This window comes from Schistocerca gregaria, chromosome X (assembly GCF_023897955.1).
Source record: "Schistocerca gregaria isolate iqSchGreg1 chromosome X, iqSchGreg1.2, whole genome shotgun sequence".
Classification (NCBI taxonomy): domain Eukaryota; kingdom Metazoa; phylum Arthropoda; class Insecta; order Orthoptera; family Acrididae; genus Schistocerca; species Schistocerca gregaria.
Genome location: NC_064931.1, coordinates 74,191,442 through 75,344,874, shown reverse-complemented (window position 1 = coordinate 75,344,874; position 1,153,433 = coordinate 74,191,442). Strand labels below are relative to the sequence as shown.

The window sequence follows — 1,153,433 nt, the reverse complement described above, 5'->3', positions numbered from 1 at the left end:
AGTTCAGGGCGTGTCCAGACACATCTTCGCTTGTCACCGTGGCCTGGGATCTCTTTGTCTTCAGTGATGAGGCCTGTTTCGAACCGAGCCTCGATGACCAGTGAGTGTGTGTGTAGACGAGCAAGGCAGCGGTGGGATACAAACCTGAGTGTCGCGCGCCACCTTGGGTGCCATTTCCTTTCGTTGCAGATTCTCTTAGACTGCCAACCGCGACACCCTTACAGTACAGCGGTCCGTCGACGATGTTCTACTCCCCGTTTCGTTGCCCTCCGTGGAAGGCGATCCTGGGCTTACATTTCATCAAGAAATGTCCAACCACACACAGCGAGAGTTTCTGCTGCGTCTTCGTGTTTGCCAAACACCACATTGTCCAGCATGGTCACAAGATATCTCCCCAATTGAGAACATTTGGAGCATTATGGGCAGGGTCCTCCAACCAGCTCGGGATTTTGGTGATCTAACGCAGTAAGTGCACAGAATTTGACAGGAAGTCCCTCAGGGGGACATCCAAAAGCTCCGTCAGTCAGTGCCAAGCCGACTAACTGCTTACGCAACGGCCACAGATGAAGCAACGCGTTATTGACTTGCTCAGTTTGTGAAGCTGTTTCTCTCGATTAAATTATCCAATTTTTATGAAATTTAAATCATTTGCATCTGTGTACACGTACATCACCCCTACCGATTTCCATCGCATTCGGATGATTCCTTCGCGATCGGTCTTTTTTTTAAAATCATTATTTGGATGAATTTTAGTCTCCTATAAACCGGCCCAAATAAATGGCGCCGTCTGTTTTCGAATCTCCAGTAGAAAAAAACACACGTAACAAGAGTATTTTAAAAAACTGTATAAACAGTACTTTACTGCAGAATAATTTGGGTCTCGGTCTAAGTTATTCCGCAGTACATACCGACACAACTAAAACAAATTTTCGTCGGTACAATGCGATCTCTCATACGGTACGAGAGATGTATCTTTTCCCTAACACGACCGGTAACGGTACTAGTTAAGGATTTGCACTCGAGAGAGCAGTTACTTGCTTCTCATATGCTTCAGTGTTTTCTGACGTGCCTTAACACGGGATGGCGTACTGCAGATATTTGGGCCCAAAAAACCAGAAGAAGGGATGGATGTGAGTGCGGTGCATACTGGCGGCCGTGGTGTGCGGCTGCGTGACCTCCGCGTGGCGTTCACCCCGGCCCGCCGGAAGCTGTCGCACGGCCCACTGCGCCCGCCGCCAACCGTCCCTGCTCTCCTTACCTCGCACTCTCCTGCATCTACAAAATCACCACCACGCCATCATCCTAGCCTCATCCATTATATTACATTACGTGGGTCAAGTTCTACGGGTCTGGTGGACTCAAGTCCCTGCGACGTGTAGGAAGTCGAAGAACGTTTATTAAAGGGCAGTACGAGGCAGTGACTTAAGCTGAACACTTTCTTTTCCCTGACGTCTATCCCATCTACCACGGTGTCTATTTTCAGGATTTGACCAATAACATTTTAATATTTAAGTCTGTGGCCGAACGCTCTTACTAGCGCCATGGTCGTCGAGGTAATTGAGGAAAGTCATATAAGCCACTTGTAAAATAAAAAAAATAAAAAAAATGGCTCTGAGTACTATGGGACTTAACTTCTGACGTCATCAGTCCCCTAGAACTTAGAACTACTTAAACCTAACCAACCTAAGGACACCACACGCATCCATGCCCGAGGCAGGGTTCGAACCTGCGACCGTAGCGGTCGCGCGGTTCCAGTCTGTAGCGCCTAGAACCGCTCGGCCACTCCGACCGGCCGCCATTTGTCGCTGAGTCGAATAATTTTGATTCTGTGTATTTTCGTGTTTTAACTGTTTGCATATCGTATTCCGTGACGCGGAACTTGTGAAACAGCCCACTATTTCCCTAAACGATCTTGGGAAGGAGCCTAAACCACAATGAGGCTTATGCTTATCCATTACGGATATTTTAGAACCGTGACTGTTAATTGAATGTAAATAAGTTATAGAAATCAGCAACAAACCTGGAAGTTACATCATTATTTCTAGCATAATGCTGGCGCTATGACAATAATATGGAACACGCTTTAATGTATCACCATGACTATTGCTTATCTGTCGATATGGATGTAAATTTAGCTTTTTACTTACTGCGACTGTATGGGCAGCTTCTTCCCGTTAGTGTCCATCTGTCTGCCTTCATTTTGATGTCCGTTTGTTATATCACTACACACACACACATTCATAGAAACTCTACTAATTTACACTCTGACAGCGAAATTTCGCCAGCATCCAGCATGCGTTATACTACTGTTGGTTGTACCAAAGATCTTTACAAAAAGATATGGCATAGGCCAACTTTGCACAGAGATGTAATCTGTTCATTTTTACATGTTTTAAAATCGATATAAGCGAAAATATTTTAATCAGACTGGCGTTAACATGAGAGCACAAAATAAAATAAATAAATAAATTACTACAAGAACAAACTTCAAGTGATGTGATGTCTTATTTCTATTTCTGTATTAACGTATAATACAGGCGATTTATAGCAAATATTTTAATCATGATTGGCACTAACATGAATGCCCAGGAATCAGTAATACAGTTATTGTATTTGCAATGAGATACAGCTGTTTGCATGACTAGAAACTTTATATTTAATTTTTAAATAATCAACCTTCAAATGAACTGTTGACTTATTTCTTTTGTAACATTTACATGATCTGGGGTATTAGTAAAAATAGATTATGTTTATTTTAGCTAAGGGTATATGTATAAAACTTATAGTGTTTGTAATGGGCTAGAGCTATTTGTATGATCGTACACTTTATATTTAAAAACCAAGAACAAATGTTCAAGTACACTGTTCACTTATTTTTGTTCTTAGATTAAAGTTATCTGGAATATTGGTAAAGGTAGCTTCTGTTTGTTCCAGCTAAAAGTAATATGTAGCAGCCTAAGATCCACAAACCAGAATGTCCAATACGTCCCATTGTGAACTCTGTCTATAGTCCAAGCTACAAAATCACCAAGAAACTTAATGATATTATGCGCAAGGCATATGTATTTGAAAGTAACTTCTCCATCAAAAACAGTTATGAGCTCATGACTGACATAAAAGATATCACCATCCCAACCACAGCTAGATTTGCATCTCTTGACACAGTCAACCTGTAGACTTACATATCTGTCAAGGAAACAATTAGCTTAGGCAGAAATAACCTACTCAAACATGGAACAATGGGTAGAGCTTAAATGTACGAACTCATAGAGATCCTGGAACTTATATTATCACAAAACTACTTTCTGTTCAACAACAAGTTAGCATTCAGGAATATGGATTGGCAATGGGTAGTAGTCTTGCAGGCTTACTAGCAGACATATATATTCATTATCTTGAAAACAACTAGATCCCAAACCCAGCCAAAAGATAAGCTGCTTCACTACAAACGCTATGTTAATGACACTCAAATTCCGTCAATGCAACAACAGAAGAAATAGATAATCTAGCCAAAGAACTTAATAAAATAGACAACAAAATTCAATTCAGAGTAGAACATGAAACACCAGAAGGCATTAACTATCTTGATTTAACAATTTCAAATAAAAATCAAAAAGCATATATTTCAAATTTTCAGAAAGCCAACAACCACCAATGTTACCATACACAAATCCTCTTGCCATCAAGACTAACATAAAAAAGCAATCTTCAAAACAATGATTAATTGCATACTTAAAATCCCAAGTACACAAGTGAAAGGAAAAAAGAAACAGAAACTATTAAATCAATTGTCTCCTGCAATGGGTACACCCCTGCAGTAATAGATAAACTAATTCACACAGCAAAATTAAATCAATCAACTGCTGAACAACCACCCATAAACAAGAAGACCACATTATTAGCCTGCCTTTCTTAGGGAAGATTTCTCACCAACCTCTTCAAGACATACAACATGAAAATAAGCTTCTTCACCAACAACAAAATACAAAATAAAATCATACACAGCACCAAAACCACTTTACAACAGTATCAAAAGTCAGGTGTCTGCAAGCTCATTTGCAACTCATGTCCAAGCTTCTACATTGGTGCTTCACAACAAGATTTCAAGAACACACAGATGCCCTCTGTCGTAACAACCAGAATAAATGCAGCTTTGTCTCGCATCTTGCCCAACACAATAATTCTGCAAATAACATAGAACAAAATCTCCAAATACTCCATTTTGCCAACAAAGGCATGATACTTGATCTTCTTCAAGAAATTGAAATATTTATCTACACAAATACAGCATCTGCCTACCTACTCAATGACCAAATTGAACTGAGAAACAAATTTTTCCTTCAGAACTTTGAAGATCTACTAGTTCAAAACAGGTAACCACTCAACCAACTCTACACTGGTTCCCCATCCCCCTCCCCATCTCTAACGAACCCCCCCCCCCTCCCTCTCCTTACATCCTAACTACGCTGGTATCAATGTAATGTCCTACGACAGAATAAAACCTGCACTATATTTCTAAATGGTAAAGCCGTATACTGTTAACATAAATCAATACTTTTTACATATTACTTCTAGCTGGAACAAACAGAAGCTGCCTTTACCAGTATTACAGATAACTTTAATCTAAGAACAAAAATAAGTGAACAGTTCACTTGAACATTTTTTCTTTGTTTTTAAATATAAAGTGTACGGTCATACAAACAGCTTTGGTCCGTTAGAAACACTATAACTTTTATACATATACCGTTACCTAAAACGAACAGTCTACTCTTACTAATATCCCAGATCATGTTACCGTAACAGCAGAAATATCTCAACAGTTCATTTGATGGTTGATTATTTAAAAATGTAAATTTAAATATGAAGGTCCTAGTCATACGAACAGCTGCATCTTATTGCAAATACAATAACTCTGTATTATTAATTCCTGGGCATTCATGTTAATGCCAATCATGATTAAAATGGCTCTGAGCACAATGGGACGTAACACCTATGGTCAATAGTCCCGTAGAACCTAGAACTACTTAAACCTAACTAACCTAAGGACATCATACAACACCCAGTCATCACGAGGCAGAGAAAATCCCTGACCCCGCCGGGGATCGAACCCGGGAACCCGCGCGCGAGAAGCTATAACGCTACCGCACGACCACGAGCTGCGGACAATCATGATTAAAATATTTGGTATAAACCTCCTGTATTATTCGATAATATACACTCCTGGAAATTGAAATAAGAACACCGTGAATTCATTGTCCCAGGAAGGGGAAACATTATTGACACATTCCTGGGGTCAGATACATCACATGATCACACTGACAGAACCACAGGCACATAGACACAGGCAACAGAGTATGCACAATGTTGGCACTAGTACAGTGTATATCCACTTTTCGCAGCAATGCAGGCTGCTATTCTCCCATGGAGACGATCGTAGAGATGCTGAATGTAGTCCTGTGGAACGGCTTGCCATGCCATTTCCACCTGGCGCCTCAGTTGGACCAGCGTTCGTGCTGGACGTGCAGACCGCGTGAGACGACGCTTCATCCAGTCCCAAACATGCTCAATGTTGGACAGATCCGGAGATCTTGCTGGCCAGGGTAGTTGACTTACACCTTCTAGAGCACGTTGGGTGGCACGGGATACATGCGGACGTGCATTGTCCTGTTGGAACAGCAAGTTCCCTTTCCGTTCTAGGAATGGTAGAACGATGGGTTCTATGACGGTTTGGATGTACCGTGCACTATTCAGTGTCCCCTCAACGATCACCAGAGGTGTACGGCCAGTGTAGGAGATCGCTCCCCACACCATGATGCCGGGTGTTGGCCCTGTGTGCCTCGGTCGTATGCAGTCCTGATTGTGGCGCTCACCTGCACGGCGCCAAACACGCATACGACCATCATTGGAACCAAGGCAGAAGCGACTCTCATCGCTGAAGACGACACATCTCCATTCGTCCCTCCATTCACGCCTGTCGCGACACCACTGGAGGCGGGCTGCACGATGTTGGGGCGTGAGCGGAAGACGGCCTAACGGTGTGCGGGACCGTAGCCCAGCTTCATGGAGACGGTTGCGAATGGTCCTCGCCGATAGCCCAGGAGCAACAGTGTCCCTAATTTGCTGGGAAGTGGCGGTGCGGTCCCCTACGGCACTGCGTAGGATCCTACGGTCTTGGCGTGCATCCGTGCGTCGCTGCGGTCCGGTCCCAGGTCGACGGGCACGTGCACCTTCCGCCGACCACTGGTGACAACATCGATGTACTGTGGAGACCTCACGCCCCACGTGTTGAGCAATTCGGCGGTACGTCTACCCGGCCTCCCGCATGCCCACTATACGCCCTCGCTCAAAGTCCGTCAACTGCACATACGGTTCACGTCCACGCTGTCGCGGCATGCTACCAGTGTTAAAGACTGCGATGGAGCTCCGTATGCCACGGCAAACTGGCTGACACTGACGGCGGCGGTGCACAAATGCTGCGCAGCTAGCGCTATTCGACGGCCAACACCGCGGTTCCTGGTGTGTCCGCTGTGCCGTGCGTGTGATCATTGCTTGTACACCCCTCTCGCAGTGTCCGGAGCCAGTATGGTGGGTCTGACACACCGGTGTCAATGTGTTCTTTTTTCCATTTCCAGGAGTGTACATATATAAATGACGAGGGCTAATAGAAATCCGTGGGTAACAGAAGAAATATTGAATTTAATTGATGAAAGGAGAAAATATAAAAATGCAGTAAATGAAGCAGGCAAAAAGGAATACAAACGTCTAAAAAATGAGATCGACAGGAAGTGCAAAATGGCTAAGCAGGGATGGCTAGAGGACAAATGTAAGGATGTAGAGGCTTATCTCACTAGGGGTAAGATAGATACTGCCTACAGGATAATTAAAGAGACCTTTGGAGAAAAGAGAGCCACTTGTATGAATATCAAGAGCTCAGATGGAAACCCAGTTCTAAGTAAAGAAGGGAAGGCAGGAAGGTGGAAGGAGTATATAGAAGGTTTATACAAGGGTGATGTACTGGAAATGGAAGAGGATGCAGATGAAGATGAAATGGGAGATACAATACTGCGGGAAGAGTTTGACAGAGCACTGAAAGACCTGAGTCGAAACAAGGCCCCGGGAGTAGACAACATTCCATTGGAACTACTGACGGCCTTGGGAGAGCCAGTCATGACAAAACTCTACCATCTGGTGAGCAAGATGTATGAGACAGGCGAAATACCCTCAGACTTTAAGAACAATATAATAATTCCAATCCCAAAGAAAGCAGGTGTTGACAGATGTGAAAATTACCGAACTATCAGTTTAATAAGTCACAGCTGCAAAATACTAACACGAATTCTTTACAGACGAATGGAAAAACTGGTAGCAGCGGACCTTGCGGAAGATCAGTTTGGAATCCGCAGAAATGTTGGAACACGTGAGGCAATACTAACCTTACGACTTATCTTAGAAGAAGGATTAAGAAAAGGCAAAACTACGTTTCTATCATTTGTAGACTTAGAGAAAGCTTGTGACAATGTTGACTGGAATACTCTTTCAAATTCTAAAGGTGGCAGGGGTAAAATACAGGGAGCGTAAGGCTATTTATAATTTGTACAGAAACCAGATGGCAGTTACAAGAGTCGAGGGACATGAAAGGGAAGCAGTGGTTGGGAAGGGAGTGAGACAGGGTTGTAGCCTCTCCCCGATGTCATTCAATCTGTATATTGAGCAAGCAGTAAAGGAAACAAAAGAAAAATTTGGAGTAGGTATTAAAATTCACGGAGAAGAAATAAAAACTTTGAGGTTCGCCGATGACATTGTAATTCTGTCAGAGACAGCAAAGGACTTGGAAGAGCAGTTGAACGGAATGGACAGTGTCTTAAAAGGAGTATATAAGGTGAACATCAACAAAAGCAAATGAGGATAATGGAATGTAGTCAAATTAAATCGGGTGATGCTGAGGGAATTAGATTAGGAAATGAGACACTTAAAGTAGTAAAGGAGTTTTGCTATTTAGGGAGTAAAATAACTAATGGTGGTCGAAGTAGAGAGGATATAAAATGTAGACTGGCAATGGCAAGGAAAGCGTTTCTGAAGAAGAGAAATTTGTTAACATCGAGTATAGATTTAATGGTCAGGAAGTCGTTTCTGAAAGTATTTGTGTGGAGTGTAGCCATGTATGGAAGTGAAACATGGACAATAACTAGTTTGGACAAGAAGAGAATAGAAGCTTTCGAAATGTGGTGCTACAGAAGAATGCTGAAGATTAGATGTGTAGATCACATAACTAATGAGGAGGTATTGAATAGAATTGGGGAGAAGAGGAGTTTGTGGCACAACTTGACAAAAAGAAGGGACCGGTTGGTAGGACATGTTTTGAGACATCAAGGGATCACAAATTTAGCACTGGAGGGCAGCGTGGAGGGTAAAAATCGTAGAGGGAGACCAAGAGATGAATACACTAAGCAGATTCAGAAGGATGTAGGTTGCAGCAAGTACTGGGAGATGAAGAAGCTTGCACAGGGTAGAGTAGCATGGAGAGCTGCATCAAACCAGTCTCAGGACTGAAGACCACAACAACAACACATATATAAATAAGACATAAGATCACTTGGAGCTTGTTCTTGTGGTAATTTATTTATTTGTTTTATTTTGTGCTCTCATGTTATCGCCAGTCTGAAAAAAAATATTTGCCCTAATATCGATTTTAATACATGTAAAAATGAACAAATTACATCTGTGTGCAAAATTGGCCTATGCCATATTTTTTTGTCAAGATCTTTGGTACAACCAATAGTAGTACAGCGCATACTAAGTTCTACTGTCAGAGTGTAAATTAATATAGTTTGAATGAATGTGTATGTACTGATATAACAACCGGACATCAAAATGGAGGCAGACAGATGGAAACTAACGGGAAAAAGCCGCCCATACTGTCGCAGTAAGTGAAAAGCTAAATTTACATCCATATCGACAGATAAGCAATAGTCATTGTGATACATTAAAGCGTGTTCCATCTTTTTGTCATAGAGACAGCACCCAGCATTATGCTAGAAATAATGATGTAGCTCCCAAAAACCATCTGAAGATGATCCCGAAACAATTCGAAAACCGTTTCGCGGAATTAAACATAATTGTTTAAAAAAGTGCTTGGTAGCAGTTTTATATAACTTATTTACACACAATGTGGCTGCCCTGTCGATTCGATACGCGTCCGGTGTACCTGCTAACGTGCAGCGTGTTACGCTATACGAGCAAGTCAACGACTTATATTACATGGCATATTATATTGCAACAGTTCTAATATGAATTACACTGAGGCAGCCAAGAAACTCGTATAGGCATCCGTGTTCAAAGACAGATATGTAAACAGGCAGAATACGTCGCTGCGGGTGGCAACGCCTGTATAAAACAAAAAGTGTCTGGCGCAGTTGTTACATCGGTTATTGTTGCTACAATGGCAGGTTAACAAGATTGAGTCTGAACGTGGTGTTATGGTCGTCGCACAAGCGATGGGACACAGCATCTACGAGGTAGCGATGAAGAGGGGGGGGGGGGGGGTGTTCCCGTACTACAATTTCATGAGTGTACCGTGGATATCATGAATCCGATAAAACATCAAATCTCCGACTTTGGTGCTGCGGCCGGAAAAAGGTCCTGCAAGAACGGGACTTGCGACGGCTGAAGGAATCGTTCAACGTGACAGAAATGCAACCCTTCCACAAATTGCTACAGATTTCAATGCTGAGTCATCAACAAGTGTCAGCGTGCGAACCATTCGATGAAACATCATCGGTATGGGCTTTCTACGGCGAAGGCCCACTCGTGTACCTTTGACGACTGCATGACACAAAGCTTTATGCCTCTCCTGGGCCCATCAGTACCGACATTGGACTGTTGACGACTGGAAACAAGTTGCCTGGTTTGACGAATCTTGTTTCAAACTGTATCAAACGGATGGACGTGTATGGGTATGGAGACAACTTCATAAATTCATGGAGTCTGCATGTCAGCAGGGGACTGTGCAAGCTGGTGGACACTCTGTAATGGTGTGTGCTGTGTGCAGTTGGAGCATTTTGGGACCTCTGATACGTCTAGATACGACACTGAAAGGTAACACGTACGTAAACATTCTGTCTGATAACCTGCATTCATTTATATGCATTGTGCTTTCCGACGAATTTGGGCAATTCCAGCTGAACAATTCGACACCCCACACGTCCAGAACTGTTACAGGGTGGGTCGAGGAACACTCTTCCGAGTTTAAACACTTCCGCTGGCATGCGTCGAGTGTCCGCAAAATTCATTCCAAAAGTTTTGTCAAGTGACCAGAACCAATACCGACTTCAAGTGTGCCAACAACTGATTAATCGGACTAAAAATAACCAAGATTTGTTAAATAGAGTAATTAAAGGTGACGAATCGTGGGTATATGGATATGATCCTTAAACCAAAGTGCAGTCTTCGCAGTAGAAAACTCAAGGTTCACCACGACCAAAAAGCCATGGCAAAGTCGATCGAAGGTGAAGACAACGTTAGTGATTTTTTTTTCGATTCTACCGGTACTGTGTATCATGAATTTACCCATAGATGACAGATAATTCACCAGGAATAGTACAAATTTATCCTTGAGCGTTTGCGTGAAAAGGTGCGGAAGAAAAGGCATGTATTGTGGAAAGACAGGAGTTGGATACTACACTATGATAATGCTCCGGCTCATCATGCCTTATCCATCGTTCAATTTTTGACGAAATTCAAAATCCCTGTGCTTCCACAACCGCCATATTCCCTTGATTTGGCCCCTGCATACTTCTACCTGTTTCCTAAACTGAAATTTTCACCGAAAGGGAAGCGATTTGACTCGATTGAAAACATCCAGGCAAGTACGGAGAGCGTCCTTAACACACTTCAGGGAAAAAATTGCAGGAATATTCCCAAAAGTGGAAACAGCGTTGGAGTTGGTGTGTTCAATCAGATGGGGACTATTTAGGAGATGCATCACAGTAGCATGTAAGCACAACCATTGTACAATTACAAGCCCACTTTTAAAACTTTCCAATCACACCTCGTATATCACTAATCCACAGAAACTCTTCCTCATACCGTTCTAATCAAGCATACTCAGCAGAGAGAATTCGTGCAGAAATGCCTGATACATATCCTAGAGGGTTGTTTCCAAAATGAATCTTTCACTATGAGGCGGAGTGTGCTGTTTTGAGACTACCTGTCAGATTAAAACAGCGTGTCTGGGACTCGAAATTTGGAAAGAAGGGTTACGGAACTGACAAAATTGAAGCTGAGAGGACAGGGTTTGATTCGTGCATGAGCAGCTCGCTCGGTGAGAGTATCACCCGCGAAAGGGATGGTCCCGACTTCGAATCCCAGTTCGATATACAATTTTCATCTACCAGGAGCTTACACTAAATGTGATGTCGGGATGTACAGCATTCTTGTGATCCACGAACTACTGCAGCATACTTTCACTATGAGGTCATACGAAGAAGGAGCCATAGAGGCACCGGACGCAACAAGACGAGCGAAACATCAATCAGTTGAGAACCTGGTCTTCAAAATGCGCCACGAAGAACTTCGCGTCGGCCGGTGATAGTGGACACCCCCTTGTTGAACCATCATATCGCAGTACAGGAAGTACGTTGTCGTTAAGATATGGCGCAGGAATTTTACTGTACCAGGTGGAAACTAGTCAATCGATCCACCGTGTCTTTCACAGACAGCCTCGGTTTTTAAGTTTGACGGCATATACTGACGAGGTGAAGCGGCGCAGTGCTGAGATACTTGACTCGAGGTACAGATCACGGTTCGTGTTGTGGTTGGCAGGAGAGCCAACACCTTGGTTCTAAAGGAGGCCGAAATGCACGCGTTTTAGCTCACGCAGGCTGGCGTGAGGTCTGGAACATGGCAAGGGAATTAGAATTGAGAAAAACGGACGTAGTTGGTGGAATACTTAACTTTAATCCATTAATGACGTACGTCGCTCTTGATGGTACATGATTTACAATATCAATAGAAACTTATCATGGCGCCTTGCTAGATCGTAGCAAATAACGTAGCTGAAGGCTATGCTAACTATCGTCTCGGCAAATGAGAGCGTAATTTGTCAGTGAACCATCGCCAGCAAAGTCGGCTGTACAACTGGGGCGACTGCTAGGAAGTCTCTCTAGACCTGCCGTGTGGCGGCGCTCGGTCTGCGATCACTGATAGTGGCGACACGCGGGTGCGACGTATACTACCGGACCGCGGCCGATTTAAAGGCTACCACCTAGCAAGTGTGGTGTCTGGCGGTGACACCACAGTCCGGCTATCCCAATTTAAGCTTTATCAGCTTCCCTACACTGAAGGCAAACGCCACGTTAGTTATTTGAAAATGACGTAGCCGATTTTCTTCTCTATGCTTCCCCGACCAATTTCTTCCCAAGTTCGGTTGACCTCGTTGTCGATGGGACGTTTAGTTCTATACTTCTTTCCATCTGCACATTCTGTGTGTACTATACGGAATTGTGAGAAGTATGAGGGGTTATTATCTTGTCAGATCGGGGACAGGTGTAATCCCTAGCCAGGAAGGTTGCATGAGGTGATGTGTGAGGATTATTGTCAAATAGAAATCTAATCGTAGTTCTGCTTCGGACTCAGGGAGTGAATCTTTAGTATACTGTAGGGAATAAGGCTACATACGGATGGCTTGGGGAGGTTACAATGTTTTGCTCAGGTTAGGCGCATGAATATTGCGTTGGAACAGATCGTAAGTGTAAAGAGAGAGTTTTGTTAGAGCTAAGGAAATAGATATTGTGGCTTAGGATGCTGTCGCACTGTGACGTGTTCGATAACGATGTGAACGGAGGTAGACGCTTTAAACTAGTATTCCATGGCAAGTGAAAAGAAAATGGGACTGGATTTGGCTGTATATGACTTGGACGTTGATGTGAAAAACAGATCAGGCAGCTAGAATTGGCTGTTGGAGTATGTGCGGGCGTTAAGGTTTATGGGTGTACTGCAGTTCAGTTATGAAATCGATGATATCCTGAGGTATGAGGGTGGGGCGCAGGAAATTGTTTGAGTGAACTTCCGTCTTAATGGGAGGAAAGAGGGAGTAGTGGTTGGTTTTATGGATAGTAATGGAAATTCAAGTAGTGCTGACATACTGTTTACCGCTCTCGACTACCATGAAGGGTTCAGTTAGCTTGCGGGAAGCTTGTGACAAAAGGGAGGGAGATTCGCCTTTAACGTTCCGTTAAGAGAGAGGTCATTAAATACGGAGCACAAGCTCGGACTGGGAAAGAAATCGGCCGAGTACTAATTGTGGAACAGTCTACGCATTTGCCTTCAGTGGTTATGGAAACCGTGAAAAACCTGAAGTTTGAAACGGCGTCCTCCAGAAGGCGACTCCAGTGTCTTGACCACTGCGCCAACTCGCTCGGTGCAACGGAAGGGACTCTAATAACACTGCCATGAGACACCCCAGAAAGATCAGGGACTTAACCCAATTTACTGGGAGACAGTCTAGTGCATCAGAATTGTAATTCACTGCTTCAGTTGCCGACATGTGTGGACTGAAACAAAAAAAGTTTACTTTTACTAGTCACAATTGATTTTATTTCCACCACAAGTTTCCGATCGAGCCAAGTGGCCCAGTGGTTAGCACACTGCACTCGCATTCAGGACGACGAACGTTTATATCCGCGTCTTGCCATCCAGATTTAGATTTCTCGTGATTTCGCTAAGTCACTTAAGGTAAATGCCTGGATGGTTCCTCCGAAAGAGCACGGCAGATTTCTTTCCACATGCTTTCTGAATCCGAACTTGTGCTCTAATGACATCGTTGTCGACGGGACGTTAAACTCTAATTTTCACCCTATGTTCCTACATGTTTCACATTCATTACCAGGTGCATTTATGTGACTTAATGCGACATGTGTGTGTTGTTGCCACTTTGTGGTAATCTATGGTTCTGTATAGTAAATAGTGAGTGGTACGAGTAGATTTATTATTTAAATCGATACGACTAACAGTCACGGTAAAGCCTTACCTGAAAAGTCGAAATGCAGTTGTTACCTTGTGACATCAGAATTTGGACTGGCTACATTCGCTTTCTGTTTCGACGGTAGTACTAAGGCGAATAATTTTTAGAAATAGAGGGTGATAAAAGTTATTGAGGGTGGCTTCTGAATCTATTTACTGGTTTGGTAAGGCAGTCGAGTTTCGAAAATCTCTGGAGAATACTGTCAGCCGACGACTGCGTCTGAGGGAAGAACCTTTCATGTCATCCACAGCCCCTACATGAAAGGCGCAATATATTACGGGCTTATGTTGGTGGCGGCGCCTTTTACGAGCGACGTATAATGTGCCGCAACCGGCGCCGTCTCGGGGACCAGCTCGTCTTTGTTTAATCCCAAATCAATTAGTCAGAGAAATAAGTCGGTAATGAGATCCCACGGCGGTCCATCTGCTGTGCCGTTCTAAGCTACGTTCACAAAAAAAGGCGTATTCCCATTAATATTACCCTAGGAAACCCTTGCGAGCCGAAAATAGCATCCGCGCGTCCGAGAGTTTGCAAATACGCGCGCCTCATGTGAGAGTTGAGAGTGAGGCAGTTGGACGCTGGCTTCTTTTTCTTCTAAATATGACCAATGCCATTTTCGAGAAAAATTCGATAACTGGTATGATCATTCTTCAGTAGACGCTCGAAGGTTTTCTTCAGTCACCTCTAGATTATGAGTTAGCATTATATTCGTCAGTGAGATCTCTGAATACATGTGTATCTTCGAAATGCTGAGCAGGAAATCACACATTTTTTTCAGTATTAACACACTAATGTATGAGTCAGGAACATTTTTCTGGCACATTTACGATGAACTCTACCACTAAATCAGTTGTAGCTTGTTGAGTGTGATGTAAAGTTTTACTGTTTCGAAGCTAGAGTGCCGGCAGAAAAGACGGATACTGTTTTTCACGGAAAGATCTACTTTCGCCTCTTGATCCCTTACCTGACAGTCATTAATATCTAGAAATATGCACTACATCTAGCGCGTATTAATGACCACTTAGTTACAACATTTTCGAGCCTCTAAACTCATAGGCATCGAAGTATCTGCACTGAAGAGTACCTTATATGCATAGCTATTACGAAAAGTTCACGATTTCTCAACTCAGTAACTGCATCGATTTTTCACGACTTTTCAGGGAGTGCTGTACTCATCTTCGTCGACAAATCAATTCATTTACGCAGGTGTAACGAGAACGATGATAAATTTTTACGAAGTACCAGGGAATTTTGTTAAACGGGGGCACTGTTTGTTCTTGCAGCGGTTTCGTTCTCATCCTAAAAACAGCTCCAAGGCGCAGTTGCCTGTCGGCAGCTGTCTTAGATGATGAGTGTCACACGCCTCTTGGTAATGCATACTGAGCAAGTGGCGAGCAAGCGGGGAGCAATAATAAATTGTAGTCTGACATATAACAGAGAACTGCGGCGCAGATACCGGCTGATGGAAACTTTGCCTCAGCACTGAAGCCACTCAATTACGGCGTACGTCGATTTAATAGTACATGTTATGGACATCAGATTAGGTTTATTCTAAAGGAATACTGATAGATAACATTAGCAATAAGATTTGTGAGATTCTTAAGACCGCCGGCCGTTATTCTTAATGTATAGCGTAATTGTGAACAATAAGTGAGACATTAAAACTTTTGTGCGTAGCGTACTCTAGGCTTGCTCTTGGTCATTGCTCTAAATAAAAATTATATATGTTCTTATAACAAAATGGTTTACAACCGCGAGTGTTTTCGTAAACTGGAGGCTTAGTGTATTTCAGTTACTCTAAAACCTTATCGTAGAAAAGTGCTACAATTTCTGGCTTAAATCCGCGTCTTTCGATTCTTATGTTTCATGATAACACTAAGCTAGTCTTATCCCAGGACTGCTCAACAGACACACCCACCCACCCACACACACACACATACACACCCACACACACACACATACACACACACACACACACACATACACACACACACACACACACACACACACACACACACACATTCTTTCTTTCTCTCTCTCTCTCTCTCTCTCTCTCTCTCTCACACACACACACACACACACACACACACACACACACACACAAGTTAATTCAGTTCAGAGATGAACGTTGCACATTCAAAATGAAATTAGCACTCTGCAGTAGTGTGTGCGCTGATCTGAAACTTCCTGGCAGTTTAAAACCGTGTGCCGGACCGAGACTCGAACTCCGGACCTTCGCAAGCAAGTGCGCTGCCGACATTTTTTAAACTCTGTATCTTCGAAAACAAAAGATTAGAAGAATTTGGAAGGATGTGAACACTAACCTGTTGTCTTTCTCGGAACAACGTTTTCTTTTTAAGCATGGCGGCAGAGAGGACATGGGTAGCCACGCGACGCCTACGACCATACTAAGAATACCCTGTAACATCTGATCATGCGGACTGTCTACTGCGTCTTATCGTATGATGAGGAGCACTGTCCCGTGTGTACATAGGTTGAAATCCATCTCGAATCATGGACCATCGTAGTCTATCTCGTCTCGTACGTGAGACACCCCAGCTAGCCAGAGGGTACATGAACAACAAACCCAAATAGCTGGCAAAACAGGACCAGTATTTCGCCCGGCGTTTACTTGTCCAGCAGGAAGAACAAGTAATATAACGCTACTTTGACACCGCCGCGGAAGAATAGTACAGCACCATTTCTTTAATCCAATTGGCTGCATCTATCCTGAAGGCTGGGAAACAGACGTCATCCGGGTGTATTAGAGCGTCAGAATCAATCGACGCGAGCGGCTGTCGTAAGAATAGGACTAACATTCGTTGTTTGAGTAGCCAGGATGCAGTCGCCGTACCATATGTCAGCCGATGTGCATCTGAATCAATTGCTACGCAACGTGGACACAAAGGCGCGTCGACCAAATGAATGGATTGCAATCGTCGGCGATTAGGGAATTAGTCATTCACTGCCACGAAGCCCGCACTTCGGCGGGAAGAGAGGATGGATGGATCGCACGCCATACTCTCCTGCATCGTTAGGCAGAGTAGCGTCGTTCAGCCACGTTGGCGTGTTGGTGTTTTTGTAATCGGCGTTAATAATCCTTCGCCGTCGGCGATCGTCTAGAAGGCAGGGCAACCAGCAGATAACTACAGACAACAAAGAACGTCCTAAGGTGGCTGAATAGCGATGAAATATGAGCGGCAGGAACTGGAGGGTGCAGTGATTGTGGCACCACTTCGTCAATTACGGTGCCTGTCAGGAGGACTCGCTCAGAATGCCATAGTCGGCTCATCGTTCAAGAAACAGTGGCCGCCCTCTGATCCAGAAATTGGTGAGACCTACGCCATCTTCATGTGAAGGCAATGTTAAGGTGTCGTAACGAATTCTAAAAAAAGGTCAGCACTCACGAAATGTCCAAATGCAATATATGGCCTCATAGCAGTCTTAATGGACATCGGAAGCACATAGGCGAAATCGCAGCGGCGTCTATGTCATCCCCTGACCTGGTGAGAATACGACATCGTTGGTATACGCACAACGTCGGAAGCTCGCGGTCTGTAAACAAACCCCTTACAAGCGTCAGCGAAGACCATGCAGGTCTGGCGCAAGGGCTAATGCAAATACAGCGGTGAACAAGGGGTGTCATTGCCTCACGGAACGTACGATAGAAATGGATTCTGATTGATAATCGTGCACCGTTACCCTCGAATGTGCTCCGCGAATCATACGCAGGACCACATCTATAAACACGCGGGGCACGCCCATGCGTTCCACAACTGCACGCAGAAAATAATTGTCGACACGGTCGAATGCATGGTCGAAATCCACCGCAACAAGGGCGCCCCGGAGGTTGCAGGTCATATCAGGCATCCCTATACGTTCAAAATGTTCAAATGTGTGAAATCTTATGGGACTTAACTGCTAAGGTGATCAGTCCCTAAGCTTACACACCACTTAACCTAAATTATCCTAAGGACAAACACACACACACACACCCATGCTCGAGGGAGGACTCGGACCTCCGCCGGGACCAGCCGCACACTCCATGACTGCAGCGACCTACTCCGCTCGGCTAATCGCGTGCGGCCATCCCTTTACGAATCCAACGTCGAGTGGACATCACTCTTTCCAGAAAGGCACATTTGATCGTCATGTATTGTATCCTTGACTGTGAAGTGAAGACGGACACGGAGGTCCGTGTAAAAAGCTTATAGTCGGCGTATCACAAAGCCAGGCGTCGATAATCCTGAGGGCACGGCCCAACGCCAGGTTTAGGTACAGGTATCATGATGCTTTCTGTAAATTCGGTGGGACTCGGAAGGTCGGGGACTTCAGTTCTTTATACATTTGGATCCAAGATACGCCCATTAGACGGGGAAAGGAGCGGTAAAGTTGCGATAGAAATGGGTGAATGTTCGGGCAATATCTGTTTGTATCACAGCTTGCCTTTCCTCTGCCGTTTCGACTGACGCGATGTGCATGCTTTTGCGCTGACGGCTATAATGCAGTGATGCTCGTTCTGCATGAAGACCGTGTTGTATTGTCGCACGGACTCTGACGCCTTGTAATTGGCTCAAGCTGGCTTTGATGCACTTGGCGGCCCGTTGACGGTCTGGTGACGACGGTTGCATTCCCAGGTCCCTGAAGTCTTGCAATAAAATTTCGAAGTCGTGTATTGCCAGCCGAACCTATTTCTGCTATAGCCGATAAATGTCCTCCGTATGGTAGGTTTGACACAACCAGTCCACCACAACAATGTGTAACTGTAAGCTCGATGGTTCCGCTGGCATCGGCAGCAAGTGTCCTCAGTCTCACTGCGGCAGGTCTCATCGCGCTGTTGTCACGTGGAGCCCTCGCAATACGTACACCCATGTCTAAGTGACTGGCCTAATGGCTGGTAAGGTATGTGTATCGTCAATTGTCTCCGTGTGGTAGGTCCAGGCGCCTTGCAGCGCGAGGTCCTGTACCTGCAACACTGGTCAGGGGACGAAGTGGAGGTATTGGTACGCGGGCCGCGGAACACAGCTGAAAACGCCGTCCACTATGTAATGCCCTGTATTTCCTTCAAACAACGAGGTGACCTCCGCGGAGTAAAAGACGATCCATTCCAGGCGCTTCGACGATCCTGATGGCGCATAAAAGTTCACCAAACGGACCGCACCGATCGTAAGCGGCACACCACGTGCCGACGGAAGGTAAATCACGTCCGATACCTCAGTCCCTTCCCTTAGAAGTGTCGCCGTGCCACCACTACTGTCGCCAGCCAGTAAACTATAAGCGTAGTAACCGTAAAAGTCGCAGCTCTTGGAGGAAAACAATATCCATGCCTGCTACCCGTAGCGTATCCCTTAACATTTGTACCTATGCCAGTGTGTGAGTGCTGTTGGTGTTAACAATATGTATGCGGTACACTTGTGGCATTGCAGTTAGTCAAGGCATCGCCGTAACCGTGACTGACTGTCGTCCCGTCACCGGGGCGGCTAACACACAAGTTAATAATCACCTTGCGTGCAACGCCTGTAGGCGAAAGACATCGGTTGACCATCTGTCTCCTGTTCAAAATGTTCAAATGTGTTTGAAATCTTTTGGGACTTAACTGCTGAGGTCATCAGTCCCTAAGCTTACACACTACTTAACCTAAAGTAACCTAAGGACAAACACACACACCCATGCCCGAGGGAGGACTCGAACCTCCGCCGGGATCTGTCTCCTGCATCACGTCGTTAAGTAACACGTCATTAGCCCAGAAGCCCAATGAGTACTGTGGGACGGATTCCGTCAGTCGGGGTGCACTAGTCCCGGCAACCAATGGGTGGGTGTCATCCTGCTGCATAGCAGCATCCACCTCGCCGCCATCAGTTTGATACTCCAGGTTGGCCTGTGACGGGATGGCAGCTGACAGTGACATGCTGGGATCGTCCTCGTCCCCCGGCAGCACACCTCCCTCGCGCAGCCCTCCTGTGGACAGCCGCGCCTTCTTACACCGTTTAAGAGACTTCTATTTGCGTTGGCGGTTTTCCGAATCGGAGGTTTGTCGCGTGTCGGTATGGCCCTCTGGAATCCTCGCTTCCAAATCGGTAGGGAAGGTCGACGTGCCGTCACTTGTTCCTGACGTTGATGTAGCTGTGGGACGCACATGCAGCTGGCTCAAATGTGAGTGCTACACTATAGGACTGGGAGCAGAACTCAGTCACCTGAGATGAGGGCCGGTCGTGGCTGACACCCATATTATTCTTCAACGCCTTCACGTATGTAACTGTTCCGCAGGAGGTATCTGCACAAGACTTCAGTGAAGGCAGTCCGGGCGAATATGTCCTTGTGCGCAACCTGAGCAGGTCCTCGGATGTCTGTTATAAATGGCGATTGAGCGAATCCAACGCTGGAAACATTTGAAGGTATGTGTTTTCGGAGCTCGGTACAAACGTACGCTTTCCATTGAGGATGGCATACGTCCCAGAAGTTTTTCTTCCACATCGCTAAGAATTGTGCCATAAGGCCGTAAAGCGTGTACGACCTGAAAGGTGTGACTTATAAGTGGAGTTCGTAAACGTGCACCTTTCGAACTGCTAGTTCAGCGTTATCAACCGCCACAACACTCACGTTCCCGTCAGAATGACAAAAACGGAAGCTATCGACGCATCTGCGTAGCAGCCAATCGCAGGCGGCATCGTCTACGAGCTCGAGGTAAACAGTACTGGAGACGATGGTCAGATGAATTCCTAGCAGATCTTATGCCTCTGCAGGAGGACAATTATTGAACTATATGAAATAATATTCTCAGAAGTTCTGAAAGGTTTGTTTTAGGACGTTCAAACTGCACTGTTCGCCACGGGGCATGATGGGAATCAGTATGTGGTGTTTGGTTTGGTTTAGGGCCAAGCCCACTTTCATTGGGATGGGTTCGTCAATAAGCAAAATCGGTTCGTTCTGGGGACTGATGAACCGCATTTCGCGATCGAGAAGTCTCTTCACCCTCAACATGACTGTGTGGTGTGCAATGCCCAGTCACGGATTAATCAGTGGGTATTCAAAAGGTCCAAATGGCTCTGAGCATTATGGAACTCAGCATCTGAGGTCATCAGTCCCATAGAACTTAGAACTACTTAAACCTAACTAACCTAAGGACATCACACACATCCATGCCCGAGGCAGGATTCGAACCTGCGAGCGTAGCGGTCTCGCGGTTCCAGACTGAAGCGCCTAGAACCACTCGGATATTCCTTGATGGCACTGTCACTACTGAACAGTATGTAAGTGTTTTGGAAGATCATTTCATCCCCATTATCCAAAGTGATGATGATTTCGACAAGATGTGGTTTATATAAGACGGGGCTCGATCGCATCGAAGCAGTATGGAGACAGCATTCTGGCTCTGTGGTACCCAGAGGCAACTGGCATGCGCCTCCAGTAGCCGCCATATTCTCCGCATCTGAACACATGCGACTCCTTTTTGTGGGGCTATATTAAAGACAAGGTGTACGGCAATAACCCCAAAACCATTGCCGGCCTGTGTGGCCGAGGGGTTCTAAGCGATTCATTCTGGAACCGAGCGACCGCTACGGTCGCAGGTTCGAATCCTGCCTCGGGCATTGATGTGTGTGATGTCCTTAGGTTAGTTAGGTTTACGTAATTCTAAATTCTAGGGGACTGATGACCTCAGATGTCAAGTCCCATAGCGCTTAGAGCCATTTGAACCCAAAATCATTGCTGAGCTGTAAACAGCCATTCAGGAGGTGAAATCTTCTCGGGCTTCCATCTGGGTAGTTGCGTCGAAACGTCGCGGATTTTCGACGCAGCAATCCGGATGGAAGCCCGTGAAGATTTCATCAGCAGTATACACGGGGAAAGCCTACATTCACATAACCATTCAGCGGGTCATCGACACTTCAGCGGGTCATGCAGAACTGGCTATCGGTCTGCGCCACATGATCGTCAGTAATGGCAGGCATATCGAACATGTCATAACCTAAATACAAATATCTGTAGTGACGTTTACATGTTGAATAAGGTGTGTGCACGGGGTAGTTTGTAACTGATTTGCGTTTTTTTCGTATAGTTCAATAATTGTGACTCTGTAAGTGCACCACGTCACGTAAAGAAACTTTCTGTTTCATGCGATTTGGCTCGGGTGTATTATGCGTTGAACGTAAGCGTGATCGTCGCCTTTCGGTACGAAAGAGCCATCGTGTTTCGAGTCGATCTAAATAGCACTACTATGCAGCTCTGCGCACAAGTAAAACTAACACTCGGAGTGCTGAGCACGTCCGCGCTGCCACGCTGCCAAAGGCCTACAGTCGGCCGACCGAACTACCCACTTCTGCCAGTACCCCATCTCCTACCTTCCAAACTTCGCAGAAGTTCTCGTGCAGGACTAACAATCACGGTCCGGCTCGTAACTTTAATCTGCCAGGAAATTTCAGCATTGCACATGTCGACATGTGACAGAATTACCTTGTGCTAGTCGACGTGTGAAGTAGGTAAGTTACAAAATTTCTTTTCCGAGAGGATAAAACACAGTCTGCAACGGAATTAAAGAATAGCTTCTTCTAAACATCTTAACTGTCGAGCATTGTTACGTATCAGTTTAAAATTTAGCTCAATGGTGCCTGAAACCTTCCTCTGTAACGGTGCCAAAGGTTAGCGCCCTGCGACGTCGTCCTCCGAATCGACAACGCTTCAAACAGTGAGGCGAGACAATGGCGAAAAAAGGCCAGAGCTCGAAAGATCATCTGAGGTACAAGGTGAGTTAAAGATCTCACGTTAGAACCGAACTTCACCACAATCCTGCTCGACGCCATCGTGAACGTGTCACACAATGGAAAAGTCGTCACAGCCCCTGTTACCAACATTTCACCCCTTATTTTGACGCCTCTGAGATGGAGATCACAACTGCGGCACACAGCTTTGAAATCACGCTGTTTTATTATGGGTGGCCAAGATAAACATTTCAGGTACCCCGACACTCAGAATTGACACAAAATGGCCTCGTCTGGTGATATAAAGGACCTCCGAGAAACCACCCCTTACTGTGGGCCGTTTATTTCGACACATCTCATGGCAGCAAACGACAGTTCGCATTGCGATGAGCAATATGACGACACTCTTGACTGCCGTTGACACAGCTGACATGTAACGGGCGTTTCAACCCTTCTGTAAGAACATAGGGGGCTGCATCCAGATTGGACCTGATCGCACCCCTTGAGAGTGCATAACGACGAAGTATTTGCTCTCGTGTACAAACTATTACACGAAGTTTGAGCATGATACGACCCGGCAAAGGGTACTTACGATTTTTCAGCCCTCCTGTGACGTGATCACGAGGGAGGGAAGGGTGGGTTTGCGACATGGACACATGTGTGAATAAAACGGTTTCTCGAAGACCCCAGATTTTCGCAAACTCTCGGTCACACTACGCCCCTGTGTTGAGCACTTTAAAAATGTAGCTCTACAGAGACAATCCTTGATCGATTCTTAGGCGTCTGTGGAGGGATGACAAGGGGTTGCCTGCCTGCAGGCGCCTACAACAAGTTTACAGTTTGTCTCTGTACAAGTGCATTTTCAAAATTCGCAATAAAGGCGTTGCCGAAGTTGAGGTCTTTGCCGTTTTATTGACGCATAAGTCATTGTCGGAAACGCCCCACCCTCTCGCCCAGTGATCACACCACAGGAGGATGCGAGATAGGAAGGCTGAAGAAGCGATAGTATCCTTCGATGCTTTGTATTATTATCAACTTTGGTCGAATGGTTTTGAACGGTCCCTAGTACTTCCATCCTCTACACGAGAGCAAAAACTGCGGTCGCGCTACACTCGTAAGAAAACTGCGCGATTTGAACGCTGGGCGTTGCAGTTCTAACCTCCATCGTAGTGGCGTCAAAAGAGGGAGTGAAATGTGAGTGAGAGTGGCTGTGACGACCTTCCCACCGCGTGACGCGTCCACGGTGGCGTTGGGCAGAATTGTGGTGACATTTGGAGCCAGTGTGACTTCATTAACCCATCTTACAGCTCACACTAACTTCTGAGCTGTGCCCTATTTTCACATGTGGCGACACTTTGCTAATTGAAGCGGCTTCGAGTCTGAGGGTAACATTCCAGGTCGGCACGCTTGTACCATTACAGACGAAGGTTGCACGCATCTCTGAGCCTTAGCTTACGGGGTTTCGAAAAGTGATCCTTTAATTATGTTGCGCAGTGTAATTAGTCTCGTAAGACCAAATTAACTGCGTTCAATCGAGATTTTGTTAAGAAATCTTATGTTTCTCCAAAGAAATATTATTCTTTGCGAAACTAAGAGATTCATTTCAGTGTTGGTGGAAAGCGGAAAATTCGTTCTCACTAATAAACAGAGTTACGTACAAGAGAAGCCTTGAGATGGTGTGAAGAATTTCGTATTTTTCATACGTTGCAACGATAGCTATAGTGCCAGCCATAGTCAACAAAATATCGAAGAAGAGTTTGGTAAACCACTTTTTTATAGGTGAATGACATTTTCTTAGGGTTAATCCAATGTATACTTGCCATTAAAATTGCTACACCACGAAGATGACGTGCTATAGACGCGAAATTTAAACGACAGGAAGAGGATGCTGTGATATGCAAATGATTAGCTTTTCAGAGCATTCACACAAGGTTGGCGCCGGTGGCGACATCTACATCGTGCTGACATGAGGAAAGTTTTCAACCGATATCTCATACACAAACAGCAGTTGACCGGCGTTGACTGGTGAAACGTGGTTGTGAGGCCTCGTGTAAGGAAGAGAAATGCGTACTATCACGTTTCCGACTTTGATAAAGGTCGGATTGTAGCGTATCGCGATTGCGGTTTATCGTATCGCGACATGGTTGATCGCGTTGGTCGAGATCCAATGACTGTTAGCAGAATATGGGCACGGTGGGTTCAGGAGGGTAATACGGAATGCCGTGCTGGATCCCAACGGCCTTGTATCACTAGCAGTCGAGGCGACAGGCATCTTATCTCTATGGCTGTGAGGGATCTTGCAGCCACGTCTCGATCCCTGAGTCAACAGATGGGGACGTTTGCAAGACAACAACCATCTGCACGAACAGTTAGACGACGTTTGCAGCAGCTTGGACTATCAGCTCGGAGACCATGGCTGCGGTTACCCTTGACGCTGCATCACAGACCGGAGCGCCTGCGATGGTGTGCTCAACGATGAACCTGGGTGCACGAATGGCAAAACGTCATTTTTTCGGATGAATCCAGGTTCTCTTTACTGCATCATGATGGTCGCATCCGTGTTTGGCGATATCGCGGTGAACGCACATTGGAAGCTTGTATTCGTCATCGCCATACTGGCGTATCACCTGGCATGATGGTATGGGGTGCCATTGGTTACACGTCTCGGTCACCTCTTGTTCGCATTGACGGCACTTTGGACAGTGGACGTTAAATTTCAGATGTGTTACGACCCGTGGCTCTACCCTTCGTTCGATCCCTGCGAAACCCTACATTTCAGCAGGATAGTACACGACCTCATGTTTCAGGTCCTGTACGGGCCTTTCTGGATACAGAAAATGTTCGACTTCTGCCTGGCCAGCACATTCTGCAGTTCTTTCACCAACTGAAAACGTCTGGTGAATGGTGGCCGAGCAACTGGCTTGTCACAATACGCCAGTCACTACTCTTGATGAACTGTGGTATCGTGTTGAAGCTGTATGGGCAGCTGTACCTATACACACCATCCAAGCTCTTCTTGATACGGCCCAGGCGTATCAAGGCCGTTATCACGGCCAGAGGTGGTTGTTCTGGGTACTGATTTCTCAGGATCTATGGACCCAAATTGCGTAAAAATGTAATCACATGTCAGTTCTAGTGTAATATATTTGTCCAATGAATACCCGTTTATCATCTGCATTTCTTCTTGGTGTAGCAATTATAATGGCCAGTAGTGTATCTCAGCGAGGCGTTAGGCCACTACACAGCTGAATGGAAAGCTACTTTAGGTTACTCCTTATGAGTACCCGGATACATGTGACGGTTGAAACTGATCGGTAATGGGGTATTTCCGACGTGTTCGTGCGCAAAAGCTTTCATTTATAGCCGGCCGTGGTGGTCTCGCTGTTCTAGGCGCGCAGTCCGGAACCGTGCGACTGCTACGGTCGCAGGTTTGAATCCTGCCTCTGGCATGGATGTGTGTGATGTCCTTAGGTTAGTTAGGTTTAAGTAGTTCTAAGTTCTAGGGGACTAATGACCACAGCAGTAAAGTCCCATAGTGCTCAGACCCATTTCAACTATCTTTCATTTATATTTGTCTAGAGTCAACTTCCAGTCCTTGCACGTGGCGACGATCCTCTACAGATCTTCCTGCAGTTCGATACAGTTTTCTCGTGTTCCCTATATAGAGTGAAACCGACACCTTCAGCGATGAAATTTCGGAGTTTTCTGATTATTTTGGTATAATGGATTCTTGGTATCGGATGTCTAGTTACGGGGTAATACTTATCCTGATGTCGTGTCGTACCTCCTTTTGCAAGACGTAGTGCTGCAACTTGACGTGGCGTGGACTAAACACGTCCATAACTGCGAAAAGTGTAGCCGGTGCAGCATTTTGTGCACGAACTGATCCCTCGAATAAATCCTATTAATGCTCGATCGGAGTTATGTCAGGCGATCTGGGTGGCCAGATCATTCGCTCGAAAATTCCAGAATGTTCAAACCAGTCGCGTACAGTTGTGGCCCAGTGAAATGGCACACAGTCATCCATAAACATTCCATCTTGGTTGCGGAACAAGTAGTCCACGAATAGCTGCAAATGGTCTTCCATTGAATGATCGGTTCAGTTGGGCAAGAGGACCCAGTACATTCCATGTAAACACAGCCCACACCATTGTGGAGCCACCACCAGCTTGCACAGTGCCTTATTGACAACTCGGATCCATGGTTTCGTGGGGTCTGCGCAACATCTCAAGCCTAGCATCAGCTCTTATCAACTAAATTCGGGACTCATCCGACCAGACCACGGTTTTCCAGTCGTCTATGGTCCTACCGATACGGTCACGAGCTCAGGAGAGGTGCTGCAAGCGGTCGTGCTGTTAGCAGAGGCAGTCGTGTCGGTCGTCTACTGCCATAGTCCATTGACGTCAAATTTCGCCACATTGTCCTAACGATATGTTTGTCGTACATCTCTCATTCATTTCTGCGGTTATTTCACGCAGTGTTGCTTGCACGTTAGCACTGAGAACTCTACGCAAACGGTAGAGTTGGTAGTTAAGTGAAGTCCATCAGCCGAAGCGTTGTCCGTGGTGAGTGGTAATGCCTGAAATTTTGTATTTTCGGCACACACATGACACTGTAGATCTCGGATTATTGAATTCCCTAACGATTTGGAATGTCCCATTTGTCTATCTCTAATTACCATTCTGCGTTCAAAGCCTGTTAATTCTCGTCGTACGGCCATAACCAGGTCGGAAACCTATTCACGTTAATCACCTGATACAATGGACAGCTCAGGCAATGCACTGCCTTTTTATACCTTACGTACGCGGTACGACCGCCATCTTTGTATGTGCACATCGCTATCTCGTGACTTCTGTCATCTCAGTGTAATGTAATTATGATTATTCGGTTACTCCATTACCTTTACTTCTGTGAAAACACCTTCACAAGAGTGAAAAAGTCTGTAATATCCAGTCAGGAAACTGTACAGCGCAAAACACAGAGTAATGCGACAACCCTCAAATGCAAAAGTACTATGATGTGGTTGCCGCCGGTGCAGGAGCAATTTGACATATCGTTGTCGTGCCGCTCTGTCATTTCATTCAGTGAACCTGTACACAAAAGTACCGGATGGTTATAACTAAAGTGTAGCTACGCGCAGAGATACAGTGTGGGCCATAATTATCGTATGGCAGCAAAACTTGGTAGATATCTTAATGTATTATTAAAGAACAGATTTACGCTGGAAAAGAATTAGTTCCAATTTTGGCCACCAGGTGCAAATATGGCGCTGCGCAGCATCTCGTTTGCGTCTCTGGTGCTCGTATTGAACAAACTGTGTGGTTAATAACAAAATGAACATTGCCTTTCTCACTTGTTTGACCTTTTATGCCCACATCCCGTTCGTAATGCATTACATATGGAAACATTTCTATTCGACTTTCTTGCATTCACAGCGCCAGATTTCACCTGATTGCGAAAATCCAAACTAATTTTTTCCAGGGTAAATAGCTTCCTCATTAACGCATTAGAATGCCTGTCAACTTTCGCTACCATACGATAATTGCAGATAACATTGGACCTCTGTGAGTAGCTGAACTTAAGAATTATAGCCACTAAATGCATATCGGTGAACCCTTCATCTAATTCTATTGCGACTGCTGTGTATCAATGAAAACGTACAACTGACAGAGAAGCAAAACAATCCCGAGACAAAACCGAGCAGTACCGTATGCAAGCTTGAAGGCAAGGGGTTAAACAGAAATTACTGTTTTCAGCAGGGAATATCATGAGTGAGTGGAATGAGTTTGTTTCCAAACATGTCGCACAACACATACCGTCGACATTTGCACTTTTCTCCTCCTGTTTTCAGTGCAATACGCATACAAAAATAAATTGAGTCAAAGGATGCTCCTGGTATCTCCTGCAAAAACCCTCAGAAAATATCAATGCAATTTGGTCGTTGAAGTTTGGGTTCATCCTGTGCATAACAATATTTATCACGAATAGACTCACGAAGTTTTCGACGGTATCCACTAAGTCATTTGCATATATAGCATCAGTGAGGACCCTACAACACTTCCTTTGGATACTCACGTAATTTCTATTAATCTGACTGTTTCACGATATTAATAATGAAATTTTGACTGTCTACTACGAACTATTGGAACCATCACAAAGCTGAACCGAATTTTCCTACGTTCGTTTTCTTTTCAAGAAGTGACAGTGGAGAACTATACCGAATACCCTCCGGAATCTCTGTCCGTACACCATTTTTAATCGTACAACTTTCCTGATGTAAAGCTGGCAGGTTGAAATCTCTCCCTACTGAAATATCTTGATCAGGGTATACATTCACTACATTCTGCAAGTTTTTTGCCACAACAGCTCATGATTCTGGTTAATATGTTTTAGCCTCCTTTGAGGCTTACCATCAGTTAGATTATTTCACATTCGTAATTCCTAATAACTTCACTGTATACTATCGATTTCCTTACGGCAATATATATATATATATATATATATATATATAATCCCTCTGAATTTAAGACTTGATTGTTATTCACTTCGACTTTCAGGCAGCTTTTTATCCCTCGAACTATTTGAGCATCATTACTTGCATTAAAATGAAATATGATCTTGTGAGCCAAGTAACATCATCTCGTTTTTCTGACGCTGATTTCATCACGGTTAATACGGTTCTCGCGGCACAATGGCAGATTTGGGAAGTAGCACACTTCGTTACTGGCCGTCGCGTTCGTGCCCCTGAGAGAGGGTAGCGTGCAGAAAAGGAGTGACTGTTGCGAGCTGTGCGTGGAGGAACTGGCTCCTGGCTGCGGACAATTGTTCCTCTGTCGCCGGCGTACAAAACACTGGACCGGACAATGGTCCCGGCCCACAAAGGCTCGCGTTCACGCCCTCCTCGTATTCCTGGAAGTGGCGTAACAAGCCCGCCGTGTCCACCCGCTTGACGGAGAGCTCACTCCTGCACTTCCTCAGTATATACGGACTAACGAGCTTCCAGGAAATGTCCACGTAACGGCAAGATCAGTTCGTTGCTCCAGGGGGGATGCTTCGTCACTTACACGAACATCAAGTTACACTCCTGCAGACAAGTGTCCATTAAACAATGGGCGTGGTGTGGTTGTTTCCCGGGGATTTTTTATTGTCGAATAGCAAATTAAGAAATCTACGGTAACTATCGTATCACTAAATGACTCTAAAGTCGATGACAGTACGCACTTTACACACTAACGTACTACAGAGAGGATGTTCCGTTCCATTCATATAAAGGGTGAAAATTATTAAAACCGACAAAGTCTGGAAGGTTGCATGGGATAACAAAGCAAATATTTTTCTCTAATGTTATATTTTCCTGTGAGGATTTTTTCAGCCGTTAGGAGTTTTTCTGGATGATAAGTAATGAAACCAACAAACTCTCGGAGGGACAAAGAAATTACCGACATTAGCTGCTCGTAGCCATTGATTAAAATCAATGGTGAAAGGAAAAGTTGCGCCGGACCCGGAATTCGAATCCGTGTTTTCCGCTTACTGGGCAAATGCTCTGACCACTGCGGCATCCGGACAGCCCTAGCACGCCTCCTGTCAGACCCAAATTCTCAGCATATCCAAAAGTTACAGATGTAGCGCCTCCACAAGTTACAGATGTAGCGCCCTTGCCCATTAACCTCATTAGTCGTATGGTATTTCGCCTATTCCCGTAAGACTTCGAGCGTAGTGTGCATCTGCACTGAAGTGATCAGTTGGCCGTCCTCACCTTAGTTATAGAGGCAGGGGTACAAATTTGGACTAGGGGTAGTAATATGGAATACTATGATTTCTCGCCTTGTAGGTGCTGCACTTTGGTTAGCTGCTTAAACACTGCTTTCAGCAATTCTGGACTGCTTTGAGATGAATTCATATGACAGTTGGTAGCCACTGCAAGTGAAGCCGTTTTAACGCATTCACTAGGAGGCATCATTTTTGCAGGTTTTTGGTTTTCAGTTTAATTTTTGTCAAAACACATAAATTATTAATATATTTTGTAAGCAGACGTTTAGCTAATACATTAAGCTGTAAAATAGCGCGTTTGTTGCCTATTTAAATTTAATTTTAGATTTTATTTGCGTTTCTGAATTTCAAGATGGCTGTGTACTATTATGGAATACTAGTGTTCCATATTTGTGCCCTGGTATTCCAAATTTGTACCGTACTTTCACAATCTGTTTTACTTACAGGAATTGGTTCAGAAATGACTTCACGAGGTCCAAAAAAGTGGGATGAGTCTGCTATGCAAATAGCAATTTAAAATGTTGGAGAAAAGAAAATGGGTCACTCCAGAAATCTACCACAAGTGCCAGACGAGGGAGAAAGCTGTCGGTGGGTTTAGGGTGACAGGAATATAATCGTTAAAACCTCATATTTTCGCGGATACAGATTTCATTGCCAGCAATGAAGGAATAATTAAGGATGTACCTCAGTCAATGAACCATCTGCAAGAGCTGTGGCTTCTGAAAGTGAAAAGGCTAATGTTGAAGTCCAGGAAGGAACATCTGCTTCCCCGTCTGAAATTACACCTTGACAATTCTCACCCCTTGCACAAATAAAGAAGAGGCCAGGAATTTAGTGAAGAAAAGCAGGTCCTTCAGCAATCCTAACACTGTCTCCACACAAGAGATCTCTTGAGAAGTATCGACGACAGCAACAAATAAACCGACTACAAGGAAGCAGAGGCCACCAAAGCTTAGGAGCCAAGAATCATCTGATTCTGAGGATGAAGTTTTTAGTGTGAGAGATGATTCGTCCACCCTCCGTAGCGTTCTGGGCAACAGGATACCCACTAATGAAGATGGAAATTGTGTCGTTTGATAGGGTAAATTTTCGCAGAACGAAGCAGGCTAAGAATGAGTAATGTGTCTACGGCAACGTACACATTCAGTGGGCGCCCGCATTTCGCAAGTTAAAGGACGATATGTATATGACTTCTGAGAGTGAAATTATTTAGGGTAAGGAAGTTAATAACTGAAACTGCTATATTTCGTGCTTTTAGTATTTTCTTAAATTTTATAGTGTTTCTATGACAATGAATTATTAGATTTTCCATTATCTGTTGTAACTTTAACAAACTTAAAAGGAATGGAGTATTACGTATTTGAATCTCATAATCTGAAGTGTCAAAAATGTCACATTATGTTAAGCCTGATTGGGAAATGTTCCTAATGTTCTATGTCTTCCAAAATATACGAAGCATTAAAATATATCTTAAGTATGTGCTACGGATATTTTGTTTGCTTAATGTGAAAAACTGGGAAATTATGAACGAAAAACAGAATGGTATTCCATATTTGTAGCACTTCCTCTGTATGTGGTATCTGTTCTTTCTGACATTTCAGAAAGAACAGACACCACTATGTGATTGCACTGCTCATTGAAAAGATCTTCTAACTTGTAGCCCTGTGAGGCACCATTTTACGATGACGTAAAATCTTACTTACAGTAGACAAAAAATAACACAAACAATTTTTAATTCATCTTGATGTTGGAGCTCTTTTGTCTGTGTTTGCTTTAACAATAACATATGTCTTTGAGTGGGGTTCGGCTTTAGCAAAACACAATTTTGTATTTTGTCCCAGACATGTTTCACTGCAGTTGCAGCATCATCATAGGGTTTTTTATTAGTATGGCTGTTAAACATAAAGAATGTTCTTTACTGCTCAAATACATATAAATATTAGTTTCTAAATCGTAACTACAGGTTTTTGAAGGGCACATAAAATTGTGTTTTCATACTTCTTACCACACGGTGTGGTTTTCCTGCTGTATTACGTTTTTACAGCGACTGTTTTTCTTTCAGTTTGTCACCTGTAGCTATTCAAAACTTAATGTAGGCAAAACACTTACGCAAAAATTACGTTTTCTAAACTGTTGTGGCTATGCCTGAGATTAATAATTCATGTGAAAGTGTGTGTGTGTGTGTGTGTGTGTGTGTGTGTGTGTGTGTGTGTGTTTACATTATGTTCCACTTACAGTTTGTTTTTTCGTCATCTTCTTCATTGTCAGGTTCTATGTATTGAGTTGTCAGTGTCAGTGCCACTGTTTACCAGCTGTAATAACAAGATGGCGGGCAGTGGAACAGTAGAAGGTGTGAAAACAAGATGGCAGACAGTGGAACAGTTGAAGATGTCCTTGGCAGTTGTTTTGAATTTCTCAGAGGTGTGTGCATGTACTGTGACTACATTCCTGTCAGGTATTTCTGCAGTATAGCAGAAGGATCATCTGGCTTCTCGTAACTCTATTACGTGACCTCATTCAAACTAAGTGGTGTGTCTTTGTCGCCTTAAAGGCATTCTTGACTAACATCAAACCACTGCGTCCAATCTCAAAGGTAACAAACGCTCACAACCGCTAGAGCATGTACACACCTGGAAATTGAAATAAGAACACCGTGAATTCATTGTCCCAGGAAGGGGAAACTTTATTGACACATTCCTGGGGTCAGATACATCACATGATCACACTGACAGAACCACAGGCACATAGACATAGGCAACAGAGCATGCACAATGTCGGCACTTGTACAGTGTATATCCACCTTTCGCAGCAATGCAGGCTGCTATTCTCCCATGGAGACGATCGTAGAGATGCTGGATGTAGTCCTGTGGAACGGCTTGCCATGCCATTTCCACCTGGCGCCTCAGTTGGACCAGCGTTCGTGCTGGACGTGCAGACCGCGTGAGACGACGCTTCATCCAGTCCCAAACATGCTCAATGGGGGACAGATCCGGAGATCTTGCTGGCCAGGGTAGTTGACTTACACCTTCTAGAGCACGTTGGGTGTCACGGGATACATGCGGACGTGCATTGTCCTGTTGGAACAGCAAGTTCCCTTGCCGGTCTAGGAATGGTAGAACGATGTGATCGTCGAGGGGACACTGAATAGTGCACAGTACATCCAAACCGTCATCGAACCCCAGAGGTGTACGGCCAGTGTAGGAGATCGCTCCCCACACCATGATGCCGGGTGTTGGCCCTGTGTGCCTCGGTCGTATGCAGTCCTGATTGTGGCGCTCACCTGCACGGTGCCAAACACGCATACCACCATCATTGGCACCAAGGCAGAAGCGACTCTCATCGCTGAAGACGACACGTCTCCATTCGTCCCTCCATTCACGCCTGTCGCGACACCACTGGAGGCGGGCTGCACGATGTTGGGGCGTGAGCGGAAGACGGCCTAACGGTGTGTGGGACCGTAGCCCAGCTTCATGGAGACGGTTGCGAATGGTTCTCGCCGATACCCCAGGAGCAACAGTGTCCCTAATTTGCTGGGAAGTGGCGGTGCGGTCCCCTACGGCACTGTGTAGGATCCTAGGGTCTTGGCGTGCATCCGTGCGTCGCTGCGGTCCGGTCCCAGGTCGACGGGGACGTGCACCTTCCGCCGACCACTGGCGACAACATCGATGTACTGTGGAGACCTCACGCCCCACGTGTTGAGCAATTCGGCGGTACGTCCACCCGGCCTCCCGCATGCCCACTATACGCCCTCGCTCAAAGTCCGTCAACTGCACATACGGTTCACGTCCACGCTGTCGCGGCATGCTACCAGTGTTAAAGACTGCGATGGAGCTCCGTATGCCACGGCAAACTGGCTTACACTGACGGCGGCGGTGCATAAATGCTGCGCAGCTAGCGCCATTCGACGGTCAACACCGCGGTTTCTGGTGTGTCCGCTGTGCCGTGCGTGTGATCATTGCTTGTACAGCCCTCTCGCAGTGTCCGGAGCAAGTATGGTGGGTCTGACACACCGGTGTCAATGTGTTCTTTTTTCCATTTCCAGGAGTGTATTTACAGCAAACCTGATTTCCTACTAGTGCCACGCTGTGCGACTGGCGTGACATTTGAATGGACAATGTCTTTCAGATATACAAATACGCCTACCAACTATCTTCTAGGTCGTACAACTCCTTCTTGATGTTGTGACTTCTTTTGCCGTTATTGTATTTACTGTTTTATGTAAATTTTCAAAACGGTTTTAAATTGGCGAAAGCGTGACAGATTCCAATACTTTGCACGGATGCTTCCTTCGTGTAGTTTCATTACCTGAAGGCTTCCGTTGCAAGTTTGTGGAGTGAACTTTTGTCAGCTCGCTATGGCGTAAATAACAGTAACAATGAGTGCAGAAGAAGTAATAATGTCAGACGGAGCAATGCTTGTAGGAATGTTTGCTTTTATAGAATCATACGTTTTAACTCAGTAACAATGTTGAATACCGCGTTCGGCTTACCATGCAGTGAATGAACACGCTTGCGTCCTGGAGCACCCCTGATATTCTTTTGACTTGGTTTTCAGTTAGACGTTCCGTAAATTTTTAGTGCGGCTCTGTGTTCATTGCTAAAGGTAACTGGTGCCTGCAGGATATTTTGAGTGAAAGATCGGACTTCAGTCGCTTTGATTTTGTGTCAGAAAACGTACTTGTTTCTGTGGAAGATGAGATGGTAATACACCTTCCTTGGCTGACGCCCGCATCTCGTGGTCGTGCGGTAGCATTCTCGCTTCCCACGCCCGGGTTCCCGGGTTCCATTCCCGGCGGGGTCAGGGATTTTCTCTGCCTCGTGATGGCTGGTCGTTGTGTGATGTCCTTAGGTTAGTTAGGTTTAAGTAGTTCTTAGTTGTAGGGGACTGATGACCTCAGATGTTAAGTCCCATAGTGCTCAGAGCCATTTGAACCATTTTTAAAATGCGGAAGGAAGGGAGCGGTGGCACTTATTATGAAAATATTCACGCAATTTGTGTTTTATTAGTTATACAATTATACGTAGCATGATAAATAAATGAAAAGAAAACACTAAGTACTAGTTGGCAGCGTAAAACGTCCCTCATTAGAATTTAGCAATGTACAACACCTCACACCTCAGAGCACAGATAGTGTCCAAGCTCAAGTTTTAACCTCTCTGCAGTGACCTGGTTAATGGGGGCACAGACTGTTCTATATAGTAATGAGCCCGTCGGTGTGGGTAGTGAGCTCTTACAGTCCTCCACACAACAGAGAAGAAGGTGGCACCTTCTCCAAGAACCTTGTCATCTGTGATATCTGGGGGATCACACTGACGAGTGCATGGTCTCGCTTTTCTACGTTACCATAATCACTTTGAACTACGCAAGACCTCAAGTAGCTGAATGATGCTTTTTTATGAAGCTTTCAAAGAAAGTTGGGTGGAATGTCGTAACATACATTTAACGCACGGTTGCCTGTCGCGTGCGCGGGCCAGAGTGCCTGTGAGCTTTCCTGGAGGGTACTGCAGTGTGTTAATTAAGAAATTAGTCAAAGCGTAACATCATGTGGCCAGAGTTTATTGCGTGCGAGAATTCTGAAGTTTTCATTCATTTGTTTTTGTTTTATCTTGCGATGCAGTGTTACATTTCTCCCCGTTAATAGCGCAGCATGCAAAGAGCCTCTCACACATACTTGTGCAAATTCGAGAAATCGCTATTTTTTCGGTTGCAATGATAGTATTACAATTGTCATCGACATGCAGCGTCTTGCCTATTGTACTACTTAAGTGTAAAGTCCTAACGAACGTTGTAAGAACCAAGTTTTGAAGTGGACACGTAAGGTTTGAACATTTTTATTGTTGGACTTTGACCTCACAGATGAAGCATATGTCTGATGTGTTGAACAGTTCTACGTATTGTGACGGGCTATCCTAGTAGGAAGCATTTCAGTGGTCGGTAGATGATAATTGCTAGACTCATAGAGAATATCTGTGCGATCAGGCTCTTTAAAAAAGTTACAACTAAATATTTTGGTGACTCAGTGAGAGACTGATAGCACGGATTGTTCATGTATGACTTTTTGTGGTTCTTGTACCCACACTGCAGATGTAAACATAGTGCAAAAAATCGTACATATCCAATTCTGCCCACGACACACAGTCGGGAGGAGGGCGATTCACATCCTCGTCCTACCATCCAGGTGAGGCGTTCGTTATTTCTCTAAATCCCTTAATGCGCATCCCTTCCCTGATCCGATCTTTTGCGCTACCTGTAATGACATCGTCGGCTACGGGATGTTAAACTAGAAATGGGAAAAACCGATCGGTTAAAACCTATACTTTTTAGTTCTGGAAAAGAGAGGAACTGAGACTAGAACTTAACGACTCTTAATTAGAGACAGAGCACAAACGCGGAAAGGGCAAGGATTAAGATGAAAATTAATCGTGTTTGGTTTCAAAGGCACCATTCGTAAATTTGCCATAATCGATTTTGAAGAACCACGAAAAACCTAAATCTAGAGGGCCATATGGGAATTGGAATGCTTAACTTTCCGAATATAAGTCGAGAATCTTATTCATTCAGCCATCTTTCTCGGAAAAAACAGTGCTTTTTTTTAAGTTGAGGGTTGGTGGGTTGAGAGAAAGAAAGAAAGAGAGAGAGAGAGAGAGAGAGAGAGAGAGAGAGAGAGAGGGGGGGGGGGTGAAGAGGGGTGGGGGGAAAAATCAGAAACGGCAGCGGCATCAATATGGAACTCCCTACGGACAGCCCTGGGCCACTCGACCGTGTCTGCTTCGCTTGTCGTATGCGATTGTCCCCCCGATGTCATAACGCGTCTCGAGACAATCAGAAATATGTGTACGCTGCGCCTGTTCTTCCGCTGACGGGTGGCACTCACAACGTTATCTGCGCCACTTTTGGTGATAGTTTCTTCTCTTCGCCCCTTTATGCATCCTATTAGTCGCAAGCAGGTTTATGCTGTCTTAGATTATCTACTGAAGGGAAGTAGTGTAGACTGATTAATGATACGCATGCAATTTATCTTAATAGCGCCACACTTTTTCCCACGTGTGCATATAACAGTGATACAGCTATTAGAGCACAATTGAAATGAATATGAAGCTAGTAGGCCAGAAATGACCTAAACGGCCATGAATTAACCAAGCGTGTACGAGCCCCTGCATCGTTGTTCGTTTTCTGGTAGGCAAGTACGGAAATTGTAACGTAGTAAGGTTTTGTACTTATTTTCGTGAAACCGATATAAGACATAATAAAACTGAGTGATAACTCGTAGTGTACGCTGAAATAAGCATTTCAGTTGTCCACGCCGTCATTGCTTTCAATATTTTCTATTAATAAAGGAAATAAAATTCCTGAATATGTCTGCAATCACTTTAGGTATTCTCTAAATTGCCGGCCGCGGTGGCCGAGCGGTTCTAGGTGCTTCAGTCCGGAACCGTGCGAGTGCTACGGTCGCAGGTTCGACCTCCGGCATGGATGTGTGTGATGTCCTTAGGTTAATTAGGTTTAAGTAGTTCTCAGTTCTAGGGGACTGATGACCTCAGATGTTAAGTCCCATCGTGCTCAGAGCCATTTGAACCATTTTTATTCTCTGAATTAATCCGTCTAGATCATATACTACATTTTTTTTAAAATCTGTAATTAAAATTACAACTTCTAAGTTCTAAGCTGATGATGACGATTACTGAAATATGTTGGAAAATAAGGAAATATATCAAGCGATATATATGGCTCTATTCACGAAAAAATTACGGTACTTTTCAGGGTATAGTAAGTATGGCTTGTGTGTTTTCTTGTCCTCTTCCCAAAAGCGAACGCCTTCATGCAGTGTGCTGTAGACACATGTTTGGCGTAACGTGGAACTGAATTACTCTGTACCTAAAAATTTATTACTTAACCTCGAACTGAACTGTATTGGTATCAGTTACGGATCTGACCCTCAACTTATAGAAAGAACAAGCCACCATCATTCCAACTGAAGCGTACAGTGTTTGGAAAAATGACATTCAGGCAAAGGAGAAGAGCGATTAGCACTTCATAAACTTCTTCCTTGTTTTAGACACATTTTATAATGGAATATGACAAGTGATCACTGTTTTTCTACCATACATTGCCCATTTTCTACATAACTATCTACAAATGTACTCCTTAAACCACTATATGGGGAATGGCGGAGAGTGCCTTGTGCCACAGCTAACCATTTCATTTCCTGTTCCGCTCGAAAATGAAGCGAGAGAAAAACGACTATCTATATGCCTGCGTATGAGCTCTGATTTTTCTTATCTCGCCTTCACGGTCGGTAGACGAGATGTATATTGGTAGTAGCAAAATCGTTCTTACAGTGTGTAGCAAATGCCGGTATGCCGGCCCTGTCATTTCGCAATAGGTTTTTTTCATTTATAATTTTTTTTAATGGGGTGTCCAGGCTCGCTGCCATGTGATATTAATTTTTCTTTCTTTCCCTTTCACAACAGATCTGTTTTGCCTAAATTGCCATTATCGAGTGGCCTGCGGTACAGCTTGGATGACATTATTTTCAATATACATTTTTATGTTACAGTAGAACATGGAGCATGAGTTTCTACTAACGTATATGTCCTATGTTGTCTAGATGGATTGACATCTAGGGGGTGGTTAAAATAATGTGAACACCATGCAGTATAGTACATCATGTTGCAAGTTGGCACCGCTACATACGTGTAAATACTGCGACACGGCCACAGTGCACAGCAGACGTGGCAAGTTTTGGAGGTTACCTTCCAGTGTATTTTACACTTTATTCTGCAACAGTGAACACAAGCGATCAGTGAAATGTGTGATCTCTCAGACTTCCAAAAAGGGCAACCCATTGCTGTACTGAGCATCTGAGACGAAAACGGCTGAAGCGTTTAACGTTTCACGAGTGGCGTATCCGCGGTAATGACAGGATACATGAAACATGGTAAAACATTGTTGGTGAAGACAAATAGTGTACCGACGACAATTCAAAAGGATTGTGACCAGACAACCGAAACTACTGTGGCAAAAGTGACTGCAGGACTCAACACTAACTTGAGTGGTACCGTGTCGACAAAAGCAGTACCGTGGGAGCTTCACGAGGCTAACATTCATGGAAGGGCTACAATTGCGAAGTAAGTAGCGCTACGATCATAAAAACCTGCCACTTGATGCCTGGAATAATGTGGTATGGTCCGTTGAACCATCGTTTACATTGTTTCCCACGAACTGCTGGGTTTATTTATGGAGAACACCAAAAGAAACCTACGGTCTGACCTGCCTGCTTCCTGCAGTCAAGCATAGGGGAAATTCCGTTACGATTTGGCCGGATACGTCGTGGTATTCAGCTGGTCCTACCATTACCCTCACTATCCGGATTAGTGCGAATAAATATCTCAACATCCTCGACAATGGAGTGCTAGGTATGACAAGCATATTGCTGTCAGACATTGCCATATTCCAAGATGATGATGCGCCCATACACACAGCCAAAAATGTTCAGGCATCATTTGTGGAGCATCACAATATCATTAAACGTCTTCACTAGCCAGTACAATCGCCAGACTTCAACATCCTTTAAAAGTTACGGGGAGTTTTAGAGCACAGACTGAGGACCAGATTTACAGCCCTTACATCGTTTAAGCAGTTGGCGCACTTTTTGGTACAAGACTGAGAGAAGCTATTCAGCGAAGAGTTGTATCTGTTCTCAAAGCCAATGGTGACCCTACTCCTTATTAATAAGTCGATATTGTGTATATGTCAGGTGTTCATATTATTTTGCCCACCCCATATACATACTGTACAACATCGTTGACAACTGTTTTTTGACTGTCGTTCTGTATTTGCTGAAGTAAGGTAGTAATTAATTTGTTATGACAGTAATTTGACAGTTTTACAGCAACGATGTCATATGTTTTCAAAGTATGAGCATTGTTATACTGATGATATACACATTATTTTGTTGCGCGTATATCTTTTGTTGCTGTATTTTCGTAGTAGTCTATTTTATAGCGATCGTAAGTGCTATTAATTCATAGGTATTTATTGGACAGGCTATAAATTAATAGCTCCTACGAACACCACAAACATAGACTGCTACAAACATACATCAGCCACAGATATATGCGGTACCAAATAATGTATATATCATCTGCATAACAGTGCAAATACTCTGTACATATGTAGTCGTAGCTGCAGAACTGTTAGATTACTGTCATACCAAATTAACTACTACCTTAATTCAGTAAATGTAGAACGACAGTCAAAACACGGATGTCAAAGATATTATATGCATGTCAATCCACGTAAACAATATATGCGTAAGTAGCAAGCCATGCTCGACGATCTACACAGAAATGTATGATGAAACGAATATCACCAACATTGTACCGTAGGTCACTCGATAATGGCAATTTAGCAAAAATAAAACTGTAATGAAAGGGAAAGAAATAAAAATTAATACCACACAACAGTCACTTGCTGACTTATTTTGCGCTGCAGTCCATTGAAACATTTCTCAATAGTACTTCATGAAAAGGTGTTCGTCCTTGCAGAGATTCCCACTTCAGTTCGCGGAGCATTTCTGTAAAGGTTACTACTGATCGAACTTACCAGTGATAAACCTAGTAGCACGCCTCTCAACGTCATCGATGTCTATGTTTAATTCGACCTCTTGAGGTCCCAAACACCCCAGCAGTACTCAAGAATGGGTCACACAATATGCAATCTCCATTATACAGGGTGTTACGAAAAGGTAGGCCAAACTTTCAGGAAACATTCCTCACACACAAAGAAAGAAAATATGTTATGTGGACATGTGTCCGGAAACGCTTACTTTCCATGTTAGAGCTCATTTTATTACTTCTCTTCAAATCACATTAATCATGGAATGGAAACACACAGCAACAGAACGTACCAGCATGACTTCAAACACTTTGTCACAGGAATTGTTCAAAATGTCCTCCGTTAGCGAGGATACACGCATCCACCCTCCGTCGCATGGAATCCCTGATGCGCTGATGCAGCCCTGGAGAATGGCGTATTGTATCACAGCCGTCCACAATACGAGCCCGAAGAGTCTCTACATTTGGTACCGGGGTTGCGTAGTCAATAGCTTTCAAATGCCCCCAAAAACGAAAATCAAGAGGGTTGAGGTCAGGAGAGCGTGGAGGCCATGGAATTGGTCCGCCTCTACCAATCCATCGGTCACCGAATCTGTTGTTGAGAAGCGTACGAACACTTCGACTGAAATGTGCATGAACCACATGTTGTGTCATACTTGTAAAGGCACATGTTCTAGCAGCACAAGTAGAGTATCCCGTATGAAATCATGACAACGTGTTCCATTGAGCGTAGGTGGAAGAACATGGGGCCCAATCAAGACATCACCAACAATGCTTGCCCAAACGTTCACAGAAAATATGTGTTGATGACGTGATTGCACAATTGCGTGCGGATTCTCGTCAGACCACACATGTTGATTGTAAAAATTTATAATTTGATCACGTTGGAATGAAGCCTCATCCGTAAAGAGAACATTTGCACTGAAATGAGGATTGACACATTGTTGCATGAACCATTAGCAGAAGTGTACCCGTGGAGGCCAATCAGCTGCTGATAGTGCCTGCACACGCTGTACATGGTACGGAAACAACTGGTTCTCCCGTAGCAGTCTCCATACAGTGACGTGGTCACCGTTACCTTGTACAACAGCAACTTCTCTGACGCTGACATTAGGGTTATCGTCAACTACACGAAGAATTGCCTCGCCCATTGCAGGTGTCCTCGTCGTTCTAGGTCTTCCCCTGTCACGAGTCATAGGCTGGAATGTTCCGTGCTCCCTAAGACGCCGATCAGTTGCTTCGAACGTCTTCCTGTCGAGACACCTTCGTTCTGGAAATCTGTCTCGATACAAACGTACCGCGCCACGGCTATTGCCCCGTGCTAATCCATACGTCAAATGGGCATCTGCCAACTCCGCATTTGTAAACATTGCACTGACTGCAAAACCACGTTCGGGATGAACACTAACCTGTTGATGCTACGTACTGATGTGGTTGATGCTAGTACTGTAGAGCAATGAGTCGCATGTCAATACATGCACCGAAGTCAACATTACCTTCCTTCAATTGGGCCAACTGGCGGTGAACGAGGAAGTCCAGTACATACTGACGAAACTAAAATGAGCTCTAACATGGAAATTAAGCGTTTCCGAACACATGTCCACATGACATCTTTTCTTTATTTGTGTGTGAGGAATGTGTCCTGAAAGTTTGGCCGTACCTTTTTGTAACACCCTGTAGATGAGCCACACTATCCTAAATTTCTGCCATTAAACCGAAGTCTTCCCTACAACCAACCTTATCTGCTCGTTCCATTTCAAGTCACTTTACAGCCTTATGCCTGTATATTTAATCTGCGTGACTGTCAAGCAGCACACCACTAACAATGTATTCCAACATTACAGCATCGTTCTCCTACTCGTCTACATTAACTTACGTGTCGACGTTTAGACTGTGCTGTCATTTGTGACATCAAATATAAATTCTGTCAGTCATCCTCACTTTTCGTACACTACAGCTTCAATAGCAAATAGTCACAGATTGCTGTTCAGCCTACCCGTCAGATGTTTTATGCGCGCAGACAGTGTAGGTGGTATTTGGTGAACGAAGCGTGGCCCCCTGGGCCCGCTCGCCGTGCGGGGGCAGGTGAGCCGTCACGCTCGGCTCGTCGCACCTGCCCCGGAGGCGACAACCGCCACAAGAGCTGCGGCGCGCGTTCCATTTTTGCCTTTATTTTATTTATTTTCTTCCCTCGAATTCCACGATATCGTTATGTTCATTACCTACGCGCTGACCTTTCCCTATTACCAGTGACGTCAGACTTTAGATTTATATCGTGCTACGTATTTATTTTAGTAAGAATCCACCCACATTTATCCCACACTCATGAAAATCATGTCATTAAAAACATAGCAAAACCTTTCCATTATAGTCAGTGATGAAATTATATTCGCCACCTGCAACAACTACGCCTCACAGATTACGTTGTAACGGGGCTATTCAGGAATATTAACATGTTCAAAAATGGTTCAAATGGCTCTGAGCACTATGGGACTCAACATCTTAGGTCATAAGTCCCCTAGAACTTAGAACTACTTAAACCTAACTAACCTAAGGACATCACACACACCCATGCCCGAGGCAGGATTCGAACCTGCGACCGTAGCAGTCCCGCGGTTCCGGACTGCAGCGCCAGAACCGCACGGCCACCGCGGCCGGCTATCACAATGTTGATTGCAATTCTTATGCCACATCTAACCTACTCCCTTTTCCTTCCCTTACCAAACATTTTATAGCTTTTAAAATTCGCAGGGTTGTCTGTAGGTGTGGAACATCCTTCTTAAACAAAACAGATCTATAAACAGATATTTAAATTCGGGTAAACTTAAACAGATATTTAAATTCGGGTAAACTGACATAGGACGAGATGTTACCGACATGGCGGCCATTTTGGAAGCCTCCATATTTGATGCAACTCGTAATTTTCAGATGGAAAGGGGATCTTCTGATATACCAAACAGATCACTAACTACAAGAGAAAGAAAGGTGCCCTTCATTTGAGCAGAACTTTATTGTCTCGAGCCATTACTGATGTTTCTTCCTTGCAGGTAAGACGAGAGCACTGAGATCGTCCGGATATCAGGAGACGGGAGCACCACTGTTATCGCAGAAGATGTCAACCCAAACGGACCACCCATTGCCCACAATGCGGTCTGATACTTCTCGCGAATTTGGCCATGTCGCAGACTCCAATAGCTGTGGGACTGAAAACGGATGCGGACGAAGCGCATCTCTCTTCTGTCGTCGTTCAGTCAGAATCCAGAGCGCGGTAATTTCTTTCAGCGCAATGGCGCCACATCTCGCTACATCCTAGCTGTCGGGGCATACCTGAAATCCAGTTTCTCCGGAGATGGATACGTCGTAGAGGCCCGGTAGACTGTCCGCCACATTCTCCGGATTTAAATCCATTAGATTTCCATGTATAGGGGCATGTGAAGATAATAGTGTATGCGGTGAAGATCAGATACCTTGCTCATTTCCGAGAACAGATTTTTGATGTTTGCGATGGCGTTCCGGTACACGTGTTCGTAGAAGTCAATGAGGAATGGGCGAAGAGGAAACAACCACCTTACAACGTGTTGGACAACAAACCGAGCACATACTGTAGTCTTTATGTGTTACCACCAGCATTTGCCTAGATTTGTACAAAATGCCACATAACTCGAGGATGAACATTCTCAAATGAAAAACACCATTGTTTTCTTTCTCGTGTAATTATCTATATTTTTGATGTGTCGCACGACACCTTTTCATATGAAAATTACGAGTTGCGCCCAAGATGGCGTCTCCCAATGTGACCACCATGATGGTAACATAGCATTCATGTTTCTCCATCTCCCATCTCATGCTACTTGACTCTTCATTTCTGAATAGCCACCTGGTTTTGTTTCAAACGTGTGGTACGACACCTACTGACCACCCTCTATACTACATATACACGACTCACGTGCTCGTATGCATAATCATGGAATAATCAGAAATACTTACGATCTGTATGCACTGCGAAACGCAATTAAAGGATCACTTTTCGAAACCCTGTATTTGTCTCCCATTGCGTCGCCTAAGTTCTCCATTTGGGTCAAAAGTTGTCGGGCTCGGCGACGCTTCAAACAGCAAGGTGTTGACGACACGTGTGAGAAAAAGGTTAAAGCTCAGAGGTTCATGCGAGGTGTAAGGTGATGTGACATTGGCACCAAATTTGACCACAGTTAGACCCAACGGCACTGTGGAAGTGTCTCACATTGAAAGAACGTCATACCACCTCTCACCCACGTTTCACCTCTTAGTTTGAAACCTTTAAGATGGACGTCAGAACCGCGACGCCCAGTTTTCTTGTGGGTGGCCGAGAGAAACAATTCTGACACACCGCTGATGAGAATCGACACGAAAAAGGCCCTATGAGGCGGGATAAAGGGCGTCAATGAAACCATCCTCTCCCTCGGGGTGTTGATTCCCACAGATTTCGTGGGCGAAAACGACAGTTGGCAGTGCGATGAGAAACTCTTGACATTCGTTCCCTGAGGATATGGTGGGCCAGGTACCCCACTGAATCAGATTGCACATCTCTGGAGAGCAATGGTACTGCAGTTTCTGCACTGGTGTACAGGGTGAAACCACTAGGGCCGTTCAAAGTCATTCGACGAAATTTGAACGCGATCGGAAGCAGCAAAGGGTGCTTCTGCTTTTTTAACCGTCCTGTTTCGCGCCGTCCTGTAGCGTTATTGTAGAGGAATCCCACACTGGCACATGCGTGAAGAAAACGGCAAAGGGTTCTTCTATGGTCCCCCCACTTTGGCAACACTGCCGATGCCACTTTAGAAATGTACCTGAACAAAGTCTACCTGTGACAAAGCCTTAGGTGCTTGCAGACAGCCAATTCTTTCAGCATCCCTACGATTCCGGATGACCTGATAGCAGCCGCAAGAGCAGAACATGGCCTCCCTAGGACTCAAGTCATGGGTTCTGTCGGTACACGTACGTTTTTAAGGTGTTCAGCAAAGGTTTGTGTACGTCCCAAGGTAGGGGTGATTTCATTGACGCTCTTTATGCCACCCCCTAGGTCCGTTTCTTGTCCATTCTGAGCGGTGGTGTGTCTAAATGTTTTCCTCGGCCACCTAGAAGAAAGCTACATGATATTAACGCTCAGCGTCGCCGTTCTGACCTACATCCCAGAGGCGTCGACATAAAGGAGTGAAGCGTAGGTAAGAGGGGGCGTAAAGAAGTTTCCATTGTGTGACACGTCCACTGTGGCGTTGGGCATAATTGTGGTGAAATTTGGTGCCACTGCGAATTCATCAACCCATCCTACACCTTACACGCACTTCTGGCGTGTGGCCTTTTTTTCGCATATGTCGACGGCTATCTGTTTGAAACGTCATCGAACTAGAAGTTCACGTCGCAGGACGCCACGCTTTTCCGTCATTACAGAGGAAGGTTGTAGGCACCTTTGAGCCAAATGTCATACCTTAGCGTTGCAATGTGGAACAATTACCGGGTTTCGAAAAAGTGATCCTTTAATCCTGTTGCGCACAGTATTATACAGGGTGGTTCATTGACAGTGACCGGGCCAAATATCTCACGAAAGAAGCATCAAACGAAAAAACTACAAAGAACGAAACTTGTCTAGGTTGAAGGGGCAAACCAGATGGCGCTATGGTTGACCCGCTAGATGGCGCTCCCATAGGTCAAACGGATATTAACTGCGTTTTTTTTTGTTTTTTTTTAATAGGAACCCCCATTTTGTATTACATATTCGTGTAATACGTAAAGAAATATGAATGTTTTAGTTGCACCACTGTTTTCGCTTTGTGATAGATGGCGCTGTAATAGTCACAAACGTGTAAGTACGTGGTATCACGTAACATTCCGTCAGTGCGAACGGTATTTGCTTCGTGATACGTTACCCGTGTTAAAATGGACCGTTTACCAAATGCGGAAAAGGTCGATATCGTGCTGATGTATGGCTATTGTGATCAAAATGCCCAACGGGCGTGTGCTGTGTATACTGCTTGGTATCCTGAACGACATCATCCAAGTGTCCGGACCGTTCGACGGATAGTTACGTTATTTAAGGAAACAGGAAGTGTTGAGCCACATGTGAAACGTCAACCACGGTCTGCAACAAGTGATGATGCCCGAGTAGGTGTATTAGCTGCTGTAGTGGCTAATCCTCACATCAGTAGCAGACAAATTGCGCGAGAATCGGGAATCTCAAAAACGTCAGTGTTGAGAATGCTCCATCAACATCGATTGCACCCGTACCATATTTGTATGCACCAGGAATTGCATGGCGAGGTCTTTGAAAGCCGTGTACGGTTCTGCCACTGGGCACAAGAGAAATTACAGGACGATGACACATTTTTTGCACGCGTTCTATTTAGCGACGAAGTGTCATTCACCAACAGCGGTAACGTAAACCGGCATAATTTGCACTACAGGCAACGGAAAATCCACGATGGCTGCGACAAGTGGAACATGAGCGACCTTGGCTGGTTAATGTATCGTGCAGCATTATGGGAGGAAGGACAATTGGCCCCTATTTTATCGATAGCAATCTAAATGGTGCAATGTATGCTGATTTTCTACGCAATGTTCTACCGATGTTACTACAAGATGTTTCACTGCATGACAGATCATGTTGGAAGTACATCGTCATCTATGTCCGGCACGTAGCTCGCGTGCGTTTGAAGCGGTATTGAATAGCATATTTGATGACAGGCGGATGGTCATCGAAGCACCATGGTTCGCACGTTCACCAGATCTGACGTTCCCGGATTTCTTTCTGTGGGGAAAGTTTAAGGATATTTGCTATCGTGATCCACCGACAAGCCTGAGAATATGCGTGAGCGCACTGTCAATGCATGTGCGAACATTACGAAAGGCGAACTACTCGCTGTTGAGAGGAATGTCGTTACACGTATTGCCAAATGCATTGAGGTTGGCGGACATCATTTTGAGCATTTATTGCATTAATGTGGTATTTACAGGTAATCACGCTGTAACAGTATGCGTTCTCAGAAATGATAAGTTCACAAAGGTACATGTACCACATTGGAACAACCTAAATGAAATGTTCTGTATTTTAATTTACAAAACCTGTTACCAACTGTTTGTCTAAAATTGTTAGTCATAAGTTTGTGAATATTACAGCGCCATCCATCACAAAGTGAAAAAAAGTGGTCCAACTAAAACATTCATATTTCTTTACCCACTACATAAATATGTAATAAAAATGGGGGTTCCTATTTTAAAAAACGCAGTTGATATCCGTTTGACCTATGGCAGCGCCATCTAGCGGGCCAACCATAGCGCCACCTGGTTTCCCCCTTCAAGCTAGACAAGTTTCGTTCTTTGTAGTTTTTTCGTTTGACGCTTATTTCGTGAGATATTTGGCCCGGTCACGATCAATGGATCACCATGTATATTATAAAATGTACACTACTGGCCATTAAAATTCTACACCAAGAAGAAATGCAGATGATAAACGGGTATTCATTGGACAAATATATTATACTAGAACTGACATGTGATTAAATTTTCAGGCAGTTTGGGTGCATAGATCCTGAGAAATCAGTACCCAGAACAACTACGACTGCTGTCCTGGCCAGCACATTCTTCAGATCTCTCACCAATTGAGAACGTCTGGTCAATGGTGGCCAAGCAACTGGCTCGTCTCAATACGCCGGTCACTACTCTTCATAAACTATGGTATCGTGTTGAAGCTGCATGGGCAGCTGTACCTGTAAACGCCATCCAAGCTCTGTTTGACTCAGTGCCCAGGCGTATCAAGGCCGTTGTTCTACCCGCTTCAGTCCGGAACCGCGCTGCTCCTGCGGTCGCAGGTTCGAATCTTGCTTCGGGCATGGATGTGTGTGATGTTACGTTTAAGCAGTTCTAAGTCTATTGGACTGATGACCTCTTATGTTAAGTCCCATAGTGCTTAGAGCCATTTATCTATACTAACTTTGTCGGTAAGCTCCGGCCTATTTCTGGCTGCAAGGTGTAAGATATTGCGTGTGGGGTGCCGAAGTAGCTGCTCAAGATAGTTTTCAGAAAACATGTTCAAGTAATTCGCATGACCGTCTGTCTGCACCTCCCGCAGTGAATCCATGGACATCGCAGTCTATACTCGGAAGGTTAAAGTCGCCTCCAATCTGCATTGCGTGATCTGGGTATTTATGCGCTATTGACGGTAGACTTTCTTTGAATGACTCTAAAACTGTCACAGCAGAATCGAGTGGCAGGAAAAAAAATCCAACAGTTAACTTAGTTTCACCTACACCTGTTTACGCGACCAGATGGTTTCACTGTCACACTCAACTTCGACCTCAGTGGAGACAATATTTTTGTCAACTGCAATTAACACTCCCCCTCCTATGGCCTCTAATCTATCTTTCCGATATACATTCTACGACTCGTTAAATATCTCAGAGCTTTCCACTTCGAGTTTCAGCCAGCTCTCGGTCCCAAGGATAATTTGAGCGTGAGAACTTTCCTGGAGGGCAGTGAATTCGGTAACTTTATCACGAATACTTCGACAGTACTGATAAAATTGAGACAGTCGAAGTGTCTTCGTTCTGAACGCCGTTTGAGTTCCCTTTCTGTGAATCGAATGGCGAGCGTTCATCAGATCACCTCAAAATACCGCCTAGCCTAAAAAAACCTTATGTGCATTCCACAAGTACTCTGCTACCCGAGTAGCCACTTACTTTGCGTAGTGCACCCTTGACCTATCAATGGGAGTCCTACAAATCCCCACACGATAACGCACATCTAGAAATTTGCAGCGAAGATCGTCACAGAGTCGACGAAGCCTTTTGTTGATACCCTCCACTCGGCTCCAAACCGATCAACGCTGGGAACGATGCTGCCAATTGCGGGCTCTGCTTGCTCCCCGCGAGCGATGCCAGCAGTCTCCACCACCTCCGCTATTCGTCTGTACGAATTGAGGATCACCTCAGAACTCGTGCGACAGTCGTCGTGAGCCACGACTTGCAGACGACTGCTCCCTCCACGCTCGTCAGCCACAGGCAACGCCGCTCGACATCTCGAATGAGGCTCCTCGGCAGACATACCGAGTGCACATTGGCTTGCTTTCCAGTCCTGACGCTATCTGCCTAAGGGGCTCCATAACGCCCCTCACATCGCAGCTCCCAATAACTAGTAAAGAGTGTGCCTGCAGTGTGACACATGTATCGAAATTTGTCGATTATTATCGAACACCACTATGTAAACAACTGTGTACTTTCTTATCTAGGCACGCATTCCGGAGCCGTGCGACTGCTACGGTCGCAGGTTCGAATCCTGCCTCGGGCATGGATGTGTGTGATGTCCTTAGGTTAGTTAGGTTTAAGTAGTTCTAAGTTCTAGGGGACTAATGACCACAGCAGTTGAGCCCCATAGTGCTCAGAGCCATTTGAACCTTTCTTATCTGTGAAAATATTATTCTACCTAAGTCGTCATTGTGGTGTAAAGCGGTTAGTGTACGCTGGGACATCAGCACAACATGTTGTGTGTTATTTCATTTGCGACACGCTGATGTTCCTACCATGTTTTATTTGACGCTGCATTCCTATGTGACTTACAGTATTGTAATAAGCAAATACAACTAACAATGTTACAAGGTATGTTATAACATTTAAGTAGTGAACACAATGGTTATATGGAATCGTGTATGTACAAGCCATGTTCACTTACAATGTTTGGTTTTATAACTTTCAGATCCGATGATGACAGCGTAGATCTGTCGAAACTTGTCATAGTAATAACAATAATTGCTAGCGACCTTGGCTAACTTGATTCTTTAAGTATACTGAAGGGAAAGCATTAGATAAAACTTACGGTGAACTAAATGTATAACCATTTGTCATATTTTGCTATGGGGAGGAAGATGTAGATCTGGTGCTTCATTTCGGAATTTAAATAATACCAAACTGTCGTAAGACGTTGTATGTGACATTCTCAATGAATTTCATAGACAACTTTTATGTAGATAGTCGCTGAAAAAATCCAAGAAATTTTGACTGTACGTAAAAATCTGTTGAATGAGCTTACCAGTTTGTTCATTATCTTGTTTATTGGTGTTGAACGTTGTCAACGTGGGGTATTCCGTAATGTTCAGAACAGGAATAACGTGGGGATCATACAAAATGTTCCGCATCCAGGTGCGACATACGCTGATCGTTGTTTGATCCATCGTTAGTTAATCTGCACAAACGCGGCTATACTTTTTTAACCGGTGTACTAAGATTCTTTTTGATCGTACGTCATTGTCGATGCGCGATCTCCACTACACCACATTAGGGAAATGTGTTAAAAAGTGCGCCGTGTGCACAGTATATAAATTATTTAGCTATAGTACGGGCAGCGTAGACCTTGATTCTCCTCAGCGACAGGAGCTAACACAAGTAAACGTATAGTGGCTAACACTCACCAAAACTTTAAAAAAAATTGTATTGCGAGACCCACATGCGTGAACGGAATGTCACGACGTTGTGTCACGTCAGTTGAATAAATCGTACTTTTTGGTCGGCGGAACAATGGAGGGCAGGCTTGAGGAAGTCTTATGTACGGCAAATTGTCTGCGTACGGAATTCAGGGAACACCCAGATATGTGACGCACAAAAAAGAAAAAAATCCTGTGAATAGTTACTCCAGATATTACTCAGAGATCACAACGAAAGCAGCTCTAGATTTAGAGTGCATACTGAGTTTACAATTTTCTTGTATCCTGTATGGACTGATCAAAAGGAACACGATTGAAACTCCCAACATGTACTTCCTGTGGTACGGAGTACAATTGTTTGAGGAGACCAGATGTGATTATAGACTAAGCTGGGTATGAAAAAGCCCAAAGATTTAATTATATTATGTAGTGTCACGACCGTGTGTAACGTGGCAGAGAACTAAATACAACAGATCATTTCAAGACTGACAAACAAATGACTGCGTAGAGGACATTATCCTACACTGAGGAGCGAGTTTCTGTTTCTAAAAACCAGGTTGGTGGCTGCAGTCGCGGATGAATGAAGGATGTAATTTATCCAGTGACGACACAGATCGTTCCAAATAAGGAATACTGATCGCATCAATCTCCGTTTGTATTGCATTAAAATGTTTTCCACTTAACTCGAATAATTCGTACACTTTGAAAGAGCTCTAAGCAAGGCGTTTGTGTAAGCCTGTCCAGAAAAGAATATCCACCCCGACACTTATTTAACTACAAGTCTTCCTGCCCATGCAAGTTCTCGTTCGTAGACGTTGCGCACTGATTGTAGAAAATTACAGTTGTTCCAGGATTTTAGAGAGTGCAATCACATTAACATTAATAATACGGTTGCTATACTAGTTTTAAGCATGTAAAATGTTTTTTTCGCGATGTCTTTGTTTTATGCGTGTCTCTGAACAGAATACATAGTAAGTAATAAGTTGTAGGTATGCTGTACGCTACGAGTATACTAGAGTAATGCGGTTAAATTGAATATCGAACAGTAACATGTGAGAATGGTACAGGATGAAGGCAAGTAAAACTACTAGTTTATATCTGTAACCTCAAATTTTCTTAAGAATGTTTTCATTTACAACCTCCGTAATTGTAAGTCAGTGAACGCCACAACAGAACCTAATTTACAGCATTAGAAATGAGTTAGTCGTACGTAGAATAAACCGACCTAGAAGAGCTGGAGTTGATGCTGAGCGTAGTAGTAATGCGGTGGCTTCTGCTGATGAGCTTTCGCGAAATCCGTGCGCTGTCGGCAGTGGGAGTGAGTGCAGGTGACATTTGCAAGTGCTCCGCGCGTCGCCACGGGTCATCCGGTCAACTCGCGCCGCCCGCTCGGAATCGAAATTCTCCCTCTCTAGAGTGCCTGAAGTTCCCAGGCACGACCAACGAGTCCACGTAGCACGCGCAATTCCCCAAAGGTTGACTACAATAATTCATTATTAAGTGCTTTTTTGGCAGTTGGATGCTCTCGGGCAATCACGGTTAGCGGCACATTAGCAATCACGAACAAAGAAGTTAAAAACAATTTAAATAAACAACAAAGAAAAAATCAAAGACCAGTGCCCACGTTTTCCAATTACTATATTATTTTGGAGCCAGCTTGAAGTAATTCTTCCAAGGATGCTGCAGGTGAGACACCGTCAGCGCTACATCGCTACAGTCATAGCTTGGAGATGATGGCCATCCGCAGCTGTAGAGAAAAGCAGCTTTTCTCCCCGTTCTACGTCTATTTAGATTCAGATTGCGCCAGATGACAGGAGATACATTGAAAAAATTGGCTCTGAGCAGTATGGGACCTAACTTCTGAGATCATCAGTCCCCTAGGACATCAAACACATCCATGCCCGAGGCAGGATTCGAACCTGCGACCGTAGCGGTCACGCGGTTCCAAACTGTAGCGCCTAGAACCGCTCGGCCACTCCGGCCGGCAATACATTGAAGCCTGAGAGTTTGATACTTGGGTTTTTGACTCTCAAGGAGCCTTGCTGAGGTAACATGAGCAGTCCGAATATCAGGCAGCCACAGGATTGAAAGCTGTGGCTAACAGGCTCGTGACGATTCTCTAGACTGGTTGACTACATTTCCATCGTATTGTAGAACCTTGATAAATGATGTCGTGTATGAGAAAAGACTGATTCTTCTCTAGACTGGTTGACTACATTTCCATCGTATTGCAGAACCTTGATAAATAATGTCGTGTATGAGAAAAGACTGATTCTTCTCTATTCTTGCTCGTAACCGAGCAACAGCTTTCTATCTTTTAATGCGAGATGAAATGATGTTGCTTAGCAGAAAGAGCCACTGAAGAGGTATAGGTAGGCAAAAGTGTACTAGACAGAATGCGTGTGGCCTGTCGAGACTGAGCATGTACTAGGTGGGTGTGGGAACTGTTGTTGTTCAGAAGTGCTGAACAACACAGGTACTGCCGATACCGGGCAAGCGCCTTCCAATTGAAATGTCTCCTCTGTACGGGGATATACTTAATGAATATACGAGTGTGGGTTGTAGACACATGGTTGACGACGTATGGAGCTTGGACGTGAGACGTGCTCGGATAGAATAACGATACGGGATGAAAACAGTACCACTAGATTGTTTTCGAAAACTAATGTTACTTTTCATGTCTGCTGAGCACAAGCTTATTATAGCTCTCTAAGAGCATATTATTTTTCTCTCATTACTGCTGTATTATTTATTGACTAATTTAGAAGTATAGGGATAAAAAAATGGCTCTGAGCACTATGAGACTTAACATCTATGGTCATCAGTCCCCTAGAACTTAGAACTACTTAAACCTAACTAACCTAAGGACATCACACACGTCCACGCCCGAGGCAGGATTTGAACCTACGACCGTAGCCGTCTCGCGGTTCCAGGCTGAAGCGCCTAGAACCGCACGGCCACACGGGCCGGCGAAACGAATCTGTGGGAGCAGACGAATGGAAACACTCGAATCTGTCGGTTGTAGTTTTACGTAACGGTTGAATTATTATCCATTCATTTCTTTCGCGTGAAAGCAGTCTCTGGGAGCAACCGAATGAAAACAGTCGACACAGTCAAAATGGCTCTGAACACTATGGGAGTTAACAGAGGAGGTCATCAGTCCCCTAGAACTTAAAACTACTTAAACCTAACTACCCTAAGGACATCACACACATCCATGCCCGCGACCGTAGTAGTCGCGCGGTTCCAGACTGAAGCGCCTAGAACCACTCGGCCACTCCGGCCTGCGTTGACACAGTCCGTTAGAGTTGTACGTACTTACGGAGTTATTCGTTTTTCTTTTCAAGTGAAACCAGTCTCTAGTTTTTCTGTCGGTTAAAATATGTAGTCATTCATTCATTCAACTGAAAGTACTGTTAAGTGATTTATTTGACTGAAGTATCCAGTTATTCTTCTGAGAGAAACCAATCTGTAGTACTTTCACGTGGTGAATAAAACTGCGGTATACAATACAAACCTGGATACACCTACCCTCAGAGGGTAGCCCCACCCACAGGTTTATGCAAAGACATCTCGGTGCGTACGCCAAAGTTAATATAAGCAATATACATATTGATTTAATTATGTACTGCACGACTAAATCTGATTTTCACGATTTAAAAATGATAAATAGATTACATTTCATTAAAATTTTCCAGGTGAAACTAACAAGTAACTAATCTAATAAATCTTAGTTGAGAGGACAAAGTTGAGCAAGCGTAGAAGACCTCCTAGGGGTACGTGAAGAAGAAAGTAACACTGACAAATTTTAGCAAATGTTTGCATTCCGTTTTACTGAAAAGATGTGATGATGTCTATTAATAAAAAACGTAGCCTCAGATTGCGGTTGCGCCCTGCACGCTCGCCGTTTCACTGCCAGGGTTAGCGCGGCAGACGGCGGAATGAGGTAGCTACTCACAGAGGTGTACTAATTCACCTTCCAGGCTGCCTGCCCCGATCTTCGCCGCAACCATTAAAGCAGCCCAACATGCCGCAAAGGAGACACAAGAGTACACATGTACTAAGCACAGCGGTTAAAACTGCTTTACGGGCCAGTTCAGCCTGCTGCACACGACAACAGGGTGCGCTAGGATTCCAGCCTGACAAGCCAGATATAGGTGTGCGTAGGAATTTTCACTGCGGCTCATTTATCACGATGGTGAGACCTACGAAATGGACAAACCAAACATAAAGGAGATTGACAAGAAATTAAGAATTGGGGGATGCATACCAGTCATGAAACAGATCCCAAGTCCAGCAAAAGAAAAGTTGTAAAATGTAAACTTTCACGGCCGGAACTGTCATGATTAATAAAATTCTTTTCCGGGCTATTATGCCGTGGTCTGATGGATTTCGCATTGTAATCCGACGTTTCGTCCCCATCTGCGGAGGACATCTTCAAGGGGGTTCGTGGCTTCTGTTAACTTCCGAAACACACACTGTCTCACTACTGACTGCGGCAAATTTTTATTTTCGCGTGCTCCCGCGCATAGGCGTGACGTCACATGTTTTGAATACGCGAGCGCAATTGGCCGTTGTCGGTTTCCGCCGTCCGCTGTTGCTATCATCCCATGGCGGAAGACTCGTACACATCTTCTTCAGCACCGGCATCCAGATGTCATTCAATTTCACGCCCTCCTCCTTCCTATTAAAATTCCTGGGGTGTTTCATAATCTCTATAGCCTCTCTGTAAAGCCTTTCATAATATCCGCTTGTGGCTGCCAGTACTTGAGTTCTATCAAAATAAATGTGGTGGTCTCCTGACTGCAAAGCGTGTTCCGCAACAGCTGATCTATCAATCTCTCCCCTTCTGCAATTGCCCTTGAGCTCTTCTAGTCGTTTTTTGACCGTTCTTTTTGTGGTACCCACATATACCTCCCCACAACTACTAGAAGAGCACAAGGGCAATTGCAGAAGGGGAGAGATTGATAGATCAGCTGTTGCGGAACACGCTTTGCAGTCAGGAGACCACCACATTTATTTTGATAGAACTCAAGTACTGGCAGCCACAAGCGGATATCATGAAAGGCTTAACAGAGAGGCTATAGAGATTATGAAACACCCCAGGAATTTTAATAGGAAGGAGGAGGGCGTGAAATTGAATGACATCTGGATGCCGGTGCTGAAGAAGATGTGTACCAGTCTTCCGCCATGGGATGATAGCAACAGCGGACGGCGGCAACCGACAACGGCCAATTGCGCTCGCGTATTCAAAACATGTGACGTCACGCCTATGCGCGGGAGCACGCGAAAACAAAAATTTGCTGCAGTCAGTAGTGAGACAGTGTGTGTTTCGGAAGTTAACAGAAGCCACGAACCCCCTTGAAGATGTCCTCCGCAGATGGGGACGAAACGTCGGATTACAATGCGAAATCCATCAGACCACGGCATAATAGCCCGGAAAAGAATTTTATTAATCAAAAGAAAAGTTGTCACGTGTTCATGAGGCAGCTTCAAATAAATCGGTAGGTGTCCCGCAAAGCTAATTGTCAGTTACTAAACACTCGTTCGGGCAACCCGAGTATGTTACGACGTGTTTGTAAGTTTGACCATACGTTTCCTCACTACATGGATATTTTGAAAGACAAAAATTTGGTAACTGACAAGTGTGGGAAAACGTCTGCTAAGGACTTGCGGCCACATAGCAGTATATAGGCATTCTAAATGTAGGGCAAACATTGATTAAAATAGGAAAATAATATGGTTGGTTCAGTCAATACTAAAAACCATATTCTGGTGGTATGCAAAGCAGTGCGAAGAAAGTTTACTGCGAAAGAAAATCTTCCTCTTTCAGACGTGTACTTGTTAGATTAACATAATATCTTTGCGTCTACTGAAATGCATTTGGAGAATTCAGAGTGAAGTACTGTGTGGCCACTTAGAATGAACTGAGCTAACCCTACAGAAATTAATGAAATTCGGTATAAATGGAGTCATATTTGCTGGAACATACTAAGGAAACAGAAACTAGACTTGGAAAACCTTACTTTAGTTAGCTTTGCCGTATAATAGATATCTTCAGGTTATTACACTGGTGTCCAAAATTAAAGCAACGAAAGGAAATTTTGCAAGGTTACGTTTTTCTTGCCACAAAACAGTATAAACAAGTGATAGTAAAGTAGAAACAATGTAATGAATACAGAGCGAAAACAAGTGCAACATGCATAACGGTAGACAAAAATGTTCCTTTGCTTTTTCCATGTTAACGGTTTTACACACACATTCCGACAACCGGTTAACGTGCTCAGTATGGATGGCGTGTGATCGCTTGTGGCAGCAATACGGGTCTAACAACGACAGGACATGCTGTAAATGATGTCATCAGTCACATGTCGAGGCAATAACGCCCATTCTTCCTGCAGAGCTGCTCGGAAGTCTTGGAGAATGGTTGGTGCATGCTGACGTGATGCAAACCGTCTCCCTAGTGCATCCCAGATATGCTCTATGGGATTCAAATCGGGAGAGAGAGAGCAGGCTATGGTGTGCTTGCAGTTTCTTCCCTTTCCAAGAAAACATCAACCACCCATGCTCTACGAGGCAGAACATTGTTGTTCATTCCATGAATACGACGTCTGGGCCCACAGCACCTCACAAGAACCGCAAATGAGATCCCAAGATCCCTGCACGATCCCTGACAACAGTTTAACCTTATCGATTGGCTCGTACAGTTTCATGAAGAGGGGTTCGTGTGGTAAACATAATCCCTGCCCACACCATTAGGGATCCTGTTCGATCTCGATGTCTTTCCACAATGTTTGGGTCCGCAAACCGCGTTCCACGTTCCATCCGGATGCGAACCTATCGAGAATCATTATCCAGACCAAGTCGGGAGTCATCTGTGAAAACAACATTGGCCCACCGTTTGACCGTCCACGTGGCATGTTGATGACTCCACTCTAAACGTTCACTTTTGGAAGACGCATCAGAGTAGACATACAGCATGTCTACGATAATAAAGGCCACTCTGCTAAAGCCTTCTGTACACCGTTTACCACGATGCAACATGTCCATTGTCTGCTGCGAGGTCAGATGCAGTACTCTTTCTGATGCCACACGTGTTCGGCCATGCCCTGGTCTCCGGGATACAGTTTCGGTCTCTATAAACTGTTGGCGCATCCGAGAAACAACAGAACGTTTCACATTAAACCACTGGGCCAAATCAGTTTGCGACTCTCCTGCTTCCTTTCATTCTGTGGCCCTCTACCGCAGAGAGTCTGGTAGGCATCTTCTATGTGCCATACTGCACCGTCTGTGACTCTGTACACAGCAATTGTCGGTGTGGGGCTACCCGGCAAAGACTACCTAGTTTCATAGGTGTCCTGAATCCATTGTTTGCGTGGTTATCCGTTGGCATTTTCACTGCAGAGCACGACCGTAAGGACATCTGGTTGACAGTATGCTTGTATCGCGGATTAGACACAGGACGGAGAAATAGTGGTTTGTTGCTTTAATTTTGTACACCAGTGTAGGTGCAAAAGATCTCGACATTCAGAGACGGTTCTCATTACTACGGAAAACACGTATTAGAGGTAGTCTGCCTCGCGGGGTAGCCGTGCGATCTAGGGCGTTTCGTCACGGTTCACGCGGCTGTCCCCCGTCGGAGGTTCGAGTCCTCCCTCGGGCATTACTGTGTGCTGTCATTGGCGTAAGTTAGATTAAGTATTGCGTAAGCATAGGGACCAATGACCTCAGCAGTTTCGTCCCATTGTACTTACCACAAATTTCCAAATATTTTTAGCGGTAGTCTGATGATGGTTCGAATTGATAATAAGCAGTACTAGTCGAAAGAGGGTGAAGTTGCAGAGAAAACCGTTCGTATCGAAATGAATAAACCCGAAGTACACCGGAAGGGAGAAAAAGAACGAACAATATCCATAATTTTCTGGTCTATAAACATCCGAAATGAATATATAAGCCATTGAGCCGCCTCTTGTGGTTCTGGGTATTTTCATCAACTTCTGAACCTACTCATAAGAGAGAAATCATACAAAATAAACTGCTACGTATCAGGCAAGCAAGACTGCTTTAGCCTGAGTGGGTTGGGCATAGCTTAGCTTGGATGGGAGCAAACCAGCCTGCCCGTTCTGTTGATAACGTGTGGCAAGCATGGGCAGGTGAAAAGCGGAATTTGTACACCTCTGGCTAGCCACCGCTAGCAAAATTGAGCTCGTAGCGGTCAACGTGCCACCTTCTCTCGTGGGCTGCGACCCTGGCCCTGACAGCAGCAGCAGCAGCAGCAGCAGCAGCAGCAGGAGGCTATAGTGAAATTACTCAAACATAAAGACTGAGTGAAAACATTCATATTACTGACGCAACCGACAGATACTTACTGGTATCAATCGGTTGTCTCCCACTAAGTGAAACCACTCAAACCTGGAGATTGACGCCACAGACTAGGTTCCATTCGGTTGTTTCATTCGACTGAAAAAACCGACTGAACGAAACAACTGACTGGTTGATCGGTCGCTGAAAACAGTCACCTGTTTCATTACCACTCCGAGGTCTTCCAACTTTAACCCAATGATTTCTTTTCTTTTCTTTTTTTCATGGGAATATTTAAAAGTTCGGTGCATTCAAGCTCTGTTGATAATGCATTGTGGATGATTTCCCACGCATTTGGAACATGCTTTGGTTTTTTAAACACATACGAGCTCCGACGAGGAGACGTGCTAAAGCCTGCCATCACACGAACGGGGCTCATGTGGAACACTTGGTGTAATGCGTTTGTGCTCAAAGAGCATATCTGTAGTTTGGATCCTCGGGGACTCTGTTATAAGGCATCCATTAACTCAGTCGTAATACTATCGAGAAACTATTGATTTGTCGACTATTTTTGTTACAACTATTTGCTTTATTTATTGACATTACTCGTCCGTTTAGTTTGTGTCTATCATAGTAAAACACAATGTGAAAATTTGATTGTTTCTGACAAGTCGTGATATACACGTTGAACAGTGTAGGGCAGAGAACGGAACCCTGAAACAGCCTACTTTTCAGTGTATGGAATTTACTCTGCATATCTTCGGAGTATAAAGTATCCTACGCTACACATGTTGTAAATAGTGCTAATAGAGCTGCGGTGAACAGATGGAACCGTACTGTTCTCCTGGGCCTCAAAGAGTACAATATTCACACAAATAATTAAGTAATATTAACTTACAACAAAAATTTCTAAATATATGCCGCTGTAAAATGGATTTTTCAACAGCTGTATTTGTAATTGTGGTAATCCGAAGAACCGCCATAGAAACTGGTATAGGCATGCGTATTCAAATACAGATATGTGTAGACAGGCAGAATACGGCTATATAAGAAAACACGTGTCTGGCGTACTTGCTAGATCGGTTACTGCTGCTACAATGGCAGGTTATCAAGGTTTACGTGAGTTTCAATGTGCTGTTATAGTCGGCGCGCGAGCGATGGGACACAGCATCTCCGAGGTAGCGATGAAGTGGGGATTTTCCAGTAAGACCGTTTCGCGAGTGTACCGTGAATATCAGGAATCCAGTACAACATTTAGTCTCCGACATAGCTGCGGTCGGAAAAATATTCTGCAAGAACGGCACCAACAAAAACTGAAGAGAATCGTTCAGCGTGGCACAAGTGCAACCCTTCCACAAATTGCTGCAGATTTCAGTGCTGGGCCATCAACAAGTGTCAGCGTGCGAACCATTCAACGAAACGTAATCGATATGGGCCACTCGTGTACTCTTGATGACTAAACGACACCAAGCTTTACGCCTCGCCTAGGCCCGTCAACACCGACATTGGACTGTTGATGACTAGAAACATGTTGCGTGGTCGGACGAGTCTCTCTTCAGATTTTATCGATCGGATGGACGTGTACGGGTATGGAGACAACCTCGTAAATCCATGGACCCTGCATGTCAGCAGGGGACTGTTCAAGCTGCGGAGGATCTGTTACGGAGCGTGGCGTGTGCAGTTTGAGTGATATGGGACTCCTTATACGTCCAGATACGACTCTGACATGTGACACGTACGTAAGCATCCTGTCTGATCGCCTGCATCCATTTATGTCCATTTCACGTTCCGACGGACTTGGGCAATTCCTGCAGGACAATATGACACCCCACATGTCCAAAATTTCTACAGAGTTGCTTCAGCAGCACTCTTCTGAGTTTAGTCACTTCCGCTGGCTACCAAATTCCCCAGACATGAACATTATTGAGCATGACTGGGATGCCTTGCAACGTACTCTTCAAAAGAGATCTCCACCCCCTCGTAGTCTTACGGATTTATGGATAGCTGTGCAGGATTCATCTTGTCAATTCCCTCCAGTATTACTTCAGACATAAGTGGAGTCCATGCCATGGCATGTTGCGGTACTTCTGCGTGCTCGCGGGGGACCTACACGATATTAGGCAGGTTTACCAGTTTCTTTGGCTCTTCAGTGCAGTAGCATTCATAAATCTCATAGTGATACATCATAACTGCATTACTGCAGTAGACGCAATAGAATTCGGGAGCTTGACGCTTGATTTTTGAGTTGAGATATTATTAGAGCATAAAACTCTAGGTGTAGCTGTATCAGTGTGGGTATTTTCTCATTTTGCTCTACTCTTTTGTTTATATTAGTGTGGTAATATTTTCAAATCAATCTCATAGCTGTTATAGCGTAAAAGTAGAAATCTTGCACTTCTGTGCAGGGCAAAGTGCATGTTGAAGAAAGGAATATCAAGAGTTCCCCGTTTCGTCGACGTCGGGGTCACTTGAGGCTGTGGTACCTCTTTGCCTTTACTTCACCTGTCGCGTGTATTTGCATGTGGATATTCAACACTGGATCATCTTTGCAATTTACAAAATGTTTCTTTGTCACTCCTTTGCTTTTACTTGCGTTTGAATGGCTGTACTATGGCAAGGTATATTTTCTAGCGACAGTGGTTTCTCGTTACCGTAGATAGCAGGCAGCTTTCCGCGGACGGCAACCTACCAGGCGCCATTTTCTGGAGGCGAGCGCTAATTAGGTGGTATAAGAAATCCGATACGATATATTCGCCATGAAAAGCCATTATTCTCCTTTGCGTGTACACCAAATAGGTGCTTGGTTCTCCGCGCACAAAGGCAACAGGATATAAATGTATTTGTGTGCATTTCTCCGTAAATCGGAATGGCGTTATGTTATAAAAATTGACACTATCGTAACTATTGTAAATTCCACCTTTAATTAAATTTTAATAATTTCACTTTCGTTCAAAAATCAGCTTTCTTCCAAGTGAGATACACATCAATCATACGAATTTATTTAGCTAGTGAATCCCGAGTTAAAGCTCTATTAATTTTCGCTAGAAATAACGACAGAATGATAGTTATAGTAAAGGATCCGAGTGTTAAGAGGGTATGTTTACTCAGACTAGCCTGCTTTCTTTCCTCTTTCATTCCTTAAACGTTCACTGAAACAGCACTTCATTTGCAAGAGGACCAACAATTATTTAGTGATGATAAACCCATAAAACGAATCTTTGAGAATTTGACACAATATTGTGAAAAGACTTGGAGACAATCGGAGAGATTATTTAGGCTGATAAAGTTACTTTCACTTTGTTATTTGTTGCAGATGTGTTACTTGACCTTTTTTGCTAATGTGTCACGGACACCTTCATTCCGTTTATTTTCCGCTTATAACTCGTGGCGGACGCTTGTCGCAACGGTGCGTTTGTTTTCCCTCCGCAGTCGCGCCACGCATCTGTTAAGACACAGACGCAACCGTGCATCCGAGTGTAACATGCGTGGCCGTGCGAAACTCAGCCTGAAGGATATCTGAGAGCGCCGTCAAGTTTGTGAAAGAAAAGTAAGAGACCGAAAAAGCAGCCCTAGAATTAACAAATCTGTTAACATACTTCTTTCTCGTATGGAAGGTGTTTAGGACCGTTTTGTTAGACTGTCTCAGCTGCCTGTTGAGGTAAGCTGAGACGTTATTTCGAACATGAAGTAGAAGTCCAAGAAGAAAAAATATTATAAAATGAAATGGGGCATATTAAGATGTATGTTTATGTAGCTTACATAATCCAACCGGAAAAAAACGGCAAACCCTGGTAATGAAGAGTTACTTGTGATGAGGAGACCCGAGTCCCATTGAAAAGTACCGACAGTAATGTCGTCACGAAACGTGAAACAGAGATATTTTAGACTGCTTGGTTAACAAGCACAACTAGTCATTAGTTATGCTATGGAAGTATTTCGGAGTAACAGTATGTAGAGGTGTAAAGCGGAGCAGTCGCATAAGGTGGGTTGTAGGTAAAGCAAATACCTGGGTTTTGACTCGGTGGCAGGAGACTAGGAAACTGCATTTCTTCTACCAAAGATATTACATAAAAATCAATTGTACAGCCCGTGCCTGAATACTCTTGAAGTGTATGGGACCCGCATAAGGTCAGATCAACCGCGAACATGGAGTGTACTGAAAGAAGAATGAAGCAAATAGTAAAAGGAGAGCCTGAATTCCGGGAGAATGTAAAGGAGGTGTTGAAATACCTTAACTGCTACACAGGAAACGTGAAGAATCATCTTTCAGCGCAAGAACTGCGTACTACGTGTCTACGCAGATAGACTGCGGATTTAAAATTGAACAAATCATAGCACTCTGACCCGTGCAGGCAGTCATTCTTCCCACTCCATCGGTGGAACTGGAATATATACGATGCAATAAAAAGTACGTTCTTCCAAGCATTCCACATGTCGTATAGAGATGTGAAGTGTGTAAATTTCCAGCACCAAGAAGGATACCCTTGACAAAAGTAAATTGTATAGCAGCTGGCCACCATAGGTGAGTGGTCAGTGCGGCAGAATGACATGCGAGGGGCCGAGATTCGATTCGCAGCTGGGTGGGAGATTTTTTTCCGCTCGGAAACTGTCTTCATCATTGTATCATCCTCATCGACACGCAGTTCGCCAAAGTGGCATCAGCTGAAAAGACTTCCACCAGGAGCCGAGAAGTCCTAGCCATACGACATTTCATTTCATTTCAACTGTATAGCACAGATTATGTACATGGCACTGTACTAATTATTTGCTACAGTGAAAGAGACTCGACACGGTGTCATGGAATCAAAAAGTGCCGGAATTCCTGCTGAGGAAGAGCTCTACACGTGGTTTGTATGCGAATCCGCAAAACAGCAACAGCCGTTGTTAAAGGTCTGTGACGAAGACCGAACTAAACCTCCTGCAAGTCAGGTGAGTGTGTCCAGGCTACGGAAACAGAAGTACCAGTCATCCTTCGAACAGGGTTTGTCTATTCCTCTTTCTGCGAACAAAGCAGTCTAGATGGCTCAATAGTTTTATTTATTTATAACGCTATTGCCATCATCAGATCGGTCATTCAGATTAAAGGAATCTAAGAATGAGAGTTGTTAATTATTCATTACCAGGTGACGAAATATAATATAAGAAGTCAAAGAATTTAGTCGAAAAAAGTTAGAAATTGTAAATGAAAGTCCAGAGTCAGTTGCAATAAATCCTTTATCTCAGTGGTACATCACGAGTGGGGAATATGGGGAATATGTTGCCTTTATTTTTCTCATGTGTGTTCTACACATCTTATCCTAAACCACATGACCGATTTCAACCAAAGTTGGTACACATATCGTTACTGTCAGCCAACAATCGCTGTTGGGGTAAGAACCACCAACCAATTATAGTTCAGGATGATGTCATAACGATGAGGTGCATAAAAAACTGCCGCATCGTGCATGGCTTTTAAATGTATTACTTCCGTGCTATTAACTCTAATCGCAAAAAAATTCACAGACGATGTACATATAACCCGCTAAATGCTCCAATAAGATTATATCGCCGTACCACACGTAGTTTAAGAGGATGACGTCATAAATACTGAGATGCGTGAAAAAATGCCGCATCGTGCATGAAGCGTTAATACATTATTCTTTATTACAGTCGAGGCAACTGAAGGAAATCCTTAACACCTAACAGCGCTTTTGACAGCTTTCAGCTGCGAAGCGCAAATGGCTGTAGGCTAAAACAATACCCCGTCTATAGAGCTATGAAGAGGCGTTTCCACAGAGACTTTAGCGAAGATTTCGTTACTGTACTGACACATTTCTACATTACGCACATTTCTGTTTCATGATTTCATAGATGTTTTCACGAATACATGGAAATTTACACTACAAACACAGTTAATTTTTTGTTTTCGTTTATAATAGAAATTTGGCAAAATGATTACCGGGCCAGTGCAGGATTCGTCCGCTAGTATACATATAAAATGGTAGACTGTCTTTAAAATAACAAATGTCCAAGTCAAAAGTATATAACAAGTTTTTATTGGGTACATTTTTACCTTCAAAAAATTAGCATTCAGATGGCAGCAATAAATACCTGCAGAGTTCATCTTAATATAACGACTATTCATTATAACTTTTTTATAATACATAAAAACTGCGCAATGTTTGGTCAAATGTCGGCGGTAAGGCCACTGTTTCCCAAATTGCAATTACGAGTACACAACAACTCACACTGACACTCGCATCTGGCTGGCGTGCTCACATTTGAGTGAAGGTGCTTGTTTAAAAACTGAAGCCCTTGTCGTGGAAGCTGTGACTTCGGAATGTACATTGCCATGATAAAATTCTGTGAACCCAGTAGAGGAATGTTATTACTAAGTTTTCCAAATAATTCTACTCTTTGAACTCTTACCTACATCTGTCACAAATAATATTCCATTAGTTTTCGTAGCAGGTTAGTATTTCGTGCAGATAGAAACTCTCCTATGCGATTGGCGCTTGAGCTTCCGTCGCGGCCACGACTGTGCGTTAAATCATCCCGCGCTGTGCGTCATAGATGTAACGGAGTGGTAAATCATTTTGTTAGGAGAGGTCAGAGACCTTACGGGGTAGCTACGAGCTGTCGTGTGAACGGGTGCAGTGTTCGCCAACGGTAAGGCCATGGGATTTTCTCATGGCACAAGAACGGCCGCTGCCGTTCTCATCATTTCTAGAACGCAATATTACGGTCGTAATATCCGCACAACGCGGTTCACTGTCCTAAACAACTGCAGCCGTGGTAATTATCACGGTTTCTTTATTTTTTTCCCGCGTTTACAGCCGCGTGTGGGCCGACCTTATCCAACGTACCTGGTTCTCATAACCAACCATTCAGTCAGTGCAAGTGTGTGTAAGTGTCTGTGTGCGTGCATGCTGTGTGTGTGTGTGTGTGTGTGTGTGTGTGTGAGAGAGAGAGAGAGAGAGAGAGAGAGAGAGAGAGAGAGATAGAGAGAGAGAGAGAATGCGTAAAAGTTTTTTCAATAACGTTATTATTGCCTCATATGAATGAAACACTTCTTCCGTAACCTTATCACAAAACTATACAGACACCTAGTAACGTAAACATTCCTCTTTGTGTGGGACAGGAGCGCTAATATAGGGTGACAATTATTGCACTATGTGGAATAAAATCCTTATAACTTCTGAACAGTTTGCGATAGGGCGTTCAAACTGCACGGTTAGCCTCTGGGTATGATGGGAATTAGTGCGCGCTGTGTGGTTTGGTTTAACGACGAAGCCCACTTTCATTTGGATGCGTTCGGCAATAAACAAAATTGGCGCGTTTGAGGGACTGAGAATCCGCATTTCACTGTCGATAAATCTCTTCACCCTCAACTGGTGACTGTGTGGTGTGCAATGTCCGGTCATGGAATAATCGGTGCGATATTCCTTGAAGGTACTGTCACTACCGAACGAAACGTGAAGGTTTTGGAAGATGATTTCACCCCATTATCCAAAGTGACCCTGATTTCGACAAGAAGAGTCGGTGCTTGACACCATCGAGCAGGGGAGTGTTTGAAGTCGTGGAGGAGCACTTGGGCGCTGCATTTTGTCTCTGGGGTACCCAGGTGCTACTGACATGGGCTTAGATTGGCCGACACATTCTCCGGATCTGAACACATGCGACTCCTTTTTGTGGAGTTATATTAAGACGAGGTGTACAGCTATAACCCCAAAATCATTGCTGAGCTGAAAACAGCCAATTAGGAGTTCATCGATGCTCCAACACTTCTGCGGGTCATGCTGAATTTCGCCATTCGTCTGCGCCACATCGCCGGTGACAGCAGGCGTATCGAACATGTCATAACCTAAATCCGAATATCTGTAGTGACGTTTACAGGTTGAATAAAGTTTGCACGCCGTAGTTTGTAACTAATTTACATTTTTTCATATAGTTCAATAATTGTCACCCTGTAAGTTGTTTTGCTCTTTTGCTGGGTCGTTAACTGCTATTGAAAAAATTACAACATTGAAATGGTGGAATCCTGTTGTGTACATTTACCTCGTCCATAAAATGCATCGAAATCTCCATGTAACAATGTGAACATCACCGTAAATGTAGCCGCCATTTCACGCATCATACATAGTGGAATCGCCGCAGCTACTCACACCTGCACTTTGGACGAATGGTATGTCCTTAGTGGGCTGCGATTGGTTGGTTTATCCGATACAATTTTGTCATGCGAAAGATCTTAGATGACGGATTGTGCACACGGACAACGTTTTACTGAGTCCTGCAATCACACGACTGGCGGGAGGTATACGTACTCGTTTTACATGGCTGTCCCGGCCGCTCAGCCAGTCTGTTGCAGTAGCACACAATGTTTACTCCAGTCGCCTGGCATGTGCGACACGCCGTTATGCGTCACCGTGCAGTATGTTTTGGTCATGGCGATCGACATCTGAAATAGCTGCTAGTAAAGATCTAGTTCTATACGGAAGTAGAACAGATATCTAGTAATAAGATAAGAAATTCCACATCAGTGTATTATTCAACTAAGCCATGAAGATGGTCGCCGTAGGTCGTAACAGCTTCTAATAAAAGACAATGCATACAGCTCGGTGCATAAAATGATTTTCTACAAATATTTAACAGCTGTTTATCGTCGCCTGTTACAGGCAATGTGTAATCGTGATATTACGGTCGTGAGACATAGTGCACAGGTTATTGAATTAATTTCAATGTCAAACACTACCTTTCACGGTCCCAGAGAGGGGAAAAAAAGGGCTCAGCTAATGAACTTGAAATTATTCAGGGAGAGTCTGCGTCTAACAGTCTTCCCGCAAACACGTCACATAATTTACTGCCTGATATTTTCTGCACGGTTTCTGCACCGTCATGACTGTACCACTAAGTGGACAACGGTTCTCAATATAGATAACCATTTTGTGTCCCCACTTCAGCACTAAGCTGTTGCCCAGAGGAATATAAACATTAATGGCTTACTCTTGCCGTATGTACACTCCTGGAAATTGAAATAAGAACACCGTGAATTCATTGTCCCAGGAAGAGGAAACATTATTGACACATTCCTGGGGTCAGATACATCACATGATCACACTGACAGAACCACAGGCACATAGACACAGGCAACAGAGCATGCACAATGTCGGCACTAGTACAGTGTATATCCACCTTTCGCAGCAATGCAGGCTGCTATTCTCCCATGGAGACGATCGTAGAGATGCTGGATGTAGTCCTGTGGAACGGCTTGCCATGCCATTTCCACCTGGCGCCTAAGTTGGACCAGCGTTCGTGCTGGACGTGCAGACCGCGTGAGACGACGCTTCATCCAGTCCCAAACATGCTCAATGGGGGACAGATCCGGAGATCTTGCTGGCCAGGGTAGTTGACTTACCCCTTCTAGAGCACGTTGGGTGGCACGGGATACATGCGGACGTGCATTGTCCTGTTGGAACAGCAAGTTCCCTTGCCGGTCTAGGAATGGTAGAACGATGGGTTCGATGACGGTTTGGATGTACCGAGCACTATTCAGTGTCCCCTCGACGATCACCAGAGGTGTACGGCCAGTGTAGGAGATCGCTCCCCACACCATGATGCCGGGTGTTGGCCCTGTGTGCCTCGGTCGTATGCAGTCCTGATTGTGGCGCTCACCTGCACGGTGCCAAACACGCATACGACCATCATTGGCACCAAGACAGAAGCGACTCTCATCACTGAAGACGACACGTCTCCATTCGTCCCTCCATTCACGCCTGTCGCGACACCATTGGAGGCGGGCTGCACGATGTTGGGGCGTGAGCGGAAGACGGCCTAACGGTGTGCGGAACCGTAGCCCAGCTTCATGGAGACGGTTGCGAATGGTCCTCGCCGATACCCCAGGAGCAACAGTGTCCCTAATTTGCTGGGAAGTGGCGGTGCGGTCCCCTACGGCACTGCGTAGGATCCTAGGGTCTTGGCGTGCATCCGTGCGTCGCTGCTGTCGAGTCCCAGGTCGACGGGCACGAGCACCTTCCGCCGACCACTGGCGACAACATCGATGTACTGTGGAGACCTCACGCCCCACTTGTTGAGCAATTCGGCGGTACGTCCACCCGGCCTCCCGCATGCCCACTATACGCCCTCGCTCAAAGTCCGTCAACTGCACATAACGGTTCACGTCCACGCTGTCGCGGCATGCTACCAGTGTTAAAGACTGCGATGGAGCTCCGTATGCCACGGCAAACTAGCTGACACTGACGGCGGCGGTGCACAAATGCTGCGCAGCTAGCGCCATTCGACGGCCAACACCGCGGTTCCTGGTGTGTCCGCTGTGCCGTGCGTGTGATCATTGCTTGTACAGCCCTCTCGCAGTGTCCGGAGCAAGTATGGTGGGTCTGACACACCGGTGTCAATGTGTTCTTTTCCAGGAGTGTATTTGGAGGTACCAGCCAATCTAAAAAATTACTACTTTTAATAGCTATAATTATTAGTCTGAAAATGAAGTGAATACTGTTCTAATGTTGTTCAGCATACTGCCCTTTGTCATCAATAAAAATATCTGCGCTTATGCCCGTAACACCCTGTATATAGGGTGTTACAAAAAGGTACGGCCAAAGTTTCAGGAAACATTCCTCACACACAAAGGAAGAAAATATGTTATGTGGACATGTGTCCGGAAACGCTTACTTTCCACGTTGGAGCTCATTTTATTACTCCTCTTCGAATCACATTAATCATGGAATGGAAAGACACAGCAACAGAACGTACCAGCGTGACTTCAAACACTTTGTTACAGGAAATGTTCAAAATGTCCTCCGTTAGCGAGGATACATGCATCCACCCTCCGTCGCATGGAATCCCTGATGCGCTGATGCAGCCCTGGAGAATGGCGTATTGTATCACAGCCGTCCACAATACGATCACGAAGAGTCTCCACATTTGGTACTGGGGTTGCGTAGACAAGAGCTTTCAAATGCCCCGATAAATGAAAGTCAAGAGGGTTGAGGTCAGGAGAGCGTGGAGGCCATGGAATTGGTCCGCCTCTACCAATCCATCGGTCACCGAATCTGTTGTTGAGAAGCGTACGAACACTTCTACTGAAATGTGCAGGAGCTCCCTCGCGCATGAACCACATGTTGTGTCGTACTTGTGAAGGCACATGTTCTAGCAGCACAGGTAGAGTATCCCGTATGAAATCATGATAACGTGCTCCATTGAGCGTAGGTGGACGAAACTAAAATGAGCTCGAACATGGAAATTAAGCGTTTCCGGACACATGCCCACATAACATCTTTTATTTCTTTGTGTGTGAGGAATGTTTCCTGAAAGTTTGGCGGAACCTTTTTGTAACTCCCTGTATATACAGGACGGTTAGAAACAGTCTGAAAAGCGTGTAAGGCTGTTGTTGGGGAGATTGTGCTGACAAATAACTACTAAAAAAAGAAACAATACTTTGCATTGTTTCCGAGTTATTTAACCCTTACATGCGCTAGAATGCGGTCATGCAAAGACATCTGCACGCCCGTAAGTCGCTACAACAAGTTTGGTCCTTCTGTCTCTGGAAGACTGCGTGAGTCTTCGCGCACGATGACCTGACTGGCTAACTTCAGTGCTAAATGACTCGGAAACGGCACAGCGTATCCAATTTTTTCTTAAAAATTATGTCTCAGCACGAAGTCCCCTGCAACACCCTTGCAAGCTTTTCAGACAGTTTCTGACCACCCTATTTATGCAGGAGGAACATTAATGAAACCTAAAAGCTGCAGGGGCGGATTCCTGACTGGAAGTGGAGGAAAAAAGATTGACGCAGCGTACTGTGTATGCAGCAGAATGGTCTTGTATTCATGCCGGGAACAAGCCGAGATGATGATTGTGAATGGCCAAGCAGACGGAGAATCGAGAGGCAGCACGGCTACACACACACACACACACACACACACACACACACACACACACACACACCTACACACCAACGCGCGCGCCGTGGCCGTGCTGTTCTAGGCGCTGCAGTCTGGAACCGCGAGACCGCTACGGTCGCAGGTTCGAATCCTGCCTCGGGAATGGATGTGTGTGATATCCTTAGGTTAGTTAGGTTTAACTTGTTCTAAGTTCTAGGGGACTGATGACCTCATAAGTTGAGTCCCATAGTGCTCAGAGCCATTTGAACCATTTGGAACACACACACAAAATGCCCTCCCTGCACGTTCGTTTCTCTGAAAGACCTGTGATCATATAAACGCCCAAATAGGGCCTGAAATATTCTGTATTGTGGTTGGTGTTGTGAGGGTGCTTGTTTCAGTATGGGCGTGCTACCTCTCGACAATTTTCATCTAATTGGCTGTACACAAACACCATCTCGAGTTGTTCCGTACACGAATACCTGACTATTCTGCTTCTTAAAATACGCTGCGTCAGTCATACAGCCGGCAACACACAAGGAACGCACGTCAAATGGTCATAGGAACTTTCTCATCTCAGCATCATCAGCAGTGGCAACGACGCATTTCCAGATACGTGTTCATAGGACCTTCTTTCCTCCATTTCCAGTCAGAAATCCGCCCCTGCATTTTGTTGATTTTATTAATGTTCACCTTATATATTAAAAAGAAAAAACCCATATTTTGAGTGGTGGTAGTATGGACCAAAACAAGAAAATATCCGGTAAACATGAGCTCTAAAATGCATACATTAAGAGCTATGAGTACTATTTCACAGTAGCAACCGTGGTTCCTTTGCAGTGCGTCTGCCACAGCGTGAGTGCTTTTGGACGGATTGCGTATAATCTCTCGAATACGTCCTCTTCAAAACGCAGCGTGCGTTAGTTTCGCATGTGATCTCCGCAGTTTTGACGTTCTTCGTAACCACCTTTTTGACCCAGACACCGATGAATAGATGCAAACGTAGAACTGTTTGGCTGACGCCTATTTAGATACCGTTTCCGTAGACGCATAAAGCTACGTGCATATCTCCTCTCACCTCGCCGCAAACGAAATGCATATTGCGGTGGTCGAACCAAACAAAGTCCTCCATGATGCGGCACAACAGCTCAAGATAAACTATGAATAAGCAGTGTGTGTCTACTGCCTACACTTGTCTTTCCCTTCTGCCACCACTAGCGTCGTTGGGTGACGTTTCCGAGGATAGGTTTCTACCCTCAAATTGTTCCTCAAGATGCCCTCTACACCCCGTCGAAGTTAGTGGTGTCGTTTTGTAACACCCTGTAGACGTGAGAAGTCTGGCATTTTTTCATGAACCTGATGCTCGGTCTGATGGCCAGAAATTAGTGTTGAGACCTCTCCTCCGTTTGCGATTCTGTCTCCATTTCAGTCTTCCACTGGAATACTACCAACATTTTCCGTGTCTCTTAGTGGTAGGCAAAATCTTGAAACTACTCTGGGACATGTTCGGTGCACCGCTGTCTATGTCCGATCTGCTTCGAAATGTCTGGGAGATTTGCACTACAAAACTGGTTCAGATGGTTTCTTTATGTTATCGTGTTGTAACCTTCACTTAACTCAGAATGAAACTGCAGATACTACTGAGGCATTGTGAATCTCCATATCTTCGAATCACATACCTGTTCAAATCTCGAGTTACTTCCTTCTTTGACCGAGTTCACTCTGTAGTTACTGTCGTAAGTATGTTGGTTTGGTGCCTGTAGTGTCACATTGAGACAAAACATTATCTGCTAACTGCACCTTATGTGGTTAAGTGTATGAATGTGTTTTATGACCAAAGTAGGAACAAAGGCAGTATTAGAAATATAGCACATTTAAAATTTAGAAGGTGAGCATCTACAACTTTAGCTTATTACTGTGCTGGCGTAAGCTGTCGCCTGCACACTGGTCGGCAAAGATGTAGCAAGAAGATCGATAGTAAGCGATGGATCAAGTGCGCCTATCAGGAGAGAGGCCAAAGACAAACTCGCAAGCAAAAGGCCACCAACACCCTCTCGACCGCAAGTATTTCAATCGCCGCTGCGGACCGGAGGGCCCAGTGTCAGTCTCAGCCAGTCAGTCTCAGTCTGTCACTAGCTCCCTCTGTCACTAGCACAGTCGCTCAGTCACCAGCTGAGTCACTGACGCACTAACTCGCACGCCAAGTCGGCATCTGTCATCCATCGCATAGCCGGACTTGTACATCACCAGCAGTGAGGCTAATGTGGACTATTACGGAAGAGCTTGCCAAACAACATCCACTCCCTTGATTCCTATGTAACGGCTCAACTGTGGCGACAAAGACACCATCCATTATATGAGGGCATGCCTTCTACTTTTTATGTGACGAATATTAAAGCATTTTAAATAAAACAAACGTCATTAACTTTATATGCCTTTATTCTTTATACCTACATATATATTTCTCTACATAGCCACCCTGGCGGCTATCACATTTCCCCAACAAGAGAGCATTTTGTGGATGCCATCACTGTTTGACTTGGTTGACGGAGCCACAACTTTATCTCCGCTTACACCGCTTCACTACTAGCGAAGTGATGTTCTCGAAGGTGTTCTTGGTTTTGGAAAAAGAGGAAAATCGAATGGGACCAAGTTGGGACTGCATGGAGGATGATCGACGATAGTGAATTCAGGATGTCGCATTTTTGCAGATGTCGCACCGTTAGTGTGTCGTCTGGCATTGTCATGCTGATGGAAACGGTGCTCCATGTGTGGACGAACTCCTCGAATTCGAAACTCGATTACAGGACGCTAATTCTCACGCACGGAAATAGTTCAGTTACACACCACCATTTACATGCTAGAAACCGGAGCCCTCCAGCGACAGAGAGCTGCAAATGCACTACTGGCTATTGAAATTGCTACACCACGAAGATGACGTTCTACAGACGCGAAATTTAACCGACAGGAAGAAGATGCTGTGATATGCAAATGATTAGCTTTTCAGAGCATTCAAAGGCGCCGGCGGCGACACCTACAACGTGCTGATATGAGGAAAGTTTCCAACCGATTTCTCATACACAAGCAGCAGTTGACCGGCGTTGCCTGGTGAAACGTTGTTGTGATGCCTCGTGTAAGGAGGAGAAATGCGTACCATCACGTTTCCGACTTTGATAAAGGTCGAATTGTAGCCTATCGCGATTGCGGTTTAGCGTATCGCGACATTGCTGCTCGCGTTGGTCGACATTCAATGGCTGTTTGCAGAATATGGAATCGGTGGTTCAGGAGGGTAATACGAAACGCCTTGCTGGATCTCAACGGCCTCGTATCACTGGCAGTCGAGATGACAGGCATCTTACCCGCATGGCTGTAACGGATCGTACAGGCGCGTCTCGATCCCTTAGTCAACAGATGGGGACGTTTGCAAGAAAACAACCATCTGCACGAACAGTTCGACGACGTTTTCAGTAGCATGGACAATCAGCTCGGAGACCATGGCTGCGGCTACCCTCGACGTTGCATCACAGACAAGAGCACCTGCAATGATGTACTCATCGACGAACCTGGGTGCACGAATGGCAAAACGTCATTTTTTCCGATGAATCCAGGTTCTGTTTACTGCATCATGATGGTTGCATCCGTGTTTGGCGACATCGCGGTGCACTCACATTCGAAGCGTGTATTCGTCATCGCCATAATGGCGTATCACCAGGCGTGATGGTATGGGGTGCCATTGGTTACACATCTCGGTCACCTGTTGTTCGCATTGACGGGACTTTGAACAGTGGACGTTACATTTCAGATGTGTTACAACCCGTAGCTCTACCCTTCATTCGATCCCTGCGGAACCCTGCATTTCAGCAGGATAATGCACGAGCGCATGTTGCAGGTCCTGTACGGGCCTTTCTGGATACAGAAAATGTTGGACTGCTGTCCTGGCCAGCACATTCTCCAGATCTCTCAGCAATTGAAAACGTCTCTTCAATGGTGGCCGAACAACTGGCTCATCACAATACGCCAGTCACTACTCGTGATGAAGTGTGCTATCGTGTTGAAGCTGCATGGGCACCTGTACACGCCATCCCAGCTCTGTTAGACTCAATGCCCAGGTGTATCAAGGCCGTTATTACGGCCAGAGGTGGTTGTTCTGTGTACTGATTTCTCAGGATCTATGCACCCAAACTCCGTGAAAATGTAATCACATGTCAGTTCTAGTGTAATATATTTGTCCAATGAATACCCGTTTATCATCTGCATTTCTTCTTGGTGTTGCAATTTTAATGGCCATTAATGTAGAATGTTAATAGCGTTTGTTTTATCTAAAAATACAAAAAAAATCATAGACATTACTTTTCAGCTCGAGTTCTTAGTTACCGTAGCAATGAGCTGCGAAGTGCTAATGAATAAATTAAGTTAATAAAGTTCAGATCTATATCATAAGAATATATCAGACATTGGATGTTTTTGTTACAGGTTAAAACAACAAGTGAATACACTCTATTTCCTCCCTGTTAGTTTCATATTCTTGGTTTAATAATTTTATATTTTTTTGAACGTGATACTCACTGCAGTTACAGAAGTTCGTTTTCAGTACGGAACGTCCAGCACCACGAGGAGAGTTTGATACTCATTTAGCATAGGTGCTTCTGCTAGTCAAACAGCCATTAAAATAGGTATAAATTTGTTGTGTACTGAATAACGGCAGTGAAACTGCGACAGTGTCCACACCGGGAACAAGTTTTCGGTTCAGGTTTTCGCTAGAACTAGTTTCTCATACAATACTCGTATTTCCACTTCATATACTAAGTTTCTCCTGATAAGCTTTTCTGGATTGTCTGTCAGTTGACCTTTTCGTGAGTTAAGCAGCAATATGTAGGTGGTGTCCGCATACGTAGGAAAGTGGTCATTGTGCCTGGCTGCTGCACGGAAGTTCCGGGTTCATTTCCCGGTTCTGCACTCGGTAGGAAGATTGGAAAGGCTGCACTCAGCCTGATAATGCCAGTTGAGGAGCTACTTGAGTGATAAATCGCGGCTCCAACATCTGGGAAACGCAACGGCCGGGAGAGCGGAGTGCTGATACTGTCCCTCTCCAAACTGCATCCAAATGGCGCCAGTGCGTGAGGATGACATGGTGACCAGTCGCAACCGAGTGGTCCGACAGGGCCAAAAGAAGGAAGAAAGATTAGGGTATAATGTCTCGTCGAAATCGAGATCACTACAAATTGAGCTTAAGTTCGGATTGTTTCAGGGAAGGTGAAGGAAATCGGCCGTGGTTCGTGAGAGGGACATCCCAGCATTTGCTGAAGTGATTTAGGGAAACCATAGAAATCCTAAATTAGAATGGTCGGACTGGGATTTGATCCGTCGTCTTCGGGAATGTGGTAACTGTGCCAGTACGGGGTACTTAGCTTTGCTACTGTAAGTATTATTCTGCGTTTCCTTCACTTTGGTGCACGGAACATTCCCTCTCCTTGCTGACAAGCAACAAAAAGCAGTGTGTAAAACTTAATAATAAAATTCCTACAGATGACGGTTTCTGGCGTGTTGACAGCGCGATGAACGTCCTTACAGGGAGCTGAAGGTGTGATGATGATGGTGCGACTTCTAAATGTACGTTGGTAAAGTAGGGACGCTATTGGACAGATAATAGATGAATTTACTTACTAAGTTTTTCATTTATTTCATTATATCGGTTTTGCCAAATATGATCACTGTGAAATAAAAAAATCGTGTTTGAGACGCAACTACGACATATCTCATAGTGAACGTGCTATTAACCTCCGAGGACGGTGAGTCACGGACCTAGTACACAGCCTCCGCTAGACGTGCGGTTTTGATAGGTCTTTGTTTTTCCTTGATGTCTGCATTTATAAGGAAACTTGCTCCACGACTAGCCAACACTCTGCGCAATATATTTTGTGAACAGTGCAGTTCGTAGACAGTCAACTAGCGACATGTGCTCGCTCCAACGTACAATTAGTTAGCCACTCTAGTTTGCGTATTGGCGTGAGGAATGAATTACGAATGCTTCGTTCATTCTAAGTCTTCAGTCAACAAGTACACAGAGTAGCTACAAATCGTAAAAAATCTGTCTATATTTTACAGAGTCGTCTGAAGACCACTAAAGAACTACTATTTCAAACACAAAGCGATTCCGTTTACTCAGTCCAGAAGCTGTCGTTTTTACTTACTTGACACAAAAATAGGAGATGGGTAGGTCATTTTGCTGATTTCTGAGGCACTCGAAAATCCATGAAGAAGATCCTGGCTAAGGGTGAATTTGGGGCTAAAGTGATTAGAGGAGCAACCGCTTGCTCAGTCAGATGATCGTGTGTAAGTGCGAGGAGGAAATGTGGTTGACAGGTTCACTGCTGACCCATGGCCTTTTTTCTCCAGTGAGAGCAGCTGCTACTGTTTAGCACTTGCTTGCTTCTGTGCGGCACATTTCAGTGGAATACTTTTATTTGCTAAAAAGAGGCAACTGTAAAAGCAAATGAGAACCCAACCTCTATTTAAGCTGATGACGAGACGAGTGCGTTGCGCAGTTTTTAATTTTTCTGTGATGTCATATTAAAACATCTACTCTAAAAGCTTTCAATTAATATTTTTGCACAGTGATGGAATTTTTTGTGTGAATGATCAGTTGAACGGTCCTTATAGATCTACCGTGGTATTTTATTTTACGCCTCTTACTACCGTTCATTTAACTCGTGTGTTATAGCTAGATACCTCTCTCTCTATTTTTGTCCCTATCTCTCTGTCTCTATCGCGCCCCCCTTACACACACACACACACACACACACACACACACACACACACACACACACACATGCGCACGCGCGCGCACGGAGAGAGAGAGGGATAAAGAGCGAGAGAATTCGTTTTAGTCGTTGTTTCTAATGAAGATATTGTCAGTGATTTTGTTTGTTATATCCAGTCTGTGTTTCTAATGAAGAAGTTGTCAGTGATTTTGTTTGTTGTATCCATTCTTGTCTCAGCCGATGTCGATTGCCAGTAATAATTTTTTGCCAGCTGTTGCCGCTTTAAAGCGTTGTTATTGTCTTCTTTGAAAACTGCAAAGATTAGTTCCATACCGGAACACACGCTGTTCTCGATCATGTAACTGCGTTGTTCTAACAGGTTTACTTGATGAAAATACAAGTCTGATACAGAAACTCCCTAGGAGACTTTCATATTGAGACCGATTGGGCAATCATAATTCTGTATGTCTTTAGAGAACGAGGGAATTCTGGTCCTGATGCTGCATTATAGCCTCTTCTAGAAATTTAGAATTTGCCTCCTTCGTGCTTTACAAATAGGCACAAACTAATCAATACGCGTTACAATGTCCGTTTTTTCGTGAATTTTTACGAGTTTTAAATCAGCAAATGCCGCTGGAATAGTTGCAATCAAATTGTGTTGGTGTAAGTGCTGAAATGTTTCGTTGTTCCCTTTTATCACTCATGGTCCGGTAATTAATTTCTTATTTGTTCCGATCATATGAAATCTGGGTTGTTAAACCACGAGAAAAATACAATGGGGAAAATATTCGCAAAAGATGTGTCTGCATGCTGCACAACTTGGCGGCAACCCAAGCTACTCTTGTGTATTGCGGGTGGCCTTCTCGCCGTCCGCAACCAATTATTTTGCATTCGGAGTTCTGATCTGTTTTCCTTTAATTCCTTCAGGGCTAATTTCTCTCTAGCTGATGGTTTAGCATTGGGGTCACTCGTTCGAAGTTAATTATTATAACATATGTAGTAGGCGAGCGCCTCTCGTAACGACATGTAGCCACGCAGACATCGTATTTCGTGCAGTAGTTGTTGGCCCGCGGCAGTAAAGGCGTGGACTACCCACAAATTTAGAGTATTTATTTACGCTGTGACTATGTTTCTGTACATATTCGATGCAGTGGTTGCCTCTGTTGTCTAAATCCGATGCACGTGACGCTTGGATTTATAAAAAGATGCGTTAATAACAACTCAGTATCCAGACAGCATTTGTTTCGTTTATATGTTATTTACACACATGCATTCTCTAGGAACTTATTGTTCGTCTTTCCACCCGATGTAACTGTCAATGTGTAACTAATCAAACGTACTAGGAGCAATTCAGAATAGTAAATAGCTGGAATATTTGCGAGAAGTTTTTAGTTGTCCATTATTCACTAAAACTTTGATAAGACAGAAGATAGGATAGAACTGTTCCTGATACACACACACACACACATACACATACACATACACACACACACACACACACACACACACACACACACACACACACACACACACACACACACACACACACACACACACAGTATAAAGCTACCTAGAAATGTGTGAGAAAATACACGTGTAATGCTCCCACAATCCTCTTCCTTAAAGTACTACACCAGACAATGCCATAAGAGAACTGTCTTACTGAGTGTTGTTTCTGCAGTTCAGCTCATTATCTTAACAAATTAATGGCATTCTGTATTTTTAACATAGCTGATTTAATAATGAAACTTTATTCTGTGAGGATTACAGAAAATTATCGTGTAACGTAACCAGTCGTCAATAGGTATTAAGAGCTTACGAAGCTTTGTGTGTTTAGCTGAAAGCATTATCGTACATTAATTAAATTAGTAACTGCTCTCTTTAGCATTCTAGGTACTAGCTGGGGCAAGTCAGGTTAAAGGCACACGTTACTGGCGTTCGTCGCTAATTGCTTGTCGTGTTATGGTAGTACCTCAACAGCGGTGGTTATCTGACCTACGGTTATTCCGTAAAATTTTGCTGGTCACCTAGCTTTTCTCCATCCTGTGCACATATATATGTTATTATTATTACTCGCAGCCCATTATGTTAGACAACGTCGTGGATTTCTGCAGAAAGTGCAGTTTTACTTACATTGAGACAGTATTAACCTTTTAGTGCAGCAACTATTGGCAGTTTTTTTTTTGTCCTGGAAAAATAAACACGAGCTTGGCTCAGTTTATTAAGCAGATTCTCCTTAACTTCCCAAAACAAGTGACACGAAAAGTTCTGTGGCGCTCCCGTTTCCGCCAGAGAATCGATTCCTTTGATGCCATTCACTGCACCCTCAGCCGAACGGTTGAGCAGCAGCTCGTTCGTGTGAACACATTTACAGGATTAGATACGCCCACGCGTATCGATATTCTCACAAGGTTTCAGTCATAATGCCGGCAGTAGCATCACTGGAGAAATGCGACGTGAAATCTGAGATTGTGTGACTTCATACAGATCAGTTTTTGTTGTTACTTTTATTAAGAGCTGGTTGTTGTGTGTATTCATTTGTGTTCAATGTCTGATGAGAATGCCGATTGTATGATTTCGAGCATTCGTTAAAAGATTGGAACTTGCTTACTGGATGCTGCATTTAATGGACTGTGTTGCAGTGTAGTCACGAGGGATGAAAGTTGTGGCGGAAGTTTCTATGATGAACCGTCGTGACAGATTAAAACAGTGTATCAAAGCGCGATCCAAACCGGTGTATTTACCATTCGTGGGCACCACAGGAATACTCCACCATCCGGCTTGCCCCCCGGACCGACTCAAAATACAGTCCATTTGAAACGTAAGTCGCAGTTTAAAGCAAGCTCGGACGGCTCGGACCCTTCTGCTGCCCGCGACAGTTAAAAACAACCCGGTTTAGCATCAGCCTGGCAAACGATTTCAATTTGGCATATACCCGTAGGTTCATATCAGTGCATATACCGCGACAGAATGACAGTTTCATTCTAGTTACTTTGTCATTTAACATCTTCATCAATATTTTACCAAAATTAATTCTTCTGTACTAGCGACCCACCCCGGCTTTCCCTCGAGTAGCAATAAGCATCCACTGCCCGGTGACATATGTCATGGCGGTAAGCCAGGGAACAGCGTGTGGTGTATAATACCGTTTCCATTAGCGCCCTGCTTTCCCTTGTATTCTGTCACATTTGTGGATCGTGTGTGGGAAAAGTGATTACCTATACGCCTTTTCGTGATTCTTAACGTCACTACCTTTAAATAAATAATTCCAGTAATATCACAAAACAGTAAGGTGTATTTTCTGCTGGCCGCGGTGGTCTCGCGGTTCTAGGCGCTGAGTCCGGAACCGCGCGACTGCTACGGTCGCAGGTTCGAATCGTGCCTCGGGCATGGATGTGTGTGATGTCCTTAGGTTAGGTACGTTTATATAGTTCTAAGTTCTAGGGGACTGATGACCACAGATGTTAAGTCCCATAGTACTCAGAGCCATTTGAACCATTTTTTTTGTATTTTCTGTATTAAATAAAGAATTAACATACGAGACCTAACACACCCTAGTCAATTTGCACTGAACAAATGTATCTGAAATGTCCTGCCGTGTACGGGAAGTTAATTTCAGTCAGCTTTGACTCCTCATTGGACTCGTATTCTAGAACAGCAAGATTCCTATCCCCGACCGTTTGGCCAGTATTCAGATTCAGGATTTCCTTACTACCTGTAAATAGATTAAACCGAGCGCTGCGATGATTCCTTTCAGTAGTGCATCGCCAAGTTCCTTCCCAATCCTTCGAAATTTAATGTGACTACAAAGTTTTGTAAATGTGAGAAACCAGCCTAGGTGAACGCAGTTTAATCACCAGACGTTTCTGCCGGCCACCCTATCCCGCTGTAACAGTTGTAGAGTCATTCAAAGAAAGTCTACACTCAGAAGTGCACAAATACCCCGATAATGGAATATTAGTTGGAGATGAGTTTAAACAACCGAGTATAAACTGGTGCAAACAGACAATCTTCTGAAGTAGTTCTCAACACATTTTCCTAAAATTGCCTTAATTAGCTAGATCGACAAGCCACACACAATTGAAATATTCTAGACCTTGCAGTTTTAAACAGCCTTGACCTTATCGACAGTTTGAGTGTATAGATAGGGTTTCAGTGACAAAACGTCATCATAGCGACGATGTTTACTGAAGTTAATCAATCGGTCAAGAAGTCTAGAAGCGTTTTTATGCTGAGAAGAGCAGATGAGAAGTTGTTAGCTTCCTACTTAGACAATGACTGGCCATCATTTAGTTCCAATATGACGGGCGTAGAGGAATTATGGGCGAAGTTTAAAATAATTGTAAATCGCACTTTGGAGAAATATGTATGAAGTAACTGTAGGAACGGAAAAGACCCACCGTTGTTCAATAACAAAATTCGGAAAATGCTGAGGAAGCAAAGACCGTTTCACTTTCGATTAAAAAAAGAACACACAAATGACGACAACTAAAAGTTGGTAAAAATTCGTGCGGCTACAAAAAGATCGTTATACGAGGCGTGCAACTACTTCACGTTAGGAAAGTTTTTGCCGAGAACCGAGAAAATTCTGGTCGTAAGTAAAATTGTTAAGGGGAGCGAAGGTTCCTATTCACTCACTCGTTGACCATATTGCTGTGACAATAGCAGACAACAAAACTGAATTTTTAAATTCAATGTTTAAAAATCACTCCCACAGGAGAATTGTACATGAAATGGAATGGCTAGCAATGGTGCAAGATACCTTCTGCCATGCATGGTGGCTTGTGGAATATGTGTGTGCATGTAGATGCATTTCCTTGCCTAATCCATGCTTGTGCTCAACATCTAATGACCCATTCGTCGATATTAACTTCTTGTACCATATGTTTTCTGAAGTGTGCGATGGCAGAAACTTGTGTGTGAGAGAAATATTTAACCGCTTACATATCTCGGCATATCATGACACGTTTATTTCTTATTGCCTATAGGAAAGGTTCTTCTGATAATACTGGCTGTGATCCCTCTTTGTCAGTCGCGAACTATTTGGCTAGGAAAGAAATGGAAAAGATGGCACAGTTACATGTGTAAGACATTAAGTTATATTAAAGAAGATTTTCTTTTTGATACTCCTATCGCGGCATATTTATCTATGTATTTGATCGTTTGATGCTACATTATAAGAAGCCCGCAACTAATAAACATTCACCACAATTAGAGCTCACTGCCATCTAGATCGACGTCTAGATTTATAGCTTGTCATACTGTTCCTGCTTCGTGGATGTTGCACACTGGTATGTACGTTCTCCATATTTAATAACAATCGTCTTAACTTGCTGCTTCCATTGCATTTCTTCTGTGGTGCTTTCCATGGTGACTGGTGCGTTCCTGTAGTAGCTGATCGAGAGCAATAGTGCAAATTGTTTATTGTTGATACTCTGTAGTCTCGTCCTGTGCTTTGTCACGTTCTCCGTCATAAGACTGAAGGCGAAACGGCATTACCACACCGGAAGCGTGGATATGTGAGCTGCTGTTTGTTAATGTGGCGCACGGTAACTAGTGCATTCTGCCAGTTCTAGAGGATTACATCTGGTTCAGTCGAGAAAACAAGAATATATATATATCACTTAAACCTTTTTGCGGAGTATCATGGAGTCTATTACGTATCAATCACGGCTGCTCGTTCTGATAGTTCTAGCTTGAGTGCCATTCACTTTACGGAGAATTATAACCGCTGTATCTAGCGTCATGGCACAAAGCGCCAAATAACTGACCGAAATAGGTAGGTACTACACAATAATTCTGATCACTTTCCGTTGCCCGCGCCACCATGGCAAATATTCGTATTACCGAGACTGTGACCTATCAAGGCTCGGGAGCGTACTACAGCGTGCCATGTGAAACTTTTCTAATAGATGCTCATCATCCGAAACACTAAATTGTAATTTGCAAATGAGGCTGTATTTTAGATACAGTATAAGTGTTAAACGTGCCCAAATCGACAAACGATCGTCCAAAACTCTATACCTGCAAGATACCTCATCACTTATTAGAGGTAAATCTCCTGCTCGCTCCAGGGCTGCTCAGACAGCGTCGGTGCACTTCTGAGAGTTTCTCCCCACTGTGTATTCCATCCAAAATTTATTTGCTCTGACCTGTGCAATGGGTGAGGCCTGCACATGATACACGACATGAAGAGTACTCCAGGTGTATATCTACGTCCTTAGAGTACATCCTCGTACTGTACGTTAAATTGTGCGTATTCTAATGGCGTTTTAGCATGATAAGGCAGGTCACTCGGCACGGAACACGCCAAGACTCGATCCTTACGTTAGAATATTTTCACAGACGCTGTCCAAGTACCTGTAGAGATTTCCGTTTGACAGGTGACGGAAGCAGTGTTGCGTATGGAGAGGTGCTCTTACTGGACCGTCATCTGGGTTTCGAGATGATCTAGTGAACTGGAACAGTGGCGAGTGGAGAGGAAAAGCGACCAGCGTCCACTTTCCAGAGCAGCTTTCCTCCCGTCTGTCGCAGGAGCCTGCGGCTCTGGCGGGAAAGTGGAGGCGAGCATCATCTGGGGCGTCTACTCTACTTACGTACATTCCTATGACACTCCCACTGGTTCATTTCATATTAAAGATCACATTTTCTGCTCCTTGCCCTGAAGTATTTGTACCACAATACCGCGTAACAAAGTCTTCCGCTTTCGCAAATTAAGACATTAAGCTCTCTACATATTTTAAATACACTCTTCCTTAGGTACGTATTGGGAGGTTTGCATGTCAGCTTGGTCTTTACAGAATCGTTAACTTCTTACTTTCATATTCGATATGCATACAGCTGAGAGCAAGCCATGTTGATCCGCAATCTTTGGTTGTGTTGTTACACCGTCTCTGCCTGAGGGCACTCACAGAAAGCTTTATTACTAGTCGATGTGTGTTGGGAAGCAGATGTGAAAATGAATAGTCAGGAATTTTTTATCTGTAACTGAACTGCTAAATACTGAATACAGATTTGTTAGAAATGATTGATAAGACAATGATGAGAGTTTTTATGGATTTTGAAAAGAGTTTTGCGAAAAATTAATTTAAGATAAATTTGCAGTTTTGCATACTTTCCCCTAGGTAGCAATGTGTTGTTAAATTTATTGTCGTACCGAAATTTGGTTGCAACGTATCTCATGGAGTACGGAAGTTAGTACTCCTCTCCAATATATACATTTTGTGGAAGGAAATGGATAGGTTAATATCTATGTAAAGTAAAATTTTTGAATAATCATCCTGTTAAAAAACAATCATTTTTGTATAAAGTCAGTGTTCTTCGCGATCTTGAAAGTCAAGTTATAAAGTAGTTCTTTGCTACAAAATTGTTTTTTAAAAATCATTTGTAGAACATTAGCACCCAAAATTATTCCCAAGCAAGAAATACTACGTTGCTTGTGTCCACATTGCACTTGACGGTACACACGCTTTTGAATGTCATTTTTAGCTTACCAGTGTAATTTAGCTTTGCTGCGGCATTGCTTGCTGTGTTCCACTTTCGAGAGAAAACTTTTACTGTACCGAAGTAAGTGCAAGAATAGTTCAGGGCCATAGTCATACGCTACACTATACATACGGAACAGTGTCATTACACAGTTCATCAGTGATTAGGTCAGATAGCGTACATTCAGTATGAAAGTTATTTTCTTGTTATACAAAGTACGTTTCAGTGAACAGTGTGACATATACGTGTGTGAAACCTTTTTCGTGTTCTGAGTTTTGTTTCGCAAGTTAACCACGTGAATCAACAGTGGGCTTTTACAAAAGTAATTTGGATGAATTGTTCAGACCAAATGTAGTACTTCATTTGATGTGTAACTTATATTGGATTTATTTTGGCATGTCTTTCAGATGTTAAAAACTGTTCACTGTGGCGCCAGTTGCAGTTGTGCAATACAGGGCATAAGAAATCACATTTTTCAGTAATTAGTTACATTACACACATATGGAATTTATAAAGAACAAAAATTACAATATTTCAGCTGACATTTTAGGTTACTTACTAGACTATCGTACCTATTAAAAAAAAATCTTAACTGTTCGTTTTCTATTCAGATCTCTAATGCGGAATATCACAGCACATGTTCCATTGTTTTGTATCTTCTTTTGATAAGGTCCTCTCATACAGTTCTTTAATTCATGTACGTACTTCACCCTTTGTGCTTTTTTACCCGACTCAGTTCCTTTTCTCCACCAGTTTCCTATCACAAGTACGCGTCTACTCCTTCCAGCACTTTTTCCTTTGCTTTGTAGATGTACATCTTACTTGCAGTTGACGACTCTCTTAATCCGTAATCGCGAACGATTTTTATTTTTATGCTGTTACTATCCACATTTATATTTTCCCTTTTAGATTTATTCGTATTGAAGACCTTATTCGACGTAGTTCTTCTCAAGTCTTCAAAGCAAACTTTTTTGAAGGTAGACCTACCGTGGTATTTACGACAATGCCATAAAGAACAAACTGTGCCCTTTTCTGTGCTCAAGCTAGCTCGTATTTGAGAAGTTACTTGATTTTTGAAGTTAGATCCAACAGAATAAAAACAATGAACTGCACAGAGTAACTAATCATAATTTGTACGAAATTCTGTTGATGTTAAATTCACGTAATATTTCAGTGGGAACTTGAGGTTGTAAAATTTGCACCATCTTCATAGGCTGTATGCCGCGATCGATGTGGCGGCACCTAGATGAAGGGATCCGCAAATTCAGGAAATCGACAATGAAAGAATTATAACTCGTTCCCCTTCCTCAGGACCGGAAGTGTGGAGCAGAAGCTGTCCCCTGCATCACTCCCTGCCGGAAATGAAGTTTTCGTTAAATAATGTTTATTAGAAGAACGTAATTCTATAAAAGGCACTCACGGGTCTCAGCAGTCAAGTCACCTGTTGCCCATGAAGACGGTGCAAATTTTAGAAAGCTCGAGTTACTACTCAAATGTGACGCTAGTTAAACATCTGCAGGGCATTGTTCGGGCCGCAGAAGGAGGTATTCTCATGTCAGAAGGTTGATCTGGAATGAAGTGTTATCCGTGAGCCATTTTCCATTGTCAGCTGCCGGCGAGTGATACAGGAAGCTACTGTCCGATCACGTGCAGACGACTGCTAGGCCACAGTACACCGAGTGACTGTAGCCTTCAGTAAGACAGCGCCACCATTCCACAGCTCTCAGAGTTTGTTAGAATGGCTAGAAGAAGACTGCACATGTATGAGGGTGCTCCATGCCTATCTGCCCTCAGTCCCGTAAGATGTGACTGCGAAAACGTGTGCTCCGTGCTTTCAGTGTCTCGTAGAGTTCACACCGCGACCAGACGCTGTCTTCGTCGGCGTGAAAGGGGTTGCTGCAGTCCACGGGGTGGCTGTCTCTACGACATACTGAGACCAGTCGCGAGTTCATACTGTATAAATTGTGGTGTCGTGGTACGGAATTGAAGATAAAGCTAGCCCTCTCTGCGTGCGTCCTTTTCCCCCTCCACCACTCATACGGCACGAAAACGGAAGCGACACAATTTTCTCCACTATCCCCACCATTCTAACCAAGTGACTAATGAAAAGTCGGAACTGGAAGGCTAATCGGAAAGTGCTATGTTCCATCCGTGTGTAGGTTTATTTTCGTTTTCTTACTAAAGTCGTTTTACCGCATCTTCCAGAAAGACATAGAATTTCTGTGCATTTTCTTTGCTGAACGCAAGAGCTCTGTTATGGGATGTTCCTGTAGGATCTGTTTCTGACAGTTTGGTTTTGTGTCGTTTAAGAACAACCCCACATTTCCCCAGCAATTTCGTCTTTGAATGGGTACTTGTGTTATTTATCTTTTTATAATTATATAGCCATTCTTCACAAGTAATTGCGAGTGAGTGTGAAGAAGGAAATTTCCATAGCAAGACAACACTAAACTACTTTTCTTCAAGATCTCTACCGAACAGTATCGGTGTGCCCCTTTTTAGTTTTGCTGCTTCCTCAGGTGTACTGTACTTCTTCTTGGACACCCGCATAAAAGTTGTTTTTCGAATATTAAACTGCTCCCTGGCCTTCTTCCGAATCAAACTGTTGTCAGACTACATCATTAGCTTTAGTCATTTTAGGCAGACACGACTTTCTGTGATCAGCCCTCCCTATTATCCTCCTGGAATCAGCAAGAGAATTCCAAGAGAATGAGACTGTGTACTAATACTTTGGACGTAAAACGTAAGGGGTCCAGTTTAAACAACTTCAGGAGATCTGTTTACGTGTCTAAAGCTTACATTTTGTAACAGGATAATATTATAACGAAACATCTGAATCAAAATGTAAAAATGTGTGATACAACAAATGCTTCAAGGTACAACGGATACGCAGTGTGAACACGATACCAGACTTTACTATGAAAAATACCAATTTTCCATATAGTGCTATGCGTTTACACTCTGTGTAAATAACTGCACTTCATAAAATTTGTTTGACGCCCATTTGACAGCATTCAAGATACAGATCTTGTTTTTACAACTGCGCTAACGAACATTCAGCCGTAAAATACACCAAACATGTATGGTAGAAACTATTCTATAAGTTTCAAATTTCACTTCATGACACTTAGTTTATCTGATTTTACTGTAGAAAACAGCAGAACGAGAAAAACAGTAAACTAATTTTCACAAACAAGTGCAGTTATCGAAAATTTAAAAAAAATTCAGAGGAAACGTTTTTAACACATAAGCAGGCAAATTTTCAAATAAGCGGCAGTGCTTGACATAGCGAAGAAAAATCAACTGTTTCCAGTCTGGAAGTTAACTCAGTTTACAGTCCCGTGGGTAAAACACAACGCTTTCTCGTTGGTCTTCCAGTTATGAATTTTCATTGGTCGCTTTGTTACATCTGGGACGACGTCTTGGCGATAGTGCGAAACCCTGCGTCGTTTCTGTTCTCGCCTCATTCGGCTCTATCATGTTGAAGGGACAAAATGTGGCAAAACTTAATTTCAACATGCTAGAACCACTATACAACATAATTGTTGGTAACAAGATTGCAATATTCTTTCATAAAAATGTTGTTTTACGGTTACGTTGTCATGCTATCAGTAAACAAAGTAGCCACACATGTATCGTGCAGACCCTTTAGATCTACTGTGTCTCTTCCATTAGCTTCGAGTATCGTCTATACTCGAGCCTAGCAGCAGTACCTTTATGCATTTTTTTCAGGCTACCACGAATTGCTCATGAGGCAGACCTGATGATCATTGTGCAGCCTGCTATGTGAGTCGGGCTACTTCAGTTCCGTAGTATCTTCCAGTGAATCCTAAATGTTTGCACAAAGTAATTATTACAATGTAACATGGCTAATGTTGGAATTGGGCGGTACTAAGTTCATTTTATGCGGGATTTCGTATGCTTGAGTATATATGTGGTGTCACCGCCAGACACCACACTTGGTTGGTGGTAGCCTTTAAGTCGTCCGCGGTCCGTTAGTATACGTCGGACCCGCGTGTCGCCACTATCAGTGATTGCAGACCGAGCGCCGCCACACGGCAGGTCTAGTCTAGAGAGACTCCTTAGCACCCGGCTCAGTTGTACAGTCGACTTTGCTAGCGATGGTTCACTGTCCACATACGCTCTCACTTGCAGAGACGACAGTATAGCATAGCCTTCAGCTAAGGCATTTGCTACGACCTAGCAAGGCGCCATACTCAGTTACTATGATCTGAACAGATAATATTTTGAATCATTTACCGTCAAGAGCGGCGTTCATCATTAATGGATTAAAGTTAAGTATGAAACTAATTACGTCCGCTTTCTGAATTCTCATTCCTTGCCACGTTCCAGACGTCACGTCAGTATAGTTTTTCCCTTCTCATGCCAGCCTGAGCTAAAACGCGTGCATTTCGGCCTCCACTCGTAACACGGTGTTGGCTCTTCTGCCAACACAAAAATATACACTGCTGGAAAAAAATAGTACGTCTGAAAAGACGACGTCGATTTTGATCGGATGACAGCATACGCTACCTGAGGGGATAGTAGATACACTGCTAATGGTTTCAATGTCGTCTGCCAACAGATAGCGTAGTGACATAGCCACTTGAGCGCCATCTGTGTCTTTCATTTAACAGGGAATGCTCACAGCCAGGAGGCTTAGTGTGGTGCAGATGGGCGAAGCAAGCAGGAAACCGGAGACACACTCGTGTTTCCTACAGCCAACTGAGCGGGTTTAAAAGGAGTCAAATTGTGGCCTTTCGAGTGGCAGGATGATCCTTCCGGAGAATTGCCACACTAGTTGGAAGTGGTTCGTCAGTTGTGCAACATTCTCACACGTGTAGCCGAGGTTCTGGACGTCCACGCAGCGCAGATGCCCGCTAGCATCGACGTGTTGTAAGGACAGCAGTGGCAGATCGTACCGCTACCAAAGCACGGATAAGGGGGCATGTGAGCCGAGACGTGTCAACACGAACTGTTGCGAACTGGTTATTAGCAGAGGGACTACGCGCAGGCACGCGTCTTCCACTCACGCCACAGCGTCGAGGTGCGTGGTTCGACTGTTGCCGTCAGAGGATCACTTCCAAGATGCACCGGCACGCCGTGGTCTTGAGTGATGACATCAGATCCTACCTGCACGCGTACGACGTAGACCTGTTAAGTGCCGTCTCGTAAACTGCATTCGTCCAACACGTACTGGTCCCACTCCGGGCCTTCCGATCTGTAATGCGATAAGCTAGAACTCTCGTTCACCTTTGGTATTCCCGGAGGAGACACAAACCAGCACTCGGTACGTGCAGAATGTTTTAGACCTGTTCTTTTGCCGTTATTGCAACAGGAAGGTGATGTTTTGTTGCAGTAGGATAACGTTCGCGCACACACTGCAGGTGAAACTCAACGTGCTCCGCAAGACGTGCAGTAACTTCCCTGGCCAGCACGATTTCCTAGCATGTCTGCAATCGAGCACGTGTGGGATGTGATGTGACCAGACGTGAAAAAAAATGGCCCTGAGCACTATGGGACTTAACATCTATGGTCATCAGTCCCCTAGAACTTAGAACTACTTAAACCTAACTAACCTAAGGACATCACACAACACCCAGCCATCACGAGGCAGAGAAAATCCCTGACCCCGCCGGGAATCGAATCCGGGAACCCGGGCGTGGGAAGCAAGAACACTACCGCACGACCACGAGTTGCGGACAACGAGAAGTGACTTGTGCGACTCGCCAGCCAACAAATTTTACAGAACTACGTGAACGGGTCGAGCAGGCGTGGCGTAACGTATCCCAGGACAGTATTCGCCGTTTGTACGGCCGGCTGGCTGCCAGAGTCAGCGCCTGCACTGCTGCCTATGGAGCATGGGTCAGCACATGGTACCTCAGAACCGCGTGTGCTACTCATCTGCTAGTGTACTCGGTATGCACTGTTGCAACAATAAATCTTGGGTAAACTGAAGCATCTAAAAGGAAGGACTAATTTGTCCCTGGCAGTGTATTTGCTCGATAACAAAGAATCCACTTCCAACGGTAGTTTCTTGTTGCCTCGCTGCCGCAAAAAGCGAACGTCGCCGTTCGTAATCGTCGGCCTCCGTTATGAGTTTTAAATGAACCGTTACTTTGTGTCTATACACAGAACCTGAGATGATTATGGTATGACAACCAGTTCGAGGATATTTGCTGCCAGTGAAATAGAAACATGCACGATAGTAGCGTCCAGCGGTGACTTAACTGCTATGACTTGAGGCATCAGCATGATGGAGAGGCGCGACACAGGCGTTGAGCAATACTAATTTGAGGCTTCTCTGTCAACTGGGCGTGAAAGTAACCGTTTTTACAAAATTTTGTTTATAATTAGGACCAAAACGGCGTTTGACGTTGACAGCGAACACGGCACGACGCACCCCAGGGTGAAACGTTCCTCCTTTTCATCCTGGGAGCTCCCACGTGGTCACTCGAGGTCTGGCTTAAGACCGGGCCAGAATCCACGCGCTGTTCGCGCCACTCAAATTATGTGACCTGTTGGTCCGAAGAGTAACAAGGAAAACGTTCATCGGTGGAAAAATTATCGTCGTTTTAGAAACTTCGTCAGTCTCCCTTTGACGAGCAAGACTGAATTTTTCACTGCTCCAAAAGTTGCGATTAATGCCTTGTTGCTATGTAACTGCGTTCAGGACGATTCCAAAATGTGACCACTATAGTCGAAAACATACACCACTAACTGTCGATACACTGCTTCGGCCTGTCTCCTAGAAACTTTTGCCCACCGTCTCCACCGAAAATAAAACAGGGTAACAGTTTAGATGTGAAAGGGCAAGAAGTAACACAAAAAACATGACGCTTAAATTTTCCACGGAAACAAATGGAAGTAATTGCCACCGCGAGACCTGGTCACGTCTCTCTCTTTCATCTCCAGGCAGATAGTAGCTCTGCTTACCGAGAACTTGTACACTCACTAAACCGTGACGCTCGTCAAGAAAATCATAAGGTGGCTGTTCAGAATTTCACGTTGGCACATGTGAAATTTGAAGGCTTTCTATTCCGAACAGTAGCTTTGTTGGTGACTAGAAATGAGAAACTACCGACTTGGGAGGACTGCCAGCTGTCTCCTCCATTCACGGGCGCCATGCAACGACACATTGTGTCATATAACCTAGAATCCAGGCTCTTTGCGGCTCCCACTAACAGAACTGTTCTTGCATGTGTTGCTGACTGCCTGGACGCCGTGCAAGTTTACTTCCAAAATGTTCTTAAAAACACGCGCCTTCGTGGAAAAGTCTCTAGCTCCTAGGCTAGCCACTTGAGCCAGATTACCGGAAGATCGATCGATCCGCTCCACGCTGGACAAAGCCCACTTCCTGCGTTATACGGCAGACTGGCTCTGGCGTCCCGAACAGCCAAAAAGACGGCCGTACTACGTGGCTGACAATCAAACTGCTCGTCTGTTGAGTATCGTGACTACGAAGTATCGTCTGAGTTGCGCGACTGTATTTGTGATTTCCTGGCACAAAGATCACTCTCCTAGATAGTGTGCAGTTTATGCTGTCATTTAGCGACTCATTAAGTCATCAGATGATCCAAATTATTCAGAAACGATATCTGTGTGGTGTGAGAAGGGGGAATAATGAAAATGTGAAGTCACCCACGTGAGTACTAAAAGTAATCATCTGAATTTCGGTTACAAGATAAATCACACAAATCTGAAGGCTGCGAATTGAACTAAATACGTAGAGATGACAACGACGAACAACTTAGATTGGTATGACGACAAGGGTAATGTTGTTGATTAGGTGAACGAAAGACTGCGTTTTATTGGCAGCAACTCTTAGAAGATACAACAAATTCACTAAAGGATTGCGAACACTAAGCTTTACCGTCCTCCGCTAGAGCACTGGTATGCAGTATGGGATTCTTACCAGACAGGATTGACGGAGGACTTGGAAAATATTCAGACAAGGGCAGATCGTTTTGTACTATTGCGAAACAGGACGGAGAGTGGCACGGATATGATAAGCGAGCTGGGGTGGCAGTCATTAAACAGAGACGTTTTACGTTGCGACGAGATTTTTTCACGAAATTTCAGTAACCGACGTCCTCCTCTAGATGCGAAAATTTTTGTCTTATATGTATATGATGGTCAAAGGTCCTGCGCAGAGAGAATTGGTGGTCGGAATGAAATGAGAGAAACCAGAACTCGCAAAGATTTAAGTATTCGTTTTCTCCGCGCGTTCTTAGAGAGTGGAACACTAGAGAAATAGTTTGTTGTGGTTCGATAAACCCTCTACCTGACACTTATGAATTGTAAAGTAATCGTGTAAAAGTAGATATTCAGCTATTTCAGCGTGACCACGATACCTATAGTCCCTTCTTCGACATAGAAATTCTCTCATCACTTCAACAAGACGTTACAATGAAACTAGTCTAACTCCAGATGCATTTTAGTAACATATCAAATAATATAAAATCTTAGACCGCTCAGCTAATCCCACACGGCTAACACTTCTAAGGCGCTGCAGTCATGGAATGTGCGGCTGGTCCCGGCGGAGGTTCGAGTCCGTCCTCGGGCATGGGTGTGTGTGTGTTTGTCCTTAGGATAATTTAGGTAAAGTAGTGTGTAAGCTTAGGGACTGATGACCTTAGCAGTTAAGTCCCATAAGATTTCACACACATTTGAACATTAGAAGTGTTAAATAGCATGTAGGCCAAGGCAGCTGCAGCTGGTTTAAGCAGTTAATCGATTGAGGTTGTCTATGATACTACTTTATATACCAGTTTTGTAGAGGACGCTGTGTTTCTAGTCCGCTGAGGCTTACGGACAATCGGCACTGCCATCAGCAGTCACTAGCCCGTGCAAGTTGTTCCTGTGCAACACAAGCCAATACTTCAGTCATTGTCTTATATGTATGTGATGATCAAAGTTCCATAAAAAACGTCTTCCTTTGAGACATCCTGTTTGTTACAGAAAACAGTGTGCCGCCAATTTTCTTCTCTTTTATGTTTTTCTGACACTCACTGCAACGAGGAAGATGTGCAAAAGGTGTAGTTGAGATCTGCTTTCGTGGTAATATGCTTGCTGTAAAATGAAATTAGCGAACTGGGCAATACTTCGCAGTTTCTAAAGATGTAATGGAGTTGGATATACGTCGCAATGCCCTTCTGCCCCACGCTCTGTCCATCACCTCCTTCCCTCTCTCTCTGTCCATCTCCTCGACACCCCATCTCTTTCCTCCCCTCTCTGTCCATGTCCTCTCCCAGTACTCTCTGACCTTGACCCTTGTTTATTATTATTGCAAACAAAACCTTGATCAGTAATTGAACAAATCGGTTGGAATAATTGGTATGCGGAGTGTGAGAGACATCACCAGCTACTGCATATGTGAGGATGGTAGCTTCACTGACAGTAATTCGCGAAGTTCTGGACGATTCAAATTCCTTAGTAGTATTCTGGAGGCAGTATGGCTGAATATTTGTGCAGGGGACTTCCATCGACTTCTTGAGTCCGTGCCACGTCGAGCTGCTGCACTACACCGGGCTAAAGGAGGTCCGACACAGTATTAGGTGATATTCCATGACTTAAGTCACCCCAGTGTACAACGTGAGTCAACTGCCCCTGTCGCTGTACTTTATGCAACCCGCAATGTTATAACTGGCCTTCATAAACCACACGCAAGATTTTCGTATTCTCTATCTCGTTACACGCAAACTATTAGTCCAACAGAAAAAAATAACATAACTTTAATGTAGTTAAATTTTGTTCGTTGTCCTACGTGTTCACCAGACACCACAGTTTTGGAGTTATTCAATAAAAACGAACGAAAGGGACCTTCGAACGGACTCCTCCTCCCACACTCATCCACCACCGGTCAAGATTTCTAGTATGTTACTTATGGTACTCCCTCTTTTCACTGTACAAGTATTTGCCACTGCACGAATTATTTCCCACATTCGATCTTTTTTGGTCTTTATTGACTTGACTTGTAACCCCACAGGCTTATTCGAACAATTGAAGATTCTAAAATTGACATTTATGTAAATTTTACCTGGCAATGTTGTGTATTTTAACATCATAAATAAAGCATAAAAATTAATCGTTGTATTAGTCAGGCCTTCTGACTAAGAAACTGCTGTGCTTGTAAGGGTTAAATTCGGATGGAATTGTTTGCGTAATTAGTTTTAGTTTTTCGTTCATTAGCCTCAGAGGAACGTTAAAATTAATATTGTTAACGGAATAGCCGACTATGTTGATGGCATAATAGCCTAATCAATAGATACTGAGAAAGGTCGAATATCGAGAGTAGTTCGTGTAGTGGTAGGAGATAGTGCCACGAACAACAGACTAGAAATCATGTCTGGTGAGGGGTGAGAGTTGAGTGGAAGTGCGTTTGAAGGTCACTTTTATACGGTTTTCTTGAATAACTCGAGAACCGTGGCCTCCAAAGAAAACGTATTTCAGTACACAACTTAACTGCATTAAATTTCCTACAAAAAGATGTGCACATTTTTTTCTGTAGGGCTGATAGTTTGGGCGTAGAGAGCAAAAGAGAATATGAAAATCTCGCACGTGTTTTATGAAGGGTAACTAAACATTGCAGGTTGCATAAAACGACAGCGGTAGGGGCAGTATAGATAGTAGTATAGATATACTAGCTGCTACGTGGCGTGGAAGACACATCAGTGATAATAAATGCCCTGTATTGCATTAGTCCGCAACAAAAAATCATTACACGTAGCCTAAACTGTACCCTTTAAAATCCACTCGTAAGATCAAACATCAGCCGCAGACATCGTTTATTATTTTGGTTCAGAAGTGAAGGAGATAAGACGTTGGAAGTTCTCTGTACCATTAATATCCCCATAGAAGCACAGAAGAAAGCCAGTTAAAACTTAAAGTTGTTTTCATTAGTTGAGAGGCTACCATGACGAATTCCTGGCGCTACATGAGCACATATGGAAACTAAAGGCACACTGACTGGTATGGGAATGGATTTCGGTCCTTTTGGCGTTCAATGTAGTGCACATTTCGTTTATCATGGTTGGTCATTTGTCATTTTCCCTACATACAAAAACATTGTTTGCAAGCTGTAGTATGCCCTGTGATATACTTGTCCGGGTATTGCTACACCTCATTGCGCGACTCCAAGACTGCGTCCCGCAGCATGAATTCTGCTACACTGATGGTTTCAATAAGAACTTAAATCGTCAGTCAGTATAACAATACAGTCGTGAGGGAGGAGGAAGAATACAGGGGGGAGCCTTCTTTGAGTTGATGCTAGTGCAAATAATAGTTGTGCTGCTTACAAATTAGCGAAGTACCCGGCGACGCCTTCAAGTTTATGAAAGCCTTCGGTAAGAACGAAAACACCTCGAACAGACACGTCTAGTTTTACGTATACCCGCGGTGAAGTTTATGACACCTCTCGCTTTGAACAAGTCTTCGTTTAAAAACATCTTCTGGATAAAACAAAGGCATCTGTTCTCTGTCGGCAATAATTCGTCTTTATGCCGTTCCTTGCTCCTCACCTGTGGCAAAGTGTATGTGACAAGTGCACGTGTGAGATGCTTGGCTGCTTGCGCAGCGTGTCATCGATGTAGTTTATGCGACGTCTGCTTTCAACTTATGATTATTAGGAACAGTTCTCTTACCATTAAATATCTTAGTCGCTCTTCCAAGTATTTTGCTGTACAGGATGTCCCAGGAATTAGGGTCAATATTCAGGTGTATGACAGGAACGATCAGTAAAAGCAGAGTCTAGTAAACATGACGTCTAAATTACGTACGTTAAGAGCTATGACCACTTCATCGTCTTCACTGCTGTGAAACATCTCTACCACTGAACAAGTGCTCGTAGTTCTTAGCGTATGCGTTTTAGAGCCCACATGTACTCGACTTTTTTGCTTGGAATGATCGCAGCTGTGATATCACTGAATACTGACAAGTACTCTTGAGACACTCTGTACGTGCGCGTTTTAGAGTATGTTTTAATGATTTACGTTCTGTATGATTAGATTCTGTATAATATTTTTCAGTGATTTACGTTCTGTACAATAAGAAGTTGCAAGATGCGTTTCTGTACTATTAGTGGTCACTGTTGTCTCTAAATAGGGAATCTGTCCAGAAGCATTAAAAATTTCTGAATTGAAATGCAGATCACCTCCTTGTTTCCTCTCTTCTTTCGGGCAATAAACACGATCTGACACTCTTGAGCTCTGATGAAATGAAACAAGACTCCACGGTACAAATCGGATTCCACTACTGTCCTGTACACTGCCACCTCACAACCTTCCAGTTAATTCCGTAAATTTAGAGATAAGTTCAAATCATGCTTACCTCCTACCTCCACAGTACCTATTTTCTTCGTCCTTAAAAAGCTGTTTCGTGGATTTTTTTCATCAGATGTGATATCAATATTAGTTGCCAATTATCCAAAACATGTAAGTGTAAATAAAAACTAAATGTTCTTCGTTTTACTAAAATTAAAAGTTCTGTGTTTGAGTATCTTAATAAAAAACGTATGAAACAAGAATTACAGCTCGAATATTCATGTTATCAATAGTCTGGGAAAGATGGTGCGATGCGTGGACGATATAGCTCGTAAGCCTTCTGCATGTTCTTTCTGTATGCGCGTACGTGCGTGCTTGTGTGTGTATGTGTGTGTGTGTGTGTGTGTGTGTGTGTGTGTGTAACTAAACTAAGTATATGAGAACATGTGATTTGAGTAAAATGTCTTCAACATGTGTCCCTGGTGCCCCTGTTATACAAAATTTTGACCCAAGAAATAATCTATAACGCCCTCTACCACGGTTTAATGAACATATCCAAGATTAGAGGGTGCTTACATTGAGCAAAGTGAAGCAGTGGGGCCCTGGATAAATATTTGAATGAATTTAATAGTTACTTCTCGAAGTTCCATAACCTGATTCGGCCAACATATAATTGATCTTCCTTGTAGGTAGACAAAGTGCTATGAGGATGCGAGTCTCAGTCTGACAGGTGACACCTGTCTACACACGAACATGTCAAATATTAATCTGATAAACAGCTAGTAGTCTCGGAGTCTCTTCTTAGCTGTAATGGAATGTAAGGAACTGAAAAAGGTTTCTGCTGGTTCAGTGTGGTTTCACATTGATGAATATTCCTACTAAAGGCAATTTCACATTAACGTTCGTGCTCAGGTTAAATAAAGATTCGATAGTGAATACACAAGCACGTGTGCAACGAATTTTTAGCATGGGTTTCACGGACTGTGGGAGGAAAATAAATCGTATACTTTAGTTAAATTCGTAATTATTGCGACTAATTTCAAAAGCAATAAGAAATTACGGATTACAGTTGTCCTGTGCTGGACCACAGGGCCATATATGAAAAAACTGAGTAAATAGAATTTCTAGACACATCAGAAAACCCCGAACACATTTAAAATAACGAGAATGTGATGTAGCCATTAAACATACTGTGCGGATAAACGCATAAAAAAACCCATACTGTACCATATTCATAGGCCACGATCTGCCTCTCTGAACAACGGAAGTTAACGCTGAACACAAGTGAAGGTTCATTTAGAGACCTGAAAATGCCACAAACAAAACGTTACACCCAGTTGAAAGTCGGATCCGGCACCTCGCCATAATTCTCATAGCTCGTTGCATGTAAATGACGATCAAAAATTAACCTTATCACAAATACAAATTATCTATAAGCCAGCTGCTACACTAGTCGACGTAGCAAAACGTGGAAGCAGCAAAAGAAGCCGAAAGTCAACAACACATTCAGAATCAGAGTAATTTTTCCATCGTTCAACGGTACTCACAAACAAGCGACATGGGTCTCTGACTGGGCAGACCACACTGCCTCTCAAGTATAGGCTAGCAGAAATGCATTCACTTGCCTAATCAAAGAGTATGGTATGATGTAGACAGAAAAAGTAAGTAAAATTTTTATTATTTCAAAAGTAGTCGCCATAACTGTTATTACATTTATCCCACTTCGAGAAAAACGGTCAATGTCTCCATGCAAAAGCGTTTTCGGTTGCCTCGGAGTACGGAACCGTGACTGTAACAAGGCATGCGCCTCTTGGCTCAAAGAAAATCTATGACCGTGAATCTCATTCTTCAGGGCTCCAAAAATATGAAAATACCACGGGAATAGATCGAGACTGTATAACAGATGTGTAAGGGATTCCCAAAGAAACTTGAGCACCGAGCGAGGTAGCGCAGTGGCTTGCACACTGGACTCGCATTCTGGAGGACGACGGTTCAATCCCGCGTACGGCCATCCTGATTTAGGTTTTCCGTGATTTCCCTAAATCGCTCCAGCAAATTCTGGGATGGTTCCTTTCTAAGGGCACGGCCGACTTCCTTCCCTGTCCTTCCCAAATCCGATGAGACCGATGACCTCGCTGTCTGGTCTCCTTCCCCAAACAACCCAACCCAACCCCACGAAACTTGGGCAGCGTAGTCGAAACAACTTCGGCGACATGTGGACCGGCATTTTGTTCGCAGGTACTTTCGACTACGCTGCACAAGTTTCGCTAGGAATCCCTTATACATCCTCCGTGCACTCCCGATCTTTCCCCATGCGATTTACATATTTCTGGAGCCCTGATAAAAGGCATTCGGGGCTGTCAATTTGCATCGGAGTGCACTCTTTGATACAAACATGGTTCTCTAAGCAACCGGAAACATTTTTCAATGTAGTCGTTGATCGTCATATCTCACAGTGAAATAAATGTATTGACAGCTATGGTGATTTCTTGTGAAATAATGGTGGGATCCTGCCCCCTCGTGTAATATAGGGTACCTAGGAAGCTGTTTCCTCGGATACAACATAGAAGGAAATCATATTAATGGAGTTTATTACAGTAATTGAATTGACAATAATTAGCTTTCTCTTTTTCACTGTGGAGTGTTGCAAGCAATTGGCGACATGCAAATAATCAATGTCGTTCGATATATACAATTTCGTTGCAAGCAATTTATGTAGGACACAAGTCTCAGCTAAACAGTTAGGATGACGGCTCCTCCTCTTATATTCTCTTCGGATAGAGGCCGCTCCTGTCGTGCTGCGGTCCTAGTCAGCGAACTATTGGCTGACGTCGTCTCACAGCCTTCTCAGCTGTATCGTTCTTGATCTTCGTACCTGCGCTTGTCGTTGCGCCGGAACAATAATAAACAGTTTTTTTCCATCTGTCTCGTTTTCATTTGACTGCCCTTATACATTAAGCGACCGATAGGAGATACAGAACTGATACAGAACTTCGTTGCAACAGACTTGCAACTCAAAAGTCGCGTAGGAATAAATAACCTGACACTTGACACTTCAACTAACTACTTTCAACCTGTATCCAAGTTCAAGTGAAGAAGCTGTTGTAGAGGGGCAGTTTCAGAAATGTGATTACTCACAATTTCATCGCTGATTGGAGAGATACTTGCTACCAAATGGATACTAACAGAAGAAGAGCAGTGTGTGTCATATAACCAGATAAAGAATACACTGATATGTTTTCACCTGCAGTTCACTACTTGACACAGAATCATGTTACAATTACGAATCTTGGTTCTTTAAGCATTACTGATTGAGAAACAGCTGCCTTAACGCGTTACGACGTAAAGATAGATGCAATTTTTTAAGGTAATATTATAGCACACGTTACTATGTAAGCGAAAGTGTCGTAGGCAACGTGGCGTGTCGTTCTTTGTACTTTGTTCCAGTGACGTCTAAGATTTGAAGCGTTTGACGATGAGGATCAACAGTACAGTTCCGAAATCTGCCTACCACAAATCACTGCTGACTAAAACACAATTTATATATTGTAAGTATCAGAATTCCTGCATGAAATTACACGTATTACGTTCCCTACCCGTGGACCATACGAGAAATTTGGTCCGAATTAAATGGAAAGTTAATTCGAAAAGTTAATATTTCAAATATACTGATTGACAAATTAAGTGAAACATCCATAATGGGAGAAGGAAACGAAATGAAACTTCACAGGTTTAAAGGGTATGTGATGTTATTTCAGCCATTACAATGTAGAGTCAAATTTACAGAGAACCAAGTTGTACAAATCCACTTATCAGTATGACGTTTCACCCCCCCGGGCCTGGACGCATTCACCGATTCGGTTGGGAAGGGAGTCACAAAGGCATTGCATCCTCTTCTAAGACAATCTGTGTTCTGGCACTGGGAGGAGTTGACGACCGCGCTGGTCCCAGACATGTTCTGTCGGGGACAGATATGCCGACCTTGCTTGCCACGGGACGCAGATACATGTTATGTGTGGTCGAACATTCCCCTATTGAAAAATGGCACCACGAGACTGTTGCAGGAGAGGTAACAAACTGGGACGCAGGTGCCGTGGTGTGGCTTGTGCCGTCAGGTCTCCCTCGATCATTTCTGGCCGTGATCTGAAGCTGTATCTGATGACAGCGTACACCGTAACGCCAGGAGTGACACAGCTGTGCCTCTCCAAAACATGCATGCGAGGTAGCATCCAACGGCGATTCGTCACTGAACGCAATGTGATGCCATTTATCAGCAGCCCGTGCTTGCAGTGACGCCACCATGCCAAATGCAGCCGTTTGTGTTTCGGTATTGCCGGCAGCCTGCTAAAGATCAGAAATGAGCTGCGTGAACACGCTTTAAGCTTGCCAGCGAGTACTGTGACGTGACCTCTCCGTGCGCCCGTTCACTCGACTCGCGAGTCTTCGCCGCAGCCCACTCGTCGCGTGGGCCTGTTGTCGGGTACGAATGGACTCGACTCGTTCAGAAATGAGAACAACTATAACCGCGGACTCCCGACGTTGCCGTTAAATATGCAGATGTTTGGAAAGAAATTCCCGCTTTTAAACTATAAACCACTATTCGTTTTCTTCACACAATCGTAATTTCGGCTTTATAGCCATTCCTAATTGCAAGTTGAAATGTGACAAAATGTCCGGCCTGCCTAAATGACTGAAGCAAGTTATATACCAATATAACGACTGACTGGTTAGCAGACAATACTGTTCTCTTTATACATACATTTATATAGATAAAACGTTTTCGAAGACACTTGGACATTCTCTGGATGGATATTTAATGTATAACAATTACGCTGACATATACACAATTCAGAAGCGTTACCGAGACTGTGGCGGGACAGCACCAAAAAATATGACATGAGGATGAAGTGTAATCTCTAAATCAGGCCCCCACTGCGGTGTCAGGGGCCAGAACAGAGCCGCGGCCCTTCCGTGCCTATCGTAAGAGTCGACTAATAGGAGTCAGGTTTCGTTTTACTTTGGTCTTGTGACTGTTTTCGAACTTTTGAGAGTTTTTCTCTCTTCACTTTTTCGTTTTTTCCTTTTTAACGCTTTTTCCCCTCACATTTTTGGGCTTTTTAAATTCTGGTTGGGTTTGAACTCCACTTTCCAAATTTTACTGAAGTCCGGCCCGTTTGGGGAAGGACTTCTTGTTTCATGTGGAACTGGGGACCTAGAAACGACAGAGAGGCTCCATCCCCTCCAGAGCCCTCAGTGGTTCACAACTCCACAACAGGCTACAGCAGTCCATAGCACCCCTCCGCCGGCCCACGCCGAACCCAGGTTCATTGTGCGGTTAGGCCCCCAGTGGACCCCCCCCCCCCCCCACTTTCATACTAATATTTCGCGGCGTGAAGTCCATTTCGTTCGCCGCATCCAGAAAGTACCCTAAGATAATAGAGTGGACACTGAAGTTTTTACCCTAGCCTTCGACAACAACATTTTGCATGAGAAGTCAAGGTCATGGTTTATAGGTGTGATGGTGATGTCAGGCCTTCACATGTCCTCCCGCTGTTCTAACGAGGCTATCTGTAGTACATGTAGACGGGCGTCCCATGAGGGCAGCACTTATGACCAACCCCCTCAAGGTGTCAACTGCCGGAACCGCAGCCTTCTCGTTCACCGCAATGCTCGGTGTTTGAGAGGGAAAAGAAAATTCGAAATTATAAAACGGCTGACCGCCTGTCTTATCAAGAGGGAAGGAAAAAGTTTTAAATACTTCATCCGACTGACATGATCTTCGACGGCCGCTGTGGGCGAGCGGTTCTAGGCGCTTCAATCTGGCACCTTGCGACCGCTACGGTCGCAGGTTCGAATCCTGCCTCGGGCATGGATGTCCTTAGGTTAGTTCTAAGTTCTAGGGGACTGATGACCTCAGATGTTAAGTCCCATAGTGCTCAGAACCCATACAGTCTTCAATTTTGCGACTGTCGTTTCACAGTCCACACCCTACATGATGACAATGTGTGACACGACACCTCCAGGCCTTGATCGTATTCCAGGGCCTGTCCTCCATTTGGGGGAGAGAATGTCAGCTCCTTCATCCCCTACACCTATAGCACCGGTTATTCCCGCACCATCGGTGTGGCCAGAGATGCCTAGTTATCCTCTGGTGTCACGTTTGAGGACACCTGTCAAAATGCGCCCTCTCAGGACATGATTCAGTTCTCACACGCTGCGGTACGAAGAAAGGTACGGTCCTGTTTGCTCCCGGAAGATAAAATGCGGAAATCTTCACAGAAATCGGAGTCTCCGAAGGATAAGCAGAAACGTAAATTACTTTCTGAGACTTTGGATGTTCTGCTCTGCAGCCCTACAGCAGTCGAGCCTATGCAAATGGACGATGGATCGCGCAATCAGGTAGACCACGACCTGGTAGCAAACTATTTTGCCACTTTCTCAGACCTGAAACCAACGCTCCTTCAATGGAACTGTAAGTGCTACTATGGCCATTTGACCGAACTCCGTCATCTAATGGCTACTTATTCCGTAATTGGCTTAGCGCTTCTGCAAACACGGTTTCCGGTAACACACCTCCCTATTGTGCCAGTCGCGTTAAAGTCCAGAGAGCGTCCGGTGTGGGTCTGCACCTTCATACGCTCTGATATTTTCAGTGAGCAGATGCCCTTACCACTGCACTAGAAGTTAGTGTCTACCCTGACACGGACCATTCCATTATCACGAGCTGTTAGAGTTAGTGGCTCAGCTCCGTGTCACCTTCTTCTTATCGGGGGACTTTAATGCCCATCGTCCTCTGTGGGGCGGCGACAATATACCTCACAGAGACCGAGTACTAGAACACCTCCTTTCAGAACTGGACGTCTGCCTACTCAGAACTGGAGCTGTGTGGCTCACGGAACGTTTCCAGCTATTGATCTTGGAGTTTGCAGCCTGAGTATCATACCCCTGATTCAGTGACGCGCCCATGGCGATCTTTGTGACAACGACCATTTTGCTACCGTTCTCTCCCTCTCCACTCACAGACATCTAGAACATGCTCCACGTTGGTCGCTTCAGAAAGCTGGTTGGCAGACTTTCTCCTCTGCAACCACGTTTGCAGCTAGTTGTGTGACGGATATCGACAAATTGGTACAGGATGATATTAATACTATTAATCATGCTGCAGGAGCAACGATACCTTACTCCTCTGGCTCAGCTCGACGACCGCCGGTGAGATGGTTGTCTGAAGATATAGCTACCGCTACCAGGTAACCCCGCAGGGCGCTCCAACGGCACAAGAGTCATCACTCTATGGATAATTTAATAGCATTCCAGAGACTCCAGGCGCAAGCGCTCTTTTTAGTAAAGAAAAGGAAGCAGGGGTGTTGGGAGCAATGTGTCTCAACTATGCGACTCCACACCCCACCGTCCCAAGTACGGACTGAACTTCACCGCATTTGCGGTCATCTACCACCATTCTCCACTAGGCTATTTTTGAAATAATGCCTCGACATTGCTAGTGAATCCGTTATGTCCTCTAAATACAACACAATTTCATGCAATTTGTCTGCCTCGACACACAATCGCACGCCGTATAGAAGACCTTAGTGCAGATGTTGAAGGACATCTAATGGTGAGAGGGCAACAATTCTTTGCATATTCTGTGTACCTTGATGAAAGTACCAACGTTACTGTTACAGCATCATTGGCTATATTCGTCCGAGGAGTGTATATAGATTCAAATATCACAGAAGAGCTTTTTGATTTAATCCCCATGAGAGACACACGTAAAGGCGAAGATATATTTAGTGCTGTTCAATATGCTGTTGCGAAATTGAATCTGCCCTCGAATAAGCTCGTTTCCGTGGACACTGATAGCGCCCCAAGTATCGCTGCCTGTAACGTGGGATTTGTGGGACGTCTAAAAACTAAGCTGAGCCCAGGACAGCGATTTCTCTCAGTGCATTGTGTAATTCATCAACAGACACATTGTGCGAAGACTGTGCAATTTGGCTGGGTTATGAATGTATGAATGTATGAATGTCGTTATAAGGACTGCAAATTTCATACGGTCTACAAGATTGAATGACAGCTTCGAGACTTAGTGGATTCACTCGAATCTGACTTCAGTGATATACCCCATTTTTGTCAGATAAAATAGCTGAGTAGGTGTAAAACCCTTGAATGTTTCCTCCTTTTGCCCGAACAGGTAAATCTTTTTATAGATTGGAAAGGGAGGTCAGTTTTCTCTCGATGACAAACCCCACAAAATGATGAAAGGAAAAAAGTTCATCGCTTACTACATTTTCGCTGTTCATGCAGTGAAACTGCAGCATCATGCATGACGTTTTCATTCACTACTTATTTACTACTAAATTTATTCACGATACATTTCGCAGACATTGTCCACATATGCTGCTAAATGGACCCACAAAATTATGTTATTGTACGACACACAGTGCAGAAGATATAACGTCTGGAAAATTGTCATATCAAGTTTGCCGTTTTAACTTCTTACGTCTGTACTACCAACTTTATTCGCAAAAAATTTGCAGACATTATCTAAATATACCACTGTATGTACCTGCAAAATAACATGGTTGTTCAGGAGATGTGACATCATAAATATTTAGCTGCGTGAAAAAGAAACCTCAGGCCAAAATTCGCTACAGATATGGGTGAAATATGTGTACACGTATGTGTGACATACATTAAGTGTGTATGAAATACATGTGAAATGTCATTACTTCGACAAAATTTCGGGAAAAGCGCTCCTCTAAACACCTACATACATTTCAACCAAACTTGGTTAACATATTACTTATTATCTGGAAAGAAATATAGTGGGGGTAATAACCACCAGCCTGCTGTTGTGGTGGGCGTGATAACTTGGTGATGGTGAGAGAACGTGGGAAGGACAAGATGAACAGAGAGAGGGAAGGACGAGATGGAGACAGATGGGAGGAAGAAGTAGGTCAAGAGGGAGGGGGAGGAGGAAATGGACAGAGAAAGGGGAGTGGTTGAGACAGACGGATAAAGGGGCAGGAGGAGGTTGACGGAGAGAGGGAGATGAGATTGACAGAGAGAGGGGGATGAGGAGATTGACAGAGAGTTTGAGAAGAGGAGACTGACTTAGAGGGTCAGTAGACGAACTTAAAGAGGGGGAGAGGAGATAAAATTAGTGGCAGGGAAGATGAGCTGGACTTGGAGGCGGAAGGAGGTGATGCACAAAGAGAGGGGCAGGAGCTGATGATGGTCAGAGAGTGGGGGAGGAGCAAATGGTCAGACAGGGGGGGAGTGTGGAGAGAAGGAGATGGACAGAGGGGGAAGGTGGAGGAGGACAAGCACAAGATTTTAATAAATACATACACGGGCAACTCCAGGTACTCAGAAATACTGCATATTTCTGATTTTTGAGCAGTTGTTGTGGCCGTCGAATGTTCCACCACCCGATAGTTTACGACAGTCAACAAAAAAACGTCTGCCGCATGGTCGAGACGCAATTTCATGCTCTTACGTAAGACTTTACAGCGATATGAACATGTTTCGTACCAAAGAAAATGTTCTGATTTGATCCATTAGAAATGGTTTTTGAAAGCCTGCGACTATGAAAACAATAGGTTTGTTTATCTCCTGCTACGAGTCACGATTTTTATTTATTTTACTTCATTTTCTTTATTTTACTTAAACTTATATAAGATATTTTCGAAGTGTAAAGTGTACAACAAGTTGTGTGTGATGTTTAGTGTATGAGAGACTCTCCACAAATGGGCCAAAGTCAACGGAATGAAGCAGACTCTCACACATTGACAACATCAAGAGAAATGGCTTAATACACGCAAAAAACGCACTTGGAAATGAATCATTTCCCGAAACGCGTCGTGCGAAAAATGAAATAAATAAAAATCGTGACTGGTAGCTGAAGATTTATTTATAAACAAAGCTAAGAAAGTGTTATATCGCCGTAAAGTCGTTCAACTGGCATTAAGATACGACAATTAACTTTTGAAATCCAACATTGTTCAACAAATGGTCAAATACCCATAAAAATATCTGACGCTCGCAGTGGAATGTCGGTTAGTATTATTAGAGTTGACAAGATAAAGTTTATTATTATAAATGAAAATCAAATTACGCTAGTGTCCAAAATTAACGCAACAGACAGAAATTTTGAAAAGTTACGTTTATTTTGCCACAAAGAAGTATAAACAATTGATAGTTAAGTAGAAACAATGTAAAGAATAAAGAAAGTGAACAACTACAACATGCACAACGATAGACAAATATGTTCCTCGTTTTTCCAACTTAACGGATTTAGACACACGTTCCGACACCTGGTTAATGTGCACAGCACGGTGTGTGACCACTCCTGGCAACAGTACAGGCCTGACAACGATGGGGCACGGTGTGAATGATGTCATCAGTCTCATGTTAAGGTCATAGCGCTCATTCTTTCTGCACAGCTTCTCGCAAGTCTTGGAGAGTGGTTGGTGGACGCTAATGTGATGCAACCCGTGTCCCTAGTGCATCCCAGACTTGCTCTACTGGATTCAAATCGGGAGAGCCAGCAAGCCGCTCCATGCGTGCAAATTCTTCCATTTCCCACAAAATATCAACCACCTGTGCTCTATGAAGTCGAGCATTATCGTCCATCAGTACGGATTGTGGGCCCACAGCACCTCCCAACAATTCCAAATGAGGTCCTAAAATCTCATAGCAATACTTGACTGCAGTTCATGAAGAGGTGTTCCAGTGTTCGACGTAATCCCTGCGCACACCATTACGGACCCTCCTCGATATCGGTCTCTTTTTCACAATTTTTGGGTCCCTAAATCTGGTTCAACGTTCTCTTCAGATGGGAAACCGTCGAGAATCTCTCTCCAAACCAAATTAGGGCACATCTGTAGAAAGAACATTGGCCCACTCTTCGACCGTCCAGATGACATGTTGACGACTCCACTCTAGAAGTTGGCTTCTCTGAAGACGCGTCAGAGGTACACTTGCAGGTGTACGGCAATAACAGCCACTCTGCCGAAGCCTTCTGTACACCGTTTGTCTCGATGCAACATGTCCATTGGCTGCTGCGAGGTCAGGTGCCAACTGTTGTGCAGTACTCTTTCTGATGTCACATGTGGTTGGTCGTGCTCTGGTCATCTGGATACAGCTCCGGTCTCTACGAAATGTCGCAACATCTGAAAAACAACAGATCGATTCTCGTTAAGCCATCGGGACACATCAGTTTGCGATTGTTGTGCTTCCATTCTTTCTATGTCCCACCACCACAGAGGGTCTGGTAGGAGTCCTCACTGTGCCATACAGCACCGACTGTGACTGTGTACACAGCGATTGTGGATTTGGACTACCTAGCAAACACTAACCCGTTTGGTTCAAAATGGTTCAAATGGCTCTGAGCACTATGGGACTTGACATCTGAGGTCATCAGTCCCCTTGAACTTAGAACTACTTAAACCTAACTAACCTAAGGACTCCACACACATCCATGCCCGAGGCAGGATTCAAACCTGCGACCGTAGCGGTCGCGCGGTTCCAGACGGAAGCGCCTAGAACCGGTCGGCCACAACGGCCGGCCACTAATCCGTTTGATAGATGCCCTGACGTCATCGTCTGCGTGGTTGTTCTTTGACCGGAATGCTATCTTCCGTGCACAACACTTTCGTACGGACATATGTTGAGAGTTTGTCTGATTATATCGTGAGTTAAACACAGGACGAAGAAACAATGGTTTGTTGCTTTAATTTTGTACACCAGTGTATTTCATGGTTTTTCTTTACATGTGCTGCGGCATATGCACACTGGTAAAAAAAAAGTACATCAGAATAAGTCATGAAATAAAGAAATCCAAAGATTGTCAACAGACAAACAATGAAGTTATTATTATACATCCGCACGTTCCATTTGATTTTTTTTAAAGAGGTTGTTCGAAGTAAGAACCATTTGCGTCTTGACACTTTCGTACACGCCGCGGCAACGATGAACTCATTGTTGTGAACATGTCTTTAGTATCTCTCATCTTTTCCACAGTCGTTGGAACTTGTTTGTAGACCAAATACGATACATGATCCTTGAGTGAGAAATTTAATGCCGTCAGGTCAGCAAATCGTGCCGGGTACCTCTTAATAAGAGTGCAGCTTTAAACCCACCGGTTTGGAATTAAGTGGACTAGCGCATCTCTTGCTACTGAATAATGCATCTCTTGCTACTGAAGAGTTACGGGCAGGACAACCATCAGGTTGGAACCATATCATCTGCCGGTTAATAACGAGGGTAAAGCATTGATCAAAAAATGTATTTACTTTTCCCCGTTCAACGTAACATCAACCAAGTATGGGCTGCGAGATTATTCCACGCGACACATTCACAATCCACTATTGTCGGTTGAACACATGGAGCCAGTGAGGTCTTTCCGTTGACCAGTACTGCCTGTTACTCAAAAGATTCGTGAACGTGGTGTAATCAGTTAAGACCACTTCCTCCACAAAATTTACTGCTGGAGAACCCATTGAAGGTATGCAACCCCTTGTTGAGAATCGCTACCATGTAGCTCTTGATGGGGATAAATATGGGATGTGTGATATTTATGTCTACGGAACCGTTCTTTGGCTGATAGTCGCCTCTCGTTGTTGCAGGAGCTGCAAGAACGCTTCTTCTGTGACTTCCGTAGTAACAGTACTCGTTCCTTCTCATACGTTTTCGTGGATGCAGAACTTCGTCTCACGAAGCTTTTTGATGGTATTAACGCAGGTGGGACGAAGAGCAACACACAACCGACTACGAATCTTTTGAATCGACGACGCAAGTCTCCGTCGAGAATAACGTACACATCACGCACCTGTTACCTCGGCCGCTCGTAAGCTTTCAGTTGACGGGCCATTTAACGGCTTCAAAAACAGCAGAGATTCCTCTATATTGAATGTATTTTCACTCCATGACTTCTTTTTAGATGTAGATATAGAAAAGAGTTATGTCACTGAATTAGTTTCATCTTAATCACCTATATCTGGCGGCAGAAACGGTAAAGTTACGTTAAAAAAAAAAAAGGCGATGCCTGAATCTCGGTTATTAACGAAGTTGCGAGGATGCAGTGCTGTTCAGTTCATACGCTCTTCATCACAATTGAAAGTACGTTATTGCAGATCTCTTTAACGGGTCAAAACTAATTTGAGGTGAAAAGTTCGGAACCTCATCCTGGAAATATATATTTCGGCCGTTTCTCTCTTTGTATTAAGTTGTTACGTCCAATATCATTGTGTTAATGATCTGTGGACGATTAAACTAACTACATATGAGAGTGTAGTTGCATTAGCAGTTTTTGTGTAAAGTATGCATTGTTGCTTGCAACCTACAGAAAACGTGCTACATTAATATTGTATCTATAAAATTATTTGAAGCCCAATCTGTGCTTTGCTTCTAAAGCTAACCACGTTCACTTCTGTTGCAGGTAAGTAATGGCGAAGCCTTCTCTGAGGAGGCGCTCCCGGTAGCGCAGCACAGCTCTCCACGCAGCCGTCTCCACTGTACCTGCAGTGAAATTAAGGTATTTTGCCAGCGTCACACAAACTCATACCTTTATTGATTACATGAAGTGAACTTCTTCACATTGTGACTATAACTAAACTTTCGCTACTTGAGAAGGGCCCAATGAAAAAAAGAGTGATCGTGGGACAATGATATTTTGTATAAACATTTGTAAGGACATACGGAAGGAAAAATAATGATACACCGTTGACAGAAAAACATTATAGTTTCTACGTGAGAGGTTAAACTTTGTAACCCGGAACGTAAACATAGTAATTAGCAAACGTTACCCAATGTGGCGACCATCTACATCCACAGCAGCCTGGAAGCGCACTGCAGATACCATTTCACTTTTCGAACGGGGACTATGGAATGTTCAGCTGTCGTGACACAGCTCCTACACTGATTGAAGATCGCATATTGCGTCCAGCATTCTGAGCGACGACAACAGTAACTTCTTGAACAATATGAGACGCTCTCCCAAGAACAATTCTCAAATGGCAGTTAATTCGAACTTCCAATAATGTATTTCAAAACCAGCTTGGAAAGAGGACCTGTCCCTATTCGTTTAATGCATCGATACTCTCGAAAAGCAGGAGAACTGTTACTGTTGTTTCGTTAAAGCAGCTTGTCCAGACCTATGTCGACCGTCTGAAACTAAACTGCCTAGTGATGCTTGTGTTTCAACCCTAGGTCACCGCACCAGTACCGGCGCCTAACGGCAAGTCATGACACTGACACTTCCAACAATGCAAATCCTGCAGCCCACAGTCTGAGCATCATTCCTTCAAAGATGGGCAAGCAAGTGTCCAAAAAATTAAAGGATCACTTTCTCAAAAACCGGTAAATGTCTCCCATTCCGAGTAATGAGTTTCAAATTTGGTTGAAACTTCCCTAAACACATGCGAAGAAAAGACCAAGCCGAGAACTTCATGTGAGTTGTAAGGAGACTTAATGATGCCATATGGACACCAAATGTCACCTCACTGTTCACGTGCCATACGGTGGGAAAGTCGTTACTCCCCGTGTTTTGGGATGGAGGTCAGAACTGCAACACCCACCTGAAACCACGTGGCCTTATTATGGATGGTAGGAGAAAACATTTCAGACACTGTGCCGTTCAGAATCTACACCAAAAGACCTCAAGGGGTAGCATAAGGAGCGTCAATGAAACAACTACTTCGCTTGGGGCATTGATTCCCTTACATTTCGCTGCCCAAAAAAGACAGTTCGCAGTGCAAGAAGCAACAGGAGAACTTTCTTGACAACGTTCCACACTGCTACCAGCCACAGGGCGTTTCAGCTCTACTCCAAGGACATCGCGGCGCTGCAACCCCTCTGAACGTAATTTGTGCGCTTTGGAGTCTAGCGCGACCGCAATTTTTTCTCTGCTGTACAGCTTGGAGTTGCTAGGAACTGTTAAAACGATTCGACGGAATCTGAAAGTGATCCAAAGCAGCAAATAGTTCATACGATTTTTGGCCTTTCCTTTTCGTGCTCTCCTGTTGTCTGATCAAGCAGGGGGGTTAGGAAGGTGGGAGGCGGAGGGGCTTCTGCATTAAGATGTTCGCAAATAAAACGACAAAGGATCCCCCTAAAAAGCCCCATCTTGGAAACACACTCAGTGCAACCCACGAAACCGATTTCAGCCCGCGAAAAATTTGTCTGTCAGAAACTTTGTCACACATTCAGCCACTTGGCTGCCCTAACGTCTTAGGGTTAGGCAACCCCTTCGACACCCATCGGGCGGTGTTTGCCTGCCTTGAATATGAGAATTCCTGTTATCATAGAATTAATTTTTTTTTTGATGAATGGAGAAGAGCGCATAGCATTCCTGTTTGCGAAAGAGGATAAAAGAAATGATGAAGAGAATTGTATAAATATCGCTAGTGAAAATGTGTTGTAGGATTTTCAATTGTATTCGAATCGTGAATGTTATGACCATCCTCGAGAAAAACCTCGTCTCTCATTGCATTTTGCATACTGTAGATGGAAGTGAACACGGGGATGCTGTCTTCCAGGAATTTCAAAAGGTGTTCCACACTGTGCCACACCGTCGTATGTGTCTTCCGTGTGATTCATTCATATTATTTTATGCTAATAGACTAAAGTACGAGTATATTAAAGTGAATGGCGTGTCTTCAATAGAAACGAATGTAACATTAGGTTTGGCCCAAGGTAGGTAGCTTAGTAATATTTCTAACGTGCTCATTATACACTGACGACCCAAAACACTGCAAACATTTGTTTAGTAGCGCATTAGTCCACCTTTGGAACGCTATAGAGCAGCAATGATGCGTGGCTTGAATTCTACAAGCCCTTTGTAAATTTATGGAAGTATGGGAGCACCAACTGTTTAAGCACAGGTTACACTGCTCCCGTAAACCACGGGCCTGTGGTTTGTGGGCACGTTGCTGGCCCCCAATAACGTCCCACATGTATTCCATTGGACTCATATCAGACGAATTTGGTGGCCGACACATCAACTTGAGTACACTATCGTGTTCCTCAAACGACTGTAACACGATGTGCATCTCCATATTTTCGTGACGCAATGATTGTTCCATAAAACTTTGGGTGTGCTGCTGCATAAATTTCTGTGGTGTCACCGCCAGACACCACACTTGCTAGGTGGTAGCCTTTAAATCGGCCGCGGTCCGGTAGTATACGTCGGACCCGCTTGTCGCCACTATCAGTGATTGCAGACCGAGTGCCGCCACACGGCAGGTCTAGAGAGACTTCCTAGCACTCGCCCCAGTTGTACAGCCGAATTTGATAGCGATGGTTCACTGACTTCTACGCTCTCATTTGCCGGGGCGATAGTTAGCATAGCCTTCAGCTACGTTATTTGCTACGACCTAGCAAGGCGCCAGTATCCGTAATATTGATATTGTGAATCATGTACCAATGTTCTCCGTTAATGGATTAAAGTTAAGTATTTCACCAGCTACGTCCGTTTTTCTCAATTTTAATTCCCTTGTCATGTTCCAGACCTCACGCCAGCCTGCGTGATCTAAAACGCGTGCATTTCGGCCTCTTTTAACTAACACGGTTGGCTCTCCTGCCAACCACAACAATTTCACTTCTTCTTCTGATATTTCGACCGCATACCGTCCAGCCATCTTCAGATTGAGCCCAGGCGGCTGACATGCTGGAAGTTGTCTCTAAGGTGGTCGTAGGTTGTGTTCCAAAAATGAACAGTATCGAGACAAAAGTGATGACACTTTCTGCAGGAAAGGACAATGCTCAAGCTCGTACAGTGCAAGCTGTTACTGATTTGTTTGACTGATGGGGTTGCTAAGTGCTATACCACCTACTGCACTCCACTGACTTAAGCCCTTGTAAGTTCAACTCGATTTCTAAACTGAAGGGAACACTTCTCGGAATTCGCTTCATAAGTGCTACAAATTCGTCGGGCAATAGACTGCGCCTCTCGAACTGTCAACACAACTGGCACTGCTAAGAGTATCCTGCGACTTCCACATCTCTGGCAGCGGGTTATACAATATGCTGGTGATTACTTTGCAGGTCAGTAAAACTTTAAAACACGTATCTATTTTGTACGAGCTGTACATAAATAGTTGCCACTATTGAAGTTCCAACCCTCGTATATAACAGTAAACTTGGATCCACCAATGGAAGTTCGGTGCTCATCTAAGGTAGCAAGAGACATGCTTGGCAACACCGCAGAAATCGGCTATCGCCACGATTATCACTCCTCGAACGCTGACATTAATCGTACATCGTGGATACACAGTATTTACTATCTTCAGTGTCGCGTTATGAAGATGGAGGCGAGCGGTTCTAGGCGCTTCAGTCCGGAACCGCGCTGCTACTACGGTCGCAGGTTCGAATCCTGCCTCGGGCACGGATGTGTGTGATGTCCTTAGTTTAGTCAGGTTTAAGTAGTTCTAAGTCTAGGGGACTGATGACCTCCGATGTTAAGTCCCATAGTGCTTAGAGCCATTTGAACCATTTGAAGATGGAGAAAGGAAACAGAAAAAGAACTAGTGTCCGAATTTCTCCCTATACAAAAAAAAAAGATTTTTTGGTTGATTGGGGGAGGGAACCAAACAGCGAGGTCATCGTCCCAAAGATTTTTTTGCTTTAAATCGTATTGAGCCAATACAATGATACAACAGAATGCAAAATAACTGAGCAAGTTACTATGACCAACAAGAAAAAGGCGTCACTTTTTTTTGTAACTATATTGTTAATAAATTTAGTAATCATTGCGTTGTAACTCGTGTTAGCTTTATTTTCTGTTGGTTTTGAACTTTCTTCGTAGAAAGATTTTCACCCCAAAGTTAAGTGCGATGCTTTTATACATTTTAATATGCTCCGATTAAGCTTAACGTGTGAGATTCCTTGTACGTTCAACGATAACCATCATTGACGATTCCTAAGTATCTCTGCACTTTCGCCACTAGGTGATATGATGCGGATACGGGTGTAGTTGGGTTGGGTTGTTTGGAGAAGGAGACCAGACAGCGAGGTCATCGGTCTCATCGGATTGGGGAAGGATAAGGAAGGATGTCGGCCGTGCCTTTTCAAAGGAACCATCCCGGCATTTGCGTGGAGCGATTTAGGGAAATCACGCGAAACCTAAATCAGGATGGCTGGACGCGGGATTGAACCGTCGTCCTCCCGAATGCGAGTCCAGTGTGCTAACCACTGCGCCAACTCGCTTGGTGTACGGGTGTAGTCCACAGTACCTGAAGTACCAGGAAAACGTGATATTTGATCAAACCTACGCTGCATTTTCTTCATGTTATTTTCTTGCTTAGGCATTTTGATGAATTCTTTCTTCAGTCAGGCAACTCTGCAAGCTGTTACATCTGTTTGAAGAATCGCCAATATCATCTTAAAGCTTCCTGTAGCACAAAATCTTAATGTTAAATGTAGCATGCACATTAGAGTTAATGACTGGTTTCTTTTTGTGGTTTCAGCATATTCTACTCCCTCAGCCTAAAAGCTGTGCATTTTTTTCAAGCTTAAATGTTTTATCCCTTCATTTAGAGCATGAGTTCGCCTTTTGTTGGCCTTAGCAGACACACCGAAATAGTCATACCTCTGCAAAGTAAACGAAAGGGAACAATATACGATATACCGTAATTTGCATCGTGAAACTTTCTACACATATAATACTGCCCGCCACAGCGGCCCAGAACGCTAGGAAAATGGAGAGTTATGTGGTTTCATAACGTATCGTTTTATAATTATCTCTATGGCCAATACAGCACAGAAGATAGTATCAAATGGAAAAAAGTCCTAGAATTAATCTGGATTTGAACCTGAGTTACTTCATACGAGAGACCAAAAGACAAACTCTGAGCTACCAAGTCCGTTGTTCAGCCGATGGCTTATAAATAACAGTTTGATGAAAAAAGGAGAAATTATCAAGTATACATAAGTTGTTTAGCAGTGTTCATGCAGTTGCAATAGCAGTTCAGTCACGTGTTCGATAGTTCAAGAATCAATATGCGTTTTATTGTCACTGCTATTACAGCCGAGAGAGCACATATGTAAGAGACATTCAATAATTGTTGGCTGTTGTCAATATTAATATACGTAATTATTCGCGGCAAATATTTCGAATTTCCCTTTCTTACTCTGCTGCTGAGTGTCTATAAAATGTCTCGAAATTAATCTCATAAACTGCGAGCAGTATCCATGAATTGTTATGAGGTATAAATTATTATCTGCGCTCATTACGTACGAAGCTGACAAGTCCCTTGACCTAACCATACAGATCGAAAAAAATTTAGAGAGTGGCGTAGTTACATATTTATGTGTTAATAAAAACTTCTTTATTACGAGGATTGCCCAGAAAGTAATGCACCGCATTTTTTTTCTCTCAGCCGAAAACAATGCTGCGAATGCGAAACATTACGTATTATTTGAAGTCTCCTGAGTGAGCGCGCCAACTTTCCGTCACTTCCGACAGATAGTGTAGCTGCAGCACAGTTTCAAAATGGCGTTTGTAGGTGATGTTCGTTACATGCAACGTGCCGTCATCGAATTTCTCACTTTAGAGAAAGAAACTGTGGGGAATATTCACACACGTTTGTGCGATCTCTATGGAGCACTTGCTGTCTGATAACAAGAAGGGAGTTGCAGAACCTAGCGCGATATTTCGGGCTAAGATTCTTATTTATATTTTGGAAGAGTGGATTGTTATTAAATACTTGTGTTAATTTTAGCATGCTAACCTAACATGACAATAAATGTAGCTTTTGTGTCATCCATTCAATTTCAACGTTAGGGAGGTACCATTTAAATAAATCATAAATAGTCTATTTCTAGTGGCCATTTAAATGCATTCAAAATAAGGATAATGCTCCAGAAACAGACCCTTTGGGGAAATACACCTTAAATGTGGAAATATGACTGCAGAAACCAGCATTATACTTGAGAGAAGCCATGGAAGTAGCTGAAGACACTACAGATGAACTGGAAATTTTGAAGACTGTTGCTACAAAAACTTTTAGGACTGTGTTTGAGAGAATAATTAAAATATTTAAACAGCTGGACATTTCAATCTTGGTTCACCAAGTGGTTAAGACCCATAAGAACACACCAAACTACTTGATGTGTGGTTCTGAACAGTACTATCGAGAAGCGGTCTTTATTCCATGTTTAGACTGTTAAAATTAAAGTTAGAGTTAAAATTAAATTTTACATAACATAATAAAGTGCTGCCTCAATATCCTTTATTATTCTCGATTCCAACCACTGAAATATTCTTAATAGCCCATCAAATGGTCGTTTTCCCTTAACAAAGCGAAATAATTTTTTGCCGGAGGTAGTATATGTTTTTCGTGGTGCTGAATCTGAGTTTCGTGTGTGCTGTCTTGTATTAGGTCGGCTTCATAAAGAAAAACGAAAAACTTCAGAATTTTTGAACTTTTCTGAATTTTCCGCTTGTATACCGAAAACCGTGCGTTTTCCGAAGATGACCAATCTATACAAAATAAAAGTAGACAAAATTTCCAGACCAGTCAGTAGTAGCGATAGAGTGCGCTGAAAAGCATCCATTTTTGGGCTAATCTGCGGAAACATCAATAACGCCCACTTCCATCGCCTCCAACTTGAAAAATATATATGTTCTTGTCGTATCAAAAAAAAAAAAAAAAAAATTCAAATGGCTCTGAGCACTATGGGCTTAACATATACGGTCATCAGACCACTAGAACTTAGAACTACTTAAACCTAACTAACCTAAGGACAACACACACATCCATGCACGAGGCAGGATTCGAACCTGCGACCATAGCGGTCACGCGGTTCCAGGCTGAAGCGCCTAGAACCGCTATTGTCGTATCCTGCCCACTCGTATAATATAGGGCGTCTAGGAAGTTGTTTCCTCGGATAGCTAGACAACAATTCCAGCAAATCTTATGGAGTTTATTACAGTAAGTTAAATTGACAATACTTAACTTTGTGTATTTACAAAGATGGGTCGCAGGCAAATGGCGACATGCAAATAATCAGTGTCCTTCGATATACAGAATATCCATGCAAGCAAATAATACAGTTCACAAGCCACGGCTAAAGCGTTTGGATGACGGCTCGTCTTCTCGTGCGGCCGCGGCTAGGCGGGGCGGCGTTGATATTCCCTTCGTATAGGGGCTACTCCTGACGTGGTGTTGTCCTAGTCAGCATACTGTTGGCTGACATCGTCTCACAACCCTTTCTGCTGTAACTTTCCAGACCTACGTGCTGCCGTTTGATGTTACGCCGGAACAGTTATCAACAAAAACTCCTACATCACGTGAGAGTACATTAAATTCAAAAGAAGTCCGTAACATTCAGTTTTCGTGTAAGGGTTGCTGGAACGAAGCGGAAGTTACGAAAAATACATTGTGCGCCCTACAGCTAAACGACGGCTTCACTTATCTATCTCTTATCGGCGCTATATTTTCGGTGTATTAAGCTTAAGGGAGGTTGTTTTGAATGAATTGATTGGAAAGTATGTTTAATGAAAACATTAACAGAATATGTTTACAACATATTATGTTCGTGGCACTGAACAGAAAGGTGAATATGAAATCTGTGTGCAGTAATGTACTTATGTTATGAAAGGGGTTAATGTCATACATTCTCCTTCTGAAAAAAAAGTGAACTATTGATGTACGGAGAAAAACGTGTGCTGTTGTCACGTGCGCGAGTGCAGATATTTAACGTGTCTCCGTTTGGCTGTAGGCGGTCCAGGCAATGTTTCTGGGGCATTAGAAGGACCAGGTAAAGGCCTTCCATTCAGTCAGAGGCTGTAGAAGGTCCAGGCTGAACAGTGAGTTGTTCTTCAGACGAAAAAATTGTAACTGAATATTTAATGTTGTGATAAAGAAAAATTTATTACGGAAGAGGCATAATGCTGCAAAATGTTACACGAGTTAACACCTTCTGCGCCTGAGCTGCTACATAAAGTGGTACTGCAAGGGGCTCATCCGGGCCGTCTTCGCCATCTACGTTAAAACTGTCGTCGGTGTTGGAACACGGACTGTAGCATTACTGGCGCAAGTTCGTGCAGAACACTCCTGCTCGCCTATACCTACACCGACCTTGGCGATCTGTCTTGCATTTGCAACATTCAAGCTGAAGAATCCTCTGGGGGTTCGGGTGTTTCAATATGGTTTTGGCAGCCAACGCATCTTTTGTCAACTTCTACCCCCAATGCTTTGGATCCAAGTAGTTTCCGACCCAATGCTGCACACGATGGAAAACTCCGAAGGTGTGTTGTTGAGCTTCGGCTTCAGTGAGAGTAATGAAGCCGTGTCTGATGATGCATTGTAGGCTGATGTCACGTACTGCTTATTCCACAGCTTGTTGAGTGTTGTGGTTCGCTGGTTACTGCAATAAAGGGGAATCAGAAGTTGCTTACCTGTTGCTGTTATTTACTTTGAATGGACTGAAGGATCAGTGAAATTAGTAATGTCTGACTCGAGATTCAGAATATTGGAGAGGATCTTGATAAATTTATTCTTGACTCGATTGCGGACGTAGTGTCGCAACCATTCACTGCGTGCGGGAAGAGTATTTGGTTGGCAACACTCTTGTCCACTACACTGCCCGGATGGCAGAGGAGCTGGGGGGCTTTCCTGCCTCTGGCTTGAGGAAATGTACGATGAGGGGTGTTTGGAGGCGCATATTTATGACCAGAAGCTCAACATCTTCCCCCACACTTGTGAGCCAAAGCCTGCGATGCTGCCGTCCGTACTATCACGGTTCTGCACCATTAGGTGCTTGCTTGTTGCCTGTTATACTTGCACTAAATTTTGTCATCAGCATGGTAATTAGGCTATCCTACCGCATTCGATAGAAAAATTTTCTTGTGAAGCTGTTAGTCTCATAGTGCTGCTTATTCGTATCTCCATGGACTGCATTTTGTGCAACCTTCTCAAGTGTTCCATGGACTCGATAGTGTTTTGCCCGTCCGAGTACCCATCAGACGCGATTGTCGCACTTCTATTGTACCAACTTCGTACATAATGGATATATGAGTCGCAAATTTGTTCTAAGGTATGCTCACTCGGTCAAACGAGTCTGTGCAAGAAACTGCTCCCATCGATCACATACGCTGTACTACTTGGATCCAGAACAGTGGAAGTGGAAGTTGTCAAGAAAGGATTGGCTCCCATAGCCACACTGAAAGCTCGGGCTCCCGAGGGGCTTCTTCAGTTCATATCCTGGGGAAGGAAGACCGATCGTCAAGATCTGTGTGGGTCTAGGCTAGCAGGACCGTACTGCACGAAGCTGTGCCATCACTGTGAAGGTTCTTGTTCCGACAGCAAGGCCGTTTTGGTTAATGTTACAAGGCCAGATCAGTCAATCATCCAGACTGTTGCCCCTGCAACTACTGAAAAGGCTGCTGCCCCTCTTCAGGAACCACACGTTTGTCTGGCCTCTCAACAGATACCCCTCCGTTGTGGTTGCACCTACGGTACGGCCATCTGTATCGCTGAGGCACGCAAGCCTCCCCACCAACGGCAAGGTCCATGGTTCATGGGGGGAGGAATTACAGCAGTACGTTAGCTAAAAACGATAAAGTGTTGCGGTTTTCGTCTAGTCGCCTGAGGAGCGTATTGAGGGAGATTTGCAGCGTATTATTTCATTCTGCTTAAAATTTGAATGAAATTCGAAGCCGTATTGCTCCTCTGCTCTTCTCTTTTTAGTGTGAACTGCAGCTGGCCACGTCACTGCAGGATAGCTGTAGCAGCTGACCAGCCAGTGCTGTCCAAGTTAAATGCGCCGGTAAAGCTGTTGTCCCGTGTTATCGCTAAGTCTTTGCGCACGTAACGCACAGTACAAAACGTACTCTTATCATCGTTCTTGACAGTACACGAGACAGCTTGGCTGCAGTCCCACGCGAAACGGAAATCCAATGAGGTTCCAGCAAACGCGGAAGAATACATAGTGCAACGTTTACATTACGTTTATTCTTAGGATGAATGGATAATAGTCTGACAAACAGTTCCCAGGTGCTGTCTGTAGCTGACACTGTCGTTGAGCCAGATGCCGTCGCCTGTCCTGCTTCAGAGGAAACCTCTCAGCCTGAAAGATCCAGGCAATCACAGAGGGTGGGATTATTGATACTTCGGAGCTCCAACGTTATGCGCGTTGTGGAGCCCCTTAGGGACATGGCTGCCAATCAGGGGAAAAAAGCAAATGTGCACTCCATGTGCATACCGGGTGGAATCATTCCAGACGTGGAACGGGTCCTTCCGGATGCCATGAAGAGCAGAGGGTGCAGCCACCTGCAGATGGTGGCTCACGTCGGTACCAATGTTGTGTGTCACTTTGGATCGGAAGAGATTCTCCCTGGTTTCGAGCGGCTAACAAAACTGGTAAAGGCTTCCAGTCTTACTTGCGAGATGAAATCAGAGCTGACCATTTGTAGCATAGTCGACAGGCCGGATTGCGGACCTCTGGTACAGAGCCGAGTGGTGGGTCTCAATCAGAGGCTCAGACGGTTGTGTGACCGTGTAGGCTACAGATTCCTCGACTTATGCCATAGGGTGGTTGGGGTGTGGGTTCCGCTGAGTGGGTCAGGAGTCCACTACACGCAGGAGGCGGCTACATGTGCAGCAGAGGCTGTGTGGCGTGGACTGGGCGGTTTTTTAGGTTAGAGGGTCTCGGGAAAACACAAAAAGGACTTCAGTCACAAAGCGTGCAGTCCGAACACAGGAAGAACGTAGATACAGGAACCATCGGTATAGCAGTTGTAAATTGTTGTAGCTGTGTTGGGAAAGTACCAGAACACCTAGCGCCTATAGAAAGCAATTATGCTCAAGTCGTTATAGTCACTTAAAGCTGGCCAAAGTCGAAATTTTTGCGAAGAACCTAACGGTGTTCCGAAAGGATAGGCTAAACACGGTTGACGGTGGCGTGTTTGTTGCCGTTAGAATTAGTTTACCTTGTCGCGAAATTGAAGTAGATACTTTCTGTGAGTTATGGTCAGAGAGATCATTGTTGGCAACCGGAATAAAATAATAATTGGATTCTTTTACCGACCTCCCAATTCAGATAATACAATCGCTGAAAGGTTCAAAGAAAACTTGAGTTCGATTTCAAACACATACCCGACTCATACGATAATAGCTGGTGGTGACTTTAATTTACCCTCGATATGATGGCGAAAATACATGTTTAATTCCTGAGGTTCGCATAAAATATCATCCGAAATTGTGCTAAACGCATTGTCTAAAAATTATTTCGAGCAGTTAGTTCTTGAGCCCACGCGAATAGTAAACGGTTGTGAAAACATACTTGACCTCTTAGCAACAAATAATCCTCCAAAAATAAAAGAAAAAGATACCTATTGAAAAAAGTAGATAAAAATTCACTTGACTCCTTCCTGAGAGCCATTGTACACTCCTTCCAAATTAACAATGTAAGTGTACAGCAGATGTGGCTTGAGAGGAAACAGGATGTTACTGAAATAGAAGGCCGGCCGCGGTGGTCTCGCGGTTCTAGGCGCGCAGTCCGGAACCGTGGGACTGCTACGGTCGCAGGTTCGAATCCTGCCTCGGGCATGGATGTGTGTGATGTCCTTAGGTTAGTTAGGTTTAAGTAGTTCTAAGTTCTAGGGGACTAATGACCACAGCAGTTGAGTCCCATAGTGCTCAGAGCCATTTGAACCATTTTTTTTACTGAAATAGAATTTTCGTGCTCATTCGACAGCGTGAGCTAATACCACGGTATCCCGATATTCGGTTGAATAAGACGTTTTAACAGGAACAGAAGAACGCAAAGAACAACTTGTACTTCAGCAGCTTATCAGTAACAGGCTTCGCGCCAATGTTCCCCATCACGTGATCTGTGACCTTTAGGGGTTTCATGCTGAAACTTTGAAACATCTCGTATATATTATGTAGTGTATGCAACTTTAGTTCCTGTGATGAACTCCAGTCTTATCTTTTATAGTGTGTGGGGTACTAACTCAATTTTACGTCACGTTACACTATCTTGCTCTAAACTGGAACGTTACATCTTCGATGAGAGAACGGAAGGAGACACAAACAGCCGACATCTCTTGTTTTCTTCAGGGAACAATAAAATCCTTCACTTACCTTCGCTCTTGCAAAACGCTAAACAACGGTGTAATAATGAACCACTGGTTCAGTGTGACAGGACGTATACATGGTTTTCTTCTAAGACTCTCTAGGCAAAATTAATACTATTTTAGGCTTGTCTCTTCTTTATAATTTTCAAATTTTTGTTACTCCTGACTGCCTGTTGGGCTCATTTGAAGTTTAAGCATTAAGAAGAGATGTGGGCACACTTCGCGTCGTTCATGTTACGTCTGTGTAATTCTGCCAATACAACGGAACTCAGTCGTTTCTTTATCCGATTGGTGATAGCAGATCGGGACTTCATCCAAAGTCGTACTTTAGTAGTTCCTTAATTCTAACAGGGACAGTATTTTATACTAAATTCTATGGCAGCTCGTAACTACATATTCGCAGTTTTATTCCAAACGGCTCCCCGTTTGCGGACACGTGTTGATTGGAGCGTTTTTGCTTCTATTATATATTTCTACCCTGTCAGTATTCACTATTATATATGATACATGCTGTAAGTACCGGCACATCACGGTGCGTTGGCGACTTTTGGAAGTACGCTGATTACGTCAGTCCGAGGTCCGAGCTGATACACAGCGACCGCGCGTGGTGTTCATAGGCGACCCACCAGCGTAACAGGCGACACTTGCTAGCTGAGTGGGCAAAACCGCCGACGTCGAGCTGCAGTGAGGCAGGGCCGGCGTGCGATAAGGAAGCGCGTCGCCGCGACGGAAGGCGGCGGCGCAGCCTGCATAACCAAGCGCGGCCTAGCGGGATCTGTGCCACTCCATCCCGTCCCCTGCCGCCCTCACACCACACCTCGCCCATTTCCGCTTCTCGTTTTGGTACTCTTCCCAGATAGCTGCCCTCCACACACAACCACTGCGAGACACTAGGAAATGGACGGGACTAAACGTTGTTTCAGACAACATTTCCAGAACACTACACGAAAAACACAAATTCCCTCATTCTGACAAATAAGACAATGCGCAGTTGTTCCAGGGAAATATTATGAAGATACTCAAAGTGACAATATCGCTGACACAGAAAACGAAAACAAAAAATGTTTAGAGCAAGTGATAAACAATGAGGAAACTATGCGAATACCAAATGTTACGATAGCTACATTAATACGTGATGTGATCGAAAAGCAACGGAATTTTTTTTAATTTTACGAGCGTTATACATCCGTTTATCAATTTTTTTAATCTTCTTAGTACACATGTTACTGATGTATGTTTGCATTTTCAGCTGTTCTGAATATTTAGTTCATTTTTGACAGTCGAAAAGGTTATACGTCTTTTCGAGTGCTCGACTAATTTTTACATAAAAAAGATGGATCATGGAATTTGCATTAGATTTAGCGTGAAAAATAGAATATAGTGCACTTCATCCGAAAAGTTGACTGTACCTTTGGGGAGTCTGCTGTGAGGAAGACAAGATTTTACGTGTAGTACACTACTGGCCATTAAAATTGCTACACCCCGAAGATGATGTGCTACAGACGCGAAATTTAACCGACGGGAAGAAGATGCTGTGATATGCAAATGATTAGCTTTTTAGAGCATTCACCCAAAGCTGGCGCCGGTGGCGACACCTACAACGTGCTGACATGAGGAAAGTTTCCAACCGATTTCTCATACACAAACAGCAGTTGACCGGCGTTGCCTGGTGAAACCTTGTTGTTCAAATGTGTGTGAAATCGAATGGGATTTAACTGCTATGTTCATCAGTCCCCAAGCTTACACACTAGTTAACCTAAATTATCCTAAGGACAAACAGACACACCCATGCCCGAGGGAGGACTCGAACCTCCGCCGGGACCAGCCGCACAGTCCATGACTGCAGCGCCTAGACCGCTCCGCTAATCCCGCGCGGCAAAACGTTGTAGTGATGCCTCGTGTAAGGAGGAGAAATGCGTACCATCACGTTTCCGACTTTGATAAAGGTCGGATTGTAGCATATCGCTATTGCGGTTTATCGTATCGCGACATTGCCGCTCGCGTTGGTCGAGATCCAATGACTGTTAGCAGAATCGGTGGGTTCAGGAGGGTAATATGGAACGCCGTGCTGGATCCCAACGGCGTCGTATGACTAGCAGTCGAGATGACAGGCATCTTATTCGCATGGCCGTAACGGATCGTGCAGCCATGTCTCGATCCCTGAGTCAACAGATGGAGACGTTTGCATGACAACAACCATCTGCACGAACAGTTCTACGACGTTTGCAGCAGCATGGACTATCAGCTCGGACACCATGGCTGCGGTTACCCTTGACGCTGCATCACAGACAGGAGCGCCTGCGATGGTGTGCTCAACGACGATCCTGGGTGCACGCACGGCAAAACGTCATTTTTTTCGGATGAATCCAGGTTCTGCTTACAGCATCATGATGGTCGTATCCGTGTTTGGCGACATCGCGGTGAACGCACATTGGAAGCGTGTATGCGTCATCGCCATACTGGCGTATCACCCGGCGTGATGGTATAGGGTGCCATTGGTTACACGTCTCGTTCACCTCTTGTTCGCTTTGACGGCACTTTGAACAGTGGACGTTACATTTCAGATGTGCTACGACCCGTGGCTCTACCCTTCATTCGATCCCTGCGAAACCCTATATTTCAGCAGGATAATGCACGCGTGTTGCAGGTCCTGTAGGGGCCTTTCCGGATAAATAAAATGTTCGACTGTTGCTCTGGCCAGCACATTCTCCAGATATCTCACCAACTGAAGACGTCTGGTCAGTGGTGGCCGAGCAACTGGCTTGTCACAATACGCCAGTCACTACTCTTGATGAACTGTGGTATCGTGTTGAAGCTGCATGGGCAGCTGTACTTGCACACACCATCCTAGCTCTGTTTGACTCAATTCCCAGGCGTATCAAGGCCGTTATTACGGCCAGAGGTGGTTGTTCTGGGTACTGATTTCTCAAGATCTATGAACCCAAATTGCGTGAAAATATAATCACATGTTAGTTCTAATATAATACATTTGTCCAATGGATACCCGTTTATCATCTGCCTTTCTTCGTGGTGTAGCAATTTTAATGGCCAGTAGTGAATAAACGTTTCAAAGAGGTTCGAGAAGACGTTGAAGACGACGACCGTCCTAGACGCCCTAACACATCAATTACAGACCACAGTGTGGAAGCAGTAAAGAAAATTGTTCTGGAAAGTCACAATAGTGAGGTTGCTGATGATGTCGACATATCCTTTGGCTCGTGTCAATCAACTTTTTCGGCTGTTTTGGGCATGAAACGTGCACCGGCAAAGCTTGTTCCGAAATCGTTGAATTTCGAGCACAAACGACGTCGTGTAGATTTTGCACAGGAATTCTGAATGAAGTCGACAACGATGTGGAAATTCTAAACAAAGTTATAAAACGTGCCCAAATATGGGTATATGGGTATGAAGTCGAAACCGAGACCCAATCGTCCCAATGGAAACTGCCCGAAGAACCAAGAGCGAAACAAATTCGACAAGTTCCATCACATGTGAAGTTTGTCACCGTTACATTCGATTATAGTGGGATAGTCCATCATGAGTTGCTGGAAGTTATGTACCATTTGTGAGAAGCAATCCGAGGAAAATGACCAGAACTATGACAAAACCACTCGCGAAAATTACATCACGGTAATGCAACCGCTCCCATCTCAATGCGTGTACGTGGCTTTTTCACAAAAACTAAACCGTTATGTTGCCTCAGCCACGAATTCGCTGGAAATGGCTCTCTGCTACTTCTTTCTAGTTCCGAGGCTGAAGAGAACCATGAAAGACGTCATTTTGCCACCATTGATTAGATAAAAACAGATTCGCTGTAGAAACTGAACACCATTACGGAAAGTGAGTTCGAGAAGGGCTTCCAAGATTAGATAAAGCCCTAGCAGGCAATACTAACTTCATTATACAGACTTACTCCACGTTGCAAGAAAAAAGGCATTCGAGCAAAGAAAACAGCAGTTGGATACATCGCAGCAGCAATCTGGGGTTTTGATCGCCTCAGGACAGTGCAATATTTGAACAAAATTGTGGTGCAGCCAGAAGAACCTTCCGAGGAGGGATGTGACGTCAGTTATTTGAATAAAGTTTGGATATACATGTTCCCATGTGCACCTCTATCGAATCAGAGTGATGGAATATCTCACATGCAGCGAACGGAGGTATTACCCGCATCATTTTGACATTTTCTGAATATGTTACACACCAAAATAGACCGTGGAGAAACCTTCCAAAAATACGAATTCCTTTGCGAATAAATAGTTGATTAAAACACTAATGAGTGACTACAACCTGAAAATTAACATTTCAATAGAACATTACCTGCATGTAGAGATATAAATCACTGACGCATCAAATACTGGCATTTGTAATTTTATGTGTGTATAAAATAGCTGTAAACTGTTTTCTCTGCTCTTAGTAAGTAATTGCAATGTCTGTCTTGTTTCCAGCGAAAAGCCATAAAAATTAAATTAAGAAATGGAATAGAAAGAAAATAAAACTCGGATCTGTGTAAGTGTACCTTCAAAGGACACGTACAAGTTTACACCAGAACAATTAGAATAATGTTGTCCGCGGTTATTATATACCAGAAAGACACGTAAAAAGTTGATAAACTTATAAGCATGTCGCAGCTCTGCGGGACAGACTCTCGAGTATTTCGGAGTCTTATCTGGGCAGCATGGGATATTGCAGTAGTGTGGTCCACAAGCAACACATGCTGTCCAGGGATATGAGGCTCGGCGTTTCGGAGTCCGCAGTCCCCATTCCCTGTACGGCGGTCGTAGTGGAACACTGTCGTGTCTTAGTTATTTTCTCATCTTGAAATAAATCATCCTCATTAAGTATAAATTCAGAGTTTTCATAAAAATCTGCAAACAAAACGAAACAACATACAGGGTGACAATTAATAAACTATGTGAAATAAAATTGTCATAACTTCTGAACGGTTTGCATTAGGACATTCAAACTGCACTGTTGGCCGCGGGGCATGATGGGAATTAGTGTGCGCATGCGCACACGCCTTGTGTTGTCAGCCATTTGTACGTGAAAATATCGCATTGGGAGCCTTGGGGGGGAGGGGTGATAGTCCTCATTTTGCTATCGAGAAGTCTCTTCTCCCTCAACGGGTGAGAGTGTGGTGTGCAATGTCCAGTCACGAAAAAATCGGTGCGATATTCCTTGATGGCACGGTCACTACCGAACGGTGGGTGAAGGTTTTGGAAGATGATTTCATCCCTGTTATCCAAAGTGACCCTGGTTTCGACAAGATGTGGTCCACACTAGACGGAGTTCTACCCCTTCGAAGCAGAAGAATGTCTTTGCCGGCCGCATTCTGGCTCTGGGGTACCGAGACGCCACTGGCATGGGCCTCGATTGGTCGCCATATTCTCCGGATCTGAACACAAGCGACTCCTTTTTGTGGGGCTCTATTAAAGACAAGGTGCACAGCAATAGCCTCAAAACCATTGCTGAGCTATTCGGCAGCTCATCGACAGCATCGATGTTCCGACACTTCAGCGGGTCATGCAAAATTTGGCTCTTCTTCTGCGCCACATTATCGCCAATGCTGGCAGGCATATCGAACATGCCATAACCTAAATCCGGATATGTTTAGTGACGTTTCCATGCTGAATGAAGTGTGTAGTTTGTAACTAATTTACATTTCTTGTAAATAGTTCAGTAATTGTCAACCGGTATTTGAGTTGATATTAATATAAAAATAAATAACTTCGTCCATATATTAGGAAACAATATGTGATCTGCGACGTAACTGTAAAGGTGTGGCACTCAGTCGGGTCTCGGCGGCCGCTGCAAGCGGACGTGTTTCGCCAGCAGGCCCCTGTCTGCAGCGCCTTCAGCTATCGCACAAGCGAAGGTCACGATGTTTTGTCGCGGAAATTGTATTCATACATCGCGCAGTTAATATAGCAAGAAAATATACATACGCTTTAAGAACTGTAGCTGCTATGGACTATTAGGACAGGAAATATCCGTCGTCAAAGTTACGTTGAGAATACCGTAAGTGTGAATGATTGATTACAAAATGGTTTATTTGAGACAAATAGTAATAATAATATGACATGAAAGTCTCTATAACAAAGATTACTTACTTGAGTACACTACCGGAGGCAAAAAATACGGAAGTCAGCCATAACAGCATGGTCGGTGCATACACAGTCCTCGCAGTGTGCACATTTGATGAAAGCAGGTTGGTTACAGTTCTCATGAAAACACCATTCCGTTAATCCTTCGTCGAATCAGCACTCTAAGGGTGACTGAAATACGCCAGGAAATTCTTTGGTGTAATTGCATTGAGAAAATGCAAATTTGATTAATTTGGAGCATCGTGCCGCCGAGAACTGAAAATATACAAACGACTGAAGGGATAGGAAGTGGTCTCTGTGCCATATGTTAAACTCATTGTCAGAAGGTACCATAATTGTATCTGTGCTAAATTTCACGAAATTTTTGTATGTATCGAAGAAGAAAACATAGGCAGGTCGCACATTCCGTGTGCACTTTGCTGGCATCAGGTTGTTGATGAATTCGGCCGCGTTCAGGAACTGTAGAGTTGTATAGTTTTCCATCTCTGATGGCTGTCCAGGAGTCAATCAAAAGAAAGACTTCTGTTTTTTCTTTTATATTTGGTCACATTATTTGTTCTAGGACGACTTTTAAATCCTCCTTCGTCATAGAGGCAGATTTGCTTGCAGACACCTTGATGCTCGGTAAATTTATGTTCAGCAAAATGTCCGGTGGGCTCCCATGGACGGACTTGCAAATGGGGTATCAGCGTACCATCCGTCACAGTCACAGGTATTATCATGTAAGAGTGTTTGGTTGCCGCTACGGATCTAACCACACCAAAGACATGCTTGCTTCCCTTCACTGCGAGAGTCAGTCCAGAACGTAATCCTTTATCAAATTTTGATTAGTCGACCTTAATTACTTGATATGGCGACAAATGTCATTCCTAAATGAGAGACCTGATGTCTCTCATGAACTGATAAGCTTTCTATTAAATATGAGCGTTTCCCTCAACCAAACGTTTGCTAACTTTGTGAAGTATTTTGCGACAGTCTACTTTATTCTTACATTTCAATTTCTTTAACAACGAATTGGAAGCTTTTAACTGCAGTGAATTTTGAGGTTAGTTCTCTTCTTTAATTTCAGTGACCAAAGACTCGTTGTGCGGTCATGTATTATTGTGTTTTCCTGTCTCTTTGCTATAAAATGATTACGTAATTCTTGATTTATCATATTATGCAGAGTTTTTGGGTTTGACGAATGACGTTGTTTTGTAACACAGTATTGCTTTTTATTTTCCTTTTCTGTGCCATTATTGTTGTAATTTTCAAGCGCCACGCCATGTCATATAAATTTCTAATCCACGACGAAACAGACGGAAAGGATCCACATTTCCATATTTTTCCCTTGGTTGTTTTCCCCACATCTTGTAGGCATCAACCGGTTAACTTTCTAGAAACTTCGTTCGTTTTCTTGGAGACGATGGCTGATAAGATGAACCGCTGCTTCCCTGGTAAGCCGCCACTGGTGACGTTGCTTCATTCCTCATTGCCATGGCACTGTAATTTTCTTTGTCTGATGTCTCTTTATTTAATAGAAGTGCAGTAACCTCTGCTATTACAGCAACCTCTTCTGTCATCTTTTCCTTTATTTGTTCATAAATAGTACACTGTTCTCCTTTAGGTACATCTTCTGCAATGCCAAAATACTCCCCCAACAGTTTCACAAATACTTCCTGTCTCATTGTCCAGGGTGAAACACTAACCCTGTAAACACACTTCCACCCCAAATGGATAACCTGGTCCACTCCTAACAGCAACACAAGCCCACTTTACGAATTCTGACCACTGTGCTGCTTGCCGAGCGATACCTAAATGGAGGGCTTTAGTAGACAGGCCAAGTCTATTAATGAATGCTTCACCCATTCCTCCCTCCTGTCCATACCGTTGCAGCACAGCAGCAGAAAGTTTACAAAGAGTTTTATTTCTAGCCAGTAACAAAACAAAAATTAGTTTTGTCCTGTTCTCCGCGACAACTACCGTGACCTTCCCTTGTCAGCTACCGGCTTCCGTGGCAGAGGTAGGAGTGAATGACACGGAAGATGATCACCGAATATGTAAATACAGAACAACCATTATGGCGACAGAAGATTGAAGCTGGATTTCACGTTTTGAACGTCCCCCGAATTCTGGGAATTGATTAGTAGTTGAGGTACATCTTTAAGCTATGTGAACATAAAGTGCTTGGTCTTCAATATGATTTCGTACGGAACGCGATTTACGTTAAAATATTGTCCGGAGAAGTGTCTGAACATGTCAGATTATGCAACGCGATTGTGGATTTCATAACTGTATAGAGAGGGAGAAAACAGCAAGTTTAGATCTCAGCAATGTGCGAGTACATAATCTCCCATTCGAGATAAGTAACGATGCTATTCGGCCACCATTATCCACATACGTTACGATTATACAGATTTCGAGCGACATATCAACGTAGATAATGGGATGCGAATAGCCATATGGATTGAGTAAAGCACCTTTCGTCGTATTTGGATATCTTAGGCTAGTAGGTGTTATTAATATACAAAAGACAGCCGCCCAAGTGTGCAGTTTGTGGACTAACGGGACACTTGGAGCGCAGCGCCCACAGGTAGTAGCCAGGCCATGCGTTCACACCACTGCGGTAGAAAAGCGCAAGAGAACTCTAGTAGGGATGTCCACTTGTGCCCAAAAATCATCGGCACTAGCTAGCAGCTTTCAGTCGACATCGTCATGTACAAGTCTTTCGTCCTCGCGAACACTCCACAGCAACGAATCCGTCACAGTCGGCACCAACCGACGGAGCGACGACAACGACTGGACAGTCGCGCATAGAGGAAGAAACTAAAAATAAATCTCAAACACCCACACACCCTGCTGCTGAGGTTGTGATAGAAAACGCGAGCCCATCAGCGGAAGAAACTCCTGCGAAATTAGTTTTGGGAAGCCGTTGACCAGGGCGATACGGCAAAATTAAATTCAACTTCTTTCTCTGGCGGGAATGTGTCTCGCAGCCATGGACAGGAACTTCGACGCGCAAAGTCGCTTGAAAATGTAGCATCTGCTCAAGAGCCGTTTGGGCAAGAGCCGCCATGCCTAAACGATCACTCAAGCTGCGAGACGATACGGAGAGCAGAGAACGTGAACGTAAATTACCACGCATCAGAAAATCCAGTTACTTTACTAGAATCCGGGCGAGGCATTAAATTTACATTCCTCGGTATTCAAAAATTAAAGTTTACGCGTCCTCTGCAGCAATTCTTTACAATTAAACTGAAGCAGCAAAAAAATTAGTATAGGCATGCGTATTCAAATATAGAGATATGTGAACTGGCAGAATACAGCGCTGCGATCTCCGACATCGCTGCGGCCGGAGAAAGATCCTGAAAGAATGGGACCAACGACGACTGAAGAGAATGCTTCAGCTTGCCAGAAATGCAACTCTTCCGCAAATTGCAGCTAATTTTAATGCTGGGCCATCAACAAGTGTCAGCGTGCGAACCATTCAACGAAACATGATCGACCGGGCGGTGAGGCCGAGCGGTGAGGCCGAGCGGTTCTAGGCGCTTCCGTCTGGAGCCGCGCGACCGCTACGGTCGCAGGTTCAAATCCTGCCTCGGGCATGGATGTGTGTGATGTCCTTAGGTTAGTTAGGTTTAAGTAGTCCTAAGTTCTAGGGGACTGATGACCTCAGATGTTAAGTCCAATAGTGCTCAGAGCCATTTGAACCATTTGAAACATGATCGATATGGGTTTTGGAGCTGAAGGACCACTTGTGGACCCTTCATGACTGCGGGATACAAAGCCTTACTCATCGACTGGGCCCGTCGACGCAGACATTTGACTGTTCACAACTGGAAACATGTTGTCTGGTCGGACGAGTCACGTTTCAAATTGTTTCGAGCGGATGGACGTCTACGGATATGGAGTCAACTTCATGAATCCATGGACCCTGCATGTCAGCAGGGGACTGATCAAGCTGGTGGAGGCTCTCTAATAGTGTGAGGCGTGTGTAGATGAAGTGATATCGGACTCCTGATACGTCTAGATACGACTATGACTGGTGACACTTATGTAAGCATCCTGTCTGATCTTCTGCATCCATTCATTTCTTGATGCAATAATTTACAAGCAGCCGTATGTATTGTAGAAATTTATTTTGTGAACTTATGTGCTACCAGTTTCGGCATTACATTGATGCCATTTCAGGCCCCACACGTCATAGTCGTCAAAAGCTGTACACGGACGGAGCCGTATTACTGGATCCGTGAATCAAATCGTTATGCAACAGCTCTTCGTGGCCAGGCGACACAGACCTCAATATGGCCACTATAAAAAAAGAACCACATGTCGCAATCTCCTAGAATCACAATCTCCGCAGCTACTGGTACTTTGAACCCTGTAAGTGAATGCTACAGTACACTACATTCGTAGAAGTGTGTCGGTGTACCACTAAATGTCTCTATCTTGCAACAGATCAGTGGTTCAAATGGCTCAAGCACTATGGGACTTAACATCTGAGGTCGTCAGTCCCCTAGACTTTGAACTACTTAAACGTAACTAACCTAAGGACATCACACACATCCATGCCCGAGGCAGGATTCGAACCTGCGACCGTAGCATCAGCGCGGTTCCGGACTGAAGCGCCTAGACCACTTCGGCCACAGTGGCCGGAACAGATTAGTGGTTTGATGTAAAATACATTGGTACTTTGAAACAAAAAAATAATAAATAAAATGATGGTTCCAGGCAGAAACTACAGGTGCTGAGAGGATTAAAGAGAGTTGCTGTTTGTACAGCAAGTGGAAATGCAGCTTCCTGAGTGTGATCATACACTCCTGTAGACAGCAGCACCGTTGGCGACTTCAGGTGTGTTGCTTGCCGCCTATGATAAAAAGTTGAGAAAACTGGTGTTCGTACAAAGCTACCTTAGGGCACATCCATGCTATTTTCGTGTTTGCTGAACGTTTTCTGCCTAGTGTAACGAAGTGAGTTCAGTCAGTCAGAAAGGTTGTCGAAACAATCACAAATTTCAGAAAATTCTGCGTATGATTGTCTTCATTATGAGTTAATAGTTTTTTACAACGTAGGAAGGGAGAATGTCTGTGTCTACCGTTTCTAAGATACCATCTATGAAAAGAAACGAGCTACGTTTCACATGGTCTGTATTTGCTGATTTTTGCAGTGATGTTTCTCTTTTCACGAGAAACCTTGTACAATGGAGCTTAGAGTGCGCTGCAGGATTGCGCAGACACAGACGTTAGGAATATTGGACTGCAGCTACGTATGTACCTTTTCGAACTGTATTCATATAATCAGTCATATGGTGCTGTGGTAACGCACTATGTGCATAAACTTTGTTTATTATCTGCCTCCTAACGGTAGTGGCGTGTCCGTGATCCCATGATGAAACAGCAAGCTATGAGAAAATTCCTTCACTGCGTGTCGCTTCTTTATTCGGCAGTACTCAAAAACAGGTAGGAGAGTTTATTTTTTTTTTTTTTTGCCTTACGATGGGATACTTGCCGATTCTGTTCGGTGGAACGTCTCTAATGACCTTGCCGTTGACGGGACGCAGAACACTGAGTTTCCTTCCTTGCTTCATCTGTGGAGAAGATGCGGCACTAGACGACGCCATATTGCGTTTTCTTAATGTTACAAGGCATACTGTTAATGAGCTGTAGTGAGTGAAGGTTGGGAAGCTCGCCAAGTACCGTGAAAGCCAATTTGCAGTACTAAAAACTAAAGATTTATGTGCGATAGCATATCCTTTTTGTGGAGACACATGTGAAGGCGCCAAAATGTGAAGCTGGGAACAGTCAGTCCGTTGCCAGTGCTAACGGAAGGCAGCTGCTGTTCGACGTTAGCTGAAGTCTCTCATCACTATACAAGGTGGTCAGAAAGAGTGTGGAAAACGTTTACGATGTTTCAGGGTAGGCTGTGCTGAGAAATACACGTTAAGGAAAAAAAAACGATACGTTGCGCCCTTTCCGAGTTAATTAGCACTGAAGTTAGACAATCAGGCCGTTGTGCGCGCAAAATTCAAACGGCCCGCCAGAGTCGGTGTCATCAAACGGGTTGTTCGTTCGGTTTCCTAAAACTGAACTAGAGCGCGAAACGAAAATTAGACATGGGATGGTAGTAAGGATCGAACCCGACCCAAAGGCTCAGTAGTCTCATTCGCTGTCATCAACGCTATGAGAACAACCGACACGAGTTTTTATTTGGCAGATGGTATTACCTCGGAAACAGCGCATCGTATCGAATTTTTTCTTAGCAATACTTTCTCAGCACAAGCACCTTGCAACAAGCACCTTGCAACACCCTGTTTCTGACCTCCTTGTTTCTAAACGGAAATGTCCTGACTGACTCACTATCGGTCAGCCAAAACCGCTAAGAACAGGAACTTGAAATTTGGAGAGGGTATTGGTATTATGCTGTATACATCATTCACAAAGGATTTTCAGAAACTGCGTCTGTAAGGCATTAAACGAGAGGAGAAAAAGTTTTCTGAAAATGGGTCTTCATCAAGGCAATTTTGAAGTTAGAAGTGCGAGAAGAGGTATTTGATTTCTACGTCAGAAATAAAAAAGTTCGTGATTCAGCATTTTTGAAAATTCAACCACTAATGGTTTCAAATAGTGGGTGAAATTTTTTTGTTAATAAATCATTATTAAAGAACCATTAAAGTATTTTTAAAGCTACGTTTGTGAAAACAGGTATTTCACTTCTCGGTATGAAATAAAAAATTAACGTGTATCATTGTTTTGCAAAATTGGAGGTGGAATAGGGCATGAAAAGGTTTGTGAAAATATTTCATTATGAAAGCACTCTCAAGCTAAATCTATCAAAATCTGAATTTGGCTTCTTGATTAGAAATAAAAAATACGTGTCTCATTGTTTTCGGAAATTCAGCATCTAAGAGTGTCAAAAAGGGAATGAAAAGTTGTATGAAAATATTTCATTGTGAAAGCGGAATCGGTTTTTGTTCAGATCTACGTTCTGAAAGACCTTGCTTCTGTGGACTTATTGAGCGTGAGAAGTTTAGAAAATGTTGCAACATGTAAACTAAATCAATGAAAGCTATCTAACAGTCACCACGACAAATCGGCTTTGTCATAAGTGCGTAGAAAAAGAAACGGCTCTTTAGTTCATTAATTTTTTAGTAGACCTCCTATGTGTAACAAATTATTTTTGTTTTAATTACTACCACAAATTAATCATTCCTGATGACCAAACAGATACCACATTTGAATGCGATTCCATGTACAGGAATATCCGTTTGAGATGAGAGTAGTCAGTACCAGGTGTAACACTGGCACTAATAACCACTTATCCGATTTGTCTCTTTTTTTAATTTGCTACAGGAAATTTAATTGAACCCGTTCGAACACATTAATGGTGCAGAGACTGGCAGTCTTGTCAAGGGCCACTAACTCTTTTATAATGTGTACACTTACACATGAGTATTGCGCGTAAGAACATAAAATCCTATTAAAGAAAAACAAAACAAAACAAAAAATCTGTCAGACCATACAGCCTCGCGAGCGAAGCAACGGGCGCTAAGCTACTGTCAGATAAGCTGAATGTGTACGTGCTATGAATACCGTTTTAATGGCGCTCTGGACTTCAGTTTAGAGCAGCCATGTGCTTTTCCACTGCCTTACCCGAGAGGTTCGTTTTAGACACGTCACTTACACCTCCGGTAAGGTCGTCCGCGAAACTAGTAGCAACACAGTCGAATTGCCTACAGCGACCTGAGAACTGACCGATATAGGTGGCCGACAGACCGTGTTCTCACTCAAAAACTAGTTCCCTTGCACCTGACCATTGACACGACGTGAGTTACCGTGTTCAGGATGCAACGCATACGACGAGGACGACACAGCTGAGCTCTTATTAGCGCGGAGTGGGGCTCAAATGCTGTTTCGTTATAGCTCTTACAATTATTTTCGTAGCTATTAAAAATTTGCAATTAGAAATCGTCAAAACTGTCTCTATGGGGTTAGGAAGCTGTATGGGCATAGGAAAAATTAATTTATACTTTTTAGTCCGATTTAAAAACCCACTATGTTAAAACTCTGTAAAGTCTGTTTAAATTATTATTTCCTGCTTTTTAGATTTGTGTGAATGGATTTTCCCAATTGATTTAAATCATTTTTATGAGATTACAAGAGAGAGGTGCTAAATTTCAGGCTCATTTCAGTACCTTTTCACCTGATCAATCTGTTTAATTAGCATTTTCCTTAAAAAAAAAGGCAAGCAAAGTTTTATGATTTTTTTTATAAGATTGTTACTTCAACACTACCGTTATATCCGTGGTTTCGGCCTTGTACATATATGTCACATATATTCCACGCATCTTCTCACCCATCTCCTCCCCCTTCTCTTTCTCCATCGCTTCGTTTCCCTCTCTGCCCAACGCCTCGTCCCTCTTCCTCCACTCATCACCTTCTTTCCTCCCTACCTCCCTCTCTCTCTGCCCATCTCATCCTCCTCCTCTCACTATCGATCGTACAACCTGAAATGCATTCTGATACTACACACAAAACACACTGGTCATGCAGAGCAGTCTAAATGCCAGGAATTACCAAACTCTTGCTCTCCCACAGTAACAAGAAAGCGAACTAATAAAAATGTGTTAAAATTGATAGAATGTGATACTCTAGTGCAGGGGTTGCCAACAAAATTTTCTCGAGCACCCCCTCATCGAGCATGATTGGTACCTTGTCATATCTCAGTATCAAGTACCTAAAAAAGTCAAATTAAGAGTCTTTTTATACATGTTATATTTTTGGTACTTAGAAAAAACGTTAGCATATTCATTACTAAAAAATATTGAGTAGCCAAAACAAAAAATCTGTTGTTGTTGTTGTTGTCTTCAGTCCTGAGACTGGTTTGATGCAGCTCTCCATGCTACTCTATCCTGTGCAAGCTGCTTCATCTCCCAGTACCTACTGCAACCTACATCCTTCTGAATTTGCTTAGTGTACTCATCTCTCGGTCTCCCTCTACGATTTTTACCCTCCACGCTGCCCTCCAATGCTAAATTTGTGATCCCTTGATGCCTCAAAACATGTCCTACCAACCGATCCCTTCTTCTAGTCAAGTTGTGCCACAAACTTCTCTTCTCCCCAATCCTATTCAATACCTCCTCATTAGTTACGTGATCTATCCACCTTATCTTCAGTATTCTTCTGTAGCACCACATTTCGAAAGCTTCTATTCTCTTCTTGTCCAAACTAGTTATCGTCCATGTTTCACTTCCATACATGGCTACACTCCAAACAAATACTTTCAGAAACGACTTCCTGATACATAGATCTATATTCGATGTTAACAAATTTCTCTTCTTCAGAAACGCTTTCCTTGCCATTGCCAGTCTACATTTTATATCCTCTCTACTTCGACCATCATCAGTTATTTTACTTCCTAAATAGCAAAACTCCTTTACTACTTTAAGTGTCTCATTTCCTAATCTAATTCCCTCAGCATCACCCGATTTAATTTGACTACATTCCATTATCCTCGTTTTGCTTTTGTTAATGTTCATCTTATATCCTCCTTTCAAGACACTGTCCATTCCGTTCAACTGCTCTTCCAAGTCCTTTGCCGTCTCTGACAGAATTACAATGTCATCGGCGAACCTCAAAGTTTTTACTTCGTCTCCATGAATTTTAATACCTACTCCAAATTTTTCTTTTGTTTCCTTTACTGCTTGCTCAATAAACAGATTGAATAACATCGGGGAGAGGCTACAACCCTGTCTCACTCCTTTCCCAACCACTGCTTCCCTTTCATGCCCCTCGACTCTTATTACTGCCATCTGGTTTCTGTACAACTTATAAATAGCCTTTCGCTCCCTGTATTTTACCCCTGCCACCTTTAGAATATGAAAAAGACTATTCCAGTCAACATTGTCAAAAGCTTTCTCTAAGTCTACAAATGCTAGAAACGTAGGTTTGCCTTTTCTTAATCTTTCTTCTAACATAAGTCGTAAGGTCAGTATTGCCTCACGTGTTCCAACATTTCGACGGAATCCAAACTGATCCTCCCCGAGGTCTGCATCTACCAGTTTTTCCATTCGTCTGTAAAGAATTCGCGTTAGTATTTTGCAGCTGTGACTTATTAGACTGATAGTTCGGTAATTTTCACATCTGTCAGCACCTGCTTTCTTTGGGATTGGAATTATTATATTCTTCTTGAAGTCTGAGGGTATTTCGCCTGTCTCATACATCTTGCTCACCAGCTGGTAGAGTTTTGTCATGACTGGCTCTCCCAAGGCCGTCAGTAGTTCTAATGGAATGTTGTCTACTCCGGGGGCCTTGTTTCGACTCAGGTCTTTCAGTGCTCTGTCAAACTCTTCACGCAGTATCGTATCTCCCATTTCGTCTTCATCTACATCCTCTTCTATTTCCATAATATTGTCCTCAAGTACATCGCCTTGTATAAGCCTTCTATATACTCCTTCCACCTTTCTGCCTTCCCTTCTTTGCTTAGAACTGGGCTGCCATCTGAGCTCTTGATATTCATACACGTGGTTCTCTTCTCTCCAAAGGTCTCTTTAATTTTCCTGTAGGCAGTATCTATCTTACCCCTAGTGAGATAAGCTTCTACATCCTTACATTTGTCCTCTAGCCATCCCTGTTTAGCCATTTTGCACTTCCTGTCGATCTCATTTTTGAGATGTTTGTATTCCTTTTTGCCTGCTTCATTTACTGCATTTTTATATTTTCTCCTTTCATCAATTAAATTCAATATTTCTTCTGTTACCCAAGGATTTCTAGCAGCCCTCCTCTTTTTACCTACTTTATCCTCTGCTGCCTTCACTACTACATCCCTCAGAGCTACCCATTCTTCTTCTACTGTATTTCTTTCCCCTATTCCTGTCAATTGTTCTCTTATGCTCTCTCTGAAACTCTGTACAACCTCTGGTTCTTTCAGTTTATCCAGGTCCCATCTCCTTAATTTCTCACATTTTTGCAGTTTCTTCAGTTTTAATCTACAGGTCATAACCAATAGATTGTGGTCAGAGTCCACATCTGCCCCTGGAAATGTCTTACAACTTAAAACCTGGTTCCTAAATCTCTGTCTTACCATGATATAATCTATCTGATACCTTTTAGTATCTCCAGGATTCTTCCACGTATACAACCTTCTTTCATGATTCTTAAACCAAGTGTTAGCTATGATTAAGTTGTGCTCTGTGCAAAATTCTACTAGGCGGCTTCCTCTTTCATTTCTTAGCCCCAATCCATATTCACCTACTATGTTTCCTTCTCTCCCTTTTCCTACTGCCGAATTCCAGTCACCCATTACTATTAAATTTTCGTCTCCCTTCAATATCTGAACAATTTCTTTTATTTCATCGTACATTTCTTCAATTTCTTCATCATCTGCAGAGCTAGTTGGCATATAAACTTGTACTACTGTAGTAGGTGTGGGCTTCGTATCTATCTTGGCCACAATAATGCGTTCACTATGCTGTTTGTAGTAGCTTACCCGCATTCCTATTTTCCTATTCATTATTAAACCTACTCCTGCATTACCCCTATTTGATTGTGTGTTTATAACCCTGTAGTCACCTGACCAGAAGTCTTGTTCCTCCTGCCACCGAACCTCACTAATTCCCACTATATCTAACTTTAACCTATCCATTTCCCTTTTTAAATTTTCTAACCTACCTGCCCGATTAAGGGATCTGACATTCCACGCTCCGATCCGTAGAATGCCAGTTTTCTTTCTCCTGATAACGACATCCTCCTGAGTAGTCCCCGCCCGGAGATCCGAATGGGGGACTATTTTACCTCCGGAATATTTTACCCAAGAGGATGCCATCATCATTTAACCATACAGTAGAGCTGCATGTCCTCGGGAAAAATTACGGCTGTAGTTTCCCCTTGCTTTCAGCCGTTCGCAGTACCAGCACAGCAAGGCCGTTTTGGTTAATGTTGCAAGGCCAGATCAGTCAATCATCCAGACTGTTGCCCCTGCAACTACTGAAAAGGCTGCTGCCCCTCTTCAGGAACCACACGTTTGTCTGGCCTCTCAACAGATACCCCTCCGTTGTGGTTGCACCTACGGTACGGCCATCTGTATCGCTGAGGCACGCAAGCCTCCCCACCAACGGCAAGGTCCATGGTTCAGGGGGGGAGGAAAAAATCTGTTATCATACGAAAAATATTTAATATATTTTTTATTCTAATAGCATATTGCGGACCCCTCTGGCGTACCTCGCGGACCCCTGGGGGTCTGCGGACCACCTGTTGGGAACCACTGCTCTAGTGTATCAGTCAATAGTATTTGGTCAGTGTAATATGAACCTGGACTCATATTTATTGTAGACATTGTGTTTGCAAAACACCTGACATTTTCATATTGTTGTTTTCTATTAATTCTTGTTAATTAAAATAGGGTAAAGTTTTCTTTATAAAATAATACACTTCGTGTTAAATACATAAATGTGGCATACCGCTTAAAGTATTTGCTGTTATGAGATACCTTGCTTGGTTCAAATGGCTCAGAGCACTATGGGACTTAACATCTGAGGTCATGAGTCCCCTAGAACTTAGAACTACTTAAACCTAACTAACCTAAGGACAGCACACACATCCATGCCTGAGGCAGGATTCGAACATGCGACCGTAGCGGTCTCGCGGTCCCAGACTGAAGCCCCTAGAACCGCTCGGCCACTCTGGCCGGCCTTGCTTGCATGCAGGAATTATACAGCCCTGTCACAGGGCTAAACAGGATTAGGCGGCAGCTATAGCAAAATGATGGCAACACAGATTAGCAACAACCTGCAGTAATTTATTAACAGAAACTTTATAAGTATTTAACTGTAGTGTAAAAATGGAAGGTCGCAGTAGTTGAATGTCCACTTGCACCCTTGTGTCTTTAACTCTGACCTAGTTCTGAATCCAATGAACAATAACTACGATCACTCGTAAAATGTCCAGTTTGGCTCTTTCCAGAAGCAACTGTAGACACAGTCTAGATGCTGTCTTGAGGTACTGTTGATACTGCCAGTTACTGTGTGAGAGGGGCTGTGTATCCATTTACGTCAACATTCAGCAGATGGATGCCCACTGTGAAACTAGTTGTGTGATGTTAGGTGGATGCACACAATTGTCCTCGACTTGTATGCCCGCTTTTGGAGGTTGGGCTTAACTGAGTTTCTCCAGAGTACTATGCAGTTTGGCGCTCTTGTGTGTGTGGCTGTGTTCCATATCTTCTGGAGGATAAAGCATGCTTTGAATTGGAGACTATCGTGTCTGAATCGAGGTATTTCTACCTCCTGCTTTGACTGACATACCTCATTAGTATCAATGACTGTTTCTGAAAAGTATCAAGAAACGATCTTGATGAGGTTTACTCTCGGGAGCCATGCCTCAGAAAACATGTTGTCTCACTGCAATTGGCTTTCATGAAACGTCAGTGAAGCATCCTCGTCCTGAGTAGTGATTGAAGACACTTTTTAAAGTATATCTTTATTAACTAAACGAAACTCACTTATAATGTCTTTGAATGAATATCCAGACAACAAAATGCAACAGAAATGTCTGTCCTGTGACGTTGCCTGTGATACGCCTACACGACGAACCCTGGAGTTGTGACAGGCAGTGGAGTGAAGAGCTGGCCGTTAGTGGGACGGTACTGCCGGGTGTGACGGCTGACGTACTGCTGGTTAAGGACGAAATGGCGGGTGGTGCCTGATTGCTGGCACTGACATCTGGTGGGGATGGAACTGAACTGTGGATGCGGTCGCACCATACTGCTGGTATTGTCGACTTGAAGCATAGGTCGTAACTGACTTCACGACGCGACGCCGCATTCTTCTCGGTTTAGATGTAATGCTATTGTTGTTCTTGTAGTCCTCAGTCCTGAGACTGGTTTGATGCAGCTCTCCATGCTCCCCTGTCCTGTGCAAGTTTCTTCATCTCCCAGTACCTACTGCAAGCTACATTCTTCTGAATCTGCTTAGTGTATTCATTTCTTGGTCTCCCTCTACGACTTTTACCCTCCACCCTGCCCTTCAATGCTAAATTTGTGATCCCTTGATGCCTCAGAACATGTCCTACCAACCGGTCACTTCTTCTCGTCAAGTTGTGCCACAAACTCCTCTTCTCCCCAATTTTATTCAATACCTCCTCATTAGTTATGTGATCTACCCATCTAATCTGCAGCATTCTTCTGTAGCACCACATTTCAAAAGCTTCTATTCTCTTCCTATGCAAACTATACTTTCAGAAACGATTTCCTAACACTTAAATCTATACTCGATGTTAACAAATTTCTCTTCTTCAAAAACGCTTTCCTTGCCTTTGCCAGTCTACATTTTATATCTTCTCTACTTCGACCATCATCAGTTATTTTGCTCCCCAAATAGCAAAACTCCTTTACTACTTTAAGTGCCTCATTTCCTAATCTAATTCCCTCAGCATCACCCGACTTAATTCGACTACAATCCATTATCCTCGTTTTGCTTTTGTTGATGTTCATCTTATATCCCTTTTTCAAGACACTGTCCATTCCGTTCAACTGCTCTTCCAAGACCTTTGCTGTCTCTGACAGAATTACAATGTCATCGGCGGACCTCAAAGTTTTTATTTCTTCTCCATGGATTTTAATACCTACTCCGAATTTTTCTTTTGTTTCCTTTACTGCTTGCTCAATATACAGATTGAATAACATCGGGGAGAGGCTACAACACTGTCTCACTCCTTTCCCAACCACTGCTTCCCTTTCATGTCCCTCGACTCTAATAACTGCCATCTGGTTTCTGTACAAATTGTAAACAGCCTTTCGCTCCCTGTATTTTACCCCTGCCGCCTTTAGAATTTGAAAGAGAGTATTCCAGTCAACATTGTCAAAAGGTTTCTCTAAGTCTACAAATGCTAGAAACATAGGTTTGCCTTTCCTTAATCTTTCTTCTAAGATAAGTCGTAAAGTCAGTATTCCCTCACGTGTTCCAACATTTCTACGGAATCCAAACTGATCTTCCACGTGGTCGGCTTCTACCAGTTTTTCCATTCGTCTGTAAAGAATTCGCGTTAGTATTTTGCAGCTGTGACTTATTAAACTGATAGTTCGGTAATTTTCACATCTGTCAACACCTGCTTTCTTTGGGATTGGAATTATTATATTCTTCTTGAAGTCTGAGGGTATTTCGCCTGTCTCATACATCTTGCTCACCAGATGGTAGAGTTTTGTCAGGACTGGCTCTCCCATGGCCGTCAGTAGTTCTAATGGAATGTTGTCTACTCCCGGGGCCTTGTTTCGGCTCAGGTCTTTCAGTGCTCTGTCAAACTCTTCACGCAGTATCGTATCTCCCATTTCATCTTCATCTATATTCTCTTCCATTTCTATAATATTGTCCTCAAGTACATCGCCCTGGTATAGACCCTCTATATACTGCTTCCACCTTTCTGCTTTCCCTTCTTTGGTTAAGACTGGGTTTCCATCTGAGCTCTTGATATTAATTCAAGTGGTTCTCTTTTCTCCAAAGGTCTCTTTAATTTTCCTGTAGGCAGTATCTATCTTACCCCTAGTGAGATAAGCTTCTACATCCTTACATTTGTCCGCTAGCTATGCCTGCTTAGCCATTTTGCACTTCCTGTCAATCTCGTTTTTGAGACGTTTGTATTTCTTTTTGCCTGCTTCATTTACTGCGTTTTTATGTTTCCTCCTTTCATCAATTAAATTCAATATCTCTTCTGTTACCCAAGGATTTCTACTAGCCCTCTTCTTTTTACCTACTTGATCATCTGCTACCTTCACTACTTCATCCCTCAGAGCTACCCATTCTTCTTCTACTGTACTTCTTTCCCCCACTGCTGTCAATTGTTCCCTTATGCTCTTCCTGAACCTCTGTACAACCCCTGGTTTAGTCAGTTTATCCAGGTCCCATCTCCTTAAATTCCCACCTTTTTGCAGTTTCTTCAATTTTAATCTGCAGTTCATAACCAATAGATTGTGGTCAGAGTCCACATCTGCCCCTGGAAATGTCTTACAATTTATAACCTGGTTCCCAAATCTCTGTCTTACCATTATATAATCTATCTGATACCTTTTAGTATCTCTTAGATACTAAAAAGATACTAAAAGATGTAATGTAGTCTTCAAATATTCAAATGTGTGTGAATTTCTATGGGACAAAACTGCTTAGGTCATCGGTCTCTAGACTTACACACTACTTAAACTAACCTATGCTAATAAAAACACACACACCGGAGGGAGGACGTGAACCTCCGGCGGGAGTGTAGTTTTCACCCGAAGGCGTTTACTACTATGCTCGGGATGAGTAGAGGGTATGTAAACTTCTCTTTATTATTGTGTCATCACTTCGCCGGAAAATGAGTTGAGGTTCTTATTTCTTTTGGCCTACTACATGTGTATTAGGTCTACTGCTCTCTTTTTCCGAACTTGGGCTGTGTGTAGGTTGCCAAGGCCCCTGATTAAAGGATTCGCTGAATCTGATGCTTTCCTGTATAGGGTGGCAGCAGTCTTCTTGAAGCGCTCCAAGACTTCTTCGTGCATGTATGTAGCAAGAAAATATTACGGCACTTGAAATATCCTTCGCAAGGTCTTGTTCTGCTGTTCTGCAGTCTGTGAAAATGAATCATTCTGCCGCACCCCATGTTGCACAGCTATAATTCATCACTGGGTGAAAAAAGGTCTTGTAAATCGTCAATCCTGTCTTCGGTGGTTAGTCTAAGCGTTCGTTAAGTAACGGGTAGAGCGCACTCAGCCCCTGCACGACTTTCTGCCGGATGTCTGCGTGTACCGTAGCCATGTGATCTTGCCTTCAGGTATGACTCTGAGGTACTTTGCTGACGTAGCCCATTCCATAGGCTCGTTGAAGAATAGTTTCCGACGGAGAACTTGTGGTACAGACGTTGGAGTGGCTCTTCAAAGTGTTGAAGGAAATTGTCCGTCTAGTTGACCATCGTTGAAGTTGTTGGCATGCTTCCCGTAGTCTGCGGTGCATGGGCTGGGCCACCTGCACCTTGCATAAACTGGAGTGTCATCTGCGTATATGTCGGAGTCCTGTGGAGGTCTGATGCATGTACAGAATACAGGGCCGGCCCAAGGACCGGTCCCTGTGGAACTCATGTATCAATTCTTCTTATGGTAGACACTCACCAAAAAAGTACGATCTTCTAACTATGAGGCAGTTATTTAATGTACATAACAGAGAAACCCATTTCATCTAGCTTCCATATCAGCCTCTGGTGCCTCGCGGATTCGTAGACTTTCGATGCTTCTAAGAATACTGGTAAACAGCATTCCTTGTTGTTGTAGGTGGTGGTGATGACTCCTATCACCCTTATGAGTTGTTGGTTGTGGAATGTTCTTCACGAGAGTGGGTAGAAATCTTTGGTCATCAATGTGTCTTCCCAATTCTCCGAGGAGTAGTCTCTCAAAGACCTTACTTAATTGAGGCACAAGGCTGATTGGTCTGTAATTCTTTGGGTCCGTGTGAGACATCCCACGTTTAGATACTGAAATCACTGCTGCGTGGTTCCAGCTGCTTGGATACGTTTTGTGTCTGATGATATCGAAGACATCTGCAAAGTGTTCGGATGCTTCGTGTGGAAGTTCCTTTAATGCTTTTCCTGAGATCTCGTCTAGTCCTGCAGCTCTGTTATTTGTTAAAGCTCTTATAACACAGGTGATGTCCTCTTTCGTCCTGTTCCCTGCCAGGTATGTGGCGACGCTCCCTGTAACACCGGCGTGTGTTGTCGGTCTTGGGGAGCAATCAACTGGTCTTGATTTTTCTTGAAAAACATCAGCAAGGGCGTTCGCTTTTTCTTCAAGTCTGTAAAATGTCCCAGTTGTGGTTTCCATGGGCGGTATTCGAGTTCTGGCGTTGGTGAAAATTCTGACTACGTCCCACGCTGAGGCGTCGGGTTGGAGCGAGGAGTGTTTTTCCGCTCATGGATAGTGCATAAGATTGGAGTGCACCGCTTTAGTTTGCCTCCTAAGCAAATTCTTCGCTTGCCGAAGGGATCTCTCGTAAGGTGCCATTCTTTTCAGAGACGACTGCGCACCCTAATCATTTCTTGAACAGAGTATTGTAATCTTCGTGGTGGTGGAGCAGAAGTAGTTGGTGCTTCAATAATGTTGGTGCGGAAAGTAGCAACAATGTCTTCAGAATGGTGTCCAGTTTCAGCCAGTAGCCGCCTCAGGGAGCGTGATACACGGTTGCGAGGACTGCCCCAGTTAGTCCGTCGAAGATTCTTCTTGATGCCTGTGGTCGCTGGCTACATATCCAATCTGAATATGACTGGCAGGTGAGCAGAAAGCAAGGCTTGTGGAACATTAGCTGTCATAAAGTTGTTGCTGCCTTTTTTTAAGGCTATATCAAGGACATAAGGACGTTTTCCGTGTGGGTAACATGTTGGTTCAGTTGGCCCATGAACGTGTGCACAAAGTTGCTCAGCAGACACCTTCCAATGTGTTTCGTTCTTATCGAGTTCCACGCTACGTGCTTCAAGTTAAAATCACCCAACGCAAATAGTTTCCTTCTCAGTTGTAACAGCTGTCGTGTATCATCTTCACCGAGATGTCCTCGAGGCGGCCTACGAGCTGCTATGAATGTAACGGTTCCTGAGGTGGTCTCAACAGCTGCTGCTTTTGTCTCACTTGTCTGTAACTTTGGTTCAGGTGCAGCCTACTGGCGAATAGATGCCTCTACGTAGGTGACTGTACCACCACCAGCAGTCAGCCGATAAGTCCTGTAGCGTCGATAGTTAGCTACGTTTGCTGTCAAGTCGCACTTCAGAAGAGCTTCAGTCAGTAAGCATATACGGACGTCCTTGTCACTCAAAAACTGTTGAAATTCTAAGAGATGACGAAATAGTCCATTGGCTGTGCGTCATGATGTGTATGCTTTCAATTTCTCTGATCGAAGCCATATTGAGCTGATGAGCTGCGTCTACAGCTGCAGTTACTGTGCCAGATCGACTGACTGGAGTTCTGTTGGTGTCAGTAATTGCTGTTGCAAGGTTCGTGAGTAGCTTGACCATGTCTGTAAGTTCTTGTTGGGCTGTCTGCTGTCGGTTGTCTTCACTCCAAAGGTGAGTCCGTTGTTGCTGCTGACGTAGTGCTAGATCTGGAAATTCTGCTCTGTCAGTGTGTGCCGGGCTTCTGACTCCCTTGACGATATCTGTTACGACTAGACCACTCTGAATCCTAGCCGCTCGTCGTTCCATCAAGGATGGTCTGTCTCGATGTGGATTTTCTCCACACGCCAAGTCGCAACGATATATTAAAATATTCTTCGGTATCCTGGCTGGTAGTCCTCGCTGCCCAATGCTGGCTTCCTTGTGCTTTTGGCATCCCATGTAACTTGCAGGATGGTTCTCCCCACAAAGAGTGCATTTAGCAGGGGTCTCTCTCGCTTGTGTGTACTGACTGCAGTCCTGTGATCCGCTGCACGTGACCCAAACAGGCGACATAGTGCCACGTCGTGCCACACGGTTAAATCTTTGGCAACTCCAACACTGTATGGGTCCGAGCGAAGCTCTCAGTTTCTCAACTTTGACGACTAGCGCGTAAATCCTCGTCATTTGAAACATTTATCGATGTTCTGCTGTGTTTCGAAGTGTTAACGACTCGCTACGACGTCTTCCTGTGTGTGACTGGGCGATACAAGTAGCGCACAACATTAGCGACGGAATCAACTTCAAGTTTTGCTTTTAGTTCTTCGTTAGTCATGTACTAGGGATGCTCTAGACGGCCGTCTTCAACGTCTGCGGCCTCAGCGTGGGAAAGGTGAAGTACGGTATCCTTCTCGCTCCTACCATGTCCGTGACTCTGAGGTAATCTTCTATGGACGTCAAAGTCAGCTAGAGTGTATCCCCACCCGCTTGTATAGCGGTGAAGGGATATTGGCAATTATACAAACAACTGTATGACTGGTTAAAGAATGTCTGTGGATACTGCAGCACTATGGGAGGTATCTCCTGATTCTTGGGCTGGGAATGCTGATCGGCTGCGTCTTGATTTGCCTGAATGTCTTCCTGAATTGCTTCATATCTGTTGCTGTTCTCCACATCTTCCACTTCCGTGACGTGCTTCCGTTTCGCCTGCCTCTTCTTCGGTGGGTTAATGAGGTCTCCTTGTTCAGTGACAGCGGTCTGCAGCCTGGCATGGTGTTGTCATCTCTCTATTCAGCTGAGAGCAGTTCTCTTTCCCTACGAACCAAATCGTTACCCAATGATGAAGTGAAGCCCTTGAACGCGTCGTGATCTGTAAGTATTAACATTTAGTGACTGGTTGAGAACAGTTCCCTTACTTATCTATCATATATACAGGGCGTTCAAAAAAGTGTCGAATACTTTGATAGTTGGTAGTACTCATCGAAACAAGAAAATTAGTCCAGTAAACATGAGATCGGAAACGCATACTTCCCGAGATAAACACGTGTTTATAGGAAGGGCTGTGCCACGCTTGATTGCGGATATTAGCACAGTCGTTGCATTGGCGCTCCTTCAAATGTGTCGGCAGGGTATTATGATGTCTTACTCACAGTACCCTACCTACCATTAGTGGTATTGCGTCAATTGTGTGGCTCGAGTCGTGCTGTAGTCTGGGTTAATTTTCGACGTGTTTGTGTGCCTTATTGTACAGTACTGTCAACCCTGGGTACGCATCATGGTGTTTCACAGTCTTCCAAACGCGGATTCACTTATGTGTTTACTGTTATTGCGCTTTCTGTACGTACAAAGTGTGTAGTACATTTACATTTTCTTTCTTCCACCGCTTGTTAGCAGTACAAGCCTACTATTCGACTAGTGAAATGGCAGATATGACAACCTACTATGGTTTAACAAGTGGACGTAGACTGCGAGCCCGTGCCCTTTATGTTGAAAACTATCCACAGCGCAGAGTGTCCTCTGATAAGCTGTTCGGCAGACTTTCCCAGCGTCTAAGGGACACAGGTATCCTTGCACCTCGGAAGACTGACAGTGTAAGGTCCCGAACAGTCCGCATGCCTAACATGGAGGAGTGTGTGTTATTTTCGGTGGAAGAAGCCCCTGGGACCAGTGTGCGACGATTAACAGCAGCAGAAGGCGTGTCTCTTATCTGAGGGGTACTTTGTGAACAGTTGCTGTACCCTTTATCATCTACAGCACATTCAGGTTTTACCGAGCGAGGTGGCGCAGTGGTTAGACACTGGACTCGCATTCGGGAGGACGACGGTTCAATCCCACGTCCGGCCATTCTGATTTAGGTTTTCCGTGATTTCCCTAAATCGCTCCAGGCAAATGCCGGGGTGATTCCTTTGAAAGGGCACGGCCGACTTCCTTCCCCGTCCTTCCATAATCCGATTAGACCGATGACCTCGCTGTCTGGTCTCCTTCCGCAAACAACCCAACCCCAACCAAACCAACCCACAGCACATTCAGGCTCAAAGGCCACAGGATCGTCATGGGAGACGACGGTTCTGTCAATGGGCGTTGCAGAAGTATACTGGAAATCCACTGTTCACATCCAAGATTTTATTTACCGACGAGGCATGGTTCAGAAGAGATGGTGTTGTAAATTCCCATAATCAGCATGCACGGACAGATGTAAATCCCCAAGTAATTCAGGAAAGAGGGTATCACACCATTCTCAATCAACTTATGGGCAGGCGTACTGAGCGATAGATTAATAGACCCGTACGTGCTACCACAAAGGTTAACTGGGGCGCATTCTGTGGTCTTTCACATTAATGTATCTCCTACCTTACTAGAGACTGTGCCATTGAAGGAACGAATAAAAAAGTGGTTCATGCATCATGACGCGCCAGTACACTTTCGCCACAATGTGCACGAACATTTGACGCAGGCATTTCAGGGCCGCTGGATCGGTAGTGGGCCCCATACCTTGGCCAGCTTGCTCCTCAGACCCCAATCCACTAGACTTTTGGTTATGAGGACAGATGAAGAAAATTGTCTACGCCATGCCAATCAACGATGTCCGGGCACTACAGGGTACCTCTTCAATACGTGGCAGAAGGTACAACAACAACCGGGTGGATTTCAAAGTGTACGTCGTACCTTTCGCCGGTGGGCAGAGGGGTGCATTGTCACGAATGGTCACCACGTTCAACACCTCCTGTAATCTCTTGTTTATCGCAGAAAGCATAAATTTCCGGACCCATGTTTGTTGGACTTATCTCTGAAAGTATGCATTTCCAGACCCATGTGTATTTCTCTTGCTTCGGTGAGTACTACTACCTCTTAAAGTATTCGATATTTTTTTAAACATCCTGTATAGTGCAAGTAAGGTTATGATAGGTTGATGCTCCATTTATGTTGGAAATTTGTGGTAAGCTCTATGGGAACAAAGTGCTGAGGTCATCGGTCCCTAGGGTTACACAGTACTTAATCTAACTTAAACTAATCTACGCTAAGGACAACAAACACACCCATGCCCAAGCGAGGACTAGAACCTCCTACGGGTGGAGCCCTGCGAAATGCGGCAAGGCGCCTGGGCTACCCTGTGTGGCCCATTTATGTTGTAGCGGAGTTTTACACGGTAACAAGGTATGACATACACACAAGGTCAGGTAACACGGAAGTTAATATTTTCTTAACATATGTCCCACAGCATTCGCAGGTGACGTTTTTATTCTGTCATATATGACTCGGCGTTGTATTACGTCTTATAGCTATTAACGGATTCATCCGAGCAATAGCTTTAGGTGAATATCGTATAACATCCCCATATTTGGTGACTAGGACCGTAAATGATATCCTGAGCAAGCAACGACAAAAAATGGCTCTGAGCACTATGGGACTTAACTTCTAAGGTCATCAGTCCCCTAGAACCTAGAACTACTTAAACCTAACTAACCTAAGGGCGTCACACACATCCATGCCCCAGGCAGGATTCGAACCTGCGAGCGTAGCGGTCGCACGGTTCCAGACTGCAGCGCCTAGAAGCGCTCGGCCACCACGGCCGGCAGCAACGACAACTGGTCTATCTAGCTGGCAGACGATTATACTCGCACTAAGAAGGGAGCATTTGTAGTATACAAAATGTCGAAAAAAAACACGAAAACTCGTTCAGAAAAGCATATCGTGAAGAATGACTTCTTATACTTCGAGATTAATACCTGTATTAATTAGCGTACTTGAAAAAAATGTTTTCAGCAAGTGATTCTAAGAGCACTGTGTGGCTTAATATGCAGGGGAATGAAGCGGGTAGAAAAAGAGAAATAATCGTAGCAACTAGTTGACAGAAACTCTGATTTCGCTACTTGAAGTTTGTGAGAACATATGACGCGTTCGATCGTGAATGTATTGCCGTACTCAAAGAAAAAACAGACGTGCACAATCGTGGTTTGGCAGGGTTCCACTAAGACAGCCATTGCACCGCCCACAGCCAGGCAGTGTGCGGTCGTTAGTGGCTGCTATCGCTCGTGAAACAAGCAAACGTCGTAAACTTGTTTCTCTTCTCTTTCCCTCTTTAGCCTGCATGAAAAACAAAAGCAGCAGTCTCGCGACCGATTCGTGGCACCGAACGCTTCTGTGAGGATAAAGCAGTAACAAAACATTCTTACCATGTATTGCAGCACCATTAAAATTAACAAGCGTTGCGAATCTCGCTCTTTTTCTTTTGTACATACAAAACGATTCTGATGGGTGACAACTGAACGCGAACAACTATATTTTACACATTTTCCTAAAGGCAAATGGAATGTACGAGATCCTTTAAACTACGTTTTCTGGGCGTATTCTGCCGATGTCTGCGAACAAAGGATTTACAGTGTATACCTACGTAGTACTCAAACTCAGTACTCAAACACGTCAGGTGCTCGACTATTGGAAACAAGTATCATACGATTATGTTTCACCCTCGATATACTGTCAGGATGTCAGTGAGGCGTACACGGATAGCTCATGTAGTAGGACACATCGCGAAGGAGACAGGTGTGCGACTTCTGTTCCCGCTCGATCACACGTTTTCAGTTGGTCACGTTCAGTGTTATGCTGCGTTGTCTATCCATTGCTATCCAAAGAGCAGTCATATTCTGCGACGTATTTGAAAGAGATTCGCAAATTGTGTCAATAAATTAAAAAAGGTACTGGAAAAATTTCCAAACGAAATTGTTATTCAGGAATTAGTGTGAGGTTTATCGAAATTTCCTGAAAGAAAAGGTGTAAAACTCATTGTTGTTAATAAGACTCTGTTCTTTTCCTTTAAAATTGGCGAATATGCGGGGTGTATCATAATTAACTGCGAAAACTGACACAGATGAAAGCACACGGTAATAGAAGCAAAAACATTCGTGTAAACATGGGGCCGATATGATGGCGACCGCATGGCTAAGAGGCGCCACTGACTTCACGCATTGTCGTAATTAGTACAGATGTATTTCAGATGTTAACTTGTAGATCAAGTAGCCTCATAATTGGGCTCTAATTTTAGAGAGGGCCTACGGTTTGGGAGTGTGATATGTTCATGATGGCCACCGGCATATTTTGCTGCAGAATTTAAGAACTGAGGTAGCGAAGTGAAAAGTCTTTTAAAAATTTACGAAATGTTCCGGGAGCGTTTGAAAGAGTTCGTAAATCATGGCAGAAACGAGCGGAGCAACATGAACGTGCTGAATTAGTACTCTGTTTGCTGTTAGGTGTGTGTAATTTGATCGCAGTTAGATTGCCGTGTAACCACTTTTCAAGTACATCCGTACTAAGAAGGATGCTTAAGTCAGTGGCGGCTCGTAAAGACATATTCACAATTACCTCACACAAGGTTCGTTTGCGGATCCACGTTTACTACACCCATTAAAAAAAGTTTTGCATCATCCCAGTTCCCAGAACTCTTGAAGATAGACGTCGACTGTGGATATTGTATCAGTCTCTTTGACTGTTCAGTGGTGTCATTAAACCCGCCCAAAGATGTAAACAACCATGCATGAGCAACGCCTATTAGACGGAGGGGGTCCGACAGCCGATCAGTTCCAGTCATTCCACTAGGAAGGAGGTACACGGCTCGTATTGTCATTAGTTCAACCATGCCTAGACGGTCAATACCGAAGTTCGATCGAATTCGCATTCTTACTTTGTGCCAGGAAGGCTCTCAAGAAGGGAAGTGTTCAGGCATCTCGGAGTGAACCAAAGTTATGTTGTTCGGACATGGAGGAGATACAGAGAGACAGGAACTGTCGATTACATGCCTCGCTCAGGCAGTAAATGACCGCTACCTATGGATTATGGCTCCATCACCTGACAATACAGGATTAAGCTCTTGTCGCAATACTTTGCCTTGAGCGCCGTCAGAACCTCTCTGGATGGTCCACATTTTGTTGTTCTGCAGAGTAAGTCCAACCTTGGCGGTCACCTGAATGCTGCTTGTGCTCTCTGCCACTCTGTTATAAATTTGCCTAGCGCCTTCAACACTGCAACATTCCTACCCAATGTGTCTACATTTGTGTGCTTCCTCCCCAGTTTACTTATCGCTTCATAATCAAACCCCCAGAGTTTCAGTTCCCATTTTGTTAACCTACAGGATAGGTCCTTCAGCCCCAACAGACAATTTAATGATGTGTAACCTGTGACAACCTTAAACGTCCATCCATATAAATAGTAACAAAAGTATGCTATTCCATATATCAACGCCAATTTTGCCTGTTTCAAAGTATTGTACTTATGCTCCGCTTCTTCTAGTTGCCTCGATGCATACGCTACCAAATCAAAATTCTGGCTCAAAATACGACCAGCCGCCCCGTTGCTGTTGTCACAGCGAGGATAAATTCCTTGTCCAAGTCCGGGAAGACTAGTAATGGATCAGAAGCCCGCCTGGTTAGCCGTGCAGTCTAACGCACGGCGCTCGGGAAGGAGCGCCTAGTCCCCGGCACGAATCCGCCCGGTGGACTTCTGTCGAGGTCCGCTGAGCCTGCCAGTCTGTGGATGGTTTTTAGGCGGTTTTCCATCTGCCTCGGCGAATGCGGGCTGGTTCCCCTCATTCTGCCCCAGCTACACTATGCCGGCGGGGACCGAACCCCACAATAACTCTGAAAGAGTGAGTGGCTCCGTGTGTGTGTGTGGGGGGGGATATGATGTGGACGACTGCGGCGGGGACTGAGCGTCTCCGTCGTTTCTAGGCCCCCGGTTAACATACAATACAATACAATGGACCAGAAACTAATGCTGCTTTCAATGCTACAAGCAGTGTTTGACGCTCTGTTGGCAGTTGGAATTTCACACCCCTCCTCAACAATCAATTGAGAGGCTCTGTGACCTGTGAAAAATTCTTTACGAATTTGTGGTAATTATTTCATAAACGCAGATATGACTGTAGTTGCTTTATGGTTCGTGGCACTGCAAAGTTCCGGATTGCCTCTATTAAGAAAGGATCAGTTTGAACGCGTTTCCTGCTGGTCACATGTCCAAGGTAGTTCACCCACATTTGCATAAAATGGCTCTTATCTATGCTAAGCATCAGATGTGCTGATCGTAACCTGCTGAACACATATTCCAAGCATTTCACATTCTCTGACATATCCTTTAAGAATATGATGATATCGTTAAAATATATCGTGAAAGGTTTCGGTATAAACCATGTAGGACACCATCTATAACCTTTGTAATGTGGCTGGTGCGTTTTTCAGCTCAAACGGCATCCTTTCATATTGGTAGTGCCCCATGGGACCGTGAAAGCGGTTGTTGATCTGTCTTCTGGGACTACATCTAGCTGGTGATAGCTGCTTCTTAGATTCATTGTTGTAAAGTACTGGCACTGTCCTAGATTGTCTAATGTTTCCATAACACTGGAGAGGATATAGGGATCCGTCTCAGTTTTTGCATTCAAGTAGTGGTAATTGCAATAGGATCTGTATCTCTTAGTATCATCTGCCGACTTTTTTGGCGTGACTCAAACATTTGCACCCCATGGGCTATCACTGTACTTTTATATATCTTCCGCTAACTGCTGATCTATAAACTCCTCCATTATGGATTGGAGATGTTTCGCTATGTGGTGAGACTTTCTGTAAACTGATACAGTATTACCTGTGCATATATGGTGCTGGGTAATATGTGTTGCTGGTAGACGACACTTTGTGTTAAATAAATCCATAAACTATCATATCAAAGCTTCCATTGTCTGCCAATCCCTGCTTTACAGCCGGCCGTGGTGGCCGAGCGGTTCTAGGCGCTCAGTCCGGAACCGCGCGACTGCTACGGTCGCAGGTTCGAATCCTGCCACGGGCATGGATGTGTGTGATGTCCTTAGGTTAGTTAGGTTTAAGTAGTTCTAAGTTCTAGGGGACTGATGACCACAGATGTTAAGTCCCATAGTGCTCAGAGCCATTTGAATCTGTTTTACAAGCGACCCAGTTCTTCACGTAATGCTGCTGCATCAACGGTTTGCTTGCGGTTGTGGTCATCACATGACCTATCAATATCTTCATCATCTAATACGTCTAATGTAGTAATAATTAAGCCCTTCGACAGACTCACCATGTCCATGCTAAAGTTATTCAAGCTTACAGAAACCATAAATTCACCATTAATGTCATTATTTGCACTACGTTACTGCGCACAAAACAGTGCGTTTTGTCTACTTTTTCATTGCCCGTTGTGGCTGTACCACATATAATGCCAAACTAACTCCCCCATACTTGCTGGTATTTTACCATGTGAACCAATCTTTAGTGTAGATATTCACAGTTAAATTGGCAACACCTTCATGAGGGGTGTGTTTTGCGACATTGCCTCGCTTGCAGCTATTTCCCGCAATGGAAATAAAGACGCACTTGTTTCTACTGTATAATGCAAAAGACCGATTTTGCACGATGTTCATCGAGAAAATCTAGCCCAAGAGCTGCTGAATTCCCTTCACCCACATATGGTAACACATTCATTCAGATGCTTATAAAAATACCTACTTCCAGTCCTAAAACTGAACAGCGTTGTACCCAACTACTCTGCATTATCATCACCCACTCCACGCAGTTTGTAACATGAGGGCACCAATCTCCTCCTGCCTAAGAGATCCAGTCTGACGGCTTTTATCAGAACTTTGTGTTCCTTGCGTCTCACAAAGCCTGACAAGCATCTTTCCGTCTGTGCATTTATTTATGCAGCGTTGCGTCCTATTGGGAATGCCTCAAGACAGTTCAAGTACGCCCATTGGATTTAATGTCTGTTTCTGCCACACATATTTACATTCATGTTAATGACCTTGCTTCCATACGTGATAATGGCGGTCCTTGCATATTCTTATAGCAGTGTCGATCTCTTCTAATTGTGTAGCAATCCTAAGAGCCGCAGCCAGATCCCTAGTATTTTCCGTCCTTACACTTGTTTATATCACGGGGAGAGGGGGGGGGGGGGGGAAGGTCAGTACGTCCAAAAATATCCAAACCCCTGTTCTCGGCTTCCCACACGAAGACTCTATCCGCTTCTGCATTTTGCATCAACTGGTATGTCTGCGCATTGATTCACCTGTCTGAAAAGGTATCCGCTTATTCCTTGTGCTTCTGCATTAAGGAACTGAATTTTTCCCGGAAAAACAGTGTGCAGTAGTGCTTCTTCTGATACCGATGTCGTAAACCATCAGCTAAATGGTGGAATGTTTCTTCCTTACTGAGAACTTTGTGGTACAACAGGTGGGTCTTCGCTTCGCCTGTCAGTCGTAAATTAGCCGAATGGTGAGAATCTCATCTGACCAACCACTGACTGCAGTCGTAGTCTTACCATAATCAAGGCATGCAGTTACTTCCTCTGTTGATTTCCCAGAAATAGGCGTTATTAAGGTAACTGCCGATGGATCGATAGGAGGAGGGAGGGTCCGCACACTACAGCGTTGCGTTCCTGTGAGCCTGATACGAAAATGCTGAACCACAGCTTGTAAAACTTCTACCTGCGTATGTAGCTCCTCTTTCTCCTGCTGTCGCTGCGAATTCAATCCCGATAATAGTTGTACCTGCTCCGTCAAAGTGGCAACAGTCTCACCCATAGTAGCAGAACGTGCATCTGACAGTATCCGTAATCGACCACTGTCGTTAACAATAACACTAAATAAAGATGGAGAAATTGCACCTCCAACACATAAACATCAATTCTTCTTGTTTATTATTGCCCAGCGGGGCTCAGAACAATCGTATGCCAAATGCCCAAATCGTCTACAAGTGCTATTTGTGTATGACACAGCCTTGGTACATGGCAGTTCATGACCTCATAGGTTACAAAACTTACACCGAACTGGTGTTAAATAAGTTTCCCTAACATTCCTTCTAAACAATGATAAATTCACAGGCTCTTGTGGTGTAACGGGTGACTCCTTAACGGTGCAACTGATGTCTTTGCGACTTGACGTGGCCCAAATAGATAAACTTATACACTGAAAAGTCGTCAACAAAGAAACATTTCGCTCACCACATTGTGCTGGTACTGCTAGACAACGGTGGATGCTGTAGACTTAGGTCCGGAGTCAGCGAAGTATGAGATAACAGCCTATTCTGACAAAAATGTTGGGACCCAGGGAGCTGGGTTCGCGTTAAATTCAGGAGGTCAGGCACGGAGTGTGGATGTGTGGTCCAATTTACACCCAGAGGCGTCTGTGACGCAACGCTATCTGCAATAACATTTATTTGTCGTGTTGAGTTCACACGAAGAAGTGCCACTTCAGTGAGTCGCGCCGTCACCTCCGCTGGTCAGTGAGCCATTAACACTTGCCGTGTTGGCGGCATCGAGGCGACGAGAAGACGTGTCCCGACCAGACGTTCTGCGGTACAGTGCGGCTCTAACCTCAGTGTTCTCGTTGGCAGCTTGTCGTGCGCTGACAACCGACCGGTCTACGATGTCGCTTGTCGTGAAGATTGGGCCCTGAAAATCCATCATCAAGAGATAAAGACTGCACCAAATGTTCATTAGTCGGCCAGGGGGATGCACGAACTTGCCACGTCCAGCCGGTGTGGAGATGACAGACTGCAGACCATCCGCAATGTCCGGTAGTGGAGGAGGGCTGCCGGTGCACCGGTGTACTCCTCCTGTGCGCTGTGCCAGCAGCCAACTATGGCAGACCACGGCTGTGGTATGCATCAGATTGGCGCATCTCGGTGTTGAAGTCAGTAAGCAGATAACAGGCAGACTATCATCGATCAGCTTGTCGTGGTTTCACTGAAACTCAATGGGCTAAATGAGTCTTAAAGCTGCAAAAGCCTCACTCGTCAAAGGTGCGAGCCCGCACCTATGACGCGGTGGCTCTGGGATCTCTCGTTTTCCACCATTTATCGTTCTAATCAGCCCTCGTTACCTCGCGTTTGTAATTCAGGGATTATTCTGTGTCACCGAGCTCTGGTCTTTGCGTGTACTTTTGAGTTTGCAGTGGCGCTCTGACGCTGAAGTTACTATGTATTACTTCACACCATCTTGCGATGTTGTACTGCAACGTTTGCATTCATGCTTTCCTCGCACACATGTTGTGTGGCAACGCTCGTCTGCGGCCCTGAAACGCCTTACATCGGCAGTACGTCTTGACATTCCGATTGGCACACCAGATAGCCTTCTCTGTTCTGAGTTTGCCAGGTAGACCTTTAAAAAATTTTACCATGAACAAGAAACTTATTGTGCGGTGCAACATATCTAGCACATTGTATTGGTTGGTTGGTTGATTTGGGGGAGGGAACCAAACAGCGAGGTCATCGGATTAGGGAAGGATGGTGAAAGCAGTCGGCCTCTCAAAGGAACCATCTCGTCTTTTTCCTGATGCATTTTAGGGAAATCACTTTAGGAGCCGGTGGTCCATGCACCAAAACAGCCGACGTCGTTTTGTAATGCTGGAAAGGTGTTGTCTATGATCACATTGCAAAGGACAAATAATAACTTACGAATATTCAACAAGTCTTCTGTTCCAAATGGGTAAAACGAGACACATGAGAGAATAAAGATAGTCCAGAAAATTAAAAATAGTTTTTTACTAGGCAAATGCAACTGTTTACAAAATGCTTCCACAGTGGAAGGAGATTAGAGGTTTAAAATACGAACTGACAGAACATCCCCCATATTCAATAGAAGTGATATAAACAGAGTTTCATCTGTTATTACAGAAAAGGAAGTTATCAGCTGGGAAAGGCTTTGAGTCCAGTTGTAAGCCTCTCGCAGACGTAGTTGCATGTGTTACAGGCCTTAAAGATCACACCCAGGAATGAGATCTCCTTACTGGAAAATCAGTGCACAAATCGGTTGGACCTGCAGCAGCTACGTCGGAAAGAAGTTTCGCTTGCATTTTACTGCTAGGTGGAGAAATTTTCTCCTATCTTCACATATACACCGAAGCGCCAAGGAAACTGGTATAGGCATGTGTATTCAGATACAGAGATATGTAAACAGGCAGAACACGGAGGTGCGGTCGGCAACGCCTGCATAAGACAACGACTGTCTGGCACAGTTGTTAGATCGGTTACTGCTGCTACAAGTTTATCAAGATTTAAGGGAGTTCCAACGTGGTGTTATAGTCGGTGCACGAGTGATAGGACACAGCATCTGTGAGGTAGCGATGAAATGGGGATTATCCCGTACGACCACTTCACCAGTGTACCGTGAATATTAGGGATCCTGTAAAACATCAGATCGCCGACATTGCTGCTGCCGGAAAAAGATCCTGCAAGAACGGGACCAGCGACGACTGAAGAGAATCCTTCAACGTGACAGAAGTGCAGCCCTTCCGCAAATTGCTGCAGATATCAATGTTGGACCATCAACAAGTGTCAAAGTGCGAACCATTCAACGAAACACCGTCGATATGGGATTTAGGAGCCGAATACACACCCTTGATGACTGCACGACACGAAGCTTTACGCCTCACCCGGGCTCGTCAGCAGCGACATTGGACTGTTGATGACTGGAAACATGTTGCCTGGGCGCACGAGTCTCGTTTAAAATTGTGTCAAACCAATGGACGTATATCGGTATCGAGTCATTCTGATGAATCCATGGACCCTGCATGTCAGCTAGGGACTGTTCAAGCTGGTGGAGCCTCTGTAATGGTGTGGAGCGTGTGCAGCTGGAGTGATAGGGAACCCCTGATACTTCTAGGTACGACTCTGACGGGTGACACGTACGCCAGCATCCTGTCTGATCACCTGCATACATTCATGTCCATTATGCATTCCGACGGACTTGAACAATTCCAGCAGGACAATGCGACACCCCGCACGTCCAGAATTGCTACAGAGTGGCTCCAGGAACACCCTTCTGAGTTTAAACACTTCCCAGACATGAACATTATTGAGCATATCTGGGATGCCTTGCAACGTGCTGTTCGGAAGAGATCGCCACCCCCTCGTACTCTTATGAATTTACGAACAGCCCTGCAGGATTAATGGTGTCAGTTCCCTCCTGCACTACTTCAAACATTAGTCTAGCCCATGCTATGTCGGGTTGCGGCACTTCTGCGTGCTCGCGGGGGCCCCTACACGATATTAGGCAGATGTACCAGTTTCTTTGGCTCTTTAGTGTATATCATAATGAGAAATTTAATGTAATGAACTACACCCTGAAGCAGATAATCATTTTAATGTACAATTTTTATCTCGTGATGAAACAACTGAGTTTACCAATGACAGGAAGGAAGATATGGTGTTTAACCTCTACCAACGACGAGATTATAAGAGACGGACGCGGAAGGAAACCGGCGCTGCCCTTTCAAAGAGAATTACGGGAATTTGGATGCCTGGACGGGTATTTGAACCGCCGTCTCGCTGAGGGGGGTACCAAGAGCGAAGAGGATAGAACAGAATTTGGTGTACGTGAGCGTTCTTGCTTGAATGTTCCTAATACGTATTAGTGATAAATATCCTGCTAGCGCTGATTTGGAGAAAGGCTGGAATCTCATATTTTTTTACTCCGTGCTCGAAACGCGCTCTTTTGAACGAAAATTAAGATCGTCCAAGTTATAGCTGTAAAAACGAGTTTATAAGCAATAAATTGCTACATCTACATCTACATTTATACTCCACAAGCCACCCAACGGTGTGTGCCCGTGTTCCAGCTTTTGGAAAGACTTGTGTGACTGTTACAGGTTATTTACTCGTCTATTCTCGGAAGACTCAAATTGCGGCTGACTGATAGCAAAATTAGAGTGGAAGGAAATAAACTCCAAAGTCTAATTTTTACATTCTGTAGGATGCCTACCACCTAAATTGAAAGAGTCATGAATATCGAGCAAGAGTCTCGAAAAACATGTGAGCCGGCCGTAGTGACTGAGCGGTTCTAGGCACTTCAGTCAGGAACCGCGCGACTGCTACGGTCGCAGGTTCGAATCCTGCCTCGGGCATGGATGTGTGTGATGCCCTTAGGTTAGTTAGGTTTAAGTAGTTTTAAGTTCTGAGGCACTGATGACCTCAGATGTTAAGTCCCATAATGCTCAGAGCTATTTGAGCCAAAAAAACTTGTGTGTACGGTTCTAGGCGCGCAGTCCGGAACCGTGCGACTGCTACGGTCGCAGGTTCGAATCCTGCCTCGGGCATGGATGTGTGTGATGTCCTTAGGTTAGTTAGGTTTAAGTAGTTCTAAGTTTTAGGGGACTGATGACCACAGCAGTTGAGTCCCATAGTGCTCAGAGCCATTTTTGAACTTCTGTGTATTGCTATGCCATAGTCAACAAATGCATTTGTTTCTTATGATGATACCCCCCCCCCCCCTCTGCCACTTCTTCCAGGCTCTACCAGGGCAGAAGTTGAGCAACGCAATCTAACCGCGGTGCGGGTATCTCCGCATTTTCGCCCAATACATAACTACTGACCTTTACGCCGCTGTGCGGGCGGATTCAGGCTCACCATATCATTTGAGTGTGCTCATCTGCAGCATCCTGCTGTAATATTCTCGCAATAAACTACCCACAAGCCAAATAAAAGCTAGCTGATTTGTTATCTGATATTGATTTTTAGCGTGGGCTTTAATCTCGAACACTGGACGGTACAGAACAGACGATTCCAAATCCACGAGCACGATTCATCTTTTACGTTCCAATATAATTTCAAATTGCTGAATGCCTGTTTATAGGTGTATCGTCACGTCTTGTTTTTATATTTTATTTATTATGCCGGAAGTTGTCTGTTAAACTTGCATTTGTAGCACACTGACTTTTATACATGGCAGAAGATGTTCGATGCTGTAGCGGCATAACCGTTAACGTCCACTATCAGGCTACTTCCGCCGAAAATTTTGTGGCAATAGTAAGCGATAAAACACGCTGGGTACGTTGAGGTGACAAAAGTCATGGGATACCTCCCCATATTTTGTCGGACCGCCTTTTGCCCGACGTAGTGCAACAACTCAATTGTCCAGAATGTTCTTCAAATCAATCGCGAACAACTGTGGCCCGGTGACATGGTGCATTGTCATCCATAAAAATTCCGTCGTTGGTTGTGAACATGATGTCCATGAACGGCTGCATAACCGGGACCCAGTCCATTCCATGTAAACACAGCCCACACCATTATAGAGTCACCAGCAGCTTGCACAGTGCCTTGCTAACAACTTGGGTCCATGACTTTGTGATATCTGCGCCACATTGGAACCCTACTGGCAGTTCTTAACAACTGAAATTGCTACTCATCAGACCAGACCACGGTTTTCCAGTCATCTGTGGTCCAACCGATATGGTCACGAGCCGAGGAGAGGCGCTGCAGGCGACGTCGCACTGGTAGCAAAGGCACTCGAGGCGGTTGTCCGCTGCCATTGCCCGTTGACGCCAAATTTCGCCGCTCTGTCCTAACGGATACGTTCGTCGTCCCACATTGATTTCTGTAATTATTTCACGCAGTGTTGCTTGTCTGTTAGCCGAGATAACTTTGCGCAAACGCTGCTTCTCTCGGTCGTTAAGTGAAGGCCGTCGGCCACTGTGTTGTCCGTGGTGAGAGGTAAAGCCTGAAATTTGGTATTCTCGGCATAGTCTTGACACTCGATGCGCTAGCGATTCATATTTCCGTCTTCTTGAAGATAGAATAGAAGTCGTTGGTAGCCGCTGTGTGTTCTTCTGATATTAGATGAGATTTTGGGAGTCGTGAATTAATATGTGAAACTCGCACGGCAGAACTAAGATTAAAGTGATCAGTACCTCAAGACATCAGCGGCTTCGGAGAGGTACAAAAATTTACGCTCACTGGATGGTGTAAAGGCAAGAATGTATGGAGAGGTGCATTGTCTCACTCTGCTTTGTGGCTAGGCAGAAATCTCGGAGTGGTGTGTTGTTTGCGTACTGTTTTAGGAAGCCACGGCGCTTCTAAGTACATTTTGTTTCTTTTTCAATGATAAAATATGATCTGATTGACCCACCAGTTTAATTCCTTCCTAATGGAAACACTAGTTTTTTCTCCTTCATCTGTGTAATTCAGAGGGCGCTTTGCTTGCTCATTTATGAACGCAAAAAGCAGGTAGCTATCGCAGAACTCTAGCCCCAAATCAGCGGGGCGATACGTAGTAACAAAGTATGAACGTCCAAGAGATGATTCATTTGCACACCATCTGAACACCAGCAAAATATGGGTGTAGGTGTCTTTCACATGGCCACCTGATGGGAAGAAGCAAGACCGCTGACAAAGATTTTCTTAAGACATATACTCCGTGGTCACAGCACTGTATAACTACGACAACTGAGACATTTCTGACGGTTCCTGCCTCCATAAATATTCAACAGCTTGTAACCGTATCCATTAATATCTGCGCGTCGACTTTTTTGAGAGATAAGGACTAAAACGACATGCAACGTCTTCCTACAATGAACTAGCTGCAGCCTTAGACTGGTGGAATAACGGTCGGAGACGATCTGCTGATACCAGAGACCGACCTGCTGGTTACGTTCACTCAGTGTCAGTGGGGATTGGAGCTGTTACAATCTGTAGCCATTTAGAATAGATCTGGCGTGGATGTTCTCCGATTTACGTGGAAAATTTATTGCTTGGTAGTAAATTTGCGCGATTCAACGCAAGACTCAGTGTTGTCGGTTCAATATTTGTTGTTGGAAGCGTAAGACTACACTTGGCGAAGAACTTCACCTTATTTAGGTACAAATTTGTTTTGCTTCTACATCTACATCTACATGACTACTCTGCAATTCACATTTAAGTGCTTGGCAGAGGGTTCATCGAACCACAATCATACTATCACTCTACTATTCCACTCCCGAACAGCGAGCGGGAAAAACGAACACCTAAACCTTTCTGTTCGAGCTCTGATTTCTCTTATTTTATTTTGATGATCATTCCTACTTATGTAGGTTGGGCTCAACAAAATATTTTCGCATTCGGAAGAGAAAGTTGGTGACTGAAATTTCGTAAGAAGGTCTCGCCGCGACGAAAAACGTCTATGCTGTAATGACTTCCATCCCAACTCGCTTACCATATCTGCCACACTCTCTCCCCTATAACGCGATAATACAAAACGAGCTGCCCTTTTTTGCACCCTTTCGATGTCCTCCGTCAATCCCACCTGGTAAGGATCCCACACCGCGCAGCAATATTCTAACAGAGGACGAACGAGTGTAGTGTAAGCTGTCTCTTTAGTGGACTTGTTGCATCTGCTAAGTGTCCTGCCAATGAAACGCAACCTTTGGCTCGCCTTCCCGACAATATTATCTATGTGGTCCTTCCAACTGAAGTTGTTCGTAATTTTAACACCCAGGTACTTAGTTGAATTGACAGCCTTGAGAATTGTACTATTTATCGAGTAATCGAATTCCAACGGATTTCTTTTGGAACTCATGTGGATCATCTCACACTTTTCGTTATTTAGCGTCAACTGCCACCTGACACACCATACAGCAATCTTTTCTAAATCGCTTTGCAGCTGATACTGGTCTTCGGATGACCTTACTAGACGGTAAATTACAGCATCATCTGCGAACAGTCTAAGAGAACTGCTCAGATTGTCACCCAGGTCATTTATATAGATCAGGAACAGTAGAGGTCCCAGGACGCTTCCCTGGGGAACACCTGATATCACTTCAGTTTTACTCGATGATTTGCCGTCTATTACTACGAACTGCGACCTTCCTGACAGGAAATCACGAATCCAGTCGCACAACTGAGACGATACCCCATAGCTCCGCAGCTTGATTATAAGTCGCTTGTGAGGAACGGTGTCAAAAGCTTTCCAGAAATCTAGAAATACGGAATCAACTTGAGATCCCCTGTCGATAGCGGCCATTACTTCGTGCGAATAAAGAGCTAGCTGCGTTGCACAAGAGCGATGTTTTCTGAAGCCATGCTGATTACGTGTCAATAGATCGTTCCCTTCGAGGTGGTTCATAATGTTTGAATACAGTATATGCTCCAAAACCCTACTGCAAACCGACGTCAATGATATAGGTCTGTAGTTAAATGGATTACTCCTACTACCCTTCTTAAACACTGGTGCGACCTGCGCAATTTTCCAATCTGTAGGTACAGATCTATCGGTGAGCGAGCGGTTGTATATGAGTGCTAAGTAGGGAGCTATAGTATCAGCGTAATCTGAAAGGAACCTAATCGGTATACAATCTGGACCTGAAGACTTGCCCGTATTAAGCGATTTGAGTTGCTTCGCAACCCCTAAGGTATCTACTTCTAAGAAACTCATGCTAGCAGATGTTCGTGTTTCAAATTCTGGAATATTCCATTCGTCTTCCCTGGTGAAGGAATTTCGGAAAACTGCGTTCAATAACTCCGCTTTAGCGGCACAGTCGTCGATAACAGTACCATCGGCACTGCGCAGCGAAGGTATTGACTGCGTCTTGCCGCTTGTGTATTTTACATACGACCAGAATTTCTTCGGATTTTCTACCAAATTTCGAGACAATGTTTCGTTGTGGAACCTATTAAAGGCATCTCGCATCGAAGTACGTGCCAAATTTCGCGCGTCTGTAAATTTTAGCCCATCTTCGGGATTTCGCGTTCTTCTGAACTTCGCATGCTTTTTCCGTTGCCTCTGCAACAGCGTTCGGACCTTTTTTGTGTACCACGGGGGATCCGTTCCATCTCTTACCAATTTATGAGGTATGAATCTCTCAATTGCTGCTGCTACTATATCTTTGAATTTGAGCCACATCTCGTCTACATTCGCATAGTCAGTTCGGAAGGAATGGAAATTGTCTTTTAGGAAGGCTTCTAGTGGCACTTTATCCGCTTTTTTAAATAAAATTATTTTGCGTTTGTTTCTGATGGGTTTGGAAGAAATGGTATTGAGCCTAGCTACAATGACCTTGTGATCACTAATCCCTGTATCAGTCATGATGCTCTCTATCAGCTCTGGATTGTTTGTGGCCAAGAGGTCAAGTGTGTTTTCGCAACCATTTACAATTCGCGTGGGTTCGTGGACTAACTGCTCGAAATAATTTTCGGAAAATGCATTTAGGACAATCTCGGAAGACGTTTTCTGCCTACCACCGGTTTTGAACAAGTATTTTTGCCAACATACCGATGGTAGGTTGAAGTCCCCACCAACTATAACCGTATGAGTGGGGTACTTATTTGTTACGAGACTCAAACTTTCTCTGAAGTGTTCCGCAACTGTATCATCGGAGTCTGGGGGTCGGTAGAAGGATCCAATTATTAACTTAATTCGGCTGTTAAGTATAACCTCCACCCATACCAATTCGCACGGAGTATCTACTTCGACTTCACTACAAGATAAACCACTACTGACAGACACAAACACTCCACCACCAATTCTGCCTAATCTATCTTTCCTGAACACCGTCTGAGACTTCGTAAAAATTTCTGCAGAACTTATTTCAGGCTTTAGCCAGCTTTCTGTACCTATAACGATATCAGCTTCTGTGCTTTCTATTAGCGCTTGAAGCTCAGGGACTTTTCCAGCGCAACTACAACAATTTACAACTATAATTCCGACTGTTCCTTGATCCAAGCACGTCCTGTAATTGCCAAGCACCCTTTGACATTGCAGCCCATCCCGCACTTTCCCGAGGCCTTCTAACCTAAAAAACCGCCCAGTCCACGCCACACAGCCTCCGCTACCCGTGTAGCCGCCAGCTTAGTGTAGTGAACTCCTGACCTATTCAGCGGAACCCGAAACCCCACCACCCTATGGCGCAAGTCAAGGAATCTGCAGCCAATACGGTCGCAAAACCGTCTGAGCCTCTGATTCAGACCCTCCACCCGGCTCTGCACCAAAGGTCCGCAGTCGGTTCTGTCAACGATGCTGCAGATGGTGAGCTTTGCCTTCATCTCGTAAGCAAGACCGGCAGCCTTCACCAAATCAGATAGCCGCTGGAATCCAGAGAGAATTTCCTCAGATCCAAAGCGACACACGTCATTAGTGCCGACATGTGCCACCACCTGCAGCTGGCTGCACCCTGTGCTCTTCATGGCATCCGGAAGGACCCTTTCCACATCAGGAATGACTCCTCCCGGAATGCACACGGAGTGCACACTGGATTTCTTCCCCTCCTGCAGTATTCGCCGGTTCAACGCAAAATTGATGTGAAACTTCGAAGGTTTGCATTATCATGTGCCGGTGATCGGTTACGATCACGAAAATATCGCACTAATCAAACCCAGCAAACGACAGGGCAGTGGCGACTCTTGGCAGAGTCGGCGCACGCGCGGCAGTCAGGGCTCTCCTGCGATGGTAGCGGTGCACAAATCTTACACACGCTACTACTATCTCACGACGTCCCTATGAATTGGCTCCTGCTGGAGGCTCTTGACGGCTTATTACGTTCAGTTGATGGCAGTTGGTGGTGATGGCTGTTTTTCTTCATGAAGTGTGGTGTGCAAGTAGGAAACGTTTTCCCGTCATATGTCTTTGTCGCGTTTTTGATGGCTACGATTTGACTTGTAAATATTCTACTGGCCATTAAAATTGCTACACCAAGAAGAACTGCAGATGATAAACGGGTATTCATTGGACAAATATACTAGAACTGACATGTGCTTATATTTTAACGAAATTTGGGCGCATAGATCCTGAGAAATCAGTACCTAGAACAACCACCTCCGGCCGTAATAACGGCCTTGATATGCCCGGGCATTGAGTCAAACAGAGCTTGGATGGCGTGTACAGGTACAGCTGCCCATGCAGTTTCAACACGATACCACAGTACATCAAGAGTAGTGACTGGCGTATTGTGACGAGCCAGTTGCTCGGCCACCATTGACCAGACGTTTTCAATTGGTGAGAGATCTGGAGAATGTGCTGGCCAGGGCAGCAGTCCGACATTTTCTGTATCCAGAAAGGCCCGTACAGGACCTGCAACATGCGGTCGTGCATTATCCTGCTGACATGTCCGGTTTCGCAGGGATCGAATGGAGGTTAGAGCCACGGGTTGTAACACATCTGAAATGTAACGTCCACTGTTCAAAGTGCCGTGAATGCGAACAAGAGGTGACCGAGACGTGTAACCAATGGCACCCCATACCATCATGCCGGGTGATACGCCAGTATGGCGATGACGAATACACGCTTCCAATGTGCGCTTACCACGATGTCGCCAAACATGGATGCGACCATCATGATGCTGTAAACAGAAGCTGGATTCATCTGAAAAAATGACGTTTTGCCATTCGTGCACCCAGGTTTGTCGTTGAGTACATCATTGCAGGCGCTCCTGTCTGTGATGCAGCGTCAAGAGTAACCGCAGCCATGGTTTCCGAGCTGATTGTCCAAGCTGCTGCAAACTTCGTCGAACTGTTCGTGCAGATGGTTGTTGTCTTGCAAACGTCCCCATCTGTTGACTCAGCGATCGAGACGTGGCTGCACGATCCCTTACAGCCATGCGGATAAGATGCCTGTCGTCTCGACTGCTTGTGATACGAGGCCGTTGGGATCCGGCACGCCGTTCCCTATTACCCTCATGAACCCACCGTGTCCATATTCTGCTAACAGTCATTGGATCTCGACCAACGCGATCACCAATTTCGCGAAACGATAAACCGCAATCGGGATAGGCTACAATCCGTCCTTTATCGAAGTCGGAAACGTGATAGTACGCGGTTCTCTTCCTTACACGAGGCATCACAACATCGTTTCACCAGGCAATGCCGGTGAACTGCTGTTTGTGTATGATATATCGGTTGGAAACTTTCCTCATGTCAGCACGTTGTAGATGTCGCCACCGGCGCCAACCTTGTGTGAATGCTCTGAAAAGCTAATCATTTGCATATCACAGCATCTTCTTCCTGTCGGTTAAATTTCGCGTCTGTAGGACGTCTTCTTCGTGGTGTAGCTATTTTAATAGCCAGTAGTGTAAGTGTGTTTCATTCGCAAGTGATGTTGCTACGTGGCTGCTGCAAAGGAGAATGATGAGTTTATAGCAGTACTGCGGGTAAAATAACCACCATACGTTTTACAAACTAATTTTTTGTGAATAATAGCTTGATGAAACATGTTAATTAGATCTACAGGCTGGCATTGTCCTTCTACCAAACAGATCTGGACGTACATGGAGAACAAACATGCTTTGTCTCAGACAGTAATCTAACGCCATAGTGCCATAATGCCAGTATTTCAGACCTTGGATTCTGACATCATAGAAGCCAGTGTCAGTATTCCAGGTCACCCATCTTTAATTGAAGAATCGCACTACATCATTGTATATGTTTTGAATTTCCCATCAGTTTATTCTTAGGATAGCAGCCCTACTTCCGCAGTAACGTCCTAAGAGGGGGGGGGGGGGGGTAAACCTGCCAACAATTGAATTTCCCATCAAAATTTGAATTTCCCGTCGTTTTATACGTGGGGCAAATGGCTTTTGTCAGAGGCGTGACGGAGGTGGGGCGAATCTCATGACGTCATTGAAGACATCTTAGGTGATGTACTGCCGGCCAGTGTGGCCGAGTGGTTCTAGGCGCTACAGTCTGGAACTGCGCGACCGCTACGGTCGCAGGTTCGAATCCTGCCTCGGGCATGGATGTGCGTGATGTCCTTAGTTTACTTAGGTTTAAGTAGTTGTAAGTTCTAGGGGACCTCAGATGTCAAGTCCCATAGTGCTTTGAGCCATTTGAACCATTTTTGAAGGTGATAGGTGATGTACTATTAACCAGAACGGCCACTGCCTAAGGACTGTTGTGTCGTTTATTGATCGGTCATTTATCATAGAGAATATTTTTTAACTCTTATGTAAATTAATTAACGATTTGTTTAAAAGTGTATCAAGGCACTGTATCATGCCCTCATATGCTAATACTTTTGTTGTTTTTAGAAAGCTCAGTTTGTTAGAAAAAAACACAGGTTGGACAATTTGCTACCTAGTGCACTTTAGTGTTATCCTTTAAGAATGTTATTAATGAGTAATGATTAACGTAATTGCAGCTGAGAAAGTACTTTGGAAATAATAGTACTTTCTCAGCTGCTTCTGATAATCTAACGTAAAGGGTGTAGAGCATACTGATTTCATCTAGGTGTGTTAAATTAATTACCATTTGTTCTGTAATGCGACCGTATTTATCAAAATTATTGCTAAATTACTGTTTGGCCTTTCATAGAACTTTGGTTCGAACCGCGTTATTGGTTTGTATCCTTTAGGTACATTGCCATACACAGAAGAAATTTTAGTCTGATTGCTTTACTTACCTAGACGCCCGTTCACGGTCAAATTAACCCTGGAAAATGGTAACGTTAATCGAGTCTTCAATCAAAAAGATCAGTCTAGTGTTATACCACCATAAATTGTTCTCTACACACTAGATTACGTAACATTGTTTTATGAAATGACCATGCTCACTGATATATCATGTCACTGCCACGTCTGAAGGTGAATACTTAATGGTGAACGTCCTCGATCAATTTGAGTTCTGCCAGCTTGTATGGGTTGCCAATTTCGCTTTAAATGGTGTTTGTTTTTGTGTCAGGTAGTGTACATAGTTTCTATGAATGTGTGTGAACTGATTGTTTTTCATGCAAAATTTTCTATTTTCCAATGGTACTTGTTATGCAAAAATCGTGGAATCTCTCGCGACCTTTCAGTGTAGTTTTGATCCCTTAGTGTACACGTCCGCTTCTTCATCCATACTTATATCGTGTAGGTAGCATGAACAGACAGTTATCTTTAAGCGCAGTTGCTTCTAGCCTTTGTATATTGTGATTTATGACGGTTTACTACACAGTTCAGAGAATGTCTGTCAGCTGGACTGACAGAACATTACGAAGTAAATAATTCAATTAATTTTTGCATAAAACGTGTATATGACCAAATCTGCGCGGCAGTAAATCCTTTTTGCCTATCATACGTGCTTAGAAGTAATGCCTCAGAAGTTGTTATTCTGTCCTCAATATCGGTTGAGGTGCTACATGTCACACGTATTACTCGGTCGAGTTTCCCGCTTCGCTGACGCGAGTTGCAATCCTCTGCCGCTAGAGGGCTCAGAATTGTGTGTAACATGGCAGTGTATAACGTGAGAAACAGCGTGCTGTAATCGAGTAATGTGCGACATATAGTTGATCGTGCTGATAGTGAAGGAAATAGTGGTGGTAACCTCCATGTGTGTGACAGAGCTCGAGGTGGATGACCGCGTATGACAATCGACGAAACTCATCGGAATCGGGCCGATGAACTCAACAGATAAAATCGTCGGATAAGACAGGCACAGCTCTCAGTTAAGTGTAGCATATGACGAGAAAGTGTGCAGGCCATGACTGCATGCCTGCGGTGCAGAAAACTGTGTTCACGGTGGGTGCTCCTGACACCAAACACAGGAGGCTGGACAATTTCTTTTCCGTTTTGAGCGAGAGGGTGATGGGTTCCTTAACAACATTTTGACAGGTAATGAAGTCGGGGTTCACCATTTTCACCCCGAAAACAAGAGATTATCAATGGCTGTCGAGAAATTCACTTTGATAGTGGTGAAACGGTACAAGCAGAGGTGAGGCTGTGGCCAAACATTCTACAGTGAAGTTTTCAACGAACTGCTCTCTCATTGGGAGAAATTTGTTCGTCGCAGGGCAAGAGGAATAAGGATATGGAATTTTAATAACGTTTGTTTTATTTAAAAAGCTTAAAGACTTTCCACATAAAATATTCAGGGGCATTACCTTTCACCACGCCATCGTAGATATGAAGTCAGATCTGTGAGCCAGATGAATCATTACGTTTGCTATTTGGTGCAGCGCATTGCTGCGAAGGAACAGTTTTTCTATTTGGAAGTCTGAGAGACAGAAAAACTTGAAACATTTAAGTCCATAGTTACGGTTGTTTGAATAGGTGCCTTAATTAATTTTGTGTAAATTTCATTGCATTTAGTTGTAGTCTCCTGTCAATACTTACATAATATTCCTCTTCCCAAGTTTTTGTCTTTGAGCGATTGCGGGCATCAAAACATTCATTCCATTCAGCGATTGTGACAATGTTCCTCTCTTGATTTCCATTAAACTTCAGTAATATTCGACATATGCCAGCCAGCTATACCGTCGTGTTAAAATTTTGCTGAATCAACTTGGTAAATTGTGCTTTGCGTAAATTGATGTGTAATTATTCAACTTACTGTACTATGGCACAACACACTCTGAAAGATGTAATCTATTCAGATCGTACAGGCACTGCAGTGCGTAAAAGTTGTTTACTCTCATTCGTCTGATTGGCAGCATATAGAAACTTGCAGTAAGCAGTCTGAGACGCCGTTTGCTTCGCTGATTAGGATTTCAGACAAAATCACACTCATACTTTCATTTCTAAGCAGTTAACTTCCCTTTGCATTAATAAAGGCGGTGAGATGTGAGTTGGGCACAAAGACCTTGTTTCCAATAAACAGTAGCCGCCAAACGAAAATTTAAGATCGTGCGCTATAGTGTCCGTTGTACCTGTACACTCTAAAAAAGGAAAAATACCTACTCTAGGATCACCAAACGCATAAAGAACTGCATCATCGTGAAGTTAATCTGTTACCATATAGGTATAGCGGTTCTAGGCGCTCAGTCCGGAACCGCGCGACTGCTACGGTCGCAGGTTCGAATCCTGCCTCGGTAATGGATGTGTCTGATGTCCTTAGGTTAGTTAGGTTTAAGTAGTTCTAAGTTCTAGGGGACTGATGACCACAGATGTTAAGTCCCATAGTGCTGAGAGCTATTTGAACCATTTGTTACCATATAACACAATCAGCGGAAAATAGACGCAAAAGTGTCTTAAACCTCCTGAAGATGTCAATCCAGCCCTTGATTGCGTCACGTGTCTTCAAAAATTCAAAATTTGTGTAAGAAGGGCTATTGCAATAGAATAATCCAGATAGTCCATGGTAACGCAAGTTCATCAGCATCCTTGTATTCGCAATCCAAAGAATTGTCAAAGTGAGATCCAGTAAGTAGTTATGCGGTAACAATTCTAGATTTAAAGGAATGCAAATTTAAAGGGACGATAACTTGATTTAAAGTGACAGTAGCTAAGGAGTACCAATATGAGCCCAGACAACGATCGTCTCTGACGGTCACTTATAAGGACTTCCGGTGTCAGGTTACATGCTTGTGCTAGTTATATTCAGGGTCACCACGCTTTCCCTACCCCCTCTGTGGAATAACCAGCAGTTGATCAAAGTCACTTGGAGAGGCCCCTGCCATACTCATCAACCTTAGGCACGTGGACTAGGTCATGATATAACTCGATAACAGGCATGTGGCCTTGTGTGATATAAAATTGGCAGGACCGCCCTGGACCAATGGGAGCACATTTAAAATGGCAAGAAAACTCTCCCTATCCCATCCAAAATTCAGATTTCCTACCCCTTATTATCCTTTATAACTAGTTCAATTGCATAAGCCTCTTCATTCGAGGTCTGTGCATTGTAGGGAGAGGTTCAGTTTTCTTATAAACAAATTCTATAGTGAAAAGATTTGGAAATAACAACAGTGGTATAACAAGTTAACTAATGGTTTATTACTAACAATTTCATATGCAATAAAATTCATTTACAATTTCATTATTTAATTATTTGTTCTTTGATAAACATCTGTTTCTACGGAGTTATTTACAAATGTAATACACAATAACTGTTTTGATGGAAGAACTGAAATATTACGTTTCCCATTGAACTAGTAATTTTTTTCTTTCTGTATGCAATATCTACATTTGTAATCATTTTTCAATATACTCTAGATATGGCAAATGGGGAATAGCTGCAACAAGGTGAAGAGAAACCATACATACACAGCTATATATAATATTTACATGCACACACAGTCTGCAGTCATGTACATAGAAAACACACACACACACACACACACACACACACACACACACACACACACACACTGTTCAATCAGGCACGCATATTCACACACACAACTATGTTAGTTGGTTCAGTCAAATATTCTGGACACACAACCATTAATTACAAATAAATTAACCAACCTCACACTCAATCACTGAATGAATAGTGTGAATATTGGAGTGTCCTGATCCCATGCCCACAGATGAACCGTTTGTCGTCCTGACGCAACATTTTTAACCCATCTCTGGACGGCACCTGCATCTGTGCAGTATGCATACATTTTCGATATCAGCCCCACAAACTCCACAGTCTGCGAACCATTCATGTCGTCTTTCATCAGGCCGATAATCTCCTTGAGGCCTCAGTGTCCTTCTGCCTGTACACCTCTTAGAACACACGGTGACATAAACTGCGGCGAGTCTGTTGAAATATAACGAAAATGCACTGAAGCTGTGTGCCTGTAGCCGAAATCTAGATTTTCAAGAATAATAAAGTTTGCGACTGACTGCTGTGTGCCTCTCCTTTATAGCGCCCAGTCGCTGTGCACAACGGTTCCTGATGGAATCAAAGTTGTTTCAACTCGTGCTGTTTGTATATTCTTATAAAATACCACAGGATGATTCACAGGCACTCCTCGCAGAGTGTTATTGGTAGAAACATTCGGGTTCTTACCATATTTTTGCAGTGCACACCAGTGGCTAATACTGTCTCGATACAGACGTGCACCTCTTTATCCATATAGCTGTTATTGTGGGCAGTGGGCCCACAGCCCTTCGTTCACTGCTCGCTGTCTGCAACTGGACGCTGCACAACTCTAACGTGGTGTCTCATTGGCAGAGTAAGAAATAATTCGGTCTTCCCTAACAATTATTGCAGAAGCGCTGTGTACCATGATAGCTACCGGAGTCTGAGCGACTCCTGATGCCTGACATCGATGGCTTTTGTGTCAGTGAATATCAGCATAGGCACGTTGCAAAACTATGTGCAGTATTCTTTAAACAGAACCGACAGAGGCATGGGTTGCACTCCACAGATACTGGCCCTGGCGTGCTGCAAGTGTCAAATGTTCAAATGTGTGTCAATTCCTAAGGGACCAAACTGCATAGGTCATCGGTCCCTAGACTTACATACTACTTAAACTAAGTTAAACTAACTGATGCTAAGGACAAAACACACAAAACACACACACACACACACACACACACACACACACACACACACACACACACGTGCCCGAGGGGGGACAGCCCGTGACACGACGCCTCAAAGATCGCGGCCACTCCGCGCGGCCTGCAACTGTCAAAGCGTCAGAAAATTATTCTTCCCCATCATCTTCCCCATCATCTTCCCCATCATCTTCCCCATCATCTTCCCCATCATCTTCCCCCATCATCTCCCCCCATCATCTTCCCCCATCATCTTCCCGATCATCTTCCCGATCATCTTCCCGATCATCATCATCTTCCCGATCATCATCATCTTCCCGATCATCATCATCTTCCCGATCATCATCATCTTCCCGATCATCATCATCTTCCCGATCATCATCATCTTCCCGATCATCATCATCTTCCCGATCATCATCATCTTCCCGATCATCATCATCTTCCCGATCATCATCATCTTCCCGATCATCATCATCTTCCCGATCATCATCATCTTCCCGATCATCATCATCTTCCCGATCATCATCATCTTCCCGATCATCATCATCTTCCCGATCATCATCATCTTCCCGATCATCATCATCTTCCCCATCATCATCATCTTCCCCATCATCATCATCTTCCCCATCATCATCATCTTCCCCATCATCATCATCTTCCCCATCATCATCATCATCATCATCATCATCATCAGATAGACTACATACTGCCTGAGCCCACGTGATGGACCAATGCGTGCAGCTACACTGAAATATAATTCCATATGTGAGAACGCCAGCAGAAGAGGTATAAGATAGCGCTGCCTGCGCAGAGCCATGAGCTGGTGCTATTCTGTCTAAAACCACGTGATTAAAGATAACCATATTCGTTTCCTATTCGTTGAAATAAGCAAAGAAATGTGGTTTTCAGCTATAAATATGAGTCGTTTTGGCACTAGGAGTCATTCCTATCTAAGACTAGCTAGCATCAACTTCAACAGCGCCGATAGATTCAGCAAATGTGAAAGACCATAATGGAAATTATGGTGATGATGGTTCATCAGGCTGCAATAAGCATCTATGATTCGACTCTAGTGATCCTACAGGTATGTTTTAAGACTACGTTATAGCTGCAATCTGATGATTAATTTCTCCTTGTTCTTCTGCTTCGTCTTCTTATGTTGCAGATGTGATAGGTGTATGCGTACTCGGATGTGGACGAACCAGAACAACTATATGACCTGACACAATGATGATGTGCCCATTTCCCCAGCCTGATATTTCTATGGAGTATTCGCTGCCCTTGCAAACACCACCACCGCCAGTCTGTTATCAACATGGTACAGGCTGATGGCACCAGTTTATTTGCCAATGCAGCGATTCTTTCCGGACCCTGGGCCATCTCACAATCGTCATTGACCTTCGTTTCTAGGTGCACTCTATTGCACTATTGCAGTGGGTCGGCAGTATAAGATATTAGAAGACAACATAGCAAATAACGATGTGACAAGAGGCTCGTGGATTTAATCAGATGCTGGCAATTTTGAACATAAGTAAAAAAACTGTTAATTATTGTTATAGATGTCTACATATGTCCCTTGTTACGTGTGATACTTCTCACTCAATATCTTTCTTTCTTTGAAGATGTCTTGAAGGACATATGTGGACATGGACTTCATCCTGCAACTACTCCACCACCCGTCCAGACGATGATGTCTTTATGGCTCCAGCCCAGTTTGTCACCGATTTATTCACCAAGCCAGCAAATATCACCGCAGCTGGGACCATCATCATCAAAGTAGTCAAGTTTGACAACACGAGGTTGTTTGTCAACTCAGCCATGCTCGCCGTGCCCTGGACCATCTCACAATCGTCACCATTGGATATCACCACAACATCGCCATGGACGCAACAGTAGAAATACTCCTGTCTGCTCTGTTATGGATCATCAGCTAAATCGAGCAGCCCTTATTGGACAATTCTGAGACTGCTGGAATTTTTGGCGCCAGGATCTCACATGCCCGCATTGACTACACAAATGTGGGCTATCAAGAACCTGCGGATTTTCTTGATAGCTGCCAAGATATTTTGGAAAGGATGCTCCCAGAAATTGTCAATGGGCCATGGTATCCTGCCATTAAGTGTTACACAGCTCTATACTGTGAGCTGATGCACCATCGCAAAAGAGGACAATTATGCTATTTGAGAGGAGGGTATCTGTCAAATTTTGGGGAGCATAGGCGTGATATCGTGGGGCGAATCGGTTGCAGAGTGGTTCGGACGAAGATCGTCATACTGGGCTATTTTTGCGAAATGTAGGAAAAAGGGTCAAGTAAGACGCTCAGTTCTATACACCACCTCAATATATATACTTGCACATTTTTAACCTGCTTAATGTAGGAACCAGTTTCATCCCTTTTCCGAAAAATATTGGTGCTAGAGAAACATGCATCAATGTCCAGGATCTAGAAGACAGGGTTGAACATTGCTGTGCATGCTCACTTCTCGATAGTGGTATAAATTATCTTCCAAATGCAATGCCTCTGAGTGCTTACATCTACACTCCTCGAAATGGAAAAAAGAACACATTGACACCGGTGTGTCAGACCCACCATACTTGCTCCGGACACTGCGAGACGACTGTACAAGCAATGATCACACCCACGGCACAGCGGACACACCAGGAACCGCGGTGTTGGCCGTCGAATGGCGCTAGCTGCGCAGCATTTGTGCACCGCCGCCGTCAGTGTCAGCCAGTTTGCCGTGGCATACGGAGCTCCATCGCAGTCTTTAACACTGGTAGCATGCCGCGACAGCGTGGACGTGAACCGTATGTGCAGTTGACGGACTTTGAGCGAGGGCGTATAGTGGGCATGCGGGAGGCCGGGTGGACGTACCGCCGAATTGCTCAACACGTGGGGCGTGAGGTCTCCACAGTACATCGATGTTGTCGCCAGTGGTCGGCGGCAGGTGCACGTGCCCGTCGACCTGGGACCGGACCGCAGCGACGCACGGATGCACGCCAAGACCGTAGGATCCTACGCAGTGCCGTAGGGGACCGCACCGCCACTTCCCAGCAAATTAGGGACACTGTTGCTTCTGGGGTATCGGCGAGGACCATTCGCAACCGTCTCCATGAAGCTGGGCTACGGTCCTGCACACCGTTAGGCCGTCTTCCGCTCACGCCCCAACATCGTGCAGCCCGCCTCCAGTGGTGTCGCGACAGGCGTGAATGGAGGGACGAATGGAGACGTGTCGTCTTCAGCGATGAGAGTCGCTTCTGCCTTGGCGTCAATGATGGTCGTATGCGTGTTTGGCGCCGTGCAGGTGAGCGCCACAATCAGGACTGCATACGACCGAGGCACACAGGGCCAACACCCGGCATCATGGTGTGGGGAGCGATCTCCTACACTGGCCGTACACCTCTGGTGATCGTCGAGGGGACACTGAATAGTGCACGGTACATCCAAACCGTCATCGAACCCATCGTTCCACCATTCCTAGACCGGCAAGGGAACTTGCTGTTCCAACAGGACAATGCACGTCCGCATGTATCCCGTTTTACCCAACGTGCTCTAGAAGGTGTAAGTCAACTACCCTGGCCAGCAAGATCTCCGGATCTGTCCCCCATTGAGCATGTTTGGGACTGGATGCAGCGTCGTCTCACGCGGTCTGCACGTCCAGCACGAACGCTGGTCCAACTGAGGCGCCAGGTGGAAATGGCATGGCAAGCCGTTCCACAGGACTACATCCAGCATCTCTACGATCGTCTCCATGGGAGAATAGCAGCCTGCATTGCTGCGAAAGATGGATATACACTGTACTAGTGCCGACATTGTGCATGCTCTGTTGCCTGTTTCTATGTGCCTGTGGTTCTGTCAGTGTGATCATGTGATGTATCTGACCCCAGGAATGTGTCAATAAAGTTTCCCCTTCCTGGGACAATGAATTCACGGTGTTCTTATTTCAATTTCCAGGAGTGTAGTATCCACGGTCATTACAATTTCAAAGGCATCTCATTCCCCATAAAATTCTAGGACCTACCAAAATTCAAGAGGCTGAATCCATATTATTCAGTTCATGTATAAACCGTGGATGTTGATGAAGATACTAAGCCAGAAGAAGTAGATGACCATGACGACACTGTGCAAAACAAAAAAGTCTACGTCTAGATCAAAAACATGTCCCTCCTACTTTGTGCGGATGGACATGAACGACATTTTTGTCGCAGATGTCTCGTCAAGACAAAGGCAATGATTGATTGCTGTAGCGATGAACTGTTACATGTGGGAATTCACACATGTTACAGTTCTTAAACTTTAACAAAGCCCACCACCAGGAGCTATGTCTGCCATGTAAGCAGACTTAAAGTGCCTTCTACAACGTGTTGTGAAAGTGGTCCCACTGCCCCTCATACTACCTACACAGAATGGCACCATATAAAGGTGTATGCTCACGTGACTACAGTCACAACAATCTCGTATCATACATCACGGATAGTCCGGAGAAATGGATGCTTTCAGCTCGAAAAACTTCCATCCAAGACTCGCAGGCGAATGATGCATTATGTGAGCAGACAGTTGATTGTCATATTTGTGGCCCGCCGTTGGATAGAAAGGTGGAAAATCCACGTAGAGACCAATGTCACCTAATGGGAAAGTTCCACGGCGTAGCCCACATTGCATGCAACATGAAATACCGACTGCCACGACACCTATTGCGTTCTTCCACACTTTAGTGATTTCGGTTTGAAAGATAACTCGTGTGTCATATGTGACGCTGTTGAATAGTACATTTTATTTTCCAAGCGAATCACGCTAAAATTAATTCTCTGCGTCTTGGATTTGCTACGCTTTACGCAGGCGTCTCTTCAGAAAATTGTGGGGACAGTGCGCCAGGAGGATGTGCGTGTAACCAAAGTTACATATTCTGATAATGCACACTTTCACCTGCATGACGAAGAAACGTTTGTGTGGAAAGACACCATGAAACCACACTGCCCAACATAACCACATTCTCCCGTAAACTGACAGGCACTGCCATAGTGAATGCCGAGAATGAGCTTGTGGTGAATGATGGACGGAGTTCGACATATCTGATTTAGGTGAATATACTATACTGTACATGAACACTGATATACGATTCCTCACTGACATTTTCAAGAAATTCCAGAGTGTACTCCTGGGTACATAGTATCTGGATTCTGCATTCTTTTTCATCGTTCCAGGGCTATCGTGGGATCCAATGTTAAGAACAACATGTGCCAGCAGCGAACTGTTGAGAGGTCTTCTTCGAATGTGCGATTTGCAGGGGACTTTGCCAGTGTAGGTGCAGCTATGCTAAGGCAAATAACTGCGAATGAGTGATGACGAGCACAGGCGATCTGACGATTTAAGTTACGTCTTTTACTTGGATGTAAACAGCCCCCAAAGTTAATCCCCAACCAAACACTGCCATTTGGAGAGTTCCGATGGGTGTACAATGTTTAAATCGCCTGGCTGAAGGACCTGGTCTAAAATATGGCTGCTGATTCCGGTGAGGGATATGCTCTGGAGGTAGAGCTGACATATACCACCGATTTGCGTGACACACACAGAGACATGCCAGGAGTGCCAGCGGCTAGTCCCACAAATGGTTCCATCCCAACGCTTCTCTCATTGCCGAGGAATAAGCAGCTATATATCATGCCCTACAGAAACCTCCATCAGTATCTCAGTTTACGGATGGAACTTGTTAGCATCGCCCATGGTATTTCCTTCAAGCAACGTCGCTGGTTGAAGTGAGTACATTCATGTAAACACTGAAATGAGGACTCTCGCGATATGTGATTTTGAAAAATTTTTTACAAATTACTGAACAATTTAGTTTTTGACAAAACATTGGAAAATGTCAGAGAATAATGTGAAGTTTATTTAGTTTAACTGTTGGTATAGGTGTTATGGCGCAAGAGATTTCATCACAAGGCCAAATTTCAAATGGGCCACTATCTTCAATGGAGGACTAGTTGCCGTGGAGATGGCCCAGCTTTCAGTGCAGCTCACGAAGTCTATCTGTATTGGTATGCGTATTCTGGACATCTCCAAATTCGACGCGTACAAATTCCACAGTGAGTTTGTGAAGTAAAATTTCGCAGATCCCAAGTTATTTTATATAGATGCAGACAGTTTTATCATCTGAGTGAAAGACTGCGAGCCATGTGTAGTAATTAGGGATATTCACGAAGAATTCATCTGGATATACAGCCAATGGTACATTCACGAAAAATTCATCTGGATATACAGCCAATAATCCTTATTAAATAACACCACAAAACAGGAAGGTTGTCGGCTTAATGAAAGAGGAAGCGAATGGTTCGCAGATTACGGAGTTTGTGGCGCTCAGATAGAAAATTTATGGCTATTACACACATGGAGGTGCCATCCAGAGGTTGGCTAATGGTGTGTATCGTGCAGCTTCAAAGGCTCTCACCACTGGGAAGTACAAGAGGTGCCTGTTCAAGAGCGTTGCAAGGCTCCGCATCCGGTTGTACAGGCAGTCTTTCGGCCTATAAGTCACGATGTACATACTGCAGTGCAGCTGAAAGTGAGGCTATCGTGTCATGACGAGAAGTGGTTCATCTGTGGGGATAGGATTGGGACTGAGTGACTGAGCGTGTGGTTAATTTATGTATAAATAGTGGTTGTGTGTCTGGATTACTTCGATGAACCGATTTTCGCAGTGTGCAATCAGACATGTATACTCACGTATGTGTGTGTGTTGTGTTGTGTTGTGTTGTGTTGTTCAGCTGCAGATTATGTTTGCATGTAAATATTGTATATAGTTGTGAGATTTCTCTTCACCTGCTGCTGTCTATTACCCATTTCCAATATATAGTGTGTACTGTAAAATGATTACATATGTAAATATTGTATATAGCAAGAAAAAATCATTTACCGATTCAATGGAAAATGTAATTTTATGTTGTTCATTCAAAAAAAGTTATTGTGGATTATATTTGTAAATAAATACATAAAAATAAATGTTTAATAAACAACAAACATTTAAATTGTAAACAAATTGTGTTGCAAACACAACTGTGAATAAAAAACCATTACTTAATTTGTTATATCATAGCCGTTCTTTCCAAGTAGAATTTGTGTATAAGAAACCTGAACCTCTTTCCGGGGTGCACAGACCTCGAATGAAGATGCCAATGCAGTTGACTTACTTATAAAGGATAAGAAGATGGAGGGGAAGCTTGAATTCTATTTAAAAACGTCGTGGCAGATTAGAACTGTGTGCCCGACCGAGACTCAAACGCGGGACCTTTGCCTTTCGTGGGCAAGTGCTCTACCATCTGAGCTACCCAAGCACGACTCACGACCCGCTCTCACAGCTTCAATTCTGACAGTACCTCGTATCCTACTTTCCAAACTTCACAGAAGCTCTTCTGCGAAGAGCAGAATTGAAGCTGTGAGGGCGGGTCGTGCTTGGGTAACTCAGATGGTAGAGCAGTTGCCCGCGAAAGGCAAAGGTCCCGGGTTCGAGTCTCGGTCCGGCACACAGTTTTAATCTGCCAGGAAGTTTCATATCAGCGCACACTCCGCTGCGGGGTGAAAATTTCATTCTTGAATTCTATTTGTCCAGGGAGGGAGAGGGAGGGTTTTCTTGCCATTTTAATGTCCTCCAATTGGCCCAAAGATTTCTCACCACTTTTGTATCACACAAGACTACATGACCGTAATCTAGTTACATCCTGACTTAGTCCTCTTGCCTAGAGTGTGTGGGTAGGACAGAGGTTCCCCTGGGTTATCTTAATAAGTTACCGATGACCCCCTGTTTGGGGTACTGCATAACTACTCCAGTAAGCAGCCCTTTCACGTACGCTCAGCGTAAGCGAAGTAGATAACAGAGCACAGCACGATACGAAGTGAGTTCATGAGGCCAAGGCGACTGGGAATAGTTCCTGCACGACGCCAGAGGCCAGGGTGTGATTGCTCTTGAGCACTTCTTATCGGCCACAGGTGAAGTCTTTGAATTATTGACCATGCTGTCTCAGGATACAGACATTTCACAAGCGGTTAACGTCCCATGTATAACGCAAGTGATATTCTAGACGGTTTACGAACTCCAGTGGATAAAATTATATTCATACGATGTGGAAGCATCAACATTTGGGAATCACATCATTAAAAACAGCTGTGAATTTAAGAAAAAGTGACGTAACTACAAGGAACAGTAACGATATCGAAATGTGGCCACCACTCTGGAAAGTGTTTACTGTACTCTACATTACTGAGGCCTTGCATTTTTTAACTATTTTCTTCCACCTATTTATTCAAGCTTTATACTGCATATGGGAGGCTCTGTGATAGACAAAATTTTATTTATTTATTCTTTATTTAGCCTGACCAGATTAGGGCCTTAAGGCCCTCACTTGCATCTGACTAGGAGCAGCACATACCAAAGATATATTGAAAAAACACTCACGGAAATAATAATAATAATAGTAATGAAAATAATAGTTGACACTAATACTAAAAATAATGATATACTAAAGGGTATTAAGAATCACATAAATTAGTGTAGCACAATTGAACACATGTTTAGTGTTGTAGAAGCGGAAGACAAAGAAACGATTGAAAAGCTATAAAAGCGATTTTGTTGCGTTCACATGGTTTGATGTGTGCTGAAAGATAGTAATTGGTTACTTAGTGACAAGACGTTCTGCATCGCGTCTGTGACTGAGCTACTGTTGTATCGTGACAGCTGTAGACTGTGTCGCAAGCGACAACCATTACTGACCAGTTGTTGACAGCAGAAATAAGAGGCACGAGGCTCTCGCTTTCCACATATTTACCTACATACACCGTGCATTCGGCGTTGTCACTGCCACTCAGCAGTGTATTACTACAAGCCCGAAACACAAAAGGGCACCCGCAAATTACGAGACGCTCTTCGCTTTTATCTTCTACGTCGGCCATCAACTGTGTGAAATCACTCAAAGGTGGTAATGTTAGACAACTGATGCAGAATGTTCATGTAGCATGCGTGAAAGGAAGAAAGGAAGGTAGGTAGGTAGGTTAGGACGGAGCACGAGCTCAGATTAGACACGGCTGGGGAAGGAAATCAATCGTGTCCTTTCCATAGGAACCGTCCCAATATTCACATTAACAGATTTAGAAAAACTTCTGAAAACCTAAATCAGTGCAGACAGACGGGAATATGAAATTCGCTCCTTTCGAATGCGAGTTCTGTGTTGTAATAAGAACGCCAACTCACTACGTAGGCTGTATACATTCTACAGGGTGTCCAGCGAAGAATTTCAAAATTAAATAGCTCGAAAACTAAGGCCGATAGACGAATGCAAGAAAAGCTATGTTTAATGTGAAAGTTGTAAGAATCGTATACAGAAATGGTATAGAAGTTTCGAAGGAGATCCAAAAGGTGCTAATATATGGCGCTGTACGCTGAGCAGCTCGTACAGTACCAGAGTGCATAATTAAAACTAGTCCTCTGCAAAGAGTCTTTGCATTCGGATTACAATGTTTTCAAGATATCTACTACTCGTAGATGCGAACTATCAAAGAATGTGGCCATCACGTCGTGTAGTGTCTCAACGGAAATGAATTCAGATGCCACACAGGTCGCCTACTAAGGCTCGTCCTGCTTGCTGGGATGGTTTCGGAAGACAGTGTCTTTCAGTATGCTCTACAAAAGTAGACACAAGGAGTCAAATCAGGTGAATATCGAGGCCAATCCATCCCTACGCCAGTAAATTTGCGATAATCCAACGCAATGACCCTATTCCCGAATGATTCACCAAGTAAACGAAAAAACTGTTCTGTCCGAAGTGCCCTGACCCCTTCTTGCATGAACCACTCGGTGTCTGGTATATCCCTCAATGGTACCAGTGTAGCGAAAAATTTGCTCCAAAACTGCAACGTAACGTTTCTCGCACGAAAAGAGGGCCTATAATGCCTGTGCTGCGTACCACAGTCCAATCAGTAACTTTGGGAGCATAGATTGGTTTCGTTCCACTCGTAAGGGGACCCCAAAGTCGCCAGTTTTGTTTACTCACGACTTCATTCAAGTGGAAGCTTGCTTCATCTGTGAACCAGATGCAGCCAATATGAAACCCTTCACTATCCATCATTGTAAGAAGCTTATTTGCAAAGTCAGCCCTGTGTCTCACAGCTCGTACAGGTATGGCCTGGTGGCTTTATATTTTGGATGAAAACTTGTGTAGGTCCCATTGCAGTATTTTCTGCGTGCTGGAACACTTCAAACTAGTTTCTGCTACAATTCTTCGGACGAATGTCCACGGATTTTGCAGAGTAATTGCAGAAAGCGTGGCGACATTTTCGTGTTTGAAAAACTGTACCTCGCTGGGGTACGACTGTGTTATAACCCGTGGTCTTCCAGTACCAGAAAATACGTTACTCAGCGGAGTACATGAATTCAACTTCTTCCTTCTGTAGGCTAACCTTTCACTTTTTAACGGTGGAACTGATTGTTCTGAGCTGTGGCGCACTAGATATAGGCTTTACGTATTGCGTTAGCAGCTTTTCCAACTATTTCGAAATTTCTCCATAGCTTCTGTATAAAATTGTTAGAGAGTTCACAGGAAACGTACCGTTTGTTGCGCTCGTCTATCGATCATAGTTTTCAAAATATTTAATTTTGAAATTAGGGACTCCTTCGCTGTATCATAAATTGTCAGTTACTTGCAATTTCGGTTTATAGTTAGTATATTTAGTATATCAAGTTTCATATATACAGAGTGAACCCGAATTCTACCGATAAAATTCAAGTATTATTCAGGGATGTGATCTGAGTATTATACACTCCTGGAAATGGAAAAAAGAACACATTGACACCGGCGTGTCAGACCCACCATACTTGCTCCGGACACTGCGAGAGGGCTGTACAAGCAATGATCACACGCACGGCACAGCGGACACACCAGGAACCGCGGTGTTGGCCGTCGAATGGCGCTAGCTGCGCAGCATTTGTGCACCGCCGCCGTCAGTGTCAGCCAGTTTGCCGTGGCATACGGAGCTCCATCGCAGTCTTTAACACTGGTAGCATGCCGCGACGGCGTGGACGTGAACCGTATGTGCAGTTGACGGACTTTGAGCGAGGGCGTATAGTGGGCATGTGGGAGGCCGGGTGGACGTACCGCCGAATTGCTCAACACGTGGGGCGTGAGGTCTCCACAGTACATCGATGTTGCCGCCAGTGGTGGGCGGAAGGTGCACGTGCCCGTCGACCTGGGACCGGACCGCAGCGACGCACGGATGCACGCCAAGACCGTAGGATCCAACGCAGTGCCGTAGGGGACCGCACCGCCACTTCCCAGCAAATTAGGGACACTGTTGCTCCTGGGGTATCGGCGAGGACCATTCGCAGCCGTCTCCATGAAGCTGGGCTACGGTCCCGCACACCGTTAGGCCGTCTTCCGCTCACGCCCCAACATCGTGCAGCGCGCCTCCAGTGGTGTCGCGACAGGCGCGAATGGAGGGACGAATGGAGACGTGTCGTCTTCAGCGATGAGAGTCGCTTCTGCCTTGGTGCCAATGATGGTCGTATGCGTGTTTGGCGTCGTGCAGGTGAGCGCCACAATCAGGACTGCATACGACCGAGGCACACAGGGCCAACACCCGGCATCATGGTGTGGGGAGCGATTTCCTACACTGGCCGTACACCTCTGGTGATCGTCGAGGGGACACTGAATAGTGCACGATACATCCAAACCGTCATCGAACCCATCGTTCTACCATTCCTAGACCGGCAAGGGAACTTGCTGTTCCAACAGGACAATGCACGTCCGCATGTATCCCGTGCCACCCAACGTGCTCTAGAAGGTGTAAGTCAACTACCCTGGCGAGCAAGATCTCCGGATCTGTCCCCCATTGAGCATGTTTGGGACTGGATGAAGCGTCGTCTCACGCGGTCTGCACGTCGAGCACGAACGCTGGTCCAACTGAGGCGCCAGGTGGAAATGGCATGGCAAGCCGTTCCACAGGACTACATCCAGCATCTCTACGATCGTCTCCATGGGAGAATAGCAGCCTGCATTGCTGCGAAAGATGGATATACACTGTACTAGTGCCGACATTGTGCACGCTCTGTTGCCTGTGTCTAAGTGCCTGTGGTTCTGTCAGTGTGATCATGTGATGTATCTGACCCCAGGAATGTGTCAATAAAGTTTCCCCTTCCTGGGTCAATGAATTCACGGTGTTCTTATTTCAATTTCCAGGAGTGTATTATAAGGGACTCGAGGTGTCTGGTGTTAATTGCATTTCGTTAAATTGCTGACCTCCATTTATCTATGTAACTGTCTTTCACCGAAAATATCTGCACAACAGTGCAGATATCCACAGTACGCACAATTTTTGTTTCTTTCATAAAAATAAGAAATATCACAGTATTTTACAAAGACCACAGTATTATTTCGAGTTAATCATTGGGTGTTGAACGTTTTCGACTTATATTGTGAGGCTTTTCAATCAGCTGATGATCGTGAACGCAAATCATATGTCATATTTTGACTTTTCGACCAGTTTCGATGTTTTCAGGATTCCTTTGGATAACTTGGATCATACAATAAAAAGGAATTCAATTTCAGTGACGTCATTTTCAGTAAACAATCTCGTTACTACAGTTAATTTCGTGCTACGATTAATCATTTAGAGGTTTTCTGCGACCGTTGGGCAAATGTTGGACTGGGTTCCTTTTTTCATTTCCCATGCACAATAAATAAATGGTTAAATATGATAACACACAACAGGAACTTCATACTTCATCAGAAATGGCGTACAATTTATGCTTGGCTTATGTTGCAGCGGCAGGAAAGGCATCCGGTCTCAGAAATAAATGCCAAACGCAGGATGCGCAAATGCCCGCCATAAAACCTATGAATAACTGCAGAAGTGAAAGGGCGATTATTAAAGCTCCAGCTACTGAAGGAGGGCGTAGTAATTTCCGTTTCCGCCGGCGTAGTCTGCTGCACATTGCGCTGCTTGAATAGCCGGTGCTTCCTTGATGCGGCCGATGCGCGTCGCCTTCATCGCGGAACCTCTCTTGCTTTCATCTCCCCAGAACAGTTTGCTTCACTAGTTGTGCGCCACAGCTGTCTCTCCCTATGAGAGTTAATTCCCCGTAAAGCGACACCGAGCTCGAGGCGGTGGTGTCCGTGGTGGATAATCTTGCAGCTCTCGGCTGTCGCGTTCGAGAAATTTTGTAGTTTCAGATACTAATGGTTGAAACAGAATCAATGTAAACTCTGTCCTCAGGGGGCTTGTCAGGAAACTATCTACATACATTAAAGTTTTTGTCATACTTTGCATATCCCATACCGGGTCCTGACTCCTGAGTTTCGGAACAAGGCAGAAACCTTGATTGCTTTCTTGCTCTTGCTCTTATCAAGTGTCAAGTGTATTGTGAAGAAATCTGAGACAGTAACGCAAAACCTAGGTATGAGTAACTGTGTAAATCATATCTCCTCCTCCTCCGGCCAACCAAATTATGGTAAAGTAAAATATATCGACTGTATAGCTCTAGACTAAGTGTCGCCACACCACTGTGAGGTAGCTATTTCTAGGGACCTGAGTTTGTGGCATCATTTTTGGCGAAATTCGCATTAAAATTTTTTGTTAGTAAATAATTGTTCGTACAAATTTAAAGATTCTCTCTCTGTGTTCCTGAATAGAAAGCCACAGTGCTTTGAAGCTAACTGTTTAAGAAATAGGTGACTGGGTACCTTTTTGTCTGTAATGTTCTGGATGTCTTTTCCGCAAATTATCTTGAGCAGATAGATTGGTTGGTTGGTTTGTGGGATTAAAAGGACCAGACTGAGCAGATAGAGAACTAACTCGTCAGGGAAACGTCTTAGACCTCCAGCCAACAAACAGACCTGAACTCATCGAATAAGTTAACGTAGAGGAAGGTATTAGTGATCATAAGACTTTGACAGCATCTATGACGAAGGGTCCTACAAGGACTTTTAAGAAAGGTAAGAAGATGTACAGTATGTGATCAGAAGTATCCTGACACCTGGCTGAAAATGACTTACAAGTTCGTGGCGCTCTATATCGCTAATGCTGGAATTCAGTATGGTGTTGGCCTACCCTTAGCCTTGATGACAGATTCCACTCTCACAGGCATACGTTCAATCAGGTGCTGGAAGGTTTCTTGGGGAATGGCAGCCCATTCTTTGTGCAGTGCTGCACTGAGGAGAGGTATCGATGTCGATCGGTGAGGCTTGGCACGAAGTCGGCGTTCCAAAACATCCTAAAGGTGTTCTATAGGATTCAGTTCAGGACTCTGTACAGGCCAGTTCATTACAGGGATGTTATTGTCGTGTAACCACTCCGCCACAGGCCGTGCGTTATGAACAGGTGCTAGATCATGTTGAAAGATGTAATCGCCATCCTCGAATTTCGCTTCAACAGTGAAGGTGCTTAAAACATCAATGTAGGCCTGTGCCACGTAAAACAACAAGGGGTGCAAGCCCCCTCCATGAAAAACACGACCACACGGAAACACCACCGCCCCGAATTTTACTGTTGGCACTACACACGCTGGCAGATGACGTTCACCGGACATTCGCCATACCCACACCCTGCCATCGGATCGCCACATTGTGTACCGTGATTCGTCACTGCACACAACGTTTTTCCGCTGTTCAATCATCCAATGTTTACGCTCCTTACACCAAGCGAGGCGTCGTTTGGCATTTACCGGTGTGATGTGTGGCTTACGAGTAGCCGCTCGACCATGAAATCAAAGTTTTCTCACCTCCCGCCTAAGTGTCATAGTACTTTCAGTGGATCCTGTAGTTTGGAATTCCTGTGTGATGGTCTGGATAAATGTCTGCCTCTTACACATTACGACCATCTTCAACTGTCAGCGGTCTCTTTGTCAGTCAACAGGCGAGGTCGGCCTGTACGCTTTTGTGCTGTACGTGTCCGTTCATGTTTCCTCTTCACTATCACATCGGAAACGGCGGACGTAGGGATGTTCAGGAGTGTGGAAATCTCTTGTACAGACGTATGACACAAGTGACACCCAATCACCTGACGACGTTCGAAGTCCATGAGTTCCGCGGAGCGCCCCATTCTGCTCTCTCACGATGTCTAATGACTACTGAGGTCTCTGATATGGATTACCTGGCAGCAGGTGGCAGAACAAGGCACCCAATATGAAAAACGTATGTTTTGGGGCGTTTCCGGATACTTTTGATCGCATAGTGTATTTGCTCAGTAAAGGTGACAGGATTCAAATTTCATAATATCTCAGCAGTCAGCATCAAATATTCGGTGATGAGGACGAAGATGTGGAGAACAAATGGAAAAAAATTCAAAGGCGTCGTTCAATATGTCCTAGACAAGCATGTTCCGAGTAAGGCTTTAAGGGATGGGAAAGATCCACCATGGTTAAATAGCCGTGTTAGAAACGCGCTTCGTAAACAAAGCGCACTTCATGTCAGATTTAAGAGAAGTAAAAACTTAGCTGACAAACAAGAGCTGAAAGAAAGGAGAATGAGAGAAGCGTTTTTGTGTTTTTGTAAGAAAGACACTGTCAACCGAGCTGAATAAAAACCGTAAAATCAGTAAGTGGGTCAAAATCATCTACTCATTCTCTTAGCGAACACTCCGGCAGCGAAACGGAAGATAACAGAGATAAGGCCGAAATACTGAATTTGGTCTTCCAAAAGTTGTTTCACCGCGGAAAATCGTAACTCTGTCCCTCCTTTCAATCGCCGTACGAACGTCGAAATGGCAGATATTGAGGTAACCCTTCACGGAATTGAAAAGCAGCTACAGTCGGTTAGTAGTGGAAAGGCGTCATGACCAGATGAGATACCTATAAGAATCTATAAAGAGTATGCGAAAGAACTTGCTCCTCTTCTAGAAGTAATTTATCGTAGATCGCTTGAGCAACGAAAGGTACCTAACGACTGGAAAAAAGCGCAGGTCATTCCCGTTTTTAAGAAAGGCCGTAAGATAGATCCACACAATTGTCGACCTACATCGTTGACGTCAATCTGTTGCAGAATTATGGAACATGTTTTATGCTCAAAAATTACAACATTTTTGGAAAATAAACGTCTCCTCTATAAAAATCAACATGGATTTCGCAAAGAGTGATCGTGCGAAACCCAAATGGAAATTTGTGGTAAGGACTATGGGACCAAACTGCCGAGGTCATCGGCACTACTTGATATAACTTAAACTAACACACACACACACACACACACACACACACACACACACACACACACACACACACACACACACACATGCCCGAGAGAGGACTCTAACCACAGGCGGGGGGAGCCGCGCGAACCATGGCACGACGCTTAAGAGCGAACGGCTACTCCGCGCGGCTGTGAAACTCAAGTAGCTTTATTCTTCCATGAGATCCACAGCGTAGTGGACAATGGCGCTCAGGTTGATGTTGTGTTCCGTGATTTCAGAAAGGCATTTGACACGGTCCCGCATTGCCATTTAATGAAAAAAATACGAACTTAAGGAGTATCGGAGCAGACTTGCGATTGAATCCAAGATTTTCTTGCAGATAGAACTCAGCACGTCGCTCAAAACGGAACAAAACCGACAGATGTAAAGATAATATCCGGAGTACCACAGGAAAATATGATAGGGCCGTTGCCGTTTACAATATATATATATATATGTGATGTAGCAGAAAGCGTCGGATGTTTTTCAAGGCTATTTGCAGATGATGCTGTTGCGTATACCAAAGTAGCAACTCCAGAAGATAGTAAGAATTTTCAGAACGACCTGCAGAGAACTGAGGAGTGGTCCAGGGTCTGGCAGTTGATCCTGAACGTAAATAAATGTAACATATTGCGCATACATAGGAAAATAAGTCCACTACGGTACAGCTACACTATTGATGACAAGCAGCTGGAGACAGCGTCAGCCGTAAAATATCTAGGCATAAGCATCCAGAGTGACCTTTAGTGGAATGACCACATAAAACAGGCAGTGGGAAAAGCAGATACCAGACTCAGATACATCGGAGGAATCGTAAGGAAATGTAACTCATCCACGAAAGAAGTGGCTCATAAGGCGATTGTTCGCCCGACTCTTGAGTATTGTTCATCTGTCTGGGATCCCTATCGGGTAGGACTGATAGAGGAGATAGAGAAGATCCAACAAAGGGCGGCGCGTTTTGTCACGGGATTGTGTAGCTGGCGAGAGAGTGTTACGGAGATACTAAACAAACTCCACTGGCAGACGTTACGAAAGAGGCGTTGTGCATCACGGAGTGATTTACTGTTGAAATTTCGGGACAGGACTCTTCAGGAGGAGTCGGACAACATATTACTTCCCCTCGCATACATCTCGCCTATTCCCCACGAGGAGAAAATTCAATAAATTAGAGGCAATACAGAGGCTTACCTACAATCATTCTTCTCACGCCCTATTTGCTAGTGGAACAGGGCTGGAAAGATCAGATAGTGGAACCAAAAGTCCCCCCTTCCCCCCCCCCCCCCTCCCGCTACACGCCATTAAGTAGCTTCTGGAATATGATGCAGATGGAGAATGTGTGTTTTTACAGGAACTTCAACACTTCTTCCCAGAATGACCTCTGAGTAGTTTCTTCTTTCGGCTCCACTTAAATTTTTTTTAAAATTATTGATTTTGTTGTGAATAAGCAGCATTTTCGCTCCTGTGAACAGACTGCTTCTCTGATTTTAGGTGTTCCTAGACATTAATTTTCTTTTCACACAAAATTCGATTATTATAAAATTGCAGACTACTGATTTCGACGTTTCGTCGGCGTTGATAGCCGTACGATGCACACCTGGCAACGCTACAGATAGAACAGACAAGGTACTTAGCTTAGGAGTAGAACCAAAAATAACTATATTCGCATGCTAGGGGAAGACTTCCGGCGTGGTCGAAATACGTTGACAGGTTTTGTTTCCCGGTTCCTGCAGTGCAGAGTTATGGTCACTATAAGGAGGCAAAGAGAGCGTAAAGAAACTAGAATTGTCGAAATAAGAAAACGACACTATGCTAACGGCTATTGCGCAGTGCCTTGCTGACGCTGGCAGTGTCGTAAATGAGGTAGTTCAGGTCAGTATTTCATGCAACAACAGTCCAAACACTCATCGCCTAAAACTGCGCGTTATACGATCTTTTAAACTTTAGCTAGCAGACAAACGTACGCGTTTCTTTCTTCTAAGTTGCTAGGTCAACACGGTGGGGTCCTAAGTTGCTTTACGAAGCGTATGTCATTTACAGACCTATCAACATTCCACAACTAATGTGGCATAAGAGCATCGAGCTCACTGAACTTTTTATTCTGCTTACATACTCTTATGCACATACTGTCGCAAATTTATCTTCGTCAGATGGCGTGCAACACTAATAACCAAAAACTGGTTGTATTTTTGATATTTATATCCTGAAAATAAAGATATTTCGAACTATCTGTGATAAAGTACGAGTAGTTCATCTGGATACATTTCGCTATAAAATAGCATTCATTAGGTGGAGTCGCTTCAGAGATAGGTAGGTCAACTCTGTTTCTTTTTTTTAAAATGGGATGCTATAGTATGGTACTTATTTTCTGATATCGGCTATCGAGACGAATGCAGTGATGTGTAACAGTAAGGTCTCTGAAGGTCAACGACGGCCACTGTAGCCGAGCGGTTCTAGGCGATTCAGTCCGGAACTGCGATGCTGCTACGGTCGCAGGTTCGAATCCTGCCTCGGGCATGGAAGTATGTGATGTCCTTAGGTTAGTTAGGTTTAAGTAGTTCTAAGCCTTGGGGACTAACGACCTCTGATGTTAAGTCCCATAGTGCTCAGAGCCAAGGTCAAAAAGGTAGCATGAACGTCCATTTACAGAAGATGTTCAAAGTGACGATCACTGGTATCAATTCAGTGCTGCAATCTCCTTATCATGCATTGTGTGGTATTCCTTATCACATCGGCACTTATCGAAGCCCATGCTCTGACAATTCTCTCCAATATATCGTGCAGATAATAAATATTCGCCGAATACAGCATATCCATCTAACGTGCCCTTGACAAGTAAACACCATTCGACGGTTTTGCAATACAACACTAATAGGAACCGTAATACTAGGACCGAGCGAGGTGGCGCAGTGTTTAGCACACTGGACTCGCATTCGGGAGGACGACGGTTCAATCCCGTCTCCAGCCATCCTGATTTAGGTTTTCCGTGATTTCCCTAAATCGTTTCAGGCAAATGTCGGATGGTTCCTTTGAAAGGGCACGGCCGATTTCCTTCCCAATCCTTCCCTAACCCGAGCTTGCGCTCCGTGTCTAATGACCTCGTTGTCGACGGGACGTTAAACACTAACCACCACCACCACCACCACCGTAATACTAGTATCGTCGAATCAAGCGAATGTGAATGATGTATTCCTTCTAAGAGCAAGTGGATATCCTTCTCATTTACGAGAATGCCAAAGAAATGCAGAGAGAGCTAGAGACTTATACGCTGAAAGATATCCTCAACGTACTCACCCTACACGTCGTACATATAAATCTGTGTATGATAAATTGAGAACAACTAGAGCTATAAGGCATCGGAAACATATCTGGCAAAGGAAATTTACTAACGAGTAAACGGAAAGTGACATTCTTGCCACTGTGATTCGATATCTATGTGTTACTTTGCGACAAATCGCAAGGGAATCTGGCATGAGCCAGAGTCGTGTTGATCGTGTTCTGCATCGCCATCAATATTATCCTTACCATATCAGTCTCCGCCAGGAATTAACTGGTGGAGATTGTATGCGTCGCATTAAATTCTGCCAATCGGATCAATTTCGGTTCAGAGGGATGACACATTTATTTATTTTATTTTATTTACTGACGAGGCTACAGGCGCGAACTATGGAAGTGTTAATCTGCAAAACATGCATTATTGAGCAACTGAAAATCCATGTTGGCTGCGCCAAATTGCACACCAGAATTCTGTGGTCGGTGAATGTATGATGTGGGATTCTTGAGGTCAGATTTATAGGCCCCTATTTCATAGAAGGAAATTTTAATGGTAGGAAGTACACCATATTCCTGCAAGAGACATTAGGTCTGTTACTGGAAGAAGTACCTTTAGAAACAAGGAACAGACTGTGGTATCAACACGATGGGTGTCCGCCACATTTTTCGCTGATTGCTAGAAATGAGTTGCAAAGACAATTCCCAAATCGTTGGATTGGACGCGGAGGAGATGTGTCGTGGTCGGCTCGTTCGCCAGACTTGACGCCTCTGAATTTACTCTTGTGGGGATTCGTAAAAGTCATTGTTTATAAAGACGTTCCAACTATACCTGAAGATATGCGAGAGAGAATTGTCAGAGCATGTGCTTCGATAATTGCCGATGTGATAAGGAGAACCACTCAATCCCTGACAAGAAGATTGCAGTACTGCATTGATACCAATGGTCATCACGCGGAACACCTTTTGTAAATGGACGTTCATGCCACCTTTGTGACCTTCGTTGACCTTCAAAGACCTTATTGTTACCTATCATTGGATTCGTCTCGATAGCCGCTATCAGAAAATAAGTATCAAACTATAGCATCCCATTAAAAAAAAACAAAAGTTGACCTTCATATCTCTGAAGCGACCCCACCTAGCAACAAAAAACCAATGTCATATTATGGCCCCCATTGTCCCATGCAACTTTTGTCCCACAAACGTTTCTGCTTCTTTCATACTTTCGGAGTTATTCTAGATGGCAATAGTTAGTGACTCACCCTATATATATATATATATATATATATATATATATATATATATATATATAATAATTTGCATTTATCGCAAATACGACTTTTTCGGGTTCCTAGCGCATTTCGGAAGCGGATATAATTTTTAAATATAAGTATATACCCGTACCACTTCGTAGGTGCATAAATCTCCTGGTGCACTTAAGCATCACTCTAAACCACACTGCTGGCGCTATGGCTTGCGACAGCTGTACGACATCGTTGTTTAAAGTGACCTTACTTTATACCATTTTAGCATGGCATCCATCTGAGCAGTGTAGCATGGGATATCAAAAAGCGATGAGAAAACACGTTTTACAACTTGAAGTAAAGTCTTGATGATACACCTGTGATCATTACAGCACGTCCTCGCGTGAATGCTTCCAAGAACTAAGTTATGTGTGTGTTTCTGGGAACTGCGTGTTATACATTAACTGCTGGTAAATGATCTTCCTGATGTGAATTCAGTACTTACAGAGCCAACAATCCATTAACTGCATTATGTGGCTGCGTGGAACTCCTGTGTGTGTGTGTGTGTGTGTGTGTGTGTGTGTGTGTGTGTGTGTGTGTGTGTGTAGCTTTATATATATATATATATATATATATATATATATATATATATATATATATGTGGCATATCCACAACGTAAATGGTCCCGGGACGTCAGAAAACTTATGGATTCATTTTGTTTTTGCGGAAGCTCACGTATTGTGTTTGTGTGTGTGTGTGTGGCGCCGGGAGGGGGAGGAGGGGGAGGGGCGGTTGCGCGAGCGCATGTGCGCCAACAGAAACATCAGGATAGTAACGGAGAAACGACTGTCCAGAAATCTGGTTTGAACAGACATATATTTTTTTTAAATTAACTGTACATTAAAAATGCGTAAGGCATTAAAACGCAAATGTAAAACATAAATTTCTAACGAACTTCACAATTAATAATGAAGAAAATAGCCCGCATCTCGTGGTCGTGCGGTAGCGTTCTCGCTTCCCACGCCCGGGTTCCCGGGTTCGATTCCCGGCGGGGTCAGGGATTTTCTCTGCCTCGTGATGGCTGGGTGTTGTGTGATGTTCTTAGGTTAGTTAGGTTTAAGTAGTTCTAAGTTCTATGGGACTGATGACCTAAGATGTTAAGTCTCATAACGCTCAGAGCCATTTGAACCAATGAAAAAAATATCACGTAATTCGCAATTGAAGATTAAAGTTATCAACACGAGAGGAGCTCAAAAAATAATCTGCACACATCGCTCACCCTAAGATCAGTGCGTAACAAGCGTGGCGCGTTGTCGGAAGAAAGTGCATCTTCCCGGTTTCCTACAGAATCATGCGGATAATAGGTGCATCACAGTCTGAGAGTGAAGTGGGCAACTGGAAAGTATTACAGAGTTGAAATACGGGCGACAGCACGATTGTTGTTGGCAGAACGCCTAAACTGCGCACAGATTCGCCGCGAAATCCTGGCGGTGTATGGAGCAAACGCAGCGTCGCTTCCAGCCGTAGTAAAGTGGTGCCAGTTATCTGACCGACTTCGGTGGTGCGGATAGGAAAGGAGGGTCACTGACATCCACCACAGCCGACAATGTCCAAGCAGTAGAGGAAGTGATTGGCGCCATTCGCAGATTTTCCGACTTGAAGAAATTCATACAGCTGTTCTAGAATGGTTCCTTGACGAGAGAGTGGACTGCTATCGTCGAGGAATCGAACGGTTGGTAGAACGTTATGATCGTTGTTTACAAAGACTTTTTGAATGTGTTGAAAATTTGTTTCATGTTTCTGTGTCACTTTGATTTGTAGTACAGCATTCATTAAGTTACTTGGCCTGCTACAATAATGTGTAACTTGTTGTTTGAGGTTCCTTCGTATAATAAGTTGTAGCTGGTGTCACCGTCAGGAAGTCGACTGGATATCATCCATTCGTCCTCTGATTGCAGTGTCGTTTCATGTGGCTAATCTGTATTTTGACGCCATTAGTTATTATGTGTGGTTAATAATTCAAAGACATATCGAGCAACTTAGAAAATTGTACTGAGAATCATGCAAGGAAGTACTCGGCTTGTCCGTTAACCTTTCATCGTTGTTATCCTTTAGTGCTCAGGAAGTTCCATCAAAGCTGAATCATTTTACATGAAGCGCGTTCGTTTCAGCAAAAACATTGTAGAGCGGTAATATCGAGATGGACGAATTTCTCGCAAAATATACGCCGTTTGTAGCACGTTAGAACGCTACCTGTCTTTGGCGACCTATGATACACTCCTGGAAATGGAAAAAAGAACACATTGACACCGGTGTGTCAGACCCACCATACTTGCTCCGGACACAGCGAGACGACTGTACAAGCAATGATCACACGCACGGCACAGCGGACACACCAGGAACCGCGGTGTTGGCCGTCGAATGGCGCTAGCTGCGCAGCATTTGTGCACCGCCGCCGTCAGTGTCATCCAGTTTGCCGTGGCATACGGAGCTCCATCGCAGTCTTTAACACTGGTAGCATGCCGCGACAGCGTGGACGTGAACCGTATGTGCAGTTGACGGACTTTGAGCGAGGGCGTATAGTGGGCATGCGGGAGGCCGGGTGGACGTACCGCCGAATTGCTCAACACGTGGGGCGTGAGGTCTCCACAGTACATCGATGTTGTCGCCAGTGGTCGGCGGAAGGTGCACGTGCCCGTCGACCTGGGACCGGACCGCAGCGACGCACGGATGCACGCCAAGACCGTAGGATCCTATGCAGTGCCGTAGGGGACAGCACCGCCACTTCCCAGCAAATTAGGGACACTGTTGCTTCTGGGGTATCGGCGAGGACCATTCGCAACCGTCTCCATGAAGCTGGGCTACGGTCCCGCACACCGTTAGGCCGTCTTCCGCTCACGCCCCAGCATCGTGCAGCCCGCCTCCAGTGGTGTCGCGACAGGCGTGAATGGAGGGACGAATGGAGACGTGTCGTCTTCAGCGATGAGAGTCGCTTCTGCCTTGGCGTCAATGATGGTCGTATGCGTGTTTGGCGCCGTGCAGGTGAGCGCCACAATCAGGACTGCATACGACCGAGGCACACAGGGCCAACACCCGGCATCATGGTGTGGGGAGCGATCTCCTACACTGGCCGTACACCTCTGGTGATCGTCGAGGGGACACTGAATAGTGCACGGTACATCCAAACCGTCATCGAACCCATCGTTCTACCATTCCTAGACCGGCAAGGGAACTTGCTGTTCCAACAGGACAATGCACGTCCGCATGTATCCCGTGCCACCCAACGTGCTCTAGAAGGTGTAAGTCAACTACCCTGGCCAGCAAGATCTCCGGATCTGTCCCTCATTGAGCATATTTGGTACTGGATGAAGCGTCGTCTCACGGGGTCTGCACGTCCAGCACGAACGCTGGTCCAACTGAGGCGCCAGGTGGAAATGGCATGGCAAGCCGTTCCACAGGACTACATCCAGCATCTCTACGATCGTCTCCATGGGAGAATAGCAGCCTGCATTGCTGCGAAAGGTGGATATACACTGTACTAGTGCCGACATTGTGCATGCTCTGTTGCCTGTGTCTATGTGCCTGTGGTTCTGTCAGTGTGATCATGTGATGTATCTGACCCCAGGAATGTGTCAATAAAGTTTTCCCTTCCTGGGACAATGAATTCATGGTGTTCTTATTTCAATTTCCAGGAGTGTATATGCACGTATAGAAAAAAAATCATAGTCACTAGGCTCAGATGTACTTTGCCTATGAGGTAATATTATGTTTGGTACTTTACCACATAGTAGTACAAGGTATTACATTAGTTCATGCATTTAAAACTTAAGCGGATGGTTTGGCCAAAAGAAAACCACTATTGAAATAAAAATGGTTCAAATGTCTCTGAGCACTATTGGACTTAACACCTGAGGTGATCAGTCCCCTAAAACTTAGGACTACTTAAACCTAACTAACGTAAGGACGTCACACACATCCATGCCCGAGGCAGTATTCGAACCTGCGACCGTAGCGTCGCGCGGTTCCAGACTGAAGCGCCTAGAACTGCTCGGCCACAGCGGCCGGCTTTGAAATTATAACTCACTCACTCTGTTGCCATTATGACGACTGCACTCGGGGATTACTCCCAACGGAAAAACCTCGAACAACATATGGTTTGGTCCCCTGAATCCCGCCATGCTTGCGCCACAGTCACAGTGGATAAAAATAATTCACCTTAGATGTAATAGATGTACAAGTATTACGTACTCTGGCATTCTAAAATTAGTCACAGTGCTGGTAATTATTTTTTCGTAATTAAAGACCACTGATCTGTTGTACTTTTAGGGAGAACTTCTCCATAATGCATGGTGCAAAACCACAGATCACGCTTACTGTGCCTATTTACTGGCAACCTTCCGCTGGGGACAGCTGACATCAGCGAAAGTAATATTGCTGAGTTAGCTTCGGAGCTTTTGACGTGTCGTCCGCTAGATATGAAAAACCTTAACGTAAATTTACACTTCGTTGAAACGAATGTTTTCTCGGGTGGAAGGATTGTTGGCTAAAATGATCCACAGTGTAATCAAATATAATCGATTATATGTCAGTAACTACAAAATACCGCCATCACACACATTCCAATCTACAGTGAGAATATGGGATCATTTTATAACGTGCAACCGTGGAGCCCGATTCGTACCAACGTCATTAGCGGAAAGACTCTTCGTTGCACGAGTGTGAGGTTGGCTAGCTCTGCAGCAGCTGCTGCCACTGGGCATTTGCCACAGAGCCCTCTCATTACCTGCTAATCGTCTCGCACTGCTTGCTACCAGTCGTCGCAGCAATGGTCAGACTTACACAGTATGCGGTAACGGTCTCTCTCCCTCTCTCTCATATTGTGTGTGTGTGTGTGTGTGTGTGTGTGTGTGTGTGTGTGTGTGTGTGTGTGTTTGCTTGTTTTGAAGAAATGACCGTATTTAGGAGCTCAGTTTCAGTTGACCGAGATGCAGCAGTCGTGATAAGCGTGGTCGAGTTGCCTTTAGAGGCTTTTTTGTGTGCAACGTGAACACGAACTCGACGGACAAAATTTCGGTCGTTGTTCAGTAACCTTTTTCTGAGTATTTTAATACAAAAGGTCTATGGTGTTCGGTGGCTCGTTTCAGAGCAGATGTATTTCGTTTGATTTCTTACCACTAGTTGTCTTTGGTATCTGCATTACACTGATAGTATGTGCGCAACACTGTACATGTCGACTGTAAGACGCGTTTGGAAGCAAACTCGTTGCACTCACTTACTATAGTTACTATTGACAACAGTAATGTCCAATTTCGTCTTCGCCCTCACGTTTGGATCTGTTTCTCCGGCAGTGTTTGTTAACTGTAATACACAGCATTATATATAGGTCTATTGATGAAGAGTTTTCCAATGTGCACTTCGTGTATGTTTCGACTGAATCCAATGTAAATACTGCACAACGCCACTATTCTGAGTTGTTATCGCAGCGATAGCAACTAAATCTTAGTACCTTCGCGGATGAGGATTTTTGCATTGCCGTATGTTTTCTGTTGTACGTTTTTGTGATTGTCTATTACAGACTTTTTAACTGTTGCTAAGGTATTTTCGTAGAAATAAGGGCTGGAACTTTGTCTGACGCTGGTCGTCATCCGGGGGTACATTACATGGTAAACATTCTACCCAAATAACGCCCCTGGGCTAAATCGTATAAGGCAAATGTTGGCGTGGTTCCTCTGCATAGCGGTCGATCGATTTCTTTCGCTATTCTTTCCCATCCAAGATTGTGCTTCGCTCTAATGACTTGTTCGTCGATGTGTCGGTAAATGCCAATCTTCCCTCTTTCCTTCTGATTAGAATCGGCAGCGATTAAGCAATCGACGATTTCCCAGATATGTTCACTTTGCGACCTGTCGGATGACGAGAAGGGCCACGGTATAATACCTAACTGTCCTGCACAGAAACGGCCTTAAGAATTGCTGTGAAATACGTGGATGAATGTTGTAGTTATTTAACGGCTTAAGACGTGAACTGACAGAAGAATACTGATTTGGGCTCTACAATTCCCGTAGCTGAGAAGAGCCCGACAATGTGGCCATGGTGACCATGTGGTCCAGCGGCTGGGAGGTGCAAGCATTGCTCAGCGAATGCCTCAAATTATTTTCCCTGGTGTGTTGAGTCATCCCATGAAGTCTAACCTGTTTGCTGTGACGATTTTAGTTATCTTGATGTATGGTAAATGGTCTCTTTAAGTATTTATTGTGGAGGAGAAATGTGACATGTCCTTTTAATGAAATATTGTTGTAAGTATCTTATCTTGACTCCATGATCCTACTTCATTTATCGAAACTTCGGTCGTGCTATTAGAGGCTGCACAGCTTTTGCATAATAGCGTCAATGCTGGCAAAGTAGCGATCTCGGCGGTGGCTTCTCTCCACTTTGTGCAGGAGGAAACGTAAAAGCAGTGCCCGAAAGAAGGGTTCCGCGGTGATACCCAGCAAGCCCTTATAAAAGGGGCTTAGAAGCGGAAACTAAAAAAAAAAAAAAGAGGGGAACAAGAAAGGAAAAAGAAGAAAAACGGAAAGCAGCCGAAGAGAAGATGGGCCGTTAAAATAAGAATGCGAAGAGCAGGAAACGCAACTCCAGAACAGCTCTTTTTGACGACAGTTACGAAGACAGAGAGAGCATGTACTGCGAAGAAAAATCAAACTCGACGCCAGAAGAACAGTGGATTAAGTGACATTTATGCTCACTCGTGGCTCACGAACTCTGTACAGGGACTGAGGAACACAATTTGACTTTTATTTGTGAGAAGTGGAAATAGTTTAATTCGAAACATACTTGGTGATAATTATTGAAGCATATGAAAAAAACGTAAATTAGTTGCAAACTACGGCGTGCACACATTTTATTTAACAAAATTAGAATTACATATTAATACCTTCAGCTGCTGACGGGCGTTGATGTATATCAACGGGGAAAGGTGAAAATGTGTGCCTCGAACGGGACTCGAATCCGGGATCTCCGGCTTACATGGCAGACGCTCTATCCATCTGAGCCCCCGAGGGCACACAGGATAGTGCGACTGCAGGGACTATCTCGCGGACGCCTCCCGCGAGACCACACTCTCACCTTATATGTCTACACACTACAATCGTAGTGTCCCTACCGAACACACTCATTACTCGTGGAAGACATGTTTACCAAGTCCCGTAAGAGTTCGGGTAATATGTGTGCATCCGCACAAAAGAAGATCATGGCCGGTATTGACAGAACTATATACTTATATGGATATGGTGTCTGATCTTTCGGACGTGTCCGAAAGATCAGACACCAAATCCATATAAGCAAACTTTATTCAACGTGTAAACGTCACTAAAGCTATCCGGATTTAGGTTGTGGCATGCTCGATACGCCTGCCATCATTGACGATGATGTAGCGCAGAATAATAGCGAAATTTTGCATGACCCGCAGTAGTGTCGGAACATTGATGCTGTCGATGACCTCCTAACTGGCTATTTTCAGTCCAGCAGTGGTTTTGGTGTTATTGCTGTACACCTTGTCTTTAATATAGCCCCACAAAAGGGAGTCGCATGTGTTCAGATCCGGCCCATGCCAGTGGCCTCTGGATATCCCAGAGCCAGAATGCGGTCACCAGAGTGCTCCTCCAGGACTCCAAACACTCTCTTGCATCGATGTGGTCGAGCTCCGTCTAGCATGAACCACATCTTGCGGAAACCAGGTTCATTTTGGATAATGGGAAAGAAATCATCTTCCAAAGCCTTCACGTACTGTTCGGTAGTGACCGTGCCATCAAGGAATATCGCACCGATTATTTCGTGACTGGACATTGCAGACCACACAGTCACTCGTTGAGCGTGAAAAGACTTCACGATCGCGAAATGAGGATTCTAAGTGCCCGAAATGGGCCATTTTTGCTTATTGACGAACCCATCTAAATGAAAGTGGGCTTCGTTGCTAAACCAATCCATACATGCGCATACTAATTCCCATCTTGGCCCGCGGCCAACCGTGCAGTTTCAACGTCCTAACGCAAACTGTTCAGAACTTAAGACGATTTTATTTCATATAGTTCAATAATTGTCACCCTGTATATTCAGTTCTTTGTTAAAGCATTTTTATCCTTAATTTTTTAATTTAAAACGAAGTGGCCATTTCGCCACATTGTAAACTTTGAAATGTTTGAAGTACTTAATTTGATACTAAGGTGATTAAATATTCCATTTTTATAATGACTCATTTCCATGCGTTTCCGTCAGTTACGACTCAGCTTAAAAAACTTGGCGACGTCGCTTTTCGGAATGCCAACAGTTCTGAGCATCTAGATCCCCACATCAGTAGAAGAGAAATTGCGCGAGAATCGGGAATCTCAAAAACGACGGTGTTGAGAATGCTACATCAACATCGATTGCACCCGTACCATATTTCTATGCATCAGGAATTGCATGGCGACGACTTTGAACGTCGTTTACAGTTCTGCCACTGGGCACAAGAGAAATTACAGGACGATGGCAGATTTTTTGCACGTGTTCTGTTTACCAACAGCGGTAACGTAAACCCGCATAATATGCACTATCGGGCAACGGAAAATCCGCGATGGCAGCGACAAGTGGAACATCAGTGACCTTGGCGGGTTAATATTATGGTACGTCATTATAGGGGGAAGGATAATTGGCTTCAATTTTATCGATGGCAATCTAAATGGTGCAATGTATGCTGGTTTCCTACGTAATGTTCTACCGATGTTACTACAAGATGTTTCACTGCATGACAGATAGGCGATGTACTTCCAAAATGATGGATGTCCGGCACATAGCTCGCGTGCGGTTGAAGTGGTATTGAATAGCATATATCATGACAAGTGGACTGGTCGTCGAAGCACCATTCCATTCCCCGCACATTCACCGGATCTGACGTCCCCGAATTTCTTTGGGTCAAATGGCTCTGAGCACTATGAAACTTAAAAGCTATGGTCATCAGTCCCCTAGAACATAGAACTACTTAAACCTAACTAACCTAAGGACATCACACAACACCCAGCCATCACGAGGCAGAGAAAATCCCTGACCCCGCCGGGAATCGAACCCGGGAACCCTGGCGTGGGAAGCGAGAACGCTACCGCATGATCACGAGATGCGGGCCCCGAATTTCTTTCTGTGGGGGAAGTTGAAGGATATTTGCTATCGTGATCCACCGACAGCGCCTGACAACATGCGTCAGCGCATTGTCAATGCATGTGCGAACATTACGGAAGGCGAACTACTCGCAGTTGAGAGGAATGTCGTTACACGTATTGCCAAATGCATTGAGGTTGACGGACATCATTTTGAGCATTTATTGCATTAATGTGGTATTTACAGGTAATCACGCTGTAACAGCATGCGTTCTCAGAAATAATAAGTTCACAAAGATACATGTATCACATTGGAACAACCGAAATAAAATGTTCAAACGTACCTACGTTCTTTACTTTAATTTAAAAAAAACTGTTCGTCTAAAATTGTGAGCCATATGTTTGTGACTATTACAGCGCGAAAAAAAGTAGTCCAACTAAAACATTCATATTTCTTTACGTACTACACGAATATGTAACAAAAAATGGGGGTTCCTATTTTAAAAAACGCAGTTGATATCCGTTTGACCAATGACAGCGCCATCTAGCGGGACAACCAGAGCGCCATCTGGTTTCCCCCTTCAAGCTAGACGAGCTTCGTTCTTTGTAGTTTTTTCGTTTGACGCTTATTTCGTGAGATAATTGGCCCGTTCACGATCAATGGACCACCCTGTATAGGTATTATTTGCTACCGATGTATTTAAAAAAGGGCGGTATCCGGCTTTGATCCTTAAGTTATGTGGATATTGCCCTCCCATGGTACCAGCCCGGTTTGCGTTGTACTTTTCATTATGAACTTCTCTTTGTAAACAACGACGTTGTCCAGCTTTCGATTATAATTCGCTGTGGATGTCATTCTCTTCTCGAACCGGTCCGGCTTTAACCCTGGGTCATAATTTTGTGTTTTTGATTTATATAACGAACTTATTTTTGTACTTCACACTCTTATTACTGTTCTGTTGTGAAAACTGCGCTAATGTTAATTTAGCACTGTCGTAACTACTGGTAGCTGTCTGGTGTTCTTAATTTAGTCTTTTCATTTTACGTTAAGATCTTATGGTTGTACATCGACCTCTGTTTTATTGTTGCACTGTGAAAACTGGAGTTGTGTTAAGACGGCACTTTTGTAACTACTGTTGCTTGTTTGGTATTTGCTGCTCAAAGCCAGAAATAAATAAATAATTAAATAAAACATCAGGTGACAGGCCGTTAGATTTCGTTTACCGCAAGGATTCGAACGACCCCGACTCATGGATGTTGCTGTCTGACTACAGGATAAGATTGGCTTACAAAATAATGACGTGGAAGGATTACTGTTTCGTTTCGTTGCTAATGTATTATACAGCAGAACGATCAGTGGTGACGTACATGATAGTGTTGTGGGGAACGCGTATGTCACACTGAAGAAATATTTAAAGGCACGTTTCGCACACCGTTTAAGGTTTGTGATGAGTGTTAGGTATGCTGTAGGGGGACGTGTCACAAGTACCTGGCTAGCGGCTTTTCATGCGTCGGCCCCTGTTTCCGAGAAAATCCATGTTGGAAGTCTTATGCTTAGCTCCCACACCCGTAACATTACTTACGTTGTAACCAAAGGAGCGTAGCACAGCGGGTGAGGTTCAAGGCTAACATGTTGGTGCTACAGGTTCAAATCCTGCCCGTCTCGTCTTTTTTTCTAATTGTACCATATCATTAAATAGTAGATCTCACGTAAATTATTTAAAAATAGCTACTTTCGCCGTAGTAATTTCGTTAATAAATCGAGCACAACAACATATTTTCTTCAAATGCCTATTCCGTTTGTTACTGACTACATTACAGAATAGTCTTACAATCGCTTGCATTACTTCCTGCGCCAGAACACAATTCCGAATGATATTTGTTGTAGAAGCAACCCAAATACAAATTCTTACAGTACAACGCACGTTTAGTGGAAGCTACTGCTTTGCAGGCACACGGATTTTTTGGAAGCGATTCCGAAAAATACGGTTCTTTTCAGTTCAAAACAATTGTTGTCTTTTCGACCAACTTCGATGCAAAATACGCGGATTTGGCGATTACTACGACAGCAGGCGCACTGAAGTGATGCAGAATTAAAGAATGTACTTTTGTGGAATCTTCCCTAGAAATGGTTTTTGGTCCCTCTGGTCCCTCGAAACGGTCTTTGGTAAGTTGGGTGCATTTGGAATTTTTTTCATGAATATTTTAACCTGCTTGTAGAAATGAACATCACAGGGTTTTCAAAGCGGAGTACATTTATCTGGGCTTATTTTTGCGCTGCAGATGCACTGTTTCCCTTCATCTACAACATTTTATCGTAAGTGTCTGATCAGCCTGCCCTCTCCACGAATCAGTAATGAAAAAAAAGACTTGTCCCACGCACGGAAGAATGACATCTGTACTTTTCGTGCAGCACTTTCGTCAACTTCTTTGATTTCGTGTAGGTCACAATTACCTTTTTTAATTTATGAGTCAACACATCTTTTTTTCTGCACAGGGACAGTTTTCGCTCCTTGTACTGCGAGGGATCTATTGTATGTCGGTTGGTACTGGCAGTCGGTTTGATCGATATTAATTGCGTAATCGAGTTCAAAATTAGGGATGAGGTCTTTCGTCTGATTCTAGAATACCGCAGCTGTTAATACGTGATCCATCGTTCCGAATCCTTTGGAGCTGTCCAAATATTTGGAACTTTAACAGCGAACCGCAAATGGAATACACATTTGAAGAAAGTGTGCTATAATGACTTGTTAATTAATGAAATTACTACCACGAAAATGAGTAATTTTACCTGACATTTACAATCTAATGATATTCTATACGATGAAATTGAAAAAAAAAGTACATGTAGACAGTCTGGACCTGTATAGTCATCATGGTAGCCATGAACTTTAGGTGCTGCGCTACGCTCAAGTTGTCGAAACGTGTGTAACGTTACGTGTATAGGAGCTATGCATAAAACTTCAACATCAATTTTCTCGGAAACTACGGGCCTTCGCATGTAAAGCAGCAAGCCAAGTACTCATGACAGCTCCATGTACAATATAACTAAGACTCTCCAAAATCGGTAGTTAACAGGTGTGATGGTCCCCTTGCGAGATCGGTAACGGTTTATGACCTGCCCTTTGGAATTCCAGACAGTACCGTGCGGTGTGCTTTGGAAAGATTCGAGTAAAACTGAAGTGATATCAGGTGTTCCCCAGGGAAGCGTCCTGGGACCTCTACTGTTCCTGATCTATATAAATGACCTGGGTGACAATCTGAGCAGTTCTCTTAGACTGTTCGCAGATGATGCTGTAATTTACCGTCTAGTAAGGTCATCCGTAGACCAGTATCAGCTGCAAAGCGATTTAGAAAAGATTGCTGTATGGTGTGTCAGGTGGCAGCTGACGCTAAATAACGAAAGTGTGAGATGATCCACATGAGTTCCAAAAGAAATCCGTTGGAATTCGATTACTCGATAAATAGTACAATTCTCAAGGCTGTCAATTCAACTAAGTACCTGGGTGCTAAAATTACGAACAACTTCAGTTGGAAGGACCACATAGATAATATTGTCGGGAAGGCGAGCCAAAGGTTGCGTTTCATTGGCAGGACACTTAGAAGATGCAACAAGTCCACTAAAGAGACAGCTTACACTACACTCGTTCGTCCTCTGTTAGAATATTGCTGCGCGGTGTGGGATCCTTACCAGGTGGGATTGACGGAGGACATCGAAAGGGTGCAAAAAAGGGCAGATCGTTTTGTATTATCGCGTTATAGGGGAGAGAGTGTGGCAGATATGATACACGAGTTGGGATGGAAGTCATTACAGCATAGACGTTTTTCGTCGCGGCGAGACCTTTTTACGAAATTTCAGTCACCAACTTTCTCTTCCGAATGCGAAAATATTTTGTTGAGCCCAACCTACATAGGTAGGAATGATCATCAAAATAAAATAAGAGAAATCAGAGCTCAAACAGAAAGGTTTAGGTGTTCGTTTTTCCCGCTCGCTGTTCGGGAGTGGAATTGTAGAGAGATAGTATGATTGTGGTTCGATGAACCCTCTGCCAAGCACTTAAATGAGAATTGCAGAGTAGTCATGTAGATGTAGATGTAGATGAACTGTTCATACCGTGCCTCGTGATCAGTGGCATCTCTTGACATACTCCAACGTGGACAGTGGCATTCGTGCCTTAAAAACAGACCTGAGGCAATATGATCCATCGTGTATACGTATTCAGGTATTTCATACATTGAACATTAACGACGGCCAGCGGAGTACTTGGCCGCGTGTGGGGCTGACAAGCATTTGCGGACACTACGCCCCAAAAACGTAAATGCAGCGAATGCTACAGGAGATAGATATGCCGAATGAGTCCCAACCGCTCGTTTGCCAAGTCCCATCAAACCAACAGACATTTAGTGCCAGTGAACTTAGTTTATTCCAGCCCGCTGCTTGGACAGAGATGACTACAAACAGGGATAACGGTCGACTGGATCAGTCAACCAAATTGTGTTTAACAATCTGCAAGGCAAAGGCAAAGGTTTGTTACGAAAATTATAGGTTTACCGTAATGGTTGGTCCCGGCTGCTCTTTCACGGCCGACTGGACGTCAAATGTGATTAACTTTACTAATATTCAGCCGTGATTTCATCACTCTTTCCACTTCGCCCTCATATTTAGTTACAGGTCGTGTGAAGATCTAACTGACAAATGATAGGAACACCAACGACTTTGTAATGGATTTGGGCTCAAAAGTTCATTGATATTATCGTTTACGTAGGATTCCAATCGGGATGTCTACATTTACTATAGGTTACCTGATTCTGGTCTGGGAGGTAATGCTCTCTGTTCTGGCCTCACCTTAAAGAACGTTCCCTTCACGCAGTCGGCGGAAACTGTTGACGAAATAATGTTTTAGTGGTCAAAAAGTAATTAAATATCATAATTTTTCCAACGTTAGTGGCACCATGTACACGAAAGAGTTCTATTTCTCTGGATAAGTATCAACGCCAAGAGTAGCAATACTGAAAGACAATTTCCAGACTTGAAAATTCTGGATCCACACACACGCATACAGAGAAAATGTAAGTGGTAAGCTCAAGAAAAAGGAGAAAGTACGCCAGTGGTCTGGCTATTTGAAACAGTAGCAATTGAATTAATTCGATCAGCTACTGAGAAAGTTACATTATGATTGAACTGTTTTTTTAGAAACTTAAATTTGTCAGGTTTTTGGTCAGTTACGAGGTATTAGCTGAATAACTGAAGCACTAAACGTCGATTCACTGGCCGGTCTGTTTTTTCCAGCTTGGCGACCTCGGTGACAGGGGACTCCTGTATACTGTATCCCAACCAACTCCTTACCTTTCGACTTCGGTTTAATCTGCATACTGGAACGGCGCTTTAACACGAATTTCGAGAGGATGATCAACGGGGGTAGGCGCTAGCGCATCGGTAGTACTGTTTGTAATAAATTCAAAAACGCAGTCGACGTCCAAACAACATGTGTGTGGACTAATATAGACGGTCACCTGTGGATACAGAAAACAATACCTATTAAAGGTAGTGTTGTACCAATCGCGCGTGATTTTCATAAATTTCCTGATCTTATTACAGCCTCCGTACTATTACTACGAGTTAGTTAATAGTTTTTCGCAGCAAGCGCGTAAACTCTGTTCTTTCTACGAACGTTCCATACTGTGTATGAAGTTGGAACGTGTTTTTGAAGGTGTGCACAATTGCACCTCCGCACCCACGCTGAGGTCACGACACGTAAACCGTCTTTAGCCGCTAACGGAAGTTGTGTGTGCTACGACGCCAACGCACTCCGCTCCGCCATACAGCACCCAGCCAGCCGGCGTCCCATTGTGTGCCGTTCTGCCTGCCTCGTTACGAGAAAGCCCGCTCTTGCCTGCCCAATTTACCTTCCCTGCTGCCTTCCTCAAATCCCTTTTCAATAGATGGGCTTCTCGCAGCTCGTATACCTTGTTACACACAAAGGGTGAAACAGAACACCACCGACAAACTTTCTGAGTTGGTGGTATGGACCAAACCAACAAAGTGTCTAGTAAACATGTGTTCTAAAATAAGAGCTAAGAGCACAGATATCGAATAGCAGCGAAAATGAACGAATTTCCATAGCTCTTAAGAAAACAGCGTCTAGTAAACACAGGCTCTAAAATAAATACCTTGTTTCGGTCCGTACTACCCCCTCTGAAAGTATGTCAGTGGTGTTCTGGTTCACCCTGTATATAATTCATTCTCTCTGTTTTAGTAGAAGCTTTTTGCTGAGCTATCTATTAAGAAGAGAATAAAAAACAAAAAATAAACGTAGCTATACTACAACACCAAACCTAGCCCAAATATCTGGAAAGAGAAACAACTTGTTTAAGAGAACGAAAATAAAAGGCCAAAATACGATCAACAGAAGATAATAACTACACTTTTTCAAATCGAGGTGTCTACAAACTTTCTCGTGACGACTGCAATAAATTTTATATCCGACAAACAGGCAGGAATTTCGGAATCAGATTTAAAAAACACACACGATACTGAGAAAGCAACCAATTCACATTTTACTTGCATTTAAAAAGCCAAGAACTAAAGCAGAAAATATTGAAAATACCCTAGAAATTCTACCCCTAAAGGACTTACAATGAATATTTTGGAAGAAATTGAAATTTACTTTCATTCAGAAAAATACCCAGAAGACATCCTCAACGAACAGATTTTGAACATAAAAAATACCCCGAAAATTTTGTTGACATCATGAAATTAAAACGATAGATTATCGTGATAAACACAAAACAATATAACACTTATTATTTACATAAAAACAAAATACTATATCTGAAAAATTAAACGTGATCACTGACTTTCCGCAAAATAGAAATTCCATTGTAAACATTGGCGCCAAAGCTGTCAAATAAGCGGAGAACGCTGTCAAAAATAACTTTACACTATCACGCAAATAAAAATTAAACATTATATAAGATGATATCATAACAAAGCGACAATCGACGTTTACGTGCCAAGGTGCCATATGGACAACGTCATAGCAGCTAAGAAGCAAGCATAAGCGCCATTGGTAGACATAGACTAACACAGACGTAAGGAACAATATAATACAATCTTCACAAGTACGCCGAAACGAGCTCGCCATGTCACTTGTATCACCACAAGAAAATAAATAAACTTTGTAGCACGAAACTTGTACTTAAACTAAAGTACGTCGTTCTTCGACCTCATAAATTTAAAAAGAAATTCACTGAGTGAAGCATAATCGTTACGTATAGACCAAAGCCCACGTTTGTGTGGGACTAGGCGGAGGTATCGGATTCGAACCTCGACACAAGTACTCAAGAACTCGAGGACAGGCCTGACGAATCATCGAAAATCGCTACACAGAAGAGGCCTAAAAACTCATTACGCCAACAACACGACAGAACAGCATGTAACAGTATAAAAGAGAGCGAACAGAGCGAAACAGCAAGCCAGAAACAAATACGGCAACGGTTGACATAATAAGAGATGGCGAACATGGAATCGGTAAAGGGACTTGCGCTGTAACTACAAAGGATATTACAATGGGGACAGAGAATGACATGTCACTGGACAAAGCATTAACATGAGCAGAAGAGCTGGACATTGATATGAAACAGTAATTGATACAAAGGATTATAAAACTGCTATAATTGATGTATACGGCTTTTATGTTCTGTGTATGATATTAGAATTTCGATTATTGATATGGAATGCTGCAGTTGATATGCCCTTCGTATAGGCAGTAGTGACACCTACACTTCCAATGTGTCAGGCTATGATGCAATCATAATCATTAGCACGGGGGTGGTCACAGTCGTTGTTTTCCGAGAAGGAGTGGATTTCACCTCAGATTCTACTGTATTTGATCAGAGAGGTAGCCTGCAACTTCATCAACATTCACGTGATCAACATTACGGACCTGCTGGCTCGTGTGCAGAGGCGGCCAGACGCGAATTTCATAGTGAATGGATAGTCACCCTATTTGCAGGCCTTAATAAAACAATTACATTGGAATAAAACAATTACATTGGGCACCGACTTTAATAAGATTACTGACCAGAGGTATCAGGAACCACATTTCAACTGTTGTAAGGAACTCACCATTTTAGGGCGAGAATTTAATATTAGGGACAGTTTGACCAAATTTCTTTCCTTAACACCTCGCTTATTCGTATCGGGTGCTTATAATTAAAGTGCTGCTACTCACAGTGGTCCAGCGTGGACCGTAATTATTATATGACAGCAAAATTTGGTAGATATGCTAATGCGGTAATGCGGAAGCAATTTACGCTAGGAAAAACTTAGTTTCAGGTTTGTCCACCAGGTGCAAATAAGGCGTTGTGAATGCAAGTAAGACGTATAGAAATTTTTCCAAATGTAATGGGCTAGGAAAGGGACGTGAGCAGAAAAGGTCAAACCAGTGAGAAAGCTATAATTTTGATTTTATTGTTAACTGCCGCTTACATGGTTTGTTCAGTATGAGCACCGGAAACGTCGACGAGAAGCTGAATCCGTAGAACCACATGATTAACAAAAAGTGTTCGAATGTGTGTGAAATCTTATGGGACTTAACTGCTAACGTCATCAGTCCCTAAGCTTACACACTACTTAACCTAAATTATCCTACGGACGAACACACACACCCATGCCCGAGGGAGGACTCGAACCTCCGCAGGGACCAGCCGCACAGTCCATGACTGCAGCATCCAAGACCGCTCGGCTAATCCCGCGCGGCGACATGATTAACGATTGCTCCCATCAGTTCCGGTGGAATTTGAGCGACGTGTTCCTGTATAGTGGCCTTCCGATCAGATAGGGTCTGAACATGTCTCAGGTAAACACGTTCAGAGCCAAAAGTCACATGGATTCAGATCAGAAGATCTTGCAGGCCATGCAGCTGGAAAACCTCTGGATATGATACATTGGTCGGAAGCTGCATTCAGCAGAGCTTTCATTGGGCTGCCGCATACTGCATGAAAACAGTGGTTAGCACATAGTTGATCTCTTCCAAAGCAGGAGTCACATGCTGTTCAAGGACTCTCAATAACGTGCAGGTGTCTTGGCTCACCTGACATGCCCTCTGGGTGTATTATCTTCAAAGAAAAAGGGACTGAAAATAAAGGTGCTTGTGAAAACACACCACCCAGTCACATACGGCCAGTGCAGTGGCTCTTCGTGCACAAGTGGTTTAACAGTACCCCAGATTCGGCAGTTCTGTGGACTAAAATGTGCCTCGTCATTCCACAGACTATTATCCGGCAACACGTCATCAACTTCGATCCGTGCCAGAAACCAAAGAGGAAATTCAGTATGTTGCTGAGGCTCATGAGATTTCAGTTACATTCCGTACTATTGACCATGGGACGGTTATTCTCGTGACACTGCACAAGCAGTAGCACTAACCTGGGGCACGTGCTGCGTCGTTACGGCAACAGCAACCTCGTCAATAACTTCCACAGGTACAGGATACCTTCCTTTTTCTAGGTGCCACCACCGAGATAGGACACCTTCCTCTTTCCAGGAGCCACACCAAGCTCACCCATGTTTTCCATTTTCATTATTATCTTCTTTAAACAGTTTAATGACATCGGTCCTCTCCTCAGATCTTTCCGTCGTCGATATTCTCTCAGTGCAGCACTGTAATTGCTGCCGTTCACATAAAACAGTTTCAATAACAGCTCACGGTCTGTGTTCTCGATTTGCAACTGGTAGTCAAAATTGGAACTATTCTTTCTCCAACGTAAATCGGTTCCGCATGGACGCTATAGCATAATCTACTATGTTTCGTTGCTATACGATAATCACAGCCCACACTGGACTTCCCTGAGTATAATTATAACCTCCCGATACGTGTCAGACGTAGCAGCAAGTCGATTGAACGGAATTTACATACAGCAGCAATACATCCATGTCTAATTTTGGCCATCGTTCTTCCACGACCACATGGGGTACCAAATGTCGTAAGACATGCTCCACAATACAGTATATCTGTAACGGGAGAAGCATATGGCGTCTGAATTGTTAAATACTACAGGAAAACAGCTGGAACTCCGACCCACTACCAAATACAAAAAATGAAGATGAGGGTTTAACGTGCCTCGACATCTCGGCCATTAGAGACGGAGCACAAGCTCGGAATGTGCCAAACATAGGGGAGAAAATCGGCCATACCTTTTCAAAGAAATCATCCCGGAATTTTCCAGGAATGGTTTAGGGATATAAGGGAAAAATTAAACTTGAATGTCTTGACACGGATCTGAACCTTCGGCTTGCCGAATGCGAATCCAGTGTGCTAACTACTGCGGGCACCTCAATCAGTACTGCTAAATACAAAAGCTCAATAGAGCGGTGAGTGAATAGTTACAAACTGGTAATAGTTAGGACACTGAAATGTTATTCTGGTGAAAAGTCAGGGTAGCTCAGGAGCACTAAAAACGTTTACTTTTTGGTGCGGAGACAGTATTACCTGATATAGATTGTGTGAGGCGACGTAGGAGTATAGAAACGATTGGGCTGCACCGTACAGATATTTTCTTGCAAAGGTCAGAGCCTGATATGGGGTTGGACGCGGAAAAAACCGGCGTAAATAACATCTCAGCACCCTACTATTTTAGCGGGACACGAAAGCAATGTTGTTTTCATTCGTTTTCATACATTACATTCAAACTGATCAGTTGTTAACAAGTTATTTCTTTTATCAATAATGTAATCACCCTCGTTGTGAGCAAATTTTTTCCATATAGAGTGCAAATTTTCATTACCCGGATCGATGAAAATCTATTGGTTTTTCGGCAAAATATCTGGAACTGTCATATTGGACTTCACCTTAAGTTTCAAATTTTTTTGCCGCTTAGAAAATGTTGTAGCGATCGGAATAAATATAAATTCTGCGGTGCAATATCGTGCGAATTTGTTGGGTGAGGCAATACCTCCCACCCTAGTTGATTAATTTTTTTTCGGGCTACATCTTGCTCATTATCGTGTTGCAGAATAACGCCTTTAATGATCGTAATCTCTGGGCACTTGTCAATTAAAGACTGATTTACTCGCTCAAATTGTTCACAGTAAAGGTCTGCATTCACTGTTTGTCCAGGCTTCAACAATTCAAAACGAACGACCATGCGAATACTCCATCAAACACAAAAACGTCCTTTGGGGCGTCACCTGACTTAGCTGTACTTCGGGGCTATTGATTCGGAGGGAGCTGCTATGTTTTCACAGAGGATCCATTTTTCATATCCAGCGATCAAGCGATCAAAAACTACTGTACAATCCTGCTGAAATAAATAAGTTTCATGTTGTGATAGGTTACCTTTATTTGTCTATCCCAATCTGCTGTAAATGTTCTTTGATGGTTCAAATTCAAATGGCTCTGAGCACTAAGGGATTTAACAGCTGAGGTCATCAGCCTCTAGAACTTAGAACTACTTAAGCCTAACTAACCTAAGGACGTCACACACATCCATGCCCGAGGCAGGATTCGAACCTGTGACCGTAGCGGTCGGTTCTTGGATGGTCGACCAAGGTTGGTTAAGAGTGTTTGTCGATTATGTGGCACGGGTATGCTTCCACTTCTGCCCTTAACATGTCATTGTCTGAAGTTGTTGTTTGTCCTGATCGATACGAATCGGAAATATCAAAATTATCGGACCTGAAAAAAAAACCACCTTTGGCAATTACCAACATCTGATGAACTTGGATAAACATCGCAAATGTTTTTGTTAGCAACTGTCGCGTTACTACCATAGTGAAAGTCTAATGAGCTTGTAATGACAAAGGGATATCGACATGCGCAGAAATAACAGTACTTCCGGTCCCGTAGGATTTCGATTGAATATACTTTGACTGCAGACTGGTTTTTCTGCCACCTAGGGAAAAATAGCGCTTTTGCCTGGTGAATGAGACATATGGTCACTTTCAAGTTACATTCGAAATTAACGTTAATAGGAGGTTGGCGAGACCATCTACGCCAACAACATTGGATCATACAAGATAAACTCGTCAAATTTTCAGAACTTCCTCCGATATTGTTGGCGACCTTGTAACTGTCGTAGTCCTTCGTAGTTTCAACAGCAGTTACGTTATTTCTATTGTATTTTCTTGTTGTGCAAGAGAATCTTCATTGTCTTATATAAAGGGATCGATCTTTAAGAAGTACAGGTTCACTGTTCTTCAAGAAGTTCAAATATCGTATTGTCTTTTAACGAAGACCCTCGATGTTTCACCAAGAAGAATTTTATTAGGCCGGCCGCGGTGGCCGAGCAGTTCTAGAAGCTTCAGTCTGGAACCGCGCGACTTCTACGGTCGCAGGTTCGAATACTGCCCAGGGCATGGATGTGTGTGATGTCCTTAGGTTATTTAGGTTTAATTAGTTCTAAGTTCGAGGGGACTGATGACCTCAGATGTTAAGTCCCATAGTGCTCAGAGCCAAGTTTTATTAGTTTTCAATGAAGTCTTATGTTTCTCCAAGAATTATCCTAAGAACAAACACACACATCCATGCCCGAGGGAGGACTCGAACCTCTGCCGGGAGCAGCCGCACAGTCCATGACTGCAGCGCCCGAGACCGCTCGGCTAATCCCGCGCGGCTCAATGAAGACAGCCTTGTGATATTCACTCTCATGATACCTACAGGGTGACCTTTCACTCTAGATAATGACAGCAATTTTCTGCTCATTTCACGAGTTATCGTTTCACGCAAAACAAGATATAATTCCATCTGGTAGAAAAAACAAGTCAAAGTATGATGCATGTAACAACTTCTTACCTCTTTGGGTGTAGCGTCTGCGGCTGATCCCGGCGGAGGTTCGAGTCCTCCCTCGGGCATGGGTGTGTGTGTTTGTCCTTAGGATCATTTAGGTTAAGTAGTGTGTAAGCTTAGGGACTGATGACCTTAGCATTTAAGTCCCATAAGATTTCACACACATTTGAACTTTGTTTTCTGCAACCGACGCTACACCAAAAAGTGTCAGGGTATCTTCAGCTGTTCGCAAAATGTTAGGTGTGACGTCATTACATAGACCACCTTGAACGAATGTAGTTCTGACACAACTACCTAAACGCTAAACGCTGTTTTGACGCTTTTTCTGTCCAGCTATAATTGTATTCGTTGTATTGTATTCGTCACAGACATTCAGACAATACACACATGGCTTTGACGAACTACGCTGATGCAAGTAGAGAGACTTATCTCACTATTTCAGAATAAAAAGTAAAGCTGCCATCAACCTGAAGGATGGTTTGAGCATCATAGCGCTTTGCTAGGCATCTTGCTATTAGAGGCCGTACTCTTATGAGCTGACTTGCCAAGCCAGTTTTGGTGGACCTGCAGGTCAACGTGGATTCTGAAGCGCGGTGTAACTGGGCATTTTTCATGTTAAGAGAAAAGTGATAGATAAAAATCCTAGGGGTAACCAGGAATTGAATTCGACACCATTCTGGCCATTGTCTGGGGTTTGAATACTGATAGTCAGCCACATTTTCGTTATGCTGTTGTTCTTATAAATACCGAAGTAGCGTATAAACAGAATGGGACACTGAAGAACCTATGGGAATACTTTTATTTTTAATTATATCTATGAACATGAACAGGTATTCGGGCTAAATTGTTTGGATCATATTCGTGTTCTAATGTTAATCTTTCTTCTCGATAATCAATCATTTTTGTTGCTAGGATTGTTGTAATTAATGGTAACAAATATTTGCACAATAAATCAGAGTAACCCTTGGAAACCTATCAAAATTCAGGTCTGAACTAATGACAAATGTGTGTAACATTATTTATTTTGTTAGTGGTTTTAAATCATTTGTATCCTTCCTGCGCATTTATCTTTAACAGTCCTGTGATGTGCGATTGCGTCTGGTCATGACAGCAATGAGCAAGCTATATGTACCGATTGTCAACGGTGGCCCAGAGCAGAATTACGCTGCTTGTATTCCCATCAATTCATCTTTTATAATCGGCACGGTGTATGCTAGTAACAAGCTGTCATGTTTGACAGCTTGGCAGTACTTTTAAATACCAGTTTCCGGTAATCGTTAAATGTCACTGAGTTTATTATCAAAGAGAAATATCACCTGCTTTCCGTGTCTTTTACATAATATTGACATCATCAAAAGCCCAGTGAAACTGTTTACGTGACTGCTAAATTAATTCCACGAACGCGAACAGCAATGAGTCGTATCATTTTTATAATGAGTCGTATCATTTTTATAACAAGAGGAACAGATGGGTTCATGAAACTGTACTTTTATATTAAAATTAATCATAAAAATTAAATTAATCACAAAAATAAATGCGCAATTAAAACAGACGTTTTCTCTCTTGGAATAAAAGTTTCGATATATGCAATTTGACGAGGCCAGTTGAGAATTTTTTAAACATGTAAACTTTGAAAAAAAGGTTGGTTGCTTATACTATACCGCTGTAACTTTGAGAGCATGTATTTGTAGTCGTCCACACCGTGTCGTAAAAGTGACTTACGTCGTTCTTATTAAGGATTTTTGTTTGTGTTAACATTAACCGCGTTAGGTATGAAAACAGTGTACGATGTCAACTTTCAGAATACCATAAAAACCATACATAAGTCTATGGAGACCAGAAATGTTTTGTGTATTTGTCATCTTGGCATATTTCAGCACCGGTGTGCTGTCTTCCGCGGGTATCTCTTCACTTCCAGGAAATGTAAAATATAGTACAGGTATCACGATTTCCATTATTAGTAGATTTTAAACTAGCACATGGCCTTCCCATTTTTCGTTAATACACATCATAATCATCTTAAAAACAAAACGTTCCTTTTGTCGCAGATTTTAATGACTGGCGCCATGTTATCTGCAAGATGACAGAGTAGTAGTTTTTCTTTGCAATAAAATAAATTATTTTACAGAAACTTCTGCGTTTGTTTGTATTAAGGTCGTGATTGTGGATTAAGGTCGTGATTGTCATAATACGTCTCCTGGTCAGTCGTATGAGTGTTTTGTTCTTTTTACACTGAAGCGACAAAGAAACTGGTATAGGCATACGTATTTTAAGTGAGTTTGAGCGTGCTGTTATAGGCGGCTCTCGAGCGTTGGGACACAGCATCTCCGAGCCAGCGATGAAGTGGGAATTTTGCCGTACGATAATTTCACCAGTGTACCGTGAATGTCAGGAATCCGCTAAAACATCAAATCTCCGACATCGATGAGACCGAAAAAAGACCCTGCAAGAACGGGACCAACGACAACTGGAGAGAATCGTTCAACGTGACGGAAGTGCAGCCCTTCGGCAGATTTCTGCAGATTTTAATGCTGGGCCATCAACAAGTGTCAACGTGCGAACCATTCCACGAAACATCATGGATATGGGCTTTCGGAGTCGAAGGCCTACTCATGTTCACTTCATGACTGCGCGACACAAAGCTTTACACCTCGCCTGGGCCCGTCAACACCGACATTGGTCTGTTGATGATTGGTAACATGTTGCTGGTCGGACGAGTCTCGTTTCAGATTGTATCGAGCGGACGGACGTGTACGGGTACGGAGACAACCTCATGAATCCATGGCCCCTGCATGTCAGTAGGGGACTGTTCAAGCTGGTGGAGGCTCTGTAATGGTGTAGGGCGTGTGCAATTGGAGTTAAAAGGGCACCTGATATGTCTAGATACGACTCTGACAGGTAAGTAAGCATCCTGTCTGATCACCTGCATCCATTCATGTCCATTGTGCATTCCGACGGACTTGGGCAATTCTAGCAGGACACTGCGACAACCTACACTTCCAAAATTACTACAGAGTGGCTCCGGGAACACTCTTCTCAGTTTAAACACTTCAGCTGGCCACCAAACTCCCTAGACGTAAACATTATTGAACATATCTGGGATGCTTTGCAGCGTGCTGTTCAGAAGAAATCTCAACCCCCTCATACTCTTACTGATTTATGGACAGTCCTGCAGGATTCATGGTGTCAGTTCCCTCCTGCACTACTTCAGACATTAGTCGAGTTTATGCCACGTCGTGTTGCGGCACTTCTGCGTGCTCGCTGGGTCCTACAGGTGTACCAGTTTCTTTGGCTCTTCAGTGTATGACGTTAATGTATATTGGCGATCAGAGTTTCAAGGCAACGTGGAACATGAAAATAATTTTCACTAAATAAGAACACTAAAAACAAACTGGAGGACAATATTCTGACAGAATCATAATCTCAGTATGACTTATACCGACGTGAATATCAAACATGCACCCAGATCGGACACTCTGATTTACATATTTCGTGAATATCTTATGTAAATGTAGATGAATACCGTTATTATTCCTACAACAAGCTACAGTCGTTTCCTTGGCCGCCTCGTCCTTAATGATGTGGTCGTGTTAAAGACGTTAAAGTCCAGTCCCTTTGCAAACTTCTTCATACGTGGAGAATATGGTGGCCAGATATTTATTTAAAGTTAGCAAGACTGTTCTACAAACGGCACATTATCTTGGTGAAAGACCCGCAGTTTTGTGTGTACTATCCTCACACGCGGTCGGCACTGACGGATCCAGAACCACATCCACTCTGCACGCCATGCAGGCTGTACAGAGGATATTGCAGTGTTTCCCAACCGAGTAGCTGAAGCGTATCCTTCGTCCGAGTGTGGTTCGGCGCCTGACGAACTTGTCTCCAGGAAATCGCCTGAGTCCGTCCAGCTTGCGGGCGAGGAATGCGGGCCACGTCTGCTACGAAGCTGTCCGAAGAGTAGTCGAATCGTAGGCGCTAGCCGTACGATAATATGACAGCTGGACGACTATACTAGTGCAATCCGCCAAAAACCGAGGTGATAACCCAACAACTTCATGTACATGTCATGTAGAACGAAGCCGTTCCCCTACCACAGCCGTGACAATATCGAAACATAACAACCATGGGGCCACCTGTCCTGCGGAATGTGTGTTACAGCAGTGTTCGGTTTTCGTTTGACTGTCCCTTATAATCGATCCAAGTAACATATAAGTTAATTAACATATTTCAAATTCAAACACATATTTCATCATTTGCTACCTGTAATTTACGTAAAAGCAAACTTTTCTATAAGGATTTTGTCTTAATCCCGTTCCCCTGAACTGGTGGTTACACATATATCCAACCAGTTTTGGAATTTTTGTTTATTAGATGTGTCTTATGTACGATATATTGAAACTGTGTATTAAACCACACGAAAAATGATCCTAAACTGAATTTTACAGACCATGTGTTTTGAATCTGAGTGACACGTAATATATAGTCTCGAATTGGATTATTTGTACGTGTGTGCTACAGTCATTGCCGAAAGATGATCTATATAAAATGTTCATCCGTCATCATCAGGGGTAATTTCGCTTCTGAGGGTAACTGCTAAAATTAACAGTTGGAAGTTATTTAGTAGTTATCTGACACATTATCTGCCTCTTGCTATACCACGTTCATTGGTTTTGAGTGCATAAAAATGGCGGAGGGTTGTTCAGTTTGCTTCACTCTCGTTGCGGTTTTGCGTCTCTGTGGTATTCTATCTGTTTGGTCCCAGTGGTAGTAAAACTGTTAAATGAGGCTGGCTTAAGAACGTGCTTGTTATTGGCTATTAACTTGCGAGAAATTCCACGTTAAGTTGTATATACATTTAGTCCTCAAAATGAAAGCAGAACATTGGTATCCTGTTGGATGCTCCCGCGAGAACCCAATAGAGTAAAAATTTTCCAGACAACTCGTGGGACGCCAACTGTGCGAGGCTGACGCCGTGTATTACCACCCCCCCCCCTCCCCCCCCCCTCCCCCTCCCAATACAAATATTCACGGCCTCGTTCTGGTGGATCCAGTCGGCACTTTTTCGCTTTCCAAAAGGGTAGGAGTTGAACAGATCACGCGTTCATGGTGACCCAGTGTTGCCGTTGGACGTAGTGCTCTCTTCTGGTCTTCAGCAGTGTTCGACGATGATCAGAAATACTTGCCAAATAAACACGTACTTCAATATTATCACGTCAGTGAGATTGCGTATGCTCGATCATACCAACTCTTCGATAACGTAACATTAGAGTGAAAAATATTCACGGTCGCGTGAGTGCATCTCGACCGTCTTGTAAAGCATCGGTTAAACGGCAACATACTTGCGCCATTTTCAAGTTTTCGCCAAGCAGGTTGTTAACACAAGACCCCAGGATCAACGAATACTTTGCTGACCAATACTGGAGGTAGTCTGTCAGGTTTTTGTCAACCTAAACATTGTTTGCTGGCGGTTACTGACAGATGATTGACGACCACATCCTGACCACTGATTCTTGGGGGCCTGTGGCTAAACTCGATTTTCGGTAGTCGCATCAGGAACAGTTAACAAGTTCCATCGACTATCTTAGTACTACTGGTTAAGCCCTATTGTGTTCGTGTCAATCCTAAAAACTACTTTGATGGACGGCGTAAGTAGTGGTGCCACAGCGAGACTGTGCCTGGCGTGCCTTTGGTTGTTATCTTTGCAGTTACCAGCCAACGAGAGCTAACACGTGCAGGTAAGCGATAGCTTCTGTCTTTGATGCGTCGAGAGTTTAAAGGCGGCGGCTAACAACTCATCCCGTGCTTTCGTTTCCATTTCAATCTATGAATTTGCTCTGTCCATCTTGCTTGCAATAATTCGCTCGTTGTTTTTCCTGGTCGCTTGGCTAGCATTTTATCTACTCACAAACTTCGCTCTCGGCCACATCGTTAGTGTTCCAAGGAAGGTTTCCTGTCACGAATTATAATTAGCCGATGTAGGTGGCAGCGGACGATCTGCACCGTGATAGAAAGCGGTCTCGAATTTATGTACAACCTGATACACAAAAAAACGACGCACTACGAAGTAATTATCCGAATGGGACGGAAATCGATAAATGTGATGTACATGTACAGAAAAAATGATTACAATTTCAGAAAAATTGCGTGATTTATTCGAAAGAGGGAGCTTCACAAACTGAAGAAGTCAATAACGTGTTGGTCTTCCTCTGGCCCTTCTGGAAACAGTTATTCGGCTTGGAAGTGATTGACAGAGTTGTTGAACACCAGTACGCGCCATCTCCGTATCCTTCACAAGGATCACTCGACATCTGACGCTGCGCACCTCACTTACATATACCTTATAAGGCCTGGCGACGACACTAAACACTGACAACATTATACACTCTAATGGCCGTTCTACCTGTCAGAGAGAAATGCATCTCTAATCATTTACACACCTACCGTAGGTGTGTTCCGGCTGAAAGCAGCCAGTAGAAGTTGAGGGCGAGTGTCCCTTTCCGTCCACTCCGAAAAATGAAAGCTGCGCATCTCGCCAGCCAGGAGTAAGTCGTTGTGGTCGAAGGGTGTCGGCACTGCTCTCTGCTTCGGAAACCACTGCGTGTGTAAAGGTCATACCAGATGACAGTCTCGCAAACTATCTACACGATTTCGGATTCTATAATACACTGGTGTCCAAAATTGAAGCAAAAAACCGCAGTTTCCCCGTCCTGTGTCTGATTCACAATATAATGATACAAACTGTCATCAGATGTCCGTACCATTGTGTTCTGTACGGGAGATGGCATTCGGGTCGACGGAGAACCACGTCAACGATGACGTCTGGTCACCTATCAAACGGGGTAGTCCACAAGCTGGTGACATCGTCGCGGTATGTAATAAGTTTCCTTTAATTTACGTCTATGGTCACAAACTTTTTATAATAGATTACCGGTTTCGGTCTTTAATGACCATCATCAGATCTGTTTTATAAACTGGAAACTTAAACGGGGTAGTGTTTTCTGGGTACTCCCACATCCAAAATCGCTGTGTACGCAGTCACAGAGAGTGCAGTATGGCACAGAGAAGACACCTAGCAGAATCTCTGCGGTGGCAGGCCATAGGAAGAATGGAATGAAGATTGTCGCAAACTGATGTGGCCCACTGCCTTAATGTGAAACGTTCTGTTGTTTCTCGGGAGTGGCGACAGTGTTGTAGAGACCGTGACTGTATCCTGAAGACCAGGGCAGAGGCGACCACGTGTGAATCAAAAAGAGAGGATCGTTATTTGTCTGTAAGGGCACGACGGTACCGCCTTAGTGGTGCTCGGCAAATGGCATCTGACCTCTCACCATCCATTCGACGTGTACAGAGAGCTTCGGCAGACTGCCCTTTGCTGTCGGAGACCTGCTTTATGAGTACCTTTGACACGTCTTCACAGAAGGAAACATCTAGATTGGGGTCATCAACGTGCCACAACAGTCGAAGAGGGGGCCAGTGTTGTTTTCATAGATCTGTTCCGATTTAGACTGGAGAGTGATTCTCAACAGATTCGCTTCTGGAGAAAACGTGGAACACGATTTAGGGACCAAACATTGTCGAAACAGACCGAGATCGAGGAGGATCCCAAGTAGTGTCGGTAGAGATTATACTGACACCGGAACACCTCTTCATCAAACTGTGGGGTGACTCTGCGAGGTTCAACTGCTGTCATGTATCGTGACGAGATCTTGCGTCCTCATGTGCGGTTATTGCGAAGTGCTGTGGACCTAGGCTTCGTACTGATGGACGATAATGTTCGACTTCATAGAGAACGGGTGGCTGATGTTTTCTAGGAAGCGGATGATATTGCACTCATTGCGTGACTTGCTCGCTCTCCAAATTTGAGTGCCTTAGAGCATGTATATGATGCACTAGTGAGACGGGTTGCATCGCGTCAGAATCCACTAACCACACTCCAAGACTTGCGAGGAGCTCTGCGGGAAGATTGATGACATCATCCACAGCATGCCTCTTCGTTGCTAGGCCTGTATTGCTGACACCGCATAGTGAGCACATTAAATCCGTTAGGTCCGAAAAAAGCGAAGAAAATTTTTGTCTACCATTATGCGAGTTGCAGTTGTTTACGCTCTGTAATCTTTATACTGTTTCTACTTTACAGTCACCTGTTTATACTGTTTTGTGGTAAAATACACGCAGCCTTGTAAAATTTACGTTTGTTGCTTTAATTTTGGACACCAGTCTGTTTACGGTGCATCTGCAAATCCACAAAATTTTAACTATTTCTCGTGTAATGTCAACATATACTGCTGCGTGAGAAGTGGATTGTTCTCGTATTAAAAAGTTTTAAGAAACCACTTTAGGGCGAGACTCTATTAGTTTATAAAGATATGGCGAAGTGGGATCGGTGTGGCCGAACGGTTCTAGGCGTCTCAATCGGGAACCGCGCGACCGCTACGGTCGCAGGTTCGAGTCCTGCCTCGGGCATGGATGTCTGTGATGTCTTTAGGTTAGTTAGGTTTAAGTAGTTCTAAGTTCTAGGGAACTGATGACCTCAGATGTTAAGGCCCATAGTGCTCAGAGCCATTTGAAGTGGGATCTGAACGTCAACAGAGGGAAAAACACTGTTGTACAATTGCGTAGGCACTTGCTATAAAGGACTTGATCGCGTTCAAGGATATTTTAGAATATATCTAGTGCTATAGAAGGTATGTTTTTCTTTTGTGTAGTAAAAAAAAGTGGGTCAAATGGCTCTGAGGACTATGGGACCTAACATCTGAGGTCATTAGTCCTCTAGAACTTAGAAATACTTAAACCTAACTAACCTAAGGACAGACCACACATCCATGTCCGAGGCAGAATTCGAACCTGCGACCCTACCGGTCGCGCGGTTCCAGACTGAAGCGCCTAGCACCGCTCGGTCACAGCGGCCGGCTTGTATTGTCAGTTGCCACCTTATTTCATTACATTGTCGGAGGAGCCTACAGGTAGGAAGAGGGTCCGTGTCACTGCTTTCTCCATTAATTTTCAGGTGACAGTACTATTCGTTCGCAATTGTCGTAACTGCGACCCACGACGAAAGAGCACCGCGTGTTTCCGTAGATGGTTGGTTTAACATCGTGAACCAGTACAAGAGATAGATTGCGAAACGATATTAGTGCTAACACAATTGTTTCATTTACGATCAATAATGATAAGATAAGAATTTGAAGGTGTATGCTAGGACATTTTCCCTAACTTTATTTACAAAAAGAGCGGGAAGTGTGTAACTTGTAAAGGCAGCTTTCCGCTAAGTGGTGTAGGACGGCATCCACAGCGAGAGTATACGTATTTGCAGATGTAAAAGAAATATAAAGTCAGCACTGATTTATAATATCACTAGACACTGTAAAGAATTCATGAGAGTACGTCAAGTATAATTCCCAAAAGATTCAAATCGTTACTCTCAAATACGACACAGTCGGTTCCTGAAAATAAGTCTTCACACGAAAAAAATGTGCCAGAATTAACAAATACGGTGGATTTCAGTAAATAATGTCCACGCTTATTGTCCCTATCTCAACTGGAGGCAACTTGCTTATCTCTCGTCTTTTAAAGACTCTGATTCTGAGCACTATGGGACTTAACATCTATGGTCATTAGTCCCCTAGAACTACTTAAACCTAACTAACCTAAGGACATCACACAACACCCAGTCATCACGAGGCAGAGAAAACCCCTTACCCCGCCGGGAATCGAACCCGGGAACCCGGGCGTGGGAAGCGAGAACGCTACCGCACGACTACGAGCTGCGGACAGAATGACTAGTCAGCTATCTTAAGAGTTTGGCGCCTGCCCTTTCAGGGCTCACTTGTGGTTGGTCCAGCCTTTCCGTCAATAAGCACCGACAGTAACTAACATTTGCAATGATCATTTCTGATGAATTGAGTGATATTGAAATTATTATTAACAAGTTGCCAGTGCAAGTAACGTCATCAGCATGGTTGGAGCTATATATTAACTTTTAAACAGTAAATATAAATAATTAAAGATTTTCTTCCCGGCGTCCAGCGTGGTAGGTGAATCCTTACTCTCTCTCTCTGCTCCACTACGATACGGCTCTTGCTCGCCGGGCCATTCTCACGCTATGTGACCATCTAACCTGCCGCGTCTTTCGATGAGAGTGCCTTGTGACCTACCTACACGCTAGCCTCCCGTAACAAAATCTTCCTGTACTGTACATTAAAACATAGCAACGAAATCGTAATAAACGTGAGCAGTGATGTGACATAAAAGTTACAATACCCACGGGGAGAAAAACTACACACCAGACTCTCGTTTAAACGCAAGCTTGTGGCTTTTCGATGACCTCGGGCCGTAATGTAATGATTCATATACATGTGACGCTCTCGAGTGAAACGTTTCACCCCTTTACGTGCTTTCTCGTAAAATATACAGTGTAGTAAGATCACTAAAACGACGTAGTGAAAAGCCTGACAGTCATCTCCTCATTCCGTTGTTGGAATGTGCTTTACGTGGTTTGTCTTAATCCCAGAGTACCCATCTCCCAGAATTATACACTTCAATGAAATTGGCTCACCCCCTCAAATACTGACTTCAATTGTCATGCAAATGGAGCAGGTTTCTCGCCACACGCATCGCAATATAAGTGTCACGGGAAATGACGTAAGACCGGAAATGTGCACGTATTAAGGTAGTGTCGCTCAGTACTTGTAGATAAATGGCAGAGAGTTATTATACTTGTCCTTGGGTCAGCTAATCGACCCGCACACAGTACTCTCTCGCCGGCAGCGGATTTCCTGCACCTTGTAAAAACATGACTGCTCCTCTAGTGTATAGAGGCTACCTCTATTATCGCAACGCCAGTCCTTGGCGTTCCACCGACATTTTGCATCTAAAGGCTAACTCTGTGACCGGCGTTTACGCCTATCCGCCACATAATTTATGACTGGCAGAGCGCAGTCGTAACACAACTCACCGATTTAACGCCATATCTCCAACGTCCTCGTAAATCACGTCTCACGAAAATGGAAGATGGAGTACTGACGCAGGACGGTCGTTCATCGCCGCGTACGTATGTGATTTCGGCGTTGACGACGTACTACTTTCATTTATTTTGCGAAATGAACAATCTTTTGGTTAGCTTTTTTGGAGTGGCCACATCTTGAAAGAATGTATTGTGGGTTAGCTAGCAATTGCGTCCAGTAACACATTGAGACGGGGTTTGTTTGTTTTACGGCGCAAAAACAACTAGGGTCATACGCGGCCGTGTTAAAACTCTGTAACATGAAGACAAAGAGAGGAATTAAAACCACGTCAATCCTAATCAACGAAGAGAAGACAGCTAAAAACAGGGACGTGGAGAAAATACACCATAGAGAAACGGAGGTCCAGAACTAAAAATTAAATGGCCCTACGACGAAAAAAAAGGTAAAACCCGGTGGACAGCACGCGCGTAGTTTGCTAAAACGACCGATAACTCAGACGGCAAACCTAAATGAGAATGTAAGCAATCTGTCAGGAAACGGCGAACCGTCAAATGTTGAGCACGGTGTTTTGTTGAGGGAGCACCACTTAACAAAACGGTGATGGCTAAAAAGACAGCGACCAATACACAAACTAGTTAAAATGACGTTGTCGCGGCGACAGATCGCGCTGCTGACAGACGGCAACACAGAGATCATCGGAAGCAAAGTAAGAACTAGCGGGCTGAAGTACAAGGGCTGCAGCCTTGTCAGCAGCGCCAGCGGCCTCGTTTCGTGTCAGACCGTCGTGACCAGGAACCCACATAAACACCACCGCGGCTTCATCAAGAGTGAGGAAGTGACAGCTTTCCTGGACCCGTTGCACTATGGGATGGACGGTGTACAGTACACAGAGGATTTGAGGCGCACTAAGAGAGTCTGAGCAGATGACACAATTTACAAGCCGACACCGAAAAACGTCGGCGCCAATGGCGAAGGCACACCCGACACCACGGTCAGTCTGAGAGCCGTCAGTATACACAAAGGTACTATCGCGAAGTTGCAAGAGAAGGTACCGCGAAAGCTGCAGGTAGCGTGAAGCTAAGCTGCCGTAGCAAGAGCCGAAAGCGAACACCAGGAGGTAACAGAGAAGAGGAAGCACTCCATACTGGCGATCAAAGGGGACATCGAAGAAGGAGGCGTAGGTTGGGTCGGCACGCATGGCAGATAAAAGGGGATGCATATCTTCCGAGGAGAAAATCGCGGCGATAGGACAACGGTAGCTCGGCAGCTTCTGCATACAGGCTCTCAACCGGGCTAGTGTAAAAGGCGCCCGTGGCCAAACGGATGCCACAATGGTGAATAGTATTGAGACATCGTACGAGGTACGGACGTGCAGATGCATAAATGAAGCACCCATAGCCTAGTTTCGAACGGGCAAGGGACCGGTACAAACGGAGGAGAGCGATTCGATCTGCTCCACCGGAAGTACCAGTGAGGACACACAGGACACTGAATGACCGCAAACAGTGGGCTTCCAGGTAAGACACGTGGGAGGACCAAGAAAGTTCTCTGCGGGAGACAGGTCATTATAGGGTTAATGGCGATAGCGAAGAGGACGACGCTCAAGAAAGAACCCTGAGGCATATCGGTTTCCTGGATAAATCCGTCTGACAATGCAGAACCCACATGTTCTTGAGAACTCGGTCTTTTAAAAATTCATGAAGGAAACGAGGCATGCGGCCCCGGAAGTCCCACGTGTAGAGAGTATGGAGGATACCAGTCCTCCAGCAGGTGTGGAAAGCTTTCTCGAAAACGAAAAACACTGCCATATTCTTGGATTTCCGCAGAAAACCATTCATGATATGAAAATACAGTGGAATGCAGACGTTCAGCTGCTTACAGACGTTGATAAATATCTATGTGGACAGTGCAAAACGTGTGGGCCGACCAAGACTCGAACCCGGGATTTCCTGCTTACATGACAGACACTCTATCCGTCTGAGCCACCGAGGACACAGAGGACTGTGCGATTGCAGGGACTTATCTCTGGCACGCAGGGGCACTAGAAATGTAGTGTGTAAGATGGGAATGTGAGTATCACGGGGAGCGTGCCAGAGAAGAGTCCCTGCAGTCGTACTATCCTCTGTGTCCTCGGTGATCAGACGGACAGAGTGCCTACCACGTAAGCAGGAGAGCCCAGGTTCGAGTCCCGGTTGGGGCACACATTTCCACTGCCCCGTTGAAATTTAGCAACGCCTGTAAGCAGCTAAAGGTCTGCATTCCATTGCAATTTCATTCTTTGCGAGCTGCAAGGTCACCAATGGATTCTGTTCTTTCCGAAGGAACAGATCCCATCTTCATCATATTCGTGATGTGGGTGGACAAAGCGACGAGATGGTCAACTGCAGAAAGGTGCGTTCGAAATCCACACTGTGCAGTGGTTAGAAGTAGCGAGACTCAAGCCACCATACCAGCCGGGCATGAATCATAAATTCGATCACTTTGCAAACACAACTGATAAGATCAATGGGGCGGTAGCTGGAAAGTAGGTGTTTGTCATTATTGGGCTTAGGTAAAGGAATGATAGTGTCTTCACGCCAGCGTCTGGAAAACGTGCCCTCTGCCCAGATGCGGTTGTACGTATGAAGCAGAAAGTGCTTGCCCTCAAGAGAAAGGTACTGCAACAACTGAATGTGTACATCGTCTGGCCCTGGGGCGGAGGACTGGGATAAAGCGAGAGCATGATCTAGCTCCCTCATAGTGAAATGGCTCTGCGCACTATGGGACTTAACTTCTGAGGTCATCAGTCCCCTAGAACTTAGAACTACTTAAACCTAACTAACCTAAGGACATCACACACATCCATGCCCGAGGCAGGAGTCGAACCTGCGACCGTATCAGTCGCGCGGTTCCAGACTGTAGCGCCTAGAACCCCTCGACCACTTCGGCCGGCTCCCTCATAGTAAAGGCGGCATTGTAGCACTCACGATTCTGAGAAGAGGAGGGTATCACCCAAGCCTCCTCCATTCGTTTCCGATGGAGAAAGGCAGGGTGATAGTGGGAGGAGCTCGAAATCTCCGTAAAATGGCGAACCAAAGTGTTGGAGATAGCAATATGGTTCACGTATGCTACTGACAGGCAAGAAATTGTGGAATGGATCTTGGTCCCAGAGAGCCGTCGGATGTTGGCCCACACGACAGAAGAGGGAGTGTAACTGTTAAAAGAACTAGTGAATTAAATCCAGCTAGCTTTTTTTGCTATCCCGAAGAACGCAACGACATTGTGCACGCAACTGTTTATAATAAATGCAGTTTTCCATCGCAGGATGACGTTTAAAAACGCGGAGAGCACGTCTCCGCGCGCGAATTGCGTCGCGGCACGCCTCAGTCCACCAAGGCACCGGGACACGGCGTGGTAAAGAGTAAGTGCGACGTATGGAACGTTCTGCGGCGATAAGGGTAACCTTTGTAAGGTATTCTACCTGGTCATCACAACTGGGGAAATGTTGTTTTTCGAAGGTCGCCAGGTAGGAGTAAAGCCTCCGGTCGGAACTTAGTAAGCTGAAATTTGGGTGTGCATGCGGACGGGGTAGGAGTCAGCAAACGGATAGCACACGGGAAATGGTCCCTCGAGTATGTGTCGGAGAGAATGGACTACTCGAGACGATGGGCAAGCTGGGCAGTGCAGAAGGATAGGTCCATATGGGAATAGGTGTGCATAGAGTATGAGAGGGACATGGGTGTTGCTTAACAGCAAAAGAGGTTAAGTTGATTGAGAAGGTCGGCCAAGAGGGCATCTCTCAGACAGGTTCTGGGAGGACCCCAAAGGAGATGGTGCGTATTTAAGTCACTGAGCATCAGAAAGAGGTGAGGTAGCTGCCAAATAAGCTGCGGCAAGTGTGCCCTGGTGACACCAGATGACAGAGGCACGTAAATGGTACAAAGGGAAAAGGCCAAGTGAGGAAGGAAAAGGCGAACTGCAACAGCTTGAAGGCGGGTAGTTACTGAGATGGATTGACTATGGCCATCATCCTGTATGATCAGCATGACTCCCCCAAGAGATGGAACACTATCCTCGGGGAGAAGGTCAAAATGGACTGGAAAGAAATGAGAGAGCTCAAAGCGGTCGTGAGAACGCAATATTGTTCCCTGAAGGCAGAGAACAAGTGGACGCTGCGGTTTTAAGAGCAGCCGTGATCCTCTTTGTTGGATCGAAGACCACGAACGTTTCGTTGGAGGAGAGTCATGACGAGGAAAAAATGAATGAGTGTCACCTTGACGGCTGCCGAGTGACAGCTTTCGAAAACTCGCTGCTACAGGGCACAGAGGCAGGAGGATCCTGCTCCATGAGGTCTACAGAAGCGTCGGCATTCTTCTGTCGGCCTGTCGAGTCCAGGGCAGGAAAACGGTTGGTGTTGCGCACCGGCGATGTGGAGGTCGGTCGGTCCAGGGTATCTCGTGGCGACACTGTCAAAGAGGATATTCGAATCGGCAAAGGAGAAGACCGTTTGCCTTTGTTTGACTTCTTGGAGCAGAGGAAGACTCAGATGTTGGTTTGTTGGAGGGACGTAGGAAGTCTTCACGAGAATATTTCTTTTGTTGTTACCAGTCTGCTGGTTGTGTAACTGGTGATTTCGCCCCGTGAAGCGAAAGACTGGTGGCGTGTTGCACAGCTGGAGGAAGAGACAGGGACGCTACCACGACGCTGGCCGACTGCAAACTGCGGTGCTAAATTGGAAGTCGCACATCTGCATGGCCATGCCCTTCGTGGAGCAAGGTGTAGTAAAAACAGTACTGTACATGCCAGATGGTAGAACGCAGAGTTTCCTACTAGCGAACAACTTGCGAGCGGTAAGGCACGTTTTCCTTCACTCAGATCTCCTGGACAGCTCGCTTATCGAGCAAGATACATGGGACAATCGCGGGAGGAGGCGGCATGGTCGCCATTGCAATTGAAGCAGCTGGGAGAAGGAGGCGGACAATCGCTCTCGTGAGCGTCCGTACCACAGGTTACACATTTGGCTGTGTGTCGACAAGACTCTTGAGTGTGGTTGTAACGATGACACTGGTAGCAATGCATCGGGTGAGGAATACACGGTCTGACTGTGATAACTTCATAACCCACATTGAACTTTGGCGGAAGAACCACTCAATCAAAAGTGAGAAAGAGTGTGTGTGTTTCGGTACTAAGGAGGCGTCTACTTTTTTCATCACCCGATGGGCTGCAATGACACCCTGATCAGAAAGGTACGTTTGGATTTGTGCCTCGGGCAGACCGGCGAACGGCCTACTGTAAATAATACCACGGGAAGAATTCAGAGTTCGATAGGCCTGGACACGAACAGGATAGCCACGGAGGAGCGAAGCTGGAAGCAATTGTTGAGCTTGACAATCAATAATAGTCTCCAAAAGTGCCATTACATAAACGAGACCAGCAATTGCATCAACACATTTCTGAATACTAAACGGATGTACCATAGCTTAAGACTGACAGTCTTCAGTACGTGAAACCACGAGGAACTGTGGTGCAGCTGGGAGGGTCTTTGAATCGTTAGACTCATTCCATTTACGTTTCGTAGCCGTTGACTGTAAAGATGATTGGCTCATTGCGAGACAATTCCCCATGATTGCCAGCGTCTCCATTGGCGCACTCCTTCCAACTGGGGGCCCCCTTCAGAAGGGGGCGCACCTGCCTTAGGTGACTGTTCACACTTCAGGCCACACCTCCCGAACACGTGACAGAAGAACCAATCGGCAATTTGGGAAGGTAGCAGTTCAAGCCATCACCCCTCCCTGGGCCTGGCCTGTACCAGGGAGTATATGCGAACCTTATCTGTCGATTCAGGACTGCAAATTATGCGTTACACAGTCACCTGTTACGCGTCAGATGCGTGAGCTGACCTTCAGGAACGCACAGTAAGGAAGAAGAAAAAGAGGAATCTCAAACGCCGTAGCAGAGGAAGCTTAGGAGAAGATGAACGAAGAAAGGAAAAAGGAATGAAAAACGGTGGAGAGTATTCTGATGTTGACTACCGAAGACGCAGAATACATTTCCAAAAACGGCCCAGACATGTTCCCCAAGGGAGGGGAAAAAGAACAGCAAGAGGAGAGACATGCACGATGGAAGGGAAAAGATGCTGCAAAGGCTGGGAGCCCGTGGTAGCCGAGCACGAACCCGCCAAAGAGCGGCGAGCCCCCTAGCGGGTGAGAAGGTGGTGAAGCCGATACCTCCGCTGTAGACGTGTACTTAATCCCTGCCGTGTAGGCTGACAAGCCTCTGCTTGTTTTAGAGGAAGGAAAGATGTGATGACAGATCAAAGCTGCGAGTCAGTCGCGACGTGACGATATGGCTCCACTCGTACTCGTACTTGTTCACTCCGGGAGCTTATATCGCACACTGACTGCCTACGCGCCTTTTCTGCGGGCGTCAGAAGCTCGCTCCACTCCCTAGCTTACGGGGCGTCCTCGGACACCCTCTTTCAGAAATTGGTAAGGGTAACTAACAGACGATACATACACTCCTGGAAATGGAAAAAAGAACACATTGACACCGGTGTGTCAGACCCACCATACTTGCTCCGGACACTGCGAGAGGGCTGTACAAGCAATGATCACACGCACGGCACAGCGGACACACCAGGAACAGCGGTGTTGGCCGTCGAATGGCGCTAGCTGCGCAGCATTTGTGCACCGCCGCCGTCAGTGTCAGCCAGTTTGCCGTGGCATACGGAGCTCCATCGCAGTCTTTAACACTGGTAGCATGCCGCGACAGCGTGGACGTGAACCGTATGTGCTGTTGACGGACTTTGAGCGAGGGCGTATAGTGGGCATGCGGGAGGCCGGGTGGACGTACCGCCGAATTGCTCAACACGTGGGGCATGAGGTCTCCACAATACATCGATGTTGTTGCCAGTGGTCGGCGGAAGGTGCACGTGCCCGTCGACCTGGGACCGAACCGCAGCGATGCACGGATGCACGCCAAGACCGTAGGATCCTACGCAGTGCCGTAGGGGACCGCACCGCCACTTCCCAGCAAATTAGGGACACTGTTGCTCCTGGGGTATCGGCGAGGACCATTCGCAACCGTCTCCATGAAGCTGGGCTACGGTCCCGCACACCGTTAGGCCGTCTTCCGCTCACGCCCCAACATCGTGCAGCCCGCCTCCAGTGGTGTCGCGACAGGCGTGAATGGAGGGACGAATGGAGATGTGTCGTCTTCAGCGATGAGAGTCGCTTCTGCCTTGGTGCCAATGATGGTCGTATGCGTGTTTGGCGCCGTGCAGGTGAGCGCGACAATCAGGACTGCATACGACCGAGGCACACAGGGCCAACACCCGGCATCATGGTGTGGGGAGCGATCTCCTACACTGGCCGTACACCTTTGGTGATCGTCGATGGGACACTGAATAGTGCACGGTACATCCAAACCGTCATCGAACCCATCGTTCTACCATTCCTAGACCGGCAAGGGAACTTGCTGTTCCAACAGGACAATGCACGTCCGCATGTATCCCGTGCCACCCAACGTGCTCTAGAAGGTGTAAGTCAACTACCCTGGCCAGCAAGATCTCCGGATCTCTCCCCCATTGAGCATGTTTGGGACTGGATGAAGCGTCGTCTCACGCGGTATACACGTCCAGCACGAACGCTGGTCCAACTGAGGCGCCAGGTGGAAATGGCATGGCAAGCCGTTCCACAGGACTACATCCAGCATCTCTACGATCGTCTCCATGGGAGAATAGCAGCCTGCATTGCTGCGAAAGGTGGATATACACTGTACTAGTGCCGACATTGTGCATGCTCTGTTGCCTGTGTCTATGTGCCTGTGGTTCTGTCAGTGTGATCATGTGATGTATCTGACCCCAGGAATGTGTCAATAAAGTTTCCCCTTCCTGGGACAATGAATTCACGGTGTTCTTATTTCAATTTCCAGGAGTGTAGTAGCACTGTCGACATCTGTACCTATACGAGCGTCATAGCTCTTATGAATCCGACACCACTCAACTTTCCCAATGATACTGTCATTCTGCAGCATAGGGGGCAGTAGAATGAACATTCTTAAGAATTGAAGCAGTATATGATGCTTGGTATTTGCATATAGAAGACACTACTCTGCCATCTGAGTGTATTTGATGTTCCTATTCAAAGCTTTACTCTGGCAGCGCCTCCTAATATTCCAGGTTTCGCAGTAGCTCACATTACATCTTTCTGAAATACAGTGACGAAAAAAATCGCAACACCAAAAAAGATTGAGGAGCAGTAGTGAAATTTGGGAAATACATTTGTCTAGGTAACACATTTGAATGATTAACATGTCAAAATCACAGGTTAATCTAAGCGCGAGATAAGCCATTGTAAATGTGAAATGCCGGTACATTAATAACCGATGTAACCGCCAGAATGTTGAATGCAAGCATGCAGAAATTTTTGAAATTTGTGGTAAGTTCCTATGGGACCAAAAGTGCTGAGGTCATCGGTTCCTGGGCTTACAGACTACTTAATCTAACTTAAACTAAGTTACTCTTAAGGACAACACACGCACCCATGCCCGAGGGAGGACTCGAACCTGCGACGGGGGCAGCCGCTCGAACCGTGGCAAGGAGCCCCAGATCGCGTGGCTACCCCGCGCGGCAAGCATGCAGACGTGTGTGCAATGTGTCGTACAGATGCGGATATCAGTTTGTGGGGTAGAGTTCCATGCCAATTGCACTTGGTCGCTCAATACGAGAACAGTCAATACTGTTTGTAGATGACGCTGGAGTTGTCGTCCGATGATACCTGATATGTGCTCGATTTGAGACAGATTTGGTGATCGAGCGTATCAAAGTAACATGTAGACACTCTGTAGAGTATGTTGGACTACAACAGCGGTATGCGGGCGAGCGTTATCCTGTTAGAAAACGGCCCCTGGAATGCTGTTCACGAATAGCAGCACGACAGGACGCATCATCAAATTGAAGTATAAATTATCAGTCAGTGTGTGTGCGGAATAACGACAGAAGTGCCCCTGCTTTTATACGAAAACGCACCCTAAACCGTATCTCGAGGTGTAATTACAGTGTGTCTATCACTTTGACAAGCTGGTTGCAGGCCCTCAGCTGGCCTCCTTCTAACCAACACACGGCCGTCACTGGCACCGAGGCGGAACCAGCTTTCATCAGAAAGCACAACATTCTGCCTTCCAGTGAGCTCTCGCTTGATGCCACTGAAGTCGGAAATGGCGACGGTTTGGGGTCAATAGAATGCACGCTACAGGGCTGCTGGCTCGGAGCTGTCCTTGTAAAAGTTCGTTGTGTCTCCGCGGTACCAAATGCTGCTCAAACTGCTGGTGCAGATGCAGTACGATGCGCCAAAGCGACACACCGAACACTATGATCTTCTTTGTCGTCAGTTCCACGTGGTCGTTTTCTTGTGACCGTAAATTGTCGTGACCGCAGCTGCCAGCAATCGTGCACAGTGTGTTACTTTCCAGCCACGTTTTTCTGCAATTTCGCAAAAGGAACATCCTGCTTCTCGGAGCCGTATTACACGATCTTGTTCAAACTCTGTGAGGTGTTGATAATGGCGTCCTAACATCGACGCACCATGTCCAGTCTCGAAGGTAACCAGCACTCGCGACCGTTACTGCGCGTATTTAAGGCTAAATCAGCGAATGAGCAGCCTCATCCTGCACGTGTGTCCCAACTACTGCCCCATTGTCAATGGTAGTAGTAGTAGACGTACAGAAACACACACCTGTTGCCTCCTCACCTAGGATGGTGCGATGTGTGGCGGAAAGGAATACGGATCCTGACGTTCCACTCTGTTGTACGACTGTCTTATTCAGTATAAAACGGTCGATCTGCACGGACCTTGGTTGACCACCAACTCCACGTCCACAAATCGTTTTTCAGTGTGTTACACTCTGGCGTAGTTTAGCTGTGTACGAAGCCTAAATATTGCATTATATGACAACATGTGGTGTGAGTAGATAAATGGTCTTGCAGTCTGATATTCACATTCCTCTGTTTGTAGATTTTCCAGTGAACGGCAATTTCTACCTAAATTGGTGCACTGCTGAGATCGCTGCTGCCGTAGCACGTGATCTGCCTGTGTAATCCTCTGTAGCTGTCATGCCACAGATATATTCGACCATTTACACGTATCATTCGAAGCTTCTTCTGTGTCGTTCAGTTTTTGTAAACATTTGTGTATTAATGTAAAAAAGCCTGCAACAACCACAACAAAAAAATAATTACTTAATACAACTAATCCAGCTACATCATAAAGTACGGAGCAATAGCGAAACAGAACAGGATTAAGTGGTTTCCAGTTATCGATAGCCAATTTATACCAGAGCAATGAAAACCGTAAATAATTTTCACTCTGCAGCAGAGTGAGCGCTATTTGAAACTTCCTGGGAGGTTCACATAACGAAAACATCATTATTTTAAGTATATTACTAGGAGCGCCTACGGATTTTCACAGAAAGAAATGGAAACTTTTTAATGTTACTTCTGAATAATTTAATTACCGGAATTTGAAAAAAATCCTTTCGCCAGTAGAAGGCGCTGGAGCTGCTACCTGTTTGCTACTACAGGTTTGCTGCGCGTCGCTCTTCATTCTGTGCGTGACTGCGGACATCGATCAAATGAACTCTGCTGCGAGGGATGACAATTTCTGAACTTTTTCTCATTTTACGTCTTTTTCTGATGCTAAATATTCTGTGAATGTACGCAGCGTTATTCCAATAAAGAGCCGGCCGCTTGTGGCTGAGCGGTTCTAGGGGCTTAGTCTGGAACCGCGTGACCGCTACGGGCGCAGGTTCGGAATCCTGCCTCGGGCAAGGATGTGTGGGATGTCCTTAGGTTAGTTAGGTTTAAGTAGTTCTAAATTCTAATGGACTGATGACCTGAGACGTTAAGTCCCATAGTACACAGAGCCATTTGAACCATTTTTTTCTAATAGAGAACCTGATACAGTCGAACTGTTTTAGCAGAACTCGTGCTGTTCTGGGATTTTGTCGTTCAGTGCAGTGTATTAGACGTGGGAAGCTATCAGTCTTCTACTTCGCACTGAAAGCTGCGATGAAACAGCTTAGATGCATAAACTGTTGGGAAAAACGGCAAGAGCAGGACATCTGAAACTTCCGTTCAGGACGAGGGCATCACACAAGAGACAGCTTCTTTTGATAGATAATGAAGTGCACGTGACTTTTGTACACAAAATGGCATTTTGATTATGTATCGCATTATGCGGCTATCACATAGGGTCCTCGTCAACAGGATTTCCGATGATCAATAAGTTTTCAAGCTGAATCCAAACGATTTCCCGAGACGTCATGAATTTTTAAATTGGGCTGTACCATAGGAGGAAGCTATAAGCTGTCAAGTGTCCTGTGGAAGTAAGAGTCATACTCTTCTCTTAGTTGAAAATGCCAATCCATACAGCTCCCCCACCTCAAAGGTGGGGAGCCCACGTGCGACAGGGGCGGGGAAATAGGGACGATGTGCAAGCTCATTACTTTTTCGATTACTGCTTCGTTTTTATTGGGGCAAAAAAATCTACAGCAGTACATTTCAATGTGTTCCTGTCGCAGTTGGGTGACACTTGATGTTTGTAAGAGAGACTGTACTAAAGAGAGGCTTGCGCCCCCTGTGTAGCTCGCCGGCAGCGTGGAACGCCCCACAAATTGCATATCCTGTCGAGCAGCGGCTATGTGTTTCTTTGCCCCACGGACATCCTCCAGGAACTCCAGACCTTATATGTTTTAAATATAACTCACAGCAAAAATGGAAGTCATACGTGTGCAGAGGGTGTCCGACGCAGTTAGTCATATTTCACGTTATTATCGATATTACACGCCATCATTGCTCAGGAATAACAACTGAAGTCCTCTTTAGTGTCGTGTATAATGTCGTGTCACGTCTGATTGCTGCTTGGCCGTCACAGTGAACTTTCGTAATCGTTGCTGCGTTGGGAATTGTAGTAGCGTGCACCCGACTATACGAACTAGTCACTCAAGTGGAGCCCTACCAGTCGGTGAAAACTGTAACGATACTGTTAATAATAATTTTCATTTAAAGAAAGTCATGTCATTCCGTGCATAATGTGATATGCTCGTTCAGTTATAAGCCAGACTTTCATGCTAGATATAGACATTCCCAAGATTTCTTACTCAACTCCAAATAGTACGAGACATTTGTTAAAATTAGTTTCTTTTTGTGCAGGAGGCGCCCTACCGCTTTAAATATCTGAAAAAGTGATATTTCTCAACAATAGATAGCTGCTGATGAAATAATTCATTATGTACTACCGCTTCCGATGTATAATCATCTTGATGTTTCAAAAAATTATTTGAAACACACTACCTGGCAACATTCTTGCTATGACGTCAAATAAAATAAAATTATTTATGCCTCATTCCCTTCAACAGACAAATACACTACTGGCCATTAAAATTGCTACACCACGAAGATGACGTGCTATAGACGCGAAATTTAACAAACAGGAAGAAGATGCTGTGATATGCAAATGATTAGCTTTTCAGAGCATTCAAAGCCGCCGGCGGCGACACCTACAACGTGCTGACTTGAGGAAAGTTTCCAACCGATTTCTCATACACAAACAGCAGTTGACCGGCGTTGCCTGGTGAAACGTTGTTGTGATGCTTCGTGTAAGGAGGAGAAATGCGTACCATAACGTTTCCGATTTTGATACAGGTCGGATTGGATCCTATCGCGATTGCGGTTTATCGTATCGCGACATTGCTGCTCGCGTTGGTCGAGATACAATGACTGTTAGCAGAATATGGAATCGATGGGTTCAGGAGGGTAATACGGTACGCCGTGCTGGATCCCAATGGACTCATATCATCAGTCAAGATGACAGGAATCTTATCCGCATGGCTGTAACGGATCGTGCAGCCACGTCTCGGACCCCGAGTCAACAGATGGGGACGTTAGCAAAACAACAACCATCTGCACGAACACTTCTACGATGGTTGCAGCAACATGGACTATCAGCTCGGAGACCATGGCTGCTGTTACCCTTGACGCTGCATCACAGACAGGAGCGCGTGCGATGGTGTGCTCAACAACGAACCTGAGTGCACGAATGGCAAAAGTCATTTTTTTCGGATGAATCCAGGTCCTCTTTACAGCATCATGATGGTCGCATCCGTGTATGGCGACATCGCGGTGAACGCACATTTGAAGCGTGTATTCATCAACGCCATACTGGCGTATCATCCGGCGTGATGGTATGGGGTGCGGTTGGTTACACGTCTCGGTCACCTCTTGTACGCATTGACGGCACTTTGAATAGTGGACGTTACATTTCAGATGTGTTACGACCCGTAGCTCTACCCTTCATTCGATCCCTGCGAAGCCCTACATTTCAGCAGGATAATGCACGATCGCATGTTCCAGGTCCTGTACGGGCCTTTCTGGATACAGAAAATGTTCGACTGCTGCCCTGGCCAGCACATTCTCCAGATCTCTCACCAATTGAAAACGCCTGGTCAATGGTGGCCGAGCAACTGGCTCGTCACGATACGCCAGTCACTACTCTTGATGAACTGTGGTACCGTGTTGAAGCTGCATGGGCAGCTGTACCTGTACACGCCATCCAAGCTCTGTTTGACTCAATGCCCAGGCGTATCAAGGCCGTTATTGCGGCCAGAGGTGGTTGTTCTGGGTACTGATTTCTCAGGATCTATGGATCCAAATTGCGTGAAAACGTTATCACATGTCACTTCTAGTATAATATATTTGTCCAATGAATACCCGCTTATCATCTGCATTTTTAATGGCCATTAGTGTATATTATACAGTGAATTGCAAAACGGACTACCACAGTTAATGAACCTTTGTATACTGTCATGATCAGATTCCACCTTTTCGTGCTAAATGAGTGCACTCCACACGATGACTGATTAACCGGGTCTGTGGCTGTATAATGTATTTCACTACTGACGGCAGTGACGCATGATGCCATTTACAGTGAGGTGACAAAAGTCACAGAGCACCTCCTAATACCGTGTCACACCTCCTTCTTCTGCCCGGCGTAGTGCAGTAACTCTACGTGGCATGGACTCAACAAGTTGTCGGAAGTTCCCTGCAGAAATAGGAGTCTTGGGCCATGCTGCTTCCATTAGCCGTCCATAATTGCGAAAGTGTTGCCGGTGGAGGATTTTGTGCACTGACCTCTCGATTATGTCCTGTGGATGTTCGATGGGATTCATGTCGGTCGATCGGGGTGGACAAATCATACGCTCGAGCTGTACGGAATGTTATTCAAACCAGTCACCAAAAGTTTTGGCTCAGTGACATGGCACATGGTCATCCATAAAAATTCCATCGTTGCTGGGTAACATGAAGTCTATAAATGACTGCAGATGGTCTCCAACTATGAAACTTAACCATTTCCAGTCAATGATTGGTTCATTTGGACCCGAAGACGAAGTTAATTCCATGAAGACAGACGCCACACCATTATGAAGCCACCACCAGCTTGAACAGTGCGTTGTTGAAAATTTGGGTCCATGGCTTCGTGGGTTTCGCGCCACACTCGAACCGTGCCGTCAGTGATTACCACCTGAAACCGGGACTCATCTTACCAGACCACGGTTTTCCAGTAGTCTAGGGTCGTACCGATATCGTCACGCGCCCAGGAGAGGCGCTGCAGGCGATGTCGTACTGTTAGCAAAGGCACTCGAGTCGGTTTCCTGCCGTCATAGCCTATTAACGCCAAATTTCGCCGCGCTGTCCTAACGGATACGTTCGTCGTACGTCTCACATTGATTTCTGCGGTTATTCTACGCAGAGTTACTTGTCTGTTAGCACTGACACCAGCACGCCGCTGCTGTCGGCTGTTAAGTGAAGGCTGTGGGCCACTGCGATCTCCGTGGTGGGGGTTAATGCCCGAAATTTACTCTTCACACTGTGGATCTCGGAATACTGAATTCTCTATCGATTTCCGAAATGGAATGTCGCGTGCGTCTAGCTGCAATTACAGTTCCGTGTTCAATCTGTTAATTCCCGTCGTACAGACATAATCACATCAGACACCTTTTCGTCAGTCAGAGCGCTGTCGAGTGGGCCGTTTTCCAAGATTTTGTAATACGGGACCATCGTATGCTCGTAACCGGTAGTAGATAAAAAGTTTTTATTATCAGCTCAGGACGTTTTCGAAATAACGTTTTTTTAAAAAAACTATACCCTCTCCAGCCTCACTGAAGAGATCATAATATAGATATAGAATGTAATAAATACAATAATCCTCTAGTAATTATTGTATACAAAATTTTAAAAATTAACGATTATTTTCCTCTGAGAGTAACTCCAAGCTCCAAAAACCGGTCGTTGCTAGTGATATTTCCCATTGTATTTGTCTTTGTAATAGGGAATCTCAGAATTTGACGAGTTTTCTTACGTCTCATTATGTAAATAAGTTTTGTAGTAAAAATTTGCTTGTTGCTAAAATGGCGAGCTCACACTGATCTACTGTTATGACTAATTATCCGACGTAATCTTTCGGGTATATTTATATAATTTGATTAGGCCTGTAAGAAATTCACGCTGTTTTGTATTTAATTCTGAAATACGACAAATGCCGTGTTTGTATCACTGTCACGTAATCGTATCTGATGAAATGGGCTTGTCTGAAACCAATGAAAAAGAACATTTAACACTTCGTCCTCTGCTAACTATTTCATCCGCGTACCTCCATGACCGCTCCGTACTGACGATGGTGGCAATGAAAGATTCGACGAATCTCGCCGTCACTGCGACACTCTTGCTCTGACTCCTGATCATTGCAATCCACTGTTCGTCAAAGTCGATTTCGCAATTATCCGGACGTGTAGTCGACCTAAAGCCTTCCGAATACCCGCAGCACCTGTGGTGTAACGCGAGTACCGCGCACGGTGGCCTGCGGTTGCACGTTCTCAAGCTAGGATAGGCGGCTCTATTCTTCTGGCGGGTCATAGCCCGAGATATACTGGAACAAGCAGACCGTAAGGCAGCGCCCTGGGCAGGGTTTACGCGTGAAACGAAGCACGTGAGAGCGCCGTAGCGTGGGTGCCGGGCGCCTGAGTCACTAGCAGGAGTGGCCACACGACACGCTCCTCACGGCGCGTGCCACAGCTGCTAACACCTGCCGACTTCGTAACACCCAGTCGCGCCACCTGGCACGCCGATTAGAACACTGGAAACAACGTTGTTGTTGCTGTGTTCTTCAGTCCTAAGACCAGGCTGGTCTATCCGGTGCAAGCCTCTTCACGTCTGCATAACTACCGCAGCCTACTCCTTTCCAATGTGCTTACTCTTACTCTTCCTCAGCAATTTTCACGTCCCCCGCCCCCCCCCCCCTCCCTCCCATCCATCACCTAACTGAAAATTCCTCGATCCCTCACGATGTGTACAGTCAAACGATCCCTTCTTTTAATTAACTTTTGCATAAATTTCTGATTCCTGCAATTCTATCCAGTACCTCCTCGTTTGTTAGTCGATCTACCCATTTAATTAGCAGCATTCGTCTGTAGCACCACATTTCACAACCTGCTGTGATCTTCTCGCCTTAATTGCCTGTTGTCCACATTCCATCCACACAAATACCTTCAGGAAAGACTTTCTAACACTTAAATTTATAGTAGACTGCGACAGATTCCTCTTTTTTGGAAATGCTTCTCTATTACAAGTATGCATTTTGAGCTGAAAAACAAAATTGAAGATTCACTTACTGAAAATCAGGAATTTTCTTCCACTGTGACGTAGAAGTTCGAAATTTGGCCCAAGGGGCCTACTGCCTTCCTTTATAACAGTGCACGAGGGTGACACCCTGCGACGCTTCGAACGGCGAGATTTCGAGGTGTGCAATAGAAGAGGCCGGAGCTCGGGAGTTCGTGTAAGGTGTAAGACTGAGAGGTGGCGTGAGCCCCCCCTCAAATTTCTATCTTACTCTGAGTAATTCGATTTTCCTCTCTAATTGCATGTGGTGAAAAGTTCCTATTCCTTCACACGTGGACTTCCCACGCAGCGTCTCTCGTCACCCGGATGGTCCGGTGAAAGGCGGGTTCTGCTGATCTCGAAAGGGTTATGCGGGCGGGTGTGAGGGAGTCTAGTGGATGCTGTCCAGACGCCGACATTGTCATAAGAGCGGGGGCGACACGCCCTCAGGAGCCTGAAGGAGCGGCTGGGGCTAGAGGATCCGTTACTTCGCAGAAACTTAGTGAAAACGCTTTCTGACAGGCTACCAGCGAGGCGTGGGAATGACTTGTGTTCCCAGGCAGTCTTGGCGGGCAAATTCCCGCGTTTTCTGCAAAATCATAACTGTAATTGGCTTGCTCAGGGAATAGCTCCGTGACGTAGCAAAATCGGCGCAGGAATTGGCGCCAAGCATCTCCATTGGTGGAATAGTAGTGCTTCGGCAAAAGAGTGGAATGTTCCGCCGGTTTTCGAGTTGCTGATTGGAACGTTTAACCACGGCCACGGTCGTGGGGGCGGGAATGTTCTGTGTTCGGCTTGTATAGGTGCTCTTGAGAGAGTCGGCTCTTGCCAGTCGGGGTAGGTTACAAGACTGAGCTCTCGCTGCTCTGGACAGCCTGCCTTCCGTTGGCTGTCTAATATACTTTCATTTAATTGTAACTGTTTGACGAAATTGCTGAAGTTTCGACTTCAACGTAATTTTCCGAGTACAGTTGGCTATTGAGCGTTCTGCGTAAAAGCGGCCTATGTTGTCCGTCTTGAACAGTTTTGGCTGTATCGGAGTTACTGTGTGACTTCGCTTGTTAAAATCTATCACTGTACCGTCACTGATTGTGTGGTGAGCCTTCTTAGCCTCCCTCAGAGGCGCGTTTGTACTGATAGGAAGTCTTTAGTCTGGAACAACCAGACCAGGATAATTTGTTTGGGGCTATACTCGCGACATTATCATCACCACGATGGGATGTCGAAGTAACCAGCCATCGCCTCCGGTACGCCACATCGTGTCCTTGCTGTTAAGAAGACAGCTTGGTAATGTATGTCCGCAGCACCGGCAGATTAGGGAATATTGCTCTGTGATAATCAGAGCTCAGCAGAACGCGCCTGTCCCCATCTTTTCTCACGTGGTTCTGTCTTGGGCGTTCATTGTCTGAGTTCTCACTACTGTAGCAGCAATTAGTGTTGGTTTGGCTGGGTGTTTCTCTTAAGATTTGAGTTGCAAGGAATTGGCACCACATACCACTTGGTCATAAACGTCACAAGCTAGCTTATGGACAACTTCACCTTCACAACATTTATTTGAGTATTCAGTTTGACGTATTGCAAATGTTTCATGTGTTTTGTTTATTATTTTGAGTTGAGTCATAATAAATCAAATTGTTATTCTGGACAGAACTTTCATTCTGTGGATCGGTAAAGCAATCCTTTCATTTCTCACTACGTTAATGAAACTTTCGTTATTCAAATTAAATTATTGCAGGTGCCAAACTCTTTTCTATTCCACTTGCAGGGTCGATTACAGTCAGTTCACGTTTCTTCTTAATCCATGTGCAACAGCAGAAGTCGGAGTTAGAAAAGGAGGGGGGGGCCTTAGAGCATCATTTCCATATGAAGATTCTAGAAGAATTTAGTGTTAAATACACTGCTAGCACCGGCACCTCGCAAGATGTGTTGATGATATCACATTGACACCACATTTTACTACTATTGTGGGATTTACAACGCTTTCAGCTCTAGCACCTAGCGGTCATCTGGCAGCATGCGAAATCTGAGGGGCATCAAAAGGGTTGCCTATCCTGCCGGCAGGTAGAAATCAGCGGACGGGTGTCTGTAAAGAGACACTGTAAAGCGCCCAACGAAGGTACACGGCTGGTACCGAGGCTGTTGTCGACCTGGAGGCTCATAGAGGAATCATTTACCGTTTTATTCAGGCACTTGTTAATGCCCCCGTCCCTGTGGTCAGGCCACAGGAGCGCACATAAAAGGAGACATGAAAAAGCATAATACCCTTTTGTTGCTTAAGACCACGTTCAAATTCTCTAAAATTGAGGTCACGTTACACTCCAAAGAGATGAGATCACGTTCAGTGGGGTTACAGCCCTATGATGTCCTTAGACATGGGCTGAATCGTCTCGGGCGGGTAAGAAGTGTCTAAGGTTGTCAACAATGTAGTCCTGTTGTCGGATCTGAACGGTCGCAGAGGTGTCAAGAGAAGGGGTGATTCGAGTTGTGGGTAAGGGGAGATGTGACAGCCTTCCGGTGGTTGGTGAAATGTGGTGCCAATGTGACATAATTAACCCCTCTTACATCTCAGCTCCGGCGGTTGTTGTAACGGATCGCACCGTGCTGCGCTGTTGGTAGCTTCGCCCAGCACGGCGCCACGCTTGTGCTTTCGCTTACAGAGAGAGGTTGTAGGCACCTTCGAGCCAAATGCACACTTCGGCGTCGCAACGGGAGAAAATAATGGGCTTACAAACAAATAGCCCTTTAATATTTTCGCGCAGTATGTATTCTGTCCACTTCGGCCCACATCAGTTATCGTGCTGCTCAAATAGCAAAACTCATAACTTCAAATTCTCATCTCGTAATCAGATTTAGTCTGCGTCACCTGATTTAATTCTAACTCACTCCATTACACTTGCTTCACCTTTGTTAATGTTCATCTTATAATTTATTTCAAGAGATTAGGCACTCCGTTCAGCTGTTCTTCAAAGTCCTTAACAGTCTCTGACAGAATTATAATGTCAGCGACAAACTTCATAGTTTTTATTTCTTCTGTATGAAGTTTAATTCACTTTCCAAATTTCTCCTTTGCTCAGTATGTAGATTGAGCAACATCGAGGATAGGCAAAAACTTTGCTTCATTCCCTACTCTGTTCCCCTAACATGTCCTTCAACTCTTATAACTACAGTCTGGTTCCTGCACAAATTGTAAATAACCTTTCGGTCCCTGTATTTTGTTTTTTCCGCTGGTGCATACTTGTAGTGAACACTCCCATGACAAGTAAAGAATTGTGGCTGCGTTGGCGAATGTCCGACTGACGCAGTTGCTAGGAATTCGGTCCATGAATGGTGCTGGGATTTTTTCTGTCACTTCAGATGCTGCCGAATTGCACGTTGCCTAAGAGTCTATTTTAAACTGATGGTCCCTGACATAAGCGATCGGTGCGACAGTTCACAGGTCGGAGGCTGGCAGTGGAGCAAGCCCTCTGATGATCGGAGTAAAGGGTTGATTACTTACTTACTTAGCTTATCCTGTCCGGTGTATCTTTTAGGAATCATCCGCTGCTAATTTTTATTTCCAGCCTGCTGCTAAATCTCGCCCATAGGTATCGCGCCATTTCATGCGCAGTATCAAATTCGGGATAACTGTATATTCACTAACGCTGTTTAGTAACACGTCATGGGATATACACATCCGTGTGCTGAAAGAACCGGCTGGAAGCTATCGTGTCGTTCGTTCGTATGTACACATCACCTTCCTTCTTATACGGACTATATATTTATTTACGATTTTAAAATTAGCCCAGTCTCTATTGAGTAATCAACATACACAATTTTACGGAAGCTTGGAAGCCGGCCGGAGTGGCCGTGCGGTTCTAGGCGCTACAGTCTGGAGCCGCGTGACCGCTACGGTCGCAGGTTCGAATCCTGCCTCGGGCATGGATGTGTGTGATGTCCTTAGGTTAGCTAGATTTAAGTAGTTCTAAGTTCTAGGGGACCGATGACCACAGCAGTTAAGTCCCATAGTTCTCAGAGCCATTTTACGGACACAGGAAGTAATCAGATCATAAAGCGAATGATCCAAAACTATGAAACGGTTATAAAACTATGGAAGGCAAGAGTTTAACGTCCCGTCGTGGTAAAGATCACAAGAGACTAGGATATGGCTAATGTGGACGATGACTGTGAAGGGAAACAAGTGTGGTGTTGTTTAAGTAAACGTCCTGGCGTGTACCTCAAACGATACCAAAATTCAAGGGTTTCCCATGTCCAAAAATCAGTAGATGTAACACTGAAATTGATTTGAGTTTCCTGGTATTTCCAAGAACGTGGGAAGCTCAAAAGATTCAATAACGGACTGCTACGATCGTTCACTGGACTGCACTTGTAATATTGTCTGAAACTGTAGTGCGCCTCTTTCTGATACGCCGTTATATGAGAGTTGGGTCCTCTGGTGCGTGGTGGTCCTTATACAATTATCATCGCTCTGCAGAAATGTCAAACAGTGACGAGCTACCACAAGACCTTTCGAAAAAGCTTACACCGGAAGTGTATTGTGCTAGTTCGCAGTATGCAGCCGGTACAGGTGCTTGAAACTTGTCGGGTCTGTGAGCGCTGATTCTGATGCGTGGTCATCCTTATACAATAGTCATCGCTCTGCAAAAAGGTCACCAGTGACGGCGTACCAAAAGACCTTTCGCAAAACTTGCGCCGGAAGTGGACTGTGCTGGTTCCCAATGTGCAGCCGGTGTCGGCGCTTGAAAACTGTTAGGGCAGTGAGCGCTGAGAGATAATGCTCCCTCGAGCGTGAATTTTACTGTAAATTACGAATTGCGCAGCGGAAGTCTGTCTCCAGAAAATTTTGAATCGTTCGCAGCAGCACTGAGTCATCCATGCGGTGAGAGCAGCACAAACTATTTTGCGCTACGAGACTTTCCCGCGAAGGGACAACCTGAAATCAGCGTTGGGGACCGAAAATAACCGGTGAATCAATTCTCAGACACATTGTGCTAGTGTCTAAAACTTATCTTCTAGGAACTTGGTATAATTAAGCGGTATCGTACTTTAACAAGGACATGGTTATATCATTTCTAGACTATATTTTTCGATTTCCTCTTTTATTGAGGAAGTCTTCCTTCTACTCCTATTTCATTATTTCAGGTGTGATTCAGTCTGTTAAAATTAATTCTTCTCAAAAAACTTGTTTCTTTGTCTTGAATTTGGGACCCATACGTAGATTCCATGAATAAGAATTTTAAAAGTAACATAGTTTCGTAGTTTTTTATTTGACTGTCAGTGCGGCTGTGTTTCACGTGTCTTGTTTGTGGTACACATCCGCTAACGTCCCGTTGTATATGCTTGTCACATTGATACGTGGATTGCAGCTGAGGAAATGAAAGACTGAGGCAGATGCCGTCTAAGCATGTTTCTCATTTGATAACTTATTTCATATCAAAGCCCATCACTTTAATTTTACTTGTCAACATTTTGTATGTGTATGGTGTTGCCATGTTGTGCATCAAATGAACCTCTTTGTGCAAATTACTTTCAGTAGTGGCGGTAACAGAAAACTTCAGGTATGATATTCTTAAATTAACTCTGCAGTTAGACAAGTTTTTGTACTGTGCCACTTGAAGTACATATGAAAGTTATTAACACCAGCTATACAAAATTATTATTGGTTCAAATGGTTCAAATGGCTCTGAGCACTATGGGACTCAACTTCTGAGGTCATTAGTCCCCTAGAACTTAGAACTAGTTAAACCTAACCAACCTAAGGACATCACACACATCCATGCCCGAGGCAGGATTCGAACCTGCGACCGTAGCGGTCTCGCGGTTCCAGGCTGCAGCGCCTAGAGCCACACGGCCACTTCGGCTGGCTAAAATTATTATTAATAGCACGACTCCCAAGGCTATATTTATTAGGGTTTACTTGAAATCATGGGTAGTACAGTATGAATTAATCTGTTTGAGAGCAAGTTAATGTCAAGTATCACGATTCAGACGGTCGACGACTATCGTTGTGTGTGTGTGTGTGTGTGTGTGTGTGTGTGTAACAAAGCTGTTAGTGATTAGAATTCCTGTATTTCCTATAAATAAGCCTGGTGTTTATATATAGCACTGGGGAACATACTGGAAGTTATGGATACTCTTGCGTTTAAGGCATAATTATGTCCTTACAATAGTATTTTGGAACAAGATCTATGCATTTTTTAGACGTATCACTCGTCTGCAGGGGAACTAGCAACTGGCTCAATGTCACACACAGCTTCCGAAACCCGTCGCCAAAACAAGACATAAAAGTAGCTGGTAATAGAATATTCCTATTTAATTCACAGCTGTAGACACAACCAAAGCAAAATATAGTTACGTTTATGGCACTACACGCAGTCGGCTGTTGTCGATGCCAAACTGTGATCAGAATCCTGCAGTTATTGATTCAGTCTATTTTTTCATCTACATAGATACTCCGCAAGCCGCGGTATAGTCCATGGCGTGAGGTACTTCCTACAAATATAGATTTGTTGTCCTACTCCAATCGCGTACTGACCGAGGGAGCTTTTGTACGCACCGTAATCTCTCTTATATCACACTCACGATCTGTAAGCGAGATATACACTGAGGTGACAAAAGTCATGCACGTATATACAGTTATAGAAGGGCAGTGATTCATGTGAACAAGTGTCCGAAGTGATTATGACCGCACAGCGGGAATTAAGACTGAACGCGGAATGGTAGTTGGAGCTAGACACATGGGGCATTCCATTTCGGAAATCGTTAGGGAATTCAATATTCCAAGATCCAAAGTATCAGAAGTGTGCCGAGAATAACAAATTTCAGGCATTGCCTTTCGCGATGGACAACGCAGTGCCCGCTGACCTTCACTTAACGACTGAGAGCAGCGGCGTGTGCGTATAGTTGTCAGTGCTGACAGACAAGCAACACAGTCTGAAATAAACTCAGAGATTAATGTGGGACGTAAGACAAAAGTAGTCGTTAGAAAAGTGGGCGAAATATGGCGTTAATGGGCTATGACCAACGCGAGTGCCTTGCTAACAGCACGACGCTGCCTGCAGCCTCTCCTGGGCTCGTGACCGTATCGGTTCGACCCTAGACGACTGGAAAACAGTGGCCTGGGCGGATGAGTCCCGATTTCAGTTGGTAAGAGCTGATGGTACGGTTCGGGTGTGGCACAGACACGAAGCCATGGAGCCAAGTTGTCAAGAAGGCACTGTGCAAGGTGGTAGTGGCTCCATAATAGTGTGGAAAGTGTTTACATGGAATGGGCTGGGTCCTCTGGTCCAACTGAACCGATCATTGACCATTTGCAGCCATTCCTGGACTTAATGTTCCTACACATTTTGATGGACGGCGGAATTTTCATGGATGGCAATGTACCATGTCACTGGGCCACAATTGTTCTGGACTGGTTTGAAGAACGTTGTGGACAATTTGAGCAAATGATTTGGCCAACTAGATCTCCCGACTTGAATCCCGTCGAACATTTATAGAATATAATCGAGTATCTGTTGGTGTACAAAATCGTTCACCAGCAGCATTTTCGCAATTATGGGTGGCTATAGGGGCAGCATGGCTCAGTATTTCTGCAGGGAACTTCCAACGACTTGTTGAGTGCATGCCACGTCGCTTTGCTGCGTTACGTCGGGCAAAATGAGATCCGACACGATATTAGGAGGTATGACTTTTGTCACCCCATTGTAAGATGGGGGCAGCAGAACGGTTGCACAGTGATCTGCGAATACAGTTTCTCTACATTGAGCCAAGAGGCTATCGCGATAACTGCGCCCTCTTTCTTTCAAGGACTCTCCTGTAGTTTCCCGAGCACTTCTGCTACAGTTTCGTATGGACTATACCGGCCTGTTAACGATCCTTGCAGAGTTCCTCTGTATTTGTTCGATTCGTCAGTGAAATACAGGCTGTGAACGAAGACGAAGAAAACTCAGTGTGACATGCGAGTAAGTGACGAGTGAATAAAAAAAGTTGAGACTGATGTCAGTGCTAAGTAACGCTGCAGTTTAGTATGCAGCAGTGCGGCCTGCTGCGACGACCGGTCTCTGAAAAGGTCGTACAGAGTAATCATATCTCTCCTTCCGAATAGGCCTCGGAAGGCTCAACGCTACCGACCGACCGCCGTGACATCCTCAGCCGATAGGCGTTACTGGATGCCGATATGGAGGGTCATGTAGTCAGTACACCGTTCTCTGGGCCGTCGAAGTGTGATCTATTCTCCAACTTACTGCACGATTACGATGCATGCTTTTTAAGATATAAGTTACTATGACTTTTTTTTGTGGCACTACTTCCGTAGTCCCAGTTTTGCGAATAATGTCTGTTGTGACTGCCGTAACTCTTTCTTTCCGACCAAACGCGTTTCTCACCCCCCCCCCCTTTCTTTCTTTCTTTCTTTTTTTTTTTTTTTTTCAAAGCACCAACAACTTTTTTGTGGTTTCCTTACGTCACTCAGCTATGTTTTCGCAGACTGGACACGAATAGGCGTAATTTTAATGTTACTGTATGACAATTACAGCGTCGAAATCGGAGTAAGGTTTCCCAGAGCACATGCTCCGAGTACGGTTGTTAGTGTCTGACTGCGGTGACCGAAGAAAGAAAAACATTCAGTTCTTTTGAGATACTGTGTTTTAGACGCATGCGAAAGATCAAATGGCCAGATAAGGTCACAGATAACGACGTCGTTAGCCAAGTACCGTCGTAGCCGGGGTAGTTTGTGCTTTGGTGCGCTTTTACGAGTCGATACTGACTTCCAAGCTTTGCACGTCGACGGGTGCGCAACTTCTGAAGAGCAAACTTGCACGCTAGGACACCGGTGCCTCGCCTGCCAAGTTTAATGGGCGGAAAGGGCCTTTCAGCGGAGTAGCAGCCGTCTGTGCGCGCTACGTTACCCTGTTTTTGCTATGAGACTAAACTGAATAGAGGACCCGACAGTAGCAGCGACGACAATGATGATATATTAATAATGCCTCGTTCTGAAGGTTTTGCTGATATGAACAATCGCGTATGTTTATTCTGGGCAAGCCAGACAGCTAATTTTATGCAGTTGACGGGACAGAGAAGTCGTGCCTTTCAGTGTCAAGTCGATAAACTACTTCTGGTTCATCCATAATTATATCCTAGATAACATTCGAATTCTTAAGTATTCTACCGAGAGAAGATATTCTTCAAGCCATATGCACAACGCATGAGTATTCCTGAAACGCTGTGGTTGATGTTGTTTGTAAAATATTAAATAATCCTACTACATAACATGGGCCACGAAATAAATATGATTATACATAAGATTCTTTCTTCTTGGTGTATGTACTGTCTTGGCTAATGAAGTTTTATCTTTGCGGTATAGATCCTTTCGAATATGAACAAGTGTACGTGAAATGTTGAAGTGATGGTATTGTGTTTCGTCTTGTGCTCTGTGTGCGAGATAAGAATATCGTCAGTAAAAAAATAAGATTATTTAAAGATGCAGCGTACATAATGGTGCACACTGAAATAAATTAATCTTCCAACCTTCCGGTACGTAATCACACTGGCACACCAAGCAAATAGACATAATTACACTAGAAAGAAATCTATCAGTGAAAATTAATGCGCATTTATTGCAAAACTGATGATGGCGCCATACCGCTTGCCAAAAGATACGTGTTAATAAATGTGACTGAATCTGAAAAACTATCTTATAAATTTAGTAATAGTCGCAGACGTCAAGAAATATCATGTAACGTTGATTAATTTAAGTTTATATTTAATATTGTGATGTCTGTTGTATTGCTTTCATTGTGGTGAATTACCAAAAAAAGACATCCTTCACGGCAGTGCGAGCTGGAAGGACGTAAGTACGGAACAGCTAGCGGACGGGAGGTTTCAGTTTTAACGAAGCCGCCAATGGAGTCAGTAGGTTGACGTGAGCGCAGCCTAGTGGCGTGTGCCGCAAGGTGGCCAACGTTCGTGCAAAAGCCTCGGGGAGGTGCCGGCAGAGGGCAACAGCAGTAGAGCCGGTTTAGCAGCAGGCTCCCTACTGGCCAAAGGGACAGGGCAACGAATTGAACGCCTATTGCAGACGAGGTGTGCTGCTTACACGCATTAGTAGAGAAAAACTATTCTAATGCATAAGACGTGCATCACTGAAGAAGTTTAATTTCCTCTCTTAATTTTTACTTTTGCTTCTCTCTATTTTGTGTTTAAATTCTAAAGGAAGAATATTTTGCATTCCGTTAATGCAGTTAACAGTATTATAGAGAGAGTTATTTTCACGGTAATCTGTTCGGATTACAATTTTCTAACATTGTCTTCAAGATGTAATTCAGTTACATAACCCATTAAAAAAAAGAAGTGGGGCATTGAAGCTTGCCGAAGAAGGCGCATGAAGGAGAGCGAATGGAAGGGCTAGAAGGGGAGATGGGAGGCCCAAATAAATAAAAAAAATATTAAAAAAACATCAGTAAAGTTACACAGCAGTGATAACGGAACGAATCAATACAGGTCATCTGCAACCCAATGAATAACTTGTACCACCATAATAATTGTTGTTGTTGTGGTCTTCAGTCCTGAGACTGGTTTGAAGCAGCTCTCCTTGCTATTCTATCCTGCGCAAGCTTCTTCATCTCCCAGTACCTACTGCAACCTACATCCTTCTGAATCTGCTTAGTGTATTCAGCTCTTGGTCTCCCTCTACGATTTTTACCCTCCACGCTGCCCTCCAATACTAAATTGGTGATCCCTTGATGCTCAGAACATGTCCTACCAACCGATCCCTTCTTCTGGTCAAGTTGTGCCACAAACTCCTCTTCTCCCCAATCCTATTCAATACCTCCTCATTAGTTCTGTGATCTACCCATCTAATCTTCAGCATTCTTCTGTAGCACCACATTTCGAAAGCTTCTATTCTCTTCTTGTCCAAACTATTTATCGTCCATGTTTCACTTCCATACATGGCTACACTCCATACAAATACTTTCAGAAATGACTTCCTGACACTTAAACTTATACTCGATGTTAATAAATTTCTCTTCTTCAGAAACGCTTTTCTTGCCATTGCCAGTCTACATTTTATATCCTCTCTACTTCGACCATCATCAGTTATTTTACTTCCCAAATAGCAAAACTACTTTACTACTTTAAGTGTCTCGTTTCCTAATCTAATTCCCTCAGCATCACCTGACTTAATTCGACTATATTCCATTATCCTCGTTTTGCTTTTGTTGATGTTCATCTTATATCCCTCTTTCAAGACACTGTCCATTCCGTTCAACTGCTCTTCCAAGTCCTTTGCCGTCTCTGACAGAATTACAATGTCATCGGCGAACCTCAAAGTTTTTATTTCTGCTCCATGGATTTTAATACCTACTCCGAATTTTTCTTTTGTTTCCTTTACTGCTTGCTCAATATACAGATTGAATAACATCGGGGACAGGCTACAACCCTGCCTCACTCCCTTCCCAACCGCTGATTCCCTTTCATGCACCTTGTCTGTTATAACTGCCATCTGGTTTCTGTACAAATTGTAAATAGCCTTTCGCTCCCTGTATTTTACCCCTGCCAGCTTTAGAATTTGAAAGAGTAAGCCAGTCAACATTGTCACAAGCGTTCTCTAAGTCTACAAATGCTAGAAACGTAGGTTTGCCTTTCCTTAATCTTTCTTCTAAGATAAGTCGTAAGGTCAGTATTGCCTCACGTGTTCCAGTATTTCTACGGAATCCAAACTGATCTTTCCCGAGGTCGGCTTCTACTAGTTTTTCCATTCGTCTGTAAAGAATTCGTGTTAGTATTTTGCAGCTGTGGCTTATTCATGTGACTGTTCGCTAATTCTCACATCTGTCAACACCTGCTTTCTTTGGGATTGGCATTATTACATTCTTCTTGAAGTCTGAGGGTATTTCGCCTGTTTCATACATCTTGGTCACCAGATGGTAGAGTTTTGTCAGGACTGGCTCTCCCAAGACCGTCAGCAGTTCTAATGGAATGTTGTCTACTCTCGGGGCCTTGTTTCGACTCAGGTCTTTCAGTGCTCTGTCAAACTCTTCACGCAGTATCGTATCTCCCATTTCATCTTCATCTACATCCTCTTCCATTTCCATAATATTGTCCTCAAGTTCATCGCCCTTGTATAGACCCTCTATATACTCCTTGCACCTTTCTGCTTTCCCTTCTTTGCTTAGAACTGTGTTTCCATCTGAGCTCTTGATATTCATACAAGTGGTTCTCTTTTCTCCAAAGGTCTCTTTAATTTTCCTGTAGGCAGTATCTATCTTACCCCTAGTGAGATAAGCCTCAACATCCTTACATTTGTCCTCTAGCCATCCCTGCTTAGCCATTTTGCACTTCCTGTCGATCTCATTTTTGAGACGTTTGTATTCCTTTTTGCCTGCTTCATTTACTGCATTTTTATATTTTCTCCTTTCATCAATTAAATTCAATATTTCTTCTGTTACCCAAGGATTTCTACTAGCCCTCGTCTTTTTACCTACTTTATCCTCTCCTGACTTCACTACTTCATCCCTCAAAGCTACCCATTCTTCTTCTACTGTATTTCTTTCCCCCATTCCTGTCAATTGTTCCCTTCTGCTCTCCCTGAAACGCTGTACAACCTCTGGTTCTTTCAGTTTATCCAGGTCCCATCTCCTTAAATTCCCACCTTTTTGCAGTTTCTTCAGTTTTAATTTACAGGTCATAACCAATAGATTGTGGTCATAGTCCACATCTGCCCCTGGAAACGTCTTAAAATTTAAAACCTGGTTCCTAAATCTCTGTCTTACCATTATATAATCTATCTGATACCTTTTAGTATCTCCAGGGTTATTCCATGTATACAACCTTCTTTCATGATTCTTCAACCAAGTGTTAGCTATGATTAAGTTGTGCTCTGTGCAAAATTCTACCAGACGGCTTCCTCTTTCATTTCTTAGCCACAATCCATAGTCACCTACTACGTTTCCTTCTTTCCCTTATCCTACACTCGAATTCCAGTCACCCATGACTATTAAATTTTCGTCTCCCTTCACTATCTGAATAACTTCCTTTATTTGATCATACATTTCTTCAATTTCTTCGTCATCTGCAGAGCTAGTTGTCATATAAACTTGTACTACTGTAGCAGGTGTGGGCTTCGTATCTATCTTGGCCACAATAATGCGTTCACTATGCGGTTTGTAGTAGCTTACACGCATTCCTATTTTCCTATTCATTATTAAACCTACTCCTGCATTACCCCTATTTGATTTTGTGTTTATAACCCTGTAGTCACCTGACCAGAAGTCTTGTTCCTCCTGCCACTGAACTTCACTAATTCCCACTATATCTAACCTTAACCTACCCATTCCCCTTTTTAAATTTTCTCACCTACCTGCCCGATTAAGGGATCTGACATTCCACGCTCCGATCCGTAGAACGGCGTAAAGTAGAATATATTTACACACATTTTTGTAGTGAATTCTGTTTGGAACCATAATAATTTTGCTATCTATTTATCAAAAAGAACAAATAAATGAGATTCTGTGGTTGAAGGTCAGTGCATATAAGGCAAATGAGATCTCTATTGCAACCGCAAGTTTTGTATTCGCATCCACGGATTTCATTTTTTTCAGATGATTTGAAACGTTTCATTACGCCCGAGATCCAACGGTAGAATTGATCCTGGCTACGTTTCGCCAGCCGAAATCGATCCTCATAATTTACATTCCTTTGACGAAAAACGTGCTGTTTATCAAATTTACGTTAATTTTAAGGAAAACGAACACATCTGTCGTTTCCATCATACTGCGGATATAGGGGAACTTCGTCGAAAATGAGTAATGATCTCATGTGTTACGAATATCATAATACTGACACTGCTCTTTAACTTTTTACTACAGAGCAATTTTTACTGCGCATATCCGTAGGTACAACCGCAGATATACACACTGGTGTAGACGGAGTGTAGGTAGTATTGCGGATATTCAGGAACATCAGCATCCGCGCAGATCTTTAGCTAAAGTAGACTACTTGTATGTGAAGAGAGACAAAAACTGGAAAATCTGATTATTAGAGACGGAAAGAGAAATAAGACAGCTGGTCCGACAAGTATTTGGAGGATGCAGGCACACTCTATAAGAAACATTTTCAATCGGATCTGAAAATCGTGAGATCCGTAGAAACCTAACAGAAAACTGGCGGTGCGGAATACTGCCGATATGGCTTATAACGTTGTAAGATGGAAAGAACTATGCCCCTTACAAGAAGTCATTAGACATCACGTAACTCACGTTGAGCGAACAGTAGGGCTGAACAAAATGACTGACAAGGCACAATGCATCTCGTAGAGGGTATAGTATGGAAGTATTGGAACAATTAATGTCGGGTGATAGTTTTAAAATAATTCACACGACATGAAAACTTTGTGGAAACGAGTCGATTTACTGGACGCTAGTTTACCCCGGGGAAGTATTTAGAGTTGACTGTGGCCGGCTGGGGAACGGCGAAGGGGAGCGACAATAGGCAGCTTAGGGCGACTGAAGCTCTGAGAAAGCGGTTACGCGGCGCGGCCTCCAGCCGCCTTAAGATGAGTGACAGAATGGGTGGTTGACCCCGACACGATGCTGGTGTACCGGGAAGCAGACGGAGAACTTGTACGCCTGTTTATAAATGTCCGTCATCCCGTTTTCAGGGAAACATGCGAGAAAGCCGCGCAAAGCTATGGTGGAGTGGTCAACAGAAGTCAAAATATGCGTGTTCGTGACTGTAGCAACTTCACGCTGAAGTCACAGTCCGCAGAGTCTGAAGTAAATCAGGTGAAGAGCGACAGAATGAAATACGCCGGCCTCCGATGGAAATGTAGGACCGAGGAATTTGAAGTACTCTCCTCGGAGTCAGAATTCCGGAAAAATTGGTGTTTGTGCAGACGCTAACCTTGATGGGTGGCCTGGGAGGAGCTAAACAGCAGAAGTTGAGAGGAAGGGAAATTTTGTGGGAATTTGTTCACTTCCCAGAGCACGCATTGGTCGGCGCTGGGAAGCGACGCATAATTAACGCGACTTGCGCTGCAATTGGCGTAAGTGATTTTGCTGGAGGGGAAACCGAGGCGAAGAGCGGACTGTGAGAAGTCTCCGTAGAGGTCTTCCGTTACCAGCTTGCCTAGAGTGCGGACGTGGCGTTCTTTACTCAGCTTGCCTGAGAAAGAGTGAACATCTCTGCAGTTTAGGACTCAGCAAATGGAACGATTGAGCTTGGAGATAGAAAGTTTTGGTTGAGCTATGTACTGAGCAAGATAGCTAGGAGTGAATAGACGGGCGCAGCCTTGCAGAGCCACGAGGTCGGCCGACGTCCACACAACGACGCCGCTCCGCCACGCTGTATTCGGTGATATTACGCCCGCTCCGGCCACTGATTAATTTGTTGGATCACGTTGGTAAAGTTTCCACGAGGGTTTCATGGGCCGTGTATTGTAGAATTCTTCTCGCACTTCGCATTACGCCTGGGTCAGTCGAGAGGAATTACTTTTGAGTTAACGCGCTTTACTCCACGCAAACGCAATTTATTACGACTGCCTGATAGGAGAGTCTTGTAATGTGATGATAGATGCAGTCGATTAGCACAAATTTATTTTAACTCCCGACCTTCAGTTTTCAATCAAGTAGTTGAAATCCCAAGTCACATTCATAATTAATTTTATGTTCAACATTTGCATCTGGTGTTCAATAGCTGAATATAACATCAATGTGCACCCCTTTTTCATTAAAAGTGATCAATTCTGAATAAATTAATGTCAACACTGCCACCGCAGTGCAATCAGGCGTCACGGGGCCATATTACTTTTTTGCGTTATCCGATGTTGCGGCAGTTTTGCACTCTCTGTTGATCTGTTATTCAATTAGTTGGAGTGAACACACGCCAAAACCAGCTAAGTGACGGGTGGGGTGTTACAACGTGCCCATGAGACACAAGAACACCACCTACATACAGAACGGGGAAATATATCGAGGTGCATTTTTCGCGAACACTCTCACAACCGCCAGTAATTTTTAACATTTATAGCTGCTGAATTGACATAGACTTTATTTTGTTAAATGGAACGTAGCATTGTAAAGTGCCTTCGAAGAGGACTAAAAAGACATAACATACGAGAAACTTACTGGAATACTACAACAAAACATTGCCCTTCCGTCAAGAGAAGAGGCTTCCACAAGCACCTCCCCGTACTGTGTAAAATGTAATCAAACTCGTAACTCAGGTACGATGTGTGTGGTTATCTGTACGCTTGAAACCCATCCGTCTGTGCTATGCACTCGTTGTGATCGTGTAACTTTTTCCTGACGCCATTTAGACTCTCACGGTGTATGTGGCAGTCGAAAAAGTGGACATAGACTTCGTTAATGACGAAAGTCGTCCAACTGTTAGAGGAGCGGTGAGGATGTCCACTGGAAGCTATCTTCATCGTTCTACGCCGTCACGCAAACATTATAAAAAAAGGGAGCTGTAAGTGTGAATAATATTATATGCCAACAAGAAAGAACAGCAACTGATAAGAGAAAAGCAATTAACACTGTAGCAGCGGTAATACACAAGCTACGTGTCACTAGAAGGCAGCTGGGGTGTGCGACTGAGGTCAGCCAAGGGAGTGTTCTGTGAGTACTGCAGTCCATCGAATTTCAGCCTTTCCACATTTCGCTCCATCAGCAGCTGCATGGCAGTGACTTTAAAATCGGTTACACCTCTCCGACGGGGCCTGCGAAAATTGCTAAGTTCAAAAAATGGCTCTGAGCACTATGCGACTTAACTTCTGAGGTCATCAGTCTCCTAGAACTTAGAACTAATTAAACCTAACTAACCTAAGGATATCACACACATCCATGCCCGAGGCAGGATTTGAACCTGCGACCGTAGCGGTCGCGCGGTTCCAGCCTAGAACCGCTCGGCCACTCCGACCGGCAATTGCTAAGTAATGGGGCGTTTTTTTGTTCAGGATTTTGTTTATGAACGAAGCATTGTTTACAAACAATCGACGAATTAGTCTCCGCAGTAAGCGCTACTCGTTAATTGGAAATCCACGCTGACCGAGAGAAGTGGATAAATTACGTCCTCAGTCTGTTAGCGTGTAGTGCGGCGTTATAAAGAGTCCCTGTTTCAAAAATGGATTTGAAACAGTCTTGGCCTCAATAAAATATGTATTTAAAGACGCCTGTCCTACTTATTACAGAAGCTTACTCGCCAAGATCACTTAAAAATGCACGATGATTACTAGCTTCAGAGAAATTAAATCGCCATCTTCAGATCATTTGTACAGAAAAAAATTTTTACAGGCCAGTCCATTTCGTCGATTGTTCACAGTAACTGGACGCAACTATTATGTACACAAAGCCACAATTATGGAAAATTCTAATGTCAAACCAACAAAAAATGCGTTTTTGACGTATACATTTGGAAAACTAGGTATGTAATCCTTTTATTTTTACGGATTTATGCATATGTAAAGAACATAAAAATAAAAAATTCTTTACATTGTATTTCTAAAGCATAATCTTACGCTGTAAAAACCTGCTGACATTTGGTGGCGCCTCAAAACACGATTGCCTGATAACAGTTTCCCATCAGGTGTCAACAACATTAAAACGTTTTATAGAAGTCTTAAATATTTTATATGTAACTATTGTACACTGTTTGCATCGATACTCTGTTACTGTATGATGAGAGACGGTACTGTGGAATGTTGTCTCTATGAGCTATGCTTACTTTGAAATTGTATGCATTTTAGGCTGGTTGGACATCATAATTTTCGACTATTGTACCCCTATGTACAGTACAGCTGTATCCAGTTAATGTGAATAGTCGACGAAATTGATTGCCCTCGTAAATATCTCTTTTTCTACACAAGTGATCTGAAGATGGTGATTTAATTTAGCTGAAACAAGTAACCATTGTGTATTTTTATACAATCTGGGAGAATCAACTTCTGTAATAAGAAGTGCAACGACTTTTAGATTCTGAGATAACCTCCAATGCAGATGACAATGTCAGGTAATCATCATAAAGTAGTTATGTGCAGTAGTTAAAGGTTTAGATTAGAATGTCCGCAGATCGTGGTCGTGCGGTAGCGTTCTCGCTTCCCGCGCCCGGGTTCGATTCCCGGCGGGGTCAGGGATTTTCTCTGCCTTGTGAAGACTGGGTGTTGTGTGATGTCCTTAGGTCAGTTAGGTTTAAGTAGCTCTACGTTCTAGGGGACTGATGACCATAGCTGTTAAGTCCCATAGTTCTCAGAGCCATTTGAACCATTTTTTTTAGATTAGAATGTAACTGTCTTGAGACTATTTATGCCGTGGATGCCCAAGATTCGGCTGGCACGTTTCTCCCACCGCCACGCCTCCCTGCCTGAGCGTGATTAGCGGGAAGAGGGGAAATCTTCGAACGCGCCACATTCATACGACTTTGTTTTATGTTTCACATTTCTCAACAACATGGATCACAAACAAAACAAATTTTCAGTATTATTACATTACTTTTGACGCGTGGAACACATACTATAATCTTTATTTGGTACAGATGCAGAAAATTTCACAGAGTTTCGCTCTCACGTAATCGTGGCTTATTTAGTTTCACAATCGAAAAAAAGGTCTTTCAAACATATACGTCGATCAAAATATTGTAGCACTTTCTGCACTCTCATTATGAAGACTGTACCTGAGAAAAGCAATGTAAACGCCCTGGACGGTTTTAACGTAAAACTGTTTGTCATTAAAACTGGAACTGCCTTGCAGGTCAGTCAGTTACACTTGCATGTGTGCACAGGCACTATTTCATCTGAAACGGCAAAACAGCTTGAAAACAGATGTAACTTATAAAACTATACTTGTAATTCTTACAAAACTACAACGAATTTTTCAAACCACGCATTTTCTTTAACGCCAGTGAGCTTAGGGCGACTGTCTTTGTCAGAATGTGTCCCATTGTACAACGTGATTTTCTTTTTAAATGCACCCTCGTCAAATCAGAAAGAATTGAGCGTGCAATGTCCTACTATGGTCAGTGTGCATTCAAGTCCACATAAAATGCGAAGTTAACAATCCATTCGAGGTGTTGTAATTTCCGTTTCTGCATTTCCTTTTCCTTCAGACGTTCATCAATAGCGAGTTTTAAATCAAAAAATCGTTCCAGGCATGCCCCTTGACTGAAACAATGTACTTCGCAGTAATATTTGAATTCTCCATAGTCTGCTTTCAATTCCACTGAAACCTATTGCAAACGACAGTCGAATAATGCGTGTGACTTCAGAAATGTTACTATTCGTACCATCACTTTCCTGTCTTGCTCCATGCCTGCAAATTGAGTACGAAGTGCTTCTCATTGTGTAGAACAATTAATCCCCGCTGTCGATTGTGGTAATTTTTTGCTGTTTCATTGTCAGCTAAATCTTAAATTTCTTTCTGCACGGTACTGCAATGTCGTTTCATAACACATGTGCCAGTTCCCGTCCCTTATGCGAATTGAGACATTTCATCCATCCCTTCTGTCATTCCCATTAATTTTAAAGTTTTGTGACGATAGGTCACTAGATTGCCACGAGGCCTGTGAACGTCCATCATACCACGATCACATAGCAAAGGTTAAGTAAACAACGCTGACAACACGATTCTGCCGAACTCAGAGTTTTGCCGACCGAAACATGCGACACCGCAAAGCTAAATGAAATGTCGCGTTGTCGTCTTGGCCGACCCGGATTTATTCCAGGATGGTAGTTGGTGGCGGTGAACGGAACACGTGTTGTGCTGCTCAGCTCAACTGCTACTGAGCGATTGACGTTCGCGGAGTCACAACACCTGCTCCGTTCACTGCCACTGCCCACCATCACGTTAGAAATGGTCTGAAGAGATTCACGTTCTGACCGAAACGGATAACCATTGCAAATAAACAGTTTTTCGCGCTGAAGACTGTTTCTAATCAATTTTTCAAATATTTTAGCCAGACCACTGTTTTTCTCTCATGGAACTGTTATCGAAAATTACTAGTTCCTGTTTTGTTGATGGAACTGTAAGGGGCAACAGGCACACTGCTGGTCATCAACACTGCGATACCACGAAGACGGCCTGCAGCAATCATAAGATTTACGCTCAGTGCACTAATTGCGCGGATATGTAAACGTTCGGCATTCCAGCGGAACTGGAGATAGTCACATCAAAAAAAGTTTTACATCACATCGGTTCCGAGAGTTCCGGAGCCTGTACAGAAAATTAGAGTAGAGATTCATATAAACATCAATATCTGCGTTTTTTATTGCTCATGAAAACCACACATTGCATGTTTCACAACCAAACAGCGAGACTTTCAGAGGTGGTGGTCCACATTGCTGTACACACCGGTACCTCTAATACCCACTAGCACGTCCTCTTGCATTGATGCGTGACTGTATTCGTCGTGGCGTACTAGCCACAAGTTCATCAAGGCACTGTAGATCCAGATTGTCCCGCTCCTCAACGGCGATTTGTCGTAGATCCCTCTGAGTGGTTGGTGGATCACGTCGTCCACAAACAGCCCTTTTCAATCTATCCCAGGCATGTTCGATAGGGTTCATGTCTGGAGAACATGCTGGCCACTCTAGTCGAGCGATGTCGTTACCCTGAAGCAAGTCATTCACAAGATGTGTACGATGGTGGCGTGAACTGTCGTCCATGAAAACGAATGCCTCGCCAATATGCTGCCGATATGGTTGCACTATCGGTCGGAGGATGGCATTCACGTATCGTATAGCCATTATGGCGCCTTCCATGACCACCAGTGGCGTACGTCCGCCCCACATAATGCCACCCCAAAACGTAAGGTAACCTCCACCTTCCAGCACTCGCTGGACAGTGTGTGTAAGGCGTTCAGGCTGTTCGGGTTGCCTCCAAACACGTCTCCGACGATTGTGTGGTTGAAGGCATATGCGACACTCATTGGTGGAGAGAACGTGATGCCAATCGTGAGTGGTCCATTCGGTATGTTGTTGGGCACATCTGCACCGCGCTGCATGGTTTTGTGGTCGCAAGGGTGGACCTCGCGCTGGACGTCGCGAGTGAAGTTGCGCATCATGCAGCCTGTTGCTGACAGTTTGAGTCGTAACACGAAGTCCTGTGGCTGCACGAAAAGCGTTATTGCACATGGTAGCGTTGCTGTCAGGGTTCCTCCGAGCCATGTGCCGTAGGTAGCAGTCATTTACTGCAGTAGTAGCCCTTGGCTCCCAGGTTCGAATCCTGCCTCGGGTATGGATGTGTGTGATATCCTTAGGTTAGTTAGGTTTAAGTAATTCTGTCTAGGGGGACTGATGACTTCAGATGTTGTCCCATAGTGCTTGCAGCCATTTGAATTTGTGAACTATCAGCGAGTTGACGCAAGACGGCGTGTTGCTCGTGCAGTGACGGCCGCAGATCGATACGTATTATGTTCGTCTGTAACCCCGGGCAGAACGCTCTTCGGGTGTCTCAGCCACTGGAAACGTCTGGCTGTGAGTTGCCGAGAGTCTGGCACACCACACTCCCGAGCCATTACGGTTGATCAGTTCTGTATCATAACCCGGTTTCCAAGGAACTTCACTCAGAGGAAGAGGAGTCAAAATAAGCGAACGCGTGTCTCCGCTTATCCGCTGATACTCGACCGTTTTGAAAAATCGACAGTCTACGTTTTCGAGGAATTTTCTAGGTACTTTACGTGCCTTTAAAAGGGAATATCCCAGGCCAAATGTTTGTACACTGACTAGCATCGTGGATTCTTAATTTTGCGCCCCGTGTTCGAATCTGACTAGTGTTTCTATTTATTTAATTTTTATTAGTTTCATATATTTTTCTACCCTTCTACATCTACATGACTACTCTGCAACTCACATTTAAGTGCTTGGCAGAGGGTTCATCGAACCACAATCATACTATCTCTCTACCATTCCATTTCCGAAAAGCGCGCGGGAAAAACGAACACCTAAACCTTTATGTTCGAGCTCTGATTTCTCTTATTTTATTTTGATGGTCATTCCTACCTATGTAGGTTGGGCTCAACAAAATATTTTCGCATTCGGAAGAGAAAGTTGGTGACTGAAATTTCGTAAATACATCTCGCCGCGACGAAAAGCGTCTTTGCTTTAATGACTTCCATCCCAATTCGCGTATCATATCTGCCACACTCTCTGCCCTATTACGTGATAATACAAAACGAGCTGCCCTTTTTTGCACCCTTTCGATCTCCTCCGTCAATCCCACCTGGTAAGGTTCCCACACCGCGCAGCAATATTCTAACAGAGGACGAACGAGTGTGTTGTAAGCTGTCTCTTTAGTGGACTTGTCGCATCTTCTAAGTGTCCTGCCAATGAAACGCAACCTTTGGCTCGCCTTCCCCACAATATTTTCTATGTGGTCTTTCCAACTGAAGTTGTTCGTAATTTTAACACGCATGTACTTAGTTGAATTGACAGCCTTGAGAAATGTACTATTTATCGAGTAATCGAATTCCAACAGGTTTCTTTTGGAACTCATGTGGATCACCTCACACTTTTCGTTATTTAGCGTCAACTGCCACCTGCCACACCATACAGTAATCTTTTCTAAATCGCTTTGCAACTGATACTGGCCTTCGGATGGCCTTACTAGACGGTAAATAACAGCATCATCTGCGAAAAACCTAAGAGAGCTGCTCAGATTGTCACCCAGGTCATTTACATAGATCAGGAACAGCAGAGGTCCCAGGACCCTTCCCTGGGGAACACCTGATATCACTTCAGTTTTACTCGATGATTTGCCGTCTATTACTACGAACTGCGACCTTCTTGACAGGAAATCACGAATCCAGTCGCACAACTGAGACGATACCCCATAGGCCCGCAGCTTGATTAGAAGTCGCTTGTGAGGAACGGTGTCAAAGGCTTTCCGGAAATCTAGAAATACGGAATCAACTTGAAATCCCCTGTCAATAGCGGCTATTACTTCGTGCGTTGCACAAGAAAGATGTTTTCTGAAACCGTGCTCATTACGTATCAATGGATCGTTCCCTTCGAGGTGATTCATAATGTTTGAGTACAGTATATGCTCCAAAACCCTACTGCAAACCGACGTCAGTGATATAGGTCTGTAGTTCCATGGATTACTCCTACTACCCTTCTTAAACACTGGTGCGACCTGCGCAATTTTCCAATCTGTAGGTACAGATCTATCGGTGAGCGAGCGATTGTATATGATTGCTAAGTAGGGAGCTATTGTATCAGCGTAATCTGAAAGGAACCTAATCGGTATACAATCTGGACCTGAAGACTTGCCCGTATCAAGTGATTTGAGTTGCTTCGCAACCCCTAAGGTATCTACTTCTAAGAAACTCATGCTAGCAGCTGTTCGTGTTTCAAATTCTGGAATATTCCATTCGTTTTCCCTGGTGAAGGAATTTCGGAAAACTCCCCTTTAGCGGCACAGTCGTCGGTAACAGTACCATCGGCACCGCGCAGCGAAGGTGTTGACTGCGTCTTGCCGCTTGTGTACTTTACGTACGACCAGAATTTCTTCGGATTTTCTACCAAATTTCGAGACAATGTTTCACTGTGGAGCCTATTAAAGGCATCTCGCACTGAAGTCCGTGCCAAATTTCGCGCGTCTGCAAATTTTAGCCAATCTTCGAGATTTCGCGTTCTTCAGAACTTCGCATGCTTTTTCCGTTGCCTCTGCAACTGCGTTCTGACCTGTTTTGTGTACCATGGGGGATCAGTTCCATCTCTTACCAATTTATGAGGTATGAATCTCTTAATTGCTGTTGCTACTATATCTCTGAATTTGTTCATAGAAGGTTACTGCACGAATGATTCTTGTCAAATTACGGGATACAAGGGCTTTATATTAATTTTAAATTTACTATAGGATTTCGTAATAAGTGCCATACATTTATTGTATAATATATGTGTGTATCGTATGTTGAGGGGTTACAATCTTTTTAAGTTCTCATACTCTAGTATTTCATACTCATATAAATTCTTATATTAATTCTTATATTTTAGTATGAAACGTCCCCTTAGAAAAATTGTACAAGACTGTGCTTAAACTGACACACAATATTTATAGCGCAACGCAATCTGACTTTCAAAAATCCCTACAAAAGAGTGGCCCTGACTAAAACTAACCTATACCTTTCACAAATCACTTACCTCACCAAAAATCTTCGTTACTCGAACTATTGCAATACAGCGAGCGCCACTACTGCCAACTAAATAAAAGATTCAAACTACTGAAGGCACTAACTACTGATAGGCATAGTTAGCAAATGAAAGATTTTGATAGAGAACAAACAATGTATTTACCTTAATAGTCATAATATTTATAGCAGTTCATGACATCCGTTCTTACAAATTTCAAAACTCCGCCATCTCTCTCCCAACATCTACCACTGCTGGCGGCTCACCTCCAACTGCGCAACGCTACGCGCCTCTAACAGCCAACTGCCCAACGCTACAATGGCGAGTATTACAACAATGCCAACCAGCCACAGACTGCACACAGCACAGCCAGTGATTTTCATACAGAGGTGGTGTTACAAATAAAAAAACCTAAACAGCCTATTTACAAGTCATATGTTTGTTCTTCAGGAAGACTTGGTGCATTCCCTTGGATGGTACCGATCAAAGGAACATTCGAAACACCGGTACTCCGGGCAACGCGTGAGGGCAGGTTTGCCACAGTGACATTTCTTCGTATGAATCTAACTCGGGTAGGAAACATCGTTAACGTTGCTGACGACTGACTGCTTTGGCAATAGTTACATAAAGGACTGCTTTTCCGAAAGCGGCCGATTACAGTTGATGATGACTCAAGAATTTCACCGAAAACAATTTCAAGTAATTTTCTCATTTTTTTAAAAATTCATTCATCTGACATACGATTAACAGACAAACAAGGACAACTTTATATCAATATACACTCCTGGAAATTGAAATAAGAACACCGTCAATTCATTGTCCCAGGAAGGGGAAACTTTATTGACACATTCCTGGGGTCAGATACATCACATGATCACACTGACAGAACCACAGGCACGTAGACACAGGCAACAGAGCATGCACAATGTCGGCACTAGTACAGTGTATATCCACCTTTCGCAGCAATGCAGGCTGCTATTCTCCCATGGAGACGATCGTAGAGATGCTGGATGTAGTCCTGTGGAAAGGCTTGCCATGCCAATTCCACCTGGCGCCTCAGTTGGACCAGCGTTCGTGCTGGACGTGCAGACCGCGTGAGACGACGCTTCATCCAGTCCCAAACATGCTCAATGGGGGACAGATCCGGAGATCTAGCTGGCCAGGGTAGTTTACTTACAACTTCTAGAGCACGTTGGGTGGCACGGGATACATGCGGGCGTGCATTGTCCTGTTGGAACAGCAAGTTCCCTTGCCGGTCTAGGAATGGTAGAACGATGGGTTCGATGACGGTTTGGATGTACCGTGCACTATTCAGTGTCCCCTCGACGATCACCAGAGGTGTACGGCCAGTGTAGGAGAACGCTCCCCACACCATGATGCCGGGTGTTGGCCCTGTGTGCCTCGGTCTTATGCAGTCCTGATTGTGGCGCTCACCTGCACGGCGCCAAACACGCATACGACCATCATTGGCACCAAGGCAGAAGCGACTCTCATCGCTGAAGACGACACGTCTCCATTCGTCCCTCCATTCACGCCTGTCGCGACACCACTGGAGGCGGGCTGCTCGATGTTGGGGCGTGAGCGGAAGACGGCCTAACGGTGTGCGGGACCGTAGCCCAGCTTCATGGAGACGGTTGCGAATGGTCCTCGCCGATACCCCAGGAGCAACAGTGTCCCTAATTTGCTGGGAAGTGGCGGTGCGGTCCCCTACGGCACTGCGTAGGATCCTACGGTCTTGGCGTGCATCCGTGCGTCGCTGCGGTCCGGTCCCAGGTCGACGGGCACGTGCACCTTCCGCCGACCACTGGCGACAACATCGATGTACTGTGGAGACCTCACGCCCCACGTGTTGAGCAATTCGGCGGCACGTCCACCCGGCCTCCCGCATGCCCACTATACGCCCTCGCTCAAAGTCCGTCAACTGCACATACGGTTCACGTCCACGCTGTCGCGGCATGCTACCAGTGTTAAAGACTGCGATGGAGCTCAGTATGCCACGGCAAACTGGATGACACTGACGGCGGCGGTGCACAAATGCTGCGCAGCTAGCGCCATTCGACGGCCAACACCGCGGTTCCTGGAGTGTCCGCTGTGCCGTGCGTGTGATCATTGCTTGTACAGCCCTCTCGCAGTGTCCGGAGCAAGTATGGTGGGTCTGACACACCGGTGTCAATGTGTTCTTTTTTCCATTTCCAGGAGTGTATAATGAAAAAATTTTTGTAGGAATCTTCTGCGGACATGGGTATATAAATGATAAACAAAACTGAAAATTACAGTTGGGTTTCGAACATGGGACATAAAATTAAAAAGCTGCAGTGCTAGCCACTGTACCGTCATTTAGTCTGAGGATATTACGCTGTGAAACACACATAAAGTAATTCGAAAATTCCTCGAAAACTTTCGCCATCGTTTTCGAGCAATTTTCAAGACACGTGTTCGCTTATTTTGACCCCTCTTCCACTGAACGAAGTTTCTAGGAAATCGGGTTATGGCACCAGCCGTGTTCTCCTCGTAAGCAGCATGGAATGATGTACCCTCATCTGTCATTCGAGCTCAGTTTGATTCCATGTTTAGCTGCGTTGGAGCCGTTGTTGCTGCAAGATGTGGCTGCTCTGTGAACTAAATTTCGTCTATTCTATGCACCAGAACCATCTGCAAATTTAATCGTCTGAACTTACTACTATATTAAATGTGCACAAAACATAAAATTATGTAACTTACTACTTTTCGTCGTGTCGGATTTTAAATGCCCAGCAATAAGCATTGTACTCAAGATAAAAGTCCTAAAGAAATATGACTGCATATTTAAAATTATTAACGTTTTAATTGTGTATATCTTTGTATTAACATGACATGTCAAGTATCGTTGCGTAAATGATCTATAAACCACATATAGATGTGTTACAAATTTCTCCATGTATACAGTGTTGTCTGTTACACACGACCTTCTGAAACCGTTCTATATTAATATTGTGTCTCCAAGCCCAAACTGCGCTTGTCTTCTAAAGCTAACAATGTCCACTTTTGTTGTAGGTAAGTTATGCCGAAGCCTGCTCTGTAGAGACGCCCATGGCAGCGCAGCTCAGCTTCCTTGGCGACGACCTCCATTGTCACCTGCAACACTCCCTCACTCAAATAATTAAGGTATTCCGCCAGCAGCACGCAATTCATTTCCTTCATTAATCAAATGAACTCCTGATGTCATTATTTCGCAATTTGGTCCGAAAAGAATGCTCTCTTGTGTGTGGAGCAGCGGCTCATTTGTTAATAATGTGTATGTGTGTGTGTACATTTTTCTCAGTCCGATAGATATCAATATTCGGAAACATGAAAGTCAGTTTATCTATATTTATAAAAGGCAATATCCTGACTGACTGACTATTCATGGCTCAGCACTAACCGTTAAGGATAGAAACTTGAAATTTGGAGAGGGTGTGAAACCTATAATGTAGGCGTCAATCAAGATGGGATTTTTCGAAATACCACTCCTAACAGGGTGAAATATGAAATGAAATATTTTTTTTTTGGAAAATGCATCGCTATTAAGGCCATTTTTAAGCTAGACCGGTGAAAATTTGATTTGATGTCTCGGTCGAAAATACAGTAAAATGGGTTTCAGTAGTTTTGGAAATTTAACCCCTATGGGAGCGAAACACTAAGTGATGTTTTTGAATATGTGATTATTAAAGAACTACTAAAGTATTTTTAAAGAGACATCTATGAAAATCGGTATTTAACTTCTTAGTTAAATTAAAAAAAAAAAAACAATTGTTTCAATGTTTCTCGGAAATTCGACCCCTAAAGGGGTGAAACAGGAGATGAAATACTTTAAGAAAATACATACATCAAAAAGGTTTTGCATCACCTCGGCTCAGAGAGTTCAGAAACCTGTACACAAAATTGGAATAGAGATCAACATACACTTAATTTCCGCCCATTTTATTGCTCATGAAAACCACACTTTGCATGTTTCACCACCATACAGCGAGACCCTCAGAGGTGGTGGTCCAGATTGCTGTACACACCGGTACCTGTAATACCCAGCAACACATCATCTTGCACAGATGTATGCCCGTATTCGTCGTGGCGTACTATCCACAAGTTCACCAAGACACTGTTAGTCCAGATTGTCTCACTCCTCAACGGCGATTCGTCGTAGATCCCTCAGAGTGGTTGGTGGGTCACGCCGTCCATAAACAGCCCTCTTCAATCTATCCCACGCATGGTCGATGGGGTTCATGTCTGGAGAACATGCTGGCCACTCTAGTCGAGCGATGTCGTTATCCTGAAGCAAGTCATTCACAAAATGTGCACGATAGGGGCGCGAATTTTCGTGTATGAAGACGAATGCCTCGCCAATACGCTGCTGATATGGTTGCACTATCGGTCGGAACGTGGCATTCACGTATCGTACAGCCGTTACAGCGCCTTCCATGGCCACCAACGGCGTACGTCGGCCCCACATAATGCCACCCCAAAACAGCTGGGATCCTCCATCCAGCTGCACTCGCTGGACAGTGCGTCTAAGGCGTTCAGTCTGATCGGGTTGCCTCAAAACACGTCTCCGACGATTGTATGGTTGAAAGCATATGCGACACTCATCGGTGAAGAGAACGTGATGCCAATCCTGAGGGGTCCATTCGGTATGTTATTGGGCCCATCTGCACCGCGCTGCAAGGTGTCATGGTTGCAAAGGTGGAGCTCGCCATGGACTTCGGGAGTGAAATTGCGCATCGTGCAGCATATTGCGCACAGTTTGAATCGTAATACGGCTTCCTGTGGCTGCACGAAAAGCATTATTCAACATGGTGGCGTTTCTGTCAGGGTTCCTCCGAGCCATAATCCGAAGGGAGCGGTAATCCACTGCAGTAGCCCTTGGTCAGCGTGAGAGAGGCATGTCATCGACAGTTCCTGTCTCTCTGTATCCATGTCCGAACAACATCGCTTTGCTTCACTTCAAGACCCCTGGACACTTCTCTTGTTGAGAGCCCTTCCTGGCACAAAGTAACAATGCGGACGTGATCGATCCGCGGTATTGACCGTGTAGGCATGGTTGAACTACAGACAACACGAGCCATGTACCTCCTTCCTGGATGAATGACTGGAAATGATTGGCCCCCTCCATCTAATAGGCGCTGCTCATGCATGGTTGTTTACATCTTTGGGCGGGATTTATGACATCTCTGAACAGTCAAAGGGACTGTGTCTGTGATACAGTATCCTCAGTCAACGTCTATCTTCAGGAGTTCTGGAAACCGGGATGATGTAAAACTTTTTTTGATATGTGTATTTCATTGTGGAAGCATCTTTTACAACTAAATCTATTAAAATTTGGATTTGGCTTCTCAGTCAGAAATAAAAAAATATGTATTGCTATTTACAGAAATTTAGCCCCTAATTGGGTGAAATAGTGTTGGACTAATTCATTCGCCCAGCCGAAACCTCTAGAAATGTGAAATTTGGTGAGGGTGTGGATATTAAACTATAGGCACTGTTTAAGAAGGGACTGCTCAAAATTCCAGTCCTAGGGGGGGGGGGGGGGAATAGGGATGAAAAGCTTTTTGAAACAAAGTCACTATGAAGACATTTTTGAAGCTAGAACTTCGAAATAGGTATTTGGTTCTCAGTCAGAAATAGGAACACAAGTGTTTCTGCATTTTGGGAAAATTGAACCAATGAGAGGGTAACACAGTGGGTGAAAGTTTTTCTTAAATAAATCATTATTATAGTACTACAGGAACATTTTTAACGCTGCACGTATGAAAATAGGTGTTTGACTTCTCGGTTGAAAGTAAAAAGTACGTGTTTCACTGTTTTGGAAATTATACCCCTAAGGGGATGGAATAGGGGATGAAAATTTGTAAGAAATTATTTCCATATATTAAAAAGGATATTAAAGCTAAATTTATGAAAACTGGTATTTCACTTGTAGATTAGATATAAAGAAATATATATGATGGTATGAAAGTTTCTAGGGAGATATCTCCACAAGAACGTAAAAAACCTTGGACTCCAGCTATCAGAATCGCTTTTTGGTCAGAAGTACATTCAGAAAAGACCGTGCTTCTATGGCCTTAATTGGCGTGAAAAGTTAAGTAGGCGTTACAGTATGTGAATAAGACAAAAATTCTATTACAGAAAAACAAAAAAAAAAAAACTACAACAAAACCTGTGGAGATCACACAGTCTACGTAAGCGAAGCTCTAAGCTTGCTGTGGCCCTCCACTTTATACATCGTAGCGCCTACTGCATCGGCATCCCACGTCACGTCCTACCAACACGGGATGCCTCCATTTCAGGGCGTATATTCGCCAGGAAACCCTACGTCATCTGTGTTGTCCTTGCCAGGGACCGCTACCAGTTCACGGAGCCTGCAGAACAGCTTCACCAGAGGTCGCAGGTAGCCCAGGAACTACTTTGGTACGCCAGCCACGTGATCGCAAATAGTTCCGGCAGATACATCCACCAAACGGGCTTCATAGGACGGCCCACTGCCGGGAAAGGGCAGTTCGACACACCGCCTGGAAGTATACGGAGCTGCCACCCTGGCAGACACAGCCAGACGCCTCTTCTAGCTGGTCGATCTCTTGCAAATGGACTTGGTGAAGTCGACGAACATCTTGGCATTGTAGAATTGTTGTATTATGATATCCCCCCTTAAAGAGTCGTGTCTTTTCTATTATTATTTATTTTATTTTTGTGACGATCCGCAGTTGGGATCGATTCTGTTGTTCTTTTGGAGATTGTAGTACTGTTTCGTTTTGGTGAGTCCAATAAATTGTTTTCGGACTTGTGTTTTCCGCATTTCTATTCTGATAGCGCATGTACTTAAAAAAATGTTTCAAATGGCTCTGAGCACTATGGGACTTAACATCTGAGGTCATCAGTCCCCTAGAACATAGAACTAGTTAAACCTAACTAACCAAAGGACATCACATACATCCATGCCCGAGGCAATATTCGAACCTACGACCGTAAGGTCGCACGGTTCCAGACTGAAGTGCCTAGAAACGCTCGGCCACCTTGGCCGGCGCAGGTACTTCAAAATCAGTCAAGTATAGTCAGTTAACTGTGGAAATTGTGTTGTCCACTGAATGTTTTGGATGACTGGCAAATAATTGAGATCTGTCATACAAGATACCCAGTTGGATAGCCGAGCGCGTAAACACGTCGCTTTCGTGACACTGGGAGGCGAACCCGACTTGCATCCAATCCGCCTCGTGGGTTAAAGACGGGGGCTGGTGAACCGGCTAACCTGGATGTGGTTATTAGGCGGTTTCCCGCATTCCAAATTCATCAAAGCAGCTGACTTTGGTTCGCTTTATTTCAAGAACAAAAACTGATATTGTTTCTGGCCATGTGTGAATCCCATGACAGACTCGTATTCGTTAACGTTTGAAGCAAATAGGAGGTCGCTAGATCGATGTGTTCGAGAACTGATTCCTTCGTAAGAGGTTAATTTTAGGCAACTGACAGTGAAACTAAATTTCCTCAAATCAGGCGGTTGTATGAAGGCCGTGATTACTCTCCTCTCGTAATCGTTGGTGATTAAGGTTTCGGCATGTCATCTTTCGGTCTGCGTTAATACAGAGACAATTTCTTTTCAGAGTGTTTTCAGATACAGTCTTCGTGAGGCCTGTCGAATGTATTTTCTGCGTTCTTGCTAAACACGGCAGGCTTTTTGATCGGTCTTCGAATATATTTCCAGAATTTTCTGAAGATGTTATAAAAACTCGCTATGTGTTGCACAGTATTGTTCGTGATCGTTACAGATCTTAAAGCACTTTGAGTACTTGTGTGTTACATGACACGTATACAGACCCAACAAGCAGGAAGAAATGTGATTGGCGATCACCAATCGTCGTCTTCTCTGAAGAACGTTTGCCTCCAAACCGTAATTTTCTGCAGTTTATCTGCATACACCCTACTCTCTATGTTCTACATCGATGGACGTTTTTCAACTTCACAGATGAAATGTTCTGTATTGACTTGAATCTCTAGCCAACAGTGTGACCGAGATGACCATACTACCAAGTAATAGTGAGCAGCAAGCCATATACGTCACGAGCTGACGTAACATGCGGTCAATAGCGCCACCGAATGGCATCGTGTGTAGGGCGCTATTGGAATTGATGTTCCATCAAAGGTGGCGCTTTTGTGGCACGGGTGGCGGTAGTCCGCCACTCAACGGCACAGAAGGACGGTGGCTGTGCACTTCTGAAGGTGCCCAATTAAACCATTGCCTTACCAGCGGAAGCGCCACTGAGAAGCTCTTACAGGGCCGTTTAAGACTGGAAGCTGCGAGCCGGCTGCAGTGAGCTGAAACGGTTTACACGGAGTCAAATGAGAGCGTTCAGAAGAGCGCGCGTGGGCGGGTGCTTATGCTCTCTGCAGCTGACACGACTCCTGTAAAGCGAATCGCCTGCTAATCGCATTACACTGAGTCTAATACGTACATGCAGACGAGGGCGCGTGGGTCGAACACGACACTCTCGGCGTCCATTGTTAGTCTGTGTTTTTCAGCTGGCAGAATGTTGTTGGGCCGGAAAAAAATGGAGAAATTGGTTTCTGTGTTTGATGTTGAACAAATTATACACGAAATTCAGCCAAGAGCTGCAATTTGGGATTTCTCCAAAGCAGGTTATTCTAATAAAAATAAGAAATCTGATGCATGGAAGGAAGTATGCAGGGTTTCTAACGCCAACTGTGACATGCTGCCCCAGGATGATAGAAAATGATCAGTAAGAACTTCATTTGAGTAGCTTACAACAATTTTTTAGGTTACAACCATTTTTTCCAACAGAACTCATTTGTGCTATTTCTCATATGGTAGGTTCAATTTCATTCCTTCTCTGTAGATTAGTTACTGCTTTTATAAATAAAAGCATAAAAACACTTTGGGTGGTTTTATTTACAGATTTTCTGACGATGAGGTGGTTAACACAGCAGTTACAGAATGACTCCGCTACCAAGAAGCTGATTTATATTGTCGAGGTACTGAGCGCTTGGTAGAACGTCCCGACCGTTCTTTACAGAGATTTGTTGGCGATGTTGAAAAATAGTGTCGTGTATCTGTGTCTCTTTGGAGTCTAGCGAAACGTTCAATAAAAGTTACTTGGCCCACCATAATAATGTGTAACTTCCTTTTTTATTCCGCTTCGCAATATTACAGTTCAGTCAGTGCTTTATGCCAAGGAACTGGCGCATCATCCTTGGGAAACACCTTTGTAAAGTAACTCCAGTCCATTTCAAATCTTCATATTAGGCATACACTATTAACGTCCCTACTGTTTTCTCCAGTGTGTCACAATCGCTTTATGAACTGTGTGAAATATCTCATTGATAAAGGAATTCCTTACGTCTTCCAGAGCTGGTTCTAATGCGGCTGAAGCGGCTCCAGATTTGTCTTCGCAGCCCTACGCCTGTAGGCTATTTGGTGGATCAGTCTGATTCTCCACACCTTGTTCTGTTACCTCTCCAACATTCTTCCAGATTTCAGTAAGTAAGGTGGTGAACGTTATTGAGACCTCAAACAGAATTTCTAGATTTAAATCTGTCTCGTAGTAGGTGAGAAAGAACTTTGTTTAGAGGAGAGTTTCTAGGAGTTGATTTTTTGCATCCTATGCCCTACTCTCGCTCCACTGCCTGTTGTCTGGTCTATTTTAGATAGGGCATGAATCCAGCGAAGTAGTGTTGATTCTCGCGTGCCATTGACATTAGCCTTGCTGACAAAATTGCTTCTAGCCCTCACAGGAGCACTGTTTTCCGTAACAGAATACACTTCCCATTACGATGTGGTATGTAAGGTTTTACTTGTGCTCTTCATCTTGTTCCACTCGGCTTTGTGATAAAGTTGCTTCCAGGTTTAAATTTTTGTCCGCTTACTTCACGTTTTTTTCGAAATGTTAGAATGTGGTAAAGTATTACGGCTAAATATTTAGAATGCGTGTTGTTGTTCAACTGTGCTCCGCAGAAGTCGATATAAGGTTTTGAGTCGATGTAAAATACGTACACATAATTTTTTTGAGACTGGGCAATGTCTCCATTGGTTATATCTATTTAGAGTATCCATATCCTCGTGAGAGAGTTTCTTATCTTTCCTGGAAAAAGTTACTTCGTTTTACTAGAGCAACATCATATGTACGGCAAAATTTTGAGATGTTGCCAGCACGTCGCTGGTGTATACATGCCTCGGGCATGGATGTGTGTGATGTCCTTAGGTTAGCTAGGTTTAAGTAGTTCTAAGTTCTAGGGGACTGATGACCTCAGCAGTTGAGTCCCATAGTGCTCAGAGCCATTTTTTGAGTTAAATCCCATAGTGCTCAGAGCCATTTGGTGTATACCCTAAACAGGGGAGCCAAAACTAATCCTTATAGCACACATTTTTTTATCATATTTGACTTACGATTTTCCTGCAGTGATTCTGATATAATGATTAAATAAGGATTGTTAAACATAGTCTTCAGCAGTTTAATGAACATGTGCGTGTGCCATATTTGGCGCAAGTTTCTTTATTTGGTGTCTAGGGTGTCTAGGAAGCTGTTTTCTCGGATAGCTAGACGACAATTCAAGCAAATCTTATCAATGAAATTTATTACAGTAAATTAAATTGACAGTACTTAACTTTGCCTTTTTACAAAGTGGTGTCGCAAGCAATTGGCTGTATGCAAATAATCAATGCCCTTCGATATATACAATTTCCGTGCAAGCAATTAATATAGATCACAAGTCACGGCTAAATCGTTTGGATCACGACTCGTCTTCTAGTACGACTCTTCTACTGCGGCCAAGTTAGTTTTTTTTTTTTTTTTTTTTTTTTACTTTATTGAGTTTCAGTTGCCCTCCAAAGGTGGCGGGGTGGCAGCAGCTTAGTATGACGCTGTTCAGCCTACATAATTTTTAAACCAGAAGAAGAAGATAGTAAACAATAAAAGCAGGCGATAAAAACGGTGACGTAAATTGTAAAATGGCGGTAAATTGTGGAAAGTAAAACATAAAATAAAGGGACGATGGTAATAAAATACACATGAAGCAGACAGGTAAAATTGTAGCCAGACAATTAAAAAAACACGGCGACAGTCTGGTTTCTGTTCGCAAGAGATATAAAAACACCTAGTGACAGTATGACTTCCGTTCGCAACACTTCTGAAAAGACGCACAATACTGAACACTCACTTAAAACACTGCACTAAAAAGTTGGCACGAAGATGTCACATCACAGCCAAGGGTAGATGGGAGGAACCTGGACAGACAAGGGGGAAAAAAGGGGGAAGGAGAGGAAAAACAAAGTTGGGGGAGGAGCCGATGGAGGGAGTGGACTCATAATGGGGTGGGGGGCAGGGCAGACGCGAGAGGGAGTGGGGAAAGGCAGGGGAGGGGAATGCAAAAGGACTGGGGGGAGAGAAGGGAGGCAGAGAGAGGGTAGGTGGGGAAAAAACCGGATGGAAGGGGAGGGAGAGGGAGCCCGGGAAAAGCACAGAGAAAGGGAGGGGGAGGTGAGGATCAGAGTTGATAGGAGGGATAAATGTAAGGAGAGAGGGCATCATCTGGGAGGGGGAGTTGACGGAAGCCACCTTGGGAAAGGAGATAAAGGATGTAGAGGTGGAGGGTAGGGGGACACAATGATTAAGGCATGGCAGAGGCCAGAGGTTGGAGAGGAGAGGAGCAACCACGGGATGTGGGGGATCGAGGCAGCGGGAGGTGTAGAGGACGCATATATGTTCGAGGAAAAGGAGCAGATGGCGGAAAGGAATCAGGTTGTAGGGGATCCGCATGGGGGATGGGAGGCATATATGCAAGGTGAGGCGGAGTGCATGGCGCTCAAGGATCTAGAGGGAGGGGACAGAATTTTGGAGGGGACAGATATCCAGGCAGGACTGACATAACGGAGGATGGGACAGATTAAGGATTTGTAGCTGTGGAGGATGGTAGAGGGGTTCAACCCCCATGTCCATCCAGAGAGGAGTTTGAGGAGTCAGAGGCAGTTGAGGACTTTGGATTGGATAGAGCGCAGATGAGGGATCCAGATGAGGTGACAGTCAATGGTGAGGCAAAGGTAGGTGACGGTGGGGGAGAGGCAGACAAGCCGGGCGCAGACGGTAAGGGAGAAATGGAGGAGCCGGAAGGAGTGAGTGCTACGACCTACGGTGATTAGCTGGGTCTCGGAAGGATTGATTTTCAGGAGCCACTGGTTACACTATGTGGCAAAAAGTTCAAGGTGATTCTGGAGAAGGCGTTGGGACCGTTGAAGAGTAGGAGCGAGGGCAAGGAAGGCGGTGTCATCGGCATACTGCAGGAGGTGTACTGGCGGGGGGGGGGGGGGGGGGGGAGGGTTGGCATAGAGCCCTGGGGCACACCTGCAGAGGGGTAGAAGGTGCGGGCATCGGCGTTAAGGATGGTGAGATAGGAGTGGCGGCGGGAGAGGAAGAAGCCGAGGCTAGCTGGAGCGGCGCTTATATTCTCTTGGTATAGGTGCCACTCCTGTCGTGGTGTCGTCCTAGTCAGTGTTCTATTGGCTGACATCGTCTCACAGCCTTCTCTGCTGTATCGTTCAGGCTGATGTGCCAGTGCTTGATGTTACCCCAGAACATTTGATGCCACTTCGACGCCTTGCATGTCGATGGTGATGAAATGATAATGTGGACAAAACAACATCCACTCCTTTAGTGAAGAAATTCTTTGACCCGGTGGGGACTCGAACTCGGGCTCTCGTGTGGCATACACCTAAACTGACAACATTGTATTTTTTTAAATTTCTTTTATTTAATTTTTTTATTGGACTGATCACAAAAAGCCTGGCCACGAGAACGCCGCCCCTCCACGGCGTATGTGACGAAAGGAAATGCGATCAAGATAACTATCAACAATGGCTTTCTGTATTGGCGTTTCTAGAGGGGAGGGGGAAAGCCGCACGGGCTGAGGCCCGCGATATCGATTGCAGACAAATATATGAACTACAATTTAAACTAATAAAAAGAATAAGCAACTGAGGGCGCAGTTCCTCCTGCACACAATCAGGTCGTAGGCCTGGGCATGCTGCTACGCTGCACCGTTCCGGAAATGACTGTACACATGTCAAGAACCTAGCCTAGGAGATTGGGTACGCACCAACTACGGGGGGGGGGGGGGGGGGGGAGGCGGAGACGTTGTTGTTCACGTTGCGCAAATAGATCGCAAAGGTCCGACCACATGTGGGTAAACGTTCGAGAGTAGTGTGAGCTTCCAGTACATGGCTTATATGGCACCAAAAATAAAGCGTGGAGTGTGGGGGATTGTGGGAAAGGTAGACTATCACCTGACCTCTGAACCACGTAACATAGGAACGTGCTTAGCCGCGAGCGAATGAGAACCGTGTGGAAGGAGTAGGAGAAAGGGCTGGCAACGCGTGGAGGTAGCAGGGCAATACTCGTATACAACGTATTAGGTACCAGATCTCGTGTTTCGTAGCGCATGTAAGGTGGTGCTCGTCAATATCCTCACAAAGACAACTTGTAGTAAGCGGCGATGCAGTCAGAGCAATACGGTGTAGTCGTTGGAGAAACATGCCTTTGACAATGTGGTACCAAACTGTCCTTATGTCAGACGAAAGGAAAGGTGCATGGACGCTCTTCCAAACTGTCGACCTTTGGATGCCTCCATTGCATTGTAGGCTGTGTGCATCATCAACAACGTGTAAAAATCTTTCGCCCATTCTGGGAGCATGGTGGGAATATATATTTTATTTGCAATTTTTACTGCATGTTAGTTCTAAAGGTTCGGCTATATATATGGAGGCTGAGAGCCTCAAGACAAGGGTGAATAAACAAACATAAACAAGATACAATACAAACGGCTGAAGGCCCACAATAAAGTTTTCAAGATTTTAAAATAAATTACCATAACCTTCCAAAGGCAGAAGGCCGAAATGTTTTTGTCTTTTTTAGAATAAGGATTTAAGTGACTAAGGTCCACAATTGATTTTCCAAAATTCAAAAAATACATAAAATCCAGTAAAAGCAAGAATTTTTTAAATCATTGGCTATGATAGATTATAATTAGACAGTTAAACACCGGTGAGAAGGACAATAAAGAAAACAGCACACAGAAGCCTCCGGGAAGGTCGGTCTGGTCTCCTTCACTTAGGTGAGACAGGTGGTGAGCCCAACTACACTTGATCCATCGGAACCCAACCAGGGGACAGCCACAGACCGACCGACGAAACGACTTGCTTGCCACTTTTCAGTACATGAGAACTCAAACACAAAAAGCTACTAACGTGATTATCCACAATGAAATATGCATTAACTGTCAAAACTACACACCATGTTCGACAGCGACAACAGGTGAGGAAAGGGCATTGCCTGAAATTACGTTAGTGGCCAGGGGAGGTAACCGGAACACTAACGGCCACAAGGCAGAAAATTCCGCTGGTACACTTGAATTTGAAATACGGTAATATAGTTAACTTCACCCAAAAGGAACACTGCCTGAATTTACGTCAGTGGCCAGGGCAGGTAACCAAAACATTAATTGCCACAAGGCAGGAAATTCCGCTGGTGCACTTGAATTGTAGTCAACCAGTATAGTTAATTGCACCGCATGGCGACTAAATTTCAGCAATAGAAACACTCAGTGTTGCTCACAGGAAAACCTCCCCAACAGCGAACCACCGAAACGAACCACACAACATGAATGGACGTAGCTTGGGTAGTTGAAACCACTAATCAACTTTGACGTCCTGGGTCGGTGAACCACGAAGCTAGTAGCGATCGGACAGCTCCACACACGCTCCAACACTGCGCAGGAACCGCTAGCAGACCCAGTCGACTGCACCGCGCGGAGATAACTTCCCTGGTCCGCAGCAACCGACCGACTGCCTGCTACTCGCTACAGTCGCAGGTTCGAATCCTGCCTCGGGCATGGATGTGTGTGATGTCCTTAGGTTAGTTAGGTTTAAGTAGTTCTAAGTTCTAGGGGACTGATGATCTACGTTCTAGGGGACTGATGACCTCAGGAGTTAAGTCCCATAGTGCTCAGAGCCATTTTTTTGCCTGCTGCACCATCAGCGACTGATGCTCCGCCGCGACTGCACTGCCGGTGCGTGTCCCACTCACTTCTAGACAGACGATGGCGGAAATACTGGCCACACCCAACCATGCATGGGAAACAAGCCCACTGGCCAAGCGACATCCTTGCACCAGGAAAGGACCCACCCAAGTTCCACGAGATGGTAATTGAAGGGGCCCAGAAGCGCTCAGAGAACCAGTTACACGTCGCTCGATGAGACGACCGACCTCTCAGAGACAGTACGCCGACAACATTAAAAATAACGTGTCAAAGGAAATAACATCAACTACACACACAGCCTGACAAACACTTGCACATTGACCTGAACGATACCCAACAGTAACTAAGCACGCACGATGACAAATCGGGAGTCTATGCACACACACACACACACACACACACACACACACACACACACAGCCAACTCATGCCAAAACGCGTCGTCCAGTAGGACGACCGACCGACGGACGATCCACCAAGACTGTGGCCCAGCTCAAGTGAAGCGTGGCGGTAATGGTCGGGCGAGCCATGTCGACGCAGACTTCACTGCTGCTCCACCCGGCTGCACTATTACGGCATTGCAACTCCCCGATTGACAGGTCCAGACTGCACTCCAGACGCGTTCCAAGTGACTGGCAGTCCGACCTCTTGACCCGAACTCTCTTACGACAGACAACGACTGGGAAGTAATAGTAGTCGAGCAAAGATACTACAAGAGGTGATATATCGATACGCGCAGCTAGCGCCGCTCACGATCAGGCAAAGCAGCAACTCAGTGACAGTAGTAATTTAAATGAACATAGTGACGTGGAAGTATGTTAAAAACAGGGTGTAAAATACATGATGACGGGAACACGAGCCAGCACGCCTCACAGTGGTAGTGGTCCCTCGTCCTGGAGTCCACGTAAAATATTCATGATCACCGATTAGATAACTTTGTAGTGACTTCCCAGTGATTGCCCATAAATTCGGATGCATGCTATGCTTCATGTATCCCACGGGGAAGCATGCCGTCGAGGCGTGGGGATTTGTTCTGCGTATCTTTGGCACTTGTGTCCACCACATCGTCCGCTGTGATTGCTATCACCAAGGATGCCGCCTCCACGTTGTTGAGGATGTGGGTGCAGAGCTGGAGAGCATCGTCGGAAACCGCAGGTTTCGCCGCCACGAGTTTGTCATAATAAGACCATTGGTAATGATCAGCGAAGGATGAGATGACTGCCGCTTGTGTGTTCACACGTCGTATGATGATGGGAGGACATTAGGTTTGTATGAGATGATGTAATAATAGTTCCTAGTGTTCCAGTGCCACACTGTCGCATCTGTGGCGCATTGGATGAACTCTCTCTTGATCGTTGGCTTCGTGCAAGTGGTCACTGTTGTGTTCGCAGAAGAGCCAACACCGTGTTACTAGAGGAGGCCGAAATGCACCAGTTTTAGCTCACGCAGGCTGGCGTGAAGAGGGAAGAACTATACTGACGTGAGGACTAGAACATGACAAGGAATGAGAAATCAGAAAGCGGACGTAGCTAGTTTGATACTTAACTTTAATCCATTAATGATGAACGTCGCTCTTGACGGTACATGATTCACAATATTATCTGTTAGTAATTGCACCTTGCTAGGTCGTAGCAAATAACTTAGCTGAAGGCTATGCTAAACTGTCTTCTCTGCAAATGAGAGCGTATGTAGACAGTGAACCATCGCTAGCAAAATCGGCTGTACAACTGGGGCGAGTGCTAGGGAGTCTCTCTAGACTAGACCTGCCGTGTGGCGGCGCTCGGTCTGCAATCACTGATAGTGGCGACACGGGGGTCCGACGTATGCTAACGGACCGCGGCCGATTTAAAGGCTACCACCTAGCAAGTGTGGTATCTGGCGATGACACCACAATATGTCCTGAACTGTGTCCACTTTTTGGCAACATGGTCAGTGACCCTACCATAGAGTCACAGGGCCTCGATCACAATGTCCGCAAGGAGTTCAAATCGTGGTTCGAAAACTCAGATTTTTATGACACTGAGACCAACATTGTCAATGTTGACAGGTCCTTATATTGCTATCAAGAGTGACAGGAGCGTAGTCCACGGTAGGCCTCTTCTATTATTCTGTCATATGCCGTATCGCCAATCACTTTCACATGGGCAGTACTACTGACTTTGGAAAGACAGAAAAGTAAAGTCGTATGGCACGAATGGCTGGGAGACCCAGAAGGTCAGGTTCAGCTGTGTAACGGGAAAAGTTTTTCCAATCTTTCGCTCCCGCAGGCACCTTTTTGTCGTGAATAATGAGAGCTGTGTGTGTAGTTGTATATGTTAAGTGTAGATGACCGTAATGACGTGTGTAAGTAGTGTAGTGTTGTGTCTGTGTTGGATAGGATGAGAGAAGGGAGATGGTGAAACCCAATGGTGGCACATAGCCTACTCCTCTCGAAAAGTACCAAGGGGGCTGGCGAGCTTACTGTCCCTATCTGACAGACAGCTCACCATCACCCTCATTTAATGAGAAACTGCAGAGAGGTTTGAATGTAATCCAGGACTTTGGCGCAAAGATTGGTGATCAGAATCTTTACGCCACCACCTCTCCACCCTTGTTGGCCAAATACTGGCAGTGAAAATTTCATCCACCACCTGGATTCGAACTGGCTTACCTCTGAGTCGAGCACCACTGCGCATGCGTGCTACGAAGGCAGGCTATGGAAAGATGGATCCCTGTGATTTCGATCGGCAGTATCTTCACTTCATCGTGCAGGAATTGTTAGACATCAAACGACTTGGGACGGACGAAACTGAGGCAAAAAGTGAATCGGTGTGTCACTTTATGATAGTTGTACAGTATAATGTATCGTTGGGAACCTCGACACGCGGTACAGCCGCAGTAAACAGAAGCAGTAGTCCATGTATGCTTGCGGTATCGAAAGGTACATTTAAATCAACGAAAGCTACGCAATTCTGTACCGACTGAGCAATCCTGGCACGTCAACCGACGCCCCCTCACAGTACCTCTGTCTTACATTCCAACAATCCCCTCGGCTGTGGCTAAGCCATTTCCCCGCAATGTCTCTATTCCCGAAGTGGGAGAGGGTCTGGGAAGTTTGGAAAGCAGAAAAGAGGTATTTACAGAAGTAAAGCTGTGAGGATGGCCCGTGATAGTAAAGCTGTGAGGATGGCCCGTGATTTGTGCCGAGATAACTCAATTGGTTAGAACATTATGTGGGAAAGGCAAAGTTTCAGGTTCGATCCCGGGAAGGGACACAGTTTTTATCTGCCAGGAACTTCATAATAGCGTACACTCCGCTGCAGAGTGAAACATTCATTCTAAAAGTTTCTGGCCTTTATAGAAGTCCGTTCCAGTAAATGACATCAGAGCTAAACCGATGCTCAAAACTGCCGGCCGGGGTCGCCGAGCGGTTCTAGGCGCTACAGTCTGGAACTGCGCGACCGCTACGGTCGCAGGTTCGAATCCTGCCTCGGGCATGGATGTGCGTGATGTCCTTAGGTTAGTTAGGTTTAAGTAGTTCTAAGTTCTAGGGAACTGATGACCTCAGAAGTTAAGTTCCACAGTGCTCAGGACCATTTGAACCACTTTTTTGCTCAAAACTACTTCGGTTTGAACTGAATAGCGCTTGATCCTGGGCTATTACGGCGATCTTATTGCATACATTATCTGATCGGAAGTATCGGAACACCTGTTAATTGATACTAATACGGGGTGTGTCCACGGCTTGAACTCTGCGGGTATACTTTCAATGAATTATCTGAATCTCAGTTTAGGAATGGCAGCTCATTCTTCTTCAGTTTGATGTATGTCGTAGCAAGCTTAGATGACAGTAGGAGGTTGAGAAGGAGCTACAACACGCACAAAGAATATTAGTTCACTTTAGTAAAACGCTTTGATATCGAATACTTCACTTGAAGGCAGCCCGTGTCCACATGAATGATAATGTGTATTTATGATACTGTCGCAGAACTCAGTAACTGTTAACTACTTTGAACAGTACTGAGAGAGACTCAAATGTCACATGCAGTTAACTGTATCTCTGGTACCCAGTTCCGACTAATGTTGCTAGCTCGTTGCCGGATTTGAGCTATGACGATGCTGCTATAATAGTCAAATATTAAAGGGTGGGTCGAGTGGCGCTGCGCTCTGGCGTAAATAGACTTCCAGCAGCGGCGGCGTACGGAACTTCTTGAGAGCGTCTTCGACGACGTCTCTCGTTCGTGGCCACGTGTAGCAGCGACTGTCCTTAGTTTGTGGATCTGTCGTGAGATATCAATTTCACAGTGGGACCTCACTCTTTGCACGACACTACACTAAAGAGCCGAAACCAGAGAAAGTTATGATGTAGGACGCTGGGGTCAGGCGCCAAATCGACGTTCTACTAATCCCAAAATTGTTCCATTTGGTTGAGGTGAGCACTCTGGGCAGGCCGGTCCATTTCAGAACCATTGCCTCACAGATGCTGCTGTATGTCAGGGTGCTTTGTCTACATCATCTTTCCGAACAGTTCCTCTACTGTACCAAATATACAGTTCTGTAAAATGTGTTCATATTCTTCCGCATTTAGCGTTTTCTTAAACGCAATAAGGATGCTACACCATAACCACGACTCACATCTCCATACTGCAATAACAGTTCCTCCATGCTTCTCTATTGCACCACATATGGTGGAAGGTAACTTTCTACAGCCATTCGCAAAACCCAAACCCTTCCATCAGACTGCCACAGGGCATAGCACGATTCATCACTCCAAATAACTCATTTCCACTCATTCACTGTAAAGTGGCGTTGCATTTTACACCACCTCAACCGTGGCTTAAGACTGACAAAAGAAATGTATGGCTTATGAAGAACTGTTTAACCATTATACCTCATTCTCCCTATGGACAGGTGCTCTGTTTAAACGTCTTCTGCATATGCTATTACTTTCAGTTTACAGCCCGCATCGTATGAATATGTTTCAGTTTTTGCCATTACGAAACTAGCTCCCAACAAAAATAATGTACAGTTACCGATAACACAAATTACTTTCAATTCAGATTCACTGGCACCGTAGACAGCAGTGACGCATCATATGGTACACAGTGTTCGGGATTTCTGTCGGTGGAGAGGGAGGGAGACGGAGGGAGGGAAACTGTTGAATCGCCGCAACTCATGTTCGTCGTATCGGTGCACTGCTTCTGCCAGTTGAATCCAATGTTGCCACTTACAGATAGGTTTCCCGCAGCATTGAATATATGACCATTTTTAAGACTGGTGGGAATTTTAAATCAAACACTGGAAATTTTTATATTAATTTCGAGTATAAGACGCACCTGAATTTTGGAGGCAAATTTTCGTAGAAAGAAGGCGCCTTATAGTCCGTAAAATATGGTACTGTTTCTCTCCTGACAACACAGTACTCCCCGCCTCTTTTTGTATTGGCGGATCCGCTTCGCGTGACACCTAGTAGTCAGTTTCGCATTGCATGTGGCTGTCCGGATACTTTTGATCAGATGGTGCATATTCTGTTGTAAATTAACCGTCCTAAAAGTTTATAACATACGTTGAAATTGAAGAAACCGAGAGGTTGGATAAAGCATGGGAAGTCTAAAATTAAGTAACAACCAGGTTTTGTAACCAGCTCCTCCCGAATACGAGTCCAGTTCTTAACTACTGCATCTCCTCGCTCGGTGTTTTGGTTTCGTGGGCTCACATTCACATCTACTTCATTCTTCGTCAAGATTACTTTCTGCGTACAGTATGCATCCAAGTTCCTTCTACGACCTTACAGCTTGCCTTTTTTTCTTTTGTCTGATATTCTCGCCTCCTCTTTCAAAATGTTACGCTTTTGATCTTTACTGCCCATCGTTATGGGGACTTCTTTTGTACATGTTTTAAATGTGCTAATAGCTTCTACAGAACATTTTCTGCCACTTTTTCAGGGAATCTGTTGTTCCCTTTTACTCAAATCACTAAGCATTTTGGCCAATGCGTTTTCGTACACTCCTGGCCTCGTTAAGGTTAATTTTATTCGTCTGTAATTATTACGTCACACATTTAAAACTACCAGTACATTTCTCTAACTAAGTTCAGTTATTTTTTCCAGCATGAGAACTGATTAGCCACATATTTTGTGACTGCATCTTCTTCGTACACTTCTGAAACTCTTAGATCCGCCCATCTTTTACTTATTTTCGGCGTCATTCTGTTTCATTATGATTTTCTGATCTGGAGTACAAAGATAAGGAAGTATCGTGTGTTTTGCTGTCTGTCTAGTTGTAACTCTGTTGAATTAGACATACTCTTTTGCTCTCGCATAATTTTTTTCTGGTCAAAGTTACTGCTGTTTTCACTCCTGCAAAAATTCACCTTCGGTTATCGCAAGAAAAGGTCAGCAGCCTTTGCACATTGTAATTCTAAAACTTCTGGTACCTGTTGCACGATCCCCTGCCCATTTTGCTTTATATTTTCAATAACTTCTGTGCATTTATTACCTTTCTTGTACCTATTTTTCTTTCATCTGTTGAGTTCCTTAGTTGTGCTCTGTTACGTTATTTGCGCCTGATTGATTTCCACGTGCCTGCTGAAACCGGTGTGTTTTAAAAGTAAATTGAAAGTGGCATAGTGAACACTTTTGCCTCTTGGAATAGCAAGTAAGTGTTATCTATCAGTGGTTCCAATACAGGTATACGAGTCATAAATTCACGGCAGTGTCACGTAGCAGTAGCATTCATCTCGAAGAACCAATTTACTTTACCTTAAATGTTTAGGAGAGCTGTCAAACATCTCTGATGTAGTTGTAAAATCAGTTGATTGGGAGTAGAACGCTTGACTCAGCCATCTACGAACTGAGTAAAAGAAAAATTGCAACATCGGGATTTTCTTCTTAGGGAGTGTTCAGGTATTCCGAACTGTAAAAAATTCTAAAATAAATTAAGGTTGTCGGAGTGAAATAGTTTAGAAAGTTGTTTCATAATTTGGAGTGTCCCTATCCAAAATATCATTATGGTACCTGAATTACGCGGAAAAGGATTACCAGCTAAAGTGTGTAAATTATACATCAAAAAATGAGACAGCCGGAAAAGATATCTCATAATGATGTATTATTACGTGGTAGCGGATAAAAGATACGATGGAAGCAGAGGTACTGGAAACTTTTGTTTCAGAGTCTACATACATTTCAGATCACTAACAGTGAGGGCACACTTGGGTGGAGTTCTGGGTAGCTCTTTCCATCACTCTCTTGGATTGTATGATCTGTGTGAGATTGGGATAAGAGAAGCAGCTGACGCGCACAGCAGGGAATAGAACAAATTGCGAGAGGTTTGCTAAGCAATAAATTATCGCAGGAGTCTCGAACACTCATCAGTCGGTGGCGTTCCAAGGAAGTCGCAGATTTTTTTGGAATATCTATCTCAAATTTTCAAAAACTGTTTTTTGGATCTAACAATACCATATAGAAATTTGTGGCTGTCGTCCAATCAAGGATATAGTATTACCGCGTCAAACTGCTGCACAGCATCGAACAGGAGCAACAGTTCGTGTATTCCCCACTTTTTATACGGTCACTGTGTTGTAGGGAGGAAAGTGTTTATGACATACAGTTCACAATGATTTGCAAATGGCACATGTTAATGGATGTTGGGTTGGACGCACATGACAAACGACTGATTTTAAAATTAAGTAACATGAAAACTAAGATCGCCAGAAGAATGTATCAAACGGTACATTTATTGTGAAAGTTGTAAGAATTGTATACATATGTTTAGAAGCAGTAGTTACTAATGTTGTAATGGCAGTACGAAGTGCTTATAATTAGTACTCCGACGCCGAAAGCGATCAGTTCCGCTGCTGAAACGTGAAACGTTAACGTACCGGAGGAATAGGTTTAAATCACGTATTTATCTTGAATTGTGGATAACTGCAGCCAAATGGGTACATTTTTATATGAAGGAAACAAACACCGCTCTGCAAGTTTATGAAACTTTTACTGCCAGAGGGGTGTTTGATGGCTTCGTATAAAAATCACGTATTCCGTTGAGCAACGGATGTTTGGGGTACTACAGTATTACACGTTAGAACACGGTATTACGGCGAGAAGGAGCAGTTTTCGCGCACGATTTGATGTTCAAAAACGCCCCGATGCGAAAACCATTTGCCCGCGCCTCGCAAATTTCCAACGTACAGGCAACATGGATGATGATCGAGCGTGGAACGTTCCCTCAGGCCAATTGCAGTAGCTCCTGAAAATGTCGTCACACTTTCTGATTTTATCCAGCGACGTCTGAGGCAGTCCGGCCGAAGAATTGTTGCAAAGATCAGTTTGAAGATTTCCAGTATGCATATAATACTGAGAAACAGTCTCCACACGTTTTCATACAAAATCCGAATTCACCAAGCATACCCATACCCACTGTACGACAAAGGGCTGACTTTGCGAAACAGATTCTCAAAATGGTTTATAATGAACAACTTGATGTTGGCTGCATCTGGTTCACAAATAAATTACGCTTCGACCTGAATGGATGCGTGAATAAACAAAGCTGTCGATTTTGGAGTTCCGAAAAACCCCATTCGTGAAGCGAAAGCACTGCATTCTCCTAAAATCACTGCTCGTGCTGCGGTATGCAGCCCTTTTTTCATGCGAGCGTCAATTACAAGTGGACGTTATGTTGCAGTTTTGGAGCAGTTTGTCGCCACGTAACAAACTTTGGAGGATCGATCAGGCGCCGAGTGGTTCGTTGAAGATGTGGCCCGGCCACATTGCACCGAATATGTGTTTCGCTTTCTTGATGAATACTTTGGAAATAAGTCAGTGCGTCCGATAACCCCAAACGTATTGGCGCAGGCGTGGATTGGCCTCCATATTCTCTCCTTGTGCTCACATTTTGTAGGACGCATTGAAAGACTCTGTCTAAGAAACTACGCAAACGCACTGAACGAGCTTGAATGGTCGATCCGTGTAGCAACTGAATCTATTTCCGTTGAGACACTGCAAGGCATGATGACAATTTTAATTGTTCGTTCACGTTACCTCTCTACTACGACCGATGGACACTTTCAAAAAAAATTGTGATGTCATTGCAAAGGATGAGTGTATTTACACATGACGATATGAGCTATACAGTTTACAGGGCCATCTGATAGCAGCTTTTGTAAATTATACTTCGAAATTTCTGTGAGAAGTTCTTTCAGCTTTTACCGTAAACATACCTTTTGTTGCATTCTTCTGTCGATCTTAGTATTCATGTAATTTAGTTTTAAAACCGAAGAGTCGTTTGTTGGACATTGCGTAATGGCAATTGCAACAAATTTTATTGAGCACCCTACATACGACAGAGCAAAACGTTTCGAGCTTACAAGTTACGATGAAATTTTACAAAAAAATTGCTGTATTGGTTGAATAAAGGAAAATATACGATTAGCTGTATTGTGAAAATTTTTTAGGACAGTTAATAAGCAGATAGTGGGTACAAATTCGTGCAATCTAAGCCTTAACTTACATTTCTTGACGTCTTCTGTGCCGATAGAAATCGACATGTTCCTCAAAATGAGGCAAACAGTAGAAAATAATGTTTGTTTGTTACCAGTGTGTTCCCAAATTGTCCTACAAATTACACTGAGGTGACAAACGTCATAGGATACCCCGTATATCGTGTCGCGCCTCCTTTTTGCCCACAAGACGCTGGAAATCCCCTGCAGGAATACTGAGCCACGCTGCCTCTATGGCCATCCATAACTGCGGAATTGTTGCCTTCGCAGAATTTTGTGTGCGAACTAATCTCTCTATTACGTCCCATAAATGCTCTATGGGATTCACTTCGAGCGATCTGGTTGGGCAAATCATTCGCGCGAATTGTTCAGGATGTTCTTCAACCCAATCACGAATAACTGTGACCCGGTGACATGGCGCATTGTCCTCCATAAAAATTTTATCATTGTTTGGGAATATGACGTCCAGGAATGGTTGCAAATAGCCTTCAAGTAGCCGAACATAATCGTTTCAGTCCAACACATATGGTCACGAATCCAGGAGAGGCGCTGCAGGCGATGTTGTTCTGTTAGCAAAGGCACTAGCGTCGATCGTTTGCTGCCATAGGCCATTAACATCCAATTTCGGCGCACTGTCCTAACGTATACGTTCGCCGTACGTTACACATTCATTTGTGCGGTTATTTCACCCAGTGTTGCCTGTCTGTTAGCACTGACAACTCTATGCAAACGCCGCTGCTGTCGTTCGTTAAGTTGGCACTCTCGGCACACTACTGACATTGTAGATCTCGGAATATTGAATTCGCTGAGGATTTCCGAAATTGAATGTCCTATTCGTCTAGCTTCAGCTACCATTCAAGTTTAATTCCCGTCGTCCGGCTATAATCACATCGGAAACCTTTTCATATGTATCACCTGAGTAGAAATGACAGTTACGCCAATGCATTGCCCTTTTATACCAAGTGTACGCCGTACTGTATGTGCATATCGCTATCCTATGACATTCGTCACCACAGTGTATTTAGGAAGATAGATTGCTGGTGGTCAGCTCGGATTTGCTGTGGCGAGCTGCATACCGCGGGGACGAGAAAAGCAGCTACTTGCTGCACTTCCGGTGGGGTGGCGTGGGTGCAAGCGCGTGGGCGAGCGGCACGTGATCGCCAGGAGGGCGTTTCTTTTTAATTTTTTAAATTAAAATAAAAGATATCTGGACACACCACACCCACACGAGCTACAGCGCTGATGAACTCCGGGCATCGCAAGCGTAAAATGTTGCTTTGTACTGCAGAAGAGTGGCTGAGGTATTAAACGAAGCATTTGCAGTTTAGTTGGATCTGTGGCCGGTTTGTTTTTGTAAAGAAGGTACTTTTATGACTGAAGTGCAAAGAAAATGGCGTACACAAAGTAGAAAAGGGCAGTGCATTGGCGGTGTTGTCATTTGTACTCAAGTGATTCATGTGAAAAGGTGTCCGACTAGATTATGGCCGCACTACGGGAATTAACAGACTTTGTACGCGCAGTGGTAGTTGGAGTTAGACGCTTGGGACGTCCGTTTCGGAAATCATTAGGGAATCCAATATTCTGAGATCCATAGTGTCAAGAGTGTACCGAGAATACCAAATTGCAGGCGTTACCTTTCACCACGGACAGCGCTGTGACTGATGGCCTTCACTTAACGACCGAGAGCAGCTGCGTTCGCTTATAGTTGTCAGTGCTAACAGACAAGCAACACTGCGTGAAATAGCCGCAGAAATCAGTGTGGAACGCACGACAAACAAATCCGTTAGGACAGTGCGGCTATGGCAACAGGACAGACAACGGCTGCATCGTCTATCCTGGGCTCGAGACCTGATCGGCTGGACTCCGAGAGGAATCGGTTGAATCCCAAGACGACCGGAAAACCGTGGCCTGGTCAGATGAGTCCCGATTTCAGTTGGTAGGAGTTGACGGCATGGTTCGAGATGGCGCAGATCCTACGAAGCCGTGGGCACAAGTTGTCAACAAGGCACTGTACAAGAAGGCGGTGGCTCCATAATGGTGTGGGCTGTGCTTACACGGAATGGACTGGGTCCTCTGGATGTTAGGGTACATGGCGACCATTTACAGTCATTCATGGACGTCATGTTCCCACACAACGATGGAATTTTTGTGGAGGCCAGTGCCGCAATGTTTCGCAAATTGTGTAAAGAACATTCTGGAAAATTCGACTAAATTAATTGGCCATCCAGATTGCCCGACATCAATCTCGTTGAACGTTCATGGGGTATAATCGGGAGGTCAGTTCGTCCGTAAAATCCTGCACCGGTAACAGTTTCGGAGTTATGGAGGGCTATACAGGCAGCATATCTCAGTATTCCTGATGGGATTTCCGAGGACTTGTTGAGTCTATGCCAGATCGAGTTGCTGCATTACGCCCGACACGATATTAGGAGGTATCGCATGACTTTTGTCATCTCAGTGTATAATAAATGTTATAATTGCCAAAGCTGTTGTAGCAGCGGAACGGAAAGCCCTCCCTTATATTTGTAAATAAACGTCTGCTGTCCTGGTACATCGTGAAGCCCCCACGCCACTTCGCACGCGGTTAGATGAGACAAAACAGAATGGCGCAGCCTTTAGATAAAGCGTATTATCGCGCGGTAATGCGTTTGAAGGAGAGCAACACTGCAACAATCCATGTTGTCTTGGTGGAGGTGTATGATGTGACACAATGGTTATGTGACGCTCACGTTTAGAGTGTGGTCCAACAAGTATGAATGAGGAAGAGCGAAGTGGCAGAGCATCTCTGTGAAGAACTGCGAATCGCGAGAGAAGTGGAGCACTGCTCGAAGACCGCCTTATCACAGTCGAGGCGATCGCGGAAAAAGTGAAATCACGGATGGGTTTTCACCATCTCGCACGACATTTTTAATATGACAAAGATCATCATTCTCTGGGTTCCGCGAGTGCTTGGACATTTTCACAAATTCCATCTAACTGAGGCAGCAGCGGAAGTATTGCAACTGTGTCTGGCCAGTCAAGATGATGTAGTTTGCAGTATAAAACAAGGCAGTAATGGCGGGTGTATCAGTGTTACAACGAGTCAAAGGTGGAAAGCAAGCAGTCCATCACAGGCGACAAAAGAGAAGCAGATATAACCAGACTTTATATTGTCCGTCTCTAAAAATGGCAGTCACATAAGATGGAGAGAAAAACGTACGTGCAAGGAAGGTAGCTGCGATGAAAGCATGGGTAACAGAAGAAATGCTTCAGTCGATCGACGAAAGAAGGAAGTACATAAATGTTCGGGGTGACTCAGGAAAACAGAAATACAAGTCACTTAGGAATGAAATAAATAGGAAATACAGGGAAGTTCAGACAAAATGGCTACATGAAAAATGTGAAGAAGTCGAGAAAGAAAAGATTGTCGAAAGGAGTGACTCGACTCGTAGAACACTAAAAAAAAAAAAAAAAAAAAAAGAAATGGCTCTGAGCACTATGGGACTACTTAACATCTATGGTCATCAGTCCCCTAGAACTTCAAACCACTTAAACCTAACTAACCTAAGGACAGCACACAACACCCAGTCTAGAAAAGTCAATACAACCTTCGATGGAATTAAAAGCAAGGGCGGTAACAGTAAGAGTGCAGTGGGAATTCCGCTGTTAAACGCAGAAGAGAGAGCGGATAGGTGGAAAGAGAATTTTCAGAGCCTCTGTGTGGGGGAGGACTTACCTGATGACGTGCTAGAAGAAGAAACAGGAGTCGATATGGAAGAGAGAGGGGGTCCAATATTATAATCAGAATTTAGGTGAGCTTTGAAAGACGTCAAATCAAGTAAGGCAGAAGGAATAAATAAATTTCCATCGGAATTTCTAAAATCGCTGGGGGAACTGGCAACAAAACGATTATTTACACACGTTGGTTCAAAAATGTTTCAAATGGCTCTGAGCACTATGGGACTTAACGTCTGAGGTCATCAGTCCCCTAGAACTTAGAACTACTTAAACCTAACTAACCTAAGGACATCACACACATCCATGCCCGAAGCAGGATTCGAACCTGCGACCGTAGCAGTCGCACGGTTCCGGACTGAAGCGCCTAGAACCGCTCGGGCATAGCGGCCGGCTACACGTTGGTGTGTAGAATGTACGAGTCAAGTGATACACCATCAGACTTTCGGAAAAACATCATCCGCACATTCTGTATAATTGCAAGTGCTGATATGTGCGAGAATTATCGTACAATCAGCTTAACAACCGCGCGAGGTAGCCGCGCGGTCGGCCGCCGTGCCATGGTTCGCGCGGCTGTCACCTTCGGAGGCTCGAGTCCTCCCTCGGGCTTGGGTGTGTGTGTTGTCCTTAGCGTAAGTCAGTTTAAGTTAGGTTAAGTACTGTGTAAGCCTAGGGACCGATGACCTCAGCAGTTTGGTCCCATAGGAACTTACCACAAATTTCCAAATTTCAGGTTGACAGCTCATGCGGGCGAAGTTGCTGACAATAATAGTAGCCAGAAGAATGAAAAAGAAAACTGAGGATCTGTTACATAGCGACCAGTTTGACTTTAGGAAAAGTAAAAGCACGAGAGAGGCAGTTCTGACGTTGCAATTGATAATGGAAGCAAGACTAAAGAAAAATCAAGACACTATCATAGGATTTGTCGACCTTGAAAATGCATTCGACTATGTCAAGTAGTGCAAAATATAGAAATTCTCAGGAAAGTCTGGGTTAGCTATTTGGGGAGACGAGTAATATACAGCTTGTACAAGAAGGAAGAGGGAATAATAAGAGTGAAAGACGAAGACCGAGGCGCTCGGATTAAAAAGAGTGTAATGTAGGGGTGTATTTCGCCCAATGATGGGAAGTAAAATGTTCAAATGTGTGTGAATTCCTAAGGGTCCACACTTTTGAGGTCATCGGTCCCTAGATTTATACACTACTTAAACTAACTTAAACTCACTTATGCTAAGAACAACATACATACCCATGCCCGAGGGAGCACTCGAACCTCCGGCGGGAGCGGTCGCGCAATCCGTGACATGGCGCCTCTAACCGCGCGGCCACTCCGCGCGGCTGAAAAATGAAATAAAAGTTCAAGAGCGGAATTAAAAATCAATGATAAGATTCGCTAATGACATTTATATCTCAGTGAAAACGAAGAATTACAGGACCTGTTGAATGGAATTAACGGTCTAATAGATAGAGGATATGGATTGAGAGTAAATCGAAGAAAGGCGAAAGTAATAAGTAGCAGAAATAAGAACAGCGACAAACTTAACATCATAGTTGGTGATCACCAAGCAGACGAAGTTAAGGAATTTGCTATCTAGGCAATGAAATAATCCATGACGGATGGAGCAAGGAGGACAAAAAAAGCAGACTAACACTAACAAAAAGGGCGCTCTTGGCCAAGAGAAATCTACCAGTGTCAACCATGTTTCTCAGTTTGAGAAAGAAGTTTCTGAGAACGTATGTTAGGAGCGCAACATTGTACGGCAGTGAGACATGGACTGTGGAAAAACCGGAGCAGAAGAGAACAGAAGCATTTGATGTGGTGCTGCAGAAGAATGTTGAAAATTAGGTGGCCTGATAAGGTAAGGAATGAGGTTTTCCGCAGAATAGGCGAGGAAAGGAATACGTGGAAAACACTGACAAGAAAAGGGGTGAGGATTGTACGACATTTGTTAAGACATCAGAGAATAACTACCGTGGTACTAGAGGGAGCTGCAGATAGTAAAAACTATAGAGGAGGACAAAGACTGGGGTACATCCAGCAAATAACGGAGGACATTCGTTGCAAGTGCTACTCTGAGACGAAGAGGTTGTCACACGGGAGGAATTCGCGGCGGGTTGCATCAAACTAGTGACAAGACTGATGACTCAAAAACTGCATTATTTGTTATGTTAACATTAGCTGTTCTGGTAGAACGCGAACCATCATCAGTTGTGTGGACAACAGTAAAATAAATAATCAACAAAAACTCTACGAAATACATATTGTATTCCTCTAAAGGTTTTACTCTCTGCGGCTCCCTCTAGTATGATGGAAGTTATTCCCTGATATCTTAACAGATGTCCTGCCATACCATTGTCAAGTATCAGATGTACCAGAACATTCCTGATTGTATTCGTTACAAGAGTAACTCGTCCATCATCATGATTTACATGCTACGTCGCAGGATAAACCAGTAGTTCGGTAGGACCCAAGTTATTAATAAAGCCCACATGGCTACTGCCCCCTGGCGGCGTCTAGTACATTTGCGGCATCTGACTAAAATTATACACATACGCTAAGTTAATAGTAATTTTTTTGTTTGGCGAGAATACTGTTCTTGACCATACTTAATTAAAATTTGTGGTTCCTCAAGGTTAAAAGATGTTATAAAAACTAAACAAAAATTGTCATAATTTAAAAAACGGACGGCGACTATACCCGTGGCGGCGCTTCGTCACGGCATGTGGTCGCTGTTTTGTTGTGCCGCGATCCCACGAGACGCCTGCTGAACGCCTCGCGCCGCGCCGGAGAGCCCTTTCTCCGCTTTCAGGCGAAGCACCCGTGTTCCAGCTACCCTAAAATCATTACCTTACAAAGTCGTCATAAATGCCAAAATAGAAACTGTGATTGGGTCTCGCTTTTTGTGAGTATACATTTCCATTTCCTCCGACACGCTGAGGAATCGTCGCTCTTGAGCTCTGTGTAGGGTTTCCAAATTTAGATCAATATTTGTAATTCAGTGCTTTAAAGATAGCCATATGTGCCACAAACGATCTTTTGTCCTGAGAGTTTCCTAGTTTCGAAGTTCCTCCTGTATACTGTTAAATGCATTCATTGCATTTGATCCTGCTGTGCCGTCTCTTTCGCTGTACGTGCGTGCGAATTAACCGCGCCGGTTACTTAAAGCGATCGTATCTTTGGTATCCCGTAAGGAGAACAGCACAAGAATGTTACAGTCTTCTATTATGTAGCTCGTTAACTGAATTAGTCACTGTATGGTAAAGTTGCGTAGCCAGAGTGTATTCGCTATGAAACACACGTAAACAGTACTAGGCTTAATCGAAATCAAAATTACACTGCTGGCCGTTAAAATTGCTACACGAAGAAGAAATGTAGGTAATAAACGGCTATTCATTGGACAAATATATTATACTAGAACTGACATGTGATAACGTTTTCACGCAATTTGGATCCATAGATCCTGAGAAATCAGTACCCACAACAACCACCTCTGGCCGTAATAACGGCCTTGATTCGCCTTGGCATTGAGTCAAACAGAGTTTGGATGGTGTGTACAGGTACAGCTGCCCATGCAGCTTCAACACGATACCACAGTTCATTAAGAGTAGTGACTGGCGTATAGTGACGAGCTAGTTGCTCGGCCACCATTGACCAGATGTTTCCAATTGCTGAGAGATCTGGAGAATGTGCTGGCCAGGGCAGATGTCGAACATTTTCTGTATCCGGAAAGGCCCGTACAGGAGCTGCAACATGCGGTCGTGCATCATCCTGCTGAAATGTAAGGTTTCGCAGGGATCGAATGAAGGGTAGAGCCACGGGTCGTAACACATCTGAAATGTAACGTCCACTGTTCAAAGTGCCTTCAATGCGAACAAGAGGTGACCGAGACGTGTAACCAGTGTCACCCAATACCATCACGCCGGGTGATACTCCAGTATGGCGATGGCGAATACACGCTTCCAATGAACGTTCACCGCGATGTCACCAAACACGGATGCGACCATCATGATGCTGTAAACAGAACCTGGATTCATCTGAAAAAATGACGTTTTGCCATTCGTGCACCCAGGTTCGTTGTTGAGTATACCATCACAGGCGTTCCTGTCTGTGATGCAGCGTCAAGGGTAACAGCAGTCATCGTCTCCAAGCTGATAGTCCATGCTGCTGCAAACGTCGTCGAACTGTTCGTGCAGATGCTTGTTGTCTTGCGAACGTCCCCATCTCTTGACTCAGGGATCGAGACGTGGCTGCACGATCCGTTACAGCCATGCGGATAAGATGCCTGTCATCTCGACTGCTAGAGATACGAGGACGTTAGGATCCAGCACGGAGTTCCGTATTACCCTCCTGAACCCACTGATTCCATAATCTGCTAACAGTCATTGGATCTTGACCAACGCGAGCAGCAACGTCACGATACGATAAATCGCAATCGCGATAGGCTACAGTCCGACCTTTATCAAAGTCGGAAACGTGATGGTACGCATTTATCCCGCTTACACGAGACATTACAACAACGTTTCACCAGGCAACGCCGTCAACTGCTGTTTGTGTATGAGAAATCGGTTGGAAGCTTTCCTCAAGTCAGCACGTCGTAGGTGTCTTCACCGGCGCTAACCGTGTATGGATACTGTGAAAAGCTAATCATTTGCATGTCACAACATCTTCTTCCTGTCGGTTAAATTTCGCGTCTGTAGCACGTCATCTTTGTGCTGTAGCAATTTTAATGGCCAGTAGTGTATTTTTCAGAATACTTTGTTAATTTTTTTGAGTCTTTCAAATTAAAATGCACTTTCGTAATTGTGAAGTTAAACGAGAATTTTGTAAAATCCATTGTTTATAAAGAAAATTGCCGACTAGCTCGTAAACGGAACCACATGTATTAATTATTGCTCGCAGAAGCAGTTAGCTTTCTTCGTACACCAAAGCCCTTTTTCTGTAAGTACTTTCCCAATACTTTTGTTTATGGTAAATCGGGGTACAAATTAACGATTAATGATGATTACAACTTCACGACTACCCTTGCATGTTTGTTGAGAAACGAGGATACTGTGTATTTCGCGTGTACAGAGACTTCGGACAAGATCGTAGACGCTCTAGTTCAGTCCTTCCCAAAATTTCCGCTTTTCCATCCTCATTTCAAGAAATCCTGGTGCAAACTAAAGACAACTAAATTTGGGGAGAATACATCGCTTTCATTCTCAAGCTTCTGAAAGGTCGTGTGACGTATCCAAATCCCTCCTTCATATAACGTTCATCATGCGGTTACTGACCTACTATTCGTATTGAATTGCAGTTAGTTCTTCAAGAAGACAGCTTTGGTTGCCGGAAATACACTGAAGTGCCAAAGAAACTGGTAAGGGTATACGTATTCAAATGCAGAGATATGTAAACAGGCAGAATACGCCGCTGGGGTCCGCAATGCCCGTATAAGACGACAAGTGTCTGACGCAGATGTTAGATCAGTTATTGCTGCTACAATGGTAGGTTATCAAGATTTGAGTGAGTTTGAACGTGGTTTTATAGTCGGCGCTCGAGCGATGGGATACAGCATCTCCGAGGTAGCAATGAAGTGAGGATCTACTCGTACGACCATTTCACGAGTGTACTGCGAATATCAGGAATCCGACAAAACACCAAATCTCCGACATCGCTGCGGCCGGAAAAAGATCCTGCAAGGTGGGGACCAACGACGACTGAAAAGAATCGTTCAACATGACAGGAGTGCAACCCTTCCGCAAATCGTTGCAGATTTCAGTGCTGGGTCATCAACAAGTATCAGCGTGCGAACCATTTAACGAGACATCTTTGATATGGTCTTTCGGAGTGGAAGGTCCAATTGTGTTCACTTGATGACTGCACGACACAAAGCTTTACGCCTCACCTGGGCCCGTCAACACCGCCATTGGACTGTTGATGACTGGAAACATGTTGCCTGGTCGGACGAGTCTCGTTTCAAATTGTTTCGAGCGGATGGAAGTGTATGGAGACAACGTCATGAATTCATGGATCCTGCATGTCAGCAGGGGACTGTTCAAGCTGGTGGAGGCTCTGTAATGGTGTTGGGCGCGTGCAGTTGGAGTGATATGCGACCCCTCCAGTACGTGAAGATACGCCTCTAACAGGTGACACCTCCATCCATTCATGTCCGTTGCGCATTCCGACAGACTTGGGCAATTCTAGCAGGACAATGCGACACCCTACTCGTCCAGAATTGTTGCAGAGTGGCTCCAGGAACACTTTTCTGAGTTTAAATACTTCCGCTGGCCACCACACTCACCAACATATCTGGGATGCTTTGCAATGTGCTGTTCAGAAGGGATCTCCACCCCCTCGTACACTTACGGATTTATTGGCAGCCCTGTAGGATTCATGGTGTCAAATCCCTCCAGCACTACTTCAGACATTAGGCGAGTCCATGCCACTTCGTGTTACGGGACTTCCGGGTGTTCGCGGGGCCCGACACGATATTAGGGTTGTGTTTCAGTTTCTTTGGCTCTTCAGTGTAGATGGTTAAGAGACCTGCCATGAAGTAGTGTGATTGGTAATGTTCAAATGGCTCTGAACACTATGGGGCTCAACTGCTGTGGTCATCAGTCCCCTAGAACTTAGAACTACTTAAACGTAACTAACCTAAGGACATCACACACATCCATGCCCGAGGCAGGATTCGAACCTGCGACCGTAGCAGTCCCACGGTTCCGGACTGCGCGCCTAGAACCGCGAGATCACCGCGGCCGGCTGCTAATGTTAATAGGAGACTCTTCAGTGTCCGCTCTCCTGTGTAACACTGATTCAATTATAGTGATTTGAACTGTTCACGCCGGCCAGTGTGGCCAAGCGGTTCTAGGCGCTTCAGTCTGGAACCGCGCGACCGCTACGGTCGCAGGTTCGAATCCTGCCTCGTGCATGGATGTGTGTGATGTCCTTAGGTTAGTTAGGTTTAAGTAGGTCAAAGTTCTAGGGGACTGATGACCTCAGATGTTGAGTCCCATAGTGCTCAGAGGTTATTTGAACCATTTTTGAACTCTTCACAGTAACTTGATTCTAAACATACAATAATGTGCTGTAATCGAAGTCAGGAAACAGGCCACCAATAAAACTAGCCTGGCGGGCTATCGACGAACCCAATGTCTCCAGTGAACACAATTTATTTAATATCTTGCTCTCTAACTCCATATTCCCGAGATTTTCAGCTGTGTATACTGTTTCACGACTGCTGTGAAATATGTCGGTATCGACATGTCTGGAGTGCTACACCAAAAAATAATAAATGTAGATCAGTGAAATTTCGGAAATACATTCGTGTAGGTAACATTAAACTGATTAACATTGCAAGATCACAGGTGAATGTAGGCGCGAGATAAGCCATTGCAAATGTGAAATCATAGTATATCAATACCAGATGTAATCGCCAGATTGCTGAATGCAGGCATGCAAATGTAGGTGCACTGTGTTGTACAGGTGGGGATATCTGTTTGTGGAATGGAGTTCCATGCCTGTTGTACTTGTTCGGTTAATACGGAGTCGGTTAATGCTGTTTGTGGATTACGCTGGAGTTGTCGTCCGACGTCCCATATGTGCTCGATTGGAGACGGATACTGTGATTGAAGGCCAAGGCAACACGTCGACACTCTGTAGAGTATGTTGGGCTACAACAGCAGTATGTGGGCGAGCGCAATCCTGTTGTAAAACCGCCTTGGGATGCTGTTAATGAATGACAGTACAACAGGTCGAATCACCAGATTGACGAACAAATTTGCAGGCAGGGTGCGTGGGATAACCACGAGCTGTATTACGAAATTGCACCCATACCATAATTCCAGGTGTAGGTCCAGCGTGTCTAGCACATAGTAGGGCTAAAACTTCCTGGCAGATTAAAACTGTGTGCCGGACCGAGACTCGAACTCAGGACCTTTGCCTTGCGCGGGCAAGTGCTCTACCAACTGAGCTACCCAAGCACTACTCACGCCCCGTTCTCACAGCTTTATTTCCGCCAGTACCTCGTCTCCTACCTTCAGCGCACACTCCGCTGCAGAGTGAAAATCTCATTCTGGAAACATAGGAGGGCTGTTTTTAGGTTATGAACTGACCTCCTAACCAACACCGGCCACCACTGGCACCGAGGTGAAACCAGCTTTCAGCAGTAAACGCAACAGATCTCCAACCTGCCCTCCAATGAGCTATCCGTAGCTCGTGGTCTCGCTGTCGCGTTCTCGCTTCACGAGCACCGGGTCCCGGGTTCGATTCCCGGCGGGGTCAGGGATTTTCACCTGCCTAGAAATGACTGGGTGTTTGTGTTGTTTTTATCATTCATGAAAGTGGCGAGATTGGGCTGAGCAAAGGTTGGGAATTTGGGGGGCGCTGATAACCACGCAGTTGAGCGCCCCACAAACCAAACATCATCATCACATGCATTGAGCTCTCGCTTGAAACCAGTGAAGTCGCACATGGCGGTGGTTTGGGGTCAGTAGAATGCTTCAGGAAGTCTAGCTCGGAGCTGTCCGTCAAGTAACCGATTTCTAACAGTTGGCTTTATCACTGTGGTGCCCAATGTTGCTAAAACTGTTGCTGCAGATGCAGTAGGATTCGCCAGAGCCATACGCCAAACACGATGCTCTTCCCTGTCTGTAGTGCCACGTGGGCGTCCGAAGCGCGGTCTTCTTGCCACCGTACATTCTCGTGACCACTGCTGACAGCAGTCATGTACAGTGGCTCCATTTCTGCCACGTCTTTCTGCAGTGTCGCAGAAGGAACATTCAGCTTTTTGTAGCATTCTTACACGACCTCGTTCAAACTCAGTGAGGTGTTGATAATGGCGTCATCTTAAAGCGCATTCTTGACTAACATTAACTCACCTCGTTCAATCTTAAAGGTAACTAACGCTCACGACCGTTACAGCGTGTATTTAAAGCAAACCTGATTTTCGTTGTCATAGTGGCACTATTAGCTCCACACTGGCGTGACAGGGACGTAATTAGAAGATAGATCATCTTTCAGATGCAGAAACGCGCCTACCAACTTCCGTTTATGTCGCACAACTCCTCCTTGGTGTTGAGATTTGTTTTTCGTCAGTGTATTTGCGAACGATTAATGCCCTCTGACCACCAATGACGACGTCGCTGTGCGGCAAGATCTTACAAAAGCGCCGCCTTTAGAAAGTGCAGCTATCAAAGTAAAAAGCCCGTGTAAGGTCGACTCCCTTCCGCTTTGGGAATAAGGCGAGATGCTTTTTGCGCCACACTTATCACAGTTGTAATGGCGCAGAGACAGCCCTGAGATGTGCAATAATATCTCGTACTTGTGTCTGAATGCTTCCCGTCTAGCCGTTTATCGGAATGCACAGCCAGTACTGCACACTGCTATTCACCCACTTTTACGGGGATACCGCTGTCTTGTCCACTGTAGCTAAGTGAAGATGAACCTTTCTGAAGAAAAAAGTAAAAACAAACGAAGGGACAGGTATGCGATAAGCTTTCAATGAAAGCGAAAGGAAGACTTTACCAGCAGTTGTCAAAAATACCTGAAAATTTTAGGTCCATCGAATCCTTTGATCACAGTCACTGTATCAAAGTCATATGTCCAGATTTTAGGTGATCAAGATGACGTCGGGATGAAAGAGGATAAAATAGCGAGGGAAACACTGAAGTCACTCTCCCAAAATAGCTTCACCGATGAAGATCGCAATAAATTTCCGTTACTACCATTTCCAGTTATATGCCACTATCCAAAGTAGGAAATAACCGAATGCAGAACTGGTGAATTACTGAGGACCCTCGACAGAGGATCTGATGCGCAACCTGTGAAAGTATTTTCGTATTCTCTCCTAGCAACAGATGGTTCAAATTGCTCTGAGCACTATGGGACTTAACATCTGAGGTCATCAGTCCCCTAGGACTTAGAACTACTTAAACCTAACTAACCTAAGGACATCACACACAACCATGCTCGAGGCAGGATTGGAACCTGCTACCGTAGCGGTCGCGCGGTTCCAGATTGTAGCGCCTAGAACCGCTCGGCCACCCCGGCCGGCATCGACATTTTAGTTGGGCGTGCTTTCGCTGAATGACCTCATGTGAATGCTGGCTTAGTTTCTGTGAAAAGGCCACTTCCACGTTGTCGCTCCATCTGAGCTTGTCTTTTCTATCTTATTACCTCGTCGTGTCATTGAGTCGTTGACGGGGTGTTAAACACTCATCTCCCTTCCGTCGGGTCAAGGCCTTCTGGAAGCAGTAATCTTAGGAAATTTTCAGGTGCTGTTGGCTTTTTTCTCGTGTTCATTCGCAGTACATTCGTATACTTTATCATTTTTCGTCTACGGAGGCTAGTTTTATAATGTCAAATGCTGACGTATATCCTAATAGTAAGACACGACGGTGTTAGATATTTATTATCACTATAGATAAGGGGCAGTCGAATGAAAACGAGACGGATGCAAAAAGTACTTAAATATTATTTCAAAAGTAATTGCCGTAGCTGTCAATACATTTATCCCACTGTGAGACAAGACGATCAGTACCTAAGTGGAAAAATGTTTGTGGTTGCATACGGAACCGTGATTGTACCCAGGCGTGTACCTCTTCGTCCGAATCAAATCGACGCCCACGAATGTTTTCTTCGGAGCTCCAAAAATATGGAAACCATATGGGGGCAGATTGGGTCTGTATGAAGAATGTGTAAGGGCCTGCCAGCGAAACTTCTGCATCGTATTCGAAACAAGCGTGGCAACACTCGTTGTTCTTTATGCTTACACAGTCGTCTCATCATTAACCACGTAATTTATCAAAACACTAATTACTGGAGCGCACCCGCCCGTATTGAATTGAAACTAAAACAAAGTATATGAAGATAGCAACTCTTCTCTAAAGAAAAGATATCATTGATGACCGTGCAGCTTCTGTAGAATAAATGATAATTAATTGAAACCCTCAGCTGTCGACAGGTGTTGTTGACATACCTTGCTGGGGACAGCTGAAAATGCATGCCTCGACCGAGACTCGAATCCAGGATCTCCTGCTTACATGGCAGACGCTGTATCCATCTGAGCCACCGACAACACAGATGAAGAGAGTTACTATCTTCATATATAGTTAGAACGCTACCCGGCCATTTACCTTCGTCTGTGCGAGTGCGCACAGGTTGCCAGAACACTTACGGGAATCGTCAACTTAAGTGGGCGCGTGTAACGAGTGGGTAGGCAAAGTATCTATTAGGAACATTACGTATGTAGATTGCGGACAGTTGGGAATGTGGGTCTCACGGGAAGCGTGCTGGGGTAAGTCCCTGCAGTCGCGCTATTCATCTGTGTCCTCGGTGGCTCAGATGGATAGAGCGTCTGCCATGTAAGCAGGAGATCGCGGGTTCGAGTCCTGGTCGGGGCACGCATTTTCAGATTTCCCCATCGAGGTATGTAAACAACATCTGTCGGCAGCTGGAGGTTACAATTAATTATCAATTAAAACAAAGTAGTTCAAATTAGATGGGAGTATAGAGTGCTGAATACGTTGATGTGACATGTAGATACAGCGTGTCAAGGCGAGGCAGCTTATATCACTGTTTAATTAAATTAAAGGGATAATTCAGATTAAAACCTTCGTTGCTAAAATGTTATATAAAACAAAGTAGAATAAAATCTGTGTGAAGAGACTGTGTAAAAGGAAATGCTCTACTTCAGTGGTATTGCTAACAACGCTTTACAGGTACTGGTGCATATATTACAATAAATCGGTTTGAGTACAGGAAAGAGATACAGTATTGTAGGTAGCTGTTTAGATTACATTTTTTTCATTTTGTGGCTCTGTACGATCCATAGGATACTATTTTTTGCGGTATAGCATGACTCAAATATGCAATTTTGTGTTGTTTAGGATGACGTAGAGAGTTAAAAATGCTGGCATCTGCGGTGACAGATTTTCTATAAATATTAAATTGATGTTTGTGGCTTTTATTATACGAGGGTTGTGACAACTATTTATTTACAGCTCGTGTTTCAACGTCTTACTGACCTTCGAAGTAGTCTCCAGCATTGTGTATAACCCGTTGCCTGCGATGTGGAAGTCGTAGGATACTCTTAGCAGTGGAAATGAGCCTTTGGCGTCATTGGCCTGGAGGCCCCTTACGGGGAAGGTCCTGCCGCCTTGGTGCATAGTCTTATTAGTTATTACATTCGACGTCACATTGGGCGACCTACGGACCGGATGGGGATGAAATGATGATGAAGACAATACAACACACAGTCCCTGAACGGAGAAAATTCTCGACCTAGCCGGGAATCGAACCCGGACCCGTAGGACGGCAATCCATCACGTTGACCACTTGTTTTTTTAATTAATTTATTTTTTAATTCTTTGTTGATCTCATTTTGTTCTATTTTGTTCGTTGTATATGTTGGGGGTAGACGTCTCATGACACCAGTTCAGGTTGTTCGTCGATCCGTTCACTCAGTTTTTTTTACTACAGAGGGTAGCTAACCATCTGATCGAACACGCTGAGCTACCGTTTCGGCAACTACTGAGTTAGCGGGGCGGACACTCTTAGCAGTGCCAGCTGTGTTGACAGTTCGAGCGGCGCGGTCTGTTGCCCGACGAATTTGTAGCAGTTCTGAAGCTAATGCCGTGAAGTGTTTCCTTCAGTTTAGAAATCGAGTTGAACTCACGAGGGCTTAAGTCAGGGGAGTGCAGTAGGTGGTATAGCACTTAGCGACCCCATCAGTCAAACAAATCACTAACAGCTTGCACTGTACGTGCTTGAGCATTGTCCTGCAAAATGATGGCCAGGTCCTGCAGAAAGTGTCATCACTTCTGTCTCTAAGCTGATCGTAGGTGGTGTTCCATAAATGAACAGCAGTTTCACTCGTGTGTTAAGGGACAGGTTTCATGACTCCAAACAATCAGCGAAGGCCTGTACCATACACGACAAAAACAAAGAAACCTCCCACAAAACACGCACATATTCCCAGGCTTAATCTCTGGGGAATCCAATGGGGTTTGCTCGTATGTATATTGTGTGAAAAAAAAAATCCGAACACCCCTATGTAATGCGGACTTGAACACTAGATGTCACACGAGACTGATCCGCCAACATAAAAGGCTGAGGGGAGTACTGTGTTGTCAGTAGAGAAGCAGTAAGAGTAGAATGGGTCGATAGGAGGAGCTCAGCGATTTCGGACGTGGACTAGTAACATCCGTAGGGACGTTTCAGACCTTCTAAAGGTGTCCAAGTCGAGTGTTGATGGTGTGATTGTAAACTGGAAACGCGAAGGCTGAACCATAGCTAAACCGAGACCGGGCAGACCTCATGTAGTGGCGGACAGGGACCGTCGACCAAAAATCGCACGAAATCAACTGAAGGAACCACTCGCGTGTTCCACCTAGCACAGTGACTGTGCTTAGGAAATTAAAAAGAATGGAGTACAATGGGCGAGCAGCTTCTCGTACGTCACACGTGTCTGTAGCAACGTTTGAGGAAGTGTAAGGAGCGACAACATTCGACAGTAGATGACTGGAAACGAGTGATTGGGACCGATGAATCGTGGAAATCCGGTGGAAGAGCTTAGGTTTGGCAAATTCCTCGAGAACGTTACTGCCATCATTTGTCGTGCCAGTGGTGAAGTACGGAGGAGGTGATGTTGCGGTTTCACGTGGTTAGAGTGTGATTCTCTTATCGTGCTTAAGAAAACGGGATGTAGGGAAAGGTATGAACGTATTTTACAGCATTGTGCGCTGCGTACATTGGAGGAAGAGTTCAGAGTCGACGATTGTATCGGCATAACAATGCTCCCTGTCATAAGGCAGCATCTTAAAGGCAGTGGTCTAACGACAGTAACGTTCCTCAAATGGACTGTTCTGCTTGGAGTCCTGACCTGAACCGAATGGATTTCTTTTAGGAGGAGTTAGAACGTTGACTTCGCTCCAACATGACTACTTTTTGTGGTTCCGGGCCAGCCGCCGTGACCGAGCGGTTGTAGGCGCCACAGTCTGGAACCGCGCGACCGCTACGGTCGCAGGTTCGAATTCTGCCTCGGACATGGATGTGTGTGATGTCCTTAGGTTAGTTAGGTTTAAGTACTTCTAAGTTCTAGGGAACTGATGACCTCAGATGTTAAGTCCCATAGTGCTCCGAGCCATTCGAACCATTTGAAGTAGGTGTCTGGATACTTCTGACCAGTAGGCAGTACTCATCTGCTCTTGAGCATATTTCCTTATACTCCGTTATAATTTGTGCATAGAAGTAGCTGTTCGATGAGCTCGTATCAATGCATGCTCGAGTCGCGCTTACACTGCAGCGTTCTAGCGCAGGATAATCGATGCAGGACGGCTGCACAGCGTGCGTCGCAGCGAGCGCGTGCTCTCTTTCTGGGCTGTGCGTGTCCTTTGTTGGCCTGTGACACTTAGACGCGTCCAGGTGCGACATTATGCGACTGGCTTTCACATCAGGAAGCTGCTAGCCAAGAAACCTCATTCCTCTGCAATTTCTCCGCTATCAATCAAAGAAGTTTGGCAACTATCGATTCCTAGTGATGCACGTGTTTACGAATTGGACAGGTGAATGATGTACATGTAACTTAGTAATACTGCAACTGACGGTTTACGTGATTGAAAATTTTTCTATTTTCTTTCTCGATTTCCTGTGGCACAGAAAAAATGTAGGGTAAGGTTACTCAAGTCGTACCGCTTACGGGAGAATTACTGTATTTGGTAGGGTAATTTAAATAACGCAGTTTGCTTTGCATTCATTGAATCTTTATTTTTTTTTAAGCTGTCGGCCAGCTTCCACACAAATACAAATTTTTTTCTCATAATGGGTTTTCAACCTTTTTCAAATCTGTACGAAAAATTGTTCAAATGGCTCTGAGCACTATGCAACTTAACTTCTGAGGTAATCAGTCGCCTAGAACTTAGTACTAATTACACCTAACTAACCTAAGGACATAACACACATCCATGCCCGAGGCAGTATTCGAACCTACGACCGTAGCGGTCGCTCGGCTCCAGACTGTAGCGCCTAGAATCGCATGGCCACTCCAGACGGCCACTTCTGTACGATTAAGGCGCCTGGCTTCCTAATCCGTACCCCATATTACGAAGTCGTACTTACGATACGAAGTCAGTGACGACATAATAAATCCGTGGAATAGTATAATAAAAAGTCACAATAAATTACAGGCTGTAAACGTGACATTACTTTGATAGTTATAAATATTGAAATTACTCGTAGGAAACAAATATAAATTCTCGACAAATTAAATTGCTCGAAATGGCTTATCGAAAATTGGTTGCTTTGAACACACGTATCACAGAAATATTTCTTAATTTTACTTTCTACGCATGTGTCATGCACCCAACCTTTACATTTGATACACCAAATCGTGCCTCCTTCCCGAACTTATTTACACAGTTGACATAACCAATTCTCTCTGTCCTTTATTTTTTTATTCTTGTTAAAGTTTTCATCTGTCTGCCTCGTTTCTATAGGTTTGTGCACAGGATTCTTTTTTTTATTTGCTTTTTCTTTTCTGTTGATATTCCTTTATGTAAGGACTTGGTGTTAACTCCGTTGTTGGTTTAGGTCTTTTCGTATTTCTCTTGATAACTGTTGTTATACAAGGGTTTCTAGATGAAGTGTTCAAGTAAGACTTTATTTATTGATTTAATTTCGACAGCTGTTCCAGTATTGTTTTCGGGTCCACATTCTTAAGACATTGCTTCAGTTTCATCAACCGAATCTTGGTATAATTGATCAACAATATGCACAGTAGTATCTACAAAGTCCTCTTCTTTCATAACATTTCTATCACAATACCACAAGCCTGTTAGCTTAACACTGTTTAGTGCTATGTCCATGCAGATCTGCGGTTTGCATTACCCAGGAGTTCTACAATGTTAGCTTGCTTTATGACACTGCCAAGATCTGAACGTAGCCACGAAAATGCCGCCTCATTGTAGCTGTTTTTTAATGTTTTAAAGAACTATCTGTCCAATGGCTGTGGACGATTAGTCGCATGAGCAGAAAATGATAGCATATTTGTACCGTAATCAAGAGCCAGCTAAATTGCCTTTAAATTTTTGGCGTTGTGCTGTCTCCACCCAGTAAAAGAAAAATTTGTTTCTGGTCCCTTTATTTCCTTTTGTACATTTCATGAAATGTTCTAGCCATTCGATAAACAGTTCTTGTGTCCATCCATTTGTCGAGCATGCAAATGCTGTGTTTGGTGTAGCTCCCCTTTTTAAGATCTATCTGCTGCGCTCAAACATTAACATCGGATGTATGAATTGTCCAACTGCATTTTCATTGCACATACACATGTTGTTGTAAGACCCTTTCTCCGCTTGTGTTTGCGCCCACTTGGTGTTTACCGTTTTGGGCAATTAATTTAGACCGTTCGTGAACTGTGGATAATGCGGTTTCATCCACGTTCGATATTTGATCAGCAGTGAACTTACGCTCATCTAGTGTTTCCTCATATTTATCAAAACAACTCATTAACACGCTCTTTCTTAGACCCCTTCCTCCGTTTCATCGATATTGCTTCGAGAATTCGCAAGGACAAAGTGGGATGATCTTTCATAAACCTGTAACACCCCTTTTTACTAGCTATCTTTTCTTCTTTATTGAAGCGATGCGGTAAAGATATTTCTCAGTAAGTTCGTAGGCAAGTTTCCTTAATTCAGTAATAGTTACTCGGAAGAAACTAGACTCTTAATTAATTATAGGCTGTGCTAATTCATCTCCCATCTCTGCTGTCAAATCATTAGATTTTCCAAATGTTGACGTTTAATTAAACCATCAAATGACGACGCAGTGCAGGCTTTGCTATATTAAGTCTTCTACATACTTCATTAAATCGTATTTCACCATTTCGATATTTCAGTAAAGCTTCGTCCATATTCTCCAGCTTTCACTTACTATACGCTCTCTTCGTCATATTGATCAGCTGAAACAAACCATTTGTAATTGGTGATTTCGATCAACGCCTAAGTCGTACCGGTATGGTTGACAAATTATTTACAGGTACGACATAGGCAGTTAGATCTCTTCCGTTTCAAACCAGAACTACAGGTATAACCTCAAAGTTTTCTACCGTTCGATTATGCTTAAATGTTGCAGAGTATCGCGAAAATACACATGACACAAAACAATTACTTTATCATCATACTCTTCTTTGAAATGGCATACAAATGAGTGAGTGCACATAATAAAAACAGTCAAACAAACTTACTTGGTAATTGTTTTTCTGTCACAACAGCCAGCGGTCCGCTGACTCCTTTTTGCTTACTCGCACGACTGTTTAGTTCAGTTTTACACCAACTGTTGGGTCACATTTTATAAACGTGGGATCAGATACTATTGGAGAACGACCTACGCTGTAGTACGACTAACGCAATCTTATCATGTATGCCTTCGCAGCGATTTGCTTTGATACTTGAGACTGTAAAAGTGGATCTAACACAGCAATAAATTTCTAAGAAATTAAACTGTATGTAACTTACTTAATACAAGCATAGCGAAGCAATGCAAATAGTGTTTATTTGCTCGTTGATGTAAAACTTAAGTGAGCATAAAAAGTCCAATTGGTTCAGTTCAGTAAGACGTATTACTCTGTATACGCATCTAGTTTTATTACGCGACATTATGCTGTTTTTATCGGAGTCTCGATTTTGGATAAATCGCAGTCCCAAATGTCAGCAGCTAGAATCAAATATTAAATTAATTTTATAGAGCTCGCTCGCCGCTAACATTTATATATTCTCCTCTTAAACCAAGTGAAATCAGTATCTGCATATAAAGATTGCAAGTTCTTGAAAATGACTTAATTGTAATAAAGGAATGCGAAGAACGTGTTGGTGGGATCGTTCAGAAATTGTCACATAGAAGCCGGACCTATATAAAAGATAGTCGGCCGAGGTGGCCGAGCGATTCTAGGCGCTACAGTCTGGAACCGCGTGACCGCTACGGTCGCAGGTTCGAATCCTGCCTCGGGCATGGATGTGTGTGTTGTCCTTAGGTGAGGTAGGTTTAAGTAGTTCTAAGTTCTAGGGGACTGATGACCTTAGAAGTTAAAGTCCCATAGTGCTCAGAGCCATTTGAACCAATTGATCTCTTCTCTGCGGATGCACACCACGTTCGAACTCGTACTGGAGTCGGCAAAATGCCGCGAGTAATGAGGATAATGGGCAAAGGGGACTACATTAATAGAGTGGATAAGCTGAGAATTTGGATGTGACGGGACGCGTGCTGGGGTAGCAGGAGACCCGGGTTCGAATCCCTTTCCAGTACAAATTTTCAACTTTCCCTGTTGATCTAAATAAATGACCAATGGTAGCTGATGTCATTAATTTATTCGTGTCTCGATAAATGCAGATTCTAGCCACGCCTGCAGGTAGCGTTGTTGTATTTGACCATGAACGCCAGCTATGCAATGCCTTCAATACATTTTAAGTTTCAGTCATGCTCAGAACAATGTTCTGTGTAGTTGTGAGTGGATAATGTCGGAAATAAGTGAAATAGAACGTGGGCAAATTGTCGATCTTCATATGGTGGTGCTTCTGGAATCAAGTGTATTGCGTACGGGCAAAGTGGAAAAACACCATCCGCTAAGTCACAACGCGGACGAAAGAGTTGAGTGATCGTGACAGACAGTCATTGGGGAGGAATGCGACGAAAAGAAAAAGGACGACAGCTGCAGAAGTCCACTGCAGGAATGTCGCACGAAGCTCCAAAAGTTGAGAATTTCGGGTCGAGCTGCATTCCAAAACCACACATCAGTGATACAAATGCCTGCGACAGGAAAACGTGATGCCGAAGCCGTAAAACCTGAACTTTGGTGCAACGGGAGAAAGACATTTGGTCGGGTGAGTCGTGCTTCGCACAGTTTGCATATTCTGGCCGAGTTTAGGTCTGGCGTACGCCGTCCCGAGCCTACGATGCAGACGGCTCGATGCCAAAAAGAGTGAAAAATGGCAGGTTATGGGTGATGATGTGGACAGACATATCGTGATATTCCATTTGCCCCGTAGCTACTCCGCAAGGTTGCATTTCTGCCGAGGATTATCCGGCCGTGTTCCCTGGTTAGGTACATCCCACGGTAAAATATTGGTTCGTGAATGGTGATACTGCGTGCCAAGAAGACAGGGCCTCTCTTCACAAAGCTCGCTTCGTACAAGACTGGTTTTGTCAGCACGAGAATCTCCCCTGGCTGCCACAGTCGTCAGATGTCAGATCTCCACATTGCTGAGTCTTTGTCATCTACTTAGGATAGAAGGGTGCGCGATTGCTAGCCACCTCCTTTATCATTACCTAAACTTGCCCCTATTTAGCAGGAAGGATGATATAAGATTCCCTTTAAAAACACACAGGACCTGTATTTATCCATTCCGAGATGACTGGACGCTTTTATGAATGTCAGCTGTTTTCCTACAACGTATTAGGCACCGTAACGTGTTGTGTTTGTGGTCCTTCGTCCTGTAGTTGAGCGCTTGGAGTTTCGAGCTGAATGGCATGTAGCATACTGAGCGTCCAATGAGAATGTGCATTCCTTCTCACAGTCCTCCTCTCTGGCGTATGAACCAAAGGAAAATGAAATTCATTTCCACTGGAGCTGATGGCAGCCATTAAGAGCATCGCACATCGCTGTTGGTAGTGTTCGGGGTAACCGCACTCGATACTGACGTCGAACTCAGCCGTCTGTGTTGCGGCGTTAACGGCAACCTACAACTGGGACGGTAATTCCGTAGTCCGGCAGCTTCTGCTAGTGCGGCATGATATGGAGTGTTACCAGGAGTTCATTACTTGTTCTCGGGTGGCAGACGCAGATTGGAGAGGTTACAATGTGCTTGGTGTATAATACGGGGATACACCCTTGTGGTGGTCAGGCATGGTAGAGCAGAACACTGACAATGAGTACATATGCCTTCACGTTGCCATGCAGTCCAACATGTTGTTATCGGTGTTGTAAAAGATGATGGGCCTGGAGAAATGTTCCACTTGACGTGTGAAGCGCCGGCCGGGGTGGCCAAGTGGTTCTAGGCGCTATAGTCTGGAACCGCGCGACCGCTGCGGTCGCAGGTTCAAATCCTGCCTCGGGCATGGATGTGTGTGATGTCCTTAGGTTATTGAGGTTTAAGTAGTTCTAAGTTCTAGGGGACTGATGACCTCAGAAGTTAAGTCCCATAGTGCTTGGGGCCATTTTTTTGAAGCTCTCGAGAGAGTAAACAACTCGACACTTTCTATTTTGACAGTTCTATGAAACTATCGTGGCTAGATGGTGTGAACAAAGACGTTGTGGTGCTACTAACAAATGGTGTTTCATATATGATTGAAGCAGCCGAAGGGCTTCAGATTCTCTAGCACAGTATGGTGTACGTCACTTGCCTTGCATATGCGTTAAGCGAAGTTGCAGAAGAGGTGCGAGCAGTTTACCCAGATGTGGAAAAATTAATTTCCTGTGGCAAGGAAATGTATGTTAATTCGAGGAACAACCATTTTCGCCTTCGCTCTCCCCCTCAGCTTGTTCTTACACGATGGGGCCTTGGCTCAATGCTGCGGAGTACTACTGCACCAACTAAACCAAAATGAAGACAACCTTTTGTGAGCCTTATGGCGATGAATCAGGTGCTATCAAAACCGTGAAAGAGATCTTTATACATACGAGTACTTTTTCTGGATACTTGGTATACATCAACGCCAACTTTTCAACGGCGTCAAAAGCCATCAGACGACTGGAAGCTGCTGGTACTCAACTGTATGACGGCCTGGATTTTGTGCAACATGTGCAGAGCGAGTTGGGTCGAGCTCGTGTTCACGTGGGTGACGAAGTGAACAACGAGTTGAAAAGTTTTCTCCAACGGAATCCTGGATATTTTACAATATGCAGAATTAGGTGACCGTCATTCTGGGAATGCCACAACATTTGAAGACAATGAACCAAAGCTGCCGTGCAGTGACCTCGCCGTCTTCAAGTACGCTCCTGTGATGTGGAGAGTAGTTTTTTCAAATACAGAATTACCCTCAATGACAACCGCAGATCTTTGAAAAGGGAAAAACCTGAAAATGCACCTTTTGATCCAGTGCAACTCTGCAGGAAATGAAGGTTGACAGGAGGTGATAACTACCTTGGAATACTTTAAAGAAGTGGTGTGCAGTAGTAAAAAGATGATTTTAGAGATTGGATAGGTGCTATCGTGTTCACTGTAGTTCATGTTTTTTTCAGACGCATGTAGGCATTTCAAAAATAAACTCTGGGTAGTTTCAGACACTGCAAAAAGTAAGTACTATACTCACAATTTGTTCAGAAGTAAATTTTGTATTACGTGGTGTATGAAAAACGTCAACGAGATGTTTTCAAACAGACTCATATGAAGTTGTATTTATGTACGTTTTAGGTTATAAATGCTTGTATATTTCGTTGTTTTTAGGTCATTAAAATCCGAACCCTAATTATGACAAAAATGATTATTCGAAACAAAAGCGTCTAGTAAACATGGGCTCTAAAGGCATAAATCGAGAGCAATGTTCACTAGAAGAGGCAACAGCGAAGGTGAACAATTGCTCATAGCTCTTAAAGTACACACTTTAGAGCCCACATTTATCGGACATTTATTTCTTAATTTGGTCCATACTACCTTCTCGCTAAATAAGGAAAACGAAGAGCGTGTAGTAGAAGAGATTTGTTTCATAGTATCGAAGATGAAGAATTACTCATAGCTCTAACGCTATGCGTTTTAGAGCCCTTGCTTACTCGACTTTCTGACTTAGAATGATCGTTCTTGTCATATCCATGAATACTGGCCATTCCTCTCAGGGCACCGTGTATCTCCTAACAGGTCTATCAATAACACTTCACACGAAGAACACTAGCACTCTTCGGCGGCCGCTATAACTGTCATAGGGAATTGAAACGCTAATCATTTACACAGGTACGAAGCTACATTGACACCCACCGTGTCTTGTGGATGCTTAGTCAGGCTGTGCGTAAACATGAATAGACACTACCATATGAAATTCCCGTTTAAGTTATCTTCATTTTGTGATTGATGGGAAGAAGGTTATCGACGGAGAATGCGACATGCTGTCCTGGTACTCAGGCAAGGGAGCCCATAAACGAGGACTAGGAGGGCCCGCCTCCCCCCCCTCCCCCCCTCCCCCCCCCCCCGCCCCCTCCCATCACCACCCACCCATCGCAGCTATCAGAGAAAGGAATAAAAAGTGTAGTCAGGTGTTTTTCTTTCAAGAAAATGATTTGAAAGTCGTTATTGCGCAGGTTTCTAACAAGGTCGGAACTGCAACATTTTATGACTAACTACAAGTCGCCATTTGCCTCCCAAAATGTTAAACTCCACACCGCCCCCAGACCTAGTCCCCTCCCGTACAAACTACCGTATGGACGCCTTTGTGCTTATGTAATCGACGTAAAAAGTAATTTTGTGGTTTCTTTTGTTAGCTGCAAAGTTTTCATTTGAGATGTGTTCCGATGTAAATTATGATCTAAGCCGCTTAGAACGTACAAAACGATATCAGCAGTAATATTAGTAGTAGCAGTAGTAGTATTTATTTGCCTTTAGTTCACAAATGGCGGTAGACACATGAAGCTATACAGAAAAATATCAACAGAATACAAAAATTACATTATAATTAACATCAACATTTAACTCGCGCTACTGAGCTCACTTTTTCCGTTAGTCACCCCACTTCCGGCATTACAAGTCTTGCATCAGATTTCTGCTGTGTAGTTTGAGGTAGCTGAAACAAACAGAAAAACGAGCAGCAGAAACGTTCGTACGTAAAAACGGATAGTTTACACTCTATATACTCGTATGTTGTGCAAGAGTAGGCATCTGCGGGCTTTGTCAGTTCCGGAAACCATTCTTCCGGGTATGTGACCTCGTCGTCGTTAAGAAACTGATTATCACTTCGGCCACTGTTAGTAGTAGCTTTTATTTATGCTGGTGGTACATATATATATAATGACGATATGGTCACATAACCGGAAATTTTTTATTGAAGCAGCATATATTTTATTTACTTACGTTTTTCTATTTGATGAATGCTTTATGTGAAAATATCCCTCTTTTATAACAAGTTCGCCGATTTTTTTAGACTATATAGAAAGGCTACGATTGAGTACATTTTTAGTTTATGTCTAAATAAGTCTGTTGTGTCCATCCTTATGATTCTGAGTGCTAGTTTCTTCTACAGAGAGGAAAGATAACGTGGACTGCGCACTGAAAATGTACCATTTCCACCTTTGTACGCGTCGTTGCTGAATTGGAATTCCTCTCAACATGTTAGGTTTCTAGTTTCGTAATACTTTGACGGGTACACAAAAATGTCTTGATTGAATAGGAGTTAAGAGCAGGCCGAGAAAACGTGACAAATCCCCTGCCGGCGCTAGCCACGTGGCGACAGAGAAGCTTATTGGAAATTGTGTAACAGGAAAACAGCTCGTGCTTAAGCCAGTCTAGTGGGGATTATTCCAGCGACTTTGGAAAGACACGTGTCCCAGCAGAAAATTTCTATCTTCTATATACAAAACTAAGGTTTCAGGCGACTTCCATCGTATCTACATAAAATTATTTTCACTGTGCTCACAGAGATAAACGTGGTCTTTGAGATACGTAACATAAAATTTGGAGGATATGTACTCCTACCCGACAGTTAATCAGAGTTTTCTGTTTACATCCGATGACAGATAATTTCCTTTTTTAGCTAGCCTGCGCTTTGTACATATATTATAAATTTTCTTCCGTGTTATTACGCTGAAATATCAATTTTCATAGTAATATACGAATGTAATAATCGTTTATCGTAACAGGTGGTACATTTATAATGTTTACCGTTTGATATGTACAGCATACAGGATAGTGATGTGTCCTCCTCTCATGTCATCTTTGTATTAGGTTTTCGAATTATAACTTTTTGTTAAATACGAGGAATATTGTGTTTTCTGGTGCTTGTTAATGATGGTTTTGTTGTGTACTGATACATCTGATGATGGAATGTCTATACCGAAATCATGTACGTTCTTTCAATAACCAACATCAATAAAGCGCAGCCTGAGGAAATCTGTAATTTTTCACATGATAAGAAACGAGTGAATTTCTTCACTGATATTTTCAAAACCTGTATATTAGTCGAGTGCCTTACCACCGCGCCACCTTCGAGCGCTATATGCTATTGAACAGATGGCGTTAAAAACTGAACTCCGCCCGAACAGGCCATGAAGGTCCAACGATACCGACCGGCCGCCGTGTCGTCCTCAGCCCACAGCCGCCATTGGATGCGGCAATGGAGGGGCATGTGGTCAGCACACCGCTCTCCCGGCCGTGTGTCAGTTTACGAGGCCGAACAGATGACTGATAGGGTAAAGAAAGAAAACGTATTGATTTAAAACAGCCTTGCTAAGAAAGGAAGAAACACTTGAACATCCGTGTTGTTTCACTCACATGCACTACCAAGCTCCTAGTGGAATATCTTTGCGCTGTCCGGCTTGAAGAGGATGCAGAAATTCACGGTACCGATCACAATTACATTAAATTGGAAAGGAAAGAACTTTTTTTCTCATTATGAGATTAAAAAATTACATTCAGGCACGTTAGTTACCCTACACATCATTGCCTACTCGTCAACACCAGGAAGATTTTTGGAAATATCTTGTAATCGGCACAACATACCACAAGAACTTCCCCATTTTGTATATCTTTCGATTTCAAAATTTGAAGATGACTTTGATTCTTCCTTTTTCCAACAGAATTCAGACTGCGTGAGTTGTAGCCGTTTCATCTTTTAAAAGGCTTTCCTAAAACACACTTCGCCTGAACAAAACTCAGACTCATCATTTTCAAGAAAAAGTTTTCGTAATGTTGGTATGGGACACTGTACATTTGGACTGCTTAGTGCGATTTATATGTATTTTTTGTCTGGTACACCATGTACAGCGCGAGTCGCGTCATACGTAGGGGAGCGAGGGGCTTGTTGTAACAAGGGTAAGTAGTAACAGGCTCTTGTCACTAGGATCTTAAACTTTATTAGCGTATTTCTTTGACTCGATTGGACCTATAAACCGCGCCGCATCATGTTGCCATAGCCAGTGTCCCGCCTGCCGACGCAATGAGCGGAAGTGTGCACGCGCTTCACTTTTGCCAGGTAATATAAAATTGTACTGTCGTAACATTTTGGTTTGCATTATTATTATCGAGTAATTGCAAACATTCTATATCTTATTTAAATTCAAATACATTCGTATTATGTCACGTCTCTCTTTATAGGTACATAAAGAAAAAGAAGAATAATGAATGTTTAAGAGTTGGTTATGTTAAGCCTAGGTAAGTATTTACTGCAGAAGAAGAGGGTAAGATGGCTTCCTACCTACTCAGTTGCGCCGAAATATATTTTGGACTACTTCCTATAGAAGTAAGGAAACTAGCTTACCAACGCGGTGTGCAGCTTAATCCTAAAAACATTCCTCCTTCTTGGCATCAAAATAACATGGCTGGTACTGACTGGTTCCAAAATTTTATGCGCAGAAATCCACAGTTAGCTATAAGGACACCAGTCGAGCGACGTCGTTCAATAAGACTAACGTTAATTCATTCTTTGCAATATATCAACGACTTCTCCAAAAGTATCAGTTTAATGCTTCTCGAAAATGGAACATTGATGAAACAGGGGTCACAACGGTTCAAAAACCTAAGAAAATAGTAGCTGCTCGTGGCCAAAAGCAAAGAGGAGCTATCACATCGACTGAGAGGGGAACTCTTGTAACACTTGCTTGTACCTCTGACGCTGCGGGTAATTTTATCACATCGATGTTCGTTTTTCCCAGGATCAAATATTCATAAATGTTTATTCGTGGTGGACCTCCAGATTGCAGTGGAGCTGGTAATTCCTCTGGATGGACGACCGAAAAAGAATTTATAATTTTTATGGATCATTTTATCAAACACGCCAAACTGCTACTTAATAACCATAGCTCATACGTGAATATTGGAGTTGTTGAAAAAGCCAAAGAAAATAATGTCATCATGTTATCGTTTCCCCCGCACTGCTTCCACAATTTGCAACTTTTAGACATAGGGCACAGACAGCATGGATGCACAACAATCCGGGGAAAACGATGACAATATATGACATCCCAGGTATTGTGAAAGAGTCGTTACCGCTTGCCTTAAACCCTTCTAATATTATGAATGGTTTAAAGCTTCTGGTGAATGGCCTTTGAATGCTGATATTTTCCAAGACTCCGACTTTGCGCCCTCTCATGTTACTAATCGTCCAGATCCTACACAAGAGCCAGATGTAAATGTCACAGAAAATTTATGATTGAATCTTGAAAATCCAGTCTATTAGATTCTGCCCCTAAATTAGATATCAGCACCACGGAAATTATAAGCCAAATCGAAACTGCGAACGAACCAACTCCGAGTTGCTCCAGTCCTTTTTCGCCATCGAAGATTAGACCTCTACCAAAGGCGCCAGCAAGAAAATCTAATACAAATAGCAGACGCAAAAGAAAATCTACAGTATTGACGGACAGTCCTGAAATAAAAGCTTTACAGATGGAATATGAGGAAAAGATGAAGAAAAAACAGAAAAAGATGACAAAATTAAAGGAAAAGGTAAAGGAAAGGGGAAGGGGAAAGGCAAAGGTAAATCAACAAAACATAAAACCAGAGTGGACAGAGCTAAAAAAAAAAAAAGATTTTATGTTTAAATTCAGAATCTGAATCAGAAGAGTGGTATTGTCTGGTATGTTATGACGCTTACAGAGATTCAAATAAAGAAGATTGGGTCGAGTGTTGCATTTGTAAGATGTGAGCATATGTAGGATGTGTTACAGGAGACACTATATCTTTTATTTGTATTAATTGTAGCTCAGATGATGACTAAATTTAATTATAATGAAATTCACCAAATTTTGATTCATATATATGTGCAATACTTTGTTACATAGATATTAAAAAGAGATAATTACGAATCATACCTTAGATATAAATAATTTAATTACTACTGTGATTGAAAAGTGCCATGATGATTATAAGTAGTGTTTAACTAAATAAAACTGTTAATTACTTAATTTTTAGGTGTTTATTACTTAAAAAGTGCATTTAAATTGATGTTATGATAAGAATTACGTAATACCTACTTTAAAAAGATGTCAATTTTGTTAACAATAAACAAAGAATAAATGATTAGAGGTATCATTGTTGTTGTTTTTTTGTCGTTACTACTTGGCCCGGTAGACGTTACAACTTGCCCCAAGCACAAAGTAAGTTGTAACACCGCACTTCTTCTAGCAAATAATTGATTGTAAAATAATGACCAATAGTTGTATTATTTTTACATGATTTGCTATAGGAAGATTTACAGCATCCATCCATCTTTATTTAGTAGCAATTTCATCAATGGATCTCAAGATATATCAGTTTTCATGAAAACTGTTACAACAAGCAACTCGCTCACCTGTAGTGCACGCAAGATGCCATGGCCGCTGGATGCGCAGTCGGCTGGGGAAGCGTAGAGAGCAGCAGTGGGGGTCGCTCAGAGCGCTCTAGGAGAAATTCCCAGCGCTGGACAGGAAGTGCTGTTCTAAACCGAAGCCTGCACTCACATTTTTGTAAATGATAAGAGGAGACCCTCTACGCGCACACCTGCACGATGACCGTTGAAAAAGATCTGTTACGACTTCTTTGGTTAGAATCCACAAATAATTCCGCCGAAAATGCAGCGATTTATTTTCGCCTGGTTTGTTCACCATTAGTAACTTTCAGAGAAGAGTCACGAGTGGAGAATTTTAAGTAAAACTTACACATTTCTCTTGTTGCAATGTTAAAATTTGCTTCTTGTGCCAAAACTGAGCGGAGTTTACACAGTCTCACCTCAAAGACATGTTGTGCAGATGCAATTGCAAGATAATTCTGAAATAGTACTTTATTAAGTTTATTAAATGAGGAACTGAGGAAAAGTAAGGTCAGCATCTTGTGAAAAAGCATACCATCGATGCAAAATAAACGTGTAATCACTTCACTTATGTTTTTCGAAAACCCACAGCGTTTCTCGTTTCACCAGCTATCTATGACCCTTAAAACTTACATTCTTTCATCGGAGAAGTCTGTAGTTAGCGGGATAACAGGGTAGGTAATGAAGTTTTTCATAATAACCGTACGATAAAATATTCTCCTCTCTTGTGCTGTCATTTGCCAAAATCTCATTTTGATATCTGAAACCGTTTATGAAACATGAGGAATGTTGTGTACATTTCACTCTGGCTTTATCGCTGGGTCGGTGCGATCGCAAATGAGTGAGCCACGTCAGATCTCGAGATTTGTGACAGATAGTGACCTCCAACCAAGTGTAAACAAAAATTCAAAATTTTAGCTAAATTTCATACTCAGCAACATGTTATGTAATATGTAGCAGACGCAAAAAAATAGCGACGCCTGTTTTTCATTGCAAAATTTTTCGAATCTCGCGCAGTGTCGTACTTCTACTTAAATATCCCAATAACTATGATTATTAATGCAATGACTGTCACATTATAATGAACCTCACATACAAAGTTACATGTAATGATACTTTTTTACCAGATATTTTCTGTAAAGTCGTTTGAGAAAGATTGTAGGACGTGCGCGTCGATTCTGTCAACGCCGACCGGCCGAAAGGTGGAAAACGTTTGTCAGCCTACCCTTCAGAACGAACGATCTCGCCCACCTCTTGGCGTGTACGTGTTCATGGTTCAGTGAACAGCTTTTGTGGGAGCAGCCTGGCAAGATAGCTCCACCTAGCCGTGTCGATTCCGACTTCCTTACCTTTCAGCTTTAGCGCATTTTCAGGATATTCAGAAAAGTTTCAATGCCAATATCAACTAATGTTATATCACTGTACTCGGCTGTACAAGAGCTTTCGAATGCAGTTAAAAAAGTATTGGGTTTCTGCGTAAGTGGCCGGCCGGAGTGGCCAAGCAGTTCCAGGCGTTAAAATCTGGAACAGCGCGACCGCTACGGTCGCAGGTTCAAATCCTGCCTCGGGCATGGATGTGTGTGGTGTCCTTAGGTCAGCTAGGTTTAACTAGTTCTAAGTTATAGGGGACTGATGACCTCAGCAGTTGAGTCCCATAGTGCTCAGAGCCATTTGAACCATTTGACTCTGCGTAAGTTCGTAGCGTTTTTGAATAAGTTTCGTAAACACAACAAATACACATAACAGAACCTTTAGTCATTAATAATATATTTTCCTACACCACTATTTACAACAGTCTGCCAACGCTGGGGTAGCTTCCGCGACTGTAGAAATAAAGTGGTCTTCAGGAAAATAACTCATCGAGCCATGTTCGGAGCGCATTTTCATCCGGAAACTAAGTTCCTTGAAGGTTGTTCTATAGAGAACGAAAAAGGCGAAAATCTGAGGTCGCAAGACCAGGTGAATAAGGTGAGTGCGGAAAGACTTCCCAACTCCATCCTTGTATAGCGTTTTTTTCCCATCTAGCAGAATGCGAGAGGGCTTTATCGTGGAGCAGCATCACTTCACTCGCTCTTCCTGGTCGATGCTCTTGGATTGCGTCTGTAAGACGTCACAGTTGTTGACAGTAAGTGTAAGCAGTGATGGTTATAACTCGGGGAAGCAAGCAATTCGTAGTAAACTACACCGTCGCTGTTCCACCAGAAACATAACATTATCATTTGTGGATGAGCGCATGTCTTTGTACGGGGAATTGCTGCTTTGTTTGGGCTCAACCGTTCCTTCCTTCACCTTGTGTTAACATAAAGACACCATTTCTCGTCACCGTAGGGATACAGAATACGAATGGTCGGTGTTGTTCACGAGGCAACTGATGACGAGCAAGAAGAGATGCACATTTTTTTTGCTGGTTTTTGTGATTTTGAATTAGAGAATGCGGTACCCACACACCCGATTTTTGAACGTTTCCCATTGCACGCAAATGTCGCACGATGTTGGAATGATCAGAGTTTCTCACATTTGCCAGTTATAGAGCACACTGAACTGGATCATTGTGGATTAATGCGTTTAAACGATCATCATCAAAAGCCAAAGGTCTTCCTGGACGTAGAGAGTCACTAATGTTGAAACGATCCTCCTCAAGACGAGAAAACCATTTTCTTACCGTTCTCTGCCCAATGGTATTATCCTCAAACACGATGCAAATGTTTCTAGCTTCCTCCGCAGCTCTCACCTCTCTATTGAACTCAAACAGAAGAGTATGTCGGAAATGTTCCGATTTCTCCACATGGAACTCCATCTTGTAGCGTCCACAGCTCCACTTATTATCTCCAAATGACAAAATGTAAACCCAAATAGCAACAGTAAACTACAAATAAAAAATTACAATCGATAAATAAACCCGTAGCAACCGGAACACCAACATGCAAAGCAAAAACGCTCCAAAATTATCCACTAACCTAACATATCGTTTCATTTCTTACTAGTATTTATGTCTCCGTTAGAACAAATGTTAAAAAGATAAAACATGCGACAAAATTACGAACAGCTCTGCGTGCTATATTTTGACGAAAACCTCATTTCCATATCTTAAACCATTCACGAAATAAAACAGATGTTAAATCTTACGCGACTTACCCTGTATGTGAAACACATAAAGTAACGCTACATTACAAACTCACAAGCTTGCCCGAAGCAGGACTCGAACATGCAGCTATTATTTTACAAGCAGATACGCTGCTCCGACAGCCGGCGAATACATGGTTTATTTATGTGATTCCCGAATAGCCAACAGGAGCTAACTTGATGCACTCGCCTGGCTTAGCTCCTAATGTATGAGACGCAACCACAGTTGGCATACTATCCTATCGTGATATACATCTGCCAAATTCTCACAGCGTACTCGAGTTTCGTTGTCATCTTCCAGTCCATTGCTTCCCACTTGTATATACGAGTCTTACTGATCTCCTTACTGTGCACATAAAATATCAACGCAGATTACGTCTATTACCTACGTGAATGTATGGGAGGATCTTCATTGAAAAGCGCTATTACGCAGCACACAACAATAACAAAAATTTAGAAAAAAATCGTCTCCCGAGCTGAAATATTACTTTTCTTTGTTGATCTACTTCTTCGTTAGGGATTACTAATAACGAGGTCACGGTTGTGAAGTGACCTAGATAAAAAAGGCGGGTACTACACTGTTCTCAGTAAAAGAACTCAAGCCTGCTGCCATAGCGATATTGGACATTCTCTGTCTACCGTGGAACAAGAAGGTCGAATTCTGCTTCTGTGTGTTTGCCACGCGTGCTAAACATGGTGCAGTTGTAAAATGTGAATTTTGACTTCGAAGAAAGTGTGTCAATATAACATTTTTCTTTCGCAATGAGTGTGGGGAGTCTGGCGGTAACTTTTGTTGCGCCACAACACTGAAAAATCAAAGAAACTGGTACACTTGCCTAATATCGTGTAGGACCCCCGCAAGCACGCAGAAGTGCCGCAACACGACGTGGCATGGGCTAGACTAATGTCTGAAGTAGTGCTGGAGGGAACTGACACCAGGAATCCTGTTGGACTGCCCATAAATCCGTAAAAGTACGAGGGGGCGGAGATACTTTCTGAACAGCACGTAGCAAGCCTTCCCAAAAATGCTCAATAAAGTTCATGTCTGGGGAGTCTGGTGGCCAGTGGAAGTGTTTAAAATAAGAAGAGTTTCCCGGAGCCACTTCGTAGTAATTTTGGAGGTGTGGCGTGTAGCACTGTCCTTTTGGAATTGCTCAAGTTCGCCGGAATGCACAATGGACATGAATGGATGCAGGTGATCAGATAGGATATTTACCTACGTGTCACCTGTCAGAGTCGTATTTAGACGTATCAAGGATCCCACATCCACTCCAACTGCACACGCCCCACATCATTACAGAACATCTACCAGCTAGAACAGTTACATGCTGACATGCAGTGTCCATGGATTCATGAAGTTGTCTCCATACCCGTACACGTCCATCCGTTCGATACAATTTGAAACGCGACTCGTCCGACCAGACAACATGTTTCTAGTTGTCAGCAGTCCAATGCCGGTGTTGACAGGCCCAGGCGAAGTGTAAAGCTTCGCGTCGTGCAGTCATCAAGGGTACATGACTGGACTATCGGCTAGAAAAGCCCATATCGAGGATGTTTCGTCGAATGGTTCGCACCCTGACACTTGTTGATGGCCCAGCACTGAAAATTTGCGGAAGGGTAGCACTTCTGTTACGTTGAACGATTCTCTTCAGTCGTCGTTGGTCCCGTTCTTGCAGGATCTTATTCCGTGCGCACCGATGTCGGAGATTTGGCGTTTTACCGGATTCCTGATATTCACGATACACTCGTGAAATGGTCGTACGGGAAAATCTTCACTTCATTGTTACCTGAGAGATGCTGTGTCCCATCGCTCGTGCGCCGACTATAACACCACGTTCAAACTCACTTCAATCTTGATAACCTGCCATTTATGAGCGGTAACTGATCTAACAACTGCGCCCGACACTTGTCGTCTTATATAGGCGTTGCTGACCGCAGCGCCTTATTTTGCCCGTTAACGTACACTATGTGATCAAAAGTATCCGGACACGTGGCTGAAAAGTGCTGCAATTTCGTGGCGCCCTCCATCGGTAATATTGGGATTCAATATGGTGTTGCCCCACCCTTAGCCCTGATGACAGCTTCCACTCTTGCAGACATTCGTTTAATCAGGTGCTGGAAGGTTCCTTGGGGAATGGCAGCCCATTCTTCGCGGAGTGCTGCACTGAGGAGAAATATCGATGACGATCGGTGAGGCAACGTCGGCTTTCCAGAACATCCCAAAGGAGTTCTGTAAGATTCAGGTATGGACTCTCACAGTGGAAAGCAAGAAGGTTAAAACATCAACGTAGGCCTGTACTGATAGTGCAGGGGTGCAAGTCCCTTCCATGAAAAAACAGGACCACACCGTAACAACACCACCACCTCCGAATTTTGCTGTTGGCTCTACACACGCTGACATATGACGTTCACAGGGCATTCGTTATACCCACACCCTGCCATCGGATTACCACATTGTGTACCGTGATTCGTCACTCCATACAACGTTTTTCCACTGGTCAGTCGTCCAATGATTACGCTCCTTACACCACGTAAGGCATCGTTTGGCATTAACTGGCGTGATGTGCGGCTTATGAGCAGCCGCTCGACCATGAAATATAATTTTTCTCACCTCCTGCCTAACTGTCGTAGTACTTGCAGTGGATCCTGATGCTGTTTGGAATTCCTGTGGGATGGTCTGGATAGATGTCTGCCTGATACACGTTACGACCCTCGTCAACTGCCGGCCGCGGTGGTCTCGCGGCTCTAGGCGCGCAGTCCGGAACCGTGCGACTGCTACGGTCGCAGGTTCGAATCCTGCCTCGGGCATGGATGTGTGTGACGTCCCTAGGGTAGTTAGGTTTAAGTAGTTCTAAGTTCTAGGGGACTGATGACCACAGCAGTTGAGTCCCATAGTGCTCAGAGCCTTTTGAACCATTTGAACCTCTTCAACTGTCGGCGGTCTCTGTCAGTCAACAGACGAAGTCCGCCTGTACGCTTTTGTGCTGTACGTGTCCCTTCACGTTTCCAGTTCACTATCACATCGGAAACAGTGGAGCTAGGGATGTATAGAAGTGTGGAAATGTGACGTAGAGACGTATAACCCAAGTGACACCCAATCACCTGACCACGTCAGTCCCGCGGAGCGCCCCATTCTTCTCTCTCACGATGTCTCATGACTACTGATGTCGCTGATATGTACCTGGCAGTAGGTGGCAGCACAATGCACCTAATATGAAAACATAGGTTTTTGGAAGTGTCCGGATAATTTTAATCACATAGTGTACCCCTGTATTTGAATACACGTACCTCTACCAGTTTCTTTGGCGCTCCAGTGTATTTCATACACATTCAGCGCATGAAATGAGATTTTCATTGAGAATTCGTCTATCGAATGACTAATGGTACGATGCGAACACAGTATTCAAAATAATGGCAGTTTCTCTCTAGTATGATAGCAATGTCCTGGAGAGTCAATTCAATATTATGAAAGGTGTTGATATTGACAGTGGAATGTCAGACAAAGAAAGCCGAGTAGTATCTACTGTGCTGACATTGTAAGCAACTCTGAAAGCACCCCTCTCATTATTTTTTTGTTTGAAAAAGCCACACACTGCCACGAACTCTTTCTGCTTCAGACAAGCTCAGATGAACCACTATGGTTCTTGTACTCATAGGAAATTTTGATAGTTACTTAGTTAGTCTGATAGTTCGTTTGTTTCATGTACCATGAACAACTTCCACAATAAATGTTCAGATGTGTGTGAATCCCTAAGGGGCCATACTGCTGAGGTCATCGATCACTCAATACTTAAACTACCTTAAACTGGGAACAACACACACAACCATGCCCGAGGGAGGACACGAGCCTCCTGCGGGAGGGGCCGCGCAATCCGTCATATGACGCCTTAAGCCATGCGGCCCTCTGCGCGCGGCTACCTTCCACAATAAATCGTAATTATGTGGAACGAGTAATTTTATATTCACATCACAAATTATTTTGTAAATATGGCTACAAGCTGATCGTTCACATGTAGTTTTTTTCCTTTTATTTTTTTAATTTTTGTTTACAGACGTTTGCCCAATACATTTTACAAATTACAGTAACAGAAATTCTACAGAATAGAAGGAATTGTCAAGAAGAAACTTTTTCAGTTTGTTTTCAGATTGTACTTCGCTGTCAGACATCTTATTTTATTGGTAAGTGGCCAAATATTTTGATTGCAGCTATGTCCACTCCTTTTTGTGCTAAAGACAGCCCTAATGTGGCGTAATGAATTTTCTTGTATTTTAATTATGCACATCATTGCTGCTTTTGAACTGCAGTGGATTGTTTACAACAAACTTTACAACACGGTTTTGAGCAATAAAGACTGTCTTTTCCTGGAGATGAGTTACCCGAGAATATTATACCATATGACATTGTAGACTGAAGTGCCAAAGAAACTGGTATAGGTATGCGTATTCAAATACAGAGATTTATATGAGCAGACGGAATACGCAGAATACAGCGCTGCGGTTGGGAACTCCTACATCAACAAGTGTTTGGCGGAGTTGTTAAATTGGTTACCGCTGCTACAGTGGCAGGTTGTCAAGTTTTATGAATCGTTTAACGTAACAGATGTGTAATCCTTGCGAAAATTGCTGCAGATTTCAATGCTGGGCCATAAGTAAGAGTCAGCGTGCGAACCATTCAACAAAATATCATCGATATGGGCTTTCGGAGCCGAAGGCCCACCTGTACACCCTTGATGACTGCACTACAGAAAGCCTTACGCCTCTGCTGGGCCTGTCAACACCGACATTGAAGTGTTGCTGACGGGAAACACGTTGCCAGGTCGGACGAGTCTTGTCTCAAATTGTATCGAGCGGATGGACGTGTACGGGTATGGATACAGCCTCTTAAATCCATGGATCCTGCATGTCAGAAGGGGACTGTTAAAGCTTGTAGAAGCTTTGTAATGGTGTGGGGCGTGTGCAGTTAGAGTGATACGCCTAGATACGGCTCTGACAGATGAAACGTATGTGAACATCTTATCTGATCACCTGCATCCATTCATGTCCATTGTGCAATTTCAGCAGGACAATGCGACACACCACACGTCCAGAATTACTACAGAGAGGCTCCAGGAACACTCTTCTGAGTTTAAACACTTCTGTTGGCCAACAATTCCCCAGACGTGAAGATTATTGAGCTTATCTGGGATGCCCTGCAACGTGCTGCTCAGAAGAGGTCTCCACCCCTTCGTACTCTTACGAATTTATGGACAGCCCTGCAGGATTCATGGTGTCAGTTCTCTCCAGCACTATTTCAGACATTTGTTGGGTGGAAAAGCTGTGGCCGATCAGACTGTAGGGAACAAGTTACGAGAAAGACCTTATCACCTAGACGTTCTTTTCGAATGCCCCACTTCACACGTTAATATAGTTCAGCTCGCCTTCAGTTCTACCATTCGAATGTCAACTAGCAAATTAGTCATTGGCGAAACGTCTTACTCACAGACGTTTCAAGATTTTCTCTGTCGCAAGGTGGTGACCGTTTTCGTTTGTAGAGACGCCGTAGTGTGCGAAACCTGCCAAGTATTGATCTGGAATTCGGTAGAGTCGACCCACGGTCTGTTACTATGGGGAGGCATCAGCTTCGAGAGTCGTACGAATCCTGTTTTTGTCCGTGGTCGCCTTACCTCCAGGCAGAACATCGAACAGATCCTGCTGGACCATGTGGTGACTGCTGCATACTGTGGTGGTCCTGAATTTCGTCTCGCGCGGGATAATGCCTAGACGCTTCAGGCAAGAAGAGTAGGTGGCATGTGGCTCAGATTCAAAGATATAGTAGCAACCGCAATTGAGAGATTCATACCTCATAAATTGGTAAGAGATGGAACTGATCCCCCATGGTACACAAAACAGGTCCGAACGCTGTTGCAGAGGCAACGGAAAAAGCATGCGAAGTTCAGAAGAACGCGAAATCCTGAAGATGGGCTAAAATTTACAGACGCGCGAAATTTGGCACGTACTTCGATGCGAGATGCCTTTAATAGGTTCCACAACGAAACATTGTCTCGAAATTTGGTAGAAAATCTGAAGAAATTCTGGTCGTATGTAAAGTACACAAGCGGCAAGACGCAGTCAATACCTTCGCTGCGCAGTGCCGATGGTACTGTTACCGACGACTGTGCCGCTAAAGCGGGGTTATTGGACGCAGTTTTCCGAAATTCCTTCACCAGGGAAGACGAATGGAATATTCCAGAATTTGAAACACGAACAGCTGCTAGCATGAGTTTCTTAGAAGTAGATACCTTAGGGGTTGCGAAGCAACTCAAATCGCTTGATACGGGCAAGTCTTCAGGTCCAGATTGTATACCGATTAGGTTCCTTTCAGATTACGCTGATACAATAGCACCCTACTCAGCAATCATATACAACCGCTCGCTCACCGATAGGTCTGTACCTACAGATTGGAAAATTGCGCAGGTCGCACCAGTGTTTAAGAAGCGTAGTAGGAGTAATCCATCGAACTACAGACCTATATCATTGACGTCGGTTTGCAGCAGGGTTTTGGAGCATATACTATATTCAAACATTACGAATCACCTCGAAGGGAACGATCTATTGATAAGTAATCAGCATTGTTTCAGAAAACATCGTTCTTGTGTAACGCAGCTAGCTCTTTATTCGCACGAAGTAATGGCCGCTATCGACAGGGGATCTCAAGTTGATTCCGTATTTCTAGATTTCCGGAAAGCCTTTGACACCGTTCCTCACAAGCGACTTCTAATCAAGCTGCAGGCCTATGGGGTATCGTCTCAGTTGTGCGACTGGATTCGTGATTTCCTGTCAGGAAGGTCGCAGTTCGTAGTAATACGACGGCAAATCATCAAGTAAAACTGAAGTGATATCAAGTGTTCCCCAGGGAAGCGTCCTGGGACCTCTGCTGTTCCTGATCTATATAAATGACCTGGGTGACAATCTGAGCAGCTCTCTTAGGTTGTTCGCAGATGATGCTGTAATTTACCGTCTAGTAAGGTCATCCGAAGACCAGTATCAGTTGCAAAGCGATTTAGAAAAGATTACTGTATAGTGTGGCAGCTGGCAGTTGACGCTAAATAACGAAAAGTGTGAGGTGATCCACATGAGTTCCAAAAGAAATCTGTTGGAATTCGATTACTCGATAAATAGTACAATTCTCAAGGCTGTCAATTCAACTAAGTACCTGGGTGTTAAAATTACGAACAACTTCAGTTGGAAAGACCACATAGATAATATTGTGGGGAAGGCGAGCCACAAGTTGCGTTTTATTGGCAGGACACTTAGAAGATGCGACAAGTCCACTAAAGAGACAGCTTACACTACACTCGTTCGTCCTCTGTTAGAATATTGCTACGCGGTGTGGGATCTTTACCAGGTGTGATTGACGGAGGGCATCGAAAGGGTGCAAAAAGGGCATCTCGTTTTGCATTATCACGTAATAGGGGAGAGAGTGTGGCAGATATGATACGCGAGTTGGGCTGGAAGTCCCTAAAGCAAAGACGTTTTTCGTCGCGGCTAGAACTATTTACGAAATTTCAGTCACCAACTTTATTTTCCGTATACGAAAATATTTTGTTGAGCCCAAACTACATAGGTAGAAATGATCATCAAAATAAAATAAGAGAAATCAGAGCTCGAACAGAAAGGTTTAGGTGTTCGTTTTTCCCGCGCGCTGTTCTGGAGTGGAATGGTAGGGAGATAGTATGATTGTGGTTCGATGAACCCTCTGCCAAGCACTTAAATGTGGATTGCAGAGTAATCATGTAGATGTAGATGTATGCCTGGAGATTGAAGTGGTGGAAATACCAGCGGTGAGTCCCGACCTGTGTGGGACATGCCTGACAGACGTGCTCGTGGTCGTCCTGTGCCACCACAGTCTCTCCAAGAACTCTCAAGGGCGCTCATGGAGGAAGGTGAACGGATACCAAGGGTGACCTCCATAGACTTACAGACTTACGCGGATCGTCCCATGTACGTGTCAGGCACTAGTGGACAGTCATGGAGAACATACACGTTACTGAAGCTCCCAAGCTGGAATGACGGGATGAATGATGGTTTCCGCTTTGAGTTCGGCACCTGTCTGACATTTTAGTTCTTGTTATGTAAATGAACAAAGCTGTAATGATGTTTTGTTGTGTATTTTATTTGTGAAAGAATACGGTACAATTTGGTAACATACTCATTCCTCAGTTATTGGTTAATGGCATATGATTGACGCCCAAAGCCTTGTTACCCTAATTATTTTGAGCAGTGTATTACAACACCGCTTACACTTTGATATCCAACCAACTCTCCTAAAAATTCTGAAGTAGTAACGTGAAGAATAACCCCCGCTTCCTTATTATACGAAGCGAAAATGCATAGTCACGGTAAAGGGCTTCTTATGTTCATCAAGATGCTAGCACATCCTGCGACTTAACGTAAATTAACATTCAACCACCTTAATTATGAAGCTGTTGCCACCGCCGATGATATATATATATATATAAACACGTAGTGTAAAAGGGAATCCTGAGTTAACTGCATACATCTGAAGCAAGGAAGATTACGGTTTAATGTCCCGTCAATAAAGAGGTCGTTAGAGACTGAGTGCAATTTCTCAAGGAACTTTTGAGGGATAGGGATAGAAATCGGCCGCACCCTTTCAAAACATCCCGACACTTTCCTGGAGTGGTTTAGTGAAATCACGGAGAACCTAAATCTGGATGGCCAGATGCGAATTTGGATCGTCGTCCTCTCGAAGGCGAGTCCGCTGTGCTAACGACTGCGCCACCTCACTCGGCAGGCTACCTACGGACAGGCCGGTGTTCTCGTCGTGTGCTGTGGTGAAATTAGCTTTAGGAAGTGATAGTGAAGCTAAACACGTGTATAACACATACTGCAGCGTCATACATAATTACCCATAAACATTTCATTTACTTTGCAATCACCGCTGTATATAAGTATCAACTGCAATATAAGTGGAGATGAAGTCGTATATTTATACTTCTGTTACATATATAGGAATCATAACACTCACGTATGAATTCCTATCAATACATGAAAATAGCGTTCCATTACAGATGTGTGTCGGCCTCAATATGTTGCTGACTGTATAGACCACCAACACTTAACGAAAAACTAACTACAGTACTATAAAACTTAGTTCAACATATAGATGATTTGGGCTCGGCGCAATTAGGCGATAGCGGCCACCATTTCAATCTTTTAAACAACTGGAGCGAGAAAGTAAATTTTAGAGTGCAATGCGACTTTTGCAAATATGTATACCTCACATATTAACATTTTCAACGACCCGTAGAAATACAGGCCGTTGACATAGCCATCACCGTGCCAAGACCTTCAGACTATTATTATGGGGACACAGAACAGTAATTAGGAAGCGAATCAATATACTACGATAAGAAATTCGAGGTTAAATACAAATATTTTGTCAGCAAACCATACTACAAAACTTATTCGCCGTACAGTTTCCTCACAGCAGCTATATCTTTTCGACATACGACGAAAGGTATGTTTCCTAAAAACGCTTACGGCAAAAGAGAGTGTGTACGATGTAGATGGAATACATATGTTAAGCACTGAATATATCAAAACTTAGAAGAAATAACTAGCTAGGCTGCGCAAAATCCACAGTAACGCATGTGTACCTGTAGCGCGAGAAAGAGAGTAACTATCGAAGCAAATAGTGCTATAAACGTATACTTTACGTATTATTAACACACAATCAGATTGGTGGGTGATCAAAATACAGGCTAAACAAATCGGAAAAAAATCAACGTGTTACAAAAATTTCAGCCGCTACTCCTCAGAAACAAGCAGAACGAAAGAATGATTGTGATGGAATTTATACTGATCACGTGGCCAACAAAAACAACCGACTAAACACAATACAAACCTTAAAACCGTGCAATAAATCCTGTGAGATGCTCTGTGCGACAATTATGACCCAAAAAAATGTAAAGAGGGCTTCGCTTTATTAAAAAACGCTCGCTCATGTGTGCGTATGCCATACAAGCTGGCACCGCTCCTCTCTTTGGGCCAAGTGTTCACCAGCACACGAAAATAATCATGAACACGTCCTGGAGTGACAGCGTGTTCACTGCACACAAAAGTTGTGGCAGGTTTTGAGACACACATCCAGTTACAGTTTTCAGTATTCCGTGTTCTATAGTCTATAATACTTACGTGTACTTAAGAGTAGGTTACCAGCTTGAACGTATATTTAAAATGTGTGCTGTAGAACTTTTTTTGGGTGATTACAAGAAACGAAGTAAACTTTCCCACTTTACTATTTGTGAAACAGTAGCACTCCACCATTGAAACAGCTAGAATAAATTAATAACTCATTCCTTTTATGATCTCCCAACTCAGATGATACAATTGCTGGACAGTTTAAAAAAAAACTTGAGTCTCATTTCAAATACGTACCCTACTACATCAGTTATAGTTGGTGGTGAATTCACTCTTCCCTCTACATTCTGGCGAAAATACATGGTTGAATTCGGTGGCAGGCATAAAACGATACTTCGAAATCATACTAAATGCTACCTCCAAGAATTATTTTGAACAGTTAGTTCAGGAGCCCACTCAGAATGTAACTGCTTCCGAAAACATACTTGACCTCTTAACAGCAAATAATTCTGAGCAATACGAACTTCCGAATCATGTTATTCAACCCCAATGCGGGAAGACGACCGCTCCATACTCTCCATACTCATTTAATTTGTCGATAGTGAGCAGCTCTATTGCTTTTACTTTGATAAAACAACGTTGACTTTCTGCGGACATAGTGCACACTGCTGCTTGTGTTTGAACCAAATGGTTCAAATGGCTCTGAGCACTATGGGACTTAACTTCTAAGGTCATCAGCCCCCTAGAACCTAGAATTACCTAAACCTAACTAACCTAAAGACATCACACACATCCATGCCCGAGGCAGGATTGGAACTTGCGACCGTAGCGGTCACGCGGTTCCAGACTGTAGCGCCTAGAACGGCACGGCCACCCCGGCGTGCTGCGTATGAACCCCACGTCACCATACAAGAAACGGCGCCTAACAACGAGTCATGACACTAACACTACTAACAACGAAACTTGTACAAAGTTGGGTACCCACACACTGGCTCAAGTAGCGAAATTTTAATTGTAGCCACCCTGCATATTACAGATTGTACTAACATCATAATACAGTGATGATTGGAAAGAAAATGAAATGTTTATTGGTAGCCATGTATCACGTTGCATTATGTGCTATCTATCGGGTCTTAAACACGTCGTTAGCTTAAAGAAAATTTCATCGTAGCACCCGACGAGGACATCCGTCTCTCCTACGGTAACACGACTGAGCGAAGTGGCACAGCGGTTAGCACAACGACTCGACGGTGCAAATCCGCGTCTGGTCATCCAGATTTGGGTTTTACGTCATTGCACCAAATCGTTCCAGGAAAATGCCTGGATGCTCTGAAAGAACCTAGCCGATTTCTTTCCCCAGCCTTGTAACATTCCGCTGTTGTTCTCCATCTCTAATGAGCTCGATGTCGACGGGACGTTAAATCCTAACCTTCCTTACTTCGGTAATACTTGTTAACGCAGAATCCCTTTTACAATACGTGCTCAATAAATTGTGTCAGTGACGGACGAGTTTCGATGAAAGAATTAACTTGTTTCAACATATTGATAATATGTTTCTGAAGTGATCGGTGCTCCAACTAATCACGCTGTAACATGATAGAAATTTGGATTAGCGTCAAAGACCCTGTCTACGTGCAGATGTATATCATCGACGATGGCAGCAATGTTAAATTAAGGTGACTGAACGTTATTTTACGGTATGTCAGAAGGAGCGCTAGCATCTTGTTGTAGAGGAAAGGTGCCTATTATGCGATAGTTCCCTAATATGATACACCCCAACTGTGCTCATGTTAGGGGTTGCACTCAGGTGGAGAGTTTCTTAAACACGTCTACTGTGTGCCAGACGACGACACAGCGAGTAGGACGCCATAGTTGAGTCGGACACAGTACGTAGAGGTTGATAAAAAATTTCTTTAGTTTGGAAAACAATATTTCAGCTTAAAGATGAGTGGATATTGCTGCACTCTTTTATTGATGTTCTTTGTGACGGTATTACCTAAAATAATTGACAATTAGGTTAATTTTCCAACGAACGTTGTTAGCAAGTGCGTGATTCTTTGTGTAACAAGGCGAAATTCCTAATATACGATAGTATGGGGATCCAAATACGCGACAGTGTCGCGTATTACGATACCTATCGCATATTGGGGGAACTTGTTCTCCCACGATTTGTTATATGTAATTTACGCAATACTATCATGAGATAACAATATTTCACTTGAATCAAATTAAATGTAAGGAAATAAAGATGATAGGGTTCGAAGCGAGAACCTTCCGACTAAAATGATGATTGGCAGTTGGGTGATTTTGTGATACCATATACCTCTGCACTGTATTAGGAGTGTTTCATGGATTGAGTCACGGCTGTTTATGACTTTAGACAACTGTCTAAAAGTAAAAGTGCGTTACAGTAATTAGGGAATGCCCTGGAAAAACAGTTACCCTCTATTCACTCTCACTAAAATCCATAACACTCGCTGAGAAAAACCCGAAAGTGCCTAATCTCCAGTGAAGCCAACTTTCTTGGTTCGTAACACTGGTTAGCACATAAACACATGAGCAACTTTCTGCTTTTTTAACCAGGTGGACAATGAGCCATCAGTAATGACATGGAATGTGATCCAAAGGTCATATTTTCTTCGCTCATTGTAGTGTTCCAGAACTGTGTGAGTTATAGATGCAGAGAGGCATGGGAATTGGTCTGTATGATGATAGTGCACATAGCAGCCTCCCTACTTGGGGTTCTGTATTCCTGCTGTAGTAACGTCCTTTGCTAACTGATGAAGATGGTCGAACTTACCAGATGGTGCCACTGACACATAAAGTACTCATTGAAACTCACTGTATTATTGACATAATGATGAATAAAGTGGACAATCTTTTTCTAAACGCTGGAGATATTTTCAGTTCAACAATCAGCTCTCGAAAAATGCAGTGTGGCAAAAGCGCTCGTTATCGTTCTTTCTTCCTTTGCAACTTTTATTGACGCTACCTGATGAGAATCTACGGCAGTGATCATGCCGGCCGCAGTGGCCTAGCAGTTCTAGACGCTTCAGTCCGGAACCAGGCGACTGCTACGGTTGCAGGTTCGAGTCCTGCCTCTGGCATGGCTGTGTGTGATGTCCTTAAGTTAGTTAGGTTTAAGTAGTTCTAAGTTCTAGGGGACTGATGACCTCAGATGTTAAGTCCCATAGTGCTCAGAGCCATTTGATTTTTTTAATACAGTGATGAGCTCGTGGCTGCAGCGCATGCGCGGACAAATGGAAATAAGCGCAGAAAGAGGGTGTGACTCGCTTATCGGGACCGTTGCATTGCAAAAAGTTTTGCTACCCAAATGCATTTGGTGTGCTCTCCAGACTTTTTTTTGTTGCGTTTACATACGAAGGACTAACGAAGTTGACTGTCCTCACGGATTGCATTTGGTATTGTCAACATAGGGCTATGCCAGTAATCGTGTCTGAAGCGAACACATCTAGTATGTACCACGGTTTGAGGACTGCGGCTGTTAATTAGAATGAAACAACTCTCTGTCAGTTACGAAGTTTTATTTCATTCACTACGCAGTTCGGTGCTTAACCATCGTCATAGTTGTGGTATCAGGGTCCCGGGTTCGGTTCCCAACCGGGTTGGGGATTTTCTCTGACCGGGACTGGGTGACTGGGTGATTGTGTTGTCCTCATCATTTCATCATCATCTTTCGTGACCGCTCGATTGGACTGCGTGAAACATTAGACTGTGTAAAAATTGGGACATTGTACGAGCACTGATGACCGAGCAGTTGAGCACCACAGAAACCAATCATCATCATCATCATCATCGTTGTGGTATCCACATCTACATCCATACTCCGCAAGCCACCTGACTGTGTGTGGCTGAGGGTACTCTGAGTGCCTCTATCGGTTCTCCCTTTTATTCCAGTCTCGTATTGTTCGTGGAAAGAAGGATTGTCGGTATGGCTCTGTGTGGGCTCTAATGTCTCTGATTTTACCCTCATGGTCTCTTCGCGAGAGAGGGAGCAATATACTGCTTGACTCCTCGGTGAAGGTGTATGTTCTCGAAACTGTAACAGAAGCTCGTACCGAGCTACTAAGTGTCTCTCCTGCAGAGTCTTCCACTGGAGTTTATCTGTCACTCCGTAACGCTTTCACGATTACAAAATGATCCTGTAACGAAGCGCGCTGCTCTCCGTTGGATCTTCTCTATCTCTTCTATCAACCCTATCTGGTACGGATCCCACACTGCTGAGCAGTATTCAAGCAGTGGCGAACAAGCGTACTGAAACCTACTTCCTTTGTTTTCGGATTGCATTTCCTTAGGATTTTTCCAACGAATCTCAGTCTGGCATCTGCTTTACCGACGATCAACTTTATATGATCATTCCGTTTTAAATCACTCCTAATGCGTACTCCCAGATAATTTATGGAATTAACTGCTTCCAGTTGCTGACCTGCTATATTGTAGCTAAATGATAAGGGATCTTTCTTTCTATGTATTCGCAGCACATTACACTTGTCTACATTGAGATTGAATTGCCATTCCCTGCACCATGCGTCAATTCGCTGCAGATCCTCCTGCATTTCAGTACAATTTTCCATTGTTACAACCTCTCGATATACCACAGCATCATCCGTAAAAAGCCTCAGTGAACTTCCGATGTCATCCAAAAGGTTATTTATGTATATTGTGAATAGCAACGGTCCTACGACACTCCCCTGTGGCACACCCGGGCGTCAGATTTGGCAAGTTTCAGTCACACGTAGCCAGCAGTCGAACGGAATCCAGCGGACCTCGTGGGCATGCCTGCTGAACGGCTCCCTACCACGTGCGCCATCTGCCGCTACGATATAGGCGGCGGTCACACACACATTCGCACTAGGAGTCCCTTTGCTACGTGATGCTATGCAGGCGCCTCCTTGTCCTGGCTTCGATTTCTTCGTTTGTGCTGTTGTTTGGAGAGCCTCATCCTTGGTGCTATTCTAATAGCTAAACTTATCTCTTGCTACTTATTTTTAGTGAGTCTTCGTACACTTGGAGAAATGCGAGCTAAGTTAATTTTATGTTTACTGTGTGAACTTGTTCGCCAGTCACTTCTGATACTGTCCAACTGTCCTACGATGACAGCTGCCGCACTACTGCCTCCTTTCCGTTGTGTACGAAGTCATACACAACAATCATGATGTCTTTACGTGGTGGCTGTGCGTAGAAGCAATGACGATGTATTGCGGCAGCATGTGAAGTGCCAGAGATATCACATTGAGATTTGCACCATTAATAATTAAGTGAATTAACCACAGAACCTACAGTGCATTTTGACTCTGGTACTCGCCTCTTTAAGTAATACTGAGTTTTGGGTTTAAAACCGTAGAACGGCTAGATGGCGTCCCTTTGTGAACAAAAACGCGAATATTCGTGTTGCTGTTTTGTCACTTTGGAATTATCGTATACTTCGTACCGCATTAGAAAATGGCAATAGTGCCTACTCTTTTCCGAACTGTGTTGGCCATTTGTTTGTGCTGAGGGGTATGTCCCGTAACCCCTCAGTCATCGAATGATGCTGTACTGTTTTACTTCCCTGCTCCCGTTCCTCAGTCGTGCCCGTCGTGAGTGGCAGTTATCCCGTGGGATCTGCAACTGGAAAGTGTTGGTGAAGGCGCTTCCGGAGGCAAACTCCTGACAAATTGGGTTTCAGGTACTGCAACGTTCTTTTCGGAGCTTCCGCGGCGTCGGCGAAGTGCTACTCGCGGCGGCGCCCAAAACCCACGCACTGTTAGCGCTGCGCGGCCAGACTGCGTCACGCACTGCTCCGCAGATTTGCTTCGCAACCTCTACTCGGCGAACTGAATTGATTCTCCATTAAAACCAGCAGGCTTCTGGAAACAGCTGCCTGTACCTCAACAATTATAAAACAGGAAACATGTCGAAAGTCAGTTGGTAAAAGAAAAAGAGTCAGTGTACAGCAGAAACAAATTAAACGTTATGTACTGGACTGAACTAAACGTCGCCAAGTCCGTCTCTTTTATGCGCCACCATCTCGAGCTAGCTACTGGCTCCGAGATCTGGGTACGGACCTGCTTGCACACGCTCGCTCAGTAAATCAGAAGGACGTATTTCGGACACTTGCAGGTGTTCCGTATATATAAAAATCACTAAGGATGACTGACCACCGACAACAGAAATATGCATAGAGACACTATCTTCACGCCATAGGGCACAAGACGTCCTCCTACACTCGCCAGGACCTTCGGCCGACTCCAACTTTCGTGAGCTCCAAACCCGCTCCACGAAATTATTTTTGACATTTAGCCTTTCTGCCAGACAGCTTCAGGAGCAGAATGCAGGCATTTTCATTGACCATTTTCAGTCCATACTACACTGACTGACAAAGTCGCAACACCAATAAATAATTAATGTAGAGTAATGAATTTTCGGGAATGCATTTGTCTAGGTAACATATCTAGGTGATTAACATTGCAAGATCACAGGTTAATGTAAGCGCGAGATAAGCCATTGCAAATTTGAAATGCTGGCACATTAATACGCGGTGTAAAAGCCAGAATGTAGAAAGTAAGCGTGCAAACGTGCATGCATTGTGTTGCACAGATGCGGGATGTAGCGCCATGCCTGTTGCACTTGGTCGTGCAATACAGGGCCGGTTAATGCTGTTTGTTGATGACGCTGGAGTTGTAATCCGATGATGCCTCCTACGTGCTCCGTTAGAGACAAAGCAGGTGATCTGAAAGCGGGTGATCTAGCAGGCCAAGGAAATATGTCGACACTCTGTAGAATATAACAAGTTTGTTTGCGTTGCCGTCCTCCATACCAATTACAGAAATAAAACCGCATTTTCTTGCTGCGACTATAGTTTATTTGTGCCAGACGCATTTCACCTTTTTCTTATTCTAAGGCATCCTCAGTGGCACCTGGACTGATACAGTTTTGTTATTTTTAGATTATCAAACAGTTCACGTCGCGTTTTTTACGTAAATAACTAATTACTTACAGTTCGTTGGCATGTGCATTTCCTCTCATCTGATCGGGAGGTCGCACTACCATTTAACTTCTGAAACGTAATCACAATTTCATCTTTCTAACGTCTTCTTTCACACTGTTCCCCATGTTTATCCTTATTTTTGTCGTGCACTCTTACTCTTTTGCCACTAGTTATACCTATATCAATACAGGGTGTTACAAAAAGGTACGGCTAAACTTTCAGGAAACATTCCTCACGCACAAATAAAGAAAAGAAGTTATGTGGACATGTGTCCGGAAACGCTTACTTTCCATGTTAGAGCTCATTTTATTACTTCTCTTCAAATCACATTAATTATGGAATGGAAGCACACAGCATCAGAACGTACCAGCGTGACTTCAAACACTTTGTTACAGGGAATGTTCAAAATGTCCTCCGTTAGCGAGGATACATCCATCCACTCTCCGTCGCATGGAATCCCTGATGCGCTGGTGCAGCCCTGGAGAATGGCGTATTGTATCACAGCCGTCCACAATACGAGCACGAAGAGTCTCTACATTTGGTACCGGGGTTGCTTAGACAAGAGCTTTCAAATGCCCCGATAAATGAAAGTCAAGAGGCTTCAGGTCAGGAGAGCGTGGAGGCCATGGAATTGGTCCGTCTCCACCAATCCATCGGTCAACGAATCTGTTGTTGAGAAGCGTACGAAGACTTCGACTAAAATGTGCACGAGCTTCATCGTGCATGAACCACATGTTGTGTCGTACTTGTAAAGGCACATGTTCTAGCAGCACAGGTAGAGTATCCCGTATAAAATCACGATAAATTGCTCCATTGAGCGTAGGTGGAAGAACATGGGGCCCAATCGAGACATCACCAACAATACCTTTCCTAAACGTTCACAGAAAATCTGTGTTGATGACGTGATTGCACAATTGCGTGCGGATTCTCGTCAGCCCACACATGTTGATTGTGAAAATTTACAATTTGATCACGTTGGAATGAAGCCTCATCCGTAAAGAGAACATTTGCACTGAAATGAGGATTGACACATTGTTGGATGAACCATTCGCAGAAGTGTACCCGTGGAGGCCAATCAGCTGCTGATAGTGCCTGCACACGCTGTACATGGTACGGAAACAACTGGTTCTCCCGTAGCACTCTCCATACAGTGACGTGGTCAACGTTACCTTGTACAGCAGCAACTTGTCTGTCGCTGACATTAGGGTTCTCGTCAACTGCACGAAGAATTGCCTCGTCCGTTGTAGGTGTCATCGTCGTTCTAGGTCTTCCCCAGTCGCGAGTCATAGGCTGGAATGTTCCGTGCTCCTTAAGACGCCGATCAAGTGCTTCGAACGTCTACCTGTCGGGACACCTTCGTTCTGGAAATCTGTCTCGATACAAACGTATCGCGCCACGGCTATTGCCCCGTGCTAATCAATACATTAAATGGGCATCTGCCAACTCCGCATTTGTAAACATTGCACTGACTGCAAAACCACGTTCGTGATTAACAATAACCTGTTGTTGCTACGTACTGATGTGCTTGATGCTAGTACTGTAGAGCAATGAGTCGCATGTCAACACAAGGACCGAAGTCACCATTACCTTCCTTCAATTGGGGCAACTGGCGGTGAATCGAGGGAGTGCAGTACATACTGACGAAACTAAAATGAGCTCTAATGTGGAATTTAAGCGTTTCCGGGCACATGTCCACATAACATCTTTTCATTATTTGTGTGTGAGGAATGTTTCCTGAAAGTTTGGCCGTACCTTTTTGTAACACCCTGTAGTTATAGCTACAACTAGTGGCGAAAGGGTTCCATATCCCACTGAAGATGCCCTACAGCAACAAAAAGGCGAAACAAATCTGGAAAAAATAAACTACAGTTACAGAAAGAAAATGCGGTTTTATTTACAAAAAAAATTCTGTAGAGTATGTTGGGCTACAACAGCGATATGTGAGCGAGCGTTATGCTGTTGGAAAAAAATCTCTGCAGTGCTGTTTATGAATGACAGCACACCAAGTCGAATTACCATACTGAAATAGAGATTTGCGGTCAGGGTGCGTTTGATAACCACGAGTGTGTTCCCGCTGTAATACGAAATCGCAGCCCAGCCATAACTCCAGGTGTAGGTACAGTTTGTCTAGCACGCGGACAAGTTAGTTGCAGACCCTCAACTGGCCTCCTTCTAACCAACACGCGGCCATCACTGGCACCGAGGCACAACCAGCTTTCATCAGAAAACACAACAAACCTCCATCCTGCACTCCGATGAGCTTTCCATTGACACCACTGAAGTCGTAAATGACTGTGGTGTGGGGTCAATATAATGCACTCTACAGGCGTCTGGCTCGGAGCTGTCCTTGAAGTAACCGACTTGTAACAGCTCGTCGTGTCACTGTGCTATCAGCTGCTGCTCAAATTGCTACTGCAGATGCAGTGCGATGCGCCAGAGCCATACGCCGAACACGATGGTCTTGCCTCTCGGTAGTGCCACGTGGCAGTTCGCAGTCCGGTTTTCTTCTCAAAGGTAACTAACGCTCACGACCGTTACAGCGTGTATTTAAAGCAAACTTGATTTTCGTCCTCATAGTGGCGCTACTAGCCCACTGTTATGCGACTGGTGCGAAATTGGAATAGACGTTATGTTTCAGATGCAGAAACACGCCTAGCAACTTTTGTTTATGCCGCACAGCTCCTTCCTGGTGCTGCGATTTTTTTCCATCGTTGTAATAATCCACCCCTACTAATTGCTGCTTCCTGCCAAGATTTCAAGAGTTTCTTTCCAAAAGGAGCAGGACAACACCTACCCTCACGGAAAGTCACAAACCCTTTAGGCAAACTAGTAGGCACAGACCTCGACCCATTGTGATAGAATACCAAAAACTAGCCCATCACCTCCAGGCTGCACGGAAGTCCGCAAAACGGCGTTAGCGTCAACACTAGCGAACTGGGCAAGCCCGAGGACGCGCCCAGAAATGATGTATTATTGAAGAACACACATAGCCTGAGGCAAAGCAGCTGTTGTAGTTTTCAAATAACGTTGTTGCTGTTTTGCTCTTCAGCCAGAAGACTGGTTTGATGCAACTCTCCATGCTACTCTATCCTGTGCAAGCCTTTTCATCTCCGAAGAACTACTGCACCCTACATCGATTCGAACCTGCTGACCGATCTCGACCTATGCTCTCCCTTTACATTGTTTACCTTTCCCCTCCTTCTCGCTCCACTACCCTCCATCACCAAACTCACGATACCTTGGTGCCTTAAGATATGTCCTGTCAGCCGATCCCTTCGTTTAGTCAAGTTGCGCCAGAAATTTCGTCTTTCCCCAGTTCGATTTAGTACCTCTGTATTAGGTACTCGATCTACCCATCTAATATTCAGCTATCTCTTATAGCAATTCGTTTCAAAAGCTTCTGTTCTCTTCTAGTCTGAACAACAAGTTCTTCAATCTAGTAAATATATTTATTTTCCTTCTTCTTTTTCTTCATTTCAGGCAGTAGGGTTATAGCGTGTTCCGTCTTCACAAAATCCACCTTTTCCTTGGTATTCCTTCATCTCACTTTCCTACATGTCTACAGTCTACTACATGTCTGACTATTCTTTCGTTCCCCATTCTTTCTACATCTACATGGACATTCTGCAAATCACATTTAAGTGCCTGGCAGAGGCTCAGTAGGCTCCCATTCTTCTTCCATTTTGTTATCTCGTTTTCTGTTTACTCATTCCTTCCTTATTTCATATTTCTTTATTTCGTATTTCAAAGTACATCCTGTTACTTTCTTCAAAAACTTCATTTCAGCTGACTGTATCCTTCTTTGGTCTTTCTTACTTAATGTCCAAGTCTCACTTCCTTATGTGAACACAGGTGTTGCCATTACTTTGCAGAGTTTTGTCTTCGTGTCTTTCTTGGTTTTGTTGCTTTATGTTCTATGTATAGTGCCACATATCGTTTTAAACTTATTTAACTTACTGGGAATGTAACTGGCATATTCATAATTTATATTGCATTCCAATAACTGAAAGTGAGATACCTGTTCAAATGATTTTCCATTTACAATTATTTTAGAACGCACTGTGTATTTTCCTTTAAAATCCATACCTTTTGTTTTATTTTCTCTTATTTTCAAGTTATGGAATTTACCTATTGCGTCCAAACGATGTGGAGCACATTGTAAACAATCCTCAGTTTTTTGTAAAATTGTCTGATAATCGACAGAGAGTACAGTATTTAAAATGTGTTTATCTGTGAACTAATTTTATTCACGGGTCAACTTCTTGTTTCCATTGTCTAACAATGTCGTCAATATATAAAATAATATGGGTGAGAAACTGCATCCTCGTAGTACTCCTCTGTTAATTGCTATTGGTTTTATTTTTTCTTTGTCCCTATTAATTAAAATTTAATTATTTAAAATACAAACTTTTTATCATTTGTATTAAATATTTCGAATAAAATCGTCTTTCCATTGTATTCTGCAGCATATACGAGTACATGTTGATTCAGTCAAAGGTTTTCCATAATCTACAAATGAAATATGAATTTCCAGATTATATTCTCGTGTTTTTCATTTATCTTCTGCACTATTCTAATACAGTGTCTCGTGATCGTCATTATCTAAAACCAATTTGTTCCTCCAATAAGAGGGCGTCAGCTATTCTTTCCAGTCTGTTATTAACTATTTATTCGTGCTTATAATTTAAGGCCAGTCTTCAATAGACTTGTTGCTCTGTACTTTTCATAATAACGATATTACTTCCGTCACTCTCAAAGAGTCAGTTATTATCTTCAATTTTCAACATACATTTAATAAATGCAATAGCCTCAGTTCTCGCAGTAAACCTCCACGTTTGACATGTTCTGCTTTAATATTATTGGGTCTTGCTGCCGTTGTGTTCTTCACCCGCTTTAATACCTCTTATATCTCCTTGTCTGTAATGTTGTCTCCTTGGTATATTTCATCATATAGTTCTTCGTCCTGGTCTATTTTCGTTAGTTCAGTTTTATCATTTTTTTCTGACTATAATCCCTGATAGTGTTTTTTCCAAGCTTCTTTGTCTATTACGTGTAATCGTGCAGAAACTTTTCCTTGTTTGTTAAGTTGTTCCAGTTTAGAAGCCATCTCTCGACTGCCACATAGATAATTTTCAGTGTTTGCTGTCACTGTATTCCAGGGCTCTTGGTGAGCTGCTCTCACTATTCTTTAGAGTAGTTCTTTATACTGCGTTTTTGTTTTCTCATCTACATCTACATCTACATCATGCTCCACAAACCACCTAATGATAAGTGGCGGAGGGTACTTTTTGTACCACTAACTGAGCCCTCCAACTCCGTTCCACTCCCGAATAGTGCATGGGAAGAATTATTTTCCGTAAGCCTCTGTATTGGCTCTGATTTCTGTATTGTGCTGTAGATTTGTAAGGTAAGCTTTTTCTTTCTCCTTAATCGTGTTTGATATGTCTTAATTTCATGTTTTGACATGCTTTCTCCTCCTAAATTTCTTTTTGTTCCATATTGCCTCCTATTGCCTAGGATCACACATGGCATATTTTAAACTAATAATTAGATCTGTAAGCGTTTTTGCCCGCATCTCGTAGTCGTGCGGTAGCGTTCTCGCTTCCCGCGCCCGGGTTCCCGGGTTCGATTCCCGGCGGGGTCAGGGATTTTCTCTGCCTCGTGATGGCTGGGTGTTGTGTGTTGTCCTTACGTTAGTTAGGTTTAAGTAGTTCTAAGTTCTAGGGGACTTATGACCATAGATGTTAAGTCACATAGTGCTCAGAGCCATTTGAACCATTTTTTGTAAGCGTTTTATGGCGCTGCAGTGACGAGCTACTTATTTATTTGCATTTACATGACTAAGACTGGCTGGGTCTATTGTTAGTTGATGTGGGCTTGCGGCCCTGAACGAAACACTAAATCTATCAGCAACAACTATTCTCTGGTACCCCTGTTCGGGTGGAGGCAACATCTGTCGACTGGTTAGTGATCATTCCCAGGAGACCTTGTGAACATGTGTGTGAGTGGAGCCGATATAGAATTGTGACAGTGGCTGGACTATGATGTGGAGAGTGTGGATCGGGAGTCTCGCCACGGAGAATGAACGGTTTCGAGAGCTAAGATTCAGGCACAATGCTGTGTGAAGTATAACTACTTAATGTGCATACGCTGTACAAGGAGTCCTTGTTCCCTATGCACTCGCTACTGTTTTCTTTTCCTGTGAGTGAGTGGTCCCTATTTCGCGTCGGCTAGCAACAGTCAGATCTGTTTTAAGGGAAAGTTGCTACGTAAAAATCTCTGATACCTGGCGAACTTCGAGATTTAATGTGTGGGGGTGTATAACCTTCATTCCGTGATTCCTAATTCGTGTAGCACCGCACTCAGTAATCAACCACACTGTGCTACTGCCGTCACCAGCGTCAAAATGACATACCCAGATCTTCTCTGCTACAGCAGTACTACACGAACCGTCTGTAACATGATGTTACATGTTGATTTACCACAACCTATAAATACGACATGTGTTGACACTGAAATTACTACATAAATACGATATCTATGAGATCATCTAACTGGTGACGTAAACGAATGTGAATTACTCCCTTGAGGAATGAACAGTGAACTGAATTCGGCTTTAATTCTTCTTCCGACAGGATTTTCACCCAAGAGCTAAGTTGAGCCAGTGTCAGAACAGTATTTAGCTCGTGGTCTGTGATCCGTCATGACACGCAAGAGAACTTTTGTAGGATCGATAAGTTACGTGGAAAAGAAACGGACGGTCGATACTAAATTTCAGTTACGTAGGTGTTCTCATAGAGCTTGTTTGTAAAAAATCCTTCATTTTAGCCTTAGTTGCAATCGGCCGCAAAAGTATGAAAGCAGTTATTTATCAAGCACGTGGGAAATGGCAACATGTTTCGGACTGAAAGTCGCAAAATGGTTAGAGATAATTACAGATTCCACAACGAAATTCGAATCCCAGGTGATTCCACTAACACAAAATTGCAATGGTTTGTCGGTAAATAACAACTAAGAATTAATAAAAATCAAAGAGAAATTTTTGTCCTGATTAAAGAGTATTATAATGTGAAAAGAAGCAAGATTTTGGAAACTCTTCAGAAAAGGGGAATTGGAAGGATGAGTATGAGAAGAATAAAGGAAATGGTTCAAGAAAGTGTGCGTTGTACAAAAGTTGGGAGAAAGAAGACACACTGGTCCGCCAGTTGTTCTGGGGAAAGATTTTTACCCGTTCACTGTCTCTCGCTTCTCTACCTTTACCTGTGGATGTCCATATTCTTTTATCGATACTCTCATTTGCTGTTCTCCGTAAGTCATTTCTTGTGACAGCCTCACAGCTCCTGACCATACTATCCTTTATTATTTGCAAAACCTCCTTTATTAAAGCACTCCGTCGTCAGGCCACGAATGGCCTACCGGGACCATCCGACCGCCGTGTCATCCTCAGGGGAGGATGCGGATAGAAGGGGTGCGGGGTCAGCACACCGCTCTCCCGGTCGTTATGGTGGTATTCTTGACCGAAGCCGCTACTATTCGATCGAGTAGCTCCTCAATTGGCATCACGAGGCTAAGTGCACCCCGAAAAATGGCAACAGCGCATGGCGGCTGGGATGGTCACCCATCCTAGTGCCGACCACGCCCGACAGTGCTTAACTTCGGTGATCTCACGGGAACCGGTGTAGCCACTGCGGCAAGGCCGTTGTCCAAAACCTCCTTTATTAGCTCGTTGCTTATGACGATAAAGGTGCCACTAAACACTCTGTTGAATACCTTGGGAATCCTGTTATCAATACATTCTGGTAGTTGCTTTTTCATTTTACGGGCGTCCTTCGATCGCTGTTGGCACATCTTATAAGCGCTGATGCCTCCTAAGATTGGAATGATTACTAACACCACAATAGTGTGTATGTGAATGTCTTTCGTACGTACCATACTAATAAGACGAGAGACTAGGGCGCGTATGGAGAAGGTAACTTTTTCTCCCGCTCTGTAAGCGAATGGAATAAGAAACAAAATCGATATTATCGGTGCGATGTATCCTACGCCATGCACTGTATTGTGCCTTTCAGCGTAGATATGAAAGTGATTTTTGTTTTTTACTTGGTTAACCACCTGGCTGTCTGTTACGGTCACAACTACAGAGGCGTGTTCCGTTGTAAATAACCTGCCTATAACTGCTCCCTGTAGTGTCAGAATGATTGGTAAACTCACATATTATTAATCATTCTATATATTTTATATTTAACAATGGCACTACGTACTCCATGAAAATTTGTGTTATGAAATGAAAAGTGCTAGTATTTTTGAACAAGTGTGGTTTGGTATGGAAAGTACTAGACACCACGTGCCACAGGTAGCTCTAAACGTCATCTAGGGAGGTGCAGGAGGACTGAAAAGGACGGAACATTAGGATTTAACGTCCCGTCGACATCGGGGTCGTTAGAGACGGAGCACAAGCACGGAGCGTTTCCAAGGATGGGGAAGGAAATCGGCCATGCCCCTTCAAAGGAATCCTCTCGGCATTTGCCTGGAGTGGTTTAGGGAAATCACGTAAAACTTAAATCTAAGTGTCAGGACGCGGATCTGAAGCGTCGTCGTTACGAATGGAGTCCAGTGTGCTAACCACTGCATTTCCTCGTTCGCTCGAGTCCGTAGGGATGCTGTTTATTACAAGTTACAGAATGACAATTATTGAGCTATATGAAATAAAATCGACATAACTTCTGAACTGTTTCTGTTAGGACGTTCAAACTGCACGGTTGGCCGCGGGGAATGATGGGAATTAGTATGCGTTGTATGGTTTGGTTTAGCCATGAAGTCCACTTTCATGTGGTTGGGTTCGTTAATTAGTAAAATCTGCGCACTTGGGGGCTGAGAATCCGAATTTCGCGATCGAGAAATCTGTTCACCCTTAACGGCTGATTGTGTGGTGTGCAGCTTCCAGTCACGGAATAATCGGTGCGATATCCATCGATGGCACGGTGGCTACCGAGTGGTACGTGAAGGTTTTGGAAGATGATTTTATTCCCATTATCCAAAATGACCCTGATTTCGACAAGATGTGGTTCATGCAAGACGGAGCTCGACCCTATCGAAGCAGGAGAGTGTTTCATGTTCTGGAGGAGCACTTTGGGGACCGCATTCTGGCTTTGGGGTACCCAGAGGCCACTGACAATGGCTTCGATTAGCCGCCATATTCTCCGGATCTGAACACATGCGTCTTCTTTTTGTGGGGCTATATTAAATAACAGGTGTACAGCAATAACCCTGAAACCACTGCTGAGTTGAAAACAGCTATTCAGGTCATCGACAGCATCGATGTTCCGACACTTCAGCGGGTCATTCAGAATTTCGCTATTCGTCTGCACCACATCATTGCCAATGATGGCAGGCATATGGAACATATCATAACCTAAATCCGAATATCTGTAGTGACGTTTGCAAGTTGAATTACGTGTGTGCCCGCCCTAGCTTGTACCTAATTTACATTTCTTTCATATAGTTCATTAAATGCCACCCTGGAAATATATTATTGTAATGTCAGAACGCATTAGTTGAGTTTGGATATTAATGGACAGACGTCTCGATTCACTAGTTTGTGTGTACTGGCGTTGGTGGTGGTGGTGGTTAGTGTTTAACGTCCCGTCGACAACGAGGTCATTAGAGACGGAGCAGAAGCTCGGGTTAGGGAAGGATTGGGAAGGAAATCGGCCGTGCCCTTTCAAAGGAACCATCCCGGCATTTGCCTGAAACGACTTAGGGAAATCACGGAAAACCTAAATCAGGATGGCCGGAGACGGGATTGAACCGTCGTCCTCCCGAATGCGAGTCCAGTGTGCTAACCACTGCGCCACCTCGCTCGGTGTACTGGCGTTGGTTAACAGCGCAACGCAATATGAGAAGGAGATACGAGATTTCGCTGTGATTAAAACATGGGATTCATTTGTATTCTGAAGAAGAATGCTCAAGCCCTACAGGTTTAACGTTTTCTTGATTCCTTAGTCCAATGCCGGGATCGTTCGTTCAACAAGGCAGTTTGTTTTCCCACCACTGTACAGTTTGGTGTATAATGACAATGATTTCAGCAAAACGGTGAACCTTTACCCTTATGTCTTATGCACATCCACCATAACAGCTGCTTGTAATTCTCAGTTAATAATTCAACTCGGTAGACTGTGGAATTAAATTTCTTACACAAAATTTATGCTTTAACATGACGTATATACTAATACTATGTCTTAGGAATACATCAACGACGACCCTGTAAATCCATCTTCAGCTCCTCTGCTTTCTAGCGCGTCTACATACACCATTTTATACCATATCTTGTCTCAGTGTGGCATCGAGTCTCTGGAGATCATTGGGTATCTGTTGGATTGATCTGAGGGAGGAATCGTCGTCTCCTGTCAAGAATTCCAGTTAGTCTGGAAACAAAGGGATAACGCCAGAAATTAGACCTGGGTTCCTAGGTATATAAAGGGAGAGCCCCAGTGAGTGGGAATCTTGTGAGAAGGCGAAAATCTAAGCTGGTAGAAGCTTGATGGGCTGGCGCAGAGTAGAAGAAATAGGGTGGATAGCAATGTGCGGCTGTTTGCTGTGGTGTACCGTAAGGTGTCGTCGTTGAGTGACAGTAGGAGGATACAAGATGACTTGGACAGGATTTGTGATTGGTGTAAGGAATGGCAGCTAACTCTAAATATAGATAAATGTAAATTAATGCAGATGAATAGGAAAAAGAATCCTGTAATGTTTGAATACTCCATTAGTAATGTAGCGCTCGACCCAGTCACGTCGATTAAATATTTGGGCGTAACATTGCAGAGCGATATGAAGTGGGACAAGCATGTATTGGCAGTTGCGGGGAAAGCGGATAGTCGTCTTCGGTTCATTGGTAGAATTTTGGGAAGATGTGGTTCATCTGTAAAGGAGACTGCTTATAAAACACTAATACGACCTATTCTTGAGTACTGTTCGAGCGTTTGGGATCCCTATCAGGTCGGATTGAGGGAGCACATAGAAGCAATTCAGAGGCAGGCTGCTAGATTTGTTACTGGTAGGTTTGATCATCACGCGACTGTTACGGAAATGCTTCAGGAACTCGGGTGGGAGTCTCTGGAGGAAAGGAGGCGTTCTTTTCGTGAATCGCTACTGAGGAAATTTAGAGAACCAGCATTTGAGGCTGACTGCAGTACAATTTTAGTGCCGCCAACTTACATTTCCCGGAAAGACCACAAAGATAAGAGAGATTAGGGCTCGTACAGAGACATATAGGCAGTCATTTTTCCCTCGTTCTGTTTGGGAGTGCAACAGGGAGAGAAGATGCTTGTTTTAGTACGAGGTACCCTCCGCCACGCACCGTACGGTGGATTGCGGAGTATGTATGTAGATGTAGAAATGAAAAGACCCAATAGATAAGTAATGATTCTAACTTTGTAGCGTCGGGATTGCTACACAGCGATCGAGTATTCTCACTACCCCAACTTGCCGGTGTCTTCATCCCGAATGCCGAACGATGAGTACTCGGCGATAGGAATTCCAAGGATAACCACTGGTACAGTTCAGTTGGGTTTGAATTTTTGGCGGCAAGCTAGACCGGTCCGAGAGAACTTATTTCGATAAGGTGCGAGGGCAGGGCACTGGGAGAAGTTGTAGGAGGTTTCACGTGCTGTGGGCGACTCGGGCGCTCGGCGACGCTCGGGAAGCGTCGGGCGCGTCCGTGGCCCAGGTGCAGCGCGCCGAGCCGCCGCCGGCGCAACGCCAGTGTGCCGCCCGACTCCTCGCTGCGCGCCTCGCACCTGCCGGCCCTCTCACAGGTACTGCTCCATCACTCACTCTGTTGTAGCTGCGGGGCCCTCACTCTCACCACAGTAACAATTTAAACAGCCGCGGTGAAAAGTTCAAAATTCATTACGACTTGCAACTTACTGAATCCTTACCGATGTTTTCGTCACACTGAATATCACAGTGCTTGTCGGGAGATATATACAGATCTGAAAAGTAACTTCTTACACTAGCTGTGGGATCCAGCAGATTTAAGTTTGTTGATGTATTCCGATGTATATCACGTGGACACACCCCTCGCGCTCCATATACCGGTACTAATTATCGTGACGAAACTAATATTTCAGTGCCATTTAAATCTCTCACTTCACTTACAAAGTCAAAATGAAAATTTTCTCTCTGTATCTTTCGAGTGTATTGACAGTCATATATCAATAATGCATTGAGTATAGTTTCGCTGGTAAAAGGCCTTAAACGGTTCGTAGCGTTCCCTCCGAAAAATTGGACGTCAAAACAACGTAGGGATACGTACTGTCAGATTCTTACGGCAGTCAGGCAAGGCTTTAAAGCTATCAGAACTGCAACAATCGTCTTGCCTGACGTATAGGATTAGAGTATGTTGGCACAAAGCAGAGCTTGACACTACCGGATTAAAATTTTCCCTTGCGCTCTGTCATACCTCAGAAATAATTATCTGTTTATTACGTTGCTGTTCAACAATACGTCAGGCATATGACGTGCGCCGGCCACGGTGGCCGAGCGGTTCTTGGCGCTTCAGTACGGTCCTCGGAGCGATTTGAACCATTTGAATTTGACGTGCAACGAACTGACCAGTACATCTGAAACAACGTAAATATGAAACTCATCCGTATAAAATATCTGAGCTAAATAGATGTTCCTTCCGTTGTACACTGAAGGGTCACATAGCAAATTATTGCAGCATTTACCTCATGTGGCAACAAATGAAATTGTTTCTTTGTAGGAAACAAGTTGCACTTTGCCTGAGGCTATATAGAACGCAGATACTTAGCAGCCGTTTAAATCTATATAAAACGTTGTTTTCAACCAAATAACACAGAGCATTAAATCGTGCCATTGGAATATAATCTTGTTTAAGTATAACGGCTTGATCAACAAAATGTTACCGTATTACAGTATGCGAAAAGTTGTTTTTTTATTATTATAAGGAAGCCTATTGAAGTTTACAAAACACATTTTGTCGCGTACTGCAGTTGCTGCCAATATCCCACAATCGTAATTTAAGATTTCTGAATATTGTTACTTGATGTGACATCTAGGCCATCCACATTTCTAATTTTCGTTATTTTACTAAATAACTTGCAGCAAAACCGTGGACGGCTTCTTTGTAAACCTCTCCGTGTAGTTCCATTCATGTCCAAACCGAGCTTGTACTCCGAGTCGAATAACCTCGTCTTCACCGGGACTTTAAACTCTTAATCTTCGTTTCTTTCAATGTTTCGTTTTGGTTTCAGTGTTGCCTGTAAAGTTAATTGCTGGTTTACTTGTTGTTAGCATGCCTGGCAACTAATAAATTTTCGTCCGTTGGGTGGATGAGGAGGAAAAACGTACTTCCCCACTATAGGCAACACGAACGTGGCGCCTGCCTTAAGAAAGATCACGCACTGCCAGTTTTATCATCAGAACTAGGCAATTACTGATTTAGGGGTTTTGTTGTGGTGGTCATCAGCCCGAAGAAGATTTGATGCGACTTTCCCCTCCGCTGTATATTATGCAATTTGCTACTGCGACATATATGACTTTAAATCTGTTTATTATAGGCAAGTTCTCGTCTCCCTCTTTCCTCCATTAGCAGTCATATCAACTATTTCTTCCTTCAGTCAAAATGTGTTGTGAATTTATTTTCTCCCCGGTGCGATACAGTACCCATTCTTCACATTTCCAAAACTCCTGTTCTCTTCCAGTTTGAACTGCTTATCGCCCACATTTCCATTCAATATACCTCTGCACTCCAGACAAAATACATTCAATAAACAGTCCCTAACGTTCAGATTAATAGCAGAAGTTAACGTATTTTTTTCACGAAAACTTTTCTTCTTGTTTCTAGTCTGACGATTGCCGGAATAAAGTGGATATAAAATGCAATTATTTTGCTTTCCAAATAGAAACATTCATCTGCTGTTTTCACCGTCACATTTCCTGACCTAATTCTCGCTGTGTCAACTAATTTAACTCGAATAGACAGCATTAATCTTGTCTTAATGTCGTTGATTTTTATCTTACTACCTTTTACGACACCCAACCTATTCCACTCAACTGATTTTCCAAGTTCTTCGCCGACTCTGACAGAATTACAGTCTCACCGGCAAACTTAAAAGTTTTATTTATTTTTTTTCTGTCTGAACGTCAATTCCTTATCCAAATTTTCCCCAGATTTCCTATATTTCTTGCTCTTTGTGCAGACTAAATGACAGGGATGATAGGGTACAACCCAGTCTGTCTCTCTTCTCAATGTCTCTATCTCCTCATCTCATCCGACTCTTGTAACTGCAGTATGGCAGTATGGTTCCTGTAAAAGTTGTAGATAAACTTTCACTCCCTCTATTTTATTCCGATTAAGGGATAGAGCTGTTAATATCTGCGTGCAGCAGTCGTAAAAAAATACACTCCTACAGGCGTCGCTGGGAGAATACATGTAAGGAAGTTGCTTGTGGCGCGGTGTCGGCTGAAGCAGCGGCGGCATTCCTTACGCTTACGGTACCCACAATTTACACAGCACGCGGCCACGGTTTCGGAAAGCACTTCCGCTGGCTAATCTCTACAGGCCTGCTATCTGTAGCTCACGTCAGGCAGCTTTTTTTGGTTGTCGAAGGTGCAGTGACTCGGCTCGAGTTCGTCCTCTGTTATTTACCGCACTCTACGATAGCGAGTACAATTTTCCCACCGTTGTCACCGCTTTGCTCGTCTGTCGCCCTGCTTTGACGTCAGATTAGTCGGCGTAAGAGGATCGTGTCCAGGAAAAGGCGTTACTCCCCGTCCCCAGCCCAGGGAGTAAACTGGGCTTCGCGAAGTTGACAAGTGAAGAACACATGAAACATTTCAGTCTGGCGGCTTTCGGGCGGCAAACGTTCTCATCAAAATGGCATTCATTCATTCCTTCTGGAGATTAGCATCTTCCTGCCGGCTTCTTTCGAGAGCCAGTTACGATCTCCATATGAAATCAATATGCGAAACGTTTATTTTCACGTGAAGAATTGCGGGAATCTATAGTAATGGAGATGGTTACGACAACTGAGTGGGTGGGAGGGGGGAAGGGAAGGGAGAGAGAGAGAGAGAGAGAGAGAGAGAGAGAGAGAGAGAGCTGCATTTTCTGTCGTTACTTCACTTCCCTCCGAGCCCATGTGATTTCAGAGACTGGAGCACTTCTTAGGGACACTAGTTACGTATAAAATGTTTAAAACTATAACTCATGTAATCACGAAGGACTGCTTGAAGTGATTAGGGGTATTACCGCTACTTTTGTTGGTTCCCAGACAGCGACAGTGAGAGTTTCCTTCGTCTGGACCGTCAATGGACGTTTGCGTCTTAAGCGGACGAATCCTCGAGACAGTAACGTGCGTCACGAATTATTTCCAGTCGAAGACTCTGAGGAGAAATTAGTGAAAATCGTCATCCATGTTTGTTTTCAATCTCTTAAGCCAAGAGATGGGACACGGCCAAAACCCTCCCTCAGTCTGAACTTGTACTGCGCCTCTAATGACTTCGTCGTTGACGGGACGTTAAATCCTAATTTCTTGCCTTCCTTCCTTCTTCGAAGACAAAAGACTGCTTTACTGTGCCTGGTTTGTGATCATGGTCTTCTAGATTTCTCGTTCCTCCTCTTTGGTTGAAGTATTTTAGGGACAGAACAGAAAAGCGAAATGATAATGAGACTTTGGGACATTTGAACCCCTCTCCTGTCGACTAAAAGTCCAGTGGTGTTGCTGGGTGTCACACAACATATCCATAAGTTTGTAATTCCATCTCCGCTCAATCCAAGGATTTTTGTCTGTTACGTTTTACTTCCATCACCTCTGGCATTGTTTGTCAGTGTGCAAAAATCCCAGATGCACAGTGGTTCCAAATCCACGTTAAAACTGCAGGTAACATTGGTTCAAATGTAGAAGATGGACAATGCCATACGTTGTAGGACCATGCCTACTAAAACACAGCGGTGTTCAAACCAAAATTCTCGTTGATGATAGTTTTACTTTCTTGTTGACTCAGTGGGAATCATCCGTCAGCTGAGGTTCAGTGATGCTGGCTGTACGGTATCTCATGTCATTACAGGAGCTCTAATTCAAATGGACAAGAATGGTGAAAATTACGTTGAGAGACCGTAAGTTAGATGAGTACATACTGCATCACACTACTCAGTTCACGATATTCACGGTAAAATACGTCATATTATTGTACAGCAAACCGACCTGCGACAGACTGGTCGATAGTTGAGCACATCGATGTGGATATTCCTGGTAAAGACTAGTGCGACACGAGCTCTACTGTAAGTCGGACAGCGCCTCAGTATGCGCGCCTGCTGTTGTGCAGCTTCTTTGGATTGCGTATTCCACGCACTGGAGCTCGAATATCACGCAAGAGGCGTACCTCGCCGGGCTGAGGCAACGCGGCTGCCCGGTACCTGTTGCTGTTGCGCGCTCTCCTCCCGCGCGGACGCCGCTGCTGTCACGGCGCCTCGCAATGGACGGAGTTTTAACTACGAATTGTTGCAGCATCCCTTCAGTTCACCGGGATCGGCGCCCACTCACTTTCACCTATTCCCACATCTAAAATGAAATATCGTTTCGAAACGTCCAGTGAAAAAGTCTTGACAATCGTACTTATTTATTTTACACAATTTTCAGCATCTACAGGGATGGAATATACCCACTGAAAAATTTTTGGACAAAGTGCACTGATCTACTATCAGACTACCTTGTAAAATGCCAGTACAGTTCACTACCAGACGACAATTTTTCACATTTTCTTCGTAACTAGCAGTAAATAAATATTCAAATAAAAATAAATCTTTATATATACACGGCGTAACAGGTATAAGTGCAGTTATTTCTCTTGGAGACTGAGAACAGTGTACTGAACAACATTTCATGAATATTTACGTCATTTACTGACTAATAATTGAAACTGTTACAAGTCATACGCATTTATGTTTAGTACGTCCAAGTAAAGGTGGCAAGAGCAAGCCATTCGCCGGCCTTGGTGGCCGTGCGGTTCTAGGCGCTGCAGACCGGAACCACGATTCCGACTTCCTTACCTTTCAGCTTTAGCGCATTTTCAGGATATTCAGAAAAGTTTCAATGCCAATATCAACTAATGTTATATCAATGTACTCGGCTGTACAAGAGCTTTCGAATGCTGTTAAAAAAGTATTGGGTTTCTGCGTAAGTGGCCGGCCGGAGTGGCCAAGCGGTTCCAGGCGTTACAATCTGGAACAGCGCGACCGCTACGGTCGCAGGTTCGAATCCTGACTCGGGCAGGGATGTGTGTGATGTCCTTAGGTTAGTTAGGTTTAAGTAGTTCTAAGTTCTAGGGGACTGATGACCGTATAGAGATGGTGGTAGTATCCCGTACACAAGGTATAAAAGGGAAGTGCAGTTCCGGAGCTGTCATTTGTACTCATGAGAAAAGGTTTCCGACGTCATTATGGTCGCACGACGGGAATTAACAGATTCTGAACGCGGAATGGTAGTTGGAGCTAAACGAATGGGACACTGAATTCCTTAACGATTTTCTAAATGCAGTGTTCCGACATCTACAATCAGTGTCAAGAGCGTGCTGAGAATACCAAATTTCGGGCATTATCTCTCACCACAGACAACGCAGTGGCCGACTGCCTTCGCTTAACTATCGAGAGCAGCGGAGTTTGCATAGCGTTGTTAGTGCTAACAGACAAGAATCACAGCGTGAAATAAACGCAGAAATCAATGTGGGACGTACGATGAACGTATCCGTTAAGACAGAGCGGCGAAATTTTGCGTTGATCGGCTATGAGAGCAGATGATCGACGCTTGTGCGTTAGCTAACGGCACGTCGACATCGCCTGCAACGCCTTTCTTGGGCTCATGACCGTATCAGTTGAACCCTAGACGATGGAAACGGTTGCCCGGTCAGACGCGTCCTGATTTCAGTTGGTAAGAGCTGATGGCATGCTTCAAATGTGGCGCACTCCCCACGAAACCGTGGACCCAAGTTATCAACGAGACACTATGAAGCTGGTGGTGGCTCCATAATGTTTTCAAACTGAGCCAGTTACTTGGAGACCATTTGCGGCCATTCGTGGACTTCATATTCCCAGACAGTGATGGAATTTTTATGAATGAAAATGCGCCATCTCACCAGGCTAAAATTGTTCGCAATTGGTTTGAAGAACATTCTGGACAGTTCGAGCAAATAATTTGGCCTTCCAGATCGTCCGACATGAATCCCATCGCACATTTATGGAGCATAACCGAGAGGTCAGTTCGTGTACAAAATCCTGCACCAGACACTTTCGAAATTATGGACGCCTCTGTATTTCTGCAGAGGCCTTCGAACGACTTGTTGAGTCCATGTCACGTGGTCGTGGTCGTGCTGTAGCGTTCTCGATTCCCACGCACGGGTTCCCGGGTTCGATTCCCGTCGGGGTCAGGGGTTTTCTCTGCCCCGTGATGACTGGGTGTTGTGTGCTGTCCTTAGGTTAGTTAGGTTTAAGTAGTTCTAAGATCTAGGGGACGGATGACCATAGATGTTATGTCCCATAATGCTCAGAGCCATTTTAACCATTTTTTGACTCCATGTCAGGTCGGGTCACTGCACTACGTCGGGCTAAAGGAGGTCCGACACCGACATTAGGAGGTGTCCCACGACTTTTGTCGCCTCAGGGTATTTTCCACTGGGCATTAGATCACTTGTTAAAGCGTGAACACGTGGCTGCGAGACATTTAGTCTATAGTGAAAGGCGTAGTCATCTTGGCGACCGAACAGAAAATATCAGCTTATGAAGTTCGTGACGTTGTGGAAAGGCTGTTCGACGCAGTGAAAAAACATCCGATTCACTTTTGTAACATACCACATATCAAAATATCTGCACTTACCAATATAACCATTACACCAAGATAAAATGAAGACGCTGAATACACTGGAATAAAGTATTCTTTGGCACTTAATAGGTACTGTATTATGTCAGTTGAAGGATGACACGATAAACGCTAACATTTAAAAATGAATTGAGAAGAAATACAGAGAAAAACGAAATGTACGTGAACTGGATCACAACAACTTGCTTTTTAAGAGCCATCGATCTAAATTATCCGTTTTGTAGGGTAGATGAATAACACCCACAGAACAGCTTTAATTTCGTCCTTTGAACTTTATTTGCAGGCTGGTTTCCTAAAGGTGAATTTCCATTAATAATTGTTTACGATGCCCCAGGATGACTTCAGACCACACGTGAGACAACACACCGCTAAACCCCGCCTCATGTTGCAGTCGTCGCCTAACAGTGATGCGAATTGAATGCAGTCCATCACGAACATACACTATCTAATCGAAGGTATCCAGTCACCCTCATGTAATGCGGAATTGACCACTATATGTTCCGAGAGACGCACCCGCCATTGTAAAAAGAGGCGGGGAGTACACTATTGTCAGTGTAGGAACAGTAACAGCAGAATGGGTCGGTCAGAAGAGCTCAGTGAACTTGAACATGGAGTAGTCATTGGATGTCACCTAAGCCAGGGACATTTCAACTCATCTAAAGTTGCCCATGTCGGTTGCTGGTGATGTGACTATGAAATGGAGGGACTGGGTTTGGAGAATGCATCGAGAACGTGCAGTGCCAACAGTCTAGTACGGAGGAGGTGGTTTTCCGGTGTGGGAGTGATTTTCGTGGTTAGGGTGTGCTCCCCTTATTGCGTTTAAAATGCTGTATGATACGAACACATTGTACAGCACTATGCACTGGTACAGTGGAGGAACAGTTCGGAGACGATGGTTGTTTATATAAACATGACAATGCAGTCTGCCATAAAGCAGGTTTGTGGGCAATACCATTCTTGCAATGGACTGGCTTGCCAAAAGTTCTGACATGAACCCAATTGAACATTTTTGTGATAAGATGTCGACGACTGTGTCCAACATCACTACTGTTTATGGTTTCGGCTCTTGAGGAAGAATGTGCAGCCACAAACATTGAGACACCTGATTGAAAGTGTCCCCACCTGAGTTCAGGTCGCCATGAAGGGGAAGGGTGGACATAACCCGTATTCATGTCCACTAATATGTGTCCGAACAGTTTTGGTGAGATAGTGTAAATCGCCAAGTGAATGTAAATGACACAACGTGTCTCATCAAAGTGAAATATTGTTTATATGACTCTAAAGTGTAATTAATAAAGTGTAACTGTTGCCTGTTCATCCGACTGTGTCCAACGGAGAACTTATCTTTAACGCCACAAAAGGTAACTCTTGTGGCTAACAGGATCGAGAGGGCTTGACTAGGGAGCTTGTCGTGATCGCAGGGATACTTCGGAATTGGTTCGACCGCTAGTTCTGAAACGTTGGCTCATATAGCAGATCCATATTCCGGGTCAGACTGTGACTCGACTCGCAGTCTTTATTTTCCACAGATCTAGTTCTAGCAGTTGAACCGTGGGGCAGCGTTGGACTGCGACGTAAAAGTGCTTTCCATTTTTTCCCGAGACAATCACAAAAGCATTTCGACCAGACAGTGCTCATCTTCAGATTAAAAATATTTTTAATTTGAACATGAACACTGGCCTGGCATATAGTCGTGCCGGGGGAAAAATGAATCGTGTTACCTCCAAGACACTATGTTTTTTTTTTAACTTACAGATTCAAACTGCCAGCGATTTGTTCTGCTAGTAACAGAGAATCGTGATGAAGTTAAAAACTGTAGGTTAAAGCTGTGAGGCGAGGCGTGAGACATACGCTAAAGGTTTACCTCTAAGTGAGCAGATCCGAGCTCCAACATCTTATCATCATGCTATGTAGAGTCAGCGTGCATTCATCTAGACAGCTCAAATTTCAGTCAAGATTCTTGCCGTAGGCTTCATAGAAGTCATTGTTCTATTTTGGATTACAGTCAGAAAGTCTAATACGCTACAGTGAAGGCAGTCAACCATCTGTAATACATACAAATGTCCTTCCAGTTACGTTTCTTAGTAATGTACAAAGTGTGATACTGGCAGGGATCTGTACGCACAGTAGCGACGCATTCTATCCTAAGATAGCTTACTGTGTTTCATCTTCGTTTGCCGTATATTACCAGTGGAAGTAAAACCCTTTAAATTATCTAGGCTACAGTTCGCATCATCCTTATTCAAATTCTGCGATCTCGTGACATCATCTCAACTGAAAGTTGGATTTGTTGTACTATCTATTGCTCTTACTTTGTAAGACGTGAGTATAGAAGGTATAGCTCTCATTGTGACATCAAATCCTTAAATAATTATCTGTCAGGACCTGTTTACATTCTTCTCATGTATCCAGGAAAATTATATTACTAAATAAGCGCAGTATATTGTTTATTATCACGCGACAGAAAACGTAAGAGTGAAACGCCAATTATGTTGAAAAGATACTGAAGTAAGACGTGTTTCAATGTGATTAGAACGGTCTCGTCCTTTTACAACGTTAGTGTTATAATAACGTTCCGTAGGAACGGTAATGGAAATTACAATATTTGTTAATATGCTTACCATCTACGCAAACAATTGTAATGACATAACCTTGTTCTGATAGACTTCGTGTGTCTTTTTAAAGCTGGTTTAAGGTATCCACTACCACATTTGGCAACCTACCAGCGCAGTAGTAACTTGATGTTAAGAAAGAAACTTGACGTGTACCCTTATGAAATCACTACACCGAACAGTCTCTTTCTTTTTGCCTCTCGGCGCTTTCTCCATGGCTCGTCAACATGGCTATCTAACCAAATACAATAAAGGATAGCTTTCACTGAGTATTGGTAGACTACCACCCAAGTGTTGTACTCAGTATTTGAACCACCGTATTTATTTTGCACCGCATCCTATGTGTATTTCCGTGCAACATGCAAAGTACACTGATAAGTCAAAACATTATGACCACTGCCCACCGCCACGTTGGTGGCGATGTGGGCACGTGACGCGGTAGCAAAAGTATGCAAGCGGAGCGGACACGGGCGGCCATCACCCTATCGAAGGTACGGGTTGCAAATGGGGAAATCTATTGAGATAAGCGACTTTGACAAAGAGCAGATTACTATTACACAGAGGCTGTGAACGTGTATCTTGAAAACGGCAAAACTGGTCGAATGTTCACGTGCTACTGTCGTGAGCATCTGCGGAAAGATGGAGGAGGACAGTGAAACTGCCACTATGCGCTAAATGGTTGGATGTCCACGACTCTTCACAGAATGTGGGGGTCGGAGGCTTGCATGCTCTGTAAAGTAGGATAGCTGGAGATATGTGGCATCTATGCCGAAAGAGCATAAGGTTGGTACACGCACAAGTTTTTCGGAGCACACTGTTCGTCGTACATTGTTGAACATTGAGCTCTGCAGCAGACCACCCCTACGTGTTCACATGTTGATGCAACGACATCATTAATTACGATTTCAGTGGGCTCAGGACCATGGGGATTCGACCTCCGGTCCATGTCGATGATCGTCTCCATGAATCGAGGTGAACGGCGGCTCGAAACGTGCAGCGCGCCAAGGACGCAGGCCGGTGGCAGCAGTATTATGCTGTGAGAGTCATTCTCCTGCGCTTGCATGGGACCTGTGGTACTAAGCGAAGACAAGTTGACAGCTGCGAACCACCTGCATCCCTTTGTGCTTGATGGGGCTTCCCCGACGGCGATGTCATCTTTCAGCAGTATAACTGTCCCTGTCTGGGAGCCGGAACAGTGCTACAGTGGCTTACAAAGCATTATCGTGAACTCAAATTGATGTCTCGGCGACCAGATTCGCTTGATGTAAATCCTATTGAACCCATCTGTGTCGCTATCGGGCGCCATCTCCACGTACGCAAATCAACGGCCCTTTATTTACGCGAATTACACGACCTGTGCGTAGACATCAAATGCGACATACTTCCACAAACCTACCAACAAACTTTCTCATCCCTGATACGCAGAATAATTGATGTATTTCGTTCCAAAGAGGGACAGAGAACTATTAGATAGGTGGTCATAATGTTTTGGCTCAATAGTGTACTCCACAAAATAAGGTAAATTCCCATACCATTTTCAGTAGTTGGAGACTCGACGCAGACCATGATGAAGTTACATGCGTTAACGACTTTGCACTGTTCATTCTAACTATTAGGCTCGACCGACACGGAATCGTGTACGAGACGCTATTCGTCTTCAAAATCAGTGCAGTCGTTACGACTACAAATTGATGTTTGATGTTCGTACAGCCTATACAGCGTTCGTAAGTGATCGGTTGACAGTACATTAATTCAAATATTTTGATATTACTAAATCCTTTCTCTGCGATATTCGTTGACTCCTCTAAACTGCATCGACCTTAACATAGATTACAAAACTTGTAATTTAGCGCCTACTGCGACTGCACCACGTATCCTTTCAAACGTTGTGCTCACCCTGAGTCGACCGTTTGACGTTGCAGCACGTCAACTGCGCCTACTCTGGTTGCGTGGCTACCTACACCACATCCCAGGCCGCATTCTGAACTCCTGGCTTATTCGAATGCAGGATAAATTAAATTAGCAGGGAAAGAAAATGCGGGCTCTTAATATAGTCCACTTTTTCCTTTTTGGGCAAATTGTCGTCGTGACGACTCATTAATGACATGGAAGCTTGGCTGATAGAAAACAGCGACAGTGCAATCCTGAAAGTCATAATGAAGGCTCGTGAAATGCCTTTACATTCAGAAACACAGCTTTACAAATAGAAACTGTTAACGTCGTGTGTATTAACGCTTTACTTCATGTCAAGGTAATGGTCAGTAAATAAGACGCAAGCCCTTATTGAAGCGAGAACGTAAAAAGTTCGTTATCCATTCACGATTCCTTGCAGAACCCTGAGTAAGATCATCAAAGCTACGAGTTTTCTATAACAAGCACAACTTTGGGCTTCACCTCTCATTTTCAATACTATTGTCTTCACAACGGCTTTGAAATAAGTGAGACTAGAGCTGATCAAATGGCTCTGAGCACTATGGGACTTCACATCTATGGTCATCAGTCCCCTAGAACTTAGAACTAGTTAAACCTAACTAACTTAAGGACATCACACACACCCATGCCCGAGGCAGGATTCGAACCTGCGACCGTAGCAGTCGCGCGACTAGAGCTGATCTGTTGTAGCTTTCGATGTTTTATAAAATCCTGTAACTGGAAATAAAGAGTAAACTCACTGATGAGCTACACATTCATTACCGCGATGTCCAAGTCTTTTGAATTTCTCAGCTTTTTGCATACGCGAACTTGGAAAAGTAGTCCGAGTAAATCACGGCCAGCTAATCGGTTTCTGAGTTTTTTCCAACCCGCTATCGGTAACTTAGGCCTAGGTCCTGAGTCATGTATGTTCCACACGTTTGCTTCAAGTCTCCACTTCTCCCCTTGTCTCTTAAGATGACTGTGCTGCATTGTATAAAAACAGGTTTCTCCAACAAAGCAACTGTGCTGAGAAAACCCTTCCGTGGGCTTTGTTCTGAGTCCTTTTGTACTTTGCGACCCACCTCTAACGCACCGCCAACATCGAGTAGAATCGCAAAACTATGAAATTGCGAGACCAAGTTATTTACACTGATGGAAATGGAAAGTATCACACCACGGAACAGCACCTGGTGTGATCTCCACAGTCACAAATATAGTCCTGTATGTGTTCCACCAAGGAAGCAAACAACTTCCGAATGCCAACGTGAGGAATTTACCGCTTTGGGTAAAACACATACTGTTGCAGTACATGGTTATTGCTGGCTGGTGGATGGAGATGGTATGAATGTATACGTCTTTCCATCACGTCACAGCCGTGCTCTATGGGTGACAAATTAGGGCAGAGGGCAAGCTTGTCAAGTATCTGTTCATTCCTCAAGGCGTTTGTGACATGAACAGCAGTGTGGGATCTTGCATTATTTTATTCGAAAATGCGCTTTTGTACCCTGGTCACGATTGGGATGACAACAGGGTTTTCTATTCTTGCCACATACTGCCTACCATGTAGCTCCATTCAACAATTGCCAAACGATTCCTGTGGACTTACCTAATTGCTTCATATCCACGATTCCAGGAGTTTGTCAGGTATCGGTCTCAAAAATCGTTGCTTCCTGTCACCTTTTTACCAGATCGTTTACGGACACGATGGCGTCGATCTACCCGCCAAAAAAACAAGCGAGACTCTACGCCTAACAGCACAGAATACCACTCAGTGTCTGACTCTACGCTAAGTCTTTGTTTTCTGTGGTACTGTATCGACGTTAAGCGAAGCATGGCCCCTGGAAAGCTCAATTCAGCTTCCAATAATCTGTTACCTACGATTCAAGATGACACTGGCTATAATCTGTGCCCAGATTTCATCTGTTGCCATAGCCAGTCAAACATTCCTACGAACTTCTCGTGGCGTAATTCCTATGGCAGAACCGAATCGGTTCCTACTCTAGTTGCCCCACTATTGTCCTGAGTCAGCACCCGTTCTGCAGCCAGCTGTGTGTGCAGTACTCCCACCATCCTCACGCCAATAATCCACCTTTCCAAAGTCCGAGAGATGGCGATAAGCTGCACGTGAACTTCCCCTCGACATGCTTTTTTTGCGATCTCCACTTGAAAAGATCCAGTAAGGAACACATCTCATACTCGCACAGTTCGTCATCTGTATCAATAGATATCTTCTGTAATGAACGAATGAAACTTTAATCAACATATCCCGCAGGTATGGAAATACTGGAGTATCTGATTGGCAGCATTCGGTCAAGGTGTTCGTGATGTAACATTTGACGACAGTGTATTTCACTTTACGAAAATAGCTTGTAATAAATTCTAGCCATCTACTCTTCCTTCAAGAAGTTCACTAAATCACAGTTTTATCAGGTGACTTCAATGCTGACAGGAGATTACCATGCTTAGAAAAAGGCTTATTTTTCCTGCGGAGTCCAAACTTGACAAAAGAAAGACGAAGTCTCAAAAGCAATAAGATGACCTTAGAAAGGGTCTCCAAGAACTTAGAAAAGTTATTGCAGCTGAATTGTGTAGATTTTTAACCATTCATGAAACTTTGTCGTAATGAAAGATCCAAATGCTCGATCTCAATGTTGGTCTTAAGTACCTCTGCCACTGGAGGCAATTACTCTATGTACCATTTGCAGTGATTTCTTTTAATTATTATTTGAGACAGAGAGAGAGGATTAAATGTTTCTATACTCTTTTGACAGTTTAGAGTACAACCGTCATTCCCTTCTCAATAGAAAAGGATTTTCTTATTGCTGTTGGTGTACCCTCATCTTCAAATTCTTGATATTTGTTTTTCGACTTGAAACCACGCAGTAATGAAACTAGGTTACTTCGTTAGTAACAGTGCTATGCACATAGAGACATTTGCCACTCCGTATATTTAGCATCACTTTGCACTGCGCGTGAAGATGTGCCGATAAGGAACAACATTTTGATATTTTCTTGTAATAAGCCAGAACGGCGTGAGTTGGAGTCGTGAGCTGATTCTAATATTCATGTGTCTGGTCTCACACAAGTGCAAGTCTTGCGCCATTAGTTCTCGCGCTGCGGCGGCCAGTCAAGTTCTGTGTAGAGATTGTCTGCAGGGAACTCGCTGAATCATCAGAAAATGGTAGATCCACGCCGACAGTCTTCTCTTTTTTCGAACCACTGCCCCACCATTAGTCTTCGAGAAATAGGAGCATAAAACTGATCGCCGGATTTAATTTTTTCACTGTGATTCTCTCTCGATTGCATCTAATCAACAAGTCCGGGATAACCGATGGGAATAAATCTAGAAATTAAATCCCAGCACATAGGCTACATAGGCAAATCTAAAAGTACATAGGTAGCATATGACTTTTCCACTTTGAGCCTCACATACTTCAAAGTGTCCTCTGTGTTCCCTTTATACACTGGTTAACACTATGTAACAAATTAAATTACAGGACTGTGTCTAAAACCATTATGCGTGAGATTCGAAAATTGTTTAGGGTTTTTCCGGGTGCAGGGATGCCAGACCGGTAAAGGGACAGCTAACCCTCGTTCTGTTGCAGGATTGTAATACCGTGATATTGAATGAGCATTCTACACTGCTGGCATTTGCAGTGTTAATTCATCAAACACGCAGGCTCCGCCCTATAGCGACGGAATGAAATTCCTTAAGTGGTTGTTTTAGTCGTCGACATATTTTTGTTGTCCCTTTCTTCATCGCGTGGTATCTCTCCATTAGCAGCTTTCATTTATGTTCGCTTGGCATAGGGAGCTTATCTGCTATCACGGTACTCTATGCACACAGCTCCAGACTGGCTTCTATGCACACAGCTCCAGACTGGCTTCGTCAGCCTCTTCTGTCGAGTCTCCTCATCATCACAATGTTACGTCGCTTTAACTCTTCATTATTACTCATACAACTGCGTGGTTTGCGTTGGTGTCAGCCCACGAAAGGTAAAGAACCAGTTCCTTCCAAGATGCCAATTGGTCTACATCCTAACCAGCTCTGGTAAAAGTGAGACGGTAGTAATGTTGGTCGTTCATGATACGTTTAGTGCCTTATTCAGAAAACTGAATCCCAGCAGAAAATTTATGAGGCAAATCCGTGATGTAACGATTCTAAAAACTTGCAATTGCACGATGACATACGAAGTGAGTCAGTGAAATTGTGTTTGTAGCTGTTCTGAGGAAGTGCACTAGCTTTTCCAGTGCACTGAATGGTGGTAGTTCTCAGTGAGGAATTCCTCCGCCCTGTGAAGAAAACTCTTCGAAAATGTCAAACTGTTGGTCTGTCAAATTTCGTAACGACGGTCTGTTAGTGAGGTGTTTCTCTTGGGGGAAGGAAGAAGGAAAGAAGATGGGATTTAACGTCCCGTCGACATCGAGATCACTAGAGACGGAGTAAAAGCTCGAATTGTGTCAAGGATGAGGAAGGAAATTGGTCGTGCCCTTTCAAAGGAACCATCCCGGCATTTGCCTGGAGCGATTTAGGGAAATTGCGTAAAACCTAAATCAGGATGGCCGGAGGCGGTTTGAACCGTCGTCCTCCCGAACGCGACTCCTGTGTGCTAACCTCTGCGCCACCTCGCTCGGTATAACTTGGAGGAAATCCTCCGGAAATGAAAATTAAAGCGTCGAATTGTGGTGTGCGCCTTCATCGACATGTACATCTGTGCTCCGCAAGCCACATTACGCTGTGGCGGAGTGCACTTCTGGAACCACTAATTTTTGTCCCTTCCCCTGTTCTATTCACCAGTGGTGGGTTGTAAAAATGACTGTCGGTAAGGTTCCGCATGAGCTCTAATTTGTGTGATTTTCTCGTCGTGATCATTTCGCGAAGCGTATGTAGGAGTAACATACTGCCAGACTGTTCTTCGAACGAAGGCTCTCGAATTTTCAACAGTAACCTTCTTCGTGACTGACAACTCTCCTGTACCGTCTGCTACTGAAGTAGTAGAGTCAACCAAACGGTCCCGTGACGAAACGCGCCCCTCTTCGTCAGATGTTATCTATCTCCTCCATTAGTGCTCAGATTGCTGAACAGTATTGATGAATAGCCGCTCCAGTTACTAGAAAGTTCTTTATTTTTCTGCACGACCGGTTTCGGCTTTTTATTGAAACCATTTTGTAGTGGAATCAGAAACTCACATTGAATGGAACTAAACGTTGTACATAATAATATAAAGAATATTTAAATAATTTGCATAACAGTAATGTAGGAGTTTCGACATAAAACCATTCTAGGTTTACAAATTGACGGTACAAGGAGAGGAAAACAAAGAAGAAAAATATGGGTTACATTGTGCTGCCGAGTTGTTGTTTTCTTCACTCTGGAGACTAGTTTCATGCAGCTCTCCGTGATGCTCCATCCGGTGCAAACCTCAACTACTGCAACCTACATCCTCGATGTCTCAGAATGTGTCCTATCAGCCAATCCCTTCTTTTAGTGAAGACGTGCTACAAATTTCTTCTATCCCAAATTCTGCTCAGTACCACCCCAGTGCTGTTACGTAAATTATTTAATATTCATTCAACCATTATGTACAACATTTCGTAGCATTTCCAATGTCAGTTCCAGATTCCGCTATAGAACGGCTTCAATGTAAAAGCCTAAACCAGTCGTGGAGTCAAATACAGAACTTTTAGCAGCTGGAGCGGATATATATCAGGTTGAGCTGTGACTATTAATTGAATGTAAATAAGTTACATAAAGCTGCAACCAGTCACTTTTTTGAATAATTATGTTTTACTCCATTACCCAGTTTTCGAACATTTTCAGGTCCATCGTCAGATGGTTTCTGTAGGTTACATCATTATGTATAGCATGATGCTGGGCGCTGGCTCTGTGACAAGAAGATGGAACACACGTTAATGTACCGCAGTTTCTATTGATTATCTGTCGATATGGATGTAAAGTTAGTTCTTTTACTTAGTGCGACAGTATGGGCGGCTTTTTTTCGTTAGTGTCTATGTGTCTGCTCCCAGCCGCCCGTACTGTCGCAGTAAGTAAAAAACGAAATTTACACCCATATCGACATATAAACAATAGTCATGGCGATACAGTAAAGCGTGTTCCATCTTCTTGTCACAGAGGCAGCACCCAGCATTATTCTAGAAATGACGATGTAACCTACAGAAATGATCTGGCCCGGCAGGTGTGGCCGAGCGGTTCTAGGCGCTACATCCTGGAACCGCGCGACCACTACGGTCGCAGGTTCGAATCCTGCCTCAGGCATGGATGAGTGTGATGTTGTTAGGTTTGATAGGTTTAAGTAGTTCTAAGTTCTAGGGGACTGATGACCTCAGAAGTTAAGTCCCATACTGCTCAGAGCCATTTGAACCGTTTTTTGAACAGAAACGATCTGAAGATAAAGCTGAAAAAGTTCGAAAACTGATTTATGGAATAAAACGGCGGATACATATAAATTCAGTACACAGTTGTCGAGCGGCAGCGCTCTTCAAACATGGAGAAACAAATGATGGACAGTACTAAAACTGTCGAACATGTGTTTTTTGAGACACTTCTTTTGTGGATTAGTTAAATTTCCTTACGAATCTCCCAATGCACCTCAACCTGACATGACATGAGGTCGCTCCGGGTGGTTATTCATGCGTTTTTATACACTTAATACTCACTGTCGGAAAAGAAAAAATGACACCAAAAATATTTAAAGTAGTTACGGGAATACATTCATCTAGCTAAAATATTTAAGTAATTAACATTGTAAGATCACAGGTTAATGTAAGCGCGAGATAAGCCCTTGCAAATATGACACGGCCATAAAATAATAACCGGTGTCGCCGCCAGATTGTTGAATGAAAGCATACAAACGAGCGTTGTCCTATTGGAAAACAGCCCCTGGACTCCTGTTCGTGCATATCACCTGAGCAAGTCGAACCACCAGATCGAGGTATAACTGTTCAGTGAGGGCGCGTGGGAAATCGCACCCCAGGCTATAACTCTAGATCAGACACAGAGAGCCAGCTTTCATCAGAAAACACAAGACCTCCACTCCGCTCTCCAATGATCTCTCGCTTGACACCACTGAAGTAGCAAATAGCGGTGGTTTGGGGGTCAATGGAATGCACGCTACCGGACGTCTGGCTCGGAGCAGTCCTCGAAGTAATCGATTTGTAACAGCTCTTTGTGTCACTGTGCTGCCAACTGCTGCTCAAATTGCTGCTGCAGATGCAGTGCGATACGCCAGAGCCAATGCCAAACGCAATGTTCTTCCCTCTCGAGAGTGCCACGTGGCTGTCCTGAGCCCGATCCTCTCGCGTCCGTACGTTATCGTGACTACCGCTGCCAGCAATCGTGTACTGTGTGCAACATTCCTGGTATATCGCAGAAGGACCATCCAGCTTCTCGTAGGACTTCTACACGACCTCGTTGAAACTCAGTGAGGTGTGGATAATGGCGCCATTGTCGCGTTAAAGCATTCTTGTCTAACATCAACTGACCACGTCCAGTCCCGAAGGTACCTCAAGCTCTCGACCGTTACAGTGTGCAATTATAGCAAACCTTGGCTGCTCGTAGTGGCGTACTAGCGCCATTCTCGTGCCACTGGAGCGAAATTTGAATAGCGATCGTGTTTCAGGTGTAGAAACACGGCTACCAACTTTCGCATAACCCCTCCTCGTTGCCGGCCGCAGTGGCCGAGCGGTTCTAGGCGCTACGGTCGCAGGTTCGAATACTGCCTGGGGCACGGATGTGTGTGATGTCCTTAAGTTAGTTAGGTTTAAGTAGGTCTAAGTTCTAGGGGATTGATGACCTCAGAAGTTAAGTACCATAGTGCTCAGAGCCACTTGAACCATTTGAACCCTCCTCGGTGTTGAGATTTTTTCCGTCGACACATTTCCAGCGATTTGCACTAATATTGTGTTTGAATACTAGTGGATAAATTCGCGTATTTACACGCACATCTGTTTACCTTCGAAACACGAATGGAAATGGGCAGACAGAAAAGTAATCCCAATAACGATACGCGCCAACGAAGAGACAGTAGGCAATGACTCTCACCGCTGGCAGCCCCAATACGTAATTATGAAACTGACTACGCAGCTGCCGTAGCTAGTAATTACGTAAAAATGGAAGACATTAGGGACATCTTACTCCAGTAACACGACGTAAAACAGAATAACATTGCATATGCTGTAATTCACATTACAGTAAATGACGTAAAATTTACGGCAGTACTTGACTCTGGCAGTCCCATTTCAGTAATTAATGAAACAGCTTTTAGCAAAGGCAACAAATCGAACGATTGCCCCACACTTCCTTTACGTAAGATTAAATTACAAGGTGCAATTTTTGGAAAGAGTGTAGATGTATGTGAACAAACCAACTTAGAATTCCTTTGTCAAAGCCACAGCTTCTCTATGAACTTTCTTATCGTTCCGTTACTGTCGACGGAAATTATATTGGGAGTAGACTTTTTGAATGAATACAAAGCAATCTTAAACTTTCACGATGCTGAAATAAGTGTAGAGAAAGAAGGTAAGTCAACAGCTTTGAAATTTGAAGATTGGGTCTCAAACCGTGACGAGGAAATTAATCGGTTTTACCTCCTGTTAGACAACAGTTCGGAATTTTCGACGGAACTTTACACTAACAACCACTTTGCAAGTATTGAGAGGGATGATATCGACGGCGTATTTCATACTAATGACTTAATTCAGAATAAAATTCGAGCAATTGAGAATTGTAATGACACTGATAGACAGAATCTTTTTGAGATTTTACGAGTACATTCCACAGTTTTACTTACAAAACAGGAATAGTCGAGGGATTTCAATACCAGTTTCGTGTTCTCGAGCATACTAAATTTTGTGTTAGACCATACGTGGCGGAGGGTACCCTGAGTACCTCTATCGGTTTACCCTTCTATTCCAGTCTCGTATTGTTCGTGGAAAGAAGGATTGTCGGTACGCTTCTGTGTGGGCTCTAATCTCTCTGATCTTATCCTCATGGCCTTTTCGCGAGATATACGTAGGAGGGAGCAATATACTGCTTGACTCTTCGGTGAAGGTATGTTCTTGAAACTTTAACAAAAGCCCGTACCGAGCTACTGAGCGTCTTTCCTGCAGAGTCTTCCACTGGAGTTTATCTATCATCTCAGTAACGCTTTCGCGATTACTAAATGATCCTGTAACGAAGCGCGCTGCTCTCCGTTGGATCTTCTCTATCTCTTCTATCAACCCTATCTGGTACGGATCCCACACTGCTGAGCAGTATTCAAGCAGTGGCGAACAAGCGTACTGAAACCTACTTCCTTTGTTTTCGGATTGCATTTCCTTAGGATTTTTCCAACGAATCTCAGTCTGGCATCTGCTTTACCGACGATCAACTTTATATGATCATTCCATTTCAAATCACTCCTAATGCGTACTCCCAGATAATTTATGGAATTAACTGGTTCCAGTTGCTGACATGCTATTTTGTAGCTAAATGATAAGGGAACTATCTTTCTATGTATTCGCAGCACATTACACTTGCTTACATTGAGATTGAATTGCCATTCTCTGCACCATGCGTCAATGCGCTGCAGATCCTCCTGCATTTCAGTACAATTTTCCATTGTTACAACCTCTCAATACACCACAGCATCATCTGCAAAAAGCCTCAGTGAACTTCCGATGTCATTCACCAGGTCATTTATGTATATTGTGAATAGCAACGGTCATGTAACACTCCCCTGCGGCACGCCTGAAATCACTCTTACTTCGGAAGACTTCTTTCCATTGAGAATTACATGCTGCGTTCTGTTATCTAGGAACTCCTCAATCCAATCACACAATTGGTCTGATAGTCCATATGCTCTTACTTTGTTCATTAAACGACTGTGGGGAACTGTATCGAACGCCTTGCGGAAGTCGAGAGACACGGCATCTACCTGTGAACCCGTATCTATGGCCCTCTGAGTCTCGTGGACGAATAGCGCGAGCTGGGTTTCACACGACCGTCTTTTTCGAAACTCATGCTGATTCCTACAGGCGTAATTCCGGCACATTATAGGGACCGTGTTAGAAATACAATCTATGCTTGACGAGGGCATTATTGAGCCTGCAGTAAGCTCATACAACAATCCATTACATATCATTGAGAAGAAAAATGGATCGATCGGACTTGTCTTACAGGGGGAGGCCGCCAATTGTGAAATTCAGATTCGATTCATACTGCGCATAATAAAAGCTCATGGCCAGAGGTGTAATGTGGCAAAGCACCAAGATGCACTTCTCAGCCATTGTCCAGAAAATTGACAGTTAAAAGAAACCGTTGCGGTGAAATACTCTCTACGATTAGTAGTTTTCTGCAGCGTCGTGGCGCAGCGGTAAGCGCTCGGGTTCGTAATCCGAAGGTCGCCGGAGCGAATCTCGCGCCATGCAACTTTTTTTATTATTTGTTTTTTTGTAATTCAAACGAATATATATATATATATATATATATATATATATATATATATATATATATATATCCCGGCAATCAGTTGCAACAATTATGCATATAAGTTGTTGAAAGTCGTTTGTCGTGGAAAAATAAAACTTGAAATAAAACACAATATCACAAATAATATTCAAGTGGATACAATTTATTGATAAGTTTGGTATACACTCGCACATAATTAACAATTAGTGACCAGAAGTGGCTGGAGTATCGCACGAAACAGAGTGATAGTTATCATAGAAACATGGAAAGCAGAAAACAGCACGACATCGAGTACATCTGATAAACGATGCGTTTTTACAAGAACTATTGTTTTTTAAATTATCTGTTGGGAAACACACCTGATTGACATTCTGAAAAATTCTTCTATCGTTCGTCAGGTTTAATGCATGCGGTGCGTATCGTATCATATCAGCAAAAATCGGAGAAGACAATGGTAGTGGACGATGGATTGGATTTTTTTCGTGTGTGTATACATTTGAATTACAAATAATAATAATAATAATAATAATAATAATAATAATAATAAAGTTGCATGGCACGATATTCGATCCGGCGACCTTCGGATTACGAACCCGAGCGCTTACCGCTGCGCCACGACACTGCAGAAAACTATTAATTGTAGAGAGTATTTCACCGCAACGGTTTCTTTTAACTGTCGATTTTCTCGACAACGGCTGAGAAGTGCATCTTGGTGCTTTGCCACATTACACCTCTGGCTATGAGCTTTTATTACGCACAGTATGAATCGAATCTGAATTTCACAATTGGCGGCCTCCCTCGTTAGATTCGAGACAAATCAATAGTATTAGGGGAGAGCGTTTTAGTGACGGCCACGCAGCTACATTTGGGAAGACGTGAGCGCGCGGGACGAGTGTGTGAGGTGTGGCGTGTGACGGCAGGCGATGGCGAGCGGCGGCTCGTGGCGCGACGACGCGGGCGACGACGACGACGACGAGGACGACGACGAGGACGAGTGCGCGTCCGTCGAGTTCGAGCCGTTCAGCGACACGTGCTCCAGCGACCTGGACGGGCTGGACCTGGCGCTGTTCGAGCCCGCGGCCAAAGCAGCAGCAGCGGTGGTGGCCGCGCCGCAGGGAGCGCCGGGGCCGGCAGTGGCTGCGGAGGCGCCGGCCTCTGCGTGCGGGCCCGGACAGCGTCGGCCGCGCGCCGGACCCACGCAGTGCTGCTCGCACTGCTGCCCCAGCGTCGCCATCTTCTCTCAGCTCTTCATCCTCACCGAGAAGAAGCCCAGGCGTGGTAAGGCGCCGCAGCTAAAGTAATCCGTGTTCCTCGAATAAACCGCTTTCTGCTGTATATCCACTTTCACACCAACAGGTGTCAAATCACACCTTCACGTGTGCATCTACAAGACGAAACACACAATTGACATTAAAAAACGAATAAGTATCCTAATAATCTATGCTTTATGACAACCATTACGAAATGCACTCTGCCGCGAGCTACTGTAGGTGGCGGTCGTGTGTGTGAACGAGTGGTGTCTGTTCCTCTTTTGCTGACGAAGGCTGTGGCCGAAAGCTTTCCGTAAGTGTCTGCAACTTAACGTGTCATCTTTACCGTAAGTAGCAATCTATCTTTCCCTGCATTGCTGATATTCCTACCTGGAGTTTCCACTGTTTGATTTCACATGTCAGCAAAACATTTAAGCCCTGATAGGGGAAGGAGGCCGTCTCTACCTTCTCAGAATGAATTAGTATACTGAAAGAGACTGACATTATGCGGAGACTTAAGGTATACTGGCAGCACACCCTTAACAAGCAGGTGGAGCTAAGACATTACAATATATTGTCGATCTCCGATTTCCTTTTATGATCATAACGGAATATTTGTTCGATTGCTCTGGTGCTGAACCTGGGCTTGTTGTTACTTGCTCTCGGTTGTGGTATACTTGGTTTTAACAATTTTTATGCGTAAGTATTTTATAGTGTATACTGTTGTTATGTGTGCCGTGAGCCTCAGTCATCCCAAGAAAAGTTTGAAACTTTCTCCGGTACGTGTACGGTGGCGCTCGTGCCCTCTGCGACAGACACGATAACATTGACTAGCAGTGTGGTCCTGCACGACGAGGCAATTGCAGGGGTGCTGTCCGCCGCTTCCTGGTACGACGTGAGTTTTCTTAACCACGGGCTTTCAATGCTGCTAGCTGGGGCTTTTTGCCTTTTCTGGTTTCCTTGTTTTGCTCTTTCCATTATAGATGAACGCACTTTTAACATGTCAGTTTTCCAACTGGTCAATCTGAACTACGGCGCCCTGCTCGTTGCGAGTAAAAGTACGAGGGCTATCCACAAAGTACATTACGTTTTGGAATTAAAAATAAATAAAGTATTGGAAATTTTTTTATTATATACAAATTAAAGCCACACTTCAATACTACTTTTCTACATTTAAATTAAGGCAGTTATCGTAACGATGGACGAGCTTGGAAATTCCTTCGTCGTAAAATTCGGCCGCCTGCGCCTTCAACCACGTAATGACTGTCTTTTGGGACAGAAAAGGTGTGATTTTTGTGGATTTCCTGCAAAGAGGCACTACAATAAACTCTCAAAGGTATTGCCAAACTCTGCACAACCTCAGAAGAGCAATACAAAACAAGCGCAGGGGAAAGTTGGGCTCAAAGATCTTGGTGATTCACGACAACGCCCGGGCCCACACGGCAAATGTCACTCGTGAAGTTCTCGAATCTTTTAAGTGGGAGCTGTTTCCTCATCCCCCGTACAGTCCCGACCTGGCACCGAGCGACTTCCACTTATTCCCAGCAATGAAGAAGTGGTTGGCTATGCAACGTTTTGATGACGACGCACAGCTTCAAGGAAAGGTAACCACGTGGTTGAAGGCACAGGCGGCCAAATGATACGACGAAGGAATTTCCGAGCTCGTCCATCGCTACGATAAGTGCCTTAATTTAAATGGCAACTATGTAGAAAAGTAGTATTGAAGTGTGGTTTTCATCTGTATATAATAAAAAAATCCAATACTTTATTTATTTTTAATTCCAAAACGTAATGTACTTTGTGGATAGCCCTCGTACTTTTACTCGCAACGAGCAGGGCGTCGTAGTTCAGATTGACCAGTTGAAAAACTGACATGTTAAAAGTGCGTTCATTTATAATGGAAAGAGCAAAACAAGAAAACTAGAAAAGGCAAAAAGCCCCAGCTAGCAGCATTGAAAGGTCGTGGTTAATAAAACTCACTTCTTACCAGGAAGCGGCGGACAGCACCCCTTCAATTGCCTCGCCGTGCAGGACCACACTGCTAGTCAATGTTATCGTGTCTGTCGCAGAGGGCACGAGCGCCACCGTACACGTACCGGAGAAAGTTTCAAACTTTTCTTGGGAATGACTGAGGCTCACGGCACACATAACAACGGTATACACTATAAAACACTTACGCATAAAAATTGTTAAAACCAAGTATACCACAACCGAGAGCAAGTAACAACAAGCCCAGGTTCAGCACCAGAGCAATCGAACAATATTCCGTTATGATCATAAAAGGAAATCGGAGATCGACAATATATTGTAATGTCTTAGCTCCACCTGCTTGTTAAGGGTGTGCTGCCAGTATGCCTTAAGTCTACGCATCATTTCAGTCTCTTTCAGTATACTGATAATAAAATTGTAAAACCGATAATCTCCAAAACTACTAGACGAATTGTCGTAGGGTTTTCATAGGCATCGAGGCGACGTATGGGCTTTACTTCACCAAAATCTGATCACGAAAAAAGAAATATATCGTAATTTAAAGTCTTAACATGATATCGGGCAACGTCTTTATTCTTTGAAATAGATGTTTACTTTTTCACGTTTGCACTGTATTTTCTTCTTTTGTCTTCGCAGATGGATCACTTAGGACCGCGCGTAATGAACATTTGTTGGCCTTCCTTTTCGCCCAGTACTCCTTCATACGCAACGAATGGGCTAGTTTTCGTTGGGCAGACCACGATGTCGTTTAGTATTCCTCTCTTCTTCCTCAAAACCCCGTGTGTTTCTGACTTTTCTGATTTCAATTCTGCCATGTAGATTTGAAGACCCTAATTCTCTCATGTCTTTTTCCGTCTGTTTGTACCAGTTCGGTCTTGTAGTTTTGTTCTTTAAAAATGTATCTATTTTGTGCGTTAACCTGTTTGAGTCCATTATTTCTAAATTCCCCATGAATTGGATTCTTCTCATGCTCATTCTCTGTTGTTTTAAAGATATTTTTATATATTTCTGCATTGGTCTTGGATAATGCACACCATCTGTAGTTCTTGGTCCTAGGAATTTCCTCATTGTTTTACCTTCTTTAACTTCTAATTCCCCTTTTAGTGTTGTGCGTTGAAGATTTAGTGTCTCAGATGCGTAGAGAGCTTCGGGTTTTTATTACTGTTGTGTAGTGTCGTATTTTGTAGTTCCACGAGAGACTTATTTTGTATTAAACATTTTTTGCTAACTGAAACGCCGCCTCCATCTTCTGGACTCTTGATCTGACAGATTTCTTTTCATTACAGTTTTCTGCGATCCATTTACCTAAATATTTAAATTCTTTTACTCGAGAGATGTAGTTATTACCAATTATGAGATCAGAAGGTGCATCTTTGATGTCAGTCATACGTTTTGATTTTTTAAATAAAATTTCTAATCCTATTTTTGCTGCCTGCTCTTGTAATAATTCTAGCTGTATCTGTGCATCGGTAATGCCTTGGGCTATCAGTGCAAATGCTAAACAGTCTAATTCTATGCCCTTACGTTTTGGTCCCAGTCTGTGTGTTGGTGCACCTGCTTTTCTCCATTCTCTAACAACTTTTTCAAGAGCACAATTGAAGAGCACTGCGGACAGTCCATCCCCTTGTCTTACTCCTGTGTCTATTTCAAATTCTGTGCCCAATTCTCTCATAAATTTATCTTTAGATTTGGTCTCCGTGAGTGTTTCTTTTGTGATTGTGCTAACACTTCAAAAAGGGTTTCTCGGTCTGTGCTGTCATACACTTTTTTAAAGTCAACAAGCGTGATGACATAGCTTTTGTTTGAAGTATTATGCAAAAATTTCATGGAGTTTTCGAAGTTAAGGATTTGTTCTACGCATGATCGACCTTTTCTGAATTTACCTCGGTATTCGCCTGGTTTTGAATCCAGCTGAGGTTCTGCTCAGTTTAGTAGGGCTTTAGAGAGAATTTTGTACGTTATTGACAATAGAGAGATTCCTTGATAGTTGTTGGGGTCTGTTTTACTTCCTGTTTTGTACAGAGGACATATGATTGCTGTCTTCCAACCTGTGGAGATTTTTTCAGTTTTCCAGATTACGTCTATAATTTCTTTAAGTTTTGCAATAAGATTTTCTCTTGCATTTTTCCATACTTGTGCGATGATTTGGTCTTCTCTTGATGCTTTGTTATTTTTCAGTGACTGAATTATCTCTTTAATCTCCCGTAAACTTGGTGGCTTACAGTCTGGGTTTCGTTGTGTATGACGGAACTCAAATTTTTCTGCAGGCTTTCCACAATTCAGTAATTTAGAAAAGAATTTGCAAGAACTTCACAGTTTTCTTTGTTGATATGGGCAAGTTCCCCATGATCACTTTTGAATTGAAGTGATGGAGAAGAGTACTTTGTTAATTTTTGTTTGAATACTCTGTAGAAATTTCGGAAATTGTTTTTGTTGAAATCATGTTCTGTGTCTTGCAATTTTTTGTCTTCGTGTTGTTTACGGACTGTTCGTATTGCTTTTGTGACTGTTTTCCTGGTATCTGTGTGACCTTCCACGGTCTTCAACCGATTTTGCCACGCCTGTTGCCTGAGACTTATCAGATGGTCACACTCATCTGTCCACCACGGGTATTTACGTCTTCTTGTTTTCTGTGCTGCAGTTTCAGCTGCTTTTAAAAGTCCTGCTTGCAGTTGTTAATTCTGTGGTTTTAAATTTTGTGTTTCTTTTGTAAATTGTTCATTACCATTTATCTTTTGTACATCGTATTTACGGTGTGGAGATTTCTTACTGAATTTTCTTTTTTCTGGAATGACATCTAGGGAGAATTTTGTTGGGTAATGGTCGCAATCTAGGTCTAGTCCGTTAAGGACTTTAAGTTTCATGATTTCTACTGTATTTATGCTGGAGATCATTACGTGATACAACTGATATTCACCTAGTAATGGATTAGGTGAGATCCAAGTTTTGGTTTTCGAGGCTCTTTTCTTGAGAAATGTCGATTTGAAAAATAGGTCGTGGTTTTTGCAGATTTCAAGGAGTCGCATTCTGGTTGGTCTGTGTATGTTCAGACCACTTACCAACCCAATATCGAGATTTCTATTCTTCACCATTTTGTGCACTGAAATCGCCCATGAGGATTTTGATATGGTTATTTTGGATTTTTTGGAGAGTATTATCTAATTAGTTCCAGAATTTAGCTGATGTTATTGTCGTTGTGGAGAGCCGACTCGAGTAAGGTTTGAAAGTCGTGACTGAATCAAGTATTGATGTATCTACTATAAATCCAGTCCCAAATTGTGAACAATTAGCCATGGCTCGTTTTCCAGGTTTTCCTTTGTATATCCTGTATCCTTCTGAATCAGAAGGATTTTCATCTGTATATCGTGATTCCTGAAATGCGATAATTTTGATTTTACGTTCTCTGGATTTGTCCAGGATGTTTTTTTAGTTTTCCAATTTTTAAGAGAGAATATACATTAAATGTCATTAGCCAAATTCTCGATTTTTGTTTGATTTTGTTAGCACGGGGTTTTGAGGCACTCCGCATTACCTCCATGCACACTTCTGTGGTCTCTCCAGAATCCGAATAGGCCACTTGCGGTTTTTCAACCGTGGGATTTGACCCACTCAGGTAATTTTTCTTTGAAGGTACTGCATCCATGTTGATTTATTTGGAGTTTGTTTGTGACTGAAATTGAGATTTCAGTCCGGTTAAGCTCAGAGTTCCACTTTTGAGTGTCATAGATCAGCCGCCACTAACATGTGGAACAGACACTGTTGGGGTACCGCCACTAACTTGTGGAACCGTCGTGCCCTTTGTCCAAATAACCTTGGACGATAACTTTTATAGTATCCCTAAAAGCAAGGTTGCCTCTTCCGCTAGTTCCGCCATACCGATGATCTTCATCTTCGTCTTCACTGCCGATGACGTCTTCACCGTATCCCTGGCAAGGGGCCATCACGAGGTACTATCGCGTACAGGTGAACCAAAGCTTTTTTTACGAGGTGTTTCTCCTCCCCCTCCTTCTTTTTCAACCAGGCTTGGGACCGGCTATGGCGGAGTTTTGCACTGTATCATATTTGTGAAAATGCTTTTATTGATTGATATGTTCCACGTAATAAGGTTCCAAGTAATGAATATAATGCTCATAGAGTCCTCAATGAATATAATCCATACTAATATTACGAGGGCTATTCATAAAGTAAGGTCCGATCGGTCGCGAAGTGGAAACCACAGTGAAAATCCCATGAAACTTTATACAGATGTGTAAGACGGTGTCTGTAGTATGCCCGTCGGTCGCATCACCTCGCTGTTTCCAGTTCCGAGCGCGCAGAGAGGACGTAAAGATGCCGGGAGAATAGTGTCTCCCGCCAAGTACGAGTGCCTGTCAGAGACTTCTCCTGATTTCATGCAGCTCAAACTACGTAACTGTGGCGCATTTCCTTCTTCGTGAGAATTCTCGGCCGCCCGCTGCAATGAGGACGCTCCTGCAGCGTTTTCGATGGGAAGTGTTTAATCACCCACCGTACAGCCCGGACTCAGCTCTGTCTGATTTTCATCTCTGTTCTCTACCAAGACAACATTTTGTCACAAACAACAAGCTGTAGATCAGTGTAGTGTGAAGTTGGTACAATGCTACGAGAAATACCTCAGTCGGCGCGGCGGCTATGTAGAGATGTAGCAGGAAGGTGTAGCTAACTGTTGCAAATAAAACATCTTTGATTTTCACTGTGATTTCCATTTCGCGAACGATCGGACCTTACTTTCCGAATAGTCCTCGCCAATGCGAAAATAACTCCGTCTGTTACGTTTTCACGACTAAACTGCCGAACCGATTTCGCTGGAATTTGTTACGGAGGTAGCTTGTACCCTGAAGAAGAACATAGGAAAAAAGACTAGGAGTGTGAAGTAGGGGCTGGAACATCATTTTCTACATCCGTAAGCATAAACTCTGTTAAAAATTATTAAATTTGACGCGTATGTTCGCGTTGTATGACGTATAGTTACAATGCGTAGATGCGCGCTCATGCCTACGCCCCTCTGCACACAGCGCGTGGCAGTGACTGGTGGGGAGAGGGGGGGGGGGGGGGGGGACATGGTGAGGGGGAGCATACTTCACTAGCTGTGCGTACCGGAACAGGCAGGCACGTGAGGGCAGCTGACATTGCGCGCACAACACCTTACTTGCTCACCGTAACAAAACTACTGACATGTGAGCGCAGACGTGGCTAACAGCTAGTTTCGTTATAAAGCTTTAATCACCACCTCGGAATAAATGATGTTACGTAACTGACACTTTGGCTGCCAGCCGTATAAACCGTACACTTTCTTCGAATGCTAACATTTATTTGGATTTTCAATATTTTTTTTAATGTAAAAAGTAGCCATCATTTAACTGTGATACCTTTCGTGAGAGCATGAAATGTCTTTTCCAGGATTACATATTAAAAGCTTCTTTGAATGTTTAGTTTCTTTCCTTATATTTTTAAGAAATTTAGGTTTTTCAAAATCTATAAAAGTTTACAAAAGTCAAAAACATTTTTGATAACCACTGCAGTTCTAACAATCTACTGTTCTACTTTCAATAACGGAAAATTAACATCCTAAAATACTAACTAGAAGTAGTACACATTATTTACCTATAGAATATTATTTGTCTGACGTATTATGAAACACGGTCCTTTCCACACGGTGATTTTCACTTGTTGCATTGGTATTCCGTGTCTTTTCTTGCAGCTTTTCGTGTTTTCTTTTTCCCTTTGGCCAAGAATAATTTCTACATCTTCTGGATACTTGCTTTACGTTATGGATATAGAATTTTTCCAGGGAATGGTTTCCTGCTCAACTGGCTCCCAACAGAACTAGATCTGCGAGTGTCTCCGCCTATTATCAATTCGGTACGAAATACCTTGTGAATTTAGACACTGCTATCTTCCTATTTTATACTTTCTTGCAGAGATGTATTTATTCACCAGACACATAAAAGGAAACAATGAAATGCAGCTTTCTTCCATTTAATTATTCTTTGCTCCGAAGCAACGTAGGAAATCCTCTGATCGGACAGATCAGCCGTGACCTTTTCTACAAACTAAATTTCTCTAGGAACACAATGGAAACAAATCGAGCTGTCAACATGGGTGATTTCATATTTAAACGCAGGAGAAATTGTACCCCATCAACTGATAGGATGAGGACCTACGGAAAATTTCACGCACCGACAGTTGATGTGTTAACATTCGGTTTGTTTGCATGTACGTGGCTGTAACCCTCGTGCAGCTTGACACTGTCGCCCTGCGACACCGTAGCACGCCACTAGAAGGACCAAATCAAGATGGCAGGGCCCGTTGATATGGACAACTACTGTGCAGTAGTTAAGTTACATTACATTAGTACTTGTTCCCTAGGTCATGAATACATTTCGTAATGATGTGGAACATTGTTACTTGTAGCATCAGCAAAAAGAACTAGATGGTTCAAATGGCTTAGAGCACTATGGGACTCAACATCTAACGTCATCAATCCCCGAGAACTTAGAACTACTTAAACCTAAGGACCTCACACGCATCCATGCTCGAGGCAGGATTGGAACCTGAGACCGAAGCGGTCTGAAGCGCCTAGAACCGCTCGGGCACCCCGGCCACCATTTGTGCTGCTCTGTCCTACTCATACCACAATACTTAAGCTTATTTAGAAGAATTTCATGATTCACACTTTCAAAAGCCTTTGAGAGATCGCCGGCCGGGGTGACCGAGCGGTTCTAGGTGAGAATCTGGAACCGCGCGACCGATACGGTCGCAGGTTCGAATCCTGCCTCGGACATGGATGTGTGTGATGTCCTTAGGTTAGTAAGGTTTAAGTAGTTTTAAGTTCTAGGGAACTGATGACCTCAGAAGTTAAGTCCCATAGTGCTCAGAGCCATTTGAGCCTTTGAGAGATCACAAAAAATCCCAGTGGGTGGTGTTCACTTATTCAAAGCATTTAATATTTGATCAGGGAAAGCATATATAGCATTTTCTGTTGAAAAGCCTTTCTGGAAACCAAACTGATATTTTTTTAGTACTTCATGTTGAGAAATATGTGATGCTTCTCTTGACTACATTACTTTTTCAAGAATTTGGGATAAAGGTGTCGGAAGTGAGCGGTAGTTGCTAGCATCCTACTCATCCCCATCTTTATGCAATAGTTTAACAGCAACATATTTCAGGATATCTGGAAAACTGCCCTGTTTCAGTGAGCTACTACATATGTGGCTGAGAATCTTACTCGTCTGTTGAGATGAAACTTTTAGTACTCTGTTGGAAATGCCATCAATTCCATGTGAGATTCTACTTTTGAGTGAATTTATTCATTTATTCGAATTAACTGGCGAATGGGAAATGCTCTTTGCTAGAGGCCGACGACCAATTGCGACACAAATTGTTGAAGAAGTTGCTGTTGCCATGGTGTACAGTGCTGGAGATGGGCGTCCTTTAAGCAGTGCACGTGCTGAGTCACGACAGCTGAACATGACATGGTTCACCGTTCGAGAAGTGCTGCTAACGATGGTGAACTGGGATCACTAGTGGTCCAGTGAGGTTCCATGCTGTCGTGGATGCAGATGGCTGTCACCTGTCACACAGAACAACGTTTGTAGCCCTCTTAGGTGGAAATTAAAATGCCTTTTCTTCAGTGGTTTATTCATTATGTCTCTTCCGCGTGATCTTAGAAATGTCTCCCCTAAGTTTCAATGTCCAACGATAACTCTTCTTTCATGAAGGCAAGTAGCGAAATTTTAATTTTAACCTCCCTGTAAGTCACTGAAGATGTTTATGTTGGAGATGATGTAGTTCTGCTGCAGGTGGTCTACGTGGGGCGTAATTATCATCTCTGGATAAACAACGGGATGGAAGGAATCATGGGCAGGAATATGGGGGTGGGGTATAGGTTGAGGGCTGTGTCATCAATCGAAGAACGTTACTTGTACATCTTTATTCATTCTCCGTGACGGACAACAATTCCGACTTCTGCATTTTTCATATTTGTCGAGTTCTCCACTAGCTTTCAATCTTTCACATCACAACGGAGTGCAGTGCAAGAGCGCACAGTGCTGCGCTGTATCGCCGGGTATATATCCTTGGCCGAACTGTAAGTGTAGACACGTTTATAGCTCCGCGCACGGAAGCATTAAAATAGTCGGATGCCGAAGCAGTCGCATGTTGGACACATTTTTGAAACAAAAGGTTTTTAAATTGCTGTTCAACCTTTGTAATTAAAGTTTGCTGTTAATGAGCGACGCAGCACAGACTCTGAAACCGCTTGCAGAGAGCACGGAAGTTCAAAATTCTGTCCGGTCATCGAAGTATAAGTTCCCTACTGTTTCCCTAAATCGTCTACGGAATGTGCCAGCGTGGTTCCTGTGAAAAGAACACGGCCGATTTTCTTTCCGATTCTTGTCTAGTCTAGAATATCTCCTGTCTCTAATGACCTCTACGTTGGCAGTCGTTCAAAGCGGTTCTTCTTTCCTTTTTTGGTTAGTGTTATACTGTTAAATAATTCGCGTACAGTACTCCAATAATTTAGAATTCTTGGCCTTTGCTGACGAATTAGACATTGTATCCTCTGTGGTGAACATATAAGTTCTGTATGATACTCCTACTCTATTTAGAGACACGATATCCGAAATGCGCAAGAGTTTAAAAATGAACCAGAAATTCCACGAAGCGATATAATTTGATGAAACACTCGACTTATGAGAGCTACGAGAGCCCCATCGTAAATCAATTTCTGCTTCTGCTTTCCAGCTAAAATTCTTGCTTCCGGAACTTCTGCTTCTGGCTCTTTTAGCGGACGTCGCTGTCACAAACTAAGGGTGACATAATCAAATTTCGAAGGGAGGAAGGGGCGGAAAGGGGTAAATAGGAGCGGAAGAGTGTTGGCGGCAGGGGCTGGCGCCGTGCAGAAATAGCTGCCGGCCGCTGCCTTTACCCGTGCTCTGCTGCGTGCCCGATATCACACGTGTGTCTCGGCATCGAATTCAATAACTAGCGTGTGCCGAAACTTTTCACTGCACGTCGTTAACAGTACCTGGGTTATATCAAGATTCATCCGAATTCTACAGCCTCTACAAGAATAAGGATAGAAATCTGGCCTAAAATTTAACTTACGTATAAGAATACGAAGTTTTCATTGTCAGAATATCAGTACGATTTTACAAGGGTGTCTCTTTAACTTTCATGCACTTACAAGGGATACTTACGTTTAGATCGTAGTTTTCATATAGCATTCATAAATATTCAATGTATCCTCCAGTGGGCGCACGACAAACATGCAGACGATAAACGAGCTGTGAACGCTTTATGTCTAATGACGGCTTACAGACCAGCAAAAGGAAACTAAGCAAACGCGTTACACGCGCGACCGCTACGGTCGCAGGTTCGAATCCTGCCTCGGGCATGGTTGTGTGTGATGTCCTTAGGTTAGTTAGGTTTAAGTAGTTGTAAGTTGTAGGGGACTGATGACCACAGCAGTTAAGTCCCATAGTGCTCAGAGCCATTTGAATCATTTGAACCAAACGCGTTACAGAACAAGCTAATGAAGTAGCTGTACTTGCGGCAGTGCACCACAACCCACGGATGACCGGCCGGCAGTTACACCGCGATTCCGGTATGTCCGTTGGTAGTATTGTCACAATACTCTATTGTCGTAAGTATCATCAATACCACGTGTCACTGCATCAACGGTGCAGTGTTTTGTGAATGGGCACGTCAACAAATGCCAACGACCCCCACGTTCTTTGCCGAGGTACTATTTTCCGATGAGTCTACATTCACACACCAAGGTAGCGTTAACCGGCGTTAACACTGATTACTGGAGTGTAGACAGTCCCCACTGGTTACGGCAAGTTGACCATCAACGTCCTCATTTGGTTGACGTAGGGTGTGGCATCATAGGGAACCAACTAATTGGTCCGTATATTATCGATATCACGTTGAATGGACGCAAATATCAAACGTTTTTGGAACAGGAACTAACGTTACTACTGCGGGATGTTGCCCTGGACGTTCGACAACGTATGTGTTTCAGCATGACCGTTGTTCAGTGCATTATGCGATTGAAGCACGGGAGGTAGCAGACCGTGTTTACACTGGTCGGTGGATCGACGAAGGTAGCCCTATTAATTGACCCGCTAGGTCCTTGGATTTGACGTCGCCGGATTTCTTTCTGCGGCATATCATATACGATCGACCGTGTCAGAAACGCCTGTCCTGTATACATTCATTTGAAAAGCGGATCACTAAGTGTATTGAAGTTGGCGGTATTACGTTTGAAAGCTTACTGTAAAAGGAAAAGTGGAGCAGCTTTCGGCTTTAGCCACGGCCACTGTGGCGCGTCGAGCACTCCCCTGTTCCATATGTCGGAGGAATACAACGTTGCGAATAGAGTTTCTAAGTAATTTCGTAACCTGACTTGAAAAAATGATATTTGTTGTTGTTGTTGTTGTTGTTGTGGTCTTCAGTCCAGAAACTGGTTTGATGCAGCTCACATCCTACTCTGTCCTGGGCAAGCGTCATCATCTCCGAATAACTACTGCAGCCTACACCCTTGTGAATCTGCTTAGTGTATCCGTCTCTTGGTCTCCCTCTACAATTTTTACCTTCCACGCTTGCCTCCAATACCAAGTCGGTGATCCCTTGCGCTTCAGAACGTGTCCTACGAACCGATCCCTTCTTCTAGTCAAGTTGTGCCCCAAACTCCTCTTCTCCCGAATTCTATTTAGTACCTCCTCATTAGTTACGCGATCTACCCATCTAATCTTCAGCATTCTTCTATAGCACCACATTTCGAAAGCTTCTAGTCTCTTCTTGTCTACTCTGTCTATCGTCCATGTTTCACTTCCATACATGGCTACACTCCATACAAATAGTTTCAGAAAAGACTTCCTAACATTTAAATCTATACTCGATGTTAACAAATTTCTCTTCTTCAGAAAAGCTTTCCTTGCCGCAGCCAGTCTACATTTTATATCCCCTCTACTTCCACCGTCACCAGTTATTTTGGTCCCCAAATAGCAAAACTCATTTACTACTTTAAGTGTCTCATTTCCTAATCTAATTCCCTCAGCATCACCTGATGTAATTCGACCATATTCCATTATCCTCGTTTTGCTTTTATTGACATTCATCTTATATCCTCCATTCAAGACACTGTCCATTCCGTTCAGCTGATTTTTCAGGTCCTTTGCTGTCTCTGACCGAATTGCAATGTCATCGGCAAACCTCAAGCTTTCATTTCTTGTCCCTGGATTTTAATTCCTACTCCAAATTTTTCTTTTGTTTCCTTTACTGCTTGCTGAGTATAAGACTGAATAACATGGGATGGGCTTCAACCATGTCTCACTCCCTTCTCAACCACTGCTTCCCTTTCTTGCCCCTCGACTCTTATAACTGCCATCTGGTTCCTGTACAAATTGTAAATGATCTTTCGCTCCTTGTATTTTACACCTACTACCTTCAGAATTGGAAAGAGAGTATTCCAGTCACCATTGTCAAAAGCTTTCTCTAAGTCTATAAATGCTAGAAACGTAGGTTTGCCTTTCCTTAACCTATCTTCTAAGATAAGTCGTAGGATCAGTATTGCCTCGCGTGTTCCAACATTTCTACGGAGCCCAAACTGATCTTCAAATTTCTACGTTCTGATGAAACAATGAACAAAATTAATGAAAAGCAAAGTGCCTAACAAACTAAATATATCGTGGTAAACTGACTGTAATTTCTATCGCGAGAATATATTACACTGGCAATACTCCTCTTCGGGGATAGTACCATCACACGTCACTTAATCGCGAGACGAATTTAAAACTCTTATTGATTAGTTGTCGTTGTTACATATGTATTAGAAAAAGGCTGGCCGCGAACAACCTATTGCCGAACGTAACACAGGTCACCATCATCAAGGGGTATGCCGCAGGTGAAGTATTCACTCCTCGCATTCCGTTGATACCCAGCGATTTAAATATGCCCTTCCATTTAAAGTGATTGCAGTTTCCCATGCGGTATGCATTCGATATGAGCGTGAGCAAGTCACAGGGCCAATCACTTTGCGTGGCAAGCATTGCACATCCCGGCCAACGCCGGGCAATGCAGCTAGTACTACATAAAAAAGAAAGGTATACCGTAGTTATATAACACCGTCCCTGTAGTTACATAAACTCCGGAATAATGTTACTGATTTACTTCAAGAGAAGCATTATAAATTATTTATATGAAACAAAGTTAAAACTACGTCGAATTTGTAATTACACTTCTTATGTGTAATGCGTCCTGGTGTCGCCAAACTCAAAGGGTTACGCCCAGAGCAGTCACAGCTGAATTGCTCCAGTTACCCGCACTGTCCAACAGAGCTTTCCCTGAGGTACAGAAAATCTTAACCTACGTTATCTAATGATATGTAATGCCTAATTTCTAATAATCTTTTAATAATCGCAGAATTTGGAAAGTCCCCCTAGTGCTCGACTATGATGATTTCTGTTTTCCCCACATTCCTTCGTTATGGTGGTTCACTTTCACGTTAAATGGAACGTAATCTACACCCTGAACGTGGATGTAAATATTTACCTTCCATGTCTCAGATTAAATTCACGAAACGCTACGCCCTATTGTGTGTTATGATCGTGAAGCGCTTGTAGCGAACGAATTCTGCACACCCTGTACGGTTTAGAACAGAAATGTTGCCGAAAAACACACCAGACAGATTTATGAGAAATGGCCAAGTCTCCTCTGTCACGAACAGTTGATTTTTCTGCGTTGCACGCAGAACACTGAACATCTCGAACGAGCAGGCGGTGTTTCCATTACATAAACCACTAGTGTCCTGAACTTGCTGGTGCCCACGTGAAATGTTTGCAGCTATATGAGGTGCTGTGCCGTAGTCGGGCTACAAAGTGGCAACTGAACTGCACCTGTTTAAACGGAGAAGGTAAACGCCGTTTGTTGCTGTATTATCGCCATCCCGAATCGACGCGAATTGAGAACACTTAATGAAGGAGCGAGCTGCTCCAGGGACACAGACCACATCAGCAGCCAACTTGCAACTGGCGCGAAGCTTTACTTTCAACAGTCACCCCAAGTTTCCTAATTTAAGAACATACAGAGACGAAATCAGAATGGGCAGTCAGTTTAACACCGCTCCTCCCGGCGTTCTTACCACTAAGAGGCATCTTACGAGATACACAGTATTAGTACCCACTAGTTACTGTCTGCGCGATTGCAAGTCGAGCGTAGTCCGGCTCTGCGTGATCCTTAGAGGATTTGATTGATAATGATGAAAATGTTGCCCATTTATTTGCCAGTGAAAATTTACGTTCTGAATAGTACAGCTGTAAAAAGTGTCACGTTTACTACGTTCAACATCGTCGAGAACCTTATCAGCATATTGTAATTTCTGTATGGCTCTGCAGTTTTCACCTCTTCTATACCTTCGTATTAGCAGTCACCTAAATTGATTTAGCGATGTCATCTAAAACCGAATCTTACTGACCAGACGAGTATTTTGCCCCACTTCTTCCAAATATGCAGCACTTCGGCCACTGTTTGGATATATGCTATAGCATTCCTAACATTGCTGCAGTTCTGCCGTGTCTCAAAGGCTGTGGAAATGTGATACCACTTCGATGACAAGGTACGACTGCATCGAATAGCGCAGGCGGAGGAGCTCTTGGAACGCAGGATTTTTAACAGTTCCTCCGACTTGAATTCCATGGAACGTATGTGGAAGCCGTTGAGGAGACGTACTGCACGACCATCCAGAAATTGTAAACAGCGCTGCTGGAGATATGGAACGCCTCATTGCGTATTTCTTTCAGTAGCCTTCTGTAATGTAGCAGTTTTTTTATTCACAGTGCAGGTTCCATCGAGCTATGTTACTTGGCAGTGGTACATTATGCGAAAGTTGCTTCCTAAAAGACAATTTCCATTCCTTCCGAACTGACTATGCGAATGTAGACGAGATGTGGCTCAAATTCAAAGATATAGTAGCAACAGCAATTGAGATATTCATACCTCATAAATTGGTAAGAGATGGAACGGATCCCCCGTGGTACACAAAAAAGGTCCGAACGCTGTTGCAGAGGCAACGTAAAAAGCATGCGAAGTTCAGAAGAACGCGAAATCCCGAAGATGGGCTAAAATTTACAGACGCGCGAAATTTGGCACGGACTTCGATGCGAGATGCCTTTAATAGGTTCCACAACGAAACATTGTCTCGAAATTTGGTAGAAAATCCGAAGAAATTCTGTTCGTATGTAAAGTACACAAGCGGCAAGACGCAGTCAATACCTTCGCTGCGCAGTGCCGATGGTTCTGTCATCGACGACTGTGCCGCTAAAGCGGAGTTATTGAACGCAGTTTTCCGAAATTCCTTCACCAGGGAAGACGAATGGAATATTCCAGAATTTGAAACACGAACATCTGCTAGCATGAGTTTCTTAGAAGTAGATACCTTAGGGGTTGCGAAGCAACTCAAATCGCTTGATACGGGCAAGTCTTCAGGTCCAGATTGTATACCGATTAGGTTCCTTTCAGATTACGCTGATACTATAGCTCCCTACTTAGCACTCATATACAACCGCTCGCTCACCGATAGATCTGTACCTACAGATTGGAAAATTGCGCAGGTCGCACCAGTGTTCAAGAAGGGTAGTAGGAGTAATCCATTTAACTACAGACCTATATCATTGACGTCGGTTTGCAGTAGGGTTTTGGAGCATATACTGTATTCAAACATTATGAATCACCTCGAAGGGAACGATCTATTGACACGTAATCAGCATGGCTTCAGAAAACATCGCTCTTGTGCAACGCAGCTAGCTCTTTATTCGCACGAAGTAATTGCCGCTATTGACAGGGGATCTCAAGTTGATTCCGTATTCCTAGATTTCCGGAAAGCTTTTGACACCGTTCCTCACAAGCGACTTCTAATCAAGCTGCGGAGCTATGGGGTATCGTCTCAGTTGTGCGACTGGATTCGTGATTTCCTGTCAGGAAGGTCGCAGTTCGTAGTAATAGACGGCAAATCATCGAGTAAAACTGAAGTGATATCAGGTGTTCCCCAGGGAAGCGTCCTGGGACCTCTACTGTTCCTGATCTATATAAATGACCTGGGTGACAATCTGAGCAGTTCTCTTAGACTGTTCGCAGATGATGCTGTAATTTACCGTCTAGTAAGGTCATCCGAAGACCAGTATCAGCTGCAAAGCGATTTAGAAAAGATTGCTGTATGGTGTGTCAGGTGGCAGTTGACGCTAAATAACGAAAAGTGTGAGATGATCCACATGAGTTCCAAAAGAAATCCGTTGGAATTCGATTACTCGATAAATAGTACAATTCTCAAGGCTGTCAATTCAACTAAGTACCTGGGTGTTAAAATTACGAACAACTTCAGTTGGAAGGACCACATAGATAATATTGTCGGGAAGGCGAGCCAAAGGTTGCGTTTCATTGGCAGGACACTTAGAAGATGCGACAAGTCCACTAAAGAGACAGCTTACAACACACTCGTTCGTCCTCTGTTAGAATATTGCTGCGCGGTGTGGGATCCTTACCAGGTGGGATTGACGGAGGACATCGAAAGGGTGCAAAAAAGGGCAGCTCGTTTTGTATTATCGCGTTATAGGGGAGAGAGAGTGGCAGGTATGATACACGAGTTGGGATGGAAGTCATTACAGCATAGACGTTTTTCGTCGCGGCGAGACCTTTTTACGAAATTTCAGTCACCAACTTTCTCTTCCGAATGCGAAAATATTTTGTTGAGCCCAACCTACATAGGTAGGAATGATCATCAAAATAAAATAAGAGAAATCAGAGCTCGAACAGAAAGGTTTAGGTGTTCGTTTTTCCCGCTCGCTGTTCGGGAGTGGAATAGTAGAGAGATAGTATGATTGTGGTTCGATGAACCCTCTGCCAAGCACTTAAATGTGAATTGCAGAGTAGTCATGTAGATGTAGATGTATTTAAAGAATAGGAGTAGACCCAAAACTGAACTCAGACGGCCTACCTTCCTGATTATTTCCCAGCAACTAAAATTTTCTCTCTTTCCAACATTTCTTCAATTATTTAGCAGAACTTGTGATCGTTGAACAGTCCCGTCGCTTGTGTGTGTGACATGCTACCGAGTTCTCATAGAGCAAGTCGCTCGGCCTGTGTCAGCCCAAAGTTGTAGGAGCACTGGGAAGCAGGAGCACAAAATTTCGCCGCCTGCAGCTGCGTCCCGAGACAATAGGACGGCGAGAGCGGCGCGTCCATTACGTGAGGTAGTGGGGCGTGCACAACTGGAGACGGGCTAGCCTCTAATTCCCAGTCAAGGCTGACTTCACCTGGATCCCGCCTCTGAGGCCGCGCCGGGAACAAACCACTGACCGCTGCTCTCTCATCACGATTCGCTTAATTAGTGCTATAACAGCCTCGAATTAATGGCGCGCTGCTCGAAAATGCTCTGGAAAGACTCATCTCACGTCGGGGCCGCACTGGCACCGCCTAGGTAAACTGGGTCGCATAGAACACGAATGAGGTGCCACAAAGGATCGTAGGTAAGTCCAGGTACCCAAGCTGATCTTGATCTGCAGGTCCGTTTGGAAAACCTGTTAACACCAGAAAGGGAATACTTGTGTTTGAAATCAAACGGAAGAAACGTCACGGTCGTTAGAGACGGAGCATAAACTCGACCAGGGCAAGGAGGTGGAGGATGTCAACCGTGTCCTTTACAGAGAAACCATTTTGACATTAGCCCTTATCGCTGTAGATAATCTGAGATCAACTTAAACCCGATGGCCAGACAAGGCATTGAATGCCGCTACTCTCGAGTCCAGGGTCCTAACGACTGCGACACCTCGTTCTGTTTAATGTTTTGAATAATCACTCAAAATGTTTCGTATGTTCTCTGCATGGCCCCTATGAAAGAGAAATAAGAGTGGGTTGTTAGACGCTATAGGTAGAGTATTTGAAGCACAGACATGTGTTACGCTGTCTATACAGCCGCATTCGAGTACCTCGGCATGGTTATAAGGTAACAGTACATCGCTATAGACTGTCTACGCACGAGAAGTGAGGACAGAGAGGAGAAGAAGGTTATAGGAATGTAGCTTCCACTCTTTCCTCATAGCTAATCACTCATTTTTCGTACTGTCCGTATAAGAAGATGAGAGGTGTTCAGTGTCACGTCCAGCCATCCAAACTAAGATTTTCCATAGTTTCCTGCAAGTTACTTGAGGTCAATTTTTGAATGGTTATCTAAAGGAAGCTGTGAAACGAGCTATTTTTCTCTCTCTATCTCTAATGTGCTCTACTTAGACAGGAATTAAACTCTAATCTCAGAAGTTTTACAAAATAACTGCACAAGTGGACACTGATCTGTTTACTAAGAACTGTACTCTCACAGCATCACAGATATCCTCAAGAAAGTCAAAGTGATTGGAAGCGGAGGACAAAAGCATATCATTTGTGCACAACCAAGAGAACTGATCTTAAAATTTTTAAGAAACCATCTTCTAGCAATACTCGAGAAATAGATTAATACCTCCCACATACATTTCGATTAATAAACACGACGGAAAATGTTGTGTACTACATCGTACACAACGGTAAGGAGAGGTGGGCTGCAGAATGGTGCACCAGCTGTCGTCGTAGGGGAGCAGAAATGATAAGCTAACACGTAAATGCAGTAAGCGCAAGTTTTACTTAACTTATAGCTTTCTCCAAGCGTTGCGAAGAAATTTCACGGAAGAACAAACAGCAATAAAGTCCATTATTACAAGAAGAAAACTAGAAGCGTCGTGCTGTGTGATGTTCCCGCAGCTATTGCAGGAGCAAACTGTCGAAGGTTGACTACGTCCGAAGACAACGAATCAGACTGGGCTGTGTAGCTGCCGCTGGCTATCCTACACTGTCGTAAAAAATCGCTACACCAAAATAATAATTGATGTAGAGTAATGAAATTTCGGGTATAAATTTTTCTAGGTAATATATTCAAGTGGTTAACATTGCTAAATCACAGGGTAACCTAAGCGCGAGATAAGCCATTGCAAATGTGAAATTCTGGTACATTAATAACCGGTGTAACAGCCAGAACGTTGAATGCAAGCATGCAAACGTGCGTGTATTGTGTTGTACAGCTGCCGGATGTCAGGTTGTGGGATGGAGTTCCGTGACTGTTGCACTTGGACAATTCAGGCACGGTTAATGCTGGTTGTGGATGACGCTGGAATTGTCGTCCGATGATGTCTCATACTTGTTCTATTGGAGACAGATCTGGTGATCGAGGATGTCAGGGTAACATGTCGACATAGAGCATGTTGGGTTACAACAGCGGTACGTGAGCGAGCGTTATCCTGTTGGAAAACACCCTTGAAATGCTGTTCATAAGTGGCAGCACAACAGGTCGAATCACGAGACTGACGTACAAATTTGCAGTCAGGGTGCGTGGGATTACCACGTGATTCTCCTGCTGTCACACGAGATCGTACCCCGGACCGTAACTCCAGTTGTTGGTCCAGTGTGCCTAGCAGACAGGTTGGTTGCGGGCCCACATCTAGCCTCCTTCGCGTTAACACACGGCTATCACTGCCACGGAGGTGGAACCAGCTTTCACCATAAAACACAACATATCTCCACCCTGCCCTCCAATGAGCTCTTCCTCGACACCACTGAAGTCGCAATGGCGGTGGTTTGGAGTCAGTAGAATGTACGCTACAGGCCGTCTGGGCCGGAGTTGTCCTTGAAGTGACGAAGTTCCTTGTCTCACTGCGGTGCCAGCTGCAACTCAGATTGCCGGTGCACATGCAGTACGATGTGTCAGAGCCATGCGCCGAAGAGGATGCTCTTCCCTCTCGGTAGTGCCACGTGGCTGTCTGGAGCCTAGTCTTCTTGCGATTTTACATTCTCGTGGCCACCGCTGCCAGCAATCACGTACAGTGGCTACATTCCTACCTGGTCTTTCTGCAGTATCGCGGAACGAACATCTGGCTTGTTGTAGACCTATTACACGACCTCGTCCAAAGCCAGCGAGGTGTTGATAATGGTGTCTTAGTCACCGTAAAGGCATTCTTGACTAACCGCAACTCACCACGTTCAGTCTCAAAGGTAACTAACGCTCACGACCGTTACGGCGTGTGTTTCAAATAAATCTGATTTGCATCCTCATAGAGGAAGCGGTATCAGATGTAGAAACACACTTACGAACTTTAGTTCATGTCTCACAACTCCTCCTCCGTGTTGTGACTTTTCCCATCAGAGTACATCGCGGCAACAGATGGCGCTCGTAGTCGGAGTCTCTGAAGGCTATTGGATCCACCAGGACTTCCCACGGCCCCTATCGGCGTCTGTCGGAACGTGCATTTAGACTGCAAACTGTGAGACGCCAGTGAGGGTGGTACCGGATTTTGAATACCACTGTAAAGTTGTAAAATGTCTCGTTTGTACAGTATAGCATCTTTCATAAACAGAACAGATGGGCGACTAATCTACTTACTATGAATCCCCACTGGACACGAATTGTGGTTTTTGGCGTGTAAAACTAGATGGAGATGTGAAATAATAATAAACACCACACTGTTGAAATCAGTTATATAGGACATCTTTACAAAACCGCATAGGATGTTTCAAAGTTATAAGACTCTTCATATGAAACTGAACAGTTCCACATCATCTGTAACATGGGCCGTTACACTTGCTACCCACTAAATTCTGTCATTTTATTAGAGAGTCGGCATATCCCGCTATTACTAACAAAGTGATTAAAAGTTCTCAGTTAGTACGGCACTAGTGAAACCAGTGCCAAACATTATTACGACTGGCCATCCATAGACTGAATGCTGTCTGGTGCCGTCGTGACAACGCCTCATCGTAGAATCTGGAGGTTGTAGGCTTGGTCTCTCTATAAAGCAGGATGGGTGACAATGTGTGGCAGGTCTTACGGGAGAATACACTGCCAGTTCAAGCACTAGTGTTTTGGAGCACACCAATCAACTGACATTGCTCAACTTGGGGCTCTGCAGAAGACGATCCCCAAGTATTCCCAATGATGTGGGCATCGAGATTGAACCGTAGGGTAGTCGAAACATGTCACGTCTTACGAAGAAACACGTTTCTTGTTACGACAGGTACATGGATATGAGCAGATATGCCATCATCCGCACAAACGTCTGCCCAAAATATGCACCAAGCCACAGAGGCATGCTACTGGGGGCATTGTTATACAATGGAGGACATTAAACTGGGCGTTCGTAGGACGTGTGGCAGTATTTGAAGGCACTAAGATAGCTGTGGTCTACGATAATATTATTGTGGAACATCTGCATACTTTTATGCTCTGACTTAACCAATGGCGATGGCATGACCATAATCGTGTTACACAGGTTTATCCATCATGATAGTGAACTTGTGTTGATGTCTAAGCCACCAAATTCACTTGATCTGAACCTGACAGAAAACATCTGGGACGCCATCAAGTGTCACTTCTATGCCCACTAACCATCGGCCGAAGTTCACAGAAATTGCATAATCAGTGGATAGACATCTGATACCACATATCTTCCAAGAATTTGTAGAATTCGTGTCATGCAGGATCACTGCTGTATTGAGTAGTGTAGCTAGGAGAGTTACATTGAAGCCTGCATTGTTGCCAGATTTTCCCCTCCCTGTCTCCACTGTGACAGTATGTGCTGTTGCCAGTTTCTGCCGCTCCTCCCCAAACCCCTATGACAAAGGCCAATTTCCCGATGTATAAAATGATGGAAAATTCAAAAATTGGTGAGAAATTAAAATAAAATTCCTAGTAATTAAAAAATAGCACAATCGCCTTGCGTATAAAATAATGCAATCCAAGATGGCACACCTATCTCAGTTCTTCTAAGTGTAAATTGGTAGGAAGCCTAAGTTGGTGTATTATTCCATTGGTTGAAAATACAATATGGCTGACCAGAAATACCGGCACAATTCTGTGGTGTCATAATACAATATGGTTATCCAAAATGACTGTCCAGGGAAATCCTGTCGCTTTATAATACAGTCTGCATCTCACACTACTACTAACTTCATAATGGCTAAAAGTTCGCAGTTATTATGGCACTACTCAAACCAGGAATCTACTTTCATATCTGAATAACCATATAACTTTATTCAGAAAATGTTGCATAAATCTTAATAAATACTGGGCAGTAACAAGTTCTTAGAAAAGTAGATGTAATTGCCTCAGTTTTCCAACGATTTTAGATATAAAAAATGGTATATAAACTTCATTGGGAATATACACTCCTGAGCCAAAACGTTATTACCACTGGATGCCATTGTGATGGAATGTTCGACAACAACGCCTCATCGTAGAATGTGGAGATTGGAGGCTTGCCGTCTCTGTAAAACAGGATTGGTGATGTTCTGTGACAGATCCGATGGGAGAATACAATATTGGTGGTGTTTCAAAGCACACCATTCAAATAACAATGTTCAATTTGGGGCTCTGCAGCTCCCTGAAGTCAGAGTGAAAGATAGCGACCTGTATACATGAGGAGAGTCTTAATGATGTCTGAATCGAGGAGGGCAATCCAAGATGGCACCTGGAGATATGAGCACAGTCTACATGGTAGCCATGTCACTTAAACCTAAGATGGTAGGTACATGAGGAGAGCCTGCATGGTTGTCAGATCACTTATTATAAGTATAAATGGTGGGAAATTCAAAAATCATTGGTGTTCCCTAGTCCTATGACGTTGCAGCTCATTTGCCATAAGCTTAAGGTCACGTGTACTATGTTGAAACAATTCCCGCCCTGCCTATCCTCACCCCTCCATTGTCGTACTTTAAACTGTTGTCACCACAAGCTTGAAACTCAATAGCTGATTTCTCCTAACTTTACAACTGTGCAACATGTATGGTTGTCAAACTGTACATGGAGGAGGCATGAGCAGTCAGGAAGTGGGCATCTGTTTCGGGGTAGGCGAATGAATAAGAAACTGCCAACTGTCAAAAATGAGACACGTTTTTTTAGCTTTATGGAAAAAACTCTGAGAACTACCTATATCAGACATCCACTGCATAATAGATGCAAAAGCATAAAACTACACCCACAGTGGAGCTTTACTGTCTAAATTGTTGTAACGATGATAGAACTTCACACATTTTACATGAGATGAAACTTAACAGTTCAATTGACGCATTTTTCATCTGTTGGTGGACATATTTAATTAGAAGAGACAAAAAGTGTGTAGAATGTGAATAGTTGAACCACACAATTCGTCTGTGGAGAGAGGGATTGTATTGTATTGTATTGTATTGTATGTTAACTGGTGGCCCAGAAACGACGAAGAGCCTCCATCCCCTCCACAGCCGCAGTGGTCCGCAACCCCACGACGACTACAGCAGCCTACTTCACCCCTCCGCCGCCCCACACCGAACCACTCTTTCAGGGTTATTGTGGTGTTCTGCCCCAGGTAGACCCCCCCCCCCTTCCCCAGGGAACGTCTCACACCAGAAGAGTGTAACCACTATGTGGTAGAGTAATGGTGGTGTAAGCGTACGTGGAGAACTTACTTGCGTAGCAATCGCCGACATAGTGTAGCTGAGGTGGAATAAGGGGAATAGCCCGCATTCGCCAAGGCAGATGGAAAACCGCCTAAAAACCATCCACAGACTTGCCGGCTCACCGGGCCTCGACACCAGTCTGCCGGGTGGATTCGTGCGCTCCTTCCCAATCCGGAAAACCGTACGTTAGACCGCACGGCTAACGGAGCGGGCGTAGAGAGGGATACTGCCAGGCTATGAATTGCGCAGCACTGTGGTATGGTGTGTGACCTTACACAGCTGACAAAACTTCGTGATTACAGAAGGTTGCTCTCCCTGGCGTGGTGTTTGATGAAATAATAAAGGTGCAATTGCATATCTTTCTCAATCCTAACCTTCTACACATGAAAGTGACAAGTATTTCACAACCATACATGCTGTACAGTTTTAAAATTAGGAAAAGTCAGTTGTTGTGAATCAAATGTGCAGTGATAATTACTTAAACTGTGACATCGTAGGAGTGGGGGGAATTGTTTATACATATTACAAGTGAACCGCGACGTCATAGGAGTGGGGGAACACCAATGGTTTTTGAATTTCCCACCATTTTAAACTCAGCATTAGTGATCTGACAACCCTGCAGGCTGTACTCTTTTTCCCTAGGTCCACCAGCTTGGAATTAAGTGACCTGGCAACCACGTAGTGTGTTCTCATATCTCCAGGTCGCAATCTCGGCTTTTCATGTCATATAGAGTGTTCTCGTACCACCAGGTACGTTTCTTTGCCAGTAGTCCCTGTTCAGCCATCTGTTATTCTGATGTCATAGAGCTGTGCCAGTCAGTCATCTAATATCTTCAACCAATAGGACAATGCGCCATCTTAATTTTCTTGGTAATTTACATGTAGGAGAACTGGGCTTCATTGCAAAATCAGGCTAATTTCAAATTTCCTGCGATTTTATTCATAGGGCAGTTGTCCTATATCAGAGGAATGTGGGGAGGAGGGGGAAAACCATCAGCAGTGCACAACACCCTAGAGGGGAGAGGGAAATATGACAATGGTACAGACGTCACCTGAACTCTTGTAGCAACACTACTGTATTGCGCCCCAAAGGTTTGCCAGTACATCGTTAAGCAGGTAGTCATAATTGTTTGGCTCATCAGTTTATTTGCCGCTGATTGTATTTGGATTTGGGTGGACACGAATTGCACAATTGACAAAAGTGAAGGAACGCCTGTTTCGTTCCGTCGGTCTCTATGGTACCAACAATGCAGACTATCATTAATGACAAGTATGTGAGAGTGTTTTTGTTTCCTTTGAACTGGCTCACCTTAGCATTTTCATTTTTATGAGTAACTTCATAAAACATTTACATTCACCTAAATAGTGTCGGCTCTGGTTCCATACCAAAAACTGTTCCGTATCAAAAATTGTGAAGAAAACGTAAGTAAGTGTTCATCCACAGATGAACTGTGTGTAGCGAAATGGACAGATTGCATTTTTTGATGTATGTTTCGTACAAAGCTTAAATATTATTGATAACTTAGAAATATCATTTGAGTAACAGTACTTGCAACTAAGCTCATTATTATATACTTTCTTTTGTTTTAACACTCCTTTGTCATTCTCCTATCAGAATATTTGAGATAACAGTTCACTTTTTTTAAGTTTTGTATTAAAAGTTTACTAGTGCTCTCTAGCCCAACGTTGCTACATTCGTACATTAATGGCTTACTGACGCGTTGTGAGGAGTAGCAAAGAGAGAACCACAGGCTTTCTGCGAGTTGCGTAGTTAATTAGTTAATGTACCGGCGGTAAGAGCAGTTTTTGACAAGTTTCGAAGATCATGGGAGCCGAGTGTAAGAAACAACATAATGCCACTTACACGAGAGCGGTAAAGAAGAATAAGGAAATGAGTTTCACAGTGTGTGTACTGGATCGGTTTATCAGGCAACTATGCACTCAAAATATTAATACATCCTATTATAAAGTTTAAGTAGGAAAATAGAAAGAAATATTCGACAGAAGCTTCTACGGAACAACTCGTTTTCCAGTTTTCAACATCGAGATAACAGGTTTTGCGATGAGAATATCGGTTAGAATCCTGAAGTGGATGAGTACGGGAGGTGAATTAGTCACGATATATGACGCTGTAGCCGAACGATCGCCACTCTTTATATTTACAACAGAAATTTGTCGTGAAGTATGCGCAGGAATAGTGGAAAATGTGTGTGGTGGTGAGGTAGGGGTCGCCAGTGCTGGCGGCGTTCCACGTAACGAGTGGCGCCTGTTCCCGTAATAGGGCATGTCAGGGCCTACCACACGCTAGGCTCGTTACCCCCCGCTTTCAAGTGGCGCCGCTGCCAAATTTTGTCGTTTAGCCATTAGACGCTCCTTAGATGCGCGCCAGAATCGCATTCGTTTGACACAAAAGGAGGAATTTTCCGTAATTGCCACGGAAGCGACCACACAATGAGCGCTTCTGCAGAGGGCAGTGACCCCTCTGCCCGGCCTCCGTCGGGTCTTGCCTGCTGTTGAGCAACCACCTCCTTTCCTTTACAACGCACTACCCCTTTATTCTGCACCTAACGTACTGAAACGTCGTCATACTGAGAAGTGGTTCCTCTATTGTTAGGAGTAACATTTCTGTTATGCGTTTGTTTCATTTCATAGTAAGTATAGCTGATAGCTGACAGAATATCCCTCTAACTTGACGGCAGGGGTAAGCAATCGACTTGCGACGATCATAAACTGAAGACAGAAAGGTATATTTGTAGAGAAAACCGTTGGCCGCCAGTTTCATAGATCGACGCTTTGAGGTCTCCGGCCGAGATGAATATGCTAAGTTCCTTCTTCTCGCAGAGAGAGCAATATCGTGAATTTGTGGACAAACGAAAATCAACGTTTAGAGTAGCTCGGCGGGAGCCGGTGAAGAAGTAAAGGCCGGTGGTGGGATGTGTGTCGCAGCGCGCCAGGCAAGGGATATTGCTCATTATGAACTGACCTCATCTCGCAGCCTGGCCGCTCACCTACGTCTCTACCTCCTGCCTCCCGTCGTCAGCGCTGCACACCACCCCCTCCTTCCTAAAACTTTGTGCTACCTATTAAAGCTGTAACACCAGCTAGACGAAATTTTACATATTGTACGTATACTCTGAGGTGACAAAGGTAACAGGATACGAGGTGCTATCCAAAATTTTCGGGACTGGTGCTGCCATCTGTTGAAAACTTTACTTTTGGACTAATGGCCGCCATCACCCTCGAAGAAGTTCGCATCCGCACGTACACACCGGTCGCAGCGCTTCTGCCACTGGTCAAACGTTTTCTGGAAGTCATGTTCTTTGAGGGCTAAATGGTACATACTCACAAGGGAACCTCCCCATCGCACGCCCCCCCCCCCCCCCCCCCTCAGATTTAGTTATAAGTTGCACAGTGGATATGCCTTGAAAAACTGAACGCAGATCAATCAAGAAAACAGGAAGAAGTTGTGTGGAACTATGAAAAAATAAGCAAAATATACAAACTGAGTAGTCCATGCGCAAGATAGGCAACATCAAGGATTGTTTGAGCTGAGGACAGCCGTGGCCACGTGGTTAGCGTGAGCAGCTATGGAACCAGTGATCCTTCGTTCAAGTCTGACCACTGGCGAAAAATTTTTGTTTTCAGACAATTATTATGTGTCCGTCCGTTATGTTTTCATCACTTTTTTGGGAGTGATTATCTCATCCACAAGATATCCTAAATCGGGCAAGGTAGAAGAATATTTTTACCCATTCGCCATCATATTCCTGTTATGTGACGCACATGCCGTCACCAGTGTCGTACAGAATATATCAGACGTGTTTTCCTGTGGAGGAAACGGTTGACCTATGACCTTGCGATCAAATGTTTTCGGTTCCCAGTGGAGAGGCACGTCCTTTCGTCTACTAATCGCACGGTTTTGCGGTGCGGTCGCAAAACACAGACACTAAACTTACTACAGTGACCAGAGACGCCAATGAACGAACGGACAGATCATAACTTTGCGAAAGTAAAGAAAGTAAACTTTTCACTCGAAGGAAGACTTGAACCAAGAACGTCTCGTTCCGCAGCTGCTCACGCTAACCACGTGACCACGGCGCTCCTGAGTTCACACCATCCTTGATGTTGCCTATCTTGCGCATGGACTATTCAGTTTGTATATTTTGCTTATTTTTTCATAGTTCCACACAACTTCTTCCTGTTTTCTCGATTGATCTGTGTTCAGTTTTTCAATGTCTATCCACTGTGCCAACTTATAACTAAATCTGAGGGCGGTGCGATGCTGAGGTTCCCTTGTCAACTACAATGACAAAATTGTCCACAGAATAGGCAACATATTGATAATGGTTCAAACGGCTCTGAGCACTATGGGACTTAACATCTGAGGTCATCAGTCCCCTATAACTTAGAACTACTTATAGCTAGCTAACCTAAGGACATCACCAACATCCATGACCGAGGCAGGATTCGAACCTGCGACCGGAGCGGTCGCGCGGTTCCAGACTGAAGCGCTTAGAACCGCTCGGCCACACCGGCTGGCTCAACATATTGAAGAAACAGGAATTTTAAATAGGATACAGGACAGACAACACAACACAGAGATAACTCAGAACACATAAGACACCCACAGATAAATTCAAGTAAAAACGCAATTACACCAAGTACATAAATATGTATGTGCAGTGCCCTCAGAACGCAAAAGAAGGATCAGTCACAAAAAAAAACGTGAGTAATAACGAATATATATGTAAAACATTTTTCCACACCAAAATCACGGTTTTAAAAAATCAAAGTATGTGTTAACTCGCCGATGAAACTCATATTATATCGTTTGGCTTTCAGATGGCAAACTATCAGCACTTGAAACCATACAGATAGTCCTGCAAAACCATATGATGTAAACTCACGGTACGAAGAAAACGAACAAAAACTTTCTTTAGGCCTCACTTTGTTAGATCAGTTACAACCTAAAATATGTTCACTTTTTACAGTTATCAATAAACAAAACCCACTGATGATGGCACAGATGTGCCGAAACACGTTTGGGCAACAAGAAAAAACAGTGTTTTTGCATAAAAGCCGGAACCTATATCCAATAATTTAACTGCAAACACGGAAAGAAAGACAAGAGCTGGAGATCCAAAAGATGAAGGGAACCGAAATGAAGGGAAAGGGGAAACCCCTGCAAGCTGAGTTGTACAATTTGCGGCTTTCTGTTGCAGACACATGGATAATTCAATGAAAATGGCTCTAAACCCTTATCACTGCAGTTATAGTTTTCAATTTTGAAATTGCCTATGTTACACTATTTCCGGAAAACCAACCCGCCATCGAGAGCTGAACCACTCTACTCTCACGAGTGGTGGGAGCTCAGATGGAATTTCTACAACACTCTCTGGACACAGAATGTCGAGGAATTAAGTGGGTCCTACCCCAGTATTTCGATGTGTCTCGTGAAAAACCCACGAAAATGTTTTCCACAATCAGTTATAACTGAATTAATGTAAATATGTAGCATTTTTGTGAAATAGTGAAAGCAAGTACTGCAGTGATAACAGGAATCGTGAACACCCAAGACTGAAATATAAGTGTAATCGTGTCTTCCCGTAAGGGTTCTCAACATTTAAGTCACCAATGAAACGCACCAACACTATGGAAACGGAGTAGCATTCCATAACGTCACTAAACAATACAGGTCATCAACAAGTTACACAGGTACACCCATGCGCCACCTCTTACCGCGATTATATCCCTTTATTTGGGAGAAAGGTAATGTGTTATGGATATATGAGTAGCTAGAGGTACAGAATAGCAAACTACAGCGGGTCTAACCATCTGTTTTGCTTTGGAGAACGACTTTACCGCCAATCAAACGTAAAAAGATACTGGGTCCTACTCGCACGGGTAGCAACGTAGAGACAGGTGGAACGAAGCGGGTGGTTCTGGAGATAAATGGCAGTGGAGGTTACGTAGTGAACGAATAATCAAACCAAGTCCAGAGAGTCGCAAAGTCCCCGTAAACATATACAACAACTCTGCGACCAATACAATCCACGAACGTAAATCAGGCAAGGTCAAAACTCTACTATACAATGACGCATAATGGAAGGCTTCATCGACTAGCGAGAGGCTATTTATCAGTAGACGGGCTCCGGTAATTAGCGGTAAACACTCGTCAGAGGGCGGCGCCACCCCTTGCTTACCTAGAGAGCCTGTATAGGGAGAGAGTGGCCATAGGTGAAGTTGCCCGTGATTGGTTGATTAGCTTTGGCAGAAAGATGGCGCCAAACGTCTCTCGCGCTTCCTATATTCCCTGTGCTTTTGAGCTGAATTGAAGTTCAGAGTACTTTTGGAAACGATTAAAAGGTATTTGAATTATTGAGAGACTTATGCGATGTCCATGCATGTTCGATTTAGTTGTATACCGTTTTTAGTACGTAATTAGCGTTTGCGAGTTGAAATAATGAAGCGTTTTGTGATGAAGTCGGTAGGCCTACATGTTTGAAGTAAACACGTTAGTAATTTTTCAGTATTGTTTTTAACATCTGTAATTCGTTCTGCAGACGTAAGTAAACGATGACAGGTTGTGCTGCATTTGGTTGTTCCAATACAGGCGAAGGTCGATTTCGCATGTTGGCATTTTCACGCAATGAAGAAAGACGAAAGCAGTGGGCAGTCGCAGTCAACAGGGCTGACATAAATCAAACAGGAGCCTTGTGGAAACCAACCAAGTACTCTTATCTATGCGAAGTAAGTCGTTTTTGATTTTTACTACATATAAAACAACTTGCAATATACTTAGTTAATTTTGAAAACAGACCTGTAAATTGGCTGTGTGAAAATTATTATAAAACAAAGGCATTTAACGAATGATTTCGCCATATTGTCTTGTGCTTTTGATTCGGTGAGTGTGTACTCCACTACTCGACTACTGGCCATTCGACAGATAAATGGCCGCCGTATCGTCCGGTTGGCCACTCTCTCGCTATAGAGGCTCTCTACTGCTTACCGCGGCTGCTGCGCCTCGCGCGGGCGCAAGCCGCGGCTGTCACCTGGGGCCCCATTATCTCTGACCTGTTCACTCTGTCAGGCACGGAGTCGATCAGTTTTCTAATGGCACTGATGTCAATTTCGTGGTGCCACGCTTCACAGTCGCCTCCAACAGCTCCTGTTTTGTTACAGACTTCTTTTTCTGAACCCCTTTCCCAACCAGTCGCCACAAATTCTCAACTGGATTAAAGTCTGGCGAATTTCTTGGCCACAGAAGTTATCTGATACGCTATTGAAGTGATAGATTTGGATGGTGTGTAACAGTAGTAATCTGGAAAATTGTATTACAAAAATTTAAAAAAAAGAACAAATGTCACCTTTTTATCTGTGTCATGGAGCCAGATCCTGTCGGAAAACCCACTGCACATCCAGAAAAGAGTTATGTGGAGTGAACATCAGAGGACGTCGAATGGCAACTTCATACTGGCCACAGTTCACTGAACAAAGTACAGCTTTCTAACATCCTAATAAGTCATTGCTCCTCGTACCATTACCGATGGAGTATGTTTCATGGTTCGCACAAGGTAGTTAGGATCCATACTGTCATTTGTTTCACACCTGACGATCTGTGGTCTGTCACTTATCACGAAAAATCGGCTTTCATCTGAAAGATACCACAATTCTCCACTGCTCTTTTGTCCACTTGACGTGTAGTGTGGCCCATTCCAGACACATTTTCCTCGTAGCAACAGTTAAAAATGGCTTCTTCTTGGCAACTCTAGCCTTTATTCCCAATAAACACAGTCTTCTTTCCAAACATTGTAGAGGTGGAATCAACTCCCGTTGCCTCTTGCCATGCTAAACTAAAACAGCACTCCTATTTTTCCGTCTTAGTAGACGAAGTATTCAGTCCTCCTGGGACGATGAAGTTCATGAACGCCCTATTTGTGGTAAATTTTCCATATTTTCTTTGGCCGTCAGCTTCTGCAGATTTCCATTTACAACTGGCCTCGAACTGGTTAATCTATTCACAATTTCAATGTTGTTTAGGTCTTCGTTGTGTAAAACCTCGATGCACTTTTTCTTTTTATGGGTTAAGTCATGAGTTTTCAACATGACAGTAAATGCACACATGCACACATGCACACATGCACAGTAGGACGAAAATTTAAAAGTTGCAGCAATACTTTCAGTGCAGAACTAGCAAACGCAAAACATCAGTTAACACAGAGCACTTTCTGAGGCAGTAATAGGCAGTCCGAGATCACATAGCTGCTAGCATTGTCGCAAGTCACCTCCCCACCCCTCTCCATACCTGTATATGTATTTCTGCGTGAAGATGTGTAAATTACAAAAGAACATCATTGCAATCAAGGGCATGAAACGCTTCAGAACAATAGTGTAATTAGTGAGAACCTCTTTCGTCAGGAGACCACACAAATTTGCGGTGCGTCTAGCGTGCCAGTATTAGTGCGTCTATTTTGTACCCTGACAGGAGGACAGTCGTTGACGAAGATAGACCTGGCTTACACTTTAGGCTACAAAGTAACCCGTGTGCAAATGGTTTAGCTTGTCGTCTGGTTTCGTAAGTAATGAAATTGACTGGGAAGCAATGTTAACGTACGGACGGGCTGAACGGGACATAAGTTATTTGTAAGTGATCAGCTACCAACTCAATTTCGACTTATTATTTTTACAGTTTGTTTACTGATATTTCCTTATTTTAATACACATGTTGCTATAAGAAAAAAACATTATATAGCTGTGTGTGTGTGTGTGTGTGTGTGTGTGTGTGTTTGTGTGTGTGTGTGTGTTTGTGTGTGTTTGTGTGTGTGTGTGTGTGTGTGTGTGTGTGTGTGTGTGTTTGTGTGTGTGTGTGTGTGTGTGTGTATGTATTTTGCACACAATCGTCTTGTATTCAACATTACGTATGCGTTAAGCCAGCCCGGGTGGCCGAGCGGTTCTAGGCGCTACAGTCTGGAACCGCACGATCGTTACGGTCTAAGGTTCGAATCCTGCCTCGGGCATGGATGTGTGTGGTGTCCTTAGGTTAGTTAGGTTTAAGTAGTTCTACGTTCTAGGAGACTGGTGACCTTAGAAGTTAAGTCCCATAGTGTTCAGAGCCAGATCAAACACTCGCATGCCCACCACTTGTATCATTATAGTGAGCTTCGTACTAGTGTCTAGGGAAGCATCTAAGTACTGCTATGTTTCGATGCGACATTTGCAACATAAGAGCTGCGTTAAGTCGATATGCTTCAAGCAGAACGCATACAATGATGCGATCTGAAACACAGCACCGCGACCTAGATAGTGGAAGGCGCGACGTAACGCGGTTCAAATCCGTCGTTCGCAGAATACTGATGTTCTCGTGACTGCTGAGCAAGTCCCGAAGATGTATAACGCGATTTACATCTGAACAACGTAATGCTTCATTGACGTGAACGACATGGCCTTGCGTGACCAGAGTAGGCTTGTCACACCTGCGGAGAGCTAATTTAGGACTGAGGGGCAACGTCTGCGCGCAGGGAATCGCGTGTCTTCGTGCTTCTTAATGCTAGCGTGGCGGACAAAGTTCGGCGTCTGGAGCCCTTCCGTGACAGTGACAGTAGCAGCACACATTTTGACGCTCGGCACAAGTATTATGACTTTCTCAACACGGTGGACCTCGTAGATGCTCAATTATAAATATATCGACGTATAATAACGCTGCTGCGTGCGAAGGTGGGTAGCGGACCACTGCTCAGAGTAACACGTGACACTCCAGCCTGCACCGTCTGTCTGTAGACATCGTCAACGGATTTAACCACTATAGTGTTGATCAACGCAGACATGGCGACAACTACGTTAGGAAGCGACAGCGATTGTTTTCCGAGGATATAAATTGTTCTGCAGACGTTCAGAAGCAGAAACCGTGACCCAACTTGGCTCGTACCCTAGCGTTGGCAGGTAGCAAGTTAGGAAATGCCTGACGCGTGTGGCGTGGGACAGAGCACATTGGCTGGCACACTGCTTTACGCACCTGTCTTCTTATTTACAAGTTTCCATAGTGACCAAAAGCTAAGCATAATCGGGAAATATCTACAATAAACTGGTTATGGGGCAGAAATGTTAAAAACATTGAGTATCAAATAATGGAAGAAATACGCCGTTCACCTCGAGAGAACCTGTTTAAAAACTTGTAGAACCATTTTTCGTGGCAGACACTATGAATATTTTTCAGTTGCCTACGGATGTATCCCTTAGGTAATCGTTGTACACTTCTCCTTGATGAGTGTCTGCAGAAAAACACTATAATGTTTGTGGGTCTGCACTGAGGCAAATACTTCGTTCACTCACCCCAAACAAGTTTCGGCGATAACGCACCATCATCATGGGCTTTTATTATTTTACTTCTTACGTTCCTTACACGTTGCTATTTTGATAACCTGTCATGGATTCCTCGAACAAAAGTCTTGTATTTGTCTTAATATACTAGATGCCTGCTGTGAAAACATGTTTACGCATATAAATGCAGATAAACAGTCGTCTGTAGTTGTGAGTTATTGTAACAGCTTGGCCACCATGTCTTCTGATCGGCTTTCTGTTCCTAAGGTCACAAACATTTTGTGTTCTCGAGGCAGTTGTCCAGTTAATCGAAGCCAATATATTAAATGCTGTTTGAGGAAGGAACAACAGGTTATCAAAGAAGCGACATGTTAGGAATGTTGGAAGTAAAGAATTAAAAACCTAGTACTGATGGCAAGTTATCTCTGAAACTAGTTTGGGGTAATTAAGTAGTCAGATCAAGGCAGACCGGAAAATCCCATATTGAGTCATGAAGACTCATTTCTGCAATTAATAGCTCACACACAGTCTTACAAGCAATCAGTCTTCCCATTCTCCATCGGTAAATAGAACGGGAAGGATCGTGAACACATGGTATAATAAAAAGTTCTCTCTGCGACGCATTTCAGTGAGTCGCATAGTCTAGATGTAGAAACGAAGCGCTTCCAACTGCGTACCTGAGCTGCAAGATGAGCGACGATGACATTCCTCTGCGTGCGGAGCTACCAAATCTGGCGTTCGTGATCTCTGTGATCATTCGTCGAGAGAGCATTTTCTGCGAGTGGCACACACAATTGGCATTCTAATTTGTTAAGCAAATCAAAGAATTCCAGATGTGTGCCTAACAGATAGGCAGAAGCACGCAGCTTACTATTCCTTGTTTGGCTAGCACCGTTCTACGCCTTGGAGCAACTTTTTCTTTTGGCAGAGAATACCAGCGATGTCAGTGGCAAGATTTTTATTTAGGATGAAGATTATTCCATCTCCGCGGAAGACTTGAGTAGCTTACTCGGAATGTAGTTCTTGACTATAATGTGTACGCGAGTTCATTAGGTGCGAGGCATTTGCTCAATTGGAAGCGTATAGTAGAAGGAACTGGACGCGACATTACAGCCTGAAATGGAAAAGGGAAGCTACAGAAAGCTTTAAATTAGTATTGATGGCTTGACATTTTAAAACCACTTCTACAGAATGCTAAACTTATTCCTTAATCAGTACAACATCTCGCCCCTATGGGACACATGCAGCACTCATTTGGCTGTTATCGCTCGCTACAGGAAATTACCGGAAAACACGAGACACGATGACTGGGAAGGAAACTTGTTAACTGATGTCTTAGGCTCCTGCTGTTGTGTGCAGTGTAGCTTGAATCTGTCGTCACTCAAACACAGACTTTGAGTTGCGTTTATTAAACTAGACAGAGGCCTTCTGAAGAAAGAAAAAGCTCTACCACTGCACGGATTGGAAAGATACAGCTTCAGTTATTTGCACAGTTGTCGTGTTTAGCTAGAACGGAAGAACATTAGGTTTTAAAGGCTTATCGACGAAGAGTTTATTAGAGACTGGAAACTAGCTCGCATTGCGAAAGGACGGGGAAGAAAGAGCGCTGTGACCTTTGGAAGCAACCATCGTGGAATTCGCGTTAAGCAATTTAGTGAAATCACGGAAAATATAAATCTGGGTGTCTGGAAGAGAATTTGCTCCGTCGTCCTCTAAATAAGAAGTCTAGTGCCTTACCACGGCTCGGTGTGTAGCTTGCGTCGCCGTTCGCTAGGAAACTGAATACCTTAAACAAGACAGACATGTACTGGGATACAAGCCTACAGCGTAACGAATGACATAACTGTTATCTGCTCTTCGTAGTGGTACGTCGAAAGACGTGGAGACTGGGAAACTTCTTCATTCTTAGTAATGTGTCCGGTACCGGTATGAAATTGGTCAAAGTAATGTTTCATTCGTTCTGTTTCCATGGAACCAAATGCAGAAATTCCGTTGCAATGGAAAGACACATTATGGCATCACTGGTGCAGCTCTCTGCAGCGGTTTGCTGCTGTTAACTTGAAGATGTAAACCAGTATAGCGTACGCGTCTTTTTAATTTTTTTTAATAGTTAAATCTTGATTGAGTCCAGCACATGCTGATGGTTGGTGGCTTCATAACCGAAGTTGTTGCCGAATGACCGGTACGCGCCGCGCGGGGTAACCGTCCGGTCTCAGACGCTTTGCCACGGTTCGCGCGGCTCGAGGCTCGAGTCTTTCCTTGGGCATGGGTGTGTGTGTGTTGTCCGTAGCGTAAGTTAGTTTAAGTTAGATTAATTAATGTGTAAACTAGGGACCGATGACCTCAGCAGTTTGGTCCCATAGAAATTACCACAAATTTCCAATTTTCCAAATGACCGGTACGGGAGACTGCTTGCTTCGAAAAGCTTTAGAACGGTTGGAAAATCGATGCGGTCTGTTAACATGAACCACACAGAACTATCGCAAACACCGTGGTGCTCTGGTCGTGCATGATACTGAATCGACCGCCGTTTTGTCCTCTGCCCGAGCCGACTACGACCTGCATGTTGTCAGCGCATTGCTCTCCCAGCCATTAAACATGGCCTTCGAAATCTGAGTTTTTACTTACCTGTCCTGTAATTCTTCATATACACCCAGGAGCTTAAGATGACTCTGTTCAATCCTTCTCAGCAAGGGAACTTTTTAAGGAACACCGGGAATCGAACCCATATTTTATATGTGCCAAATAGATATGGAATGTACTGAACATATCAGGCAACAAGGAGTAGGCACAGGGTGACTGGTAATGCACGTCCCGCACCACCAGATTATTATATCCACAAGGACCAGCAAATTGCCTAACCAAACAAAAACCATGTATTGCCCGTTGGAAAGAATGCACTCGACAGGAATGTGGCAGCGTGTCCGGTATGTATTGTGACGTACTAGAGTACTACACAACATTCTAGAAGTATCTACATGAATGGAATTACGTCGGCCAAGTTCTTGCCCTTTGTATACTCGGTATCAGCAGGAACTACTGCCATTTTGTTTTTTCGTCACAGCACAAGTTTCGTCTTCTTTTATTAAAACATCTTTCTTAGAATTGGATGTGTTGTATGCATACAAGTTTCACTATAATCTATCTCTTTGGCATTGGTGCTGCGTGAAATACGAGGTGTAGATGTATGAAACCTATAGATGGTGCTAACCGTCAGTGTAGGACCCGTGAGACCGCGTCTGCAGAGCCTCCTGCTTCCTGTACCGGCTGACGACGAATGTCAACACACGCTAACCCACGTTCCATACATCGTTATCTGTTTCAAAATAGTTCAAAATGGCTCTGAGCACTATGGGACTTAACTTCTGAGGTCATCAGTCCCCTAGAACTTAGAACTACTTAAACATAACTAACCTAAGGACATCACACACATCCATGCCCGATGCAGGATTCGAACCTGCGACCGTAGCGATCTCGCGGTTCCAGACTGTAGCGCCTAGAACCGCTCGGCCACTTCGGCCGGCTGTCTGTTTCAAACCCGTAAACATGTCGAGTTCTGTGCCTGCGAACTACTATTTGCGGGCAGCATTGGTTTTCTGTCATAATTTGAAGAAAATAGCTGCAGAATCGCGTAGAATGCTTGTCGAAGCTTGCGGCGGACATGCTCTTGGGAAGACACAGTGTTTCGAGTGGTTCAAAAAATTCAAAAGTGGTGATTTTGACGTGAGAAACAACGAGCACGAGAAACCACCGAAAAAGTTCGAAGACAACGAATTGCAGGCTTTATTTGATGAATATGATACTCAAACTCAATAGGAACTCGTAAACAATGGAATGTGACGCGGAAAGCTGTTTCTCTTCGGTTGAAAGCTATGGGAAAGGTGCAGAAGGTGGTAAAATGGGTTCCGCATGAACTGAACGACAGACAGAAAGCAAATCGAAAGACCTCTTGTGAAATTCTGCTCGCCAGATAGAAAAGAAAGTCGTTTTTCCATCGAATAGTGACAGGTGATGAAAAACGGATGTATTTTGAGAATCCCAAGCGTCGTAAATCATGAGTGAAACCATCCAAACTATCGACGTCCATTGCAAGACCAAATCGCTTTGGAAACAAAGTCTTTGGTGGGATCAGAAGGGTGTCATCTACTATGAGCTGCTAAAACATGGTGAAACCGTTAAACCGTGCGACTGCTACGGTCGCAGGTTCGAATCCTGCCTCGGGCATGGATGTGTGTGATGTCCTTAGGTTAGTTAGGTTTAAGTAGTTCTAAGTTCTAGGGGACTAATGACCACAGCAGTTGAGTCCCATAGTGCTCAGAGCCATTTTTGAAACCGTTAACAGTGATCGCTACCAATAGCAAATGATCGATTTAAATCGATCATTACGTGAAAAACGACCGGAATATGGAAAAAGGCAACATAGTCATATTGCTCCATGGTAATGCCCCATTACACACAGCGAAACGGGTCAGGGAAACGATCGAGGTATTCAGTTGGAAAATACTAGGACATGCGGCTTATTCTCCAGACTTGGCTCCATCCGATTATTGTCTGTTTGCAAAAGTGGGACATGCTCTCGCTGAAAAACGTACGATAATGGCTTGCTGACTGGTTCACTTCAAAATAACAGGTTTTTTTTTTTTTCTTTTGCGTGGCATTCACAACCTGCCGGAGAGGTGGGAGCAATGTATAAATAGCAATGGAGATTATTTTGAATAAAATATTATTTATCTGCTTCAAACAACATACGTGTAATTATTGCAGCCAAATTCCGGTTTCATACTTTTATACCTGGTAAATAAAAGAAATAGGAAACCACAAACGGCGAACAACGAAACAGAACAATGCTGACAATAAAGCCGAATAGTATGGCAATATTTTTTGGACTGACAGTAAGACAGACCGTGGGCGGAAGGCAGCGAGGAGAGCTGTTTTCCGTTCCCCGCCTTTCCCTCCGCAGGCTTTCTTCCGAGCTGCCTACTGCATTTTTTGCGGAAAGTCGCAAGCGACATGACGTTCACGAACGGTTAACACTCACTGAGACTGCAGTCGCTAAATATTGAGACTGAGTCGCAGTTGGCTGACTGACGCGTATCATTCGTCCAGCAGAACGAAATTAGTTTTATATCCATTCCTTTACCCTGCAGCAGGGAGTACACCGTTCTGAAACTTCTTGGAAGAACAAAACAGGGTTTCGGGAGAGTAGTCGATCACAGACCCTTGCCTTTAGCGAGAAAGCCGGGAAGACCTCTATACAGAGTAAAAATGAATTCTGGAAACAACCACTATGCTACGGGAAAGGCATTGTTCCTGATACTGTAGCCTACAGGAGTGCTAGTTCAGAAAGACCGCGCAGGAAAACTACTGTAGAGTTGCAAAGTAGGAGAGCGAACTTGGCTGGCTGGCAGAAACAAAATGGCGAAGATTGGTCATCCGTCACAACTAGGGACCTCAATGGATAACACTGCCTGCGAAAAGCAAGGGTCCTGCCTAGAGTCCTCGTCCGACACGTAAACTGCCAGGAAGTTTCGAAATAATTTTAGTTTTTTAAAAAAGGCTGGAGTACTAGCTGATTGAAAAAATACGTGTTGTTGCGGCGTGGTTCGGAGTCAATGTTAAATTGTAGGTAATGCGGACTGAGAACGAGATTTCACGAGAGATAAGCAGAGGAGCAGTAACAGCAGAGTGTGTCAGTCAGGAGAGGTCAGTGAGTTTCGAACGTGGACTAGCCACTGGCTGTCACCTTTATCACAAACCCATCACGGGCATTTGAACCCTCATAAAGCTGCGTAAGACGTGGCTGTGAAGGAAAAACCACAGCTAAATCAAGACCAGCCAGACCTCATACACTGATCGACAGGGACCTTCGAGCGCTGAGGAGTGTTGTCCTGAAACATCGCATGAATGATAAATGGAAACGAGTGATGATAAATGGAAACGAGTGATGATTCACGCTACACCCTGTGACAGTCCAGTGGAACGGTTTGGGTTTGGGGAATGCCTGGAGAACCTTACCTGCCGTCATGTTTAGTGGTAACCGTGATGCACAGAAGAGATGCTGTTCGGTATATGGGTGTCTTCCGTTTTTAGGACGTGGCCCCATATTGCACTTAGCAAAACACGGTTTGGAGACGATGATTGTTCGTGTTAACTTGAAAATACACTATTCCATAAAGAAGATCTTGTGGAAAATATCATTGCTGAAACGGACTACCTTGCCAGGAATGCCGATATAAACACAATGGAAGACCTTTTGAACGAGTTTGACATCACGACCCTCTCTGATTTAGGTTCTTGAGGAAGAATGAGCTGCCACTCCTTTGTAAGTATTCAGACATCTCATTGAAAGTGTTTCCAGAAGAGTTCAAGTCGTCATAAAGGCGAAGGTCGGACGTGTACACGTACTTTTAGTGAGTTAATGTATGTTGGAGATAGCCCACTTGTGTTGCTTAAAATACTATGTAACATTTTTAATTTTGAATAATATTATGATTTGGTTATACATTTCCTCACAGAAAAAATTTATAAATGTAAGCGGAATCTGTAGAACCATATAATGGTAAGTTTCTTACCCTATTGCTGTGCTGTGTTATTCCGAATTAACGATGTGAATTTCCTTTAGACATGCGCGCATGTCCAGAGGAACAGGCACAGCGGTGACTACAGTCTTTATGACATACATGCTGTATCAAAAAGAACCATCCGATTAAAAAAATCATGACTATTATGTTACTTGTGTTATGTGCGTAATCAACGTACTGTTGGAAAGAGCAAACTGTCGAGTTTTATATGGTTCCCGCTAGGTAGCAGCAGTGTGCGTCCACTTCAGTTGTAGTGGTGAAAATGGTGTCGAGACAACAGAAAGCGTTTTGTGTTCCACGTTTTGCGCAGTGCGGGTCAGTAATAACTGTTCAGCGTGACTTTCGTACTAGGTATGATGTGGATGGCTACAGCACAGATCATTGGACGATGGCATGAATAATTCTGAGAAACAGGTTGTTTGTGCAAAGCCAAATCGCCGGGCCGTCCCCGAGTGTCTTGACACAGACGTCGAACGCATCCGCCATATTTTCACAAATAGTCCGCAGAAATCCGTTCGGCGTGCAGCTCGACTGCTCAGAATGCCTCCGATGTCCGTCTGGGGTGTATTGCGTCAACTTTTACACATGAAACCATACAAAATTCACCTACTGCAAGCTCTTCGTAAGGGTGACAAACAACAACGAATGGAGTTCTGTAATTTCGTTCTTGGCAAGATGGAGGATCACAGTTTTCTTCCGTGATTAGCCGTTTAGTGACGAGGCAACATTCCATTTGAGTGGAAAGGTGAACCGTCATAATGTGAGAATATGGGATACGGAACAACAACATAAAGTTGTACAACATGACAGGGACTCTCCAAAATTTAATGTTTTTTGTGCAGTTTCCTTTGCCGAGAACACTGTTACAGGAAGCACATATCGCGATATGCTCGAGAACTTTCTTTTCCCACAGTTGGAAACTAATTCGAAAAAGTTAATTTACCAACTGGATGGGGCACCGCCACACTGGCATCCTAACTCAAGACATGCTCGCTGCAGTGTGGGAACAATTTATATACTGCATCGACATATTCTGTGTTGTCAAGAGGGGTATATTGAACACCTATTATGAAAATATATGAAAAGCACTTTTTCAGTTTCCCGTTCATCAAAAAACAAAATTCATTGTATATATTTATTAGTTTCAGAAATATAGACGTGCCTAATTGGATGATTCTTTAGTGATACACCCAGTACATTAAACGTATTCGCAACTGCGAATATGGACAAGCATCAGTTGTAGAATGGAAGTTAATCTGCTTAAGAGCACCAGTGGCATAGAGATAAAAGAAAATTAAATATAGAACATAATCTAAGTTAAAATGGTTGAAAAAATTAAATAGATGGAATGTACGGTGCTCGCCTCGTGTGGAACAATATTTTCGAAAGCGTTCATTGCCTTGACTTCCTAAGCAAAATGTTTTAGAAAACCCCCTACAAGCTTCAATTTGTTCAGCGTTACTACACACCATCACCACACACCGCCCCCCCCCCCCTCTCCCTTCTTCCCTTCATATCAGGTTGCAACACTCGCCTCTCAGCCACATCATATGGAGACACTTATCAATAGAAAATACGTAGTGACGTAATTACTGCAACAGTGTTCCATACCAGCTCTGAAATTATAGACTCATTAATGTAAGCTATACGTTGCAGGCAAACCACTAGGAATGTGACTACTGTTAATTACAATCAACACCGCTAACTGTGTGATGCAGTTAGCAGTTTACTGCGTATTTACGATGTTTCGTGCATCGGAGATCTATACAAAGCTTCTAAATATGGCACTGTAGTCATCCACATGTGGCAAGAAGGCGATTTACGGCGACACTCATTGGTGACCGCCATCACGATTCAAATAATAACACATTAAACATGTTTAAATGTGTACTGTATCACACCGCTTTGTTGATGTACGATTTTAATTAAAGGATTCGCTTGATCTTATAACCACATGACTAATAAAACACACAAATTCACTGGTTTGTATTGGGATCAGGGATACGTACGACCGCTTCCATACAGTGTTGCGGCCAGACGTTCATTTTCGCTACTTACCAAGTCCGCTGACATGACCATAGCAACCTACCAGTCTCATCTAGCAAGACGGAGTGTTATTTTTGAGACGTTTCTCTACACGTGCTACTGGATTATTACATCCGCAGAGTTCCCATGTCGTAGTGCGCCATCCGACTTGCGGCTGCGGCCAGAATCCACTTACCCTCGGCGATGAGCGCGCAGGGACAAATTACGTGTCGTACTGCTCCGCAGGTCTAGTCGGCAACGTTTATTAGCGGGTCTGGATTAGTTCTCCGCACCGCTGCGATATTAAAACCAATCTAAATAAGGGTCGCCAGCCTCAATTTGACTCGCGAAACGGGGTTAAACTGGTCACTGCTCTAGAGGCAACAATTAAAGCCCTGCATCTATATATTTGCAGCAAGATTCCGATATGAAACTACTAGACTGGAAAATTTACACTGCTAACAGTTGATACACCACCTCTAGCTGGCGTATGGCAACTTCCTCCGATAGTCTTCAAACAAAGCAGTTCAAAGTCAGTACGAAAAAAGTCCTACAAAAACATTACTGTTTTTCTCCACAGCAACATATGTGATTTATTGTCTTCACTTGGACCTCATGAAATCCACCTTGATGATCAAATATAACCACTAGTTAGTTATTGGTACCGTGATTTTACGTTAGGGCGGTGCACACTCAACTACTCAACCAGAAAATTATCAATCAGGGCTCTACTTCTCACACGGGAATGCACTTGTGAACTCTCTTGAGCTGGCCGTATTGAAAATATAACTACGGATCATGAAGGATCACTCACTCCCGACGTGATGTACACAGTACTGTCAAAACACCACATCCTCCCCCACTGGGCCCTCCACGCGCCTCCTACCCCACCAGACTCACAGCTGACACACACTTCAGAGCAATTTTTCCATCATCCAGATCTTCCAGATAGTCAGCCTCTGGAGCAGAATGTTATCCATTTCCTGCTCCGACTGCAAAATGCTGCTTTCTGCTGTTACTTTTCAAACGTTTCTTTCCAACTTGTCCTGAAAAGCGTCTGTCTCCGTGCAAAAGTCACTAGTCGTTAAAGCAGTCTAGTAGGCCAGAATCACATACGTTTATGGAACGTGCATCCAGTCTGGACTAAGGCCCACAGCCACTGGATACTGGAAATCAAGTCTGGCGTCCACAGCAGTATCTGGAAAGAATCTGGCATCATCCAAAAGTCACTAGTCCTTTAGGCGCCGTAGTAGACCCTGATCACTACGATTATGAAAAGTCCGTCCCGTCATCTCCAGGCTGGATAAAGCCTTTTAGCCACTCTATACCGGAAACCAGCCGTAGCCGTCTTTAAATAACTCTAATTCGTGCCGCGGAGGCATATCTTGTTGCCGAAGTTCGTAGGCTGGGCTATCTACTGCGAAACCGAGTTTTCCCAAATGCAGATTTAGGTTGCTGCTTTTGTATTTTTCGCAAAATTATTGCACAGTAGAGATAGTTTGTCTATCGTGTCGTAGTTCGAGCCAAGAGAACACGAGAGCGTTCTCTCCAGAACAGACAGTACTCACTGCAGCCATTAACTTCATTGGCGACGTAGAGATCAGATGCGACCCTTCTAACTTCCCAGCTTATCATACGGATCTTTTCCTACTGAAAGGAAGATTAGTGTTTAACGCCCTGTTGACGCCGAGGTCATTAGAAACGGAACACGAGATCGGATTAGGGAAGGAACCATCGCGGCGTTTTTAGGGAAACCACCGAAACCTAAGTCTGGGTAGTCGCAAGGGGAGTTGAATCGCCGTCCTTCCCCACAGGGATGGCTATTAGTCTCTGCTAAGGGCATGCTAATAGGAGACCCTTTAATTACGAAGAGAGCCGGTCCCCGCGCAGTTATGTCCCCCGCGAGTGCTGTTACGGCAGGAGCAGGGAGACCGGTTGATGAGCGATGAATACACACGCGGCGCCACTTTGTCCAGCCGCCAGCGCTAGAACCGGGTCAGCGTCTTGCTCTTTTTGCGACGACGCTCTAACGGGACGCCGGCCGAATCACAGCCTGCCGCGGAGTCGCCGCTCCGTGGGCTGGACACCACTTACCGAGGCTGTTCCTATTTGCACTCAATTAAGTCTACATCTACATATATACTCCGAAAGTGGAGGGTACCTTGAACCTCCCGTTCGACTCGCAAGTGAAGCGACGGAGAAACGACTGTCTGTATGCTTCTCTACTAGCGCTAGTCTCATATCTTGTCTCTGCGGTTCTTCTGCGAAATATAAGTCGGCGGTAGTGAAATTGTTCTCCAATCAAGTACAAATGTCAGTTCTGTAAGTTTTCTCAATAGCGTTTCGCGAAAAGAACGTCCTCCTCCAACCAAAGATTCCAGTTTAAGTTCACGGTGCATTTCCGCAATACTTGCGAGCTGGTCGACCCTGCCGGCAACAAATCTAGCAGAACATCTCTCAGTTGCTTCATTCTCCTCGACACACACTGGATTCACATTCTGGAGGACGATAATTCAAATCCCCGTCCGACCATCCAGGTCTAGGTTTCTCGCGGGATGGTCCGTTTGAAAAGGGCTCGGCTGATTTCCTTCCAATCCTTTCGGAATCCGAACTCGGGCTCTGTCGACAAGACGTTAAATTCCTATCTTACATTCGTTCCTTCCTTCCTTCCATCGGACCTGATGGGGACCCCAATCATCCAGCAGAAATCAAGAATGGGTCTCCTAGTGTTTTGTAAAGTAAGCTTCTTTATAGATGAGCTACAGTTTCCTAGCATTCGCTCAATAAACTTAAATCGACTATTCGCCTTCTTTACTACCGACCGTAAGTGCTCGTTCCATTTCATATCGCTTTTCAACGATACGTGGAGTTATTTAATCGACGTGACTGACACAGAGCATATCAGTAATACTGTATTGGAAAATTTCATGATTGTTATTCCTGCTCATCTGTATTAGGTCTGTCAGATTGATTCTGTATATTGAGAATAAAAGCGGTTCTGTCACACTTCCCCGGGACACTCCTCACGAATGAACACTGCCGTCCAGGATAACATACTGGCTTCTGTTACATAATAACTCTTTCAGCCACCCTCATATCTGGGAACATACTTGAGACTTCGTTTACAGCGTACAGTGGGAGTGGGGCACTGTGCCAGACGCTTTCTGTACGTTGAGTAATATGAATTTTGTCTGTTGCCCTTCATCCCCGATCGCAGAATATCGTGCGACAAAAGGTCAAGCTGGGTCTTGCAAGAGCAATGCTTAGTAAATCCGTGCTTCTTTACAATTCAGTGGCAATTCTCGTAATATTTTTGTGTCCTCCCCGTGCCCCAATTTTTACAACGTTAGAGGCAGACTTCTGATTTTGTTGGCGTAACACGTTAGTCTGCTAACACACCGGACTTATACAGGAGCACCATAAAGAGTCATTTCTGGGATTCCCACATCCAACTACGTAAATACCTTGTTGGTTCCAATATCTCTCCTCAGATACGCCCTACGCAAACGTTTACATAGAACTTTCTCACACCTGGACATAGATTTACTCTATACGCAGACAGATGGCGTGCACAGATTCCGTCACGCGGAGAATGGTGTCATCAGGAAAGGTGTCCGGCTACCAGCTGCAACTAATATTGCCTCAACTCATACAGCGTGGTGACAAAAGTCCTGGTATAGCGATATGCACAGTACAGATGGCGGTAGTATCGCATAAACAACGTGTAAAAGGGGAGCGCACTGGTGGAGGCTTCCAGTGTGATTATGGTAGCACGACGCGAATTAACAGACTTTGAACGCAGAATGGTAGTTGGAGCTAGATGCAACTGAGCCAATCGTTGGCTGGAAATGGTTATGTTTGGCTACATGGAGACAATCTGCAGCCATTCGTGGACTTCATGTTCCCAAACAACGACGGAATTTTTATGGAAGACACCGGTCTAATATTGTTTGCGACTGGGTTGAAGAACATACTGAACATTTAGAGCGAATGCTTCGGCCACCCAGATAGGCCGACTTGAATCCCATCGAACATTTATGGGACATAATCGTGAGGTCAGTTCGTGCACCAACTGCTGAATCGGCAACACTTTCGCACTTATGGACGTCTATAGGGGCAGCGAGGCTGAATATTTCTCCAGGCGACATTCAACGACTTGTCGAGTCCATGCCATGTTGGGTTACTGCATTACAACAGGTAAAAGTAGGTATCCTATGGCTTTTGTCAACTCAGTATACTCCTGCAGCAGTCTGATTGCATTTAAATTACTAATTGAAATTAATAGACTGGAAACGATACACCACAGACTATCTCAATTTCACGTGCACATTGGCTCCTTGCAACTATCTAGATGTCTTTGGAAAGTAAATTCCCGTCATAAGAACTCAGATGCATGAGAAACACTGGTACCTATTAACCCCACACTCTAGCACAAGGCTGCCGCCCAATATTCACGAGCTCCTACACAGAATTATAACAGTCGCCGTGGAATACCTGAATTACCGATAAAACGTCGGGTGCGCAAAATTGAATGTAACCGCAATTTGACGCTGATCTCCAGAACGTAATACGTTACTCTTCCGACCTCAACACATCAGATTTCTCGTCTCTTTAACTGATAAGTTACTGAAAATTACTATTAGCATCCCTTAGGACCCAGAACCTGGCGATTGCACTTTTCGAGCGTCTGTGGCCGATTCCGATTTTTCAAAAAATGGAAGATTAGGGGTCAACGTCTCGTCGACACAGTCACAAGGAACGGTGCAAAAGATCGGATTGGTAAGGGAATGGAGAAGGAAATCAACTATGTTACTTTCAAAAACCGTTTTTTGAATTACAAGTACCTCATGATAACTTTTGACCTTTATACGAGCCAGAGTGCATTCGCTTCAACCACAATCATTCCAACTTACTATGCTCCATGCAGCGCTACTTGCACACAAATGTAACCTTCTTTATCGTGACAGGATCTCTTGCATCATTTTTACTCACCGTCAGTTTAACGAAGTGCGACGTGACTTGAGACGGCAGTGGCGGGAGGGTGGTGTCGCTTGTGTGCAGTTTGCCACCTTCGCATCTATCTACAAACAAGCAACACGCCGGGCACGGACAGCTCGAGGAAGAACTACGACTCCCTGAAAAGTCAGCCACAAAGCTATTTTAATCGTAGCGTAAGATATTTTCCTGGCATGACACTTTCTCCTGTCCACTAGCACCGGTAACAGCATTCAGCGTGCATTGCGAAGCTTCTCGAAAGCCAACTATCATCACATTAAGAAAGTCCAGCCGCCGCAAAGTTATATACCAATAAAAGGGAACATACCAGTACGTGCACGAGAAAATTTACGGAAAATACGCTTTCTTTTCAATGAAAACTAAGATCACATCCCGAGCTGCATTATCTCGCACCGCACTTTATGTCCACGGAATACTACTTTGTCTTCCTTTGCCTTATACCGCTTCTTCTAACGCGGTCGGCATTGTTATAGACTGAGGTGAGAAAAGTCCTCCCAATAACGTTTCAGACCTCTTTTTACCCGGCGTAGTGCAGTAACCCGACACGGCATGGACTTAACAAGTCGTTGAAAGTCTCCTGCAGAAATATTCAGCCATACTGCACTGTCCGTAAGTGCGAAAGTGTTGCCGGCGCAGGATTTTGTGCGCGAACCGACCTCTCGATTATGCCTCATAAATGTTCGAAGGGATTCAAGTCGGTCGATCTGGATGGCGAAATCATTCGCTCGAACTGTCCGTGACCAGGTGACATGACATCGTTGTTTGAGAAAATGAAATCCACGAGTTGTTGCGAATGGTCTCCAGGTAGCGGAACATAACCATTTCCAGTCAATGTCTGATTCAGTTGGAGCAGAGGACGCAGTCCGTTCCATGTAAATATAGCCCACACAATTGTGATTTCACCAACAGCTTGCAAATTGCCTTGTTGACAAGTTGGGTCCATGGCTTCGTGGAGTCTGCGCCACACTCGAACCCTACCATCAGCTCTTACCAAATGAAATCGGGACTCATCTGACCGGATCGCAGTTTTCCATTCGTCTAGGGTGCGACCGATACGGTCACGAGCCCAGGAGAAGCGCTGCAGCAATGTCGTGCTGTTAGCAAAGGCACTTTCGTCGGTCGTCTGCTACCGTAGTCTATTAACGCCAAATTTCGCCGCGCTATCCTAAAGGATACGTTTGTTGTACGTCCCACGTTGATTTTTCCTGTTATTTCAGGCAGTGTTGCTTGTCTGTTAGCACTGATAACTTTGCGCAAACGCTGCTGCTCTTGGTCATTAAGTGAAGGCCATCGGCCACAGCGCTGTCCCTAGTGAGAGGCAATGCCTGAAATTCTTTATTCTCGACGCACCCGTGACACTGTGGATCTCAGAATATTGAATTCACAAACGATATCCGAAATGGAACGTCCAACGCGTCTAGCTCCAATTAGCATTTCGTGTTCAGAATATACTGATTCCCGTCGTGCGGCCGCAATCAAAACCTTTTCACTCGTATCATCTGAGGATAAATGACAGCTCCGCTAATGCACTGCCCTTTTATACCTTTTGCGTGTAATGTTCCCGGTGTCTGTATCTGTGCATATTGCTATCCCATGACTTTTGTCGCATCAGCGTATTATCAATTTTTTAAGACTGGTAACACTTCTCTTTGCTTTGCGGCCTTGAGTGAGACTGGATACCCTTACCTAAACTATTTGACAAGGATGCGAGTGTAGGATGTTGGTCCTGGTCCGCCGGTTATTGATCTACAGCGACCGCAAAAAACCCGCACGCGCCACAATATGTTAAGTGTGTCTGGGTGGCGGTAGCGAACGTTTCTTTCGTTACTTGGCGACAAGAAGAGCGGGAAGGAAGTTACACGTTTCCACTTTCGCCATAGTCAGAGTGCAAATAGCTGCCGTGGGCACTGAACGTGCTTTTCAAACTGGACTAGTCTTCGTCAAAACACAGCATTGTTTTACAATCGGTATCTAAAACCTCGATAAATGGGTCGAATCTAAAGCGGAAGGTGTCCTTTAAATTGGTGCTTACGCAGTGAATGATATTTCGAGAAACGCAACTTACCGTTGACTATACTTAAACCGTCGGCACACGGACCGTGCTTTCGAGCATCGTTCCGCGTTTTTGACGTCATAGCGTGAAAAAAGTACGTTCGGAGTCGTTCCGAACGTGCAGGGCAATATCTGGCGTTTAAGATATTCCGAACGTGCGTTTGAACGCAGACCAATGTGATGGAAGAACGCTATTTACGCCAGCTCTCTTCAGTGCAGAATATCGACTCATCATTTTGACTCACAATTGAAGCCCATTTGTGTATACAGGGGAGAGGCAACATAATGTGCGCAGTGGCAGTAATGGGATGGTTGTGTTTGACAGTCAACAATGCAGGTAAGGCATGTGTCGCACTGGACTGTGCGTGTTCAGTACGGACTAGGCATCAGTGCGGGTTGTTTACGAGTAGTGCACACTTCGTATTTGCATTCAGAGGCTGAGTGCAATGAAAGACATAACAGAGTTCCGATTAACTGGAGCATCATTAACCAAGACAGCTGGCTGGCTCTGAGCACTATGGGACTTAACATCTATGGTCATCAGTCCTCTAGAACTTGGAACTACTTAAACCTAACTAACCTAAGGACATCACACAACACCCAGTCATCACGAGGCAGAGAAAATCCCTGACCCCACCGGGAATCGAACCCGGGAACCCGGGCGCGGGTAGCGAGAACGCTACCGCACGACCACGAGCTGCGGACTAACCAAGACAGCCAACATATCGAATGTTTCAAGAGCAACAGTCATGACAGCCTACACAAAACATGGAAAGACATCATCGTGTAAACATTATTAGTGGGCGCAAATCAAATCTAATTGACAGAGATCGTCGTGCGCTAACACGAAGTGCTTCGGAAAAACTGGGTTAGAGTCCCGGTCCGGCACAAATTTTCATTTGTCGTCATTCCATTCTACAGCATATGGTTGTCACTATTCATAATCGCGAATTCATTTGATGTACACCATAAAAACGTCTCTGTATGAGCCCTAATTTCTAGTATCTTGTATTCGTGATCCTTACACGAAATGTGTGTTGGCGGCAATTCTGCAGTCAGCTTCAGATGCCGGTCTCTACCTCAATATTGTTCCTCGAGAAGAACGTCTTCCCTCCAGGGAGTCGCATTTGAGTTCCCGAAGCATCTTTGTAACACTTGCGAGTTGTTCGAACCTGCCAGTAAGAAGTCTAGCAGCCCAATTCTGAACTCCTTCGGTGGCTTCCTTCATTCCGACCTGGTAAGGGTCCCATACACTCGAGCAGTACTCGATAATAGGTCACATTAGCGTTCTATATGCGATCTCCTTTTTACATGAACCACACTTTCCCAGAAGTCTCATAATAAACCGAAGTGGACCATTCGCCTTCCCCTTCCCTACCACGGTCCCAACATACTCGTTCCATTTCAGATTGCTTTCTAACGTTACGCCCAGATAGTTAATGACGTTAATGTGTCAAGCAGGCACATTACGGGTTTGTTTTTCCTATTCATCCTCATTAACATACATTTATCTTCATTTAGAGCTAGCTGCCATTTATGACACCAAGCACAAATTTTGTCCAAGTCATCTTGTATCTTCGGACAGTCAGTTAACTTCGACACCTTCCCGTACACCACACCATCATCAGCAAACAGTCGCAGGTTGCTGCCCATTCTGTCCTGTATATCATTTATGTATGTAGTAAATAACAGCGATCCGATCACACCTCAGTAGGGCACTCCTGACGATATCCTTGTCTCTGATGAACGACACACTGGGTTCTATTACTTAAGAAGTCTTCGTTGTGTTACTGGAAAGACTGATACATATATCAACAAAAATATGACGTTCATAAATCGCTCCTCTAAACCTGATTACTGAATAGTGTGAGAAAGAGTCAGCAGTAGCAGATTAATTAAGTTCTATTACGTTTCAAACGAATTTACAGGTAAAACTACTGAAAATAATAGTCAAGCTCCAACATTTAAGTTGCAACAGGGTTCTCAGCCATGATAAACGTCGTGAAAGAAATGTTTCCAGCATCGGCTGTTTTTCATTTTGATTTCCATTTTGTGTACTACAAGGTTTCTGCTATTTAGCCATTCTCGAGTGTGTTTTTAACTTATTGACTATGTATGCTTTGGGTTACAGTCTTAAAATTTCATGGGCAGCCTGTAATTGGCCAGGCTCTTAGAACTGTACCCATGATATTTTGTTCAGCAGTAAAGCCATTTACTATCGTGTGGAAGCATTCAAATGCATGCAGCTCCCAAGCCTGGCCAACCGCGAACTGCGTGAAATTGTATGATTATAACCCAAAACATGCGTAATTTACGAGTTAAACATTTGCTTGGGAATGACGACAGAGCAGAAGCGTCTCAGTACACAAAATAAAAATAAAATGGAAATAAAATTAAAAAGCAGCCAATGCAGGAAACTTATTTCTTTCAACAAGACAGAACATGCAGATTAAGAAAACTGCACATTTAAAGGGAAGTGCTCATAGCAGCTCATATTCTACCGTATGTAACACGTCAGATTTTGCTGTGCCGGCAGGACACTTTACTACTAGCACCATTTACAAAATAGTTAGCAGTTCCATCTTTGTCCTTTATAACTGACGCGTTTCTTTTTCTTTCATCCAGGATTGTGCCAAACTCATATCCATTCACAGTAAATATATTTCCAGTTGTTGACCATTCCTCCCGCATGCACCGTTTCTAAAGAGACCTCGATATCGACGGGACGGTAAACCCTAGTCTTCCTTCTCCTCACATACGCAAGTATGCTGACCAAAGCATACTTTATCTGTGCTGCTGCTGCTGCTGCTGCTGTGGTCTTCAGTCCTGAGACTGGTTTGATTCAGCTGTCCATGCTACTCTATCTAATGCAAGCTTCTTCATCTCCCAGTACCAACTGCAACCTACATCCTTCTGAATCTGCTTAGTGTATTCATCTCTTGGTCTCCCTCTACGATTTTTACCCTCCACGCTGCCCTCCTATACTAAATTGGTGATCCTTTGATGCCTCAGAACATGTGCTACCAACCGATCCCTTCTTCTTATCAAGTTGTTCCACAAACTTCTCTTCTCCCCAATCCTATTCAATACTTCCTCATTAGTTATGTGATCTACCCATCTAATCTTCAGCATTCTTCTGTAGCACCACATTTCGAAAGCTTCTATTCTCTTCTTGTCCAAACTATTTATCGCCCACGTTTCACTTCCATACAAATACTTTCAGAAACGACTTCCTGATTTCTCTTCTTCAGAAACGCTTTCCTTGCCATTGCCAGTCTACATTTGATATCCTCTCTACTTCGACCATCATCAGCTATTTTTCACCCCAAATAGCAAAACTCCTTTACTACTGTAAATGTCTATTTCCTAATCTAATTCCCTCAGCATCACCCGACTTAACTCGACTACATTCCATTATCCTCGTTTTGCTTTTGTTGATGTTCATCTTATATCCTCCTTTCAAGACACTGTCCATTCCATTCAAATGCTCTTCCAAGTCCTTTGCTGTCTCTGACAGAATTACGATGTCATCGGAGAACCTCAACATTTTTATTTCTTCTCCATGGATTTTAATACCTACTCCGAATTTTTCTTTTGTTTCCTTCACTGCTTGCTCAATATACAGATTGAATAACATCGGGGAGAGACTATAACCCTGTCTCACTCCCTTCCCAACAACTGCTTCCCTTTCATGTCCCTCGACTCTTATAACCGCCATCTGGTTTCTGTACAAATTGTAAATAGCCTTTCGCTCCCTGTATTTTACCCCTGCTACCTTCAGAATTTGAAAGAGAGTATTCCAATCAGCATTGTCAAAAGCTTTCTCTAAGTCTACAAATGCTAGAAAAGTAGGTTTGCCCTTCCTTAATCTAGCTTCTAAGGTAAGTCGTAGGGATAGTATTGCCTCACGTGTTCCAACATTTAGCTGTATCAACAACAAAATCCGATTTCAAATTTATTGCTAGCCGGAACAAATCCCATCTGTTCGACAATATACGTTTGTAACATTCAACGTACTGACAACTCCTAATTATATATGGTAGTTGAAAATGTTTTGTCATGTGACAACGTTTTATCTCCAGGTCGTAGTATGTGTTCTGTGAGCCCAAATGTTTCGTCACTTCCCAACAGTACAGCGTAAATATCTCACTTTTCTTACAATTTCTGTTGTCATTTAGTCACAACGTAAATTGTTACAAGGTCGCCATTGCTTGTATTTCTTATTATGCTGTCAACTTATGTCACCCATTTACTGGAGACTGGAAGGAAGTATAGATCTCCCTTGAGCTCTACAATTTCGATACTTTAACTGTATTTAATACACAGCAATATATGACCTGAAATGCATCAATCGTAAACTGGCCAGAAACTTCTTTTTAAGTATAAATATTTTGAAATCTATGCAGTGGGTTACATAATTTCGAATTATCATAATAACAATGAGCAAAAACGAAAAAAGAAACAAGTTTTCTGCATCGAATGTTTTTTCATTTCCGTGATGGGAGACTGTAAGGTGCAAAAATATAATTTTTTTATTGAACAGTGTCCTGGATATCGAATGAGAAAAACAGAGAACATCCACGAATTCAAAAAGAGTGGCATTTAGTTTATTACATGAAAAGTAAAAGATTTGAGAAATTAACTACAAGAAATGGATGTAGCAGTACTTCATTTACGTAATTTTTTCTTTAAAGATACACAGCAGATAATTCGATATTTGCCTCCCCGGTTTCTGTTCCGTAGCTGGCCAAATGGCTGCAGGTCTCTGCGTCTCACCGCAGTACTTCTTCCGCTGCGGAAACATTCCACTCGTGTGGTCCCTGCATAAGATGAGGCATAATTTGTTGTTGATGGCAATCGAGCGTACTGCGAGTGAAGACTCATGTTATAGTCAATTTGCGCAGTGCAGAAATATCAAATTTTGTAGCAAACTGTGAAAAGTGGCTACAGATACATCTGGGATGTTGGTACAATTTTATGAAGCAGAAGCTGTGAGTAGATAAGTTGTGAGCTGTAGGTACGGAAAGTAAAAGAAAACGACGATGCGCCAAGAGAAAATGTGTTCCACTCGAAAATTATAAACTTGCTGTGGTTCCATAAGAGCCCGTCAAACATTTGTCTGATCTGCGCAGCAGGTAAAATGGCACAGAACATATAAAACATCATCCGCAACAAAGGAAGGAACTGTTATTCCTCTAAGTACCGGGTCACATGGGAATCTAGAGAAAGGGACCAAATGATGCTTTTAACGAAAATAATTTACTAGCACTGCCTCCCAGCGGTCTTACAGCCAAAAAACAAAGACCAGCGTCGTCACTTATGAAGCGTCTGGACTGACTGTCAAAAAATACCACTATAGAGATCATCAAGCAAGTCTGATAGCTGGCGTTAAATGGGCATCTGTTTCTGAGATTGATATCTGTAGAACTACGGATTGGCAAGGGCATGTTAAAATCGTCATTCAACAAAAATGTCTATAAGTGGGATGTCTGTTCACGATTTCTGCCGCAGAAATTGACTGACAATTGGAAAGGTATCATGAATGGAAAAATCTTGTGACAGGAGGCGTGCTTTCTGCAAAGTATGGGTACAGGTAATCTGACTAATGCTACGAGTTGGATTCAGAGTACCGTCGTAAATCATCAGAGCCGCTGAATAGGCGTCTGCACCACGTTTCGACTGATGTCCAAATATCTGACACCTCAGTACTTTGACCGATTCCAAAAGGAGCCCTCACCGACAGTCTCGTGCAGCTTTAACAGCATTTCTGTGCCCACAGGAGGTTGGTTTGAAAGGGGGAAAACTTTTTTTTTATCTTCGCCTGCCTCCGAAGTGGAGGTCGTCAACGCATGTGTGTGCAGTGGCGTTCGAATCTGAGGTAGCCGAATCGAATCGTCGTGATAAAAAATATTTTCGCCATCTTTATCGCCCATTTTCCTTTTTTGGACAAATAGAGTTAAGCTGCAGACTTTGCGCCAATGTCCTGGATTAACTTCCAAACTTTTCCGCAATACATGTTATTCTGTTGATGGTGATCCTATCGTCAGACGTGCACTTAAGCCCGGAGGTCCATTGGTGTTATTACATGATTGTAGACTATGTGCTTCCACTGCGTTTCACCCTCTCCCTTCTCTCATCATCATACAACAGACACAACTATACACACAAACATTACAGTCCCCTAAACACACCAGATACACTTGCGTCGAAAATATCATTGTGCGCGGAGGACAAAAACGCTTTCTGATTAGGCGGCTGAATAACCCCTAGAGTTCCCAGCCAACTACAGCATACTAATCTCACATTTCTTTGTGAATCTTCTATTATTCTTCCATCATAAATATTTAGATGCATATTTTATGTTTACCCAAACATGTATTACTACTATTATACCATCGTCAGGATCTTCTCTTAACTATTTATTCTATTACACGTTTGTGTGGTATAATATTCATGTTACAGATGAGTGTCGGCCAGGGTGGCCGAGCGGTTCTAGGCGCTACAGTCTGGAACCGCGTGGCCGCAACGGTTGCAGGTTCGAATCCTCCTCGGGCATGGATGTGTGTGGTGTCCTTAGGTTAGTTAGGTTTAAGTAGTTCTAAGTTCTAGGGGACTGATGACCTCAGCAGTTAAGTCCCTTCGTGCTCAGAGCCATTTGAACCATTTTACAGGTGAGTTACTTGGAGATGTTTTTACAGCGTTTTATGTTTTCTTTGTACCTTTGAACCGATAGAATTTTAATGACAGTAAAAAAAGTTGAGTATACGTGGTGTATTGCGTCTCGTTTTTATATTACACATAATGTAGTACAATTAGTGGAAGTCGGCTTAATGCAAGTCGGCATTAAGACGACGGACAGTTAGCTCGAGCTGGACAGGGGTGAGATAAATTGGGCGGTCTCTCTGAAGTACCAGATTTAGTTTTTCGGCGAGAACCTACCAGGGTCTCTACATGGAAACTTCAGCGTCGTATTGCCAGAATACAGTTACAATGTCTTAACCATTGTGCATTCCCTCTCCATAAATTCATTCCAGGAAAACTGTGTCGTTGTTTGAACGACTGTGGGACTAACACTTGGCGCCTGAACAGTCATATCGAGCAGAAGATTAAGGAATAAAACTTGCCATTAGGATAATCAGTGACGCGACTGGGCAAGAAACTCTTTCTAGTATTTTACTGAAATTATTTAAAGAAGCATAAATGCAGATGCCGCCGTCGAGTTTGGACGCGGTGGCCTGCGATGTGTTTGTGTGGTTGCTGAGAATGCTGCACCGGGACGCAGGAACCTGTTCTGCAGCCGATAGTATCGCCAGTTAGCCGCCACTCTCACCAGAAGCACACTTTCTGCGGATTCCTCAGCACGCCTTCTTGCCGTTCTGATCAGTCTGCTCGAAATCTTCGTGAGTGCTCCTTGACCGCGCGTGTGTGTGGTGGGGAGAGGTAATGAAGTACTGAGACTCGAGTTTCTTCCGGTGTATACGATGTTCAGAAAACTTATGGGAATGCAACCTGATGGCGCCGATATTCCGACAGGAGCACACCTCGCCATTTTCAAGGGATAACTGCACCAAGTAAGCGATGTGAAAGGTTTTAAATTCCGATGCACACCGCTTACTGCAGTTATGCCTTGAAAGTGGCGGGATGTGGTCCTGTCGAAATATCGGCGGCTGTCGACGTCATCATCCAGAAGTGAAATACTGGTTTATAGTGTGCCAGTGTAGCAATTACCTGTTATTAGTTGGCAAGCTGAAAATAAATGTAACAGTGAAACTATTAAATATTCACGACACACCATCAGTTGCACACACACGTGACTCTTTTGACCGACTACAGACAATTTAGTTATGAAACGTCTATATCTACACAGAAAGTTTTATTTTTGATGTTTTTACTTGGTCTGCAGCATTAGTCATTTAGTAAATCACTTATTAAATGTATAAATCGATTGCGATAACATGGATAATATAAAAAATGATTAGAAATGTTCGTTGGCGTTATTGACCGGGAGACCCCATCTGGGGTTGTTCGGTCGCCTATTACAACCGTTTTTATTGCCAATTCGGCGACTTTCGTGTCGATGATGATGAAATGATGATGAGGACAATATACACACCATCAGTTGCACACACACGTGACTCTTTTGACCGACTACAGACAATTTAGTTATGAAACGTCTATATCTACACAGAAAGTTTTATTTTTGATGTTTTTACTTGGTCTGCAGCATTAGTCATTTAGTAAATCACTTATTAAATGTATAAATCGATTGCGATAACATGGATAATATAAAAAATGATTAGAAATGTTCGTTGGCGTTATTGACCGGGAGACCCCATCTGGGGTTGTTCGGTCGCCTATTACAACCGTTTTTATTGCCAATTCGGCGACTTTCGTGTCGATGATGATGAAATGATGATGAGGACAATATAACACCCAATGCCCGATCGGAAAAGAATCTCCAACTCGGCCGGGAACTGAACCCAGACCCCTGCATGGCAGTCAGCCGTGATGACTGTGATATCGTCCAGAGATCACGGTGACATACCAAAGTCGGCACGCGAATCCATACCACAGACATTAGCAACGGCTCGCTGCAATCCGCAAAAACCAATGGGAGGCTCTCCAGAAGACACGCCCCCTCTCTCAGTGTAGCAGCTCTGGCCTAGCGCTGAGGCCTGTATACTCTGAGGTGACAAAAGTCACGGGACATATACCGACGGCGGTAGTGTCGCGTACACAAGGTATAAAAGGGCAATGCAGTGGCAGAGCTGTTATTTGTACTCAAATGATTCATGTGAAAAGGTTTTCGACGTGATTATGGTCGCACGACGGGAATGCACAGACTTTGAACGCGGAATGGTAGTTAGAGCTAAACGCGTGGGTTAATCTATTTCGGGAACAGTTGCGTAGAGTTGTTAGTGCTAACAGATAAATGACACTGCGTGAAAAAAAACCACAGCCGCGCGGAGTGGCCGCGCGGTTAGAGGCGCCATGTCACGGATCCCGCGGCCTCTCCTGCCGGAGGTTCGAGTCCTTTTGAAATAACCACAGAAATCAAGATGGGACGTGTGACGAGCGTAGCGGTTAGCACAGTGCGGCAAAATTCGGTGTTTAGGGGCTGTAGCAGCGGCCAGCCGACGCGAATGCCGTTGTTAACAGCGCGGCATCACCTACAGCTCCTCTCCTTGACTAGTGACATTGTCGGTTGACCCTAGACGACTAGAAAAACATGGCCTTCTCTGATGAGACCCGATTTTCAGTTGGTAAGAGCTGAGGTTAGGGTTCGAGTGAGGCGCAGATCTCACGAGGCCATGGACCCAATAAGTCAACAAGGCATTGTGCAAGCTGGTGATCGCTCCATAGTGGTGTGGCCTGTGCTTACATTGAGTGAATTGGATTCTCTCGTCCAACAGAACTGATCATTGATTGGAAATTTGCAGCCATTGGTGGACTTCATCTTCCCAAAGATGTCACCGGGGAACCATTTTTCGCAATTGGTTTGAAGAACGTTCTGGACAGTTCGAGCGAATGAAAGATTTGGAAATTTGTAGTAAGTTCTATGGGACCAAACTGCTGAGGTCATAGGTCCCTAGACTTACACACTACTTAATCTAACTTACACTAACATACGAGACGGACAACACACACAACCATGCCCAAGGGAGTACTCGAACCTCCGACGGGGGGAGCCGCGCGAACTGTGGCAAGGCGTCTGAGACCACGCGGCTATCCCGCGCGGCAGTCGATAAATCTGATCTGCGTTGATGAGTAGTAACCTTTGAACCAATAATGGATAATAGACTACTGGGAGATTACATACATACATACGTACATATGTACAAAGCCCACACAGCAAATGTTGGAAGTCCCTTCCACCAGCATAGATGTACAACTGTATTCGTTCACCATGTACCGCGAGATTCTGTGAAGTGTATCCTTGAGAAATGTGGCTTATTTAATATATAATGACTTCCCGGAGTTCTGCAGTTGACCGTGGTCTGATCTTGTACTGCTACGGTCGCAGGTTCGAATCCTGCCTCGGGCATGGATGTGTGTGATGTCCTTAGGTTAGTTAGGTTTAAGTAGTTCGAAGTCTAGGGGACTGATAACCTCAGATGTTAAGTCCCATAGTGCTTAGAGCCATCTGAACCATTTTTTTTTGATGTTGTACATTCGGATTTTAAGATAACCCACAATTTAAAAAATCCGTGTGGGGGAGGGGTGGAGTGTTAGGTCGGGCGATCGATGGGGCCACAAGTTTTGTAAGATTATTCGGTCACAAAAGACATGTATCTCCTGTTTTGTGTATTGGTGTAACCTGACAGATGGAATCATGCCTAATCTGTAAATCAAGTTATAAAGTCTGGACGTTGAAACAATCGACAGTAACGCATTCTTTTCTCATGATCTGTTTCTTGCAATGCTTGCATCACGTTCTGTGTTTACCACTGTCACTGTTTTAGTACGCCAGTTGTTTCCAGCTTCCTTAAAATCGATAAATTTGTAACCTTTATTGGAACATGCGTACACTGAAGTCTCTCCGGAATGCACGTTGTGTTGTAACCAATGAGTTTGTCCTGCAATATGTTTTCACATGAAAAACACGCTCTCGAAGTGTGTATTGCATGTTTCTGCCAGTGAGAAACTGCGAACGAATCACTAACTAGCTCTTTATTGTCGCGCGGCCTAAACTACACACTCAAGACTTAACAAATCGCGACCAACGAGACGACGACGAACTAACACGAGACGAACAAGCGTGGCATTATACCTTGCAAAGGACTTCACGAGCAGCAACTGCCAACAAAGGACGGTATTTCCGATTCTCCCAGAGCAACTGTGATCATTAAAACAATTTTCCCTTTTCTACGAGCTTTCGGAGGGAATTTATGATCCATTGAAGTAGTTTAGTCTTATGTGATTGTCCTGTAGTTTCCCCTTACTGTGTAATAGCTAGAGATCCCTTATCAGTTTGCAAGTATGTTTTAATTAAAAAAAATTAACAACGAGATCGCTCAAAGGCAGCGGAATGGGAGCATAGGTGGAAAACTCTACTTTCAGGCGACATAACTATTGAGAAAACTGCTTTCTACTCATTTCCAGTTTAATGCAGGCGAAAAGTTGGTAATTTTCTCCAATATGGTGTCAGCCAAAAATCTTCGTGAATAAAAGTAATGGGACAGGTAGTTGTTCAGCAGTGTGGGGTGGCGCAGCGATATGAATGTCGTCCAAACGAGCATATTGGCCACTTTATAACTTCATAATCACCGTAGTCGGTCAAAGTCGATCGCGAATAAATTAATTCTGTGACCCAGGTGCTTTTTCACGTTTCTTTATCAACGTATAGCTTACCTCACTTCTTACGTAACATCTGACGAACTAGTAAAACTTTTGTTGAATTCATCGTCGAAAGGGCTGTTGCTCCAATGCTGATGTACCGTTTATGATTCAAATCTGTACTGTTTTTCCGAAGTTAATATCGGAGACTTTCACGATTTTTTTTTCTAAACCGTCTCAAGCACAGTCAGCAGCTTCGCCTTGCAGTTTCTCTGTGTTTGTAGGTAACTTGTTCATCCATGTTGGTAAACAGAGACATCAATGCAGACAGATTATTTGTTCAAAATAAGCGTTCGGCAAAGCCGTCACATGTTGGAATAATAACTTCCATTAGACGTGAGATTGCTGCGTATAATCTTACAATAAATATTAGCTACCACATCCAGCAGCTTTATTATGGACTTTACTGTTCAGAGTAAATAATGTGTTGATGACCACCTTCATCCAAGAACTCGCTCATCCAGCCACCTGCAGGATAACAACATGTGATCTGAACAGTGGTGCAATTTAATCTTTTGTGTTATACGCTAAGCGTTGCTCAAGATGAAAAAAAAGATTCCACGATCAACAAGACAGTAAAATCCGAAAATTTTGATCTATAGTGTGACACACTAACTCTGAACCAACGAGCCGCTAGACGTTGCGTTCTACTAGTATTTATGTCAGGGTCTATAATTATTCGAACTGAGTGTGAAGGACTGACTGGGATGGTGCAGCGATTAAGACACGGAAGTCGCATTCGGGAGGACCGTGGTTTTAAATGCTAGTCCTTCCATCCACATCACTTTATCAGTATTTGGCCAGCTACTCGTTTAGTTTCGAATCACCATACTATACGCCATTGTCTAGGAACCAATTTATCGTTAGTCTGTGAACTAGTATTGTGTGACACAGTTAGTAGTGATCCGGGACTGGAACACTTTTAATGCTAATCGAGAAAAATCTGTCAGATGATTTCGTTGTTCACAAGTGCCATAGCATTACGAACATAGTACGCTGAAGAAAGAAGACAGACCCTACCTCAACTTTCCCAGTGTCTCACGAACATATTAAATTCTCATTTTACAATGAAAAAAGTTGAAGTTGATCCTTTCTCATTTGTCAAGTTTTTTGAACTGTAAAACTGATATTCTCGATAGTATTGTGGTTGGACAGTGATTTCCGTTGTCTTATGTGCTGCGTTAATTGCATAGGTTAGAGCGGTTTCCAGTGAGTGTTACTATCGCAAAAAGTCGCACGCAAGTGCAAACGGTGAGACTGGTAGCAGCGCGCAGGCTAATTTGTGTGCGACCTTGGTCTGCCGGTGGGTTTACCGTCGACGCCCAAAGCGGTCGTTACCGCTCGCATCCTCCCCGTGCCACGCCGAGCGCGCAACTGCGCCACTTCCCCACACTGCCAGTTACAAGTGACGGTTTGACAGATGTTTACTGAGTTTTGGTGACAATATTGTACGCGTGTTTTTATTCGGTCGGCATCCCAACTGTACTAATCGACGTCAGGTTATTACGCTCGAAACGTCTAGTATGGGAATCGATCTTCAAACGATAGTATCTCGATGGAAAAGAAATTTTTAGCAACAACGGACGTTATACGTTTCTGCCGACTCCACGTCTACCTAATCATTTTCGGGTACACTCGTGGTTCATACTAAAATAATGTGAATGGGTTACTTCCGTTTGCAGGCCGGGGTGGCCGGCGGTTCTAGGCGCTACAGTCTGGAGCCGGGCGACCGCTACGGTCGCAGGTTAGAATCCTGCCTCGGGCATGGATGTTTGTGATGATGTCCTTAGGTTAGTTAGGTTTAAGTAGTTCTAAGTTCAAGGGGACTGATGACCTCAGAAGTTAAGTCCCATAGTGCTCAGAGCCATTTTAACCTTTTTTTTTTTACTTGCGGTTTATGAGTGTAGTTGTCCGGTAGTGTATCGGTGTCTCGCTGATAACTGTATATTTTTTGTGGATGAGTATATGAGGTATGTGGTGTAACATGTTATAGCACATAGATTACTTATCTTGAATAACGGCCTTAGCTTAACGTCTCCATCTGTCGGACAAACCATTCACAGTATCTCACGCGCCAATGTCTTCCGTTTATATTGATACATAACTGGCATCTGCATACTAATCATTGTCAACACTCTCAAAACAGCCAGGTGTGTCATGAATAATGGAAACGGACAACCGACTTCTATGGAGTATCTTTCGGTGTTTCGTACACCGAACGCTTCACCTCCTTCCCCTCTCATGCCCCGCCACCCCTCCCCCCCTCCAAAGAGAGGGAAATCCATAAAATCCATATAAGTGCAGCCGAGAGAACTTAGTGACCTCGTTACTGGCCCACGCCACCCAATCCAACAATTGTCAAATATTCTCTGACATTAACGGCGAAGGTGGTGGGGCCCGTAATAGTGGTACTGTAATCATTGCCTGAGCACTAGTTTGGTAATACTTTACGAAGGAAGATGCGGCAATTTCCTCCTCCCAGCGTGTTACGCAGAAGATAAGACGCAATCAACACTCCACTCATTTATGGGAAATATCTGTTGCTGCTGGGAAACACGATTAGCCTAAGTCGTCGGCACAGGGGACGAGTTAGCTAATGTTGACATGGTGCTCTGTGAGCTTTGTCACTTCATTTCCTGCTATTTCGCGTTGAGGAGCAAATTCTTGAGGTGAAACACAAAATTAGTTCTATGATATTTCGGCAACCTGCAACGTAGAGCAGAGCCAATACGAAACAACGCTCCCCATGTCACAGGCAGAAGCCGTACTATATTTGTCGTGTACAGTACAAGCTCATATTCGGTGGATTTATGTTGTACGTTACACCCTATGAATATATGCTGTTCCTAAGCACCAGCATAGTGAATGTCTCGAGAACGGATCGTTCTCGGTACGATTTGTTGTAATAAAATGACGGGAAGCGTCATATTGGTGTTTAAAGAATTTTAATTATTTTCGCGTTATAATTTGTGTTAGGAGAGTGAGCTGTTTTAAGGTAACGACCCAATGAAAATTTATGAAAACTTGTCATTCTTATTAGGATTGGCTATAGTTAACTGTCAATAATATTTCGGCGATTAAAGCCTTTAGAAGACTGTAACATAACGTAAGAGTTTCAGCAATGGAGCGCCACGTTGGTTACTGAAGATGGATCAGACAAAGATTCGCTCCCTGATGTGTACAAATTTTCTTTTTCATCTTCGCGTTTTCTAAAAGGTTGTGGAACTTTCTTATGAAATTAATAGAAACAATTTCTGTAAAATTTGATGTTATATAAATACACGTGCGCTCTATTTCAGGAGTGAGTTTGTTTGATGTGGTGAACTTTTATAAGGTGATATCCGTATTGAATAGCACATGGTCGAGAAAAGAAATACGCACTTTCGTAGGAATTGTATGCGCATCCATTTTTGTGAACAAACTGTACGGTTTGCTGACATCTGCCACTGGAGAACGGTGAGAGAACAGCAGCTAGTGCCGTGTGCAGACGGCGCTCTCTCTCGTCTGCGTGCACGTCAACGTTAGCTGCCCCGTCCCGTGTGCCGATGGCCTTACGATTTTTTAGCTCCCAGACATGGCTGTTGTGATTGCTGAATATCCCTTCCTTTACGAAGGCAGCCTCGTCCGTCCAACCATTGGCGTCGGAGGAACTTGGTTCCTTGTCTGTGGATCGTTTGCTGTTGTTGGCGTCGTACTTCAATAAAACACATCTTCCTCTAACGGAATAGTTCGCACTGTGCGTTGTCTACGAGCGTCCCATCGCTCTTGTCTAAGGGATTCTGTTTCATGAAGAAGGCTGTCAAGGCTTTGAAACGTGATATGATTTGGTTACCTCCTCCCTGGGAGTCATTCCGTATTCAGACGCCTTGCTGCTCGACTGTTACATCGTTCCTTCCCCGTTCACATATACACAATATAACGATGATTATCCAGGGACGTCGACACCGTTAGCAGTAATGATACCATACCCTTCCTGGCAATTAGATGTTACTGTGTTGAAAATCCAATTCCAATGTCCACGTTGTGCATACGGCGCAATCAAAACAACTGTGAACGTTCGCCTAAGGGAACTCCAGCGTCTACATCTACGTGATTACTCTGCTATTCACAATAAAGTGGCTGACAGAGGGTTCAGTGAACCACCTTCAACCTGTGTCTCTACCGTTCCACTCTCGAACGGCGCGTGGGAAAAATGAGCACTTAAATCTTTTTGTGCGAGCCCTGATTTCTCTAATTTTATCGTGATGATCATTTCTCCCTATGTAGGTGAGTGCCAATGGAATGTTTTCTCAATCGGAGGGGAAGACTGGTGACTGGAATTTCGTGAGATGATCCCGTCGCAGCGAAAAACGCCTTTGTTTTAATGACTGTCACTCCAATTCACGTATCGTGTCTGTGGCACTATCTCTCCCATTTCTCATTAATACAACACGAGCTGCTCTTCTTTGAACTTTTCGATGTATCCGCCAGTCCCCCCTGATGCGGATCCTACGCCTCACAGCAATACTGCAGTATAGGGCGGACAAGCGTGATGCTAGCAGTCTCTTTACTAGACTTGCTGCACCTTCTGAGTGTTCTGCCAGTGAATCGGAGTCTTCGGTTTGCTCTACCCACAACATTATCTATGTGATCCTTCCAGTTTAGGTTATTTGTAATTACAGTCCCTAGGTATCTAGTTGAATTTGGGGCCTTCAGATTTGTGTGACTTTTCGCGTAATTGAAATTTAGCGGATTTCTTTTAGTATTCATGTGAATAACTTCACAATTTTCTTTATTCAAGGTCAATTTCCACTTTTCGCACCATACAGATATCTTATCTAAAACATTTTGCAATTTGTTTTGGTCATCTGATGACTTTACAAGACGGTAAATGACAGAATCATCTGCAAACAAACTAATAGGGCTACTCAGATTGTTCCCTATGTCGTTAATATAGATCAGGAACAATAGAGAGCCTATAACACTTCCTTGGAGAACGCTGGATGTTAGTTCTGTTTTATTCCATGACTTTCCTTCTATTACTACGCACTGTGACCTTTCTGATAAATAACGAATCCAGTCTCACAACTGAGGCAATATTCCGTAGGCACGCAGTTTTGTTAGAAGACGCTTGTGAGGAACGATGTCGGAAGCCTTCTGGAAACCTAAAAAATGGAATCAGTTTGACATCCCCTGTCGAAAGCACTCATTACTTCATGAGTAATGACGTCAAACTATTTTGTGTCGCAAAGCAAAAGTGTTTCCTTTTTATCTACTCTAATACCTCTACAGATGCGTACACGTAGTTTTTTAGAGCCTGTATGTACTCTATAGTTAGTGAATAGTTAATAGTCTTATAACAATCTGTCGTTTTGCACGTGAAGTTACTTTTATGGCTGAGCATTTCTATCCGGCAAGAATGCCATATTGTATTGTATTTGCTAGAACCTCATCAGTGCAATCACAAAACCGGTATGATATTCCGCACCCATGTATTTTGTTCATTGGGCGAAGTGCGGAACTATACCGAACGGTTTCCAGAAGCCAAACAACACAGCATAAACCTTCTAGTTCCCGCGAACAAATAAAGCGAGCTGGCTGTTACATGATATTTGTTAGCGACATACTCGCTGTTTCCTTCTTCGGGTCTGTTTTGTTTGCAGACGCAGCTAGATATTCGAAATAGTGCTCCATCAGTTATCAGATCAGTATCAGCATCCATCTTTTCCAGATAGTCTCCGATCCTGATTTATATTTTCCGTGATTTCCCTAAATCACTTAAGGCAAATGCCGGGGACGGCCGATTTCCTTCCCCAGCCTTCCTTAACCCGAGCATGTGCTCCGTCTCTAACGACCTTGATCTCGATGGGACACGAGATATTAAAAACTGATCTTCCTTTGTTTTTCTTTTCATCCTTACCGAACGATTCGACATACCTAGAGTCCCTCGCACTGAGCTGATGAAGGCTGAGAACCAATGTGCAAGGCCCTTCGTCCTGCTGTTGCGTGCATGTGGTTATAGCCTCCCTGCTGCAGTCGTGGTGGTGGAATAACTGTGCTTCCATAAGAACATTGCCTGACGTCCACGGGAGAACTATTTTCAAAATCAACTTTTCATTCTCGCGAAGTTGTCTGGTTTTAAATAAGGCTGCACAATAAAAGCTAGATGCATAGCATTTCACAGTGCCACTGCGTCTAAAGTAATATTACTAACGGCCGTCATTTCCTGTCCGACCCCCACCCGCCTGTAGTAAACACTGGTGCAACCAACTTCAAATCGTCAGAGCTTTTTGTCAGCTCCTGTGCACACACTCTTAGTGCAATATTCTTTGACAGCTGTGAAAAATGAGACTTAACTCGCTCTCAATTTTGATGTTGTTGAATGAGACATCTCTGCCTTTCATTCTTTAGGATCTTTCTGAGGAAAGAGAATATTTGTCACAATCGTATCACTCGCTCCTTTCGTTGGGAGAGTAAGCATTACTGATGGTCTCAGTACAGAGTACTCTGTGAGAAACGCCAAGTTTAAATCTGCAAAGAGAAACTAGGCACACTGAGCCTCCCTTCATGTATTGTCTGTAGTCCCGTATCAGCTGGTACTCAGGTCACTATCACCATGTGTCGACGTTTTCGAATGCCCCGCTTCACTTTAACCATTACAGCTAAAATTCTATATGCTTTCAATACCGGTGAACGTTGAAACGGTTGCTTTAATTAATAGCAGACTGCCTCTGTAGCATGGTCTCTAAAGGCGCGATAGTCCGGTGATCGTCTGACAAGGAAACACTTCAGTAAGGCTCGTTTGAAAGCGTTGTGTTAACAATTATGACAGGAAAAATATTAGCTGCTAATAACTCACCATGTGCATCAAGAGGGCGACAGAAAATGAGTGTCCGGTAGGTGCAGAGATCAACCTTCTAAGTGTTTGTATGTATTACGCTTTAAAAAAATGAACATCATCGACATTCAACAAATGTTCGAAACAAACCATTATCTTACGCCATGAACACTTAATCAAAAATGGGCCACCACAGTGATCGCAAAGGTTCGCACCATCAATATCGAAGGTGAACTTCTTGGGAGTTCCAAATCGCGCAGGACGTTCAGCTAGGTATCCACTCTTAAAGAATGCTAATAGAATCGTATTGGTGTAACTAGGTGATGAGAACTGATGGAATGTGATGACATGCAACCAAATGCAAAACAGCTTATTGTGAAACTGGCTATCCTTTAAGGCGTAGCTGCACGTAGTGTGATAATATGTTTTAGAGGCATGGATGTAAATATTCCCTACTGCCCTTGCAAGATGACGCACACGAGAAAGAATCGTAGGGGGCAGAGTAGCTCCAACTTCTCTCAGCACAAAAATAACTTTCCAGCCAATTTACCATCCCGATTAACAATCAGCATAGTCATATACAAATGCGTTAAAGCATTGATGTCAGTTGATCGTGATACAACTGTCTTGGTACCTCTAATTTCCAGGGTTCCTTTCATATACATTTCCTCTTCAAATACCGATTGGTCGGAGTTGAAAACAAATTCCTTACTGCATGAAGGGGTAACATTGTTTATCTCATCTACAAATGTTTGGGCCGATTCCTCAGATTTCTGTGCATCGTCAAGTTCGCGCTTTGTTTGAATTTTCGATATCTTACATCTTCCAGTTCTGTAGGACTGCTTGAAATATGCAACCATCCACTGCTTCCCTTCAAATCACTGTAATCTGTTTAGCGCGCAATTTGATGTGCATAACGTACGAGGGAAGTATCATGCACTTCCTGTAAACTGTGTCGAGTATCTTTGAAACGCGCAAACACCAGTTTTTGTAACAAGTGCACCTTGCCCTCCCGTGAATATCCGTAGTTTTTCTTATTCACTACACTGTCATATAGCTACGGACTGTTCATAATTTTTTTTTACTGTGCTGCGATTGATCTTCCATGTACGTAATATGTTAAGTACCCACTCCGTGAACAAATATTGGTCTTTAGTAAGTTTCACTGGAGACAGAATTTGTGGCTTCCCGTCCGACAAGGATGATGAACTACGTGGCTCAACACCTGTTTCATTACCGCTTGCACTTATTAATCACGTATCGTCATCATTCTACTCCTCATGCACATTGGTCTTTAGTAAGTTTCACTGGAGACAGAATTTGTGGCTTCCCGTCCGACAAGGATGATGAACTACGTGGCTCAACACCTGTTTCATCACCGCTTGCACTTATTAATCACGTATCGTCATCATTCTACTCCTCATGCACATTGGTCTTTAGTAAGTTTCACTGGAGACAGAATTTGTGGCTTCCCGTCCGACAAGGATGATGAACTACGTGGCTCAACACCTGTTTCATCACCGCTTGCACTTATTAATCACGTATCGTCATCATTCTACTCCTCATGCACATTGGTCTTTAGTAAGTTTCACTGGAGACAGAATTTGTGGCTTCCCGTCCGACAAGGATGATGAACTACGTGGCTCAACACCTGTTTCATCACCGCTTGCACTTATTAATCACGTATCGTCATCATTCTACTCCTCATGCACATTGGTCTTTAGTAAGTTTCACTGGAGACAGAATTTGTGGCTTCCCGTCCGACAAGGATGATGAACTACGTGGCTCAACAACTGTTTCATCACCGCTTGCACTTATTAATCACGTATCGTCATCATTCTACTCCTCATGCACATTGGTCTTTAGTAAGTTTCACTGGAGACAGAATTTGTGGCTTCCCGTCCGACAAGGATGATGAACTACGTGGCTCAACACCTGTTTCATCACCGCTTGCACTTATTAATCACGTATCGTCGTCATTCTACTCCTCATGCACATTGGTCTTTAGTAAGTTTCACTGGAGACAGAATTTGTGGCTTCCCGTCCGACAAGGATGATGAACTACGTGGCTCAACACCTGTTTCATCACCGCTTGCACTTTTTAATCACGTATCGTCATCATTCTACTCCTCATGCACATTGGTCTTTAGTAAGTTTCACTGGAGACAGAATTTGTGGCTTCCCGTCCGACAAGGATGATGAACTACGTGGCTCAACACCTGTTTCATTACCGCTTGCACTTATTAATCACGTATCGTCATCATTCTACTCCTAATGCACATTGTCCGCTCGGTCGAGCGTATACGACAGCACACATTCCACTGACTCATCTTGCAGAAACGCTAAAATTTCATCTGCCACTTCTTTCTCACTGTGCGGCATTCTTTGGGCTCCTTTCGGACGAAATGTCAACTGCGGCTACTGTTGTTGTAGATACAATGCAATGTTTGTTTAGTTTTTCGTTGCCACTGCTCTGCTTTGTATCTACACCACTAGCGTTATAGCGAGTAATCGTCGACGAAGCAGCTCAAATACGCTACGTAGCCTCATGCTGTGGTCACCATTGGATACCTCCAGCCCCGCCCCTTGTTGCCATTAGCAGCCAATATTGTGGTTGCGTGTTAGAAAAAATATGGGACGTCGAATGCCGTAAACATCATTGGTCTTTTGCTACTCAAGGGAACCCAAGTCTGACAGATCACACCATGGAAGGGACAAAGAAGCAAGCTAAGGATTATACGATCTGTCTATGAAGCTCTCTTTAGGGACGGCGAGAAAGAAGAAGGAAATGAGACACCCTAAAAACTCATATGAAAATGGTTCACAACGCTCAGGTTCTAACAAACAATTTGGCTACTCTACATGTCGGACCCACAAATTTTACTCTTCCTTCCAGTCATTTGTGTAGTCACTGAAACAACACGACCTTAGCAGAATTTTTAAAATGTCTTTTTATAGTGTTCTCTATCACCGTGTTATACGTTTAGGTCTTTGTATGCAGGAGGAAAATTAACTCCATCGACAAAATTTTTGATGTTGTGAGATATTTTCTGAGTATTTCGGTATAAGAGACACGTGATATTTGGCAGCTTGTTGCATACACTGATCAGCCAGAACATTATGGCCACCTTTCGCACGGATAACAGCGGCGACGCGTCGTGTCATGGAATCACTGAGGACTTGATAGGTCGCTGGAGGAAGTTGGCATCACATCTGCACACACACAAGTCACCTAATTCCCGTAAATTTCGGGGAGGGGGCGATGAGCTCTGACGCCACGTTCAGTGACATCCCAGATGTGTTCGATCAGGTTCACATCTGGCGAGTTGGGGGACCAGCACACACTGTCAGGTGGCTTGCGGAGTATGGATGTAGATGTAGATGTAGAATTGGAACTCGCCACCGTGTTCCTCGAACCACTCCATCACACTCCTGGTCTTGTGACAAACGCACATTATCTTGTTGAAAAATGCCACTGCCGTCGGGAAACATGATCGTAATGAAGAGGTGTATGTAGTCTGTAACCAGTGTACGACACTCGTTGGCTGTCATGGTGCCTTGGAAGAGCTCCACTGGACCCGTAGATGCCCACGTGAATTTTCCTCAGAGCATAACGGAGCCGCCGCCAGCTCGTCTCCGTCCCGCAGTATGGGGGTTAAGGAGCTGTTACCCTGGAAGACGGCGGATTCGCACCCCCCCATCGGCATGATGGGGTATCGGGATTAATCAAATCATGCAACGTTCTGCCACTGCGCCAACGACCAGCGCCGATGGTCACGTGCCAATTTCAACCGCAGTTTTCGATGTCTTGGTGTTAACATTGGCACATGCATGGGTCGTCGACTGCGGTGGCCCATAGTTACGAGTGACCGGTGCGCTGTGTGTTCAGACACACTTGTACTCTGACCAGCATTAAAGTCCGATGTTAGTCCCTCCATAGTTCGCCGCCTGTCCTGTTTTACCAGTCTGCTCAGCCTACGACGTCCAACTTCTATAATGAGCAGTGGCCTCCCGACCCCATGACGCCTGGACGTAGCGTCGCTTTGGTTTCGCTACGTGTTGAAGACGCTCAGAACAGCAGTCCTCGAACACTCGACAACTCCTACAGTTTCCGTAAAGTTCCTGCCGAGCCTCCAGCCCATCACAATCTTCCCTCGGTCAAACTCAGGCAGATCGCGCCCCTTCCCTATTCTTCACACGGACAGCGCTCTCACTCATACTAGATTCACTGTGTGTGTGTCTGACTAGGAAGTCATTCCTCGCCTGGTGACGCTACTACCGCCAGGAAGGGTTTATATCGATAGTAGGTCGGTAGTCATTATGATTTAATCGGTTTATTGCCCCAGTCATCTACGTTTCAGTGAGAATACCTTCATAACAGCGGAAAAGCATATCATCAAAACGCATAACACGAAACAGTTTATCGTAGGTGCCCAGATACAGGTGCAGAAGTACTGTGATGTGGTTGCTGTTGGTACGGGAACAGCTCGGAATGGCGTCGTTGAACTGCCCTTGCATTGCATTCAGTGAACCTATGTGCGATGGTCATATTGGCCAACTCTTTATCAGTAACCCTGTCCATACTGTTGTGAATCACAGTTAACAGACAACTAACAGTGACGGAAAAACACTCCACAGGCAGAAAGGCAGACTCGAGCAGTTCTGGATGCAAAGGCGTCGGCAAAGAGTGAGGTGGATGTTAGTGTTGGTTGGTTGATTTCGGGGAAGGGACCAAACAGCGAGGTCATCGGTCCCATCGGATTAGGGAAGGATGGGGAAGGAAGTCGACCGTGCCCTTTCAAAGGAATCATCCCGGTATTTGCCTGAAGCGATTTAGGGAAATCATGGAAAAACTTAATCAGGATAGCCGGACACGGGTTTGAACCGTCGTCCTCCCAAATGCGAGTCCAGTGTGCTAACTACTGCGCCACCTCGCTCGGTGTTATTATTGTTCTCACGTCGCGAGTGAGTGAAGCGATTTGTTTCAAACAAAACACACAGCTGGTACCGTCGACATTTGCGCTGTTATTCACACATTTTCAATACACTACATATGCAAAGGCTAATGAGGATAAGAAATCAAACCAAATCGAATTACTCTGTAACGATCCACTGCATATATACTCAGAAAGTACCCGTGAACAACGTGCTAAATTTTGTCGTGGGTGCTCAGTTTCACTTTGTCACTGTGTATAGGCGGCAGGAAGGCAACAGAACATCACTCCACCACTGTTGGGGATTCACGAATATGGTTTACAATACTCGTGTGATAAATACTCGCTATTTGACTTCGTGGAGGAGAAAACTGTAATAACTTGATTATGACGTATGTTAGTGTATCGAGGTTGATTTGTATGAGAACTCAGTGGAAGTCGATGATTCGCATACATGAACAGCATCGCGCTAGGTTTCGTGTCTCGCCGAATCGTTAGCATAACAACTGCCGTTGCGTAAACTGCCAATTAAAACACCGCGCGGCCGCGAGGGTAGCCGAGCTCTCTGAGGCGCTTTGCCACGGCCCGCGCGGCTCTCGCCCCGTAGGTGGTTCGAGTCCTCCTAGGGCATGGGTTTGTGTGTTGTCTTTAGCTTAAGTTAGATTAAGTAGTGCGTAAGGGACCTCAAGACTTTACCACAAATTAAAAAAAAAATGCGCTCGTTTAGAGCAGTCGTCTCTGCTATGGTATACGCGCTCAATTTCAGACTAAAACTTTTAAGCAGACAATAAAATCTCTACTTGAAAAATATCTAAGTAGAGGGACACGATTTTCTGTGCCTTATTCTCTTCTCGTCCTCAATAAAGAAAGACTTCAAGCATTACTGTATTGGAGAAGGGCTGTCGCTCGAGTTTTTACCCCTGCAGAGAGCAAGCGCACGTAAAGAGTAGCAGGCCTAAAGAACAAGAAGCAAGAGAATGAGCGGATTAGGACTGACAGTGGTGGTAGCAGCCCGGTGAAGCAGGAACTCAGGAAAGCTATCTGTGAGAGCCTTTTTTGTCAAATGGCGGGCTTCATATTTTCTCATTTATTGCGCTCGCTATGATTTCGGTGTCTTCTTTTGCCCGAGAAATTATTTACATTTCCTGCAGATTTTAGTTTTTCATTATTTGGCGATTTTAACTCCAAAAACTTGCCCTTCAGCTTTGTACAGCGGGTCACGGTTTACAGCTATTGGTTTACATAATAGCTATAGAAAACCGGTCAACATTTACAGTAACTACAGACACTGTTTAGCTGTTTATGTTCTCGTTAGTGTTGGCGAGAGAGTGAGATAACTGGTTGTTGTTGTTGTTTTTCCTGTTTTCTGTAATTGCTGGTAGAGGGAGCGTAGGTGTTTAACTGTATTTAAGAGCCTCATTGCAAACACTGAAACGATTAAAAAAATACGTAAATGAAGCAAAAACGTTTCATTGAATAGGACGAGATAAAGACGAATGTGTGGTTGATAGCTGCCACTGGCTTCAGAATGAACTGTTGTCCTAATTAGTACGTATGTATTTGAAATGTAGAGTTTCAGATGAAGTCTAAATATAATTGTTCAAATTTCACCACGACGCGTCTGGCTCTCACACTATTCTTCCATCACTCACCATTTATAGCAGAGTCGATTTCGTCTTTATTTTTGTATGGGTGTACGCTGCTATCGAGTGTTGATTCTGTTATGTTGAATAAATACCTATTTTTCCTATTCCTACGTTTCATGGCGATATACAACTATGGTTGATCGAAGGTGGTGTCAGATGTCTTTCGCTTCATTTCACGTCTAGTGCTGATGTAGCAATCGTCTGCATAGGGGATAACGAAGTATACACATTCCTTGCTACTTCCGATATTTAATTGTAAGACATGGCTTTTGAAACAGTACAACGATACATTTACGCAAGTAATACTTTCACATTTCTTATTGAACTTCTATCTTCGTATATACTTCACGAAACATTTTAAATAACTGTTGACATAACAGAACAGCTGGCTGCTAACATGACGTTATGTGTCTCCTACTGATGAAGATTAAGCGTTCCCGTTCTGTTCGCTTCAAAATCAGCTGGAGAATTGTGTAGTTTGTAGCCTGTTGAAGAAACCGTTCCAGAAATCGGCTGAAGTAATTTAGGGAATCCTCGGAAAAATTCTGTTAGTGGGGATTTAAGCCTTGCTCCTTCCGAATACCACCCTATGTTTTAACGAAGCGCCAATTCCGCAACTCGGTTATCCCTAACTTTGATTTCTTAGGATAGTAGGACGATGAATGGGATTAGTGGCTCCCTGGGCAGTCCACTTCACAGAAACATGACTGGCAGTGTCCTGAGCACAAGTAAATCCTATAAAACATGCGGACACTTGTAATCATGATTCTGTCGACTCACTCTGTTCTCTCCGTTGCCTAATTTTGAGAGAAAGTAAGTCTGTGATGACTACCAATTGTACCGTAGCTATGTACCCTCAGTTGCGTAGTGTGAGGTCACTCAGACCAACCTTTATGGAATTTATAGAGACTGTTGACCACATGGAATAACTGACGAAGCAGCTTAAGTAACACTACACCTGTAAATATTTATTCTCGCACTCTGATGTTCTGGTGTGTGATAAGTATGCAGTACGAATTTGTTAAATTATAATTTTATCACAGTGCAAAACCTTGTAAAGATGCCACACTATTCATGCATGACCGTGCGTCATCCATTGACAATATGCTCCCTTTACTTGCTCCCACATGATACACTTGATGAAGAAGCCCTCACCGACCGTATTACACAGCTTCCCCATCCCTTCATCCTCTGGTGATTTCAATGCCCACTGTGTGCTGTGAGGCTCTGCAACTACCTGCCTTAGGGACAGAGCAATTGAGAGGATTCTCCTGTCATGTGCATACATGCTAAATGCGGTACAGAGCACTCACTTCTGCACAGCGACTGGATCGTTCTCTGCAGCTGATCTCTCGCTTTGCTCTCCAGCTCTTGCCCACAGTGCTCAATGGGAAGTGGTCGATGACTTGCACGGAAGTGATCACTTCACGATCTGGATTCACCTGCCAGATGGCGTGGACTACGAAAGGACACCACCGCGACGGGTTCTCAGTAGAGCCGACTGGACACTTTATAGTCAGTTGGCCCAGTTCGAACACTGTGTGAATGTCGAGGCATGGGTGGATCACATTACCAAAATGGTCCACCACGCCGCTGCAGCACCCGTTTCACAGTCCGCTCCCTTGGTGGAGTGTCAGATGCCACTCTGCAATCAGGACCAGGCGTGCGGCTCTGTGTAGGTTCCAGTGTCTGCCAATTGCCGAGAATCTTGGAGCCTTTCGGGTGGCGAGGACAAAGTGTCGCCGAATTATTCGAGAGAGCAAGAAGCTGTCGTGGTAACAGTTCCTGAACACCATTAATCGTTCCACCAAAAGTTCCATTGTGTAGGAGACCATCAGGCGAATTTCTGGGAGAGGAGGGAGGTGCCCCATGGCTGCTGCACTGAACAACACCACTCTACAAACTGATCCGCAAGACATTGCCTAGACTATGGCGGTGTATTTTGCCACAGTTACTAAAACTCCCAGTCAGGATCCAGGTTTCCAGCGCCATAGAACGGTTGCTGAGAGGTATAGTTTGGACTTCGAGTCCACCTCTAATGAAGTTTACAACTGCCCATTCTCCATGTGGGAGCTGGATTCTGCATTGTCTGTGGCTCGTGACACATCCCCTGGTCACGACAAGATCCATTACAGTATGCTGCGGCACCTCACAAGGTGATACCCTCTTCGCACTTTTTAGTGCCATTTGGGCGTCAGGTCACTTTCCTGACGCGTGGCGTGAGGCAGTTTTAATTCCTCTTGTAAAACCTGGGAAAGACCGCACATTCCCAAGTAGTAGCTTGGTGTTGCCCTCACTAGTTACATGGGGAAGACCTTAGAGCGGATGGTCAACCGTCGCCCTGTCTGGATCTTAGAATCCCAGCAACTCGTTAGTCGCTTTCAGTGTCGGTTCAGGAGGTTTCGCTCCACCTTTTATAACCTTGCCCTCCTGGAGGCGGCTATACAACAGGCTTTCCTACTCCGGCATCAACTTGTAGGTGTGTTTTTTTCACATCGAGAAGGCCTACGATACTACTTGGAGGCGTCTCATCCTTGAGCAGCTTCACGAATGGGAGTTTCTTGGTTGTCTTCCCATTTTTATTCTGTCCTTCCTCTCGCCACGATATTTTAGATACCGAGTCGGTGACGTCCTGTCTGATCGCTTTGAGCAGGAGAACGATGTCCCTCAAGGTAGCGTTTCAAATGCAACTGTCTTTGCCTTAGTTATTAATAGCATTACGTCCATAGTGAAAAGTACTGTCTAGTGTTCTTTGTTTGTGGATGACTTTTGTGTTTTGCTCTTCTTCAAGCCTCGCAACGACAACTCGTCAGTTGCAACTCACTCTTAGTCGTCTGGATGAATGGCCGCTGAAGAGTGGTTTTAAGTTTTCCACCGAGAAGTCCGCGTGTGTTCTTTTTCAACGTACTCGTTCGGTTTTATCCTTTCCTGAGTTGAGGATGAGAGACACTGTCCTTACTTTTAAAGACACAGTGAGGTTTCTGGTCCTCATATTTGACTCTAAGCTTCCGTGATTACCACATCTTAGGGACCTGAAACAACGGTCACTTAATGATTTAAGTATTTTAAAACATCTTAGCCACAGTACATGGGGAGCAGGCTGGACTTGTCTGCTTCAGTTTTACTGGGCACTTTTAAATATGTTGGACGTGGTGCACCATGAAGGGATTCGGTTGGCCACTGGGGCATTCAGAACAAGACCCATACCAAGCCTCTGTACAGAGGCTGGTGAACCGCCACTTCACGTAAAGCGAAGGCTACTTACACTGCGCCAGGCGTATAAAACAATGGCCACACTATAAACGCCATTCCGTTGCTCAGCTTTCGTTAGCACGGCTTTTTCATAACCGGCGACAAGCAACGTGGCCCTATGGGATTCGCGCACAGGATTGCCTTTACGAGATGGATATGGCTGGTCTTAATGTTTTACGTCGAGGTTATAGACGATTTCCACCTTGGCTCTTCCAGAGATCCAGACTTATTTTAGATTTTACTAATATTAAGAAAGATAGTACTCCAGACTTTACATTCCAATCTCTGTTTTTTCACATTTTAGATGCGCATCACGGTTTCACAGTCATTTACACTAATGGCTCCAAACAAGGGAATACCCTTGGCTGTTCTGTAGTGTTCCCTGATCATGTAATGACTCTCGATCTTCCGCCATAATCGAGTCCATCAACATGAGGTGGCAAATATGAGGTAGCCAAGGAGGTGGAAACGTGGGTTCTACTATGCCAAGACGGCTTGGTAGCTACAACAGGAAAACACAATTAATTAGCAGGAGTACAAAATAAGAAAGTATTTATTACTTAACTTTGCTGTAGTCCATGATCAGTTGGTTGACAATTATAGAAGACGCGACTAGACTAAGCATCTGTAGAATGACATAATTTACAAGTCACAAATCTTGTAGTGACGAATTAATCTCTCGTAATCTTGAATGTCGAATCCGGTGAATTTGAAGACTAACTTGGAACGGAGCTACAAAGACTTGATGGCAGCAATGACTGAGCTTCAGACGATGACTATCATCGGCGCTGGCTGACCACTGAGCGTGGCTACGTACTGTAGACTGGCACAGCTGCACTAGTCTCCTGCTGCACATGAAATGGCCTAGCGGCGCCTCGGGGCGAGCATAAATATTGCGACTGGCTGTGTACTCTTTGGCTAGCACAGCCGTTCTTTTGTTCCGTTTATCGAGAGAATCGCATCTGGCGGATCGATCTCTTAGGCGGCGGTGTGCTCGTATGACTGACGACATCGCATCATGGTACCAAGATTCGCCTGCCTGACGAATATACCGTTTTCGCAGCGGAGCTCCACGCAATCCTGAAGGCACTGGAGCAGATGCATAGTATTCGGGGCAATCGATTTCCCGTTTGCTCCAATTCCCTTAGTGCCTTACAATCGCTGCAGAATCTGTACCCAGCTGAGGAGTTGATCCAGCTGATATATAACCAACTGTACTTGCTCCAGCGGCGGAGTAAGCAGGCGTCATTCTGCTGGGTGCCTGGTCATGTCGGAATATGGGGCAATGAACAGGCCGGTCGGGCTGCCAAGGAGGCCTGCAGAGAGCAGGATGTGGCACAGTGTCCTCTTCCCTTGCAGTCTGTTATTTCTGCACTCCACAGGAAATGCATGTAGTTGTGGGAGGAAGAATGGCTGGCGGTGACGGACAATAAGCTGCGGTTGGTGAAGTCAACAACTCGGCCGTGGCGTTCCTCCTGGCCGATTGAAGTGAGCCCCTTGCGTCTTCGGATTGGGCACTGTCCTCTCACACATTGCTTTCTCTAACGACGGGAGGATCCCCCTTTTTGTGATGTGCACATCTCTATCCGCCACATTTTAACGGAATGCATTTTATACCGTGATGCAAGGGCAGAAGCAAAAATTGGTGGGGATCTGCCCTATGTTTTAGCTGATGATGAGAGAAGTGTATCTAGGGTTTTAAACTTTTGTGATTTGTCTGGCCTCTCGCCTAAACTTTTAGGCTGGAACTTTTAGTGTGTTGCAGAATGGCCGGCTCCTCCCTTTTTTCCTTGAGGTCAGCCAGCTACATCCACCTGCTGTATTGTTTTAGCTCCTTCTACCACTTTCTTCCTTTGCCGTTCATGTTTTACTACTGACTGATGCTTCTGTGTGGGTACGCACACAGTTTTCCAACCTTTGTTACCTGTGTTTTACGTTCTGTTTTATCTTCCTGTTGTGGCTATTTTCCTCACACCCCTCTCAATCTGTTTTTGCGCGGGCGCTAAAGACCTTGCCGTCGTGCCCCTATACAAACCTCTCCATCCTCCATCCATCCATCATGCATGAGCATAGTATGTCTATCATTGCATTAACACTCTGTACTGCCCATACGCAGTTGAATTTTGTTCCTTTACGACTCTCGATTTTCTGCTGAGCATGTCAGTCGGTGCGTTTGCACAAGATACATCTATGGAACGTTAAACTACAATCATTTAAGTGTAGAAAATACCAGAATCGTGTTTGTGTGCAAAAAATCCAGTTACCGTGATCTCAGACTGGTTATGTAACCGAGACGTACGCGCCACCTGAAAAATGATCAAAAGTAGTCGGACGATAATCTCCGACTTTTTCGCCGGCCGGTGTGACCGAGCGTCTCTAGGCGCTTCAGTCTTGGAACCGCGCGACCGATCCGGTCGCAGGTTCGAATCCTGCCTCGGGCATGGATGTGTGTGATGTCCTTAAGTTAGTTACGTTTAAGTAGTTCTAAGTTCTAGGGCACTTATGACGTCAGCTGTTAAGTGCCATAGTGCTCAGAGCCATTTTCAACCGACTTTTCCTTGTGCCTCTTGTTACTACCATTGACGAGCTTTGATTCAGTTTCATTGGCAACAAAGTCCGCCCCTGGTAGCCGAGTGTTCAGCGCGACGGACTGTCATAAGTACCGGCCCGGGTTCGATTCCCGGCTGGGTCGAAGATTTTCTCCGCTCAGGGACTGGGTGTTGTGTTGACCTTATGATCATTTCATCCCCATTGACACGCAAGTCGCCAAAGTGGCGTCAAATCGAAAGACTTGCACCAGGCGAACGGTCTACCCGACGAGAGGCCCTAGTCATACGACATTTTCATTTCCATTGGCAACAAAGCTCGTTGTAGTGGAGCTCAGTCTGTGGATAATACTAGATGTCTTGTCCAGGTTAGTTACGGACTTCCAGGATACTACACTACTGGCCATTACAATTGCTACACCACGAAGATGACGTGCTACAGACGCGAAATTTAACCGACAGGAAGAAGATGCTGTGATATGCAAATGATTAGGTTTTCAGAGCATTCACACAAGGTTGGCGCCGGTGGCGACACCTACAACGTGCTGACATGAGGGCCGGCCGCGGTTAGGGTTAAGTTGTTCTAAGTGACTTATGACCTAAGATGTTGAGTCCCATAGTGCTCAGAGCCATTTGAACCATTTTGCTGGCATGAGGAAAGCTTCCAATCGATTTCTCTACACAAACGGCGGTTGACCGGCGTTGCCTGGTAAAACGTTGTTGTGATGCCTTGTGTAAGAAGGAGAAATGCATACCATCACGTTTCCGACATAGATAAAGGCCGGATTGTAGCCTATCTTGATTGTGGTTTATCGTATCGCAACATTGCTGCTCGCGTTGGCCGAGATCCAATGACTGTTAGCAGAATATGGAATCGGTGGGTTCAGGAGGGTAATACGGAACGCCGTGCTGGATCCCAACGGCCTTGTATCACTAGCAGTCCAGATGACAGGAATCTTATCCGCATGGCTGCAACGGATCGTGCAGCCACGTCTCCATCCCTGAGTCAACAGATGGGACGTTTGCAAGACAACAACCATCTGCACGAACAGTTCGACGACGTTTGCAGCAGCATGGACTATCAGCTCGGAGACCATGGCTGTGGTTACCCTTGACGCTGTATCACAGACAGGAGCGCCTGCGATGGTGTACTCAACGACGAACCTTGGTGCACGAATGGATGAATCCAGGTTCTGTTTACAGCATCATGATGGTCGCATCCGTGTTTGGCGACACCGCGGTGAACGCACATTGGAAGCGTGTATTCGTCATCGCCATACTGGCGTATCACCTGGCGTGATGGTATGGGGTGCCATTGGTTACACTTCTCGGTCACCTCTTGTTCGCATTGACGGCACTTTTAACATTGGACGTTACATTTCAGATGTGTTGCAACCCGTGGCTCTACCTTTCATTCTATCCGTGCGAAACCCTACATCTCAGCAGAATAATGCACGACCGCATGTTACAGGTCCTGTACGGGCCTTTCTGGATACAGAAAATGTTGGACTACTGCCCTGGCCAGCACATTCTCCAGATCTCTAACCAATTGAAAACGTCAGGTCAATGGTGGCCGAGCAACTGGCTCGTCACAATACGCCAGTCACTACTCTTGATTAACTGTGATATCGTGTTGAAGTTGCATGGGCAACTGTACCTGTACACGCCATTCAAGCTCTGTTTGACTCAATGCCCAGGCGTATGAAGGCCGTTATTACGGCCAGAGGTGGTTGTTCTGGCTACTGATTTCTCAGGATCTATGGACCCAAATTGCGTGAAAATGTGCTCACATGTCGGTTCTAGTATAATATATCTGTCCAATGAATACCCGTTTATCATCTGCATTTCTTCTTGGTGTAGCAGTAGTGTAAATATGTCTGTTATTCCTGTGGATAACTTACTGCAACCAGACTAGCAACTAAAACTGTTGTTGTATAGTTAGAGGTTGTCCTTCTTGTGGACTGCCAAAATATCACTCACAACCTCATCAGTGATCTCACTGAATGCTACCACGAAGGTGTGAAGCAATGTCATCCATTATATGCGACCTTACACCGTATTACAACACATTATTTGTTCTTGCTTTATCTATCAGTAAGCTAACGAACTAGTACAGAAACTGTAATCTTACGTCTGTGCCGTGTGGACAAGAACACCTAAATCTATATGTTACAACATGATTATTATGGTGTACCTGGAAAGAACAACACTTCTGGTTCTAATGACCTCACTGACAAGACGTTAAACTCGAGCCTGCCTAGTTTCCTTTGCCTGGTGATCTACCATTTTTTGTCCAATATATTTCGTGTACCAAAAGCTTTTCAGGTATTCCTGTCTATTCAGAAACACTATTTGGAGAACAGTTCTTTAGAGCTGAAGCACGATCTAGTTCATTATGAGGGGTGCTCTCAGACTCTGTTACTGCGATTACACTATGTTACAAAGCCAAAAATAGTGTGAGAAAATTTGTGTGTCCTTGGATAAATGCATACAAGCTGTTACTTCAATGCTGTCACTGGGTAAAAGAAAGTAGAATGTAGAGAAGAAGTACCATGAGAATTACGCCCTGGCTATGAATATGACATGGATAAATGATGTAGTATTGTTCTGTGACCTTGTCGGCCACTTGTGGTCGAAGTTCAGTGAAGATTTAGAGGCCAACTGCGCCGCTAGGTGCCCGTCATGTCAGAAAGACGCACGCTTCCACGAAAGTCCACTTTTACGAGTCTGCTGTCCGCCTCCGCAAAGCCTGATATCCATCGGAAGAGTGACATTTACGTAAGGGCTTTATGTAACCTTAAACTCACCCACTCCTTAATTTACGTCATGCCCAATGGGGCCGTCGTAAATTGGAACTACGAATAAATTGTATTCAAAAAAATGGCTCTGAGCGCTATGGGCCTTAACTGCTGAGGTCATCAGTCCCCTAGAACTTAGAACTACTTAAAACTAACTAAGCTAAGGACATCACACACATCCGTGCCCGGGGCAGGATTCGAACCTGCGACCGTAGCGTTGGCGCGGTTCCAGACTGTAGCACCTAGAACCGCTCGGCCACTCCGGCCGGCAAGTTTTACTCCTTTGTATCACTTTATTTACCAAGATTTGTTTTCATAAATGTCGGCGAAATGCTGCAAGCATTTTGCGTTCCGGTTTCATTAATAATTAGAATATACTTATCATTCCGAGGCTGACAACAGGGAAATTCGATATAGAAAATGTACCGATGTCATAAAACATGATTACTGGCAGTAGAGTGCCCTCTGTAATTTACATGTCTCTCCTTAATAACTCGGTGACGGTTTTTAATGGATTAATGTGTCCAGGGTGCGTGCAGATGTGCAGAGGATTCGAGGAATTAGGAAACGCTTCGGCCTGGCAGGTCGGCGACCGGTGTACATGACCTCAGCCTGAGTGGTGTAAGATTCTGAGACGTGAGGTCGGGTACGAACCTGCAGGGGGCGGCAATGTCCTCTCACAAGGACTGCTGGTGTTTAAGGTCCGGCCTTGGGCTGTACGGCGCTGTGTGCTGCAGTCGAGACCGACTTATCAATGTTTTTCTGACTTCTTTAGAAGATTAGTATCTTCCACTTGTAGAAAGAACAAGCCACCGGAAATAAACTCTAGCCTCGTAGCAGTCCTCTCTGATCTTCTTGAACCTTGTTGCGACGCTATGGACGTTGGCGGGAGAACGTGCAGTTGGCTTAAAGAAGTTTGACATTAAATCACAGCGTTGAAATGAATCCCTTTTGGTAGTAGGGGAGAGTTTCATGTTGTCATTGTAGGCTGGAAAAGACGTGCTATTTTTGGTGGGATTCTCTATTGGAAGGAATCCTCGTGGTTGCACTGCAGTGGTTTGTAATTCTTTCATTGGTGACTGAACCCGTTTTGGCGGCAAGAAATACGCAGGGCGTAAGTGAGCGTCGCATGAGAGGAACTGGCCGGTAGGACAGGATTCGGCCGACCTCACAGAAGCTCTTGCTGGTAGGACACCAAAGTTTCCAGATCGACTTGGCGTAGCGGCGTGGTAGAGGTAGCCTCATCTTGGAGTCCTGCTCAGGTGCTGACGATTCCATCTTCGCGAAGGGGTCTGCACATCTACACAGTGAAGTTCGGTGCATCAGTCTTACTTACGGTGAGTATAATTGTCAGCACCTGCAGAGTAGTTAAACTGATTTCGAACTTGTGGAATCCAGAACGATCGCCTGTCTCATCTCCTTTGCACCGGTAATGAATCTGTGGTCTTCTGGATTTTAGCCACCAGCTTCCAGTCACTGTTCCGATCGAACATTACGGGATTTAATAATAGTGGTCTGTTATCACTGAACATTGGGAGAAAGTGAATTCTTAGGAGGGAAAGAAGTAATAACTTCACAGGAGTGGCACTGCTTTCCTTTTAATCTTTATAGAAATTTGGGCAGAGCTGATTTTCAGAGGTATCCATTATTCATTTATATGTTTATCTCATAAATGTGAATACTGAGCTTAATCGTAGTTTCTGTTCGATGCTTTCACAGTCATTAAGTTTTAGGCTTTCAGTGTATATCCTGGAAGACATTAGCAGTCAGATCAAAATAATCACCAACATATTACTCCAGTCATAAAGCGTTAATCAGAGTGAAACGTTTGTTTTGCAAATTCCCCTCTTTCAGAGCCAAGCCTAGGGACGTAATTTTCGTATTATCCATTTAACTTTGCGCAAAAGCTTTTAGAAATTATTTGTTAATTGGATGGCCTGCCCACAATTAGTTGTGGAGAGTTGATGGAAATTCATTTAATTCTCGCTGTTGCCTCTTTCTGTTAAAAACAAGGTACATTTCAGGACTTCATTAGCTTAAAAATTAAGAGTAATAGCACAAGACGTATTTTGCGAGCGCAGCACCTCATTACGGGCGCCAGACCCCGTACCTGATCCATAAAAGGCGATGGAACGGACTGCCAGCAGATCGGGACCAGTTTATTGTAGTAATATCAAGTCAGCCAGGAGCAGCCCTCAGCCCACCCTAACAACAACAAAAACAATCGAAGGCACCCGTATGTGATGCCACATGCACCGATAGAAAATTCTACTGGATGTCACGATGCGGTACTGTTTCTCATTGCGTGTCAGCGTGTTTGAGAATGGGTGATTTCCAGTATCATTAATGATCCATGACATCCCAAAATAAAGTGCAGTGTCACGATCCGTTGTGACTTTGCCTTCGTGAAGAATGGGGTTGTTTCTGCAGTAACCACACATTTGTGGGGGCAGATTGGTGCGATATCGTGTAGCACTACGCTTGCAGAATGGTATGAAAAATCCATAAAATACAAGATATAGACCTAGACCTCTCAATTGGGGAAAATCCTAAACAGACTTCTGTGGTTGGAAATAAGTTTTTTCCCTACCGATGGCCTTGAGAATAAGAGAAAGAAAGAGATCTTAACTGTCTGTAATTGTACTGTATATATAGTTCTGTTAATCTGTGATTTTTTTTGTAATTGCATTGTATGAATGTATATTCAAATACAGACTGAGTATAAAGCATCTAATGAATCACCAAAATAATATGTTACCATGTACTCTTGTTCTTGTTTACTAAGAGAACAAACCCCTATCTTGAATCTCAAGCTCTATCACAGTACCTTATTGACTTCAATAAAATGGAGCAATTGTGCTGTTAGGCGAACTATAGCTTGTGGTATGATGTATTATTATTATTATTATTATTATTATTATTATTATTATTCAAAGGTCATATGACACTTCCACCACTCACCACCACACATGTAGAATACATACTCACCGATGCATATATTGCAATCTGATATGAGGAGTGGTGGCAGTGAAAAAGTTGAAACTTACAGGGGTGGTGGAAGCAAGGAACACGTCAAAACCGGCAGAGGTTGCTCAAACCTTTTGCTCAGAGGTTCATTGCCACGACTGCTTTAGGAAATACTGTTCCATATGAGACTGTCAAAAGTTAGTTCCCACTTATTGAATTTTTTTCCCATTTTAACTTGCCCTATCTTTGATTTTTTTAATCTCTATGCCCCAGTAGAATAGTAAAATTATTTCACCACCTATACCGTTCAACAGATATCACTTAAATTTTTAAATTTTCTCCTTAAGAAAAAGTATAACCAACCCAAGGTATTATTAAACAATAATAATGTTACACATCATTTTAAGTAGTACAGTTGCTCTTGTCTCCAAAATATATACTGCTTAACAAAAAAGGCAAAGCATCAGAAATGGAAGAGGAAACAAAATGAAACTTTACAGGTTGAAAAGTGATTGCATTGATTAGAAAATAGTCAAATTTACAAAGAACTTGACAGCATGAGCCCACGTATCAGTATGACGTTACACCTCTTCTGCCTTGGACGTATGCACTGATTCATCTGGACTGGGAAGATTTTCCTAAAGCCAGTGTATCCTCTCCTACGGCAAGCTGGCCCACAACTGTTGTAACTGGTCCTCGGTGTCCTAGATAACAGCTCTGGGATGGAGTTGACACCCGACCTGGTCCCACAAGTTTGATTCCCGACAGAGCTATGGTTATTACTGGCCACGGGAGTATCATCAGGCACGCAGTTCATAGAGACACATGCTATGTTTGGACACGTTTTGGCCTTTTGGAAAGGGGCACAACGATACTGTCGCATGCTAGGTGAGTGCAGGAGTCCGTGGCAAGAGTAACACTGTTGTGCTTCTCGAAAACATTGGAAGAATGGGTCTTCTTCCCAGATCGCCACCACTCTCGCCGACCAGGGTCGTCCAGGGCAGTACAGAGTCTCGATAGGTCTCTGAACGCAATGCGACGTAATTCGTAAGCAGTCCATGCTAGCCGGTCACGGTACCACTCCAAACGCAGCCGTTTGTGTTGTGACAGCCTTCTCACGGTAAGGTAATTCACTAGTCTGGCTGTAGCTAGCCTTCAATCAGTGGTGAGGGGCAACACAGGGTGTTATAGCGAGTCTATTTATTGTTCTCACATGGCAAAATGTGAAAGGGTTATGATGTACTTGGTGAACTGTACAGCGGTCCTCCCATGACTGGGACTGGGTTACAGAAACAGGTTTTGAAATTCCTTGTTATACCAGACACAACTGATTTATTTTTCTGTCGTCCTCACATATATCGACATATTCTGTATTACCTTCATTAAAATGTTAGTTAATGGAATGTGCCTTACATGAATCTCGCTATGTCTTATTTTGACGGAGTCACTGGACACACAGTCAGTGACCTGTCCTGGTTTGGTTCCCTTTTGATTGTTTATATACGTAACTACTGCATTTTTCAAACGTGTATACCTCGCTGTGATGTTTCCTTTCCAGAAGTACATGCATATAGTAATGTGACTTAATGAGAGAATAACTGCGGTAAATTAGAGTTGTCTGCTGTCTAGAGATGAGGATAGAAGATCGCGGCACTTCTGGTTCGATTTTGCCGTATCTCTACGTTAAAGACATACTCTATTTTCGTATTGTGAGCTTTTCCTACAATAGGTGAGCAGCATATTTAGTTATAAAGTTTTCATATTGCACTATCCTATTTATCCACATCTTTTCTCGGGCAAACGAGTAAAGAACTTCACGTCGCTTCACTACTGTAAGTGCAACAAGAGTTAGCTAAATATCGAATTGGAAGCTATCTATTGCATGTGTGAAGGTTTCCTTTTTTGTGTCGTCTCGTTGTCACTGATGGCTTGTACCATGGGAAGCAAGGAGAGGACGTTGTTTGGTGGCCGGTATCCTCTTCTGTAACACATGATGCCTGCATGTATTATCAGGGTTCTTTATTCATAAGGACAACAAGTTACTTAAGATAGTCCAGGTGTTGTACAAGCTCTCTGTAATAGTCCACGTTAGCCTCACTGCTGGTGAAGTACAAGTCCGCTATTTACACTTCTCTGGTCGTTAGGTACTGGCTGAGTCTAAGCTAGAGGCTGAGCTAACAGCGAGTGTAACTCCCAATGAGCTGCGAATGACTGACTGGGCAGTCTCAGAAACGAAAAATAACTTTAGAGACAACAAGAAGGAAAAATTACGCCGTTGAGGAGATCAGAAAAATTCTCAGTTCTTTCTGCAGCGGGAATTCTCATTTATGAAGTGTCAAACATCAGTTTTTGATTTAGCCATATGTAGTTATGATATGGGTAGAGTCATAAAATTCACATTTACAACCGAGAACTCGCACTAGCCAATTGATGGTAAATATCTTTAATATTGCTCTGCCAGATTTGGTGTTGCCAACATCATTATGTATAGCTATTTACATATCGCCAACTTAAAATTAATAACCGCCATCGACATTGTACGTAAAAAAGAACTTTTTCTGCAAATCCGAATTCTTGTTAATGATACACTACTGATGTGCATCCAGTGCACAGTTGCAAGTTCTTTAGGAAAACAGCAGCAACACGAACGAGCTGGAAATGTTGAGTCGTGACGAAATAAATTTGCAGTTGATATTAATTTCACGAGTTTTTTCCGTAAAAAGAAAGGTCACAAACATTTGTGCGTAATGCTTGCAACAGTACAGAATCGTTAGAAAGCATACACATCTATAGAAAAGTTTTTCACTTACAATTTAGATGGTAATCGTTAATTTTATGTTATCGTGTAGGGAACTACGGCTAAAGACGTCCGCCAACCTCAAACTAGAAGGTAGTATTGGAAGTGCTCATCATGAAATGTCTTTTAGCACGCCATTTGTTATAAATCAGGCTTTTTCTATAAAGTCACAGACAGAAAAACAGAACTGTGAATGTTGCTATGTTAGCCTCAAAGAACTTCGCGACAACACGCAACGATATTACGTCGGCTTACTTAGATGTTATTGCCAAGGGAACTGGGACGTATGAAAAGGGAGAATATTTTTGTTTGTAGATAACAATGACATAGAGCTTCTTCAGAAATAACTCCCTCGGCTGTTGTTGCTGTGGATATATTGAATTCTTCATGAGTATTGCAGTGTTAGAAATACCGGATTCTTCACAGCTTCTGTGTAACCTAGTCCCTACGACGGTATTCGCTTCGCCATTCAGAGAGAGAGAGAGAGAGAGAGAGAGAGAGAGAGAGAGAGAGAAACAGCAATGCGAAATGCAGCGACATTCTCCGCTGTAATACATACGAGCTAAGAAATGGAGGTTATAAGTTCTTTTAGAGCCGCGCGCCCACACACAAGGTTTCTCTGAGAAATAACAGCCTGTACGCTAGGAGTTTTTCCCAGACAGTCAATGACGTGAAAAAATCGCTCTTTGCACTTTTGGTTATTAAATAGAGCTGCAGTGGAGGCGGACTTAGTTGCTCTTTCGCTGTTTCATGTGCGAAAATGCAAACGTGACGGAGTCATTTTACATGCAGAAGTAACCTGGTATTCTAAAACCTACGCTCACACACACACACACACACACACACACATAGTAAGAGAAATAATGACCATCTGAATGTATCACTTCATCTTTGTAGCAGTCGATCGTACCAAATTCAAAGATAAATGATTAATGTCTGCTGTTAGAGGGAACTCTTTTCAATTTTGTTCTGCTGTCATCATCTTTCAAAATCTTTTGAGTTGAAACTCTTTTCGCCATATTTTTGTGAAAATACTGCCGTTTCTCTTACAGTGTTATTAAATTCCGTATGGTTGTTAGACTAAATTCTCCATCTTTAATCACATGCGTTGCCATAATTAGCTCATCAACATTTTTAAAAGTTGAAAAGGGAGGAAAATAATAAATGCCAACTTTCAGTTAAACTGTAATATAAATTGAAAAACTAAAAACGGTGCCGTGGGGCTCAGCCAGCTGGACCTGCACCGAGCCACATTTAACATTATGTCCTCCAGAGCTAAACTCGCAAAAAAAAAAATATTCTCGCTCTGTCTAAAGGAGATTATTCATCATATTACTTCTCAGAGAAATCTCACTGATACATATGTAACAGCTCTCAGCCCCTAATAAACAATATACCTTTTTTTCTACAGAGATTACTATTACATACCCTCTAGCCGGCCCCGAAACAATAAGTGAAGAGCGAGTTACATTTAGCGACAGTTTCAAAAAACAGTCATCATAAGTATCGTTTTTATTATATTAAAAGCCTACGCTGAAGAGCAAAATATCAGCGAGGAGCACAAGTAACGGCTCTCTGGAAGCCGCGTCACCAGCAAGAGTGTCGTTCACCATACTTTCACGCGTCCTTCATCAGCGTGCTACCTTCTCCAGTGTTGCATCTGGAGGAATGATGACGCAGAAATTGATCTAGTGGTGACATTAGATTCATCCCAGGTGGCAGTGATGCTTACTTTCGGGTGTAGCACCGATCAGGAGAACGACAATAGCGAACTGCATTAGGAAATGAGATACGGGCCCAGGTCCACGCATTATTATTGTGAGGGAAGCTATGGTCTCCACTGGCGCAAGCATCAGGAAACACTGAAGAGTGTAGGACATATCCAGAGCATCACACAGTATACAATGTTCCCGTTCCTAGAATGGCAAGGGCTTACCCTCTTCCAGTGTAACAACGCCAGTCCACAAACTTCTCTCGTCATCCCTCACGCTGTCCGGCATATCTTCCAATTTCTCCGGCTAGCACGATCTCCAGACATGATCGACACTGAGAATGTGTGTGACATCCGTCAGTGACGTTTTAGAGAACACTGGTGTAAGGTATTACTTTCAAATGTGTTCCCTGCAGCTCTCTGATGTTCCTGGCCGAGTGATATGCTGTCATGGATTGTGTGGATTGTGAAGTAATCGTACGGCTTGTAGAAAAGTATTAGCGTGTACCGATGCACATTATAAGCAAGGATGGAGTCATAATTATATCGGTCGAGAGCCGTTCCAGAAGGCTACATTCTTGTAAAATTATGAAATTTGCGGCAATTATCATCATTTAAGATCCTTCCAGCAATGGTCATGGAACGTTTTTTGTGAGCTGTTTCTCTACTGCAACCTTGAGAGCTCAGTATGTTAGATCAAAGAAGAATGGACCCTCATTATTAGAGACCAGTACCCTTAACATCGGTTTGCTGCAGAATCCTTGAACATAATCTGAGTTCGAATGTTATAAATTCCTTTGAGACAGGAAAATCAGAAACTCACTTTGACCTTTCGTCACATGACATCCTACAAACCAAGGACGAAGAGCAGCAGGCGGATTCCATATTCGTAGGTTTCTGGACTGTTAACTAAGGTACGAGCCTACGGAATAGTTTCCCATATATGTGAGTGCTTCGAAAACTTCGTAAGTGACGGAATCCAGTACTTTGTCCTCAACGGCCAGTGTCCATCAGAGATAAGGTTATCGTCAGGAGTGCCCCAGGCAAGTGTGATAAGACTACTCTTGTTCTCTATGTACGTAAATGATCTGAAGGACAGGTTGAACTGTTTGCTGATGCTGTGGTGTAGGGGAAGGTGTGACTTAGGAATGCAGCATTAGTGGTGTGCTGCTTGACACTGTTTCCTCGATTAAATATCTAGGCGTAAAGTACGGAAGGCCAATGGTCGACTTCAGTTTACTGGGAGAATTTTAGGAAAGTGCAGCTCATATACAATGTGTAGAACACATTCCTGAATACCACTCGAGTGTGTGGAATCCCCATCAGGTCGGGTTAAAGGAAGACATATTAGCAATTCAGATGAGGGCTGCTAGATTTGTTACCGATAGGTTCGATCATCATGTTATTATTACGGAGACGATGTGGGAACTCGGGTGGGAATCCCTGGAGGGAACACGACGTATTTTCGAGGAACACTATTGAGAGAATTTAGAGAACCGGCATCTGTAGCTGACTGCAGAATGATACTACTGCCGTTAAAATGCATTTTGCCGAAGGATCACGGAGATCAGATAAGAGAAATTAGGGCTCGTGCGGAGGCAAGTAGATGGTTGGTTTCCGTTCGCCCCATTTTCGAGTGGAGCAGAAAGGAAATAGCTAGCAGTCTGCCAATATATCTTTCATAGGAGCAGCGACTGACAGCTAACCCTCAGTGTAAATAAATGTAACATACATTGTATAAATAGACAAATGAATCCAGTACTGTTTAATTACGGCGTTGGTAATAAACTACTGGAAACAGTAACAACCGTAAAATACGTAGGAGTAAAGGTCCCCGGAGGCATAAAGTGAGGAAACAGATGTCAAGTTTTGTTGCAACATCCTCTATCGTAATTAAGTTCCTATTAATTAAAAAAGGAAAGCAACCTGAAGTTATTTGTTGAGTGTGGCTAGTCAGAAAAGTAGATGTTACACTGCTGTTCCAAGATTGCACCAACGTTTTGACACTTACATCTCCAACTATGCAACCCAAAATACTCTGCAATTCATGTCGACCCCCTCGTCAGACACGAACACTGCCATTACATTCGCTCATATTACATCCATAGAACACTCCTTTTCTAACCACTCACAATAAAAACCTTCCCGCTAATGACAGCAATTAAATCTATGTTGAAGGTTTGTCCACTGGGAGGGAGATAATCTGAACATCTGTGTTTCAACAAAAGCCTCGGAAGCCAAAGTACGAGTGGCACTCAATAAGTAATACAACACATTTTGTTTCTGGAAGTGGGTTGGTTTCATTCAGGATTCCAATACACCATATGTTTCACCTCTATTCTGGCTAGAAAAATCTATTTTTCAACATAATCTCTGTCCAAAGCGTCGGTTTTACGGCACCTTGCTGTGAGGGCTTGTACGCCACTCTACTCGCCCACGTCGCAGCCAACGTCTTGCTGCATTAGTAACTTCCCATCATCCACGTACTGCTTCTTACCGAGTGCATCCTGGATTGAGCCAAACAGATGGAAGTTGGAAGGTGCGAGATTCGGACTGAACGGTGGATGACGAAGACCTGTTCAGTGAAGTTTTGTGAGCTCCATCCGGGTGCGTAGACGTGTGTGAGGCTTTACGTTATCATGGAGAAGCAGACGTTCGTTTGCAGCTTTGTTGCAACGATCACGCTGAAGTTCCAAATTTCAAGGAGTCACAGGTGTGTGCGATCGGCCGGCACGCGCGATATCGTACGGACGCTTCGCCCAACGACTCATCGTGCTTTTGTTCACTGCCAGGTCTACGTAGCCATTGTGTAAGCAACTATGACTATATGTGATGCTCTGGTTTTCCGCCAAAAGAAGCTCAGTGACAGCTCTCTGCTGGCAACGCTTCTCCGTTACAGACGCCATTTTGAAAGCTACTTATAACGCCGCCACCTATCGACACTTCATGAAACTATAAGGGCTGAAGCGGGAATATTTCACGATGTCTCACAACAAACTACGCATTTTTTCAACCGCAATTGGCTGAAAAAAAGTGTTGCATTACTTATTTAACGCCCCTCGTAATATCACTGACACCGTCGTGCCCTCGTTTCGACTTCGTCAATCGATACCTACACGTACTCGTGACTTGTGAATAAACGAGAAATTACGGTAAGTGAAACTCCTGGGTCCCTTACGATGGTCGTGGGAAGAATCTTAAGGAAATGTACACAGAAGAGCCAAAGAAACGAGTACACCTGGCTAATATCGTGTAGGGTCCCGCGAGCACGCAGTAATTCCGCAACACGACGGGGCATGGACTCGACTAATGTCTGAAGTAGTACTGGAGGGAACTGACACCATGAATACTGCAGGGCTGTCCATAAATCCGTAAGAGTACGAGGGATGGAGATCTCTTCTGAGCAGCACGTGCCAAGGCATCCCAGATATGCTCAATAATGTTCCGTCATAATGCACAGTGGACATGAATGGATGCAGGTGATCAGACAGGATGTTTCCGGACGTGTCATCTGTCAGAGGTGTATCTAGACGTATTGGCGGTCCCATATCACTCCAAATGCACACGCCACATGCCATTACGGAACCTCCACCAGCTTGAAAAATCCCCTGCTGACATGCAGAATCCACGGATTCGTGAGGTTGTCTCTATACCCGTACACCTCCATCCGCTCAATACAATTTTAAACGAGACTAGTCTTACCAGGTAACATGTTTCCAGTCATCTACAGTCCAATGTCGGTGTTGACGGATCCAGGCGAGGCGTAAAGCTTTGTGTCGTGAAGTCATCAAGGGTACACGAGTGGGCCTTCGGCTCTGAAATCCCATATAGATTATGTTTCTTTCAGTGGTTCGCACACTGACACTTGCTGATGGCCCAGCATTGAAATCTGCACCAATTTGCGGAAGGATTGCACTTTTTGATGTTGAACGATTCTCTTCAGTCGTCATTGGACCCGTTCTTGTAGGATCTTTTTCCGGCCGCAGCGATGTCTGAGATTTGATGTTTTACTGGATTCCTGGTATTCACGGTACACTCGTGAAATGGTCGTACGGGAAAATCCCCACTTCGTCGCTACCTTGGAGATGCTGTGTCCTTTCGCTCGTGCGCCGACTATAAAATCATATTCAAATTAACGTAATTCTTGATAGCTTGCCATTCTAGCAGCAGTAATCGATCCAACAACTGCGCCAGACACTTGTTGTGTTACATAGGCGCTGCCGACCGCAGCGCCGTATTCAGCCTGTTTACATATCTCTGTATTTGAATACTCATGCCTATACCACTTTCTTTGGCGCTCCAATGTAATTTACCCATGAAAGAAATGGCTTACAAAACACTCAAGTGCCCGATTCCTGGGTACAGTCTGTAAGTTTGAGGTACTTGCTGAGCCGAATTAATAGAAGAGACTGAGAACTTCAATAAAGAATGGAGCGTTTCGTCACTGGATCCTATAGAGAAGGCGCGACAGCGTTAGAGAGATGCTCAAGAAACTGGAGCAGCAGACGCTAAAAAAGAAGGGTTGTGCGTCTCTGAGAGATTCTGCTGAAATTCTATGAGCGTACATTCCTTGAAGCGTCGGGCGACTTATTAGTTCCTTCTAAGTACGTCTCACGAAATAACCACGTCGAGGTAATGAGAGAAATTACAGTTCATACGGAAGCCTGACTGGTAAAGGTTAGGGTTAAATGATATTGCTATCAAGCTCACTGGAAAGGATACTAAAACTGGCGCACATGGACACCAAGTATCCTCATTCAGTAGAATGTAGCTCTGCTGTCCAGTTAGGGCAGTGGACAGGCTTTTACGTTAGAATACTCGAGTTCGTGTTCGATTCCGGATCTAGACCTATTTTTTTAAATTTCCTGTTTGTAGGCTGCATGATATGACGTCTGGCTTCTTAGTCGCTATAAGGTAATTACAGCAGTTATTATACAAAAGACGTGCAATTATTTGAAACTAACACAGAAAGGAGAGTACAATCGTTTTCACTACCACTTCAAAACGAATAATGCAGAGAGACATAAACCGGTGAGTCGCTAAACGTTTGGAGATGCAGGGTGGTCTATTTGAGCACCTGCTTTACAGATTATATATATGTTTTGAGACAGACATGCTGTCAATGTTAGTGTTTTTAAAATATTACAACTGATCGCTCTATCTAAATGTAGTATGTATGTGTAACATATCCTGATTGGTAAGTTTTTATAATTATTTCTGTGCTATGACAGGTAATTTATTTTTTAACCGACTATTACCTTTCATCAATATTTCTGGCATGCTTGACCAATAATTGTTATGTTAAACATTTAATAAACAGTATATGCTACAGCATTATTCGGCAGATCAAAATTAGAAAATAAAAAAGATGCAACTTTACCCGGAATCGAACTCGTAACTCCAGTATTCTAAAGCAAAACTCTTCCCACTGCGCTAACTGGGCTGAATGACTGTATCTATTGACGGTAGATTCTTGTCGGACATGTGATTACTGTGTTGGCAAATTACCTCTCTTTGACTTCCATTATCTACGACAATATCCACGGAACAATATTATTTAAGAGTTAGTTTGCAAAGAATCAACCTGTGACCTTTAATTCACCTTGTACATGTAAACTGGCACGACGTCAATGACCGCCACCACTGTCCCCAACAGCATCCGCCTATGTATATTTTCAGTTAAACATGTGGTAGCACCACGGTTAAGTTACAAGCAGAGCCATATATCGGATCCTGTCACATAAGTGACACGTAGCTCTCCCCAGTTTACCTGCCTGCTACTCACAGTGCCGCCATTTCTCTCCATAAGGTAGTAGCTTACAGATGTTTGTGTGAACTACGCGTTTCCTACTGTTATGAAGTGACGGACAATTCTGCAGCTCTGGTAAATGCACTTTTGCACCCACGACATTTTCTAAATCCTCACTGTGGATCTATGGAACAAAAGAAAATAAAATCGAACACAACGTGACGGAGAATGTGTCTCATAATACGTGACGTACTTCTCGGACGGTGTGTCCGTACACACCTGAGATAGTTGCTGTGGCGCTCTGAGGAAGTCCCTTCGGACTCCGAAGAGCTAACGGCTGAGTTATCGCGGGATCTGTGTAGACGAGTGAACGACGCGCAGCCGGACAGTGAGCGCGGCAAATAGAGACAATGGCGGCCGTGGGTGGTCCACTCGGCCCTTGTCACGAGTGAGCTACCACACAAGTTTCTAATTGTCTTTCGCGTTTACCGCCGCCCACGTTTAGTGGCTAGCATTTTAGCGTCACCTTCCCCCATATTACGTGTGATATCCAGTTGACAGTTCTTCCATTACTATTCTTACAAGGGGAAGGCCTCAGACACCGCCAACCGATTCGGCTCAAATTGGGCAGGTAGCTTGTGTACAACCTAAAACGAAGGACTCTAAGGTAATTTGGGTCAACACCCCCGCGTTTTTCAGAACATCGCCCCTAAATGTTATGACGAGCAATCGACTCAAAATTGGCAGGATCGATAGATAATTGCATTTTTCGTCATCAGGTATGGGGCCCGCAAACGCAAACTTTTCCAGAAATCCAGGTGAGAAACTTTTACAACTGCCGCTTTTGTACCCACATGGTAAACACATCTCGCCGCCATCATCAATAGAGCAACGGCCAAGGTACCTGGCTGGGAATCGGAGAACCCGAGTTCGAATCTCGAAGAAACCTAGCTGATGTTATTCTTTTCGTTATTTTTTCCGTATCTCAATTGATAGGGATAGGACGGTTAATAAGGTAAGTAAATCAATAAGGAACGATAATAAGGTAGGCAAACTAATTTCCCAAACGCCGTGTGTTACTGAAGTATTAAACTTTTAAGCCTTGTCACATGAAAACAACTCCGAGTAAGAGTGCTGCGAATTTCTCATGAGAGATCACAGATAGCCAACCGCGCGACGCTTGTTTACAGCGAGGCACGGGACGGAATACACGCGGGGAGAGTTATGTTGTCCTGGTGGCCTCTTCGTCATATCACCGAGCGAGGTGGCGCAGTGGTTAGCACACTGGACTCGCATTCGGGAGGACGACGGTTCAATCCCGTCTCCGGCCGTCCTGATTTAGGTTTTCCGTGATTTCCCTAAATCGCTTCAGGCAAATGCCGGGATGGTTCTTTGAACGGGCACGGCCGATTTCCTTTCCCATCCTCCCCTCACTCGAGCTTGCGCTCCGTCTCTAATGACCTCGTTGTCGACGGGACGTTAAACACTAATGTCCTCCTCCTACTACTCTCCGTCATATCATAGTTGTGAACCTGGAAGAGTGAAGGTGTCCAGCACGAGCCTTATAGAAGTCAATCGGAAAGAGTTGTTTTCCGTCATTAGGCGGCCGCGAACCTCGCGGTTACATGTAGTGACTTTTCCATCGTTAATGCCCCGAATGAAATACGTTTTGTGAACGAATACAGTGTTCCTCCGTAAGTAACATATGACGAGTACTGTATGTAGTTTGTAGTAATTAGCTCGTCTGTTTATGACGTAGTGACTAGTTACTGTTTGTTGTGTCATATCTTTCAGGTGCATAATCTGAATAATGGAGGATGTAATATATAGTTGGGAGCCTGTCACAGGCGATGGCAAGCGGGAAGTTACCGACGCTGTGTTTTCGTTTGTAAAAGTGTTGCAAGACAGATGCATTATCAATGTACTACCGGAAGCAGGCAGTTCTGTTTCTCGGCTTTCCAGATTGATCGGAGCGGCAGTTGTAAAAGAGTCTTACCTCAATTTCTATTTACAAATATCTATCGATTCCGCGAATTTTGAGTCGATTGCTCGTCATAACCTTTAGGGGGGATTTTCTTAGATTCCTTCGTTTTAGGTTGTACACAAGCGACCTGCCAAATTTGAGCCGAATCGGTTGGCCGTGTCTGAGGCCGTTCCCTTGTTAGTCGGTATCATTCCGTTTCAGAAAATCGCAGATATACGGAGATTGTCAAAATTACGTGAACAATATTTGAGAGAAAGTATTTACTCAGAGTTTTCGGCATGTATAGTTTCAACTTGACTATCAGCACGATTAATGGACTCAAATCGACTTTCAGCAGTACGAATTAGTGCCAGAAAACACATTTTTGGGCGAATGTCGAAAAGCACACATTTCATTCTGTCCTCGAGTTCTTCGAGGTACCTCACTTTTGTACTATACACGCGCTCCTTTACCATATCCTGGCCAGAAGTCACAGGGAAGTTGGGGAAGCCACTACAACGGTCCGTCGCGACCAGTCCTACGGTTTGGGAGCGTTCGATCAAGCTCAGCAGGAACGGAGCGGGCAGAATGTGGCGGTGCACTGTCAATACCCTTCTTGTCTAAGCTGTTTGGGCACGTTACCAATGGCAAACTCTTTCAGCATTTGCAAGTAGTCATATGCGTACACCGTTGGGGTTCTCAAGACAAATGGGCCATGTACACCAGCAGCGGTCACGGCACATCACACATTTTCCTTCGGGATACACGTTCATGATCACGTACGACGCGTAGATTTTCAGTACCACAGAAGATTGTGTTATGACGATTAACATGACCATTGATATGAGTTGGTAGCTTCGTCACTGAGAATAATTTGCCTAACAATGTCCGGCTGCATCCGTGACGTTTGTGCCAGAATCTCATAGCGTTCTACTCGTACCTGTTTTCCCGAGCAGTCAAACCTTGAACAGTTTGTAGGTGATATCGTCACATACCAAGTTCCTTGGGTAGAACTGGGTGCACTGTCCTCTACGGAATCCCTGTTTGCAAACTGCAACGTCTCGTCGATTTGATGGACTCCAAAGTATGTAGCATGTTTACTTCAGTTATGCCAGCTATACGTCGCCGCGCATTTCCGTGATGATTGTCTGCTACTGATCCAGTTGCTGCAAACTTCTGGTCAGTGCGATAAATTGTTACAACGAGTTGGTGGCCGTCTATGTGGAAATCGTTCTGCAAGCATTCGACGCACTTCTGTCGCCGACTGCACAACTCTTATTAAGCTTGCAGTCTCTCTTCCCTACTGCAGTGTGAGTCTGTCAGCCATGGGTACTAACAACCTGGAATAGAAAACGGAACAAAATTAAGGTTTTTCACCTACTTTTGACTTACCCTGTATACGTGGATTATTATTTCAATACATCACTTTTGTGCTTATTCGTCTCACTCATACCCAACGTCCTCAGGTATTTGTTAGGTGTATTCCATTGTCTGCCTTCTCATACAGTTTTTGTCGTCTACGGCTCCCTCTAGTACCATGAAAGTTATTTTCTGATGTATTAATACACATCCTATTATTATGTCCATTATTCTAGTCTGTGTTTTCCACATAATCGTTTCCTCGCCTTATTTCACGAATTTCAGCACAGCTGTATAGTTCACATTTTGAATACGCTGTACGTCCTCCTTCCCTGCTTAATTGGTCACCAGACCACGATTTTCTTATAAGATGCACCATTCTTGGAAGGTGTGCCACTGAAAATCCGTGAGGAGATGTAGTTTCAATAAGCTGGCGCAGCAACAGCTCTGATTCGAGATATCTCAGCGCAAAATTAGGAAATTGTAATGCATTGTCAGAGCGTTTCGGAAGATGTACAGAAAAAGCCAAGAAGCCGTCTCAGAGGGCAAAGGCAGCGCCTGGGGCAGCATCAAACATCGGAGGGGAAACGTCGGGGACTCCGTGTCTGTTTATCAGCTGCCGTGTCAACACGGGTCCGCTCCAGAAGACATATTGCTGGGGAGTCTCATCTGCGACTAACTTGCTGGGAGCTTCAATTTCTCGTTCACCAGCTAGTGGACTTCACTGGGTTTTAATGAAAACCAACAGAAGCTGATTTCTGCGACTCATGTCAAAAATATGCATCTCTGTTTTCAGAAACAGTGTTTATATTATTATTATTATTATTATTATTATTATTATATTTCTATCTGCTTGGGGTTCATCAATATTCATAGTCATGTCACTTAGTCGCAGCTCCTCGGCATAGCAGCACCAAAGCCTAAATTTAATAAATTAAAAGTTCCACCTCATTCTACGCCGGCTGATCCATCCAGATTCTCTTGTTACTGTTACCAGCTGAATTTAATGTACTACTTAAAAAATTAAGGAAATAAAATATTTAAGACGTAAACTTGATAGGCAGATTGTTTGGAGTATTGTTCTTTTCTCTTTTTTTTACAACCATTCTTACATAGTATCGTTCATAACACATATTCTACTAACCAATAATTCATTAGTTCGATTGTACAAGCATTTGGGAGGAAAATGGAAATTTGTGGTAAGGACTTATGGGACCAAACTGCTGAAGTCATCGGTCCCTAAGCTTACACACTACTTAATCTGACCTAAACTAACTTACGCTAAAGACGACACACACAGCCATGCCATAGGGAGGACTCGAACCTCCGACGGGGAAAGCTAGGTTGGGAGGTTGGCGGTGATCTATCTCGAATTACGAATTGGATTTGCTTTACAGTTTATATGTTTTGGCTTTGTTGGTAATTTATTTTATCACTGCAAGGGAAATAATGATGCAGATACGTATACGTTACCCATTACTGGCGGAGATTCTGCGAAATTGTAGATTTATACTGGATGTCATGTGTTCTACCAAAAGCTTCAACGACAGCTATTTACACTACTGTGGAATATCTTCTGCACCATGCCAAGGACGCAGTAGAAATTGTAAGTGTCCTGCTAGGTGTAAGAATATAGACTGTCTGTGAAATCAAATATGAATATGCTCTGATTTGAAAATTATGACGTATCGTATACAAAATGTTGATCCCGAATCAGTTTTAGTTATACGATCTGACCGCAAATAGTTCGCAGAAAATTAACTAGGCAGTGAACTCTTACTTTATTAGTGCAACGATTTATAGTGGCCATAGCAAAGGAAAAACGAATTTAAGTGAATATGAACAACCAGGTATCTCACAAAGCATAAAAACGTTCAAGCAACGTGGCTTATAGCCAGTTCCAATGCAACTGGGTATGTGGACCCAGTTTATACAATAATAGTCAGTTATAAGGCAGCGAATAAACATAATTTCTGTAGAACAGAGCATTGCGTCTCTGTCATCTGCGTCAGCACCAAAGTCTACCTTGTTTGCTGAAAAACATGCACAGAAGTGTATGTAGTATTCGCTGTGATAACTGCAGTTGTTTCAGCGAGAAAATCAGACAATCCTATCATTTTCTAAGTAGCACGTTTCACGTACAGTTATCATGTACCAGCTGCTGAGTGCAAATTGGCCTAATTCGTTTAAATATGGAAACACATGGCAAGGAAGCAGGAACAGAAGATTAGAGTTTAACGATACGTGGGCAACGTGGTCCTAAGAGACGGAGCACAAGCTCGGATTACGAAAGGAACGGGAAACAAATCGGCCACCATCCCAGAATTTGCCTGGAGCAACTTAGAGAAGTCATGTAAAACCTAAATCTGGATGGCCAGACGCGGATTTGGACCGTCGTCCTCCCGAATGCCAGCCCAGTGTGCTAACCACTGTGCCATCCGTTCCGTGCACGGCAAGGAGAGTGATTCTAAACAATGTTTGATTGTAAATTCTTGTAACTGACATCATAAAAGTGGAAGTCACAATGATACGTGTATTGTTAATATTCGCAGCCATTTTCCTCGGTTGATAACAATAACTTCGATTATGTTTTATCATAAAGATAAGAAAACTTTGTCTTTCGCCCAGAAATTTACTCTCGAGTATAAGACAAGTTTTACCAATTCATATTAGGCATACATATAAAGTTATTTTACATACTGGTATTTTGATGTGATATCTGTAGTGATTCTTTGACAGTTTGCTTGGATCTAGCTATTTCCGTTTACAATTATATGTTTCTGTTTTTTACTTAAATTCATTTTTTGTGTCCTGCTCATACAGCCATTTGTTGTTCTGTATGTGCTAAATGCGTTTGGTATAGGATACTTCCAGAAAAATTTCTTTGCACATAACCTACACCGTATAAAACTATCGCTCTTGGTCACATGCCTTAGAATTGATTGAGGAATCATGGGATCTGACTAACGTGTCTTGGAAGGGTGGAGTGAGGTGTTTGTTAAGGATGGAGAAAGGGTAGTTGGTGGGACACTGTCTGTGTGTGTGTGTGTGATTAATTAATTGTTTTATTTATTTATTTTTATTTGGGTAAAATATTCTTCCTGCAGAGTGAGCATTCCCTTTCATTCGTTTTAATGCCATAAGACTGCCGTGCTTTTTTTTATCCCAATATGATGGCGATTTTCTTTTATTAGATATTCTTACACACACACACACACACACACACACACACACACACACAGTACATTACAGTACACACATTTTAGTGGAGAACTCGCAGACAGACAACTACGTGAAGCAGAAACGTTGAAAAGAGAAATACAAAGGAATATACTATTACAGATATGTAGATGATATCATGTGCCTCTTAGACGAACCATAAGAATATACAAACTGTTTACACAAACAAATAAATGACATATACCACAACATTCAGTTCATCATGGAAACAGAAACAGAGGAGACAGTGCATTACCTTGACCTCAAACTCATAAAATCTAACAACAGACACAGAATCAACATTTTCAGGAAGGAAACAGCAACATACGTGATTATTTCGGAGGACCAAACCACCTGCATTCTCAAGAGCTTGCAGTCGTCACACATACGAGATACAGATTATGCAGAATACCCTGATCAAAAAGAACCAAACATGGTCATTAACACAAAGCATTGGATGCAGCAGCAACACAGTACACAAACTATATCACAGCATCTAAAAAATACAAACAGAAGAGAAACAATCCAAATACACTAACAAATAACAATCACACACAAGGCACGCTCACACCAGAAACACAGCCCTCAACAAAAAATGACATACCACAGCCAGCCCACACACAAAATTAGCGTCATATTCCAAAAGCAAAAATTAATTAATGTAGCCTTGAAGACAAATAAGAAAATACAAAAGAAACTAAAAAGTGTGACAAAGGCAGATAAATACACCAGTTCAGGTAATAATCAATTAACATGTAATAGCTGCAACTTTAAATGCATTGGAATGACTACAAGAAATTTTAAGTCAAAGTGCAAAGAACATATAAAGGCAATGAAGAGTGGCCGTAGCCGTTCCACATATGCTGAACATCACATAAAAGAAAATCACCATTTCACTCTGATAAACACAGACATGGGAATCTTATGTCATAACAACAAAAGAAAGGGGATGCTCACTGTACAGCATGAATATTTCACACATAAGGCCATAAACAGAAATGAAAATATTCTCAGTGACCAAAAGGGCAACAGCAGACGATCATTAGTAAATGATGTTCTTCTCAGTATTGTAAACTCGAGAGAAGACATCCACCAAGAGACTTATATTGTTATATGAGGGCTAATTAGCCTGTAGGTATCCGCTAACGAACGCACTCGGCACAGTACTTGTGTTCTGCGAAACGCACCGGCTGCTTATACGGGTGACTTACTGTAACTAACTGCGCCGACTGTTACCAGTTTCTGGAAGTGGCCTTATTCGTGTACAGAGGGAGAACAGTCTTACAAGTGACGTAGTGTGCAGCAGGTTAGAAATAATGTGCCACACGTTGTAGATTCACACTCTGTTAGATTCTTCATGTAAAAAAGTCTGCGGTAGAGACCAAGCTACTGTAAACGATCGTCTAGTACTAGCTATCGCCTTTCACTTAAGCGTCACGCAAATATGCATCGTTTGTAAAAAAATCTTCTGCTAGTAATTATTTCGTTGCAACTCTCTCTCTCTCTCTCTCTCTCTCTCTCTCTCTCTCTCTCTCTCTCACACACACACACACACACACACACACACACACACACACACACACACACAATGCTTGGTGCTCAGGAATAAATTTCAGTTGCAAAAGACGGAAGTTTTCTTATCTTTATGATAAAAAGTAATTGAAGTTACACAGGTATTAACTGTACGCAGAAAACACGTGACACTCAGATTCCAAAACGTAAGAAAAACCGACAAAATATGATCCAATAAAAATCACAAATAATTTACGAAGATCAATATATAAGGAGTGTGAATAAATTGACTGTACCACCATTGGGATGAATTAATAGCAGTCAGATTCTGTACTGAGCCTCGAACATAAGCGCCTCACTAAGGCCTTATAATCACTTGTGAGACATGAGTCCAGCACGTGAAAGCTACTACAATTCCGCGAATCGAGAAAAGAATTAAGCAGCAACGACACTATGCCCGCAGCCCAGCTACAGCTCTCTTCATCACTGTCCAACATCCAGCATCTCGTTGCAGTCGACACCAAGCATAGTGGAACACAAGAGAGCCAGTTTTCATAAAATGGTATAATAGATGTCAAAATCAGTAACGAAAACTACAAGTGTGCTGGTTGCTGACTAATTGGTTAGGACTGTAATTGTACGTTGAACGGACGGGAGCTTGTGGATAGCTGTGCTGTGAAAAGTTGTTTTGATTGCTAAGGCATTTTTTCAAATGTTATTTGGCTTTATCTGAAGAATGGATTTCAGTGCAGAGGATCACCAACACATGTACTACAATCCACTAAAAGATGAACGGGTCGTCCTGTTACCTCATCGCATGAAACGTCCGTTGAACTTTCAAAATGAGCGTGCTCGAGAGAAGGAAATTCCAGAACATGATCCAAATAACCCATTGCGTCCAGACGTAACAATGTCTAATAGACAGATAAATCCACACTACACTTCAACGTTTCTGTTTACAAATGATTCTTCTGCTCTCTTCAAAGACGTCCCAGAACTACTAGAAAGTGATGATACTTTGTTTGAAATGGAAAAGGTCGAAGGTAGCTGCAGAGTTATATTTTTCCATCCAAAATCTAATGTGACCATTCCACTGTTGACTGAAGTGGAGAGCGGAATTGTTATTGTGGGATGGAGATAACAAATGAATGAACTTGGAGAAGAATGTATGCATAGGTCTAGATTTTTTTTTTAAATAAGGGTTCTATTGTGGGTTGTTCGAAACCACACTCTCATGGTCAGATTTGGGCATCATCATTTTCGGCAATAAGGCAGAGATAAGAACGAAAAAATTATGAAAAATATGGGAACCTAGCGTTGTTGGATTATCTCGAGAAGGAACTTCAATAACGGGCTCCCGTAGTTATAGCAAATAATGACTGGACGGCTTTAACTCCTAATGGGCTGTATGAACATTTGTGACAAAGATGAGACATTTGTTTAACATATGCACGGGGAAAGATACAACTCGAGAAGAGAGAGAAAGTTTGGCAAGCATAATGAAAAGACTTACTGCAAGGGATAAACATTTACTTTTTTAAAAAACTCCTTAAAGCGTTAATTGATGGTTCTCTCAACATTTGCAATATTTATTAGGCGACTAGTTTCGAACATTACAGTTTGATTTTCAAGTCTGGCCTACTGAGACTGCACTGACAGTGCCTGGTCTTACTAATGAACAGTGAGTGGTAAGACATGCTCTGTAAATGTTTGCAGGATGAATGGCATAATCCACACATGCTTGTTACCAAGTCAAAATGAAAACGCAGCTCAAGGAGCAACTCGCGCCTGCATCGACGCCTGTACTCCGCAAGCTGGCGAAGAACAACTACTCGTACCATTTCCCCCTTTGCTGTTCCATTCGTGAATACTATCTAGGAAGATCAACTGTCGACAAACCACCGTATGAGCTGTAATTGCTCTTAATTATTAGGAACGCTTCGCCTCTTCAGCGATTTACGACCTGCGATACACTGGTGCTGGAAGAGGAGCAAGTTCTTTGGCGTACTTTGTGTAGAATCGTATACATATCCCACGAGGTCCAACTGCCTTTCCTGTGTTAAGCGATTTCAGATGATTTTTTTATCCCGCGGTCACTTCATTCGTTACCTTTATCGGTCATTATGACGTTTGTGCAACGATTAAAAGAGGAACTGCAGCACTATCTCCCTTACCGAAACACTTTTGGAAAATGGCGTTTAGTATTTCGGCTTTCTCTCTGTCACTCTCCGTTTCGATGCCATTATGGATGCAGGGAGTCTGGACTGATGGCTTTGATCCGTTTACTACAACTTTTTAGGATTTTCTGTCAGATCGGTAGCTTGAATTTTCTTTCGAATTCGTTGAATACTTCACGCATGGATCTCCTTACGCTAATTTTGGCTTCCTTCAGTCTTTCTTGTCTTTTAGACTTTGAGCTGTTTGTAACCACTACGTCTAACGTGCTACCTTCACGAGTTGATTCTGTGATTAACTGCTTAACGTAATTTTTGGATACAGCCTTTACAACAATTTCACACGATTCCCTATTGCTACTAGTCGCCCTAATTGATTGAGGCTCCCAGTCTATAGCTGATAAGTTGAAATTCCCCCATAATGGCACAGCGCGACCAGGAAACTTACGTGCAAGCTTCACCACGTTGTCTCTCAAACTGCTCCTGAGCAAGTGGGTATATAAACAACCAGTTACCATGTTTGATGTACCTTCAACAATTATCTTAACCTAAATTATTCGGAATCTGCAATAACCTCGCTAGAGACTATCGTAACATTCACGGCTATAAACAAGTCTCCACCACCGGCGTTCAACCGGTCTTTTGGGTAACATTCAAAGTAGAATTTAGTATTTCATTGCTATTAACACGTAGTTTCAGACAGCTTTTCGTTCTTAGTATAATGTGGACATTATGCAGTTTCTAATCGAGACTAATTTTGGAAACTTTCCATGGACGCTACTGCAGTTAACTAATATTATATTAACAATTTCTTCCTCCAGTCTGCCATGACGAATGCTGCCCTCTTTAATTAATGAGCCTGACATTATTCCCTGAAGAAAAAAAAAGTGTGGGCGCCATACATACCTAGTAGCCACATCCAGCGCGTAGTGCAGTGATTAACATTGGTCATACAATTTGCTGCCCGATTAACAATAACGCATCCGCGTAACAGAATCGTCCGAACCTCTGCTTTCAGTCTTCCATTCGGCTCCAACCCAGAAGATCGCAGTATGCTCTGGGACTCATGCAGCTCGGGAGCGTGCCTTCCCCTACTGCCCACTATTTCCAAGCCGTCGGCATACTGACCGTGCATTCGAACGTTGAGCGCTGAGTGTGCCGACTTTCTGACGTCATTGCGTGGAAAACGCACTTTGGGTACTCTTTCTGGACGTGCAGGGCAATATCTAGCATGTCAGATTTTCTGAACGTGCGTTTGAACGTAATCAAATACGATGGAAGAGCGCCACCTTGTCAGACGACGCCATCTCTCTTCAGTACAGAGTTGCGAGACGCCATTTTGACTTTCAGCTGAAGCCCTTACGTATATATGCCGTTTCTAAGCACCAACAAATTGTGGATGTCTCGAAAATCCGTCGTTAATTGTACAGTCTGTTGTGATTAAATGACGGGAAATGTCATATTGGTGGTTAAAGAACTGTTGTAACTTGTGTATTATGAAAGTATGCCGTTTGAAGGCAACGGAATATTGAGAATCCATCCAGAATGCATTAGTCGTGGTACAATTTGTTATAATTAAATGTAACTTAACAACGTGTCTAGTATTAAAGCTTCCAAGAGGTGTAAGATACAATGTGTGGTCATAACTCATTTATGATCGGTGTAACGCAATGAGTAGATACGCAAGTACAAAATGTACCAACCGATGTGATACTGGTTCACGCACCACTCGATATAAATATTTTTCTGCTGATATTCGTGTTTTCTAATAGGCTCTGATACTTCCTTATCAGTTTAATAGAAAAAATATTCTATAATATTCACTTTTACGTAAATATAAGTGTGCTTTTTGTGAAGAGTGAGTTTGCTCCGTTGGCTTTATCTACAACACAGCTTGCACTACTTGCAGTAATGTATTGTGCACTCTCTTGTTTCAAGCTTTGTGTTTCACAAGTTGTAAAGATTCTGCTACTGAATAGGAACAGTGATCAAGTAAGAATGCCGTTACGCTTTTACTAAAAGGTGCGAATGGTGAAATAATTTTTATCTTATATGGTGAACAGTTGTAAATTTGCCTCGCACTATTTGTAATGGGTCTTTTATAAGCCTATTCATTATTGACTGGATATAGTACTTTCTTTTTTGCCTTATATCATGTCCACGGTTGTCGAAAATTTTATTTGCGTATACTACAGACAAAACAATATGGCCAGCATATGGACAAAGGAGGAAATGTGCGCTTTAATTGAGCAACCGTAGGACTTTTACGCCCTTCCATTTCGTAAAGAGTGTGATTGGCGAGGCAGCTATAGCCGACAACTGCCGTTAGAACGCATTGCGATCGCGTGTACCACTTAGAGGCACACGTATCGTATGCACAGGCCGCTTCGTTTCTGAGCGTTCAGCAGTACGTTGACGTTCGAAAGCAGTGTCCGTGTGCCGACTGCTTATCGGATTCCACCACCCTCTTAACGTTGGAGTTTCCAACGAGCAGCAGACTCATCCTTTGCCCTCGCCCGGATCTTTCGAGCCGTCGCCCCGACCCCAACAGACGAGGCGTTTGGTGTAAGTCCAGATGTACTTTTAGCGGTGGGCAATACCTCAGCCTGTTTTCAAGGCGTAAGGGTGCAGCCGTGCAGCCAGTATCTACATTCGCCCAAAGATGGCGACCCCTCCACTTTCCGTCGGCAGATGTGTCTACCGGCCAGGTTGAACGACTCGGAAGACGATGCGATATCAAGGATCTCAGGCTACGCTATACAAATGAGAGGTGCCAGAGCATTCGTCTCGGGTGCCTTAACACCACCACAGCCCAGGGCAGTAGCACAAGCATGTCGACAGTAGGTAACATAGCTTCCAACTGTTTCCGGACAGTGGCCAATACTTCCTACATCCATACACAACAGGGCAGTCCCTCTTCGTCTCTACTATATGTTCCCCTGTACAACAATGAATACAATGCACGCACTGTTGCTATTCTGCTTCTGGTTATCACTTTTCAACAAAGTAGCACACACGATACTAGTACTCGAAAAACACGCAAAACGTAGAATAAGTTAATCAGCACCAGTCAACACTGTTAAATACGTAGACAGAAGCACGCGAGAACAAAGTCTAAACCAAATTCTGCTTAGAAACAGATACTGCTGCTGCTGGGGCGTGTGCTCGACTCGGCGGCTGCGACTCTTTGAGAGGAAAAGAGAACTGTCAGCAAGACAAAGATGTACCTCATCGACACAATATTGCAAGAATGTCCATTTACAAGGAACAAAGGAATACCACACACAAAAGAATGCAAAACTCTTTGCTAAATGCCGTGAAATTCTACGTGGTTCAAGCTGGCCCTAAGGAAATAATAATGAGCCTTCTCTAGGTGAAAAACACCTAAATTTTAGCAACCCACTCCCCCCACCCCGCCTCTCAGCTCTCGAACCCTCGGGATTTCACGAAACTCTTCGTAACAGTGACCTGCCGATTCAACGAATAAAGACACCAAGACAGCAGCTGTTCTTTCAACTGTGCCTTCATTCATTCTGACCTGAACAAGGTCCCAAACAGACCATTAATGGGCTACATAAATACCTTGTAAAGTGCCGGTTTAGTAGGCGTGTTTCATTTCAAATTTTTGTTAGGGGAACCGCAACTTGAATTTTTGCCTTTCCGACTACAAGATCCGTGTCACCTTCCATTGCGTGTCGTTTTCTGTGGTCACGCCATAGCTCTAGATTCACGTCACTGATTTCACTGATTTATCGCTGACGCTGCATTCGAGTGAAACAGGGGCATCGAGCGGAATGCGCACTATGCTGCATTTGTTGACACACTGTTTCGGTTGCCACGCAAAAATGGCTCTAAGCACTATGGGACTTAACATCTGAGGTCATCAGTCCCCTAGAACTTAGAACTTCTTAAACCTAACTAACCTAAGGACATCACACACACCCATGCCAGAGACAGGATTCGACCTGCGACCGCAGCAACAGCGCAGTTCCGGACTGAAGCGCCTAGAACCGCTCGGCCACGCACTGAACCAAGTACTGATTCTTTCAAGTCTTCCTGAACTCCACAATGCATATCTCGCAATATCAGCTTCTTATGAACAACGGCATAGTTCTCAAGAAATCTTACAGAACTACTGACGTTATTTACCAAGTATTTTTCACGTGTTGTTATCAGTGATCCCATAACACTTCCATCATAGATATTATGTTTGTTTCGTGCTATTAGTCTTAATATATCGAAACAGTGTACTAGGATTGTCCCTAATACTAAACCTTGCATCTATTCCCATATATCATCAGACGGTTCGATGTGCCCACCATAGATATCGGACAATAGTGCGGGAATATACACTCCTGGAAATTGAAATAAGAACACCGTGAATTCATTGTCCCAGGAAGGGGAAACTTTATTGACACATTCCTGGGGTCAGATACATCACATGATCACACTGACAGAACCACAGGCACATAGACACAGGCAACAGAGCATGCACAATGTCGGCACTAGTACAGTGTATATCCACCTTTCGCAGCAATGAAGGCTGCTATTTTCTCATGGAGACGATCGTAGAGATGCTGGATGTAGTCCTGTGGAACGGCTTGCCATGCCATTTCCACCTGGCGCCTCAGTTGGACCAGCGTTCGTGCTGGACGTGCAGACCGCGTGAGACGACGCTTCATCCAGTCCAGCGGCATGCTACCAGTGTTAAAGACTGCGATGGAGCTCCGTATGCCACGGCAAACTGGCTGACACTGACGTCGGCGGTGGATCCTACGGTCTTGGCGTGCATCCGTGCGTCGCTGCGGTCCGGTCCCAGGTCGACGGGCACGTGCACCTTCCGCCGACCACTGGCGACAACATCGATGTACTGTGGAGACCTCACGCCCCACGTGTTGAGCAATTTGGCGGTACGTCCACCCGGCCTCCCGCATGCCCACTATACGCCCTCGCTCAAAGTCCGTCAACTGCACATACGGTTCACGTCCACGCTGTCGCGGCATGCTACCAGTGTTAAAGACTTGCGATGGAGCTCCGTATGCCACGGCAAACTGGCTGACACTGACGGCGGCGGTGCACAAATGCTGCGCAGCTAGCGCCATTCGACGGCCAACACCGCGGTTCCTGGTGTGTCCGCTGTGCCGTGCGAGTGATCATTGCTTGTACAGCCCTCTCGCAGTGTCCGGAGCAAGTATGGTGGGTGTGACACACCGGTGTCAATGTGTTCTTTTTTCCATTTCCAGGAGTGTATGTCTTACATGGATGCAGCGTTTCCTGACCGCCCTGACAACCAAAACCATTTGGCTGTAGTACATAAAGATAGCGAGCTGTGTTTCAAACGAATGTCGTTTCCTAAATCCATAAGAATTTCGTCGGAGCGTTTCAGGAAGTCCCCATTATCGAGAACAAATTGTAGCTACTATCTTGGACTCTCTGCTTCTTCCGCATCTAGGAGGAGGACAACGGAACGTTAGACGTTGTCTGGCTCACTTCCATGAATTTCGGTAGTAGATTACTTGCTCAGATGGACAGTAATAAGGAAGAAGGCCTAACTGTATGGCGCAGTCCGTAACATCGTAGCAATTTTAAAAAATCAGGGGAAAAGTAAAACAGGATGACTGGATCGTACTCTGAACCTATTCCTTCCGAATAAGAGTCGAGTGTGTGAAGATTGTCATACCGCTCGGTAGGACAGGAAGCAGGCTCGATGCGTGTGCGGTACCCGTCAACGAACACTGTTTTTTCCCCAAGTGTGCTAATCGCTTACGCAGACAAGTATTTCTCCAATTTCAATAGTTGCATCTGTTCAGAGAGTGTGGTTAAAGTACGTTTAAAATCAGAATCATGAATTATCCCGTTCAGTAGCTCGCAAATAGTAATTACATTAGTATTGCAAAGATCAGAAATTGTACTTGCAATCTTCTGGAGTTTCTCTTAGAAGCAGTCAATCTGTTCCTCCGTTAAAATACACGGCTGGTAGAAAGATACAAATTAAAGTTTTGATTCACCTCTGACATTTCACTCGAGCCGGAAAATTTCACATTAACAATTCTGTCGATCCCGCTAGACGTAATTATGTTATTGACAGGGATAAATCTTCCGTCTATCCTGCTTTCGGCTTACCTTTCCGATGTATATTCCTTAGAATTGTAGACATCGTTGCTAGTTGTATCTTGTCTTTCATTTCTATACGTAGTACTGAAAGATACCTTAAAACTTTAGAATGTAAATTGTACAGATGATATAGGATCTTATATCGTGACTTTGAGATAAGGAACGAATGGCCGCAAATGAATAATTAGTTTTTTATTGACTAAAATCAACATTCGCCATATAGCATCAACTTAAGCTGTCTCAAGTGTCAACCGCCGGCCGTAATATATGCATTATACCAGTGCGCAAAATTCGAATTAAATGTCAAGGTTTCGAAGTACCGCCTCGTGTCGTACGCCCTCAGCATCGCCGCTCGCTCGAATTTCTAGACATTTCCCTTATCAAAGCAACTGTCGAAATCTCAAAATTTTATTCGAATGCCAAGCAGCCTACGAACCGAGAACTTTTAGAAAGGAGAGCATCGCGAATGACTTCGTTGCCATAGCAGCAGACACCAGGTGTTAACCGAATCGGGGCACGCTTGAAGATTCTATGAAGAGCTATTAACGTAATGTATTTGTTTAATGGTGCCAAGGTGTTTCATTGCCATATGGAGTGTGTCGGCAACAGTAATCAACTAAACTGGATATGGAACTTTAGCTGCCAATGCGTGCTGGCCAAGTTGCTCATAAGTGGCGCCTTCCACAATTACAGTACGTCAGTCACTCTAGCATGCAAAAGAAAACACTTTCCGATTATCCACTAACATCGCATTTTCCAGATTTCTGGAGAAGAACAAGGTGGACTTTCTCAAGACTAGTGGAAAAAAGTGATAATTGCACTGTGTCAATTCTGAAATTTACTGTGTTTCGGCAATTGACAGCATGATCAGAAAATTGAACTGTTTTATTTCACCTTCATTTTACTGATGCATTACATTGTCGTGCAAAACAACGACAAGAGATGCAACAGAAATCAATAAAGTAGGTAGTATTTTCGCCAAAAAATGCGTGTATTTCGAGACGTCTCTTGAACAAAGTAGACATCTTTTGCTCAGATATACCACTTCCAAATAAATACTACATATGAACAAACTTATTAAATACGAAGTGGTATTAAAATCTGAAACACAGCTACGTCACAATCTGAAACGAAATACTTTTCTATATACTTGTTACCTGAAATTATGCATTATTTACCAGCATTTATGTTGCTAGTCAATGTCATAGACAAAATGCGACAAAATATTTCCTTTAGCAGGTCTTAAGTATCGAGCTTTCAGGAAATTTATCTACATTTATGAGTGCTACATGTGATTTGTTTTGACAACACAGATACATGTACAACGTGACAGACTTCGGGATTTGTATTACGAATGTTTGTCAGTTTGCTGCAGGATATATGGTTCAGATGGCTCTGAGAACTATGGGACTTAGCATCTGGGGTGATCAGTCCCCTAGGCTTAGAACTACTTAAACCTAACGAACCTAAGGACATCACACACATCCCTGTCCGAGGCAGGATTCGAACTTGCAACCGTAGGAGCCGCGTGGTTCCGGACTGAAGCGCCTAGAACCGCTCGGCCACAACGGCCGGCCGCAGGATATACTCAGTGCAGATACAAAGTGCACAAAATATGTCTGGAGCACAAAATTTTTTGTTATCATTTGCAAGGAAAAAACCACGAGAGAAAGACTGTAAAATTTATAGCATACGTCAGTGAAGTAATGATTTCGGTTACGTACGTGTCTTCCATGTAAGTACTGCAATATCCTGCTGATTTGATAATTCCGTGATTTAGTTACTCTTAAAGTCCACGATTTAGTATCTGAAATAATCATGATACAGATCGATCGGAACCTTTTTCCCAACTATAGCATGGCGGACGATGCAAAGCACAGCACAGAAGATCTATGTTCAGAGACTAGAGTTCTCCATAGCGGTAGTACTGAGATAATGGTCCACAGAGGCCAGAGTTGCAAGTAATATTAGGTCCTTTCGGCGTTTTCCGAGCCTCTACAGTACACGTGTTTATGTTGTGGTTCAACTGCCAAGCTCAGCGCAGAGAGTGGATGACATGGGGAGTGGAGCCGAGGAAGGAGCCAGCAGCGCACAGGAAGCGGTCAGCGCGCCTTTGTCTCCGCCAGCCCACAGACCCGCTGGCGACCTCGTCTTCTCCTACGTGCTCCATGACTCACGCGGACCTCAGCAGCTAAAGAGACCAACAAAACAATCCCAGCTATTTAACCGGTGACGTTGGTACCACTGATACTTAATTTTCGTGGTGTGTGTGTGTGTGTGTGTGTGTGTGTGTGTGTGTGTGTGTGTCGTGGGCTCGATATGGGGAGAGACGGCAGCTGCCTCCAACAGAATGCTGAACTGGTCTCCTCGTGCTGACTCGCTTACTGAGACAGAATGACATTCTTAAGATCATAGTATTCTCTGTCATTAGTAAATATTTAAACATAGCCTAGCGAGTGGGGTCAGCTGTATTTATTCCTTCCCACTGACGCATAACTAATTTCTTCTGCTGCGTATTGACAACCGTTATTGATTATTGACGGTACGTAAGAAATTTCGTATGTGACAGTGCTGGTTGCCTTCGTGTAATTCCGAAGAAAGGAAGGAAGATTGGGTTTAACTTCTCGCCGACATTTGAGGTCATTAGAGACGGAGCACAAACTCGGATTGCACCAAGGGTGAGGAAGGAAATCGGCCGTCCCCTATCAAAGGAAGCATCCCGGCATTTGCCTGGAACGGTTTAGGGAAATCACGGAAAACCTAGACCTGGATGGCTGCAGGCGGGTTTGAACCGTCGTCCTCCCGAATGCGCGTATAATTCAGAATTTCTCTGATTTTATTATATTGTATAAGCTGTATGTGGAAGGAATTATTATGTTTCTCCACTCTTCTTCATTGTAGCGTGTCGGAAATTTAATGGAAGACGTTCGCAGTATGTGTGACTCCAAACACTTGAGCAGTATTCTCGAACTGGTCGCACTAGCGTCTTCTATGCAGATGTTCAACATTCGAAGATACTTCCAACCAGTTAAAGTCATTTAATAATTATCTGTTTTACTGATTTCTCGTCTTCGTTCTGTTTCGTTTCGCTTTTTAGTATGAAACACTACTATTTAAAAGACGAGACAGCCTCCATAAGCTTACCATAGATGTTGTAATCGGTTACTAACACCATCGTCAGTGAACGATCTGAGAACGCTGTTGACCCAATATAACACATACTTTATGTCTGCATAGAACATTAACCATCATAGTATAGTCTTCTATAAAATAGTTGCGAAAAAAGTAACTTAAAGCTATTCTCCGAATTTACTTTCAGCAGAAGGGAAAAATGTTAAGTGTTTATGATTACAGATAAGTAACTGAATTTTCTACAGCAGTATATAGTGCTGAGATATCATCGTCCTGGATGTCAGGAAAATGGATGAGTATTTCCCATTCCCTTATGTAATTGCGTTCAAGTTGTAATCACTGAATATCTGTTGGAACTAAAATTTGTTACACAGATTTAAATATAAATTTTTATCATAAAAGGAAAGTTGCAACGTTTCCTATTGTAGATTCCTACTCTTGCATCAGAATTTTGCGAATATTATATTGAGGTTTTTGTTTCACTTGCATAATGCTTAAAAATGCAGGAGATTAATTCAACAGGAGTCTGTGTTGCTCGATAGAACAAATGTTTCAGGTAACAGTCGATTTCGAACGCAGATAGTATAATCTCGCATAGAAAATTGTGCTTCAGTATTGTGTCGAAGCTATTATGTGGAGGAGAAAACGCCTGAGACAAAAGATATTGCATTTCTTTTCTTAAATATATATTTCCGATAGGCAAATTGAAAGAGAAGTTGTAGTATATCCATGGTATGAAACTGAAACTTTTTCGTATTCGTAGTGCTCTGAGCACTATGAGACTTAACATCTGAGGTCATCAGTCCCCTAGAACTTAGAACTGCTTAAACCTAACTACCCTAAGGACATCACACATATCCATGCCCGAGGCAGGATTCGAACCTGCGACCGTAGCAGTCGCGCGGTTCGAGACTGAAGCGCCTAGAACCGCTCCTATTTTGAACAATGCCTACATCTCTTACGGATATATATTCAAAAATTTTATTGCACAATAGAAGTAATATGTGTAGTCAGTGGTTAATCCATTGTAAACTATATTTCTTGGTCGCTCCACAGGTGTCCAAAGGCCTGGGGTTCTGTCTTCGATTAACCCCAGCATTTTCTGGGTCACTTTCACCTCTGGGAGAGGTTTGCGTGAATCACAGAAGACCTGTTGCACCGTGGGGCTGTTTCTCACGTAAGAGGAAGCCTAGGTCATATCACAACCAATATGGGCAAACATAGTCAAACCCTCTAATAGTCAACTTTTCTGTACTTAGTTCCATATAATATCATGGAACGAGAACCATTTTCAGAGCAGTTATGTGTGTTTTCCTACTTAATGTACACTACACTTTTGTGGAGGCGTTCACAGTGTGCATTTAACATCCTAAACTTTTGAATAGGTCTTAAATGAGGCCAATTATTAACTGTTGTCTTCCGTACCTTTTCAGCAGCTAAATGGCCGTAGAATGTCAAACGGGCCGACTTGGTGCAGGGGAAGCATCACATGACATTTTAATTTCCACTGTCTATACTTATACAGATAAATTCATAAAACTTCGTAAGCATGGCCAGGAAAGATTTAGGACTCACACTTGTAGCAGTGGAAGTTGTGGAAGTTCAAAAACAAAACAAAATATTTTTTTACATGTGAAATTTAATCATTTTTTTCACTTACTATTGGCTGCATTTGTTGCTATAGGTACATTTTTCTTCATAAAAAAGAGAGATTCTTATATGAACATTGCACAGCAAACAAGCCATACTTACAGATGTATGAAACTCTAGAATTTTTTAAATCTATTAAATACTGCGATGATTAACTATAAAATTTGAGTTTTTTCTAAAAAAGTTTAAAATGTAACAGCTCATTCATTTTTCATAAATTAAATAACTTCAGAGTTTCATTCACCTGTAAGAATGGTTTGTATGCTGTGCAAAATTCATCAAAGAATCTTTTTTACTTACGAAGATAAGTGTACCAAGAGCAACAAATGCAGTCAATAGTAAGTGAAAAAATGATGAAATTTCACATGTAAAAAAATGATGAAATTTCACATGTAAAAAAATTACATTTTGTTATGTTCTGAACTTTCACTGCTATGAGTGTGAATCCTGAATCCTTCCTGGTCATGCTGACAAAGTTTTGTGGATTTATTGGTAAAATATAGACAGTGGAAGTTAAAATGTCCTGTGCATCTGCACCCCAAAGGTGATTCCAAAATTAATGATTTGATGCCACTTAGGAAACCTTTCGCTCTGTTAGTGATGTGTTCAATTAAAAATTTTGAGCTTTTTTAGGAAGAACCGGATTCCCCATCAAACTGTAGGTCCTCCACTGCTGGTTAAACTTTCCTCAGCTTGCAGCCTCTTGCCCAGAGAGTTACTACGGCTTTCAAGCAACCCTTGGGGTTGACGAGTACTTTCCCACTTTCCCTTCCTGTAATGTAATATTCTTCAGAAACAGGTATAATCTAACTGTTTCATATGCCAATGAGAAACCTTGGTAGTCTATTATTGTGTCCGTTTTAGTGCACGTAGTTACAGCAGTATCTGTCTTGACACTTTTTAGTGGTAAGAGACTGATGTATTTGCCACGCACACAGTCTAAAAAACAAGTGATGCTTGTTACGAACTAATTGATAAATTAGCTCCAGTTGAGAGAAAGGAAGGGAGTGGCGTATAAAGCCAAAGTAATAAGGATTATTTGTTGTGCAACTCACGTTACCTGTGTTTGCTATTAGCATGGGCGTTGCCTACTCGTGTGTGTGTGTGTGTGTGTGTGTGTGTGTGTGTGTGTGTGTGTGTGTGTGTGTTAAGCCTAGCTCATTACTGTGGCTAGATACCCAGCTCACTTGTTGCATTAGTAGTTCCTAGTGTTACGTGGCTCTCGACAGATAAACGAGGTACTTTCTGGGCTGATTCACACTCCCATTATACCTGAAACATATTTCTCTATACTAAATATTCAGCGCTATAAAATATTCTCGCAGCGTCACAAATCTCTCCTAAATATAGCGACTCACACTACTCAGCTGGGTGAATCGAAATAAGGAAAGAAAAGAGAAGTTTACGTAATATCAATAAATTGGCGCACACTATTCCGAGAACAAGAAAAACTCTTCAGTTTGATAACCAAGAAAAATTATTCGGCGTCTTCTTCTTCTTGTAGTTACCCATAACAGTAAAGCCCTCCATAGTTTACGAACCGTAAGAACGTGCTGCAAGTTGAGGTTTCCGGGAAACTAATATTTGGACGGCGCTACAAAGGGGTAGGAGTAGACTGTCATCTTTCTGAAAATACATTGTGAAATGTAAGGTCGTGATGTAAATGTCTAGAATTTTCTTAACTGTTGATACTGCTTTATTGTTATTAACAGATGAACTTTGAGAGATAGTGAAGAAAGAGGCTAAAAACCGACAGACTTTGTTTAGAAGTTACCACATCCCTTACAAATGCGCTTGTCCTTATGAATGACATGATCTTCGGATCCTGGTGATACCTCTGTTGAATAAATCTTCTTACATGAACTATTAACATTCTCAAGAAGAAGTTCTCTTTCAAAAATTCAGTTATTAGTGTAGTTATGACGCAACCTCTCATATTTTTGTTGAACAGAAAAGGATGCAGCGTACTCCACATTCATTCATACCATCATACATATTAAAATGTCTCAGAACGCAACTGGGATGTAACAACAATGTTGCTTTCATTGTCTGGCAACAGAGCAAGTAGATTTTATTCGTAGAAGCGACGAGCTATAAGTGGATCACGTGACCGGTATGTACACTCCTGGAAATGGAAAAAAGAACACATTGACACTGGTGTGTCAGACCCACCATACTTGCTCCGGACACTGCGAGAGGGCTGTACAAGCAATGATCACACGCACGGCACAGCGGACACACCAGCAACCGCGGTGTTGGCCGTCGAATGGCGCTAGCTGCGCAGCATTTGTGCACCGCCGCCGTCAGTGTCAGCCAGTTTGCCGTGGCATACGGAGCTCCATCGCAAGTCTTTAACACTGGTAGCATGCCGCGACAGCGTGGACGTGAACCGTATGTGCAGTTGACGGACTTTGAGCGAGGGCGTATAGTGGGCATGCGGGAGGCCGGGTGGACGTACCGCCAAATTGCTCAACACGTGGGGCGTGAGGTCTCCACAGTACATCGATGTTGTCGCCAGTGGTCGGCGGAAGGTGCACGTGCCCGTCGACCTGGGACCGGACCGCAGCGACGCACGGATGCACGCCAAGACCGTAGGATCCTACGCAGTGCCGTAGGGGACCGCACCGCCACTTCCCAGCAGATGAGAGTCGCTTCTGCCTTGGTGCCGATGATGGTCGTATGCATGTTTGGCGCCGTGCAGGTGAGCGCCACAATCAGGACTGCATACGATCGAGGCACACAGGGCCAACACCCGGCATCATGGTGTGGGGAGCGATCTCCTACACTGGCCGTACTCCTCTGGTGATCGTCGAGGGGACACTGAATAGTGTACGATACATCCAAACCGTCATCGAACCCATCGTTCTACCATTCCTAGACCGGCAAGAGAACTTGCTGTTCCAACAGGACAATGCACGTCAGCATGTATCCCGTGCCACCCAACGTGCTCTAGAAGGTGTAAGTCAACTACCCTGGCCAGTAAGATCTCCGGATCTGTCCGCCATTGAGCATGTTTGGGACTGGATGAAGCGTCGTCTCACGCGGTCTGCACGTCCAGCACGAACGCTGGTCCAACTGAGGCGCCAGGTGGAAATGGCATGGCAAGCCGTTCCACAGGACTACATCCAGCATCTCTACGATCGTCTCCATGAGAAAATAGCAGCCTGCATTGCTGCGAAAGGTGGATATACACTGTACTAGTGCCGACATTGTGCATGCTCTGTTGCCTGTGTCTATGTGCCTGTGGTTCTGTCAGTGTGATCATGTGATGTATCTGACCCCAGGAATGTGTCAATAAAGTTTCCCCTTCCTGGGACAATGAATTGACGGTGTTCTTATTTCAATTTCCGGGAGTGTAGAATGTAAAGTAGCCCAGAGCACAACTCTACATGCTGCTAACCAGGTAAGACAACTAACTAGTTGAGGGGATTTATATTGAGGAAGTTCATTATAATGTAGCTCGTAAACTGACACCGAAACATAGCAAAAACTGGACATCATGTTCATACAGTTGTCTGTTCTCATTTCACAAGTACAATGTGGCGGCCGAGGTGACAGCGATAGCGCAGATAAACGTATGACATTCAGTGGTAATAAAGGCTCGTTTCGGCAGCAATTTGCCGTCACTGGGTCAGTTACGTTTACGCGATTTGAACGGTCATTACGAGTCATCAGTCTTCGTTAGGAAGCAAGTCGATTTCTTTTATTTGCCGCGAGAACGGGCACCGTAGTGCTGCCTCACTGGCATCGCGGCAAACCGCACAAGCGTGCAGCCATGCCCCGACTTTGGTGCTACCTCGCCTAGCGTATGTCGCCGTTGGCGTTTCCTTTTTACAGTAATTCAGTCCAAATTTTCAGAATAACAAATTGTAGAGCTGATGACGCGAGAAATGTGTCATCAGCTGTTGAGTTAAGTGCATGCTAGTAGTCAGTCTTTTAAAAACTCGTCTACGAACAGGAATTAAGCTCTTATTATACGACGAACGAACGACTGAACAATCGACTAGACTGCAACAAAGTATTGTACTTGTCATTTAGACCGGCAAAGAACACGTAGACCAATCTAGGCCTCTGGGGCATTTTGTACGCCAGTCCCAGCGAGGTGTTGGGTCACCAGAATCGTATTGGGGAGAACGGTGGCTGAACCTCCGATCGGGCATCTAGATTCATTTTTGCCTAAGATTCTCTACATCGTTAAAAGCCGATTCCAGGGTGGTTGTTTGGGGAGGGATACGGACAATTTTCTTCTCCAATCGGAATGATGTGAGGACGATGAGACGTTAAATACCAACCTCAGATGCAATGCAGTCTACCGTATACTAGGTAGTACGTCACAAAACTTGTGTATTAAAAGATATTACGAAGCTACGACAGACTGTACTGTAAAATCATTAAAATAACTCACCCACCAGGCCCTGAACACCATGCTATGTCGATCGGCCGCCGTATCATCCTGTGTCATGTGACACCGAGAGAACTCCCTGGCAGTAACGGAATTGAACCCGGGTGCTCCGCATCAGAGGCAGACGCGCTCACCACTCGGGTACGGATGGGACGTCATTGGTAATCCTACCCTAAAGTACCACAGTAGTTGTACCTACACATGAAAACAGTTTGTACAAACAGACGATCGTAAGAGTTGATTTGTTGCTGTTGTGGTCTTCAGTCCTGAGTCTGGTTTGATGCAGCTCTCCATGCTACTCTATCCTGTGCAAGCTTAATCTCCCAGTACCTACTGCAACCTACATCCTTCTGAATCTGTTTATTAGAGTATTCATCTATTGGTCTCCCTCTACGATTTTTACCCTCCTCGCTGCTCTCCAATACTAAATTGGTGACCCATATACGCGTCAGAATATGCCCTACCAACCGATCCCTTCTTCAAGCCGAGTTGTGCAACAAATTTCTCTTCTCTCCAATTCTATTCAATACCTCCACATTAGTTATGTGATCTACCCGTCTAATCTTCAGCAGTCTTCTGTAGCACCACATCTCGAAAGCTTCTATTCTCTTCTTATCTAACCTACTTATCGTCCACGTTTCACTACCATACATGGCTACACTCTATACAAATACTTTCAGAAATGACTTCCTGACACTTAAATTTATACTCGATGTTAATAAATTTCTCTTCTTCAGAAATGCTTTCCTTGCCATTGCCAGTCTACATTTTATATCCTCTCTACTTCGACCATCATCAGTTATTTTGCTCCCCAAATAGCAAAACTCATTTACTAATTTAAGCGTCTCATTTCCTAATCTAATTCTCGCAGCATCACCCGATTTAATTTGTACTACATTCCATTATCCTCGTTTTGCATTTGTTCATTTTCATCTTATATCCTCCTTTGAAGACACTGTCCATTCCGTTTAGCTGCTCTTCCAGGTCCTTTGCTGTCTCTGACACAATTACAGTGTCATCGGCGAACCTCAAAGTTTTTATTTCTTCTCCATGGATTTTAATTCCTACTCCAAATTTTTCTTTTGTTTCCTTTACTGCTTGCTCAATATACAGATAGAATAACATCGGGGATAGGCTACAACCCTGTCTCACTCCCTTCCCAACCACTGCTTCCCTTTCATGTCCCTCGACTCTTATAACTGCCATCTGGTTTGTGTACAAATTGTAAATAGCCTATCGCTCCCTGTCTTTTACTCCTGACATCTTCAGGATTTGAAAGACAGTATTCCAGTCAACATTGTCAAAAGCTTTCTCTAAGTCTACAAATGCTAGAAGCGTAGGTTTGCCTTTTCTTAATCTATTTTCTGAAATAAGTCGGAGGGTCAGTATTGCCTCACGTGTTCCAACATTTCTGGAACTGATCTTCCCCCAGGTCGGCTACTACCAGTTTTTCCATTCGTCTGTAAAGAAATCGTGTTAGTATCTGGCAGCCGTGGCTTATTAAACTGATAGTTCGGTAATTTTCACTTCTGTCAACACCTGCTTTCTTTGGGATTGGAATTATTATATTCTTCTTGACGTCTGAGGGTATTTCGCCTCTCTCATACATCTTGCTCACCAGATGATAGAGTTTTGTCAGGACTGGCTCTCCCAAGGCTGTCAGTAGTTCCAGTGGAATGTTGTCTACTCCGGGGGCCTTGTTTCGACTCAGTTCTTTCAGTGCTCTGTCAAACTCTTCACGCAGTATCCTATTTCATCTTCATCTACACTCCTGGAAATTGAAATAAGAACACCGTGAATTCATTGTACCAGGAAGGGGAAACTTTATTGACACATTCCTGGGGTCAGATACATCACATGATCACACTGACAGAACCACAGGCACATAGACACAGGCAACAGAGCATGCACAATGTCGGCACTAGTACAGTGTATATCCACCTTTCGCAGCAATGCAGGCTGCTATTCTCGCATGGAGACGATCGTAGAGATGCTGGATGTAGTCCTGTGGAACGGCTTGCCATGCCATTTCCACCTGGCGCCTCAGTTGGACCAGCGTTCGTGCTGGACGTGCAGACCGCGTGAGACGACGCTTCATCCAGTCCCAAACATGCTCAATGGGGGACAGATCCGGAGATCTTGCTAACCAGGGTAGTTGACTTACACCTTCTAGAGCACATTGGGTGGCACGGGATACATGCGGACGTGCACTGTCCTGTTGGAACAGCAAGTTCCCTTGCCGGTCTAGGAATGGTAGAACGATGGGTTCGATGACGGTTTGGATGTACCGTACACTATTCAGTGTCCCCTCGACGATCACCAGAGGTGTACGGCCAGTGTAGGAGATCGCTCCCCACACCATGATGCCGGGTGTTGGCCCTGTGTGCCTCGATCGTATGCAGTCCTGATTGTGGCGCTCACCTGCACGGCGCCAAACACGCATACGACCATCATTGGCACCAAGGCAGAAGCGACTCTCATCGCTGAAGACGACACGTCTCCATTCGTCCCTCCATTCACGCCTGTCACGACACCACTGGAGGCGGGCTGCACGATGTTGGGGCGTAAGCGGAAGACGGCCTAACGGTGTGCGAGACCGTAGCCCATCTTCATGGAGACGGTTGCGAATGGTCCTCGCCGATACCCCAGGAGCAACAGTGTCCCTAATTTGCTGGGAAGTGGCGGTGCGGTCCCCTACGGCACTGCATAGGATCCTACGGTCTTGGCGTGCATCCGTGCGTCGCTGCGGTCCGGTCCCAGGTCGACGGGCACGAGTACCTTCCGCCGACCACTGGCGACAACATCGATGTACTGTGGAGACCTCACGCCCCACGTGTTGAGCAATTCGGCGGTACGTCCACCCGGCCTCCCGCATGCCCACTATACGCCCTCGCTCAAAGTCCGTCAACTGCACATATGGTTCACGTCCACGCTGTCGCGGCATGCTACCAGTGTTGAAGACTTGCGATGGAGCTCCGTCTGCCACGGCAAACTGGCTGACACTGACGGCGGCGGTGCACAAATGCTGCGCAGCTAGCTCCATTCGACCGTCAACACCGCGGTTCCTGGTGTGTCCGCTGTGCCGTGCGTGTGATCATTGCCTGTACACCCCTCTCGCAGTGTCCGGAGCAAGTATGGTGGGTCTGACACACCGGTGTCAATGTGTTCTTTTTTCCATTTCCAGGAGTGTACATTCTCTTCGATTTCTATAATATTATCCTCAAGAACATCGCCCTTGTAAAGACCCTCTATATACTCCTTCCACATTTCTGCTTTCCCTTCTTTGCTTAGAACTGGGTTCCACCTGAGCTCTTGATATTCATGCAAGTGGTTCTCTTTTCTCCAAAGGTCTCTTTAATTTTCCTGTAGGCATTATCTATCTTACCCGTAGTGATATGCGCATCTACATCCTTACATTTGTCTTCAAGCCATCTGTGGTTAGCAATTTTGCAGTTTCTGTCCATCTCATTTTTGAGACGTTTGTATTCCTTTTTCCCTGCTTCATTTACTGCATTTTTGTATTTTCTCCTTTCATCAATTAAATAAAATATCTGTTCTGTTACACAAGGATTTCTATTAGCCCTCGTCTTTTTGCCTTCTTGACGCTCTGCTACCTTCACTATTTCATTTCTCAAAGCTACCCATTCTTCTTTTACTGTATTTCTTTCGCGCATTCTTGTCAATCGTTCTCTGAAGCTCTCTACAACCTTTGTTTCTTTCAGTTTATCTAGGTCCCATCTCCTCAAATTCCCACCTTTTTGCAGTTTCTTTAGTTTTAATCTATAGTTCATAACCAATAGATTGTGGGTAGAGACCACATCTTGCCGGGTAAATCTCAGAAATTTGGACACGGCAAAATCTGTTGTTGCGGAATTGTACGTCTGGTTTATTATCTGTTGTTTACACACTTAATTCTGCATGTTTAAACATGACGAAATCCCCATTAGCTTATAACACCATTCCGATGAACTTCGCATCAGTTAATAAAATTCTTCTGGGTATGTGACCGCATTGTCAAAATAAATTACCCATCGTTAACAAAAACATCCTGAGGACGGCCTTTTGCAACAGTGACCGAAACGTTTTAGAATTTTCCTCATGGACAACACGGTCACATAACCAGAAGAATTTTATTGACTGTGACAACGTCCGCTGAAGCCTTCACTCACATTCGCATCAGTTATTTTGATGTCTTAAAAAAGGATACAGTTGTTTGGCAACGCCAAGAAAACGAAATGAACCCAATGTCGATAAAGATAACAACTAACAAGAAAGGGGACATTGTCTTTCTCCTTGAATTTGTTTCGGACTGCTGTAGGGACAATTTCTTAAAGTCCTTAATTTAATTTTGTTTCTATCTGTCCAACTGTGTGTCATTCCTGTCGTCGCAGTTACCCTTACTTTCGAGGCGAGGGTAAGTTGTGTGCACCATCACGTTTTTTATCTTCTAAATTTTGTGCCGTTTTCTTTTCGTAACGGCGTGGGTGTTGTGTATCTGAGGTGAAGATGTGGAAACAGTCAGCATCTGATTTTGTTTATGAAGGATATTACTTAAAAATCACACTCAGATTGGCCAATATTCCAGACAAACGATCATTGATCAATAACTGGGATTATATATGAACATTTATGGGAAGCAATATTCTGATGTTAGGAAATAAGAGACAGCCTTGAAGATCACGTAAGCTGACGCTACCTCGAAGAAAAATGCATGGGAAGATTAATACTCGTAGAACGTTTCCCGCGGCCTTTACATGCGACATCGCTATCAGTGAACACAGTTACACGCTGTGTAGAGTGGACAAAAAATGCAAAACAGTGTCGTGAAGTTACTGGAACGAAAGCGCCAACAGCACGAACGGGGAGAGACTGACTTCACTCTAAGGACGAGCCAGCCAGGGTGGCCGTGCGGTTCTAGGCGCAACAGTCTGGAACCGAGCGACCGCTACGGTCGCAGGTTCGAATCCTGCCTCGGGCATGGATGTATGTGATGTCCTTAGGTTAGTTGGGTTTAATTAGTTCTAAGTTCTAGGCGACTGCTGATCTCAGAAGTTAAGTCGCATAGTGCTCAGAGCCATTTGAACTCTAAGGACGAATGGAACCGTGTCGTTTTCAGTGACAAATTTCAACTTAGATGGTTCAGATGGTTGATAAATGCAAAAAGAAGATTATGTGCTTTCAAAGTGAAAACAGTGACGACCGTTTGTGAGAACTTGCGCCTATCACGTGTTGTCGGACGGAAGGATATTGATTTACAGAAAATTATTCATGATCGTATGTTGTTAGTTCCTGCGTACGTAACAACCCCGCTGTAGACATTTCAGCACTCCACCAGAATCACAAGGGTATACTTCTTTCGTAAAATGGTCGCTCCAATTGAGCAGTCAACTAGTTCCCGGGGGAACCTATGGGAGAACCTGTGAGCAGCCCTTAATATGCTCACTTATGGCGATAGAAAACAATGTGAAACTTTAGACCAACTGAAGAAGTGCGTTTGGATCCAATGACCAGTATATTAGTAGAGCAGCTTGTTGCGAGTGTACCAGATCTCAGTCCATTGCTACAGAAGCCGTGAAACTAATTTGCATTAGTAGCGGTTTGAGCTTCGGAAAAAAACCTGTGAGCGCTACTCATTTGACACCACAATAAACAGCTTCGCATGCTATGCAACATTCCATTAATAATCAGGCCACTCCGCACATCGGAACCCACATCACACTGAAGCAACACCGTTGTGCATTCCTAATTCACAGTTTTATTCAAATTTGAAAACCTAATTCTACTTGCCTCCGTTGTGACTTCATGTTGCCGGACATGACGCATAGGTATGAGCCAAACCATTGCAATACTCTCAGCAAGAAATTTAGGTTGTTAAATCTGGCAACTAAAATGTCGATCATGACAGTGTGAAAGGGTTTGCCGAAGTCTAAGAAGCACATGAAAGTGCCTCTTCTGCGTCCATGGCAAACTTCAGGTCCACTTTTACCTCTATTAAGGTAGAAGTCGTGCTGCGATGTTTACGATAAACCCGATTGGTAAGCTTCTTCCTTTGGACTGTGATCTCAGAGTGGCCAATAGGTGATGATGTGATACGCATGATGGCTTTTTTGACGGTATTGCAAGTAACATGCTTTAGATAGAATTTCCCGAGGCTGCAGATGTTTACCTCCATGAAGTAATCGTTTGCGTTTCAATTGTGAGTGTAGGTAATGTGAAGTCAGTTCTTCGGTTGGGACAATGGGATCAGCTGCAGCTTTTTACGTATCTCCATCGACTTTTTTTGTCAGTTTGTGAGAAAACTTTAGGTTCATGCGGTGCTCTCTTGCACTGCAGCATTACGTTGCTGGACACTATGCGCTGCGCTTATAAGCATATTCCAACGGTCGTACGGGTGCACACGTTTTTAATAAACACTGCTGTGTAGATATTGTTCTATTAACGAAACGTATTAGACGCTCCTTGTATTATGCAGAAGAATCTATGTTTGTTGAAGAAAGTGTGAATTCGTAAGGGACCAAACTTCTGAGGTCATCGCTCCCTAGTCGTACAAACTACTTAAACCTACTTATGCTAAAAATAACACACACACATGCTCGAGGGATGACTCGAACCTCCGGCGGGTGGGGCCGCATAATCCGTGCGCGGCGCCTCAAACCGTTCGGTCACTCGGCGCGGCTGTGTTTGTGGATGTATCATTTTCTCAACTATCAGTTTTATGTTCAAGGTATATTACATTGTGTATTGCTAGCTGCGTACCTGTTTTACAACGGTATATTTGAATTTAAATAATAATCTGTGAATGAACAATAATAACAGCAAACTTGTGATGTGTAAGATCACATCACCTCACTAATTTAGTTCTAAATCGTTTACTATAACAGCAAATAGAATAATGCACACAGTAAAAAAAAATGTGCATATATTTGTGACGGGTCGTAATGAAACGAAGCAGTAATATAATATTAGGTATTCGAATGCCAAATTAATTGCACTGCATTCGACGTAAAACGTTGCGGAGGAGTTGGACTCTAGTATACAACAAACCTGGTTGCTATTATGTTCGTGTCCAACCTGGGACTGAACGAAGTTCTTAACAAAACCAAGTTGGTAGATTAATGGTAATATCTGAGGTATTACAAGGGAGTAGTGTTACACGGCCGTTGCTGTTTATGATATATACTAACGATCGTGGATAGTGACGTCTGCAGGAAGCCTGCAACGGCAGGAGACTAGCGACCCGCAGCAACACGTACAGAGGAAACGATCACGACGAGACTCATACTGAGGTTTACCTACAATCATTCCCGCCACGCGCCATTTGCGAATGAAACAGGGAAGGGGTGGCGGGGGGAGGGCTGGAATGACAAACTAGATAAAATAATCCGATCGTTTGGTGTGAAGTCTAAATTTTTGTGGTTGGCAGGAGAGCCAACTCCGTATTACTAAAGGAGGCCGAAATGCACGCGTCTCAGCTCACGCAAGCTGGCGTGAGGTCTGGAACATGACAAGGAAATTAGAATTGCGAAAAACGGACGTAGCTGGTGGAATACTTAACTTTAATCCATTAATGGTGAACGTCGGTCTTGACGATACATGATTTACAATATCAATAGAAACTGATAATGGCGCCTTGCTAGATCGTAGCAATTAACGTAGCTGAAGGCTATGCTAACTATCGTCTCGGCAAATGAGAGTGTATTTATTCAGCGAACCATCGCTAGCAAAGTCGGCTGTACAACTGGGGCGAGTGCTAGGAAGTCTCTCTAGACCTGCCGTGTGGCGGCGCTCGGTCTGCAATCATTGATAGTGGTGACACGCGGGTCCGGCGTATACTACCGGACCGCGACCGATTTAAAGGCCACCACCTAGCAAGTGTGGTGTCTGGCGGTGACATCACATAAATTAGCAAAACTAATTCGTGAAACACTTACAGGTACAGTGTCTAAGGTGAAATGTTTGGGAGAAGTATCTCAGCCCTTCGAAATAAACACAGGTGTACGGCAAGATAATGACCTATCATCCATTCTTTTCAGTTGTCAAAAAATGGCTCTGAGCACTATGGGACTCAACTGCTGTGGTCATAAGTCCCCTAGCACTTAGAACTACTTAAACCTAACTAACCTAAGGACATCACACACATCCATGCCCGATGCAGGATTCGAACCTGCGACCGTAGCAGTCGCACTCTTTTCAGTTGTGTTTTAGAAAAAAATAGTGAGAATTTGGAATGAAAAACTGAATGAAGATTTCAGCAATAAAGTTGGGAAGAGGAAACCAAAATAACGGAATAAATTGTCTCGCATTTGCAGATGATTTATAAGAAATAGCCGGTAGGACCGACTTAAGAATTTCTTCAGAGACAACCCGTTTTTTAGAAACATTAAAAATGCCCCAAAATTTCTGAAAACATATATTGGCCAAACTGAGACGATAAAAAAAATATAAATGTGGCTTTCGGGGGGGGGGGGAGAGGGTTAATCGAAGAAGATAGTTTCGACAAATCTTCTATAGAGGAAAGGATGCATTAAATGTCAAGGGCATGTGATATAAATAAAGACTTGTACAACAAATACATAAAATGACAAGGGCATATGGTATAACCAAAGACTTGTACAACAAAAAATTTCTGTCTAAAAATGAGTAATTAGGCATTAAAGTGCAATAGTGAAGCCAGTATGACTATAGCCAAGTGAATGTCTAGCATTAAACAATAATTTAGATGAATTAGGAAGTATAGAAAGGCGGATCATTGTGAAAATATTACGCCCACTAAAAACTATGAAAGAATGAAAATTACGTAGTAATGATAGAATTTATCGAAACATAGGAAACATGTCAGAAGTAACGATAAAAAGAAGATAGTACTTTTTGGATTTTTATATCGAATGCAAAACAGTAGATCCGTCAAAAAGAACTTCAGATATTATGGGATAAGATACCAATAACAGGATGGATCTTTGATATAAAACAGGATTTGGAAAAAAGTATAAAAGCTGTAGAATCAACTGGCAGAGGACTGCTTTGTCAAAAAATATTGAATATGCAAGGATTGCAAGGTAGAAGAGTGAGAAAAGCTGGTAAGACATGGTCAGAAGGTGAAAGAAAGAGCGTAGTGAACAGATGAAAGAGCATTGGAGAAAAAGAAGAGAAAAACAAATACGGAATTAAAATTGCCTGGTGGTCCATATTTTGGGTCATCTGAGAAGAAGAAAATGATAGTGGGAACAAACGTACCCACGCTGACTTGTGGACTATACATGAAGATATAGAAGTTACGAAACGCCATAAAGTGTCACGATGTATCATTTTCCTCTCTGAAATATTTTCAAGAGCGCCGCCTGCCATTGTATGCTGTGGAACTTGTGCTTCATTAGACAGTGTCGGTTTCCTTCCATTATTGATGAAACGGAGCGTCTGTCACGTTGGTAGGTGTCAGACCACCACCAGTGCTACCACTACCACAGGAAGTGTATCGCAACGCTAAGTAGGACTTAAGTGAAAGTGTTGCGTATTCGTCCTCCCCTTGAATTCAAATGACCCTTCCGTTTGCTATCCACATCGCGTGCGCCTTCATTGTAGCGCGGGTACAACCCGTAAGCAGTAACAAGCGCACCACGACAAATAGTCGTACCAGTTTGCCGTATTTCAGTGCATCAGCAGAGAAAGTCAAACGAAGGAACCGCAGGGAATTACATTTATCGACTTTTGAAGGGTGGAGAGCCGATTACGAATTTTTTATCTAATTGTGCGAAAGAAAAAAAGATCTCGTCGTACTGAATAACGAACCGTTTATGAATCTCGAAGAATCTCATTTTTCTTCTCAAGCTCCCTGAAGCCACCATTTGGGTAAAGAACTTTTATTTCTTCTACAAACTTGGATGGTTGACAAAATATTTGAAACATTATGTGAAAATTAAAAACAAACGTGGCTACAACAACAATACTATGTTATACTTCTGCGAATGATTGTATGGACTTTTTTTAGTAACTGGTCAATTTATTTTATGAAATATATTATGGTGAAGTGGTGTGAAACTATGGAGAACAGAGCTGGGCAATCGAATAGTCTTAAAACTGATAAGTATTTCTCGTTGAAACTTCTAAGTCATAGGGGCAGTCAAACACTATTTTCATTGCAAAACATGCGGTTACAGCGTTATAAGGAAGAGTTATTTAGCAAACAGTTGTACAGTAGCTGTCAAACCTTCGATGACATAACGCTTCCTATCAGGTATCGAGCAGTTGTGGAGAGGCAACAACATATCACCGTGGATACTAAATTGATCTGAATATCGTTGTATAATCGAAACCGATACATAGGGATTGAGACTGTTTTAATATTCAGTCTCCATCGGTCCATTATGGCCTGGGGGACATCGGCTGGTACGTATTTCTTGATTCTAAAAACTTTATCAACAGCAGTATGTTTTGGCCTTTTGTATTTTATATATCAAATGGAACCAATTTCGGCAAGTCAGCATTGCCATCTTCAGGCCCCTTACGCTATTATCGTATTAACAATCTTATCGAATGCTGCCAAAAAACTGGAATCGTAAATCCGATCGTTATGCAACAGATTCCTGTAAACGGGTGACACTGACTGAGCCTACATTTTTAACAATCATTTGCTGTGTTCCTCAGACACTAGGTCCAGAACTTATTCTAGAATTTATTTAATTTATGAAAAAATGAATGAGCTGGTACATTTTAAACTTCATGTTTAGAAGAAACTCAAACTTTATAGTTAATCATCTGAATTCTTACCACAGTTTTTAATAGATTTTCAGTTGAAAATCGTTGTATGTCTCACAACATAGAGTTTTACGAAACAAGATTGCCGGACGGAGTGGCCGAGCGGTTCTAGGCGCTACAGTCTGGAACCGCGCGACCACTACGGTGGCAGGTTCGAATCCTGCCTCGGGCATGGATGTGTGTGATGTCCTTAGATTAGTTAGGTTTAAGTAGTTGTAGGGGACTGATGACCTCAGAAGTTAAGTCCCATAGTGCTCAGAGCCATTTGAAACAACATAAACAAGTATCGAATGACGGTGTACAGTGTGTCCTACCAAAATACCTTTTTGTCCAGAAACGAACCAAAAAGACGGTAATAATGAGAGTGTGGTGTTGTGTGTTGCAGACAAGGAGCCGCAGATCGGACACCGGCCTGCCAACGTGCTGAAGGAGGAGCGAGTGCCGCTGGTGGCATGGGAGCCCTACTTCTGCGTGCTGCTGCAGGACGAGCAGACACTCACGGCCTATCGCAGCGAGGAGCTCTCGGTCAGCTCCTTTTTATATGTCCTCGCCTACTATAACTCACATTTTTGCTTGTTCACATTTTTTTTTCTTTTTGATCTTATGTTGGTAGTTATTACGCAACTTAGATGTTTTATCGAAAGAGAAGAGATCTATAGTATACACTGGCGTAACAAAAGTCACGGCATTCCTCCAATTAAAGTGTCGGACCTCATTTTGCCCGGCGTAGCGCAGCAGCTCGACGTGACATCGACTCAACAAATTGTTCAAAGTCCCCTGCACAAATATTGAGCCACGCTGCCTCTATAACCCCCCACAGTTTCGAAATTGTTGTCAGTGTAGAATTTTGTACACGAACTGACCTCTCGATTACGTCTCATAAATGTTCTACGGGATTCGTGGCGGGCGATCTGGGTGGCTCCATCATTCACTCGAATTATCCAGTATGTTCTTTAAACCATTTGCGAACATTTGTGGCCCGGTGACATGGCGCATTGTCACTCATAAAAATTCCATCTTTGTTTGGGTGCAGATGGCCTCCAGGTAGCCGAACGTAGCTATTTACAGTCAAGAATCGGTTCAGTTGGACCAGAGCACCCAGCCCATTCCGTGCAAATACAGCCCACACCATTATGGAGACACCACCAGCTTGCGCAGTGCCTTGTTGACTACTCGCATCCACGGTTTCGTGGGATTGCAACTGAACTCGGGCTCGTTTACTACCTATTTTTCACGTGGCTCATCTGTAAAGGGGCTTGGTAGTAAACGGTTGCATTTGCGCCCCTATTATTGAGTCAGATATTGGCTGGCTTTTGAAGAGCAGTGAATTGAACTAACACGTTCAGATTGAAACTTATTTATTCGAAAGAAACACTTTAACGCTGTGGCCATGCATTTTTAAGTTCACAAATAATAATCGGTGCAATTCGTACACTGTTTGTCTTACACCCACACACTTTCACTTTGTTCCGTCGCATACCCTGGCGTCCATGCTTACACTCACGGCACTTTGCCGCTCCCAACTCGCCACCACAACGGCCAACCGAAAAAAAACCGCGATTTTCCCGCTCATATCCACAGTACTGAGTCGGGCCACATGACACCACAGTAGTCAAAATAATCGCTAAACATGGCCACAATCGTTTATAATATTTTATAATATTTAAATACTTAAATCTAAATATATTATATAATTTTACAAATTATCACCATACTTATATAATTCGTTGCAATTAAAAGAAAACCAAAACACTATGCAACGGAACTACAACGCCCATCAAAACACAAAACAAGTATTTTCCGGTCTATTTCGCCCAGCATATTATCTCTGCTGCTGTGCTTTAAATTTTAAATTACTTGAAAGAGTTCCATATTATCCCCTGTTACCTTACAGGGTCTGCGCCACACTCCAACCCTGTCATCAACTTGCCAAATAAAATCGGTACTCATCGGACCAGGCCACGGTTTCCCATTCGCCTAGGGTCCAACTGAGCCCAGGAGAGGCGCTGCAGGCGATTCGTGCTTTTAGCAAAGGCACTCGCGTCGTCGTCTGCTGCCGTAGCCAATTAACGCCAAATTTCGCCGTACTGTACTAACCGACACGTTCGTTGTACGTCCAACATTGATTACTGTGGTTATTTTACGCATTGTTGCTTGTCTGTTAACGCTGACAACTCCACGCATACGCCGCTGCTGTCGGCCGTTAAGTGAAGGCTGTCGGCTACTGCGTTGTCCGCGATGAGAGTTAATGCCTGAAATTCTGTATTTAGGCACACTGTTGATACTACGGATGTCGGAATATTGAATCCCCTAACGATTTCCGAAATAGAATGTCACACGCGTCTAGCTGCAACAACCATTCCGTGTTCAAAGCTGTTAATTTCCTCATTGCGACCATACTCACGTCGGAAACCTTTTCACATGAATCAACCGAGTACAAATGACAGTTCTGCCAATACACTGCCCTTTTATATCTTGTGTACGCGATATTACCGCCATCTGTGTATGTGCATGTCGCTGTCCCATGATTCTTGTCACCTCAGTGTATTATGTAAGGTAATGCAGTTATCCACCTGAAGGTTGATTTGAACAGCATTGTGCTTTATTAGACAAGCTGTATTGGAGGCGATATTCCATTCCAGTCCTACTACTTTTGAACAGATTAGCTGTACCGGGACGTACAATTTCACATCAATCCAAACAACGATTAGTCTTGGCATTTTTCACACATACAAATCATTACCAGAGACAGAAGATACGATAAGTGACAGAAAAAATTCCTTGCACCGAATGACAATTGAACTCCCGACTCACAGATTTACAATTTGTCAATTACCCACTCAGCTGTATTATACATACTACGCTGATGAGCCAAAAAATTATGACTACCTGCTTAATACAGTGTTGGTCAACAGCTGGAAGGTAGTATAACAGCAATTCTACGTCTCATGGGTTCGACAATCCTTGGTAGGTTTCCGAAATTATGTGTGCACGGGTCACAGAATTCCTTGGTTGGTTGATTGATTTGGGGGAGGGGATCACACAACGTGGTCATCGGTCCCATCGGATGAGGGTAGGAAATCGGCCGTGCCCTTTTACTGGGACCGTCCCGGAATTGCGTGAAGCGATTTAGGAAAATCACAGAAATTTTAATTCAGTATGTCTGGACGAGGATTCGAACCGCCGTCCTCCCGAATGCGAATCCATTGTGCTAGCCACTGCGCCACGTCGCTCGGTCACACAAATCCCGTAAATAACGGGCCAGTAGTTTCTGGCCGCGTAACTGGCGCCCAGTAACATCTCATAAGTGTTTTATAAGATTCAAATCAGGCGAATTTGGTCACCAAGACGTCAAAGTGGGTTCCCTATCAAGTCCCACAAACCACTGCAGTGCGAATCTGGCTTGCTGTAAGGTTCCACCGCCATCGTGGAGGACATCAAGCACGAAGGTATATAAGTCGTTCGCAGTAACGTTCAAGTTGTCCGTAGTTCTCGTAGTGTCTTCGATTATTCCCACGAGGTCCCAGGAGACTGTCCCCAAAAGCATCACACTGTCATCATCTTCCTGTTTCCGTGGCAGGGTGCGTGTTTCCAGCAGCCATTCGCGTGGATGACGGTGCATCCGAACGAGATCGTCGACCTTGTGCAACAAGAATCGTGACTTGTCCAACTAGGCGACAAGTTCTCACAGATCAACAGTCCAAACTCGATAATCCTGTTCCCACAGCGATCTCCGTTGACGATGTCGTTGGCTCAAATTGGGAGCATTTAGGGGTCGTCTGCTGCGGAGCACCGTGTTCAACAGTGTACACTGAAACACTTCTGCCTACACTAGAATTGCACTCTGCCTCAGGTCTGCCGTAGATCGCTGGCTGTACTGATTTAGAGTGGGCAAGCCCCCGACCTGTAATATCTACTGTGATGGGACATTTTTTATTATTATTTTTATCATTTGTTTGCTATTTTCTGTTTGTTACCTGTATAAAAGAACAGATCGAATGTTTCACATGAATAAAGCACATCATATTTTAACATAATTTGAAATGTATTACTAATACCGAAGAATTATGCCATTTAAGAGGGAAATCTACACAGGATAACTACATTAAAACAAAAAATAACAACAATAACTTTAAAAAATCTGCATACTCACCCTTTGGCCGGCTGGGGCACAGATGTCTGTTCATCCGGAATCCAGAAGGCCCACGTTACTAGTCTATTACACTATGCAACACAAATAATCAAACACCCCAAAAATATCAATCATTATGCCTATAATATACTTGTCTGAAGAATTCGCAGTATTCACTGCGTGATTTCTAGCATCCTCGGTGGAGTTCCGTTTCCTGAATTCGTGCTGCAGTGGGCTCATTCCTATTAACATTCTGTGGTCCCTCAGGGACTCTTTTTGTCTGGGCATGAGGCGTGGATGTCAATACCTTGTCGTCTACTTGTCGTTTCACCGTGCAGTAGCCACTTCCCATAGATTCTGACGGCCTACAGGCTTCGCCATTTTCGAAATGCTCGTTCCGGGAACCGGACTAACAATTTACCCATTGTCAAAGTCGCTTTATAAGCGGGTTTCCCAGCTTGCAACGCGTATGATTGCTATAATGATTCCCCATTCGTCTCTGCTCAGCCTATACAGGGTGAGTAAGGAGAAAAGGTACATTGTGTGTATTGTGTATTAAACCGGGGACCTAGAAACGGCCGACAGGCTTCGTCCCACCGTAGCCCTCAGGGGTTCACACCCCCACAACAGGACACAGCAGTGCACCCACCCCACCGCTGCCCCACACCGAACCCAGGGTTATTGTGTGGATCTGCTCCAGTGGACCCCCGCGGGAACGCCGCACACTTGACGAGTGTAACACAAATGTTTGCGTGGTAGAGTAATTATGGTGTACGAGTACTAAGACGGAATAAGTGGAACCAGCCCGCATTTGCCGAGGTAGATGGAAAACCGTCTTAAAACCCATCCACAGGCTGACCGGCACACCGGACCTCGACACTAATCCGCTGGGCGGATTCGCACCGGGGACCGGCACGCCTTCCCACCCGGGAACGAAAGTTACATGCTTTGAGGGGTGATAGTGTTAGTGATTCTGAACAAAAAGAACTTCATATGGAAATATGCCGTATTCCGAATGGTTTCCGAGATAGAACACATTTAATCTACATAGTTAATTATTTTGCCTATTAAGAGCTCGAGGCCATGGATTAAAGTACGGTTTGGCGGATGGCAGTGCCGTTGAGCCGCGTCGCTTCTACCAGCAACGCTACCTGATCGAAAGACATTTGAAGGAATAAATCACCGCCTCTGTGAATACCACCTGGCGACGTTTACGTGAAAACCTGTTGTATCCATAATATCGGCATTGTATACAAGTCTTGTGTCCTGCATATTATCCTCCAAGAGTGACGTTCTGCCAGTGGTTTCTGCAGTAATCTGATATGATGCCCATCTTTGTAGCTGTTATTTTATTCACAGACGAAGCGACATTTACAAGGACCGGAATCTAGTATTTGCGTAACCACGACGTGTGGGTGGACCCAAATCCCAAAGTAACTATACAATCGTTTCACCAACCGAGATCTTGCATTAACATCTGGGCAGCCTTTGTTGGTGACTACTTGTTGGGACCCTACGTCCTTCCACTGAGCCTGGCTGTACAGAAATACACATATTTCTTGCGTACTACATTGCGTAAGTAGTTAGAAGAGTGGCCACTTGCACGATGGTGTTCCAGGACATTTCAGTCTGTCTGCCCGGAAGCACCTGAATGCACATTTTCCTGAGCACTGGATACGTAAAGGTGGACTCACTGCTTGGCCACCCTTTTCGACTGAATTAAACCCCCTGGACTGTCACCTGTGAGGACACGTAAAGTCTCTCGTGTATTCGACTGCTGTTGTCGATGAACCTAGCCTTCATGTACGCATTGTGGCAGGCCTTCTTTCACTGCGAACTCCAGCAGGCATTTTTGATCGTGTGCGGAGTTCAGTGAGGCCATGAACGGAGGCCTGTATTACGGCAGGAGTTGGTCACTTTGAACATTTCTTCCGATACGTTACCAGAGTGTATCAGTTGGTGTTACAGACGTATAGTGCAGTTTGTAGGAACTGAAGATCGAATAAATCTGTAATGATGCATTTCATGATCCATATTGATACAGCCTTTTTTTCTTCTCGTTGTATGAGGAATGTATTACCGACATACTGCCGTCGAGTTTTGAAACACCCTGTATATTACCTTCTCCCCTTACAGCCCCGCTTTGCTCTCTCCAGCAACGAAAAATTAATCCAAGTTTTCGCAAGAATGTATTCCTGGACAGCAATTACAGGAACGAAATAAAGTTCGAGAAGCAGTTTTCACAGCTAACTGGCTTGCAACGTAAAAATCTGATGAGCCTCTTCATGCTGGTTGAAACTAAGTTGAACCAACATTATGGGACTGCATATATGGAAAGTCAGTGCTCGTACTATTTTCGAATGCAGGGGTAATAACGTGAAAGCTCTAAATCTCAGCACAGTGAAACGTCTGGAAATGCGGCTGATTGGTTCTCTTCTTGCAAAGTTAGGTTATGCCATTCGCAGCAACTTTCGTAATACGACCATTGTAGGTGGGCCGAGTTATATTGACGATATCCAGATGGAGATGAGTTTTTTAAACCCGCTGATTTATTTGCTGCTGCCCAGTTTGTGTTTTAGTGTGTGATGTTGTGCGTTTAAATAATTGTGAAAGTCACGTGTATCCATCTCTTTATTATTTAGAGCGAGATGTACGAAAAATGAGCCAGTATCCATGTACAAGTCATGTGTCTTGACAGAGGAAACAATTACCAGTACATACGAATATAATGCCTTTGTGTGCTCGATGAGGGTTATCGGCGTTCTTCCGATTGACTCCTTAACTCAGCTCCAGGTGTGGTTCCTATCCGCGGTGGCTAATACGTGGTACTTGTCATAAAGGCGGTTTGCGTCAGATTAATTTAAGCATTTCCTCATTGCCACTTTAACCGTGATCACATGATACTACGTGGATCATACGTCTTTTGGTAAAAATATGGAATTAATCGTAGTCCATGTTGTTGACAAATCGCGTTGCGCGAAGCACCACACTGTCATCGGTTGGAGGGGGAGGGGGGGGGTTTATTAACCGAAGCTTTCGTCGCTGATGGACCACCAAAAGGTTCAGCGCATTTAGCTACGGAGTCACACTGTACTTACGAAAAAAATGGCAGTTTATCACTTTGATTATCCATGATAAAATTACACTTTCAAACAAACTATCTGTATATTCGTCGATTTTTTTCCATCGAGCATTAAAACTGCTTAAGAGTTTCCCACCTGATCTTTTGCTTTTGCGGGCAACGCTCTACTGACCGAGCCAGCCGCGCAGGTATCACCAACTAATTCATAGTTTTGAATCTGTGTACGTATGTCTGCTAAATTTCGTAAATTCTCAAGTCCTCTACCCTGTTGGTTTTCTAGGTGATGCTACGATAGCTTCTTCTTCCTCACATATGCTCACCAATAGGCTATCCAGATTTGGAATTTCTGTGATTTTCCTTGACTTCAGGCGAATACCTGGGGGATTCCTTCAACATGGACACAGTGAAATTGTTTCCTTCTCGTACTTGTTCTTTCGGAGCTAATGCGCTGGCCTTAAGGCCACGACTTTTACGTCTTAAGGCCACGACTTTGACGTCTAACTGTAGTTTCCCTTCCTAACTTATGGTAGATGGTCGAAAGTCACGGGAAGGATTGTCACATTTAAAGAGGTGCCGTGAATGATGCCCGAATGCCGCGGCTAGATGCGGCGTAGGACGGAACTGTGAACACGATGTACGAACCGTCTGTTACAGATAGCTGTGTAGTGAGCATGGCAGCACGTCGGAAGTTAACTTACTTTGAATGGGGATGATGATCGGTCCAAGAGGTATGGATTTTGGCTTATCGGGGATTACTCAAACGTCCGTGTTTCCGAGATCAAACGTGTCTAGGGTGGATCTTCAGCACCGCACAGACATTTACCCATTAACCTGCTAACCAGAAACTTTACAGTGGCAGAGCTGTCATTGATTATGGCCGCACGACGGAAATTAACAGACTTTGAACGCAGAATGATAGTTGGAGCTAGACGCATGCGATTCCATTTTCGAGAACGTTAGAAAATTCAGTCTTGCAAGACCCACATTCTCAAGATTGTGCCGAGAACAGCAAATGTTAGGCATTGCCTGTAGCCACGGACAAGGCAGTAGCCGACGGCCTTCACTTAAAGACCGAGAGCAGCGGCATTCCCGTAGAGTTGTCGGTGCTAATAGACCAGCAACAGTGCGCCAAATTGTTATGGGTGTGCCCTCTTGTGATGTTTTATGGTTCCTGGCTGGATGAGGAGAGGGTAGTATGATAGGTGGGTGGTCGGTTTCCTCTCGCTACAACACAAAATGAACACGTGGTTAGAGTACACTTTATTACGGGAACCACTTGAGTTCTTAACTTCAGTGGTGTCCAGTCTGAAGTTCTGTGGTTAACAGCAATCAAATAACGTTTACTAATTCTTGAATGTTGTCCGTGTCCATAACACAATTATATATAGTGGCTAACGTTCCCTCACAATTAGCTAAGGTATGAGACGACGGCTATCACTCTGGAAGACTAGAGCACGGTGCGACGTATTGTGGTGCAAACCGAACTGAGTCCCGAAGCGACGTACTGAGGTACTGAGAGAAACTGAGACAGCTCGGTCGGCGGCGGCTTATATGCACGCTGCCAAGGTGGCGTTATCGGCGCGTAGCCTGGGGGCGTGTCTTGGTCTTCTCTTGTCATAGGTGCGCCTAGTTCGGCACCTGCTATATAATGTTTCCTAGTGCAGACCGGTGTGCTGGCGAACGCGTACGCCAGCACAGAAATAACCGCAGAAATCAGTGTGGGGCGTATGACGAACGTATCCCTTAGAAATTTGGCGTTAATGGGCTATGGCTGTAGATGATCGACGTGAGTGCCTTTGTTAACAAGACGACATCGCCTGCAGCGCCTCACCTAGGCGCGTGACCATATCGGTTGGACCCTACACCAGATGGTCATATGAATCGCAATTTCAGTTGGCAAGAGCTCATGGTTCGCTTGGAGTGTGGCAGCAGGCCCCACGAACCCATGGACCCAAGTTGTCGAGAAGGCACTGTGCAAGTTGGCGGTGTCTCCATAATAGTATGGGCTGTGTTACACAGAATGGATTGGGTCCTGAGGTTCAACTGCAACGATCTTTGACTGGAAATGGTTATTTTGGCTACTTGGAGACCATTTGCAGCCATTCATGGACTTGATTCACCCAAATAAAGATGGAATTTTTATGGGTGACAACGCGCCATGTCACCGTTTGTCTCCATGTTGTTTGCGATGCCCAACATGAATCCTATCGAACATTTATGGGACGTAGCCGAGAGGTGAGTTCGTGCACGACATCCTGCACCGACAACACTTTCGCAACCTTGGACGGCTACAGAGGCAGCATGGCTCAATATTTCTGCAAGGTACTTCAAACAAGTTTTTGAGTCCGTTTCACGTCGAGCCGCTGCACTACGCCAGACAAAATTCGGTCCGACACGACATTGTGACTTCTGTCACTTCAGTGTGTTTGGTGTGATTTAGCACTGATTTGGCATTTGTGTCCCATTTTACAATGCCAGGCCAGGACGCTGCCATGTGTTAGACCATTCTCTGGCTCATTTTCCTGATATTCTTTCACCAGAAGCTGATACAGAACCTCGCTGTGTGAAAAGGGATGTCATCGAAAAATGTGTGGCGGTGGCCGCTCATCAGATCGATAATTTATGATTAACAGCTTCCTCCGACTGATGGTGGTTTATGCAGTTGATTGTCGATGAAGGCCATGTCGGTTTTCTCCTTGCACCCAAACTCGTCTAGATGCGATTTCCCACACCGGATTTGGCCAGTGCTGAATTTCCACGTCATAACCGTGCTCGCTGCTCTATGAATTTCTGTTCACCCTAAGCACATCGTGTTTTTGTTGCATTGATTTATGGAACATTACCACAGCCGTTGATCAAGTTCGAATGACCACGTAGCATAGACGCACATCCTGGCCATGCATTTTACGAATTGTATCCAGGGAAGAAGAGGTTGAGGCGAGTAAAAAAACAGCCGTGCCAGCAGGTTGACAACCTCGCCACAGCACCACCGTGTATTTCTGGTGTGTCGTAATCACCGAGCCGACAGGATTATAAAATGGCGCTTTGTTGCTTTACCTAGGCATTACTTGTATTGCAGAAATAGTCGTGCAAGTTCAGCGGACCTTCTGTTCGCGTACAGAATGCGATGGGGTTCTATGTCATGACAGCCTAGTACTGAGCCGCTGCCGAAATGCAACTGCAGATGCGAGATACTTGGAGAACTTAATCGCAAGTCGCCATTAACCACCTGTACGGTTAGCTGAGTGCGAGGGGAACGCTGTGTACTAATGAGACTTTCTGTTATCACACAGTTTGCCTCTGTATTCAGTCTTCATTAAATTAAAACTTTCTTTGAGCGTGTTTATTTCTTTAGATGGTATATTACGGTCGTACTAACTACGGAGTACTATTATATAGGCCGCTGAAGAGTTGTATCGTGGGAAACTGTGTTGATCTAAGCGTTAATTACGAAGGCAAGTCTATGGGTAAAGGTAATTTCTTATGCTCCATAGCTTTACAGGTCTGACTCAGCAATGAAACAGGTACGTTATCTCCATTGTTGTTCTAGTGGTTTACGTGTGCCGGTTCAGCTAACAGCTCTGCTCATCGTAATTTCAGAGCATTCTATGACTACCCCGCTGTCCGTAATGCACCAATGAGGAAATGAGGCGCCTGACTCGTTTTCTGTTCTCAGAAAGGCAATAAAACTGGGAAGATATTAGCAGACTACACATGCTGTATAGTGATAGCTGTCTTAGTGAACGAAAAAACTGCGAGTGGATAAATCGTTTTAAAATAGGATGTGTCTGCAACGGATAGAGTTCGAATCGGCTAACCACTTCTAAAACTGGCAGGAACAGCGAAACAACTTAGCAAATGATTCGTGATGATTGCTGAACCAGAATTTATAATACTGGCCACGAACTGAACATTTCCCACGAGCTAGATTTGCAATTGTTCTGTGCTGATAGTCAAATTCAAATATAAACATTTGGAAATATCGAAATCGTATTCACATTTGCGGCGTTTTGAAGACGAAGAAGATTTTCTCAGTCGTATAGTAACTGATAATGAGGCATGGTCAATCATTACACTACAGAGCATGGTGTAGAAACTTCCATCTTCGCCTACAGCAAAAATGTTCAGAAGCCAGTCTTCTCCAGGAAAGATGATGCTGACATTGTTTTGGGATATGAAAGGTCCACTGCTGATTCATTACACTCCTGGCGATTAAACACTGAACAGTGACAGCTACCGTCAAATATGAAACCCGGAATCAAAACACAAAGAAGAGAGAGCTTTCAAAAACAGCGATTTTGCTCCTACAGTTGAAAAAACAACCCAGTTCATTCAAAATCTTGGTTAGAATTGCTGTCGCCCATCGTACATTCGTGACTCCAATTGATTTTCACCTGCGTGAATCTCATTTTCAATAGGATGGCAATGTTGTGAAGACAGTGTACTCGATGCCACATAGCTTCGGAAGCTTTTCAAGAGATGGACTACGTGCATAGAGCTTGAGCGGGATTATGTAGAGAAATGATTTTACTTTCAGTCGTATTTGCAAGATAAAAAGTTTCTTTACTTTCCTACTTCCCTTCGTATTTTTATTGTTTTGTGAAAAGCATGGAAATAACAAGTTTAAAAATGTATCTCTACGTCTGTCGTAGTGTCTCATACAAACAGCATGTCAGAGTTGGAAGGACTTATTCGACATAAGTAGGATGTAAAAGGTAGTCTGTATGCAATGAATGATCCTTAGAAGTGAGTTGAATGAAGTGAAATATATCAGAGATATACCTGGAAACTAATAACGAACTCTGTCGTACACTCGCCTTGCCAGTGGTTAGACGATTATCAACGAAGATGTTGATACAATAATCAGTGATATTCCTCTTGCCTATCCGACAGCAAAACCATCACGTTAACGCACTACTTCGTGAGTAATTTCTGAAAGATAATCTTCATCCAAATCCCAGTGCTAACGGTGTCCTTTTCGTTATAGATCTCATAGTAGGTTAGACATTTATGTTTTCGTCCAACCGTAGCGTAGCATATCTTTTAGTGAAGGCAGATGGACGCTCTTTTCCATTCTCAGGACATATGTGTCTACATGCAGAAAGATGCAAATAACGGAGACAATAGGGAAAGACAGCTTGGATTTTAATTCCTCGTAATCCCACTATTTAGCTAGATACCTGATAGACGTTGTTTGTTCGTGAGAAAACAGCTATCACTAACAATATAAAAATGGGACATCAGAAAGGTCTTTGTCCCATCGGCCTGGCGGTGTTTCTCGTGAACTCTCTCTGTCTATTGGACTCCGTTCCACTATCCATCAGCGTTATTCCTTCTGGTGACATGGCCGTCCCGTTGCCATTTCATAATGGCTGTTCTCTCCAGGATGTCTTTGACGTCGGGAATTGATTTTATATGTTTTGCACTTTGTTTGCCTTTTTCTTGAAAATCCCAACATAGACCTTTCCATGCCTCACTGTGCAGCTCTAACTTTCTGTCTTGTATATTCATTTGTCCAGATATCGCAGCTGTATGTCAACGCGGGGAGGACTTTCCCAGTTTTACTGCCGTATTTGACCTGCAAATAACTGAATGTCTTCCAGAGGCTAGGCAGCCAAGCATGAAGCGTCGAAAGATTTCCGATCTTATGTCTCCATTCATATTTGCAAGGTGACCAGGACAGATGTATCCTCTGACATTGTCCAGTAGTGCATTTTTCAGCTGTACGTTTGCTGTCGTGCTTCATTTATCATATATAACTTTTGTCTTGTAAAGGTTTATGTTCAGTCCCTGCTTGACATTTCCACGGCGGCAGAGGACCTCTTGGGAGAGACGGGATCATCTAGTTACACTCCTTTATGAATTGGGAGCTCTTGAGTCGGTTCCCTGTCACTAACAAAAGCCAAAGAAGTTTCGTTTATATGGTGCAGGATTTTAATACAGGCCAGCTCCGTCCCTTGCTCAGCCAGTGCTTGCACGAGAGCAGGATGGCTAACTGAATCAAAGAGCATTTCTCATCAATTGGTCAGCAATAGCCTCGGTAGACGTGTGATATTCGGCATATCGGCTGATTCTTCATTTTATCCCCACCCTAGAAAATTAAATTAAATATGGCGTTAGAATCCCGTAATGTTTGAATACTCCATTAGTAGTGTAGCGCTTGACACAGTCACGTCGATTAAAGATTTGGGCGTAACACTGCAGAGCGATATGAAGTGGGACAGGCATGTAATGGCAGTTGTGGGGAAGGCGGATAGCGTCTTCGGTTCTTTGGTAGCATTTTGGGAAGATGTGGTTCATCTGTAAAGGAGACCGCTTATAAAACACTAATACGACCTATTCTTGAGTACTGCTCGAGCGTTTGGGATCCCTATCAGGTCGGATTGAGGAAGGACATAGAAGCAATTCGGAGGCAGGCTGCTAGATTTGTTACGCGTAGGTTTGATCATCACGCGAGTGTCACGGAAATGCTTCAGGAACTCGGGTGGGAGTCTCTGGAGGAAAGGAGGCGTTCTTTTCGTGAATCGCTACTGAGGAAATTTAGAGAACCAGCATTTGAGGCTGACTGCAGTAGAATTTTACTGCCGCCAGCTTACATTTCGCGGAAAGACCACAAAGATAAGATAAAAGAGATTAGGGCTCATACAGAGGCATATAGGCAGTCATTTTTCCCTCGTTCTGTTTGGGAGTGGAACAGGGAGAGAAGATGCTAGTTGTGGTATGAGGTACCCTCCGCCAAGCACAGTATGGTGGATTGCGAAGTATTTATGTAGATGTAGATGTAGAATATTGTCTGTAGAAGCGAAGTCATGTGATGTAGTAGGATGAACGAAGAAACCAGGTGGCGGGCATTATGTGTGTCATCGAGCGGTGCTATTCACGACCAGCTCTTAGCGCAATTGGTGGCAGTGCGTGACCCGTCCTACACAAAGCAGCCCGCCTACGCTATCCACTCTCAATTTTCTGTTTTGCAGCGTTCTCAGTTTCCAATTTAGTTCAGGTTCTTCACACCGGTGTTTTCCAGCGCTATCGTTCTCGAACATCTTTCAGTTTTGCGCTGTTCTCCTTTTGCAGTAATTACAGTTCTACGATCATTTCGATAGCGGCAGACTTGTATTGTGTATCGGCCATTGACTGACACCCTCTTCTTTCTCCTGACGGTGAAGCTCGATTCGGAAAAGTTAAGCAATTTTAAAACTGGGATCGCTTGTACCTTAGAAGAAACTATCAGCGTCGGTAGAAATCCAAAGTTAGCAGTAGGCGGGAGGCGACTAGACAGAAAGCGAAGCCAGAGCTTTATGTTCGTCGAAGTGGAGTCTATTAGAGACATAGCAGAAGCTCTAGCTGAATTAGGAATACGTCCGTTGCCGTCTTCAGGGAACTATGGCGGAATTCTTTAGAAAAACTACGAAAAACTTTAGTAGGATGGCTGGAGATGAACCTGTGCACCCCTGTTCGCGAATGTGAGTCCAGTGTATACCATTGAGGTAAATGAATGTGTTGATGGAAAGGAAGGTGCGCATTTTCAGCGCACTAAAACTGCCAGTGTGCTAAAATTACATCTAAAAAATGTGGACCCCTTCTAAAATACAGCGTTTTCCGTAGATATTGGGAATAAAATTGTGTGATCGCGTCAGGAACGAAGTAACTGCTGTAAGCTCTACCTACTAGGGAGGAGGAAAAAAAAAATGAAATTATCGTATCGCATTGCTGGCCGGGACGCCCCATCCGGGGAAATTCCGCCGCCGAGTGCGAGTCTTATTTCAGTCGACGCCACATTGGGCGATTCGCGTGCCGATGATGAGGGCAACACAACATCCACTCCACGAGTGGAGAAAATCTCCAAACCGGCCGGGAATCGAACCCGGGACCGCTGCATGGGAGGCAAGCACGTTACCACTCAGTTAAGCAAGCGGACTAGGGGGGAGGAAACACGAAAAGACCGACTGCGATTGTCTGAGCATTTATGCAAGATTCACAACATAACCGTTGTCCTGAGATACTTAGAGGACAGAAGCATAAGGAGGCCCATACGACAACACCTCGCTCACACACGTTGGAGAAGACTTTGGAGTTTGATATTTAACATTCGAGATATCAAGAAAAGTTGTTCAGAACTGAAAATAAGGATGGAAGTCCCATATTTGTGGGTCATTTGCATGCGGAAAATGTTTCTGCCTCTTATATCCATCCCTATTCGGCTCCGTCGTCAACCGAGGGTAAAGAATAGTATCAGCTCCACTAGTGCAGACGATCGTATCCTTCATGTTCTGTCATGGGTAGCTTTTGGTTTGCGAGACCGTGAACGACTGGTGGTAGTGTGTAAGTTAACTGTAAATCAAATGGAAAACTGCATCTCCGACTTTGTTCTTAATTCTGTATGGTCTTCCTGTCTTGGAACATTATGTACCAACATGTCATTGAAATGCTTGTTAGCACATGTAATTCATGATTCGTGCTCCTTCTCCAAAAGGTAATTCTCATAGTCATTCACAAACATTCTATTAGTATAACATTTTTAACACAATCTGACGTTTAACTATCATTCAAAGTCATCTAGTAATGAGACGCTCATCATGTTGAACTTAATTATCAGAAAGGTGTGATAAAATACATTTGAAAAATATAAAAGTATTACTTTCTTGTGTATGTACCCAAGTTATTACATTTTTGTAGAACATTTGGTTGTGTTATGAGCTATTAATTTTGGTATACTACTTGATATTTCTCGCTGTTATTAAATAGATAATTATACTTTGAACTATATCAGATAATAGTAATAAATAGAAAAACCGATTGCGACCCTTTTTATGCCATTCTCAGAGCCATAAATTAGGCCGTCTGTTGGGAAAGATTCAGCTAAAACTACTAAAATACTTTGCCAATTGACGATCTGCGCTTCATGGTAGTTCGTCATTATTGTATCTGAGGATGACCTAGAAAAGGGTCGGAACAGGTTAGCCAATAAAATAAAGAAGTGACCTAGACGGTGTTTCTCTGTCTGTAGATCTGAAGTGGTCACGGTGCCCTGTGGACATTTTGGTGCGTTACTTCTGTTTGGATAAAAATTGAGCGATGTTTCTTGTTTAAACGGCTTGTACTACTCTGAAAACGCATAACTATACGGTGACTAGATTTATGATCATCCCCAAATGTGTAATCCCCACACAAGTGTGCTGAATGGCCCAATGCTGGCAGTTACGTAATTGAGACTAGTTTAATTTCGGACGAATTTAACAAACCAAGGACTGGCAGACAGGAAAGTGGCTGTAAGCTAAGTTTATAAACAGATGTGGCTGTTGTCTTGATGTGATGTTTTTCCTTGCCATGCAGATCTTCCCGGGAACACCATGCCGGCCGCGAGGTCAAAAGAAGAAGGTGGGTTGTCAAAGCTCTGTAGTAGGTGTTGTGCCTTCTTATGTTGTTGTTATTGTATTTAGAACCGTAGTCGCTGCTGTGCTTGTGTGTTTAAACCCCATACCGTAGTCGCCAGTTTCGGCAGGCTGGCAATTTACGTCAGCCACTCCATCTCCTTCAAAGACATTACCTTTGCCTTGGAAAGCTCTACTGCTGACTGTAGTGATATAACTTTGCTTTCTAACCAGTTTTCACGGAATGGTACTCAAGTCTTCCCTTTGCTGATGCACGATCGCCAAAATGATGTTGTTTCTCTCGTGAAGGAATTATATATAGTTTATGATCGTGCTCCACCCATAATATTTGCTCACCAATTGTGTTGCATTATGTTGGCAACTCTTGAGAGACAGCTTGCATTCGATGTTAATCGAGAGTAAACATCGGTTAATAAAGTGTATGTTGACTTCTACTGAACGTATCTATTTGGAGTAACATTATGGTAGGCGTGCCTTCTTAACAGTTGGATTGTAAGTAAATGTTATCCTCCTCTGCCTGGGAAAATCAGTAGACTGACAGACCATTTGTGGATGGCAGAATTCTTGTAGACTGGATATTTCCAGTTAGAGAGAAATGTTACAGCAGCACGTACGCTTTCATTTGCATCCCGCTACATTACGCTGCCTCGCTCGCTACTACTTCTGTGTCTCTCTGTTGTAGCTGGCACTGACCTCAGTAATCGTTGATTTTCTCTAATATTTCGCTTCCTTTGTGAATTTAGTGGGAGAATGTGTTGTAGTAATTTCTGATGTATTTATTTGGAAAGTAGTTCCCAGAAGAATTTTCTCAATAATAGCGTAATTTCCATTGCAAATTTAGTATTATTGTGTTAATAATATGTTGTTGCTATGTGTTTCTGATGTCCCGTGTGTCCTTATGGTCGTAAATGTACAGTTTTGTAATATTAATATCGTAGTGAGTGCTGCGTATCAAGTGGCCGTAAGAATGCCTCAAAGCCTAATAGTACGTCCCAGTGCATAGGATTAACGCTACATACGCTAGCAGTATGTCGTCGCATACACGTAATCTACGACTTGTGGACAGCAATGACAGAAATCTAAAACAGACGTAGAATTCACAGGCGTGTACGTCATTCTAAGTGCTTAAATTACGAGGGATCGGAAATAACACAGATATTAGCATTGCAACATTTGTAAACTGCAAGATAGTATGCAGTGTTATGCCGTTGGATGTCTGGTGCCTTTTGAAGTCCATGCTTTATTATACAGTAGCAAGTCGTTGAAAGGTGCTAACTATATCAGAATCAGGCCAAATTAAATCTCTTCTAGCCATAAATAACAAAATAGTTTTCATACATATTCTCAATGTATGTTGTATACCTCACTGTGTATGAATAAGTTTAGGCTTGCTTTCAGTCTTTTCAATTAATCATGCGTTCATCAGTTCCAGTGAAGGACATGTGCGACACGCTTTTGATGTATACTGAAAAGCTTATAAGAAAATTGCAATAACTCCGAAACTTGAACACAACTATTCGTTATTAAAGATATTCAAAGTGAGTATGTTTCTCTTATTCACAGCCACTAACTTCATGAAAAGGTTTTTCAAAGTCTTTTCTTCTCTTCCAACAACACCAGCCCCGCATACTCCCTCCTATACACACATTTTCCTTTGAACTTTCAACGGTTTGAAGAGACTCTTAAGATCTGTGACTCATAATTCCATTCGCCGTAGTTTGTTACCTGAGGAAAGTTTTGATTTGTTTTACTTATTCATCTTGACAAGTGCTACCCTAGTTTCAGACAGCATTATCTGTTTTTCTTAGACTTACGTAAAATGTGGTTCTCGAGTCGATGATCGAACTGCATTACAAACGTTGGCAGTCACGAAAAGCTGTCTCGTTGCCGAGGCCTTTGCCAGATTCTCTTACGCCAAAGTAAATATTCCGCTTTAGTAGAATGGTATTCGTACTACAATAAAAATAAAAATGAAATTGACGCTTTGACAGTACGTGCTGTTGACTTACGCAGCTCGGCGATATCGAAAGAGTTGATGGTGATGACCGATAAACTATTTAGTCTCATGTTGAATAATAATTCTAGCTCATCACCAAACTGTGCAGTGGTTTTCGGTTATCACCGCGTGCAACACCACCCAGTATTTAGCATTGCCCACTTGTCTCCCTTTTGAAGAGATAAATATCCTGTCATACCGTCATTCTTGTAAGGCCTTGGATATACTCTTGTCGAACCTGTCACTGCATTTCGACAGAATGGAGCCATTCCTTAATTTCACTCTTACTCTTAAACATAGCACTGGGAAAAAAAACTCGGCAATGAGTAAATAATCACAAGAGCATGATTTTCTCTGCTTGTTGAACTATCTGTAAACTTGCCTTACTTAAGACACCAAATGGACTCAGAAAAAGTAGTAGAATTATCTCAAGGTCCTGTAGTCTGTCTCTCCGCCCTGTCCGATATTTTCAGGAAATTCATTCACACGAGGACATTCTTGCAAAAATCACGGAGGATATTGGATTTCCATCTCACAGGTTGTGAAGATTAGCGAAAATCACGTCTGGAGAACGACACCTGTATCAGTCGTAGAGAAAAGTAAAATTTCTGAAAAGTGAATGCGTGACAAACGTGATAGTACTATTACAGAACACATGATCGCGAGTGAAGATAGCCGTTGTTGGTCTTTCGTAACGCCCCTGTCTCCTTTCAGAAGTTTTGCAGAATTTCCGTCAAAGCAGATCTCTTGTATTTGGTCCCCACACTGCTATCGTCACATCGCCATGTTCGTTTGAAACATATTTCGAAGTGGTAAGTGAGAAAAAATGTCTCAATATTTCCATTAACGAAGTTTCGCCATACTACTCAGATTTTTAGCGATACTGCTGAACGAGAAAAAAAGCTGTATGAAATTGATGCGTACGTATCACGGCTTGTCTGCGAAAGAATACCACATATACCAGCACATCGGTATAATAGTGATGCGTTCAACACAGTCAATAAATGAGAAATAGTTCAAATGGCTCTGAGCACTATGGGACTCAACTGCTGTGGTCATTAGTCCCCTAGAACTTAAAACTACTTAAACCTAACTAACCTAAGGATATCACACACATTCATGCCCGAGGCAGGATTCGAACCTGCGACCGTAGCAGTCGCACGGTTCCGGACTACGCGCCTAGAACCGCGAGACCACCGCGGCCGGCTTAGAAATAGTGAAACCATCAACATGAAAGATGCTTTCAACGTCGTTGATGATCCTATCGCAGAGAGCAGCCTTGTGCTTCCATCGAACTTGAGATCTTGCTAGGATCAGATTGGGTTTAAAGTCTGCACCTTCTAATTACGAACGCAACATATAACAGATTTCTAATCCATAAAAAGATTTCAGCTTGAATGTCCAAGTGTTTGTGTTATCAAGCTCAAAGATTGTCATTTCTGTTATATGTGGTAAAGTCAAGTGAAGCGCACTAGTAATTCAACAGCATCCCTTAATTTTCCATTTCTTAGATAAAAATTAAGAGAATCGATGTTCCAACACTTCAGCAGGTTATAGCAGAATTTCGCTGTTCGTCAGTGTTACATCACCGCCAATGATGGCAGGTGTATCGAACATGTCATAACCTAAATCAGAGTATCCGTAGTAACGTTTATATGTTGAACAAATTGGCTGCACGCCGTAGTTTGTAACTAATTTACTTTTTTTCATATAGTTCAATAATTGTCACCCTGTATATACGTCCGTTTGACGAGTTCATTCCCTGTGTAATGTGGTGAACCTACGCATTTGGCCCGATATTGTTACCGCGTCAATTTATCGTAGCCAGCAAACATAGCAAAATTTAATTCTAAATTCTCCACTAACACTGTTGTGACGAGTGACCACAGTCTTATTATTATGGTGTTCACGCTGTTGCTTCATAGCGTTTATTTCTGAGTTTACTAGTAAATATAATAATCGGTCTTAATGTCACAAAAACCCGTATTTTGTGAATAGCAAAACCAGAAGAATTTAACAAGGGCGTCTGTAGGAACGAGGCATATCGTCCGACGGATGTCGCAGTTAAGGAAACAGACTCAAATTGGGAGAAATGTTTTAAATAAATATCTTTTTAGACGATTCAGTGATCTCATAGAATACATGCTTGTCATCATCGAAGGATACTGATATCTAGGAGAGACAGTATCCGCCACCACTCACAGAACTGTGATCTGTGTGATCCTTTTACATAATAAATCACATTGTAATACTTTCATGTCAGTTGTGCGACGTGGAGAATATTGTGATTAGCCCACGTTGCATAACCAATTGTCCGAATTTTTTCAGTCTTGTTTGTGTAAATCGCGAGACGTCTTTATTAAATCATGAAGAGAGTAAAAAGATGTTGGTAGGACGCAGTGCGCGCTGTGATACACAAATGTAGTAAGTTTCATTATGTAGTTGACGACGCTGGGTATTTTTCTTAATCTGGGTATTGAAGCTCGAAGTAAGAAATTATGAAGTTTCGTTTTGCACAGCTTTTTTACGTGAAAATTTCTGTTCGTTCGTCGTTCTAACTTCCTTGTGTGACGACAAAATACCGTCAGATTCGAATCAAATGGCTCTGAGCACTATGGGACTTAACTGCTGAGGTCATCAGTCGCCTAGAACTTAGAACTAATTAAACCTAACTAACCTAAGGACATCACACACATCCATGCCCGAGGCAGGATTCTAACCTGCGACCGTAGCGGTCACTCGGTTCCAGACTGTAGTGCCTAGAACCGCACGGCCACTCCGGCCGGCGGAAATGGAAAAAGAGGGCGCAAAGTGATTACGTAACTGGCCCATCGGGCATAAGAGTACAGCGACCGTTCAAACTTCAGGTTCGTCTATTTTGTAACCTTTATACTACTCTGTGTAACTGTTGCATTAAGGAGATTGGTAATTAAAGTACATACTAACACGAAACAGTTTACGCTTGTTTTGATTTTATCCCGACATTTTCACGAAAAATCTACTGCGCGGGCCCGAACTGCGCACACAAATATATTTTACTTTCTACTTTGCTTTACTTAGCCTCACAAAACGGTGAACAAATGTCAGTGGCAGATGGCACAAAAAAGACATTGTTTGTCACGGAAATATTTACTCTTGCGCAAGTGGACATTCCAAAAAAGTTTAAAGAAACAAATACTTTTTTTTACATACGCTATACATTAAGAATGTATAGAAATAGTCTGATACCAAGGCGTACTGACAGTTGTTCTTTTTAAGCTCTACTTCTAAATATGAAACGCGTTAAATGATACTGATACTCTACGTACCATAGCGTAGTTGGTGTAGTAACTATAGTGATATTAGTAGTAGTAACTGATGATGATGTGATAATGGTGGCGACTAAATCATAAGTGACCAAAAGCCCTCAACGATAGTGGTGAGTATTGAACAATCAAGAGCCACCACAATTCAAGAAGATTGGACAGAAAAGTTCAAGGTGGGCACGCTGCTTCCGTCATGTTCTGTATGTACGTGATAAGTTTCAAACAATATGGATCTTAGGTACAGTAAGCACCCTCACCGTTATGTAGCTGTCGTACAAAACTGCACCCACAATTATGCGTAGTCTATGCTGCTTATAATCTTCCTGCATTCAGTTGTAGACGAAAATACTGGTACGGTTCAGCCGTGTGGGTCAATGTAATGTTCACTTCTTAGGGATGAAGATCGCGAGGCAAAGTCCTACTGCGTAAACATTCTCCATAGGAGGACACCACTACCTCACAACTGTACCTTTTAAGAAAAAAAGATTCATCGGCGCTTATGTTTGTATCCTGCCACCAGCAGATGACAAAGCTGACTTTCTGCCCCCTCCCCCTCTCTTATTTTAGGTGTGTGTGTGTGTGTGTGTGTGTGTGTGAGAGAGAGAGAGAGAGAGAGAGAGAGAGAGAGAGCTCAGTGCAACGGAATTAATACTGGAAAACCATTTGTCCACGAACGATAGATAGATATTTGCGTGAGTCTTAAAGTGGTTTGGGGGAACATAAAAGCGTTTGGGCAATAGCTGGTACTAGATGATCTTGAAAATTCCTAGCTTGGTTTCTACTTCAGAATTTTTTTGCGTAAAGATTCTACTAATGCGAATATATGACGTGTGGCATATTATTTCTAACCTGCTGCACACTACGTCAGTTGTAAGACTGTTCTCCCTCTGTACACGAATAAGGCCACTTCCAGAAACTGGTAGCAGTCTGCGCTGTTAGTTACAGTATGTCACCCGTATAAGCAGCCGGTGCATTTCTCAGAACACAAGAGCTGTGCCGAGTGCGTTCGTTAGAGGATACCTACAGGCTAATTAGCCCTCATATAACAATATAAGTCGCTCGGTGGATATCTTCTCTCGATCTTACAATAGTGAGAAGAGCATCGTTTACTACTGGTCGTGATTATGATCATCTGGCATGAAACTGTTTCCGTGCTGCCTACATTCACCCTGTAGTTTTACGTCATCACTCACAAGGGAGCGCACATACTTTCGGGTAAAACACAAATTGGGCTTCTGAAATAATTCAATTAATATTTTCATATTCTCTACACAACTGGCGGTATTTTCATGCGATGCAATTCAATTTTTTTACGTTGACATTGCCTACAAACAGTTTTCTGATCATAAACGTTGTAAATGTTAAAAAGTGTGGTAAAAATTCGTAGTTTAACACTTGCAACTCAAGATAGTTTCACACACTTTTGCAAATATCTTTACTGCCTCATAAAAGTAGTCTAAGTTCAAATTTAACAAAATTTTATGTACCAAGCCCGAACTCTTGCGGGAATCTGAGAGATGCCGCGAGTAATGTGCTTAGTGAGCAGGGACACTACATCAGTAGTGTATGATATTAGTTGCGAATTTGGGTCCGACGGGAGGCGTGCTAGAGTTGTCAGCCTGGTGACTACTGTGTTCAGATAGCGTAGTGGCCAGTGCGTCGGCCTAGTAAGCAGGAGACCCGGGTTCGAATCGTTGTCCGGCACAAACTTTCAACTTTGGACCTTTCAGGTGTATCATCTTCAAGAGATGTTGAATTCAGCTGCCTGTTCCTTAAGCGTTGGAAATTAATGTTCATACCTCTTTCCAAGCTTCACCATTTTCGATGAGTTTCTGGCAGTGGTTAGTCGTAAAAAGTTGTTTTATGATTGCGTGATACTCCTATTTACCCATTTCAAATAAGCAGACAGAAGATGCCTACTTTAAAAAACACCTTATAAACTAAACTTTCTGGGTATCGAGTTGACAATTGCTTTACGTGATTACGTAATATGTATTATTATGAAAAAATAATTAATTTCATCGCCATCTGTGTACTAATCTCGGAAATGTTGTTCTAGTTCTCGTGGTATGGTTGGCGGTTATCGCTGAAAGAACCGGTTTTCAGTTATATCGTTTTTTTTTCAATGGCAGTTTAATTGGGCTGTTGAAACCGCTCAAAATAACCGGTTTCCGAAAAACTGATTTCCTTTTTTTTATTCCTATTATTCCGCGTAATAAACTTAGAAATCGAGCAAAAATTGGAAAATTTTGACTCGCTCAGCTGCACGATCCATAGAATCAAAATACTAAATTAAATAGGCAAATGAAAGGAAACCTCGCTGCTTTTGTCTAAAATTGATAGGCGAATGAGTTACGCGAAAAACAATGTTCTCCTATTGATTCCAATTTTTTGAAACTCTGCTCAAAACTCGTGTTGTAGTTGGGGATCATAACTCTGTTTTTCTTGTTAATTTGTCCGTTTCCAAGGGCTAATAGCGGATAAAGGAGTGCTGTGTACACACAGGCAGTAGTGCAGCTGCGTTCTATTTTGTTGTAAACTACTAATGAGCTGTGAAGTTTTAAATTTTCTCCTTACGTTATGTCCCAAGTTTGTTGTGGCTTCTCCCGTTTTTAATCTTTCAAAGCAAACGGAGCATTTCTAAACTGATACCGCATTTACATACTTATTTACATACTTATTTACATACGTATTCGTACGATCGCTGTCACGGTATTTGCCCGGAAAACACCATCTCATTCAGAGGTAATGTCGTACCTCGATTTGTAAAGCGGGTATAGCATTTAACATGGATACTTGTGTGCACCTGTAGAACGAAGACCGGTTGTGACAGTAACATGCGGTAGCTGTTGGATGGAGTTTTTTGCTTTAACATCTGGGATGGTGATGGTGGTGATGATGATGATGATTATGATGATGATGATGATGATGATGTTTGCTTTGTGGGGCGCTCAACTGCGCGGTCATCAGCGCCCAATTTATACACAGTCAAAGTTTTTACACAATCCAACGTAGCTACTGTGACGAATGATGATGATGATGATTATGATGAAATTATGAGGACAACACCCAGTCCCCGGGCAGAGAAAATACCCAACCCACTACGGATGGTTCCATTCTGTAATACAACTAATGTTCGACGACGGCGACGGCGCCACAGACCAGATGGGGCAAGTCTTAAACACTGCATACAGGCTGATCGGAAATTACCGTTACAAACATAATATTCTGAACGTGAGCCCATGTTCGAAACATCTTTGCTAGGTAGCTGTGCAACAGGGTAGACACGGCGGAGGGGGGAGGGGGGGGGGTTACGTCGTATCGGCTGATGTCATTTGTTGTCTGTCCTACCTCTCTTCATTCATGTGTCTGTGAGTGTTGAGCAACACGGTTGAGTACATGTTTGCAGAATACAGCGACACGATCCTTCTATATGGCGACGCTTACGGTTGTGGCAGTGCTGCTCGTCTTCTTTATGAAGATCGTTCTCCACAACCTCCGTCTTCATCCCATAACCTTTTCAGCAAAATTATGCAACGGTTTCGAGAAAGGGCTATCTTGACCGTCAGCAGGCGTGACTGTCGTCTCCAAGGAGACGCGGAACACCCGAACGGGAAGAGGCCGTAATGCATCACGCTGAGGAGTGCACGTGAAATTGCACATTTTTGTTCGTGTATTAGTGAGTGGAATTTTAAAACAAGTGATGTACAAGGTCAGGCCTAATCAATTGCTTGTAAAAGTGGTCACGTTACCAACATGTTTTCAAATGGTTGCAGCAGGGAAACGAAACGTACCCGGACATGGGCTCTAATTCAAAATATTATCTAGTCATTCCCCTCTACAAGTCCTATAAGTCTCTAACAGGAATTTCCGAACACCCTGTATACACGTGTACCATCTAGCAGGCGACGCAATATGGTAAAAGATATTTCATTGTCTCAGCAATGCTATACTAGTACCTCGGGCATGGATGTGTGTGATGTCCTTAGGTTAGTTAGGTAAGTTCTAGGGGACTGATGCCCTCAGAAGTTAAGTCCCATAGTGCTCAGAGCCATTTGAACCATTTTTTTTTTTGCTATACTAGTTCTTTTGCCACGTGTTTGTTGCTCGTTTATGTTTGCGTTGTTACTGATAGCTTTTCCCATTTGCTAAATAATTTTTCAGTATTTCTATGTAATGCGAATTTTACGAATAAAAATTAATCTTTCTTTAAAAAAGGTTAATTTAGATACAAAAAGTTCAGCACTGCTGCCGTGGCTAATTAATTTTTTTCTGCCCGGTTATTAATAAACAATAAAATCGCCATTTATAACGGAGAATACAAAAATACCGAAAAATACGAGGTATTCAGAAGTGAAATGTAGGTGTCGGTTTTAATCTCGCGGTTTTTCCCATCTCCTTCTCGTGGAACCTGGTACACTGTTCTAGTGGACGATTTGAGTGTCGGTGGTACTTGCGACAAAAGAAAATAGGCAGGGAAGTGTAGCAGCGCCGGCTGGGTAGTTGGTCGAGGTCGCCGCCGAAGGCTGGCAGCTGCGGAGGGTGTCTGTCCGCTAGCCGCTGGCCTTGACCGCGCACCCATTCACTCGCGCCGCCGCTGCTTCCCAGGAATCTACCGCAACACACATCACAACTCTGGGGACCACGTTGTCTCCTAGGCATTCCCGTTGCGCTCGTTAACACAGTCTCGTTCCCTGCTTCCCTGGTCGCCGCTCCCGTTATACTGTTACCGCCGTGGACTGAGGTCTGAAGTACAGCCTTTCTGAGAGACTGATTCGAGGACTCGTACCTCACCGTTGCATTTCCCGAGGAACGCTGAGCCGTTTCAGCCACTCTCAGATTTTCGGTAAATAGGTCCAACTTCACTGGTGTTTGTTCAGGAATCAGTGTACTCACGTGTGTTCCGTGCGATGCGCTAAAATATACTGACGGGAGAAAAATCGCAACAGCGAGAATTAATTAATTCATGTGTCTAGGTGACATATGTCAGTGATTAACATTGCAAGAAAGCCAGTTAATATATAAAAAAAACTCAAAACGCGCCTCGATTGCGAAAAAAGCACATGGTGTTAAGTGTTAACCCAGGTTTCGGCGTAGATAACTACACCTTCTTCAGACCAACAATTAAACCCACAAGTGCCTAAGAAGACCTTTGTCAATGATTAAAAGAACACCATAGCTATACATTTATAAACGAAAAAGAAAAGGAAAAAACAAACAGTACATATGTACAAAGTCAAGTACACCATTAAGTTAAGTAGTGGTTTTGACTTTGTACATATGTACTGCTTGCGTTTTCCTTTTCTTTTTCGTTTATAAATGTATAGCTATGGTGTTCTTTTAATCATTGACAAAGGTCTTCTTAGGCACTTGTGGGTTTAATTGTTGGTCTGAAGAAGGTGTAGTTATCTACGCCGAAACCTGGGTTAACACATAACACCATGTGCTTTTTTCGCAATCGAGGCTGGTTTTTAGTTTTTTAATATATCAACCAACGATAGCTGACGCACTGCGATGTTGAAGGTTCTTAAAAACGAATTAATTTAAGCGCGACATAAGCTATTGCAAATGTGAAATGCTGGTACGTTAGTAACCGGTGTAACCGCCAGAATATTGAATGCAAGCATGTAAATGTGAATGCATTGTGTTATAAAGGTGCCGGATGTCAGTTTGTGGGATGGGGTACCGTGCCTGTTGAACTTAGTCGGTCAATACAGGGACGATTAATGCTGTTTGTGAATGGCGCTGGAGTTGTCATCCGATGATGTCCCGTATGTCCTCGATTGGAGAAATATCTGATGATTGAGCAGGCCAAGGCAATACGTCGAGTCTCTGTAACGCGTTTTGGATTACAACAGCGGTGTTTGGATGCGTGCTATCCTGTTGGAAAACATCTCCTGGAATGCTATTCGTGAATGGCAACACAACAGGTCGAATCACCAAACTGACGTATAATTTTGCAGTCGGGGTGCGTCGGTTAACCACGAGAGTGTATGATGGTACTTGAATTACGTCACCATTACGGCACCTCAACCTCTCGATACCAGCAATATTCTGTTTCTGTAAAGTAGTTGATATATTTCTGAGACAACATTCAGATTTGATTTCATTAATGTAGAGGTACTTTGATACATCGGTATGTTTATATTGCAATGATATTATTCTTATGTGTATTCTTTCTTTCGTCACTATGATCTTCGAAGTTTTTGTAACTCTGATCTTTGAGTGTGTAAGCGATAGTTAGTTAGTTAGTTAGTTAGTTAGTTAGTTAGTTGTTAGAGAGTAGGACCTTGAAAAAAGTCAAGTTTTGGACGTCGTGTTGGAAATACGCATATTGTCGTCAGCTTATAAAATGTAAACTTTAACAGTGAGGAAGATGTTTTCAAGTATGTTTTGTATTGTGATGTGATGTTTTGTGTGTTACGTGATATTGCAACAAAATCAATAAAACGGAAGTGCTGTTTATTTTTTTTACATCACTATTCTGCTAACTTTGAAAGGTTTAATCTTCAAGAATAGTTGTGAAGCGCATCTATAAAACTTTGTAATACTGCGCAATAAAGCCTAGGCCTCTTTGCATCCGAGCTTGGAATCATAACCACCTAGATTTTCGACGATTGAGCCATGATTGTACAACGAGACCCAACGTCGGAAACACGAAAAGATGAGTGCCTAGTTTATTCATTATTACATGAAATGACTTTAACTGTGCTCTAATGACACCTGCCACTTAATAATTTCGTCGTTGCCCGAAAATGCAGTATTTAGCAGCGTGAGCAACACCATAATCATTGTTAAATTTTGACGTTTGTTGTGGAAGGGTTGTTAGAAGTGGTCCCGCCGTCATACGAAATCGCACCTCAGACCATAACTCCAGGTGTAGGTCCAGTGTGTCTAGCCCTCAGACAGGTTGGGTGCAGGCACTCAACTGGCCTCCTTGTGAGCACCACACGGCTATCACTGGCACCCAGGCAGAACCAATTTTCATCAGGAAACACAACAGACATCACCCCATCCCCCAAGGGCTCTCGCTTCGGTAGCGTTGTCGCTTCCCACGCCTGGGTTCCCGAGTTCGATTCCCGGCGGGGTCAGGGATTTTCTCTGCCTCGTGATGACTGGGTGTTGTATTATGTCCTTAGGTTAGTTAGGTTTAAGTAGTTCTAAGTTCTAGGAGACTGATGACCAAAGATGTTAAGTCCCATAGTGCTCAGAGCCATATAAACCATTTGGCTCTCGCTTGACACCACTGAAGTCGCAAATGGCGGTTTTTTGTGGTCTGTGGAATGCACGCTGTAGACGTCTGACTGGGAGCTGTTCTTAGGCTAACCGATTTTGAACAGTTCGTTGTGTCACTGTGCAGATGCTGTACGATGAGCCAGAGCCATACACCGAAGACGATGGCCATCCCTCCCGCTAGTGCCACGTGGCCGTCCGGAACCGTACATTACCATGAACATCGCTGCCAGCAATAATGTACAGTGGCTACATTCCTGCCAAGTCTTTCTGCAGAAGCTACAGCCAACTTCTCGTAGCCCTATTACACGACCTCGTTCAAACTCAGGGAGGTGTTGATAATAGCGTCTTTGTCGCCTTAAGTGTATTCTTGACTAACATCAATTCACAACATCCAGTGTCAAAGATAACACGCTCACGACCATTACAGCGTGTATTTAAAGAAAACCTGAATAGACATCATCTTTCATATGTAGAAACACTCCTACAAACTTTCTCTCATGTCGCACAACTCCTCCTTCGTGCTGCGACTTTTTTTGTTGTCAGTGTACATACACCTGTCATGTTACTCTCTGGAAAATTTTTTCCTTCTTCAACCTAAACTAGTTTATGTTCTCTAACTCCGCTTACTTCTTACTTTACTGACTGGGAAACAGAATTCATACACACATACAAACTTCACTGAGAAGCACGCATTATTTACTGTTTACCTGTTAGTTTGTTTATTTTGCTACACACCGTGAGTTTCGGAGTTGAGCTTAATTTTCGAATGCGAAACGGCTTTCTTCTACATTTGCCTCTTTTTTTTACTTCGTGGATATATTCTTCCTCACGAACCGGTATCTGCATTTTATATTTTGCCTTATTTTCGCTACAAAGTGGAGAAACAACCGTGCATGGACCTTGTAATGGTACTTGAATTACGTAACCATTATGGTACCTCACCTGAACCTCTCGATACCAGCAATATTCTACTGAATTTCTGTTAACTACTTAACATATTTCTCAGACAACATTCAGATTTGATTTCACTTTTGATACATCGATATGTTTATATTGCAATGATACTATTCTTGTGTGTATCCTTTCTTTTGTCACTATGATCTTTGGCGTACTTGTAACTCTGATTTTTGGGAGCTTAAGCGATAGTCAGTTAGTTGTTAACTTGTTAGGGAGTCGGACATTGAGAATGTCAAGTCTTGGACGTCATGTTGGAAAGACGCTTAACGTAGTCATCTCATAAAATGTGAACGTTAACAGTGACTGTGAGAGACAAGTTTTCAAGTATGTTTTGTATTGTGAAGTGATGTTTTGTGTGTTACGTGATATTGCAATAAAAGCAATCAAATGGAAGTGTAACTTAATTTCGGAGTGCTGATTATTTTTTTACATCACCATTGTCCAGCAAAAGTGTAATCTTCAAGGGTGGTTTGTGAAGCACATCTACAAAACTTTTGAATATAGCAGAATAAAACCTAGGCCTCTTAGCATCCGAGCTTGGAATCATAACCACCTAGATTTTCAACGATTGAGACATGATTTTACGATGAGACCAGCGTGAGAAACACAAAAAGATGAGTGCCTAGTTTTTTGATTATTACATGAAATGACTTTATTAACTGTGCTCTAATGACACCTGCCACATAATATGACTGTTGTTGCCCGAAAATGCAGTATTTAGCAGCGTGAGCAACACGACAATCATTAAATTTTGACCTTTGTTGTGGTAGGGTTGTTAGAACGTGCAGTTTCAAATGTAGACTTATTAACATTTATTGACCGCCGGTTTGACACGAGGCGCCAAAACTGACGCGTGCATATTCTCGCGTACCCAGAAACGTAACTCTTACAGAAAAGAAGTAGGCTGCCACTTCCGCCAATACTCGAGAACGCCGGAGAAGCTATCCCGCGAGAACCTCCAGTGAATTTATGTGGAGAGGACTTTGGTTTCTCCATAACCCTAGGGTTGTTTCTGAGATGTAATGCTTATGGCCTCGGGCTTATTCTAGAATAGACTGGCGTTCAGCAATCGTAGCCGAATTACCACGTTCGACTTTGAAACTGTATCAGGATTCTACATAGTTCCAACTTTTTAAAGCTCGCTCATTCCCGAAGCTGAGATGTGCGCGCTAATCCGCATCGACAGGCAGATACAGTTGGTCCCAGAACCAGTTCTCGCTTGTTTCAGGCCGAGAAGGCTGATTTCTGGTTTCTGATCCCCGCTAAGCTGTTTTGGCAGCCCTGAGTAGCGAACGCAGGAGGCAGCAAGTACACGTGTAAACAGTATGCAGGCGTTAATTAATGTCTTTAAATTATGATAGGGTGTGCAGATAGCACGAAAATAAGAATTAGTGTATAATTGCTGCTAATCTGTCAACCTTCCGTGCGTGAAAGACAAAGCTTCACTGTCATAATAAAACCTCTCCCTTTAAAAGAGATAAACGGTGCACTGAAGATGTTATGCCTTCTAAGTAGATTTTTGCGGATGTAACGCTAGGTCTTAGTAATTCGGATTTACATACATGAATTGACTCGTGACACATGTGATCAAGTATGTAGGTAATGTATCATTGTACCCACTTGACAAAATGTTCGAATGTGTGTGAAATCTTGTGGGACTTAACTGCTAAGGTCATCAGTCCCTAAGCTTACATACTACTTAACCTAAATTATCCTAAAATTATCCTAAGGACAAACACATACCCATGCCCGAGGGAGGACTCGAACCTCCGCCGGGACCAGCCGCACAGTCCATGACTTGCAGCGCCTTAGACGTACCCACTTGCCAAAATATAACAATTGCGAAACTGTGTCCGCCATCTGAAACCGTCTGCTTGAATTTAAATCCCTTTTCATGCGTCGATATATGCAAACTAATGGCGCAACGTATAGAAATATATACAAAGTGGCTAAAAAGAGTCTGAAAAGCTTATAAAGGTGTTACAGGGTAGGTTGTGCTGAGAAATAAGTGTTAAGAAAAAAATATGATACGTTGTTCTATTTCAGAGTTAATTAGCATTGAAGCTGGCCAATCAGGCTGTAGCGAGTGGAAATTGAAGTGGCCCGCCAGATACAGTAAGTGTCTGTTGTTCTCATAGCGTAGATGATTGCGCACGGGACTGCTCAGGTTGGATCCTTACCACCGTCCTATGCCTAATTTTTACATCGCTCGCATGTTCAGTTTTTGGAAGCAAAACAAAGAACACGCTTGAATTTGCGCGTGCAACGGCGTGATTGGCTAACTTCAGTGCTAATTAACTTGGAAACGGCGCAACGTATCAAATTTTTTTCTTAACAGTTGTTTTAGGCGCAACCTACAGTGCAACACACTTACACGCTTTTCAGACTGTTTCTGACCAACCTATACAAGGGGCTATCAAGCAGTTTGCTTTTTCCGGCCGAAGTGGCCGGGCGGTTCCAACCGCGCAACCGCTATGGTCGCAGGTTCGAATCCTGCCTCGGGCATGAATGTGTCTTATGTCCTTAGGTTAGTTAGGTTTAACTAGTTCTAAGTTCTAGGGGACTGATGACCACAGATGTTAAGTCCCATAGTGCTCAGAGCCATTTGAACCATTTGAACCAGTTTGCTTTTGAGGGCGTTGCTGGTTCGTATATACAACTCAGCGCGCCAATTTCAGTATATAAACACCAACATGTAGGCAAGGAGCTAGTGCGACCTTCGAACGGAGCGATTTACAGTTCAGCCAAACATGCGGTTCACTATCAGCTTCCAGTCCTGTCACCTTTCCTTAAAGTTATCTTCTCGAGTTGCTTTGTGTTCTGATTTTGCCGACGAAAGTGCCAAAGAAAAAACAGGGCTAATCTGTGCCAGAGCTGTTCGAACAGCGTCAAAATATTGACCTAAATTGAAATAGCTAAAAGAGAGAATTTTTTATGCCTAAAGACTCCGCACTGGACGAAATTCTACACTTTCGCGTTATCACCTTCAATAAAATCAGTGAAATGGTGACGGGGAAAATGAAATTAGACCGCTCTGGAAAAGCAACTAAAACTGTACCAGGGGCGTTCAATAAGTAATACACACATCCTTTTTTCCGGAAGCAGGTTGGTTTTATTCGGAATAACAATACACCATATTATTCACCACTCTTTTGGCTACAAAATCCTGTTTTTCAACATAATCTCCTTTCAATGCGACGGCCTTATACCGCCATACTGAGTGGGCCTTTATGCCCACAAGATCAGGTCTGCAGGGTGGGCAAGGAAGAGAAGTCCAGTGTAGTTTTCTGAGCTCCTCTCGGTTAGGTAGTCTTCTGTGAGGCCATGGAGAAGGAGAAGTTCGTTTGCATTTTTGTGGTGACGAACACAGCGGTGTGAGGCCGGCTGGCACACGGAAGGTGGGACAGGTTTGCGCTACCTTGATACGATGATGACAGAAGCCTGGCTCAACCACTCACCGTGCTTTTGTTCACTGCCAAGTTACCGTAAACGTTCTGCAAGAGCCTACGAATATCTGCGATACTCTGTTTTCCCCCCAAAAGAAGCTCAACCACAGCTCTCTGCATGGAACGCACCTGTGTTTCAGACGCCACTTTGAAGGCTATATGTAGCGCCGTCACCTATCGGAACTTCATGGAATTATTGGGGCTGAAGCGAGAATATTGTGCAATGTCCCACAGCAAATCCGCATTTTTTTCAACCGAAATTGGCCGAGAAGAAAATGTACTCATTACTTATCAAGCACCCCTCCTGTGTATTTTGTCACGCTGAAGTTCTGATTGTACACTATTCTAACTGGCTGTGAGATGAGTTGTTAAGATGCCATAGTCACCTGTAACATGAAGAAAGCTTGTAGATTAACGACGAATCGACTTCAATGTCGTTAGAGACGGAACACTAATTCTGTTGGATCAAGATAGGGTAGAAAATTTCCCTGGATTCCGGGCAAGGAATCATGCCATCATCCTCTGTATAAGAATTACACATCTGGCCATTAAAATGGCAACACAAGGTAGGATAGCGTATCACATTTTTTTATTATTGTGCATATAAAGTATTGCAGAAAGAATACACGATTAAATGTGAAGGTTATTTAGCGATATGCACGGTGGGAAGTTTAGTACACAGAGCTGGCAACGGTGGGAGCAACAAAACCGGTCCGGTCTAACTGAGTTTGTGTTACAGATACGGAAACGTCATTCCGAGCTGCTGTAGCTCTATTGCAGAGTGGTCCCTCGCCAACCCATGACCGGATGTTTTCAGTGGGTGAGAAACCTGAATAACTTTCTGGACATGAAAACAGCTGAACCCCCAATGTATCGAGGTAGCTCAGAACAGCACAGGTTGCATGTAGTCTTACGTTATCTTGTTGAATAATAACGTCACGGAGACCTCGACAATGAGGTACAGCCACTGGCCTTAACACGTCACGGTTATAGCGCCTTCAGTCCAAATAACCGGCTATACCCACCAGAGGTGATCGTGTTTTGTACCCAGTGATGTCCCACGCCATCACGCCAGATGCTGGGACTGAATGACGTTGACTCGTCTCAAAAGTCAACGTGGTGCCACCCCTGTGTCCATTGTCGTCCTTGAGCGCACTTGTCTGCTGCCCCGTCACGGGAGGCTGCGGCAGTGGTCGCCATGGTGACAGTATGTGTTGATCCAGATGTCGACGCACTGTCCGTGTGGATAATTGCCTTGCTGCAAACTAGTCCATTTTCGCATTCAAGGTATATGACACGGCTGTACGATCCTGCATGGGCTGGCGAATAATTTGCCTGCATTCTCGGGCGCTAGTCTCGAGAGGTCGCTGCGTTCCTACGAGGCGTTGAATATGGCTCCCTTGAATCCATCGTTTCGCATCACAGTCGTGGGATCAAGATAAACGAGAGTAGTAATATCGCGGAACTATAGACTTCAGTCTCCATAGGCCGCGATCTTGTCGCTTGCGAATTTCGACACGTGCTGTTAGACGATTCACCTTTTTACACGACGCATAAAGCAACATCCCCGCAAACAATCAATATTCAAATGTGAATTCTGAATGATAAACGCACTGCATAATCTTTCTCTAAATACAGAACATATATGGCGTTTCTGTATACTATTTCAAAAGTAATCGCCACAGCTGTTACCACATGTACCCCACACAATAAAGTCAATGCCTTCTCGGAAAAATGTTTGCGGTTGCCTACGGGATCGTGACTGTTCCCAGCCTTGCATCTCTTCAGCAGAAGCAAATCGACAGCCACGAGTGTTTTCCTTCGAGACTCCAAAAATAAAGAAGTCGCATGAGGAGGGATCGGATATGTATGCAGGTTGTGTAAGGGCTTCCTAGCGAGACTTGTGCAACGTACTTGATGCGGCATGCCTGTTGCAGACTATGCCCGCATACGTGTTGTTTAGACCACGCTGTACAAGTTTCAAATGGTTCAAATGGCTCTAAGCACTATGGGAATTAACATTTGAGATCATCAGTCCCCTAGACTCAGAACTATTTAAACCTAACCAACCTAAGGACATCACACACATCCATGCCCGAGGCAGGATTCGAACCTGCGACCGTAGCAGCAGCGCGGTTCCGGACTGAAGCGCCTAGAACAGCTCGGCCTCAACAGCCGGCACACAAGTTTCACTGTCAAGCTCTTACACATCCTCCAAACGGTCCTGACCACTCCCCAAGCGATTTCCATAATTTCGGAGCTCTAAAGAAGGATATTCGTGGCCGTCGATTTGCTTCGGGCGAAGAGGTGCACTTCTGGATACAACCACGATTCCGTAGGCAACCGCAATCATTTTTCCATGAAGACACTGCCCGTCTTGTCTCATAATAAGATAAATATATTTAAAGCTATCGCATCTACTTTTGAAATAATAAATAGTTCATACCGTTTTTATTTGTGCAGCTGTGCTGAAATGCTGACTATTTACATAGTATGGCATGCAGACCGCATGATGCCAGTTTGACGGTTGTTGCATGCCAACTTCACAACGTTGCACTTTTAATGGCCATCAGGCTAGATAAACCATTGAAAACTTCTGTCACCATGGCTAGATTGAGATCTGAAACCAGCGCCACCGCCATTTGAACCCAGAATTTGAACCATTATAACAAATTTCCCGGGGACCAAGAAGTTTATTTCCATGAATCAGCACGGTTTTAGAGAGCATTGCTCATGGAAAACTAAGCTTGCCCTTTTCTCACATGATATCCCGCGAACTATGGATGAAGGAGAACAGTCAGATTCAATATTTCTAAATTTCCGAAAAGCATTTGATACGGTGCCCCACTGCAGACTGTTAACAAAGGTCCGAGCATATGGAATACGTTCCCAGAAATGTGAGTGGCTTGAAGACTTCTTAAGTAAAACGACGCAATCTGCTGCAGTTTGTTGATCGTGCTGTGGTGTACGGGAAGGTGTCGATGTTGAGTGACTATAGGCGAATACAAGAGGACTTACTCAGACACGGCCAACCGATTCGGCTCAGATTTGGCAGGTTGCTAGTGTACAACCTAAAACGAAGGAATCTAAGATATTTTGGGTCAACACCTTCGCATTTTTGAGAAAATCGCCCCTAAATGTTATGACGAGCAATTGACTCAAAATTGGCGGGATCGATAGATAATCGTAAATAGAGCATTTTTCATCATCAGGTATGGGGTCCTAACACGCATACTTTCCCAGAAATCGAGGTAAGAAACTTTTACAACTGCCGCTTCTGTACCTACATGGTAAAAGCTTTTTCGCCGACAGCACCGATAGCGCAATGGCCAAGGTAACTGGCTGGGAATCGGAGAACCCTAGCGGATGTTCTTCTTTTCGTTTGTATTTTTCCATATCTCAATTGATAGGGATAGGAGGGTACATAAGGTAAGTAAATTAATAAGGAATGATAATAATAAGGTAGGAAAATAAATTTTTCTAACCTCTTGGGATAGTCAACAACTAAAATGTTACTCCATGTCTCTTTCAATGGCCCTTCCAGTCACTGTTACGTGTCCTCACTTTTCTTCGAAGAAGCAGATGGATGGTACTTGTCAAAGAACCATTCGAAACAAATATACTCACGACACCAAGAACGTCTAATGAATGCAATCTTTCGACAGATATACTGTTCATTCCGAAGAGTCGGCGGAAAACAAACTTGGTTTATATTTAAAAATGTCTTTTTCGGGAATTAATTTGATGCATACCACGCATACGTTATCATTGCCTTGAGAAATCTGTGCTGAAAGTTGGTTATGAATTATAGTGCGAATAGGTATTGCATCCGTGCGTTTGTGCAATTCCTGCTAGGTTTCCAGAAGCACACTACAATTCTGAAGCCTGGAAATAGTTTTTCACCTGGCGATAGAAAAAAACATCACACGGCTGGCACACAGGTGTGACGTTTGGCGGTATTACTTTTACTGTGCACGTCGGCTGACCCTCGCCATCTATAACCTTTGTCTCATATATTGTAGTAATAATTTGTCCTCTCCAGGAATCGAGTATTAGACAAAACGCATTACCAGAAAAGTATGATTTTGAAACATTCTCAAGAAATGTTCCGTAAATCGCTTTCATCAGTTTCCCGGATTTGGAGCAGGTAACGTAAGCATTTTTCAACGAGACGGATAAACGATTGACCTCTTCTATAACCCGAGGACCAAATGTAATATTCGTTTCTTTTACACAGGCCCGCATCTCGTGGTCGTGCGGTAGCGTTCTCGCTTCCCACGCCCGGGCTCCCGGGTTCGATTCTCGGCGGGGTCGGGGATTTTCTCTGCCTCGTGATGGTTGGGTGTTGTGTAATGTCCTTAGGTTAGTTAGGTTTAAGTAGTTCTAAGTTCTAGGGGACTGATGACAATAGCTGTTAAGTCCCATAGTGCTCAGAGCTATTTGAACCATTTCTTTTTTCTTGTACACAGGAAAACCTTAGGCAACACTTTTTCAGAAGCTGTGGTGGCATATTGCGCCGTGTACGAATGTGTTAAAGCGTTTACCATGTCGGTACAGAACCGACAGTTGTAAAAGTTTCTTTCCTCGATTTCTGGAAAAGTTTGCGTTTGCGGACTCCATACCTGATGATGAAAAATGTTCTATTTACAATTACCTGTCGCTCCCTTCAGTTTTGAGTCGCTTGCTCGTCATAACCTTTAGGGGTGATTTTCTCAAAAACGCGTAGGTGTTGACCCAAAATATCTTAGAGTCCTTCGTTTTAGGTTGTACACAAGCGACCTGCCAAATTTGAGGCGAATCGGTTGGCCGTGTCTGAGGCCTTCCCCTCGTTAGACAAAATTTCCAATTGGTGTGATGAATGGCCCTAAATACAGAAAAAATGCAAGTTAATGCGGATCAGTAGAAAGAACCAAGCTGTAATGTTCGGACACGGCATTAGTAGCGTCCTGCAGGACAATCACGTCGTTTAAATATCTGGGCGTAACGTTGCAAAACAAGAATTGTGGTAGGGAAGGCAAATGGTCGACTTCAGTTTATTGGGAGAATTTCGGGAAAGTGTGTTCATCTGTAAAGAAGACCGCATGTAGGACATTAGTGCGACCTGTTCTTGAGTATTGCTTGAGTGTTTGTGATCCGCAGGATGTCTGATCGAAAGAATACATCGAGGCAATTCAGAGGTAGGAAGTTACAGTTTATCAGTGTGTTAGAACAACACGCAAGTATTCCGGAGATACTTCGGGAACACAGATGGCAATCCCTGGAGGGAAGGCAACGTCCTTTTCGAGGAACACTATCGAGAAAATTTAGAGAATCGGTATTTGAAGCTGATTGCAGAACGATTCTACTGCCGCCAACATATATTTCCCGTAAGATAAGAGAAATTAGGGCTCAGGAAGTATATAGACAGTCGTTTTTCCCTCGCTCTATTACCTAGTGGAACAACAAAGGAAATGGCTCGTAGTGATACAGGGTACCATCCACCAAGCACCGTGCGTAGTGTCTGTGGATGTAGAAGCGTCCTTGCACCAATCCCGTGTCTGTTCTAGCTGGTACAGGGAAACGTGCTGAGATTCTAGAAAACTTTTTTAAAAATATTAGATTATGGTTTTCGGACTCGCCTTTGGTTTCTTACACCATCGACGATAGACATTTATCTTTGAATGTAGATAGGTTTGGAGTGTGGTTAGAATTGTTTCATTTATTCTCTTCGCTTTGGAGTTCTATTTAGAACAAAAAAATGAAAAGAGGTCTTTTTAATAAAACTGAGCTCCTGAAGTAAAAGATAAAATCTGAGTGAAGTAGGAACGTTTAAATAGTAGGACGTTGGCAGTGTTTATTTAATACTCAGACGTACCATTTACCTGTCATATTTGCAGATGACGCACTCAGATGTCATAATCTGGCTAAGTGCTTCTCTCCAATACGGGGAGGCGTACAGGATGTGGGTGGAATCTGCGCTCCGTATCATTAATTGCTCAGCCATTGGTCCGATAGGGGTTTGCCTACATATGCGCTGCATACGATTTTCCGCACCCATTTAGGCATATGTAGCTATGGTTCTCTGCTTGTGCCTTATATGCACCGTATGCAGATTGGAGGACAGAAACACACAGAGTACAAGTCACTCTGGTCACCAGAAAATTCTCTTTGCCGACTTGTTCTGCAGCCCACACTAAGAAAAATGACACTTAGGAACAGAATTTCTACTTAGAAAGTGTTTTCTGCACCGGTGGTCAACAGACTTCATATTTAGAGGATGACTACTAAAAATTGGAGTGTGTATAACACCGATATACTTCCATATCATATTGGATGTATTGAACATCGGTTACATTCTTACCGGATACCGATATATTCACTTTATAGCATAAAATAGGCACCAAATGCAAACCAATATACGTAAGAGACAGAGCTTAAATATTTTTACAACAACCTGTCACAGTTATTTTTAAAGAAGTGATTTGGACAAATATAATGCAAACAATATCAAATGAACAAAATTTTGAAGTTGATCCTCCGTGTCATGCTAACAACGGACGAGTGCTAGACTTGGACGTCCCATAGAGAGCGAATTCATTATAGAGAGGAGCACTTGCTCTGCGCTTACTAGGAAATCAGTCCAATCAAGCGCATCATCCCTACATTCATCTGAGTCCAGTTACTTAGCCACTGCGCCGTCTTGCTCTGTAATGCTACGGATAGTAGGAAAATTATACAATAGGACATCCTTTATGTTACTTTTCCAAAAAAGAAAATAATTTCACTGCGGGCATCATACCACGTTGCAGGAGCTCGTCATATGTCGAAAACCGCCATTCTTTCTGTTGACTGTGCACTTGTACAAAGACAACACACACACACACACACACACACACACACACACACAGAGAGAGAGAGAGAGAGAGAGAGAGAGAGAGAGAGAGAGAGAGAGAGAGAGCGCTCAAGAACCTCGAGGACAATTCCAATTAAATAGACAATAGCCAATACAATTTTTGAGCGTTTTGACGGAGCGCTATCTTCATGAAGGAACCATCAATCAGTTCTAGATCTTTTGCATCTACATCTACCTGGTCTGGAAGGCATATTACGGTGTGTGTCGAAAGTTGCTTGGTGTAGCACAGTTATGTCCCTCGTTCCTCTACCATTGTCGCGAGGGAAGAAAAGCTGACGGTTAGTCTTGGTGTGATTTCAAGTGTATAGGTCATGGTCATTATGTGAGAGGAAGTAATATCTTTCCTGACTCTTGTTGGAACGTACGCTCTCGAAATTTTAACAGTAAACTTCTCCGTGAGGCTTAACGCCTTTCTTTGTAGTGACAGCCTGTGGAGTTTGGTAAATTCCTCCGTGGCGGTCTTACGTTGACTGACCGAACCAGAGGCAAAAGTGATTGTTCTTCTTATGATCGTCTCTATCTATAAGTGATTGTTCTTCTTATGATCGTCTCTATCTCCTCCACGAATCCTGCCTAGTAGGGTCCTAGACTGATAACCAAGAATTCGTCTAACGAGGTTTTTATAACTCACAGTCACGAACAGAATGTCAAGCATATGGACATACGACAGATGTTTGTGACTGTGGGCCTATTACCGATACTGATTTGTGATGAGGGTTCTGCATTTCCTTCTTAGTGCCGTTGACTGTATGTTTGTGGTCATTTTAATATCGGATACCAAGCCATAGAAAGAGTTAAATTAAGCTGCTGTAAAAACAATAAATTGGTTATCTTATTCAATTGTGCAGCTAACTTCATCATGATGGAAAAAAATTCTTTCACACGGTGGGTTGACCGCCGGAAGGGAGTAGTACAAATACTGGAAAATGTTAGTTGGTAGGCTCTCGCAGAAAGACGCAGTATATTTCATGAAGAGCTGCTTACAAACATCCGGGAATCAGCTTTCAGTGCGAAGATAACGAGTACTCTTCACCCATCCCATTAAAATTGCTACACCACGAAGATGACGTGCAACAGACGAGAAATTTAACCGACAAGAAGAAGATGTTGTGATAATCAAATAATTAGCTTTTCAGAGCATTAACACAAGGCTGGCACCGGTGGCGACACCTGCAACGTGCTGACATGAGGAAAGTTTCCAAGCGATTTCTCATACACAAACAGCAGTTGACCACCGTTGCCTGGTGAAACTTTGTTGTGGTGCCTCGTGTAAGGGGTAGAAATGCGTTCGCCCAGGGGCTCAGAATTCACTTGCTGAGTACGGGCTTGGCGACCCCGGGGTCCTGAGCTGGGGACTGGTTAGCGCCGCCAGTCTCCTGTCACCGTAACCCCCGGACATACTTCAGCGACCACCGTACGGCGTGGCGGTGAAATGTTGTGTGCTGCGGGGAATGGTAATCTTGGCTTGATCGCCTGGATTGCGAGGAAGGCCAACCTCTATAAAAAAAACCTCAATCTTTCGGTGTGCTCCACGCCTAGAAGATGCATGGCTGTTGGGGTGGAACAGTCACAAGCGGGCAACCTCTGGGGCACTTGCCGCACCCCAGTTGTATAAGGCTTACTCAGGCACGCGGGGCTCTGTCTGAGCGGACTTTTAGTTCCCTAGCTGCTCGTGGGACCGCAATGGACCCTTCGACCTCTACATTTCCCCCTACCAGTGGCTTGGGTGGGCCGCTGGTAGGAAAACACACCCCATCGAAAAAGCGGCTACGCGCTGCGAGTCCTCCAGCGCCTGGTGTTGCTAGAGATTTAACAGACTGTAGTAACGGAGCACATGCTGATAATCAGAATGTGTTTTTACTTATTAAAAGGAAGGAGGGTAGCTTTGAGAGGGTTTCTCCCTTTCACAGCCACAAGGGTCTTGAGGGAATTGCAGGAACACTGAAATCTGTGAAGCGACTGCGGAATGGGACTCTGTTAGTTGAGACTTCCAGTTCCCGCCAAGTCGCTTCCCTTCAGAAAGCAACCTGTCTAGGAGAGTACGCTATCGAGACCGAGCTCCACTCCACTTCGAATTATAGTAAGGGTATTGTGACGTGTAGGGACTTGGTGGATATCCCCATAGACGAGTTAAAATCTGAGTGGGCTGACGAAGGTATTGTTGACGTGCAGCATATTATGAAACGAGTCGATGGGGACCTCGTGAAATCTGACTCGTTTAGTCTCACGTTCAGTTGCCCGAGACTCCCAGAGCATGTTAAAGCAGGCTTCTTACGTTTGTCAGTACGGCCATATTTCCCCAACCCAATGCGCTGTTTTAAATGTCAGCGCTTTGGACATACTACGTTGGGGTGCAATGGGATAGCCACTTGTGGTAAATGTGGTCAGCCTGCCCATGACGGAGCCGATTGTTCATCGCCTGTGAAGTGCGTGAATTGCTCTGGGAGTCACCCTGTCTGAAGCCGGATCTGCCCCATCTATCTCGAAGAACGGAAGGTACAGGAGATTAAAACATCTAAGAGCATCCCCTATGGTGAGGCCAAGAAGCTCTTTAAGGCCATGCAACCTCCTGTGTTTTCAACATCTTTCGCTTCCGCTCTGAAAAACCCGGTACAAATGGCCACTGTTGCTACGCAAACGGAGGTTGCTAGTGTTAGCACTAATACCTGCGTTTGCGAGTGCACTTGTGCTGCTGCGGTTGTTTTGCAACCTGCGGCTCTCTCCGCTACGTCGGACAAGGCCGTGGTTGCTGACATTGGGGTACTTCCTGCCTCTCCCCCTATGGCGCCTTCTGCCCAGGCGAGTAAAGCTCCAACTGTTGACAAGGCTCTGCATTCTAAGCCCCCCAAGACAAAGCCGCAGAAGGTTAAGGTTTCGCCACCTGAGGAGACTAGTCAGCGTCGGTCTGATGACGAGGCCATCGTACTGTCTGACATCTCCCGTGGGTCGTCATCGGAGCTTATGGACATTGATGTCGACCGGGGGCGATCTTCTCGCCCCAGGAATAAATCTCCGGCCGGTACGGGCTCTCCTCCAAAGCACAGAGGCAGGGTGAAAGTTCAGCCACCCTGATCACTGGCTCCCATATTACAGTGGAGCCTGAATGGGTTCAGGACGCATGTGGCAGAATTACAACTCCTTATACGAGAGTCTCCAAGAGACACATTTTCGGTCCACTGATGCTCCTTCTTTACGGGGCTATACCGTATATCGGAAAGATGATCTGACGGGGGAAAGGGCAAAGGGTGGTGTAGCGGTTTTTGTCCGTGACATGCACCCCTCATCTGAGCTCCCTCTCGTCACCGACTTGCAAGCAGTTGCAGTTGACATTCTTGTGGGTCGGAGGCTCACAGTCTGTCGTCGTCGGCTATTGACCTTTCCTTTTGCTCTCCAGCACTCACGGATTCTGCTCTGTGGGAGGCTGCTGCTGACCTCCATTCTAGTGACCACATCCCCCTTTGGATTAGCCTCCTGGATGAGGCTGTGGCATTACCAGTGCCGCCCCGGTGGCACCTCTGCAGAGCTGACTGGACACTTTTCAGCCAAGTGGCTGTTTTGGAACACCGTGCCAGCGTCCACGAATGGGTAGACTATGTTACAGCCGTGATCTCCCATGCTGCTGAATCGTCAATCCCACGGTCATCCGGTCATCCCAAGAGGCGTCCCTTGGTGGACCACTGAGTGCCGCTCAGCCATCCGAGCCCTCCGTGCAGCTCTGCGCCGCTTCAAGTGCCGTCCCTCAGCTGACAATCTTGCGGCCTTTCGGGTGGCAAGGGCCAAAGCGCGGCGAGTGATTAAAGAGAGCAAACGACGGTCATGGCAATCGTTCTTGAACTCCATCTCTCGCTCCACTAGTTCTACGAAAGTATGGGAAGCCATCAGGAGGATTTCCGGGAAACTCAGCCCACTACCTGTCACGGCATTGCTGCATCAGGGATGTCTCCTCACGGCGCCGAGAGACATTGGCCATGTATTTTGCGGACTCTACCGCCACTATTAACTGTGATCCAGATTTCTGCCGCTACCGCACTGCCATCGAGAGGGGTCACTTGGACTTCCGGTCTCTAAATTCTGAACCCTACAACTGCCCCTTCACAATGTGGGAACTGAATTCTGCGCTGTCTGTGGCTCATGATACTGCGCCTGGTCATGATCAAATCCGGTACAGCATGCTGCGGCACTTGTTGCTGCCATCCAAGGAAGTTCTCCTGAACTGTTTTAATATGATATGGTTATCCGGCACGTACCCTGACTCGTGGAGGGAGGCGATTTTGATTCCCCTCCTCAAACCAGGGAAGGACCGAACGCATCCCAGTAGTTATCGCAGTATTGCTTTGACGAGCTGTGTTGGGAAGACGTTGGAACGCATGGTCAACCGGCGCCTGGTTTGGCTGCTCGAGACCAGGCAGCTCCTTAGCCCCTCTCAGTGTGGCTTTCGGAGATGTCGTTCCACTATAGACAACTTGACCCTGCTTGAGGCCGCCATCCTGCAGGCCTTCCTACGTAACCAGCATTGTCTAGGGGTCTTCTTTGACGTGATATCCACGACCAACATTAACCGTCATTTTATTGACCGACCAAGAGCAGCAGGCATAGAAATCCATCCCCCAAACTGACATCCGGCACCTGTTCAACATAATGCATGCACGTCTGCATGCTTGTATTCTACATTCTGGCGGTTACATCGGTTATTAATGTACAAACATTTCACATAGGCAGTGGCTTACCTCGCGGTTACATTAACATGTGATCTTGCAATGTTTATCACTGACATATGGTACCTACCTAAATGTATTCCCGAAATTTCATTACTCTACATTAATTTTTTTTGGTGCTGTGATTTTTTTTTAGTCAGGGTACTTCACGAACACCTGCTTAGAAAATTCCGAGAGTCGGCTTCCAGACCGGAAATTATTCACCTCCCTGCGCATTGAGAACACAATTCCACGATGGTGAGCCATCACATCAACACCTCGGCATCCAGAAGAATCTATCGTCGTGCCAGCTCTGCCCTGTTGCGGGAGAGGATACACTTCACTAGGAGGCAGCTGGATTTGAACGGTCGCTAGCTGCTGGCTATCCATCTGCAATTGACAGAGTTACTCTCGCAAGTAGATTGGGCCACCACAGCACAACAGGTGTCAGCGCAAAAGAAGAGCACCGAGAAACAGAAAGGGAAGTTCACGCGGCTATGTCAACAACAACACGGTGCAGAACGAAAATCAACGGAACGAACTGTCATCAACATGACCGAGAAAGAGACCTACGCGGGTGTCATTTCGGCGCTTGAGAAAGATCTTAACTTCCCACCAGAGCCTCGGAGCATCCCTATCTGTGATATTATAAAAGGGGGTTGAACAAGCAATCCGCAAGATGCCTAGTGAGAGTGCAGACGAAATTCGTCGCGAAACGTGTCGTATCATTTCAAAATCTAAACCACCGAGGTTTAACTTGATTAGGGCTGAACGCAATGGTCTTAACGCACTCCGCAACGACCCGCTCATCGTGGTTATTCTGAAAAACGCTGACTACGACGCCAAAATTCAGTTGATTCTTGAAGAGGATATATACCGGAAACTGCCACGGGACCCGACGTCAAGAATACTGAGGAAGACATCAGAGCTTCTAAAAGACAACACTGGAAGAGGGCGTTATTAAGAATCTCCTCCCTCAGGCGCCGAGACCACCTACGCTTTATGGACTACCAAAAATCCACAATCCGAATTCTCCTCTGCGTCCCATTGTGGACACCAATGGGTCACCCACTCACAGATTGGCAAAACATCTGGTCAGCCTCCTTGCAACGCATGTGGGTCGTTGTGTGCATCACATCAAGAACACCGACGACTTTATCAACAGAATAAAACAACTGCGTCTTAGTCAAGGAGATATAAAGGTTAGTTTTGATGTGGTCTCCATGTTTACACGTGTTCCGGTCAAAGACTGTATAGATCTCCTCCCCCAGTTATTTGATAGCACAATTGTGGGGCTGCCGGCCAGTGTGGCCGTGAGGTTCTAGGCGCTTCAGTCTGGAACCGCAGGTTCGAATCCTGCCTCGCGCATGGATATGTGTGATGTCCTTAGGTTAGGTTAGGTTTAAGTAGTTCTAGGAGAGTGATGACCATAGACGTTAAGTCCCATAGTGCTCGGAGCCATTTGAACCAATTGTGGGGCTGTTTAAGCACACATTGACATCGTCGTATTTCCTACATGGCGGCCAGTATTTCAACCAGTTGGATGGCGTGGCTATGGAAAGCCCATTAGCTCCATCCATAGCCAACCTTTTTAAGGAAAATTTTGAAGACATCGCCTTGGACACGGCTTCACCTAAGCCAAGTTGCTTTTATCGTTAAGTCGATGACACTTTTATCATCAGGCCCCATAGTCGTGAAAAACTGGGAGAATTCTTAGAACACCTGAAAGGCATTCACGACCAAATCAAGTCGAGACAGATGGTGCATTACCCTTCCTTGACGTCCTCGTTCGACCGAAAAGCCATGGGCACCTCAGCCACAGTGTCTACAGGAAACCGACGCACACAGATCGGTATCTGCACGCTCTCAGCCACCACTATCCGGCAAAGAAACGTGGCGTTCTGAATACCCTCGTCCATCGTGCTAAAGTCGTCCCAGACGCTGAAAGTCTGCCATTAGAACTGAGCCACCTCCGAAAAGTCTTCCGGGAAAACAGGAACAGCCACGGACAGGTGTCACAGGCTATATCTGGTGTAACACACAAGAAACACACCAACAGAGAAGAGAACACCACCGAAGAAGAAAGCAACTTGTGTTTTTGCCTTTCTGTGGTACAGTGTCGGGAAAGATTGGCCGTCTCCTGAAGAGATACAACATTTCATCGGTGTTCATGCCCAGAGCAAAAATTCGACAGCTCATGAGGCCTGTGAAGGACGATCTAAGGCTTAGAAATGGAGTGTACAAGATACCATGTGAGTGTGGCTGTTACTACGTATGCACGGTGGAGCAACGCCGGGCGGAACACGAGAGGTGCTGACGCCTACGCCATCCAGAAAAATCAGCCGTGCCAGAACACGCCTTAGAATACGGACACCGAAACATCTGTCGTTATGACGACGAAAGGATTTTGGGATAGCGTCATATTAGAAGCTATTGAAATAAAAACTTCTGAAAATACCGTGAACACGGACAGCGGTTTGCAGCTCAGTACAGCGTGGGACCCGCCCATCGCGAAGTTAAAACGGGTACGATGGACGCGGGATGAAAATATTACCATATATGGCGAGGAAGAGAGCACTAGTGACGTCACAGCCAGCAGTGCGGCAATATAACGACGCGGGTACGGAGACAGAGCAGTCATTCGTACCACTTGACAATGACTGAGGAGAGCTCGGTCGAAAGCTCGTGGGATTTTAACAAGCCAGAGAAAATTTTATTAACTAAATACAGTGGTGTCCAAAATTAAAGCAACAAATCACTTTTTATCCATCCTGTGTATAATTCACGATATAACCATACAAACTGTCAGCAGATGTCCGTACGATCGTGTTCTGCACGGAAGATGGCATGTCGGCCAACAGAGAATCACGCCAACGATGACGTCAGGGCACCCATCAGACGGTGTGGTGTTTGACGGATAGTTCCGCATCGACAATCACTGCGTACACAGTCACAGACTGTACAATATGGCACAGAGAAGACACCTACTAGACTCTCTGTTGTGGAGGGACACAGGAAGAATAGAACCAGGACAGTTGCAAAATGATATGGCCCGATGACTTAAGGTGAATCGTTCTGTTGTTTCTCGGATGTGAAGACTGTTAATAGAGACCGAAACTTTATCCCGAAGACCAGGTCTGGGTCGACCGCGTCTGACATCGGGAAGAGAGGACCGTTATTTGGCTTAAGGTCACGACGGTACCGCCTTAGTACTGCACGGAAACTGGCATCTGACATCGCAGCATTCGCTGGACATGCTGCATCAAGGCAAACGGTGTACAGAACGCTTTGGAAGAGTGGCTTTTACTGTCGGAGACCTGCTGTGTGTGTACCTCTGACGTGTCTTCACTTAAGGGAACGTCCAGGGTGGAGTCGTCAAAATGCCACCTGGGCAGTCGAAGATGTTCTTATTACAGACGTGTCCCGATTCGGCCTGGAGAGTGATTCTCGACAGATTCTCATTTGGAGGGAATGTGGAACCCAGTTTTGGGATCCAAACATTGTGGAAAGAGACTGATATGGACAAGGATCCCTAATGCTGGGGGCAGGGATTACACTGACCACTCGAACACCTCCATGAAATTGTGCGGGTGAATCGGGAAGGTGTAACTGCTGTCAAGTGTCGTGACGAAATCTTGGGACCTCATGTGCGGTTGTTGCGAGATGCCGTCGGCCCAGATGGATGATAGTGCTCGACCTCGTAGGGAACAGGTGGTTTATGTTTTCTTGGGAACGGAAGATGTGGCACGCATGGCGTGGCCTGCTCGCTCTCCCGATTTCAATCCCATGTAGCGTGTCTTGGATGCACTAAGGAGACGGGTTGCATCGTATCAGCACACACCAATCACTCTCCAAGACTTGAGAGCAGCTCTGCAGGAATAATGGACATTATTGCCTCAACGTGGGATTGATGACATTACTCACAGTGTGCCACGTCGTTGTCACGCCCGTAATGCTGCCAAAGGTGGGGACACCCTACACTGAACACATTAAACATTGTCAGAATGTGTGTGCAAATTCCTTAAGTTGCAAAAAAACGAAGAACGTTTTTGTCTACCGTTGAAGTTGTTTACGTTCTGTATTCTTTACATTGTTTCTACTGTACGATCACCTGTTTACACTGTTTTGTGCTAAAATAAACGCAACCGTGCAAAATTTTCGTTTGTTGCTTTAATTTTGGTCGCCAGTGTATATAAAGCAATGAAGAGACCCTCTGCCACATATTTTATAGTGATTTCGAGAGTAGAATGTAAAGATAATCTGTAGGGGTACAAAGAAAGTATGACGGTCCGAAGACCGGTTTCATGCGGCTCTCTACGTTAGGCTGTTGTGTTAAAGCCTCATCATTCTGCAACCTATATCCATTTGAACATATTTACTGAGTCAAGTCTAGGTCTTCTACTACAATTTTTACCTCCCACACGTCCCTGCACTACCAAATTCACTTTTCCTTGATGTGTCGTATCAAGCGATCCCTTCTTTTAGTTAAGCTGTGCTATAAGTTTCTTTTCTTCTCAATTTCCTTCGGTATCCGATGCACCCATCAAATTTTTTTTAACTTTCTTTTGTAACACTACATTTCAAAACTATCTACTTGCCTGAACTGTTTGTCGTCGACCCTTCACTTTACTTCATACGAGTGCATTCCGAAAAGTCTTCCTAACACTGAAGTATATATTAGACGTTAACGAATAATTCTTTTCAGAAATTCATTTCATGCTGTTTTCAGATCGCGTTTTATACCCTTTGTACTTCAGCCACGATTAGTTATTTTGCTGCCGAAGTACGCAAACTCCTCTACTGCTTTTACTGTCTCATTTCCTAACCTAAACTCAAACTCAAATTGGCAGACTCTGCAAGAGAGGCGCTCTGCATCGCGGTGTAGCTTGCTGTCCAGGTTTAGAGAGGGTGCGTTGCTGGATGAGATATCGAATATATTGCTTCCCCCTTCTTATACCTTCCGAGGAGATCACGAGTGTGAGAGAGATTCGAGCGCGCACGGAGGCTTTCCGGCAGTCGTTCTTCCCGCGAACCATACGCAACTAGAACAGGAAAGAGAGGTAATGACAGTGGCACGTGAGGTGCCCTCCACCACACACCGTTGGGTGGCTTGCGGAGTATAAATGTAGATGTAGATGCCCTTAACATCGCCTGATTTTATTGGCCTACTTTGAGTTACCCTAGTTTTACTTTTGTTACTGTTCATCGTACGAGGTGTGAGAAACGTTACTAGACAGAGAGCACTACGAGCGATTTGGTAACGCTGTGTCTGTCTACTTGTGTAGACCGTTGTGTTTATCCTTTCGAGATGCTCACTCTGAGTTACAGCTCCGTACAGCTATCAGGTTATCGTTGAGAGAGCCATCAGCGATGTTGTGTTTTTGTTGTGTGTTACCAAAATGGAACAGCGGAACTTCGAGTAACATTATGCCATCAGGTTTTGTGTTGAACATGGGAAACTCGCGAGTGTGATCTTTGAGAAGCTGAAAGGCCTAAATGGAACACTCCATATCAAGAGCACAAGTTTTTCGCTGGCACGAATGATTTTTGGGAGGCCGAGAACACATTGAAGATGAACCTCGCTGAAGGGGACCTTCAGCTTCAAAAACTAACGAAAACGTCGAACGTGTGCGTGCTCTTGTGAGACCTTTAACAGTAAGGGTGATGTATGATGAAAGTGTTCAGTTTAACAGGTCACCCATCAGAATTTTGTCCAAAGTTTAGAACCTGCGAAAGGTTAGTGCCAAAATGGTACCGCAAAATCTCATAACTATGCAGAAGAACAATCGAAGATCTTCTTGAGAGGATTTCCAGTGACCATGAATGGTTCAGTCCCGAAATTATAGGTGCTGAATTCTGGATTTTTGAATACTATGCTGAGACAAAGTGTCAAATTGAGGAATGGTACATTGAGACATCTTCTCGACCGAAAAAAGCTCGAATGTGCAAGCGAAAGATCAAAAAATTGCTGACATGCTTGTTTTCACAGTAGGGGTATCGTGCATAAATAATTTGTTCCTCCAGGACAAACTGTCAACCAAGTGTTTCGCAAAGATGTCCTTTAAAGGTTGAGGAAAAGGGTGAATCGAGTTAGACTGTACTTTGCAGCCAAGTGGCTGCTGCGTCATAACACCCATGTCTCACAGCCACATCCTTCTCGGAATTTTTAACCTCGAAAGGCATTTCTGTTTTTCCACAGCTCCCCTATTCACCTGACCTGAGTTCCTGTGACTTTATTCTTATCTCTATATTCAAAAAGGCCTCTGGAAAACCTTCAAAAGAACGTAACCGACATGTTAAGGGCCCTACCAGCTGAAGCCTTTCGGCGCTGCTACCAACACTGTGAACAACGATGTCGCCGGTGTACAGCTGCCGAAGGGGACAATACTGTTGTTTGAAAAAAATAAAAACTTTGCTAGATAAAGAAATCACGCTCAGTACTTTCCTGACACACCACGTATACCCTCTGAATACACTATCCATTCCCTTCAACTTGTATTCCAAGTAATTGTCTGTCTCTGATACAATCATAGTGCTATCAGCAAACCTCGAAATTTTAATTTATTCTCCCTCCAATATACAAAACGACACGACATGCTCGTTTACACTGCTTTGAGAAATCTCAGATTTCGCGTATGACCCTAAGGTGTGGCATTCCACATAGTTTTCGTTTGAGTTCAAGTTCATCTGTATTGCCTGCCATAAAAATCTACGAGATGGTTTCCCACTGATGAATAAATGACATATCCAATGTCCTAAATGGCAGGTGAAAGTACAGGCCAAGCAAGAAGAAATACTTTCGTTCTATCTTGCACAGATGTGCTGAACATTCCTTCCAACGTCATTCTTTTGGAATACAGCGCCAGGAAAGAACTTACATTATAGTAACATTTTGAGGTTAACAGTGTATTGACGTGGTAGTTGCTGTAGAGGATAACGATAATTCAGAACAGCTGGGAACGCAGAGACCACCACAACACTTAGCGACGGTGGTTAGTGTAATATGGGTAATGTCTGTCTTTTAAGAGCGTGAAAGCGTACTCCGCTATTTCTGTAGACGAAAATGACGGCTGAGTGCCGATGGGAATGACGCTAGCAGCATTAACGAGGTCTTCTTAGCCAGAACCACTTTCGATTTAGTACGATGTGTAAAGAACTTCACACGCAGTCCGCGACGCGACAAGACTCCGGCAGAAAATGTGGCAGGGCGTGCAAATTGTATTAACGGCACGTATCATACTTTATTACTGGACTGAGTACTCGTCCAATTCTGTTACACACACACACACACACACACACACACACACACACACAAGTGTAGTAGTATTACTCGCTGTGGTGGGCATGCCGTAGCTTGACAGTACGGTAAACAACATCACGAGGCATGCAAATGATCGAATGATGTCCATTGTGATTGGTGACACATGGTCATCAACCGCGTACACTTCGTTGAAAAGTGAAATGTTATCTCTGTGCGAGACTCTTTCTTTCACGGAAGCAGGACCCGCGGGTTAAGCTGCCGACAGTGCGGAAGGCAGGCAGGGATTGTTCCCCCGAGCGGCTCTTCGCACCGTGGCGGTCTTGTACATTCTCGAAACAACCCTGTAGATTGTGGCTAAGGAACTTCTCCAAAATAGCCTTTCTTCCACGAATGCTATTGCCGAGAAGTATGCAGCAGAAGTTCAGTGAAGATCGAAAAGCAGGAAACAGGGTATGTAGAGTTGAAGGCCTGAGGACGGGTCATAGCTCTATATCTCAGTGTAGTGATATAAGAACACTGCTCGCGGATGTGAGCACCGTTCGGGAAGTTTCAAAACGACGTAGAGTGAAAGATTCATTCCGGAAACGATACGTAACTTCGATGGCTCGTGTGAATCCCTTCACACGTGAGCGTAATTTTGACGCCGCTCGTATACTCCGTAGTGTGGTGAGAAGCGGGAGTTGGTAGAATGCGGAAGCGGCGTTTGATAGCTGGCGGATCCCCGCAGTGGCTGACCCCGGCAGTGGGGCAGCCGCGGGCCCTAACGGTGTCCCGCCAGCGGGACAGACGCCCACGTGCCGCCTCCTCTCCCACCTTCTAACTAGTTGCTCTCTTTCTTGTCGTCTTTAGCAAATATTTTTATTCTCGTTCCCCTCACAGGCTTGGCTGATGACATCTGCAAATTTAGACGCAAAATGGCTCTGAGCGCTATGGGACTCAACTGTTGTGGTCATTAGTCCCCTAGAACTTAGAACTACTTAAACCTAACTAACCTAAGGACATCACACACATCCATGCCCGAGGCAGGATTCGAACCTGCGACCGTAGCAGTCGCACGGTTCCGGACTGCGCGCCTAGAACCGCGAGACCACCGCGGCCGGCAATTTAGACGCACACGTAAGCAATTCGTAACAGACGAATTGAGATTCGTGATGAATTAGCAATCGCGTACATCCATATTCCTCGTAGCCAAGTTCGTCCTGTTTGTTTCTTCATACCCTCAACCCATCTTCCGTTAGATAAGTCTTCAAGGTCTTTTATTACACTAACGGAAAAAATCGCAACACCAAGAAGAAGCTGTGCGACATAATGAAAGTTGGTAGGTGTCTTTCTACATCTCGAAGATGATGTCTATTCAGATTTAGCGCCAATCGCCTATGAGTGGCGATGAGCGCTAGTTACCTTTGATGTAAATAAATAAAGTCGTAAAGCATGAAATGAAATGAGCGTTTGGCGTCATTGGCCGGGAGGCCCCTTACGGGGCAGGTCCAGCCGCCTTGGCGCAGGTCTTATTACATTTGACGCCACATTGGGCGACCTGCGCGCCGGATGGGGATGAAACGATGATGAAGACAACACAACAACCAGTTCCTGAGCGGAGGAAATCCCTGACCCAGTCGGGAATCGAACCCGGGCCCCTTAGGACGGCAGTCCGTCACGCTGACTATTTTTTTTTTTTTTCGTTATTGATCGTTGTGTTTGGTCGTTGCGGACGGCGCAAGACATCCTGTTCAAGTTCGGTGGTTGATCCTTCCACTCAGTTTTTTATTACATAGGCCAACCGGCTCTCTGACCGAACACGCTGAGCTACCGTGCCAGCATCATTCAGCTATCAGGGCGGACGTCGTATAGCACGAATATCTGGGAGACCACAAAGGGCAGGTTCATTCCCCTAATTGGAAAGGTTTTCCCTATCCTTCGTGCCCGCAGGCACCTTTACTTCTCGAAGAGCACCAACGGGGCCGCCGAGCTTAACGTCACGGATCACCGTCAGCAGAGTCTGCGAAGAGGTTTGGTATTTAACCCAGAAGTCTGTGATCAGAAACTTCTTGCCACCACCTCTCCTCTCCCTGCCGGCCAAATACTGGAAGTGAATATTTCTTCCACCACTAGGATTCGAACCGGCTTACCTCCAGGTCGAGCGCCACCACCCAGGTGTGCGGAAGCGACCTCGGCCCCGGCGACACTACCTTTGAGACAGGACGTGAAAACTTGATGTTAATCAATAATGCCTTCAAGGCGACAAAGACGCCGTTATCAACATCTCATTGAGTTTGAACTACATCGTGTAATAGGGTTACGAGAAGCTGGATGTTCCTTCTGCGATACTGCAGAAAGACTTTTGGCAGGAATGTAGCCACTGTATATGATTGCTGGCAGTTTGGTCACGGGAAGGTAGGGTAGCGAGAAGAGTGGGTTCCGGACGGCCACATGGCACTACCGAGAGGGAAGACCTACGTGTTCGGCATATGACTTTGGCGCATCGTACTGCATCTGCTCCAGTACTTTGAGCAGCAGTTGGCACCACAGTGACACAAAGAGCTGTTATAAATCGCATACTTTAAGGACAGCTCCGAGCCAGACGCCCTCCAGCGTACATTCCGCTGACCCCAAACCACCGCAATGTGCGACTGCAGTGGTGTCAAGCGAGAATTCATTGGTGAGCAGGTTGAAAGGTCTGCTGTCTCAAATGTCAACCTGGTGATTCGACCTTTTGTGCTGCCATTCATTAGCAGCATTCCAGTGGGTGTTTTCCAACAGGATAACGCTCTACAGGGTGTCCACATGTTGCCTTGGCCTGCTCAATCTCCAGATCTAACACATATCGGACATAATGAAATGAAAACTCCAGCATCATCCACAACCAGCATTATCCGCCCCTGTACTGACTAATCAAGTGCAACGGGCATAGATCTCCATCCCAGAAATTGACATCCGTCACCTATATAACACAATGGATGCACGTTCATATGCTTGCATTCAACATGATTCGGGTACTTCTTAAGTTACAGAACCCTGTACGTTGTCTTGGACGACGTGTGTTCCTTAGTGACAAGCATATCGTCAGGAATGCCCAAGAGTAGTATGAAACGAACGCTCTTGTTCTCTCCATACATAAACAGGCTATTGAGTAGCGTGACTGTTTAATGATGACACTGTAGTCCAAAATAACAATGAAGTGGGTGTGCTGAACGACATTACATCTGCATTTACGGCATTTGCAGACTAATAATTATAGCTATTACAAGTCGTATGTTTTTAGGTTGTTCAGTAGCTCCAATACATGTGGCAATAGCAAGCCATTAATGCTTAATTTCCCCTGGGCAGCAGGTCAGGTATTGACGTGTTGACGTGTCGACGCAAAACGGTTGGTCTATACTGGCAGGCATAGTCCACTTAGCGGTGCATTAAGGCCATGCAGGAAACATCAGGTCATAAGGTTCGTGACGTGTCTGTGGAAGGATTGTTCGACAGAGAGAAGAAAACAGTCAACACGCTGACTTGTGTACATATCAAGGTACCATATGTAAAAATATCTGCCCTTATACGCGCTACATCCTGTATGATAGTGACTGCACTTCACGACATCTTCAGTGTGGATGCACACTAGGTTCGACCCCTTGTGGGAATCATGCTAGATACTGCAGGCAGTCGTCAGGAAATCGATAGGGGGCACTACGGTAATAGTGTGCAACAAGTTGGGAATTTTAGTCGGGCCTAAAGCGTGCTCGGATAGCCGAAGCGCTTAGGCGACCGCTCGCGTGAAGCGGGAAACCCGGGTTCGAGGGCCAGTCTGATCCAAATTTTCACTTGTAGTCATTGAATTATTTCATTAACCTCATGCCGCCGACGTCAGTGTTTCTCTTTTATTATGTAGCGTATACATACTACTGCGGAATCATGGCTATACTAATAATATCGCATTTTGGAGAGAATTAGTCGATGACATCTTATTTGTAGCTTCCTCCTTTTCTCCATCGCTCGATAACCAAAATGGTTCAAATGGCTCTGAGCACTATGGAACTTAACATCTGAGGTCATCAGTCCCCTAGAACTTAGAACTACTTAAACCTAACCAACCTAAGGACATCACACACATCAATGCCCGAAGCAGGATTCGAACTTGCGACAGTAGCAGCAGCGCGGTTCCGGGCTGAAGCTCCTAGAAGCGCTCGGTCACAGCGGCCAGCTGCTCGATAACCCAATGAATTGCTAGATAACGGAAGCTGGTACACTTCGTATTAAAAATAAAGGAATAAGTTTTTAAAGTTCATCATTTATATAACTGATTTTTTATTTTATTTTTGCAAAATGATGCAGTCAATCCCACAAGCTTCGAGCTAAAGCAGTTGGCAACAGTGTGGTTTAGTGGTCCTCACATAAACAGCAGATGTATCATCAAAATCTATCGAAAAAGACTGTTTTGCCTCGTTTCTACACTCCTATTTTGATGTACAGGGCGATTATAATTAAAGTTAAACTTTCAAACCGCCCTAGAAACAACACCACTGGTCAGAATGACGCCAAATTGCAACGTAACATTATCTGAGAAGGGAGAAAACATATGGGAGAAGAAAAATAAATCGTTTCAAAATGTAGCAATAGATCGCGCTGTAAGCATCTTAATTTTATAGTGATCGACTACAAATGACAAATGGATCATACAACAATGCCTAAAGTGCTCGTTTGACGTTAAACAAACTATACTACTCAGTGTACATGAGTGTACAGGTGTGACAGTGTTAATTACGTAAGCCCATCCACCACGGCAAGGTCATATCACACCGGATGGAAAAAAAACTGGTTTTTAATTGTCCTGAGGCAAAAACCGTATAAAAAGCATCACACACATCAGTTTTTAACCGTCCTGAGGCCAAAATCCGCATAAAAAGCATCAATCACGTCGGCTTTTAATTGTCCTGAGGCCAAAAACCACATAAAAAGCAACAATCAGAATCAAATCCGATTATTAATTTCCGAGTGACTGGCGCGAAACATGCTCAGCGTGCTGTCCACCGTTTTCTGCAACAAGTTGAAATCGAGAAACAGCATGTTCCACAACTGATGTTTTCGGGGTCACGTTCATAATGTGTTGTGCAATGCGTGCCTTCCATGCACCTAAGTTTGCAATCCGAACACTGAACACAACATAGTTCAGATAGCCCCACACTCAGAAGTCATACGGATTAAGATCGGGTGATCGAGACGGCCAGGCTGTAGGGAAATGGCGGCTGATAATTCTAGCACTTCCGAAATGTCGCTTCAGCAGCTGCTTAACTGGATGTGCAATGGGCGGATGTGCGCCATCTTGCATAAAAATGATCCCATCCACACATCCACGCTGTTGGAGAGCTGGAAGACACTCTTAGCGCTTATCAGTGACGGTACAGGTAACAGGACAGGAAGCACCTGTCTCTTCGAAAAAATATGGCCCTATGATAAATGATGCCGTAAACCCGCACACACCACACACTGACCTTTTCAGGATGAAGTGGTACTGGTTGATTTGCGTGTGGATTTGCCGTTGCCCATATTCGACAATATGTGTATTGACGTATCCTGTTAGATGGAAGTGGCCTTCATCTGTCCACAAAAATCTTCCCATTGTCCACTTCCATGGAGGAAGAAATTCTAAAGCAAAGGTCTCTCTTGCTGGCAGGTCAACAGGAAGGAATTACATGGGTAATTTTGAATGGATTGCAAAGAAGGATGTTTTGTAAGATTTTACGCGCCGTGATCCCGGGTATGTGCAATGTTCGGGCAATTCTCCGTGCGCTACACGTTTGCACATCACCGCTCGTCTCCTCCTGCATTGCTGTGGCCACTGCTTCCACTGACGTTTCCTCCTCTACCAGGTTGCACACGGAAAGAACCCGTCTTTTCGAATTTCCGAGTCATTTTCTCCGGACCCACGGTAGTTATGGAGCCAACACCTTTTTTTCAAACCCTTCAGTGTCCGGAACTTCTGCAGAGTGACATGTGCAGAGTCATCATTCTTGTAATACAGCTTTACAAGCGGAGGGCTATCCTGCATTGAAACAATCATGGAGAACGTCACAGACGTGAGAGGAGGAAAAGGCGTGTACCCGCGAACTTATATCAACGTCAAAGAGTCGTGAGCAGGACACGTGTTTTCATTTACGTACTCGGACACATACAGCGCCATCTATTGATCAATCTTCACACTATTTTCTTCTTCTGCCTTACGTTTCCCCCCTTCTCCGATAATATTCCGCTGCAATTTGTCGTCATCCTGACCAGTGGCGTTATTTCTATAGCGTTTTGAAAGTTTAACTTTACTTATAATCACCCTGTACATCTTTCGACAGTAAGGAAAACATTGCTCATTGGACACCTGTTTTAGTTTATAATTACACATTGCATCTCAAAGCCGGCCGGAGTGGTCGAGCGGTTCTAGGCGCTACAGTCTAGAACCGCGCGACCGTTACGGTCGCAGGTTCAAATCCTGCCTCGGTCATGGATGTGTGTGATGTCCTTAGGTTAGTTAGGTTTAAGTAGTTCTAAGTTCTAGGGGACTTATGACCACAGCAGTTGAGTCCCATAGTGCTCAGAGCCATTTGAACTATTTGAATAAATTCCGGTCATTGGCGCGGCGTCAGTTAGGTTGCCTCGAGTTTCTAACTATAATATTTGCCTTACTACGTTAACATTTTAACATAAAATTTTACCTCTTAATGAGCAGATTATGCCAGCATTTTAAATATTTCAATTCGGTCAATAATTACGGAAATATTGCAAATAGAGCCGTTGGGTAGGCAACCTGCAACCTGATCCGTACACCGCGGCCCAGGTTCCGGGATAGCCGTTTAGTAATATAGATGGGGAGACAACTTGAGCAGTCAGTCACTTTTTAGAGTAAATTATTATGAGAACGTTAGAAATTTTGAGGGTCTATGAGTATGATGTCACATCGACAGATGACTTTAAATATTTAAAAAAAGTCGTCATGTTACAGATCATGTAAGAAACATGTTGTCATGTGCATATAGGTGAGTCGTTTTCTGATGAATATTTACGAATCTACAACAATGTACGTTATGTTCTGTGCTTGTTGTTTTCCATATAGTATTGAAGGACCATTTAGAATACGAAAAAGTTTTGTTGCTTTTATTGTTTTGGCTCTTCTGTGCAATATAATCTGAGTGTCTGTAGGCAGTAAAAAATATGTATTAGATGCACATTTTTCGCTAAAACAGTTCCAGATATATACGAACACGTTCAACAATCGTATCTCATAGACCCTGGGATTCACTGTTTTAAAAATAACTAGTAATCATTCTTTTAATTGTCATTCGATAAAGATATGTTGCCACAGTTGTATTTCGACAAGAGAGCACTATGAAAAAAATAATCGTCAGATCGTAAGCATTTGAAAAATTTCACAAAATTTGTCATGTTTTCTTAGCAAAGATTTTCGCGGTAGTTGCTTGCTGTATTATTCGGGATATGGGAGGAAACATGCCGTGTCGTTGTAGGAAGTAGCGACGTTGTTGAAGACAGCGTCATCTAGATGTAAAAGCTCCTAGCCGAACCTGTCGTAAAGATTTCTCAACGTTTATAATATTATGAAACTGAGTGTATCTGCGCTCCTCTGATTTCTGTGTCAAAAAACAGCAGCACACTCGCTGTCAGACAATTAATGCACGACTTTCTTTACAGAAATCAGCTTGACTTCTTTCATTAGGTTTGAATAAGTGTCTTTTGTCATTTGACTACTTGTGTTCCAATCACCTTTACTTTTTTATGAGCACAGAAAGCTTTTGTACAATTACGTCATCTCTACCACAAATTCTTTTAAATAACAACATTACTCAGTAACTGAGTTGTTCCTCATTTCCATTCAGAATCCTGCTACGTCGAACTTTCTCCTTATGATTTAACTTAGCAGTGCCTGTTCTAAACATTGACGACAAATCAACACAGTCTTAAAAACCGAAAGTTGCTATTCCGAAAAATTCGGTGAGGATACTGCGAAATACGACCGGTTTACGTCTGGCGACGTAGGCGGTCAGAAGACGAAGTTTGGATTACATGTTTAAGAAGGGGCAGAAGCATTCACTTCTCTCTGTTTTCTTCGCGTATTTTACCTTGAGCCCTGGACTATAATTGTGCGATGAAACGAAGCAGTTAACGGGTGAAGGAGTAAAGAGAGCGCAGAGTGTACTCTGCTAGCTAGAGCGCCTGTTAGCTCTCGTGTGTCTCCCGGTGAGCTGCTGTGGTAGGAGGGTTGCGTAGCAACAGGCGCTGACCTTTAGTACTTGCACAATTGAATCGGCGTATACTGACGTTTATGTTTTTCAGCTTACTGCTATAAAGCAGCGCATAATAATACAGAAATGTTTTTATAATAAACTTGTGTACTATGATGGTTTTAATAGAAATTCGTAATGAAATCGAAGACCATTAATAAATCCATCTGGAAACGAGATCAATAATTTATTAATGGAGAGTGTAGGCAAATGATTCCTGTCACTTCAACCATCAAGGAATAATTTGTGTTCGGCAAAACACCATCGATTTGGACGTTCACTACGCCTTAATTACAAAGCTGCGGAGGCTTCATGGAGATTTCTTTTTCAGAGCCATCGATGCCTTGTACTATACGTTTCTAAATGATTGTCACTTTTCCAAAAGATCGTAATACGCAGCGCAGTTGTTGTAGGAATACGAATCTGATTGTGAACTGTGACCCATAAAGTTTTTTACATAGTTTTACAAAGTTTTTGAAATAAATAACTGTGCCTAATACGTATTACCTTTATCACTCGACGCACACCTTTTTGTATTCTGTTTCTTCCTACACACACCAACATGTCGGCGCTGATGTTTCGGAAAGAGACTCGGATACGCTGCTCAAGTTCCAGAATATGCGCCGGTAGAGGAGAGATAATGATTTGATCTTTAACGTGCCGCCATACGCAGAAATATTGCTCTACAAAACCGAGTGAAATGCTACGGTCCCAGGTTCGAATCCTGCCTCGGGCATGGATGTGTGTGATGTCCTTAGGTTAGTTAGGTTTAAGTAGTTCTAAGCTCTAGGGGACTGATGACCTCTGAAGTTGAGTCCCATAGTACTCAGAGCCATTTTGAATCGAGTGAAATGTAAAGAGAACTAGGCAGTATGAGCCCACTTATCTGTATGACGTTGCGCTTCTTCTGGCCTGGATGCACGCACTGACTCATTTGGGATGAGTATCAATAATCCCTAGTATCCTCTTCTGATGCAAACTGGCCCACAACTGTCACAAGTGGTACTTGATATCCCGGATACTGACACTGGGGTGGACTTCATGTCCGAGCTGTTCCCTGCACCCACCTTTGTTCAATCGAGGACAAATCTGGGGATCTAGTTGGCCACGGGAGTACCTCAACATCACGCATACAGTTCGCAGAGACATGTGCCGTGCGAGGACGGGCATTGTCCTGTCGGAAAGTGGCAGTAGGATACTGTCGCGTGAGAGCTAACATATAAGAATGTAGGGTGTTAGCGACGTATCGTTGTGTGCAATCAGAGTTCCCTCGATCACTACCACACTCCCTCCCTTTCTTTACCCCGCCCCCCAATCAAACTCACGGCCTCCCATCCCACACACACCTTCCCCATGCTGTTACGTTCGAACATGGTTCATTGTAGGAAAGATTGTCGGTATCGCTCTGTGTTAGCCCAAATTCATCTAATTTTGCCATCGTGCACATAACAAAAAATGGTTCAAATGGCTCTGAGCACTATGGGACTTAACATCTATGGTCATCAGTCCCCTAGAACTCAGAAATACTTAAACCTAACTAACCTAAGGACAACACACAACACCCAGCCATCACGAGGCAGAGAAAATCCCTGACCCCGCCGGGAATAGAACCCGGGAACCCGGGCGGGGGAAGCGAGAACGCTACCGGCACATAACACTAAATGGATATTGAGAGAACTAATGTCTGACTTGGCTCGTATTGAACACTGTGTATCCAAATTTTGAGAAAAGACTCTCTGCGATAGAGTCTCTGTTTCAGCGTTTCTCACTGGAGCTTGTTGAACATTTATGCGACGCTCTTGCGCTGCCTAAGCAATCAAAGGCAAATCAGTGATTTCTTCTTTTAACTCCTCTCTTTATTTCCTGTTAATCTGTTTTCGTAAGGATCGTACACAGACTAACAATGCTCTAAAAGGGGTCGAACTGCGGTTTTGCTAGCGACGTCTTTCGTGCACGATTTACGCTTCCTTACGAGTCTTCCGATTTCGTTAATTTATACTGAAGGTGAACAGGCACTCTTCGCGCCAAGCGTTGACCCTGAGCAAGCCTTGCTGCATTTGGTACATGAAGTGCCTGCATACAACTGCGTCATATCTTACACACCTACAGACGTTGTCCCGCCAGGTCGTTTATGAGAAAAACATTTCTTCCGTCTGTATCTTTTGCTGGGCTTTCATCACTACACAGTTCTGGTTGTAAAGCCATTTTCAAATGACTATGTGGTATATACCATCGAAATGGATGCAGCTGGATTAGAATCGAAGCGATCGTTGAATTACACAATAGTACATACTAGGGTATTGACCACAGTATTAAAGACATGATACCAAATGTATCTAGAACACCAGCGACGTAGCATTCATTTCACTTAGGGGCCTAAGAGCGTACTGTGCAAGTTGTGCTGGCTGTGGATCCTGTTACAACTAAAATATTAAAGCAAGATCGGTTTCACACTATCGGTGATTACGGAATCCGGAATCCGGAGTTCGAGAGAATAGTTGTTCGAACTCTAGAAATATTCATACGACGTGCTAATCGTAGAAAAACTTGTTAAAAGTGAAGCTGCATCATTTATTTATTTTTATTTTAGATGTTATGTTCCGTAGGACCAAATAGAGGGGCAAGTCTCCATTGTAAAAATAGATCAAATGAAACGTACATTAATTCTATGAGGACGACAAGCCATAGGTTTAAATAAACATAATAAACGACATAACACAGAAATTAGTTTAATTTTTCCAGTAGTTGCTAGACAGAATAGAAGGAGTGGGTCATGAGACAGTTCTTCAGTGTAGACTTAAAAGTGCGTGAATTACTGCTAAGATTTTTTGATTCATGTGGCGGCTTATTGAAAATGGATGCAGCAGAATACTTTTTGCACAAGAGTCAAGGATGTGTGTTCCTGATGCAGATTGAATTTCTGCCTAGTATTAACTGAGTGAAAGCTGCTAACTCTTGGGAATAAGCTGATATTGTTAATAGCAAACGACATTAAAGAAAATATGTATTGAGAGGCCTATGTCAGAATTACCAGATTACTGGTCTGCAAGAGATTCGTGAACTTACACCAAGCATTACTAGAACCGCTCGTTTCTGAGTCAAACATGCCCCTTTTGAATTACAAGATTTAACCCAAAAAACAATACTGTACGTCATAAGCCAATGAAAATAAGTAAAGTATGGATTACTTATCGTGTTGAACTGTCACTTATTTCAGATACTGTTCTTATGGAAAATAAATGAGCATTTAGTTTTTGAACAAGATCCTGAACATAGATAGGCTTTCCACGACAGCCTACTATTTATCTGAACGCCTAGGAATCTGAACTGTTCAGCCTCAGTTATCATATGCCCATGTTGTCTAATCGGTATGTTAGTTTTTGTGGAATTGTGAGGAAGAAACTGTAAAAACTGAGTCTTACTACGATTTAGCATCAATTTACTTTCTACAAGACACAAACTTATGTCTTGAACTGCATAATTCGGTACAGTGTCAACACTGCACACAACGTCCTTCTTTAACAAATTTGTTTCGTCAGAAAAAAGAAAATATTTTAGAATCACCTGTAATAACAGAAGGCATATCATTTACATAAATAAGAAACAGTAGCGGCCCCAGCACCCCCCACCTCCACTTAACTGTGCCGCATTGGGACTGCACGCCGTAGTCACTCTCAGTAATGCGGAGAATGACCTCCTGTTGCTTTTAAAGTAAGAACGAACTGTGAGCTACTCCCCTTGATCAAAAATGGTCCAACATCTGCAGTAATATTTTGCGATCGATACAATCAAAAACCTTACTTACATCAAAGAAGACGCCTAGCATTCGTAACTTTTTTCAAATTCACTCATAGCCTCACAGAGAACAGACAATATAGCATTTTGGGTTGTTAAGCCACTTCTAAAACCAGACTGTAGATTTGGCAGCAAATTATGTGAATTGAAATGATGAATTACCCTGGTGTATACAGCCTTTTCAATAACCTTGGCACCGAGCGAGGTGGCGCAGTGGTTAGCACACTGGACTCGCATTCTGGAGGACGACGGTTCAATCGCGTCTCCGGCCATCCTGATTTAGGTTTTCCGTGATTTCCCTAAATCGTTTCAGGCAAATGCCGGGATGGTTACTTTGAAAGGGCGCGGCCGATTTCCTTCCCAATCCTTCCCTAACCCGAGCTTGCGCTCCGTCTCTAATGACCTCGTTGTCGACGGGACGTTAAACACTAACCACCACCACCAATAACTTTGGCAAACGCCGATGGCATATAAGTAGGTCGAAAATTATCTAAGAACTTTTCAGCATTGCAGCGCGTCAGCCGCCTCGACTGCAGAAATTACCTGGTGTTTACCTAGGTTTCAGCGAGGGTAACCACGACTTCTTCAGAACAAAATATAAAACAGCTTGCCTAAATAGGCATACTCAAAGGCTAAAATCAACACCTACAGCGGCAAGACCCCATAAAATTTTTTACAAATACACGGTACATATATACCAAGTCAATAATATTACTTATCTCACTCTGTGTGCTGCCTCGCCCAAGCCACCGTGTTGATTTTAGCCTTTGACTACACCTATTTAGGCAAGCTGTTTTAAATTTTGTTCTGAAGGAGGAGTGGTTAACCACGCTGAAACCTAGGTAAACACCAGATAGTTTGTGCAATCGAGGCGGATTTTTCATAATTATTTCTAAAATTATCTCATTATCGTTTTCACCTTATCTATAAAGTGGCTTCACTACTGAGTATTTTAATCGGTCAGGAAACTGATTATTCCGAAAGGAAAAGTTACAGATGTGGCTAAGTACTAGGCTAACATAAGCGGAATAGTACTCTAATATTCTGGTACATAGTGCGTCATGTCCGTGAGAGTCCTTTAATTATTGACTCAGCCTTCCCCTTGTCGGTAGCACGGAGGAGTACTTCAGCTGACAGCGTCGGAAAGCTCTTTTCTAAGAGAGTTATACGATTCACTGTAGGAACTAAAGCCGTCAGCACACGGACCGTGCTGTCGAACGTTAACGTTGAGCGTGCCAAGTTCAACGTGCTGCTGAACGCTCAGGGACGTTGCAACTCGTGCATACGGTAAGTGGGCCCCAACGTCGTATACACGATCGCAACGCACTCCAGCGGCATTTGAGGGATGTTTCTAGTTCGTAAATCACACTGTTTACTCAACGGGCGCTCGTAAAATTCCCACGTTGGCTCTGTTAAAACCACATTTCCTCCATCGGCCACGAAAAGGAAAGTACCATGTCCAATCAATAAGGACACAGGCTTATAAAAATTCCATTACAAACAGTGCGGTACAAATTTGGAATACTTCTCCGCCTAAGATAAACGTTATTTCATCATTCCCACATTTTAGTAAAACCCCAAGGTCAGTCTTCTTTGATCACTGTTCCTACCCAGTAGCAGAATCATTGTAACATGTGGATTACGAAGCGTAAAAGAAAAAGGAGCAAAATATCTTTATACAAGTAGCTCAAGCTGTCCTGTAGATTAAGCCAATCGAACAAAGTCACCCCCCCCCCCCCAAAAAAAGGTGATTTTATATTTACATAACATCAAATATTATAGTATATACATATATTAATCTAATAATAAAGTATCAGAAGCCAATAAAAACGCGAATGTTAGGAAAAAAATTTGTAAGTGGCAAGACGCGAACCACCGCCGGATCAAAATAATGCAAAGAGGGCAAGGACGATAGTTACTACCCTACAGCAATAACATACTTCAGACGTCTAGTGATAGTATCTTAATTTGTGCAGAAAACCTTAATCGTAGATATGTTGCTAATTGTAGTTCAATTATAACAAATTGTACCAAGAACAGTGCGTTTGGGTAGCTCTTCAGTGTGTCGCTGGCTTTAAATTGCCTATATTCATAATACGCAAGTTACAATAATTCTTTTGCCACGAATATGATGTTTCTCATTATTTTATTGGAACGAATCACACAGTTAACAACGGGATTTCCAGTGATTCTCAATTTGGTGGTGCTCAGAAACGGCATATATAAGTATAGGCTTGAAATTAATGCCAATATGGGGCCTCGCAACTCTCTACTGAAGGAGACGGCGTGCGTGTGACGTAGGTGGCGTTGTGCCATCTCATTGGTCAACGCTCAGACGCACGCTCAGAATATCTGACATGCCAGATACTGCTCTGCACGTTCGGAAAGACTCCCGAACGTGCTATTCCACGCTGTTGTTGTTGTGGTCTTCAGTCCTGAGACTGGTTTGATGCAGCTCTCCATGCTAATCTATCCTGCGCAAGCTCCTTCATCTCCCAGTACCTACTGCAACCTACATCCTTCTGAATCTGCTTAGTGTATTCATCTCTTGGTCTCCCTCTACGATTTTTACCCTCCACACTGCCCTCCATTGCTAAATTTGTGATCCCTTGATGCCTCAGGACATGTCCTACCAACCGATCCCTTCTTCTAGTCAAGTTGTGCCACAAACTTCTCTTCTCCCCAATGCTATTCAATACCTCCTCATTAGTTACGTGATCTACTCACCTAATCTTCAACATTCTTCTGTAGCACCACATTTCAAAAGCTTCTATTCTCTTCTTGTCCAAACTATTTATGGTCCATGTTTCACTTCCATACATTGCTACATTCTATACAAATACTTTCAGAAACGACTTCCTGACACTTAAATCTATACCCGATGTTAACAAATTTTTCTTGTTCATAAACGCTTTCCTTGCCATTGCCAGTCTACATTTTATATCCTCTCTACTTCGACCATCATCAGTTTTGCTCCCGAAATAGCAAAACTCCTTTACTACATTAAGTGTCTCATTTACTAATCTAATACCCTCAGCATCACCCGACTTAATTCGACTACATTCCATTATCCTCGTTTTGCTTTTGTTGATGTTCATCTTATATCCTCCTTTCAAGACACTGTCCATTCCGTTCAACTGCTCTTCCAAGTCCTTTGCTGTTTCTGACAGAATTACAATGTCATCGGCGAACCTCAAAGTTTTTATTTCTTCTCCCTGCATTTTAATACCTACTCCAAATTTTTCTTTTGTTTCCTTTACTGCTTGCTCAATATACAGATTGAATAACATCGGGGAGGACGTCAGAAACTCGGCACGCTCAACGTTCGGATGCACGGTCCGTGTGCCGACGGCTTAAGCGTCGACTAGGAGACGTGAGCAATGACTTGCAAGTACTTCTCTGGCACGCTAATTCCCAGGAGTTGAATCCCGTCTGGGCAGACATTTAGTATTTTCCACTCCTCCCGTAAATCGCTTACGCTGCGTCTTTTGGAAACTACAGCGTTTATTTCCTTTCCAGCTGCATATTACCCGCGCCTTTGCTCCCTACAACTTGGTCCTCGGCGGGTCACCGACCTCTGCCTTTCTTTTGTGTGCCTGCCTCGGTAATAGCTGTACTCCTGCAACTGTGGCACGCAGAGCATGCGGCACGGACGAGCACGTTAGTGACAGAGTGTGAAGGCAGTGTGTGAGAGGTGCGTGTGTTGTGTGCGGCGCGCAGATCGGAGACGCGCTGTTCGTGGAGCTGCCGCGCGTGCGGCTGGACGGCGGCGCCAAGGCGTTCCGGCAGCGCTGGGGCTACGAGCCGTGCCCGCCGCCGCCGCTGCTCGAGGAGGACGAGGCTTCCGACGGCGCGCCCGAGACCGCGTCGCTGCACGAGGACGCCGCGCTGCGCACGCTGCACACCCCGCCCAGAGGTACGTAACACGGCTGCGCCCCATACCGTTCCGTCGTACAGAGCCTGTACGCAGAGACAGTGGCCGTAGGTGAAGTTGCCCGTGATTACCTTTGCGCCATTTTTCTGCCAAACATCTCACGCGCTTCCTATGTTCGCCGTGCTTTTGAGTTGAATAGAAGTTCAGAGCACTTTTGGAAACGATTAAAAGGTATTTAAATTATTGAGAGACTTGTTACGCGTTGTGCATGCGTCTTTGATTTAGTTGTATATCGTTTTTAGTACGTAATTAGCGTTTGCGATCTTAAATCCGAGCTGAAATAGTGAAGCGTTTGGTGAGACGTTCGTAAACGGTGCCAGGTTGTGCTGCATTAGGTTGTTCCAATAGACGCGAAGGTGGATTTCGCATGTTAGCATTTCCACGCAATGAAAAAGACGAAAGCAGTGGGCAGTTTTTTAAATATTTTTAGTCACGCAAAACAGGTAGGCCTATTACAATTTGCTGCATTTTTAAGCTCTTATTTCTTTAACACTTCGTGCATACTGGTAGCATCACAAGCTTTCCTGAAGCCAATATCTGACAGTCGTTGCTGGAAACGGAAAGTTCCTGTAATTGTTCTGCCATGCTCATTCGACTTTATAGCGTCAGACTTTATTTCGTTCCGAATCAGAACACTGGGTATTATTTTGATATCAGTATTATTGCCTGACTGTTGACGCAGGCAAGATGTAAGCACGTTTACCGCAGTTCTCGTGGTTGCTGAAACATTATTCGTAGTAAATAATTGTAGATACTCTTCAAGACAGTTTTTAAAAGGCCTACTTACTGTGGGGTAGAAGGGATACGGTAGTTCTCTTGTTATATATACAGGATGAGTCACCTAACATTACCGCTGGATGTATTTCGTAAACCACATCAAATACTGACGAATCGATTCCACAGACCGAACGTGAGGAGAGGGGCTAGTGTAATTGGTTAATACAAACAATAAAAAAATGCACGGAAGTATGTTTTTTTAACACAAACCTACGTTTTTTTTAAAATGGAACACCGTTAGTTTTGTTAGCACATCTGAACATATAAACAAATACGTAATCAGTGCCGTTTGTTGCATTGTAAAATGTTAATTACATCCGGAGATATTGTAACCTAAAGTTGACGCTTGAATACCACTCCTCCACTGTTCGATCGTGTGTATCGGAGAGCACCGAATTACGTAGGGATCCAAAGGGAACGGTGAAGGACCTTAGGTACAGCAGCGACTGGAACAGCACATTACGTCCACATGCTAACACCTTTTTATTGGTCTTTTTCACTGACGCACATGTACATTACCATGAGAGGTGAGGTACACGTACACACGTGGTTTCCGTTTTCAATTACGGAGTGGAATAGAGTGTGTCCCGACATGTCAGGCCAACAGATGTTCAATGTGGTGGCCATCATTTGCTGCACACAATTGCAATCTCCGGTGTAACGAGTGTCGTACACGTCGCAGTACATCTGGTGTAATATCGCCGCAGGCTGCCACAATACGTTGTTTCATATCCTCTGGGGTTGTAGGCAAATCACGGTACACACTCTCCTTTAACGTACCCCACAGAAAGAAGTCCAGAGGTGTAAGATCAGGAGAACGGGCTGGCCAATTTATGCGTCCTCCACGTCCTACGAAACGCCCCTCGAACATCCTGTCAAGACTCAGCCTAGTGTTAAATGCGGAATGTGCAGGTGCACTATCATGCTGATACCACATACGTCGACGCGTTTCCAGTGGGACATTTTCGAGCAACGCTGGCAGATCATTCTGTAGAAACGCGATGTATGTTGCAGCTGTTTGGGCCCCTGCTATGAAGTGAGGACCAATGAGGTGGTCGCCAATGATTCCGCACCATACATTTACAGTCCACGGTTGCTGTGCTCTACCTGTCTGAGCCAGCGAGGATTGTCCACGGACCAGTAATGCATGTTCCGTAGATTCACAGCCCCGTGGTTTGTGAAACCCGCTTCATTGGTAAACAGGTAGAACTGCAACGCATTCTCTGTTAATGCCCATTGACAGAATTTCACTCGATGATTAAAGTCATCACCATGTAATTGCTGATGTAGCGACACATGAAACGGGTTTAAGCAGTGATGATGCAGTATGCGCATCACACTACTTTGACTCAGTCCACCGGGTCTCGCAATGTCCCGTGTACTCATGTGTGGGTTCATGGCAACAGCAGCTAACACACCAACTGCACCTGCTTCTCTTGTGACGGGAATGTTACGGACCCGTTTGCGTGCTACGACCATACCTGTTGCATACAGTTGGCGGTAGATGTTTTGCAATGTGCGGCACGTTGGATGCTCTCTGTCCGGGTACCGTTCTGCATACACCCTGCAGGCTTCAGCTGCATTTCATCGACACTCGCCATAGATGAGTATCATCTCCGCCTTTTCAGAGTTCGAATACACCATGGTCACAGTTCCTACAACACTACACTATCACAGACGTCTGGTAACACGGTGTACTACAGTTGGTCTGCGTGCGGAGACGAATGCCGAATAACAATAGCAGCAAGCGCTACATGTGACAGCTAGACCAAACCACAACAGTGCACTACAGCCACACTCGTAAACACGGTCGTCATCGTAAATATGTCCCTTCAGATGCTGTTCGCCGACCGTGTCCCGCGTTTGTTACAACACGCAACTGAACGTCGGAGGTTTCAAGCGTCAACTATAGGTTACAATATCTCCGGATGTAATTAACATTTTACAATGCAACAAACGGCACTGATTACGTATTTGTTTATATGTTCAGATGTGGTAACAAAACTAACGTGGTTCCATTTTTAAAAAAACGTAGGTTTGTGTTCAAAAACATACTTCCGTGCATTTTTGTATGGTTTGTATTAACCAATTACACTAGCCCCTCTCCTCACGTTCGGTCTGTGAAATCGGTTCGTCAGTATTTGATGTGGTTTACGAAATATATCCAGCGGTAACATTATAAGTCGTAAGCAGTTGTTTACTTATGTTATGCAAAAAGTTTGAAGACGTGACAAGAGAAGTACTAATACGTCTCACACTTTTTGCATATCACAAGAAAACAACTGCTTACGACTTTCATTCATCTGACGTAATACAGGTACGTGAAATCTTTAGCGTCATGCTCTTCCGATACAAAACAAATGATATAAACTATATTTTTTTATTTACGTTACTTTCATTGCAATATGTCTAGTAAACGAACTTTAAAGGAGATAAATACAAGTAACGAATAATTTTTACAGCCACTGTATCAAATTTTCCTGTGTTGTACGTAGTTGCCTACTATGAGTATATTATAGCTGTACAGAAAGGCATTTAACGAATGATTTCGCCATATTGTCTTGTGCTTTTGATTCGGTGAGTGTGTACTCCACTACTGGCCATTCATAAGTCCCGCCCGCAGTTTGGCAGAAAAATGGCCGCCGTATCGTCCGGTTGGCTACTCTCTCCCTATACAGGATCTCTGTTCCGTCGGATTCAGATCGAGTGAATTTGGTGGCCGAGACACGAAACTGAGTTCACTGTAGTGCTCCTCAAATCACTGTAGCAGGATTCTGGCCTCGTGACACAGACAGTTGTCCCGCTGCAACGTGTCATCGCTGTCGCTAAATCTTAGATTACGCGACAAGTCACAAAAACCTGAAAGCTGTAAATTCAACTAAATACTCAGGGATTACAATCACAAATAACCTAAACTGGAAGGATCACATAGATAATGTTGTGGGTAGAGCAAACCAAAGACTGTGATTCACTGGCAGAACACTTAGAAGGTGCACCAAGTCTAGTAAAGAGACTGCTAGCATCACGCTTGTCCACCCTATACTGCAGTATTGCTGTGCGGCGTAGGATCCGCATCAGGTGGGACTGGCGGATACATCGAAAAAGTACAGAGAAGAGCAGCTCGTGTTGTATTAATGAGAAATGGGAGAGATAGTGCCACAGACACGATACGTGAATTGGAGTGACAATCATTAAAACAAAGGCGTTTTCCGTTGCGACGGGATCATCCACGAAATTTCAGTCACCAGTCTTCCCCTCCGATTGCGAAAACATTCCGTTGGCACCCACCTACATAGGGAGAAATGATTATCACGAAAAATTAGAGAAATCAGGGCTCGCACAGAAAAATTTGAAGTGCTCGTTTTTCCCGCTCGCCGTTCGACTGTCGAACCCTCTGCCGGGCACTTTATTGTGAATAGCAGAGTAATCGCGTAGATGTAGATGTATCGAGGGTGAAGGTATACAGATCGTCGGCAGTAACCTCCACGTAGACCGCAGCAGTGACGGTCCCGTCGGCTACTACCGCAAGTCGCACAGAAGCTCGTGTGTCCGTAGTCCGTAACATAATACTGTAACGACCGGCCTGTGTTCGTGGCGCGATGCACTTTTCGAGGCACGACGGTGTGTCGAATTCGTGTGACAAGATTCGTACTTCATACGGCCGCTGATATGAAACTTCCGCGAAAGGCGAAGGTCCCGAGTTCGAGTCTCGGTCGGGCACACAGTTTTAATCTGCCAGGAAGTTTCAATATATTAGGGTTGTTCGAAAACAAAAATTAATTACAATATGATAGTTAAAACCATTCTTTAATTCTTATAATAAATTCTATTTTAATCATCAAATTAATTATATGTGAAAATTGGGCACTTGCAACAAATAAAGTACACTCCAACTTCACATTATCTTACACTACTTTCAAACAAAATACAGTCCAACTCTTGCAGTTTTCGAGCAGCACATTGTTTACTTCACCCACGACGACTTCCGCGTTAATGGGAAATTTTCAGCATAACGAAAGCGGGAGAAATAGGCCCTCGGATAATCGAGAGCCAATTGGTCTTTGAAGGGCTGAGTGCACCCCGCTGGCCCTCAGCGCTCGATAGACCCGGATGGTCATCCATCCAAGTGCTAGCCAACCCCGACAGCGCTTAATTTCGGTGATCTGGCGGGAATCGGTGTTAGCACTGCGGCAAGGCCTAGCTGACTGATTTCTTTCGGTACTTTTAAAAGTTTGATGTTTTCCAAACATATAGAGACATTGGAAGAATTCATAGCTCGAGTTCCTGGGACTTCCGAAAGTATTAGGCAAATGCTAGAAATGTTAAAGCCCGATACTTCCTTCCCTAGAAATATACTTTTCGTTAATGCTAAAAGTAGGAATGTAGAGGCCTCACTGTTGTAACGATGTGCCAGCTGTATTCGTAAAACGTACTCAGGATTTTAACGGCTAGCGTTGTTATTTCACTATCTACAGTTATACCAAACTTCAAACCCACAGACGAAAAAATCTAATAGTTTTCCTGTCTATGCTACATTTTTTTGGTGTACTTGCTTCACTCGATGTTTGTGACAGCATATTTTCTCAAAACTCGTTTTAAAAAAAGAGAGATTATGGTTTAACGCACAGTCGACGACGAGGCTCAGGAGGACAAGAAATGAGGAGTAAATCTGTAGTGTCCTTTCCAAAGGAAAGGTCACGGCATTCGTCTTCAGCTGTGTAGGGAAACATATGTAAATCAAATTCTGAATGGCCGGGCGGTGAAATAAACAGCAAATGAGAGTTCCATGTCATGTCACTGCACCATCTCGCTCAGAATGGTCAACCTAGCATCATCCCAAAGTGTGATTGGAATACAAGAACGCTCCACAAGGCGCGTAGCGTGACCTGCTGTTTAAAGTGGACGATACAGCATGGGCATTTTTCTCATATACAAACAATTGCCAGAGGTGAGAAAGAAATGAGTTACAGGAACAATTTTCGTGACGACAGGGGGCTGAATCCCCAATCGGTGTGCTTGCAGTCTCACAGTTAACCTCTTTGCCGCCAAGCTGCAACGTGTTCAAGTGTTCTATGCATGTGGTGCTAAGTTATTCTTGGTTGTACACCACAAAACTGTCACACACCTAGGTGAAGTGACTGGGTTAGGTGGTGCAGTGGTTGCGACTCCGAATCCATATTTAGGACGAGCTACGTAGTTTCAAAATCCCGTGCAGTCCAATTTAGGTTTCCAGTGGTTTGATTAAATCAGTGAAAGTTAATGCCGGGGTGGTTGGCCCTATCCGAGCCCGTGCTTCGTACACAATCAATTTTGTCCTTATCCCTCCAGGAATTGAGCGATCTGCGCTGCTGTTATAGATAATTCTGTTTAATTGTATTTTGCCATTCTTTCCCATTGCATGATTCGAAAACAAGGTTTATAAGTTAAAAATTGTGACTGTCATCTGCTTATTACATAAAAAAACATTCATTGATGAAACGCTACACTTGTGCAGCGTCGTTTCCTCGCATGCAATTCCAATAGTAAGGTAACAAAAGCTGTGTCCGTGGTACTTTTTAATTTTCAAGAACTACCATTCAGCGGTAGACTGAATCTGCAAACACGATACGACAGCCAGCTAATTCTCATATCGAATGTATGTACCGTACCTCCAAAGTACTCACTTAAAGGAAGACATCTAAGCAATACAGAGATGTATTGACTGATTTGTTACCGGTCTCAACTCGAAAGTATTATGGAAATGCTTGGTGAACTCAAATGGCAATACCCGGAGGGAAGACTATTGAGAAAACTTAGAGAACCGGCTTATGCGGCTGACTGCAGAGCGATTCTACTGCCGCCAACGTAAATTTCACGAAACGACTACGAAGACAAAATAAGAGAAATTATGGTTCGTACGGAGCAGTATAGACAGTTGTTTTCCCCTCGCTCCATTTGCAAGTGGATTTGGAAAAGGAATGAGTATTAGTGGTACAAGGTACCCTCCACCATGCACCGTATGATGGCTTCCGGAGTATATATGTAGATGTAGATGTACATGTACGTATGTTGTCCGAAGTACCTTGACGGGTTGTATTGCGTCGAAATCTAGTTACGCACATGTAGCATAGGCTTGTTCGACCATAATAACTATCTTGAAAAGAATGTGTGGAAGTGTCACACCACAGCATATCGATACAGCTATTTGTAAAATAAAATGTGAGCGAGAGAGATTTTCTCTTAAATCATCAATCTCACTCTTTCATTAGTGGGGTTGGATTATTGTACGTTAGCGCACAACAAACAGTAACTAATGATGCGTGCTTCTACAGACTGTTAAAGCCTTAAAAATAAAAAATAAAATCTGTGAATAATGATAAAGTGGAGGCATTTAAGTAGAAAGCTACGAAGCCACCATTTTGATTTTGGGCGGTCGAACTATATTCCAGTGTCGTGAAATAGTAACACTTGTTCAGTTAGTTTTAGATAGGTTTCCTCTTTAAGTTCTGTGAGACACTCCAGGAGACTGAGTGATTAATAACTGAGTGATGAATTCGAGAAAATAACGTAAACGAACTTGTAAAGTGACGAAGTGAGGTACACGTGCTTACCCTTTTCGTTGTATCTGTTTACTTGGAAAGAAGGTGTGCTTTTTGCTTCTTGTTTTCCTCCGACAGTGAATACAGCTTTTGTGAAGATGTGTCCACTGCAGGTATACAGCCACAGGTACGTACGAAAACGCAAGACTGTACGCCGGTGCTTCGAGCTTAAGGTAAGCTTTATCACATGATACATGACCAGGCACAGCTGACGGCATAACCACGGCGATAAGGTAACAAAAATGGAAAAAAGGTATGTAAAAGATACCGGTATGAAACTTGGTTGTTTGATTACCATCTGCAGAAAAAACTGTAAACTTCTACACTGTTGCTAGACCTGAAACTAAAGAGTACTTCATCTCTGGGAAAGATTCTATCGCTAGTAAATACATAATTTCGAGATTCCTACTCAAACGTAAAAGTTCAGCATTACATCCATTAAAGGTAAAGACTATTTCAAATTAAAAGTGGTCACGCTAAATTTGAAGAAAATGTTAGTAGTCGAACATAAGAACAAAATTAAAAACTGAAATAACTCTATATTTACCATCGAAAAAAAATGGAATGTCGGGATTACTTTCTCATCTTACGTAAACGGGAATAACATTTATTTCTACCACGAATTTAAATCCATCTTGTCATATCACCCTGTGACGAACAAATGCATAATGTGGGTCCTGTCAGCACATTATGTTATTGTGTTCTTGTAAACTCAGCTTTTTCGTATTGGAAGGTTCGCAGTTATCATGTTCGCAGCAGCGAAGGACAAATGCGCGCCTCAGCGCAGAGTGACTCGTAGCAGTTCAGAGTGAGATCGCCAGATGTCGTTGCGCCGTAGTTGTGCGGTGGGCCGCTAGATGCCGCTAACTGGCACTGTGGGTTGCTCTCGTGACGTGTTGATTGCAGTTCGTACGCACGACAAACGGCGAGTAACACTGCAGAAAATTAGAATGCATTGTACTTTGTGTACTGATACGAATCCGCATCCATTTTGTGATGCACTGGTTTTAAATATTTGAGCGCAGTGATTTGTGATTAATGCAATCCTTCTCGAAATAGTTTTCAGACCTATGAACGTTTTGCTATTTCTGAGAGTTGAGTGTTTGTAAGATAATAGGCAATCTTCTTAAAATAAGAATATGATAAATAATTATTTTAGTGTACTGCCAAAAGAACGCTCTCAAACATTGGGTTTCCGAGAAATTTAAGCTCACCGTCGGCGGACTTTAAATGTCTTGCCCGCTTGTTTCGCTGTCCAAAAATCATATTAATCACGACGCACCAATATTCTTCATTAGTCTAACATAGTGAAATAACTGTTCGAATTCATTTATCTCGTGAATGAAGTCCATAACTATTCTTAGTCATAAATTTGTTTTTGGACTTGTTTTCAGAATAAATGCGGTGTGCTAATACAGGCTCAGTGCCATCTGCCTATTCGCGTATTTAGTGTTCTTCTCTTTGTAGGTTCGTTCGTAGTCTCAAAGACCTTATTTGTCGCTTCTTGCACAGTAAAGATTCACTCAAATTCTCACTCCCTGTCTTTCGTCTATGGTTACTGCCATTGGCGTGAAACTTATCCAAGTACTAGCTCTAACACAGTGCGACGCTTGTTATGCTCTACAATTTCACCTCGAGCATCAGGAGATGGCTAAGTGGCGTACATTCCAGTCGTTACTCATATACCTATCGTAATAACTTTCAAGTTCCGAAACTCAAAAATTGTTGACATGTTATTTAATTAATATTACCAAAAGTCGAGAAAAAACTAATAACTGTTGCTAGTATTTGATTCACATTGTGTAAACTCCGTCCATGTGTTCCAAAATCGTTTAACGATCACGTAATGTCTCCATGACCCCCCCCCCCCCTCCCTTTTCACACACACACACACACACACACACACACACACACACACACACACACACGATGCTTAAAGGAAACAGTACTACCAAAAAATAATTCAGTTACAGAAATACAAATTCAGTTCACACACGTTCAGTACAACCGCAGAGCGTATAGCTCGCAACAACCGGTGTGGACGTACCGTTCACATTGTATATCCGTTGGCTGCTAGATGGCTCTGCTAGGCTCTAGCATTGCTGGCTTCGCGTCTGGGCTCCAACACCTCTCCGCCGAAAACTGACAGTGAGTACACTGTAAGGGTCCATTCACATTGAAAGTCAACCGTATAAGCCCCAGTACACGATCAAACATACTTATAAAATTCACTTTTATCTATCCACGGATTTGTCAGACGAGCCCGTACACGTTCATCAATTAACTCACTGTTGAAACAGCGGCTTTTCGTGTAGGCTGTATTTTGACGGTAGTGAGAATGGCTACAAATGCAAATAAAGCATTTCTGTCGTTGACTCTGAGTCTTTAAAGAAGAAGCAGGATAACACATGACGCTGGTCCAGAGAAATGTACACATGAAATCCTGTTAAAGGAAATGTTGGACTCGGAGCCAGACGATTACACCAAATTTCTCTGGATTGACAGTGAAATTTTCAATAACCCATTAAAGGTACTTAGGCCTCACTTTGAAAATGAAGACAGAAGTATGCGAAAATTTATTCTCTTTTACTTTGTTCTTTAATGACAGTTCATTAATATACAATAGCGTGGGGAACATGCAGCTTACATCGTCTGTGGAAGAACCGGAGAATTTAGATTTTTTTTTTATTTTATCCCAATCCCGCCTGTACGCTGTACTTACGATATTGATTCTCTTCTTAACCTCGTCCTGCCTGACATATGGCCGGGAATGATGCGACGTGCCTACCATTTTGATAACTGTCTGTGCTGTTTTTTTTCCTTGATCGTAGTTTCCATAGGCAACTGACGATACACTGAGATAAATTGTAATGAAACTCTTTATCGCGAAACATGTAGTGAAATTGTGTGCTTATGGAATATAGTCTCGGTCATGTGATTGGATTCGTGATTTCCTGTCTGAAACGGAAAGTTATCGAGTAATACAGAAGTGATTTCTCGCGTTCCCCAAGGTAGTGTTATAGGACCTCTTCTGTTCATTCTCTATATAAACGATTAAGGAGACAATATGAGCAGCGGTCTTAGGTTGTTTGCAGATGATGCTGTCTTTTATCGTCTAGTAAAGTCATCAGAAGATCAAAATAAATTGCAAAACAATTTAGAAAAGATATGTGAATGGTGCAAAAATTGGCAATTGATCCTAAATAATGAAAAATGTGAGGCCAGCCACATGAATGCTAAAAGAAATCCGTTAAACATTGATTACACGATAAATCAGTGTAATCTAAAGGCCGTAAATTTGACTAAATACATAAGAAATACAATTACGAACAATTTAAATTGGAAAGAACACTTAGAGCATGTCGTACGGAAGGCAAACCAAATACTGCGTTTTATTGGCAGAACAGTTAGAAAGTGTAACAGATCTACTAAGGAGACTGCCTACACTTCGCTTGTCCGTCCTCTATTGGAGTACTACTGCGCGGTTTGAATCGTTACCAGATAGGATTAACGGAGTACATCGAGAAAATTCAACGAAGAACAGCACGTTTTTTATTATCGCGAGATGGGGGAGACGGTGTCCATCCCTAATCCTGTCTCATGTCCGTGACACTAAGGAAAAAAAGGCGTTTTTCGTTGCGGCGGAATCTTCTCACTAAATTTCAGTCATCAACTGTTTCCTCCGAATGCGAAAATATTTTGTTGGCGCCGACCTACATAGAGAGAAACGATCGTCATAATAAAATAAGGGAAATTAGAGCTCGCACGGAGAGATAATGGTGTTCGTTTTTTCGGCGCGCTGTGCGACAGTGAAATAATATATAATTATAGTGAAGACTGTTCGATGAACCCTCTGCCAAGCACTGAAGTGTGAGTTGCAGAGTATCCAAGTAGATGTAGATGTGCGACGAAACGTCAACACAAACAACGTCCACCATCTTTTCAAATTTTCCGTCAATCAGAATTTCTCTCGGACTCGTGAGACACTTCCTATGTTTGACAAACACGCCAAACTGTACCGTGTACGGTCAAACAGTTAGCAAACATCGAAAAGTTTGACAGATTATTTGATCGTGCACAAGAGCCTTACGTCGGATTCACTTAGCGCTGAACGGTGAAAGTGATGCTGTAACTAGGAAGCCTAGCCAGGAGGTAATCTCAGCATCAAGGACATGGCATTTTTATGGCTGAAGTAGTATAAATGAGGATAAATTCTACACACTGCAGTAAACTAAAAGAAGGGAAGAAGCGTGGTACAAAGATTTCAAGATACGAAAATTTCAGCTTTTATTTGCTCCATAAAAACATTTGTAACTTTAGACGTTGATAGTATTTATATGCTACAAGGCCTCTATCAGCAGCGGCTGTTCCTCTGTTTAGAAATTTTCGTACGAAAAAAATGCTCAAGGTGCAAAGTTAATATCAGTAAAGGGAACATCTGTCTGTGCTACAACTGGCCACCTCCGAACCATCCCTTCTGCGTGGACAGGGTCAGCTTTGCGTTTTAAAATGGTAACCCACCATTTTTACTGCATATTCGGATTCTACGATATAAAATACGTACGGTTTACTCAAACGAATGTTTCCCATTCGTGGTAGATGGCACTACATCCAGTATGCATTTGATTCTGCATTTCATTTGCGTTGTAAAGGTAATGTTTTGTGTTATAATCGTTGATTTGATGTTCAGAAGTTATTTGAGTGTTGCAAATGTGACTGTACAGTACAAATAATATGGCTAGAAATTTATACACTCATGGAAATTGAAATAAGAACACCGTGAATTCATTGTCCCAGGAAGGGGAAACTTTATTGACACATTTATGGGGTCAGATACATCACATGATCACACTGACAGAACCACAGGCACATAGACACAGGCAACAGAGCATGCACAATGTCGGCACTAGTACAGTGTATATCCACCTTTCGCAGCAATGCAGGCTGCTATTCTCCCATGGAGACGATCGGAGAGATGCTGGATGTAGTCCTGTGGAACGGCTTGCCATGCCATTTCCACCTGGCGCCTCAGTTGGACCAGCGTTCGTGCTGGACGTGCAGACCGCGTGAGACGACGCTTCATCCAGTCCCAAACATGCTCAATGGGGGACAGATCCGGAGATCTGGCTGGCCAGGGTAGTTGACTTAGACCTTCTAGAGCACGTTGGGTGGCATGGGATACATGCGGACGTGCATTGTCCTGTTGGAACAGCAGGTTCACTTGCCGGTCTAGGAATGGTAGAACGATGGGTTCGATGACGGTTTTGATGTACCGTGCACTATTCAGTGTCCCCTCGACGATCACCAGAGGTGTACGGCCAGTGTAGGAGATCACTTCCCAACCCCGATGCCGGGTGTTGGCCCTGTGTGCCTCGGTCTTATGCAGTCCTGATTGTGGCACTCACCTGCACGGCGCCAAACACGCATACGACCATCATTGGCACCAAGGCAGAAGCGACTCTCATCGCTGAAGACGACACGTCTCCATTCGTCCCTCCATTCACGCCTGTCGCGACACCACTGGAGGCGGGCTGCACGATGTTGGGGCGTGAGCGGAAGACGGCCTAACGGTGTGCAGGACCGTAGCCCAGCTTCATGAAGACGGTTGCGAATGGTCCTCGCCGACACCCCAGGAGCAACAGTGTCCCTAATTTGCTGGGAAGTGGCGGTGCGGTCCCCTACGGCACTGCGTAGGATCCTACGGTCTTGGCGTGCATCCGTGCGTCGCTGTGGTCCGGTCCCAGGTCGACGGGCACGTGCACCTTCCGCCGACCACTGGCGACAACATCGATGTACTGTGGAGACCTCACGCCCCACGTGTTGAGCAATTCGGCGGTACGTCCACCCGGCCTCCCGCATGCCCACTATACGCCCTCGCTCAAAGTCCGTCAACTGCACATACGGTTAACGTCCACGCTGTCGTGGCATGCTACCAGTGTTAAAGACTGCGATGGAGCTCCGTATGCCACAGCAAACTGGCTGACACTGACGGCGGCGGTGCACAAATGCTGCGCAGCTAGCGCCATTCGACGGCCAACACCGCGGTTCCTAGTGTGTCCGCTGTGCCGTGCGTGTGATCATTGCTTGTACAGCCCTCTCGCAGTGTCCGGAGCAAGTATGGTGGGTTTGACACACCGGTGTCAATGTGTTCTTTTTTCCATTTCCAGGAGTGTATTTCTGGCAAATAAGCTACTTGTGTGGTAACATACTTTTCTGTTCGCTACAGGGTTGATTGTGGTGAGCCCCCAAACCATCAGAATGCTTAATTTCGGCGACTGTCCTCAAACCCCGCCATCTGGGTGACTGACTTCTGTGCGTGTTTCCGGATAACTGCCGTAACTCTCGCACTGGCTGCTAAGCGGCTAGTGGCGGAATACAAACCACAAGCACTATAATAAGCTAAAACGTCCATCAAGTGTTAGTGACATGCGCACGTGATATGGGTACTCACCAAAATCAAGCACCAGAATGGTGAGAGGCAAAGGGATACTCAGATATCAGGCATCCCAATGGGAACAGATAACTATTACAACCACGCCCTTATTCCTGGATCACGCTAAACCACTTTCTAGCCTGCCATTGAAACGCCTAACAATATTGTACTTCATGATCACATCTTCAAGATTAAAATTCGAACATATCCTTCCTTTTGATTGACAGGTCCTCGACTTGTTGTTTCCCCTCCCCCTCCTCCTCCCAAACCCTCAGGAAACCTCCAAACCTCCCCCTCCCTGATACAGATACTTTCAGGCCTCAGTTATTCAGATAGCCCCCTCTCACTCTAGCAATTTCATTAAATTGAACAATTAATTAACCTCTTCCCCTTTAGTAAATCCCCAACCCTCCATTCCTCTCTCTGCCCCCCCCCACCCCCCACCCCTACCTGGAAACTCTTTGTTGGAGAGGAAGGCTCTCACGACAGGAAATTCAATTACATAGCAGAGGTTATATTGTTTACTTATTAAAAAAATCATTTTGCAAGGTTTGGATGTCTCTTGCCCATTATTCTCTGCTGCATGGGAAGATGCAGGTCCTGTAAAAGACATCGAAAAGAAGTAATTAAATCGATCGCCTTTTATTTTTATTCCGATTCCGCAAGGAATACCGTCACGAAACACCCACCACACGTAATTACACTGTTAAAAATCTTTTGATCGCAAAGCACGCACTATTCACCATCCCGCCACTCCTGTAGGCTGCCCAGGGTCGGGATCCACAGGAGTCCCCGCGAAGCAGCGTGTACGTCAGCGGCCGTGCCACGCGCCGGTGTCCAAGACGTGTCCGCTCAGGCCCCGCCACTGACAGACCAAACACGTGCTCTCTCTCTCTCTCTCTCTCTCTCTCTCTCTCTCTCTCTCTCTCTTTTTCTCTTTTTGTCCTCTTGTATCGTCCCACTGCCGGGCCTGCACGCGCCGTCGGTCATGAATGGACCGGAGAGCAAACAAAGCAGCATTCAGCCGGTAAACCCCTGCAGAACACCAACACATGCGAGAACCCTTCCAAGGTAAATGCCTGACTGAGAATGGATTACACCGTGGGCTATAAGCTGAGTCTATGTTGGAGACAGGAAATTCAATTATGTAGCGTAGGATTTACTGTTAATTTATAAAATTCAATTCGCAGGGGCTGAATTTCACTTTCATTTGATGGGAAAAGCTCACATACAGCAACTGCAAGTCCTAATTGCATAATTACATTGCAGCAGATTAGATGTGTCGTCTTGTTGGAAAGTTTTCGTGTGTGTGCTCACCTTGACATGCAGCGATCGACTGAGCTAGTGCACAGAGCCACCACCAGAGGACGTCTCGACCCCCTTCCCCTCGCCCCCTCCCTCCGTCCCCACCCATCCCAGAAAAAAAATGGTAGGGAAAAGACTCAATATGTGCTGGAGAGAAAGGATGTCATGACAAGACATTCAAATCAAAGTCAATAATATATCGATACATATTCTTTATTTAATCAGTCTGCGGGAGACAGCGTCCCCCCACTTGGATAGGCTTCATGACTGCACCCCCTGCCCTTGCTCCAAATGACATGATACCTGTAACCATCAGGGAATGGAATAAAGTGCGCCACAGTAGCCACCGTTTGGAATCTCCTGCATGTGTATCTATCGTTAGGGCGCCTCCACGAATATCAAAGCAGCCCAATTCCCCAATATCAGATCGCGTCACTGAATACCACCGATCACGGACAGGATATCGATCTGCTCGATCTGCTTTGATCTCGTGGTCCCCCAGCACAGCATCAACTGGCGGCATTCTGTTGATCAGCAAATTCCAGACCCGCTTCCTGTCTCTGCCTCTCTCAAGAGGCCACTCCCTGCTTGCCTGTCTGAACCAACGTCTCCAAACACGAAGACGGAGCTTTTTGTCTCTCCGCAGAATACTGTATTCCTATTGGCTAATGCTGGAGACAAAAGAAACCTGACGCAATTTCGATATGAAAAATAGAATGAAATAATCCACTATAACTATTCCATTAACAATTTACAGGAGTCAAATACGGTGCTTAAAACAGTCATTTTCACCATACTGATGATCCTTCCTCATAATAAAACGTATTTTCAACATTTGAGTATCTCACACAAACATTATGCAAATCAAGCAATGAAATTGATACAAATAGATTGTAGCGCTAAATATATCAGAGGTTTCGTAGGCACTGACATCTGTGAGTATAAACACCCTCCTCCACTACAACATTTCCACTAAATCTATCTGGTAGAAAAATAGTCCTGGCTGTCACACAAATTCGCGATCAGGAAGCGCGCTGTCTGCTAACTGCAGGGCAGCCCCCTCCGCTCCGCCTGGGAGAGAGAGACCCGCACGCACACCGGCCATGCCCGCCCGTACCAAGCGCTTGCGTGCACCCAACACAACTATCAGGAACTATGAAGTGATAGTCGGAAATTTGACATTGCGATTGGGTTTTTAAAGGTACTGTAGAATTCTTTAATTGGTTCTCTCCGCTACATTCTGAAGAAGGAAAACTCTACTGGTTGTTAGGATAGAGACAACAGCAAATACCACTGCAACACAGAGTTCACTTCGATGCATTAAGAAGCGCTAAACACTACGCATTTTACCACAACACAGTCCGTAGCATTAGTTGCCGCGGCTAGATGTCGGAGAGCGCTGAAACACTCGCACAACCCGCACACCCACCTCCCAAACGTCCTCACAGAGTACGCCAGTCCATTCGTACACAGCCAGCTCCAACGTTCAGCGACGCAGCTGCAGTCGTGGACCCGCGTGTATGCCAGAGTACACCACCCCCCAGCCAGCGCTATATCTACCATGGTCTGCAACCCATGTAGAAACAGATTGAGCTGAGTTAATGCAACAGGACTTAGTTAATGCGACAGGACCGTCTTTTGTGACCACTTGGTGGAAATGGGAACATGTTGTCATAGCTCCGCGGATGGTGTACGATGTGTAAAGTCAACGCTAAACGAAGCTTTCTCCTGCAACAAGAGGTAGTACTAGAAAGAGACAACATGGGAACTGGAAGGAGGACTGGAAGAACAGTCTTTAGGAAATCTGCATTCCTCAGGATGCACTCACGTCTGTCACCCAAAGATTCACTCTATCATGTACCATCCAACAGGGACAACCTACGAAGTATAAAAGCACTGCCGACGTCATCTGACAGACAACTCGATAAGATTTTTCCATTTCTCTGTCTTCCAAATAATATATACCGAAAACAAATACCATCTGCATCCTGGCATCGAGCATATATGCTGACCCCCTTAAATATACAGGTATTGATAGCCTCAGTGATCGAAGTCGCCTGCACAGATCAGTGTAAAGTGACATCGTCTGTACTGTAGGAGGACCATATCCTACAGACTATTAGTCGCAAGAGAGGGTCCCTGTTGTGTTGTCCGATACATTGTCTTTTTTCTGCTGTAACATTCTAGCATTGTGTTCCTACAGTCTGTACTCCACCATACATTTTGCTTTTTCCCCCCAAAATTTTTAGGGTTCTATACTGACATTAATATGTTTCGATCCTTTGGCTCTGACGGAAAGCTGGACATCGCACAGTGTAAATAATGTTGCTGCTGCTCCCACAACACGCACAGGGAATGATTTTAAATAAAAGACAGTCACAAAATATGGAAACTGGAAGAGTTTTGCAACATTGTGGAACACTTCAAACAGCTGTCCGAAGGTGATTAGTGATCTCTACACTTAAACTCATCTTTCACAGTGACAGGGTAGCAGATAGCTCAGTGTTCCGTTTCGATTGATTCCTCATATTGCAGTCACGTACACGATCACTGTTTTGGTGCCCGGAAGGTGTTTCCCCTCCACCAAGACTCTTTCTGCATCTCAGACAAGTGATGTCAGTCAATCAACAGTGTACCAGTGGATGGGTGGGATGGAAAAGACACTGTCGATGTACTGTAATAAGCATCAAAATTGATAGTGCGATCAATTTTAGCAATTTTACCAGTTTTTTACGTAATCTCAACGCCTACCAGTGACACGATAGAGGGTTCCCAGTTTCTGTATCATCACTAAACCACCCCATAACTACTTTGCGAGAACTATATAATAGATTGCGAATATAGATAGATGAGTGTGCAGCATGTCCATTCATTGTTAATTCTCGAACGTATATATATACCAAATCATACCAAACAGTGTCCTACATATTTCTAGCACTTCGATCATATGAGTAATTCACAATAGTTCCCTACAGTACAGGTGATGTCACTTTACACTAGTATGTGCAGGCAACTTCGATCACTGAGTGGATTAGTACCTGTATATTTAATAGAGTCAGCACATATGCTCGATGCCAGCATGTAGACGGTATTTGTTTTCATATATATACTGGAAGACAGAGAAGTGGAAAAATCTTCTCGAGTTCTCTGCCGGATGACGTAGCTTTTATAGTTTGTAGTTCTTCCCTGGTGGATGGGACATGATAGAGAGAATCTTTGGAAATGCACCTTGAGGGATGCAGATTTCCTTCAGACTGTAGTACCTGTATGTAGTTTGGAGGTTCACAGCAATGCAACAGAAAAACCCATGTCCTTCTTCCAGTTCCCGTACTGTGTTTTTCTAGTACTACCTCGTGGTGCAGGAGAAAGCTTCGTTTAGTGCTTACCTTACACACTGCACATTGTTGGCGGAGCTACGACATCATCTTCCCATTTCCACCAAGTGGTCACAAAAACGGCCCTGTCGCATTAACTCAGCTCAACCGGTTTCTACACGGATTGCAGAAGGTAATAGGTATAGCGCTCTCCGACTTCGGCTCAGTTCCAACTTATCTGAGTTGCAAGGAGGGCCTGGCTCAGACTGACGAAGTTACAACATGCAGAGGGAGTGCCTAAAAATCCATGTTTTAGTTTTGCTGTAGCAGATAGATTAGAAAAAGGTGACTCGTTTTCGGATATGGGACTGACACGAATATGATTCACCAGTGGTTGTAATCATTAAGACATCTCCATAGGACCCAACACAGGTATATTGTTGAATGGAGACACTTGACTCCAAATCAGAGAAATCATTTCTACCAGAAAGCGTAAACGCTATCAGCGATTCGTTTGTGTACCTATAGAACCAAAACTGTAACAGTAACATAGTAGTTGTGATCGCGCTTTTAATAGTCAGCCCTTACACTAAATGTATGTTGCCGGCGGTAGAATCCTTCTGTGGCCGGTTGCAAATGTCACTTCTCAGTAGCGTTCCTCGAAAAGAACACCGTCTTCACTCCAGGGATTCGCATTTCACCTACCTGGTGAGTGTAATCCGACTATTGAAAAAGAAAAATTTCTCGCCATGCTAAGTGACTCTCATGATCAATTTAATTAATCAGCCTATCAATTTGATATCAGTGACATGCCGCCTGGCGGATGGAGGCGTGACTAGGGAACCACGGATATGATTCTTCACTTGGTGTTTCTTTCGTTCGGATGATATCTTTTAACGATATTTGAATCTCTCACCTACACAAGGAGAGACGACCATCGTGATAAAATCGGATGTATTACCGAATGTATAAATGATACTTAGTATAAACCTCAGGTTCACAACTTCTCTGTGCTCTTATATTAAGAGAGAGTCTGAAGGGGGGAGGCGTCCTGTGACAGTGGTGGGTGTTAACTCTGAGTCATGAGCCAAAAATGAGTTTAATATTCTAGTCCTGTGATGCAGGACATGACGGATAAGAAAATATATTTTTCTAACTGATGAGAGAATACTTACAGCGAATATAGCCCACGCCACAGTCTCGTACAGGATTTGCACTGGGTCGTGGTTAAGGTTAAGCATGTCGTGTTTAGCGCTTCTCAATACATCGCAGTGAATTCTGTCTTGCAGTGGTATTTGCTGTTGTCTTTATCATATAGCAGTAGAGTTTTCCTTCTTCAGAATATAGTGTAGAGAACCAATTTATGCCGGCCGCGGTGGTCATGCGGTTCTAGGTGCTCCAGTCCGGAGCCGCGCTGCTGCTACGGTCGCAGGTTCGAATCCTGCCTCGGGCATGGATGTGTGTGATGTCTTTAGGTTAGTTAGGTTTAATTAGTTCTAAGTTCTAGGGGACTGATAACCACAGCAATTGAGTCCCATAGTGCTCAGAGCCATTTGAACCATTTTTAGAACCAATTTATGAAGTCTATAGTGCTTTAAAAATGTAGTCGCGACGCCAAATTTTCGACTGGTAGCGATCTCCAACATCTAGATACGACAACTACTAGTACTTCGGATTGGATCGTGGTTCGAGTGTGTCATGTTTAGTGCTCCTCAATTCATCGTAGTGGACGGTGTCTTGCAGTGGTATTTGCTGTTGTCTCTATTGTAACGCAGTGGAACCTTCCTCCTTCCTTCCGAATGTAACGGAGAGAACCAGTTTAGGAACTCTACAGTACTTTTAAGAACCCAATTGCGATGTTAAATTCCCTGCTGATCAATTTATTTTTTCTGATAGTTGTATTGCGTGCACGAATGCGCTTGGTATTAATGGGCTTGGCCGGCGCGGGTGTGGGTCTCCCTTTCCCAGTCGGCGCGGACGTGGCTACCCTGCAGCTGACGGACGGCGTGCTTCTGATCGTGAGTTAGTGTGATCGTCGGGACTTTTTTCTTTTTTTCACCACATATGCTTAGTGGAAACGGTGTGATGGAGGAGGGTGTTTATGCTGTCGGACGTCGATGTGTACAAGGCGTCGGATATATTTAGTGCTACGATCTATTTGTGACGAAAATTCCATTGCTTGATTTGCATAATGTTGTGTGAGATACTCAGATGTTGAAAATATGTTTTATTATGTAGAAGGATCATCGGTAAGGTGGAAACGAGTGTTTTAAGTACCGTATTTGACTCGTGTAAATTGTTAGTGGAGTAGTGATAATGGATTATTTCATTCTATTTTTGATATCGAAATTGCGTCAGCTTCCCCTTTCTCTCCAGCATTAGCCAAGAGGAATACAGTGTTCTGAGGAGAGGTGAAAAGCTCCATCTTAGAGTTTGGAGACGTTGGTTCACACTGACAAGCAGGAAGTGGCCTATTGAGAGAGGCAGAGACAGGAAGCGGGTCTCGAATTTGCTGATCAACAGAGTGGCTCCACTTGATGCGTTGTTTCGAGGCTACGAGATCAAACGAGACTGGTATTCGGTCCTTCATCGGTGGTATTTAGCAACGTGATCTGTAATTAAGAAATTGGACAGTTGTCATAGTCATGGCGGTGCCCTGAAGATAGGCACACAGACGGGATACCAACTTCATTCCTTTCCCTGGTGATTACAGTTATTATGTCGTTTGGAGCAAGGGCGAGGGATGCAGTCATGATGTCTTCCCAAGTGGGGGAACGCACAAAGTGATTGAATAAAGAATATGTATCAATATATTATTGACTTTGATTTGAATTTCGTGTTGTGAGATCTTTCTTCTGGAGCACAAGGTGAGTCTTTTTCCTACAATTTTTTTCTGGGATAGATGGTTAGGGAGGGGCGAGGAGAGGGGGTTGAGACGTTTTCTGGTGGTGGCACTGTGGACTAGCTCAGTCGATCCCTGCATCTCACACATTTCCAGTAAAATGACACCTCCAATTTGCAGCAGTGTAATTATATAAATAGGAGATGTAGTTGCTGGATGTGAGCATTTTCCATCAAGTAAAAGTGAGATCCATCCCCTGCCAATTGAAATTTATAAACAAACACTATATCCAATCCTATATAATTGAATTTCTTATTGCGAGATCCTTCCTCCCAAGCTCAGACAGCAGGTTAGAGCCCATGGCGGAATCCATTCTCAGTCAGGCATTTGCCTTGGAAGGAGTTCTCGCATGTGTCGTTATTCTGCAGGGATTTGTCGGGTAAACGCTGCTTTGTTTGCGGTTTGGTCGGACTGGACCGTCTGCGCGTGCAGGCCCGGCAGTGGGACGTTACAGGAGGACAAAGAGAGAGAGAGAGAGAACGAGAGCACGTGTTTGGTCTGTCAGTGGCGGGGCCTGAGCGGACACCTCTTGGACAGCGCCACGTGGCACGGCCGCTAATGGTCAAGTCGCTTCGCGGGGCTGCAGTGCACCCTGACTCCTTGTGCGATCGGCATAAAAAGTAGCGATCGATTAATTACTTCTTTTCGATGTATTTTACAAGACCTGCATCTTCTCAAACGGCAGCGAATGTGTGCAAGAGAGATCCATTCTCTGAAAAATGAAATAAACAATATACCCTCTGTTATGTAACTGAATATGCTGTCATCAGGTCCTTCGTCTCCAGCACAAAGTCGCCAGTTTCTAAATATGGGGAGCAGAGAGGGGAAGGGAGTGTTGGGGGGGGGGGGGGGGTTCCCAGAGGGGATGTGTTAATTAATTGATCGATTTAATTAAGTAGTCAGTCATATTGATAGAATGAGAGGGGGCTATTTGGATAACTGAGGCCTGAAAGTGTACCTGTATCAGCGATGGGGAGGGGGGAGGGTTCGAGATTTCCTGAGGGTTTGGGTGGAGGAGAGAGAGGGGTGAGAGAACAGTAGGTTAAGTACTTGTCAGTTAAAAGGAAGGATCCTCTTATCACAACAAACGGTTAAGGATCTGTCGATCAAAGGAGAAAAATTGGTTTGGCCCTGAAAGTATACTTGCTCCTGATGTAAGCGACCCAAAGTGACAAAGTGCACCGATGCCGCCCTTGTCTCCCTACTGGTGACTAGTTGTAGCGCAGACAGATGTCCCCTTTACTAATATTAACTTTCAACTTAGAACTTTTTTTGTACGATGTTGTGTAGGCGTCCACGGGACAAAGTGTTTTATGTTGAACGCTTTGCTGATTGTGTATTACAGGCTTTTTCACTGATGTGAAAGTATTTTTACAGCATCAGAGGCTACTGCTGTCCTGTGTTGGGCTACTCTATGGAACTGTCTTCTTCGTAGCAAATTCCATAAGCTAGTATTGCGTTGTTTTTTCTGTGGTAACTGTAATAAGCTACAGTAAAAAGCCTTACTACGTTCGGCGACATACTAACATAGACTGAAGATGAAAGCAACATTCTGAGCTGCCCATGATGTAACCTCTGACTTCGCCCACCTTCCATGTGTAAAAGTGTATTCCGATCATGCTGGGTTAAAAAATGCAACTCCACTGTACACAGCAAGTGCACGATGAAACAAGCGTCCCTGCACTCCTTGAAAAGAAATCGAAAGTATCGTGACTGTCAACCAAACAACTGTGTATCGGTGACGTAAGCACTCACGTAAAAGTAACTTCCAATATACTTCTTTGTATGTCGCGGCTGACGACTGCAGCACAAAGAGTGACGGGTTAATTCTTTTAGAGCTTGCAATGTCAATCCTTAAGTGAGAAAGGAAGGAAGATTTGGGTTTAACACCCAGTAGATTAAATTTGTAGATGTGGAGCTTCATCTCGGCTCGGGCCAAAAAGGGGACTATGACTGACCGTGGCGTTTTTCAAACAAGCACCTCAGTGTTAATTTTAAGTGAGTCAAGGAGACGACAGAAAACCTAAACTCTTACAAAACCTTAAATACTGTGTGATCTTGTTCAGTGTCACCGTATATGCAGTGGACTCGTTATGAAGCAGCCGTGTTTGTCATCCAAGGTCGATCAGACTAGTTAGGATCCTTTGTACGAGTAGTTTCCGTAAATCAGTCGCTATGAATGTCTCATTGGTGTCCTATTCAATGGCATCATTTTCAAATCCAGTCCAGCAGCGCATTGCTTGTTGCTTAATCTCACCGATTGTGTTTAAAATAATCGTGGCTGTGGTCACTGAGATGAATTTCTCTACAGAATGCTCCTTCAGTCACAAAAATAAGTTCATTTCTAATTATGATTTCGAAAACGCTGCTAAGTCAGATCGTTTTTTTTTTCGTTACAATAGGCCTATTTCTGCAAAATAGCCATCATAAGGTTATTTGTAAGTAAATGGTACATAATTTTGGTACAGTATTTCTAATATAATAGGTAAATATTAATTAGAAAACATTATTATAAAATTTGCGACGTTCGTCAGATGATTTTGATATCTATACGGTATCGTGAATCTGTCACTGTCTCTTTGTTTTAATTACTCTCTGTTAGTACTTCGAGTAATAGCGGTTGGTTATATTAGATTTTCAGATTGTCTTTCTTTCCCTTAGAGCAATAATTATGTGACAGCGTATTTGCCAGATGCACCAGTGAAAATGTATGGCTACAATCAGTTTTATTTATCATGCTGTTTTCGATAATGTGCGCTAGTGGTATCGTTGGTGGTCTTGCGTAATTTGTAATTGTTTCGTAATTTTATGTCTTTATCCGTTTCCTTGACTAATATTTTCGATGAGTTTCCGATGTATTTTTTGTGTTTTACGTCGTTTTTCTCATTAAGCATTTTTAGTGGGTAGTTGTGTGTATCTAAATAGATTTCCATGTCTTCCATAATGTTCATTAATGGTCCTTCGGATGTTACATGCAGAATCTGGATAGGTAGTTCCAAATTAGCTCCTGTGTGTTGTTCGGTTTTTAGATGGTGGAAACAAATAGATGGATTGTTGTCGCTCTATCCAATGTGTTGGCGATTTCTAACACTGAAGTTTCTACCCATCTGCTCTATGCTAAACTTACCACGGTCTTTGCTCTGAATTTTGGTAACTTTGTTTTACCCGACTCAGTGTGTGAACTAAGATTGTGTCGTGAATGGTAAATGAATCGTATTTTTGTATTTTGTAGTAGTGAGTTAATTTTATTAGATATCTTTCCTAGGTATGTAGTAGGTATGTATGAGAATTTCTATTTGACTGATAGCTTTTACTAGTTTGGTACCTGTGTTGTCTAGGTTAGTGACTATTCGTGGATTATAATCATTTTGTTGTGCCGCGTATCGTAGGATTTTAATTCCTTTTTGTATAGACTCGTGTTGTAAGGATAGGTAAGCGTATTTGTGAGTTTTTGGGTGACGTGAATGCCTGTTAATAATATTGTCCGTTGTAGCAGGCGTTCGGTAGATTTCAAATCTGTGTTTTTTGTTAACGTTTTTTATAATAAGCTCGAGGAAATGTACTGCATAAATACGCTTACTTTCGCGTCATGATAAATACAATAGTAAAAGTACCGTTAGAACATAACTATGTACAAAAAGAAATTAAAATTCTACTATATGTGCACAGAAAAACGTTCATAATCCACAAATAGTCTCTCAACTATGCAATAAACATGCCAAACCAGTAAAAACTACTGTATGAAAAGAAATCACACTTACAAGAGAAACACCAGTGAAATAGATATTCACATACGTACCTGCTACATACCTATGAAAGATATCTGATAAAATTAACTCGCTACTAAAAAATACAAACATACAATTCGCTCAGCACACACAAGACACTTTTAGTTCACAAATTGAATCGCATAAAACGAAATTACCAAAATTCAATGCAAAGACGGCGATAAGTCCAACATAGGCCACTTCAGTAGAAGCTCCAGATACCGCGAACACATTAGATACAGCGACAACAATCGATCAACTCTTTTCCACAGCTTAGAAACCGACCAACGCACAGAAGATAATTTAGAACAAACCATCTAAAAAAATCTAAATTCTACACGTAACTTCCAGAGGATCATTAATGAACATTACGGAATAGATGGAAATCTATTTACATACACACAAATACCCACTAAAAATACTTAATGAGCAAATCGACCTAATACATAAAAATACTTCGAAAACTTGATTAAAGTTTTCAGTCAAGAAAACGGATAGAGACATAAAATTACAAAACAGTCAAAGATTACACAAAACCACCAATGATACCACTATCAAAAAGATTACCGAAATTGCAGCATAATAAACAAAACTGATTGTAACCGTACCAGTATCGCTGGTACATCTGTCAAATATACTGTCACACAATTATTGCTCTAAAGAAAAGGAAGACAATCTGGGAAGTATATCAGATAACAAGGCATATCTACTACAACCAACCGTTATAACTTCAAGAAAACTAATGGAGTATAATTAAAACAAAGAGATAGTGACAGAACCATGATAACGGACGAATATCAGACCCCTCTGACGAATGTAACAAATGTTTTATAATCAAGATTTACCTATGATATTAGAAATGTTCCACCAAAATTGTGTACCATTTCCTTACAGATAACTTGACGGTGGCTGTTTTACCGAAGTAGGTCTATAATTAACGAATAAAACGACCTTCCTTAGTAGCATTTTTAGAATCGTGATTGCATAATGTTCTAATAAGACACACAGAAATCAGAGGGCCCATAAGACTGTCAGTTGTTGGAAAACAAGTTCAATTTACATAAGCCAAGACGGTCCCGTCTTCAGTTGCTTAGGTTTTTACAACATTTTTTTCTACTACCACGTTGGAAGGATTCAGTGCCATTACTTTACGTGATACAGAAGTGAATTAGAAATGTGATAAGCAAACGATTTAAACACTAATCGACAGCCACCATTTCTCTTCACCTTAAGGTTGGAAGGTATGTCAAGACAGCAGTCTTCGGCCACAGAAACTGAAGCGAACTGATAATTTGCGCCGGCCAGTGTGGCCGAGCGGTTCTAGGCGCTTCAGTCTGGAACCGCGCGACTGCTCCGGTCGCAGATTCGAATCCTGCCTGGGGCATGGATGTGTGTGATGTCCTTAGGTTAGTTTGGTTTAAGTAGTTCTAAGTTCTAAGTGACTGATGACCTCAGATGTTAAGTCTCATAGCGCTCAGAGCCATTTGAACCAATTTTTTGAACCGACATTTGAACCATTTTTGATAATTTGCGATACGCACCTGTTCCTCTGGACACCGTTATAACAAGAACTGAAAATCAACGCAAGGCAGAATAATAACATAAAACATCCAAATCGGAGTGCATGAAGCTTGTACATAAATACAGGACTAGTGTTTCAACTCTTTTATAGCATTGACTGAATTCCATTATTATTGCTGAAGCCCTGTCATAGGGAATTTAGCAGATACCAACACACAACATTCTCTACATTTAATAGTCTTCCCTCCGTCTTATCAGAGCTGCTAGTTTACTTGCGGGAGAAAACATTTGGTTAACAGAAGTAATCATGAAACTGTCAGAAATGTGATATATGGAAAGTGGAAAAGGTAAGAAAATTGTTAGGTAGCACCCCAGGCGGGTGCCTGCATGCCACCACTGAGCGTGGTGCCACAGTGGTTAACTCTCCGGACTCTCATTCGGGAGGACGATGATTCAAACCCGCGTCCGGTCATCCTCATTTAGGTTTTCTGTGATTTCTCTAAATCGCTTCAGGCGAACTCCAGGATTGTACCTTTGAAAGGGCGCGGCCGATTTCCTTCCCCATCCTTCCCCAATCCGAGCTCGTGCTCCGTCACTAATGATCTCGTTGTCGACCTACGCTAATCTCCTCCTCCTCCTATTGCATACCAGGGCAGCCGCTAAAGGTAAATCTTTGTGTGTCTTCTGTTCATGTCTTCTTTGCCTTCTGTCGGGTTGTTCATAGTTCTGAACACCTTGGCTCCTCGCACACTAATGTGGCTTTCAAAGGTACTCAATAAAATTCTGCGAACCTCCACACCCCTCTTTACGCACGTACCCTGATTTGATTTATTAACTTTGGCGGTCCGTGAAACATATCCTGGGGGCCTCCAAAGGTCTTGCAACTACTTCCCGGAGCGGAAACTATCAGCAAAATATAACCGTAACAGCACTGTTGTGTGATTCACGGCACATATCTTCCCACTAACCGCCATTACCTCGCTCGCTCACAAACACGCACACGCATGCAAACCCAAGCACCCGCGCCTCTATTTGGTATTTTATTTCTTCTTAGTATAAAAAAATAAACGTAAAGACTCTCATATATACTGACGAAAACAAAATCACAGCACCAAACATATTTAATGTACAGTATTAATTCCGGGAATACATTTATCTAGGTAAAATATTTATGTGATTAGCATTGCATCATCACAGTTTAATGCGAGCGCGAAATAAGGCATCGCAAATTAGTTTAAACGCCAGAATGTTGAATTTAAGCATGCAAACGGGCAAGCATTGCGTTGTACAGGTGCCTCTTACATTTGATCGGTCAATACATGAACGGGTAATGCTGATTGTGGATGACGCTGGAGTTGTCGTTCGATGATGTTCCATATGTACTCGGTTGGAGACGGAACTAGTAATCGAGACGGCCTTAGGCAACATGCATATCAGGTTACAACAGCGATATGTGGGCGAGCGTTACCCTGTTGAAGAAAAGAGCCCTTGGAATGCTGTTCATGGATCATCAGACTGACGCACAAATGTGCAGCCAGCGAGCGATGGACAACCACGAGAGTGCTCCTGAAGTCACACGAAGTCGTACCCAGACCATAATTCCAGGTGTAGATCCAGTGTGTCCAGCACGCAGACAGCTTGCTTGTAGGTGCTCAACTGGCTTCCTTCTAACACACGGCCTTTACTGGCAACGAGGCACAACCAGCTTTCATCAGTAACCACAACAGATCTCCACTCTGCCTTCCAGTGAGCTCTCGCTTAACACCACTGACTTCGCAAATGACGGTGGTTTTGGGCACAGTGGAATTCACGCTACAGGCGCCTGACTGGGAGCTGCCCTTAAAGTAACCGATTTTAAAGCGTTCGATGTGTCATTTTGGTGCCAACTACTGCTCGAAGTGCTGCTGCAGATGCAGTAGGACGCGCCAGAGCCATACAACTAACTCAGTGATCTTCCCTCTCAGTAGTGCCATGTGGCTGTCCAGAGCCCGGTCTTCTTGCCACCGTACATTCTCGTGACCACCGCTGCCAGCAATCATGTACAGTGGCTGCATTCCTGCCAAGTATTTCACCAGTATCGCAGATGGACTATCTAGCTTCTTGTAGCCCTATTACACGACCTCGTTCAAAGTCAGTGAGATGTTAATAATTACCTGTTTGTCGCCGTAAAGGCATTTTTGACAAACATCAGGTCACAACGTCCAATCTCAATGGTAACTAATGCACTCGACCGTTACAGAGCGTATTTGAAACAAACCTAATTTGCATGCTCATAGTGGCGCCACTGGCGCCACTCTTATGCGAATGGCGCGAAATCTGAATAGACTTTGTCTTTCAGAAGTTGAAACACGCCTACCAACGTTCGTTTACGTCTCACAGCTCCTTCTTGGTGTTGCGATTTTTTTTCGTCAGTGTCTTTCAGCGAAATACTGGTTGCCGGGAGGAAAAAGATATAAAGCTGGTAACATTATTATCTACACTCCTGGAAATTGAAATAAGAACACCGTGAATTCATTGTCCCAGGAAGGGGAAACTTTATTGACACATTCCTGGGGTCAGATACATCACATGATCACACTGACAGAACCACAGGCACATAGACACAGGCAACAGAGCATGCACAATGTCGGCACTAGTACAGTGTATATCCGCCTTTCGCAGAAATGCAGGCTGCTTTTCTCCCATGGAGACGATCGTAGAGATGCTGGAGGTAGTCCTGTGGAACGGCTTGCCATGCCATTTCCACCTGGCGCCTCAGTTGGACCAGCGTTCGTCCTGGACGTGCAGACCGCGTGAGACGACGCTTCATCCAGTCCCAAACATGCTCAATGGGGGACAGATCCGGAGATCTTGCTGGCCACGGTAGTTGACTTACACCTTCTAGAGCACGTTGGGTGGCACGGGATACATGCGGACGTGCATTGTCCTGTTGGAACAGCAAGTTCCCTAGCCGGGCTAGGAATGGTAGAACGATGGGTTCGATGACGGTTTGGATGTACCGTGCACTATTCAGTGTTCCCTCGACGATCACCAGAGGTGTACGGCCAGTGTAGGAGATCGCTCCCCACACCATGATGCCGGGTGTTGGCCCTGTGTGCTTCGGTCGTATGCAGTCCTGATTGTGGCGCTCACCTGCACGGCGCCAAACACGCATACGACCATCATTGGCACCAAGGCAGAAGCGACTCTCATCGCTGAAGACGACACGTCTCCATTCGTCCCTCCATTCACGCCTGTCGCGACCCACTGGAGGCGGGCTGCACGATGTTGGGGCGTGAGCGGAAGACGGCCTAACGGTGTGCGGGACCGTAGCCCAGCTTCATGGAGACGGTTTCGAATGGTCCTCGCCGATAGCCCAAGAGCAACAGTGTCCCTAATTTGCTGGGAAGTGGCGGTGCGGTCCCCTACGGCACTGCGTAGGATCCTACGGTCTTGGCGTGCATCCGTGCGTCGCTGCGGTCCGGTCCCAGGTCGACGGGCACGTGCACCTTCCGCCGACCACTGGCGACAACATCGATGTACTGTGGAGACCTCACGCCCCACGTGTTGAGCAATTCGGCGGTACGTCCACCCGGCCTCACGCATGGCCACTATACGTCCTCGCTCAAAGTCCGTCAGCTGCACACACGGTTGACGTCCACGCTGTCGCGGCATGCTACCAGTGTTAAAGACTGCGATGGAGCTCCGTATGCCCCGCAAACTGGCTGACACTGACGGCGGCGGTGCACAAATGCTGCGCAGCTAGCGCCATTCGACGGCCAACACCGCGGTTCCTGGTATGTCCGCTGTGCCGTGCGTGTGATCATTGCTTGTACAGCCCTCTCGCAGTGTCCGGAGCAAGTATGGTGGGTCTGACACACCGGTGTCAATGTGTTCTTTTTTCCATTTCCAGGAGTGTATTACTTTTCATGAAGGAGGGCAAAGAGAGCCGTAGCCTACAACAAACGTACACACGAGTATATCTTGAAGCAATGATAAACGGTAAGGGATACATCGAGAACCACGTCGAACACAGTCAGTTGTCATTCCTACAACGTTAGGGCGATATGCTCTTCCATTAGGACAATGCTCGTGCACACAATTTTGAACTGGGCAGCACGCTAACCAATATGTTTGCAGACCTATGATCTACTGAGAATGTGTGGTATATGATGCGGCGACGGTGTCCTCTGATGTGCAGGTAGTCTGGAATATTGTTTTCCAAGGTGACATTCGACATCTCCATGATTACACAGTAATAAAAACTTAGAAACTGCAGGGACGGATTCCTGACTGGAAATGGAGGACAAAAGGTCCTCTGAACAGTTTCGTCGATCTGAAAGGACCGATGATCACACAAAGGGTTTGAAATGTTATGTGATATGGTTGGTCTCTCTCAGGCTATTGTTGGCTTAGCCGTGGTGCCGCTCGATCGTTCCCATCTGCTTGGCCCTACACAGACACCGCCTCTGCTTGTTCCGACATGAATTGCACACCACTCTGCTGCTTACAGTACGCTACGTCAAACACACAGCCTGCAGCACACAATGAACACACGTCACGTGGTCCGAGCAACTGCCATGCATCAGCGCCATCTACCGTGGCAACACAGCATTTCCGGACAAATGTTCATAGGATTTTTTTTCCTCTATTTCTAGTCAGGAATCCGTCCCTGGTTCGTCTGCTTTTATTAATGTTAACTCTGTATGTGCGTATGACTGAGAGACTGCTTGTAGGTAAAGAAGGGTGAGCAAGATAATGAGAATGTTGTCCAAGGCAAACTTTCCATGGATATACGACCATCTGGCGGTGATCATATACAATTTGTGAATAAAATTTCATTTATGGCACGGCCGATTTCCTTCCCCATCCTTCCCCAACCCGATGGGACCGAAGACTTCGTTGTTTGTCCCCTCCCCCAAATCAACCAACCCACCAACCATTGTGGGAAAATTTCTTACGGGTCACCGTTTGTCATTTGCCACGGCATTCGTGAGCAACTGAAGTGGATACACGTACTGCGTCAGAGAGAAAGCGCTCTCAGGAATATAATAGTTCAGCGTCGTTGTGATTGTGACTGGTGTAATCAGATCATCTTCGAGCAGTCGGTGGAGCAGTCGAGCACAAGCGGGGAAGGACGCACTGCGCCAGCAAGTTTCATAGCGGAGGTCGTGCAGTTGCTCAATTTTTCTCGTCACACTTTGTCGACGGTGTGCCGTGTGCTACTTGACTCGCGAGAAGGAAGCAATGTGTTGATTACATGGGTTGCCGTCGACTTGGTGAATGTCGCAGCCAGTTCAAAAATAGTTCAAATGGCTCTGAGCACTATGGGACTTAACATCTGAGGTCATCAGTCGCCTAGAACTTAGAGCTACTTAAACCTAACGAACCTAAGGACATCACACACATCCATGCGCGAGGCAGGATTCGAACGTGCGACCGTAGCAGTCTCACGGTTCTGGACTGAAGCGCCTAGAACCGCACGGCCACCACGGTCGGCAGGCGATCTGTACCTGCAGAGCAGCAACCATCCGGTGGCTCCCGAAAAGTGTTTGAGGAACAGTCGACGGGCTTAAGAATCGTTGTGTGACCACCCATATCGCCTGACGCGAATCCTATTGCGCATATCTTGGATTCCATTCGCGAGGCGTGCGCACCTTGAACCGAGCCAGTTACGGTGCTGGCTGAGGGTCAGCAATCAGAATAGCTCTCAAATGCTTTCTTCAAATCGCAGACCGCTGCTAGACATGTCTCACTAACTCAATAGTTGATATCTGTGGTGCGTTTAGCACTGAGTGAAAACGTGATGTTAACAAATAGCTATTTTTGAACAGGAATAGTTTTCACAATATCTGTGTCATTCAAGAAAGATTACTATTGGCACCTGGGCTTTTATAATACAGATGGCTGTTATAATACAGATGTCTGTCCAAGGACGGAGCTGTCTAGAACCGGGAAGTTAGTTAGAAAATCACACTGCTTTTCTAGACATGAGACACATTACATTTTGCGATCAGACGCTGGAACGAGTACACTTGTAAAAGACGATCTTACTTGATCTCGAAAGAACCTTCCGTGAACCAGAGGATGCTGATGCTCAGTAAGCAAAGATACTCACGACTGAGACCGGATGCAATATTGGGGACATTGTTTCTTTAATTAACTCTCTTGTATATCGTATAACTTTTCGGATAATGATGCTTACCTCCATAGTCACCTTCTAAAATCTCGTAGCCACCGCTCCGTAACAATATAAACATTTGTTATAATGTATGTTTGAATTTTGTTACTGTTTTAAAAAAACATTTCAAGTTTTCTGCTTAATTTGGAAATATGTTTCTAATTTGAATGGAATCGGATTCAAACGGGGAAAAGAGAATACGGTGAAGTTACAAACAAGGTATTCCCTGCGAGGAATTGAAACAGGTGACGGCTCTTTTAGGTGTGGCTATTTTCACTTTGTTTTATAAATGCTCTGTTGTCGCAAGTACTAATTGCTGGACACACATTACAATTTGTGTAACACTGAAATACCAAAAAATACTGCCGACGATGTTTTAAAAATGTTCATCCGTACTGTATCTGTTGATTGCGACGCTCTGATTGACGTGCTGCCTGCCTGTTGTGAAGATTGTTTTGGTTGAACAAGATATAATAGTATTATATTTAGCTGCTCTTAAGATGTCTTCGACGTGAGTTATGACTCTTAGGCCAGGAAATTCCCTTCGGATGACAATAAAATGAAGTAGTGGAAAACTTATCGTTTGTAGGTTTGTCCTTTAACTAAGGTCCCAAATCACAAACGACATGAACACTGCAGGTTTTTCTGGCAGCATAAGGTATTTTGGATTTCGAGTCATGCGCATGAGCACGCTGAGAATGTTAAAGGAGCAACAACTGAGGCTGTTTCTTTGACGTAGTTCATCGATGGTCTTATTTCGTATGAGGTAGGCGAAGCGGTTGAATGAGGAACTGTATGGCTGGGGGCCAGTTAATCCCGATGCACGATGACAGCACACTGAGCCTCTGTTCGCAAACAACCGCTCTGAGCGCTTTTTTGTTACTCACCGTAAATCTGTAGTGGGAGTTGTTTCTGTATTGTGTGTTTATTTACTTCCTAATGTTATGATCCAGATGGATAAATTAGCCGCAGTTTTTCTCTGAGTACCAAGAGTTGGCATCATTTTACTGTACACGTAGCTAAAAATGGTTCAAATGGCTCTGAGCACTATGTGACTTAACTTCTGAGGTCATCAGTCGCCTAGAACTTAGAACTAATTAAACCTAACTAACCTAATGACATCACTCACAGCCATGCCCGAGGCAGGATTCGAACCTGCGGTAGCGGTCGCTCGGCTCTAGGCTGTAGCGCCTAGAATCGCACGGCCACTCCGGCCGGCCGTAGCTCAAAAAAAAAAAAAAAAAAAAAAAACGGTTCAAATAGCTCTGAGCACTATGAGACTTAACATCTATGGTCATCAGTCCCCTAGAACTTAGAACTACTTAAACTTAATTAACCTAAGGACATCACACAACACCTAGCCACCACGAGGCAGAGAAAATCCCTGACCCCGCCGGGAATCGAACCCGGGAACCCGGGCGTGGGAAGCGAGAACGCTACCGCGAGATGCGGGCCGGCCGTAGCTAACAGACCGTCGATGTAATTAAACCAACGTCACATCATTGTCGACTATATTACATAAGTTTCATCAGGTTTACACCGAGCTTCATTGTGTTCAAATAGCGTTCTTTAGGTTAATCTCTTGCCCTGTGGCATTCATGGAGCATTTGTTGCTTGATGAATGACGAACAACAGTTACTGCCCCCCGATGCATTCTGGCTTTGAAACTGTGTTCTAGAAGCAGCACCTGTTTTCTAATTTTTAACACCTGTGGATTCAAAAGCAACAGAATGTATACTGAAAGCCCGACACCCTTAAGGATAAATCAAATGACCAACGCATAAATTACAAAGGAATATACATCTCTAAGAAAACTGTGAAGTTTTCTTGCTGCTGTGACCCAGGGAGAAGCTCCGATTTCCAATTTACTTGTACACATTGTCCTTAACTGTGGTCTGCCTCTGATTCTCTGTTTTGGTAAGGGATGTTTGCAATTTATGGGGAGACCGTTAATAAAGAGCCACTGTGACATTCATTTTCTGTGAAGCAAATATATTTTGTTTAAGATTTACTTTCCAATCCAACGTTTTAAGAACATCGTAAGGAGGTGCTGCTCATTATTTTCGTTGATCGTTTCAACGGAATTACGGTCTGTAACAAACCGTGTGACCACAAACGACACAGTAACAGTATGTCTAATTATAGTCATCAACAGTACCAAAATGACGACATCTCATCAACAATGTGCTCCATTTACGTTCCCTTACATGAAATCCATAGTTCAGCAGCTAAACTGCATGGAACGCACAGAAAATTTCAGCACCTAATTAGTCGAGCAGAACTTATACTGTTAACTTACGGTACATATGTAAAAGAAATGTGTTGTTTTCGTGACTTAAAGCCGCCAAAACTTTCTCCTTGCCGGCCAAATTCAATTTTTTAAATTTCATCTACTGACAGTTTTCGAACCAAACTGCCAGCTACAAACTAGCGTGCGTTTGCGACCTCGGCTACGAAGGCCAATTCCTTTCTTCGTGAATCTTACGAGCACATCTTCACCTACTGACTTGTTATCTCACTAACCAGGCACTGCAGCTACGATGCCTCCTGCCTATAAATGTTAACAAAGAAGTAGGATTACTGTAAGCATGTGTACGTTCTTGCACGATGTTAAATGTACGTGAAAGAATTCAGCCGGTGACATTTGGCAGCCGTGTCTATGTCCCGAAGAGCTGACACGTACTCTGGCTGTGGTGACCCGCTCCCAGAGAGGTTAAACGCTGCAGCGCGTTCGCCGTCGGCCACTGCCGCTGCCGCCCTCTGCCAGCCTGCTCTATACTCAAAAAACACACAAAACGTGCTTGTCGCAGGTAAAGAGATCGATCGAGCTGACATAATGGTCAAGACAGTGCACTATTGCTCCAGGCGAGCGACGCTTCAATTCTTAAATCACTTTTACACCTACATCTGGAACTTCAAACGGATGCCGTGACGAATTCTGTCATATCCTTGCCTCGTTCGTCTCCGCCTTGCAACAAGATACAAAATTTCGACCTACCCACATTGACCAGTTTTGAGCTTGGAATAATCCATCTTGAGACTGCTATATAAATATTTATTTTGAGGTCTCTTAGTGCGGTGTATGAGTGATGTGATATACTGCGGTTAGCGGAAAACAGATTATAAGAGTGATGAAAGTTGGTTATACAATGGTCAAGAGATTTTTTTATGAATCGCTTTGGTCGATCATGCTCCAGAACGGCAAGTGTGAAGAGTTTACGTTTGTTTAATAAATGCTGTGACTGTGCCATTATTGCTACTGTGTATGAATTTTTCAAGGCAGAAGCATTGTCAGCATACGTCTGAATTTATAGGAAACTGAGAGATGTTTGGCATCTAGATTACACAGAAGTTCGCAGAACTGTGTATTTTGGAACGCAACGATTTCTGAATCGCCCCTCTCACGAATATCGCCACCTTTCTGGCGGTGAAGTATATTTGAATAACATCGAACGAGATGAATGACGAGCCATCTACATATTTCTTCTCGTGTTTCTTCTTCGACAACCGGCCGTTGTGGCCGAGCGGTTCTAGGCGCTTCAGTATGGAACCGCACGACCGCTACGGTCGCAGGTTCGAATCCTTCCTCGGGCATGGGTGTGTGTAATGTATTTAGGTTAGTTAGGTTTAAGTAGTTCTAAGTTCTAGGGGACTGGTGACCTTAGAAGTTAAGTCACATAGTCCTCAGAGCCATTTGAACCATTTTTTATTTTTATTTATTTATTTATTTATTTATTTTGAAGAAGAGAGAAAAAGCTAGAAGAGCGCCCTGTTAACACACAAACACTATGTCTCGTACTCATGTATTTGATGACACTGGTACCGCTGGTCTCGCTATGTGAGTGAACACTATGTAAAGAAAACTAGGCGGGAGGTGCGGGGTTCAACTCCCGATCAGGCTTTTCGGATTTAGGGTTTATGTAGTGGTCCTAAATCAGTTCAGGCAAATGTGCACGTGGTTTCGGTGAACGGACCACGATTTGTTTACTTCCAACGGATGCCCAATACAGGAAGTGCTTAGCTTATAATCACGCTAAAGACGAAACTCCGAATTTTAGTCTTCCATCCGCCTAAAGAAAAAAAAAGGTAACCATTACGGGACAGATGTTGTCATGTCTTTGTTATCAATAATGGAACATAATGTATGCCTGCCTTTGAATACTATCTTTTTTCGTGATGGCAGTATATGTATAAGGAGGATAATAATTTCAAAGTTTAAAGACGCAATTTCACATGTCGGCAGAATCACGCATCGTAACGTGGCTAGGTACAATAATGTGGTGAATTTGAACCTTAATTATGTGGAATTAAAAGAAGACAAGGCCTTTTTTACTATACGAAGAAAAAGTTTTCGGCACGTCTTCGTAAATCATCGGTGCCGGTAGCTGCATTGCGCACTATGCTGAGTAGAAAAAACGCACAGCATGGTTCATTCCAGAGTTTTACTTAGTGTCTGAAGTAATGTGTTTGGCTGACGTGTGCTTTCTACGAAGTTCCAACATAATGTAGGAGCGAGGACCAGCAACTTGGATTACTAAATTCTATTTTTCTACAGTCTGTCACAGTTGCTTTCAAATACTTCTTTTTGTGGTGACTAGTGTAGGACTACGTTCTCCACTCTCAAACCACAGTTTTCAATGGAAATATTATCGTACATTTCCATCACTGCATACACACAATAGCCATAACTGGTATTTTTATATATGTCGAAGTGAACGCGATCGAATTGATTTCGACACGATCATAATATTGGCCTTCAGTATATCACGTATGTTTAGAGGGAATTTACCCTGCTTGTCTTAGTGAAGTTAGTGGATCCTGAAAATGCATTATTACTCTGTACATATGAGCACTAAGAACTATAAGTGCCCAAAACACAGAAACAAAGTTTGGAGAAAAACAGATGTTTGTGAAAATCAGATTTATAGACAAACCACCAATCTCGTACATCTGAATAATTTTTTAAACAAGTTTCAGTATCTTACATTTCATATGAAAAAATAGTGTACCCATTTTATGATATGAACTATTAATTAATATTTACGATTATATTTGTTATTAACGTTAATTCACAAAACGTGACAGTAGCGTCTTTTGACTGTTTTAAGATTTGTATTTAATGTGAAACTAGAACCAGAACATAAAGAACAGGTACTTAATGCACGACACACACAAAACTATGACCTATTCCAGCACTTCATGGTCCTTGTTATAATTTTCATTAAGCATATTCTGTGACATGAGTTTCAGATAGAACTGCCGATCCACCTACGATTGTGAAGTACGCACATGATGTAGACAATAAATTATGTGGTCAACCCTAGATAACAACTGAGCAGTGCAGACCAACAAAATTGTGCTTTGTGCCCCTATGGAAATGAAATCCGAAAAATCGGTGAGACTGCTTTTCGTGTATTTTCGTATATAGAGTGTGGGCTACAGACATACATACATCTGGTTCGCCATACGATCTACAGATGTCAGGAGCGAACATACATGCTATAATCTCAAAATCGATGGCGGTTCTCATCGCTTCATATATAAAAATACGAAGTTACGGTATTGCAACTGTATGTACTGGTGGAAATGTACGTTAACATTCACAACGAAGGCTGTGGTTGGAGAATGAACAATGCAGTCCGAAACTAATTACCACGAACGAAAATTTTTGTACGCAAATAAGACAAAAATTGAAGAGAAAATAAAATAATGATTTCTGTTTTGTGGAACCCATACCATTAGTCTGTTTACCTAGCTTTGTCAGTGATTCTGAAAGTTTCTGTAAACAATATATACATGTATAAATACATGGTGGTCCATTGATAGTGACCGGGCCAAATATATCACGAAATAAGCGCCAAACGAAAAAACTACAAAGAACTAAACTTGTCTAGCTTGAAGGGGGAAACCAGATGGCGCAATGGTTGGCCCGCTTGATGGCTCTGCCAGAGGTCAAACGGATATCAACAGCTTTTTTTAAAAATAGGAACCCCCATTTTTATTTTACATATTCGTGTAATACGTTAAGAAAAATGCCTGTTTTATTTGGCCCACTTTTTTCGCTTTGTGATAGATGGTGCTGTAATAGTCACAAACGTATAAGTAACAATAGAAAAATGCAATTATAATTAATAATATGTCCGGTCACCCGCAGAGTCGATAATTGCTCGGCTTCTTCGTGGCAAGCTAGAAACGAAGTTTTCCGCGTATTCACTTGGAAGAGGCCTCCAAATGCATCGAATTTGCGCTGACAGCTGTTTAAAAGTTAATTCTGCGTGCGCTTGACGCAATGCTACCAATGGGTTTTCAGTAGAAAGGTAAATAATCATTTTCTCCACTTTTTGGGTCATTTTACCGATTGAGCCACGTTCTTCGAAGTCCTCCACGCTTTTAACCAATTTATAGCGTGTTACCCACTTTTGTATAAGTCACTTTGATTTCCCCATATGTTTAGACACCGCAGCATGGCTCATTTTCGTATCTTTGGGTAGCTACAAACAAAAACAGCCTCAAAACGCGATGCGTAAGCTGCATTTATATCTCTTCTTACGTTCCTCGGTCAAGAATTCAAAGTAAACTAATGTTTTATGGACATTGCATGAAAGACAAAGGTTCCCTCCATTGGGCTGCGGAAGAACTAAGGCAATATCTTTTACCGTCTGTGCGTAATGCCGACCACGCTGCTACTTATCAGACGGTGCATGACACTATCGACTTCATCTTTCCCACTTAGTAATTCATCTATGTATGTGTTTTTGCCTAGCGTGACAGTCGTGTGTGTATGTCTAATGTTGTTCATATGTGCTTAACTGCTTTAATTATCAATCGTGTCGATACAGAAGTTTGTTCCTCATTTCGACATTACCCATTATATATTTTGTTATAACAGACGTACGTAACAGGACTCTTACTCTGATTTTCCATATAACTTTCACTAATATTTTTATCTTGTCTCCCGTACGGAACACCTGCAGTTTCTTCAGGCAATTCGAAGTGTTCTTCATCATCTTTATGCCCCATGTTGTACCACCCGCTTTTATGTGTTCTAAAAAGTCTACTCCTATAATGTTTGACCTGTCATGCTTCTAAAAGATTCATTAGATATCGTGATATTTTCTGTCAGCTGAAATACTTGTTTCGAAGACAATGCACAGCATCCCTTACCGTCGCTGTTTAAGCAGAGAGATTTCCTGGCCTACTGCGCACAAGTAAAGGAGGGTTGCTGTATTACAGAGTCATCCGTGTGATGAAACGAGGATGGTACGCTTGTCGTTGGTGGCCTCGCGTGTGTTGTGGCTTCGTGCTCAGGGATGCGTTCCTCCGTAGGAAGCGACTCCCGAGTGGGAGTTCCTGCTGTTGCGCAGATGCCCTTATGTCTGCGCCCGACGCCTTATTTGCCTCGTGTGTGCTTCTCAGCATCTGCCTCGATGCGTCATCGAGACCTATTGTTATGAAGTCTGGAACCGACGCTGTGTTATTTTACATCATTAACATACATCATTCGTTCGTAAACTTCACTGTAGATGATGCTTCTTGGCAGATTAAAACTGTGTGCCGGACAGAGACTCGAACTGTGGTTCGCAGAAGAGCTGCTGTGAAGTTTGGAAGGCAGGAGACGAGGTACTGGCAGAACTGAATCTGTGAGGACGGGTCGCGAGACGTGCTCGGGTAGCTCCGATGGTAGAGCACTTGCCCGCGAAAGGCAAATGTCTGGAGTTCGAGTCTCGGTGCGGCACGTAGTTTTAATCTACCAGGAAGTTTCATATGAGTGCACACTCCGCTGCAGCGTGAAAATCTCATTCTGTTTACTGTAGTTGTATTTAAGTTGCGTAAAATAAAGTGCATCGCAGCGAATAACCTGCTCTGTCAGACAACGTTCAACATACTGCGTTGTACGCTGCCTAGTGTATCGAACACGCATGTAGGCAATTTATACGCTGAGGTGATAGAAGTCAAGGGATAGCGCTGTGCACATATACATATACATATGGCATTAGTATCGCGTACACGAGGTACCAATGGGCAGTGAATTGGCAGAGCATTCGTTTGTGCTCGGGTGATTCATGTGAAAAGGTGTCCGACGTTATTGTGGCCGCACAATGGAAATTAACAGACTTTGAACGGGGAATGGTAGTTGGGACATTCCATTTCGAAAATCATTGGTGAATTCGATATTTTGAGATCCACAGTGTCAACAGTGTGCCGAGAATAACACATTTCAGACATCACCTCTCACTACAGACAACGCAGTGGCCGACGGTCTTCACTGATCGACCGAGAGCAGCGGCGTTTGCTTACAGATGCCAGCGCTAACAGACAAGCAAGCCTGTGTCAAATAAACCGCAGAAATCAGTGTGGGACGCACCACCAACGTATCTGTCCGGTCAGTGCGGCGAAATTTGGCGTTAGTGGGCTATGGAAGCAGACGACCGACGCGAGTTCCTTTGCTAGCAACACGAAATCGCCTGCAGCGCCTCTCCTGGGCTCTTGACCATATCGGTTGGAGTACAGACGACTGTAGAATCGTGACCTGTTCAAGTGGGTCTCGATTTCATTTGACAAGAACTGACGGTAGGATTCGAGTGTGGCACAGACCCCACGAAGACATGGACCCAAGATGACGGTGGCTCCAAAATGGTGTGGGCTGTGTTTACATGAAATGGACTGGGACCTCTGGTCCAACTGAACCGATCATTGACTGGAAATAGTTATATTTGGCTACTTGGAGACCATTTGCAGTCACTCATGGATTTCATGTTCCGAAACAATGATGTCACGGCACCGGTTCACAATTGCTCGTACTTTGTTTAAAGAACATTCTGGATAATTCGAGCGAATGGTTTTGTCACTCAGAATGCCACACACGAATCCCATAGAACATTTATGGTACATAATCGAGAGGTCAGTTCGTGCACCAAATCGTGCATCGGAAAAAGTTTCGGCGTTATGGATGGCTATAAAGGCAACATGGCCCCACATTTCTGCAGGGGTGTTCGAACGACTTGTTGAGGTTACGCCACGTCGAGCTGTTGCACTACGCCGGACAAAAGGAGGTCCGATACGATATTAGGAGGTTTCCTATGACTTTTGTCACCCCAGTGTAGCTAGCTGCTCATCGAGGTCACGGACGCGCTATTACTATTTCCTGTGCTCTCTGCAGTGACATTTCTTTATGCAGAATCGTTATTGTGAAATACTATCCTTCTATTCGCAGATAAATACGACGTTCCGAAGCCAAAATGTATATGCTCTTACGGGTTCCTTCTGTAATGAAATCATTTCCCAAAATCGTGCTTCACAAAGCTTTGGAAAGGCCAGACAATTCATCTTTTACATGGGCAGTACTCATGTGTTCACATTTCCTTTCGAATTTACTTCTGTATAGCTGGATTTGACGGTCTTTGCAGATCTTTTCTTGTGATGAGCGATAAATTATATTTCATTTAAATCTCCTGACGTATAGGCCTAGAACTGACTGTGTCGCACATCCGTTTTTTTTTTAACTCGACAGTCTTGTATCTCAACGTAGGCGTTGCGTCTCTCTTGTATCTATTGTTAATTAATAAGCATATACAATGTCCACAGTAATAGCTCTCACATGTCTTATGGTAGTGGCCTGCATTTCCTATTTCACTTGCAGTCTTCCTTCCATTACAAATTTAGTCTATTTATGATAAGAAATTGTTTCATTGATCATTAGTCTATTATATTTTGCCTCTGTTATGCATTAAAACGCTTGCGGTGCTGTGCTTTCTGCACACCTCTCACTGCCATTCTTCTGTCCTCCGTACGCGTAGTTTCTTGTGGCTTATCGCTAAATTTGATTGTTGAAGTCAACGCTAATCGAATTTTATGGCTCATTGGGTACATCCATTGTGCATGTTTTCACATTCGAAGTTGTGAACATTCTTTATGTACCCATAGCATCCAAAATTACGGCAGAATAAAGAAATGAGAGCATTCAGGATGTCTTTCCTATGGGTCGTTAGGGCAGTTTCGTTTTTGCAGTGTATAGCTGGAGTCAGCCCAAGCAAATACGTCGCATCAAGTCTTTCTTGCAGCGCCCAGTTTAGACAGAAAGCGTCGGTTTCTTCGGTTGCGAGTAAAATGATTGCTAAAGAGGACGTTGACGTGCCCATTAGACAAAGCGGTCCCAAATGAGACTCGGGTGGTATTTGTTTTATGGACAGGGCCAGTAAAACACGAAGAATAACAAGTACGCCGGCAGCGACAGTATTGCCCTGTCCTGCGCTGACTGCTACTGGCAGGCAGCCGCGCTGTTCAGTTGGTGCTGGAGCACTAGTTATTATTCGTGTTTTACTGGCCTGTTAGTACAGATCGATAAAATAAATACCACTAAATATCTTGGGTGCCTAAAATTGTATTTTAAAAATCATGTTTCTCGTAACGGGAAACAAACGGACGCTTTCTGTCGACACTGGGCGTCGCATGAAAGACTCGATGGGCAGGATTTGTTTGGGCTGGGCTCACTCCAGCTGCGCATAGCAAAACGCAGTTGCAAATATCTTCCGGAACGCCGAAGAAAATGTGCATGACGACTCTTAGGAGAGAGATATTGGAAAGGTTAGGGGGCAAGGTAAATCTAATCACAAGGCATTTGACATACAGTAGTGCCAAAAATACGCAAACAGAAGCCATCTGAAGCCGAAGATACGATTCTAAACGGGAACTAACAAGACTGGAAAATCTCTTCAACAAAAAGAATACAATTAACTGGTTGTGTGATTATCCCCTCGCTCTCACACACGCTTGACCAAAATAAACTTGCGTGCTCCCTGCGGAGTGGTTAGAAAGGTCTATGAAAGGTCTATTGGCAGTATACCTCATTCCTTAGAACGAACTGGGCGGATTTTGTATTCTTCAGGGCTTGCAGCGCAGTAGATATCTTGTAAAGACGATATATATGTGTATATATATATATATATATATATATATATATATATATATATATATATATATATATATATTACATCTCCCAGACACTGTTATTTTTTGAAGGTTTGGCAGGCCTGTGTGACCGAGCGGTTCTAGGCGCTTCAGTCTGGAAGCGCGCGGCCGCTACGTTCGCAGATTCGAATCCTGGCTCGGGAAAGGATGTTTTTGATGTCCTTAGGTTAGTAATATTTAATTAATTCTAAGTTCTAGGGGACTGATGACCTAAGATGTTAAGTCCCATAGTGCTCAGAGCCATTTGAACCATATTTTTAAATTTTTTTGAAGGTTTATTCAAGAGTTATACATTTACACGATAAGAAGCATTGCCATGTTCAAGCGATTTCCATAACTCATCGTTGACGTAGCTTGAAATATTTCTGCGTGTTGTATATATAGCACAGATTGAGTTGTTTCGTTATACATTTTCTCAACAGTGGACGTTGTTGTGGTAATATTTGTTGAAATTTTCGTTTTCTGTTTATTTGCCAGATTTACTTGACAAAAATTTCAACAAAACATACTCGACAATAACAACATCTGTCTGCGATACGACAGCAACAATGTGTACGAAGAGATATGGAAAGCGCTTGAAATTGGCAATGCAACCGAAAGAAGCTTATCGTCTAACTGTAAAACTCTTGAATAAAGCTTCAGAAAATAGCAGTGCCTTGGTATATTTCTTTACAAGAACTGAGCGGAGGTCATGAAATGTCATCAGTGGCGATTTGGTGCTACTCCTAGATGCATATCAAAGAAGCCAGAGACGTCGCTGCCCAGTACATGCAGCGGCTCCACTTGATCGGGAATTATTGTTCGCTAAGGAGAAGTCTGCACCAAGTGCACTTCAAAAAACTCGCACATGTGATGGAGCACCTTATTTGTATACGTCAAGAGTGTTAACAGAATGCCTTCGACCACCAACGGTGATGTCAAGCTCCACACGCCACTTCGAAATGATGCCTCCCCACACCACGTCCGCACTTCTTTACGAAAGTGGTCACTTTCCATTAATGCTGTTTTTCCTCCACAATACCATTCGAGAAACATTCTGAAACTTGACGTGAGGTTTATCTCTGGAATTCGCCCACGTTGGCGACCATGATAAATAGTCCCTTGTCTGCACTGCCGTGCACTGCCATAAGAAACAACGGCCCTCAGCCTCCGACACACATTTAGCAAGAACCTGCATATCTTGAACAGCCGTAAGCTGTGCAGACAAATGCGTAAGGAAAGTCAACAGCGTTTACCAAGAAATTAATACCAATATATGTAATTCACTAGTTATTCTTGATCGACCTCGTACTGCACCGCGCTAAAAATCCCAGTTGCCTCGAAACAGTCGCCAGAATCTTCATATGGCCCTTCGCTGCAAATTCCACGTTGCTGAGTCGGTAGCTTGTCTCTGACTGACTCCCGGCGACCGAGGGTTCAGCCCTTCAAAACAGGATCCACAGTGCCTTTGTGGCATTTAAACACTGCCAGGTGAATACACACTGTTCTCAGTGAAACTGCAGACATGACAGGGACATTATGTTGCTAATGCACTGCTTTTTATTCCCGATGAACGACGTGCATATTCGCGGTATGTCCGCTTCTCTATACAAACATCCAGTATCCGATTTCTTGATGAATTCTGACGACCATATACGACAATAGCTAACATTTTCCCTTTTCATTTCCCTTCTTTTTCCTACTTTTTGAACGGTAGGCTATTTTGCCGTATCTTATCTAATGTTGATACAACCAGATTTACTTTTCTCGTGTGTTTTATCTGTTAACTTATTGTTCTCTGTTTTCCTAAATCCTTTGATTTCTTCTAATTATCACGTAAGTTCTTACAATAAGTACTCGATATATTTCTTCCCTTCACATGAGCGGTGTGAACTGCCAACTTTTGGTTTCGGTCATCGTTCAGATTTCTGCTTTATTGCTTCACTACCTATACTATTTAGGATGACAATAAACTGCTTTATTATTTCATACTGGTTTCCTTTTTGTGCGTAATACTTTTCCTCAAACTTTTAGCGTCATATTGAGAGAAGCAACACGGGGTGTATTATGTTTGTAGATCAACTGAAGAGCGTTTGCTGGTCATGTATTTCAAGGTGACGATACCTCTCAACATCTGAAATGCAGGCCGTTTCTTGCCGAGAGAATCTTCGATTTGTTCATGAAAGGTCCTGCATTCTACACAATTCGAAATTACCGCCGCTCCAGAAGCCTCCAATGAGTTTGCTGTGTATAGCAACAAAAATGTGAAAAAAGTACTAGTGTCAACGAAGAAGATGCTCCAATTAAAACAACTTTCATCACCAAGAGATGACATTAATGGAATAAACTTAATGTAATGCCGTAGCAGATGTTGTCAACCACATCGTCTGAAATGGATTTCGGTTCCGTGATTCGTGCATAAGTAATTTTACAATAACTGTGAAAAGTTTCATGTCAGTTGCCGCGATGTAAAACAGCTTTCGATCTTATAAAGGAACACTGTTCCCAAACAATATAGTACTATATTTCCAGCACTGTCCAGACTTTTTCTTATCCACTTCATTAAACTAGGTAACTTAATTTTCACTTAGAGTTACCGTGACCACTGGAGTTGAAATATGTTACAAACCTCAGTCCAAATGGTTAAAATTGGAAGATAATATTATGAGAATTTCCAGTCCCGTAGTGCGAGGAATTTCGCTTTGTATAAGATTGCCGGACGCGTACCTAGCCTAGAGGATAAATGGTGTTGCCACCATTAAGGCATCCGGCGGGAGTAGGCGCGAAGGACAATGCTCTCCCCGCACCAAGGTTGCGGCCATGTAGGCATCGCCTCTGACAAGCTTCTTGGCCCTTTCTACTCGCTAATGGCTCACACTGGGATTTTTATATTCCCAACACGTAGATCACAGAAATCCCGATGCTGAGAATACACGTAAATCATTATGAAAACTGGAAAAATCGGTATTTCTTTTTTATTCTCATAAATCGTTGGTATCATCTTGTCTTTGTCTTGTCAATTGTTCGCGACACAGCTTTCATTCCTGCTTCATGACAGTTTCAATTTGAGCATCGTATATATTACCTTGTACGTAGTCAGATATAGTGTGTACACCAGTTCTGTAGTGTGAACAGCAAATGTTCTCTGCTACATTTTAGTTGTGTGCTGTGACCTCCAGTTAATCAAAAGGAGGTCATCTGCATATACTATAATCCCTTTCTCCTGTGTCATACCGTTCTCAAGAGTGGATAAAGGGCTACATCCCAAGAATAGATCCCAAACGGCTCTTTGCAAGATTTGCCCAGTTACCTTTTTTGTTCGCTGTTATACAGAACAAGTCACTCTGATTTTTCTGGTAGGGCAATAATTCTGAGGTTATTCACAAACGCTCGTGAGTATCTGATTTCCTGCTGCCCTGGCAATGGGGTAGTCATCACAGGTTATCCAGTACTCGGACCATTTCATCGGTATTACGCGAGAAATCTTTTTCTATTGCTCTTCTGAGTGGGCGTAAGGCACCTTTCATAACCTCGTCCGGTAATCAGGTCTTTCTGAAATTACACTGATTGGCATTTTTGTCCAACAGAACTTTGATTTTCTGACTGTCGAAACACGTGCATCGCTTGAATTATCCACAAGAAATCTTTCATGCATATTGGATGGTACGGTTTTTCTATTCTCAGGTACTACTTCTTTGCCTTTTTCAGTATTAAGACCATAATATGTAATTGTTTGTCCATGTAGAAAAAAATTCAGTCTCAAAAATAAATTTCACCTCGTGAAAGATGGTACTATTCGATCTTCCAGGGTAAGCATTCCTCCGGAATTTATTCGATTAAGTTCTTGATGGAAGGAAAATTAGAACTTAACGTTCCGACGTCGTTACAGTGCGAGCACACGCACATATTGAACGAGGATTGAGAATGGAATCCTATGACCTTTCCTTTTCTGTAGAAAGTAAAATTTTTAAGTTCTGTATGAATAGCTAAATATCGATGGTTGAGGAGACTTTGAACGTTGCTTGCCGTTTATTTGTTCTTGGAACAATGACTGGCATCTCATGTTTTTCACACTTCGATCTTGCTTTAGTGAAAAGTTTCTCAAAATGACATTTGTACATTTTCTGATGTCCAGAAACTGATCTTGAAGCATTTATGAATGTTTTACTACGCAAACCTTCTTTTACGTATCTAGTTAATAAAATTTTGTTTCTAAAAATTAATTCACTTACAAAAACGGGAATCATAAATTTCACCGTGCGGACAGAGTTCACTAATTTATTGACACCAGTCGATGCTTCTCGATCGATCAAATGGCTAATGTCATCCAGACATTCGCAAAAAGTTCGAAAAAAAGGATTATAGTCATGCCTCTCCAGGTCACTTTGTCGCGCATAATTTCTTTAGATGCATTTTTTTGTACACTTTGATAAAATGCCTTGCCTCTTGGCAGCGTAGTGAAACGAATATGTACTTCCAATAATCCTGAAACAACTTCTGATGTCTTGGACTTGTCAAAATTCTGAGATTGCAACTTTTAAACAGTGCGACGTGCAATGTACACAAACACCTTTAGGTTGTAATTGAGCAATATCTGCTTGTGTCCCTTTAAACTCTCCGTTCATAACACGAGCGCCGTCATAAACTTGTCCTCTAAGATATTTTGATATCCAGACCCAGATCTTTCAAAATTTTCAAAATTGCCCAAGACATACTTAGTGCAGCTGTTGATGTAAGAGTAACGAAACAAAAAATCTTCACATCTCTTCATCTACTCTTCCTCGAAATATCTAAGACAGACAGACATTTGCTATGCAGTTGTAACATTACTTGTCTCATCAGTTATGACTGAGAACTGTTTACATTTTTTAAATTTGTCCTACAATGATTGTTTGTATCAGAAAACCATAGATTTCAAGTATTTCGTTTTGTATCACAGATCTTCTGTGGGGAGCATATTTATTTGCAGTTCCTAAATTATTTTTCCAGCAATTTGTCTCGGAGTACGCGGCAAATCTTAAAAGAGCTCTGAAATTTAATAGCTCTCGGTTCTCTAGCCTTTTTGATTTTATTTTGTTCCAGTACGGTACCCATTGTTTCTTTTATTTGCTTTAAGTTGCTGTAATGTTAAAAGACTTTTCATGATATTCCAGCTCATCATAGTTTATGAAGTACTGTAAGGCGCGTTTCCCTTTCCCAAATCCTTCGTACACCAATCAGCCCAGAGGCTGTGAAGTTGTATGTCCAGCATAATTCATACAAAAAACACACAGTATTTGCAGTGTGCTGCTTCTTCCAGTTTCGAGTATGCCAACCAGGGGTACTTTCTAAATTATGCATACTGAAATTTTCTGGAAAACTTTTCACTTGGTGCGCTACTTGACGAGAAATAGCAGTTTTCGTATGATTTCCATATAAGTTTCTACAACTCCAAACAATTTGAGTTTTTTTCGAAGTTTTTTGCAGTAGCACAATGTCACTGTTATCTGTAATTAAATTTTGCGACACAACCAGTTTTCCTCGTTGTTCTCATTATCATTAGTACTATGACTACCACAGCAACTGGAACTAGGTTCGCCATTACCCATCAGTGTAATACAGCTATCTGCTATTAATCAGGAATTACTATGATCACCACCATTACCAACAGCACTATTCTTGATTGGTTTGGCCTACACTAATATAATTCTTTCTGATCTTTTGCCTTGGAAATATGAAGCAGAGGAGCTTTCTTTCGTCTTTCCATGTCTTGTTTTTGGCATCTGGAATAATGAAAATGTGCTAATGTAATTACTCATGTAAAAAATAAACACAAAATGAAAAATGTAATGATTGAGGGCACCAACAAGCACACTGCCAATATTTTCTGCTTCCAGTTTTCGAATTTTTTTAAAGGTATATCATGGTTCTATATGTTGAAATGAAAGAATTTTTGTTAATAATAAACTCGCAAGGAGATCAAAAACTTTCAACACTCTTTGGCAATGTTTTTCAAGGTGGCATAGGAGCAGTTATTACCACAAGAGGAAAAAAAAATATGCCAAAGGAAATACTTGTGTTGAACATTCATTGTGTAAACAAATTTTGTACACGAAGAAAGTGTTTAAAATAAAATGGAAGCTCATCTGGTCCAAACCTATTTGTGTTTTGTTTTGCAGTTTGCACTAGTGATTGAAATCTATACATATGAAATGAAGCGTTTAAACAGCAACTACAGGGGAAATAATGGCCAAGTAACTAATCATATAAAACACTTTAACTTCAGAGATTTTATTTACTCACTGCACACGAAGACTCATAAAGGACACTACAATACGTTCGATACTTTAATGAAAACGCAATGAAATTACCCAGTCTGTCACCGGCGAGCTGTTACTTGAGGCGGGTAGCATAGGAAGATGATAATGGCCACCGCGCTGTTACCAGAGGAAGTGTTTCACTCTCATGTTCGTTGCTTCCAATTCAGGTGCAATGTATCGGTTAGATACTGTCGCAGAAAATACACACTGAAGTAACAAGTTTTGCGCATTATAGACACATTCATGTTCAGTTTGATATAATATATGAAATTAAATTAAGCCTGTTGTAGCACTTACAATAACTTCTAGATCGCTGCAGATATCACGAAGACTATCGACTTGTACTCATAGGTATCGAGGAGAACTATGGGGCCGAGCAACATCTCTGTAGAAGCAGCGTGTATACCTTACTCTGTTCATCCTTCGTTTAACCATCAAATAAACAAAAGCACGCTTGACGATTAACCAGCGATCATAGCTCATAGCAGACGCTGTTGTTACGTTACCGGAAATAGACCTACTCATATATTAGGTATTTTTTGTTATGATATTGTGAATGAAACTTTGAGACACTCTAAAGCATTAGTATTTAAGGTCTTTGCTAATCGTAGTTTTCAACGTTTAAGCCATCTACTTTTTATTTCAAATATCGTTGTACTATCGCGTTCATTGAAAACTTAGTACACCAATCAAAGAGCCGTGGATTGCTAGTTTTGATCGGAACAGGTGGGTAGAAGTCGCCAGACTTATGGCCAGGTACCACTGTTGACAGCGATCGAGTGAATAATTGTATCACAACAGGTTTAATTTAACTTCATTAGCAAATATAAACACCACATTCGAACATAAATCTCTATACTGAAATTTCACGGAACTTCGTTTCTTCCGTGTGTTATGTCTATCATCGCAGATGATCGATAGGAAATGTGAAGCGAGAGCTTGTTTGGCACAGCATAGTGAGGTTGTTTCCCATCGTTGGGTTGTACCAGCAATGAGGTAATACATGATGTGGAAGAATTCGTGAGTACTGTTTACATTTGCACTAAATTTGCGATGACGAAGGTGTAGCCGAAAGATGTCTCCGAGCAGTTCAACTCTACAAGTTAGACTGAACCGACTACAATAGCGAGAAAATTTCCGAGGCTGTTAAATCTGAAAGCTGTGTTGCAAAGAATCATTTTTAATCGATTTTTAAGCAGTTGTGCTTCTCGGGGGAGGGGGGAGGAAGCTACAGCCCCATAGATCCACCCTTTCCCTTTTAAGGTCTGCTCGATGGCACCTCTATGTTCTGAAATTACCAAATCCTCTAAGCTCGCCTCAACTCACACATCAGCTTAGAAACTGGCTGTTTATGAGGAAAGTACTCATATGGTCATTGAATGTTCTACCACGTAATTAAGAGATCGCCAACTTGGTTACGACGTACTGTTGGGAAAAAAAAGATTTGTCACTTCCCTAGACATTGTTTGCGCTTATAACACAAGGAAAACGAAGTATAGAGGCTTGAATACAACCTCCCACCCTTTCTGCCAACAACTTGTAAGTATAGGACTTTTCTTCGTAGGAAAGAAGTGGATAGCGTTCCGGGTAAATAATGATTTCAAGAACTGTGGAGCGCTCTGGGTAACTATTTTGTCGGATAAAATTGCAGCAAAGAGGATCGATGACTGTGATTGCAAGTTGCCTAGGATACTGCGTATCTCCATTGTAAGGGTATGATTACAGATCATAAACGAAAACACATTCGACTGCTGCACATCCGTAATTTAGTATTGAGTGCTGTGTCGTGATGAGATAATTGGTTGCTATCTGTCTGAAGTGAAATTCGATACACAAACGGTGCGGCGCCGTTGCTTCGTGCAGATCGTGTTCACTCCAGCGTTGATGACATGCGTACCAATGCTCAAAGCAAAAGCAGACGCTGTGTGACTGGTTCGCTCCACTAATGACATAAACTATTGTTTGTGGAAATTACAATACCGGAATGGAAGAATATAAATGACATAAAATTTATGGGACTTTTGAAGCAGGATGTGACACAAAAATAAATAAAATTACTAATTTTACGGTGATAGTGCACGCACGGAAAGTTATTTACAATTGTTCGCCAATGGTAAATGACCCACGAGAGGTTTTTATGAAAGAGTTTCATATAATCAAGTTACAGACACTGAATATGTGCGAATGGATGAGCATTAGTGAATGATGTTTGTCATACAATTGAACTGCAGTCCATACGAGGCGTAGTTCTGCTCGTGTAAGTTTTATGTGGGAAATAAGTAGAGACGAAGATAACCAGACGGGTGCAGGAAATGTGACCTCAGTATCGGAATGGCACACCGGTTGTCCAACATATTCCAATTTCCAGTGAGTCTCTATTCAGTGGTTGACTAAGCACAACATGATAATGAGCTGAACGTAATTTTCAGAGAGCATCTTATGGGACGAACACCGGATTTTGTGGTGTGCGGTGCAATTGGATATAATAGCGATCCCCTCTTCTTCAAATTATCAATAACCTTAATAGCGACGACTAGACTGCAAACTCCCAAGGCTCTCCCAATAATTTACTTACGTAAACAAGTATCGTTCGTGTATTACAAGGAATTTTCAGGGCTACGTCTCTTTACGAGAGATACCGCTCTTTCCTGTAGCTTGAGTATTTACTTCATGGTCCTTACGTAACATGACATAGATTTTCTATACGCAGCTGTTTCTTGACAACCGACACATAATTAGGGTTCCATTTCCTGAATGGCTGACCAGCGGGAATGTCTGGTCCTTCGTCATCTGGAAGTAGGTGAACGGCAGAAGGGTACGTGTTCTTCTCATGACGGATCGTCACCTGCGCGGAGGATGTGCAGCTATACGGCATCAGATTGCGCAAAGTCCAGCAGAAAATATTATTAGTGTTAATGTTGTTTACAATAGATACGGATGACGGGAAGCACTGTTTGTTCTTGACCTGTGTAACTTCGGTGTGTACATAGTATGGTCAGCTTTCCTGCATCTGTTGCAAAATCAGGAGACATGGGTCACAACGTAATCGAAAAACCAACAAACGGAAACACTCCAGAACACAAATACCTATACCCGTCACTCACCGTTGCGCAACACAGGATACACGTACACACTGATACAGAAACGAGACTATAACCACTAACACAACATGAAACCAAACCGCCACCACTCAATATACGACATTAACACGTAAACATAACTCATAAAACACTCGCGTGTATGACCGCGACGAGGAGTTAAAAGCTGAATTCTTTTCGTAGATAATATACCGGAACGTAGTGGTATTGTCTAACGAGCTGCTATAGCCCTGAAAGTAGTTGCACATCACACTTTCATTTTCCTATCGTCATTTTCACGACGTAAGGCGGAAAATTTGTGTGTAACATCAGACTTGATGTTTTGAAATGTGTAACGACTATCCATCAAGACTGTGTGTTACTTTCGCTTTTGAGCCTTTCGCGTCGTAATTGCCTGTAATGACTGCACAAATTGTGTTGTAGCTGGTTCCGAGCAACTGCGTAAGGCGACACTATTTAAAATACATTGACTGGACTTAACCTTGAGAGGAGCAGGCTGCCAGTCTCAGTCTTGGCACCATCGTTTGATTTAATGTGTTTTTCTTGTACTTCTTACGGCTGAAATAGCACGTGCTATTTCAGTCCATTCCCTTGTCCAGCTAAGTTAAATTTCTGAGTCTGTGGCCACGATATCAATCGAGCATTTCGCTAACAGAAGACTTTCTGTGCTGTGTGTTAACAAATTTAAAGCAAAAACTGATTCTTTAGCTTTTATGAGCGTGTAGCAATTTAGACGCTTTTACTATACAGGGTGTTACAAAAAGGTACGGCCAAACTTTCAGGAAACATTCCTCACACACAAAGAAAGAAAATATGTTATGGGGACAGGTGTCCGGAAACGCTTACTTTCCATGTTAGAGCTCATTTTATTACTTCTCTTCAAATCACATTAATCATGGAATGGAAACACACAGCAACAGAACGTACCAGCGTGACTTCAAATACTTTGTTACAGGAAATGTTCAAAATGTCCTCCGTTAGCGAGGATACATGCATCCACCCTCCGTCGCATGGAATCCCTGACGCGCTGATGCAGCCCTGGAGAATGGCGTATTGTATCACAGCCGTCCACAATACGAGCACGAAGAGTATCTATATTTGGTACCGGGGTTGCGTAGACAAAAGCTTTCAAATGCCTCCATAAGTGAAAGTCAAGAGGGTTGAGGTCAGGAGGTCAGGAGACCGTGTAGACCACGGAATTGGTCCGCCTCTACCAATCCATCGGTCACCGAATCTGTTGTTGAGAAGCGTACGAACACTTCGACTGAAATGTGCAGGAGCTCCATCGTGCATGAACCACACGTTGTGTCGTACTTGTAAAGGCACATGTTCTAGCAGCACAGGTAGAGTATCCCGTGTGAAATCATGGCGGTGAATCGAGGAAGTACAGTACATACTGCCGAAACTAAAATGAGCTCTAACATGGAAATTAAGCGCTTCCGGACACATGTCCACATAACATCTTGTCTTCATTTGTGTGTGAGGAATGTTTCCTGAAAGTTTAGCCGTACCTTTTTGTAATACCCTGTATAACACGATCTGCGTTTGATTGTGTTTGAAGTAGCAAATGTGCAAGGGAATATAACTCTTGTTGCTCATATCCAGGTATAGATTTTCAATTCAGCTTTTTCGTTGTAGATTTGACGATCTGTCGGCGGCTGAACATTTGGCTAACTCGACACTGGAGACGTACGTAGTCTCTGAGACTGCACGCTAAACTTCAACGGAATGCGAGCGGCAGCACAGAGAAATTAATTTTCAGACTAAATGAAGTACGTGTGTCCGAACCTATATTTTTCTAGTAATATTTACGTAGACATTAGCTACAGCAAAATGGAAAGGCTCGCCATGCGCTAACGACGTCATTACGGCTCGAAAATGAGGCGCTAAGCGGTGGCGGTGATGGGCCCCGAACGCAATTTGGTAGCACTTGGCGATCCCCTTGCAGAGGCCAGCCACGTGGGCCGGTGACGTGTGGCAACCTAATACGGGCCACCCCGTGCACACTCGAGGATGTTGCGTAAGTGCGCGGCTTGCAGCGTTTCCTGCCGCAAGCTGCCGCCTCGCACTGCTCTCAAAATTTGTTTCGCTCTTACCGTTCCCGACGGCGCCGTGATGTCGCTGTCACACTTGATCCACTGCAGCGTGAAACGATCTGGCCCAACAGAAAATCGCTTTCTTTGGTTACAAAGCTTCTTTAAAAAAGGTAAATAAATACAAAAACCTGAGTGTGAGAGTAGGACTCGTGGTGTTCAGTAAGTTTGCGACTGTCAAAATATGTGACATAAATGCCATACTTTAAATTACATTGACTTACAAGATTAACTTTTTTACACCTCCGAGGGACCGTAGATCTCATTATGTGATATAAATATAAACTTGATATCTCTACTTGTTTTTGAGAAAAATTGAGTCTCAATACATGGATAGACGGAGAACAACTGGCATTTTTTTTAAATATGATATAATAACAAATTAACAATTTTTGGATTTTTTCTTTTACTTGTCCTGTGAAACCTTGCTTCTTCACAGATTTCTTGATTCTAGGTCAACGGGAAGTACCCTATAATTCTTGATGAGTTAATTTGCGAGTATATTTATGTTAAATGATGGTATGTTTTGATTTCATTGACTAAGAAAATGGTTCAAATGGCTCTGAGCACTATGGGACTTAACATGTATGCTCATCAGTCCCCTGGAACTTAGAACTGCTTACACCTAACTAACCTAAGGACATCACACACATCCATGCCCGAGGCAGGATTCGAACCTGCGACCGTAGCGGTCTCGCGGTTCCAGACTGAGGCGCCTAGAATCGCACGGCCACACCGGCAGGCATTGACTAAGAAGCTTAAATTTTTTACACCGCCAATGGACTGTAGACCTTAGTATTTGACATGAAATTTCAACTCGATACCACGACCCGTTCCTGAAAAAACTGGTCTTCACAGACTGCCTGACGGACAACAAACAAAGTGATCTTGTACGGGCTCCGTTTTTACCGACTGAGACACGGAGTCCTAAAATCATTCGTACCTTGCGGAAAGCTACATAAATCCTACAATTAAAATGATCATTTTCAAACATACATACGCTAAATTTTGTTGTGCTATAGTTATCAGCTAGTGGAAAGTGGCTGAGACTTTGGGCCGGCAGTAGTATTCGGGCGTGGATCCAGGGGGTTCGTACGAGGCTATCATGAATCCTCCCTCAAACCGAAGGAACGTTTTAATTAAAAGCGTTAATATTTGTACACAGCTCCTTAAATAAATTTTGGCAAATGAAGTAGCACAAAAACAGTCTGCAAATGGCACGGAAATCTAGAAAAATTATGAGCTACGTTTCACACAGGACACTTGTCAGTTCCTCGCTTGAGGTCTAACCAACATTGACGAGCTTGCGTAGAGAGCATTGAAGCCATGTAAAAGCTGCTAATACCTGCTATGAACAAGAAATCCGACACGGTTGGTGAGTCGACAGGTGGAGCCGGGAAATCACACGAAGACAGAAAGGGAAAGGCTCTCCTATAAGGAAAAAAACTTACAAAAACACTGACTTTCCTGACCGAAGCGGAAGTGACTCAGACAAACAACGTTCCTCTCATTTACATGTCATAGTCTGCACACCACTGTTTATAATCGTAGTGCTAAGTGAAATGCTGGTAATGATTTTATATCGTGTAAATTACTGTAGTATTCTTGTGAGTTAGCTAAAGCAATGTATTTAGCATTAAAGTAACCAATTTCATTATTATCGTTATAAAACATTTTATGTGAATTATTATATGCTATTAGTACTACTAGCTGAGGTACCCGGATTCGCTGAGAGAGTTGATATGAGACTATGTGGTAGTTGGAATAAAAGGATAAACTAAGTACTAGAGATAAATTTTTTTAATTGAAAACACATTCTAACTATTTACAATACTTGATAAATGATAAGAGATAAAAATATTTAATTGGAAACATATTCTCTCTATTTAGAATACTTGTTTATCAACAACATTCTTCGTTTTGTTATCCGGGGTATATATGTACAAATTTTTAAAATTTCCTACTCGAGAGCAAGGTACATGTAGTTGACTGTGAGAGAAGCAGAGATCTTTGAGACTGATGCGGCAATATTTTAATGTTTGTCCTTGCCTCTTGTTAATTGTAAAACTGTGGGCTAATTTGATTGGAAACTGCAGTCTTTTAAATTGGAATGGCAGTTCAGTAGAGATCAGTGGTATTCTGGGGATAAGTAGTGTGTGTCCTTTGTACTTTTCAGTCATAAGTTCGGCTTCGATGGTGTTATTCGCCAGCTGTTTGACGATCACCCTTGTTCCACTATATAGTTTTGGTGAGTTGAGATTTCTGAATAGTATCATCTGAGATCCAATTTTAAGTCGAAGGCAGTGTAATTGTGTTCCCTGTAGTCGCAAAGAGTTCAGAAATTCCGTAGGGAAGTTCACACTTTCTTCGAAGTTTACCAACGTGTCGATCTATTTGTATACTCTGTTATCAGCGGGAATTTTCTTTTGAATATTAAAGTTGATATCGTCGACAATATTATTTTTAGTTGCCAAAATTTCCTTTTCAAATAGCCAGTCCCGATTGGTATAGTTGTGAACAATGTTTGGATAAATTTGGTCGATGAGTTTGTTTTCAAGAGTGCCTGTGTTGCAGAAATCACTGTTGAGTTTAATGAGGTCGTTCGTCTGGTCAGTAGGATATGTACCTTCTCCTTTTTGTAACAGCTGTTGAGCAAAATGTGCTGCTGTTTCGTATTTCGATAGTTCAACTATCATATTTTTTGTTAGTCACAGTATTTGTATGTATGGCCAGGGATATGAGTTTTTAAAGCAAGCATTGTTTTCGTCCGCCGGTGTAGACTTGGGGATAACTGGAAATGTCTGTCGATAATCTGCAGAGAGTATGAGGAGAGCTCCTCCCGTGACTTCAGAGTTTCCTCGCAAGACTTGTAACGTTCTGTCCATGGCTTCTAGAAATTTGTATGTGCCACTGTGCATTCGTTCGAAAGGTCCACAATGTTCCAGAACACTCCACAACATTCTAGAGTGTTTCGGAATGTTTCGGAATGTTCCGGGATGTTCCCGAACATTATGGAATCTTCAAGAATGTTCCATACTATCTTGTATCATTGTGGAAAATTCTGGAATGTTGTGGAATGCTCTTGAATACTCTCGAGTGTTTTAGAATACTCTCTAAATGTTCCGGAAATTTCTAGAGGGCGAAACTTCCCAGCGCTTACATCTTCGAAAGCACGCCCTTCAGGTAAAAACGGGAGCCTTATCCATGGATGGGAGGTAGAGGACTACCACACCATGCAACTGCCTTGATCGAACCGGGACTCGTTTCTGAGTTTTAGCGGCACGCACAGTGTTGATTATTATTCTTATTATTGTTTTCACATTCTAAGCAGCCGTGGCACGTTAAAAGTGAGAGTCACAGCAAATTATATTTGCGGAAGCGGAAGGAGAAAGTAAGAAACAGTGTGAGCCGCCTCCCCCCAGAACCCAACCACGAATCCTTGCTTGCTAGTATTTCGGCTGCATTCCTCCCAGCTATCTCAGAATGTGTCGAATTTCAGCTCTGTAGAGTATATCCACAGACAACAAGAAAGCAAATGCCGTCACAGGTACAAAACCTCACACAATTAATCCTGGCAAGGGGAGCATATACACAGAGGCTTCCGATTTTGCTCAACTCTCGCACGATATTAGTACATATTTAGATCTAACGATAGCTGTTCTAATACGATGCGCGTTCCAAACCTTTTTGAGAAATCGAAGTTCAAAGTTTTATGCGCGAGATGAATAACATACGAGAGCTCCATCCATCGAGTGACGGTATTACGCAACCGGCCAAGGGGATGGACTAGAAGTCTGCGCTTACTGCATTCCAATCGACGCATTTGTTTTCTAATATTCCTAAGTTTCAACATTTGTATCACCATCACGAATAATATTTCTTTAGAAAGGAACAGTAATGATAATAACTGTAATAATTGTGGCACATTCATTGTGAGGTATAATCGAGGTATACAAGGAATACCTATGAAATAAACATTTACTTGTCAATATATTCGTGCGCGTGTCACAAGTACACTGTGCGTTATACCATGCAGGTACGGCCATGTGTGACTTCACTGGAATACGCGCATGAATATATCGATAAAAAAATATTCATTTCATCGCGATTCCTTAATACAATGAGGTGACAAAAGTCACAGGATACTCCCTAATATCGTGTCGGACGTCCTTCTTCCCTGCTTACTGCAGCAACGCGACGTGTCATGGACTCAGCGAGTCGTTGGTAGTCCTCTGGAGAACTAGTGAGCCGTGCTGCCTATATAACCGCTCGTAATTGCGAAAGTGTTGCCGGTGCAGGATGTTGTCCACGAACTGAAATCTCGATGATGTCCCATTAATGTTCGGTGGGATTCATGTCAGGCGAATTCTCCAGAATGTGCTTCAAACTGATCGCAGACAACTGTGGCCTGGTGACGTGACAGCCTTGTTTGGGAACATGGTCCCCAAGAAGGTAAAATAACCATTACCAGTCATTGATCGGTTCCGTTGAGGTAGAGAAGTCATCCATTCCATGTAAACACAGCCCACACCGTTATGGAGCCGCCACCAGCTTGCACAGGGTTTTGTTGACATGTTGGGTCCACGGTTTCACGGGGTCTGCGCCACACTCGACCCTGCCTTCAGCTCTTACCAGCTGAAGTCGCGCCTCATTTGCCCAGGCCCGGTTATCCAGTCGTGTACGGTCCAACCGGTATGGTCACGAGCCCAGGAGAGGCGCTGCAGGCGATGTCTTGTCAGCAAAGGCACTCGCGTCGGTCGTCTGCTGCCGTAGACAATTAACCTCAAATTTCGTCGCCTAACGGATACGTTCGTCGTACGCCCCACATTGATTTCTGCGGTTATTTCACGCAGTGTTGCTTGTCTGTTAGCACTGACAACTCTACGCAAACGCTGCCGTCGGCCATTAAGTGAAGACTGTCAGCCACTACGTTGTCGGTGATGAGAGGAAATGCCTGAAATTTGGTATGCTCGGGACAACCTTGCCACGGTGGATCTCTGAATATTGAATTCTCTAACAATTTCCGAAATGGAGTGCCGCGTGCATCTAGCTGGAACTACCACTCCGCGTTCAAAGTCTGTTAATTCCTGTCGTGCGGCCACAATCACGTCGGAAACCCGTTCACATGAATCAACTGACTTCCGATGACAGTTCCACCAATGCCCTGCCTTTTTATATGTTGTACACGTGATACACCGCCGTCTGTATACAGGCACATCGCTGTCCAATGACTCTTGTCACCTCAGTGTGTATCTGGATTATACATCGCCACGAATACACCACACTGATTCTCGTTATTAGTATCGTTCCTTTCCGAAGGAACATGATTTGTTGTGGCGATACAAGTGTTGGGTAGAAATTAGAAGAAAAAACTGACACGAACACAGTATGCGCGGACTTCTTAGTCTGTCACCTTAGCCAGCTGCGTTAACGCCGCTGCTAGACCGCTGTCGCTCTTGCTTGGCCTTCAACTGGAAAGCGCTTAGAAATTCATCGCACTAGAGTAGCATTTGTTACATTTATATATGAACTATAACTGTACCAAACAGGTTTCAAAGTGAGAAGCGTAACGAATGGTGGGGCTGTTTAAACATGCATACTATTTATTCGGCAAAACAGTGTACATCGAGCTGTTGTTGGACGCAACCTTGTAGCAATGTCTGCTTTCTGGATACAGCGGGATTCCGGGATTTATCGAGTCAAAAGTCATCATCATGATAATTTAAACATTCATTATTGGTGTTTCTACAGCTTCATTGACAACTTCTTTCCTGAAAGATTAAGTGAAACGGAAGATTTGAACGCTGACATATTCGTGGGATGACGGGCAACGTTGCAATATTGAGCCACAGTACATATACTCGGATGGAAAATGTGGATGCATCCTTGATGTTGCACGTATCGTTCACTTGAGGATTTTGTTTCCACGATGTAGTTTCTTAACTTCCACCTAATGTAATAGCACACCTGTTAGGGAAACAAGCACAGTTGATATCTTGGTCGGACGTTGGAAGACAATTTTCATATGTTGTCTTTTGAGGTTCCGACGTGATTTTTAAGAGATAATTTCAGAACACAGAAAAAAGCTAGTGGGTTTAAAAACATCTGTATTTACTCGTATTTGTGCAATATTATGATAATTTCAACCTTACTCAGAAGTAGACTGTAATTTCGGCAGCCAAAAGAGTATGGCAAGAATTGGTCTGGATGCATCCAACTGCATACCCGAGACCAAATTGATCACTTTATAGGCCATGAATTTCAGTGACGTATCACGTCGAAAACGGTTGTCTGTTATAGTTCTGTAACTTGTTGCTTCGAAGAGATGGTACTGTACCGTTCTTGAATGACTAGAATCACAAATTTCTCTATTTTGACGTGACTTGTAAAATAGACATACAATACTCCTGTGTCAGATGGGAATGTTAAGATCGGCTGCCACTTCCTCCCCATGTGCTGCTATTCAAGTCAAGTATGATAAGTTTTGTCACGTGTTATACAGTAGCACAACACTACTCTGCACTTGCATTAATGGCATTTCTCTGCAATAAGCCGTTGCATTTGAATTACAAAATTCACTCACCTCAAAGGAAATATGACAATGTCCACGAAGAAAAAAAATGGTTCAAATGGCTCTAGGCACTATGGGACTTAACATCTGAGGTTATCAGTCCCCTAGACTTAGAACCACTTAAACCTAACTAACCTAAGGACATCAGACACATCCATGCCCGAGGCAGGATTCAAACCTGCGACTGTAGCAGCAGCGGGGTTCCGGACTGAAGCGCTCGGTCACAGCGGCCGGCTGCGCGAAGAAAGAAATGTTTCTAATTAAGCTATTGAACAACTCGTGTAGATTACAGTGCCATGAAATTATTTTACTCAACCACTAAAGTTGTACAAAACGCATGTTTGATTATCAGCTCTTTTTATTTTAAACCCAACTATCGACCGGTTTCCGTCACAGACCATCTTCACGGGTTAGGGTTAAAACAGTTTAAGCCACAACATCACATCTGTTATTTCTTAAGCAATGGCCACGTCTTATGTGTAGAGCGTGTCACGAATTCCAGTATACGACCCAGGACTTTTAGAAGCAACAGAGCAGTACTGAAGGAAGATCAGAACAACATTCAAGTTTACTTGACGTTGCTTATCCTAATTTGAGTGGAATAATTTTGGATACTAACGTTACATACGCTGACTGTGTTTATTTAAAAGCACAAAAAGATGATCTCGCTCAGCTACTGCATTGCGATGAGCAAGACAAACGCCCCCAAATCCTGTAATTGATACTGTGCGTTGTTTCGGAAACTCTTGTAGGCCGTGAGCCACTGTTTGCGATTTTTTGCAAGTTTTGTTTATCTGCTAGTGACACGGGGGACAGCAGGGAGCGACATGGCTGGCAAGGCGAGCTTATCGCTGATAACGGCCGGGGGCCCGCCGCGGGTAGCCGCTAGCCCGCTCCCAGGATTAACTCGAGCCTCCAGCCCAACAGGTGCGTCACCATCCTCACGGCTCCGTGCGAAAAGCACTTTCTTCCATAGTATTGCCACACTTACAAATTAAGGCCGCGGTTGTTTTCTATCTTTTTATTTACTTATTTAGTCCCTTCGAAGCCAGGATATTTGAATCCTCTTGCAGTATTCCAGTTCAGATCCGCACCTCCAGTAGATGACATTACTGGTGAATCCTCTGAGCGATGCCATTCCTACAAGTGCTGTTGGAGCACCGTTGCGCTGTCTCGAGGTACAGATATCGAACAAGGAACTGAGATCGAGCGGCAGCAACGATCCAGCGTTCGGGAGTAGATCCATTTCATTCCGAGACTGGTACCGACCGAAGTGGTACGGTGTAGAGACGCTGACCTGGTATTCTGAAGATCTGGATCTAAGTCCATGTCCGGCCACCTAACTATAGGTTTTCCTTCGTTTCCAAAAATCACTTTATGACAATAACAGCCAATGTCCTGACACTTACCTCTCGAAATCTGGCCTGTGTTTCGTTTCTACGACATCGTGGTAGTTAAGACGTTAAATCTTAATCGTCCTTCCTTTGCTGATAACAGGGCTTTAATCTACTTTCGATCACGCTAAGAAGCTTAATTGTCACGGTTCGTCAAAATTTTTGTAGGCTTATAGCCGATTAGTTTATTGGACACTCTCGCACGAAATCTTTCCCTCATGTTGGAAGAACTTCTACGAGCACTCTAGCTCTCCTGAGGCCATCGAAGACTAGATGATTGTAAATGGAGCAAATGCACGAGGAAGTGTGAGGTAGGAATTTTATAATGGCCTTTCTGGAGGCAAAACACGGGCATTAATGTTCAGTGGTTCAAGGAAACAGCGGAAACAGAATTATCGAACGGAGGTTTGAGTCCCGCTACTCGTAAAGACGAATCCAGTGCCACAATTTCTGACCGTTCACGTTTTGTAATAAAAAATAATAAAATTCATTATCTAGCGTTCTGTCACATTTAATAACGTATCGTTTGCTTGTAATCTGGACGGGACGACGAGATTCTACAAAAGTTCATAACACACATTGTATGTTTTTGCTGCATTGAGTTTTGTGTTGAAGATATGAAAATGCTGAAAGATTGTAAATACACTCCTGGAAATTGAAATAAGAACACCGTGAATTCATTGTCCCAGGAAGGGGAAACTTTATTGACACATTCCTGGGGTCAGATACATCACATGATCACACTGACAGAACCACAGGCACATAGACACAGGCAACAGAGCACGAAATCTTTCCCTCATGTTGGAAGAACTTCTACGAGCACTCTAGCTCTCCTGAGGCCATCGAAGACTAGATGATTGTAAATGGAGCAAATGCACGAGGAAGTGTGAGGTAGGAATTTTATAATGGCCTTTCTGGAGGCAAAACACGGGCATTAATGTTCAGTGGTTCAAGGAAACAGCGGAAACAGAATTATCGAACGGAGGTTTGAGTCCCGCTACTCGTGAAGACGAATCCAGTGCCACAATTTCTGACCGTTCACGTTTTGTAATAAAAAATAATAAAATTCATTATCTAGCGTTCTGTCACATTTAATAACGTATCGTTTGCTTGTAATCTGGACGGGACGACGAGATTCTACAAAAGTTCATAACACACATTGTATGTTTTTGCTGCATTGAGTTTTGTGTTGAAGATATGAAAATGCTGAAAGATTGTAAATACACTCCTGGAAATTGAAATAAGAACACCGTGAATTCATTGTCCCAGGAAGGGGAAACTTTATTGACACATTCCTGGGGTCAGATACATCACATGATCACACTGACAGAACCACAGGCACATAGACACAGGCAACAGAGCATGCACAATGTCTGCACTAGTACAGTGTATATCCACCTTTCGCAGCAATGCAGGCTGCTATTCTCCCATGGAGACGATCGTAGAGATGCTGGATGTAGTCCTGTGGAACGGCTTGCCATGCCATTTCCACCTGGCGCCTCAGTTGGACCAGCGTTCGTGCTGGACGTGCAGACCGCGTGAGACGACGCTTCATCCAGTCCCAAACATGCTCAATGGGGGACAGATCCGGAGATCTTGCTGGCCAGGGTAGTTGACTTACACCTTCTACAGCACGTTGGGTGGCACGGGATACGTGCGGACGTGCATTGTCCTGTTGGAACAGCAAGTTCCTTTGCCGGTCTAGGAATGGTAGAACGATGGGTTCGATGACGGTTTGGATGTACCGTGCACTATTCAGTGTCCCCTCGACGATCACCAGAGGTTTACGGCCAGTGTAGGAGATCGCTCCCCACACCATGATGCCGGGTGTTGGCCCTGTGTGCCTCGGTCGTATGCAGTCCTGATTGTGGCGCTCACCTGCACGGCACCAAACACGCATACGACCGTCATTGGCACCAAGCAGAAGCGACTCTCATCGCTGAAGACGACATGTCTCCATTCGTCCCTCCATTCACGCCTGTCGCGACACCACTGGAGGCGGGCTGCGTGAGCGGAAGACGGCCTAACGGTGTGCGGGACCGTAGCCCAGCTTCATGGAGACGGTTGCGAATGGCCCTCGCCGATACCCCAGGAGCAACAGTGTCCCTAATTTGCTGGGAAGTGGCGGTGCGGTCCCCTACGGCACTGCGTAGGATCCTACGGTCTTGGGGTGCATCCGTGCGTCGCTGCGGTCCGGTCCCAGGTCGACGGGCACGTGCACCTTCCGCCGACCACTGGCGACAACATCGATGTACTGTGGAGACCTCACGCCCCACGTGTTGAGCAATTCGGCGGTACGTCCACCCGGACTCCCGCATGCCCACTACACGCCCTCGCTCAAAGTCCGTCAACTGCACATACGGTTCACGTCCACGCTGTCGCGGCATGCTACCAGTGTTAAAGACTGCGATGGAGTTCCGTATGCCACGGCAAACTGGCTGACACTGACGGCGGCGGTGCACAAATGCTGCGCAGCTAGCGCCATTCGACGGCCAACACCGCGGTTCCTGGTGTGTCCGCTGTGCCGTGCGTGTGATCATTGCTTGTACAGCCCTCTCGCAGTGTCCGGAGCAAGTATGGTGGGTCTGACACACCGGTGTCAATGTGTTATTTTTTCCATTTCCAGGAGTGTAGAAATGCTGCAGGCGTGGTGTCCTACACCGCGCTAATATCGGCCGCTGTAGCTTGAAGAGTCAATTTACGGCCTGTTTAGTAAGACTTCGTAGATCTTCAGCTGCACTCGTAGATATATCTTACAAAAGTGCATAGTACTGAAGCACGCGATCCCTCCCGTCCCCATTTTCTGTCTCGTCTTCTTTAATTTTTTTTTATTGAAGATGGAATTCTTATCTGTATATTGAGTCTTCCCTTACCAGTCGATAAAATAGCTTAATATTTAAAACGGTTACGGTACGCAAAATCCATCACCAGCCAACAATTTACTATCTTTATGAAAGATAATAGCATGTTTCTTTTTTGACAATTACACTTCTAATCAATAATGTGCGCTTCCCATTATGTCTCTTCCATGTCATTATATCTCATGATGCTGTTTCGCGAGTGTATACTTTGTATTGGTCACCTAGTATCACAGTTAGTAAATGGAATTTGTGTCGTATTTCCTTCCGAAGAACGTCGACCGACACAGTTACTCAGCTTCCTTTGCAGTTTTGTCTTTTTCTCCACACACAGGCCAATCAAAGTATCTGTAACATGCAACTGTACGTAATACCTTTAATACGTATACATTCAAACGTTAGTTCTAGAAAGGCCTTTTGTTAGGGTTTTGACTCTGTCTTAAAAATCAATGTACAGTGCTGTTGGGTGTGATGTGCATCGTAGAAATGAATCTATCGACGGACAAGGGTAGGGTTGTCAGCAGTACAGTAACACGTAGGAAAGGTACTCACATTAATGTGACGGACCGATGTGTGGCGTGCAGTGGGGCTCTGGAGGATGTGGAGCCATGCCGACTCCGGTGCCCGTGGCCAGCTGATTTCTCTGCTGAGAATCCACGAGGCGAGCAACTCGATCCAGGTGGTCCCACAAATTATCGACTGGGTTTAAATACGATGAGTTTCGAACCACGCACGTACAGTGCGAGCTGTGTGATACGTTGCATTGTCGTGCTGGTAGTTACCATCTTGTTGAGGAAGAAACAAATTACATGCACCCCAAGCGTGGATGCATACTTGTGTTGATCCAGCCGAGGGAGTGGCCGAGCGGTTCTAGGCGCTAAAGTCTGGAACCGCGCGACCGCTACAGTCGCAGGTTCGAATCCTGCCTCCGGCATGGATGTATGTGATGTCCTTAGGTTAGTTAGGTTTAATTAGTTCTAAGTTATAGGGGACTAATGACCTCACATGTTAAGTCCTGTAGTGCTCAGAGGCATTTGAACCATTTTATGTTGATCCGTTGTGCCTTCCAGAATGACGAGATCTCTCAGGGAATACCACGAAAACATTCTCCAGACCATAACGGTCCCTGCTCCGGCTTGGCTCCTTACAACAATTGTTGCAGGGCTGTACACGCCAATGGCCATCTGTCCAATGAAACGTAAAACGTGATTTATCTGAACAGCCCTCCTGTCGCCAACCAGTGAACGTCCAGCCTTCGCCGCCGATGAACAGCAGTCAGCACGGGTGGGTTAACCTCGCGCCCGCTGCGGAGTCCCATACGCAGCAATGTTCGCTCAAAATCCGTTGAGGTGAGACTGCCGGTAGCCCCTCGGTTCCTCTGAGCGGTCAGTTGCTCGACAGTTGCACGTGTATTCGCCCGTACACATCTCCGCAGCCGTCGTCCACCTTTGCCATTTACGGCCCGTGTTGTACCGCAGTACCTCGGCACCGGCCTTAGATAGCGCCATTTTGACAGTGTGGTATACTTCAACCACGGCGGCTCGCGGACAGTGTACAAACGTAGCCGTTTCGGAAATGGCTCTACCCTTTTCCCGAAATCCAATGATAACGCCCTTTTGGACATCAGATAAATGGTACAAATGGCTCTGAGCACTATGGGACTCAACATCTGAGGTCATCAGTCTCCTAGAACTTAGAACTACTTAAACCTAACTAACCTAAGGACATCACACACATCCATGCCCGAGGCAGGATTCGAACCTGCGCAGACTGTAGCGCCTAGAACCGCTCGGCCACTCCGGTGGGCATCAGGTAAATCACTCCGCATTACGGTAACGACTGCACTGTTTTGCGAGTCCCGCTGACACGCTTTATATACCTTCCACTTCTAGTGTTGTCTCCTACTGTGTGTGAGTGCACGTTGACGTCGAACATGGCGGTGGTCACATTATTGTGACTGGGCTGTGGAGTAAGTACTGCAGAGAATGATATTTCTGCTAATAAACTTTATCCACGAGAGCTTCGTTACTTCACTTTCAGAAGCATCAGCGAGCGAAGCGGCTCAGCGATAAGGCAATGGACGGCAGCGGTTCAGATCACCATTCGGCCTTCCAACAAATAACTAGACATTCCATTTTAAAAGTTCATGGTCGATTTCCTCTGCTATCTACTCCTACTTAAAGCTCGTGTTCCATCTTTGGTTCAAATGGCTCTGAGCACTATGGGACTTAACATCTATGGCCATCAGTCCGCTAGAACTTAGAACTACTTAAACCTAACTAACCTAAGGACATCACACAACACCCAGTCATCACGAGGCAGAGAAAATCCCTGACCCCGCCGGGAATCGAACCCGGGAACCCGGGCGTGGGAAGCGAGAACGCTACCGCACGACCACGAGATGCGGGCAAAAGCAATACAGTTGAACAGTATATTTACTCTAGATTATGTTAAAGACTTTTCTTAGAAGGAAATGTCTATTTACGTCTTGAGGCACTCCGCTGAGAATTAGTTGCGTATAGAAGTTATATTATTTACGGAATTTGGCAATTTTACGAATTTCCTTAAATACAAACGTTTTTTAAATAAATACTGAATTATACCTTCAGTATTTATTTTGGTTATGTGTAATCTATAACTATACATTCTTCTACATAACAAGTTCACCTATTACATAATTTATCCGACACGTCTGTGGTTAATACCAGAGTCAACGAAAATGCTTATATATAATATTAACTCCACTTTAATTATTCTTCACGATTTTTACACAAAGAATCTGTGACAGGATATTAGGATATCCTCTATAATTATTTTCCGTGTAACGCAAAACTTGGAAGCTTCACGTTTTGCAGCACAAAAAACCATTATAAAACAACTCGTAACTCCAGATCTGGAAATCGGAAGTCGTTTTTTGTGTTTAACTGTACGTAGTAAAATTGTTTCGTGTGATAAGCGACTGAACGTTGATCTGGCTTAAAAAGATGGCACGATGTAGAGCAGGAAGAGGACTCCGCTCGTCCTTCGCTTGCCTACCAAAGGAGAGGATATCCTACTGCGGTTACATGTTTGATTCCTCGTATGTTTCTCTGCTGGCGATTCTCTGAATTTGTCGGACTTCACTGCCACAACCGCCGCGTGGTTGTTCCTTCTTATGATCGAAGCAAGGTCGTGGCAGAAAGTACGAAAACTCGTTCTTCGTTTTCCTTCCACACTTGAATGTAATGATCTTATCCTAATGACCTCGATGTTGATCACAATCAAGACAGTTCTCTTTCTGGACTTTGAGCCCTGCGGTGCAGCTGTTCCGTTGAGAAGTGATCCCAGGAACTGCAGCTTGCCTCTGCTCACCCCGTTAGCGGTTGTATTCTGAGTGGGTTTTACGTTGGAGAATGGCCGTATAAGAAACTTGAGACAGTAGCAGGGACCCAACTCGATCCTCTCTCGTCAGGAAACACACCAGCTTACATAAGAAGATAAAAGTAGCGCAGGCAGAATGGAGACTTGTAGTGTGATTACCGTCGACACGGCAGTGAGAGCTAACCAGTTGCTGGGTTAAGTCCGCAAAGTAACTACAGCATACGTTTAACTCTAATGCTCGGTTTAGAACAGGATTCAAAGAAACTAAACAGTCTGTTAGTAGACTTTTTATAATATGTGTCCTGTGAATTTTTGAACTAGAAGAAGAGGGGTGTGCCGTTCTTGTAGACCTTACTTACCAACAATCCGGAGAAAGACGGTCGAAGCTCTGGTAGTGGAAGAAATGTTCATCGAAAGTATCTGACAGGAAAAGGTAGAGAGATGGCAACGGACAATTCTTAATTACTGGGCTTTGCACTCACGACTCCAAAGCTGTTGTCAGTATCTCGCAGAGTGAGGGGATGGCACTCCGTTATTGTTCGTCTCTCCGTCTCATGGGGACGTTAAGCTCGGTGGGTTGACCACTTTGTCCTCAGCCTTTCTTTTTCATGTGCAGAAGCATTCACAATAAAGATACAACTAAACTACACAGAAATTCGTTAGTCATCTAGACGACGCAGTTACGCATTTGAAACATCATCTACAGGTCGAAAGAATGTAATGGAAAATCACGTTTGCTAGACCTTACCGAGACATCATAATACCCAGTAAAGAGTGCAAATATTCAGTTCGAGCTTCTTTCAGATCAGGGATAAACTGGAAATCGTTTAGGAAAGGAAGAAGATTCCGAAGGTAAGAGTCCTAAAATAGCTGTCAAAGAGATTTTCTTTTTCAAACGTAGCAGTCACTCACATCGGGAAAAAGAAATTCGAGGAACTGCAATATACCGAAAACTTCAGATATTTGTTGATACTGTGTTCCTCTTTCAAGCTTGCGCTTGTACTACTAATTTGCACCCCAGTTTATGTACATTCATTGGTATATGAATACGATCGCTGTAATTCTGAGGGATCGGAAGAGAACTTAACCTCACGAATACTAACGCTGACCTACCACCAGTGACTGCCGACCTTGTGGAGAGCTGTTCCCTGTTGGCTTGCGGTTTTGTCGCAGTATCGTGTTATGGCCAGCCAACTCGCTTTTTTATGGTGGGGGCGTCATGTTTCAGCAACAAGACATCACACCTTTCTTGTTTGACATGCAGGACATATCTGTTATTTCTCAATTTCCTTTTTTTGAGGTTCAGTACATTAATCGGTAAAAATGGAAGCTATATAAGGTCTCTTTGATGTTCGTATTTGTGTCAGTTGTGACCCCTTTTTCTCAGGAACAGACAAAAGTATCGTGTTGAAAATTATGGCAAATACTAAGGTGTACGGTCTCTCGGCGGTATACAACATTTAAGCTTGTAAGTCAATACGGTCAAAAGATACGTTGACTTGTGTCACATGTTTTGATACTCGCAAACTTATCAGAAACCATAGGAAACTTCCCGTTGACCTTCAATCATTAAATTTGACAAGAACCATGGTGTCACAGTACAATAAAAGGAAAAATCCGAAAATTGTTGATTTATAATTACATCATTTTTGTCTTTTATTGTCCTCTACCTTTTTGTCTGTCCAAATGGACAGAGGTATCAAGTTGAAATTTTTGTCAAATACTAAGGTCCAAGGTCCCTTAGCGGTGTAAAATATTTAAGCTTTTAAGTGAATGCAATCAGGAGACACAGCCATTTATATCACGTTTTGATACCCTCAAATTCACTCTTCAAATCCTATAGGTGGACTGTCTGTATACATAATTAAGCTTGTACGGAACCCGCAGAGTGCTGCTCCTACTCGTACTTTTCCGGTTTTTTCTTTATTGCAGTGTTATTCCCTCGTCTCAGAATCGCAAGGTTGGGCTAGCAGCGGAACAATTGGACACTCTTCAGCCAAAGGAGTCGAAAAGATACAAAAATGGGATAAAAATTTTCAAAGGATGAAATATGTGCAAAGGTTTTAAATATGTAATTTGACGCTTGTCACTGATGACATTAAAAATAACGTATAGGAAAATGTTATATGACATTTAAAAACAATAAGTTGCGAAAAAGTTAAAACAAATACTGCACCGTGTTACATTTCACTAACACTTGATATGAGGGAGGAATAATCGTGAGAGGAGAGGTGGATTGGTCTTTTGGTGTACTTTAAGCGTTTTGGGGCTACTAGGTTCAGGTGGGTTGGGTGGTACGGATAGGTATAATGTGCGAGGACGGCTGATTGGAGATCACTCCATTCAATGTTCAGATAGCTAGACCGTGGCCAAGAGGAGGAAAGACGAGGGAGAGAGACTGGGAGGGGATGGGGAGGGGCAGGCTACATCCGATAACAGAGGTAAATACGTGGAGTGCGCTGGGTGGAGTGGGTGGGGTGTCTTTATATAGGCAAAGCAGCACACTGGGATTTGTGATTAGGCGGGAAACAATGGGATTGATGGAGTCGAATTTATGGGAGGTATAGGATAGACGGAGGCGTTCAATGTGGGAGGAGGTGATGGAGAAAATAAATAAGCTGATAAAGGAAGGGAGGATTCTGAAAGCTAGGCGATGTAGGTAGGGTTCAAGAATTTAGAGGGATTGATAGAATACCCAGGCGATATATGCGTTGGAGAGGATTGGTCGGATGAAGGCTTTTTAGATGTGGAGGATGTCAGAGCAATGCAATCGCCGTGTTCAGCCAGTTAGTAGTTTTAGTATATTGTAAACTTTCTGTTGGATGGTTATGAGGTGCTGTTTCCACCTTAGTTCAGGATCAAGAATTAGTCAGAGATATTTTAGTGTACTTGTTAACTGGGATAGGACGGTTGTATACGGCAACGCAAAAGTCGTAGAAGCGGAAACTGCAGGTAGTTCGTCTTGTAACTATTACCTAGTTTTTGGAGGTATCGATCTCTAGAAGCCACTGGTTGCACCTGGATATGAATAGGTTCTCAATTTCCGCGTGTTGACTGGGGTTATCTTTTCCGAGAAGCTATTTCAATAACGCGAGCTAAATTTAAATTTTGGCTTTCCAAGTCTACATCGTGTCCGACTATGTACTTAGCAAGTATAACACAGATTTATTTTACGCTCGGATTGGCGGGGAACGCTGTACATTCAAGTCCCTAACAACAAATTACACAGAAAGGAAGGGAGAGGATAGCGATGATAGAGATAATACGTAAACGATCCTCCACACTTTCCTGGCCAAAGGCTCGGTTCGTTAAGCCTCATCAGCTCTGCCGGTAGAGATATATATACCGCCGTGCACTGTCAAATAAGTCGTATACCTTTCACTACCCAGACGTTATCTCTTGACACTACGTAAAGTTAGGTCAGACGTTGCCAAATCGACGCTGCGAGGTGGGGGAGTTGAACTGCAAGGAAAGAATTTGCAGCCGTGATGCGTAGCCGCTGTCGTATAAACTATCATTTCTTCTCATTTCATACCTTGAGCGCATTATAGTCTGTTTGATCCACCGGGAATCAAACTAATAGGAAGCACAACACGTGCGGTTCTAGGCGCTACAGTCTGGAACCGAGCGACCGTTACGGTCGCAGGTTCGAATCCTGCCTCGGGCATGGATGTTTGTGATGTCCTTAGGTTAGTTAGGTTTAATTAGTTCTAAGTTCTAGGCGACTGATGACCTCAGAAGTTAAGTCGCATAGTGCTCAGAGCCATTTGAACCATTTTTGAAGTACAGCGTAATCTCACGTTGATGTGATTATTTGGATCCCCTTGGATAATCGTATATTGGAGGTGTGATCGTGGAATGTTTGAAATGCATTACACATTTCCTTTTGCATATTATCTGCATAAAAATTAGTACAAAAATATGGTATAATGACAATGGAGAAATGCGCCGAGAGAGTTACCAGTGACCGTCCCCAAAAGAACGGACGAAACGACACTCCGTTCGTAAGATGCGGCAGAAAGACGTGAGATGCAGAATGATACTACGAAGCATAATCTAGTCAATAGAAACTCAATGCTGTACGCATTTTATTTTTCTATCTATGTCGCTGCATTTGCTTCTGTGAGTAGGCTAAAGAGGCAACTTGAAGTTTTCATCTCAGCTGTAGCTTAGGATTGTTTATTCTTTTTGGACAGTATTCAACTTGAATTATGCTGTCTAAAGTATTTACAGATTTTATTTTTAATAATCATCCTTCTCAAAATAAATTCGTAATTAGTTCAAAATGGCTCTGAGCACTATGCGACTTAACTTCTGAGGTCATCAGTCGCCTAGAACTTAGAACTAATTAAACCTAACTAACCTAAGGACATCACACACATCCATGAGCGAGGCAGGATTCGAACCTGCGACCGAAGCGGTCGCTCGGTTCCAGACTGTAGCGCCCAGAACCGCACGGCCACTCCGGCCGGCTCGTAATTAGTAATAATTTTTTAAATACATTAATCTTGTTGACGTTCCTTTTTTAGTTTTCTTAAGTTGCGAACTGATATTTAAGTTCTAAATGTTTGTCGAATGCTGAAAATGTTCTTGCTCATAATCATTTCTGTTTGTTGTGAGTTAAGTTCCTCACTACTAAAAGTCATATTTTCTAGACACTGCCTATGGTACTGAAATAAGGTGGAAGACTTGCTCACACGTTCTGTGTCAACCTGTTCTGTGTAGTGACTTGGTCTAAATGGGTACGGCAGTGTGCGAGAAATTCGTCAGATTTATCCTGTAAGAGAGTGATTGGAAGAAGTCATGTGTGTAAGCCTCTCAGAATGGCGAGCTTTGGCAGTAATTAAATATACTTTTTCTGTTCTGGCTTTTAGTGTAGACGTGTTTTTCATCTAAAAATTAGAGCTTAGCTTTGTATTTCACGCAGACTTATGTGTCGTCGTTCCTACAGGCAGCTTCGGGGTTGGGTTGTTTCCGGGAACGAGACCAGACAGCGAGGTCCTTGGTCTCATCGGAGTAGGGAAGGACGGGGAAGGAAGTCGGCCGTGCTCTTTGAAAGGAACCATCCCGGCATTTGCCTGGAGCGATTTAGGGAAATCACGGAAAACCTAAATCAGGATGGCCGGACGCGGGATTGAACCGTCGGCGTCCCGAATGTAATTCCAGTTTCTAACCACTGCGCCACCTCGCAGGTAGCTTCGGCATGTTGCCCAGTGGACTGATATCGAATAATTTAACTTCTAGTTACTTTTCGTTGAGACGAATCCTTCTTTATCTCATTATAGTCACACGAATTTCTCGAAATGACACTTACTTTTCTTACAGGCTGGCTGTGTTCAGCTCTAAGTGTTTCCAGTTTGTTTTCAGTTTGGTTAATCTGATTCACAATCTAATAAAATACCTGAATGCCCTTCATTAACTTCAGATGTGGATGAATGCTGCTGTCTCATCTGAGCCTCATATTTCGAAATAATTCTCACTTTTTTTGTCAGCTGAAACCCTACCTCTATAGTCATTCCTGTTTTGACTGACAAAGAATTAGTTATGTGTCGATGTCTACGACAACACCTCTTCTATTTTTTTCTAGTTCGTTAACTTTCTTAATTACTCATCGAAAACTCGTGGTATGACCTCCACGAGGCTTCACGGCTGTGAGGAGACGTTCCGGAATGTAAGTTTTCCCTGATGAAGGCAACAGTATGAGAGTAGAGTCGGACCACATTACCGTTTTCTAATAGGCATTAATGGAGGTGTTGAGCTCCTTGCAACGCAAAAGATCCTTTTTTATGTCGACTTAATTTACCAGTGATTTGATAGCTTTACACCGACTGTTTCATTATTCCTGTAGTTCTCGTTGCAGCAGCGTGTCATCTGGGCACACTTGAGGTGTTGCGACATTATACAGAGTGTACCCCAGCTTCGCCGACAAATTTTCGGAGGTTGCTCAGTGGCACTGTCTAAGTATTTTGGCATAAGGGACTCGTGGTCTCCGGTGTCTCATTTCATCATTTACCTTTATGCCCGTATTTCACGGGAAATACTTGCACAGCAGTGCAAATTTTGACAGTATGCTCTGAGTTGTTTGTTCTGTACTTTTACAACAGTAATGTCCAATTTACTCTCCAGTCTGAAGCATGCATCCAGTGCTGCAGTTTTCCGGCAGTGGCAGTGGTACGTTAACACTAGTACACGGTAGTATGGATCGTTTGTTAATGAGGAGTTCTCTGATACGCGCCTGATGCACTAGTTCGCTGAATGCAATGGAAGAAAAACGCAAAGAGGCTACTTTACGTTGTTCTCGTAGCGACGGCAACCGCATCACAATACTTCTGCATGTCAGGGTTGTTGCATTACTATTTGTTTTGTGTCGTAAGTTTCGATGACGATATTACAGGCTTTTTCGCTGTTGTGTAGGTATTTTCAAGAATAAAAGGTAAAAAACGGAAAAATCGTAAATACATTATAGCTCTGTAAAGAGCCACCAGAGACCACGGGTCCCTTATAATGAAACACTCAGGAAATTTTCATGAACAACCGTCGAAATCTTTTTTTTATTCTATCTGCATACGGCATGTCTAGACGTTCTCTAGACTAACGACCCGCCTTGATTTCGCACGGGAAGCTCAAAGTATCTACAGCTGGATAACTTGTCTGCCTCAGCAGTAATTTTTTTTATAGGCCACTTCTTAGAGTTGTTCAAATGGTTCAAATGGCTCTGAGCACTATGGGACTCAACTGCTGTGGTCATCAGTCCCCTAGAACTTAGAACTAATTAAACCTAACTAACCTAAGGACATCACACACATCCATGCCCTAGGCAGGATTCGAACCTGCGACCGCAACAGTCTCACGGTTCCGGACTGCGCGCCTAGAACCGCGAGACCACCGCTGCCGGCCTCTTAGAGTTGTCAAAATTAACAGAAAAACGTTAGGAAACTTAATGTGACTCCGAATTCTATTAATTTTCATGTAAGTTAAACGGTTTAAGCAGTGCACGCCAGGAAAGTTGTCACGAAAGACGACTTAATTGTCAAACATCGTAGTAGTTCAGCCAATTTGCACAAAATACACTAACGGATAAAGAACTCGCAACGCGAGGTAGGGGTTTTGCGACATGAAAGAAAGCTGGTAGGCGAGCTCCTACGTCTGATAGATGATTTCTCTTCAAATTTCGAACCAGTCGCGTAAAGAGTAGCACAAGTAGCGTCATTATGAGGATGCAAATCAGCTTTACTTTAAATACACTCTGTAACGGTCGTGGGAGTTAGGTACCTTTGACAATGGATTTCGCGGGTTGATGCCTGTGAGGCGGCGAAGACGTTATTATCAACGCCTCACTGAGTTTGAACGAGGTCGTAAATAGGGCTATGAGAAGGTGGGTGTTCCTTCTGCGATACTGCAGGAAGACTTGGCAGGAATATACCACTGTACATCTACACGATTGCTGGCAGCGGTAGTCACGAGAACGTACGGTCGCAAGAAGACCGGGCTCCGGACGGCCACGTGGCACTACCGAGAGCATTGTGTTCGGCGTATGGCTCTGGCGCATCGTAATGCATCTGCAGCACCAGCTGCCAGCAAAGTGACAACGAACTGTTACAAATCGGTTAATTCAAGGACAGCTCTGAGACAGACACCCTGTAGTGTGCATTCCTCTGATCCCAAATCACCGCCATTCGCGACTTCAGTGGTGTCAATCGAGAGTACTTTGGACGGCAGGGTGGATTTATAAATTATATACACCAACCTTCCTCGTGAATTAGTCTATATATTAGTGAAAATTGTATCAAAATCCCTGCAAGTACATTCCGCAGATTAGTCTTCACATATAGACAGAAAAACGCTGCCGGGGAGTTTGATTTATAATACATTCTAAGAAAAAAATGGCGCATCACGGACGAATTATGCGGATCGTACGGACATCAGTAAATTCGATTTATATATACAGACAAACAAATGATTACAATTTCAGAGAAAAATGGATGATTCATTGAAGATAAAGAGCTTCACAAATTGAACAAGTCAATAAGACGTTGGTCAACCTCTGGCCCTTATGCAAGCAGTTATTTGGCTTGGCATTGATTGAAAGAGTTGTTGGATGTCCTCCTGGCGTATATCGTATCATATTCTGTCCAACTGGCGCATTAGATCGTCACAGTTCCCAGATGGTTGGAGGGCCCTGCTCATAATGCTCCAAACGTTCTCGGTTGTGAGAGATCCGGTGGCCTTGTGGGCCAAGATACGGTTTAGCAAACACGAAGACAAGCAGTAGAAACTCTCGCCGTGTGCGGGCGGGCATTAGCTTGCTGAAATGTAAGCCCGGAATGGCCTGCCATGAAGGTCAACAAAACGGGCGTAGAATATCGTCGGCGTAACGCTGTGCAGTAAGGGTGCCGCGAATGACAACCAAATGGGTCCTGCTGTGAAATGGAATGGAACTCCAGACCATCACTCCTGGATGTCGGCCGACAGTCAGATTGGTTGGCGTTGGGTTGTTTGGGGGAAGAGACCAAACAGCTAGGTCATCGGTCTCATCGCATTAGGGAAGGACTGGGAAGGAAGTCGGCCGTGCCCTTTCAAAGGAACCATCCCGGCGTTTGCCTGGAGCGATTTAGGGAAATCGCGGAAAATCTAAATCAGGATGGCCGGATGCGGGATTGAACCGTCGTCCTCCCGAGTGCGAGTCCAGTGTGCTAACCACTGCGCGACCTCGCTCGGTGGTCGGACTGATATTCAACCGCTGTTCGAGGCGTCTCCTGACAGGCTTAATCTCGTTGACTGGAGTAGAATTGTCTTCAGTGACGAGTCCCGCTTCGAAATGAGTCCCAGTGACCAGTCTGCAGACACCCCGAACAGCGGTGGGATACCAATCTGAATGTCGACCGCTGAAAGGCCAGACAACCAGGAGTGATTCTCCGTGGTGACATTTCTTTTCACAGCAGGATCCCTTTGGTTGTCATCCGCAGCACCTGCACAGCACAGCTAAGATATTCTACGCCCCATTTTGTTGCCCTTCGTGGCAAGCCATCCTGAGCTTACATTTCAGTAAGATAATGCCCACCCGTACACAGCTTGTCTTCGTGCTTGTCAGGTCCTACCTTGGCCTGCAAGGTCGTCGGATCTCTTCCCATTTGAGAACGTTTGGAGCTATTGGCAGGGTATTCCAACCATCTCGGGGTTTTGACGACCTAACGTCCCAGTTTGACGGAATTTGACACCATATCCCTCAAGAGGACATCCAACAACTATGTCAATCAATGCCAAGTCGAAAGAAAAACTGCTTGCATAAGGAGCAGAGGTGGACCAGCGCGTTATTAACTTGCTGAATTGGCCGGCCGTAGTGACCGCGCTGTTCTAGACGCTTCAATCTGAATCCGCACGACCGCTACGGTCGCAGGTTCGAATCCTGCCGCGGGCATGGATGTGTGTGATGTACTTAGGTTAGTTAGGTTTAAATAGTTCGAAGTTCTAGGGGATTAATGACCTCAGATGTTAAGTCCCATAGCGCTCAGAGCCATTTGAACCCATTTTGAACTCTCTCTCTCTCTCTCTCTCTCTCTCTCTCTCTCTCTCTCTCTCTCTCTCTTTCGAGTGTATGTAATGATTAAACGTGCCCGCATCTCGTGGTCGTGCGGTAGCGTTCTCGCTTCCCACGCCCGGGTTCCCGGGTTCGATTCCCGGCGGTGTCAGGGATTTTCTCTGCCTCGTGATGGGTGGGTGTTGTGTGATGTCCTTAGGTTAGTTAGGTTTAAGTAGTTCTAAGTTCTAGGGGACTGATGACCATAGATGTTAAGTCCCATAGTGCTCAGAGCCATGTGAACCATGTGATTAAACGAATTCAAGGAAGGCTCCAAGAGTTGTAATATTCCAGGGACGCAGGGTAATTAAGTAAGTGTGCGGTTGTAAACGGTAATCTGAGTGCACGTCACAATTGTCAGCCATCTGATATGAAGCGTGTTTCTAATTTCGGTTCCGTCATGTCATCGAGAAGTGCCGAGGCGTACTACGTACTGGAGCATCTCTGGTTTTTGTGCCGTAATTTTATGTCGCCCTTCCTCTCATTCCGTAGACAGATTCCGGGGACTACCTTCTTTTACGTACTACAAGACGCTACGGACTACGAGACGCACTTTATTTTTAAGCAATTGTTTTAGAAAATATTATTATCATTTTATTATTACATTGCAAAGCCAGACTAAAAAGAAGTTCTTAGTTTATAAAACCGAACTGACATTTAAAATCCATGAAAATCATCATCTGAGCTTTCTTCTTCTTCTTCTTCTTCTTCTTCTTCTTCTTCGTCATCGTTGTCCTCTTCATATATAAATGGTCCTCACTAACTTCGACAGCGTTACTTGCGCCGCACTTCTTGAAAGATTTAACAATGGCTTCTCTTACCCTAGAACACAACTGTTTTATCCACTGACACACTTGTTTGATTGTGGGTCGTTTTAAACTTTCTTCGCCTGAATTCATGCTGTATTTCATCCATCATCCATTTGCTCTATTCCTCTCTCATTTATACTTTAAGTGGTTTATTTATCGAGACATCAAGAGGTTGCAGTTGTGAAGTATGTCCTCGTGGCATAACAGCAAGCTCTGTATTTCCCTGTATCAATTTCTCTTGCACAGATTTTTTTCTAATGACTACTAAACTGATCTACCACAAGGAGACAACTCTTCTTCAATAAAGGACTTATCCTTCTCTCCCACACTCTGTTAATCCATAATGTTATACCAACCTCGTCGTTGTCATGTACACGAACAACAACGCCTGGTGGTATTTACGAAGGTTTTGTCATTGTTTTGTGCTCGACAGTGATCATTGGATTAAGTTCAGTATCGCCAGAACAACATTTTTTCACGTCCAGTTGTTTTTATAGTTAGAGTTTTAGCGCCTGTAATGGCAACAGTTCTGTTTCTCGGCACATCAGATGTCAGAGGAGTTCCGTCCATATTCGTTATCTGCCTGTTCAACACTGCTTTTCTTTCGATGTTGAATAATAAAGCGATGGAAAGATGATATTTTCTCTTCAAACTCTTGAGGCATTTTCTGACATATTTTGGTTTTGTTCCGCGTTCTAAGTCCGTGACGCTGTATAAACCTGTAGCACCAGCCAACTCCACCCTTAAAGTCTGTTAAGTTCCGCTGTAGCTTAGAAGCGTGTATTTGAATCATTTTCGTATTAATTCCAACGCTATTTCGACGGAGTCCTTGAATCGATTTCAGTACATCATCTTCTAGTTTTAGCCATTTTGCGTTCAGTCCTTTATGTGCACATTTAGTTTTCTTTACTAGCCCGACAGTCGCGAATTGTTGTTTTCTGTCGGTGGAGGCCCGAAATGTCGCTCAGCTGCTCTGTTTCCGTGTTATTTTGCATATGCTATTACTTTCAGTTTATAGCCAGCATCTTACGAGTGCCTATTATTGTTTCTCGTTAAGAAACTAGCTATTAAGAAAAATATTCTACTGTTACCGGTAACACAAATGACTTTCAGTACAAGATCACTGGCACCGTAGTTTGCAGTGACGCATAGTAGGCTAGACAGTTTCTGTGTTTGTGATGACGGAGCGGGAGGGAAACAGTGTTAGCGAGCTTGTGAATCTCCGCAACTCGTGTTAGTCACATCGGGGCACTGCAGGTTCAAAAATGTCTCTGAGCACTATGGGACTTAACATCTGAGGTCATCAATCAGCCCCCTAGAACTTGGAACTACTTAAACCTAACTAACCTAAGGACATCACACACATCCATGCCTGAGGCAGGATTCGAACCTGTGACCGTAGCGGTCGCGCGGTTCGAGACTGAAGCACTGCAGGTGCCAGTCGAATTAATGGTGCCGGATAGAGGTATGTCTCCCGCGGCATCGAATATACGGCCATTTTTAAGATTTACGGGAATTTTAAATAGAACACAGGACATTTTTATATTGATTTCGAGTATAAGGCGCACCCGGATTTTGAAGGCAATTTTTCGAAGAAAAGAGTGCATCTTATAGTCCGGAAATTTTACATTCAAGTAACTATATTTACTTGATCTATTTTGTTATCGAAACTTAGCCCAACCCCTTTACAATGAACTCGTTTCTTTTATTTATTTATTTATTTATTTATTTTCGTTTGACATAGTCACTGGAAATGTGAACTAATTTACATGTGTAAATGTCCATCTGTTGCCAGTGATTAGATTACAGCCGTTTTCAACGAAAGGAATTCTAAACAGGAAACAAAATAGCTTCATACATCGAAAATACTGCCGAACTTAAACTTTTTTAAACATGCACATTAGAAAAGATATATATTCCCCTCTTGCAACTGAAAGGAGAAACTTTATAATATTAAAAAAAATTATTTTATAAAACAAGTATCTCTCTTTTGGCTCTTCTTCTGTCCCCCACCCCCTCCCCCAACGTGTACAATCGCCAGATATTTCATTAACATTCAGTACTGTTCACCCCACAGTCAACCAAGATCCCTAAAGAAGAGCACCAATATGTTCCCAGTTTCTTGTAAAAGCAACCCAGTACAAACGTAACTTTCTCAGATTTACAAAATGGTTCAAATGGTTCTGAGCACTATGGGACTTAACTTCTGAGGTCATCAGTCCCCTAAAACTTAAAACTACTTAAACCTAACTAACCTAAGGACATCACACACATCCTTGCCTGAGGCAGGATTTGAACCTGCGACCCTAGCGGTCGCGCGGTTCCAGACTGTAGCGCCTAGAACCGCACGGCCACATCGGCCGGCTCAGATTTTCAAATTAGGTAAAGAAGCACGAATTCTGTTGCCGCTGGACCATGAAGTTGTTTTTGTATGTCAGTCCTTAAAACAGGTGGAAATTAATTCCAGAAGTACACTGTTTGTTAAGAAGAGTAATGAATTGCACAATTAATTGATTGCACAAATCTCTCAGAACAATGTGTGAGGGTCAACTACCGCCAATAGTTTCACATTTTCCTGTGTCAGGGAGGGAGATACTACCATTATGAGTATGCCTGCAACAGACCTGGCGTTCGCCGTGCCTAGCTGACGTGACGGCACGAACAAGCGCCGAGGCCTTCCTTTGAGTCGGTGTTGGTAAAATACGGTAGTGGTTAACACAGACGCGTGGGTACTACGTTCGATTGCTAGTGACCTCATCGGAGTTTTCCCTGGTAAAATATTTAGTTTTGCGGTGTCTCGTGGGGAACTGTTCGATTAAACGAGGAAGGACGTTACGATGCGACGAGGTGGAATGGAAAGAGTAGCGAGTTGTTTGTTGCGGACGAGCGTGGCGCGGCGCGGCGTGGGGCCAGGATGAGCTGGCGGCGGAAGCGGCGCTGCGGTTAGCGGCGGCGGCGGCAGCGCAGGATGCCTCAGTCGTGTTTACTGCACCGCGCGGGCCGCACGGGCCCAGCGTAGCCTCAGCCGACGCCGACGCCGCCCTGGGTGGAGCTTCCCGTCATTGTTCCAGCCCTCTGGCAAGTCCCGCTGCCGCTGCTACTGCACTCCGCACCCCCGCCGCCAGCGAGCCGTGCAGCAGCGAGAACTCACTGCTTTTGTGATTGTGCCGCAGCTCAAGTGCGCGGAAAAATTGTGTGTTACGAATTTAAGCGAAGGTTAAGGGTGCAATTCCGAACTGTATTTCAACAATTGTGTCACTGTTGACTCGCTGGTAGTGGCGAGCTCAGCGTTAGAGCCCGAGTCTCTCTCTCTCTCTCTCTCTCTCTCTCTCTCTCTCTCTCTCTCTCTCTCTCTCTCTGTGTGTGTGTGTGTGTGTGTGTGTGTGTGTGTGTGTGTGTGTGTGTGTGTGTGTGTGTGTGTGTGTGTTGTGTGTGAAAGAGAGAGAGAGAGAGGGGAGGGGAGGAGGGTTAGAAGGCGAGGAAGCAGTGAAGTACTGGAGTGATATTTAAAGCCCGGAGTACATTTTGTGCTAAACAGGACGGGTAAGAGATTTCATTACCGCGTTACGCTTCGTCATGGACTGCAGGGATAAAATATGCTACGACTAAGTCGTGTCAGTTTTAATACGGATCGAAAGCATTTATCTCAATGCCAACTGCCACGACCGAAGTGATGGAGTGTTTCGCGTCTCTGTCAGAACTGACGGTGCTTAGTAACTTATTCAGAAACGGGACACTATTCCTTACAGATATTTAATCAATTAGCGCCACGCATTAAACGCTGATAAAGCGTTTCCGATTTAGGACAATGCTGAGTACGCGATGTTCGTAGCCGCTTCTCACAGGCAAGTGACGCTGATCCGCGATTGCTGTCCCTCACATCTCGTTAATTCGCCCCCTTTGTTCGTTGGCTCGGTTACTTCATTAGTTGGGTTATCCGTGGTGCAGGGTGTGCTGTTCGTAAGAGGCTCGGCCCGACTGGAGGGGAGAGAAGCTCGCAGGCGGTGAAAGGCCCCGTTGTGCGCGCCGCCGCCTCAGGGAAGAACCGTAGCCTTATCGGGAGGAACGGAGGACGTCCGCGACACTAATGCGCTACGAGCTTCTCTGATAACGGCTCGCGCCTCGGCCAACGTGATTTCTGTATTCGTAACATTGTGAATAGGCGCTCCTCATTTGGCAGTGCTGGCGGCAGCGGGCGCCTGTGTCTTCTGCCGGCTCACACACTAGCGCTCACACCCTGTCTAGATTCCTGGTCATTCCAGAGCGCGAATATCGACTGACTGCTCACTGAAATTACAATCTCTGCGTAATACTTCGACGTGTAATATATTTTATGCTCGTTAACCTTTCGTGGTAAGTGATCCACCACTGCGCAACTGCTGTTCGATTCGGGAAAAAACAGTGTACATTGAATTGCCAAAAGACTCCACTATTTTGCACTTGTGTGTCTTCTAGTAGATAGATAAGTTTCAAACACCCATAATGTCGTCTGTAGAATGTGGAGGCTCTGAAGAAAGGCAAGATACATTTTGGGTTGCAATTGCCGTTTGAGAAAGGGCAAAGTAGGGCACATTTTGTAGAAAGCAAACAGGGATGTAGGCTACGCCACAACGCGGAAAGAACTGCGTACCTGTCGATGAGGGCAACAATATTCCGTATGGTGCTCCAGAAGGGCAGATCGAGCTGCTTGTCTACTCGAGGAAAGGAAGGAATGTCAGGTTTTCATTTTCTGTCCACATTGTGGATAGTAGAGACAGACCACAGACTCATATGAACAAGGATAAGACCGTTTTTGACGTTGTTCAACGAACAGTTTCCATGTTTTCCGAAAGTTGTTTCCGGAAATCACGAAAAAATTTAAATCAGGATGTCCGAGCGCAGATTTGAAACCCTCTCCCCTTAAACTGTGCGCTGCGTCTTACGGTCGTCTACCCACAACAGATTAAATGAATAACACTATGTATCAGTTTTTATCCGTGTATGAAATATGAAAATGTATAACAAGTAACACTCTGGGCATATTGAATCGTCAGTTACTTCCAGAATTGACTTAGTGGAGCTAGACTGACGTTATTATCATAATATTCTGAAAGATGTCACAAAAAGAGAGAGAACTACTGTGTTACATTTTTGGTGCTATAATTTGGACCGATTGAGGTAGTGCGGTTGGAGATACAGAGATACAGATACCCAGACGTATTAAGTCGGTTTGACTATTTGTTGCTTGCATCGTTTAAGGATAATGTTTGTCCTGTTCAAACTAGGCCCCCTAATAGCTTCATGTTAAACCACACTAAAACAAGGAAAAAACCTGCCTCGGCATCATAAAGAAATAATGGACATCATAACGCTTCACTGTCATATGCATGCTATCCCATACAACATGGATTCCCGCCCCCCCTCCCCCCCCCCCCCCTCTGCCCCCGTGATGTTTCATAAACTGTTCAAGTAAACGAAATAAGGTGTTTGCTATGAGAGACTACGCAAAGGGGTGCGTGTTTTGCTGTGTAATTATCATCCGTGACCCCTTTGCATATTGAGACATGGCAAATTATTTTTATTGAACGATGCATTCCTTTTGTGGTATTGGAAAAGTCATGAAAATGGGAGTAGACTGATATGTCATGTGTCAGTGTTTGGTCAGAATGTTCTTACAAACGTAAGTAGTACGTGTGTGGCTTAAATGCGCGGGAACAATGTAGTTTGATGGCCACTGTCATGAAAACGTACTATAGCTGCGTGTGCCGGTGGACTTAATTCTCACATCGAATATCATCTCGTCTGTTTCAACGAAAATATTCGCAGTGAACATCGTTATTATACTGTATTCGTTTCAGGAACTCTAAAGTTATTTTGATGACGTAAATCGTAGCACTAAAAATATTTTACTGCACTGTCTTTTAAACAGACGAGTACGAAACAGAAAAATACTCTCCCTTTAACGTACTATCTAGCCTCACGTGTACAGAATAATGGCGTTTGTGGGAAGGGAAATGAAGTCCGTTGAGAAAATCCCATGCCAGACGCTAGTTTGACCTATAGGCCGCTACTGGATTATTTCTACAGCGGTTGGCGATATTATCAGCTAGAACAGATAACAGCCTTTAACTGAATTCAGAAACGTGTTGCTAGGATCGCTATAGTAAGTATAGCCCATGCAGGACTCTAACGAAGAAACTCAAGGAACTTATATGGGAATTTGGGATGAAGGTGATTTTGTTGTCACGGATCTGTGTTGGGTAAATTTAGAGAATCGGCATTAGAAATGATGTGTGTAACAATTCTTCTTCCTCAGTCTCGCCTAGCGATCACGAGAGAAAGATAAGAGATAACACTGCACTTACGAAGTAATTTTACACTCGCCACATACGCGATTGGAACAGGACGGATAGTGGCTAATACTGGTATCGTGTTCTCTCCGCTACGCCCTTTACAGTGAATTTTGAATTACCGCACGTATGTAGTTCTAGGTACAAGAGACGTTCTGTACAACAATCCTTTTGATTCTGTCGATCACCGACAGACACTAGAACTGGATTGATCACTGTAATGACTTTAGTTATTGTTTGCCCTTACACATTTTCAGGACCCGCATCCACCTCGTGTACCAGATTTCCTTCAGGCACACTTAGGTACGAGTTACTTCGATAGTAGCGTGTGCACGGGAAGAGAGGCGTCGGCAGGGGTTCCAGAGTGCAGGCACAGCGGCCGCCGGAAGCGTGTCCGGCGCGTGTGCGTCACCGCGCGCTCCTCTTACGCCGCTCCGGCTCGTTTTCTGCTACCTGCCACGGCCACTAACCCGTTTCGCTACGAACACCTCTATACATGGCTGATTTTCTTAAGAGTGACTCGGCCTGCTGGCGCAGTGCTTATGACACTTGGCTTGTACTCAGGAAAACATCGTTTCACGTCTCCGTCAGCCCATCCAGTTTTACGTTTTCACGATTCACTAAATCATAGGAAACGTGCCCATACTTCCCGAGTCCGAGCTTGTGCTCAGCTTCGAAGGACCTCGTCGACGACGGGACGTTAAATCCTAGTATTCAGTTTTTTTTAGAATGTTCACGCTCAAAGAGATTACCTAAAGAAAATGGTTAGAAATAGTGGCCGATGTCTCTCCAGAGGAAGCGCTAGCAATGTGATGGTGGCGTGTTTAGGGGAGTAGTCTGTTCTGCACCCGAAATGACTCTGGGAAGCAGCGCAAAAGCTAAATGGGAATTCGAATCTATCTCTTCCAGAATATGAATCCAGCGTTTGTTACAGCATCGTACATATATTAACAAATCCTCCCCCCAGAAATACAGGGTGTCCGGGATAGAAGTTGAACATTTGTTTGTATTTGAATACCTATTAAGATTTATAACTGTATTTGTCCAACATTGTACACGGGCGCGTGTTCAATATGGGCACCGTTTGTAGCTCGAGACGTTATTTAAATGGTGCTCCACTTCTCGCCACATGTTCGTAAGCGTGACAGGCGTTATGACCTCTACTGCGGCGTAGATCCGTTGTCTCAAATCTACCAGTTCTCGAACGTTTGTTCTGTAAACAATGTTCTCGATAAACCCCCGTGCACTGAAATTTGGCAGCATGAGATCGGGCGACCGAGAGGACCGGACTACTGGACTCCACCTTCCGATCCGAAGCTCAGGTAACGTCTCGTGGAGAAATGTGATAATATCCCCTATCCCCGTGACTGTGTGGTGGGGGCCCCGTCCAGATGGAGAATTACGTCGGGAGCCATTTCTGGAACACCGTAGTTCACCAACATGTCGAGATAGGTGTGCCCTGTCAGTGCAGAATCCGTGGCAATATGGACCAATCCTACCATGTTTATGTAGTCTCAACCACACATTAAGTTTTGGTGTGTCCTTTTCGTACTGAGTCACTTCTCCTGGAGTCTCACGTCCCCATATTCGACAGTTATGTCGGTTAACTTTGCCACAGATGTCGCAGGTAGATTCATCGCTGAACAGCACTGCATTCACATAGTCGTTGTTTTCGTCTATACGATGCAGCGTTTCCTCACATCGTCTGTGGTGTTCCTCAGGCTTAATGTGATGCAAAATTTTGAGTCTGCAAGCACGCAACCGGAGACGTTTGTGCATAATGTCGTGCACCATCGAACGGGGAACGCGTAGTTCCCGACTAGCTTATCTAGTGGATTTACGTGGGCTTCTATGGAATGCTTCGCTCACACATTCCACGGCCACCTCAGTCACGTGTTTTAGAGTGTTTTGAAGCGTTTGAAATCAAACTTCTCGTTTCTAGAAGAGTTTGTCCCTCTGGTAAATTGATTCACGTGTGAGAGGATCCACGTTCTATTCTCTTCTTGCACAGGGATGAACACGTGTTACAGATTTTAACTCTGCCAACCTGGCACAAACTCCACCTGTCCTTGTGGCGTCCACATGCTGACTGTCAAGAGTATGTATGTCTGCTGCACAGCAATCACTTTTGCGCATGCGTCATACGACTCAGCCCTCTTAATGAAATATTGAGGAGCACATCTTGGAGAGTGTCTCGATCCACTGCATGTTTAGCTAACAACATAAAATTTTGAGTTCTTTCGTTATAAGCGTTTGTGAATACCTCTAGCGCGGACACTCAGTATATCGTCATCGAGCCATTCGATTCTTGGGGTGCATTTAATTTATTTCACACGTGTCTCTTGTGTTGGGGTAAGCCACTGTGTTCCACTTGTTCCGCCTCCCACTGCTGCTTTTCCGTAGGAGACCCTCTGGTAGCAGTTGCTGGGCATCTTCACATTTTCAAGGCATATTGGTTGGAATAAGACCTGGAGAGAGTCTGATGGCTAAGGCGACTGCTAGCGAAAGGCAGGAAATTGGTGTTCCAGTCGCGTTCTGGCACAGAGCTTCAATTATCACTAAAGGCACATTATTACGCATCAACAGCGCGGTATTAAACTAAATCCAAGAGTAGTTAATTGTATGAGCGCTGTCGTGAATGGAGTGTTACTTCATGTTGAAAGTCTGCAACTATGTAATAGAGATTGGAAGTAAAATAATAAATGCACTAATAGCGACTTGGTGCAGAAATACATTTCTCGCAAGAACTGAAATTACATACCAAATTAATACTATTGTAGTCACGTCATATGGCCTTTGACTTTCGTTACTAGTATCCCTTGCTATCATTGGTATGTTCTAATAAACTATTAGCCATACGCTGTATCATCTACAATAGCCTATGGAAAACTCTCAAGTATTTATCAACCCGAAGGTTCTGCCTTTCTCCAAATTGGTAACTGGATCTTCTTGTTTGTTATATATGTAGATACCGTTTAACATCGTATCCGAACCACGGTGCAACATTACTTTGTTCCAAAGAAGCAAAGCTTTCCGAAAGAGGAAAGTCAAGTACGAGGAAACTCTTGAAACGGGCGGGCAGTCAACTTTATACTCGTAGCTTGTCTTTTCTCGTTAGCCATCAAGTATTACATATTATTAACGAAGTACTTAAAAATTTAAGACATTGTCCGACAACCACAAGAAACTATTTTATTGGATGATTTATCCAGTTCGTTATAAAATTATGCGTTGCCTCAAACAGACCATATAATATGGAATTGGTTGCTGGAATGAATTGTTTACGAGTGGGATGGCAGCACGTTTGCTACGGCGCTGTGTGAAGCTCCACTCCCACACCGCACTCTGCGGACGGGACGTGAAACTTGAATCTTCACTCCCTCCTTTCTCATGGCAGTTAACTCGTAGTACGCGCCATATTTTAACTACCATAATCTCGATCTCCGACGGCAGCTTCCATCTGATGACAGCTCTTAGAACAGTCGTTTAAAAAGCATTACGCGTGCCGTGGTGGTGATTTTCGCATAACGCTGTTCGTGCTAACCCATCTCTTCCAGGAACTTACATGTTCATTCCGCAGCGTCTGTAAGAAAAGCCGATTTTTAAATTGTGCATGCCGTTTTGTAGCAGAAAATGTGATAGTTTTTTTCGTGTCCAACAACAGTCGGTAACCTTGTCCCTTGGTAACACGAATAGAAATATGGCTCCATCCTCTTTGTCACTTTCGCTTACTTTGTATCCCAGAGGGACCGTGACACACACACACACACACACACACACACACACACACACACACACACACACACAATTAGCTGTTGGGACCTTCAAAATACGACACCTGCTAGGGCTTATGGGTGAGGCAGCTAAGCAAAGCCACCCGAGATATATGTAAATAGATCGAGCAAGCGACGTGGCGATCTGACTAATAACGCTAGCATTTTGAACGTTTGATAACTAAGTGGTACGTGTCTGTTAAGAGAACTGCAAACCACTGTCCTGCGGTCAAGAGAGGTGGTCATGCAAACGTCTGCTGTGCTGTACCACAGGCCTTCAGTGCTATAAAATATATTCCATTGAAATTAATATGCTATGTTATATTGTTTCATATAACCGATACGCGTCATCTAACAAGGGCAGTATTTGGGTTTGGACAAGCATATGATTATTAAAATCTTGTGATACCTCCTGAAGCAGATCGTGATAGCAGTTTTTCTGAAAAGCACTGACAGCATTTAAACATAATCACTGTTGAACGCCCCATTATTATATGTCTTACAAATGTGTATTAGATCATGCAATAAACACTGAAATGGGAAAGAAAATTGTAGTGACAGATATCAGAGGACCAAAGACGACAAATTAACACACTGTAATGCCTCTACTGGTAACTAAGTGTGATATAACAGCCACCATCTTCCTAATATGCGTGACGAAATTTAATCTATAGATATTCGTTGATATTTGATTCTGAATGACAGAATGTCACATATGATATAAAATACGCCTGGTGGTATTGTTGACAGAGGATTACAACGTACTTTAATAACTTACTTAGATTCTACTGGGATAATATTGAAATCCACTTACTTCCTCGAGAGCATTCCAGGAATAATTGTTCTTCTTTATATCCTGAACAGATTTCACAGAAAGAACCTATCGGTGAGTTTTCAGATAAGTCTGAATTTAAAATCAGCAGAACAAAGGCCTGAAAATTTTCCTTTGCCATCTCTCCGCAGATACTTGAGTCTACCAAAATATGTGGCGGACATCTCCGTCCTGTTTCTCTTGAAACACAAGTGATTCAAAATTCCGCATCTGTTCTTGAAACCATACAAGCAGTTGCTTTTCCTATTACCTGTATTTCAATATATATGGGGTAGTCAAATGAAAATCTAACATTCGCCACAATGGGACCACGGAAAGTTTTCATTCAAAAGTAATCACCACACGCTTTAAGACACATATCCCACAGGGAGAGGAGATTATCAGTTCCCGTTTCGTAGAATACGATCGGCTGCTGACGGATCCACAACCGCACAGAATATACCAATGACCAATCGTAATTCATGATTGTTTGCTTCATCATATTACTCATCTCTTTCTTACGTATTTGTGCTTGGACCGTGATTACGCGGCGTTATGTTACTCAAAAATCCTTCTAAACCAGCGTAAAATGGAGTGATATTCTGAAATCGTTTAACCCAATGTCATTAGCTACATCTATCACGGTAAAAATGAAAGTACCGCTAGTGAAGGCTAGACCCGGTTTCCTTTGTCTCGTCGATTGTTTAACGTAATGTTAACAAATCGTACACGGCGTGACAATAGAAGTTGACCATTGATCGTAAGACATGGTCGGTTGTCACTAACTTCGCACACGTGCACACCACCGGCAGCTATGTAAATGAGTAGAGCTGCAATTCTCTGTTACAGGTAGAGTCGTTAGTACTTAGTGATGTTACCAGGCCTGGTACGGTATACGATAGGTAAGAACAGCGTCAGATGTTGAGTGAACTTTGTGAAGCACACAGAGACACCGTATACTCGGGTGAGACAACTTTGGCAGCACCTGATAGAATTTAAAGTGGCTGCGGGGCTCCATTTGGGCGGATGGTCGAATCGTGCAGTATACAGATTTGTGGGACACAGTTACATTACCAGTGTAATCAGCCAACTACTTTGAACTGTAAATTCCTCAGTTTCTGACAATGCTCGTGTTAAATTAAGCGAAATCAATCAATAAAGGATACTGAATGCAACCTGTAGCTATCCTACGAACTTAATTTCAACAGTCGCTGTTTTCCCTGCAGACAATGCTCGCTCTCGCTAAACCCCGAGGGAGGTTGGCCGTATTGTGCACCGAGCACATCTTGAAGCTCTTCACGTATGTGCTTGCCATCCGAGAGCAAGTAAATAATTCCCTGCAATATTTTGTGTCATCCCGCACCACTGGGTGGAGTTTGGCGGCAGCTTCACTAGGGAACTGCCATCCCGTGCGTCATCTGCTGCAAACACCACAGCACAAACGGTTCTGTTTAGAGTTGTAGCGTGGCTGGTATGCACGAAGTGCTGACGAATGGCGTCGCACTGTGATCAGCGACGAATCGCGGTTGTGCACTATCCCTACTAGCATGGCGACGACCTGGGGAGAGGTCTCATTAATCCAATGTTTTGGAGAGGCACAGCGATGTTACGTGTGGTGTGGGGGCCTCATTGGGTATGAGACCAGGTCACGGCTGCTAGGGACTGAGGGAGCTCTGAAGGCACAACCGTACGTCAGGAACTCCCTGTGTCACCTCACATGCTGTAGTGCTCGTCAACACATGTCACGTGTCTCTGTTATGTTGAGGTACTCCTGTGGCCAACGAGATCCTCAGATCTGTGCCCGAAAACACACGAGTCGGATGCCGACTCCGTCCCAGTGGCAGTATTCAGGATATCGAGGACCGGTTGTGGGCCAGCTTGCGTCAGTAGACGATATGACAGTTTCGTGACACCTTTCCCAACCGAATCAGTTCTTGCACACAGGCCAGAGTGGAACCGTGGTCGTACTGATAAGGGGGCTCATACTACGTATAATTCTTTGTACATTGAACTCGATTTTGTAATCACTGAAATAATATCGCATACCCTCTCGACCCGTGATGTTTAACTTTGCCCCCCCCCCTCTCCCTCTCCCTCTCCCTCTCCGTTTTGGGTGACGTTGATGTTTTGGTTTTGGGGTGCTCAACTGCGCGGTCATCAGCGCCTGTACAAAGTCCGAATTTTTACACATTCCGATTTTTTGCACAGTCCAATCTAGCCATCATCAGGAATGATGACGATGATGATGATGATGATGATGATGATGATAACACAAACACCCAGTCCCCTCCTTTTCGACTGCTTCACTTTTTTTTTTTATTTTTGTCAGGCCGTGTATTTTGTTTCTCGTTTCTTTATCCTCCACAGAGTCCAGCACGATTTCGACATTACAGTTTCTTCTTTTTCCGTATATCATTTTTAGAGAGCATCGTGTCTGTAAAATTTTCGAATTTAATATTCATCGTAAATGGCTTCTTGCGTCTTGTGGCCAAACACCGTTATGGCTAATTCCGTCATCTTTCTTCGGACATTTGTAACGAGATGCCACTGTCATCGCTAGCATCATAATAACATTCGAGATGCGTCACTATTCTTTTAAAAGTTTATCATATTTTTTGCTTCATTAAAGTCACTAAGCACAAGCGACCTACTAATCTTCTTCACCTGTACCATCTTCATAGCGGCGAGCTATGAAGCACATTAGTTACCTGTTTTATGTTTCGCCCACAGATTCTTTTTATTTCACTAGACACACAACAGTCGAAACTACTGCCTCGCGTAGGGAAGCGAGTATTGGGGCCGGCACTGGGCAAGATCTCTAGTACACGCAAGCAGAATTTCGCAAACTGTCCATTTATATCTACATAAGCCGTGAAACTCGTCACATAACTTCGGTAGACGTTTATTTGGTCGACTCCAATTACCTTCTTTGTAAAACATCTTGAACAAAGAGAGAGAGGTGCATAGTACGTAAAGCGCCTCCCACTCCGTTTATACTGTATAAACTACAGACATCGTTTTATTTTGGCGCTCTGCGTATTTGTGACACTGTTTTGCGTAACAGACAGTACGTTCGGTGTTTGCTGCGATTGTATATGCTGCCTTCACAGACGCTTGTGTACCGAACTTGTCAGTTTTCTCCGCTGTAGCAAAGACATTGCGATTAAACAACGAATTTGCTTCGATGCAAAGTCATTACACTACGAAGAGCGCTGGCAAAGTACTTCATTTTCGATTCATTTGATACCGCACTCAGTAATCAGCACATCAATGTAGTATTTGTTGGCTCCCTTCAGCAAAACGGTGCTTTTTTGTCTTTACAAAAATAAGTTTGTTGAAAGTTTTACCATCATCACGGTGCTTCTATTTCCGAAATGTAGAATTTGCATCTAAATCTACATCTATACTTGCGATGTATCGTACCGCCGTCACTTTCCCCTTTCCTATTACCGTCACGAATGGTGCTCGGGAAGAATGATTGTTGGTAAACCTCAGAGTACGCTCAAATTTTTTCAGTATTATATTCGAGGTATTTATTTTAAGATACGTTGGAGGATGCAATGTATTTTTATTGAAAAATGTATTTTTACCTCCGTTAGTGTTATGACCAGATGAAACTACAGTTGTCCGGCCATAACTGTGGATGCCTTGACTCCTCGGTGAGGTGGCACATAGGAAGTAGAACACACGAGATATTAGTTCACTTTAATACATAAATGAAAAAAAAGATTTACTTGACACAGTTTTTGCCACAGCAGTTCTCGATAATGTAAAACTGTCAGTGGCTATTAAAGCATCATTTTATGCACTAAGTAATAAACTGTGCTTTTGAAGAGCGATGTCGTACATTGACAACAGTACAAGTTGATCTGAAACTTTAACAACTCGGTGGTCCTACTCTACAATGCTGACTTCTCCAGAAGAGGTGACGAACTAGGGCTGAGTGCTTCTGTGCCTAGCTGTAAATTGACCACAGATGTGAGCGTGCTGCTGTGCTGAGAGGCGAGACCTGTTGTTTAGGAGCATTTCCCACACGTCGCTGCGAATTGCAGTGAAACGTTGGTGACGTCTGTGATCTCGATTTGTGTTGCCTACTATGATGTGGCACCGTCATCTCTGGACGATACCACAGTTAGGTTCTAAATTCACACTCGTGCTCATGTCGTAGATTACACGTTTTATATACAAATATAGGACCTGTATTATTTGGGAATCCAAAAGCTGTGACAGTTGATGAAAGAAATGTATGTGATTTATTGTCAGCACTTTACTATGTAGCAGGGCTGAACAGACTTGCTAGTACCACAGGCTGTAAACCCTTCACTCTAATAAGGGCCCCAAAAAGAAAGAAAGGCTCGCATCATTTGTTCCACAAAATTCATTTTATAAAACAAATATAATTGCAACAATTTATCTTTACAGAAACATTATTTATACAGTTTAATTTGAAACTAGCTACACCACTGATTTCACAATAGCTTTGTTGTTTGGCTCAATGTTTCTAATAGTGGAGTGCAAAATGGGCTCTAAACTGTCATCGTCAAGCTATTCCTATTTTTTGATTTTTTTGTTCGTCGTTTTGTAAAGAGTTTTTGAACTAAAATAAGTTGACCCAAAGACGCTGTTGTAAAAAGAGAGAGAAGAGAATGCAAGAGCAGCCAGCGTGGGGCGGGACACAAACAGATCAACGGTGGGCCGTGGTCTCTGCATCGCTGCTATGCAGGCTGTTTCAAAACTCGATGGCAGAACTTCAGGAATGGATTCGTCGTATAACAAGCAGAAACAAAAAGGTGTGTCGACATGGGTCCGCAAATGCATCGTTACAGATTTATTCGACCTTCACTCCCTGTAAACTGCACTGTGCGTCTGTAACGCCAGCTGGTGTACTCTGGTAACGTATCGGAGGAAATGTTCGAAATGATCTCCTCCTCCCTGAATACAGGCCTTTGTTCGTCGCCTCACTGAATTCCGCACACGGTCAGAAATGCATGTTGTTCGCGCTGTCTGAAGGGCTGCCACAGTGCGCGCATCGAGAGTAGGTTCATCCGCAACAGAGACTTTACGTGTCCTCACAGGTGAAAGTCCAGGGAGTTTAAATCAGGCGAAAGGAATGGTCAAGCAACTGACCCACCTCTACCTATCTAGCGCTCAGGAAAACGTGCATTCAGGTGCCTCCGGGCAGGCAGACTGAAATGTGCTGGAGCACCATCCTGCATGAAAGTGCAAACGGCGTGTCTTGTAAGTAGTCGGGCAATGCAGTACGCAAGAAATCTGTGTAGTTCTGTACAGTAAGTCTCGTTGGAACGGAGTAGGGTCCCAAAAAGCAATCGCCAGTAACGACTGGCCAGGCAATAATGGAGAACCTCTGTTGGTGAGACGATTGTATTGTTGCATGGAGATTTGCCTCCTCCCGCATGCCCCGATTACGCAAATTCTAGATTCCGTCCCTTATGAATGTCAGTTTATCTGTAAATAAAACGACAGTTGCAGAGATGGACGTCATAACACATTGCAGCAGGAGCCACTGGCAAAACGTTACGCTCGGAGGATAATCCGCACGAGACGAGGCCTGTAGACGCTGCAGATATTACGAATACAGCACGTTTTCACGTGAACGACTCAATATCGTCACGTGCGGCGCATTCCTCTGCAAGGCTGATCGCCTTTTTCTGGTTCTAGGAGTTCCATCCTTCCTCATCCTCTGGTGTTGTACTTCATGGCTGTCCCCGCTCCCTGATGGACGTGTGAAGCTCCAGTATTCACAGAGACGGCGATGAACTCCTTTAAATGTCTTTCGGTCTGGTAATCTGCGCAATGGGTAACGTTTCTCGTACAAGCGCAGTGCCTCCAGTGTATTGCCATCCACCAAACCGTACATGTAGTACACGGTCGCAAGCTTTTGGTTGCTGTACGTTTCCAGTTTGTAAATCACAGGCACAGGCAATTACAAACGACCGCATATACACCTTTGTTAATGGCTACTTATGTAACAATTGTAACTGGCATCGTCTGTTTTCATCTGTCAAAGAGCACTTGCCACCTTGCACTGCGTAACAGTAACATTCTCGAATAACTCGGTGTTGACGTAGCCTATTTTTGCTTTTTTTTATATGAGGAATCCATTGCCGAAGTTTTGCCATCGATTTTTGAAACACACTCTGTAGTGACCATTCATATTTCTTTTCCCTATTTTTAGTAGAATCTACTGGTGGTAACAAATATTGAGCTAAGAGCAAATAATAGTAGTTTGATCACTTCTGATCTACATCTCGTACACTTTTTCCATCCATGTGCGATACGAGCTATAAGTGTACACTGAACGTGCTACTTCTGCAGCGCACGAGATGAAGCCGTGTATGTCCTGCAACACGTAAGGGAGCCGTAACGGTTCGGCCTGAGAAATGAGCAGGTCCTCCCAGACGGCGTGGGCCGGCGTTTATGCATTGCGCAAGTGGATGGCGTGGCGCCGCTCTCCGTATAAGAGCACTGCACGGGCTGCACCCTTCCCGTTTCCCGCTTTCTGTGGACTCGCTGCTGCAACTGCTCGCAACATCCCTTCCAATTTAGCGATAATGGTGACAACTTAGAGCAAACGCTCAGGCATGCGACTTACGAATTTGCACTTGGGTAACTATGGATCAACAGAAAACATCCCTTTCAAAGATACGACTTGATTTCTTCGTACTTATTCAGAAAATTAAGGCTCTTGGTCACGACCAAGTTAAGCTTCCGGACTTGGAAGTAATCTAAAGGTACTGCAGATATTTTCCGAGTAATGTGGACATCCCTCATATTTCTTAAACATTGAATAAAGCTACTTGGTGTCTGCAATTAAACACGTCGCAATTACACAGGAAGATTTTGTGTCGAATTTAAGCTTCAGTCCATTATGCTATGTTTTCTCGCCAGTAGTGGTATAACTGCTCTTCGATGAATTATTTGCGTCTAACATTTACAATATTTGGCGGATATTTCTGTAAATATTTTAAATTTAATCTTCAGCAAGAATTAAATCGATCGCTATTTAACACTTTTCAAGAACGATCAAATATAGTCAAAAAAAGTGCATCGTCCCGTAATGTCGTCGACGATAAAAGGTGAGATTGTTAATCATACAGCAAAATACTGGTTACTTTGTGTACTACAACGGACTGAAACCATTGTTCTGATGTCTGGAACGCTTTGATATTAATGCTGTCCGTGCCACGTTTACGCGCAACCATATACTTTTCCAGATAATTATTTTTCCTTTTAAATCAGTTTTCTCTCTTTAAGGAGCTGTGAACGTAGGTCCAGAATGAACTGAATAAGGACCATAAAGACTAAGACCAAATAAGGAACACTAGAAGTATACCACTATTTATACTTTTGGGAAAATGGAAATTTGTGGTAAGGTCTTATGGGACCAAACTGCAGAGGTCATAGGTACCTAAGCCTACATACTACTTAATCTAACTTACGCTATGAACAACACACACACCCATCCCCGAAGGAGGGCTCAAACCCCGCGCAGCCCCTTTTAAGTATACTAAAATATGAAACCTATCAAGTTAAATATACGGGATATGCAGTTCTGCGGATCTCCCAGAAAAACTAAAATTAAGACCATATAATGGATCGCAGCAGTAAAAAGGTCGTGAAAGGGATAACGCAGCAGAAAATAAAAGACAGGAAATTTTAACAAGTGGGCTGTTGGACGGATAGAAAATCCCAAGAAGACCATAACCGCTCGGTCTGAATAGGAAAGGAGCCCATTCGGAGAGAATTCAGGTAATATATATAAAGAAAACGGTAACGAAAATTCTCGAAATGCCGCTCGGTGCACACCACGAAGTCTACAAGGGATCAGACAGTGATGGTTACAATAAATTTAAATTTTCTTTCCTCGTCACGGGCTTCACTGAGATGTACAAACATGTTCTCTCGTAAGTCCAAATAATTTCCATTCGCTGAATGACGGTAGAAAATTGTGGATTTATCTGGAGAGTGGATATTTCGGAAGGATCTCAGCCAAAGCCAAGCCAGGCATCTGGACAGACTGATGACAGTACGAGTAGTTTGGACGAGCGGTTATAACAGTTAACCAAAATTCATAAATGATTTTTAATACATTTTTCATCAAGTGTTTCTTCACAGATCGAAGTAGTTACTTGGCATTATGTCGTTTTACGTGACTAATGGCCTTTAAAACTGTATTCAGTCATATGTTGTTTGGATTACATTGCTGATCGCTTTCGTTGGCTTTAAGACCATAAAATTTATCTACTTCCACTTTACTGTGTGAGCGTTTTAGCAGTCGTCGATGATGTAAAGACGTTTGCCAATGAGATTTTTATGGCTAATAATCTAACAGCAATCTAATGTACCACTAGCTGTAGAATTTTCTTCTCAGTTGCTCGTACATCGCTATGAATCGTAAAATGGAAAATTTTGTTTATACTGCTTACCGTGAGAACGGAAACTGAAGTGGAAAATCGGAAAAGGTTTCCAGTGGATGGGATCGCGCATTAATTCTTGTCCATGCTGTGGCCACTCACTGCACCAGTTACCAGAGAAAAATGAAATCTGGAAGGCCGAAGAAGTTGTGGAACACATGCATAAGTCTCACGCTAGTGTTTAAAAAGCCGTTGCACATTTCGAAAAAAAAAAGTTCTTGACGAGTGCTAATATGTACATGGGCGAATTGATTGCTGTATGTTTATCTCGGGTAACTCCTTTATATACTGAGATGTACAGAAATAATACTTTATATAGTGATGGAGGCTACTTGAGGAAGCCAAAAAGCGACTTCGGGTTGTAGGGTCAGGAGAGTAACTAATGAATGGCGTACTGGTCCTTTTTCTCATGGATTTCCCTAACTCTTGAGAACTGTGATACATGATACAACGCTCAGCAACATCACGAAATTATATTAAACGTGAGGTGGAAGTCGCTGGAAACAGTTGAGTTTAAGCCCCCCCTTGCGCAACGTTTCACTTAGCATTGAATGTGTAACTACGCCACGCTCGCAGACTAGGGTCTTACGTGTAACTCATTTTCCAATTATTTGTTTGCGACATGTTTAATTGTATGCGTCAACGAATATTATACATGTAAATTCTCATTTTAAGATTTATCGAGATATCAGTGCCGAAGTACATAATTCAATTCACATATAGATATTTTCTTCAGTGTCTTTGTAGATAAAGTTTCAAGTGTTAACCGTGCTTCAAAAAACTCGTCCCTTTATGCAGTGTTATTTATTGGTAACCTTATTTCGATATCTTCAACCGTATGGTTAGTGAAGTCTGCATTCCGTGCGGAAACTGGTCTACTTTTTATAAAGAAGTAATTATCTGAGCGTTAGGTAGTCTTTTCGGATGGCATTTGTCTGGAGTGTCGCCTTGTACAGGTGGAAATGTGGTCGATAAAAGATCCGACAAAAATTGAATCGGAATTTTCAAATATAAAAGTTAAAGAAGAAAGTCAAAGATTACACAAATAGAGCGTATGATAACGAGGTGGTGCTGAATCGAACTGAGGAGAAAGGGAATGTGTTGCACAACTTGACTGCAAGAAGGCAGCGGTTGATAAGGCACCCTCTGAGGCGCGCCGGGGGGGTAAGCGTGGGACATAAAAATTGTCGATGGTGTCCAAGGCGTCACTGTATCAAGCAGGATCGAGTGGGTGTGGGTTGTAGTACGCAGAGATGAAGAGGTTTGCACAGGATAGATCTTCGTGGAGAGCTGCATCAAACCAGTCTTCGGACTGAAGACTGTAGCCTCGCCATCATGAACAACTGTTTCTGCAGTATCTGTAGGTTACCCGGGTTCATGTGCTGATAAGTGCATTCTAGAGTAACATACGGCATTACGGGGGTCATTTTATGGTGGTCCATAATGCAATTACTGAAGCTGCGAATATCAGTAAGACGCATGCATGAGCTTGTTCTTATTGTATGATGAAAAGTAGATTCTCTGGGCGAGCAAAATTGAAAATGTCAGTACACAATGACATTTCCATGCGTTTCATCCTCATCAACTGCCAGCGAATAAAGTAAAAGATGAGTCTGAGACTGAGCGAGATGTCAAATAACTTCACGCAATCACTGAGTGATCACGTTATTCATAAATACCAGCAGGCACTTTTGTCCTACGATTTCATCTAAACACGAATGGAAAACATGAGTCATCTTGCCGGTTTACTTCAGATGACATTTCTTTCGGCTTTGTTTGCAAAAAGGAAAGAATTTTACGAAAAAAATGAGAAATTTAACAAGAAAAATGAAGAAAGAGGGTATGGATTTGAGGAAGTGCTCACGAAATAGACAACCTCCCCCTCCACCCAGTAGCATCCTGGCCCATTACTAGTGCCTTGCCTAGCAAATCCTTTGTATTAGTAGGAGATTGTTGGAGAACAGAACGGTGCTACGCAGTTTGAAAGAAAAATTCTGTGAGACTGCGTAATGTTAATGAAGGATAGCTTTTGTTTTAGGCTACTTTGAATATTCTTATTCTTTGGAGTATTATTTCAAGTAACGATCACAACAACGTTAGGTGAGAAATATATATATATTCCAGCCAACCATTGGCTATACCTACTGCTGGGATTTAGTAATGTAACACAGTAACTCTAAGGAAAAAATACTGTTAAACGGGTATGAAGCTAAATTGTATCGATGAAAGGAAACGTATTTCCGACAGATTTTACGTTTTCAATTGCGTTTCGATGCTTGGCTTCGGAATTCTGTCTGCTAGATCTATGGTACCGTGAGTCGTGCTTGTATTGTAGAATATACAGCGCTATGCGACACACGAAAGAGCGCGCATTTTGACTGCTTTGGCACTTCAGATTAAGATACACAACAGGGACAAATTTAAAACACGAAGGTTGACAACAAAATTTAATCGAATTTTAGATGCAAGTAATAATGAAATCGCATCCCGCTACAGGAAAAAAACTTCAGACTGCAAAAGACGAAAACTCTAAGTAAATGAATTTTGAAACGGTTTATGTAAATAGGAAACAGTACAACGTCGAACAAAAGCTCGATTTAGCAGCCAATTTATGCCGTGTTTAGTTGGTTGATTTGAGGGAGGTCATCGGTTCTATGGAATTAGGAAGTCGGCCGTGGCTTTTCAAAGGAACCATCCCGGCATTTGCATGGAGCGATTTAGTGAAATCACGGAAAACCTAAATCAAGATAGCCGGACGGGGGTTCGTACCGTCGTCCTCCCGAATGCGTGTCCAGTGTGCTAACCACTGCGCCACCTCACTCGGTATGCCGTGTCTGGTTGTGAATTGCTAAAATATACAGTCATAAGGAAAAAGAAACAGCACAGTCCATTACCCCGTACGATCGTACAGAAACTTAAATTGTGTAAAGATATTTGCGACTACTGTTTCTCAAACGGAAGCAAATCTCACGGCTTATATTCGGCGTTTATAATAAAGTGATCACTCAGTGTGTTGTTTTTAATGTTAAAAGAAATGAGGTGGGCTTAGAACGAGTGAGTGTGACGGTTAACTTTGAGGCATTTCCTTTGCAAACAGGCGATGAGATGGGTGGCAGACGCGTTTGGCAGTCGCTGGTGCGCCGCCGGAAGACCGCCAGCACCTCCTCGCACTGTGAGTCTCTCCCCTGATCTCGTAACGTATCTAACTTTCTGTCTCTCAACCAACTTCCTAACCGTGAACTGATCTGTAAATGTGACATCTTATTCAATTGTGGGAATGTGAAGCTCCTTTACCTATTCACACTTACACTCATGAGTAACTGCACCTATAACTTTAAATATTGGGATTTTCTGGGGTAGTACTAAATATTTCCGTCGCTTATACGCAGAGCAACTTCGTAAGGATAAATGAAAAGCACAATATTGTGTATTTTCTGCACTATTTTTTTTGTTAACCAGCTCCCGGCTTACAGGATCATCATCAGATTCTGTGCTTTTCATTTATTATTATTTGAGGAAGCGTTGATACTGACAGCTTTGAATTAAGTACAAGCGCTATTCTTAAAGTAAGGATGTGGAGATACAGTTGTGTGAGAACTAGTAAATTTCATGAATGTCCGAAAGAACTTCCACCATTCATATAATCGATTCACCTCGATGGGCAATGAATCCACACCCTTCAGTGTGGATGCACATTTACGTCCGAGCTCCAACGGGACTCTTTAAGTTAACGAGCGTGTAGGACATGGATAGGTGGAGCTAGGCTGGAGTCAGAGTCGGCTGGGAAGCGTGCCGAGGTAGTCTGCGCACTTTGCAATAAACACTGTTCTGTGTGGTGCAGTGATTAACGCAGCTGCTTAGTAAACAGAAGATCGGGTTCGTGTGCTGGTCCAGCACGCTCTTTCGCTCGTCGCCACTGATTCTGCATAAAGTCCCTATGTAGCAGGTATAAGTAAGTCCCTCTCCTCCCTTTCCTATCTCCCCCCACGCCTTCAATTTACCTAATAAAATGGTAGAGAATATAAAATAATTCTTTGAAACATTTGGTTAATGCAAAAATTGGCTAATAACATACATACGTTTAAATACGTCACCGCCGTCTTCAACACACTTTTCACCTTCCTGCTAACATTGCGCGTGGTTCTTCTGACATCTTAGTGTACTTGTATGAGGGTATCTCTTTTCATAACGCGTCTTTTGTGCTGATTTTACTCTACAGACTTTTCTGTCCACATCTCTCACAAACAAAAATCCAGTGAGTCTTTCTCTGGTGACCTTGGAGGCCAAGGAACACTACCTGTGTAACTGACTTATCGTTGAAGGAGTGGTTCACCGAAATATGTTACATATTAGAGAAATTGTGGGAAGTTTCACTACTGATGGTGAAACTGTTCACGTAAAATTCTATGTGAAACACCGACGCTTTTATAGACCCAAGCTCAGGTCGTAGGGTTACATTCTGTATCCTTAAGACTGGCCATTCCTTTTAGTTCGGTTGCGTATGCACAGGAAACATCTGTACTGGTAGCTGAACCGGACTCCTGCAGTTTGATGAAAGCACGCGTAAACGTTTTCGATGTTGGTGGTCTGCGGGTGGGAAACAGTGTATGTTGTTCGTTGTAGCACCAAGAGTCATTCCATTACGTAATACGAAAAAAAGTTGTTGTGTTCTGCATGTCTAAATGATGTACAGTTTTACTTTAATTATTTGTATTACCAGCGACCTTTAACTTGCAACAGCAGTCTCGATTGAGTAGAACATAGAATTGGGAAATGTAGGTACTTGTTTCGCGAAAAATGTGCGCTTTGGAGGTGTATACATAAACTTTCAACCTCTATATCTTCACATTGACTGAAAATTGGCCACATGTTTGCATGAACATCGGAACTGCCTTTCATCCACCTCCTATAATACTGAAAATGCCTCCTTAAGCAGCTCATATAGTCTCAACACCTATCCATTACCTCGCGCTGTGGGAAATTCTTCCTCAGCTAAAGCTTCCCAAAGGCAAACTTAATGGACGTCGTTCTAGTCGAATCTTTAACTTCAGTGGTAGTCAGCCATTTACACGGCCTTAGCAACGCCGTTAGGTACTTTCTTCTTCCGCTTAGGTGAGTGCTGCAGCGGTCTCCAGGGTCCATTCCTCTCTCTTATTAAGAAATATAAGTATTTCAAACCGTGTAGGGGAGTTGCCAAGAGTTTTGGAACACTGGGGAAGAATCTGTACATCCATCTTTTCACAAAAGATAGAAGAGTCTCAGCTGCTCAGTATATACACTGTGATCAAAAGTATCCTGACACCTCCAAAAACATACGTTTTTCATATTAGGTGCATTATGCTGCCTCCAACTGCCAGGTACTTCATATCAGCCGCCTCAGTAGACATTACACATCGTGAGAGAGCGGAATGGGGCGCTCCGCGGAACTCAAAGACTTCGAACGTGGTCAGGTGACTGGGTGTCACTTCCCTCATACGTCTGTACGCGAGATTTCCACACTCCTAAACATCCCTAGGTCTTCTGTTTCCGATGTGATAGTGAAGTGGAAACGCTAAGTGACACGTACAAAAGCGTACAGGCTGACGTCGTCTGTTGACTGACGGAGTCCGCCGACAGTTGAAGGGGATCGTAATATGTAATAGGCAGACATCTATCCTGACCATCACACAGGAATTCCAAACTGGATCAAGATTTACTATGATAGTTAGGCGAGAGGTGAGAAAACTTGGATTTCATGGTCGAGGGGCTGCTCATAAGCCACACATCACGCCGGTAAGTGCCAAACGACGCCTCGCTTTGTGTAAGGAGCGTAAACATTGGACGATTGAACAGTGGAAAACGTTGTGTGGAGAGACGAATCACGGTACACAATGTGGCGATGTGATGGCAGGGTGTGGGTATGGCGAATGTCCGGTGAACGTCATCTGCAGCGTGTGTAAAATTCGGAGGCGGTGGTGTTATTGTGCGGTCGTGTTTTTTTATGGAGGGGGCTTGCACCCCTTGTTGTTTTGCGTGGCACTATCAAAGCTAAGGCTTACACTGATCTTTTAAACACTTTCTTGCTTCCCACTGTTGAAGGCTAATTCGGGGTTGGCGACTGCATCTTTCAACACGATCGAGCACCTATTCATAATGAACGGCCTGTGGCGAGATGGTCACACGAAAATAACACCCCTGTAATGGACTGGCCTGCACAGAGTCCTGATCTGAATCCTATACAACACCTTCGGGATGTTTTGGAACGCCGACTTCGTGCGACGCCTCACCGACCGACATCGATACCTCTCCTCAGTGAAGCACTCCGTGAAGAATGGGCTGCCATTCCCCAAGAAACCTTCCAGCACCTGACTGAACGTATGCCTGCGAGAGTGGAAGCTGTCATCAAGGCTAAGAGGGGAACAACACCATATTGAATTCCAGCATTAGCGATGGAGTGCGCCACCAACTTGTAACTAATTTTCAGCAAGGTGTCCGGATACTTTTGATCACACAGTGTAATATCAAATCAAAAACCTTTCAGTTGTCTAAATTTCCATATTGTTATTTTATTGGCCTATCTGTTTCGGCGATATAGTACGCCACCTTCAGGCCCCATGACCGACGTGTAGGAAGAGTCCCACCATTGGTCCAGTCGAAATAGGGGCAGTATTCAAAGACTGTTATCCGTAGATTTCTACGTGTGACAGCGATCTCTTCAAACATCACCTGCTGGCCGGTCAGCGTTGGACAGTAATCATTTAGCCAGAGACAGACAACTGTAGTTCACGTCGAGTGTAGCGTAGTCATCACTAAGTTTTGATGTATTTAACAAGCTTCGTACATTAAGTTTGAAGTCCGAGACGGTTGCCACCTTCTCAGTTCAACGTTAGCTAAACATTTTTTTCAGGTTTGGAGGGGATGGCGGACATAGTATGAGAATGTTACTAAATGACGGTTTACCGATATAAAAGAACGTAATGAAGTATGCGTACCGTAAATTCGAATGAAATGAAATGAAATGTCGTGTGGCTAGGGCATCCCGTCGGGTAGACCGTTCGCCTGGTGCAGGTCTTTAGAGTTGACGCCACTTCGGCGACCTGCTCGTCGATGAGGATGAAATGATGATGATTAGGTCAACACAACAGCCAGTCCCTGAGCGGAGAAAATCTCCGACCCAGCCGGGAATCGAACCCGGGCTCTTAGGATTGACAGTCTGTCACGCTGACCACTCAGCTACCGGGGGCGGACTCACCGGGCCAGAAAACAAAAATAACGGTAGAGACGCAAGCTGCAAAAACTAGGTACTGGCTCAGTTCCACGGAAACAATGACATACGTTAATAATACTTTAAATTTTGTGGAGAATCTTATGTAAGCGCCAAAAAGGTAATCGAAGGAGTGAGCTGGGCGTAATTTCACTGCTTGATAGTCGTAAAGATCTGAACACTGTGCTACTCCAGTGAGGAAAGTTTAGTTTACGGACCTAATGGCTCTGAGCACTATGGGACTTAACATCTGTGGTCATCAGTACCCTAGAACTAAGAACTACTTAAACCTAACCAACCTAAGGACATCACACACATCCATGCCCGAGGCAGGATTCGAACCTGCGACCGTAGCAGTCGCACGGTTCCGGACTGCGCGCCTAGAACCGCGAGACCACCGCGGCCGACTAGTACTCGGTACATTTGTATTGTTGTTAGCTCAGCTATCAAGGGTATTGACAACAAAGTGTCTGACTGTTCCACACAGCATATAGTGGTAAGCAGAAATTTGTGTAATTATTACAAATTATTGAGCGATTTCTTGATAGTATATTTGCACAATCTTATCACCATACAAGAAAGGGAAGTTTGCATTCTTCTTACAGACGTTAAAAAAGAGTAAGATTGTTGTTGTAGTATCCCGTCGACGACGAGGTTCTTAGAAATGGCACGCAAATTCGGAAGAATACAGAAGGAAATCGGCCGTGTCCTTTTCAAAGGAATCATCTCGACATTTTCCACGGAAAACCTAAATCTGGATTGCCGGACGGTGATTTTAACCTCCATCCTTCCAAATCCATTGTCTTAACACTGCGCCACATCGCTCGGTATCGGCAATAGATTATGCGATACTTGCGGTATATGTAATACGACAGACTTACGGGAGTCCTCACACTCCAGCTGACGCTCTCTGTGGCTGTAGGAACACGCCTTCTCATTTCTGGCTGCATCGCTGGACGCTGTGTACTGCGTACTTTGCCCTCAACGAAACCACAAAGGGAGAATCCGCACACAGACATACGATAGCAGGATGACTGTGTGCCGAAGACGGGTGCTGACGATGCGCGAACACATCGTCAGCCTTGCTGAAGCTGTTTAAGTTACAGCCGGACTATCGAGTGTCAGTGTGAAGGGAAAATGAATGCCTGTCTTTTCCCCTCCACGTGGAGTTTTAAAGTTACCGTATGTACGGGGAGCGTTCTCTAAGTAATGCAACACATTTTTTTTTGAAAACTGAGTTGTTTGTTGTGTGACATTGTGGAATATTTGCACTTCAACCCCTGTACTTTCGTGAAGTTCCGAAAGGTGGCTGCACTGTACGTAGCCTTCAAAATGGCATCTGTAACGGAGATGCGTTCCGAGCAGAGAGCTATCATTTGGCGGAAGCCAGAGCATCGCAGACATTCGTAGGCGCTCGCAGAATACGGAGACCTGGCAGTGAACAAGACGCCGGTGAGTCGATGGGCGAGGCGTCTGGCTTCATCACGACAAGGTCGCCAAACCTGTCCCCACTCCCGCCACACAGCTGTGACTCCTGCAACGTTGGAATGCTCGGACACTCACTGGAGGTGATCGACGAACCACAATCAAAAACTTCGTTGCTCAACTAGACGTCTCTATTGGTAGCGCTGACCCATTCGTCCACCAGTTGAGGTTCTCAGAGGTGTGTGCCCCCCTGGGTTCATCGCCGTCTAACAGAAGACAGTAAAGAGCAATGAAGGACCATCTGTGCGGAATTGCTTGCGCGAACATCGCCACAGGCGACGAAACACTTCGCACCGGAAGCGGAATGGCAGTCCGTGGAGTGGCGCCGCACCCTCAGCAGGTAAAGTCATGGCAACGGTCTTCTAGGGCCCTGGTGTAACGAGAAACACTCAAGTGTCAATTATAATTATCCGGGCTGTTATGCCGTGGTCGGTTGATGAATTTTGTCTCAATTCCCAACATTTCGTCTCCGACTGCGGGAGACATCTTGAAGGGGCTCCGTAGGTCTGACTGTAGCGAGTCAGTGGGTGTGTTGGACCTTTCATCGACCTACGGAGCCCCTTGAAGATGTCTCCCGCAGGCGGAGACGAAACGTTGGGAATTGAGACAAAATTCATCAAGCGACCACGGCATAATAGCTCGGATAATTATAATGCACATGATATCTCCGGCCGTGAAAGTCTACATTTTAGTATCAAACACTGAAGTGTGTTCTGCTACCCTCAGCAAATCGAAGAAACGACTTTAACGTGTTCGTCGTCACAAAAATGCGAACAGCTTCTCCGTGACAACGCAAGGCCTCACACAAGTCTGCGCACCCGAGAGGAGCTCACAAAACTTCATTGGGCTGTTCTTCCTCGTGCAGCCGACAGTCAGTATGTCGCACTTCCGACTCCCAACTTCCAACTGTTCGGCCTAATGAAGGGTGCGCTTCAGTGGAAGCAGTAGGTGCACGATGGGGAGGTTATTGATGCAGCAAGACGTTGGCTCCGACGTCGACACGTAGAGTGGTACCGTGCGGGCATACAGGCCGTACCAGTGAGGTGGCGTAAGGCCGTCGCATTGAAACGAGATTATGTTCAAAAAGTAGCCAAAGTGATTTATGTAAATCCTGAATAAAACCAACCTACTTTCAGAATTACTTACTGAAATCCCCTTGTAATAAGGCCATGTACGCTCTCCGGGGATAATTACCAAACGAGGTAGCGCAGTGGTTAATGCTCTGGACTCTAATTCGCGAACAGCATGTAACTCTCCGCGCAGACAGATTGATTTAGGTCTTCTGTGGATTCCCCTAATTCGCTTAAGATGAACGGTATGTATTTCATCATTGTCCAACACCAGCTTGTCCTCCGTCTGTAACGACCTCATCGTCGAATGTACGTGCAACTTCCTTCCCTCTCGACAAAAATGAATAGGCGAAACACACATAGTTTAAAATGGTAATTACCGGGCTTAATTTCAGACTGTTATTGCGATCACTATGACAATAAAGGTTTCCTCGGAACCACATACTTCAACTTTAAGCCTGTTGAAATTACTACGTAAACGAAGTGTTCCATCATCACTCATAAAAACTCATTCTGGCACACTCTCATTTTATTCGGTAATGATCGTAACATTTTCACGCTTCGGCTGCTTCTAGGCTAAATTTGTGAACGAAATGCCTTTGTACAGTACTACTTAACTGCTGCCAAAAATGTCCCTCAGTATGGATGAGGCAACCGTTGGCTGGCTCTTGACATTGACTTCTGCAGGTTGTGTCGGATATGTTTTATATGTCGACTGAAGTTTGACTTGTCGTGTCCTTTCCCTCAGTGACATTTGTTTGTTTGTGGTAAGTTCCTATGGGATCAAACTGCTGAGGTCATCGGTCCATAGGCCTATACACTACTTAATGTAACTTAAACTAACTTACGCTAAGGGCAACACACACATCCATGCCGAGGGAGGACTCGAACTTCCGACGGGGGGAGCCGTGCGAACCGTGGCAAGGCGCCCCACGGTGACAAATACATTTTCCGTCACTACATTGTTCGTGCCATCTTCGTACCGAAATCGCAACAGGAGCACAACGCTCAAATTGGGGCCCATACCAAAACAAGAGTGACTTCGCGTGTATTCAAGTACACTCCCCCATCGTAGAGTGTGCCTGCTGCTGAGTAGAGCCTCGGGTCGTCTTGTGCTTCGGAGGAAACATATCCTGTTAATCATTTACCTGGAACAAATGAAAAATGAATTACTAATATTCCATATTATCGTCCTATTTTGACAAGTAACACAATGGAGTAAAGAAAGTGTCCTGCGAGCTCCAAAACACACTGCTGCACTTACAGACACGCGTTCAGTTTGATCGGGCTATCCAGTCGGGTGCTAACGCCGTATTTTATTCAGTAAAAGCAGCAACAATGCGCGATTTCCACTGTAGATGTGCCGTAGAAATAAATACAAACGTCAAAACTTCAAAAATCCCTGTTGGAATGCTATTAAGACCTTGTGTTTCTGAAATTTGTAATTAATCCGATAATTTGTAACCACCCTGTTGTGTAAGCAAGGATGGACGTGCAGCGAAACCTGCGTGTGTCAAGCTGAGGCCTTTAGTTCACGCTGTGGTAACTACGAACAGCCGTATTCAGGTCATGACACAATAGTGAGCAGTCTAAGCAGTTGCGAAAAGAGAGGATGGGAAGGCATTTTTCCAGCGATTCGTCGTTAATGCAAGAGTCTGAATCGGTAAAGGACAAATTACGACGATGAGCCTATATTTTCATTCGTTTTGTGGTTATTTCTGTCAAGGTTGCTGATATTTGTTGTTTCAGGGTAAATACTTACTTTTTTGAAGCGTCATGTGAGCAATAAGTATTTTTTACCAGACATCGCACTGCACCAACTGAATCAAATTACAGCCAAGTGAAACAGAAAAACTTCTCCAGTTGAGATGTTTTTGCTTCTTAATTTTTCCCACTGATCGGTAGTATCCCTGTGTTTATTTGGCAAGTGTAATTATACCTGCAACAAAAAACCTCTTGTGTCCTTGAGGAGTGTTGTAATTTGCAGAATCTTAATATATCTTAGAGTACTTAGCTTGAACGCGTCGTTTGTACAAGAAAAGTCGTACACCAACTGGATATGGCTCAATAAGGTATTTCTACTTCTGCTATTAAGTAATTAAGTTCACGTGGGCGTTCCGTCCGACTGACGATGCAAAAAAAATTAGTTGAAAAAGTCGATAATTGTAAGTAATAATTAGCCGTGCATACACGTATCTCTGAAAGGATAGAGCGCCTACTAAGATTACAGCCGAAGACAGATTAGGTTTAATTCAGTCGCTGCGTGTACAGTGGAGTTACTCTTGTGTCTGTTTTTGCTACATGTTTTCTTTATTGCTGCAAGCGTATTGCCGACAGAGAACATTTAATTGTCAGTGTAAAGGCACTGCATAATGCGAAGCAGTTGCGTCACCTAAAGTGACGCATAATATATGGGGAACTTTACGTACTTCACTTGTGTCACGATTATAACATACGCGCTGTGCGTGGTCACAACTTACTGGCAGTCTCTTGGCGCAGGGGCAGGGAAGAGAAGGGAGGCGTGCAACACGCTTTGCTGCTCGCTCACTGACTGAAGCTCCAATCTTCAGAATGAAGCACTAGGTGCTGTGAAATTTCGTTCGTCTGTTGTAGGCGGTATTACTTTGTATTCGAAAAAAAGTTCGTCCTCCGTCACAATTCAAAATGTATTTCAGGCGCAGGGGTTTCATCTTCGGGTGCCTAACGTCAGGTTTTCGTTATTTTTTGTATGCACCAGTGTTCACTTTTCCTGCTGGACGCACACGAGAGAAACACAAAACTGTGAAGTTTTGACTAAGATAACTATTTTCACAAAATCCACTTACAGGTCTAATATCAGTTGAACAGAACTGAGGCACAGATAACTAATATTACACAGCAAAGTTCTCACGTTGCTGTGGTTAGTTACACGTGATAATACTTCTAATAACTAAGCACATTATAAAAATATGACCATGTCAAAGAGTAAATGTGCAGCAAGATATTACACTCTTTTTTTTAAACTAACCCGTTACAGGCTCTAAGCCAGTTTTATGCAACCAAAGGTGGCATACTGAAGTTAAGATGAGAAAATATGTCGTACATTTTTAATAAAATCGCAATTTGTTGCTGCAGACATAAAATGTGAAACTATGTTCTATACACTTTTGTCCTTCACTAACAGACTTGGGAAGAAAGTCTGTCGACAGGCTGTAACATAATCAAGAAATGTAGCGCTTGTTTTTGAAGGATAAATCCTAATGCCTCAAAAACTTAGAAGGAAATTTTCTCTGTCCTGTTCAATAAATGGAAAAAATATAATCTCTTTCGAAAATAAAGAAATGTTGTCATTGACAGTACTTAGTGACAGAATCACCTCACGGTTTTATAGTGTAGACATTGTCACGTACCCAGTTCAGTATGAAATCGGAAGCAGTTAATTTGCACTTTTAATTCACAAAAGATTACGTTCATATAAAACAGTCACCGTTATATAACAGAGAATGCTTCAAGCATGGCAGAACTCATCTGAAGAGAACTCAGTTTTCAATCTTTTCTTTTAAATATTTCTAATAGAAACAATTCATCGACTGATTGCTTCTTTTTTTATGTTGCGAACTCGTGGAAAGCCTTTATAAAGGGATTATGTCCAGAAGAACAAATAAATTTACAATCTGGAAGTGCAAAATTTTAGTGGAATAAGGCTGAACTTGTGTTTAGAAGCATGTAGTTGAGTGACAATTAAACGAAGTGTCCAAACAGAAAATTAGTTTGTCTTCCCACTAATTCGTCATACTTACGATATTCTTTTGACATAAAACGTGGTGCACAACTATTTTCATTTTTATCGCTCATTCAAAACTTGCAGAAAACTTGTGTGAATTGAAATACTGTAAGAAAATGCTCTTTAAGGAAATACACTGCATGCTTTATCTAACTTACGTCACTGCCAAGTGTAGTGCAGCACTTTCTAAGAAAGTAGGTTGGCATATTCATTCCTTACTGTTCTCATTTGTGGAGGAAAAGTGCAAGAGAAAAGAGAAACAAAGAAGACCTGGACGAATTACCCTACAATATTTCCAACATGCACCTGTCACCTTTCAGGTACACACCTTTCTCTGTAACACAGAATAGCTCAAAGACATTGGAGCATCGGAAACTAAATTGTACAACATGAAATGACAATGCGATGCATACTGTATATTGCTGAGTTTTGAAGGTGAAGACTGTTGTGCGTGATTACGTGTCTACACAGAATTAGTGCGAGACACGACAGCTAAGTATTGCAGGCGGATATTTCACCGAAGTCACTCTTGCTTGCATGCTCCGAAAGACTATTAAATCTCCACATTTAGAAACTGCAAATACACTATGTGATCAGAAGTATGCGGACACCTGGTTGAAAATGACTTATAAGTTCGTGGCGCTCTCCATCGCAAATGCTGGAATTCAATATGGTGTTGGCCCACCCTTAGCCTTGATGACAGCTTCCACTCTCGCAGGCATACGTTCAATCAGGTGCTGGAAGGTTTCTTGGGGAATGGCAGCCCATTCTTCACGGAGTGCTGCACTGAGGAAAGGTAACAATGTCGGTCGGTGAGGCCTCGCACGAAGTCGGCGTTCCAAAACATCCCAAAGGTGCCCTGTAGGATTCAGGTCAGGACTCTGTGCAAGCCAGTCCATTACCGGGATGTTATTGTCTTGTAACCACTCCGCCACAGGCTGTACATTATGAACAGGTGCTCGATCGTGTTGAAAGATGCAATCGCCATCCCCGAATTGGTCTTCAACAGTGAGAAGCAAGAAGGTGCTTAAAACATCAGTGTAAGCCTATGCTGTGATAGTGCCACGAAAAGCAACAAGGGGTGCAAGCCCCCTCCATGAAAAACACGACCGCACAATAACACCACCACCGCCTCCGAATTTTACTGTTGGCACTACACACGCTGGCAGATGACGTTTACTAGGCATTTGCCATACCCACACCCTGCCGTCATATCGCCACTTTATGTACCGTGATTCGTCACTCCACACAACGTTTTTCCACTGTTCAATCGCCCATATAGTACTTACGGTGGATCATGATGCATTTTGGCATTCCTGTGTGATGGTCTGTATAGATATCTGCCTATTACACATTATGGCCAACTGTCGGCGGGCTCTGACAGTCAACAGACGAGGTCGGCATGTACTCTTTTGTACGTGTCACTTCACATTTCCACTTCAATATCACATCGGAAACAGTGGACCTAGAGATGTTTAGGAGTCTCGTAATCCCGCGTAGCGAAGTAAGACACAAGCGACACCCATTCACCAGACCACGCTTTAAGTCCGTGAGTTCCGTGGAGCACCCCATTCTGCTCTCTCACGATGTCTAATGACTACTCAGGTCGCTGTTATGGAGTATCAGACAGCAGGTGGCAGCACAATGCACCAAATATGAAAAACGTATATTTTTGCGGGTGTCAGGATACTTTTGATCACATAGTGCGTCTGTTACCCTCAGGACACCATCTTTCAAAAGTAGGCACTATGGTTTGCTAGCACCCAACCGTGCATCCCGTCAAAAAATGGATAAGTTAATTCTAAATCGGTAACGGTTATAAACTAAAGTGTGAATAGCTTCTGTTTCATGGTAAATGTACTCTTTCACGTGGATACATTTAGGGAAGTTGAAACCTTGCGGACCCAGTTACATCGTCTTGATACTTGATATGAAAACTAACATAGAAAGTTAAAATACTGTACCACTATTGGCTATTGTACGTATTTTCCCTATCGGCACTGTCTGGTACACTGATGGAAGTGTGCACATGGAAACAGAAGGCTCTGTATTACAGAAACAGCCGTCGTAGAGCACCTAAAGGGTGCTATAAAAGATAACCGTGTGAGGTGGCGCAACGATAAGGCACGCAGTAGCAGAGTGCACTTCCCTCAGCCGGCTTACGATTTCCAGGAAACAGTTAAAAACGGTGGCAAGGCGGTTCTTTCAGCGAGACCATGGCAGACGCCTGCTGCTATTCTAGGTAGTGCAAATGCTCTCGCTGCCAATTAGGTTTTAAATCATAACCAGGAAAGCGTGTCAAAAACAGCACCATTCTGAAATGGCAACTCAGTATGAAAATACATTGTTTTAACACCGCGGATAAAATATTTCTCATTTTTGCTTTTCTTTTAAAACGCCGACGATCTCCTTGTCTTTAAGAATAATCTATTTATAGCTCATTTTACCTTATAATACGACGAGAGAACTATCGTTTCCTTCGAGAACCATATAAACTCTGCTAAAATGTGAGCGACAGAAAGGTCTTTCATAAATACTCAAATGAACTGGACTCTAGCGACCTACTCAGCACTCACGTTGATGGATATAGAAAAAAATCCCAGACGTAAATCCTGACTTACTGTCTTCCCCGTCACGGGCGGAATCCACAGAGCTGCCCACGGTGTCCTAATACCTCTACGGTCATGATCAATAGGCCAACGTATAGTCCCTAATGTTTCGCTTAAGAGCCCGATAGTGTATATGGACTGGCGTTGCTCCGGCCGTTGATTGCTGCATGAAACTTTGTATGTACTAGTTTGTGTCAGCTATTATACAAGTTTTATTAAAATAGCTAATGTGGGGAATATTGAGGGATATAATTCTTCATTTAAAAATATGAATTTGTAACGTTGTGAGACTGCCCTTTATAGCTTGTCAAATGAAACAGTTATTGATTACACTCATAGTTTGCTACATTTTACAAATGGATCACAACACCCGATACAAATGCTTACATTCCGCCTGAAAACTGGCTTCACATCGAACCTACAAGTCGATATCAAGCACGCTCGAATGCACCTTGCGTGTTGCGTGCTGTGTTTCCTAGTTCTACAAGTTGTGCAATAGAACATGTTTCATCATTGACAGGTGTTGCGTAAACCGTCAACGTCACGTGAACAGCAGAACAAAACCCACTGCATAAAACGACCATTGAGCAAAGGAATTGATCCAACTCTTGTCTATTGACTTTCAAGAGTAATGTGCATTCAGGTGTACACGGTCACACGGGAAGCGTCCTGCACGAAGTACAGCCCTTGACAGACAGCTAGAAATATATTATCCAGTTCATTCTCTCCCTTTCTCCTACTCTCGAATTCCAGTCACCCATGACTATTAAATTTTCGTTTCCCTTCACTACCTGAATAATTTTTTTTTATCTCATCATAAATTTCATCAATTTCTTCATCATCTGCAGAGCTAGTTGGCATATAAATTTGTACTATTGTAGTCGGTGTGAGCTTCGTGTCTATCTTGACCACAATAATGCGTTCACTATGCTGTTTGTAGCAGCTTACCCGCACTCCTATTTTTTTATTCATTATTAAACCTACTCCTGCATTACCCCTATTTGATTTTGTATTTATAGCCCTGTATTCACCTGATCAAAAGTCTTGTACATCCTGCCACCGAACTTCACTAATACCCACTGTATCTAACTTTAACCTATCCATTTTCCTTTTTAAGTTTTCTAACCTACCTGACCGATTAAGGGATCTGACATTCCACCCTCCGATCCGCAGAACGCCAGTTTTCTTTCTCCTGATAACGACGTCCTCCTGAGTAGTCCCCGCCCGGAGATCCGAATGGGGTACTATTTTACCTTCGGAATATTTTACCCAAGAGGACGCCATCATCACTTAACCATACAGTAAAGCTGCATGCCCTCGGGAAAAATGGCGGCTGTAGTTTCCCGTAGCTTTCAGCCGTTCGCAGTACCAGCACAACAAGGCCGTTTTGGTTAGTGTTACAAGGCCAGATCAGTCAATCATCCAGACCGTTGCCCCTGCAACTACTGAAAAGGCTGCTGCCTCCCTTCAGGAACCACACGTTTGTCTAGCCTCTCAATAGATACCCCTCCGTTGTGGTTGCACCTACGGTACGGCCATCTGTATCGCTGAGGCACGCAAGCCTCCCCACCAACGGCAAGATCCATGGTTCATGCTTCATGTGGGGGGGGGGGGGGGTTAATTCACTGGATAATATATTTCTAGTAGTCTGTCAAGGACTGTACTTCGTGCAGGACGCTTCCCGTGTGACCGTGAGCACGCGAATGCACATAACTTGGTTCAAATGGGCCTGAGCACTATGGGACTTAACTTCTAAGGTTATCATTCCCCTAGAACTTAGAACTAATTAAACCTAACTAACCTAAGGACGTCACACACATCCATTCTCGAGGCAGGATTCGAACCTGCACATTACTCTTGAAAGTCAATAGACAAGAGTTGGATCAATTCCTTTGCTTCCATGGTCGTTTTATGCAGTGGGTTTTGTTCTGCTGTTCACGTGACGTTGACGGTTTACGAAACACCTATCAATGATTCTGGAAATGAAAGAGAATGTAGATGAAGACGAAATGGGAGATACAATACTGCGTGAAGAGTTTGACAGAGCACTGAAAGACCTAATGGAGTGTAGCCATGTATGGAAGTGAAACATGGACGATAAATACACTCCTGGAAATTGAAATAAGAACACCGTGAATTCATTGTCCCATGAAGGGGAAACTTTATTGACACATTCCTGGGGTCAGATACATCACATGATCACACTGACAGAACCACAGGCACATAGACACAGGCAACAGAGCATGCACAATGTCGGCACTAGTACAGTGTATATCCACCTTTCGCAGCAATGCAGGCTGCTATTCTCCCATGGAGACGATCGTAGAGATGCTGGATGTAGTCCTGTGGAACGGCTTGCCATGCCATTTCCACCTGGCGCCTCAGTTGGACCAGCGTTCGTGCTGGACGTGCAGACTGCGTGAGACGACGCTCCATCCAGTCCCAAACATGCTCAATGGGGGACAGATCCGGAGATCTTGCTGGCCAGGGTAGTTGACTTAAACCTTCTAGAGCACGTTGGGTGGCACGGGATACATGCGGACGTGCATTGTCCTGTTGGAACAGCAAGTTCCCTTGCCGGTCTAGGAATGGTAGAACGATGGGTTCGATGACGGTTTGGATGTACCGTGCACTATTCAGTGTCCCCTCGACGATCACCAGAGGTGTACGGCCAGTGTAGGAGATCGCTCCCCACACCATGATGCCGGGTGTTGGCCTTGTGTGCCTCGGTCGTATGCAGTCCTGATTGTGGCGCTCACCTGCACGGCGCCAAACACGCATACGACCATCATTGGCACCAAGGCAGAAGCGACTCTCATCGCTGAAGACGACACGTCTCCATTCGTCCCTCCATTCACGCCTGTCGCTACACCACTGGAGGCGGGCTGCACGATGTTGGTGCGTGCGCGGAAGACGGCCTAACGGTGTGCGGGACCGTAGCCCAGCTTCATGGAGACGGTTGCTAATGGTCCTCGCCGATACCCCAGAAGCAACAGTGTCCCTAATTTGCTGGAAAGTGGCGGTGCGGTCCCCTACGGCACTGCGTAGGATCCTACGGTCTTGGCGTGCATCCGTGCGTCGCTGCGGTCCGGTCCCAGATCGACGGGCACGTGCACCTTCCGCCGACCACTGGCGACAACATCGATGTACTGTGGAGACCTCACGCCCCACTTGTTGAGCAATTCGACGGTACGTCCACCCGGCCTCCCGCATGCCCACTATACGCCCTCGCTCAAAGTCCGTCAACTGCACATACGCTTCACGTCCACGCTGTCGCGGCATGATACCAGTGTTTAAGACTGCGATGGAGCTCCGTATGCCACGGCAAACTGGCTGACACTGACGGCGGCGGTGCACAAATGCTGCGCAGCTAGCGCCATTCGATGGCCATCACCGCGGTTCCTGGTGTGTCCGCTGTGCCGTGCGTGTGATCATTGCTTGTACAGCCCTCTCGCAGTGTCCGGAGCAAGTATTGTGGGTCTGACACACCGGTGTCAATGTGTTCTTTTTTCCATTTCCAGGAGTGTAGTTTGGACAAGAAGAGAATAGAAGCTTTCGAAATGTGGTGCTACAGAAGAATGCAGAAGATTAGATGGTTAGATCACGTAACTAATGAGAAGGTATTGAATAGAATTGGGGAGAAAAGGAGTTTGTGGCACAACTTGACTAGAAGAAGGGATCGGTTGGTAGGACATGTTCTGAGGCATCAAGGGATCACAAATTTAACATTGGAGGGCAGTGTGGAGGGTAAAAATCATAGGAGGAGACCAAGAGATGAATATACTAAGCAGATTCAGAAGGACGTAGGTTGCAGTAAGTAGTGGGAGATGAGGAAGCTTGCACAAGATAGTTACATGGGGAGCTGCAACAAACCAGTCTCAGGACTGAAGATCACTACAACAACAATTCATTAACTTTCAGGGCTCAGTTGAAACACAAATGATTCATTTGCCATAAATTACTGTCCCACAACTCGCAGACAAGGTATTTTCGGAGCCATGTTAATACAATTTTTTTTGCGCTCTTTACATTAGGATCCGATCCCTAAATACTGACCACTAATTTCAATGCATCTTGCATACCTCTTCTCACAGTTAAATTTTGTAGCAGTTTTTCACATTAATCGGTTGTTTTAATTTACAGATTCTTTAATCGACAACCTTCTAGTTCTGTCGGAATGGCGTTCAAGATGTTCATTACAATGTTCGAGAGTTCAGAATCAGTGGCACGCACGTTGTTTCAAGTCTGCTTCCAGTTCATGGAAAAGAGAGGAATCCATCGAAGCTATAGAGTAGGTAAAGGGAATTTTGATTGCCCCGCCTTTCATCAGCAACTCGCTGATACATTTGCCAAATCTTTACTGTGGTGAAAGAACTATTTCCCGCTTCGGAGCAGGTACTGACTAAAACATCTCGTTGTTTTCGGCAGACGGTCCGCCACGTAGAAAATTCTAGAAACAAGTTGACCTTGAGTCACGAACTGCCAGTGGCCATCGTGATACTCCATCTTGCTCAACAGTGGTCTCTCATGTCTGTATCGTCTTCCACTAGCTAGTTTGTCATTTTATGGGCAGAGTGCATACTGAGTGCACTAAATTTTCGGGGCACATGCCATGTTAATGACAGTGTTAACAATTTTATGGTAGTCATACCAATGGAACCCATAAAAATGTACACATTCATCTTCTTTTCCCATTATGTTATAAGGGAGTACGACACAAGCACTGTGCAGACTTACTTTACTGAAATGACTTACAGAATGGTTTACAAACGGTCAAAGCGTTGGCAGCCATCACGTACCTCAGGCGCAAATCTCGCAGAGGAAGATTCACTGCTGGGTGCTCATTTTGTAGGTGTTGCTTGTGGAAGAGGATCCAGTCCTTTAATTACCTCTTGGCGGTGTTAATGTTGTGCACGAAATGTTTCGTACTACTCGGATAAAATCCGGTTATCTGTAGTAACCACAAACATTCGGCAACACCTCGGAAGTTCTTCCGAGTTGAAAATAAACTTAATGACAGCGCGGTATGTCTATTTCGCTCAGTTTCACATTTCCACATCCTGTAAACAGCGCCACGTACCTTGTCTGTTATGTGCCACTGTACAAAAACAGTCTTTCTAGGAAGCTTTCGGACACCCATGGTGTGTGTGTGCGTGTGTGTGTGTGTGTGTGTGTGTTTGTGTGTAATATTGAGTGAGACTAATTACTGAGCGATTTCATAAGGCTATATTTTCACGAATGTTACACATTGTATAACTGTATCATGTTAGAGAATGGAGTTTATAAGATTTTTAGATGCGCTCCATTTGAGCGCAATTTGTATGGCAGCTGTTCAGCCAGTAGCCTGATTCTCGTCAAGCCGGCTGCCGTGATCTCGACAGTTGTGGTAATGTACGTACCTTCTCGGCTCTGGCTATATTGCTGTAAGTAGAGGGCTGTTGCTGCACATTCCATACGCAAGCCGTCCAGCGGTAGTATGGTTCCGACTTTTGTGTCAATTTTGCGGCAAAGTCTTGTTGACAATTGAGCCACTATTACCCGCCCTTCACGCTGGCATTAACCACTCGTTATGTAGTCCAAAGACATCGTTAAGAAATGCAATGAAACATGTTTACTTTTCAACTTTCACGTTCGATTTCAATCGCAGCTAGGGGTTTCTATGACCACGTCTGGCTATGAAGCCTAACGACCTTCTCAGACAAATAAAATGTCACTTCATCACTCACGAAATCTCATTCCTCCAGGCCATGATCACAGTCTGTAATACATTCATCGTCTCACAAAATGTGTGGCCTTTTGTCGGATCAGTGAGCTGTAGCTTGTGTAAAAGTTGCATTTAGTAGAGGTGGCAATGCAAACCCTTCCGTTGAAACTGCCGCTTTGACGCTGTTACGAGCAACTGCTGGCGTGCTCGCTACACTGATTTCCACGTGCTCGGCGGGAGAAGCATGTCGAACACATTTTTACCTTGTATGCCGATTTATTTTATGATAAATTCATCTTCCGTCTTAATAGAATTTTTTCGCGCGCATTCGAACTCGTATCAACTACGGGAGCCATTACGTGCATTGAAAACAGCGCACACGTTTCCCGCTCTCTGGAATATGATCTCATATGCCACATCATGACTTCAGACTTCTCTCTTTGAGATGATTGCACGATACGTAAATTATTCGAAAAAAGTTTTGCACCGCCCTAAAGACTGGGGCAAGTGTTTTGTGTCGTAACACTATTTCTCGTCACTCTTTCGGTCACTGGAAATCACAGCGTACAGCCACCTACGCAAGGAGGTAGGAGTAAATCTGCGCTCCTAGTTCAGTTCATTAGAACGGTCTCTCACAAGTAGTAAACACGGTGACGGAAGAGGCGGTTGGAGCTTAAACAGTGCGTTCATCGTCGCTTTAAAGCAAGAATGGTTTTCAGGACGGGTGTATACACAGCGACGTAATTCGAACATTGAACCGTTATCGCCAAACACAAAATATTGAAGACTTGCCTCGTAGAGGTCGCCCTCGGTCAACAATACCAGCTGATGACCGCTACCTAAAAGTTATATCTCGTAACTAACCCCAGAAGATTGTTACAAAACTATGCGCTACGACTCCGAGGCAACTGGGAACGTCGTGTCAGTCCTGACAGTATGCAACCCATTCCACACCATGAATTTGGCCTCTAGGCGTCCATTACAAGCAACAGTAGGAACCTCCAGCACCGTTGGGCGCAAGAAAGATAACGCACTTAGAATGGCATTTCAGTCAGTTTCGTCGGTTTCTCTAGCGACGAATGCAGAGTTTTTCAGATCGCTGACGACGGTCAGTAGAGACTGTGGAGGCAGCCAGAAGCCAATACCTGTCTCAGCAGAGAGAGATGGCTCACACTTTTTGAGCCGGTTCACGTACACATGTTGGACTCCTCTCGTAGCCGTCCAGAGTAATCTGAAGGCAGTGTAGTACTATAGTTCAATTCTTTTATCTTGGCGGTTCGCGCATGCCCGCCCAGAGGCGGGAGATTGCTGCGTTGCCAGTTGTACGCGCCAAGAGAAGCAGCGCCATAGCATAGTTCGCAAACTTGTGTTCAGGGGGGAGCGCACAGTTTATGAAGTAAAGCCACCACGGACGCATTAACCGTTTCGCTGCTACAGAGACGTACTCCCCGCATTCCGCGCTGTGCGCGATTTTGTCATCACTGCTCTGCTCGTCTGTGCAGACACATGGGGTTTTGACTGCTTTGACACACTTTAGATTTGACAAGAACTATTTGGCCCAAAAATTTGATTTTTACACATCCTCTTGACTGATACGTCCCCCCCCCCACCCCCTCATAAATGATTTAATTTTGTTTCAATGTTCAACTCAGTTATTGTGCAGCAGTAGACGTAGTAAACAATTACGCGAAATTTTGAAGAGTTTGTAGAGGTAAAAGTCCATAGCGTATACTTTCCGTATGGTCGAGTTTAGTTGCCACTACAAATTTCAAAAAATTACATTCAAACGAATAAAATTCATGAAGTAAGACACTTCAATATTGTTTTTAAATAAAGCAAATATAAAGCACCGAACAAGGTTTGAACTCAGAACCTTTCGCTTAGCAGCCATACACTTTAACCATTACGCTAATGCAATAGGTCTCCCGGCGGAGGACTTCAAAATATCACGCAAAATATCGACAAACACTGTTTGTATGACTATGAATTACTCACATTTCGTCGAAGTACAATAGGAAATAAACAATTACCGGTGTTCTTTATTGCGAAGAAGTGGTTAGTGAGAATGATACAGACACCTTTCCTTGCTATCGCCTGAATTAGAAGGCTTATTGCTTGTTTGGTTTAATTAATTAATAGAATATGAAGCGACTGGTATAAAGAATGCTTTTTCCAAACTTTCTATAAAAGAAAGTCTGCAATCAATTCATTGCTTTTGTTCAATTACTTTATTTATGACTAAATATTTCTAAAACTGAAGACACTCGTCCGTGCTCTGCACTGCAGTCGAGCTCTGGCAATGTCGTTCTCTCTTCATTGGCTGACTGTGTTTTGTGACGTCATATGCGCAGAACGAACCTAAACTCGTCCGCCGTCGTAAATGACGCGCACTTTAGGAGGGGATCCCTCCGGAGCCTACAGGCAACATTTCGGTAATACACGAGCACACTGCGAATTCCTTCCTGCAGGAGGCACGAATTGACCGAATGGAATGTCGTGCAGCTTAATCCGAATACCGCTGAGCGTGTTTGTGATCAGTTGCCACTCGTACTGCACTGTCGCAGGAACCCCGTCCACACGCTGAAGGGACACTACTCAATAGTGGGACAACAACGTTTCCACCACCTTTTAAGTAGCGTGCCGAGGTGGGTCCGCTCGTTAGACCGTGCACGGGGTGCTACGACGCGGTATTCGATGTTATCTAGCAGCAGACTCTGATTTTGGCGAATAGAAAAATCGAACACTTTCCGACAGCCATTATTTAGGCTATTGTTTTGTTTTTATTTCGTAGTAAAGTTACTTTTTAATTCGATAAGCCTTATTGTTTCAATCGCTGCTCCCCTCGAAACTACGCCCGCTCACATTCGCAGATAGGCAAGTGGTTTCACGAGTTTGTGGAGCAGTTAATTCGTGGAAATATAGCCTTATGGAAGGGAGAGTGGTGACGATGGTGGGTGTGGCAGTGAGAGTGTGTTCGCAGCGCCGGTGCTGCGGCGAGCCGTGACGAACCGGCGGAGGGACGCACCGGCCAGCAACCGGCACACGCTCGACGCAGACTGGCCCGCCACACACGCGCCGCACCAGCCGGTCGACAGTGAGTATTGCTATCCTTTTGCCCTCTCTCTGCTTTACAGGGCCCCGCCGCCACTACAAGGTAAGCTTACATTACGTACACGAGATCCTCGTCATAAACCGAGAACACGTAATGTATATTTACAAAATAAAGGCAGATGCTAATGTCCCCTCCACAGGTTCTAACAACCCTACCACAACAAAGGTCAAAATTTAATTATGACTTGTAGTGTTGCTCACGCTACTAAATACTGCATTTTCGTGCAACAACAAAGTTATTATGTGGCAGGTGTCATTAGAGCACATTTACTAAAGTCATTTCATGTAATAATGAATAAACTAGGCACTCATCTTTTCGTGTTTCCCACGCTGGTCTCGTTGTAAAATCATGGCTCAATCGTCGAAAATCTAGGTGGTGGTGATTCCAAGCTCGGATGCAAAAAGGCCTAGGTTTTATTCTGCTATATTCAAAAGTTTTGTAGATGCGCTTCACAAACCATTCTTGAAGATTAAACCTTTCAAAGTTAGCACAATGGTGATATAAAAAAAATATTCAGCACTCCGAATTTAAGTTACACTTCCTTTTTATTGCTTTTGCTGTAATATCACGTAACACACAAAACATCACTTTACAATACAAAACATACTTGAAAACATCTTCCTCACTGTTAAAGTTCACATTTAATAAGCTTACTACAATATGCGTCGTTCCAATATGACGTCCAAGACTTGACTTTTTTCAAGGTCCGACTCTCTAACACAACTAACAATCGCTTACGCCCCCAAAAATCAGAATTACAAGTACTTCAAAGATCATAGTGACAAAAGAAAGAATACACATAAGAATAATATCAGTGCAATATAAACATATCGATGTATCACAAATGAAATCAAATCTGAATGTTGTCTCAGAAATATGTAAACTGTTTTATAGAAACACAGTAGAACATTGCTGGTATCGAGAGGTTGAGTTGAGGTGCCGTAATCGTTACGTAATTCAAGTACCATTACAAGGTCCAAAGTTAAATGGTCTTCACGGCACTCGAATACGTTTAAAGTGATAAGAACAGACGTTTCAGAAAACATGTGACTGTACAATACGATAATTTTAACAGTATGATATTTTCGTTTGTCACATTACTGCACTGAAGATGTGCAGAAGTCAGACTTTATGTATCAAGTTATTCGATATTATTGGTAATATATACAGCAGTTCACCCCAGTGAAAAATTTGTCATTGCAGTAGGAATTGACTACTGATAAATCCTTTAGGCCCATCTTTAACTGAACTTTCTTATTAGTTAAGTGTTTTGTGACTTGTGAAAAGTTATTGAAAATCTGTGCTCCTGAATAATGAACCATTCTAGGCAAAATAAGATGTTGAGTGTTTGGGAAGGCTATTCTTATTTTAGTATTGATTCCACGATTGGTTTGAAAAATAAAAGTAGCCTGGTGTCCATTGCCACACCCTAAACGAGGTAACCTACAAGAATGTTTTTATTCATAATGCGTTAAAATAAGATTTATACACTCCTAGAAATTGAAATAAGAACACCGTGAATTCATTGTCCCAGGAAGGGGAAACTTTATTGACACATTCCTGGGGTCAGATACATCACATGATCACACTGACAGAACCACAGGCAACAGAGCATGCACAATGTCGGCACTAGTACAGTGTATATCCACCTTTCGCAGCAATGCAGGCTGCTATTCTCCAATGGAGACGATCGTAGAGATGCTGGATGTAGTCCTGTGGAACGGCTTGCCATGCCATTTCCACCTGGCGCCTCAGTTGGACCAGCGTTCGAGCTGGACGTGCAGACCGCGTGACACGACGCTTCATCCAGTCCCAAACATGCTCAATGGGGGACAGATCCGGAGATCTTGCTGGCCAGGGTAGTTGACTTACACCTTCTAGAGCACGTTGGGTGGCACATGATACATGCGGACGTGCATTGTTCTGTTGGAACAGCAAGTTCCCTTGCCGGTCTAGGAATGGTAGAACGATGGGTTCGATGACGGTTTGGATGTACCGTGCGCTATTCAGTGTCCCCTCGACGATCACCAGAGGTGTACGGCCAGTGTAGGAGATCGCTCCCCACACCATGATGCCGGGTGTTGGCCTTGTGTGCCTCGGTCGTATGCAGTCCTGATTGTGGCGCTCACCTGCACGGCGCCAAACACGCATACGACCATCATTGGCACCAAGGCAGAAGCGACTCTCATCGCTGAAGACGACACGTCTCCATTCGTCCCTCCATTCACGCCTGTCGCGACACCACTGGAGGCGGGCTGTACGATGTTGGGGCGTGAGCGGAAGACGGCCTAACGGTGTGCGGGACCGTAGCCCAGCTTCATGGAGACGGTTGCTAATGGTCCTCGCCGATACCCCAGAAGCAACAGTGTCCCTAATATTGCTGGGAAGTGGCGGTGCGGTCCCTTACGGCACTGCGTAGGATCCTACGGTCTTGGCGTGCATCCGTGCGTCGCTGCGGTCCGGTCCCAGGTCGACGGGCACGTGCACCTTCCGCCGACCACTGGCGACAACATCGATGTACTGTGGAGACCTCACGCCCCACGTGTTGTGCAATTCGGCGGTACGTCCACCCGGCCTCCCGCATGCCCACTATACGCCCTCGCTCAAAGTCCGTCAACTGCACATACGGTTCATGTCTACGCTGTCGCGGCATGCTACCAGTGTTAAAGACTGCGATGGAGTTCCGTATGCCACGGCAAACAGGCTGACACTGACGGCGGCGGTGCACAAATGCTGCGCAGCTAGCGCCATTCGACGGCCAACACCGCGGTTCCTGGTGTGTCCGCTGTGCCGTGCGTGTGATCATTGCTTGTACAGCCCTCTCGCAGTGTCCGGAGCAAGTATGGTGTGTCTGACATACTGGTGTCAATGTGTTCTTTTTTCCATTTCCAGGAGTGTATGTGACGTGTACAACTTTATAAACGACAGTGAGGAGAGGTGGTCCACAGAGTGGTGCGACAACTGTCGCCGTAGGAAAGCTGGACGGGGGCAGCTAACGAGATGACGCGAGATTTACTTAACTCGAATTTCTCCGAGAGAACGGAGGTTCGTTACAAATAGTTCGACGAGAAATAGAGGTCGGCTATCGATATAGGTAGAGGTTCCGAGCTTCGTGGGCCGAATTGCGGCAGAAGGCGCTCGTGGTACGGAGCCGGTAGTGGTGTGGCTCAGAGGGCGCACACCGTTGGGTCCACCAGACCCCGCGCGACCGCTGTATACGTCTACAAAAACTTGAAGTTCTGTTGCCAGCTGTGAAGACGTTCGTGGGATGGTATCAATACGTGATGCCACAGTAACAGCGACAAACAACTAATTTTCTTGCCGTTACACGTTTCGCACATCATACGTGTGCATTCCTTTCAGTATATAGGACACTCATCTTTCTGACATTTAGGAGGAGGAGGACGAGGAGATGACTAGTGTCCCATCGACAACGAGTTCATTGGAGACGAAGCACAAGCTCAGATTAGGGAAGGACGGAGAAGGAAATCGGACGTGCCTTTTCAAAGGAACCATCCAAGTATTTGCCTTAAACGGTTTAGGGAAATCAAGGAAAACTAAGTCTGCATGGCCGGACGCGGCTTTATACCGTCGTCCTCCAGAATGCGAGTCCCGTGTGCTAACCACTGCGCCACCTCGCTTCACCTTCTTCAGTGCCGTGTATCGTAAGACAGATTTGACGGAAGGCTGAAGTTATTATCTGATCTGGGAGAATACATCTGAGTGATGTTACTCACAGTCGACCAGAATTTGACTACGTCTAGTGCGCATGTCGGTCTATCACTGAGACCGTCCGCTGTACGTCAGTGAGGACAATGGGAACAGTTTATATCGTGCAGTATAGTCCGTTGTGCACCATACGCACGGATGTACTATCTCCGTGTTCGACGAAATTTTTTTTGCACATCCGAATTACTGTTCTAACGACACCGTAACTTACTGGATGACCCAAGAGATAATTAATCGCCATGTATCATCCCCTTTTTAAGATGGAGTCATCATGAAGCCGTTTTAACTTTCTTACTCCAAATTTGGATTCAGACAGTAGCTACTGGGAGGCTGCTTCTAATTCTGAGTCTCTTCATAGATTGCATTGTCCGTACGGTAGGTGTTGAACGTCATTGTGGATTGTGTGGAGACACAGCCCCCGTGCGATTTCCCTTCTTGTCGACTGAGGTATACGAGGTAGGAAACAGTGGTACCCCACTGGGATAGTTACTAACAACCCAGTGACGATGAGGCGTATTTCATTTAATGTGTCATCTGCTTCGTTTGGACGGACGTAACGAGACAGACAGAGCTCTTATTTTCTCCAACCTCCAAACAGATACGGTATAAGAGTTCTGCTCAGGATACTGCTATTGACTCCCCAAATAAGCGCTAAGCATTTTACTCAGAAGATTGTACCGAACAGTGATTTAATGCCGTAGTTGCCGTATTTGCAATATGTTTTGGAAGAGGCGGACGTGAAGTCTATTGCTGAACTAGAGTTTCGTGGGATATTATTTCATTGGCTTGACATAAGGAAGCCATTCATTACATTGTGCTAATAGCCTGATCAGTTTTGCTTCTCCTACGGTATGGAAGTGTTTCTTCAACGCAGCAGTTTGAAATATGACCACAGCAGATAGACTATGCAATAACGGCTGTCATGAATCACAGATTTTGCTAACAAGTATTTCTTCTGTATGTACGTAGGAGAAACTTAGTTGAGTTGAGCTAGGTAGTAGCAGAGCTTTCCTCTGGCCTCTAACGTGGTCTCTTACGGCTGAAAAGAGAGTGATATGGGCAATAAAAGATTCATTAGGTACGATTGTTCTCTTAATATGTGTGTTAAACTGTAAGAAATGTTATGGTGGTAAGTGCAGCCAGCGGCAGAGAAAATTGTTAACGATGAAAAGACTCCAAATCTTAGTTTCCAAGTGCTATAGAATACGGTGCGTGGATTTCGTAACGATTCAGTCTGGCATAATCTCCTATCTATTGTAACGATAAAGTAGAACATAGTAGTTTGTAAACCTGCCTTTCACGTGAAAAGAGGGTAGTGATACGTTCAGGTCTCGAGATTAGATGATTGAGAAGAAATTAGTGTATTATGTGAAGTGTCTCTTAGGTTTAGCTGCGTGAATCATAGGTAGTCACTGACGAAATAGATGAATGGAGTGTTAGATACACGGAAAACGTGAGGCTAGCACTGGCATATTTGAGTTCCTTAAAAATGCACCCTCCAGCAGAGATTACGCAGAGACTTCTGGCCTGGGACTGCGAAATCACTGGAGAGAAAATTAGCATTTATTGTCTAAAATGTCATAAGAATATGTCTTTCATAGCAAATGGACCACCTAAAATAGAAACCTGCCTTTTTTTCAAATGACCCCAGATATTGTGGGCTCTATTCCCCGCGTTACATGATAGGTCTGTTCTGTATTCCATGTATAGACACACTTTTTCAACGCGTATTGTAAGCGTACGAAACCTTTCACTCTTTCGTAAGTCCCAAGTAGATTATGAATGAGTCCGCGATCTGACGAGTAGACTGCAACTAACGATAGCATATTAACCTTTTGGTATCTACCAAGTATTTAGGATAATTGGATGGTGTAATTCTAATACATCAAAGGAAACATACATGATTAGTCTAAGGCTTAAAAAGATTTCTTATCATTGTTACTCTGCAGCTGTTAAGTCTGCTATTGCTGTTTTTGACAAAATCGCCCTCAGCTTCAGTAACCAGATTGCGATTGCCTTCATCCGCCCACCATTGACCCAGATGAACACTGAAACTGAGAGAGACTGAGATGAGCAAAACTAAGTTTGAAATCATCCTAATTGTCTGCTGTTCAGTGCTGCGAGCAAATGCGCTTAATACAGGAAGCGCCTCATGTTCTTACGTAGTGGTAGCCTACCAAGGCATACGTTATATCCTCCCGTCGATGAGATGAGTTTAGTGCGTATTAAAAAATTATGGGAAGTGTCAGAACTCCAGCCTACACATTTATGTTGGAGGCTTTAGAGTTTTGCAGAGTGGCTATCTTAACCGTTGTCAATTTAGTAATCAGCTAGGTACATGTATCTGGTGTAATACTGTACTTATTTTTATCCAGAGTCTTAACAACCGAATAACCCAGTAAATTTTACTTTTTTCCCCACCTTGTCGAAGGGCATTGGCTCGATTTTGCGTGATTGTTACTGTAATAGCTTGCTAGAGACTTTGTTTTCCTCTTTCTCTCGTTTTATATATTATTTCGGACGCTTTCTGATGAGTCGCTTACTCTCGCTGTGTCGAAGTAATCCTCCGCTGCTGACTTTCTTGTTGTATGTTCCGTGTCGTGTGCACCACAATAGAATTGCGTGCGTCGGAAAATAAGCTCTGAACATAAGTGTAGAAAACCAAAGCCTGAAATTATCTGATGTACTGCGTTATAAAGTGTGAAATACCTTACATCCTTTGCTAGTTACATCCTACTGATCGTACGAGGGACCTCAGTAGACCAAGATTTTCCAGATGTAACGTAACTAAAATGTGGGACTAGAGTTTCATAGAAACTTCACAACATACCATGATCGATCTGACGGGCTACTGTGTAGATACACGGTGTAACGTGTGAGCAGATGCGAATGGTATTTTTGTTCGTTTGTGATTTGTAGTGAAGAGACATCATGAAATATGTGGTGCTTCCGCCCTTTCTTACAATTGTTTTAAGTAAGCCTCCAACCTCCGTCGCTTTCTGGATTCGTCTTGTTGACGAGTCTATTCTCGATTTATTCGACGGCAAACATATCTTCCCTTTAATGCGAACGCAGTGTTTGGTTGACCAACATCTCCACCAATCACTGTCTCCTAGTGAAGCATTCTACTCAAAATGTTTAACTGAAAAGTGATACTCTTCTCGTATTCATCGCTGTTTTCACTGGAACCATTAGTCTCTTGAGCCACTGCAAACATGCTTAAAAAGATTTCTTGTCATTGTTACTGTGTAGCTGTTAAATCTTGTACTGCTGTATAGCTGTTAGACAGTTTTTGACAAAATCACCCTCACGTTCAGTAAACGTACTTCACCCGCTCATCTGTGATCCGGTTGAACTCTGAAGCTGCGGGAGACTGTTATCACGAAAACTGTTAAAAGTTTAACTTGCTCACATCAGTGCGAGTTGGATATCACCCTCAATGGTACGCTGGGCGCCCCTGCACTGGGAATGAAAGAGAAGCTGTCTCTGGGACGATCGGATGTCGGAATTCGCTACTCAGCCAGATACAATATTACGGATGAGAATTCTGCGGATATTGAATCATTTTTTCCAAAATAATTTCTTCAGAGTACTCATGACGCAGGGTTTTCTAAGGCACCACCATCACATGTACATCATGAACGACATGTAATTTTAAACGTGGAATAGCTGTCTCAGGATAAACTTGTCGGTCCTAAACCGGTAACAGCGCTATTTGTTTTTAATTTATAGCATTATTAACAGTGGTTGGTTGCTGTTTTTACTATTTTGTAAGAATTAACCTGTATACGTGCTATTATTTTTCATTTGTGTAGGGCTGTATTAAAATGTAGTACACATATCGGAGAAAATAGAAGTGTTTTTGAAAGGTTTATTTGCAAGAAAGTAAGAACTGGTAGCGTGCGAGGTTACTCAGGCTGCTGTCGCATGGGCGGACCCGGCATTTCTCGGCCCCGTGAGGCAACACCAGCTACCTTAAAACGCGGCCAGAATTGGCGAACGCCTACAAAGCTTCTCAGCACGGAGAAAGTTAGCTCTTTTGGGTTGGTGTGGCGCAACTCAGCGATTCGTTTTACTTCCATGTGGATACCGTGACTTGCCGGATCTGACAAGCTTGACTTGAAGAACCGAGGCACTCAGTTTGAGTTTTCAGCGTATTCCTCGCCTTTCCACGAAGAGAGGAATGCAAAATCCATGTGGGTCATCTGTAGCCAATAAGACAGTAGTGCAATGTTAGTACGGTTCCAAGAACCTGGGGAAGAACAAAGGAATGGCGATATTCGTTTCATTTTCACTCGATTGTGTTCCGCTTCCTTGGATAACATTTTAACGTCTCCTAAGTGACCTGCTGAGTGAGGCAGTGTGGGTCTGTCGATGGCTCCTGCGTGAGCCTCTCCCTTAGTTTCATTTCCGTTTGCGTTCGATAAATGTGCGCGCAACACATCATGTCGCAAGCGCTCCGTAATTCTCCGCCCTATATTGCCACACATCTGACACATTTTCCAATAGGTCGGAGGCAAAGAAGCTAAACTCCATTTCCAGATTGTAGCTGAGCATACTTGCGTTGTCCTGCCTTTATTATTTTTATTTTAATCGCACAGTGCCATTGTGATATTTCCCCTGGATTATGGATCATCCCACTATGTTAAGTGAAAATTAATAAAATGCAGCCGGCCGCTGTGGCCCAGTGGTTCTAGGCCCTTCAGTCTGGAACCGCGCGACCGCTACGGTCGCAGGTTGGAATCCTGCCTCGGGCATGGATGTGTGTGATGTCCTTAGGTTAGTTAGGTTGAAGTAGTCCTAAATTCTAGAGGACTGATGACATCAGATGTTAAGTCTCATAGTGCTCAGAGCTATTTGAACCATTTTAATATAATGTAATGGATAATAATAATCATCATCCTCATGAGTATAAGAAATGATAATTTCAAATCAGTAATAGTGAGCGCGAAATGAAGATGATGATCGGTAAAAACTTTCGCTGTTCTTCTGTGCAATTTTTAACAGCGATCTGTTACTCAACGCGTATAAACCATGTTTTCGATACTTAAGGCACTTAAAGATGTCCTGCTGCATTTTATCAATGATTGTTTGAGAACACTGCAGCTCTCTGCGGAACAATAAACGGTAACCAGCCACACTTTTTGAATGAATTACAGTGTTTATCTCACCGTAACTATATTTTCGGGGTTAGACCCATCGTGAAACGGCACAGCGAGGATTTCTGGTACAAATTTCACACTTTTGCCTTACAATACAGGGTGCTTATAAATTAGTTTATATACAGGGTGTTACAAAAAGGTAAGGCCAAACTTTCAGGATACATGCCTCACACACAAATAAAGAAAAGATGTTATGTGGACATGTGTCCTGAAACGCTTAATGTCCATGTTAGAGATCATTTCGGTTTCGTCAGTATGTACTATACTTCCTCGGTTCACCGCCAGTTGGCCCAATTGAAGGAAGGTAATGTTGACTTCGGTGCTTGTGTTTACATGCTGCTCATTGCTCTACAGTACTAACATCAAGCACATCAGTACGTAGCATCAACAGGTTAGTGTTCATCACGAACGTGGTTTTGCAGTCAGTGCAATATTTACAAATGCGGAGTTGTCAGATGCACATTTGATGTATGGATTAGCACGGAGCAATAGCCGTGTCGCGGTACGTTTGTATCGAGACATTTCCAGAACGCACGTGTCCCGATAGGAAAACGCTCGAAGCACTTGATCGGCGTCTTAGGGAGCACGGAACATTCCAGCCCATGACTCGCGACTGGGGAAGACCTAGAACGACGAGCACACCTGCAATGGACGAGGCAATTCTTCGTGCAGTTGATGATAACCCTAATGTCAGCGCCAGAGAAGTTGCTGGTGTACAAGGTAACGTTGACCACGTCACTGTATAGAGAGTGCTACGGGAGAACCAGTTGTTTCCGTACCATGTACAGCGTGTGCAGGCACTGTCAGCAGCTGATTGGCCTCCACGGGTACACTTCTGCGAATGGTTCATCCAACAACGTGTCAATCCTCATTTCAGTGCAAATGTTCTCTTCACGGATGAGGCTTCATTCCAACGTGATCAAATTGTAAATTTTCATAGTCAACATGTCTGGGCTGACGAGAATCCGCACGCAATTGTGCGATCACGTCATCAACACAGATTTTCTGTGAACGTTTGGGCAGGCTTTGTTGGTGATGTCTTGATTGGGCCCCATGTCCTTCCACCTACGCTCAATGGAGCACGTTATCATGATTTCATACAGGATACTACCTTTTTTGCTAGAACATGTGCCTTTACAAGTACGACACAACATGTGGTTCATGCACGATGGAGCTCCTGCACATTTCAGTCGAAGTGTTCGTAAGCTTCTCAACAACAGATTCGGTGACCGATGGATTGGTAGAAACGGACCAATTCCATGGCCTCCACGCTCTCCTGACCTCAACCCTCGTGACTTTCATTTATGGGGGCATTTGAAAGCTCTTGTCTACGCTACCCCGGTACCAAATGTAAAGACTCTTCGTGCTCGTATTGTGGACGGCTGTGGTACAATACGCCGTTCTCCAGGGCTGCATCAGCGCGTCAGGGATTCCATGCGACGGAGGGTGGATACATGTATACTCGCTAACGGAGGACATTTTGAACGCTTCCTATAACAAAGTGTTTGAAGTCACGCTGGCACGTTCTGTTGCTATGTGTTTCCATTTAATGATTAATGTGATTTGAAGAGAAGTACTAAATGGGCTCTAAAATGGAAAGTGAACGTTTCCGGACACATGTCACATAACATATTTTCTTTCTTTGTGTGTGAGGAATGTTTCCTGAAAGTTTGGCCGTACCTTTTTGTAACACCCGGTATAAGTAACCTTTAATTGTGAAAAAAGTAAATAACATACATAAAGGTTTGATACGGCACTGACTGAAGTGTATCTTCGAATTTTATTGCCGCCTAGCGTTGTTAGTTCCCGGCGTTCCCGCTAGGTGATATGCGCGAATGAGTTATTATAACAGCCATCATGGAATCGTACAAGGGTGCAGAGCGTCCGCAGTGTTGTTTCCGGTGTCATGAATCCAAATCCGCCACTACGATTCAGGGAGAATTCAGGACTAAATATCGAAAGCCACCACTTAAAAGGTAACATGTTATTAATTGTTACAGTCGTTTCACCGAAACTGCTTGTGTATCACATAGGACGCCGGGTCAGCGCCGGCCAGCAGTCTCTGACGCAAAGTTCGCCAGCGTTACGTTCGTAGCCTGGGTAAATCAAAGAGACGTGCCAGCTTAGGATTGAGTATGCCTAGTGTTACAGTGTGGGAAGTTTTATGGAAATGCTCGTCATTCAAACACAGCACACTTGAATTGTTGCAAGCTTTAAAAGAAAGTGGCAAAGAAACACGGACAGAATTCTGTGTAGAAACTGCAGACTGGAGATTATTTTCTTAATAAAGTCGTGTTCAGTGACGAAGCCACCTTCCGTACCTACGGTAAAGTGAATCGACATAATATTCGGATATAGTGTGAGCGTGTGAGCAGAAACCATGTCACATAGTAAAATATGTACGGGAATCGCGTAAGGTGTTTTTTTTTTTTTTTTTTTTTTTTTTAGCGCTGTAAGCTGTAATAATAGATAATATTCACGGTCCTTTCTTTTTTGCCGAGTCAACTGTAACTGGCATATCGTACCTGGACATGCTTGAACGTCATCTAATGTCTCAATTACAACAAAATATGGGCACATAACTTATTTTGCAGCAATATAGCGTGCCACCATATTATCATTTTGATGTCGCGTACCTTCTTAGGAATGTGCCGACATGGATTTGATGTGGTGGAATAGTCTTGTTACAGAATGTAGCCACACTGAACATTTATAAATAAAACTTGAAGATATACGTCATTCAGTGTTGTAACAAACATTTCTGTAAGTTATTGAAAAAAAAAAGACAACACCGGCCGTCATGTCATCCTCAGCCCTAAGGCGTCACCGGATGCCGGTACGGAGAGGTATGTTGTCAGCAGACCGCTCTTCCTGCCGTTGTCAGTTTTCGTTACCGGTGCCGCTACTTCTGAATAAAATAGCTCCTCAGTTTACCTCACTGGGGCTGAATGCCTTCTCTGCGCGATAGCAATGGAAATACTATCGACGACAGTGCTGCGAAACCATAGTTACTAAACACAACCTTTCGAAATTCGTTCACCAAAGACGACGAAGTAAATATTCCAGAATTCGAATCAAGAACAGCTGCCAACGTGAATAACTTAGAAGTAGATATCCTCGGAGTAGTGAAACAACGTAAATCACTTAACAAAAACAAGTCTTCTGGTCCAGACTGTATACCAATTAGGTTCCTTTCAGAGTTTGCTGATGCAATCGCTCCATACTTAACAAGAATATACAACCGCTCGCTCGACGAAAGATCTGTACCCAAAGTTTGCAAACTTGCACATGTCACACCAATATTCACGGAAGGAAGTAGGAGTAATCCACTAAATTACAGGCCCATATCATTAACGTCGATATGCAGCAGGATTGTGGAGCATATATTTTGTTGTCGAAGAGAACAGTCTATTGACACGCAGTCAACACGGATTTAGAAAACATTCTTCTTATGAAACACAAATATCTCTTTATTCACGCGAAGTGTAGAGTGCTATTGACAAGGAATTTAAAGTTTATTCCTATTTCTTGATTTCCAAAAGGCTTTGGACACTGTACCACACAAGCGGCTTGTAGTGAAATTGCCGGCTTATGGACTATCGTCTCAGTTATGTGATTGGATTCGTGATTTCCTGTCGGAGACGTGATAGTTCGTAGTAAATGACCACAAGTTATCTAGTAAAACAGAAATGATTTCTGTCGTTTCCCAAGGTAGTGTTATCGGCTCTCTGCTGTTCCTTATCTGTATAAACGATTGAGGAGAAAATTTGAGAGGCTCATGCTGTTGTTTATCGTCTAGCAAAGTAAGCAGAATATCACAACAAATTACAAAGCTATTTAGAAAAGATACCTGAATTGTGCGAAAATTGGCAGGTGACCCTACATAATGAAGAGCATGAGGTTATCCACATGAGTGCTAAAAGGCATCCGTTAAACTTCGATTACACTATAAATCAGTAAAATCTAAAGGCCGTAAATTCAACTAAATACCTAGGAATTACAATTACGAACAATTTAAATTGGAAGGAACCCATAGAAAATGTTATGGGGAAGGATAACCAAAGACTGCGTTTTACTGGCAGGGAACTTAGAAAATGTGACAAATCTATTAAAGAGACTGCCTACACTCCGCTTGTGCGTCCTCTTTTGGAGTACTGCTGCGCAGTCTGGGATCCTTACCAGATAAAATTAACGGAGTACACCGAGGAAGTTCAAAAAAGAGCAGCACATTTTCTATTATCGAGAAATAGGGGAGAGAGTGCCACGTACATGATACAGGACCTGGGATGGACACAATTAAAACAAAGGCGTTTTTCGTTGCGGCGGAATCTTCCCGCGAAATTTCAATCACCAATTTTCTCCTACGAGTTCGAAAATATTGACACCGATCTACATAGGGAGAAACGATCATCATATTAAAATAAAGGAAATCAAAGCTCGCACGGAAATGTGTTGGTTTTTTCGACGTGCTGTTCGAGAGGGAATAATAGAGAATTATTGTGAATTTGGTTGGATGAACCCTCTGCCAGGCACTTAAGTGTGATTTGCAGAGTGTCCACGTAGATGTAGGCGTAGAGTGCACGCCGCCTACCAACAGCACTCGGCAGATCCGGACCGTGACCCAACCCGACGGCTCTTACCTTCGGTGATCTGACGGGAACCGGTGTTACCCCTGCGGTATGGCCGTCGGCTCTGCGAGTTATTTACCTTTTAATGGTTCAAATAGCTCTGAGCACTATGGGACTCAATTGCTGTGGTCATAAGTCCCCTAGAACTTACAACTACTTAAACCTAACTAACTTAAGGACATCACACACATCCATGCCCGAGGCAGGATTCGAACCTGCGACCGTAGCAGTCACGCGGTTCCGGACTGAGCGCCTACAACCGCTAGACCACCGCGGCCGGCCTTACCTTTTAATGATCAAAAGTTACTTTTGTACAATTAATTTATGAACACCCTGTGTAACAGTGTTCGTCGTACTGTAGTTTAAAAAAAGGCTTTTAGCCGGCCGTGGTGGCCGAGTGGTTCTAGGCGCTACAGTTTGGAACCGCTCGACCGCCACGGTCGCAGGTTCGAATCCTGCCTCGGGCGTGGATGTGTGTGACGTCCTTAGGTTAGTTAGGTTTAAGTAGTTCTAAGTTATAGAGGACTGATGACCTAAGCAATTAAGTCCCATAGTGCTCAGAGCCATTTCTGAAAAAAGCTTTTACATTGTATTCAAAGTGTACACATTTTACTTACTTGAGGAAAAGTTTTGTACTGTGGACGAAATCATTTATTCAAAAACGGCTGCTAGATTCAGTTTTTATTTTTTTATTAAGTAATATTTAGCGCCGTAGCCATGTGTAGTTCTAGATAGATTCACCACAACAGTCACATTATTTCTGTGTGCAAAAATGAAGAGATTCCTTGTTTGCATTTCGTTAGGAATTGCATGTAGGGTTGCCTGTTTGAAAAGAAGCCAGAAGCTACAGTTGTGTCTTTATTTGGAAGCGGTGAGCGGCGGCGCGGCAGCCAAGTACAAGTGTGTGTGTGTGTGTGTGTGTGTGTGTGTGTGTGTGTGTGTGTGCGTGCGTGCTCACTCTTCCGATGATGTCATTGGCTTACAGTAGCATCGAGACTAATATCGTGCTCTGGATTTTCGCACTATTCTTGACTGCGAAAAAGTCAGAGGGCAGCATCTTGAGTCTAAGAACCACACCGAGCGAAGTGGCGCAGTGGTCAGCACAAGCTGGACTCGCATTCGGAGCTCAGAGCCATCCAGATGTAGGTTCCCCGTGATTTTCCTAAATCGCTCCAGGTGAGTGCCGGGATGGTCCTCTCGAAAGATCGCGGTAGCTAACCGTTCCCGTGCTAGAAACGTTCCGAGCTTGTATTTCCTCTCTAATGACCTCGATTTCGACGGCACGTTAAATTCTAACCTTTCTTCCTGCAGACAGCCTTACTGACGGTCTGCAAGGGAGCAGATTAAGAAACAAAGCTAAATGAAGAAAGGGAAGAAAACAGATACAGGAGGCTTTGTTCTTTTGCACACTATTTGTACACTCTTCTTGAGAAAATAGATAGAACGTTGAATTGAAATTGATTGTTAGTTTAGAAAATTAATAAACAGTACATGACAAGCGTTGACAGTATCACACCCTGATTTTTTTGTAACTATGTTTAACTTAGATACGGTAGTACGGTGAGTATTTTCAGTCACTTGCCATCTTCGCTGGTATCTGTGTACATAATCTGCGAGATCTGCTGAAACTGGGTGGCAAAAACATATCCTCCAGTCCTGGAGAGTCATTGTTAGACAACAGGGACAAGTATCCAAGTACTCGTAGCTTCAGTTCATTGTAAGGCAAACAGTGACCAATTTAAGTTCCAACCGATACAAGCAGTCCTTTGCGGCGCCACGCTCAGAGGATCGTCCGAATGCAGAATATATATGCATGGTGTGCCATAATTAGCAGCGAAATGTCACACGGGTGAAATTCTACCCTAATGGAAGGAAAAACGATCCTGTAATAATGGGTCGGGAAACGAGCCTTTTACTACATAACTACGAATATGTTGCTACGAGCCACCATCGACTTCAGTACTGAAAGTTCTCCTGGTTAGTGTAAATGTATTTGATATGTCAACTTTTCGATTAAGTCCCAATACAATCCGACTCAAATTTTTCAGCCAAGGCCTACGTTAATAAGAGGAACAATGCTGGCTAAAATGGTTCAAATGGCTCTGAGCACTATGCGACTTAACTTCTGAGGTCATCAGCCCCCTAGAACTTAGAACTAATTAAATCTAACTAACCTAAGGACATCCCACACATCCATGCCCGAGGCAGGATTCGAACCAGCGACCGTAGCGGTCGCTCGGCTCCAGACTGTAGCGTTTAGAACCGCACGGGCGCTCCGGCCGGCAGTACAATGCTATTGCAGTATGTTACAATTTACTTTGACTGTTCTGTTCATGTAACGAATGTTTAACATTTCGGTGTAAAATTCGGTAGAGCATACTTTTTGTACTTACACTATGTGATCAAAAATGTCTGGACATTCTCAAAAACATACGTTTTTCATATTAGGTGCATTGTGCTGCCACCTACTGTCAGGTACTCCATATCAGCGACCTCAGTAGTCATTATACATCGTGAGAGGGCATAATGGGGCGCTCCGAGGAACTCACGGATTTCGAACGTGGTCAGATGATTGGATGTCACTTGTGTCACAAGTCAGTAAGCGAGGTTTCCACACTCCTTAATATTCCTAGGTCCACTGTTTCCGATGTGATAGTGAAGTGGATACGTGAAGGGACACGTACAGCACAAAAGCGTACAGGCGGACCTCGTCTTTTGACTGACAGAGACCACCGAAAGTTGAAGAGGGTTGTAATGAGCAATAGGCAGACATCTATCCAGACCATCACACAGGAATTCCAAACTAGATCAAGTAGTATGATAGTTAGGCGGGAAGTGTGAAAACTTGGATTTCATGGTCGAGGGGCTGCCCTTAAGCGACACATCACGCTGGTAAATGCCAAACGACGCCTTGTTTGGTGTAAGGAGCGTAAACATCGGAAGATTGAACAGTGGAACAACGTTGCGTAGAGTGACGAATCACAATACACAGAGTGAGGATCCGATGACACGGTGTGGGTATGGCGAATGCCCGGTGAACGTCATGTGCCAGCTTGTGTACTGCCGCTACGGTCGCAGGTTCGAATCCTGCCTCGGGCATGGATGTGTGTGATGTCCTTAAGTTAGTTAGGTTTAAGTAGTTCTAAGTTGTAGGGGACTAATGACCACAGCAGTTGAGTCCCATAGTGCTCAGAGCCATTTGAACCATTTTTTTTGTGTACTGCCAAACGTAAAATTCGGAGGCGGTGGGGTTACGGTGTTTTGTTTTTCATGGAGGGGCTTGGTTCCCTTGTTGTTTTACGTGGGACCATCACAAAACATCAATGTAGCCCTGTTCTAAGTACCTTCTTTGCTTCCCACTGTTGAAGAGCAATTTGGGGGATGGCGATTGCATGATCGAGCACCTGTTCATAATGCACAGTCTGTGGCGGAGTGTTTACACGACAATAACATTCCTGTAATGGACTGGCGTGCACGGAGTCCTGACCTGAATCCTACAGGGCGCCTTTGGGATGTTTTGGAACGCCTACTTCGTGCTAAGCCTCACCGACCTTTATTCAGTGCAGCACTCCGTGAAGAATGGGCTGCCATTCCCCGAAAAACCTTCCAGCACCTGATTCAACGTATGCCTGCGAGAGTGGAACCTGTCATCAAGACTAAGGTAGGGCCAACACCATATTTAATTCTAGAATTTACGATGGAGTGCGCCTCCAACTATTAACTCATTTTCAGCCGGGTGCCCGGATAATTTTGGTCACATAGCGTATGTCCCAGTTTTTCTGATGGAAAGTGAAATAACTGGTAAATCATAGAATTAAAAAGTTCAAATATTAAACTAAAAAAATAAGAAATGTTATATTTCCATTCTTTCCACTCAGTTTAATAGGTAACACTCTTTTATTGAAGCTTGAATAATACAGTACCCTAGATCTAGTTTTTCCTGCTTTCACCAAAATCGTTGAAGCAGGCTCGAGTCCTCCCTCGGGTATGGGTGTGTGTGTGTGTGTGTGTGTGTGTGTGTTTGTCCTTAGGATAATTTACGTTAAGTATTGTGTAAGCTTAGGGACTGATGACCATAGCAGTTAAGTCCCGTAAGATTTCACACACATCTGAACATTTTTGAAGGATCTCAGGAATTACCTAAGATGGAAGTGAATTGTTTGTCCTTTTAATATTTAACATTATAATAAGGGTCAAATAATTGTATCTGTTCTGGAGGAATATGAATGTAATGGTTATTTCAAAAGAAAATGTATCCTCTTTCCCCAACCACTAGATTTAGGTTTTTTTAAAGACCTCACTAAGAGCACCAGGCAACGCATTTAATATATCGGGAATAGAGGGGAAGGATTGCCAAATGATTTGTCGCTTGTGTGGAAAAATGTTGAGCCCGAAAGCAAACGTTATATCGCGGCTAGTAGTAATCAGAAAGTCTGAGGGACGCATTTCCCAGCAGCCCTCGGTCTCTCCGCCACCATTCAGGCTGTGTATTCTGCTTCTGCTTCTACTTTTACTTTTGTACTCCGCAAGTCGCCTTATTGTGCGGGGTAGAGGGTACTTCGTTTGCAGTGTCACTTCCGCAGTTTCCTGTTTCGGTGCGAGGGAAGAATGACCGTGGTAAGCTTCCGCGTGACATCAGATCCAACTTTACCTTCACCGTCGTTTCTTGAGGTATGTCTCAGATGAAGCAGTATATTGGGTGACTCTTTCGTGAACTAGCGTTTGCAGAATTTTAATACTAAAGCACACCTTCTTTGTAGCGTCTGCCACTGGCGAATGAGCCTCTCCGGGCCGCGGGAATCTCCGTGTCGCGTTCGCACTTACCAACCCAATCCCGTGACGAAATGTGGTGTTCTTCTTTTAGTTTTAAGCTCTACAGGCCCCAGCAGTGCTAGAGTGTAGGCTGAACGACAATTTTGTGACATAACTGCATCGTAGTTGGACAATATTTGCTAACCATCGTTTCATTCAATTTGTCTGCCAAGTGCCTCTCCTACTATTACTTTTATGTTGTCGTTTCTCTCTTCATCGCTCCCTACACACACTTCTACATATTTAATGCACTTGATTGTCTCCAGTGGTTCTCTGGCAACTGTGCAATCAAACAATAACAATTTATTCGACCTATTTATGTGTAATGCGTTACATATTTTTTCGACTTGAGTATCAAATACATTTCCTTGCAACAAGTATCGATCCTCTGCAGGCTCTCTTGCATTTCGCTACAATTTTATATTATTGCAACTTCTCTATATACAACATCATCAATCGCTACGGCCTCACCGAATTTCCAACATTACCCAATGAGTCATTTATTGCAACAATGGCGTGTAACTGAACGTAGGTGCAACAGGTGTAGCTTGCAGCTCTCCAGAGCAAGCACCATTATTTTCTGTCAGTTCGTTTATTATATTCGGAAGTGATCCTGGTACTGAAAACCATTGCAACGACCCTCCACGATTTATGTAATGCACCGCACCCAACCGACAAAACTGCAATTAACGTTTTAGATGGAAAGTTAAGTTTTTTCTTAAACGTCAAATAATTGGAGATCTTTGAATCAGTATGCTGTAATTGCGTCTCGAATTTAGCTTTCAGTCATCTGTTTAGTAGTAAAGCTGTGCTGTTTCTACAGAACATACACCTCGAATAACTGCTCCGCTAATTGCCGTATGTATAAAATTTCTACAGTAAATGTGTGTGCATCTAAAAGCCTTAAACATCTTTGTTACAGATTACAGATAATAAAACGTCAGCGCTACAACTGGTAGGCTGTGCCGAGCTCGTCGAGTTATTGCTTTCAAAGTTTCGGCCCGAGCAGAGTCCCCTTCTAAAAATAAGGTGATTTGTGACTTGCAGGTTTGTGATTTCAGCTACAACAGGCCGCGCGAGCGCTTCCGGGTGGCCGGTTGGCCGGTTGGCCTCCGCCGACAGAGGAAGCTAATTAGGGGGCGTAGCCGCGGCAACGCTCTTCTATTGTGTCGGTCGCGCTCGCTTTCCCACTTCCCGCTACCCGCTGCGCGGCAGTCTTCACGTACTCGACCTACCTCCAGCGTTCACTCGAACCCTACTCCTGGTGAACGCGACACATCCAGCTTCCCTTCCGCCAGACGATATCGTACATCGATTTGCCCTACGATTTTGGAACATCACAGTCTGATCGAAGGTATATAATACGCGTGCCAACGGCCTAGCCGCAGTGATAACACCGGTTTCCGTCAGATCACCGAAGGTAAGCGCTCTCTGAGTTGGACAGCACTCGGATGGGTGACCATGCGGGCCTGCCGAGCGCTGTTGGCAAGTCGGGTACACTCGCCTCTTTCGAGGCCAATTGAGGAACTACTTCATTGAGAAGTAACGGCTCCGGTCACGGAATCTGACAACGGCCGGAGAGCGGTGTGCTGACCACATGCCTTTCTATATTCGCATCCAGTGAAGCCTTTCGGTTAAGGATGACACGACTGTCGGTACCATTGGGTGTTCCGAGACCTATTCAGACGGAGTATGTAATATGGAATCGAGCACTAGATGTCTCGAGAGGCGGACCTGCTAGTATAAAAGGAGGCGGAAGTACTGGCAACATCATTAGAGTCACCATTCTGAACTCACGAGATCGAGGATGATGAGAGTGAAAGACGGGAGAGAGAAATAATCGGACGAGTGACTCAACTGAGACAGATTAGGCCACAAACAGAATTCACACTGGTTTCCAATCGGCACGAGTGTGCCTACATCAGACGTCTAGGCAACAACAAATTCCTCAGTCCTGAGAAGGTTCACGTCCCCCACCTCCAGCACGTATCATCCACTGTAGTCACCTACCTCACGACAATCTACAACCAATGCCTCTTGTATCTTACCTACTTCGCAACCGTCTGGAAAATTGCTCAGGTTACAACCCTATCCGATCCTATTAAGGATCTCGTCCTTCCCCAAAGCTACAGACCCATTTCACTTTTGTGCATTTTGAGCAAAGTACTGACGTGCCTTATCCACACAGTCCTACATCTACATCGATACTCTGCAAATCACATTTAAGTGCCTGGCAGAGGGTCCATCGAACCACCGTCACAATTTTCAATTTTCTATTATTCCAATCTCGTATAGCGCGCGGAAAGAATGAAAACCTATATCTTTTCGTACGAGCTCTGCTTTCCCTTATTTTATCGTGGTGATCGTTCCTCCCTATGCAGGTCGGTGTCAAAAAAATATTTTCGCATTCGGAGGAAAAAGTTGGTGATTGGAATTTCGTGAGAAGATTCCGTCGCAACGAGAAACGCTTTTCTTTTAACGATTTCCTCAGAGACAACGACATAATCGCCCTCGAGCAATTTGGCTACCCTCCAGAACACAGTACCATCCGTCTGGTGGAATATATATGCAAGGCGAGGCATAGGCAACAGTAAAAGAGCGGTTTTCCTTAACATCGAGAAATCATTCAGTACATTCTCGCATTACGGCTTAATTTACAGATTTTTCCAGGACACATGACCATCACGAGTCACTTGTTCCTGACAGGGAGGCGATACTCTGTTAGATGCGGCAGACATGTCGGTACGATCAGGAATGCTGTGCCGGGGTCCCGCAGGGGTTCGTTCTGAGCCCCGCAATGTACACGCTCCACACCAGCGATGTGCCACAATTGGCAGGCGGTACGCAGATGACACGGCGGTGTATAAAAGCAGCAGCAACCTAAACTTGACAACCCGAAAGCTGCAGCAGCATCTCGACGCTATCACCCACTGGTGTTATCTTTGGACAGTGAAGATACACTTAGAATGAAGCGTCGCAATTATGTTCACGAATTAGATAATTCCCCTGACAGACGAATGTCTGTTGCTATCAGACTGTTGGAATGGAGCGGCTCGGCGATGTATCTGAGCTTGCAGCTCGACAGGCGTCTGACGTTCGCTAAACAAATTAACAGGACGAGAGGCAAGAGCTGCACTGCTTTTTACCAACGATATCCGCTCCTAAAGGGTGGGAGGCTATCTACAGACACCAAGCTAAGGTTGTACAGGAGTATCATCATTCCCACGGTCCTGTACGGCTCAGAGGTATGCTCCCTGGCTGTGAGTACACACTTGAACGAACTGCAGTGTTTACGGAGAAAACCCCTTCGTACCATCGCAGACGCCGACCGATACACGCTAAACCTATTAGCGACCTATTAGGCGAACCATCCGTGTTACATACACAAAGAAGTCTGAAAACCTCTATGAGAAGGGTTGCACTTCGCCCCACTATCTCATACATCAGGTAGATACACATTACCATGATGTCTCAGATAAGAGATCTTTATCCACACTCAACAAACAGTTTAGGCTAACAGGCAACAGTAATATATCAGATACTCAAACACAGCATTTTTCATTAATCGTAAAAGACATGCTGCAGGTCTGACGAGCGTGGCCCTGTGGTGCTTCCAAAGACAAAGCACAGACACCGGGACATTGTGCTGGCAGTGTTCAGTACAAAAGCACCAGCAGCAGAATGGGCCGGTCAGGAAGGAGTTACAGAACGTAGACTCAGTCCCGGACCTTCTCTAGTTTCGGCTCTTGAGGAAGAATGGGCCGCTGCTCTTCCATAGGCATTTAGACACCGATTAAAATTATTTTGTGATCGACATTTAGCAGTGTCAGCCACGCTTCATAAGGCGCTGCATGAAACTTACAACACAGCGAGCACGTGGCACTCGAGACACAACTACGACTGGGTGTCGCCGAATATAACAAATGCATGAGGACATTCCGACCCTTCAAAAGCTGCCCGAGTCGACTGTTAGTGATGAAACGCCAGGGAACAAACACAGCTACACTAAGACCTAGTAGACGTCAAGCACAGGGACCGTCGAGCATTGCTTCAGCATGATTCTAAAACGTCGCACCTAATCTTCAGAAGGAATCACTGGTGAGTTCCGGAGCAGTCCAACTAGCGCATTCACTGTGCGTAGAGACTTAACAAGAATGGCGAACAGTGGTTTAGCAGCTCCTCGTGGGCCTTACGTTTCTGTAGTCGGTGCCAGTGACGCAGGTGCAAAGAGCAGGGCATAACTGGAACGAGTGATAAATGACGCTGTACACTGTGTCAGTCCGTCGGAGAAAGCTATGTGCAATTCTGTGTGTAGCGTCAGCAGTGGTGTTACGGTGCGGGGAGTTTTACGTTGTGGTTCCCTTATTGCGCTCAAGAAAACTTTAAATGGAGAACGATATAAAGACATTTCACCACATTGTGTAGTGCGTGCAGTAGAAACGGCGACTGTTTGAATCAGGAACTCGGGGCACCCTGTCATAAAGCAGAATCTGTGATGCAATGGTTTGTAGACCATATCATAACATGCACAGAATACTGATCTGAATGCAGTGGAACACGTTTGGGACGAGTTAGAGAACGTCGACTTAGTTCCGGACCCCAGCGTCTTACATGGCTAACTTCTCTGGTTTCGGCTCTCGAGGAAGAATGGGCCGCTGTTCTTCCATAGACATTCAGACACCTCATCGAAAGTGTTCCCGACAGAGTTCAAGCCGTCGTAAGGGCGAAGGGTGGGAACAGCCCCTACTAATGTCCACTAATATGTGTACGGGTAGTTTTGATCAGGCAGTGTATATTATATTTCAACATTATGAAAGACCTAGAAAAAACTATCTGTTGATACATAACCAGAACGGATTCAGAAAAGATCGTTCTTGTGAAACAGAACTCGCTGTTTATTCGCACGAACTAATGAATTCTGTCGACAAGGTATCTCAAGTATGGCGACATACCATCTGACTTCTGCAAAAAAATCTCATCCACACAATTCCGTAGACTGCAAGAGCTGACGAGTGCGAGAATTATCGCACAGTCAGATTAACAGCTTACGCATCCGAGTTGCTGACAAGAGTAATATGGACAAGAATGGAAAAGAAAATTGTGGATGTGTTAGATGACGGTCAGTTTGGCTTTAGGAAAGCAGAGAGGCAATTTCGGGTCGTGCCAATTCAGCCATGGAGAGACGTTACGATATCGTATTGGAGACGATTTTTTTGTCAGTTATGGCGATGCGAATGTAAGGACAACACAACAGCCAGTTCCCCAGTGGAGAAAAATCTCCGACCGACCCGAGCAGCTATCGAGGCTGACACATCTAAGATTGAATCCATATTTCTATATTTTCGGAAAGCTTCTGACACCGCTCCTCACAAACGGCATTTAATCAAATTGCGTATCGTCTCGGTTGTGCGACTGCATTCGTGACTTCCTGTCAGGTAGGTCACAGTTGGTTATAATTGACGTGAAGTCATCGATTGAAACAAAAGTGATACCTGACGTTCCCCAATCCAGTGTTACAGGCCGTCTACTGTTCTTAATTTGTACAAGCGATTTAGGAGACAATATGAGGAGCCCTCGTTGATTATTTGCAGATGATTGTGTCGTTTATAGTCTAGTAAAGTCATTAGAGGATCAAAACGACTTGCAAAATGATTTAGACAAGTTATCTGCATGGTACGAAAAGTGGACCAAAACAATAAAAAATATTTAAAGTTTTTGCTTAAATGAAAGTTTCGCCATTTGATTGTATAGATTGTTCATTCTATTGTACCGTCATGATTTCAGCCTTTGGCCGTTTTCAAGTCTCGCAGGGTTGAGCATGATAAGACTCCTGTAAATGAAGTCTAAAGCCACAATGTGGCCATAGTGTGGCCTCAGATAATGGTGCCGGCACATGTAATGACTGTTTTTGGTGAACATGTTGTGTCACAGTTATTAAATGTATATTCTCATTTACATGCTGTAACACTTGCGTTTAATATATTTCGACGATGACTTCATTTGCAGAAGTCTGATCACTCTTAACGCTGTGGTACTTGAAAATAGCGAAAGGCCGAAATCCTGATTGTACAGTAAAATAATCTATGCAATCAAATGGCTTAACTTTCATTTAATCATTGTTTTATGACTGTGGGAGCAAGCTACGGGAAGATTATCAATAAAAAGTGCGAGGCCCTCCACAGAGGAAAAAAAAGCATTAAAATTTCGGTTAAACGATAAATCACATAAATTTAAATGTTTTCGATTTATCTAAATACCTAGGGACTACAGTCATGAACAACTGAAATTGGAACCATCACATTGAAAATGATGTGTGGAAGGTGAACCAAAGACTGCGTTTTATTGGCAGAACACTAACGAGATGCAACAGATCTACTGAAGAATGTGCCTATTCTGTTCTGGACTATTCCCTCGCGGTATGGGATCCTTACCAGATACGAATGAGTCCGAAAAAGTTTGAAGAAGGGCACCTCGTTTTGCATTACTGTTAAATGTGGGATAGTGTGTCACCTATGCGGTACGCGAGTACGGGTAGCAGTTTTTAAAACAAAGGGGTTTTTCATTACAGTGAGATCTTTAGTCTTCAACTAACACCTTCACTTCCGTGTGCCAAAATATTTTGTTGACTCCCGCTTACATAGACAGACATGACCATCGTAATAAAATAAGAGAAATCAGACGGAAGAAAGATTAGGATTTAACGTCCCGTCGACAGAGGTAATTAGATACGGAGCTCAAGCTCGGGTTAAGGAAAGAACTTGACCGTTCCCTTTCCAAGGAAACCATCCTGGCATTTGCCTTAAGCGATTTAGGGAAATCCTGGAAAACCTAAATCTGTATCGGCGGACCGGGATTTGAACCATCGTCCTCCCGAATGCGAGTTCATTCTGCTGACCACTGCGCCACGTCACTTGGACAGAAATCACACATAGATTTAGTTGTTCGTTTTCCACACGTGCTATTCGAGAATGGAACGGTCCAAGAATGGTTTGAAAGTGGTTCTGTGAACACTGTGCCAGGCACTTAAGTGTGAAATGCAGAGCAGTCATATAGCTGGAGATATATGTAGGAGAAGCGCAAATTTATCCAAAATGCGGATAAGACACGGTCCTACATGCAGATCACAAAATACGGTTAAATTATTCTCCCATCTGTAACATGAGCAGTTGTACTCCACGTGGATCCGCCTCATGCAAGTGAACAGACACTTTTGCACAGTAGCAGAAGTGCAGGGCAGTAGGGTGATATGCAATAAAACAGAGGCATCAGTACCGCAACAAATGGTATGATGAAATATGTCTCGTAGATTCTGCTGCACGACTTCCTTACTCCGGAGACAACTTGATTAGCGGTGTGGGTGCATGTCTGTGGAAATAGAACGTTCACTGAAATGGAACTATCCGTTGCAATTAACAATGAAGTAGCGATCATGAGATCACTTTCCACCGTGCTGTCTTCGCCATAATTTGCACAACACACTTGAAAATAATTCATAAATTAATCGAAACTGGTCGTGGAAATGAAATTTAGTTAACTGGCTACTGGGGCGGCTTTATTTCAACAAGAAGCTTATCTTGACATCGTTCGTCGCATTCCAGTATGGATTTGTTTGAATAATACCTTCCGGTGACATTCAGTTTCCCATTCATGGGTTAGTTTCTTCAGTAATTAGTGAAAAGTAATCGGTGAAATTCTATCTTCCCGCTTGACTGCAGTTTTAATTTCAAATTCTTCAGATATTTTTGTCACTAATTCCGCATTGTATAAAGTGGCACAATATTTGCTTAATTATTTTTGTTTGCATATCTCCTCAAATTTTTCTCAATATTTCAAACAGTTCCTTCTCCAATGAAACATAGCCATATTTCTAAAACCTTACATGCTGAACAATAGTAACATTATTTTCGCCATCGTAATGATTATTTTATTGTTATCCATATAATACCTCGTCGGTCCATCTTTAACAAGAAAAGGAGTCGTGTTTCGTTGTGGCCTTTGATATGTGAGCAGGGTTAAGTGGCATTTAAAATACGAACCCAAATAAGGACTTGGGCCGGAAGTGGAATTACTCAGCGTGTTACACAAATCACAGGCCCTGCGGCAGTTGTTTTGCGGGAAAATTTTCACTCATATGGGTAATATATCCATGAAGACGTGCGTATGGTTATCAGTAAACATGTGAGCAGTGTTTTTGTTGCGCCATTTAGCATAATGTTTCCACTTGTCTTAGCGTTGCTGTATTCTCCTACAAGAGAACTCTCCAGTCCTGCTATCATTTGTACTAGAGACTGGTGCCTGTTCTGTGCTGTAGAATGTGAAAAATCTATTAAGTCGATGGTCTTCTGACGAAGAACTGACGTGTGCTAACAATTTCGCAATTCCTCCACTAACTATTGCAGTAACAATACTGGACGAACACTGCTGTTTGTGTGGGACTAGTTGTTAGCCGGTAGAGAATCACTCTCTGCGACTTGGTGAAGCTGCTCAAAACAGCAACTTTCTAACCTCTCTGGACACGAAATCGACAGAAATATTTCTCATTTCGAAAGTTTTCCGCCGTGTTGTGTGCGCGCATGGACAGCTCCACAATATAATGGTGTTCGTAACTTTTTTTATTACAGCCATATGATTCCTTATTTCATTCTTTAAGTAGTACTTCCAGTTCTCGTCGGAAACTGGAGTCTGATGCACTGTGGACAAATATTGTGGTTGGGCAGGCCACCACACCCAGCTTCGGGTATTGAGCTGTGAACGTTAGCTCCGGCCGGATGTTACTCGTTGCGCGAATTCAGCCCACAAAAAGCGATGTAGAAACGATGTTAGGAAAGTGCGAGCCCACAAACTCTGTGGTGCTGTGAACGAATATTAAAATACACACTTAACATTCCTTGCCATTGTCAGCAGAAAACGTATAACAACTTCCAAATTTTTGTCGTAGTCTTAAATTTCAGGACATCCTGTAAAAATGCAAGGATTTTTTAAGAATAATATGTAGTTGCAAAATGGGAATCGAAACCGTAACTGCTTTGGCGCTGGATCACATTTTCATCAGAAAACGCCATTGTCAACGTCGTTTTAATCAGTTTAGAAGGCAGCAAAGTTTGCACCAGCTCACTACTTCGTGTTCTAGAGACCTACACGCTCCTTGTAAACTATTTACTATTCTAAGTGACGGGTGCATAATAAATCATCGCTAGTCTCCCCATACAGAATGGATGCCTACCATGAGTATTCGCGACTTACAGCGCTATTTATATACTCGCAGCACATTGCGCCTCTGAGGTAGAATAATGAAATTTTGGGAATACATTTGTCTAGGTAACGCATTCACGTGGTTAACATTGCAAGATCACCCCGCCCCTCAATGGCTCACACTTGGCCCCACTGAAGTCACAATTGGCGATGGTTTGAGGTCAACGGAATGCACGCTACAGGCATCCGGCTCTGAGCTGCCCTTGAAGTAACAGATTTGTAGCAGTTCGCTTTGTCACTGTGGTGCCAACTGCTGCTCACATTGCTGCTGCAGGTGCAGTACGTTGCACAAGAACCCTACTCTGAATACGATCGTCTTCCCTCTCTGTAGAGAGCCTTTCCTTCTTGCGGCCATACATTCTCGTGACCACCGCTGCCAGCAATCGTGTACAGTGGCTACATTCTTGCCAAGTCTTTCTGCAATTGCGAATATGGACAACCATCATCTGTAGGATTGAATGATGACAATGAAAATTTGTACCGGACCAGGACTCGAACCCGGATTTCCCGGTCATCGCGAGCGGTCGCCATACCATTTGGCTATCCGTGCACGACTTAGGACCTTACTCATAATACTATAAGTCGTTAATCATGCGTCTGCAACCTGTACTCGTATATCCATTGTGTATATTATTGTACAGTTGAGACATTTTACTTTAAAGTCGCTTGCCCGGTGTCGGCGGATAAATACAATATTACAGTGCCTGTGCTATTTTGAATTACGATGCAAAGCTTCTTTGGACATGCATGCCTGTGTTACCAACTGTCCATCACAATGGTTGCAGACAGATGGATGTTAACAACATAGCTCCACATTCTGTCACAAGCCAGCACCAAGCATTAAGCTTTGAAATAGATGTATGTAACCTCCTATGCACCATCTGAAGATCAGCCTGAAAATGTTCGAAAACCGGTTCATGGCACAAACAACTATTTAAAAAAGTGACTGGTTGCAGTTTTCTATATTTATTTCGAATAAACAATCACGAGTTCTTCAAGATCGGTACTGGACAATCTTAACGTGTCGAACATATTTGGAGTCTCATATAGTTCCAGCTTTAAACTTCCCTATCACCACTTTAAAATCTATAGAAGTGTGGAGTCTTGTATGATATCGAGTGCTTTTTACCTCTCATAACGTACGAAGCACTTTTAGAAAAAAATGCCACGACGAACTGTAGTTACTTTTCTTTCCGAAGATAGGACATCATATTATTAGGTATAACTTGATTAAAGTAAGAGTGACTAGCAGAAATCTGTTTTCAGGGGAGGTACCATAGCAACACCCAGTCAGAGAACGTGTTTCGTCCCACCGTCTGTTCTGTTAACCGCTGTCATGTCGCTCTTCTTCTTCTTTCTATTCTTCTTCTTCATCAAGTGTCGGTTACCATAGGGAGTTGCAGGCACCGCCTGTGACTGATAAGGTGATAGTTGTTAGTTTTTGTGCTCTACATTGTTTCTTTGTATGATGTTTATTTAATGCCACAGGAATAAGCTATTACCATACTGCTAAGCAAATACAATACCAGTTGGAAAGAACGACATTCGAGTCGAACCAGACGCACATAGTGATTACTTCGAAAATAATTTAATGTCCAGCAAAATCATACAGATTTCAGAACTAAATGACCGATTTCGGCTGTTACCGGCCATTCTCAAAACTACAACACAAATAAATTTAAGAGTTAAGAGTTTATGCAATTACATCACAATTAAAATACTATAAATAAATTGATATCACAGTATAAAACCGATGTTATGGTTCAATCCTACAACTGTGAAAACCACATTCTCAATCAATATACGGGGGAGTTTTCTGTATAAAAAAGCTAATCCCCTGTTGCATTACTAAGTATTCATGTAGTATTGACATGTTTCATTAAGAATGTAAAACATCATACTTATGTTCTTTGCCACTAATGTATGTTCTTTTAAAATTTCTTTTGAAAATATGCACGTTAACGGAGTGCGTGTGAATGTATCAAGAACAGAAATGTACAGTTGTCGCTGCTGCAGACACATTGCGCACGTGGGTACCCGCAAACCGCCATCGCCCCCTTCCAAGCTCGACCGTCAGTCACTTAGTCGAGATACAGGCGGTCGTAACGTTGTAGAGACAGAAGGCCATTTACAGCATCCGCCTGGACGGGTATGCAAACCGCCGAAAACACATCTCAGCTAGCTCGCTCTTCCAGACGCCTCGTGCATGACATAATGTACGGGTTAAGTTTTCTTTCAGTGCTCTGTCTCCGAAGAAAGTGCTACACAGCGTTTCACTCAGGTGTAAATTGTTTTACATCCAGCTAAATGAACAAATGGAGGTGAAACATTACTTTCAGCGAGTTAAGTTTCATTGTGTCTCGCCGGCCGCGGTGGTCTCGCGGTTCTAGGCGCGCAGTCCGGATCCGTGCGACTGCTACGGTCGCAGGTTCGAATCCTGCCTCGGGCATGGATGTGTGTGATGTCCTTAGGTTAGTTAGGTTTAAGTAGTTCTAAGTTCTAGGGGACTTATGACCTAAGATGTTGAGTCCCATAGTGCTCAGAGCCATTGTGTCTCAATCCTACCAGTGAAAAATTGGGGCATGCTAGCAGAATGACATGTACGCAGAAAATCACGGAGTTCTTTTGTTACGACACGTCGGTTGTCCTGGGCAGGACCATCCACCCGCACGATGACGTCAGCCATACTGCTGCAACGTGCGTGTCGCCTTGCAGTGGCACGCGCTTATTTCGTGTCACAGCACCACACGCGGACGTGCCATCAAGTGTTACGACGCACGACGATAAATTTTTTTATCTCCAAACATCGTCGACAGCGAAAAAAGAAACACTGTTCTTTTCTACTTCTCCCACCTCCACATGGGCGGATAAGACCTCCACCGACATATTTCCAGATTTTTTTCAGACATGTTTACTGGGTGGTTTGATAGGTGAAACTTATCGTCTCCACTGATTAGGTATCTAGTAACTCAATATTGATATTTTAGACATGTAATGTATCTAGGATCGAAAAAATTAGTTTTTATATTAAAAATAAATAACTCAATTAGGCATTATAAAGTGTCGACTGTGATAATACGTGCAGAGTTAAAGCTATAATCGTACCTGTCATGTGTTTCTATTTTATAGTGTCATGTACCAAAGTTACAGAGAATTAGATGTGGTTTTTAAATAAACAACAGATGTGTCAGGTTGCGGCTATTGCAACAGTATCTAAAATGTTGATAAATTTCACGATTCATATACCATTCGTACATACATAGGACACACAAAGGAACACTCAAGGAAATAGAGACAATATTCGTCACGTGAAAAGCCTGTAGAAAAATTCTGAGTCCTGGTAGTGCGTATGTATTCCAAGACTGTTCCACAGACAGCAACATTTTGAAAAAATGTTTTTTTCGCCGAAATTGTATATTTTCATAGAACAGTATTTATTTAAACCACCTTTTCCAGTTATTGCAATATAGACATTTTTACACTAAAAACAAATTAGATTTGTTTTGCAGAAGTAACGTTTACGTATTTATTGATTGTGTGCTACTCTGTACGATTAAAAGCCCTCACTGTTGTTTGGATATTATGTGGCGCATATTCGTGGACTTCCCACTCGAAAAGGGCTTGTCGAAATTGGCCAATAGTGCTTTAAATAAATATTGTCCTATGCAAATATACAGTATCGATATAAATAATCTCATATCCATTAAACTTCAAATGACTTGGAACCAAACATAAAAAGAAGAAAACGAAATGATCGTGCAGGGATACATGTATGAAGTGCCCACTCCCATACACTGAACGCTAAATAGTTTACCAAGACTAAAAGTCATAAATGTTTGGGAGGAATCATTTGGTACTTCGTGTAAATTTTCTTTTATGGTCAGCTAAATGGAGAAAGGTAGCCTTTCGCAGAACCGAAACCGAAAATACCGCGTGTAGGAAGTGAAGTGGAGCAGCGCAGTGGCAACTCGGCCGTGCTCACTGAGGAACACTCTCGGAAGGAAACGAGCGTGAAATTGACTAAGGGTAACCACATAAAAAGTAAATGTTCACGGTCGGATGTGAATTTACGCCCTACTCGGTGTCGTGTTGGTTTCGTTCTGTGACCAATTGGCGTCAACGCATGTGTACAGTATAGTTTAGGTGACTTACGGCAACACCTGTCTAGGTCCTGGTGCTACGACTGTCAAAGCCGCTGAAGTTGCACTCCAATCGTCTCGAGTGCGAAAAGTCCAAACGACATAATATACAAATGTTCTCGTGATCATACTGCGTGCGTTTGGAACAATTGCTGTAAATATATGAAACGTTGTGAATGCGAACAGCCATCACGTATAAGGGAATGACGACAATGAAAATTTGTGCTGGATCGGCTTTCGAACCCGGATTTCCCTCTTACGCGAGCGGTCACCTTAACCACTTTGGCTGTCCGTGCATGTCCCACGGCCAGACCGAAATTGCCGTGTGTCGTCGTCCCTGCACTCGTAATCACATTATGTAAGGTTACTTCAATTAAAAGTCGCTGCCTGGTATCAGCGGATAAATACGGTATTGTTAAGAAGAACGCCAGTTCCGCTTCTCCTGCTTCTCTGCTGCATCAAACCAGTCTTTGGACTGAAGACCACAAAAACAGCTAGAAGAACGATGCAGTGTTCTTTCGGACGTGCGTGCATGCATGCATGCGGATGTAGATGGTAGTAACATTTAAACCAATGGATTAGCATTCTGAATGGCTGGATTCAAGTGCTCGGCTGGCCATCCAGATACAGGTTTTATATGACTTACCTAAGTCGCTTAGGGCGAACGTCGAAATGGTTCCTTTCGGAAGGCCACGGATATTTTCCTACCGTACACTAGCTCAGTCCAAGCCCGTGCTCAGTCTGTAACGATATCGTCGTCGACGAGGCGTTAAACCTCACCCTTCCTCACTTCAATTTGGTGCAGTATTTGCGTAATTTTTATTGAAAACTGGTGGTTTCTGAAAGACATACAGCAATCGACACACATTAACTTCCTCTCTGCCTAATTTTATACAGATATCGTGGAGATACATGCACTACACTCCGGTCTTTACTGTCCTCTCTTTTTAGTGGTTATTAAGTAGTACGGGATCCATTGTTTTCCGATTTAACGAATTTATTTTAACTTAACTTTGTGGCCTAATGCCTTTTCTGTTGTCACGGTCGTCAGTTGCACTAAGGACGTAAAAGTAACTTCGGCAGTGCCTTAAGGGAGTTTTACGGGTTCAAATGGCTCTGAGCACTATGGGATTTAACTTCTAAGGTTATGAGTCCCCTAGAACTCAGAACTACTTAAACCTAACTAACCTAAAGTCATCACAAACATCCATGCCCGAGGCGCGGTTCCAGACTGTAGCGCCTAGAACCGCTCGACCACCCCGGCCGGCGGAGTGTTACGGGATTATTACTTTTCACACTATACATAAATGACCTAGCAGATCACAGCGGAAATTCCGTAGGACTTTTCGCGGAGCTGTTGTAGATAGAGAAGTCGCAATGGCAGAAAATTGTAGCGAATGCAGAAAGAACTGTGGAGGATCCACGATCGGTGCAGAGAATGTCAACTTACCCTCAACGTAAACAAATGTGACGTATTGCGAATATATAGACAGAAAGATCCTTAATTTTATGATTACATGATTGCAGGAAAATCACTGGAAGCAGTTACTTCCATGAGATATCTAGGAGTATGCGCACAGAGCGATTTGAAGTGAAACTACCACATAAAATTAATCGCGAATGAGGCTGATTCCATACTGAGATTCGTTGGAAGGCCGGCTGAAGTGGCCCTGCGGTTCTAGGCGCTTCAGTCTGGAACCGCGAGACCGCTACGGCCGCAGGTTCGAATCCTGCCTCGGGCATGGATGTGTGTGATGTCCTTAGGATAGTTAGGTTTAATAGTTCTAAGTTCTAGGGGACTAATGACCTCAGAAGTTGAGTCCCATAGTGCTCAGAGCCATTTGAACCAAGGCCATGAAGGCTGACCAGCTCTCGTTCTCCCGCGAACCGTACGCGACTGGAACAGGGAAAGGGGGCCAAGTGACAGTGGTGCACGAAGCACCCTCCACCACATACCGTAAGGTGGCATGCGGAGCATAGGTGTAGATGTAGTCGTAGACGTAGATGCAGAAGCGTGGGAATTCGTGTGCCACATCTGTCTATGAATCTGTAAACTTTTTTTCTGTGTGGTTTCGCATTCTAGACGTTTGCGTATCGTATTTTCTGATGTGGGAATTCGTGAATACCCTAGCAGTTGTGCAAATGAGCGCCGGAAACGGCCTGGAAACTAGTCAGGCTCGCCGGCGCACCATACTAACCGTCGTTGTCCACCGCGCCGATTCGAGCCAGATGCAAGATCACCCGCCGCATTAACCTATACCAATACGTCCGTTTCCTTCGTATCCGATGCCATATATTTCTTTATTTTCATATGAAATCACGAACGTCCGCATAATACAGCACTCGCTTTGACGTTCAAAAGAGAGAAACGTAATTTATAAATACTATTCGCGACCGTCAATCAGCAGCTGTGAAGCACGTTTTAAGGATAAATATAATCAGTCGTCAACTAAACAAATTTTTATTAAATGAACTTAATTAATTAACTTAATTTAGTAAAAAAAATTTCAGCTGACGACTGATTATTCGTATCCTTCAATTTATAAATACTCTAATTTTTCCGAAATGATGTATCGAAATTACGAAAGTGAAATCACGTTGCGTTCCTTTATTTCAAATCTAGGATACTAGCAGCAGACATTAATATAATTATGTCTAGAGTACAGCACATAATTGTGCTGAAGTCAATCACGGATACGGGAAAAACGAAAAGCAAGAGAATCGAATGCGTTTGAGATGCAGTGTTACAGAAGGATGATGAAAACTAAATGCACTAGTGAAATAGGAAATGAGAGGGTTCTCCACAGGTTAGGGGAGGAAAGAAAATACTATCTACAATAAGGGACATGATGATCAGACTTGTAGGCGAAGACAATAACTGCAATATTTACAGAGCGTTTCATAATTCTTTATACTGGCTGTCAGGGATTTTAATGGGGACTTTGTACATAAAGTTTCGATAAAGAACTCGTGGCGGAAAAATACCGTCTGGATATGAAATAAGTTTGAATATCGGTTCACTTTCAAATCTCCCGCTACACGGTACGCACACGACTACAGACGGCACGAGACGTCAGGTAACTGAGGACTCGACTCTATTCTCAATCACACCTTCAGCGTTCCGTTTACTTGTCAGTCCGTCATTGAGGACTAAGGACGACCGAAACAACAGAAAATGGCGGAATACTGGTTTGAAGAGTATGAGGAAAGTGAAGCTAGACGTAATAGTAGAGCTGTATAACGCATATCGAGAACGTTCTCCGGATCACCTCAGCCCATCACAAAGCATTTTCGTGCGACTGTAACGGCTGCGAAAACTGACATGTAACCAAGCATGTAAGCACTCGGACGCTGTGCACAATCGGCTTTAAGAAGTATGAAGGCTTGCTAAGTAGTGCCTCTGAATTTTTTATTTGAAAATTCTCGAAGCTTTTTAAATAAAACAAACGTTATTAATCTTCTATATATGGATTCTTCGTGCGTACATATTTCTTTCTCACCGTAGTAACCCTGGCGACCAACACATTTCTCCCAACGAGATACCGGTTTGTTGATACCGTCACTGTAGAATGTTTCATTTGGTTAACGAAGCTAAAACCTCACCTCTGCTTGCACCGCTTCATCACTATCAAAGCGAAGTCTTCAAAGTTGTTCTTTAAGTTTTGGAAACAAATGAAAATCGGATGGTGCGAAGTTGGGACTGTGTAGAAGACAATGAATGGCAGTGGACCTAAGGCGGCGGATTGCTGCAGATGCAGTGATCGTGTGTGGGCTGCCAATGTCAAGCTGAAGAAGAGGCTGCTCCACGTACTCTTCACATTCGGAATTCGATTACATCACGCTGTGTCTCACACACCGACATAGCTACGTTACACACCCCCATGTGACACGCTAAAATTCGGAGCCCTCTAGCAGCAGAGGGCTGAAATATGTCGACATTAAGAATAAAGACGTAGAATGTTAATAACGTTCGCTTTATTTAAAAAATATTTAAGTTTTCAGATAAAAAAACTGCTTTTTAGCAATCCCTCGTAAAAGAGAATTCCACGACACGAGCTCGAAACATTGGCCATGCCGCTGACGTGTCCCATGCGAGCATCTTATTTCCTTGCCACCGACAGAACGTGCATGCATTAGCTCCGCGAATTTTCCGCTACGCGTCATCACTGTGTCGATATTCTTGTATTTCCACGCCTTGTTCTTTTTACGGATAGAACTCACTTCACCATGGAGTATGTTTTGAACTGTTGAAGCAGCCACATCTGGGATGACTAAAATCTTCATGCCACACATTCACGTGAACTTTAGCAACGATTCGCGTTGATCTGTAGGTTGGTATCATTTATCGTCGTCTTATTGGGCCGTTCGTTCTTCCGTACCGGCTAACAGGTCTCAGATACTCTGGATTCCTGCAAGGGGTACTGCTGGATTTATTGCAAGATTTTCCACTGTCAGTCCGGCAGGAAATGTGTTCCCAACATGATGGCGCACTCGCGCATTTAGGACGTGGCGACCGCGAACTTCTCAACTAAACATACGGCGAAGGGTGGATAGGTCGAGGTGGACCAAGTCCTCGGCTCGGCTGTGGTCGTCAGCTTTAGCTACTCGACGTTTTCTTGTGAAGGGTCACATCAAACCCGTAAGAAGAATAATGAACTAATTTACTACCGGCGTCTATGAAAGTTATAACTTAGACGGTTTCCGAATTATTTGAGATTTACAGCGTATTTGATTTACTGTATATGAGTGAAGTATTAACACTTCGCAGCTGAAATGTGCCCAGTAGGAGAGACTGAAGCATATATTTCACGCTCAGTTGACTGAATCGCTAGAAGACATCTCACCCAATAGTACTGTACACTATCTGAGCAAAAGTATCCGGAAACCTGTTAGTGGACATTAATAGGGGATGTGACCACAATTCGCCTTTATGATGGCTTGAACTCTGCTGCAGACATTTAAGGTGTCTAAATGTCTGTGGACGAATGGCAAACCATTCTTCAAATGGCTCTGAGCACTATGGGACTTAACATCTGAGGTCATCAGTCCCCCAGAACTTAGAGCCACTTAAACCTAACTAACCTAAGGACATCACACACATTCATGCCCGAGGCAGGATTCGAACTTGCGACCGTAGCAGTCGCGCGGTTCCGGACTAAAGCGCCTAGAACCGCTCGGCCACCACGGCCGGCAACCCATTCTTCCTCAAGAGCCGAAACCAGAGAAAGTCGTGATGTTGGGCGGTAGGGTCTGGAGCGAAGTCAACCTCCTAACGCATCCCAGAGGTGTTCCATTGGATTCCCGCCGGGCTCTATGCAGGTTAGTTCATTTCGGGAATATTATTGTCCACATACCATTGCTTCGTAGGTGCTGCTTGAAGACAGCGTGAATTCTCATGTTTATACAACCAATCATCGTCTCCGGAGTGTTCCTTTGCAATAAGGGGACCACGAAAAACACCCCTATACCGCCAGCTCCTCCGTACTTCATTGTTGGTAGCATATACGATGGTAGGTAACATTCTCCAGACATTCGCCAAACTCTAACCCTTTCATCGAATTGCAGGTGATTATAGTGTGATTTATTACTTGACATCACTCTTTTTCAGCCATCCACTGTGCATCGTTCATTACACCGCTTCAAGTGTTGTTTAGCATCGACTACAGAAATACGCGGTTTAGAAGGAGCTGCTCAGGCACTATACCCAATTCTTTGTATCTCGCTGCGCACAGTCATTATGCTAGTAAGACTGCTGGTAGAATTTTTGAACTCGAGAGTGATTCCTCCTCCTGATTGCACGCGAATTTTTACCACAACCCTCCTCAATGCGCGTCGACTCATGTCTGTTAGTACATGAGGTCTACCTGGGCTTTGTTTAGCTTTGGTCGTTCCTTCGCGTCTCCAGCCTACAATAATATCACGAAAAGTCGACTTGGGAAGTTTTGGAAGGGTTGCAATGTCGCTGATGGATTTGTTGGTCACCGACAACATTGAAATCTACACTGACGTAACAGAAGTGATGTGATATCTTGTATATCGTGTTGCACCTTTTTTCGCCCAGCGTAGTGCAGCACCTCGGCGTGGCATGCACTCAACAAGTCGATGGAAGTCCCGTGCGGAAATATTGAACCACGGTGCCTCTATAACCGTTCATAACTGCGAAAGTGTTGCCGGTATAGGAATTTGTGCACGAAGTGACTTCTCGATTACGTCCCATAAATGTTCGATGGGATTCATGTCGGACATCTGGGTGGCGAAATCATTTGCCCGAGCTGTCAAGAACGCTCTTCAAACCAGTCGCAAACAAATGTGGTCCAGTGACATGGTGCATTGTCATCCATAAAAATTCCATTACTGTTTGGTAACATGAAACCCACGAATGGCGGCCAACGGCTCCAAACAACCGACCACCACCGTCTCTGGTCAATTCTTGTTCAGTTGGACTAGAGGACCCGTTCCATTCCCTGTAAACACGGCCCATACTATTATGGAGTCACCACCAGATTGCACAGTGAGTCATTGAGAACTCGCTGCCTGGCGTCGTGGGGTTTGCGCCATACTCGAACCCTACCATCGGCTCTTACCAACTGTAATCGCGACTCACCTGAACAGCCAACAGTTTTTCAGTCGTCTACGGTCCGACCGACACGATCACTAGCCCAGGAGAGGCGCAGCAAGCGATATTGTACTAGCACTCGGGTCGCTCGTCTGCCGCCGTAGCCCAGTAACGCCGAATTTCACTGCATTGTCCTAACGGGTACATTCGTCGTAGGTCCGACACTGGTTTCTGCGGTTATTTGAAGCAGTGTCGCTTGACTGTTAGTGTGGTGTCACCACCGAGCGAGGTGGCGCAGTGGTTAGCACACTGGACTCGCATTCGGGAGGACGACGGTTCAATCCCGTCTCCGGCCATCCTGATTTAGGTTTTCCGTGATTTCCCTAAATCGCTTTAGGCAAATGCCGGGATAGTTCCTTTGAAAGGGCACCGCCGATTTCCTTCCCCATCCTTCCCTCACCCGAGCTTTCGGTCCGACTCTAATGACCTCGTTGTCGACGGGACGTTAAACATTAATCTCCTCCTCCTGTGGTGTCACCGCCAGACACCACACTTGCTAGGTGGTAGCCTTCAAATCGGCGGACCCGCGTGTCGCCACCATCAGTGATTGCAGAACGAGCGCCGCAACACGGCAGGTCTAGTCTAAGAGAGACTCCCTAGCACCCGCCCCAGTTGTACAGCCGACTTTGCTAGCGATGGTTCACTGTCTACATACGCTCTCATTTGGAGAGACGACAGTTTAGCGTAGCCTTGAGCTACGTCACTTGCTACGACCTAGCAAGGCGCCATATTCAGTTACTATGAATGTACTCTGAACAGATAATACTCTGAATCACGCACTGTCAAGAGCGACGTTCATCATTAATGGATTAAAGTTAAGTATGAGACTAATTACGTCCACTTTCTGAATTCTCATTCCTTGTCATGTTCCAGACCTCACGTCAGTATAGTTCTTCCCTACACACGCCAGCCTGCGTGAGCTAAAACGCGTGCATTTCGGCCTTCACTCGTAACACGGTGTTGGCTGTTCTGCTAACACCAAAGTTAGGACTGAAAACTCTACGCACAGGCTGTTGCTCTCGGTCGCTAAGTGAATACCGTAGTTGGCTGTGTTGCCCGTGGTGAGAGGTAATGCCCGAAATGTAGTATTCTCGACACACTCTTGATGCTGTGGATCTAAGAATATTGAATTCTTTAGAGATTTCCGAAATTGGACGTTCCGTACATGTAGCTCCAACTACCATTCCGCTTTCAAAGTCTATTAATTCCCGTCTTGCGGCCATAATCACTTCGGAAACCTTTTCACGCGAATCGCGGGGTAGAAATGACAGCTCCTCCAACGAACTGCCCTTCTATATCTCGTGTACACGATGCTACCGTCATCTGTCCGAGTGTCCGGATCAGTATTTAACGACTTTTGTCACCTCAGTGTACGTATGTTGCGTGAACATGAATGTCCCCGAAACACTCCCTCGGGATACGTTCACCGGTGGACACGACGTCTGGCAGCGAAATACTGTACGAGTGTGTGCTGTAACGAGGTGGGACTCGACGCATGCTGTCATCCAGAAGAGGCGGTTTCGGGAACCGTGTGGGAGCAGGTCGACTAGGCAGTTCGACTCGGCACGGGGTCATCGAGGCGTCGATAAATGGTGTGGTCGGGTGGACGGTGCGGCCAGACTGCGCGCCGTAACGGAGCCGGCAGTAACGAAGGCCGGGCTGGTGGGGGACGCTGCGCGGCGCGGCGCGGCCGGCTCAGTCGCGCCATGACGCTGGAGGCGGCCTGTGGCTCCGCGCGCCGCCGCCCGCGCGGCCTGCACTCCTGCCTGCGCGGCGCCGACTCGCACGCCTCTGCCGGTGAGCTGCGCCCACACCCTCGCTCTAACACTGCGCTTACCATCTCGCCGACCGCACCAACTGTAAACGCGGTCGTGAAATTAAGGGCAAAACAATTAACTCTGACCTCGAATTTACGATAAGTACTATCCTTAATCCACCGGGTACTTTCCGTCTTCGTTAGTGGAAAAAAACTGGACAAGTCTGCATTTGGCGCTTAATGAAGTGTAACCTTTGCTGCGACATCCAAATGTCTGCTCCCAGCTTAATTTATATAAAGGTTTATTCCTCAGCCAGTAACAATGCTTACGGATTATTAATTTTATGAAATCTGTTGTTAATTCGGTTCGTCCCCTGACCCTCATATGAGGAATCTTGGAATTAAAACCACGCAAGTGCTATTTAATAAGACTGTCACTAACGAAATTATCACTTTTTCCGTATTTTTCGGCGATGTGTTTGGTAATGAAACTACGTGTATTATCTCTGACTGCCACGCGACCGTCACAGCAGTCACAGGACATTCCCACGTGCAATAAATCACCAGCAAAATATCGCCGAAAAATATTTACCTATCGACGCGTCTTTGTGGTAAAAAATATAACTCAAATATTTTTCATTTCTGTGAAAGAAGGCATACGATGTGAATCTCACGAAGACCATCGCAGCTGAGCATCGGACTGGCGTCGATACAGTTAACAGCAGTCTTTGTAAGCAAACTGAATTCTCTCCAGGACTCGATTATGCAAGATAGTGCTATGTTGCCACGGTAAGGCGAAGACAAAAGCTTGCTGTGATTTCCCCGAGTCGGATATGCTCAGTCATCGGGAAATTGCCGTGCCACATTAACTGTGGGATGGGGAAATGGCTCTCTTCCAACTGTTTCCCAACATTCTGAAAATGTAGTGCGGAAAAACAGGTAAATCCCTTTCATAGATCAAATGCGTTCGTTTTTCCTTCAAGTTTTCGTGAGTTACTCTCAAAAACTGCCATTGTCCTGTCTCGGAATAAGTAGCTGACAACGAACTGTTGATTACTACTTTGCCTTTTAAAAGTTATCGCGTGTTTTAATATTGTTGTGATACAAAGTGCGTAAGTTACTCTGAGCGTCGGTGTCGCTTTCGGACTTGTCCCTAGCGTGAAAGTAGCACCGTTTTCTCGTCTGATCGTATGGGCCTCTCTTCTTACACCCTTTACGTAGGATTTCATGCTGGGGCGATATTTAGGTCGTTGAGGGCAAAGCTATAGAAGTTTGGAGCGTACATTCGTGAAGTATCAGCTGCTAGGGTTTCGTGTCTGTGCTGAGAGCAGCAGAGGTCTGGGCGCCGACCGCCGGATTTCAACGAACGCCGCTGTACATCGTGCCATCCTAAAAAGCGTGCGTGTGCGCACGTGCGGCCAGATCTCGGCGTGTCTCGCTTCAGATGCATTGATTAGGAGCCAGCTTTGCTTCTGATTTTTATGGAGCCGCCGATCCCGATCATCGATCCGGTTCAACTGTCAGTAGCGTTGCGATGAGAACAGAAAACTGTTTCTCGTAAACATTTAAGCATCCTACAGTCGTTTTGCACACACTAAGGAATCGAACTTACTGCACACAAATTGAGCCGGGGACAAATCAGAGGGACAGAAAATCCTACGAAAGACTAATTTTGTGTCAAGCAGTCCTTATGTTCCATCAGGTCGCTTGAGAATTTGCAGCCTTGTTTCAGTCGTATCATTGAGCTTAGTTAAACGTAAAGCCTTCGCGTGTCCTATTTGTTTTGTATTTTTTTGATGTATCACGTGTCGTACATGACCAATGATGACAAATGAAGCACTGACTCATTAAAGGCAAACTATAGGCATTTTACAGGTAACGTTCCACGTTTCTACACTGGACCCAATTAAACTCCTTATATAACACCACGAGAGCTATTTAACTCTCCTACTGAAATTCGAAAACTGCGTTGAAACTTTTGAACAGAGGGCAGTATTAGTGCAAAGAACGCATACTTCGCGTCGACTGAAGTGTTTTGTGTAAGCCCCATGAAAGTGACTGTAGGTATGTTAAACTAGCTGATATACAACTGAATCCATTCTCCCTATCCAGTGCCTCCGTTGGAATGTTTTAGAGCAACCAGACGTGACGAAAAATAAATGAATAAGAGTTCAGTGTTCGATAGACCTCGAGGTCATCATAGACGACGAGAAAGACCGAAAAATCGGTCAGATCAATAAATCACGCGAAACATAATCCGGACGGCCGGACGCGAACTCGATTTCTGCCCACTCCTTCACCCCAACCTGTCTCTCTACCTCACCACCTGGCGCCCTTCGCCAGGAATACAAGATCAGTGCGTTGGCTACTGTAACATATTGCCTGGTAGCCGGTAAAAGAGAGCATTATGTGATTGCCTATTGTAATCACAAACAGAGTCCGAGTGGCCTGAGTGAGTCGCTGAAACGAATACAAAAAGCTACTCGTCACTCTTAAAAGTATATAATTCAGAACTTACGAGTTAGAAAATACGGGCTGACTATCTGCAGAGTCTATAGAGGGAGTTTATTGTGGTTTCTATAGCTTTTGCTATATACAGTTTGTTAAAAGTGATCGTGGTCGGGTTAATCAGTCGAAAAATTAATTTGACAACACACTAAAACATAAACGTACATCTAGCACTTGATTTGTGACGGTACCACCGGTATGCTGTCCTAGTACCTTTGATGGAAAAAAAATAACCTCAGATTTTGAGATGTAATGTGATAGAACGTTTGCTGTGACTGAAAAAATGTGAAATAAACGTAGAAGGTGTTAAAATAACGTTTTAAGAAATCTAAGTTTCAAAAACACTCCCTGGAAGATCACAGTATCGGAAACTCTCCTTTTTTTTACAAATCAAGCACTGCATACAGCATATATGAACAAAAGAAAAATACAGTTAATAATACGCCCAGTGACTTGCAGCGCCGATAATTGCTTAGCATCTCCGAGGCATACTTGAAATAAAGTTTTCCGCGTACTCGTGTGGGAGAGACCTCCAAATGCGTCGAATTTGCGTTGACAGCTGTTTGAAAGTGAAGATTTTTTATCCTTGCAACTTTTTTGATGTAAGATCATACATTTTCAATGTGAGTAGCGTGAGGCGACTGTGAGGACGAGTCCAGTATCTTCACACCTTTCTCCAGTCGCTGCAAAGCCTGCTGGGGTGCTTCGGATCATTGTTCTCCTGCAGTATCCAATCTTCATTTTTGTCGATGAATCTACGTTTGGCAGTTGGCATCAAGCATCGTTGATAAATCTGTGATGCCTTCTTTGCATTTAAATTGTCGGTAAACACGTGCAAATCTCAATCGAGTATTCACAGTAAACAACTGGTTTATGGCCATTGCATTAAGAGCAAAGGTTCCCCCTAGTGGGCTGTGAAAGAACTAAGGCGATATCTTTTAACAAGTGTGTGTAATGCCGACCACGCTGTTACTTAACAGACTGTAGTTACAATATGTTAGCTTATTTGACTCGTGAATTGATTCGCGATGATTGCAAATTGTTGTTTGACAACCATAAATCTTCATACAATATGTACATTAGATTTCCTAGTAATCACTCGTACGGTACCAGTATACTTGCTAACTGCGTAGCAGACATGTTAAGACTCAGAAAGCTGGCCGTACAAGTGCACGGTGCTGTCGTCAGACGGGAGCGTTGTTACTTCATTGAGAGCAACGACCCAAAGCCTCGTAAGACGCCAGAAAATTGCAGCATTCTTAATAGTACGTGCACAGGCAAAGGGGCACAAGTTGTCGGATTCACTGTTAATTCCATTACTTCTCATCATCTTACGCAATGTGAAAGCGTTATCGGCCGATTCACAACACTTTGCCAGGCGCGTCTGTAAAATTTACCGTAACTGTCTCGCCAGATTAATGTGCTGTGTGTTGTACGAATGGCATAACGATGCTGTGTCGGCGAAGTGTAAAGCGCTCCCGCCCAGCTATTGTAATGCGTTTCTGAAGCTAAACGATTTTCACAGTAGATGATTCGGTTGCTCCTGAATGAGCCATGATCTAGGACACAGCAGAGCCTCTGCAGCTGTAGCAGTACTCTATAGCGTTTATGGAGCCGAGTAATTCAGCTCTATCTGCTTTGGTGAGACGTACTTTCCATAGATTCACAAATCTACTACTTGTTAAATGCTTCCTCCTTACCGGCCGTAATTATCGCGTCTCTACTCCACGCAAATTGCCGCGCCCTAGCCAATCATCTTACCTATCTTAAGATAGGTTTTCGTGGTTTCGCTAAAATGCTTCTGGTGAAGGCTTCTTTCAAAGAGGTGCGAGCGATTTCCTTCCCCACCCTCTTTCAAATGAGTTAGTACTGCGTCCCTTGTTACTTAAATGTTGACGGTTAACGCAGTGCTAGTAAAACTACAGCTACCACGATTATTCCATTCACATAAAGAAGGTAAAAGCAAGTCTCTCTACTCAGTGAATATTTGTGGAGACCACATCTTGCTCATGCAAGGTCTGGGTGAACTCACTTAGTTGTTCCTTACTCCGAGCTGTGTGTATGTTGCGTAACTGAAGGGTGAATATCATTCTGCTGATAGCTTATTGAATCATGTGTTCTTACACTGCAAAGGCGATTAGCACCGAATCCATTAAATAGTCATTTAGTCGATTGATCAGAAATTGTGCTTTACCAACTCCTCTCTACTTTTCGCCAGGTGGACGGTTTCTAACAATTAAATCGATTTCAACCATCCAGTTTCGAATTAGATACCTTGACATATAATCCTTTAGCGACAAAGCGATCTTGAGTATGGAGTCATATTATATTCATGTCGTTATCATAGATTAAAACACAACATAAGGATCTTCAGCACCATCGAATGATTGTAGCTTTTATAAATAATTCTTGCTGTCCAACATTGGGACCAAGTTTGCTCTTAAGGTAAGCATGCATAAAGCTGTTCATAGCAAAACCTGTCATGTAAATCTGGAGACACATGTAGATCGCACAAGCGAGCTGCAGCTTTTGCCGAAAATCTGCGGAAAATATCCCGAATACTACATTTAGTGTTGCCAACTGCTTGCCGCAACCAGCTACAAGATTAACGAGCGTTACTCAAGCTGTTCGCATTGAAAATTAAAGTGTTTGTTAGTTAATCTTGTTTTGAAACGTGAGGATGGCAAAGGGACACGCGTCACCTACCTTAAACGTAAGACGAAAGTGTTAGGTATGAAGCCCCCTGGCACCTACAACCAGTTTTTATTACTAATGCTGCCACTGTATCCGAGGGGCAAATTTTCCTTCCGCGATTGGTTGTTAGCCTTCCCTGCTCGCGAGTTCATCTTCCTTTTCGTTTGGCTGTTTCAGCTTTTCTTTGGAGTTGTATTATAAGCGCTGATCTCGATTCGTCCAGTGTTTGAAGGTTTTCTATAACATCTGATGATCCATCGCATCAGTCGCCCAGTTTTTCATTTAGGATTATATCGTGTACTAAAATATCTGTTGATCGCTACACGAGGCTTAGTTGCAGTGTATCTTTTAGATCAGCGGTAATTTTACGCCTTTGTGAGCCGCAAAATCAATATTTATTAATATTTTTATCCAAACGGTTCACAAAATATACTATTTCTTTTAATTTGATACTTGCCTGAAATCTACTTTTTGCTACGAATTTTTAGTACGATGACCATTACAATGCAAATATGCCTAGTCTTAGCTCTGAACGAAGATAAATAGCTAAAATGACACGTTTAACAGTGGCTTAGTTCGTGAATGATCTGCTTACTGAGCGACATGGCTCAATGAAAGCTGGGCGACCAAGCTTGACCATTCTCATTTGGGTTTCCAGCTGTTTCCTCTCACTCGTCTCATGCGAATGCCGCGATGGTTTGTATTTCTACCTCGTCTTTGTCCGTTACGAATTTGTGGCTCGTCACTAATTGTTCCGATGTTTACGGAACATTATCCTGTAGCCTACCTTTTGGAGATTTACCGACTGCAGCATTATTTCTTATACTTGGCCACACTTTGTTCACGTACTAAGAGAAGAGCAATTACTCTTTAACTCTCAAATGAAAACAAATGTTATTTAAATTGTTGCCACTGAACGAATATTGTCTGGGACTCTGTACCGGTTCTCACAGAGACATTTATGATGGTAAGTATGAACTGTCCCTCGTTCAGGCAACGACTAAATCGTTGTCCTGTCGTTGTGTGTCGTATCACAAATAGCGAATTGGCTCTCGTCACAGAGACAACTAGTGAAATACAAATTTTTGTAGCAGTGCGGAAGCCGACGCAGTCAATTGACTGCTACGTAATGACTGGTTCCCGGCCGCAGCTTTAGCTGTCATTTAATCCCAAATCGCGTGGACAGCGGCCGTGTGTCATCACTGAAAGAGTGAGTTGTCATTCAGAGCGCGGCTCTGTACACCGCCCTTTCCAAGGACCGATCGCGTCGGAACGTAGCGCTTTCGTTAGCTCGTGTTCAGCAGCTGCTACTCTGTTATAAAGAGGTTTTCCAAAGACCTGTAACAGTCACACTTTGCTGTTAACTTGCTTGAATTATTTAATAGTGCGACGTACCTCGAGGTACAATATCATGCAAAGCGGCTGTAAAAAACAGTTGGCAGTATTGGTATGTGCTGTGACGTGCTCTGTTCATTTGAAGTGGCTCTCTGTAACATCTGTTCATAAATCAACAAAGACAGCCATTATAGATAGGCAGAGCGACTCACATGCCAAGAGACAATACAACTACTTTAAGACCTATGCTAAATGTTTTTGTACTACCAGTTTTATTGATGATGATATTATACCTCAAAAAATATTGTAATGTTAAATAATTTAATTAGTTTACCAAAACCTGGAAAACCTGTTCGTAAATTTTGACAAATTTTCACGGTATAACAACAGCTAGTACAGCTTTAAACTGTTCGCTACTCTTCTTATGATTATAGATATCACGCTGTCTAGTTACTCACACCAATAATTGTCTAGTGTAGTCGTTTCTAGCTAGAAATATCAACTATATTTACTGTACTATAAACAGAAAGTAGCATGCTGAAGGATATCAGCGACATTGTGATGTGACTACACTATGCAAGGAGAGATACAGGGTGACATTTATTGAACTATATGAAACGTAAATTAGTTACGGCGTGCACACACTTTATTCAACAGCTAAACGTCCCTACAGATATTTGGATTTAGGTTATGACATGTTCGATATGCCTGCCATCATTGGCGTTGATGTGGCGCAGACGAATAGCAAAATTCTGCATAACCCGCTGAAGTGGCGGAACATAGATGCAGTCGATGACCTCCTGAATTGCTGTTTTCAGCTGAGCAATGGTTTTGTGGTTATTGCTGAACACACTTCTTTAATATAGCCCCACAAAGAGGAATTGAATGTGTTCAGATACGGAAAATATGACTGCTAATTGAGGCCCATGCCAGTGGCCTCTCGGTACCCCAGAGCCGGAATGCGGTCTCCAAACTGCTCCTCCAGGACGTCAATCACTCTCCTGCTTCGACGGGGTCGAGCTCCGTCTTGCATGAACCACATCTTGTCGAAATCAAGGCCACTATGGATAATGGGAATGAAATCATCTTCCAAAGCATTCACGTACGGTTTGGTAGTCACCGTGCTATCGAGGAATATCGCACCGATTATTCCGTGACTGGACATTACACATCACAGCGTATACCATGTGAAATATTACGATTTTCAGCGAAATACGTTGCGGTGCTTTATTCGATAACCCTGTCTGACACGATATGCAAGGAATGAACAGAAATATGGAAACACCAACAACGCGACACATTAGCATGCCTAATACGGTCAGGAAAACCACTGGCATTGAAAGCAGCTTCCAGTCGTCCCGTAGCGAGCAAAAGGTCCTGTATGGTTTTCGATGGAATCTTGTACCATTCTTTCTGCAGAATAGTGGTAAGTTCAGGTAATAATAATGGAGGTGGCTAACGATCAAGCACCATTCTCTCCAAAGAAGACCACAGAGACTCAATAACATTGAGATCTGGTGACTGTGGTGGCCAGGGTAAACGCGACAGTTCACCTCGTGCTCACAAAACCTGTCCTGGACAATGCGAGCTGGAGCGTTGGAACACATCAGCGCCATTTGGGAATAAATATTGTACCATGGAATGGACCTCATCAGCCAAAATGATCGCATAATCCTTGTAGAGTAACCATGGGACCTGTAGAATACCACGAGGTTGCTGCCCAAACCATCACTGAACGCCGACCATATTTCACTCTTGGCAGCAAGCAGTTTACGTGATAGGCTTGGGACAGCGCACGCCAGACAAACTCGGGTAGACGTTGGGACAGTGTGAAATGACTTTCTTACTGCATCAGCACCACGCTTTCCTGTGACGAGCATTTGCGTCACTGACGAGTGGTTTTGGAACTCCAGGTCGCCCTGCGTATGGAGATCCCTTGGTGCCGTTTTGGTGCTAACAGGATTCGCGAGTGCGACGTTCCTGTAGTGACTTTCGCAGCTGTCGTTCTCTTAGTTTTCGTCACAGTTCTCGTCAGTGACGGTCTGTCACGATCACTCGACACACACTTTCGTCCGCACTGTGTCGTAGCGAATGATTTTTCAGGGCATGCGATGCAAATCGTCGATGTACTGCCACTAGAAACACGAAACACTTTGGCTACCGTATTTACGGAAGCGCCCAACATACGAGCACCAACAATTCTCCCACGTTCGAATTCACTTAACTCCGACGTAATGCACTTGCGGTTGTACAGAACATTGATCTGACCTCGACTGACACCTGTAACGTACTGAGGACATTGCACTGGTGCGTTTCGTGGTCAAATAACAACAGCGCCACCTGCAATCGTGGCTAGCAGCTGCGTTTCCGGTGAAGCACGCGTGTCTCTCTGTGTTTCCATATTTCTGTCCAGCCTGTGTAGAACTTCCCATTATACTGCTTTCACTCGGAAGGAAACTCTAGGGTACAGGTGTTAATGAATTCCTGTAAGTTCCGTCAGGTTGAGAGTTAAGAAGGTACGAATTTTGTGATTAAACGTCCGGTCGACGTGGATTTCATTTCATACTTTGGGTTATCTCAACTGGGCAAGGATGAGGAAAGGGATGAGCTGCGACCTAGTGGAACGCACCAACTAGCAGTATGCCTGAACGTGTTCTAGAGATTACATGGCGGTTAGTCAGAATAAACGGACAGCATTTGTGGCTTCCTCCTGCATTTGAATTTGAGGCTGTACTGAGACCTTGGCTTTGTTCTAAAAGTAAGGGAAAGAAGCCCAGTCCGTCATTCTCTCTCTCTCTCTCTCTCTCTCTCTCTCTCTCTCTCTCTCTCTCTCTCTCTCTCTCTCACTCACTCACTCACACTCTATCTCTCTCTTTATTTGAGCAGCAGAAATGATGAATATTCCGACAAATTTATTCCATCATGGAAAAAATGTAAAGAAAGTATAGATTTTGCGAAGTGCGCATTTCAGTTCTATTATATGTAGATAGTTTCTGTGCTTCGTCGATTTTCCGTTCGAGACTGTAATTGTACTTGCGAAATTCGCTGTAAGGGTGGTTCATCGTGGGGTCGCAGATACAGAGAATGTCGTTAAGAGACACGGCATCGTAAGAATGTGCATAGAAGTGCGTGAGTGGGCACGTAGGCAGCAGGAAACAAATGGAGAGACCGGACGCCGGCTCGCATCCGCTGCCTCCCAGACAGCGCGGCGACCTCCGCGCCGCCAGCTATCTTGTGCTGTTTTTCCAGTCGCAGTAACAGCTCAGTTATCAGCGTTGTTAACGAGTTAAAGCTACGAACCGTAAGGTGTCCATCTTCGTCCTACTCATCCTTTCCAAGCAACTGCATGTTAACAACAAACCCAAACAGAAATTGTTTTGCAATTCTCATCTTTTAACTGAGAATACTGTGTTTTAGAGGCACTCTGTTACAAATTTTCTGGAATTATTTTAGACTGCAACTAAAACGTTTTGTTGAAACTGTTCCGTGGTTCCTTTCTTTCGTGTTCATATTCATATGCGTACGTATACAGGGTGTTTCAAAAAGGTACGACCAAACTTTCAGGAAACATTCCTCACACACAAATAAACAAAAGATGTTATGTGGACATGTGTCCGGAAACGCTTAATTTCCATGTTAGAGGTCATTTTAGTTTCGTCTGCATAACCCGCTGAAGTGGTGGAACATAGATGCAGTCGATGACCTCCTGAATTGCTGTTTTCAGCTCAGCAATGGTTTTGGGGTTATTGCTGAACACACTTTCTTTAATATAGCCCCACAAAGAGGAACTGAATGTGTTCAGATACGGAAAATATGACGGCTAATTGAGGCCCATGCCAGTGGCCTCTCGGTACCCCAGAGCCGGAATGCGGTCTCCAAAGTGCTCCTCCAGGACGTCAATCACTCTCCTGCTTCGACGGGGTCAAGCTCCGTCTTGCATGAACAACATCTTGTCGAAATCAAGGCCACTATGGATAATGGGAATGAAATCATCTTCCAAAGCATTCACGTACGGTTCGGTAGTCAATGGAGCATGTTATAATGATTTCATACGATATATTCTACCTGTGCTGCTAGAACATGTGTCTTTACAAGTACGACACAACATGTGGTTCATGCACGATGGAGCTCCTGCACATTTCAGTCGAAGTGTTCGTACGCTTCTCAACAACAGATTCGGTGACCGATGGATTGGTAGAGGCGGACCAATTCCATGGCCTCCACGCTCTCCTGACCTCAACCCTCGTGACTTTCATTTATCGGGGCATTTGAAAGCTCTTGTCTACGCAACCCCGGTACCAAATGTAGAGACTCTTTGTGCTCGTATTGTGGACGGCTGTGATACAATACGCCATTCTCCAGGGCTGCATCAGCGCATCAGGGATTCCATGCGACGGAGAGTGGATGCATGTATCCTCGCTAACGGAGGACATTTTGAACATTTCCTGTAACAAAGTATTTGAAGTCACGCTGGTACGTTCTGTTGCTGTCTGTTTCCATTTAATGATTAATGTGATTTGAAGAGAAGTACTAAATGAGCTCTAACATGGAAAGTAAGCGTTTCCGGACACATGTCCACATAACGTATTTTCTTTCTTTGTGTGTGAAGAATGTTTCCTGAAAGTCTGGCCGTACCTTTTTGTAACACCCTGTAAACTGTAAACAAAATAGAGGACACGTGTAAGCACCAACAACATAAAACTAGATCACGTTATTTACTCTGGTAGTTCCAATCATCTTCCATAACCACAAACAGTATTTTAATACTTAGGTTAATCATTAACGAAGTTTCCATAACGAATATTTCATTCCACGGCGGTGTGTGATTTTAAGCTTCTTGACAGATGAAATCTGTGTGCCGGACCTAGACTCTAACCCAGAACATTTACATTCTCGATCAGTGTTCTTACTGTCTGAGCTATCCAGGCCCCTCTCACAGATTCGAGGCTGCCAGCACATCTACCCCTCCTGCCTGAGGACCGACAACAGGCTGTTTTTGAACAAAGGTAAGTATTTAATTAGATATCGACTGATGTTTCTGATCTACTTGATAGAATTGGTAGTCATTCAGGCATTCAGGCAAAGCCCTGTATTGTATTTCTAGTAGAGTAGAGGGCCTCGTGTCAGGCGCGATTCTCGGAAGGAAAATACCACACCTCGCAACGCAGTCGTTACAGTGTAGTTTTTGGATCACACGCATCCGTTTATGAAAATTTGGTTTCCGCTTGTTCCTTTTCCCCCAGAAGAATGGTTTGGTGGTGCCTCCGTCACTGGTTATAAATCCGTGGCCGCCCCTTATAGAAAGATCTGAGAGTTTTAATAACTCCCTAAAAATTATTTTCTGCCCGAAATTGTAATCCACACTGGCAAATATCTGCCATATCCACAGAATCAGACATTTAGACAGGCGAGAGCTAATATTTTACGCGGTGGAATTGTAGCCAAATTCGTGGGACAAGTCGAAATTGATTTATTTGTTAGTGACATCACTCTTAGTTGCATACATTTAAGCAAATTCTCAGTAAGAAACGTTTTTAAGCGTGTAGATGACAATCTCAGACAGCTTTCTTTTATATTTTACTGTTAATGATTTCGTAGCAAATTATTTGCAACTATTTCACCCTCCGTGTTTCGCCTACAAAACAATAACATTATACGAGCTACAATTTGTTGAAATGTTAAAGTGAGGGTGGTCTTCAGGCGCTGGTTGGAGTACCCACCTCCAGCAAAACCAGTCAACGCCCTGTGGAAGGCCTCAGACGCGTCGCTTATTTAGTATATTGAGCATTTCACGTGATTACTAGGCGTTACACCAATACGGACTTATGCGTATTTTGGAAAATTTGAAAATTTGTGGTAAGGTCTTATGGGACCAAACTTCTGAGGTCATCGGTCCTTGAGCTTACACACTACTTAATATAACTTTAACTTACTACGCTAAGGACGACACACACACCCTTGCCCGAGGGAGGACTCGAATCTCCAATGCGCAGTTTCTTTCATACTTATAATTTATGGAAACAAAGGCGCCTTAAAGTAGAGATTAAAACTACTTTCTTTTGAAACAGTAGCTGATACGGATATCTCGTAACAGTGATCCCGTACGAGCTAGATTTTGCATTTCTATGTCTCGGGAATAAAATTGGAAAGAACTTAATGAATCATTTATGCACGTACATCCTTTGACGTACCAGCTATTTTGAAACAATATCGCTGTGTATGGAATAGTATTTTCTGCCGACAGTTATTGCCCACATAGATTTTCGCGCCACGGAAACGGCTAAAGCGAGCTAGGATCCTTATGCCACGTCGTAAAAATTAAAATCACTCTAAGCGACTATCTCCTGACAATGTCTAGTTGCATACGCTAACAAAGTACATAACGTGAGATTTCAAACAATTAACGTGTATCGAAGTAACATTTTAGCACAAGTGAAGGTTCGGTAGATGGAATCAGTTGAGATAAATTCTGGCTCCCTAATTACTGAAGGCCACAATGTCGACAATGCAAATAATACTACATTGTGTTTCCATACTCTCGCAAGTGTTTCCGAATATCAGTGCGCAAATTTAAGCTCTTAAAAAGCGCAGAATTGTATTTCTCTTCGTAATGTAAAGTTAGGTCGTTGCAAATTATTGCTTGTAGAGCGGCAGCCGTGTAAAGGACTTGGTTAAAATCCGGCTTTACCTTGCGCACTATTCCGTGGTGGGCATGCGTTGAAGGGAAGTCGGTGATTTGAATTCCCTTTCAAAAATCCCCATCTAGATTTACGAATGCTTTTTCAGAATTATTTCTAAAGATCTTAAGTAATTTTTTTTCTTCCCGCTTACTGCACTGTTTGGCAGAGAATATGATGTCCAATGTGTATGCACAGACGGAGATATGATTTGCATAGAACACGACGTAGGGGTAGCAGGTCCGAAGGTGGCTAGCGACGGACAAGACACATGGCCCAGATGAAGCGCGTGACTCACGCCGTGACTCACCTGCCGCCTGTTTGGCTAAGGAAGAAAACGTAGGATCGGGGCGGCAATGCAGCCGGCAGGCTGGCTGGATGCGCTGCCCTGGCCTCTGCCAGCCGTCATTTGCGGAGTTAATTCCTGGCGCCTCTTAAGTGGCCCTAATGCGACGCCCGTTGCTCCCACTGCCTTACTCGTATGTCCGGTAGCCTGCAGAAGAAGTTATCCCCTACCTCCCATTCTTTCAAAACATTTTCACTCATACATACTTTTTCTGCGTTTCGTACATACGCTGAGAAGACAAAAGTCATGGGATACTGATATGCACATATACAGATGGCGGCAGTATCGCTTACACAGCGTATAAGAGGCCAGAGCATTGGCAGAGCTGTAATTTGTACTAGGAGATACATGTAAAAATGGTTTCCGACGTTATTATGGTTGCGCGACGGCAATTAACGGACATCGAACGCGGACAGCTAGACGGATGGAACATTCCATTTCGGAAATCGTTAGGGAATTCACTGTTCCGAGATCGACAGTGTCAAGAGTCTGCCGAGAATACCAAACTTCAGGCATTACCTCTCACAACGGACAAGGCAGTCGCCGACCGCATTCACTTAACGACAGAGAGCAGCGGCGTTTGCGTAGAGTTGTCAGTGCTAACAGACAAGCAACATTGAATGAAATAGTCGCAAAAAAACAATTTGAGATGTGTGAGGAACGTATCCGTTAGAACAGTGCGGCGAAGTTAAGCTGTGGCAGCAGACAACCGACGCGAGTGCCTTTGGTAACAGCACGACATCGCCTGCAGTGCCCCTCCTCGACTCTTGACCATTCCGGTTGGACACTAGACGAGGTGAAAACTGTGGTCTGGTCAGGTGAGTCCCGATTTCAGTTGACAAGAGCCGATGGTGGGGTTTGAGTGTGGTGCTGGTCCCACGGCTATGGATTCAAGTTGTCAACAAGACACACTGCAAGATGGTGGTAGCTACATGGAATGTGTTTATATGAAACGGACTGGGTTCTCTGGTCCAACTGAACCGATCATTGACTGGAAATGGTTATGTTCGGCTACATGGAGATATTTGCAGCCATTCGTGGACTTTTGTGTTCCGAAACAACGGTAGAATGTTTATTTGGCAAATGTCTCTGAGCACTATGGGACTTAACATCTGAGGTCGTCAGTCCCCTAGAACTTAGAAATACTTAAACCTAACTAAGTTAAGGACATCATACACATCCATGCCCGAGGCAGGAGTCGAACCTGCGATCGTAGCAGTCGCGCGGTTCCAGAGTGAAGCGCCTAGAACCGCTCTGCCACACCGGCCGGCGGAATGTTTATAGATGACAATGTGTTGTGTCACCGAGCCACAAGCGGTTTGTCTGAATAACATTCTGGACGATTCGAGCGAATGATTCCCATCGAATATTTATGGGACAAATTCGAAAGATCAGTGCAAAAAATCTTGCACCGACAGTGATTTCAGTTACGGACGGCTATAGAGTCAGCATGGGTCATATTTTTGCTAGGGACTTCCAACGACTTGTTGAGTTCACGACACTTGGAGTTGCACTACTCTGCGCAAAACGATATCCGACACGACATCAGGAGGTGTCCCATGATTTTTGTCATTTCAGTGTACTTTTCATCGCTGTTTCTGCGTTTCGTACACAGTCTTTTGTATTTGTGGTCTTAGGTAAGCGTGCTCTTGTATACACACAGCTTGATACTGGGACAAAAACTGAATGTGATCGAGAAACACAGAAGTCGAAAAATACGAATATTTTGCTTCTTTTGTGCCGCTCCAACATCGATTTGAGTTTGCGTCATCAACCTGGAAATATTATGTGTTGTAATCAAACTTGCTCAAAAATTTTGACAGTGCCTCGAACGGGTTTTAACTGTGTCGAACGGCAAAAGTGTATTGGATATCTTCCTTCCCATCTGGATTTCCAGAATTAAATAGGAAAGGGTACAAACTGGGACACTGGTACAAAATACGAGCTCTTTGCCACATATGGTGATCACATTTACGGAGTATCGATATAGAATTCAAAGTAAACCTGTACATTTTGGAGTCAGCGTAGGCCGTTATTTATCAGCTGCGTCGAAAGGGTGTCATGTAATCACTTTACAATGTAAGAGCTTTCCAAAGGAGTTCACCGCCTAAGTGGATACAGTCGAAGGAAACAAATGTAATTAGAAACGGCACGACGCCGTAATTGGCGTTATACGAGATAAGAAACAGTGGTTTGCGGTTAGCGTGATTGCATATAAGATCTGCTTTTAGAGCTTTAAGTGCAGAGAGCTAAATTGCGGGCCAGAGTTACGAATCAAACATGAACTGTATTCGCGCCCCGGATTGGTGAGTCCTCAGTATGGATTTAGTCGGTTTCCCACATCCGTGTGGGTTCTCTCGTAGGTGCAGTCTGTTTCCGCATCTCCGCCCTCGATACAAAACTTACAAATAATGAAAATACGAATAAGCGTGGAAGTTACCTGATACGCAGACTCGGCGTGCACGGCTTTCTGTTACCCACTGTATGTGGTGTCAGAAAGAGTATCTCGCCGCAGAAGTAAAGGAATGCTAAATTCCCGCTGGGTGGATGCCTGTAGTATAAAAAATGGCAGCTCGTTTTGTATTATCACGTAATAGGGGAGAGTGTGGCAGATATGATACGCGAGTTGGAATGGAAGTCATTACAGCAAAGACGTTTTTCGTCTCGGCGAGATCTTTTTACGAAATTTCAGTCACCAACTTTCTCTTCCGAATGCGAAAATATTTTGTTGAGCCCAACCTACATAGGTAGGAATGATCATCAAAATAAAATACGAGAAATCAGAGCTCGAACAGAAAGGTTTAGGTGTTCGTTTTTCCCGCGCGCTGTTAGGGAGTGGAATGATAGAGAATAGCATGATTGTGGTTCGATGAACCCTCTGCCAAGCACTTAAATGTGAATTGCAAAGTAATGATGTAGATGTACAGTGAAAAAGCCGGGAGAAAGGGAGATGGAGAAATGTCCACCAATGGATTTGTGACGAAATCTTTATTAAGAAGGGTTAGAGTCACTTCGTACATTTATGAGTATCCGAGCGTTTTTCATTAGATTTTTCAATTCGTTCCTTCGTGCCGTTCAGGTTTGTTTTGGCTCGTAGACCGGCCGTCAGTTCTTAAGGTATAAAGTCGAGCTTCAATGAGAAGGGTCTGTTGCCAGCGGTCAGGGATCCATTAGGAATAACGACGCTCTTCGTTGCAAGCAATACTCCATATTGTGAAGATATGGACCCATCAACCATATTATTGACGTTTGCTTGTTTGTCTTCTAGTGGAAGATATATCTTTATTGCGAACAGCGTACGGGTGAAAGTCTACGATAGTAGAAACAAGCCGGCCGGTGTGGCCGTGCGGTTCTAAGCGCTTCAGTTTGGAACCGCGTGACCGCTACGGTCGCAGGTTCGAATCCTGCTTCGGCTATGGATGTTTGTGATGTCCGTAGGTTAGTTAGGTTTAAGTAGTTCAAAGTTCTAGGGGACTGATGACCTCAGAAGTTAAATCCCATAGTGCTCAGAGCCATTTAGTAGAAACAAAACCGTACCAGTAAACAGGGATGGGCAAACGATATATTTGCGAGATAATTGCAGATGTGTGGTTACGAGCAGCACTAACTTCAGTATGAAATGGTGGCCTGGTAGTAGAAATGTTTTTTAAATTTAAACTTTTCTATTAAGTGCTCACTTACATGGGCTCAAATTTCACTCGTGGCCTACCTCAAAAACATATGCAATATGCTTGTGAATGTTACATGTTACAATTTCCTCTACACTTGTATATGTTAAAAGATACGTCCACGCGTCGTTCTAGCATTTGGATACTGCACTTCTCTCTGGAACGAGTTACGAATTGTACCCAAAAATAGCCAGATATTCTCGTAAATTCGTAGAAGATTGTCAAGCTAGCTGTTGCAGTTCTTCAAGCGTATGGACTGTGCGCTTCACTACTGAGGTGACTGAAGGCAGTAAATCCAGACCATTGAGATCAGACCCAGGTCGCCCTATCCGTTATGGACCATACAGATGCGCTAGCTGTCGTCTTACGACGGCAGAAAAATGTGCCAGTGTCCCATCATGCACGTATCACGTTCCCAAAAATTGGCCAAGGATTATATTTGAACCCAGTTAGATTGAGACTTAATCGGAAAGATTACATTTGAAATACATCTGTGCCTAGACAACACACTGAGATGAAGAAAGTCATGGGATAGTTCTTAATATCGTGTCGGACCTCCTTTTACGCGCCGTTGTGCAGCATTACGACGTGGCATGGACTCAACAAGTCGTCGGAAGTCCCCTGCAGGAATACTGAGTCATGCTGCCTCTATAGCCGAGAGCGTTAGCAGTGCAGTATTTTGTGCACGAACTGACCTATCGATTTTGTCCCATTAATGTTCGACGGGGTTCGTATCGGACAATCTGTGAGGCCAAATCATTCGCTATAATTGTCCAGAATGTTCTTCAACCCAATAGCGAATAATTGTGGTCCGGTAACATGGCACATTGTCATCCATAAAAAAAAATCCATCGTTGTTTGGCAGCTTGAAGTCCATGAATGGCTGCAAATGGTCTCCAAATCTCCAAGTATCCGAACATAACCATTTGCAGTCAATGATTCGTTGAGCTGGACCAGACGACCCAGTCTGCACCTTGTAAACACAGCCCACACCATTATGGAGCGTCCACCAGCTTGCAGAGTGCCTTGTTGACAACTTGGGTCCATGAGTTCGTGAAGTCTGCGCCACACTTAAACCCTACCATCAGATTACCAGCTGAAATCGGGACTCATCTGACCACGCCACTGTTTTCCAGTCGTCTAGGATCTAACCGATATGGTCACGAGCCCACGACAGGCGCTGCAGGCTATGTTGTGCAGTTAGTGAATGCACTCTCGTCAGTCGTCTGCTGCAGTAGACCAGTAACGCCAAATTTCGCCGAACTGTCCCAACGGTTACGTTCGTCGTACGTACCATATTGACAATGTTGATTATCTGTTAGCACTGACAACTCTGCACTCTGCTCTCGGTCGTTAAATGAAGGCAGTAGGGCACTACGTTGTCCGTGGTAAGAGGTAATGCTTGAAACTATGTATTCTCGGCACACTCTCGACTCTGTGAATTTCGGAATACCGAATTTCCTAACGATTTCCGGAATAGGATATCCCACGCGTTTACATTCAACTACCATTCTGCATTCGAAGTGTCGGAAACCTTTTCACGCGATTCACCTGAGTACGAATAACAGCTCCACCAGTGCACCGCCCTGTTGTACTGTGTGTAACGGATACTACCGCCACCTATAAATGTGCATGTCGCTATTCCGTGACTTTTATCACCTCAGTGTATTTCATACTGAAATCAGCGGCTGCTCGTAACCACACATTGTGTACTTTCACCCATATCCGTTATCGCTGTTAATTATGATACACTCTGTATAAGAAAAACGTTGGTCCACAATTCGGCAACGTTGGGGCACGATGGAAAACTGGCAACAAGCTCTCCAGCGCGACATCGTAGCAGACCGTCTGGTTGTGCGATCTGCAGGCAGATCGCACGTGTGTGGACAGATCGCATATGGTAGTGATCGATCGCTGGTGGCTCGGTATTCCTATACATCTTGTGATAAAATGGCTGTCTGACGAGGATTCTTTTGTCCAGTTATTAAGTGTGGTTGTGTCGTTTTGCCCACGTTAAGTAAGAAATTAGCGTTTGAATGTATACTTATTTAGGGATCAGAAGCACTCTGAGATTTGAAAGTAAACTGAGGTCGCCGTTTATACCGGGTGGTTATAAATAAAGTACAGCTACTCACGGATGTCCAGTGTGGGCTGTCATTGTTGTATGTCAGCGAAACTTGGTAGATATACTAATCCGTCAATTTACGCTGAAAAATATTAGTTCCAATTTTAGCCAGCAGGTGCAAATCTGGCGCTGTACGGCATCTCGTCGACGTCTCCGTTGCGCATACTGAACAAATTGTGGAAATGGCGGTTAATAATATCAACATTATGCCATTCTCACTTGTCTGACCTCTTCCCCACACGTCCCGTTCGAGTTCCATTACGTATGCTGCGCTGAGTGGCCGCGCGGTTTAAGGCGCCATGTTATGGATGCGCGGCTAACCATCGGGAATGAACAAGTAATACAAATATAAAAACAGTGACACCCTCACATTTTGCAGTGACTAGCATTATGAAGCTTATGCCATAGAAGCAGAAATGCGTGACAAGTTCATAGTAATAGTTACAACATATTGGTCTCCATCTGGTAATTTTGAGTTATTTTTGAAACGACTACACACATTATTAAAGCTTTTAACTTTCAGACAGAATCACGTATAACAATATCAAGAGGACATTTTAATTTAAGTGTTCAGGGCAAACCTCTTTTGCAACTAGACTCAGGTCCCTTATCATTTTATATAATCTAGCTCTTCGTCTTAGTTTGTGACAAGACTTACGGAAGGAAGGAAGGAAGGAAGGAAGGAAGAAAGGAAGATTGGGTCCTGCGGACATCGAGGTCATTAGAGACGGAGCACAAGTTCGGATTGTGTCAAGGATGGGGAAGGAAATCGGCCGTAATCCCGGCATTTGCCTGGCGCAATTTGGGGAAATCACGGGAAACCTAACTCTGAATGGCCAAACGCGGGTTTGAACCGTCGTCCTCCCGAATGCAAGTCCAGTGCGCTACCACTGCGGCATCTCGCTCGGTGACAAGTGCTATGGAAATCAGTATTCTGCTATTGACATTTATTTACGCGCATCGAATTTACAAAACCTTTGTGTAACAGTTGCAGTTAAACTAAAAGGCGAATGAATGGAAAAGCAATTGTATCAGCACACTGGAAAGATGTACACAACCTACTTTGCGTCGGTGAAATGTATGTGTGTAATATATTGTGTAAAATAACCTATAGTTCCCAGATAAGCGTTTCAAAAGAAGTTTAATTAATCTGAGTTCGTTTTTTCCTGTTACAAGTATTCGTAGAGATTCGGAGATTAGCTGAAACTGCTGCTAATCAGAGCACTTAATTTTTCATAACAGAAGTTCTGGACGCATTGGCGTTCGTAGTACTGGCTGAAATTGCTCGGTGAATCGTTGGTCTGCGGCGGAATTGAAGCGAACCACCGACTGCCGATGACACGGGCAGCGATCCGTCGTCGGAGGGCTGTGAGCGGTGTAGGCGGCTGGTGCTCAGCACGCGCCTCAACAAGGCGCCGCCTTGTATGCCGGGACAAAGGACAAATGCTGCGGCTCGACCCGGTTAACTGGCCAGTTTTTACAAAGATGCCACGAGTCAGCCTTTTGGTGCCCTAATCAAAACTTTTCTAACCACCGTCTTCAAATGGTCAAAAACATTTCGTGTGGTGAGGAACCTAAAAATTTTCGAGCACGCAGCAGTACCTGCTTGATGAGGTCTGCTGAACAGAATGTGCACAGTAATTGCTAAAATATGGTTTTGGCTTCTTGTAAACACATCTAAACGGTGTCTACCTCTGTCCCTGAATCACCTACCAGAAATTCAAAGTTCATTCATCATACAGCCACCTACATTCATATAAAGTCACCAGTTTCGGCTATTTCTAATGAGACTTTCTATCATCTATACGTAATCATTTCTTCGGAATTACCAGCAAACGTGCCAACCTGTAACACGCGGATCGCTTTGGTTAAACCGCTAAGCTTATACCCCCGAAGAGCCAGGTTTGAATTATGTTTTATTATTTTTTTTTTTTTAGCCGGCTTTGCTAATCACGTGAGCACGTTTCCCCAACGATGACTTCTTGTGTGCTGACAGTCGCCACACAAGTATTTTAGAAAAACGATCTTTATAGTCCGATTGCAGTTGATGTGTTACCTAACCTGTGTGTTCCTCATTGCCGCACTTCTTGTATTTCTTCTTACGAGAAATGCGTCACATCAAGCCTCGGCTATGTTTAGGGAAAAGTTGAGTTCAGACTCCTTTCGTCTATCACGACGGTTTCCTCGTATATTTGAGCCAAACACCGAGATGTTTTTATTTATTTATTTTCTTTTTAATTAACCTACGAATACTATCTCATAGCTCTTTCACTGCTAAGTATGGATTTATGTAAATATTTTTTCAACTGCAGAAGATTATTACCGGTAATAATAAGCGTCATTGCATCTCCATAATTTTAAACTTTTTCCTTCAGACTAATGAACTACACAGATTCTTTTAATAATCTGCTGGCCCCAACTGCTGTAATGTCGGTGGTAATATCCTTTTATTTTGCCTTTCTTCGCTGTGTAGCTACAGTAACGGAAAAGATAGCAATACAGAAAAGGAGTTGGGCAACATAAAAGAAGTAGCTAGGCGTTTTTCTAAATCTGAAAGATGACGTCTATTCAAATCTCGGGCCAGTCGCATAGGAGTGGCGCTAGCAGTGCCAGTATGAGAATGCAAATCAGGTTTGCTTTAAATACAGGCTGCAACGGTCGTGAGTATTAGTTACCTTTGAGACTGCACGTTGTGGGTTAATGTTAGAAAAGAATCTGTTTAAGGCGACAAACACACCATTATCAACACCTCACTGAGCTTGAACGAGGTCGTGTAAAAGGGTTACGAGAAGCTGTATGTTCCTTCTGCGATACTGCAGAAAGACTTTGCGGGAATGTAGACACTGTACATGATTATGGCACCGGTGGTCAAGAGAATGTACGGGTGCCAGAAGAACGGCCCCCAGACCAAGTGCTACTACCGAGATGGAACATCATCGTGTTCAGCGTATGGTTATGGTGCATCGTACTGCATCTGCAGCAGCAATCTGAGCAGCAGTTGGCACCACAGTGACTCAACGAACTGCTACAAACTGGTTACAGCTCTTAGGCAGACGCTCTGTACTATGCATTCCACTGGTCCCAAACCACTGCCTTTCGTGACTTCAGTGGTATCAAGCGAGAGCTCGTTGGAGGACAGAGTGGAGGTCTGTTGTGTTTTCTGATGAATGCTGCATCTGCCTCTGTGCCAGTGATGGCCGCGTGTTGGTTAGGAGGAGGCCAGTTGAGGACCTGCAGACACGGTGGACCTGCACGTGGAGTTATGGTCTGGGGTGCGAGGGTGCGATTTCGTGTGAGAGCAAGAACACTCTCGTGGTTATCCCACGGATCCTGACTACAGATTTGTACGTCAGTCTGGTGATTCGACCTGCCATGCTGCCATTCACCAACAGCAGTCCACGTGGTGTTTTCCAACAGGATAGCACTCGCCCATATGCCGCTGTTGTAACACGGCATGTTCGTCATCGGACGACAACTCCAGCGTCATCCACAAACAGCTTTACTCGTCATTGTATTGACCGACCAAGTACAATAGGCATGGAACTGCATCCCACAGACTGACATCCGGCACCTGTATAACAATGCATTCACGTTTGCACGTAACATTCTGGCGGTGCCACCGATTATTAATGTACCAGAATTTCACATTTGCTATCGCGCTTACATTAACCTGTGAACTTGCAGTGTTAATCATTGACATATTTTACCTGGAAAAATGTTTTCCTCAAATTTCATTACTCTAATTATTTTTTGGTATTGCGGTTTTTTCCGTCTGTATATTTTGGAGTGTTTGGTATAACCCGTCAAATGGACATATCTGTGCTACAGTCACGATTATACGAAACAGCTGAACATGTCTGCACCGCCGGAACTGTGCAGCAGAGAAAAAGACAAAAGTGTATTGTAATTTAAGTTATTGGAGCCAGAGCGACAGATTATCGCCACTTCAGAAATTTGTTTAGGCTGTGAACTCTGATTTGACTGAAATATTGCAACGTAGACGAGATTACACATGTTTTACTTGTGCGATTCTCAGAAGATAATTACGATTAACACATGATTCGCAGTAAAACAGATCGGCAAAAATTCAAAGATCATGCCATGCAGTTGATATCTGTATCGATCTCATTGGAAGATGGTTGAAATGGCTTTGAGCACTATGGGACTTAACATCGGAGGTCATCAGTCCCCTAGAACGTAGAACTACTTAAACCTAACTAACCTAAGGACATCACACACATCCATGCTCGAGTCAGGATTCGAACCTGCGACCGTAGCGGTCACGCGGTTCCAGACTGACGCGCTTAGAACCGCTCGTCCACACGGGCCGGCCTCATTGGAAGGACTCTAATATACTTACTCAAGTAGCTCTGTAATAATAGCACAATTAACACATTGCTCTCTGAGATTAGTTTTCCAAAAAATAAGAAATTTTGAGTGATACTGGGGTTCCTCCGTGAAGCATGCCGCAGTTACCTGTCCCTTTCTTCTTCTCAGTGACAAGTTACAGTAGCCTTTTCTCCGCTATTCGTACTACTGCCGTTTGAAAAGCACGTGCATGAATTCCATCAGAGTATTATATTCGCCAAGTACACTTGGTGTCAAACATAAGTACGCGGTAAGAAGAAAACCACTAGCACCGAAATTAGTTGTGTTAAGAGGTGGCTCGCTTGGACGCGGAAACTATACAGACTAGGCACAGGGCCAAACAGCGTTAGGCGACAGCTAAACAAGTCTATCGCAACACGGATCAGCAACAGTGCACAATGACTTCGTAAAAGGTATATTACACTGCTTAACTTAGTCTGAAGATGGTTGGTGGAAAACTTCACTTGCGCTGGTACACTTTTTAACTTTATCTACTCCTGAATCCAGTGGACGAGAACAATGATCATTTGTAGAATGTCCAGTTTAGTTGTTCGTGGCAGCTACTGTAGTAACGTCTCAGATGCTGTCTTAAGGTACTCTTGATGCACTGGACACTGACTAGCGAGTGGTTCCGTGCGTTTGCTTACAGTGAGGTGATAAAGGTCGTGGTATACCTCCTAATGTCGTGTCGGAACTCCTTTTGCCAGCGTACTGCAGCAACTCGACGTGGCATGACCTCAACAAGTTGTTGGAAGTCCCCTGCAGAAACACTGAGCCATGCTGCCTCTATAGCAATCCATAATTGCGGAAGTGTTGCCGGTGCAGAATGTCGTGCACGAACTGACTTAAATGATTATGTCCCGTAAATGTTCGATGGATGGCCAAATGATTTGCTCGCATTGTCCAGAAAGTTCTTGAGCCCAGTCGCGAACATCTGTGGGCTGGTGACATCGTGGTTTGCAAACATGAAGTCCACGAATGCAAATGGTCTCCAAGTAGCCGAACATAACCATTTCTAGTCAATGATCAGTTTCATTGGACCGGAGGACCCAACCTATTTCATGTTAACACCGCCCACACCATTTTGGAGTTACCACCAGCTCGCACAGCATCTTTTTGTGAACACGGATCCCCGGTTTCGTGTGGTCTGCGCTACACTCTAATCCGACCATCAGCTCTTACCAACTGAAATCGGAACTCATCTGACGAGACCAGGATTTTCCAGTCATCTAGGAGCCAACCGATGTGGTCACAACCTCAAGAGAGTTGTTGTAGGTGATGTGCTGTTAGCAAAGGCAGCCCATTAACGCCAAAGTTCACCGCACTGTCCAAACGGTTACGTTCGTCGTACGTTCTACATTGTTTTCTGCGGTTATTTCACGCAGCGTTGCTTGTGTGCTGTCTGTCGTTAAGTGAAGGCTGTCGGCCACTACGTTGTCTGTGGCAAGAGGTAATTCCAGAAATTTGGTATTCTCGGCACACTCTTTCCATTGTGGATCACGGAAGGAATATTGAATTCCCTAACGATTGCCGAAATGGAATGTTCCCATGCGTCTAGCTTCAACTACCATTCCGTTTTCAATGTCTATTCATTCCCGTCGTGCGGCCATAACAAAGTCGAAAACCTTTTCACTCGAACCACCTGATTAGAAATGTCAGCTCCCCCAGTGCACTGGCGTTTTGTACTTTGTGCACGCGGTAGTATCGCCATCTGTGTATGTGCATATCGCTATCCGATAACTTTTGTCACCTCAGTGTTTATCCGCGTTTGGCGAATGAATGTCCACTTGGAAACTACACAGTCCATTCACATTAGTGTGACCACCGCCTACGTGGACGGAAACGTGTAGTAACCACTCACCGACGGCAGGTGGCACCATAAGCAGTGGAGGGTATATAAAGCGTGTCGAGGGAATGCGGAAAAACAGTGCAGTCGTTGTCGTAATGCGGAAACGGAGCGATTTGTGTGGTGACTAAAACGGCATGATTTTTGGCTTTCCGGCCAATCGTGAAAGCATGTCAGAAACGGCTAAATTTGTAAATTGTTCGCGTGACGCCACGGTTAAAGTATAGATTGCATGGTAAAATGCCTCTGTCCAAAAACGACGCCGAGACAAGTGTGGTGCACCACGGGCCTTAGATGACAGGGGCGAACTTTACGGGCGAACAGACAGCTGTAGAGCAGCTGACCGCCCAGATGAACCAAGGGACTTCATGACCATCCAGAGAATGTTGCTGCATATTGAACTCTGCAGCAAGCGCATGGTTCGTGGACACATCTGTCTGCTGTTGACCAACGACGAAGGCTGAAGTTTGCACGCGAATACTGCAGCTGGACGCCCACTGGGTGACGAGAGGTGGCCTTTTCAGGTGGTTAATCACGTTTTATGCTCTATCGGACGGATAGCCGTTGGCGTGTGCGGCGTGAAACGTCTGAAAGTGAACACCCTGCAACGACGGTAGATCTAGGCCGGAGGAGAATGTTTTCGTAGCATTCCATGGACGATCTCGTCACTCTGGAAGTCACAGTGAAGCAACACAACTATACATATATCGTATATATCGTTGGGAACCCTACATGCAATTTGTTTTTACTCGGCAGGATGGCATCTACCAGCAGAACAACGGAACATGTCACACAAAAAATGGTTCAAATGGCTCTGTGCACTATGGGACTCAACAGCTATAACTTAGGACTACTTAAACCTAACTAACCTAAGGATATCACACAACACCCAGTCATCACGAGGCAGAGAAAATCCCTGTCCCCCCAGGGAATCGAACCCGGGAACCCATGTCACACAGCTCGCAGTGTACGTCTCTGGTTTAAGGAGCTCCAGCATAAGTTTACCATAATCCCATGGCCACCAGACTCCCCGAATTTAAACGCAATCGAGAATTTGTGGTACCAACTCGATGGAGCTGGTTGCGCCCTGGATCCTAGCGCAGCTGGCCACGGGACTTGAGTCGGGATGGCTCCACATCCCTGTCAGCACTTCCAAAACTTGACGACTCTCTTCTTCCACGTCCGCACTGACAAAGGTGGTTATTCCGAGCTATTGACAGGTGTGACTGGACCGGGTATTTGCGTGCCGCATAAAATAACCTTTGCCTGTGACGCCCTCTCTGGGTGCTAGCCTTAACTCACAATTAGTCTCCCTGAGTTGCAGCCAGCTCACCCTTCTATTGACGGCTGTGTCTCGTCTGCGAAGGACGCTACGTGTGGCTGTTGCAGTGTGCGAGGTGGTGGAATGGTTGGCACACTGGATAGCATTCGATAGCACGGGGATTCAAATCTCCATTCGGCCGTCTTGAAGTAAGTCTTTCGTGGTTTGCCTAAATCGATTAGAGTGGATGCTGGAATAGTGCCTTTGATAATAACACGACCGACATCACCGCCTTATACGAGCTTTTGCTGCGCATTTAATCACCTTAGGTGCAGCGTTAAAATCTGTAGCTCAGCGCTTAATTTCTCTCATACTGGCAGATGTTCTCTCACTGTTTTGTATTCGAAATAAGTGGTGATCAAATGTCATCCTACCAGCTGGAGATGGCGTTGCTTATCCAGCGATTTAGAAGTCGAAGTACTTCCTGCTACCTTTCTTGGAAAGGAATCTTCCCGTCTGCAAGAAATAAAGTGGCCGTATTGATTTTGTTCGTCCCACAATATTCGGTGTTTCCTTTCTAAACCAAAATTACAACTCTCGTTCTGTGTTTGCGCAAAAGTTCCCGTTTGACACTCGATCCGTGCCTCTCCCAGTCGTTTACTACAAATTCCTCGGTTAAACACGAACCCTAAATACTACTCCGGAGGGCCGTATATTTGTTTCGGACGGAGTGGCCGGTTGCCACACCGTACCGTGTTGTGGGGCACGCCTAGAACGAGATGGGTGCGTGGAGAATGGAACTTCACTGATTTGCAACACGAGCGCGGCGTGTTAACGCGTTAAGAAATTTATACTTGTGTGAGCAGCGCGGGCGACCCACGCAGCCGGGGACAGCTGGTGCGTGGGCCGTCAACTGGCCTCAAGTGCCCGCGTGCCACACTCCCCTGCCCTTTGTCCGCCTTCGTCACTTCCTGCTGCTAGCTTTGTTTTGCTACTACCCTCTACGGAAACAACCTTTTTTACTCAGATTACCCAGAAATAATCTCATTTACAACGACGTACGCACGGAGGCCAGTGGAGAGCAGCTGGGAAAGAAAAAGATTCTAAATTCTTAAACTGCCCTGCCACACAGACAGAGTGTAAGTTTAAAGGAAGCTGAATTCCGTAATTAATATTAGTTTTGTACACTGAGGTGACAAGAGGCATGTGATAGCGATCGGCGGAGCTGTCATTTATACTCAGGTGATTCACATGGAGAGGTTGCCGACAAGATTATGGCCGCACGACGGGAATGCCACAGACAATGCAGTGACCGACGGCCTTCACTTAACGACCGAGAGCAGCGGCGATTGCGTAGAGATGTAAGTGCTAACAGAAAACAACACTGCGTGAAATTACTGCGGAAATCAATGTGGGACGTACGACGAACGTATCCCTTAGGACAGTGCGGCGAAATTTGACGTTAATGGGCTATGGCAGCAGACGACCGACACGATTCCTTTCCTTATAGGACGACACCACCTACAGCGCCTCTCCTGGGTTCATGACGATATCGGTTGGACCCTAGACGAATGGAAAACCGTGGCCTAGTCAGATGAGTCCCGATTTCAGGTGGTAAGGGCTGATGGTAGACTTCGACTGTGGCGCAGACTCCACGGAGCCATGGAACCAACTTGTCAACAAGCTGGCGGTGGCTCAGTAATAGTGTGGGCCGTGTGTACATGGGACGGACTGCGTCCTCTGGATGTTCGGCTACTTGGAGACCAGTTGTAGCCGTTCGCGGACGTCATGTTATTAAACATCTATGGAAATTTTATAAATGTCAATCCGTCATGTCACTTGAGTAAGATTGTTCGATTGGTTTTAAGAACATTCTGGACAGTTCGAGCGAATCATTTGGCCACACAGTTCGCCCGACATGAACACCATTGAACTTTTATGGGACATAATCGAGAGGTCAGTTCGTGCACAAAATTCTGCGCTGGTAACACTTCCGCAATTATGGACGGCTATAGAGGCATATGGTTCAATATTTCTGCAGGGGACTTCAAACTACTTGTTGAGTCCATGCCACGTTGAGTTGCTGCACTACACCGGGCGAAAAGAGGACCGACACGATACATCCCATAATTTTTATCATCTCAGCGTAAACTGAAACTACGTATAAATGCATGTTTGACCATCAGTTGCTTTTATTTTAAACCCAAATATGAACCGGTTTCAGAGTACTACTCTGTTTACGCTTGTAGTTAGTGTGTTTGCTTCTAAAAGTCTTGTGTTGTATACTATAATTCATGGCATTGTCTACATATGAGACGTGGCCATTATTTAAGTAATGACAGATGTCATGTTGTGGCTTAAACTGTTTTAACGCTAACCCGTGAAGATGATCTGTGAATGAAACCGGTCGATATTTAGGTTTAAAATAAAAGTAGCTGATTGTCAAACATGCATTTTATACATAACTTAATATTCCAAAAATATTTTAAGCTGAAACTAATTTTTCTTGGTGCAGTCGATATTTATGTATTTTCCAGACACGTTTCTCCTTTTAAATCAAGGCATTTTCAGATAACTTAATCTCGAACAACACAGTTTTGTTATTATATGCGGTATACTTATAGAATGGAAAACAGTTGTTAGGTTGCGAAGGCTTACGTAAACAAATAAGAAAAGACACCAGTGGACATACATTACGACAAAAATCACTCAGCCGGCTGGAGTGGCCGTGCGGTTCTAGGCGCTACAGTCTGGAACCGAGCGACCGCTACGATCGCAGGTTCGAATCCTGCCTCTGGCATGGATGTGTGTGATGTCCTTAGGTTAGTTAGGTTTAATTAGTTCTAAGTTCTAGGCGACTGATGACCTCAGGAGTTAAGTCGCATAGTGCTCAGAGCCATTTGAACCATTTTTGAAAAATCACTCACAGTTTAAATGGCTCTGAGCACTATGCGACTTAACTTCTGAGGTCATTAGTCCCCTAGAACTTAGAACTACTTAAACCTAACTAACCTAAGGACATCACACACATCCATGTCCGAGGCAGGATTCGAACCTGCGACCGTAGCGGTCGCTCGGCTCCAGACTGTAGCGCCTAGAACCGCACGGCCACTCACAGTTCTCGTAAGGAAAATGTAAAGTTAGTGCCAGACTAGTAGTGGCGTTCCGCAGCAGTTACCTTACGAAGCTTGAAGTGCACAAAACAAAAAGATCGTGACGTACAAATGTGTCGGTGTTTTATGAGTTGAGTGAAATTGCGACCTGCACAGGAGGAAATGTATATTTCGGCCGCAAAAACTAATATTTTTTTTAATAAAATGTTAATGTAAAAGATCTACAAGCGTCGCATATAGAAAGAAAATTGTATCATTCCAGTTTAAATGCACTGAAAATGCCATAATGTACAAGGAGAAACACGTCCATTACTTAAATAAATATGGGCTCCAGCAAGAGAAAGGCATTTGAACTTATAAAACGAACATCTGTATAACTGCTAAGAATAATAGCCACACCAACTGACCTGTCATATAGTGAATATTGACTATTAGCAAGTGTATTTTGAAATTTCAGATATTATTTCACAATTTGCCGTAATTCAGGTTGCAACTGAAATTGCTAGAAGGTTCTCTGGTCTAAATGCTTCCAGTAGCGTTGCACCTTTAAACCATGGCGTTTTGTGTTACATTACCCGCCCGTGTTAAAAACAACTAAAAATATAAAACAGGGTGAACATTAATAAAACTGACAAGTTGCAGGGACCGATTCCTCACTGGAAATGGAGGAAAAATGTCCTGTGAACATGTGTCCGGAAATGCGTCTTTTCGCGATAGATAGCCCTGACGAATGACAGTTCCTTTGAGCACGTGCCGTGTGTTCCTTATGTGTCATAGGCTGTTTGATTAACGAAGCTTACTGTAAGCAACAGAATTATCCGCCCTCTCAGACACCAATCACATCACACAACATTTCAAGCCATTTTTTGGGCGTTTGTGTGATGATCTTTTCAGGTCTTTTCAGACACACAAATGTGCAGGGAGGCGACGGTCTGTGCGTACACCAGATTTAGAGGACCGGGTTCTACAGAATACTGAGACGAACCTTAGTACAAGTTCCCCGCAGTTGGCTCGTCAACATGGTATATGCCAAAGTTCAATTATGTGTGTCCTCCATGACAACAGCTACCATCACTATCACCTGCAATCTCCTGGTGGTCACATTGAACATCTGTTGTGACGTGGATGCGATGCAGCTCTGTACTGTGTTCTGGGACGATTTTTTGTCGCTGCACACACACCATAAATTTCCGAACGTATGTTCTCAGGACCTTTTTCCCATTCAGGAATCCGTCTCTGCAGTTTGTTGGTTTTATTAATGTTCACCCTGTGTAGCGCACGAGATTCAAAAGGCATCAGATACCGACGCACGCTTGAAGTTGCGATCCTCGAATTCCGGAACGCATTCCATACTGATCCTAACTGTCTCTTTATGAACAAAATATGAGCGTACGGAATATCAGAACAGCTTTGTGATTGGATTGAGCAGCTGCTATCAAATAAAACACATCATGTCATACGTGGCGGAGAGAGATCTACACAAGTGTAAATGTAAATTCTGGCTAACCACAAGGGAGCGTTGTAAGATAGTCACTGTTTACGGTATATGTAAATGACCTAATGGATGACATAGGTAGCTCCATGTTGCTCATCGCGGTGCTGTTGTGTACAACGAAGTCGCAACATCAAAACATTGTAGTGAAATGCATGGAGACCGGCAGAGTATCGACGCTTAGGGTAGAGATTGGACGTAGGCCCTCACCACAAATAAATGTAACGAATTGCGAATAAATAGGCAGTAGTCCCTGTCATCACATGTTTACACTTTTGGAAAATGATCACTGGATGCAGTTACATTTATTAAATATAAATGAGTACGCGTACGGTACGATTTAAACTGGGAAGACCATATACTCGTAAAACTGGTCGTTGGAAAGGTAGATGTCAGTTTCAATGCATTTGGAGAATACGCAGGAAGTGTAGTCCACTCACGAAAGAGCTAGTTTCCAAAACATTTTTTGGACTCTTTTTTGGCTATTGCACGTCTGTGTGGGACCACTAGTAGATGAGATTAATGGAGTAAACGGAGAAAATCTAAAGAGTGGTACATTTGCTGACAGAATTCTTTAGTAAGTGCGAAAGCGTCACGTAGATGTTAATACAACTCCGGTGGCAGATGCTACAAGAGAGGCATTGTGAGATTTACTAATAAAATTCTGAGAACGTACTTCCTAGAAGAGTTAACTAATGTATTTCTTCCTCCTGAGTTTACTGCATGGAAGGACCATCTAGGTATAGTTAGAAAGATGCGAGCTCATAAGAAAGTTTTCCAACACTCGTTCTGGCCTCACTTCATTCACGACTGGAACAGTAAAATACAGAAGTAACAGTAGTACACCAAGTACTCTCCGCCACACACCAAAAGCTGGATTGTGGAGTATATAGAGTGAACCAGAATTCCACCGACAGCTTTCAGAAATATATACTATATTGCAGTGCTTTGTTGTCCAGAAGTACGGTGCAACGTTCCTTCCGACATGCATGCGTGTCCCAAGAAACTTAGCATCGTAATTGCCGTGCGGGGTAGCCGTGCGGTCTGGAGGCCTTGTCACGGTTCGTGCGGCTCCCTCTGTCGGAGGTTCGAGTCCTCCGTCGGGCATCGGTGTGTGTGTTGCCCTTAGCGTAAGTTAGTTTAAGTTAGATTAAGTAGTGTGTAAACCAGGGACCGACGACCTCAGCAGTTTGGTCCCATAGGAACTTACTACTACCACCACCACCATAACGGAGTTCGAGTGCAGGTTTTAGGCACATGTTTGACGGCATATGGAAGTGTGGGTCTTGCCGTGATCATCCTCAGATAGCCTAATCATAAGGCGACCGCTCGCAATAAGAGGGAAATCCAGGTTCAGGTCCTGGACCAGCACAAATTTTCACTGTCTCATTCTACATCTACATCCATACTCCGCAAGCCACCTGACGGTGTGTGGCGGAGGGTACCCTGAGTACCTCTATCGGTTCTCCCTTCTATTCCAGTCTCGTATTGTACGTGGAAAGAAGGATTGTCGGTATGCTTCTGTGTGGGCTCTAATCTCTCTGATTTTATCCTCATGGTCTCTTCGCGAGATATACGTAGGAGGGAGCAATATACTGCTTGACTCTTCGGTGAAGGTATGTTCTCGAAACTTTAACAAAAGCCCGTACCGAGCTACTGAGCGTCTCTCCTGCAGAGTCTTCCACTGGAGTTTATCTATCATCTCCGTAACGCTTTCGCGATTACTAAATGATCCTGTAACGAAGCGCGCTGCTCTCAGTTGGATCTTCTCTATCTCTTCTATCAACCCTATCTGGTGCGGATCCCACACTGCTGAGCAGTATTCAAGCAGTGGGCGAACAAGCGTACTCTAACCTACTTCCTTTGTTGTCAGATTGCATTTCCTTAGGATTCTTCCAATGAATCTCAGTCTGGCATCTGCTTTACCGACGATCAACTTTATATGATCATTCCATTTTAAATCACTCCTAATGCGAACTCCCAGATAATTTATGGAATTAACTGCTTCCAATTGCTGACCTGCTATATTGTAGCTAAATGATAAGGGATCTTTCTTTCTACGTATTCGCAGCACATTACACTTGTCTACATTGAGATTCAATTGCCATTCCGTGCACCACGCGTCAATTCCCTGCAGATCCTCCTGCATTTCAGTACAATTTTCCATTGTTGCAACCTCTCGATACACCACAGCATCATCTGCAAAAAGCCTCAGTGAACTTCCGATGTCATCCACCAGGTCATTTATGTATATTGTGAATAGCAACGGTCCTATGACACTCCCCTGCGGCACACCTGAAATCACTCTTACTTCGGAAGACTTCTCTCCATTGAGAATGACATGCTGCGTTCTGTTATCTAGGAACTCCTCAATCCAATCACATGTTTGGTCCGATAGTCCATATGCTCTTACTTTGTTCATTAAACGACTGTGGGGAACTGTGTCAAACGCCTTGCGGAAGTCAAGAAACACGGCATCTACCTGTGAACCCGTGTCTATGGCCCTCTGAGTCTCGTGGACGAATAGCGTGAGTTGGATTTCACACGATCGTCTTTTTCGAAACCCATGTTGATTCCTACAGAGTAAATTTCTAGTCTCCAGACAAGTCATTATACTCGATCATAACACGTATTCCAAAATTCTACAACTGATAGACGTTAGAGATATAGGTCTATAGTTCTGCACATCTGTTCGACGTCCCTTCTTGAAAACGGGGATGACCTGTGCCCTTTTCCAATCCTTTGGAACGCTTCGCTCTTCTAGAGACCTACGGTACACCGCTGCAAGAAGGGGGGCAAGTTCCTTCGCTTACTCTGTGTAAAATTGAACTGGTATCCCATCAGGACCAGCGGCCTTTCCTCTTTTGAGCGATTTTCATTGTTTCTCTATCCCTCTGTCGTCTATTTCGATATCTACCATTTTGTCAACTGTGCGACAATCTAGAGAAGGAAGCACAGTGCTAGTCTTCCTCTGTGAAACAGCTTTGGAAGAAGACATTTAATATTTCGGCCTTTAGTCTGTCATCCTCTGTTTCAGTACCATATTGGTCAAAGAGTGTCTGGACATTTTGTTTTGATCCACCTACCGCTTTGACATAGGACCAAAATTTCTTAGGATTTTCTGCCAAGTCAGTACATAGAACTTTACTTTCGAATTCATTGAACGTCTCTCGCATAGCCCTCCTCACACTACATTTCGATTCGCGTAATTTTTGTTTGTCTGCAAGGCTTTGGCTATGTTTATGTTTGCTGTGAAGTTCCCTTTGCTTCCGCAGCAGTTTTCTAACTCGGTTGTTGTACCACGGTAGCTCTTTCCCATCTCTTACGATCTTGCTTGGCACGTACTCATCTAACGCATATTGTACGATGGTTTTGAACTTTGTCCACTGATCCTCAACACTATCTGTACTTGAGACAAAACTTTTGTGTTGAGCCGTCAGGTACTCTGTAATCTGCTTTTTGTCACTTTTGCTAAACAGAAAAATCTTCCTACCTTTTTTAATATTTCTATTTACGGCTGAAATCATCGATGCAGTAACCGCTTTACGATCGCTGATTCCCTGTTCTGCATTAACTGATTCAAATACACTCCTGGAAATTGAAATAAGAACACCGTGAATTCATTGTCCCAGGAAGGGGAAACTTTATTGACACATTCCTGGGGTCAGATACATCACATGATCACACTGACAGAACCACAGGCACATAGACACAGGCAACAGAGCATGCACAATGTCGGCACTAGTACAGTGTATATCCACCTTTCGCAGCAATGCAGGCTGTTATTCTCCCATGGAGACGATCGTAGAGATGCTGGATGTAGTCCTGTGGAACGGCTTGCCATGCCATTTCCACCTGGAGCCTCAGTTGGACCCATCGTTCGTGCTGGACGTGCAGACCGCGTGAGACGACGCTTCATCCAGTCCCAAACATGCTCAATGGGGGACAGATCCGGAGATCTTGCTAGCCAGGGTAGTTGACTTACACCTTCTAGAGCACATTGGGTGGCACGGGATACATGCGGACGTGCATTGTCCTGTTGGAACAGCAAGTTCCCTTGCCGGTCTAGGAATGGTAGAACGATGGGTTCGATGACGGTTTGGATGTACCGTGCACTATTCAGTGTCCCCTCGACAATCACCAGAGGTGTACGGCCAGTGTAGGAGATCGCTCCCCACACCATGATCCCGGGTGTTGGCCCTGTGTGCCTCGGTCGTATGAAGTCCTGATTGTGGCGCTCACCTGCACGGCGCCAAACACGCATACGACCATCATTGGCACCAAGGCAGAAGCGACTCTTATCGCTGAAGACGACACGTCTCCATTCGTCCCTCCATTCACGCCTGTCGCGACACCACTGGAGGCGGGCTGCACGATGTTGGGGCGTGAGCGGAAGACGGCCTAACGGTGTGCGGGACCGTAGCCCAGCTTCATGGAGACGGTTGCGAATGGTCCTCGCCGATACCCCAGGAGCTACAGTGTCCCTAATTTGCTGGGAAGTGGCGGTGCGGTCCCCTACGGCACTGCGTAGGATCCTACGGTCTTGGCGTGCATCCGTGCGTCGCTGCGGTCCGGTCCCAGGTCGACGGGCACGTGCACCTTCCGCCGACCACTGGCGACAACATCGATGTACTGTGGAGACCTCACGCCCCACGTGTTGAGCAATTCGGCGGTACGTCCACCCGGCCTACCGCATGCCCACTATACGCCCTCGCTCAAAGTCCGTCAACTGCACATACGGTTCACGTCCACGCTGTCGCGGCATGCTACCAGTGTTAAAGACTGCGATGGAGCTCCATATGCCAGGGCCAGGGCAAACTGGCTGACACTGACGGCGGCGGTGCACAAATGCTGCGCAGCTAGCGCCATTCGACGGCCAACACCGCGGTTCCTGGTGTGTCCGCTGTGCCGTGCGTGTGATCATTGCTTGTACAGCCCTCTCGCAGTGTCCGGAGCAAGTATGGTGGGTCTGACACACCGGTGTCAATGTGTTCTTTTTTCCATTTCCACGAGTGTAGTTCGGGTCTGTTTGTCACCAGAAGGTCTAATATGTTATCGCCACGAGTCGGTTCTCTGTTTAACTGCTCAAGGTAGTTTTCAGATAAAGCACTTAAAAATATTTCACTGGATTCTTTGTCCCTGCTACCCGTTATGAACGTTTGAGTCTCCCAATCTATATCCGGCGAATTAAAATCTCCACCCAGAACTATAACATGGTGGGGAAATCTACTCGAAATACTTTTCCAAATTATTCTTCAGGTGCTGAGCCACAACAGCTGCTGAGCCCGGGGGCCTATAGAGACATCCAATTACCATGTCTGAGCCTCCTTTAACCGTGACCTTCACCCAAATCATTTCACAATTCGAATCTCCGTCAGTTTCCTTCGATACTATTGCACTTCTTATCGCTATAAACACGCCTCCCCCTTCACTGTCCAGCCTGTCTCTGCGGTGTACATTCCAATCTGAGTTTAGGATTTCATTACTGTTTACATGTGGTTTCAGCCAACTTTCTATCCCTAGTACTATATGGGCGTTGTGACCGTTTATTAATGAGAGCAGTTCTGGGACCTTTCTATAGACGCTCCTGCAGTTTGCTATTAGCACATTATTATTGTTACTCCCTGTTGAATTTTGCCTACTCCTACCTTGCCGCGTCTCAGGAGGCGTCTTGTCGGGCCTAGGGAGGGAATTCTCTAACCTAAAAAAACCCCATGTGCACTCCACACGTACTCCGCTCCCCTCGTAGCCGCTTCCGGCGTGTAGTGCACGTCTGACCTATTCAGGGGGACCCTACATTTCTCCACCCGATAGCGGAGGTCGAGAAATTTGCACCCCAGCTCTCCGCAGAATCGTCTGAGACTCTGGTTTAAGCCTTCCACTCGGCTCCAAACCAGAGGACCGCGATCGGTTCTGGGAACGATACTACAAATAGTTAGCTCTGATTCCACCCCGCGAGCGAGGCTTTCCGCCTTCACCAACTCCGCCAACCGCCTGTACGGACTGAGGATGACCTCTGAACCCAGACGGCAGGAGTCATTGGTGCCGACATGAGCAACAATTTGCAGTCGGGTGCACCCAGTGCTCTCTATCGCCACCGGTAGGGCCTCCTCCACATCTCGGATGAGACCCCCCGGCAAGCACACAGAGTGAACACTGGCCTTCTTCCCCGACCTTTCCACTATTTCCCTAAGGGGCTCCATCACCCGCCTAACGTTGGAGCTCCCAGAAGCATGTAACACCTGGGGTGTACCTTGCGACGCACCAGACTCCCCACTGCCGCTACACTCCGAGGCAGCAGCCTGAAGACGGCTGACAGCGGCCATCAACACGCTCAGCTGTTCGCGAAGAGTGGCCAGCTCCTCCTGCGTCTGTACACAGCAGTCACACATCCTATCCATCCTAAGGAATCAATTTACTGAAGAGACTTAATCATCTTTTAACTAGACTGCTAATTCACTAAAGGCGGCTGATTATTGACTAAACTATGATTGCTAACCACTTCTTGTAGAAAACAATGAAAATAGCACTACCTGTCTCTGGACTGTATTGAAAACAAACACTAGCACTACTGGCACTGTGGCTGACTAAAGGGACTCTCTCTGACTGTATTCAAAACAAACACGAAATCTATGGAACACTATTACTAGCACTCGACAATTAAAGCTTTCTAAAAGCAAAAACACACCGAAGAAGAAGTGACAAGTAAGAAAAATACAGTTAATACTTAAATTAAGGTAGCTCGTTGCACAGCAGACGTGAAGCAAACGACGGTTAGGGCGACACTCTTCTCTTACACAGCTGATGGTTGTCCATATTCAAAAATCCTAATACGTTTCAGTACTTTCAGTTGTGATCGTATGGACCGAAACAATAAAAAAAAGGACCGAAACAATAAAAAAATTCCTAGAAAACATGGGCTGCTTTCCATGTTTCTGGAAGATGTACACTCCTGGAAATGGAAAAAAGAACACATTGACACCGGTGTGTCAGACCCACCATACTTGCTCCGGACACTGCGAGAGGGCTGTACAAGCAATGATCACACGCACGGCACAGCGGACACACCAGGAACCGCGGTGTTGGCCGTCGAATGGCGCTAGCTGCGCAGCATTTGTGCACCGCCGCCGTCAGTGTCAGCCAGTTTGCCCTGGCATACGGAGCTCCATCGCAGTCTTTAACACTGGTAGCATGCCGCGACAGCGTGGACGTGAACCGTATGTGCAGTTGACGGACTTTGAGCGAGGGCGTATAGTGGGCATGCGGTAGGCCGGGTGGACGTACCGCCGAATTGCTCAACACGTGGGGCGTGAGGTCTCCACAGTACATCGATGTTGTCGCCAGTGGTCGGCGGAAGGTGCACGTGCCCGTCGACCTGGGACCGGACCGCAGCGACGCACGGATGCACGCCAAGACCGTAGGATCCTACGCAGTGCCGTAGGGGACCGCACCGCCACTTCCCAGCAAATTAGGGACACTGTAGCTCCTGGGGTATCGGCGAGGACCATTCGCAACCGTCTCCATGAAGCTGGGCTACGGTCCCGCACACCGTTAGGCCGTCTTCCGCTCACGCCCCAACATCGTGCAGTCCGCCTCCAGTGGTGTCGCGACAGGCGTGAATGGAGGTACGAATGGAGACGTGTCGTCTTCAGCGATAAGAGTCGCTTCTGCCTTGGTGCCAATGATGGTCGTATGCGTGTTTGGCGCCGTGCAGGTGAGGGCCAACACCCGGGATCATGGTGTGGGGAGCGATCTCCTACACTGGCCGTACACCTCTGGTGATCGTCGAGGGGACACTGAATAGTGCACGGTACATCCAAACCGTCATCGAACCCATCGTTCTACTATTCCTAGACCGGCAAGGGAACTTGCTGTTCCAACAGGACAATGCACGTCCGCATGTATCCCGTTCACCCAATGTGCTCTAGAAGGTGTAAGTCAACTACCCTGGCTAGCAAGATCTCCGGATCTGTCCCCCATTGAGCATGTTTGGGACTGGATGAAGCGTCGTCTCACGCGGTCTGCACGTCCAGCACGAACGCCGGTCCAACTGAGGCGCCAGGTGGAAATGGCATGGCAAGCCGTTCCACAGGACTACATCCAGCATCTCTACGATCGTCTCCATGGGAGAATAGCAGCCTGCATTGCTGCGAAAGGTGGATATACACTGTACTAGTGCCGACATTGTGCATGCTCTGTTGCCTGTGTCTATGTGCCTGTGGTTCTGTCAGTGTGATCATGTGATGTATCTGACCCCAGGAATGTGTCAATAAAGTTTCCCCTTCCTGGACAATGAATTCACGGTGTTCTTATTTCAATTTCCAGGAGTGTAGTATGGACCAAAACAAGAAAAAATATCCATAAATACGGGCTCTAAAGTGCCTACCTTAAGAGATATCAACACTTGTTCAGTAGGAGGGATGCGTTTTACAGAAGCAAAGGTAAACAAGTGCTCGTAGCGAATAAGGTAAGCACTTTAGAGCCCATGTTTACTAAACATTTTTGTCTCGTTGTGGTTCAGACTGCCACCCCTGAAAGTTTATCGGTGCAGTCTGGTTCACTCCGTATATGTAGATGCAAATAGTATTCCCTTGAACCAGTACGTATCATGCCAGGCAACATAATAATATGTATAGTCATAAATCTCATGAAAGTCTACACAGTCTAAATGAAGTATACTGTAGGCAGTAGCTGCCTACTGTACAGTGGAAGCTTTAGTATGTTTTGCGATTAATAGCTAATATATACAGTTGTTCAGTAGACTTAGTTTTCTCCACCCCTCCGCTTTCGCAACACTAACATGATTAACTTTCTTGGTCGGAGTTCACGGTAATGTAGAATTTTTGAAAGAGAATCATATTCGCCGTTGACAGGCCATACCTGATAAAACCGTGAAACACATCAACACGCATGCGGCCACGGACACTGTAAACAGAAGTCTTTCGGGCTGCATAGAGTACCCATCTTCATGTTCCCCGAAACATTATTCTTTAGTCTCCACAGCCGGTCATAAACTTGAGCTTTATCTACGGGGACACTGTGCTTTTGTCTCCGATAACTGATTACTGAAAGCTCCTAATTCCAAACACTATCCATATCGAAACCGTCTCGCGATCAAACATTCCCTTTTCTAGACAGAATGTCGATATCTTCTACTTCTGAGTTGGTACCAAAACGGATGGAGGATTGTAAAGATAAAGTGCTGGACTCTGAAAGTTGTGAACTTAAATTTAATGGTATTCAGGAGTTATGTGGATGATATTTTTCTTAGGGTTTCCCCATGGTGAGGACAAAACATATCAGTTCTTGCGGCATCAAGGCTATACTAATAATAAAACAATAAATCGTCCTGTCTGTAAACTGAAAACATTTTGCAAAACTGATTGCGGGTAATGTAGAGAGTGTAACAGAATGCAGTAAGACCACTTTCAAAAACTTTGTCTTCCTGGGTTTGAACACACTAATGTCTAAAACTACTAGACGAATTTTCCTGTGATTATCACTGGTAACTTGAGCGTAGCTTGTGGCAACATATAGGCTTTATTTTATCAAATCGTATCAAGGAAAAAAGATACTATAATTTCAAGTTCTAGGAGTCTGCGCAGCTTAGTAAGTCGGATGTTTGTGTCAGTGACATGATCATCACGGCGTATTACACCAAAGTACCAATAGATGGCGCTAGTGACAGATGTATTCACGGAAGCTCATGTCAGTGATAGAATTAAGCGCCACAATCTTATCTTTATGAATACACACTAATACTGAATTTGTGTGTATTGTGTGTTGAACTGGGGACCTAGAAACGACGGGGAGGCTTCGTCCCGCCGTAGCCCTCAGTGGTTCACAATCCCACAACAGGCCACAGCAGTCCACCCACCCCACGGCCGCCCCACTCCGAACCCGGGGTTATTGTGCGGTTCGGCCCCAAGTGGACCCCCCGTCCCACTGGGGATGTCTCGTACCAGACGTAAGTGGAGACAGTGTTCGCGCTACAATCGCTGACATTGTAACCGAGGCGGAATAAGGGGAACCAGCCCGCATTCACTGAGGCAGATGGAAAACCGCCTAAAAGCTATCCACAGGCTGGCCGGCACACCAGACCTCGAAACTAATCCGCCGGGCGGATTCGTGCCGGAGACTGGCACGCCTTCCCGCTCGGTAAGCAGCGCGTTAGACCGTGCGGCTAGCTAGTCGGGCCAATACCGAATTTACTTGGCTTGGATATACAGATTTACTGATTTCACTTTTTGTATTAAGAACTTAACAGTTGTTTGCTTCTTTTGAAGGTTTTATTTATATTTGGCTTCTTGGATAAGAAAACCGAATTTATTGAGTGTGTGTTTTGGGTGATTACTTATTACATTTTAATTTTGGTTTCATTATGAATTAAAATACCTAGAAAACTGTCGAGTCCTTCTCACTACACTAGAACGGTTAAAAGATTGAAGACTACGCAGTCTCAAGAATCCAATGAAGTTCGAGAGGCAAGAGTTGGTGTGGCTCATCAGACCTTAACTCTCACTTTGGAAACTTCTTCCGAAAGCGAGGAGCGACGTAACTCAGAGTATTGCATTTTCTCGCTCCTCGCTACATATTATAAACAAGTCGTTCGCCGTAAGTACCAGTGTGAAACTGGGACGGGTCGTTACTTCTTGAATAAACCGAGCTATCAACAACATTCCTCCATTATTTTCAGGTAAACCTGGCTCGATAAACAGAAGTCGGCGTGTAATAGACACTATGCATCATCGTGACGCAACGGTTGTGGCAACAATAAATATGCTTATGCTATCCGAGACTACTCCAAACATTTATCAGTAGACTCTCAGCATCTTGCGCCTGCATCCATTAATAAGACACTATATACTGTGAGACTTCAACTTTCGATCATTTGGTCATCAGCAGGCACAAGTAGTGGATAACTGGTGTTTCACTTTTAACTTCGAAAAAAATGACAAAGATAGACGAGTGTAAAAATACGATAGGTCAATGAACTGCGATGAAATTATAGGTTTGTCTGCGCGCACGCACACACGCACACGCGCACACACGCACACGCGCACACGCGCACACGCGCACACGCGCACAATTTCATGTTTACTCAAGAAACCCATGACATATATTGCAATCTGGTGTACGTATTCGTACACACCCCACCCAGTAAAATGTATCGTTCATTGCACTATCTCAGAGACTGCACATTAAAAACTTCAAGGAAATACAACAGATCTACTAAAGAAACTGTCTTCACTGCGTTTGAAGTACTGCTTCCGCAGTGTGGGATCCATACCAGATAGGATTGACGGAGTAAATCGAGAAAGTTCAAAGAAAGGCACCATGTTTTGTATTATCTAGAAATAGGGTAGAGAATGTCACGGACGTGATACTGAATTTGGGGTTCGCATAACTGAAACAAAGTCGTTTCTCGTGGTTGCAGAATCTTGTCACGCAATTTCACTCACCAGATTTCTTCTCTGAATGCAAAAATATTTTGTTGACGCCATAAGAAGAAACGATCATCATAAGAAAATGAGGGGAAATCAGAGCTCGCATTGAAAGATATAGGTGTTCGTTTTCTCCGCGAGTGGAATACTAGAGAATTATTGTGAAAGGCGGTCGACCCGCCAGCGTAGCCGCGAGCGCTAACGCACTGCTTCCTGGACTCGGGTAGGCATGCCGGCCCAGGATCAAATCCGCCCGGCGGATTAACGACGACGACTGGTGTACCGGCCAGCCAGGATGTGGTTTTTAGGCGGTTTTCCACATTCCACCAGGTGAATACTGGGCTGGTCCCTACCTCCACATACCGCCTCAGTTACACGACTTGTAGACATTTGAAACACATTCGCACTATTTCACGATTTACACTAGACGCAGACAGCTGGGGTACACTAATTCCATCCCGGGGATATGGGGTGGTGGGAGGAAGGGAACCGGCCACCTTTTAAAATTAATCATGCCAAATCCATACTTAACCGTGCCGAACCTGCGCACGATGCAGGATAAAGGCAGTAGCAAAAGAAGATTGTGAAGGAGGGTCGATGAAACCTTTGCCAGACACTTAAGTGTGATTTGCAGAGTATCGATTTAGATGAAACACTAGTCTACCTTCCTTTCTCTTTATCAGATGTTGCAACTCAAGAAGAGCCTCATTTTAGATTTGATACCACCGGCATTTCCGTAATGCATTAAGCACGGTAAACGGCAGTATAAACAGAGCCCTGTTCAAAAGAATGGAAATGAGAATCTCATGCTCATCACAGTGGTAGATTGCAGCTTGGCATTCTTATAAATGTCCTTTGAGAGGGTTTTTAGCGCTTCTCCTTGTTCACTGAAAATATGGTGAATGGTGTAAGTCATAGCATATAAATCACAAAAAGGTTCCAGAAGAAAATTTGTGCATTCGTGATGCACTGCGTTCATTCATGTATTTTGAGTAATTACATATGCACTTAAATATATTCTAAAACTACAAATTCTGTTGAGAAAGGTAAGTGTGCTCAACTCATACGTGACGATGGCGTCTGGTACGACAGGAGTTTCTTTTCACACTTTAATAGTACTTGATGCCATTCAGTTACGTGTTTCAAGAGATAATGCTGTCGCCATTAGGTTTTGACACACAGTTTGTGCCGTTTATAAAATAAAGTGAAATAAAATAAAAACACTCTTAGAGCGATAGGCTGTAAAATAATTATTAGTTATCATTATCATTAACTGAAGAGTATGAAAAGGACGAGTGGAATGCCATGCTACTGTGCTTCGCTGTACTACGGAACCACCTCGATGTTTAACGGGAGAAATTAGGCAGCTCATCGGTGAGTGTCAGACTGCAAGTATGAAGGGAACATCATTACACTGACCTCATATTCGCAAGATATTAACGCCAGCAATCGATACCGTGCGAAAAGTTGGGCCATAATTGTGATACTACACAGTTATGGTGATATGAACGCATAGATTTTAGAGATACGTGTGAAGCGGTTGTTTGTCACTCGCGACGTATTATACAGGGGAGTGACAACCACATTCTCCTCCAATTTGCGAGGGAAGCGGACGGAGAGGGGGTCACGTGTCTCGAGAGAGATTTTCTTAAACCCTGTTCGAGAACACGCGAAAAAGAAGCAAGAATATGAGAATGTAATACGACAATCTCACGTAAGAGTAAATTCTGTATTATTTTAACAGTATTCTCGTAGTTCTGTTCTGTAGCAGTTATGTGTAGCTCAAAATCAAAATAAGTAAACCTAAGGAACTTAAGAATTATGAACAGATGAAGTTAATGATGTTCGATTTACAACTGAATCGTGTCAGCCACCTTAAAGGACTGTGTAACCCGTGCAAATGTACTTCAGTTTAACAGTGACTGCTTTACAATCCAAAGAAAATAAGTCGCAACAGTGATTTTAACAATTAAATATCTCAACGCGACTTCTTTAATGACACTCTCATTAATATCATTCATTTATATTGCATTTGTGAATCGCAACATAACGTTTAAAGCAAAGAGATTTCTGGCACCAGCTACGGTATAGAAAACTCACATTTTGACACAATAAAGCTCGTTACCATTGTCAAAATAGTATTCTCGAAATGTTCAAAGTAATTTGGCCAGTCGCTGGTACAGCCGCTTTAATACCAAATGAACCCAAAGACTGTCCGAAATGCTGGCGCACACAACTGCCTGTAAAGAAGAGAGAGCGTTTTAAGAATATTGTCACGCTGTCCGAAGTTTACATCGACGCACACAAGTTGTGCTGAGTTCGTAAACATGTGGACAAAACCCCCGAATACGTGGAAGCCAAATATAGTTGAAAGAAGCAAAGCACTATCGTTAAGTTTTTAATGCATAGAGTGAAACTAGGAAACCCCTATATCCTAGTCAAGTAAATTCTCGATTAGTTTGTCTTTGTAAAGGTAAGATCGCTGCGCTTAGTTCTGTCGCTGACGTAAGCTTCCGAAAATACATTTATCGCTGAGTTAAAGAAACTAACAGTGCCATCTATTTGTTCTGTGTTGTATTACGCCGTGATGATGAAACGTCTGCTGAGCAGGCGATTTTAGATAAAATTATAAATCGGAATATCTTGTTTCTCGTGATCCGATTTTGATGAAATAACGCCTATACGTTGCCCAAGCTACGCTCAGATCATCTGTTAAAACTCACTAAAATTCGTCTGGTAGTTTTGCAGAGTAGCGTGTTCAAACAGACAGACACGACGATTTTACAGTTTCATTATTAGTATAGATTAGCGCATGCTAGCATTACGATTTATTGTAGTTGAGAAGTGGCGGCTTCCACATGACAAATTAAGAAATCAGAGTGTCAGAAGCAAAGCGGAACATGTGAACTTAGTGCTAGGCGTTCGGGGCGGGCGGTGCGTCTCTTTGGCGATGCAATACAGTTCGCGGCCGAGGCCCGCATGCGTACAGGTCAGCGACCGCGCATACCTCCTACATCACGCAGCCGTCACTCCACGCCAGCTTGTGGGCTCAGCGTACCGTATTTATTTGAAACAGTGTCTGTGAAAAAAGCGCTGGTTGAACGAGCGAGGATTTTAGAATCACTAGCCACAATTTACTTAGTAAAAGTCTCACTATTTCAAAAATAAAACTCAAGTTTACGTTCTCTTGATAAGGGAAAATGAAGCTACCCGTATGCAGAGAAACAAATTCTTATCAGAATCCAGCATGTCTTTCTCGTCGTAACTCCGCGTTACATTGTGTAAGGTTCAAATGGCTCTGAGCACTATGGGACTTAACATCTGAGGTCATTAGTCCCCTAGAACTTAGAACTACTTAAACCTAACTAACCTAAGGACATCACACATATGCATGCCCGAGGCAGGATTCGAACCTACGACCGTAGCGGTCGCTCGGTTCCAGACTGTAGCACCTAGAACCGCTCGGTCACACCGGCCGGCCTTGTGTAAGGAAAACGAAATATGCCTATAACACCAGCCTCGTAATATCACTGTAAAAGAGCTACAACAGAAAGGAAGACCCATTTTTATGATTACATTTAGGAAAGTTGTACTTGCGTCTTTGTTCACTTATTATTCGGAAAGTACGCAGAAAAAAAAGAAACCGCTTTGTCGTCCTGCCCCTCGCCCTCGTAGACGTACGGAGACGACCCTGGAACCCAGTCTTCGGACCGCTGTATAAGCAACTGCTTCTGGATCATTCACAACCGATATTGTGACGGCCTGACTGCAGCGGCTTGACACAGATTGACCCCACCCAGGCAGCCATGTCTTGTACCGGTGGAATACGTTTGGAATATTATATGTACGGGAAATTATGAATATAAATTACATACTTCGTTGTATCAGTATATACTTTATACTATAAGTAATTTGTAGGTAGCAGTTATCTGTTGATGTTCCTGACCACGTGCGACCAGTACGAGGTAAATATTCAATGTTTTATGTATTACTATAGCGACTGAATTTTGAAATTACGTCACCGTGGTAAATGTCAATTCGGTGGGCATCCTCACCAGCTGACAAGTTCCTTGCCATAAAGTTACTATGTGGGCATGATCTAAGCTCAAAATGATTCTTCGAGGCATATTGCTTGACTAAATACTGTAGGCAATCAGCAATATTCCTTTCACTGACTGAACTGTAGTAAGAATGCAAGTTTACTTTTAGCCCTGTTACTAAGGTAGGGATCAAAAAAAAAAAGACTGGAAAGGAGTATCCGCTTAAAAGAAAGAAAATTGTGGAACTCACGAGGATAGTGCCACACTTTTTTGAGCCGTTTACGTCCTTGGATGTGAACGCTAACCTCGAAATTGTGAGAGTACTTCCCCTTCGTAGCTGTGTGGCTTTTCCTAGTGACTAGAAACCTACGTACTCCAGTAGATGCAGTCGCAACCGAGACCCCAATTATGACCAAGAAGCAAATTCGTCAGCATCTACGTCCGAGTGTAATATGGCAGTATGTACAGTTTCCTTAGTTCTCCAAAAGTGTGTGTGTCCTATCTCTCTGCGCCTAGTGTTATTCCATGTGAAAGTGTGGGAACATTTTCGAAATTTTTGTGAATCCTCTAACTGAAACGGGGTGGAACCCAATCAGGTATTCACCAAGTCGCCTAAAAACCACATCCAGGCTGGTTCTCGTCGTTAATAGAGCACAGGTCATCCCCGGTTTCAAGAAGGGCCGTCAAACAGATGTGCAGAACTATAGACCTATATCTCTAACGTCGATCAGTTGTAGAATTTTGGAACACGTATTATGTTCGAGTATACTGACTTTTCTGGAGACTAGAAATTGTTGTGGAGAGCCAACATCGTGTTACTAGAGGAGGCCGAAAGGCACGCGATTTAGCTCACGAAGGCTGGCGTGAGGTCTGGAACAGGACAAGGAAATTAGAATTTAAAAAAACGGACGTAGCTGGTGGAATACTTAACTTTAATCCAGTAATAATGAACGTCGGTCTTGACGGTACATGATTCACAACATCAATAGTAACTGATAATGGCGCCTTGCTAGGTCGTAGCAAATAACGTAGCTGAACGCTATGCTAACTATCATCTCGGCAAATGAGAGCGTATTTAGTCAGTGAACCATCGCTAACAAAGTCGGCTGAACAACTGGGGCGAGTCCTAGGAAGTCTCTCTAGACCTGCCGTGTGGCGGCACTCGGTCTGCAATCACTGATAGTGGCGACACGCGGGTCCGACGTATACTAACGGACCGCGGCCGATTTAAAGGCTACCACCTAGCAAGTGTGGCGTCTGGCGGTGACACCACAGAAATCTACTCTGTAGGAATCAGCATGGGTTTCGAAAAAGACGGTCCTGTGAAGCCCAGCTCGCGCTATTCGTCCACGAGACTCAGAGGGCCTTAGACACGGGTTCACAGGTAGACGCTGTGTGTCTTGACTTGCGCAAGGCGTTCGATACAGTTCCCCACAGTCGTTTAATGAACAAAGTAAGAGCATATGGACTATCAGACCAATTGTGTGACTGGATTGAAGAGTTCCTAGGTAACAGAACGCAGCATGTCATTCTCAATGGAGAGAAGTCTTCCGAAGTAAGAGTGATTTCAGGTGTGCCGCAGGGGAGTGTCATAGGACCGTTGCTATTCACAATATACATAAATGACCTTGTGGATGACATCGGAAGTTCACTGAGGCTTTTTGCAGATCAGATGATGCTGTGGTGTATCGAGAGGTTGTAACAATGGAAAATTGTACTGAAATGCAGGAGGATCTGCAGCGATTTGACGCATGGTGCAGGGAATGGCAATTGAATCTCAATGTAGACAAGTGTAATGTGCTGCGAATACATAGAAAGAAAGATCCCTTATCATTTAGCTACAATATAGCAGGTCACCAACTGGAAGCAGTTAATTCCATAAATTATCTGGGAGTTCGCATTAGGAGTGATTTAAAATGGAATGATCATGTAAAGTTGATCGTCGGTAAAGCTGATGCCAGACTGAGATTTATTGGTAGAATCCTAAGGAAATGCAATATGAAAACAAAGGAAGTAGGTTACAGTACACTTGTTCGTCCACTGCTTGAATACTGCTCAACAGTATGGGATCCATACCAGATAGGGTTGATAGAAGAGATAGAGAAGGTCCAACGGAGAGCAGCGCGCTTCGTTACAGGATCATTTAGTAATCGCGAAAGCGTTACGGAGATGATAGATAAACTCCAGTGGAAGACTCTGCAGGAGAGACGCTCAGTAGCTCGGTACGGGCTTTTGTTAAAGTTTCGAGAACATACCTTCACCGAAGAGTCAAACAGTATATTGCTCCCTCCTACGTATATCTCGCGAAGAGACCATGAGGATAAAATCCGAGAGATTAGAGCCCACACCGAAGCATACCGACAATCCTTCTTTCCACGAACGATACGAAACTGCAATAGAAGGGAGAACCGGTAGTGGTACTCAGGGTGCCCTCAGGGTGGCTTGCGGAGTATGGATGTAGATGTAAATGTAATGTGCCGGATTCGATCCGCCGCCGATGCTCCTCCCCGACTCGCGGAATTGGCGCGGTGACGAGTGCGGCCATCCGGACGGATACACTTCGTTCCCAAGAAGTAGTGAAGTAATATGGAACGATGGCGTTCATCGAATGACGACGGAAGACAGCCGGCACTGTCAGCTGAGACATTAGGTTGAAAACAACTGGGAGTCGTGTAGGCGGCGGAAGGCTATTAGTGAATTAAATTGTCTGATAGACCCCAAGTGTTACTGCTCTGTAGATGTCCAACAATACTAAACTATTTTTTGATTGATAGATCAGAGTGATACTCAGTTACATTGAGAGCCTACGATCATAGCAACAATTTAGTACAGTTTTTATTAAGCCACTGATCCCATGTACACTGCATTATGGTGTCGATTTCGGCGTTAAAAATGAGACGTGATGACAACACAAAATGTGAGTTTTTGTTAAGGCGCTAGGGATGTTGATATTGTTTTCTCTTAATATTAGTTGACTCTTGACGAGGTCTCACGGTTCTAGGCGCTCAGTCCGGAACCGCGGCACTGCTACGGTAGCAGGTTCGAATCCTGCCTCGGGCACGGATGTGTGTGATGTCCTTAGGTTAGTTAGGTTTACGTAGTTCTAAGTTCTAGGGGACTGATGACCACAGATATTAAGTCCCATAGTGCTCAGAGCCATTTGAACCATTTCTTGACGAGGGCAGGGCTCCAATAAGTGTCCGTAGACCTCTCTGCTTCATTCGTGTGTGCCACCTTCGTACGGTTCTTACGGCTGTTGACTGGACCTGCACTTACCGTTCAATATGACGTATACTTTCGATGCTGTCAATTTTTCGCCCTAAAAGAAAGAATGTGACGTATGGTGGCGTGTTTGCGGCTCCAGGTGTAGGTTGGCAAAAGCTAGTTGCTGTGAAGCAGAACGCTTTGGACAATTAGGAGGCAAGTGTTGCTGTTGGAGGGTTGCGACAGGAAGCGGCGGGCAGCCGTGCACGCACGACACGGCGCTGACTCACGCCACCGCTCCCATTCTCGCACGCGAGCCACCCGCCTCGCTCCCACGCTCTGCTCAACCTGCTACCTGTAAACATTTTTGTGTATATCTTAGATGTGCAGGTCATCCTCTTAACCAGTGCTGAATGTATTTGGCAATGTTCTTTGGAGTTAGTTTTGTATTCCGTGCGTCTGAAATCTGTGTGTGATACGCAGATGGATGTATCCGGAATGCATTACCACGCTACTTTGGAGCAAATGTTGCTAAGAAACTCACTGACAGATTGAACCTGTTTGCCGCACTGGAACGCAAGATGGTCCTTTCTCAGTGATCGAGCTATCCAAGCCGGCCGCGGTGGCCATGCAGTTCTAGGCGCTTCAGTTCGGAACCACGCGGCTGCTACGGTCGCAGGCTTGAATCATGCCTCGGGCATGGATGTATGTGATGTCCTTAGGTTAGTTAGGTTTAAGTAGTTCTAAGTCTAGGAGACTGATGACCTCAGATGTTAAGTCCCATAGTTCTTAGAGCCATTTGAACTTTTTTTGTTTTTGTTTTTTGAGCTATCCCGACATTAACTTGCCGGGAAAAAAATTCCAAGGAGGAGTTGTGCTACATAAACAAAAGTTTGTAGGCGTGTTTCTGCGTATGCAAAATGATGTCTGTTCAGATCTTGTACCAGTCGTATGAGAGTGACGATAGAACGATCGTGAGCTTTAGTTACGTTTGGGACTGAACATTGTGAGTTGAAGTTGGTCAAGAATGCCTTTAAGGTGACAAAGGCACCATTATCAACATCTCACTGAGTTCGAACGAGGGTGTGTAATAGGGCTACGAGAAGCTGGATCTTCCTTGTGCGATATTGCAGAAATACTTGGCAAGAATGTAGCCACTGTATATGATTTCTGGCACCGGTGGTTACGAGAACGTACGGTCGCAAGAAGACCAGGCTCCGGACAGCCACGTGGTACTAGCGAGAGGGACTACAGTGTTCAGAGTACGGTTCTGACGCATCGTACTGCAATACGAGCAGCAGTTGTCACCACAGTGACACAACGAACTGTTACTTCGAGGGCAGCTCTGAGCCAGATGCCCTGTAGCGCGCATTCCACTGACCCTAAACCACCGCCATTTGCGACTTCAGCGGTGTAAAATGAGAGCTCATTGAAGGGCAGGGTGCAGGTCTGTTGCGTTTTCCGATGAAAGCTGGTTCTGCCTCGGTACCAGTAATGGGTCGTGTGTTGGTTAGGAGGAAGCAAGCTGAAAGCCTGCAACCAGTCTGTCTGCATGCTAGACACACTGGACCTACACCTGGAATTATCGCCTCGGGTGCGATATCGCGCAACAGAACAGCACTCTCGAGGATATCTGACGCATCCTCACTGGAAATTTGTTTCTTAGTATGGTAACTGTGCTGCTATTAATGAGCAGCACTCCAGGGGGTGTTTTCCAACAGGATAACGCTCGATCACATACTGCTGTCGTAACCCAACATGCTCTAAAGAGTGTCGACATTTTGCTGTGGCCTGCTCGATCACCAGATCTGTATCCAGTCGAGCACATATGGGACGTCATCGGACGACAACTCCAACTTCACCCACTATTAGCATTAACTGTTCCTATACTGATCGACCGAGTGCAACAGGCATGGAACCCGATCCAGCACCTGTACAACACAATGCATGCAAGTCTGGATGCGTGCATTCGATAATGTGGCGTTTACACCAGTTGTTAGTGTGCCAGCATTTCACATTTTCAAATACTTATCTCACGCTTACTTTAACCTCTGATCTTGCAGTGTTAATCACTTAAATATGTTACTTATACAAATGTATTCTCGAAATGTCCTTGCTCTACATTAATTTTCTTTTTGGTGTTGGGATTTTTCCCCGTCACTGTATCTGCCGGAGGTCTCACAGCTTCGATCTGTAGTAGACTAACTGTTGCTATCCACACGCCTCACCATCTGTCATGCATAGCATTGTCACAAGAATGTTGCTTCAGCAAGTTTTGCAGCACAACTTGAAAATGGGAGACCGATCAGTGAAAAATCCGAGTCGGGAGGCGGGCTTGATTAGCTCGATAGGTGAAACAGACCGTTTCTACTGGAAGGACTTTGTTTTTCATTTTTTACGAGGAGGTAGTATGGACCAAAACAGGAAAAAAGTGTCTAGTAATCAAGGGCTCTAAAATGCGTGCCTTAGGAAGTATGAGCACTTTTTCATCTTCGCTAGTGTGAAACATATCTCTTCTACTGAATAATACTTACAGCTGTTCAGATATGCATTTCAGAGGCCATGTTCACTGTACAGTTTTCTCTTGTTTTCATGTAAGGAAGAACCTGTCCCCAAGGCTTGTCGGTATTTTCTTGGGACACTCCGCATATGTTCCTATTAGTGAATTTGACTTCTATCTTATGTCATACCACGTTTTGGACACCGCGGCTCGATATGATATTAAAGAATACTCATTGACTATGTCACAAAGGTGCCGAAACACGTTTGGATTTATATGAAAAACAATATTTGCATAACAGACCGATATAACATTTAGTATATTTCTGAGTTAACGTGAGTTGCTGTAAAACTGATTTCAAAAGTCTTTGGTGACATTATTCTATACAAGCGCCTTCAATGGAACTTGGTTTCTGCAGTTGACGCCAGATCCGTTGCCTGAGTGTTTCGAAACAGTTCCTTTGACAACAAGGTCTCTTAATAAACTTGTAATGGAATCTCCCCCACTTGTTGCTGATCCCCTACGGCAGTGGCACAGGACCTGAATTAGATCTACTCTAAGCGTTGGCATTGTTGTTACAAAGCCACATAGGTCACCTGACGTTTCTCGATTATTGTTGCACCCTGTTGTTGTCGTCGTCGTTATTTTGTGATGGTGGTGGTAGTAGTAGTCGTATTCTTCTCCTTCAGGCGAAATAAAATACCATTTTGATGTAGCTTTCCATGCTTTCCTATGCAAGCCTCTTTTTTTCTGCACAACTTCTGCTGCCTCCATCCATTTGAATTTGCTTACTGTATTCATCCCTTAGTCTTTTTCTACAACTTTTTCTCCCTCACACTTTCTCCTAAGAGCGAGTCTTTGATGCTGCAGGAGGCGCACTATCAACCAATCCCATCGTTTATTCAAGTTTTAGCATAAATTTATTTTTCATTATTTCTTCATTAGTTATCAGATTTTCAATTTTCTCCTGTAGCGCCGCATTCCGAAAGCTGTTATTCTCTTCTTCTCTGAACTGTATCATCCACCTTACGTTTCCGTATTAGGTTACACTCGATACAAATAAATCAGAAAATTCGTTTAGACATTTCAGTGTGCGTTCCATGTTGACAAATTTCTCTTTCTCAGAAACGCTTTTCTCCCTACTGCCACTATGCATTTTACTTAATTTCTAATTCGGCCATCGTTTTGCGAAAAACGTTAAACACGGAGGCCTACAGTGAAAAGAGGAAATAAATTAACTATTACTTCCTCGTCTTTCGGATGCCTGTGCACACATTATAGAGCAACTGAGACACCACCCCTGCTTAGTAACACAGCACCTGTTACACGAACAACTGAAAGTAGTAAAGTTAGCGGTGGCATTTTCTAATATGGGTTGTGTAATGAAATTGCGATTACAACAGAGCAACTAAAGCTCTGTAAATTGAACATCAGCAGCCCCATTCTCATTCTTGACAGTGTCAAATAATTCTTTCTCCGATTTCGGAAGGACAGCACAGAAAGCGGGTCGAGACGTTGTAAGTGACTCCGGGTGTCTAGAAAGCCGCAAGGAGGGCGCAGGAAGTTTGCCCAGCTGTGTTGCACAGACGTTACGTTTATTTGCCTAACGCGTTCTGATGCCACAGAGCGTCCTTGCGTAAGATTTACGCGAGTGTCGTGAACACCACCTCAGTTACGCTCTTCTCTGCGCACCTTTATTGGTAGTTTCGGGATGCGTCCAAGTTGTCAGAAATGCGTTCGGAAGAGACGGTGTGTTTCCATGGATGCTAGTTACCTTCCACATGTATTACAGATTCGCTGTAGGGCGATACGAGCAGAAGCGTTGTAATGCTAATTTGGTGCCTGGAAGATTTTAGACAGTATTAGCAGAACAACTACAGTCCACGGTCGTAATGTGTGCGATGAGATGACAATTTGGTTATCGTTTAATCGCAGTACATCTGTGTCAGAAAGTTACCCGCCTGTTAGCATATCAGACCACTGAGCGTGGATGGCTTGACCTAAGTATGACTGCCATTAACCGAGTGAACTGACGTTGCTCTCGTTTCCATAAGTAAACGGCGTTGTTAGTGATTTGGCGCTCACCTCTTATCTTTCTTCTCCCACAAACATTTCCAGAAGATCAAATATACCTAGAAAAAGAGGATCGTGATACGTTACCATCTTTTGTAAGATATATTTGGGGTAGTTAAATAAAGGGTATATGAAAGTGGCGTGAAGATGTGTATTTTCAGCCACCTACTCCGTATTTCCATCCCGCCATTTCGTTTTCTTTTTATTTTATCTTTCTATTTCATTTTCTGTAACATGCTGATGAGAAATACCTTCCTAGCAATAATGCTTCCCATTTCTTGCTTAATGTTATCAAATAAGGGAGACCTTTTCTGTTACTACCGAAAAGGGGAATACAGACTACTATACGTAGAAACAGTGGTAACCCGTGCTGCGATGTTCATGAGCGACGTGTTGTAGTACTTAGACACTGGACTCGTATTCTGTCTGACAGGTATTAACATGACTTCCGACTATCCTGATTTAGGTTTTATATGTATTCCCAAATGTTCTAAAGCAAATTCTGGACCGGACCTTTCCAAAGCACCATGGATGATTTCTTTTGCCATTCTCGATCGAACAAGGTGATGCCCATTCCTGTGACCTGTACGTCTATAAGAAGTCAACTTTGATCTTTTTTGCCTTCGTAATTGGCATATATCTAAATAGCAAACAACGAGGAAAGTGTGAACCCTAGAACTGAGGTAACGTGTTGCGAAAGCCACCGGAAAAGCCTTTACTGTGAAGGAAAACGTAACTCAATAATGCAGGCACACATACCAGTCGGCCGGCTGGAGTGGCCGAGCGGTTCTCGGCGTTACAGTCTGGAGCCGAGCGACCGCTACGGTCGCAGGTTCGAATCCTGCCTCGGGCATGGATGTGTGTGATATCCTCAGGTTAGTTAGATTTCATTAGTTCCAAGTTCTAGGCGACTGATGACCTCAGAAGTTAAGTCGCATAGTGCTCAGAGCCATTTGAACCATACCAGTCGATATAGAGATAGTAGCAGTTTTCCTGTCGAACACGTAACACAGCCCTGCGATCCCCAACGTGCTAACAAATAACTTGCCTCCAGTTTGTATTGTTATTGTATCCACTGGTTTTTGATATTGTTTCACTTCCAGTGTACTAACTCCAGGTGACCTCCGCTTCGTGCTTGTCAAAGTTATCAATGAACACTGACTCACACTACTTCTGTCTGTAACGACCTCATCGTCGATAGCACGTTGAAACGCAGTTTCTCTTTTTTTCCCAAAAAGATGCCTAAAACGACTGCAATTTTTTTATGATTCAGGTGGTATTGTCTACGGGGTTAAATATTGACGGCGTCCCAAATACATCAAATAATGTTATGCATCACCTCGGTTCCGAGAGTTCCAGAACCTGTACAGAAAATTGGAATAGAGATCAACATAAACATCATTTCCGCCCATTTTATTGCTCATGAAAACCACACATTGCATGTTGTACCACCATACAGCGAGACCTTCAGAGGTGGTGGTCCAGATTGCTGTACACACCGCTACCTCTAATAGCCAGTAGCACGTCCTCTTGCATTGATGCATGCCTGTATTCGTCGTGGCATACTATCCAGAAGTTCATCAAGGCACTGTTGGTCCAGATTGTCCCACTCCTCAACGACGATTTGGAGTAGATCCGTCAGATTAGTTGGTGAGTCACGTCGTTCATAAACAGCCCTTTTCAGTCTAGCCGAGGCATGTTCGATAGGGTTCATGTCTGGAGAACATGATGCCCACTCTCGTCGAGCGATGTCGTTATCCTGAACGAAGTCATTGATAAGATGTGCACAATGGGGGTGCGAATTGTAGTCCATGAAGACGAATGCCTCGCTAATATACAGCCGATATGGTTGCACTATTGGGATTAGGATAGCATTCACGTATCGCACAGCCGTTACGGCGCCTTCCATGACCACCAGCGACGTACGACGGCCCCACCTAATGCCACCCATAACAGTAGGGAACATCCACCTTGCTGCACTCGCTGGATAGTGTGTCTAAGGTGTTCAGCATGACCCGGTTGCCTCCAAACACGTATCCGACGATTATCTGGTGAAGGCAAATGCGACACTCGTCTGTAATGAGAACGTGATGCCAATCTTGAGCGGTCCATTCGGCATATTGTTGGGCCCACCTTTAGCGTGTTTCATGGTGTCGTGGTTGTAAAGATGGACCTCGCCATGGACGTCGGGAGTGAAGTTGAGCGTCATGCAGCCTATTGCGCACAGTTTGAGTCGTAACACGACGTCATCTGCCTGCACGAAAAGCATTATTCAACAGGGTGGCGTTGCTGTCAGGGTTCCTCCGAGCCTTAATCCGTAGGTGGCAGCCATCCACTGCAGTAGTAGCCCTTGGGCGGCCTGAGCGAGGCACGTCATCGACAGTTACTCTCTCTCTCTCTCTCTCTCTCTCTCTCTCTCTGTCTCTCTCTCTCTCTCTCTCTCTCTCTCTTTCTGTATATCCTCCATGTCCAAACAACATCGCTTTGGTTCACTCCGAGACGCCTCGACACTTCCCTTGTTGAGAGCCCTCCTTGACTCAATAGTAACAGTGCGGACGTGATAGAACCGCGGTATTGACCGTCTAGGCATGGTTGAACTACAGACAACACGAGCCGTGTACCTCTTTCCTGGTGGAATGACTGGAACTGATAGGCTGTCGGACACCGTCTAATAGGCGCTGCTCATGCCTGGTTGTTTACATCTTTGGGCGCGTCTAGTGACATCTCTCAACAGTCAAAGGGACAGTTCTGGGAACCGGGGTGATGCAAAACTTTCTTTTTTTGATGTGTGTATTTTCATTCCTTAGCCGTACGTAGTAATCATCTCAGTCGATACCGGAGCATAATGAAGCTGCACTTGGTAACATTCACTCCAAATCAGTTTTCAGACAAAATGAGTCTAGTTACAAATTTAAGACTGTTATCTCGTATCGTGGGAAACAGACATTTCCGGACATAGTTGACGTGAAATTTTGTCGCCTGTCTTCGTGTCACCACTGACGTCCCGTAGATTCCTCATTTAGCATATATTCCCCCTTTTTTGAAAAAAAAACCACCTACAGAAGCTTTTCGAAAAATTTCTGACGTCCATTAAAAGAAACTCGCGTGCATATCATCACTAGCAAAATAATTGTGAGCACGCCCATTTTGCGTTGAAATGTGCGTATGGCTTTTGTGGCCGCGATACACCTGCTAGGTAATTCGGCCGCCAGGTGTAAATCCCTTTAGTTGACGCCACTGCAGCAACTTGCGCGTCGATGCTGATGAGAACAACACACACAAACAAGCAGTCCCGAGGGGAGAAAATCCCGTACCCAGCTAGGAATCGAACCCGGTCTCCGAGATCGAGAGTCAGCAACAATAACCACGATCTGTTGACCGCAGCTGACTACTCAAGGGAAATAATCGTGTAACGAATGTGAGGAGAGAGTAGCCACTGCTTGCCCTGCGGGCGAGGAAGAAGCGCAATCGTGCGCCGCGGCTGGCATTTGAGGCTGTGCGCAGCGGCGCTTTGACTGCTGGACCGTGGCTGCAGCGCGCCGGGCGCCCACGTCATCCCGCCGCCGCTCTGCACAGGCCTGCCTTCAGCCGCTCTCTATACTGATGCTCTCCTATTGTTGCACTTCGCCATGCAGAGGCTGATGACCGTGAATTGGACACAGGAATGCCAGGTCTACCACGGGGCGAACTCTTATGAGAGTTCAGAGGTAGAAAGTGTGAGACATTTCAAGTTTTTTTTCTCTTTCTTTCGCATTCGTTGGCTTCGCCAGTCCACTGCTAAACTACCATCTTCCAATCTGACGTAGACCTCGGGCTAAGCTGCAGATCAATCTGTCAACACAACCAGGTATTTTGCTTTCACATTTACTGGCTTCGCCAACGCACAGCCAGACTTTCACATTCCAACCTACCCTAGACTTTGTCTGAAGATGGGAAAACCAGCCTGAAGCTGGTAAAGGCAAAATAATTTTTAAAAAGTGACTGGTCTCATTTTTAATCCTTTCAATGTACGGGACGGAGAAAAATATCAACACCAAAAACTTGTTAATGTAGATTAATGAAACTTAGAGAATGCTTTTGTCTAAGTAACATATTTAAGTGATTAACAATGGAAGAACACAGGTTAATGTAAACGCGAGGTAAGATATTGTAAATGTGAAATTCTGGTACATTAATAACCGGTGTAAACGCCAGAATGTTGAGTGCAAGCATGCAAAAGTGCATGCATTGTGTTGTATAGGTGCCGGATTTCAGTTTGTGGGATCGAGTTTCGTGCCTGTTGCACCTAGTTGGTCAGTACAGGGTCGGTTAATACTGTTTCTGAATGACGCTGGAATCGCCATCCGATGGTGTCATATATGTACACGATTAGAGACAAATCTGGAGATCGAACAGACAATAGCAACATGTAGAGTATGGTTACAACAGCGGTACGTGATCCAGTGTTATTCTGTTGGAAAACACTCCCTGGAATGCTGTTCATAAATGTCAGCGCAACAGGTCCAGTCACCAGATTGACGTACAAATTTGAAGTCAGGTTGCGCGGGATAACCACGAGAGTGTTCCTGCTGTCAGGAACCACAACTCCAGGTGTAGGTCCAGTGCGTCTAGCACTGCAAACAGCCTGCGCCTGCACCTGACCTTCTCTTAACCAACATACGGGCATCACTGCCACCGAATCAGAGCCAGCTTTCATCGGAAAAAACAACAGACCTCCACCCTTCTCTCCAACGAGGTCTCACTTGACACCACTGAAGATGCAAATGTCTGTCGTTTAGGGTCAGTGGAATGCACGTTACAGGGCGTCTGACTCGGTGTTGTCCATTGACTAACCGATTTGTAATAGTTCGTTATTTCACTGTGGTGCCAACTGCTGCCGCAGGTGCAGTAAGATGCTCCAGAGCCATACGCTGAGCACGATGGTGTTTCCCCTTGGTAGTTCCACTTGGCCATCGGGAGCCCACTCTTCTTGTGATCATACATTTTCACGACCACCCCTGGCAATAATAATAATGTACTGTGGCTAAATTCCTGCCAAGTCTTTCTGCAGTACCGCAAAACGAACATCCAGCTTCTCATAGCACTCTTACACGAGCTCGTTCAAACTCAGTGAGGTGTCGACAATGGTGCCTTTGTCGCCTTAAAGACGTTATCGATTAACATCAAGTCACCACGTTCAATTTCAAAGATATCCAACGCTCACAATCCTTACAGCGTGTATGTAATGCGAACCTGATTTGCATGCTCATAGTGGTGCGAAATTTGAATAGACATCATCTTTCAGATGACGCAGAAACACGTCTACTAAGTTTCGTTTATGTCACACACCTCCTTCCTGGTCTTGCGATTTTTTTCCGTCAGTGTACATTAAAACTAATTCGTAGTAAACATGGCATAGACTGCAGCACGCAGTGCGACACTAATAGACAGGAAACAAATTCTTAGTGTGCCTGTATGCTATCTGCTAAAAGCCGCTTATCCCAGAAAGACTCCCAGGCTCCGCAGAAATGTCTCTCTGCACAAGTCTTCGAAACCATCTTATGCCTTAGATGCGATTCATCGAAAAGTTGGGCGCAGGAAGCACATAATGAGATGTTTCCCTTCCTAGTTGGAAGAAGAAGTCGTCAGTATATTCTTAGGCATTGGCCCCTTAATTAGCTTGCATTTATTGTAAATCTCTCGTCCAGAGCAAAGTCTCAAGCGATCGGATAAAAGCGCAGATTACTCCTGTATTTAAGTAGGGTAAAAGACACACCTGCAAAATTGCAGACCAGTTTCCCTAACATCGATCTGCTGCAGAATTTTCGAACATATTATCCGTTCGAATATAGTAAATTTACTTGAGACGGAAAAGATTCTGCCCACAAATGAGGGCGGAATTAAAAAAAAAGTATCGCTCCTGCGAAACTTAGTTGTTCTTTTCGCACACGATATTCTGCGATCCACGGTTGGAGAGCAACAAGAAGATTCCAGATTCCATATTCCTGTATTTCCGGAAATCGTTCGGCGCAGTTCCCCACTGCAGACTGTTAACAAACGTCCGAGAAATGCGGAGTAGTTTCTTAGGTATGTGGATGGCTCGAAGACTGCTCTGTTAACTAACAGAACGCAACACATTGTCCCGGACGGCGAGTGTTCATCAGAGACAGTCATCGGCAGGAGTGCCCCAGGGAAGTGTGATAGGACCGCTTTTATGCTCTCTATAGATAAACGATGTGACGGACAGGGTGAGCAGCGGACTGCAACTGATCGCGTATGACGCTGTAGTTTACGAGAAAGTACCGTCGTTATGTGATTGTAGCAGGATACTTCGAAAAAAATTATTTTTGGGAGGATGAATGGCAGCTTTCTGTAAATTTAGAAAAATATAACTAAATGCGGATGAATATGAAAAAGAATCCTGTGAATCAGTTCAGAGGCGAGGTGCTAGAGTTGTTACCGGTAGATTCGATCAACACGCGAGTGTTACTGAAATATTTCGTCTACTCTAGTGGGAATCTCTAGCCTGTGGGAAAACGACGTTCTTTTCGTATAATACTGTTCAGAAAATTTCAAGAACTGTCATTGGCGGTTGACTGTAGAATGATACTGATGCCGCCTACGTGCATATAACCTAAGGACCACGAAGACAAGTCAAGAGAAATTAGGACCCATAAGGAGGCATATACACAGTGTTGTACCCCCTCTCTGCGCTTGCGAGTGGAACAGAGAAGGGCACGACAAGTAATGGCTTGAGATAGAGTGCGCCGCGCACCATGTGCTGGCCTGCCGAGTCTGTAGGTGTTAACTGACTTCCTGATGCTACTGCCACTACCCGCTACAAACAGATTGAGGAAACGTGGCTGTGGTACCTGTATAGTAATTGTGGGCTAAAAAGTGCAACCACCTTCAAGTAAGCTTTAAATATTTTATTTAAAAGACACCGTAAGCAATTTCGAATTTGAAAATCCACCAGAGGGTTGCTGCAGCCTTCAACTCCCCCCTACCTCCCTACCCTCTTGTGGTCTTCTGAAGGTGCGATGTCCTGAGATGAACATAATAATTACCTTTTTAAATTGAAAAATCAAATGGAAATTAATGACTCATATCGATCGTGGGCTCTTCTAGTAGCCACGATTTTTCTTATGGCCATACTTACAGGTGGGTTAACATTCCTGAGGGTAACAGTTAAGGACGACGTGGCCATTACACTCTCAATTTTCCAATCCCACGCCTGCGCTTCTGTTTCGGACAGGTTGTCGGGCTTCTTTATTAGGAATTATTCCCATTGGTGAAGGGGCATTGACCTATGCACAGCACGGTGGTAGCCATCCCACGTGTATAATTCTCGTGTCCTCGCGATATAACAGTGCACTATATGGCAATAAGCTGACGTGTTATTGTGTAGTCTTTGCTAAAAGTATCCACACCATATCAGAGTACACTTCCATCTCACACTGCATGCTATTATAGAACGACAGGGCTGCGTTAGTAATGATGTGCCTGTTGAGAGCTTACGTGAAATTTCTTCGTCTACGTAGAATACAGGTGTTTCCATTATGTTGAAGTTCACTTTGCTTCAATTCGTGCAAAGCATGTGTTTTTCCTCGGCGTGCTGACAAAAATGTTTACAGAATGTGCACATTCGTAGCTTTCTGCTTTGGTCATTTTCGCAGTCACCACGAGGTAGTCACTCGGATGATTTCAACTGTGCTGTTGGCTCTTTCCCCATTGTCAGTCGATAGTCGTCTACCCCCTCCCCCATTCGCCATCATTGCCTCCGTCGCAAGACGATTAGAATTCTCATTCGCCAGCTGCACTGGGACGCCTTCCTTACTAATGTTCTTAGCATTCCCTTCTCCACGAAGGTCGTCATTCAATGCACTCCACGCACGTGATAGCACTACCACGTAAGCTGTGCTGCCTCTCAGAACCAGTCCTTGGTTTTACTTCTTTTCTTTGTCTGTGGCACACAATGCAGAAGCTTAGAAACTCTGTACTCGTACTTGAGATAGGACGAAGTCCCGAATCTCACATCAGCCGTTCCATATAGTCTCTTCCTTCCTGCTGTGAATGATTCTGGCACCGATAAATGCAAACGGTAGCTAACATACAAGCGCTAGAGTCTTAAACGAAATTAACAAATTCTACGCCGGTATTAATTCTTCTGCTGTTTGTGTAACTAGTAATGATTTCAGATTAACAGTTACTGCATCACATTTGCTTACATTCTTACTAACACAAATCTTACTTTAAGCGATTACAAGATATTGGTGAGTTAACTGTTGAAGCAAATCTCCCTGTTGCTGCAGTTGCATTCATGACTCGTAACAAATGCTGCACGTCTGTACTGTCGAGAACGGTGCAGTCACTTCCGGTTTTTCAGTTTTCTTGAGTCTTTATTAACTTTTCCTCACTTCACGTTTTAAATGGTGCAGCCATTTAAAAGTTTGTGTTCTTGACAATGTTAATTTATTTTTTAGCCCAAAAAGGTTAGGAAGATTAAGAAAATGTCCCTTTTTGCTCTTGACTTTTGCTTCTCAACAAATATCTGTTATGACTAATTATGAAATTTCTTCTGCCTGAATAATGCATTACTCCGTAGATAAGTTTTGGCATAACTTAATAACTCTCATTTGAAGTAATAATCTAACTGAAATGCATAAACCCTGCTTTCTTTCTCTACCTAGCAAACTCCATCGCAGTTTTTTAAAGCACACCAGCCCTAATGAATGTAAGAATAAGTCGTGACTGTCTCATTTTGGGGCTGTGCATTTTTGTGGTGGTAATAGAGGCTACACGTTTACTGTGACTAACAACAAACCCGTCAGGTAACAGTGATAGTTAATGTTGCAACGTCATTATTCGCGTTAGATCTGCCAGCACCATTGCGTGGTAGTCTGCCGTAGTGATGTAGCGTGTTGGTGTGCGAAACCTTCTTCGTTCCTAAACTTCATTGTATAATTACTGAATTCAAGCATACGGTTGAACTGGAGAAAAATTGTTTCACGCTGGAAGTCAAGCGTGTTGGATTCTTACAGTTTCGAAGGTACTCAGCACAATTTCGGAAATGCTCTCTACCCTTACGTTTTCCTCTGTAGCCAAGCTCTCTTAAAATACGCAGACTGTCGTGATGCTTGACCCGAGAGTAGCCTTTTCGAATCCTAGTGGTAGAAATTATTTTAGGAGGAGTATTTAAAAGCCAGAGGAGAAGGAGTGATGACGTACAGATCCTAATCGTTGCAGGTTACGCCAGTGATCCGGGCTAAATCCCAGGTCTTTCCACAGCGTCGCATGCAGTAAGAGAATCTGTCACTTGGTGTTATCAGTCTATAGCATAACGGTGTTAGCATGCTGCCTCCGTTATGCTGTTCGACAGAAGGAAACTACAGTGGTTTACAAAACTTAAGGTCGAAAGTAACGTTCGAATCATGTGTTACTGCGAAGCAACATAGCTCGATGAAACTTTGACCATACACAGAAAGAACTGCTACAGTGTAGTATAAAAAGTATCTCAAAAGAAGGACGCCATGAGATGAACTTTTACTCAGAGACAGTAATTACATTAAAGTGACCGCGACGTGTGGTGGTTTCCTGGACATTACATGGTTCTTAATAGGGTGTTTGATCACCTCGAACGGCAGTGCATCCTCTGCAACGTGCTCTCATGTTAGCCACGGGGTTGGTAAGGAGTTCTGCGGCGTTCCATTCTTACACCAGCGCGGTTCACAATTGCTGGATGACCAATGGTGCATTTGGACATTCTCCTGAATGCATCTCAAACGTGTTCAATGGGATTTAAATGGGGGGGGGGGGGGGGACGCGTAGAATATCCTCTCGTTCCAATCCTGTTCGACAGTGCTGGGCTTACCCCCACATGGCGAGAGGTGGGAACACGTAACACACCTAGGAACACTGGCGTTTTGGTGGTTCATCGGTTACGGTGTCGGGAGGCATCGTGTTACAATCATCGGTCAACGTTATTGTGACACTCTACTCCTCCCCCAAGTGCTTCTTTTCAGGGATTTGTTCGACACTGACTTCCTTTTTGTGGATGGCAATGCGCGACTACATCGAAGAGCGCTAGTGGAGGTGCATTGGGAACGAGAGAATGGAATGGCGTGGCCTTTCCCCCGAGCACGTGTGGGATGCGTAGTGCAGCACGTCCATGTGCACCAAAGAGCAGCTAGAAATTGTGGGGGAGGAATGGGAGCACGCTGCACAGCATGATCACACACTCTACTAGGAAACTACGAAGCATCTCCCACCTTTTGTAACGTCCAGGAGACGATCGCAAATCGTGCTCACTTCAGCGTACATACTGTCTGTGAATAAAAGTGTCGTTTCTTTCAGTTACCTTCTGTGCTATACTGCAGCAGTTTTTTCTATGTGGTCCAGATTCGCCAAAGTCCGCGAAGAAAGAACATCTGTCCAATTAGTTGCCTGAACCTATCCCTCGGAAATCATCGAGACAATAATTCCACGTGACTTCACTTTGCTCAAAGCTCTTAATCACTTTCGTCTACTGGAAGAGGCGCAGAAAAATGAAACTCGACAATAGGGCTGTCCTTGTGACGCCCTCGGTACACTTAAATAAATAACGGCTCGCGCACAAAGTTTGTAGGACGATACGTAAGCGAAGGAGGTAGTGTTCAAAACCCTTTTTCGGCCGATTCCTGGACATTGGTCTTCAGTAAGGGCCGTTACCAGACGGGATTCCTAAATGAAATACGTGAGATGCAAAGAAGTGGAGCGCGTTTCGTCGCGGAAGTCGTTTAGTAAACGCGAAAGCGTCACAGAAGTGCTCACGGAGCCCCTGTGACACACGTTGTGTGACCGAAGTGTTCTGCGTCTACTCGCGGTTTGCTGTTGAAATTCCGATAACGTGTCATCCCAGAAGTGGCAACCAGTATAATTGGCGCCCTGAAGTACGTGACAGTGGTACACAAGAACTCTCCACCACACACCATAAGGTGGCTCTGGAGCATAGATCTACTCGTAGACACACGAATACAGTATCAGTTCTAATAAATACAGGCTGTTTCAAAGATACGAGTTTTAATGTAGTTGGCAATTGTTACAGTCAACATACAATTATAAATAATACATCAAATGACAGGGCATCTCAAACAGCTTTGTTTGTATACCTGGGCCCAAGGGATGAATGTATAACGACCGAGAGTGAGTGAAGAGCGTGTTGAACAAGTAGGAGTCTTTCATGGGCAGCTCCAAAAAATCTGTTCGGAAGGCTAGTCGTGAATTAGTGATTCTAGTAAAGTATGTGGGGAAACTTTTAAGGATACACTTTCAACTATATCATCGTATTTATTCGGAAGGCTAGTCGTGAATTAGTGATTCTAGTAAAGTATGTGGGGAAACTTTTAAGGATACACTTTCAACTATATCATCGTTTGCAGTTGTTGCAAGCTCTAAAGCCTAGAGACTCGATATTTCACCTAAGTGAAAATGTGAACACACACAGTATGCGCATCGGGGGCTCAGCAAATCCCCACGACATGGTCCGAGCCTCCTCTAAATTGAATTTCTTCGTGCCACGTTTCGGCCGACAATTTACGGGCCTTTCGTATTCCGCAAAGCAACTGTAGCTAGTGTTTTTTTATCTTGATGCGCTAGAACTGTTTCTCTGGCCTGAACCGAAAGAAACTGAATCACAGAACTTTATTTGGCAGCAAGATGGTGCGCCGCCTCACTGGCATATGTACGCGGTTGGTTAAACGTCGTCGAACCCGAACACTGGAGTGGCCGCAAGGGGCCAGCTGACAGAACTAGCTTTGCATACCTCCGCGTTCACAGACACCATCTTATGCCGTGCCATTTTTCGCTTTGGGGATTCATAAAGGATCATGTGTATGTGCCTCCACCACCAGCTGATCCATCCGACTTTAGAAACAGCATTGTTAACAATTACTCCAGACACACTGATCGAGATTTTGGAAGAACCCGCCTATCGACTCTGTGTGGCGAATGATGCTCACATTAATCACTTGCGAGAAAAACTCCTTGAGTTTCTCTTTCATTTGATGTGTTATTTATAATTTTAAGTTGAATGTACTAAATGTTACAAAGCTTTAAAACCCGTACATTCATTTAGAAACGACCTGTATTTTAAATTATGCTTAGTAGTCGACGAGTATGTGAATTGCGATGCAGTAACCGAAATTTTCGTTCTAGCCTTAGTCATATTACGACTGGCCGGCGAAATATAAAATTTTGCTTTGTAAATATGAAAATTCAAAATATTTCTTTAAGACAAAAATCGGTTTGATACGGTGTATTATTTTGAATGTAATTAGTATTTTACTAGTTACACAAAGGGCGAGAAGCTGATATAATCGAGACAGTCGAAACATCCTATTTCTTATACTTGAAATGTACGAACAGAAGGAAAAAAATGCGTTCAGAAAAAGGAGTCAGACTGTGAACTGGTGCAGGTATGCAGCGTATGAGCATTTGACGGCCAGCCGGCTGCCTTTCAGGAACGAGTGTAGGCTGCACGCGGAAGGCCGCTGCTCCTTCTTGTTACCTCACTCCCACGGCACATTCTCCGAATGACAGCCAAATGTTAAAAGTAACAGTCCACCCACAACTAAAGTGATATGCAAATCTGTACTCCATATACGCTGCCCACATGTGGTCATATTTAAGTATGCTGATGTCTTTGGAGTGACACAGATGTCTATTTCAGAAAAGAGAGCGAGAGAGAGAGAGAGAGAGAGAGAGAGAGAGAGAGAGAGAGATTAGATTTTGTGCAATAATCCGCAGCGCTCTAGATGGATGTAATGTCTACCAATGTTTTTCTTTGTAATTATCCTCTTACAACGTAATTTGCATTTTGGTGGTAACGGTGTAATATTTGCCTACAAGAAGCGTTTCTTAGAGCAGTTGAGAAGGCAGCAGTAGAAGATGACGTAACGAGGCGTGAGGTATCGATGACAGATGGTTTGTTAGGTACGGGTATCATCAGAAAGACCGCTTAAAATTGTGGTCCTTCTCCGCGATTGGCTGCTGCATTAGGAAGTTGCGCGCCAAATTGATACTCTTCTGTTATTAATATTAGGCAAACTAAACAGCGTATGTTAAGATTTTATTAGCGATGTATGGTTATCTGGATATCTGGACATGTAGTTGAGAACACTGTGATAGTCATTACGGAAATATGCAGTTCATTATTTTGTTGAAGAATGGAAATTATTTGCGACTGTAAAGTGGAATGTTATTTTGAAGTTTCTCGTGTTTTTCTAATAAAAAGCGAATGGCATCCCGTATAAACTAATTAAATTTTCAATCAGTCACATAATATCGGTTTCTCGCTAAGAATTTATTACAGCCTCAAGATAACGGATTCAGGACCTACGTGCAGTTTTCTGTGCAGGGCACAACTACTATGGAAGACTGCTGGTTGGTGAACATTTATTACAACTTACGCAATCCATTCAGGACTATGGAAGCAAATAGGCATCTCGCGTGTACTGCAATCCTTGTACAAATGATATCAGTGACACGTCATCTTTGGTAACACAGAGGGAGTATGAAGGAGAGAAATTTTCGAGGGAAGGGGTTTATCGTACGCACATATACAGGGTGGTCCATTGATAGTGACCGGGCCAAATATCTCACGAAATAAACATCAAACGAAAAAACTACTAAGAATGAAACTCGTCTAGCATGAAGGGGGAAACCATATGGCGCTATGGTTGGCCTCTCTAGATGGCACTGCCCTAGGTCGAACGGATATCAGCTGCGTTTTTTTAAAAATAGGAACCCCAATTTTTTATTACATATTCGTGTAGGACGTAAAGAAATATGAATGTTTTAGTTGGACCACTTTTTTCGCTATGTGACAGATGGCGCTGTAATAGTCACAAACGTGTAAGTACGTGGTATCACGCAACATTCCGCCAGTGCAGATGGTATTTGCTTCGTGATACATTACCCGTGTTAAAATGGACCAATTGCGGAAAAGATCGTGTTGATGTATGGCTATTGTGATCAAAATGCCCAACGGACGTGTGCTATGTATGCTGGACGACATCATCCAAGTGTCCGGACCGTTCGCCGGATAGTAACGTTATTTAAGGGAACAGAAAGTGTTCAGCCACATGTGAAACGTCAACCACGTTATGCAACAAATGATGATGCCCAAGTAGTTGTTTAGGTGCTGTCGCGGCTAATCCGCACATCAATAGCAGACAAATTGCGCGAGAATCGGGAATCTCAAAAATGTCGGTGTTGATAATGCTATATCGACGCCGATTGCACCCGTACCATATTTCTATGCACCAGGAATTGCATGGCGACGACTTTGAACGTCGTGTACAGTTCTGCCACTGGGCACAAGAGAAATTACGGGACGATGACAGATTTTTTGCACGCGTCCTGTTTAGCGACGAAGCGTCATTCACCAACAGCGGTAACGTAGACCGGCGTAATATGCACTCTTGGGCAACGGAAAATCCACGATGGCTGCGGCAAGTGCATCATCAGCGACCTTGGCGGGTTAATGTATTGTGCGGCATTATGGGAGGAAGGATAATTGGCCCCCATTTTATAGATGGCAATCAAAATGGTACATTGTATGCTGATTTCCTACATATGTTCTACCGATGTTACTACAAGATGTTTCACTGCATGACAGAATGGCGATGTACTTCAAACATGATGGATGTCCGGCACGCAGCTCGCGTGCGGTTGAAGCGGTATTGAACAGCATATTTCATGACAGGTGGATTGGTAGTCGAAGCACCATACAATGGCCCGCACTTTCACCGGATCTGACGTCCCCGGATTTCTTTCTGTGAGGAAAGTTGAAGGATATTTGCTATCGTGATCCACCAACAACGCCTGACAACATGCGTCAGCGCACTGTCAATGCATGTGCGAACATTACGGAAGGCGAACTACTCACTGTTGAGAGGAATGTCGTTACACGTATTGCCAAACGCATTGAGGTTGACGGACATCATTTTGAGCATTTATTGCATTAATGTAGTATTTTATTGCATTAATGTGGTATTTACAGGTAATCACGCTGTAACAGCATGCGTTCTTAGAAATGATAAGTTCACAAAGGTACATGTATCACATTGGACCAACCGGAATAAAATGTTGGAACGTACCTAAGTTTTGTATTTTAATTTAAAAAACCTACCTGTTACCAACTGCTCGTGTAAAATTGTGAGCCATATGTTTGTGACTATTGCAGCACCATCTATCACAAAGCGAAAAAAGTGGCCCAACTAAAAGATTCATATTTCTTTGTGTATTACACGAATATGTAATAAAAATGGGGGTTCCTATTTTTAAAAAACGCAGTTGATATCCTTTTGACCTATGGCAGCGCCATCTAGCGGGCCAAACATAGCGCCATCTGGTTTCCCCTTTCAAGCTAGACAAATTTCGTTCTTTGTAGCTTTTTCGTTTGACGCTTATTTCGTGAGATGTTTAGCCTCCCTGTATATCCCCCTCTCTCCCTCTCTTCTTCAACTTGCCGTAACGGTGTATCTTACTTCGGCCCATCCACTTCATATGAACTCGTGTTCTTAACTGGACAGGCTCGTCTCATGTTCCGGGAAAAATTGTTCTACAATGTCTGGAGATTGTATATTTCTTTTTTCATATGAGTCAGGTGAAAGCAGCCAACTGCACGGCGTTAGATAAAGCTTTTCCTTGGCAGCCTCCGCTTACTTAATTGATATTTATGACGACTTCTCCAAAAACTCAGTTTTGCATCTTTCTATAATTTTTGTCTCATTTCAAAGCCGACTTACCAGGAGGATTTCATTGCCATAACAAAAGAGGTTCGATCTGTCTCGAGCACGCAGTTGTCTTCCTTTTCTCGCACTCGTAGATATCGCCGTAATGTAGCCGCAAGCGAATATCGAGCGAATAAGTTCAATACTGTAATAAAACACCCGAGTCTTGAGTTGAGTTCTGCCGCCCAAATGTGCTACAAACTTTCCAACTGTCGGCGGATAAATTTCTGCAACGCCGCACTGTCCTTTGTAGACCGGTTATTTCTAAAACGGAATTAGTGTAAGATATGTAATATGATGACAGTTCTAGTTCGCCAAAATGTGTGAAAGCCTCAGTGTGTTTTTTATGAACTGTCACAGTCCTCTAGTTTACTGCAGTCTCCAAACTTTTTATTTTTCTGCCGTGCAAGGAAAACACATTTTTTCAACTCAGTCTTCGAAGTTAAGAAAAGGTAGAACCGAATTTTCTTTGGGAACTTCTTATAGTAATTAATGAAAGAGCCACGAAGGAAGTATAGTACAGACGTTACAAGCAGACAGAATACGAACATGTCAGGCAAATAGCGCGATTCTCTGTGTGAGCACGTACGGGTACATACATCACGATTTATTGTGGTCAATCATTTGGAACATTAAAAGCGGCGTGAAGAGTACAGGCTGCTTTCCTGAAACGCACTTTTCAACTATTATTTGCCTGGAATTTCAAGTTTACCCCAAACGTAATAGTAGAAATCCATTGTTGTTGTTGTTGTTGTTGTTGTTGTTGTTGTGGTCTTCAGTCCTGAGACTGGTTTGATGCAGCTCTCCATGCTACTCTATCATGCTAAATCCATTACGCAATACAAAATCAACGATCTCTTGTTCATAGGAGTTGTGTGCGTGTACATGTGAATTCCTAAGGGACCAAACTGCTTAGGTCATCTTACACACTACTTAAATTAACTTACGGTAAGGACAAGGCACACATCCGTGCCCGAGGGAAGACTCGAACCTCCAGCGGGAGGGGCCGCGCGATTCGTGACATGGTGCTCTTGTTCATAGGATTAGGAAGTTACATTGTATAGCTGTTTTTCATTACGTTATCTGAAACTAATTTCCCTGTGTATCTCAATTAATTTTGTGTCAGGAATCGCCAACATTAATTCTTACGCGTATCTGTGGCCATACTAAAAGTATTTCACACAGTGGTGAAGGAAACTGCACGGGCATCTGTGCAGGAACCGATATGGTCATTCTTAGATTTTGAAATGTGTTTCTTATTTTAGTCTCGTTGCCTGGAACTGGAAACTAAACCATCGTGACGTATTAGAACTTACTCCATCTCTGTTGTCTAATATACTATATTTAATTCCGTTATCGTTCTCTTCACACGCACAACATTCGTTATGCGTTGCATTTCCAGTTGCTTCAGCCCCCTTTCCTATCCCCCCCCCCCCTCCTATTTTTTTCCACGTACAGAGAGTCGTCCAGATTTTCTCTACTTTACGAAAGGTGGAATTAGGTTCATCCGCGACAGTTTCAAACCCCACATACATTTTAGCAAATAACACAGCTCGCTCTTCTGACACTTCCATTTAGTAGGAAGAAATACGATGATTACCCGCGTTTCCGCTCGGCTGCAACGTCCATATCGCTCATATACTTCCGCGAGGGTGCTGTGTTCTTCATACACAAATCTTCGCACAATGATTGCGGCTCCCTCTTCTCTCCAGTACTGGTTAGCAGAACGCAGAAGCGTGGAATCGCAACTTGGACATAAGTTTAGTGTTCACGACTTGAAATGCTTCTACATTTGTGGCCTGTAAATCAGAAGAAATATAGAAAGAAGGGGAAAAAAAGCACGTTGAGTTTAAAGTTCAACAGCAGAACTTCTTTCTGTGTAAACGTTGGACATAATATATTACCAGTGTTCGACGACATGCTTCCCTGGCATTTGTATAAAGTGGAGAGCAGAAAATGTCTTTCTTTATCTTATCTTATTTCTTGTGAGGCTACGCAACCATCCTGCGTGGACAGCATCACCAGCCAATTCGCAGCTGGTACTCAAACGTAGTTTTTCGGTAGTTATTCAAAGGAGGACCTTGTTGTCAAGTCCCAAGTAAGGCGCTTCTTACAAGACTAGTGAAAATAATAAACTGCTTCAACAAATCGAGCACATTTTTCAAGACATTGCAGGCATGTTTACTAGGATTCGAATCAACTTTCTATGTGGCAGGCAGGTGAGGAATAACTGATTGTATAGCTGTACCCCTAACTTGGTAGACCAGTCAGGACGTAACTGTACCGAGCGAGGTGGCGCAGTGGTTAGGACACTGGACTCGCATTCGGGAGGACGACGGTTCAATCACGTCTCCAGCCATCCTGATGTAGGTTTTCCGTGATTTCCCTAAATCGTTTCAGGCAAATGCCGGGATGGTTCCTTTGAAAGGGCACGGCCGATTTCCTTCCCAATCTTTCCCTAACTCGAGCTTGCGCTCCGTCTCTAATGACCTCGTTGTCGACGGGACGTTAAACACTAACCACCACCACCGCGTACCTGTATTTTTGGCGGTTTGTCGGGCAGGATAAGGCGAATGTCGTGACGAATCTCCGTAATTATTCACACCACAAACACAGCACACAGTTAAAATACAAAAACAGGAATACTTTCTTCTAGATTCAGGTGACGCAGTGGCATCACGAAGGGACTGTGGCTACAGAAACAGATGCCAAATCAAGATGGGCACAGGCTCTAAGGCATGGGTATCGCAATACTTTACAAGCCCAGGGATGTAATCGATACGGAGAGGTCAGTGCAACTAACCAAAATGCGAACACCCGGAAGATAGTGTAAATGAAAGAAACAGCTCTGAGACTGCAACTACAAAGTGTTCACAGGATTTTCTACGATAGAAAGAGCACACCGCTCACAGTTGTACATATCTCACGCTTTTATGAATACGGACGTGGTTTATACTGAATTGTAAATGTACGGAAGAAGCTTAAATGTCATACAATGTTAGAGTAGCATTAACTTTACTAAAATTTACTGCTGACTCTTCCTCCGAACGTCAGAGGATTGTTATTGCGAAGTTGTGGCTCACGTGTGGATAAATCGAGAACTGAGGCTCACGATGGGAGATCAAAATTTTACCCATTAAGACCCCTCATAGGCGTGTTTCGGAAGCCTCATTCCTACCAAAAATAGTAAAATTCTCTTTCGAAAGCCGACTGTATTTGTAGAAATTTGAACCTGCGGATAATACTTCTGTGGGGTTTATCACGTCCGCAGAGACAGAAGGAGCGCTGGGTCGCAGAAGAATGGCGACGCAGTCGAGAGACCGGTCAAGTGACTCAGTGAAGCCACGGAACTCCTACATTGGGACGGTTCGTACAGCGGTTTGAAAGTCGCTGCTGCCGAGTACGAGTCCACTGTGTGTAGTGTAGTGCCACCTCGATCGGCGGGTATCCACGGGTGTTCCATCGAATGGCCGACAATGGCTGACGAGAGGCGGGTATTTGTGCACAGGCGTGTGGCCCGGCACGGTGTTGGGACTCAGCGCCGCACGGCGCTCCCCAGTAGGCGTGCACGGCCAAGCAGGTGCGGCATCCGTCGAAGGCTGGGGCAGAGCGGCGTGCGCCTATCGCCGGTTCCTTCCGGAGGACAGCCCGTGGGCGGCAACCATCGCGCCGGCGGCTCTTTGTTCACTCTTGCCGCTACTGCCCGCGCCTTCACCTCGATAACTGTAAGCTCTGTCACCTGCAGGCTGACTCGAAGCCCAGACTTACTCCGAGTTGCTTCCGATAGTAGTCACTAATGTGTCGCCTCCCAAGTAGTGGCCATCTCGAAAGAAACGTCGTTCGTGCTAACCGTTGTTAACACTCAAGTATATACATGGTGAAGCCGAAGTGCGCCTATAAAGTTACGGGGGTCATTCGGGGACATTTTCTGAGCAGTTTACTACAAGGAACTGGTGGTCTCCGGTGACGTTACATGATAATAAAGTAATTATTACTTACTACGTTTCTCGCTCCAAATTAACTTTGTATATGTGAAAATACCATCACAACAATGAAAAACTGTTTAAGACACAGTCATTCTAATACGGAAGGATCCTGTTTCTCTTAGGTGGTAATGTACAGAAACAATATTATTGTGATAGGCCCGCCGTAGCTGCAATGATTCCAGTTCTTCCATTGCATTTAGTGAATCCAAACACGAGAGGTTCAAATGGTTCTGATCACCATCGAACTTAACTTCTGAGGTCATCAGGCCCCTAGAACTTAGAACTACTTAAACCTAACTGACCTAAGGACATCACACACATCCATGCCCGAGGCAGGATTCGAACCTGCGACCGTAGCGGTCGCGCGGTTCCAGACTGTAGTGCCTAGAACCGCTCGGCCAAACACGAGAGGTGTATCAGCCAACTCTTAGTCAGTAAATCTATTTGTATCACACTGTATCACCGTCAATATGTAACTATAATTTGTCGTAAAAACAAACCTGAAACAGAGCCGAGCAGTATTGAATACAAGGGCGAAAAGTAAAGTATGCAGTTCAACTGTCGTGAGTGAATGGAACAAGTTTATTACCACTGTTGTGTAGATATTTTCCGTGCAATAGATGTAAAAATATGAATGGAGGTAAGAAGTCAAACGAAGTGCAATTACTCTGTAGTGAGTCACCGGAAACAACGCGCCCCATGTACAAAATACCCAAAGAAGTCTATGAACAACTTCTGAAATTTTGTCGGTAGAACTCGCGTTCACCTTTTATGGTACATATGTGACTCAAATAAACGAGACAAATCAAATGTTCAAATGTGTGTGAAATCTTATGGGACTTAACTGCAAAGTTCATCAGCCCCTAAGCTTACACACTGCTTAACCTAAATTATCCTAAGGACAAACACACACACCCATGCCCGAGGGAGGACTCGAACCTCCGGCGGGACCAGCCGCACAGTCCTAAACGAGATATGAGTGAGAGAAAGGTAATTCACCCCTAGCTACCTCACAATGTCTCAGACCAAAATCGGAGTAAATGTTTTTTGTAGCAAAACTATTAATACCTGAATTAAAATGCAGTTCCTCTTGTTGAAATATGGTTCAAATGGCTGAGCACTATAGGACTTAACATCTGAGGTCATCAGTTCCTAGAACTTAGAACTACTTAAACCTAACTAACGTAAGGACATCACACACATCCATGCCCGAGGCAGGATTCGAACCGGCGACCATAGCGGTCGCGCGGGTCCAGACTGAAGCGCCTAGAACCGCTTGGCCACACCGGCTGGCAGCTCCTCTTGTCAAAAGATCCGCCTTAATGAAGAAAGTTATTAAATCGCTATGACATGATGGTGCTCTTAACCAACTAAACGGTTTGAATCACATTGGTTGAAAAAATGGCGACATCGACTTTCGAATTATAAAGTTGCTAGCATGCAAATCCTTGTCTTGATATCGTGCGCCAGTATTCCACTTTAAATGCCACCGAGTTACTTGGCGTAATGATTAAGACACTGGACTCGTATTCGGGTGGAGTGGAGTTCAGATTCTTTTCTGCGATTTAGGATTACGCTACATCCTATCAGATGAAAGTCAGGCCGTTTTTTTAAATAGGCTGCGATCTGTACGTCCTCTGTCTACTTCTGTATTCCTTCTAGGACGACTTCTACATCGACGTAATTAAATTTCAAGCTCTTTACGGTATCCTTGTTGTTGTTGTTGTTGTTGGTGGTGGTGGTGGTTTTCAGTCGGAAAACTGGTTTCGTTCAAATGGCTCTGAGCGCTATGGGATTTAACTTCTGAGGTCGTCAGTCCCCTAGAACTTAGAACTAAGTAAACGTAACTAACCTAAGGACATCACACACATTCATGCCCGAGGCAGTATTCGAACGTGTGACCGTAGCGGTCGCGCGGTTCCAGACTGTAGCGCCTAGAACCGATTGGCCGGCAGAGTGGTTTGATGCAGCTGTCGACGCAGGTCTACCCTGTGCTGGTCTGCCTACTTAAAAACTGGTAGCCAGAAAAGAGAACACGGTTTTTAACTCGAGGTGCATGAATAGGACTAAAAAAATTGTCTTCATTAAAGTTAACACGAAACGTTTATACATATCCTTTAAACTGACTCCTTCCAGATCATTTAGATTAAAAAAATTGTTCAAGTGATCTGTGGAACATGTAACTATCTAACTAAAATACTCCGCAAGCCAGCATACGGTGCATGGCGGAGGGTACCTTGTACCAGTGCTAGCCAGTCCCTTTCTTGTCCCATTCGCAAAGGGAGCAAGGAAAAAGCAACTGTCTATATGCTTCCGTACGAGGAGTCCTTAGGCTAGACACTTGTTCGTGACAGTAGAATATACAGACTGTCGCAAATGCCGGTCTCTAAACTTTCTCAATAGCGTTTCGTGGAAAGCACTCCTTTTTCGCTCCACGGATTCTAACTTGAGCCTAAGAAGCATCTCCGTAATACTCGTATGTTGATCGATCCTACGGGCAACAAATCTAGCAGCACGCCTCTTAATTGTTTCCATGTCTTCCTTAAATCAGCCCTGGTAGAGGTCCCAAACACTCGAGCGGTATTCAAGAATGAGTCACATTAATGTTCTATACGCGGTCTCCTTTCCAGATGAACTACATTTTCCTAGAGTTCTTCTAATAAACCGTCTTCCCTACTGCCGACCTTACATGTTCGTTCCATTTCATATCCCTTTGCATCATTACGCCTAGATTTTTAACTGTCGTGACCGTGACAAGCAGTACATCATCAGTGCTGTATTCTAACATTTTAGGGTTGTTTTCCCACTCGTCTGCATTAACTTCCAGTTTCCTACATTTAAAGCAAGCTGTCATTGATTACACCAAACAGAAATTCCATATCCTCATACAAACTCCCAACCACGACACTTTTCCGTACACTAGAGCGACATCAGCAGTCATAAACTACTGCTCACTGTATCCGTCAGATCGCTTAGAATAACAACTTCGGGCCAACTGAACCGAATTTTGACTCTGATTTCTGTTAGCATATCAACTGTCCTTCATTCACTTACGTTCTTGGCACCAAACTTCCGCAACTGTGCTCGCTTCATGCGCTGATACAAAAAAGCTTTCTAGCCGGAAGGAAGGAAGGAAGGAAGGAAGGAAGGAAGGAAGGAAGGAAGGAAGGAAGGAAGGAAGATAGGTAGGTAGGTAGGTTGGTTTCAGTTTAACGTGCCGTCAACGTGTATGAACTGCAACATGAGAACAAAATCGGGTTTTTGGACATTTCTAAAAGTTGGAAGCCTATCAAAAACAGCTATAATACCCTGGTGTAGAAAGCTCAAGGATGAAAGCAACATTCGCATGATTTGTCACTGCTAAGTAACGTAGTTCAATGAAATTTAGGCTATACATAGAAGGAAATGCCAAAGTATAGTACAGGAGGTAATTGAAAGAAATACGCAATGAGACGAACATAAATCACAATTTTATTCAAAGAAAATATTTACACAGAGGTCGCCGCGGTATGATGGTCCCCTCGACGCAACAAAAGACAGAACATTGTTCTTAATAGTATGTGTGAGCACATCGGACGGCAGTACGTTCTCACACTCTGTCCACAAGGTTGGTAATCAGTTCTCGTCCGAGGGCGTTCCATAGCTCCACGAGCAGTGTTGACAATTGCTGGATCGTCGTCAGCGCATGTGGACGCGCGGCATTACGTCTCCCAAAAGCATCTCACACGTGTTCGATTGGATTTAAGCCGGGGGAACGGGCGGGCCAAACGATTCGCCTAATATCCTACCGTTCCAAGAGTTCTTCCACCTGCGCTCTTCGATGCGGTCACGCATTGTCATTCATAAAAATGAAGTCAGGGTTGAGTGCACCCCTGATAAGACAAACGTGGGAATGGAGCACAGTCTCACAATACGAATGACCGGTGGGGTACCGTGTTCAAATATTTGGAAGCTAGTACGCCCATGCAACATCACGCCTCCCCACACCATAACTTCTGGACCACAAAACCGACGATAACCGCCAGTGTTCCTTGTGTATTACGTGTTCTCACCTCTCGCCATATGAGGGCACGTTCAGCAGCACTGTTTATACAGAATCTGTTCTCATCGGGGAAGGGCAAGCGACCCGATTCCTTGTCAGCCCAGTGCCTACGCACTTGGCACCATCAAAAACATTGCCGCCGATGTGAAGGTGTCAAGAAACTCAACGTACTGGTAACCGGGCAAAGAGATAACCTTGATGTAGTCGCTGTGCCTCTGTGGAATGTGAGATTTGCGTGCCTAGCAGTACTGTTAGATGTGGTTGCAATAGCACACTGTTTGTGCAACAGAAGGAAGGGACCCTCGTCAATGTGGCGGTCATCTACTTCGGGAAGCAGTGGCTCTGGTTCGACACGCTCCCCCTGCACGTGAAACAGTGCTGTGAGCCATACTAAACTCCTGCGTTACGCTGGTCACAGTTCGTTTTTCAACCAGTTCCGCCATGACTATTCCATATGTGAAATCATCCAAATGTTGTCTCTGGGCCATGTTGTACTGAAGAACACCAACACAGTGCACTTTAATTGGGGTCCTTTTCTATACAGTTCATACCGATCGGTGCAGTGGGTTATCATTTTCGGTTCTTTATCCGAATTTCTATTCAGTAAGCTTCTGAGACTTGTTGCCGAACGCTCTTCCTTTCGATTTTTCGACAATTGTACCGAGAGGTTTTGGATTTCGGTATGGCCCTTTCATTCGGTAAGCTGTGGTTTATTTAGACCTATAATTTGTTATTTTAAACATATTGAGTTGGTTTATCTTTGTATTTAGTGGTTGTGTTGCTAAAGAATCACAACAGGACGCGTCCAGTTGGAAATTCAGTTCATGGTAGACTATTTTCCTTTGTTAGAAATATGGTTTGGTTAGGTTGTCACTGTGAATGATTATAACATACAAAAAAAGTTTTAGGTCAGTATTCTTTCAAAATACCTGTTATTTTATGCAATTAAGAGTTTACAGATCATTAAATATCAAGACACCAGCTCTGCTTACGTATATTACGTGAATGTTAGCTGAAATTAGTAGTGACTTCGCGTACATTTTTCCGCATATGGTTTACTTATTAATAATCGAAATGCGCTTAAAACTTTTAAGTAACAATGCACAGCAATTTTGTGAAGTCTGATTGAGGAAACCTTACAAAATTTCATGCATTTACGGCTTACACCGGCATCAGTCGGCGACGATATCAGTCTGCGTCTCTCTCGAATGGAATTACATAAAATAAAGCACTGACAGCATGTGAGTTGTAGTAGTGAAGTTCGGAAGGCGACTAACTGCTGTGGCAAGGAGCATAGGTTCGTATACAGGTGGGTGCGAAAATACTTTATTCCGTCTTCGTGTTTGCAACACATTCTGAGACTTCGTTAATCGTCAAAGTTAAGCATTTTTCTGAAATATTCGTTGTAATTTACACGTAAGTGAGTGCTTTCTCAGTACAGAGTCTCTCCAATTCCGTGATTTCCACATGTTTAAGAAATGAAAGATGAAATTACTGTGCGTAAAACAACTGACAGTGACATTTATACTACATCATTGTCACAAGTAATTCACCATTTTTTGGGAATACGTAGCGATTTCCGAGAGTGTGGTCAGACAGGAATCTAAGAGCACAACGTAAATTACTGCGAATGAAACTAGCAGCAATCGTCTTTATACTCTAGATTATCACAAGTATTTATCTGAGATCGAATTGTGACAACAGTAGACAAACATGAAAGGTTCCCGCCACAATATTTTCAGCCTATACCACCATGTATGAAACATTTTGATTCATCAGATGCACGTTATAAACTACAACGAACTTCTGTAGCTGCACTTGCCACACGCTCTTGAAAAGGCGATTTTTTAAATTCTGTTTTTATGAACCAAATTGTTGATTTATCATATAGGGAAGTAGGCTACTTCAACATTTGGATCTCTAGGAGCGAGCTACAACCGCTTTCTATGCATCTTCTTATTCTTTGACACTCTCTTAAACAATTTTTCGGGTTCGTGGATATATTTTCTGTCTGTGAAACTAATTCAAGGCAGTTTGTTCCCATACGCGTTTCCCTTCTTTTACTTGTGAAGCATCATCATGAATAAAGGAAGCTAAACGTGTATGGCAATAAGAAAACTGCCTTCAATTAGTTGTACAGACGGAACGTAATTTTGAAGCAACTAAGGAATGACGGAAAACAGAAAAAAGGACGAATTTTTTGGGGTGTTTCTATAGATGTATTTGTACAATGTGGTATTACATTCTTTTCCTAACTCATATTCCGAAACGTTAAATCATAAACAAGACGTCGATGTGAATGGGAATAAAATGACATAATGTGACATTTACGACTGTTTCCAGAACATAGTCAAGAGCTGAAGTAACAAGTTCTAGGTAATAAACACGCCCAAGTCATAAGAAACATAATTTGTATAGCATAATGGAAAGAATTAAGTTTTCAAGAGAGAAGCATCGAATGAGACAACTTGCAAACTTCGTTCAAAAAGTGGCCTACATAAAATGCTTAGCATAAGTTACGCATGAAACATTAAAAAAAATCCTGTCTTAAATCTTAATAAAATTTTCTGTTGCGAATACATTCGGCCAGAAGGTATAGAGGGAAACGTAATCTATCAAAAATGTTAACACATCCAATCGGGTTCCTTTACATTTTTAATGGGTTGATTACTAGTTAATTATTTACGTTAATGTATGTTGTTGTTCTGTCATTAAAATATGAATTAAACCAATTAGTCCCCACACTGCAGAACTTCCTTTGTCGTTTTGATTGTGACAATTTTATTCCCTTCTCCGACAGAACCGTTTCTACTGACGAACTTATTACATTCTTAATTATTTATGAACGATGTCTGGCTATTAAACTTCGATAGTGCGGGAATAATACTATAAACATTTCTTATAGAAATAATGTGTTCGGAACTATTCAGACTTACTAGGTAATCCAAATATTGCGGTTCTGAACCAATTTTTTTTTTTTTTTTTTTTTTTTTTAGAAACAAAGCAGTTATGTGGGTATGGTAGACACTGTTGTACGTAGATGCATTTGCGAAAACGAGAAAAATGTAACCCGTCACGAAGCCTTTAATGTTAGAAGTGCAAGATTTTGTATAACTGCCATGGGGCTTGCACAAAAATACTTCGGCGCATCGCGAGAACAAGCAAAACATAGTTGGAATCATTACGTTACTTGAAACTTTCTTGCGGAACTAAGATCTGCAGATGAAATAAATACCCTAAACATTATTCAGTTCGAGTGAGCAACAGAACCGAATGAAATCAGTTTCTCCGAAGTCACTAATCCGAAACACAATTTAGAAATCACGTACGTAACGATGTCAAATGAGAACGTTAAATTCTGATTTCTCGTCTGAGGAGATGCCATTAGAGAGGGAAAAACTGAACAAGAGTTTGGAGGAAAGCGACTAAAATTATTTAGAAAATCTGTGAAGAACCTACAGCAGGGGGTCCAGGCGGGAGGATAAAAGTCGATTGCTCCACCTCGTTTGCTGATATGCTGATAGACGAGTAGAGATATGATATGGAATAATCACGTAGACTCAGTATACGTAAAGCAGGTAGCAGCGGCTTTCGGATAGTTCACAGGTTAGTGGAAAAGAGCACCCATGATTATCTGCCTCACGGGGCTGCTGAAAAACCGCAACTGGCGGAAGCTTGAAACTGTTGCGTGCGCCTACTTACAAACTTTCGAGAAAATTAAAACAATAAAAGCCCTCGGTCGCAAAATTAAGTCTTTTGACCTAGGTTTCGGCACTACCACGAGTGCCTTCATCGCAAGTAAAACATTCAAACTGGCGTATAACGTAAGTACAAAAATTATGGGAAATTTTTTTTGAATAAATGTAAGTACTGATTCATAGTACAAGAAAGAAACAGTACTTACATGGCACCTATAAAATAAATATCAAGCGATAAAGGTTTAGTCATAAAATTTTGGAAAAGAATGCATGGAAGGCAAGCCACTGTTGGCTGCTCACACCTGTCGAGCCACAGGTAGCAACAGACTGAGGCACCCGCAATTACGGGCAGGTGAACATTACACCAAGAGTGCCATCTAGTAGCCGCAGTTCCAAACAGGCTACTTAACATTCAGGTGTAGATAGATGAATATTATGATGCACATTATTTACTACATGAAGTAAAAGGTAATGTTTTATTTGACAGCAGCAGACAGTGTAACATAAGAGCTTAGAAGTGTGGTTTAAAGGCTGAAAACTGACTAACAGTACAACTATTTTAAACTTTCGAGAACCAGTACTAAGCGAGGAATCCAGGCATTTACTACAGCCCCTTAATTATTCATCGTAACGGAACCGCACAGGCAATATTAGACGAATTACACCGTGCGCAGAGGCGTGTAAGGAGGCACGGTATCCGCGCTCCGTGTGCGAATAGGGCGGGAATGAGAAGTGCCCTCCTGCCATACACTTAACGCTGGCTGACAGTGCGGATGCAGCTGTAGTATTTGAGCCGTTCTCAGTATAGCAGACCAGTAATTGCTCGCCCTCACGGCGTGCAGCGGTTAACGGGGCCACGCGTGCCAGCAGTGAAATACTAGCGCTGCGGTTATCTGCGCTGACGCCCACCCGCGACGTGCAGACAGGCGACGCGGGCCTGCAGCCTCCCAGAACAGCGTCTTCTTCTCGCCAAATTGCACTGATTACCAAGTGCCGGTGCGACCTCGCATTTTAGTAGCGAACGCTTGTGTTCAAGTCGTTATCCTTGGATTTGCAGTGGCTTTCTTAAATTGCCATAGGCTCAAATGGTTCAAATGGCTCTGAGCAATTTGGGACTTAATTTCTGAGGTCATCGGGCCCCTAGAATTTAGAACTACTTAAACCTAACTAACCTGAGGAGATCACACACATCCATGCCCGAGGCAGGATTCGAACCTGCGATCGTAGCGGTCGCGCGGTTCCAGACTGTGGCGCCTAGAACCGCTCGGCCACTCCGGCCAGCAAATTGCCTTAGGCAGATTTGATGGTGAGTTGCATAAGGCAGCAGCCGATCCTTTCATTTCACATACATGCGGGGTCACAGTGGCAATAAGACGCGTACTTATTTACTTAACCGAGTTTGAGATGGATAGCAACTAGGTTGCCTTATAGTATCATTCGCCGCTATAGATGAGGGCAAACCAGCGGCGAACAGAGAAAGGGGATTGATTAGCTGCCCATCCAAGTCATTTCGGGAGAAACACTAAGTAAAAGACAAATTAACACAAAGACTTCTAGAACTAAATGTACGCTTTAATCGTACGAATATACTGTAAATGTGTATACATCGCGACTGTAAAGTGCACGAACTCGTCCACGGTCACTGTCAGCGAACACGTGTTTCTTTATGTTTGTTTCTTTCTTTCTTAATTTATCCGGTGATTACTTGACTGTGCAGCCATTCAGTAAGCTCGACATATTGTCAACTTCGCAACTCTGTCAGGAACATGAAAACGCAAGAATCTTAATGCCTTTTCGAGCACTCCCGGTGCTTAGTATCCAATCTGTTTTAAAAGGATAAAAGAAGTACAACATGCAGCAAGATTACCATACAAGCTTAAATGTTAAATGTATTCGGTCAGTGTGGGCGAGCTGTTCTAGGCGCTTCAGTCTGGAACCGCACGACCACTACGGTCGCAGGTTCGAATCCTGATCCGGGCATGGATGTGTGTGATGTCCTTAGGTTAGTTAGGTTTAAGTAGTTCTAAGTTCTAGGGGACTGATGACCTCAGATGTTAAGTCCCATAGTGCTCAGAGACATTTAAACCATTTTTTTGTATTCGTTCGTTGGAAAGGAAATGTTATGTATGGTAGAGGCGTTAAATATACCGGAGTGTGTACATAGAAAGTTCCTTTTTTATGTACTTAAGATGATAACGTCGGAGTAGCATTACGTGCAAACTACATAATTTTTCAGGCAAAACACGTAGAATATGCGGTCAAAAGACGGCCGCTCAGCTCATTTGAAATATTATTGATTTTGAGAAAATTTATGACACTACACAAGAATCCAAAGAACTATCGGAGCCAGCATGAGACGCATTTTCTTCCCTTTATGCACTCGGTCGCAACCTGCAAAAAATGTTCAAATGTGTGTGAAATCTTATGGGAGTTAACTGCTAAGGTCATTAGTCCCTAAGCTTACACACTACTTAACCTAAATTATACTAAGGACAAACACACACACCCATGCCCGAGGTAGGACTCGAACCTCCGCCGTGACCAGCCGCACAGTCCATGACTGCAGCGCCTCGGACCGCTCGGCTAATCTCGCGCGGCAGCAACCTGCAAGCTCCATGAAACTCACCATTTGCCAAAAGAGAAAACGTTTTCCTGTCTATGGGTACTCGAAGTTGAATCATCTAACACATACCGCCACTCAAGGTGCACACCCAGAACTTTCCGAAATACCCGGTCTCGTCGCATCTGTGCGTCTAAAGATGCAGAATACTGACAATGAAGCTCAACGTCCCGTCGACTTCGAGATCTACATCTACATCTGCATCTGCATAGATACTTCGCAATTAACCGTAAGGTGCGTGGCGGCGGGTACCGTGTACCTTTCCCTTTCCTGTCGCACTTACAAATAGACTGAAGGAAAAACAACTCTGTGTACGCCTCCGTATGAGCCCAAATTTTTCGAATCTTATCTTCGTGGTCCTTACGATAATGTATGTTGGCGGCTGTAGAATCATTCGGCAGTCAGCTTCAGATGCCGGTTCTCTAAATTTTCTAAATAGCGTTCCTCGAAAAGAACGCCGGCTTCTCTCGAGGGATTCCCATTAGGGTTCTCGAAGAATTTCCGTAACACTTACGTGTTGTTCGAAACTAGCGGTCACAAATCTAGCAGCCCGCCTCGATACTGTTTCGATGTCTTCGGCCTCGTAACGATCGCAGACACTCGAGCAGTACTCATGAGTAGGTCGCACCAGTGTCCTACATGCTGTCTCGTTTACAGGTGACTACTCTCTCCTAAAAAAGAAGTGGATGATCAAATTGTGGAAACAGTTATCTAAAAATTATATTTGCACACGCTGAATCAGTTTAGAGAATTTTGCCATCATTTGATAGAGCAGAATGTCATCCACGAATAAAGCGTTCGATAAATTGAGCTGTAACAAAGCGCTGAACAGGGTTATTAACAGTACACAGACACTATTTGTGGTACTTAAAATGCAAGTAATATCGGAAACGCTTACATATTCCTTTTTTGTGCGTCAAATGATACAGTAGTGATAAATTGTTTATTCGATATTTTCGTTGCTTTTCTGGGATGTCTTCGAAGCTTGAGTATTCCTTTGCTCTGTTTGTTCTGGGTGTTGACAGTAGTCTTAATAAATACCAACGAGCGAGGTTGCGCAGTCTTTAAGGCACCGTATTCGTATTGTAAGAGTCGCGGTTCAAATCCCCGAGTGGCTAAAACCCTGATGATTTCTTCGCAAAGAACGTGGCTGATTTCCATCCACATCCTTGGCCAATCTGAGTGTGGTCTCCATCTCTAATGACTTACTCGTCAATAGGTCAGTAAAACGTATTCTACCTCCCAGTTTTCCATAATTGTTGCACGTCTAGCACATTCCAGTGTATTGAAGAGGCTAGTGGGCATATCGCGTCAATTGGCAAACATCTGGAAAATTATTAAGAAAACACAAGTAAGAGAGCAGTGCACAGCAGAGGCCAGCGTGGGCAGGTGCAGAAGTTTTTCCGTGACAGACTTGGAGACGTGTGCTTCTAGTTACGTGTGCGACGCAAATCGACGGTAGAGGAAAAAATTACAAAGTTTTGTGTATCGCCTGGTAGGAGAATTTTGTGTCTCATAGATTGTCATGTTGTGGTTACTAATCAACCAGACACAGTCAAATCATTGGACACTTCCTTTTAAGATATTGTTTTTACAGACCTTTACTACTTTATTCCTGTATTTTTTTTATTTCTTACTAGCTTAGCGCCCACTGCTTTGCTTGCGTAAACTGTATGGTCTGCAAAAAATGTTTTCTTTAATCGACTTTTTATTTGTTCACAAATTGCAACACTTATAAACTTTTCACACTAATTAAGGCCATATCTTTATATCTAACTTAAAAACAAAATACCAGTTTCCATAGATTAAAATTTAAATTTTTTTAATTCGTCGAAATAACACACCTAAAAAATTTTCTTCTACTGTTTCACCCTCTTAGAGGCTGAATTTCTAGAAGCAGTGAAACACATATTTTTTGTTTGTAACAGAGAAGCCAAATACAAATTTTCAAAGATTAAGATTTGAAAATACTTTCATTATGAAATAATTTCATAAAACTTTTCGTCCCCTATTTCGCTCCCTAAGGGGGCTCAATTTCCAAAAACACTGAAAGAGATATTTTTTATTTCTAACTGCGAAGTCAGATACGAGTTTTCGTTGATGTAGATTTAAAAATGCTTTAGTAGTTTTTTAATAATATATATTCAAAAAAGCTTGCACCCTCTATTTTACTCCCTTAGTAACACAATTTCAGAAAATGCTGAAATAAGTATTTTTTTATTTCTGACTGAGAAATCAAATGCTAGTAGTTCTAGCTTAAAAGTGCCTTAATAGCGATCTATTTTCAAAAAGCCTTTATCCCCTATTTCACTCCATGCGGAGCGTAATTTCGAACAGTTTCTTCTTAAACGATGCGTACAGTATAAGATCAACATCCTTTCGTAATTTCAAGTTCCTGTCAGCAGTTTGGTATGGGCTATGATGAGTCAGTCAGGATATCGCTTTATATCGTTCAAACCCGCACTACATGCAGTAACCAAATATCATTCATGTACACAAACCGAAGCGGCGAGTGAAACTTTGTACCTAAGCCGGGAATCTAACGCGCGCCTCCTGCTTACAAGGTAGGTGCTTTAGCCACCAATCCACCTCGGGAGAGCAGTTCACACAACTGCACGGATTACTCCTCGCTCCAAATGTTCACTGTCGCCTCAGTCTACTTTAAATTACCGCTTACACCTCCCAACTTCGTGCAAAGTCTTTCGACACGACGTCACTTACACTGCTTCTGACACAATGCTTCTGTTTAGTTGGCCTCGAGAGGCTAAATGAGCCTTCTTCCAGATCTCCCCCATGCCAGAAAAACCCGAGCTAGCCGCTGGGAACTGAAACTGAGACCGCTTCATAGTAGCCAACGACTGTGGTACGGGGGCACTCACTAACGCGCTGATAGTTACGATACAAATGGAGGATTAAGAGTGAGGGCGTGGCAGTGATCGGGGCAGGCACTGAACGAGAGGCTCCGAGCAGCGCAGGCGCAAGCACGACCTCGATATAGGCTGCCCACGCTTTCGCGCCGCCTGCCTAATTTCTGCTTATGAAACTCAACTCGGCAGCTCCGATATGTTGGGCCTCGTGGCCCGTTACGTCGGATACATAACGCACTCTCTCGCACTTAGCCCAACTCTCCTTTTTCCTCTGTCCACAGCTTTACTGGTTTGTAGAATACAGTAACAGATGCCCATAATTTGAAGCAGAAGTGAGAGCTGGGAGTGTGACAGCGTGTGCGAGTGTTGTGGGAATATGAAGCCTTCTGTTTCATTATTGCCTCGTGGATTCAGTGCCAGCAAATCAGAAAGTTTCTCAGCTCGCAGTGCCCAAAACAACAGTAATGTTTTGCCCACAATATGCGACGACCCAGAGACGTGATGTTACAGCTGCTTTTTCCACGATACGAGAAAGTGGTTCTGAGAATGCAGCCACACATTACACAACTTGGGTACAAACTAATTACCGTGTGTGAAGTTTCTTATGACAGCCTTTCTCCCACGCTCGTTACCAAATGCTTACTCTTACATTTCTCCATGTCCGTACTGTTTTGTCAGTATTGCTTGAGTTCCGCTTTCCTCGTCCTGTAAACTGAAAATGCGTTCTAGCTAATATGCATATCTACCGTCGACCTCGTATTACTTGTTATTATCGCATTTGTTGACCCAAATAGCCACCGACATGTTGATGATGTATGTTCTGCGCTTTAGGTACGAAGGTCTTTGCGTAACGTGGCGTTCCTCTACTTAATTATCACATACACACACTGTTCCTGAAATAAACAAGATTTTAGTGATGAACATAATAAGATGACCAAATTTGTATCCGACTAGCTACGTTGCAAATGGGTGGTTCAGAGTTTTCCACTGTGGGCCTTGATAATTACGCGTGTCTGTAGCTCCCCATTTTATCCGCCTGGCGAATTAACTACTGTGGGCTGGTACAACGGCCTCCGCTACCTGACCAACACCAACTGGGGTGCAGATAGCTCTGCGCTGGTGCAGCTCTACAGAGCCCTTGTTCAGTCCCGCTTTGACTATGGGAGTCTGGTTTATGGTTCGGCGGCGCCCTCAGCGTTGCGTTTACTCGAACTGTGGCGTTGGCCTAGCGACAGGAGCTTTTAGGACGAGTCCGGTGACCAGCGTCCTGGTGGACGCCGGAGTCCATCCATCGCAGGTCAGGCGTGCACAACTGCTCGCCAGTTACTTCGAACACGTTCGTAGTTCTCCTGCTCACCTGAATCACCATCTCTTTTTCCCACCCACGGCGGTTCATCTCCCGCATCGGAGGTCCAGGTCATGGCCTCCAGTTGCAGTTCGTGTCCGATCCCTTCTTTCCGAACTGGAGTCGTCTTTACCACCTATACTTCAGGTCCATTCTCGTACACCTCCATGGTGTACTTCTAGGTCGCGGCTTCGCCTGTCCCTTTCACATGGCCCTAAGGACTCAATTAACCCCGCGACTCTCCGCAGCCACTTCCTCACGATTCGTGACATGTACCGAGGCTATGAAGTGGTATACATCGACGGCTCGATGGCTGATGCTCACGTCGGCTTCGCGTATGTCCACGGAGGACATTGAACAGCATTCCTTGCCCGATGGCTGCAGTGTTTCCACTGCCGAGATGGTGGCTATATCTCGTGCTCTTGAACACACCCGTTCATGCCCTGGCGAGTCGTTTCTTCTGTGTACTGACTCCTTGAGCAGCCTACAACCCATCGACCAGTGCTACCCTCGTCATCCTTTAATAGCGACCGTTCAGGAGTCCATCTATGCCCTGGGACGGTCCACTCGTTCAGTGGTGTTTGTGTGGACCCCAGGTCACGTCGGAATCCCAGGCAACGAACTTGCCGATAGGCTGGCCAAACAGGCTATGCTGAAACCGCTTATGGAGGTCGGCTTATCTGCAACTGATATGCGTTCAGTACTACGCCACAAGGTTTTGCGGCTTTGGGAGACGAAATGGCATAAACGTAGGACGCACAACAAACTGTGTGCCATTAAGGAAACTACGAATGTGTGACAGTCCTCCATGCGGGCCTCTCGCAGGGACTCTGTAGTTCTCTGCAGGCTCCGCATTGGCCAGGCTTGGGTGACACACGGCTACCTCCTGCGCCTTGATGACCCACGTCAGTCTCGGTGCTGTGCCCCGCTGACAGTGACCCATATCTATCCTTCTTTGGCTGCCCTGCGACAGACTCTTCTGTTACCAGGCTCGTTGCCATTAATTTTAGCTAGCTACGCCTCATCGGCTAATTTAGTTTTACGTTTTATACGTGACGGTGGGTTTTTTCATTCTATATAAGTTTTAGCGCATGTCCATTGGCCCTTTGTGTTCTCCACTCTAATGCTTTTAGGGTGGATGTTTTAATGTGTCGCAGAGTGGCTGGCTTTTCCTTTTTATTCTCGTGGTCGTCCAGTCACAGTCATCAGTTCTCTTGTTTTTACCCCTTCTACCTGTTTCTTGCATCTCTCTGTTGTTTTCTTTTCCTGTTTTGTCCATAGCCTTGTCGGTTGTTGTTCTGTCGTTCTTCTGATTCTTCATTTTCCTGTTCTTGTGCTGTACGTACCCTCTCTTCTCAAAAATGATTCAAATGGCTCTGAGCACTATGGGACTTAACATCTGAGGTCATCAGTCCCCTAGAACTTAGAACTATTTAAACCTAACTAACCTAAGGACATCACAAACATCCATGCCCGAGGCAGGATTCGAACTGCAGTGCCTAGAACCGCTTGGCTGAGTGTTCCCCAAATTCCTCCACAGAGAATATGATTCACAGTCAGCTAGTGTACACGCCTTCCCTCTCTTTAACTTACCTTGATTACTGTAGCGGCAGGAATGGCATCTGGCCACAAAGTTGTTTGCTAAAACAAAATTTCACATCCCGAAACAGCAGATCTAGCACTAGACAGATAAACGCCAAGGAAAAGAAAGAAAGAAAGCAATAAAGTAGCTCTTTGTTCTGCGAAATGCGTCTTGACATTTGTCTACATCATGACTGCTCCACGTTCAGAGGGCGAGTATTACAGCTGGCCCCTGTACATAGACCGTCAGCGTAGTGTATTTCTCACCATTGATTCATTTTGGCATTCACTTAATTCCAGATTTCCGCACACAGGTTGTAAGCAATTCCGCTGAGATGTACGGCCAATTAATTTGAAGTACCGGCGCGGATATATCGGAGCTAATCATCATAGTTGCAGTTCTGCCATGCAGTAATGATATGTCATAATCTATCCTTTGTAAAATTCGTTCGATTTTTTATTAATGTTCAGTTGAATGGAAGTTCTCAAAGTAATGTACTTACGTGTATTTGTGTGTGTGTGTGTGTGTGTGTGTGTGTGTGAGAGAGAGAGAGAGAGAGAGAGAGAGAGAGAGAGAGAGAGAGAGAGAGAGAGATTTGCAATAATTTTGGTATCTGAAAGCATAAAATGTGCTCTTCAGCAAGGCAAACATTCACTCATTGTTTGCTACTACAAAGCTGATTGCAGTTCACAGTTGAGGCTGCAGTAAACATGATTTCACTGGGGTAACATAGTTCCCTGATCATTTGTGCTCGTGTGCTGCTTCAGTGAGTAAGACGATTTCAAGTGACTTGCAGTAGCATATTTCCCATAGGCAGGTTCAAATGGCTCTGAGCACTATGGGACTTAACATCTGAGGTCATCAGTCCTCTAGAACTTAGGACTACTTAAACCTAACTAACCTAAGACATCACACACATCCATGCCCGAGGCAGGATTCCAAACTGCAACCGTAGTGGTCGCGCGGTTCCAGACTGAAGCGCCTAGAACCTCTCGGCCACACCGGCCTTCCAAAGTCACTGGTACTCTGAAATGTACTCCCTCTACTTTGTCAATGTTAGGGCAATAGTGACACAGTATTTTCAAGGTTCTCACTGAATTGATGGTTCAGCAATCAGTTGTTAGTTATCCCAGAAGGTTACACATTGTGAATATGTATTAATCTCACAGAAGTTAACTGAGACGTTGGTAGAAATAACTCTTATTTTCTTTTCGTCCGCTGCTAAATTCTAATTTCACTGTAACATACTCCTGCCAGTTACGTGCATTCATATCCCGTATTAGTATTTAAAGGTACCGTTTGTAGTGTAGCTTCTATACACGTGTTCCTAGGTTAGGAAGGTAAAACGCTTATATGTTGTTTAAACGTTTTCTGTGGGAGACATGTCACGATGTCTAGTGGTTAAGTTCATACGATCGGTGCGCGCCTACGTAACATCCTAACGGCCTACCCAACAGAGGGCGTTGATCATTGATCTGTCTCTTTTTCAGCTGTCATATAGACATTTTATCTTTCATAAGCAATTTATAGGTTGCCACAGGTAATTTATTACCTATATTAATTGTTGAACGTAAATTCACCAAAAAAAGGGTGAGACCTCTTCTCTTCGTATATTTTCTTTTAGTAATTTTATATGGGTAACTCCATTCATCTTTTAATGTATCACAATTGGTTTCTATGATAGGCATCAATTTTAATAAGTCTGCTACATGCATTTTACCTAATGTTTTTTTTATCAGATTATGTTTTTTGCGTAAATGATGACTACATCTAAGCAAGCCCACAGTAGTGACATCTAGGGAGGATGTAGGCACAGGTTTCTGGTTGCTACTGTACTTCAGTAGCCAGTTGCAATAATCACTGTATAGACGATGTGGCCTATTTTACACCTTATTTTAGATCTATGTGACGATGCTGTGCTGATTATATTTATATGTTTTGAAGATGCCATTATGGCCTTATCACTTCAGGACATGGTGTTAAAAATGTACGTTATACCGTATGTTATCTGTACATATCCCTGGTTATATGACAATATATTGTGACACATATTGCTGTTTTATGTTGAAAGACACACTGCTCACTTGATGTATATATTTATATATTTTAGATGTGAGGATGGTCATTACGGACGGAAACCGGTCATCGTCTAAAGAATTGCTATTGTGATCAGAGACTGGAATAAAAAGCATTTAAAACGCTGTTTGCTCTCAGAAATGTTAATGGATTTAATACTACATCGCTAATGTTTATACTGATACAAGCAAACAGTGTATCGTAGAAGGCTTTTTCTTTAATTTCTCATTTATAATTTTCTCTTGTACATTGATATGAGTGGAGAAGTCTCTCGAACTGACGATTATCGAAATGGCATACAGTACTTTATCATTAGAACGTTCTGTAACCTGCTCGATCATTCAGCCATCGAGAACAACAACATTTACACGCGGATTAAATCAACATTGCGCTCTAGGTCACGTAAGCACTTTGCATGCAAGGCTTCTTAAAATATTCACTGCATCAAATTTAATCCTGTTTGTTACTGAGAAAACGTATTAACTAGGTGCCTCAATATTTATTTCAAAATGGTGAAATATGTGTACATAATATTAGGTTTATTACAAATACAAAGTGTTTGAAACTCTCAGACAAATTATGCCGAGATAAAGGATGAAACTGCAACTGAATGAGATGCAACACCAGCGCGCCCCCGCGAGGAATGCGTGCCGACACGTTATCCTTGCGGAACTCGACACCATTTGCGCTGCCGTCTTCGCGTCCTGGAGGTTAAAGACGTGCTGACAGCCACACGCCAGATGCCAGTCTCACATTCGCGTGAGTTACGAAAATTGAATCTCTGCGCCGCTATCTTTGCCTAAGAAATCCACCCGGTGGCTTCGTCACATACTCGTCCATTTTCTTCCCGTTAATAGGCTCTCTGACGTATATGGAAGCTCTGAACATTCAGGAGTTGGCATTAACTGCTGTGGACGTTATACCAGAAATAAGACAGTGCAGTAGATTGCCCCGAGCACCGTTTTGCCGCCTGCTGGGACAAGTCGCTAGTAAATGTGTAAATATAGTTCTGTTCGGAGGACGATAAACAGCAGAGAAAGAAGGATGAAGAGGGGAAGGGGGAGTTTAAGACTCTGTCGGCGTCTAAATCGTCAGAGACTGAACACTAGCTTCAATGAAAGATAATGCCTACAACAAAGAGAGAGAACACGGTAGTGTCTGATTACAATATTAGTATCTGATTACACGATTGATCGCGTCATATCATATTAGCATTTAGGGGAAATACTAAAAAGGATATGAAAGGGAGCGATCAGTATTAGGGGAGGATAGTGGAAAACTTAGATTTGTTGGAAGGGCTCTAGGAAAACGTGTACAGGTTGCTAATCCGACCAATTCGAGAATATTGTTTCAATATTTGGAGTCCTTATGAAGTAGGCATGACAAGAGACATTGAACGAGTTCAGAGGCGCGGTATATCCCATACGAAATTCTAACAGAAAAGCTCTAAGAGCATAAATGGGAATCCCTGGAGGAAAGACGACGTTGTTCTAGCGGATGTAGTCGCTGAATTTAGTGAACACGTGTTCCAAGAAGATGGCGACCATTGCACTGTCACTCGCGTGGGGACTGTGAGTAACAAGAGAATACGGCACATACAGACAGTCACTTGTTCCCCAGTCAATGGAATTCAAAAGAAAAGTGGTACGATGTGCTGTAATTTGGCTTGCGGTGGATAAGCATTCGTGCAGATGGCTAGATGGGCGGGCACGGGCGAGAGAATCATTTGAGGATTTGTCAGAAGAAAGCTCTCGAAATTCTTTTGAGGTGATTCGGAGAATCGACGGAAAATATTATTTAGGCTGTCCATAAGGAAACAGGGGTTCCGTTATTCCCGAATAAAAAGAACGTTACCGTACAAACTGAGCTTTGTTCTAATCCACTCTGCCATTCCTATTTAGGTTACATGTGGTTTACGTGACCACTCAGAGTGCATGTAGGGATGCCTCCTTCACTAAGGATACGGAGAATTGAAGTCACATTCAAATACTACACGTGTGGTCGCTTTAGGCTTCTAAAAACTATATTTTTCTCGGGAGTACATGCCACCAGCTTAGGGTTAGGGTTTTTTTAACGAAGGTGCAGTAATTTGTTGTAATTTATTCAAGACACCATCGATTGGCAGCTACATACGCAAGAGCTCACCCAGAATGTAAGATAGGGGAGTGGGTGCAACTCTTGTTAGTTTCGGGGGGGGGGGGGGGGGGGGGGAGTGGAGAAAGGGACGCACATTATAAAATTTGTTTATTGATCTCCAAGCATAATAATGTTAACATTTTATAATGTGAACTTACTAACGTGTAATGTATTTTCTGAAGAGTAGAATTTGTACCAGATTTGTGCATATTCTACTATTTTGCTGGAAGGTAGGTAACATTCAGATATATGCGATTATTTTCTATATTCACATTTCAGTACATTTTGACATTGGCTGGTAATTGGGGAAAAACCGTGGTGGATCGAAGGTACAACGCTGCTGGCAGATATGTATGAAATACTCAATTACAAGGAGAACAGCGGCTGTCGGATCTGAGCTGGATACAAATTTTGTTTGTGAGGATCATAACTTTATTCCTCGGGGGTATCTGCCCTTGGTTCCCCTGCTTGTGGGTGTCCACACATTAATAACACACGGAGGAGGAGGAGCCACATGTTCACTTATCTGTGGTACTCATAATGAAAATGTCACACACGTAGCACATTTTGGAGAACTTGCATGGCGAGAAGCAGATGTTAGCCAGGAACTAGTTGCTGAGAGGTTGGCAGAACGATTCTACCGCCGCCAACATAGATTTCGCGTAAGGACCACGAAGAAAAGAGGGCTCATAGGGAGGCATATAGACAGTCGTTTTTTCCTCTCTCTGAGAGTAGAACAGGAAAGGAAATTACAGGTAGTGGTGCAGGGTACCCTCTGTCACTCTGTCATACTCAAGATTTAGATGTAGGATTACAACCTATCTGTATAGTCTCACTTTATGACAGTTTGCAAGGTATGCATACACTATACAAGGTTTATAAATGAAACTGAAATTTGAGATCGAATAAGTACTCATTCAGTATAAATAACTGTAAATTAAATGACATTTTGAAGCTGTAAGAAAAGCTTGACTTTTGCGAAATCTGTACAAAGTCGAGCCACATAATAAACTGATTGTAGATGAAACTGTAAAATGTTGTGGTTTTTTGTCACAGGAAAGACACTGTGGACAGTGGAAGGTGACCCACTCGTTAAACTAGAAGTAGAGGGAACAACAAAGTATGATGGCTGATGTACAGTGCACGTCCGCGCACTTCACGATGCAGTTAGCGCACGGATATTTTCCTTTCATTTCCTCGACCAATCTGGGTCCGCAACTCAGTCTTTCCGCTAAATTATGTCGTAATCGGAGCACAAATAGTCGACTCTTATGCTCTCGTGGCGAGGAAGACGTCAAGTAATATAAGACACATCTGCGAGTGGTCGAGACAGATCGCTAGCCGAGAATAACCACGCACGATCGCTTTTTCCGTGCAAGCTCTTTTCTCCGTGTTATGACTGTTCGGACATAATAACAATGAATGGTGCCCTTCATATTAATAACGCATTCTCTTTTAATTTTCTGTTTCACTAAAAGAGCTTAGTTGATACGAAGAGTACTGTCGGATTAAATAACGGAATAGCTAAATCGTGAAGTGAGAACAAGGATTCCAGCTTATTGTTTGTAGCCCCTACAGCTCGTATTTCTCCTTAGGTCTGTGTCTGAAATGTAAATATTTTTTTGTCTCCCTGGTGCATAAATTTCCGGTTATCTTTCATTCACGCAGGAAGCATCATCTCCACGCTGCGACCTACAAACACAGTGACTAAACACATAGTACACAAATAAGAGACTCTTCCCTTTGTCGCCATCATCAGATGCCTTTGTAGGGAAACGTTATCGTAAAATTTTCCAGATTATTCGACGAATCTTGCTTCGGGTAGGTCAAACTATTTAACACATAATTTGATCCGCAAGATATTAAATTCATCAGTACGTCCTCAGGATGTGTGAAAGGTGAGTGGATAGTTTTGAACTTTTATTTTCAATAGCTTATTCGTACAAATGGATGCTTTGATATGACAGATCACTGTTCTCATAAATCTATAAACACACTTTTTTTCGTTATGCAACTGTTATTGTGCACTTACCATACAAGAGAAATTAAAACTTCTCGGATTCTGGTTATGAAACTAATTTGAATATGTGGTATATAAGTCTAATTCACAGCTACAAAAGATACCCATTTGATGTGTAAATGAACGAAAATTGTAGGCACTCCTTAATAAGGTGACAACATTTTATCAAAACTATTTGTTGTTTCTTTTCCAGGTAAGTTGAAGTCGTTCTCCCTGCCGCGTACACAGTGCGACCCGCAGCCCGACGACGGTGAGTTTTCTCTCTCCATCTTTTCAGATAATATATCGATGGTAGGCAGTGAAAGCCTCCTAACACCATTTTGTTAAATTTTGCAGATGAAATAAAAACAGTTTCTTAAAGAATAATATAAACTCATACAGGAAGTTGTTACATGTGTGACTGTATAGTACAAGCCTATTTATGACAGAGTAGAGAAATCCATACACTTTCAAATCTCTCTTTGATTATAGAGTTACTGGAACTAAGAGTTTTCAGAGATAGATGGAGTTACGAGGTTTTCATTGTCTACCATGTTGGTATCAATGTCACCCTTCCTAATATGTGGGCCATGCGTTCCGTGACGTGAAAAACATATCAAGATTTATGTGCACAGTTAGTTACTTCTTCTCGGTATAAATTATCTACTCGCTTTGTAACCATGTCTGAATAACATTATATAGGGTGTTCGGAAATTACCGTTACAAACTTCTATGACGTCTAGAGGGGATGAATGAATAATATTTTGAACAGGAACGTATGTCCGGAATGTAAGAGCCGTTTGAAAACATGTTTCCCACGAGTAGTTAGATATGCAACGGGGTTGTTATGGTATGGGGTGGTTACGTCGGATCAGCTGATGTCATTTGACACATGTCGTACCTCTCTGGTCTGGATCGAGCCTCATTGACGTGTCTGTGAATGTTAGAGGAAACCAGTTGAGTACATGTTTGCAGAACATACCGACACTATCCTTCTGAATGGCGAAGCTCACTGCAATAGAAGAGCTGCTCGTCGCCTTTATCGAGATCGTTTTACGCATCGGCTTCGAGAAAGGGTACCTGACTGTGGCGATCCGAGATGAGTCGCACGTCTGAATTGGAAGAGGGCGTAGTGCTTCGTATTGAAGAGGACCCGTCGATGAGTACGCAAGTCATTTCTTTGGCTATTAATGAGTAGACTTGTAAAACAAGTGATGTATTGGGTCACGTCTAATCAGTTACTTGAAAAAGTAGTCGCGTTACCAATATGTTTACAAATGGTGCGTTTCCTGACGTGGATTTCAATTCAAAATGTTGTGTTCTTATTCCCCTCTACAATCCGTAGAAGCTCGTAACGGGGTTTCCGAACACTGCGTTTAAGTGAATAGCCCCTTTCCCATTTTGCGCAAAGCAGTTTCACTGACCCTCGCAGTCTGCGTGAATACTGTGCGTAATTTACGAGCATACAGAGTAGCGCACGTAAGGCAGACATCCTTAATAATTTAGAATAGGTCCAAAATAACGATACGAATCATTATTATGCAATGAACAGATTTAAAGCTTGTAGTGTTTTTAGTTGCACTTCCTTAAGGAAACGTTAAGGCAGAAACACTGCGGCCGATTGCAGAGCGCGGATAGCACACAGCAGCTGGCGATGTTTGTGAGCCGAGCTGGCCTAGCTGGCATTCGACCAACACCTTTAGCCCGTTCACCACATAATGCGCCACGTGAGCCACCGAGACTGCTTCTTCTTTAACTGAATCTTTTCCACATTGTTTTCACTCGTCGTATTAACTGTGTTTGCGTACCCCGCTGGTTTAATTTTCTAAATGGAAGATATAACGCTAACCTGAATGCATTTATAATCACCTCACAGCTGACTCGTATTTAACTTGTGTTATATCCAACTGTTCATAGAGTCAATGTGCGAATATAAAACAAATAACCGCAGTATGAAAATAAGTTTAAAAATATTTTTATCCTTATTATTACCCGAAAGTGTCTGTCAGTTCTATTGTTAGACGAAGGGAACTATGTTAATGGGACAATGCTGCTTTCTAAAAACTGCTGGAAGCGCAGTAAGGCCAGGTCGTCTTCCGGTCTCATTCTTTTATATTTATTATTTGAGGAGGTGGCTTATAAGAGCTGTAAAAAGTTGTACGAACTTCCATCTTCCGCTTGCATTTAGTACACGAATATTTATTAGTCGATCACAGTATTACTGCAACTGGGAGTGAAGACGCTTCGGTCGGCTTATCGTGTGTTTTCATCGTGATATTTCACGAGGATATGATGAACCAGTTGATATAGTATGTGCACGACTGTCTTTGAATAATTCACAGTGTGATGTGCTTTCCTTAGTCACCACTGTATTTGTTCAACAGTGTGATGTGCTTTCCTTAGTCACCACTGTATTTGTTCACTGTAATGCCAACGCGTGTTTCAATTAACGGCCCGGGGAGGCCAGGTAGTCCAGTGTCTTCTTTCCAAAGCAAAACACGGAACAATGCTGGCTCCAGCTATAAGCGTTCTGTTTCCCTTTGTTTTCAACTCGATATGTACCAACTCATTGATGCCGCATTGCTCTCTAATTAGCGATCTATCTACTAGGCGCATACTGTTATTGTAAGGTAAACAGAAAACTGACCCCTGACGCGAAGAATGAACTAAACAACCGCGTCTTACAACGCTATCATTAAAGTGACTACTTTTAGATGGCCTTTCTCAGGCGAACCTTTGTCTCGGTCTAGTTGCTCGTATTTTTGAAATCCACATGCAGTAGCTTATTCGACACCAGTTTATTTTAGTCCGCCTTTAGCGTTCCCTGTTTGATTTCCATGACTGTCGCAAAAAAGAGATTTTCATGCTGAAAACGAACAGTACTAAATATGATTAAGAAAGCAATTTTTTTCATGTTTCAATCAATATCTAATGCTGTAAATGCTGCAGTCTCCTTACGTCAGCCACAACTACTTTCTGCTTTATAGAATTTTCGCCCTTTTGGCTTCTGGATTCACTTATTTTGTCACCCTACAAGGTATCGGAATTTAATTTTGCTTTTGTCACCCTACAACGTATCGGAATTTAATTTAGCTGGTAGCCGTCTTAATTTCATTCCAGCGTCCGTGCTTATCCTGACTGAATACTGCAATAATCGTTAAATAAATAATGTACAAAAAATGGCCAAATCTAATAAGATATCTTTTCTCAGTGACGTTGTTGAATGTATACAATGAGTACAAGTACGGTAACTTCCATAGGCGATAGCAGGACAGAATAAAATAGAATGAACCACGGGCTAAAGACTGGCAGTGACTGGTATACTACCTTAAGAATGAAATCATATAGACGAGGCGTTAAACATCACGTTTTCCTGAAGAGACGCTAAGTCGTCTGTTGTATCTTCTCACCTTCCTTTCTCAAAAGAATGGAAAATTACTGCGCTGGACCAAGTGGCGTAGTGATTAAGGCGATGCAACCACGTTCAGGACGAGTGGGGTTCAAAATCCCGTCCAGCCATCCATATTTTGGTTTTCCGTCATTTCCCTGAATCTCAAATTTCAAAATGCAGGATAGTTGGTTTCTGGGCGCGGCGTGCAGTTTGCAGGCTCTGGCTGCCTCCGCTCCTCCCAGCACGATTCTCTCCACTCTCCCTCTCCTCCCTACTTCTCACATTCTTTCACTCCAGCGATCCATCTGTCTCTGTCTTCCTCTAGGTCTCATGCCTCCGAGTGTTATTTCTTGGACTTGCTTTCACATTCTCCCAACTCCCATTGTTTTAGCATGTCCGTGCGATCATAATATCGTCTTTTCTACGCTCTCTTGAATGGGCTTCTCTTTCATTGTTTTTCTCGGCATTTCATTCCTTACTCTGTCCATTCTCGTTCGACGTACCCTGGTTCTTAGAAATTTCATCTCGAAGCTTGTACCCTACTCATCTGCTTATTCTTCATTGCCTCTGTTTCCGATGTGTAACTGAATATTGAAGCGTAGTATTCTCGGTACAATATTTGTTTAATTTTGGTGATACACCCTTGTCCCAGACCCGGCATCCTACACTCTGCAGAAATCCTTATGCTTGCCTTCCCTTTTCACTAATCTCCTTGTCATTAGTCGCTCTGTCTTCTATTGGGCAGGTACTTGAAACTTTCCACTTTATTTAGTATTTACCCTCTAATAATTCATTTGCTACTCTCATCTTATTCCTCGCTGTCACAATCGGTACACACTTCCTTGCATTAAATTTCAATCCATAATTTGCCACTACTTCGCCCCATACATTTAATCTTTCTTGTACCTCTCCTTCTTCATTTCCATGCACCTTGTAAAACACTGATTGCAATTCCCAGCCTTCTCTTTTCTGAGCTACAAGTAACCAACACGATGCAGTACGCCGGAATTGCATTCCATAAAATCACAATTCTGAATTGTATCGGCGTAACATAACTGAACCTGAAACAGACTTGGTATAAATGTGACCGATTTGAATTAATTTTCTGTGTGAAATCTTACGGGACTTAACTGCTTAGGTATTCAGTCCCTAAGCTTACACACTACTTAACCTAAATTATCCTAAGGACAAACACACACACCCATGCCCGAGGGAGGACTCGAACCTCCGCCGGGACCAGCCGCACGGTCCACGACTGCAGCGCCTCTGACCGCTCGGCTAATCCCGCGCGGCTAATATTCTGTAATAATAACCGACAGTCTTTACGATATACGAGAAGTTGATGCCTTGAAAGGTACCACAGTCGTAAAAAAAATTTTTACGAAGGAAAAATTTTCCGCCGTCGGCTAATTATCATCTTCCGATATAACCCAGCGTTGGCCGTTTCGCCATTTTCAAGCAGTACCGCTGAAAGTGACATAACATACAACACTGGCCAATAGCGGAAAATTAAAAATAATTATAATCGAAGGCGGAAAAAATAATTCCACAAAATAAAATAAAGTAACTAAGTTGGTATAAACCTCACACTGACAAAATTTGCTATATTTAATTATTTAGGCTGCATCATTGAAATTGGGAGTTCATCCTCAGGCACAGTATACAGTCGGGATGATACTGCTGCTAATGAACCCAAACGGAACCGTACTGCTAACAACAAACTGTTGCTGAGAGCGGCGCTTGGCGTCATTGGTGCAAATAATTCCATCCCAGTCTCTGTGGTTCGTTACAGTACGCCCACGAACCATCTAGTGTAACTTCGTTTCTGGTGTAGCTCTCATATTGTACTATATTTCGTTGTACAATTAACGTCATATCTACAAGTCTCTAACAACTAACACTACGTCGTGCAAATATCACGTTTCTGTCTCCTCCTCCCCCGCTTCACGGCTAGTTGCCAGGAGAAGTAACTCTGACCTGTCACATGCTACAGAGGTGGTAGGATCGGACGGAAATGCTGGTCCAGTGCCCCATGACAAACTAAAAGAAACAGCAGACTCGTCCACAGACCGGGGGAGTCTGTTCCCACCAGGAGCCGGCCTGCTGTGGCCGAGCGGTTCAAGGCGCTTCAGTCCGGAACCGCGCTGCTGCTACGGTCGCAGGTTCCAACCCTGCCTCGGGCATGGATGTGTGTGATGTCCTTGGGTTGGTTAGTTTTAAGTAGTTCTAAGTTCTAGGGGACTGATAACCTCAGATGTTAATTCTCATAGTGCTCAGAGCCATTTGAACCCACCAGGAGCGCAATTGGTAATCGTCTGCAAGCCCCGACACGACTCTGTTACAGCAGAGTAAACAACTGATTCTGTCGGACTAATCTCACGTGTACACATCAACAGCGCGCAATATTTGGGAATCCTTTACGTACATGCTTGTGTCCACAGATGCGAAAAACACGTTAAGTTGCCTGATTTACCCCTGAAAACGGGCGAGCGACAATACGCGAAGCACTGGGGACACACAAGCTGCCTAGGCGCCCAGGTGGTGCTATTGTTAAGTAACGTACATTATTTTCGGCACAATTAGAATTGTAAAGTGTGGTATTTACTCCTGGTGTATTACTGAGGTAAACTCGGATGAAAAAATAAGAGCTATTCATTTGCAGTTAGCAGCCGCTCAACACGACAAGCTTCTTTTCAAATCCGTTACAGGTATAAGTAGTCGTCAATGGGGATGGCAAATACCGACAGGTTAAAACCGATACCGACATTTTAAATCTGAATAGTCGGTTTTTGTTCGGTATTTGTCTGTTCTCGGTTATAATAGATGGTTTTTTTTTTTTTAGTTTCTACTAATACCTGGGTAAAAAGAAGAAACATCAGTTAGCAATAGCAGCAGTGCTGAAGTTTTTTGTTTTTAAATAAACCTTCTTTTTAAGAAAAGGAGTAATTTTTATTCGGTAAATCTGCATTGGTTTCAAATATTGCATTATTATAGAAAATGGGATAAGTGACCAGTACCGTTTTAATAACAACGCCGTCAGAAGCAAGCAACAAACTCATTACATAAAAATTGGTTTTGCTGTGACAATAATGGCCACGTTGCAGTTCGCGTGTATGGGCAGCGTGCAAGGCTTGCCCATCCTGGTCAAGGCGGTAGGTCCTCGTCCGCTGTATTGGAGCATGGCACCAACCCTAGTCTGCCAAGTAACCTAACAATCAAGTACAATGCCTCATTCACTTTGAAAGATTATAGATTGTTCTGTCATTTCTGTGAAATAATAAGAGGAAGAGAATTATGGTAACAACAATAAATAAAAAAAAACTTAACAGTGCATTCACAGCGTACAATAAAAATAGAAAATAGCTGATCTGCTACCTGCGTCTACATAATATATGCCTTTATCTGCTTGTAGCCCTTGGAAACGGACAAATTAAAATAGAGTTCTTCAACCTCGGTTCTCACCTTTCGGCACCGACTATTCATAATGCCCAAATAGTGGTATGACCCCCGATTACAACATTTTTTAGCACAGTTTCAAAAAATTAAAATCAGTGGGAGAAATCTGGTGACTTTTTGTGGTATTCAGCCACTTTTCAGTTGTTGAGAAAAGCAGCCATTGGTGGACGGACTAAGTTTTCTTTCATTTGTCTATTTAATCTAATATTTTGATTCTATACATCTTGAAACAGAGTGTCAGAGTTCTTCAAACTTTGTTAGATTTCTGCGTTTATTACAGGAAGTAGTGAGGACTAAAAACTGAAACTTCCGTTGTTTCAGAAACTGATTATTTTGAGTGGTTTTAACGGTCAGGTTAAACTGGTGTGAAAAACAACAACAGCAGATACAACCGAAAACCGATTGTTTCAGCGGTATAATTACCATCCCTTGTGGGGAATGAAGATCTATATTCGAAAACCACTCGTATTTGTTTACGTGACCTATATATTATTTAAAGTAGTGTACAGTTGCTTGCAAGGAGAGATGCCCAATTAGTTACCGCCTCTGAGACTAATAAAGACGATCTTCAGATTACCGTCTTTGATGCTGGCCTAAAGCCAACACAACTTAAATAATGTGACTAATTGACACACAGAGAGAGAGAGTGAGAGAGCGATGGAAAAGGTGCCGGGGGGGGGGGGGGAGGGGAGGGGAGGGGCAGAGGTTGGAGAGGCAGAATACTGACAGGTGGGAGAGCGGCAGAGGTCGTCGTGGAAGGGATGGCGCGCAGCTAGTCGTGCAGATGACCGCTAGATGGCAGGCGCTTGCTGCCTCAGTAATACTCTGTCTAGACATATTTTGATTCGCGCCGTTCTTTCAACAAGTAGCGCTTCCGGATAGCTTCCCACGGAATCACTATATTTATTTGTTGTATACTTGTAAGGAAGGATTTAATCACAGAAAACACTTGGAACTGCAGAGTGCAAGAACACCACAAAACCACTTATTACGTTCTAGTTTTTAGCGTGAACTGTTTTACTAATATTTTTGACGATGCATATTTTGGGGCAGATTGTGGCTTACAGCGTAATTATGGTAACTCCAGTAATACATCACCGCCTTAAATAAGAATGTATTACGTAATTTCTTTTCGGTTTAAGTCCCCACATACAGCAACATGAGACATAATAAATTATGGTGTGATGATGAAGCAGGAACCTGTCCTCCATCGTCGTGTGTAATAAATCTCTTAGTCAACACTGTCTGCGAAGTTTCACTCAAACGCAACTCAAGTAAAGCAAGCTGAGAGAAGCCGAGCTCCACCTAAAATCCGTATATTAATATTCATCGCTTGCTGCCCTGCTTTGATCGGTACTATGCAAAATTCAACTTCTCTCTGATCTCATACATCGGAAATGGGATAACTGGAAATAATAACAAATATGCGTAACTCTTTCCGTCTACTTATTCAACTACAATACAAATCAAATATAAGGTAATTTTGTTTATTTCTCACACTGTTGTACATAAACTATCATCATAGCAGAATATAATACAGTTGACATCGAACACATTCCAAACGGTAAATGTCGCCACTTGTTGTAACGCTCACACCATCTCAGCGACTACACGTGAAAAGTCTAAAGTAAATAATTAGAGGCATTTAGAAATACTCACGCCATCAACCCAAAGAGCTGCTTAGAAGAGTTTGAGGCTGGCCTGCCACCATACTACTACTTTGCTAAGTTGTTTGAACTGAGATAAGAACGTAGCAACTCGACCACATGCATCAGTCTTTCGGCTAAAGCAGAAAAATAAGTACAGGGAAATTATATGAAGAAAGAACCTGCCCTCTACACAACACAGAAAGAACAGCTCAACGATCCGCCTCTGGAGATGCCGACACGTTTGCTGACCATTCTTACGTGTTGTCTCTTCCTGCTTATTTCATCAGAGAAATTCGCTGCGTACGGATACAGCATACTCCTTCATATCAGTACGCAAACGAGCCCTTTAAGGAAATAAAATGCAAAAGTTATAGGTGAAGCCAATTCACATAAAATAAAAATAGCGAAAATCTCGTTTTAGTCCTTACCTTCTATCCCAAGTGCAGGATGGCAATACGATTCACAACAAAATGCTTCTCTATTTAACGACCTGCTATGCTGCAGTCGAGATATTTGAACCCTGCGTAATTGTTATCTACTTATGCAAAGAACGCATGAACTGCAGGCGACGTCTGTATCACCTGAAACCTAATGTTAACTCTCATTGTAAACTGAGAACTACTGATCCTCAATGAAAAACCTCAACCTTCAGATTACCAGGTGAAAACGTTGTTGATCAATTCCGACTGCAGTATGAAGAGTACCTACTTAAAAGGATAATCATAATTTTGCAGTTGGTTTAGTTACAATCTGAATTATATCAATGTGACTAGGCCATCAGAAGTGTTTGAAGCTGGGCTTCTTGAAAAATGTTCAGCACTCAAAAATTTTCTGTGACATTTAATTGCCAAACAATTTCAGTGCACATCAAACCGTTCAGTGTAACGCTTTTGAAATTGCTTCTAATTGTTTAGTCTGCAAAAGCGTTACGTTACACATTTGAATTTATGAAGCGCAGGCAATGTTCCATTCCGTCACCCCCACCCCCAACCCCCTTCCCTTTTCCCCCTTCACCGACGTCCGATCTCCGAAGTAATGATAACTCGCTTTCTGAAGATTGGTAACGTGTTAAATACAAGTAGCAAAATTGTCAGAAAATAAGAAGGAAATTATTACTTAAAAGCTTGCCAAATTCGAAGCGGCAAAGGAAGGATTTATTATTCTAAGTGCACACAGTAGTGTTGAGGTCTGTCTGTAATGTGTTATTGTATTTACTTAAGAGTATTGCAGTTAGAAAGAACAATGCACACAATATTTTCTGTAAGAAACATCACAAAAGCCACGCTACATAAACCGAAGCTTAATATGGCAGATAGTTTCGCACAAGATGTCTAGTCAGTGCTAGCTGGTTAATGTCCTAAATTAAATGCCCTCCAGCCGGCCTGTAGTGGCCGTGCGGTTCTGGGCGCTACAGTCTGGAGCCGAGCGACCGCTACGGTCGCAGGTTCGAATCCTGCCTCGGGCATGGATGTGTGTGATGTCCTTAGGTTAGTTAGGTTTAGTTAGTTCTACGTTCTAGGCGACTGATGACCTTAGAAGTTGAGTCGGATAGTGCTCAGAGCCATTTGAACCATTTTTAAATGCCCTCCAAAGACACACAAGTAACATCAGGTTTTTCTGATAGGGAAATTACTGTTCGTGTCGAGTGTGAATGACTTAGCAGATATTGCAAGTCGGAGTCTCAGGCTGTTCGCAGATGACACGGTTAACCACGAGGAAATGTTATTCCGTTAGAATAGCAGCAATATCCCGTCAAGTCTGGACACAATATCAAATCGGTGCAAATGTTGGTGTAGCTTTTAACGTTGAGAAATGTAGAGTTATGTGTAACACGAAAAATAAAAATGTCACAACTGGAGTCACATGGCTGTGAATGACAAAGCGTGTAGATGCAAAGTGAAACTATTACGTAGGCTTTCCGTAGGACAACTGGTAACAGGATCATTAAAAGCTGAAGAGATCAGACAGTTTAGTATTTTGTCTAGAAAAATATTCTAAACTGTACATACTGCCGTACACAAAATGCAAATCCCTTCATAAGCACACTCACGAAAAAGACTGGAGGTGAAAGAATTACAGCGTAGATAAGGCAACCAGCCACAAGCATGGTAGAATACGTTTATTAACATTTAACCATTAGCGGTTCCGGATTTTTAAAAGTCCGTCGCCTGCTGGCTCTTACAAACTCCCGTGCTGGAACCGCTCTTTGTGCTCGTTAATTGTTTGGCATTCTAAAGTACTAATTAAAAAAAATAAACATCTGGGAAAGACTTATATTTTGAGGGATCGTACTTGAAATGGTCAAACAAGTTGATTAACATATTACTTGCGCAGAAATGTTACGTGGTGTTCGTTCCCGAGCGTCGAATTCGTTGATATTTATGTTTATCTCGTTGTGGTGGCAATATTTTACACAGTTTTCATCCTGAAAACCGGCACGGAGTAAATTCTGTGGCCTGTATGGGATATTGAAAAATGCGCTGTAGTGGTTAGTTTTTCGTATATGTTTTGTATACGTTGCGTCGCCGAGTAGTCTTACTACAGAAGAAGTATATTTCGTGTTTCAGATCATAAGACCTGTTATCTCCCGCTCGCTTACAGTAAAGTTCCTGTAAGTACTGCTACGTAGCTTAGCGCCGGGAGTTTCCTTTGTGTCAGCAGAGCCGGCACTCTGCCAGCAGCTGTGCGAGGCTGTCTTCCTGGTTCGCGTGCCGTCCGTTGTAACTTAACCTGGACTGCGACTTTTCTAGTAACGTCCAAATACAGGCAAGAAATTCAGTTTCTGTCACCTGACTGTCTCATATTTTAAATCTATCACTGCCCGATTTCGCTGACAACGAAATACAAATTAAGCGATAATACGTTACGCTAAACAGGCCGAACCCCCACACCAGTGTACACGGGGTATAAGGTACAACTTTCTATTTTTCGTCGATTTTGGCATAAAGCTGCGAAATACGACGAACTGTCAACGAGAGAAACGGAAAAGTGTAACGGCACGAAAACTGCCAGGGTGAATGTGCACACTAACACGTGAGCTAGAAGACTTATAAATGATGGAAGGCGTTCGTTTATGTTATAACCGCTGTGCTGGAACGAAATTTTTGTCGATTAGCGTCGAGTGATCGTTTCTGCTATCCTTTGTGTACTAACTATAATGATTGGTGGGGAAGATTTGTGCTTGAGAGCTGCTCAGCTTCTTACTCTTCAGTTTTAAAGACTCTTCTAGTCATACAGGTAGAACAGGAATTTAAACGACGATGCACTGCGGAAGACGTAAGTTTCGCAAGCACTGTAGGCATAGGATACTGTGTATTTTATGGAGAGAAGTCCTTATATCTCCCAACGACCATTCCCACTCAGGATTTACTCCGTTTCCATAAACCTCTTCAGGCAAAGGCCAGTGTTATTCTTTCAGAGACACGTGCGCTTTCCTTCGCGTGTTCTAGTTTGGGACAATGCTCAGTGTCTGATGAATTCGATGTCAACGGAACGTTCCATCTTTCGTTTTTATTGTTAATAATTGCCATAAAGCGTAAAACCGGCACTTTGATCCAATAGAACAAAGATGTGTAGACGGAGGCTGTATAGACAAATATTATATTTTCGCTTTGCTATTATCTTCAGTCGCTTATTCAATAATGCAATATTTTTAGAGTCAAAAAGCTATTATTTTTATTACTTATGTGTCGCAGAATCCAGATTTGCTGGAATGAGATGTTGTGATAGTGACTTCTCAGTAGAAATCAAAAAATTACGCAGAAATTTTTGCTTTCAGTGATTTTTGCAACATCTGAGTAATAAAAATAATAAGCGTCCTGATGTGGAAAAAAGTCATGCTAACTGTCCTATCCCTCCTCTGAATTTAACTCAGTGGTCAAGGCACTGGGCTCGCATTCGATGCTGATTTAGGTTTCCTATGCTTACCTTACGTGTTCAAGAACCAAGAGGCTACAATAATAATTGATCACCAAGAACGAAATGCGCACAATACAGGGATGCATCCCTCTCCGTTACTGATCGGTCTTTATATCGGCGCCGCAGTGACGGATATAAAGAAAAAATTCAGGAGTGGGATTATCAGTGATAAGATTTACAGACGACATCGCCGTCGTCAATAGAATGAAGAGGATTGCAAGACCCCTCTAATGGAATGAACAGTCTTAATGTGCGCAGAAGCTGGAGTGAGAGTAAACACAAGAAAGACCAAAGTACTGAGGAATAGCAAAAATGAGGGCCGCAATAAACTTAACATCAAAATTGGAGAGCAAGAAGTAGACGAAAGGAAGGTTCAAAAATGGTTCAAATGGCTCTGAGCACTATGGGACTTAACTTCTGAGGTCATCAGTCCTCTAGAACTTGAACTACTTAAACCTAACCTAAGGACATCACTCACAGCCATGCCCGAGGCAGGGATCGAACCTGCGATCGTAGCGTTCGCACGGTTCCAGACTGTAGAGCCTAGAATCGCTAGGCCACTCCGGCCGGCTGCACATTTCACTAATTTTTGTTAGATATTTATGTACTTATTTCTTAATTTGATATTACGTAAAATCCGGGCTCTACTGATCACCAGCGTCCTGGTTTCTATCGGATACACCTCCGAAGTATCTTTACTGCGTAAGGAAAGACGACAGAGTCGCTGGTGAACTGTCTATCGCTTCGTGGCTGAACGTGTGCTGCTGTACAAGAGAAGCAGGCTGTGTTCAGACACCAGTCAGACCTGCTGCAGCAATCAACGCGGTTGCATCGGCCTGATTTTGTTTCCTAACGTTCTCGCAGCCGGGGTCTAGTTTGCAGGTTGTGACACAATCGAGAATGCCTTTATTTGGTATGGCTCCCCTCTTGCACGGCTGATTATGCTGCACGAGTCCCAGACTGCCGGGTTTGGACTGACTGCTGCTGTTTGTATTTTCAATGACGTAATTATATCTGTCGGCAGCCGCAAATGTTTGTCTAGCTTCTGTAGCATCGGTCCAATAACACAATTAAGCGCTTAGAGTGCGGCCGTCCGTGTTTCTGTATTGTTTATACAACTCACATACGCTAATAAAAAGTGACACTACCGTATTAATGACATACCATACTGAGACGTACGACACTGGAAAGCAGAGAAGACAGCCACCTCAGCTGCAGTTATGAAAGGCTCATGTGCTTTTGGTGGAATATTGCACTAGCCATTATTTCACAGTTTTCTAGAGTTCGCTGCCATTATTCATCAGTAGACGCCCCCATCCTCCTTCCAGTACCATCCGCAGACCTTGCCGCTATGGGGTGGCTTCAGTGACTCAACGATACAGATGGGCCTACTATATAATGTAGCAGCAACCTCGTCGGAGGAGTATCAGGGGGAAGAGGGCAGACTAACCTATAGCTCCTGAAGAGAGAGATCAGCTTTTTCGGTAGTTACGTGGACAACAGTGTGGATGATTGACTGATCTGGCCTTTTAACATTAGCCAAGGTAGTCTTGTTATGTTAATATTGCGAACAGTTGAAAGCTAGGAGGAATTACAGCAGTGATACACTGAGACGACGAAAGTCATGGGATAGCGATATGCACGTATACATACGGCGGTAGTATCGTGTGCACAAGGCATAAAAAAGCGGTGCAATTGGCGGAGCTGTCATTTGCACTCAGGTGATTCATGTGAAAAGGTTTCCGACGTTATTATAGCCGCACGACGTGAATTAACAGACTTTGAATGTGGAATGATAGTTGCAGCTAGACACACGGGACATTCCGTTTCAGAAATCGTTAGGAACGTCAGTACTCCGCAGTCCAGTGTCAAGAGTGTACCGAGAATACAAAAATTTCAGGCATTACCTTGCGCCACGGGCAACACAGTGTTCGACGGCCTTCTCTTGCAGACCGACAGCAGTGGCGTTTGCTTAGAGTTGTCAGTGCTAACAGAGAAGCAACACTGCGAGAAACAACCGCGGGAATCAATGTGGGACGTACGACGAACGTGTCCGTCGGGACAGTACGGCGAAATTTGGCTTTAATGGGCTATGACAGCACACGACCGAACGAGTGCCTTTGCAAACAGGACGACATTGCCTGCAGCGCCTCTCCAGAACTCGTGACCTTATCGGTTGCACCCTAGAGAACTCGAAAACCGTCCCCTGGTCAGGTGAATCCCGGTTTCAGTTGGTAAGAGCCGATGGAAGTGTTCGAGTGTGTCACAGACCCCACGAAACCATGGACCTGAGTTGTCAACAAGGCACTGTGCAAGCTGGACGTGGCTCTATAATGCTGTGGGCTGTGTTTATATGGAATAGACTGGGTCCTCTGGTCCAACTGAACCAATCATTGGCTGGAAATGGTTATTTTCCGCTACTTGGAGACCATTCGCAACCATTCATGGACTTCATGTTCGCAAACAACGATGGAATGTTTATGGGTGACAGGGCGTAATGTCATCGGGCCACAGTCGTTACGCGATTTTGAAGAACGCTCTGGATAACTCGAGCGAGTCGTTTGGCCACCCATATCGCCCTACATGAATCCCATCGAATATTAATGGGAAATAATCGAGAGGTCAGTGCGTACACAAAATCCTGCACCAGCATCACTTTCACAATTATGGACGGCTATAGAGGCAGCATGGCTCAATGTTTCTTGAGGACACTTGCAACGACTTTTTCAGTCCGTGCCACGTCGAGGTGTTGCACTACACATGAGGTCCGACCCGATATTGGGAGATATCCCATGACTTATGTCACCTCAGTGTATTACTCGACGACATGCAGCTCTCCTGTATGGCTGAATGATGATTGCATCCTGTTCGAAAAACTATTCTGGATCCCCGGACCCGAGACTACTCCGGAGATCGCTGTCATCAGAAAAAACAGCTCAAAGACAAATTCAGAATGCCAGTTAAAATCCAGATAGAAAAATAAATGAAAATTTTTACGTTTTCTGATTACATTTTAATACTTTCAGAGGCAGTAAATGCTTTAGAACTGCAGTTGAGAGGAATTCATAAAGCCTTGAAAAGAAATAAGGTGAACGTCAACAAAAGCCAAACATTGCTAATGAAATCAAATCGAACAGTATCAGACGGTAGCGGGAGAATGAGACTAGAAAATTAGAGACTATAAATAGTAGATGAGTCTTTTTTATTTGCGAAGCAAAAAAACTGGAAATATAAAGGATGCAAAAAAGCAGATTGGCAATAGCACCAAACAAATTTCACAACAGAGAAATTTGAACTTCTGAAAAGAGAAATTTGTGAACATCGAATATGGATTTAAGTTTTAGAAAGTCTTTCCTGAAAGTATTTGTCTGGAGTCTAGCATTGTATGGAACTGAACGTGGACGATAAAATGTTCAGACGCGAGAAGAATAGATGATTTTGAAACACGGTACTACAGAATAATGCTGAAGTTGAGATTAGTATATCGAATAATTTATGTGGGCCGGCCGCGGTGGCCGTGCGGTTCTAGGCGCTGCAGTCCGGAGCCGCGCAACTGCTACGGTCGCAGGTTCGAATCCTGCCTCGGGCATGGATGCGTGTGATGTCCTTAGGTTAGTTAGGTTTAAGTACTTCTAAGTTCTAGGGGACTGATGACATAAGATGTTAAGTCCCATAGTGCTCAGAGCCATTTGAACCATTTGAATTTATGAGGAACTACGTAATCGAATCGAGGAAAAAGAAATTTACGGCATAACTTGACATAAAGCAAGGAAACCGTTGACAGGAGACATGTGAGGCGTCAAGGAATCGTCAGTATGGTAGTGGAAGGGTAACTATTGTACAGGCTTGACCACAGTAATCACGTTCATATGTACGGGAGTGTGTTCAAAAGTAACGCCTCCGAATTTTGTATGTGAAAACTGTTAAAGATTTTTAATTGAAACAAACGTTATTAACATTTTACGTCTTTATTCTTAATGTCTACAAATTTATTTCTCAACGTCCTTACCATGGCGACGAACAAATTTCTCCGAACGAGAGACCAACAAGTCCATACGGTCACTGAAGAATATTTGACTTTGTCGACGGAGCCACAATCTCATCTCTGCCTTCAACACGTCATCACTATCAAAATGAAGTCATGGAAGGTGTTCTTTACGTTTTGGAAACAGATGAAAATAGCATATGGACAAGTCGGGACTGTACGGAGGGTGATCGGTAACAGTGATACCAAAGCTTCGGATTGTTGCAGATGTCGTAGCGTTCGTGTGTGGTCTGGTATTGTCATGCTGAAAGATAGGGTGTTCCACGTGTGGACGAACTCTTCGTATTCGAAACTCGATTACTACATGCTGTTTCTAACGGAGCGACATTGTCACGTTACACATTTCCATGTTACACGCTACGGTTCGGAGCCCTCTTGCAGCAGATTGCTGTAAATATGTAGACACAAAAAATAACGATGTCTGATGTTACTAACTTTTCTTTTATTAAAAGAAAAAACATTAAGAGTTTTCACATTAAAAATTCGGGCCGGCCGGGGTGGCCGAGCGGTTCTAGGCGCTACAGTGTGGAACCGCGCGACTGCTACGGGCGCAGGTTCGAATCCTGCCTCGGGCATGGGTGTGTGTGATGTCCTTAGGTTAGTTAGGTTTAACTAGTTCTAAGTGCTAGGGGACTGATGACCTCAGAAGTTAATTCCCGTAGTGCTCAGAGCCATTTGAACCAAAAAATTCGGAGGGATCACTTTTGAGCACGACCTCGTATACCGCGTCTCTCTCCTGTGGGTCGTCAGGCGCATTTTCTCTCGTGTTTCGGCAGATATTTGCAAGTTTTTGCAACTTATAGCTGGAGTCAACCTAAAGAAATACTACTGACCACATCTTTCATGTGACACCCATTGTCCATGGAAACTGGAAACCGTCGGTTTCTTTTCCGTTACAAACAAGTAGAGTTTTGAAAGAGGAATTTTACGTTCTCATTGGACAAAGCGGTCCCCGGTTAGTGTAGTGTGAAATTTCTTTTATCGATATGTATTAACACGGTCAGTAATACACGATGAATAACCAGCACTCCAGAAGCGTCAAAGCAGCACTGCTGCACGGCGGTAGCAGGCAGCGTAGGCCAGGTCGGTGCAGTAGTGGTTATTCTTAGTGTTGTACTGTCCCTGTTAATACATACCGATCAATGGGATATCACACTAGACTAATTTGGGACCGCTCTGTTGAATGGGCACGTAAAATTCCTCTTTAAAAATCATTTTGTTTGTAACGGGAAACAAACCGACGCTGGGGTCACATGAAAGACGTGATGAGCAATATTTGCTTGACTGACTCCAGAGACACTTTGCAAAAGCTTAATCCCAAGTATCTGTCGAAACACGAGAGAAAATGCTCGTTACGCTCCTTGGGGGGGAGGGGTGGGGGTTAGCCTCTATGTGTTGCAGTAGTCAGAGATGAAGAGGATTGCACAGATTAGATTAGCGTACAAAGCTGCGTCAACTGAGGGTCGCAACAACAGCAGCTGGTTGTGGGTGCAGTGCCAGTGATGGCTACTTACATTGAAGAGCCAAAACAGCAAGGCCAGTGACTGCCTTCTGGTGGCGTTGCGAACACTGGACATATTCACTGATGTGTGGGATAACCTCAAGGGATAAAATACAGGACTTAAAAAGAAACGAAAAAATTCGTATATTCGTATGGTAAATTTCTTATTTTCTTAGCTAGAATTGATGTGTTGTTTGTTTGGTTTCTGTCCTTCTTAGTGGAATCTTATTCAAATGGTTCTGAGCACTATGGGACTTAACTGCCGTGGTCATAAGTCCCCTAGAACTTAGAACTACTTAAACCGAACTAACCTAACGACATCACACACACCCATGCCCGAGGCAGGATTCGAACCTGTGACCGTAGCGGTCGCTCAGTTCCAGACTGTAGCGTCTAGAACCGCTCGGCCATGGAATCTTATTGAACTAGTGTTTGGTGTGTACTGAAAATTCTTCCCGCTCCAGGAATCGAATCGGCTATCTGCAAGAGGAGCGCCACTAAACAAGCCACCTCACCTGGAGAGCGACGTCTTGTGTCTGACTTCCAGTCACGGCCGTGTCGCCGTATTCTTATTGGACTGGTGTCAACTTTTTATTTGTTGCTAAAACGTATTCTAATCGGCACATGCAGGGCATGGCCTAGATGTATGAACCTGCAGTTGTATGCTGAAAGGTTTCGTAATAAATATTTACCGAACAATAAGAATACATGAACGTCTTGTACAGACAAACTTTTTCGGAAAAGGTCAGTGCTCTGTGGAAGAACACCCGATCTGGAAGATAGAGTGCAACATTATATTGAGGACAATCATGACAGCAGTACCAGAGAAATAACAGAAACTGAGAAATTGAGTCATGCAACTGTGCGGAAAGTGTTACGATAGGAACTCTTTTATCCGTGCCACCTTCAGATCTTACTGTTTCTGAATCCAGAAAAGCTTTTTGTACTTGGTTACTGGGGATGTGTAGCCAGAAGCAGCATTATCTCGGTATCATACTGTTCACGTATGAAGCAAAGCTGATGAGGGGTGGAGTGCAGAATTTTCATAGGACTCACGTGTTGGCGTATGAGAATCATTTTCAGTTTTGGAAAGGAGACGTCAGCAACAGTTAAGCATTAATGTATGGACTGGTATAAGTGAAGACAGATATATCATACCTTTCATTTTCCTTGGAACACTGGCTCGAGCACTTAACAGTGCATTTTTAGAGCATCTAAATGTTTGGGTGGAAGGCGTTCCACTACACTTATGTCGGAACATGCCCATGCAAGTAAGAAAAATTTTAAATCAGCGATTCCCAAATAAATGGCTAGGCCTTGGGAAGCATCATCTTAGTTTGCTCGATCTCGTGATCTCAACCCATCTGACTTTTATTCTTGGAGGCATTTAAAGGACATAGTGTATTCCAGACGTATTGCAAATGTTGGCAATCTTCGCCAGAGTGTTCGAGAAGGATTTTAGCAGATACAGCAGACACCTGAAATTTGGGCACATATAATCCAAGATGCGACGTTTAGAAGCTCGTGTTAGAGCTAATGGTAGACATTAGGAACATTTTATTTATCCATCATACGACAACTTTTGAAAAGAAAAAAATACCCGTGGAATCAAGCGGGAAATATGAGAACAAAAAGACAGAAACAAAGCAAACACTTAGCAACAAAAATGTGGTTGTAATTAAGAAAATAAAAAGTTAATGATAAAAATAAATAAAAATGTATTTATAGATAATTAAGTCCGCTATCCATTCCCCAGAGGTTTCGCACATGTAAGTGAACACTCTGTATAAGCGGAGCAGATACGAAGGGAAATCATTCTGGCAGCAAATGGGGGAAATGTACCGATACAGAACGTACTTTTTTCGTTCGCCATGCATACAGTGCCTGTAGTGTTTTTCTGGCGCCAGTTTTAACATCGGAGGCTACTGAGAAACACTGGTATATGCAGATGCCATTTCTATCTCCGACAAATTATCACACAAGAGCTACAGTGCCGATGTTCCTGGTGGCTGTGTTGTGTGGTGCAGAGAAACCGAAGGTCTTCCGGCTGGGCTGGCGCTGTTTCGTTAGTTGGCAGGATATTGCGCCCAACCGGCGTCGTAATTCTCCAGCTTCCCGCTACCTCCGGCGCCTCCCCCACCAGGCACGCTGGGGAACGCGTTGCCTGCAGGCAGAAGGATCAGTAAGCACACAGGCTGAAGAAATAATGGCGCACTTGCAGATCGGCTTGCGATTCCTCATGCAGATTCAAGTCAGAAGTTTATCTGGCAAAATCAGATCGGGTGCATTTTGGAAACACGTGTATGAAAAGGAGAAGCTGGTGACACTGTCACATAGTGTACCGTGTCGGAATGTACAAAGGAACGTGTATCTCCAGCGTCGTAGCTCCGTGAGTGCCGGCACGGTAGCTCAGCGTGGTTGGTCAGAGGGATAGCTGCCCTCTGTAACAAAGAAGGGAGTGAATGGGTCAACGATGAACTTGTTTGATGCTGATGTTTGGTTTGTGGGGCGCTCAACTGCGCGGTCATCAGCACCCATACAAAGTCCTAGTTTTTACACAGTCCAAACGATGAACTTGAACAAGCGTTATGGGACGTCCGCCCCGAGCAAATACAACAACCAATAACGACCACCCTATGGTTCGAATCCTCGTCAGATTCCTTTTTTTTTAATTTTTTAGACGTCCGTTCCCTAGTTATCATCGTTTATAAGCAGGGTATCATTTTGTCACATCCATTAAACCGCATGCTTGTGTTTATTAACGGCGCAGTGTGGGACCATGCCTTGTCCTGTCAGGTTCATATAGGGCAGCTTCCTGATGGGGGTACACAAATGATGAATACGTCGATATGGTTTTTGTGTTGGGTACAAACAAGCTGCTGCTGCTCGTGCGTATTCTGTACGATACCCTCAAAGACGCCATCTCGATACGAATGTTTTTCGCCGCCTGGAGCAACGCTTTCGGGAGACTGGTAATCTTCGTCCAGTGGTCGCCCGAGGACTAAATGTACTCCACAAACAGAGGACTCGACTGTTGAAGCCATTCATCAGTCACATCGGCGAAGTGCCCGTGATATTCTAAGGCAGTTCCAGATATGTCTGAGTTTGCTTGTTAAAGTGTTGCACGATGAAGAACTGCATCCGGACAGAAGACCGCATTGCACGAGTACAGTTTTGTGAATGGATTTTGCACCAAGTGAAGGTATTTTCAACCTCCACAACAGCCATTTTTGGCCGGAACAGAATCCACTTGTCACCTGTAAACGTGGCTTTCAGTCACGCTTTGGCATAAACACGTGAGCTGGAATAGTGGGAGGAGTGCTTTTGGGTTCTTACCTATTGCTGGACAAGATGAATATACCCCTGTATCGTAAGATTTTTTTGCAATGCTTTGCCTGACGCATTAGATATCGTTCCACTTGGGGTTCGGTGACAGCTGTGCTTTCAGCGTGATGGTGCATCGCCTCACTTTGAAATGCATGTGAGTAACTATTTAAATGAACTGTTTCCAAGGAAATGGATTGATCGTGGAGGCCCATTGTTCTAACCTCCACGTTTCGTGGACCTAAATTCACTAGATTTTTATTTGTGAGGACACTTAAAGGAAGAGATTTATAGTACTCCACCCATGGATGTACGCGACCTAATAGGTCGCGTGTATACCACTTCGGCATTGGTGGATGCGTGTTGCGTCGGGTCCAGCAAAGTATGAGCGAGCGAGTGGTGGAGTGTTTCCAGATGCAGTGGGGTAACTTCCAATATATCATCTAAAGTGAACGTTGCTCGTACCTGTGAGTACTGGCTCTGTGAAGATAAGCCTGGACGTCAAACTTACGGAATGTAATTATTGTGCGTATTATAATGTGCAATCTAGTATAGCCTACCTATCGTGTTTTTGAACCTTATTGGATACATACGACGTTACTGTGGCCACTATTTTTGTCTGTTGGCTTTATTTGTGTCACAGACGAAACAATGTGGTCGTTTACGTCTGTAATAAGTTCATCTTGTGTGTTAATAAGTAAAGGTAATTATAATAAAAGGAAATACACAAGATACCGCATTATGGAGGTTTAATGCTCTAACCGAAAAGAAAAGTTTGGAGCGAACGCGACTCAAACATGAGAGGGTCTGCATATCCGTTCCTCACGGCATTGCCCCGTTTCACAAAGCAAGTAGGACAGCTTCCGCACAGCGCAGAGTTGATGCTACCTGTTGTTGGCCGCGTTGCAGTCACTTACAGCGTTGCGAGAGCTTCGTTTTTTAAATCGCATTTCTGTTAAACCTATTAGCTGGACTAGGTTTTGATGGAGACACTTTTGTCTTGAATGGGGAGAGGAGTCGCATGCCGACGGTCAAGAGTGGCATTTTTTCTTCACCTTGTACATCGACATTTCTACATTATATCTCCAAAAATAATTACTTTAATCCTTTCCCCTTCTCACACCTGTGATTCCATGAGGTGACACACGAAATCGTTTATGACAGCCAGAAAGATCCTCGAACATTTCCCTAACTCCAATACATTACGCAAACTCATTGTCTCCCAATCCTCTGAAGTCAGGGGCTGGTGGCGAGCCGGTACCAACATATCGTCCGCTCGCTCGATCTCCACGCCCCTCATACGCCATCCCAAAAATGCGACCTGACATCTAATCGTCCCACCAGCTGTAGCCCTGGCCACTATATTCTTCCCTTCGGTGAAGCACTAACGCCGCTCCCAGGCAGCCTCCTGACCGCCATAAACTATCCGACAGTCCGTCATGTTACGGAATCAACTACTCGATCAAACTTCTCAGCCCATCATCAGCATACCCCCTCCTCCTCTAGTTTCCATACGTAAAGATTCATTCATCTGTGTTCTACCTCATATGTCTACCCTTCTTTCCTAGACTCGATCGTCTTTAGAAAGCCTGAAAGGAGAATTATTATGTACAAATTTTTGGAATTTGTAGTTAAATTAATTTTGTAATCTTCTACGATATTTATAAAGCCTCTCAACCCTTGTGGACTTTCGGTAAGCACTATAAACTGACCCATTTTTCCATAGCACTAACCATCATCCTTCATAGACATATCCATACTTAGGACAGTGGTCCACAAAGCGCATATGTTGGTAGACAGAGAGCCTCTCTGAAGAATCGTGTCACCTGAGACAGATTATAAAACTTATAATAGAAGATGCGCTGCAATAAGACAGAACAGCGCCTGCAGAGGAAGAAATAGCCTGAGGGGCACCTCCCCCTCCACATCACTAGCTCAGTCTCCAGGATGCGTGAGAGAAAAAGTGCAAATGATGAAGCGCAATGTTATTAGGTGTTTCGAACTATACTAAAAAATGTGAGCTATGCTTTCTTAAAAAGCCTCAGGACCCCTAAAACGTGCTGTACGCCGTACATCGTTCCAGTGTGGTACGTTGTGTGTTGGACAACTGTAAGAACTGCAGGAAAAAATGTTTAAAGAACAGTGTTACACCATTTCAAGGCGCAAATTAAATCAACCATCTCTAAGTACTATTCCACCTGTTAGCATGAACTGAAACAAAAAGACATGGATCGTGGTGCAGGCGACGAACTTCAAGGACCCTATAATATAAGAGATAATCAAAATATCCACGGGTGTACTGCCGGTCTATAGTGTCCAACGGGCATTATCAAATACGCCGGGAGAAACTCAAGAATCACATCATACACCTTTACGGGGAGGAGATGTATCGCAGCATGAAAAAATTTGAAAAGTTGCGCCACCGGAGATGTCGTTTGCTAAGTACTCTTGCCTTTCTATCAAGAGTAAATCGAGCAAACGCATAGTTGTGACGACCACGGCGGACAGAGCCATCACACCGTCATCTCAGACGCCGTCGCAATCTGTTCCACCGCGCTACCGTGGCGCGGGGCGCGGTCGGCGGAGGGAGCGCGCCGCGGGCGGAGGGTATTTAAATCGGCCGCCGCCGCGACCGAACCCAGTTCCCCCTGAGCAGCCATAGCGTACGGATCTCCGTGCCGGCACGTTCACAGGAGCTCAGTCCGTCAGTTCACCTGATGATGGCGAGATGTTTGATCGCCGAAATATTGTGCCTGTTGGACACTGTAGACCAGCAGTACACCCGTGGATATTTTGATTATCAAATACGCCGGGAGAAACTCAAGAATCACAATATAAGAGATGATCGAGGTTAAGAATGGTGGACCGTTTAATCAACAGGAACGGAGGCCGTTTTTCAATAAACCTTGCGATCCGGGGCTCTATTTTCTTAGATATCGACAGGAATCATATTAGTTCACATCGGTAACTAGTCGTTTTCGGGCTCGAACAACGCTGTCGGCACTGAGAATCTGTTTTATAGAAGGCGACGTGCTGGTGATCCAGTTCAGTGTTAGATCGAAACTGAGACAGCGAGAAACCGAGGTCTGCGTTCTACATACATCGGGAATACAGAATATCTGGACTCATCAGTTTCGCCGTGAATGCGTGATAAATAAAAAAATAAATCTTCTGGATTATAAACATCGCGTATAGCCTGACTCACTAAATTTGTGAACATCGTTGCCTGTCATAAATGTTGCACCGTACCGTGTCAGGTTTGGGAGGAAAGACATGGAGCTGTTCAGGTGACTTGAACTAATTAGAAATTGAATATTAACTGTAACCACTTACAGTCTGTTGTCATCTGTAATGCGGACACCAGCGGGACGTACAGATCACCACCGTGATCGAGTTGGGTTTCTAGAATTGGCGTGGTTCCGCTCTATCACCGCAGAGCATACCTAGGCGAAGGTGAGGTGAGAGGGAAGCTTTGTTTGCAGCCTCGCCAGTGGCCCTTGCGAAACCTGTCTGCGAAAGTTACGCTCGGTTAACTGCTCGACGCGACACACTCGCTGCCACTTTCTCTGGGGTTACAGCGCCATAATGTGTAACGGCGCACTCCTGCTGAGACGTCGAATGAGGACGAGCACAGCTTACTGTGGACTGTGGGTTTGTATTGGACCAGTGTGGGGAGAGTACCTAGTGAAGGGTTTCACGTCCCGTCCAAGTCGAAGTCATAAGAGGCGGAGTGCAACACTAGATGGATGTGAGAAAGCGAGAGGAATCGGCCATGCTATTAAGGGGACTGCCCCCCACGCGATTAGCTCCAGCCTACTCAAATAAAAGTGATAACGATGACGACGACGACAATAACGATCCCGATGTAGGAAAAGGATTAGGAAGGAAATCGGCCGTGTCTCTTTCAATGGAACCATCTCGGCCTTACTACATTGTGGAACTGTTCAAACAGGCCTGCGCTGCGTCAGTACAGCAGATGACGCTGAGAGGATACTTCCTAATACCGTGTCGCACCTGCGTTTTCCCGGCGTAGTGCAGCAGATTGACGTGGCATGGAGTCAACAAGTCGTTGGAAGTCCCCTGCAGAAATATTAAGCCATGCTGTTCTATAACCGTCCATAATTGCGAAAGTGTTGCCAGTGTAGGATTTTGTGACGAACTGACGTCTCAACGATGTCCCATAAATGTTGGATGGGATTCATGTCTGGCAATGTGGACGCCTAAATCAATCGTTAGAGCTTCCAGAGTTTTCTTCAAACCTATCGCGTAACAACAGTCGCCTGGTGACAAGGCGCATTGTCATCTGTAAAAATCCCTTCCTTGTTTGGGAACAGGAGGCTCACGAATGGCTGCAAATCGTCTGAAAGGAGCCGAACATGACCATTTCCAATCAACGACGCAGTCCATTCCATGTGAACACAGCTTACACCATTATGGAGCCACCACCAGCTTGCACAGTGTCTTGCTGACAACGTTGGCCCATGGGGTCTATGCCACACTCGAAACCCACTACCAACTCTTACCAACATACATCGGGGCTCACCTAACCTGGCCACCGTCTTCCAATCGTCTCGGGTGCAACAGATATGGTGACGAGCTCAGGAAAGCAGGCGATATCGTGCTGTTAGCGAAGTCACTCGTGTCGATCGTCTGCTGCCATAGCCAATTAAAGCCAAATTTCGCCGCATTTTCCTGACGGATACGTTCACAGTACGCCCCACATTGTTAACTGCGTTTCTTTCACTCAATGTTGAGTGTTGGTTAGCGCTGACAGATCTACGCAAACGCCGCCGCTCTCGGTCGTTAAGTGAAGGCCATCGAAAATTGCATTGTGCGTGGTGTGAGGTAATGCCTAAAATTTGATATTCTCGGCACGCTCTTGACACTGTGGAACGCGGCATATAAATTCCCTAACGATTTCTGAAATGCAATGTCCCGTGCGTCTAGCTCCAACTACAATTCCTCTTTCAGAGTCTGTTAATGGACGTCGTGCGGCCATTATCACGTCGGAAAACTTTTCACATGAATCACCTGAGTACAAATGACGGTTCCGCCAATGCACTGCCTTTTTATATCTGGTGTACACGATACTACAGCCGTCTGTATATGTGCATATCGCTATCCCATGACATCTGTCACCTCAATGCAAGTAGTTCAGTTGCGGTTAAGCGCACATGCTTAGAAAACGGCGTCAAGTCTAAAGATTTGCAGCACTTCGTGATTCGCACTATCAACCAATGTTGGACATTTACCAATAGAGAGAATAACGTCTGCTTTATGTGTACGTAAATGTGCAAACGATTGTTCTGGATGTGAAATTCTTTTCTGCAGTTTGTTTGTCTGTCTTGACTACAATTAACTGCAGTATCTGGAATGAGTGTACAAAGCTACACTGAAAAAAAAAATTGTAGAGAATTCAGTTACACCTTTTTGCAGATTCAGTTCGTCTGAGTTCCACAGAATTATATCTCAAAACGCTCGCGACCAAATTCTCTACCCTCATGATCGCACAGGTAACACGAGGAAATTTAATATTCCGAACAGTAAATACCTTGATGCGAAAACTGACAAATGCATGTGACAAAATCGGCTACCGCACTGTCGTCTGTTGGACTGAAGACGGTGCCAGAAGAAACGATGGACATACGGTCCCAACATTTCTTCACATGATTTCAAACGTTTTCTGAAGCATGCAGATTACATTTATGCTCCGTGGTGTAACGGGCTTTTACTTACATATACTGAGCCCATATTCAGGTAAATAAAAATAAGAAAAGTTTTTGGTCTTTCTTCATGCTTATCATACTGGGTCAAACATTCTACAGTGACTGTATATACAAACTGGTCTCGATGCGAGGAATATGTTCGTCGCGAGGCTGACTACATAGAGAAATAAACACACAGACGGGAAAAAAAATCACAACACCGAGAAGAAGTTGCTCGACATAAACGAAAGTTGGTAGGCGTGCTTATACATTTCAAAGATGATGTCCATTCAGATTTCGAGCTAGTCGCATAAGAGAGAGGTTGTGCATAGAGAGTTGATGTTAGTCAAGAATGCCTTTAAGGCGACAAAGACGCCATTATCAACACCTCACTGAGTTTAAACTAGGTCGTGTAATAGTTCTACGAGAAGCTGGATATTCCATCTGCGATCCTGCAGAAATATTTGGCAGGAATGTAGCCGTACACGATTGCTGGCAGCGGTGGGCACAAGAATGTACGGTCGCGAGAAGACCGGGCTCTGGAAACCACGTGACACTACCGAGAGGAAAGACGAGCGTTTCATCGCGGGGCTCTGGCGCATCACACTACATATGCTGCAGTAATATGAGCAGAAGTTGGCACCATAGTGACACAACGAACTGTTATAAATTGGTTACTTCAAGGACAGCTGTGAGCCAGACGCCTGTAGCTTGCATTTCAGTGACCTCAAACCACAGCTTTTGCGATTTCAGTGGTGTCAAACGATATCTCACTGGAGGGCAGGGTGGTAGTCCATTGTGTTTTCAGATGAAAGGTGGCTCTCCTTCAGTGCCAGTGATGGCTCTATGTTGGTTAGGGGGAGGCCAGTTGTGGCAAGCAACCATGTCTGCCTGCTAGCACACTGGACCCACACCTGGAGTTATGGTCTGGCGTACGATTTCGTACGACAGCAAGAACACTGTCGGGGTTATCCCGCACAAGATTCGGCCAGTTGTGCTGCCTCGTGAACAGCATTCCAGGGGGTGTTTTCCAACAGGATGACGCTCGCCCACATACCGCTGTTGTAACCCAGCATACTCTACAGACTGTCGACGTGTTGTCTTGGCCTGCCGGATCTCCAGTTCTGGTTTCAGTCGAGCAAATATGAGACATCATCAGACGGCTACTCCAGCGTCATCCACGAATATCATTAACCGTCCCTGTATTGAGCGACCAGCTGCAACATGCATAAACTCCGTCCCACAAACTGATATCTGGCACCTGTATAATACAATGCATGCACGCTTACATGCTTGCATTGAAGCTTCTGACGGTTAGACCGGTTATTTATGTACCAGCATTTCACATTTGCGATGACTTATCTCGCGCTTCCATTAACCTATGAGCTTGCAATGTTAATCACGTAAATGCACTCATGTTCAGAAAAAACAAAACACTTTGAACCACTACAGATAGGACGTCCATGTTCACAGGACATGCACATTAGTATGTTCTGCAGAAATGATCAGCACTTCAGTCACGTCGGTTTAGCATGTGTGCTGTTGCCTAGTAGGCACAGGATCCGCAACGGGCCCTGATATCTTGTTCCATGCGTGATGGCACCGACGCTTATAAGGCGCGAATGGTGTCCTGCGGTATAGCCATCCAACTGGTTCCAAACTTCATCTGTGGTGTCTGGCATTTGGTCACAGTGCTGCACCAGCCGTTTCACCATATCTCAAACATTTTCGATTGGTAACAAGTCTGACATCCTGTGACACCAAGAAGGCACGCCTTCGTACAGCAACATGTGGTCGTGCGTTGTCTTACTGAAAAATGGCGGCTGGGGTGTGGCTACGGATCGTAGGATTTCATTCACGTAGGTCACACTGGTCAGTCACAGTGCCTTGGACACGTAACACCTGTGATATTTAGTTGCACGCAATAACACCCAACACCATAAGATCTTGAGTTGGCGCTATGTCTTGTGTGAATGCAGTCACTGTGATGCCGCTCCCCCTTTCGGCGGCGAACCAAAATACGGATATCTTTTTCAAACAAACGGAGACTGGATTCGTCCGGAAACACTATCTGATGCCATTACTGTCCCCAGTGACGTCGTTGCATACACAATTGCCGTCTAGCATGTTTCTGCACTTTCGTCAAAGGTAGACGGAGAAGTGGACGACGCGCAGGTAACCAATGCCGTAATAAACAGCGACGGAATGTTACCGCTGATAGTAACAATGTGTTACACTGTTCCACTCTTACGCCATAGCCGAGGAGGGCGCATATGTGTGCTGCATTGCCATTCGGATGAGATGTCGATCTTCCACGGGGAGCAGTCTGGGTGGTGCCACCTGAGGCATCTCGTCGTGTCCTACGGCCTTCCGTGAACCATTATGCACACATCAGTTGCGCTTCGTCCCACACGAGCAGTAGCTTCCCGAAAGGGTGCATCACATTCTCTCATGCCAGTCATGTGCCCTCTTTCAGACCTACTGATCGCGCATTCGTCTCCGAGGCATCGTGCACATCCGCTCACACTAATCCATTACCTTCAGTTTATAGCGACAACGAGACCCGCAGGCACAAGTTTACCGGTAGGCGGTTGGCGCCGTGATATCGATGTTGACCTCGAATCCGCGGGCTGACACGCTTCAAATGCTAATCATTTCTGCAGAACATACTAATGTACATGTCCTGTGTATATGAACGTCGTATATCTAGTCGTTCAAGGTGTTCGGTTTTCTTCTAAACATGAGTGTATGTCACCTAGACAAATGTATTCTCGAAGTTTCATTACTCTACATCAATTATTTTCTCGTGTCGCTAGTTTCCGTCAGTGTATTTAGCTTTCCGATTATGTACTATAGCAGTTTTTAGCAGTTTTATTGAGGGATAACATAATTTACAGAATAATCTTGTTTTAACGTGACATCAATGATGCATTCAAAAGGGACCCGGCTAGAAATCCAATGGAGTTATGCGATGGTAGTGTCAGCATAACTTTTCTACATTTCTAGTAGAGAGAGAGAGAGAGAGAGAGAGAGAGAGAGAGAGAGAGAGAGGGGGGGGGGGGGAGGGGGGGAGGGTGAATACACTGTAGTTGTGATTAACCCGGTGGAGCTACTGGCCATCAGTGAGCCCACGTATTATAGCGCAAGGACGTTCAAGCTCGTACTGATCTTCACAGACCCCCTAATCGTGTTGCAGAAACTCTAACATCCGGCATTTGATAAACAGACTAACAGATATGTCTTGGAGGCCACAACAGAAGCGCGGACGTTGCGCACAGATATCCGGTTACTTCTAGATAAGAGGATGTCAATGGCATTCGCCATAATTAAACTGTTGACCGTCTCGCCTAAAGGATCATTACGGAAGAACACTTACACCCTACACCGATCCCCTATACCGACCAGCCACACAACAGAAGTTCTCGGCCATAGTTCACCTCTGTGCATCTTAGGAGACGTTGTGAGACTTGTATCATTCGCATGAAGCTGGGGCACCGGTGTTATCCTGCCCACCCACACCGGTTGGAAATGATCGCTTCTGAACACTGCGATATGGACGATAGTGCCGGATCTGTGCCACGTCACATTGGCGTGTACCGAGTGCACAACCGCTCAAGCGGTGCCGTACAAGAAATGGGTTGCGAGGGTTACCTCCTCCTCACAAGTGTCATTGCTTTGATACACAGGGTGTCCCAAAAAAGCACCGACAAACCCTTGGGACAAGTTCCGTGCACCGAAACAAGAAAGCAGTCCAGTAAACATGTGATCTAAAATGCACACTGTATGAAATATGAGGACTTGTTCATCTTCGCTAGTGTGAAACACATCTCTTCTGCTGAACAGGTGATCGTAGTTCTTAACGTAGCATTTCAGAGCTTATGTTCACTAGCCTTTTTTCTTGTTAGGTCCATAGCACCTCCTCCCAAAATATGGAAAGCATAGAGATCGAAGTAGAGGAGATGTATTTCATAGTATCGAAGATAAACAAGTGTTCATTGCTCTTAAGACACGGATTTTAGAGCTCATGATTACTAGACTTTTTTATCCAACTTTGAACTGTAGTTTCCCGTGGATCTAGTCTACACATGGAACCAACCCGGCTCGAAAGTTGAGTCGTAAGTTTGTGTTTTTATTTTACATTAATAAATTATCCATGCACTTCCAACTTTTATCATTCCTCTGTTGTGAAATTTACGATTCTGTTATCTTTGCACTGTTGTAACTACTCCTATCTGTACGTCGTTCATCGTTTAGAGTTTTTATTTTACATCGGTAAGTTACATCAAAGTCTCATTATTGTTCCACAGTGAAATTTGCGATTATGTAAACACGACTCTGTTGTTACTAATGCTGGACGTATGGTCATTGCTGCCCAAAACCAAAATAAATAAATAAAGTATATATGATAAGAAAGTCAGACTTCGTGGGGAAAACAGCGTACTGTTTACGAAGTAACTCATGTGTAACTTCCTGGCAGGAGCGAAGGTTTCTAACTGACATGTGTTGCATTCTTATAACGATGAGATCCGTTCTGTTACTTTTCAAATATTTTCATCCTAGGTGAAGGTTACCAAGCCATTGTTGTCCCCTTGCCTTAACACAAGTATCCTTTCTTTGACGCATCCACTCACCAAAACGCTGTGAATGAGGAAAATTTTGTAACCGCTTGATTTCTCGCTCTTCTTCTGACTTAGTACTGAAGTAAATGTTCCTGCGGGGTTAAGATAGTAATCTGGATTGGGACACCAAATACTCTACCAGTTGAGCTAGCCGAGCATGCTTTGCAACCTGGCTCAAAATTTCGTTGGGTGGACACTCTTCTCTCCTATACCACCGAGCTGAGTGGTGGCCACTCTGAAAGTCTCAAAGTGCTACGATTGCTCAGAGAAAGAACAGATAAGTAAATTTTGTCTTTTTATTTTTTGTCTTGTTTGTGCCTGTATTGTACACTGCACAACAAAATTAAAGAATCACTTTTTCGAACCCCATAATTGTCTACCATTGCGACGCACGAATTCGGAATTTGGCTCAAAGGTGCCTACAAACGTCCTCTGTGATATTCCAAAAGCGTGGTGCCTTGCGAAAAAACCCTCTGGGTCGGCGACGCCTCAAACAGCAAGGTGACGGCATATGCGGAAAAAAGGCCAAAGCCCAGAAATTCTTTTCACGTGTGAAATGGTTTAACGGTGTCATACTGGCACCAAACGTCACCACAATTCTGCCCGACGCCACTGTGGACGTGTCACGCGATGGGAAGGTCGTCACAGCACCTCGTACTCACATTCCACCCCATCTTTTGACGCCTCTGCTATGAAGGTCAGAACCGCGACACCAAGCGTTCAAATCACGCAGTGTTCATATGGGTAGCGGGGGAAAACATTTCGGACACGCCGCCCCTTCGAATCGACACGGGGCGTCAGTGAAAGCACCTCTTCCCTTGGGGCATCCATCCCCACACGTTTCGCCGTCGAAAACGAAAGTAAGCAGTGCGATGAGCAACAGGACGACGTTATTGACACTGCCGCCAACCTCTGGCCTTTTCAACCCTACCCTAAGGACACTGTGGGGCTGCAACCCCATTCATCCTGATCTGACTTCTTTGGAGTGTAGTGTTGTGGTGTCACCGCCAGACACCACACTTGCTAGGTGGTAGTCTTTAAATCGGCCAGTCCGTTAGTATACGTCGGACCCGCGTGTCGCCACTATCAGTGATTGCAGACCGAGCGCCGCCACACGGCAGGTCTAGTCTAGAGACTCCCTAGCACTCGCCCCAGTTGTACAGCCGACTTTACTAGCGATGGTTCACTGTCTACATACGCTCTCATTTGCAGAGACGATAGTTTAGCATAGCCTTCAGCTATGTCATTTGCTACGACCTAGCAAGGCGCCATATTCAGTTACTACAAATACTTCAAGAATGTATTCTGAACAGATAATATTGTGAATCAGGTACCGTCAAGAGCGACGTTCATCATTAATGGATTAAAGTTAAGTATCAAACTAATTACGTCCGCTTTCTGAATTCTCATTCCTTGTCATGTTCCAGACCTCACATCAGTGTAGTTCTTCCCTCCTCACGCCAGCCTGCGTGAGCTAAAACGCGTGCATTTCGGCCTTCACTCGTAACACGGTGTTGGCTCTTCTGCTAACACAAAAAGTGTCACCGCATGTTTCGCCCTGGTATACAGGGTGAAATCACTATATGCCGTTCAAAACAATTCGACGAAATTTTAACGTGATCAGAAGCAGCAAGGAGAACTTAAGCCGTTTTCACCCCTCTTGTCTCGGGCCCTCTTGTGGCGTGATCACGGAGGAGGGGGGGGGGGGGGGGGGGGGAGAGAGTAACAACATTAACATGTGCTTGAATAAGATGGCAAAAGATCCCTCTAAGACCTGCCAGTTCGGCAACACCCTCGCTACATTGTTAAACACGTGAAAAATGCACCCGTCAAAACTTCGGCACCAATGCAGCTTCGCGGCTGCTCTACCGCCTGAAGATAGGCAAAGCCCACCTAACAGGTTTCGAAGGTGTTGCCTAACCCCCACGCGCAAGTGCAGCCACGAAGCAGAACTGGTGTCGACGTTTCTGACAGTCATATTTTTGACGTTCTGAACGAAGGCACGTGGGTGTCACTGAGGGCGTCGCAGAACTGGGTGGTCTTACAATGTCGCAGCCCTGCGGTATAACGGCACGGGAGAGCGTGATGCAGGAGCACTGAAAAAGCATAAGGACCCTTTACTGATTCGGATCACCTTTGAAATTCGCCCAATGGTTTTCAACGGTTCCTAGTGGTTCCACTTACACACCATTGCAAAAACTGCGCTTGCGCTGCACTACAAAGGAGAGAAATTACTGTCAGTGGAGTTGCTACTCCACGATATTCTTAGAGCAGGGTTGAAGCTCCAGGGACATGTAAGCAATACCAAATACTGTGGAGTACGTCGTAGTGTTGCTCATTACTCTGAAAACTGTCGTTTTCAACCGCGAAATGTGTGGGAATCGACGCCCCAAGGGAAGAACTTTGCTACGAACATTCTATATGTTCCTCTTGAAGAGATACCTCTGGATAAGCGACAGTGTGTGTAGTTCCAACACCACAGCTTCTCAACTCACTCTTCCCGTGTTGTGTTGCCTGACCGTAGGACAGGACGGAATGCTGAAGTACAGTGGACGACAAGCTCCCCTGATTTCACTCCTCTTTATTTCTTTCTATGGGGAACACTGAAAGATGTAATCTATCATGAAACCTCAACTGCGCCACACGATATGCGCCGTCGAATAAATAATAAAAAATAAATTTAAATTAAGTCCAAATGTGTGTGAAGACTTACACATTACTTCAACTAACTTATGCTGAGAACAACACACACTCCCTTGCCCAAGGGAGACTCGAATTTCCGGCGGCAGGAGCCGCTCAATCCACGACATGGCGCCTCAACCGCACGGCGACTCCGCGCGGCGCCGTCGTATCGCCACAGCATGCAACGGCATATCATTCAATGTACTTTCATCTGTTCATCTGTCTCTCGAAAGGCGAATGCAAATATGCCTTGTAGTCGATGGTAAACACTTTAAGTACATACTTAAGTGCAACACTATATTTCGTTAAAAAAAGTGTTTTGTAGGTGACATTAAACTTTTTAGTTTCTATAACGTGTATTCCATCTAATTACAATTTCGAATATTATTTATAGATACGTTTGTCCGACAGCAGGTTGTTTACTTTAAGCAGCATTCAGGTGTCTACGGGCAAAGACAGGTCATGATTTTTTTTTCTTTTTTCCATTGTAATAAAGTTAATACAGTAGTTTCCTTTTTCCCTTAAAGAAGGCTGTTTATCTGAAGTATGAATGACAGACGTTCCTGTTTCGGCTTGAAAAGTAAGCAGCAATAGTCACGGTTTAAACTGAAAACTGCCTGAAGAAACTATAGTTCCTTCCACAAAAACCTGGAAACGTACACACATCTGAAATATTTTTCATAAGCCCCATCTGATGAGCAAAAAGCTAACATATACCGTAGTTTCACATACAGATACCACAGCTGACCTGGTTTCTATTTCGTATAGGAAATGTGGCTTTATCTTAGCGGGGTGTTGTGTGCTGTCCTTAGGTTAGTTAGGTTTAAGTAGTTCTAAGTTCTAGGGGACTGATGACCATAGATGTTAAGTCCCATAGTGCTCAGAGCCATTTGAACCATTTATCATCTTAGCGTAGACCTGTCTTGCTGCATACAACTACTTCGTCTGGCGTGAGAGTTCTCCTAGGCGTTGTTTACTCCGCAGTAGCCGACTCTCGCCGTATTGCTTTCCAATTTTAGTATACTTCTCAGAAAATTTTCAGCGTCAATATTAACCAGATCTGTATCACTGTAATTATCTCTCCAACAGCTACTGAATGCAATTATGAAAAATATACGCTTCCACTAAAAAAACCATACTTGCTTCACTATCTCGTTCTACAGAAGAGTTAAGACTCTTTATTACGTAGTAAAGTACGTGCCCCTTAGCGTACTATCATTTGTCGAAAATCTCGTTTCCATGCCTGGAACAGTTCGCGAAATAAAATGGCTGTTGTGTCTTACGTGACTCATCCTATATACATTAGTAACAATTAAGACACTTTGGCGACGGGAAGGTATTAAAGTGCGAAGCTCCAGCACTGATAATGGGCGCTCATCAGCAGGAGCAGCAAGTAACACCTACATGTAGGCTAGCACACTAAGGGACCACTTCCGACCTGCTACTGTTGCTGCACACCGTACAAAATTTATATCTACATCATTACTCTGCAATTCACAATCAAACGTAGAGCGTTCATCAAACCACCTTCAAGCTATTTATTTACCGTTCCACTCTCAAATAGCGCACGGGGAAAACGAACACTTAAATCTTTCCGTACGAGCTCTGATTTCTCTTATTTTACCATGATGGCCTCTTCTTCCTATGTAGTTGGGTGTCAACAAAATATTGTAGCACTCGGAAGAAAAACTTGGTGGTCGAAATTTCACGGAAAGATCCTGTCGCCACGGAAAGCACCTTTGTTTTAATGACCCAATTCGCGTATCATATCCGTGGTACTCTCTCTCCTGTTTCGCGATACTACAAAACGAGCTGCCTTTCGCCAGTCAAATACGCCAGAGAGTACTCGTATCGCCCTTCTTTACATGATCTCTGCAAGTCCAACATGATACGGCACTCATATGGCTGAGCAGGACACACATGTGTGTGTTCTGCTGTGTGCGATCTCTTTTCGAAGTTTACCAATATTCTGGTAATTAATCGTAGTCTGCCATTTCCTTTACCTACAACTGAGCCTATGTGGGTGGTTCAACTCCATAGTTCTGTAAATTGTTACATTGTGACTCTGGCTGTGATGTAATCAAAGGATAACGTCCTCTTACCTATAGTGAAGCGCTCAACTTTGTTTTCACCCACATTAAGAGCTAGCCGTCTGTCTTTGTACCATGCCGACTGATCATGTAACTGGCTGTTACTGCAACCTGCCAAGATAGATCACTTCATCATATGCGAAAAGCCTAAGATTGTAATCAACGCTATCCGCTAAGTAATTAACACATAGTATGAACGACTAGAGTCCTGTTAAACTCCCATGAGGCGCACCGGATAACAATTCAGTGTCTCTAAATGACTCTCCATGCAGTACAACGTTCTAACACCAAATTTTCGAGCCATTCGCTAACGCCATTACGTATCTGATGAGAACGTGTTTTCTCTAGAAGGCGTCGTTATGGTAGCTCAGTAAAATATTTTCGTAAGTCAAGAAACACTAAATCAACCTGGTTTCCTCTATCCATGGCATTGCAGAGTTTTCCATTATAGATGTTTCCGAGATCCATATTTAGTTCAATGGAAAAGGTCAGTTATGCTTCTGGCAGGCCATTATGTTTTAAATCAGAATATATTCAAGGATATTATAAACAGAAGTAAGCAATATTGGAAATAAATACTTACGGAATGAAATTCGTGGTTTAAATTTACATGTTTAAGAAATAAAGCGTACAGTTTTTAACTTTTTATGAATATCGAAATGATGTTATAAAATACTTTCTTAACTTATTTTTCATTCAGCTGCATATGTTTCAGCAAAATATGTACTTTTGTCAGTGTGATATTAATTTAACTTCTTACTGAAAGGGTAAAAACTATAGCATAGGGACAGTATTCCTACATCATATTTGAACATGCAGATGAAGTCTGAAAGATACAGTTGGTGTTATACTATGGAATATCAACACTTTTTATGAGAGTCTTATGAAAATTACGACTAGAAAATTACTTTGAGAAATAAAAGAATGAAACATTTAAAGTTACATGAAATTAGCTACTGTGTAATATCGATAATGCCACAAGGTACCTTAGCAGGCCGCGGTGGTCTCGCGGTTCTAGGCGCGCAGTCCGGAACCGTGCGACTGCTACGGTCGCAGGTACGAATCCTGCCTCGGGCATGGATGTGTGTGATGTCCTTAGGTTAGTTAGGTTTAAGTAGTTCTTAGTTCTAGCGGACTGATGACCACAGCAGTTGAGTCCCATAGTGCTCAGAGCCATTTTTGAACCACAAGGTACACACTTTTACAGTCTTGCGTAGAGAGAGAAAAAGTAGTGTCTTGTGTGGAATTACAATACTAACTGTTTTGTATACTAGGAAATCAAAAGATTAAGACCTGAAAATTATTACTACGGTATTTTGCGGCAGGGGTGGCCGAGCGGTTCTAGGCGCTACAGTCTGGAACCGCGCGACCGCTACGGTCGCAGGTTCGATTCCTGCCTCGAGTATGGATGTATGTGATGTTCTTAGGTTAGTTAGGTTTCAGTAGTTGTTAGTTCTAGGGGACTGATGACCTCAGAAGTTAAGTCCCATAGTGCTCAGAGCCATTTGAACGATTTTATTTGAACTACGGTATTTGCTCGATGTTATTAGTGTGATTTTAGCACAAAGTTTATACTCGGATTGCTGGAAGTAGATTAAAGCTTACTTCCAATTTAGATGACAGTTCCGCGTACAACATCAAAATAATGCATTTGACTGTCTACGGCTGCCAGAACACGTCCAGGTAGAGCAGTGGCAATGCCGTGCACAGCTTCCGCTTTAGCAACCCTATACGTGTTTACCGTGTGGCCCACATAATAGCACTTATAATGATGACTAACGCTGCGCTGACTCAGCAAACGGCAACAAACAAAACAATATACAGCCATTAGGATAGCTTCTACGGCGAACTGCGACATCACAAGGAAAATCTTGCTATTTACCAGGGAAAACACAGCGAACACGTGCTACTCTCAAATGCTACTGGTCTAAGGTGAACTTATGTTGGATATCATGTATAGATACCATGTATCATTTCAATTATCCGCCATAATTATTACTATTGCCATTGTTCCAAAATATCTTGTAAAACTCCTCTCGCCGGAGGTTCGAGTCCTCGCTCGAACATGGGTGTGTGTTGTCCTTAGCGTAAGTTAAAGTAGTGTATAAGTGTAGGGAATGATACCTCAGTAGTTTGGCCCCTTACGAAGTGACACGCATTTGAACATTTTATTGTGAAACTGTATGACACGTAAAACACGGAATACGAAGGACGATTCGACATCCAAAGCCATTCCTTTTGCGAACCTTAGGTTTTTTCCCTAAATTTAAAATTAATTGGTTTCTACGAAAAAAAAATTTCTGGTCACTCGTAAGACATGAAACAGGTTTGGTTCAAATGGCTCTGAGAACTATGGTACTTAACATCTGTGGTAATCAGTCCCCTAGAACTTAGAACTACTTAAACCTAACTAACCTAAGGACATCACACACATCCATGCCCGAGGCAGGATTCGAACCTGCGACCGTAGCGGTCACGCGGTTCCAGACTGTAGCGCCTCGAACCGCACGGCCACACCGGCCGGCCACATGAAGCAGGTACTGTTTTACAAAACTCATCAGCGACTCTAAGTAATTCCACAATCATTGCAGTCACGCATCCAAAAAAAGAACAAAGAAGAAGCACATTGTTGACGTTCTGCACACTTTTTAGTTATGAACAGATTGTCATTTTTGAGTTCATCATCAGGTGACAGCTGACTGTCGCAACGGCAAGCAAGCAGTCTCAATGGGAATATATACACGAGTACATGCCAACATAAAAATTACGTGGGCTGGCTAGAGTTTTTCATAGCGTTCTCTAATAGAAAATATTTCACAATTTTAGCGCTCATGAGAGGTCTAAAATGTTGTGCAATAAACGAACAGTAGCCATCATTTCCTGTACGAAACTGCGCTGATTTTGTGAGAATTTTCAAGGTTTAAGTTACGGTGGTGTGTGGAGAGTAAGACTCCGAGTATTCTTGGTAGTGGCAGTAACTGTAACACATCGTGAACATCTTTGTTCAATGTGAGACGGGATTATTTATAAGACTAGTGAAGCAGCTGTTACGACGATGAATAGTTTCCGTTAACCAACCTGCATGTTTATCCTAGAAATGACATATTGTAATGCGTGAAGTTGTTGAATGATTTATTATTAATGGTACGACCGACTTCAGTCAGACATGATTTTCCAATGCCTGTTGTACAACGTTATAGATAAAGGACAAGTTTCAAGCAAAAACTGTATTTGAAAATTGTGTTCAGGTATATATAATACGCAATTAAGTAAGACATACACGATACTTACAGCTTTTGTTAATAACGGATGTCACATACCTTTCATAAAACAGTTGTTAAAATATAACATTTGTAAATAATATTTTGTTCTGCAAAGGTACATGCATGGAGTGTCAATTACACAAATACCCAAAGAATATATATATGACAAGGCAAAAAATTGCTGTTAGGACCAGTATAATCTTTGTCATACAATATCACGAATATTGTCAGTACATTTTTATTTTTGCTGTTCAAGTTGCTCGTATAAAATGAAATTTCGTTGTTCAGTATAATGCGAAGAATTTTGAATTCTTTCCACGAGATCCATATATCTACCTCTATCTCTTTTGTGTAGAATAGTAGCACTGTTTTCCATTTTGTCCATTACATATTTTTCGTCCTTGTTACACATTTAAGGGATGAAAAGCATGCATTAGACAAAATGGAAATCAGTGTTACTATTCCACACAAAACAGAGAAAGGTAGATATATGGATCTCGCGGAAGAGATTGAAATTTTTTCATATTATGCAAAAGATCCAGATTTCGTATTAAATGAACAACCGACAAAAAAGTATGTGAAATTTTCGTGACACTGTATTACAAAGCGTATACTGGTTATAATAGCAATTCTTTGCCATTTCATTTTATATTCTTTGGATAGTTCTGTTTGACACTCCATCACAACAAAATATTACTAACAAATGTTATATTCTGGCAACCGTTTTATGACATGCATGTGACACGCGTTAATAACAAAAACTAGAAGTATTGTGTATAATCTTACTACACGGTGTATTGTGTACATCGTAGTACAATTTTCGACAGGTGTTGTTGATATACCTCGATGTGAACAGCTGAAAATGTGTGCCCCGACCGGGACTCGAACCCGGGATCTCCTGCTTACATGGCAGACACACTATCCATCTGAGCCACCGAGGACACAGATGAATAGCGCGACTGCAGGGACTTATCCATTGCACGCCTCCCGTGAGCCTCACATTCCCAACTGTCCACAATACTACATATGTATTGTACCTTATAGACATTTGCCATCACGGGAGTCGTGCAAAGGATAAGTCCCTGCAGTCGCGCTGGATAGAGCCTCTGCCATGTAAGCAGGAGATCCCGGGTTCGAGTCCCGTTCGGGGCACACATTTTCAGCTGCCCACATCGATGTATATCAACAACACCTGTCGGCAGCTGAGGTTCACAGTTAGTCATCATTTATTCCAGGAAAAAGCTGCACGGTCATCAGCAGTAACTGTTCTTTCGAGAACAAAGTTACTGTCTTCGTATATATAGTTAAAGGCTACCCAGTCATTGACCGTCTGTGCGAATGCTCACTGGTTGCCCAAGCTCTTGCGGAAATCGCCAAAGCGTGCTCGAGTAATGAGTGGGTGGGCAAATGTCTATAAGGTACAATACATATGTAGAATTGTGGACAGTTGGGAATGTGAGGCTCACGGGAGGCGTGCAAGGGATAAGTCCCTGCAGTCGCGCTATTCATCTGTGTCCTCGGTGGCGGCAGCTGAGGTTATCATTTATTCCAGGGATATGCTGCACGGTCATCAACAGTAACCGTCTTCAGTTACTGTCTTCGTATATACAATTTTCAAATATCCATTTTGCTTGAATCTTGTCCTGTCTCCAAAATGTTGTACAACAGGTGCTGGAAAATCGCCTCTGACCGAAACCAGTCGTACAATTAAAAAAAAAGAAATACATATTGAACAGCTTCATGTGTTAAAAAAGTATCGTTTCTAATATTTATCAAAGCTGTTGAACACAACCAACAAAAACTATTCCAAGGTTATATACACTAGTCAGTATAACAGCATCGAGGAGCAACATTGCTATGTCTTCTAGACCCTACATTCTTTAACAGTTTCAACTCAGACATGTGTTAGCCTTCACCATCGGAAGCTCGGTTAGTTTGTCAGTTGCTTCTACATGATTAGAACACAAACAAGAATTAATGTCTGTGTCAATCCTAAGCTCGCCAGATTCAACTTTCCTCTTCCGAATTCACTTCCATATTCTCTGTATAGCTGTTTTCCAGAAAGGGAGCGTATGTGGGATACTAGGCGCAGCTGGCGGCACGTGGCGAGCCTACAAGCACACGTGACGAGTATGGCTGCTTCGCTTCAGTGCCATTTCCAACGGCTGCATCGCCCCTACCGCTTGCTGTTCATTAAGCGAAGCTGACGTTTACAGAACGGCCTGCTCAGGCATAAAAAAGCACGTTGCGACCATTAATTGTCCGTTGAAAGCCTACAAGCATGTTTCTTTTATTCGTACGGTAACTGTGCTCGTATGCTATTCATGTACACAAACAACAACGATATACTTTTTCCGCAATTTCATTCACTAATAGGGACCATTGTGAGATAAATACGCGCCTATGTAACATAGTTATTACTGCGTGCAAGTGAAAAGGCTTTCCAGTCATCTGTAGGTGTTTCAACGCTGGTGACGGACTCTTTTTTTCCAACCTTCACCCGTATTTGGCCGGGCAGAAAGAGACACATGGTGGAATACAGTTCCTTTGTTACCAGACTGTGTGCCAAATGTCTACGTTAAATCGTAAGCTTTTTTTGCTCCGTCTCGTGACAAAGACTTCGTATTTGAGAGCCACGCGGTGCTGCATGCTACGTGCCGGCACGGGGTTCACTCTCTGTCACTAGACGCCACTTTACTTGCTCCCATCACTATCACAGACACTCAATAGTTCCAACCAAATGAAATGATCTTACGGCCTTATTCGGCCATCTGGTGGAAGTCTTTCTATCGGACTTCACTGCGGCCAGCTGCGCGTTTTTGTGACGACGATGAGATGAAATGATCAAGACAACACAAACGCCCAATCCTCGAGCAACGAAAGTCTCTGCCTCGGCCGGGCATCGAACTCGGACCCCGCGATCTAGACGGTAGCGACGCTAACAACGAGCAGCGGACAAGGGCAACAATTGAGACGCGTTACTCACAATTGCGGATGAGGAAGGTGCCATTGCACGAGATCTGAAAACCATTGTAGTTTGGACACGGAATCCATACCTTCCCGTCTCCCAGCCAATAATGCCATGATAATTCATTTACTTTTATCAAGATACTTGATATAGAACTATGGTGGACAGTATGGTCATTAGGAACTGAACAGCATCATGTCTCTCTCCTCGGTAGCCACAAATGATGTTCTTTTTCTCCAGTACAGGAAATCGAGTCAGCATCCATTTAATGAAGCACCAGTAGAACACAGTGGGTTCTACATCTCAGCTACGGAAACGGGATGCGCGAAATTTTGGTGCAACAGAAATTGACAATTTTGTGATGCACTGTTTAGTTAATGTTTCGTCAGTAGCGTCAAAAGTTACTTAATGTGTAATTATAATTATAATCGTCATCATAATCAGAGGTCAGGTTGGAATTCACTGACACAGGGTAACACAATCGAGTCTTCGCTCTGACTAAGAATGAGAAAATTTAAATAGACGTTTAGAACATTTCGAAAGACTCAAACTACTTAATTTATCCTCATAAGACTGCGGATAGCAATCTCGGCTAAACTATTATAGAATTTTTCAAGATCTTATTTCTTTCCTTAGTTAATACGTGTTCTAACAAATAAACCTACCCAATGGATACACTTCGAGTTTGATCTGCCGTGAATATGTTGTAGTGTAGAGCAAAATAAGACATTTTTTGTGTGTGCCCATTCGGCTGTTAAAGGTGTGAAACACCCTCGTAACAAAAATGGAGTTTAATATTTTTAAATGAATACTATCGAAACGGTAGCAGACAAAAAATCTTCAAATAATTTTTTTTTTCGTTTTTAACGTACGCTATAGCGGTATACCAATATTTGTCGAAAACGTCATTACATTTCTAAATCCCCTCCCACTCCCGTACTATTTTGTTTTTCAGTTCAATTTTTGACTAAAACAAGAAATAAAGCACCGTTAATACAAAATTCACTTGCATATGATGAATCGGAATTCCAAAGAAGAAACTGTCAGAAATAAGCTAGAGATACCTCTATATCACTGTATGCGACCACAGTATGTGTCCGCTTCAGTGTCAGCTATAATTCTGGGTCTTTCATAAGCCTTCCCCAGATAAATGTGTTTTGAATGTGTATTACACACACACACACACACACACACACACACACACACACACACACACACACACACACACACATTATTTCATGAAATCATAAGAAATATATATATATTTCTTTTAATTTCACTAAATATCTTGTGTTGTATTTGTGTTTTCTTTTTACATTTGGTATCTTTTTTTTATTTTCAAGTTGCAACATTTCAGATTTAATTATGATATATCTGAAATTGTTTGTACATTTTTGTAAATCTGTAGAATAATGAGAAAGGCGCAGAACTGTTCGAATCAAAAACTGCTGAATGCACTTTGATATGGAGAATTTCTGACTTACTTCTAACAAACTTGTCTTTGGAATACCGCTTCACCATATATAACTGAATTTGGTATTAACGATGCTATACCTTTTGCAAATGTCGAAATGAAAAACAAAATAATGGGGGGGGGGGAGATTTTCGAAAAAAATTACTTTTTCGACAAGTCTGGATGCACCATTATAACTTACAGTATAAGCCACAGAACTTTTAAATAAAAGCTCTTTTTTTTTTTCTTATTCATGTGCGTTACCGATTCAACAGTATTCATCCACGAATATCAAAGATGTGAAACACCCCCTAGAAAAAACTGAGTTTAACGGTCGTATGGGCACGTATAAAAACATATCAAAGACGATCAAAATCGGAGTGTGTCCCTTAGGCAGGCTTACTTGTAAGCCGACAAAGAGTTGTCTGAAGGCAAACACAGAGACAAGTCGCCCCACTACAAAGGTGTTTGGGGTATAATCCGCCCAAGACAAACCATGGTAGATTTCTTATGTGAAACTGTATCTATCTTTCTCAGTCCTGCCAGCCACACCCGATACTAACGCTTTTCTTACAAGTATCCGCATTACTCTGACTGTAGCTATAATATATTGTCCTAAGCACCATACATCCGAAAAATTCTTCCTTCTTCCCTTCTTTTGATACGGCTGTAACGGAACTTTCTCGAGGGATATAAGAAATATTGCACAGTGGGAAACTACTTGAGACCACGTTAACGATATGATGACATTGGTTGGCTCTGAGCACTATGGGACTTAAAATCTATGGTCATCAGTCCCCTAGAACTTAGAACTAACTAACCTAAGGACATCACACAACACCCAGCCATCACGAGGCAGAGAAAATCCCTGACCCCGCCGGGAATCGAACCCGGGAACCCGGGCGTGGAAAGCGAGAACGCTACCATACGACCACGAGATGCGGGCTGACATTGGTAGTGTACGCTCTACGAACTCGTACAATGAGTCACAGAGTGGGCTACCTAACAACACACAGCACCCGTGTGAATCATCTGTTATCAGCGAAAGTCTCAGCGCTGGAACTGGGAAATGTCCCTCCCCGCCTTCTGCCTGTTTGGTGCACACGTCCGAACATTCAGACGTACTAGACGCAGTCCAATTCCCCGGTGACTCAGCCTTATTCACAGACAGCTGCCAACGCAGCCCAGAAGTACACTTTCTTTAGCTTCAAACTACTCAACAGAAAATTTATGAAGAAAGAACGAAACGAAAAGTAATTTCAGCTAATGCGCAACTGTTTATTTTACTTGTTACATCCTCCTCCGACGGACTCTAATTACCACTGAGTGACTCACTGACGTACTTTGTAAGTTTTACCTAAAGTGATTTATCACTAATAAAAGTGTAACGAAAGGAACAAATCACAAAGAATGGCGAACGCTGAACTCACTTATCTCATTCCGTATCAGCACAGATGTCAAAATAGTAACACAAATGAGACTTTAGAAAACAACCGTTTTATTAACTACGAGTTTAAGCTGTTTAATCCAGAGAACCAGCAGAAAGATCAGTATAAAGAAATTACATATGGTTCAAAACAGAGTTGTAAGTTGATTTTACATGCTCTTCTTCGGGAAGAACATTGAGCGTACATTAGAAATTAAACTCGCCACTACTGATAGTAGTTATTAGAAAGTAAGAGAAATTATACAAGAACTATTTACATAATTAATTTCTACAGTTTGTCAAAGCTGTGGAAACACAATCAACAAAAAGCGTTTCAAAACAAAAGTATCCAAAAAAAATTACAAACAGATTAATAACAAGATTTCATCCATATTTCCAGAACGACAGCAAAAAAGGAATATCCTTGAGCCGGCAACAACTCTCCGATATTACCATTAAAAAACAACAATTTGAATTACTAAAGAGAAACAAAGAATCTTTCCCACAAATCAGAAATCATAATCAAATCGACAATCGTAAAGGAGCTGTACAAAATAATTCGAGAAATAATACCCAAAAAACAATTAGTACATGTAGTGTGATCCCTGATGCGAAGGTCTTCACGCCGCAAGATCTGAACTATTTTTGGAAGGAAATGTGCTTCGGAATACCGATGGCTAGCTACCCGAGGTTTACAACACACGGCTGCAAGAAAAAAAAATTCTTTGATTACACGGTTAGACTGTGTTCTGACCAGGCAATTTTCTTCGTGCTGATTGCCTTTCTATGACCTACTGAAGACTTGTTACTACACTGAACAATAGAATTAAAGCATCACTTTTTCGAAACCCCATAATTGTTCCCCATTGCGACGCATTAGTTTGAAATTTAGCTCAAGGATACCTACAACACTCCTCTGTAATGGAGCAAAAGCGTGGTGCCGTGCCACGTTACCCTCGGGCTCGAAGACGCTTCAAACATAAAGGTGTCTACATATGCGAAAAAAGGCCAGAGCTCATAACTTGATGTAACGTGTAAATGGGTTTAGTGATATAACATTGACGCCAGATCTCACCACGATTCTGCCGAACGCCACCGTGGACCTGTCACACGATGGGAAGGTCGTCACAGCTCCTCTTACCCGACACCCAGCGTTGAAATCACGCAGTTTTCTTACGAGTGGCCGAGGAAAACATTTCGGAGACACCGCCGCCCAAAATCGACACGGAGAGGGCTCATGATATGGCGTAAAGGACTAAATGAAACCACCTCTTCCCTTGGGGCGTCGATTCCCACACATTTCGCGGTTGAAAACGACAGTTTTCAGAGTAATGAGCAACACTACGACGTACTCCACAGTATTTGGTATTGCTTACATGTCCCTGGAGCTTCAACCCTGCTCTAAGAATATCGTGGAGTAGCAACTCCACTGACAGTAATTTCTCTCCTTTGGAGTGCAGCGCAAGCGCAGTTTTTGCAATGGTGTGCAAGTGGAACCACTAGGGACCGTTGAAAACCATTGGACGAATTTCAAAGGTGATCCGAATCAGTAAAGGGTCCTTATGCTTTTTCAGTGCTCCTGCATCACGCTCTCCCGTGGCGTGATACCGCAGGGGTGCGACATTGTAAGACCACCCAGTTCTGCGACGCCCTCAGTGACACCCACGTGCCTTCGTTCAGAACGTCAAAAATATAACTGTCAGAAACGTCGACACCAGTTCTGCTTCGTGGCTGCACTTGCGCGTGGGGGTTAGGCAACACCTTCGAAACCTGTTAGGTGGGCTTTGCCTATCTTCAGGCGGTAGAGCAGCCGCGAAGCTGAATTGGTGCCGAAGTTTTTGACGGGTGCATTTTTCACGTGTTTAACAATGTAGCGAGGGTGTTGCCGAACTGGCAGGTCTTAGAGGGATCTTTTGCCATCTTATTCAAGCACATGTTAATGTTGTTACTCTCTCCCCCCCCCCCCCCCCCTCCTCCGTGATCACGCCACAAGAGGGCCCGAGACAAGAGGGGTGAAAACGGCTTAAGTTCTCCTTCCTGCTTCTGATCACGTTAAAATTTCGTCGAATTGTTTTGAACGGCATATAGTGATTCCACCCTGTATACCAGAGCGAAACATGCGGTGACACTTTTTGTGTTAGCAGAAGAGCGCTCTTGACGGCACCTGATTCACAATATTATCTGTTCAGAATACATTCTTGAAGTATTTGTAGTAACTGAATATGGCGCCTTGCTAGGTCGTAGCAAATGACGTAGCTAAAGGCTATACTAAACTGTCGTCTCTGCAAATGAGAGCGTATATAGACAGTGAACCATCGCTAGTAAAGTCGGCTGTACAACTGGGGCGAGTGCTAGGGAGTCTCTAGACTAGACCTACCGTGTGGCGGCGCTCGATCTACAATCACTGATAGTGGCGACACGCGGGTCCGACGTATACCAACGGACCGCGGTCGATTTAAAGGCTACCACCTAGCAAGTGTGGTGTCTGGCGGTGACACCACAACACTACACTCCAAAGAAGTCAGATCAGGTTGAATGGGGTTGCAGCCCCACAGTGTCCCTAGTGTAGGGTTGAAAAGGCCAGAGGTTGGCGGCAGTGTCAATAACGTCGCCCTGTTGCTCATCGCACTGCTTACTTTCGTTTTCGACGGCGAAACGTGTGGGGATGGATGCCCCGAGGGAAGAGGTGCTTTCACTGACGCCCCGTGTCGATTCGGAGCGGCGACGTGTCCGAAATGTTTTCCCTCGCTACCCATGTGAACACTGCGTGATTTGAACGCTTGGTGTCGCGGTTCTGACCTTCATAGCAGAGGCGTCAAAAGATGGGGTGGAATGTGAGTACGAGGTGCTGTGACGACCTTCCCATCGCGTGTCACGTCCACAGTGGCGTCGGGCAGAATTGTGGTGACGTTTGGTGCCAGTATGACACCGTTAAACCACTTCACACGTGAAAAGAATTTCTGTCCTTTGGCCTTTTTTCCGCACATGCCGTCACCTTGCTGTTTGAGGCGTCGCCGACCCAGAGGGTTTTTTTCGCAAGGCACCACGCTTTTGGAATATCACAGAGGACGTTTGTAGGCACCTTTGAGCCAAATTCCGAATTCGTGCGTCGCAATGGTAGACAATTATGGGGTTCGAAAAAGTGATTCTTTAATTTTGTTGTGCAGTGTACAATACAGGCACAAACAAGACAAAAAATAAAAAGACAAAATTTACTTATCTGTTCTTTCTCTGAGCAATCGTAGCACTTTGAGACTTTCAGAGTGGCCACCACTCAGCTCGGTGGTATAGGAGAGAAGAGTGTCCACCCAACGAAATTTTGAGCCAGGTTGCAAAGCATGCTCGGCTAGCTCAACTGGTAGAGTATTTGGTGTCCCAATCCAGATTACTATCTTAACCCTGCAGGAACATTTACTTCAGTACTAAGTCAGAAGAAGAGCGAGAAATCAAGCGGTTACAAAATTTTCCTCATTCACAGCGTTTTGGTGAGTGGATGCGTCAAAGAAAGGATACTTGTGTTAGGGCAAGGGGACAACAATGGCCTTGGTAACCTTCACCTAGGATGAAAATATTTGAAAAGTAACAGAACGGATCTCATCGTTATAAGAATGCAACACATGTCAGTTAGAAAACTTCGCTCCTGCCAGGAAGTTACACATGAGTTACTTCGTAAACAGCCTGGTTTGAAGGGAGGTGACACAATGGAATTTTTTTTTTACTTACCATATGTTTACGCCCCACAGACGTTCGTGTTGTACCGGACGTTGCTTTTCATTCCTGTTTCGTTGCAAACATTGTCAGAGAAGAACTATAAAGATTTTGCCTCCTACGGGGCGTAATCTCCATTTGTAACCTTAGTGGTCCATACATAATGCGAGGTTAATACCTTATTATCAGAACCTAAACCTTATTTCGGCGCTCACGTCAAAACAGTAATATTTTAGTATTGGCCATAGTGTCCAAGAAATGCAGCCTTTAATTATTTACGTTTGGTAACCGGTTTGGGTTATGCTACCATCCTCAGAATAACTTGGTATCCGCGGTAAGGCGGCAGTAGTCTAGTAGAGACTGACTGGAGGCGACTGATACCTACCAGAAGATGTTACTTCGCCGATGCTGCTCCTCACCGTGGATATTCAAGTGGTATGAGAATGGCTGAATAACCGAAACAGGTTGTCAAACACGAATACTGAACTCTTTTAAGATCGGTGTTGAGGACAGTGTTTCTGCCTGATCAGATCATACCGTGATCATCATTGTCGTCACCACCACCATCATCATCATTGGAACGATTCTCCGTTATACACTGAATAATTAAATACACAGTCATTTCTTTCCGTCGTTCCTTAGTTGCTTATGGCAATGCAAACAGCCCTTCATTTAGTTGCGTTCGTAGACGAACCACGTCTCCAAGAATAAATATAATTGCAGTCGTGAGATTACTCGTTAGCTAGCTGCAAGTTCTACCTCAGCCTTTGAACGCTTACTAGGCGACGTCAATAGTGCATTACGTTTCGGCATACACTTATTTGCGGCATTTTCAAACTATCGGCGAAATCTTGTAGAACCTGATTATACAAACTCGAGTACTCTCGCTCAGAGTGCAAATCGTAATCGAAATCTGCGATTTCAGTCCGTAATTTTTATTCATTGGCCACTGGTGGCTCCTTAGTTTCTACTGAAACCGTATAACGGAAATGTAGACTAAAATTGTTGGAAATGGGTTTCTTGCGCACATAGGTAGTATCTGTAACAAGGGAGGTACCAACTTAAATTCTCGAAGACTGCATATTAGGAATTAAGTTCTCGTATGCTTTGTAAGTACTGGAGCGATCACCAGTAATGTAATGTAATCCAATCCAAACAATGGAGGCGACAAAACTGATGACTGTGTATTAGGATAATGATCCAACTCTACTCTTCGAGGGTAGGGCGGATGAAGTAGAAATTTTGTCTTCTAAAAATTTTCAGTACCACATACATCCATCGTTATTTCTTTCGTTTCATATTTTCTGTAACATTCGACGCCGTTATGAGTTCAGTCCTTACTAGAACTACGTATGTCCCGGAAGAACGTGTGAAAAACTGTGTTGGGTTACCACTTCCAGCTCTGTCTTCGTATGGTCTGAAAAAACAAGCTAGGTATACATTCGCTTTTGACGGAAAAATTAGCTATCCTTGCACAGTGGAGTTAATGTAATGACAAGAAAGTGCCTCGACTGTGTCGGAAATTGTAGAACGTTATCTCTGACGCATATGTTTTAATCGCATTCTCATATTCTGTACGGTTGATTGGAACGCCATACGACGCAAGGACTTGTGAAACTTGCCGAGTGCTATTGTTCTCCGCGGTCCGACCGGAAAGACGTCGGCTGGAGATTTCACACAGTCTGAGAGCGCTGTCGTGACGGCAGCACTGACTCACGCCCGATTTGCATGCGGATAGCGCAGTCGGATCAGTGATTATCAGGAATAACTCATGCGTAAGAAGCACAACCCCATCCATCAGCCACTGGAATTCGTGCTGCCTCATGATGCTCCATCGTGCCGAATACTCCATTGGTAAAACCGATTTCGAGGATGGTGTATGGTAGCCTCAGTAGGTGACGACGAAGTGACTGACAAAATACTGGGACGTACCCTGTTTGCATCTCAGCACGTGTACAGACTGCTACAATATTGCGTCTCACAGAAGTTGTCTAATTTGTGAAAAATGTGGTAGAGGCGCCCATTGTCTTCACTGCAATGAGTGGGAGCAGCCTAGCGACACAAATGATTGCACTGAAAGAGGGAAAAAATGTTTTCTATCAACAGATTCCTGCTTTAAGTCACATTGTGCCACAAATTGCTTTTCTCTCCGATTCCATTCACTACTTCCTCTTTAGTTGTTCGATCTACCCACGCAATCCTCAGCGTTCTTTTGTAGCATCACATTTCAATAGCTTCTGTTCTCTTCTTATCTGGTTATCGTCCTCGTTTTACGTCCGTACAAGGCGGCAGTCCGGATAAACACTGTCAAAAAGACTTAGTAACATACAAATTTATATTATGGGTTAAAATATGTTTATTTTCCGAAAAGCTTTTCCTTGATATTTCAAGTTCAAAAATGGTACAAATGGCTCTAAGCACTATGGGACTTAACTTCTGAGGTCATCAGTCCCCGAGACTTACAACTACTTAAACCTACCTAACCTAAGGACATCACACATATCCACGCCCGAGGCGGGATTCGAACCTGCGACCGTAGCAGCAGCGTAATTCCGGATTTTGGTGCCTAGAACCGCTCGGTCACAACGGCCGGCGATATTTCAAGTCTGGATTTTATTTCCTCTATACATCTGCCATCGTCAGTTATTTTCTTCCCCACTTAGAAAAACGCATTTACTAGTTTCATTGTTTCATCTCCTAATCTGATTCGCCCAGCATCATTGGATTTAATTCGACTACATTCCATTACTGTTGTTAGCTTTTGTAAATGTTAGTCTTTAACCTCTTTTCAAGGCACCATCCTTTCCGTTCAACTGGTCTTCCAGGTTCTTTCTCGTCTCTGAAAAAATTAAAATGACATCAGCAAACCTTAACTTCAGAATTTAGAATACACCAATGTCTTCCTCCCTTCTCAGTTAGTACCTCCTTTTCATGTCCACCAAACCTTACAACTACAGTCTGATTTCTGTGCAAATTCGTGATAACAGTTCCCTCCGTGTGTTTTTCCCCTGATAACTTCAGGATTTGAAAGTGTGTATTGCAATCAAAATTGTCAAAGGTTTTGTGTCTAAATCGACGATTGCTATAAATGTGGGCCTACCTACATTCATCCTATCATCTAAAATATGTGGTAAAGTAACTACTGCTTTGCATGCTCGTACATTCGCCCGGAGCCCAAAGTTCACCTTGCCCTATGTCGGCCATCCTTCTGTACAGGATTTGTGTCAGTATATTACAACCATGACTTCTTGTATAATACGGCATGAAGATGCAGAAGACAATGGAAACCACTGCATTAAAGACACACAACGTGTATGCCCAGGGCATGTCGCCAGTAATTGGAAAAGTGTCATAATCATCTCTCCATTGGCAGAAGATTCCACAATAGTCTCCCATTCGGATCTCCGGGAGGCGACTGCAAAGAGGGAGGTGACAATGAGAAAAAGGATGAATAACCAACAAAAGGATAACGTTCTACGTTCGACACTCTAAGTTCCATAAACAGACACAGCATTCAGGAAAGTTAATGTCCTGTAAGTCCTTATGTGCCAGCTGTCGGGCAGTGCTTTAAATGGCTCGATACGGACATATCAGCAAACAATGTTGGTCCCAGACGTGATGCGTCAAATGTAGTGGGCCTCAATCTGTCGAATCTTGGTCCTCACGTGTTGCCATTTGTGCTCACTGTGGGGTACAACACTCATCCAGGGGTCGGTTCTTCCCGGAGTATCATAGACGACGAGGAGCTCAAGAGCGCTATGATAACAAGGACATCGGGGATGCACTGAAAATTATTCGTATGCCAGCTTAACCCTTCCCTCACCGCGGGACAGCATTCCTTGCCTGTACCAACAGTTACTACTCAAACTACGGTGCTCCAGATTTCTAAACGTACAACTCTTTCTGGCGCTGTCGGTCACAAGCATACAGGAAGAACCGTGTCGGTGGGAACGGTGGGTCACATATTTTTAAAATATTCGTTGCTGTGTAACAAATACTCGTCCATGTAAGAAATAACGAACTCGAATTAGTCGCCGTGCAAATAAAATCTGCTCTCAAAACGAGAAAGCTAAGAAGCCAGCATTGGAGAGCTGAATTCCCGTCATGTACCGTGGGGAGAGGACATAACAGACAAAAACGGTAGGGATTTGGCGATTGTTATCGAAGAAAACTACGTAATGATATTCAACGATGGGGCTCCTACTATGGTATATTTTCTTCAGTAGAAGGTCTGCGTTAGATGTTAGGCTTTGCACCCTCTGTTTTACTGAACTTCCTAGTTGGTAAGTTAGAACAGTCTCTATGGAATCCGATCATCTTTCAGTAGAGTTCTAAATTACCGCTGTCGTTGATAGTAACCATATATACTGCCCTAATAGAAAAACTGCAGAAGAAAACTGGGACAAATACAGAATTCTACATAGAGTAACTTCTTGCAAGTGAAAAAAGTAAATGCCCGTGTTAACGAATTATTGAAAAAAAAAAGAAAATTGGTTTAAATTATGTTCTTCACTCAATAAAGCAACAAGCACGAAAAACACCTGATATAAAACAATGGCTTTTAGAAACAGCGGACTGCCATCCACTCTTCGAACTACAACTGTTTGGATAGTGGAATTTATCGATGTGCTCGCTCCCCACACCATACCAATCCAAAACTATCTCCTGTCGAAGATGACTAACATCGTATCTAGCTTCATCTCTCCTCTAAAAATGAAATGAGCGATGCTATTAGATCGTCGAGTGACCACTGTCCTAATATTGATTTCACTCATTACTCTACACTTGAGTTGCCCATGGAGGCGAGAGATTTACTGTTGTTCATTGCAGTCAGTATTAGATGAGACAGGATCGAATGGAAACATGGAGGACGCAAGTTATACTATCTAAGGGAAAAAAAACCGACACACCACGGAGGAATTATCCGAATGGGACTGAAATCGGTAGATGTGATTCAGATGTACAGACAGACAAACAATTACTGTTTCATAAGGATGATTTATTCAAGAGAAAGAGCTTCACAAAGCTTTGGTCCACCTCTGGCTTTTATGCAAGCAGTTGTTCGGATTGGCACTGATTGACAGAGAGGTGTTGGATATTCTCCTGAGAGGTGGTCTTCCAGATTCTGTCCAGTTGGCGCATTAGATACTCAAAATCCCTAACTGGTTGGACGACCCTCCCCATAATGATCCAAACGGTATCAATTGGGGAGAGGTCCGACGTTCCTGCTGGTCGTGGTAGGGTTTGGCAAGCACGAAGACAACCAGTAGAAACTCATGTAAGCCCATGATTGCTCGCCATAAAGGCGAACGGAACGGGGCTTAGAACATCATCGACGTACCGGTGTGCTGTAAAGGTGCTGCGGTTGAGAACCAAAGGGGTCGTGCTATGGAATGAAATAGCACTCCAGACCGTCACTCCCGATTGTCGAGACATATGGATGGCGACGGTGGGGTTGGTATCCCGCCGCTGTAATGGGGCGTCTCCAAACACGTCTTCGGTCTGCGATATCATTAACTGTAGTATAGTTGTCTTCACGATGAGATGAGCTCCGCTTCCAACTGAGCCCCGATGTCCAGCGAAGATGTGTCTGGAGACACCCTTTACGGTGGTGAGATACCAAACCTGACTCTGGAACCGCGCGACCGCTACGGTCGCAGGTTCGAATCCTGCCTCGGGCATGGATGTGTGTGATGTCTTTAGGTTAGTTAGGTTTACGTAGCTCTAAGTTCAATGGGACTGATGACCTTAGAAGTTAAGTCCCATAGTGCTCAGAACCAGTTGAACCTCTCACTAGCAATACGGCGCGACAACCAGGAGTGATGGTCTCTGGTCCCATTTCATTTCATATCAGAACCCCTTGGATGTCATCCGCAGCATCCTTACAGCACTGCGCTACGTCGATGATATTCTACACCCCGCTGTGTTGCCTTTATGGCAAGCAATCCTAGGATTACATTTGAGCAAGACAACGCCGGCCTGCGCACGGCGAGAATTTCTACTGCTCGTCTTCCTGCTTGCCAAACCGTACCTTGGCCAGCAAGGTCGTCAGATCTCTCCCCAGTTGATACCGTTTGGAGCCTTATGGGCGGTGCCTTTCAACCAGCACAGGGGTTTGACGATCTAACGCGCCAGTTGGACAGAATGGTAGAAAGGAGAATAGAATGCTAGCTTCAAAATAGTAACCTGATGTCTCGGAATCAATTCGGATTCAGAGAAGGCAAAGGCCTATGAACAATCTTATTCGCTTGCTACAGATATCAACTCCGCCTTACAAACGAGAAACCGCTCTTCTTGACGTTGAGGGACATTATAATCGCGTTCACATACCAGTTATCTTTGTCAGCCTGACGAAATTCGGAATTGCTTTGAGGATGATGGTATCAGTGCCGTGCTCGCTTAAAGAACGTTCTACACTGTATTTCAGCAAAGCGGTTACAAACTTTCAGGAGAGACAGCGTGCATCTAGACGATGGAAAATCACCTTTCAACGCTTGGTTGGAAATGCGTTCCTGGCGTGCTAGGGACGACACAAAACACAAGAAAGGAAGGACACGAACAGGGTTAGAAAACAGGTTTATTATGCTTAGTACACCAGAAAACAAAAAATAAAAACAAAAACGGACAATGATCGTCATCAGAGATGTTCGAAATTAAGAGCACCAGATAGTGATGCAGTGCCCATATCTTCGGAGCAGGAATTTCCGTGATCACCTTTTTTTGATGTTGATCGTTGTCTATTTTTGTTCTTATTTTTTTGTTTCTGCTGTACTAAGCATAATAAAGATGTTTTCTTACTCTGTTCGTGTTCTTCCTTTCTTGTGTTTTGTGTCATCATTCCCGCGCCAGGAAAGTGTTTCCGACCATGCATTGCTATGTGATGTTCCACCGTCTAGGTGTACTCAGTCTCTCCTGAAAATTTGCAGCAACTGTGCTGAAACACCCTATATGTCAGATTCAAAGGAAACCAGCTCAAACCTTTTCTTGTCACCCACGGCTTTCCTCAGGGTGCAATTTTAGACTCCTCTTGTATACTCTATAGACTTACAATGAGGTGACAAAAGTCACGGGATAGCTCCTAATATCATGTCCGGTCTCCTTTTGTCCGGCGTAGTGGGGCACATCGGCGTGTCATGGACTCAACAAATCGTTGCAAGTCCCCTGCAGAAATATTGAGCCATGCTGCCTCTATAGCCATCCATAATTGCGGAAGTGTTGCCGGTGCTGGATTTTGTGGACGAACTGACCTCTCCATTATGCCCCATAAATTCAAATGGCTCTAAGCACTATGGGACTTAACATATGAGGTCATCAGTCCCCTACACATACAACTACTTAAACTTAACTAACTTAAGGACATCACATATGTCCATGCCCGAGGCAGTATTCGAACCTGTGACCGTAGCAGCAGCGCGGTTCCGGACTGAAGCGCCTAGAATTGCGCGGCCACAACTACTAATGTTCTATGGGATTCATGCCGGACGATCTAGGTGGCCAAATCATTCGCTCGAATTGTCCTGAAAGTTCTTCAACTCAATCGCAGACAATTGTGACTCGCTGACATGGCGCATTGGAGAATGACTGCAAATGGTCTCCAAGTAGCCGAACATAACCAGACCCAATCAGTGATCGGTTCAGTTGTACCAGAGGAGCCAGTCCAGTCCATGTAGACACAGTCCACACCATTATGGAGCTATCACCATCTTACACAGGCGTTGTTGACAACTTGGGTCCATGGCTTCGTGGGGTCTGCGCCACATTCGAATCCTACCATCAGCTGTTATCAACAGGAACTGGGACTCACGGGACTATCTACTGTTTTCCCGTAATCTAGGGTCCAACCGACATGATGACGAGCCCAGGCGAGGAACTAGAGGCGATGTCGTGCTGTTAGCAAAGGTACTCTTGTCAGTCGTCTGCTGCCATAGCCCATTAACATCAAATTTCATCGCACTATCTAATGGATAGGCTCATCGTACGTCCCACATTGATTTCATGGTTATTTCATACAGTGTTGCATGTCTGTTTGCGCTGACAAATGTCTGCAAACGCTGCTACTCTCGGTCGTTAAGTGAAGGCCCTTGGCCACTGCGTTGTTTGTAGTGAGAAGTAATGCCCGAAATTTGGTGTTTTGGGCACACGCTTAACACTGTGGATCTCGGAATACTGAATTTCCTAGTGATTTCCGAAACGGAATGACCCATGCGTCTAGCTCCATCTACAATTCCGCGTTCGAAGACTTATTTCCCGTCGTTCAGCCGCAATCACTTCAGAAACAGTTTCACATGAATCAGCTGAGTAGAAAGGACAACTCCGCCAATTCACTGCCCTTTTATATCTGGGCTAATCGCTATCCCGTGACTTTTGTCACCTGAATAATTTCCAAGAATAATCATCTCCGCACAAAATATTGCAGTATGGAGATGATGTACTTGTTTATTCAACTGCAGACTCATATCTTCAGGTGAAAACGGAATAACTCACTACCACAGAGCACTTCGGTAAAAGGCTGGCTGCCAGTGGGCTGGAGATTTCGGCTGATAAATTGGCGAGCGTATGTTTTTTACGAACACAACGCTGCTCACATTGACGGTCACGCCACATGCGGAAAATGTACTTTCTAGGTAAAATCTAATGCTAGATTGCTCGGAATGATTTTTGACTCACGGCAAGCTGGGCGCCTCACATACAATATATCGCTCACTCAACCGTATGTGGCGGGGAGCGCATCAGTTTACACAGGGTTATTCGATGTAGCCTGTACACTGCATCCTAGTGCGCCTAAGATTTGTCTCACTAAATGAGGTACTCTTTAATAGAGAGCCAATGGTACCTGTCTTGCAACCTTTCGACGCCTACAAACGCCATTCTAATGTAGGCTGAAAGATACCTTGTGCATTAAATGCTGGCAGATAATTTTGTTTTTATTCTAGGTCTTCTTGAATAGTTCTGCCTACAATAATAGACTTCATTTACTAGTTACTGACTCCCTGCAATAGAACAAATAAAGTTCCGGCCGTTTGTACTAGCTTGGGCAATTGGTCTTCTGTCTTACATTCTATAAGATATTCTTCGCATCTGCCTTTATTTGGATATGATGTTGACAAACTCATGTGCTACATTACAGTCTATTATTTTAATACGACAAACTAAGAAAGTGAAAGACTGTGCATCCCAGGAGAAATGGTCAACATTCAGGGATATGATAGGAATGATCATTCGAAGCAGACGGTGTAGTAAACAAGAACCACAACAAGAACAAAATGTCAAGTAAACATGGGATCTTAAGATATACTAACACTTGTTCGTAATATCTCTCTTCTATTTAACAAGTGCTCGTAGCTCCTCAGGTGTGCGTTTTACAGCCCATGTTTACTCGACTGTTTTGCTTGTGACGATTCCTGTCACACCCCTGAATATTGACCATTCCTCATGGGACAAGCTGTATAAATTGTAGATTTAGTCGTCTTGTTGAAACTCAGTGACGTGGTTATATCTCTACACATACAGATGGACCCAAAATTCCTCAAGAGGATTACACTGGATGTGCTTTAATATGCTCTCATATCCAAGTGTATGAATTTTTTGTGGCAGAAGCAGTGACAATTTCGGAAGTACTCAAGTTTGTATGTTCAACTCCGTTTTTAAAGATATTAATCGCATCCGACTCCCAGAGTGACATTAAAAATTTTCAGCACCGGAAGGATGTCACAGGTAGATGCCGTGTTTCTTGACTTCCGTAAGGCGTTCGATACAGTTCCCCACAAAGTAAGAGCATATGGACTATCAGACCAATTGTGTGATTGGATTGAAGAGTTCCTAGAGAACGGAACGCAGCATGTCATTCTCAATGGAGAGAAGTCTTCCGAAGTGAGAGTGATTTCGGGTGTGCCGTAGGGGAGTGTCATAGGACCGTGGCTATTCACAATATTTATAAATGACCTTGTGGATGACATCGGAAGTTCACTAATGCTTTTTGCAGATGATGCTGTGGTAAATCGAGAGGTTGTAACAATGGAAAATTGTAATGAAATGCAGGAGGATCTGCAGCGAATTGACGCATGGTGCACGGAATGGCAATTAAATCTCTATGTAGACAAGTTTAATGAGCTGCAAATACATAAAAGATAGATCCCTTATCATTTAGCTACAATATAGCAGGTCACCAACTGGAAGCAGTTAATTCCATAAATTATCTGGGAGATCGCATTAGGAGTGATTTAAAATGGAATGATCATATAAAGTTGATCGTCGGTAAAGCTGATGCCAGACTGAGATTCATTGGAAGAATCCTAAGGAAATTCAATCCGAAAACAAAGGAAGTAGGTTAGAGTACGCTTGTTCGCCCACTGCTTGAATACTGCTCAGCAGTGTGAGATCCGTACCAGATAGGGTTGATAGAAGAGATAGAGAAGATCCAACGGAGAGCAGAGCGCTTCGTTACAAGATCATTTAGTAATCGCGAAAGCGTTACGGAGATGATAGATAAACTCCAGTGGAAGACTCTGCAGGAGAGACGCTCAGTAGCTCGGTACGGGCTTTTGTTAAAGTTTCTAGAACATACGTTCACCGAGGAGGCAAGCAGTATATTGCTCCCTCCTACATATATCTCGCGAAGAGACCATGAGGATAAAATCAGAGAGATTAGAGCCCACACAGAGGCATACCGACAATCCTTCTTTCCACGAACAATACGAGACTGGAATAGAAGGGAGAACCGATAGAGGTACTCAAGGTACCCTCCGCCACACACGTCAGGTAGCTTGCGGAGTATGGATGTAGATGTAGATGATGAACTGCAACTGTGATTTAAATAGGCGACTTTACACAGGTATTATGTGCAGCTAGTCGTTCTTTGAATTTGATACGATTTTCTGTAACGTTAACTATTTTTCGTGCCACTGCAAACTCATCATCAGATTGAGGCGTTATTGGAGCATTATATGGACCGTGTGCAGCTAGACGCTGGGGTCACGGTTATTGCATTGCGTCGTGGTATCCATGACAAATTTATTTCCATAACGTAATCGTAATTTTGCTAGCACGCACGCACACACACACACACACACGCACACACACAACGTGGCTCACTGGCTCACTGCTAGCACAATGTACGTTACGGTTATGGGTTTTGTCATGATACCACGAGCAGTGCAATCAACACGAATGAGCCTGTAGAGGCTCGAAAACTAATTAATGGTCCAGTAGATAGGTATCAAATTCGAAGGGCGACTGGTTACATATTACAGATGCATACCTGTAAACCGCCACTGGCGTCTGTCGTATAGGCTCCCATAGCGGATGGCGGCACGTGGTGCAGCTGGGAGCAGGACCTTGAACCGCTGGCAGCACTCGCCGCCACCCAGCAGCCTGTCCTCTCGTCCATCTCAAACACACCAGGCCATCTGATAGCGACAAACTGCTACCCTACCGCCAATCACCAGTACCACTTGTTAACCGTAGATTGAACGTTGCCTCTACCCCAAAAATAATATCTGCAATTAACAAATTGTCGTCGCATATTTTCCCAATACGGCGCTTTTTCACACTGTTATGGAATACACTGGGCCCGCAGCTACAGATACTCGTTGTATAAGGCAAAATAATTGCCATCGTGCTTCTACAAACAGTTTTTATTTTACATACCGATATCAAGAGTATTATTGGTCCATTGTCAATGCTAACAATACTTACTTAATTTAACTAACAGATCGTGCACATCAGTTAAGTTACACGGTCATCCTGGAATGCATACCAGATATGACTGATAAAGGAAACAGAGAAGTTCCAAAGAAGAGCAGCGCATTTCGTTACAGATCAATATATTAAACAAAAAGTGTCGCGCAGATACTCATCCAACTTGCATCTCGATCAATACGAGAACAAATACAACCCCTTTGGGGAGCGATAACGTGTGATTAAGCATCTTTGGCCCCAACGTTGAGTTTCGCGGTTGCTTGGTTCTACTCGCACTGTAGCCGTAACAGTGGTGTCTACAGACGTGGTCTGTCGTGAACAGTCGGTCTGAGAAAGTAGTCGAATGATAGCTGATTAGTAAATACTACTGTCGCGTGTCGGGCAGAGTCTGAAAACAATACTGAGCTGTAATCAGCGAGTAGGAAATGTCGTCCAAGGTTGAAGCATTCATGAAAGCTGTAGCTTATATGTATTAGGAAATTTGTGGAAAGGTCTTATGGGACCAAACTGCTGAGGTCATCGGTCCCTAAGCCTACACACTACTTAATCTAACTTAATGTAACTTACGCTGTGGACAACACACACACACTCATGCCCGAGGGAGGACTCGAACCTCTGACGGGGGGCAGCCGCACAGACCGTGCGACCACCTCGCGCAGCTTTTATATAAATGTCGTAACATAATATGATTCTATAATTCAGTAATAGTTTTCGCCAAAGGTTATACTAAACTAGTAGTGATATCTCCGCCCAATGTGCTTAATGTACTCCTTTTAGCTGACCACCAAATGATGATAATTAAGAAACAATTCGTAGTCAAAAAGGAAAGGAGTAATTATCAACGGAATGAGCAAGCGGGAAAGCCTCAAGAACTGCAGTTACAGACGTTCCAAGAGAAGCTTTATGCATCAGAATGTAGACTACTGTTAAGAAAATCCGAGCGCATACTTTCCTATAAGGGTCAACCAACATTTTCCTACTTAAATGTATATCTCGCGAGAAGACCATGAAGATAAAATTAGAGAGATTCCATCTTACAGGGAAGATTAGCAACAGTCGATCCTCTCTTGCACTATTCTCGACTGGAACAGGACATGGGGAAAGTGAAAGTGTACTCTCCGCTATTTACTGTAAGATGGTTTGCGGAGTATAGATATTGTAGTAGTTGATTCTAGAACGCCATCTGTCATTCATATCTCGTTTATCTTCACCGTATTTTGCAAATGGCCATCATTGTTTCATCTTTTTCCTTGTATTCTCTTTCCTGAATGCACCTGGATCAACATTTACGATTTTTCAAGGATGGTGACGGGACGACGCTTTGATGTAGAGTTAATAAGCTGCTTCTACGACCCCGAACGAAATTGTTTACATTGAGAATGAAGCTGTAATGATTTGAAATCAGTATATAAAAATAATTATATACTATATTACTATTATATATTCTACAGGGTGATTGACGAAGATATGCAAATATTTTAATATGTTATTCTACAAGTAAAACTAAAGAAAAAAGTTCGTATAAACATAGGTCCGCAAATGTTTCGATATGTTAGATATATACAGTTATGGCTAATAAAGGAGTTTGCCTGAAATTTAGCAACTTCGCCAATATGAAGCCATCGCAAAACTGTACGAGGTTCAAGTAAAGCACGATTTCCATTACTTTTGTTGTTATTGATCTCGTGAATCTAATCAAACATGTCCCAGGCGTGTATCTGCAGCAATTTTCCAGAACATCCAGAGAAGCAAAGACGTAATTTCGTAAAATTTTTAATTTATTAACTACTTGGCTCAATTTGTTTTTTAACTTCCAGACAACTGCACGAAATTTTGGAAAAATGATGGTAATAATGTTAACTGAAACTGTATGAATGTGTCAGGTAATCTGATTTTATTAATACTACAGCACACGTGAATTCATGTTAAACCGGAAAAAGCAAAGCTTATTGTTATGGAAGTTGTATACTGTACATACAATTTCACAATACATTTTTAATAAATGTTCAAAAATATATCCACCGAGTTCAATTCATTTGGCTGCACGTGTATGAACAGATTTTGTTGCAAATTTCAGTTTCACAGGGTTGTTCTTAATTTCGTTTATTGCATTCATAATACGAACAAGTAATGCCGTACGTGTTTTGACTTTGTCCTCTTAAACTTGTCTTTCATCCATCCCCATACACAAAAATCCATTGGTGTTAAGTCGGGCTCTCTGGGTTGTCACAGACCACGACCAATCCATTTCTAGGGAAAATGTTCATTTAAATGAGTAGTAACGCCATTGGTCAAATGTGGTGGCGCGCCGTCATGTTGAAAATACGTTTGGAATCCTGTAGCAAGTGGAACTTCGAGCAAGCGGGGCATTTCTTCCTGAAGTACGTCTCGCCTGTTAGACGTCCTGGGAACCTGAATGGTCCAATAAAGTGTGTGTTGATTATAACACACGAAACATTTATGCTAAATTGGTGCGGAAATTGCGTTGCACTGTTGTATGTGGGTTTGCTTCAGACCATACGTGCTCGTTATGTAAATTGTTTATACCATCTCCAGTAAACTGTGCCTCGTCAGTAAATAAAATGTATCTGTGTAACTGCCGATTAATATTTAACCAGTTGCACAACTCCAAGCGAAGTGCAGAATCTCCCGGATGTAAATGATGCATTTTTGGTTGTGGTAAGGCTACAGATTATTGTACTTCAGTGTACGCCACATCTTAGATTGTGAAATGCCTACTCGTTGAGAGATGCGTCGTGTACTGATACCCGGGCTACGTTGAACAGCGTCCATAACATCCTCATCATCGTCTTCGCTTGTACTGGTTATGAACCTTAGGTAGAGAACCTGTCTCCCGTAACATTCCAGATACTCCGCTGTTGGTTCCTGCATTCGGAATCCTCCGATTTCAATAACGTACGCGATATTCGTTAACTGCAGCTGTACCGGTACCATCACCTTTGCCATAAATAAACGCCACATCGGCGTAATCCTCTGTCGTAAATTTGAAAGACATCTTTATTTCATAAATAATCTACAAACTACAACAGTTACTATGTGGTTTCACTTCAATACACTGTTGTTGTTGTTATGTTCTTACCCTGAACAATACAGAAAATACAGGACATCAGACAAACGTTTCTCAGAAGACCACGTAAGACAATTAGTCAAGCATCTAGGCAACTTGATGTACCTCAATCAAAACTGCATCGTGTAGTTCATCAGCGTTTTCGTATGTGTGCTTACAAAAGTGCAAATTCTGCAACATCTGACGCCGAACGACAAACCACGCCGACAACGATTTGCTGCGGATGTGCTGCAGCGTATTGATATGGATGCCAGCTTCCTGGAAAGAAGTTATTCTCAATTGAGGCAACCTTTCATCTATCAGGAAAGATCAATAGACAAAATGTTCGGATTTGGGGTTCGCAAAATCCGCACGTTATCACTGAACGTGTTCGTGATGGCCATAAACTAAACATTTGGTGTGGGCTAATGCACGACATGATTGTTGGACCGTTCTTCTTTGCGGAACAAACAGTGAATGGGTCAATGTATCTGGACATGTTGGAGCAGTTTGTGTACCCTCAGAGACAAGACTTGCAACCCAAAATCATTTTTCAACAAGATGGAGCTCTGCTGCATTGGTCAACGGCTGTTCGCAAGTTCCTGGATAGGAAACTTCCCGATCTTTGGATCGTACGCGGAGGACCCATTGCCTGGCCACCACATTCGCCCTTCATTATGCTGATTTATTTCTTCATGTGGGGATTCGTGAACGACCACGTGTACGCGACCAGAGTGGACGATATTCCTATGTTGCGACGTTGCATCACTAATACGATTGCAACAGTAACAGAGGAAATGTTACAAAGAACATGGCAAGAAATTGAATATAGACTCGATATTCTTCACATACAGAGGTATATTGATGATAAATAAATAAATTCTTTGAGATGCTCTACACTGCAGTCGCAGGTTCGAATCCTGCCTCAGGCATGGATGTGTGTGATGTCCTTAGGTTAGTTAGGTTTAAGTGGTTCTATGTTCTAGGGGACTGATGACCTCAGATGTTAAGTCCCATAGTGCTCAAAGCCATTTGAACCTTTTTTTTTTTGTTAGAGAAGCTGTAAACACATTACCACCTGGTTGCTCACCGAAGTCAAGGGGAGCGGAGTAGTACAGAGTTTTTATAGTTTTTAGGATGCTTCAGGGTCATGTTGCACGAAAGAAAGCGGTGGGGTGGTGGGAGAGAGACAAGGTATAAAACCTAGCAACGATGCTGGGACGTTTTATCGTGGATATTAAGAGTAGTTATCAGCCGCGCTAAGGTGTAAGTCGTAGCCAGCCAAAATTTAGAACAACAATGTAGTTATGTTAGTTCCGCAATGTTCGTTAATCTGGCAGCGAACGGTGCGTGTAACTTGAGTTATTAGTCATCAACCAACACATTTGCGATTCTTAGTCATCAGGAGAATTTATCAGAACAATGTTTGCAGTCTCCGGTTTACAGCAGAACATAACAGATTACGGTAGGCAAAAGCTCATGTGACTCACCGAGTGGTAACTTCAGTGCGTCACGCCAGTATTGTGATAGGGTGAGCGTCTGTTGCTGTTCTATTCCTGGGATTCCAACCCTTGTGTTTACTGCTGGAGCCATACATAAGGTGCCGCCGGGGCAATCAAGGACATTTTAGCATCGGTCATTCGGTTTCGTTTATCCAGTATTCGAAGCGAAATTTCGTAGGATGTCACGATAATTTTTATTTGATATGAACAGCAGTAATGTGTTCTCTACTGTCACATATGACTCTCTTCCCAAAGAGGGGTCAGTTTCTTGACTACACTCCTGAAGAAATATACCGGTCTGGAGCTGAGTCGTCAAATCGGGATTGAATAGTGTCTTCGTTGGTAACAGAATTGTGTAGAAGGGTGTTAAACAAATGAAGAGTTGGAACTTGGGGATGCACGATTGAGGAGATGTGGAGTATTGGTATCGTCTCCGGACCTAGTCTCTGGGTGTTTGCGTTTGTCATGTTAACTGTGTGCGGACGTGCAGTAGCTATTAATACAGCCTTGTCGGTCGTTTATCTTCAACAGCGGCAGTAAGACGCCAGACTTGTTGGCAATAAATGTCAGACTTACGTGGGCGGAGTGAAACTTTTGTGCGGGTGTTACTTTCTTGTTTGGGCTCAACTATTCCATTCTCTTTCTTTTCTGGTGCTGCCACAAAAGCAGCTTTCTTAGTCGTAAGTAACAGTTTTGGATAAGCATATACGATGTTGTTTATGAGCTACTAATGAAGAGGAGGACAGATGCTCAAATGATTACTCGCCAGATTCTGTGGACTTCACGTAGACTTTTTTCCCCGAGAATGCTCATTTGATACATCGGTTCCTCACAAATCATCAAATCGTGTAATTGTCTGGTAACTGACATGAATCAATTGGCGTTTCGTCTACCGTTAATTTGGTCGTACACGGTTCAGATGTTTACAGTCACTTTCGCTGCATTGATTCTGTACTAAATTCATAAAGAGGAATACAATGATAGTGATCTTTTCCTTTCTACTTCACACTCCGTATCTTCAAGTCATAAATATCACAAAATGTACGCAGCTGCACGAAATTTAAGGCATATGTACAAACTACACTCCAATTAAGAAATGATGGACGAGAAACTATAAACAATTCCCATGAAACAGATTATTATGGTAACAGACAGGGACGCCCTTGAATTATTCAACGTAGTTGCACGCGACTGCTACAATACTCGTACTTCCCTAGACCACAGCAAGCAGTGGAACGAATGACGACATACTATAAAGAAGAGAGTAAGGAAGGTTATGGTTCAACGTTCCGTTGACGACCGAGTTGTCAGAGACCGACCACAAGCTCGTAGTTGACAAAGATATGAGAGGCAATCAGACGTGCTCTTTCCAAAGGAACCATGGCTAAGATCGCCTTAAGTGGTTTAAAGAAACTGGCAAAGTTCTAAATCTTGATGACCAAACTAGGATTTGAACACTGTTCCGCCCAAATGAGAGTCCAGCGTCTTTAGCCATAGCAGCGTGCACTAACGCATCTACATGATTACCCTACAACTAACAATTAAATGCATGGCACAGGGTTCATCGAAACATCTTCAAGCTGTTTCTCTGCCGTTCCAGTCTCGAGCAGCGTGCAGGAAGAACGAACACTTAAATCTTTCCGTGCGATCTCTGATTTCTCTTATTTTAATAATGATGATCATTTCTCCCCATGTAAGTGGGCGCCAACAAAATATTTTTGCACTCGGAGGAGAAGGTTGCAGATTGAAATTTCTCAACAATACCCTGCTGCAACGAAAAACACCGTTGTTGTAATGTTTGCCACCCCAATTCTCGTTATCGTATTCGTGACACCCTCTCCCCCAATTCACATAATGCAAAACGAGCTACCTTTTTTTATGTCCTTCGTTCAATCCGGTCTGATGCGGATCCCGTACCACGCAGCAATGATGCAGAAGAGGACGGACAAGCATAGTGTAGGCAGTTTCTTTTTAGTAGACCTGTTGCATTTTCTAAATGTTCTGCCAATAAATCGCAGTCTTTGGTATGCTTACCTCACAACATTATATATGTGATCGTTCCAATTTAAGTTATTCGTAATTGTAATCCCTAGGTATTTAGCTGCATTTACAGCATTTAGATTTCTGTGAGTTATCATGTAACCGAAGCGTAACGGATTCATTTTAGTACTCATGTGGATGACTTCATTCATTTCATTATTTAGAGTCAACTGCCACTTTTTGCACCACACTACGTAAAAGGAGCGTGCTGTGAGGAAGCCGTTAATCGTAGATTTGAAAATCGGCGACTTAGCGCTCACACAGTTCCACTATTGTTCGATGGCATTTCGAAATGAGTGCTGCCGAACATCTAGGTGTTAACTGGTTAAATAAATGTTATGCAGGTACAGACCTTTTTCTTTCATTTTCTCTGGGTGATGAATGCTGTAGCTTGGGGTTCCTACTATTATCCAATAACCCCACGAAGGAATAAATTTACTATTATGTGGTCTTAGAATAGGCACACACTTGAACATCAGCCTACAATGGAGTACTCGAATACATACATCACATGTTTCTAATAGCGATTGTGAATGTGGACTTCCAACAACGGTTTCCATCTATTTTTCGTCGCTGATAGCCGTGTGTTATTTGTACGTTTCTTCGCTGTTGCCAGCAGCAGTGCTGACATCTTCTTCAGCGTACCTGCCGTCTGAGTCAGACCTAGTGCTTCACTTATGTGTTCAATTAGTTACTCAATTGATCCTGTCTGGGATCTCTGGTAACGTTGTTTAGACAAATCGTTGAAAATTTCTACCATCTCACGCGTATGTATTATTCTCTGTACAGCTGTTCACCAAAACAGGACCACGCTGTTCACCTATGAACTCGCCTCCTTTTACAGATATGTAACGTACACTGATGTGCAAAACTTAAGATTAGTAGTAACTTCCATATGATGTGTCACTGGCAAGCAACATAGCTCGGTAAATATTGTACCATACTTACTGGGTGACAGTTATTGAAGTATATGAAATAAAATCGCCATAACCTCTAAACGGTTTGCGTTAGGACGTTCAAACTGCACTGTTCGCCGCGGGGCATGATGGGAATTAGTATTCGCATGCCTGGTTTGGGTTAGCGACGAAGCCCACTTTCATTTGGATGGGTTAGTCAATAAGCAAAATTGGCGCATTTGGGGGGACCGAGAATCCGCATTTCGCGGTCGAGAAGTCTCTGCACCCTCAGCGGATGACTGTGTGGTGTGCAACGTCCAGTCACGGAATAATCGGTGCGATATTCCTTGATGTCACGGTGGCTACCGGACGGTACACGGAGGATTTGGAAGATGATTTCTTCCCCATTATCCAAAGTGACCCTGATTTCGACGACATGTTGTTCATGCAAGACGGAGCTTGACCCCGTCGAAGCACGAGAGTGTTTGATTTCCTGGAGGAGCACTTTGGTGACCGCATTCTGGCTCTATGGTACCTAGAGGCCCCTGGCATGGCCCTCGACATGCCACCATATTCTCCGAATCTGAACAAATGCGGCTATATTAAAAACAAGGCGTACAGCAATAGCCCAACACCATTGCTGAGCTGAAAACAGAAGCACCTGAAGAATAATTTGGAAAATATTTCGAGTAGATTTCCCCACCATGTTATAGTTCTGGGTGGAGATTTTAATTTGCCGGATATAGACTGGGAGACTCAAACGTTCATAACGGGTGGCAGGGACAAAGAATCCAGTGAAATATTTTTAAGTGCTTTATCTGAATTCTACCTTGAGCAGTTAAACAGAGAACCGACTCGTGGCGACAACATATTAGACCTTCTGGTGACAAACAGACCCGAACTATTTGAATCAGTTAATGCAGAACAGGGAATCAGCGATCATAAAGCGGTTACTGCATCGATGATTTCAGCCGTAAATAGAAATATTAAAAAAGGTAGGAAGATTTTTCTGTTTAGCAAAAGTGACAAAAGGCAGATTACAGAGTACCTGACGGCTCAACACAAAAGTTTTGTCTCAAGTACAGATAGTGTTGAGGATCAGTGGACAAAGTTCAAAACCATGGTACAATATGCGTTAGATGAGTATGTGCCAAGCAAGATCGTAAGAGATGGGAAAGAGCCACCGTGGTACAACAACCGAGTTATAAAACTGCTGCGGAAGCAAAGGGAACTTCACAGCAAACATAAACATAGCCAAAGCCTTGCAGACAAACAAAAATTACGTGAAGCGAAATGTAGTGTGAGGAGGGCTATGCGAGAGGCTTTCAATGAATTCGAAAGTAAAGTTCTATGTACTGACTTGGCAGAAAATCCTAAGAAATTTTGGTCCTATGTCAAAGCGGTAGGTGGATCAAAACAAAATGTCCAGACACTCTGTGACCAAAATGGTACTGAAACAGAGGATGACAGACTAAAGGCCGAAATACTAAATGTCTTATTCCAAAGCTGTTTCACAGAGGAAGACTGCACTGTGCTTCCTTCTCTAGATTGTCGCACAGTTGACAAAATGGTAGATATCGAAATAGACGACAGAGGGATAGAGAAACAATTAAAATCGCTCAAAAGAGGAAAGGCCGCTGGTCCTGATGGGATACCAGTTCGATTTTACACAGAGTACGCGAAGGAACTTGCCCCCCTTCTTGCAGCGGTGTACCGTAGGACGCTAGAAGAGCGAAGCGTTCCAAAGGATTGGAAAAGGGCACAGGTCATCCCCGTTTTCAAGAAAGGACGTCGAACAGATGTGCAGAACTATAGACCTATATCTCTAACGTCTATCAGTTGTAGAATTTTGGAACACGTATTATGTTCGAGTATAATGTCTTTTCTGGAGACTAGAAATCTACTCTGTAGGAATCAGCATGGGTTTCGAAAAAGACGGTCGTGTCAAACCCAGCTCGCGCTATTCGTCCACGAGACTCAGAGGGCCTTAGACACGGGTTCACAGGTAGATGCCGTGTTTCTTGACTTCCGCAAGGAAGTAGGTTACAGTACGCTTGTTCGCCCAGTGCTTGAATACTGCTCAGCAGTGTGGGATCCGCACCAGATAGGGTTGATAGAAGAGATAGAGAAGATCCAACGGAGAGCAGCGCGCTTCGTTACAGGATCATTTAGTAATCGCGAAAGCGTTACGGAGATGATAGATAAACTCCAGTGGAAGACTCTGCAGGAGAGACGCTCAGTAGCTCGGTACGGGCTTTTGTTAAAGTTTCGAGAACATACCTTCACCGAAGAGTCAAGCAGTATATTGCTCCCTCCTACATATATCTCGCGAAGAGACCATGAGGATAAAATCAGAGAGATTAGAGCCCACACAGAAGCATACCGACAATCCTTCTTTCCACGTACAATACGAGACTGGAATAGAAGGGAGAACCGATAGAGGTACTCAGGGTACCCTCCGCCACACACCGTCAGGTGGCTTGCGGAGTATGGATTTAGATGTAGATGTAGATGTATTCAGGTGGTCATCGACAGCATCGATGTTCCGACACTTCAGCGGGCCATGCAGAATTTCGCTATTCGTCTGTGCCACATCATCGCCAAAGATGGCAGACATATCGAACATGTCATAACCTAAATCCGAATGTCTGTAGTGACGTTTACGTGTTGAATGAAGTGTCTGCACACCCTACTTTGTAACAAATTTACTTTTTTTTCATATAGTTCAATAATTGTCATTGTCACCCTGTAGAAAGGACGACTACAGTATAGTACAGAAGGTAACTAAAAGGGCGTCTTGCCACGGTCCGGGCGGCTGCCCCCGTCGGAGGTACGAGTCCTCCCTCGGGCGTGTGTGTGTGTGTGTGTGTGTGTGTGTGTGTGTGTGTGTGTGTGCTGTCGTCATTAGCGTAAGTTAAAGTTAGGTTAAGTAGTGTGTAGGCTTAGGGACCGATTACCTCTGCAGTTTGGTCCCTTAGGAATTCACACACATTTTTAACAGAAAGAAATGCGCAAATGAGACGAACAGAAATTACACTTATATTCAAAGACAGTACGTCCACTGAAATCGCCGCGGTTTGTAAATGCCCACTGGACGCTACAAAAGACAGGACATAATTCTTAATAGGCAGTGGGATCACCGCGGACGTAATGCATGCTTCCACGCTCTCGTGGCAGGGCGTACGATTCCTCCGCCAGCACGGTTGACAACTGTTAGACGGTCGTTGTTGCATGTGGACAGCAATACGACTCCCATTACACGTGCTCGATAGGGTCGGGCAGTCCACGAAGAACATGGGAAGGAGTAGTGTCACAGTGACGTTGACTGGGCAGCCTCTCCAAACTCGTACTTACAAAACCATAATGTTCGACAAAGTTCGTGCGTGTATTACGTACTCTCACATGACCAGAGTTAGGAACAAGTTTCTTCGAGCTGTGTTACTTGGCAATGACATTTAGTGCCAAAGTTATTTTCCTACTTAAATTTTGCGCAGCATTGTATTTGAAATAAGTCAGAGGGCTGTACCAGAAAAGTTTCTGTACATTTTTCAAAATAACTGATTCGTAAACTTTGTCTACTCAAATTTAATCAACAGTAGAGGTTGCTGATTTCTCATCTGTATACTGCCGTCATTTCCTTCGGATAGAGAATCGCTCAAAGCTCTGAAAATCGTCGATTACGAAAAATATATTTTATAAGGAAATTTCGTATTTGAAACGAAGGGTTTTGTTTATTCACCACCGACTGCATTCAGACATTTACTAGGAACACCGGAAAGGAATACATAGAAGCACCACATTGCAGCAGAGGAGGAGAGGTGCTTTTGATGGGAACCGGTCCATCCGCTGACTGCCTGACTCAGTTCCTGCCGCCTCCCACGTAAATTTCCCGCTTTTATAGCCTTCCCATAATTACGCTCCTGCCACTTACTGGGGCACTGACTGGAATGACAATGGGAACAGCGCGGCTACGGATTTTATCTGTATCGTACATCAATATTTCCAGACCCGAGACAGTGCACTATTAAATGGACGTATCGCAAGCGGCCATCACAAACAACTGCGAGAGAGGATAGAGACGTGGGACCCACCTACAAGCTCTTGCCTTGTTTCCTTTTTCTTTATTTTTTTATTTTTATTTTTTATTTTTTGTTTTTAGTTGAGAAATTATGTTAGCAGGTAATTTCAATTGTGTGGTCATATGTAGTGATTTTCTTCCGCACCAAGAGTGTAGCTTAAAATGTTGTACAAATCTCTATTGTCAAATAGATCCATTCATCGTTTGATGGACATTACAATGAACTTTTATCCTCGACTTAAGTGTTAATGAGCCAGTGAGCACATGTTAAAGATTAAGCTAAGTAACCTTTTTCCTCTGCGATCTTCATTGAAGGAACTGTGTGAAAGAATAGAAATGCAGTGCCCTATTGGGTGAAATTTTTCTATAGTTGGCGAATGGAAGCTGAAGCAGCTAATGGATAACTAAGTGTAGCAAGCTCCTTATTACCGGCTTGCAGATTTTCCGTGCACTTTTTAGCGGTTTCTGACAAAATGAAAAAACAAAGCGGCTTATTCTGACAAAAGTATACCGAATATTTTCATTTAGAGCGAAAATGTATGGTTGTGAAGATGTAGAGTGGTTTAACAGCGATATGCCTCCCGAGTGGCGAATGACGCAGGTGTAACGAACGAATTGTGTTCGCTATAGGAGAAGAGTGAAGATTAGGTGATCGAGGAAACTGTCCTGACGCTCATTCGTATCCATATTCCACAAGCCACCGTATGATGCGTGGTGGAGGGTACTCTGTACCAGAACTAGCTATTTCCTTTCCTGCTCCACTCGCAGGGGAAAGACTCCGTATGAGCCCGAAATTCTCGACTCTTATCTTCGTAGTTCTTACGCGTAATGTATGTTGGTGGCAGTAGAATCAATCGGCAGTCAGCTCCAAAATGATAGTTCTCTAAATTTTCTCAATAGTGTTTCCCGAAAAGAACGCTGCCTTCTCTCCAGGAACTCCCATTTGAGTTCCCTAAACTTCTCCGTGACACTTGCGTGTTGCTCGAACCTACGGGTAACAAATCTAGCAGCCCACCTCGTAATTCCTTCTATGTCTGCCTTTAGTCCTGCCTGGTACGTTTACCAAACAGTCGAGCAGTACTCTAAAATGGACCACAACAGCGTCCTATATGCGATCTCCTTTAGAGTTGAATCACTCTTTCCTTAAATTTCTCTCTATAAACCGAAGTCGGCCATTTGCTTCCCTACCACACTTCTAACATGCTCGTTCCATTTTATATCGATTTTCAACGTTAAGTCCAGATATTCAAACGACTTGACTGTGTCAAGCTGGACACTACTAATACTGTATCCAAACATTACACTTTTTTCTTCCTACTCATCCGCATTAACTTACATTTTCCCACGTGTAGACTTTGCTGCCATACGTCATACCAACTAGAAATTTATCAAGTCGTCTTGTATCTCAACTTTGACACCTTACCGTACGCCACAGCGTCATCAGGAAACAACCGCAGATTGCAGCCCGCGCTGTCCGCCATATGTAGAGAACAACAGCGGTCCTATCACTCCTTGTCTCTGGTGAAAATTCGCCGTCGAAGAAAACATACTGGGTTCTAGCCAGTCACATAGCTGTGAACTTATTCCATATGCTCGCACCTTCGTTAACCGCCTGCAGTGGGGCACCGTGCTAAACAACAGAGTAGACTACTTATTCTTACAGCATCGTATTTGTGGACATCACTTTTATTGAAATGATCAGACAATACATTTCAGCAGAGAATAATGAGACGGATTCGTAGTTAGTCTTAGGACACCGAGACGCGGAAATGCGTTGATATTTTATTAGTGTATGCAGGGCAAAGTTGGTTCGACTACGCCGATGTTTTAAGACTCCTGAAAACGACAACCGCCCATTCGCAAAAAATTGAATGAAAAACGGAAACAGAAAGAACATAACGCTTATTTCCCGCAAGTGACTTGGAAGTAAGTGGTAAGAAATACAGTTTGTTTAAAGTGTTTATTTGTAAAGAAGTAAGAACAACATTCCCAGGGGATTTAGAAAAGAATACGTGCCGGGGTGGAACGAAGAGAGTGAGCGTCTCTATAAACACTTCCTAGAGCATGGGGATAGGGAGATTGCAGATGACTTATTGCACAGTCTGGACGCTGCCAGGCGCACTAAATGGATAGAGACTGTTGAGGAAATGGACTTCACAAAATCAAGCAGAAAGGCGTGCTCGCTACTTCGGATTCTTGGTGGCAGTAACAGGAACCAACGACCAACCAGCTCTATTTCTCCAAACACAGTTGCGGCGCACATCACTAAAACCTCTAGAGCTCCAGGGAATCGAGCTCATACCATAAAAGTTAAAAAGGAACTTAAAAAGTTGAAATCGTTAGTAGGAAACAATCCACTACACTCGCAGCCCTTCTCAGTCGAAGAGAGAACACTGGCTCTGAGAGACATCAAGCCACGGAAAGCCCCAGGTTTTGATGGAATTCATCCAGAGTTTGTGATTCACTGCGGTAAATTTGCAAAATTATGGCTTGCACAGTTCTTCTCCAGCATGATGGAAACTGGAAGAATACCAAATACCCTTAAGAAAGCAAAAATCACAGCGATACTGAAACCAGGTAAATCGAATGACCAACCAAACAGCTACCGCCCAATTGCCCTTCTTAGCATGATCTACAAACTACTGGAGAGACTTATATGTAAGAGGATAAGTCCAGATATCCTAAAGTGTGTCCCTGTGGAACAAGCAAGCTTCCGGCCTAACAGGAGCTGCACAGATCAAGTCCTCTCACTAACTTCCTACATCGATGCAGGCTTCCAAAGACAAGAAAAAACATCCGTGGTATTTATAGACCTGACAGCGGCTTATGATACTGTATGGAGGCAAGGCCTGATTTACAAACTGCTCCGCATCGTGCCATGTTTGAAAATGGCTAACCTTACCAACGAGATGCTCTGCAACAGACCATTCCAGGTGATACTTGGAAATTATAGGAGCAAAACAATGGTAGTTTGTGCTCTCCGTTGAAATGGTATGTCGTCAGTAGATAATAAAAATGCCAGTGTCTGTGTGCTTCAATCCTTGTTTAGTCAAAGGTAGAGTTCCCAAAGAACAGAGTAGGCTATTTATTCTTTCAGCATCGCATTTGTGGACATCACCTTTATTGAAATGCTGAAACAATACATTTCAGAAGAGAATAAAAAGGCTGATTCGTTGTTAATCTCAGAACAGAAGTAGCTGACCATATGCACTTTAAAATTAGTTATTGTTTCTCTATTGGTGTATTTGTAGGTGAATTACTATTTCTGTAAAAATATTGAGCGAATACTCTACAAATTATTGTGTTAGTGATTTCATTAATTTGGGCACGTTCTGTTAGTAAAATCACAAAGAAGTAACGGATGGAAATTGAAAATACTCATTCACGTTGAAGTGAGAGGGAAGAAAGACATCTGATACGTAGATCAATGGTCGCTTTGAAAGAATTGTCTGATTATACAGAGAGTGGCGGCGGAGGAAGAACGCCGTGGCGGTGAGATTGCTCAGCCCGTAACCTCGACAGTGGAAGCATTTGGCTGCGGCTGAGCTGGCACCGAGTGAATCACTAATGCTGCAGACAGGAACCTCCGCAGATTCCGTTCGTTGCTCTTGCCCTATGGCGTCCAAATCTTTCAACTGCTGCTCCCTTGACGCAAACTATTTTATGTCTTTTGGACAACATTAGGCACCGACAATACAACGAGTTTCCTGATACCTGCATGAAGATAATCAGTGCAAGGCATCATACAGACGAAGGTAATAAACGTTCGGATCTGTTACTATAACAAGATTCGAACTGGTAACTTGTTGGTTACCGGTAACCTGTCTCAGTGTTCGTGGCAACGCGAGCTTTAGATAGTAGGAGTCATTTATTTCACGTATAGCTAAAGCATTGGGTGACTTTCAATGATCTTCATTGGTGAAATAATACATTTATAGGGTGGACTAGGAGGAATTGTCAGTATTCAGAGATATGACAGGAACGATCATTAGAAGCAAAAAAGTCTAGTAAACATGAGCTCTGAAATGCATAACTTAAGAGCTAGGAGAAATTCTTCAGCAGATGAGATGTATTTCGCAGTAGCGAAGATGAACAAGTGTTCATAGTTCTTAAGGTATGTTTTCTAGAGTCCACGTTTACTAGACTTTACTTCGTATGACGGCTGCTGACATATCACTCAATATTGACCGTTCCTCCTGGGAAACCCTGTATGTTGTTAGCAGTCATCCGAGTTTTTTCTCAGCCACAGTTTTGCACTGTCGCGTATCCTCTGCAGGCGTTGCTTGCGTTTTCTGGGGGCGGTTATATGAATGAAGTTATTTGTTTGTAAACTAATCTTGACAGATAAAATGTTAGGCTGCTTCATCGATAAGTACATACGACACCTTCTCTTTCTAACCATTCGTACTGCGGAAAGAGCAATGAGCTGACTTCGATAGCAACGAAACGAAAAAACTAAAAAAAGAAAAATCATCTCAGATTGGCGACTTTCGTGAGCCGCATGGAGGACTTGTGAACATTTGAAAGTGAACAGAAACTTATTCAGTAATTCCCAATTATTACTACGCTTATTACGAAATAGTCTCTGTAAATACCGCCTACTTCATGGACGTGCATAAGAAAGTGACAACCGGAATTTATACTTCGCTTCTTATTCTTTCTATTTTGTCAAGTCAGCGAGGAGGAAGTACAGAATTGTTTAGTAGAAGAACGACAGAAAGGCAGTGAAATATCGGAAACACTCCAGTAATTTTGTCGCCGTCTGTTACTAGAAGCTAAGCTAAATCTGCAGTCACAAGGCAAATCGTGGAACGTCCATTAACAAAAACAAATTTATTTTGTTTCGTGGCTAGGACTAATGACAAACTATTAAGTATGTACTATTCTATACCAAAACGATCGGAAACACGATTGGTAATGTGATCAGGATTGTATCATGTTGATCTCCGCCTCCCCCGTCCCTTCTTACAGAGGATATTTTTATCAAGTACCAGAAATAACGCATCTTGATGTGGTTAACTCCAGCGTCTTGCACTGATCAATTTTTCGCGATTGCCAGTTAAGTGGCCGGATTCCAGCCCTTCGCAATTTCCACGTGTTTGTTTCAGATTGTCAACACAGCTAGTAGCACTCGGGCCTTATCTACAAAGGGGAAGTAAACACCGATTCTTCTTGCCTGAGGGGTTCTATTCTCCCCTTTCCTACGACCTTCGTTCGGTGACTCATACCTCAGCCGCTGTACCTGGAACCGCACTCTCAGCCAAACTGCACAAACAAAATTCTCTCTGTAACAAATGTTCTACGTATAGGTAGAAGAGTACGAAGTTTTGAATGTGTAAAGGAATCATGTCGGGCATAATTACTTGTTCGCTCTCTTTCATCATTAAAATTACATTTTTTGTTACGCTTACTCTGTTATTCTGTTAGAGTCCTTACTGACTCGATAACATTGTAACTGCGATGCTTGAATACCTACGTTTTAGGGGACTTTTATCGTAGAAATGACATTTTGTAACACCTGAGGCTGGTCTATATTTTTAATTTACGGCAGCTTTCAGTCAGAGTTCATTTTCGAGTTCACTTTTTGCGATAGCAAGTGTTTATATACAAAATCGTAAAACTAATGTCAAAATCATACAGCTTCACATATTGCGATACTTAATATCTAAGATTTATGAAAGCTGTGACACACAATCAACAAAAACATATTTCTCCCTTTTCATAACAGGTACTGCCGAAGAAGTCCAAAGTGCCTGAGACTAGTCTGTTAATTAAATAAGAATTTTTAGAAGACGCTGTGGCAATTACAGGTCACAGTAATAAAATAACGAATAGTGAGGTTTCCGGAAGGAAAATGGAGCAATATCGTAACATAGTTAGATTTTCTGGACAAATGAGGCGCTTATGAGAATAAGCGTTCCCGAGCAACGGTCAAAGCAGGTGAGCGCGGTACAACACGCGCAATGCAATCACTGCAACATTTTCTTTCACCGGAGTAGCCTTGGACGAGGCTGGCCTTGCCGCCTCTAGGTCGAATCGCGATGGTCCACAACTCAGCTATGGGATTAGCCTGCCAGCGAAAATCGATATTCGTGTATCAGAGACAGAAGAATATGTACAATGGTAAAAAACACTCGTAGGATCTTTTTCAAACCAGTGAATGACTATAGATGCGAACTCTGTACCAAGAGCACTTTTAACTCATAGTACAAAATAAATGACCACTTCATACAGAAATCTTGTTACTATACAGTAAAGGCATTTGTCTTGTCGAAGATAATATCATTAGAGACTGAGCAGAATTTCAGATGGGATAACTATGGAGAACGAAACTACACGAACCCTTAATCACGGTTTCCCCTTCGCAATTCGAATGAGCTCCTCTGAAATTTGCGTCAGTTACCTTAACGGTAACTGTACGAAAATAGCTCTGAGCACTATGGGACTTAACTTCTGAGGTCATCAGTCCCCTAGGACTTAGAACTACGTAAACCTAACTAACCTAAGGACATCACACACATCCATGCCCGAGGCAGGATTCGAACCTGCGACCTTAGCAGACTGTAGCGCCTAGAACCGCTCGGCCAAACCGGCCGGCGGTAACGGTACGTCACAAGGCCACAAGATCAGAATAAGAAATATATGAAAGTGATTTTTGCAACGTCAAGGACAGTATTTGTATAGTACACGAAAGATACCGAAATGAAATGAAATAATTTTAACAATATTCAATTTCAATTTCATTCACTACACTACCTGCTTCTAATCTAGGCGGTGAGTCCATCCAGTTTCATGTCAAATCGATCGATATATTTTCTTCAGCAAAATCATTACTTCGCATGTGATTGCTATTTTACTAAGGAATTCGAATCCGGCCTTGTACAAATTTTCATTCGTCGCTTCAGCCTACATAAATACATCATAGATGTTTGAGACTTGAAAAGGCTTCTGGAACCAATCATTTTCATTTTATTAAATCATTACATAGCCTCCCCGAGCTTGGATGTTGATTTTCATTTGCTGCTTGTAATTCGATACAGCACATTTCATTTCGTCAGCATCTATTTATCTGCATTCCGCAGAACAGTTATTCAGCATTTAGAGATTTCTTACGATGTACTTGGGCAAACTGAAAACACTGTCTATAATACATTCATTCCATTTGTGGTTTCTTTCTGGCACTTGTAAATCACACAATACGATTCTTATTGCATGTTGTCCTTTGTGTTTTATGCCTCCTTTATTCCGAAGTCGCAGTTGAACAGGTAATAAAACATAAGTTGCATGCTAAGAGTCTTACTAAGACCATATGCGTTTATCTTTATTTCAGAGCATTTTCAGTGGTCAGTCATATTGTTTCCTACTCCATCCTATGTTTTTCCCCGCGTAGGTGCTCCATTTTTTATGACATTGATTTCCCTATCCAGTATTAGTGAAGCGCAATTTTCAAAAATATCGAGGACCTGTGTGTGGAAGAACGTTAGGACGATGTAGAAAGCTAAAAACCTGACCATTGAAGAGGCTTTAATACAAAGTAAAACTCGTATGGCAGAAATAAGACTTTTATTACAGTCGAGAAGATGGTTAAAACCTATATTACTTGTACGCTTATTGTTTCGATTCTTACTGTTTTGTGTGTCTGTCTTGGATGTTTGCGACTAATGTCGCTGAGCTCGTGTGTTATTTTCTAATCCGATTCAGAACGGAGCATCTTCGCATCTGGCAAATATTCTCGGTCTCCCTGCTGGCTGCTTACTTCTGCAGTTCCTGTGTCTGCAGCCGAACGTTACACAGGAGAAATACAGTGCCGAGGAACGTTAATAATTTTCTGCTGCTGTAATTTAAGGAATCTACCAGTCTTGAGTGTCAAATCACCACAATCGAAACGCTCTTTCTTCCACCCACTTTTCCTTTCGCAACCTGGTTGTGAGCGATCGATACGCCACCAACTCTTACTTTCCTTTCATTAAGTAGTCAGTTAGGTTCCTGCTGTATATTCAGCGTCTTCACCGAAGCTTGCTGGGACAATTTGTATCTAAAATACAATTTTCCACAACACAAATCAGATCCTTTCGCTTTAATGATTTTTGACGTAAAGTAAAAATGTTGGCGATATACGAGTAGGGGCCTATTAGATAAAAGTAACATCTTTTTCAGATCCGTGAGACGTGCAAGCTTCTCTGCTTTGTGTATGACGATCTTATTGTATTTTTTTATAGATTTTTGTTTAGCGAAATGATTTTTTTCTGCAAACGCTTTATCGCGTGACGTAAAATAAACCCACAATCTCAGAACTATTAAAAAGACTCCGTTAAATATCGACGATATTTACTGAATGGAAGACATTAAAACAGAACAACTTGTTTTGGAAAAGCGTCTCCGAAATATGTATTCAATAACAAAATATTATTGATCTGAAACAATCAGACCTAACCTACTTCTATTCTCTCAGAAGTGTAATACTGTGTGAAACGCTAGTGTTTTCGCATTTTTGTTATTGTTTAATGCAATTAGGCAAAAGAAATAGAACGTAACTTAATGGATGCTATTCTACAAACAGTCTCTGTTACAATAGCGCGTAAACACCAGTACTTCAAACGCTAATTGTGGAACAGTTCGTGATTTTTTTTTTTTTTTTTTCGTGCTGGCCACGAAGTATTCCGATAGATATATATTGAGCTATCCACTCTCGAGAATCTCTTGTGTGTTTCTCAAATAGTGCCAGAAGAGAACAGGCAGAGGGGTTAGATATTATTTTGGAAACCAATGAGTTGAAGCAATTATGACAGAAGTGTTTACCACAGCTATAACGATGTACTAAAGTACGCCTTCTTGTTTCGTTTAAAGGGAATACAGTTTTCAATAATGTTGGTGTCAAATATCCATCGACTCACAGAACGTGAAAATATGAAAGAGGCTTACTAATAAAAAGTAGAATATGATAACTGACAAAGAAATTTCACCTCCGGAAAGCGTCGGGCATTTAAAACGCTATACTGGACAGAGGAGGTTCGATATTGTAAAATTTAATATTAAGAGATGTTTGTATAACTCATCTGTTATGAAGCCGTCAGGAAGAGTTCTTATACGTTACAGATAAACGGAAACAATGAAACAAGAAGTTAAATTTAGTAGACAGTCTTTCACGAAACATAAAATAAGAACAGACGCTGTTGTACAATATCCTTTCAGCTTCTCGTGAGGTCTATTGAGCTAGCAGATGAATATAAGCAATTTTTTTATCCCAAGAGTCAGATTGTTTTCTTCGGTAGAGTGTAACATTACTCAGCCGTCTTGATAAATGTGGTAGTTTTATTTCACTTTATGTAATGGTTTACAGGAACGAGGCCTACCCTGTACCTGTACTGTGATCAAGCTGTTCACGAACTCAGTTCAGATTTGTACAATAATATCTTTCGCCGAATTTGCTATAGTTTTGTGCTGCAGAACGAGAAAGTCGAAAACAACTTGCAGGGCGGTATTAATTGCTGAGCAAATGAAACGCAACAATAAAGAAAGATGCGCTGCAGACTGTACGTGAAGGTCCACAGCGGCGTGTGAAAACTGACGCAAAGAGCTTACTATCGAGACTTGAGCGTAAACTTCGATCTCTTAGTTGCCCTAAAGACTGAATCGTGTAGCAGCGGTGTGTCGCTAGATGCACACTCCACACAGCGTACCGAAGATATGCCTGTTGCTCATTAATGTCCTCTAGAACTACGTGTACACGACAGAAAGTGCAGCCTCGGTCTGAGCGCGCGCGCTCGCGCAACCCGTGGGTGTATCTTTGCGGCCGATAGTGTTTGGTGTGGCGCGCGGAGGCTGGAGTGGGGATGGAGGCTGGTCGTGTTTTTGTGGCAGCGGTGGGATCAGTCAGTGGCCGTGAGGGTGCGGTGGACGGACGTATCGGCGGAGCGCTAACTGTTTACGGCTTCGGACGGCGTGTTCATCGTTCGACTCGGCATTAATAAGAAGCAGTAATAGTAGTAGTAGCCTGCAGCCGGCGGGCACCGTACCGGAGTTGTGCAAGTGTCGTTCGCTGTTATTGCGTGTGACACCACCTTCGCGGTATCCGTTTTCGCGTCGTCGTGCCGCTTCCTGTTTGTGTGTGCACTTTTGTGGCGTCCGCGGAGAGGAAGTGACGGTTTCTGCCAGCCGCCTTACGGCACCGTACCTGTGTGAACGATGCGCAGAGTGAACGCCTCGGTAATTTCGGCGCCTCGTACCACAATTCGGTAGTCGGGAGTGTTTCGGAGAGGAATAACCATGCTCGACAACAGCGGTGGCTGTAACGAGTCACCGGGACAGAGGAGGTCCGTGTTCTACGTGTCTCTGAGTGAAGGAGGGGACAAGACTGACAAAGAGACTCGCGAGGTAACGCAAACTGCGAAGGATCAGCCGAACAAGACGCCGAGTAAGAAGCAGGACTGGTTATCGACGCTCAGGCCGAGTTCTGAGAAACGAATGCTCCGAGACGGGACGGGTAGTGTGAGACAAGCTACGGACAAAGGATGTAGCACGAAGGACTTCCCGAGCAAGACGCTGTCGCCGGGAAAGGCGTCGAGGAGCCCTCGCGAGAAGGGCGACGGCTGCGGAGACGAGACGCCGAGCCCGGGCAAGGCCCTGAAGAGTTCGTCGTCGATGAAGCTGCGGAGTGCGGACGGCAGCCACTCGTCGGCGACGCTGCGGCTGCGGGCGGCGACGGCGGCGGCCAGGGTGTGCGAGGACCGGGCGCTGAGCAGGTCGCTCACGAACCTGCAGGCGGGCAAGATGGCGCCGGCGCCGGCGCCGCCCCAGCCGCTGGCCGTGCGCGCCTGCACCCGCACGCTGCCCACGCCGCGCCTCGCCGTCAAGTCGCTGTCCCTGCGCCGCTGCCCGTCGGCGCGCGACCCCAAGCGCCAGCCGCTGCCGCTCGCCTTCCTCGACGCCGCCGCCGCCGCCGCCGCCGCCAACTCCGCGCCTCTCACACCGCTCGCGCCCGCCGCCGCCGCCCCCGCCGCCCCGCCGGCGTCGCCGCAGGTCGCGCTGTCGCCGACGCCGACGCCGCCTCCTGCGTCGCCCGCTACGCCCTCGTCTCAGTCCGCGCGGGACAAGTCGACGCAGACCGACGACGCCTCCTCCGGTAATATTCTCGCATTTCCGCGTTATTAGCGTAACGCTTCTCGATCGCTGGATAAATCCTTGTCGTTCGATGCCTCCTTTCTTTGCGTTGTCTGTACACGGCGTGTAAGACCTGGCGGTGTATTTTTCATTAGCTGGTGCACGTTTCACGAAAATTAAGCTGTTGCATAAAGCTATGCTCGAACTCGTAATAAGATCTGTCTACTGTCATACGAGAGCGGTTTTACTTCGTCAGTTTCGTCGTCGAGCCTTCGGTTCTTACGAAAATATCTCATTTCTGTCGCCATTTATTCTTTCTGTCGCATACTATTGAGGCATCCGAAGCTGACTACGGAAGGATTCTACTGAAGCCAACATACATTTCGTGTAAGGACCACGAATATAAGATACGAGAAATTAGGACTCAATCTGAGGCATATAAATGCTTTTTTTTTTTTCGGGCCTCACCCGTTCGACCACCTGAATAGCAGTGTCAATTATGATAATATGAATGTAAGGACAACAGCATCCAGTCCCCGAGAGGAGAAAGGAACCGACCGGGCCGGGAATCGAACCCTGGCCACTTCACTTAGCAATCCGCCGCGCTGACCGCACAGCTACACACTCATTTTTCTCTCGCCCTGTTTGCGAGTGGAGCAGGAAACGAAATTACTAGTACTGGTACTGATCACCCTCCGCCACACACCGTTCTGTGGCTTGCGAAGTGTGCCTGTAAATGCAGATTACGGATGCTACGTTACTGATCACTTAGGACTGGATGCACTGCGCTAGGATGACATTAATTTACAATAATAACACAACAGTAGAATGGTGATTATAACAATGTTAAAAGCACGGTACCAGAATTGTTGCTAGTGTCGTAACACTGACTTCTACATTCTGTCACTAGCAAACATTTCATCAACCGAGTGTAATGGTAATGGTGGTGGTGGTGTTTAGTGTTCAACGTCCCGTCGACAACGAGGTCATTAGAGACGAAGCGCAAGCTCGGATTAGGGAAGGATTTAAAGGAAATCGGCATTTGCCTGAAACGATTTAGGGAAATCACGGAAAACCTAAATCAGGATGGCCGGAGACGGGATTGAACCGTCGTCCTCCCGAATGCGAGTCCAGTGTGCTAACCACTGCGCCACCTCGCTCGGTCGAGTGTAATGAATGCCCTTTTAAGTCACTTGGCAGTTTTTTTCTCTTTAATCAGCTCCACGGGTAGAGAATGAACACTGTGTGGTAGTGCACTAATCATTTCCGTGGCTACCATTGGGACAGTGTCTTGTGTCTCGGTCAATCCACATCCTGGCCGTTTCGACTATCCACTGTCCTGATCTCGGGTTTTGTGGCGGTGATTTTGTTGTCTCTTGCTGTATTCGTTATGATATGCCACTGCGACGTCAACACGCCAGAAACAAATATCCGCTAATTTTGCGGATTTCTTTTGTATGTGGCATTACAGTATGCTGATATAACAGTGTAGACAGCATGTGAGAGTTGCCGCATCGTAATATCGTGTACAAAATAAACCAGGAAAATCTGCGGATACGTGTTTCTGGCATCTTGACATCGTAATGAAGTTCCTTACATAACAAGTCTTTATGATGAAGCTGTGACTTCGACATGTACATTGACGATGTAGAAACGCCATTGGAAGGACAGCATACATATTTTATTATTAAGTTTTCCATTCATTTCACTATCTCGTTTTTCCCAACAATAGCCATTAAAGATACCATGAAATATGTGTCCTAAATACTGTAAAAAAAGTTGCTAGAGGATTTTTTTACGCGTATCTTAGTTATTATTCTCTTATCGTGCAGTCAAAGATTACTGCATTTTTACGTCGCGAGACTATTATGAAAACTTAAGACGAACAGCAGCCACTCACTTAAGATTTACAGATATTTCTCCGAAAGTTACTTTTGAATCAAGCGCACCTTCAGTTAGCGAAAATTCAGATCTCTGTGTTCACTCATGAATTTACTACTTGAGTCCTTCACACTGACATGTTACAAACTACGCATTGCAATGTATATGACAGTATTTGATTTTGTTCCCTTCTTCTACGTCAAAAGATTGTGTCCTGGTGTTTTCAAAAAAAGAAAAAGACCGTCCGGGCCCTCGCCAGGACTAATAAGAATTTCACCGCTTCATTTTGCCCTGGGTTTTTCGAAAGGGTGTAATCGTTGATAATGTAACCGACGACTGCATTTCTCCACTCAGAGCCCTGAACCACCGCGTATTGGAAGCATTGATCAAGCAACTATACGTGATATCGTAGCTCAGAAAATGTAAGTATGGAAGTCAGAGAGGAAGAGTTATTTTTATTTCCTCTAAATATTAACTAATTCACTGCGTTAATAAGACACACAACTTCTTATAATGAGGGCGAATCAACTTCGATGCTGACGAGAGTTGGAATTTGGGAGTTCGTAGATACTGCTATTGTTAAACAATAAGCTGATAAGTCAAATTCGAAGAAAAATGCCACTGTTTCTAAAGTACAGCTTTTACATTTCTGTATCAAAAGTAGTAATTACGCTGTATCTGAAGACCTGTTCCCCCCTCTCAGGACTGTTGTTCGACATTATTACCATATGTGAGATATGTTCAAGAGAGAGGGTGGGGCATATTGACTCTGTCATAAGACATCGGCGAGCTCACGCCAGCAGATTAAAATTGCCCAGACCATCCAGGACGCCATCGTGCACTTGCAAAGACAAGAAAAGGTCTCATTCTGCTGGGTACCAGCACACGTGGGTATCTGTGAGGATGAGTTGACCGATACCACGGCCGAAGAGGCATGTACCCTTCCCAACGTAACTGACTGCCCTATCCCTGTCCGCGCTGCGCTGTCATTGCCGCCAAGGGCCGTCATGGGTTTTTTGGAGGAAAAGTGGCTGGGCGTGACGGAAAATAAGTCGCGATCAATAAAAGGAACTGAGTGGACATAGCGCACCTCCTTCCGGCCAGTTAGAATTGATGAAGTCTGTTTAACGCGGCTTCGAATAGGACATAGTCCCTGACCTATGGCTTCCTTCTCAGACGTGAAGAACCTCCTGTTTGTGATGCATGTGGTGTACTGATCATGGCTCACCACATTTTAACCTACTGCATTTTATAGAATGACGAGAGGGTTCAAGCTGATTTACCGACAGACCTGTACTGAAGTTTACTTGATAATGAGCTGAATGTGGCACGTGTTTTACAATTTTTTGTTTTGTCTTCTCTTCTACATAAAGCTCTTAGGTCTAAGCTTTCAGTATGTTAGAGAACATCTGACTCGTCCACTTACTATTTTTATGTTTCGCCCATCTTCTTTTCTGGACTTGCCTCTAAGTGGCTGTCCAGATTAGATACCATTGTTTGTAATGGTCTGCCTTGACTGGCTTGCTCCATCGTACAGTTGAGAGGAGTCGTGTGTGTTTGTGTAAAAACGGGTACGGGTTCATTCCATTCATCCCTAGAGAGGAATACCTCTATCACCAGTACGCCCGGATAGAACGCTCTCTACGTCGGAGCGCTGTTCTATAGTAAAGCAATGTGTACTGTAGTCGACAGTAAAATAGGGACTAAACCGAATATGGTTCGTATTACATGTTTGCCAGTTGTCATTTCAATATATTATTACAGTCATGAAATGTCTGGTATCTTTGTGTAGCAGTATACCGTATTGTGTCTTCGTTCCAGCAGAACGTATGAACTCCGCTTATGTTCTGCGGACTTCTTGCGTTAAGGTTTAGCTTACTGCTGTATACCCAATAACGTAATCATGCATCGTACAGACTACTCTATGTAGTAAGCGTGACAGTGTATGTGATCCTTTAATATCTACTGCACAAACTGAGCGGTCGCCCTTCGTAGCGGAGAACCGTCTCACAATGAGTTTTGAAGGACGGATCAAGCATAATGTAAATAACCCATTAATACACGGTACGATACAACCTATTCACTTCACAGGCGTGTATACGTTTGTTAAAAACTTTAAACTGTCCACCACTTTAGATTGAATTTTTCGTGTCCTTGTTTTCAATGCTTATAGTGAATCAAGCCAGAAACCCTAGAAATTTTGAAAACATCCAAGTTTGTTAATATTTATGCTTTGAGGTAAAATCGATCTAATTCGTTTCCTTCTCACGTACGAGGATGGGGCACCCCACATTATGTGGACAAATCTAACTTTCATGAAGGGCCTGCCGCTGTGGCCGAGCGGTTCTAGGCGCCTCAGTCCGGAACCGCGCTGTTACTACGGTCGCAGGCTCGAATCCTGCCTCGGGCATGGATGTGTGTGATGTCTTTAGGTTAGTTAGGTTTAAGTAGTTCGAAGTCTAGGGGACTCATGACCTCAGATGTTGAGTCCCATAGTGCTTAGAGGTATTTGAACCTTTTTTTTTTTCATGAACGGGTCGAGAGAGTGAAAAATGGTTTTGTAGAGGCGTGTATTTTCTGTGTGATTAACACTCGTCATAATTTGTCTACCTTGTATTCGTATTTAAAATAGGATTTTACCCTTACACAGAAATACTCATCCCTTTAAATTCTATCTCTTGCGGAAAAGTGTGTATTTTTTGAGACGTTGTGATGAACCCCCTGTGTGTCTGCTGAACTGCCTCTGACTTAATAGCAGGGACCTTCTTAATAAGGATGTATTAAAAATTTTGCTGGCGTTAAACGGAGCACAGGACGCTCCCATTTACCAGTAGTCGGTACCGTACAGGCCTTTTTTCTGTCTCTTGCATGTAAATGACAAAACCATACAACCCATCATCCCATCCCGTCTCAGAAGCTTCAAACGCTTCTTTCTCGAGTTCATTAGGTCCAAAATTGCTTTGAGGTTGCTTCGGTTTCGTAGAGGAGCACCTCCTTTCTTAAGAGTGCCAAGCCTGGTTTCGGCACATACAGTCTTCCCGTATTCCATTTTTAGAAGAAGTGCTTTACATCACATAGTTTCCAAGACACGAGTTTTGTGTGATGTAACGCAGAACGTGATGGCAATGCACGCAGCGGCCGGAGATTCGCACTGCAGTGTGCCTTAGCCGCTATTGGCAGGAAGCGTGCTATCTAGCGTACACCGCCAGCGATAAGAGGCGCTCATGAACCGGCTGGAACATTTGGTTTTCTCACCGATGCAGTGGAAGTGACGCTTATGTCTTTGTTCAGAGCGCTGCGTGTCTCCTCGTTTCAAGCATGAACTGTTAAAGGCATTTATATATACGATTCTCTGGCAGCTAACGTATTTTGCACACCTCTAACATTCCGTAACCAGTACTATATACCGAAACATGGATAGGACGTCTAGGGACCAAGTATTTTGCTATATGGAAATGACAGTCGCTTTACCCTTCGCGACAGGTAGTTGAAGCAAGTATATTTTTACCTATGTAAATTTTCAGCAGCATTCGAGAATATTTGTAAAAAGTCTTACGGTACTATAACGCTTGATAATGTTTGCAATATAGCTTTTCGCAATAAAAATGCAGACAGTGTTGTGAACAGAAAGGCCAAGGCTGTAGGAACAGTGCAGGTAGTCCTCCGTTATCCGATGTTTAAGTGGAAGCCGACACATTTACTTTATGGCGCTAGTCGTGACTTTAATAAATTTATCCCTTCTTTTTGCGAGAACAATCATTCTAAATTATAACAAACGTCATATTGAACTACACTGTTTTTCAAGGGCTCTCTAACGCTAATTACACAAGTATATAATCCCGTTTTTTATTTATTTTTTTTTTTACTGACACAGTTACTTCTTATACATTACACATATAAATAGTTGAGGATGCTAACCATACTGCAAAATTTTCGCTCCGCCCATCCTAAAATTTATTACAAAATTTCGCTTGGGTATCTTGACAACTTATGAAATAGTGGGGGTGAAGTCTGCACACGTTACGCGGGACACCTTACATAAGGAGCGATTTCAAGATTAGGCAACTTAACACCTGCGTAGTCTGGAGTTTACAGCAGGGGGACACTCGCAGCCGTCTGTTATGCGCCGAAAGTGACAACTCTGGCATAGAAAATAATGCACCTCGTTGTTGCTATCACATAAATAAGTATGCACGGAACTCTGGAATCAAACGCAAAATTCAGAAAACTAATTTGTTGATTACGACTCTTGCGCCACGCATTAACCCAGTTATGTTATCAGCTGGGTAGTGCTGTTGCTCTGCTGAGGGCTTTGAAGCTAATCACAATTATGCCTCTTTTGGATATGTTCGTGCCTTAAATGATTCTGCCGCGCAGCTGTTTCGTATGTTGTGTGAATGGTTCCTGTGATAAATTCCTCTGTCCACGTCACGTCTCTGCTAATTTCTTAGGCACTAACAGACTCGTCTAGTTTTGAGCAAGTGTGTGCACGATTTTTTCTCCCCCTCTGTTAACGAGCTGCGAAAATTCCGCTGCAGCGCCTTCGTCTGCACAGTAGCACATTGCAGTACTTTGAGTCAGATTATTTCAAAGTACTGCTTCTTTAGGCATTCGCCAGTTTTGAATATAACTGAAGTGCAGAGTTGTTGAACGTACCGACGGCAGTTCAGTAGGCGCTAGAACGCAGCGCTGGGTAGCGTCGTCGTTAACGGTACGCGTCTACCCGCCTGAGATAAACAAACTAATGGCTCAAACTGCGAAGCAGCTAACTGCAGTACTCGCTAATAAACAGCACGGAAACGAGCGTAGCGATGGCAGCTAGCAGAATGGCGCATCGAGCCTGCAGCTCCACTGTGCACATTCCGTGCTACCTCACTCTCGCACTGGCCAAAGTATAGAGTTTCTAATAACCTCTAACCAGCAGTAGGTTCCACTGGTATGTTAAACTATGGTGAAAGCTAGACTACTGTTGCCTCTATTATCGCAGTTCTCTGTATACTTCGACTAGTTTTTCTTTATTAGCCTCGGCTCTTCTAGGTACTTTTTCATATAACTGGTTTCTGCTTCCCCACAGAAAATAATAATAATATAAATACATCTGCTACACCATTGCAATTTCATAACCACTTCTACAACCCTTTAGATCACATAACATCAACAGATACAAAGAAAGTAAATTGGTAAAAGAAAACACTACATGGCAAGCACCCGTATCATCTAACACAGCCACACATCGATCAAGACGCCTCCAACACATGGCTAAGAAAAGGCAATATATACAGTGAGACGGAAGGATTCATGATTACAATACAGGATCAAACAATTAACACCAGATATTGCAGCAAGCATATTATTAAAGATCCCAATACCACAACAGATAAATGCAGACTTTGCAAACAACAAATAGAAACAGTAGATCACATCACAAGCGGATGTACAATACTAGCAAATACAGAACACACCAGAAGACATGACAATGTAGCAAAAATAATACATCAACAACTTGCCATACAACATAAACTAATAAAACAATACGTTCCCACATAAAAGTATGTACCACAAAATGTACTGGAGAATGATGAATACAAATTATACTGGAACATAACCATTATAACAGATAAAACAACACCACATAACAAACCTGACATCATACTCACCAATGAAAAGAAGAAATTAACACAACTAATCGAAACATCCATACCCAATACAACAAATATACAGAAGAAAACAGGAGAAAAAATTGAAAAATACATCCAACTGGCTAAGGAAGTCAAGGACATATGGCAGCAGGATTAAGTTGACATTAAATCAGTTATACTATCAACTACAGGAGTCATACCACACAATATCCACCAGTACATCAACGCAATACAGTTACATCCAAACGTATATATATACAAGTACAGAAATCTGTAATTATTGATACATGTTCAATTACCCGAAAGTTCCTAAATGCAATGTAACATATAGCGTACAGTTAAAAGGAAGTCACGCTTGATCGAGGTCCGCGTCACTTTCCATTTTTAACCAGACATAACGTCTGAGAAAGGAAAGAAATAATAATAATAATTGTCTCAAAGCTGAAAATGACAAAATAGGTTTAAATAATAAAGAAAATTGTGAAATTTTAGCAATTTTTTTTGAAAAGTTGTTAAACTGTCCAGTTCCAACAGATAAATTAGAATTTCCAGTGACACCTCAAAATCTAGAGGTAGATTTCCCGCCAACAGAGCTAGAAATTCGTGAAGCCATCAAACAACTCAAAAACAATAAAGCAAGTGGTGAAGACTCCATTACAGCAGAATTATTGAAGTGGTCAGAATCAAAAATCGTAAAGGATCTACAGCTGCTTTTTGAGAACATTTGGAAAACTGAAAAGATTCCAGTTGAATGGAAAACAGCATTAATCCACCCGCTACATAAAAAGGGAGACAAACAAAACGTTAGTAATTACAGAGGAGTGTCACTTCTGCCAGTGGCATGCAAAATATTATCAAAAATTCTCAACAGAATGGTAGATACTTTAGACAAGCACCTAGGAGAATATCAGGGTGGTTTTCGTAAGGGAAGAGCGTGTGAAGAACAAATTTTTAACTTAAAGCCAATAATTCGCCATAGAATGTTAACCAGGAAACCAATACTAGTGTCATTTATAGATTTCAAGAAAGCATTTGATTGTATAGACAGGGAAACGATAGATAAGGTCATTAGAGAATTTGGTGTTAAATCAAAACTAGCAAACATAATTCGTGAAACACTAACAGGTACAGTATCTAGAGACAAATTTATGGGAGAAGTATCTCAGCCTTTTGAAATAAAAACTGGTGTTAGACAAGGTGATGCTTTATCACCTTTACTGTTTAACTGTGTTCTAGGGAAAAATTGTAAGGATCTGGAATTCGGAGCTAAAAAAAACAAAATTGAACCAATAACTCTGAGAAGGAAAACAAATGGAAGTAAGGTAAACTGCTTGGCTTTTGAGGATGATTTCGCGATACTTTCAAAAAACCTGACAGAAGAAGTTACTCAAATAAGCATTCTGGAAAAATTAGCAAACAGAACTGGTCTTAAAATTTCAGCTGAAAAAAACAAAATTCATGACAAATATAAAAAATGCACCAAAATACATAGAAACACAAACAGGTAAAATAGAACGAGTAAATAAATTTAAATATCTTGGAGAAACTATACAACAGAATGGACTAGAAAAATCTGCAATAGATGTAAGACTTAACAGAATGGAAAGAGCATATCGTTTGACCAAAAATATTTACAACAAGACATGTATATCTAGAAAAACAAAACCAAAACACTACACCACGGCCATTATGTTTATATGGATCTGAATGCCTAACGATAAACACTAAGATGGACAAGCTAGAGGTACTGGAAAATTAGGATTATTAGAAAAACAATGGGTGCAATGAAAACTGCAGATGGTTGGAAAATAAGAAGTAATGGGGAGATCGACAAAAATATAGAGAAAATATCTGAAGTAATGGCCAAACGAAGATTAACCTTGTTTTGGACATCTGTACCGAATGGATGGAAATAGACTATCAAAACAAATACTCCTATATTTCTGGAAGAAGAAATCGACAGTAGCATGGATTAAAGAAGTAAGAAAAGATCTTGAAAGAAACAACACCATAGAATCAGAAATAGCAGAAAGAAACCGTTTTAAAAACAAAATACTAAATTTGGAAGGATTTCAAAGCAGAAGAATTGAAAAAAATCGGGAACAACATGGACAGAAGAAAGGAAGAGACTTCATGGGGAGAAAATGAGGGAACACTTGAAAGGCCGGCCGAGGTGGTCATGCGGTTCTAGGCGCTGCAGTCCGGAACCGCGGGACTGCTACGGTCGCAGGTTCGAATCCTGCCTCGGGCATGGATGTGTGTGATGTCCTTAGGTTAGTTAGGTTTAAGTAGTTCTAAGTTCTAGGGGACTGATGACCTAAGATGTTAAGTCCCATAGTGCTCAGAGCCATTTGAACCATTTTTGAATACTGGAAAAATAGGAAGCAACAACAAAGGAAGAAGAGGAACTGAAGTTGTTAACGTGATCCTAGTTGGTCAATACGATTGTAAAAAAAAAAGTAATAACAATTTCTTTCGTAAAAGTTATAGTTTATTGTGTGTACCATTAAGAGCTTCAGATTTGCTTTTCATGCTCTTAGATATATTGCCTGTATTGAATAACCTTTTGTGGACGATGTCGCCCAGTGGCAGAGACGAGGCAAAGGGAAAAAGGAGGGGTGACGCTAGATACTCCAACGCGGCACATTACTAGAGTTCTTCACGTCTAAGGGGCAATCTTCTCAGCGGATGTGTACCCCACACCCGTGTGAAAATGACTACATCACTCAGGAACCGAGCTGCCTGCTTCACGCCTTAACAATAAATCAAGGCAGCTGGGCTATTATGATGTTCGCTGTGTCTTTTTGCTACTTAGCCCAGGAAGACAGTTAATTTGGGTTTTATCCATATGTATCCGCCAGCTCGTGGCGGTTCTCGAACTTCCTGCGTGTTTAGAAATTTGTATTAAACCAGCGTATCCTAAGACCGTAAGTGTGTTGGCAAGACAAGTATCAGCAATGTTTGTTGCTGTAGCTTTGTTTTCTAGGCAGTCATGTCTGATACTGAATTTATGTTTTCAGTGTTTGACTACTTGATTTTTTTAAGACAGTAAGTGTTATATTGAGTAACTGTTTCTACCCACGGCGGCTGTATTGTTACGTAGGAATTGGTCAATCCTTTATATTTTGGCGTTATATATATTTTTTGCTGCCTCTGTAATAGTGCTGTATATCGAGACGACATGTCGTTCTAGTAATCCGCCACCATCCGCAGGTCGCTGTTTGTTCACTTCACTTCACTTCACTTCACCATATCCCCCCCCCCCCCCCCCCCCCCCCCCGCTTGTCGAAGGTTCCAGTCTTCCCTCGAGCATGAGTGTGTGTTGCCCCTAGTGTAAGTTAGTTAAAGTTAGATTAAGCAGTGTGTGAGACTAGGGAGCGATGTCCTCAGCAGTGTGGTCCCACCACCCATCGCCCATATTCCGGCTCACGACAAACCTTTTGAATTTTGTTAGTCAATTATATGTTTTGCGTTAGTGAGCAGTGCAGCCGTGAAAGGATTTGAGTAGCAGGATACATTCAAACAGATAAGTATGAAATAAGCTTTGTAACCAGTCTGCTACAGGCGCGAAGTTGAAAGAGACGAGTCGCTCTTCCGCGTGTCCGTATAAAATCCGTTTTCTTAGTTATTTGTCATTCCTCCACGATTGCATTAATACCGTATTAATCGCAGTCAAATTGAAGTAGATTGGTGCAATAAACCTCGTGTCTCTGAAAGTTCTCCAGAAGGCGTGCTCATGTTTACTTCTTTGCTTATTCCAGTCACACCTACAATTATAGCGACGGCAATGAGAAGACTGCGATTCAGATTTAGCGGGAGGAAGAAAAGTGGTAGAACGGCGGGCAGTGTCAGTACACCATCCGCGCAGTTTCCTAAAACAAGCACGCCAGTCAAGATTATCGGTAAGTGCAATCTTTCCAACATTTCTAGCTGCCGAAAGGACGGTTTCAGTGCCGGAGGGCTATGGTGCGATGAGGACTGTGCGACTCTAGCCTTTCCCGAACCACATGGCCCTCATATTAGCCTAGCGACCGTAGTTTTGCAGCGTGCTGCAGTGGATGGGTGGGATCCGTACCCCTCTCTTATCACACGATTTGTGAACGTGGGAACGCCACTCATTGCTGGGTTGGAGATGGCATACCATTGCCTTCCTCCGTCAGTATTTAGCTCGTGTAGCTTGTGCCACTGTTTAGATGACTAACGTCAATCAGTTAACTGTTTCGTTTAGTGTTGCCTTTTGTTGTGGATGAATAGGAAAATGAATTTAAAGGAGAAAGATCGAAACTCAGTGCCCCTCTAGGCACTGTTTCTTTCGCAAACGTCCGAGGCCACCAGGCCAGACGTTTCGGTTCGACAGACTGATCTCCACGAATAGCGTTTTAAGCCTTAGCGTCAAGAGACGCTGAGTAGAGGAAGTTGGCTTATGCTCTGGTCATCGGAAAGATTAAAAACCACTCGCAGAGAAGGAAGGTCTCAGAATACCAACTAATCTTCTACAAGTTTAGCTTCCAAGCAGACGAGTGTGAAACACTGCTTATCATTCACGTTTCCGGACCATTCACTCGCTCTTCATCGTTGCAATACATAATCGAAATATGCGTATACGGTTCGCTCGGCACATTTTATTGACCATACAGTGAAAGAAATATACGCACTACTTAGACACGGCCTCGAGTCTTCAACTGTACTTTAATGTCATTACACCAGAGACCAAGGGGACTTTTGATACCTACATCTGCATACATACTCCGCTATCCACCAAGCGGTGTGTGGCGGAGGGCACAGTTCGTGCCAGAGTCATATTTCCCTCCCTCCCCCCCCCCCCCCTCAGTTCCACCCACGGATCGCAATAGGGAAACACGACTGTCTGAACGCCTCCGTACGAGCTCTAATTTCCCTTATCTTTAAATGGTTATCATTGCACGATTTGAAAGTTGGTGGTAATAATATATGCTCTACATCCTCGGTGAAGATCGGATTCCGGAATTTAGTGAGCAGCCCCTTCCGTTTAGCTCGTCGTCTATCTGCAAACTTTCTATGAGATTTGTAACGCTCTCGCGATGGCTAAATGCACCAGTCACGAATCTTGCCATTCTTCTTTGGACCTTTTCAATCTTTTGATTGAGACCCAACTGGTATGGGTCCCATACAGACGGACAATACTCTAAGACTGGACGAACTAACGTATTGTAAGCAATTTCCTTTGTTGAAGGACGGCATCGCTTCAGGGTTCTACCAATAAACCGCAATCTAGAGTCCGCCTTTCCCGTTACTTGTGTAATCTGACCATTCCATTTGAGATCATTTCGAATAGTCACACCCAGATACTTGACGGATGTTACCGCTTCCAAAGATTGGGCATTTATTTTGTACTCGTACAGTAATGGGGATATTCGCCTTGTTATACGCAGTAGGTTTCACTTACTAATATTGAGAGATAACTGCCAGTCATTACACCACGCATTTATTTTCTGCAAATCCTCATTGATTTGTTCACAACTTTCGTGTGATACTACTTTCCTGTAGACTACAGCATCATCGGCAAACAGTCTAATGTCGCTGTCAGTACCATCAACCAGATCGTTTATGTAAATCGTAAAAAGTAGCGGACCTACTACGCTGCCCTGGGGCACACCTGAAGTTACGCTTGTTTCTGTTGAAGTCACCCCATTCAGGACGACATACTGCTCTCTGTCTGTCAGAAAACTTTCGATCCAACCGCATGTGTCATCAGATAGTTCCGAACTGTCGCTTGCTCCAAAAAGTGTGCGCTTACGGTCTGAGTCGAACGCCTATGGAAAATCGAGAAATATGACATCAACGTGGGAGCCGGTATCTAGAGACTGTTGTATGTTATGCACAAAGAGGGCCAGCTGTGTCTCGCATGGTCGCTGTTCCCTAAAACCGTGCTGGTTTCTGCAGATGAGCTTCTCAGACTCTACGAAGGTCATTATGTCTGAAAACAAAATATGTTCCACGATTCTACAACAAATCGACGTCAGTGAAATTGGCCGGTAATTATGTGCATCCGATTTTCTACCATTTTGTAGATTGCTGTGACCTGGGCCTTCTTCCAGTCTCGTGGAACTTTCCGCTGTTCCAATGATCTCTGATAGATGGTGGATAAGAATGGTGCTATATTTGTAGCATAGTCAACATATAATCTTTTGGGGTTACCGTCTGGGCCAGATGCCTTCCTGGCGTCTAAGGATCTTAACTGTTTTACAATCCCAGATACACTATGTCAGCCATCCTTCTGTTTGTTCGATAGTTGAAAGGGGGAATGATGCTGCAGTTGTCTACCGTAAACGAGATTTTGAAAGCTAGGTTAAGAATTTCGGCCCTCTGTTTATCATCTTCCGTTACATTACCCGTACTGTCAGCAAGAGAAGGTACTGAATTATTTGTAGCGTTCATAGATTTTACGTACGACCAAAATTTTTTGGGATTATTTTTAGAATTTGCAGATAAAATATTGCTTTCAAATTCGTTAAAAGAATCTCTCATGATCTTTTGACAGCTGCTTTCATTTCGCATACTTTCTATTTGTCAACGGGGCAGTGACTACGTCTGAAACGACTGTGCAAAATTCTCTGCTTTCTCAGCAACTGCCTAATATATTTGTTGTACCAAGGTGGATCCTTTCCCTCCCCTATATTTTTGCTAGGCACATACTTCTGTAGCACGTGGTGGACAATACCTTTAAATTCCAATCAAAGATGCTCAATATCTTTGTGTCCCGCGGTGAATGCTTGGAGCTGAGTATGAAGATATTCATTAATGACACTTTTTTGTGCAACTTCCACCGACATAGAAGCCACAACGACATTATGATCGCAAATACATTCTCCTAGATTAACTTCCTCAAAACATCACGTCTGTTTGTCGCCAAGATATCTAATATGTTTTCTAACCATTTGCTCAAGGTTGTATGTTGAGAGCGCTCCTAGAATAACTTCACACGATTCTTTTCTTCTGCCTCCTGTGATAAACTTGTAATTTTCCCAGTCAATAGATGCCAAATTAAAGTCTCCACCTATAACTAATGGATAATTTGGATATTTAATTCCTATGTACTCAAGACTTGATTCAAAATGGCTCTGAGCACTGTGGGACTTAACTTCTGAGGTCATCAGTCCCCTAGAACTTAGAACTACTTAAACCTAACTAACGTAAGGACAGCACACACATCCATTCCCGAGACAGGATTCGAACCTGCGACCGTAGCGGTCGCGCGGATCCAGACTGAAGCGCCTAGAACCGCTCGGCTACACTCAAGACTTGGGAAGGGTTACTTACAAAGTGGCGAAATATTCTTGCCTTGTTGGCGGTAGTGATATTAGTCTCAGTTGGGTAGTAGTGAGTTACATGGTACTGTGTCACCAACAGAACCCTTCTCCCCGACACGCCCTCCGACCGACCCCCCCCCCCATCGCTCTTGACTGTCTCATTTTCTAGGCTGGTAAGAGCCGGTTTCAGCAACCTTAGATTGTCATCCGAATTTTGACAAACTACATCGGGCAGCTAAGTAGTACTTGGTGACGGAATAGTGGTGGCAGAAGTGCCACTGGTCGCAGAGTAGGGTTGTCGACCCGGAACCGTTTTTGTGCCACCCGCGCCCCGCATGTTTTCGGGCTGTTCATTGTACTGTTTACTGTGGGTCGCAGCAGAAAAATTACAGCTACCCATCTAAGCGAGTGTCTTTTTTCTGGCTACCTCTCACAGTCGTCAACCGCAAGTAACAGCTGCAGGCAGGCTTAACTGTATGGCGGTCGGCGCTTTGCCTATATCTGATCCCGCGCCCAGTAACAGGCAATTACACAGTTACGAAAATGCTTTAAAATCCATTGCGGGTAAGAAGGGTACCTAATCGATAGGTAGGCGTACGTGCACTCCCTCCATATTCCGTTCTTGGATACGAACAGGGAGTGTCATTTTCCTAGACTTTAGATTTTCCTCAGCCAGATATTCATCTGAATAGGGAAGCAATAAATGCTTCAGATGCCGTGAGAACACAGGATCCTGAAATTTTATCGTTTGCCATCACGCTAAGTTTGTCGTCTTGTTTCCGTACTGACAAGGAAATATCACCAACTTGACCTCATATTTTAAGGAGAAACAAGCACACTTACGATATATCAGCCCCAGGAGTCGATCCCTCGTGAAAATTAGGGCCATAATTCTGATAGGTACGTAGTTGTGACCTTCTGAAAGTGCAGTTTTTAAACTTTCGCGCGCAGTGTTTGTTTGTCACTCACTCACTCACTCTGCCCCAATGCAGCCTCCTAATGCCAAAGCGAGATGAACGGTGCACCGGGTCGAGTAAGAGGTTTGTGAATAACTGTTCTATCACTGGTAACATGCTTTGTTCATTGTGTCAAAGTGCGCGGTTTCCAACATGTAGCTGGTGCCAGAGAACTTCGTTTTAAAAATTTTTGTGTTGCGATTCACAAATGTTTTGTAAACGAATGAAACGAATGAGTGTGTCGTTAAAGAAGTAGCTAAGTACTATTTAATTATTAATATCGCCTTGGTGAGTTACTTTCTTTGAATTTTAAATCTGGCACTGTTAGAGTGGAGTGCATTTACAGGAGATGCGCTATTCTTCAGCGTGATTGGCACAATTAAATTGTAAATCGAGAATCATTAACGTCATTCAATAATAATTCAGTCGCTCAGGTATATTCGCTTCGGTTGCGAGGCGTATATCTAGCTGCAGTACAGCGATCCAAGAATATTGTTAAAAATATTGCCTCACGCTCAACATTCTGCGAATGTCACTGTAACTCTACAGTACTTGGCGCTCGAGTATTGGTCGCCTGCAATGGCATGGAGTGACAAACACCCTGTGCTCGCGGAAGTTTAAAAGCTGTCCTTTCAGAAGGTCACTTCTGGATACTATCAGAATTATTTTCGGGCGTCGTCGATTGCTGAGGCTGATACAGTCCATGTGTGCTTTTTTTCTCCATACATATGTTGTCAAGTTGGTGGTGTTTCCCTTCTGATTGTGAGTCGAAATCCTTTCAGGCTTTACTTAGCGGTTCCGCTCAACGGCTGTAAATTGAAATAATGAGCACCAATACATTACATTTTAGCACCTCAGCTGTACAAGGACAGATTTTACTAGTCTTCCAAAGAAGTTCATTGTGACGTAATTCCTAATTTTTTTTCTTTTGCGTAATTTTTTTCCCGTCGTTATGATTTACAGCCCTAAATAATCCTACATCACGCTTTTAGATCTATGAGATATATGGTGGCAGAGCAATGAGTGCGAAAGCCTTAAGACTGGAATTTAGGATGTACACGTTGAACAGCGAAACGGGCAGCCATATAAACTAAGGAACTGATGAATTGGTTCGTTGCAACCTGAAATTTAAATTATTTATCGCTGCACGACGTTCCATTATGATGTCAAAGTGAAGGAACGCGCCGCCAAATTTTTATCATCAGGAACGACAATTTTATATGAGAAGATCGCACATTGTGGACAAGCAGGACTAAAACTTCCGTCTGTCCGTAAACAGGTTAGTTTTCCTTGAATCGCGTGAGTCGAATGCTGGGATGGTACCTTGAAAAAGGCCTTACGCAATCAGAGCTTGTGCTCGGTTCTTAAGTGACCACGAAATCGAACGGGTGTTAAACCGTATTTTCCGTCCTTGTGTTTTTTCTTCCCTACGCCACAGGAAACGGAAACATCTCAAGCTAGTTTGTTAATAATGGAAGTAATTACGTAGAAAGGTATGTAGAACTCGAATCTGCAACAAGTGGCACATTTACTTAAGATTTAGGTTCCTGATGACCTCTGTATCTGACGCCGGTGAGGCTGGCGAGTGTCATGCGAAGTGTACCGTGGGAACTGCCTCATTACGGACCACGCCCACGCTCGCGCCAGTGCATTCCCGTATCATTGCGCTGTACGCTACTCACATCCGGTTGCCACAGCTCTCCCCAGCCAGCGCGCACACTCTTAATCGTCCCGAATGATTTTTACCTCGAGGTCACCGGAAGGTCCCAGTTGGCTCACTGTTTTATTATTATTATTATTATTATTATTATTATAGAAACTGGAACTGCTACTTTACTGACAGCATTCAGCTCGGTGACTGCCTTTGCTGCCGTTAACGTGCTGCTCAAATGCGACATACATCTTGCGTACGAATGGTGACATCCAGAAGATGTTGAAAACTTTTATTGCGTTCGCGATAGTTCACATAGCGTTTCATCGCACGAAAGTGTGATCAGAGATCTGTGGTATTAGAAACGTGAAAACTGTTCACACTGTAGTTCCTGAGTTTCAAGTAAATGGAAAAAAATGCATAAATTGTGGCTGTCGACATATGCGCCTCTAATTACAATCAATAAAAAATGGGAGTATTCTTAGTATTGTCAGAATTGGAGTGCCCATATTCCACGGAAGCTATTTGTATATATTCGTTTATAAACAAAACGCGATTTGTGTGGTGCTGTAATATTGTGATTTATTACCCCATACGCTGTTTGCAGTTTGTTTGGAAGGCATTTTTAGTGAGTGAATTTTACATGCCAGATTAGACTTTCATTCCGTGGTCAAATGGCGAAAAACGACAAAGGTCTTCTGTACATACAAAAAGTTAACTGTAATTAACCTTTCATTTCATGTAAAAATCAAAATGTGAACTGTTATAAAAACTGAAAAGTATAATTTCAACTGCGTGTAATATATAGAACACACACCGAAGTTTTGTTTTAAATAAAAGGGAAAACACGTACACGGTATAAAAATAATTCCAGTATTACAGTATGCAAAAGGGGTTTTGTTTATAATCGAAATTAGAAGTACTACTTGAACTCTGATTCACACTGGATTACCATTAGGGAGGACGACGGATCAAACTCGTGTCCGGGCATCCAGATTTAGGTTGATTTAGGTTTTCCGTGATTTCACAAGATAACTCCACGTAAATACCGGGATGGGTCCTTTGAAAAAGACACGGCCAATTTGCTTCTCCATCCTTGACACAATCCGAGCTTGTGCTCCGTCTCTAATGATCACGATGTCGACGGGACGGAACGGAATTCACCCCATGAAGATAAACATACACAGCGTCTGCTTTTGTTAATACTTACCTTATCTACACCTAATCGTATATCTGTAGTCTACGACACACCATGAAGTTCGTGGCAGACGGTATAATCAAAGGTTTCGTGGATGAGGTATGGAAAATGGACGTTACTATTCGAGATGTTACTGGTCTAATTTAATCTTCACTGTCTGTTTGGGAACTGAAGGATAATCATATTTTCTATCCTGAAAGCCGGTTACTGGAATGTTTTGTAGCAATTTTTCCCAAGATATTTACCGTCTTAATCGATATTCTGTGTATTTCTCTTGTACTTTCTTGCCAGACGTACGGGCCTGTTACTCTCTGCGCTTCGCAAGTTTATATGCGGAGTCCCAGGAGGAATGGTTAATATTCACGGATATGGCGAGAACTGTCATTCGAAGTAAAACATGGCTTAGTAAACGTGGGTTCTAAAATGCATACTTAAGAGCTGCGAGCACTTGTTCAGTAGAAGAACTGTGTTTCGCAGCAGCGTAGAGGAACAAGTGCTCATAGATCTTAAAGTATATACATTAGAGTCCATGTTTACTAAACTTTTTGCTTCGAGTGATCGTTCCTGTCATATCCTCGAATGTTGGCCATTCCTCCTGGGACATCCTGGATATGTTCTGTGCCCGTGCTAGTTCTCTCCTAGACACATGAACTATATTGAAGTATGAGGCATACAAAAAATATCATTCGTAGACAGGCTACAGTTTGCCACAGTCCTACAGATTAGTCGGAGCCCACTATTCACTTTACCAACAGCGGAGACTATGTAATCGTTCCAGTTAATATTTCTACACGTTGCCAGTCCCAGATCCTTGTATGATATATGACGGTTGTTATGATTCAATAATAGCGCAGTTAAAAGGCTGTTTCGTGGACGTGCTGAAAAGTAATGACCAAGAATTTTTTTATTCTGTTGTCAGTATCGGATGACTCACCCTCTTCGACGACGCAAGTTGCTTCCCTGTGCATATAGAGGGCTCCGAATTGTAGCGTGCAACATGGCGGCGTGGAATGTAACTTTGTCGTGCTTAAGAAACAGCGTGCTGTCATAGAGTTTCTAATGGATCTCTGTAGTAGAATGAAAGCTGTGTACGGAGGTGATTGTATCGACATGCGACGTTGGGTTGTTCGTACTCGTAGTGAAGGAAACGGTGGTGTGTGATAGAGCTCGGAGTGGACGTCCGCGTACGGCGACCGGTAAGGCCCATCGGAATCAGGCTGATAAACTCATCTGAGTAAATCTTCGGATAACAAAAGAGCGCGCACGGCTCATCATTACAGAACACTGTGTGCACGGTGGGTGCTTCGAAACTAAGGAGGCTGTTTAGCTGTCAACAATTTCTTTTGCGTTTTGACAACACTGATGGGTTCACCATGCTGATCCTGAAAACAAGAACGCATCAAATGGACTTTCGCCACAGAGAATCACCGACGCCAAAAAAGTTAAAGACCGTGCCATCAGCAGAGAAAGTAATACTTTCAATTTTCACGGACGCTCCAGATCTGACGCATTTCGAATTCGTGTCTAAAAGCAACACCGTGAACTCTGTGAGACCCTCAGGAAAGTAAAGGAAGGAATTCGAAGAGCTGGTCCACACATATAGTAGCGTCTCCTTCGGCATGACCGACCGTGCCGGACCACACACGAGCGCTGTCACATCTGCAACAATGCAGCGCCTTGGGTTCACTGCCATCGATCATCTCTCATACCGCACCGACTTCGCCCCATCCGATTTTCATCTGTTTCCAAAACTTAAAGAACATCTTCGTGGTGTTAACTTTGATAGTGACGAAGCGAGAAAGCAGAACTGAGGTTGTTGCACCGCCAATAAAGTCAAATATTTAACAGCGACGGAATCGAGAAACTAGTTTCTCTTTGAGAGAAATATGTTCGTCGCCAGCGTGATTATGTTGAGAAATATATTTGTAGACATGACGAATAAAGATGTAGAATGTCAATAATGTTTGGTTTATTAAAAAAGCTTTAAGAGTTTTCAACAACAAAATTGGAAGAATTACTTTTCAGCAAGCCCTCGTACATTTTTCGTTTCGTGTACAACTTTGCATTTCTCCACGTTAAGCTGTAGTTCTCAGTCCGTTAGATGTAAGAATAATATTTGTATGCGGAGAGCTTTACCTGGCTTGCGTTTTTGGATCTCAACCCATGCCTTCAAACTGAGGATTCAGAGTTAACGTTGTGTCATTTGTGAGCATTTGGAAAATTCAGCGTCGCAATTGGACGGATTTTCAGGTAAATGGTTTCGACCGGGATGTGTACAATTGCACGGAAATTTTTGAGGACGCGTGAGTGAAATTTAGAAGTACTTATTGCTAGAAGTAAAAGTAGCTATTTCTGATATAAGTAAAATAACCGATTCTGGGATCGTTTTTACCACACCTGGAAATACAGAAGAAAAAATTCGTCACTTCAGAACGTCTTGCACAGAAATCGCACCGAAATTGTGGAAAAGCCTCAGATCCTGTATCGAACTAGTTCAGGTTACGAATAAAAAAGGTAGGCCTCCGAAAGAATGCGACGTCTCGGCCATTACATTTGTGGGCTCTGCGGTAGGCTGTGTCACAACAGACGGATTTGCCATATTCTTAGGGTCCGTGAATAGGCTTGGAAACGTAGCTGGCGCGTATTTACGGTTCGGTTGGGATGAGTCAGCTGAGCGCAGTGCTTGCTGGCTGTGGCCGGATGCGAAGGGTTCATTAACAACCCGTGCTCGCTCTGGCTGCGCTGGGCTGCTCTGCTGGGACTACCACATCCTTGTTTTATTTCAGACCGGCTGCGCTCGTCCGTTACCGTATTTATTGTGATTCGCACCATTGCCACCGATCACATACGAAGCGCAGGTTGAATATTCGTCTTTTTAAATGAGGTCCTGGTTTAGTGGCCCGGTGGGAGGTATGCCACATATTCTAAGATTTCTTCTGTGATCCCCGGTTGGGCCTAAGAATTAACCTGCCTAATATAGTGAACAGTACCTAGATGTGTTGACGTGCACTGGAGTCCAGATTCGACGTTAAACTGTGGGTCTCCAGTTCTAAACTTGGAAGAAATCGGAAGCAGACAACAGTGTTTAGTAGAGCACTCTTGTGTTCAAGAAGCAGTAGCAGTATTTGGCGCCGTTCATCACCGCACAAGGTGGGAGTAATGTGTTAGTTAGATACCTGTTTCTTGGGAGGTTTCCGAGGATTCGTCATTTAATTTTTGAATATATGGCAGCTTTACTTCGCCTGAAGTGAAAGTCGCAAAGGGCGGAACGTACGCAACTCCGGACAGAGTAAATAACTCAAACACGGAACAAAAGGGACGAGGAAGAAGAAAATTTATTGGGACTCAATCTTAAATGGTGAGATATATTTCAATAACACTGCCACTCTACTGATCAACAAGGAGAAAATCTCAATGTTTCATAGAATCCGTCTAGATTAGCGCCACACAGTGTGTTGTAAGAAACGTATATTTTTTTATAGTGACAATTAATACCATCAAGAAACACTGAGTGAATGCAGACTTTTCCGCTGTATGAAAAGCTATCTGGTTTCCAGCCAGATTCACGCCGTGTTCAGCTTCTGGTGAAGCTGTGCCAGTCGGTCACTGTGGCCGAGCGGTTCTAGGCGCTGTTGCTACGGTCGCAGGTTCGAATCCTGCCTCGGGCATGGATGTGTGTGATGTCCTTAGGCTAGTTAGGTTTAATTAGTTCTAAGTTCTAGGCGACTGATGACCTTAGAAGTTAAGTCCCATAGTCCATTTGAACCATTTGAAGCTGTGCCGTCCAGAGTACGCCGAGAAGTATCTCCTCAGAAAGAGAGAAGTGAATGAAAAGTAACAAGATGACGATCACAGTTCGTTGTGTGTCGTATAAACACACCTAAGCGTGCAGTAAAAATATATTTCAGAAATAGTCATATCTTTAGCAGTAGCCAATACTAAAGATTAACATCTTTAAGAATAAAAGCAAGAGTTAGCGCTGTGATGTGATATTTTTTGCATGGACGCGGATTATTCCTAGTACTGTATCTGAAGTTGTGTCCTGTAGGCATGTTGCTGAAACGGTTAGGAAGTTAAGAATATCAGTTCCACTCATCTTCGAGAAATTGTCTAGCTAGAAATTATGTCCGTTGAAGGATGGAGCAGCCTCTTCTGATTAGTGTAGTCGGTCAGCTGGGGAAGAATATTTCACATCTGTATCTCTTCCTAGAACGGAGCGAGGTGGAGCTGTGGTTGCTGGATTGATATGGAAGAGAAGCGGGTTTAAAATTTCCTCCTGTACATTCCGATTTAGGTTTCTTCGCGGATTCTTTAAATCACGTGAAGCGGATTCCTTCAAAAGACTTAGTCAACGACCGTAAGTTAACCCCTGCTCTCCATTCTATGTTATCGCAGGATGGACGCGAACAGTGTGCATAAACCGGCTGCTGTGACATTGTTATTTGGACATCGCATGGCCACGAGATACTGGTGCTTCAGTGAGTTATTACACGACAGCACGGTACATGATTTTTAGAATCGCATGTCCGATACCTCGATGTATATAAGAGTTACCTAACACTAAGAGACATTGTGTTTGATGCGCCTGATTCTAACATGCATATGTGTAACGAAAACTATCTTAGGTGATATCTAGCTTACTAAAGTGACACCATTTCCTTGAAAGGTTTGTTGTGGTATAGTAGTGGTAAAACGCCACACGTGAGATGTTTCGAGATTTCGGTAGCCAGCTGTTGCGACTTTCACCGGCAGTCCGCAACTTCCCATACAGCTCCGGCGTTTGCCAACATCGCTGCTCCAGTTTCTCCTCGGCGAACAGGCGGTAGTTCGTGGGCTATGTTGCCACAAGTACTAACACACATTTAATCGCTCCACTCTCACTTACGCAGCATAACGAATGAGTGAAGGCCGGCCGGGGTGGTCGAGCGGTTCTAGGCGCTACAGTCTGGAACCGAGCAACCGCTACGGTCGCAGGTTCGAATCCTGCCTCGGGCATGGATGTATGTGATGGCCTTAGGTTAGTTAGGTTTAAGTAGTTCTAAGTTCTAGGCGACTGATGACCTCAGAAGTTAAGTCCCATAGTGCTCAGAGCCATTTGAACAATTTTTGAATTAGTGAACTCCATCATTTTCGTGTGAAATAACGTAGCGGTGATATAGCGTGCAAGGGTAATTTATAAGTGTTAGTAATTTATTAAGAAAGAGGGACAGCAGCGGGCCAGAGAAAAAGAAAATACGAGGGTTGCTCTGCTCTGTAGCGTGCAGTTCCAGAGCTTAGACGTAGTAAGGAGCCAGGGTGCAAGGATAATGCCGCTTCCCCATTAGTGGATTCCATACTGAGAAACACCAAAGCTGAAAGTGGGCTGCTAATTGTAGCTTAATGAAAAGCAAACCCTGCAAGTGATTTAGTATTACAAGAGAAAGTGACTCCTTTTCTGCGTAACGTTAGAGGACGATATCGCTAAGTTCTCTTTGCTGCGGCGTGTGCAGCTTTCTCTCGGATAAAGATCCTCGAGTATAGAAACATCTGTCGTGTCAAACTTAAGTTTATTTCACTTTCTACAGTATACTCAGGCAAGTGGATACTGTTTCCCCAGGTTTCTGGAACCTCTTTCATGCTGTTCTATACTTAAACGCACGAGCAGAGCACCGTACTGTGGAATGTCTTAAAAGATTTGTGTCTACGTTGAGGGTCACTGTAGAACTAGGTGTAGAAACGTCGATGTAGGCACGTATAACATGGGGCATGTCTCACAAGAGTGTTAACTATCAACAGAATAATTAAGTGGTGTGCTAGAGTTCAGTATTTTGATGCGGTAGTGAGTAGAAAGCACAATTGATTGGCATGGTGGTGATACAATAGTAGAAAGCACAATTGATTGGCATGGTGGTGATACAATATTATTTTAAGCTAAAAGGCACGTATCATTTTGAAAGCACGCTCCATTCGTCATGTGCTCTTTCATCGGTTTTAACATGGCGATGTAATATTTCCTCTGTCACGTACCGAAACCGACGTGCCGGATGTGGGCAGGTTTACGTTTGTAGAGTGCGACGAAGCGATAGTCTAATGGCCAATGTCCTATAGGACGATAACGCCACTGAGTTCAGTCTGGCTAGGACACACTCCACCTTACCGTTGTACTTCTGAGTACCTGCCGTCGAGAGTTATCTACTGACTTCTCACATACCTTAGAAGGTACTCTTTACGCTTGCATTCTTGTCACGTATCGAAATTTTCCTACAATGTCGAAGGCTTTTCGGCAGTCAAGAATGCGGAGTAAATCTGTTCGCGTACGTCAACAATCTGCAATAATTTTGGAAATTTGTCGTAAGGTCTTACGGGACCAAACTGCTGAGGTCACCGGTCCCTAAGCTTACGCACTACTTAATCTAACAAACTAACTTACGCTAAGGACAACACAAACACCCATGCTGGAGGGAGGACTCGAACCTCCGGCGGGGGAAATCTGCAATATTATGTGAAGAGATGAAGCTGTATTTCTTCGGCAAAGAATGTCACTTCGTTCGATGTTAGACTACGTTTTAGATTTCTTCATCAGAAAAGAATTACAAATATTTCAATTTGGCTCGATGCATGTCATCTTTTACGCTTATTTTAAAGAGGAGAGAGATGTTTTCTTACCCAGTCTCCTGAGACACTTGCTATATTAGAGATTCTCGATAAGCGAAAAGCGACGGCGGTTTCGCAGGAGTATCTTAACAGGAATATCTTCAAGTCCCAATCTCATTTGTATTAAGATATTTCATTTTTAAATATCGGCTGTGATTATTTCAGTTTCACATATTACCTCTGCCCAGCCGAACGGTGGAAAAGTAGTATATCTTCACTGCGACAACGCATTTAACCCCGGATTTAAGATTTCCGCATTTCATTAGCGGTCTTGTGTTTCTCCAGCAGGCAGATCAAAGTGTTGCCGAAAGATGAATGGCCTGTTTGTACTTAAGTATTGTTTATGAGTTAGCGTAATATTGGGTTACTGGACAGCGTTGAGCTTTCTCTTGTCGTTTATTACATCCAACAAAAAAAACACGCGCGGACAAATGGACATGTAGCTCCAAACGAAGTAGTGATGTAAGAAACGAAACGTCTCGAACTCACTGACAAACCCACTGCTGTTCTGTGGAAGCGACGTCTTGACCTCTGAGTAATAGGGACGCGTCCCGGGATTCCCGACTGCGTCCGTTCCTTCCTTGTCGAGGTGATCGTTTCCGCAAGCTCTTTTCGGCCAGTTTGCGACAGTTGTGCCGAGATGGAATGTCTCGATAATTCTGCGGAGTCCGAGACACGAGTAGTTTTTCGCTTTTGCGCTAGTTGGCTTCGTTAACTCACAACCAAACTGTCGCACTCAAATATAACTTAGGCCTCGGGCTACGCTACAGGTCAATCTATCATTACAAACAGCTTTCTTTCTTTGACATTCGTTGGCTACACCAAATCACTACCACACTGGTACATTACAACTTAACCTAGAACTCGTCTGAAGATTAGCAAACCAGATTGTAATTCGATTACTCGATAAATAGTACAATTCTCAAGGCTGTCAATTCAACGATGTACCTGGGTGTTAAAATTACGAACAACTTCAGTTGGAAGGACCACATAGATAATATTGTCGGGAAGACGAGCCAAAGGTTGCGTTTCATTGGCAGGACACTTAGAAGATGCAACAAGTCCACTAAAGAGACAGCTTACACTACACTCGTTCGTCCTCTGTTAGAATATTGCTGCGCGGTGTGGGATCCTTACCAGGTGGGATTGACGGAGGACATCGAAAGGGTGCAAAAAAGGGCAGCTCGTTTTGTATTATCACGTTATAGGGGAGAGAGTGTGGCAGATATGATACACGAGTTGGGATGGAAGTCATTACAGCATAGATGTTTTTCGTCGCGGCGAGACCTTTTTACGAAATTTCAGTCCCCAACTTTCTCTTCCGAATGCGAAAATATTTTGTTGAGCCCAACCTACATAGGTAGGAATGATCATCAAAATAAAATAAGAAAAATCAGAGCTCGAACAGAAAGGTTTAGGTGTTCGTTTTTCCCGCTCGCTCTTCGGGAGTGGAATAGTAGAGAGATAGTATGATTGTGGTTCGATGAACACTCTGCCAAGCACTTAAATGTGAATTGCAGAGTAGTCATGTAGATGTACATGAAACCGGTAAAGGCAAAGTAAATTATAGTGAAAAGATGACTGGTCGCATTTTTTCAACCTTTCAGCATATACTAAAACTCATTCCTGTAACCTGTGTCGTAATCTGCTGCAGGCTGCTACACTGATGGACAGGACACAAACTCTTAGTGTGCCTGTACGCTACTTGCGAAAAGCCGCTCGTCCCACCTAGAGCCCCAGGCTTCGCAGAGGTGTCTCTCCACACCAGTGTTCCAATCCCATTTCCGGTCGTACTGGCGACGACACATCTTCTCGGCTCCATCTATTTCTACGGCTAGATGGTGAAATCTGGCGCCGCTGAGTCTCTCACAGACAGTAGCATAAACATTATGCGTATATCATCTCCATTGATTATTGAATACGATAGTAAACACCCCGTCGATATCAAGGTGTGTACCCCCCACCCCCCCTCCACCCCCCCAAGAAACACCAGGAGGTGAGGCAGTGGGCGCGTAGTGAGACAGCAGGCTTAGTCTCTTTACTGTGCCAGTCGCGGATGTCGTGTCTCTGCGTTGTATTAAGTTCAGAATCTTCTAAGTTTACTTCAGTAGTGAAAGATTCTTACTGCAACGTACCATTTGCCGCGAATTTCTGTATCTCTCTTGAACTGAAAGAAATTTGATGTACACGAATCAGACAGCAGCTAGTCTCTCAATCTTCTTCATTTTTCTGTCGTTAATCTTGCTTGGTACGGGACCTTGACATACAAATAATAGTCAGGTTCAGTAGGATAGATTTTGTAAACCACCACCGTCATGGATGTATTCGTCTCATGCCGGCCGGGTTGGCCGAGCGGTTCTAGGCGCTACAGTCTGGAACCATATTCGTCTCATGAATCCATCTGACTACTACCTTCGACAGCTAAATTTGTGTGTTCGTTCCTCTTTAAATAATAGATCCGGACTGGTGTTGCTAAATATTCTACTGTTGTGGCTGGTACCACAAACTGGCAACCGTGTATTGAAATTGTATCGCATCTTTTCGCATATTTACGCTCGTTCCATTAGATTTGTGTGTGTTGAAGGGTAGCTGTTAGTCGTTTTGCAAAGCACTCGTTGCATTTCACTTCAACTTTGTAATGGTGCAGTCCCATTGTCTACTGCCATCTGCGAACAGCCTCAGTGAACAGTCTAAAAGTGTGGTCTGTGGGAATGTAGCATTTCTCGGCCAATTTCATTGATAAAACATTTTCAGCCAAGTGGTGGCATTGTGTGGTCGCAACGTTTCGATGAGTTTCCTACTCGTCATGTTCAGGCGAAGTGTCGTGTTCGTGTCCATTTGGTTCCGTGATAATCACTGGGCCTCGGTAGAGGAGTGTGCGGTCCAGCGACTCTAAAGGAACGAAGAAGACATGAACGCGGCATTTCACCTCAAGATGAGGAGCGGCAAAGACGTCAAACGTTGCATCAACATGACGACGCCACAACTCGGTTGATAACCGGAGAAGATTTCATCAGTCAGTCTGAAAGTAGTTAAAGGGAACGTGAAAGAGGACAGATGGAGATAATTGCAGCCCTGATCCTCCAAACAGGAGTCCTTGTAATCACTGTGTTACTTGGTCGATTTAATGTGTATCCTTTTTCAGGTGGCGCTACAAACGAGCATTCGAATCGCTTAGCCAGTTGATCTTGTGATTCCACCGTTCCATTAGAAAATATATTTATCTGGTACAGTAGCTTGCATTGCTCGCGATAAAACTGTCGTTTGTTACTCGGTTCACATCTGTGAGTTTTTAAGCGTATACTGAATGTCGAAGTAGATCTCAAGTATTGTTGGCAGCAAGCGGAAACGCTGTTGCGTATACTGTAACGTACTGATCCCTTGAGTATTTGTCCGCTTTCGCTGTCGTTGTGGTGCTGTGGTGCAGGAACCTCGTGAGCAGTATCTTGGCGGACGTGGCTATCTGCGCGCTATCGCACGCCGCCTACTCCTACCTGGACACGTGATCCGCTGGCGCCGCTCACCGCGCTACGCAAGACGCCTCTCTCATTTGTTTTCGCTATCGGTCCTGTTCCGAATCTGCCGCTTTGGAACTTCCATATGTTAACTGAGTATGCAACGGTAATGCGGAAACAATGAAAATGGATGACTGGAGGCTAGAATTTATAGCGGTTATTTCGTTTCGTTAAATTCAGTGCCAGCAAAAAGACCCACTTGCTACAATGAAATAATTGAAAATTTAATCCAAAGATGATATAATCGTGTTATTTTAGTCAACGCGAGTAATATTTTCATAATTAGCAGGTATTTTCCAGTCGTATTTTACACTCACTGCTGGATGAAGGCTTTTCCAGACGTCCCCGCGTATTAGGATATTCTGTTTATGTATGCCCATCTTCCTCAGAGTTACTGTCTGTCGTTTCTTATTACGATAAGCCCATCGAAGAAATTATTAATGCCGTTACCCATCAGTCCGTCTGTCTGTGTATCCCATCTATTACAATTTCTGTGTCCAAAATCTTTTTAGGAACGACTGTATTCTCTTGCACGTTTGTTCGTCTTGTGTCCCTTCTTCTGACTCGCAACATACTTCTTTTCATTGGCCATTTAGCAGCTCTCAACAAATCTGCTTCTGTAAGCCGCACCCTTCTGTGTGAGATGACTACACTTTTTATGAATTAGAAATTGATGTGAGTGGACAGTCTGCATGCCAAGGCAACGTGGGCAACGAGAATACCTGCCTCGCAAATGAAGTTGTGACTTCCACCTTCTTCCTCAGCCACGACGCAAAACGGAAGGACTTAGGTGAATTTGTGTTCACCATCTATTTCCCACTACGGGTAACTTGGCGCAGTTTTACTTGCAAAGAAAATGAGCGCGCCTCGCAGCATACAAACAGTTTAAAGGAATTGCTTCCTTGCACTAGTGGAAGCTACTATATTCGTCTGTGTTGCGATTGGGAAGTTTCCAAGAATCACGAAGCCGAGGCCAAGGCGAAACGTGTGTGGGCAATGAGGTGAAAGAACTTTGTCACCACTAACCTTGAACTCGAAATTCACTCCTTCAAAGACGAAATTATATGTACAACCACTTCCACACTCCCAAATCACGTTGCAGAGTGCTCTCTGTGCCGTTATTTGCCACTTTCTAATGTTCTACATAAAAAACTCTTCGTGTTGTTGTTTTATTTATTTCGAGAAATATATGATCGAAAAAGTAGAATTTGTTTTCATTTCGTCTCAGGAGGTGGCCTTTTTAAAACGTGCCAAGGAGAGTTTCGTGATAACAACTTCGTGTTCCTTCGGAAGGATCCCATGTATGATTAGAGTATTACTGTAAATTCTGGTAACATACTACATCGGCGTCTCGTGAGTGTGCCAAACACTCGAGCAGTACTCAAGAATATTTTGTGCAACGGCTTTGTACACAGTCTCGTTTCCAGCTGCACTACAATTCCTCAGATTTCGTCCAGTTCATCCAAGGTGTCCATGTGCTACAACATGACGTAATAACCGTTACTTCACTTACGTTTGTTACTTTCTGCAGTTAACGAGAAACGTGAAAAAATTACCGTGCGTATAACTGCATCCGAATGTTGAGAGTCACTTTAAGCAGTCCTCAGGAAACGAAAAAACTGATTGCTGTGATTTCATTTCGTCTCAGGAATTGTTTTAAACGTGACAAATAGAATTTCACGACAAGAACGTCATGTCCGATCCCAATGCTCCAATGTAAGATAACAGAGGGTCGCAGTCAAGTGACGTGTGTCTTCGAGCTTGCAGTCGATTGAATGTTAAATGCCAAACAATGTCGTTAGTGCTTTCGTTGTTAGGTCGTGAAGAAGTTCATCACTGTATACGACCTTTCGAGTCGTCAAATCCTGGTAGATTTTAAGTCTGATGCTCCTTTAACACAAGCGAAACATTTTGTTGGGCCACTAAAAAGGGTGGAAAGCTTGTACCGAATGTTGCTCGTGTGCGGAAGTGCTATATAGTCGCAGCGTAGTATTTCTACGCGACCCCAGTTCGTACAAAATGCCGCTATTTTTTGCAACGTTCTCTTCCTTCTGTCAAAACAATAGTTTCCGTGTAAATGAATGGAAGAAACAAGGCTAGTTAGAATATTTTTGATACTATTGCCAGTTTCTTTCCAGTACTTAAGCTTTCTCCAAGACGTTCATAAAGATATCAACAGTTCTGTCAACATGAATTTCCCCTTTTACAGTCAGAGGGCATTCAATATTGTTCTTCTTTAACCGCATATGTTTGAAGTTACGTAGTAATTTAAAGAAGGTCGAAGTAAATGCAAAGAAAATCATGCAAAAAATATTCCCTGATTTTACGTTTTCATTGTAAGCAGCAGAGTTTCAAAACTGTCCAAACCAGCACAAAGAGTGCATTTAATGACAGTGACTAGATAAAATAAGTAGGTACGGTAGAACAAACAAAGGTATTCCGAAACTAAGAGGACAGAAAAGAATGGTAGAGCCACAGCTCTGTACATCGTAACAAATCCATAGCAATCCGCACAGGTGTAAGAATGCTGCCGACGCCAAACCTCAGTGCGAAATTATACTTAAGTCACTTCTCCTGTGTGAAACCAATTGTGTTGCCGCAGTGACGCCTATGGTGGCCGCATTGGTTTTTTTATCGATTGAGAGCACAATACAGATGGCACATACAGCGCTCTATGGATCAGTTCTGACAAGGGATTTCGCCGTGGTCTTCCGAGAGAAATCACCCCTTCGTTCATATTGATTAGTATAGAGAACCTGGAAAACCCTCGGTAAGATTAGTCTCATGTGTATGCGTGAAACGCTTTTGGTCCGTACTTCTCTTATGACTGTAAGACTCAAGAGTGAAAGCGGACGACGTATATAAATAACAGTCGAGGTTTTTTTCGAGCACTGTTCGCGAAGTATCATAACTATCATGCTCAGTTAAAAGCACGGTACTGATTTGGATTTATACAAGTAAGGGCTATCAGTTCCGACTTTAGGAAAAAGAAAGAAAAAAGAAAGAAACAAAGACGAGCAAGTACTTGAAAACTCGAACCAAGAACAATAATTATACTAATAAGTTCGTGATGTAAAAGTGAGTTGTTGTACAGTCTCCTTTTGTTGTTTGTCAGATGCTAAAGCCGTCCTATAAATGCCGACGTGCCTACGATGATCCACGTCATGTGAGTCGGGATGTCCGAGCTCGGATAAATCTTGACACCAGAGATTAACACGTGCTATTAAGTCTGCTTCTTATTTGAGCCTCTGGAAACTGGCTCAGCAGCTATTTTGGTGTCACCCTGCGGCGCTGGTATTTCCCGTGCCCTGTCGCTGCGCAAATATTCCTCCGCTTCCTAAGACCTCCGCCCCCCTTCCACTCCGTGCACGAAGGTTTTAAATGCCGCTACCGAGCTTACGGAATTTTTTATACTGTAAATTTTTGAAAGCCTGTGGACTTAACGTTAGTCTTCAGAAACAGGTATTGTTTCGTACGACCAGGTCGTTCACTTCTCTGGCGTCATTTAAATCCAGTTTCTGAGTAAGAGTTAATTAACTGGTTACCGCCAGCAAATTAAACAAACTTCTACTACTGCAGCCTGAATGCCATTTTATGTGATCGACAGTATGTTGCAAAATGCCGTTCAATATGCATCGCCGTTGGTATTATAACCGGGATTTGTGTTAATTCTTGCGTAGTTAGGCAAGGAAGGCTCTGGCGGAAACAGCTGGTGACAAGCTAACTGTATCAAAGGAAGCATAGCGACAGAAAATGCAAAGTATGTGTAAGTAAACACACCCAAGTGCTCGTGGATGTCTAACATTTAGTCAACTCGGTCACCCTTGCACAAGATTGAGTATACATACTCTTAAGAATGTAAAGAGTATTATAGTTCATTTCTTCAGGCAAAAGGGTAATATACACATAAAGCGATGCAGCTATTGTATATCGATGTCACACGTTCTTACATTTAGTTCGCAGGCTTCAGTTTCTGCTGTAGTTGGCAGCCCATAGTTAATAGTGCCCCCTCCACCCTAACGCCTCTGCATCGATCTCCTATGGTAACCTATATATTTTCGTCGGTGTTTAACGTTTGCCCGCTTAATGTACTGTCATTAATTGACACCATGGAGTGAGAGGCGGCCAAGTTTGGCGAGGGTGGTGATGGCTTGCTTTTATAACAGTTGGTGTGCTGTTAAACCAGGGCAGTAATGTTGTCCAACGGTGCTAGTGCTCCCCTCTTTAATGACAACCGTGTCAAATAGTAGTTAAATTCCAACCTTTCTTTTAGTAGGGAAGCTCCCAAGGAAAGCCGTGGCTTTCGTTGGGAGTAAGTCATAATTTTCTGTTGCTTCAGTTCACTAAAGCCGCGCGAGTCTCAAATGTAATTCGGACTTATTTTGAGCTGACAGTGTCAGTTGAAAATGAATTCGTGTTCTTTTCCGTTCTCGATTTATCCTCCCGCTAGAGATAGTACAGAAATATTGGAGTGCAGTCTTGTCATAACACATTATCAGTTTTTTATATTTTGCTCTGTATTTTTGTTGTTACTGGTGTCTGACAACAGTAGCGGACATTGTAGATAGCCAGAGGATAGCTCCGTGTCACAAGTTAGTGATTTGCAGCCGAAACGTGGGTGTGATTGATTAACGTCAGACAGCAGATAGTATATCATATAAAGAGTTTTCTTTACAGTAAGGCAGTGTCTGTGTAGATCGATGGAATGGGCACTGCAAAATATAAAGCCGTATTAAATTATGAAATCCACTCGCAGCGAGTTAGACTGAAGAACGTTTCTTCGGACATGCATTGTATCGAACTATACAGCCATTGCTCTACTTACTTAATGCCAAAGCAAGGCAATCTGACGAGCAAAAACAATGTGCGAGAATCATAAAATTTGTATGCGAGGACTGTAAGACGTAGACACACGACATACGAAGTTTAGCTCTGCCTGTGAGTCGTGCACGGTTAGACAAAGCGTTTAATGCAACCGCATACGTGAAGCGGGAAATACGAGTTCGAGACCGTGTCCGGCGCAAATTTTCATACGTGACTGATTCGTCAACTGCGTCGCACAGACTTTTACTTGTGGTGCCTGTAGTGGAATTGGTTGAGTATTTCTAGGACTATCTAGCAGTTGTTAAACAAATTCTTCACGAATCACGTATATCTTTACCGAGTCCCCCCGCCCCCCTTCTCTCTAGTTCACGTCACAACCCCGGCAACCTCAGCTTCGTGTTGCCGCTGGAGGCAGCTTTCTTCGCTACTGGTGCGCGGTGGTGGGGGTGGCCCGCCGGCGCCGTTCTGTCGCGTGCGAAAACGAACGCGTTACACTTCACTTGGCCCCACACCGCACCGTACTACCGTATCGAAAGCATAAACTTCTGCTGTGTTTACGTTGGATCTCTCAACTGACAAAGGAGTGACTTAACAACATTCAAGATCGTAAGAAGAGAGATCGAGTCTGCTATCGATAACGAAAATGGCGTAGTTATCAACACGAAGGTTGGTTCGAAAATTAAAGCTCCTTGGTAACAGAGGGTATGTCTGCTTGTCTAAGACAGTTCTAAAGATTTACGTAGTTAAACGTAGAAGGAACGTCCATTAGGCTTTTAGCGACGTGTCAACGATGAACTCTTTACAGTCGGAGTTCATCTTGTCGCGACAACTACCCAAGGAACTAGACTGTCCTATTGTTTTTAATTATTTATTTACTTGTAGCTGTTACTCGATTGAACATCTGTGTCAGTGTCACTGAATATGTAATAACCTTCATAGGACTCATTGAAAGAAAGTAAAACAGAATAATAAAACATAGATCTATGATACGTCGGAATTAAAAAAGTAAGATAACAGTAGTAATAACTGTGCAGTATAAAATTATTTTTTATGCAGGCCTTAAGAGTTGGTAAGCAAAGTACTTGTTTTCGGTCATGGATAGTTGGTAGAAATCATCCCAAGGATGATTTTGGTGAACCCAGATCGGAATTATGGAAAGAAAGATTGCGTCGTTAGACCGAAGTGGTTCAAGAAAACTACGAAAAGCGTAAATATAGGCGTCTGGGATGGAATTTCAACCTCAGTTTGCCTTAAATCAAATTCACTGTATTAACGAATGCGTGAAGTCTAGAAACAAGACACAATGTCATTGTTCGTAACAACCTGTACGTAATAATCACATTGCCTTCTGTGTGGGTAAGCCGTTCTCAAACTCTTCCTGCAGCTCTAAGGCTGCCCGGCCGCGGTGTCCGAGCGGTTATAGGCGCTTCAGTCCGGAACCGCGCGACTGCTACGGTCGCAGGTTCGAATCCTGCCTCGGGCATGGATCTGTGTGATGTCCTTAGGTTTAAGTAGTTCTAAGTTCTAGGGGACTGATGACCTCAAATGTTAAGTCCCATAGTGCTTAGAGCCATTTGAACCAACTGCTCAACACATACAAGGGATTACATCATTTCTCGTTAAACCCGATACCGCAATAACAGCCTACAACTTGACGTTTGCCGTTTGTCGGGTGGACAACTGGCACGGGGGGGGGGGGGGGGGGGGGGGGGGCGAATTGCGGTTAAAGGAGAACTGTCCGGATCTTCCTTATTCGTCGCTACCACAAACAGTTCCTTGCCATCTACTGGTCGGCATCATTTCCGGTGTTCTCGGCAGCCTGGCTATTCGTTAAGAACAAAACAGAAAATTGGCTTTAGCTATGAATGCGGTCAAACTGTCGTACAAATGCCGTAAATTAATCACAAGGCATTTTGTTTATTCGACAGCATATTTTGTGCAAGTGTCCGAAAAAGTTCAGGCCCTGGCAGTAACGTTAAGGGGAGACGTACGCGAAATTCTAAATCATTGAATTTTTTGTATAAAATCCAAAGTTTTCTAAACAGTGTAACTAAATTTAGCTCAGTTGTTTAGAGCTTAATATGCATACTCACGTAAATTTTCGTGTTTGCCGACGTTATAGTTTTTAATTATAAGCAACTGAAATTTTTCAACAAGTGGAGTACAAATGTTCTTATTTGAAAATGTCTCAGAACGAAATTAATGCATTTTTGTGTAACGTTTGATATATCATTATTGTATTTTTTTAAATAATTAACAATACGTATTGGCCGCAGTGTAAGCAACGTTACTTCTCACGCCTTTAGCTATACCTTACCGCACGATCAACTTCGCGATGGCCATCTGCCTACATGTCGAAACATTAAATGTGTCGCACATACTGGATTAAACTTATTCCATCGTATTACGAATCTTAAACAAGACTTTGGAGCCTCTTACAGAAAAAAAGACACGAGACAGCGTTAAAGTTTTCATGAATGGTAAGGTACAGACAGACAAGAGATGATCGGTTACCGTAATAAATATTTTCGCAAATATACCGCTGATTCACCGGGAAGTTCTCATGAGGAAGTCAATCTTCAGTCTATACGTATTTTTTAATAAAACTTTTGATTTCTTATGTGTGGGGTGATGTACCCTGACCTGAATATGCACTTATCTGTGAAGATTCAAGCCCTACTCATATTGGTAACCAGCGGGCTTCCAATCCCCGTCCGGTATTAATGATTTAAATTTTCCGGCGTTTCCCTGCATTACTCAAAGAGAATGCTGTAATAGCTACTCTTGCTTGCACAGTCCGAGCCTGTCAGAGATCTCTAATCACCTCACTGTAGAGGTACATCAAATATATTCGCAGTTGCAAATATGGATAACCCTCAGCTGTGTAATGGAATGCCGACAATGAAAATTTATGCAGGGTCGGGACTCAAACCCGGATTTCCCGCGTGTCACGAGCGGTCGCTATACCATTTGGCTACCCGACCACGACACACGGTCAGACCCAAAATTCTCAATGTCTTCAGCCTGAGTCTACAACCTTTACTCGTACATCGATTATGTAGACTACTGGCCATTAAAATTGCTACACCAAGAAGAAATGCAGATGATAAACGGGTATTTATTGGACAAATACATTATACTAGAACTGACATGTAATAACATTCTCACGCAATTTGGGTGCATAGATCCTGAGAAATCATTACCCAGAACAACCACTTCTGGCCGTAATAACGGCCTTCAACGCCTGGGCATTGAGTCAAACAGAGCTTGGATGGCGTGTACAGGTACAGCTGCCCATGCAGCTCCAACACGATACCACAGTTCATCAAGAGTAGTGATGGCGTATTGTGCCGAGCCAGATACTCGGCCACCATTGGCCAGACGTCTTCAGTTGGTGAGAGATCTGGAGAATGTGCTAGCCAGGGCAGCAGTCGAACATTTTCTGTATCCAGAAAGGCCTGTACAGGACCTGCAAGATGCGGTCGTGCATTATCCTGCTGAAATGTAGGATTTCGCAGGGATCGAATCAAGGGTAGAGCCACGGGTCGTAACACATCTGAAATGTAACGTCCACTGTTCAAAGTGCCGTCAATGCGAACAAGAGGTGATAGAGACGTGTAACCAATGGCACCCCATACCATCATGCTAGTATGGCGATGTCGAATACACGCTTCCAATGTGCGTTCGCCGCGATGTTGGCAAACACGGATGCGACCATCATAATGCTGTAAACAGAACCTGGATTCATCCGAAAAAAATGACGTTTTGCCATTTGTGCACCCAGGTTCGTCGTTGAGTACACCATCGCAGGCGCTCCTGTCTGTGATGCAGCGTCGAGGGTAACCGCAGCCATGGTCTCTGAGCTGATAGTCCATCCTGCTGAAAAAGTCGTAGAATTGTTCGTGCAGATGGTTGTTGTCTTGCAAACGTCCCCATCTGTTGACTCAGGGATCGAGACGTGGCTGCACGATCTGTTACAGTCGTGCGGATAAGCTGCTTGTCATCTCGACTGCTAGTGATACGAGGCCGTTAGGATCCAGCACGGCGTTCCGTATTACCCTCCTGAACCTACCGTTTCCATATTCTGCTAACAGTCATTTGATCTTGACCAACGCGAGCAGCATATGTCGCAATACGATAAACCGCAATCGCGATAGGCTACAATCCAACCTTTATCGAAGTCGGAAACGTGATGGTACGCATTTCTCTTCCTTACACGAGGCATAACAACAACGTTTCACCAGGCAACGCCGGTCAAGCGCTGTTTATGTATGAGAAATCGATTGGAAATTTTCCCCATGTCAGCACGTTGTAAGTGTCGCCACCGGCGCCAACCTTGTGTGAATGCTCTGAAAAGCGAATCATTTGCATATCAAAGCATCTTCTTCCTGTCGGTTAAATTTCGCGTCTGTAGCACGTCATCTTCGTGGTGTAGCAATTTTAATGGCCAGTAGTGTATATTTCCGTGCTGGGGAGACATTTTATTTGAAAGTCGCGTGCCCGGTGTCGGCGCAGAAATGACTGTGCCTGTGCCTTCGGACGTCCATGCTTGTCCGAAGGAATCTTCAATCGTAATTTGGAATCAGACAGACACTGCAATATCGTATCGTATCACTGTAGAGGGTACGTTAAACCCTGATATCCCTTTTCGACCCGTTGAAATTGGCCGGGTTTGATCCTTAAACAAAGTTGTCATTTTGGATTATATTGTGTTTGTTTTAAGTTTTCCACTTTTACTGAATTTAAATGACGCCACTGTTTGCAGGATGCTGTTTGGACTCCGCATTGAAGCAAGAAATCCTTTACTCTTTATCCCGTCGGAGTCGCTAATTCACGAGCGAAGGGAATGTCTGTTCTCTCAGCTATTTTCATTCAGTGCAACATAAAAACAAAGCAGCAAGGGCACGAGAAGGTTCACCTACTTGCATGCGAAGCATCTGCGCGTTCTGCTGCCATCAATGCAGAGACTCATAACAAGCAGCTCCTTTTATTTGTGAAGCACGTAAGAAGTGGAAGTGTTTTGTTACACTAAATGTAGCCCTTCCATCCCAAATTTAGTCAACTTCCCGCATAAAAATCTTGTATAAATGACTGCCACTTAGATTGGATGAGAAACACCAGACCACAGCGATCGGACAAAACATATAGATGCTACTGTTGGGGGATGCTACCGTGTTATGGTATACAGACTGCTCTGGAGACTGGTTGTGGCCAGGAGAGAGAAGACGGCGGTGCGCGCACGTGGCCGCGTGTGGCCAAGCCGCTGCGTTATTTTTAGGCGCTAGACTTGTGCCCTCCTCTCCCCAGGATTTCGCGTTCTTTCTTACCGATGCTCAGCTCCTCTTCGCGGCTCTGTTTCCTTCCATTTCCTCTCGCTTTGTTACTTGCTATAGGTTTCCACAAGTAATTGGCGCTTTCCCATCTGGATTTAGCATTGTTATTATATTTTTATCGTCGAACTTCATTTTTGTCTCAGTCTGCAAATCGTGTTAAATATTGTTTTGTGGGGTTTTATATGTTCTACATCAGAAGTGTAGAAGAGGAAACAATATGTCATTCGCCTAGGCGCGTGTAGAAAATCTCCTAAGAACAGTTCTCGTGCTGGCAGATGTAATATGCAAACAATTGTAATCTATCGCTTTGATAAAATCCGGGTCTCCTTCGGAAATTAAAGCTCTGGTCGTTAGGCTACACCAACAGGTCATAGATCAACCTGTCTACTGGTTAGAATTCTAACACTCAGCCAAACCTTCTTTTACATTTCCCAGATTACACGCGTAACGCAATAACTTTCTTCTGAAAAACAGTTATTCAGCTTATAGATCCGTATGATCACGACAGATTGTACGGTAACCATCAAGGACTGACATACATACGTTCGCATCCCCTGAGATCGGGTAACAGCTTTAGCGGTTGAGACAATACCAGCAACCAGATACGTCCGAGCGTTCCACTGCCTTTGTTAAACATTCTCTTCACATGGCCACAGAACAACCACCCAATAAATTGCGACCACCTGACCTTGGAACGGGGCCACCTCAAGTTTATTGGTTGTTACATAGCGAGGCAAATTGGCTGTCGCGGCGACATCTGCCAATAGCGTGTTGGGGAACTCGTGTATGAGGAATGTCTTGCACACGTCTCCGTTCGCTCTCTCGGAAAATTTTGGCAAGAACTCGATAACGAGCCACAGGACAACACGGCCTTCTTATATCGTCAGCAACCGCGAACAACTTCAGAATTGTCTGTCTGGTTGATACCCATTTGTGTATCGTTTGGCTAGACTAAGGTATAACGAGAAGGAAATGCTGGCTTTCGTTCGAATTTCAAGCGTCAAGCGCGGTCAGATGCCAGACCATATTGTTAGACATCCTGTCGTTGATAGACTAAATTAAAAACAAAAAATGGTTCAAATGGCTCTGAGAACTATGGGACTCAACTTCTAAGGTCAACAGTCCCCTAGAACTTAGAACTAATTAAACCTAACTAACGTAAGGACAGCACACACAACCATGCCCGAGGCAGGATTCGAACCTGTGACCGTAGCGGTCGCGCGGTTACAGACATGTGGACAACAATGGCGGAAGTGAGCAATCGTGGCCTATCTTAAGCCACCACCCCGTTTTTGACTTGCAATGATTCAGAGATATTTCACTTATTGCTTCTTTTTTGTTCACGCTCTTGATATACCGTTTAAAGAATATTGATAATAACAGCAACAGAAACCGGAAATCTATTTAGATTGAGATCGAATTATAGCTATCGAAAGGAAAACTTATGTATAAGAATAAAATTTAAAAAATTACGAAAAACGTTGTCGATAGTAAAACAAAAGGAACGAGAAAGATAGTATAAATACCTTGCACCAAGTAACCCAAATGTTCTCTTATGTTAAACCGTCGGTTTCGTTGGATCTGAGAATGGTCGTCATCTACTCTGCAGTCCTACTGAGACCGATCATCTACATTACAAATGTAACTCCTACAGCCGTTGCACGTTCGCTTCAAGTCCACACTATAATCATCATCATCATCCTTTCAAGGATTAGGCTGTTTCCTGTTCCGAATTCACAAACAAAATCATTCCCATCTTTCTCGACGTCTTCCAGTATCTCTTTTCCCATTCGGCCTGTAGTTCAGGATCTTCTGAGGAATTCTGTGACCTGGCGTTCTCATGAGGTGTTGTCAACAATCTTCATGATATTTTTGAATTTGACGATAATTATCGGTTTTCTTGTTATTCCTACTGACTGTACAAAAAGAAGAGCGTTTCAGATGTCACTTTTCTATCGTAATACTTCTCTGATTTTATGTGACAGTCATGTCGCAATCGCTGAATTGCAACTTTAGTCAGTTGCCTCCGTTGGACTGTCGTTCTTGGAAATCTACGAGAAACGAACCGCAGCACTTTCACTATCATTGTCACTAGCAGTTTCTTCGTCACTGCGCTACACAGAGATGTAATTACTGCGGATATTGGCACACCTTGTATCTACAGTTCGACATTTTTGTGTGCTGTTTCGTTTAATCTAATGCAGAGTTATGGATCGCGGAGACTACCGTGGATTGGCGTTCTGAGCTTCGTGTCTGTGTATGTTCTGTGTGTGTCCAGTGAATGTTCGTATGTTCATATGTGCTCTGTTTCCCCCACATCTCCGAGAGTGGAATCTGTTCCCCTCTTAACACTTTGCTAAAACGGATCGGGGGTGCTGCGGTTGTTGGAGGGACGCCCCCGCCGCATCTTAAGACCCGCGAGACGTTAGACCGAAACCACCCACCCACTCGCCCACTTACCTGATTATACATCTCTCCTTATTTTACTATTTAGAGTCCTCCTGATCACGTTTTTAGTCTTCCCACTTTTACAATTATAAATCTCCTGTCTTAGCTCTTCATTGGGTTGGCGGGGAGTCAGATGTGCGTGATGTCTTTCGTCCTTGCGGAGCACTCATCTGTTCTGTGCCCCGCATATACTTTTATCCATCTTAATTTATTTCTCCTCTCTGTGACTGACGTTGGCGTCAGTATTATAAATTTATGAAGTAAATTTTCACAGCTTGAGGGCGCATTAATTTGAAGTCTAAAGAGATTATTTGCTGCCGGCCGGGGTGGCCAAGTGGTTCTAGGTGCTACAATCTGGAACCGCCCGACCGCTACGGTCGCAGGTTCGAATCCTGCCTCCGGCATGGATGTGTGTGATGTCCTTAGGTTAGTTAGGTTTAAGTAGTTCTAAGTTCTAGGGGATTGATGACCTCAGAAGTTAAGTCCCATAGTGCTCAGAGCCATTTGAACCACTTGACTATTTGCTGATTGTGCCAATGAGGTTATGTACGGAAATTTAATCCCTTACAGAAAGATTCGTTTTAGTGTATACTAATACCTTAAGTGAGTTGTGTGTTTAAATAATTTCGTTAATGTCTTTACCTACGTTTTTGAAGGAAATTTGCCACAAAGAGTACAGTAATAAACAAGAGATCAGTTCACACTTTCACATTCATCTGTTTATATTCCACATAAGTTTATCTGAGCAGTTACGGGTGTTTGGGAAGTAAACATCTGAATGTGAAAATGTTAAGTGGTGGTGGTGGTGATGATTCTTGTATAGTTCCAGTAAAAATGTAAGTAAGGACATTAAATGAACTTTATGTTTAAATAATTTCATTAAAGTCCATTATACACGAAAATAAATGAATGTTTCTGTACAGGGTTAAATTATGGTACTGGCACCCCCAGCAAATAATCATCATCGGTTGTCATATTGTACATGTAACTACATGACTGACTGAATTGTTAAAAATTCATTACATAAACCAATACTGCTTTCAAGGCTTCGATTTTTACCACGCCAACGTACTATCAGAATGCGATAAAATTTTTGGCCGACGTCACTAACTCCACACGGGCTGCCTCTTGAACGAGTGAATGTGCCCGGGTCGGAGATGGGCTGTCTTTACGTTCGCGTCGTCATGACTGACATTACACTGTTGAGATGGCTGAATGGGCAGGGCCCGGAAGCCAATAAATTGAAAAAAAAAAAGAGTCAGTGATAACCTCGCTGTTTAGAGCCTCTTAGCCCCCACCGCTCCCCTACTCTTTCCACTCCCCCGTAACCAACAAATCAACTAACCCATATTCACATGTTCTGTACTGTCGCCTTTTAGTTCTGGGTGAAGAGAGAAAGTCGGTATCAGGGTCCCAGAATAGATATTAGAGGCCAGCTCCTGCAGATTACGAGTCCAGCGTATTAAACTCTGTGCCGCCTCGGATGTTTACATTTCACAGAGCAACTCTCAAGACGTGTGAACGAAATGGTATGTAGACGTGGTGGTCGCGGTTCAGCGGGTTAACACCTTGTGGCCCGCGGCTACGGTTTCGTGATTTGTAGTGTTGGCCACGCTCCTGATGAGTCAGAATAGCGGCTGGCCGGCTGCTCCGGCGGTAAGCCTCCGTCCCCGCTGCTGCTCAATAGACAAAGAACTTTTTCCAAGGCCAGCAATCCGGTTTCGGCAGTCTACCCAGCGCTCGCTTCTAATCCACCTTTATGGGCTCAAATTTTCATCTAGAACAGCAAAGGTTTCGAAAAGTAGACCTTGTGCGGTTTCGTCATGTAGCACTAATCTTGCGAATAAAGGTGGGAAACAAACACAGGGTGGCCGCCTGTTCCCGTCCCCTATGACGTCAGAAGCTGATGCCGCCTACGTCTACTGGCACATCTCCCTCACGTCACAGAGGAAGCTACTTCCCTGTCTGCAGGATAGGTACCAATTTTCAAAGCTGTCTGCCTCGATAGCTGCGCGGTCAGCACGGTGCATTGCTAACGGAAGTGGCCCGGGTACGATTCCTGGTCCGGTCGGAGATTTTCTTCGCTTCGGGACTGGGTGTTGTGTTATCTTCACTTTCCTATCGTCAGAATTGACACTCCACTACATGCAGGTCCAGAAAGCTAGTAAATTAGAAAAACTTACACAGATTTAGTGTGATTTGCGTTATTTACTCACGCTACGCTGTCGAGACTGTGCCCCGATTGATCCTGCCGTCGGATGGCAATGTTAGGACTTCGTTATTCCAGATAAGTAGACTGTATGCTCGCACTGTGTTTCACCTTCTCTCTTCCCTTTTTAAAATCACTCACAACAGCAAAAATCACTTCGTCCTACGTATACGTAAATGCAAACACACGTTTCAGTGAGGAAATTGAACTTACTGAAATTAAGCCGGTTTTTCAGTGTACCTCATCCATGGAAATGCGCCACTAATTTTCGTTGCTATGAAGTTATGAGCTGCAATCAGTCGGTTTGTCAAAGTATACGTCATTTGTGCACCAACAAATTACGTCTGCTTGAGGGATAATGTGTAGGGACTCACGTCTTTCACCGCTCCGCCCTTTTTATCGTCACTAGTGTTCGTCGTGTATAGTAAAAAAATATCTGTGTCAAAATTAATTTAAGCAGCCCCAAGGCAAAGTACCAAGCGAGGCTGCGTAGTAGTGCTTGGGTAGATGGCGTTTTCACTACCCCATTCGACCATGGAGAAGCAGGTTTTCCGTGATTTCTGTAAATCAGTGTAGGTGAATAGCAGCATGATTTCTGTGAATGGACGCGGCCGATTTCCTTCCTTCCTTCCTTCCTTCCTTCCTTCCTTGCCGGCCGGGGTGGCCGAGCGGTTCTAAGCGCTACAGTCTGGAACCGCGCGACCGTTACGGTCGCAGGTTCGAATCATGCCTCGGGCATGGATGTGTGTGATGTCCTTAGGTTAGTTAGGTTTAAGTAGTTCTAAGTTCTAGGGGACTGATGACCTCAGAAGTCAAGTCCCATAGTGCTCAGAGCCATTTGAACCATTTTGAACCTTCCTTCCTTCCTTCATTCCTTCCTTCAGTGCATACTAACAGACCGCTATGTACTGCCGATAACCTCTCAAATTTGTTTGTACTTAATCTATTGTACGGGTTACACCATGCTAAAAAGAGGAAGGAAAAATACAATAAACAAAGATTGAAGAGCTGAGAAGAGTGAGAGAAGTGCATCAGTAAATGACATTACGGCCGATACACAACTGAAAAAGACGAGGACTTTCTTTTGTAGATGAGTCAGTGTAACGAAAAACGAGTTCACGATGTATTTACTCGTACATATTGTTACCGAAACTAAGTTTGTACCACGTGCAAGAGTTCTTACTAAAGGTTCACCTACGACAACGTAAGCCAAGACACTGTGCTGGTTTTCATAAATGGTAACAGTTCGAAGTGTAAGACGAACCGCTGTTCTGAGCGGATGCCAGGCAACGTTCTCCATCTCGTGTGAGACCTCGAGGCGGATGAGACGACAGCCGGAGCAAAGCAGCACATCTGGCGCTTGCCGGGTAACGCGCCAGGATATTCATAAAGCGAAAAGAGGCTACCGGAAGCTGCGCCCTTCACGTTTCCAGTCAAAGTGAAGTTCTTTCCTGCCACGTTGAGGCACTAGTGCAGTACTAGCGTCACTAGTGTCCCGTACTGACACTCGACTCAGGACTGTCGTCTGTACACGACGAGAGCTGTTTCCACGGTATAGCTGACAGAATTGGAATAAACTCGTATACGCCGTTTATAGGCATGCACATTTCGTTTGTTACCCTCAGTGTCTTGATACTGTCCCCACAATTCTTTTATGTAGCAAATTTGTCACTCCATGTGTCTGAATTGTGGAAGCTCGTGTAATCTTGTTCAGTCACCAGGACTCAAGATTTCTTTACGCAGCTTTTTCTCTTTACAAATTTCTTAACGTGTGGTCTTTGCATCATCGATATCAGGTAAATAATCTAGCGAGATCGTTCAGTGGTTTAACCACAGATTTGACATTCGTGCGAAGGGGTGTCCATATCTGCATCACGCAATTAAAATTAATGTTTCCTATGGATTTCCAAACCGATTTAGGCGAATGCCGAGGTTGTTCCTTTCAAAAGGACGTAGTCGATGTCCTTCATAAAAAAAGACTCTGAGCACTATGGGACTTAACATCTGTGGTCATCAGTCCCCTAGAACTACTTAAACCTAACTAACCTAAGGACACCACACACATCCATGCCCGAGGCAGGATTCAAACCTGCGATCGTAGCAGCCGCGCGGTTCCGGACTGAGCGCCTAGAACCGCTAGACTACCGCGGCCGGCATCTTCCCCATCCTTGTCCAGTCAGAGTACGTGCCGTCTTTTGTGACCTCAGCGTACACGGCACGTTAAACTCCAGCTTTCCTTTCTATCAACACGATTTCGCATTAAACAGGTGTGCTTCATTCCTGGAACGCTTTGCACCTTTTTCGCAGACGTCCCGCTGCATATCAGGGTACTGTGTGCGACTGTGTTCTTGGTTTACACGCAGAAGTCATAAAAACTAGATTATAAGGTGTGTACGACTGCCGCGTGTGTCCATCCACGTGAAATCTGCACATTGAAAGACAGCTGTGCGTTTTGGGACCACCAGGATGGCATTTTCATTCCCCTTTCCTTTATATTCTTCTTCAGAAAGGAAAACAATACGGAATGTAATAAGTCGTACGTTAGTTTGAATTTTATATTTGTCCCGGGTACTCCCCTCATTTTCATGCATACACTTCACCTGATCAGTTACGGCAGGTCTTAACTAGTGAACAGATGATTGCAGAAATAATCGCTGTACGGTTAGCCAGGCTCAGCACAACCAGCCGTGTAGTTATTGCTTAAACCAGCGTACCGGAATATGCCACCCTTATCCTCTGTCCGTCCATGGAGATGAATTTGTGCCGTGCCATGTAAATAAAAGTGGCAAATTATCAGTATTTGCGTTAAGTTTTTTTCCGTAGTATCCGTGGTAACAAAAAGAATACTACGATAATCATTGTTCGTACAACAATTGTTAAACCGCCTACAGACTTCGTGCATAAGCAGTATCGTCCTTACATGCTTCAGTACTGCGTTTGGATCTGTGCTCACATTGCCGAAGGGCACTAGCGCGTAGGGAGAAATGTATCACTCTTATTATTTCGCGCAGTGACGAATCACATCGTCTCCCAAGCTGAATAAAAACATTCCATACAGGCACGATAGAGTTAGCACGAGCATACGTTATCACGCCCATAATGAGGCTGAATCCGGCACTGGACAGTTGGTGGGTCGTTAAAGCGTAATTTATGGATAACATTAGCAACAGGCGTCAGTGCTTTTTAATGGCCGTGGGCCTGCTCACCCAGTTACGCTCGAAGGTTTGCCGACGCAGCGCATTCTCACGGGGCATGCCTGCTTGTTGCTTACGGGACAACTCTGCAGCGCCGGCGAAATTCATCAGGCCGCGCTGCTCCGGACGAACGTTTTCATAGAAGAGATGCCGTTCCACATTCGTGCACACCGCTGTACGTTTCATCTTACACCGAGGAATTTATATAATTGTCCTTTTCACTTTCTTATATCCTGATTAAACAGAAAATAATTCCAATGCGACTGAAGTCCACTTCGTTTATGCGTCCTCTGTATTAAATTAAATTCTTCATTGGGTTGTCACGCATCTCCAGAGATCGATGTAAGTCAAAGCAAGGGATTGAGGTTATAACTTAACATCCAGTTGTTGTCAGTATAAGACCGGACTGGACACGGGTGCCGCAGGAATTCGGCCCGCGACGTTGTCGAAGGAATCATCTCGCGATTCGTGAATACTGAATTAGGGAATCGCGGAAAACCATGATTGGTATGACCGGATGGAAATTTGAAGCACCGTCCTCACGAAGATGAGCCCAGTGTTTCCTTCGCCGGCCGGTGTAGCCGAGCGGTTCTAGGCGGTTCAGTCTAGAACCGTGCCCGATCTCTGACTCGGGCATGGATGTGTGTGATGTCCTTAGGTTAGTTAGGTTTAAGTAGCTCTTAGTTCTAGGGGACTGATGACCTCAGATGTTAAGTCCCGTAGTGCTCAGAGCCATTTGAGCCCAGTGTTTCAATCAGTGTGCTCAGTTCCACGCATGGGTGAGTAATTATCGAGATCTGAAGTTGGCCTTTCTTCAATTCTAGAGAGCGAACACGCCGGTCTAGAGGGGGCTACGGTTGCCTAATACAGTACCTAATTAACGTATTGTGAGATTATGTAGCCAGTATACGCCAGCGATATCTGTGCCTATGCAGGCTGCGTGGACGTAGTTATCGCCTCCGACAGTGTCTGAGACTGGAATGAGAGGAATATTAGTCAGGGCGAGGGGCGAGTGCAGTGCCACCGGAACTGTCTCCGTTCTGCACTCCGGAGATGGCCTTGCTCAGGATCAGGTTTAAGACTACCGTTACGGTTAACGAGTGAGCGTTAACGCGTAAGGCCGTAAACCAGTCTGCTTGTAAAAACACCCGTCCGTTTATAGGTCTGAGAGACGCTGCCGTGCTCTTGGCGAGTAATTTTGTGTATTTTGAATAGCAGCTCGTTACACAGTTGTCATATATCATTGCGACACTTCGACCTCAGCAAAGCTGACAGACAACATTGATTCTCATTTGCCTCCGATGTAGTTTCCGTCCAAAACGTAAATTTGTTGAGTTCTTCCACACGTCAAGTGGCTCTGGTCTGCCGATCGACAAGTAGCGTCTGTGGTTCGAAACGTGGCCGCAGTCGAGAACAACTGTTTCGTGTGCGATATTTTTGTTCGTTGTTACACGAGTACCTTGCTGTGGCGTAGCGTTCATTTGATCGGCATCGGATATTGCCGTGCACATTAGACAACACGCGAGTTGATTAACGCGTACGATAAGCAGACTTGCAACTTAGTTGAATCTGACGAACAGAATTCATCTTCCTCGACAGTGAAATTGATGGCGGCGTGACACTGACACATCCCACATGGTGTTGTGTACCAGCTCGAGGGGTGCGTGGACTGCCATTGTTGTAGATGTGTAATTGTATCTTGTGGCTTACTTATAGCTTGTGCAACGTAGTGTTATGGTCGTATTGTCATGCACTCACATCAAAAAAGGTTTTGGATCACCTCTTTCCCGAGAGTTCCTTAACCTGTACAAAAAATTGGAGCAGAGATCAGCATAAACACATTTCCGCCCTTTTTATTGCTCATGAAAACCACACATTGCATGTTCTACCACCATACAGCGAGACCTTCAGAGGTGGTGGTCCAGACTGCTGTACACACCAGCACCTCTAATACCTAGTATCACGTCCTCTTGCATTGATGCATGCCTGTATTCGTCGTGGCATACTATTCACAAGTTCATCAAGTTACTGTTGGTCCAGATTTTCCCACAACTCACCAGCGATTCGGTATAGATCCCTCGGAGTGGTGGGTGTGTCACGCCGTCCATAAACAACCCTTTTCAATCTATCCCTGGCATCTTCGATAGGGTTAATGTCTGGAGAACATGCTGGCCACTCTAGTCAAGCGATGTCGTTATCCTGAAGGAAATCATTCACCAGATGTGCACGATGGGAGCGCGAATTGTCGTCCATGAAGACGAATGCCTCGCCAATATCCAGCCGACATGGTTGCACCATCGGTCGGATGATGGCATTGACGTATCGTACAGCCGTTACGGCGCCGCCTTCCACCAGTGCCACCCCGAAACAGCAGGGAACCTCCACCTTGCTGCACTCGCTGGGCAGTGTGTCTAAGGCGTTCAGCATGACCGGGTTGCCTCCAAAAAGTCTTCGACGATTGTCTGGATGAAGGCATATGCGACACTCATAGGTGAAGGGTACGTGATGCCAATCCTGAGCGGTCCATTCGGCATGTTGTTGGGCCCATCTGTACCGCGCTGCATGGTATCGTGGTTTCAAAGATGGACCTCGCCATGGACGTCGGGAGTGAAGTTGTGCATCATGCAGCCTATTGCGTACAGTTTGAGTCGTAACACCACGTAATGTGGCTGCACGGAAAGCACTATTCAAAATGCTGGCATTGCTGTCAGGGTTCCTTCGAGCCATAATCCGTAGGCAGCGGTCATCCACTGCAGTAGTAGCCCCTGAGCGGCCTGAGCGAGGCATGTCACCGACGGTTCCTATTTCTGTATCTCCTCCATGTCCGACGGGGTCAGGGATTTTCTCTGCCTCGTGATGGCTGGGTGTTGTGTGCTGTCCTTAGGTTAGTTAGGTTTAAGTAGTTCTAAGTTCTAGGGGACTGATGACCATAGATGTTAAGTCCCATAGTGCTCAGAGCCAGCCATGTCCGAATAACATCGCTTCGGTTCACTCCGAGGTGCCTGGACACTTCCGCTGTTGAAAGCCCTTCCTGGCACAATGTAACAATGCGGACGCGATCGAATCGCGGCAATGACCGTCTAGGCATGGTTGGACTACAGACAACACGAGCCGTTTACCTCTTTCCTGGTGGAATGACTGGAACTGATCAGCTGTCGGACACCGTCTAATAGGTGCTGCTCATGCATGGTTGTTTACATCTTTGGGTGGGTTTAGTGGCATCTGTGAACAGTCAAAGGCACTGTGTCTGTGATGCAATATCCACAGTCAACGTCTATCTTCAGGTGTCCTGGGTACTGGGGTGATGCAAAACTTTTTTTGATGTGTGCATAATACAATAGTGAAGTGCATGTGTTGTTCAGAATTACTGCATAGTTTTTTTTCTGAAAAACACACTCACTGCAGTGTCGTACTAATCCGTCAATACCGGCGAAGCGACTTTCAATTAAAATGCCTCTCCTGTCCGATCGGTCTAAGGCGCTGCAGTCATGAACTGTGCGGCTGATCCCGGCGGAGGTTCGAGTCCTCCCTCGGGCGTGGGTGTGTGTGTTTGCCCTTAGGATAATTTAGGTTAAGTGGTGTGTAAGCTTAGGGACTGATGACCTTAGCAGTTAAGTCCCATAAGATTTCACACGCATTTGAACATTTTTCTCTCCTCTACAGGAATATACGTAATGGATGTACGAGTGCAGGTTATGCATATGGAAATCTGCGTCTGGTCGTGGGGTTGTGCTCGGATAACCTAATGGTATGACAATCGTTCGCGGTAAGAGGAAAATCCGGGTTTGAGTACTGGTCCCGTACAAATTGTCACTATACAGGTGATGGTTGTCCATATTCGCAACAGGGATTACATTTCATGTATGTCTTAAATAACTATGTGAAGGATGCGAAGCTAGTGGAAGAAATCGGCACCTGCACATAGTTTACTCCTCTCGAAGTGCAGCAACGGCTTCCGCGGGCCTCACTGTTCCTATTCCATAGGCGGACCAGCCTCAACAACGGTTCAAGTCCCCACTCGATGACACGTAACTGGGATATATATAATTAAAATCCTAGAGATGGGTCTTGGGAGGGGGAGGGACGGATCAAATGTCCACCTCCCCATCTCTTCTTCTCTAACTGTGGTAATTCAGGCAGCAGGAGTCCGAACTTGCACCTTTGCATTAGCGTGACTTGACACGTTCGGCTGTTTATTACTTACGTGTACACTACAGGATGCCTTAAACGATAGGGAACTATAACTGTGATTTAGCCGCTTCTGCTAAGTGCCGGAAGGGTTTTCTCAACAATGCCGTGGCATATTCCTTTGCTCCGTCTGAAGTGACCACGCTACCGACGACATTTTAAATATACCAGAAAAAGCAATTAGCCGAGAGTAAATAGTCGTAACGCTCGAAGGACTTGTAAGTAAAGATACACAACAGATGCGGCACACTGTGCTTCCGTCTTGGTAGGTACTGCGCTTTAAACTAAAGTAGCACTCGTGGATCACCGTCGTTGAATAGAAGAGTTGACGTGCTGCGTTTACAAAACGAGAAGTTTAGAGCTTAGCGTCTTGCAGACGTCGAAGTCGGAACAGGAGGATTGGCCTGTCGCAGGAAAATATCTCGGCTTTCGCGCACAGGGATTTAGTGAAGCAGCTGACACCTAAACTAAGTTTGCGGACGGCGGTTACTGGCCAGTGTGTGCTGGCGCCCCGTTTCACTCTCTCCCTCCTCTCTTATTCACGACACCACTGTAGTCACTCATCCGTTGCAGTAACTCGCACACTTTACAAACAACTCTGACACACATCAAGGAAATGGGGCATTCTGCACACGAGAAAAACCTTTCCCTAGCAGGTGGCTGAACCGACGCCTCGGAGGTGTCAGCTGAACCCCTCGTGAGCTCCCAGTCAACAATGCCATACGGCTCTTTGTTTACAAATGCGTCACCTCGCTCATTTTTTGTTTCCAATATATCAGTGGCTCTCTCTGTAGTGGTTAATAATGCGATAAAATGACATTGGATTCGTAAAGACTCTGCGATGGGTACGAAACTGTGCGTTCTCCCTCGCGCACGCCATACCAGTACCCACAATTAGAAAAAAAATTAATTCCATGAAGTTAGTTCCTGTGTTCCTTGAAGTTTTCCCTGCGGATAGAATATTCCATCTTTTGACCGGGATAGTATTATTTATTCTCCCGATATTCTTAGGTTGACAACCTTATCCCTTTGAGTCCCAATAATATAAAAATAATTAATTTTAAAATGTTTTACAAAATTGACCTTTATCATCATAGTAAGGAAGGAATACAAGAAGAAATTGACAAAATGTAAACAATCGATTGTTTTAAGTAGATGATTTCGCTTTGGAGTCACTTTTAACCATCTGTCATTTAATACGATATATTTGAAAGCAATTTGGCATTTTTCTTTGGCAGAATCCCACATTTCGAACAACCATGAAGTCATATGCCTACATTAAATTATAAATCTAAATAGCAAGGAAAACTGAGCCAAAAATGTAATAAATTTATATCAAAACTACATACTGCCCCAGGAGTTTCTTCCTGAAACCACTCACACAAGCAATAGACCAAATTCAAATTTACGTTATAATGACTTCATGTATACTTACTTTCACTCTCAGTGATCTCCTCGTTACGATCACTACAAAAATAATCCACGTCTCACAGTCTCGTACAATCACATAGCACGATCTCCGTGCCGACTATTGCTTTGGACGCTCTAAGTGACTGCTACATTCGTAGAAGTATCTCATTGTGCCATTAGATGCGTCTGTCTTGCAATAGCTTCGGTGATTTCGTGCGAAAGGCACTGGCACTCCAAAATTAATAAAATGGTGATTTCAGGCGGAAATCACTGATACTCAAAGAGTAAGTGAATAGCTGGCAGATGTACGCCCGAAAGATTATGGAATAAGTTAGTTCTTGTCTGAATCCACACCTCTCCCATTCCACATCAGGGCTTCTATCTCCTTTCCCTCTCCATCTCTTGCAACCACTGCCCTACCCACAAAACACACTAATCTTCACCTTTTGTCTTTTCCACCTACTGTATTTCCCATCAGCTCCTACCCCTGATCTCCATAGTTTTTCTGTTTAACAGACCTCTATCTTCCTACCCACACTACATACCCATCAGCCCTACGGAATATATTCCATCCTCCGGCTGAACCTTTCACTCTAGTCCCGCTTCGGTCGCAGGTTCGAATCCTGCCTCGGGCATGGATGTGTGTGATGCCCTTAGGTTAGTTAGGTTTAAGTAGTTCTAAGTTCTAGGGGACTGATGACCTGAGAAGTTAAGTCCCATAGTGCTCAGAGCCATTTGAACCACTCCAGTCCGGGTATTTCAGATGTTAAATGAAAGGGCAGGGATTCAGTGTTCTTATCAGAAGAATTTTACCTTCTTGTGTCATGTGTTTTTAACTGTCTATCTTTGATTTTTAATGTAAAATGTAAATAAAATACAGTGTGCTCGTGTATAACACTACCGACGACGGTTAGGATTTGTTTACTGACACCGTATGATAACTACATGGAAATGGTATGATATCCCGAAACAGATTGCGGAGTTACATGCTGCATCTGAGTTGATTTCATGTAGGTAGTGGTCCTCTGACAATGACTCAATAGTAATGGGAACTGCTCGTTAAGGTTACACCGACGGAGATAGCGTAATGTTTAGTACCTTGGGGTCGCATTTAGGAGAAGTGGGACTCAAAAATTGTCGGCTGTTCAGCTGGTGTGTTCCTTTCAGAATGACATTGCCGATTTCCTTTTCCATCCTTGTTCTATACGTATCTGTGTTTAGTCTTTAACGATCTCATCCTCGGTGTGAAGTTAACCCCAAATCTTCCACCTTTTCCTTCATAGAGGTTACGTTGTGTACTGGATGGAAAGACACAAGACGCTACTATGCAGTCACTGGCTCTTTCTTAATGTCAGACTTACATTGTTATTATTTTAGTCTAAAATGTCTGTGTTTACCTTCACATTATACAATGTTCCTTTCAGAAATGTAAGCAACACCGCTGTTCAGCGGAACACAGTTTGGAAAACCTTGTTTAGTGCTGTTTATATGGACATCACTGTTTTTTTTCAGATTGCGATGGATTATATATGATGAATTCCATTAATGAATATACGTATTGTAACGGTGCAATTAAATGCCTATCTCCTTGAAGAGGTAACTACATGACAGCCGTGGGTCAACACTATATATTATTTTACTGCTCACTTTTCTGCAATCAATACTTCCTTTCTAAGTGGTGAGTTAGCCCAGAAAATAATTCCATAAGGCGTTATAAGTGGAAATACGCAAAATATGCCAGAAAGTGAATTCACTTACTTTCAAGATTAGCTGATATACGAAGAGCTAAAGTAGCTGAACTTAACTGTTTGAAAATTTTAGAAGTTCAAGGTTTCATCAATATGTACATACAAAAATTTGGAACATTCTACCCTATTTACTAACCTCTACTCGTGTGCTACATCAATTGTTGATATGACTCTATTTATAGTGCATAACTGAATATAGGGTCTGTGTGTTTTTTTTTTCAGTTTGGAGAGAGTAAATTTTTTGAGAACCACTTAATAATTCCTCAGGAAATATCATGTACAGTCTCCTCTGTTGCTTTCTGACCAATGGGATTCTTTATATCACTAGTATCGTTTACAAATAGTACAAATCTGTTTGTAGAATGTTAAGTGGGGGTGTGGATCAAAAATTGAATCCTGTGGTACATCCTTTATGATTTCTCCCCAGTCTCTAAATGTTTTGAATTATTCAGCATAACTTTTTGCGTTCTGTTTGTTACGTACTGTTGAAACCAGCTGTTTAATTTTTCGAAGAGAGTAACATTATCTGCCCTGTCAAACGCCTTGGAAAGGTTACATAATATACCAACTGGCGATATTTTATTACTTAAGGCTTGCGCTATGGTATTTGGTGAGCGAATATATAAGCAGGATTCTCAGTCCAGCATCCCTTCAGGAAACCAAACTGTGATAAGCCAAGTAAATCGTTTGTGCTTCAGTGTGGGATTACTCTTGAGTACACTAAGTTTTCGAATATTTTGGAAAAGATGTCAGTTAGGAAAATGAACTATATTTTTTTTTTAAAGTCTGGCTTATCACCTTCCTAGCAATCGAATATTTTAGGATTTTGCATAATTGCATCTCAGGCTGCTCTATCCCGATTCACTCGGTTTAGTCGCTGCGTTCAAGGCACATATCCCCGGTTTTACAGCAAGTACCATTACGCACAGCGCAATACCTGACTGATCCTGCACACCAATTTAAAGTGACGCTCTCAAATACTCTCGCTTTCTCCTACTGCTTCTGACGGTGTGAAACTGCAAGGTTTCTCGGCTGGAACGGTTTGTCATAATTGACAGCGTTTGCATTAGTTGCTTCCTGTTGCCAAGAGCACACACTACAAAGCCGTCACTTTCGCTGCGTGAAATAGTATGTCATAGTCCTCGCTGCCGACTCGTCGACTTACGTTTCGACAAATGCGAAAATTGCTGGCCGAGGTATTTGAATCTAAAACTCGAACCGAATTGTCTACATTCGAATAAATCGAGGTTTTATTAATAGTCTCAACACGCTACTCCTTTCACGTACCTAAATTACTTGATTTCAAGGTCGTCTTCCGAGCAGTTCCTCACGTCTCCAACAGGAGTGATTCTTTCCGCGGTGTGCATTAATAATCTAGTGCATCACACCGGTGTCTCTGTGAGCTTATTTACAAACGATACTGTTGTCTACAGGGGTCGCAGCATTAAAATTTCTTATGGAAAACGTAAATCCCTCCAGATGCTTAATAATGTACGAAGAGACTGGCGTATCGTCTCCAAGGTATACAAATGGAATCCGAGACGCTTAAACAGGCGAGAAGCAGCGATAGTGTTGCCGATCACACTGGCAAGTATGCAGATGCTTCCATTCACATTGGTGTCAGCTGAAACCACTACATAAATCTAGCTGGGGAAAGACATGCCAGACTGAGCTTCGTCGCTGGCCGTGGTGGTCTCGCGGTTCTAGGCGCTCAGTCCGGAACTGCGCGACTGCTACGGTCGCAGGTTCGAATCCTGTCTCGGGCATGGATGTGTGTGATGTCCTTAAGTTAGTTAGGTTTAATTAGTTCTAAGTTCTAGGCGACTGATGACCACAGATGTTAAGTCGCATAGTGCTCAGAGCCATTTGAACCATTTGAGCTTCGTCGGTTAAAATCTACGAAAGCATAATTCGTCGGACTAATCGTGCAATATCCTTCGGCAGCCAGAGACAGTTACCTAGATGCATTAACGAAGCAGGCAGAGAAGAGGTGCAGGCTTCGTATCGAGCTCGGTCATTCAGCGTGACAGTTATCCAAAATGATGATAAATCTCCAGTGGTAGTTGCTGCATCACATAGTATGAGAGCGAACTCTGGAAAGTGAGTCACAAACTGTACGATGATTTCTAGAGTAAGGATTTAAATGTAACATTAAATTCAAACTTTAAAAGGTAGAACATTAAATGACCATCCCCCTGACAGCAGGAGAACGTTCTAGATAAATCAATCACGCTCGGTGCTTTACATTCGCAGTTGGATGCGGTGTTTTGAGCAGATGTCTAGTTTCTCGAAGCGCGGCGTGGAGATGGAAGCTGGCAATTTGGCAGGCGCGTAGTGACGTGTGTCGAAATGAAATGGTGAGCGGCGTGCTGGCATTTGCTGGCAAGGTTGCGCCAGCATTTACACAACACGGCGCGCAGCGCTGCGCCCCTTTCTTTATCTGCTTCCTTGCTTCGTACACGCTGTTAGCCATTTCCCGCGACTCAAAACCTGCCCTGCATTTTTTATGCGTCCTGTTTGGTTCCGACTATTTTACTTGTTAAATTTCGGCGTTTCTTCCCCGCGTGTCTCACTATTTTGTACCTTTCTGGTCTCTGAGACGTCCACAGCATATTCTTCTGACGAGTCTGCTTCTCGAACTAATGGAAAATTCAGATTTGCCCTTTGTATATATGTGTCCTGGCTTACAGCTGAAGGGAAAAAAAGCAAACATTCTTTTTCCACGGTTGTCAGTTCACATGCTATGCTTTTCAGCTACACTCCTGGATATTCAAATAAGAACACCGTGAATTCATTGTCCCAGGAAGGGGAAACTATATTGACACATTCCTGGGGTCAGATACGTCACATGATGACACTGACAGAACCACAGGCACATAGACACAGGCAACAGAGCATGCACAATGTCGGCACTAGTACAGTGTATATCCACCTTTCGCAGCAATGCAGGCTGCTGTTCTCCCATGGAGACGATCGTAGAGATGCTGGATGTAGTCCTGTGGAACGGCTTGCCATGCCATTTCCACCTGGCGCCTCAGTTGGACCAGCGTTCGTGCTGGACGTGCAGACCGCGTGAGACGACGCTTCATCCAGTCCCAAACATGCTCAATGGGGGACAGATCCGGAGATCTTGCTGGCCAGGGTAGTTGACTTACACCTTCTAGAGCACGTTGGGTGGCACGGGATACATGCGGACGTGCATTGTCCTGTTGGAACAGCAAGTTCCCTTGCCGGTCTAGGAATGGTAGAACGATGGGTTCGATGACGGTTTGGATGTACCGTGCACTATTCAGTGTCCCCTCGACGATAACCAGAGGTGTACGGCCAGTGTAGGAGATCGTTCCCCACACCATGATGCCAGGTGTTGGCCCTGTGTGCCTCGGTCGTATGCGGTCCTGATTGTGGCGCTCACCTGCACGGCGCCAAACACGCATACGACCATCATTGGCACCAAGGCAGAAGCGACTCTCATCGCTGAAGACGACACGTCTCCATTCGTCCCTCCATTCACGCCTGTCGCGACACCACTGGAGGCGGGCTGCACGATGTTGGGGCGTGAGCGGAAGACTGCCTAACGGTGTGCGGGACCGTAGCCCAGCTTCATGGAGACGGTTGCGAATGGTCCTCGCCGATACCCCAGGAGCAACAGTGTCCCTAATTTGCTGGGAAGTGGCGGTGCGGTCCCCTACGGCACTGCGTAGGATCCTACGGTCTTGGCGTGCATCCGTGCGTCGCTGCGGTCCGGTCCCAGGTCGACGGGCACATGCACCTTCCGCCGACCACTGGCGACAACATCGATGTACTGTGGAGACCTCACGCCCCACGTGTTGAGCATTTCGGCGGTACGTCCACCCGGCCTCCCGCATGCCCACTATACGCCCTCGCTCAAAGTCCGTCAGCTGCACATACGGTTCAGGTCCACGCTGTCGCGGCATGCTACCAGTGTTAAAGACTGCGATGGAGCTCCGTATGCCACGGCAAACTGGCTGACACTGACGGCGGCGGTGCACAAATGCTGCGCAGCTAGCGCCATTCGACGGCCAACACCGCGGTTGCTGGTGTGTCCGCTGTGCCGTGCGTGTGATCATTGCTTGTACAGCCCTCTCGCAGTGTCCGGAGCAAGTATGGTGGGTCTGACACACCGGTGTCAATGTGTTCTTTTTTCCATTTCCAGGAGTGTACATTCCGGTTTTTGATATTGTGTTTGAAAATGTTTCCATATGCTCTGTCTCCAATGACCTTGTCGTCGCCGGAATATTACATCATCTAATATCATATTCCAGTGCAATCATCCTGATGTAGGTTTTCCATTTGAGATGAGTGCCTGAATGATTCAGCTGATTTCCTGTCCCGTTCTTGTCCATTCGAAACCTGTGCTCCGATGACCAGTCCTCTGGGTAATGCCCCTTCTTTCCTTCAGTTTTGGTCCCTAACTCGATTTTGATTTGATTGTTTCTTTTTTGGGCTGCGGTTTCTTGACCACTCTGTTAACCAGATTCCTATCTCTGTGCGCATTTCATCATTCATCCACATCTTCTGTTCGTTTTTACGAGTTCTATTATATTAATTTCCAGGATATTCTCAAGTTCTGTATTCAACTCTTATTTCTCAAGTTATGCATTACCGACTCATAAAGAAGTCTGATCTTGCAACTCTAAGTAACCATTACTGAACAGACTTTCTTGCTTTAGATAGTGTCTGTCTTCATAAAAGCTGATTTCATTTTGCCCTAATTAAACCATATTTTCCTTTCGTTCTCGTGTCCAGTCGCACTGCTGGGATTTGAAAGAGTAGATTCTTTGTCTAACGCCCTGAGTTAGTTTTATACTGGCAACGCTACCCCCCCCCCCCCCCCCGCCCCCTCCTGTGTTTCTCGTATTCTACATTTTTGTTCGCTAGTTTGAGTCCTATTTTAGGTGCCAGTTAGGGAGTTTTTCAAACTGTTACTCGGAAGAAACGATCACAATGTTAACCATAAAGACCAGACAATATATATGGAGTCTACATTTGAGGCTTCTTAATCCGAATCCATTTTTTCTTCTGTTTCTTTGAAAACTTTTCAACAGTCTCAGATTGTTTTCTGTAATGTACGACTGACAAGAATAGACGATTGCTCATTGCCCTGTATGAGTCGTGCTGACTGTTTCTTTATTTAAGCCGTTAGTTTATTTTAATGCCATTTGGAGACAAAGGATGCTGACAACGGATGAGACTGCATGTACCAACAAAAATGGCTCTGAACACTATGCGACTTAACTTTTGAGGTCATCAGTCGCCTAGAACTTAGAACTAATTAAACCTTACTAACCTAAGGACATCACACACATCCATGCCCGAGGCAGGATTCGAACCTGCGACCATAGCGACCGCTCGGCTCCACACTGTAGCGCCCAGAACCGCACGACCACTCCGGCCGGCCATGTACCAACACCAGCAGGGGGAGAAGACGTTGCAGCAGAGTCAGCATCAGATTTTCTGTTAGTGATTAATTACTATGACGAATTTCAAAGCACCACTCAGATTGCTAAGGAGTTAGAGGAGCTTTTTAAGGAGTCTGCTACCGCCAAGGACGTTTTGTCGCGTTAAATCCCAGTTATTTATTAACGTAGTATTTCATCTTTCTGCTCTGAAGTGGCCTTGTCCTTCCTCCCAGAAAACTAAACCCCGTCCTGATTTACTCCATTAATTTTTAGGAGATACAATAATGATATCTTCACACAATGACTCATCGACTGTGTGGGTTGTGATGACCTACAATGCAATTATTATCTCAGACAGAGGGACAAGTGAAATGAAATAATAGCGATAACGTATACTGTAATAGGAGGCCAATTGTGGGAACCTCTGCATAACAGCTTTGTCAATGCATCCGGTATCACAGTCCAAAACAGAAACAGCTTTCTTAACGAAAGATTTTGTTATTGCTACAACATCCGAGGTACAAACCTCGAGACTTGAATCGTATATTGCCAGGTGCAGCTAAGGATTATAATCTCTCTCTCTCTCTCTCTCTCTCTCTCTCTCTCTCTCTCTCTCTCTCACACACACACACACACACACACACACACACACACACACACACACACACACATTATGAGACGACAGAAATAGGCTGTCTGTGTTTAATGGAGATAGCGCGGGATAAGTGGTCTTAGCGAGAGTTTACTTACTCCAGCTTCAAGCGACGTGATAGCGCCAATGAAACAACTGGAGAGTTAATAATTTAAGTAAATGAAAATTAACGTGTGCAAAATACTTAGATATTTAGGAAAAAAAGCAACTAATTTCCTCTATCTTGTATTAACTTTGCGGCATTTTATAAGTCGTCTCTTATGCACCTTTATCATTTATTAGTTAGTACAGAATAAAACACGGCGTTGCAGTAGTTACGCCTCTGGATTCGTGTTCAATAGGAACTAGGTTACGATTCCTTCTACTCTTTCTGACTTAGATACATATAGGTTTTCTAAACCATTGCAGAAGGTGACTTCTGACTATTTCCTCACCCTTTTCCTACATATTTACAGCTATTTCTCTGTTGATCTTTTCGTCCACGGATTATGAGGAAATGCGCCCTCTGTGTTCATTTTTTGAATCCAGATGTACGTTCAGATATAGTAGATCTGAAATGAAAAGGAACGTTGTATTAACCTTTCAGGGCACAGACGGAGGCTTGGAATACCAGAGCGAATAATTATAATCTTCGAAAGTCTGAAGGATTTCTTAATTCTCATCAAACAAATCCTACTGCGTATACCGAGATATAGGTTAGAATATCACATTTTTTTAAAAATTTAGCAGCTGTTCGTTTATTAGTACCTTTGTTGATCAAAATAAACAACGAAATCGTAAAATGAGAGGTGGCATCCATTGGAGGATATTTATCTCTAACACAATGGAAATTCGTAAATCAGTGTTTGTTGCTGGGAATGAGAATGGAAGATGTTCGTGGGACTTGAAATGTACAAAGCATTCTGTGCTAGACTATAAGTCATCGGGCAGTGGTGCATAATGCTTGTTGTTGTTGACGGTGACAAAGCGGGTTGTAGGTCTTAGGTTGGCTGTCAGACCGTACCACTTCTTGAGACCTCTACATGTTTTGTTTTGTGACCAGAACCTGTTGACAAGGCGACGAGTAGTACTTTAATAGGCAGTAATGTGCATTGCCACGTTCCTCTGCTCTTTGCTGCACGGGACGCATTAGACGCCCATATTTCGTAAGCCGGCTCGTTTCCGAGGAAACTGCGAAAGTTGCCGAGGATGACAAAGTGAGAGCATCCACAGTCATGACCACATTCCTGTGCTAATGACGACTCCCTCTTCCATATCCAAGGTTGCTAGTGAAAATTAATGCACTGGCGCTCTATCCTGTGTCAGCGCTTTAAATCTTTGTGTTAGAAGAAAATTTCAGCATCTGAGCATAACCAGAAAGCGGGGCGGAATGGGGGCGTAGGGTCCAGATCCCTGTACAGCGTCGAAGTCCTGTGTTAAACGCGAATTCTCTCCGCAGACCCTCATAGGAGCATATTTGAAAAGAGTAGGTTATTTAACGGCTCCAGCCCATATCCTCTCCCTCGCTTTCATACCGTACACTACACAACGCAGCCACTAACAAGTCCAGAAGGAATTTACCAGGAAAACATGGCGAGATTTTCTCGATACTGTGAAGCTTGTCAATGAGTATGCTATTCGCACTGTAATGATCGTATTTTAGTGTTGAAGCCTATGAACAGTGTGTAGAGCACGTTGATGGAACTTCCCTAATATTGCTGTTTACCTCATACGTAATAACAACAATTTCTTGTCTTTGCAGCTGATTGTTTTAACCAGACGGACGTCACGTAATTTTGTTAGCCATGTCCCCTGGTTTTTGCCTACTGACTCTTCTATTAGAACATCTCGACTCAAATTTCCTTTCATAAAAGTTTCCACTGAACTGCGTTTCACTAGTCTAATGCAGATACAAGGCACTGTAGCAATACAAAGTTCATTGGCAATATTTATACTAGGAACTTTGAATTCAGAACTGCTAACAGATGCATCAGTGGACTCAAATAGGAAGAGAGACGGACCAAAACATCTATCAAATTTTGTATCCCGCCTGGTAGACGGCGCGTGGGTCTACTCCTGTAAACTGAAGGGCAGGCCGAATGTAGGAAGCTGGGAGGAGCAGGTGAGGTAGAACTCTCGGTACTGCAATGTGAATTTAAATCATCTTTACCTTAGCAAGAAGTAGTCTAAATATCTATTAGAAATATACCCGCTTAAGAAATAAAATGGAATTTAATTGCAAAAGTCGAGAAATTGTTATTGTTATCTTCAAGATATACGACATTGAAATAGCAACGGAGAAAGGACGACTGCAAATATTAACAATGTAACGCCTTTAACAGTTTTCATTGTAAAAAGGCGCGTGTCGTCATGCTTTCGCATAGAACACTTGCAGAGTTCAGAAATAACAGTTTTTGTGGCAATATGTTTTGTTGGAAAGTAAATCATTTTTTTTAATTATGGACTTTGTTTTTGATACTAATTATACATTCTACGTTAGCAACTGCTGGTAGCAAACTACGTCTGAATATAAAGGCTTTTAGCGCGGTGACAGATAAATACTAATTTTATTGTGACTGCTTGTCCATGTCGCTTTTGGTTACCTGCAAGATGCGGAAACGCAGAACCCCGAAGGTTGCCGCCAAGTATTACTATCGAGATCTTAGCTAAGCTCCATGTGGAAACATTCGATTTCTAAAGCAGCTAGTGGCCGATTCCCTTTTCCAGGTTTATATCCGTTTTGAAATTTAGTTGGGATTTCATGGTGGTTATACTATGAGTCTCAAAGTTAGTCATCTTTTAATTCTGTAAAACATGAACTGGAGTGATAATTGTGACGAAGAGTAAGATAGGTGCCATAGTGCAATAGTCCATTGTCGCGATTACTTTTGATGGTGCAGAAAAGAGGCGCCGGGTTCTTAACCTTCCTTTGAACGAAAAACATTTTAAGAAAGTACTCGAAATGTTCATTTAAGGCTTCGTCTGTGACGTATTTAACGTCTGCTTTTCACCCACAGTGGCTTAGTTTGCTTCATGTAGCAAATGTTCGCTGCAGTTGTTTCGTGCAAGTACTCCATCCACTTTTCTTGACTTCCAGTAATTGCCTACAAAAAATCGGATGCTTAAATCTAGATATTTTTAACGGTTTAGTGTGACGTTAGAGACATCTTGATACTCCTTTAGAGGCGAGAGACAGAGTAAGTGTCAATGCTTCCGCATAAAAACTGTAACGAGTATATTTATTACTGCTATGCCCCTTGCTTTTAATTTAAATACTAATTATGGAAACGATTCAGCTCTAGCTTACAGTCACGGGCAGAGCTTTGTTTTGTAGATCACCAGTTTAGCCTACAAAACAAAGTTAGCCCTTATCCTCACAGAAAACGATACTTAGTCGCGGAATAATAATTATGGACCGCGACGAAGTTTCGGTTTGCAGGAACGTGGTCATCGCCTTCACAACAACAACAACAACAACAACAACAACAACAACCACGAGTTACTTGCACGCCGGACTTGAGATATGAGATGAGACCCCTTTGGTGGTGCATTAGAGATATTTCATCGATAATGATTGGGGGTACGCTTATCATATAACTTTGCCGTCAAAGATCTATGACCGATCCAATCAGTAAAAGCTCATTGCAAATAGAAAATTTTAAATTACTTTTTTAAAAGTTTTTGATTATAATATATGGGCATCTGAATAGGCTGACATGTTATCTTCTTTGTTTTTCGGCCTCTTCTTATTTTCTTTTCTCTGCAGTTGCACGTATACAAGTTGTGTATGTTAATTGCTGCCTTTGGCAACTGTAGCAAAAGTCTTATTAAGACGGAACGCGTCTGGTCTTAATAAGACTTTTTTTTACAGCTATTGACCTAGACAACTTGAATAGGTTGAAATTCTGCTTGCTACAATACTTATAAAAAGATTTTTAAGTTCGAGGAAACAAATCAATCGATGTATGTAAGTACGAAAATGTTTTTCTTGGATACGTTACATATTTGCTGGATATCCAAAAGCAGTGTATATCATGACTTGGTATCCTCTTAGAGGGTCTAGGTACCAAATTCATCGCTAGATTTAATCAGATATATTTAACTGGTCCTATTTTAAGCGTGTATCTTCTACCCCAAGCTGAAATGCAGAACTGGTTAAACTAAAACCTCACAGTAAGGTAGTAGTAAACTATTTCCCCTGCACCCTAGCGGTATCTTACGAACAGATAAACCCATCCCACTGAATGCAACACCATACATATTTTCTCCGTGCACCCAGTTTGTTCAGTCTCTTCTTTTGCAACCTAATATACCGGGCACAAAAGCGAAATAATTCAGCATGTATGGACGATGCAGACTGTCGTCTATGTGTGTGGGATTTTAGACTGCCAATGCTAAGGGTTTAAAGGAAGAAAATGTAATATACAAAACTTGGTACGTTGTAAGCGCCGTGTTGCTACCGTCAAAGGTTTACGTACAGGGTGACAATTATTGAACTATAGCGAAAAAATGTAAATTATTTACAAACTACGGCGTGCACACACTTTATTCAACATGTAAACGTCACTACAGTTGGATTTAGGTTATGACATGTTCGATATACCTGCCATTATTGGCGATGATGTGACGCAGACGAATAGCGAAATTCTGCATGACCCGCTGAAGTGTCGGAACATCGATGTTGTCGATGACTACCTGAATGGTTGTTTTCAGCTCGGCAATGGTTTTGGGGCTATTGCAGAACACCTTGTTTTTAATATACCCCACAAAAAGGAGTCATATGTGTTGAGATCCGGAGAGTATGGCGGCCAATCGAGGACCATGCCAGTGGCCTCTGGGTACCCCAGAGCCATAATGCGGACATCACTGTCTCTCCTGCTTCGATGGGGTCGAGCTCCGTCTTGCATTGACCACATCTTGTTGAAATCAAGGTCACTTTAGATAATGGGGATGAAATCATCTTCCAAAACCTTCACGTACCGTTCGGTAGTCACCGTGCGATCCATCAAGGAATATCTCTCCGATTATTCCGTGACTGGACATTGCACACCACACAGTCACCCGTTGAGAGTGAAGAGACTTCTCGATCGCGAAATACAGATTCTCAGACCCCTATTTTTCCTATTGACGAAGCCATCCAAATTGTAGTGGGCTTCGTCGCCAAACCAAATGCGCTTGCGCGTAGTAATTTCCATTATGCTCCGCGGCGAGCGGTGCAGTTTGAACGTCTTAACGCAAACTGTTCAGAAGTTATGACAGTTTTAGTTCATGCAGTTCAATAATTGTTTCCCTGTAACAGAAAAAAGCATTACACAGGAAGCCAGGAAATGGCTACCACCAGGTAAACAGGATTAACTTTCATTCTAGTGTCTATTCGCGACGTCCACATTGGGATTAGATTAGTTCGTCAGAAGTATGCTATGTCCGTCACTACTCTCTACGTACAACTGCTATTGTCGTAATGTCATATGGCATAACGTTCTTAAATTGCAAATATCGATAAAGGCAATGTACCACAATCGAAATTATATTTTACGTTATAGTGTTACCGTATGGTTCTCGTTAGAGAATAGAGAGATTTTTACATAGACTATTGTCTAATGAAAAGCAACGTGGTAATTTGTCAGATGCGCTCTCATTTTATGTATTTTCGCTGCAAGACGCTTAAACTTTAGGCCGCCAGTAACATCTATCAGCGATTAATCATTCCAATTAAAAACTGGTCAAGCTGAACCGCGCGGAATGGCCACGCGGATTAAGGCGCCATGTCACGGACTTCGCGGCGTCTCCCGCCGGAGGCTCGAGTCCTCCCTCGGGCATGGATGTGTGTGTTGCTCTTAGCATAAGTTAAAGTTGGATTAAGTAGTCTGTAAGTCTAGAGACCGATGACCTCAGCAGTTTGGTCCCTTAGAAATTCACACACACGTCTTTTTTTTTTGTCAATTTGCTTTAACAATTAATGAGATACTAAATCTGTCTTGTGTGTATTAGTCTTTTTTCAAACTTTGGTTTATTTTCATACATTCAAGTGTTTCAAAATATATCCACAAATAGTGTAAAACAATAAAAATAATCAATTATATAACAGATGAGCCGTTTCACAAAATTTCGATAAAAGAAACCTTAAAATGATGTATGGAACACGTAACTAACTAATTAACTATCTAACTAACTTACATTGTGAAACTGTGAGCGGCTAGGTTCGTAGCCGGAAAAGTGTAAACAGCTGCCGTACTGCGGCGGTTCCATTTCCGTGTAAACCTCCTGTACTTGATAGCCCTACCTATTGGTTCTCTTTTTTCTCTCTCTCTCTCTCTCTCTCTCTCTCTCTCTCTCTCGTCATATACCTTTCGTAGTGTCCATTTTCCTTTCGTGTCATTGAAACTCAAAAATTATCAGTTTGAACTAATGTCGAGAACCTGGGAATTTCTTTAGAGATTGCCGAGAACCTAGAAAAAAACGAAACTGTCTGTTTTGTTAAAACTGAGTGAGGAAAAGGAGGAGTTGTAGCGCTATCGCGGACCACTGTAATACACTGCAACCGCCATCGCTCCCAAGTCTGCGATGTTTGTAGCAGATATGCCAAATTGTGCAGCAACTTTTTTGTCACCTGGCTGTTTCTTTGTTACGATGTATGTCTGCACCACTGAATTATCTGTGCGAGTTGTCAGAAACAGAACCTTGTTTCTAGTGGAATGGCGACGTACGTAAGGTTTGCCCGATAGGCAGTGTTATTTAAGTTGTTCCTATACCTTAGAAATAGTTCAAATGGCTCTGAGCACTGTGGGACTTAACATCTGAGGTCATCAGTCCCTTAGAACGTAGAACGACTTAAACCTAACTAACCTAAGGACATCACACACATCCATGCCCGAGGTAGTATTCGAACCTGCGATCGTAGCGGTCGCGCGGTTCCAGACTGAAGCGCCTAGAACCGCTCGGCCACACCGGCCGGCCCTATGCCTTAGAAACTGGTGCTACAAAAAAACGAAACAGACACATTATTATCATCTCTTTCGAGACGTGTAACCTACATCAGAAGATGTTTTCAGTTCTTAAAAGCGAAATGCTCCGGTTTTTGAGCATCGCTATCTAATTGGCAAACTGTTAAAGAATTCATACCGTACTACGACAGTCTTCAGGAATTGACGATTCGACGCGGAAAGTGATATCGCTGCTGTTGAAAGAAAGTACAGAGTGCTTAAAATTGAGTTAGAGGGTGTGTGGGACAGCGCATTGGGCGTTCACCTCGTGATGGAATGCCTTTGTAAGCCAGTCACGGCGAAGGTCGCCAGAGAGAGTGGAGTAGAGCATAGCGCAGCTTGACCCGGGCACGCCTAGCGGGCCCCGTTCCCTCACTCGGCCGTGGCACCTCCAGGACCCCTGATACCTCGTCTGGCCTTTCCATTTCAATCTTAAGTATGCGAAACTCTTCAAATCAGTACCAAGAACAGAGCTCGGCTCGTTTTTCACTAACCGCTATACGAGCTTACGATGTTGTCCGTGTATTGTCTGGCTATTACATGCGACCTGATCGAGCTTCCACAGTGATCAATACAGCAGATTACTAATCAGATATCCCGTCTGTCCGTCCAGATTTTAGTCTCTTTGTAGTTTCCTTACTCCAACTCAACTAGTTCTATAGCTAGTCCCTCGAGGTGTGGAGATGGTTACTGTTGCGTTGTGCGTATTAGAGGTGGGTTGTCATTGTCCATCACCGAGCTGTTGTCTACCGTGTGGTGCCCGTGGTAAGTACTTACGCAGTGTAGTGCTTGTGAGGTTGTGTATTAATTTGAAATGAAAAGCGCCAAGCCGCCCACTGAGCTTAATCCCACCATCAACAATTTCATATCCTTTTACTTCGCAAAGAGGTTGGCACGCGGCCTGATAATCACGAATTTGACATCATCATCTCTCTTTCTCTTGGCACTAGAGTTCGAACCGGCTACCTCGTGCCCATGCACTAATGCTTTAGCTTGCATTAGCTTCGTCGAGTACGAGGGGAAAGAGGGGGGGGGGGGGGGCAGTGTGGAAATTTTCTGAAATTATTTCACCTACTCCCCCTCTTACACTTACACAAATGAAGTGTTCCGCCATCAATGATCTTGACGTTCACACAACAGTAAACACTGATCTTCCTTCACTGGCGCTCATTGACGTCGACGAACTCACGAATTTTCGAAAGAGACGACAGAATTGTAGAAAACATGTCACAATTTTGTCCATATTAAAATGGAAAGAAAAAAATTAAAATGAGAGCATACGTTATTTGTAACTTAAAAGACAACTTACGCAGGATTCGAACATTTCGCGACAGTAAATTTTCTTTTCTTCTTGAAAATGTCGATAAGTGACACACGACAATGTTTGCTTACGCTGTTTGATTAGATGCGACAGTTCACTCTTATAATGGGATGGCAAAATTCATTGCTTCATGCTACTGGGTCATTTCTCTACAATCATGTCAAAATCCTAATATTCGTTTTCTCAAGTAGCATCTAATTTCTTAGTCTAGGAACGAGGCAAATACTGGGCGATGAATGTCTTTCAGAACTACCAGAATGAAAAGACCGCGTATTACTCAGAAACACTGAGGGGACAGGGAATCGGCTCCTCACGAGTACCTCCATCAACAATATACGCTCTCAGAATAACGGCAGCAGGGCAGAAGTACTGTATGCTCTTTACTTTGTGACAGTTACGAGAAGTTTGGAGCAAAGTATCAGAGTTACAAGAGCAAATAAAGTGTTTTTTTAAGTTATTTGCATTACTGCAGCGTTGTGGCGGTATAATTTATGTAGTGAGTTTCAGACGCCACCAATAGAAATTTAAAAGGATCATGGAGGTGGCCGATATGTTCTCGAGATTCCATGACGCGAACACAGAGTGTCGTCTAAAGAACAAGATTTCGGAGGAATTTAACATTTAGCATCGTAGTAATATGCGTGGCGTGAGTTATGAACATTTTGATATGCGGAAGAGACATAAAACTTATGCTTTGAACACAAGTATGCGAATACGCGAAAGATGACATTGAGCGACAATTGTTGTGGGAAGAAGGAGATAACAAAAAGACAGCTGCGCTATTTCCTGTGGCACACAGCCGTAACGTAATATCGGACCGCGTGTGACATTACGGTCTGCTTCTTTGAGACGATGTTGAGTCAGCCTCCTTTCGCCCTCTTCAAAGAACGCGCCTGAGTCAGCTACTACCTGCAGGGATCTCGGCTGTGGTGACGTCACGCGCCAGCTGCAGCGCAGGCCCAGTCGCGAGGCAGTTCTTCTACTTGAGACTTGCAGCGTTCCGAGACTACTAACCTAACCTGACCTCGCTGTCGTACCATAGTACAATACTGGTGCTGAGCGCGCCAAATGTCGCGTTCGACTAGAGTGAAAACACTCTGCACAGTGAACTTCGTTATCTAGTTTCCAGGCACGTACGAATTGTTTTTAATTTAACCTTACAAACTTGTGTGACGTCTAGAGGCCTGCGGTTTGATAATCATTTGGATAGAAGCCCCTATCTGTAGACGTGTTATTTATGTACTACAGAAACCAACATGTAAAATTATGCCGTCTACTGTCTCTCACTCACTGGACGAAAGAGCGGTAGCAATTTCCTGTGACTTCGGTGTTGGAATCTGCCAACGGATGTGGTACTGGTGCCCACTATTTGAAGTTGCATTAGTGGAACGAGATGCAGAGTTTCAGTGGAAGGAAGACACGTTTGAATGTGTGATGTGACCCGGAATACTGTCATTTTGTGTATACGTGAACTCAGAGAACGGTTACTTTACTTAATTCGAAAACAAAAGAAGTAGGTTAGAGTACGCTGGTTCGCCCACTGCTTGAATACTGCTCAGCGGTGTGGGATCCGTATCAGATAGGGTTGATAGAAGAGATAGAGAAGATCCAACGGAGAGCAGCGCGCTTCGTTACAGGATCATTTAGTAATCGCGAAAGCGTTACGGAGATGATAGATAAACTCCAGTGGAAGACTCTGCAGGAGAGACGCTCAGTAGCTCGGTACGGGCTTTTATTAAAGTTTCGAGAACATACCTTCACCGAAGAGTCAAGCAGTATATTGCTCCCTCCTACGTATATCTCGCGAAGAGACCATGAGGATAAAATCAGAGAGATTAGAGCCCACACAGAAGCACACCGACAATCCTTCTTGCCACGAACAATATGAGACTGAATAGAAAGGAGAAACGATAGAGGTACTCAGGGTACCCTCCGCCACACACCGTCAGGTGGCTTGCTGAGTATGGATGTAGATGTAGATTTAATTGATTACAAATGTAGTAGGTGCCACATTCACAATTACTCACCCTAGTAGACGCGCGAGAATGGAACTCGTTTATTTCCGAATCATAGCCACAGTTTGACTCTCGCTATGCACTCGTAGCCAGATTATCCTCTTGACATCCTCAACGCGAACTGGATATTTACAAAGAGAATTCAGAGTCATAATCATGACACAAAGAAACTTCGTACAGCGTCGCTGACTGGGACATTCTAAGGTGTAGATATCGCCGTAGTAATCAGAGAGTTTTTCATAGTTGGTGGTCATTGAGTCTTGAGTGTCGTGTAGCAAGTTAGCCAGATGCGAGTGTGTGCACGATGTGGAATTTTATTTTCGTTGCGCGACCGCTACGGTCGCAGGTTCGAATCCTGCCTCGGGCATGGATGTGTGTAATGTCCTTAGGTTGGTTAGGTTTAACTAGTTCTAACTTCTAGGGGACTGATGACCTCAGAAGTTAAGTCCCATTGTGCTCAGAGCCATTTGAACCATTTATTTTCGTTGATGCAGAAGAGTGGATGGACAACTGGCTGGTTCAGATGGTTCTGAGCACTATGGGACTTAACATCTATGGTCATCAGTTCCCTAGAACTTAGAACTACTCAAACCTAACTAACCTAAGGACAGGACACAACACCCTAAACCTTTCCTACTTTTGGGAGATTTCAACGCTCATAGCCCCTTGTGGGGTGGCACCGTGCTTACTGGCCGAGGTAGAGATGTTGAAACATTCCTGTTTCAACTTACCCTCTGCCTCTTAAATACTGGGGCCCCCACACATTTCAGTGTAGCTCATGGCACTTACTCGGCCAATGATTTATCCCTCTGCAGCCCAGGACTTATCCCATCTGGCCACTGGAGAGCCCACGATGACTTGTGTGGTAGTGACCACTTTCCCATCTCGCTGTCACTCCCCCAGCGCCATTTCCCCGGACGTCTACCAAGATGGGCTTTAAACAAGGCAGACTGGGAAGCTTTCACCTCTGCTGTCACCGGTGAGTCTCCTCCACATGGTACCATCGATGTGGTAGTTGAGCAGGTCACTAGAACGATCGTTTCTGCGGCGGAAATCACGATCCCTTGTTCTTTAGGGTGCCCCTAGCGAAAGTCAGCACCTTGTTGGTCATTGGAAATCTCTGAGGCCATTAACGAGCGTCGGCGAGATCTACAGCGACATAAGCGTCACCTAAAAACTTTTAAACTGCTCCGTGCCCGCATTCGCCAGCTTATAAAAAGATGGAAACAGGAATGTTGGGAGACGTACGCCTCGACCATTGGGTACCATACGTCACCTTCCCAAGTCTGGACGAAGATCACTTGTGTTTGTGGGTACCCGACCCTGACAGGTGTCACTAGCATTAACATCAGTGGCGTGTTATCTACGGAAGTATACGCAATTTCCAAGCACTTTGCTAAGCACTGTGCTCGAGCCTCCGCGTCGGCGAATTATCCCCCAGCATTTCGCACCCTCAAACGGCGGATGGAAAGGAAAGCTCTCTCGTTCACTGAACGTCACAGTGAACCCTATAACGCTCCATTTACAGAGTCCTTGCACATTTCCCCAACACAGCTCCTGGGCCAGATCGGATCCACAGTCAGATGATCAAACATCTCTCGTCCGACTACGAGCGACATCTCCTCGTCATTTTCAACCGGATCTGGTGCGATGGTGTCTTTCCATGTCAGTGACGAGAGAGCACCATCATTCTAGTGCTCAAGCTCGGCATATACCCGCTTAATGTGGATAGCTATTGGCCCATCAACGTTCTTTGTAAGCTGTTAGAACGTATAAGAAGTCGGCGGTTGTGTTGGGTCCTGGAGTCACGTGGCCTACTGACTCCGTGCAAGGACGGTTTCCGCCAGGGTCGCTCTACTACTGATACTCTGGTTTCCTTCGAGACTGCCATCCGAACACCCTTTTCCAGACGCCAACAGCTGGTTGTTGTCTTTTTTTGATTTACGAAAAGCTTACGACACGACCTGGCGACATCATATCCTTGCCACATTATATGAGTGGGCCCGCTCCCGATTTTTATCCAAAATTTCCTATCGCTTCGTACTTTCCATGTCAGAGTTGATGCCTCCCATAGTTCCACCCGTATCTAGGAGTATGGAGCCCCACAGGGCTCTGTGTTGAGTGTATCTCTATTTTTAGTGCTCATTAACGGTGTAGCAGCAGCTGTCGGGCCGTCCGTCTCACCTTCTCTGTACGCAGACGACTTCTGCATTTCATACTGCTCCTCCAGTATTGGTGTTGCTGAGCGGCGCCTACAGGGTGCCACCCACAAGGTGCAGTCATGGGCTCTAGCCCACGGCTTCCAGTTTTCAACCGCGAAGTAGTGTGTCATGCACTTCTGTCGGTGTCGTACCTTTCATCCGGAACCAGAACTTTACCTGAATTATGATTCACTCACTGTAGTGGAGACATACCGATTCTTAGGACTGGATTTCGACGCCCGATTGAAGTGGCTTCCTCATATTCATCAGCTGAAATGCTGGTAGCACCTCAATGCCCTCTGCTGCCTGAGCAACACCAACTGGGGTGCAGATCGCTCTACGCTGCTGCAGCTCTACAGAACTCTTGTTCCATCCCACCTTGATTATGGGAGTCTGGTTTATGGTTCGGCGACGTCCTCAGCGTTGCGTTTATCGACCGAGTGCACCACTGTGGCGTTCGACTGGCAGTGGGAGCTTTTAGGACGAGTCCGGTGACCAGCGTCCTGGTGGAGGTCGAAGTCCCTCCATTGAAGGTTAGACGTGCAAAACTGCTCGCCAGTTACGTCGCACGCATTCGTATTTCTCCTGACCATCCGAATTACACTCTCCTTTTCCCACCCACGGCGGTTCATCTCCCGCATCGGAGGTCCAATTCAAGGCTTACGATTGCGGTTCGTGTCCGATCTCTTCTGTCTGAAGTGGAGTCCTTGCCTTTACCATCTATAATCGAGGTCCATTCACGTACACGTCCATGGTGTACACCTATGCCGAAACTTCGCATAGATTTCAAAAGGTCCTAAGGACTCATTTAACCCCTTAACTTTCCACTGTCACTTCCTCTCGTTTCTTGACATGTACCGGGACCATGAAGTGGTTTCCACCGACAACTCGATGGCTGATGGTCACGTTGGCTTCCCGTATGTTCATGGATGGTGTACTGATCAGCACTTCTTGCCAGATAACTTGCAATGTTTTCATTACAGAGCTGGCGGCCATTTCCCGTGCTCTTGAGTGCATCCGCTCTTGCCCTGGCGAGTCGTTTCTTCTCTGTACTGATTCCTTGAGCAGCCTACAAGCTATCGACCAGTGCTACCCCCGCCTCCTTTGGTAGCAACCATCCAGGAGTCCATCTGTGCCCAGAAAATGAACTTGCCGACAGGCTGGCCAAACAGGCTACACGGAATTCACTCCTGGAGATCGGCATTCTTTTAACTGACCTTCGATCATTATTACGCCGCAAGGTTTTCAGCTTTGGGAGACGGAATGACATAATCTCAGTACGCACAACGAACTGCGTGGCATTACAGAGACTGCGAATGTGTGGAAGTCCTCCATACGGGCCTCTCGCAGGGACGCTGTGGTTCTCTGCCGGCTCCGCATTGGCCATGCGTGGCTAACACATGGCTACCTCCTCCGTCGCGAGGTCCCACCTCGGTGTCACTGTGGCTCACATGTGACTGTCGTCCACTTTTAGCCCCTCTGCGGCGGACTTTTAACATCCTCAACACCCTTCCTTCGGTGTTGGGTGACAATGCCTCAACAGCACATTTAGTTTTACGTTTTATTCGTGAGGGGGGTGTAATGTGTCGCAAAGTGGCTGGCTCATCCTCTTTTATTATTATGATCAGCCAGCCCAGACCATCTGCTCTATGGTTTTAATACCTTCTTCTACTTTTTCTTGTGGTGTATGTTTTCCCCGTTTTTTGTTCGTTCCATTCGTTTTCTTTTTAGGTGTGGTTCCCCATTCCTTTTCCCCTTTTACTTGCTCAAACGTGCTTTGTGTGTTTTTATACCTTAAGCCTTGCTTGCGTCAGGAAAATGGGACTGATGACCCTGTAGTTTGGTCCCGTTATACTCCAAACCAACCAACCAATCAACCAACCGGCTACGTCCAGTTGAAGCGCAACAGTTCCTCAAGTGCGTTAGCGACTTCTGCTACGGTGGAGCGGCTCCAAGCTGTTTATATGTCATTTGCTGGAAAGTTACCACTAGATGAGGTGTTAAGAGTATTGCTGGCATTGAAGATTTTAATAACCATGACGTCATTACTCAAACAATGCGAGTTACGCGTCTTACACGAGTATTACTTTAAGTCTCTCCTTAGCCTATGGTAAGCAGCTACATGTAAGCTCTCCTCTAATACGGCTGAAACAACAGATGTGATAGGGGAGATTTGGGCAAAAGAAAAAAAAGACACGGTGTGAACCTGTGCATTGCTCATCCCGTGGCACCCCACAGTCATCGTCTGTGGTCTTGTGAGACTTCCATCGTTGTAATGCTGTCATCGGTTCAGCGTGGCCGTGACATTTCGCCCGTGGTATTCCACTCTTTTACGTTCACCGACAAACGGAAACGTGGCTGCCCGCTGCACTGTCGGACTGCAGTTTCTTCCCATGAAATGCACGGTGGTGAAATTTTTACTTCCTTGTTCGTCAGGTCTAGGATCCTATGCGCCCATGGACGCCCGGGGAAACCACAAGTCATAGAGAGAGCGCATACTCTCGACTGCAGAGGTAAGATTATCACAGTGGAAGTGCTGCAAATAGGTCGCCGTACATCATAAAGTTCCGGTGAAAACGGTAACAGTGGAGTATAGCCACACCCTTCCTATCACCTAAGAAAGACGCTGAAATAAGGGCCTGTTTCGCTAAAGTCATTCTGTTCACTGTTTTTTTTTTATGTAACACACTTTACCTCCCAACGCCCACATATTTTGCAAGCAGTCCCTCCCTCCCTCCCTCCCTCCCTCCCTCCCTCCCTCCATCTGACTATGTTAGGTTAAACGTTCCTTACCGTTGGCGTTGATAGTGCTATCCGGCTTTCTAATGTATCTTGTCACCGTTCTGTTGAAGGTTTACTATTTGTCCAGTGAGACAATGTGTGTATTTTTGTCTTGTAGTTATACTTCGTAGCACAATTGACATCACAGTTGGCACTGTCACTCAACAAGGTGCTATGTTAGTTGCAGGGAAAGGAAGGAAGATAGTTTAAATGTCCCGCCGGTATCTGTTAAGAGGTAGCTACCGTCAGGGATAACGAGGAAATATGATGTTGTGACCGTTTTGATCACTCCGGAGTTCTCCTAAAATAATGCGGGATTTGATGGAAAACTTTCAGGAAGTAAGCTCGTCGCGATTTTGAAGCTCTCACCTCGCAAATACTCACAAATCCGAGTTGGAAGTCAGAATGGTGGTAATGTTAATACTGTTGCTGTTGTCGCTGAATTTACCTTTCAGAAAGGCCTCTAAATCCAGTTCTAGGCCAGGTGAATACTCACAACTGTCACATTTCAACTTTCCCTCGTTTGGATATTAAAGAAGAAATGTAGTCAAACAGATCCAAACGGAATTGTCTGGGAATGTATTACTGGAAAGGTGCGACTCCGGAAAGGCAGAAAGGATAACTGCTAGGAACAGCAGACGCTGCAGGCGGCTCACGGCTGTGAGCAGAAGGCGGGCAGCTGCCTCCAGTAGAGGGGGACGGCCGCACAAAGGAACCGCGCCAGGCAGCCAGCGCAGACTTGCCGTGTTTTGTTGATGCTGTATGTGGCCGGCGAGGTGATTACAAGGACACAACGAGGCGACGCACCAACGGCCAGTTCATAATAGATGTAAAGGCGACGGGCGATAAGCCACGGAAGGGTGTGCCACTTCCGGTCACTAAGAATACAAGAGCAAGCGCAGCAGTGGCATCTACCACTTCTTTCGTCACTTTCAAATTCCCAACCAGTTTCATAAACATTCGATTAGCATTTCCGAGGCTTATTCGTCGTAATTTTGTCAGTTCTTACGTATCTTAAAAGTATCCAGAAGGAAAGTTTTCTGCGATTCTGCGGGCAAGATACATAGATAACCGGAAGTTCGCCCGTAACGCTGCTCTACTACTAGAAATACTCGTGAGTTCCAAATTCAGAACACGTTCGCAAGTAACACTAGGCGACTTTCCTGATCTTGTTTTCCGGGTTTATAATTCAGCTTCGGAAATTCCTAGTGGCGAGACATAGGTTCCTGGAGGAGACGTCAGTTGTAATGAATTGTACCACGTTTTCCATTCGCCAGAAGTAGTCTGTTAGGCCAAGAGGCGCGTAGAGCGTAGATGTTGAGATTACTTTGAAGGACACGGAGATGCCGCCTACTCCTCTGAGACAGCACTATCAGCACTTGATAGAGTTTGACAGAGGCCTCATTGAACTATGCTCGAAGGCCAAAACAGGCAGGTTCCATTTTTCTAGATTTCCGAAAAATGTTTGAGACGGTGCCCCACTGCAGACTGTTAACGAAGGTACGAGCATACGGAATAGGTTCCCAGAGATGAGAGTGGCTCGAAGACTGCTTAAGTAACAGAAGCCAGTACGTTGTCCTCGATGGCGAGCGTTCGTCAGAGGCAAGGATATCGCCAGGATTGCCCCGTGGAAGTGTGATAGGACTGGTATTATTTTCTATATACATAAATGATATGGCGGACACGATGTGCAGCAATCTGCAGCTGTTTGCTGATGACGCAGGGGTGTGCTGGAAGGTGTCGTCGTTGAGTGACTATAGGAGGATACAAAATGACTTAGACAAATTTTCTAGTTATGTGATGAATGACAGCTAGCTCTAAATGTAGAAAAGTGTAAGTTAATGTAGGTGAGTAGGAAATACAATCCTGTAACGTTCTAATACAGCATTGGTATTGTGCCGCTTGTCACAGTCACATTAAGTATCTGGGCGTAACGGTGTAAAGCGATACGAAATGGAACGGGCGTGTGACGATTGTAGCCGGGAAGGAGAATGATCGACTTCGGTTTATTGAGAGTATTTTAGGAAAGCGTGTTCATCTGTAAAAACAGTACGATCTAACAACGAGCAAGTATAACAGAGATGCTTCGGGAACTCAAATGGGAATCCCAAGAGGGAAGGCGGCGTTCTTTTCGAGGAATGTCAGTGGAAAATTTAGAGAACCGGCAATTGAAGCTGACGGCAGAACGATTCTACTGCCGCCAGCGTACATTTCGCGTAAGAACCACGAAGATAAGAGAAATTAGGGCTCATACAGAGGCGTATAGGCAGTTGTTTTTCCCTCGCTTTATTTACGGGTGGAACAGAACAGGAAATGATTAATAGTGTTACCGGGTACCCTCCGCCACGCACCGCACGGTGGCTCGCGGAGTTTTTATGTGAATGTAGATGTAGATTGACGGTCTGAAGTTGGCCGGCTGGTCGATTCGTGCAGTATCCAGTTTTGTCGGTCATGTGGATGTGACAGTGGGTCGATGTTGAGCTGCACGGGAGCGCGAGGAGAACCGTACTCTTCGTCAAGGGCCCCGTCGACTGTGTCTCACCGTCACGAGGAAGCATCGCCGTATTTTGCGAACCCTCCAACATTCTGTGTCATCCAGCACCGTTGGTCGGTGACTAACAGCAGGGAATTGACGTCCCGTGCGTAGGCTGCAGTTAACACAAACGGCTGCAATTGCAATGCCGCCGTGAGCGGGAAGCAGGAACTGGTCACGGATGGCGTCGCATTGTGATCAGCGACGAATGGCGACACGGCCGTCGTTGGCGAATATGGCAGCCATCTGGGGAGAGATGCCATTTGTCCAGTATTTTGGAGAGCACAACGGTGTTACTCCTGGTGCCAGCGGGTATTCATTCAGGATTCTACTGGTTGTGATCGAGGGAACGCTGACGGCACAGCGGTACGTTCCAGACACTCTGCGTGCTCGTATGTTATCTCTCGTGTGACAGTATCGTGGTCAATAGGACAGTGCTCGTCTGCACGTTGCACGTGTCTTTGTGAACTGTATGCGTGATGATGAGGCATTCCTGTAGCCAGCAAAATCCCCAGATCTGTCCCCGATAGAACTTGTATTAGACCATCTCGGACGTCATCTCCGTTTGCAGTATCCGGAATATCGAGGACAAGTTAAAACAGTAGTGAGCCAGCTAGCCTCAGGAGAAGATAAAATGCATTTACGGCAGCTTTCCCTACCGATTCAGTGCATGCGTCCAGGACAGGGGGTGCGACGCTGTACTGGCCCGTGGGCTCGTACAGCCTACCACTTTTTAAATTTGACCTAACTTTGTAATCACAGAAATAGCGTCATATACCATCTGAACCCGTCAAGTTTCGTTTCATTTCATTTCCTCCTCATCTTATGGAGGATTTTTTTTAAATTTTTGCATCCAGTGTAGTGTGCCGTAGTTTTCCGGTTTTTTTTTTTTTTTGTCGTTGTTATGGACAAGCGTGGTTTAAATGAAAGCAACGGAGATTCTAAAACTTTCCACCACACCTAGCCCCAGCGTGTCGTGTGGTATGAAAGATGTAGTGTTGGCATTAGAGCAGGCCGAAATGCACGCGTTTAGCAGGCTGGCGTGAGGAGGGAAGGACTATACTGACGTGAGGTCTGGAACATGACAAGGAATTAGAATTCAGAAAGCGGACGTAATTAGTTTGGTACTTAACTTTCATCCATTAATGATGAACGTCGCTCTTGATGGTACATGAGTCACAATATTATCTGTTCAGAAGACATAGAAACTGAATATGTCGCCTTGCTAGGTCGTAGCAAATGACGTAGCTGAAGGCTATGCTAAACTGTCGTCTCTGCAACTGAGAGCGTCTGTAGTCAGCGAACCATCGCTAGCAAAATCGGCTGTACAACTGGGGCGAGTGCTAGGGAGTCTCTCTAGACTAGACCTGCCGTGTGGCGGCGCTCGGTCTACAATCACTGATAGTGGCGACACGCGGGTCCGACGTATACTAACGGACTGGCCGATTTAAAGACTACCACCTAGCAAGTGTGGTGTCTGGCGGTGACACCACAAAAGTTGCATCCGAGCTAAACTCTTCCATCTCGCGGGCAGAACGGCATCAACATTAGCTCGTATTCTTACTCATTGAGAAACTTCTGAGTAATTTGACATTCGATTATAAAATATACATAATATCCCTTCTTCCCTTTCTCGGCAAAATGCTGATGATTTCAACTGTCTCCTCCACTAGGATTCGAACCGACTACCTCCGCACCGTGACCCCGCATTAATATGCGTTAGCGACTTCAAGTGTGGCTATTGTTATTTCAGTCTGGAATACAATATTTTTCAATTTACTGTCTACGCGACTAAATTCGTCAGAGTAAAATCGATGCCAAGATATGGAGCCAGATTTGTCGTTGATTTTAACTTCATTTCTTGCATATTCAAAACTGGAAATGTAAAAAGAAATTTATAAACAATTCGGCGTAGACATATGGCAAATGATCCAATACCTTATACGTCATCATTTGTTAGTGCTGTAAAAAAATGTGGCAGAAGTTACAGTAAGTGAATTAGGTATGACAGAAAACGGAGTTCGTGCAACTAACGGACTAGAGAGACGGACATGTTGCCAAACGCAATGCAAGGTCGTGAGATAATGAAATGGGCTGAAATCCAGTAACTGTTGTGTGATGTACGCTGCACACTTTAACTCTAGCCACAACGCTGCGACCCACATGCAGCACTTGCGAGTGCCGACAAGAAGCGCTACTCGTTCAGTGAGGCGGTAGCCACCGTGAATCATTATAAGGAGGGGGCTAAAAGGCTGTCAGAAAATAGTGTTGCTTCGTGGTAACGGGTGTCTGATCGGACTAGGGACACAAACAGCCCTGGGCGCCCACAGAATTTTTTCGAGGCAGTACTCTAAAATTGCCATTTTTTACGTAAATGAGTTAATTAGCTGCGAGATATTCATATCATAAGAACTAAGTTTTATGGGTGACACAAAACAAACTTATAAAATCCCACAGAGTTAATGGCTATCCTCTCAGTCTATAAATATTATAAAGATGGATCCCGTACTTCTCCTCATAAATCATTGGGCCGATTTCAACCAAACTTATTGTCTGGAAACAATTGCTATGGGGATAAGAACCACATAACCATCGCCGGCCGGAGTAGCCGAGCGGTTCTAGACGCTACAGTCTGGAACCTGGTGACCGCTACGGTCGCAGATTCGAATCCTGCCTCGGGAATGGATGTGTGTGATGTCCTTACGTTAGTTACGTTTAATTAGTTCTAAGTTCTAGGCGACTGATGACCTCAGAAGTTAAGTCACATAGTGCTCAGAGGCATTTGAACCACATAACCATCACAGGGATGGGGGCGGGGGTAGGGAAGTAGTGTAGTACACGATTCGCGAATATCCTTGATTTATTCATCCGTTATTTCAGAAAGTGAGCGCTTGCCGACTTGCAACTAACTTTGCACATAATTTCAAACATTTACTAAACTTTCTTACGAAGTGTATCGCTTACTACATTTTCGCTTTTCATGCAGTAAAACTGCCGCATAAAAATGACGTATTATTTCTTCGTTGCTACCAACTGTATTGTAGACGTTTCCCATACAGTAGTCACCACTGGATGTACCTGTTATTATGTCACTGTACGGCACATAGTTCAGGAGATACGACCTCATAATCGTTGAGTAGCGTGAAGATATGTACAAGTACGTGTGAAGTATGTTAAATATATTTGACATGCGTGTACTCCAGAAAATCCACGGATAAAAAGCTCATCCCAGACCCTGGAACGATTTCAACAAAATTTTGTACACACGATCTGGAAAGAAATACGGTGGCGGTAAGAGCTACTAGTCTCAAACTGGGGTAAAGGTGATAACGTGGGGAGAAAAGGAGGAGGAGGAGAAGGACACAGATAGGGGGAGGAGGACATGGACAGAGAGAGAGGGGGGGGAGAGAATTGGAGAGGAGGAGATGGACAGAGGCAGGGGGCAGGAAGAGATGAGCAGAGAGAGGGAGAGGGTTACTTGGACAGAGAAAGTGATGGTGAGAAGTTGGGGAGAGGGGGGTACGTCCGACTTACCTTTCCGTCTCTTTTGAGGCGACTGAAAAAATTGCATTCAGTGTGTATTGTTAAAATATTTCGATGTTTTGCGTGTGTCTCAAGGAGTGCAAGCCAGCAGTCACGTAGACGGAAGCTGGAAACCTGAACAGAAAACCGCCTCCGCGACTTAACGCGTGCAGACAGTTCGTGCAGCCAGCAGTTGATGTTGCAGGAAGTGCAAGACTCACGACCAGCTGCACGCAACACTTCGGGGTGTGTTAGAATGGCGTTGCGGTGGAATCATTCCAGGGGTTTTCTTCGTTACCTCACTTCCTTTTTCGTCTTTTAGAGCAAGAATTTGCGACAGCACGAGCAGTCACGTTGCTGACAACGTGAGAACCGCTTTTTATTTGCCGCTACCATAGGTTTTGCTGTTGTTAAATAAGCGTAAGCCGTTGACATTTGAGGAACACGATCTGGTCTTTATTTAGTATCCTGCCCACTCTTGCAATATAGGGTGCCTAGGAAGCTGTTTTCTCGAATCGCTAGACAACAATTCAAGCAAACCGTATTAATGGACTTTATTACAGTAAGTTAAATTGACAATATTTATCTTTGCGTGTTCAGAAAGATGTGTCGCAAGCAAATGGCGGCAAGCGAATAATCAGTGTCCTTCGCTTTATACACTTTCAATGAAAGCAAAACAATACAGTTCATAAGTCACTGTTATAGCGTTTGTATGACGGCTCTTCTTCCACTGCGACCGCGGCTTTTTTGTGAGAGTTTGGAGTACGGCTTCAGCGGTTGCTCACGGTCTTATTGTGATGGTGAATGGCAAAACTGTTCCATTTGACAGTGATGCCATTCCAAAGACATCAAAAAAATGGTTCAAATGGCTCTGAGTACTATGGGACTTAACATCTGAGGTCATCAGTCCCCAAGAACTTAGAACTACTTAAACGTAACTAACCTAAGGACATCACACACGTTCATTCGAACCTGCGACCGTAGCGGTCGCGCGGTTCCAGTCTGAAGCTCCTAGAACCGCTCGGCCACTGCGGCCGGCTCAAAAGACATCACCGGAGTGCACTTTGAAGGTGTGGCCGTGAGGCTTGAAGTCTCATACACAGCACGAACAGCATTAGGTACCAACATCGGTGCTTTGTGATGGTCGACACCCATCGACTGGCCAAGTCAATACTATCGCTACATGAGTAGCCGTAGGAAGGCTAACGTTAACCGTGGTCGGAATCTGAGTCCTCAAGGATCGTGAGAGGAACTGGGTGTCGGTGCCATTGCCGGGGTGTCGTGGTGCCAATGTTTTGTAAACCAGAGACAGTGTCGCGTAGGGCTTCTACTTTGGCATCGAGACGCCTCGCCTTCTCTCGCATTGACGTTTTGAGAGTGGCCATGTCCGTTTCCTCGTGGAGGGTACCTACCTCGTGATGGAAGGGGCATGCAAGCTCCACCGAAGCATCTAATTCTGCAGGCGCCAGAGGGTCTGCATCCAGGGGGACTAGTCGTAGCCCACGCACTGGAGCCGTACGTGAGGGAGGGATGGAAAACCATCCGGTAGAGCCGGAGCTCGGTGTCGAGGTTCAGTTCCCTGCTGGTGGGCCGCGGCTAATTGGCGCGGCGCTTATATTCTGTCGTGTAGAGGCCGCTCCTGCCTTGACGTCGCCTCACAGCCCTCTCTGCTGTAACGTTCCAGGCCGACGTGCTGGCACTTGATGTTACACCGGAACACTTTACGTATATTTCAAATATTGCCAAGTACAAGCGTCGTACGATGCACATGCACAGTGAAACAGTTGTCGTTCGAGGAGGGGCAACATTTTATGTATTGTAGGAGCGGGGTTCAGATTCCCACCAAGCCTTCCTGACTTAACTTTCCTGTGGTTCCCGAAAATCATTTTAGACGAATGGAATGCTACGGCCGATTCTTTTTGCCCAGTCCTCCTGTAATTTAGCTGCTGATAATTCTCGAATGACATCGACGCGGTTAGGATTATAAATTTTAATCTTCCAGCGATAGTTTTCTCTAGCTTCTGATCGTTGTTAGAGTTTGTACTGGGCGTTCAGCTCTGTTCTTCTCGTTCTCGACATCTTTCGTGGCTCCTTTTTAATGCTTATACACTCTTGTGTTATAAAGCAGAACCTTTTTGCACAGCTAGCAAGCAGTTGCGTACATTTATTTGTGTAGTAGTCCATAAATAAGAGCATCGTACTGATATTAAAATTTTTGGGTTCACAAATCTGCTTTCCGTCACGCTTAACTTCATTATATATTTATCCGTTGTGCGCAATGCTTTTGGAAGGCCTTCTTCGAAAGTATAAGTTGGATGGCATAGAATACGAAATATCCCTAGATTGTTTACAGGTGTCCATGGTGAAGTATATTTCCTGATCATTTTAATTAGGTATTCAGTCAACACAAATCTTGCTGAGTTCGGGTGAATAACATTTCTCGCTGCGGACCCTGTTGCGTAAAAAGCTGATACGATTTCCTGCAACCACACGTAAGCAACGAGCGTGGTGACTTTTCCTCTGACGATTGGGAGCAGCGGTGTTGGCATCTGTGCACCCGCTTAGCTTCTGAAATTTGGTCCCGTATACGAGAAAGGTCGACTGTTTGCACATACCTCGTCGATTAGCTCCTACATAGTAGGCGGCGGAATGCGATATAAACAGGCGCCTAGTTCTAAACAGTCTGGTGTTGCGTGAATGCGGGTAGAAAGGGATCGCCAAATGCGTTTGTGACGTGGGAGCGCGACGCGGCAGCGCGTGACCACAGCATCGGCCGTCCGCCTGACTGCCGCTTCACACGTCGAGGCGGCGCCACAACGGATCCATTCTCATCAGCTCGCCTCGCCTCGCCAACCCTTCGATTTGCAGACACACACGCGGAATCTCTAGTTCACGTTCTTTTTTAATGCAATTTCGTGCATACACTGGCACTTGCAGCCGTGAAAAAGTCACGGAGTAGCGATATGTACATATACAGGTGGCAGTAGTATCGCGTAAACGAGGTATAAAAGGGAAGTGCACTGGCGGAGCTCTTATTTGTCCTCAGGTGATTCGTGTGAAAAGGTTTCCGACGTAATTACGGTCGCACGACTGGAATTAACGGACTTTGAACGCGGCAAGGGGCTTACCCATTTCGGAAATCTTTACGGAATTCGATATTCTGCGATCCACATTGTCAAGAGTGTGCCAAGAAGATCACTTTACGTATTACTTCTCACTACGGACGACGCAGTGGCCGACGGCTTTCACTTAACGACCGACAGCAACGGCATTTGCGTAGAGTTGTCAGTGTTAACAGACTAGCAACGCTGCGAGAAATCAATATGGGGCGTACGACGAACTTACGCGTTAGGACAGTGAGGCGAAAATTGGCGTTAATGGGCTATGGCACCAGACGACCGATGCGAGTGCCTTTGCTAACAGCACGACATCACCTGCAGCGTCTCTCCTGAGCCCGTGACCAGAGCGCTAGGACCACAGACGTCTGGTAAACCGTGGTCTGGTTAGATAAGTCCCAGTTTTAGTTGGTAAGAGCTAATGGTAGGGTTCGAGTGTGGCGCAAACCCCACGAAACCGTGGACCCTATCAAACAACGCCACGGAGTGCTACACTCGCCTTTTAGTTTGACAAACTACATTCATTTTATGAGTTATTATACATTGCATTGCATAAAATTGGCACATTTAGCCTCATCTTATGGAAAAGAAATGCATCGCGTTGAAACGTGAGTGCCACAAAAGTGATATCTTTTATTTATTGCACTCACACAGTGTCGTGTACAGGTCACAGTATTTCAATATTTGACGCCCATGTAACATGCTTTTTCAGACATATGCCCACTTCTACCCTCTCCCCTTCACCAATGCCATCATTGATACGAATTAACAGGGACAGTGATCCATGAAAAAAAGCCAACAGCGACAGAAAGTTGCGGCCTGGCGCGCGCTGACTTTGTGCTTCCGCCATGCATCAGTGCTGCCCGGTCACTGCTGGAGTACTCCTTGTTTTTTGTGTTTTACTGTCCCATTTAATACGTATCGATAACACGAAAATCCCACTAGACTGATTTGGGATCACTATATTGCACGTAAAATTCCGCTTTAAAATTCATTTTGTTTGCAACGGGAAAAAAATCAAACGGTTTCCGTCAACGCTGGGCGTCGCATGAAGGATGTGATGAGCATTATTTGTTGGGGCTGGCTCTAGTTATCCATTGCAAAAACAAAGCTGGAAATATCTGCCGAAACAATGGAGCAAATGCGCGTGAAAGCTCCGTATATATTTGCGTAGCTTGATCCCTTATCTTCACGGTGTCGGTATGTTAATCTGGTGATCTGGATTCGGTAGTGATAGCGATTGTATCTAGTCTGGTTTCTCTAAATGATTTAAGAGCAACAACTGCGTGGCTGCTTTGAAAAAGTGACGGCTGATTTTCTGATCCATCCTTGCCCAATACGAGCTTCCGCTCCGTCTCTAATGAATGTATCCTCGACGTAACGTTAAACTCTTAATTTTTCTCCCTCACTAATATGCTGTACAAATGGTCTGCAGGACTTCGAAAACTATTTTAATCTCCAGCTTCTGTGAACTGATCTCCTTTCTCTCACTAGATTGTGGGGGTAATTTTTGTTAGCTATGCAGTTATCAGTGACGCACTAAGTGTTTTAGTGGTGGTGGTCTGAACCTAACATTCAGTTATTTGTAACTTGTGTTTTCCAAGTTATGTTTCTGTCGCAGATTTGCGGTACGCACTATTCCTACTTGTTGATGCTGAGACTGTTAGTGGTATGTATAGTTACTTTGCTACTAAAATCTTGGATAGACGTTAGTAAATCTTGGTAGATCGCAGTGAAATGTGGTGATGGCACGTAGTGTACTAATCTTAGTACCACGGAGGACATCGAGATTCACAGTGCCATGCGCGGGGTGGCAGCAACAGCGATTTCTATGCCTTCACTCCACAGAACGCAGCGAAATGATTCACAATTTAATCTAAGGCGTTGGCTCCTAATTTAGTGATCAAGAACTCCTTTAGGTGAGCCAGATTCTGGCGGTAATAATTTTTCCCGTCATCGCGATTTCAGCCAGTCATTTCTAGGCTAATGGCACTTCATTGCGGTCATGCAGAGGGGAGGTAGAGCGGTTACATCAACAATACCGCAATACTTTGAGGCTCTTCATCGAACACAGGTAATACTTAAATTTCTGTGTAGCAGTCTCGTGCTAGAGTCCAGTGAATACACAAGACGTGTAGCGATGAAGCACAAAGCTTTCGTTTGGCTTGTTAATGCTGCTGGGGACATTCGGTAGCCGCCAGATTAGCACGGGAAGTAATCCGGCAGGTAATGAGATAGCGGCGCCCACCGTGCTGGCTTCCTCTGATTCTCGTGCTACCGAAGCACTCGGGAGCAGCCACGTTCAAACCCGGAAAATTATTTCTACTTTTTTCCTCGCCAATGTGCGAGAAACTAAGAGAAGCAGTAATTTATATAAAACTTGGTTTGACCAACACATGGCTTTATTAGGTCCGATCACAATGGATGTAGTGCGTCCTCTCGTTCATATGAACTTGCCATGGGGTCACCCACGCAGTAATTGATGACGGGGGACGGGGTACAGGAACTTCAATAAAATAAGATCTCTGAATAACTGTGTGACTTGACATTGTTCTCGTACTCTCGGAAGAATAAATAGGAATAACTGAGTTTAGCGTCACATCGACAACGCTGTCATCAGAGACGGAGCACACGCTAGGATTACGAAAGTATGGAGAAGGAAATCTGCCTTGCCAATTTCTAAGGAACCATCCCGGCATTTGCATGAAGCGATTTAGGGAAGTCACGGAAAACCTAAATCTGGATGGCTGGTCGAGGATTTGAACTGCTTTCCTCCTGAATGCAAGTCCATCGTGCTAACCACTCCGTCACCTCGTTCGGTACACTCGAAGTAACGCACGGATGGAAGTCATATAAATCTTCGATCAATCTATGTACAGTCTTCAGTTTTTCTATTACGTGTCTAACACATTAACAAAATGTCACACTAACTAGTACGTTTTTGATACTGAAAATTATGCGTACTAAATTTCAGAAAGCGAACACTTCCTTTTGCCAAACACCATCATTCGAGACTATAGGTAGTTTTGTATCATCATCCCGGATAGATGTTGGACCCGCCAGGTTAGCAGAGAGCGCTAATGCGCTGCTTCCTGGACTAGGATCGAATCCGCTCGGCGGATTAACGACGAGAGCCGGTGTATCGGCCAGCCTAGATGTGGTTTTTAGGCGGTTTTCCACATCCCCCTAGGTGAAAACTGGGCTTGTCCCCACGTCTCGCCTCAGTTACGCGACTCGGAGACATTTGACACACATTCGCACTATTTCATGGTTTACACTAGACACAGACAGCTGGGGTACACTAATTCCGTCCCGGGGTGTAGGGGGTGGCGGCAGGAAGGTTATCCGCCCACCCTTCAAAATTAATCGTGTCAAATTCGTACTTAAATTTGCCGACACTGCTCACGATGCGGGACAAAGGCAGCAGCAAAAGAAGAAGACCCGCATCGATGTTGGATAGAGTGAATTTTTACACTCGCTCTGTGATATGTTCGAATTGTCTGCTGTGTATAAGCAATCGTACGTGGTTATCAGACTGTTTTCAACTGGCCGATCTTGGCTCTTCTGCGTGATTCACAAACCCGGCTAACTCGCGTTGTTTGTTTATATGCAGCAATGCACCTTTGAAGTACCGATAGAGTACGGGTGTCGCTGTGCTGATATTGCGTAAATTTTGAGCTATTCTTGAGTTTGCCCCGCTCGCACCAGCAACACGCCAAGCCAAGTCCAGCTGCGTTCAGATTATTTTCGGACTTCCAGTTAGCCGGTTAGTCACGGTAAGTGAGAGATGAACCTCTCATCGACGTCGAGTGCAATTCTTGTTGGACAAGGCTCCTGAAATAGAAAGACCGTGGCCTCGATGGGAAATTATCCGTAGGGAAAGCACGGGAAAATAAAACAGTTATGCCAAACAGAATACGCGCGTTGATATTCGGGAGGAGGACGTTCAGTACCTGATCGATTGTTCTTATTAAGGTTTTCACTGGTCATCTCGATTCGCTCATCTCTACAAGCGACAGGTAGTGCTTTTACACAGTTCACGGGTAACTGCTTGTCTTAAAAGAAAAGGTTCAAATGGCTCTGAGCACTATGGTCATCAGTCCCCTAGAACTTAGAACTACTTAAACCTAACTAACCTAAGGACAACACACAACACCCAGCCATCACGAGGCAGAGAAAATCCCTGACCCCGCCGGGAATCGAACCCGGGCGCGGGAAGCGAGAACGCTACCGCTCGACCACGAGATGCGGGCCTGCTTGTCTTATACAGGGTTTCACGCAATTCCTGTTACAAGCGTCTAGGGGAAGTGACGCACTCTCGCCTTAGAAGAGGACGTCCTTCGTCACGTGGAAGAGAACCTGACGACAAATATTAAAAAGATTGCCCATGCTGTGGGCTCCTGTGGAGCACACAGGTCACAGCTCATCGTCTTCGCTGTGTGCGTACTGTGAAGCGGGAGATTTGAAAGTGATGTATTTTAGATCGAAACCGTACATTTATGGGCATGGGTTCCTTATCAAAACATTATTAAGTCCTTTCTACAACTCCTAGAAGCCCGTAACAGGATTTGTGAAACACCCTGTATACACCTAGTCAAATTCAGCAGAACGTAGGATGGCAATCGCTCCGCAGAATTCCCACGATTCGTTTTGTGGATGACCTATATCGTATGTACAGTTTGGAAAGTGTGTATGCGTCCTTTGTATTTATTTGTCTACTTTGCATATACATTACCGTCTAAAAAGTGAGGAGATGCATATTCCGCTATTGTGATCATTACACAGTGGTTAAGACATATTTTCCTGAAACCTTACGGTGCGTATACGCTGCTTACAACGAGCGCTCGATAACAGGCAGCCTACGATCACGTTAAAAGTCTATCGCAGATTACGTATTGAATCCTGTTCTTTGGATACTGGGCAAGAAGAGGGCTTATAACTTAGCCGGCGAAACGTGACAAAATAAAAGCAATATGAAACAGAATTGTCTTTTAGCGATGATACAATTATTTGATTGTCTCGTCAAGCTAACGATGCTAATGTATCGTTTTTGTAGAGAAATGCGGTTAGCGTAACCCTATAAAAATCCCCTGCTAGAATACGTCATTGCTACGTATCTTACGTTTATTTTAGCAAATTTGGAAAAAAACGTGTACCGTGGGCCGAGCCATCTCCGCACTTTGCTGCTGGTCGAGTGAGCGGTAGCGTGTAAGCTCGTACGAGGAAGACGGCGGCGTTTTTATACGTGATGACCTGGAAATGCGACGAGACGCTGGTCGGCGCGAAGGTGAATGTCTGGGAGGCTGTGAGGTCAGGGCTCAGTAGGACAGCGGGACCGGTCGCACCGCTCGGCACCAGTCGCCGCTGCTCGGCGGCTTCCGGAAACACGGCGCGTCTGCCGCTTGCCTGCTGCCTGCTGCCGTTGCGGGAACCGGTCAGCTGCGCCTCAGCCGACATAAAAACGGAAAACGGAGCTTTCTCCGCGTAGTCGCTTGTAGAATGCACGACATTTGGGACCAAAGAAGAGTGGACCTATGGTATAAAGTGGATTGGCGTTCTGTAGGGAGCACCTTGTGGACAGATTAGCTCAACCAGTGGGCGCTGGCTTTCACGGCTTTTAGGCAGCAGTGTTAGGATCGGGTGCTGTCTTGTTACAAAACTAACTCATAGAATGAGGTGACGAGCGACAGAGGAAGTAAGTGGTTAAATCGTCTCAAAATGACGATACGCTTTTAAGTTACCTCGTATGAGGTGAACGGTCATTGTTATTATTTACTTTCCACATCAGAACAGATCTTGGGATGGTATGGCGATCAATATTTAACCGTTTCACACGCGTGGATATAGTTCCCTTGACTTTCTTGCGTAACACCATTCCAACGATGATGGGCGATGAAGGAACGTCATTGTAGAGGCTAGATTTGAATGCGATCCCTTGGCTTGGTGCAGCTGAACACAGAACTCAGGATGGCTATCGAACAATTCTTCAATCGTTTCTGGGGGTACGGAAGAGCCGACTGTACCACTGGTTCTGACAATCTACAGTGACCGTGCGCAACTAGGTCCAGTCGAATGGACCAACCAGCTTCATGCAGGCAGCAGTCGCCTGTATCGAGCGGGAATTTCCCTCGCAGTCTTATTCTTTCACCAAAGCTCGTACAGTGCCAGACTTGTGTACTATCGTAATAGTGCAAACTTGCTAAAGAACAAGCTGTATTGTCGTACTCCGAGCTGCTAGGTGTCATGACATAATCACTGGGATGTCTTCCAATGTCGAACCTACCGGTGAAGTTTGCATTAATTAATTCTCTGGGCTCCTTCGGGGGACATTATTCGAGTCCAAGAATGTATACTAAAAAGTTCACCGTGCAATATACATTATATTGTATTAACATTTACTGTGCTTCAGTTAGAGGACAGAGCGCGGGAATAACGAGCAAACCATAAAAATTTCAGTTTTTCCGAGAGTTACAACGATCGTGGCGAAATGCGCGATGTTTATGCCATAATTTGTTTAAACGTTTCCGTTTGGTTAAGAGGCTGTTTAATACCGACTTTCGGTAAAATAAACTTTTCAACTTTGTGTCTCTTCAAGAATTTTTGACCTTAAATCATATCTCTCTGGCTGCTTTTCGATTCGAAATTTTATTATTAATTGTGTTATTCATTTGATCGTGTTGCCATTAGTTTGCTAATAAAAGGCCGAAATTTTATTTTTAGAGTTTAAATGTGCTACACTGACCTGTCGTATTAGAATCTAGAAGTTAATGGTAGTTCCGAAAACTAGGTTCAGCTGGGAAATTATCAGAAATATGACTATTTACTAAATGCGACTTTATCGTGGCCGCTGATAGCTTACCTCGCCACGATAATGGCAAAAATTTTAGGAACAGTCCTACTTGTTCCTGTGACGTGAGAACATGAGTAGCCACAGCTTTGTGGGGGCCTTGCTGGCTGGGGCTGACCTTGAACCGACCGGGTGACCTTGACGGCACCCCTGTGTAAAGGCAGCTCCCCCTAAAGCCCGCATTCCCGTACCTGCAACGCTACGCCGAGTCCATCCCCTGTGCGCAACTCTGCTGGTCTCGATCAGCTGACGACGCCCCACACTGCATTATAGATGTCTACGGTCTGTGCGTCCCTCCTGCAGTACTTCCTGGCCACATCAGGCGAACGAGTCATACAATGAGATATGCTTTTAATTTGCAAAGAGAGCAAATTTCTGGAATGCAGGCTGGCAAGACATTTACTGCCGAGCATCTTGCACCACCAGCTTCTGTAAACTCTATCTGCACAGATTGAACAACTAATGAGATACTGAATCGTGGGTCGAGGCCGTAGTTTAAGACGTGTTCCTCCTGAAGCGATGTTCACTGTTATAACCATTTGGCCATTCATCTAGGTTCTTCACAAAGATTTGGTCCAAGTCTCAATAGGGACAAAAAAATTTCTTGAGAGTTCCTAACAAGGAACAATATTTATGGTTCGCTTTTCGCTGCGAACGGTTTGTAGTTAATTTTCGATCCATACAGCTCGTATGTTGTGTACTTGAATCCGTATACGTTTGGGGACCTCCAGATGACTTTCAAGTGCGTTCAACCACATTTGTTTCCATATGAGCCCTTCAGATACATTTCGTGTCTGTATGTTCCGAACGTCACCGTAGCCAGAAGACTAAATGGTAAGGCCACAATTGGCCATTTAAATCCGTTGATTTCCCTTGGCCTGAATGCTGTTGTGTCTTCTATGTTAAAACTGTTCAGCTCTTCGGCTATGCCTTCATTGCGAAATGACCTCGATTTGAATTGGGTATGGAAGTGCCTCCGGTATTTCCGTCACGCTGTTTGAACAAAACCTGTTTCATGATAAGCGGCAGAGTTTCATTCGTGCCATCTCCGGTAGTGTCTCGTCTTGATGAAATTTCGCCTCAATATAATTGGTGCATATTTTTAATACTTAAAGACAATTTTTCAATTATGTTGCATAGCTTCAGTTACAGTGTCAGGCAGTGTGAGGAATGACCATTTCACTACACTAATGATAAGTCGAAAGGAAGAAGGAATAGCTGGGCGGGGAAACATTTTTTTTCCCGAGTATATTGCCATTGTCTGGTATCAGAGAATTATCGGGATCCGGTTGGTTATAGGGGAATAACCTCAGCTGCCCTGTTGGCGTTAAAGTGCAGCGATGTAACGTGATACAAAGATCACGGGAGCTCAGGTCGCCGTTCCAGATCTACGTCCAAAAATCGTGACCGTCGCTTTCCCCGCCTCCAGGTCCCACCACACTTGTCACACGGAAGCTGGAGTCACGCCATCACAATTCTCGCTTTTCTCTTTCTCACGTACATGTTGCAAGAAGGAAACCATTAAGAAATGTGAAAGGGCTCACAGATTAGCACCGCATTCCTTATTTAGTATTTACTGTTTCGTACAGCCTCTCCTCTTTTAGCCATTGGAAACTCCTCCACATTTCGTGGACGTTTACGAATAGTCTACTGCTTCGTTTTCGCAGTTAAGAAATCGGCGACTGGATTCTAACGTGGGCGTACTTCTTTTGGAAGTGATGCACGTGAAGGACATCCCAAAAATGCGTTCACAGATCAAAACATCGTCGAAGTGGACAACACGGTGTCTGATGACCAGCGATTAAAGGCGGGCGAAACATTTCGCGGCGTGAGTATGTATTTCACTCGAAGAATAAACTACGAGGAAGCTTGTGAAAGACGGACATCGCATTAGTTGAATGTTGGCCAAAAGCAATTTCGAAATAGTTTCTCAGTCATGTTAACACCAGTTTAAAAAAGGTTTACGACGGATGAGATTTTAAGTCAAAATCGAAACACCAGTCGAAGCAGGCATAGTAGAGTTCTTCTGCCGGCGAGGTTATGACCAACGTTTGGCTACGAAAGGGAGTCTGCTTAATGATGTGTAACACAATAACTGCTGAAAATATTGTGTATATAGCTACTAATGCACAGTGCGTGGCGGACGGTACATCGTACCAGTAATGTACATTTTCTTCCCTGTTCCATTCTCGTATACAGCGAGGGAAAACGACTATCCATCTGTACGGCCCCATAATCTCTTCTATTTATTCTCGCTGTCCTTGCGCGAGATATATGTGGGTGGCAGCCAAATGGCCACACTGTAGTCTTCGAGTAAAAGTTACTAAATTACTTTCCAACGATTTCCATTCGAGTTCTCCGAGCATCTCTTTTATAATTTCGTATGGGCTAAACCGGCATGTTACGGTCCGTACGATCGTCTACTGATGTGGCTGAGTGCCGAACGCCTTTCGGAAATCTAGGAAGACGTACGTCTCTCGGAAAAATGAACTCGAGGAACATTCCCTTGTTCGCCAAATTTGGGACCTTGTGGCTCGCACGTATTATATTCCTCCTATCTGCTCATCGACACAAGTCCGAATGACGTTTTGAGTCGAGTAATTGATGATCCAGCATTCTTCAGATTTGAACTGAACTCACTGGAAAAACATTGTACGAAATACACAGGGCTAAAAACATAGTCTTTCGGGAGCAGGGCGAGAAATGTTTTATGTAGCGCATTACGGTCCGCTCGTATATTCGTAGCGAGCAGGCGATCTACGGAGATGCGGAGTGTCGGCTGCCAAATAGAGCAGGATCCCGATAGAGAGCACGGAGAAACGGTGGCCGTGCTTTCCTCGGCCGACCCCGTTGCGCCAGTCTGCCCGCGGTCGCTGCGCGCGCCACACCTCCACCACCGACCACTCCGCGGCTCGCCGCACCGCTGTGCTCGTAAGGTCTGTTTCTCGTCCAGCTACCACCATCGCTTGTCGTAAAGGAGGACTATTCGTCGAAGTCATTAGAGTAGTGGAACGCGTGCTGTGCTGAAAAGCGTAGGAGGAAAGAAATCCTGTGGCGTAAGATTCCGTCATCGAGCTTGAAGCGCTTCAGGGAAACCTATCCGAATGAGCGCGCGTGCATTTCAAACAGTTCCACCCCCCTAATCCGAGTTCGGCGACTTAACCACTGCACCACCTTCCTCTATCAGTTCATTCGGAGAAATTGTGACTATTTTCGTTGATGATCTACATCTTAAGGGACGCCTGCGAGCTATTCTTTAGAGTTTCTGGCACATCACTAACCCTTATCAATGCGTGACGAAAAACGATCCATAGGCAAACTTCATAATCATCACGAGAGACTGGCTCTATGAAACACACACAGGCGCGCGCGCGCGCACACACACACACACACACACACACACACACACACACACACACACACACTTCGAAACAGACCGGCAAGAGTTTCTATACTTAGCTTCATAGTGTCCAAAGTACGTGTAACTCGTAACCAATACCTCATCTCGGTCCGACACACAGTTTTAACTTTTCAGATATAGTCGAATATCGCGTACTTTTGGACTCATACTCAGAAAATAACGTGTAGTGTTAGGAAGTACTTGCCATACGAATTCGTTTAGTAACTTCAGTAATCCGATGGTTGCTGTTGCTGTTTCCAGTATGTGTTGAATATGTCGCTTGATCTGGGGTAGCCGGCCGGGGTGGCCGTGCGGTTCTAGGCGCTTCAGTCTGGAACCACGTGACCGCTACGGTTGGAAGTTCGAATCCTGACTCGGGCATGGATGTGTGTGATAACCTTAGGTTTAAATAGTGCTAAGTTCTAGGGGACTGGTGACCACAGATGTTAAAGCCCCATAGCGCTCAGAGCCATTTGAACCATTTTTGATCTGGGGTATGAGTCTGATGCGATTCCCAAATGTAGAAAACAGTGCTCTGTGCGTCTATCAAACATTTGTTACATTGTTACTGTTGCGAAATAAGGAAACTGAAGCCGGCAGGAAACCGCTCCGTATCGTATTCCGTTTCTAAGCAGCGGCATGTTTTCATTACTCAGAGATGTAAAACAGGAATCTCAACAATGTTTACCAAACAGGTATGAAGAATCACAAAAAAAGGGGAAAACACTGAGTATCTAGTGGGCGTGGTAAACTTCGCTCCCATGGCTGGCTACGTTTTGCGATGCAAGAATTAGTTAATAAATGTTCTGCCCACGTGAAACGGTAAGGTTGCATTGTGGCACAGCCGATGATGAATGCCTTCGGATTACATGTTCATTCACAGACATGTCTCACCTTATAGGAAAATCACTTGCTCATACTCCGTGCTGTGCCAACAAAAAAATGCGCGCTTCCGTCATGTCCTACATTTATGTTATTTGTACTATCTCTAAAGACCTCGATGTCGACGGGATTAAGCCTCTTTCCTGTTTCTGTGCTTGAAGTTGCCGCCTTACGATTAGGTTGTGTTGGCAGAATGAAGATATTTTCGAAATCCTGGTTTAACTGAAATCGAATTGTCTGTGAAATTAAAAATCTGCCTCGTGTTCAATGCACGAGGTAATTAGGAAACTTATAACATTTTTTGTGGCTCCAGTTCGTAACATGGCGTTCGTTGACATACCATGCTATTGAAAAATATGGCACCCATTGCTTTTTAAGCACTCTGTTGCAATGCATTAAATCAATATAGAATTGCACAGGAAGATTAGGGAGTTAACACCGTGGCAATATATGTCATTTGGGTGTTGTGTGCTGTCCTTAGATTAGTTAGGTTTAAGTAGTTCTAAGCTCTAGTGGACTGATGACCATAGATGTTAAGTCCCATAGTGCTCAGAGCCATTTAAACCAATATATGTCTTTGCAAAGAGAAGGCTTCTTGTTTAAGGATGGACCAAGCACTCGTGCGGGCATTAGTTTTCCGATTCACAGAAAATACAGGAAAACAAAATGTGGATGACTGAAAGGGGGATACGAACCCATATCCTTAATCTCTGCAATACCTCACTTGATCCTAGTAAAAATGGAGCGGGGAAAGTGTTATATGTGATCTCATTGCATTGGGTAAACGAGGGTAATGAAAATTCTCAACCTCAGCTGTCCTAATACAACTAGGAGCAGCTATTTTGTTCTGTTACATTTTGCACTGGGTGTGCAATGCCTGATACTGTAAATGTTCGTAAATATTTATTGTTCACATCTGAGGAATAGAACTTCAGAAAGATTAATGGTAAAGTAATCAGCGCGCGTGAATGGCATTAAAATGTAGGGGTACGGTTGCAATTACAAAGCTGATGTGCCTCTTATTGTTTCGAGTCTGCCAAGTGAAAGAAGTAACTCAATAATTTTAGCACGCTGTGGCCGTGATGAATTGACCAACCTAAAGATAAAGAATCCACGAATACTTCCTGCGTTCCTATCTGTTTGTACGTGCATACAAGTCAACGTGCGCTGTACCAGATTGCGCACTTTGTGTGTACTGGACGAGCACAGCAGAAGTTCTCCCGCTTCCTAAATATAAGGCGTCACCACCACCTTCCGTCGCTTGCGAAGACGCTGACTCTGTGAAGTGTCCCACGCGTTCTACGCAGCATTTTAACTTCGACTGTAGCAAATCTAATCGTGAATGCCCAATATAGTAATTTTATGTGGTGTTTCATGTTGGTAGGTGTTACTACATGGATGTTTCGTTTTGCAGACTCTTCATACGAGAAGGCTTGTCGGCGGGGCAGCGCTCCAGCTACCCCCGTTCTCAACAGCCGGGGCTTGGAGCTAACGCCATCTAGGCTTGTGGTGAGTACTCAAACAGCATGTCCAGCGAAGGAATCGCTGATTTCAAAATTAAAATTCGTACAGATTTTACAGTGAACATGTCGTTTGTTGCACAATATTTATACAGTAGTTTCGAAATAGTTCGAGAAGCTGCTAACGGACAGCGCTATAATTCACAATACGTAGTGCCTATAAATAGTTCGCTGGAGCTCAAATGGATCAGTTCCATCTTTGAAACGTGAAAAGAATTAGCGTACCGAAGAAAGAGGTTGCAAAAATGTATTTCATGGAACAACGTGGTTTCCTAGTACTGAAGTGCCACAGGTTAGAACACAGTCCTACGGCAATAAAGTGCAGTTTTCGAACGGGATTTAATTTTCGGAAAGGAGCCGATGCGAAAACCATTCGCAAGCTCTTCGCCAAATTCCAATGGACGGGCAGCGTGGGAAATGCTTAGCGGCTAACGTTGGCCCCAGACAAAACGTAATTTCTCATCAAAATGTCGCCACGTTTTCTGGAAATACTCAGCAAAAGCCAAGGAAATCCGCCGGAAGAATTGCAGCACAGACTGATTTGATGCGTTCCAGCACGCAGAAAATATTGAGACACAGTCTACACACGTTTACATCAAAACCCAAAGCCGCCAGCTTTGGGACAGAGGGCTGCCTTTGTGAACCAGATTCTTCCAATGAATGATAATGAAGGATTTTATGTTGGCTGCGTCTGGTTCACAAATGAAGTACACTTCCACCTATAAGGAGTCGTGAATAAATAAAATTTGCTATTTTGGGGTTCTAAAAAGCCTCATTTGTGTGAAGCGAAGCCGGCCAAGGTGGCCGAGCGGTTCTAGTCCGGAACGGCGCGACTGCTACGGTCGCAGGTTCGAATCCTGCCTCGGACATGGATGTGTGTGTGATGTTCTTAGGTTAGTTAGGTTTAAGAGTTTCTAAGTTCTAGGGGACTGATGACCTCAGATGTTAAGTCCCATAGTGCTCAGTGCCATTTGATTTGGGTTTTGTGTTCAGATATCAATTGAGGTTAAACTACGCTATTCTATGTCTTCACATTTAGCACAATTTCCGCCTCTCCGCGAAAAATTTCACTACACCCACTGACAAGTCCTACATTACTGTCCTTGCGTTTTAAAAAATCTCCAATGTCCTTACTTAGCTAGATGTAGTGCTGTTGCGCTGGACCCTCGTTCAGGAGAACAGCAGCCATTGAGATTTAGGTTCTGCGTGATCTCCGTAAATCGCTCAGTGAAAATGCCGGGACGGTTCCACTGAAAGAACACGTTCCATATCCCTGTCTAAATCCGAGCTGATCTCCAGTGGGTTCGTCGTTGACGGGATCTTTAACCCATTCGGGTGCCCTTACAGAAAGGACGTCGTCCCATTTATAAAAACTCGTTATGTGTTTCAGTTAAACAGTAGATCAAATACAACAGCGTGCTGGGAAGTTAGGCCACCGAACTTTTTATGAGAAAACTCTCAAAGCTTTTTAAATAAAACAAACGTTATTGATATTCTACATCTGTATTCATTCTTCATGGCTACATTTTTTGTGACCCACTGCCACTAGACGTCTTCAAATTGTAGCGTGTAACATGGCGGCGTGTAACGTAGCTATGTCAGTATTTGGGGAACAGCTTTTGAATTCGAAGAGTTCGTCCAGATATGGAGCACCATCTCCATCAGCATGACAATGTCACACACGAGCACAGTGACATCTGTAACAGTCCCGACTTGGCCCCCATCCGATTTTCACCTGTTTCCAAAACTTAAAGAACACCTTAGAGAACTTCCCTTTGATAGTGATGAAGCGGCACAGGTAGAGGTGTGGTTGTGGCTCCGCCAAGTGTCAGACATTCTATAGCGACGGTATCAACGAACTTGTCTCTCGTTGGGAGAAATGTGTTCGTCGTCTCGGTGACTGTGTTGAGAAATTAATATATAGATATGAAAAATAAAGATGTAGAATGTTAATGAAGTTTGTTATATTTAAAAGCTTTGAGAGTTTTCACCTGAAAAACTGGGAGACCTTACTTTTCAGCACGCCCTCTTACTTAAGTGTAGTAACAATACAAATAAAAGTAATACCTATGTGTAATTATTGAAACCCGTTTCATCTGTATCTTGAACCTTAAGTGAAATATTAAACATTCACGTCACGTGAAACACCTTGTAAATCCCAGAGCGCATTAAAGGAAATATATAGTTTCAATTAGAGCCTGATTCTACCTGGGAGCAGTTCGAGTGAACGGATTCCGTTCCTTGCTTGAAGTTCCCCCTTGCGTGTGTCTATCCTAGCAGCAAAGTGGACAGACTGCAGACTTTTTTTCTTTTTTTCGTTTCTCTCTTTGTCCTGCATGACCAACGTAGCTTTTGGTTGCGCTCTGAACCTATATGTCTAATATGTAGTAACAAGTCGTCGTTGTGGCATTCGTTTATGTCAGTCTGTGTCCGTACGATCTGCGGATTTACAGTCTGATGGGATGTTGTGCACAAGTTTACAGAAGTAGTTGAATTTTTTTTTCTGTAGAGAGGTTATATCCAGAGCTTATGTCCTTAATCGTGTTCTATATTTTTTGACCTCGCACGCAGCAGTTATCGCTGTTGGACGAAGAATAAAGTCGAGTGACGCGGCGCCTAGAAACTACCGTTTGCATGTCTTCGTTGACGTTTCACCCAGTGACGCATTTTTGAGCTTCTGAACTTCAAACATATTTCAATACTAGATGGAGTGTCTGAGGTCGTCCTCTTGTAATACGCAGTCCTTTTCTTCTGCTTCTCCAGTGCGCCCCCATCCTGTACGACATGAGTAGTGTGTACCGACGTGAGTCACGTTCTTAAATGGTGAAACACATTTCTGTGGTCCAGGCAATCATCTTCACACAGTCATAACAAATTTCGGGTTTCGCCCAAGAGACCAGGAAAATACGTAAATTAAAAGCGAAGATTAACTTTTTTTGTAATGTTCCGAAACTCAGTATTTCGCTCGCCTCGAAAGTTACGAAATCTGTAATTACTGACCAGTTCAATTGTTTTTCCTCTGACCACATAGCGATCGTGCACGAAGTAATAAATTGTAATAACTCATTCGAGGCGCTATTCTATATTACAAAATGAAAGCCGTAGCTTCCAGTAACCGAGTTAGATTCATTATTGAAATCAAGTGAAAAGAGTTGTAGGAAGAAATAGCGAACTAAATGCAAGTTAGGACGAGTTGTGACGCGACTAGAATAAACTGCCTCACAGTGTAGCAGGTTATATCATGAAATGAGCCTTAGTGAAAGCCATAACTGGATGCGACGTCTCCGCCTGTCGTAGGTTGGCAGTAAGTGAAGAGCTGAAACGAACTCGGCGACGCTCAGGAGATTTGAAACCTCGGCAGGCTGGTAAGCTTCTTTGCTGGGTTTCAGCGCCTCCCGCTGCACCGTTTCCGGCACATGTACTCGCCTTAGGAACAAAAAAATAACATCTAGTTCACCACCTGCCAGCAGATACTGGAAACATTTCCTTCCTACAGAATAAGAGGGACACTGTAGCTCTCTTAAAGAATGTTCCAGATGCGGTAGCCTCGCAGCGTTAGTCATTGAGTGATGATAATGTACTAGTATACTTTCGCAAAAATAAACTCACATTTAGTTCCACTCTACACAATCCACTTGTGCAGTGTTCAATGTTGTTGGGAAATTCACCCACACGAAGGCTTTGTCTGAATTCTAGCAGGTGATATACTGCCTGTAAGCGTTTTAGTCCGCTAGATTTTGTCGTTGTCGAATAGGAATAGCAGTACCAAGTATTTCTATAATATAAACTAAAACACGTTTTCATTACTTATGAGAAACTAGGGCTTAGTATTTCGATGGTGTGTTGTGAATGATAACGAGGAAGTACTGCAAGGTCACCTAGTGCAAGAAGTCCGCAAAATTGCTTTCTCTCTTGTTACCTCATGTATGGAGTTACTTTACTAACTGATTTCGTTTACTCGAAATACGGTTACGATGTGGAACGAGTCAGCTTACAGGCTTTTGATATATGTATCTTTTTTTTCATGCAAGCCCAACCTTTTCATTCGCAAACGAATAAATAAGTCTACAAAAATGGAAAATAAATTTGGTTGCGGTCTTTTTCCCTACATGCACTAAAAGGTTATAAATTGCTGTGTGTTAATGGATTACCAGGAGTTGTCAACAAGGAGCATATTCAGTTTAGTTTTAAACGTGACTTTGCTCTCTATCACGCAGTTTACATCACTGCGTAGGTAATGGAAAAATTTTACAGCATAATTCGCAACTATATGGCCCAAATTCAGTATTAAAGAAGAGCAATGAAGTTTTTTCTTAGTGTTGTATTTATAGATTTTATAATTCACTTTGATCTCTGATACATTACTTTCAGTATATTTCGTGACAAATATATATGTACTGTGAAGCTGCAGTTAAATAGCCCAACTCTTAAATAAGGTGACTACGAAATGAACGGGGCCGAATACCATATTTTATTGATATGGTACGACTTTATTCAATATAAGCTTTCTTTCTAAAAGAAAGGATGGCATAATACTAGCGGTCGCGCGGTTCCAGACTGAAGCGCCTAGAACCTCTCGGTTACAGGGAGGCCGGCGTACCTAACGACTTCCGAAATTGATAACACTATGTTCTTCTTCGAAGTTAACGTGCGGGCTTGTGCAGAAAGCTTTCAAAAACGTTCTTTGAAAACATTCATATATATTATATTGTCCGCCTTTTAAGACTTGTAATAGCAGTATCATGCAGCAGCTTTGGTCCGATCAAATTTCTCATGTGACCAAGCATTCAGTCATGAGCGTCATTTTCCTTAAAGACCTATCTATATTTTCTCTCTCATCGTCGTAATATTTTTGTAGCTCAGGTTCATTCGACTTTCCTGGGCGACAGCCTGTGAAAAATATTATGATTTCTCATCTGCGTTTTTCGTATCCGAGACTCAGTCTGTTCAGCATTTGCGCTTTTGTCCTACTGGATCGCTGAAAAAACACCCTGATGTCATGAGCAGAGTTGAGGCTTCATAACCTACTATCGCATAACGGTTATCGCTAGTTCCAGTTGCGCGCTTTCATCACAACACTCATTTGTATGCCCCTCATGAATTGTATGCTGTTATCTAAATTTAGGAACGGCTAGAGACTCGTTCAGAACCACCCAGCCATTTCTTTGATTATTCAAATGAACACAAATCGTTAAGTGGGAGGGCGGGGGTAGACATATTCCGAAATGACCAGTCGATATAATTTTGAACTTACGTCTGTGACTATTTAACTTTACCCTTTCAACTAGATAGTATCCTCCTGCTAAGCTATTTATTTCTAGTGGCAAAACTGTAAAGTTCGTAATCTGCTCCGAAACAAAAACAAAAAAAAAAAAAAATGGTTCAAATGGCTCTGAGCACTATGGGACTTAACATCTATGGTCATCAGTCCTCTAGAACTTAGAACTACTTAAACCTAGCTAACCTAAGGACATCACACAACACCCAGCCATCACGAGGCAGAGAAAATCCCTGATCTCGCCGGGAATCGAACCCGGGAACCCGGGCGTTGGGAAGCGAGAACGCTACCACACGACCACGAGATGCGGGCTGCTCCGAAACAAACGGAAGGAAAAGAACGTGAGTTTTTAGAGCTTTGCAACAGTTATATATCATGGTTGGCATAACACTTTAAATATTTAAACTAGCTGTTCCAATGACACAAATGAAATTAGTTAAACCCAACTTATCTGGCACTGAGGAAATGCACTCGCAGTCATAATAGCCTAATTTTCAAAATGGTTTGTTAGGTTTACTACGATGCTTTAAAGACTGGGCTGTATTTGGGAGTCCGCGATGTAGGTATGATTTCTCGAAGAAACTGATTTTCAAAATTTGAGAAATACTGTACTGAACTAATATTATTAAATGAGAGAGATTTCACTTTGGCCGTTTCAGGAATTGACGGACATATTCTGGCAGTTCCCTATTTCTGTCCAGAAAGCCGCCACTTCCGGGATTCGGCAAAGGGCAGTGGCCTCTAATCGAATGCGCCCAGAGGGTTAATGACAAGAGCCAGTGTGCCAGTCAGCCTCGATGTGTTTTTAGGCGACAAGGTTAATACTGTGCTGGTCCGAAAATGCTGCTCAGTTACACGATCCGCAAACATTTAGGTAACATTAGCACACTTTCTCATTGCTTAACACTAGATGCAGACAGGTGGGGCATCCCTCTACCACTAACATTGCCAATCCAAAAATTATCATACTGGCCCCTTAAAGGTATGGGATAATAGTATAATGACCAGGGAAAAGAAGACTCATTTTTGTCCAGAAATCCGTATGCCATAATTGTGGGACAAATTCGATTTTATGGCATATAGACATACAGTGCACTACGAGTTACACACGTGGTGAGATGGAAAATTGATTGCTACAAGCACTGCTACTAGAGTTCTACGGTTGAATACATTTTGCAGTGTTTAACTAATAGCAGGTTGGGTGCATTGTGCTGGGAAGGTCCTTTATCATGGCAAGTGCTAGTAAAATTCTTTAAATAGATGTGGGACATCATGAAATGATGCGTATCATGTCATCGGTTTGTACTACGTTTTGAAAGTTATGTGCCGCAAAAAAGAGAACAGGAATAAATACTCGAGAAATATTTCTGTCTTCAAAAAAGTTGTCATTCGCCCAACCATCAAGGACGAAGGTACAAATAAACGTCAGAAAATTCTGTGCCCATTTGGAAATACATTTTGTGTCATCGATCCATAAATACACTCACGAGAAACTGAATCACACACACCTAACCAGTAATGGTAGCGCCCATTTTCGCCCCGATGAAGACGGCAGACGGCGATGCGTCGTGACACGACTCCACAATACACGTTAGGGAGTTGTTCTGCTACGTGACTGAACAAATCGCGGATATTTGTCCCAGCTGGGTGCAAGGGCCATGTATCTCGCTCACTGCTATTCCAGATGTGTCGTCGGGGCTGTGATTAGTGGCCTTACGAGGGGAGAAGTGGGGCAGAAGAACCACACAAGAATCCTCATGTCTGTGAAGTGTTCTGCAGCGATGGCGTGGCCCCTGCCTTGGCTCAACGTACAGGTAGAGAAACAAACGGATGCACATGACGAGCCAATAGGTTCCTGTATTGTTCGCCGGCGGACGTGTTAGGGTCGTCATTTCGTCCACTATTTTCTTTAAATGTGAACTGTTGGCAAGTGGAATGTACCGTGCTTACAGTGTTTAATCTTTGCAACCTGTGACGTGGGATAAGCACAGGAGCTCGTGTAGGCAAGGACGTTTCTAGGCCCATCCGCCCCCAGCTTGAAGTTGGAATTCAGTAGTTATTTGAAAATGTGTTGAGATTTCAATTGGATCTCAGGACTACTACGAAAAAACATTTCGTAGAATCTTAATTCATTGTGACATCTACCACATCAAAACATATAATTTTAAAAATATCAAACATTTACAGAAAATGTAATTGCGTAGCCGGCCGGTGTGGCCGAGCGGTTCTAGGCGCTTCAGTCTGGAACCACGCGACCGCTACGGTCGCAGGTTCGAATCTTGCCTCGGGCATGAATGTGTGTGATGTCATTAGGTTAGTTAGGTTTAAGTAGTTCTAAGTTCTGGGGGACTGATGACCTCAGATGTTAGGTCCCGTAGTGCACAGAGCCATTTGAACCATTGATTTTTGTAATTGGATATTTACAAAATCAGTTCAAATGAGGGCGCAAATGAACACGCGATTCACTCATGTAAGACGGTTGTGTTGCTCATGCTTATATGTAAAATAAAATGAGTAATATATTAGCCCTGAGAACAAACTATCTTAGTGATGAATGATGGTGCTCTCAGCCTTCAGCACCCCTTGTGCAACCATTGCATCTCAGAGTAGGGCTGCCTGAGCAATAGTGAGTAGCTGGTTATGGATGCGACGTCAGCTCTCAGTTGTTATTGTCCAGCAGCTATTTGCGGGACTGTGGTGGTCCTCTTCTCTGCTCTTACTGTTCTTACAGTCGACAGCTATCCCTGTCATTAATACATTGTTAACCACTGCATTTGATTGAGGCAGTGATGTTTTCCTCAAACCGAAAACTGGCGATCCACACTTAACAATGTGGCCCAGTGTCTGCTGGACTACGAGCACCCAGAATCTGGTCACAATCAAATGCCTCTTGTCCATCTTGGGCAGTAGGGCGTCCGATGACATCCCAGTCACTTGACCGGCATAACTATTCCATTCGCCGTAGCGACAGAGCCACTCTCTCTGCATTTCAACGGGGATCTCTTATCCAGTTGCTCATGCATTTAGTATTCCAGAAGTATAAGAATTTAATCAACATATTTTGGGTACTGCGGTAATCCTTAGCGCTGTTTGTGTTGGGTATTTTATTCTGTAGTTGTCAGTATGATATGATGGATCAAGTTAAAATGAAATTTTGAAACTGAGTTGTACTTCAAAAAAGTACAAAAGTTCGCCAGAGTAGTAACTTTTAGAAACTTTACGGCATATACCATGATCTCGAATCATAGGAACTTCTAGTCCAGTGGAATGGAAACGGGAAATAAATCTAAAGGGAAGTAGTTAATTTAACGTTTCGTCGACGGCAAAGTTGTTAGAGACAGTGCAATAGCACAGTTGGTGAACAGGCTGTAGCTTGTTGAAAAATTTGTGTTGGCAAACAGGGCCTGCCCTCCCTCCTCCCCTCCCCCCCCCCCCCCCCCCCCAAAAAAAAGTGTTGTTAACCATCCCGCTCAACTCACAGGTTATGTCTGTTGTCGTGACACACTGTCGATATTGTTCTCCGAAGTAGTCTGTGCCTTAGCCGATGATCGATGTCATTTTGTCTTGGAAGTTCTCAATCTGTGGAGTAGGAACAGACCCAGTAGGGGTCTCACTACCAACTTTTACTTAATGCTACGACCATTCTGATGCATCTCCGTATTGGCTGGTTATCAACTTCTCGTAGAGCCTGCTTACTTTGCTTTACTTCGCTTCTTCGTGTCCGGAAACCAAATCGTAGTCTTTCAGCAAAGTAGCGTGCCACGTCCAGGGCTTCTTTCTTGTCCAGCCACAGATGGTCGACTTTGCATCTGGAGGGAAAATTTGGACAGGCCAGGAGGTGTACCATGTCTCGCAGAGTACCACAATCGCACTTGTCGTCACCGCATTACAGTGGCCCCTCCTGCTAATATAGACCGGATATATTCTCGATTTGGTCTATCCACGTACTCGCTGCACTTCCCTTCGGTCTCTTACCCTCTGTCTTCCCTTCTGTGATTATTTTCTCTAGAATTTCTCCAACTCTTCTCACAATATGGCCAGAAAACTGGAGAATTTTTTGGTTGATGGAAGAAGAAAGATGCCTGGAGATAGTGAATTGCTTAATGATGGACACATTTTTCATTCTTTTGGTTCATTTTATGTGCAGCATCCTGTGCCAGCACCAGAGCTGAAATTCATCAAAACGCTGTTTGCTCTGGCCTTAAGGGTCCATGTTTCCCAGCCACAAAAGGAGACACAAAACACCAGTGTTTCAGATAACCAGACCTTTGTGGTGTTTGTTATAGTTCTGTTCGTAGCCACTCACCCTAGTGTGACCCGTCATCTTATCTCATCTTCACAGTTTCCCGTGTCACAGATGGTTACCCGAGATGATGAAAGAATGTGTGACTTCCACTTCCTGTGACTCGACCTGTGAGTAGAACCCGTGCTCCTCGATCAATTATCACGAGTTTGGACTTACTGAGATCGGATTCCTAATGCGTGTGATAGACTGATGTCGATTACTTTTGTTAGTAGCTCAGCAAGTTCATCTCTGCTATTGCCTATAGCATGGTATCATCAGTAAATCACATGTTGTTAGTAGTTCTGCCACCAATTGAGATGCTGTTAGTCCAACCGTGAAGAGCATTCCTAATGATATGTTAAGTTGAGGGGATTAGAACACAACCCTTTCTGACGCCTTTTGATACACTGATAAAATCAGATGCACCACAATCTGTTGTCACAGCTGTGAGGTTGTGTGGACTTCTGATCTGAGCTCTTAAGTGCATTAGGACATCAAATTCTGCAAACACTAGCCACAACTTCTCCCAAACAACACAGTCAATGCATTCTTACAATCAAGGAAACAGATGAAAACAGGAACACAGAACTGTCAAGATTTCTCAGTTATTTGTTGTATGTTGGGAATCTGTTCACGAGTTCCTTTCCTTTCAACAAAACCTGCTTGTTCTGTGGATGTGTGAGACTGAATACATGGCTTCAAATGCAGCACAATGAATGCAGCACATCAGCACATTCCTGCCACATTTTTTTCATCGTCTCCCTAGGTATACAGTCTAAATGAGGAGATTTATAGTTCTTCACATGTTGAATTGTGTTCTGTTTCACTACATAAGAGTGTAGTCTCCAACATAAGTTGATCAACCACTTGACAGACCATGCTGTTGTTAATTCCAGAACACAGCGTTTCACAGTAATCTTTCCACTTTGCAGTGGCATCTCATGGGGTTGCCATCCTCATTGTCTACCGCCCATGTATGAGGATTAAATTCACTGGTGATGCTTTGACGAGATCACGCACTCGACTGTGATTGTGATGTTCCTCTATCTAATTGCAAATGCTGTTAATGATGTGTGACCTGTCCTTCCTACAATTCTGTTGTATTTCTCTGCATAGGTTGTTATATATGTATTGATCATGGGTTGTGTGAATACCAGTTTTCTTCAGATATTTCTCTCTTCAGCTAATTGTAGTGTGGACTGTGATATCCAAGGATATTTAGCACTTCGTGATTGTTCTGAAGTTGGAAGTGATGTTTTTGTCCTTCAAAATGGATGCATGACTCTCCAAATATGGGGAAAATTTCTACTGTACCCTATACAGTACAGTGCAGCCACAGTGTCCAGCATAGGGACAGAGAAACAATTAAAATCAGTAAATAGAGGAAAGGCCGCTGGCCCTGATGGGATACTAGTTCGATTTTACACAGAGTACGCGAAGGAACTTGCGTCCCTTCTTGTAGCGGTGTACCGTAGGTCTCTAGAAGAGCGCAGCGTTCCAAAGGATTGGAAAGGGCACAGGTCATCCCCGTTTTCAAGAAGGGACGTCGAACAGATGTGCAAAACTATAGACCTATATCTCTAACGTCGATCAGTTGTAGAATTTTGGAACACGTATTATGTTCGAGTATAATTACTTATCTGGAGACTACAAATCTACTCTGTAGGAATCAGCATGGGTTTCGAAAAAGACGGTCCTGTGAAACCCAGCTCGCGATATTCGTCCACGAGACTCGGAGGGCCATAGACATGGGTTCACAGGTAGATGCCGTGTTTCTTGACTTCCGTAAGGCGTTCGATATAGTTCCCCACAGTCGTTTAATGAACAAAGTAAGAGCATTTGGACTATCAGACCAATTGTGTGATCGGATTGAAAAGTTCCTTGATAACAGAACGCAGCATGTCATTCTCAGTGGAGAGAAGTCTTCCGAAGTGAGAGTGATTTCGGGTGTGCCGTAGGGGAGTGTCATAGGACCGTTGCTATTCACATTATACATAAATGACCTTGTGGATGACATCGGAAGTTCACTGATGCTTTTTGCAGATAATGCTGTGGTGTATCGAGAGTTTGTAACAATGGAAAACTGTACTGAAACGCAGGAGGATCTGCAGCGAATTGACATGTTGTGCAGGGAATGGCAATTGAATCTCAGTGTAGACAAGTTTAATGTGCTGCAAATACACAGAAAGATAGATCCCTTATCATTTAGCTACAAAATAGCAGGTCAGCAACTGGAAGCAGTTAATTCCATAAATTATCTGGGAGTACGTATTAGGAGTGATTTAAAATGGAATAATCATGTAAAGTTGATCGTTGGTAAAGCAGATGCCAGACCGAGATTCATTGGAGGAATCCTAAGGAAATGCAATCCGAAAACAAAGGAAGTAGGTTACAGTATGCTTGTTCGCCCACTGCTTGAATACTGCTCAGCAGTGTGGGATCCGTACCAGATAGGGTTGATAGAAGAGATAGAGAAGATCCAACGGAGAGCAGTGCGCTTCGTTACAGGATCATTTAGTAATCGCGAAAGCGTTACGGAGATGATAGATAAACTCCAGTGGAAGACTCTGCAGGAGAGACGCTCAGTAGCTCGGTACGGGCTTTTGTTAAAGTTTCGAGAACATACCTTCACCGAAGAGTCAAACAGTACATTGCTCCCTCCTACGTGTATCTCGCGAAGAGACCATGAGGATAAAATCAAAGAGATTAGAGCCCACACAGAAGCACACCGACAATCCTTCTTTCCACGAACAATATGAGACTGGAATAGAAGGGAGAATCGATAGAGGTACTCAAGGTACCCTCCGCCACACACCGTCAGGTGGCTTGCGGAGTATGGATGTAGATGTAGATAGTCATAATCTATCAACTACTGATCTCCTCTTGAAGTGACCAGGCTGCTTCTGCGTCATTACTCCTGGATAATTGTGCACTTTGAAGCACCATACTGTGTGAACTGCTGCAAGAGGTATTCATTCTCATCTTTTCAGGAACCATGCTCGATTAACTGTGCACTTGGTTGGGAAAACAGTAGCGCTAGACTACTGTACAGTGGTATGACAAAGGACATTAATGTTTGTCGATGACTGGAAGAGAGATCTTGCGGTATGTTTTTCCCGCTGCCCAACTACAATTGTCTAATGATTAATAATTTCATGTGGCACGATATTCTCTAGCGGTTTTTTGGATGTAGATATGATGAAATTATGCATCGACTGGTGTTCAGCAGGACAACCTCAAAGCGTCACTTGTATACTAGTTCCTTTTTATGCCCAAACCATAAAGTTGCTGACTGGAGAAACTGTATGAGGCTAAATAATCTATTTGTTCTGTTACTTGGTCATTGGTTATGTGTAGTTAGTAACAGGTAGTCAGAGGAATATATAAGCCCTGCATACACATGTAAATCACAAAACATGACAGTAAATGAATTTCACTAAGTAATTGATGAAAATCTGTTAACTGCTTCCTGCATAATAACCTTAAGTCACTCAAAATTTTTCAGTACTCATAATCAGCAAAGACTGAGTATGTAGATGCATTTCAGTTTATTTTATTTTTCATTATTCAGTTAAACTGATGATAATGATTTAAGGCATTCAAGCTAGCATATACATTACAAGAAGACAGATATTTAGTTTATAGGCAGTACTCGTTTGAGCTACTATAAGAAATATATCAAAGTCTATATTTCAAACTCTGTTTCTGTTTTCAGAATTTCTTCTCCAAACGTTCATTTCGATCCAATCCACTAAAGAGAACTAAGAGTGTCACAAAACTAGAGAGGAAGAGGGTTGTTGATGCTGAAGGGTAAGTACTGCACATTGAAAAGTTTTACTCTCGTTTTTGCTTTATAGCCAAGAATTCCCAGGAATGCAATGCAGCAATTGGGAAGTGTATTTTAAGGGATATTGCATCTCAATTACAGGGTATGTGGACCACCACGACTACGTACAAGTCGCTCTCACGAGTCACTCCTGTCAGGACAGAGTGTTATGCAAACTCTGGACCTCGGTGCTGGACCTGTCGAGATGAAGTTGTTGCACCCATCTGTGTTGGGAAGAGATCACTGCTTCCAGGTCTGTCCACAATAGTGCTTTCTTGATCTCCTCTATACTCTTTTAACAGAAAATGGTTTTTGTGTTACATTTCTCAGTCATATCGTAAGACTTGAAATACCAGTATCTGTTAAATACCTTTGCATAATAATACAACACCTTCTTTTTTTTTTATTCCTTCCGTTACTGGCTATATGTCCGTTTCAGTTTTGTTACCTTTCAGAAGAGAATGTCATTACAAAATTAGCATTATATGTTTGCATCTGATGTGATGGAGTGATATGGGACCTCTAATACATCTAAATACAACTCTGACAGGTGACACATACACAAGGATCCTGTCTGATCACCTGCATCCATTCATGTCCATTGAGCATTCTGACAGACTTGGGCAATTCCAGCAGGACAATGCAGCATGCCACACATCCAGAACTACTACAGAGTGGCTCCAGGAACACTCTTCTTAGTTTAAACACTTCCGCTGGCCATGAAACTCTCCAGACATGGACATTATTGAGCATATCTGGGATGCCTTGCAACATGCTGTTCAGAAGAGATTTCCACCCCCTTGCACTCTTACGGATTTATGGACAGCCCTGCAGGATTCGTGGTGTCAGTTCCCTCCAGAACTACTTCAGACATTAGTTGAGTCCACACCCTGGCATGTTGTGGCACTTCTGCATGCTCGCAGAGGCCCTACACAATATTAGTAAGGTGTTCCAGTTTCTTAGGCTCTTCAGCACATATATGAAGGCTTACCAAAAGTAATCGTTTTGTGTAATGTGCAGCTGTAACAGGAAATGTGCAGGAGAAGAGTTCTTGCGAGATTTCAGCTTGCTAGTCTCAGAGTGTAAAAGCTACTGTGTTGTTAAAGATGGTAGTCAAAACTGTTTTCACAACATTTAGTAAATGAATGGCAGATTGCTCCATATTGTAGGCTGTAACATGGATTTAAGTATTCAGGCCAGCAAGAAAAACCAACAAAAGAATAAGTCTTCATATTTACAGGGAAATGGGTCCATTGTGGTGAATGACTGCTCTGTTAAAGTATGAAAATTAACATGATGGTTAGAAGAGGTAACATGATGCCAAAGGGTATTTCACAACTAATGTTTTGCAGAATGAATAATCAGTGATCTTGTGTTTGGCATTGGTGATTCTCAGTCACAGGGCCGCGTGTTTAATTCTCAGCCCAGTCAGGGATTTTCTCCATGCATGACTGTGTGTGTGTGTGTGTGTGTGTGTGTGTGTGTGTGTGTGTGTGTGTGTGTGTGTGTGTGTGTGTGTTTTGGCCTCATCATTATTCCATAATCATCATCATCATCAATGCACAAGTTGCTGATATGGCATCAAATATAAAGACTTGCACCAGGCGGCCAAAATCACAGAAGGTGACTCCTATCTAAGAATGCCATCCACACATTTAATTACATTTCAGTGCCATACTGCAATCCAATCTGAACAACATTTGTTCTGCTTCTGTACTTCATTTTAATCATGAAGGATTAAAATCATTGTGAATGACTCATGTTATTGGTTTATTACATATGGTAGATGTAAATCAAATGAGGTAGGATTGCAATTTTAAGTGTGAATTTTACTATGTTCCAGATAACACCACCAAATGGGAATACATGGTATATTTCATGCCGCACTGCAGATGAACGTGACAAGTGGATGCACAGGTATGGTTATTCTGCAGTGTGTGTGTCATAGCATTACAATGATTTGAAATTTTGTGTGATAATCATACACTAATTAAATTAAATGAACAATTCCTTGATGATGAAAGAACATTTGGAAAGACACTCCAACTATTCAGTTCTACTTCATTATCTTGTGTATGCATGCTCAATGTACGGTACTCTCATCAGGGCTCATATTTTTGAAGAGATGTGGAGGGAATTTTGATGGCAATTGAAATAAACTACATCTACACCAATACCCATAGAATCATCTTGTTCTTCAATGAATGTCTTTCATTCTATGAATAACATTTATGTCAATGATTTCTTAATGTTTCACCCAAAATCAAGCAGTGGACTTGCCATACTGGGACACTGGTTCCCTCCTGATCACAGTAGTTAAGCAACGTCATGCACCGTTAGTACTTATCTGAGAGACCATCTCGGTATGCCAGGTGCTAGTGGCTTACGTACACACAAGTCGCTGAAATGGCATGTAATTGAAAGACTTGCACCAGCCTGATGGCTCATACAGCATTATTATTTTTATTATTAACTGGAATCTACCATTAGTTGAATGTCCTGGGATGCACCTTAAAATGGGGTGGAAGGATGATTAGGACTTAATGTCCTGTTGACATAAAACACACACACACACACACACACACACACACACACACACACACACACACACACACACACGTGAGAGGTGAATGATTTAAATTTCGACACAATTGTCAATAATTTTAAAGAAATATTTGACTATTTCAGTGTGCGGAAAACTGTGCAGCCACACCAAGAGAATATACGCCGTATTGACAATTCTATGAAGATATGGATACTGGAAGCAAAGGGGCTTGCAAATAAGAAGAGGTTAGTATTTTCTCCCCTGGATTATTAATGTAATTTTCTTATTTGCCACTGCATTTATATGTAACTTAAATAAATGTGTAATTCTTTACATTGTCCCCTGTATAGTAGCTTTATGTATTCTCAGTAATAACAGACACTCACAACAGAGTGTATACTATGCTGAACATTGACAGTGGATTAAAACGGCTTACCATCCAATGATTTCCATTCAGCATCTACATTTAACACACAGAGCTCTATTGACTGCACTATGTGAACCTATCCTGTAGGATAAATATAGTTTTGGCAAGTTATTAAGTGCTCAAATTTATGCATGTTAGTTTACAGATGCATTCATTAAGTAGAGCAGATAAAGAGAATTACTTTTTAAACAATGTAACAATATCCTGGATTTTCCATTGTCTGATTTTTAAACACTGTGTTCTGTTTTCAGGTATTTTTGTGAATTGTGTCTTGATAAGACACTTTATGCCAGAACATCATCAAAACAGAAGGGTGAAATGTGTTTCTGGGGAGAACACTTTGACTTTCACAATTTACCCCTTGTAAACATGATAAATATTAATCTCTTTCGTGAGGCTGACAGAAAGAAAAAACGGGATAAAAATGTTCTTGTTGGTAAGTATATAACTTTCTGCTTTTACAAACAGTTGTTGTTGTTGTTATTGTGGCCTTCAGTCTGAAGACTGGTTTGATGCAGCTCTCCCTGCTACTATATCCTGTACAAGCCTCTTCATCGCTGTATAACTACTGCAACCTATATACTTCTATATCTGCTTACTACTGTATTCATCTGTTGATCTCACTCTATGATTTTTACCCCTCACACTTCCACCCCAGTACTAAATTGGTGATTCTTTTTATGTCTTAGAATGTTCCTACCAATCAGTCCCTTCTTTTAGTCAAGTTGTTCCACAAATTTCTTTTCTCCCTACTTCTGCTCAGTACCTCTTCATTAGTTACATGATTTATCCATATGATTTTCAGCATTTTCCTGAAGCACCACATTTCAAAAGCTTTTATTCTCTTCTTGTCTAAACTATTTTTCTTCCATGTTTCACTTCCATACATGTCTACACTTTGTACAAATACTTCCAGAAAAACTTCCTAACACTTAAATTTATGTTCATCGTTAACAAATTTCTGTTCTATAGAAAAGCTTCACATACCATTGCCAGTCTATATTTCATATCCTCTCTACTTTTACCATCATCAGTTATTTTGCTGCCCAGATAGTAAGTCATCCATTAATTTTAGTTTTTATTCCCCGATTTTATTCTTTTATCAGCTGATTTAATTGGACTACACCCCATTATCATTGTTTTGCTTTCAGTGATGTTCGTCTTATATTCTCCTTTCAATACACTGTCTGTTCCTTCCAGCTGCTCTTCCAGGTCCTTTACTGTCTTTGAGAGAATAACAGTGACAATGGCAAACATCAAAGTTTTTATTTTTTTCTCCCTCAACTTTAATTCCTACTCCAAATTTTTCTTTGTTGTCATTTATGTCATAGGGTCAGTATTGCCTCGTATGCCCCTACATTTCACGTGAATCCAAATTGCTCTCCCCTGAGATCAGCTTCTACTGGTTTTTCTATTCTTATGTAAAGAACTCATGTTAGTGTTTTACAACAGTGACTTATTAAACTGATAGACTGGTAGTGTTCACACCTGTCAGCACCTGCTTTCTTTGGAATGGAATTATTACATTCTTCTTTAAGTCTGAGGGTATTCTGAATACCTAATACATCTTGCACACCAGATAGTTTTGCCATGGCTGCCTCTCCCAAGGCTATCAGTAGTTCTGATGGAATGTAGTTTACTCCAAGGGCTTTTTTTCAACTTAGGTCTTTTAGTGCTCTGTCAAATTCTTCTCACAATATCATATCTTCCATCTCCACTTCATCTACTTCCCCTTTCATTCCTATAATATTCATCTCCCTTGTATAGAATCTCTGTATGCACCTTCCACCTTTCAGCTCATATTCGTGCAGTTGCTTCTTTTCTTCAAGGATCGTTTTAATTTTCAAGCTTCATTTGCCGCATTTTTATATTTTCTCCTTTCATCAATGAAATTTAGGATCTTCTGTGATATCCAAGGACACCTTGTTTTTTTTTTTTACATATATGATCCTCTGCTTCCTTCACTATTTTGTCTTACAAAGTTACACATTCATCTTCTACTGTACTCTTTTACCCTGTCGTGGTCAGTCATTGCCTAATGCTCCCTATCTTTTTGCAGTTTTAATCTACAGGTCACAATCGGTAAATTGTAGTCAGAGTCCACCCTTTCACTGGAAATGTCTTAAAATTTAAAATCTGATTCCAAAATCTCTGTCTTAGCATTATATGATCAATTTGAAACTTTCTGGCATCTCCAGGTCTGTTCCATATGTAAAGCCTTCTTTCATGATTTTTTAAACCATATGTTAGTGATGATTAAATTTGTAGATTTATGTAAGCTTAAAATGAGAGGAGACAGAGCTCCATTTCTTTTTCAGTTTTAAGTATCATTTTGTGCCATAAATTTTCATGGACAATAGCAGATTTCTTATTGCAGAAATCATTGTCTTATATTACAGGTAGTGTTTGTATCCCAGTTCATGAAGTAACATCACGTTATTTGACAGAGAAGTGGTATCCTGTGCTCTCAGATAAAGGGTTTTCAAAGGATCCCCCCTCTTTAAGGGTGAAATGCAGATTTCAGACAGTAGACATTCTACCTGTGCATGTCTATGATGAATTTTTACAGGTATGAAAAATTTAATCATAAAAATATAAACACAATCAAATGTAGGAAAATAACATGAATTTGTGAAGCCAAAAATGTTTCAATGTGTTTACAATTAATTTGGTTCAAGCTAACTATTGTATGTAAGTATGATAGAATTATTGTTTGAATAATGTGTATGACAGCAGATGATTTTAAATGTTTCTTGCATTTTTATGTAAAAATGTGTTCATCAGTAAAAACCTTTCTGATGTATTCTTCTTATTTCAGTTCCTGAAGACTGAGTACCGTATATTATGTGAAGTCTTGGAGCCTGCTATAAGTGTAAAAGCTAAGGAGGATATAGCTACAGCTCTTGTGCATGTTATGCAACGTGAAGGAATGGCAAGAGAGTTTCTGGCAGATGTTGTAATGATGGATATTGATCGAATTGGTAAGAGTTTCAAAAAAACTTGAAGATTTAAAACTTTCTTCCAAGTTTATTCCCTTTAATTTCTGTCACATTAAGATGTGAACTTTTAAGATACTTATCAAACAGATTTCTTTAACTGTTCTGTATGACCTTACCCCACTGGGTTACATGTAAATTGTCTTCCAGATGATGAACGTTTGACATTTCGGGGAAATTCACTTGCTACCAAAGCAATGGAAGCCTACTTGAAGCTTGTGGGAGACCGATATTTACAAGATACTTTAGGGGATCTTGTCGCTGCCGTTGTTGAGAGTGGCTACGACTGTGAAGTCGATCCTCTTAAAGTGTCGAGTGTCGCTGCCCTTCATCGCCAGCAATCTAATCTGCGAGCAGCTGTCGAGATGGCTTGGTCTCGTATTCTGGCTTCCCATAATACTTTTCCAGTGTAAGTAGTTTCAACTGTTGCTATAATTACTTGAGACAAACAATAAAGGTACAGGTTGATATTTTCGTAAACTCACTAACATAGTTGTAAATGTTTTTGTACTATTACTTAGCATTTTTTACTGAAACACATAAAAATTGGAATAAGCACAAATGGAAGAAAAGTTGTGACTAAGCCATGAATTAACTGAAAGGTGCAGTTTATAGCTGGTGGTACTTTGTCAATGACAGAAACAGAGACAGTTGGCAGTTTATTCAATCATCTCTGACAGTGCACAGTTACTTATGGTAATGATGGTGAACATTTTCCTAAACTTTCTATTCAAGGCTTCTAGAAGTACACTGACAGCACACGGCGTTACTCACCAGATGTAACTGATACTAGTGCTTGCACTGATGTATGGTGCAAAACGCGAATATTGTGGAAGAAATCCATAGAGAGATAGACATACTAGCTTCTTCCACTGAGGAGCTGTCTGCTGTAGCGAATATATCATATCATCACATACATATGTTTTATTACTAAACTTTGACACCATAATAAATGTGCATACTAACAGCTCTGAAACAAGCTGTAACATTATATATATATAGTGTTGCCTATTACTATTTTCTCATACATTGTGTCATTTATATTCATTTTTTGTTTTTCAGAGAGCTGCGTGAGTGTTTCTACACTTTCCGACAGAGGCTAACTGAAATGGGGCGAGAAGATATCAGTGATAACCTAATATCAGCATCTATATTTTTACGCTTCTTATGCCCAGCCATTTTATCTCCGAGCCTATTTAACATAACACATGGTAGGTTAAGGTGTTATGCAGAATTGGAAAAAATCAGTAAATTTATGTGTTTGTCATTATTGTAATGTTTTAATGTATTTCAGTGTTCTTGAACATTAAACATTGCCAATATTCTTATAGCTACATGCTTGCAGTACACAAGAGAGGGTCAAATACATCACACAACAAAAAATTATGATCACATAATTCTAGGGAAGATTAATGAACAACATTGAATGGTTTCATCTCATTCTTGTATATGCGTACAGTACACATGTTTATACACATCGTAAGAGAATAAATATACAAATACATAATTATCTGTTGATTTGAATAATTAGTTCCAAATCAGGAATGCATCAATATGGTAAAACCCAATTCCATTACAAAACCGAAATGTAATTAATGTTGAGGTAAATGGCTGTAGATTCCAAGACAGACAAACACTAAAAATATTCATTTGTTCATTTTGCATCCTTCATGAATAATTTTCATATAATGAAATTATGAGACATATAAAACTGAAAGTCTAGAATGTCATCCTTAGTGCAGAACATAAAGGCAATCATCAAACAATGGAAAAATCCAGGATGGAATGTAACAATACCAGAGAAGGAAAGTTGCTACCCACCATATAGGAGAGATGCTGAGTTGCGATAGGCACTACAAAAAGTGTGGTTTCAGTTTTTTGAGACTGCAGACGTGTGTGCAAGTTGTATTTGTGTGTGTGTGTGTGTGTGTGTGTGTGTGTGTGTGTGTGTGTGTGTGTGTGTGTGTGTGTGTCTACTGCTGCCAAAAGCTATAATTGCGAGAACATAAAGGCATATGGATTAGTTTATCAGTTCTTCAGATTCACCAGCACAAATTTGAGTTTAAGAAATATGGCATCAGCAGTACGTAAACACATTCCAACAGTGTTATTGCAGAAAAAATAGAAATCATATACTTACACACACAGCAATAATCCCCACAGTATTCATGTAACTGTTATCTCTTTTGAACAATGACAAGAGCCTACCCGAGGTAGGGTCAAGGGGTCAGCCATCAAAACTTTCGAAACACGTGTCCTTTTGCCACTTTGTATGTATTTTGCTGGTATAAGTATGACATAAAATGAACTGGCATAACTAGTTCAAGAGTTACACAGTTTTGTAGAATTAATTAATATTAAATATATCTTATTCTTCAGTAGAATTTACTAAAAGCTAAAAGAATGTAATATTTATATGAACATTGTGTTATCACAGTAACCTCTTGTATGTTTCAGAATATCCCAATGAGAAGGCTGCTCGTAATCTTACTCTGGTTGCAAAAACACTGCAAACACTTGCAAACTTCACACGTTTTCAAGGAAAGGAAAATTTTATGGAATTCATGAATGACTTCCTAGAACGTGAAGCTCCAGCTATGAAAAATTTCTTACAACTTATCTCGGTGAGCTACCCAGTATTAACTACCTGCATCTTCAGTACAATCATATCATTGAAATTGATAGGTTAAGATATTAATATAGCTGTAACTACATATTTTTGTGCCCACTATTTGGCTAGACTGTGTGCTGGTGTCAGTAGATACAGTGTGTATTAGAACCTACATCCGTGTATTGTATCCTAGGAGTTAATTACCATGATGTTGAGTGCTATTGTGGCATTTACCACTCAGCACTATGAAAAAATTATAAGCAAGTGCTGTTGTAATTATTTGTTTTTGCCTCATTGGCTGTCATGGTAATGCTTCCCCTATTCACTTCTGTGAATGACAACAAACTAAAAGTACGCATTTCTTAGACAGTGATACAGAATTTGTTTTCAAGAGTAATTCAGTCCTAATAACATTACTGTCAGCTGACTGTTGAACTCCAAGAAAACATCACTTTTTGATCTCTTTTCTGCATGCTAGTAACATCATCTGCTCTGTGAATGATGGAATGCAACTGTTAGTAGGATATAACAATCTCAGTATTACACCCTCTTGTTATTTGAGTGTAGAAGTATGCTACTTTTTGGCTGATAGTCACAATGGCAGTTTGTATTGGTTCCTGACTTTGGTACTGCATTAATATAAAACCAGTGAGTGAGGTGTCACAATTGTTAAGGCACTTCACTTGCACTCACTAGGACACTGGATTCAACTCATATCCAGATTTAGCTCTCCATGCTCAGTTTCCTCATAATTGTTGAACCTGACTCTAATGACAATGCCATTAGCAGAACATTGTACTCTGATTTATTTTGTTAAAATATGAAACAAAATTTTAATTTTGAATAAACTAAATGAGAAGTCACTTTATTCACTCTTCAACAATTCTGTTTTCAGAGTCGGCCAGCGGGCTCACCAAATTGTTTGGAATTTGAAGGATATATAGACCTCGGGAAACAGCTGAGTATTCTGGCAGCATTGTTGGGGGAATGTGGAGGCAAGTCTGGTATGACCAACCATGGACTGGAGATGGAACAGCTGCAACATATACTTGATCATGTTCATGGAGCTCTTAGCCAGCCAGTTGGCAAACTACCATCCCCACGGCGTTCTGAGCCAATGCATTATCAGTCTCTCAACAGGAACATTTTCAGGTAATAGATTAAGATAATTTTCATTGGATGTTGCCCCTTACCACCATAAATTTTCACTTATGTAGTTGCTTTTTTAACTCAAACAAATCTGTTAAAATTAACAAAAATGCTATAGTCACTTCTTGATATGCTGTATTACATACATCAGTGACAAATACAAGAAATTATTGGTTGTGAATAAAAGAAGTAGAGTTTAACATACCATTGACAATGATGTCATTAGAGATAAAATCTTTGAAAGGGTCCATAATGTAGACCCTAAACAAGATGACAAAGAAATAGTAGTTTTGAATTTTTAGCCTGACATGTAATAATTGTATAAATCAAGACCAAATGTGTGTTAAGAGGAAAATAATTAAATCTGGAAAATCTAAGATAGCCTTTATACAAAATAGAAAATTCTAATCAGAAATTAAAAGTTTGTAGATATAACAGACCTAGTTTGGTTTCTGTGGTAGTTCACAAAATCATGTGGGGCTACTATAGTAAACAATTTAACATCTTGACATTTTGGAACTGGTTTTTTTACCTTCTGGAGGAAAAAGAAAGAAAGGGAAATGTTGTTGAAATCCATAGAAACACAATATACGTAATAAGGTAATTTACTTAGAACACAGTAATCAGCTAGAAATGTAAATGTGAAAAGTTGGTAGTCTGCTCTTGAAACTGTTGTCAATCATTGAAGTTTTAGCCTTTCTTTCTCTCACTGATGTTTTGATGAGACCATGTATTACAAGAAGTGAATATATGACTTACAGCTCTGATGTGACAGGACACACTGAATAAATATTTCAGTCTCTCAGCAGGAGAGTTGATGGTAAAACAAGCCATCTCTCAATAAACACATGGCTATGTCAGTACTGATTTGTAACTGACTGTAATATTTTTGATATTCTATGAATGCAATGATATAAATAATGCTGATTTTCTGCAGACAGCATTAAACTGGTTCAGAAAATCATCAGACTAATTTATTGCTATTTTCTGTAAGAGGAATCGATTTGACATTTTTCTGCATAGTTTCTTCAAATAAATTGTAATTGATGACTGGATACTTAAAATATACAACCCTTTTGTTTATATCAAAATGGAAAGAGATTCAATTAATTTCAGTGTGATCCATGTAAACACACAAAAGAACACAAATGTCAAAAAATTGTTTTTATTGCATTTTCCTCTCACTTATTAAAAGTACAATGGCACCATATAATTTCATTATTGGGTGCCTGATGAACAGTGTAAAACAAATAGAATCTAGTTTAAAATATCATGAAAGTTTTACCTGATTTCAGCATACTGTTATACTTGTAAAATTGCAGTAGTTTAAAAGAAAAATGCATTTTGAATGCTGCATGTTATTTTTGTTTTCTATTTATTATACAAAATTTAAAAAAAAATTATGTTCAATGTGCCAAAGGCAGTTTTATTTGGAAACTAATGCAGATTGTTTATATATAACTGCTGTGAAAATGGCCATCACAATCTAACAAAAGGTCAAAAATTAATTATGATTGTAGTGTTGCTCACACTGCTAAATATTGCATTTTCGGGCAACAACAAAGTTATATTATGTGGCAGGTGTCATTAGAGCACAGTTCCTACAGTCCTTTCATGAAATAATGGATAAACTAGGCACTCATCTTTTTGTGTTTCCCACGCTGGTCTCGTTGTGAACTCATGGCTCAATCGGCGAAAATCTAGGTGGTGATGATTCCAAGCTCGGATGCAAAGAGGCCTAGGTGTTATTCTGCGATATTCAAAAGTTTTATAGATGTGTTTCATAAACCATTCTTGAAGATTAAACTTTTGCAACTTAGCACAATGGTGGTGTAAATGGTGATGTAAAAAAGTTATCAGCGGCGATCGCTTCTTCTTGTCAAGTTGTGCCACAAACTCTTCTTCTCCTCAATTCTAGTCAATACCTTCTCATTAGTTATGTGATCTACCCATCTAATCTTCAGCATTCTTCTGTAGCACCACATTTCGAAAGCTTCTATTCTCTTCTTGTCCAAACTATTTATCGTCCATGTTTCACTTCCATACATGGCTACACTTCATACAAATGCTTTCAGAAATGACTTCTTCAGAAACTCTTTCCTTGCCATTGCCAGTCTACATTTTATATCCTCTCTGCTTCAACCATCATCAGTTATTTTGCTTCCCAAATAGCAAAACTCCTTTACTACTTTAAGTGTCTCATTTCCTAATCTGATTCCTTCAGCATCACTCGACTTAATTAGACTACATGCTGTTATCCTTGTTTTGCTTTTGTTGTTGTTCATCTTATATCCTCCTTTCAAGACACTGTCCATTCCGTTCAACTGCTCTTCCAAGTCCTTTGCTGTCTCTGACAGAATTACAATGTCATCGGCTAACCTTAAAGTTTTTATTTCTTCTCCATGGATGTTAATACCTACTCTGAAATTTTCTTTTGTTTTCCGCGCTGCTTGCTCAGTATACAGGTTGAATAATAACTGCTTACGCACTCAAAAATCAGAGTTACAAGTAAGTCAAAGATCATAGTGGCAAAAAAAGAAGAAGAAAAGAAAAAGAATTCACATAAGAATAATATCATTGCTATATAAGCATATCGATGTATGAAAGTACCTCTACGTTAACGAAATCAAATCTAAATGTTGTCTCAGAAATATGTTAACTACTTTACAGAAACACAGTAGAATATTGCTGGTATCGAGAGGGTGAGGTGAGGTGCCATAATGGTTACATATTTCAAGTACCATTACAATAAGAAACTTCTAAAATTATACAAGAAAAATTGTATATATAGTTAGAATAGGTGTGTCTCCCTCCCCACAACATCTCTTGTTCTATCTCCAATCCATGCATAATATTCTTTACTAATCAGTACTTTTCTTTATTAATCAGTACTTTTCTTGCAGGTACAATGACCCAACGGTATGCAGCAACAACAGTGATATTTCAACTTCCGTACACCGAGATAAATCACCTCGTGCAGCCACTCTTCCTCGTAATGCATTTCTGCCAAAACTTAGTATGTCACCTGCCTCAGATGATTTCTTTGTTGGGACCAGTGAGGGAGCTCACCAATGCAGTCCTCACTGTCCTCAAGCACTGGCTGTTGTTCCAGCACAGAGGCCTGCCCCTAGGCCACTGAATGCTGTTGTGAATGGAAATTTAGATGAAATATCTGACCTCCTTCATTATGCTGATGAGGAGGTTATACCTGAGCACTGCGTTAACAAAGGGAGCCAAATATCTATTTCTCAGCTGTCAAATGTTGCCTCATCAGGCTACCAGAGTTTTGCTTACAGCCAAAGTTCAAGCCCAGTTGACTTGAATGCTGCAAATAATAACAATAACAGTGCAAATATTCCTGCACCTGTTAGCAACTCTCAAAGCAACAACAACGTTGTTCCTACAACTGCTTCAGCACCATTAGCATTTACAAATCCTGTATACCACATGGATGCAACACCTCCAGACTGTCGGCTGGTGCCCCGGAGGCGCTCGTGCAGTTCCTCTTCTGATGAAAATGGTGGCTGTGTTGGTGGTAACACTGGTATTTTGGAACTGCCTTCTGCCACTACTCCTCCACTAGTTCGGCATTTTTCACCGGCAGTTAGAGTACCACGTACAAACCCACAATGTGGCATGCGTAGTGCTGCAAACTGGAGGGCAGTCAATGGTCAGCCTCATCACCATGTCCACAGTACAAGTACAGGTATGTCTAGTAATTCATTTATTGTTATATTTGAAAGTATACTTAGATTTTTTTTTACAAAAATGAGAGCTGAAGCAATAAGTAAATTCAGATTTCAGATTATTAGTATAACTCTGAATGAGACAGCAACACTTATAAGAAAAGTTAATATTATCAGGCTTTTGTAGCTTCCAGATTTTTTGTCAATTTATAATAAAGAAATACTGTGGAGGACACAATAAAATTTTAACTGGTGACTATTTTCATAGTGCAAATGAAGGTTTTCATGGCATGTCAGTGTAATAAAATAAGAGGTTGTAGGATAAGTTAAAACTTTTGAGTTGAATGGAAGAAGAAAATGGAAAAGATGTGATGTAGTGATGAAGGAGAAACAAAATTACTCATTTAAATAAAATTGTGTAGTTCGAATCAAAATAGTACTACCCAGGTAAGGAGGAGAATTTGAAATGGGCATGTAAATTAAGAAAAAGAGGAACTTCTATTAGAGAAGATAATATCATGTAATTAAGAAATTTGAGAAAAGAAGTCAAACAGGCAAACAAATATTAAGGAAAACATCAGAAAAATAAAGAAGACAAGAAGTTACAGAGCCAGTAATTATTATAAACATGAAGTACACGGGTTCATCATTTAAAAAAACTGCAGAAAAAAATTTGAAACCTCATCAGTTTTTCATAAATATTGGGGAACTTGTAAAGCCAATACTGCAAATCTAAACATATTGTTTTTTGTACTTTTCTAACAACTCATATTTCTGTTCATTTACAACAGACCAGATACTGAGGCGGCGGCTGTCCTTGGATTCTACACGGGATCTGTCTGACTCTTCAGAGGAAGATACGTGCCACATTCGATGCAGCAAGAACTGCAGTGCAAAAAGTATAGAAGAGGTAAGTTCCATCTTTCTGTTGACTTCCACAAAATTTTACATGAACTGTAAAGCAGTTTGTGTTTACAAAATCTATATGTAATTAAAATTAAACTGATGTGTAAGCTTGTTACCTAATGATTTCTGATGCAAACTGTAATTATTCATTTGAAGATGACTAGTCTTCTCTTATTTACATCTACATCTACATCTACATCTACATGACTACTCTGCAATTCACATTTAAGTGCTTGGCAGAGGGTTCATCGAACCACAATCATACTATCTCTCTACTATTCCACTCCCGAACAGCGAGCGGGAAAAACGAACACCTAAACCTTTCTGTTCGAGCTCTGATTTCTCTTATTTTATTTTGATGATCATTCCTACCTATGTAGGTTGGGCCCAACAAAATATTTTCGCATTCGGAAGAGAAAGTTGGTGACTGAAATTTCGTAAGAAGGTCTCGCCGCGACGAAAAACGTCTATGCTGTAATGACTTCCATCCCAACTCGCTTACCATATCTGCCACACTCTCTCCCCTATAACGCGATAATACAAAACGAGCTGCCCTTTTTTGCACCCTTTCGATGTCCTCCGTCAATCCCACCTGGTAAGGATCCCACACCGCGCATCAATATTCTAACAGAGGACGAACGAGTGTAGTGTAAGCTGTCTCTTTAGTGGACTTGTTGCATCTGCTAAGTGTCCTGCCAATGAAACGCAACCTTTGGCTCGCCTTCCCGACAATATTATCTATGTGGTCCTTCCAACTGAAGTTGTTCGTAATTTTAACACCCAGGTACTTAGTTGAATTGACAGCCTTGAGAATTGTACTATTTATCGAGTAATCGAATTCCAACGGATTTCTTTTGGAACTCATGTGGATCATCTCACACTTTTCGTTATTTAGCGTCAACTGCCACCTGACACACCATACAGCAATCTTTTCTAAATCGCTTTGCAGCTGATACTGGTCTTCGGATGACCTTACTAGACGGTAAATTACAGCATCATCTGCGAACAGTCTAAGAGAACTGCTCAGATTGTCACCCAGGTCATTTATATAGATCAGGAACAGTAGAGGTCCCAGGACGCTTCCCTGGGGAACACCTGATATCACTTCAGTTTTACTCGATGATTTGCCGTCTATTACTACGAACTGCGACCTTCCTGACAGGAAATCACGAATCCAGTCGCACAACTGAGACGATACCCCATAGCTGCGCAGCTTGATTAGAAGTCGCTTGTGAGGAACGGTGTCAAAAGCTTTCCAGAAATCTAGAAATACGGAATCAACTTGAGATCCCCTGTCGATAGCGGCCATTACTTCGTGCGAATAAAGAGCTAGCTGCGTTGCACAAGAGCGATGTTTTCTGAAGCCATGCTGATTACGTGTCAATAGATCGTTCCCTTCGAGGTGGTTCATAATGTTTGAATACAGTATATTCTCCAAAACCCTACTGCAAACCGACGTCAATGATATAGGTCTGTAGTTAAATGGATTACTCCTACTACCCTTCTTAAACACTGGTGCGACCTGCGCAATTTTCCAATCTGTAGGTACAGATATATCAGTGAGCGAGCGGTTGTATATGAGTGCTAAGTAGGGAGCTATAGTATCAGCGTAATCTGAAAGGAACCTAATCGGTATACAATCTGGACCTGTAGACTTGCCCGTATTAAGCGATTTGAGTTGCTTCGCAACCCCTAAGGTATCTACTTCTAAGAAACTCATGCTAGCAGATGTTCGTGTTTCAAATTCTGGAATATTCCATTCGTCTTCCCTGGTGAAGGAATTTCGGAAAACTGCGTTCAATAACTCCGCTTTAGCGGCACAGTCGTCGATAACAGTACCATCGGCACTGCGCAGCGAAGGTATTGACTGCGTCTTGCCGCTTGTGTATTTTACATACGACCAGAATTTCTTTGGATTTTCTACCAACTTTCGAGACAATGTTTCGTTGTGGAACCTATTAAAGGCATCTCGCATCGAAGTACGTGCCAAATTTCGCGCGTCTGTAAATTTTAGCCCATCTTCGGGATTTCGCGTTCTTCTGAACTTCGCATGCTTTTTCCGTTGCCTCTGCAACAGCGTTCGGACCTTTTTTGTGTACCACGGGGGATCCGTTCCATCTCTTACCAATTTATGAGGTATGAATCTCTCAATTGCTGCTGCTACTATATCTTTGAATTTGAGCCACATCTCGTCTACATTCACATAGTCAGTTCGGAAGGAATGGAAATTGTCTTTTAGGAAGGCTTCTAGTGGCACTTTATCCGCTTTTTTAAATAAAATTATTTTGCGTTTGTTTCTGATGGGTTTGGAAGAAATGGTATTGAGCCTAGCTACAATGACCTTGTGATCACTAATCCCTGTATCAGTCATGATGCTCTCTATCAGCTCTGGATTGTTTGTGGCCAAGAGGTCAAGTGTGTTTTCGCAACCATTTACAATTCGCGTGGGTTCGTGGACTAACTGCTCGAAATAATTTTCGGAGAATGCATTTAGGACAATCTCGGAAGACGTTTTCTGCCTACCACCGGTTTTGAACAAGTATTTTTGCCAACATACCGAGGGTAGGTTGAAGTCCCCACCAACTATAACCGTATGAGTGGGGTATTTATTTGTTACGAGACTCAAACTTTCTCTGAACTGTTCCGCAACTGTATCATCGGAGTCTGGGAGTCAGTAGAAGGAGCCAATTATTAACTTAATTCGGCTGTTAAGTATAACCTCCACCCACACCAATTCCCACGGAGTATCTACTTCGACTTCACTACAAGATAAACCACTACTGACAGACACAAACACTCCACCACCAATTCTGCCTAATCTATCTTTCCTGAACACCGTTAACTTAGTTATATTTTTTAACTTTGACTGTGAACTTTCTGGCTAAGCTTTACTGTGATTATTAGTATTTTTTCTTTCATTGATTATATTTCTGAACTTTTGGAATCTTAACAGACATCATATTTAATGAGGTAACTTAATTATTTCAGTATGAAAGGGAAATTGAAAAGCTCCAAGCAGATGTTCATCTGTTGACCCTGAAACTGGAGCAGGCCGAACAACAGCGAAATTTGGCTGATTCACATGACCGGGATGCTGGCAGCAGTGAAAATAAAATGAAAGTCATTATAGCTAGGTGAGTCCCATAAATTAGTTATATATGTGCTTTGTAGCTATAAGACTTTGATTCAGTAAGTAAGTGTAAGAGCTTTACTTTTTTCTTCTCAGGTTATTCAAAATACTCGTGACAGCTCTGTCCATTATCAGCATCTTTGCATTATACATCGAAGTAACATTATATTCTTATTTGTGCACTTAATTAAAAATATCACATGCTTCTAATATTAAAGTGGTAAAGCAGCAGGAGCCATTATAGCACTGCTGTACAATACATTCTATGTACTGATAAAATCTGGATTGTGTAAGACAATGTATGTGATATGAAAGATGTAGATGTTTAATTGATACATTGGTGTTAAAAAGGAAACATGGATCTCATCCCTCTTTGTTAGATCTCCTTTCAGTTTCTTCATGAAAACAATTTTTAACAGATACACCATGTATCCTTTGCAGTAAATCAATGCACCATGATTACTATGAATGTTTACATGTTTTATACATTTTCTTATCAAATCCAGAAGAGACTAATTTGTGTAGTTTCTAGTCTTTATCAGAATGTTAGTGATATAAGAGCCCACTAATGCAAAACAACTTTGTTTGTTTCCGTACGGCACAGCTGTCTTTCCCGTCGCCACTGGCTTGACAAGCATTATGTACTACCCACATACTATTAGTTGTGCTAATTTAAGGAAGTGCAGGATGTGGCAATGAGACTTTGGATCTCAGTGGTATTGCTTGTATTTTACCTTCATTATGCCTGCATAGGCAACCTACGTAGGGTATGGGGGAGCCACTGTATTTTATTAGAATGTGAATTTTTGCTATTTATGTAGCAAATAGGTCCACATTCTGAGTGAGGGACAATTCAAGACAACTACTGCTCAGCCTGGGGAGCACAGGGAAACTGCTGTGCTCTGTAATGTTATAAGCTGGATATGACAGGTGTCATTGGGAAGCCATTGCTAAAATGGTACAGATTTTCTTATTTTCAAAGGAATCCGTTAAGAAGGGCTGCTATTTGTGATGTACTTATTCTTATATTTTGTTTGATAGTGTTGATGGTGAATGTAAACACTAAATAGGATATGTGGGTTCAGATATTTACAAATGATGTGAAGCCACAACAGAAACGAACAAATTGATTAATTAAATTTGTCTTTTTTGTGTGTTCTCATCAAGGCTATGACATGAGATAAATGTGTTTGATGCTCAGAATAGGAGCTAGGACAGTGTTAGGATAAGTGAGTGACGAAAAAGTATTAGATTCCCATCTAGGGTGAAACATATGCTGTTTTTCAAGTACTGGATTCAAACAACATTTATGTTATCTCTCTGATTGATAATTATATGCATAATATACTGAATGTGTAGTATGAATGGACACCTCAGCATGCAGCAATTTTGCATAACTGAAGACTGATTTTTTCTTATGTCCTGGGTGAGCAGAGTTTTCCTAGGATAAATTTGTTGGACATGTGTATTCATATTTGTTACAGTTTTCATTGTTAATGGCAAATTAAATAAAATGTAAAATTTCTGTGATAATTTCAGGCAAATCTATGTAGTTGTTTAAAGGGCAGCAGCTCCTTGTCACCATTGACAAGTTATACCTTTATATAATTTGGAAATTTGAATAACATTAATTTATAAGTATCTGTTCAGAACAGTGCCTCTGCAACCATACACCTCTAATTACCTTCAAAACTGAGGTAATAATGTTAATGAAATAACTCCCCAAAACAGCAGAACTATTTGTTTATGTCTTCACAATGGCTCTTGTGGGAGCTGTGGATAATATACATTAACAAACAATGTGTAGTTCAGTTCTGTTCATTTGCAGCTACTGCATTCCTTGGAAGATGGTATGTACAGCCAGTTTCCTAATACAAGCTATCAATCCAATATTTCAAGTAGGTTTTGTCACTGATGTTCACTAGCAGTTTTTTACCAGATTGTAAAATAAAAAGAAATGATAAGATTTCAAAAATACTACAAATGGACAGTTGGTTATACAGGAAACACAGTTTTAAAAATAACTCATTTCAAAATCTTATTCCAATGACTACTTCAATATAATAGTTTTATTTAATCATCTAAATGCACATCTGAGGATTTTCTGCAAAGGTACACAGTACAATTGTAGTACTCACACATGTGAAATTTGCATCCATGATTAATGAGGTGTTTCAGTAATGATACAAATTATTTTTAGCATTTTTTTAGGATAAACTTTTTCTACATGTTATAATAAGATACACATTGATAAGGTGACATATAAAATATTCAGGAGTTATTTGTGAATTTCTCATAAAGTTCGTAGCGAGAGAATCTATTTATGCATGAAGATTCATGAGGCTTTTCTTCACATTACAATATCACCTCTACTTATTTCAGTTAGAGGTACATGTCCTGTTTCATACGTACAAATAAAAGTTACTCCTTGTAATGTTATTAATATCTCGGCTGAGAAGTATCAGTGTATTTTCTCCATCTCCTGCCATTCACTTCAGAAGTGTCTAGTGACCAGAATGCCTCATGTATGTTTATTTAGTCTTGTTCCTTTCTTTATGTCATTTGACATCTTCAGTTGCTCAGTGGCTATGATTCGAAGCTTAAATGTAGAAAATGTATTGTTGTTACAACAACTTTGTTAGTTTCTCTAAACTAATGTCTCATGTCACCATGTTCAACTACTGAGAAAATGACACCATAGGCTTTGAAGAGTGTCTCTTACTTTTGTGTATTCTTTCACAATGTGTACTGACACATCTCAACTTCACCACTGTGCTTCTGTTATGTGCAAACTGATCACATGGCTTTATTTTTATTGTATGCATATCTGATTATTGCATGTTTATTTGTTTTTATGTACATTTAAATCCTGTAGTGTTCAACACTGTCTAGCTATTTGTAGAACATGCACATGATATACAGTGTAAAATTTTTGCTTCTCAGATTGGTTTCTGTGGAGGAAGAGCTTCATCGTGAACAGCGGAAAATGTCCAGGGCTCTTCTAGACAAGCAGCGTGTTATTGAAGCTCAGGAACATAAGCTTCAGCGAGAACAACAGAAAATGTCAAGAGTTCTGTCAGATAAGCAACGAGTAATTGAAGCACAGGAGAACAAAATAGCTGCACTAGATGCAGCTAACACTCGTTTAATAAATGCACTTGCTACTTTGAAGGAAAAATATGACCTACATGCTTCTGGGCAGAGCTCCCACCTCTTGCCTGAACTTGGTGAACTGAAGAGTTCATCTTGCTAAAAAGAGAATTGTCATGCTGCAGTTCTTGCTTTTCACATTTCTTCGCACCCATGTTTCACTCACATATGAGATTATGTTTGATGTCACCTCATATTTACTGTGATTGTGAAATAACAGCCTGATAGTAATAGAGGACAAGGATAATAAGATCTGATTTGTCATGCTGGTATATACCTCTTTGTATGGAAATACTATGAAACAGTAACATGTGAATAGATGAATGGTATTTGAGAGAGTGATGGCTTACCTATTTGAAGGAACTAATGACCTAATGTTGAAAGAATGTTGTGATACAAGACATGTAGCAGTTATATTATAGTGTATCCTCATCCAGTTAAATGGGACATGGACATGCCTGTGGATTTGATGCTTTTAATAATGTTTGTGGCTATGTTATTATTTAAAACATGTATCAGTATTTGTAAAAGAGACCAAAACAGCAAGTCATAACATTATTCTATACACAATAGGACATACAGTAACAATAATATTTTTTTCTCCTTGTAATCCATCCAAAATTTTGTGTGGTTCTGTTGAGGTTAACTTAATTTGATATGTCTGAAGCATGTTGGGTATCTCACTTCCTGTTATATGTTGTTTTGGCCTGTATGAATTGGAAAGTTGATTTGCATTGTAATAACCATATATCAGTCATAGCAAGGAATGGTGGAAAAGGTGATGCTGCTTGCAATAGAAGTGAAAGAATATTTGATGGACATTTGCAAGAATTGTCCCATATTTATTAGGGTGCTACTTGCTGCACATTATTAATGGGGTTCACAACACTGTATAAAACCAACAATTTTACCGTGTGAATCTGGAATACATGAAAATGTTACTGCAATGTTATCACTTTTGCATAACTGTTATTTCCTATAATATTATTGCAGCTAGTAGCTGCTTCTCACTCAAAATAGACTGCCTCTCTCTTCGTGTAGCCATCCATGTAAAGCTGTTTCAGTTCTGAGAACAATTTTGATTATGTACAAAGCAAACCAGTTCTCATCACGCATTGTATTAATGTGTGTTGATAATAATTCACTAAAAAGAAATCATCATTTGAAGTCAGAGCTTAAAACCTGTGATTTTTTAAATACAGTATTTTATTTGCACACTCCATTCTTCAATTAAATATATCACATGCTAGGAAATAATATGTGCAAAGTATTTTTCAAATATTAGATATTGGTATTTTATTAACCAGCTGTGCAAAACTTCCATTGCACAAATATTTTTTCACTGTTGTACTGAACGTTAGATAAAAATGTATTTGAAACTGATAGAAACTTTCTCTTGCTAACAAAGAATTCAATGGTACATTCAGGTAAAGGCTGTGAAAGCTGGAAAGAGAATGAAGTTTGTTATTTTGTCATAGGGATTTCAGACCAGTTGTAAGAAAAAAAAAGGCTTGTCCCAAATCTTGTCATAAACATTTCTCATCATCATTGCAGATGCCATTCAAGACTCATTTTCAGCTCAGAGTGTTAGCTGTAAGAACTGCACTTTCAGAAATAGTCTATTTAAACAGGTGCACCAATGCTTAGAACTGCTATCATAATGTATGACCCTTGAAGTGTACCCATGAAATAGTCTTAATAGATGAAGAAATTTCTGAATAGTTTCTTCCTCTGTGCTTTGCATTTATGTTTTAAATTATAAATGAAGATAGTACAACTAGTTGGAAGTTAGTATATGTCTCACTTCTTGTAAATGGTTTAAACCAAATCCAGTAATTTTTGTAAGTCTGTTATTAATGCAATCTAGCATTATTTTACCGTAGCTTCCTTTTATGTCTCTCTTTCATGTGTTCTTACTTCAGTGATCAAATATCATTAATATTATGTTAAATACAACAAAGCAGTATTTTGAAGTTTGATTTTTCCTAAAATTTATTTAAAGGAGTATTGAAACTAGAGAAAAAAGAAATAATCATAAAAACAATTACTCTCTTAGTATTATATTTGTGTCGCCAATGAACAGAGAAGTATGTGTACTGTTTTATTGTCATTTAAAGAAAATAGATGTCATTTACTTAAATGTCATTGCACTTAAATTCTGTAATTGTGTTTGTGTGCTGTTGTAAGTGTCAAAATATAAAATACTGAATGTTAAATCAGCTGACCCTTCAGATCATACCAGTATAATTGAAATGAATTTCTCATGTATTTATGATAGGCTTGTATTGAAAAAAATATTGTAGTCATGTGTATGAAGTTCTGTGTTACCTGATTATCTGTTCTCGCTGCATGTTTTAATCTTGATCTGATACACATTTCGTCTGTCACAGTGGTTGTTTCATTAGACTTCCATATTACAACATTTGTGTTACATCTCATCTATTAATTGAGATTGTATTAATTGTGATTAGTGTATAACGTATAGTTCAAGGTGTATATGTATGTTGTAAATTTCTTATTACCAAAGATTAGTTTTGTTCAAATCTATGTCATATTGTCTCTACATATTGTGTACTGAATGTTATTCTGTTTTTGTAGGGATAGTACTGACATTAAATAGAAACACACTGTATTATGTATATTGCACTTGAAAGTGGTATTAAATAATCTATGTAATTATTTATATATAATTGTTTGATTATGAGCACAAATGTTAGCTTTTATTGCTGATTGTGTAAAATATTTTACATTTTTTACATTCAAAGTGCAAAACAGATTTTCATACAAAGTATTTGTAATGTGTGTTTTGTTTTCTTTTTTAGATAATTTCCTTGTTTGTTTACTTTATTGTCACATCGGATTTATAAATAATTTAAATAGTATTTCATTATGTACACAGTAATTTATTTTTACATAAGACAAATGTTAGTCTCGTTCCATTTATGTGTTGGAGTCTTACTCGTGTAATTTGTATCATAACTGACATCTTCCCACCCCAGGATTTAATAAAGTATTTAGTTGAATTTTCTGTTGTTTTAAATTTCATTTGAGCTAGCATATGCCCTAAATTATTTGCCTGTTTGTAATTATAAACACTTCTTACACTCCTCTCTTAAAACTCCTTCAGCCCCCTCCAAGTCACTTTTACTCCTAGTCTCACATAAGAGAACTATCCAGTTACAAATGATAATTTCTATATATTCATTGAATATGAAAAAGAAAACAAGTGCTTTATCTTTGACAGAAATTTTATTTAGTTGCTAAACATTGTGCAGTAATATGATCCTGAAGTGGTGAATGTTTTGTTGGACTACTGTTAGCATTTCATGACCTAAAACGATTGAAGATTAGATTTGTTATTGAGTCTATAGGTGCATTGAAAAATTCCTATTTCTACTCACGAGGAGCACATCTCAGAGATGGCCAAGTGATTTGGCTCATATTAAGCAGATCGCTTGTGTACAACTTAAAAAATGAAAACTTAAGATATTTTGGCTCAACAGCCCCCTCCATTTTCTGGAAAACTATCCATGAAGTTAATAATGCACAGTCAACTCAGAATTGGCTGGATAAATAGATGACTCAAACTTGATCACTTTTCATCAATATATATGGGGTTTGCAAATGCATATTTTCCTAGAAACCGTGAGGAAAAAACCTATTTCAATTGCTGCTTATACACCCACAAGCTAAGAGCTGTTCAATGAAAGCTCCACAGGTGTAGCGAGCGAAGCATTTGGCTGTGGGGCAGAGAACCTGTGTTTGAGTCCCAGTTGCATACAGCAGTCCTTCTTTATTTGTCTTTTTATCCCATTTGAAAACTGGTAGGCATAGAAGGGTCAGTAAGGTAAGCAAATCAGTAGGGAATAATGAAAAAGTAGGCAAAGAAATTTCCAAAATGACTTTGAGTAGTAAAGAATTAAAAATTTTATCCTGGTCGATTTCCAGTGTCTCTTTTACTCACTCTTTTACACGTCTTCAGTTTTTTCAAACAACTACCTGGATGGTACTTGTCATATAGATATGTGAAGCAAATATACTTGTGGCACCAAGATTTAATGAATGCAGTCTCTGTGCATCTGCATCATTCCTTCAGAGTACAACAAATTGGTCTAAATTTAAAAGTATTTCTTTCTTGCATAACATTATTTAAAAAATTGAGGATGAAAGTTTTGATTGTGAATTATGCTTGGTTGTGCAATGCCAATTGGGTTTCAAAGGCTGTGATGGAATTTTGTGCTATGAATGAACATATTATTTGAAGTACACTACCAAGTGCAACAAGGGTTATTTTTTTCCGTTATGTGCATCAAATGCTCATCTTTGCAGCAGTCTTATTCAGAATTGTTCCTGTAGGCACCTTTACTAACCAAAGCCATATGATCAATTTATTTGTGTACTTTGTCACTATTCTTTATTGATTTACTTTACTTTATTAACTTTTTTCATCCTACAAGTTTTGATTAAAAAAAAAAAAAAAAAAAAAAAAAACACTTCAGAATGCAACTGGGAATTGAATACAGGTTCTCTCCTTCCCAGCCAGATGCCTCAGTTGTTAGACGAGCAGAACTTTTGTTAAACATCTCGTACCTTATGGGTACATGTGCAGCAGCTGAAAAATTTCTTACCTGTTGACAAACAGTTTTCAGTTATCTGTTGATCCCATCAATTCTGAGTTGATTGTGTGTCATTAACTTAAGGAGTAGTTTTGTCAAACATGGGGGGAGGGGTGCAGCAGGGGGTGTTGAGCCAAAATATCTTAATCTTTCATTTCTGGTTGCACACATGTGATTTTTCAAATATGAGCTGAATCGGCTGATTGTGTCTGACATTTTCTCCTTGTCGGATGTTAGAGGCTTTGAATTTTCATTCCTATTACATTAATATTTTTTTGAACTCAAAACATACATTTTTAGTAGACAAAACAAATATCTGCACAGTATGTGTTTACAGAGCTTTATTCTCACCAATCACATATCTAAATTTGAAATAAGTTTTCCCATCTCTTATGATTGCTAGATCCTAAAAAAGTTTGGGAAACAACTATTTTGGTTTTTCTTCTGATGCTACTGTTAAGACAGTATAAAATAACTTGACATTACAAAGTTGTGACCAGACTTAACACCATATAACTGCAACAAACAGTCAAATGTGTTGCAGAATAAGAATGATGAAATTAGTAAGTTAAAAAAAGCACACAATACTAACAAACTTCAAAATTCTTGGGCACAGTCAGCTGAAGAAAAAAGTATCTGGTAAGTCATGTCTATTTTTTGCCAGATTTATTGTTTCTTGATGATCAACATAGTATATTAACGAAACAAGAAACTGTGCAAGCTGATAATAAATGTATTTATTGTGTTACTGGGGAAAATCATGGGGACATTAAAAGGAAACGAGCATTCTTCAGATACAATCAAGGCTATTGAATCATATACTGGCACTATGTGTACATATAAAAATTTTATTATCACATATTTATACACAGCATCATTAGCACAACTTTACATTACATGAAGAAAAGAAAAACCGATATCTGGTCAAGACTTCATCTGAATAGCATACCTGGGTTTGAAGTTGCCCATTAACACTTTGAAGGTGAGTCATGTAGCTCCTATGTTGTTTGGATTATACTGGAAAAACACAAGTGATGTAGAATATATGTCAGCCATTTCTCAACTTTGTAACTGTATTCCAACATTTGTATTACATCTGTCATCTTTGTAAAGATACACTTTTATGCTTGTACTACAGTGAGAAACTACATATAACAGTACTTGTCTGCACTCCTTTTCTCCCAATATGAGTGACAACACCATGCGTTAGTTGCTTTGTGGCATTCGCGTTACCCTTGTTGCCATGCACTTTCTCACAAGGTCCCACATGGTGTCTGCTGCACACTTTGTATTTATTTTCAAGATGGACTTACAATACTGTGCTGAAAAAGAGGAAAGGTATAATTGCCCAGAAGGTTCGGATCTCCGGGCGGGGACTACTCAAGAGGATGTCATTATCAGGAGAATAAAAACTGGCGTTCTACGGATCGGAGCGTGGAATGTTAGATCCCTTAATCGGGCAGGTAGGTTAGAAAATTTAAAAAGGGAAATGGATAGGTTAAAGTTAGATATAGTGGGAATTAGTGAAGTTCGGTGGCAGGAGGAACAAGACTTCTGGTCAGGTGACTACAGGGTTATAAACACAAAATCAAATAGGGGTAATGCAGCAGTAGGTTTAATAATGAATAGGAAAATAGGAATGTGGGTAAGCTACTACAAACAGCATAGTGAACGCATTATTGTGGCCAAGATAGATACGAAGCCCACACCTACTACAGTAGTACAAGTTTATATGCCAACTAGCTCTGCAGATGACGAAGAAATTGAAGAAATGTACGATGAAATAAAAGAAATTATTCAGATAGTGAAGGGAGACGAAAATTTAATAGTCATGGGTGACTGGAATTCGAGTGTAGGAAAATGGAGAGAAGGAAACATAGTAGGTGAATATGGATTGGGGCTAAGAAATGAAAGAGGAAGCCTCCTAGTAGAATTTTGCACAGAGCACAACTTAATCATAGCTAACACTTGGTTTAAGAATCATGAAAGAAGGTTGTATACATGGAAGAACCCTGGAGATACTAAAAGGTATCAGATAGATTATATAATGGTAAGACAGAGATTTAGGAACCAGGTTTTAAGTTGTAAGACATTTCCAGGGGCAGATGTGGACTCTGACCGCAATCTATTGGTTATGACCTGTAGATTAAAACTGAAGAAACTACAAAAATGTGGGAAATTAAGGAGATGGGACCTGGATAAACTGAAAGAACCAGAGGTTGTACAGAGTTTCAGGGAGAGCATAAGGGGACAATTGACAGGAATAGGGGAAAGAAATACCGTAGAAGAAGAATGGGTAGCTCTGAGGGATGAAGTAGTGAAGGCAGCAGAGGATAAAGTAGGTAAAAAGACGAGGGCTGCTAGAAATCCTAGGGTAACAGAAGAAATATTGAATTTAATTGATGAAAGGAGAAAATATAAAAATGCAGTAAATGAAGCAGGCAAAAAGGAATACAGTCTCAAAAATGAGATCGACAGGAAGTGCAAAATGGCTAAACAGGGTTGGATAGAGGACAAAGGTAAGAATGTAGAAGCTTATCTCACTAGGGGTAAGATAGATACTGCCTACAGGAAAATTAAAGAGACCTTTGGAGAGAAGAGAACCACGTGTATGAATATCAAGAGCTCAGATGGCAACCCAGTTCTAAGCAAAGAAGGGAAGGCAGAAAGGTGGAAGGAGTATATAGAAGGTTTATACAAGGGCGATGTACTTGAGGACAATATTATGGAAATGGAAGAGGATGTAGATGAAGACGAAATGGGAGATACGATACTGCGTGAAGAGTTTGACAGAGCACTGAAAGACCTGAGTCGAAAGAAGGCCCCCGGAGTAGACAACATTGCATTACAACTACTGACGGCCTTGGGAGAGCCAGTCCTGACAAAACTCTACCAGCTGGTGAGCAAGATGTATGAGACAGGCGAAATACCCTCAGACTTCAAGAAGAATATAATAATTCCAATCCCAAAGAAAGCAGGTGCTGACAGATGTGAAAATTACCGAACTATCAGTTTAATAAGTCACAGCTGCAAAATACTAACGCGAATTCTTTACAGACGAATGGAAAAACTGGTAGATGCAGACCTTGGGGAGGATCAGTTTGAATTTCGTAGAAATATTGGAACACATGAGGCAATACTTACCCTACGACTTATCTTAGAAGAAAGATTAAGAAAAGGCAAACCTACGTTTCTAGCATTTGTAGACTTAGAGAAAGCTTTTGACAATGTTGACTGGAATACTCTTTTTCAGATTCTGAAGGTGGCAGGGGTAAAATACAGGGAGCGAAAGACTATTTACAATTTGTACAGAAACCAGATGACAGTCATAAGAGTCGAGGGGCATGAAAGGGAAGCAGTGGTTGGGAAAGGAGTAAGACAGGGTTGTAGCCTCTCCCCGATGTTATTCAATCTGTATATTGAGCAAGCTGTAAAGGAAACAAAAGAAAAATTTGGAGTAGGTATTAAAATTCATGGAGAAGAAGTAAAAACATTGAGGTTTGCCGATGACATTGTAATTCTGTCAGAGACGGCAAAGGACTTGGAAGAGCAGTTGAATGGAATGGACAGTGTCTTGAAAGGAGGATATAAGATGAACATCAACAAAAGCAAAACGAGGATAATGGAATGTAGTCAAATTAAATCGGGTGATGCTGAGGGAATTAGATTAGGAAATGAGACACTTAAAGTAGTAAAGGAGTTTTGCTATTTAGGAAGTAAAATAACTGATGATGGTCTAAGTAGAGAGGATATAAAATGTAGACTGGCAATGGCAAGGAAAGCGTTTCTGAAGAAGAGAAATTTGTTAACATCGAATATAGATTTATGTATCAGGAAGTCGTTTCTGAAAGTATTTGTTTGGAGTGTAGCCATGTATGGAAGTGAAACATTTATGATAACTAGTTTGGACAAGAAGAGAATAGAATCTTTCGAAATGTGGTGCTACAGAAGAATACTGAAGATAAGGTGGATAGATCACGTAACTAATGAGGAGGTATTGAATAGGATTGGGGAGAAGAGAAGTTTGTGGCACAACTTGACCAGAAGAAGGGATCGGTTGGTAGGACATGTTTTGAGGCATCAAGGGATCACAAATTTAGCATTGGAGGGCAGCGTGGAGGGTAAAAATCGTAGAGGGAGACCGAGAGATGAGTACACTAAGCAGATTCAGAAGGATGTAGGTTGCAGTAGGTACTGGGAGATGAAGCAGCTTGCACAGGATAGAGTAGCATGGAGAGCTGCATCAAACCAGTCTCAGGACTGAAGACAACAACAACAACAACAAGGAGCAAAAAAATGAGCTTTAATGTCACAGAGGAGACTTATTTGCTGTTTGTGAAATGGAAAGACAGTAAGAATATAATTCTTCTGATTATAAAACACAAAATGATTGCATCCAACATCAGTCAGGACAAAATTAGGAATGAGAGAGGAGATGAAACCTACTTGTATTTTGGATTGAAGTAAAACCTAGGCTGATGTGGACAACAGCTACCAGCTAATGGGGTACTACAATTTTGAGAAGAAGCGAATAAAGAGGTGGAAGAAAGCTTTTTTTAAAGAGTTTCATGATGATTGTAAATTTATATGTTTTATATAAAAATGTGAGGCCTGCTAGCAAACATTTTGTTGCATTCGTCATTGAATTGGGAACATATGAGGTCTGTTTGAATCAACTTCCACTCAAAATAGTTCATCTGTAAGCAGACTCAGTGACACCCATTTTCCAAAATTATTCTAGATACAGAAAAAAACAAAATGTCCTCAGAGGAGGTGTGAGATGCATGCAGAATGCAGCAAGGTTAAAGTCTGGGAAAGTGGAAAGAAAAGATACCAAGTTATTTTGTGAATAATGTTATGCAGTACTTTACCTTTAAAAATGCTTCAAAACTTTTCATATTAAGTCAAATGTAATTTAGTAATTGTTGAACAAAAACGGTCTTTTCAAACTGCTTTATTTTTGGTAACAATAACCAATAATCTCCATTCTGGAAAGGAAATATGAAAATTAATTTCTTGTTGTGAAAACAATCCCATTTTCATTTCAATACAAAATTGGTCATTGGTGTAATTCTAATTTTCTGCAATGTATTTCATAGAAAAAAAGGACCCCTCTTTCAAATGCAATAAACAGACTTAAGTTCTGTGCAATGTATCCTGCTACAAAAATTCAGAAAAATTATGAAAATGCACAGTGTCTGCCACTTGAACTACACCTTGCTGCTGAGTCTTCAAAGTGCTATGTTATTCAGAGATTTAGAAAATCACACATGCTTATGTGATGTTGACAATTGTTCATTTCATCATGGTTTGTGCAATACATGTTCTATAGTGCAGAGTTATAACATATTTTATAACTGGTGTGTTTTTTAAAGTGAAATAGTGTTGCACATTCCGTAAGTATGTAATACTTGTTCAAGTAAGAATGCTAATAGTCTCTTTGTATGACATAGGAGTTTTTTTGTTGACAGGAAGTAGAATCTACAAAAGAAGATTTGTTTTTGTGCCAGTTATAACAAATGCCTGATGAATATATAAGCATATACATGAGGACCAGCCAACAATTAGTAGAGTTACTGGGATGTACTCTACTGCAGCATGAAAAACTGTCTTAAAAAAGACAAACAATGAAAAATCTATGATGGAAGAACAAAAAAGAAGTTTGGAAATGATAGACTCTGAAGCTCAAATGTGTAGCTGTATTCATTTTTTTTAAAGCCAAGATCCCACAGCACCTTGTACAAATGGCAATGTCCACTATGTATATACCAGTCATAGATGATTGTTAGGTCACAAAAAAGACAGTACACAGTAGCACATCTGTTTAAATAGGCTGGACATACTCTAAATTTTCAATGTAGGTCCAACTTATGTAAACAGATGTACTATTTTGTACTGTGTTTTTTGTGACATAACAATGATCTGTGAGTAATGTATATATGGACATGGCCATTTGCACAAGGTGCTTTATGTATTTAAATATTTTAGTTATGAGAAACCTTTTACAATGTGTTGTTTTTTATCCACATGACAGCTTAGCATGAGGTCCAACTTAAAATAAACAGTCTTTTGTTACAAAACGTGTTCAAGACCTGAAGTCTGCACTGTGGCCGAACAGTTACAGGCGCTTCAGTCTGGAACCGTACGGTCGCTGGTTTGAATCCTGCATTAGGCATCGATGAAGCGTGATGTCCTTTCGTTAGTTAGGTTTAAGTAGTTCTAAGTTCTTGGGGACTGATGACCTCAGATGTTAAGTCCCATAGTGCTCAGAGCCATTTGAACCTGAAGTCTGTCAAAAGTGGTTGTTTAAAAAACAGAAATATTTGTGCAAACTTGGCTTTAGAATGTTTTAGCAAGTAAAACTGATTGTTCCTTCTGTCTTTTCAGAATGAGAAAATTCAAGCTGCCTTTTTGTTGTGTTTCTCTGCCAGTCTTAATGAAAATGTTATCTGTACAATACTAAGCTGATGAACAAATCACTTTTCCTTAACACATTAATTAATTATGTGTAAAGTAACATGAAGGCAACGGCCTTGCTGCAGTGGATTCACCAGTTCCCATGAGACCACCGAAGTTAAGCACTGTTGGGCACGGCCGGCGCTTGGATGAGTGACCACCTAGCAGCCATGCGCTGTTGCCACTCAGCCTCGTGATGCCTATTGAGGAGCTACTCGACTGCATAGTAGCGGCTTCGGTCAAGAATACCATCATAACGGCCGGGAGAGCGGTGTGCTGACCACACGCCCGTCCTATCAGAATCCTCCACTGAGGATGACACGGTGGTCGGATGGTCCCGGTAGGCCACTCGTGGCCTGAAGATAGAGTGCTTTTAAAGTAACATGAAATTTTTAAACAATGTATGAAATAAAATGATTTTTTTGTTCCATTATTTTATTTGCTTTAATATATTTTCTGTAGTGTGCTCACTTGAGAATAAGCTCAGTTTTAGTGGATTGAGGAAGTGCCTGGTGTCTTCTGAAGGTAGTAAATTGCTTTAAGCTTGGAAATATAATTTGATACCTGAATCATTCTCAGGCATTATAAAGGATTCAGAATTGGGTCCTGGAATTTGGATGTGTCATTGTAATGTGATCTGACATCATATGTCATCCCAGTCCAGTATTAGTACAGTAAATGTGTAATCTTTCTGGCCAATATCCTTTATCTAAAGCACTTGTATTGAGTGGATCCCATCACTGTAGCCCAATTCTGGAAAGTCCTTTAAATACTTGCCTGTGGCTACCATTACCACTATATGGGACTCAGATTTCTAACCAAAAATTACATAATTCACTGACTGGCAAAAATGTGAAGCAGCCATGAGATATGGTCTGGTGTCACTGTAACTTTGTACACATACAACGACTGGTGGGTATGTAACTGATTAGAATCACAATTCTTAGTGACAAGTGTAATGGTCACCAGAATGCATTTGCGTTGTTATCATGTCTGCTATGGTATATAAATGGCACGAACAGCAAGTGCTGAATGACCACTGTAAAGGAAGCAGAGACGGTGCATACGCAAATGAGACAACATTATCAACAACTAACAGATTTTCAAATGGCCCTCATTTTGGATCTCCATTTGGCCAGCTGGTTGAATCATGCAATATCCAGAATTGTGGGGCATTTAGATGGGACAGTGGCATAATGCATGATTGCATGTAAATGTGAAGGTAAACACACTCATCATTGAGGTTCTTGTTGACCACATCTGACTTCCGAAAGAGAGGATCATCATATTGTGCACCGAGCACACTACACCCCCTTCACGTCTGCACCTATTGCCTGAAAATAAGTAATGGACTCCCTACAGTATCTCGTATCATCTGTCATCAGTGATCAGAGACTAACAACAGGTGTGCTAGGGAAGCCTTCTCCCATGAATAACCTGCTATTATCACCACAACACAAACAAACTGAGGTTTGAGTGGTACCATGATGAAGAAGCATGGACTGCTAATAAATGGTTTCTACATCTACATCTACATCCATACTCCGCAAGCCACCTGACGGTGTGTGGCGGAGGGTACCCTGAGTACCTCTATCGGTTCTCCCTTCTATTCCAGTCTCGTATTGTACGTGGAAAGAAGGATTGTCGGTATGCTTCTGTGTGGGCTCTAATCTCTCTGATTTTATCCTCATGGTCTCATCGCAAGATATACGTAGGAGGGAGCAATATACTGCTTGACTCTTCGCTGAAGGTATGTTCTCGAAACTTTAACAAAAGCCCGTACCGAGCTACTGAGTGTCTCTCCTGCAGAGTCTTCCACTGGAGTTTATCTATCATCTCCGTAACGCTTTCGCAATTACTAAATGATCCTGTAACGAAGCGCGCTGCTCTCCGTTGGATCTTCTCTATCTCTTCTATCAACCCTACCTGGTGCGGATCCCACACTGCTGAGCAGTATTCAAGCATTGGGCGAACAAGCGTACTGTAACCTACTTCCTTTGTTGTCGGATTGCATTTCCTTAGGATTCTTCCAATGAATCTCAGTCTGGCATCTGCTTTACCGACGATCATCTTTATATGATCATTCCATTTTAAATCACTCCTAATGAGTACTCCCAGATAATTTATGGAATTAACTGCTTCCAGTTGCTGACCTGCTATTTTGTAGCTAAATGATAAGGGACCTATCTTTCTATGTATTCGCATCACATTACACTTGTCTACATTGAGATTCAATTGCCATTCCGTGCACCATGCGTCAATTCGCTGCAGATCCTCCTGCATTTCAGTACAATTTTCCATTGTTGCAACCTCTCGATACACCACAGCATCATCTGCAAAAAGCCTCAGTGAACTTCCGATGTCATCCACCAGGTCATTTATGTATATTGTGAATAGCAACGGTCCTATGACACTCCCCTGCGGCACACCTGAAATCACCCTTACTTCGGAAGACTTCTCTCCATTGAGAATGACATGCTGCGTTCTGTTATCTAGGAACTCCTCAATCCAATCACACAATTGATCTGATAGTCCGTATGCTCTTACTTTGTTCATTAAACGACTGTGGGGAACTGTGTCAAACGCCTTGCGGAAGTCAAGAAACACGGCATCTACCTGTGAACCCGTGTCTAAGGCCCTCTGAGTCTCGTGGACGAATAGCGCGAGCTGGGTTTCACACGACCGTCTTTTTCGAAACCCATGCTGATTCCTACAGAGTAGATTTCTAGTCTCCAGAAAAGACATTATACTCGAACATAATACGTGTTCCAAAATTCTAAAACTGATCGACGTTAGAGATATAGGTCTATAGTTCTGCACATCTGTTCGACGTCCCTTCTTGAAAACGGGGATGACCTGTGCCCTTTTCCAATCCTTTGGAACGCTTCGCTCTTCTAGCGACCTACGGTACACCGCTGCAAGAAGGGGGGCAAGTTCCTTCGCGTACTCTGTGTAAAATCGAACTGGTATCCCATCAGGACCAGCGGCCTTTCCTCTTTTGAGCGATTTTAATTGTTTATCTATCCCTCTGTCGTCTATTTCGATATCTACCATTTTGTCAACTGTGCGACAATCTAGAGAAGGAAGCACAGTGCAGTCTTCCTCTGTGAAACAGCTTTGGAAGAAGACATTTAGTAATTCGGCCTTTAGTCTGTCATCCTCTGTTTCAGTACCATTTTGGTCACAGAGTGTCTGGACATTTTGTTTTGATCCACCTACCGCTTTGACATAGGACCAAAATTTCTTAGGATTTTCTGCCAAGTCAGTACATAGAAATTTACTTTCGAATTCATTGAAAGCCTCTCGCATAGCCCTCCTCACACTGCATTTCGATTCGCGTAATTTTTGTTTGTCTGCAAGGCTTTGGCTATGTTTATGTTTGCTGTGAAGTTCCCTTTGCTTCCGCAGCAGTTTTCTAACTCGGTTGTTGTACCACGGTGGCTCTTTCCCATCTCTTACGATCTTGCTTGGCACATACTCATCTAACGCATATTGTACCATGGTTTTGAACTTTGTCCACTGATCCTCAACACTGTCTGTACTTGAAACAAAACTTTTGTGTTGAGCTACCAAGTACTCTGAAATCTGCTTTTTGTCACTTTTGCTAAACAGAAAAATCTTCCTACCTTTTTTAATATTTCTATTTACGGCTGAAATCATCGATGCAGTAACCGCTTTATGATCGCTGATTCCCTGTTCTGCATTAACTGATTCAAATAGTTCGGGTCTGTTTGTCACCAGAAGGTCTAATATGTTATCGCCACGAGTCGGTTTTCTGTTTAACTGCTCAAGGTAGTTTTCAGATAAAGCACTTAAAAATATTTCACTGGATTCTTTGCCCCTGCCACCCGTTATGAACGTTTGAGTCTCCCAGTCTATATCCGGCAAATTAAAATCTCCACCTAGAACTACAACATGGTGGGGAAATCTACTCGAAATATTTTCCAAATTATTCTTCAGGTGCTGAGCCACAACAGCTGCTGAGCCCGGGGGCCTATAGAGACATCCAATTACCATGTCTGAGCCTGCTTTAACCGTGACCTTCACCCAAATCATTTCACAATTCGAATCTCCGTCAATTTCCTTCGATACTATTGCACTTCTTATCGCTATAAACACGCCTTCCCCTTCACTGTCCAGCCTATCTCTGCGGTATACATTCCAATCCGAGTTTAGGATTTCATTAGTGTTTACGTCTGGTTTCAGCCAACTTTCTGTTCCTAGTACTATATGGGCGTTGTGACCGTTTATTAATGAGAGCAGTTCTGGGACCTTTCTATAGACGCTCCTGCAGTTTACTATAAGCACATTAATATTGTTATTCCTTGTTGCATTTTGCCTACTCCTGCCTTGCCGCGTCTCAGGAGGCGTCTTGTCGGGCCTAGGGAGGGATGAAATGCAGTTCTGCACTACAATGGATGACCACTGTTGAAGAAATGGTGGTGGTCTGTGGGGAGATCCCGTTCTTCCAATGTACGGCCATGTTACTCTTGGCCTCATGGTGTTGGGACCCGTTGGGTGTGACCTCAGGTCATGGCTGAGGGGGATTGAGGGGACTCTGGTGGGGCAACAGTACATCACAGACATGCTGCATTCTCACATATTATCTCATGCACTCACAGAATGTGCCTTCATGAACAGTCTGCATTATGCTGAGACACTCCCATGGCCAGCACGTTCTCTAGATCTCTCCTTCATGAACATATGTGGAACAAGCTAAGGGTCCACCCCAGGGCCAGTATCCAGGAGATCAAGATCCAGTTACACCAGATATGTGTCAGTTTGCTTCAGGACAGGATACAACGGCTTTATAACACACTTCCCAGCTGTATTGGTGCATGCATCCAGGACAGAGTGGGTGCAACATCATACTGATAAATGGGCTCATACTGCCAAGTTATTTATAAATTTCACTCTTCATTTGTAATCACATCACGTATACACTCACAATCCATGACATTTTATTTTATTTTGTTCCCTCATCTCCTTCTTGGTGCTTAACTTTTTTTGCCATTCTGTATATATGGTATTATGTAAAAGTCAGAGAGTGTCAAGTCTGGTGAATAGGGTTGGTGTTTCAACAAGTCATACCTGAAAACCTTCACTGCTGGAGCACCTCTGTAGGCAGGATTGGTTTGGGGGCAGGGACCAAACAGCAAGGTCACAGTCAGCCGTGCCCTTTCAAAGGAACCATCCCAGAATTTTCCTGAAGCGAGTTGGGGAAATCACAGAAAACCTAAATCAGAATGGCCGGACACAGGTTTGAATCACCACCATCCCGAATGTGAGTCCAGTGTGCTAACCACTGCGCCACCTTGTTCAGTTGTAGGTGGGAGATTTGCATTTCCTTTACTGGTTATTGTTTTTTTAAGCAAAATTAATCAGGCGAATCTGTCTCATATCCCAGAAATCACTACCTATAATATTTGAAGCAGATGCAATAAATTGCACCTTTTCTGTTTTATTCTGCACATGAAGTGGTGGACACCCATCTCCTTCACAGTAAAAAAAATGGCATACGAAACTTGTTGGATTCTTTTTAAAATGCTACAGATATTGATAAGAGACTCCTTTTTACATATGCTCTTGGTAAGCATTCAACAAATATGGTACCCATAAATCAGAAAGATTTCTCATAGTTAATTCCTTAGGGAAAGTGCACAATGAATACTACTTATTGTGATATGCAAATGGAGATAGCTATTTTATGACTCTTCCACTGCCAATCATCCAATCATAGTATGTGATTTCCTGCATTTCTCATCTGTGTATATGGTAGCAGGATGTTCTACTAATGACTCACCTTCTAGAACCAATGTTTCATTATTGAAAACCAAACATCAGACTATTAACCCTCAAATGTTAATGAATTTCATTTGACAGAAAACTGAAAAAAAGTAACAACACAATATTCATTTTATCTATTTCAGTGTAACATAACACAACTAATGCAGATAGCCAGAAAAAATTATAAAACTATCCCACAGATGAAACTGACTCTTTTGTTTTTGTTATTTTGGTATATAATAACATAACTAAAGCTCACCGATATCATTCAGCTCTGTGACAAGTTGAAAACTTTTCACCTAGCTCTCATCTACACCTACACCGTGTTCAAAAATTTTGTACCTAAACTGACATATATCACGACAGAGACAGCAACAAATATGTGTCCCTATTGATCAGTCAATAAGCAAAAAATTATGAGTACCCCAAGATCAAGGAGACAAACAAAAATTACCTTCTTCAAACATAGCACATTTATTGAAATTCAGAATTGAGTGGACAATACTGGCATTTTGACAGCACACAGGTCTTATGCAAGCAAACCGCAGACAATGACTACATAAATGAGGGTCGTTCGGAAAGTAGAGAACGCATTGTTTCGCCTCGTGATTGTCCTCAGCCCGCCACTACCACCAAGGGGCGGATCCAGGACATCGGTCGGGGGGGGGGGGGGGGATTTTTTGGTACCTGCCTTACAAAAAATTAATTCCAAATAAAACCATTAATACTCTATACGCGCATATATAAAATTCTGTTTTTAGTTTAATTGTGTATCGCTATGTGTTAAGTGTGTTTAATGAAATAACTTACTGCATTACCTAAAAAATATTCTTCAAATACGACACGTGCATTTGAATAACTCTTGTGTTTGTCTGCTAATGTAAAATAATCTATAAAAATGCTAATGTTCATTTGGTTCCATTCTTAAATCTTCGAAATTAGTTCACCAATTTCTTCCATTTGACAGAATGTTGCCATCGAATTCGCGCATGTGCTTATACCCAGCAATGACGATACGACTGCGAAAAGTTAAAATAGAATATTTGACTGTGTTCAGGAAATCATCTTATATTGTTAATTACGCCATTTTATGTTCATAATAAGCTGTTTTTCCTCATGAATGTAAATATTAACAATAAGAAATTTCTTTCTTTCTTCTTGTAAAAAAAAAGAAATAACATAAAAATCCAAAAGTATATATAAAATGAAATTTAATATTAAATATGTATATACAAAATACTGCTCTTAAATATTAAATTCTAATCTCCTTCTACGCGCACTTTTTTAAAATCTTGTAATTACTTTTTCTACATCTACAGGAATCTGGTAATGAATATTCATAAGTGAAAGACCAAGGAGGCGGTTTTCATTCGTCGATGTTCTTAACCCTTTCAGACCCTCTGTCTACAATTGTATACATTAACTTTGACAGTCTGTTAGCTGCAACAAAAGTATTTCTTCCCTAAGCGAACCTGAGCTACACACCTGTAAATGTTCAACTTTTTCAACACGCACAAATGCTGCCAATCGCTGGGCATCACTATACAAATATCAGCAAGTCAATGTGGCAGTGCGCAGCAACTCGTGACCACTAGAATAGATGGTTCGCTATATTCCAGTGTATAAATCAATATTGTTGTTGTTATTTTACATGGAAGTGATTGAATGATCATTTTACTATTTATTACAATAGAGAATTTTTTTATAATTGGTTATTTTAGTCCTTTAAGTGAAGCCAAGTGAACAAAGTACGTTTTAGAAATTGGTACATATCTTTGCATAAATCTTGCTCCTAAAATCATTAAAAAATCACCCAAGACCACTGCCACATAAAGAAAAATTTTTCTTCCTCCAGAAAAATTTCGGGTCTGAAAGGGTTAAAGAAGTTTTCAGGCGCCGCAACGACGAAAACGATCTTTCAGCAGACGCAGTTGTCACTGGAAGCGTTGCCAGGACCAATAAAAGCTTGCGTATTATAGGATATGCACCCTTATCACATCTAGCCAATATATCAAGGGCGAAGGTTGGAAGCTCTTTTTGTCATTTCTTTTGTTGATTTCTCTCGCCACAACAACGTTTCATCCCGTAACATAAGAGAAGCAATGCCTTTGTCCACGTCAAGCCACGAACCGAAGCAGTTGGTGAGGGACTCTGCAGGTGAAACTGAAAAAATTGCAGAGATCTTCACAATACTTTCTGGACTGGAAACAGAAAGGTTGAACACATCCAAAGTTTCAGCAGAGATTCTTTCTCGTAAATCAGTTATAATGAAGTTCAGTAGGGGAGCATAGACTGTTACTCTGTAATATTCTCCTGCCGAATTTGTCTGAGGGTTGTCACGATAAACTTGGCGTCGACCGTGGCGAGGTATGCGAGAAATATTGAGCTCGATGCCAGTGGCTACCCAAAGCGTTCGCACGCGATCAATTTCTTAACAGTCAAACCGCACTTCAACACAGCCTTCTTGACTTCAGCGGTTCGCAGTAATTTCTAATATATGATTTTTTTTTCTCTCAAATCACGCTTCTAGGCCTACTACAGTGGTGACTTACATTATCACTATCGTGTTTCACTGAATTTGAGAAGCAAAAAATGCGGAGCCTAAGTTTTTTTTACGTTGTTGTTTTACGTCTCGTTGACAATGTGGTCATTTGAGACAGCTTAGTGCTAACTTATTGTAGCTTAATCTACAGACATCACTAACACCGATACCCAAGGGGGGACACGATTACAGTCTTCGCGTACGCACGTCTCATGACAACGCCTAAAGCTGTTCCGCTACAGCGACCGAGTATCATTGGGTTTTCAGAGTCCTATGAAATACTTATGAACTAGTGGCGAAACATATATTATCAATAAAATCATGTGGGAGGAAAGCAGGTGGGGAATGATGGTATTATAGGATTCAGAAAAAGGACATAAACTATAAAAATTCATGAACTAGCAACAGGAGCTCATTTTTTCTTTAAATACAGTTATGACAGTTTAGCAAGCTCGAGAGCAGATTCTTCCTTCTACTCCGGCAGTTTCCTTGCCTATCTGCAAACACCAGTTCGTTTCTTCAAGATTTAACTTCCTAAATAAGCAAACAGTTTAGAACTAAGCCACAACTCTAAGTTCCAACACTGTTATGAAATTCATGCTTCTTTCAGATTGCGGCAGAAGCATACGCTTAGTACCTCAGAATAAATCATATTGATGAGGAAAAAGCATCTTCCTCAGTCTTTGGCCGAGTTGTCCTCTGCACTTTGCAGAAAGAGAAATGAATCTGAGTTTTCCAGATTTCGATATCTGTTTGAGTCTGCTGACCGTAACATTTGTATTCTTACTGTATGAGAGAATGCATTGTGAATGAATCCACAGACGTTATTTTCGTGTACATTATTACATTTGGCTAATTAATGTTTGTTCACATTCCGCATCAAAAGTAAAAATGGGGGAGATCATCCAGATCGAAAACGTGCAATTGCAGAATAAAAGGGACTGTCGTAAGGTTCTCACTATTTGAAACTAATCAGAATTTTTCAAGTATTCCTTTGGTGTTCATCGCTTAATTATCAACACCATCTCTTTTGCAAATTGCCACTAGAAACAAAATCTTACATACGCACTGCAGCGAAAGTGCTAAAAAAGGCGCACATCGCTCATGCCTCAGCGAATATTATCATTTTATTCGTAAGTATAGTTGTTTCTTCTGTAGTTTATTATCTAAATAGAAGAGGCTTCAAGGTCTCTTTTTGAATTGTTACATCAAACTGCGTGCCATTGTTTACATCTTCGACTTCAAGTAAAACATACTAGATACTAAAGCAGTCGGAAAAAAAGATCGGTCAAACACCATAGGGGCGGGGGGGGGGGGGGGAGGCAATTGCCCCCATTGCCCCCCCCCCCCCCTTGGATCCGCCCATGACTACCACTGCCCTTGGTGATCACCGGCTTCAGTTTGGCAGCAGCTAGATCCAATACGGTTGCTTATTGTTTAGCTGTGCAACTTTAAAATGTGCGATAAAACTAGATTCCGCCAACCGTGAGGTGCGCCGTGTTAACCGATTTTCAAACGCACATAAAGTCCGACTCATCGAAATTTATAGACAGATAACTGAGGCCTAATGTGAAGTGATGAACGAAGCGTCAGTTCGGAAGTGGTGTTGGTTGGTTTGGGGAAGGAGACCAGACAGCGAGGTCATCGGTCTCATCGGATTGGGGAAGGACGGAGAAGGAAGACGGCCGTGCCCTTTGAAAGGAACCATCCCGGCATTTGCCTGGAGCGATTTAGGGAAATCACGGAAAACCTAAATCAGGATGGCCGGACGCGGGATTGAACCGTCGTCCTCCCGAATGCGAGTCCAGTGTGTAACCACTGCGGGAAGTGGTGTATCATGTTTAATGGCGGACGGAAGAATGTTGATGATGAACACCACTCGGGCTGGGCCTCAGTGGTGGCTGACAGACTCAAAGCAAGGCTTTAAACAAAAATCCAAAAGAACTGTGTTGTACGGCATTGCTAGTGAAGATCTGGGCTATAAAAACGCGTGTGCCAGTTAGGTTCCTCGAATTTTGTCAGACAAACACAAAACCAAACGACTGGTAGCTGCATTGACATTTCTCAGTCAATATGAAAAGGATGGGGAAAAATATTTGAATCACATTGTCACTGGTGATGAGGGTTGGATATCATATTTCACATCAGAAACAGACTAGATGCCTGGAACGAAATTAGAATTATACAGGGTGTTACAAAAAATGTACGGCCAAACTTTCAGGAAACATTCCTCACACACAGATAAAGAAAAGATGTTATGTGGACATGTGTCCGGAAACGCTTAATTTCCATGTTAGAGCTCATTTTAGTTCCGTCAGTATGTACTGTATCCTCGATTCACCGCCAGTTGGCCAAATTGAAGGAAGGTAATGTTGACTTCGGTGCTTGTGTTGACATGCGAGTCATTGCTCTACAGTACTAGCATCAAGCACATCCGTACGTAGGTAGCATCAACAGGTTAGTGTTCATCACGAACGTGGTTTTGCAGTCAGTGCAATGTTTACAAATGCGGACTTGGTAGATGCCCGTTTGATGTATGGATTAGCGCGGGGCAATAGCCGTGGCGTGGTACGTTTGTATGGAGACATTTCCAGAAGGAAGGTGTCCCGACAAGAAGACGTTCGAAGCAATTGATCGGCGTCTTAGGGAGCGCGAAACATTCCAGCCTATGACTCGCGACTGGGGAAGACCTAGAACGACGAGGACACCTGCAATGGACGAGGCAATTCTTCGTGCAGTTGACGATAACCCTAAAGCCAGCGTCAGAGAAGTTGCTACTGTACAAGGTAACGTTGACCACGTCACTGTATGGAGAGTGCTACGGGAGAATCAGTTGTTTCCGTACCATGTACAGCATGTGCAGCCACTATCAGCAGCTGATTGGCCTCCACGGGTAAACTTCTGAGAATGGTTCATCCAACAATGTGTCAACCCTCATTTTAGTGCAAATGTTCTCTTTACGGATGAGGCTTCATTCCAATGTGATAAAATTGTAAATTTTCACAATCAATATGTGTGGTCTGACGAGAATCCGAACGCAATTGTGCAATCACGTCATCAACACAGATTTTCAGTGAACTTTTGGGCAGGCATTGTTGGTGGTGTCTTGATTGGTCCCATGTTCTTCCACCTACGCCCAATGGAGCACGTTATCATGATTTCATACGGGATAGTCTACCTGTGCTGCTAGAACATGTGCCTTTCAAAGTACGACACAACATGTGGTTCATGCACGATGGAGCTCCTGCACATTTCAGTCGAAGTGTTCGTACGCTTCTCAACAACAGATTCGGTGACCGATGGATTGGTAGAGGCGGAGAAATTCCATGGCGTCCACGCTCTCCTGACCAACCTTCTTGACTTTCATTTATGGGGGCATTTGAAAGCTCTTGTCTACGCAAATGCTCTTGTCTTTGTGTGTGAAGAAAGTTTCCTGAAAGTTTGGCTGTAGCTTTTTGTAACACCCTGTATATTAATGGGGCAGGTGAAAATGTGTGTCCTGACCGGGGCTCGAACCCGGGATCGCCGGCCGGATGGCCGAGCGGTTCTAGGCGATGCAGTCTGGAAGCGCGCTACCGCTACGGTCGCAGGTTCGAATCTTGCCTCGAGCATGCATGTGTGTGATGTCCTTAGAGCTAGTTAAACCTAATTAACCTAAGTTCTAGGGGACTGATGACCTCAGCAATTAAGTCCCATAGTGCTCAGAACCATTTGAACCTGGGCTCTCCTGCTTACCTGGCAGACGCTCTATGTCTGAGCCACCGAGGGCACAGGGGATAGTGCGACTGCAGGACTATCTCGCGCACGCCTCCCGCTAGACCCGCATTCTCACCTGATATGTCCACACACTACATTCGCAGTGCCCCTACCCAACACACTCATTACTCGTGGGAGATATTCTTACCTAGTCCCGTAAGAGTACGAGTAATATGTGTGCATCCGCACAGAAGAGGAAGGTCATGGCCGGTATTGCCAGAACTATATACAGGGTGATCAAAAAGTAAGTATAAATTTGAAAACTTAATAAACCACGGTATAATGTAGATAGAGAGGTAAAAACAGACACACATGCTTGGAATGACATGGGGTTTTATTAGAGAAAAAAAAACAAAGTATCGCTAGGCGCGTGAAAGATCTCTTGCGCGCGTCGTTTGGTGATGATCGTGTGCTCAGCCACCACTTTCGTCATGCTTGGGCTCCCAGGTCCCCAGACCTCAGTCCGTGCGATTATTGGCTTTGGGGTTACCTGAAGTCATAAGTGTATCGTGATCGACCGACATCTCTAGGGATGCTGAAAGACAACATCCGACGCCAATGCCTCACCATAACTCCGGACATGCTTTCCAGTGCTGTTCACAACATTATTCCTCGACTACAGCTATTGTTGAGAAATGATGATGGACATATTGAGCATTTCCTATAAAGAACATCATCTTTGCTATGTCTTACTCTGTTAAGCTAATTATTGCTATTCTGATCAGATGAAGCGCCATCTGTCGGACATTTTTTGAACGTTTGTGTTTTTTTCGTTCTAGTAAAACCCCCATGTCATTCCAAGCATGTGTGCCAATTTGTACGTCTCTATCTACATTATTCCGTGATTTATTCAGTTTTCAAATTTATACTGACTTTTTGATCACCCTGTACTGACATGGATATGGTGTCTGTTGTTTCGGACATACCTGGAGGTGAGACCATAAATGCAGTAGCCTACATTCACATGCTTCAACGACTTCGCTGAGCCATTAAAAACAAGTGGCGTATCCTGCTGACCAGTGGAGTCGCCCTCCTTCATGGTAACACACATCCACATTCACGGGAATGACACGAACAGTTTCCCACTGAAACCGTTAAAGCAAGTATTAGCATCCCCATACAGTCTGGACTTTGCTCAAGTGATTTTTCACTTATCCCCAAATTGAAAGTTTTTTTTTTTTTTTGAGTGGACAATACTACAGAAGTTATGATGAAGCTCTTAGTGGTTCAACAACTTTGTGGTAACAGAGTATACAGAACGCATAGAAAAGCTGGTACAGCGGTACCACATGTGCCTAAATTTGAATGGTGACTATGTAGAATAGTAGCTTTGGGCATCAAAACAATATGTAAAATATAGTTTCATTTAAAAATAAGCCTTTGGACCAGATGATTATACACGTCGTCTGCAGTTAGTGTGCTGGTTTCTGCAACAGGCTACCAAAGACCCTCAGTTTTTTGAAGTTGATCTGTTTACTGATGGGAAGGCATTTTTATTGGGGAAGGCATGTTCAATTCTCGTAACATCCACGTATGTGACAGATGAAAACCCATGTACAACAGTTATGTGAAATCATCATAGACAGTTTACAGTAAACATGAGGGCCAGTATTGTGGACAGCCACTTGCTGGGACCCTACACATTTCATATTCAACTCGGTAGATAATGTACATAATGTTCTTGCAAGACAACCTGTTGACATCATTAGAGGAGGTACCCCTGGGTATCAGAAGGAAAATATGGTTCCAGCAAGATGTGGTCCTGTTACATTTTGCAGAATCATTGCTTCCACCATCTTCAGCAAGCAATTGGGGAGGATCTGTACGTCGGTCTGCAAGATCTCCAGACCTCATGCCACTGGACTTCTTGCTCTGTGGCTACACAAAAACTGAAGTATATTCGCAGAGGAAGAGATAGTTTCACGAAATCTTGCAGAGATCACACACATACAGAACATGGTCCACATATCCCATCAAACACATGTTGTCTCGGTATGTCGATACCAGCTTTGTGCGAAAGTGAATCTTACTATTTTGAACATTTGTTGTAACACTGATCACAACAATGATGGATTGAAGCACATTTAACATTGCTTTATTCTCAATAATATCCAGCGACCTCCTGGATTTCCCACACTCAGTCAGTATGTTTTCCAACAGATGTCTTATTTTGTTGTTTTAAAGATAATATTTGTCACTTTAGGGCTTTAGGGATTCAATTTTTGAACTTCTTGATGTGGGGTGGCAAGTTAATAATATTAGTGATTAATATATATAATCAGCCAGAAGAAATAGGACAAAATATTTGAAATATTGTTCACCGTCTATTACGAGAGCCTGGAAACTACACTCCTGGAAATTGAAATAAGAACACCGTGAATTCATTGTCCCAGAAAGGGGAAACTTTATTCACACATTCCTGGGGTCAGATACATCACATGATCACACTGACAGAACCACAGGCACATAGACACAGGCAACAGAGCATGCACAATGTCGGCACTAGTACAGTGTATATCCACCTTTCGCAGCAATGCAGGCTGCTATTTTCCCATGGAGACGATCGTAGAGATGCTGGATGTAGTCCTGTGGAACGGCTTGCCATGCCATTTCCACCTGGCGCCCCAGTTGGACCAGCGTTCGTGCTGGACGTGCAGACCGCGTGAGACGACGCTTCAACCAGTCCCAAACATGCTCAATGAGGGACAGATCCGGAGATCTTGCTGGCCAGGGTAGTTGACTTACACCTTCTAGAGCACGTTGGGTGGCACGGGATACATGCGGACGTGCATTGTCCTGTTGGAACAGCAAGTTCCCTTGCCGGTCTAGGAATGGTAGAACGATGGGTTCGATGACGGTTTGGATGTACCGTGCACTATTCAGTGTCCCCTCGACGATCACCAGAGGTGTACGGCCAGTGTAGGAGATCGCTCCCCACACCATGATGCCGGGTGTTGGCCCTGTGTGCCTCGGTCGTATGCAGTCCGGATTGTGGCGCTCACCTGCACGGCGCCAAACACGCATACGACCATCATTGGCACCAAGGCAGAAGCGACTCTCATCGCTGAAGACGACACGTCTCCATTCGTCCCTCCATTCACGCCTGTCGCGACACCACTGGAGGCGGGCTGCACGATGTTGGGGCGTGAGCGGAAGACGGCCTAACGGTGTGCAGGACCGTAGCCCAGCTTCATGGAGACGGTTGCGAATGGTCCTCGCCGATACCCCAGGAGCAACAGTGTCCCTAATTTGCTGGGAAGTGGCGGTGCGGTCCCCTACGGCACTGCGTAGGATCTTACGGTCTTAGCGTTCATCCGTGCGTCGCTGCGGTCCGGTCCCAGGTCAACGGGCACGTGTACCTTCCGCCGACCACTGGCGACAACATCGATGTACTGTGGAGACCTCACGCCCCACGTGTTGAGCAATTCGGCGGTACGTCCACCCGGCCTCCCGCATGCCCACTATACGCCCTCACTCAAAGTCCGTCAACTGCACATACGGTTCACGTCCACGCTGTCGCGGCATGCTACCAGTGTTAAAGACTGCGATGGAGCTCCGTATGCCACGGCAAACTGGCTAACACTGACGGCGGCGGTGCACAAATGCTGCGCAGCTAGCGCCATTCGACGGCCAACACCGCGGTTCCTGGTGTGTCCGCTGTGCCGTGCGTGTGATCATTGCTTGTACAGCCCTCTCGCAGTGTCTGGAGCAAGTATGGTGGGTCTGACACACCGGTGTCAATGTGTTCTTTTTTCCATTTTCAGGAGTGTATTTATGTGGTCAGCCAGAAAGCGACTGAGAACATACTGACCACAGTTCGCAGTCTACAAGCCCACACTCTTATCCAGTCCACTAACAGAAACGTTTCTATTTTCTATTTGCTCAGCGGGATCAGGACTATAATTATAAATGAAGATTTTGAGTTCTAATTGATAGATATATTTGGTAAAGTTTCACACGCTCAACATTGTAATATTCAGTATGTTAACACTGACAATATATCTCTTTATCCTAAACAGCACTATGAGCAGTTCAGAGGCGACCTCTATGGTAAGTTCCTATTAAAGTGTCTTTCGCTCTGACTTCTGATAATCAAAATAATTGCTCGCTATAAAAATGGAAAATAATTATCACCACTTGCCACGTAGATTTGCTTACCTTACGGGCAGCACAATAACAGTTACACTACTAACCATTAAAATTGCTACACCACGAAGGTGACGTGCTACAGACGCGAAATTTAACCGACAGGAAGAAGATGCTGCGATATGCAAATGATTAGATTTTCAGGGCATTCACACAAGGTAGACGCCAGTGGCGACACCTACAACGTGCTGACATGAGGAAAGTTTCCAACCGATTTCTCATACACATAAAGCAGTTGACCGGCGATGCCTGGTGAAACGTTGTTGTGATGCCTCGTGTAAGGAGGAGAAATGCGTACCATCACGTTTCCGACTTTGCATTCGCAATAGGCTACAATCCGACCTTTATCAGTTTATCGGATCGCGATATTGCTGCTTGCGTTGGTCGAGATCCAATGACTGTTAGCAGAATATGGAATCGGTGGGTTCAAGAGGGTAATATGGAACGCCGTGCTGGATCCCAACGGCCTCGTATCACTAGCAGTCGAGATGACAGGCATCTTATCCGCGTGGCTGTAACGGATCGTGCAACCACGTCTCGATCCCTGAGTCAACAGATGGGGAAGTTTGTAAGACAACAACCACCTGCACGAACAGTTCGACGACGTTTGCAGTAGCACGGGCTATCAGCTCAGAGACCATCGCTGTGGTTACTCTTGACGCTGATCACAGAGATGCGAGCCTGCGATGTTGTACTCAACGACGATCCTGGGTGCACGAATGGCAAAACGTCATTTTTTCGGATGAATCCAGGTTCTGTTTACAGCATCATGATGGTCGCATCTGTGTTTGGCGACATCGCGGTGAACGCACATTGGAAGCGTGTATTTGTCATCGCCATACTGGCGTATCACCCGGCGTGATGGTATGGGGTGCCATTGGTTACACGTCTCGGTCACCTCTTGTTCGCATTGACGGCACTTTGAACAGTGGACGTTACGTTTCAGATGTGTTACGACCCGTGGCTCTACCCTTCATTCGATCCCTGCGAAACCCTACATTTCAGCAGGATAATGCACGACCGCATGTTGCAGGTCCTGTACGGGCCTTTCTGGATACAGAAAATGTTCGATTGCTGCCCTGGCCAGCACATTCTCCAGATCTCTCACCAATTGAACACGTCTGGTCAATGGTGACCGAGTAACTGGCTCGTCGCAATGCGGCAGTCACTACTCTTGATGAACTGTGGTATCGTGTTGAAGCTGCATGGGCAGCTGTACCTGTACACGCCATTCAAACTCTGTTTCACTCAATGCCCAGGCGTATCAAGGCCGTTATTACGGCCAGAGGGGGTTGTTCTGGGTACTGATTTCTCAGGATCTATGCACCCAAATTGCGTGAAAATGTAATCACGTGTCAGTTCTAGTATATTTGTCCAATGAATACCCGTTTATCATCTGCATTTCTTCTTAGTGTAGCAATTTTAATTGCCAGTAGTGTATATACCTAGACATTCCTATTAGTAAATTCAGATTCCACAGATTTTATGCCTACAGGGTTTTTAGCTGCATGTTTTGGTGCTGGATGAATATACCCATTTATATACTCTTCTAGTTGAGTTACATTCACATTTTGCTCATGCAAATCAATAAAGTCACAGTATGCAGCTCTAACTTAAGAATACCAACGGCTTAGTCTGTCTGTAGCAAGCAATAAAGGACTGCACAGACCAGTTAAATTTACCGCACTAAAACGTTTACCAAATATGCTCGCACCCTCTGATCAGGAGTCAGTTATCGAGTTAAAATCAATGTAAATAATTGATGCCTCACGCTTTAACATGCCATTGTTAATAGGAGTATGTGATGGATTGTATTCAGTCATCATGTTTCTCTTTATGAACTCGAGCATACTACGCACATCGTGTAGTGACCCAGTGATACACGAAACTGATCGAAGTAACACAAATAAACCTCTGAACAGTAACAGAAATAATCTTCTTGTGGCTCCACAGATAACAAGACGAAAGAATCATACAGAATGTGCAACGTAACTAATACACAGAACAACTGATGTGAGCAGTACAAACTGAAAAAGATACTGAGAGCGAGTCAGTGCTGCTCCAAGTATATATAGGAACGAGTCGCCAGTAGACGGCGGTGCCCTGTGCACGCTTCCTGCTGGTGGCCTCTAGTGGCAACACATGTGGCGGCACTACTCTCGGTGCACATACACTTGTAGCAGGACATAGCACATAGGCCCATTCAAACTCTAGTATCAAGCTGATGGATGTTCTGTATGTTGATGTTCACCACATCAGAGTCACTGTGAGGTGCTTGACCAGCGTTTACATGTTTAGACCCACTTGCAGTTACACTGTATGTACTGGTGAGCAATAGTATTTTCCTGACAACTAGTTGAGACTCATGTTCAGGCCACTGTGGTTGTGTTATGATATTATCGGATGGCAACAGGTCCAATAGGTCAGGAATACGTTCTTTGGGCTGCAGCTACTGTGGCGCTGCAGGAAATGGCTGCGTGCTCTTGCCCAGCATCAAATCTGGGGTCATTGCTCCCGAGGCTGTGCTTCTGAATAGTTGAGTGACACTATGACAGGAAGACACCCTATGGCAGTGGATGCTCCTGTAACATGTCCTTGGCTCAAATGGCTCTGAGCACTATAGGACTTAACATCAGTCCCCTGGAACTTAGAACTACTTAAACCTAACTAACCTCAGGACATCACACACATCCATGCACGAGACGGGATTCGAACCTGCGACTGTAGCGGTCGCGAGGTTCCAGACTGAAGCATCTAGAACCGCTTGGCCACATGTCCTTGTCTGTAATAATAATAATAATAATAATAATAATAATAATAATAATAATAACAAAGCGCCAAGTATAATGGCATTTCCTTACAATAATAATTAGAGATGGATTGACAAAATACTTATTATTAGTCATCTTTCTCCCAGCTGATCATTGCTGCCAAGGGAGGTGCTTCATGCTGAACAGCAAATAATGATGCACATGCAGTCATCTTAGTATAAAACTGGTCCCGAGGGGTGGGGAGCTGATTTTGCATGCAACTGGCTGCCAAGTGACGGCGCAGGGGCGTTGGGACACAAGGAGGGTGGAAAGGTATCTGGGTTCCCAGTATGGCTGTGGTGCATGTGGCTGAACAGGGTTCCTGGAATGACCTCTGAGATAACGAAGTTCTGATGCTGAGATCAGCAAAACATTAGACACACAATTGCCTGAGCATGGTAGGATTCCTGAAATGGCCTCGAAGGTAAGGAAGTGCTTATGCTGATGCCAGTGAATTTTTGGCCAGAAACTACTGTGATCCACTAATAGCTGCCAGACCTTGCACCATTCATGAACCCTCTGCAGGTCCTTTTGCAAATCACTGTATACACGAAGATAACAGTGCCAAAAAACTCCAACCTCATCATCTGCAAATAACCTTCTGACAGTTTCTATTAGATCACAGGTGAGCAAATAGTAGACCGTGGGCCACATTTGGCCCACCAAAGGTTTTTCTTGGGTGGTAGTTTGATTCGGGGGAGGTGACCAAACAGCAAGGTCATCGGTCCCCTCCGAGTTGGGAAGGATGGGGAAGGAAGTCGGCCGTGCCCTTTCGAAGGAACCATGCCTGCATTTGCCTGAAGTGATTTAGGGAAATCACGGAAAACCTAAATCAGGATGCTGAAACGCGGGTTTGAACCGTCGTCCTCCCGAATGCGAGTTCAGTGTGCTTCTCACTGCTCCACGTCGCACGGTGTAGGATTTTGTGCGACCCACCGAGACAGTCAGAAAAATCTGCCTTGCACCAAGATTTCCTTCCCGACCGAAGATCTTCACCAGAGCAGCGACATGGTTTGCGCAAATACAATCTACTCTGCGCATGCAAAGTTGACACTCGACACAGAGGCTAATAAGGGCGACCATAGAGGAATTTCCAATTTATAAGCGCCCCCATCAACCCTCGTGCCGAGTTTCAGGAGTATCAACATGTTTTTCCTGTACAGTCAATGCACAGCGCTTTACCGGTTCATTAATGCAACAGCAAATATATAAATCTCCAACTTTAGTGAAATCACGAACTTCCGAAAAAAAACTCCAAATCAGTGATGAACGTCGTGTGTACAACTAAGAATCGACTTTTTCTGAAATTCATAGTTAAGTAATGAATGCAAACATTTTAAAACGTGCAGCCCTTCGCTAACCTCTGCTTCCAAAAAGCGGCCCCCAAACTACAATTGCCCACCCCTGTAGTAGATCATTTATACAGGGTGTTACAAAAAGGTACGGCCAAACTTTCAGGAAACATTCCTCACACACAACGAAAGAAAATATGTTATGTGGAAATGCTTACGTTCCATGTTAGAGCTCATGTTATTACTTCTCTTCAAATCACATTAATCATGGAATGGAAACACACAGCAACAGAACGTACAAGCGTGACTTCAAACACTTTGTTACAAGAAATGTTCAAAATGTCCTCTGTTAGCGAGGATACATGCATCCACCTCCGTAGCATGGAATCCCTGATGCGCTTATGCAGCCCTGGAGAATGGCGTATTGTATCACAGCCGTCCACAATACGAGCACGAAGAGTCTCTACACTTGGTACCGGGGTTGTGTAGACAAGAGCTTTCAAATGCCCCCATAAATGAAAGTCAAGAGGGTTGAGGCCAGGAGAGCGTGGACGCCATGGAATTGGTCCGCCTCTACCAATCCATCGGTCACCGAATCTGTTGTTCACAAGCGTACGAGCACTTTGACTGAAATGTGCAGGAGCTCCATCGTGCATGAACCACATGTTGTGTCGTACTTGTAAAGGCACATGTTCTAGCAGCACAGGTAGACTATCCCGTATGAAATCATGATAACGTGCTCCATAGAGCGTAGGTGGAAGAACATGGAGCCCAATCAAGACATCATCAAAAATGCCTGCCCAAATGTTCACAGAAAATCTGTGTTGATGACGTGATTGCACAATTGCGTTCGGATTCTCGTCAGCCCACACATGTTGATTGTGAAAATTTACAATTTGATCACGTTGGAATGATGCCTCATTCGTAAAGAGAACATTTGCACTGAAATGAGGATTGACACATTGTTGGATGAACCATTCTCAGAAGTTTACCCGTGGAGGCCAATCAGCTGCTGATAGTGCCTGCACAAGCTGTACATGGTACGGAAACAACTGGTTCTCCGGTAGCACTCTCTATATAGAGACGTGGTCAACGTTACCTTGAACAGCAGCAACTTCTCTGACGCTGACATTAGGGTTATCGTCAACTGCACGAAGAATTGCCTCGTCCATTGCAGGTTTCCTCATCGTTTTAGGTCTTCCCCAGTCGCGAGTCATAGGCTGGAAGGTTTCGTGCTCCCTAAGACGCCGATCAATTGCTTCGAACGTCTTCCTGTCGGGACACCTTCGTTCTGAAAATCTGTCTCGATACAAACGTACCGCGCCACGGCGAACACTAACCTGTCGATGCTACGTACTGATGTGCTTGATGCTAGTACTGTAGAGAAATGAGTCGCATGTCAACTAAAGCACCGAAGTCGACATTATCTTCCTTCAATTGGACGAACTGGCGGTGAATCGAGGAAGTACAGTACATACTGACGAAACTAAAATGAGCTCTAACATGGAAACTAAGCGTTTCCGGACACATGTCCACATAACATCTTTTCTTTATTTGTGTATGAGGAATGTTTCCTGAAAGTTTGGCCGTACCTTTTTGTAACACCCTGTATAAACTGTAAACAGTAACGGTCCTATCACACTTCCATGGAATACTCCTGAAATTATCTTTACATCTGTCGATTATGTTCCGTTAAGATTGACGTGATGTATTCTCTCTGCAAGGAAGTTTTGAATCCAGTAACAAATCAGATCTTATACTAGGAAAGTTCGTATTTTTCCCACAAATCGGTGGAGCGGGACGATGTCAAATGCCTTCATGAAGTCGAGGAACACGAATTCAACCTGAGCGATAATGCCTACAGCTCTGTCGATATCATGGAAGGATGGAGCGAGCTGAGTTTCGCAAGATCTTTGGGAAATCCATGCTGATTTTTATGCAGGAGAGTTTCTTTCTAGCCGGCCGCGGTGGTCTCGCGGTTCTAGGCGCGCAGTCCGGAGCTGTGCGACTGCTACGGTCGCGGGTTCGAATCCTCCCTCGGGCATGGATGTGTGTGATGTCCTTAGGTTAGTTAGGTTTAAGCAGTTCTAAGTTCTAGGGGACTAATGACCACAGCTGTTGAGTCCCATAGTGCTCAGAGCCATTTGAACCATTTTTAGAGTTTCTTTTTCCAAAATCTGCCCTACGGCCTGTGGGGCAGCGGATGGAATTATTTGTTGAATAAATGTGGAATGTCTTTCCAGGCACATGCACCATATGTGGGGCGGCGAGTGGAAATATTGTTATTGATAATAATTATAAATGGAATGGCTTTCCAAACGGTGCCTTTCACGGCCGATGCACCATATGTGTGGCGGCGGGTGCAATTTTTGTTATTGAAATGTTCCTATTATTTATTTAATGCTGTTGTTTGCCGTTCTGAACACTGGCTCTCTAACTACAATATTGGCAACCAGAAAGTGATTAGCAAAACGTGAAGCCTGTAATTAGAATTCCTAGTTCCCACTTCGTTTAAGAAATACACTTATAGCTACAGCTTATAGCTCTGAGGAATTAGGAGATTGCCTGGGATTCATAATCAAAAACTATATTCTGAAAGTCACAGACCAAAAAGACAAAAACCAGAAAATCATGAATTTCAACTAAAATTTTAATTTGTGAGATCCAGAATACTGTTTCTACTAAATTATTATGCAAAAGGAATTTAAATATAAATTTTTAAGTTTCTAGCTCTTTTCTGTTGCGCCAATGATTTTTACAGAAAACGTCCAAATTTCGAAAATGGTTAAAGTTATTGAACTGATATTCAACACATATTGATTTAGTATTACGCCTGACATGCTAGAAACGTTTCAGGTTATTTACTTGATTTTTAAAGTATTGCGCAACATTTATGACGTCAGAGCTAGTTACAGCGGACTGGCTGGCACACAATGGAAAAACTGATGTGAATTTTATACGGCGTGAGTAGGCTGCTTCCCTAGAGGCCCTTCCTGAAAACGGGTATGACATGCTCTATTTTCCAGCCACAAGGTACCCTTCGTTGATCCAGCGGCCTACGTTAAACTGCTGCTAGAATGGGAGCAATTTATAGTAGGGGACTGGGTTCTTTCACATGGTCTCTATAGAATGTTTCATATATCTCACCTGACCTTGATGCCCTTCCGCTACTTAGTCAATGTAGTTGCTTTTCTATTCCGCCATCACTTACCTCAATATCTGACATATCGATCTTCGAATGACGATTAGAAAGAGAGACTGATTTCGATCTTCCGAAACAGTTTCACCGCAGAAGATCTTAATACAGTGTTTCAGCCTTCTCTCTGTCAACTTCCCTTTTGTTGCCACCATGGTCCATGAGTGACTGAGCAGATGATTTCGATCGCCTGACTGATTTTAAGTAAGTCCAGAATCTCTTGGGGTTTTTAGTAAGGTCAGTTGGCAACATTTTATTTTCAAAGTCATTGAACGCGTCTCTCATTGCTCTCTTTATGCTCATTTTTGCTTCTTTCAGCTTCTGTTTGCTAGGTTTTGACTTCTATTAAATCTGTGATGAAGCTCTCTTTAACTATGTAGCAACTTTCTAACGCGACTCTTAAACTACAGTGTGTCTTTCCCATCCCTTAAGACGTTGCTCGCAATATACTTGTCTAGGGTATACTGAACGATACTTTTAGAATTTTTTCCATTTGTGCTCTACATCTTCGTTCTCAACATTGCATATCTGATCTTGACCACTCAGGTACTCAGCAGCTTGTAACCTGCCTGCTAAGCAAAAATATTTTGCTATCATTCTTAACACTCCTTGTAATACCCGTATCCATAGATGCTACACTGCCTGATAACTGATAACCTCCTCTACGTTAACTGATTCGAAAAGTTCAGGTTTTGTTGTTACTAGTAGACCGAAGGTGTTAAAGTCACGAGTTAGTTAAAGTAATTTCCCGACGAGAGATTCAGAATAATGACAAACGATTCCCTGTCTCTGGCACCAGTTTAGATCTCATGACCCTCCCATTCTATGTCTGGTAAGTTGAAGTCGCCTATTAAAATAACATGGTCAGGAAACTTATTCATTAAATCCTGCAAACTCTCTCTGAAGCGCTACAGCTCCTGACGTAGGCAAACTACAAAAGTATCCGATTACCATTTTTAACCCATTTTGATGCTTAACTTAACCCAGATTAAACCGCATTCGGAATCCATTGTAACCTCAGTAGATATTATCGAATTCCTTACTGTAATAAATAGGACGTCACCTTTGACATGTAACCTATCCTTATCGTAAATATTCTAATCTTAATTTTGTGCTTCACTGGTATTCGCTTCCATTTTCAACCAACTTTTTGTTCGTAACACTATCGCAGCATTATTACCTGTACTCCGCTACCCTTAGCCGATTCCTGCGTGAAGTGCACGCCTGACCTATTTAGGGGGACCCTACAATTCTCAACGCGATAGCAGAGGTCGTGAAATTCGCAAACGACAACCATCGCAGAATCGTGTGAGACTTAGTCCTTTTTCTGTGCTCCAAACCAGAAGACGGCAATGTAGGCTGGGTACGATGCTGTAAATAGTGAGCTTGGACTGCAGCCCGTGTAAGATGGTAGCTGCCTTTACCAGACAGCCATCTTCCGAAAGGAACCAAGGATGGCCACAGAATCCAAGCAACAGGCGTCTTTCGTGTCAACATGAGCTACAATTTGCAGCCGGATGCACCCAGTGCGTTTGATAGCCGCCGCCGGCGCCTTCTCCATTCCCAGACAAGATCCTTCGGCAATCATGCACTGGCATTCTTTTGCGACCTACTCACTATTTTCCTGAGGGGCTCCATAGCCCGCCTAACGTTCGAACTTCCGAAGACTAGCATACCCGGCCTCTGCACTTGTTTGGACTGGGCAAGAAAGTCGACCACTGGCTCAACAGGAGAGGCGTTCCAGGCTGGCTCAGCGGTATTTCCAACACTGGGTAACAAAAAATGGTTCAAATGGCTCTGAGCACTATGGGACTTAACATCTGACGTCATCAGTCCCCTAGAACTTAGAACTACGTAAACCTAACTAACATAAGGACATCACACACATCCATGCCCGAGGCAGGATTCGAACCTGCGACCGAAGCGGTCGCGCGGTTCCATACTGTAGCGCCTAGAACCGCTCGGCCACCCAGGCCGGCCTGTCAGTTTTCTATTTGTCCGCACACAATAAGCACAGACACTATTTATATCGTACAGTGAAAAAATAAAAACTAAAATAAAAAATAGAAGAACCGTGTAAATTTTCAAAAATACTAAAAAAAAGCCGGGCTAACCGAGAAAGAACAAACAGAACCCTGTAAGACAGACCCGTTTAGAACCTGAAGATCTGACAACAGAAAAAGAATCAGGAATCATCACATTTCACTTAGTACTTGGCGATTTTAATACCAAGACAGGAGTGAAGTTCGCAGAAGACCATCGCTTCATTGGAAATTTTAGACTTTCAACGCTAAACCAGAGGGAACAAATGATGACGAATTTTCCTAATAAAGAACGTTTATATTGCATGAATAAACTTTACAAGAAAAATCTGAAAAGAAAGTGGACCTGGAGTAGCCCTGTCGGCACGGTTAAGAATAAAATAGATAATATCCTCACATCGAACAACCGATTGCGCTCAAATGTGCCAGTAATAAATCACTTCAACATAAGCTATTTAAAACTGGGATCCATATTAGCACTCAACTAGAGGGAAAATTTACGAAAGAGAGGTAGATCTGACAAAAACAATAAATGAGTTGAAACAGGAAAGAAGTGAGTTCAAGAAATGTATAGAAAAGAAATTACCACCAGAAAACTTAAGAAGAATGAAACTGACCCAACTCTTGACATAAATTACCAACAGTAAAGAATATCTGTGCACTCAAAAAATAGAAAAATCCGAGATTCAGTCTCGAAATAGAAGAGCTTATAGAGGAAAGGCGAAACAATGAGAGAGACGAACCCAAACACAGAGACGCCAACGAAAACGTAAATAAGGCGATGAGAAGAGATGAGTGAAGGCAAAACACAAGGCTTCTCATCAAAGTCAGTGTGAACATGAGAGTAGTTCGTTCCAGTCAAGCTTATCATCCACGACATTTGGAATGGCCGAGGAGAAGTTGTTACCGAAAGAGACAAAATTATAAAAACTGTCGTGGACTTCCATTGGCAGCTGTACAGTCAATCACTCTCAAGCCAAAGCCTGCCCGATGAGTCACGAATATTTTCTACGAATGTGGGGTCGTAAGAAGTGGATGAAGTCGACAAAAATTATTTGGAAACGGCTCTGAAACAACTCAGAAACTGTAAGATTTCAGGAGATTGGAGCACGTGCCAATTGCCCCACATTAGAGCAAAGATGAAGAAGGATTCCCAAGTCTATTAAGTAAATGTCTCGAGTAAAGGAAGATTGCAGAGCCATGGAAATGTACAGACGTTATTCTTCTCTTGAAAAAAGTTGACAACACGAACACTGAGAATTACAGGCCAGTTAGTCTTTTACCTGTATTTTACAACCGGTAATGACCGAATCATTCACAAAATAGAAAAATTATCTAAGTATGAGTATTACCTGTAAGCCTTGTAACTTTAGGTTGTGGAAGTAACGGGCGAGTCGTCCCGCCCTGAAAATATTCTAAGTTGGGAGGAAGCAGTGGCCTCAAGGGCCGCTCGGCAGCCCGACCACGTGGTGAGAGACGCTGGCCGAAGCAAGAGGGGGCCAGCCGCGCGGCCGGGAATTCCACGGTGACGCTATGTTGATGGAGGAGGCACGCCGGGAGTCTCCACTGCTTCCTCCGAACTTTGAATATTCTCAGGGCACGACAACTCGCCCGTTACCTCACAAGGTAGAGGTGCACACTGCAAAACGTTTTCGTCAGTCCATTAGGAGATCTTATGGAGTGAGTACCCGCTGAATCCGTGTCCACTGACTGCGAGCTGGTGGGAAAAGCGACGCAGTCACATATCATATGTAACCAAACAGCTGCAAACGCCGTATACAGTGTGGTCCATTGATCGTGACCGGGCCAAATATCTCACGAAATAAGCGTCAAACGAAAAAACTAAAAAGAACAAAACGTGTCTAGCTTGACGAGGGAAACCAGATGGCGCTATGGTTGGTCCGCCAGATGGCGCATCCATATGTCAAATAGAAATCAACTGTTTTTTTTTTTTTAAAGTAGGAACCCCCATTTTTATAACACATTCGTGTAGTGCGTAAAGAAATATGAATGTTTTAGTTGGACCACTTTTTTCGCTTAGACAAATTGCGCGAGAATTGGGAATCTGAAATATGTCGGTGTTCAGAATGCTACATCAACATCGATTGCACCCGTACCATATTTCTATGCACCAGGAATTGCATGGTGTCAACTTTGAACGTCGTATACACTTCTGCCACTGGGCACAAGAGAAATTACGGGACGATAACAGATTTTTTGCACGCGTTCTATTTAGCGACGAAGCGTCAGTCACCAACAGCGGTAACGTAAACCGGCATAATAGACACTATTGGCAAAGGAAAATTCACGATGGCTGCGACAAGTGGAACATCAGCGACCATGGCGGTTTAATGTATGGTGCGGCATTATGGGAGGAAAGATAATTGGGCCCCATTTTATTGATGGCAATCTAAATGGTGCAATCTATACTGATTACCTACGTAATGTTCTACCGATGTTACTACAATATGTGTCACTACATGACAGAATGGTGATGTACTTCCAACATGATGGATGTCCGGCACATAGCTCGTGTGCGGTTGAAGCAGTATTGAATAGCATATTTCATGACAGGTGGAATCTGTCGTCGAAGCACCATACCATGGCCCGCAAGTTCACCGGATCTGACGTCCCCGGATTTCTTTCTGTGGGGACAGTTGAAGGATATTTGCTATCGTGATCCACCGACAACGCCTGACAACATGCGTCAGCGCATTGTCAATGCATGTGGGAACATTACGGAAGGCGAACTACTTGCTGTTGAGACGAATGTCGTTACACGTATTGCCATATGCACTGAGGCTGACGGACATAATTTTGAGGATTTATTGCATTAATGTGGTATTTACAGGTAATCACGCTGTAACAGCATGCGTTCTCAGAAATGATAAGTTCACAAAGGTACATGTATCACATTGGAACAACCGAAATAAAATGTTCAAACGTACCTACGTTCTGTATTTTAATTTAAAAAACCTACCCGTTACCAACTGTTCATCTAAAATTGTGAGCCATACGTTTGTGACTATTACAGCGCCATCTATCACAAAGTGAAAGAAGTGTTCCAACTAAAACATTCATATATCTTTGCGTACTACACGAATATGTAATAAAAATGGGAGTTCCTATTTTTAAAAAACGCAGTTGATATCCGTTTGACCTACGACAGCGCCATCTAGCGGGCTAACCATAGCGCCATCTGGATTCCCTCTCCAAGGTAGACAAGTTTCGTTCTTTGTATTTTTTTCGTTTGACGCCTATTTCGTGAGATATTTGGCCCGGTCACGATCAATGGACCACCCTGTATAGAGGTTCTCAAACGTTAGGCAAGGCAGAGTTTGGCGGAGTTGGAGAGTACGACAGTTCTAGCAAATAGTGGAGATCCAGCGATAGCCGCCCCGGACGAACGGGCCTGCAGCAGATGCTATGTAAGTGAGCATTCAGACACATTTAACTTTGTGTACTAAGAAGGACTTGCAACGCTTATCTGTAAGTTCCTATAGGCAAGGGTTATTAGTTTCAATCGTACATTTGTCTACATATACCTATGTCTGTATCACACACATTGTGACGAGTAGCCGACCAGGGTGGCCGAGCGGTTCTCGGCGCTACAGTCTGGAACCTCGCGACCGCTACGGTCGCAGGTTCGAATCCTACCTCGGGCATGGACGTGTGTGATGTCCTTAGGCTAGTTAGGTTTAGGTAGTTCTAAGTTCTAGGCGACTGATAACCTCAGAAGTTAAGTCCCATAGGGCTCCGAGCCATTTGAACCATTTGTGACGAGTACTTGAAGCTAGAGGTTGGATTAGGACAACAGAATCTTGCACCTACACGGTTCGTGACCTGTAGACCTTAAATTACAGAGTATATCCAAATCTTCATAAAATTATCGACCGGGGTGGCCATTTGTTCTGGTAATTTATTGGAGAGTTTAGTGAGCCTCGTCTGTGTTCTATACTTACTGAAATTATAAGGCAGTGTCTGTGCTCTTGTGAATGTTCCTTGCTAACACGTAAAGAAGCAATAAGAAGCAGACCAGCAAACTGATACAGAGACCCATTTCCCCTGCCATCATACTGTCTCCAGCCACAGAGATCTGATATATCTCAGCGTGACTCCGTCGCTCTTTCACTCGTGCTCGTAGGCGCTGACGTACCAAGAAACGGATGACCTCACCTCTGATCTGAGAGTGAGCTTCTAAAGTAAGTATGTCCTGACCCACGTCGGAGAGCTATGGGGCTCATGATTCGATTCCTAGCCGAGTACCTTTACTATGGAGTTACAGCTTTAGAGTGCGGAGGATAGGATTTTCTGGTAGGAGAATTAGCAATGCCCGTCTTAGGACGAGCCAGTTTGAGCTTCGACATAAGTCAGGTACGGTGCGCAGGGAAAGCAGAACTTTTCGGTGTACACCAGGAACAAGACAACAACGAGAAATCGAGTTAACTCACCACCCCGCGTCGAAGAATTACGAGACCACAGCGAGCAGCCCGCAGCAATAAACGAGGCAGTACGTCTTAGCAGCACTTACGACAGCCGGGGTTGGGGACAGCGACATACGAATCAGCGGCAGGTGTGTGCTGACCGCACCGAATTCCATTCTCACGCCTGCACGAGACGTCAACACAGCACCGCCACCTGACCGAGAAACAAGGTGAGTGGCTCACAAGACAGTATTGAAATGAAGTCTATAGCTGTGACAAAGGTCGAAAAAACATCTAATACGAATTCGTGGTTACCTGTGACCTAGAGTTCGATGTAACACCAAGCTGTAGTCATAGTGCACTATCAAAATTTTTTAAAAGTAGGATTGTGGCTGCAGCTCGGTGTATACTACTCAAACGCGATTTGACAAGAACTTGTGCAGGTGTAAAGAGAATTTTGTTGGAGAACTGTTAGTTAAAACGGACTTTGGATTACCATCTGTGTTTATTGTTCTCTAATAGACAGAAAAGGGCCAAAAGTACGGTAGAATGGGCGAGTCGCGTTGCCACATTGCAACACCAATTTCGAGAAGCCATTCAGGCAGTGATGAGGGCATCAAATATTCCCTGTAGCCATGCTCTAATCGGGAAGCTGGCGCGAGCAGTGATCAAATGGTTCAAATGGCTCTGAGCACTATGGGACTTAACATCTATGGTCATCAGTCCGCTATTACTTAGAACTACTTAAACCTAACTAACCTAAGGACATCACACAACACCCAGCCATCACGAGGCAGAGAAGATCCCTGACCCCGCCGGGAATCGAACCCGGGAACCCGGGCGTGGAAAGCGAGAACACTACCGCACGACCACGATCTGCGGGCAGCAGTGTTCATGTAAGGAATAGAAGATGAGAGAATTAAAAGAGTGGTGGTAGCATCAGGAGAGAATTTAACATTAGCACAAGCAGTAGATCCAGCATTAACAGAAGAAGCATCCATCGCCTTTTGTAACGATAAGTTCGGTGAATCCAGTCACCCGAGAGAATACTTTTAGGTGTGGGAGAGGAGGCCATCATGTGGGCAATTACGCTATGGAGAAACACGTCAGGAAAATAAATGGCATCCAGTAGTGTTGTAGCAGAACAGAGAAACTGACACACTACCGCCTACCACCGCCGAAAAGGATAGAGGAAACATTATGTGGAGATCATCACAGGGAAATCGGAAGCAAGCAACCGATGGTGTGTCGTCGATGAGATCTTCAAGGGCATCCAGAACGTGTGATCCGGCGAGACACGTGATATTTTGCGTCTGTAAAGAACCAGGACACTTATCCCGATGATAGGCTAGTGAATACGACGACTCAAAAGCCGAGAAACGAAAGAACAGCAAAGTTATACCCGGTAGATTTCAGGAGCAGGAGTAATTTCGTACGTCTAAGTTAGGCGCAGAGAATCACGGGAACCACAAGTTTCATTGCAGATAGTGCCGCTCAGGTAAGTGTAATAAAGAAATCAGCACTGAAGAATACGGTGGGCAAGAATAAAACTTAAACTAAAGAAGTAACGGAGCCGCGTGGAGCCGCGATGTTGACGCTGAGGATAGATGACGATCTCAGATAGACATAGGGGGCGAGTTGGATATCTCGTATGAAGGAATTTTAGGCAGAGACTTCTGCGAGAATTTAACAGTAATCACAGATTATGCAACTAAGATGCTATGGGTAAAGGGCAAAACCGGTACGATTACAGACGGAAGTGGAGCTGAACCAGCGAATCTTGTGGACCGGGAGAGAGCCGCGCCGAGAGAGAAAAGGGTCTTGAGGGCACATGTGGCACCACAGCTACCAGCAGGAACTCAGGTAGGATCACACTTAGAGCCGAAGGAGAAGATGGAACCAAGAGAGATCAAAAGCGATAAGACACCGCTCTAAGGGGAATAAGGAACAAATATGAGCAGCAGACGGAAAGGAAAGAGAGCCTGTGTGATGTAATAAGAGTAGGCAGATGAGAAGAAAAGTTCTTAAGGATTTAAGTGCAGAATACCGAAGCAGCTGCAAACGGGCGTGTATTTGCCTGCAGCCTTGGTGGCCGTGCAGAGAGGAACATGAGTCACGAGTGTTATGAATACCACAGAAGAAGAAGTTACAAGCGAATTAGAAGATTAAAGGAAATGGATCCAGTGAATCACTTAAACAGAGAAGAATTGAACTGTGTATTGCATATCATGTTGTATTTCACACGACCAGAGTTAGATTAACATACACTGAGATGGTCAGTCATGGGATTAAGTCGAAACTAGAGGCGCATGCTACAGTCAGTACCGCTACCAGAGGCTCAAAATCAACCCCTATAAAACGAGACAGATGCGATGTTAAGAGAGGAGATCATTATACAGACCACAAGTGGGTGGAATTTCACGTTATTGATGATTGCAAAGGAGATGGACGCCTCAGGGAAGCGAAAGTGGAGAATAGTGGCGGGTAATCGGAATTAAATGACATCTGCGTTAGCTCTTGATTTCCACTAACCCATATTGGCCGTATTTTAGATAGCTTAGGAGAAGCCAATTACTTCACTGCTTTAGGCTGTACAAAGGGTTACCAGCAGATACTTTTGAATGAGGATAATAGAGAGCAAGCAGACTCTTCTATAAAAGAAGGGCATTACACAGAATATTTCGAATGGGAATAATACAGTAGCTAGTGGAGCTACATACCAGAGACTCGTGAACACAGTATTAATCGGACGTGAGGGACACGGGATATTTATATACTTAGATAATGTGATCATGTTCAGAGCTATGTTAGAAGAGCGTAATGCCAGATTAGGAGAAGCCCCGAGGAGGAGGAGGAGGAGGAGGAGGAGGAGGAGATTAGTGTTTAACGTCCCGTCGACAACGAGGTCATTGGAGACGGAGCGCAAGCTCGGGTGAGGGAAGGATGCGGAAGGAAATCGGCCGTGTCCTTTCAAAGGAACCATCCCGGCATTTGCCTGAAGCGATTTAGTGAAATCACGGAAAACCTAAATCAAGATGGCCGGAGACGGGATTGAACCGTCGTCCTCCCGAATGCGAGTCCAGTGTGCTAACCACTGCGCCACCTCGCTCGGTGCGACAGGCCTCGAGATTCAAGGGCCCAACACAGCCGGTTCGAGAGACTTACACAGAACATTGGTGACGCTGACGGGGCTGTAGCTGTCCATCTGCAGGGGGTTCTTACCAGGTTCCAGCACTGGAACAAGGACACTTCCCCGCCATTGCGATGGGAACTCGCTTTCGCGACAGACGCGGTTGAAGAAGGAACGAAAGCGGAAAGCTACTACGAACAACATAGTGAACGCATTATTGTAGCCAAGATAGACAGAAAGCCCACGCCTACCACAGTAGTACAAGTTCATATGCCAACTACTTCCGTAGGTGATGAAGAGAGTGAATAATTTCTTTTATCGCATCATACATTTTTTCAGATAGTCCAGGGAGACGAAAATTTAATGATCATGGGCGACTGGAATTCGACTGTAGGAAAAGGAAGAGAAGGAAAAGTGGTACGTGAATATGGACTGGGGGTAAGGAATGAAAGAGGAAACCGCCTGGTAGAATTTTGCGCAAAGTATAACTTAATCATAGCTAACACTTGGTTTAAGAATCACGAAAGAAGGTTGTATACGTGGAAGAGGCACAGCGATACTGGAATGTTTTAGGTAGATTATATAATGGTGTGGTTTGCGTACTGTAAGACCTTCGGTACACACACCATCAGATTATTTGACTTGTCGCTCTAGCGAAGTAGGCTAGTATCAGCAATATGTCTCGTGGTCTTATCGTGGCGTGTTTATCTTCTGCCGTTAGGTCAGACGATAGAAATGCCACTTGCATGCTTAGAGTAGCAGATTGACGGTGACCAACTTTCAACAGAACTTGATTAATTTTCACACACATTTATTAAAATAATAACACCCATAAAAATAACTTAACTTGGTTCTGGATGCTATTTTTGACAATCTGAAGTTCCTCTGGTCTTGGTACGTTAATCTTATTCTCACATATCTCTGATACTTGACAAAGTGTCTATTCATTTATCTTCATGGATATGTACAGGAATATGATAATCTTATTAGGCGCAGGCTGAAACTTGACTGCAACTAAGGCAGACTGACTAATCGGAGGTCTGTACAATCGTTATAATACCTCGAGCGTTCAGGTATTACTGGGCGAGTGTGATCCGCAAGGAGGAAAGGTTTTACGTTAGCAGCGATCTCATTGGCTGCGTTACATATTAATACACGGATCGGCGGAAGCAGAATTTGGTTCGTCTCTATGACAGCGCCATCTCGTAGTGCGGAGACGGACGAGCGCTGCGCCTGCGCTGTTGTGCTTAGTGGGGCGCTCTCTATTGGGAAAGTTGTGTACGCGCTCACTATGCGGAACTATTTACACAACAAATGGTAAGACAGAGATTTAGGAACCAGGTTTTAAATTGTAAGACATTTCTAGCGGCAGATGTGGACTCTGAACACAATTTAGTGGTTATGAACTATAGATTAAAATTGAAGAAACAGCAAAAAGATAGAAATTTAAGAAGACGGGACCTGGATAAACTGAAAGAACCAGAGGTTATAGAGTGTTTCAGAGAGAGCATTAGGAAACGATTGACAAGAGTGGGGGAAATAAATGCAATAGAAGAAGAATGGGTAGCTGCATCTCCGGCGGTAATTCGTTTGAATACCGCCCTTCGATTGTGCTGTTGCGGTACCAATCGAAGCGATAGGTGTTGCAGGTTCCAGCCAGCCAGTCCGTCGACGTGCAGCAGTCCAGCCAGCAGCGGTCCCCACCAGCAGCGAGCAGCGAGCAGCCAGCAGCCAGCGGTGGTCCTAGGTGCCTTCAGCAGCAGCAGCAGCAGCAGCAGCAGCAGTGGAGGCATCCCCACCGGCCAGCCAGCCGGGTCGCCCCACCGCCAGCGACAGCAGAGTGGGGCTTCGGCCTCAGTCTCCTTCGTCCTTCGTCGTTCTCCGTCACCTTCTACTCTGTGTCTCTCGTCGCCCTGCCCGTCACTCGTTTGCTTCCTTGTCTTGTCCTGTGTTTTTCCTCTTATCATAATGTCAAACTCCACCACCTCTTCTACAGCCACGCCATCATATACACCTCCCCCTCAGCCGCTGCCACCACTACCACATGGTGTGCCGCATCACTCCCCCCTCAGTCCATCCCCCCACTACTCACTCTCCCATCTCCCTCCCTATTTGTCTCCCCATCCCCGGCTCCTCCCTCCCGTGCCTCCTCTGATCCCTTCCCTCCCTCTGCTCCTTCCGTTTCTGCGGCCCCCGCTAAGGTGGTTGCCTGGAGAGCTACGGCTCACGCTCAACTCTCGCCTTCGCCCTCATCGTCGTCATCTTCACCATCGCCTTCGCCATCGCCCTCACCATCTCCGGTGCCGACTCCAGCACCGGGACCTGTCACTCCCCGTCACATTCCAGTCGCTCCCATCCCCCACACCGCCTCCACAGCCGTCAAGCGGCCCAGTGGCACCCCTGCCTCTTCTACTCCCAAAAAGGCTCCGCCTCATCCCCCTTCCCCAACCCCTGATGCCATGGATATCTCCCTGCCTGCCCCCTCCTCCTCAAAATGCTACCCTGCCTAAAAACTCGTCCAAGTTCTGGTCAGCCTTCCATAACCTTACCGGAACTAAACCCTCCCCCTACTATCTTTTTCTCCATGATGATCACCCCTTCCCTGACACCCTTAGTAAGGCCAATCAATTTACCTCCTACCTGTCCGATATATTTTCCGTCACCGATGATGCCCAGTTCGATTACTCCCTCTTCCCGGATGTCCACGATCGAACTGACACCTCTGTCCCTCCCCTTGCACCTGGTTTCCAGTACTTGGACAACATTGCACACACGGAACTCAATGCCCTATCACTACACAGAATCTCATTGCTACACTCCGCACAAAACGCAACTCCGCTCCTGGTCACGATCGTGTCACCTACTGTCACCTTCGTGAAGCCCCCGTCTCTTTCCTCTCCACCTTGGCCAGGCTCTAAAATGCAGTCCTGTCCACCGGTTACTATCTCGACTTGTGGAAAACCTCCTGTATCCTGATGTTCCTTAAACCTGGCAAACCGCCGTCCGCCATCTCTTCCTACCCTCCCATCAGCCTTACCTCGGTCTTCAGCATGGTCCTGGAATCCATCCTCACCTGATGCATCCACCAGCATCTCTGCCAGCACCGCCTCCTTCCCATTACCCAGTGTGGCTTTCGGCTGTCCTTCTCTTCCGACGACCTTCTCCTTCACCTCACTCATCTCCTTTCCGACCAGCTTAATTCCCGTCACTCCGCTATCTTCCTCTCCCTGGACCTTGAACGAGCTTATGACTGCGTATGGCATTCCGGTCTCCTCTTCAAGCTCCAAACCTTCGCCATTCCCATCAACTACGTCCGTCTCATCGGCTCCTTTCTCTCCCACCGTCCTTCCTACGTCACCATCCATAACACAGATTACTACACCTTTCTTCCCTCCATCGGTGTGCCCCAAGGCTCCGTCCTCTCCCCCCTTCTGCACCTTTTGTATACGGCGAACATGCCGCCGCCGTCATCCCCCGTCCACCTTCTCCAGTTTGCCGATGACACCGCCTTTCTTGCCCTTGCCCCCACCCTGCAGCGCTCCCAACACCTTCTCCAATCCCATCTTGACTGGTTCACTGCTTGGTGCAACCAGTGGTTGCTCAAGGTCAATCCCTCCTAAACCCAGGCGATCATTGTAGGCAAAACCACCCCTTCCTTCCGCCTCCTTGATTTCTATCTCATCGTCTATGGCTGTCCTATCGCCCTCACTCCTACCCTCAAGTACCTTGGCGTCACCCTCGACCGTTGCCTCTCCTGGACCCCCCATCTCCAGACAATCCAAGCCGAAGCACACTCCCGACTCCGTCTCCTCAAGCTCCTTTTGTGCCATACATGTGGTCTGGACCCCTCCACCATCCTCCACACCTATAAATCCCTCATCCGCCCTATCCTTTGCTACGCCCATCTGGCCTGGATCTCCGACCCCCTACCTTTTATAAATCCCTTCAAATCTTTGAACGCCATGCTCTCCGCCTCGCCTATCGCATCCGTCTCCCCTTCCCCATGCGGATCCTGTATAATCTCATTCCTTTCCCTCACCTCCTCCTTTTCCTTGAAAGGATACGGATCCTGTACACCTCCTGCAAACTCGACCCTCCCCACCCGCATGTCTCGCCCATCCTCTCCCACCCCCACCTGCTGCCGCGCCTGTATTCCCACGTCCCACCCGGTCTCCATCTCTCCACCCTCCTTACCCTGTCCCAAGGTGGCTTCCTCCAGCTCCCCCTCCCTGATGATGTCCTCCTCACCTCCATCTACCCCTCCTATCAACTTTGATCCTCCCCACCCTCATTTCCTGTGTCCTTTCCTTTTGGCACCCTCCCTCCCTTCTCCTTCCGTTTCCCCCGTCCCCTTCCTCCACCCCTCTTCCCCCGGGCTCTCCCCCCTTCCAACCCTCCCCCTATCTTTCCTGCACATGGCATCTTCCCTCTCCCTCTCCCACTCCCCTTCCTCCTCCTCCTCACTTGGCAGGTCCCCGGACTCACACACGCTCAGTGAACATTCGCGCGCCGGAGACAATCGCCATCAGTTTCTCGTGTATATGCCTTCGTTTGTGTTTAGTGTTCTTTCGCCGTCACGCCACCACGGTTCACGTGTGCCGTCGCCGTCATCCATGTTATGTGCGCCGAGTCACCTAGTGTTAGTGATATTTCTCGTTCAGCGTGAACGGCTCCATGTTTTTCGTTTTTTAGTGTCTACATTCTTTGCCCGCCATTTTGATTGTATTCTCTGAGCCTCCTATATGTAATACTTATTGTCAAACTCAAGGCTTAAGAGCGGCGTACTCTGCTGCTGACAGGCCGCCTTTGTATAAGGTGATCAAAATCACAATAAAGAAAAAAAAATGGGTAGCTGTGAGAGATGAAATCGTGATGGCAGCAGAGGATCAAGTAATTAAATAGACGAGGGCTAGTAGAGATCCTTGCGTAACAGAAGATATAGAGCAAATCAGGGTGACATGGTGAAAAAAAGATTTGGGCCTCGCAGAAGACAAGAAATTGTTTATTTAAACAAAATAAAAACACTCTCCTTTCACAAAATTCATAAGTAACACATTAACAGTACCACATCCTCTTTAAGGCATTACAAAAGCTAAAAAAAAGAAACATACTTACTTTTATCAATTTCACCATTTCACCCACGTATATGGGTGGCCGAGTACATGTATATGGGTGAAATGGCAAATGCCCTTTAGGTAAAATGGTGAACTTATTTCCCCTGCTTTTTTGCCACATACATCACACATAGATTCATATTTTGAACAGTCTTCATGCAGCCAACGTTGGCAGCTAATACATTTGATCCAATCCACATCCTTTTTAGTGCAACTGTACAGTTCACTGCACCCTACACAACAACACTTTTCATCATCCACGTCGTCATCATCGTCTTGCAATTGGCTGTCCAGCGATGAGTCGGATTCGGTGTCAGTGGTAGACGCTTTTCGTTTCTTAGGTTGCTTCTTTTTGATAATTCCTTTGGTAGTCTCTTAGGTTACGGTTTTTCCTTTGGTCACGGTTTCTCCTTTGGTCCTCTTTTTAGCATTTGCTCTACTCTTCACTGACTCATTATGTCGTTTTGTCGATGTTTTCTGGAGAAGTCAAAACCTCAGCTAAAGCTCTGGACTTCTTCCTTGCAGATGCAACTTTATCTAGGATAGGTATCGGCGAAATCTGGTCCAAGAGTTTGCCAGGGGTTGTTTGAGATTCTTCTGTTGCCACTGTCGACTCATATCTGTTGCTTCTGATGAAGACTGCATGTTTTCCTGTGGATTTTCCACCCGTTACGAACAGCCCAGCTGCGGTGAAGCTTGTATGTGTTCAAGTCCCTGATCGTTATCTACGTCTGGAGTTTCTCCTTCCGAGGGATTAGGTATCTCCTGCCAGTGCGAACAACTTGGTCGAGGTGAAGTAGGTCTGTTTTCATGTCGTTCGTTGTTTTCCTGATGTTGATGTGAAGCTGATGTCAAAAACGCATATACGGGGATGACATCAGGATTAAACGGGATGATTCCTGTGCTTCTGAACCCCAATATTGCATTCTCTGTCGTAGGCAGTCCTCACAACATTAGTCTGGAAATTTTCCTATTTGGATTCATTTTAATGTAAGAACTGCAAGCATTGTAATAGTAGAATTTCAGAGCTTTAAAAAATGCTCTGTCTAGCGGCTGCAGATAGGGTGTGGTGTGGCTGTTCTGCAAACTCTAATGTATTCACGCTGCTGTAATGAGAGCTATGTCCATCCAAAATAAGCACTACTGTTCCTTCAGGCTTCCTGGGTGCAAAATGGTTCCTTAGTAACAGAAGAAAAATATGAGTTGTTACGTACGCCGACTTTTGTGACCTAAAAATCGTGGAACTCGGCGGCATACCGTCCTTGTACTCGGCCTTTTCATTTTTTCCCTCCAAAACACAAGCTCGGAGTAAAAACATGCCCTCTCCATTGCAGCAAGCGATTGCAGATATGGTTTCACCCTTTTCACCGGATGTTATCGCTGGAACGCTCTTAGACCCCATTGCTGCCAACACGTAACCTGGTCTATTATTCAGCTGAAGTCCGGACTCATTTACGTTGAATATATTTCCCGGCTTATCAAGGAGGTTATGCTCTACCAAGATGTTCTGCAGCAATGAAAAATAGTCTGAAACGTTTTTCGTACTTAAACCCCTTGGCCGTGCTTGTGAAACTCCTTCTGATTTGCGGATTGAGAGTTCCGGATTTCTCTTTAAGAACAAATGTAGCCAGTCCATTCCAGCAATTTTCTTTTCTCGGTTAAATTTGTGATGTTGGTTATATTTTTCAGCTAATTTATATGCCATGGTACGTACTTCTGTCCTTGTCGGTGCAAATCCGAAGTTTAGTATAATATGTTTTACCAACTTTTTCTCACATTCTTAGTACAGCCGGCCCACCCAAAGGTTTTTTCGTAAAGCACCCGTTTGCTAATCGTCTCTTCAGCGTCGACCATGGAACGTGAAACTCCTTTGAGGCTTTATTCAGGCTCATTCCACTTTGCACCGCTTTTACGGCATCGTTAAGTTGCTCCTCCGTCCAATCAGCACGGCTGGATCCTTTTTGTCTTTTGTAAAATGTAGGCATCTTTGCCTGTAACAATGGCGGTAGTTAGAACATTTACTTTTTTAATCACTGACAAACCAAACTGTACTCGCAAAAAGTATATATAAATCAATTTTTAAATTAACGATTGTACTGAGACGTCGGATGAAACAGAATATAACTCTCGCATGGGATAGGAAACGCTAATTCTAACATTCTGCGTGGTGTCTGTCTGGTCTAAGTCGTGTCTTCCTACCACTTTCGCGCAACGACGCCCTGAGCGTGTTTTTTAGGGAATTGACTAGTTTGAACCTGGGACCCGTTGCTGGTAAGGAGACGCCAGATCACACATGACATGTAGAGTTCAGAAGAGTTCAGTGAGACAAGCGATGATAATGGTTTCAGCTTCAGCTCCACTGCATTCCCAGTAAAAGAATCTTAATACTAACTAAATTTAGTGGAAGGGGTTCAAGGCTTTCCTATTTTTAGTTAGCTGGTAAAATGACGTCGAAAAAGCAGTTAAGTTTACCATTGGAATTTTTATTCTACTCACAAAACATTGTTTATAAATTACACTATTAATAAAAGGAAATATTTTAATACAGGATGATAAAAACCAACTGCCTTCAACAAAACTGTGACGAATATTCCCTGAACGGGTTTCCAAATTCTATAATGGATCGAAGGATGACCTATGCCATATCACATGTATAATATAGGTTTAAGTTAAGTTTCATAAAAGAGAAAAATATCAAAAATGATCTACAGTGACCCTCAATTACCTTTAATTACTTATGTAAATTGTCGTAAATTACAGTGGCTGATGTGGGTTCTCAATAATTATATAACAGAAAAATCATCGCGTTTCAGATTTTTAACTCCTAATAGCAAATGTGAATACCACGAAGTTTAATTGACGATCGACACTAGTATTACGTAAAAAGGGGATGTAACAGATGAGACTTCTGCAGTTCTGAGTGAAGCCTTATGACTCTTAAGCGACATCGCGTGCGTTTATTACCTTGTCGTTGGTTGGGCAGCGTCAGGGGGCGGCGGCCGGCGCAGCTCCACACACCTCGCTGTCTCTGTAGTAAGGAGACGTTAGAAAGAGTTGCTTCAATTTACAGAAGTTGGTTTAAGAAAAGCTATCTGGCTGTGTTTTCAACTGACCAATCAGGGTCTCAATGTTAACCTTAAGCTCCGCCTACAAAAATTGTCTATCCAATGAGAAACATTATACTTCTCGTTGTGGGGCAATGTTTTTTATGTTTGCTACGTAACAGAGACGCGTATAGTGTCACGCTAAAACTTGCAGCTGGTGTTGCCCCTTTTAGTGTTAGCGTAAGATCTATACTGTTCTTCTGGAGGGCTCTATCTTTTAACGTGGGCTGGGGGGTGGTCTTGGCGGTCGGCCGGAATTGTGCGTGAACGTCACTTATCGTAGGGTGTTCTAGCTTAACACGGTTCTGCTCTCGGCTTCTGTTCTCGTTTCTCCCCTCGGAACTGAGTCTAATTCACGGTGGGAAGGTATGACATGCATTTAGACGCTCTTGAGTTAGTCTGTGGTATTCCATTTGCTCACTCGTTGATCGTATTACTTTCGTTAATTTAATATCAGGATTTATTCGGAACTATATGACATACTGTCAGATTTGCTATCATGTCAGGGTTTTCATGGAAGGTGTTGGATTTGCCTTACACCTCACATAACATTTCATGACTTGTCGAAAACCCTGCTTGGGATGTACCTAAATAAAAGCTTTACACTTTACACATAAGAAAAGTCCTTCACCGTATCACCCCTGCCCGAGTTCACCAATTCTCCCATTTGCTATGGGTGAAACGGTGAATAGCACGGCAAGAAGTTCAAAACACTAGACTCTACGATTTCTAGGTTATGTAGTACGTAAGCAGTATAAGAAGGCAGAATATATCAAAAAATACCCCACGGACTACGCTACCTGTAGTAACATCTACAAATGCATGCAGCATATAAAAATTATTTATCATCCAAAACAGTTTTGTACCAAGTACTTACGGTTTTTAAAACGGAGCGGGTTTTCAACACGTGCACACTGCACAGATGATCAGAGACTGTTGGCATGCAGGCATACAGAGACATCTGTTTAACCAGTAAAGAATTAAAGCAATTCACCATTTCACCCGAATCACAATTATCACCCTCACTTACCCAACTGAATTTAATTGCTGAAAGAAGAAAATATTAAACTACAGTAAATGAAGCAGGCGAAAACGAATACAAATGTCTCAAAAATGAGATCGACAGGAAGTGCAAATTGGCTAAGCAGGGATGGCTAGAGGACAAATATTCGGATGTAGAAGCTTATATCACGAGGGGTAAGATAGACACCGCCCACGGAAAATTAAAGGAGCCTTTGGAGAAAAGAGAGGCAACTGTGTGAATATCGAGAGCTCAGATGGAAAACCAAAACTGAGTAAAGAAGGGAAAGCTGAAAGGTGGAAGGAGTATATAGAATCTCTGTTCATCCACTGTGGTCGTGGGACAGGAGTTAGTCAAATATTTAACAAGGAAAACAGAAATGTATAGAAGGTCCTCACGAGGGAGATGAACTTGAAGACAATATTATAGAAAGGGAAGAGGAAGTCCATGAAGATGAGATGAGAGATACGATACTGCGAGAAGAATTTGAGTGAGCAAAGAAAGACCTAAGCCGAAACAAACTTCGTGGTCTGAGGAGTGGATGGGAATCTGTATTGAGGAGAGAGGCGTGCTAGGGTAGTCCATGTAGTTGAAAGCAACTTTACCGGGGTGGCGTAGTGGTTAGCACATCTGTCTAGTGGACAGGGGATCCGGATTCGAATCCTCGCGGTAGTGCAGATTTTCATTCGTCTATTCAGTCTGCTTATATCTACAACTTAAAGAAAGTAATTCACAGTGTTGACTGGAATACACTTTTTGAAAGTCTGAAGGTATCAGGGATAAAATACAGAGAGCAAAAGGCCAGTTATAAGAGTCGAGGGTATAAAAGGGAAGCAGTCTTTGAGAAAGCAGTTAGACGGGGTTGTAACGTATCGTCAATGCCATTTAATCTGTACGTTGAGCAAGCAGTAAACGAAACCAAAGAAAAATTTGGAGTAGAACTTAAATTTCAGGGAGAAGAAATAAAAACTTTAAGGTTTGCCGATGACACTGTAATTCTGTCAGAGACAGTAGCAGACTTGGAAGAGCAGTTGGACGGAATGGGCCGTGTCTTGAAAGGTGGATATAAGATGAACATCAACAAAAGCAGATCCTGGAGAACGGAATGTAGTCGAATTAAATCAGGTGATGCTGAGGGAATTAGATTAGAAAACGAGACACTGAAAGTAGTCGATGAGTTTTGCTATTTGGGCAAAATAACTGATGATGGCCGACGGATACTGGCAATGGCAAGAAAAGCGTATATGAAGAAGAGAAATTTGTTAACATGGACCTTAGATTTCAGTGTTATGTATGGAAGTGAAACGTGGACGATAAAAATGTTAGACAAGAAGAGAAAAGAGGCTTTTGAAATGTGGTGCTACACAAGAATGCTGACAATTAGATGGGTGGATTACGTAATTAATGACGAGATACTGAATAGAATTTGAGGGACAAGAAATTTGTGGCACAACTTGACTAAAAGAAGAATTCGGTTGATAGGACACTTTCTGAGACATCAAGGGATCACCAGTTTAGTACTGGAGAGATGTGGGGTGAGGGGGAGGGGTAAAAATGATGAAAGGAGACCAAGAGATGACTAGAGTAAGCAGATTCAGAAGAATACAGGCTACAGTAGTTATTCAGAGATGAAAAGGTTTGCACTGGAAGATTAGCATGGAGAACTGCAAAAAACCATTCTTTGGACTGAAGACAACAACAACAATACTTCAGTGCACCTGGGAAGAAGTACTTTCTAAAACATTGGCTGATTACTTGAGACAGTGGGCATGCAAGCATGTTGTGTACTGCTTTAATAACTTTAGCAGGTACATCAACCCAAGCTCAGAATTTTTGATCTTCACTGAAAAAACTCATCGATGCTGCCATATTGACAAAACACACACACACACACACACACACACACACACACACACACACACAGAGAGAGAGAGAGAGAGAGAGAGAGAGAGAGAGAGAGAGAGAGAGACAGAAAGAGAAATTCTCTGTTTTGCTATAGTATTTATTTGGTGTTTAGCTACCCAACTATTTAGTCAACAGATACATTGGTAGAATTTATAGCTTGTGAGGTATGTATGTATGTGTGTACTAAACTGGGGACCTAGAAACGACGGAGAGGCTTCGACCCCCACAGTAGTTCACCCACTACATCGCCGCCCCGCACCGCACCCAGGGTTATTGTGCGGTTCGGCCCCCAGAGGACCCCCCAGGTAGGTCTCATACCAGACGAGTGTAACCCAGAATGTTCGCGTGGTAGAGTAATTATGGTGTACACGTACTTGGAAGCGGTGTTTGCACAGTAATGGCCGACACAGTGTAACTGAGGCGGAATAAGTGGAACCAGCCCGCATTTGCCGAGGTAGATGGAAAACCGCCTTAAAAACCATTCACAGACTGGCCGGCACACCGGACCTCGACACTAATCCGGCGGGCGGATTTGTCCCGTGGTCCGTCACGCCTTCCCGCACGGGATGAGTTTGGTAGACATCTACTCTGACTATGGCTTCATCGTTTATAAAAATGTCTTCTTCAGAAGGAAATAGTAACAGTCAGTTTTGAGAATTTTCAACGAAATGTCCATATATGTAGAAACAAATTTTGAGACCTGGGCAAGTAAAAACTTTTAAATTTTATACATGGCTGGCGAAGCAAGTGTAGAATGAAATCTGCTTGTTGAGTTAATAAACAGACAATCAAATTCAAAGTGGAAGGTTTACTTCAGTCTCTTAACCATGGTCTCAACATTGCTAACAACATCTTCTTCAGAAGGAAATAGTAACCTATTTTGAGAAATTTCAACGAAATGTTCATGTATGTCCATGTATATTCAGCCTTTGGAACCTGGATAGAGAAAATTTTTAAAATTTTGTTCATACCTAGGACAGCAAGTAAATCTACACTGAAGCCTCAAAGAAACTTGCACAGGTAGAATACGGCGCTGCGATCGGCATTGCCTATATGAGACAACAAGTGTCTGGGCAGTTGTTAGAACGGTTACTGCTGCTACAATAGCGGGTTATCAAGATTTAAGTGTGTTTGAATGTGGTACCATAGTCGGCGCACGGGCGATGGGACACAGCATCTCCGAGGTAGCGATGAAGCCCAGATTTTCCCATACGACCATTTCGCGAGTGTACCGTGACTATCAGGAATCCGGTAAAACATAAAACCTGTGACATCGCTGCAGCCGGAAAAAGAACCTGGAAGTACGGGACCAACGACGACTGAAAAGAATCGTTCAACGTGACAGAAGTGCAAGCCTTCCGGAAGTTATTGCAGATTTCATCGTGTAACATCGATGACCGCAAGACACAAAGCTTTACGCCTTGCCTGGGCCCTTGAACATCGATGGCTGAAAACATGTTGCCTGGTAGTTTCAAATTGTATCGAGCGGATGGCCGTGTACGGGTATGGAGAGAACCTCATGAATCCATGGACACTGCATGTCAGCAGAGGACTGTTCAAGCTGGTCGAGGCTCTATGATAGTGTGGGGCGTGTACAGATAGAGTCGTATATAGACGTATCAGGGGTCCCATATCACTCCGACAGGTGAGACGTACATAAGCATCCTGTCTGATCACATTCGTTCATGTCCATTGTGCATTCAGACGGACTTGGGAAATTCCAGGAGGACAATGCGACACATCACACGTCCATAATTGGTACAGAGTGACTCGAGGAACACTCTTTTGACATTAAACACTTCCGCTGGCCACCAAACTCCCCAGACACGAACATTATTGAGCATATCTGGGATGCCTTGCAACGTGCTCTTCAGAAGGGATCTCCACCCCCTCGTACTCTCACCGATTTATGGACAGCCCTGCAGGATTCCTGGTGTCATTTCCCCCCAGCACTGCTTCTGACATTAGTCGAGTCCCTGTCACGTCGCGTTGCGGCACTTCTACGTGCTCGCGGGGCCCTACACGATGCTACTCAGGTGTACCACTTTCTTTGGCTCTTTCTTTGGCTCTCACTCCTAAAACGTAATTATACTGACCGGAACTCGCCAATGGTCCCACAAGGTTCAAATGTGCATGCATGAAACGTGTTGTTGGCGTATTGATGGCACCCGTATGTGCATGCCAATGTTGCGCCATTTACGTGTATCGCATGGCAGTAGCTCTCACTCAAGGATCCGCTAAGGTATGGAAAGCCTCAAATATCTGGCGCCAGAACTGTTTATGTGCACATGCACTTTCCAGATTGTGGTATGTCACACACCACAACAAAGTTTGTAGTTGTGGCACGTAAACCTCCGATAAGTTGAGGCTGGATGTTTGCTGTGCAAGCAGTAGATGTAAGTCGTTATCATCCTGTTGCTCCTCCATTAAGTGTTTCAAAGGAATGGTTTTCACACATTCACAGCAAAATGAGAAAAACAGCCATAATGTTTTTTCTGCCGCTGATATGTCTCATAGCGGTGGTGAAGTGAGAGATGTGTCTGCCTATCGCCCTTGTTTATGTAAGCCGTGCGACGGTGAACTGAGAAATGTATCTGCCCGTCGGCATCGTCTGGGTGAGCCGTGTGCTATGATCTTTGGAAAGAAAGCGGTTAAAGTAGCATGGTCCGTACAGTCAGTGAAATGCTTACCTTCCACGGAACCTTTGAAGTGTTGCATAATAACGTAGATCGGGTACAGTTCTCTTTCTATCGCGCTCCACTTTTGTAGCGCCGTTGTGAGCATTTGCGAAAAAAAATTGAGGCTGACAAGCTCCATTTACCAGTTGCTCCAATAGCAGTGTGGTTGGCGTCCAGCCATTAATGTCAGTGGTGCATCACGCCGATGATGCGTGAGAAGCACGGCATGAGCTGCACATTCTTTGATTTTATGGAAGGCTTCCAATTGCTATTGAATTCACTTTACTCTGTGTCTGCCTGACGTATATTCGCCTTTCAAAATGTGCGGCGCTTGTAATTCCGTGGATTGGGGTGTATGCCGTCTATAGTAATTAAGCATCCTTAAAAAACGCCTCTGATCCTTGTAGGTTTTCGGCACTGGCATGTTACGTACTGACACTTTTTCCGGAATACGGGCTATGCCCACTTGCGGACATGTTAAAGCCGAGGAAGTTCACGTTGTCTCTACCCAAGATGCTTTTGTTGATCACTTTACTGTATTTGTAGGGGCTTTGAAAAAGTTTCCTGTGATGAGTCTTGTGTCGTCGTTCTGGTGGAGCACAGAACACTAAAATATCAATCATGTAACAGAATATAAAACCCAAGCTACGGGTGAGATTTCTCACAATGGCACTAAATACCTGTGCTTTCGCAGCTGCGTTGTTGAAATCCGTCACATGTGAAACGAGTTATCTATTGCACACTCTCCTTTTTGTGAACGGTCGTCTCCAGTTTTGTAAATGTGTCGTCGCTACTGCTGTCGAGGCCGAGTTGCCACTGTTGTTAGAGTGGGCCGAATTTGTGAGATCGTGAAACGGCTTCTGGTGCAGTACGCCGCTAAGGCAATTTCTCCAGGCCACTATTACACAGCTGCAACCCAGGGTCAGGTAGCAGGACGGGAGAACGAAGGTTCTACAACACTCCAACAAATTGGTTACAAAGTCACATGAATGAGTCAAAAGGTTTACTTATCTTTGCCACTAGTCGAATAGTGAAGTCTGCAACCATACTTGTAATATAACACAAAAAAGGCCCTCAATGGCTAAGTGCAAATAATCGCAGGTAAACTTCACAGAATTGGACAGACAGTTGTAACTGCATTTGCTGTGTTCTAAGAGTTCAAACGACGTTCCCTGTCTAAGTCAGCCCTGGACGATGATCGATAACCAACTGGGCGAGAGCTGCTCTTCTATTTTCCGAGTAGGCTTCTGTCCGTTGTCGTCCAGTCATTGGCGGATTGTACCCGGTCGGCAGTTGACCGAGGCGAAGTCGACATCTTCATCCACAGCGCCGCCCATGGCGCTGGTGGAACTCGCGCAAGTGGCCAGTCTCTCTGGCACCGGCACCAGCTCGCACCTTTGCACCTGTGGTGGTTTTGCCGTGGCTCCGTCTTGTTCGGACGACACGGCACTCCTTGCATTTAGAGCTCTGTGGCCACCACACAAACGTCCTGTATTGTTTTTCTTCAAAACCACATGGAGCAGCGAGGCCGACTGACATTCAGAAGGCAACATTATACCCGCCTGAATATTACCTGTGCCGGCCGCGGTGTCCGAGCGGTTCTAGGAGCTTCAGACTGGAACCGCGCGACTGCTACGGTCGCAGGTTCGAATCCTGCCTCGGGCATGGATATGTGTGATGTCCTTAGGTTGGTTAGGTTTAAGTAGTTCTAAGTTCTAGGGGACTGATGAACTCAGATGTTAAGTCCCATAGTGCTCAGAGCCATTTGAACCATTTTGAATTTGCCTGTTTATGTCCTCCAATGGCGATAAATATTTCTCCAGAGTTAGCTGGCGACACTTAGCAGCAACTGGTGGTATGCACAATGTGTGAGTATATTGTATCATATCACACTTATGTGTACACCCTGCCTTTCCTGCAGATGTGATCTCTGGTAATTCCTGATCGATACAGTCGAAAGGAACGTTGACATGCATTGAATCTATTTCTGCTAATGACAGGAGAGCCCTCTCCCTCCCTCTCTCTCTCCCCCGCCCATTGTAAGAGATCAGTAGCTAATAGAAAGTTGTGGAGGAAATCAGCCACAATGATAGACTCTGTGACGTCAGCTACTATGAAGCTCCAAAGCACTTTCCTGTTAGTATTGACATCCATTTCTACACGCTTCCTACTACCATAAGTCTGAATATGCGATTTGTTAGCAGCTGTCAGTAATAGTGTATTAGAAATATCTTCAACTTTGTATGTGAAGAACAAACTATCAGAAACCCATTCCTAGTGGACACATCAGCATGCTTCCATGGCACAGTTTCAGTCATCTCGAGCACACCCTCCCCCCTTCACCTCCTCCTGCGTTCCAGTATTTGTGAAAACAATTCTCTGCAATATATCTGCCAATTTATGCTAAAGGTTTACCAAGGTCCTCGTGTCTTCGAAGCGCAGTTCCACGAAGCATATATTGCCAAATCCGCCCATAAATGTGAGCCAATGGCATCTTGTGTTGATCTTTTTAGTTATTCCATCCTTTACGATGAGATCAGAACCCAGGACTGGTGTGAAATTCACATAGGAAGTTCTAGTAGAATTAATGGAACTCTCAAAACTTGAAGAAAACGTTGTGTAATAAACCTCTGCGGCTTGTGAAAAGCTGCAAAAGAGTTGTCAGTTGGACATTCTCAACAGGGTAATGTTCATACACTCCTTGAAATTGAAATAAGAACACCGTGAATTCATTGTCCCAGGAAGGGGAAACTTTATTGACATATTCCTGGGGTCAGATACATCACATGATCACACTGACAGAACCACAGGCACATAGACACAGGCAACAGAGCATGCACAATGTCGGCACTAGTACAGCGTATATCCACCTTTTGCAGCAATGCAGGCTGCTATTCTCCCATGGAGACGATCGTAGAGATGCTGGATGTAGTCCTGTGGAACGGCTTGCCATGCCATTTCCACCTGGCGCCTCAGTTGGACCAGCGTTCGTGCTGGACGTGCAGACCGCGTGAGACGACGCTTCATCCAGTCCCAAACATGCTCAATGGGGGACAGATCCGGAGATCTTGCTGGCCAGGGTAGTTGACTTACACCTTCTAGAGCACATTGGGTGGCACGGGATACACGCGGACGTGCATTGTCCTGTTGGAACAGCAAGTTCCCTTGCCGGTCTAGGAATGGTAGAACGATGGGTTCGATGACAGTTTGGATGTACCGTGCACTATTCAGTGTCCCCTCGACGATCACCAGAGGTGTACGGCCAGTGTAGGAGATCGCTCCCCACACCATGATGCCGGGTGTTGGCCCTGTGTGCCTCGGTCGTATGCAGTCCTGATTGTGGCGCTCACCTGCACGGCGCCAAACACGCATACGACCATCATTGGCACCAAGGCAGAAGCGACTCTCATCGCTGAAGACGACACGTCTCCATTCGTCCCTCCATTCACCCCTGTCGCGACACCACTGGAGGCGGGCTGCACGATGTTGGGGCGTGAGCGGAAGACGGCCTAACGGTGTGCGGGACCGTAGCCCAGCTTCATGGAGACGGTTGCGAATGGTCCTCGCCGATACCCCAGGAGCAACAGTGTCCCTAATTTGCTGGGAAGTGGCGGTGCGGTCCCCTACGGCACTGCGTAGGATCCTACGGTCTTGGCGTGCATCCGTGCGTCGCTGCGGTCCGGTCCCAGGTCGACGGGCACGTGCACCTTCCGCCGAGCACTGGCGACAACATCGATGTACTGTGGAGACCTCACGCCCCACGTGTTGAGCAATTCGGCGGTACGTCCACCCGGCCTCCCGCATGCCCACTATACGTCCTCGCTCAAAGTCCGTCAACTGCACATACGGTTCATGTCCACGCTGTCGCGGCATGCTACCAGTGTTAAAGACTGCGATGGATCTCCGTATGCGACGGCAAACTGGCTGACACTGACGGCGGCGGTGCACAAATGCTGCGCAGCTAGCGCCATTCGACGGCCAACACCGCGGTTCCTGGTGTGTCCGCTGTGCCGTGCGTGTGATCATTGCTTGTACAGCCCTCTCGCAGTGTCCGGAGCAAGTATGGTGGGTCTGACACACCGGTGTCAATGTGTTCTTTTTTCCATTTCCAGGAGTGTAGATGAATCAATGCCGCCAACATACTGGACGTTTCTTGAATCTTTCCTAAAACATTCGTCTTGTCTTCTGGTGCCTTAATATGAGTACAGATGGGGTGTCGTTGTGAGAAATTTTTTGCGAACATTTTCTTGTGTGGTGCAAACAATTGGACTCCACAGGCATGTGTGCAGATGTACATATTCTGAAAACCTAATGCTGTAGCTGTGGATGGAGCATAGGACAGAGGCGACTAATTTGATGTTTGCGACTGCCACTGGCGCCCCTTAGTGGCCGTCTGATGTGTTTCAGTGACTGCAGAGTGTAACTTATTTTTGCACATTACTACCAAATATTTGATATCAGCACCAGTTCCTACTATTGAAACGCTCTTTGTCGTCATGTCCTTGAAGGAAAGTTTGGGGACGCCACTTGGGGTTGTAGCCTGGTGTCTGTGTCTTCCACATGTTTAACCGTCGCTATGTGGGCTCTTAGCTCTTGTACACTGGCCACCAACTGGTCAGTTGTTGGCGCATGCGCGCTGGAGGTAATGCACAGTCTGGGGCCATTGGGCAGCCTCGTCCTCATCATGCGGGGCCCGGGGCTGCCCGCCATGTTGTTGTTTTGTCTCCACACTAAAAACATAATATTGTAAGCTGTTTGGTGTGGCCTCAGCTTTTTCCAATAGAACGAGCTGAAGTGGCGCAAATATTAGGTGGAATTCTTGTGTATCACCGTATTTTCCAGGAACCAATATGCCCTTCAATAACTGTTTGGGAGACTTGTCTCCTAATTGTTCGTCGCTAGGTAATCTCTGGAGCCATGTCTCTGACGTCAGTGATAATGTTTCTCGAAAAATTTTTTTAGTTCAATGTAACACTGAGTTTGCAATACTTCTTCCACTTGAACTATTCGTGTTTCATTTAACTGGTCCCCAGCACAATGAAATCGATCCACGCTATCCCTGATGCGGTGTTGTTTGAAATGCTCTCTGATTGCCTGAACCATAAATCCGGTCTCATGGTCCAGAATAGCAGCAATCTGAAGTGACTGAGAGTCCTACCTTGGGTGGATGTTGGAAACAACCTGAAGTGATGATCAGTTGATGAACTTGCGTTAGAGTGCCATATAGTTGGGGTGCTCTGCTGTGTTTTCACTTGCTGAATGTCGTTGCCGGTGTTGAGCTTAGCCATTGATGTAGCACCCCCAGATACTCTTGTGTTCACTTTACAGCCTCATCTATGTAGGATGTTTAACTTGTAAGTTAAGTAAACACCTACTCTTACTGAACCAAACACCGTTTTGAATTGCCCATGTCTTTTTTACAATAATTTAGCATCTACAAAAGCGTGTCACAATTAGAGATGTGCGTGTCAGACAACTAGAGTAAAAGAAATTGATCTTAAAGATATCACAGATTAATTATGTTTCATTTTCCACGTTTGGTAGGTCGCTTGCTGAGGTCACTACAGACTGTATCAACACCCTGTGAGTAATTCATACTTGTTCCTCTGTTTTAAAAGTTTATTCACTTCTTCAGATGGACTAGTGTGCTATATCTGCGGCTAAAGCTGGATTTCCCCTCTGCTGCATTAAAATCTATTGTTTTTCCTACTGGGTTGCTGATAATTTTAATGAATGTCTTGGAAAAAAACTATAGCCTATCAATCCTGTCTCTGTTGTATACATTCCCAGCCCGTCTCCTTCACTGTGCAGCATAATTATGTGAACATTGTTTCACTTTGGGGGAACTGTCTTCCTCCATAGATATTCTCTAAATAACTTTGGTAATTCTATTGATACACTCCTGGAAATGGAAAAAAGAACACATTGACACCGGTGTGTCAGACCCACCATACTTGCTCCGCACACTGCGAGAGGGCTGTACAAGCAATGATCACATGCACGGCACAGCGGACACACCAGGAACCGCGGTGTTGGCCGTCGAATGGCGCTAGCTGCGCAGCATTTGTGCACCGCCGCCGTCAGTATCAGCCAGTTTGCCGTGGCATACGGAGCTCCATCGCAGTCTTTAACACTGGTAGCATGCCGCGACAGCGTGGACGTGAACCGTATGTGCAGTTGACGGACTTTGAGCGAGGGCGTATAGTGGGCACGTGGGAGGCCGGGTGGACGTACCGCCGAATTGCTCAACACGTGGGGCGTGAGGTCTCCACAGTACATCGATGTTGTCGCCAGTGGTCGGCGGAAGGTGCACGTGCCCGTCGACCTGGGACCGGACCGCAGCGACGCACGGATGCACGCCAAGACCGTAGGATCCTACGCAGTGCCGTAGGGGACCGCACCGCCACTTCCCAGCAAATTAGGGACACTGTTGCTCCTGGGGTATCGGCGAGGACCATTCGCAACCGTCTCCATGAAGCTGGGCTACGGTGCCGCACACCGTTAGGCCGTCTTCCGCTCACGCCCCAACATCGTGCAGCCCGCGTCCAGTGGTGTCGCGACAGGCGTGAATGGAGGGACGAATGGAGACGTGTCGTCTTCAGCGATGAGAGTCGCTTCTGCCTTGGTGCCAATGATGGTCGTATGCGTGTTTGGCGCCGTGCAGGTGAGCGCCACAATCAGGACTGCATACGACCGAGGCACACAGGGCCAACACCCGGCATCATGGTGTGGGGAGCGATCTCCTACACTGGCCGCACACCTCTGGTGATCGTCGAGGGGACACTTAATAGTGCACGGTACATCCAAACCGTCATCGAACCCATCGTTCTACCATTCCTAGACCGGTAAGGGAACTTGCTGTTCCAACAGGACAATGCACGTCCGCATGTATCCCGTGCCACCCAACGTGCTCTAGAAGGTGTAAGTCAACTACCCTGGCCAGCAAGATCTCCGGATCTGTCCCCCATTGAGCATGTTTGGGACTGAATGAAGCGTCGTCTCACGCGGTCTGCACGTCCAGCACGAACGCTGGTCCATCTGAGGCGCCAGGTGGAAATGGCATGGCAAGCCGTTTCACAGGACTACATCCAGCATCTCTACGATCGTCTCAATGGGAGAATAGCAGCTTGCATTGCTGCGAAATGTGGATATACACTGTACTAGTGCCGACATTGTGCATGCTCTGTTGCCTGTGTCTATGTGCCTGTGGTTCTGTCAGTGTGATCATGTGATGTATCTGACCCCAGGAATGTGTCAATAAAGTTTCCCCTTCCTGGGACAATGAATTCACGATGTTCTTATTTCAATTTCCAGGAGTGTATTACGTTTTAAACATCATCTCCCAGTGCCTTTCCTTTCTTCATATCTGTTACGGGTTTATACACCTCATTTGATGTTACTTTGGAACATCGTTATTTCCATGATTAAATAACTAGGGTTTGTGATTTAGCTCTTGAACTGTACAACAATTTAGAGAAACACTTGTGTGTTTGAAGAATTTTCAAAATGTTCATATGTGTGTAAAATTTTATGGGACTTAACTGCTAAAGTCATCAGTCCCTAAGCTTACATACTACTTAACCTAAATTATCCTAAGGACAAACACACACACCCATGTCCGAGGGAGGACTCGAACCTGCACCGGGACCAGCTGCACAGTCCATGATTGCAGCGCCAAAGACTTCCTAAGGACAAACCCACACAACCATGTCCGAGGGAGGACTCGAACCTCCGCCGGGACCAGCCGTACAGTCCATGACTGCAGCGCCAAAGACTTCTCGGATAATCCCGCGTGGCGAAGTACTTTCTTCTGTTGTTAGTTACTATGCCATCTTAAGTGATACAATATGAAAATATGATGTCTGTCAATCCCAATAATTCTTTGTTTACTTTCTTCTCTTTTTTTTATTCTTCAGTTTATCTTATAAAATTTTCATTGTAGCTTTTTACGTGCTCTTAATGGTATTCCTAATAATTTTGTTTAACTCAGCATATTTTGCCATTGGTCCAGTGTCATTTTCTTTAAACTCTTCACTTACTTGTAACAACTAACTTATTACCTTTGACATGTTCGTTTCGTGTGCCTTCATCGTATCAGCAGCATCATTTGCTGTCTGCCTAAGTATCCTTGTCAAATAACTTCCCCTTTTGTCCATGTTTGTATAGTGTTCATTTCCCATGATGCCAGGCAAGTTACTCCGTTTAAGGATAGAAATGTATACCAAACTAAACTAAGTCTCCTAATCTGCATCTCTGATTTCATAACAATTAGTATGTGTCCACCAAGCTTTGAAGGTCCAAAGTCATGGAGAGTGAGTGGCTGACATTAGTACAATGTGCGTTGCCAACATACGATACATCCAAGGCAGATGTAACAAACGAGAATTTTTTATCTACGATAATGTCTCAGGAGTATTAACTGTATACGGCAGACATTTTTATTTGTTATTGTTTTTGTTACTTATTTATTTAATTTGTGCATTGTTTTATGTGAAGACTGAGTTATTAGCTAAACACTTCCAAATACACAGCCTCCAAGATCGTTCTAGTTATTCTGGTTATTAGTTGTCTGAATGCCACAATTTATCAGAGAACATTTGTGGATGTGCTCATCAGTCGGGAAGTATATCAAGAAATGTGTCTAAAATGTTCATGGACACGTTTCGTACAGCTATGCTGCACTTTTGCTTTCAGACTTTTCCACAAAATTGATAGACGCAACTTCAGACAGGATACCAAATATTTGCTGTTTGCTTATAAAAGAGGCTTACTATACTTACGATGCCTTCACTTCACCATTTATTAGGCAGAAGATCATAACCAGGATAGAGTATCATGTGATTAAGAAAGCCTGGTAGGTCGTTTGTTCGCATTACATTACTATACGATGGAACTTGAGCAAAGAGGAAAGTAAAGTACCTACAGAATTTAAATAATTCATTTTTGGTAACAGATCAAAAGCTCTCCATCAACTCGCTGTATGTTTATCATATGCATGCGTGAATATGCAGTGATACAAATTCAACTCCACAAAAATTTAATGTTACTACCCACTATTCTTATACGAATAATCATTCTGTACCCACTGGTCAGTGAATGATGAACGGTGCTGCCTAATAATGTTATTTTCTTGCATTCCTATTGTAGGTATGACTGTGAGCGGAAATTGAGTGTTTCTGTAAAAAATAGTTTAACTTGTGGCACAATCACACATAATTCAACCAAAAATATACCGTTTTAGCCCCACAAGACACCTTCAGAGCAGAAGAAAGTAGTCACTTACCACCAAGTTCTTTAAACTAAGCGCATTGTCAAAGCTATAACTCTCTGTCCACAATATGGTTTTCTCAGAATCTGTCGGAGTTGACTACTGCTTCACTCTCACTGTTTGAAGATGGCTGATGACAGCCAAAGCCAGTTAATTTGTGGTGTGACGGCCAGACACCACACTTGCTAGGTGGTAAGCCTTTAAATCGGACCCGCGTGTCGCCGCTATCAATGATTGCAGACCGAGCGCCGCCACACGACAGGTCTAGTGAGACTTCCTAGCACTCGCGCAGTTGTACAGCCGACTTTGCTAGCCATGGTTCACTGACAAAATACGCTCTCATTTGCCGAGACGATAGTTAGCATAGCCTTCAGCTACGTTATTTGCTACGACCTACCAAGGCGCCATATTCAGTTACCATTGATATTGTGAATCATGTACTGTCACGAGCGACGTTCATCATTAATGGATTAAAGTTAAGTATTCCACCAGCTACGACGGTTTTTTTCAATTCTAATTCCCTTGTCATGTTCCAGACCTCACGCCAGCCTGCGTGATCTCAAACGCGTGCATTTCGGCCTCCTTTAGTAACACGGCGTTGGCTCTCCTACCAACCACAACATAATTCTTGTTGAAATTATGTGTGACTGTGATGGACAATAACCCGATGTTGAATATCTGTGTGACATTATCATCACTCTGCACAATTAGGTGCCTTTCTTTGTAAGTGGATGGGAAAAAATGGCAAAAAATTCAGAGTGTTCATGGATGGAACTCACAAGAACTTTTTAAAGAATATACAACGTATGTACATTGTACCTGTGTAGGTTTCCAGTGAGCTGTAGTCTGCTGGGTGCTTTTCTTGGAATCTGTTTTGAATATGATTGCAACCCCAAGCCAATTCATATAGGTATGTATAGGTATTACAAGATCTGCCTCCAGCCTGCCCGTTTCATCCTCTGCCTAATGGCGTCATTTGGATGCGATGTGAGTATGCAGTGGCGCTAACTAAAAGAGAAATTTAATTTTACTATCGATTATTCTTAAGTGACTGATCATATTCTGTAACCACTGCTCAGTGATCCAGCACACTGCTTGCTCGGCCACTGTTCTCTTCCCAGACCTTTGAACCGCTACTTCTCGTTCGAGTAGCTCCTCAACTGGCCCCAGAATGCTGAGTGTAAGTATCTCATTCCAGTGCACGTACCAGTCCGCCGCGGCATTACTGGCAATCGAACCCGTGTCCTCCGCACAGCAGTCAGATACGACCAGTAAGCTATTGGGATGGAGATGTGTGGGGTTCTGAACTGCTGTTGAACTCCATTTGGGTATCACTGGTTCTGTAAGCCAACAATACCAAATCTCTCCTCTTGTTTATAAGTTTAGTAGGTGTACAGACACATTAGCTACACTATATATAGGGTGCCCCAGCTATCTTGTCCACCCACAATATCTCTGGAACAATAACAGCTACTGGAAAACGACTTTCACCGGTATCAATGCAGGGCTTGGGCTCATGAATGTACATATTTGGAAACATTCTAAAACGAAAGCATATGTGTTTTTTAACACAAAATTATGTTTTTTTTAATGGACCTCCTATATTTTTTCTTCAGCAATCCGTAGCATGATAAAGCACATACACAACGGCGTTGATTGCATCGAAATATTCCCATTACATCCCGAGATATTAAGACGCGAAGTTGACGCTGGAAACACCCGACATGCGCTGCTAGCTCACGTCCTGAGGCTCAGGCGTGAACCCCACGCTGCCCGTAATCGCGATGTGATTGACATGCGTAATCACACTTCCATACTTATCAAGAGGTCCGAAACGAATAATACGGTCTGCTGCCATCCTGCATTAACGTCGTACATTCCAGCAGGTATGTATCCCATAAGCTAGGGGTGATGCGGTTCTGTAACATGTCTGTGTACCGCATCGTTAGTCACAAAGTTAACTTCGCTTGTCGTTAATCCGTTACTAAAAAGGTAATGCCGTTCAACGTTAAAACTTTACTTTATTGTACATCTAGCGCAAGTGACAGTTAATCATTCACTCGTAACAGTAAATTTCATGTTGATGGTTTTAGTGAAACCAGCAAGTGGACGAAAAGTTTTACCGTTGTTTAGGTAAAAAGGTTTTGATTTGGGAAGTTCAGGTAGGACATAGAAGATGAATGTAAACATGTTTAACCAATTACTTTAATTATCACATAATTATCAATGTTATGTTTATCTAATGCGTTAAATGACAAATTGTTGCAAACAAATGTTTCTTAACATCACTGGGTAAAATGGCCCTTTGTAGAAACTTCCAGTGTGATACCAGCACTACATACTAAACATAGCGTTCACATCTCATGCTCAAAGTGATGCCCATCGGCTTGCATACATAGGGTCACTCTGCGGATGAAGGATGCCCTACTTCGCGCTACTGTTTCCTCTTTGATGGCTGTACAAGCATCAATAATGCGTTGCTTCATGACCTCTGGTGTTGTTGGTTCATGTTGGTAAACAGCATCCTTCACTGCTCCCCAAAGAAAATAATCCAGCGGTGTAATGTCCGGAGATCGGGCAGGCCACCTAACCTCAGTTAACCTCGTCCAATCCACCTACCAAGGAACTTACCGTTCAGAAGTCATCGTGCTCGTAAGGCGTTATGTGCAGGGCATCCGTCATGCTCATACCACATGACCATTTGAAAGGTCTCTGTTGGATTCCTTTCATGTTAATTTCTTAAATCTGTTGTCATTTACGGCATAAATTCCTCTTCTAAATTTATTGTGGCGTTTCTGACTATCTGCGAGGAGACTGAGCAGTGGAAAGTGTTACTTCTACACATAAACAAGAACGATCTGTCACACTACTACACTTTAAACACAGTTTATATGTAATTCATGACACACAGTCTCATACGGAACCTACATCCGCTTTCTTTTATATACTGTATATGATAAGATACTGTCATCCCCCTTCCCTTCTGTGTGAGAGCATGAATGACCAAATGTATTTCTAGTTGCATGCTGGATGGTAGCAGACAAGCCTGTCTGCTAGAGAACAGTAGGACCAACGTCGGAACAGGTAGCTACGCTTTCTAAAAGCAAAGAGGTTTCTATCCTTAGTATGGTTCTGTCCGTCCCTTGTCACGATGGTATAGGAAGCTGCCCCTCTGGTCACTTCCGTTTTGTATACGGAAGCACCCTTGGTAAGAGCGCAGATCAGTCTGTCCGTGGCGAGCGTCTGAAGTGGTAAGATCTCCGGCTAAGCGCGTGTCTTTTAAGTCCGTAGGACAATGGATTTCTTAAGTTCAGCCTAACTGAAAATTTAATCAACTTTATTTCAGGTTTAGCTCTAAAATATCTAATGTTATCTTAAATTGCAACGCAGTGTATTTCGAGTGTGAACTTCAGAATATTTTACAGTAGTTGCTTTGTCACTACTTTGTGAGTAAAGTGGAACCACGTGTTGATCAGTAACTCTAACTAAGATCATCAATCTTAAATGCGAATGTGCGTGAGATTATAACGTCTCGCCTTAACAATATTTTTCAATATAGCAACTTTTCTTTATGTTCAACCCACGTGGGGTGTACTTCGTGAGACCAGTACCACGTGCTTATACAATTGTTTGACCCATCAGGTTAATAGTAAGACGATAGTAACCAGTTCCAGTTTTTTCTTTTGTAAATTGCTTTTCGATCTAATTTATTTTAATTATCAAAATTATTGTGGAGTTACACTCTTTGTGTAAACCAAGTTAACCACGTGAAGCATGTGGTGTAATCATCAAAGTAGCCCTCAGCTATTCTTTTCGGGAAGATTTCTCAGAGAGTTAGTATGAATTTAGTATACCAGTGTGTGGTAATTACATGACGGATAGGATTGCGCTACAAACGTAACTTCTTTGGGTGAAAATTGAATCGGTTGGTTGTGGTTAATTTCCTCTCGCATACGTTTCAACGTTCTTCGTGTGTTAATTTATGAATGCAGTGTTGTATGCAGTCTCCCAATCATGGCTCCATATTTAATGTGTTCCGTAAGATGACAATCTCACATTTTCACAATCCTAAATAAGGCACCAGCTTAGTTATGACTCCAGTTTATATTTGGAAATTTATTTTAACATTGATCATTGAAATTTCAGCATATTAAACTTATTTATTTATTTTTATTTAAATTCTCTTTTTTATATATGTATCACCGGTTTTCGTATGACTATTAAAAGATTATAATTAATGTTAGTCTGGTTGAGAATTTGGTAAGCTAGACTGGATACCTGGTGAAACAGTTGCGCAGTAATGCAAGGTTAACTTCCTCAGACAGCTCACAGGTTTTAACCCGCTTTTATTGTCTATCAGCACCGCTTTCACATAACAAAGTAAAGCAACAACATTACACATTCTCCTGTTCAGAAGTACGGTGTCCAAGAGAACAGGAAGATTGTGTCGTATAAATCTGTAGTATTGTCTGCCATTTATAAAGAAAGGTCCGATAATGGTAATGCATATTCCTCATATACACAATTCCTTTGTTGGAGAATGATGCCTCGTCGGTAAAGAGAACATCTGCAAAAAAAAAAAAAAAAAAAAAAAAAGAAGAAGGATTAGTCAGAACTTTTTGCTGAGCCCACCGACAAAATGTTACCCTACTGCGGAAGTCATTTCCATGAAGATCCTGGTGTAAATGAACATGGTAAGGATGAAATTTATGACGTTTAAGAATACGCTGTGCACTTGATTTTGACACAGCAACTTCACGTTCAATTTGACGTGTGCTGATTTGAGGGTTCACAGCTATGGTAGTGAACACAGCAGCTTCAGCACGTTTATCTGTGCGTGTTCTAGGACGATGTCGAGGTCTTGGATTTAAGCTTCCCGTTTCACGTAGACGAGATGTGAGACGACCAAACATCCGGGGCGAAGCCGATGGCTTGTCAGGGAATCGTCTTCTGTACAGTCGTTCTGCCTGAACAGCATTTCGTCCACCTACAACAGGGTACAGTACAGGTATGTAGAGTAGGGTAGAAAACAGACATATTAACTTAATAATCATAATGTTCGCTAACAGTACTATCAACAAACAAGCAATCTCATAACGTATTTCCCGTCAACGTACGTGTTCCATAGATCAGCAGCATTTCTACCATATCTTCATGTGTGTACATTATACTGTACAGTATAAGTTCCACAACACAACATTTATTCACAATGTGTACTACCTCCGTGGCGTCACTAGATTACTCTGATGCACGACTACACTGGCAAACGGTGTACTGCACGCCAAAGCAACAACAAATGGGATGCTCGCAGGGTGGTGGAGTACAGGAGTCTGCATGGGTCGCAAATCATAAACAAGGCGAAGTGGTAACTGTGGCAGTAGTGGGAACTACGTTGGACACTTGACTAGGTAGAGCCAGGCCCTGCGCGACAGGCACAATGGGTCATATAACGCATTAGATAAACCTTATTTTGGGTGTGCAGGATAAATAAGACAACCTGAAGGGTGTACACCGATCGGTTCTGTTTCATATTGTGTACGTAGATACGTAAAACGTGCATGAGGGAAACCATTATGTACTTATGAGAGTTGATGGCAGCAGACCGTATTATTCGTTTCGGACCTCTTGATAAGTATGGAGGTGTGATTACACATGTCAATCACATCGCGATTACGAACAGCATGGGGTTCACGCCTGAGCCTCAGGACATGAGCTAGCAGCGCATGTCGGGTGTTTCAAGCGTCAACTTCGCGTCTTAATATCTCGGGATGTAATGGGAATATTGCGATGCAATCAACCCCATTGTGTATGTGCTTTATCATGCTATTAATTGCTAAAGAAAAAATATAGGAGGTCCATTTAAAAAAAAAACAAAAGTTTGTGTTAATAAACACATATGCTTTCGTTTTAGAATGTTTCCAAATATGTACATTCATGAGCCCCAGCCCTTCATTGATACCGGTGAAAGTCGTTTTCCAATAGCTGTATTGTTCTAGAGATATTTTGGGTGGACAAGATAGCTGGGACACCCTATATATATATATATATATATATATATATATATATATATATATATATATATATATATATATATATATATATATATATAATTTAGTTCCAAATACAAACTATCAGGTAACTTTGAGATTGAGCAGCTCTAACTGTGAGATGCTTCAAATGGATATAGCAAAACGTTCAGCTATTGTAGATGGTGCCTAGAGGAACAAATTCATGGCAGACATTCTGTTCCAGACACCTCCTCCAACAGTGGTGCAAATCGTCTAAGATGCAAGGATCAGTGTCTAAAAGTAGGATACGCCACTGGGTAACTAGGTAGTATGCGGGATAGTCATAAAGCTATAATTATCACACTGAAAAAATATAATTAGGAAATTAATTTTTTATTTGTTTGCAGGTACATGTCTACATCCTGGCACACATTTAAATCCCCACGCTACAGTAAAGTGGCTTTCCGCTAAAAGGGCTAAAACAAAATGGTGTAGTTTAATGAAACAACAAGTTCACTGTTACCAGTCACCGTTTTATTTATTTCCATGACGCGTTTCGAAGGTTTAAACATCGATCATCGGGTGGATTTACATTAGTAAGTATTACATTTGTGTGTGTGTTGTGTTACGATTTTTGGAGGAGCTTGTGACATTGCCTAGTGGAGAAAACAAGACACTATTTCAGAATATGGTTTAGGATTACTTTTGACAAAAAATTAAACTGATATCTAATGGTAAACATTAAATAAGTAAACTACAGTACCTTCAGTGGTCACAGGTTCCTTTTGCTGTCGTAACTCATCACATGTATACTGCCACATTGGTAAACAAATATGGCGTCAGAATCAGCTGGGTGTAAGGATCGTATAGCAGAAGAGAAGACATAATCGCGAAGTGCAAAGAGTATACATCGTAACAACATTATTACAGAATAATTGCTTTAAGCATTTGGCGGTGTTTGTTTTGAGGTGTCAAATATATGTGTGTGTACTTCAGGTGGTATATAAATCCAATTCTGACAAGTTAAAACCACTAAACATTCATACTCGTTATACAATCAGGTAAAATATTAAAATGGCTTAAACTTCACACTTGTTGATAACAATTAGGTGAAATGTTACAGACTTAAATTACAATGATCATATTGGCTACAACAGAAAAGTCATACATACATTACACTCTTTGATTGGGATTAATAAACAATTGTGAAGTGAGGGGTTGGAGGCACAAGGAGAGAGAGAGAGAGAGAGAGAGAGAGAGAGAGAGAGAGAGAGAGAGAGCAAACATTTACATGGCAAGGAGTCGTAAGATTGCATGTTGCATATATTAACTGCCTAAAGGTTGGGGTAATACATCGGTTAATGTTATAAAATATGCAGAAAGATATACACTTGTGCCAGTAGTTGATGCACATACAGTTTTAAGCTGACAAGGGGTACAAGCTGTTGGTGTGTTAAATGACATAAATGACACCTCATTCACAGATAATTCAAGATGGATTCTGGTTGTTTCATTTGATGTTTGCATATTTGGAGTGTTTCAAGGATGTCTAGTTTTCTGCCTTTTTGTTGGATGTGTAGGATGCTAATACTTGTGTTGTTAACATGGTGTTTGGTTTCATGCAGGTGGGTAGCTATTGCTGATGTGTGATATTTTTTGTTTTTTAGTGATGCCATGTGTTCCTTGAACCTAATGTCAAATGATCTGCCTGTCTGGCCTATGTAAAAGCAGTCACAGTCCAAACATGCAATTTTGTGCACACCTGTGTGATGAAGTGGGTTTCGTGTGCCGATGCTGTGGGGTAACTTCTGTCCAATCTTGTTGTCTGTTGTATAGGATATGCTTTTGCCTTTCCGTTTGAAGACATTGGCAATCTGGTATGAAATGTTACCCAGAAAGGGGATTGTATGGAAGATGTTATTTTCTTTTTGTTTTTTGTGTTGTGATTCCTTTGCCATTATTGAGTGTTTTAGGGTGTCTACTATGAAGGTGTTATAACCATTTTCAAAAGCTGTTTGTTTTATTATTTCAATTTCTTGATCGCATTTATCTTCTGAGAGTGGTAGTTGGATAGCTCTATTAATCATGTTCCGGAATGCTGCCATTTTGTGTGCTGCGGGGTGGCAAGAGGAGTTTTGGATTGTGGTATGTGTTGTGGTAGGCTTCCGATAAATTTGAAACTGATGTCTGTTGTTCTTTATTCTAATGGTAAGGTCTAGGAAATTTATACTATCATCTTTTTGGTGTTCAATTGTGAATTTTATGTTTTCATGGGAGTTGTTGAAGAACTGATTCACTGATTCAGTGATGTCATCTTTAGTGCCTTCGATTAAAATGATGGTATCATATACATATCTGTAGTAGTAGATGATATTTTTGAGGAGGTGGTGATTGGAATTCAGGCTTTTGTCTTCTAGGTTACTTATAAAGATTTCTGCTAGCAATCCGGAAAGATTTGAGCCCATTGCTAGACCATCCGTTTGTTTGTAGATTTTATTGTTAAATTTAAAGTAGTTGTGTGAAAGTATGAATTCAAGCAGGTCCATTAGTTCATTAATGTGAGTTGAAGGGATTTTTTTGTGTTTATGTAGGTTGGCATTAATTATCTGTAGTGTGGGATCTATTGGCACAGAGGAATGTAGGTTTTGTATGTCAAATGAGGCAAGTGTGGCTCCATCAGGTACTTGTATGTTTTTGACATATTGTGTACATTAAGTTGTGTTTTTAAGTGTTCTCTCATTATTGAATGTGTATGCTTGTTTGAGAATTATGAAGAGTATTTTATTGAGCTTGAATGTTGGGCTGTTCCTACAGTTCACTATGGGCCTGATGGGGGTCCCGTTTTTGTGGATCTTTGGTTTTGATCTAAGGTAAGGTGCTTGTGGGCTTATCGTTACAATGTTTCTTGCTTCTTGGATGGTGAGTAGAAAGTTAATGTTGTTTGAAATGTGTTTAATCTCCTTTTGTATTCTGGCTGTTGGATCTTCATGTCTTTCAGTTATGTTGCTGGTTTGGAATAAGTCTAAAGTTTTTTCTATGTATGTTGTTCTGTCCATTACAACAGTTGTGTTGCCCTTGTCAGCTTTTACAGTTATTGCATTATTCACGTTTAATTTAGTCTTAATGGTACGTGTAAGGGCTTCTTCTCTTTTCTTGTATGCTGGGAATGGTTTTGCAATTTCCTTTTCAATGATTTCGTTAATTTTGTGGCAGGCTGATATTCTGTCAGGTTGCTTCTTAAAGGCGATGGTCGAGATCTGTGTTGCACAAGTGATGAGCCTTTCTTGGTTCTTTTGATCCAGCGGAGCTTGAACATTGTGTTTTAAGCCTTTGCTGAGTAGTGTCTCTTCTTCTGCAGTGAATGTTATGTTTGTGTTGTTGAGGAAAGGTTTGTAGAATGAGTGTTTCTTTTGGCTGTTTTGGTTCGGTTTGGGAGGTAATTGTTGCTTTATAAGATTGGTTAGTTTTTTCTTCTGTGTAGTTTTCGTTTTCTGTACGATAAACTCAGGGTACTCTTTGACTTTTCTGGTTATGGAATCATATTCTAATCTATGAAGCAACTTTGCCAACTGTAATTCTGCATTATAAAGCTGTGTATTGAGCATTTGTTTTTTAATATTAAGTTCTTTCAGTTCATTTTTCACCCAGAGTTTTCGTGCGATTTCCAGTGTAGACTTTCAATAAAGGGGAATATCGTAATTTTTTTACTGTATTTGTGCATTTGAAGGGGAACAAAGTTGCAATAATCAATACTGAGTTGGTGGAAGTGCACAGCAACAACTCTGTGTCCTATAGCACAGTGATTTCGAGGTGCAGATGCTTTCAGTGTGGTCAAATGGGTTTGAATGACGGATAATGAACTGACAGACCAGCTCTTCATGAAAAAACAGTATAACTCCACAATCCAACATGGTGGACCCAAGCATACTGAGCCAGCTTGTACAATGGACCTTGGAACACTGGAGTAGGCTGTATAATGTCATAATCCAAGATGGCAGGCCCTAGAATACTGAGCTGGCGTGCATGGTTGCCAGGTCACTTGTGCTAAGTATAGAATCTGGTTCCCAAGTTTACAATGGCAGGAAATTAAAAAATCACTCTCTTTCCCGTCTCCTATGACATTATAATTCATTAGCCTTAAGTTTAAATCCACCTGGGCTATGTCTAAAAAATTGTGCCTCACCTCTTTATTATTCACACAAACACCACACCAGGGAGAGATCCTATCTGTGGACATGACGTTCCCCACTGGGCCATCAGACGCGTAAAGCCACGTGCCAGAATGCTGGGACTGCTGCTGCCTCTGCCACCAAGTTGGACTGTGCTGGTCATCACATTACTTACGATTAAATGACCTTTCCCTTGAGGAATCTGAATTTTTTCTACCAGTGTAGATGTTAGTGTCAATGACGTCAAGGAACAGCTGAAATAGTTAAAACTGAACAAAGCTCCCTACCTGGAGAAATCCCTAGCAGAATCTACACCGAATTTGCAACATATTTTTAACTATAATATACTGTAGATCCTTCAAAAACCATGCCAGTAGTCGGAAGAAGGTAACAGAAGGGATCCACAAAACTACCCTCCAAATTCTTTGACATTCATTTGTTGCAGAATCTTAGAATATATTCTCAACTGGAGTATAATGAGGTATCTTGAGCAGAATGAGCTCTGTCACGTCAACCGACTCGGATTCCAAAAATACTGATCATCTGAAAGCCGACTCATGCTTTTCTCTGGGATCGAGAGAGTCAGGTAGATGCAGTACTTCTTGACTTCTGAAAAGCATTTGACTTAGTACAACATGAGCTTATCATCGAAAGTAGATCAGGTGGGGTATCCAGCGAAGTTTGTGAGTGGATTACGGATTTCTTGGCAGGAGAGATCACAGCACTTTATCTCGGATGGAGAATTGTCAATAGTTGTAGAAGTAACTTCAGGTGTTCACCAAGGAAGTGTGTTGGGCCCTTGCTGTTCATGTTGTATATTATTCTCCACACATGCAATATTAAAACTAGCCTCAGACTTTTGTCAGATGGCGTAACTACTCATAAGTAAATTCTGTCTGAAAAAATACTGCAGAAATATTCAGTCAGATCTTGATAAGATTTTGAAGTGGTGCAAAGATTAGAAGCTTGCTTCAAATGTTCAGAAAGATTACGTTTTTTCGTTCGTGGAGTGGAAAACTTAGTGTCCTATGACTAGAATGTAAATGACCCACAATGGGAATCAGTCAACTCATATTAATATCTGGGAGTAGAGTGCACGCAATATTACTTAGGCTCTAGGGGAGGGGACAACGGTAGTGGTGGGGGGTCTCTTCCATCCGCGACAGTGCAGTAAGGGAAGTCCTCTGCTTATCTGTAAGAAATAGAAAACACCACATGGCTTTGCCCGTCTGACTTCTTGAAATATCTTCAGACTTTGGGATAGTGGTTTTTGGTATCTAGATATGAGTTTGAAGGTCGGCAAAAAAATTTTTTTCAGCTGCATGAGATATTTTTACTGAATTATAAGTTTTAGAATTCAGATGTGACGTCCATTTTTTTCGATCACCTGATTTTTTTTTGCAAATTCAAACACAAAAAATTAGTAAAAGCACTCGCTTATTCAGAATTATTAAACATCATATTTTTTTTACAACCAATGAAATATTAGTCTGAGACATATAGTAACAATATTATACTTATATTTTTTATGAAACCTTATCTTCTTTTCCTTGGTACTTCGCTGAGTCCTTTTCCGATTTCCATCTTTAGTTTCCCGCTTAAGCATCCAATAGTAGTCACCAAGCATAGTGATATCCCATCTTCCTTGGTACCGTCTCTTGATGTCACGGAAATTCTGGTCAAACCGCTCCCCTTGTTCTTCACTGTAAGCTCCCAGGTTTCCAGGAAAACTGTCTATGTGGGAGTGTACAAAATGGACCTTCAAGCTCATCCTGCAGCCTTGTGGTTCGTATGCTGCTAGCAACCGTTGAACAATGGTTTTGTAGTCAGGATCCTTACTACGTCACAAAAAGTTTCGCACTACATCTCTGAACGATACCCAAGCTTCTTTTTCCTTCTCATTCATACTTCTCACAATGAGGGTGTCGGGGCCAGTGGAAACTCCCTCTTAAATTTGCTTCTGACAGCTTCGAGAATTTTGCACACAGATATTTAAAACAGTCCCCATCCTTTTGTAGCGTTTTTACAAATTGTTTCATCAGTCATAATTTGATATGGAGAGGGGACAACAGAACCTTTTCTGGTGGTACCAAAGTAGTACTGATACCATTTTTCTCTCCAGGTTTTAAAGTTTCTCGAGGTGACCAATTAGTTTTAGTCCAGTGCTGTTCTCTGGCTCTACTATCCCACAAGCATAAGACTCGTGGGTATTTAGCACAACCTGCCTGCTGACCCAAAAGCATCGTGAGTATTTTGAAGTCCCCACAAACCATGCATTGCTGGTCCTGGTATTCGGTTTTTTCCAGGATAATGGCCAAATACACTCCTGGAAATGGAAAAAAGAACACATTGACACCGGTGTGTCAGACCCACCATACTTGCTCCGCACACTGCGAGAGGGCTGTACAAGCAATGATCACACGCACGGCACAGCGGACACACCAGGAACCGCGGTGTTGGCCGTCGAATGGCGCTCGCTGCGCAGCATTTGTGCACCGCCGCCGTCAGTGTCAGCCAGTTTGCCGTGGCATACGGAGCTCCATCGCAGTCTTTAACACTGGTAGCATGCCGCGACAGCGTGGACGTGAACCGTATGTGCAGTTGACGGACTTTGAGCGAGGACGTATAGTGGGCATGCGGGAGGCCGGGTGGACGTACCGCCGAATTGCTCAACACGTGGGGCGTGAGGTCTCCACAGTACATCGATGTTGTCGCCAGTGGTCGGCGGAAGGTGCACGTGCCCGTCGACCTGGGACCGGACCGCAGCGACGCACGGATGCACGCCAAGACCGTAGGATCCTACGCAGTGCCGTAGGGGACCGCACCGCCACTTCCCAGCAAATTAGGGACACTGTTGCTCCTGGGGTATCGGCGAGGACCATTCGCAACCGTCTCCATGAAGCTGGGCTACGGTGCCGCACACCGTTAGGCCGTCTTCCGCTCACGCCCCAACATCGTGCAGCCCGCGTCCAGTGGTGTCGCGACAGGCGTGAATGGAGGGACGAATGGAGACGTGTCGTCTTCAGCGATGAGAGTCGCTTCTGCCTTGGTGCCAATGATGGTCGTATGCGTGTTTGGCGCCGTGCAGGTGAGCGCCACAATCAGGACTGCATACGACCGAGGCACACAGGGCCAACACCCGGCATCATGGTGTGGGGAGCGATCTCCTATACTGTCCGTACACCTCTGGTGATCGTCGAGGGGACACTGAATAGTGCACGGTACATCCAAACAGTCATCGAACCCATCGTTCTACCATTCCTAGACCGGCAAGGGAACTTGCTGTTCCAACAGGACAATGCACGTTCGCATGTATCCCGTGCCACCCAACGTGCTCTTGAAGGTGTAAGTCAACTACCCTGGCCAGCAAGATCTCCGGATCTGTCCCCCATTGAGCATGTTTGGGACTGGATGAAGCGTCGTCTCACGCGGTCTGCACGTCCAGCACGAACGCTGGTCCAACTGAGGCGCCAGGTGGAACAGGACTACATCCAGCATCTCTACGATCGTCTCCATGGGAGGAATAGCAGCCTGCATTGCTGCGAAAGGTGGATATACGCTGTACTAGTGCCGACATTGTGCATGCTCTGTTGCCTGTGTCTATGTGCCTGTGGTTCTGTCAGTGTGGTCATGTGATGTATCTGACCCCAGGAATGTGTCAATAAAGTTTCCCCTTCCTGGGACAATGAATTCACGGTGTTCTTATTTCAATTTCCAGGAGTGTAGTTATAGTTTTCGGCCATATGCACAGAATGTCCCATCGGAAGCGGTGCACATTTATTTCCGTTGCGCAATACTACTTTTAGGCTAGTTTTGGATGAATCAATGAATAGGCGCCATTCAGTAAATTCTTTTTCTCGGTGTCTGTACCATGAAAATGAGGTGCCAGATGATAAAAAGTTTTAATTTTTTAATCTGGAACCTAACAGTTCGGCTGCATCTTTTGAAAGACCTAAATCTCTTACTAGGTCATTGAGCTCACTTTGAAAAAATAGTTGAGGCCTTTCATCTTCGTCTGAAGAAAAATCTGAGCTTGATTCACCCTGAGGAGGTAATGTAACTTCGTCCTCGAACTCACTCGGGTATTCATCGAAACTGGAAGGTGGCTGTGGGATAGGTATTTTAGAGCTATGGGGCACTGGACGTATAGCTGAGTCAAGGTTAGGATAACTTATGCTTCTTTCGTTTTTTGAATTGAATCCCTTTACGTCAACTGATCAGAAGTTGCAATCAGTGGCATAGTTTTTCTGCTTACGCCATATCATAGGAATTCCAAATCGAAATGCATTTTTTTTAACCTTAAACCACAAACGAAGATGATCTTCACATTATCTACGCACTTTATGCGGGGACCATGGTTTATCTTGATCACCAAGTTTTAATTTAAAGTATGCAAAATAAACTTTCTTCACAAAATCACTTATATTTCTCTGTTGACTTTTAATAGTGTATTCACCACAGATATAACAAAAACTGTTTGGAGAAATAATACAACCTCTTGTAGCCATGACTAGACAGAAACAACAAGCACAGCTTTTCTTCATTTCATGCGAAATACAAATCGTCATTTGACTTGTCGCAACACGATAAAACTGAACCATAAGATTGTTTGCATTTGCTTCTGGCGCACAGGAGTTCAAGGTAAAACCTGGAAGTGGTAACAAAGAATAGTTAACATTGTAATTTTTTTAATTTCAGTTTATTTTATCAATTATAGTTTATATAATTTTTAATGATTATTAAATTTAAAAAACCACATAGGTTTATTACTAATGAACATAAATACTGCAATATACATAAAAACCTGTGTGACTGAATTTTTTGAATATTTTTTCTGTTTTTGAGAGGTCAAAATCTATAAGAAAATGTTAAAAAATCCTATGCAGTTTTTTAGTCGCAGACCTGTGTAATCGGTAGTTTTGTTCCAAGGATGCTAGACGTGGAAGGATCAACTGGATGGAAAGGAGTTCTGTCCTGTGAAGATAATGACTGGCGGGCAGGTTAGGATGGCGTCTTATCTCAGTACTTCATATTTACTCGGGATCGTGACGGTGGTTCCCATCTCGTGCAGGATGTCTACTGCACCATCCCGTAAGGTGAAGTTCTGAGCTCCTTTGAGGAGGCGCTCGCGCAACTTCTTGTCTGCTCCCACCTCCTGCTGCGTGATGTAGACGGTTTGTCCCACTGCCTGGGAGTCTCTACATCTGCAGCTACATCTACATACATACTCAGCAATCCACCATACGGTGCGTGGCGGAGGGTACCTCGTACCACAACAAGCATCTTCTCTCCCTGTTCCACTCCCAAACAGAACGAGGGAAAAATGACTGCTTATATGCCTCTATACGAACCCTAACCTCTCTTATCTTATCTTTGTGGTCTTTCCGCGAAATGTAAGTTGGCGGCAGTAAAATTGTACTGCAGTCAGCCTCAAATGCTGGATCTATAAATTTCCGCAGTAGCGATCACGAAAAGAACGCGTCCTTTCCTCTAGAGTCTCCCACCCGAGTTCCTGAAGCATTTCCGTACCAGTAAGAAATCTAGCAGCCCAGCTGTGAATTTCTCCCATGTCCTCCCTCAATCCGACCTGATAGGGATCCCAAACGCTCGAGCAGTACTCAAGAATAGGTCATATTAGTGTTTTATAAGCGGTCCTCTTTACACATGAACCACATCTTCCCAAAATTCTACCAATGAAACGAAGACGACTATCCGCCTTCCCCACAACTGCCATTACATGTTTGTCCCGCTTCATATCGCTCTGCAATGTTAACTCCCAAATATTTAATCGACGTGACTGTGTCAAGCGCTACACTGCTAATGGAGTATTCAAACATTACAGGATTCTTTTTCCTATTCATCTGCATTAATTTACATTTATCTATATTTAGAGTTAGCTGCCATTCTTTACACCAGTCACAAATCCTGTCCAAGTCATCTTGTATCCTCCTACAGTCAGTCAACGACGACACCTTCTCGTACAACACAGCATCATCAGCAAACAGCCGCACATTGCTATCCACCCTATCCAAAAGATCATTTATGTAGACTGAAAACAACAGCGGACCTACCACACTTCCCTGGGGCACTCCAGGTGACACCCTCACATCCGATGTCTTGTCTTCTGCGGGATTCGTGGTGTCTATGTGGCACGTTGTAACTACGTGGCTGCCTTTGTAGTTGCCTGCTCGGTTTGAGTGGCGGCATCTAAGGCCTCCAAGTCGGTCAGGGTGTCTGCTCCCACTGCTGTCTGCTCCGTGATTTCTGCTGCGCGTTTCGCAGCTGCCAACGACTTGGCGCAGTTTTCACCGAGCTCGTCAGTACTCTCGGCGATTTTGCGCCGTGTGGCTCGTCTTCTCCTACGATGGTGTAGCGGGCGGCGCTACCGCTGTCACGGTGGGTGGGGCTGTCACTCTGACGTCTCTGTGGTCGGTGCGGTGACGCTCCGCGTCTGTCATCCCCTCACTCCCGCTCCCACCGGGTGGGGTGGGGGCGGTGGGGCCTTGCGTCGTTTCTTCTTCGACGCGTCTCTGAACTTCTTACAGCCGCACCAGCTGTCCAAGAGCGGGCCTTTGCAGTTGGCACACGTGGATGCAGGCTCAGGATTCCTCGTTCAGTATCTGCTGTCTCGGTTTCCTGTACGCAGGCCGCTACAATTCGTCAGTGTCTTGCGACTTCTCGAAATTTCTGGCACTGCCAAGTTATATGGCTACGTTGTCGACTGTTACAGCTATCCTCAGGACTTTGATGATGCTGAATATCTTCTCGAGGCCGCTGTGGGCCTCTCGTCGCCATCCCGAGGGTGTGGACGGCGACTCTCATAGCTTTAAGATGAGGAGGGGGGCCCTCGGCCGGTTTGAGCGAAGATGCAGCTTTACCGTACCCCACCAGAAGCCCAGTTCTTAAAAGTGTTGCCGGCGGCTGTGGTCGAGCGGTTCTAGGCGCTTCAGTCTGGAACGGTCGCAGGTTCGAATCCTGCCTCGGGCATGGATGTGTGTGATGTCCTTAGGTTAGTTAGGTTTAAGTAGTTCTAAGTTCTAGGGGACTGATGACCTCAGATGGTAAGTCCAATAGTGTTCAGAGCCATTTGATCCAGTTTTCAAAAAAGCCACTTCTCGAAACTTGACTTGCCACGGCAGCCCTTCGACGAGCGCCTTCGGGAAGTGACGGCGACCGTTTCTGCTCCTGCTGCTGTTGTTTGGGGTCGGCTTTTTCAGTACGTGCTCCCTGAAGCCCCTGGCCACACGCTCTCTGTACGTGCTGTTCTTTACTCAGACTTCGACAACGTGGCTTCGGCTTCTCTGGCGCTGTAGCCTGCCTCGGCAAGCTGCGCCAGATCACCACCCATTTCAGTCTGTGGAACGTCGCCGGTGGAGTGGATGTATACGGGAGGCAGATCTTCTTCCACCATTGTAGACGAGAGAGGCAGCTGGTCACCCCTCGTCTCTTCTGCAGCGTTTTCTTCCTCGTTTTTCGTGTCAGAAATTTCTGTCGCCGTATACCAGCCACTCTCGCCGGTTTCCGGCTTGTCTCTCTTCGGTTCTTCTCTCACAGTCTCCTCTACATCGGAAGATGAGTCGGCGTCCGTGTTTTCTCCCGCATGTAGTGAGTTTTTCACTTTTTGCCGCTGGCGTCCTCCTCTTCTGTCGCCCGACATCTCGACTTATCGACAGTCACAACCAGGCGCATTAGGAGCGATGCGTGCAGCTCGGCAGCTCGCCGACTAAGATCGTAGGGGAAGTGTAGTTCTGCAGCATAAGCCTTCGAACAAACGCGTATCTCGCAGAACTTATAAGCTACAGCTTGCGAGTCTGCAAATGATCACATTAACAGGTTATGCTAGTACGACAAATATTTCGATTAGTCAACCTTTTATTACTAAAACACGTTAGAAACAAAATTACGCCGAAATTGTATCACGGAGAGCGACTTATTTTTCCTCTGTTTTGTACACATTTCTTTCTTTCTTTTGTTGGCATTATAAAATTATCTCTCTTTCCAAAACCCAACATCCTAATGCAGCTGCAATTGCAACAGAATCCTGAAGCAATCTATTGTTAATCATACAATTGAGGACAAGTGAGGGTTAATAACTTATGAAAAGCTAATGCTTGGTGTGATAAAAGAAGTGTGATTCCCTCATTTGCAGCGTCACAAAATCCATACTAATCCTCATTTCGCCAGCTATCGATAGCCCCTAGTAGAATTCCATTATATCATTGAAAAAATCTGTAAATACTCGAATATCGCAGTAGATACGAAAGTTTCGCATGTAAGCTATGTGACAAAATACTCTCCGCTTTGCATGCTATCATTTGCCAAAAATTCGTTCAGGTATCTCGAACCGTCTATGAAATCTGAAGGATAATATGAATATTTCACTTCAACTCTCGTTTGTGCAGAAAATTCGAAGTGAGTGCACTACATACGATCAAACTTCACGGGATTGGCGATAGATATAGATATTGTCTCAGTTTAAAGAAAGAAAAATTCAGTATGTTAGCTTCCTTTCGTATGCAGCAATATGTGGATTAACACACACCAAACGCAAAATCATAGTGACCCATATTTTTCATTGGAAAGTATTCGAATTTAGTACAGCACATTACTAAATGCAGGAATATCATAATAACTATGACCGTTAACGAATTGATAGGCAGATCATCATGGAGCTGACGAATGAGGCTATGAGATGGGGGAGAATAATTTTTTTTGCCGAATAGTTTCTTTAAAATCGTTTGAGAAACGTTAAAGTGAAAGGACTTTAGGTTATTTTGGCACAACATATTCCGCTTTTGGGAAAAATGGTTAATATGGCTATGAGCACTATGGGACTTAACTGCTGAGGTCATCAGTCCTCTAGAACTTAGAACTACTTAACCCTAACTAATCTAAGGACATCACACACGTCCATGCCCGAGACAGGATTCGAACCTGCGACCATAGCGGTCGCCCAGTTACAGACTGTAGCGCCTAGAACCGCTCAGCCACTCGTGCCGGCGCTTTTGGGAAAACCACCTCTGAATTTAAGTATGGCAATTGACGGGATCGATATTTAATTTAAAATATACAGGGTCTGCAACCGTCTATTATCCTAGAAGGCGAGGAAAGAAACTGTTACGCCTGCCCCTTACATCTCAATAACGTAGACATTGGTGAACGAAAGTGCCGCTGGTGTAGCGACCAAGGCATTTGGCTAGGGAGTGGAGAACCTGTGTTCGATTCTCAAACGAATTGAATCGGACGGTGAATAAGGTAATTAAATCAATAAGAAATAAGAAAAAACGTAGGCAAATAAATTTCTCAAACGACTTCGATTAGTAAAGATTAAAAATTTTAATCCTGGTCGCTTTACAAGGACTCTTTCACTCACCCTGGTACATGTGCTCAATTTGCTTCGAACAGCTACACTCCTGGAAATGGAAAAAAGAACACATTGACACCGGTGTGTCAGACCCACCATACTTGCTCTGGACACTGCGAGTGGGCTGCACAAGCAATGATCACACGCACGGCACAGCGGACACACCAGGAACCGCGGTGTTGGCCGTCGAATGGCGCTAGCTGCGCAGCATTTGTGCACCGCCGCCGTCAGTGTCAGCCAGTTTGCCGTGGCATACGGAGCTCCATCGCAGTCTTTAACACTGGTAGCATGCCGCGACAGCGTGGACGTGAACCGTATGTGCCGTTGGCGGACTTTGAGCGAGGGCGTATAGTGGGCATGCGGGAGGCCGGGTGGACGTACCGCCGAATTGCTCAACACGTGGGGCGTGAGGTCTCCACAGTACATCGATGTTGTCGCCAGTGGTCGGCGGAAGGTGCACGTGCCCGTCGACCTGGGACCGGACCGCAGAGACGCACGGATGCACGCCAAGACCGTAGGATCCTACGCAGTGCCGTAGGGGACCGCACCGCCACTTCCCAGCAAATTAGGGACACTGTTGCTCCTGGGGTATCAGCGAGGACCATTCGCAACCGTCTCCATGAAGCAGGACTACGGTCCCGCACACCGTTAGGCCGTCTTCCGCTCACGCCCCAACATCGTGCAGCCCGCCTCCAGTGGTGTCGCGACAGGCGTGAATGGAGGGACGAATGGTGACGTGTCGTCTTCAGCGATGAGAGTCGCTTCTGCCTTGGTGCCAATGATGGTCGTATGCGTGTTTGGCGCTGTGCAGGTGAGCGCCACAATCAGGACTGCATACGACGGAGGCACACAGGGCCAACACCCGGCATCATGGTGTGGGGAGCGATCTCCTACACTGGCCATACACCTCTGGTGATCGTCGAGGGGACACTGAATAGTGCACGATACATCCAAACCGTCATCGAACCCATCGTTCTACCATTCCTAGACCGGCAAGGGAACTTGCTGTTCCAACAGGACAATGCACGTACGCATGTATCCCGTGGCACCCAACGTGCTCTAGAAGGTGTAAGTCAACTACCCTGGCCAGCAAGATCTCCGGATCTGTCCCCCATTGAGCATGTTTGGGACTGGATGCAGCGTCGTCTCACGCGGTCTGCACGTCCAGCACGAACGCTGGTCCAACTGAGGCGCCAGGTGGAAATGGCATGGCAAGCCGTTCCACAGGACTACATCCAGAATCTCTACGATCGTCTCCATGGGAGAGTAGCAGCTTGCATTGCTGCGAAAGGTGGATATACTCTGTACTAGTGCCGACATTGTGCATGCTCTGTTGCCTGTGTCTATGTGCCTGTGGTTCTGTCAGTGTGATCATGTGATGTATCTGACCCCAGAAACGTGTCAATAAAGTTTCCCCTTCCTGGGACAATGAATTCACGGTGTTCTTATTTCAATTTCCAGGAGTGTATATGGATGGTGCTTGGCATATAAACACTCGAAGCAAATGAGCTTGCGGATTCTAGAACATCTACTTAATACAATATTTGCGTAGCTACATTATTCCCACTGAAAATTCGGAGAAAAACAGGCTTCGTTTACATTTAATTTTTTTTCGGGAATTAATTTTGATAAATACCAGGCATACTATAACATCACCTGAAAAATCGGTGCTGATAGTTGATCATGAATTATGTTGCGAATCGTCATTCCCGCTGAGTTTCCGTAACAAAACGGCAATTTTGAATCCTCATAATAAAATTTTGTCGCACACCTGACTAAACGAGCTTCGCGCGGTTTCCTGTCTATGGTCACTCGTGACAAATTGCAAGTCTTACTCTGAATTGTTTTCATACAAAGATGCTTAAAATTTTAATTCATTACAAATCACAGTCATTTGAGAAAATTATTTGCCTGTCTTGGTATTATTCCTTATTGATTTCCTTACCTTATTAACCATCCTATTCCTGCCAAATTCGGTTTGGAAAAAAGGCAACTTTTCGCGGGCAAGTGCTTTACCGACTTCTTTTTCTATTTTTTTTGTTGATTGGTGCGTTAAGGATACCTAGCAAAAAGAAAAAAAGTAGGCCTAACAGCATGTGGCACTGCCACTTATCACCCTATCTAACATAAATAAACTGATCTCTCTTGAGGCATTGCTATCCTAACCCGCCAACTGGGGGGGGGGGGGGGGGGGTCAAGAAAGACACTGTGGAGATATACTGAGAAGGTTGGTTGGTAATCGGGCGACCAGGTAAGGGTACTGTGTGCGATCACAGCCCTATTCGCGAAGTCGATATCGGTATGTGGACCATTGTGAAAGAGGTATTTTAAAGTCTGTCCTCAAAACGAGATGAGTGCGTGATGTTTCGCAAGAGGGTAGTGTGACGTATGGGGTAACAGCGGGAATTCTGAGGTAACCATCGTTGGTGGGGTACAGAAGTAACAGCCTACGATGCGTTGGTTAAGGATCCAAATATCCCGTTTCAGGTGGCACGTCAGTCGATGCTCGTCGGTGTCGTCAAGCTGGCAATCAGAGTAAAGTGGGAAAGTCCACGACTGGTCGCAATTACCGCTTACAAGAACAAGCTGGAGTGTAGACACGATCGATGATAAAAAGGATTTGGTGACGCACCCCCAAACTGTCTGCCAGTTAATGTCTGGGTGTTGTAACTCCACGGGTTTGCGAGAGGTGTATGATATAAATAAAGGATAAAATTCCTTCACACAGGGTGAGTGGGTGACTGGGAGATATTTCGTAGAATTCAGCTACGTTTGGAACTAAGTTACGACATAGCGCAATAATAGGGAGATATGTGCTACACCAATTGGTGATTGGAGAGAAGCTGGTCGGAAGATATCCAAGAGATGGTGTGTTAAAGATGGGGAGGATTCCGGCTAAAGTCACGTTGTACCATGTACAAAGAGCGCTATGGATCGCCCTTGCACGTTGACAAGTCTGAGGCCGCCTTCGAGAGTGGGCAGTGTTAGAGTGTTGTAGCAGATCTTGAAAAGGGCGCCTGCTGACACGAAGTATCTGAAGGGCGTTTGAAGTTGGCGACCAAGGAGTGAAGGCTTTGGGAGGATCTGGGCAACATGTACCAGTTTAGGGGTCACATACATGTTGACGTAGGACAAACACTGTAGTTGGTTTATGCTACAGTGAACATGGCAGTGGACACGGCGCCATATGAACTGTAAAGGCCGGCAGTAAGCCAATGCCATGGCACAGTGCCTGGTGCCCATGAAGTCGATATCTAAGTAACAAAGGGTAGTACTGACAGGGAACTGGTCTCGCGCCACAACCTGGAGTCCATAATCAATATCTACCATCAACTTGAGGCCGTTAAGAATGCTACCCGAAATATGTCTGTACTGCTGGATCCAGTGGATGGCGTTATTGAGTTATAGGGTGGGGCGGGAGAGACGTTTATCACTTGCAGATGCCCTGCAATGGCCGGCACGATCACACAAGGTGAGACCGTGTAGGTGTGTCAGAAGACCAGTGATGAGGGGCTCCAGTGTAATGGCACACAGTGTGTGGACATGAGGCGCCCTTGAGCACAGAGCTGCTTATAGGAATTGGTCCAACAATTCTCCCTTGGACCTGAACCACGGAAACAGTGGGAAGCAGTAACCAGCAAAGGGCGTCCACAAAGAGTTGCGGAAACCTGACACGCTTCGTAACCTCGAGGAGGAATGGGTGTCAGACACAATTGAAGGGCCTAGTAAAATCAATTGAGGCCAGAAGTGACAGATGGCAGCTATCACGATGAGGTTACATCATTCCCTCAAGCCGTTTGATGGGTAGCCCCACAAGCACGTGCTGTCTATTCCGACAAAAGAACCATAAATAAGACCAGTCGTGTGTGCACCACTAAGAGGTGTACATAGACTTTATAATCAGCGTTCATTAATGTAAGGGAGCGGTATGTGGAGACATTTGTCCCTTACAATGACTTAGGCTCCGGTAAGAGAATGCCTGTGACAAATTCGGGTGGTATTGGAGTGGACAGATTAAAGAGTTCCCGAAGCATCTCCATCCAGCGAGGGAGCGTTAAGGTGGTGAATGCGCAGTAGGTCTCCACTGGAAGACAATCTGGTCCCGGCGAATTGTTGTTCTCCCCCTTTTTTATCGCATCCACCACCTCAACTGCAGTGATTGCAGACATTGTTGGTGTCGACTGTGCAGTGGTGAGGGTCTGTCAGGGAGTGGGGCAGAGGTAGTCAGTAATTGGTGCCGACATCGGATCGTCGTCATGAAAGTGGAGGCAGACATCACCGACCTGCATACTGTGGCGAGTGCCATTGGAGGTGGTGAGAGCAGAGACGAAAAGTCAGATGTAGAAGGTCCTGTCATCGAGAATGTATCACAACGCCGCACAATTTATCACGTTGAAGAGTGAGGAGATGGGCTTTAGTATGCTGGAATTCTCGAAAGAGATCAGGTGACAGGAGGATCATGTGGAGCTTGCTGTGAATGGTGTCGTGAAAGTTGGTGGTCTCCCAATGCTGCGCCAATGCTTCCTTGCCACATTGCATGAAGACCTCTGCAAGTGCAGGTTTTCACACTTTAACCAGCAGTGCAACATGGACACATACCGTTTGAGATACTTCTTGTAGAACATCCATGTGGTGGCAACACGCCGTTGGCAGTGTGGGTCTCCAGGGAGGGAAGTGTTAAGTTTCCAGAACCCTTTCTTGCGCCAAGTCGATTGAGGTGGTAGAGTGAGTGTACAGTTGATGGCGCAATGGTCTGAAAGTGCAAGGGGTCATTGATCAGTAGTGGGACAAACTGTGTGTGAGTGCACTTTGTTAGTGCAGTTTGCCTACATCAGGAGCAGGTATGCGCTCAGGGGCAAACCTATTGTTCTCCTTTGATTGACATGTACTTAACTTATTGTTCTGCTAAAAGGATCCTTCTTTATGATTGACAGGTCCTTAGCCTGTAGTTCCCCACCCCATCCCCCTGCCTTCCCCTCAGGAAACCACCAACAAACCTCTTCCTCCTCACTGCTACAAGTACCCTTTCAGGTCTGAGTTATTGGAATAACCCCTCTCACTCTTACCAATTTGATTGACTACATGTTTAAACTGATCAATACATTAACCCCCTCCCCCAGAAAATGGCGGGAAGTGCAAATTTTGGCTGAGAAAAAAAGGTACCTGGTTTACCTCCACTAACCTAAGACAATGACGGGAAAAAAGGTCACTTGGGCTACCTCCAGTAGCCTAAGTCATCCGATGGCCACCTCTTCCTTGGAATTGGCGGCAAAAGAGGCAGTGTGCACTCTTTATTTAAACAATTTGAGGTAGTAGCTCCATCCAGTGTGTTCACCATGAGGTCCAGAGCCCTACTCACCTAGTACATAGAACCACAACCAGAGGGTGCTGTCCTCCTCCAAATGGCTGTCTGGGCTGGGGGGGGGGGGGGGGCGGGTTGGCAGGAAAAGGACTCAGGCTGTTCTGGGCTGCTGGAGAGAAGAAGGAGTGTATTTATGTAGGCTGTCAGTGTTAGACTGACGTCACAAGTAGCACTAAAGAAATCTGTTGCAATACTTCCCAGAATAGCACAGGGTGCATTGTCCCTAAAGATCCTAGCGGGACATGTGAGATGTGTCTAGCCACGCATATGTTTACTGTGTCTCATGCAAAGCTGCAAGTCCACTGTCAAGCGAGAAACATCTGACTAGCTACCGACCATCACAGGCACACCTAAAAGTTTCTCAATGTTATACTGATATCACATGACTATGTAAATAAGAGCCATGTATACCTCACGGAAATCGTAAAGTGTGGCAGAAATAGTTAACGGTCGCCTTGTAGAGGCTTTCGTGATGTCTCAGTTTGTCTGCATGGAAATTCTTGTCCTCACAGGGCC

At 43.8% G+C, this 1,153,433-nt stretch overlaps 1 protein-coding gene and 1 pseudogene across 7 annotated transcripts; one reads left to right on the top strand and one right to left on the bottom strand.

The window, feature by feature from the left end:
• Positions 1-355,603: 355,603 nt before the first annotated feature.
• LOC126299809 (5S ribosomal RNA) lies at positions 355,604-355,721 on the bottom strand (annotated as a pseudogene).
• A 4,061-nt stretch (positions 355,722-359,782) lies between these two features.
• On the top strand, positions 359,783-1,063,750 carry LOC126299587 (ras GTPase-activating protein raskol-like). 7 transcript variants are annotated; one of them, XM_049991599.1, is made up of 23 exons: positions 359,790-359,830; positions 382,825-383,182; positions 516,878-517,017; positions 533,040-533,084; positions 584,671-584,866; positions 708,850-708,963; positions 846,087-846,143; positions 1,026,633-1,026,727; positions 1,040,017-1,040,111; positions 1,040,230-1,040,380; positions 1,041,971-1,042,044; positions 1,042,816-1,042,917; positions 1,043,351-1,043,535; positions 1,045,499-1,045,668; positions 1,045,918-1,046,080; positions 1,046,246-1,046,504; positions 1,047,158-1,047,306; positions 1,048,553-1,048,719; positions 1,049,602-1,049,858; positions 1,052,759-1,053,561; positions 1,054,333-1,054,451; positions 1,057,436-1,057,581; positions 1,060,521-1,063,750. In XM_049991599.1, the coding sequence occupies exons 2-23, from the start codon at positions 382,828-382,830 to the stop codon at positions 1,060,828-1,060,830; spliced, it is 4,152 nt and encodes a 1,383-aa protein (XP_049847556.1). In that variant the 5' UTR covers positions 359,790-359,830; positions 382,825-382,827; the 3' UTR covers positions 1,060,831-1,063,750. The 7 variants fall into 7 exon arrangements, with proteins under 7 accessions (XP_049847558.1, XP_049847559.1, XP_049847556.1 ...); XM_049991601.1 differs by lacking the exons at positions 708,850-708,963; positions 846,087-846,143 and having other exon boundaries at positions 359,783-359,830; XM_049991602.1 differs by lacking the exons at positions 533,040-533,084; positions 708,850-708,963; positions 846,087-846,143 and having other exon boundaries at positions 359,783-359,830.
• Positions 1,063,751-1,153,433: the final 89,683 nt, after the last annotated feature.

Coding starts and splice junctions, on each gene's coding strand:
- LOC126299587 (XM_049991599.1), top strand. CDS start 382,828: ATGGCGAGCGGCGGCTCGTGGCGCGACGACGCGGGCGACGACGACGAC. Junction 1,043,536..1,045,498: donor GGATAAAAATGTTCTTGTTG/GTAAGTATATAA, acceptor CTTATATTACAG/GTAGTGTTTGTATCCCAGTT. Junction 1,046,081..1,046,245: donor GATGGATATTGATCGAATTG/GTAAGAGTTTCA, acceptor ATTGTCTTCCAG/ATGATGAACGTTTGACATTT.